General features: G+C 43.5%; 1 protein-coding gene and 4 long non-coding RNA genes across 11 annotated transcripts; 1 reads left to right on the top strand and 4 right to left on the bottom strand.

The window, feature by feature from the left end:
- Nucleotides 1-33,896: 33,896 nt before the first annotated feature.
- LOC115099739 lies at nucleotides 33,897-55,431 on the bottom strand. Of its 2 annotated transcripts, XR_003858877.1 has the most exons (3): nucleotides 54,825-55,431; nucleotides 51,419-51,562; nucleotides 33,897-34,397 (listed from the first exon to the last, which is right to left on the bottom strand). It is a non-coding gene; the product is annotated as an uncharacterized LOC115099739 (long non-coding RNA). The 2 variants fall into 2 exon arrangements; XR_003858876.1 differs by lacking the exon at nucleotides 51,419-51,562.
- An 85,913-nt stretch (nucleotides 55,432-141,344) lies between these two features.
- AOPEP (aminopeptidase O (putative)) lies at nucleotides 141,345-914,086 on the bottom strand. 5 transcript variants are annotated; one of them, XM_029617464.1, is made up of 15 exons: nucleotides 913,155-914,086; nucleotides 835,006-835,172; nucleotides 821,367-821,502; nucleotides 814,517-814,765; nucleotides 591,596-591,785; nucleotides 584,726-584,832; nucleotides 552,910-553,012; nucleotides 528,916-529,023; nucleotides 504,311-504,354; nucleotides 479,439-479,499; nucleotides 384,687-384,749; nucleotides 383,992-384,075; nucleotides 206,410-206,526; nucleotides 154,045-154,131; nucleotides 141,345-145,522 (listed from the first exon to the last, which is right to left on the bottom strand). In XM_029617464.1, the coding sequence occupies exons 1-15, from the start codon at nucleotides 913,949-913,951 to the stop codon at nucleotides 145,382-145,384; spliced, it is 2,454 nt and encodes an 817-aa protein (XP_029473324.1). In that variant the 5' UTR covers nucleotides 913,952-914,086; the 3' UTR covers nucleotides 141,345-145,381. The 5 variants fall into 5 exon arrangements, with proteins under 5 accessions (XP_029473324.1, XP_029473333.1, XP_029473344.1 ...); XM_029617473.1 differs by lacking the exon at nucleotides 383,992-384,075; XM_029617484.1 differs by lacking the exons at nucleotides 141,345-145,522; nucleotides 154,045-154,131; nucleotides 206,410-206,526 and adding an exon at nucleotides 285,329-286,545.
- On the bottom strand, nucleotides 219,678-221,353 carry LOC115099727. The gene is made up of 2 exons (XR_003858871.1): nucleotides 220,961-221,353; nucleotides 219,678-220,021 (listed from the first exon to the last, which is right to left on the bottom strand). It is a non-coding gene; the product is annotated as an uncharacterized LOC115099727 (long non-coding RNA).
- Nucleotides 914,087-977,665: 63,579 nt separating the features above from the next.
- Nucleotides 977,666-997,436, bottom strand: LOC115081587. Its single transcript, XR_003853834.1, has 3 exons — nucleotides 997,378-997,436; nucleotides 978,246-978,604; nucleotides 977,666-978,152 (listed from the first exon to the last, which is right to left on the bottom strand). It is a non-coding gene; the product is annotated as an uncharacterized LOC115081587 (long non-coding RNA).
- Nucleotides 997,437-997,621: 185 nt separating this feature from the next.
- Nucleotides 997,622-1,033,411, top strand: LOC115099709. Of its 2 annotated transcripts, XR_003858864.1 has the most exons (5): nucleotides 997,622-997,677; nucleotides 997,966-998,114; nucleotides 1,016,960-1,017,093; nucleotides 1,017,522-1,017,588; nucleotides 1,033,268-1,033,411. It is a non-coding gene; the product is annotated as an uncharacterized LOC115099709 (long non-coding RNA). The 2 variants fall into 2 exon arrangements; XR_003858863.1 differs by lacking the exon at nucleotides 997,622-997,677 and having other exon boundaries at nucleotides 997,801-998,114.
- Nucleotides 1,033,412-1,035,280: the final 1,869 nt, after the last annotated feature.

Genomic DNA, 1,035,280 nt, shown 5'->3' with positions numbered 1-1,035,280 from the left:
CTATTTCCTTGCTAAATTTTGATCAAAAGATATTTGCCAAAATCATGGCAGATTGTCTGTCTGCTATACTTCCATCCCTTGTTGGCACGGACCAGGTGGGTTTTATCAGGAAGAGATATGCCCTGACTAACATACGTAAGGTGCTGGCAACTATGACAATGTGTCAGCAGATGGATGCCCCCTTCCTCGCTGTTAGTTTTGACACTGAAAAAGCATTTGATAGGGTGGAAAGGGACTATCTCTTTTGGGTCTTGCAGCAGATGGGCTTTGAAGGCCTGTTCCTAAATGTGGTCCGCCTTCTCTACCAGGCTCCTGAAGCTACTGTCATAGCGAATGGTTCAAACTCTAAGGCCTTTTCGATCACTAGGGGTACTAGGCAGGGCTGCCCTCTCTCTCCCCTTCTGTTTGTCCTTCAGCTCGAGCCTTTGTTGCAAAAAAATACAAATGGCAAAAACAGTTAAGGGTATGCGCTTCCGATCATCCACTTTTAAGTACACCGCATTTGATGATGATATTTTAGTATTTCTCACGGACCCCCGGAAGTTTCTTCCATCTCTCTTCCAGATCTTTTGGGCTTTTGGGATTTTTTCAGGCCTTCGATTACATCTGAATAAATCTGTGACCTTAGCATTCCCAGATTCTTTGGGAAACACCTGGGGAGATGAGTTCCCCCTCAGATGGGCGGGGCCCTTGTTTACATACCTTGGAATCATTATTCTCCCGTGTGCTTTCACACTTATACAAACTCAATGTGACTCCCCTACTGCAGCACACTCAGGATAAATTGCTCACTTGGGCTCTTTTACCCCTATCCCTAGGAGGCAGAGTTCATCTTTTCAAAATGACCATTCTGCCAAAATGGTTATACCTTTTTCAGAATTTGCCTTTGCAGCTACGCACTGTAGAATTAAGACAGCTGGATAAGGCTCAGCGTCGATTCTACTAGCGGGGGGGAGGGGGGGGGGGGGGAGTCTCGCGTTCCTCTGGTGTGGATGCGAGAACACTGGGGTACGGGGGGATTGGGAGTCCCTGATTTAGCTCTTTATAACTTGGCTAGTAACCTCCGTGTGATGAGAGATTGACTGTTGGATAGGTCCACTGCTATCAATCTCTCTGCGGATGGGGAGTTGACCACTTCCTTTTCTCTCAAATTTGTTTTGCAAGCCCCGGCTGCCGCACTGCCCACGTTTTTAGTGCAGAATGCTCTTACCAGACCCATTCAGACCTCTTGGGTTAGGCTCACGCGACTGTTGCAGATCCCGCGTATCTGCGCCTATTTTCTCCCCATCCAGGGGAACCCTGATTTTACCCCTGGTTCCCAAACAGCGGTATATCAGCGATGGCGTGCTAAGGGTATTCACCTGTTAGGACATGTCCTGACTCCTGGCGGTACAATCTTGCCCTTCGCTGAACTTCGGGAGCACTATGCCCTTCCTGCTGCAGAGGTTTTTCCTTATTTACAGCTGCAACATTATGTGGGCTCTCTCCCCCCTCCATTAGACAGGCCTCTCATTTTCATTCTCTTGATGCCATTTTCCCCTTTGAAAAAGGAGCAAGCGCCTTCACTATCACAGTATTATAAGCGCTTTAAACAGCTGACGGTCGTGGACACTTGTTCCATTCTAGTTGATAGATGGAATGGAGATGGGGTCTTCACGGTCACTGCAAATATAATTAAAGCTTGTTTCAAACGAGTTTCCCAAATCTCAGTGAATTCTTATTTTAGAGAAATGCAATACAAATTTTTGCGCCAGAGTTATATTTCGGCACAATGGGTCCTTTCATTTTAAAATTTCACTGTCCCCAGCATGTGTGCATTGTGAGAATGCCCGTGGCACATTATCTCATGCCTTTTGGGAATGCCCTACTATCCATAATCTCTGGGCTAAGATGGTTCGATATCTTGAGACCTTACTAGGGGTCCCTATTCCTGTTTCACCCCTGTGGTTACTTTTTGGTTGCATTTCTCCACTACGAATTCGTGGTTTGGGATCTCAATTACTTATTCACAAAGCCTGTTTAGTGGGGAAGAAGGTTATTTTAATGCACTGGCGAGACCCGTCACCTCCATCCTATTGGACCTGGCGCAACTGCTTTCATCGTATCAAGCATCTTCTGGACGTGGCAGCAATGCGGCTCTCGCCACGCCACAAGAAGCGTTTTCTGGATGTGTGGGACGTCTACCTACAATCTCTCCCACAGCGTGCCCGCAGTTCTATTCTAAATGAGTGATTTTGTGTGGACTTCTCCGGACTGAGGTTATTTATCCATCTTGCCTGATGGATGACTATGCTTTCATAAGTGGACACTGGACCTTCCAAGTTGCTTGGGAGACTATGGGGGCGGGAGGGAAGGGTGGGTTAGGGGGGAGATAGTCTTTTGTATTAACTGCAGTTTCTCTTATTGGGTAGTGGCTCAGAACAACACCACTCTCCTTCCATTATGTTATTACTACAAAATAATAAAAACAGTTTTAAACTAAATGTTTTAATAAATAAATAGAAATAAAAACATGAACTAGCTTGTTTGGGTAAGTGTCCACAGTATAAAAACCCTTGTACTTCTGTAGAAATCCTAAACACTCAAAGCTCTAGCCAGGTACCTTCAAATTGACACATTAAGGGGTAGATTTTCAAAGCCGTACACGGGCATACATGTGCGCGCGCACACACATGTACGCCTGATTTTATAACATGTGCGCGCAAGTTATAAAATCAGGGGTCGGCGTGCGCAAGGGGGCGCACAATTGTGCCTTGCATGCGCCGAGCCCGTGCCAAGCCAAGCTGCCTTCCCCCGTTCCCTACCCCCCACCCCATCTTCCCCTACCTCCCCTGCACTTCCCCCCTACCTTTTTTTTCTTTCTTTTATTCCAAAACTTACTTCAGCCCTGGGGCTGAAGTAAGTTGTGCGCACCGGCCAACTGTCGGCGCGTGATCCCTGGCACAGTGGCAAATAGCTGCTGTTCCTGGAGCATTTGACCCCACCCCGGACTGCCCATGCCCCGCCCCCTTCCCACCCCTTTAGTAAAGCCCCAGGTCTTACGCGCGTCGCCGGGCCTTTAACAAATGTACACGGCGGAATATATGCACATATATGATTGCGAGCAGATGTAGACTAGTATTTATAACTCTAACCCTATGTTTAATATAAAGTTTAATGATTAATGCTTTAAAGTTTTAACGTTCCAATGTTTAATACCCCAATGTTTAATGCTCGACTGTTTAATGGCTCTCCCAATTGTTTCCTTTTGAATGTTCTCATGTTTGTTTAATGTAACTTAACTTAATGTTCAATGTATCGCCCACCCACAACCGTTCTGTTGTACTGTAAACCGGTGTGATCTGTATTTCATACAGGAATGTCGGTATATAAGAAATCAAAATAAATAAATAAAATAAATATGTGCATTTTATATAGTAGGCATATCTCTAACCCAGTGAAGTGTAAAATCAATTAAGAGAACCACTGGTTTACAATAAAGCTTAATTAGTTAAGGGTAGTAACCGCCGCAATAAGCAAGCTACCCCATGTTTATTTGTTTACCCAGACTATGTAATTCAGTCCTTGTTGGTTGTCTGTATATAGATCCACTTTTCTTCATTCCCCCTGCTGTTGAAACAGAGAGCTATGCTGGATATGCGTGAAGTATCAGACTTTCTTCCCTGCTGTTTAAGCAGAGAGTTATGCTGGATATGCATTGAAGGTGAAGTATCAGGCTTATTTGGTTTGGGGTAGTAACTGCCGTAACAAGCAAGCTACTCCCCGCTTTTTTGTGAATGCAAATCCTTTTTTCCACATTCATTCACGTCCTCTAGACTTTACGGATCCACAGTGTTTATCCCACGCCCCTTTGAAGTCTTTCACACTTCTGGTCTTCACCACTTTCTCCGGAAGGGCATTCCAGGCATCCACCACCCTCTCCGTGAAGAAATACTTCCTGACATTGGTTCTGAGTCTTCCTCCCTGGAGCTTCAAACCGTGACCCCTGGTTCTGCTGATTTTTTTCCGACAGAAAAGGTTTGTCGTTGTCTTTGGATCATTAAAACCTTTCAAGTATCTGAAAGTCTGTATCATATCACCTCTGCTCCTCCTTTCCTCCAGGGTGTACATATTTAGATTCTTCAATCTCTCCTCAAAGTCATTCGATAAAGACCTTCCACCTTTTTGGTCACCCTTCTCTGGACCGCCTCCATCTTGTCTCTGTCTCTTCGGAGATGTTGCTAAATGTCTTAAATTATATCAATTAAACAGGTGCCATAATGGTTCGGTAACATAGTTTTATAATAAATATTATTTGGTAAATGTGATAAATCATGTCCAATTCTATCTGTATCAGCTTTGAATATAAGAATAGCTTTATAATTGTAACTTATCCTTTAGTGGTGAACGAAAACTAAAAATAAAATACATATTGAATATGGTGATGTGTGTGGATGTTCTTTTTCTGATCATTCCTAACATGCTGTTGCCTTTTCTAAAGAACTCCAGGGCAAAGTTGTGAAAAGTCGCAGATCTGGGAATGGGTATAAAAAAATTGCAAAGTCCTTGGATATCTCTTGGAGCATGGTTAAGGCAAGAATCTGCCTATATCAGGCCTTCCCTCCAAACTGGATGACCAAGCAAGGAGGAGGTTAATCAGGGAAGTAACTAAGAGGCCAATGGCAACTTTAAAAGATATGGTGGGTGCCATTGCGGGCAAGAGGCAATCGATAGAAATATAAGCACCAAAAGTTATGATACCAAGTTCCTTAAAAATTTGTTGTGGAATAATTAATCCTTGCACTGAAGAAGATGTGTTAAAGTTTGTATCTAAGCATTTAAACTTCTTTTGTTTGGCACCTTTTTTTTTAATTACATGGTTTACTTTGAAAGAGCTTCAGGCTTTCATGGCCACGATTAGTCAAAGTGTGCATGTGACAACAATCCCCCAAGCACGTCACAAATCTGGCCTGCATAGCAGGGAGGCAAGAAAGACGTCATTACTCAAGAAGCCCACCTTGAATCCTATTTGAAATGTATAAGGGGATACTGTAGCCATGTGGTAAAATGTTTTGTGATCTGATGAAACAAAAATATAATTTTTTGGCCTGAATGCAATGTGTTAACATTTGGCACAAACCTGACAAAGCACATCTTCTCTACTATGAAGCATGGTGGTGGCAGCTTCCTGTTATGGGGATTTTTCTCATTGGCAGGGACTTGGGGCACTTGTCAGGATAAAAGGGACAATGAATAGAGAAAAGTACAGAAAAGTCCTACAGGAAAACCTGCTGCCCTCTGCATGAAAGCTGAAACTGGGACAGAAGTTCACCTTTCAGCATGACAATGACCTGAAGCATGCAGCCAAAGTGCTAATGAACAAAAAGGTAAATCTAAATATCCTGGAGGGCCTAAGCAGAGTCCTGATCTCAAGAACATAAGAGATGCCATGCTGGGTCAGAGCTAGGATCCTGTCTCCAACCATGGCAATCTGACAGATCCCAAAAAGTAAATCTATTTCTTGTTACTCACTGCCAATAACAGCAATAGCTTTCTTTAATCTACCTGGCTAATAATGTTTTCTGGACCTTTCCTCCAGGAACGTTTCCAAACCTCTCTTTTTATATATATATATATATATTTTTATTGAATTTTATGATAGAAATGACATGACATAAATCCTAGGGGCCAATGCAATATGGTGCACTGAGCCGAGCGCACCGTTAACAAGCAGTTAGATGCGGGTAGAATAGGCACTAATCAATCCCCTAATGCAATAAGGGGATTAGCGCCTATTTAACTCACGTCTAACGTGGAGTGAATGCAATAGCGCTCTTCATGTGCAAATGCATGTGAATTGAGGCTATTAGGCATTCACTCCCAATGCAAAAAGAAAAATGTGCGTCTCAGACGTACATTTAACTGACAACCATTAACGCCTGCCAGGAGCAGGCGTTAATAGATGTGCGCATCGGAAAAAGAATAAAAGTAAAAAAAAAAAAAAATTGACGATCGGGCCAATCACAAAAACCGAGGCCGAGTTTATCAGCATTGGTTTTCCTGGCTAAGGAAAACGGATGCTGATAAACCCGGCGTTGGTTTTCGTGATGGGGGCCCGATCATCACTTCTTCCTGCCTCACTCCTTCCAGAGCAGCAGCGCCTGCCCTCCCCATCTTCTCTTGCAATGGTGATTTCCTGCTGTCCAGGGCTTCCCGTTAACGTCAGACAGGGGGGACCGTCGGTGCTGAAAAAAAGCAGGGTCTTTGCGGCTGCCGTAAGTGAAAAAGGTTGAACGCCAGGTTTTCCCGTCGATAGCAGGCTGAATTAGCCCTGCTGTAATGAGACCTGTCCGTCAGGCACAGGAGGCGGAGCTTCCAAAGTGAGGTCAGAGCTTTGCTCTGAGGCTGCGCGTGTGTTCCCGCGCTGGATCAACGACTCTCCTCAGTCTGTTTTTCCGTGCGCGGGAGACGCACGCGGAGCTTCAAGACCTCAGAAGTACAAAAAATCATGTCAGAAAAACAACAAAAAACCCGACCATCTGGTTTTAAACCCTGCGGCTGCGGGAAGGTGATGTCTATAACAGACACACATGACAAATGCTACCGATGTCTAGGGGCAGACCATGATATAACCAGCTGTGTTTCCTGTGGGCGAATGTCACCAAGGGCCCGTAGAATTCGAGCGGAGCGCATGGGCTCCCTACGATCACCATCCCAGGTGAGCTCTGTGGCTACATCCCCGTCTCAAGGCCGGAAAGCACTGTCAACAGACACAGGCTCAGATAGACCCACAAAACGTAAGTGGCAAGAGGAGCGTAGGCCCTCAGTACCCGCGAGACAAACTACTAAAATCTCAGTGCATTCCCACAAAGGTCAGTGCCCGCAAGAGAAAGACTCGGACGAGTCTTATCAGTCGAAACGACTATCAGAACGGGGACCCGTTCTTCACAAAGAGGCAAAGCGCGCAAAAACTTCTGCGCCAAAGAATGCGCCTCGTACTGCGCCGGTAATTGCACAACTCCTCGCTCCTACTGAAATGCCAGTGACGCGCTGTGATCTGGCGCACAAGAACCGACGCGACGCATAAGAACCGACCCGGCGCGGCGCATAAGGACCAACAAGATGCGGCGCACACGGAGCGGAACAGCGCGGCGCACACGGAGCGGAACGGCGCGGCGCACACGGAGCGGAGCGGCGCGGCGCACACGGAACGAAACATTACAGTGCATAAGCGAAGACGAGACACGGCGCATACGACTCACGTAGCAAGCCGGGACATGGCGCATACGGCGCGAACCGATTCACCAACTTCCCCGGAAAATCACAGTAAAAGAATGAATACTACATCATCGCAACCGTCAAAGGAAATTGAATATTTCCAGTCTGACATCGACAAAGGAGAGGTCTACTCTCGTGCTATTTCGTCCTCCTCTTCGGAGAGATGTCACTCTGACTTCTCTTACAATTCCAGGACACGGGATAATGTAAATCCATTACAAGAACCCTTACAAAAGAAAAAAGCTTTACCAATAGAAACCTGTACCCATAAGCTACTTACGCCTCAACCAACATCGGAAATTTTGAAAGCAAAAATTTCAACATCCCATACCTCTAAAAAAGGAAAAAAGAGCATGTCTCCAAATACAAGAGATGCCTTCAAATCCTTATCGTATGCCCTAGCGGGTTTCTATGAAAATATGACAAAGAAATATGATATGTCTACGTCACCGGAAACTGAAGACAACCATTCACCAGTACAATCGGCTGACCCTTCTCCTAGATCTATAAGTCCTCAGGGATCGGAAGATATGACCCGATCACCCTTGGACCCAACAATACAATACTCTCCACTTATCTCCAACAAAACACCACATCACAACCAACCTGTCGAACTGCCACTATCGCCCGATAACGAGCAAGACACCCAATTCAACAACCCTACTCCGGATTCCTCTACGGGTTACCCATCAGATCCGGACGTTGACCAGAACGAACCATACTCCCCACCGGAAGATTTGACGTACCCAAAATTTCTGGAGAAAATGGGGAAGGCGTTAAATATTACCATTCAAAAAATACCAGACCCAAGAGCAGAAACTCTTGATCTCTTAAAGATCTTTGATACACCCCACGAACCAACGGCGTTACCCCCACACACGGTTCTACATAGCTTGCTGGAGAAGTCCTGGGACACCCCATTTACAATTCCGGCGGTGTCCCGAAAAATTGACATAAAGTACAAACTACAAAAGAACGCTCATTATTCTAGCACTCAACTGCCACACACCTCCTTGGTGGTAGAGTCAGGATGGGAAAAGCTAGAAAGAACAAATTGCATTCCTCAACTCCACCAGTTAAGGATATGAGAACTCTTGATGACTTCGCAAAACGAGCATACCAAGGGGCTATGTTGGGTGCGCGAATATACCACCACCAATTCTATCTAGCACAATATTTATATGATTGTGTACAGAGGATGAAGACAAACCCAGAACTCACAGATTTCTCCCCAGTCCAGGATATAGAGGAAGGTATCCGGCACCTCCTCCGTACCACTTATGAGGGATTTGACACAGCTTCTCGAGTCTCCGCCAGTGCCATAGCAGCAAGAAGATTAGCCTGGCTGAAGTCCAGCTCAATTAGAGAAGACGTTCATACGAAACTAGCCAATCTTCCGTGTAAAGGTGATAATCTTTTTGGGGAGAAATTACAGGAGACGGTTGCACAGTTAAAGCAGCGGTGCAGTCGTTAACAACTCAACCTTCGTACCAACCCACAAGACGGTTTTTCACTCAATACAGACGTCAAACCTTCCAGCGGAGACCGTATAGGCAATATTCATCATATCGGACACCTCTTTATCAATCTTACCAATCGTATAGTAGACCGGCTCCTTCACAGAGCCAACCAAGGAGGGGCCGTGGGCGATCTCAACGTCCACAGCAAAACCAACAACAACAAACCACTTCCAACAAACCATCGCAGTCTTTTTAACACTGCCTCAGCCACCACCACTTCAACAACAGGCAGGGAGGATATCTCTGTATTATCAACAGTGGGCTTCCATCACCACGGACCAATGGGTCCTAAACATCATACGACAGGGGTACAAACTTCCATTCCATCAAGCACCACCCCTTCCACATCCTCCGTCCAGGATATATCAGACAAACGCAATAGAAATTCGCCAAGAATTAAACAAATTGCTACAACAACAAGCAATTCAACTTCTACCGAAGACCTCCTGGGACGCTGGGTTTTACTCCCCTTACTTCCTCATTCCAAAGAAATCAGGGGACCTACGTCCAATCCTCGACCTCCGACAGCTCAACAAATTTATAATTACAGAGAAATTCAAGATGATATCCCTAAAATCCATCTTACCCTTGATCCAACGCAATGCATGGATGTGCAGTATCGACCTCAAGGACGCTTACACTCATATTCCAATGCACCCCGCGTCATGGAAATACCTGTCTTTCCAAGTCCTGAACAACCACTATCAATACAAGGTACTACCTTTCGGACTGTCCACAGCGCCGAGAGTCTTTACCAAATGCATGGCAGTGGTGGTGGCTCACCTCCGTCAACAGGGAATCATAATATTTCCATACCTCGACGATTGGTTACTGACAGCATCAGACCCTGCGACCTTACGTCACAATCTTTCACAAACCATTCTCTGCCTCCAGAATCTAGGCCTTCTCATCAACTATCAGAAGTCGCAGTTTCAGGCAACCCAAACCTTACAGTTTCTAGGAGTTTTCCTAGATACTATCAAACACAAAGTCTTTCTACCCCCAGAACGACGAACCACAATGATACAAATATTCCGTGCCTTACAACGGACGCAGAGACCAACGGCTCGACAAGTTCTGGTAGCATTAGGCCACATGGCAGTGGCTATACATGCCATTGTAAATACACGTCTACAAATGCGTCAGATACAATGGCATCTTCGACGACAGTGGAGGCAACACTCACAACCATTGTCCTGGAAGATCCAAATGAACACAGCAATGGTCAATCAACTTCAATGGTGGCTCCAACGACACACCTTAAAAAAAGGAGCACCTTTCATGATCCTTCCACACAATGCGGTTCTCTCTACAGATGCGTCCAGGAAGGGTTGGGGTGCCCATCTGGACAAATTTCAAACACAAGGTCTATGGTCACTAACAGAACAGACCTTTCAAATCAATCTCCTGGAACTCCGGGCGATCCGATATGCATTACGAACCTTTCTCCCGTATTTACGGGGTCACAGACTTATGATTTACACCGACAACCAAGTAGCGATGTTCTATATAAACAAACAAGGCGGCACGGGATCATGGCCGCTATGCAGGGAAGCAATTTGGATATGGGAATGGGCATGCAAACATTCAATTCACCTACAAGCCACTTACATTCCAGGCATAGCCAACACACAAGCGGACAGACTCAGCCGAATTTTCCATCCACACGAATGGGAACTTCACCAGGAAGTAGCAAACTACATTTTCCAAAAATGGGGAACACCCTCCATAGACCTCTTTGCGACCGAGCACAATCGCAAAGTGGAGAACTTTTGTTCAATTTGGCCGAGTCCGCTACGACAAGCGCAAGACGCTTTTCTCCTTCCATGGACACAACAACTCCTATATGCCTTCCCCCCGATTCCACTGATCACACGTACGCTGCAAAAATGCATACTGGATGCAGCACAATTAATTCTCATAGCGCCTGCGTGGCCCCGTCAACATTGGTACCCATACCTACTACACATGTCGGTACAACCACATATTCGCCTTCCACTCCGAGTCGATCTCCTTTCACAGGAAGACGGTACACTACTTCACCCACTCCACCAATCTCTACACCTCACAGCGTGGAGACTGAGCGGATCCTCCTAGAGGAACAGGGTATCTCCGTGATTGCTCAGGACGTCATCCTTGCATCACGCCGACTATCCACGAGAAGAAACTATTATTCAAAATGGCAGAGATATCTTCGTTGGTGCATCTCTGAGACCGTGGACCCTTTATCCTGTCCTCCAGCACGACTGTTAGACTATCTTCATACTCTGCATACCTCGGGTCTAGCCACATCTTCGGTGAGAGTACACCTCAGTGCCATTGCGGCAAGACATCGATTATATAAGGGACAATCCATCTCCGTGCACCCTATCGTATCCAGATTTCTTAAAGGACTCATGAATTTGCGTCCCCCAATCTCGAAACCACCAATACCGTGGGACCTAAACATAGTTTTAGACCAGCTCACGCAATATCCATTCGAGCCTTTACACTCAGCTCATATGAAATACCTTACATGGAAGGTTGTGTTTTTAGTGGCCATCACATCAGCAAGACGTGTGAGCGAACTACAAGCCTTGGTACACTATTCACCATATTTGCAATTCTTACCACAGAAAGTGATATTACGAACACATCCCTCCTTTCTGCCAAAAGTGGTGACCCCTTTCCATCTCAATCAATCCATTGAACTTCCAATTTTCTTTCCAGAACCACACAAGTCAGAAAAAGAAAAACAATTGCATACTCTAGATTGTAAACGTGCACTAGCACTATACACCTTAAAGACTCAATCTGTGAACAGACCTTCCCAGCTGTTCTTGTCATTCAACCCAAATACGCCAGGGAAACCAGTAGCTAAACGCACTATAGCCAGTTGGATTGCACAATGCATTCAGTTCTGTCATACCAAACAACAGATAACTCTACCCTCTCGACCAAAGGCACATCAAACAAGGGCAATAGCAACCTCTATTGCTTATCTCTCAAATGTGCCACTTTTGGACATTTGCAAGTCAGCAACGTGGGCATCCCTTCACACCTTTGCGGCTCATTACTGTCTAGATCACCAGTCCACAAAAGACACAAGACTGGGTCAGGCAGTTTTACAGACACTATCAAGAGAAAATACTGAATTCGACTGACACACCTGAGCATCACGACAAACAATACAAACTAATACCGTGATGCTAGCTTTGAACTCCCATTACAGCAGGGCTAATTCAGCCTGCTATCGACGGGAAAAAGCAAGTTTGCTTACCGTAAACGATGTTTCCGTAGATAGCAGGATGAATTAGCCATGCTGACCCACCCTCCTCCCTGTCAGTCGAACTTTGTGCTCACGCTTGCTATTTCGCAGACTGAGGAGAGTCGTTGATCCAGCACGGGAACACACGCGCAGCCTCAGAGCAAAGCTCTGACCTCACTTTGGAAGCTCCGCCTCCTGTGCCTGACGGACAGGTCTCATTACAGCATGGCTAATTCATCCTGCTATCTACGGAAACATCGTTTACGGTAAGCAAACTTGCTTTTATCGGCACGAAGGAGCTTCCTCGGGCTCCGGCCGCAATCCATCCTCCTCCTCCTCCTGCTTCCCGGTCCAGCCTGCACAAATTCAGCCCCAATAAAAAGGGGGTGGAGGAGGGGGGGGAGAGGCAAGACTCGGCCCCCAGTGCAAGAGGTCCGGCGGGTGCTCAGCTGTCTGAGGGAAGGCTGGGCTCTGGCATGCCCCCCCCCCGGGCGGATCTGGAAAGGCTTGGCTATTTTTGGCCCTTCTGGCTGACTGAGGGCTCTTTCACAGCAAGCTGCTCAGGATCGAATGACAGCTGAAGGGAAGCACAAAACAAAAAGAGGAGGGTGGGCAGACCCTAACGCGGCTGCCTGTCTGCCAGTAATGAAAACGTCCCCTGAGTTTATCAGCGGCCGTTTTTGTTACTGGCAGACAGGCAGCTGTGGCAGGTCGCACTAGGAAAAGGAGGCGCTAAGGTTGCGCAAGCGCGACCCCCCTCATTTAAATATTGCATGGGTGCGTTAAGAGAGCGGGCGCTGACTGTTCAGCGCCCGCTTTCTACGCGCCTTCATTGCATGGGCCCCCTACGATGCTGGTCACCTTGACGACAAAGGCAATAGAGTCCACAGCTTAATTGAATCCAGTTCAGCTAGGACTGCAATCTAATAAGAAAATCTGTGGCATAATTTGAAGATTGCTGTCCAACGCTCCCCCTAGGGAACTTGAGCTTGAACAGTTTTGTAAAGAAGAATGGTCTAATATTGACAAACCTAGATCTGAAAAGTTGATGGTGAACTATCTCAAAAGACTTACAGCTGTCATTGATGCCCGAGATATCTCCATCATGTAAGGACTCGGGAGTGGAGATTTATCCAACTGTTGGATTTCAGTTTTGTTTTTTGGATTCATATATATGCTTTGTCGCCCAATAAAACATAGCTCTGAAAGGGGTTGGGTATAGTGTGTTAATGAGTAGTAAAAAAAAAACAAAACACTTATTTAAATGCATGCAAGTCTGATGCATTGACATAGCAAAATGTGAACATTTTCAAGGGAGTGTAGACTTTTGATAGCCACTAGGTAATTCCTATCTTATTTAATTGATTTTATTATTAGCACTTTAATGCATTGATCTCCCAGTGCTGGACTTGCCCTTTACATCCAGCAATAGATATCTTAAAATGCTATAAAGAAATAAGTGATGCCATATGCATCCTTTTAAAAGGAGACAACTGCACTTGCATTTCTGGTGTCCCTTGTTCTTGTAGAATATAAATTATAGATCATGTTACCATCATAAATGTTTCTTATTTTTATAGCTCATTCATATTGCACAAAATTTTTGTATCTAGAGAAAAGTCATTGTAGAAATCAAATACATTTTTTTTTTTTTTTTTTTTTTTTAGCATTCTTTGACTTTTAGTCATAAAATTTGTTTATAAAAACAAGGAGATGCGTATATGCCAGCTGATATTTAGGAGCATGGTGCACACTAGATTAAGTTCCAAGTGGCAAATGATGTACACATTTGTAACAAGACTGGGATACTACGGCAGGTTTACAAGTATGAGTTTCATTTTCTGTTTCACGTTTTTGGTACAGTCATTTCCATATGGATTTCTGAATTTCAATGGAGATGCCAATAACCCATGTGCTTATAAGATATGCCTCCTTTGTTTCTTTTTCAATTTTTAACCAACTTCTCAAAGTATCTTGATTTCTAGTGTCTTTAGTCACAATTATATACACACAGGGCCTCATTTTCCACGTCGCTCGCACGCGATACCAGGATGGGGGTGGAGTCGGGGCGGAGTCGGCCCCGGATGAGGAGTCGTCGGGGCGTCACCGGGGCCGACTCTGCGCCGACACCGTGGACAGCGAAAAGGTAAGGGCCTTTTCGCGGCAGCTTTCGCTCCCAATAGCTACACCTCCTATGCTGGCGCTATTGGGTGCGATCGCTGCCGGCTAGCGCAGGCCCGCCCCCCGTTTCGGCCCCCCGCCCCTCATCTTCTAAAGTATCGCAGGCCTACGATACTTTAGAAAATGAGGCCCATAAAGATGGTTTCAAAGCGTTGCACGTATAAAAATGAGCATATATGTGCATAAATAGCCTATACGCATATAATCACTATTTTGTAAACATTCAAAGTAAGCATGTACTTTAGGTTTCGCGTGCACATATATGCACAAAAAAGGGGCAGTTTAAGGATGTTCTGGCCAACAGTTATGCACGTAAGCTGCTATTTTATGTGCTTTTGGAAACTTGTATAATTTTACACCTAATTATCCTGCTTAATTAATACCTAATTTGTTTATTGTGTACTATTGGCATGTGTGGGAGGTCTGGGTGAACTTGGCCTTCAGGCTAAAGGCCAGGAGGGTCTTGATGACCCGGAGGAGGACTGGGTGAACTGGTGAGGAGATCAGAAAACTGGCGACTTAAATTACATGTGTAAATCAGATTTTATGTGCTGAAACCCTAATTTACTTTTGTGCGTATGTTTTTAAAATGGGTAGGAAAAGTACATGCGTTCAATGCATTGAAATACTTGCTTTCAATGCATTACATGTGTTCATGCATAAGCATACATACATATGTATGTTGCGGGGTAGACATATGCGTATTTCATAATAGATATGTGCAGGTTATAAAATACTATCGTAGATCTCCAAGCGACAATACCCGAATATATGCAGCCTCGCAGAGATTTTTTTTTTTAATTTATCTCCTTATTTATGAGGAAAGTTTAAATATTTGTTTAGAAACAAAATATTTTTTTGAATTAGCTTTATTAAAAAAAATTGTGGCATTTTAATTGAAGGCTGTGATGAGTCTGGAGTGTCAGACAGTCTATGAAGGCTGTAGCAATAGACAGCACCTAAAGAATAGAAAACTGATGCCTGCAAAGTAGATTCAGGAGAAAAAAAAAGGTGCTCTTGAGATAAAGCCCTAGATGAGGGAGAGTCAGAAATTCACCCAAGGTGGCTACATCCCAGAGGCCCAGAAAAGGGAAGAGAACCAGATGAGATGGAAGACTAGGAGGAAACAGTGTTGGAAACGATTTGCAGACCAGTATGGAACACTTATAGCTGGGATCTCTGTACCTGTGGGTATTAGGGAAAAGTCTTGAGAAAAGAGGGAAACTATAACAGGGTCATTTATCATTTCGCTTATTTTGAAGCCAGGTAGAATGTGCATTGTACAAATCAACTCTTCTTGTACCTTTCATCGATTCAAACAGCAGAAAATCTTCAGTGATGTTTGCTGTTCGTTCCTCCTACTGTGTATGTAAAACTGCACCCCCCCCCACCCCCCCCAAAGACTACTCCACACCGAGTTAAAAGTGCCCCCTCTTACAGTGGTATAAATAGTAAATTGACATAATGTTCTCTACAGAGTCTCTACCTGCAAACGGCATGTGCAATACAAAACCATTTCACCATAATGCCGCTGCAGTGGATCAATCAGTGCGTGAACCACAAAAATAGTGCAGGCATAATAAAGTTGTCACGACTGGAGCAGGGTAATTACCCTAACCATGCCCCCCCCCCCCTCTTTTTTTTTTTTTTTTTTTTCTTTTTTTTTTTTAGCGCGTGCGTTATTTTAGCTATAAATAAATCTAGGGGTAAATGTTGGAATATGGGAAACCACCCAGTTGCCATTGTGAAATGGTTTTGGAGAAGGCCAGAGGTCCTCTGATAGGGGCACTTTTGATTTATTAAGTGCTTTCAGTTTCTGGTTATCTCTGTACTTTTGTATTCTTACTCTGTTGTATTTGCATTACTGTGTTCAGCACTCCTGAGCATTTGGAAATGTGCTAAATTGAGATTGATTTAGTTTCTTCTGAAGGTTAGCCATTAGTTAATGCACCAGAGATCAACAAAGGTGCTGGTAGCAGTAGCAAAATTATATTCAATTTGCAATCAAGGAAGAGGGATATACTGCAATATGCTAATAGGTCATGGTGGCAATCACATTTTTCAGTCAGTAATGAAGGATAGACAACTAATCAGTAAACGCATTATACTTTTTCACACATCACACTACCTTGGGCAAGTCAGTTCGTCCTCCATTGCTGAGGTACAAGCTTAGGTTGGAGCCCTCTGTGGACAGGAAATATTTATTATTTATTTATATTATTTTGTATACTGATATTCTGTACTCAATCATACCTGTTCACAAATATCAACAATAAATACAATACAAAAATTCATAATAAAACTCATATACATATGGTACTTGAATGTAATCCACTTTGAAATGTCATAAAAGGTGGAAAATAAATAATTATATATAAAACAGACACACCTGAACAACTAGAACTATATAATTATATCCCAAGTTAATTTAACCATTTGGATGGGAGTAACCAGCCTCATGCATATTGTAAAGTAATGATGGCAGCTATTCCCCTTTTAAAATCCTTACCACAGAATACTTCCTTCTGCAGACTGTTTCTGCTAAAAAAAAAAAAAAAAAGGAAACATTTTAGTTTTAAGGGGTTTTAGGAACCTCTGCTAAATTATTTTGAAATGGGAGGGGACAGATTGTCACTGTAAGCGAGTTTAGGGGAGCAGGGATCTGTCTGATACAAGATGCTAACCAAAAATGAAGTCACATATGTCACGCAATTCATTGAATAAGGTATACCCTCATAGGTGGGCCAATGTACACTTCCGCTTAACAGCGTTTTTAACTTTTATGCACTAATGCCAATGTGGCTGCCCATTCAAATTACAATCATAGGGTAACCCTTTTTTTTTTCAACACGTGATTAACGCTGCCACTTATTTTTTAAGGCACAACTTTATAATGCCGTTGTTTTGCCAAATTCAACGCAATTTTTTTTAGGGAATTTTTTTGAAAAGTTATCAATAACCTCCAACTTGAAATTATATTCTTGGAAATAGGTATTCTTGTAAATAGATAACTTATCTTTTTCCAATAAAAGAAAAGCTAGAGTCCAGCTGCTCGCTCTGCTAACATTCAAGCCCCTGAAGAAGAAAAACTTCGAAACACCAGCGGTGTCGGGCATGTTAGCAGAGCGAGCAGATGGACTCTAGCTTTTCTTTTATTGGAAAAAGATAAGTTATCTATGGGCGGGCAGCCACATTGGCATTAGTGCATAAAGTTAAAAACGCTGCCCCGGTGTCTTGGCCACACCTAGTCTTCTCCCTCCTCAATAGCAGGACTGCTGGTCTGCTTCCAGTTCCCCTTTTTTTCAGGCATGCTCTCCGGATTTGTTCCCTTCAGAGTTCACTTCCTCAGGGGGTCCTTCACTTTTAGGGTTTGTGCTCCTCCTTTTCTTCTTTGCCTCCTGTCTTATACTTCACAGCTGATGATTCATGCATAACCATGTAGTGGGTGGAGAGTCTTTTGCCATATTGCAGGTTTTTTCCTCCTCCCTATACTTCAGGAGGGGTCCTGCCACATTGCAGGTCTTCCCCCCCCCCTCCCTATTTCTTCAGGGGGAGAAACCCCCCCCCCCACACACACACACACAGAGGGAGGGGGGTCTTTCTGACCTTTGCTTGCTTTGGCTCATCCATGACTCCTGCTTATGGGCTTAAGTTGTTCTCTCTGTCTGCTTTGCTCCCATTGACACAGGAGCATAGGCACATCTTGATAAGGTATTCTTCAGTATCAGGGCAAGGCCTCTTGTTTGCACTGAGTGCTGTTTAATGTTCACCTGAGTAAATTCTTGCTCTTGCTATGACCGCGTTTGAGGCTTGTATACTTCTTTGGCTATTATAATTCATTTTTGGTGATTCAGTGGTAAAACATGAGATATCTCCCTACATCACGCTGTTGGAGAGGTCTGATCTGTCATCTTGTGATGTACACTAGCTCAATATTGGGTTGAAATATCTTATAAAACCATAACTTCCTCTGCACTCCAGCAGGCCAATCCACTTAAGTGGTTATGCGCCTCTGCCAGCAGATGGAGACTGAGTAAAAGCTGACTTCACATACAGCCCCACCCCATTATCAGCCCGCCAGTTTTCTCTGTCTCCATTAGTTGGTGGTCATGCATTTTCCTACTGATGATTACCTGTGGTAAAAAATAATAATAATAATAATAATGAAAGAAAATAGAAGAATTTTCAGACACCACTTAAACTCCTAAGGTGACACCAGTGGGTCCCTTCCTCAGTTGAGCGTTTTCAGTTCTGGAGCCTGCTTCAGGTGTGGATGTTAAAGAAAACTGGTTGGAGCCAGAGGGTGTGCTCAGTGGTGATGGCTTGTGGCCTTTCCCACCTTAGTTGGAGGGCTGAACTCGGGTATACAACAAAAAGTAAAGGGAAGTGAATGAAGAAAGTTTGGGGCGGTTTTCCTGTCCTTCCTTACCGGGTCTCCTTCCCTCGACGCTGGGTGTTTGGCATCTTTTCCCCCTTTCCCTCTCACTTCCCTTGGTGTTTAGTGTAGAGCAGAGTAGTGGTGTGAGTTAGGCAGGTTGAGCAGCCTTTGGCTAGGTCCCGCTCATAAGGTTCAGTTTCTTCAGCCATGTGGTGGGCTGTGGCAGCATTTTTTCCCGCATGCCATGCAACAGTGCACTAAAGTGCGCATGTTCTTGTATGTGTAAGACTGCAGTCTATTTAGAGTGCGTGGGGGGGGGGGGGGTATGGTGCAAGCACATATTGTTTTGAGTGCATAGTGTCTGCACACATATTATCTGAGCGCATATTGAACGTTTACTATCTTACCACACAATGTCAGGGTGCATACTCAGCGCATATTGACTGCATATTATCTGAGCAAATAATAGATGGATACGCATACTAGTTGAGTGCATACTGTTTGGGCGCTTACTGTCTAACCGTATCCTGTCTGGACACATTCTATATGGGTGCACACTGTCTAAGTGCATACTATTTGAGTGCATATTATTTGAGCGCATCCTGTCTGAGTGCATACTGGCTGGGCGCATGTTACCATGGCCCTTTGCAGGCATGTGTTTGTACATGTTCTCTAAGAACAGTTATGGAATATAGAGATTTCAGCGTCTAGCTCAGCTGGCCTAGAGGTTAAGACTCGAGTCCTGAACCTCGCAGCCACCATCTGTTCAAGCCTCCATGCCATCAGTTTAGTCCCCCATCGGGGGTCATTTCTGGACAAGCAGTTTTTGCAGAATTATACAAGGGAACCTGCTCTAATGAAGTCATATAAAGACAGTTTGCACTGTGTGTATGGTGTAGTTATATTTATGTGGCTTGCTATATAAGGGCAATAGAGCTATTGCTTTCTCTGTGATTATGTCAGTGCTGTTGGGCAAAGTGATTTATCTATTATGGATTTTGTTGATGCTGGGCCACACCTTGGACTGAGGGGAGTGGGGCTGAAGGCGATACAATGAATGTATCCCCTTCTACTTAACTTCCCATTACTGAGACATCTATTAGAGCTATGGGTCAGTAGGTAAGAGGTAATCTTTGTTGCATCTGTCGGTTGCAGACAGCTGTGACTGCTTTGCCTCACCTCTTTTTTGCCCCACTCCTCCGCCTCCTCCTCCATTGGTAAGATGACTGCCTCCGGTGCTGAAACCCTCGGCGTCTACAACTCAGTTTGGGCATTCCCGTCCGCCATCCTCTGTCCTGTGGCCTCCTAGGGTGCGTGCATACGCGCATGCTGCCTATGCTTATCTACATGTCATGGCAGGAACCTCGGGTGTGTCCCCACCACATGACGTCAATACCTCCAGATATTTAAGCCTCCGCTCTGCTCCTAACAAATGAGTTAGCAAGGACTTCGGTTTAGCTACTCTGACCTCTTCTAAGCTGCACGCTTAGCCCAGAGGGTAGCGAGGAGTCTATCTCGCTCCTGAAGAAGCTCTGGGCACCCGCTCCTCGGGGGCCTCTCGCTTCCAAATACCCTTCGGGGTTTTCTATTAATTCAGACAACCGCTCCTTGGGGTCTCACTTCTCTTTTCAGGATCATCTGCGCGCCCAGGTAAGTAAATAAATAAATAAATAAAATACTCGCTCCTCGAGGGCCTACCAGCTCAGAGTATCCTGCACCACGGACCTCGGGTCCCACCTTCATCTACCAGGGGGATTCCTGCACTACCCTTCAGTGAGTACCTCCATGATCCAGCTCTCCATTTCCACCCACCAGGTTTGGCTTATCCCGCTCTGCGGAACACTACCAACCTTGTACATCTGGGTAAGACTTCTAAATCTGAGGCTGAATGTATTGGAACCTTGCTGGACTTCAGTGCCATTCCTTCCTGCACAATTACCATCTATCTACAGCAGTACAATAAAGCTTTTCATCTCCAGTGTCTGCTCTCTGAGTCTAGCCTATCGCTGTGGTTCTCCATGGGGCCCCTCTCCATGGGAGGTGTCATCACCACTGTGACTAAGGGTCCACACTATGCCACAAACCCAACAGTCTTGGGCCTATGGGCTCCAGGATAGACCCATTCTCCTTTTCCAGGGTGATATCGCAGAGTCTCTAGACATTTCTACAGGGTCACCCGGCAGAGACTTGGGGCTCTCTCTTTTCAGCCACCGCGTGCATGCACCATGATGAGGCAGTCCCTGTTGATGTTCAGGAGGATGTGGTTGACTATACATCAAATACTTCTGACGGGGGATTTGGGTTTCTCCCTTCTGGAGGAAGGGGAGATTCTTCAGGATTTGGAGCTATACAGAGTTTTCCACAGAGCTGAGTTGCCAGGTCTGTTGTTTCAGTCTCTGAAGATGTTTGGTATGGCTGGGGAGTGACTGTATGGGGGTGCAAAGGAAGGGCCCCTTATAGGTCACCCTATGCAAGGTATCCTGTTTCTTTTCCCTCCTGCAGGCAATTTAAGAGTTGATTGTACTTGAATGGTGTGCCCCTGAAATTGAATTCATAGGAGTGTGTCCCTTGGTCCAAAGAAGAGGGTACAGTTACATAAGAACTTAAGAAATTGCCATGCTGGATCAGACCAAGGGTCCATCAAGCCCAGCATCCTGTTTCCAACAGAGGCCAAACCAGGCCACAAGAACCTGGCAATTACCCAAACACCAAAAAGATTCCATGCTACTGATACAATTAATAGCAGATGGCCAATGTAACCCCAATATTTAAAAAAGGCTCCAAGGGCGATCTGGCTAACTACAGTCCAGTGAGCCTGACTTCAATGCTGGGAAAAATAGTGGAAACTATTCTCAAGATCAAAATTTGTAGAGCATATAGAAAGACATGGTTTAATGGAACACAGTCAACATGGATTTACCCAAGGGTAGTCTTGCCTAACAAGTCTGCTTCATTTTTTTTGAAGGGGTTAATAAACATGTGGATAAAAGTGAACCGGTAGATATAGTGTATTTCGATTTTCAGAAGGCGTTTGACAAAGTCCCTCATGAGAGGCTTCGAAGAAAACTAAAAAGTCATGGGATTACAAACTGGTTAAAAGACAGGAAACAGAGAGTAGGATTAAATGGTCAATTTTCTCAGTGGAAAATGGTAAACAGTGGAGTGCCTCAGGGATCTGTACTTGGACTGGTGCTTTTCAATGTATATATATATATATATATATATATATATATATATATATATATATATATATATATAAATGATCTGGAAAGGAATACGACGAGTGAGGTTATCAAATTTGCAGATGATTCAAAATTATTCAGAGTAGTTAAATCACAAGCGGATTGTGATACATTACAGGAAGATCTTGCAAGACTGGAAGATTGGGCATCCAAATGGCAGATGAAATTTAATGTGGACAAGTGCAAGGTGTTGCATATAGGGAAAAATAACCCTTGCTGTAGTTACACGATGTTAGGTTCCATATTAGGAGCTACCACCCAGGAAAAAGATCTAGGCATCATAGTGGATAATACTTTAAAATCGTTGGCTCAGTGTGCTGCAGCAGTCAAAAAAGCAAACAGAATGTTAGGAATTATTAGGAAGGGAATGGTTAATAAAACAGAAAATGTCATAATGCCTCTATATCGCTCCATGGTGAGACCGCACCTGGAATACTGTGTACAATTCTGTTCGCCGCATCTTTAAAAAGATATAGTTGTGATGGAGAAGGTACAAAGAAGGGCAACCAAAATGATAAAGGGGATGGAACAGCTCCCCTATGAGGAAAGGCTGAAGAGGGTTAGGGCTGTTCAGCTTGGAGAAGAGGCGGCTGAGGGGGGGTATGATAGAGGTCTTTAAGATCATGAGAGGTCTTGCATGAGTAGATGTGAATCGGTTATTTACATTTTCGAATAATAGAAGGACTAGGGGGCATTCCATGAAGTTAGCAAGTAGCACATTTAAGACTAATCGGAGAAAATTCTTTTTAACTCAATGCACAATAAAGCTCTGGAATTTGTTGCCAGGGGATGTGGTTAGTGCAGTTAGTGTAGCTGGGTTCAAAAAAGATTTGGATAAGTTCTTGGAGGAGAAGTCCATTAACGCTATTAATCAAATTTACTTAGAGAATAGCCACTGCTATTAATTGCATCAGTGGCATGGGATCTTCTTAGTGTTTGGGTAATTGCCAGGTTCTTGTGGCCTGGTTTGGCCTCTGTTGGGAACAGGATGCTGGGCTTGATGGACCCTTGGTCTGACCCAGCATGGCAATTTTTTATGTTCTTAAGCAAAGTTTGACTATGTCAAACACCTTCTGAAAATCCAAATACACTACATCAACCGTTTCACCTTTATCCACATGTTTATTAACCCCTTAAAAAAAAATTAAGCAGATTTGTTTGGCAAGACTTCCCTTGGGTAAATCCATGTTGACTGTGTTCCATTAAATAATGTCTTTCTATATACTCTACGATTTTTATCTTTAGAATAGTTTCCACTATTTTTCCCGGCACTGAAGTCAGGCTCACTGGTCTATAGTTACCCGGATCGCCCCTGGAGCCCTTTTTAAATATTGGGGTTACATTGGCCACCCTCCAGTCTTCAGGTATAATGGATGATTTTAATGATAGGTTACAAATTTTAACTAATAGATCAGAAATTTCATTTTTTAGTTCCTTCAGTACCCTAGGATGCATACCATCCGGTCCAAGTCATTTGCTACTCTTTAGTTTGTCAATCTGGCCTACTACATGTTCCAGCTTTACAGTGATTTGGTTCAGTTCGTCTGACTCATCACCCTTGAAAACCATCTCTGGAACTGGTATCTCCCCAACATCCTCATTAATAAACCCAGAAGCAAAGAATTAATTTAGTCTTTCTGCAATGGTTTTATCTTCCCTAAGAGCCCCTTGCTGTAATTCCCGAAGGTAGATATCTTGGTAGGTGTTATTTCCAAGAGTACCACCATCCCAGTATAAGAAGGGGCAGCTCTACGCAATGCTCAGGTAGGTTTGAGAATATCCTTCTGAAGATCTTGAGGCCTTGGCGATGCATTTGCAGATTGATCCCTGGTAATTTGGATTTGTTGGGTCTCTATCAAGACACATAAGGAATGGGGTCCAATGGCAATTTGCTATGGAACCGGGGCAGGCCGCATTCTTGGCTGAGGCAAGCTGTGATATGGTGCAGATGGCTGGCTTCCGTGATTGCGGCTGTGGCTCAACTTCCAGGTCCAAATTCATAAAGTTATTCTTGTAGGGTTTTCTCTTATGATGCACGCGCCAGTACCGGAGCTCCTTGATCTTCACAATGAAGGTCCGAAGACACCCCTACTAGCTCAGAGGTGGGGCTAGTTTATGATGGCCTAGTTGGTCCTTGGTATAAGGGATGGCTATGCTCTGAAATTCCTCCAGATGCCGTTATGATTTCTCTGTGCAACTCTCTACTGAAGAAAGTGGCAATATAGACTACCTATGGAGGCTGTTGGAATTGCAGGCCATCATACCTGCTCCCAGATCACAAGAAAATGTGGGTGCTATTCCCCTTATTCTATCATTCCTAAGGAAGTTAATTGTCATTTGTATTTGACTCCTTCTGGAGGGAAACTCTGCTTCAGAGGAGTTTCTCACATCTTCATTCTGATGGAGGAATATTTACACATTTGCGAGGAACATCAGCATTTCCTGAACTTGGCCATTATGGGACATCATTATTACTTTCAGGCACTGTCCTTCAGGCTGGCAATTGTGCCCAGTTACATCTGCGCAAAAAGGCACATATCTGGATGACTTACAGCTGTCTTACATGCTGGAGTATTACGGATTGCAGTCAGTGTGAACCTGGACAGATTAATTCTGCTAGATAGTCACAGTCAGAAGTTAATTGTTCAGTTCTTGGGGGTCGATGGTGGCTGATTTGAACATTGTCCCCTGTACAAAGGCGCACTTGCAGCCCCTTCAGCATACGTTGGAGTTTCAGAAGGCGTTTGACAAAGTTCCTCATGAGAGGCTTCTAGGAAAAGTAAAAAGTCATGGGATAGGTAGCGATGTCCTTTCATGGATTGCAAACTGGCTAAAAGACAGGAAACAGAGAGTAGGATTAAATGGACAATTTTCTCAGTGGAAGGGAGTGGACAGTGGAGTGCCTCAGGGATCTGTATTGGGACCCTTACTTTTCAATATATTTATAAATGATCTGGAAAGAAATACGACGAGTGAGATAATCAAATTTGCAGATGACACAAAATTGTTCAGAGTAGTTAAATCACAAGCAGATTGTGATAAATTGCAGGAAGACCTTGTGAGACTGGAAAATTGGGCATCCAAATGGCAGATGAAATTTAATGTGGATAAGTGCAAGGTGATGCATATAGGGAAAAATAACCCATGTTATAATTACACAATGTTGGGTTCCATATTAGGTGCTACATCCCAAGAAAGAGATCTAGGTGTCATAGTGGATAACACATTGAAATCGTCGGTTCAGTGTGCTGCGACAGTCAAAAAAGCAAACAGAATGTTGGGAATTATTAGAAAGGGAATGGTGAATAAAACGGAAAATGTCATAATGGCTCTGCATCGCTCCATGGTGAGACCGCACCTTGAATACTGTGTACAATTCTGGTCACCGCATCTCAAAAAAGATATAATTGCAATGGAGAAGGTACAGAGAAGGGCTACCAAAATGATAAGGGGAATGGAACAACTTCCCTACGAGGAAAGACTAAAGAGGTTAGGACTTTTCAGCTTGGAGAAGAGACGACTGAGGGGGGATATGATAGAGGTGTTTAAAATCATGAGAGGTCTAGAACGGGTAGATGTGAATCGGTTATTTACTCTTTCGGATAGTAGAAAGACTAGGGGGCACTCCATGAAGTTAGCATGGGGCAGATTTAAAACTAATCGGAGAAAGTTCTTTTTTACTCAACGCACAATTAAACTCTGGAATTTGTTACCAGAGGATGTGGTCAGTGCAGTTAGTATAGCTGTGTTTAAAAAGGGATTGGATAAGTTCTTGGAGGAGAAGTCCATTACCTGCTATTAAGTTCACTTAGAGAATAGCCACTGACATTAGCAATGGTAACATGGAATAGACTTAGTTTTTGGGTACTTGCCAGGTTCTTATGGCCTGGATTGGCCACTGTTGGAAACAGGATGCTGGGCTTGATGGACCCTTGGTCTGACCCAGTATGGCATTTTCTTATGTTCTTATAAAAGTGCACGGTGTGGCTTCACTTGCACCTTGCAGTGAGAGTTCAATTGCAGTTGTGAAATCAAGCAGATTATCTCAGAGAGGGAATTTCCCTGGAGACACCAGGCTGGTTGCTTCTCATGTCAGATGCATTCTTTCTGAGTTGAAAGGTGCAGCTACAAAGATTAAGAGTGTACAAAAAGCATGGACTTTGTTTAAAAATACCATCTTAGAAGCGCAGTCCAGATGTATTCCATGCATTAAGAATGGTGGGAGGAAGGCCAAACAATTTGCAATATGGTTTAAAGATGAGGTGAAAGAGTCTATTTTAGCCAAAAGAACTTCCTTCAAAAATTGGAAGGATTCTTCTGAAGAAAATAGGAAAAAACATAAGCATTGGCAAGTTAAATGTAAAACATTGCTAAGACGGGCTAAGAGAGAATTTGAAATGAAGTTGGCTGCAGAGGCAAAATTTCATAATAAAAACTTTTATAAATATAGCCAAAGCAGGAAGCCTGTGGGGGAGTCGGTTGAACCGTTAGATGACCGAGGGATAAAAGGGGCCCTTAGGAAAGATAAGGCCATTGCACAAAGACTAAATTAATTCTTTGCTTTGGTGTTTACTAATGAGGTTGTTGAGGGAATACCCATTCTGGACATGGTTTTCAGGGGTGATGATTTGGATGAATTGAACCAAATTATGATGAATCTAGAAGATACAGTAGGTCAGCTTGACAAACTGAAGAGTATCATATCACCTGGATCAGAGGGTATGCCTCCCAGGGTTCTGAAAAAATTAAGAAATACAATTTCACACTTATTACTATTCATTGTAACCTATCATTAAAATTGTCCATTGTACCTGAGGGCTAGAAGGTAGCCAATGTGACTCAAATATTTAAAAAAGGCTCAGGGGTGATCCAGAAAACTATAAGACCAGTGAGCCTAACCTGAGTGCCAGGAAAAATCAAGGAAACTATTCTAATGATCAAAATCACAGAACATATAGATAGACATGATTTAATGGAACATAGCTAGCTTGGATTTACCCAAGGGAAGGCTTGCCTTACAAATCTGCTTCACTTTTTTGAAGGGGTTAATAAACATGTGGATAAAGGTGACCCCAGTAGATGTAGCGTATTTGGATTTTCAGAAGGCATTTGACAAAGTCCCTGATGAGAAGCTTGTAAGAAAACTAAAAAGTCAGGAGGCAATGTCCTTTCGTGGATTACAAACTGGGAACCAGAATAGGATTAAATGGTCAATTTTCTCAGTGGAAAAGAGTAAACAGTGGAGCGATTCAGGGATCTGTACTTGGACCGATGATTTTCAATATATTTATAAATGATCAGGAAAGGAATACAATGAGTGAGGTTATCAAATTTTCAGATTAATCAAAATTATTCAAAGTAGTTAAATCACATGTGGATTGTGATGCATTGCAGGAGGACCTTGCGAGACTGGAAGATTGGGCATCCAAATAGTTGAAATTTAATTAGGACAAGTGCAAGGTGTTGCATATAGGGAAAAATAACCCTAACTGTAGTTACACGATGTTAGGTTCCATATTAGGAGCTACCACCCAGGAAAAAGATCTAGGCATCATAGTGGATAATACTTTGAAATTGTTGGCTCAGTGTGCTGCAGCAGTCAAAAAAGCAAACAATGTTAGTAATTATTAGGAAGGGAATGGTTAATGAAACGGAAAATGTCATAATGCATCTGTATCGCTCCATAGTGAGACTGCACCTTGAATACTGTGTACAATTCTGGTCGCCGCATCTCAAAAAAAGATATAGTTGCAATTTAGAAGGTATAGAGAAGGGCAACCAAAATGATAAAGGGCATGAAACGGCTTCACTATGAAGAAAGGCTAAAGAAGTTAGGTCTCTTCAGCTTAGACGGCTGGGGGGGGGGGGGGGGGGGGGGGGGGGCGCGGGATATGATAGAGATCTATAAAATCATGAAAGGACTTGAATGGGTAAAAGTGAATCAGTTATTTACTCTTTCAGATAATACAAGGACTAATTTAATTTAATATGATTTATAAACCGCACAATTAAGTTCTGGAATTCATTGCCAGAGGATGTGGTTAAGTCAGTCAGTGTAGCTGGGTTTAAAAATGGTTTGGATAAGTTCCTGGGGAAGACATCCAAAAACTGCTATTAATCATGTTGACTTAGGGAATAGCCAGTGCTTCTCAGTGGCTTGGGATCTATTTAACGTTTGGGTACTTGCCACTGCCAGGTTCTTGTGATTTGGATTGGCCAACCTTAGACACAGGATGCTGGGCTTGATGGTCCCTTTGACCCAGTATGGCAAGTCTTATGTTCATAAGCCATATTACTATATGAATAATTTGAATGTATACATGTTACATGTGGATGGACTCCATTTGCCAATTAAAAGGGAAAGACTATTAAACATCTTCAAGAAGCTGAAGGCAGACATTGCTGTGTTTGGGTTTTGTTGTTTCTTAGGTTTCCTGTAAATTTAGATGATTGTAAGCATATCAAGTTAAAAAGAGAGCATGTGGGTTCAGTAAGTTCCAGAAATAAGTGGCTATTCTAGAAATAAATACAAATAATGGATCTGCCTGTTTGTTCTGTTTACCTGTATTTTTTATTTTTTTTATGACTGGTGCAATGTTGATATGTCGTTATGGAAGATTTATCATTACATTAAGAACATTCCTTAACCAAAAGTGTGTGCTCTGCTGTTTACATTCACCCAATTTATATCATCATAAATTCTTCTCAATGCTGGTGGATAAATTATCTTTATTATTGATTACCATGTAATTGTGGGGTATGAGCTTTAAAATATTAGTTGATTGACAGAGAGAGAGTGTTATAGTGACAATATCTTAAGAAAAACAATAGAAATAGAACTGAATCTGATCACTATGTGGAGGATACTTCATCTGGTGGAGATTTCATGTTTTATTCCACTGTTCACAATGGGGCAGATTTTCAAAGGGTTACGCGAGTAACTCCGAAAACCTGCTCCTGCGCGCGCCGAGCCTATGTCCCGGGGCTTTGAAAAAGGAGCAGGAAGGGGGCGGGGCCATGGGCGTGGCACCAGGACAGAGGCCTCCGGCACAGCGGCCATGCCGGGGGATGGCGTGCCAGCAGCCGGCCGGCACGCGCAAGTTATGCCTAAATAATGAAATAATGAAATAAATAATAATGAAATAAATAATAATGAAATAAATAATGAAATAAAGGTGGAGGTGGGATTTAGATAGGGCTGGGGGTGGGTTAGATAGGGGAAGAGAGGGGAAGGTTGGGGGGGGGGAGCGGAAGGAAAGTTCCCTCCGAGGCCACTCCGATTTCGGAGCGGCCTCGGAGGGAACAGGGAAAGCTATCAGGGCTCCCTTAGGGCTCGGCGCACACAAGTGTGCGCCCCCTTGCGCATGCCAACCCTGGATTTTATAACATGCTCGCGGCTGCGTGCGCATGTTATAAAATCGAGTGTACATTTGTTCGCGACGGGTAGCGCGCGCAGGTTATAAAATCTGCCCCAATGTATATACTAGAATATTCTGCTTAATATTGGCAATATCATTCTTTACTAAAATAATCATTTATAAGAGTAGAACCTTTGTTGGATTATTCTTCAGGGAGTTTGAAGTTGAATCTCAAGGTTTGCTTTACAAGTAGTTCTGATTGGAGATTAAACCCAAGTTTATACTAAAATACTATCTTTGTCAGCTTCCTCACAAAAGCATAGCAGAATTATTGTGTGGATAATGGAGATGGAGAGGTTAGTTCTTCTGTCTTTTGGAATACAGTTAAAGTAGTCTTGAGGTAAGAAATATCATATGTAGCAGAGATGCATAAAAAAGTAACGCACAGATCCTAACATACCTGCTACAGAGAGCTTAAAGACAGCACATAACACATAACGAATACAAAGCAAGGGAAAGAGTTGGCAGAGACAAAATCAAATTGAAAGGATTTGTTGAACCAAAAAGCAGCCACTAAAATACATTTTTATAAATATTGTCTACATAGGTGGGGCAACAAAATAAGGAACCTGTTAGCTAGGATAATTAAAAATTAATCTTAGAGGAATGTGATTACTGGTATTAAATCTAAATCAGATAAAGTGTATATCTGTCCAGAAAAGATTTCAGGAACCTTAGTAGATTATTAGAGTGTGTATTCAGGGGGCTTCATATTGTAAAAAGTCCAGAGATTAATTTTTCAGAAATTTAAAAATTCCAAAACTGAATGAAGAGCAGATAGTACAGCTGAGCACCCCTGCAAATGAAATAGAATTTGAGTTATTTCTGGGATGAAATTGGCTGAATCACCAAGGTTAGATGGGCTAAAGCCAGAATGTTTAATAAAACTTACTGTGCCTTATTGACATCACTGCTTTGACGTATGTTTGAAAAAGCACAAAAGAGAGGAGGAACTCAAACGTCAAAACAAAATTTAGCAAGGAGTGTAGTAATACCTAACCCAGAGAAAGATATGGCATTCACAAGTCATACTGGCCTATTTCTTTGCTGAACCAAAACTTTTGACTGATTGCTAAAGGCTAAATAACAACATTCCATGATTAATAACTAAATAAATACTAAACAGGTTTTGTGAAAGGGCATCATTTAGTTACCAACTTGCTGAAAGTAATAGCAGCCATACAAGTCTGGATGGAACAAAAGAAGTATCCCACTAATCTATCATTAATAAAGAGGAGATGAGCAATCATAAATCATCAGGGATACTGGTAACCACCACTTCCCAATTGTTTTAATATCTACCCCACATGATCCCTAAAGTTTTTAATCCTACTTTTTGTAGATTTTTCAATTGCATATAAAAATATCCATAAACAAAAATGCTTATCAAAGGATATAAAAATATATTTTCCTGAAAAGTTTGCATTTGGCTATCATAACATCAACCAAAATACCCAACATGGGTTATGATCAGAATTTAATTCTGCTTTAAGGGAATGCCCTCAGGTATTCAAAGTATGAGGTATGCATGTTTATGCCAGTGTCCAGCATAACTGCTAGGGTGAAGGTTTATCAACATTTTAAGGGACCCCACATCTGTTTGTGCTACTTAGGCACAGCTAACCAGCAATCTGTGCTCCTTGGTGATCACAAGCAGAAGCCATTCAGAAAGTCAAGGAAAAATGAGCAACAGTTATGCTTTAGTCTCTGTGTCCATTATTGTGTACATAGCATGGTTACTGCCATGTGTACTAGTATGAAATCCTGCTCAGAGCAGTAACAGTAGAAGGTGTGTAGGGGATCCTATCCTAGACGGCACTGTACCAATATACATAATAGATGTTGCAGAAGGGGATTGTATGAAGGCAGAACACCTTCTATTAGGGCATGATTACTGGGGATGCAGGGTAACTGATGCATAGAAACACACGTAGAATATGATGGCATAGATCCCAATTGCTCTCTGGTTTTCCATTTACATCTTCACAATAACGGCCTCTTCCTATTTTATGCTTTCTTGAATTCATTACTATTTTTGTCTGCACTTCTTCCATTGGGAAGCCACACCAGGTATGCACTGACTTTTCCATGAATAATATGGTCTTTATCTGTCATCATAATAGATCATGACAGATAAAGACCAAATTCTATCCCTTTAGAGTCTCATTCTGTGACCTCTTGTTCTAGAGTATTAATTTCTCTGAAAAAGTTGTTTCTTGCGCATTTATATCTTTTGAGGTATTTGAATGTTTCTCTCGTATCCTCTACCTCCCTCCCCCCCCCCCCCCCCCATCTCTTCTATCTCTAGAGCAGAGCTTTCCAAACTTTTCATGTTGGTGACAAACTTTTTAGACAAACATAATTTCGTGATACAGTAATTCAGTCTACCAGCAAACCAGAAGTTAAAGGTTAAACGAACAAAATGTATTTCAACAATTTATGTATGTTTCCTTAAATATATACATAAATAAAATGTTTCACAACACAACCTATCTCATAATAAATATTTGCAGGCTTCCACTTCCTCCATGCTGATCTCGTACATTGTGAGATCGGTATAGAGAAAGTGCTACTCTTGCACATTCCCAAAGATTACATGTGCCAATCACTAAAAAGTAATTTTTTTTTTTACCTTTGCTGTCTGATCTTAGTTTTCTAATCGGTTGGTCACAGGCTTTTTTTTTCCACCTTTCCTTTCTTGTTTTTTTGCCAATTCCTTTTACAGGGTCTTTTTTTCTTTTTCTTTTCTCTCCATCTGTCTTCCCTCAAACACACAATCAGGTTCTCATTCTCACACGCTATCTCACACATTCTCACACACACACAGGCTCTCACTCACATGCAATCTCACACATCCACAGCTCTCACTCTCACATGCCTCTCTCTCATACATACATACATACTGTCTCTCTCGTGCACATGCTGTCTCACTCTCACACACACAGGCTCTCACTCCTACATGCTCAAGCACAGGCTCTCACTGGCACATGCTGTCTCTCTGCACGGGTTGCTGAAGGATGGGCTCTTCAGAGGCCTTGATCTTCCCTGGCCGTGAAATGGGATCTGCAGCAGCCCTGCTATCGGGTTTCCTCCTCTTCTCGGGCTGCCGCGACGTGGGATCCGCAACGGCCCATTAATGCTGCTCTTCTTCTGTACGCAGCAGATGCTCCTCCTCCTTCCTGCCCACGCGGCTCCGGCAACGTTTTTCTTCCAGGGCTGCACAGGCAGGAAGGAGGAGGAGTGAACGTGACCCTTTTCTTCGGGCCGTGGTGATGTAAGCTCCACCACTGCCCGCCGATCTTCCTGCTATAGTTCCCTGCTTCCGCCGGCCCTGTGGACCGGGCGACACACCTCCACACTACAGGCGACACACTAATGTGTCCCGACACACTTTGGAAAGCTCTGCTCTAGAGTATACGTTGTTAGTCCCTTAAGTCTCATCTTACATGGATTTTGTGGCAGACTCCACACCATTGTGGTATCCTTTCTCTGGATAGCCTTCACCCTGCAGATACACTTTCAATGCTATGAGCTTCAGAACTGGACATAGAGGTGAGGTCTCACCAATGACTTGTACAGACACATTATCATGTCCTTTTTTTCTGCAGGTTTTGCCTCTCCCAATGCATTCTAGCATCCCTCTGGCCCTGGCTACCATCTCATCTCACTGTTTTGCAAGCTTGAGATCATTGCCTAGTTGGTGTTCATCAGTATCTCACTCCCAATCATGTACTGATTCCTTGGATTTCTGCATTGAAAATGCATGATTCTGCACTTTTCCAACACTGAATTATAACTTCCAAGCACTCCTTCAGCTGTCTACTCCCTCAGAAATGTCCACTTTGCTGATAGTGTCAGCTGCAGATAGGCAAATCTTTCTCACTAACCCTCTAAAATATCACATAGAAAAGATGTTGAACAGAACCAGCCACAGAATAGATCTGAGACATTCAATCATCTTTCTTTTCTTTCTTCACAGTGAATTCCATTTACCACTGTCTTCTGTTTCTTACCCAACCTTCTAATTCATCCTGTTACCCTTAGGCTCTCCCCTGTGTTGCTCAATTTATTCATGAGTCTCCTCATAAATATCAAAAACTGCTGAAATCAAAGCAAACCACATCTCGGGCATGTCCATATTCTAAATATCTGGTCATCCAACCTAAGAAATTGATCAGATTTAACTGGCATGATCTCTCTTTGGTAATACCATACTGCCTCAAATCCTGGATTCAAGATACTTCATTGTCCTTTCCTTTGATAGAGTCTCCATTAGTTTTTACACCATAAAGGTGAGGCTAATCTGCCTGTAATCTCCAGCTTCATCCTTATTACAATTTTTATGAAAAGAGGCAGAGCCCTGTGTAAATATGGGATGGGAGGCTTTGAGGCCATGACAGTAATGCAGGGGTTGAGGACTGCATAGTATATGTGAATGGGAAATGTGTATTTGGCCAGTGTCCTGTAAATACTCTCAATTTATGGACAGGATAGCTGACAGTGGATAAAGAATATGGATTGTGTGGATCATAACATCTGTTATATGCTTATTCATTCCTACCAAATTTTATAAGACCTACCATGCAATGAGCATCACATAAAATCCCCTCTATTATGTAACCTCACATATTTTATAGAACTCACAATCACATGAAAAGGTCTGACACTTTATTAACAGAAAAAGTAATTAAAATGTATAACACATCAATACATAACCCCGACAATCCATCATACATATCATATTACATTTACAAAAACAAAACAATTCACCTAAATCAATTGTGCACAACTGTAATATCCTTACATATCTATAAATATTTTACCAATAAAATCTCACATATGCACATTCCCTTCCCACATATACGTTATCAATAATCCCCAAATTTACAACATGGGCTGTGAGTAAAATTTCCTAATTCAAGAGCTTCTCCAAATCTTTTTTGATCTTTGCTCTTAAAAACAAAATGTCTCCAAAGTCTTTTGTTCTTCCCAACAAGGACCTCTTGTTTCGCCACAACTATTGTGGCTTCTTCGGGGGAAATATGACTTCTTAAGGATCTCTGCAGGATTTCTAAACACGAATTGAATGTTCTATAAGCTGCCTTGTTGCTGCTTTCAAATCTTCACACTCCCTCGACGAGCCCCCGTGAATCACTATAAAAATGTTATATAATGTGTTTTTCTCAGCTTAGATACAGAAATATTCAATCTAACCACATTATTAAGATTCGCAACATGCCCGCATATCATCTCATCAGTGAAATTAACTATCATCTACGCCGACATCTCTCCAAACTCGTGAAATCCTTAATGCACTATTATTTATCTTAGGGCCGGTCACCATCAGAAAAAAAGGGGAAAACCGCCATCGTGCTCATTAAGGCCTAATTAGCCACTACTTACCCTCCTACAGAGTTTTGCTCAACCTTTGAATAGTGGTTTTATTTTTGTTTTGTTTTGTTTTTTTAAACTAACTTGTTAGTCTTCAGGACCAGCTTTTTGCCTCTGCCTTGTTTTTCCAATCTCAAAACTCTGTCTGTTGATCCCAAAGAAAGCTATTCCCTGCATCAAGAAATAAGGGTGCACTATGAACTTCATTTGAGAACAGGCTGTGTTTCAAACCTGCTCTGTTGCCAGGCTATGAACAAGCGAACTGGAGAAAAGATGCAGCTGTTTAAGCCATTAGGGGAAAAAAAAATAATCCATAGGAAAATACTGTAGCTTTCAGGTGTCTTTTTACTATAATAGGAAAATACAGTGATTTCCATGAGATCAAATTTAGGCTTAGCTGGAATTTTCCTAGTAATCTACCCAAAGGAAGTACATTGGAAGGGCAGAATATAAATGATCTTAAATAAACAAATTCTAATCACTATTACTTATTTATTTTATTTATAGCCCGGTAGAACAATTCATTTTTGGCTTGTGCAGCCAAGTTAGAACTCGTGTCAACCCTAATTCTAAATGTTGCCTGCACATTTATGACATGAATAATAACCGAGCAACTTAAAATGCTCCTGTTTGAAGAAATATTTCTCTCTTTATACACAGAAAATGAAGTTTAAGCAGAGAAACTTGCTGTACTTATACATTATAAGATTCATTAGTGAGACATTTTTTCCACTGCCACAACATGTGTTTTTAATTTTCAATTTTTTTTTTTTTGCTGCACTTTATGCAGCCTATAACTGCCTTACAACTGGAGTTTAAACAAAAGAGTCATCTGTCTGCCGTAAGCATTAAAACTTCTCCATGCCCACCATGAAGAAGTGTCAGAATTTTGATTGACTTGGTGGGGGACGAGAGGGAGACTAGAGACCTGATGCCAGATGGATGTGAGATAGAGCCACTCTTTAGGAAAAATGTAAAAAAAAATAAATAAAACAGTAGACCCTTCAAGTAAAATTGCTGTCTCTTCTAAATATTTATCCTAAAATGTAACTGTCCTGGCTAATGGTAAAGCAGGTAACATATAAGAAACGTTTGCTGTGTCATTTTGAGTCAAACAGTCCTAAAGGACCCTCCATCACCACAGAAAATGGCTGCTGGCAAAGTGAAACCAAATATTCTCTTACCAGGATCATAAGGTTAATGCAATGCTTCATGATAAAGCACCATAGCACAACTAAAGAAATGAAAACAGAGATGGCTTCCCTGGAGGAAAAGACTTCCTTGTTAGAAAATACAGGAGAGGTTGCAAGTATATCTGTGTATTTCTCCCAGCTTCCTCAATGCTTGACTTTGGAAATCTCCATAGTCCATCTACCTGACCAGCTGCTAGCACCCCATGCTCCTGGAGCAGCTGGTCAGGTACTGCAGAGGTTGCAAGATGTCTTCATACTTTTCCCATCTTTCATGGTGGTCAACTTGGGACGTTACCACAACCCAACCTGCACTCCTTGAATAATCAGCCAGATACTGGTGAGGTTGTAGTGTATTTGCGTACTTTTCCCAGCTGTCTGAGTGGAGTTCAGAAGATACCCAAATCCACCTGGGCTTTAACTATTTGGCCAAGAAGTGCTTGCCATAGCATTACCTCAAATAAATATATATTTTTTTCTTATGGCTCCAATACTTCTAATCTTTCTGATGCTAATTCCCTCCAATCTCATTCCCTGCTTCAAATCTCTACTAACATTCTCTACATTTTTCACTTTACTAACTATTCTGTCTTCTGCCCTGTCCATTGCTCTTGAGCAACTATCTCCACTCTCTCTGATAGTATCTCATTCCCATCAGTGTCATAATACGCCACATCTCTTCTGCATATTCTCCTCCTCCTCTCAGCTGGGATACAAATCATAATTCTGGCCCTCAAGACAACTTTCACCCTATCTATGCACATCAAACTGTTACCCCCTCCAGTCTTAGCCTTATCCCCCTATCCCTCCCTCTTCTCTCATGTTCCCTAAAGAATATCCACTATTTTCAACAAGCTGACTTCTTTCTCTCAAACTTCATCTTCTCACCTTGACTGAGACCTGGCTTTCCTCTGAGGACTCTGCTTCAGTTGCTGCTCTCTGTCATGGAGGTTATCTTTTCTCCTGTGCACCTCACACAGTAGGCTGCAGTGCTGGTGATGGACTGTTATTCTTCCCCTCCTGTAGGTTTCAATCCCTTCTTCTACCTCAGTCGCACTCCTTTTCTTCCTTTGAGGAACATCTGCCTGTTCACTATCTCTCCAAGTAGCTGTCATTTATCGACTCCCTGATTAATACCCCTCCTCCTTTCTCTCCAAGTTCTGCCTATCCTTCATTCAACCATCTTCCCCTTCTCTTATTCTTTGGGACTTTAACCTTCACACACTCTCTTATGCCTCAAAGCTTCTTGCCTTAACTTCATCATTTGATCTCCATCTCTGCTCTACTGCCCCCTACTCACCAGCATGGCCACTGCCTTGACCTAGTTCTTTCTTCCAGCTGCTCTCGCTGACTTCTCCACCTCAGTTCTTCCCCTCTCAGACCATCATTTGATAACTTCCACACCAAACCATGCTTCCCCATAGCCTTGTCCTGTCAACACCAACAAGGAATCACCATAAATTGACCATTGTATCCTCTCCACTACTGTCTTCTCGCTCCTCTTCTCCACTAAATTGTCTGAGTCACTTACTGAGGAAGTTTCTTCTTATAACATTATATTCTCCTCTGCCTTAGACACTCTTTTCCTCCCCTTACCCATCCTGTAAGTCACACCAAACCCCAGGCTTGGTCCCGCCCCCCTCCCCCAAGAATTTGCTTCCTATGACCCTGTGTTCACTCTGCAGGTTTCTCTGGTTAAATTCCTGTGCCCATACTGATTTCATACATTTCAAATTCATGCTGTCTTTCTAGTCTGCTAAGGCAGCTGCCACACAAGACTACTATGTCCATCTGAAAAAATGACAAGGTGGCACCTTATAGACTAACCAATTTATTGAGGCATGAGCTTTCGGGGACAGAGTTCACTTTGTCAGATGCATGAAGTGTAGTACAGGCAGAGGGTAATATATATGGGGATTACGGAAGGATATAGAACAAAGAGAAGGCACTGAATTAGGCAGGCAGGGTATGGAAACAGAGTGTCAATAACATTATAATCCAGCCTACTGACAATTGAGGTACGTGTAAAAAGAACAGTTAAGTTCATAGATAGCTGTAGTGTGCCATGAAGCCATTGTCTCTGTTCAGACCTAGGGTGATGTTAATTTTTTTGACGAGTTCCAATTCAGCAGTTTCATTCTGGAGTGTTCCTTTGAAGTTCCTTTTTAGGAGTATGGCAAACTTAAGGTCAAATAGAGAATGTCCTAGAAGGTTGATATGTTCTCCTACTGACAAAGTGGACTCTGTCTTCAGAGGCTTATACCTCAATAAATTGGTTAGTCTATAAGGTGCCACCCGCCTCTTGAAATTTTTGGTATCCCAGACTAACAGGGCTATCCCTCCGAAGATATGTCAATCTGACAAACTCTTTTGCCACACACCATTCCTTTCTCAAACTGCCTTTACCTCCTACCCTTCCCCCTTCATTCTCTGCCAGGAATATGGCTGAGTACATCCACGAAAAGGTTCACAAAATGTCTTAAGTTCTGAAACTTGTCACCTTGCACCCCCTCCCCCATTCCATTCCTCTACCCTTCCCCTGGCCCCTGCCACTCTCTTCTTTTCGGAAATGACAGTAGATGAAACTGTCCATTTTCTCTCCTCCTGCAAGCTCACTACTTGTACCTCTGACACCCTTCCCACCCAGCTCTTCAGCTCTATTTCCTCTGCAGTCATCTCTTCGGTTTGTCGCATCCTCAATCTATCTCATTCCACTGCAGCTGTTCCCACTGCCTTCAAACATGCTGTGATCACAACACTCCTCAAAAAAACCTCACTGGGCTCTATCTGCCTTCTAATTATTGTGCCATCTCCCTCCTCTGTTCACCTCCACTGTCTTGATTTTCTTTCACCTCAAGCCATTCTTGATTCTCTCCAGTCTAGTTTTCACCCTTTACATTCCACATTCTTCGCCAAAGTCTCTGATTACTTGTTTATGGCTAAAACCAAAAGCCCTTATACAATCCTTATCCTCCTTGACTTATCCACTGTTTTTTACACTGTTGATCACCTAACTCCTTGATACTCTGTCCTTACTTGGATTTCACAACTCCTCCTTGTCTTGGTTTTAGTTTTACCTCTCCCTTCACACTTTTAGTGTGTCGTCTGGTAGATCCTCCTCTATCACCATCCCACTATCCCAGGGGTGGCCAACTCTGGTCCTTGAAAGCCACAAATCATCAAAATAAAGATAGTATTGAAAGCCGTGGGAGGAGATCAGAATACCAAAGGAATTAGTATAGAGATGACAGCCTAGGACTGAGTCCTGAGGCACACCAACTGATTGTGCAGGTTGGTCCTTGAGAGCCACAAACAGGCCAAGTTTTCAGGATATCCACAATGAATATGCATGAGATACATTTGCATAAACTGCCACCATTGTAAACAAATCTCTCTCATGCATATTCATTGTGGATATCCTGAAAACTTGGCCTGTTTGTGGCTCTCAAGGACCAACCTGCACAATCAGTTGGTGTGCCTCAGGACTCAGTCCTAGGCTGTCATCTCTATACTAATTCCTTTGGTATTCTGATCTCCTCCCACGGCTTTCAATACTATCTTTATATTGATGATTCCCAGATTTACCTCTCTATACCAGAAATTTTATCAGGCTGAGATTTGGGAATGGATTCCTATTTATCTGACATTGCTATCTGGATGTCCAATCACCATTTAAACTCCACATGGCCAAGACAGAACTCTTTATCTTTCCTTTCAAATCTGCTTCCCGTCTTCCCCTTTCTTATTTCTCTGGATAATACTATTATTCTCCTAGTCCTGTTATCTTAAGATTATCTTTGATTCCTCTTTCCTTCTCTACACATAAACACCACATTTTAGCAGTGTTTTGCATGTCTCTGTAACATCACCAAAATCTATCCATTCCTTCACCAGAACCCTTAGCCACTCTATCACCTCCGACTTAGACTTCTGCAATCTGCTCTCACCGGTGTCCCAGTGAACTAACTCCCACTATTAAAATCTTATGTTTTGCCAAAGCTGGCAGATAAATATTACCTCTCTTTAAACGTCACTTCATTGACTTCCTGTTCATTTCCACATACAGTTCAAGCTCCTCTCACTGGCTTATCATCATTACCTTTCTTCTCTTATTTTTCCCTACAGCCGTACTCATGAACTCCACTTACCAGGCAAGTCACTCATGTTCATGCTCTTCTTCAATGCCAGCTCCTGACTCCCTGCTTTCCACTTTGCTGCACCATGTGCTGGGAATAGACTTCCTGAATTGGTGTGCCATGCTCCCACTCTGCCCTTATAATCTAAACCCCACACATTTGTGAAGTTGTAAATCTTAACCTCTGATTGTCCTGCTCACAGCATTAACCATTTTCTTAACAGATGAAATTCCCAAAGTCTCTCTTGCTCTGTATGTTTGTCTTGATTAGACAGGGACTCTACTCAGCAAGGACTGTCTCTTATATGGTTATTTGTATAGCACTGTATAAAATCGAGTAGTGCTATAGAAGTGATATGAAGAAGAAGTAATAGTAGTAAAATACCATGACACTACTGCAGGATAAATTCAGAATCGTTGCTGACTTGAAAGGGGACTTCCCAGATGGAAATAATAGGCGTTGGAGCAACAGTTTCAGAATTATGGGGATTCCAAAAGGCAAAGATGGTGATAATCCCTTGAAATTTATGGAGACTTTCCTTCCAAAGCTACAGGAAATTCAGTTTTTGAAGGACTTTGAGACCGAAAGAGTACATAGAGTACCTTCTCATAACATCAGCAACAACAACAAAATACCTGAGACCAATAGTGATTTGCATTTTGACATACCCTCAATTATTAGAAACCTGAAGAAAAGTCAATGTCCAGGCACCTGTGTGCTATGGAAAGGACACTACCAAAATGCTCCTAAGGTCCAACCTAATGTTTAAATTGAACATGTCTTGCATTAATTGCCTGGGTGGCATAGACAGAGTATGGATCCAGTATTTGGATCCAGTATTAAATGGGAAAGTGTATGACTTTCTGAAAGATGACATTTAACTTATCGAGTTCTCAAAGATTTAAATGGTCTCAGGAGAATTTTAAAACTTGGATAAGGAACTGGCATCCTCTATAGTAGCTTCAGGGTTCTATCCAAATTTGCAGAATGCAGAGGGTTGCCAAGGAATAGGAAAACTGTGGGAAAAGGCATTAGAGGCCTTAAGGGCCCTGCATCATGGGCTATTTTTTAGAGCAAGGTATTGCAGGTTTTGATATCTGCATCCCTCACTGAGTTCAACATCTTTTGGGGGTAATGTTGCAGGAGCGATTAGGAGGAGAAGATAGGGTTGTTTTTTTGTTTTTTTTTTGCAGATGACACTAAGATCTGCCATAGAGTGGAACCACCGAGGGAGTAGACAAATGAGAAGTGATCAAAGAAAACTCGAGAAGTCGTCTAATGCTTGGTGGTGAAGATTAAATGTCAAAACATGTAGAGTCTTGCATGTGAGGTGCAGAAATATAAAGGAGATGTGTGTAATAGGGGATGAACAGCTGATGTGCGCTGACCAGGGAGACACCTCAAGGTGATGCTGTCTGATAATGGCAAGGTCGTGAAACAGAGTAATAATGCAGCGTTGCTCCTGGGGGAAATTGTGTGGAAAAAAAAAAAAAGTAAAATTCAGGTGCACAATATTGCAAAATTCTGCATTATTTGTCCAAATAATATAATCAGTCTTTGAGTAATAATTAATTTAAAATGCAATACAAAGAAGTTATTATTCAAATCTACAGAATTCCCTCAGGAGTACTGTAAAGGTAGTCCTGCGTGGAGGAGTATCCTGGTGGTTAGAACATCTAGCTGGGTGTTTTTTGTCATTCAGGGTTCACATCTTGCCACCACTCCTTGTGACCTTGAGCAAGTCACTTTACTCTCTATTGTCTCAGGTACAAACTTAGAAGGCAATTTTCAAAAGGATTTACATGCGAAAAACTAGATTTTTGAAAATTGCTACTTTTATGTGCATCTCTCCTTTGAAAATTCACTCTATAGTGCTGAATTTCCAAAAGGTTTTATGCATGCAAATGGGCTTATGAAAATTGCTATGATATATGCTACTTTTACCTGCATAAATCCTTTGGAAATTCACGAGTTAGATTGTAAGCCCTCTGGGGACAAGGAAATACCTACAGCACCAGAATGTGATCCACTTTGAAGTGGCTGACCAGTCACAAAAGTTAGAAAAAAAAATCAGAAATACCCTGCCCCCCTCCCTCCCAGGCTTCATTTCCCACCCCAACCTCACACTGCCTCTCCCTACCCCCTCCACCTCTATTTCCCAAGCTCTCTTTCCCTGACCCTGGTTAAACCCTCAGCTCTGTGTACCTCCCACTCAGCTCTCCTCTGCTTCCCCCTCCTCTTTCAGCTTCAAATTCCCCTCTTTGCACTCTCTCATTCTCTCTGCACCCACCCCAGGCTCAACAAGCTCTCTCCCTTCCTCCATCCTAGGTTCAAGACCACCTTTTCAGTTCTCTCCCCTCCCTTCTTTCCCCCCCCCCCCCCCGATCCCCAGCTCAGCTCTGTCTCCCTCTCCCCCTAGTTCTCTCAGTTCTTCCCTTCTCAGGCTCAACACCTTCACCACCAGCTTGCTATCCCTCTCCCCCAGCCTCCAGGATAGTTAACAAAAAAAAAATTAAAAAAATAAATACTTCCTAACCAGGCCAGCCTCCTGTATGGTCCATGGTGGTAAGTGAGAGTCAGGCCATAGGGGGTGAGGCACTAAGGCAATAGAATGGTGGTGGAGGATTGGACAAAGTTGCAAACAGCAAGCTGGGCAGTTGCTGCCTTCCTCAGGGAGGTACCTGTACTGCAGCTCTGGAATCGCTTCTCTCCTCTTCTGGTTCGTGGGATAATGTTTTTCTGGTTGCCTTCTGATCCCCTACCAATTCTGCATGCAAAATTGAAAATTCTGTGCGGGTGGAGAATTCTGCACAGATTCTGTGTTGCACAGTTATGCAGAATTGCCCTAGAGAGTAGGTAGTGGCCAAAAAGAATTAATGATGCCTCGGTACAGGTCATTTGTGAGACATCAACTAGAATATTATATCCAGTTCTGGAGGCCATTCCTCCGAAAGGATATAAACTGGCTGAAGGCGGCCCCGAGAGAAGCTACCAAAATAGTGCTTGGTCTGTAACAAAAAACTTATGACAGGAGCCAGAGAGATTTAAATATGTATACCTTGGAGGAAAGGAGAGAGTGGCTATGATAGGGATATTTAAATAGCTCAAAAGGTAAAATTCAGGCACTGAGTTTCCAAGAAAGTTGGGGTAATCTGGATGAAGGCACCATGGTTGAGACACAACTCAGTAAGTACGGGGAGGCTGGTTTGTTTGTTTTTTTTGTACCAGCACCTCATTGATTTTGGTGGCTGGGGAGATTATTATAAAACTTGGTAAAAAGACATGGAAAGGGGGGGGGGGGGGGGGCTGGGTGTTGGATTTACTATTTGTCTTCTAGGAATCTAAGTTAAAGACGAAATGGTCCAGCAGTGGAGCTGCAGAAGCCAGAATTTATAACAGATTTTGGGCATTTTTGGGACAGATATAGAGGGCAATGATGAATAAAGGGTTGAGAGGTCTGGTGAAAGACAATTTGGAGGGAGAAGATGAGCTGGTATTGGGTTGCATATGGGAATTTACATGCTTATTGATCCAACGTGGAAGAACCTCAATTGGGCAGACTGGATAGGCCAGTTTTGGTCTGTATCTTCTGTCATATACTATGTTACTAACGTAAATGTTTTTTTATTGTTCCGAGGGCAGCCAGGACACTGGTAAAAATGTTCAAACTCAATGCTCAGGAAAATAATAAATGGTGGTTATACCACAAAGAGGTGGGGTCATTATCACATATGTTATATTTCTGTAATGGTATAAGGAAATTATGGATGGAATATGGGGAAGAATGAAGGCTTTACCAACTATTGAATGTGAGCATACATTTGGAAATCAGTTGCAAATATGGAAGGGTTTTCTGCCTTCAATAAGAAATTCATAGATATTTTATGATCCTTGGTCTTAAAACTCATCATTAACAATGAAGGATACTTCTTTCCTAAAGATACATATGTGGTGGAATATAGTATATTTGACATGCGACTATGAAGCTGTTGCAGCTGAAGATTATAATAGACTCAGAAAGTTTCAGGGAGTCTGGAAACCTTTAGGTCATACTGTGTCCCGCAGGCAGTAATTGCAACCTGTTTTCTTGTATTGCTGGATAAACCGTGTTGTACAATATGATAGTAACCTCCAAGTTGAGTTAATATTATTGTACAAGTGGAAATTATATTAAAACATTCTTATGAATTCAATAAAAATATATAAACACAATAAAAGAACTGACTGAATATCCTGTTATTCCAAGTCAGAGTAAAGATTTGTACACATTTTTTTGCCTGTCTCATTTTTTCCACCTCTATGTAAATATGTCATTCTAAGCTGTCCGTGAAAGAGCACTTATGGTGTTGGTTTTCCATTAGCACACTGGGTGTTGGGAATTTCAAGATGTAAAGTCCCTATAAATCTTCTAACTTTAAATCAGACAGATGTGAATGGTAATTATGGAATTGCTTGCCAGTTCTACTTTGGGCCATTCAAGTTCCTTCCCCCGGAGCATCGTACCTTATCAGTCTAATGATCTGATGATGCATTTGGATACATGCAAAGACATATTCCTAGAACAGGTTTCTCAACTCCAGTCCTTGAGGGCCAAAAACAGGTCAAGTTTTCAGGATAATGAACCTATGCAAATTAGCTTTGCTCTTAGAACATATGAATGCAAATAGACCTGATGGATATTCATTATGGTCATCCTGAAAACCAGATGTGTTTGCTTCCTGGCTGAAAACTTTTCATCTAGATAGCAGAGTCCTAAAACTTGCTATTAAGTGTGCACTCACATCATGAGACTACTATAAAACTACTAAATTTGTTAGATTTAATGCTATAAATGTTGCAAAACTGCTACTCAGATTTTCAAATGTTAATCCAAGTAAAGTTGATGATTTCCTTTTCATTTTCAGTATTATAAATATCAATACATTGTTATCTGGAAATAGTTTGCTCTTAGTTTTTTTTAATAATCTTATTTGCAAATATTCTGCGCCTTTTTCCCATCCCACTTGTGCTTTCTGCCCCACATTGGAGCCCCTGTCGGTCTATATGAATATAACTTTGTATCAGTGTAAAGCGGCATCTGATCCCTTTACTAAGATCTGTGCTCCTCCCATTGAAGCACACATATTGAGATTGTCAGAGAAGTAAGTGGACTGAACCATTTGATACGGTGCTCCTTTCTAGGAGTGGGCACCATGCTGTGTAGACCAGGATGCTGGTCAGTGACTCTCAAGAATATGCTAGTCAGAGGATATGGAGATAACGAGAGGACCAGAGTCTTATCTCTGCAGGAGTTTGGGGAAGGGAGAGAAACCTTGCCTTCTGGCACCAGTGTCGTCAGAGTCCTATAGTGAGTATAGAGGACCCCACAGAATGATTCAGGTCAGGGCAAGAGATGGCATTGCCAGAAAATACAAGTGACTCATTAAATACATTGCAATGGTACTAGAAAGAGGTGGGAAAATTAGATGTGATAGTGATAAAAAGTTAGCAGAGAGGCAGCTGAATTTTTCCTGGTAGTGAGTTAAATAAAACTAAATTTTTGTTAAGCTCTTTTATGTGTGTTCTGAAGTGTTTAATCTTTTAACTTCAAACGTCTTAGGTTCCTGGAGTGTTCTGGATTTACCTTTTAGCATCCCAGTCACTGAAAAAAATAGCTCCTGCTCCACCAGTAGAGGCCTTCTGGCAACTACCTAATCTGAAGCAAAAATTAGCTTTAAAAAAATCAAGTTCTAATTAAAACTCAGAAAGTAGAGAAAGGTACAAATCCCTGCAATATACCCTGCTGAAGACTATGCCAACACCTACCCACACAAGAGAGAGACATTCAACACAAGGGGGTCATACTCATGATCTTCCTCTAATGTAGTATTATATTGATGTTTCTCCACCTTTTTTGTATGCTGGGGACCGTCTAGATACCTTCTTTGAATTATATGGACTGTTTGTATGGACCAGTTGCAGCAGTGCTGAGCAAGTGCTGGTGGGGGAAGGGAAGTCCCCCAGAAAATTAAAAAGTGGGGAGGGAGAGGATTTATTTTTTCTCCCACTCAGTATTTAATTTCATAAGCCATCCCTGCAACAGGTCTGTGCCATGTTAAGAAGGTAACAAGTCAGTTTCAAAAACACTGTTAAAAAGTTTTTAGAAAAGCCCTTCTCTCTTCCCCCTTCCAGCCAGCCAACACGATAGTAATGGGAGATTTCAATTACCTCAATATTGTTTGGGTAAATATCTCAACAGGACATGCAAGGTATTAATGATAGCTTCATGCTGGTCCTGGAACTGACTAAAGGGGGAACTACTTTAGATCAAATGCACGGTGGAACACAGGACTTGATGCAAGGAGTAAAGATAGTGAAGGTGCTCGGCCATAGATATCTTAATGCAATGAAAAGTGACATGATCACCAGAGGGAGGCTATCAAGTAAATGTACTGTAGTTGCATTCAACTTTCAAATGGAAACTACAAAAAATGAAAATAATTAGAACAAAACTAAAAGTAGTTGTGAAAGTTAAAAGTTTGCATGAGGCATAGAGATTGTTTAAAAATATTATCATGGAAGTCCAGATAAAATGTATTCCACTCATTAGAACAAGTTAAAGGAAGACCAAATGATTGCCAGCATGGTTAAATGGCAAGGTGAAAGAGGCAATTAAAGATCAAAAGGCATCTTTTAAAAAATGGAAGGCAGATAGAAAGGAGGAGATTAGAAAAGAACATAAGCACTGGAAAGTCATAAGTAAAATATTGACAAGGCAGGCCAAAAGAGAATTTGAGAAGAAATTTACCATAGAGGCAAAACTAATAATGTTTTCAAGGATCCTGTGAGGGATCCTGTCCAGGAGCAGTGAAATGTCTTTTTGGTTGGGAGGGCCAACCAAGTTCTGCCTCTTATCTCCCCCCCCCCCCCCCCCCCCCCACTCAATGTCTTACTTTACATTTACAGTATTCTTTCTTACAAACTTTTTTGCATAAATCATAGATTAGAATTCCCAGACCTACCAATAAAATACAGTAATGCTAGAAAACTGCTGGAGTCTTCTCTCTGCCTGCAGGCAGAGATGACCTGCCCCTGAGAAAAAGCATTATTAGTAGAAGTGTCAGTATCGAAATCCTTAGCTCAGTGTAAGGTGGCAGTCGGAAAAGCAGACTGAATTGTTAGGAATTATTTGGAAAGAGGTGGAGAATAAAACAGAGAATCAGCCATTCTGGTTCCTCCATCCCAAAAAGATATAGCAGAATTAGAAAAGATACAGAGAAGGGCCAAAATAATTATAAAGACATTGGAACAGCTCCCTTATGAAGAAAGACTGAGCAGGTTAAGGTTATATCAACTTGGAGAAGAAATGACAGAGGGGATAAGACAGAGGTTTACAAAATCATGAGTGGGCTGGAACAGGTAAATAGGGAATGGTTATCTACCCTTTCCAATAATACTAGGATTAGGAGACATTCCATAGGATTAAAATGTAGCAAATTTAAAACAAACTGGAGAAAATGTTTTCATTCAACACGCAATCAAGCTGTGGAATTTGTTGCTGAAGGATGTAGTCAAGGCATCTAGCATAGCTGGGATCTGGGCAAGTTTATTATTAGCCAGATAGACTTTGGAGAGCCAATAAGGAACAGATTTGTTTATTTTGTATTTATTAAAAGCAACTTTTAATTACACAAAATCCAATATGTTCAACACAGATAAATTTACAATCATAAAAATTTAGACAAACAATATTAATATAAAATTAAAACAAATGCAACATGACGTAATGCACTTAACTCATAGCAATTCTCAGACCTCAATATTATCCTAACCATATGCTCTCCTAAATAATTCTGCTTTCAATAATTTTCTAAACTTCCAATAATCATGCTCCTGTCGCAACCATAGGGGTAAATCATTCCACATTGTAGGGGCTATGATTGAGAAAGCTTTTGACCTTGTAATAGTAAGTCAGTAATCCTGTAAAGGAGGAGTAGATGATTCCTTGGAGGCAGAACATGATTAACCAGTTTACAAGCCAACCCACCTACTCTTTGGGATCTGCCACTACTGACCCAGATTGGCCACTATCAGAGGCAGGATATTGGGGTCAATGGACATTTGGTCTGACCCAACATGGCAAATCTTATATAATATTACACTTGTATAGGTCTTTAGTGAGAACCTGCCTTGAGTACTGCATTGAGATTCATATATTTGTAAGGTCATTGAGAGGATAAAAGCAGTTCCGAGAAGGACTGCTAAAGATACCGAGATTTCAATACATACCCTACAAAGAAAAGCTTAAAACATTCAAAGTGTACTTGCTGGTGGAAAGAAGGAAAATGGAGAATATGATATAAACATTTAAATATTTAGCTTGCTTCAATAAAATGCAAGAAGATTAAATCTTTCATAGAAGAATTCAGGCAAAGGATCATAATGTGAATTTTAGGGAGGGAAGGACAGAGGAAATATGAGGAAATATGTCTTTACTTAGAGAGATGCTACTAGCAGGGTAGTTTAAATCAATTCTGTGATAAAATATTAGCAATATTTATCTGCCCAAAGGCTAAATTTGTATAGTTGCTCACATATAAAGACATTTCAAACAGGACTTCGGTATAAACCGATGCAGCAGCTTAAATCAACTGTTGACAAGTAAGAACGCTAATGTCCTCTGAAGTCAAGGCTACAATTAGAAAAGCTCCAGTCAAAATGGTGGCAATTGTTTATCTCTGGCTTGTATTTGAATCCACTGTGCTTGCTTGGATGCCAACCATCAAGTTGGATCACTGTTATCCTCCAGTCTCGAAAACTCCAATGGAAATTGATCCGATCAACATTGTGACATTTGCTTGTCTCCGCCGTATTGCTTATGCATGAGTCCGCCGTACGTAACCGTACAAATTTAACCTTTGGGTGGATAAATATTGCTAATGATAAAACGGAGGATTGGCTTATATTAACTGGAGAGTTTTGATGGATTTCATAGAGGATCCTTGCCATTGAAGAAACCGGAGATTGGTTACTCCTGCTCAAAATTTTCAGAATCTAACTCTCTTTTAAGAATGGTACATTTTCATTAAAAATATTGATTTGTTACAATATTAACTTTTTGTAATAACTGGATATTGGGATATTATATAATTTTATAACGGCCTTTTTCTTTTCTTTTCCTTTTTCTGTTATGCACTTACTTAGATTTTATCGGTAGGGGTAGGATGAGATAACATTAGGGTAGGGGTTGATTACTTAAATAAACTAATATTATGATATAGTGTTCCAGCAGTCAGCTTTAAACGAGCTTAATAAAAATAGTTACAGAAAAATGATTTGAAATTGGACTGTTCTCTGTTATGGTAGAGATCAATACTGAATCCAAGCTGCCAAACCTTCAACCACTCCTCAAGTTTTCTTAGCTTACTTCTCGTTCTCTCTACTCCTTCAGATGTGTTCACTCTTTTTCAGATCTCAGTGTCATCTGCAGAAATCAAAACTTTTCCTTCTAACCCTTCCGCCATGTCTTTTAATTGTCCCGATCATAAGGTTACGGATGCAGTGGTCTGATTCTGTAATATCATCTTTTGCTCATTCTCAAGAAACGCTTTAAGTTAGTCTAATAAAAAGCTATCGTCTTATGGATGTTTTGGTTTTTTGTTTTTATTTGTTAACCTTTATTTCCATGCTACTTTATCGGATAATGCTGTCACTGATTGTCAGTATTGATAACCTTAACCTAATTGCAAGTTTGAGTCAGCTTGTATGCTTAAGGAACTGTACACCGCATCTGATTTCAACGAAGGGGTCATAAATCATCTCTAATGTGTTCCAGCACATGGCCCCTCTCTGTTAAGATGCTTAAATTCTGAATTAAAGAGAAGTGGCAGCCCCTCAAAGTGCGGGGCTACTGTGCACTATGCGCAGACAAACTGTACCAGGGTAGCCTCCTTGCTGAGAGAGAAGGGCGGCTGGCAACGTTTTGCTTTCATAGATCTTGGTAGTTGAATCCCAAGCCATTCTTTATGGAACCAAATAGAGCCAGGATCAGTGCCTAATAGCTGGCAGGCATTTGAGAATGACAGAGAGAGACAGCATGAATGTGACATGTTAACAAGACTGAACTATTTATCTGTCCCGTCCCCCCCCCGAACCTCCTTATCATTTATCAGGCATTATATTGTTAAATGTGCTCTTTTTGTTTTTAACCCTTTGGTGCAAACTTGCTGTGAGCGTGGCTGAGTGTAATCATTGTGCTGTAAGCATTCATTGCTCTTTCATTCCATAAATGCTTCTCATCCCTTCTCCTAATACAATTTCACATTCAGTCAAGTTTTTTTCCTCTGCATGTGGTTAATTGGTCCATAGGGAAGACACTTTTCCCAATGATTTTTACCTAAATAACCAAAGATTTATCAGAGTAAAATGGGGGTGGGGGGAACCTGAAAAATGCCTTCTCTCTGTACAGGTAAAAATACCTGTTTTGTTTTATAATCGCACATATGGGGCAGGGAGCGGGCAAAGCCAGCCTGGCAGCATTTCATTCTGAAATCCCCCGTATGTGGTTTCAGCCATGAACTTTGTCCCTGCTGCCAAGTCCATGAGTACTAACATGCTCATGGCCCAGCCACTCCCTGCATTTTCCAAAGGGAAACTATGCAAAGAGCTTCCCTTTGAAAATATGATTTTCAAGCGCCACCTGGGGTTTCAAAATTGTCTCCATAACACATTATCTGGGTCATTTATCACTTCATGTTAGGGACTTAATGCTTTTCTGTGCTTTGTGGCCGTGGTAGCTATGAGGACTGGGAAAAGGTTTTATTGCACGAGAGAGAGAGAGAGAGAGAAAGGGAGCGAGAACCTCTACAGAGAACACCATGTCACTGTTATTTATATGTAAGAAGGGGGCCACTTTTAACTTGGAGTGGGGTTTGGGGGGGGCAGTATACAAATCAATTCCTCTTGTAGTTTTCATCAATTCAAACAGCAGAAATTCTTCAGTGAGGTCATCTTTGCTATTTGTACCTCCTACTGTGTATGTAAAACTGCCCCCCAACCTACCCCACCCCCCATACCCCACTGTGAGTTAAAAGTGGACCCCTTCTTACATTGATATAAAAAGTGTTCTCTACAGAGACTCTTTCTCTCCTTCTCCCCCCTTGACAAATTGGCATTTGCAATAAAAACCTTTTCCTGGTGATGCATCGATCAGCACATGAAGTGAAAAATAGCGCAGGTGTGATAAATGTGTGGCAGCTGGCGGAAGTTACCTATGCAATGTGGGAGCAGGGAAATTGGCCTAACCACGTTCCCCCTCCCCCTTTTTTTTTTTTTTTTTATTGCGGGCGTTATTTCTGCTATATTTACAGCATTTTGATAAATCTAAGCCTATATCAGGAATGCTAAAGCTGCCATGTAGTTAACACAGAAAATACTGTCTTTTAATATTGGCCATTGTGGAATAAATCAGCAAACCTACCTTCAGTATTACTTTATTTATCCTAACTCTTGAAGTTTAGATGTTCTGGTCTCCTTGTGAGGTGTGGCACAGAGGGAAGAGTGAGAACTGCTTCCTTCCCAGCTACGGCCATTTTTCTCTCTTGGCCTTTCCCTATAACTTTTCCTGGTGGAAATAAAAATAATTCTCAGCTTTTCTTGCCATTGCTAAGAGCAGACCCTCACCACCGGTAAACAAATGTCAGTCTTAACCTGCCCCTGTATGATATGGGGTGCGTTGTTGCATAAGTTAGATATATAATTTGGATAGGTCGAAGTCGACCAGAGATTCACTGAGTCCAACCTTCTTCTAATTGCTGACTCCAGATATGGTGCCTAGCTCACGTCCATATAGAGGTATAATTGGGTGCACGCCCTTGGAAAGTACCCTGTGAGTGGTCCATGAATTACTACAATACAATGGCATGTCTTATTGCAATTATATTTATTTTTCTTGCATAACAAATAATTCCCAATGTCAATTTGTTTGAAAACGTTGTTTATAGATTTGCTACCCTATCAGAAAAGACGACGTAAAACCCCTCTGCCCCCTGGAAAGAGAGAACGGTTGTCCATTCAAACTAGAAGCCTGTAGGCTGTGGAGGGCAAATAACATAACTATGGTGTTGATATTCAAAAGATTTACGTAGTTACAATCAGTTTTTAGCTGCATAAATCTAACTGGCTAAAAATGCTCCCTCCCACCTTAGTCTGGATAAGATCTGTCTGCACAAAACCACCATGTGCCCAGATTTAGCCAGACAAAATGGGATCGGGTTGGGGTGTACTTGAGGAGGGGGGTGTTAGTGCGATATTCTGGGTTAATTGGCTAAATGCATCCAGCAAGAGCGGTTGCACGAATAGTTGCCTTCAATCTAACCGCATCAGTTTTGTGCAATAAGATTTAACCAGATATTCAGCACCAATTTTAGCTGGCTGGCAGGGATTGACTATCCAGTTTAAAATGTAACTGGTTAAAATTAACTGGTTTAACTCCGCTGCTCAGTGGCTCTAGGAGAATCTTCCGCATGCAAATGCCAGCTTGTATAACATTGCACTATAGAATCGAGCTAGCACTGTACTAAACAGCGATGGCAGCAACAGCAGACATTAGTATGACGCCCTTTGCAATAGCAGCTTTTTACGTTTCCTTCGTGTTTCCATCGTTTCTGTTGACCTTTAAATGTACAGCAGATATGCACAAAAATAAGAAAACACTGCTGTTTCACCAGCTCTTATCATGGAGCCAATATGTATATCATTAAACAAGAACACTTCTTCTATGCTGAATGGAGTAAATGTTGGATATATTTTTAAAAATTAACAATTATTTTTATTTGATTGCTTAGCTATGCACTTGTTGTCTTTCACAACACCTTTGGTTATGTCCAGCATTTTACGCTTTGCACAAGCAAATGTGTTGATGGCCTAGCAAGAGGCTTGATCAGAAGAAATTCCTTGTCAAGGAGACCATAGTTTTTGCTAATTGGATTTAAGTTTTTAATACTTAAGTATCCCAGCAGAAAAATGTTTTTTCTTTTATTTAAACTTTTTTTTTTAAGTTGAAAAGTGTGTTTTCTGAGTGCACTGCTTTTCCTACTGATCTTAGCAGCAGTCAACAGTGATGTTGTTACTTCCCATTCCAGGACGGCCAGAAAGGTTCAGCAAATAGAGATGGCAAAGTATTTCTGGTATGAGTTGTGCTATGCAGTAATATTCTTTGTGCTAAATCATAAGAAAGACTGCCAATGCATTCCTTATGGAGTAAAGCACTCTTGGTGAACAAATCAAATAGTTGCAAATCCCTAAATAAAATTTTTTTTTTTAGAACTAACAACATAAATCAGCCATACTTGTCTGTGCTGCGAAACCCTGCAGACGATTTCCACAGCTGTTTCCCTGGACGCATGCTGATCTACGTGAATAAACTGGCCTGAATGAACATTGCCCTTCTCGGCTCGGTTAAAGGTTTGCCACCTTTCACAATGCACGTGCCCATATCCAGATTGCAAAGAGGCGTTCTCGGGGGGGGAGAGAGGTGGGCAAGGGGGCATGTTTAGGTCAAGGTAGGAAAGAAATGTGCATAGATTGCATTTTCAAATCAAAGTGCATTGTATTGCCCCTGTTCTGCCGCCTACACATAAGACAGGCGTAAGTACGCTCAGGTTCATTTCTCTTTGGCAACTTGCAATAAAGAATCCGCATACTTTTGCTGCAAAGTAGGCTCCTGAAAATTGCTTTCTTACCACTGGGCGCATTAAGCCAGGATGTTTCATCTCAGGAGGGGTCCTGGTATCACCGGGGGTGGGGGGAATCTCTCGCCCGAAAAAAACATCGTGGCTGCATGGTGCATTCTTTTGTCTCATGACCAAACCTCGTGGGGCAAAAGAACGCGCCTAGTGGCCATTTAGCACAATGTTGGCCCCCATCCTGAAGGGATCGCCATCACTTTAAAAGGCCAGTGGTCCAGAAAACAAAATTGTGCCACCAAATGGAGAGGTTTAACGGGGGTCTACATTTATATTTGATGGCCTGGGTGGTAGGTATGGGAAGGGGGGCCGGGGCCTTGTCTATATTTTTATTTGCTGGACTGGGGGGGGGGGGGGGCGGTCCAGAGCTGTCACTGCGTGGACTCATTTGTTTAATTTTACACTTTGGGGGGAGTCAGGGCCACCTGGGTTGAGATGGGGGTAAGCCCTGACTCTCACTCAAGCTCCCCTCTTTGCTGTGATTTTCTTTGTTTGCCACTGCTTTAAATGTAAGGCAAGAGCTTCGGGACACTCCTTACGATCCCGGGCCTCCTGCCTTATATTTACTGCTTTTCCAAGAGGTGTTATTTCATCACGGCTGACCACCTTCTCAGTCGGCTGCGATAAAATATTTGCATAGGATTGCTTTTTTGCATGCATTTGAATTTTTGATGCATGCAAATTGCATGCAAAGGTGGTCATTATAATAGGGGAGGGAACCTTGACAGGGAGATGCAAAATATCACTGATGTACGTGATATAACGCGCGTTAGAGTAATACTGCAGCTTGATGCATCTCCCAGCTAATTATCTGATAACAATGGTTAGGTCACAATTACAAAATGCCACCTCGAATTTAAAAAAAAAAAAAAAGAAAGATAAGTGGGGAATAATCTTTTAGTTACATAGACCCAAGATTTTGAAAACTCATCTTCCACTCTGAGATGCAGCAGAAAGTTTCCAAGCACTTTGTTAATATATCCAGAGAGACACTGCACCTGCTATGAATGTATTATTCATTCTCTCTTCCCATCTTTTTGGTATTTCAGATTGTTATTTTAACTGGGTTAGCTTTTACTGCATGGATTACATATTGCTGAAATCAGTAACGTGTGAATAAATTACTCATAAACCACTCACCACTGGGACCTTTCTGCACAACGCACTCTCTGTCTAAATGTAGATGTCCAGGATGGTGAAATATTTTTTTAAAAGGCTGTATGGAATCCATCACATATATTGGCTCTTCTCATCCCTGCAAATGATGGCATTGCTTGGAATCTATGACACTTGGAAACACTGCCTGGGGAAGAGAAGTTTTTCATGTTATATAGTGGAGTGCACAGAGAATCACTGTAGGAATCTGAAAGTGAGAAACAGCATGATAAATCTGGTAATAGCAGGGTGGTTTCTTTCCTAAGGAGATATAATCACTGCTGGATTGATGTCCCTATTGTGAGGCCAAAAATGAGGAGAGGTAAATAGGTTTTCAGATAAGATAGAAATAATCACCATTCAAATCATGAGCAGAAATTGCATGGGAAGATGAATAAGGGCAGATAGGAATAAAAATAGGCAGATAGATGTCAATATCAGTGGCATAGCCAGAACTGATTTTTTGGGTGGGCACAAGGTTAATATGGGTGGGCTGTAGGTATGCAGGTCTGAGACCTACTAGTTGTTTTCTTATTGATAAATAATACCATATACTGCACCTACAATGGCTAAGTAGTTTGCAACAGCCATTATGCATCATGTATGAAACTTTAAAATGATTTACCTCAATTATTTCAAGCACTTACCAGCATTAAAAATTCCTTATTAATCAGAATTTATTTTATATTTATTGCAGTTTATAAATGCACAAGTATAGAAAACAATCAGATCCAAACATGAAATAAAACAAAAATTAATGTATTTTTTCATGAACCATCTTTGCAGAAAACAAGAAATCATCATAAATACAATAAATATAATTAATCAGAATGGGTGCAGCGCAGAGCTAGGGCGATTCACATTACAACTAACATGAAAAAAAAATTCTAATTCTGGTGTCACCTCAGCAAAAAAATAACCCTCCACTGTTATTTTGTGAAGTAACACAAACTCTTGCAGAGAAAGAGGTATCTACAACCTTGCTATACAGTCACAGCACTGACTCTCAGGATTCAAACAGCAACCTTATGAAAAAGCACCAATGCAAATACTACACCAGGCCCAAGAACATTAACACATCACCTACTAGAATAACAGAATAAGCTTGACTACTACAGAGAAACTACGTGCAAGCAGAAATACTGCATTTCAGTCACATACACAGGCAAAACAGAGACCGATCTTTACCTAATATAGAAATAAGAGACTATAAATTAGAAACATAAAACCAAAATAGAAAGCCTAAGAAACTAAAGTTTTTGAACAGTAGAATACTGAAGAAAGAGCAAAATACAAAAATATAAGAAATGCACATTCCTAAAAATGACATATTTAAATTGCTGATTAAATTGACCTCCTTCCTATTTCATACTACACATTTGACGCAATTGAGCACCAGTATATTGATCATCATACTAGGTATCATGGTGTGGTAATTAAACCATAATCACTCAACCTTACATATAATCATCAGTCAGTCCATATTTTTTAAGATTTTTTTGTGTATAAATTATACTCGTGAAAAATAATATTCGTGAAAAAATATATATAACGTAATTGCAAAAATTCTTCTTAAAATTTTTCTTCTCAATCCTGATATTCAATATAATACTTATCTCATCATGATACGCAAATTCTGAAGTTGGAAATCCACCAAGTTGTAATCCTATTTCATACGCCTCAGTTCATTGTTCATGATACATGCAAGCTCACTTGTTGTCCGCTCAATTCTTGCCCGACACCGTACCGTGTTTCGGACTTGATCATGTCCTTCATCAAGGGCTATATATCTGCGTCTAAAAGTCAATGAATATTGCTTATAATATAATGCAATTTTTTTGTTCATTAAACACAATGTAACAGTACTCACTTTTATGATAGCATGGCGTTTCTCAGCGTGTTCTTAACTGCTTCTCTTCCGGCTATCTCAATACTACGACATTTAAACTCTCCCGTGTTAGTTGACGTTCTACCTACGTCACTTCCGATCATAAAGAATACCAATCTATGGCATTGTTCAATCCAGATGGATGCATTGAATGCATTTGAAAGATCAGTTGCTGTTCACGTAAATTTAGTGCCCGATTAGGATCCCCTCCTCTCGGGTTTAAAGGGACCACGCCACTGTAATTGAACAAAACTATGACTATTCTCAATACAATGAATTACCATTGGTGCTGTTAACTTGGCAGTGGTGATACAGCTCCGGTGTTCAATTAGTCGTGTTCTAATGGGGCGTTTTGTGCGCCCAATATAATATAAGTCACAGGGGCACTGGATTAAGTAGATAACTCCTGTTGTCCTACAGTCTGAATATTGTCGAGCTGTATGAATTACACCAAATTTATCTACCCAATCACTTCCAACTATACTCTGCTCACACAACACACACTGTGTTCCTTGTTGACATTTCCAATGGCCCGACTTTTTCAATGAGCAAGGGTTATTACAAGGAATCAAAAAAGAATGTGAAACCACATCACCAATATTTCTGCCTCTTGTATATGTAATGATAGGAAACTGATGAAAAATCTGATGAGTTTTTAAAATCGGCCAATGTTGGCGAATCAGAGCAGCTACTTGTCCAGCTCGATTAGTATATGGAATGGTACATACAGGACGTGTGTCTTCACATGCTGGATTTTTTTCTAACAACAACCACTGACGCTCGGCATGGTACGCTCTTTTTTGTGCTTTTTTAATACACTTATATGGATATCCACGCAACAATAATCGACGTTGTAACTGTTCAGCTTGTATTAGAAATTCTTGTCTGGAATCACAGATTCGTCTAATACGTAAAAATTGGCCCATCGGTAAATTCACCCTTAAATGGTACGGATGATAACTCGTATAATGTAATAGTGTGTTTCTTTCACACTCTTTTCGATGCAGTGTAGTGGACAATTTATTCTCCTTTTTAATGATCAACAATATTCAGATTGTAGGACAACAGGAGTTATCTACTTAATCCAGTGCCCCTGTGACTTATATTATATTGGGCGCACAAAACGCCCCATTAGAACACGACTAATTGAACACCGGAGCTGTATCACCACTGCCAAGTTAACAGCACCAATGGTAATTCATTGTATTGAGAATAGTCATAGTTTCGTTCAATTACAGTGGCGTGTTATAGATGTGGTCCCTTTAAACCCGAGAGGAGGGGATCCTAATCGGGCACTAAATTTACGTGAACAGCAATGGATCTTTCAAATGCATTCAATGCATCCATCTGGATTGAACAATGCCATAGATTGGTATTCTTTATGATCGGAAGTGACGTAGGTAGAACGTCAACTAACGCGGGAGAGTTTAAATGTCGTAGTATTGAGATAGCCGGAAGAGAAGCAGTTAAGAACACGCTGAGAAACGCCATGCTGTCATAAAAGTGAGTACTGTTACATTGTGTTTAATAAACAAAAAAATCGCTTTATATTATAAGCAATATTCATTGACTTTTAGATGCAGATACATAGCCCTTGTTGAAGGACATGATCAAGTCTGAAACACGGTACGGTGTCGGGCAAGAATTGAGCGGACAACAAGTGAGCTTGCGTGTATCATGAACAATGAACTGAGGCGTATGAAATAGGATTACAACTTGGTGGATTTCCAACTTCAGAATTTGCGTATCATGATGAGATAAGTATTATATTGAATATCAGGATTGAGAAGAAAAATTTTAAGAAGAATTTTTGCAATTACGTTATATATATTTTTTCACGAATATTATTTTTCACGAGTATAATTTATACACAAAAAACATCTTAAAAAATATGGACTGACCGATGATTATGGTTGAATGATTATGGTTTAATTACCACACCATGATACCTAGTATGATGGTCAATATATTGGTGCTCAATTGCGTCAAATATGTAGTATGAAATAGGAAGGAGGTCAATTTAATCTACATTGTTCACTTCCATGACCTTTTCCGAACTGGATTTGATCTTTGTTAAGCATTGAATTTGGATATTTAAATTGCTAACATCTCAAAATGATGTCTGATCTTTGTATTTTTCTAATCATTTGGTTCTGGTCTCTTTTTCCTATTTTTTCCCTTGTTGCTCATTTCCTAATTCCTTTTCAGTGTCTCTCTTCTACTACTGTCTTCTTCCCTTCCACACACACACACACACACGTATATGCTTTCTCTCACAGACTCCCTCACACACTCAAGCTCTCACATGCTCTCCCCCCACACACACAAGCTCACATTCTCTGCAGACACACATACAAGCTCTCACTTTCTCACCCCTCCCCAGGCTTATATTCTTATGAACACACAGATGTACATCCAGTCACCCATTCTCACCCACACACTCAAAATTCTGCAAACTTTATATTGGTCAAAATAACACAATTTACATGACAGTCTTAAGTAATTACATTTTAAATTAATACAGAAACAAGTTATTAAAATTGCAGAATTTTAAATATTTTGAGCAGAATTTCCCTAGAAATTCACTGTAAGAGTGTCCCTTCCACTTGCTCTCCCTACTCTGCTGGACACTCACACATACACACTCCTTCACAATCTCCTCATATAGGCTCCCTCTCTCTGAAACCCACACTCAAGCATCCCCCTAGCCCCCCTCTCTTACCTCCCATGCTCTCTCTCACAACCTCCTGCTCTCTGTCACCCTCTCCCACACCCTTCCCCTCATATAGGCTCCCTCTCTGAAACCCACACTCAAGCATCCCCCCCCACTCCCCCTCTTACCAACCAAGCTGTCTCTCACCTCCTCTCCCCCACACCCCCCTCCCTTTCCTCCACATTTTCTTGGTCTCTGCATTTCTTGATCAGGATCTAAGGATCTTCCTTTCTCCTTAGGGTGTACAGTGATTGCTTGGTACTGACATTTAAAATAAGCTCATTTGGAGACATTACCCCAGTAGAACAGCATTGCTTTTTTTTTTTTCTTATGTGGGCAAAGATTTCCAGGAGAAGAATGCGCATAATTTGAAAATCAACTCTGCGCATGCTGCTTCCTAAACCCACACTAGTAATGCCTTCCCTCTGCCTATTAAAGGTACACATGCTGTGGAAGCATGTGTACCTTTAATAGGCAAATTTCAGACAAGTCAATTTACCTGATTAAAAACCTATTTTCCTCTATATTTCTTTTCTCTTCTCTGTATCCTGCCTTTGTTTATGCTTCTTAGGATACCATTATCTCTTTGTATCTGTATTTCTTCCCACTTATTCTTTTTTTTCCTCTGACAACCCAGAGCATGCAGCTCAAGTCATCCCGCAAGGATGGATGTACCGTATGCATACCTGCCTGTATTCTCTGGGGTTTGCTCTGGAGGGGGAAGAGATGTCTCCTGTCGGAGGTGCAGTTGTACATTCTGCCCTTTCTCCTGCTGCTTTCTGAGTTATCTATGAGGCATCCCGAGTGATGGCCTTGTTTCTTTCTGTCAGGCTTGCCTGGCTATGCTCATACTCTATCTCCTGGAGCATTAGCAGAAATGAGGTTCCCTAGAACCTTAGGCAGGGTCCTCACCCCCGCCTCACCTTGAGGCTACAGACACCTAGCACCCCTCTCTGGGAAAGGGCAACAATTATAATCCACCCCAGGAGTAGGGGAGTGAGTCCCTTGCTTCTGGCATGGAAAGTTAAGGTATCAGTGGGGGGAGGGTCAGGCCGATCATCATAGCTTGCAAAAACTGGGGCAGGGGCCCTAGCCTGTAATCCAGAGGTTTGGGGGGTGTGGGTAGCATGGCCTGAAGGACCATAAATGGCATTTTAGGGGGGGGGGAAGAGATAGACCCACTGGCTCTTTTATTCCTTTTTTTGTTGTTTGGTTTTTGACAGCACTACTTAGTTGGATATCTTTGAAAGATATCCGGTTAAGTAGCACTTTATCTGCTCATGGCCAGATAACTTCAAACCTACCTGGCTATGTTCAAACGTAACCAGTTATGTTTTTAAGTTATCCAGCTGCATGTAAAGCCGAATAACTTTAGGCCAATATATTCAGCAGGATATTTATGCCGCTGAATATATGGGACCAAGTTATCTGGCTAACGTTAGCCAGATAACTTGTTCACTATCTGCCTTACTGAATGTGATCCCCCTGAGATTATAGATGGACTCCGTGTCTTGCATATTCCAAATATCTTTTTTCTTACCCTTGCAAATAACCTTTTTGAGTGTATGGAAGCACAGCGAATAACAGCAGGCTATCCCCTTATACTGCAAAGGATGTTCATGAAAACGGGATATTTGGCCATTGTTTGCCTCCTGGAGGCCAAAACCACTGGGGCAGTAGCGGGAGGGGGTGGCTTAACCTCACTCTTACCACATTTTATTTAAGGCAGTGATTATAAATACCAGCTCCTCCAACTATTCAGCCTCTCTATCATTAACCAGATTTTTTCCTTCAGTGAAACCACTGTTTAAAAGTCACTCCAACAAAATTGTTTGTCTGCATCTGTTTTGGATGCTGTGAGAGCCAATATGACTGGTTTTATTTGGTTGGATGGCTGTTTTTCTTTAACATGAGTTTTTCAAAAATGTCGTCGGTCTTGTCACACAGAACGCTAAGTTAAGACACAAAAGCATCTATTTTCAAAAGCATAGTCAGGATTTAACGTGCATAAGAAGAAGAAATAAGGGTAATTTTCACAGGGAAAACTGTGTTTTATCAGCAGAAATGGGCTTTTTTTAAAAAAAAAAAAAAAATCTGCCTGACATGCAGATAGTCTCAAGTGCGTAAGTTTACCTGGATTGAGCCGAACCATTCTTGGGAGGGTAGAATTGGGGAGGGGTTTGAATTTTTGAGATTTTCAAAAGAACATGCCTAAATTCCATAACAAAATTTCTGCATACAAATTAGTAGACGTAATAGTTTTCGGATAATTTTTAAAGCAAGCATACGTGTACGTACATTCATAGTGAAAACTGGTATAACTTGTGAGTTTATCTGCCAACTTTCTTATATGGGCTATTACACAGTTACCCCCTATGTGTGTCCCATATAATTGGTTTTCAGCCTTCCTAAAACATAAGAACATAAGAAGTTGCCATCCTGGGTCAGATGAAGGTCCATAAAGCCCAGCATCTTGTTTTCAACAATGGCCATTTCAGATTATAAGTACCTGGCAAGTACCCAAACATTAAATATATCTCATGCCACTAATGCCCAAAACCACAGTGGCTATTCCCTAAGTCACTTGATTAATAGCAGCTAATGGACTTCTTCTCCAGGAATTTATCCAAACCTTTTTTAAACCCAGCTATACTACCTGCCCTAGCCACATTTTTCTGGCAATGAATTCCAGACCTTAACTGTGCATTCAATGAAAAAGAAATTTCTCTGATTTGTTTTACATGTGCTATTTGTAAGTTCATAATGTAAATAAAATAAGGAATATCGGTCCTGTTATGTTCAAAAGTTATGCATGTAACCAGCATGCCATATGTGCAGAACTTTATGTCCTGTTTTGCAACAGATGAAGTTGTCTGGGAATACTTAGCTATTAAACAACTTGATATTCAAACCCTATTTATGTAGATACCTTATATTTGAAAATCGATTTGTTTGTGCCTGCTTAAAATTCTGCACTTAACTTTACAGTTAGGCACATTACTGAAAACGTGCTTCAAGATTATATTAGGCTTAACTTCCAGTTCTCAGCTCTAATGCTAAAGAATATGTCAAAAACAAACCCAAAGTCTTCATTTTGTATTCTAAGTATATGGACTTGCTGCTTTGAACTTGAGAACAGGCAATGCATATCAGTTTAAGAGAAGTAGGACTCTATAAGGGCAGCTCTTCTCACTACAGTCAACTTGGCAATGACAATGAAAACTTAAAGATGAACTCACTCACTTTCAGCCTTTCTTCTTTTTCCTGTTTCCATGTGTAACTCTGTCAACCTCCCTGTCCCCCTTGGCCTGCAACCTTGGGGTCTCTCTCTTTCCTTCTGCGCACCCATCCAAAATACAGCAAAAAGGTGTCATTTCTTTTTCTAGAACATCTCCAAAATCTATCCTTTCCGTTCTGAATTAACTACCAAAACACTTATTCAATCTCTTATCACCCCCTGCTTAGACTTCTCACAGGCCTCCCATGAAACCATCCAGCTCTACTCCCCCTTCAAAATCCAGTTGCACAGCTTATCTTTCATTTAGTAGTTATTTTACCTATTCCTTTTCCAAGGCACCCAGAACCAGGTATAGAATAATCATTAAGAATAAAATACATAAAACATATTAGGACAAAACGAGCAAACATCTGCAAACCTAAGCAAAGCATGCCCGCTCTCCAAGCTATCACTGCAAGCAAACAACTCTCTGCCATGGGCCATGGAATCCCCCAAACACCCTCTGTCCCATAACTCCTTATCATCCTTTCCTAAAACCTCAAATAGACCTCCTAAATAGGAACCTACCCAAAATAAATGATACACAGGAGAAGCCATTCCCTACCACTCCTGTTCCATCCTACTATCATTGTAGTATAGAAACCAAAATCAACAGCCCTAGGCCATTCAAAGCCAAACTTTACAATAGCATCGAAAAGATACTAAATCTCCTAGTAATTTAAGCACTGGAGTAATCCATTCCAAAGGAACAGAATCATCATGGAGAATGACTGGTTTCAGTTCAAAACAAAATAAATATCTTTTGGCATAGATATCTTTAATAGGTTCTGTAAGGCATACCCAGGCACATCTCTCTTAACTTGAGCAAGCAGGCAAGCTGGACCACATCCCTGCAAAAGTTTTAAAATAGTAGTCAAAGCTTTAAAGGCTGCTTTACTCGTAACCTATGAAAATTAACCAGAATAGGAGAAACAGATACACGATGGCTAAACCCTACTAACAGCCTCATTGCTGTATTCTGAATCTGCAAATGTTTAATGCTTTTTAGTGGTAAATCCAAATACAATGTGTTGCAGTAGTCCAGTTTAACACTAATAGCTGCATAAATTATGTGTGCCAGATCAGATGGAGAAAATAGTGTCTGGCATAGATAAATAAAAATATCCATACAAAAAGTCAAAATATGTGAAATGCACCAGCTAGGTATATAGACCAAAATGGCATTGAACAAGCATATTAATGTTCTTCATATTCCCAGACATCAGCAAAAGTGATTTAAGCCAGTCATAACACCCGTAAGCATAAGGAATAATTAGTGGCTCATATGCTTACAGACAGGTCATAGATAATCATTGGTCTGTAGTCACAAATGCTTTTATTTTGTATACCTTTTCTCTTTGCATATAAAATAAGCAGAAATAAAGAATCACTTTCCTCCACAACATTTTCCTCTTTATGTACATCTCCTTCACTTGTGTGCAGTGAGGCTCTGGATGCCACTAAACAAGTGACATCAAGCAGAGATTGCACCCCTGACGCAGAGATGGTTCAAAACATAAAGTTATGTCGGGTTTCCACCCACAAGTGCTTACCTTTAACGAATCATCAGTCCTTCCAACATAAAGAAGAGAGTTTTGTGGAAGGAAGTGATTCTTTATTTCTACTTATTTTATATGCAAAGAGAAAAGATATTAAAAAAAAAAAAAAAAAAAAAAAAAGCATTTGTGACTACAGACCAATGATTATCTTGACCCGTTTATAAGCATTTGAGCCACTAATTATTCCTTATGCTTATGGGTGTTATGACTGTCTTAAATCACTTTTGCTGATGTCTGAGAATATAAAGAACATTAATATGTCTGGAAATAAGAAGCACATTAATATGTTTTGTTGAATGCCATTTTGTTCTATACATGTAGATAAAAAAACATACTTTAATCACCGATTAAATTTGTGCCTCTAGTGTCAACCCAGCATCAAGAATGACCCCCAGGTTGCATACCTTCCCCTTAATCTCAGTCAAAATACCATTTAACATTACTGGGCATGGCGCACATTCTCCTCCCCTATGCACCTATAGGTCCTCTCATATACTCAGCCATATCCTGGGACCTTACAATCAGTTAGAGATTTGCTGTAAGTCCAGGCTCAGGTGCCCCAAAACCTCTAACCTGATAGATCTGAATGAAACATACAATTATATGTTATCCGTGAAAATATGAAAACGGATTCCCATAGAAGAAATGAGTTTAGCTAGGGGTTCCAAATATACATTGAAAAGCAATGTATATTTGGATAGCAAATATCCCTGGGGAATCCCACAGGGTAGAACATAATGCAAGGATGACAGATTCCTCAAATAAATATATTGCTTCTTCTATCCAGGAATGAACCAAAGTACTTCAACACCTGATCCGAAAAACTCCTGACCAATAAACTCTGTATAAACTCAAAATCTAGCGCATCAAAGGCCACACTCAAGACCAGAAGGATCACCACTGCTTCCAAGCCCCTATTCCGATGCACACTACATAGTCTACTATTGCCACCAGAAGAGATTCAGTACTGTGACAGCAACTGAACCCCGACTGGTGAACGAGGATGGAATTAGCATCTACAAATGCCTGAATCTGGTTAAGGACTGCCTTTTCAATGATTTTTGCAAAAAAAATGGTAGGTTGGAAACTGGGCGATAGCTATCAAGCTACTCTTTATGAAGACTAGGCTTTTTGTTAACCGGAGCTGAACTGCTACAATCTTCAGTGCGGCGGAGCGCACTGTTATCCCGTGTTTGGACGTGCGTTTTCGATGCGCTAGCTCTACCCCTTATTCAGTAAGGGGTAATAGCGCGTTGAAAATGCGCGTCCAACCCCCCCCCGAAACTAATAGCGCCCACAACATGTAAATGCATGTTGATGACCCTATTAGTTATTCCCGTGCGATTCAGTAAGTAAAATGTGCAGCCCTGAATCGCGCATACAGGAGAGTGGCCTGTTAGCTCGCCAGCTCTCTCGCGACATTTACTATATTGGCCTGCAAGTAAGTTATTCACAATAAGAATGAATTGATTGTAAGCAAAACCCTTACTGACACTTAAAAGACTAAATGGGCATAGATCCTCCTGAGACTCGGTAGATTAAACTGACAACACAATTTCTGATATCTCTTCCAGTCTCACCTCTCTAAAGTAAGCAAGCTTGAGTTTAGAATCAGGACCTTGAGAGGTTTGGAAAACAGCACCTAGCCCGAGCTGGTATTATTCCTTATGAACAGTCAACACTACAAAGCCCATCTATTATCCTATTTTGGGTGATTCAAAGATTTTGTGAAGTCATCATATTTTGTATTCACAACAGCTAACCAGTAAACTTCATAACAATTTCTACTGCATTGTCTATCCTCTCTGCTTTTGGGATTCCTCCGTTTCTGTTCCTGCCTGTGTACCACCTGCTTGAGAACCTTGATCTGGTTAGTAAACCAGTCTCCTGATTTACTCCGAGAGATCCCTACGACTTTTCCTGTGGCCAGTTTGTCAATAACCATGCTTAAATGCTCATTCCATAGCACTATCTGATCCTCCACTTCTTTAATTTATAGAGTATCTGTGAGATCCTCCTGGTACCAGTAAGGGAGTCTGGAGTTACCAGGGTTAACTTGCAAGATTTTCTATAGATTCCGCCCAACTAACTGGCCACAACTGCAGAGCAGACAGAATAAGAAGAACAAATTGGTGATCAGACCAATAAATCAAAATGCTGTCAATATTTATTTATTTTATTTATATGCTGTTTAATGCACAGAGCCCTAAGCAGCACACAAACCAAATACATAACTACAAAACCAATTAAAACACTATACAAATCACAAAATGAAATCACTAATACAAATCACAAAAAAAAAAAAAAAGAAACTTTACTGCCTGGCAAGGATGTAAACTGTTATCAAGAACTTATAAATAATGAAGTCAGCAAATTGCAAGAAAGCCAATCTGAACAAAAATGCTTTTAACATCCCTTGAATATTTTAGTACATGTCATCAGCCGGCGTTCTTGTGGCAAAGAATTCCAGATAACTGGAGCAGCCACCAAAACTGCTTGAGAAATGGTAGGGACATAGAGCAGACCCCTCTGTAATAAACGAAGCAATCTCTTACGAGCATGCAGTATCATATTAGCCCACACATAGGAATTAAGAGACAACAGCTTGTGGACTAATACTGCAGCCTTATATTTAATCCTCCACTCAAAACGCCATTAACATTAAAATCCTGGGTTGAAAAGGGAACAAACACTAGGTCAGTCCTGTGGCCCATGTTGTGCATAGGAAATCTTATCAACAGAGAACAAGCTCGATACCCCCCCCGGAACGGAGAGAAAGTCAGCAGCTGCTCCTCCTGGAACCATGTCTATCTGGGTATTAAAGTCATCCAGAATAATGGTTAGAGCGGCAGGCTACAAACCAGGGAAACCAGGGTTCAAATCCCACTGCTGCTTCTTGTGACCTTGGGCAAGTCACTTTAGCCTCCTTTGCCTCATGCTAACAAACTTAGGGCCTGGTTCCTCAAGGCATTTTCCCCATAGACACAGAATGGGAGAAATGCCTTAGTGACTCAGGCCCTTAGTCTGTGAGCCCTCTGGGGATAGGGAAATACCTTCAGTACCTGAATGTGATCCATGTAAACAAAACACATGGTATGGAGGGGCAAGTCACCACAATATCAGCAATGGCCTTCATTAGATCTGGAAGGGAACTTGATGGTAACTGTGAGGCGCTTCAAAGCAGCAGAGCATCTAAGGCCCCCACTGCTGCTAAACGAACTAAAGAAAATCTATACACAAAAACTGATGCACTGGAATAGTAGTCAAGAATAGGGAATCCTTAAAAAATCAATATCGCACCTCCACCATCCCCCCTACCTTGCTTAGACTTTGCTAGCACTGAATACCCAGGCGGACAAACTAAGTCCATTCCTGCCTCTTCTCTCTCCTGAAGCCAAAATTCAGAAAGACATAATGAATCCAAATCACTCTCATCTCCCTCCAATACCATCACAACCATGTAACCCCTCTTCTCAAGTCACTACAATAGAGAATTGTTGTCCAGCTAGCTCTGCATGTAGTTCAAACTTCTGCATTCACTCTGCGGCTCATCATTACCTCTCCTCTCATATCTCCCTCATGATCTCTTGCCTATTGGGTAAACTACTCTTACATATGCCTTTTTCTTCCGTTACCATCTCTCAGCTCCACGCGTTCCACCTTGCTGCACTGTATGCCTTGGAATAGCCTCTCTGAGCTGGTGCATCATGCTCCCTCTCTGGTTATGTTCATCCCAGTTAAAATGCCAACGTTTTGAGATTGCTTTTTAATTTTAAACACGGGCTCTCCCTGATCATGGCCTTGGTGATTTTATACAGATTTATTGTAACAAATACGTTTCTTGAAATCTCTATCGTGCCTGTGTGTCTTGACTAAGCTTCATGGAGCAGGGACTGTCTCGTGTGTATCTGTACAGCATTGCATACATGTAGTAGCGCTATAGAAATGATAAGTGGTAGTAGCAGTAACTAAAAACACTTAAAACTGACTAGTGTTTTGTATTGCTTTACTTATTCATGTTCCAATATGAAGTGGACCAAGCAAACTGATTAAGGATTAATATAGTTTAATAGCCTTTACAGTGTAAGACTTTCTTTTCTTGTGAAATTCAATCTCCTTCTGGCATTCCAAAATGAGGCTTCCATCTTGTGTCTTTTACTTTCTAGATAAAAATTATTTCCTGCCAGTTCTTCCTAATGTCTCTATATATGTTTTCCTAGGGGGATACAATCATCCTTCATGCTCCTTTCTATAACCAGGATATCAGTCCTTCCACGTATGCACAATTTGAAGTTCCCAGATATTAAAATATCAATAGCCCGATTTTTCTTTCGGCCCAGAAGTTTTCTTCTGCTCCTTTTGGACTTCTGGCTCAGCTGGAGCCAGGGTTAGGATTTGTTGCTGTCAGAGTCTTTATTTGCAACTGTTCAAGGATTTTTTTCCCTATTTTTATTTTTTTTAAATTTATTTATTATTTTTTTTTATATACCGACATTCGATCTGAGATATCACATCGGTTTACATTCAGGTATTGTAGGTATTTTTCTATCCCCAGAGGGCTTAAAATCTAAGGTTTTTTTTGTATATCCCCATCCAACTCAGTCAAACTATTGTAGAGACCATCCTCGGATAGGGGCCACAAACCATGGCTCCCTCAGAAACCCAGTTAACATGAACCAGAAGTCCAGCCACCATTAGTTGTCTGTCACACACACACACACACACACACACACACACACACACACACACAACAAACTTGAAAATTAGTACTTCCAACTTTAGTTTTGAAAGTAAAAACATCCAAAGTATAATTTTAATGTGAGACTTAATATCATATTCACACAGTCATTCTGGTTTGACCAAATGTATATACAGGGGTAGGTATTTCTCTACCTGTGTAGATCTAAAGCATATCTATACATATCTGCACACTTTGATATTGACAAGAATAGCATGGATTCTATGCTCCTTATTGGTGTCAATCCAGTGATTCTCAAACCTGTCCTCTTGAGCCCACACAGCCAGCTGAGTTTTCAGGATATCCACAGCAAATGTGCCCATAAGATGTATCTTATCTTACTGATATGCACTGTGGATATCTTGAAAACCTGACTGGCTGTGGAGTTAGTCAGACAGATTGGGAAACCACTAGTATAATCAACTCTGCTCCTTAGATCAGTGTTTTCCAACCCATTCCTGGAGGCGCACCTGGCCGCTCTGGTTTTCTGAGCCACAGGCATATGCATAAAATGGATTTGCATACACTCAGTCTCCAGTCTTATGTATATTCATTATGGCTAACCAGAAAAGCAGACTGCTTATTAGGACCTCAAGGATACGGTTAGGAAACACTGCAATAGATCATTTGCATGGCTCCTATTGCCAAGAACCACATTTTTCTGGTCTGTCTTGCATCAGTCTAAATGCACCACTGTACAATCACCTATGCTTAATCATTATGTGAATCAGCTATGCACTTTCCCAGCATATTTACTTCCCTCTGAATCCAAAGAGTCACATAGGAACGTGGTAAACGTCAGCACAAAAAGACCCAAGTGGTCCATCCAGTCTGCCCAGCATAAACGCACAAGTAAAAATATTTCCATTTTTAAATAATCTTGCAGTTATCGCCAGGCATTGTGCCCCATATCTTTTATCATCCTCTTAAATAGACTATTTTTGTTTTTCTTTATTTTAAATATCCCCTCAACACAGTAGCTTTCCTACTGATCAGCTAATTTAATTCGAATTTATTCATGCTGGGCACCGCTACCCACGGGGTTGTGAAAGTACTGAAAAATCTCACTCTCTTAACACTGTCAACAAAAGCGGCAATGTTATATATGATCAGGTGCAGACATCAGTTGGCTTTAATTAGTGTGTTAATTTGTATACCGATTAAGAGACCACCAATATGGCCCAGCTGTCAGAATGATAGTGAAACACTCCTGCTCTGAAGGGAAGGCCACCCTTCCTACAGTCCACATAGTTTTGATCTGAAGCCACCTTCATGTTATCTGTCACTGTGAGACTGAAACTGGGTTTCCAAATGGCAGATGCAATTTAATGTGGACAAGTGCAAAGTAACGCATGTACGGAAAAATAATCCCAACTGCAGGTACACAAGGCTGGGCTCCATGTTAGGAATCATCACCCAGGGAAAAGAGCTTGGTACAACATCGTGTAGCGGCGGTCAAAATGGAAAATAGAATGTAAGGAATTATTTGGAAAGGAATAGAAAACCCATCTAAGGCTATCATGATTTCCTTTTATAGATCAATGGTGACACTACACCTTAGGTATTGTGCAGTTCTGATCGCCGCATCTCAAAAAAAAAAGTCATAGGGACCATAGAAGAGAACAGAGAAGGGTGATAAAAATGATAAACTGGAAGGAAAAGCTCCCTTATAGATGGAAACTAAACAGATCAGGGCTCTTTAATTTGGAAAAGAGACGACTGAAAGGGAATATGATTGAAATTTATAAAATCATGAGTGGCTTGGAATGGGTAAATAGAGAATGGTTATTTACCCTTTCAAACAACATTAGGGGATGATCCATGAAACTAGCAACCATCAGATGTAAAACAAATCATAGGAAGCATTTTTTCAGTCAGCGCACAATCAAGCTATGGAATCTGTTGCCAGAAGACGTGGTCAAGGCAACTGACATAATGGGGGTTCAAAAGAGGATTGGCTAAGTTCCTGAAGGAAAAGTCCATAAACAGTGTCAGGTAGACTTGGGAAAGCCAACGCTTATCCCTTGGGTACTTGTGACCCGGACTGTCTGAGACAGAATGCTGGGCTCCATGGACTTTGATGTGACCCAGCAAGGCACGTCTTGTGTTCTTAATGATATCTTATGTTGCAAGCATTTCAATATCGAAAAAGCTTACAGGGTAAATAATATATTGTTTAAAGGAAACCAACAAAGTAGTTGGGTAGATATAATAATCTTTATAAGGGTAAAAAAATATTTAAAGATGCCAGCTATCAGTACTCCCAAGCTCCCCTCCTCAAGCATTATCCCAAAAGCTTGTCTCTTTCATTAATCTTGTAAAGGAAGGATTCTCTCTCTACCCTAGTACTTTCTATTCTTAGCTATTTTATTTCTGGTGGGCTAACAAGGTACTCCCTTACTGCTTGCAAGATAAATTTAATTATAAATTGCCTCAAGAAAATGCAGGAGAAGTGATATATAAATGGAAGGAAATAAAATAAATACATAAACCATGTAACGGAATGTTTTTAACAATTATGTAAGACCAAAGATAAAATAGACTGACCTTTCCAGTAAGCCAGAACTTGAACCACAAGCTGACTGAGTCTGGTACTATAGTGTTAAATCGAAGATATCCTCTATCTAAAATTCCATTGCCACTTATAAATCCAATTAAAGGGATGGCTACCAACCAAAGGAATACACTGCATCTGATAGCCCATAAGGCTAGCATGCTCACTTCCAAATTTAGGTTGTCAACAAGCACTGTGTCATTATATCCCATTACAGCGATGGACTTCTAATTTCCCATTTCATTAAGAAAGGCAGGAATTCAATAGTAAACCTACCACTGGCTGACCCTGTCCCTTATGAAAAGGAACTGTTGACAATCCTAACACCCCAATATGCTATAGGATAAAAAAGTATTTTAATAGCAGCAGGTTAGAATAGCAAAAGCATTCAATAGTGCAAATTGGAGTACTGAATGCTTCATTTATGTAAATAAACAAGCATACATAATCAGGTTCAATGTGTAAGTGTAACCCTGGCTCACTTTTGAACATGAGAGGGTGCAATGGTTCTTGTTCACTGGCGTGGGGGGGAGGGGGATACTCTACACACTCACTTCGACTCCAGGCGATCTCACAAATAAAACACTGCACATTTAGGGGCAAATTTTCAAAGGGGTACGCGCTTAAGATACGCGCGTACCCCCTGAAATCCTGCCCCAAGCTCCCCCTGCGTGCGCCGAGCCTATCTTGCATAGGCTGCAGGTGCACGCAAAGCCCCGGGACGCGTGTATGTCCTGGGGCTTTGCTTGGGGAGCGTATCAGGGGGTATGTCGGGGGCATGGTGCCGGCCCGGGGTCATAGCCGAGGACTCCGAAACTGCTCCCGGGCCAGGGAATGGCGCGCCGGCAGCCGGCCAGCGCGCGAGAGTTACATCTGCCTTGGGCAGGCGTAACTTTTAAAATAAAGGTGGGGGGCAATTTAGTTAGGGCTGGGGGGTGGGTTAGGGAAGGGAGGGAAAATGGGGGGGGGAGGAACAAAAAAAAATTCCCTCCGAGGCCGCTCCAATTTCGGAGCGGCCTCGGAGGGAACGGGCAGTGCGCGCAGGGCTCGGCGTGCACAAATGTTCACCCCCTTGCGCGCGCCGGCGTACTCTTGTTTGCGCAGGGCTGTGCGAACAAAAGTACGCCCGCGCGCTTCTTGTTCCCAAACTCCCCACTTCTGAAATATGAAGGGGTCTCCATTCCCCCCAAGCCCATTGCAAAACTAGAATAGACCTTTGGACCCATAACTTCCCTCATTCCCAAAAAACAATTCTTTATCTTTGCCATCAGGAGAAAGAGTTTTAGTGTTTGGGTCAAGGTGTCAGTGACACCATTTGAATTTCGGTGCCATTGCCAGCAGGAGAGAAACTTCTGCTGGCAACAATGACGACGAGCCTGGAAGTGGGATGGGGAGAGGGAAGGAGCCAGGCCCGGAGGACCATTCTTATTTCTGGAGGTGGGGGGGGGGGGGGGGGGGGGGGGGGAAGGGGTTAAGGCATGGAGGCCCATTCCTGTTTTGGGGGGTAAGGGATGGAGTGGGGAAAATACGTGTGCTAATTGGCCCTTTTGCTTTGGGATAGTTAGCATGGGGAAAACCTGATATGCAGAAAGTGGCAGGGTTAATAAATAGCATGGCCTTGGTATCTCTAACGCAGCCATGGTATTGCGATTACATTCTGCACATCATTACTTTGGTGCATCAGATATTAAAAGTCCGATATACTGCTGGCATTAATACTGTCGTGCCAGTTTTAACACAGTTTAATACACAGACCTCATAACAAACACTGCTATTATAGGAAGACAAGACCCCTCTGAACCATTGATTTTAACTTTGTAGGTCACACTGATTACTGTACAATGCCCTGAATCACATTCTGTCTCGTTTCTGGGGGAATGGCACTCTTACGTACATGTTTGCTTCTATATATATCTGGGATGAGACTGAGGTCTTTGGAGTACAAACATACCACAAATAAATGCTAGACATTAGGGGGCTTTGCTTAAAGATTTACTGGAAAGCAGTGCAGTGTGCATCATTAGAATTTATGGACTTACAGTTTTTCTATATAAAAAGACAACATAAAACATAGCTGTTGTCTGTTTATACTTCTGTTGTCCTATTTGACCTTGTCCTGTTTTCACTGTTTTACTTGTGCTGTCCCAGATAGAATTGGCCTGGAATGAAAAACTATAGGCTTAATTCACCCCAAAAAGTCTGAGCCTCCACTTGGTAAATTGTGCCTAATATTCAAGCTTTGATGAATATGGCGTGTCATGACAGAGTTTATTCTATAAGAATCTCAGGGCCGTTCAGGACTGATCAAATTGTATTTGGCATAGGCAAAATGAAGTAATTTGGGGGTCACGGGAGGCAGAACCACCATAAACAGAGGCTGTGCCACCTTGGTTATGTTTAGTCTGTCCTATTCCATTAGACTGACATATGCAAGCAGGTACAGCTTACTGCCTGATTCACTAAGGCTTTTCTCCCATTCTTTGTCTATGGGAAAATACCTGGATGAATCAGGCACTTAGACTGTAAACCCTCTGCGGATCTGTATTGGGACCCTTACTTTTCAATATATTTATAAATGATCTGGAAAGAAATACGACAGGTGAGGTAATCGAATTTGCAAATGATACAAAATTGTTCAGAGTAGTTAAATCACAAGCAGATTGTGATAAATTGCAGGAAGACCTTGTGAGGCTGGAAAATTGAGCATCAAAATGGCAGATGAAATTTAATGTGGACAAGTGCAAGGTGATGCATATAGGGGAAAATAACCCATTCTATAGTTACTCAATATTAGGTTCCATATAGCAAATGTTGCTTACCTGATGTAACAGGTGTTCTCACAGGACAGCAGGATGTTAGTCCTCACAAATGGGTGACATCGAGGATGGAGCCCACCACGGAAAACTTCTGTCAAAGTTTAAACAGAACTTTGACTGGCCCCTACTGGGCATGCCCAGCAAGGCACTGACCCTGCAGCCAGCAGGGGTCTCCCTTCAGTCTGATTTTCAAAGCTACAGGCAGTGCCTAGAAAGTAAAAATAAAACGAACCCAACACCGCGGGGAGGCGGGCGGGTTTCGTGAGGACTAACATCCTGCTGTCCTGTGAGAACACCTGTTACATCAGGTAAGCAACATTTGCTTTCTCACAGGACAAGCAGGATGGTTGTCCTCACAAATGGGTGAGTACCGAGCTGAGGATGTCCCGACCTGCACCAAATGTACCCAACGGTGTGCAGCAGGCACAACAACTGAGGAGAAATTTGGGAAAGGGCATCTGCACCCTACCGGGTAGGTGGAAGGGTGTTGGTACATCAGGTTGGAAAAAGGTTACGCAAGACAGACTGGCCGAAGATGGAGTCCTGTCTTCCAGCCTTGTCCAAACAATAATGGGCTGCAAAAGTATGGAGAGAACTCCAGGTTGCAGCTTTGCAGATGTCAGGAAGCGGCACCGATCGAAGGTGTGCCACTGACGTCGCCATAGCCCTCACAGAGTGTGCTTTAACACGGTCTTGAAAAGGAATGCCAGCTTGCTCATAGCAAAAAGAAATGCAGTCCGCCAACCAGGAAGAAAGAGCCTGCTTACCCACAGGTTGTCCCAACTTATTGGGATGGAAAGAGACGAATAATTGAGTGCTCTTCCTGTGGGAAACTGTACAGTCTAGGTAAAAAGCTAGAGCCCGTTTACAGTCTAGGGTATGCAGGGTCTGCTCTCCAGAGTTTGAGTGGGGCCTGGGAAAAAAGATAGGTAGTACGATAGATTGATTGATATGAAACTCCGAAACTACCTTAGGTAAAAATTTAGGGTGAGTGCGGAGTACCGCCCGGTCCTGCAGGAGCTTAGTGTAAGGCGGATAGGTAACTAGGGCCTGTAATTCACTAACCCTGCGAGCTGAAGTAACAGCCAAAAGGAATAACACTTTCCAAGTGAGATGTTTCAAGTCACAGGAGTGCAGAGGTTCGAAAGGAGGTTTCATTAGACGACCAAGAACCAGGTTAAGGTCCCAGGATGGGGCCGGAGGACGCAAGGGTGGCTTTAGATGGAGCAAGCCCTTAAGAAAGCGTGTTACTAGGGGTTGCACTGAAATAGGATTACCCCCAATACCCTTATGGAAGGCGGCTACCGCACTGACATGCATTCTGATAGAAGAGGTTTTAAGACCTGATTCAGAGAGATGCCATAAATAGTCCAAGAATTTGGAGATTGAACAGGAAAGGGGATCAAGGGACTGAGAAGTGCACCATGATGTGTACCTTTTCCATTTGTATGAGTAAGACTTTCTTGTGGAAGGCTTTCGTGAAGCTATCAGGACTCGAGAAACGGAATCTGAAAGGTTAAATGGTTGAAGGACTAACCTTTCAACATCCATGCCGTCAGGGACAAGGCTTGGAGGTTGGGATGGAGGAGGCATCCGTCATTTTGAGTGAGCAGATGCGGGTCCTTTCCCAGAGGAATGTGCCTGCGGATGGAGAGATCCTGGAGTATTGGAAACCATACTTGGCATGGCCAGTAAGGTGCTATCAGGATCATGGTTCCTCCATCCTGGCGTAGCTTCACGAGAGTCTTTGACACAAGAGGGAGTGGAGGGAATGCATAGAGCAGACCGGTTGTCCACTTGAGGGAGAATGCATCCCTCGGCCGAGAGTGCTGGCTCCGAATGAGAGAGCAGTAATCGTCCACTTTGTGGTTCTGAGGGGACGCAAAGAGGTCTATGCGGGGAGAACCCCACTTGTGAAACAGAGAGGTCGCTACCAGAGGATCGAGTGACCACTCGTGTGGGTGGAAGACACGGCTCAGCTGGTCTGCCAATACATTGTCTACTCCCGGCAGGTAAGTGGCCCTGAGGTACATGGAGTGGGAGAGGGCTTCCGCCCAGATCTGCGCAGCTTCCTGACACAGAAGGAAGGAGCCTGTGCCTCCCTGCTTGTTTATGTACCACATGGCCACTTGGTTGTCCGTCTGAATTAAGATTATCTGATGAAAGAGATGATCTTTGAAAGTGCGGAGCGCATAGCGGATTGCTCGAAGTTCCAGGAAATTGATCTGGTGTTCGGCTTCCTCTTTGGACCATAACCCTTGGGTTTGAAAGTCGTCCACATGGGCTCCCCAACCAATGTGAGAAGCGTCGGTGGTTAGGATTACTTGCGGATCCGGTGGAAGAAAAGGTAAGCCCTGAAGGAGGTTGACCTGAGTCGTCCACCAGGTTAAGGATAGGCGCAGCGCTTGTGTGACTGTGACTATGGAGGACAGAGGCTGAAAAGCTTGAATCCATTGGTGTCGTAGAGTCCATTGTGTTACTCTCATGGCTAGTCGGGTCATGGGAGTGACTTGAACCGAGGATGCCATGTGTCCTAGGAGAATGAGGAACTGGCGAGCCGTGGCAGTGTTCTGAGACTGGAGCTGGCGAGCCAGGGACATTAGGGTGTGGACCCTCTGAAGAGGAAGGTAAGCCTTTGCCTGTAAGGTGTCCAAGTCTGCTCCAATGAAGAATAAGGTTTGAGACGGGACTAAGCAAGATTTCTCGTAATTGACAAGAAACCCTAAGGAAAGGAGTGTTTGAATTGTCAATTTTAGGGAGGATTGAGCTATCTGTTGGGTGGAGGCCCTGATTAGCCAATCGTCCAGGTAGGGGTAGACGTGGACACCTTCCTTCCTTAAGAATGCTGCTACCACTACGAGACATTTGGTAAAGACTCGTGGGGCAGAAGCCAGACCGAAAGGTAGGACACGGTATTGATAATGGTCGTGGCCTACGAGAAACCGCAGATATTTGCGATGGGATTGCGTGATCGCAATGTGGGTATAAGCGTCCTTGAGGTCGAGAGAGCACAGCCAATCCCCTCTTTGTAGCAGAGGGAGCAGCGCGCCTAGGGTTACCATTTTGAACTTCTCTTTTTGAAGGTATTTGTTGAGGGCTCGAAGGTCCAAAATGGGACGTAGTCCCCCTGATTTCTTTGGTATTAGGAAGTATCTGGAATAGAATCCCTTGCCTCGTTGAGAGGGAGGAACGGGTTCTATAGCATTTGATTGCAGAAGTAGAGATACTTCCTGTTGTAATTGAGCCAAATGGGTGGATAGACTCCACGCTTGAAGAGGCGGGGAGTCTGCCGGAAGAGTTATGAAGTTGAGGTGGTAACCCTGTGCGATAATTGTTAGCACCCACTGATCTGAGGTGATCTGCAACCAAGGTTGTAGAAAATGGTACAGTCGACCTCCTACAGGAATGTCTGGAAGAGGGGTTTGGCATGTGTTCCCTACAGGGGAGTCAAAGGCCAACCGCAGGCCCAGGAGGAGGGGCTACAGTAGGCCTTTGTTTCCTAGGCTGACGCGGCTGAGGCCTAGTAGAGGATCGAGCTGGACGAGGCCTGGCCGATGGAGGGTAGTAACGGCGTGGCCGAAAGAACGACTTCTTAGAGTCCTTCTTAAGTGGTTGTTTGGAGGAAACCTCAGACGGAACAGAAGAAAGTTGTTTCAACGTCTCGTGGTGATCTTTCAATTCAGCTACTATTTGCTGAATTTGTTCTCCAAACAAATTGTCCCCTAAGCAGGGTAAATCCGCTAAACGATCCTGGACCTCTGGGTGAAGGTTGGATGACTTTAACCAAGCCCAACGTCTGGCCGAGATGGCAGTAGCTGAAACCTTTGTGGAGGCATCGAAGATGTCATAAGCCGTTCTGATCTCGTGCTTCCCCGCTTCAAACCCTTTGTTAAGAAGGGCCTGAAGCTGTGGCTGGTATTGGTCAGGTAATGTGTCAGCAAAATCTTGCATCTGTTTAAGGATGGCTCTGTTATATTGCGTCATGTAGAGTTGATATGAGGCTATGCGAGAAATCAGCATAGCTCCATGGTACACTTTCCGTCCCACACTGTCTAGGAATTTATTGTCCTTGACCGGCGGAGTGGAGGAGTGTGGCTTGAGACGCTTGGCTTTTCTTTGTGCGGACTCCACCACAACAGAGCGATGATCCAGTTGAGGCTTTTGAAAGCCTGGTGCTGACTGGACAAGGTATGTGGAGTCAGCCTTCTTGTTAACAGATGAAGGAGATTCCCAGTTTTTCTTTAAGAGATCGAGAAACACCTGGTGAATGGGGATGGAAGCGATGATTTTTGGAGCGTCCAAAAATTGAAGCAGTTCCATCATCTGGTGTCTGTCATCGGTCTCAGATTGCAGCTGAAAAGGTACAATTTCGGACATCTCCTTTACAAAATTAATAAAGGAGAGATCCTCTGGAGGAGATCTTTTTCTACTCTCTGTAGGAGAAGGCGGTGATGGTAAATCTGTGTCAGAAGATGTATCATCACCCCAGGTATCATAGGGATCACTTGGGGGTTGAAGCCCCGATGGACCTGGTTGAGGATCCGAAAGCATCGAAGGAAACCTTGGAGGAACCGGTGGTACAATCGGTATTGGGAACGGCATCGAGGGTTTCGGTGCTGCCGATGGAGTCGGTGCCGGTCTTGGAACCGATGGAGCCAAAGGATAAATCGGTGGAGATATACGAGAAGGCACCGATGGGACCACCCCGGAAGGGGGAATCAGGAACGGTGTTTCTCCCGCCGATGAAAATCCAGTCGGAGACGATGGCGCTGTCGGTGCTACTGGAATTATCGATGGGAGGGCATGTACAAGTGCCTCCATATGTTGTAGTAGCGGTGCCAGCGCTTCCACCAAAGGTTCGGTGGTCGGTTCCTTCCTCGGTGGCGGAGTCGGTGCCGGGGTCGATGCCGGTGGCAGTGCCGGAATCGGTGCCGGAGACGGTGCCAATGGAGGTTGGAATCTTTGCATCGCTTTCTCGATGGCCTCCTGGAACAGCCGGTCCAGTTCTGCCCGGAGACCAGGGGTAACAATACCCGGCTCGACGGGAGAGGGAGGCTGAGGCAGAGCCGGAGGGACCACCGTAACCGGTGGGATCACGGCTCCCACACCCCGAGAGGGTGAGGGTTTCCTCGATGCCTGCGAACGAGACGTGGACGGTGCCAAGTCTGAACGAGGCCTCTTAGTCGGTGGCTCGGCTTGTTCAGAGGTCGATGACTGTGGATCCTCGACAGGCCGAGACTTGTGCCGTCGATGGCGATGCTTGTCCTTCCGGTCTCCTCGCCCATCCGGGGAGGGGACAGGAGTCGACGGCCGAGAAGTCATCGATGGTGGACGGTCACCGGAGGGTTGACGATGGTGGTGCAACTTCGACGGTGCCGGTTCCGATGACGTCGATGCTATCGATGGCGTTGGGGTGGGTGCATGGAAGAGGAGCCCCATCTTCTCCATCCTGGCTTTGCGACCCTTAGGTGTCATTAGGGCACATTTGGTGCAAGTCAGGACATCATGCTCACTACCCAAACACAAAACACAAACCCTATGGGGGTCTGTGATTGACATAGTCCGGGTACAATCCGGGCATCGACGGAACCCCGTCGCCATGGCTTAAGGCCAAATTTAGTCGCGGGCTCGGTAATTGCCAACAGGCCTCGAGGGCCAAATTCGACGGTAGTCGAAGAAAAAAAGGCAAAAAACTTACCGGTTTCCGCGGAGGTGACAAAAATTTGTCAAAGGGAGACCCCTGAGGGGCAAATTTTCTTCGGAAAGAAAAATACCGAATTCCTGTCAGGAACGTGGTAAGAGAGCTCCTTTCACCGCGTGGCAACTGCTGCGCGGAAAAAAGAAGACTGAAGGGAGACCCCTGCTGGCTGCAGGGTCAGTGCCTTGCTGGGCATGCCCAGTAGGGGCCAGTCAAAGTTCTGTTTAAACTTTGACAGAAGTTTTCCGTGGTGGGCTCCATCCTCGATGTCACCCATTTGTGAGGACAACCATCCTGCTTGTCCTGTGAGAATAGGTGCTACTACCCAAGAAAGAGATCTAGGCTTCATAGTGGATAACACATTGAAATCGTCGGTTCAGTGTGCTGCGGCAGTCAAAAAAGCAAACAGAATGTTGGGAATTATTAGAAAGGGAATGGTGAATAAAACAGAAAATGTCATAATGCCTCTGTATCGCTCCATGGTGAGACCGCGCCTTGAATACTGTGTACAATTCTGGTCGCCGCATCTCAAAAAAGATATAATTGCGATGGAGAAGGTTCAGAGAAGGGCTACCAAAATGATAAGGGGAATGGAACAGCTCCCCTATGAGGAAAGACTAAAGAGGTTAGGACTTTTCAGCTTGGAGAAGAGACGGCTGAGGGGGGATATGATAGAGGTGTTTAAAATCATGAGAGGTCTAGAACGGGTAGATGTGAATCGGTTTTTTACTCTTTCGGATAATAGAAAGACTAGGGGGCACTCCATAAGTTAGTGTGTGGCACATTTAAAACTAATCGGAGAAAGTTCTTTTTCACTCAACGCACAATTAAACTCTGGAATTTGTTGCCAGAAGATGTGGTTAGTGCAGTTAGTATAGCTGTGTTTAAAAAAGGATTGGATAAGTTCTTGGACAAGAAGTCCATTACCTGCTATTAATTAAGTAGACTTAGATAATAACCACTGCTATTACTAGCAATGGTAACATGGAATAGACTTAGTTTTTGGGTACTTGCCAGGTTCTTATGGCCTGGATTGGCCACTGTTGGAAACAGGATGCTGGGCTTGATGGACCCTTGGTCTGACCCAGTATGGCATGTTCTTATGTTCTTAAATGCTCCACTAACAATCTCTGATCTACCACCAGGGTTATTCATCCACTGACATACATTGCATTTATTCACCACTCAGAGTCCTCCACCTTGAATATATTCACTCTTGCCCACAGGAAGAGTAAATGTTCAGCCATCCCTTGTCCAAGAATGGCTTTTCCTTTGTCTAATGGGAGAAAATTGTAATTATTTTCATTACCTCCTTTGCAGAATTATGGGAACTGGCCTGTGCCACCTTGGTTATGTTTAGTCTGTCATATTCCATTAGACTGACATATGCAAGCAGGTACAAACTTACTGCCTGATTCACTAAGGCTTTTCTCCCATTCTTTGTCTATGGGAAAATACCTGGATGAATCGGGCACTTAGACTGTAAACCCTCTGGGGACAGGGAAATACATACTGCCCCTGAATGTAACTCACTTTCAGCTACCAATGAAGAGGCATGAGAAGTTCTGGGTCTGCTACCCTAAGACGGTGATGTTAATGTGTCATTTGCCTGCCAGAAGTCCAGCTGCTGCCCTCCATGCTAAGACATGACTCTGATTATCCAGAAGAATGACCTGACTGCAGTGGAATCAGTGTAAGATGAACTGGCAAAATTAGTAGTTTTAAGTTGGATAGTGCATTGGCAATTCATTTGAGATGTGCAAGTGGGCTTTGAACTATATGCAGGGGTTTTCTTAACATTTGTAACAAGAGTGATTTGCTCTGTTAAACCAGAAACCTAAAACAATATTTACCATATATAAAACCATTGCATATTTCATGCTGCTAAAACTCTTATTATCCATCTCAAGAAAGGTGTAGCCATTCTGCTGTCTTTATATGGACCTTATTTTATCTAACTTATTTTATCTAACTCTTTGCGCCCTCCCGCTCCAGCAATAGGCCTCGCCTTGCCTTGCCTCTCTCTCCGCCGGTGCTCGCGCGGTCGGCGCAGCCCATTCGGGGCAAGAGCCCGCTCACCCCCGAGGGTGAGCCTCGTGGAGCAGAGCGATCGAGCAGCGAATTAAAAGAAATTAAAAGAAAATTTCCCAAGGCGATTCAAGATGGCAGGAACCAGTGCTGAGTTTCTGCTGCACCCCCCACTACCTCAGCCGGCCTATCAGGAGCCGACTGAGGACCTTTAAATCTGCAGAGACGCCGGCAGCCCCCTCTTTGCCGCCCTCCCGCTCCAGCAATAGGCCTCGCCTTACCTTGCCTCTCTCTCCGCCGGTGCTCGCGCGGTTGGCTCAGCCCCGAGGGTGAGCCGCGCGGAGCAGAGCGATCGAGCAGCGAATTAAAAGAACATTTCCCAAGGCGATTCAAGAGGTAGGAACCAGCGGTGAGTTTCTGCCGCGCCCCCCACTACTTCAGCCGGCCTATCAGGAGCCAACTGAGAACCTTTAAATCTGCAGAGATGCCAGCGGCGTCGCGTGCCCGAAGGAGCACAACCTAAGGGGCCTGCCCCTTAGTGTGCCCCTTTGTGAGCCTCCAGGACAGAGGCCTTCTCGCCTGCCACCACTCCCTTACACTAATTCAGCCGAACCTCCACCCAGCATTCTTCAGCCTCCATCTTTCATCCTTCCTCTTCCAACCTCGGACAGCATTCATCCAGCATTCGCCAGAGTCTACCATCATCAACACGCATCCACCTCTCATTCTGCAATCACCCAGCACTCATCCAGCAGGCCTCCAGTCCTTGCCACACCCACCCATCTTCTGCCAGCCAGCTTCCACCAACCTCGCCAGCACTCGCCATCCTGCACCCACCAGCATCTACCATCACTAACCCACATCTTGCATTCATCCAGCATCCTTCCAACACTCATCCAGCCGTGGCCAGCACATACAGGCATCTCATTTGTCAGCAACAGCCAGACTGACTTAAAGTCAACTCCCTCAACTAACCCTCAATATGCTCAATCTACGCTTCATCATAAGGACAAGCTCCCAATACCCAACCTGCTCCTAGTGTCTCAGCACCTGCACCGCACCAGCTCATACTCCAATCAACCACATCAGAAAAAATTCATTCAACTCTCTCAAACAACTCCCTACTCACAATCAATTCCCAACTCTCTCATCCAATCACCTACAGTCATATTTAAGACCGACTCAAACAAGAGACTTAAAGACCACTATTTACAGCTCATACACACAGCAACCCTCCTTTTGCTGCACAATAAGGCACTATGCAAACCTACCCCATTCCTATCATTCATCGTCACCACACCCACCACTCAAGACTTCTACAACGAACCCTGAACCACACCAAGAGATCACTCATCCCAATCATGATTTCACCCCTCACCCAGCTATTAGGACTCACTATATTCACTCTAACCCTCTTCAACGCTCAGTCCCTTACAAAGAAAACCCACATCCTTAACGATTATTTGCTGGATTCCAAACCAGACGTCTGTGCCATCACAGAAACCTGGTTAAAAAGTGCCGACACTCCCCTGATAAACCAACTACCGATACACCTCTACGACTTTTTCTCAATCCCAAGACACAAAAAAAGAGGAGGCGGGCTGCTCCTAGCCTCCAAAAAAGAACTCCATCTCAACCAGCAACCAATCAAGACCTCCTCTAAAAAACTGGAACTTGGTCTGTTCAAGTCAAAACATATTCAAATTCTTCTAGTATATGCTCCACCAGGATTACTAGACTCTGATGCCTCCCCCCCTCATAGAAACCATTGCCAAACACATCAACACAGACTCACCAGCCATGATACTGGGGGACTTCAATCTACATGTTGACGCCTCGCCGCTCTCTCCCAACTGTGAAACCTTCCTCACCACACTTGGGGCTATGGGCTTTGAACAAATTATCAATAAACCCACCCATAAAGCAGGACACACACTCGACCTCATCTTCATAAACTCAAACCTATCATACAATAACTTCCCAGACTGCACTCCCGTCCCCTGGTCTGACCATTCCCTGATATCATCTACCCTTACGACTCAAGCAAACCCTTCTCAGCTTCAACCTCACTCTACCATCCACTTCTGGAAACCATGTGCCTCCGACAATCTTAGTGAATATCTATCCAAGGAACTCCCTAACCTGGATATCTCCAACCCCAACTCAGCCCTCCTATCCTGGTGCAATATCACGGAGTCAATAGCCAATAAACTATGCCCCAAAACGACGAAAATCATCAATTGGACACAAAAAAGGAAACAACCCTGGTTCTCTCCAGAACTCAAACGGATGAAACAAGACCTCAGACACAAAGAAGGCATATGGCATAAGAATCCCAACATCACAACCCTATCTGATTATAAACGCATCCTCCATCTCTACAAGATCTCTCTTTTACAGACAAAAAAAGAATTTTATGCCAGCAGAATCCATGATATACAATATGATGCCAGGGCCCTGTTCTCCTATGTATCCCAACTCAATAAACCCTCTGCCCCTACCATCCCAGATGAACAGGCTCAATCCAAAGCAAATGAGCTAGCACTCTTCTTTCAGGATAAAATTACAAACACACTAGCACTTCTCCCCACCAACTCAATACCCCCTGCCCTAAACTCCAACACTACACCTTACCCTGGAGCTCCCTCGACTCCTTCGAGCCCACTACCCCCCTGGAGATTGAATCCACCCTCAAGAAACTGAAACCATCCAGCCACCCGACTGATCACATCCCGACTAAACGTCTGCTCCTCATCCCAGGCACTATCTCCAGATCTCTGGCTAACATCATAAACTGCTCCCTAACCCAAGGAATCTACCTGGATGAGCTAAAAACGGCGTCCCTCAAACCCCTCTTGAAGAAACCCAACCTGGACACAAAAGAACTCTCCAATTTCAGACCTATATCCAACCTCCCTTTCCTAGCGAAACTTACAGAGAAAGTAGTGAACACACAACTCTCAGACTACCTGGAGGAACATAAAATCCTATACCCTTCCCAGTACGGCTTCCATAAATCATCCAGTACAGAAACCCTTCTCATCTCCCTATCAGACCACATCCTTATGGGCCTAGACAAAGGGCTTTCCTACCTACTTATCCTCCTAGACATCTCTGCGGCTTTCAACACCGTGAACCACGCCATCCTTCTAAACCGCCTCTCAGACATCGGAATAACTGGACTCGCACTCAGATGGTTCAACTCCTTCCTCAACAACATAAGCTTCAAGGTTAGAATCAATAATAAAGAATCCCCAAATTTCAAATCAATGCTAGGCGTCCCACAAGGCTCTTCACTATCTCCTACCCTCTTCAATATCTACTTACTGCCCCTCTGTCAGCTGCTCACAAACCTAAATTTAATATACTACCTCCATGCAGATGACGTTAAGATATTGATCCCCATAAAAGAATCCCTCCCAAAAACGCTTACCTACTGGGAAAATTGCCTTAAGTCCATTAACCGCCTCCTCACTAGCCTGAACCTGGTTCTCAATGCAGCCAAGACAGAAATCCTACTGATAACCACCGACCACTCGACCAGTACTGATCAAACACTCCCCAACTCCCAGATCACTCAAGCAAGGGACTTAGGAGTAATCATAGATAATCATCTGAATTTAAAGAAATCAACCAACAATATCACTAAGGACTGTTTCTCTAAGCTTCAAGTTCTGAAAAGACTCAAACCCCTGCTTCACTTCCAGGACTTCAGAACCGTCCTCCAGTCAACGCTTTTCTCTAAAACTGATTACTGTAACGCCTTACTCTTGGGGCTCCCCATCTCCGCCACCAAACCACTACAGATGCTCCAGAACGCAGCAGCCAGAATTTTAACCAACACTAACCGATGTGCTCATATCACCCCCATACTCCGAAACCTGCACTGGCTGCCAATAAAATACAGACTCCTGCACAAAGCACTCACCATAATCCACAAAACCATCCACAATCAACTCCCACTAGACCTTCAGATCCCTCTCAAACTCTACTCATCCGCAAGACCTATCAGAGAAGCATATAAAGGTACCCTACAAGTCCCACCAACTAAATCCACCCGCCTAACCGACCAAAGAATGTGCATTCTCCACCGCGGGCCCCGTCATTTGGAACAATCTTCCGACAGACCTTAGACTGGAACCCTGCCTTCTTACCTTCCGAAGAAAACTTAAGACCTGGCTTTTCCTCCAAGCCTTCCCCTAATATCTACAATGTCAATCCAGACTCAGCCCAACTGAAGAGACACTCACACCAGGCCCAGTATTCTTCATATGTATTTAACTTATAGTTTTATCGCTGTCTTTCTACTTCCTGGCTACTCTAGCCCCCAAGTTCAATCTCCTTGTTATATGTAACTTTGCTTTGGCCTACTTGTTATTTGGTTATTTATTTATTATTTGGTTATTTATTATTTAGTTAGACCCTAAGTTCCATGTAAACCGGTTTGATATGAATCCTTTTCATGAAGGTCGGTATAGAAAAATGTTAAATAAATAAATAAATAAACTTAAATGTGAGATAAACCATGTAGGGCTAATTATCCCTGATAGACTGGGCCTGCTCATCTGGGAACTTAATAGTTAATTAGAATTATTTACACCTTGAGATTAGAGATTTGAAGTCTTTCCATCAGGATCTTAAATTAATCAGAATTAATTATACCTTGAGACTGGAGCTTGGACTTCTTTCACCGAGATATTAAGGGTTAATCAAAATTAATTCAACCCTAAGTTTTTGGATTTTGATAGCAAGCATAATTAAGCTGTCCAGAGACAGGCAAATAAAACAGTGGTTTTAAAAGTTTATCTATAAGAGAAATCAAAGTAATACACTACTAATGTGGAATGTAAGCTGCTCAGAGATAAGCAGTTAGATTTAAGTCTTTTAGAGAGTAAACTTGCAGAAAGATTTGAAATTTGAATGTTCCTCAGTATTTTCAAAACTGTGCCCAACACAGCCTTATATCTTTCTGGAAAATATACTGTTCACTTTTTTAGTGAAATGGTCTTTTCTGTCAGTCTCTGACATCCAACATTGCTCTATGCTTCAACGGCAAGAGGAAATGTGGAAAAAAAAATGGATTTGCATTCACAAAAAAGCGGGGAGTAGCTTGCTTATTACGGCGGTTACTACCCCAAACCAAATAAGCCTGATACTTCACTTTCAATGCATATCCAACGTAGGTCTCTGCTTATCCAGCATAGCTCTCTGCTTCAACAGCAGGGGGAATGAATGAATGAATGAATGAAAAGATGATTTATATTCAGACAACAACCAACAAGGACTGAATTACATAGTCTGGGTAAACAAATAAGCATGGGTGTAGCTTGTTTGTTACAGCAGTTACTGCCCCGATTCAATTAAGCCTGATACTTCACTTCAATGCATATTCAGCGTAGCTCTCTGCTTCAACGGCAGGGGGAATGAAGAAAGGTGGATTTATATTCAGACAACAACCAACAATGACTGAATTGCACAGGCTGGGTAAACAAATAAGCGTGGGGAGTAGCATGCTTATTGAGGCAATTACTACCCCTAACCAATCAAGCTAGATACTTCACTTAGATGCAGCTCCAGCACTGCTCTCTACATTAATGGCGGGGGTGGAAGGGAATTGGAACCAAAAGGTTACTGAGAGCCAAAGAGTAACAGTTAAGTATGAGAAAAAAACAAGTGTGAAACTTGCTGGGCAGACTGGATGGGCCATTTGGTCATCTTCTGCCGTCATTTCTATGTTTCTATGTATGTTTAAGTTAGGAATTTCTTTGTCGAATTAAATCTGGAACTTTGCCATATGGTTTGGTGTTCTAATGAGAGAAGTGTTACTCTCATTCGAGTACATTTTTAATCGGCCACACACGTAAAAAAAATGGGAGATACGCGCATGACCGGGCCTTGTGCACGCCGCGCGCATTTTCAAAGGGGCCCAGCCACGTGTGTAACTCCAATGCAGCAGTAAGCAACAAAATAAAACAAATAAAAGGTAAGAGAAAGGGTTTAGCGGTTGGTGAGGAGAGGGGAAGGGGAAGGAAGGTTAGGTAGGGGGGTCGGGAAGTTCCTTCCCAGTGCACTCCTTAATTGGAGCGGACTGGGAGGGATCTGGGGAAGGCAGGGATGCGTCACTGCGTGAATATTTTGGAAGTCTCCACCACCTTGTGTGCGCCGCCCGCACATGCGGATTATAAAATCCAGGTGCATGTGCGTGCGGCCCCCGGATTTTATAATATGTGCACACCGGTGCGCGCTTGTTATAAAATTGGCACGTCCATGTGTGTACGCCGGGACGTGCGCAAGCACCTTTAAAAATGTATCCCATAATCTTTATATTTGATTTCCAAAATGGTTTTTGAAATCAGTTCTGCTTAATTTCAACCTTTGTTACCTGGAAAACCAAGCATGGACTTTAATGATTCTCAGTATAATTTACAAAACATTTTAAATAAGCTTGTTTGTTAACATATCACTGTCATTTGAATGTTGAGGCAAATAAGATTTTAAATCAAAGGAATGCAGAGCTTGAAGTGGTAATTAAGCAACAGAAAGAGGAGATATCTTTGGTTCAGACACAGAAGAGTTGAGCTTCATATCCAAAACCTGCAAGATGCAGCACAAAAGCAATCTTTTCAACAAACATTACACATAGACATTAAAATAGTCTGTTAGGCATTGTCTGGTAGAGAATTAAATGTTTTGAAATTGACTCCATACTCAGTGAGTGCAGCAGACAGTGCTGTAGATAGAATCAGCTGTCCCAAGTTAAAAGAAATCCCTGCTGGCTTTGGAAGTTCAAATCCAAAGTTAGCTGTAGATTTTCCATCTCCCTCTAAACATGAGCATGATCTCCCACCAAAGAGGTACATGGTGCCAAAGCCTGGGCATTCTGCCAAAGTGCCTGTCAAGAGGAGAGGGAGAGATCTGCCAGAGCCTGATAAGGTGTACTATCTGCTGCCACAAGCGAGGGCCATGGAACAAAGAAATTCTGATTTTTCTCCCAAAATTAAGACAAAAGGGAAATGCAAATAGCAAAGCTCTGTTGATTTAGTGAAAATTAAAGGCTTTAGTAATTCCTTTCAAAAGGGAAAGAAATCTCAAAATTAATGAGTACTATAAAAAAAAACCTCCACAATGTTTTTCATGCTTTAGGAGCTTATGATGAAAAACATAGCATGGATTTAATTCAATTGACCTTTGAAGAGAGTTGTCAGAAATTTGTTCTAGACCTGAAAAAGACTATGCAGCATAGTCTAGGTTCTCTAGAACAGATCTTGAAAAACCACCATGGACTTCTCTAGAACAGATCTTGAAAAACCACCGTGGACGATAAGCCAATTCCACATGTGTCAAACAGGCTGCATATGGTATGTGAAGAAGACCACTATTTGCTGAGTGCAAAGAGCATTGGGGAATATATAGATGTAAAGTAGAACCCAGACATACCATGTCAGAATTATATACAATTTCGTGTATTAATACTAACACTTTATAATGAATTATATAATAAACTGGCAACCAGTGAAGTTCCCAAAGCACAGGAGTCATAATTTGATGAACCCTTTAAAACTTTGGTTATGGAATTTTGAAGCAACAGTAAATCTCTGTGTGGGAAGATATCTCATGTTTACCAATGAAACACCAAATATGAATTATAATAGCCATGTACAGACCAAATTCTGACAGGCCCCCAAAAAGGCACTGCCACAGCAAAAGAAAGAACTATGCCCAGGTGAACTTTAAAACCTTTTCTCTGTGGAAAATGAAGAGGCCTTGTCTTGATACACTGAAGGATACCTTATCAGATGTGCCTATTTGTAAGGGGGTTGTTTAAATAAAGAAACCAGACAGAAGGACAATATGACTTAAGCTCCTAAGCAGGAGTCAGGGTTCAGCCAAAGCAGACTGCAGAGGTCATAAAGACCCCCACCCTTGAAAGTTAGAGGGGGGGGGGGCAGCCTGGGATGTAGAAAAACACTCTGACACACAGCTTGCCATAGAGATGTGGCAGCTCTTCCCCAAAATAATGGGGAGGGAGGAAAAGACATGCAATGTGGCAAAAGACCCTCCACATACCCCGTGGTTTTGCATGAGCTTATGTATATTTATCAGCTAGAAAGTATAAGACAGGGGGACAAGGAAGAGAGAAGGGAAGGACGGACCCCCTGGGGACAGCGGCCCTGAAACCAAAAAGAGGGGGAAAGAAAGCAAAAACCCTGGGGAAAAAAAAAAACCTGGAGAGCGAGAGCTTTTGCTGAGATATCCCTGAAAGCAAAGGGGGCCAGAAGCAAACCAGCCCTCCGAGCTATCGAAAAGGGAGAAGACCAGGTGCGGCCAGGTGATCAGAGAGAGGAGATCCTGGCTCAGATTTGGAGAGTGACACAGAGTCATAGACAGTGAATGGTGAGAACCAGCCCAGACAGCCACCAAACACCAGAGCCAGAAGCTAGCATCCTTCCTGCACAGCCTGTCCACTCTGCCAGCACCAAGCCCAGGAAGCAAGCCCTCTTCCCTGCCCACATTCTCCAGCTCTCCAGCCAGAACTTGCTTCAGAGATTAACAGAGGTATCGCCTGAAGTTGGAATCAGGGGTAAGTAAGAGTTGCCATAAGTATTAATATCTTAAGCAAGCTAAAGTTTATGACATATGTGAAACTACCCATGATACAGAACTTTCTCTAGGGGGAACTGGTGCTTAGTGGCCAGGATGTTAGACATAGGAATTGTTCGCTATGTCCTGCCAAATCTGATAAATAAAAATTTATTTCTGAGGAGAATACACGTCTTTTTCCTGACTTAGGATTACAAGTAAGGTGGGAGGGCAGCTGGAAGTGTCATGTAGCAGAAAGATCCCTGCACCCCTAAACCTGCTTACAGTTTGGAGGTTCCACTGAGATAGGATAGACTTTGCCCATCCACAGAAATGATGTCAGATGCACAAGTAGATTTAGTAGAACTAGAAAATCTGATATGAGTGGAAGCAGAGAGTTGCAATAGTCAAAACCAGTGAATTAAAGGGTTTGGCACATAATATGAACGTCATTAGGTTCAAGATAGAATTTGTTTTCTTAGAATCCTTTATTTAAAATACTTAGCTTTAATATGCCTCTCGATATGAAGTATCATGGTTAGTTTACCATCAAGAGACATACCCAAATCCCTAACTATAGAGGTACATAAAATATCATGTCTGTTCAAATTAAATGTTGGTAGGCTTTTTATTCTGGTACCATGTGATAAGTATAAAATTTCAGTCTTTGGTATATTTAATGATAAACGATTGTGATATAGCCACTTTTGGATGACATCTAGATAGATAGATAGTTCCTTCATGGATTCTAAAATTTAAACCCATTCCTTCCAGGAGCTTGCACAACAGACAAATATACACACTGAATAAAGTGACAGAAAGAATAAAACCTTGTGGGTCCCCCTTAACAACATCAATTGACTTGGAACTCTGATTATTTAATACTACCTTGAATGTCCGGTTCTCTTAGAATGATTGAAAATAATTGAGAATTTGACTGGAAATTCTAAATTTAATCAGTCAAGTTATTAAAATCTCATGATCTACCATATCAAATGCTGGTGATATATATAATAATATTATTAGGCCTCAGACTAGTTCAATGCCAAACACCCCGCCACCTTCTAGTGATGAGGATGACTAATTGATTCTTTATCTTTTTCTTGTTCACAGGTATCCACTTCTAGTGTACAGAATTCTCCTATGTCTGGTAAACCTGAACTGACTGTCTGCAGTCCTAAGTGAAACCTCCCTAACTGACATTTTTGCCCCAACTTTAGCCTCTATCAAGAAGCACAACTATTTTTGGGTAAACTTAAGCCTCTGGGACAAAGGAATACTACTCCCATTAAATTGCAGGATGTTTTCCCCTAGGAGGCCCTTGTAGATTCAGCTTCAGAAGTCACAAGATTAGCCACAGCCTCTTTTAGAGACTGAATGCTTCTATAGAAAAGGTTACTAACAAGGTAACTCCCTGTGACCAATTCCTAAGAGCTTATGGGAGACAGTGATTTAAAACCACTGAGAAAGTGTGGCTCACCATTCAAATAAGAAAATTGATGCTGAAACATCCAGTAATCATTACCCAAAGTTCAGAGAAAGAATTCTTACTTGGGAATGAACTTCTAGAAAGATTGTCTCCTATCTTGGACATTGTCCAGGAAGTAATTTGGATGCAGATCAAGCACCCGATTCTAGGGATATGAATCGTGTGATCGATCGTCTTAACGATCGATTTTGGCTGAGGGGGGGGGGGGGAATCTGATCGTCATGTTTTTTTTGGTTAAAAAATCGTTTTATCGGGGGAGGGCAGGAAAACCGGCACACCAAAACATATGTCATACGGGTCCGTATGACATAGTGAGGGCAAAGGTAGCGCCGGTGCCATTTTGAATATTGGCAATAGGCCCGCGTGCAGGAGGTCGCTCCCGGACCCCCGCTGGACTTTTGGCAAGTCTTGTTGGGGTCAGGAGCTGGCCAAAAGTCCCTGGGGGTCCAGCGGGGGTCTGGGAGCGATCTCCTGCACTCATGACGTCGGGTGCCAGGAACCAAAATGGCACCTGCGCTACCTTTGCCCTGTCATATGATAAGGGCAAAGGGCCACCGGCGCCATTTCTATTAACGCAGCTGTGGCCAGAGAGCGGGAGATCACGCCAGGACCCCCCCCACTGGACCCCAGGTAATTTAAAACATTTTGGGGGGGGTTCGGGACGGTGGGGGATTTGTTTTAAAGGGTCGGGGTGGGTTTTAGGGTTGTTTTGGTGTGCTGGTTTTCCCCGCCCTCCCCCCCTCCCTCGATTTACGATTTTTTGACGATAAATCGGGGGAATTGCTACTGTATCGCGGCTCTAACGATTTTTGACAATTTAAAATATATCTGACGATTGTTTTAAATCGTCAAAAAACGATTCACATCCCTACCCAATTCCTTATGCCAAGGTTCGGGGGGGGGGGGGGGGGGAGTTAAAGGTTCTTGTTCCATTGAACTTAAGGACACCTCTATCAGCCAATCCTCATCTCTTAGTGCTCCACTGTGAAGGAACTGGAGAGAAAGCCAAGAATGATAATGTTATCTTCATCAATAAAGATCTAATAAATCACTTTGCTTTATGTGCTAATAGCCTGGAGATATTCTTGAAAGAGCCACCTGTTACATTTTGATTTATGATGCTAAATTAGAGCACTCTTTTATTCCAATAGACATTTCTATTGATCATGCTTATTTACTTTCTTCATTTTTGCATTGATTATTACCATTCATCATTATTGTTATCATTTTACTTTGTGTTACTCTTAGTTCAACTTGCAGTTATATTTTCTAGTTAGATTTAAGAGGTAATGCATCCTATGCAGCACATTCCATCTTAAAAGGGGGAACTGTAGGGATAAATCAGTCAACCTTAAAGCAATGTGCAATTGAACCAAACTTTGCAGGCCTGAAAAACCACAAGATATAAGTTCAGCCAAGTGATAGCCACTTCAGTTTTAATGGTTGTGATAACTATACTGAGTAGCAGAAGTTACTGCTATTCTTCATATCAAGCAATCTGTCTTCACCTGACAATCTGACTGGTACTGCTAGACGCAAATTTACTGAGTTTGTAGCCTTGGCAAATTATGTATCCAGTCATGATGCTCAGTACTGTTCACCAGATGTCTTCTGATTCATACCATAATCTCCATGAGAATATGCATATACTTATCAGCTAAAATGAAGTTATAACAGAAGCCCACCAATCCTATGTCAGTGAATTGTGATAACATCTAATCAATGCTAACTTTTGGATCCTATGCATATGTATGAAGTCTTGAGAAGAGAAGACTTTGGACTTACAGATTCAGGACCACACCACACTGCCTGCTGTTGTTCATGCAAACTTTACCCTTGCAGCCAAGACTTTTCATGAAGCTCAAGTTAAGCTTCAAGACTATGCTCCTAACTCAGCCCAGCCTTTCTGCATTAACTTTGGGATACTTGCCAATCTCAACTTTTCCAAAACTCTGACAAGCCACACCAATCTGTGCCTGTCCCATATGCAAGTTCTGGGTCTGCCACTCTGAGATGGTAGTGTTAACCTGTTTGATTGCTGGATGTCCAGCTGGCTGCTCTCCATGCTAAGACAGAACCCAGATTGTCCAGAAGAACAACCCAACTGCGGAAGAATCAATGTAAAATAAGATGGCTAAATTACTACTTTAAGCTGGATAGTGTATTGGTAATGTATTTGAGTTATGCAGATTGGCTTTGAGCTAAGGGTTTTCTTAACCTTTGTAACAAAAGCAATTTGATCTGTTAAATCAGAAATCTAAAACAATATTTACTGTATATAAAACCATTGTATATTTTACCCTGCCACAATAGAACTCTTATTATCCATCTCAAGAAAATATAAGCTTGCAACTCTTTTAACCTGAGCTTGGACCTTATTTTATCTGACTTAAATGTCAGATAAAAGATGCAAGACTAATTATTCCTTATAATGCAATACTCAGGAAACAGAGAAAAACCATGCAACTTTCTGTTATATAGAACAAAGAACGTGTCCGAAGCCCAGAAAGAAAACAATGCTATTGCACATACATACACACACAGCAGCAGAAGAGAGAGGGACAAACAGAGGGAGAATGCACCAAAGAAAAGCTGGACCAAAGGATACACACAAACAAGACAGGGGAACAATAACATACCAGATAGACATAGAATATGAAGAGAGACAGATTCATGGACAAGGCATCGTACTGGACAATGAGCGACATGTACAGAGAAATACTCTCATGGAGGTTTCTCACCTGTTCTAGCTACAGCTGGGTCCACATAACCCTAGAGGTCCTCCATTAACTAATGGAGCACCTTTGATCCCTACACTTTGGTCTCCCAATACCCAGGAGGCTGAATTACCCTACTTTATACCCCAGGCAGAAGGGGGGGAGACCCATTCTTATATTGTAGTTGGGGTTTGATCTAGAAGGCCTGAATTATGCAATCTACTTTGGCTGCAAAAGTTAACTGCACTTCCTGAGGTGCAGTTAAGTGTTCAGAGTTAGTTTCCCCCGATTGTGTTAAGCCTCTTAGTCAGTGGTATGCGGTGACATTCACAGTAGGGGATTCAGTAAATGCATCCCATGGTACAATCATTTCTTCTCAACCACCCCCTGACATAATAGCCTAACCTCTCACCTCTTCCCTTCCCCCCCCCTCCCCCCTGGCATAATCACCTCCCTTCTCTCTCTTTATGCCCATTTTCCTAGCACCTTCCTTTCACTATCTCCCACTCCACCCCTTTGGATAATTACTTTCCCTCCCCTACCCCTTTTAGCATAATCAACTTTCTCTTCCCTCTCCCCTCCACCCCCTTGGTGGAAGGAGATAAGAGAGAGAGAATGGAAATCCGTCAAGTAGGGGGAGCCAGGGGAAAAGCTGATGTACATGTATGTAGGTGTTTATTTATTTTGGGTGGGGGGAGGAGCCAGAAACCAGGACCTATATTTACTGTGAATTTTGAATTTTTGTGACCCTAGGAGTACACAAAACATCTAAAACTCTTGAAAGTAGTAGTCATGAATGTTTGAGAACCACTGCCCTACTCACATTCTACTACATCAAGACCCTCCTACTAGGAGATGCAGATTGGAAAACAGAACAAATTGGACTGTTCTAGATACTCACACAGAAACAGGCTAGCAGAATACCTCACCTCAGTCCCACATGCAAAACAATCATCAAATAGAGGAATGAGTGACCACAAATTAGAAACAGAAACCTGGATAAACTGCCTGGAAACCCCAAGAAGCCAGAGTGCCTGCAATTCAACACCAGAGAAACACAAATGCATTTCCTCCTATAAACCATAAAGAAATATTCAGAGAGGCACATTTCTGAAAATAACAGAGAAAATTAAATTATTCTCACTTCCCATCCTCTACTACAGAAACAGTAGCTCCAGCTCATTCTCCAAGCCACACCATGTCCCCTGCAGTCTCTCTTTCAACCCCTCAGCTCCCTAGCATTCTCAACCCCTATCCCTTGCCCACCCCTCCAGAATCCCCAGCACTCTCACTCATTCTCAGCCCAGCCCAGACCCTTGAACTCTCACTCTCAGCCCCCCCCCCCCCCCCAGAGGCCAGAACTCTCACTCTCAGCCTCCCCTAGAAATCTCACTCATTCAGCTGCCCCACAGTTCCCAGCAGTCTCACTTGCAACCTCTTCTCTCCCTCTCCTCAAGTCCCCAGCAATTTCACTCTGAACATCCCTCCTCCCTTCCCCAAGTCACCTGCAGTGGGCAGTCTGAACTTCTGCTCCAGCCTCTTCAAGAGATCAATGCTCCAAAGTGGCCTGGGAGAGCCTTACACTGGGCCCACTGTAGCTGTGGCATTTTCTTTTTCCTTAGCCTTCTGCTCACATCAGCCGCATGACAGAGCCAGCATTGCCCGAAGGGAAGCCCTGCCTACTGCTTTGCATGGTGCAGACAGCAAAGCATGCGGTTCAAATCACTGATAATGGACCTGGAAAAGCGGTGCTTATTGACTCTACCCCCATGCTGCTGCCTGCTGCTTGGCTCCCTATTGGCCCCTACATGCTTTGTCAGCTTCCATTGGCCCCGCGGTTCCACCTGGTAAAAGGGAGCAGAGGGCTGCACCTGAGGCAGTGATGATGACACTGCTAAAAAAAAAAAAAAAAAGCAAATTAGGGCCAGGGATTCAGTGAATCCCTTGAAGGCCCTGACTGCATGCCACTGCACTTAGCTAATAATGCTGGATAGTGCACTGGTTTTAAACAGTACCTAATGAAACCATTTGCAAAGGGGAGGAGGGGGCTTTTGAGTTTGGTCATTTGCATTAGCAGTACTATCATGTATATTGAGCATGTTAAGACACTTAGTACATGGCCATTTGCTAATGCATGCATTAATGCTTACACCTATTAGTACATAAGCCTTTATGTTATCTGCCTCATGATTGATAACAGAAAACATATATGATATGGCGATGTTGCTTGAACAGTCCTGTCTTTTTTCTTGTTAGGTCAGGATGAGGTGACGCACACTCCTAAATCCTTGACTCACTTTCCCAAATCCCAATGCAGGCTCTCCACTGGGGGGGAAGTTAAAGCTCCAAAGCCCAAGACAATAACGTGCACTTATCTTCCATGTGCCAATAATTAGTGAGGGCTCCTGGATGATGTTCCAACATCAAACTTTACTGAAATATTTCTTCAAGATAAACAGTGTGGCACTTTGTACAGGTCTGTCTGAGAGCATCCATAATACAAACTTAAAGCGGTGAATCTGCGTTCTCTTGCTCTCTCCTTCAGGGTCCTCTCTGTTCCCTTTTTGGAATTTGAAGCCGCCCTGGGAAAGCTCGAAAGGGTCCTCCTATCCAGTAAGAATTCCCCTAAAAAACCTGGGATCTCTTGCTTGTTCTTGTACATTCCAGTTCTTTCCTCTGCTGTCTCCACTAGATGGGCACCAGTGTGATGGCTATTCTCTCTCCTCTCAAGTGAGATACCGGATGGATTCCACTCCTTCTCCAAATATAGTGTGTGCTAGATGGGCAACTGAATCTGGAATTGAGGGAGCTGGGAGTGACTGAAAAGTTCCAAAACCTTTGAATCATCTTCAGTCACAGAAATACAACTTTTTGTCTACACTTCTGCTAGGATCTTTCTCACAAGAGACGAGGAACAGAGTCTTTCTGCCAGATCTTATGGAACCACTTTCCTCTTTCTGTGGAAAAGGAAGGGTTGGCAAAACTTCCTTCTAAATAAAAATAAAAACACAGAGAAATAGCTAACTAGCCATAAGATGTGACCTAGCAGCAAATCTATTTCCCAATGGCTAAGGTTCTCACCAGAGCTTTGGGCCTGCAAAGTCAAGTAATGACAAATGGGAGATAGAAATCTTCCCCTCTCTAAAAATCCAACTCAGAAATCCACACAGACACTAGTGGTCCAATACTAATATGAAAATAGGACTAACTATTATAGCAATTTTAACTTAAACATGGGTCTTTGATAACATGGGATGAATTTTCCCGGCTTTATCTAGCTAACTTTGTAGGTTAGCCGGATAAATGTAACCAGTTAAGAATTCCTCCTCTCCCCCCACCCCAACCAGCTAAATTTGTCTACACAAAATCACAAGATGGACACATTTAGCCAGTTAGAAAAAGAGCAGCCTTGAAGGCTGGGGCAGGTTTTCTATTTAATCAGTTGGCACAGATTTTCAGTATTAACCAGCTAAGTAGCAGACCTAAATCTAGACAGACAAATTTTGACTGGCAAATTTAGGGAAAATTGTCAGCCACAAATCTTGCCGATTAAGTTTAGCTGCAAATTTGGCTCAAGCATACTGGGTAACCTTATTGATTATCTTACCTGCTCAACAGGTTTTTGAAAACTAACTAAAAAAAATCACTTTTTAATAATGAGACTTTTGGATTATGTTCATATTCTATATCTTACAGACATTTACTCAGCTTAATGATAAGAAATCTTTTTTTTTTTGTGCATGTTCAAACACATGACTGTAGAAATGTGGATTTAGGAAGATTTAGAACTGCCAACTCTAGTGAACACCCCCCCAACCCCATCTGCCCCCGGAAGCATGACATCCCTTCTATCCCATGCATCCACGCCAACATCCTCCTCCCACCACCAACCCACCATTTTATTTACAGCCTAGAAAGAAAACTTGCACCAGGGAGAAGAAACTGCTGTGAGGACTGTCTCACAGTCCCTGTGAACAATGCAAGCAGGAGCAGGTCAGTTGGACTGCCAGCAAATATTGTGCCAGTTTAAAGGTCCCGCTGTCCCTTGGCCTTCATTCATAAAAACTGGGAAGTCTGGCCAGCTGGTAGGCAAACCTGTGACAACTCTTTCAGAAGCTATCATTGGACAATGGCATTCTGTTTTCTGATGACATCAGTGCTTTAAAGAATTGTTTTGAGCTTTGCATTCCATTGAAGTCATAGTGGGCCATTTTCTTATATAAAAACATGTTCTGTTCAGAATACTAAATGTATTGAAGTTCTGGGTTTTTGTGTCTATTATACTGGATGGTTGAATTGTTGTATGTTTATAATTTATTTATTCAAAACAACAAGTGGGTAAAAACACACCACACAAATCAAGCAAATAGTCACAAAAGTACAGTGGTCAAGGGTAGATAAATAGCAAATCTCAGTTAGGTAAAGTCAAAAAGTACAGTTTTCAAACTGGGTTGAGAAACGATTTGATAAACCAGAAACATTTATTAGGACCTTGAAAAATCCACAGATTTGTCCAGGAAGCTACGTCCCCCTCACATGTAGATATTTTGTGGATGTGATGCATCAGGAGGGATAACACCACTAAAATAAAAACCAAAAAGCAAAATATATATAACATGCTCAAAATAAAACACCCACATCAGACAAAATAAGTAAAGTATACCTACTTTCAGTCAGCATAAACTGTGTTTACATTCAACCTCCATATTCAAGGATAAATTGAGATGCCAATCAGGAAGACAGCTTAAATGTCATATCAAAAGTTCCAAAAGGATCACATGAGAGAATGCACCAATCAGAAAAACAATGGGGAGAACCAATCAAAATATTCCATAGAAAGAGGACCAAGGAGGTCACATGATGCACTTCAGGGCTCCAAGTGTCATCTTCCTGTAATCACAATAAAAATTGCCCATCTATGGCTTAAGTCAAGCATCTATGAATATTGAGAGAACAGTGTATGTCTATTGATAAATACATGCAAAAACAATGCCGACTATGCCCTTCAAAGGGAGGAAAAAAGGAGCGAGATAACAGAGAGTACTACCAAACAAAATGGCTGCCGATCAGGAGCACGTGAGTAGGCCTGCGTTGGGCAGTGATACTATTGACGAAATATCTGCAGTGGTAGTAACAACCTTGTATAACAAAGTGAGACTCAATCTTGGAGCAAATTAATAATTTAAAAGCTTCAATATTGGAATTTGGATCTCGGATAGAAACAGTGGAAGGGAAGATGTTTATCTTAGAAGATGATTCGGTGGCTCTCACAAGTAAATTACAGGCATTGGAAAAGAAAGTGGAAGTGCAGGAAGATAAAATTGAAGACCTGGAGAATAGATCTTGAAGAAGTAATATCAGGCTAGTCGGCTTGGTGGAAACCATAGAGAATCATAACATGCCGACTTTTTTAGAAAAATGGTTACCAGAGGTACTAAATTTACCAGAGTTGGTGGGATAATTTAAGATTGAATGTGCACATCGACTGGGCAGCAAACACGATGGGGAAAATCAACCCAGAATCACAATATCTAAAGTGCTTAATTTTCTGCATATAAACAACAACTGCTGCAAGCTCATCATAAGATATGGTCGGTGGCATACCAAGAAAGCCAGTGCATATCTTCCAGAATTATTCGGCAAGGGTCTCCCTGTAACACAAAGAATTTGCTCTGAAATGGTTAAAAAAAAAAAAAACCCCCAAAAAAACAGGTCAAATTTGCACTTCAGTACCCAGCAAGCCTAAGAATCTGGCATGTGGGTACTTCCCATGTTTGACAAAGTGGAAAAGTCAAAGGAATTGCTGTTTCTAAGCTGTCATGATTTTTCCAAAGAAATGCTGATTTCAGTTTTCAAAGTTTAAAGAAAACGAGATATCGATTATTCTTGTTTTTTAAATGAAAGGAATAAAGTTATCACTCCTCTGTTCTGCAAGTCCTGCTCACCTCAAGTTAATCTGTCAGGGAGCTCAGTTGTTTCATTAGACTTATGCTACTTGGCAGAGGCTGAGAGGGGGATGTGGAAACATCAGACTTCATCAGTTTGCGGTTGGGTAATCTCACCCGGTATCCGTGCATCAGAGCAGATGGCAGAGGATTAGAAGGAAGCAAAAGGGAACATATAAAGACATTCTCTTGCTGAGAGTAGATTTTGTGCAATCAGGAATGTGAATCATGCTGCCTTGCTTAGATTCTGATCATGAAATGGCCCAACTGCGATGGATCAGTGTAGAAACATAGAAATGACGACAGAAAAGGACCAACGGTCCTTCCAGTCTGCCCAGCAAGCTTATGGTAGTTTCTGCCATGCCATACAAGTCCTCCCATACTTAGTTTCCTAGACCATCAAAGTCAGGACCCTTGTTGGTTGCTGTTTTAGTCCAATTCACCGTTACCTCCTGCCGTTGAAGCAGAGAACAATGTTGCATGATAAGTGAAGAGCTGGGTCTACACGTCATTGAAACCTCTATACACGAAGGTCATGCTGGGGATGGTCCCCGAGGAATTTAAGTTTATCTGTGGAACCTGATGTTTTAAAATGTGTCAGAGGTCATACAAAGAGCACTGCTTCCAGCTATAAGTTGATTAAAAGGACCTACACTCCTGTAGGAGTTTCCAGGTCTTATTCTAGGCAAAAGAAGTTACAATTCTTTTGCGGTTCCATACCAAAGATGACCCAATTACCCAGCATTTAGGACTTTATCAGTAGTTAACCATGATGTTGCATTGCTCTGTTTTAGTATTTTACAGGAGTGAGCGTTATGGAGTATCATTCATTACTTCATTAGTAGTTCAGGTTTCCTGTGTAATGATGATGATTTATAGGAAGGCTGTTATAACACAGGGGTAAATTTTAAGAGAAGAGGGAGGATGATACCCATACACAGCTGGACCGCAACAAGCCTATATAAAGCAAAAGGGAGAAGGGGAGGCAGAGGGAAAGGGAAAGGGGGAGGGGGAAGGAAGGGCAAGGCAGAAAGATGGAGAGGGAGCAGGGGGAAGCTCTGTACCTGGAGAACGGTTTCTAGAGAATAACTCTCAAGTCTATCACTGAAGACGGATACTTTGTCATCCTTTTTTTTTTGGATGGGGTCAGCTCCCAACTCAACTTGATTTGTGTAGGGATGTAAGGCAAGGCTGGGGTCCTCACATCTTAATATTAATGTTTCTTTCTGGCAAAAAGCAATTTCACTTTACAAATGAGTAATCTGTTACAAATTATTGCCTGGAATGTTAACAGGCTAGAAACACTGTTTAAGAAGAAGAAAGTCCCGCAAACTCTTAATAGGCGTAAGGTCTCAATAGCCTACTTGCAGAAGGCACATCTTTCTGAAATAGAAAGTAAAAACTAGTTAGTGAAGGGTTTATCTATGTTATTTCTTGGCAGCTAAATGGAAGAAAGTGGGAGTGGCCATCCTTTTACATAAAAGTATCCACTTTCAGAAAGAGTGAGTGATACAAGAAATGGAGGGTAGATTCATCATACTAGTTGGAAGAATTTATGGAAGAGATATTACTATCTGTAATTTATATGCACTGAATGAATATGATCACAGTTTGTTTGGGTTTTTTTTTACTAATTTGGTTAACTTAGGGAGCTTTGTTTATGGCTGAAGATTTCAACTATGTACATGAGGTCGTGTTAGACAGGTCATTGGTTAACAAAGATCTGAGAAAGATAGAGGAGAAAGGAATTATAGTTGTGTGATGTTTGGTGAGGTTTGAATCCTGAGGTTAAGGAATTCACATGTTTCCAGAGCACATACATCCCTGTCAAGGATAGACTATATTGGTCTCGGACAGCCTCATCACAAAAGTAGTTGGGGCAGAAATAGGTCTCCCTGTAATATCAGATAATTCCTTAATATGGGTAGACTTTTTGCTATTGGATAAAGGGAGAGGAGAAATACTCTGGAAATTCCCTAGTTATTTAAGGGAAGATATTGAATTCCAAGTGTTCCTGCGAAAGAAATGGTCTGAGTTTGCAAGTAATAATGAACATATAGAGGCCCCAATGCTCTTTTGGGACACAAGTAAAGTAAATTTTAAGAGGAGAATAATTTCATATGTAATTCAAAGGAATGCTAGATTAAATACATTTATTTTTCAACTTGAAGAGGAGCTCAAAATGGTAAAGAAAAAATTAGTAGCTCAAAATGCCAAGAGAAATAAAGACAAATATGTTAATATCTTAACGAACTTAAATACATACATACACCAAAGGACACAGCAAATGTAACATACAGAGCACAATTTCTTTTGGTAATAAAGGAAGAAAACGTTTGGCAGATCAGTGAAGGTTTGCAGAGGGAAAACTTTTATTGAACGGCTTAAGAATAGATACGGTTCTATAGTCCCAAAAATACAGATATCTGAAGTGCTGAGAACATTCTACGAAGTACTGTACTCACAAGATAGCAGGGGCGGTTCTATAATGAGGCAGGGAGAGGCAGTCACCTCAGGCGGCAACATTTTGGATCGGGAAAAAGTGCCCTCCAAAATGCTCAGTGGCTGCCTCCCCCCTACATATTTAGCTTAAACGTTGGCGGGATTTCAACCCTCTGCCTGCAAACAAAATAGGAGAAGACCCTGCATGCTGTAGCAGGAGGAAGCAAAGAGGCTTCTTAGCCACTGGTGGTAGGAGGAAGAAAGCAAGCCTCGAGCACCACTTATGGACCTCATCCCACTGGCGGGGAAGGCAAAAAGAGGCCCGTGCATGATGCGATTGGAGCCGAAGGGAGCCCATTCAGCTGCTGCTGCTCCTTCTCCTGTGCTGATCCCGCAGTATTAAAAAATCGCAGGGCTAGCACTTCCTTTATGCTGAGCTCACGAGATCAGCATAAAGACAGGAGCAGCAGCTGAACAGGCTCCTGCTTGCTCCCAGTTGGATCATTTATTTATTTATTTATTGTTTTTATATACCAACATTTGATCTGAGATATCACATTGGTTTACATTCAGGTACTGTAGGTATTTCTCTATCCCGAGAGGGCTTACAATCTAAGTTTTGTACCTGAGGCAATGGAGGGTAAAGTGACTTGCCCAAGGTCACAAGGAGTGACAGCGGGACTTGAACCCTGGTCCTCTGGTTTGTAGCCTACTGCTCTAACCACTAGGCTAATCCTCCTCATGCGAGAGCCTCTTCTTGTCTTCGTCGCCGGTGAGATTGGGGGTCCACCGGTGGCCCTCTTCTTTCTTTTTCAGTCTGCCCCGCCCCACCCCCCACCACCTGTAAGCATCAGGCCTGGGCAGGAGGAAGAGAAAAGGCTTTGTGGCCACCAGTGGAGCACAGCCCGCCAGATGATGGAGGAAAGAAGAGACCTAGCAGCGGCAGAAGAAAATAAGAGGCCCTCGTCTGCCTGCTGAGCTCATCCCTCTCACTGTCACAACAGAAAGGGGAGACTGAGCCTGATGGACAGCATGTGTGGGTGTGTATGTAATAGAGCATGGGTTTGCGTGAGAAAGAGCATCTGTATGTATGAGAGCATGTGCCTGTGTGAGCATGTTTGAGAGCATCAATGTCTATGTATGAACGCAAGTGTATGTATATGTATGAGAGAGCATCTGTGTATGTGAGAGCATCTGCTTGTGTGTGTGTGAGAGAGCATCTAAGCATGTGCCTGAGAGCATGTGTATGTATGAGAAGGCATGTGTTGTGTGTGAGAAACACAGATGCTGTCATGCTTGCTCTATGTGTGTGAAAGAGCAAGTGTGTGTGGACAGCATGTGAATGTATGAGAAAGCATCTATGTGTATATGAGCGCATGTATGAGCATGAAACACTTGTGTGAGAGAGAGGAAGGAGAAAGTTCCCCGATATCCACTGCTCCCCCCATACTAATCCACAGAAATCTCAGTGTGACTGGAAATAAAAAGTTCCCAGGTATGGAAAGTGGAAATTTTTTTATTCTTACTAGTTTTAATTATTGGGTGCTATTTAATGTGTTTGCTAATTTGAAATATTTTATTGGTGCTTGGGAAATTTTTATAATTTTTATGTGAGCTTTAATGTTCTATTCTAGATGTTCTATTCATCAGCGGTTTTGAAACATTTGTTCTTTTTATTAATATGGTTTTACTATTATGATTGTTTTATATTTTATGATTTTTTGTTTGATGTTTTATGAGGAATGGTATTTCTATTTTTCCATTGTCACAGAGAGTTTTATGCCTATTTGCAAGTTAGACATTATGTAAATGAGAGTATCAAAATCAACCCAGACATATGGAAGCACAGAACTCTGGAGGAAATCTTAATTGGTAGTAAAATAAAAAAAAGAGAACTCATGTGTTAAGTTTAACAGGGCATTACAGCCAATTTTAAAAAATGATGTAGATTTGATAGACATCTTCGATAAATGGAATAGATTGCCAGATTTTCAGCTGATGTTGCTGGAGCTGGGGAAATGCTTTCAAAATATTAATAAAATTACTAAAAATGTGATATTAAAAGAGTCGCAATTTAAGTTTTTAAACCAAGCATATATATCACAAGAAAGCATTCCATGCAAAATGATGTGAATCTGCCACTTGCTTAAAGTGTAATACAGAAAGGGGCAACTACATTCATGGTTTCCGGGGTTGTCACAAAATCCAGACAGTTTGGACAGAGATACAAGAGAGTTTGGAGGGTCTTCATAAACTTTCTCTACCACTCAACCCCAAAATTTGACTTTTTGGTAAATATGGGGATCTCTCATTCTCATTAAAACCACATCAAAGTTTATTTTTAGATAAAAGTATGCTAATAGCAAAAAATAAAAATAAAAATTTTTATATACATGGGCTGGGAAAGAATGTTCAACTTTCTCACAATGGAAATCACGTATGACCAAACGCCTTACATTTGAAAATCTAATAGCAAAGAATATCTCAGAAAAAAGAAAGAGGACCAATCGAAACTACATCAATTAACCTATGTACAGCTGATCATACAAAAGATGAGAAAATAAATTTAAAAAAAATCACATTATTGATACACAACATGCTTAACAAAACAGGGTCCACTCCCTCTCCTGGTTTAACCCAGATGGATATAGAAACCATAGGTAGAAAGTCCAATGTTCTTTCTGAAGGACAATATTGGTAGTCACCCTTCTCCCCCCACCCCCAATTAGCAGGTTGGATCTTGTCAATCACAAAAAAATCTTAAGTCTTGAACAGAGTGGTTTTCCTGTCTCCAATGAGAGACCAAGGGAGCCTCCTCTCATCAGTGACGCAAGCAAATACAGTGTTCTGAGATCTGTGTATGTATAGCATGAACTGTTTTACCCACAGAGAGTATTGGACAAGGACACAGAATGACAAACTACAAAGGAAGTGCCGCAATCAGAAGAAAAAGGCAACATGTAATCTTTATTAGTAACAGAATGCGTTAAGTGAGACAAGGAGGGTGACAGCAGGCAAGCTCAGCAGACACCACACGGTGAACCACCCATACCTGGTGGGCTCAAACCCATTGACGAGGCGTAATAGGTTGCGTAGATTCCAACCCCAACCCCGATATAGCCTCCCAATGTGTGGATTGTTCAAGGACCTAATAAATGTTTCTGATTTATCAAATCGTTTCTCTACCCGATGTGGGAGCCTTGATTTTGGACATTACCTAACTGAGATTTGCTACGTATTTACTCTTGACCACTGCACTTTCAAGACTTATAATTTATTTATTTATTTATTTAAATAAATATTATTCACCTACAGCAAAGTAATGCTAGGCGAAGTACAATAAAGTTAATAAACAAAATCAATTAAAACACATAGAACCTGATTTTAAAAAGCATTTACCTGCTTAAAAATGGACTTTACACGAGTAAATATATTTTACCCTTGTAAGTGAGCTTTTGAAAATTGCTATAATATGGAGCAGATTTTAAAAAAAGTGTGCGCGCGTACTTTTGTTCTCGCACCCGGCGCAAACAAGAGTACGCTGGATTTTAATAGATACGCGCGTAGCCATGCGTATCTTTTAAAATCTGGGGTTGGCACGCGCAAGGCTGCGCAAAATCGGCAGCCTGTGCGTGCCGAGCCGTGCAGCCTGCCTCTGTTCCCTCCGAGACCACTCCGAAATCGGAGCGGCCTCGGAGGGAACTTTCTTTCCGGCACGCTCCACCTTTCCTTCCCTTAACTAATTCCCCCCCTACTTTTATTTCAAAGGCGTAACTTGCGCGGGCCAGCTGCCGACGTGCCATGTTCCGGTCCGGGGGCTGGTCCGGAGGCCGCGGCCATACCCCCGGAACGCCCCCCGATGACATGCTGGCCGCAACACGCCCCCCCCCCCCCAGGAAAGCCCCGGGACTTGCGCGCGCAGGGGGTGGAAGGGGCAGCTTTTCGGGGTTATGCACGTACCCCTTTGAAAATCTGCCCCTATATGTAATTGAATTGTCCATAGGATATTCACGTGTAAGTACGCTTTACGTGCATAAATGGCTTTTGAAAATTGCTACAATAGTAGTTACATTTGCATGTGCAAATCCTTTTGAAAATTACTCTAATAATGTATTTGTGTGTTTAAATTGTACACCATTCTGAGCATAATATGAAGAAGAGGTAAGGAACTAAATAAACGTCTATAATGGTTTAAAAGTTGATATGGCAAGTGTTGATACCCACTCTGTATCATTTAAAAATGTTACATTTAAAAGTTGATGCTTGAAATTCTTTAAGCTACTTTCTTATAATTTTCCTGAGCATCTGGAAGCCTTCATGCACCGAATAGTGTCTGATTGGTTCAAGTTATCTGTATGGTATAAATTGTAATATCATGGTCCAGGTGGACCAATCAGATTCAGGGTGTGTGAGGGAATTTATGACACTATTCCAAACATGGCAGCTCTCAAGGGTTCAAAGAATATACAAAACAACTTAAACATAAAATACCTAATATGGGTTACGGACTACAGCTTGTCGTATGGCGTTTTGAAATGGTGCAAAGTGCACAACTGTGGGTAGATTTTTCTTCAAAATGTAGAGCTTTTGGCATCTGTTCCCCAGATTTTAGATCTTACTCATTTTCTTCTCCGGTCCTTGCTCTGTGATAATATTTTCTCTGGTTGCTCTGTGGGAAAGTTCAGATAAGCTTGGCATATCTGATCCACAGCTGCTGCAAATGTACCATTTTCTTCCCAAGTAAGCTGGAACAAAAGGTCCAATTTAGTTCAGTGCTTTACTGTGTATACACATTTTTTTTGAATACTCTTGTTGGCTTATTTCCCCTGATTTAGATCTACTGATGCTATTAAACCTACGGTTTCCATTTGCTATGCTAAAACAGAGGTCATCGCTAATGAACATGCAGCCATTGCTCCGTACATCAGACTGTGAATGCCAGACTCACAGTCTGCAAAAGACAGTAACTCTAACAGCTAGGCAATGTCACATCCTTGCTTTCAAATGTCTCTTTTCTTGGGAGACAGACCAAAAGGGAAGCACGATGACAGGAGTAGCTCATCCTATCAAACCATTACCTTCCTCCTGTAGAGAAGTTCAGGAAAGTTATAGCTAAAATACAAAAAGCAAAAACTCTTGCAACTATTAGAACAAGTCAGATTTGCATTTTAAGCTGCAGCAGTCATCAAAGCCTGCAAGTAATTGGGAGACAACATTTGCTGTAGCAAAGCCTAAGACATAGAATGCTCTTCCAGACATTTTAAGAGCTGAAATAGCCAAGCTAAGTTTTAGAAAAAAAAATCTAAAGGCTTTTCTTTTTATTGAGGCTTTAGCTCAGACACAGGGAAACATCTAATGTCAGGAATAAAATAATGTGGACATACGGGTGATAGAGAAAGCTGCCCTCCAACATGGATAATCTGAGCAGGAATGTGTTAGGATTCACAGCATGATTAGTATGAATGGCTAATTCTATTGTATTAAGAATTTTTAGTTTATGCAGTTATGATTGTAACTCATCTAGGATTTCAGATCAAGTAATAAATATTTTAAAGCAAATAAATTGCCATTTCCAATGTTAACTCAGCATTCTAGAATTATATCTTCTTTATGTTTGTCTGTCTACTTTTCTGTTTGAAAACTTTCTTTTTGAGTCCCCTAAGAAAAACAGGACTATATCTCTTGTCATGCAGTGAAGTAAAGCCACGACTGACTCGGTTTCCCCCTTAACCATAGAGCTATATCGTCACCCTAGTTATTGTGAACTGAGAGCCCTCGCACAAATGTTGTGTGACCTAAAAAAGCCATTCCTTGATGTTCTGAAAAACTTCAGTTTGGCCTAATAGCACTGCTATGTTTAACAGAAAAGAATTATAGCAGGTGAAGAAAGCACTCTGCTACCAGCCTAGAAATTACAGGAGAACCTATAAATAAGTAAGGAATGGAAGTGCTGCCACTACAGGTCAAGGAGAACATTTACAAGTTAGAGTTAGTTGAGAGGACGGTAATCAAATCCATAATCACTTACCTCAATGATTGTAGGCCAAGGTACACATTCTTGAAATCACCGACTAAAACAGAAATACTACAGACTCCTGAATGGGGCATCCCTTCACAGGGATAAATCACCTATCAAACAATACAGCCACCAACACTACAAGATAATGCTACTGAATACCTGATCCAACCACAGCAGGGCAGACCTTGTTCACGACCTGCTCCCAGAAGAACCCACAGATGTCGACTCTTTTGCTTGATGGAAACATGGATGAGAACTGCTGATATCCCCTATCATCTCAGCTCTGCCCTCGAGATTACACCTTTGCACAAATCCCACATGAACACAAGAAGGGGAGTGGGTGGTGGGTGGGCAGGCTGTAGCCACAATCTTTAAGGAATCATTAGGCCTGATTCCCTAAACCAGGGGTGCTCAAACCGGTTCTATGGGCCTCCTAGCCACTCAGGTTCTCTCATATGCATGAGAAATATCTGCATACACCGGAGACAGTGCATGCAAATACATCTCATGCATTGGGGGGGGGGGGGGGGGTTTGAGACCATAGGACCGGTTTGAGCTCCCCTGCACGAATCTTTACTACTCTTGATGAATATCCATCCCAAATGGTGGATCTTCTTAATCTATAATCCTCCATCCACCACCGATGAAACCCTATTTGTCTTTATATCACCCATATCAGAAACCCTACTGGAACACCTTAGGATACTGATCCTTGATGACTTCAATGTTCATGTAGAAAAGCCACACATGAAGACCCCTGTAAATTTCTAACCACATTAGTCACTATAGGACTAATCCAACCAATTGACAAACTAACTCATAAAATTGGCCATTCCTTTGACCTAATACTGACACCACATAAACTGGTACAAGAGCAACTAATTGAGAAAATACAGACTATGCAGCCCTTCTCGACAGACCATTTTCTGGAGCATTTTGATCTACAATCATTCACACCTGTGAAAGAACAGACACAATTGCCCTAAAAGAACCCCTCCCACATTAGAAACCACAAACCTAATCCGTGGTAACTGACTGCACATCGTCATCATTATTATTTATTCATATCACACTTTTTCAATGGTAGAGAAGGCCTACAATAGGATAATAGAAGGCACAGCATATGGGAGCACCTAGAGGAGAGTATCACCTTGCTGGTGGCTGAAAGGAATCAGTAAGTTTTTGCTTGGGACATTGTCTTTTTTTAAAGTATTGGGGCAAAGTTAACTTTTTGGGATTATTATTTAGTGTGTTTGTGTTTTTAATAGTCAGTAAGGCAGCGAATAAACAGATGTTAGACTGTATTTTTAAATAGTCAGTAAGGCAGCTAGTAAGCAGAAGTTAGAGTGTTTGTATATTGAAAACAAAAAAACCAAACAAACAAACAAAAAAAAAATAAGTAGCCAGAAGTTAGAAATAAGCTAGGAACAGTGTATACCTAAGTAAAAAGGTTGAAAAGTTCAGTTCAGTTACTCACCTTGGAAAGGTGTTGACATAGTGTGATTTGGTTTGATTAGTTACCAACATTTGTTAATCAAGAGAGCAGTGAGTCACTCTGGCTGACTAACGGGCCGATACAGTAAAAATCGCGGCCACTCTCCTGTACGCGTGATTCAGTACGTTATTTTATTTAAATTAGGGCCCACAGTAAAAAGAGGCGCTAGGGACACTAGCGTGTCCCTAGCACCTCTTTTTGGACAGGAGCAGCGGCTGTCAGCGAGTTTGACAGCCAACGCTCAATTTTGCCGGCATCGGTTCTCAAATCCGCTGACAGCCACGGGTTCAGAAACCGGATGCCGGCAAAATTGAGCATCCGGTTTTCGAGCCGTGGGCCCTTTAAAAAAATTTTTTTTTTTAAATTTTTAACTTTTTTTTTAACTTTTGGGACCTCCGACTTAATATCGCCATGATATTAAGTCGGAGGGTGCACAGAAAAGCAGTTTTTACTGCTTTTCTGTGCATTTCCCCAGCGCCGGCTAATTTCTTAAAGTAAAATGTGCAGCTTGGCTGCACATTTTACTTACTGTATCGTGTGGGAATGACTAATAGGGCCATCAACATGCATTTGCATGTTGCGGGCGCTATTAGTCTCGGGGACGTTGGACGGGCGTTTGACGCGCTAGCTTTACCCCTTATTCAGTAAGGGGTAATAGCGCGTCGAAAACACGCTTCCAATCTCCCCCGAGACTAATAGCGCCTGCAACATGCAAATGCATGAATAAAGGGTAAAGCTAGTGCGTCGAAAATGTGCGTCCAACCCCCCCCCGAGACTAATAGCGCCCGCAACATGCAAATGCATGTTGATGGCCCTATTAGTCATTCCCGAGTGATACAGTAAGTAAAATGTGCAGCCAAGCCACACATTTTACTTTAAGAAATTAGCGCCTACCCAAAGGCAGGCGTTAATTTCTGCCAGCACCGGGGAAATGCTCAGAAAAGCAGTAAAAACTGCTTTTCTGTGCACCCTCTGACTTAATATCATGGCGATATTAAGTCGGAGATCCCAAAAGTTAAAAATAATTTAAAAATTTTTTTTAAATGGGCCCGCAGCTCGCGGGTTGAAAACCGGATGCTCAGTTTTGCTCCGTGAATAAGGGGTAAAGCTAGCGCGTCCAAATGCCGGTTAACAGTGCACTCCGGTGTATCGGCCTGTAACTGAAGTTAGACTGTTTGTATTTCCCAACCCTCCTACCCCTCGCCCACGCACCCCTAGCTCATCCTTTAATTTATAGGCAGGTGCCACTTAAAAAAAAACCCCAAAAAACCCTTATTGAGAGTTTGATCATTCCCCCGTAGGCCAATACTAGACATATAGTGAATTCACTAATACATTTAAAGGACATTAATTAGACACATTCCTACTCCCATAGCAACCTAAAACTTAAGTAGGAACTGAACAAATTTGAGATGAAGGCAGCAGCAGTCCAGCAGCAAGGGGGGGTTTCCCAGTTTTTTGCATCGAGTGTCACATGTATGATTTTTTTTACCTGCCGGTGAGAAATTGTACATGTGCATGCGATGCAAAGAGTTCCTGGCTCTCAGAGAACGAGTCCGATCTCTGGAGGCTAGAGTGGCAGTCCTGGAGGAGCTGAAGCAGACAGAGAGGTATATCGATGAGACTTTCAGGGACATGGTAGCCAAGTCCCAACTTCAGACTGGCAGCCCTGGTGCTGCCTTGGAGGAAGAAGGTCTCATGATTGGAGATCATCAACCTGATGCAGCAGGAAGGGATCCTGTAGCAAGGACCTGCTCTCCAGGTGATGCATTGTCCTTTCGCACCAAGGATATCTCCCCAAGGCCTACTGCCTAGGAGGGAAGGGTTAGGTCAGCTGTCTTAGTTGGTGATTCGATTATTAAGAATGTAGACAGCTGGGTGACTGGTGGGCGTGAGGATCGCCTGGTAACATGCCTACCTGGTGCGAAGGTGGCGGACCTCACGCGTCACCTAGATAGGATTTTAGACAGTGCTGGGGAGGAGCTGGCTGTCGTGGTACATGTGGGCACCGATGACATAGGAAAATGTGGGAGGGAGGTTCTGAAAGCCAAATTTAGTCTCTTAGGTAGAAAGCTTAAATCCAGAACCTCCAGGGTAGCATTCTCTGAAATGCTCCCTGTTCCACACGCAGGTCACCAGAGACAGGCAGAGCTCCGGAGTCTCAATGCGTGGATGAGACGATGGTGCAAGGAAGAGGGATTCGGTTTTGTTAGAAAATGGGGAACCTTTTGGGGAAGGGGGAGTCTCTTCCGAAGGGATGGGCTCCACCTTAACCAGGGTGGAACCAGACTGCTGGCGCTAACCTTTAAAAAGGAGCTAGAGCAGCTTTTAAACTAGAATAAAGGGGAAAGCCGACAGTCGCTCAGCAGCGCATGGTTCAGAGAGAGGTATCTTCAAAGGATACTAATGATGCATTAGAATTAGGGCATCCAGACAGTGAGGTTCCAATAATTAGAAAAGGAGTCCAAGTGCCTGTAACTAAAAACTCACCTGAGCTAAAAAAATTCTAACTTATCCCTATCAATTAAAAAGCAGAATGAAAATACAAACAAAAAACAAACTTTGAAATGTTTGTATGCTAATGCCAGGAGTCTAAGTAGTAAGATGGGAGAATTAGAATGTATGGCAGTAAATGACAGACTTAATTGGCATCTCAGAGACATGGTGGAAGGAGGATAACCAATGGGACAGTGCTATACCAGGGTACAAATTATATCGCAATGACAGAGAGGAGTACCAGGGAGGCAGTGTGGTGCTTTATATCCGGGATGGCATAAATGCACAATTGAATCTTTATGAGTAGAAATCCCTTGTGTGTCGGGGAAGACTATAGTGATAGGGGTATACTACCGTCCACCTGGTCAAGATGGTGAGACTGACAATGAAATGCTAAGAGAAATTTTGGAAGCTAACCAAATTGGTAGTGCGGTAATAATGGGAGACTTCAATTACCCCAATATTGACTGGGTAAATGTATCATCAGTACATGCTAGAGATATAAAGTTCCTGGATGGAATAAATTACATTTTTATGGAGCAATTGGTTCAGGAACAGACAAGAGAAGGAATAATTTTAGATCTAATTCTCAGTGGAGCACAGGATTTGGTGAGAGAGGTAATGGTGGTGGGGCCGCTTGGCAATAGTGATCATAATATGATCAAATTTGAATTAATGACTGGAAGGGGTCAGTAAGCAAATCCACGGCTCTCGTGCTAAACTTTCAAAAGTGAAATTTTGATAAAATGAGAAAAATTCTTAGAATAAAACTGAAAGGAGCAGCTACAAAGGTAAAAAGTGTGCAAGAGGCATGGTCATTGTTAAAAAAATACCATCCTAGAAGCACAGTCCAGATGTATTCCACACATTAAGAAAGGTGGAAAGAAGGCAAAACGATTACCAGCATGGTTAAAAGGGGAGGTGAAAGAAGCTATTTTAGCCAAAAGATCTTCATTCAAAAATTGGAAGAAGGATCCAACAGAAGAAAATAGGATAAAGCATAAACATTGGCAAGTTAAATGTAAGACATTGATAAGACAGGCTAAGAGAGAATTTGAAAAGAAGTTGGCTGTAGAGGCAAAAACTCACAGTAAAAACTTTTTTAAATATATCCGAAGCAGAAAGCCTGTGAGGGAGTCAGTTGGACCGTTAGATGATCGAGGGGTTAAAGGGGCACTTAGAGAAGATAAGGCCATCGCGGAAAGATTAAATGATTTCTTTGCTTCGGTGTTTACTGAAGAGGATGTTGGGGAGGTACCCGTAATGGAGAAGGTTTTCATGGGTAATGATTCAGATGGACTGAATCAAATCACGGTGAACCTAGAAGATGTGGTAGGCCTGATTGACAAACTGAAGAGTAGTAAATCACCTGGACCAGATGGTATACACCCCAGAGTTCTGAAGGAACTAAAAAATGAAATTTCAGACTATTAGTAAAAAATTTGTAACCTATCATTAAAATCATCCATTGTACTTGAAGACTAGAGGATAGCCAATATTTAAAAAGGGCTCCAGGGGCGATCCGGGAAACTACAGACCGGTTAGCCTGACTTCAGTGCCAGGAAAAATAGTGGAAAGTGTTCTAAACATCAAAATCACAGAACATATAGAAAGACATGGTTTGATGGAACAAAGTCGGCATGGCTTTACCCAAGGCAAGTCTTGCCTCACAAATCTGCTTCACTTGTTTGAAGGAGTTAATAAACATGTGGATAAAGGTGAACTGGTAGATGTAGTGTTCTTGGATTTTCAGAAAGTGTTTGACAAAGTTCCTCATGAGAAGCTTCTAGGAAAAGTAAAAAGTCATGGGATAGGTGACCATGTCCTTTCATGGATTACAAACTGACTAAAAGACAGGAAACAGAGAGTAGGATTACATGGACAATTTTCTCAGGGTACACAGGGATTCCTCACTCAGAGGTGGTATTGTAGTAGCCTGGGGTACGGGTACACCAGCAAGGAACCTGTAGCGATGACATGGCAATGACCTGCAGTGCAGGGTACACCGAGGTGGTTCCTCAGAGCTGGCACAGTAGTGGACCGAGACCCAGGGTACACCGGAGAGGGTTCTGTAGTGATGACATGGCAATGGCCTGCAGCGCAAGGTACACAGAGGTGGCTCCTCACTAGTGCTGGCACGGTAGTTGCCTGAGGTATGGGGTACACCGGAGAGGATCTCACAATAAAGCTGTTTCAGTATTAGTCCATAGAATCAAGGTACTCGCAGAGTGACGGTTCCAGGAGAGGTCCCGGGGAACAGACCGTAGTTCAATGCAGAAGGCCCTCCGAGGAATGGGTAGCCAGAGACGAGGAAGGGCCCCCGAGGAGCGGGTACTCAGAGCGTCTCACGCCGAAGTGCAGGAACTGGAACAGGAAGTCTGTACGAAAGAAACGGATTCAGCAATGAGGGAACTCCTTGCTAACTCGATAGGCAGGGCCAGGCAGCTTAAGTACAGCAGAGTGTTGACATCATCTGGAGGGGACACCCCTGAGGTTCTCGCCATGATGTGCTTAATACTGGCTCGCGCGCACCTAAGTGATCCATGGAGGACGATACTCCCTTCCATCTTTGGATCACACAGGCTGGCCACCATGTAAGGATCCAATGGAATGAGTAGTTCGAGTCGATTTTGCAGCTGCAAGGAGTCCATGATGATAATCAACACCTCTGGTGCCAGTCTCTGCTCCTGCTGGAAGCTCTGTAAATTCCCCTCCAGACAACTGATTATTGGGATGACCTCACTTGAGCTGGCTGTTATTGAACTTTGATCCTCTGTGGCATCCTTAAATGGTTTCAGGACTTTTACTGCCTGTATTATGTGTAATTATGTGTATTATGGGTAACAAATTTTGATGAACCTGAGGCAAGCCTCATCAATCTTGGTGTCTACAGAGAACTTGTGTCTATTTCTCCACAAACCTCTGTATCATAAGTGGAATTCTATCTGATGCCTATATTCTCAATAAGTGATGCATAGGTCCCCCAACTTCCTGCTTATCACAGAGCTTCTGCTCACCTTAATACTCTGGATAAAATGCCCTGCTATTTTTCCTTTAACTCTCTAGAAATTCCCAAGAACAAAGCTTCTTCTTTCCTTGGCCGCCATCCCTAGGGAGTCCCTTACTGCAAGGTGCAGCAAGTGTGCAATACATCAGATCCTCTGTTAGCCTTCTTCACTCACTGCTCTGGTCATTTTCCCTGCCATCATCAGTAACCAGGAATGGTCAGGAACGTCTGGCCTAGCCATCAGCCCTCCATCATTCCCCTTATCACCACTGAGCTATATGCATGGGGTATGGTTCTGGTCCATCATCTGTATTCGGCTGCTGTGCCCTTGGAGAGTTGCTGCCTGATCTTATTTCATCCAGCTGCCATCGGTATGTTGTAAGAGAAGCAGGCACGTGTAGCATTCTGGCTGATCCAGATGTCACTGGTGAAATGGATACTACTTCTCTCTACCTTGGCCATCTGTGCCAGCATCTGGGCATTGAGTGTACATGATGGGGATCACCTGCCTCCTAAATGTTGTCCTGGAGGGAAATTGATAATTTAAGACAAAAATGTGGGGCAGCCACTTAAATCCCACATTGTCATGCAGAGCATTAATTGCCTACCTCTTGCTCCAGAACAGTGATATCAAACATCACCTCATCTGCTCCCTGGTGGCTTGATGCTGGCCTAAAGGTATTGGGGGAAAGGGGCCAGAGGGGCAACTTGGAAGGTGGATTTTCCTTTGCTCTGCCTTTCTTGCTTCTGCTCTGAGTGGAAGAGGCAGGCCTCAGACTAGTACCAAACTCCCTTAATGATGACACTATTCTATTTTTCTGTTGTGATACTGATGCATTCTTTTTGATGTATTATATATTAGGTTGATGCTTTTAGATGTAAACCACTTTGGATTTCCCTCTTGGAGGAAAATGGCGGTTTATAAGCCTAAAACAGAAATAAGTGGGTTTTTTTTGCAAATGAAGAACACACCACAGTTTGAAAGATGGCCCAGTATATTCTCTCTACTGCTGGTCTTTGGATAGTGAATGCATTCTGAAAAATGATGATCCTCCATAACTGAAGAATATTTGCACACGTCTGATGTGGGATCCCCTCTCTACATCCTTGGGTGCTGCTTTTGGGGCTGGGGTTAAGAAAGAATCAGGAGGTAAATGACCAGGGCATCTCTTATGCTCTCAACTGCCTGCTGCTCCTGCCAAGTGATCTTAGCCCCAGCAGCAGCACTTACCTACCTCTGCAATTATGCTATGTGCCTGCTGTTGCTCAGCAGCTATTATGCTAGTAATTGTGGGGCCGATGCAATACATTTTGCGGAAAGCGGACACTGACTTTTCAGCACCCGCTTTCTTAGCCCACGCATGGCGCCCGCAAGGGGGGTGCCATGCAATATGCAAATTAGGGGGGGTTGTGCTAGCAAGGAAGCGCTAGGGTCACTTGCGCGACCTTAGCACCTCCTTGCTAATGCGACCCCGCGGTGGCTGCCGGTTATGAAGACAGACGCCGGTAAACTCGGCATCAGTTTTTATAACCGGCCATCTGCCAGTAATGAAAACGGACGCTGCTGAAAGATTTAGTTGTAATAGTATGGCTGCTTGCCCATAGTCTCTAGACAGCCATAGTTCGTCAACCAGGCTTAGTAGTGTAGTTTCCAAGCTGTAGTGTGGTATATCCTGTGGGTTCACCCAAAGATGACAGCAGCAGAAGGTTTGGCAGATGACAGAGGATGTGGCAGGAGAGAGAGGGGATCCAGGGGGGGAGGGGCAGGGGGAGAGGAGGGATCATGAGGCACAGGCTGTTCTGGCTGTAACAGGCCGCAGAAGGGTACGGAGGGAGCGGATATTTTACCTCAGGACGATGCTGCTGGGGATACTGGAGTCGGATGTGGTGAGGACCTACAGACTGAGCTGCAGGGCTATCATGAGCCTGAATGAAGAGCTCAGAGAGGACATTGATCCCTTCACAGAATGTGGACATACCATCCCAGGCCTGGTGAAGCTGCTCGGAGCCCTTCATTTTCCGACTTTCCAGAATGCAGTGGCTGTGGTGGCTGGCGTGGAGCAAGCCACGTTCTTTTGTCACTTCACCAAGGTGCTGAGGGCCATGCTGAAGAGGGTCAAGCAGTACATCAGATACCCATAACAGCTTTGGGAGTGGCCACAAATGAAGAGAGTGTTTTTCAATATTGCTGGTATATCAAATGTGATGGGTGCTATCAATTGTAGCTATGTGGCTTTGCTGCCTCTCGTGAGAGGTAGGAATTAGGGCTGGGACGGGGGGGGGGGGGGGGGGGGGGGGGGTCGGCACGATCGGGAGGGGTGGCGCAAGGCAGAAGGTGCCTAGGGTGCCTAATCCCCTTGCACCAGCCCTGGATAAGATATAAAAAATGACTTCTTTTTAATGATTTGCTATGTGTGGTCGCAGCTCAGCAAACATCAACAGGAGACAACAATCTGACCTCCATCCATGATACCGCCTGAGCCCTTGTGGAATGAGCCCGAACCTGAGTAGGCAACGGCTTCTCAGCATCCACAATTGCGGCCGAGACCACCTCCTTAATCCAGCGAGCTATGGTAGCCCATGAAGTTGGAGTGCCCTGCTTACTCCCACCATGGAGGACAAACAGGCGATCCATCTTTCGAAAAGACTCTGAGACCTCCAGATACCGCACAAGTCTCTTGACAATAGTCTCTAAACAATAGATTTTTTTCAAGTACAGATAAAAAACACGACATCAGACAAAATCAAGCTAAAGACAGGAGTAACTCAGGGCTCAGCACCATCAGCGACACTATTTAACATCTATATGTTACCCCATGCCACCTCCTAGCGGGACTTGGTATCACACACTACATCTACGCAGACGACATTCAACTAATCTTGTCCATAGACGAAACAATTGAAAAGACACTAAACCTAGCAATTATGTACCTAGACATAATTAAGCAATTATTAAGCCAAATGGAGCTAGTGATAAACATTGAAAACGGAGTTTATATACCTAGAACGGAAAAACATGGAACTGATTCAAAACCCTATCAAACTCAAAAATGGTCAGAAAGTGGATATAGCCGAGAAAGCGCGAAACCTAGGAGTAATAATTGACACAGAACTTAGCCTTAAACAACACATATCACTGAAAGTCAGAGAAGGCTACACCAAACTTATGGTCCTCAGGAGGCTGAAACCGCCACTAACCCAGAAACACTTCAGGACAGTCCTCCAAGCACTTATCTTCACAAGTACAGACTACTGTAACACTATTTCTGGGATTACCGTACTCAACAATAAGACCACTACAAGTCCTACAAAACTCTGCCGCCAGAATACTCACTGGCAAAAGCAAAAGAGACCACAATACTCAAACACTGGCCGAACTACACTGGTTACCAATAGAGCAGAGTGTGCAATTTAAAACACTTTGCATAATTCACAAACTAATCAATGAAGATAAAGCTGACTGGTTAAACACAGCGCTATGCTTACACGTACCCCAAAGAAATCTGAGATCGGCTGATAAAGCTCTACTAACAATCCCCTCTGTAAAGACAGCGAAACTAACAAGTTAGAGAGAGAGCACTATCTTTGGCTGGTCCAACATTATGGAACACATTGCCACTAGAGACAAGATTACAGAGTGATCCAAAAATCTTCAAAAAAAATTTAAAAACCTGGCTATTCAGAAAAGCATTTCACAATGAGAACAGAGAATGAAAAACACAGAACAAGGTTACCTAGATGCGTGGTCCCACATTTTTTCATTTTATACTCAATTATGTTAGAGAACTCCAGTTTAAGCACAACTCTTGTATGATTACCCTATTAGTCATATACATGGACTAGATCCATGCCACCTATTTTATACCTTATTTTATACAAGCATGTACCTACATTGTAATGGCACTTTTGTAGATACCTCTGTAACCAAACTAAATATATGTGCCTATATGTAAACCGTTGTGATGGTGCATTACTAAACGATGGTATATAAAAGATTTTAAATAAATAAACATCCAAGGAGTGCAGGAGGTGATACTCCTCTGCATCCCTGACCTTATCCAAGGACGGCAAGAAGATGGACTGATTCAAAAGAAAGTCCGACACCATTTGGGCAAGAAGAAGGAGGGAACAGTATGCAGCTGTAACGCTCCTATAGTCACCCGAAGGAACGGCTCCTGGCAAGACAAGGCCTGTAGTTCAGAAATTTGTTGCACAGAACATATAGCCACCAGGAACACTGTCTTCAAGGTCAACATCCACAAGGAAAGGCTACGCAGCAGTCAGAACATGGGGCCACCAAGAAATCCAGCACCAAGTTAAGACTCCACAAGAGAACCGGTAACTTCAAGGGAAGCCTAAGATGCTTTACTCCCTTCAAAAAATGGACCATATCAGGATAGGATGACAAGGAATCACCATTCACCAGACCTTTGAAACAGGAAAGAATCAAGGGCCAATTCATTATTCAAACCATCCTGCAAAAAATACAGAATGAGAGGGTTCTTAACTGAACGAGGAAGAACACCATGCTCGTCACACCAGGTCTCAAATACTCTCCATACTCACACATAGGCTAAGGAAGTGGAGAACCCACACATAGGCTAAGGACGTGGAGAACCTCCAAGTGCAGAGTAAGGTGGAAATCACTGCAGAAGAATACCCATGCTTCAACAGGCAAGCCCTCTCAAGGGCCAAACCATAAAATGAAACAGAGTCTGATCCTTGTGAAGAACAGGACCCTGCTGTAACAGATCCCAGTGTGGCAGAAGCTGAAGAGGGGTCTCCACCAGGTCTTTGCAAATCCGCATATGCCTGCACCAATCCGGCACCATCAGTACTAGTCCCCTGTGGCCTTCGATTTTGTGAATCATCTTGCCCAGCAATGACCACAGAGGAAAGCCATCTGTCTTCTGGCCAGACCTGTACGAGAGCATCTATGCCCAGAGACCACTGATCTCTCCTGCAACTGTAGAATCAAGGAACTTTAGCATTGTGAGAAGTCGCCAGCAGGTCTAGGAATAGAAGGCCCCAGCGATCCACCATCAGCTGAAACTTTTCAGCGGACAACATCATTCTCCTGGATCCAGACTCTCTCTGCTGAGAAAATCTGCTCTCTCGATGTCTTTTCCTGCAATATGAGAGGCTGAGATCATCTGTAGATGATCTTCTACCCATTCCATAAGTTGGTCTATTTCCTGCGACACTTGCTGGCTCTTGGTTCCTCCCTGGCGATTGATGTAGGCCACTGTTGCCGCGTTGTCTGACATCACGCGGACCACTTGATCCTGCAGCCTGTGGCTGAATTACAAGCATGCCAACCGGACCGCCCTGGCTTCTAGGTGATTGATGTTCAAGCAGGACTCCTCAGCATTCCAATGCTCTTGGGCTGTCAGCTTCTGACAATGAGCTCCCCAACCCTGAGACTCGCATCTGTCATAAGTACCAACCAGGTCCGGGAGGACAAGGAAACATTTTCTCAGATAAGCCTCCTGCATCCACCACTGGAGGTGAGAGCAGACTTCCATTGGGAAGTGGAGCCTAACCAAATAGTCCTGAGACTGTGGGTTCCAACGAGACAGTAGTGAGCGCTGAAGAAGATGCATATGTGCCCTCGCCCACAGCACCACTTCCAGGGTTTCCACCATCAAGCCGAGCATCTGAAGATAGGACCACATTGACGCACCTGAGACATCAATTTCTGAATTTGAACTTCCAGCAGGAATACCTTGTCCTGTCCCATGTTGAACTGAAACCCCAAATTCTCCAGTAATAGGGATGGCTAAAGACTGCTCTTGGCCAGGTTCACCACCCAACCGAGCTCCTGCAACAAGGAGATCACCTTGTGCGTCACCAGGCTCTATCTGAGACTTGGACCGAATCAGGCAGTCGTCCAAGTATGGGTGCACCAGGATCCCTTCTCTTTTCGAGGCCACCACTACTACCCCATAACCTTGGAAAATGTTTTGGTCTAGTGGTAGCTACACCAAAAAGCAGCATCTGAAACTGATAATGGCGCCCCAACACCACAAAACATAGAAAATGGTGTTCCAAATGGATGGGAATATGAAGGTAGGCCTCGGACAGATCTAGGGAGGTCAGAAATTCCACCAACTGCACTGCAATTATCACACAGTGTAAGGTTTCCATGCAAAAATGAGACACCTTCAAATGACTGTTGACCCTTTTGAGATCCAGGATGGGACAAAAGCAACCTTACTTCTTGGGCACTACAAAATAAATGGAATATCACCCCATACTTTGAGACAAGGGCACCTGAACCACAGCCCTCAGCCTGAGGAGTCTGAAGTATAGACTCCACTGCCTGATTCTTCTGTGAGGAGTGGCAAGGAGACACCAAGAACACATCCCGAGGAACACTGTGAAATTACAGCGCATACCCTTCGTGTATCACCTCCAGGACCTGATGCAATCTTGACCCACCTCTGATAAAAGAGAGAGAGAAAGAGACGTTCCCTATTTCTTGTTCATGAAGGTGGGTTGGCAAACCTTCATTGGGTCGCTAGGTAAGGTCCGCCACCCGAGTCCACTTTTCTCTTGGGCTGTCTGGGATGACTGGACTGAGACCTACTAAATGGCCGAGTCCTCTTAAAGGTCAACCCTCTGTAGGATGAAACTGCTTGGAACCCGGAGCCGACCACTCACATTGATTTTCCCCACTTACTGGTAAGTTTTTCCAACTCACTCTCAAACAAGAGTGAGCCTTTAAAGAGCATCTTTGTAAGATTAGCTTTGGAGGATGTGTCAGCTGACTAATTTTGCAACCAGAGTTGACGCCTGGCCACTATCACCAAAGCTACTCCCTGGCCAAGGTACGGACCAAATCGCAGCCCGAATCTGCTAAAAAGGAGGCAGTGGGCTCCATAACCGCTTTGGAATTCCCTCCAGAATTATCAACCTACTGAGAGAGAAGCAGACAAGATTAAGCCACTAGGGAGCAACAGGAAGGATCTGTAAAGTCATCACCACTGCCACAAAGGCTTGACTAATGATAGCCTCAATCCTCCTATCATGCACATCCTTCATGGCCACTTCTCCTTCCACAGGAATAGTCTTCCGCTTAAAGATAGCATATACCAGTGCATCTACTTTGGGAAACCGCAAACTCTCTTGCATAGCTGGATCCAGAGGGTACAGACCTTCCAATGTTCGACCCCCTTTAAAATTTGCCTCTGGGGCATCCCATTCAAGATCAGTCAATTCCTGAATGGCCTCATTCACATGGAAAAAACAAGAGGTTTTACGCTAGGAAACCAAAATGGGATTCTTCTTCAGCTTTGACATGGCATCTGCACCAGGAACACCCAGCTGCTTCAAATTTTGGGAAATCAGGGCCGGCAGTTCATCTCTATGAAAGAACCACAACATGGTGTAATACGGTTCCAGACCCAGAGATACAGAGAAGGGCGACCAAAATGATAAAGGAGATGGAACAGCTCCCCTATGAGGAAAGACTAAAGAGGTTAGGACTGTTCAGCTTGGCGAAGAGATGGCTGAAGGGGGATATAATAGAGGTGTTTAAAATTATGAGAGGTCTAGAACAGGTAAATGTGAATCGGTTATTTAATCTTTCGGATAATAGAAGGACTAGGGGGCACTTCATAAAGTTAGCATGTAGCACATTTAAAACTAATTGTAGAAAGTTCTTTTTCGCTCGACGCTCAATTAAACTCTGGAATTTGTTGCCAGGGGATGTGGTTAGTGCAGTTAGTTTAGCTGGTTTAAAAAATGTTTGGATAAGTTCTTGGAGAAGAAGTCCATTACCTATTAATCAAGTTGACTTAGGGAATAGCCACTGCTATTAACTGCATCAGTAGGATGGGATCTTCTTGGTGTTTGGGTAATTGCCAGGTTCTTGTGGCCTGGTTTGGCCTCTGTTGGAAATAGGATGCTGGGCTTGATGGACCCTTGGTTTGACCCAGTATGGCATGTTCTTAGGTTCTTATGTTCCAGGGAATCAAGATCTGCTTCATCATTGCTATCCGGGTTCCTGTTGGGAATACCCACAGGGAGCCGAAGCAAGCCCCGTCGCTTTAGCATAGGACTGGAAGATGGAGGAGCCACCGGCTGAGGGTCCGATCTGACAGATTTGGGGGAAGCGGAGGACTGCGCCTAAAGAAAACCTTGTAAGCCTTGAAAGAATTCCACCCAAGAAAAAGAAGCCAGGTCCAAACAAAGTCCAGAAGGAACTGAAGCGGGACCTACAGAAATACCCTTTCCAGTGGAGGAGCCAGTTAAGGGAGAAACAATGTCGGACACCCCTCCAGCCAAGGCCATAACCAGCCCATCATCAGAATGGGAGGAGCCAGGCTTAGCAAAATTCGAGGAAGACAACTCACCCTGAACATCCAAACAGCTCTGACACGTTAGAAGACAGGTCAGGCTGAGATGCTCTAATATGACAGGCAACACAAAGAGAAAGGCACTTAGGCTTCTTGTTTACTGGCACCATCACGGTGGTAAACATAGAAACATAGAAATGACGGCAGAAGAAGACCAAACGGCCCATCCAGTCTGCCCAGCAAGCTTCACACATTTTTTTCTCATACTTATCTGTTTGTCTTAGCTCTTTGGTTCTATTTCCCTTCCACCCCCGGCATTAATGTAGAGAGCAGTGATGGAGCTGCATCCGAGTGAAATATCTAGCTTGATTAGTTAGGGGTAGTAGGGGCAGTAACCGCCGCAATAAGCAAGCTACACCCATGCTTATTTGTTTTACCCAGACTATGTTATTCAGCCCTTATTGGTTGTTTTTCTTCTCCCCTGCCGTTGAAGCAGAGAGCTATGCTGGATATGCGTGAACTATTAAGTTTTACTTCTCCCCTGCCGTTGAAGCAGGGAGCTATGCTGGATATGCATGAAGTATCAGTTTTTCCTTCTCCCCAGTATACTGGTAAATGTGCATCTGAACAGCTTGCGCTCAAAAATTCATGTGCACAAAAATTAAGCACCAGAGAGTTAAGTGCGGCATAGCACACGCACAACTTGGGCGCCAAGCAAAGTGTTTGAAACAGTGCAAAATTTGTGTGCGCAAAAGGTACGCCTAAAACTAAGTGCACAATGCATGCACAGAGCCGATGCACTGTGCACAATCGACGGCCTGGAGAGGGCAACAAAACACACACAGGAGTGCGCAAAACACCACCCCGGCCAACCACTCGGCATGCAAGCACAAAGCCTAACTGCGGGGCTTAGCCCACTGGGGCTCCTCAACCCACCAGTCTTCCCAGGTCCCCAACCTCAACGGGAGCGAACGTCGGGATGGTACACCAAGCATGGAGACCGGAGGAAGTCCTAAAAACTCCTCTGTCTCTGTATTTGAAGGTGAAACATTCGCTTTTTTTTTTAAACCTTACTTGAGCTTAGTACAGAGACTGTCTCCGGCTGCAGGGGGAGAGGGCATCTGCTGTCACAGCCATGCTCAGCCTCCTGCACCTGCTGCCTGTCAGCTGAATGAGAGGGAAGTCCATGCTGGGAAACCCAGCTACCAGACCAAGGCACACCTCTGAGGGACCATGAAAATCACAACTGGGGAGGGACCTTTTGATATCACCACAGGAGAGTGGAGCTTTCTTTTCCTTAAGTCAAAATTTCAAATTTCTCTTTCTAAAAAACTCGAAGCAATCCCCATAGTGAGATGCACGTCCATCATCTGCTGGAGATGGAGTATACTGGCAGGCTGGGGTCACTGCAGGAGTGTATATATATCTATATATATATATATATAAATAAAAAGTGACATCAGCTTGCTCTACCTACTGGCAGGGGAGCATAACCCACTGGTGCTGAGTCGATCTGTCTACACGCTAGGAAAGGGGGGGAGTTTCAGGATGGGAGGGGAGGGAGGGGATGGGGGAAAAATATTTTGAAAATATATATGTCGGTTCGTATCGTATATGGTGTGTGTGTAAGCACCATGACACGCTGCATATTGTTTTATTTGTGATACTGATTTCTTCAATAAAATGTTTAAATATTAAAAATACATTCCAAGGTCATACTTTTGCTGGATATGGAAACCCGTTCGCTTGCTTGCTTTTATACACGTATTACCGGTGTGGCTTTTCTGCATGGATACAGCCGTTTATTACAGAGGGCCTTACTGCACTTAGGTACACACTTTTCTTCATGTGGGCACAGATTTCTGCATGCAAATAGTTTACATACATTTTTTTTACATTCCACGGAGGCACCAGCTTTAGCCGTGCACGATGATCAAAACCTGTGTTCATACCTAGTGCCTGTTTTGCCGTGGGTCTTATTACATCGGCCCCTATGTATTTTAAGTTCAATTTTATTTTTACCTCTGAATTTTATAATTAAGAAATCCCAAGACAGAAATATTCATTCCGTAAAACAATTTTCTCTATAATTAAGGGACACTTTTATATATTTATCTTTAAACGTAAGATCTTTAAAAATGTTTATACAGTCATTACTGCCATAGTTATCAGTATGTGCGCTATAAATCATAATAGGAGCAGTTAAGATTTTCGGCTAGTTCACTAACCTGGAACCTTTTTGAACTTGCTTCTTCTTCCTCCCCCCCCAAATTTAGAAACAGTAGAAAGTGGAGGCTGCCACTGGACTGGAGCCAGTACCTTATGATTTAGAAAATTACCAAGGAATAAAAACATACATCCCGGGCCAGATTTTAAAAGGGGTACGCATGTAACCCTTTTAAAATGCCCCTGCGTGCGCTGAGCCTCTTTTGCATAGGCTCGGTGGCGCGGCAAGCCCCGGGACGCGCATAAGTCCCAGGGCTTTGCAAGGGGGTGTGTCGGGGGCATGTCGGGTGGGCAGCGCAATTTTGGGGCATTCCGGAGGTCATGTCGGGGGCATGGCGCCGGCCCGGGGGTGTGGTCGAAGCCTCCGGACCAGTCCCCGGGTCGGGTGATGGCGCGCCAGCAGCCCGCTGGTGGGTGCAGAGTTAGGTAGGGGGAAGGTTTAGATAGGGCTGGGGGGGTGGAAGGTAAGTTCCCTCTGAGGCCGCTCCGATTTCAGAGCGGCCTCGGAGGGAATGGGTAGCGTGCGCAGGGCTCGGCGCGCGCAAGTTGCACAAATGTGCACCCCCTTGTGCGCGCCAAGCCCGGATTTTATAAGATACGCGCGGCTATGCGCGTATCTTATAAAATCCGGCGTACTTTTGTTCGCGCCTGGTACGCGAACAAAAGTACGCACGCGCGTAGATTTATAAAATCTACCCCCCCCATGTGGATTATTAACAAAAATGGTTGCTTTGTCTGGATCAAAGGACTCGTCTTCTTAGAATGCTTAATTTTCAAGAGAGTAGGAAATGCGATACAATAAACCTTTTCCCCAGATTTTCTGGCTTTGATAAATTCTCATCCCCCCCCCCCCCCCAAAGAAATGGCCCATCTCATCGAGATCTTTTCCCATAGACAAAGAATGGGAAATAGCCATATGAATCAAGTCCCCAATGAAATCTTGAAACAGCAGTTATTCTGAGGTTTTTTCAGCATTATAAAGATGGCTTTGCCCTTGCCTTTTGTAAATGTCTTTCTTAGCTGAGGTACATAGCAATCTTACTATAAAAGGTCTCTTTCAAGAGCTGCACCTTCAGGCACATCAAACAAGGTAGGTGGCTCTTTCTAAAGTAATACTACTGGTCTGTCTTTGCAACCTCTTCAGGGAAATACATGCAAATAGGCTCGACAGATTGTGGTACACAAAACCAGGGAGGAATTATCATAAGCACGAGTGACAGTCGGTGAAGGCTGAAGCTCACAAGTTTCAAACTTGTGCTAATTCAGTCTCTTCAGGAAAACTGATTATTCTCAGGTTATTATATAGTCTTTTTTTGGTCAATTAGGCAACAGTAGCTATTTTCTAGTTTATGTAAATTAGATATTCATTTTTCATCCACACTTGCTTGTGTTTTCATCAGCAGATAGTCTATGCACCACTTTCTTCACTCATTTGTTAAATCTAATATAAATGTTTCTGCAGCACATTAACTTTTTATATCCATAACTTCTTCTGAAACTCCATACTTGGTCAGACCAAAGGTCCAGCAATAGAACATGTGGAAGAATTAAATTATTAATGCCCAGCAAATTCGTAAAGCATTCATAATTGATTTAAGAAGATTGAAAAGGTGTCTGCATAAAGCCCCAAAAGTTTGACAATGGTAGAAGGGGACCCTTTTCAATCTTCTTAAATAAAATGGTTATGAATGCTTTATAAATTTTATGGACATTAATGATTTAATCCTTCCACTCGTTCTGTTGCTTATCCTTTGATGCTTGGATATTATACCTTCAGTGATTGCTCAGATAAAAGGTCCATCAAGCCAAATAATGGCCAATCCAGGTCACAAGTACCTGCAAAGAACCCAAAAGGTCAATAGATTTCATGCTTAATAATAGATTTCCCTTAATAATGGTTTATGGACTTCTCTAAACCTTTTTTTAAACTCCAACTACACTAACAGCTTTCACCACATTCTCTGGCAATGAATTCCAGGGTTTATGCACTGAGTAAAAAAATGTCCCCTAGTCTGTATTTTTTTTTTTTTTTTTTAGAGTAAACAACTGACTTGCTTTGTTTTATTATGATTCAAAGTTGCTTCTTGTAGTAAAATTAATTAATTTCAATTGACCACAAGTTGGAGATAGAGGGTTTTAACTTATATAATCTTGTTGACTGAGGTCATGTGACTCAGCTGGTGTGGTATTTTAGTCACATTTGTATCTTGGAAAATAAACCACAACAGAAAAATATGACTGACTAAACAGTGGCCTTTCAAAACAGTGTTCATAAAAGATAACTTGAAAACATTACAAAAATACATTTTGAGTAATAATTCATCAATGTAATTCTGATGTGTACAAAAGAATGCCCCGTTTTCATTTTTTCAAGTTACAGGAAAATATGCACATGATTAAATAAAGTGGTTGTCTGAATGCAAAATCCCCAACATGTGGAAAAAACAAAACAGAAAAGCTGCAGTAAGGCATGATTCTGATGCACTACAGTGAGAGCACATGAAATTGTACCTAAAATTTAGATAAAGGTAACATAGTTCATGCATATTTTCATTAAGCTTGGATAATTCTCGTTTGCCCAATTTCAATGCTCAAAGAATCCTGGTATATTTATTCTAATTCTTTAAACTAGCCCCAAGGAAAATTATTTTTTAAAAGAAGTCCGTTCAATATCCATTAAGTGAGTGGATAGGGCTGAAGTGCTTGGTTATGGTTTTGAGCACCGAGAGATTTTTTCCACACATTGTGATCCGAAGGTTCTACGCACTGTTAAACATTTTCAAACAAACTTCATTTCTTCTCACCTGTTTGTTCAACTGTTGTCTAGTGAACACAGGGAAGAGGCAAGAAGGGGCCAATCAGAACTGAGCTTAGACACCGTAAAAATCTTTTAATGGCAAAGAATTTATATATATTTGGGAAAAACAGATCCAGCCTTGATTTTGTTCAGCATTTCAGCCACATCTGTTATAGCCTCCTGTACTTTATCGAGGGTACATGATTATACAAATGCATTTCTTCAGCAGTCATCAACAAGTGACAAAGTGTTGCAGCATCTGAATTACAATACTTGCTAACAACCATATAGTAAACCTTAATTATAAATGTCATAAAATAGCTTGCAGTGCAAGATTAGCTGGAGTCATAACACAGATTATATACACACACACACATCTATCTATCTATATCTATATATATTGAGAAATAAAATGTGTGTGTTAATTCATGTGCTTGGTTGCATTAGGCCTTTGGAAAAGATAAGTACTTAGAGGTAAAAGTTTGTGTGAGGAAATTGTTTTAGCAGTCACATAATCCTTCCTTTGATGTCCAATGTCAATGAAATCCTAGTACCACCTGGTTTTAGTAGCAGATAAATTAAAAGAATTTTCTGTGATCTGTCCTGCAAAAGGAAATAGCAGTAAAAATTATGACTCAGTTTCAATGAAAGCAGGCTTTGATAAAGACCTGCTATGAAAAGATACCATGGTTCTCTTTTATTGACTTGCTTTTGCAAATCGGATTTCCTGCAAATCAGAAGATTATTGCCAGGATTCAAAATAATAAGAGTCACAAGTGCACTTTGTAGGCATTTTCCTGTGACGGACTGTAAATAGTTTCTCATGTGGTACCTTACAAAGATTTCAGATTATGAAGCTACACTTTCAGGCATCTTACACTGCAATCTACTATCGTCAATGGGTTAATGTTCTATGATTATCAATGACAACAAGGGGGATAAATCCTGGTAGTAGGATAAGACATATAGATGTGACAGGAGGGATCAACCTGAGGGTGGGTTTGCCATCTATGGGCCTCATTTTCTAAAGTATCGCAGGCCTGCGATACTTTAGGTAATGAGGGGCGGGGGGCCGAAACGGGGGGGCGGTCCTGTGCTAGCCAGCAGTGATCGCACCACCGCGGTGCGATTGCTGCCGGTTTCACACCCAATAGCACCACAATAGAAGGTGTAGCTATTGGGCACGAACTAGGACGTGAAAAGGACCTTACCTTTTCGTCGTCTGCGGCGTCTTCGCGGAGTCGGCCCCAGTGACGCCCCGACTCCTCATCTTAAGAACATAAGAACATGCCATATTGGGTCAGACCAAGGGTCCATCAAGCCCAGCATCCTGTTTCCAACAGTGGCCAATCCAGGCCACAAGAACCTGGCAAGCACCCAAAAACCAAGTCCATTCCATGTTACCTCCGCCAGCAACAGCAGTGGCCATTTTCTAAGTCAACTTAATTAATAGCAGGTAATGAACTTCTCCTCCAAGAACTTATCCAATCCTTTTTTAAACACAGCTATACTAACTGTACTAACCACATCCTCTGGCAACAAATTCCAGAGTTAATTGTGCATTGAGTAAAAAAGAACTTTCTCCGATTAGTTTTAAATGTGCCACATGCTAACTTCATAGAGTGCCCCCTTGTCTTTCTATTATCCGAAAGAGTAAATAACCGATTCACATCTACCCGTTCTAGACCTCTCATGATTTTAAACACCTCTATCATATCCCCCCTTAGCTATCTCTTCTCCAAGCTGAAAAGTCCTAACCTCTTTAGTTTTTCCTCATAGGGGAGCTGTTCCATTCCCCTTATTTTGGTAGCCCTTCTCTGTACCTTCTCCATCGCAATTATATCTTTTTTGAGATGCGGCGACCAGAATTGTACACAGTACAAAATGGGGGCCGACTCTGCCCCCATTTTGGTATCGCACGGGATAAGGAACTTATCGTGTGCGATCCGTCTAGAAAATGAGGCCCTATGTCAGGAGTGGCATACAGTCAAATAAATTTCAAAGAGATACTGGTCAAAATTTTGAATCCCTATGGATAGAAATTCCAAGAGAGAAAAGAAGTTTAGTAGAGGGTGTATACTATTGTCTTCCGGCCCAGACGGTGGAAATAGATGAGGGAATGTATGCTGTGACTGAGCAGGCCAGCAAAGTGGGACAATAATAATAGGAGACATTAATTACCCCACCATCAAATGAATGAGCGTCTGCTCTGGACACATCTATATACTACAAAATGACTATTTCTTGGAGTTGGTCGAATAGCCCATAGCCAACATGCTACCCTAAGGATTGGCCTTCAGTGGAATGTGGAATCTTGTGTAGGGAGTAACAGTGGTGGAACTATTGGACAACAGTGATCATAACATAATTGAATTTGATATTACATATTGGAGAAAGGTACAATAAAGCACACTTTGCCTGAATTTCAGAAAGGGGCATTATGAAATATTGAGGAAACTGGTTAGAAAGAAAGTAAAGGGATCCAACAGGAGGATTCAAGATGTGCATAAGGCATGGGATAACTTAAAAATTACCATTTTAGAAGCCCAGTTGAAGTGTATCAGAAGCATCAATAAAGGGAGGAAAAGGACCAAGTGGTTACCAGCATGGCTAAATAGCAAAGTGAATAAGGCTATTAGAGCCAAGAAAGATTTCTTTAAAAAATGGAAAAGGGAGCCAAGTGATTAAATTAGAAGGGAACAAAAACAATGCCAGGGTAGATGTAAAACATTAATAAGGCAGACCAAAAGGAATTTTGACAAGAACCTCACTAGAGCGACAAGAAAATAATACTAAACTTTTTTTTCCCCAGTATATCAAAAGTAAGAGACCAGCAAGAAAGGCAATCAGCCGTCTGGATGATCTCTTAGGGGTTGAGGTGGGTATCAAAGATAAGGCCATAGCAAAAAAACTGAATGATTTCTTCACCAGGGAGGAGGCCTTCATTTGGAGCGATGCCACTGAAATACTTAAAGCCATCACTGTGGAGTAGGAGGAGGTGTTAAGAATTATGGACAGGCTACAGAGTAACAAGTCCCCAGGGCCAGATGTAATCCACCAGAGTTCTAAAAGAACTAAAACTAGAAATTGCTGACACTTCCACCTAGCTGTAGAATTTGTCACTAGCAATGGCTGCTGTACTAGAAGACATGAAGGTTGCCAATGTAACTCCACTTTTTAAGAAGGGCTCCAGGAGGGAACCGTGAATTTATAGACATGTAAACCTGCCATCAATACTGGGTAAAATAGTGGAAACAATTATCAATAACAAAATCATTAAGTAGATAGAATGAAGTGGTAGAATAAAGAATATCCAGTATGGATTTTGAGAAGATAAGTCATATCTCACAAATCTCTTAGAATTCTTTGAAATTGTAACTAGGCACATGGATGTTGATGAATTGATCAACATTGTGTATTTAGACTTTAAAAAATCATTAGACAAAGTACCACATGAGAGATTACTCTGGAAACTGATAGGCTATGGCATAGGGTGAGTGTACATTCATGGATCAGTAACTGGTTAAAGGGAAGGACTAAATGGATAGTTTTCTTACTGGAGGGAAGGTAAACAGCGCCAGCCTTTGGGCAGAGAGAGCTGGGTAGGTGCCTGGGGCATCACGAGACAAGGGACACCCCAAATGCTGCCAGCGTCATCTGAAGCTGTAGAGCCAAGCAGCAGCGGTGATCATAGGCCCCCAGTATAAGATGAGACTTGAGGAAACAAAGCCTCCCCAAAGGCTTATGGTTCGGTTCTGCCTCCCTCCCCTCCGCCATGTACATAAGCTGGCAGGAAGAACAGTGCTTAATCAGGGCCGGTGCTAGAGCTTTTGCTGCTTCCCACCCCCGTTCTGGTTTGTTTGTTTTTTAATACAGAATTTTTGTTGGTGTCCCAATAGCCAACACACAATAAAAACTATCAGTTTCATGCTCTGTATCAGACCCCCTTTTCAATCCAAACTTTCAAAAACTGACACACCCCCTGAACCTGTCTTACCCCATTGACAGGTCCAAAACATCTAAATTGTGCAGAAGTGATCCCCAGGTGCTCCTGCCCCACCTTCCAGTCTATAAAAAAATGGCACCGGCTGAGCCCTGTAGCATGCATTGTTGTGGTGCCACTCAGAAAACCCTGCACAAAAAAAAAGACATTCGGAACCCATATGCCTATTGAAATGCCCTCAGAAAGCCTAAACTGAATGACAATAAGATATAATAAACTTCTTGTACCAAAAAGGTACTAACTGTCAGCACTCAAACAGGAACAACCTTATCTATGAAAAAGCAACACTGCAGATATTACACCAGGCCCTAAAACACCTACTAGTAATGCAGAACAAACCAGGCTTTATAAATCCCTACATAGAAACTACATACTAGCAGAATACACCACCTTGGTCACAGATGCCGAACACAGAACCTCACCAAATACAGAATAAAGAGACCATAAAGTATAAACAGAAGTGGATAGACAGAAACTGAACTGGAAACTGCAAAAACACCAGAGCATGTATGCAATGCAGCAATGGAAAAACAGAAACATTCCTCATAAATCAAACAATAAAATCAAGAAATATAACTCAAGCATAATAAACCATACTAATAAAAAGAATATTGCCGAAGAGCAGACAAGAGAATAACATCCAATTAAGAGCACATATAAAATGTTTATAATAAAATATTTCAAAATAGAGACCTCAAATACCCAATAATTAAAACTAATAAGATTGAAAAAATCCCCCACTCTCCATATCTGGAAAAAATGTGATATCCTGTAACCTTGAGTTTGTCATGAATTAGTGGGAATACACACAAAATTTCTTCACCCACACACAATCCAGGCAGGCTCCCATTCACACAAACAAACACACACAGCACCTGGGAAGGTGCCCTTTCACACAAACACAGACACACCACTGTTTCCCTTTCTCTTTTTACAGGGCTCCCCGCCTGGCTCAAAACTTCTGCAGCTGCTCCTACTTTTTTCTTCCCCCCACTTCCAACCAGTGCCTCTGTAGAAGCCCCTATACCAGCTTAAATAGGCCTAAAGGCAATTCTGCCTACTCTTTAGCTCTCGGCCGCTGGCACCAGTGGCACAGAGCAGGAACTGGCTAGATCAAAACAAGTTACTCAGAAGTGTTCCGCTCCACATGCCTCTGCTGAATGCAGCAACCATGGCTTCGGGGAGGCTCAGGGAAATCTAATTTTTAAAAAAAAACATGCTGGCTTCAGTGGTGGAAGGAGGGGGGAGGGGCATGCTCTCCAGTCATTTTCCAACAGGGAACCTGCACTTCTACTAACTGCCTCAAGCTCTGCTCTTCAATGCACAGGCCAAGTGGGACTTGGGAGGATAAGGATGAGAATGAGAATGAGGACGAGGCTGCAATGGACCTCCTGGCTTCCACTGCCAACGCCGCCCTCTCAGATGTGCTGCCCTGTGCAAGTGCATGCCATGCACACCTGGTTGCACCGGCACTGTGCTTAATAGCACACTGGCTTCCTCTACTGTGTTGGGCCAGTCTTGCCACATGGATCATGACATTATGAGTTCTCACAATCCAAGGTGCAAGACTAGCCCCAGGTAGCAGAAAAAAAGCTGATGTACCCATGGTCCTAGTGGCTACAATTTGACCACATGGCTCTGTGGCAATTCCAGAACAACCATCCTCTATTCTTCCCAGATGACTGAAGACTCTTCATGCAGAGTCCTTTCATCATGTAGAATTCTTCTCCATTTTTTGGTTTTGGCTTGCCTTTTGAGATGTCATGCTTCTCATCCTATTGGAAGCCCATATGACCTCAATGTCTCTGGCTCATTTTTGTTGTATTTTGCGGATTTTTGATGTGAGCAACAGTGTATAATTGTTTTTCCCCCTTTTCTGTAAGGTCTTCTTCTCCTGAGAGGCTTAGGGAAGGGTTTGGTTTGAACTCTCTAAGGTCAGATTGCTCCTTTCTTCTGTGTAGGTTTCAAGGGGGGCTCACCACTCACCCTAAGAATTGTGTTCCATGTTTCATTGCAGAGAGATGAGGCTGCAGCTCCCATTTTTAATCCAACGGTTCTTCGGGGGGGGGGGGGGGGGGTGTTTCTTAAAGTGTTTAGCTAACCTTTCTATGGATTGTAGAAACAGAATTTGGCTGCAGATCTGGTCAGCAATTTTCCTTTCTGGTACTAATTTGTAGGGGCTTGGAATATTTACAGACATCAGGATCTTTCTGTAAGAACCAGTTTCAGTATTTCTTTGCTCTGTAACCTCTTTCCTTCTCAGTTTATTGCTTTTCTATTTTCTTGAATGAGGAGCTTCCGGGTAGCAACAGCTCCTTATGATTCCTCCATATTCATTAAGAACATAATAATGTGTGATACTGGGTAACACCAAAGGTCCATCAAGCCCATTATCCTGTTTCAAACAGTGAAAAATCCAGGTTACAAGTAGCCGGCAGGATCCCAAACTGTAAATAGATCCCATGCTGCTATCATGCATTGATAAGTAGTCACTATTTCTTATGTCTACTTGGTAAATAATAGTTTATTGACTTCTCCTCCTGGATTTTGCCCAAACCTTTTTTAATCCCAGCTACACTGTCTTAACCACATCCTTTGGCAATGAATTCCACATCTTATGCAGTAAGTGAAAAAGAATCCTCTCTAATTTGTTTGGAATGTGCTACTTACTAAGTTCATGGAGTGTTTTCTAGTCTTTGTATTTTTTGAAAAAGAGTAACTAAATGATTTACATGTATCTATTCTATTCCACTCATGATTTTATAGATCTCTATCATATCCCCCCCTCAGCTGTCTCTTCTCCAAGCTGAACAGTCCTAACCTCTTTACCCTTTCCTCACACAAGAGCCATTCTATCCTCTTTAACATTTTGGTCATCCTTCTCTGTACCTTTTCCAATGTAACTATATGCTTTTTTAGATGCAGCGACCAGAACTGCACACATTAGGCTGGTATTCCTTTTTGTTAAACAATTAGATTCTTTGTTCTATGCAGAGGTCCAGCTTCTATAGCTAGCCTGTTGAGATGGCTCAAGATTATGATAGCGTCAGTATATTGCTCAGGACCATTTGGACCCTGGGTTTGCTCATGATCAATCTGCTAGAACACAGTCTTTTCCTCGGTAGAAGGTTTAGTTCCCATGTCTGTTTGACTTTGTAGGACCACTGCTTGGTTGCCCTTGCACTCGTTTGATGATCATTTTAGTTTGCTCAGGGGGGTACAAGCCTTGGCAGCCCTTACTTTCCCCTTCCGAGCTTGTTGGGTTTTGGTACTTGCCACTTGTATTGACTGGACTGGTACAGCAGGATGAAATGGAAGGAGACATTTTTACCTGTTAATTTTCTTTTGATGGATCCTGCTACACCAGTCCAGGTTCCTCCCAGGATGTTGGGCTGTATTAGGCAAAGATTTTTGGATTTCAGGAGAGTAATTCTTCTGTCTCAGCTTTTGTTTCGTTTCCTGTCCTTCCTTTCATTAGGAATTATTTCTTTTCACAGATTGCAGACAGGTTGTGTGTGCTGTAAGTGGATTTCTCCAAAGACATTTTATTTTTGAAGTTTATTTTAAAATGTGTTTTTAAATGTTATGATCTGGTCAGTGCTTTGTCATAAGAATACATGATTCTGCCCCATGCTGCATCACCTCTACATAGTACTGATGTCACAAAGGAAAGCTGTGTGCTCTGGCTCCATCTGCTGGTAGGGGGACATAACCCACTTATAATTGACTAGACTGATGTAAAAGGATTCATGGAAAGAAAATTAACATGTAAAATTTTCTCCTTCCAAACTTATATAGTAAAATTTCCCTTCCAAAACAGCACTAACTGAAGGACTCAACATCCTACCCAGGGCTGGAATTAAGACAGAGTGTCATAGTGGGAGCACTTTGAAGCCATGCCGGCACCTTGCTCCAATGCAAATAGAAGCAGGATTCTCTTTGTCCTAGAAAGTTGGTGCTTTTGAAATCTAGCAGCCTAGGCAGTTGCCTATGTCTAAATCCAGGCCTGATCCTATCTATGAAAGGCGGTACTGCAAATAGTACATTGGGTCCTAGGATTTCAATGTATTTCCTACTGGGGAAACAGTTAGACTACTACAGATCCCTATATTGAAACTTAAATTAGTAAAATACCTCACCTTTGTCACACACACATGCAGAACACAGACCAACATCTAATACAGAATAAAGAATCACAATTTAGAAATAGAAAAATGTAGATAAAAACTGAACTGAAAATCCCAAGCAGCCAGATTCTGCATGTAGGGCAATACTGGAGAAAGAGAAACAGAACTGCACTCTCTCCTATACTTTGCAAAACAAAGAAATAAGAGATACATACTGTATTTTCCAAAGCTGACATATTCCAATCACTAAACAAAATATGTTTTCTACGTTGGCTGACTGAGCATTTTATTTTTTTCAAATTGTGTTGGTTCTAGCCTTTTGTTCTGCTTTCAGTGTCTTTCACTTCTCCATTTTTCTTTTCCAGGGTTTCCTTTCCACTTTGTTTCTTGTGTCTCCTCCTGTTTGCTTCAATTCCTCCCCTATATCTTCTCACATTGATCTTTTCCTTTCATCTCATTTTTCTGTCTGTTTGCTTATAGCTTAATTTTTTCCCCTCCAGTTCTTGCTGCCTTAGCTTTACACCTCCCTAACTCTCCCCTCCACAGCAATCTCCAGATATGACTCCATTGCCCTTACTCCCCAACTGCAATCTCTTTTCTGACTCTTCCTTCCACACCATCTCCAAGCTGACTCTCTACAACATCCTCTTTCAAAGTTTTCTATACCAATCTCTGACATTTTGTTTTACAACTTCCCTCACTTCTCCCCATCCTACTTTTCTGATATCTCACTGTCATTCCCAATCCTCAAATTGTCCCTATTTTCATTCCTCACCTACCTACCAGCATTTATCTTCCAATCGCACCCACCTTCCTTACCCTTCTCTCTCTCACCTCCTCCTCCTCCCCCATTCTTACACCTTCCCCAGTCTTCTGTTCTGCCATTTTTCACCCCATCCTTTGTCCCCCATTTCCACCCTTTGTACTCAACCCAACTCCAGCTCTCATTTTCTTTCTTCTGACTTTCAATTCTCACCAACTCAAGCTTTTTTCCTATTACCCTCTCCCTTGGTTCCAGCCCCTTTCTTCTTCCATCTCAGATCCTCTCTCCTCCTTATCCCTAATCTCCTTTCCAGTTTCCTTCATCCCCATGTCCTCTCTCTGTGCCCTTTCCACCATAGATTTGGTCTGCTCCACCCTAAATCCCCTATGCAATCTCAACCTTCCTTCCACTCAAATAGGGTCTTTTCTTCCATCTGTGAGCCTTCCTTCCTCTTTCCTTTACATTCTGAGTCCTATCCCGGTTCTTCTCTCCCTCATACCATCTTGAGTCACCCCTCTCTCTAGCCGCCCCCACCCCACTTTCTTCCTTTTGCTGTCCCCCAGTACTCTATATACAGTCTCCCTCAACCAACCCCATTTACGGTATCCCTCTCCATGCCAACACTACGTACAGTATCCATCTTTCTCTATTGCTCCATATGACATAGGCCTCCTGCTCTATGATCAAGTTCTGTACTTTCTATCTCTGCATCTCTCACCTCTCTCCGTAGCTGTATGACCAGCTAGTCTTTGGTCTCCACCGCAGGTAGGAGTGGCACTTGGTAACATAATAAATGGAGATGGAGTAACAAATTTGTTTGTGAAATTTACAGATATTACTAAACTAGGTAGGGTAGTTAAACCACAAGCTGATCGTGTAAAACTACAGGAGATTCTAGACTGGGAATTTGGGCATTCAAATGGCAAATGGAATTTAATAGTCAAGTGTAAAGTGCTGCAAATTGAGAGAAAAGAACATAAGAACATGCCATACTGGGTCAGACCAAGGGTCCATCAAGCCCAGCATCCTGTTTCCAACAGTGGCCAATCCAGGCCATAAGAACCTGGCAAGTACCCAAAAACTAAAGATACAGTTTTGAGTGCACACTCTGGCTGCTGTCAAGAGAGGGATATTGGAATTACTGCAGACCACATGCTGAAACCATTGGTGCAGTGGCCATAAAAGGCAATTGTACGTTAGGAATAATTTGGAAAGGTGCCAATGAGAAATCTGAGATATTATCATGTCTCTGTATAGAGTTCTGGTGCAACCACACCTGGAGTATTAAGTACTGTTCAGATCTCCCTATCTCAAAAAGGATGTTATGGAGCTCAAAAAGATACAGAGAAGGGCAATCTCATATATGGCAAAAACACATAGGACATTTTAGTTTGGAAAAAAGATTTGAGGGGGGGGGGGGCTGACAGAGATTTACAAGATCAAGAATGGAAAACACAACCCATAAGCAAGCAATTGTTTATGTTGTCCAAAAATACTAGGACTGGGGTCTCCAATGAAAATATAGGCTAGCACTTTCAAGACAAACACAAGAAAGTATTTAGTCAGCAGATAAACTGTGGAATCAGCTGTTACCAAATGTAGTCACAGCAAGCGGCACAGTAACATTCAAGATGACTCTGGATGCATTCTTGGTAGACAAGAGCATAAATGGATTTTGGAAATTGAATGGGAGCCAAGTGGCTTCACATTTTTATAGATCTACAGCGAACACTTAGATGAACTCTGGTTTTCATTTGATAACTCTAGGGCCACTGGCCTAGACAGGATGCTGGGCTAGATGGACCACTGGTCTGACTAAAATTGGCTAGTCTTATGTTCTTAAGGTTGCCACTTCACCCCCACTTGCTGATTGAGGGAACAAAGATCCAAATTTAAAGAGTTTTCTCCTCACTTTTCTGATGTGTCAAATTCTAAGAAAACAAACCCCCCAATATTTAATATCATATCTTTCTTTTTTTCTTTAAAGAAGAGATTCAATTTTGTGTCATGTCTATATTTTACACCCACTGTTTTCATTTTTCTATTGAGCCTAACATTAAGCAACATAATCAAAATGAGTAGGTCAGAAGAATAAAGCTAAAAGCTTACTTTTTTTTTTTTTTTTAAACAAGCAGATGGCAAGAATTAAGTCATGCCAAGTTAAGTCATTCATGTTTAAGGATTGGAGCCCAATGCGGAAACCTGTCATGAATTTTACCAATTATAAAAATGAAAATACATGGTCTGATTACAGCAGACATCTTTTGTTTTGGAGGAGAGGCACTGCACTGTTTACCTTTGTTCTGAATATTTCTTATGGATGTTTAGAACACATAAAAGCTGACAAGCTTGTCAATGAAGTGTTTTCTTATACCCTAATGAAATATGTTATGACTTTTTAAAAATTTCTGAAGACATCATCAAATCATGGGATTTTCCTAAAACTCAGTGATCAGATCGGACAGATCCAAAGATGGGAACTTTTCTAAAAACCACAGACACCAGGATAAGAGCAGACTGTTAATTACAATGAAGAGAGTGCAGGCCCCCAATTCCCAAGAGATAAAATACAGATAGCCTTCAATAAGAAAAGAAAACCAAGAAATATCACTACAAAAAGAGGGAAGAAAAAGCAAGAAAAAGGAAACTGACAAATATTCTAGTACTGCAATTTTTAGCAGCCAGACCAGTTAGAACGCCCATGGATATTCTCAACAGCTGCAATTAGTCATATCAAAGACCACTGCTACAGAGCATATAAACTTACCACCAATGATCCCATGCAAACAATATTTTCCAAACTATATTTTATTTTACTTAACTGTCAGTCAGGTCACAGTTTTACAATCTAGTCATCTTCAGACAAGAGGTACACAGTATATACAAATATTTTTTTTTTTGTCAAGGCAGTCTGTGTACTTTACAAAATGGGTGTCTCTTATTTTGCTCAAGGGCCCGACTCCTGTTCCTGCTGAACTGAGCCAGTATGTAAAATAAGAACTGATATCAGCTCAGTAGGCACAGGAGGACGGGTCCATCAACAGCCTGGAATGGCAGCAAGTGTAAATGGCAGCTCCAGCTCAGACATGTCACATGCTGCAAGCACAAAAAGTATAATGAGATTGCTACACTGCAAACAATGCTGCACAGTCAGAACAACTTTAATACAACTTATTAAACCATTAAGGATGCTTTAAAAAAAAAAAAACACACATTGCATTTGGTTTAGAATAATAAGTGCAGAATCACGAACAATGTATTTTTAACTAAACATTTCACAGAGTACAGTAATCATACAAAGTAAGGTTGAAGACTGATTAATTACGGGGTGTCTAACATTGTACACAAAACTGAGTGCTTTTCTGTGCGTTCCATACATTCCTGGTTGGTCTCCTTCAAGTCTCCTCCCCATCCTTTTGCAAAATGGATTTTGCACAGGCGTCTCCTATAGACAGGCACACCAAGAAATACATCTCAACTGGTGAGCTCAATCTGTCCAGGCAGGCTCAGGCTTCATCAAAAATGTTCCCTCTCACCCTCTCTTCAGGTGCAGAACTTAGCCACTGTGAACAAAGAGGAAATCAATCACTGTTCACCAATCAGCTAAGCTCTGCACCTCGTTAGAGAGGTCAGGGTCCCAAGCTCGGAAAGCATCAGCCAAGCTTCTCTTGGGTGCACATTTGTCTTGATTGCAAGCAAAGTCCTTTCCAACTGACTGGCTGCAGGCTCTCCTGCGCGACCATGCCCTTTTGAGCTTCTGGACGAGCAGTCTTGGCCATAGCTGTGTGGTAATCCCTGGCAATGTGATTTTAATCTTAAATCACAAATCAGCATGCCAGGAACCCAAACAGCTACAACACTATGAGCAAACTGTGCAGTTTCTTCTGTCCCGACATTTAAGAAGCTAGTCCATTCAAGTTTTACATCCTGGTATGCCAGTGCTTTTTTTTTGTTCCATATAAAAGATAGACCTGATGGATTTTTTCCTTTTGTTTTACAATTATAGTTTCTCACTTAGTAACCAACTTAAAAATTCAGACAAAATTATAGAAATAAATTTCATACTTCAGGAAATGTGTATGTATTTGATTCTGAGATGTTACCTAGTAATCTATCAACTACACAGTAAGCACCACATTATCATACTGTCTTTTTAGAAGGCATATGTTGGGATCAACCTTTGGATACTGAAAAAGAAAACAGACACTGCTAAGTAGCATAGACTTTTTCAAAACTAATATCATCTCTGTGCCAGAGGTAGGTTACTAATAGACTTGTCATAAAACAATACAGTAGTATTAAGTGTGGCTCCTGCTTCTCATAATCCTCATTCTACTTTTTCCTTCAAAGAGGTTAAGAGTTGTGAGAGAGGTTAATTGTTGCTGTAATAGTGCTGGGTTGGAGCTAGACTACAGACGATCCACTGGAGCAGAAAGATGATATATGCCTTTTGGCCTCAACTGTATTGTTAATAGCCGGCAGAACTCTTGTGTCCTGTTTCTGTCTGTGACCCCTTTTGGTGTAGTACTCTGGGTCATGATGCATGGGGCGCTGTGCAGGGGCCACAGGCATCCATAAGAGCTGACCGAGGAGATACTAGAGGGTGCTGTGGTGGGGCGGTGTTGGCACCAGCAGCTGGGGGGTCTTGGATCTGGCAGTTGGCTGTATGTGTTGAATGGGCAAGGGACAGAGTAGGAAAGCAGCAGGGTTACCCGAGCTGTCAGGTGGACACTGGCAGCCGCAGTAGCCGGCCAAGGAGATGCTAGAGGGCACTGTAGTGGTGTGAAGTCAATGTCAGCCGCCAAAGGAGTGGTCAGCTCTATGCATCATGCAGGCTGAGGAGAGCCTGCTGCTAGAGGGCATTGTGGCACGGAAAAGCAGGTAGTGGCATCTGGAGCTCGGGGACCTGTGGCCAGTCACAGAGAGATGGGCAGCCTGGAAAGGGGAGACTGTTGAGGGAAAGATTGCCAGCCTCATCTGTACAACTCCTGGGTGAATAGCTTGACATTTCTTTTTCCCACAGTCTTGTCCAAGATGTTACTGGTGTTATTACAATGTAATGGATTTATGTAGCTTTCATTTTGTTTTTTGCTTGAAAGCATCCCTGTGGCATCAGTCAGAAACAGTCCAGCTGATCATGCAGAAAGAGGACTGCTGGCCTTCCTCTCTGCTGCACTACCAGGTAAATGTAACTCCAATGTGTCACGGTGCTCCAAAAACCAGTATGCAAATATAAAACCAGCCACTGCAGCAACCCCTCTGCAATGTAAAAAAAAAGAAAAAAGGATTAAAATTATTTTGCTGGTAGATGGCTGCAGGGGAAACTAATAGAAAACTATTAACTGGTAAGAATCAAGTTCTGGACAGTCTTCATTCTTTTCATGGGCTTGTTGCCATCTCCTTGTCAAAAAAAAAAAAAAAAATGTTATGTTATGCTATAGCTCCCTCTTCCATGGCCAGTTCATCAACACCTAGGACTTGGTTAAAAAAAAAAAAAAAAAAAGTAAAAGCATTTTCATTTAACGCAAACAACTCTCTATCTTGACAAGCCATCTTAGTGCAGTGACCTAGGTAAAATCCAACAGCAAATGATATATTGATCAAAAGCTCAAGCACTCTACATATTTATCAGTTCATTTATCTGGTTAACATCTGGTTAACATAATAAAAAGTTGAACTCATTCAATTATTTTGGAAATGAAAGATTGCCCAGCTCTGCGGAGTCTTGTCTCTGTTTTGTTGTCTGCTACCTTATCCTTGAATGAGCACTCAACAGTTTGTGCCTACTGGCTCCAAGACCAGCTTACACCCACCACTAACCCTCCTTTTTCTGGCAGTGGTGGTCACATCCCACTAGCAGAACAAGACCTTTTACAAAGAGCTCATTTCTCACCCAGCTTGTCCTTCATAAGTTAGGCTTTCTTTCTCTCTTCCTCTCAACATAAATGCCACTTAAGGCAAATGGATTCCAATGTGCAGCATTCCAAGACATGTGGAGGCTTGAATCAGGAGAGAGGCAGGATTCCCACTGAATCCTAAATACTGATTGATGTTTGATAAGCCCGATACCTATACTAGAAATCATCTGTAAAGCTGTGCGATCGAGGTAACGCTCTGTTCTTTCACTAGGCAACTTTCTGTGGCATGATACACCGAAGATCTTCATATCAAACATAACAGTCTACAATGTAGAGACCCCAAAAGGTTACCTCGGGGTATCCAAGCAGCTTGAAAGAGCAGAACGTCTCACTGAGATGTTCGGGTTTTCAGATTTAAAAAAAAACAAAAAAAACCCAGGAGGTTTACGGTTGCATCGGAAGCAAAGCATTGCGTTCCAAGGCTTCTAAGGATGGATCCCGTCACCTGCGCTAACAAAACTGCTTCCTCGGACTAACATGCAAATAAAGTCAGACACAGATAGAAATGCGGAAAAAAAACGTTCTGGCTAGATTTTTTTTTTTTTTAAATTAGAATATGAGAGTTCACACTTACAAATAAAAATCAGACTTACTACTAATCACCTCAAGTCAGAAATATATTGAAAATATACTGCTTTGTTCTGAATCTCCATGCTTATGTCCCCCACCTGGGAGATTCACTTTGGTCTCAGGTCAGTCAGCAGGCTAATTAAGCCTTAGGAGAAAGCTGGTGGTATCATTTATATATTTTTTTTTTTACTGTTCAAAAGGACAAAACTTGGAAAGTTTTTTTCTTTCATGGTGGACTATTTCTTTTCTCAAATTTTAGTGACCTAAAATTAAAAACCACAGGTGTCAAAAGCAAAGGAACATCTTGCAGCAATTGGCTATGATCAGTTACAACAACAGGCTGTGTGGCAAGGAGGGTAGTGAGGAAAATCAGCTCCTTAGAATAACATTTCTCCCACCACTTTTGCAGATGATACATCCATTTGTTCTCGGATTACAGCAAAGCATCTCCGTGCCAGCTGTTGCTGCGTGATATCCTTGTTCACCATTAACTCTCCATAGAGATACACTCCCATGGCCTGTGAAGGGAAAGAAAAACCAGAATGTTCCAGTAACAAACAGAAACTGTTTTGCTTGCACTGAAATGGAGAAGACATCTTACACTTTCACCTCTCTCTCTCCCTTAGGTAAAAAAATAAAATCCTTTTCCAAATCTTTAAGCATGTATTATTTCGCAATGGCAGTGCTTTTCCACATCAATCTTCCAAGTACTCCAAAACAGTTCTGATTTTCAGGATAACTAATATGCAAATTACTCTGGCTAGTAAGCCAAATGCATGTAGGTAGATTTCCTAAGTATTTATTATGAAGATCCTGAAAATCAGACCTGCTCGGGGGTCTCAGGTGCTGGAGTAGGGGTGTAGCCTAGTGTTTAGAGTAGCGGGCTAGGAACCAGGAAAACCAGGATTCAAATCCCATAGATGCTTCTTGTGATCTTGAACAAGTCATTTCACCCTCTACTGCCTCAGGTACAAATTTAGGACTAGATTTACTAAGCCGCGATAAGGCGATATCATGTTAAACAGCATGGCACTATCATGCAATATCACATGATAGACTTGAAGATTCCCTCCACCTATGGAAATAAGCTGCTTTGCATACATTTGCATGAATGAAATTGACTAATACATGCAAAGCAGCTTATGCATAAGCAATACTATGGTAATAAAGCAGATAACTTAAAAAAAAAATCAGTCCCATTATTTTAGCATGTTTGAGGGGAGGTGTAGATATTTTCCCAGGGGAGCATCAGGATGCTAACGCTGATCCCAGATGGCCCCACAGGAAAATTAAATGGCCAAGGTGCCTGACAACACCCCCTCAGTTAGTCAAATACCACCCCAGGGGTCTTCTGAGGTGCCATCGTGCAGTAAGACCCTGAACCGCGGTGCCATTTTTTGTCATACATTTGTGTTACAGTACTGGTAATGAAAGAAAGAGGAAAGGGGGGGGGAGGAACAGGAGAGTTTTCTGGCTGAGGTTGCCTGCTGGCAGGGAAGAGAAAGAGGTGATGCTGGACAAAGGGTGAGGGGGGGGGGGGTCAGACGGATGTTAGACAAGGAGTGAGGTCAGAAAGAGGGGTTCAGGAGGCATGTGAGACAGAGCTGGGGGGGGGGGGGAGAGGCGAGTGTCAGGGAGAAGCTGGACAGAGGGTGGGGAGTCTAGGTTGGGTGGAAGCAAGACAAGAGGACGCGGGGGATTATAGAGGGGTCACAAGGATGCTAGGCAACAGGAGGAGGGGGCAGAGTCAGGGGGATTCCAGCAGGCAGAGGGAGGCAAAGGAGAGAAAGAAAAAGGGAGGGGGGGGGACACTGGATGGGGGCAGGTGGAGAGGGCGATGGAAAAAAAAAATGCCATCTCGGATGCTCTTGCTGTTTTGTTTCGCTGCCTTCACAGCTCTGGCATTTTCACCACACAGGCAGAGGAGCAGGCAGCAGCGACATGGAAAGGGGGCACCAGGTAGGACCACTGAAAGCAGCCCGACCCTCCACAGTTAAGGTTTGCAGAAAAGTTGGCAAGCAAGCATCTAGGCTGGTGAATTAAACATCTTGGTTTATCTAGTCCAGCAGGTCCTTACTGTGAGAGAAAAGCTCTGTCCAGGGTCCGCGTTCTGTTTGGACTGGCTAGGATGACCACAGTCATTTTGACTTTACCAATCAGGACCTTCCTTCTATTTTCCTGGTTTTCTCCCAGCCCCCATTTTCCATGTATAGACCAAGAGCCACAGTGACTCCCCTACAGCTGAAAGAGCATGTGTAGGGCTGAACCATTCAGAAAGTCAGCCCTTTTTCACAGGGACACAGTCCTTGGTTTTTCCTGGACTGGGAGTACTGCTATCTGAGCTGGTAATTCCAGCCCACTGCTTCCTGGTCAGCCACACAGTGAACCATCTCAGAATCGTGTGGGCTATTTCAGCATACTTTGTTATTAAATATATAAAGTGCAGGACTTTCAGCAGATCCTTTTCAATTGTACTGCACGATGTGAACCATATTTATGAGAACACAGTTTTTACACACTGTGAGCTGTTTCTTCACAAAGGAATCTGGAGCCGGCCTTGGGCAAGAGTGCTGACAAACGTCAATGCGGTTTAAATGGAACAGGATACCTTTGACAAAGGAAAAGCCTATTAAATTGCAGAATGCTCTAGAAACGTTAGTCCCAAACTGGATTAAATAATTCAGCTAGCATTTTTTCCTAGACTGTTTGCTAGCCACATTATTTCCTGAGCTGGGAGGGGGCAAGATGTTAAAAACTTTTGATTTCGCACGCAGTAATTCTACACGGCTTGTTCATGCACAGACTGGAGTATAACAAGAACAAAAAAAACCAAACCCTAAAATAAAAGTAAATAAAAAATAGAGGAGTCTCCAAAAAATAGCCATGTAAAAATTATTTAGCTACAGTTTCAAAAAACTGCGTTCTTTTTTCCTACCAAGCACAAAATACACTAATCCTTATTTGGCGTGGCCGCTGCTCTAAATATACTGCTGTAGCACGAAGCTCTTAATATGGAAGTGAAAGATATGGGTGTGGCTCTTATTTTTGTTCTTCTCTTCCCCACCCTATCCACACACCCCCTCCTAAAAGGGGAAAGCTGGAATGACATTTAAGAATAATCTGAAACAATCCACCTTTATAGCGTGACTGGCCCTCAAACGCAGCTAGTAAAGAATGTTTATGAAGTTAAAAAAAAAAAAAAATCATCAAAAAGTTCTCGCCCTTTCCAAGCAGCACAGATTAAAGTTGGGAGCTTGCTGTAGCTGGTAGAACTGCTCCTGAGGATTTGATGTTCGCTCCCGGGAAAAGAAAGTCAAATCTGGAACAGAACATTCACAGCTCCGTACAGCCAGCTGAGTACTGAAAGCGTTCAAAAAAAATAAAAATAAAAAAAATAGATCTAATTTAAGTATGCAAGTATTTGTTCCAATATTTTTTTTTTAATCAAGGAAGTTACTCAATTACCACTGAATCATTTTTCCTTTTTATAACTCGTACGTGCATGAAATAAAGTGCTTGAAATGTGGGGCCGCCTTTGGGAGGCGATGGATTTGAACAAGGGATGCAGGCAACTTGGAAACAATTTACTTAAACATTTAGGCCTCCCTTAAGGGTTTTGGGGAGGGTTTGTGGTTGTAGCTGATATAATGGGAGACACATCTACTTCTCCCTATAAGGATAAACAGATTTTTATTTTCTGTGCTGGTTACAACAGGCCACTCAATATATGCTTGTAGTGCTAGTCCTGCTGGATTTTGTATAACAGAGTACCCAGGGTTAGAAGTCAAAACCATAGAAATCACAAGAGGCGGGTGGCCCCATATTATAGATTAACCAATTTATTGAGGCACGAGCTTTTGAGGACAGAGCCCACTTCTCTCAGATGCATGAAGTGTAGTAGGGAGGTATATCACCCACCCCCTTCTAGCCCTATACATTTTACCTTCCTCTGTACTACATTTCATGCATGTAACAAAGTGGATTCTGTCTTCGAAAACTCATTCCTCAATAAATTGGTCAGTCTATAAAAAGGTGCCACTCGCCTCTTGTCATTTTTGCCACACCAGACTAACACAGCTATCCCTGCGAAAATCAACAGATCTGCCTTCATGGCAATCCCTGCTTTTCATTCAAAACTGATAAATGGTCACCAAGTGAAAACAAAATAAAAAAAGAATGAAACAAATTTAAAATGAAAAACCTTATGTGCAGATTAGTACCTTAACTCAGAAGAAGCTGGAAGCATTCAGGCCCTGCTCTCTTGCCAGTGCTGCATCTCAGAGGAAAGTGGCCCATGCTTACCACAAGCATATGGCTGGGTTACCAGATTGGTTTTTTTTTGCCCCCAAAAAATCTGACTTAGAAACCAAGTGAAACTACAGTCAATGAATTTGGCTTTTTCATATTAAAAAAAATATAGAAAAATATTTGTAAAAAGAAAAATGTATTGAACTGAGGGCTAGGCATGTATGAATGTATAGATGGGAGTGACTGGGCATATGTATATTTATGAGGGGAGGTGAAAGTGGGTTTGTGAAGGTGTCAGGTTGTATGTTGTGGATAGATGTGTGTATTTACGTAAGTGCATGTGTGTGCGGGGATAATGTGTAGCAAGGTTGTGTGTGTAAGGCTTTTGGGGTACACAGATATGTGTGTTTTGGTGGGGGTGTTGTTGGGGCAAGTGTGTGTGTGTATGAAAGTGTGTGTGTGTGTGTAGGGGTGAGTTAAGCCGCTTTATTTATTTTCCACATCTCTGTAGAGGGAAAGAGGTGTGTGCTGGGAGCAGGTGTATGTGGATTGGGAGTAGGAAGGTATGGGAGCATGGAGGGTTCATATGAAAGTGTGAGTTTGAGTGGATGTCAGAGGTGTGTTTATTGTGTGTGTGTCTTTATTGTGTGTGTATGTATGGTGCATGTGTTTATTGTGTGTGTGTATGGTGCGTGGGAGTGTTGAAAGGTATCTGTGTGTGGGGAGGGAAACTGTGTATGTGTACTTTGGAAGCACCTTTTTGTGCCATCCTCTGCCAGTTATTTTTCCTGCCTCTGCTGCTCTGGGCCACAGTGCTGGAAGGGTGGTGGCAGGAATAGAGCGCTGGTTCAAACAGTTTCTAACACTTTCCCATAGTAAGTAAAAGGGATTTTCTGTGGAGGCTAGGTTCTCGGAAGATACTGATCTGATGCTTCTTTTTTTTTTTTTTTTTTTTTTTTAACTTATCTGAGATATTCACATTTTCTTTCTGCATGCCAAATTTGGTCAATTTCCATCCCTTTTTCTTTTTTTTTTGAAGAGCTATTGTGCCTACAGACAGACAAACATCAATCCCTTTTACAACATTCTTTCCAACATTACATATGTTGGAAAGCATTAAAAAAAAAAAAAAAAAAGGAAAGGCAGTGAAATAAAAAAAGGTCAAGCGCTCTGAAGAGCTTCTGCAATGCCCTCTAGTTCAGAGCTACAAACAAAGGTGGCTTAGCAGGCAGCGTACTGTGGACATTGCTCAATATGTTTGCACCTGGCTGGATGAGTCAGAGAGAACAGCAGTGGCGGTGCTGGTCTTATACCACACTACCCTGGAGGAACCCGCACTGGTATGTGCTCTTTAAGCAGCAGTACTAACAAGGTAAATACATTTTAAATAATCCAGCTGGCAGCTGGAACAAACAGAAGTCTTTGTTTCTGGTTGTCAATTTATGCAGAAGAGATATTAATGTCTAAAATTTGGGAAAGCCATTCTCCACCACAGCAAAGTACATGGGTGGCGCTAGTGGGATCCTTGACAGAACCCTATCACACCCATGCACACGGGTCTGGCTTTTGAATCCGCGACTCTGGCGGTCACACAGGGAACAGTCACTCCCTCCCAATACAGCTGATGAAGGGCCACCTCCTCTCCCTCCCAATACAGCCCCTCAGGGCTGCAGAGAGATCTTTGCTGCAGGGGCCGAAGCTACGCTTTGCTGAGATCAGGGAGGTTAAGCCACTGTGCTGACTGCAGAAATTCCCACTCATGAAATCTGTGGAGCGAGGGGGAAGTGTGTGTGTGTGGGGGGGGGGGGGGGGGACGGGACTCCCTGGGATCATTAGATCTTTGGAGAGCTACCCCTGGGGCACAAGTTGAATACAATTTTGGCTGGGCTAGCTTTTAGAAATGGCTTGTAGGGCCATAGATCTGCTACAGTCTGGCCTTCTTAAGGAAGCCCATGGGCTGAAGAAAAGCTATTGTGCTGCCTCCCCCACCCCAGCAACCCAGCACTTCTAATCTCAGCTTCCCACTGACAACTCCTCTCCTTTCCACACAGTGCAGTGTGCAGATCAACTGTTTGAACCATGCAAGTGAGAGGATACGGAGGCAGGAGGAGGTGCTTTGAATCGTTAGGGTCCCCAGGGTTGTTTCCTTGCTGTTGTCATCTGCTAGTTGGGCTACAGAAACGAGGATGGAAAATGAAGGAAATTAGAAGATTGGGGGGGGGGGGTTGAAAGGTGAGAGAAGGTGAAGAGAGTTGGAAGTGAGGAAGGAGAAGGGAACAGGATGGATGATAGGAGAGGATGGAAGGTGAAGGAGGAGAACAGAAGGAAGAGGAATGATGGAAATGGAGGAGTGGGTTAGGAAGCTGTGGCACAAGCAAAATCAGTATTTTCGATGGGGGGTGTCATCCGCCTATTTCAGTTTTCACACAAGTGAGCCTTGAGCTGGCTCTGCATGCGCACACAACCTATAAAAATGGCATGACGATCAAAGGAATGAACCTAGGGAAAAACAGAGTTTGAAAACAGGGAGTGAAGTCATGGCAAGACATGCAGACTTATTCCAGAAAGCTACAAATATATAAAATAATAAAGATAAGATACTAGGATAAAAATTAGCGGCAAGAAGAATCATAGCTATAATATCAAATGAGGAAGTGACAGTCAACATGAAGCAGACTGAAAGACTAATTAGAAGGAAATCTGATTTGGTGAGGGGAAACAGGAAGAAGCGGAGGACTTTACTAATAAAAATATGATTAGAAAGAAAAGGGAACATATGGCAGGATTTCACAGTTTATGGAGAAAGAGAGGCAGACTGGCAAATTTTAAAATGAGTCAAAATAAAGCATCATAGAGAGAAGTGAGAATTGTGAGACTCCCTGAACATAAATTGCCCTTTTCGGGTTCTAGGGAGTGACATCATCATCCTAGTTTCCATAAGCAAGTTAAAAGGTAAATAGGACAGTTAACACATTTCTAACTATTAGACAGTGGTTCTTCTGGGTCCTAGACAGGTTGGTTGTTAGGATAGTCATAATGAATCTTCATGAAATATCTGCATGCATTTCATCTAAAAAACAGATCTGTATATTGTGACCATCCTGAAATAAATAAATAAATCGGACTGTAAGGACCGGCAAGGACCTGATTTAAACACCAAAGGCAGAATGACAGAGCCTGCCATCAGGAGTTTAAAGTGTTACAGTGTCTCACTTAAAAGGGAAAATGTACTGCTACTGTGGGAGAAAGAAGAGGGGGAGAAGAAGGGAAAAGAAAAGAAGAAACGTGAAACATGGGGAAGAAATAAGAGAGCATGGTGGAAAAGAAAGGGTGCAACTGAAGGTGTGAGAAAGAAGGGAATGGGGAGGGCAGCATGAGATAATCAGTCATATAAATACAAGTTCTACTTCTGTCAGGAGTATTTTTTTTCATCTTTACCATCCATTTTAGGTCTTTCTAGGACTCTGTTAGTGTTCTAATGTCTCCTTTAAAAACAAATTTAAAAATATATCTACATAGCATTGAGATAGGGGGACAAGTCTGCGGCTACCTTAGTTTTCAAACTGCTGTGATGCTTTGTGCGCTGCCATTAACTGCAAAGTAAGAGGCATTACCTGGGGATGGAAGGCACCAGATGAAAGCACTGGACATGTAAATTATTTTACTGCAGTTTTAATATGGGAACGACTAAATCTGCAAAATGGATGACCAACTGCTTGCTGGGAAGGGAAATTTTACTGCGATACTGAAAAAGATTTCTTGAGGGAATGGATGCATAAACCTTTCCTTATGCAATAAAGACTGTACACAATAACTTGAGAGGAGGTAATTGAAAAAAATGTTCTAGGAAGTGGCAAAAGCTTTGCCTGACATGGAGACAAGAATGATTCTGGAGATGAACACAGATGAAAAAAGAAAAAACCAAAATATAGAAATTACTGGTTACAAAAAAATATTAAAGGATGTTGTTGTATATGAGTTTATGGGGTTAGATAGATCTCTTCTGTAGATGTCACATCAGCAACATTATTCACATCTGAACATAGTCTCCATAGTTCATCTACATCACCACCTCTGGACAAGTTTTATATTGGTCCAATAATAGGCATCACTGCCTGCAAAATAATTCACTACTCCAGCACCAGTACTGATACTAGAATATTCTACACCAAGAAACAAATGAAATGCGTTTTAGTTGCTATCTAGAACACATTAAATAGAAAGCACTTATGAGATCTTCTGTTGAAACTGCGCCTTCAATAAACTCGTGCGGACGCGATGCACTGCCACTTGGTAACGTGCGTTTGATGCCATTCTTCACAATGATGATGTTTTATTCTCTTCCTCCTTTGGGTTTCCGGCTCAATCAAAATGTGGCTGGAATCCGATGCCAGGATGCTTAATGATATGGGGATGTACTCCCTATTTTATATCCCCTCCCAAATCATTTATCCCAGTTACACAATGCCTGGGATTCTCTCCATCCCAGGGTCTCCAAATGCTGCATCTCTCAGCCCTGCCCAGCAATCTAACCCAGTTCCTTCCATATGGTACTGCACAGCAGTTCCTCATAGCCACTGGGCGGGTCCATGTAACAGTGCTGCTGAGGACAGCCGATCCTCTAGCTATGTCATACTCTAAGGAGAAACTATTCGGCTGTACACAGACGCAGTTCTGCGCTCTCTCTCTCGGGTCTGAGGTGATAATGGACTGGTTGTTAGAGGAAAGATGCAGGCTCAAAACCTATAGCAACTGACTGAAAATGTGAAAATAGTAAGTGATTGTAACTTGCCTGGTGATCCTGTAGGAATTGTTCAACATCTCCATATGCTGTGGAGTATTTGTGTTTCACTATAAGCTCACACCAGCGATGCTGAACCTTTAGAAGCAAAAAAAGAATAAAATATAAATACAAATGTGCAATAGTGCTGTTTAATTATGAATGATCTCAAGGGATTTTGCAGATACAGAAACAGTTAATGTACAGATCATTGCCACTTAAGAGATTGCCGGGGTAAGCCAGAAGGGGTTTCATTGCAAAAAAATGTTATCCTTGGTTTGTACATCAGCAGTTGATATTGTGATGTTCATTATTTCTTGCTATGTAAATTGTTTCTTTTTTTTTTTTTTTAACAAACAAGTATTCAAATAAAGATAGATGGTAGATATAAAAGGGAACAAATTGTACATACTACTGTAGAAGTATGAAAACTATGGGTAATCTTGCAGTCCTTACTGCAAAATGTACACATGGTACACTGTACCAGGAAACTACTTGAGCTGTAAATTCAGCAATCTGACTAGCATAGCTGCATCCAGTAATTTGGAAGCCTCCCTCTCTACACTATGGAACTCATTAGAGGTCCTACTGTCAGAACAGAGAGAAAATGTTGCAAGAAAAACAATATCAAGAAGTTGATTACAACCATAAATCCCACTTACAATCCAGGTATAGGCCCTTGGTTGGGTTTATTGGATCATGGCAACACAAATTTAATAAATTGTGATACAAATGACAAGTCCTTGAATCAAGAGGGCACTCTGTCATTGCTTCCCTCCATTTGTATTGCCAAGGTTAGTGATCATGATTCCTATAAACTCAGCTTACAGTCAAATACCTGCATTAGAGGCAGGGGGGGTTTAATTTATTTATTTATTTACAACTTTTATATACCGAGGTTCAATTAACAAGATTAATATTCACTTCGGTTTACATTACAACTAGCGACATTAACAGAGACTGAGTCTTGTTTTACAATGAACAGGGTAGAAATAACTTGGATAACCTGGGTAAAAAAAACAATGAACAGGGAAGAAATAATCTGGAATAACATATTCTGGGATACATAATGTTGGGTGAAGCAAAATGGAGAATTGGGTCTGTATAACATGGGTGAAGAACAGGGAAAATTGAGTAGGGGAGGACTATGAGTAGGAGAGGACTATGAAGTCCTAAAGTTGGTTAGTGTACTCATGATGCGGATAAGAAAATGGCTGAAAAAAGAAAAGTTTAATGACTATGGGTAGTAGCTAGGGCTGAAGCCTTGATGGTGGACACCACTGTTCACAAGTTTCAAACTTGTGATAACGTATCCCCTTTCTATGTCTATAAGAGCAATTCTGCTCTATAATCACATTTCTTTAATGACTGAACATTCTCTGCCTTGGGCCCCAGCACGCACCTTTACTGAAGGGTAGCAATGTCCTGCTTTACGGGCATATTACTGTAAAATTATGAAAGATCTGTAAGAAAGTGATTTGAATGCAAAAAAAAAAAAAAACAACGAACACAAATCAGCAACACTTTTAGATCCATCTATTTGTTTACTTAACCAATACATTCTTTTAATTTTGTTTTGCTTCAAGCTTAATTTTGCATCAGGTGGGTACATCTTTACATTTATTTGTATACCTTTAAAACCTTGCTGGGCGGGGCTGGCCCTGTGACTCCAGCACCACTGCATTGCTAGCGTACAAGAAGCAACTGCAAACTCGCCATGCGTGCGAACAGAGCTGCAGTCGGAGAAATAATTTGCCCCCCCTTGACGCATCATTGCCTTGTTTTACCATCTTCCTGTGCTTGCTGCCTTTAAGCGACATTTTGTTTTCTTAACTACTCAGCTGCGTGGTTTGCAGGCTTTTTTTTTTTTCCTGCATCAAGGTCTTCTCCTCTATATTCTCAAATATTTTATAGTGATTCAGCCCCAAAGGCTATTAGCAAAGTGTATTAAAAGAAAAAATAAATAAATAAAAGTGAGAGACTTAAGTTTCGGCTTGTTTCTACTGCCTCTGAGAAAAAAAAAAAAAGAGGCACAACATAATAATCAGTTTTTCTGTTTGTACTGAAACACGAGCCTTTTCCATCTTTTTTTCATACAAATAAGTCTAAATCATGCTATTAGCACCGATGCAAACATTAAACAACTGATTGCAAATGATAACATGTTTCGATCCAGAAGTCGTTTTGAAAATAATTCCCAGGAACTTTTTAACTCAATCTAAGATTACTTATGGAGTACTAATCGTGGAACTCTTGTTCAATACACATACACACACATATATATATATATATATATATATATATATATACGAACACAGCAAAGATACATAGTAAACTTTTGAGAATGCAGGAATCAGCCATCCACAACTTCATATCGCCAGGAGGAATCAGAGTGGGACATGCAACTGAACTGACATTCTCATTAAAGTAATTAACAAGCGATGAATGCTTGCAAGCATCAGCAAATTCCTTGCGCATTCTTCATACCTCAGTTCGATGCAGTCTCAAACAAGGAGGGCAGAATTCATCAGATCTTTAGTCTATCAGTTAAGATAGGCAAAGCCCGAGCAGGTCCTGCTGAGGTAGCCGACAAGCTTAATTTTTTATTACTTTACTATTTTACAGCTTCTAGGTTATGCAAGTAAGCCAGGAACTACCACTCTAAGTGGAAAGAGGATTTGTACACAAGAGAAGGATAACAGTTAGCTGAGAAGAGCTTTGATGTATAAGAGAAAGAATTCCCTAGGCATCCCACATGATGTAATAATGGAAGCTATTTTGAACAGGTTCTTTCACTGTGACACAAAGAATGGTGAGAGTAGGGAATGGTTATCTGCGACTTATACTTTCCAGATAACCATGGCATCTGTTTCACCAGTCCTTCAACGATGCTATCTTCCTTAGGGGGGCTAAATTCTTGTTTCAAGAATAAAAATGTTATTTTTGCAAGACCTGGTGGGGAGTGGCGGGAGGAGAAGGGGTGGTTTGGCGGAAGGGCAATAAGGAACACCTTGCACAGGAATTGTTGCGTCTATAGGAGGGCAAGAATGGTTGCAGTCCTAGCACAGAAAGGTTAAAAAAAACAGTGTGCAGTTCCTCAGAGTGTCCCTAACAGGAGCTCTTAAGGAATGAGATAGGAAGGAAGAAATGGTTGTTGCACAAATGTCAACAAAAATAAAAAACAGAGCACTTAAATACCTTACTGACGAGTTAAAAAAAGTTAGGGACAGTAACTTTCAAGCTGGCACGCGGGCGCACGTGTGTCGGCCCCCACCCAGGGCCCATGGCTATTTCATAACTTGCATGCCATAAAATAGCCTGGCCGCGCGCACGTGTACCCCCCAAAGTTTTAAGCGGGCGAGTGCAAATCCCGCTTTTACCACGTAAACTGAGGGATCTGAAAAGGGGTGCGCACACCAACGCTATTCCCAGTTTTACCAGTTCATCCACAGTTCAACCAGTTAAGAGATCGGTCCCCCAAACCCCGCCCCCCGCAGATCTGCCTATTGATCTTTATTTATTTTTAACTTACACGTCCATCCACAGTAGAAGTTACGCGGCGGGGGCCTGGGCACGCGCCAGATCGCGTAAGTAATTCGCGCGCACATCTTAGGTTCACGCTCCGAGGCGCCCCGCCCCTTTTTTGAAAGCTTTGCGGAGATGCGCGCGCGCACGGCGGGAGAAACGCTCATATCTAGGTGGCGTTTATAATTCACTCGGCACGCGCGAGCGCAACTTATTCTCGCTGCCCCTAAATGAATGCGCGGGCCGGGCTTTTAAAATCCACCTTTAAAATGTTTTAAGAGTATAGATACCATCCCTGAGGTTCTTTACTTTCACTGAATTTATTCGTTGGAAGATATTTCAGAAAGTGCTCAGTCTCCAGTCTCCATACCAGAAAGACCCAAAGCACATTTCAGTCAATAAGGGTCACAATGTTGGTGTAGGCAGATCTATTTATGGACATCCAGCAAAAGCTCCATAAATATTCAGTCCTACTCAGGTTTCTGCTCCTTAGTCCAGGTTAATGTCCTGCTCACAGCTCATCTGTACCCTGATCTGAAACTTCATCAATAGTAATAACCATGCTAACTACTGATTTTTAGGCCACTGTCTGAAGGGAAAGGCCGTTTATGAGATTGGTGTGGGTGTGTGAGTGCGCGTCCCCCCCCCCTAGTAACTTTCCAGTTTGGTGTCCTCTCGACACAAACCTCTCAGGATACATCTGAGAGAGAAGAATGAGATAGGCAGGTCTGCAGAGTTTAATTTTTCACATCCATGCATACGTTTGGACTGCAGACACATGCACGTCCCGGAAAGTAAACTGGATTAGCTCTCGGTGGAACTTCTGGTTAAAATGCGTAGTCATCAAACTTTAATTGCAGGGATCGGAAAACAGAACAAACAAAAAAAAAAAAACCCCGTTCCCTTTCAAAATGCAGGAAAGGTTTTTAGTACTTCACATCTGGTCATACTTTATTCATTTTCCACTTTGTGGCTGAGCTGAGCTCCACCTTGTTCAACATTTCCTCCATGTCTCATCCTCCCCTAGGAGAAAGCTAATATAAAGGGCGAGGCTGGGTGGGACTGAAAACACAGAAGCAAATGAAACAATTCAAAGCTGCTTTTCTGATTGTACTCCAAGTCCAAACTTGATAGCAATCTTGTGTTACGGGTGTGCTTTAATTGAAAATGTGCCTAATGCTCTTCTGTAAAATATTTTGTAATTCTAAGGTAAATTTAGTCTGGAGTCTCATCTATTCTTAGAATTTACAATTACACTGTATTTAAGCAACCAAGATGCCAAGAATGAGTGTGTGGTCAGCTCAAGTTGTGTGCGAGGCACAAAACAAAGCTAAGCGCCCGACACCGACTGGGAAGCGTGGTAATACTTCTCCCAGGCTTTTCTTTTTGGGAACTATTTCACGCACTCATAACTCTAAGAAACTTGCACAGAGTCCAAAATCACAACATTTTGTGCTGTAATCCTCCTTCCATGTTTGAATTAGAAAATTAAGTTTGCAAGTCCCCTTGACAGGAGGAGATACGCAGCCAATTCTGGGGGGGGGGGGGGGGGGGGGGGGGGGGGGGTTTGCAGCTCCGCAGTGTGAAAAGGTACCCACAAGCTGTGCAGTTTGTTTCACTACCCAGCATTTCCAGCCCAATACACTCATTTGTGGGATGAGCTCTCTTGGATCATTTACCACACAGATATATATATATATATACACATATCATACATCATAGGAAAGCTATGACGTTCAGCTTGCCAGTGACATACATTGCTTGTTTGCATGACAAATGGTTCTCTAGATTTGAGAGTCAAATATGGCAAGGTGGAGCACAAAATAGCCTGAAATGAGAGATGATGCAGAAGCAGTGGTTGTGATGCCCAGTTGCCCCCCTTTGAACATTCCTAAAGAAAGTTAACAAACTGTTGTCATTTTTATACTAATCTGTGGCAGTTGATTTTCATAGAATGTTCTATAATTAACAGTTGCTTTGACCAACAGTAGTCTTGGTGATGCGTAAAAAGAAGACGCAAACCTTGGTGGGTAAGGACAATATTGCTGTACACTCAAGATGTGCCATTTCTCTGCTCCCTCTGCTTTCTTAAGATGTTTTCACAATTATCCCGTGGTAAGGGTACCTGAAAACCTTTCTTGGAACAAAGGCTGTCACCTAAATTTGTGTGGCGTGGGCATGTTTTATACTCAAATTAGAATTTGGGACCCCTAGACTCAGCTGAATCGGCGAGAAAAACAATGGCCTCTGCAGGGCAAAGTGAACAAAGATGTTGGTCACATTATTATTATTTAGTTATCAGGACTCTGACTATGCTCCAGATGAACAAGAACTAGTTAGACCTATAAAAGAATAATTTAAAAATACTGTCATATATGAGATCTGAAGACCATAGAGGTCTCCTTCTTCAGATGCCAACAAAAAGGTATCCACCAGGAACCCCACAGAAGATCCCCGTTTTCCAGCTGAGGCTCTCCATGTGGTAATCCCTGTGCACAGCTGTAAAGAGCTAAAATGGGAACACCACTCTCCACACACCAAAGCCGCAGAGTATATATGCATTTTAGCCAGAAGCAGAATTTACAAAATGTGACAAAGAATATCACATTGAGAATCACAATATGCAAAACACTTGGGTGTAACATTAAGAGAATGTACGGCATTTAAAGTGCACCAAAAATCCAAAAACTGCTCCAGGTTCTCCTTCAGTAGCTATTTTTAAGAATATCCCCTCTGGAAATGCACTGAATGTGAGCTTCAGACAGCAGCAAGCAAGATGCATTGCTGTCTTGCTGACAATCTATATATGCCGTGCCATGCCCATCCTAGCGTGAAAAGCACAGACTTATTTTAGAGCTTTAAAAAAAAAAAAAAAGGAATTATTAGTAAATGTCTAAAATGTGCCTGGGCAGGCAGCGACCTCTCTTGTTCTTGTCTTCTTTTATGGAATATCCACTTATCTTCTAAGTACCCTCTGCCAGTATTCTAATTGATACTTCTTTTTGAAATCATCAGTAATATATATTTTAAAATTAAATTTAGTGTGTCATATTTCACAAAAGTACAGAACTTAGGGGGATCATAGATTTAGTTACAGTTCTTAATACAGAAAAACAAATTAAATATATTTAACTTTTCTTCATATAGAAAGTCCTCAGACTTAAGATCATGGAAACCATGTCTTAAGTAGAACTGTTGTAAGTCAAAACCTATTGACCCACAAGAGCATAAGAAATAGGGAACTGGCTCCAGTACGAGGCCCAATACCTTATCTTCACCAAAATAACCTGAAATTTGGTAATATATAGCACTGCAAAAATCACAGGCATTTTAAAGCATTACCTTCTTCTTGTCTGAACTTAGAAGAAAGTGCCAAAGCATGCTTATAGGGCATAGCACTGACACTGTTTTGAGGAGCGGAATTCTCTTGTACCATTCGTACTCGCGTCACTTCACCAGGCCTCATAAACCATTGGCACACTGATGTGCGCTGGTTGGGAGACACTCGGGTGTCAAAGATGAAACAAATGTTATAAACTGGATAATGGGTGTCAATTTAGAAACGTCGTAGCTCTCAACAGTAACTCAAAAACAGCCTGAGTTGAGGAATTCCTGTATTTAAATGTATACAATTTTTTTCATAGTAAGCCAATAAACAGAATAAGCCCATTTGGCACTTTGGTTTTGCAAGGTATGGTAATTAAATCTGTGGCAGTAATCTGTACAATTTTCTGTAATTCCCGCACCTTTTCTAACCACAATTCAAATGGTTTTAACCTACACATAAAGCAATTCCATTTTTATCTGTTGCAAATAAGAATGTCACATAAATATTTAGCTCCTTTGTTTTAATTCAGATGAGAGATATCCTAAAATATTATGCAAAGGACCTTTTAAGGCTTAGGTCACAACTGTTTCTTCTATTACACTATCCCAGTTGTTCTTTAACTTTGGATGATATTTTCAAAATGGCCCACAAAAGGAATAGGTATCAGAGGTATTATACCCTCTATCTTGTAAAGTGATTTTATTGTATCTGACGGGGGTTGGGAAACTTCTACAAACATTTTTAATTTTCTGTAGCTGATAAAAAAAAAAAAATCACTAATGTTTCCATCTCATATTCCAAGAAACTGCTAATCTCTTCCTGTCACACTGTGAATTTGGACAAAATGGAAGGCTGAATTCTGTATTTCTAAGTTTAAGAACAGTGGTGCTCAAACCAGTCTTTGGGCTCCAACCCCACAATGCCAGCTGAGTTTTCAGGATATCCCCAACCAAAATGCACGAGATACATTTGCATCCACTGCTTCCAGTGTACGCAAATATCTTTCATCTAAATTCACTAGGATATCCTGAGACCGTGGCTGATTGGGGTAGAATCCAAGAACTATGAGTACCACGGGCCTAGAAGTGGTGCTCGAGATGGCACATTTTTAACATCCCCAACAACTGTAATGCTGAGAATCACCACATTTCAAAATTACAAAAGCATGACTGGACAAGACAAATTATAGCAATGGGGCATTAACAAAATTTAAGGAAAACACTTTGAAAATCTGACAAAGAAATAACTAGAACCACCAACTTTGTCCCTCCTCCCCACCAAGTCAACAAAAATAATGGAATGGGTATAACAAATATTTGTTACAGAATAAAGAGAATTTCAGACTTATCTGTGATCATCTTCCAGCATTTTCAATCACAGGCATCAGAATGGGATAGGCAACAGGGGCCATGACCACCTCCAACCTTGGCCAAGGTAAGATATGTAACTGAATGCTTCTGAAACCGGCAGGCAGATGAGGTGACTACTCTCCCAACCCACTCTGTGCCTCCCTGTGATCTTCCCTTTTCTGTGCAGCCTAATTTCCACATGAGCAAGCTGCACAGAAAGGGGAGGATTGTCACCTGCAGGTCCTTTTCAGCTTTGCTGCTGCTATTATGGTTGCTGCAGGAACTGCTGTGGGATCTGATCAACCTTCCTGCTGCTGCTCTGCTCTCCTCCTGCTCTGGAGGGTAGACAGTGAGGCGAGCAGGATGTTGGGTAGAGAGTGCGGAGGACAGTTGTGGAGTAGAGGTGGGAGCTGGAGGAGAGCAAGAGGAGGAAGGGGGGCAAGGGATGAGAGAAGGGAGGAAGAGTGGGAGCAGGAGAAGAGAGGAAGAGGAGGGGAAGAAGGGGGTGGGGTCGGGGAAGGGAGGAGGCGGCTGAAGGGAGAGGATAGACTTGGGCAGGAAGAGGAAACAAAGGTAAGGCGGGGAGAAAGAACAGGGGGACTGTGGGCAGATGACAGAAAGGGCTGGGAGCAGGGGGAGAGCAAGAGGAAGGGACTAGTGGCAGAGGAGTGAACTAGGCGCAGGAGGAAAGAGCTGAAGAGAGAGACGTGTGTGTGAACGTGTGTGGTTTTGGTTGGGGCTGTTCTCCCTGGCATGCTGGTGGGGGCAGGGGGTGGTGTAGGGAACATAACAGCCCTCAAACCCCACAATAGTGACTGAAGCCTGGTTTAGCTTATGCATGGAAGTAAACGTATTTGTTTCAGATTTTCCAGTTTTTTCCTGCATACAGAGTCTGGGCTTCATTGGGTTTGCATTTATGTTTTTATCTGCACATTTGTAATTTGTGGTCTACTATTCTGCATTTGCTGAAGGTCTTTCCAATGTTCTGCAAGAGTGTTCGAGTTGAGGTATTCTGCTAGGGTGTAGAGATCTGTAGCAGTTTTGATTCACTGTGTTTTCCCAACAGGAGGTGTATATTGGTATTCTAGGGCCCAGTGTAATATTTGCAGTGTTGCCTTTTCCTTGGTAGGGTAATTGATGTTAGATTCCTGTGAATTAATGCTGTTGTGGTATGGCAGGTTTGCTACATATTTACTGAGTTTTTTTTCATGTAATTTTGTGAGGAGTTTGTTTTTGTTTTTTTTTACTGTATCTGAGATAATACCTAAATTCTTTTGTATAGTGAGGTGTAAGGGTGGGATATCCTACTTTGTGCCCCCCATTGTTCGAGGTGTGTGTGTGTGTGGGGGGGGGGGGGTGGTTGTGGATCTAAATCATATATTTAAAGAACTGGACGTACAGGATTTATATTTGGTTTCTTTTACAATTACAATGACAAGAATGAACCTGACTCTTGGTATGTACACTTGGTATGATCTCAACCTCTCACATTTTCTGCTAGTTCTCTTAATACTTGCATTGTGCCAAAATGCCTTCTTTCTGAAGCATGTACACTGTAATATATATACAGGTAATATACTGAGGTGGGGCTTGGAAGTTTTTAATCAGGCGAATGGTGCTCAAACAATTTAAGAGCGTTCTGTTTCTTTAGGCCACTATTTTCTTGGTCTCTGATGATTACATCTCTTGGTATCTCTCCATTCACAGTACATACAGTACAGTCGCTTAGCACTTTTGTCGTTTTCTCCTTTACCACCATGTCTCGTTTTCTAGCATCAAGCCTTTTGTTGTTTGGTCTGGGAATGAATAATTATACTCCACGATTTAAGCTGTGGCACCTATGCTACAGAAAGCGCAGAGAGGTTAACAGTGCTAAAAGGTCAATGGTAAAGTGCAGGTTTCCACGCTAAGGGAGCCTTGAATGACTTAAACAATGTGTAAACATCTGCTAGAAGAGCACAGGATGTGCATGGGGCAAGAGGTTAATCTGGAACCAGTGTAGGGATATTTCAGAGCCCTGGGTCAGCTAAATGTCAGGAGTTACCTACCCTTCTTGACAGACAAGGGGCTCGGTGACTGAACAAAAGGGATAAAAACCCTGACTCTACAGAGTTGGGGCTGCTTCCAGACTATGAGGGAAAAAGACTGGTTTGAAGCCATGATCCTCATCCAAGATTACAGAAGGGAGCACTAGGAGTAGGCAGGGATTTTCCTTTCAAAATTCCCAGAGGCCTGAGGAGAGGAAGCAGAGGGTGCAATACAGCATGGAAGTTGCAAGTTAAAAGATAAGGCCTTGTGTTTAGCTAAGGCAGGAACTCATCTGGACCAGGAAGCCAAACTGTGCCAGGGATGTTTTGGGGTTTGGAGGATCCTGATACTGAACTAGAAGGATTTTTTCTTGAGCTCAGCAGGACATTCTTGCAACTCTTTGCTAAACTGAGGAACTTAAAAGACAGGACCAGGCTAGGTGGTGGAACAGATTGAGAAGAGGGAAGAAACAAAGCAACCAGAAACCTTGTGCTGTACGAATCAACTGTTACTTAAGGAGAGGAGTTATAAGGAGAAGAGTTAAAGATTCTCTGGAAGTATAATTTTATTTAATTTCTGCATCTACCTGTACTGTCGCTGTCACTATGTTTGATCCTAAAGATTCTGCAGTAAACGATTTATTTTTTGGAGCACAACTTGAGTCTGGAGAGTGGTTTGTTTGTGTGGAGTGTACTCAGTGTGATACTGGCCCTGCAGGTTATCCTCCACCCCCCCCCCCCCCCCCCCGCTAACGGCCCTGGACATCTATTTCCCACCTCGGGATAGTAACTGCCCTGCTCCCTGAGGCTGGGGAGGTGGTCCCTGGTGCACCAGGGGTTACAAAGTGAAGAACGTACGTAAGAAAGAATTATATTAACTTTAAATGTAAAGTAAGGAATTGGTCCGTGGGAGATGGAGGCTGGAGCTGAGGGAGGAGTTAGGGGGAAGTGTTTGGTTGGCCTCTCCAAGCAAAGGCATTCAGCTGCCTCTGTTTTCAATGAAAGAAACACTGGGAGGAGAGCGAAGAAAAACTATAATGAATCTACCTCGGAGATGCAGAATTTACTCCTGGTGTAGCACAAACTGCAGAACAGAATTATGTCATGAAGCAAAAATAAAATAAGCCTTGGACATGTTTTTACAAAGGCTGTAGATATGTAACCTTTGCTGTCTTTCCTCAGGTTTTTTTGTTTCGTCTTTGTGATTTCACAGTGCTTTCTCTTCATACCATGCTGGCCCTCTCTCCATAAAGTGCACTAAACACTAGCAAACAGACAAAATACTTTATAAGGCATTAAAAAGTCAAACAGCTCATAAGAACTTACCATACTGGGACAGACAAGGGTCCATTAAGCCAAGTATCCTGTTTCCAACACTGGCAAGTCCAGGTCAGAAGTACTTGTCAGGATCCCAAATAGCAGATAAATCACATGCTACTAACAACCAGGGATAAGTAGCGGCTTTCTCCATGTCTACCCGGTTAATAACAGTTTATGGACTTTTCCTCCAGGAACTCATCTAAATCTTTTTTAAACCCAGCTACACTAACTGCCTTTATCACATCCTCGGGCAACGAATTCCAGTGTTCATTGTGCATCGAGTGAAAAAATATTTTCTCTGATTTCTTTTAACTGGCTACTTAGTAACTTCATGGAGTGTCTTCTGATCTTAGTATTTTTTGAAAGAATAAACAATCAATTTGTATTTACTCGTTCTACTCCACTCATGATTTTTGAGACCTCTATCATATCCCCTCTCAGCCATCTCTTCTCCAAGCTAAAAAGCCCTAACCTTTTTAGCCTTTCCTTATAGGGGAGCCATTCCATCTCCCTTATCATCGTGGTCACCCTTCTCTCTACATTTTCCAGTTCAGCTATGTCTTTTTTGAGATGTGGCAACTAGAAGCGTACATAGTACTCTAGATGCAGTCTCATCATAGAGCGATACAGAGGTATTATGACATTTTTTGACGGCAGCCACACACTGAGCTGAGGATTTCAAAGTGTTGTCCACGATGATTCTTATGATCATAGTAATTCCTAATATGGAACTTATCATGTAATTACAGTTTGGATTATTTTTCCCATGTGCATCAATTTGCAAATGGCCAAATTAAATTTTATTTGCCATTTTGTTGCCCAGACTCCCAGTCTTACAAGATCCTCCTGCAATTTCTCACAATCCGCTTGTGATTTAACAGCTTAGAATAATTTTGTGTCATCTACAAATTTGAACACCTCATTCATTGTTCCCTTTTCTAGAATTTTCTCTCCAGATCGAACAAATCTTTCGCCTTATAAATATATTAAAAAGCATCAATCCCAGTAGAGATCCCTGGAACACACTACTATTTGTCTTCCTCCATTGAAAAAACTGACCATTTAGTCCTATTCTCTGTTTCCTATCTTTCAGCCAGTTTGCAATCCACAATAGGATATTGCCTCCCGTCCCATGACTAATTTTCTCAGAAGTCTCTCATGAGGGGCTTTGTCAAATGCTTTCTGAAAATCCAAATATACTATATTCACCGATTCACCATTATTCATATGTTTATTAACCCCTTCAAAAATTGCAGCAGATTAGAACACAAGAACTGCCATACTGGGTCACACCAAGAGTCAATGGCCAATCCAGGTCACAAGTATCTGACAGGATTTCAAAGACTGGTGAGACAAGACTTCCTATGTATAAATTCATGCTGGCTATGTCCCATTAATTTGGGTTTCACCCTTGTCACAGTCCCTATCACTGTTGCTGTCAGGCTTTGATACCACTCGCCAAAGGTTCGATTCAGGTACGCAATATCTCAAAGAACTATTGGACTTATCAGCTTTCAACACTCTAAACCGTGACTTCCTTCTTGCTCGCTTAAGGGCATAGAAATAAGTACTTCGGTTCTCTCTTGGTGCACATTTCTTCCATACCGGTTCTATAACATGAAAATCGGAGATGCCTCCTCTGATTCATATCATCTTCTTGCAGGAGTCCCTCAAGGTTCTTCACTTTCCCCTATTTTCTATAATATTTATCTTATTCCTCTCTGCTCACTTCTCTCCAGTCTGGTTGTCTCATTCAAACTGTACACAGACAACATTCAGATTTTTCCCCCCTAATTCTGTCATCAATGGAGTAAACCTTGGAAAAGGTAAACAAGTGCTAAGTAAGGATTGAAGATTGGCTATCAGCCAATAAGCTGGTCCTATTGTTAAAAAAAAAAAAGGGGGAGTGGTTCCTCTGTCCTGCACGGAGGGTGGCCACCGATTCTTTAAGCATCCCCTTTAAGGGGACCTTCTTACCTATAAAGAATCAGGCTCGGAACCTGGGGGTTCAAACACATTCCTCTCTGTTTCTGAGACTGCATTTCGGTTCCTTGATCCAAGCATCTTATTATACATTATGCCTTCTGTGGTCTTTAAAGCCTCCTCCTTGACCAGGCAGATTTTTGTTTAATAATGCAATCTAAAATTCTATCTGCACTCCACTATTGTAATGTCCTTTTCCTGGGTCTTCCCAATGCATACCGTAACACGTTACAGTTAATACAGAACTCACCTGCTAGACGAATCTATAGGTTATCTTTACAGGATCATATTACCCTGCTTTTGCTGCTCTGCATTGGCTGCCAGTTTCATGGCAGATCAAATTCAAGGCCTTAAATGTATTATTTAAAACACAAAGGCAAATTTGGTCCCACCCTGCATCAAGTCATCCATTCAATCATACCATCCAGAGCGCCCACTCCACTCATCCCTACACCGTGGAACAACCTGCCTGAAGATAATAGGGCAGAGAAGGATCTGCTCCACTTCAGAAAAGCTCTTAAAACATTTTTTTCTCACTAGCATTCGGTTCCCAGGCCTCTCCCTAGGGTGTAATGCAAACTAGGCATTTCTGGTGACAAAGGTAGCCACTATTCAATTCCTGGTATTTTATCTTATAAGTGTGTGTATGGTATTAAATTGTTTGTTGTTCTATGATTGTGTATGTAGAATTGTAATCCACCAAGGTTTGTGGATTGGTGGAATATAAATCGCTTAAATAAATTAAACCATGACTTTCTATATGATCTGTGATTTTGCTCTTTACACTTGTTTCTATGATTTTTCCCAATACTGAAGTTAGGCTCACTAGTCTATAGTTTCCCAGATCACCCCTGGAGCCCTTTTTAAAGATAGGGTTACACTGGCCACCCTCCAATCTTCAGGTACAATGGATGATTTCAATGATAGGTTATAAATTACTAGTAACAAATCTACAATTTCATTTTTTTAGTTCTTTTAGAATGCTAAGGTGTATATCATCTGGTCCAGGTGATTTGCTACTCTTTAGTTTGACAATCTGCCCCATTAAATCCTCCATGATCACCGTGATTTGTTTCAGTTCCTTTGAATCACCACCATTAAATACCATTTTTGAAACTGGAATCTCCCAAACATCCTCCTCAGTAAACATCAAAGCAAAGAATTAGTTTGGTCTTTTCCCTAAGTGCCCCTTTAACCCATCGATCATTTAATGGTCCATCAGATTCCATCACAGGCTTCTCACTTTGGATGTATTTGAAAAAGCTTTTATTTTGAATGTCTCTATGGCCAGCTCCTTTTCAAATTCTCTTTTTGCCTACCATTTCAATGTTTTGCATCTAACTTGGCAGTGTTTGTGCTTTTTCCTATTTTCTTCATTTGGATCCACTTTCCATTTTTTGAGAAATGTTCTTTTTGGCTATAATAGACTTTTTCACCTCACCTTTTAATCATGCCAGCAGTTGTTTGGTCTTCCTTCTACCATTCTTTTTTATATGTGGACTACATCTGGTCTGGGCTTCCAAGGTGGTATTTTAAAACAATGTCCATACCTAATATAAACTCTAATTTCCTCATTTTATCAAAGTTTCTCTTTTGAAAGTTGGATGCTTGAGCAGTTGTTTTCCATAATGTTATCCCCCCAGTTAAGTCAAATTTGATAGCATCAATTCCATTTGTTATTCGTGGTTCTCCATCAGTGCTACTGTGATAATCTAAAAACTAAAGATCTTCCATAAAACATCTATTTCCCCCACATATTCTTCTTAATTGCACTTTTCTTCTGCTCCTTTTGGCTTCCAGTTCAAGCAAAACTGACTTCTGTTCAGCCAGAGGACGATTAATCTTCATTCACCCATGGATGTTTCCTCTCGTACTACTTATTGCTACTACTTATTCCTATAGTGCTACTAGGTGCATGCAGCACTGTTCAGATACAACGTCCCTGCTTCACAGATTTCACAATCTAATTAAGACATGCAGACAAGACAGATACATTTCAAATAATCATTATTACAGTAAACATGTTTAAAGCGAGAAGGCTAAGATCTGAAAGAGTCAGGAATTTGAGATTTAAAATTTTTAAATGGTGGGGTTTTAGGCAGGGCTTGAATACAGCCAGAGAGGAAGCAAGATGCATCAAATCAAAAGGCTGATCCAGGCATATACTGCTACAAGACAGTGCAAAGTCTGAAATTACATTCGATAAATGCAACAGTCATTTAAATAGGTTTTTAAAAACTTAGGGGTACATTTTCTAATGTGCACAGACTTCCCGATGCACACACATGGATGCGCTGCTTTGCTAACATGCACGCGTATGTTAGAAAATCCGTGCGCTGCACGCACATGAACACTGGATTTTATAATCCGCGGGCGTTATGTGCAGGCAATGCGTGCAAAGGGGGGGAGACTTACACAATTTCCTCATGGCAACACATGCCGGCCTTCCCCAGTTCGCTCCAATTGAGGAGCAGACTGGGAGGGATCTTCTCTACTCCCCTACCTAAATTCCCTCCCTCTTTCCCTCTCCTCCCCACCCCCTAAACCCTTTTTTCTCCTTTGTTTGACAACTTACTTCAGCTCCCGAGCTAAAGTAAGTTGCGTGCTCCAGCAGCCAGCTGGCGCGCGAATCTACAAGACAGCAGTCAATGGCGCTGTATTGGCCTACTCCCTCTGCCCAGAACATGCCCCCCGGCCCACCCTTTCCAGTAAGCCCGACACTTGTGCACATACCGTGCATGCCAGGTGTGCGCAAGGCCCGGCCACGCATGTAAAGGCCAGGATTTATGCACGCAGGGCTTTGAAAATCTACCCTTTATTTGTTTAAAAACAGGTATTTGAGTTTGAGTGGCAGTGAACAAATTAATGACAGTATTCGACTTTTTGGCTTTTGGCAAAGGCGTGAGCATGTATTGCTTTTTTAGCTGTCATATTTGTTTTGATGTTGTAACTACTGTTGTCTTTAACTTGTAATTTGATTATGCATGTTAAATTGTACCCCACTGAACACAAATGGAGGCAGGTGGGTTATAAATTTTTAAAATAAAATGAATAAAAAAATAAATTAGTAATGGAGACAGATGATAGCAGCCTGACTAATAGAGGTCATAAGGAGAGAAGTTGCAAATAAGAAAGGAAAGATAGTATGAAGCTACAGAATGAATGCACCTGTAAGAGAAACACAGTAGAATGTAAGAGGAGGGGGAGGGAAGTGGATTTGGAAGGAATGATAAGAAGTTCAATCTTGGCCATATTAAGTTTAAATAATGGTAGGGCATTCAAGTAGCTATGTCAGGCAAACAAGCTGAGATCTAGGACTGGATTCCAGGTAAATGTTATGGTGTAGACAGACAGTACTGAAAGCTGTGGTAGGAGATCAGAGACTAGATCAGAGACTCAAAGGCTAGAGTTTTGAGCATCTATATAGAAAAATGAGGAACAAAAACCCAAATGAAATGAATTGTAATGAGAGAAGAGAAGAGGGTCTAGGACAGAGCTTTAGGGTACATTGATGGATAATAGGATAGCAGTGGAGGAGGATCCACCAAAAGATACACTAAAGGTGCGATGGAAGAGATCGGAGGAGAATCTCAAAGAGATGAGGACAACCAGGAAAGAATGGAGTCGCAGAATACAAATGATGACCAATCGTCCAGGAGCAGGTGGCGATTGGCAGTGTGAAGACTAGTGAAAAAGTCAGGGAGGATGAGGACTGAATGTGGCCCCCTAGCCTTGGGCATGAAAACATCAGTGGAAACTTTGACAATGGCCATCTCATTGGAATGCTGATAGTGGAAGCCAGATTGGAGATGAACAAAATCACAAATGGTTTGGGATGTTAGAAAGTCAATGTAATGGAGGTAAACAGCACTTTTGAGTAGTTTGGGAGGGAGATTGATAGCAAGTAGCGCAAATAGGATCCAATGAATGTTTTTGATGGAAAGATTTAACAGCATGTTTGAAGAAGGCAGGAATGGTTGCAGTTGAAGTGACAGATTGAGGCTATGTAGGAACTTTAGTTTTCAGCTCTTATTTTATTTTTCCTGGGATTTTATCAGGTTTTATTATAACAAATATGGGAGAAATATGTGAAATGAAAAGTTTTTTTACTCTGATTTTCTCCCATTTTTGTTTGTTATAAACACTGAAATTTCCAGGAAAAATAAAATAACTGAAAATGAAATGACAGATGGAGGGCATGATGACAGGGGAGACAGAACTGAGAAGATGGCAGTAATGGTGTCAGAGGAAGTGGTAGCGAGTTTGAAGCAGGAGAGAAAATGAACAATTTCCTTTTCTGTAACTTCGGAAAAGGAAGAAAAGATAACACAGGGTAAGGGGAAGGGAGAGGAGTAAACCAGAAGAAGGGCGGCATGTGTGCGGGTGGGTTGGGTGCTCCAGTGGCAAACTGAAGATGAATCTTGTGAACCCAAGTCATGTGCAGCAGCTGATAGTCTGCCTCCTTTTAGGGGCTGTGAATGTTGCCTCTGCAGCATCACCAGCCCACCCAAGAAACAGTAGGCAGGCTTGGGGATCAAACCTTGATTTATACAAAAGGTGTGGCTGTTCTGCACTTGAGATTCAAACCTTGATCCCCCATATGGTGGCACGCAGCTCTGCCACTAAGCCAGCCCAAGTCTACTTTTTACAAAGACACAAAGGGCCGGATTTTAAAAGATTTATGCACGTAGAGTGCCTTACGCGCGCCGGGCCTATTTTATAAAGGTCCGGCATGCGTGTAAAGTCCCGGGATGTGTCTAAGTCCCAGGGCTTTACTAAAGGGGTGGTCTGGGGGTGGGGCCAGAGGCCTCCGACACAGCAACCATTTGCGGCTGTGTTGGAGGATCGCGTGCCGGCAGGCTGCCGGCGCGAGCAAAAGGTGAAATAAGAAATTGGGGGGGTGGGGAAGGTTAGTTAAGGGGGGAAGGCAGCGTGGCTCGCCGCTCACAAGCTACACAATTGTGCACCCCCTTGCGCGCGCATGTTATAAAATCGGGCATTCGTGTGCTCGCGCCGAGTAGCGCGCGCTCATGTACACCCACACGCAGGTCTTAAAATCTATCCCAAAGTGTAGGAAAGATCTGAAAAGATCTCTTGGCACCTTGGGTAAACGTGTTCAGATACGCTCTTCCTATAAAAGTTCCCATTTTTAATCAAAGATTTACTTTTATTAATGAGAAGAATAAAAAAAAGAAAAATGAAATGTAATGCCTCCTCGACTCTGGATATTTTGGACACTTTTAATATGTCATTGTCCAAACTGGAAAGAAGCTGAGAAGTAAGGAGTCAACGCATATTCCATCTTCCATCTCTTTGCTTGTCATTAAATTCATGACACACGAGAATACTCTCCTTGTTTATTTTTCATTGTGGGCAGACAAAGTGATGAATGGTTTGCTACCAAGCTAGCTGAAAACAAAAAGAGAAGTGCAAACATGGCTGCAAGCCTTAGGCAGATTGTTGCAGCTTTTTCAACAACATCTGCCGGAAGAGGAACCTTCCCATAGCAGGCTGTGTATATGCTTTTGTTTTCATTTCTGTTAATATGGACATCTTATTGTGGGTGGGCTCCTAGCAATTGAGTACATTTTGAAGTATCAGTCAGTTTGTACTGGAAAAACTGAGTGTAACAGACATCTATAGACTCTACATGCAGTATTTGAAGTGTTCACGTGTGTTCTATTCCACCTTTCTTTTATGGCCATTGTGTCTGTATATGTCTTTGTGCGTGCTGCATCCAGCCGTTTGTGTGCAAGAATGCTCAAACTAGTCTTGAATTGAACTTGAGGCAGGCAGGCACAAGTCTCGCTCAAGTTCAGCCAAAATCTCCAACTGCAGATTTCTCAGAGATATACAGAAAAAACTGCAAATCTTGGAGAAAGCTTGTGGAAAACCACAGCAGATCCACTGAACTTGGGCAAGCCCTGGAACTCTGCAGCAGATTTCGTGGGTATCCACCGTGGGATTAAGCAGAACTCACTGCAAATTTTGCCAACAACTGTTCTCTCTTTACAAATGCTTTCCAACACCGAGCTATGAAACCTTCAGATCCTCTGCTCCGCCACGGACTGTGACCTTAAGCAAGTTTGATTGTAGCTTTCAGGAGTGGGGGAACATTTAACCACATGGATTTATGCTGCACAGTACTATATGCAATAGTGCTTGATAGTGCAGTATTATATATTAGAGTAAATGTTATGCTCATTGGCAAGGGGCATGCTGTACAATGCCTAATGGACCATGGTGGACAACTGACCCCAGAAGATGACAAGGAATGTCAAAGGCTATAAACTCAAATTATCCTGCTATGAGTAAACACGGACGCTATTACAAAATGCTCTGTGCTTTTAAGGCACACTTGAACATTTGTTTTGTTCGTTACCTGATTTTATTGTGCAGATCTGTTCATAATGCCCTTTCACCAATAAAGCAATGCTCACCTTTAGCAAGTCAGCCTTCTACATCTTCCCTGCCATTCCTGGCAACTAGTGTTCCTCCATTCCTGCTTCTTTACTCACCATTCAGCTCCTGGATGGATGTCTGACCAGCAGCAGGACTAGGAAGACATTTTTAATTTTGATGCTGTGAAAAGTCCCAGCACTCCTTTTGCCCTGACTCAGCTTTTCATAATAAATATTAATCCCTCCTCCCCCAACCTGCTGAAGCCCCCAGCGCTTCAGAGAAGCAGCAACTGCGGCACCATGAGCACTTCCGGTTCCAAAGTATGTAGCATTCCACTTTTTCAGGTATGAAAAGGTGAGCCATGATCATACTGTAACTTTGGGGTATCTTAGAAGCTCCAACATGTTTTTGTCTTAGTATACAATTCTAGTTGCAGATTATAGAAAAGATGTTTCTCTCTTTTAAAAGAAAATATATTAAAAACAGATTCCTCTACAAGTTGAAGATGACATGGGCACAGTAGCATGACCTTCTTGAAGATTTTGCAAGGCTAAAGTTAGTGGCTCAATGCACACAATGATAGTCATAAAAAAAAAAAAAAATAGACTATTGATGCAATATCAGAAGAACACTTCCCCACAGACACACACAAACAAAATATGTGTACTCCAAATGTACGTGGCATTTTTAAAAAAATCTTTTGAATTCTTCCAAAGACCTTCTCCCCCACAGAGTGCACTGCCCAAGAGATATTTGCCTTTCTCTCTTTCAAATAAAGTAAAAAAAAAAAAAAAAGTAGTTTCCCCCTGGCTCTGCCAGGTTTGGTTCTGTCTGTGGTGTGGTGCACAAGGCTGTAGCCCATTGTCTTTCACAGTCAAACCTAGCAATGTTCTGGGTGTGTCAGGTCACTGCTTGCAGCTGTGCTGAACTGCACAAAGCCTGGGCTGTCATCAAAAATGGAAAGAGCAACAAAAGACAAAGCCATTTGAATGTCATTTATTCTCCTATTAAGTTTTTATCTCTGGGTTCTTAGCTGAGTTTTGATTAGTTGTTGGACAAAAATGAACCTTTCATTTCACTACAAGACAGTGTCATGCCATATGAACAAAAAATAGGCTAGAAGTAATAAACTGCAGCAACCAGTAATACTTGTTTTATCATGTGACCATGATACTGAGATGCTGCTATAAATTACAATATGTGAAAAACTGACAACTTTGCTAATGTTAAATATTTTTAATTATATATGCCAGGGGTAGGCAATTCTTGTCCAGAAGTGCCTCAAACAGGTCTGGTATTCAGGATATCCACAATGAATATGCATGTAGATTTATCTCATGCATATTCATTGTAGATATCCTGAAAACCAGACTTGTCTGTGGCACTCCAGGACTGGAGCTGCCAATCCCTGATATGTGTTATGTGTACAGATATAGCAGGATTTATACAAAAGGTGTGGCTGTTCTGCGCTTGAGATTCATGTGATATATCATCAGCAAGATACACAAATCTTGGCTAATCACTCTCCTAAGGGTTTAGTAGGTATTGAGACCTTTTAAAGGACTAACAAAAAAGAAGTCTTAGTTCATAAGCTTTCCAGAACTCATAGGCCTCATCTTCAGTAGCTATAATCTGACAGGTATCCTGCAAACAGAGTAACATGACTGTAGAAGACGACCATATGGCCCATCTAGTCTGCCCATCCACCAAATTAATTTACTTTTGTAATTTCCATCACTTCCTTACAGCTCCACTGTATTTATCCCATGCTTTCTTGAATTCAGATACTGCTTTTGTCTCAACCACTTAACACTGGGAGGCTGTTCCATATATCCACCACCCTGTAAAGAAATATTTCCTAAGATTACTCCATAGTCTAATCTCTTTCGGGCTGATGTAATAAACTGCACTAAAGCTGCTGTGGGTTTTTGCGCTAGTCTTACTTGTGTACGTAGCAATGGGGCCGATGCAGTTGGATGCGGGTTGTATAGGCACTACCTAATCCCCTTATGCAGTATTAATGCCTACACAATGTGCGGCGAAACTAATAGAGCTCATCACATGCAAATGCATGTTGATGAGGCTATTACCTCATATTATATTACCTGCAATATGATTAATATTGTAATTATCTCCGATCTTATCATGATCTGAAAAATTTCTGTATTATTAATAATGTACTATTAAGTTGATCCGCCAGTCTTATACCCCTAGCTAATTTCTAGTTTGATTTATTTCAATTATTGTAAGTTCTATGTTATCAGCTATATATCATTACTTTTATCTGTTGAATGTAAAGCTTGTTGCTAATTTAATGTTCTTTGTAAACCAAGGTGATGTTTGCTAACGAGCCGCGGTATATAAAACTCCTTAAATAAATAAATATATATTAGCAATCACCCCCAAAGCAAAAAATAAATATGCATCTAAGACGCACATTTTTGCTCTCAAAAGATAAAGCCTGCCTAGAGTAGGTGTTAATTGCTGAGCACTGTCAAAAGTTGTATATCCTCCTACTTAATATTGTCAGCATGTGTCATATCGATGCGATATTAAGTAGGAGGAACAAAATCTTAAAACAAATTTAAAAAAAAAAAAGTTTAAAAAAAAAGTGCCGGTGGTCGGGTTCAGGAAATGGACGCTCGGTTAACAAGCGTCTGTTTCCTGAACCCCTGGCTGTGCACTGATTAGGAAAATGGAAGCCAATAAATTCGGCGTCCATTTTCTAAATTGGTGACAGCCAACCGCTTGTGGACTCCTTGAAACATGACCCCTAATTTAAATATTGCATGGCACCCCCAGGAGGGGTGTCTGGGAGTGCATTAGGAAAGCAGACGCTGAGTGTTCAGCACCCACTTGCAAGCGCATTTTAATTGCACCGGCCCCAATGTGCTCAGTGTGTGAAAAATGTGTGCAAAAACTCACTTAAAAACTCACGGCTGGTTTTGTGCGAGTGCATGCAAATGGCATGCAAAGGAGGCAATTAACTATTCACGGGCTATGCAGGGAGACGCACATTGGTTCGTGAAGGTTTTTGTGTGCGGGTTTTTATTAGCATCTGGGTCACGGTAGGAGTTAAGTTAAAGCAAGTGTCTGGAGGCCAGTATACTCCATTGCTGGCATTAGTGTGGTTGTGTGTCTGTGCAGCTCTGGGGTAATTATGGATTGCATTCACTTTTTCCAGGTGCTATGGTACATTTTGCAGGTTGACTGAAGAAATCTCTGCTGCATTTCCTGTGCTTACTGGTATCCGCCAGTACAGCTGCCATGCAGAGGAAGATGGAACATGAAAGGGTTAGACATTGCTCTACCCACCTTCAGTCCCACTCCTGGACCATGAACTTCTTCACTGTTTTATAAAAGGGCAAGGCTTTTGCCCCGAGAATCACTCGATGGTTACCACATTAATAAGGGTTTCTGCGCGGTTTGTTACATTAGAGCCTTGAGTGCGCGTATTGCATGTTTTACTTTAGCATGGATTTTCTGCTTGCATCTCATTTGCATACCTGGCCTTTATTACATCCTGCGGAGACACCTGCTTTTGCTGTGTGAGCTAAAAAATTAATCTGCACAGACAACCAGCTCTGATTTCACAGAGGGTCTTATTACATCATCCTCTTTCACTCTTATCTCATGACCCCTTGTTCTAGATCCTCCATTCCGTTGAAAGAGGCTCACCTACTGTTCATGGAAACCTGTGAGATATTTAAATGTCTCTATCATATCTCCCTTATCTCACCTTTCCTCGAGAATTTACATGTTTAGATCTTTAAGTCTCTCCTCATATGCTTTAGAACAAAGATCACTGACCATTTTAGCAGCCACCCTCTGGACTGTCTCCATCCTGTTTATATCCTTTTGAAGGGCCGGTCTCCTGAATTGTACACAGTATTCCAAGTGAGGTCTCACCAGGGACCTATGCAGCCAAGGCTTTTACCTTTGTTTATCCACCTGTTTAGCCACCTTAATACCATCAGATACAATCATCCTAGAATACTATTTCTAATTAGGATACATAAAAGCTTTGGATAAAAAAAAAATCTTAAATTTCAACTGAAAGATCTGTAGTGCCTACAATATCTAGCACATGCAACCCTCCTCAAACTTTCAGTGCCTATAATTCATCTTGAATTATATTATACTGTTCTGCTGCATACTGTATATTAAGCATAGTTGCTTACCTGGAACAGGCATGCTCTGAAGACAATGAAATCACCAGGTGATATCATCACCACTCAATGCCAGTCATTTTTCCAGAACTTTCCTCAAATTGTTTGAAAAACACTTCTGAGCATGTGTCATAGACCCTGCCCTTTCATGGCCACACAGCACTCCTCAGTTATATTAATTAGCTCAAAAAGCTCAACTCCAAAAGGGAACGTGAGAGGGAACATGTGATTGGGGATTCTCAAGCCTTCAAAGAATACCTGCTATAGGTATGAAATTATGCTTTCTTTAAAGACAGGGTGAATCACCAATCACACACATGGAACTCCCTAGCTAATGGTTACCTTCAACAAAAAAGGGGATGATAAACATCAAAACTGTGCCAACAAGCAGTAAACATATTTTTAAGAACATAAGAACATAAGAAAATGCCATACTGGGTCAGACCAAGGGTCCATCAAGCCCAGCATCCTGTTTCCAACAGTGGCCAATCCAGGCCATAAGAACCTGGCAAGTACCCAAAAACTAAGTCTATTCCATGTAACCATTGCTAATGGCAGTGGCTATTCTCTAAGTGAACCTAATAGCAGGTAATGGACTTCTCCTCCAAGAACTTATCCAATCCTTTTTTAAACACAGCTATACTACCTGCACGAACCACATTCTCTGGCAACAAATTCCAGAGTTTAATTGTGCGTTGAGTAAAAAAGAACTTTCTCCGATTAGTTTTAAATGTGCCCCATGCTAACTTCATGGAGTGTCCCCTAGTCCTTCTACTATCTGAAAGAGTAAATAACCGATTCACATCTACCCATTCTAGACCTCTCATGATTTTAAACACCTCTATCATATCCCCCCTCAGTCGTCTCTTCTCCAAGCTGAAAAGTCCTAATCTCTTTAGTCTTTCCTCATAGGGGAGTTGTTCCATTCCCCTTATCATTTTGGTAGCCCTTCTCTGTACCTTCTCCATCGCAATTATATCTTTTTTGAGATGCGGCGACCAGAATTGTACACAGTATTCAAGGTGCGGTCTCACCATGGAGCGATACAGAGGCATTATGACATTTTCCGTTTTATTCATCATTCCTTTTCTAATAATTCCCAACATTCTGTTTGCTTTTTTGACTGCCGCAGCACACTGAACCGACGATTTCAATGTGTTATCCACTATGACACCTAGATCTCTTTCTTGGGTTGTAGCACCTAATATGGAACCCAACATCGTGTAATTATAGCATGGGTTATTTTTCCCTATATGCATCACCTTGCACTTTTCCACATTAAATTTCATCTGCCATTTGGATGCCCAATTTTCCAGTCTCACAAGGTCTTCCTGCAATTTATCACAATCTGCTTGTGATTTAACTACTCTGCACAATTTTGTGTCATCTGCAAATTTGATTATCTCACTCGTCGTATTTCTTTCCAGATCATTTATAAATATATTGAACAGTAAGGGTCCCAATACAGATCCCTGAGGCACTCCACTGTCCACTCCCTTCCACTGAGAAAATTGCCCATTTAATCCTACTCTCTGTTTCCTGTCTTTTAGCCAGTTTGCAATCCACGAAAGGACATCGCCACCTATCCCGTGACTTTTTACTTTTCCTAGAAGCCTCTCATGAGGAACTTTGTCAAACGCCTTCTGAAAATCCAAGTATACTATATCTACCGGTTCACCTTTATCCACATGTTTATTAACTCCTTCAAAAAAGTGAAGCAGATTTGTGAGGCAAGACTTGCCCTGGGTAAAGCCATGCTGACTTTGTTCCATTAAACCATGTCTTTCTATATGTTCTGTGATTTTGATGTTTAGAACACTTTCCACTATTTTTCCTGGCACTGAAGTCAGGCTAACCGGTCTGTAGTTTCCCGGATCGCCCCTGGAGCCCTTTTTAAATATTGGGGTTACATTTGCTATCCTCCAGTCTTCAGGTACAATGGATGATTTTAATGATAAGTTACAAATTTTTACTAATAGGTCTGAAATTTCATTTTTTAGTTCCTTCAGAACTCTGGGGTGTATACCATCCGGTCCAGGTGATTTACTACTCTTCAGTTTGTCAATCAGGCCTACCACATCTTCTAGGTTCACCGTGATTTGATTCAGTCCATCTGAATCATTACCCATGAAAACCTTCTCCATTACGGGTACCTCCCCAACATCCTCTTCAGTAAACACCGAAGCAAAGAAATCATTTAATCTTTCCGCGATGGCCTTATCTTCTCTAAGTGCCCCTTTAACCCCTCGATCATCTAAAGGTCCAACTGACTCCCTCACAGGCTTTCTGCTTCGGATATATTTAAAAAAGTTTTTACTGTGAGTTTTTGCCTCTACAGCCAACTTCTTTTCAAATTCTCTCTTAGCCTGTCTTATCAATGTCTTACATTTAACTTGCCAATGTTTATGCTTTATCCTATTTTATCCTATTTTCTTCTGTTGGATCCTTCTTCCAATTTTTGAATGAAGATTTTTTAAACTCTAAATTATACTGGCTGGAGTTGGGCTCTAACCCTCAAAAGGCACTGGAGAACAGACCATCCATATCTGCTTTCATATTGATATTCTATGTCTTGACTACAATGGGACGTGAATGTGTGGCCTGAACTCTATATTGCAAATGTCTTCTGTTGAGGCTGACCTGAGATGCAGCCATGACCCTTCTAAGGTCAAATTTGCTTGGTCATCAGTGAAGAATATATAATTAATTATCCATTTAGATGATGTCTTTCAGTACAATTCCAGGTTTTTTGGGGCAAAAAAAAAAAAAGGCTGAATAGAGTTTAAGGTCTTTAGCCTATTCCATGTAGACAGAGTTGTTTTTTTTTTGTAAGCCAAAGTGTGCAAGGCTTCTTTAGAATACAGCCTTGAGAAAAAAGCTGGAAGGTCGATCGATAGGTTAAGGTGGAAATCCCTCATAACCTTAGGCATGAATACAGGATGCATACGGGGTACCATCCTTTCATAGTGAAATTTAGTATAAAGCACATTGTAACCAGAAAACCTGAAAATGCAGAAACCTGCTGAATAAGGCACTAAGATAAGCAGGCGACTGCTGCTATTAGGAAAAAGGTGCCTGGTCTTGCTGGCAGAAAATGCTGCTGCATAGCCAAGACAGTGCTATGTGTGACGTGATACACCTTTGTCTTCAGGGAAAATGCTTGAACGTGCTACCCCAAGCTGAAAGAAGACCAGGGAACCAACAAGTCCAAACCTCTTCTGACTTTTATAGTTGTACCTTCATGGTAATCTAGAAGAAGAAAACCCCTGTATTTTCATCATTCCTTACACCCACTTTGCCAATTCTAAGCCACTGTGAAAAAATATTTTCTTCTTCACCTCAATATGGTGAAAAGCACAAGGTTCCTGACTTAGCTCTTTTACTTAAAGTTTAATTAAATCCTATCTCCCTAGCTTATTATCCCTAAGCTTATTCATCTGGAGAGTGTCCAATTGTTCTGCCTTTTCAAATGGCTACCAAATAGTGGTCCGATGCATGACGAGCATGAAAGGACACTTAAACGGTTATATTTTTGCCTTTAAAAATGGGATCTCCCCTGACGGTTCTCCTTTACTCCAGTAAGGCTTGTATTCCTATCTGTGGCAATATCTACTTTTTCTGCAAGTGAGATATATTGCATCTTTTACAGTTATCAAATTGATTAGACTGGAAGACGACCAGATGTCCATGGATTACAGCCTTCTTCAAATTGCCTTAAGATATGTGGTCAACTAATGTGCAGCTATAGTTAATTCTACAGCACAGTAAGACCAAATTACTATCTGATCCCATACACGGCAATCACTTAAGTCCTTTAAATGATGTATGTTAAACAATTTATAATTGTCTTGTGTAGTTTTGATAATCCTAGTTGACGTAGAACAAGCTTATTTTACCTTGTGTCCCACCTGCAAGTCTTCTGCTATCCACTGATTAGGGGGATCAGAGGCACAGTTCTATTCTCTATGCCTTATCCAAAAAAGCTGTTATGATACACTTTTGAAATTATATCACTTGCTTTTCTTTGTTTTAATTTTTCTAGCAAATTTGATACCAAAAATGCATTTCCACTTTGAATTAGTTTTATTTCCAAAAGGTGCCTGTCAAGGTACAACAGTATTTAAGTACTTTAACATATCCATCTTCTGCTTTGCCTTTTCTTCCTGTGCTTAGCCTTTGGCTGGCTCTTGAATTTAGTCTGAACAACAAGGTGGGAACAAGCAGTAGCAGGCAAAAATGTTAGCAAATTCTATGAGCCTCTGCAAAAAAAATGTTTTAAAATAACTGCTCATACATATAAAAACAAATCATTAAACATAACAATCAATATCAATTACAAATGCAAGAAGCCACAAATAATTTATCACCTTTTCATGGTTGGCTAAATGAGCATTAATGAAAGGAGTGGCTAATGTTTGAAGTCATGTTCCTATACCTTCTAAAAGAAATAAAAGATGAATGAGATCTCTGTACAGAAGAAAAAAGGAACCATTGTCTTTCATGCGCAGAATTCAAGCAGCAAGGCATTGGTTTGGGGTACATCTTCCCTGGTACACCTTCTCCATAAAATATGCAACAAGGATGGAAGGAGGGCAGCAAACACTATTAGTGCCTCATGTTATCACTCCATGTGCCAGCTCTTCTCAACCACAGCTATCTCATGAGCTCTTTTTTGTAACCTAAAATGACCTTTCGTACATATACAGGTAGATTTTGAAAGCATTGCTCGCACAAAAATGGCCCCATACATGTGTATGTGGGCCGCGCGCGAGCAACGCAAATTTTAAGTATGTAAAGTACGCGCGTACATACCTGTGCACACGTCAAGAACAAAGGGGTGGAAAAAGGGCAGGGCATGGGTATACCTGGGCAGGGCCAAGAGTTACGTGTACAGCTCCAAATTTTAGAAAAGCTGACTATGGCGCAAGTCGGTATGTTATCCATGTAATTTTACTGCTAGGCCTGATGAGGAACAAGTCTGGAGATCTCAACGTTTAGAGATTTTAAAGACTGAACTACCATATATACTCAGGGGTGGGGAGGCAGGGAGAGAGAGAGCACACTCACTGTAGTAGAGAATATATATATATATATATATATATACACATATATATATATACATACACATACATATATATATACACACACACACACACACACACATATGTACATACACCACTACATATATACACCATTATAAAAGGTTAGAATCATAAGAACCTTATCCAAACCTTTTATAAACCTAGATATACTAACTGCAGTAACCACATTTTCTGGCAATGAACTGCAGAGCTTAATTATGCGTTGAGTCAAAAAGAATTTTCTCCAATTTGTTTTAAATGAGCTACTTGCTAACTTCATGGAGAGCCCCCAAGACCTTCTATTGTCTGAAAGAGTAAATAACCGATCTACATTTACTTGTTCAAGCCCTTCAATCCCTCTCCCATGGCCAGAGTACAAGGGTCTGTAGGCACCAATGTAGCAGTCACCCCCTCTGAGTTGAAAGTGCTGCTCTTACAGTGTTTATATATATATACACACACACACATATATATATATATATATATATATATATATATATATATATATACATACACACACACATGTATATATGTATATATAAAATTGCAGCGTATGTCTGCTCGCATGCTGATACACGTGTTTATGGGCACATGTATGTTATTTTTAAAATTAGCCAGATAGTGATAAAGCATTGCTCAGAGTGATGCGTTCATCTTCTTTCCGGAAAAGGGTCTAGTTATGCAAATGATGGTACTAAATAATATTGACTATTGTAACTCACTTCTTTTAGGGTTACAAAAAAAACATGATTAAATCAGTACAGTTGTTATAAAATTCTGCGGCCAGAGTACTGTGCAGAGTGGGGAGGTATGAACATATTATGCCTGTACTTAAGGACCTTCATTGGTTACCAGTAGCTTTTAGAATCAGTTTTAAAGTGTTAATAATATATAAGGTACTCTATAAATTGGAAAATGGATGGTTGAGATCTAGATTACAATGGTAAGTGCCGCAAAGAAAATGAGTCTGTGAATAAATGTCTTTTAGTGACCGTCTCAGTGAAGGAAGCTAGCTTGAACACGGTGCATGAATGAGCAATTACAGTGGCAGGATCAGTACTCTGGAATTCAATGCCGGAAGAGTTACGTCTAATGAGACAGGAAGATGCTAAAAACAGGGCTTTTTAAGGAGGCTTATAATATCTAAAGGTAAAGAGACAGGGCTGAAGGGTTAAGCAACAGAAGGATTTAGAGAGGAAGATCAATAGCTGCTTATTTATGTTGTATGTTTTATACTATTTTGTATTACAAAGAAACATAGAAATGACGGCCGAAAAAGACCAATCGGCCCATCCAGTCTGCCCAGCAAACTCCCACACTTATTTTCTCATACATATCTGTTTCACCAACCACCAATTACAGGGCCCTTGTTGGTAACTGTTTGATTCAAGTTTCCTGCCATCCCCTGCCATTGATGCAGAGAGTAATGTTGGAGTTGCATCAAAGGTGAGAAAAGGCTTAAATGTTAAGGGTAGTAACCGCGCATCAAACAAGTTACCCAGATGCTTGTTTACCCAGACTGCACAGATCATTGCCTTGTTGGATGTTGTCTGAATGTAAATCCTGTTTTCTACATTTTCCCCTGCCGTGAAGCAGACAGCAACACTGTATATGCATTCAAAGTGATATATCAGGCTTAACTGGTTTATGGTAGTAACAGCCACAATAAGCAAGCTACTCCCCACACTTGTTTATCCAGAATGTGAAGTTCAGTCCTTGTTGGTTGTTGTCTGAATACAAATCCTCTTTTCCACATTTCCTCTTGCTGTTGAAGCAGAGAGCAATGTTGGAGTTGCATTAACCTTGCAAAGGCTTATTGAGTAAGAGTAGTAATCACTTGGTAGTAGCCTCCACTCCAGTAATCCACCACCCCCCCCCCCCCCCCCCCCCATGGCTCTTGTCTTCATTCCCCATCCTCTAGCCTTTATGGATCCATAGTGTTTATCCCATGCCCCTTTGAAATCCTTCACAGTTTTAATCTTCACCACTTCCTCCAGAAGGGCATTCCAGGCATCCACCACCCTCTCCATGAAGAAATACTTCCTGATATTGGCTCTGAGTCTTCCTCCCTGGAGCTTCAAGTCGTGACCCCTAGATCTACTTATTTTTTTCCAATGTAAAAGGTTTGTTGTTGACCATGGATCATTAAAACCTTTCAAGTATCTGAAAGTCTGTATCATATCACCCCTGCTCCTCCTCTCCTCCAGGGTATACATATTTAGGTTCTTCAATCTCTCCTCATAAGCCATTTTAAGAAGAACATCCATCTTTTTGGTCACCCTTCTCTGGACCGCCTCCATCCTGTCCCTGTCCCTTTGGAGATACGGTCTCCAGAACTGAACACAGTACTCCAGGTGAGGCCTCACCAAGGCCCTGTACGAGGGGATCATCACTTCCTTTCTCTTACTAGATATTCCTCTCTCTATGCAGCCCAGCATTCTTCTGGCTTTAACTATCGCCTTGTCACATTGTTTCGCCGACTTTAGATCATTAGACACTATCACCCCAAGGTATCTCTCCTGCTGCATGCACATCAGCCCTTCAACCCCCATCAAATACAGTTCTTTTGGATTTCCACACCCCATATGCATGACTCTGCACTTCTTGGCATTGAATCTCAGCTGCCATATCTTAGACCACTCTTCCAGCTTCCTTAATTGATATTGTATTTTACTTATTTTAAAATTTTATGCATGTAAAATTTTTAAACTGCCTAGATTGATAGGCAGTATAGACAGAAGAGAAATAAATGAATAATTTAATTAAAAAAAATGTATAAATCGCATTTCCTAACTATGCGTCACAACCAAGCAGTGCACAACAATAACAGAACAAAACAATATTAAAATTAAATAGCCACAGACAAAATACAAAAACACACAAAATCATACACTACACATGTAATAGTCAAAATCATAATATCCAAAATATACACACAGAAATGCATTGCATAATAAAACTCAATTAACAGAAGAGCCAGGTGGTACTTGACAAAAAAACAAACAAAACCACAAGCAAATTAAGAAAGCAAGTTTTCAGGCCCTATGTAAAAGAAAAATAATTCTTTTTAAGCCTCATTTTCCAAAGGAGCGTGTTCCAGAGGCTAGAAACGGTAGAGGAGAAGGCTCTGGTTCTAATTCTCACGTGCGTTAAAGAGCATAGCAAGGGAATGTTGAGGTAATCTTCTTGACCGCTGCAAACATTCTAGTTTTTTACCAGACTAGACTAATCTCGCTCACTCAAATACAGAGGACCTCTACAATTCAAAGTTTGGAAGTCAAAAGTAATATCTTACATTTTATTCTGTCTAAGATAGGTAGCCAGTGGGGCTCTTGCAACATAGGTCTGGCTCTCTATTTACCCAATCTACCCAAAAACGTTCTGTGCAGCAGAGTTCTGTATTAACCACAGTCTCTTTGTCAGCTTCCAAGGGAGACTAATAAAGAGAGCACTGCAGTAATCTAAACAAACAATTACAAGGGAGAAAGACACCACTATTAGTTCTCCAAACTCTATAATTAAAAAAAAAAAAAGGGTCAGGTATTAGCTAGCCACATGAAGGACATATTTAGTCCTCACTTTCCCTACAATTTGAATCAGCAACTCAAGCAATAATGGAGAAAACTCCCACTCGAAATACAAAAATGTGACTCCCTTAAAAAGTTCAAAGGTCTTCTTAAGACCCATTTGTTTAAATCTTCCTAGTTTTGAGTTTTATGATTTGAAACAGTATTTTTTTTTTAATGTAATTTAATGTTTTTTTTTATTGTCAATTATTTTATGCGTGTTTCATTGTTAACAGCCTAGACGTAAATGTAAATGAAAAGGTCTGAACAATCTAGCTTTATCACTAAAAGTGACAATAGGATCTAAAGATGGCAGGGACAGCTGTGTGAAATTGGCATATTTCTGATCTTATTACTTAAAAAGGTAGCCAAGAGATCAGTATTCAGCCACATGGAAAAATCCATCACAGATGAAGGTGACTTGCCCATAAGTTCTTTAATATCTTCATTAATTCATGTGAGTTATTGCTAGCAGCTTCAATATGATTAAACATAAGAAATGCCATCCTGGATAGTGATGTGCATTCATTTTATCAGGTTTTCAAAATGGAACGAAATTAAAACTATATGAAATTTTGTTGGTTTCCTTTTTGTTTCATTTTGGGAAAAAAATCTGGGGAAAAAACCCTTCTGCTGCTGATTCTGGACTCTCCAGAGCCAACACATTGCTGATGCAAGGCTTCCCCAGTGCTGACCCAAAAAAACCTGCTGAGGCCCAGGACCTCACTGGTCCCCTCCAATCCACCACTCCCTTCGTTAAAAAAGGGGCTGGAGACAACTCTGACCCCAGCTTACCCCTTCTGGGGTGAGAGTGGCTTTCCTAATAGTGAAAGAGGCAGGAGGGATGCACACTTGCCTCCTGCTCCTCGGATGTCCTTTTAAGAATGGTGCTGGCCAGCTCAGAGCTCGGTGCCATAGGAGCCTCAAAATGGCACCATTTCAATGCCAGCTGGTACCATTGTGTTGTATGCTCATACAAACCTATGGCTATATAACAAAATGGCACTGGCCAATCCTGAGACTAGCACTATTTTGACATCACTATGGAAGCTAGTGTAAGGGCTGGCTGGAGTAGTTTTGATGTAATATCAGACAGACACAGGAGGTGAGTGGGAATCCCTTCTGCCCCCTTAATTAATAGAACCCCTACAGAAGGGGGTAGATGAGGGTTGAGGTGGTCTGTGACCCCTTTTTTGTTGGTGGAGATGGGAAAGACTAGAGTGGTCTGGGGAGGCCCCATTTAATTTTGCTTGTTTGTTTTTGGGGGGTTTTAAAAATGTTTATTTCAGTTCAGCAAACAACCCAAACTAAAATAAACATTAAACGAACCAAAAACCGGAAAAGAAAAACCCAGAAATGAGAAAAAAATGTTGAACGATATTTTGGGGCCTGCACAATCCTGGGTCAGACCAAAAGGTGCATCAAGCCCAGCATCCTATCTCCAACAGTGGTCAATCCATGTTACAAGTACCTGGCAAGATCCCAAGAATAGATCCAATCCTTCTTGCTCATAACGAGGGATAAGGCATGGCCTACCCAAGTCTACATGGTCATAATGGTTTATGGACTTTTCCTACAGAACTTCTTTAAGCCTTTTTTAAGTCCAGCTAAGCTAATTGCTTTCACCATATCCTCTAACAATTCCACAATTTAACTGTAATGCAGTAAAATCTGGTGCTTGGTAAATTATTTTTGTTCTGTAAGCCTCTCAATCATTACAATACTGATTTTACATTCTTTGGATGTCAGAATATTTCTTAATCAGTTAACACTGTCTCACACAACTCCATTAACATAAAAGTTCCACACTTACTGCAGCATTCCAGAAGAATACTAATTTTCCAACAGAAGGTGAATTTGCAACTTTTTCATCTCTAAAGCAAAAACTCTATAATGGAGCTAAGAAAAAGAATTTTAGCCGAGCTACTATGAAATCTCTGTCTAATATAATCTGCTTGTCCATTGCCTCCAACTCATACCTCACCCCATTGCAAACATATTATATCACACAACTACAGAACGAACATCTACCCCAATTCTCTTTCAAACACCAAATTTTAGGTCTTTCCTTCTGTCCTATCATAATCTACTAATCATTTCTCTTGTTGCTCATCTGATATAAGATGTCACCACTTGTACTGAATACAAATGGGAAAACCCCAGTCACTATAAGTACATACATCTATTTCTCTTTCTCTCTCTCTCTCTCTCTATATATATGTTATACACACGTGCGTGTGTATGTATATATAATATATGCACACACACAGTATATAGCATATGAAATAGTGATAGACTTTCAGTGCCATGATTGAGATATTGCACAATGTATGTATGTTGTGCAGGGTTTATAAATAATAATTCTCTTTTTTTTTTTTAATCAGCATGGAGCTATCCTCAACACAATAAAGGAACTAAGAGACCTAAGGATAAAGTAATAGAACTCTAGATGGGAATGCACTTTGAAAAATTGCAGCTTTCCAACAGAATTTAAATACAGTTCTGGTTATTCCATGTTTACTTGTAAAGTTTTCAGTAGACTTAAATCAGATAACCTGCATAACTTTCCACTTCCCAAGTTTATTTGCAGTCACTGTGAATATATAGTACATAAGAAGTGTTTATATGCACAGTGGAATTTACTTAAATTATCTCAACATGGCAGCAAGACACTGAAAATGAGAGGTATGGGTTGTGTGCATGCCCATGCTCCACAATCTCCTGGTCATATTGTCTCAGCTCTTTTTTATTTTTTTTTAATGCAGAACTAAGAATTTTTTCTCTTAGTTAATATACAGTGAAGCTGAAGCTATGACCTTCAAAATAACATTACCAAAACAATGGGTTGCTAACCATCTTATGTCATGAGCTGGGATAACAAAACTTTAGGGTGAACAATCCATTTTCTCTGAGCAATAATGGAGCGGGAAGTAATTGCACCTAAACAAAAAAAAAAGTAAGTACAACACGCAAGTCATAGGATGTGGACAAGCATAAGCACTTCAGTTTTCACAAACCGATTTTGAGCAGTGTAAAGACACTTTAAGGCTGCTGTGTTACCAGGTGTGACAATGACAAACCAACAAATAAAGAGAAGCAGAGGAACAGACTGAATCTCCAAAAAACCCGGCCTAATAATAAAAAGCTATCCCTCAACAGATAACGGAAAACAACATATTTATACCAAGAGTGCAAACACCCAAGTGGGTAACAGGTTCACCACCTAAAGACTACTATTGCGAAGAAAGCCATTGTATCAACGGGTCCCATATACAATGAGACCTAGATAATGATTTTTAAGTACAGGTAATTTATTCAATGCATAAATCTTCTCCAACCATACTACTGATGGTATGACAGTCAATCTCCAGCATGAAGCCAATGTCGCACCTATTAGGATGAGCTAGGGAGGGGTGGGGGCGTGGGGAATGGATTATTCTATTTGGGAATAGGGTATGACTTATGCATTAAGTATTTTTATGTTTTATTTTTACTTATCCAAAAATGAAGTTGCAGCAGAGTATCTTATGATGTTATTTTTGCTTTCATTGTACATTAACTGCTTGATACTGTTGTAATAAAAATGAGAGCGAGAGAGACACACACACAGACACTCTGGGGTGGCACACATAGTAGTCAACTATTTATACTGTTATAGGAGGGCCAGTTAGTAATTTCAGGTGAGGTTTTGGTGGTGGTGTAGGGTTTTGGGGCCAGTTTTACATGCAGAGTGAGACGTACGAACAGCACAGTACGCCTCAGTGAAGATTTGACATCATTTGGAGTGAGGAAAGTCTCAAAGATGAGATTTCTACAATGTTCTCTCTCCCTAGCTTGATGGACTCTCTACCAGGGTACTATATCAAGCTAGGGTGAGAGAACATTGAAGTAATCTCATCTTAGTCTGACTTTGGGGGAGGCACTATCAAAAGCTGATCATTCTGAGAACGTAAAGCACATATTTTACTAATAATTCTGATAAATATAGAAAGGACCACTCTCAACGCCTTAAAAATGAAAATTTTAAAATTGTCTTCTTTGCTCTGTTTGTAGCCAGTGTAGTTTTGCCAACATTGATGCCACATGTTCTCTTTCTCTGCCTTGCAATACCAAAACAAGCAGCGATGTATTATAATAACTGAACAGCATATAGACAATACTTTGGAAGTCCAGTTAACAATTGCTATAATCCACAGCATTTAAAAGAAATACTATGACAGCTGTCCTAAAATTCACTAGTTGATAAAATATAACTAAAATAACAAACATAATTTATAAAATCCTGGGCATAACATAGCTTAACATGTCAAGCTGCATTGATGTGGACTAAGCATATTATTTTTCTTAAAAAATATTGGGGGCAATATTCAGCCGCTGAGCACCAGGCTAACTAGCAGGCCTTATTATGCGGCTAACTTTAGGACAGGTCAGTGGCATGGCCAGACTTAGCTGCATAAGTTAAGTGGTTAACTGAAAATTGGACTTAGCCGCTTAACTTATGCGGCTAAGTCCGCTCCTCGCCAAAACTTCTCCCACCTGCCTCTGGAACACCCCTGACTTATGCACCTAAATTCTAGCCACATAATTCATTATCCGGCTAGAATTTAGGCGCATGCCTTTTAATATGCCAGTTTTGCCATTTAAAACAGTGAACATTTGAGTTATCCGTCTAAATGCCTTTTGAACATAGACCTCATAATTCCCTCCATCCCACCACCCAAAAAATACCCATCTCACACACAACAAAATAGTAGCATAAAGTAGGATTCTTTGCAGGTCTTGATCATTTTTATTGGATCAAAATAAGGATTATCCAAAGATTATGTTGCCCATGAGATTTTGAAAGTACACTGTTCACTTCTTCAGATGTCTGTAGGGCTATAATAGCTGTATTGGTCTTTGAGAAAACTGTAATCAGGGCCTTGAAAATTCATGAACAAGGGAGGCAGTGGTTCACTTAAAGCTTAAGATAAATAACCAGTTCCACTATCACCTTCACTTGAATAAGCACAAGAGAAGAGGACGGTAGTTAGCAAAAGCGTTCCCATTCCTTGACAAGTTCAACAGGACAGCAGGTATTCTCCTAGGACAGCAGGATGTTAGTCCTCACACGTGGGTGGGATCATCAGATGGAGGCCAGCATGCCATTATCTACTCATCCACGCGGGGTCCCTCTTCAGTCTCGTAACATAGGATTTCGAAAAATAAAACAAACACAGGATTTTGTGAGGACTAACATCTTGCTATCCTAGGAGAACACCTGCTACAGATAAGCAACTCTGCTTTCTCCTAGGACAAGCAGGATGGTAATCCTCTTGAGAGTGAATCCCTAGCTACAGGCTGCTCTTGAGCCTCAAACAAGACCAACAGATACCCCATCAGGTGCCAACAGGCACAACAACAACAGTACTGTTGGTATCAGAGGGAAACTGCCTGAATCCAAAAAATGTGCCAAAGGCAGGAAGAGTTGGGTTCTATAGCTGAAAGATTCTGGAGAACAGCTTGGCTGAAGCTGCTATCTCATCGGCCATCCCTGTCCAGACAGTGAGAGGCAAAAGTGTGGAAAGAACTCCACATTGCAGCCTTGCAGATCTTGTCCAAGGGGACCGCTCTCAAGTGGGCCACTGAAGGTACTTGAAGTCATAAGAATGTAGCGACTCGAAAGGAGCTTTCATGAGATGAGCCAGCACCACATTAAGATCCCAGGACACAGCAGGAGTCTACAGGGGAGGCTTCAATTGAAGCAAACCCCGCATAAAGCGACCCACCATGGGATGCACAGAGATGGATGAACCATCTACCCCCTGGTGGTAGGCCCCGATTGCACTCAGGTGTACCTGAACAGAGTTGGTTTTCAAGCCTGCATCTGAAAGGTGCAGGAAGTATTCCAACAGCCTTGGTGTAGAACAGGAGAACGGGTCCAGGCCATGGTACTCACACCAGATGGAAAACCTCTTCAAGCCATAAGACTTCCTAATGGAAGGCTTCCTGGAAGCCACCAGGACTCAAGACACTGCATCAGAGAGGTAGAGGGGCTGCAAAATCAACCTCTCAACATCCAGGCCATCAGGGACAAGGCCCGAAGGCTGAGATGGCGCAGCATCTCCTGATCCTGCATGATGAGGTCTGAGGAGGTCCCCAGACTGATAGGCTCCCGGAGGGCAAGATCCCGCAAGAATGGGAACCAGATCTGTCTCGGCCAATGGGGGCCTATGAGAATCATAGTTCCCTTATCCTGTAGTAGCTTCAGGAGAATCCTCATCACCAGGGGAAACGGAGGATACGCATTCAGAAGGCCCTTGTACCAATGGTGGGCAAAGGCATCTGAGGCTGGTACACCATCCCCCTGTACAGGGAGCAGAACTGATCCATCTTCCTGTTGCAGGGGAATGCAAACAGATCCACGTTCGGGGTCCCCCAGAGGTGGAAGATCCAATCTGCCACATCTTGTTTCAGGGACCACTCATGGGGCTGGAAGGCTCGACTCAGCCTGTCAGCTACCACATTTTCTGTCCCAGCCAGGTACATGGCTTGAAGTACCATATCCTGCAACAGAGCCAAAAGACCAGATCTGAGTGGCTTCCTGGCACAGGTGGAATGACCTCATACCTCCCTGTTTGTTGATGTACCACATCACTACTTGGTTGTCATTCTGGATCAGAACCAACTTGTGAATCAGCTGATCCCAGAATGCTCAGAGCGTGTACCAGATCGCATGGAGCTCCAGGAAATTGATCTGACACTGTGCTTCTTAGGTGGACCACAAACCCTGGGTGCGGAGCCCTTCCACATGGGCACCCCTCCCCAAGTTGGATGCATTTGTAGTGAGCACAATCTGAGCAGGGGGACTTTGAAAGGGCACCCTTTGCTCCAAGTTGGCCAGACTCTCCCACCAAGACAATGAGTCCTGGAGAGGTAGAGTAACTTGCATGCGGACGTGGAGGTTCTGGGTAGCCTGCTACCACTGGGACCTCAAGGTCCACTGAGCTCTGTGCATATACAAGTGAGCCAAGAGAGTGACATGGATGGTCGTAGCCAAGTGTCCCAAGAGACGCAGCATGTGGTACGCCAAAACCTGTTGACTCCGATGGACCACTCTCACAATGGAAACCAACGTGTGAGCCTGACTCCAGGGAAGATATGCCGGGCCCTGAGCCATTGTCCAACCTGGCGCCAATGAAATCCAACTGAGGTGACGGGTCAAGATGGGACTTTGGGTAATTGATAATAAACCCCAGGGACTTTAATACCTGAATGGTCAAGTGCAGAGTCTGTACCGCTCCCTCCTGGGTGGGGCTATTGACAAGCCAATCGTCCAGATAGGGCAACACATGCACCCCCGACTTGCGGAGGTATGCACCAACCACGGCCAGGCACTTGATGAAGACCAGAGGGGGCCAAGGCCAGGCTGAATCTCATCTTTGTAGGAGGGAAATCAGGGCGACCATCTTGAACTTTTCTCTTTTGAGAACCTGTTCAAGGCCCTCAAGTTGAGAATGGGATGGAGTCCCCCTGTTTGTTTCAGAATCAGGAAATATCGGTAGTAGAACCCCCCACCTCGAGCTCTGCCAACAGTATTTCCTGATGCGAGGACTAACCCCAAGAATGGCATGGGGGAGAGTCCAGAGGGACACACAGAAAGTTCAGCAGGTACCCTTGACGCACAATGGAGAGAACCCACTCATCTGATGTAACAGTGGGCCACTGGAACTGCAGGTGGCCCCCGACTGGAGAGTCTTGTATCAAGGGTACAGGGTCTCATAGTGATCCTTAAGGTGAGGGATGCGGGTGTGGCCAAGATGGCGGCGGTGTAGCAGCTCTGCTTAGACGATCTCCGGACTTCTACAATTTGTTTGTTTCTTCATTGGAGAAATATCCGAAAATGCCCCCGAAAAGGAAAGGTCGGGTTCGCGTGTATCCTGCAGTGCTACCCCTGCTGCCCGGACAGCGTACGATAGCGGAGCTGACTGCAAACTATTCAAAATTGGAGGTGCCATGCTCCGTGGAGGTAGCCACGGGAGGAGCCGTGGCTGACCCTGGAGAAACTACACTGAGCCCTCCAGACCCCAGGACGCCTCCAGTGCCGGTCCCCAGAGACTCCTCGAGCCCGGTGAGTGCCTTACCGATCCCTACTGGGGAGACAGGTATAGCGGCAGGAACCACCGCGGGGATTGGGAGAGAAAATGCAGGCCTGGAGAAGACAGGAGAAGGGACGGCAGGGATGCAGGGGGCAAGCTTGAATTTGGACTTTGTTCCCACAATGAATGCCTTTAATGGTGAAGATTTCTTTAAGTTTGAGCCCGAAGCAGGAAATGCTTTGTTCCCTAAACCTGAGGTGGTATCCATGGAAGCTCTCTGGGAGCTGATAACCAAAATGGGGATGGCATTATATAAAGTAGCTCAACAACAATCGAATGTGACCCAGAAAATTGGAGGTTTTGCCCAAGAATATAATGCAAAACATTTAGAACATCAACAAAAGATTATGAGGCTGGAAGAGCAAGTAAAGAAGTCTCAGGAATTGCAAGCAGCTATGTTGAAAGATCGTATCGCCATTAACAGGAAATTGGAACAGCTTGAAAATAAATCAAGGAATTTAAACCTTAGGTTTATAAATTTCCCAAAGGTTATGGGCGAACAACAGAGAGTAACTTTGAGGAAATACATGGTGGAAATTTTGAAGATAGCACCTGAAAATATTCCAGCTTTGAACAAGGTGTATTTCATGCCTCTTGTAAGGCCTAGAGGAGAAGAAGCTGCTCCAGAGCTTGATCTTGCTAACTTAACAACTTTTCTAGAGACTTCTATTCCAGAAGTTAGAGAGATCTACTCTCTTAGTTTCTTTTATTTATTCTCAAGACCTCAGTCTGATTATGAGGAATTATTTTTCTAATATGAGAGCAGAATTCATGGGTAAACCGGTGCAAGTCTTCCCTGATTTGGCACAGGCTACCCAGGTGAGAAGGCGGGGGTTCTTGTCAATGAGACAAGCCCACTTGTTGGGGGCAAGTTTTGTACTCAGGTATCCCTGTCGATGTATATTAAAGCTAGACAATGTTACTTATGTTTTCTTTGTACCTGAACAAATGAAAGAATTATTAGAGAATAGGAAAAGATTGCCTCATAATCCCCCCAGTTCAGGATGCTGCAAATGTGGAGTCATAGAAGAGGAAGAATAGTTGTTATTGACCGTTAAGCTTTTTCTTTAAGTAAGATTTTCCTAAGAATATCTCCTCCTTTTTCTGGCTGTACACCCTCTGTTTTATATTTGAGGTCAAGATATTGAAAATGTTATCTTTCTCAATGTAACTGTAAAGTTGTAAAAATGGAGATAGCTTTGTTTTTCTATGTTTCTGTACAAAGTGATAATCCTTTGTAAATTTTGTTTAAACTGATAAAAATAAAATTAAAAAAAAAAAAAAAAAAAAAAAGGTGAGGGATGCTGTGGCTCAGCTAGTCACCAAAAAGATTATCTCCAGTACAAGGCAGGTGTGCGAGCCTTTCCTGGTCCTCCGGAAGGAGGTCTGAGCCCCGAAGCCAGGCCATCCGGTGGGCATCTATGACTGAGGCCGCCACCCTCACTGCTGTCTCAAAGACGTCACAGGTGGAACGCACCCCATGCCTGCTGCATTCCAGACTCTGTTTGATGACCGCGGAGAAGATATCCTGCTGCTGTTGAGGCAGGAGCTCGATAAGCTCCTGGATCTGTTTCCAAAGGTTCTGAGAATACTGCATCATATAAAACTGGTAGGAGGTGATCCGGGCGATTAACATGGTGCCCTGAAATACTTTCCTACCTAACTCATCCAGTACCCTGTGCTCTCGCCCTGGAGGGGCAGAGGTGTTGGTACAAGAGCGCTTGGCCCTTTTAAGGGCCATCGCCACACCACCACTGACTGGTAAGGGAGCCGACGCCTCTCAAATCCTGTAGTATGCTGGACCAAATACACAGCATCAGTCTTCCTGTTCACCGGAGGGACAGAGACAGGATGTTCCCAAATCCTAAGGAGCAACTCCTTAAAAATCTCATGGATGGGAACTGCCATCACCTCCTTTGGGGCATCCATAAACTGGAGAGCTTCCGGCATCTTGTACCTGGCACTGTCCTCCATAAGAAGTTGGAATGGAATGGCCTCAGCCATGGCCCAGACAAAACCCGCAAAGGTTATATCTTCAGGCAGGGATAGGCATCGCTGCTCTGGAGGAGAAGGTCCAAGGGAAGACCACCGGAATCATCGGAAGAAGACTCATATATCAACCCCCATAGGTCATAAGGAGTGTCCTCATCGCTAAGATTGCCTGGAGATGCCCATGAGGGAGGCCTTCCCAGGCCAAAAGGCTTGGGCATCGAGGCCACCAATAGCACTGAGGGTCCCGAAGGACCCTGAGCTGGGCTGGGTAATGCTAGCTGTGGAACCAAGGGTCTCAACGGCCCCTCTCGCTTCAAAGGCCCCTCCTCCTCCGAGGACCCCACAACGGGGATAGTATCGGGAGGAGGTGGCACTGGTGGCACATAGACGGCACCCTGGCCACAGCATCGGCTGCGTAGGAAGAATGACAAGCAGAACGTCAAGGCACTCCAGCAGCGGTACCAGCATTGAAGGGCAGGTTCCGGTGCCAGTGTCTGAGTAAGCACCAGTGGGGCTGGTGGGTCGATACTCTTGCAGGGCTTGAACAACGTTCAAGCTCCTCTTTGAAGGCCACAGAGGACAGGACAGCCTGAGGAGGAGGGGGGGGTAGCCGGATCCCCCTTGGAGCCCCGAGGGGAACCGGCACCCATCCTTGATGGAGAGTGATACCTACTCGCGACAGGGTCACTTCAAGGGGATCACAGCGGACACTGGTTCCAACCAGAGTCCAGTACCAAGCAAGGACGGAGGATGGTGTAGCGATGCTTCTGGGATCTTTCCCGATACAGAGGATAAGGGAGACTATCCTGAAGTCCTCGAGCGGGAGGAAGCCGATGAAGAGTGATCTCCGGTGCCTCTCTCCACCTGCGGCCCCAGAGGGATCAGGGTCCATTGGCTTTTCCTGCCCTTTGGGTGTCGATGCCACCAATGCCGGTGTGGAGGGTTCCGACTTCCTGGATCCGAACAGCTTCTCCATCTTGTCTAGGCAGGCGCGCCGGCCCTTGGGAGTCATTTGGTCACAAAAATGATAGCCCTGGAAGTCATGCGATGCCCCCAGGCAAAGGATGCACACCTTGTGCAGATCAACAATGAATATAGTCCCAGGGCACTGGAGACACTGACGAAAACCTGACAACACAATAACGAAAAAAGGAGCCAGTGGGCAGTCGAGGACCAGCAGACACAGACGGATGTCGCCACCAGGAATCGACCACACAGAAGGGAAAAACTTACCGCACCACCAACTAAGGCGGGGGGGGGGGGGGGGGGGGGGAAGAAGAGTGACACTAGGGAGGGAAAAAAAGCTTTCCGAAGAAAATAAGCACAAGCTCCACAACCACGAGACAACAGCCCCATGGAAAAGAAGAGACCAAAGAGGGACTCTCTGCCTACATGGATAGTGGCATACTAGGCATGCTCAGTGTGCCAGTCAAAATTTCTAGAAACTTTGACATAAGCTTTCCATGCCGGGCTCCATCTGATGATGTCACTCATGTGTGAGGACTACCATCCTGCTTGTCCTAGGAGAAAAAAGGGATAGCACCTAGTTATGATATCTACATGAGCAGTCACCATGATGAACACTCAGGTTAGCAAAGGGAGAGATGGCAAGGTTATCTAATTCACAATGGCAGGATGACTTTGGTGCACTCTCTCAGGTTCATAAACAAATATAAGTAACCAATATCTGCAGTCAAGCTTGGTGAGACTGGCAGAAACATGTGGGATCTCCTTATTAGACACAATTTCAGTTGTTAATATATTGAAGGGCTGATGTGATGAGGTTCATGAAACAAAATTGATTAAAACTATTGTGTATTAACATTTGTGCAATATTGTGAAATGAAAGCTGGGGCCTTGTGCACCACTGAATCAACAGCATATTGGCATTATTGATTTAAAAGAAATGCAAGGGGGGTGGTAAGGGGAGCAGAAGAGAGAGACACAGGGGTGATCTAGTTACCTCCTTGGATAACTCATGTTGTTTCAATAAATAATATCACAATCCGCAAAAAAACCCCAACATAAACCAAACTATTTTTTCTAGGACCAATATGACTACTTTGGTATTATTTGTTAGTAAATGTCCTATAATCATGGACTATTGTTTTAAAGAAAGAAATGCCTGCCTTTTCAACATGGGAGACAGCACTGGATGCTCCTCTACACCAATGTGGAAAGACAGAGGCAGGGGAAATGCATCAACCATTTTGCAAAGGTTTGCGTACAGTCTGGCACAACTAGCTTTATTTCTACTAACAGAGAAACAGAAAATAACAGAAAAAGACACAAATGACACATCCAATCTGCCCAGCAAGATTTTTCAGGGGAGTAACTGCTGCTGCTCTGTGAAGTTTACCCTCATGCCCTCTGTTTAGGCCTCTGTGTGCATGTTACCCCAGTACCTCATTACCATCCTTGGGATCCTTTGTGTTTATTCTATGCCTTTTTGAATTCTGGTATAGTTTTTTCCTCCATTATTTCTACTGGGAGTTCATTCCAGGTAACTGCCACCTTCTCCGTGAAAAAATATTTTCAGACATTAGTACCGAATCTACCCCCCTTGGAGCTTCATATCATGCCCCCTAGTTCCAGAACCTACTTTCTATTAAAAAAAAGGTTTACCGCTTGTGCATTACTAATACCGTTCAGATATTTAAAAGTCTCTCCTCTCCTCTTGGGCATACATTTTTAGATCCACAAGTCTCATGTCGTATGGCTTCTGATGCAGGCCCTGCACCATTTTAATTGTCTTTTTCTGGACTAACCTCTAATCTCTCTCTATCCTTTTTGAGAGGAGGTCTCCAGAACTAAACACAGTATTCTAGGTGAGGCCTCAACAATGGTCTATACAGGGGCATTAGGACCTCTTTTTTTCTGCTCATTATTCCTCTCTCTATGCATCCCAGCATTCTTTTAGCTCTTGTAACTGACCTGTCACATTGTTTTTCTACCTTGAGATTATCGCACTACCATCCCCAGGTGGTCGGTGCACATCAGCTTCTTTCCCACCAGCTCACATAGCTCCTTTGGATTTTTACACTGCATTTTTTTGCATTGAATCTCAACTGCCAAGCACTCTACCACTCCTTGAGCGTTCTTAGATCACGTCTCATTTTGGATACTCCCTCAGGCGTGTCCACTTTGCTGCAAATTTTAGTGTCATCTGCAGGACAGACTTTTCCTTCTAACCCTCCTGCAATATTGCTCAAAAATAATATTGAGCATAACTGGTTCCGGCACTAATCCCTGAGGCACGCCACTAATCACTACTCGCTCCTTAGAGTGAATTCCATTGACCACCACCCTCTGTCATCTATCACTCAACCAAGTTTTTAGTCCAGTCCTTCACTTTAGGGCCCACCCTGGGCTGCTCAGTTTATTCATGAACTTTTTGTGTGGGACAGTATCAAAACCTTTACTGAAATTCAAGTGCATAGCTTGCTGGGCAGACTGGATGGGCCGTTTGGTCTTCTTCTGCCGTCATTTCTATGTTTCTATGTTTATGTAAACCACATCCAGCACATGTCCTTGATCTAATTATTTGGTCTCCTAACTGAAGAAAATCAATCAAGTTTGTTTGACATGATTGGCCTCTGATAAAACCATGCTGCCTTGAATCCTGCAGCCCATTCATTTTCCCACCACCAAGGTAAGATAACTGGCCTGTAGCTTCCAACCTCCTTTATGAAGGGGATTACATTTCCTTTCTCCAGTCCTGTGGCACCAAACATCTGTTGAATAGTGGGTCTGCAGGTACCCCAGAGTCTAAAACAAAGAGGAACATTCCTGCCTGTTGTGGGTTTGTCCATGAAATTAGGACCTTTTCTTATTTAGTTCTCTTTCTCTGACCAACATCTAAGCATACAAGACCAAATGGAGTAAGCTTGTTTTTGCCCATAGACCCAAAATGGAAAAACTCTTTAGTACATCTGGCCCATAGCGATATGTTTAATAATGCTGCTTTCTAACAACTTTCAATCGTGCTCCTACTGGACCGCTTGATAAGTAACATTCTTCTGCGATGTTAGCTTACAGATTGCTATGGGTCAAGGGTTCAGGCAGGGGAGGAAGAGAAGAGAGAATTGAGTCAGAGCTCAGATTAAAGTTCACAGTTGCTCTTTGTGCGGCATTGGTTGTGAAAGATCAATAACCGTACAGTTAATTTTTTAAGCAATTAGCATGGTTTTCTGACTTGGCGTTTCTTCCAACGGCGGCTTTTCTTCCAATGGAAGATCTGTGAAATATGGGCAGTGAATGAATTGGCGTGTTTATGGGATTGCGGTACTAGTTACGTGAATATGAAGAAAACCCACTGGAAGACGAATAGGGAGAAAACAGGCTGTCTTTGAAGATTGTGAATTCGGGAGAATGCTCATGAGTGGGTAAGGAATAATTGGAGCCCAACAGTGTTCATGGAGATTGGTCCAAAGTCTGTGGTAGGAAAATAATTTGAAGTGTGCCTAACGCCATGGTACAATTTTTTAAGATGGAGTTTCCCTATATAGAAGGATAGTGGAAAATTACAACCCCTGATGAAACCTACGGGTGAAGCAAGAGCTTCTTGTCGGGACATATGAAGAGAGGGACATATGAAGAGAAAAAACAATATTGGAAATAAAAATATGTATAAAAATCAATATCTCCAATGAATAATTAATGATAGTTAGGGGAGTATCAATTTACTAATCAAGTTTCCTAAATGTGTGAAAAAATAGCGGAACATCTAGGGGAAGCATAAGTGTAGTAACTGTACTTTTAAGTGCAATATTGGGATTTTGTGGCAATATGTTTGTATTTTAAAATTGTGCAATATGTTATGTCAGTTAATGTTGATATTGTTTGGTATGAGTGTGTGAATGAATGGTTGAGATGTACTGTATAAGCTATATAAATTATGTTTTTTTGTTTGGTTGTTTTAAAAAATTGAGTAATAAAATTGTTGTGAAAACATGAGTCGGGTATATTGTTTGATATATGTGATGCAATGATAATACCTGTTTAAATTTACCCTCACATGTATGTGTATATTTTCTGACTTGGACCACACTAGCATGTTTTATACCATTGTTGATAAATCACTGACTATGAAATATGATGCTGCCATTTAACGGCACTGGATTTATAGGGGACACCACATGCACCATGAAGCATTTGTGCCCAAAGGGTTCAACTTCGCCCACACTTATTCAGACCTTGGGTTCAATTAGAATACTCCCTTCCCAACTTTCTTTTCATGTAAATCTAGCCCTTCATTTCTTTCCACGGACTTAAAATCAGAAAAAGAAAATGATAAAGAGAACTTTCCTGCTACTATACTGGTTGAAAGGTTCAAGAAGATTATTTACAGAAGCACCACAAAAAATTTAAAAAAGAATTTGATATTTATTTAGATTTATATTCCGCTTTTCACACTTTTTTTTTTCAGTGCTTCAAAGTGGATTACATTCAGGTACTGTGGGTATTTCCCTATCCCCAGAGGGCTTACAATCTAACGGGCCGATACAGTAAAGTGCGCTCCAGCGGAGCCACGCATTCTACTTTCAGAAATTAAAGCCTGCCAAAGGCAGGCTTTAATTTCGGCTGGCACCGGGAAAGTGTACCGAAAAGCAGAAAAAAACTGCTTTTCTGTACAACCTCAGACTTAATATCACAGTGATATTAAGTCGGAGGCCCCCAAAAAAAAAAAAATATTAAATTAAAAAAAAATTATTAAAAATCTTCCCACAGCCTGCGGGTTGGAAGACGGACGCTCAATTTTGCTGGCATCCGTTTTCCGAACCCGCCAGTAAAATTGAGCGTCGGCTGTCAAACCTGCTGACAGCCGCTGCTTCTGTCAAAAAGGAGGCGCTAGGGATGCGCTAGTGTCCCTAGCGCCTCCTTTTACCGCAGGCCCTCATTTGCACGCGGGCAGATACTGAATCGCGCACCCAGGACACTGGCCTGGGCGTGGGTTGGGAGAGCTGCCCCATGCTTCTTTCTGTATCAGCCCATAAGTTTGCACCTGAGACAATGGAGGGTAAAGTGACTTGCCCAGGGGTCACAAGGAGCGACAGCAGGACTCAAACCCTGGTCTCCTAGTTCGCAGCCCACTGCTCGAACCACTAGGCTACTCCTGAACTAGCAAATTGAAAAAAGAATGGTAATTAAACCAACAAAACTTTCAATAGTATGGCAAGGGGTACAAATAATATAACATTTGAGAATATTTCTGCACCCAGCAACTTGCACACCCAAGAGGGCATTGCATTCTTCAACTGTCAATATATTGTAAGAGAATATACTGTAAGCTGAAACTTGTAATAACTACTGTATACCTTTATATCACAAAATTACAAATAGAATTATTTTTTCTTTCATGGTTTTTCTTCCATTTGCCTACCTGGCTGTTTTCTGTCCTGACCATAACCCAAAAGGAAGATAAAAATGGGCATAACACCACGTAGGGAAAAAAACACTTTTGAAATGTTTGTGCAAACAAAAAAATAACCTTTGTTTCCAGACCTTCACTATGGAAAGAAAGCTAGATAAAGTAAGTTTCATGCCGAATATATTTCTAACCTCTTACTTGTAACATCTTTTGCATTTCAAAGGATCAACCATTCCTTATTCAAATGTTTTAAGATATCATTTTTACACTGCCTATGATGTATCAACAGGATGGCACTATTGGTTTTTATCTTGCTAAATTTGTGTTCCTCCGACACAAAATAGAATAAAATAAATTAGGAAAGAAAGGGAAATAACCAGGCCCTCCGTTAGCTACAGGAATTTAAGAGTCTTGTTAAAATGCTAACAGCAAGGTTATCAGGCTAACATGTCTAAAACATCTAGCCTGCAAGTCCTTGCTTTCACCTTGCTCCGCCAGATAAAAGCTAAAGATAAATAATCCTTGGCTGAGGTCATAATCTTGTTCAAAAAATAAGGAAAAAAAAAAACCCTAAAAGGTCATTACGAATTAGCTTGTTTCAAAATTTTAAGAAGGTGTTTGATGAGTCTGATTGGGATTATTATAAAGGAAGGGCCATACTAGCTCTCACTTTGCTGATATTTGATGCCCTCGCTGGATCAGTGCTTTGATCCTCTCTCTCCTCAGTTATTGCTTCTACAGTTATAGAACTGCCATTTCACTGCTATCAAGCTGCACTCCACCAGCACCCATAAATAGAAAAGGCTGTCTGCATTGTAATTCAAAATAGCCTGCCATTTGAAAAAGTATATAAACAGCAACAAAATAGCTGAAACCAAGGGCGGCTGATGTAATCCTGCTCCGCACTGCTCCCTGTTCCTCTGTGCTGGACTTGGGCACCCTGGAGTTCTTCTTTTAGAATGAGGCTTGGATTTACGAGAGCACTAAAGTGCACTACAAATATCTACCTAGCCATTTTAATCTAAACAGTAATGAGCCAGATTTCTTACTCCCTCAATTTTAATTACCACCATAAAACTCCAATTACATTATGATCAACAGAGCCCAAGGATTCTCTCTGGCATCTGCAAGCAGCTTTGATTAAATACCAGTAGTTCATGTTTTTTTCTAGTAATTTGCTAATGCATCAATACCACTGTGGCTTTCCCAATAGCAAGCCCATTAAACATCCTCTTTGATTCATGAAACACATTTGCCTTTATTTTAATTTAGTGACTTTTCAAGTATTACTTTCAGATATAGTCAAGAGCTGGGTATTGTGCAATACTCACCACTACCAATACTCAAGACAGGTATTCCTTGCAAATTAAGTTATTGCCTCATAACTACCTCTACACATCTGAAACTACTGCTATACAACCAAACAGCTTGGTTCTTCCCTTGTGCTTTACCCTCATTAACCTCCTATGGGCAGCAGAAAAAAAAAGGAAGAAATGAAAGAAAACAAAGAATCAGGGCTTCCTTAGCTGAGAACGTTCTCATTAACGTTTGATTTCTGAAACAGAGACTGACTTTTCATGCAGTTGTTCAGCTTTGCACACAGCAGCGGGTCCCCCTCCCCACCTCATTATTGAAAAGCCTCTCTGCGAATAAAAAATACAAAGTTGACTATAGGAGTGCATCCATTCTGCTAGGATGAGAATAGGAGATACCTGATCTGTGTAGGAATTATTAATTCTTCAGGCCAAGCTGCAGAAAGAAAAGCACAAGTAGGACTGCCATTTCTGCCTTAAATATTTACCCATTGCTACCATGGCTTACTGTTTCTTATAGTCATAATTTAAAAGTTACCGTATGCGAACAGCTTCTTTCTTTAATCCTGGGAGATTTCAGCACAGCCATGCAAGGCATAATTTGCAGAGAATCCCCCTCCCATGCAGAATTATCTTCTCCCACAGAATTTGGGCAGCCTGTGTATGAGAACGGGGGGGGGGGGGTGTTTCAAAACGAACTTCTGGGGTCCTCACTCAGCACGCTCGCACGCTCTTTTCCCGTTCCCGTCACCCACTTCCCCTGGCACTACCCCTGAAACAGCTGCAGAGTCTTTCTGTACCTCGCGGCTCTCAGGGAATTTGAGTAGTGTGGTGCCTGAACTCCTGCATCGTTCTCCCAAAACGAGAAGACCTGGAGAACAGCACAGGATTTCAGAGGCCCAAGTGGCTCTAACTCAAGAGTCACGGTGTGCGGGAAGACTATGGAGGTTTTGAGGCTGGCACCTGCTGCGTGGATCAAAAGGTGAGGGAGGATTAGCAAACTTGGGGTGAAGACTGGCTGGTGGAAACTGAAGGAGGCGGATTGGTGCGGAGGCAGTGGGGGGTGGAGACTGGCTGGGACGGAGCTGGGGGGGGGGGGGGGGAGAGTATGTTGTGGGGGGATGAACTAAAAGAAGAAGATGAGCTGGAGAAGGGGGAGAAATGTTATTGGGTGAAGAGTGCTCTACTACTTTATATCATGGCTTCTGGTTTTCATGGATTTCAAAATCTGCCTGTGAAGCCAAAAGGGGGCTGCACAGAGCACAGACTTTTTTCAACTGGCATTTGTATCAACAACCACGGAAATCGCTGCACTGCTGCAAGTATTAGCAACTGCAGGAAATCAGCACTGCCTGGAGCTTGCAGCCCTCCTTGTGCTCTGCTAGTTAAGGTGCACTATTACAGTGCTCCTGGGGGAATGCTGCATCTTTGGATGAGAACTTTTTTTTTTTTTCTGGCTTGCAGTTTGATTGAATTAGTTCTCAAAGACAATGATTGTATTGTAATATTTTGCCAAATCTAATATGTAGAATTTTAAGATATTGTGCACATATTTTTTTGGCACAGAAATTTTAATTTCTTTGTGCAAAATTCCCCTAGGCAAAAAAACCCAAAAAAAACCTGGCTGATTGTTATAGATGTACACAGTGTGCAATATTGTATGGTAAGACCTACCTGCTCTTCTCCTCCATGGCCAAGCTTTTCACCTCTTTTAAAGGAAAAACCACCTTAACACAGACCTGGCCCAGCCAACATTCCATGTGGACACCTTTACTGCTGGGTCTCGTATCTCATTGGAAATGTGAATGAATTACCTCTGCATCCTGCTCCCGAAGGCGGTAGGTATTCTCCAAGCACAACAGAGTCCTGGGGTATAACGTCTTCTCCTCCAGCAGAGACTCCAGAAGCAAGACCAGCTGGTCCGGGAGAAGCTGGGAATAAAATAAATGTGTTGTAAGAAGAAAGCTTTGCTGACTAAACAGTTTAGCTGAAGCAGGCTCCAGACGAGCTGACAAATAACCTGCACGATTAGAGCATGCATCCTGAAATATGTGAAGACTTTTTATAATGGGACTTTTGCAAAAACCTCAAGAGTTTTGTTGTCTGCATTCCGGAAGACAGGGGGCCTAATTAAAAGTCATTTTCCAAGGCCTTTATAAAAGAAATATATCATTTCTATATTTAGAACAGATCAAAACACTGTTTACCTTTAAGCAACATCATCACAGTACATGAAGCCCAGTTCTTTATGGGACACACATGCTCAGCTACGCACACTTTGCAGGGGGAGGAATGGAGTCGCGCAGATCTACAGTGCATGCTGGGAGCAGGCCACCCACCTGCTAAACATTCACGTACGCCGTTAACGAGGGAGGGGAGGGGAAATAAAGTGCATTTCCACAAACATTCCCAGCAAATCTAAGATTCCTTTGTGTATCACATTCGTTTGTTTCATTTATATTCCACCTTTCAGGCACATCAAAATGGATTTCCATTCAGCTACTATGGGCATATCTCTAAGTCTACGAAAAGAAATCACGACGTACAATAATAGAAACGGAATGGCAGCACACTGTCCACAGCGGAGCACCAAAAGTTATTCGCTTCTTCCTGGGCCCCTGCTGGTTATAAATAAGAACCAAATATAAAAGTAATGTGGAGAGATACTTGGTGGTGGTTTTGGGGTGGGAAGGCGTCGTTATGCTTCAGAGTGGAGAATACGTTGAAGCTGTATAGCAGGAAGAATATGAAGCTGTACAGCAGGAAGAATAAAGAGGACTTCAGGCAGCAAGAGCCAAGAGTGCTTAAGTGCCTCGTTTAGTCTGGGCTTATTTGCCAAATTTAATAAATAATTCACAGCAAATCCAAGTTAAGACTGTACACTGGATTCTGGGAAACGACCTCGTGCTAGGATCGTTTACAGCAGCGGTGCTGCCTAGCTTTTTTCTTTCTTTGTCTGCCTGCAAGTCAGTGGGAGGGGATGAAAGAGGATGGAAATGAGAAGAAATATTAAAAAAAAACAAACCAACCAAAAAACCCAAAGAAACAAATGCCCCTAATAGCGCCATGGTGCCACACAACCCATTGTTAATTTTGTGGAGTCTAAAAACCATGGAATTTCCAATTTTATTTTTTGTTTTACTTCTCTTTTGCAGGACAGGGCAATCCTGGTCCCTGCAGCTACCTGCTCACATAATCCCCAGTCCCCTCTCTCTCCAATTTAACCCTAGGATGTGCTGAGCCACCCAACCCTGCTTACAGTAGCTGCGACTTGTGTTGGAGGACGCATGCCGTAACAGAGAACTTGAGACTGGAAAGAAAGGGAAACTATTTTTTGGAAGACATGATTTTCCTGTGGATAAGGCTAAGCCAGTGCCAGGTATGGCAATACTGCAAGGCATGGAGGGAGAGAGTTAGGTGTGCTCTGGCCAGGGAGGCAGGCAGCTCAACAACAGAGGGCAGAGACTAGTGCATCCTAGAAGGAAGGTTGGCGGCCATATTTGAGTGGAATCTCAGCTAATTCTGCAGCACTGAAAAATGCACTGCCGGATGGGAACAAATGGTTTCTGTGCTTTGCTGCACCAAGAAAAGCAAGGGGACCATGTAGTAGATGCAGCTCCTTTGTCAGAGAGGAAGCCCCCTCTCCAGCTCTCCAAGATGAGGCAGCGCAGCCAAGGCCTGGATGGCCACAAAATGTCTTTCGGTTTTTTCATGGGAAAACAGGCTCGCACCCACGTTAACATTCTGCAGGCAAGACCCCGTTAAGGGAGGGCAGCCTCTGGTTTCCTCCCTCTTTACATTTCAATGCCACATCCTGGAGCCCCTTTGAGGTTCTCCCTTTTATTTATTTATTTTATTTTTTTTGGCCAGCCAGGTGCAAGCTAAAGGCAGTCATAAATAAAACTGCTTTCTTCCCATAAGCACAGACCCCAGCCAAGGTTGAGTGCTTGTGCAGTTTACAAGCCCTGGCCTTATAATTACACTTTTCAAGAGGAATGATTCTTCCCTCTCACTGGCCCCAGACTGAAAAGGGATGCTGGTATCCTGGAATCCCTTTTTTTTTTTTTTTTTTTGAATAAAGCTTCAAGCAGACGAGACCAGCATGATTTAGGCTGTGTCGAAAGGCATAAAGCATTCAAGCATTTCCTGCTAAAAGCTCAGCCTGTAAAACTTTTGAACAAAAATGGGACAAGCAAGAGATCTTGATCAGCAGTCACTCTGATGTCTCTATTTTTCAGTATTTTTTTTCTCAGATTTACATACTTTTACATCGTATTAGTAAGATGATAGATCTAATGAGAAAGGTGACCAAATACAAAAGCCTTCTTATTTAGAACCCTTTCTGTCAAAAGTCTGCATTGAGAAACAAACCTGTTTCTCGGTTATTACAGCTGACTGCATATACCCTGAAGTGTACGCTAGGGCTAAAAACACAATGATGTATTTGTTGAACATAATTTATTGGTTTTGGAGTGCCAATATTAGTTGGGGGGGGGGGGAGGGGGAGAAAATGACAGAATAGAGATGGCTAGTTAAAACAAAATTTCATCAACATCCTGCTTTTGGCTCAGATTTGTAAGGGTTTCATAAAGACCCTCTCTATTTAGAAACCCCCCCACCAGCATGGAGTGCAAGCACACTCAGGTACTGCTGGGCTCCCTCACTTATCAAAACCCCATGCAGGCATCACAGCGATGCATGAAAAAACATGGACACAGTACGAACAGCTGAAAAGGGGGCTCAGAAGGAGATTTCTTTAAAATGTGGGTGGCCAGGGGAGCGGTCAACATAAATAAAAGGGGGGAATATTTTTAAGTGAGTTTTGTTAAAAAGGTAAAATTGAAAGGAGTAAAATATATTAAGACCAAATTAAAAAAAGAAAAGAAAAAAAGAGGGCTCTAGGAATAGGATCAAATGAGGAACTAACAGGGCCAAGAAATGGGCAAGTGGATAGCTTGAAGAATGCGCTCGAACTTTTATCAGAGCGTTTCAGCTGCAAGACATGTCAGACAGCACAGGCCTCAGCAAGCTCAGCCTTTCACTCTGAATGCTAAGAAAAGCTGAAACACTGCAGAATGCTCTCTGTTGAAAGGTAGCATCTCCTCCATTAAAAATAATAACAAAGAAACAAAAAGATTCAGAGGGTATCAGGATAAAATCTCCAGTTAACTTTCAATTAATCACAAACTTATGTTATGTATTCTTTCAGCAAATTTACTATTCAAAAAAGTTCTCTCAATTTTTTTTTATTTTTTTTTTACCTTCCAGCCCTCCCCAAAAAAAGTTCAATGGAGTTAAGACACGTCTATCATTTTTGTTTTGCTACTAAACAGCAAGCAGCTATGAAGTGCACCTCGACAATAATTTTAAAAAACATTTTCATGTCTTCTGAACTAATTCTGGCTATGTTGAACAGCTGCTTTAAGGAGAGGTGAGGGGTTTGCATGACTCCGCTACAACCATTCAATTAGTACTTTATAATTGTTACTGCTGGTCTAATATTATATTATCCAGCCCCGTAAAACTTGCCTGAGCCCGCACTGCAAAACTTCTAAGTGGATCATGTCCTTGAATTGTATTTTCTCTCACCGTATTGGACCTTCTTGAAACACAAAGCCAACTCAAAAGCACAGAGAACTGACAACTGTTTAACACTGATTTTTCTGCTTAGTAATTTATACAGCACAAAGCCCATTGTAGCTCCTTCGCTGCTTGCACTGGCACAAAAACAAAGGTTTGATAGTAAGGCACTAGTCTAAAGTAACACCTTCCAAGAATGCAGACTTTAAAATACAAATCTGTCTTCTGAGAAAATGGCAAATGACATGTCCCCTGCTGGGCCACTACTGTACGTAGGCAGCTATGACACGTTGGCAAATGTGCCCTGAATTAGGATAAACATCATTGCTTTACAACAGAAAATATTTTCCACCCTATCTGATAAGACACAGCAACAATTCCTGTCCATTTCAGACCATAACAGCTTGAAACAATTTTTTTTTTTATTGGTTCAGCAGTTTCCTCCTGTTCCATTGGGCCTCCAGCTCAATCAGGACTGGCATCTTTGGTACTATGATGCCACAAGCATTCACAACTACTAGGGGTTTTCCCCCTATTTATGTAACCTCCCTCCACCCCCAAAATAGCCTAACCATCCCAATAAGAGTCCTTGGCTGGGGGTTTGTCACACATCATGACTCCCCTCTGGAGCCCAGAACGCGCGCACCCGAGTCTGGCCTGTAGGCATTTACACCGGTGCAATGGCAGAGACACTTTCCCTCCCAGGGACTGTGAGCGCTGCCTCTGCAGCATCCCCTGACCCGGTGAATGGAACCCGGGTTCCTCCTCTAAGTCACTGCATTGTCAGTGAGTTGGCCCAAACTCTTCCGAGGAATCTGGCTTTATCCAAACTAACTGTTCTAATGAACCAGTCTAAAATTAAGATGCACTTAATAAAGAAATACAGAATTCTGTAACTTATTTTCTAAAGTACTTACGGTAGGTGCAGGACCCAAACAAAACCGAAGCAGCTACGGTGTCAGATCTTATTTTGCTTACCTCAGTCGTGTAAGCTGCAGTGTCTCATGGTAACAAATAAACCACCCATTTACAGGAATTTATCCAATTTCTTCTACTCGCTTCTAGATCAGCTCATCTAAAACAGTGGCAAGTGCTACAATATTCAGACTTGTGTGATTTCCATCAGGGTTTAATGAGAAAGTAAGATTATTTTGCCCTTTCAAAACCCTGCGTACAAGTTCAATTTTACATTTACCATTCAAGCTAATACGTCACCTTTTATTATTATTTTTGTTTTAGATAGAAGGTTGCTTCATATCTAGAGGACCTGAAGAGAAGGCTATCTTTAAAATGCGCAATTCCAACAAAAGCTCTGTACTCACAATGAGCCATTAATTACTACTTTTCTAGCTCATGCAAACATCTCATACTCTGAATTCTATTCATGCCACGCTCACTTTTAATCATTACTGTTGCCTTTAAAAAAAAAAAAAAGTGCACTTTTTAAGTTCTTCGATAGTTTTCCATCTTAAGTTACAGAAAACTCTCAACTGTTGGACGGCAGGGTTCAGTACTCAGAGCAAACCAGCTCGCCTGAAATGGTGTTACCGAAGTTCAGGCAACACCAGAGCGAACTCTCTCTCCCAACCTGCAAGTGGCATGAACAGAAAACTAAAATCTTGCCCCCTTCCCGAGCTCTCCTAACGCGGACGGCCAGGTCATTCGCCTCACGTCCCAGCAGACCACCCACATGATGAGACTATTTGTCAGTTCTTACATTAGCACAGGGCAATAAATGCCAGGTTCCCATTTACACTGGAAAAAAAAAATGACACTGAAACATTTGACTACTGACCTTTCACAGCCTCCATACGTGAGACGGCTACATGCACTCGAGCATCCACCCCTACGCCAGGGACACAAATCAGCAGAGTTGTACAGCTGGTATGCCGACTATCCAGCCCGCACTTGAATGAAGTCATTGAAAGCCTCTGGCTGAGGAGGGGGGCAACGCAGCGCGGACTAATGCAGCCAGCGATTGACAGTGGCGTGATTTCTATTATTATTCCATTATCACCCTGGGATCTGTGCCTAGAGGAGGCAGACTTCCTCCCTGATGCCATTTCCTTTTATCCTGGCAGTCGTCTAAAAGCGGATCAATGGGAGCAATACGTATGATGTCACTCTGAATTTACAGCTTCTGCCTCCCTTCCCCCCCCCCCCCCCCAGGCTCAGATAGATCAATTCTTCCCAAAAATGGGTAAGAAGTGCCTGGGGAGAGGGGGGGGGGGGGGACAAGCCTCGTGCACGCGGGGAAGCGTTCTGGGCTATATTTATCCGGATCACGGCAGCAGAACTTGTTTCTACTGAGCAACGAAAAACCAAAAAAGAAAAAATAGAAAAATTCTATGGTGTGCCTGAGAACACCGGCCCAAATGCAACACAAGCAAGGGCCCCAAAAACAGAATGAAAGCGCCCTGACCTTTCAAAACCAGAGAGGCAGGCAGCGGCTCGGTGAAGTCCAAGGATGCTTCCTTGATTAAACATCTTGAAAAGAGATCGCACTGCTTGAAGTTTTACAAGTATTCCCAAGGTCGAATGGATTCCTTCCAGCACTACCAGCAGCGCGGAGAGTAAATGCTTCCCGTAGACGAGAACGAGGGCTGCTCTTATTAATGCAGGCAGGGAAGTTGTGCCGCTGGTCCAACAGATGGGATTTATAGGACCACACCACTGTTTTTTTTTTTTTTGGTCTACACTCACGCACCAGAAGAGAGAGAGAGAGAAAAAAAAAAACAACCCATGAATTTCAAGTCATAAAACTCTCTGTAGAAGCATTTTGCCTCCAGGCTTGTTTTCTGCTGGCTGCAATTAGACAAGGCATTTCTTATAAGATTTTCTTGCTCTTCACAAGGAAAAGAAAAGAAATGCAAACGCGCATTCATTCTGTAAAGAGGTTATCTATATAAGTAAATATATACAAAAGACAGCAAGAGAGACTGATCATTAGCTTCTTCTCTAAAATTAATAAAATCACCTATGCATTTGCTTTGTCTGCGTGCACATTATCTCCTGGAGTACTCAGCCTACAGCTACCAAATTTTCAGCAGAGCTAAAAGCTAGAGATCAGAACAGGGCCGCGGCCGGGAAGCTCACTTGGTAGGTACTGGGCACGGCTGCTAGGATTACCAGCTGGCTCTAAGTTTTCAGGACAGTTTGATCCAGTCCTGGTTTTGCCTCACTACATGCGAGGACTTGCAGTTCTGACTTCCCTACAAAGTTCCCTGAGAAAAGGGAGACTAAGTCCCTGCATGCAATGGGGATAAAAACAGGACTGGATCAATCTGTTCTGAAAATCTGGACACAGTTGGCAACCCTACCATGCAGAAGGGTCCCAAGTTCGATGCCAGGGTTGGGGCTGCTGCTCTCTGGGTCGAGTGGAGATGCTGCGGAGGCAGCAGTCACAGCCTTGGAGTGCGGGAAGAGGGTGAGTAACACGTAGTCCCTTTCCTAAGGGTGACAACCAGTGGCAGGAGGCAGGATGCAGGACCCGTGACTGCAGAGTTCTGGAAGGAGTCCGGGTGCACGGTCTCCCCTGCCCAGGACCAGCACTGCAATGACCGGACCAAACAAAGCTAAAGGGGATATAAAATACAATAAAAAAAATCCCTGGATAGTTGTGAAGGAAGACACATGGTGCTAGATCTTAGCAATGGTTCCAACCGATCCGGTCAAATACAAGGAAACAGGAGACTGCTGGGTCAAAGCATTGTAATTTGCAGAATATAAGAACCTATAAACACATAAGTTAATAGCAGCTGCAACAAAACACAAAAAAACCCCCCAAAACTTTTACTACAGAGCTTATGGATCTAGCCCAAAAGTGATTTTTTTTTTTTTTAAGAAAAGAAGCACTGGTATCAAATACTCTACAATTCTTACTTGCTCTAAGTCAGATGCGCACATACACGCACGTAGATTTACATATACAGTACATGTATTCTGTAGATTGAAATGATCAGTCTCTTTCCCGTGCCACATTTTGTCCCCATCTCTCTCTCATTTTTATTTTGGTCACTTCTTTTAGGTTGTGTATTTTGGATGAAAGACAGGAGCACATTTGCATTCAGTAAAATGCAAGGTCAATAAAATCATGTAAGCAAAAAACAGCTTCCAACCAGGACACTGGAGTATGCTCTATTTAAGGACGTTCAGGTTCTGACTGGTCAGCTGGATTTAAAAAAAAAAAAAAAAAAAAAAATTCAGTGCAAGCTGCTACCAAATGTTTTTAACCGTTTAGGACGAGGCCCATGAACAAATTAAATTTACGTAATCCAAAAAGGTACAAGCAAGACAACGAAGGGAAAAAAAGCCACTACCCAACACTGCTGTTTATATGCACATGGATATGGGCCAGGTTTCCCCCATTTGGGGACTACAGAATAAACCCTTTAGACAATACTCGGGGGGGGGGGGGGGGACGGGATGACTGAGAGATTGAGTTCACATCTCTAGAAATGCTGATATTATGACGGTTAGGAATGGAGTTCTCTCTTTCCATATTAACTGTAATAAAGCAATTTTTCTGAACATCAACCCGTCGTATACTTTTGTTATTTCTTTTTGGCTGGCTGTTAAAAAAAAAAAAAAATCAAAACTAAAACAAAAAACAACCGCCCCCTGCCTCTCCATCCCAAAGAATAATTAAAAAAAAAAAAAGATTTTTCCTATTTTGAGGTTCTAGACAAAAAATCATTAATAAGTGAAGATCTCTGAGGAATCAAATCTTTTATTTAATCTGTAAATATGGCCATGATGTTACCGCCATGCAAATAAGATATACTTTTCAAATTCAGAAATTATAAAGCTTTTTTTTTTCACCCCAGCGTGCATATGGTATGGCAACATGGAGAATGCAAGCCAGAGTCAGGGATAAGATGATGAGCAGTACAACAGTGGGATAATATAGGGGACAAACTTGCAGGCCGTTACGCGCTCAAATTACACCAATTTTTAAAGTGAACTTAAGTTGGCTTTAAAAATGATTCCTGTAAAACTATGCACACACAGTTACACCCACTATCTAGTGCACATCGTTTTGCCAAATTTACACACACACACATAAACCTATGAAAATCAAAAAGTGTGAATGCATGTCCCGACCCGGCTGCATCCCCTCCGCTATGGACATAAGAGTACATATGTGCAGTGTGAGTATGCGTATCAGCAGTGCAATTTTCTCAAGGGTCATTTCCGCAGGCAACATGAAGAAGAAGAAGTCCCTTTGAAAATTACCCTCCCCATGCTTAAAACTACCTTTCAATCAAACAAACAAAATAAAATCTTTTTAAATAAGATGGTCAAGATGCAAATAAAATAAAACTTCATGCTTTCTATTTTTTTTTCCTGATCATCAGAGCATAGAGACACCACTTCCATTACAATTCCGCTTCCAAACGCGCACCACCATTCCGAATTGCAGGGGAGCTCTTCCTTACTGTTGTGTTTCTCTCTCATGGACACAAAAGATTGTCATAAAAAAAAAAAAAAAAAAAAAGGGGAAGGGTAAATTCTTGCTTTGCTGAATCAATCACACCTCCTTCCCCCCCAAACACAGAGCCAGGGTATATTTCTGTCACAGCTTTCCTGCCCCCCCCCCCCCCCCCCCTTTTTCTAAAGCTGTAACAAAGACTTCACATGAGTACATGCATCTTTTAAATCCATTTTTGGCATGAAAAAATCCCTAACAACTTCTGTACAGTAGAAAAACGGAGTGTTGTAAGCACGGTGCCAAGTAAGCCAGACCTATTAAGCTATGTGAATGAGTGGATTAAAGCTAGGAATTGTTTTATAAATTGCTGTAAATCAGGCGAGCTGACATAACACACTTCAGAAGTCATGGGATAGTGGGAACTGGACTGGAATACTTCAAGTCGGCTACATGCCACAAAGTCATCAGTTGAAATATGTTTCTGAAAGCAGACTACAAAATATTTTTCCAATAATTCGCTTAATGGACTGAGGATCCCACTTACGGTAATAAGAAATTCAACATCTGCAATTTAATCTAAGTGCACTGAAACGTCATGAATGATTAAACCTGTGTGATCTACAAAAGCGCTGAGACAGCGAAATGGAAAACAGGTGGCTGTAAACTGCAGGTTCAGTCAGGTTAGACAGCGTTGGCTGCCCAGCCCTGACAATCTCAAGAGAAACATTTCATTACAATTTCACACTTCAGCATTAAAGGAAAAAAAAAAAAAAAAAAAAAGAGCCTGGAACTGCACAGAATATTCATTGTCCACTTCAATCTGCACCTGCACCTATGCACACACAAGCCCCGTTTATTTATAAATGTATATATCTTAAAGTAAACCCACAGACTGAAGCCAGGGAGAGGAATACATTTATTCCACAGATCTGTCACCCCTGCTTGCCGCAAAGAAAACAGTTGCTGGACCCGCGGAATAAGGCTGTTTTTGGAAGCTAATTAATATGAAGTCACAAGGACTTATTCATTAAATATATCACGGTTTAGGTATGTGCGTCTTTGCTAGCACTCATCACTCAGCAAGGCATGCTCAATGCGAACTCAAACCTGCAAGAACCACATTTCAATGCAATCTTCTTTTAGTTTTAAATTAGGTGTTAATTCCATGTTATAAAAAAAAAAAAAAAGTTCTATGAGAGGCCCTGTTGTATCACCTGGAGAGGGGGGGGGGGGGGGAATCTGAATGGGACTGGAAGTCGAGATTGAAAGGTTGTCTAAAGAAAATCCTAGTGCACCTAACTCAGGAAGCTCACTTACTGCAACCATGTACTTGATCATAAAATGTGAAAACCATATTCTACTAGTTATTCCTATTTTACACCCCCCAAGCTATTTCAGTGTTAAGATTACAGAGACCTAAACAATGCTAATCTTACTAAAATGAACATCATATGGTAAGAGTAAACTAAATTAGAAATCATCACTTAAGGACAATACATACCCTTGGTGTACATAATCAGCAAAATCTAAATCTGTGTTTACGTTATACGTTAATTAAAAAGAAGCATCAAGTTACGAGAAAGACCACAGCATCAAATGAAATGATGGATCAACCTTAATGTGTTGCCCAAAAATGAAAAAAAAAAAAGCTGGAACTCTATCTCCGCAGCGTGGAGATGCTTCTTTGTTGGGTTCTTGGACTTCTGGAATAGCAGTAGAGAAAGGTTTTAGCGTGTGGGACAAGTCACAGGGATTGCCAGTATAATTTTTTTTTTCCCAACAAATATCAACCATTTTATGTCATTCAGATATTGTAAGAGTAATTTAGCTATTTATTTAATTCTAAAACTTATAACCCATCTTTTCAAATGCATGCCCAAGATGGGAGAACTAGACATAAAACATAAAATACAATAGAATAAAACATAAAGTGCACTTAACCTTTGAAAATTGCTGCCAATATATGCTATTGAATTGTCAATAAATTTTGCCCATGTTAAGGGCACTTAATGTGGGTAAATGGGCTTTTGAAAATTGCTGATAGTATGTTACATTTACATTTTTCTTTGAAAATTACCCTGTCTATACATATCCAAAGACAGAAGAATACATTACATATAAAATGCTATCTAAAAATATTATCGTAAATCAAAACATATGATGAAACAAATACATTATAATTCTATAAACATTGCCAAAACAGCATTTTAACAGCTTCAATATCAGACTAAAGATGGGTTTAAAAGCCTGTTTGAAAAGCCAGGTCTTCAGAATCCTAAAATGTCCATATTCAGATATTTCCATAATGCTGCCAAAGAACACTTTTAGCTATCATCTGTTTAAAATGCACAGTGTCTTTAAATATATAAAATGGATACTTCTTGTCTGTTTCTAGTATACTTGAAATCATATTTCCAGTTATTGGAACTGTCACTTTCTTTAATGAATCTATATATTTTGATAATTTATCTCTGTACTGCTTTCAACTGTATCTCTGTATTTACACATGTTCCTTGTTTCATTGTAAAGCGCCTGTTGCTGACTTATGTTTAATGTGAACCGATGAGATGATCCCAACGTTCATCGGTATATAAAAACTTCTAAACAAATAAATAAATAAAACAAACAAACATTTGGTTTTAGATACATTTTAACAATTCCCGAACAATCTCCTACCCCCAAAGATGAATTTTAACTTTTGCCCTCTGCAGCATACTTTCTACCAGAGGGTCTACCTGGTGAGATGGTCAAGGGTGAAACTGAAAAAAGTGCAACCGAGCTGAAAAGTAAAAGTAGTGCAATGGAACAGCCTCTCATGCTAGTCTTTCCCGAAAAGATAATACTCTGTGGAAAAACAACTGCCCTTGACCTTGTTTAAAAAGTTATCGCCTTCCATTTGGGACACTTAATTTGGGTTGTGTGCGACCTGTGTGCAATTATCTTGCATCATCAGCTGATCTGGTGAGGACTACCACTCAATGTGAATAGCTAGCCTGGATAGGCACATTGGGTACATGGAAGACCTAAGAGAAGTGACACCTTCACCTACAGCAGCAGAAAGATTTTTAAGTAATTCCTTTAAAGCAGTGCCTCCCAAATCATCCAAGTCTATATGAAAAAAAAAATACATCTGCAACTGCCAGCATCCACATTTACTTTAGTCTTTTTTTTTTTTTTATTACATGTGTAAGGTGTCTTGTACTCCACAAAACTCTCTGTACGGTTCTAGGTTTTGATGCCGCCATCTTATAACCTGGCTTAACTCAGGAAATTGTGTGTGTGTGTGTGAAGGGGGGAAAACAGAGCAAGGCATTACATTATTACTGGCTATGCTACTGAGATGGAAAATGCTCTACCAATATATTCTGTGGAAAGAAAGCTTGTGTTTACTTGCAAAAAAAATCAAGATGTTAAGCCTGCAGTGCTGCTTTCAATTACAGCAGCTCCCTTTTCTAATGCTGAAGGTCTCCTTTCCTGATGTTAGCAAGACACTGCATTCAACTCAAAATGCTGGGTACACCGAAATGGTCTCAGAGGGTGGACAGCACTTAAACAACAAGGCTATACGAGACATTCTCAAAATGAGAAAAGAGTGTTGAATTTAAAAGCTGTGTATGTGTCGCAATTCCGGTCTTTGTGCATGCCAAGAACCTAGTTAGTCCCTACCCAGTGGCAGGATGAGTCACTAAGGAATCAGCCAGAGAGCCACAGTCGCAGCAGCTCTCCAAGAGGTACTGCTGGGGGTTAGAAGGCTACCAGTCAAAATGAAGCCAGAAAGAAATTGCCCCCCCCCCACCAAAGTTGTGTCTTCCTTTTCAAGCTGTGCAATGCACTATATGCACCCTCTGGTAGCATTTCAAATTTCTGAATTAATTAGGTTGAAATATTTTTTTTTCAAGACAAGAGAAGAGAGGTTTTCTATAAACACATCCACCAGAAATAAGGGGCACTCAAAATGAAAGGAGAATGCTCCATTAGTGATATAAAATTTTAGCATGGTCTGTACAGCATTGGCAAGGCAGACTACAAATAAGGCGCAGGAACCAGGAACGCCAACTGGTTTTTTTTTTGTATGTTTCTTTTTTTTTTTTTTTTTTTAATGAAGCAACAATTTATAAGATTTTAACACAAACCAAATATATTAGCACTAGAGCAAAGGAAGGGATTTAGCGATAGGAACACACACTGCTAACTCCATCAACTAATCTGAGCAATCGTTCATACATTCTCTGAAACTCATAATTGTGCAGCCAGAAGCCGGCAACAGTTTATTTGAATGGGCAATTGTTTCTCCACCAGAAAGTGTTCTCCTATAGACAAAACAAAATCATTCCACTGACCAACATACATGGCCACACCAACAGCAGGCAACATCTGAGGAGGGACAAAGCAGTGTGATTGCCACATTTGTCCAGCTGCGGGAACAAAAGTAAAAAAAATAAAATAAAATAGGTATATATGTATGTATGTAAGTGGATACTTTACGGGACTAAATTAATTTCTTGACTAGCTTTCAGGCACTGATTGGGACAGAAATTGTAAGAAGCAAGACTGGCATAAAACAGCAGTATCAATGACTGTTCAAATAGCGAAAGCAGGCATTAAACTTCCCTTTCAGAATGCTTTCCGCACCAAGCATTGTCGAGCATAGTCACCTACAGTTGTTTCATTTCTTTCTGTGTCAATCATGCAGCAGAACTCCTCTTTTAGTACAGAGAGGAAACTGCAGAAGGCTGCCCCTTACATCTTGCAGGGAAGAGCCTTACACATTTATAAAAACTTCTTTCTAGTTGACTGCAGGCTCCTAAGCAAGTCAAGGTCAGAGAATACATGGCAAATGCTTCTCATGGTCTCTTCCTATTATTTCAACTTAAAAGAAACTGTAGTCTCTTAACTTCATCAATCGGATAAATGTTTTGCGATTAGTATTCTTCAAAAACACGAAGACATGATAGCAAACACTAGCAAGTATAATCAATGGCAACGCCCTTACTTATGCCTTCAGTGTGCATGTAACCTAATTATAAAGCTGGCTCTAGACATTTAAGCATGATACAGCCAAGGTTTGTTACTGGAAATTATCACAGAGGCTTACAAGAAGCGTTCCTGCTTTAAGTAATACACCAGACTCCATTTTTTCCTTAACAACAATCATCAGTGTCAAACCTTACATTTTTATACAAACAATTGTTTATTATCTCCTCAATGAAAGCAGTTCCAGTAATTAAGGTGATCTTAAAATATTCAGATCCGGGAAGCTTTTACTCAGAAGCTCAAATGTTAAAAAGATAAAGACCAAAAACACAAAACTGGAACTCCCTTCCCTGTTTCCACCTCCCAGCCCAAATTCTTACTTCAGAGAGCAAGGCTGGTTGTTGTAGCGTGGATTCCTTTCATCTGATTACACCTTTAGTATCTAGGTAATATCCTCACCATTCAAAACTACGTATGCCCTCTCCTGTGACTGCAGCGCCAATCCGGGATCAGAGGGAAGGCTGGCTCCACCCTGGAAATTATGGTATTTCAGTTCTTCGCATCTACCTGCTCACCTGCACCCCACACTGCCCCTCCCTAACTGTATCTTTCAGAATACTTTCCCTGAGCGGTTATCCCTCGCCCAATAATTACCTTAATTAGAAGCCTTAATGTCAGTTTTAAACAATGTGAAGCCTGTTTAAACACATTCTGCAAATGTAAGGAACAAAGGTAATGGCTGCATCAATTCCTTTTTTTTTTTTTTTTTTAATTCCCAATACCTGGAACATGAAGGATTTTTGCACTCAGGGTCACGCAAACACAGATCCGCCTGAAACATGAATGAAAGAACATGCGCATGTTGATGGAGGAGGAGGAGGAGATTCGCCAGGGCGGGGGGATGAGTGCACAGTGCTAGCTTGGGCAAGGAGAAAAATTAAACTCATTCAAGCAGACTGTACTGAAAAGAGGCTCGGCCCGGTCCCCGCCAAACGCAAGCCCGCAACGCTGGGGGAATTCTTCAATTCTGAGTAGGGCCGGCGCTAAGTGAACTGATGCCCTGTGTGAAAACCTAAACTGGCACTCCCATCCCCTCTGGCACAGGCTTCTCCTCCTTCGGCGGAAGCAGTGGTTCAGGCACAGCATCTTCATTCTCTCCCCTCTTCCTCCCCAACCCTTGCTCAATGTGACTATCATCCAACCCTCTCTCTCGCTAACTTCTGCCCAGTACCAGTATCTCCCGCCCCCCCCCCCCCCGACACCCTCTTTCTTCTCCCGTGCCCCACAGTGTCTCATACCCATTTTTCTTATTCCCCCCCTCCCGCCACCCCCATAGTGCCCAGCACCAGTATTTACTCTGAGTCATTCTCTGTTTTCCCCCTGCCACAGTGCTCAGTATCCTTTCTCTTCCCACTGTCTAGTAGCACCAACCCCCCCCCCCCCCCCCCCCCAGCTCTGGAAATTCGTTATCTTTTGATTTTATTAGACATCTCATCGCCCTTCCACACAATCAACCACGACATAAAGATAAACAGGCTTGAAGAAATTGGTATAGCTGATACAACTCTTTTGTGGTTTAAATCTTATTTTTCTAACAGGGCCTGTAAAGTTAAACTAAGCTCTGCCGAATCTGACCCGATTAATCTTAATTTTGGAGTTCCTCAGGGCTCGTCCTTATCTCCGACTCTTTATAATATTTTTATATGTGTCTCCGCTCTGTAAATGTTTGGCTGGCTTAGGACTTACACATTTTATTTATGCAGATGATGTGCAAATCTTTCTTCCTATAGTAGGATCTATTGAAAACACTCAAACTCTGGCATATATATTTTAACTCAATTCAACAACTACTCACTCAGATGTTCTTATCCCCTAAACCATTCCAAAACAGAAAGTTTACTGATTTGTAACAAACACAACGATAAGACGTCAGAAATAAAATCCTTACATAATACCCATACTATCGTTCACGAAGTAAGAGATTTAAGTATTATTTTAGATAGCGAATTTAATTTTAAGAAGACCATTAAAACTATAATAAAGGAGGGATTTCACAAATTTAAAAAGAACTCAAGCCTTTATTACACAACAGCTCTCCAGGCCCTTTTATTTTCCACACTTGATTACTGTAATGCCCTTCTATTAGGCCTCCCTGCATCAACGATTCGCCCTTTACAACTTCTACAAAATGTTGCAGCTCAACTTCTAACTAATAGTAAAAAATGCGATCACATAACTCCGATTTTGAAAGACCTCCATTGTTCCCCATTTACTATAGATCTCACTACAAATGTTTGACTCTAATACACAAAATAATATACGGTGACAAAACTGAATGGCTTAATGCCGCCCTACACATTCATACTCCTCAACGAATTTTATGTTCCTCTGGCAAGGCATTATTATCCATACCTTCCCCAAAATTAGCACATTTAAACACTGTTCGAGACAGAGCATTATCCCTAGCAGGTCCTAATATATGGAATGCATTACCTCTTGACATAAGGCTTAAGTCACACCCGCATTCTTTTAAGAAAAAACTCAAGACATGGCTATTCGAACAAGCATTTTCATAGTCAGGCTGGTCCCCTCACTATTAGTTTTATGGGCAGCTAGAATTAGTTTGATATTAGAATCTAAATGTACTTAATTGTTTTATAGTAACTATGTTTTATAATATGTTTTAGATTTTTTAGATTGTTTTTAGCTTAATTTAGTCATTGATTATTTTAATGTATGCATTGTTGGAATTATACAATGACATGTGGTGTAAACAGATATGAGGTTCTCACAAATATTGGTATACAAAAAGTGAATAAATAAATAAATAAATAAATAAATAAATAAATAAATATATGTGGCCAAGGTTAATAGCAAAGCTGGTTTTCCAAAACGTTTGGACAAGTTTCTGGAGTAGATGTCCATTAATTATTAGACAAGTAGACTTGGGGATTTCTACCTCTTATTTCTGAGAATGAGCCTGACTTCAGTGCCGGGAAAAATCGTGGAAACTGTTATAAAGAATAAAATCACAAAACGTTTAGACAGACATGATTTAATGGGACACAGCCAGCATGGATTTACCCAAGGAAAATCTTGCCTCACAAATCTCCTACATTTTTTTGAAGGGGTGAACAAACATGTGGACAAAGGTGAATCGGTAGATGTGGTATATTTGGATTTTCAGAAGGCGTTCAAAGTCCCTCATGAGAGGTTTCTAAGAAAACTAAAAAGTCATGGGATAGGAGGCGATGTCCTTTTGTGGATTACAAGCTGGTTAAAAGGAAACAGAGTAGGATTAAATGGTCACAGTGGAAAAAGGTAAACAGTGGAGTGCCTCAGGGATCTGAACTTGGCCTGGTGCTTTTTAATATATTTATAAATGATCTGGAAAGTGGTAAGACAAGTGAGGTAATTAAATTTGCAGATGACACAAAATTATGCAGAGTAATCACATCTCAAGCAGACTGTGATAAATTGCAGGAGGACCTAGCGTGACTGGAAGATTGGGCTTCCAAATGGCAGATGAAATTTAACGTGAACAAGTGCAAAGTGATGCAGATAGGGAAAAATAGCCCTTGCTGTAGTTACACAATGTTAAGTTCTATTTTAGGAGTTACCACCCAGGAAAGAGATCTAGGTGTCACAATGGATACCACATTGACATCGCCGGCTCAGAGTGCTGTGGTGATTAACAAAGCAAACAGAATGTTAGGAATTATTAGGAAGGGAATGGAAAATAAAACGATGGTTGTCGTAATGCCTCTGTATCGCTCCATAGTAAGACCACATCTTGAATACTGTGTGCAATTCTGGTCGCGGCATCTCAAAAAAGATATAGTTGCACTGGAGAAAATGCAGAGATGGGCGACCAAATAAGTGGCATGGAACGGCTGCCCTATGAGGTAAGGCTAAGGAAGTTAGGGCTGTTCAGTTTGGAGAAAAGATGACTTAGGGGGGATAGGATACAGGTCTACAAATTCATGAAAGGACTTGATCAAGTTAATGTAAATCGGTTATATACTCTCTTAGATAATAGAAGGACTAGAGGGTACTCCATGAAGTTAGCAAGTAGCTCATTTAAAACAAATCTAAGAAAATTATTTTTCACTCAGCGCATAGTTAAGCTCTGGAATTCATTGCAATGTGGTTACAGCAGTTAGTGTAGTTGGGTTTAAAAAAGGTTTGGATAAGTTCCTAGAGAAAAAAAATCCATGAATTGCTATTAATTATTAAGCAATAGTAGCTTGAGATTTATTTAATGTTTGGGTACTTGCCAGGTACTTTTGCCTTGGATTGGCCACTGTTGGAAACAGGATACTGGGCTTGATGGACCCTTGCTCTGACCCATTATGGCAATTCTTATGATCTCACCATTAAGATTTGCCAGGCACTTCCAAGAATGGCTGACACGGGGGTTGGGGTGCAGTGCAGGGCCCTGGAACACTGATGTATGTGGCTTCACCTCCAAGCTAATAAGAAATCATAATGCTGGGGTAGGGATATTGTGCCAACATGAAGCGCCCCCACAGTGTGGGGTATTGCTCCTATTCTTCCCCTTCTGCCCTGCTTCCAAGTGACCTAGATTAGCCACTGTCAAAGACAGGATGTTGCATTTGGTTGATCCCTGATTTCACTCAGGATGGCACTTATGTTCCCTTCCCCCCCCCATTCCGCCCAGTAGGCGGGTCCTTTACATACCAGAGAAGGAAGCCTCCCTCCTCCTACTGGTGGTGATTCGGCATAGTGCTGCCATATTTCCCTTCTTTGGTGGCATCTCAGCGATAGTGAAGGTGCAGTTCTGCAGCATAAGCCAAATTCTGCACCTATGCTTCTGTGCTTGCCTGCTGCATGGAGGAGCATCAGGTTCAAGCTGGCTGTAGCCTGGACACATCATACGGAAGGTTACTATTGATGGTGAGAGGGCGCAGAGGCATGGCAGTGTCCCCTTATGTATGGTGCCCTGTGCGGCTGCTCAGATTGTACATGCCAAAAGATTACTTTGACTTGGAGCACAATTTCAAAAAGTTTTACCAAAATTTTAACTTCAAACATGATCAAAAGTTTATGCATCTGATGGCACTTTTTCTTTTTTTTTTTTTTCCTGCATTAATAGTGCTCAGAGCAGCTACTAAATAATGCAACTAAAATGTCTGCTGATGCTAAAAGCAATAGCATGGGGCTTCTGGAAGGACCTTAACTGACTCATACCAACAGTCTCTTGGAATATCTGTACAAACAGAGTTGTTGAGGGGGAGAAGGAGTGGTTTAGGAAATAAGGAACTGAGCGCTGACCATTAACAATACCCTATGTGGATAAACAAGAATGCTTCCGTTTCTAACATTAACACTTCCCTATTCAGCTCTGTAAGCACCAATAATTGCCCCCCACATAAAAATGAGTTGCTAATTAAAGTCAGGGCACTGCCGGCTGCCTCAGCACTCCCCTATGTGGAGTTAAACAACTGAGCTCTGAAGGATCCATTTCTTAAGGGAAAGAGTTGAGAAAAGCAACGTGCTATTTAAGAGGCATACAAGCCATGCTTAGTGGAGTGGATGATTAGCTCTCCTCTCACTAGGTGTCTTTGTTGGTTCTTTCATCCAGTCCACACAAGCTTCAGTTTCTGCACGCATTGGCTTTTTAGTCTAGACCCCACTGTTTCTCTGCAGTTGTAGGGTGGGGGGGTGGGGAATGGGGAAGCGGCAGCAGATGCTTCATATTTGTTTCTGTGCAAATGGGCTTCAGCATCCAAGTATTTTATTTAATCCTCCTGCAAACATGCTGGAAAGGGAATTAAGGACACTAATAGTACGGTGCGTCTTGTATTTCTGATCTTCATTTACTTTGAAAAGTAAGTCTTAAGGCATTTTTCAGTAGTACAAAGTCAACTTCTTTTGCATAGAATCCAGCAAAGGGAAGAAACCCCATTCAATAAAATATGTCCTTTCTTATGCCTACTGATGCATATTAAGGGCATGCATGGCTAAAATTGTATTTGTTTATTTTTCTTTAATTTAGGTATTTTTCTTTACTTGTGTGACTACGATGATTTGCATATAAAAAAGGGAAAAAAATGTGTGCGCAAAATGTAATGAAACAAAAATGAATGAACATTCCTAACACATAAGGAATTCTGCCAGGATTATGACGCAAAACAGCCATCTAACAATGCATTAGTCAGGCATATGTATCACTCAGAAATTTTGCTATTAATATGTAATTATGTTTTCTACACAGTGTCACTCACTGTTTTACAATCGTAAGTCACATCACACCACTATATTTACTCGGACATACTATAAATGCATATGCTCTTAATGGAAAAATGAAATAACAAGCACATTATACATATACTCAGGGCCTTTTATTTTCAGTTTAAACAGATGGATTTTTTTTTTTGGTTTAAACCGACCCTGCCTTGGCCCCCCTACCCTATCCCAGTTTCAGAAAAACTATTTTTACTGAGTTTCATTCTCATTCTGCAACACTTAACAAGCAGAAATGTGGGTTTGGTTATACAGAATTTGTGATTGTCCTTGGTTCCTTATTATCCATCCACATAACCCAGTACGATCTCCAGTTCTCATTTGCCCTTGTCCACCCCCTCCCCGCACAGGAATAGAGATTTAGCAGCATTTCACATTTATGTCCACTGAAATAAACCCGGATATGCACCTCAGATTAACAAGTCAGTTTATTTTGCACCTTTTTTCCCCCCCATTTTTTTTGTTGTAATAAACACTGATACGTTTTCAGGAAAAATAAAATAAAAATTAATAAAGAACATGTAGCACACTTAAAGAGAAAAAGATTCATCCACTCAGCTAAGGGAGGCCTATAAAAAAAAGCAAAGATGTGAAAGTCTGCAGGTCTCACCTGGATTAAGTTGGTTCTGATCTGATGAACATGCTCTTTTAGGAAAGTCAGACAAGATGCCAAGTTTAGACCCAGACTGTATCCCAAAAAGCTGACTGAGAAAGCGCCTGGCTATATTTAACCAGAACCGATCTCTCATCTCAGAGGATGTGAACAGCTCAGAGGGTGCCTGCTGTCTTATATGTGTAGTCCAGGCTCTTTATTTAGGCATGAGGGGGCTTTCAGGACCTTTGCCATAGGGAGAAGCCTGTATTTCTAGACTGTAGAGTTGGACACTAGCAAAAGGCACTTCTGATTTCTCAAATAATTTACAGCTACATGGGTTGATTGCTCCCAAAACTTTCACTTTAGTTCAAACAATGATCACAAAAGTTTTACATAAAAGAATTTACAGTCTACTTACAGTTCATCCAAGGTGCTCTTGGATAGGTAAACTTCTCCCAAGTTTTTGTAACTGCTGTGCAAAAATGCCAGAACAACCATGGGCTATGCCAGTCTTCTCCTCTTCAACATTTTAGACTCCAGATACTTTACAGACATCTTTTTCTTGTCCTGAGCAATGTCCATTTGACTCCAGTTTACTCAGCTAAATCAGTAAAAGGACTATTACTCATCCCTAGCTCAGAAGGGGATTTCCCTCTTTCCCAGCACAGAAGTATTACTAGGCTTTAGGGTATTTAATCCCAATGAGTAATATCCTAAAGATCCTATCAGTTAAGGTTCTTTGTTGCTTCAGGCTCTGAACCAGCCAATGTATATTAAAACTTTTAAGTACTTTATTATCTCAGAGTTAGGGGTTGAATTGCTTTACGTCCCTTACTCTCTGGAGAGAAAGGGACAAGGTGCTATCACTGCTCTCTCCACCGCCTGCCAGAGTCAACTCCCTACACATGACTCCCTTCCCCTTTCTTTTATCCTCTACTGGCACATCTCATGTACACACCCACCCCAGGGCTGTATGGTCTGTACAGATCTTTTCTTAGGCATGGATTTATTTATTGTCAATAAGCTCTTGAAGCAATGGTCTTACATACAGACCATCCCGTGACGGTAAAAGTACTGACAGCTGTTAGCGTCCTGAATACTGCTTCCTTTCAGAGGATGACAAGAGACATTTAAAGAATCAGTCTGTCTTTTGTCTTCAGATGTATAAACAGTTTTTTTTTATACCATATTAACCTAAAATTCCCTTGTACACTCAATATCCATGTACTCTATATGAGAGACAGGAAGAGCAAAAAGGATTTTTGAGATATAGCTCACTTCTCTAATGTAGTAGGGATTATTGACTCTACTCCTATGCCTCCCAGATCCCAGGAAGTCATCTACTAATACTGAGACCTGGGAAATATTGTTAGGAACTTGGGGGTGAGGATATACATTTATGCAGATGGTATTCAAATTCTGGCTCTATGGTGGGACTCCTGGCAGGTATCCATTAGGAGAAATATTTTGGATGGCTGACCCCTTGCCGATTTATACCAATTTTCCTGGTTGTATTTTCCCTTACTGAATAGGAAACAAAAGGAAAGGCACGCCAAGGACCTTCCTTGCGGTTGTGACTGACCCTCCAATTTCAGGGACGATGGATGCCCATGTTATCTGCGATGCACTTTTGCTGGGGAATCAGCTGTTGGGAGTTGGTGGGAGGAGACGTGGAGTTCCCATCTCTCCCTGACTGATAAATCTCTGAGCCCAGTTACTACGACGCCGCTGAGAGACCCAGCATGCTCAATTTGTCCCCAGTTGGTTCACAGACTGACGTTGCGGTAGTTCTGGGGTCAGGGAGCATGGAGGAGCATGATGTAGCAGCTCTACCCGAATTTTCCATTGCGGAACCTCTTGACGGTCAGCATGTTCAAGCTGAAACAGTCGGAGACATGGTCTTTTCACCTTCTTCTGTTATTGCCTCTACTCCTTTGCCATCTATTCAAAGTCTACAGAGCAATCTTAATCTGGTGAGACCTACACAATTTACTCTGGAGTCAATTTGAGATGCCATAGAGGTGCACTTATACTCGCATATTGTACCTCCTCAGAAAAATTATTGAAATTCATTCAGAAGTAAAACAAGTAAAGTTTGTCTAGGAGAGTATTCATGAAAATTCTTCTATTCTGGGAAAATAGGAAAATGCAAAAAAAGTAAAAATCGCTTTATCAATTTTCCAAAAATTGCCTTCGGTTTCTCCTAAGGAAAGGTTTAAAAGATATTTAATTGAGGTCTTGAAGGTACCTGAGCAAGCAGTTCCACCAATGCTTGGATTTACGAAGTTGTCCCCTATTGCGGCTATCGAGGATTATTTAAAAGTTACTCAAATGTGGAGATTTCAGATACAGTCCTAGCTAAACCATCAACACTGATTGTGTCCTTAGTTTTGGAACCTGATAGAAATTGGCTCCTGAGGGGCCTTCTTTAGACATCGTACTGAGTCTTTTTTTTTTTTTTCTACAATTTAGTGTAAGAGTATTTCCTGATGTTGCTAGACAGACCAGAAGTGCAGACAATTTATTTTGATGAGACAGAGTCCTGTAACTTGCAGCAATGTTTTTGCTTAAGTTTCCACACAAATGTTATATTAAATATAGAGCTGTCTCATTTTTTTAAACCTAGTCAATTGACCAGCTGAATTAATTGTAGAACTGCTTAATTAAGAACATCCCTGTTCTCTGCCACTGTATCTGTTTAGTTATTTCACTGATTATTGTTCTGTATTATACACTTAGAAATTGTAGAACCTGTGTTATTTCCTGAATTAATTGATTCTTTGAGTTGTGGTATTGTCTCCCAATGTCTGAGAACTTCGAATGAAATGAACCATGATATTTTTCTTTTATGTTTTCTTATATTGTATCCTTGATTTCATGATCATATCAAGATTATGCCATAATTGTAATATAAATTTAAAAAAAAAAATGTTGCTTGAGACAGTTGCAAAATGGATGGGCAACAATTTTGTGAAACTAAATGGAAATAAAACAGACTATGGGTAGGAGCTTCTCTTTGCGCAGATGAATTTTCTAAAGTTAAAACTGGGTCTTTTGCCATGGAGTTGGGTCTACCAATGTGAAAAGCCTGGGAGTCATCTTGGACTCCAAGCTGACATTTGGACTGCAGGTCCAAGCAAGCCTTAAAAAGCTTTTTTCCCCTCTGTTTAGTCACTATTGCTAGATTAAGATCTGAGGACTATTATATGTATGCAATGGTTCTCTCTCATGTGAACTATTGCAATTCCATTTATGGTGGGCTGCCTAAAAGATTAAGATGCCTACAAGTACCGCAGGATATGGTGGCCAAAATGATTATCCGCAGTTATCATGGGAGGGCAACCCCTTTGTTGATGCTGTTACCCATCCAAATTCATTTTTAATTTATAACATTGCTTTTTTGAACTTTGGGTGGGACGGATCCCTCTTATTTGTCTAGTAAAATTAATAGACGTCTGCCAGGAAAGGTGGTATGCTCCTCTCATGAGCTGCAGTTAGAGATTACATCAACTAACAATTATCAAGGCCAGAACCAGGATACAAAGTTTTCCAAGTGCTGCACCCTTTTTGTGGAATGCACTGCCTCCGATGCTTAGGAAACTTTCCGATTACATGATTTTTTTTGTAAAATGTTGAAAACCTGTTTTTTTAACCAATGGAATGCCTTCATGTTGAGGATGATTAAGTGGGGGTTAGTCAATATTATTTATATGCAAATTTGATGGACAGGAAGGATGACGAATGGGTTGCAGTGAGAATGTGTACTGTGAGGGAAGATTGTTATTTATTTTATTGTAGGGTGTGAGTTTAATGTTATATTGTATTTGTTTTATGTTTATTTGCTGTGTAATCCACTTTGATGTTTCCTTAGAGTTTATGTAAAGCAAAAAATATATGTAAATTAAATTAAATACCATCAGACTAAATATGGAGATAAGCTTTGACTATTAATATTTTATGGTGAAAGTGGTGATCATGTTTCCTGGATCTTTCCTTATTTCACTGTCTCCTTTTGTGTTGCATTCTTCTATATAGAAATGTCAGTGCATCCTCTTTAGGAGGGGTGGCATGGAGAATATTGGTAATGGTCGTGTCAGATTTGCTTTCCTCTGCAAACGGTAAAGGCAACGCACGCTGTCTTAGAATTAGCTTTTTCTCATTTCTAAAGTCAGGAACCTAGACCATGCCTTATATGCAATTTTTAAAAATGTATCCTTTGTGCTATATACAAAAAGTGATTTATATTTTTATTGGAAATATATCTTTTTCTCACTGAATCCTGTGGAGCAAAACAGCAGTTAAAAAGGTTTAAAAAAAAAAATAAGAGGGCGGCATGTTTTAGGGCTGCCTCTATTCCAGATGTCCATGGCATCACCGGGGGAGATGTATATCAAAAAAGGAATACGTTTCATGCATACAGAAATAACGGTGAAAATATTCTGTGCTTTTCAGCAAAGGGCCCATCCTAAAATACTGCATTCAGGGATATACACAACATTTTTGAGATATAAACCCCCTTCATACTTTAAACACAGGATAAGATTGGGGGTTTTTTTCTGGAGATCTGTCTTTTCTGAATTTGGAGAAATCAAGCTCACGGTTCTTCAAGTGTATTACTGAACTGCAAAATCTACAATCTCACAAATAAGTTGGAAAAAAATAGGATCACCTAGCTAACAGCAGCAATAAATGAAAGAATAAATGTTAGCACAAAAGCAAAAAAAAAAAAAAAAAAAAAAAAAGGGCAGTTCTTACTAATGCGAGCAAATCTGATTATATTTAAAGCATAAATCTGAAGCAAATGTAAAATCACTGTTTGTAAACAGATTATCCATATGTACAATGTTGATAATATGTATTTATAATTTTTCGATTAGAATAATAATGTACTCATCAAAAACAGCACATTTCATTTACAGAGCCAGTTAATGTGGGAAGTCTTTAAACCAAGGCTGTCATTTCTACTTGTTTTAGCATTTTATGTTCTACCATCATTTTTTAGAGTCTTTAGCAAAACAAAGAAACAATTTAGACTATAAGAGAAGAAACAACTTCAGTGTAAGCATTACCATCTTTGCTATAAATTAAAGCATAAGAAAGTCAGTGAATCTGCAGCATACCACCTTTCAGCAGAGCTTAACTGTATTAATTCCATCTGATATTTCACAAGATCGGGATTTGTGCATGTACGCGAGTATATGGGCCAAGAGCAAGCAACTCCTATTTTAAAATTATGCACATATGTGAATGGGCAAAAAAAAAAAAAAAAGGGGGTAAATTGGGGGGTGTATTTTTAATCGTATGCATGTGGACGATTTAGAATTCCAGTGTACGTGCGCTCGTTTACTCATACTCTCATATGTGGGTGCACACGTGCTCGTTTTAAAGTTACTGTCTGCGGGGGTAATTCTGTAACAGCAGGCATAGGAAAGGCAGTAAATATGTGCATGTTCTCATGTGCCATGCTACAAATTTACCCTAAAAGTTCAAGTATAAATCCACAAATAGAAGCAGCTTTAACTTAGGGCCCAATTCCTTAAGGTTTTGCTTCTGTTCAGTCTCTGGGAAAAATTTAGTAAATCAGGATGCTGGGTCCATGTCTACCGAGGTGCACGTTTGAGCCTGAAATCTTGAATTATGCTGACCCATATATTTATGCCCCTGAGGAAACAAGCGAAACACGGCCAGCGTCGGGGTTTTTTTTTTTTTTAAGTTGGGGCAGCATTGCACCAGATGGATCTGTATGTGAGATGGCCAAGACATATGTTTTGTAAAACTCTTAACTGATGTTCAGTCTTATATGCATTGAGAAACGTTTCAAAATTATTTTTGAGATCCATGATTATACTTCCTGAGCTATCTCATAAGAATATCATAACAAGCTCTAGTTATATGATGGTCTCTTATTAAGACTAGTGTGTTTCTATATTGATGGTTCCAATTTATTGGAAAGGAAATGCATTCAAAACAAGATTAAAATATACCCCTTGTTAATCTAAGGTAAAAGGTAGAAGATCACAGTCTCAAGAGACAGGGCACATTCCATAACAAAAATATAGCTACCCCTCACCAAACCCACACACTACTGTTCTATATTCCCTGTAATCATGGATCCCAATTGATTGCAATTCCGTGGCCACAGCCGTGGAATTTTCCTTTGGCCACAGAACTGCGGCAAACTCACCTCTCGTGCTTTACTCACTACTGCAGCTCCCGCAAACCTTGCAGTAACAGCCCAGTGGCTGCCTCGCTTATCTCCTCTAGTGCCAAGGCAGCTGCTGCTGTTCTTCCTGCCACCACTGAGGTCAGCCCTCCTGGCTGCTGCTACACCGTCAAGGTCTGCCCCACCAGCTCCTATTGTATGCTAAACCTTCTGCTGCTGAAAAGATGGCTCTTCCCAATGATGCCCCAGCTAAGGAGAGCTGGCGCAGACAAACCAGAGAACTGCATTGTTCCCAGTTAATAAGAACCTTGCCAGCATAAGAGGCAAAAGTGAAGCAACATTGGAGGTGGAGGGAAGGATTGGTCAGGAGGGAAGGCTGAAGGGGACAGAGGGATGCAGCAGTGGAAGGAAGAATCTTTTGGTGGAAGAGACAGGCTGTGGCGAGTGAGAAGGCAACGCACCTCCTCAGTAGCTGCTCCCAGACATGTGGAATGGCTGCTGATTGCCATGTGCTCCTTGAGCTGTACCAAAAGCTTCAAGAAGCTTTTAAAGACCTTTTTCTTTGGACAAACCTATTGTGATTATGCATGAAATACATTTTGAGTGTTTTAATGGCTCTTATTATTTTATAAAGTTGTTTTAATCTTTGCAGCGGATTTTATTTGCGTTGTTTTGTGTATTATTTTATCTGTCTTTGTTGTAAGCTGCCTAAGGCTGTTGCATAGGCCAGTTATAAATAAACCAACCATAACCATAATAAAATTTTTAAAAAAGGAGGAGAATATTCGATATGGAGAAAGAGTGGAAAAACAACAAAAAATGAAATGAACCAGACAAGCTAGAAACATTTATTATATTTCTGGATATTAAATCATATAAGCTATATGTGAATTTAATTTATGCAAACATGCAACAGAATTTAGAAATCTTTGTTGGAGGAAACTGGGAGCCTTGCCTATAATGTAAGACCACAATAAGCACCACATATTGGGGACAGTGTAATCAGATATATGCTAAAATCAGAGAAACATTTTAGCACGGGTTTTGCTTAATGCACACGTTAAAAAAAAATGGGGTCCCTGTGGGACGCAGTAAGTTAATGGGATGCAAATTGAGAAGGCGTGAAATAGAAAAGCATTCTAAATGAAAAAAAAATGCACTACAATGAGAGTTATGTTGAAAAATCTGCATTAATGCATAAATTGCAATGAAAAGTGCTTTAAAACCGGAGTAAGGAAGAAAATGCTTCAAGTTGGAAGGAGTCCGACCAAAATTACATTCCATGAAGAATAACTTTTGCTGTGCCCAGTGTGGTAGAAACAGCTAGACACTACCACACTGGGCACAGCAATGGAATATCATGACCACCAGAAATGTGAGTTAACCTTTACTCCACCTCAGGCCAAGAAGTCAGCCTGAAAATCCACACTTATGTTAAAGTGCTTGAAAACAGGATTAAGTGCTCGAAACTGGAAGGAATGTGACCAAAATGGCCTTGCATGCAAGACTATGCCCAAGTCGGGATGCCCACTGCCAGTCTTGCATGGAATGTCATTTTGGTCAGACTCCTTTCCAAATTTAAGCACTTACCTCTTTACTCTGGTTATAAAGCACTTTTCTTCATTAGTGCAGTGTTCAGCTTAATTCACATTTTAGTGTGTTTTTTTTTTTTTCATAACTTTTGCTGTGCCCTGTGTGGTAGAAACAGTTAGATGCTACCATATGGGCACAACCAGAAATCTGAGTTTAACTTATCTCAAACCAAAGAAGGAGTTTCATTTCCAGCTTAAGTTTTCTGGGGCTTGGACCTACAGCTGAATAAAACATAAGCTTTCTGGGGAAGGCACTTTCAGCTGAATAGTATGCATTTTGGTGTCGTGCATCCTGACTTTGATGTACCGTTCAGCCGTAGGTTCCCGCCCCAGAGAGCTTATGCAGTGTTCAGCTGTAGGTTCCCGCCTCAGAGAATGTACGTTGGGGTCAGAGATGGAGTACCTCACTGGGCACAACACTGGCCACAAGAAATGTGAATTTACTCCACCTCAGACCCAGGAGTTACATTTCCAATGTAAGTTCTTTAAGGCGGGCACCAGGCACAGGTTTTCTTTATTTTCCTGCACAATATGCGGACACAATGCTAAAGTGTGTATTCTTCATCTTTTGGTGCCCACCCAAACAATCAATGCTTTGTTAATCGAGCTGTATTTGCCTTCCGCAGAGAGCTTATTCTTTCATGTTACATGTCATTCCTTGTCAAAATGACCTTGAATGAGAGAATGTTCCCATAAGTTGGGATGCACACCACCAATCCCACATGCAATGCCATTTTGGCAAGGCACGGCAAGAAAAATCAACACACAAGATCTCTTGGGTAAGCACCTTCAAATGAATGGCATGCACTCTGGCACTGTGCATTTGACTTTGGTGACCTGTTCAGCTGTAGGTGCCCTCCCAGAGAGTTTATGCTTTGATTTTATTTATTTATGCTTTTTATATACCGTTGATCCATAGGTAGATCACAACGGTTTACAAATATAGCATTGAATTACATTGTAGAAAGGTAATAAATAAATAAAATAATTGTACTTGCCATTCCTTGCCAAAATGGCTGGGGATGCAAGAATTTGCTCTCTGGAGTTGGTATCTACACCTAGCTGAACAAACTATGTTCCCTGGGATGGGCATCTAGAGTAAAACAGTAGGCCAAACTTGGGATGCACAGCACCAGGGTACTGTTCAGTTGTAGGGGCCCGCTCTGAGAGCTTGCACTGGAAATTAAACTCCTGGTTTTGAGGTGGAGTAAACTCATGGCCAAAGTTATTCTATTGCGGTTTCCAGACTGGCAGAAGCAGACAGACCCTACCATACTGGACACAGCAATACTATAACACGGCCACCAGAAATGGGAGTGTTACTCTTGCTCTGACCCAACAGTTAAATTTTCAGTGTTAAGAAAATGTGCTTTAAGCTGCATTAGCTATTTCCCAGCAATGTACCTCCCTGCATTTCAGGGGGAATAGCTAGTGCCTTCTTTTACAGGGGATTTGTATTCACCCATGCTCATTTTAAAGTTGATTTTTACTCCTGGTTTAGTGTGCATTTTTTTTAGGAGTTAAAACCCCTGTTAAATACAGAGTTAATTTACTGCAGAAAAATGTACACTAAAACAGGGGTAAAACCCCTGTGCTACCATTAGTGTGCCTCACTACCTTCCAGCAGCCCCTATAACCTACCCCCACCCCGGTATGTCGGGTGAGAGTTCGGTTTTGTCCAAACAAAGGCAAGTGATAAAGTTGGTGCTTCTTCTAGAATTTCCCATTTTGAAGCTGTTTTCTTTTCACTGGCATTAGCTTTCTAATCTTTAGGTCTCCCCTTGTGGAACTAGTGACAAACAGTATCCTACTTCCTTCTTTCCTAGGAATATTAACGATCGTTATTAAAACAAGGCTGTAGAGTTCTAGGCATAAATGGGTGTGAGTTTACAGATATGTGAGCATCATCCGGTCACTACATGGTTATTAGCTTGACAAGACCTGTTTTTCTCTGTTTTTATTAACCTACTTTCCAAAGGAAGGGAGGATTATGAGATCACTGTGTGTGTATCCTTAACAACATTTGTTTTGTATGTCCTATTCATATCCATAACACATTTTCAGAACATTTCAAAGGCGGGGAGGGGGAGGAGGGACACATTAGGATTCTGAAAATGGTGATTTTTTTTTTTTTTTATTCAGATCATGGATTGTGGGTGCCTGACCAGGAAAGCAGGCTCTATTCGTTCTGCTGGAACTTCTTGTTCTTTACTAGTCACTTCACAGTAGCATCCCTAAAGGTACACAAAAGTTAATTGGGTTGCTAAAAATGAAGAGAGGGCTGGGGAAGCGATAGGCAAAGTCTTACAACTGGTTAAGAAGATATTGGTGTTTTGTGGGAGGAGAAGAGCAGAGGACTGTGGAGTGGGATGAGGCTAGAACAAGCAGAAAGAGTTGGTACAAGTGGTGATAACGCAAGTGCAGAGAGAGCGAGAGTACAATCGCCTACTGCATGCTCGATTCCCTGTGCCAGACTGCAAAGCAACGAAATCAAAGGTAGCTGAGTATTTGAAGAGTCTCGCAACACCACACATTGATATGCTTTTGGTCTTTCGAAGACCTGCGGCTGAACACAGCTCACCCAAGACATGCAGTAACCCCCACCCACCAAGTGTTGCTTCTATACTTTTTTGCAAAGTGGTACAGCACAAAACATAATCAATCAAAAGCACTTCCCAGTAAGAAGAGCCAAGCCCAGTACGGTTAATGTGTTCGTAAAGGAAATACAAGCACGGCTCCCAAATGTTAAATTGACCAAAATGCATCTCCTGTCAGCAGACATATAATATCAAACATATCTTTCATCGCAGCTTCCCAGCTGCCTTTCAGTCTATAATCTTATCTTGAAATTATCACAGGGATGAAATAAAGGGATGCCTTAATACAGGCAGCCCAAATGCTGGAGCAGAAACATGACCTTCATGCTAATTTTACAGTCTCACGCAAGTAAAACATCACTATGGTTTTTTTTTTTCTACAGAACAGCGGTTAAATATCAAAGGCTTCATTCCTCAGGCAGAGCCTAAACGGAGCACAGCATAAAAAGATAGTGGAAGAGAAGCTGCCAGACCACCTGAAAAAGATAGGACAAGAGAAATAAAAGAACACCCACAGCCTAAAAGTGTAAAGAATGCCTTGCTGTTCAGCAGGTCAAGGAGTGTAAGTAGCAGAACACGTCCGCTGCTCGCTTACTCGCTCTTTCACACATTGACGTTGGGGGTTTGTTATCCCAGGATGCCATCCAGCTGTTTCATGACTTTCAGTGCCCTCCCCTCAGCACAGCTGCCTGGGTTCTTCCCCGGTGGCCAATGCCCACGCAGCCAGGAGAGTATCTGCTTAACCCTTCAGATCACACTGGAGACTTCTAGGAACAGGAACACTTACCTCATTTCCTCCCCCCCCCCTCTCTCATCTCCATAACCTCCCTCGCTGGAAGATAGGGAAAAATACTTGGGGGGCAACCCCCCCCCACCCTCCAAAACCTAATTATCTTGTAACAGCAAAACAGAAGAAAGTCAGCATGGAGCCCAACAACCCACCTCTTTACTCTTACATCTCACAGCTCTTCTTCTGGATAGTTCTGAACCATAAACTTATGTAGCAGCAACCCTTACTATAGTTATGCAATGTTTCCGATAACACTGTATATTATAAAAAAACAAGTTAAAACATTTTAAATCCACGAAGACCCCAGGCCCAGTTTTTTAACTAATGCTCTAGCAAGGCCCTCCAGTTAACAAAAGAATGGTAGTACAAACCTCTCTGTGAAATTTCATTTACAAAAAAGCAAAAACTAAACTAGCAAAAAACTAAATGAGAAAAGTATGTTTGGCACTTGATAACTCAAAAACAGCTTTGTAGATTCAGGCGCTGTTTTTTTTCCCCTAATATAATCTGCATCTGGGCAGAAAACCTCCATACCACTGCACAGCCTGAGTCAGTTTTAAAAACAGATGAAAATTTAACTCGGTTTTACATGGTTCATGAGAAACCTCTGGCTTTCCCAAATATGCCCCTACCAGTGATGGCAAGGGATGCTGGCATCCTGCAATGCTGCGGTACACTGCAATCCAAGGAAGCACAATTGTGACCTGCAGCAAAGGATACACCAACAACAAACTAGACTACTGAAGGGTTAAATTCTGAAAAGAAAATGTTACATCAGAAAGAGAGGACAAGGCGTTTTGCTGCTAACCCCACTCCCGGAGAATGGGCAAGGGCGCCTCCTTCGAGTGCTGCAGAGTAGGCGAAAAACTGGCTGCAGACCAGGATCAGGATTCTGTCAGTAGGGGGATAGCTTCTGCTGCAACCACTCGCAGCGGCTTTCTGACTGGAAAAAATAACATTAGAGAAACTTCTCCAGAGAGCAGGCCAGCACACTTGCTGCCTCCCTCCATTACTTTAAGGCACTGAACTCCCTCTACTGTCTCACGGAGGAACCTATATAGATACTGAAAAAAAAAAAAAAAGAGACTCACACTAGAGGGACAGACCATATAGATCACTTACTACTAGATGTGCTTCTCTTACCTCTTGCTAGAAAATTCCATGTTAGTCCACAGTAAAGCCTAAGGTATTAAATATATTTATTTTTTTATATGATTTTTAAATTCTTATAAGAACATGCCATACTGGGTCAGACCAAGGGTCCATCAAGCCCAGCATCCTGTTTCCAACAGTGGCCAATCCAGGCCATAAGAACCTGGCAAGTACCCAAAAACTAAGTCTATCCCATGTTATCGTTGCTAGTAATAGCAGTGGCTATTTTCTAAGTCAACTCAATTAATAGCAGGTAATGGACTTCTCCTCCAAGAACTTATCCAATCCTTTTTTAAACACAGCTATACTAACTGCACTAACCACATCCTCTGGCAACAAATTCCAGAGTTTAATTGTGCGTTGAGTGGAAAAGAACTTTCTCCGATTAGTTTTAAATGTGCCACATGCTAACTTCATGGAGTGCCCCCTAGTCTATTATCCAAAAGAGTAAATAACTGATTCACATCTACCCGTTCTAGACCTCTCATGATTTTAAACACCTCTATCATATCCCCCCTCAGTCGTCTCTTCTCCAAGCTGAAAAGTCCTAACCTCTTTAGTCTTTTCTCATAGGGGAGCTGTTCCATTCCCCTTATGTTTCGCCTGTATTGATACTAATGATTCAAAGCAGATTCCAATAATTAACATAACACACAACAAACATAAGAAACATAACATGTGATACAGCAAAAATGAAAGTAAAATCAGCACATTTAAGTCATGCACACAATACAAACATTTAACCCATCAACTTTCAAGTAAATACCTCCTGAAAATAAAATGATTTAAAGTTTTAAGTTATTTATAATCCACAATTTTCCAAAGTTCACTGGGCAAAGAGTTATACAGTACAGGCTAAATGACAGATAGTGCCCATCCACGAGTACTACATAGGCAGGAGCCATTCACAGATGGAACAAAAATGAAATGCTCACTTTCAGAAAACAATGGGGTAGATTTTTAAATTTACACGCGCGAGCATTCGCTCGGGTGTGCTCCCCAGCGTGCACACATGGATGCCCCGATTTTATAACATGCGTGTGCGCCTGTTATAAAACACCTGTAACAGGTGTTTTCACAGGACAGCAGGATGTTAGTCCTCACATATGGGGGTGACATCATCAGGATGTAGCCCAATCACAGAACACTTTTGTCAAAGTTTCTAGAACTTTGACTGGCACCTACTGGGCATGCCCAGCATAGCACCAACCCTGCATCCAGCAGGGGTCCCCCTTCAGACTAGTCTTATAGTAAAAGTACATGCGAAAAATAAGAAACGTAACAAACCCAACACCGCAGGGTGGCGGGTGGGTTTCGTGAGGACTAACATCCTGCTGTCCTGTGAGAACACCTGTTACAGGTAAGCAACTCTGCTTTCTCACAGGACAAGCAGGATGGTAGTCCTCACATATGGGTGAATACCGAGCTGAGGATGCCCGAGCAATGCACCAAATGTACCCAAAGACGTGCATCAGGCACAACTGGGGTGGAAATTTGGTTAAAAGGGCATCCTGAACCCTGGTGGGTCGGTGGAAGGATGTTGGTATATTAATTGGCAAATAGGTTGCGTAGGACAGACTGGCCGAAGATGGAATCTTGCCTGCCAGACTTGTCTAAGTAATAATGGGCTGTAAAGGTATGGAGAGAGCTCAAGGTAGCAGCTTTACAAATGTCAGTAAGAGGCACCGAGCGGAGGTGCGCTATTGGAGTCACCATGGCCCTGACAGAGTGTGCCTTGACACGGTCTTGGAGCGGAATGCCTGCCTGTTGATAGCAAAAGGAAATACAGTCCGCTAACCAGGAGGAGAGGGTCTGCTTTCCCACAGGGTTACCCAATTTGATGGTATCAAAAGAGACAAACAATTGAATGGACTTTCTGTGAGTGGCTGTACGATCTAGGTAGAAAGCTAGAGCATGTTTACAGTTGAGAGTATGCAGAGCCTGTTTTCCTGGATTTGAAAGGGGCCTGGGAAAGAAAGTGGGTAATATAAAGGATTGATTAATATGAAACTCCAATACTACCTTAGGCAAAACCTTAGGGTGAGTGCGGAGTACTACCCTGTCATGCAGAAGTTTAGTGTAAGGCAGGTAGGTGACTAAGGCCTGCAACTCACTAACTCTGCGAGCGGATGTGATCGCCAGAAAAAAAATTACCTTCCAGGTGAGATAGCAGAGATCACAGGATTGGAGAGGCTCAAATGGCAGTTTCATGAGCCGCCCCAAAACCACTTTAAGGTCCCAAGAACGGGTCGGAGGGCGCAATGGAGGTTTTAGGTGCAGCAAACCCCTCAAAAAGCGTGTTACCAGGTATTGTACCGATATGGAGACATCCCCGACACCTTTATGGAAGGCTGCCACCGCACTGACATGAACTCTGATAGAGGAAGTTTTCAGGCCTGACTGACAGGTGCCAGAGATAGTCAAGAAACTTCGCTGTGGAACAAGTGAAGTGGTAGATGGATATGAAGTACACCATACCGTAAACCTGTTCCATTCATAGCAATAAGACTTTCTTGTGGAAGGCTTCCGCGAAGCTACCAGGACATGGGAAACTGGCTCTGAAAGGTTAAGAGGTTGAAGTATTAACCTTTCAACATCCAGGCAGTCAGAGATAGCGCCTGGAGGTTGGGGTGATGTAGGCATCCATTGTTCTGCGTGATCAGAAGTGGGTCCTTCCCCAGAGGAATGTGCCGGCGAATTGATAGGTCCTGAAGTATTGGAAACCACACCTGGCGTGGCCAGTGAGGGGCTATCAGAATCATCAATCCCCTGTCCTTTTGTAACTTCACGACAGTCTTCGAAATGAGTGGAAGTGGAGGGTATGCATAAAGGAGACTGCTGGTCCACGAGAGGGAGAAAGCGTCTCTTGGCTGCAAGTGTTGGCTGCGAGTGAGTGAGAAGTTTCCTACTTTGCGGTTGTGGATTGATGCAAAGAGGTCTATGTGAGGGTAATCCCAGCGTTGGAATATTGAGTCCGCTATTGTGGGGTTCAGGGATCACTTGTGTGGTTGAAAAGTGTGACTCAGCTTGTCTGCCAACACATTGTCCACTCCCGGCAAGTAGGTGGCCCTGAGGCACATCGAGTGGAAAAAAGCCTCCGTCCATATCTGTGCAGCTTCCTGACACAGGAGGTAAGAGCCCGTTCCCTCTTGTTTGTTGATGTACCATATGGCCACCAGGTTGTCGGTTTGAATCAGGATGACCTTGTTGGTGAGGTAATCCTGAAAGACCCTGAGAGCATATCTGATTGCACGAAGCTCTAGGAAATTTATCTGGTGTTTGGCTTCCTCTGGAGACCAGATGCCCTGAGTTTGCAGGTTTGCAACATATGCACCCCAGTCGAGGTTGGAGGCATCTGTTGTCAAGGTTATTTGAGGTTCTGCAACCTGAAATGGAAGGCCTTGAAGAAGATTGGATTGGTTTATCCATCAAGCCAGCGATAAGCGGCGTTGGTTGGTGATGTGGACATTGGCTGAGAAGACTGAATCCACTGCGATTTTAGAGTCCACTGCATTACTCTCATGGCAAGGCAGACCATTGGAGTGACATGCACCGAGGAGGCCATTTGTCCCAGTAAGATCAGAAAGTGACGTGCAGTTGAGTGTTGTCGAGACTGTAGTTGATGAGCCAGAGATGTGAGAATGAAAGCCCAATCCCGGGGTAGGAATGCTTTCGCTTTTAAAGTGTCCAAGTCGGCCCCTATGAACGATAGGGTTTGAGATGGAACTAGCCTAGATTTTGGATAGTTTATAAGGAACCCTAGGGAGATCAGGGTATGCAAAGTGAGACGTAGGGACGTCAGCGCAGTTTGATGAGTGGGAGCCCTGATCAACCAATCGTCGAGATAGGGGTAGACATGGACACTGAGTTCTGAGATAGGCTGCTACCACGACGAGACATTTGGTGAAGACTCATGGGGCAGATGCTAGGCCGAATGGCAACACTTTATACTGGAAGTGCTTTGGGCCTACTAGGAACCGCAGGAATCTGCGATGTGACGGAGTGATTGAGATGTGCTTGTAAGCGTCCTGGAGGTCTAGAGAGCAGAGCCAGTCTTTCCTTTGCAGAAGGGGAAGTAGAGAACCCAAGGTCATCAGCTTGAACTTCTCTCTTTGTAGGTATTTGTTTAAGGCGCGAAGGTCCAGTATTGGGCGAACGCTACCTGACTTTTTTGGGATTAGAAAATACCGGGAATAGAATCCCTGGCCATGCTGAGAGAAGGGTACTGGTTCTATTGCCCAGGACTCGAGGAGGATGGAAACTTCCTGATCGAGAAGGTGAGAGTGGTCGGATGTTCCCCACGTCAGCAGAGGTGGGGAATCCGGTGGAACGATGAGGAAGTTGAGGTGGTAACCTTGAGTCACTACAGCTAGTACCCACTGATCTGTCGTGACCATGTGTCACATGCTGGTGAAGTGGCACAATCGACCTCTTACGGGTATGGAAGGAAGAGGTGGTTGGGCACTGCTCTCCAGGAAGGAGTCAAAATCCAGACGCCGGGCCCAGCTGAGGGGCTGGCTATGTCTTTTGGGTCCGAGGTTGTCTGGATTGGCCTTTTTGGTAAGGCCTGGAGGGCGGACCTCTGGAAGCCAGAGGGTAACATCTCCTTGGTTTGCATGCAGGCCTCTTAGAGTCTCTTCTGAATGATCTCTTGGAAGAGGAAGAGTAATCAGAAGGTACTAAGGAGAGTTGGTGGAGAGTCTCATGGTGGTCCTTGAGCTGCGCCACTGTTTATTGAATCTTTTCACCGAAAAGATTACCACCAGCACAGGGTAAGTCAGTTAACCTATCCTGTACTTCTGGCCTGAGGTCAGAAGACTTGAGCCAGGCCCATCTTCTTGCACGTATTCCTGCTGCAGAGACTCTAGAGCAGCGCTTCTCAACCGGTGTGTCGCGACACCCTAGTGTGTCGCCAAACACCGCCAGGTGTGTCGCGTCTCCTGGTGTCCCACTACCCCATTCTACTTTCCTTTTGCCTTTTTCCAGCTCACGCGGGCCAATTGGAAGCCTCCTTTCTTCCTACCCCCATTACACAATGGGAAGCCTCCTTCATTCTGCCTGCCCCCGCGCAGGCCAATCGGAAGCCTCCTCCCTACCAGTGAGAGTAGGAAGAAGGGAGGAAGCCTTTGATTGGCTGGTGAGGCAGGCATCAGAATTCCCGGGGGTGGGGGTGGGAGGAATAGAAGTTTTTGAACTCTGATGAAGCAAGATCACGCAGTGAAGAGGAAACCCGACCCCCGAAGCAAAGCCGCCATGGGAGCCCATTCCCATGGCGGCGAAGAGGAGACCTGACCCCGACAAAGCAAGGCCGCCACAGCCTGTGGCGGCGAAGAGGAAATCCGACTGAGGCCACCACGGGAGCCCATTCCCGCGGTGGCGAAAAAAGAAGGCCCGCTGGAGTAAAGCCGCGGCGGAACTGGAGCCCATCCCTGCAGCGAAGGAAGAAGATTTTGGTGAGAGCCGGTGCGTCTGTGTGTGTGAATGAGTGCCTGGGTGAGAGCCGGTGCGTCTGTGTGTGTGAATGAGTGCCTGGGTGAGAGCCGGTGCGTCTGTGTGTGTGAATGGATGCCTGGGTGAGAGCTTGTGTGTCTGTGTGTGTGAATGGGTGCCTGGGTGAGAGCTTGTATGTGTGGGTGTGAATGGTTGCCTGGGTGAGAGCTGGTGTGAATGGGTGCTTGGGTGAGAGCTTGTGTGTATGGGTGTGAATGGTTGCCTGGGTGAGAGCTTGTGTGTGTGGGTGTGAATGGGTGCTTGGGTGAGAGCTGGTGTGGGTGGATGTGAATGGATGCCTGGTTGAGAGCTTGTGTGGGTGGATGTGAAAGGATGCCTGGGTGAGAGCTTGTGGGTGTGAAAGGGTGCCTGGGTGAGAGCTTGGGCATTTGGGTGTGAATGGGTGCCTGGGTGAGAGCTTGTGCATTTGGGTGTGAATGGATGCCTGGGTGAAAGCTTGTGTGGGTGTGAATGGGTGCCTGGGTGAGAGCTTGTGGGTGTGAATGGGTGCTTGGGTGAGAGCTTATGGGAGTGTGAATGGAAGCCTGGGTGAGAGCTTGTGTCTGTGGGTGTGAATGGGTGCCAGGATGAGAGCTGGTGTGAATGGAAGCCTGGGTGAGAGCTGGTGTGAATGGGTGCTTGGGTGAGAGCTTGTGGGTGTGAATGGAAGCCTAGGTGAGAGCTTGTGTGTGGGTGTGAATGAATGCATGGGTGAGAGCTTGTGTGTGTGGGTGTGAATGAATGCATGGGTGAGAGCTTGTGTGTGTGGGTGTGAATGAATGCATGGGTGAGAGCTTGTGTGTGTGGGTGTGAATGAATGCATGGGTGAGAGCTTGTGTCTGTGGGTGTGAATGGATGCATGGGTGAGAGCTTGTGTGTCTGAGGGTATGAATTGGTGCCTGGGTGAGAGCTGGTGTGAATGGGTGTGAGAGCAGTTGTGTGTGATTGAGAGCTTGTATATAAAGAGACCATGAGTGTGATTGAGAGAGAAACTGGTCAGGGTGGTGATGTGTTTCTGTGTGAGAGAGAGACTGGTCAGGAAGATGACTGGTGTGAGAGAGAGACTGAGACTGGTCGTGGGGTCTAATTGGGAGGGGGCGGGGGTGTGACTGGTTGTGGGCGCTAAGGAAGAGGACTGTGAGGACAGAGCTTCAGCAGCCCTTGCTGCTTCTGGTGAGTGCTATTGGCCTGGAAGGGAAAGGAGTAGGAGAGTTGCTGGAGAGGGTAAGTAAAGGGGGCTTTTAAAATTTATTTTTCTTGATTGACTGCCATTTTAATTATTGGATATTATGCGATGACTGCTTTTTGGAAATATTTTATTGATATTTGGACATGTTTTAATAATTTTTATGAGTGTTTAATTGAATATTATTCTGTTCAGCAGCTGTTTTGTAACATTATTAGTATAGCTTTACAGTTATTTCTGTGTGGGGCTCTATAGCAGCTTGGCTTATTCTGTTTTCCCAATAGGAAATGTATTAGTGTTTAGGGCCTGGTTTAATAGTTGTATTTCATAGATAGGGTTGTACTGTTTGATTGTGTTCCATAATACAGGTGGTAACTTTGTACGGGTTAGTTTGTGTGCATTATTGCAAATCCTGAGAGTCTGTTAGGTGCTATATTTCTCTTTCCATTTCTCCAGGTTCGCACTGCATACAGAGTGGCTTTTTTTGTTTTCCATTCCAGTTTCTGTCTCCATATTTATAATTTGTGGTCTTTCTGTACTTGGTGAAGGTCAGTTCTGGGTGTGTGACCGAGGTGAGGTATTTTACTAGCATGTAGGCATTTGTATCAATCTTATTTGTTGTGTTTTCTCAATAGGATATACATTAGTGGTAAATTACTGTCTTTTCATAAGGAAGGCTATTGTGCCTGGTAGTAAAAGGAGTTTGTTTTGCTTTTACTGAGATGTCATCAGAACCAGAATATCTTTTTTGTATGGCGAGTTGTACAGGGTAATGCCCTAGATCTGCTCTGTACTCATTGCTGGGGGTTGAGGGGATTCCTGTGGATGCAGAGTGCATGTTTACATTTAGCCCCGTGATGGACACATGTTCAGTGTGTCACGCATGTGAGAACCATCTGTCAGGTGTGTCCTGGCCAAAAAAAGGTTGAGAACCACTGCTCTAGAGGCAGTGTCGAAGATGTCATATGCAGCACGGACCTCACGTTTGCCAGCATCTAGACCATTTGAGCAAGGGTATGAAGCTGGTCTTGAAACTGTTCCAGTAGAGATTCAGAAAAATCTTGGATCTTTTTGAACAGGTCCCTATTATACCGAGTCATGTATAATTGGTAGGAGACAATGCGAGAAATTAGCATTGAACCATGAAATACACGTCTGCCCAATGCATCCAGGAACTTTTGTTCTTTTCCTGGAGGTATAGAAGAATGAGGCTTGGACTGTCTTGCTATTTTCTGGGCTGACTCCACAACCACTGAGTGATGATCTAGCTGTGATTGTTGAAAACCAGGAGCTGACTGTACTAAGTAAGTAGCATCTGTCTTACAACTGACAGGTGGTACAGAACCTGGATGCTCCCAATTTCTTTTCATAGATCAATAAGGATCTCATGTACTGGAATAGACATGATTTCCTTCATCAGGAGGAGAGGGCTGTGAAGGTAGATCATCAGTGTCCTAGGAATTGTCATCGGTCCAGGGATCATAAGGCTCGTCACCAGCTCCCATGGGATCATCAGATGGGAGAAACGGTGCTAATCTTGAAGGTCCAGGCCTAGGCATCGATGGACTCTGAGGTGGCACCGAAGGCATCAATGGAGGTATCGAAGGGGGCACCGATGGAATCAGCGACATTGATGGATGCGTTGGTGGCAGCACGGAGATCGGTGTTTCTTCTTCATCTGATAAGGGTATCGGTGTGGAAGGAATTGGAGCCACCAGTTTCCTCGGATCCACCGGTGGAAGGGCACTGATTAATGCATCCATTCTAGCCAGTAGTGATGGAAGAGCCATGGGAATTGGGTCGGTGACCGGCTCGGGAACCGGCACCGATGGAGGTTTGAACCCCTGGAGTACTTTTCCGATAGCCTCTTGGATCATCCGATCCAATTCCTCATGGAAACCTGGAGCGTGGAGCCCCAGATCTGGAGTAGGAGGCAGCACTGGCGTAGCTGGAGGGTCCACCGCTGAAAGTGGAATCGCGGCTCCCAGCACCTGTCCAGGTGGGGAACGCCTCGGTGACCCAGACACAGAAGAGGATGGGGCCTTTCTTTGTTGGTGGCTCAGACGACGTCGATGCCAAGGGTTTGCCTGTATCGGTGGTCTGAGCTTTATGATGGCGGTCTCGACGTTTTTCACGGTGTTCTCCCTGGTCCTTTTCCTGTGGCGAGACAGAAGGCGTCGACAATCGCGGAGTCGAAGCCAGTCGGGCAGCAGCGATTTCTTGGTGTGGGTGCAAACTAGACGGCACTGGTTCGGACGATGTTGAAGCTATCGATGGAGTCGGGGTTTCAGACCGAAAGAGAAGTTCCATCTTCTCCAGCTGAGCCTTGCGACTTTTTGGTGTCATTTGGGCACATTTGGTGCAAGTTAGGACATCATGCTCAGACCCCAAACACATCACGCAAACCATATGAGGGTCAGTGATGGACATTGTTCGAGTGCAGTCGGGGCACAGACAGAAACCCAACGCCATGGCCTCGACAAAATTTAGCCGCAGTGCGGTTGATGGCCAGTAGGCCGCGAGGGAAAAACTCAACGGGAATCGACCGGAAGTAGGTAAAAAAAACTTACCATTCCAACGCGGAGTAAAATTATCAAGAGAGGATCCCCTGTGGGGTAAAAATTTTTAAATTTTATTGAAGAAGTTCCATGAGGAGAATTCCTGTCAGGAATATCTTGAGCTCCTTAACCCACGTGGCTACTGCTATGTGGAAAAAAGAAGACTGAAGGGGGACCCCTGCTGGATGCAGGGCTGGTGCTATGCTGGGCATGCTAAGTAGGTCCAGTCAAAGTTCTAGAAACTTTGACAAAAGTGTTCCGTGATTGGGCTCCATCCTGATGATGTCACCCCATATGTGAGGATTACCATCCTGCTTGTCCTGTGAGAAGAAATAAGAGTTCCTCAAATAATACAAAATGCTACCCCCAATATATCTAATTTTTTGGTAGCTCACAATATCGTACATTATAATAATCTAATGCAGTCAACACGAATGCCTGGGCTAGTGTATGAAAATCATCTTTGGAAAGGATGTACTTAAGCTGCCTGATCAGTTGAAGTTTATAAAAAGTTGATCTAATCTTCTTCTGAATGTGAGGTTTTTAATGACAATGAAGTCTAAAATGACTCCCATATCATGAACCCCAGTGGAAAAATTAACTGATTATTAACCCATAAACCAGGTAAACAGATAGGCGAAAGACTTCAACTGATCCATAGTACTTTTGTTTTGCCTGCATGCAACACTAGCTTATTTTGGTTTAACCATATAATCCCAGCTTTCAATCACCAAGAGACAGATTCTATGGCAACCAATTGCATACCTTGAACTGGCAAAAATGGTTGGAGGTCATCATCAAAGCCTAAATTCTCTCTCATAGGCAGAAATAAAGGAACAAAGAGGTTGGCAAGTACAGATTTTAAAAATATCAAAGACAAAGCTGATCCTTGCGGCACACTGGTAGAAATCACCTTCCATAAATATTGCATGCCATTCCTGGTGGCTTGCGGCCAGATAAAAAAAGATAGCAACCTATATACCACTACAACACCAATACTAAACTGTTGTAATCATTATAACACCATCTCATGACTCAGAGAATCAAAGGCACATATCTAATAAAACCAAAATAACAGCACTCCCATTATCAAGGGCCCACAATACTGAGTCAGCTAAAGAGACCAACGAGGTCTTAGTAGAATGGCCCATAAGAAAAATATACATATACACACTGTACCTCAGGAACGCCATCCTTGATCAATGACAGCTTAACAATATTACATATTAAACCAAACTGTGCTTTAAGTGCCCACAATATCCAAAATGGATGGACATCCAATGGGCGAAAAGAGGACCTAAGATTACCCATCCAATGATGCCACCAAAGGTGTCTGTCCATTACAGTAAATTAAAAATGTGGCTTTAGAAGCAAGATTGTTTTTTTTTTTTGGAAGGATTTATACCTCAAATTTAAAGGAATCACTGAAGCTGAAAATGTCTCACATGCTGAAAACCTTTGACTCTCACTGGTAGGGCTTATTGTCATGATGAAGAGGCACTAATACACCCTACAAAAGAATTAGGTCTTACTTTCACCATGGCTTGCAACATGCAGAGAACAGGTTATTCATGGAATGAAGAGGGAAAAATAAACACAGCTATTTACATCTACAGAACTGTATGCAGCATGCTGTGCTCTACACAAGCTCCTCAGGGTGTAAAAATGACATTGAAAAATGGAAAAAAGTTAAAAGAATCAGACCCAAATAACTAAAGCAAACCCTTCAGAAGAGCAGCAGCAACAAAGATAATTGGACCTCGTTCTCCCACAAGGCTAGCTTTGACTTACCAACCTTTCACTTAGATGGTAACTTTAAAATGAGCGTGTGGCCGACCACACTTGCGAGCATGCATAATCTGAAATTTTAAATTGTGTGCGCAGTTGCACGCCTATGAATTTAAAAACGCCTATTGTGCCTATGTGTGCTCCTAATTTTAAGTGGCTACTCGAGCAAACATATTTTGCGTACCTTCCTTAGGGCTTTATCAGCTTTAACACACATAGGTAAGCAGATTTTAATATATGCTCATGTGGAGGACATTCCCAGTTTTACCAATTAGTCCACCAGTTTGCCAGGTCCGTCTTGAGGTCATCTAGACTCCTCGGGTTCTTCAGCCTGCATTCCCCCCAGTTGACCCTGACTCCCCACCCAATTGTTTTAGGGCTAAACAGAGATTTATGCAGACTCACACCTCATCAAGAGCAGAAGTAAACATGCATGGTGAAGGCCGCTGGATCTAAAATGCAGATTTATGTATGTAAATTTTGGCCCCGCCCTAGAATGCCCCTGACATGCCCCAACTCCACCCTTTTTTTTTTTTTTTTTTTTTTTTTTTTTAACTTGTGCACGCGCATATACACATGTAATTTGCAGCTTTTAAAATAAGTGTAGCTCGCACGTGGCCCATATTCTCATGTATATGGGCCTTTTAATGAGAGCAAGCTTTTAAAATTCACCCCATAGGTAAATTCCTCCTGAATGGCAATACATTACACCAAAAGTTGACAAAATAATCTACTCTTAGCTCAGCCCACAATAGGTTGAACAACTAGATTCCCTAGAAAGTGAGTTCATATCGTGCATGTTAGCTTCAGCTACCCTTACTTCAGGGAATTAAACAGTTCATACAATGCTGTTAGCTAATGGTTATTTCTACAGATTGGTTTAGAAACCATGCACAAGGTTTGAGGTTCTATCCCTTTCTCATTGAGGCTCCTTCACCAATTCTGCTGCCACCTCATGTGTTACATTTTGTCTTCATATAATACTTTACCAGAGGCTCCCGACAGTCCATGGAAGCCATCTCGAGCACACCATGGGTGCACAAGAATCTGGCCCCTGATGTAGATAGTAAAAGGTGACTTTTAAAAGGAGTTGCACGCCTATAACCTAGCACATGCGTGCACAAAGAGTGCATGTTTGCGCAAGTGCTATTTTATAAACCTCAAACATACACTTGCAAATAAAGGTGTGCGAATACATTTGATCATATAAAAAAGGGTTGGGACTAACATTTACCCGTATAAGTTGCTGTTTTATAACCTAAGAAAGTGGTGCGCATACTAATGTTACCTGCACATATTTACACCTGCTATAAGTCAGAATGGAATTCTTTATAGCCCAATACTGACTGGGTGAAGAGTTTGGGTAAACTGGAGGAGTGCAGACTGAAGAAGTGTGTGTGTGTGTGGGGGGGCTTGATAACAAAGATAGTCTGGGCAAACTGGTGGATTTATTTATTTAAAAACTTTTCTATACCGTCGTTTAGTAGTATACCATCACAACGGTTTACAGATAGGCACATAAATAAGTCTGGTTAGGATTATAAATTAGCTAGTAGGTGCCAATAAAGTTTCGGTTACATGAATCAAATAATATATGCTATTTGGATTGTGGATTGGAAATTCCATTTATATGAATAATAGGATATCCATATGAGAATACTGTAATCTTAAATTAATCTTTAGGTATGAGAAAAAATAATAAATAATAAAGGAGGGATAACTGCTATTTGTTGACTTTTAACAGTCTGCCGGAGTTCTCTTTCTTGTCCACTAGTATTCCTTACTCCCCACTCTCATTGTGAAAAGCTTTTTTGAAGAGCCATGTTTTTAAACTTTTTTTAAAAAGTTTTAGATCTTTCATTAGTCTTATTTAGAGTGGTAGTGTGTTCCATAATATTGGACCGGCTAAGGATACTGCTCTCTCTCTTACTTGCGTCAATTTTGCTGTCTTTACAGAGGGAATGGTTAGTAGAGCTTTATTGGCTGATCTTAGATTTCTCTGGGGGACATGTAGTCGTAGTGCAGTGTTTAGCCAGTCAGTATTTTCCTCATAGATTAGTTTGTGGATTGTGCATAGTGTTTTAAATTGCACTCTTTGTTCAATTGGCAGCCAGTGTAATTCAGCGAGTGTTTGAGTGATGTGATCTCTTCTGCTTTTTCCAGTTAGAATTCTGGCTGCAGAGTTCTGGAGGATTTGTAGTGGTCTTAGTGTTGTATATGGTAATCCAAGGAAGAGTGTGTTACAATAGTCTGTGCTCGCGAATATAAGTGCTTGAAGAACGGTTCTAAAGTTCGCTTGGGTTAATAGGGGTTTTAGCCTTCTAAGCACCATAAGTTTGGCATAACCTTCCCTAACTTTCACTGATATGTGTTGCTTAAGATTGAGTTCATTGTCAATTATTACACCTAGGTTTCTGGCTTTTTCGTTTAGTTCCACTATCTGATCCTTTTTAAGTTTGATGGGATTCTGTATTAATTCAGTGGTTTTTCTTTCAAGGTGCATGAATTCTGTCTTTTCAATATTAATATTAATCTCTAATACTGCCCATGAATTAATATTCAATATTAATTACCAGTTCCATTTGGGTTAATAGTTGTTTTATTATATCTAGGTACAACATTGCTAAGTTTAGTGTTTTTTCAATTGTTTCCTCTACTGGTAGGATTAGCTGAATGTCGTCAAACTGGTAATTTCCTTCATGTGCGCATGCTATAAAATTTGATCATTTATACATGTAAAAGCAGACAAGAGCTAAGCAAAATATGTGAGTTACATTTCCTCATGTAAATGACTAAAATTAGGACTACAAATACACGCGCACAGCAGATGTCCGCCACTTATCCGGATAAAATCTTAAAAAGCACTACTTAGCCAGATAACTAAAATAGCTGGGGAAGTCTTCAAATGCTAGTTATCTGTCTATCTTACTTCTCTGGCTAAACAGCAATTTTCTTTTACTTATCTGGCTATTTTACTTAGCCAGATACGTTTTTTCACTTATGTGGCTATGCTTAAAATACATGCTGTGTATTTTTTGATATGCAAACGCATATTTTATTTAGTGCACGCGCAAGATATAAAATACGTATGCATGTGCGTGTGCATCCATATAGCTGCATATATATAGGGGCACTCACGTGTATTTTAAAGTTATCCACGGTTTCCAGATGCTAAACCTCCTTAGCACACCTTTGCTACAACTCATGCCAGAACCTCTCTGATGAGTTCTCCCTTACTTACTTTGAAGTATTTATCATTGTGATATCTATTGTGCCTTTATTTGAGACATTAAGAACATAAATGATGACCCACTGTAAACACTCTTTGAACACCCTAGTTGGAAAAGCATGAAAGAAACAACAATTTCCAAGGAATGTAATTTTCAAGATTTGCCTGGAACACTCCACAATTTTATAGATAAAGTAGTACGGTAGCCATGTCAGTCCATTTGACTAGAAGTGCCAGAAATAGAAATGAATTATAGATTATATTGCAATGATGGAGGATAACTGTCAAACAACTGCACGCAGTGGCATATACGCACGTATATGGCCGTGCGTAGTTTTACTATTAGTATTTTATAACCCGCATCTCTACCCCATAACACACGAGCATATGTAGGCTTATGCGCAAATACATGCAATGCACGGAAAGAACGTATATCAATGCACTGAAAGTGCATACTTTTCCTACCTATTTTAAAAATACATGTGCCATTTATTTTAGCATGAAAATAAAAGTAGGACTTGCTTGCATATATCGGGATTTAGAAGCATAAGCCTGTGTATTTTAAAACATGCACGCATCAAGAGAATGACCACTTTTACCAATTAGTCTGTCAGTTTGCCCAATCCTTCTTCAGGTCATCGAGACCCTCCTGGTTCTTCAGCCCAAACACCCAGACAGTACCATATTATAAACAGCTTTAATATCACTTACGCCAGATAAATAGCAGATGTAAAAGTTACATGAGTAAGTCAGCGATGTCTTTTAAAATAGAGTTACCCGCATAAATGTTGGCCCTCATCCCGGAATGCCCCTAGACCACCCTCACACCACCTCCTTTTTTTTTCCACTCTCGTATATATGAATGCAAAAGAGAAAATACACAAATATGGAATACACAAGTACAGGCTACTTAAGTGTAACTTTTTTTTTTTTTTTTAATATTCACCCCATAATGTGAAAAGGGGGAAAAAGAATTCATCAAAAGCAGCTGCTGTTCAAACACGATGTGCAAAAAGGATTTCCAAACCCCCAATGGTGAATACTGAAAATTTAGTGTGCCCCACTGGTGTGAGATCCATACCTATCTATATCAAAATCTGATGCTCTCTAATACTGCCCATGAATTGTTATTCTCCATTCTCTTATGTGGCTCAATAAAAATGAAAGCGTGTCATTTAGGAAAAAAAAAAAAAAAAAGAGTCTTGTGCTTCCAACTCCAGGAAACTGTAGGGCAAGCTAACCTTTTGGGAGAGGGCGACAGCTTATTTAAGATAAGATATCAACATGCAGTGAAAACGTTATATAGTAAAGAATAATAATAAAGCAGAATTTCAACATGACTCACCAGATTTTGTCTACGTCTACAGTATTTAGTCATTTGGAATTAAAAATTATTTTTACTACAGCAATTGTAATCGGAATAACATTCATGGTAAGGCAGACTGGAAACATGTATCACCTCCCTGAAGGATTTAGGACTTCTGATGGGTCCTATCAGAGCAATGAGCAATTCCCCAGTGAACTGGAAGAGAAACTAAAAAATGGAGTAGCCACCTAGTAGTTAGAACAGTGGGGCTGAGAACCAGGGAAGCCAGGATTCAAATCCTGCTGATGCCCTTTGTGACCTTGGGCAAGTCACTTCGCCCTCCTTGCCGCGGAAACAAGCTTAGGGCCCTATTTACTAAGCATCTTTCCCATAGACCTAGAATGAGAGCAAACCTTTAATAAATAGGCCCCTTAAACCGTAAGCCCTCTGGGGACAGGGAAAAATACCTACTGTAACTTACCGTAACGCGCCTTGAGCTACCAGTGAAAAGGTATGTGCTACATCTAAATAAATAAGATTAAAGGTTGGTTAGAGGATTGCAAGTCTCTGTTGTGATCTTAAGCCCTTTATCCAGGTATTTCCACCAGGTGGGGATAAGAAGTTCAACTGGGGTATAAATAACTTGTGTTCCCGCCTGATCTTATTTATCTCTCAATGTTAATATTGTGAACCCTCTAACCCAGCCTAAAGGTAAATACTCACACAGACAGAATGTAGGTCAGTGTTGAATCATGAAAATCATGATTTCCATCTCAAAAAATTACTATTATACATATTTTCTTTTAGGAGCCATTTTTATTTCCATATGGCATCTGTTGCTATATCAAAAGCACAGTCATGCACATGTCACTGAGCATTCAACATAGGATTAATATGGAACAAGAATGTGTAAACATGACATTCAAAGAATTCCTTTCATCAACCCTGAACCTGTCAGTTTTCAGAGTAAGGAAATCTTTACATTTAGGAACTTTTTTTTTTTTTTATAAATAAAATATGTGTTACTATCTTACTTATTTCGTGGCATTAACAAACGAACATTCTACTACCTTCTTGTCTAAATTAAAGAAAAAGTTCAAGAAACATTTAAGGGTAAAAGCTGGTTGAGTCTTGATTGATTGAGATCTGGACTTTGGCTTGGCCATTGTAGAACATTCACCTTTTTGTTCAGCCACTCCTGTATTGCTTTGGCCTTCTGCTTGGGATCAATGTCCTGCTGAAAAGTGAACTTTCTCCCAAGTTTTAGTTTAGCAGTGTGAAGTAGATTGTCTTGCAGTATTCTCCCTGTATATTGCACCATCCATCCGTCCTTCAGTTTTAACAAGATGCCCAGTTGCTGTTGAGGAAAAGCATCCCCACACTTTACTGTTGGGATGGTATTTGCTAAGGAATGGTCGCACATAGGGGCCGATGCAATAATTCTGCGCTGGAAGCGGGCCCTGAACAGTCAGTGCCCACTTTAACGCACTCCCAGGCGCCCCTCCTGGGGGCGCCTGGGAGTGGTCTCATAATCAAGGAGGCGGTAGGATCCCTTGCGCGCTCCTCTTGCCTCCTTGATAATGGGAGCACGTGAGCGTCGGCCGTCCGCCCGCTGGTTATTGGCGTCTGTTTTTCCTAAACGGTGGACAGCCAGGGGTTCAGGAAATGGACGCTTGTCAACTATATTAAGTAGGAGGCTGTACAGAAAAGCAGTTTTTTCTGCTTTTCTGCACTACTTTTAGGAGCACTTAGCAATAAATGCCTGCTTCAGGCAGGTGCTCATTTCTGAGCACAAAAATATGGGTCTTAGACGCACTTTTTTTTTTGCATGTGAAGTGAATAGCTACTGGTGTCCAACTGCGGGTTATACAGTGCGCTCAGCTGAGAGCACTATATTGCTTCAGCCCCAGAGCATTTTGAGTTTTGGCCAAAAAGCTCCATTTTTGTCTCATCTGACCATAAAACCATATCTCACATTTTAGCTGGGTCACTGATGCCCTCTGGCAAATTCGAGCCATTCTTTGATGTGGTTTTTCTTCAGTAATGCATATAGAGAAAAAGAACCCATGCCATAGTTACACAATGTTAGGTTCCATATTAGGTGCTACTACCCAAGAAAGAGATCTAGGCGTCATAGTGGATAACACATTGAAATCGTCGGTTCAGTGTGCTGCGGCAGTCAAAAAAGCAAACAGAATGTTGGGAATTATTAGAAAGGGAATGGTGAATAAAACGGAAAATATCATAATGCCTCTGTATCGCTCCATGGTGAGACCGCACCTTGAATACTGTGTATAATTCTGGTCGTCACATCTCAAAAAAGATGTAATTGCGACGGAGAAGGTACAGACAAGGGCTAGCAAAATAATAAGGGGAATGGAACCGCTCCCCTATGAGGAAAGACTAAAGAGGTTAGGCCTTTTCAGCTTGGAGAAGAGACTGCTGAGGGGGGATATGATAGAGGTGTTTAAAATCATGAGAAGTCTTGAATGAGTACATGTGAATCAGTTATTTACGCTTTCAGATAATAGAAAGACTAGGGGGCACTCCATGAAGTTAGCATGTGGCACATTTAAAACTAATCGGAGAAAGTTCTCTTTCACTCACCACACAATTAAACTCTGGAATTTGTTGCCAGAGGATGTGGTTAGTGCAGTTAGTATAGCTGTGTTTAAAAAAGGATTGGATAAGTTCTTGGAGGAGAAGTCCATTACCTGCTATTAATTAAGTTGACTTAGAAAATAGCAACGGTAACATGGAATAGACTTAGTTTTTGGGTACTTGCCATGTTCTTATGGCCTGGATTGGCCATTGTTGGAAACAGGATGCTGGGCTTGATCTGGTCTGACTCAGTATGGCATGTTCTTATGTTCTTCTTCTTATGTTATTTTACAAAAAATGCAGAGAAATAATGAATTGAGACTTTGAAAATTTACTTTAAGAGCATACTGGTTTGTAATAAACATACTGTCTGGAAAAACCTGTGTGTCATTTGTAATACACACAAATCTGCTGACTTTTTAGGGGGTTGAATACTTTCAGAAACCACTGTATATAAATATATATATAGATATATATATATAGGTATATAGATATAGTCTTTTTGAAAAACCAGTAAAGCTTAAAAATGTTTCAGAGCAAATTTTCTCTTAAAAACAAGAATAGGCTCTACAAATAATTTTGGCGGCCAAGGGCGAGACAGTTTATGGATGGAAAAACCCTACTGCTCCACCAATTAATAAAGTTATCCAGACATTAGCTCGAATTTACCATCTGAATAGGTTCACTGCTATCAAGCAAAAATAGCTGCCCAAGTTCGAGAAGCTGTGGTATCTATATACGATATGGCGTCAGAGGGATGCTACTGCTGGCTTTTAGTCTCCTGAGGTGAAGAGACCGACTATTAAATTTGAAAGGGGGGGGGGGGGTACTATTTGCAAATCCTAATTGACAAATATGTTACACAACAGAGTTACACATTAGAGATCAGTGAATGTTTGTGAAATTTAATTTAATTCTTCTTGTACAGTCACTGTTGCTGTGTACTTGTATGCAGTAATCAGTTATTGGTCTGTATTATAACTTACGGTTTCTGTATGACTTCTGTGGTTGTCGAATAAACAATAAGTTATAAAATAAAGCAGACAAAAAAAAAACCAAAAACAAGAATAGGCTATCTATTAGCAAATGTCTGCAAGTTCATTCATGGATAGTTGTTTTCCATATGAAGCACAGCACAAACCAGAGCATTTAGAGGGAGGTTTTCAAGAGCCTATGCTATTTGCAATGTATTCTGGCACTTTCACCCTGCGTTCATTGCAGTCAATTTTCAAAAGGGAAATAATGCAAATGGTCTCTCTTGGAAAATTAGCCAACCACACAGTGCAAACACCAAAAGCGGCTGCATCCTTTATATCTGCAGGCAGCTGAGAGGGGTAAAATAGTGTGTGTTCTTTTGAAAAATGTCAAGTGTGTACTGTTTTACTCCCCCATTCAAAACACATCGTTGCAGTGTCTTTTCCTAAACCCAGTGAAAAGTGTGTGTGTTCTGTGAAAGCTAGGGGCTAATTATAGCTGGATGGAAGAAGGCAATTTTTCAGCCAGGCCATTTTACCCAGGTAAAGGTATTTCCTTTTCGTCCTGCAGACCAGTCCAGACCAACAGGTATTTTCTCCTACCAACAGAGGGAGGCAGAGGATCAATCTCTCTGCCTTCATGGTGCCTCTATATAATGTGGTCCCATCCGAGGAGTCATTAGTCCTATGCCTCCAGCAGAAGATAGGCAGAAGGTCTGACAAAAAAAACCCCCCAAACAAACAAAAAATAAAAAAAACAAACAAACAAAGAAGACACAGCCTCAGAGTCTAAATGCCCAGAAAGTGAGTAGCATTCCTCCCTGATTGGCCGAGGCGAGTCAGGGGATCGTATTCAAGGACAGCCAGCTGTGTCTTCTCTTCTCTACCCTTCTCTATTTTTAATTTTTATATACCGGATATATTTTTATATACTGGATGTCTTCTCTTCTCTACCTTCTCTATTTTTAATTTCTATATACCGGAATTCCTGTATTGCATACAGGAATTCCGGTATATAAAAATTAAAAATAAATAAATAAATACCCTCAGGTCAATCCGAGTGTTGACCTTGGGATTTCTCAACATGTGGAGCAGCAGCGAGGGAGGACTCGGTTCAGGTTTCCCCTCCCCCTCGGAGACCAGGTTTGGAGAAAGGAGGTGCAGGCAGTGTGGAGTGTAGCGCTCGCCGATTAGTGCAGGTTCTTTTTACAAAAACTGCAACGGGGAAAAGAAGCAGCACAGTCCCCAAGAGGAAAGGGAGTGTTCTAGTTGTAGTCCTGGGTCCCAGCCCCTCTCACTACCACCAGCACAAAAGCCCCCAGGAGTATCAGGCCATCCTCGATATGGGAACCAGGGCAGGAAGGCCAAAGATCACCTTAGTTGGAAGATTCCAGGAACCCAGAATTTTCAGTGAACTTCATAAAGATGCATAAGGCCTATTTGGAATTATAGGGGCAGCAGAGTCGTCAGTCCCAAGACCCGTTGGTCTGGCCTGGTCTTTCAGGACTAAAGGAAAGGAAATTAGCAGGTAAGGACCAATTTCACCTTACCTAGGTAAATGACTTAATTAATCTATGTACTATTGAGAGATTCCATATGAAGACACAAGCTATATACTTTTTTAAAGTGAAATTTTGCCTATATTAGCAATCTATAGTAATTCAATAAAAGTATATGTAATAAGGTTTACAAAGTATGTACGCTGTGGGGGGTGTTTTGGGGGCGGGGGGAAGCAGGTCACAACAATTTTTATCCTGACTCAGGCATACTTTATTATTCTCTCTTCAAACAGATCTATCAACAACACATCTATTCTTGTAAGAATTTTTGTTTATAGCTGCTCCTGCACTTTGGCACATGAAGAAGAGATTTTAGCAAATCTTTCATCTTTGAGGGACCTGGGATCTTTCATTTTTTGATTTTTAATTATATTTGATAATTACCCCAACCATTCACAAAGTGTTCGTTTTTAACACTTAACAACTCTAAGAATGTTGTGGGCAGGCAATGTCATTTAGAAATGACCGGTTCTAGTTTCAACCAATAGCAAAGTAAATTAGCACTGGACAGAGAAGAGGTATTCTTAAGATGCCACCTTTAGACCCCATCTATCAAAAAAAGAGTAGAAGACATCTATTTACTAGCAATGCCAGCAGATACTTCATAGCAAATGGGCTGGGAGCCAGCAGCTCTATTTGTTGTAAAGATGATTGCTTCCAGCAGAATTTGATTGCTTTAAACAAATATGCGCAAGGTTTCTTAATTGGGAGATAGTGGAGAGGTAGCAAATTTGACAGCACACTCTGACCTAGATTTATCATTTTGCAATAAAACTTTCAGCTAGGTAGAGAGTGCATCCAACTAGGTCGAGAGTACATTGTACAAATCTCATCTTTGTGCACCTTTCATCACTCCAAATCACATCTCATCTTCACTGATATCTACTGTGCTGTTCGCACCTCTGACTGTGCATGTTAAACTGCCCCCCAAAACCTAGGCCACCACCAAAACCTCACCCCGATTTACTAGTTGCCCCTCCTACAGTGGTATAAAAAGTTGACTTATGTCAAGAGAGAGGCTCTCTCTCTCTCTTCTACCCTCTCCTGTGTGAAATGGGATTTGCAATTTTTAGTGCAAATCCCGTTTCGGGCATAACATACAGCATAATGCCAGGGAAAAGGTGTAGTTATGTCCGCCATTAAAACCCACAATAATGTGCATTACACTATCACATGCAATGTTAAGCACCCAAATTTTAATTTACTCTGCCCTAACTCTGCCCAAACTCCTCCCATTTGGGAATTTTTTTAAAATTTGCATATGCATCTCACGATGCGTTATTTATTGCAAATGTTCGAGTCCTAACCCGATCTGATAAATGACCCTATTTGCTGCGTTTATCAGTAGAGCTGTATTTTTTTATGACACACTATTAGTTGAATTGTGGTGCAGTACAGATATCGCGTCAACTCATAGAAAAGGCTCGGAAAGCACAAAGTGGATTCATAAATAAGACCAGATGAAATGCTATCTCATAAAATACACCAAAAGGGGCTGAAATGAATAACAGCTATTTATTTATTCGGCAATTTAGATTTCCACCTATAGCAAATGTTGCTTACCTGTAACAGGTGTTCTCACAGGACAGCAGGATGTTAGCCCTCACACATGGGTGACATCATCAGGATGGAGCCCAATCACGGAAAATTTCTGTCAAAGTTTCCAGAACTTTGACTGGCCCCTACTGGGCATGCCCAGCATGGCACTAACCCTGCAGCCAGCAGGGGTCCCCCTTCAGTCTTATTTGAAAGCTATAGGCAGTGCCGAAAATAAAATAATAAAACGTTACGAACCCAACACCAAGGGGCGGCGGGTGGATTTCGTGAGGACTAACATCCTGCTGTCCTGTGAGAACACCTGTTACAGGTAAGCAACATTTGCTTTCTCACAGGACAAGCAGAATGGTAGTCCTCACATATGGGTGAGTACCGAGCTGAGGATGTCCAAACATGCACCAAATGTACCCAATGGCGTGCAACAGGCACAACTGGGATAGAATTTTGTAGAGGGCATCTGAACCCTACCGGGCAGGCGGAAGGGTGTAGGTACGTCACGTTGGAAATAAGTTACACAGGACAGACTGGCCGAAGATGGAATCTTGTCTTCCGGCTTTGTCCAAGCAATAGTGGGCTGCGAAAGTCTGGAAAGAACTCCAGGTGGCAGCCCTGCAAATGTCAGGAAGCGGCACCGGTCGTAGGTGTGCTACTGAAGTCGCCATGGCCCTCACAGAGTGTGCTTTAACACGGTCTTGAAAAGGAATGCCTGCTTGCTGGTAGCAAAGAGATTTGCAGTCCGCCAACCAGGAGGAGAGAGTCTGCTTACCCACAGGTTGTCCTAACTTGTTGGGATGGAAAGAGACGAATAACTGAGTGCTCTTCCTGTGGGCAACTGTACGGTCTAGATAGAAAGCTAGAGCCTGTTTACAGTCAAGGGTATGCAGAGCCTGTTCCCCTGGATTGGAATGGGGCCTGGGAAAAAAGGTAGGTAGTATGATGGATTGATTAATGTAAAACTCTGAAACTACCTTGGGTAAAAACTTAGGGTGAGTGCAGAGTACCGCCCGGTCCTGCAGAAGTTTAGTGTAAGGCGGATAGGTAACTAGGGCCTGTAACTCACTAACCCTGCGAGCTGAAGTGATAGCTAATAGGAAATCACTTTCCATGTGAGATATTTTAGGTCACAGGAGTGAAGAGGCTCGAATGGTGGTTTCATGAGCCGACCAAGAACCAGGTTAAGGTCCCAAGAAGGGGCCAGAAGACATAAAGGTGGCTTGATATGGAGCAAGCCCTTTAAAAATCGTGTTACGAGGGGTTATACTGATATAGGGACATCCCCGACACCTTTATGGAAGGCGGCTACTGCACTGACATGCATTTTAATGGAAGAGGTTTTTAGAACTGACTCTGATAGATGCCAGAGATAGTCCAAAAACCTTGGGACAGGAAAAGGGATGAAGGGACTGCGAAGTGCACCATGATGAGTACCTTTTCCATTTATAGGAATAATATTTTCTTGTGGAAGGCTTCTGTGAAGCAATCAGGACACGAGAAACCGAATCTGAAAGGTGAAGTGGTTGAAGGATTAACCTTTCAACATCCATGCCGTCAGGGACAAGGCCTGAAGATTGGGATGGCATAGGCATCCGTCGTTTTGAGTGATCAGATGCGGGTCCGTCCTCAGGGGAATGTGCCTGCGATGGAGAGATCCTGGAGTATGGGAAACCACACTTGGCTAGGCCAGTGAGGTGCTATCAGGATCATTGTTCCCTTGTCCTGACGTAGCTTCACAAGAATCTTCGAAAGAAGAGGAAGTGGAGGGAATGCATAGAGCAGACCGGTTGTCCACGAGAGGGAGAATGCATCTCTGGGCTGAGAGCGCTCGCTCCGAATGAGGGAGCAGAAATTGTCGACTTTGTGTTTCTGAGGGGATGTAAAGAGGTCTGTCTGGGGATAACCCCATTGTTGGAAGATGAAGTCCGCTACCGAGGGGCTGAGAGACCACTCGTGCGGTTGGAAGACACGACTCAGTTTGTCTGCCAAGACATTGTCCACTCCCGGCAAGTAGGTGGCCCTGAGGTACATCGAGTGGGATAGGGCTTCCGCCCAAATCTGCGCAGCTTCCTGACACAGAAGGAAGGAGCCTATGCCTCCCTGCTTGTTGATGTACCACATGGCCACCTGGTTGTCCGTCTGAATCAGGATGACGTGATTTGATAGGCATTCCTGAAAAGCCCTGAGAGCATATCGCATTGCTCGAAGTTCTAGGAAGTTTATTTGATGTTTGGCTTCCTCTGGAGACCAAGATCCTTGTGTCTGTAGACTGTCCACGTGGGCTCCCCACCCGAGGTTGGAAGCGTTGGTGGTGAGGATGAGTTGAGAATCTGGCACTTGAAAGGGCATTCCCTGGAGGAGATTGTTGTGATTTTTCCACCAGGCGAGAGACAGACTGAGTGAGTCGGTGATGTGGACAATGGTCAACAGAGGCTGAACAGCTTGAATCCATTGTGACCTCAGAGTCCAATGCATGAGCCTCATGGCCAGGCGGGCCATTGGTGTGACAGGACTGAGGATGCCATGTGTCCTAAAAGGACAAGGAATTGGCGAGCTGTTGCTGTATGCTGAGACTGCAACTGGTGAGCAAGAGACACGAGAGTTAGCGCGCGTTGTTGAGGTAGAAAGGCTTTTGCCTGTAAGGTGTCCAAGTCTGCCCCAATGAACGACAAGTTTGAGATGGGACTAAATAGGATTTCTCGTAATTAACGAGAAATCCTAGAGAAATTAGAGTGTGTAGGGTCAAATTGAGGGACGACTGAGCGGCTTGCTGGGTTGGAGCCCTGATTAACCAGTCGTCGAGATAGGGCTAGACGTGAACACCTTCTTTCCTGAGAAAAGCTGCGACAACCACGAGACATTTGGTAAAGACTCATGGTGCCGATGCTAGGCCAAACGGAAGCATGAGGTACTTGCGATGAGCTGGAGTTATCACAATGTATGTGTATGCTTCCTGAAGGTCCAGAGAGCAGAGCCAGTCTCCTCTTTGCAGAAGAGGTAGAAGCGAACCCAAGGTTACCATCTTGAACTTTTCTCGCTGTAGGTACTTGTTGAGAGCACGTAGGTCCAGAATTGGACAAACTCCCCCGGATTTTTTGGGGATCAAAAAGTATCGGGAATAGAACCCTAGGCCTTGCTGCGAGAGAGGGATGGGTTCTATTGCTCTTAACTGGAGAAGGGAAACCTCCTGCTCCAGAAGGATCAAGTGGTCGGATACTCTCCATGCTTGCAGAGGTGGTGAGTTCAGTGGAAGAGCAAGAAAGTTTAGGTGGTAACCCTGAGTAATGATTGCTAGCACCCATTGGTTGGTTGTGATTGATTGCCACATGCCGTGAAAGTGGCACAATCGACCTCCCACTGGTATGCTTGGCAGAGGAATCAGGCTGCTGCTCTCCAATTGAAAGTCAAAAACCTGAAGCAGGTCCCAGCTGGGGAGCTGCTTGCGGCTTTTGCTTTCGGACCTGGCGAGGCTGAGGTTTTTGAGAAGGCCTCGTAGTTTGGGACCTTGCTGGTGGAGGATAGTACTTCCTTGGATGGAAGAATGACTTCTTAGAGTCCTTCCTAAAGGTCTGTCTTGAGGGGAAGTTGGAAGGTATCGATGAGAGCTGTTTAAGGGTCTCATGATGGTCCTTTAATTCAGCCACTATTTGCTGGATCTGTTCACCGAACAGATTGTCTCCTACACATGGCAGGTCAGACAGCCTGTCTTGTACTTCTGGGCGAAGGTCAGAAGATTTGAGCCAGGCCCATCGTCTTGCCGAAATGGCAGCTGCAGACACTCTAGTAGAGGTGTCTAAGATATAGTAAGCTGTTCTTATCTCATGCTTTCCTGCCTCAAACCCCTTGATGACAAGGATTTGAAGCTGTTGTTGGAATTGGTCAGGCTGGGTTTCAGAGAAGTCCTGTATCTGCTTGAAAATTACCCTATTGTATTGGGTCATATACAGCTGGTAAGCAGCAATTCTGGAGAGGAGCATGGCCCCTTGGAACACTCGTCGACCAATATTGTCTAGGAACTTGTGTTCCTTAACAGGAGGGGTAGATGAGTGAGGCTTCATCCTTTTTGCTTTCTTTTGAGCCGATTCCACCACCACTGAGTGGTGGTTGAGCTGAGATTTTTGAAAGCCGAGGGCTGATTGTACTAAATAGGTAGTGTCAGCTTTTCTATCGACTGGGGCAACGGATCCAGGGTTTTCCCAGTTCTTTTTGAGGACGTCAAGAAGAACTTGATGAATGGGAATAGAAGTGATCACTTTAGGGGCATTCAGGAATTGGAGGAGCTCCATCAGCTGGTGCCTATCATTCTGCTCCGTCTGAAGCTGAAAAGGGACCAACTCCGACATTTCCTTCACAAAATTAATGAAAGAAAGGTCCTCTGGAGGAGAACGCTTTCTACTTTCAGCAGGAGAGGGAGGTGAAGGTAAGTCATCGGTGTCTGTGGAAGTATCATCACCCCAGGTGTCATAAGGATCAGCAGACTGACCTGTAGGATGAGAAGGGGGTTGGATACCCGAAGGCCCCGGCTGAAACTCTGAGAAAATCGAAGGAATCGCCGGGGGCACCGTGGACGGCCTGGAAGGCATCGGTGCCAGTACTGAAGGCATCGATGGTGCCGATGTGCGTATCGCCCCCGATGAATGAATAGGTGGCGAGGGACGAATTGGTATCGATGGCTGAGGCAGTACTCCTGAAGGAGGAATGTGGAACGGTGTTTCTCCTCCCGATGAAGCTGTCAACGGGGAACACACCGGAGCCATCAGAGACCCGGGAATCACCGGTGGAAGGGCGGTCATGAGCGCCTTCATCCGGGATAGCAGCGGTGCCAGCGCTGCTGTCATCGGGTCGGTGACCAGTTCCACTCTCGGTGCCGGTGTCTGTTCCGGAGGAACCTGGAGCCGTTGCATTGCCTTGTCGATGGCCTCCTGGACCAGCCGGTCCAGTTCTTCCCAGAGACCTGGAGCAAGCAGCCCCGGCTCCGTGACGGTAGAGGGAGGTGGAGGCACAGTCGGAGGGACCACCTTTACAGGCGGAATCGCGACTCCCAAACCCCGATCGGGTGAGGGTGGCCTCTATGTCCCGGTCGCAGGAATGGTCGGTGCCATTCCTGGATGGGGCTTCTTCGATGGTGGCTCGGACGGTGGCGAGGTCGATGATTTCGCTCCCTTGACGGTCCGAGACTTACGATGCCAATGGCGATGTTTCTCCCTACGATCCCCTCGATCTTGAGGCGGAGAAACGAGAGTCGATGGCCATGAAGACGTCGATGGTGGACGGTCACCGGACGGTGGTCGATGCTGGTGCGACTTCGATGGTACCGGTTCCGATGACGTCTATGCGATGGACGGCGTCGGGGTGTGAGCACGGAAGAAAAGTCCCATCTTCTCCATTCTGGTTTTGCGACCTTTTGGTGTCATGAGGGCACATTTGGTGCAAGTCAGGACATCATGCTCACGAGGGCCATGAGAGTGTGATAGACATGGTACGAGTACAGTCTTGGCAACGACGAAACTCAGACGCCATGGCCATCGAAAAAAACGAGCCGTGGTACGGTCCAAGGCCAGTAGGCCGTGAGGGCCAAACTCGACGGTAATTGACGAAAGAGGGTCAAAAAACTTACCGGAGTACCGCGGCCTGAGAAAAATTAGAGGAGAGACCCCTGTGGGGCAATTTAAGTTTAATTAACTCCGTGAGGAAAATTCCTGTCAGGAATCTCTTCAGAGCTCCTAAACCGCGAGGCTACTGCTGCACGGAAAAAAGAAGACTGAAGGGGGACCCCTGCTGGCTGCAGGGTTAGTGCCATGCTGGGCATGCCCAGTAGGGGCCAGTCAAAGTTCTGGAAACTTTGACAGAAGTTTTCCGTGATTGGGTTCCATCCTGATGATGTCACCCATATGTGAGGACTACCATCCTGCTTGTCCTGTGAGCATGATGGATCTCAAAATTACATAAACACTAAAAATATGTAATCAAATGCATAATCAGACATAACTAAACACAGCATACAAAACAGGTAATACAAAATAGTCAAAATAATAGTGAGCAATCTAGAGGTTACACATCCCAAGCATAAAGTAGGGTTCTTCATTTTCACTTATTTTATTTTTCCTAGGAATTTATCAGCTTTCATTACAACTAACAAAAAATGCGAGAAAATCAGTGAAAAGGAGAGGCATTTTTCCACTGATTTAGCTTGCATTCTTGCTCATTATAATAAACAATGATAAAAGTTCTAGGAAAAATAAATTCAAAACTGAAAATGAAGTTCCCTATATCTAATGAAAAAGCGATACAAATATTCCTGCTAAATTAATAGATTTGAGATTGCCAACAGCCACGAAATGATTCTGAAGGTGCTGTGCAGCTTTTCAGCTGGTTACTCTGTAGGGGGAACAATTTTTGTTTTACATGATATCTATATAAAAATAGATTGATAGAGTTTACATTGCATAACAGCAAACACCGAAGTTGTTGCTAAGTTAAGAGCAACCAACAGCTGATTCTACCAAAAAAATTGAATCTCACTTGAGCAAAACAGAAAAGATCCCAGCCATCGAAACATTTGAAATGGTGTTCCTTCTTTTTCTTATAAGCATTTAATTTAATTTTAGTGTACATTTTTTTTTTGTTCTGAACAGAGCCTTGAGGATGTGATCATTGGAAGTGTGTAAATAAAACCATCTGTTACTTTCTTTACAGTTATAATTACAGCACACACACACACATGATTTATGATCCCTGAAAGCCTGCTTCTTTGAACATTTTATATATGGAGGGGGAACACCAGATTTGCATGAATATTCCCATCATCGTTAACTTTTAGATCTGGGAAAAATCACATCCAAAGAATAAAGTAGCAAAGGACTAAGATGTCTGGCTTCTTACTCTCCTTTCTGTGCCCTTCTTCAAGACAACACAGCTCTCTTGTAACATACAGATGCTGGCTAGTAGACGCTACTGGACTTCTAGGAAATGTCTAAGGTATGCACAATGTGTATTCCTGCAGAGAACAGCTGTGCTTTCACAGTGTGGCTGGCCAGGATAATGCCTGCCTGTTATATAAAAGCTGTCGTCAGAAAAAAAGTTGAAATAGCTCATTTGGTACTGTTAGGCTGTAAGGCAACTGTGGCGTGACTCTGCCTTTCTACATCCCCTTTGATCTTGGCTCTCTTTAAAAGAATGACGGCAGACACTGCATTCCCAGTCAACGTGGCACTGCCGATCCGTCACGGGATCAAATCGCACAGCACCCTCAGCAATTTATGAATTCCTTAGCTCTCCCGGGGATGTGTGCATAAGCAGTATTTATTCTTCATCTCTTTTCCCAGCTGATCCAATGATGCAGGCCTCCTAAGTCCAGATTTAAGGACTGGGAAAACATAGGGCAAAAGAAGAGCAAACGACCAGCAAGTGAGTTTGCTTTGAGACAGTGCAGTTTTTGCTCAAGACTTTAGTTTCCTGTGGCTTCTGGAAAGGGAATAAAACATTCTACAAAACTAATCTGTGCAAGCAACATCTTGTGTAAAGAGTATCGTGGAGCTTTGGAAAGATCTTTGAATTTAATCCTTTCGAGTAAAGTCCCACAGGGCTTCCAGCATAAGGTTTGGCATCTGCAGTTTTTTTCCCCCCTTCTAGAAGCTACAGAAAACTAAGTCATACACAATTCCAAAATGGCATATTTTGTTGAAGCCATTTTTTAATTTTATTCAACATTTATATCTGGCAAAAGAAGTCTGGGACACTTAATATGTATCTGTACATTTTTAAGGGGATGGGGAGAACGAGGTGCAAAAGGGAATAAAGGTAGGGGGACACATACAGCAGCTGCAGTTAATTTAAGAGAAACTAGTTGTATTAGTATTTACTATAATATAGAGAAGCTATCTTGAATGTAATGTAGGACAGCAATAAAACTAAAATTATGCATCAATACTAAATTTGCAATTTTACTGGAACCTTGAAATACTTAAAAATAATCTATTTTACAAGTCTGAGAAAAGTTCTAAGAACTGTAAAGTGAAGATTTTTCTTGGATTTATATTTCTTTGAGTGGGAAAAAGTTGAGGTTTCTTATAGCAGCATTTTGCAGAACGAACTGCGAGTATATTCAGCTGAATTCTCAGTTGAAGCCTGGGTTTTTTTACTTCAAGGTTTTGACTTTTCTGCTGTTTGGAGGTGCAGATTCTTACCCATCAGTTGCTGAATAGAAACAAAGAGCAAAATAAAAGCAGCCCAATCTGTCTTGCTATGAATCTGTATGATCATGGCAATAGAAAAAGAGGGATCATGCAGATATTATTACTACTAATGGATTTGCTGGCTTTTTACTCTTCACTGACTACCAAGAAAAATAATCTACCACTGTAAAAATCAGAGTCTTCAGAGCTTGGCCTGAAAGACAAATTGGGACCCTCATTTTTGTTTTGTTTTTTTTATTTTTCCCAGGAATTTATTAGGGTTTATGACAAGAACAAAAAAAAAAAAAGGGAGAAAAGCAGTGGAATAACACGACCAATTATTTTTCCAGGTACATAGCGGAGTTTATTTTGGTGGACAAAAGCCAGGATAGTAAAACAATATTAAGCAGGGTCTCTCCACACCCCCCATCCAGCAGCATGTCCCTCTCTACCCCCATGTCCCCAACAAGAATCTCCCTCTCTCCTTTCCACTGTAACAGAATTCATCCTTACTGGGGGATGGCTCCAGGTTCCTCCCTCATCCTCGGGTGGAACGCTTGCAGTGGCTACCACGCTCTATAGCACTTCCCTTCTGATTCTGGGCAGGGACCAGGGAGCCTGCTGGGAACCGGTGCTGGTGTGGGCCACGTCACACACTGCATCAGTGGCACCAGACAGCAGGTTCTTTGGTCGGTTGGAGACGGGGAGACAAGACTTGAAATGTCACATCAGTGAGAGCTTTTGCAGGCAGGGCTTGAAAATGCAGTACTTGCTTCGACCTGCACTGGCTTCCAGTGGTGGCGAAAGGCCTTGAAATGCTGCATCTGCAGGCTCCGGAGCTGCTCTTTTATTAACTTAAAATTAGGGAGAAAAAAAATCAATTTAAACCAATTGTCACCTTTGGAAAAATCCGGGAATTTATGGGTTGAAAAATCGGTTTAAACTGAAAATGAAGGACCCTAAAGATAAGAGACCTTGACAAGCAATAGAGGCTGATGTGCTTATAAGCAGAAGTCCCCGGACTTGCCCATTTCATGAAGGCACTAGAAAATGAATTAAAAACAGTATGTTTTAAAGCAAGTCTTCAATATGATCATCATTGTGATATGATAATTAAATCCATGTTTGTAAGGGAAGTTGGATGTCAAAATACTGAGTTCTGTTGCCATTCCAGTCAATGGGGGAAAGAAAAATACTTATGAGGATAGTGCCAAAGTGTAAAGAATACAAGATGTGTAATCTTCCTTGGAACAGTGAGCCTTCCTCCAAGTTCATACGTCTTTATCTCAGTTCACATTGGAATAAGATAAGATATCCTGTATTACTTTAAAGCCATAACACTTTCTCAGCTGAAAACATTTATTTTTTTGCTGAAGTTTTCAAGATATATTTTACAATTAATTTTTTTTTTAAATCGTCAAGTACCTAACAGTTGTATGCAGAAAAATTTTACATTCTCCATATCATCATTCCTGTTGCTTACTGACCTGCAGTAGGAAGAAAGGTAAAATGGATAGCGCACAGGTAGATATTGAGGCCCTAAACAAATGTTTTAATAGTGGTTTTCTTTCTATAATCAGACTTTTTCTTTTTATTGAGGAAATGCATCATTCCAGTACATGCTGATACTGTACAAGATCATTTTGAAGACTATACAAACATGATAATTCTTTCAGTCTGATAAAGTGCAATCATTCTAGTATCTCAAATGTAATACTAATCCTTAGTGATTTTCTTCTTGCAATAGTACATACACAGTTTATTTTCACTTTTTGAAAAATAGGTATAAAAAAGCAGTCTTTAAAAGTATACTTTAGCTCCACTGTTCAGCCACATAATTATGCAACTCAGAACCCAATAAATCATAGCCTTAAATAGAATTATTTAAATGATGCGAACAAACAGTGGTTTGCAAAGCAGTCTGTAAAATTATAACTTGTCAAACAACATAACTCATGTTTTATATTTTTATGTGGCCTGAAAGTGGATTTCTAATATTTCAACTTCAGGTTATTCCTTGTAGGCTTCTTTGAGAAAGCAGGTGTTCTCCTGGGCAGCTTTGCTGCTGATTAATGCTGTTAAATGCTCCTTTTAAACATAAGGAAAATGAAATAGTCGCAGTTTTAAGCATCTTCATATTCTTACTTCAAGTGGATTGAGATATGATTTTGCTACTTCTGATATGCTTTCTTAAAGTATATGTATTATTAAATTTACAGACTCGTGGCAACAAATTACAAAATCATCAGAAAGAAACTGAACAAAAGAGAAAAAAAGATCTAGGATGCATAAAGGAATACTATTTTGACCAGCACTGCAAAATAATTAAAAGATAAACCTAAACTGAGATTTTTAAAACAGTCTTTAATCTTTCCTTGTAGGCAGCCAGACTATTACAGAAATAATGTTTCAGAGAAAAATACTCTGAATTGAGGTGGTTTTGATTGAACCCACCCATGGTGATAGGGAGGTGGCTCTGCACAAAAGCTGAAGGTATCACAATGAGGCTAACTGTACAGCATAAGAGTTGATTTCCAATGTGCTTTACGCATGAGAACATCAGGAAAAAATGAGGACATCAGGAAAAATCTAAAAGCAAAGGTTAAAAAGTTTGCATGCAGTGTGGTTATTGTTTTAAAATCCCATCTTGGAAGATCAGACTGAGGGGTAAATTTTCAAAAGCAGTTACGTAAATTAAATTAGTAAGCATTCAGGTACATCTATTTTATAAACATCAAAAATATAAACATTTTCAGTTTCATGCTCAAATAAGGGGCAGTCCAGGGTCATGCTTGAATGGAGCTAAGCGTTTCATACCTTTATGAGTATATTTGGCTATTGGCACAAATTTTACATCTGCTTATTATATTGCTCAATTGATATCAGACTCTTCTGTTGTCTGGTATTGGATGGGTGGGAGGTCTGGGTGAATTGGAGGGAGTTCAGGGTAAAAAACTAGGAGGGTCTTGATGACCTGCAGAAGAAGGACTGGGTGAACTGGTGGAGTTATCGGCAACTGGTGATATCAATTATATGCACATGTTTTTAAATATATTGACTCTGGTTTGTAAAACATGAAGGTATGTGTGCAAATTATACTTTTTCCACACATAATATACACATGCGTATGTTTATAGAATAGGTAGGAAAAGTACATGCTTTCAATGCATGTTAGGTATTCATTGTGCATATAATCTGTGCATACAACATCCATAAGTTATAAAAATACTGTAGTAGATCTCCGTACAGCCATGCATATGCATATATGGGACCACGCAGAATTGTTTGAAGTTATTCTCCTGATGTATTCCATACATTGAAAAAGGAAGAAAGAAAAACAAGTGACTGTCAGCAAGGTTAAATGGTGAGGAAAAAAATGCTACAAAAGTCAAAAGGACATCTTTCAAAAATTGAAAGGCGGATCTAAACAAAGAAAATAGAAAGAAACATAAGCACTGAAAAGTTTGATGTAAAATATTAATAAGGCAGACCAAAAGTGAATGTGAAAAGAAGCTTGCTTAGGAAACAAAAACTCAAAATAAAAAGATTTTTCAAGTATATTCAAAGCAAGATGTCTGTGAGGGAGTTGGGTAGGACCACTAAATGACTAAGGGATTAAACAGGGTGCTCAAGGAAGTCAAGGCCATAGCAGAAAAAATAAATTATTTGCTTCAGTCTTTACTGTGGAGGGTGGTGGGGAGATACAGTCTTTGAAAGTGGTGATTCAGAGGAACTGAATCAAATCATGGTTAACCAGGAAAATATAATAGTATAAACTGACAAACTCAAGAGTTACAACTCACAGAGACATGATGGTATACACCCCCGAGTTCTGAAAGAATTAAAAAATGAAACTGCAGACTTATTACAAATAATCTCTAACTCCACATTCAAATCAGCTCCAGTACCTGAGGACTAAAGAATTGTTAATGTGATGCCAATTTTTAAAAAAGGGCTCCAGGAGTGATGTCAGAAACCATAGATTAGTGAGCTTTACATTAAATTGTACACTTCCAGTGTTATTACCTACGTAACGGAGGAAGCATTTCATAGGTAATAGCCAGTTACGCTACAAGTGGCTGGGATCGCTGAGAAGTGCAATCCTGCACAGAGGGCCAGTTGTGGAGTTAACGGGTAGGGGAGGGACAATTAAAGTACTTTTAATGAAAGGGAGGGGGAGGCCCATGCTGGCGGCGGTCATTGGATGAAACTTTTAAACCTTTCAAATTTTAAAAGTTTGGGCCAGCTTATGAGGACCTCCAAGGGGGGATGGAGTACAAGCATGTGGTATTGGAGGGGTGGGCATTGGTCCGGGAATCCCACAGCTTTTCATTTTTCTAAGATGCTCTACTTACCCCAATATCTCTGAAGATATCTCTGTAAGTAGCGAGTTATCTGGTCACATGAAGCCAGATAACTTTAGGCCTAACTAGCTATATTCAATCACTGGCCAGTTAGGTTTGATGTTATCTAGCCTTATGGTATCTATGGCTATATGTAGCCAGATAACTTTTTAACAAGTAAATTCAGCGGGATGTTTATCCTGCAGAATATACAGGACAAGTTATCTGGCTAACCTATACCGGATAACTTGTCCACTACCCGGCTTACTGAATATTGACCCTTTTGTGTTCGATTATCAGGTTGTTTGTAAACACTGAAAATACACATACTCTGTCAAGTTGTCACTTTACTGAAAATGTATCCAATCCATTTTTCCAATCTCATAAAACATTCTATGAATCAACTGCTACCCTTCTTGTCAGTCTGAGAAACAAATAGCTTATGAGTCCATCTTGCCATCCTGCAAGTTCGATGCAAGAGAACTGGGCTCTGGGTTAAGTCTCCTGTGGAGACTATGAAAAAATAATGAGCTCTTCTTTTGTTTGAGTGTGCAACAGAAGGGCTCAACTCCACAGCAGAAGTTTTTACCAAGTGTTGTCTCCAAATTTCTAGTCATTGCCAAGAAGTATCCACAGAAGGATCCTGCACAAAAATAAGGTGGGTGCTAAGTGGAACACCTGGTTAAAACTCATTTATCAGCAGCGGGCTCAACAAATACTGCTTGAGGAGCCTTGGACTGATTGCTTTCTGGGCTGCTGCTGCATTAGGCGTGAAGACAGTAAGTACAAGCAGATCATACTCCTTACCATACTCTCCCCCCTAAGCAATGACGCCTAAACTCTGTTATAAGTTTCCCCTCACCCTCCTTTAAGCCTACCCTAACATTCCCCCCCCCCCCCCACCTCTCCCTGTCACTGCCATCACTGGTCTGGTACCCTCCAGCCCACCTGTACATATTGTCTATTGTTAATTTATTTTCTTCAAATGTTCCTATCAAATTTCTCTCTTTCCCTATCCTTCCTACTGCTGTCCTCTCTCCTCCTTCATTACTGCTCCCCCTTCCCTGTTTATTGTATTTCTCTCTCTTGTTATTTTGTTACAATGTAAACCGGCATGATGTTCCGACAAATGTCGGTATATAAAAATCAACAAATAAATAAATAAAATAAATAAGAAAATTATTTCTTACCCGCTAATTTTCGTTCCTGTAGTACCAAGGATCAGTCCAGACTGTGGGTTATGCTCCCAGTCCAGCAGGTGGAGTCAGAAGCAAAAATTCGAGGGGAGGTCCTATATGACCTCACTCCTTGTGCCTCAATCCTCAGTAACAAGACTTTCAAAGCCAAAGAGAAGAGACAGAGGGATCAAAAAAGATAACTGTTCAACAATTATGAACGAAGAATAAAAACTGGTAAACCCACAACGGAACTTGTAAACCAAAAAACTGTGAGAAAACAGTAAGTCCTGGAGCCCCAGGATGAGATAGAATAAATAGATAATAAGTAGGAACAAAGAGCAGAGGCTTATCCCATTACAAACCCAAGAAATCCAGGGAGGGTGTCTGGACTGATCCTTGGTACTACAGGAACGAAAATTAGCGGGTAAGAAATAATTTTCTTTTCCCTGTACGTACCAGGATCAGTCCAGACTGTGGGATGTACCAAAGCTTCCCCTACTCTGGGTGGGCCGATAACAGCCCTGCTCTCAAAACACTATCTCCAAAAGATCCGAAACTCGGAGCCCGAACATCCAAGCGATAGTGCTTAGAGAAAGTATGTAGTGATTTCCAGGTGGCCGCTCTACAAATTTCCTGAGAGGACACCGATGAACTTTCTGCCCAAGAGGCAGCTTGTGCTCGAAGAGAGTGTGCTTTAACACCTAGAGGTGGCTGACGTCCTTTTCCAATATATGCCGATGCGATCGCACCTTTTAGCCATCGAGCGATGGTTGTCTTAGAAGCCATTTGACCTTTTCTGGGGCCTGACCATAGAACAAAAAGATGATCCGAAAGACGGAAGTCATTGGTGAGAGCTAAGTACTGCATTAGACATCTCTTGACATCCAGATTGCGAAGCTGTCTGGGATCTGATGACAAGAAAGAAGGAAGTTCCACAGATTGATTCAAGTGGAAAGAAGAAACCACCTTGGGGAGAAAAGAAGGTACTGTCCTTATGGAAACACCTTCCTCAGAGAAACGGAGGAAAGGTTCTCGGCAGGACAAGGCCTGGAGCTCCGAGATACGACGAGCAGAAGTTATAGCTACCAAAAAGACAGTCTTTAGGGTAAGGTCCTTGACAGTGGCTGCGTGTAAAGGCTCAAACGGAGGACCTCCTAGAACTTCGAGTACCAAGTTAAGACTCCAAGAAGGACAGGGCGATTTGAAAGGAGGCTTCAGCTGACGAACGCCTCTGAGAAAACGAAGAATATCTGGGTGAGAAGAAAGCGGCGAAAGAGTCCCCGTGTGCAACAAGGCTCCCAACGCTGCCACTTGTACCCGAAGGGAATTGTATGCGAGACCCATTTCTAGTCCCGACTGAAGAAAATCTAAAACTTGAACCACCGAGGCGAGAACCGGCACAATAGTACGGACTCTACACCAATCTTCGAATACCTTCCATACCCTTATGTACGTAACTGAGGTGGAAGTCTTTCTTGCCCTTAATAAGGTGGAAATAACCGCCTCCGGATATCCTTGACGTCTCAACTTACGCCTCTCAAAAGCCAGGCCGCAAGACAAAAGCGATCTGCCTCCTCTAAAAATATAGGACCCTGTTTGAGAAGATGAGGGAGGTGACCGAGACGAATCGGTTCCTCTTGAGATAGAAGAAGCAGATCCGCAAACCATGGTCTTCTCGGCCACTCTGGCGCAACTAGGATCACAAAACCAAGGTGAGACTCTATGCGACGTAACACCCTCCCCACCAGGGGCCACGGAGGAAAAACATACAGAAGGACCTGCGTGGGCCACGGGAGGACTATGGCATCTACTCCTTCCGCCCCGTGCTCTCTCCTGCGACTGAAAAAGCGAGGAGCTTTTGCGTTTTCGGCAGTGGCCATGAGGTCCACATGGGGAACTCCCCAGCGCTGTGTTATCAATTCCATCGCTTCCCTGGAGAGCACCCATTCTCCCGGATCCAGACGTTGACGGCTGAGAAAATCTGCTTGGACGTTGTCTACGCCTGCTATGTGAGACGCCGCCAACCGGAGCAAGTGCCGCTCCGCCCACTGCATTAGCTTTTCCGCTTCCCACGCTACTAGGCGACTCCTTGTGCCCCCCTGTCGGTTGATGTACGACACCGAGGTTGCGTTGTCCGAGAGAATCCTGACCGCCCTTCGGCGAACCATCGGAAGGAATCCCTGTAGGGCAAAACGGACTGCCCTTGTCTCCAACCGATTGATGGGCCACTGACTTTCCTCCTTCGTCCAAATGCCTTGGATGGAGCTCGACTGACATACTGCCCCCCATCCTGAGAGACTGGCATCTGTGGTAACCACCACCCAGTCCGGTGTCTCCAATGACACTCCCCTGGCAAGATACCGGGGATCTAACCACCATTGGAGGCTGAGCCGAGCCGATTGAGGAATCGGCAAGACTGCACTGTAGTCCTGAGATACCGGTTTCCACCGGGATAGAAGTGCTTTCTGTAGAGGACGAAGGTGCGCAAACGCCCACGGAACTAGGTCTATTGTAGAAGCCATAGTTCCCAGCACCTGCAAGTAGTCCCAGGCAGTCGGTACCTGGAGCAATAAGAATCGGTGAACTTTTTCTCTCAACGCTTGAGCTCGCTCTGGGCGTAAGAACACCTTGCCCTGTGCCGTGTCGAAGTGAGCACCCAGAAAATCCAAGTTCTGGGAGGGCGTAAGGTGACTCTTGTCGTAGTTGATTATCCAGCCTAACGATTGGAGCAGGGATACCACCCGATCCACGGCCTGGATCCCCTGACTTCGAGACTTTGATCTGATGAGCCAGTCGTCGAGGTACGGATGAACTAGTATTCCTTCCCGGCGAAGGGCTGCTGCTACTACGACCATAACTTTTGTGAACACTCGAGGAGCTGTAGCTAGACCAAAAGGCAATGCCTTGAACTGGAAATGCTGTCCCAGGATCTTGAAGCGAAGATATCGTTGAAAATCCGGGTGGATCGGGATATGGAGGTACGCTTCCGTCAGATCTAAGGAAGCAAGATATTCCCCCCGATGGACTGCTGCTAACACCGACCTGAGTGTTTCCATGCGGAATCGTGGGACCCGGAGTGCTCTGTTGACAGTCTTGAGATCCAGAATGGGACGGAAGGTGCCCTCTTTCTTGGGTACCACGAAGTAGATTGAATAATGACCTCGTCCCAGTTCGTTGGCGGAAACTGGCCTTATTGCTCCTAAGGCACGCAAACGCTGAAGCGTGTGACGTATAGCTCGTTGCTTGTGAAGAGATCCGCAGGGGGAGAAAAGGAATCTGTCTCTGGGTGGGTGGACAAAATCCAACGCGTAACCGTTTCTTAGGATGTCCAAGACCCACTGGTCCGACGTGATTCGAACCCACCTCTCGTAAAAAAGAGTGAGCCGACCGCCTACCTGAGGGATCAGCTCGTGGGGTAACCTGGCATCATTGCGTAGGTTTAGAGGTTGAGCGAGGGACTGTAGAGTCTTTGCCACCTCGCCGTCCTCGAAAGGACCGATTCCATCCCTGTGAACGATAAGATGGAGTCCTTGATGTTGGCTGTTGCCTGTTCGTCCGAGCACGGCGCTGGTTCCGAGATCGGTTTCTGGAGAAGCTAAAAGATCTAGCAGAGCGAGGTCTGTCCTCCGGAAGCTTGTGTATCGCGTTCTCGTTCAGGGACTTGATTATCTGGTCCAAATCTTCACCAAAAAGGAATTTGCCCTTGAAAGGTAAAGAACCAAGGCGTGTCTTGGAAGAGGAGTCCGCCGACCAGTTGCGGAGCCACAGAAGACGGCGGGCCGACACAGCCGCCACCATAGAACGAGAGAGGACCCGGAGAAGGTCATACAGCGCGTCCGCACCGTAGGCTATCACGGATTCCAACCTATCTGCCTGTTGAGCCTCAGCAGAAGGGAGATCCTGCGAGGTAAGTAGTTGTTGAACCCAACGTAAACCAGCCCTCTGTGCTAGGGCGGTACAGATAGCCGCCCGTACTCAGAGTGCCGAAACCTCAAAAATTCTCTTCAGATGGACTTCCAATTTCCTATCCTGAAGGTCCTTCAAGGCTGTTCCGCCCGTGACTGGGATGGTAGTACTCTTAGTCACCGCAGATACAGCAGAATCCACTGCCGGAACCTTTAAGAGATCCAGAAAATCCACCGGAAGAGGATAAAGTTTATCCATGGCTCTACTGACCCTGAGGGATGCCTCTGGAGTGTCCCATTCTCTAGAGATCAGCTGTAGAAAACTAGGATGCGTAGGAAAAGCCTTGGCCAAAGGTCGCAACCCCGCAAGTAGAGGGTCACCTTTCTTCACTTTGGGATCTGAAGGCGTTGGATCCGGGGGCGGATCAATATCCATCTCCTGAAGAATATAAGGAATGAGTCCCTCTAACTCTTCCGGTTGAAAAATACGGAGTACTCTGGGATCGTCTCCCTCGACGTGAACAGAGAGATTAGGATCATCTCCAACGGGGTCCTGATTGACATCCACATCAGGCAAAACTGGAGAGACCCGCGGTGGACCAGTTAAAAGTCCGGAAGCCATCTGAGTTGAGCTTAGGGGAGGAACCAATCCCTGTGGTGAAGGTCCCCCTAGAGAAGGATCCAGCCGTGGTACCTTGGCTGGAGATGGTCCCCAGGGCAAAACCGAAGGTGAACCGCTGCTTTGCAAAAAAGCACGGTGCATCAGTACCACAAATTCAGGAGAAAAACCTGGAGGCCCCGGGGGAGGCCCACCCGGGGTCTTGCCGACTGAAAATTGGTCCCCTTGTGGTACTGGGGGAGGCAAAACCTCCGGTTGTCTAAAAATCGGGTCACCCGGTTCCTCCAAATCAGATCCAGCTTCGTCCTCAGAAAACAAAATGGCCGCCGTTTCCTCGCTCAGCGGGAACGGGGCTTGCCGCTGACGAGAGGAAGCCTCCTCTCCTTGGTCTCCTGTGCCTTCCTCCAATGGCGCGACTGCCCTAACAGAAGGTTTGCAGCCGGAGCACAGTCCCTCCTTAGAGATACGGCTCCCTAAGCGTCCACAAGCAGAGCAGCTCGGTGTCTTCGACATGAGGTAGGAGATCCCCTCCTCCTCAGGAAGGCAGGAAAACAGGCGGCGCGGCTTAAACCTGAAGAGGTCTTGGCGAAATGAAACTTGTTCGCCCTTTCCTCCCCTATCGACCAAAAGCTACTGAGGAAAAAATAAAAAACCTCTCAGAAGCCAGCAGCCCCGGGGAATGGCGAGTCGCGGGGCAGCGGGTCGTAAAACTCTCGCAGGGCGGGAAGAGAGAGAGAGCTAGGGGAGGCGCCGCAAAGTTGACAGAAAATTAAAATAATAACGCCGCCCTCCAGTGCCGAAACGAACCGGCAAGAGGTGGCTAGGAGCTGAAATAATAAATTTAAACAAGTAAATGAAAAAACACTTACCCCGTGAAGAAATAAAAGAACAAGGGAAAGGAACAGACAAAATAGAAAGTTAACAAGTTCCTCTCAACCTAGTCCCAAATAAAATAGTCTTCTATCCTATTTATATTCTTTTTTTTTTTTTTTTTTTTTGATCCCTCAAGAACAAGAAAATAAAAGGCCTAAACGTGAAACCTGTGCTGGGGACTAAACAGTCCCCTGCTCACACCTGCTGGAGTCAGAAGATACTGAGGATTGAGGCACAAGGAGTGAGGTCATATAGGACCTCCCCTCGAATTTTTGCTTCTGACTCCACCTGCTGGACTGGGAGCATAACCCACAGTCTGGACTGATCCTGGTACGTACAGGGAAACCATGCTTTGAAGAGATGCACCATATTATTGAATATAGGACAATGCCTGCACCTATTTACATATGTTGTCCTTCAGTCATTTTGAGATGAGAGGTAAGAAAAGGGCATAAACAAGGCCAAATCAGCCTACTGGGGGAAGTGGGGGGGGGGAGGAATCAGGTATGCCAGTGAACCAGCAAGTTACATCGTGGCTCATGTTGGTGCGTGTGAATGGTGATGGGTGTCTGAGGGAGGGGATACTCATCTCCCAAATGGGCCAATATTTCCCTACAATCCACCCCTGGGTATAAAGTATGGTAGGTAGGTAGGCAGCAAACGATTAATGCCCTGTCGGACTTTCCCTACCTTCTCATTTCACGGTAGAGATTGACTCAAAAACATCCTTATTCCTTTATCTTAACTCTATTTATATTTCTTTTTTGAAAAGAGTAAATTTTCAAAAGCCATGTACCCAGGTAAACTGGCTGTCTGAAAACTGCCAACCCTTTCCCAGGATAAAAGTAGACACAGGGATCAATAACATCCATACTTTTACCCTGGTAAAAAGAAGGCAGGCTCTCAAGAGTAGGTTTAGGTAGGGGAAAGGAAAACGTGCATTGCTTTGCATTTTCAAAACTATGCAGGTTTTCCCAGCTAAAACCACTCACATAAAAAGCAGGCACCTTTTACCAAAAGCCATACTTTCCCTCTGAAAAGTAGTGCAAAGCCCAATGGGTAAAACTACCCATGGGATTTGCACCTGCAGTGATAGTTTTGAAAATTGCCCCATAAATTAAGTCTGCTCAGGACAATTAAAATATGCACGTTACATACAGTCCCCTCCCCCCCCAAGAACTTATCGCATAAAATTTTACACACTGCTACAGTCTTATTTGGCTCATTCTCCAATATAAAGCCACCTGCTCTATCAGACAGAAAGTCTCTTATCTTGATTTTTTAAAATGTTTACACAGAAGTGATGCTTTCTGCAAAAACCTGAATCCAGGGTATGAAACAGCACAAAAGGAACTTGAGATGTGGACTCTATTGACAGCCATTCCCATGGTTCTAGCTTCTCAAAACATTGTGTTGGCTGCTGCAGTGCTACTGACCTCCATCTGCAGCACTCAGATGCAATTCCATGGGAAACTGGGGGACAGAACAGTTAAATGCATATAGCTCAAAGTGGAATCTATTACAGAGCCGGGAGCTGACTGTAACGCCAGCTCATGCGGAGGACTCCGCAGCCACACGGTGCCTCTATAAAAACAGTATCTCAAAATGGCCAAGGGAAAAAAAAAAAAAAGAAAGAAAGAATCCCCCCCCCCCCCCCACACACTTTTTAAACTTGCTCACTACTGCTCAAGGAAGACTCATGAAATGGAAGACAAGGAATGAGAACACAAAAACAGGAAATCTAAAAATGTGTCAACTATTTGAAGACTGACCTAGAGTAGAATTCAAGTACAACTGCAATTCTCACGAAAGGAGAGAGCTAAGTTGGTCTCAGACCTAAAAGGAAAACATATTGCCCATGTGTCTAGACTGGTTGGGAGAATGTAATATAATATTTGATTTGCAACCTTTAATTCTTAAGCTATGTTTATTGCTGCTGACTTTGCTCAGGAATACCCCTCTATTCAGCAGTCACTGCCACCCCCCCCCCCCCGCCCCTCATACTTTTAACATTATATATGAGAAAAGCAATTTTCAACCACCCATCTGTGGTTCTTTTCTGATTAGTTTCACTAAACCTACTCAGTAATTATACAGAGAAGAATCCTGCCCCCAGCGGCGTTCAGAGTAAAGTGGTGTCATTATATACTATCTGTGCAATATGAAAAAGGAAGGGCAATAACTGCTGAATGGTATGTAGAGACTAAAAACAGTGTCCCTGGCTTCCCAAAGATCTGCAGCAAAAATCTCCCCTGCCGAAAGCCTTTTGCAGCTTCTGCCACTTTCCTCATTGAGTCACTGCATCTGCCATCCTCCACCCATGCAGCTGCCACGTGGCTCACTTCGCCCTGAGCAAATTGCCATGGACAGTACAAGCTGTAGTGGTGAGCAGAGAGACGATTCCAGTTGGCGTCATGTGGCTGCAATGAACTGTGGTAGCTGAGGGGGGGGGAGTGAGGGGTGGAAGAGCGTGGTGTATTGTGGATGCCTGTGGTCAAGGGTTGGGGGATGTGATATTAGAAGAGGGAGGGGCTGAGAGAAGAGGCAGGTAAGAGAGAGATGAGAGAAGGGGTTGAGGGAGAATGACAATATGGGAAAGGGAAGAGCAGGCTAATGGAAGGGAGATGTGAAAGGGATGAGGGGAGGAATGACATGGAAATGGAGAACTTCTCCATTTCTCTGTGATGAGTTAACTAGGCCATGTCTCTTCACTATTCTAACAAATCATGCTTTATTGAAGTTGAGAACCAACACACTGTATAGCCCTGAGTTATTTGAACAGTTACTGCTAGTACAAAGAGAGAGAGACAACGAAAAAAGTTAAAATTTGTTAATCTGATTAGTAAACTTGGTGGAGGGGGGTCATCTCCAGGATTTTCTCCTGTCTCTGAGGAACATACATGTTAACTGGGACTGCGTGCGTCAGTTCCCCTGAGGTTTTGTACTACTTCACCTTGTAAGACAGTTTTCTTGGGTATCAAGCTATTCTTGGACAGCTCTGAATTACTGTGTGGTGTCTCGGGAATCACAGCTGATATTTTTGTCTTCCTTCCACACATGGCAAATATATTCTCTGAACTGTCTCCACGAAGTTAGTTGGAATGGATCAGCATCCTATAAAAAGCCAGAAGGCGAGCCCTGTCTGAAAGTGGGATAAAAAAACAGACATATGTGCCAGAGCCGTGCTGCACAGGTTATGTCTGTAAAACCTTCAAGATATAATACTGCTGGAATATTTTTAGCATGAGCAGAGCCTCGCTCTTGCCATTTCATCTGACTCCTGACAATCCTGTAGCTCTTCTACTGCCAGCTAGTCAGTTTCACCGACAACAGTATCGTGATTGCAGTAAAAGCATCAGGAGACAGCAAGTAGGACCTGTAGGGAGAAGCTAACGGAGAAAGGAGGAGAAAAGATAAGAGAATGGACAGAGATGAGTGGGATAAAAGAAAACATGGAAGAAGATAATGTGAAGAGAGACACAGACAAGGTAGAGGCAAAGAAGTACTATAAATAAGAGGACTATAAGGAGGACTATAAATAACTGGGAATATAAGGAGAAACAGGAGATTTAAGAGACAACTAGGGAGAGAAAAAGAATGAAATGCAATGGGAAAGAGACAAAGAGGAAAGGTTCTAGGAGGCGAAAGAGAGCAGAAAGTAATACACACATAACAGCAACAAGGAATAGAGAGCAAAAGGACTGGTACGATGTTAATAAAGAACTGTAGTGGCCTCAAGCTGTGATCTTGTGGATTGCACAATGCAATAGTAACGCAAGTATGGAATCAGACTAAATAGATTTCATTGTCAAGATTTTATGCAACACTGGTTTGCCATGTCCTCAAAATATCAGTGTTTGATTTTTCACTCTCTCCTGGCATGTAACTGTGTCACAGACCTGTACATTAGCGAAAAAGGAAAATGCTATTTTGATAACCTGTTGAGGTGAGACATAATGAGCATTATTAAAAAAAAATGACTCTGTGCTAAGTAGGTTGTTTACTAGAACAGTTACATAAAAGTATGAAAGTAGAAAAATAGTTTGATTGCACAGTTATGTTGCTATGGCCTTCCATTATGTTGCATATTTACAGGCCAAGTTCACAGATGTTTTCCACTAAACATCTCAACATTTCAGAGGAGAACAGAGCATGCCACAGTAGGTTAAGTCGTCCCCACTCCCTGGAATAAAAGTAAGGCACTCTCAGTGATAAACCAGGGTTCCATAAACCAAACAGATTACAGGAAGTTTCACCCAGTACTATTTATTTATTTAAAGACTTTTTTATACCGAAGACCATGTACAAGTACATATCACTTCGGTTTACAGCGAACCAACAGTTTGAAATTACAGCAAACAATATGAACATAATTTAACACAATTTTACAAGAATAGAATTAGAATTGAACAAGCATAACGAGGGTGGAATATGGGGAATAGCGAAAAAGGTAAACATGATAATCAGAACAATGAATACATGGTAAAGGAATACGGGGAACTTCGAGCAGTTACACACGTCCGAACCTAAGTTCTATAATGTAGGGTCCGGTAAGGAACTCTAAGTAAATGCTCTAGAGAAGAGCCAGGTCTTCAGTTTTTTTTTGAACGTCCGCAGGCAGGGTTCTGTGCGGAGTTCCGAGGGAAGATTGTTCCATTGTAAGGGTCCAGCAATTGAGAAAGCTCGTTTCTTGAGAGCTGACTTGGCGGGGGGAACATAAAGGGTACCTAGGTATGTTGTTCTAATTGGTCTGGAGGCTGAGTGATGTTGAAGAGGGCAGGATAGTTCGAGGGAGGTTAGAGAGTGAATAGTTTTGTGGATCATGGTTAGCACTTTATACTGAATTCTGAATTTGATAGGGAGCCAATGTAGATACATAAGGACAGGGGTGATGTGATCTCCTCTACTGGTATTGGTTAAGATTCTTGCTGCCGAATTCTGTAGCATTTGAAGAGGTTTGGTGGTGATAGCTGGGAGGCCGATTAGAAGGGAATTGCAGTAATCTATTTTTGAAAATAAGATGGCTTGGAGAACTGTTCGGAAGTCCTGCATGTGAAGGAGTGGTTTCAGATTTTTTAGAATCAGTAATTTATGGAAGCATTCCTTTGTTGTGTTGTTGACGAATCTTTTTAAATTCAGCCGATTGTCTATAGTTACTCCCAAATCTCTAACATTTGTGGTAGTAGATATTTGGAGGGAAGAGAGGTTGTGGAGCGTCTGAGCATGTTTGTTGTCCCCTCTGGATTATATTATACCTAGTTACATGCTGAGGATAACCGTCCCTATAGAATTCACCATTCTCTCTGAAAGGGGTCAGTAATTTTCAACACAGGATTAAACTGGCAGCCTATCTGAAAGCCAGGATACATGTCACTCCAAATGCCTCTTTGTACCATGAATTAGAAAATAAGGGGTGCACAGTTTTGCTGCAATATCTCCCTGTTCTCCCAGCCCTGCAGAGATTCTTTATTTTACCTAAAAAAAAGTGGAATATAAAAATTAAAAACAAACAACTAAAAAACAACACTCTATTCTATGCCTGATGCACTAAGTATGCAGTTGCAAATACACTATGGCTGATGAGAATTGGTTTGTATGTCTAAAAGACGACCAGTGGGCTCATGGAGGAAAAGCCACTAGCCGAAACGCAAACCTGTTCTACCACTATGCTGTAATTTGTCCCCTTGCCACAGTTCTATCATACAGTATGATTTATTGTTTCTGAAGCTTGCCCAAGAGCCATCCTGATAGCTTTTCCTTACATAAGCACAGACTGAAGAAATTTTCAGTGCCTGCTGGTGTATTCTCCTGAGTCAAAAGCATGGGAAATATTCTTCTTACCCTCATTCCTCTCATAACCTCCATTCCCCACAAGGCATAACTGGTTAGTGCCAGAAACTTGTCAGTTTTATGAAGACTTTAAATCTTTACTTAATGATCACCTGCTATTTACTTTTATACAATATGACTATGTATAATTTTATGTTTTATATTTAAAGTTGATTAATTTGTAAGTATTCGAGCATAATTTTTTAAAATGTTCTTTATTGCTAGATTTTTAAGATACAAAAATTGAAAATCCAAAAAATGGCTGAGAACTGCTAAATATCAAAATACAAAAAAATCAAGCTCAAAGAGAGAAGGAAAATGTTTGTTGAAGCTCTGAGGAAACCTCATATAGTGCCAATAGGGGCTAAAAGCTTATATATGCAGCTCTAGAAGACACTAGGGCTTTTTAATCATTGGAAACCCAGAGTTAATTATTCTTAGAAGCTATCATGTGCATAGGTAAAAAAAAAAAAAAAGTCCACTTAGGACCGTTTGTGTTTTGTATTACCAGTCCTGTAGTTCACAATCAGGTCGTGCTGGGCTTCATGCATAGAATATCTTATGCTGTCTGACATTGCAATGTTTCGGAAGACTATCCTTCTTCAGGGAAACAGGATTTGCTAGATGCCAGCGATTTTGACTGGTAGATAACTTGGTCTAATGCAGGACGGTCAATGCATCGGTAAGACAAAGACTTCAAACATGATGCGCGCGGTGAAGGCCGTCCTGCATTAGACCAAGTTATCTACCAGTCAAAATCATTGGCATCTAGCAAATCATGTTTCCCTGAAGAAGAATCGTCTTCCGAAACATTGCAATGTCGGACAGCATACAGACAGCATGAGACATTCTATGCATGAAGCCCGGCACGACCTGATTGTGAACTACAGGACTAGTAATACAAAACACAAACGGTCCTTAGTGGACTTTTTTTTTTACCTATGCACATGATAGCTTCTAAGAATAATTAACTCTGGGTTTCCAATGATTAAAAAGCCCTAGGGCCTTCTAGAGCTGCATACATAAGCTTTTAGCCCCTAGTGGCACTATATGATGTTTCCCCAGAGCTTCAAACAAACATTTTCCTTCTCTCTTTGAGCTAGAATTTTAAGATATACATTTTTTAACATATCAAAGAAATATCAAATCCAATTAGAAAACAGAAAAATATTAGACATTGAGCATTAACCATGTGTTGGTCTCTAGCCCACAAAAGAAGGGGTTGATAATAATCATAACTTTATATTCTACCTTTCATGACACTTCAAAGTGGATTACATTCAGGTACTGTAGGCATTTCCCTGACCCCAGAAGGCTTACAATCTAATCATTTACCAAGCAATTTTCCCATAGACACAGAATGGGAGAAAATCCTTACTATATCAGGCCCTAAGTCTGAACCAGAGACAATGGAGTGTGAAATGATTTGCCCAAGGTCACAAGAAGTGTCAGTTGGATTTTAACCCTGGCTTCCCTGGTTCTCAACCTGTTGGCTCTAGCCCACTGGGGATTGATAGTACTTTAAATTACTGATTGATCCACATAAGAACATAAGAAATTGCCATGCTGGGTCAGACCAAGGGTCCATCAAGCCCAGCATCCTGTTTCCAACAGAGGCCAAACCAGGCCACAAGAACCTGGCAATTACCCAAACACTAAGAAGATCCCATGCTACTGATGCAATTAATAGCAGTGGCTATTCCCTAAGTAAACTTGATTAATAGCCGTTAATGGACTTCTCCTCCAAGAACTTATCCAAAACTTTTTTGAACCCAGCTACACTATCTGCACTAACCACATCCTCTGGCAACAAATTCCAGAGCTTTATTGTGCATTGAGTGAAAAAGAATTTTCTCCAATTACTCTTAAATGTGTTACTTGCTAACTTCATGGAATGCCCACTAGTCCTTCTATTATTTGAAAGTGTAAATAACCGATTCACATCTACTTGTTCTAGACCTCTCATGATTTTAAACACCTCTATCATATCCTCCCTCAGCTTCTTCTCCAAGCTGAAAAGTCCTAACCTCTTTAGTCTTTCCTCACAGGGGAGCTATTCCATCCCCTTTATCATTTTGGTCGCCCTTCTCTTACCTTCTCCATCTCAACTATATATTTTTTGAGATGCGGCGACCAAAATTTACACAGTATTCAAGGTGCGGGCTCACCATGGAGCAATACAGAGGCATTATGATATTTTACGTTTTATTCACCATTCCTTTTCTAATAATTCCAAACATTCTGTTTGCTTTTTTGACTGCCGCAGCACATTGAACCAACAATTTCAACGTGTTATCCACTATGACGCCTAGATCTCTTTCTTGGGTGGTAGCTCCTAATATGGAACTTAACATTGTGTAACTATAGCATGGGTTGGTTATTTTTCACTATATGTATCACCTTGCACTTATCCACATTAAATTTCATCTGCCATTTCGATGCCCAACTTTCCAGTCTCACAAGGTCTTCCTGCAATTTATCACAATCTGTTTGTGATTTAACTACTTGAATAATTTTGTATCTGCAAATTTGATTACCTCACTCATCATATTTCTTTCCAGATCATTTATAAATATATTGAAAAGTATGGTCCCAATACAGATACCTGAGGCACTCCACTGCCCACTCCCTTCCACTGAGAAAATTGTCCAGTTAATCCTACTCTCTGTTTCCTATCTTTTAGCCAGTTTGTAATCCACGAAAGGACATCACCACCTATCCCATGACTTTTTACTTTTCCTAGAAGCCTCTCATGAGGAACTTTGTCAAACACCTTCTGAAAATCCAAATACACTACATCTACCGGTTCACCTTTATCTACATGTTTATTAACTCCTTCAAAAAAGTGAAGCAGATTTGTGAGGCAAGACTTGCCTTGGGTAATACCATGCTGACTTTGATCCATTAAACCATGTCTTTCTATATGTTCTGTGATTTTGATATTTACAACACTTTCCACTATTTTTCCTGGCACTGAAGTTTCCTGGTCTGTAGTTTCCCGGATCACCCCTGGAGCCCTTTTTAAATATTGGGGTTACATTAGCCACCCTCCAGTCCTCAGGTACAATGGATGATTTTAATGATAGGTTACAAATATTTACTAATAGGTCTGAAATTTCATTTTTGAGTTCCTTCAGAACCATGGGGTGTATACCATCCAGTCCAGGTGATTTACTACTCTTCAGTTTGTCAATCAGACTTACAACATCTTCTAGGTTCACCGGGATTTGGTTCAGTCCATCTGAATCATTACCCATGAAAACCTTCCCCACTACGGGTATCTCCCCAACATCCTCTTCAGTAAATACAGAAGCAAAGAATCTTTCCATGATGGTCTTATCTTCTCTAAGAGGCCCTTTAACCCCTCGATCATCTAATGGTCCAAGTGACTCCTTTGCAGGCTTTCTGCTTCAGATATATTTTTTAAAAAGTTTTCACTGTGAGTTTTTGCCTCTATGGCTAACTTTTTTTCAAATTCTCTCTTAGCCTGTCTTATCAATGTCTTACATTTAACTTGCTCCCGGCATCCCTGCAAGAGCTTCCTTGGTTTGATGACCTGCAAAGGTATAGACTCACGATTCAATGTTCCCACTGCACTGGCTGGAGTCTCTTATGTTGTGGGTCATATCTGGAAAGCTGTGAACACTAATGCTCATAAGTATGGGAAAAAAAGTCCCAATCTAGAGTCTGTCATAAAGAAGCTGACTTGGACATAGTGGTGGTCACAGAGATATGGTATACAGAGAAGAATGCCTGGGATTTAGTTATACAAGGCTATTATGTATTCAGGAAGCACAGGGTAGGAAGAAAGGGAGGAGTGGTGCTATATATAAAAAATAATATCAGATCATGAAAAATGCAGGGCTTAGGAAGTAAGGAGACACTATGGGTTCATCTGGGGAAAAAGAAATGGAACATCAATATAAACTGATGTACCATACAAACTACATCAGAGGCAAAAGAAATGGATAGAGAGAATTGAAGACAATCACAAAATTGCTATGAAAAGGGAGGTACTATTGCTAGGTGACTTCAGTCTGCCAGATGCTGATTGGGGCATTCCAAACTGTGCTAACATCTAGAAAGAGAGATCCTGGATTGTCCGCAGAAAGAACTAGTCAAGTAACTGGCAACAAAATCAACACACAAGGGGTTAACACTAAACCCAAAACTTATAAATTGGGCAGTGTTTCTGATATAGTGGGGGATCACCTAGGATCCAGTGATCACCAGATAGTGTGGTTCAGTTTTAGAGCACAGGCAGTAATTGTTCTTTCAAACACAAGGGGCCTGGATTTCAGGAAAACTTTGTTAATTTACCTCCTGGGCAAGACAGATTCCTAAAGCTGCACCCAGGGGCACATAGGAACAGAGATAGACCCTATCTGTTCTCAACTCTCCACAGGACAGATAGTCCCACAGGACTCACAGTGGGAAAAAGCATAGCTTCAAGGTTCTTTTGCAAGCCCCTTTTTCCTTACTGTAAAACAGTACCAAAAGTTGATTAAATGATCGAAGAATAATTTACAGCCCTTAAATCAGAGTTTAGGCTGAAGAAAGATGAATACATTTGTGCCCTCAGTCTTCCAGAAAAGTCTTTGCATTTTATTTAGAAGCCAATTCCTTAACAATTGATCTCCTTTTTACTTCGTTACTCAGATTGAAAGTGGCTCAATCCTCCTTCTTCTCCTTCCTCTCCCAACTTTACCACATACTCTCCCCACTATAGAATGGTTAGAATGAAGTCCCGATGCTTTATCAAAATGTAAGTCCCAACTCCAATAGCTTTCCACAAGTCTTCAATATAATAGATTTCCTTATGACACTATCAGTGGGCACTCTCCTCTCAAATGCAGTACACCGTTCTTAAACAATACCTCCAGCAACTTCCCTCTGGCAAGGGACAGAGATCCACTTCTCTGATTAAACATGTACTCCTCAGACTCTTCCTAGGTAAAAGGCACCCCTTCTCCAATATATTGGAAACTGTATTCCTGGTACCAAGGCTACTCAGATCCAGGTGAAACAAAAATAGACTGACTCAAACAAAGGGGAAAAATAAACAAGAGACAAGAAGGGTAGGAAAAAAAACTTCCTTGTCTCAAATTGAGGAGATAATCACTAAAGACAGGCAACGTTGAAACTTCTCTGCATCACGTCATGGACAGGTCTGTCCCCCTAGAAGAGTGAAAGAATACTGCCAGAATCGTTCCTATCCCTGCCCCAATCCTCTGTGAAGGGGTAACCAAGGCTCTCACAGGGAAAGTCTCCAAACATTGGTTTACCTAGAATAAAAAGCAATCAGAAATAGGGCTGATGGACAGAAAGATCCTTAAGGACAGACTAGTCCACTCTCATTAAAGTTGGAAAATTAGACAACAGGAGACAAAGAGCTCCTATCCTCTGGAAAGGCTAACAGAAAAGTCACACTCCTAAGATGGTACCTGTTGTTGACAAACAGTTGGCACACACCGTCAGTACTGGGTATTGCATAACCTTTGCCTCCCCCCCCAGCACTCTACTGAATTATCCTACTAATATAATTTTTGTACCATTTTGTAGGGCATTCAATTTGAAATTTACAGTACCTTACACATTACTTAAATTTAAATTATGACTGAAACGTATGATAGCAAAAAACAGCAGATTGACCATATTAAGTGTATTGCATTTTGTGAGTGAAAAGTGAAAGCTGGGTTCAGAGGACATGGGGCAAGACTATAGAGGAGTGTTTTACAGAACTTGGTGATGGTAGACTGCTAAAATTGTCTCAAGAAATTTCACCATCAAGCAGAATAAAAGCTATTGCCCCACTCGATTTAAAGTGATTTTGCAAGCTAACGGTGGGCACACCAACTATTTATATGTTTAATTTCATTCTGAATGCTGATTACTATGATATATTGCTTGTTTCAGATTGCTGGTTGCTGCTACAATGGGAGAGGCAAAGCTTGTGCAACACCCATTATACTCCTCCTGGTAAGGAAACCAGATGTTCCTTTCCTTAAGATAAAGGAGTATCCAGTGTCATTAGCTAGATGGGATAAGACTAGGGAAAGCAGAATAGCACTGAACAAAACTATAAGGAGATAGTGTCAGGGCAACAAATCTTTTCATAAAGTAAATAAAAGGTTAAGAGGAAAACGAGGCCACTGTGGTTTCTAAAGAAGTGACAATAAAAAGTTAAGCATTCATAAACTACAAAGAGAAGCTGGGAAAGTATTCCAGAGAGCAAAGGCATAAAAGGATGACAAAGTAGTTAGTACAGTAAAAGAGGGAGTGACACTTTTTTTTAGCTATATTAGTGACAGGAGGAATCGCAAAAGTGGGATTGTAAGACTCAAAGGTGAAGGAGGGAATATGTAGAGGCTGACGAGAAAAAAAAATCTGAATTTCTCAACAAATATGCCATTCAGTGTTTACTGTCATGAATAGGAATGGAAGCGAGGTAGACGTCAAACAATTTTCAGAAGAATATGTTCACAAGGAACTAGCAAAACTAAAAGTAGATAAACCAATGAGGCCAGATGGGATGCATCTGAAGGTATTAAGAGAATTTAGGGAAGTCTGGTAGCTCCACTGTGACATTTTCAGTGCTTCTTTAGAGTCAGGAGTAGTTCCAAAGGACTTGTGATGGGCAAATGTTCCTCTTCATTAAATAGGAAGAAAGGAGGATTCTGAGAACTACAAACCAGTTAACCTGACCTTGGTAGTGAGTAATTTAATAGAATTGCTACTAAAACAGAGAATAGTGTGCAGTTTCTAGAAGCCAATGGTTTACAGGATCTACAGGCAATATGGTTTTATCAAAGGTAGGCCTTGTCAAACAAATCTAATCAATTTCTCTGACTAGGTGACCAGAAAGTTAGATCAGTGGAGAGTGCTACTAAAACAGAGAATAGCACAGTTTCTAGAAGCCAATGGATTACAGGATCTAGAGACCCTCAGTTTGTTTATACGTCATCTATGAGGAATTAATCCTAAATTAATTGACTAGGTTTAAAACTGGTTGAAGACAAAGGGTAGAAAAATTAGAGTACATTCCAAAGGAAGAGGCCTCAGCAGTGGTGTGCCACCCAGATCGATTCTTGATCTGGTTCTGTTTAACATTTTCATAAACACTATTGTGGAAGAGGTATTGGGAAAAGTTTGCCTTTTACTGGATGATACCAAAATCTGCAACAGGGTAGACAATACGGAAGGTATGGGAAAACATGAGGAATAAGCTAGTGAAGCTTGAGGAATGGTCTAGTCATGCATTTGGGCTGAAAAAAAAACAAAGGGAGAAGTATAGTATGGGGTGAAGTCCTCCTGTGTACAAGAGTGGGATCTGGGGGTGAACATATCTGATGACCTCAAAATAGATAAGATGACAGCAAAAGCCAGAAAGATGCTTGGGAAGCATAGGGAGAGGAACAGTCAGTAGGGAAAAGGAAGTGATATTGCACTGAACAAGTCTCTAGTAAGACTTCATGAGGAATAATGTGTACAATTCTGGAGACTGCACCTTCAAAAATATATAAAGTGAATAGTCAGACCAGAAGGCAACTACTATGATGGTCAATGGTCTTCATCATAGGGGGAAGTCTTAAAAATAAAAACATGCATATTCTGGAGTAAAGGAGGGACATGATAGAGACATTTAAGTACCTCCAAGGAATACATGCATAGGATGCATATATCTGTCAGTGGAAAGGAAGATCTAGAATGAGAGATCATGGGATGAAGGTGAAAGGAGATAAGACTCAGGAGTAATCTAGGGAATATTTCTTTATGGAAAAGGTGGACACACAGTACAGATTCCCTGTGGAGGATGTGGAGACAAGACCAGTATCAGATTTCAAGAAAACATAGAATAAGCACATAGGATCTCATAGCGGAAGGAACTCTAAAGCTGAGCAGGAGGTGTGCACTATAGGTGTGCCATCATGTTAGGTTTCCTAGCCAGAAATTTAAAAAAAAAAAAAAATTTTTTTTTTTTTGGTTTTTTTTTTTTTTTGGTTTTTTTTTTTTTTTGGTTTTTTTTTTTTAAGTGTAAGGTTGATCAAACCATAAATTATTACAAAGAATCCTCACATAATTCGTTTGCATATCCCAGCCTATGTAGGAGGGGTTTCCAAGAGAATATAAAAGACAAGATCTCTTTGGATAAACAGCAGCAGCTTCTTCATTGGGGTGAAATGGAATAGGCAGTCTTTGGGAAGGAAAGCAGCCAGATGCAGGCCTACTCCAAGGTGAACTGGAAATGTGTAGCTTTTCTACTTTAGACTGGAGAAGGATCTACTTTTCCAGTGACCCAGCAGAAGAGGACCGGAAGGCTTATCTGCATAGCCTGCTCAGTAGCCCCCAGGAGAGGACTCCAGGTCACCGCGAGTGATCCAGGCTTCTATCTCTACAGCCCCAGCTTCCAGAGGCTCCCACATCCCTTGCAGCAGAAGAGGACAGGAAGCGCATACCATTAGGCGCATGCACCTTACAACTCCTGAATAAAACCTGTAGAAAATGTAGTCAGAAGGAATTTAATTAAAAGTAAAATAGTTAATAAGGTGAGTACCTAGATAGATATAAGTAGGTTAGCTATAGTGTTTTGACAAATATAAATTAAAATCAAACTAAAAGTACTTTAGATTAGCTGTATAGCTCTACTTCCTAATACATTTCTTATGGTTGAGAATGAAGTATCTTTGAAGGATACTGAGAGAACATGGAAATTAGGGCATCCCAGTAGTGAAATTGCAATAAATACTAAAGTGGCCAGGTGCCTTTAAGTAAAGAGCAGACAGAGCAGAAAGTTTTCAAATTACCCCATCAACTGATAAGCAGGTTGTTAATACAAACAAAAAACATACTTTGAAATGTCTGTATGCTAATGCCAGAAGACTAAAAAAATAAGATGGAAGAGTTAGAGTGTATAGAACTGGATGGAGAGAGAGAGATAAATCGGCATCTGAGATCTGGTAGAAGGATAACCAATGGGACAGATACCTGGGTAGAAATTATATCAAAATTAAAGGATAGATCAAATGGATGGAGGAATGGCACTATATATTAAAGAGGGCATTGAGTCAAACAGGATAAACATTTTGCAAGAATCAAAATGCAATGTTAAAACTTTATGGAAAGAAATTCCAGGTAAAAGGGGGAATAAAATAGCAAAAGGAGTATATTTAAAATAAGCCTAGCACACATACGTATGCTCCTAATTTTAAGAGGTTACTCTAGCATACACAAAGTAAGTATCTTCCATAGGATTTTGCCAGATTTAATGCACGTGAGCGGATTTTAAAACATGCTCACGCGAGGGACATTCCCAGTTTTTCCAATTAGTCCACCAGTTAGCACAGTTAATCTCAAGGTCATCGAGACCCTTCTGGTTCTTCATCCTGCATGCCTCCAGTTGACCCAGACCCTTCACCCTTTCATGTAAGCCCAAAAACGCGACATCTGTAGACTTGCTTCTCTTCAGGAGCAGCAGTAAATATATGTGAACAACAAGCTGATGCATGCCTCGACCTCCGGTTTTAAAATATGGCGTTGTGTGTATCACTCTTGGCCCTGCCCTAGAACGTCCATTCCCCAACCTCTGCCCCCCCCCCCCCCTTTTTTTTTTTTTTTTACTTAAGCATGCATATATATATATGCTTTTAAAAATATGCGTCTCTCGCATGGCCCAGATACTCACTTATATGGGCTTTTCAGTGCAAGCAACGCTTTTAAAATTCAGTCCTAAAAGCAACTTTCAACCTATTTGAATAAACCAAGTCTGGTTTGCCTGGCTTCAACAGCACTTGAACATGTGCCCTTTGCACAAGTGAAAATCTGAAAAAAGGTAGGTTACAATTCAATGCATTTTTAAGACAAAAGCAGTACTGGGAGTGGCCAAATAAAATGCTTATACATTGTGGTATATGTTTAGCAATTTTAAAATACGGTATCTATTAGGGTCTTAAACAATATGCATACATCCACATAGCTACATTTCAGAATTACTTGACTTCATTGTCATATTTCAGTCTATCACAAACAGATTAGAAAGTGGACTTAAGTATCAAAGGTGGAATTAATGACAATACTGTATTCTGACATCTCTTAAAAATATTTTCCTAGGAGAAATAAATTTCAGTCTCACTTTAATGTTAGACATTTCACAACACTCACTGAAACCGGAGTACTCACCTAACCAATACACACAAAATTTCGAGAAAAGACACATTCTATAGTAAAGCACTCTTAAGTTTTCCTAAATCTCTTGGAGAGATATTTTATGTTTTATGCCCTTCTGTCTTTTTCTCTTCTTCTTCTGTTTGCTTCCTCTAGTTTATTGTATTCCAGATGTGTTCTGTTTAAAACACTAAAAAGCAAAACAAAAAACAAACAAAACCAAACCAAACCAAAAAAAAAATCGGAATTTTTTTTTTTTTTTAAAGCTGCCAGGTACCAGAGAAAATGCCAAGCTGCCAATCAGCACTGCAAATTGGCTTGGCTTTGTAGTATATAGTGCTTGCTTCTCTTAGTATGGAGAGGTTGTACACTAGAAGATAAAGGTAGTAGACTTGTTACGCTAACTGTCATGGTCAGCTTTTTCACCCCAAAAAACGGTTTAAAATTATTTTTTTTAAAATGCTATAAATAGCAATATATAGTTGAAATACCATTAAAGGGAGGAAGCATCTACAAGAATACAGAAAAAGAAAGATAATTGCTTTCGGTCCATAAGCATGAAATACCTTTAATACCTCCACTGGATCCTGCCCTGGTCTAGCAAGTCATCATTTTTTTAAGTATTTGGATACTACAAACTAGGGTTGAGAAAATTTTGTGCATATAACCTAAACATGTCTGTAAGGCAGACTAGGACTACTTAATTCTTTAGAATTTAAACATTTTCATTAATTGGAGGTTCCAAGGATGTAGACAGTAAGGCTCCATCCCCAACAGTATAAGTCATTCATCAACATCTATGAAGGAGACTCCATGAGTCACTGAGAGGAGTTCAATGCTAAAGACAGCAAGGGTTGTAATTCTTGTTAGCTTCAGAAGTAAAAGGAGTGTTGCCTTTCCTTTCCATTGGAAGAGGTGTTCTCTCTCTCTTCAAGCTGTTTGAGGGATTCCAGGAGGGGGTCCCATAGTCTGCAGTGCTCCAAAAGGTGCTTGTCACCAGGTGTAAGGGCTGGGATGTCTTCAGCCTCCTAGACAAGCTATCAACCAAGTATTGCCAAATTTCCCAATGTGGAAAGGAGAATTATCCATTTTCTGAGAGGCATGAAAGGAAAACTTACCCCACTGGGAATTAGAGAAGGACCTCCTTTTCTTATCAATAGACTCAAGAAGCATGAGAAACTGTATTTTTGTACTAGAGAATGAGAACTTTTGGATTTTGTCTTTTGCCTATTTTTGTAATGCTAAATTTTTTTTTTGGCTCCATAAAATACATTTGTTTCGGAACTATACTTAGTTGTGGATGTTCTGTTTTTGAGAGATTATATGCATGATCCTCTTGGGATTGTGTGCATGATCCCCATGATCTGGAGCTGCAGCCCAGTTTTCCTCAACCTCTGCAGATGTTATGAAAGTGGACCCCTGTTTCGAGGTAGTCAGCTAGTGTTGAAGGGCGAGGCCGCTGGACAGGAGGAAGTTGAATGAAGACTTCACCTGGAAGCACGCAACCCCCCCAGGAGGAGCCTGTAGGGATCCGGCCGCTGGGACTTAGGAGACTCCTCTGAAGACTGAAGGTCTGGATGCAGGCGCCTACTGCAGGTCGTGGGTTCCAGACGGCTGGTGCCTCCAGCAGGTCGTAGCAGTCTGAGAGCGGAGTCGTAGAAGAGTCCAAAGCCGGTCCGGGGATTCGGTACACAGATGAGGTTGAAATCCAGTCCAGAGTGTAAGCAGGAGAATGGTCCAAAGCCATACCAGGATCTAGCCAGGAGAAGGGTCCAACGCCGTACCAGGATCAAGCCAGGAGAAGACACGTCCACCAGTCCAGAAGTCAGAAGCCAAGAATCAATCCACGGAGCAGGGAAGCAGAGTGGGACGATGAACCAGGAACAGAGAACACAGGAGCAAACTCAGGCAGGAACCTCAATACCAAGGCAAGGTCTGAGAACCAGACATTGCCTTAAATATAGGATGTTGGAGGTGGAGTTTCTGGGAGGACCATGACAGTTTCCTGTCATGACCCCTTTAAGAACAGTCTTTAGCAGCGCGCACGGCCCTAGAGGAAGTGATATGGGCGGAGCCAAACCCCGAGGAGCCAGCCAGCCAGAACAGATGCGGCAGCGGCCGCAGGCGAGAGACAGAAGGGCAGTCTGCCCCGCAGGAGCCCGACTGACTCCCAAGCCCCAGGTACTTATTTTCCCTGCACCCGCCGGCCCGGTCTAAGCCACGGTCCGCCATGACCGGCCGGCAGTGATAACAGCAGAATCTGAAGGTGGCCCCTTCCTATTTCTGGGAGTGCCTGCAAAAATGGGGTTACATGTCTATTAAGTATTACATAGTAGCATAGTAATGACAGCGGAAAAGGACCAAATGGTCCATCCAGCCTGCTCTGCAAGATTCTTGTGGAGGTATCTGCCATGCAGTGCAGGATACCCCCATGTTTATTTTAAGGGTAGCAACTATTGCTCCGTGCAGTTACCCCCAAGTCTTATGATAACCCATAAAAATTGTATTGCTATCAACATTTTTACCGGGTGATGAGCCTTCTTGAAAATTCAGACAGTGCTGCTTGACTTGCTTTGCTTATGGACTTGGCTGTAGAAACAGTCCTGTGCTTTTTCTTCTATATTTGCATATCAGTACCCGCAGACCATAAAATTCAGGGCACATGTTGGTTGTCGTCTGAATCCAATTCCTCTCCTTGCCCCCCCCCCCCAACCACCACCAAAGTGGATATTTACAGTGAGATATTAAACCAAAACAAATGTTGCTGGGAAGTAGGCAAAATATCAGTATGGGAGCTACACTACATGTATATTCACAGGACTACCTAATGACCTATATCAAGAGTAAACGGACCAATTTCTGTGCATCCTAAAAAAGGAAAAAGCAGCAATGCCTCAGATACAAGTTAAAAAAAATAGAGTGGTTAAAAGAGCTTCTCTTCCTCCCAAAGCTATTTCCCTTAATTTCACACCTCCAAATGTCTTTCATTTACAGCTTTAGAATATATATTTCTGGATCAATCCTACCAATATCTGGAGTTACTCTACTTTATTTTGCCCAGTGTATAAAACCTTTAGCCCCTCTCCTCATTCTTTCTACTTAAACTACAAGAATGCAAATTGTATGCAGAAGACAGGGATAAATTTGTACTTTTTTTTACCTGCTTCCCCCTCCCCCTTTCCCCTGCTGACCTTTAATTCTTCACCCCATGAATCCCCGATTTCCCCACCACTCCTTCCTGCAGTCCTTCTGTAGGGAGATATCCCATGTTTTCTCACTGAAAGCACCAAATATGACTCATAATAGCCACATAAGAATGCAGACAAATACTGACAGGCTAAGACATTGTCAGAGTGTGTTACGACTGTCGCTGCCCGACATCTCCACTCCGCCCTTCTTACCTCTCTGGTGACTCTTCCTGCGGTTGACGGACGTTTGGCTGCCGCGGAGTCTGCCTGCATCTTCTCCGGCATCCCCGGTCCGGCTTGGGCGCTGCCTCCTGCCATGCTGTCCAGCTGCCTTAGGGTGCGCGTGCCGCGCGGCCCTGCTTCAAATACTTTCTTTGGCACGAACCTCAGGGCGTCCCCCTGTGATGACGTCACGCATCCCGGATACAAAAAGCCTACACTACTGCTAGCTAATCGAGTTAGCAAAGGTATTCGTACAGGAACTCGTTACGGATGGGATTCGCTCTCCGTACCTAGCTACTCTGCCTCTCCATTATTGGACTTACTCTATTTGGGGTACCCGCTCCTCGGGGGCCTCTTTCTTCTCTTTCAGGTCGCTGTCTGGAACGGGTACACGCTCCTTGAGGGCCCATGTTCCTGACTCGCTGCCTGGACTTCACTGCTGCCTGGAAGATACCGCTGCCTACACCATCAGTGAGTTACTATCTGCTTCTCTCAGAGCTGTTCCCTGGAACCAGGTACTCGCTCCTCGAGGGCCTGCCTCTACTCCAGCTCCTGTGATTCCTACCGAGAGAAACCGCTGTGTGAGTACGCAACCAGCGAGGCTGTATTCCAGAACCCTGCATATACTTCATTGTACTCACTATCTAAGTTTCTCTTCACTACAGCACAGCCATTTTGGGATCGCTGTTCCAGAGCCCTGAGGGACTACTAGCCCAGCTGGGCTTCATCTCTGCTCACTACTGCCACCTCTGGTGGCTCCTCAATACTGTTAATAAAAGATCTATCTGTGTTGTGTGTCCTAAGCTGAGCCTGACCTGTGGCCCTTCATGGGACTTCCCCCCGTGGGCGTGGTCAGCAGCCACAGTGTCCAAGGGTCCACCCAAACCTTACAAATAATAACACAGTGAAAGAGGAGAGACCTTGCCCAGATGAGAACTTTACAATGAAGGATGCTATCAAGATCTGCCTGTTTGTATGTTCCTGCATAAATAAAAACCAAGGCAGAGAGACAATGCAGCAGCTAAGCTCATAAGCAGGAGTCATGGACTGGCCAAGGGAGTCCAGAGGTCAGAAGGACCCCCCACCCTTGGAAGATGGGACAGTCTGAGACTAAGAAAAACACTGACTCTGGCATACAGCTTGGCATACAGACGTGCTGATACTCCCCCCCGAAGAAATGGGGAGGGGGGGGGGGGGGGAATAGAGCTGCAACATGGCAGGACACCGCCCCCCCAAAAAAAATGAGGAGGGGGAAAAGACCTGCAATGTTGGCAAAGACCCTCCCCACCCACCACCTGATTATACATGAGCTTATGGATATTTATCAGCTGGGAAATATAAGGCAGGGGAGGCAAAGAGAGAGAGGAAAGCGAAACTAGAAAAGTGACCCAGAAACCAGAGAAGGGATCCCCTGAAAGAAAAAGGAACCAAAAGAGCAAAGGGGGAGTCTGAAGCAGACCAGCACTCCCTGCTATCGAGGAGGGAGAAGACTAGGTATGGCTAGGAGACTGGAGATGCCTTGCTCAGATTCGAAGAGTGACACAGTCTAGGACAGTGAGGGGTGAAAGCAAGCCCCAGACAGCCCAGCAAGTACCAGAGCAAGAAGCAAGTCTTCTTTCCAGACTGCCACCAGCTCTGCCAGTACCAAACCCAGGGAGCAAGTCTCCTCCCCTGTCCACATTCTCCAGTCCTCCAGCCAGCGTTTCCTTCAGAGGTGAACAGAGGGATATCGCTTGATGTTGGGACCAGGGGTAAAATAAGTTAGCCATAATTATTAATAAAAAATAAGCAGGCTAAGGTTTATGGCATTGTGTAACCACCCATGGTACAGAACTTTCTTTAGGGAAAACTGATGCTTGGTGGCCAGGATAGAGACAGGAATTGTTGTTATCTTCTAAATGCTAAGTCCTGCCAAATCTGATAAACTAAAGTCTATTTCTGAGGAGAACACATTGTCATTTTCCTGACTTAGGATCGTGAAGTAATGTGGGAGGGGAACTGGAAGTAGCAGACTGGTCCCTGTACCCCATGCTTATACTACAATTTGATTCTAGTAACTGCCCCTCCTTTGGCCTCAATACCCTCCATAGTAGCTGCCCTCCGTCCCACCCCCTTTGGTCTCAAACTCCCCTCTCCCTCCACTTAACACAAACTTTTCTAATTTTCCCCATCAGCTTCCAGTTTTGGTCCCGACTCTACCCTTCTTCTTCTTTAGCTGGCTGAACCCTGCCAGCCTTGCAGCTCCAGTTCCCACCTAACCTGTTCCTTCTGCCAGCAGGGTCAGGGAATCCCCACCAACCTTGAAGCTCCAGTCCTGGCTCCTCTCTTTTTCTGCAGGCAGGGCCATGGGATCCCTGCTGCTCTTTACAGCTTTGGTCCCTGCTCCTCCCCTTCATCCACCAGTGAGGCCTAGGGATCCCCATCAGCCTCACAGTGGAGGTAGAGGGGAGCCCTGAGCTCCACAGAGAGGTGGCGGGAAGGAAGAAGGGTCTAAGATTGGAAATCCACAGAGTGCAAGACAAGTGCTTTGCCACCCCAAGCACTGGCCTAACGTGACTGGCTGAAAACGCTGGAAACAAAATCTAGAAAGTGAGCTGGCAGCTATAGTCATTTTAAAAAAATTGTTTTTCAGTTCATTTTCCATTGATTCTTAGAAAGAGAATGGACTGGCCGAATTACTTAGCAAGAAAGCAAATGTTGCTTACCTGATGTAACAGGTGTTCTCACAGGACAGCAGGATGTTAGTCCTCACAAATGGGTGACATCGAGGATGGAGCCCACCACGGAAAACTTCTGTCAAAGTTTAAACAGAACTTTGACTGGCCCCTACTGGGCATGCCCAGCAAGGCACTGACCCTGCAGCCAGCAGGGGTCTCCCTTCAGTCTGATTTTCAAAGCTACAGGCAGTGCCTAGAAAGTAAAAATAAAACGAACCCAACACCGCGGGGAGGCGGGCGGGTTTCGTGAGGACTAACATCCTGCTGTCCTGTGAGAACACCTGTTACATCAGGTAAGCAACATTTGCTTTCTCACAGGACAAGCAGGATGGTTGTCCTCACAAATGGGTGAGTACCGAGCTGAGGATGTCCCGACCTGCACCAAATGTACCCAACGGTGTGGCAGCAGGCACAACAACTGAGGAGAAATTGGGAAAGGGCATCCGCACCCTACCGGGTAGGTGGAAGGGTGTGGTACATCAGGTTGGAAAAAGGTTACGCAAGACAGACTGGCCGAAGATGGAGTCCTGTCTTCCAGGCCTTGTCCAAACAATAATGGGCTGCAAAAGTATGGAGAGAACTCAGGTTGCAGCTTTGCAGATGTCAGGAAGCGGCACCGATCGAAGGTGTGCCACTGACGTCGCCATGGCCCTCACAGAGTGTGCTTTAACACGGTCTTGAAAAGGAATGCCAGCTTGCTCATAGCAAAAAGAAATGCAGTCCGCCAACCAGGAAGAAAGAGCCTGTTTACCCACAGGTTGTCCCAACTTATTAGGATGGAAGAGACGAATAATTGAGTGCTCTTCCTGTGGGAAACTGTACGGTCTAGGTAAAAAGCTAGAGCCCGTTTACAGTCTAGGGTATGCAGGGTCTGCTCTCCAGAGTTTGAGTGGGGCCTGGGAAAAAAGATAGGTAGTACGATAGATTGATTGATATGAAACTCCGAAACTACCTTAGGTAAAAATTTAGGGTGAGTGCGGAGTACCGCCCGGTCCTGCAGGAGCTTAGTGTAAGGCGGATAGGTAACTAGGGCCTGTAATTCACTAACCCTGCGAGCTGAAGTAACAGCCAAAAGGAATAACACTTTCCAAGTGAGATATTTCAAGTCACAGGAGTGCAGAGGTTCGAAAGGAGGTTTCATTAGACGACCAAGAACCAGATTAAGGTCCCAGGATGGGGCCGGAGGACGCAAGGGTGGCTTTAGATGGAGCAAGCCCTTAAGAAAGCGTGTTACTAGGGGTTGCACTGAAATAGGATTACCCCCAATACCCTTATGGAAGGCGGCTACCGCACTGACATGCATTCTGATAGAAGAGGTTTGAAGACCTGATTCAGAGAGATGCCATAAATAGTCCAAGAATTTGGAGATTGAACAGGAAAGGGGATCAAGGGACTGAGAAGTGCACCATGATGTGTACCTTTTCCATTTGTATGAGTAAGACTTTCTTGTGGAAGGCTTTCGTGAAGCTATCAGGACCCGAGAAACGGAATCTGAAAGGTTAAATGGTTGAAGGACTAACCTTTCAACATCCATGCCGTCAGGGACAAGGCTTGGAGGTTGGGATGGAGGAGGCATCTGTCGTTTTGAGTGAGCAGATGCGGGTCCCTTCCCAGAGGAATGTGCCTGCGGATGGAGAGATCCTGGAGTATTGGAAACCATACTTGGCGTGGCCAGTAAGGTGCTATCAGGATCATGGTTCCTCCGTCCTGGCGTAGCTTCACGAGAGTCTTTGACACAAGAGGGAGTGGGAGGGAATGCATAGAGCAGACCGGTTGTCCACTTGAGGGAGAATGCATCCCTCGGCCGAGAGTGCTGGCTCCGAATGAGAGAGCAGTAATCGTCCACTTTGTGGTTCTGAGGGGACGCAAAGAGGTCTATGCGGGGAGAACCCCACTTGTGAAACAGAGAGGTCGCTACCAGAGGATCGAGTGACCACTCGTGTGGGTGGAAGACACGGCTCAGCTGGTCTGCCAATACATTGTCTACTCCCGGCAGGTAAGTGGCCCTGAGGTACATGGAGTGGGAGAGGGCTTCCGCCCAGATCTGCGCAGCTTCCTGACACAGAAGGAAGGAGCCTGTGCCTCCCTGCTTGTTTATGTACCACATGGCCACTTGGTTGTCCGTCTGGATTAAGATTATCTGATGAAAGAGATGATCTTTGAAAGTGCGGAGCGCATAGCGGATTGCTCGAAGTTCCAGGAAATTGATCTGGTGTTCGGCTTCCTCTTCGGACCATAACCCTTGGGTTTGAAAGTCGTCCACATGGGCTCCCCAACCGATGTGAGAAGCGTCGGTGGTTAGGATTATTTGCGGATCCGGTGGAAGAAAAGGTAAGCCCTGAAGGAGGTTGACCTGAGTCGTCCACCAGGTTAAGGATAGGCGCAGCGCTTGTGTGACTGTGACTATGGAGGACAGAGGCTGAAAAGCTTGAATCCATTGGTGTCGTAGAGTCCATTGTGTTACTCTCATGGCTAGTCGGGTCATGGGAGTGACTTGAACCGAGGATGCCATGTGTCCTAGGAGAATGAGGAACTGGCGAGCCGTGGCAGTGTTCTGAGACTGGAGCTGGCGAGCCAGGGACATTAGGGTGTGGACACTCTGAAGAGGAAGGTAAGCCTTTGCCTGTAAGGTGTCCAAGTCTGCTCCAATGAAGAATAAGGTTTGAGACGGGACTAAGCAAGATTTCTCATAATTGACAAGAAACCCTAAGGAAAGGAGTGTTTGAATTGTCAATTTTAGGGAGGATTGAGCTATCTGTTGGGTGGAGGCCCTGATTAGCCAATCGTCCAGGTAGGGGTAGACGTGGACACCTTCCTTCCTTAAGAATGCTGCTACCACTACGAGACATTTGGTAAAGACTCGTGGGGCAGAAGCCAGACCGAAGGGTAGGACACGATATTGATAATGGTCGTGGCCTACGAGAAACCGCAGATATTTGCGATGGGATTGTGTGATCGCAATGTGGGTATAAGCGTCCTTGAGGTCGAGAGAGCACAGCCAATCCCCTCTTTGTAGCAGAGGGAGCAGCGCGCCTAGGGTTACCATTTTGAACTTCTCTTTTTGAAGGTATTTGTTGAGGGCTCGAAGGTCCAAAATGGGACGTAGTCCCCCTGATTTCTTTGGTATTAGGAAGTATCTGGAATAGAATCCCTTGCCTCGTTGAGAGGGAGGAACGGGTTCTATAGCATTTGATTGCAGAAGAAGAGACACTTCCTGTTGTAATTGAGCCAGATGGGTGGATAGACTCCACGCTTGAAGAGGCGGGGAGTCTGCCGGAAGAGTTATGAAGTTGAGGTGGTAACCCTGTGCGATAATTGTTAGCACCCACTGATCTGAGGTGATCTGCAACCAAGGTTGTAGAAAATGGTACAGTCGACCTCCTACAGGAATGTCTGGAAGAGGGGTTTGGCATGTGTTCCCTACAGGGGAGTCAAAGGCCAGCCGCAGGCCCAGGAGGAGGGGCCACAGTAGGCCTTTGTTTCCTAGGCTGACGCGGCTGAGGCCTAGTAGAGGATCGAGCTGGACGAGGCCTGGCCGATGGAGGGTAGTAACGGCGTGGCCGAAAGAACGACTTCTTAGAGTCCTTCTTAAGTGGTTGTTTGGAGGAAACCTCAGACGGAACAGAAGAAAGTTGTTTCAACGTCTCGTGGTGATCTTTCAATTCAGCTATTATTTGCTGAATTTGTTCTCCAAACAAATTGTCCCCTAAGCAGGGTAAATCCGCTAAACGATCCTGGACCTCTGGGCGAAGGTTGGATGACTTTAACCAAGCCCAACGTCTGGCCGAGATGGCAGTAGCTGAAACCTTTGTGGAGGCATCGAAGATGTCATAAGCCGTTCTGATCTCGTGCTTCCCCGCTTCAAACCCTTTGTTAAGAAGGGCCTGAAGCTGTGGCTGGTATTGGTCAGGTAATGTGTCAGCAAAATCTTGCATCTGTTTAAGGATGGCTCTGTTATATTGCGTCATGTAGAGTTGATATGAGGCTATGCGAGAAATCAGCATAGCTCCATGGTACACTTTCCGTCCCACACTGTCCAGGAATTTATTGTCCTTGACAGGCGGAGTGGAGGAGTGTGGCTTTAGACGCTTGGCCTTTCTTTGTGCGGACTCAACCACAACAGAGCGATGATCCAGTTGAGGCTTTTGAAAGCCTGGTGCTGACTGGACGAGGTATGTGGAGTCTTCTTGTTAACTGGTGATACAGATGAAGGAGATTCAAACAGATGAAGGTGATACAGATGAAGGTGATACAGATGAAGGTGATACAGATACAGGTGATACAGATGAAGGAGATTCATACAGATGAAGGCTCCACGAGGTATGTGGAGCCTTCTTGTTAACTGGTGATACAGATGAAGGAGATTCCCAGTTTTTCTTTAAGAGATCGAGAAACACCTGGTGAATGGGGATGGAAGCGATGATTTTTGGAGCGTCCAAAAATTGAAGCAGTTCCATCATCTGGTGTCTGTCATCGGTCTCAGATTGCAGCTGAAAAGGTACAATTTCGGACATCTCCTTTACAAAATTAATAAAGGAGAGATCCTCTGGAGGAGATCTTTTTCTACTCTCTGTAGGAGAAGGCGGTGATGGTAAATCTGTGTCAGAAGATGTATCATCACCCCAGGTATCATAGGGATCACTTGGGGGTTGAAGCCCCGATGGACCTGGTTGAGGATCCGAAGGCATCGAAGGAAACCTTGGAGGAACCGGTGGTACAATCGGTACTGGGAACGGCATCGAGGGTTTCGGTGCTGCCGATGGAGTCGGTGCCGGTCTTGGAACCGATGGAGCCAAAGGATAAATCGGTGGAGATATACGAGAAGGCACCGATGGGACCACCCCAGAAGGGGGAATCAGGAACGGTGTTTCTCCCGCCGATGAAAATCCAGTCGGAGACGATGGCGCTGTCGGTGCTACTGGAATCATCGATGGGAGGGCATGTACAAGTGCCTCCATACGTTGTAGTAGCGGTGCCAGCGCTTCCACCAAAGGTTCGGTGGTCGGTTCCTTCCTCGGTGGCGGAGTCGGTGCCGGGGTCGATGCCGGTGGCGGTGCCGGAATCGGTGCCGGAGACGGTGCCAATGGAGGTTGGAATCTTTGCATCGCTTTCTCGATGGCCTCCTGGACCAGCCGGTCCAGTTCTGCCCGGAGACCAGGGGTAACAATACCCGGCTCGACGGGAGAGGGAGGCTGAGGCAGAGCCGGAGGGACCACCGTAACCGGTGGGATTACGGCTCCCACACCCCGAGAGGGTGAGGGTTTCCTCGATGCCTGCGAACGAGACGTGGACGGTGCCAAGTCTGAACGAGGCCTCTTAGTCGGTGGCTCGGCTTGTTCAGAGGTCGATGACTGTGGATCCTCGACAGGCCGAGACTTGTGCCGTCTATGGCGATGCTTGTCCTTCCGGTCTCCTCGCCCATCCGGGGAGGGGACAGGAGTCGACGGCCGAGAAGTCATCGATGGTGGACGGTCACCGGAGGGTTGACAATGGTGGTGCAACTTCGACGGTGCCGGTTCCGATGACGTCGATGCTATCGATGGCGTTGGGGTGGGTGCATGGAAGAGGAGCCCCATCTTCTCCATCCTGGCTTTGCGACCCTTAGGAGTCATTAGGGCACATTTGGTGCAAGTCAGGACATCATGCTCACTACCCAAACACAAAACACAAACCCTATGGGGGTCTGTGATTGACATAGTCCGGGTACAATCCGGGCATCGACGGAACCCCGTCGCCATGGCTTAAGGCCAAATTTAGTCGCGGGCTCGGTAATTGCCAACAGGCCTCGAGGGCCAAATTCGACGGTAGTCGAAGAAAAAAGGCAAAAAACTTACCAGTTTCCGCGGAGGTGACAAAACTTTGTCGAAGGGAGACCCCTGAGGGGCAAATTTTCTTCGGAAAGAAAAATACCGAATTCCTGTCAGGAACGTGGTAAGAGAGCTCCTTTCACCACGTGGCAACTGCTGCGCGGAAAAAAGAAGACTGAAGGGAGACCCCTGCTGGCTGCAGGGTCAGTGCCTTGCTGGGCATGCCCAGTAGGGGCCAGTCAAAGTTCTGTTTAAACTTTGACAGAAGTTTTCCGTGGTGGGCTCCATCCTCGATGTCACCCATTTGTGAGGACAACCATCCTGCTTGTCCTGTGAGAAAGGTAGGTGTATGCCTACCTTCTTTAGTTTTGACCAAATCTAAAGAAGCAGAATGCAGTACTGCTGGTTTAACTGTATTGTGAGTATGATATACACACACAAAACCCCTTAAGAATGAAAGTAAGCTGTCCATAAGAATGGCAATATTTACAATTACTTTATTCTTGTACAGGAAATCATAAGCTTAACAAAGAAACTCTGAATATAGCAATAAAACTTATAAAAAATTTATGTTAGCTTAAATTGTTCCCAGTTCTATGTAGAGTTCATCTCAACTGATGACTGAAGACAGTATTTCGTTGATATGGTGGATTACTAGACTATGAGGCAACTATTACACTTAGACTAACTGGTATTCAGGTTACAGCTTGAGAGTCAGAAAAGTAAGCCTGGTTGAATAAAAATAAAAACAAGCATAGCCTGACTGGAGATGCCAGATTCCTGCTTTGAAGTAAAATCTATTTACAGCTTAACAAAAAAACTCAAAAACAGACGATGGCATAGATATCACACCAGCCCTTTTCTTTTCTTTTTTTTTTTTTTTTTAGAAGACAGCAGTATCTGTTTCAATCCATCTAAAATTTCAAAAGGCTAAAATAAGTGAATTGTTAATTTCTGAGAATCTGCATGAAAAGGGGAGAGGAGGAAAGCATGAACAAAAGCGTCATGCTCCTGGGGCTCATAAACCCAAGAACCTGGATAAAAATAAAGAACACAAATGATATGAACCAGTACATCCCACTACTCTCTGCATATAAAGCAAAGACAATCACAACCGAGAGGCACAATGAGAGCACATGGAGAAATATATTCATCCTGTACACAAATACTGATAAACAGTTTAACACCATATTAGAAAGGCAAGTTTAAAAAGGGATTTCTGCAAGGTAACAGTGTTTTATGCACAGAAAATGGCCTTTTACAAAATTGCTCCCCAGATATATAAGTTTACTCCAACTGGGCACAAGTGATCTCGGGGGCAGGGCTGGGGAGGGGTTTGTACTTTGCTTCCTACTTCCAAATGTCAATTTTCAAAGGGAAAATTGATATAACGTTGCATATCATATTCGCCACCAATTTTATTTGGGCTATTACAAAATGATTCTCTACGTAGGCAGTATTTTTGCTTTAATCAAAAACAAGATGGGTACACATCCAGTAACATTTTCTGCATCAGATACAGAAGAAAGGTACCAACGGCAAAAAAGTAAAAGAAGATCCCTTTAAAATTGTTTTGCGAGTACTAACCAGTGTCTTGTCTTACTGGAGACCCTTCTGTGAGATAAATTCAGGAAAAAGGAATGAAAACGAAGTGGCAAATGTTAAAAAGAAACCAAAAAAAATGTTTCCGAGCTCGCCAGCACTGCCTCCGCTCCGACAGCTAATTTGTTTACATGAAACAGAGCTGACCCCCTGGCGAGGAGGCCATTTTCCATTAAAGGAACCTCACCAGATATCTGTTTTCCTCTCTCTTACAGAAATGTCTCCAACTAGCCTGGCAGGTTGCGGTAGTGGTTAAGAATTTTTCGTAATCGTTAAACTGCTCCAATTCAAATCTTGTACAGGGGTGCCATGAAGGCTTTATTCTTTTTGGACAGCTTGGCCTTTCCTGACAAATAAAATCCTTACACATAATCAGCATGCAACTGCATTGCATACATCACATGTATATTATTTTTTAATTTCTCAAACTGCTGCTGTAAATGCAACAGCAAGACTCTCTGATAACCAAAAGTATTTTCTTGGGTTGAAATGGTCTCCCCCAAAATAACTGAAGGAGAAATGGCCAAGAAACGACCATTCTGCTGAAGACAAAATTAGAGGAAAGGTAAAGAGGAGCAAAGAAATAAATTGTGCAACTCACCAAGCACTGGAATGCAGGAGGGCTCCTCGCTGACATTTACATGGAAGAGGCAGCACACACATGCAAGCTAAAATGATTTACCAGATCATTAAAAATAAAAAAAATTAAACTGCAAAACAAAGCTAATGAAAACAGCATTTATCAAAACCCATTTACCTAGGTAAGTATAGATTTACCCAGGTAAAAAGGGGCTGTCTGAAAATTGCCGACCCTTAACCCAGCTAAAAATCCGTTCATCTGTGCGTGGGAAGGGGTTCTACGTGAATGCTTTTAGCCACATGAGGGAGCAGCGCTCCTGGGGGGCGTGTATAGGCAGGGGAAAATAATGCCTGTAGATTGCATTTTCAAATTTACAAAGGGTATTTTCCATGGAAAATCTACCCGCAAAAAAAGCAGATGCAAATGCCCACAAGTACGTTTATACCTGTGGCTATTTTCAAAGTGAAAGCATTGCGCAGACTCTCACTTTGAACATCGGTGCAAAGACCGCAGATAAAAAAAAAAAAAAAATTACCCACGGACTTTGCAGCAATGCAGCTAGTTTGAAAAGTTGCCCCTGAAATGACTAAGAAAATTATATAAAATCAGCATCTCAAGATATTTACATGCACTGAGGGTCCATCTGTCAGACATCAATTGATGCTGGCCATGCATGCAACTTTCTAACAAAAAAACATACAAACCTATCCTTCTCTCTTCGTATGTTCTATCCTCAACGTTTGAACTAAACAAGCTCTATTTGCAATGTAATTCTGTTACAAGAAAAGAATGAATGAAACCCTTTTGAAAACTGGGCCCCACCAAGGTATGCAACTCATTATACATCTCAGGCTAATACTTGCCATAAGAGTCACTCAAGCATATTTTCAAAAGATTTTTGCCATTATAAGCTTACAGGCAAAAATCCACACAAAGTATGAACATTTATTTTAGTAGTAATTAATGTGAAAAAAGCTTGCTTAAAAACCTGCATGCCTGAGTAAATCTCCTGACATGATACATATGTTCTCTCTTTAAGGGCACAGAACCACAAAATGATTTAATCATAAATAAATACAAAATTCCCCCCTGCCCCCCCCCCCCCAAAAAAAAAGGCATAAGCTCAATTTTCAAATTCTTCAATTAAAAAAAAATGGGAGGAAGTGTGGTAGGAGAGCGCAGCCGAGGTGGCAAGTTTTCTGGATCTCCTGCACCATAGAAATGGCACCAGGAATTACTAGATTGCTGCGTGGCAACATCAGTGGGGCTTCATTTTCAGTGGAAGCTTTGCTTCTTGAGCGCAGGCAGAGTTGGCCACGAGAGCCAGAAACTCACCCTCGGTGGGTGAGGGGCCCTGCATTAAGAGACAGGAGAATGGCTAGGACAAGTTCAGATCCCCTCTACCTCTGAGACCATGAGATTGTGAGCAAATCAGGTCCATCTACCTCAGAGGTGACTGCCTGCAAGATTCTGAAGTACTAAACTGGGATGAAAAGCACCAAGTGCAACTTCTCATTAAGCATTGGAATAAATTCATGGTCAGTGAGTTGCGGCAATCCACACCCATATTTAATCCACACCCATATTTAACCAAACGCTGTATCTCACAAAAAGGATGCAAGATATTTTAAAACAGTAGTACTTGGCAAAACATAATCCTTGAAGATAATATGCTTGGCATTTAAAAGAAACAGGATATAAAAATCAAAATAAACCAAGATTTTAATTAAAACATCTAAGACGACATTAGTGCTTAAAACTATTGAAAGCTCATCTGAATTCGCTCCATTATGAAGCCATTTACCCAGCTTTGCTGTCCTATACCAAAAACCTATGCAGGCATGATACTGACAATGCAAAGTAGTCACAAAAACTGGTTGAATTAGCATAAATCTGATATTTAAGCAGTAATGCCAATTGTTAAGGCTTCCACCCTGGCTAGAGTCTATTTCAAATGTGTGCTAATGCAACTCCTTCAATGTGTCTGTTACCATGCGTTCAATATATGCTCACACACACTGCTCTAAGTAAAACAGGGTTTCTCCAGCTGGTCTTGGAGCACCCCCCTAGTCAGTCTCTGGATATCCAGAAAATCTGGATATCCAGAAAATGATTTTCTGGATATCCAAAATCTGGATATCCAGATTTTCTGGATATCGTCTACCCCCACCCCTCCCTCCCCTTATTTATCTTACTTTTCTAGTTAATTACTATGTTACTGCGTTTATGTTACACACTGTTCCTTGTAAAGGCTTTGCCTATATATCCTTTGGTTGTAAGTTATCTGTAAACCGGCACGATGTTGCCGGTATATAAAACAAAATAAATAAATAAATAAATAAATCCACAATGAATATGCATGATGCAGATGACATGCAATGAAGGCCTCATGTATATTCATTGTGGATATCCTAAAAATGTGATTGGTGAATGGATACTCCAGGACCAGCTTGAGAAACACTGTGTAAAGCATGAATATGACTTGCAAAACTAAAGAATGGACACCGCAAGAGACTTTTAAAAAAAGATATTAATCTATTGTTTCCAAAAAGATATCAATTCCTAAGGAATATAGTAGGAAAAAAATACAAAAAAGAGATACCTAGGAAGAAACATGGTGATATTTAGCAGTCTCTGGTTAATAATGCTGCTTTAAAGGTTAGTATAATTAGGAATTGTACTCCAGTACTACAAAATCTATGTCATGTTTACAAATCATTTAAAGTAGATGCTTGTCTTTTCCAAGTAGACCAGCAAACTGATGTTTATTTCAGAGAATGCTGAGCAAACAAGTCACACGACCGCTCCATTATCGAAGCCACTCAGGGCATTCTGTCCTCCAATCAGCTTTGTAAAGGGAGAGAACTTGCTGACAATGCACCCCATGGTTTGCTCCGAGCCACCATCAAACCACTAGAGAGCAGTACGGCGACTCTGCTTCCAAGGTGGCCCTTTGTCAAAATGATAGTTTAGACTGAGGTACATGCTGAGTGAAAAGACCAAAGACATTTTTCAAAAGGGATTTAGCCAGGTAGATTGTCCTGGTGGAAAAAGTTCCCTTCAGAGCAGCTAAAAGTATGTATCTGCTTTCATAGCACGTCTACTTTTACCTGAAATACAAAGAGAGGGCATTCCTGGGCATGTGTTTAATTGGAGGGGGGGGGAAGAGGAAAATTACATACATTGATTTGATTTTCATGACTGTGTGTGCTGTTTCATATACTGATCAGCCACCCACGAAACAGCAGGTGCAAACATTAACAGGAACTTTGTACATAATTTTCTAAGATAGGTTCCCATAGAAAATTATCTACAAGGTACGTGTGTGTATTAAAGTGTGCATGTACCCTGCAATAATACGAACTGTTCAAAACTGCCCCCAAAAAGTGCAAGGAAGGACTTTCCTTTGAAAAATGTAAAATTTGATTTACATATTTAAATATAAAAAGTGACTTTTTTTTTCTTTTCTTTCTTTAGAAAAAAGTCAAGTTCTCCACTAGAACTGGCTTTTTTTCTTATACAGCTGTCTTCCTTTCTCCAACTCCCACCCAAAAGGCTTAGAGGGCCCCCACGTGCAATAGATGATCATTGTTGTGATTTGAGGCCCTGGGAAGGTTGGGAGCAATGCTAACATGGCACAGCAAAGCAGCTTTAAGGAACTGCGAAAGCAGACAGCTACCAAAATGCTGCACAGTCTGCAAACAAGGCTTATGAGTAAGATTTAAAGACCAAAACGTGTATACCCCTGGAGGCTGCAAAGGGAGAATGCGACAGGGAAATTCAAACATCTCCTACCTCAAGTGTATAAATAAAATATAAGAGGCAGGCATTTTTTAGAATGAAGGAAATCGCTAGAACAAGAATAGAAGGGGGATCATGATACTAACCTGGAGAGGGGCAGGGAGGAGTAATACACGGCATTTTTTTCCACAGAAAGGGCGATAGATGCACAGAATCAGGGAAGGCAAAACAGTATCAGAATTTAAGAAAATGTGGAACAGGCGCAGCAGATTCTTGGCAAAGAAGAAAAGGGTAAAACCACAGAACCAATAGGGTTTGTACTGGAATAGGAAGTAGAAACATGCAAACTAGTAGACAAGCTTTCTGATCTTTATCAGCCATCACATTCCCTGTTTCTATGGAGAGGTTTGCAAAACCACATTAGAAAAGTTTACAGCTCTGAAATTTAAAAAAATTATATTACTTGTAATTTTGACATAGCCTTCCCAGTTTTAGAAGGCAATTAAATGCTTTTAATGTGGATGGTAAAGTAATTTATATATTTTAACAATTTAAATTCCTTATATATAGGTTTATCTAAGGTAATATGCATGCGACTTCTAGAGAGGTTCGTGACATGTTTTGTTGTACCTGTCTCAGATGGTCTGAAGTAGTCTGTGGACTTAGACGTATATTTGCTGTACCTTCAGATGCAATATCTACAATAGACATACATGTACTGACTTTATGAGGGGGCAATTAACAATGTAGGATTACTTTGTCCTACTGGATCAGTGTGTCACTTTTATAAGGACTCGGGAGAGCAGACACTGATTGAATCCTCATGAGATCTACTGCAACTTTCATTCCTCTGAGCTACTGTAACTATGTACTTGTATCATTTTATTATATGCTCAGTGGCCGCATTAAATAAATAGGATGGGATTTTTTAGTCTAATTAGTCTGGGCTGCAATGTATACCTTCTACCAGAGCTTTTTTTCTTGGGTGTTGGGGGAGAGAATTAGGGCAGGGACAGACAAGGAGTCAGGTGTTGCTAGAAGGAGGAGGGAAATGGGGGAGAGCTGTAACCAAGATTAGAGGAAAGGAATGAGTGTTAATTGGGGGAGAGCAGATTCAGATGGGTGGAAACTTGAGGACTTAAGATAAGAGTAGGATTGTGGCACAGCAGAGTATTAAGGACAGGGAAGTGTGAGGAATCCATGAATGAATGGAGATTTGTGAGGGACAGTAGAGTTTTGGCAATTAGGTAGGTATGATTGGAGGTGTGTTAGATGGGCTGGGGGTATGAGTGAGGGCGTGAGAAGATAGGAGAGTGGGCTGAAAGGTGCAGAAAAATTAAAGAGGTGGGAGTAAATGACTTGGAGGATAGGACAGAGGGAAGGAATGAGTGTGCTGTGGAGGGGTGGGAGAGGAAAAAGGATGATCTGTGAAGAGAGGAGTAGAATGGGACTGGGGAGATGGAGAAAGAGGTTGGGGTCAAGGGAGGAGCTGTGGCTGGTGACACAATTAGAGGCAGAGTTGAGGACGAAATGGGAAGAGTAAAAAAAGAGTGGAAATAAGACTGGGAAGTGAAACTAAGCGGCTGAGCAAAGAACAAGAGCAGGAAGATGGGCTGGGAAGGGAATGAGAGAGAGGGAGATAGAAAACTAGTAGGTAGGTAAGAGGTGCGAGAAAAGAGTTTGAAGATGAGAGAAGATGAGACAAGGCAATGACTGGACAGAAAGACAGAACAGGTGAAATGTGCAAAAGTATTCATCCACTCCATCAGGAAAGCATTAGAAGCAGCTGAATTTGGTTGGCCCAAGGTCTTCCAGGAGTCCACGCTACATTGCAGCACACCAACTTTGCATGATACAACACCTTCATGACTTGGCACAGAAGCTGAAGCCATTCCTGGAGTCTATCCCAGATCTTCGAGATGTTTTTATTGGCCACATCGGCGTGCAGAAAATAATCATGCCCTTGTACGAGGCATTCGATAATGACCTCTAAAATATCAGCTGTTATTTTAGTGTTATGATATTTTATGTTAATTAAAATAACTAGTCAGAAAAAGGTACAACCATAAAATCACAGCAAAATAAAATAATCAACAAGAAATAAAAATTGTTAGTTCAATTTGAAATTTTTAGTACATTGCCATGTTTTACAAATGTAAGAAATGTGATTCATCAATTTATAAATAAACTAAAAAGAGAAATAAGAAACAAATGAAAGGGAAAGATCAATGTTAGATGTAGGAGAGAACTGAAGAGAAAGATCAGAAACAAAAATTGGAAAGGATATCCAGGAAAATGAGTTAGGAGAAGACAGAAAAAGGAAAGTGGTAACAGAGACTGGGACCAAAGCACTTAGAAAAATAAGATGTTCAGGCAACAAAAGGTAGGACATTTTATTTTTAGTTTAGTGATTGGATTGTCAATTTGGGGAATATGCTTTCTGTATTTGCATAATACAGGAGGAAATCCGTTTACATTTCTATTTATCCAGTCTAGCATTGCATGCATAAACTGGTTTTTGAAGGTCTCCATTTAAGTTTTTTTCTGAGAACTGCTAACCTCTGTTGCCTTATTCTGTATTGATAAGGGTCTATGCATGTTTTGTGTGTGTGACCAAGAAGTTGTGTTTTGCTAGCATGTAGTGCTGTGAAGGTAGCAGTTCAGTTTGTTCTGTTTTCCAACAGGAGGTGGTTTTGATGTTCTAGGGACCAGAGTAATATTTCCAATATTGCCTTTTCATAGGCTCTGTAGTCAGTTGCAAGGAGACAGGGCCTTATGTGGACATCCTGATGTGCTCCCCCCGCCACCCCACCCCAGGATGGTGCTGCATTTGAATACTGATACCTTTTTCTTCTAGAAACAAAAGTACTGCCTTCTACCAAAATTTAGTCAAGAAATTAGGCTTAAAATGTCTACGCCTGTGAAAAGTATCATGTGATCCTTAACTCTGCTCTGTATATATTTTGATCAAAGTCTCCAATTCAACATCTTACCCATGGAGTAATGGTGTTCTGCAACACAAAAGCTTCAGTTTCGTGAAATTGAAATTATGAACTTTTGAAATCACCATTTTGGTGAGGGAGCCCTGGCTGTAAATGAACAAAGAAAATACAGAGTGCGGAAACCAGTGGGCGTTCCGGGTCACTATGTGCTGTGATGCCATCTTTTGGTGCCTTAGGAACTACTTAAAAATCTGTGCTTTTGCGACATTTACCTGGGGAGCCCTGGTTGTGCGTGAACGAGGGAGAGGCTGAGAGTAGAACCCCATGGAGTTCTGGGTCCCAGCGTGCCATGTGATGTCATCTTTTGGCACCTTATGAACTTCTTTAATCTGTGCTCCAGCGGCAGCTGCCAGAATGCCAAAGCTGCACGTCAAAGAGGCATACCCCTACACCCATTTTTGCCCAGTCTGGTGTTGCTGATTTGATGGGGCAGAAGAGGAAAGGTGCCCTGCATTTGATCCCAGCAAGTACAGTAGCACCTTTCCCTGACTCTCCAGACAAGTTTAGACACTTTTCTCCAGTGGACTGGGGAGCTCGAGGGCGCTCCCTCTGCTTCTCCTGATTTTGATACATTTTTCAGCCCCAATTCCAGGTCTCCACCTCTCTGGGAGGAGAGAGGCTTTCAGTTTTGGTAGGTCAGGATCTTTCACCTAAGATGGTTAAGGGTCCCATTGTCCATACTAGATCCAGTTCTGTAAGTGGAGGTAATCTAGTTTCTGAGACTTTTTTTGGTGACTGTTCCTGGAACAACAGAGGTGCCATCTATTACTCCCCACCTTAGATAAATCCTCTCCTCTTAGTCTGGAGACCTTATGGATAAGCTGTTATTCTCTTGGAGAAATCGCTGTTTGTCAATTTGATAAAAAGCCATAACTTCATTTGAATAACCGCATCTTCAAATTGCTAGTTATTCTGAAATTCTTCAGGATTGTCAAAGGATTATGGGGACAAATAATTACTTTCAGAACTCTTCTCTTGCCTTGATTAGAGTTAATGGGATCCCACCCATCAAAGGTTAGAAAATAGGGACAATTACTCCAGTATGTAAAATTTAAATTTTTAAAATAAATTCTCCTATTTTGCCTACAATGTCTCCTAAGAATATGTTAAAATAGATTATATCGGGAAGCATTAAAAGATCCTTCTATGGAGGTTCCTAACAGAATCTAGGCTTTTTTTTTTTTTTTTGTGGAGAGGTTTGAGTCTTTGGTTTCTAACTCTCCAGCTTGTGCAGCTGCTCCACCTGAAGGTTTTGAGTTCCTAACTTCCTCTTAAGAGTCTCATGAAGGTGATTGCTACTTGCTACTTACACTTTGGAGATTGTACGTTAAAGTTATTTAAGCTTAAAGAGTTTTTTTTCTAGTGGGAAAAAAAAACCCCAAGAAATTTTTCCTGATGTAACTAAGATGCAAACTATTTCTCCAGAAAAGAGAGAGTCTCAGCCCTAAGGTGCTAGTGTCTTCCCTCTTCCTTTCTGAAGTTGATGTCTGGCGTGCGCGCACCCAAAAGCCCCACAAAGGGTAGAGCTTTGATGACAAGAATCCAAAAATGGAAAAAAGAGGGTCAAAACTGGAAATGTTATTTTGTGCAAGTACCACTTCAATATATCCCAAACTATGAACAAAGCATAAATCAGCTGAAGAGTAATCTTAATAGGAGCGATTTTGCTAAATGGGATCTGCACAATGCCTGATATAAAAAGCTGCATCATTTGAAATAACAGGCATGTTTGGTTTTATTTGGCTATTAAATATGTTGGGGGGTTTTTTTCAGTAACTGTCTTGTGGTTTGCACTTTGGATAAGGAATATTATTGAGTGCAGCTTCTGTTTTAAGTTAGCCTCGCTCTTAGGAATCAGAAAACACTTAAGAGTTGCCTATGAATGCGTGTGAATAGAAGCAGGCAAGCTGCCAATCTTTGCTAATGCCTGCCATTATGATGATGTCAATAGGTAATTTTGGCACATGTATTTTAGGGAGCAGGAGAAATCTCTCTCTGAAATCCAAATATTTGTGATGTCATAAAAAGGACATTGTGGTAAAATTATTACACTCTAATTAGATTAAATACTGACATGAGCAGATGACGATAAATGATTAAACATTATATGCTGCTTTGGTAAGCTGATTAAGGCTTGCGGCCCATTGAGAGGCGAGAGGCCGCAGATTGAGACTTCTAAGCAATAGATTTGTATGATATTGTCATCTGCCTATGATTCAGTTAAAGTTGTGAATTGGACGATTGATCCTTTTCCCTCTCTTTTTCTGGTTGTTTGATAAAAAGGACAACCACACTACATACAGGGAATGTTTCTTGGAGAGAGAGTTTTAGACATGACTATCACTGTGCCTTCCATATATGGGGCTGACTTTGAGAAGCCTCTGGAGTTTGAAACTTGTATTGTGTTTGCAGCCTGTGTCACATTTATCTCATAGCAGCCCATATTAAGAAAGTTAGGGAGAAAAATAAAATTGTCAGGTTGCAAAGAATTCTTAAATTTATGTACATGTCAAGATCAGCAGAAAGGGAATGTATTATGTTGAGGTTGAAGGACTTAAAAATGATCACACCTATTGGTGAATAAAAGCATCTTGTCTGCATCTGTAAATTGTACAATTTATTTCAGATCTTTACCTGGTGGCTACTGAAATCTAGCCCTTCATTATTTCTTCAAATCAAGTATGTCAATAGAGCTGACTCGAAAGGCAGGCTGCTGAAATGTTTAAGGGCGAAGGAAATAAACTACAGCATCATACAACTGCTCAAAAAAAAAAAGAACACACATTTTAAAAGATATTTTGTCAGCAATGTTCAGAAGAATCCTGGATGTCACACTTCTGACATCTCCAGCAGCACTGATCAAAGAATTGCTCAGAGAGTGCAGGCTTCCCAATGTGCCCAGCAGGGGCAACCATAGAGAGAAAAAGCTCCTCCTGACACCTGCTAGCCCCCATTTCATTTAAAAGTTATTTCCTGCTTGGAAGGGTGAATAGAGTAATTTCAACGGAGATGAATACAGCTGACTTTCAGGTCAGCTCTGTTGAGTTTCTATTTAAAGAGGAATGTCCAAAATGACAGATGCAAAAGTCTGTTATGTTGAAATCCACAGTCTTCCCTCTTCCCAGGTGTATAGTGAAGAAATAAAGTAAAGTACTATATGCCACCCAAAACAAAAATTTTCAGCAAAAAATTATTTTCTCCGAAATGCATACACTGACAAGCACAAACACTTATCTTCTCTCCAACAAGGCCCCACTGACTATCCCAGAGATCTGCACGTTCGTGCTACATCTCTGACAGGCTAAACAAGCAGTAGATCCAGATAACTTTGTTGGCATGAGAATTTTACATGTACTGCCTAAGTAATAATAAGCATGAAAGAGGAAGAAGGGAATAATTTTGCCATTCAGTACAACCCCAAATTATGAACAAACTAATGCGCTACTTGGGGTTGGCTTTTTTCTTATTTTGAGGTTATAAAGCACTATGTTTTATCACTGAATATTTGTGAGAGGAGAATAAGCAATTCAACTTAGCCAACTGTTAAAATACCTCATTAAGGGCTTTATTCCATAGGCCTAGAATAAAGTCCTTTGTAAAGAAGGTCCTACATATTTTAAATCACTTACAGGTAGATAACCTTTGACGTTTTATAATGCATAATAAACCTATGCTAAGAAAGATCAAGCAGAAAATGCTTTCCCAACATTTAGCTCATTTGGCACCGACCCAATGAAAGGAGCATGAAAAAGCTATTTAGAAATGTATTATGTTAGTCACAATAAGAAGGTATCACCTACAATGCATTTATTCCTATGCATGCAAGTACCCCAATATGACCACCACAGGAATTTTTAATTCATGAAACATTTGAAAACAAGTTTCATCATTCCCCTATCCCCCTTATCAGTTCAATAAAGATTTGGCTTTCATCGCTCTGCGTTAAATGCTTCCACAAGCGTATGCCTTCCTGGAACTAGATCACAAAATGGTTCACAAGATAGTACACAATGCCCAATCTGTTCTCGGAAGGAGAGTAATTTTTACCGTACTAAAGCAGCATTTAAATTTTCTATTGATTTGATGTGACTAGACAGGAAACAGGAGGAGTCAACTTTCACAAATGCATTTGCGATCAGAACTTGTTTTTAGTAAATAGTATCACTAATGCAAAGTTGTTTCTTTTTAAAGGAAAACTGTCAAAACTAGTAAAATAGGAATATGAAAGTCACTGCCATTTGTCTAGGACTATGGTATAGCAGCAAAGATATATAAACGCCTCCTGCTGTGCCAGGGGTTCACAGGCTCTCTTACGCTCTGCCCAAATACAGTAGTACAAATTCAAGGATGCTTGGGTTCGCCGCTCAGCTTCTAAAATAATTAAACAGGAGGACTCCTCGTTCAGCAGTGCACAGTGGTGCACAGGCACCACCAACTTTAAAAAGGAGTGTGCCGTTCACCACCAAACAATGGCATCCTTAGGTCTGGGCGCACAGACCCATGCCCAGAGTCTGATGATCAGTATCCTGAGTCTTTTTGTTGCGGGGGAGAAAAAAAAAAAAAAAAAGGTTTATCCTCTGATTCACGTGCACTGCACTGGTGAAAAGATCCCCAACTCCTCTTACCTCCTCAACCATGCCTTTTCTCGCACCTTTGTCGGGGAAGGGGCAGAGTGTCAGCTTGGCAGACATTTAACAGATGCGCTCCATGCTGCCTGCTTTCCAGCTCTATCAGCAGCGCAGACACGGGGCGATCATGGCAGTGCAGGCCGCGTGGACTCTGAGCATGCGCAGTGCTGCTGGTCCCCCTTAACACCCTTTCCTGCTACCCTGCATTTCTGCTTTTGAAGCAGGAAGTGTACCGGCAGCAGAAGGGGAGGAAGGGGGCCACGGAAACAAGCAGCACTGAGCATGCTCAACGTCCCCACGGCCTGCACTGCAACGATTTCTCTGTGTCCGTGTTGCTGATAGACCTGCAAAGCAGGCACCACAAAGCGACTCTACTATTGTCTGCTGAGCCAACCCTCTCCCGAGTCAGGAATTTGGGGTGGCTAAGCAAGAAGGAAGGAAGTAGAGACAGATACAAAAATGGAGGCGGTAAATGGAGAAAGAGTTAGGTTTGGGAAAGGAAGAAGAGAAATGAGTGGGAGATGGGAGGGTGAAGAGAAAGTTGTGAAAGAGTGGGGGGTGAGGTTCAGAGGTTAGGGGAGGGAGGAGATTGTTAGTGGGAGGGAAGGAGAGTGATTAGGGGCAGTGTGTTGACATGAGGAGTAAGGGGAGAGGAATAGAAACTGGGGGAACTGAAAGGGGGGGGGAGTGGAAATGAGAATGGGGAACAGGGACAATAGAAGCTTAGGATTGGGCAGTAGAATGGGAGAGAGTAGGAACTTAGATTGCGTGAGGATTGGGGGATCAATGAAACTGGGAAATAGGTGTAAAAAGGGTGGGGAGGAGTCAAGAGGTAATGTTGAGGGTGTCAAGTAAGGAAGTGGGAAGCCTATTAGGTGCCTCTTGTATCTTCAGTTTAATTATCAAAATTTGTGGGGGGTGGAGGATGTATGTGTGGATGGAAGGATCTCTGGGCCGTGTCCCGGATCTTTAAAGTACCTAGCACCGCCCTTGGTTGGCGGGCAGAGCAGAGACTTATTAATGGTGGAGAGCTGGGATTTGGTGGAGCAGTGGGCGGTGTTAGATTGGCTGGGGTGGAATACAAGTGAGGGTGTAAGATAGGAGTAAGAAAGAGACTGAAGGGTGTGGAAGGATGGAGAGCTGGTGTGAATGGCTTGGAGAGCTGGTGAAAGGCAATAGAAAAAGGATTTAGGGGGGCTATGGAGGGGTGTGAGGGAAGGGATGTGTCTGTGAACGGGGTGATAGATGGTGCGACTGGGGCTGGGGAGGTGGTGAAAGAGAATGTTAGTAGGGGGTAAGACAGAAGAACGGGCTGGAGGCCAGGGAAGGAGCAGAGGCTGGTGAGAGGATGACATGATGAGAACAGAGGGTGGTGGAAATGGGGAATTATGGAATGGGTGAAGGACAAAGGGGAATAGGATGCTGGAAACGGAATGAGAGAGTGGGCATGGGAAGTCTAGAGGGGGGGATGGGGTAGGAGATGGAAAACTGATAGGTGAGAGGTGAAAAGAGGGAAACTGATGATTGGAGGATTAGAGAAGTGAGAAGAGGTGTGAAATTTAATTATGAGTGGACAGAAAGACAAAGGAGAGAAATGGAGAAAAAGATGAAAGGGAAAGAACAACATGAGGCAGATGTAGGAAAGAAGAAATGGAAAATAGAATGGAGAAGACAATCACAAAAATAAAATTCCCAGACAGCAAAAGCAGAAAATATTTTTAGAAAGTGGAATAGGCAGCTTTGGGATTGTACATTTTTTTATGTTCACATTTTGCTCAGTTCCTTTTTCTCTGGTGTTGCACTACATGCAGATTTGGGATTTCCATGTCATTTTTTTTTCAATATTCCACTTTTTTGAAACTTCAAAGCGGATTACATTCAGGTACTGTAGGTATTTTTGTCTGCATTTTCCTGTTTTTAATTTGTGGTCCCTTATTCGGTAAGGCTCAGTTTGTGCTGTGTGTGTGACTGAAGTGAGAGATTCTGCTGGCCTTTTAGTGTCTGGCTTGCTCTGTTTTTCCAGTAGAAGGTGTATTGGAGTTCTAGGGCTTACAGTAATATATGCAGTGCTGCCACTTCCCAGATTACAATTGCTACTGTTAGAATCCTGGAAGTTTGTTATGGTTTGGCAGATTTTCTATATAGGTTCTGAATGTCTTTTTTGAAGGAATTTGTCTTACTTCAAAACAGGCAGTGCCTGTTAGTGAGTTGACACTAGAATCTGATTTTCTTTTGTATGGTGACTTGGTGTAGGCCTCTCTTAGAGAGTGTATCCCTTTTGGTTACCTTCACAGGGGCGGCAAGAGGAGGGGGGGAGGGCATCTCATCCTATCCAATCCCTCGCTTCAGACAGCAGATTGCCTTGAGCCGTTCCTAACTGCCGGCACCAGATTACTGTCTTGATGACTGCTGTCATTATGTTTTTATTGTTTTTTTGTTTATGTTGTGTATCTATTATGAAATTTTTACTATAAACTACTTACAAACTTTGATAAGTGGTATATAAGTATTCTAAGCAAATAGACAGATAAAGCTCTGTTCCTGCTCTGGGCTGCCAAAACTTTAAAATTGCATCCGACAGCCTGACATCATCAAAGGCCAGCTCAATGTTGCTCATATCAGCAAGTCAAAAGATATTTTGGGCCTGGTCTTTACTGATGTTGCCAGGCTGGGGAGGCAGCGCAGAGGATTGGTCATATGGTGGCAGCAAGTTTTCTGAAGCGCCACCAACTTCAACAGTCACCCTACACCTCTGCTCGGGTGTGTGGTAACCACAGCAATATATGCCAACAAGTCTCTCCTGAGAAGAAATGCAGCATTATTCAAAAAGATAGTGTATAGACAACTAAACATACATTTGGGGATGTTTAGAAGGATTTTCTTAGGAGAATCAAAGGTAACAAATGGCATTAAAATCAAAGATCTTTAGACCACCACATCCTCCTTAGAGGTACAACCACAGCCAGACAATGTGGTGCCTAAGGCCAAGTGAAAAGCTGTGCCATTATACAACACCATACCATGAACTGGGAGACTCTGTTAATGTCTGTATAGCAATGTCCATGGCCAGTGCAAGGGTATTAGGCACCCTAGGAAAACATTACAGCCTTGCACTCCCCCACCCCCATCACACCCTCCTCACACACAATTAATATTATGCATTTATAACCGGTTTTATATGAAAAAGGACATTCAAAACAGCCTGAGTTAAAAATATCACTTACAATAGGTAAATTATATTTGCATGCACTGCTGGTAGTGCCAACCAGAAACCGCAAGAGACACTTGGAACCCATATGGTATCAGACCTACTGTAATGCATACTGGGCATAGGCATGACCCTCAGAAAGCAATGTAAAACATTTTCTATATCAAAACAGCACTAACTGCAAGCTCTCAAACAGAAACAACCCTACCTATGAAAGTTAACACTATAAATATTACTCCAAGCCTAAAACAGCAATACATCCCTTATTAGAAAAACAGAACAAGACCAGCTGCAATAGATCCCTACATAGAAACTACACACTACTGGAATATCTCACTTCAGTCAGATATGCAAAACAGACAGACCCTCAAATACAGACTAAAGAGACCATAAAGTATAATTAGAAATGTACAGACAAAAACTGAACTGGAAACCACAAGCCAAATTCTGTATGCATTGCAAGAATGGAAAACACAAACATTACCATTCCTCATAAAACCAAAATTAATAAAACCATACCAATAAAAAGAATAATTCAAAACAATGAATAGAATAGCATTCAATAATTAAAAACTTGTATAAAAATTTTCCAAACACCAATAAAATATTTCAAAACAGACACATCAAATACCACCCAATAATTAAAACTAATAAGAATTTTTTTTTAAATACTGTTATCCATACCTGCGTAATTTTGAATTCTAGATGCTCTGAAATTGACATGGAATAGCAGGCAGAGAAAAAGTGAGGTTACTGTATACACACACACACACACACACATGCTCTCTTCTCTCTCTCTCACTCCCCCCTTCTCCCTTGAAGCAGCAGTAGTCTCCTTTCTCAGCCTCCACATCCAAGAGAATGACTTCCGGTATGAGGAAAGTCCCAGTTGTGGACTTGGGTTCCTTCTGGCAGGGCAGGTTCCTCCTCCTCCTCAAGCCCTGCCAGCCATGCTGCTGATTCCAGCAGGGCCTTGCTGCTTTTCCCACTTACTAAGGCCCTACTGATCACGCTGTGAAGGGAATTGTGGACATCATTAAGGGCGGTACCTGATCCCTACATTTAGAGCCCATGAAACAGAGTTCCAGGAAATGTCCTGGTGTATGGTTCCTGGCACAGGTAGTTGTGCATAAAAGCTCATGGTGTTAGAATCATAGCACTGGTTCCAATTGAACTGGAAGAAAAAGAAGGAACTACTGTGGCAAAAAAAAAAAGTGGTTTTGAAAGAAAAATAACCACCTTTGGAACAGGAGTGAAAAATATATCTAGTGATGTGAAACTGGAAATCAAAAAGTAATTTATTTTGAATCTGAAAATGTAACCCTGAAAATTATGCTTTATCATAAAAATATTGCTCATTTGATTATTGTACGCATTTTAAATGTAAACTACAGGAAAAATGTTTAATTTATTTGGCCTAGATATATGTGAACAGTTTAGTTGCAAAAACTGTAAAGAATCTGATTGGTTAGTAACCTGATGATCCATTGCTTTCTCAGTTCATTTACAGATGCCATATTCCTAACCTCTGTCTTTTCGCCAATAGTTAGCAAGTTTTCATTTTTAAGAGCTTCTCCACCTGTACCAAGTGACTTTACATTTTGAAAAAAGGCCAATAAATCTAGCCATTTTTGGACCTGCCCATGTCTTCTTTTTGAATTTGTCTACTGCGATGAGAGCGCCTTGGTGTGTGTGCTGGGCTGCAGCGGCAACCTAAACATTAAGGAAAGGTCTTTGTAATGGTGGAGAGAGCCTGTTTAGAGAAGGCAACAGCTGTCATAGGGTGACTGCATCTGTTAGAGAAAGCAGAACTCTTCTTTTAGCCTCTTTTTGAATATAGAAGAAGTATGGAAAGATTTATAAATTGACATTTTGCCAAACACCGTCCTTTTAATCTGGTAAAGATGATGGCCATAATCAGGGTGCAGTCTTACACAGTATCTACAAGGAGCCTGCCAGCTGGACCTCAAACCCTGGAACAAAGGCATCTGAGCTGGCGTACGGAGTCAAAAACAGAATCTTCAGAAAAGCACTCCTTTAAATGGTCAGTGAGAAATGCAGCCCCAGCCTCCATGATGCAATGCACTTTATTAATACATTTAGGTGCACTCCCTGTTCTCCAAACACATGACTTGGAAATTCCCTTATGATATCAACCTGACCTTGTACTTCAAGAAGTCAGCACACTCTTCCCACAGAAATTTAGCAGGGCACTTCCTGCTTCGAGTTTTCTATCAAATAAATATGTACATAAAAGCACAGTACATTTGTTAAAATTGAATTAGGTTAAAGCTTTGTTACTTGTATGCATAGATATGGCAAAGAAAACACGCATGGTAGTTTGCTCTTTCACATGCTGAATCAAAAATGTCAAATCATCATCTTATAACCAGAAATAATTTGATTTGAAAGCCAGAGTTTCGGCTAAAAGCCTTTAAGGCACTCAGCTGGATAAAATGTTAATTATTTTCCAGTCCTCTGGAAAAGTTAGTACTAAGAAAACCCACCCTGTCACTCTCCCAACCATAACTAAACCAAGATGCTAATGCATTTGGTACACTGGAAAAAAAAAAACAAAAAACAAAAAAACCCAGCCTTGTTCTTTATTACTTTCAGGAATACTGAGGATACCCTTGTGAGGGTATCTAACTTTTCTTTTTTCCTTCCCAAAGCACTCACAGCAAAACTGAACTGCCAAATTCCTTGTACCCGTAACTTGAAGCCATTCTATTCATACGCACTACACTGGTGTAATCAGGAGGCCAACAATAGGAACACTTGTACTAATATCAGGAAAGAAAACACCCATGTCAATAAGAATGCCAGAAAACTCAATCCTTAGGTTACCCCCTTTATTAGGCAGGAGGAAAAATGGTGCAGTAAACGTCGCAGACCTTAAATAACCTGAAATTTGACAGAGAAAGGACTTTGTAGCACTGCAAACAAGGAGCACTGTTAAAGTAATTGCATGTCTTGTGAATCTCTGTTCCAGATTAGAAAGCAATCCATCACTCTGGTACATGTTAATGTTATTGTTTTACTGAAAGAAATGAAAATTTATGTACCCTGAGTAAAAGTTCAATCAAACTTTTATAATCATGGAATACCAGTATTACTAAATAACTCATTTTCAAGATTCCTTGGCTCCTGATTGGCTGAGAACAGTCATGGAATGGAGTTAAATAAACTATTGTTCACCACCTACCAAGCACAATACCGAAATCCTGGTGCATTTAAACCATTATGTAATGTACTTGGCTATACTGGTTCTTGAAGTTCAAGAACAGTTTTACTAGAACATCATCTACAGAATGTTTCATTTATGGCCTTCAACTACATCAGGGGTAGGCAACTCAGGTCTTGGAGTGCCATGAAGGTCTGTTTTTTGGATATTCACAATGAATATGCATTAGATATCTGCATACAATAGAGACAGTGTATGCAAATATACCTCATATATATTCATTATGAATATTTGGAAAACCAGAACTGTTTGTTGCAGTCCAGGACTGGAGTTGCCTACCCTGGTCTACAACATCTCGAGGTATCAATAATATTGTATATGTTTCTACAATAAGCAGTTGTTCACTTATTCTGAAGTGAACATCAGGAGTTACAATGATAGAGAGTAGGTTCTGAACTGGTCTGAAAGAAAATTAGCAGGTGAAAGCCTTAATTATTTCCTTCCTCGTCCTGCCAGAGCAGTCTCCACGGTGGGATATTCCTTAGCGGTCCTTATCCCGGGTGAGGAAGTCCTACAGCTGCTTCCAGGACTCTATGGAAAATTTTGTCTCCCTTCTCTTCTGCAGGTGAAACCTATAATGTTTCTTGAATGTATGCACTGATGCTCATGTGGCTGTTTTACAAATATCGATTGGTGCCACTGCCCTATATTCTGCCCAGGCTGCTGCCTGTGCCCTTGCTGAGCGAGTCTTTAGTTTCTGAGGTACTGTCTTATCATTTATTATGTAGGCTGAGGCTATAGCTTCCTTAAACCACCTTGTGATGGAAGCTTTAGAGGCTCTCTCCTTTTTGTTCCCCTATGTACATAATAAACAGCCCGATTTCCTTAAGTCATTGGTAACCTTCAAATATCTTAGAAAGTCTCTCCTAACATCTAAAAAATGTAGTTCTCTTCTTTTTACACATTCTGCCTCCCTAAACCTGGCAAAGAAATTGTCTAGTTAAGATGGTGTGCTACCACCTTGGGGAGGAATGAAGGTACCAGCCTGATCATTATCTTTTCCCTTGAAAAGGAGAGATACAGATCTCTACATGAGAGGCCTTGCAGTTCTGAGATTCTTCTTGCTGAGCAAATCACTATCTGAAACAGTCTTCTACATTAAGTCCTTTAATTGAATTTTGTTGAGGGGTTCAAAAGGAGCCCTAGTTAGCAGGTTCAGATTCTAAAGCGGCATCAAGGGAATTCTGTGGAAGAGGTGGCGGGGGGGGGGGGGGGGGGGAGCTGGAGCCATAGGTGTTTTGCGCCCCTCAGAAAGCAGTTATGCTATTATAGAGATTCCCTTAACCTGTCCCCTATAACATGTAATCACAGCGACCTGGACTCTCAAATAATTTACCGCCAAACCCTCATCTAGGCAATCTTTTAGAAGTTGCAGGATGGTCACTACTTCTACCTTTCTTGGGTGTAATCCTCTCTGCTTACACCAGTTCTCAAAAGTTTTCCAAATTCTGGTATAGGTCAATGAGGTAGACCACTTTCTTGCTCTGAGCAGGTTTGCAATTTGGGAAGAGTATCCTCTTTTCTGAGCCAGCCCCTTTCAATAGCTATGCCATGTAAAAGAACGGAGCATCATTCTCTATTACCAATAGCCCCTGCTCTAAGAGGCCTGGCTCTGCTCTGAATCTGATCGGTTCTTCTAGTTTCATTAGGTCTTCATACCACGGACATCTTGGCCAATCTAGTGCTACTAGCATTACCCAACCCTGGTAGTCTGCTATCCTTCTCAGGATTTTCCCTATCATAGGCCAAGGAGGGAAAAAGCAACATCTCTCTGGGTTACTTGTACTCCAATTGTTTTTTCTGGCTGAAGAAACAGTTTACCTTGGCATTTCTTCTTGTCACCATCAGGTACAATTAGGGGTGCCCCCATTGGGCTATTTGCTAAAATGCTTCCTCCAACTCCTACTCTCCTGGTGGCCAGGGAAGTCTGCTTGTACACTGTTTATGAGTCACTGAAATCTCCTGAAGAGGTTTCTCTGCCCATTCCATTATCCTGACTGTTTCCTTCACCACCTGCAAATTCCTCATTCCACCTTGTCTGTTCACATAGGCTACTGTCATGGCATGGTCTGACAGGATTCTAACCGCTCTCCCTTCCAATTTCAGTCTGAAGTGCCTCAGAGCCAGTCTAACTAGTCTGGTCTACAACTTGTTTATAGAATATGTTCTCTCTTTCCTTGACCAAAAGAGATGCAACTCAACTCTCTGTTGACCAGCAGTATCCAACGAGGCGATTCTAGGCTAGATCCCCTGGCTAGGTTGTCCTCCTTCAACCACCATTTGAGGCTCTCTCTTGCTTATAAGCTCATCGGCAGTTTGCTCTCGAGATCCTGACCTTGTGACCCTCCTGCTGGCTAGCAGGAACCCCAGTAGTGTTCTCATATGGGCTGTTGCCCACATTTGTTTTTCAGTGGTCACTGCCATTGATCCTAATACCTATAGGTACATTCTCACTCTGAGATCCATGGAGGCCATCAATGTCATCACTTGCTGCTACAGCCTGTTCATCCTGTCCTTTGTCTGGGTCACCATCTCCCTTCTTTGTTTTGAAGTGTGCTCCCAGATAAACCAATGACTGGAATGGGCTTCAGGTGACTTTTCTGTTCATCACCCACCCAATTCCTTCAATACCTGCATTACTGTTTCTGTTGCTTGAGAACCCTCCTGGAAGAGGTCTGCTCTTATTAGCCAGTCAACTAGGTAGGGATGGGTCCCTGATCACTTCTTTGCATAAGATGGCTGACACTACCACCATCACCTTTGTGAACAATGTTGGGGCCGTTGCTAAGCCAAAGGGCAGCACCATGAACTCGTAATGCTGTCCTAGTAGTGCACATTGTAGGCATGTTTGAAAAAAACTTTCCCTCATTGGTATGTTTAGGTATGCCTCTGTCAAATCTAGTGGTGACAGAATTCACCTTCCCCAGAGATTCCATTCGGAAATGTGGTATCTTTAAGGATTGATTTACCAGCCAGAAGTTCCCTTCCTTTTTGGCACCATGAAATATATGGTGTAGCTTCCATTCCCTATCTCTTGTCTGTGGATGGGAACTATTGCCCATAGAGTGAGCAATCTGCTTATTGTCTCCTGTACGGGCCCCGATTTTCTCCTGCTGCATGGAGATAGCACAAATTTTTCTTATACTGGATACTTTAGAAGTGGGTAATACCCACTTCTTATATCATCGAGAACCCACTGGTCTCCAGTAATTTTGATCCACTCCTGAAAAAACGTCTGCAATGGTCTAAATCCCTCCCCCCCCCCCCCCCCAACACACACTGGTGGGAGCACAGAGTGGGCCCGTACACCATCACTAGGACCCGTTACTAAAGTGCTTATTTCTATTATTATTTGTGTCTGGCTCCTTGAAAGGACTGCCCCCATGGTACCAACCTGGCTTCTTTGCTGCTCTGGAGTCTCGACCATCTATATTGTTGGTGACCCCTGGGATCCTGCCTCCCAGGGTCCCCTTTTACAGTTCTTCTGTTCCTGTCCCTCTGGTAATCTTTGCAGCTTGGACTCCCCCAGGTTCTTTACTAGTTTTTCCAAATCTTCTCCAAAAGAGTAATTTTCCTTAAAAGGAAACTTGCTCAACTTAGCCTTTGAGGCAGAGTCCGCCGCCCAGGTCCTTAACCACAACATTCTTCTGGTCACCACCCCTGTTGCTGCCTGCTTTGCTGCAATTCTTATTTAATCATATAAAGCATCTACTACAGATACTGCTTCTGATTCTTTTTTTTTTGTTATTTAAAGTTTTAGGAAAAAGACAAACAAAAGCCATAACATCAGTTTATACATTAATCTTAAACAATGTTAAAGCAAGGGAATGTACAGATATAGTACGTTGTATAAATAGCTATATCTAAATGATCATTCTGCTATCTAACCCTTTTATTCTGCCAATAAAACTTCCCATAAGCACCAATCGCAATTTCTCCCTGTTAAACCCTTGTAAACCCTCCACCCACCCCTTCCTCTCCCACTTCTGGTGATATAACCTCCACCCCTGAGAAGCAAAGCATATCCCAAAACAGAGTTATGATGATATTAGAAACAAGACAAAGTAATAGTTATATTAACAGTATCCAACTTTTTTTCTTGCCAAGATATATAACATCGCTAGTGTTTTTCAAATTTGTCTAATTTTTTATGCCTTACTGCAGTCAGCCTGCCCAAATACAGGGTGGCCCATGGAAAAGTAGCCCACCTTCAATACCAGTGCACTGGAGGCAGGCTACTTTTCCATGGGCCACCCTGTAGCATACACTCGTTAATCTCTGAGTGACCTTCTGCAGAGGAGGTAATTCGATTTGCTTCCAACCACGTGCACTCTCCACCCGCGCAGCTAATAGAATCTGATGAATTAAATGGAAGTAATGAATTATAGTATCCATAGAGTACACATTTAGCAGAAACAAAAGAGGATCCTTGGGAATCTGTTCCCCCACTATGTCAAAGATGAATTTTGCAACCATTTCCCAATAAATAATAATCTTTGGGCACTCCCACCACATATGGTAATAAGTTCCCACATCCTTGCCAACAGTAATTACCAATTGTAGGGTAGAACTTACGCATCTTGGATGGAGTAATATGCTAACAGTACAGCATCTTATAACCATGTTTGATGAGCGATGCTGATATAGAGCTATGTTTGATAGTGGAGAAACAAATCGTCCATCTCTTGGATCCCAAAGTACATTGAAGGTCTCTCTCAGCTTTTTGTGTGTGGAGGATGGAACTTTAATTCTCCATTCATGATATCTAGAATCTATATTACCCTCATAATGCTTCCAGCTTTATCACAAAAACTTTTAAATATGGATTTACCAAAACTTAAATCCATCTTGACCTTATGTTGTGCCATAAAATGGCGTATTTGTAAGTAAAAATAATGATCAGAGATGGACATTCCAAATTTTTACAGGAAATCTGGGAATTCCCATACTTTACCTCCCTGCCAAAGATGTTCAAGATGAAAGCACCCTCTGGCTTCCTATTATCTTGCAAGAGTTCTTGAATTCCCTGGGCTGAAGCCTTTGTGAAAGAAAACAGGCGATCTATAAAAATAATCCCTGCCTCCTACTAACTCCTTTTTCCATCTATCCCATATTTTCAGGGTAAGCGCAACACATGGAGCTATTGGATGGGGAGACACCTGACCCTATGGGTCAGCCACACCAAGGTCGCCAGGGACAAACCCCCGCAAGAGGTTGACTTCCAGCTGCACCCACCTTTACCTTCCCTGTATGCCAGTCTACAACTGGTCAGAGTTGTGATGCTACATAGTACCACAGGAGAAATGGTACTCCCAACCCTCCTCGATCCTTAGGAAGAAATAACACCTTACTACTAACCTTGGGTGGGCGTTGCCTCCAGATAAAGTGGAGTAGTTTCTTCTACCACATATTAATATGATCCACGGGGACCTCAACAGGCAGTGTTTGGAACAAATAACATTCTGGGTAATACATTCACCTTAATTGACGATATTCTTCCCAGCCACGAAAGCCCTTTCCTTTTCCATATCTGCAGGTCATCTAAAATCTTCTTCCAAACCCCCTCATAATTCAACTTAAATAATTCAGCAATATTGAGGCCCACCCTTACCCCTAAATATTTCAGGGTATTATGGACCAATTGAAAGGGGTATCTCTTCTTAAGCTCTCCAAGTTGTTTCCCTGGCAGTGTAACATTCAATAGCTCAGACTTGTCCGCATTCAGTTGATATCTGGACACTGTACTAAATCTTGTTAATTCCTCAACCAATAGTATTAGAGAGCTATCTGGATGAGCCATAGTGAACAGAATATCATCTGCAAACATTGAGAGTTTATACACATGCTCTCCCACCTTGACATCCTGAATCACCCGATACTCGTGAATGTTCGACCCAGAGGTTCCAAATAAAGAGGAAAAAGGAGCGGGGAAAGAGGACAACCCTGTCTTGTATCATGCTCGATCTGGAAGGGTTTCGAAAAAACCCTACTCACTTTGATACAAGCACTCTGGTTACTATAAAAGTTGCCTAATCCAGGTAGAAAAATTGCCCCCGACACCCAACTCACCTAAAACTGACAACAGATAGTCCCAATGGACCAAATCGCCTTTTCGACATCCACTGTAAGAAACACCAAGGGGATTTTTGCTTCCTGGGCCCACCATAGAAGGTCCACCACCCTACGCACATTATCTGCAGCCAGTCGCCTAGGAACAAACCTGGTTTGATCAGGATGGATCAGCTGGGTGGCCCACTCCACTCAAACGGGTAGCAAGAATTTAGCTAGACGTTTTAAGTCCAGATTTATTAAGGAGATGGGTCTATAGGACAAGCACAATGTAGCGTCTCTACCTGGCTTCGCTAGAATAGTAATTCCAGCTCTATTAGCATCTTCTGCAATGTGACCTCCCCCAACAGATTATTAAATGCTGCTGTAAGTGGGCATGTGATCACTGAAATTAATTTCTTATAGAAACCTGCCGAAAATCCGTCTATTCCAGATTTACCTGGTTTCAGCCCCTTTATGGCCCTAGACACTTCCATCTCTGATATTCCTTGTTTAAAAGCTCTTGTTGTGTATCATTAAATTGTGGGTAAGGTAATCCCCACCAAGTATTCATCTATCATTGCTCGAGAGATATCTGCTCGCCTGGAGTATAATTGTTTGTAAAACTGGGTAAACCTAGATCTAATACTGTAATCAGACACCATCAGTTCTGTACTGTCCTTAATCTTCAAAATTTGGTTATGCCCTGCTCTAGCTTTAAGTCTCCTGGTGAGTAGTCTCCTGGCCTTATTGCCTCCTTCAAAAATTCTTGTTTAGCTTTATCTAATTGGAAGGTAATATCTCCCAGGGCCAAATCTTTTAGGTCTGCTCTTAATTATCCAAACTGAAGACCTGAGGGTCTGCTTTCCTTTTTATGTCTAACTTCTAGTCTACCCAACATTTGTAGGAGTTCAAGCCTCTTCCTATTCCTTTCTTTCCTAGGGTGTGATGCTCTTGCTATTAATTTTCCCCTAGTAACTGCCTTAAAACAGTCTCACAAGGTATTGGCAGAGATATCTCCAGTGTCATTTTCTTCCAAGAATTGTTCCATTTCTTGGCTTAATTTGTTGCTATACTGACTGACTATCATCCAAGAGACTCTCTGAGTCTCAAAAATCTTTATCCACCCTGTCCTCCCAAGCCTTGTATTGTGAGCCAAATAGCTGCATGGTCTGACCACGTTATAACATCAATTCCAGAGGTTTGAACTTTGTTGACCAGAGCCTTATCTAAAAAGAAGAAATCAATCCTCGAATAGATCTTATGTGCCTTTGAATAGAAGGCATAACCCCTCTCCATTGGGTGAAAGAGATGCCAGAATTCAATCAAGTTCCATGCCATCATGAGTACTTTTAAACTCTTTCTATGAGCCTGTGAGTGACTTCCACCTCCCCCACTTGTATCTAAAAAGGGATATCTGGTTTAAATTAAAACCTCCCCTATTATAAGAGAACCATCCACCCATTGATGTAAGACATTGGATAGTCTTTCCAGAAATCTTCCTTGAACCATGTTGGGTACATAAACATTGACTACCATGTATCCCATCATGCCCATCTTAAATTTGATTATGCTGCTTCTGATTCTGTCTGTGCAACCTCCACACTGCTGGACTAGAAGCCTTCTCCATCACCTCCCTGTGGGACCTGCTGCACTGAGCAAAGCAATCCCCTTGCTGCAAACCCCCCCCCCCCCCCCCCCCCCAAGATTGCTGTCTGCAATACTAGAATAGACAGCTCAAAATTTCTTTTCAGCACTGCAAACTATTTTTCTATCCTCTTCGATCGGGATAGTTGTCTTCCTTTATACTGCCAATACTGCTGCATCCAACTTGGCCAGAGAAAAAAATGTATATTTTCCCCATCTGCTCCATCACATTCAATTTTTCCATAACCTTTCTGCTTCATAATCTTGTCTCTGGTTTGGCTCACTCAGCTGTTAGCATATCCTGAATAGCTGAATGGACTGGTAAAGCCTGGCTGGCTTCTTAATCCCTGTCAACCTTCGGCTTTGCTTCCTTCGGCTACTTCTCCACAAGCCTTAGGAGTTGTGAGATCTTGGTAATGAGGGACCCTAGCTCCTCTGCCCCAAACAGTCTCTGCTGAGTTTTCCAGGTCAGCCCCCACACCTCCTTCTTCCTCCTGGAAGGAGCTGCCCATTTACTCTGAGACTTGGTCCTCTGTTTCCCCTAGAGTCACTTTCCCTTCTATTTCTAGCTTCTACTTTTTTTCCCTGCAATGTCTTTTACTTTGGGGGAACCCCGAGATTGGGCTCCCTGCCTGGGCCATCTTACCCTTTATTTGGCAGTCTGTTTTGTACATGATTAGCACAAATTCTGTGGAGAATGTTCTCTCCTTACACTAGGATGACTCTCTTCTCTGGGCCCCTCCTCCTTCCTCTGATACTGTGAGGGAATGAGTCAAATGCCTGAGGTATTTCCCTGCTCTAAGACTGCAGGAAACACCAGGCATGCTGAGCTGCTCTGCCCCAGAGGGCCTTCACCAAGGCTCCCTTTCTCAGAGACATCACAATTTCAACAAAACACTCCCGCAATGCTCAGGACTTGCAGCTCAGGCACTTCTTCCCCTTGGTTTCTGTTCAGCCTGGTATCACAGTAGCTTCCTACCGTGACCTGGGCCTGGCACATCAAGACGGCGATATTTTGGAAGTGTATGCTTCCAGCATTGCTCCCATAAGCACCATGGTGTAAGCCAACACTTCCAATGTTGCTCCTTAGCAACACAAGAAGCGCCGGGCCCGGGTCACAAATAGGAGCCTACCACAATCCAGGCTGAAGAGAAACCAGCATTTAAGATAAAAGAGACAGTAAGGATTGGCGTGAGGGGGGGCTGCAGATAAAAAATAAAAATTTACCTGGGAGCAGGAAGTGGGGAGGGGGGGGGGGGGGGAGAAGCTGGCACAGAGCCCCAGCTTCTATATTTTTCAAAAATTCCGATTTCGGTACTTTGGGAAAGAGGCAGCAGGGTCTTGGAGCTTGGGTCGAAGGAAGAAAGGTGAGGGGGGTTAGGGGGAGACTTGTTGGGGCCGGTAGGCCCAAGATCTGTTTTTTGTTTTTTTTTTTTTATTATTATAAACACACACACACACTTTGGCACTTCACTGGCTACAGTCTTCTGAATACAGCCAGTAAAGTCTAAAGTGATTTGGCTAAGCATAGCTGGATAACTTTATAATTAATCAGTTATATTTTAAAGAATATCCGGTTATGTTTATATTTATCCAGCTACTGTTAGCTGGGGATATTCAGTGGGATGTTTATCCAACTGAATATCCAGGACAAGTTATCTGGCTAATATTAGCTGTATAACTTGTCTACTAGCCATCTTACTGAATATGACCCCCTCCCCCCCCAGTCCAAAATGGAATTTTTTATTGAAAGAAATAAACTGATGACAGAGAGATTGCCAGGCCCACCCTGTCTGCCTATTTTGCCCACCTCCTACAATATCATACTATATTTTATCTCGAACTGTACCTTCACTTTTCCATGCCTTTTAAATTCCGATCTTTTTTATCCTACCACCTCCAATGACAGGTTTTTCAGAGCACTGACCATTCTTTCTGTAATGTCTGTGTCAACTCCACCTACTTTTCAATGCATCCTTTTAACAGGTTCTCCTTTCCCTATTTATTTATCTGTTCAAGGGACCTTCAATACCCTAAGTCCTGCAAGTCATCTATGTTAGAATCACCTTCAGCATTTCCTTCTCTTCCTATTGAAAAGCATTGGCTAAAATGTGTCACTATTGACAAAAGCTCTCTTCCTGTCCAATTGTGTCAAAATCCTTACACCTATATCCTCATTTTCTAACTTGAATACTGCAATCTTCTTACTAGCCTTTCTCTGTCTCAAATCCCTTAGCAGAAGTCAATCCAGAATGTTGTTGCCAATATATCTTCCTCCTGACACTAAATATGTTGGTACTAAATATGTTTCTTCATTTAAGTCCCTTCGCTGGTTCTTTCTTCACTTGAAGAAATAAAGGCATTTCAATTTAGCTTAAATTGAAACCATGAATGCCAGCAGCTCACCTTATATTTCAGCCTTCTTCTCCATGTCCCTTCTTATTGTTTGGGCTCCATGAATTCCTCAATTCTCTCAACCCTCTTCTCCCTCAGCATTCTCACTTTCTGCAGCTTCTCTCAAACTTGCTCCCCTCAGTGCTGTAAAGACTCAATGTCTAGATTCAGACCCAGGCTTAAAACATATTTCTTTCGCCAAACATAAAAAGCACTACCTGATCCAGACGCTACTTAATCTCTGGTCTCCACCACCCTTTCCCTGCCAGTAAGGTCCGCTTCTTGCCTTTCACAAGCATGTTTGAGGTGTGTCACTGTTTTGGCTCTCAGGAAAAAGCATTTTATATATTTCTAAGCCATGACCATTCACACCCCCCCCCCCCCCTGCTTTCTCCAAGTATCACAAATCATTCTGATTTGTGTTCTTATCCTTATACATTATATTCATCGCTACTACTTTCACTCAGATAAGATTGTTGCAATCGTCCCTTCCCGACGGCTTCACTCCGCCTACCTTTCTTTCTTTGCTCCTCCTCTTGCTGCGGATGGGCACCTAGCTGCCGCGGCGTCTGCCTGCCACCCTCTCCGGCGTTCCTGGACTGACTTGGGAGCTGCCTCCCGCCATGCTCCACTAGTACCTTAGGGCTCGCGTGCCACGCGGGCCCTCTATTTCCTACTTGGCGTGAACCTCAGGGCATCCCCCTGTGATGACATCACGCTGCCCAGATATTTAAAGCCTACATTGTTTGCTAGCCTTTGAGTTAGCAAGGGTGATCTTACGGATGGGATTCGCTCTCCGTTCCCACCTACTACTGCAGTATCTTGAAATGTTAGGCCAACAAGATTTATGGAGAAAGCTGGAGAAAAGGAAGCCAGGTGGAACACCTTAGAGATACTACACCACTGAATATTATATTTAAGACAGTTAAGAACATGATAAAAAGTGATAAGGACTAGAGATGCACTCGTATAAAATGAAAAATGATTTCAAAGAATAACTTACTGCATTTGCAGGAAACTGCACTGACAAACTAGCTTTTGTTCAAGCATCTCAAGGAATACAGATACTGACAAATCTTTAAGAGACCTAATGATTTTAGCACACAACACAAAAAAAGGACAATGACTGATACTATGCTAACTAGTATTTGTAAATGCAAACTCTTTAAGCCATTAAAAATGTATAGGATATTTGCCGAGTCCAGCATCAGCTTTAAAAATAAAAACAAACAAAAAAAAGATAGGACACCAAGAGATGACCTCTAATTGCTTGAAGGCATCTAACTGAACATACCAGACACAAACACCTAAAGCATTTCATCTACATAATTCATGCTTTAATTTATTGCCCTTTGCGTGCTTCCTTCAACACATACAAAGTAGCATACTTCCTAAATAAGCATCTTTGACAAAACAAGAAGGGGGAAAAAAGCAAATTCATTATTCTGCATTCAAAGCTAAATTTTCAAAAAGGGAAACTTTGATAAAATGAGGAAAACAGAAAAAAAAACAAACCTGCAAGGTGCAGCTGCAAAGGTTAAAAGTGTTCACAGGCATGGACATGGTTTTAAAAATTCAATCCTAGATGCACAGTCCAGATGTATTCCACTTAAGAAAGGTGGAAGGAAGGCAAACGATTACCGGGCATGGTTAAAAGGTGAGGTAAAAGAGGTAATTTTAGCCAAAAAACATCCTTCAAAAATAGGAAGAAGGATCCATCTAAAGAAAATAGGATAAAGCATAAGCATTGTCAAATTAAGTGTAAAATATTGATAAGACAGGCAAAGAGAGAATTTGAAATGAAGTTGGCCGCAGAGGCAAAAACTCACAATAAAAACTTTTAAAAATATATCCGAAACAAGAAACCTGTGAGGGAGTCGGTTGGACCATTAGATGACCAAGGGGTTTAAAGGGCTCTTAGGGAAGATAAGGCCATTGCAGAAAGACTAAATGAATTCTTTGCTTCCGTGTTTACTAATGAGGATGTTGGAGAGATACCAGTTCCAGAGACTGTTTTCAAGGGTGATGAGTCGGACAAACAAACAAATCACTGTGAACCTGGAAGATGTAGTAGGCCAGATTGACAAACTAAAGAGTAGCAAATCACCTGGACCAGACGGTATGCATCCTAGGGTACTGAAAGAACTCAAAAATGAAGTTTCAGATCTATTAGTTAAAATTTGTAACCTATCATTAAAATCATCCATTGTACCTGAAGGCTGACAGATCCTGTCAGACAAATCTGATTGACTTTTTCGACTGGGTGACTAGGGAGTTGGATCAAAGAAGAGCACTTGACGTCATCTACTTGGATTTCAGCAAGGCTTTTGATACAGTCCCGAACAGGAGGCTGGTGAATAAAATGAGAAGCTTAGCAGTGAGTGCCAAGGTGGTGGCCTGGATTGCAAACTGGTTGACGGACAGAAGACAATGTGTGATGATAAATGGAACTTACTCTGAAGAGAGAGCGGTGTTAAGCGGAGTGCCGCAAGGATCGGTGTTGGAATCTGTCCTGGTCAATTATCTATGTGAGCGACATAGCGGACGGGATAGAAGGTAAGGTTTGTTTGCGGATGACACTAGGATCTGCAACAGAGTGGACACGCCAGAAGGAGTGGAGAGAATGAGACGGGATTTAAGGAAGCTGGAAGAGTGGTCGAAGATATGGCAGCTGAGATTCAATGCTAAGAAGTGCAGAGTCATGCATATGGGGTGTGGAAATCCGGAAGAACTGTATTCGATGGGGGGGTGAAGGGTTGATATGCACGGAGCAGGAGAGACACCTTGGGGTGATAGCGTCTAACGATCTGAAGTCAGCGAAACAATGTGACAAGGCGATAGCTAAAACCAGAAGAATGCTGGGCTGCATAGAGAGAGGAATATAGAGTAAGAAAAGGGAAGTGATGATCCCCTTGTACAGGTCCTTGGTTAGGCCTCACCTGGAGTACTGCACTCAGTTCTGGAGACCATATCTCCGAAGAGAAAGAGACAGGTTGGAGGCGGTCCAGAGAAGGGAGACCAAAAAGGTGGATGGTCTTCATCGAATGACTTATGAGGAGAGATTGAAGAATCTAAATATCTACACCCTGGAGGAAAGGAGCAGAAGTGATATGATACAGACTTTCAGATACTTGAAAGGTTTTAATGATCCAAAGATAACGACAAAACATTTTCCGCTGGAAAAAAATCAGCAGAACCAGGGGTCACGATTTAAAACTCCAGGGAGGAAGACTCAGAAACAATGTCAGGAAGTATTTCTTCACGGAGAGGGTGATGGATGCCTGGAATGACCTTCCGGAGAAGTGGTGAAGACCAAAACTGTAAAGGACTTCAAAGGGGCGTGGGATAAACACTGTGGATCCATAAAGTCTAGAGGATATGAAATGAAGAGTGGGTGGCTCACGGGAACGATGGCTACTACCTGGTGATAATACCCTTATTCAATAAACACACACGGTTAATGCGACTCCCACATTGCTCTAAGCTTCAGCGGCAATGAGGAAATGTGGAAAAAAGGATTTGCATTCACAAAAAAGCAGGGAGTAGCTTGCTTATTATGGCGGTTACTACCCCAAACCAAATAAGCCTGATACTTCACTTTCAATGCATATAAAAGCATAGCTCTCTGTTTCAACGGCAGGGGGGAATGAAGAAACGTGGATCTATATTCAGGCAACAACCAACAAGGACTGAATTACATATTTATTTAAAAGTATTTATATACCTTTTTAAAAATACATTTTATCAAAACTGTTTACAGGAGAAATAAAATCAACGAAATTAAAATAGATTGTAGAAAAAAGGTACATAAAAATGGTATATAGCTACCTAGGAGGCTAATTTAAACAAAAATTTATCTTATAACAAAAAAAAATAAATATATATATATATATATTGTCTGGATAAATAGATAAGCATGGGTGCAGCTTGCTTATTGCGGTGGCTAATACACCTAACTAATTAAGCTATTTCACTTAGATGCAGTTCCAACACTGCTCTCTACATTAATGGCGGGGGTGGAAGGGAAATAGAATAAAAAAGGTTACTAAGAGCCAAGAGTAACAGATAAGTATGAGAAAAAAAAAAAAGAGTGTGAAAGCTTGCTGGGCAGACTGGATGGGCAGTTTGGTCTTCTTCTGCCATCATTTCTATGTTAAAAAAGGCTCCAGGGGTGATCCAGAAAACTATAGACCAGTGAGCCTGACTTCAGTGCTGGGAAAAATAGTGGAAACTATTCTAAAAATCAAAATCGTAGAGCATATAGAGAGACATGGTTTAATGGAACACAGTCCACATGGATTTACCCAAGGGAAGTCTTGCTAACAAATCTGCTTCATTTTTTTGAAAGGGTTAATAAACATATGGATAAAGGTAAACCGGTAGATGTAGTGTATTTGGATTTTCAGAAGGTGTTTGACAAAGTCCCTCAGGAAAGGCTTCTAAGAAAACTATATAAAATTTGCGGATGATACAAAATTATTCAGAGTAGTTAAATCACAAGCGGATTGTGATACATTACAGGAGGCCCTTGCAAAACTGGAAGACTGGGCATCCAAATGGCAGATGAAATTTAATGTAGACAAGTGCAAGGTGTTGCATATAGGGGAAAATAACCCTTGCTGTAGTTACACAATGTTAGGTTCCATATAAGGTGCTACCTCCCAGAAAAAGATGTAGGCATCATAGTGGATAATAATTTGAAATAGTCGGCTCAGTGTGCTGCAGTAGTCAAAAAAGCAAAAGAGAATGTTAGGAATTATTATTTATTTAAAAGTTTTTATATACCGCACAAATGGATAGAATATATCCGTCTAGGCGGTTTACAAATGTCCAAAACACATGCATAATTTTAAAACAAAAATACAGACATTTATAAACAAAACAATTAAGTACGGTGCATATAAAATGGATTGTAAAAATATTATTGTAATTGAAAGGCTTTAATGAATAGATGAGTTTTCAGTGATTTTTTTAATTCTCTGTGATTGGAAATCAAGCGGATACAATCTGGTAAAGAATTCCATAATGTTGGACCTGCAACTGAGAAAACACGTTTACGGGTTAATGATAGACTAACAGATTTTACAGAAGGAACTTCCAACATGCATTTGTCAAAAGAACGTAATTGTCTGGATGGTTTATAAAAGAGCATAACCAAATAATAAAACGGAAAGTGTCATAATGCCTCTGTATCACTCCATGGTGAGACCACACCTTGAATACTGTGTACTATTCTGGTAGCTACATCTCAAAAAAGATATAGTTGCGATGGAGAAGGTACAGAGGAGGACACCAAAATGAAAAAGGGGATGGAACAACTCCATATGAGGAAAGGCTGAAGAAGTTAGGGCTGTTCAGCTTGAGAAGAGACGGATGAGGGGGGATATGATAGATGTCTTAAAAATCATGAGAGGTCTTGAACAAGTAGATGTGAATCTGTTATTTACACTTTCGGATAATAGAAGGACTAGGGGGCACTCCATGAAGTTAGCAAGTAGCACATTTAAGACTAATCGTAGAAAATTCTCTCACTCAACACACAATTAAGCTCTGGAATTTGTTGCCAGAGGAATGTGGTTAGTGCAGCTAGTGTAGCTGGGCTCAAAAAAGGTTTGGATAAGTCTTGGTGAAGTCCATTAACTGATATTAATCAAGTTGACTTAGGGAATGGCCTCTGCTATTACTGGCATCAGTAGCATGGGATCGTTTTGGTGTTTGGGTACTTGCCAGGTACTTGTAGCCTGGTTTGGCCTCTGTTGGAAACAGGATGCTGGGCTTGATGGAACCTGGTCTGACCCAGTATGGCAATTTCTTAATGTCTTAAGCTGATAAACAGTATGTGGCCAGGCCCCAAATTCTGGTCCTCTGACAATTTTTTTTACACTTTATTCCAATATTGCCACTTATCTATGCTTTTACTTATGTTGTGATTTGTGCTGGTGCAGAGGTGTATGACATGGCTCTTGGCTCTCTCTTTTTAAGTTGGTGTGTTAACGAATTCCTCTAGTGGATGAGAATGAGGGCCCTATGTCAATGTAACTGAGTTCTGATTGGTAATTTATGATTTTGCATTGGGAATCTGTAATGGTTTCTGAGGGAGTCTGGTGATTCAACATGTGGGTCTGCAGGGCCATGTCCACCATGGAAGCTACAGTGCAAATAGTATGTTCCTAGGCATTGCCAAGAGGCACCTAAGGACACTATGGATCACATTCACATTATGGAAGATCCTATGGCCTTATTTGGAGAGCTCCCTCTGAGAATTATTTCAGTGATGAGTTATGAGAACTGAAGAGATTATGGAAAAATATTGCCTAAGATAACAGGGTTGATTGGAAAGGAGATTAACATCTAAATGCTAGAGGAAGAGAAAGTGTAAAGTATATATTATGTTTATCTCTGCTGTGAATCATCATTTTGGATAACTTTTTTTTAACATTTGTGAATTCACTTGGCATTCTCATAAGAATAAAAGTTGTAATTCTGCAATATAACCCATTGAGTAAGTGACTATTTGCTTAAACCTAAGACTGTGGGTTCAAGGGGTGCATCTGTCAACTTAAGAAAGAAAAGATTGGGGAGTAGGGGTGCAGTCACGTGGTCAAAACAGGAAAAGGAAGATTGGGATACTTTCCCTGTCCATCCTGAGAAAAATAGGGCCCCCTTTTCTCTGAGCCTGGTCCAGTCCATCTTCTTCCCAACAAAAGTGTGCATTTTTTAACTTGGGCTGGTACCAGGCCTACAAAAAGCCAGCAACAAACCCATTTTGTGGACTTTTGTATCAAGTTGTTTTTTAATTTTTTGTTCTTGTTCTCTTAGTTTTTGTGTTTCTTGATACTGTTTTCCCATGTAAGATGTATTTCTTGGTTTGTTAATGATTACATATTTATAAAGTTTCATTTAAAGGAAAAAAAAAGACTGTGCCTTCTTCTAAAGTTTCCAAACACATCAAAGAAACTTGAATTATTTTTTTGCTCAAGAAAATTAACCACTTCTATCATCTCTTTCACACAATGGGACATCTGATTTGGAACTACCAATTTCCTTTGCAGTATCTATGTGACCAACCATGGTGTCACATAGATGAATCATTGTATGAGGGATCAGTGGTGGCGAAGTTTTTGAAACCTGGAATTTCAAGGATTTTCCAGTTAATGTTAAAAATATTTTTGAAGCACACAGAATAAACAACTGGGAAATGTTTAGGTGACTTGATATTGTGTGGGATCATTGTTTAAAGAACAATCTAAAAATAATAGCGAGAGAGAAAAGAGGGACGTAGGGTAAACACCAGAGGCCGCTAAACAGGATGTGCATCATAACTCCTGAGGCGCATTGCTATGTACATAGACTGAGTAAAAAGTGCAGGTCTCTAAAGCAATGCAGACAGAGTTTTGCATCCATGTGATGATTTTGGCAACTTATATGAGAAAGTTTTACACAAAAGGAGGAAGTGTTTATTTCTTCATATCAGAAGGTGTCATCACCTCCCAAATGAGAACCTTGAACTGAAAACATGTCCTTGGTAAAACTTTGTATCCAGCCTGAGACCAGTTATGAAACAGGTATTGTTCTAATACTTGTTTTGCCGGTGGACTCTAATGAGCATATGAGAATATTCCTATGCATTGGGATCTAGACGACATCATTTGCATCCTACCAATTCTGTGTTTACAGGAGGGTGGCAATATCCAGTCCAGATCAACATTGGACCCTTATGGACTGAATATTACCCAGGCGGTGGCTTTCCCTTTCACGGACTACCCTGAAAGCTCGGTTTGAAAGCCGTGCTGCCAGAACTGCCTGTTCAGTTCACTATAAATGAGACTTGTAAGCTAAGACAGTTTTACTCAGCACAGTTACTCAGTATCGTGAATGCAACTGTTAGTCAATTATTCCCATTGAAGGATTTTTGACCAATTAATGACTTTTTTACCTCTTTTCTGCAGCCATATCATACAGAGACATCTATGAGACCTTTTGTGGTTTATCTGTCATCCATTAAAAGGGATTTCATTGGATTAATCCCTTGGTGTCAAGACAGTGTCCTGTTACAGGACTTGTGCAGTACTACGGAGGGTGAGAACACCGGCTTAAATTAAATTACATTACAGCTGGGCTAATCTATTTGGCAATTGCATAATTCTTAGGTGCTAAATTGAGTTTAAAGGTAACATTTATTCTCTGCTTATGTTACATGACAGTGCTTGCACTGTCAAACTAAAACTGTAATGAACCAAAAAGAAGAATTTTACCATATTACTCATTTCACATATACTGCTAATATAACGTACTAATTGACCACCTCACAAAAAAAGTGTCTATATCTACTCTCTAAAACTAATGAATTTGTATCATAAGGTTACCGATTAAATTCTGATAATCTACTGTAAGAGATCCAAACCTGATCTTCCTACAGGATAGTTTCAGGCAACATTCTTTCATCCATCGTTATCCCACAAAACTGCCAAGACTTTCGTCGAATGAATAAGAATATGGAGGACCTTTATCAGTAGCTGTCAAGGGAGTTTATAAATATATGGCTGCAATAACAATCACCAAGCTAAAAAGGGAAACACAAATCAAAGCATCAAACGAATAGTCCTGCAAAAATACACAAAAAGGTATTAACAAACCATTTTAGATCTATTATCCCAAGATGTCAGCAAGCCAGTTAGTGTGCCCTGCATTGCATGACCATCCAGTCTATTTATTCATATACCTGGGAAAAAGAGTCTCAATTTTTAAGAGGTTTTTTGAAAGCATATAAAAATAGATGAAAAAAGCCCAGCAGCTACTTGATAATAAATACCATGCCATTTGAAAATTAGTAGACTAATGTCATAATCTTCCACAGACACAAGGTTTTCAAAGTGTTCCGAGACCTGGCTGTTTAAATTAGTTTTTCAAACAGATAATGCTTCTTCATAAGGTTCAATTAATCTCTGGCATGTTCTTGCATTAAAAATGTTTCTTTATACTAAAAACAGCACATTTAGCAGAAGTATTATTTTATGATTTATAACATTTTGTATTTTTATATATGTTGTGCATACTGTGAATATTTTTATTTTTGTAAACTGCCCTGATTTAAAAATATAGGAAGGACAATATACAAATACCTGTAAATAAATAAAAATATACATATCTCTAAAAGTATCATGATTCAATCCTTGTCCATTTGCCTATATTGAATGTATGAGTGCTGAAACCAACACGTTAATTCAAGCTATAGTAAATACATCTTTAGAGAGAGGTAAAATTCCAGCAGCACTGAAAGAGTCCTCACATATGGGTGACATCACAGGATGGAGCACAATCACGGAACACTTCTGTCAAAGTTTCCAGAACTTTGACTAGCCCCTACTGGGCATGCCCAGCATGGCACTAACCTTGCAGCCAGCAGGGGTTCCCCTTCAGTCTTGTTAAAAGCTACAGGTAGTGCCGAAAATAAAATAAGAAAACGTTACGAACCCAACACCGCGGGGCGGCAGGCGGGTTTCGTGAGGACTAACATCCTGCGTGTCCTGTGAGAACACCTGTTACAGGTAAGCAACATTTGCTTTTTCACAGGCAAGCAGGATGGTAGTCCTCACATATGGGTGAGTACTGAGCTGAGGATGTCCGAGCATGCACCAAATATTACGCAGGTGTGCAAGGCACTAGGTCTAGGATGAAATTTGGCCGAGGGCATCCTGAACACCACCGGTCAGGCAGAAGGGTGTTGGTACGTCACTCTGTAAATAGGTTGTGCAAGACAGACTGGCCGAAGATGGAATCTTGTCTTCCGGCTTTGTCTAAGCAATAAAGGGCTGTAAAAGTATGGAGAGAACTCCAGGTGGCAGCCCTGCAAATGTCAGGAAGCAGCACCGATCGTAGGTGTGATACTGAAGTCGCCATGGCCCTCACAGAGTGTGCTTTAACATGGTCTTGAAGTGGAATGCCCGCTTGCTGATACCAAAAGGATATGTAGTCCACCAACCAGGAGGAGAGAGTCTGTTTACCCACAAGCTGCCCCAATTTGATAGGATGGAAAGAGACAAATAATTGAGTGTTTTTCCTGTGGGCAGTTGTACGGTCTAGGTAGAATGCTAGAGCCTGTTTGCAGTCAAGGGTATGCAGAGCCTGCTCTCCTGGATTGGAATGGGGCCTGGGGAAAAAGATAGGTAGTATAATGGATTGATTGAGATGAAACTCCGAAACTACCTTAGGCAAGAATTTAGGGTGAGTGCGGAGAACTGCCCAGTCCTGCAGAAGTTTAGTGTAAGTCGGATAGGTAACTAGAGCCTGCAATTCACTAACTGCAAGCGGAAGTGATTGCCAAAAGGAAAAATCACTTTCCATGTGAGATATTGAAGGTCACAGGATTGAAGAGGCTCGAATGGTGGTTTCATGAGCTGACCAAAAACTAGGTTAAGGTCCCAAGAAGGGGCCAGAGGACACAAAGGAGGCTTGAGGTGAAGCAAGCCCTTCAAGAAGCGTGTTACAAGGGGTTGTATTGATATGGGAACATCCCCGATACCTTTATGGAAGGCGGCTACCGCACTGACATGCATCCTGGAGGAGGAAGTTTTTAGACCTGACTCTGACAAGTGCCAGAGATAGTCCAGAAACTTCGTGATTGGACAGGTAAAGGGGCAAGGGACTGAGAAGAGCACCATGATGTAAACCTGGTCCATTTGTAAGAATAAGATTTTCTTATGTAAGGCTTCTGTGAAGCAATCAGGACACAGGAAACTGGTTCAGAAAGGTTAAGTGGCTGAAGGATTAACCTTTCAACATCCATGCCGTCAGGGACAAGGCTTGAAGATTGGGGTGGCTTAGGTTACCCGTCGTTTTTGAGGGAATAGGCCTGTGAATGGAGAGATTCTGAAGTATTGGAAACCACACTTGGCGCGGCCAGTGAGGTGCTATCAGGATATTGGTTCCCTTATTCCGACGTAAATTCACGAGAGTTCCATCTGAAGAAAATAGGATAAAACATAAGCATTGTCAAGTTAAGTGTAAAACATTGATAAAACAAGCGAAGAGAGAATTTGAAATGAAGTTGGCCATAGAGGCAAAAACTCATAATAAAAGCTTTTTAAAATATATCCAAAGCAAGAAACCTGTGAGGGAGTCGGTGGACCATTAGATGACCGAGGGGTTAAAGGGGCTCTTAGGGAAGATACTGCCATTGCAGAAAGACTAAATGAATTCTTTGCTTCCGTGTTTACTAATGAGGATGTTGGGGAGATACCAGTTCCGGAGTTGGTTTTCAGGGGTGATGAGTCAGACGAACTGAATGAAATCACTGTCAACCTGGAAGATGTAGTAGGCCAGATTGACAAACTAAAGAGTAGCAAGTCACCTGGACCAGATGGTATGCATCCTAGGGTACTAAAGGAACTAAAAAATGAAATTTCTGACCTATTAGTTAAAATTTGTAACCTATTATTAAAATCATCCATTGTAGCTGAAGACTGGAGGGTGGCCAATGTAACCCCAATATTTAAAAAAGGCTCCAGGGGTGATCCGGGTAACTATAGACCAGTGAGCCTAACTTCAGTGCCGGGAAAAATAGTGGAAACTATCATCAAGATCAAAATTGTAGAGCATATAGAAAGACATGATTTAATGGAACACAGTCAACATGGATTTACCCAAAGGAAGTCTTGCCTAACAAAACTGCTTCATTTTTTTGAAGGGGTTAATAAACATGTGGATAAAGGTGAACCGGTAGATGTAGTGTATTTGGATTTTCAGAAGGCGTTTGACAAAGTCCCTCATGAGAGGCTTTCTACGAAAACTAAAAAGTCATGGGATAGGAGGCGATGTCCTTTCGTGGATTACAAACTGGTTAAAAGACAGGAAACAGAGAGTAGGACTAAATGGTCAATTTTCTCAGTGGAAAAGGGTAAACAGTGGAGTGCCTCAGGGATCTGTACTTGGACCGGTGCTTTTCAATATATATATCAATGATCTGGAAAGGAATACGACAAGTGACGTTATCAAATTTGCGGATGATACAAAATTATTCAGAGTAGTTAAATCACAAGCAGACTGTGATACATTACAGGAGGACCTTACAAGACTGGAAGATTGGGCATCCAAATGGCAGATGAAAGTTAATGTGGACAAGTGCAAGGTGTTGCATATAGGGAAAAATAACCCTTGCTGTAGTTACACGATGTTAGGTTCCATATTAGGAGCTACCACCCAAGAAAAGAGATCTAGGCGTCATAGTAGATAATACATTGAAATCGTCGGCTCAGTGTGCTGCAGCAATCAAAAAAGCAAATAGAATGTTAGGAATTATTAGGAAGGGAATGGTTAATAAAACGGAAAATGTCATAATGCCTCTATATCGCTCCATGGTGAGACCACACCTTGAATACTGTGTACAATTCTGGTCGCCGTATCTCAAAAAAGATATAGTTGCAATGGAGAAGGTACAGAGAAGGGCAACCAAAATGATAAAGGGGGTGGAACAGCTCCCCTATGAGGAAAGGCTGAAGAGGTTAGGGCTTTTCAGCTTGGAGAAGAGACGGCTGAGGGGGGATATAATAGAGGTCTTTAAGATCATGAGAGGTCTTGAACGAGTAGATGTGACTCGGTTATTTACACTTTCGAATAATAGAAGGACTAGGGGGCATTCCATGAAGTTAGCAAGTAGCACATTTAAGACTAATGGGAGAAAATTATTTTTCACTCGACGCACAATAAAGCTCTGGAATTTGTTGCCAGAGGATGTGGTTAGTGCAGTTAGTGTAGCTGGGTTCAAAAAGGCTTGGATAAGTTCTTGGAAGAGAAGTCCATTAACTGCTATTAATCAAGTTTACTTAGGGAACAAGCTGATAATTGCCTCAGTAGCATGGGATCTTCTAGGTGCTTGGGTATTTGCCAGGTTCTTGTGCCTGGTTTTGGCCTCTGTTGGAAACAGGATGCTGGGCTTGATGGACCCTTGGTCTGTCCCAGCATGGCAATTTCTTATGTTCTTATGTTCTTGAGAAGTGGGAGGAATGCATATAGGAGACCGTTGCTCATGATAGGGAGAACGCGTCTCTTGGCTGACAGTGTTGGCTGCGAGTGAGAGAGCAGAAGTTGTCTACTTTGAGATTTTGAGGTTGACGCAAAGAGGTCTATTTGAGGATAACCCCATTGTTGGAAGATAGAGTTTGCTACTGAGGGTTTTAGAGGCCACTCGTTGCGGTTGAAAGGGTGTGACTCAGCTTGTCTGCCAACACATGTCCACTTCCGGCAAGTAGGTGGCCCTGAGATACATCGAGTGGGGAGAGGGCCTCGGCCCATATCTGCGCAGCTTCCTGACACAGAAGGTAGGAGCCCGTCCCTCCCTCCCTCCCTGTTTGTTGATGTATCACTTGGCCACCTGGTTGCCTGTCTGAATCAGGATGACTTGGTTGCAGAGGAGATCCTGAAATACCCCCAAGAGCATATCTTATTGCTCGAAGCTCCAGGAAATTTATTTGGTTGGCTTCCTCTGGAGACCAAGATCCGCGTGTCTGAGGATCGGCCATGTGGGCTCCCCAGCCGAGGTTGGAAGCATCGGTGGTGAGAGTTATTTGAAGGTCTGGAGCTGGAAGGGTAAGCCTTGGAGGAGATTGACCTGATTCTTCTCCAACAGGTGGGAAACTGACTGAGTGAGTTGGTTACATGGACAATGGTCGACAGGGGCTGAATGGATTGAGTCCATTGTGACCTAGAGCCCACTGCATGACTCTCATGGCCAAGCGGGCCATTGGGGTGACCTGAACTGAGGATGTCATGTGTCCCAGGAGGATGAGAAAGTGGTGTGCAGTCGTGGAATGCTGAGACTGCAGCTGGTGTGCAAGAGACACGAGAGTGAGAGCTCGCTGTCGAGGCAGAAAAGCCTTTGCCTGCAAGGTGTCCAAGTCTGCCCCAATGAAAGATAAGGTTTGAGATGGGACTAAGTAGGATTTGTCGTAGTTGACGAGAAATCCTAGTGAAATTAGAGTGTGTAGGTAAGATGTAGGGATGACAGAGCTGCTTACTGAGTGGGAGCCCTGATAAACCAATCGTCTAGATAAGGGTAAACGTGAACACCTTGAGTCCTGAGGAAGGCTGCACTACGACGAGGCCATTTTGTGAAGACTCGTTGTGCAGACACGAGGCCGAATGGAAAGCACTCGATACTGATAGTGCTTGGGGCCTACTAGAAACCTCAGGTATTTGCGATGGGATGGAATTATCGCGATATGAGTGTATGCGTCCTGACAGGTCTAGAGAGCAGAGCCAGTCTCCTCTTTGTAGAAGAGAAAGAAGAGAGCCAATGGTACCATTTTGAACTTCTCTCGCTGGAGGTACTGTTGAGCTCACGTAGGTCCAGAATTGGACGAAACACCCCCCTGATTTTTGGGGATTAGAAAGTGCCGGGAATAGAACCCTAGGCCGTGCTGAGAGTAGGGCACTTGTCCTATTGCCTTGGACTGTTCCAGAAGGATGGAGTGATCGGATGTTCTCCACGTCGGTAGAGGTGGGGAGTCCGGTGGAATGGAGAGAAAGTTCAGATGATAACCCTGAGCAATTATCACCACGACCCACTGGTCTGAGGTGATAGAGTGCCACCTGTTATTGAAATGGCACAATCAACCTACCACTGGTATATGGGGTAATGGAAGCTGGCTGCTGCTCTCTATGCAGGGCCCGGCTGAGGAGCTGCTTGCGGTTTTTGCTTTCGTGTCTGACGAGACTGGGCTTTTTGAAATGGTCTCATAGAACGGGTTCTAGCTGGTGGCGGGTAGGATTTCTTCGGGCGGAAGAAATCCTACCCGCCACCGGAAGGGTTGTTTTGAAGAGTACTCAGAAGGCATCAGAGAGAGCTGTCTTAGGGTCTCATGATGGTCCTTGAGTTCCGCCACTGTTCGTTGAATCTGCTCACCAAACAGATTATCTCCTACACAAGGCAGGTCGAATAATCTGTCTTGTACTTCAGGGCAAAGATCGGAAGACTTGAGCCAGGCCCATCGTCTTGCCGAGATAGCAGCTGCAGATACCCTGGTAGGAGTGTCAAAGGTATCGTAAGATGATCTGATCTCATGCTTGCCTGCCTCAAAACCCTTGTTTACTAGGGTTTGGAGTTAATTTTGAAATTGCTGGGGCAGGGAGTCTGTCAAGTCCTGTATCCACTTAAATAAGACCCTATTATATTGGGTCATATAGAGCTGATCAGCGGCAATTCTAGATATGAGCATTGATCCCTGGAAGACACGGCAACCAAGGGCATCTAGAAATTTCTGTTCCTTGCCTAGGGGAAAGGAAGTGTGAGGCTTTGATCTCCTTACTCTTTTCTGGGCAGATTCTACAAACACAGATTGGTGAGCCAATTGAGGTTTGTGAAATCCTGGTGCTGATTGAACAAGATAGGTACTGTCTTTTTGAGGAGATCCTGAAGAACCTGATGGATAGGGATGGAGGTTATTTCCTTGGGAGCATCCAGGAATTGTAGCAACTCCATCATTTGGTGCCTATCGTCCTGTAATTCCTGTAATTGGAAGGGAACCAATTCAGACATCTCCTTCACAAAATTTATAAAAGGAAAAGTCCTCTGGAGGAGAATGCTTTCTACTTTCAGTAGGTGAAGGTGGTAAAGGCAAGTCATCGGTGTCTGGTGAAGAATCATCAGTCCAGGTATTGTAGGGATCAGCACCTGCTCCTCTAGGAGCTAGAGGAGGATGGGGCGGAGGGATCCCTGAAGTTCCTGGTCTAGGCTCCGAAGGACTCGAAGGAAAAACTGGAGGCACCGATGAAGGCATCCAAGGCATCGATGGATGGCTCGGTGGGGCAGACGGACGTGCCGGCATCGATGGCTGAGGCATCGGCAGAACTCCCGATGGAAGGATGCGGCATGGTGTTTCTCCTCCCGATGGCAAAGCAAGCGGGGAGGGCCACAGGCGCCATCGGTGACCCAGGGTCCATCAGTGGAAAAGCGGCTATGAGCGCTTCCATCCTCGAGAGCAGCGGTGCCAATGCTGCTGGAATCAGGTCGGTGGTCAGCTCCGCAATCGGTACCGGTGTTGGTGCCAGAGGATCCTGGAATCGATGCATCGCCTTGTCGATGGCCTCCTGAACCATCTGTCCAGTTCTTCTCGGAGACCTGGAGCAAGCAGCCCCGGCTCCGGAACAGAAGGAGGCAGAGGCATAGCCGGAGGGGACCACTGTTAAAGGCGGAGGTGCGGCTCCCAATACCCTGTCAGGTGAGGGTTGCCTCAGTGAACCACTCGCCGAAAAGGTCGGTGCCTTTTCTGGATGGGGTTTCTTCAACGGCGGCTTGGACAATGGCGAGGTTGATGATTTCGCTCCCTCGATGGTCTGAGACTTTCGACGCCGGTGGCGATGTTTATCTCTACGATCTCTACGATCCTGAGGGGGAGTAGAGGAGTGTTAAAGGCTGAGAAGTCGTCGATGCTGGATGGTCACCGGCCGGAGGTCAATGCTGGCGCAAAGATGACAGTGCCAGTTCTGACGACGTCGATGCAATTGACGGCGTCGGGATTTGAGCATGGAAGAGGAGTTCCATCTTCTCCATTCTAGCCTTGCAACCTTTTGGTGTCATTAGGGCACATTTGGTGCAGGTTAGGACATTGTGCTCACATCCGAGACACATTACACAGACTTTGTGAGGGTCTGTAATGGACATGGTGCGAGTACAGTCCGGGCACCGACGGAACCCCGACGCCTTGGCCATGAGAATATTGAGCCGCGGTATGGGTCTACAGGCCAGTAGGCGCGAGGGCCAAACTCGACGGTAATCGATGGAAAACAGGTAAAAAAACTTACTGTAGTACCGTGGCTTGAAAAAGTTGAAGGAGGGACCCCTGTGGGGTAAATTAAATTTTAGTAATTCCGTGAGGAAAATTCCCGTCAGGAATCTCTACAGAGCTCCTTAACCACGTGGCTACTGCTGCGCAGAAAAAAGAAGACTGAAGGGGGACCCCTGCTGGCTGCAAGGGTTAGTGCCATGCTGGGCATACCCCCGTAGGGGCCAGTCAAAGTTCTGGAAACTGACAGAAGTATTTCCCGTGATTGGGCTCCATCCTGTGATGTCACCCATATGTGAGGACTACCATCCTGCTTGTCCACGTGGAGAATAAATATATCTCTCTCTTCACCAGAGATTACAGATAACTATTACCCAATAATCAAATTACCCACAATGGTTAAAACATTGGGAAAATGTGTGTTTCAAAAGCTAAATGAGTTTCTTTTGAATCACTCTATGAGAACCAGTATGGTTTTCATAAAGCCCAAAGTACCGAGCAGTTACTCCAGACATTATTGGATACTTTGTGTATTGGAGCAAGGAAAAAACAACGTATTAGTACAGCTGCAAGTTAGTTCAGAATATGATACCAATACACATGACAAACTAGAAGATTACACCAAATTTGGCCTTGGTGATACTGTTCTACTATGGTTCAAGTCTTTTTTAGCCAGGCAGCAGAAATGTGTAATTCAGGATCCAAAAATTCTTGGTTGGTTTAATACTATATCATGTGTCCCTCAGGTGTACACTCCGCTACAATGCTCAATATAGTGTCTCTCCACTGGCCAAATTAATCAAATCACCTGGTCTTATATATTTTTTTACATGCAAATGACATCCAATTTTACATTCCTTGTTCTGTGGATGGTATTTTTTATGAAAAAAAACAAACTTGATAAATGTATGAATTTAGTAGATGAATGGTGATGATGTAAAGGCTTAATTTTAAATATTCAAAAACTATTTTACTGTGGATTGGAAAAGCAGTTTCCTAAGCCTGGATTTTCTCTTTAGTTTATGAGAATAATGCACTCCTGACTTATTGAGGTTAGAAACTTGGGCGGCCCCAAATTGTCTTTTACAAATTAAAGATGCTATGCCCACTGAAAGCTTTTCTTCCTTTAGAGGCCTTTAGATCTGTCTTAACAGGCCCTTGCTATTTGGCCAGTTAGACTATTGTAATAGTCATTTGATTGGATTACCTACAAATGTAATCAAAGTCTTGCAGCTAATGCAGAATGCTGCAGCCTGTCTATTAACAGGCACTCCAGCCTATCAATATAAAACTCCACGATATTAAGGGACCTCCTCTGGCTTCCACTGTAATGGAGGATACAGTTCAAGTTGATCATAATACACAGTTATTAAACAATAGGGGCCGGATTTTAAATGCCATGCACGCGTAAATCCGGCTGGATTTACGCGCGCAGGGCCCTGGCGCACATATTTTGCATAGGCCGCCGGCGCGCGCACAGCCCCGGGACGCGCGTAAGTCCCGGGGCCAGGGGCAATTCGGGGCGTGATGCCGGCCCGGGGGCGTGGTCGAGGCCTCTGGACCAGCCCCCGGGTCGGGGTGATGGCGTGCCAGCAGCCTGCTGGCGCGCGCAGATTTACGCCTGCTTTCAGCAGGCGTAATCTGCCAACAAAGGTAGGGGGGGTTAGATAGGGCCAGGGGGGTGGAAAGAAAGTTCCCTCCGAGGCCGCTCCGATTTCGGAGCGGCCTAGGAGGGAACAGGCAGCGTGCGCCGGGCTCGGCGCGCACAAATTGCACAAGTGTGCACCCCCTTGCGCGCACCGACCCCGGATTTTATAAGATACATGCCTGGTGCACAAACAAAAGTACGCGCGTGCGGAAATTTATAAAATCTACCCCTAGTTGTTCAAAGTTCACTGAAGGCAAAGTTACAATGCTATGTACCTCAGCGCTCACTGCAGTCTGAGTGTTCAAGCTTAGATGGTAATTTTCAAATGGGCGCACATGTATACATCTATGTCGGCGTATGCTCAGAGACATGATCATTTTATAACATGCACGCACATGTTATCCATAACATTTTTTAGTACCAGTCTAATTGTAGACCCTTTCAATACTGCTGGAATTTTACCACTCTCTAAAGATGCATTTACTTTTGCTTGAATTAACATGTTGGTTTCAGCATTCATACATTCAATACAGGCAAATGGACAAGGGTTGAAGAATGATACCTTATAATCGCCTATATTTCCGTTAAAGACACCAGGTTAAAAGATGTCCACTTTTCAAATTCAAGTTATTTGCCTCCATGATGTACAGCCCAATACATAGCTATTAAGAATCAACACAATTACACCATGCATTTCACTTTCTTATTCTGCCTTGCAAGTGTAGCAGCACGTATGTGTGCGCCCAAGTTTGCATGCAGGCACACACGGCTGCTTAAAGTGCAGTTTGAGCTGCATAAGTGAGGGAATTTTATAACAGGTGCACGTCGTCCACGCCAGGTTCATCCACCACTTTGCTAGTCTAGAGCTAGGTCCTCCAATCTCTTCTGGCTCTTTAGCCTGCACTTCCCCCAGACCCCTTAAAATCCTCAGGGATGCTTGCATTTTTTTTTCTTTAGCTTACACCCCCTCCATTGCAGAAGTAAACGTACACGTAAGTAGGAAAATTTACGCTTAAGTACTTGTGTGAACTTCTTTTGGCCGCAGCTCAGAATGCACATGCCTTGACTATACCACACCCCTTTTTTCTCCAATGCGAGATGAGTGCACATCAGCACATGCATCAACCCACTTTATAAAATCCAGTGGCTATGCATATGGGCTAGATTGCTTGCTCATCTCCCGATTTTGGTGTGCGTATCTCTTATAATTCACCTCTGAACGTGCATTCCACCCTTAAGGGTAACTCAGGAAAGAGCTTTTCTTATGCATGACCTACATTATGGAATAAACTTCCAATGGAATCGTGTCAAGAATCTGACAAACATTTTTTTTTTTTAGAAAAAATTGAAGACTTTTTTTTTTTTTTTTTTTAACGAGGCCTAGTGTTAGGTGCATGTTGCTGTATTTTGCTCATGTTTTACGATTGCATTCATATTAATACACACAAAGATTGTATTCCATTCTGCACATGATAAATGAAGATGCGGAATATAAAACCTTTTAAATAAGCAAATGATGGTCAATACTAACATGCATTCTTTCAATTTTACTTTTTTTTTTTTAGCTATTAGATAGAACATATTCAGTACAGTATTCTAATTAAACTCCCATTGTACTTTCATATTAATGTACAATGTAGTCATCTTTCATATCTAAGTATTACTCATATACTTAGCATTATGTAAAATATATTTCTGAGTACTGAATATGGACTATGTCTTCTATTCTGAGGGGGCAGACATTTTCATCTTATACTTCCCATATAGGAGTATACAACTTTTATGAATCTCTGAAACACTCCCATACATATTGATATAGTAGATGATGGAAATTAAAGACAAATTGGCCCATCTAATTTGCCCTGTTATTTCGCTCCACACACTGCTAAGGATATATCCCGGGCTGCCGACTGTTGAAGTATTACCTCTTTTAAGATATTTCTTATCCAATCAGTTTTGTCTGTCTTCCTCCTCTTCAGTTCTCTACCATCCTGGGTAGACGAGCATACAAGTTCTCATACTTAATCCAACACCTAGGTATTCCTGTCCCCCTTCTGCAATGTCTTACCACTAAGTTCTGTAATAACCTAAACAGGTACCAAGACTAGTAAGGCTGTTGCCCAATATCTGGTTGCTGAAGTCTCATATCCTTGTCGGACAATACCCAGTTCCTCCACCAATCTGCCAGCATCAATACTAGTTTTCTGAGGAATTTGTGTCTATTGTTCTAACTTGGCTGCTCTGTGGCCTGTGGTGTCACTAAGTCATGTTTCTTGAAGAAATAAATATAAATAAATCAGGCCCTTAGTATTATATTTTTGGGGCAAATTAAACTTGCCTCATATTTCTTTTTTGTATTCCACTTTTCAGATGCTTCAGATATTGTAGGTATTTTCTCATCCCCAAAGGGTCACGTGGTTCTGCATGTCAACTTTTTTCCCAGTTAGGCAACTTCATGATTCAAATATCATATAATCTTGTGAAACATTCAAAGTTGTATACAGATTTCATGCACAGAATTTAAATACAAATGATTGACCAGGATGGATGGGCTCGTTTTATTTCAATTGCCTTCTTAGCAATATCCCTAAAAGAGAAGTGTAATCCTCACTTTTTTGACATGTGCAATTTAATAAATGTAAGTCTCTTTCTACCAGGGGCCACACCTTCAGCTTGCCGTACAGCACTCTCCAACTTGGTACAGCTCTGGAATCCAGATACTTCTGTGCAGGACAGGCTAACTTTCAAGACTCAATGGGATCCTATTCACACTTGAAAAACAGTCCATTCATGAAGTATTATGTCCCAGAACAAGAAGTAAAGTTTACTGAATCAAAAATAAGCAGTACAGCAGTTCAGAAATACAGAGAACCAGGTTCACAATACAAAGATCAGTTTATTAAAAAGTTTGAGAAGAAGGTAAGCCTGGTATCTACTACTTGCTCTCCAGAAGGTAAGAGCTCTTCTACAGACTAATGGAAAATAGAACGTTATCTTCTTCTCAGATGTAAATCTTAAAATACTTAGTATTTGATTCAGTCAGGGTTATTCCTTTCCCAGGACCTGAGGTCAGAACCTTTCTAGATCGAATTCCTCACAACAAAAAGAGAATACATCCCTCTATTGCTTGGATGAGAAAGGCAACTGTCCTTCCCTCCTAAGAACCCAGCCCCTTGGGCTATCTCTCCTTTACCCCCTGGAAGACATCTCTTCTCCAAATCTCCCCACTAAGGACGGAGCCTATCACTCAAAATAGCAGTATCTCCCATGGAATATTTAAAGTTTTGGAATTTTCCTCTCTTTAACCAATGGAAAAGACTAGTCAACCTCGCACTGAGCAAAAAAAATATCGTGGGATACTATAGAATACATTTTTCCCATCATCCCTATCACATGACAAAGAAAAATCCATTTAAGTCAGAATATGACAATCTAGTAATGAAAAAACACACCCAGATTTCCAGTTGAGAAGTTTTTTAGTGGGCTGAATTTGATCAAGAAATGGATGGTTAATAATTGTTTTTAAAACTGTAATAAGACAAGACTATTCTTTGGTCAAGGAGATCCAGATCTATAATGGAGACACCTAATATTTTGTTTGATGAAGTCCAAAATTTAGGTGTAATATTGGATGCTCATTTCACTTTAAAAACTAAAATGAGAAAAGATAGTAAAGCATTTTATAGACTGTGTTTAGTACAACTGTTGTGCCATTATTTATCACTTCACGTTTTCTGTATTTTAGTGCAGGCATTGTCCCATTTAATTTACAATCATTGCAATTCATTATCTGTAGGTTTTTCATAAATATCTAATTCATGTTCTTGCTTTAGTTCAAAACTCTGCACTGAGAACAATTTATAGGCTGAAATGGGGAATGAGTATAACATTCTTACCAAAAAGAATTACATAGGCTTCCAATGGCGGAATGGATAAAATTAAAGGTGCTAGCCTTGACTCATAAGGCAGTTTATGACGATTTTTGTTTAACAGCTAGATTAAACTAAATATAAAGAGTTTTTTTGAGATCTCAAAGTCAGAATTTATTAGTAGTCCCTTCTTTGCAGATGACAGATTGCAGGACACTAGATGCAGGAAACTAGAAAAAGAGCATTTTCAACAGCTACTCAACTGTGGAATCTTTTACAGTAAGATGTCCATTATGAACAAGATTTACATTTTCAAAAGAAAGTGAAAGTGGTCTTTCAACCAAGCATATCAAATTTAAATGACAGATGTTTGTTGTGACATGCATATTAAATGTCATTCTGTTTTTAGTTATTTTAAATATTTTATGTGTATTGTGGATGTTTTAAATGTTAAGCATCTTGAACAAATTGGGAACAGTAGAACAGAAACTGGTGAAACAAAATAAATTGTGCACACTGAGTGGCTTTCTCAGTGCCTTGTGAGCAACATAAGGTATGGTACCTAATCAAACAGACCACATCACCTACAATAAAAAGTAATTTAAGACAAAAATAATACAAATAAGACAAAAATGCCTACAGTTCTGCAGACCCTTCAGAGACAGAGTTTGAGACCACAAAACACCTTAGAGAACACTAAAATGTCATACCAAACAAAACTGTAAAAAAAACTGTTCCTCTGCATAGATGGGTGAGAAACATAACCCCTTCATTAAACATTATGGCATTAGTTTGTTGCACATGAACCCAGACCCATAACACACCTAGCTACATAACAAACATTAATATCATTGCAAGAACTGATAGAACATTCAAAAATATATATGGAGAAAACATGAAAATATGGCAATAACCAATGAAAAAATTACTTTCAAATATACTTGGGTGGAAACATAGAAACATGATGGCAGAAAAAGACCATATGGCCTATTTACTCTGCCCATCAATCCCTACCACTCCCTCAGAGATCCCCTGTACTTGACTCATGCTTTCTTGAAGTCAAATAATGTCCTGTTTCTACCACCTTCACTGGAAGGCTGTTCACACACATCCACAGTCCTTTCTGTAAAGAAATATGTCCTTAGATTACTCCTCAATCTACTCCCTTTCACCCTCATCCCATGACCTTTCGTTCCAGAGTCTTCTTTCTAGTGAAAGAGATCCTCCCTGTGTGCATGAATACCTTTTGTGGTAAGAACATAAGAACAAAAGAAATGCTATGCTGAGTCAACCAAGGTTCATCAAGCCCAGCATCCTGTCTCCAACAGCGGACAAGTCACAAGTAATCTAGCAGATCCCATAAGTAAAACCTATTTCCTATTACTCATTCCCTATAGCATTCATTAGTCTACCTAGCTAATGTTTTATGAATTTTTCCCCCAGGAACTTGTCCAAACCACTTTTAAATCCTGCTATACTAGCCACCTTTGACCATGTCCTCTAGCAACAGATTCCATGGTTTTATTATGTACTGAGTAAAGTATTTCCTATGATTTGTTTTAGATCTGCTGGTTGTTCATTTTCTGAAGAGTCCCTTTGTTTTAGTATTATTTGAAAGGGTAAATAACCATCCTTTATTTATCCATTGTACTCCACGTCATGATTTGTTTTTTAAGGTGGAAAATAAAAACATTTATTTTCAGTTTATGTAGAGAGGAATATGTAAGCTTTGGGGAATGTGCATTTTTATATCTTTGTAGGTTTGCTCAGAATAGGTGGAAATTAATTTCTATTTCTTTCTCCTATACTGCACTGTTCATAGTGTCTAGCTTCTTGCGGTTTCCATTTTAGTTTTTATCTGCATGTTTCTGCTTCTAATTTGTATTAGGTAAGGGTCAGCGTGTGTTTTGCTTGTGCAACTGTGGTGAGGGATTCTGCTGGCGTGTAGTGTCTGTGTAAGGATCTATAGCTTGTTCTGTTTTTCCAGGAAGAGCATTGGTGTTCTAGGGCCTGTAGTATTATTTGTAGTGCTGCTCTTTCATAGGTAAGAAGGTTGTTAGAGTCTTGAGTGTTAGTGCTGTTATAGTATGGCAGTTTGCTAAAAAGGTTCTGAATGTGTTTTTTGTCAAAGTTTTATGGTGCATCACAATGTGCTTCGAAGTGCAAAGAGTTTTATTTATAATGAAATCTAGACCCTAATTAGTTTAATATAATCAAAAATCTTAGAATTCAATAGTAGAGAAAGAGAGACATGACATTATGGTTTAAAGGCACACACTCCTTTTTCACCCACTCATGATTTTATAAACTTTGATCATGTCCCCTCCCAACCATCTCTTTGACAAGCTGAAGAGACCTAACCTGCGTAGCTTCTCATCCCAGAGGAGCCGTTCCATTTTATCATCCTCTACATCTATTCTAATTCTGCTATGTCCTTTTTGAGATGGGGCAACCAGAACTGCACACAATATTCAAGGTGCAATCACACCATGGATCAATACAAAGGCAATATATTTTCCGTTTTATTCTCCATTTCTTTTTGAATCATTCTTAATATTCTATTTGCTTTTCTGACAGTTGCTGCACAGTGGGAGTTAAGGACTTCAATGTATTATCCACAAGAACTGCAAAGTCCTTTTTCTGCGGACTACCAAGCACTAAGTACCTATAGTTGGAATTATTTTTCCCTATGTGCATCACTTTGTACTTTTCCACATTAAATTTCATCTGCTATTCAGATGCCTAGTCTCACAAGGCTCTTCTGTAGTTCTTTATAATCCACTGCTGTTTTAAACTACTTTGAAAAATTTGTGTCATCTGCAAATTTGATCACCTCACTTGTCCCTTTTTTCGGTTCCTTTATGTTAAAACAGCACAGGTCCCATATGGATCTGTCTGGTACTCCACTAATGACTTTTCTCCATCTGGAAAGATCACATTTAGTCTTATCCTCTGTTTCCTGTCTTTTAACCAGTTACCAGTCTATAGTAGCACACTGCCTCCTGTTCCATGACTTTATGATTTCCTGAGGTCTCATGAGGAGCTTTAATCAAATGCCTTTCTGAAAAATCTAAATTCACTGTATCACCTGCTCACATTTATCTGCTTCTTCATTTACAACCTTCAAAAAAAAAAAAAAAAAAAATCTAAAAAAGTGTTATGGTTTGTGGGTATGTGGACCCTTGGCCCGAGTTGTTACAGCCTATGGGGAGGAGCCCCACAGGCCCATGCTGTCATGAGGGCGATACTGGCACAGCAGGGAGCTCTAGGCACAGTGGTGGAGAAGCCCCAGGGACCAGGAGCCTACCAGGGTGGTAGGCTGTAGTGGTTCTTGGAGGAGAGTCCCCTGGAGAGAGAGGCATCAGGCGAACCGCGAAGCAGTAGGGTGTAGGGATAATTAAGAAGGAGGTCTCCAGGAGGTCAGCCCCAAGGGGCGGAGCTGCAGCGTGGTGGACATAGGTAAGAGATGGAAACCACCCACGGGGTAGGATAGTCTGGTCCCAAATCCAGCTGCTGACGTAGGCAGGAACCCGGAGAGCAGAGGTATTGCCAGAGATGTAACAAGAGACTGACCCGAAGAGCGGGACAGCTGACAGTCAGAAACAAGCTGGAGTCCGGCCCCGTGGAGCGGGGCAGGACTAAAGTAGTTCTCTTGAATAGAAGCATGACCCGAGGAACGGGCAAGCGCAGACAGTCTTGATAAGGATACGGGCGCAACTCCGAGGAGCGAGGAAGGCCAGACGAGGAACTCACAGGTGGCCGCGGTGTTCCGATGGAGACCAGAGTAGCTGGAGCCAATGCAGAGTAGAACCCAAGAGGTGTAGAGCCAGCCCGAGGAGCGAGTCCCTGATGGAGCGCACACTGACCCCCGAGGAGCAGGTGCCAGACAGGGTCCAAGAGCGAGGCAGCAGGCGACGTCTCAGGAACACACAGGAGTCAGGGCCACGGATGGAATTGGTTTCCAAGTCGGCTTGCTGGGGGCGAAGGTGGAGCTTAAATACGAGAGGCCGATGACAGAGAGGGATGCCCCCCAATGTTCCCGAAGAGGCTTCAAAGGCAGGGCCTATGACGCGCACGCGCGCCTAGGAAGGCCCAGCGTTGGAGTAGGAAGTAGCGGTGTCCATGCCGCCGAGAGAAGTCCTGCAGGGCAAGCGATGTAGACAGGCCCGTGCAGCGAGCAGCCCCAGGGAGGGCAAGAAAGCAGTGCAGGAAGTGAGTACTCACGGTCACAGCCGTCTGCAACCAACAGGCATAACAAAAAGATTGGTAAGGCAAGACTTCTCTTTACTAAAATCAGGTTAACTCTTTCCCATTAAGCCATAAATACCTATATGAAGAGTGATCTGTTTTTTAAGAATGGTTTCTACCATTCTGCCCAGCACAGACATCAGGATCACCAGTCTATAGTTTGCTGGATCACCCTGGAGCGTTTTTTAAGAAATGGCATCTCTAACGTATCTCCCCATTTTGCCTCTCCTCTAGGATATACAAGTTTAAATCTTTTTCCCCATATGAAGATCACCAACTATTTTTGTAGTCACCCTCTGGACCAATTCCATCATGTTTATTTCATTTTGAAGGTGCAGTCTCCATTCCTAATGCTCTTAATATGGAAAATAAAATCCTGGATCTAGAGGTAGTAATGGAAGAAGCTTTCTTGAAAGTAGAGGTTGTCACAGAGATGTGGTACATGGAAAATCATGACCGGAACTATTTATACCGGGCTACAATCTATTCAGGTAAAGTACGAAAGGATGAGGCATGGCATTACATATGAAAAATAAATTTTGAAGCAACATAATTGTAGGGCTTATGAGGTAAGGAGGCATGGAATGGAAGGAATGGAACCCCTATTTATTGGTGTACTATACAAGCTGCCATCACATATTGAAGAAATAGAGATTTAACACAGGATATTCATGAAATTGCTATGAAAAGTGAGGTGCTATTGCTAGGGGATTCAATCAGACAGTTGATTGGGACATCTCAGCTATGGTATCTTCTAGAAACAAGGATATTCTGGATTCTCTCTGCAGGGAGAACAGTTATCATCAACTGGTAATGGAACCCACATGGGAGAGGGCGATACTGGACCTAGTGCTTACCAACAGGGACAGTGTGTCTCTGATGTTATAGTGGATGATCATCTGGGATCAGTGATCACCAGATAGTATGGTTCAGTATCAGAGCACAGGAGATGAAGGGTCATTCAAAGGTGAGGGTCCTAGACATCAATAAAACTTTGTTAAAATAGGAGAGTATCTCAAGAAGTGGATGGGAAAATCTATGGGGAAGTAGAAAAGCAGTGGAAAAAACTAAAAGGAGATATTTTTAGGGCAGCTAACTTTTTCGTTAGGAAAAGAAAGAAAATAGGAAAAAGATGTTGCTATGATTTCTAAAGAAGTAGCTGAAAAAGAAAATAAGGTTAGTGTTCATAAATTACAAGAAATCGATAAGGAAAGAGGAAGACTGTGACAATATATGGAAAGTTAAGAAAAGCTGGGAAAGTAGGAATGCAAAAATTCGAATGAAAGAAATAGCAAACATGGTGAAATGGGGGCAACAATACTTTTTTTTTTTAATTGGTTACAGAGTGGCACTGTGAGACAGAGGTAAAGGAGAGGAATATGGAGAGGCTGATGAGAAAACGTGAAATTGCTTAACAAATATTTCTGATCAATGTTCAGCTGTGGAAGGGCCAGGAAAGGACCACATAAAAATGAACACCTCAATTGATTTTCAAAAATATGTGTTCGTGAGGAACTAACTGAGCTTAAAAGTAGATAAAGTGATGGGGCCAGATGGGATACAACTAAGGGTATTAAGGAAACTTAGAGAAGTTCTGGTAGCTCTGCTGGCTTTCCTTTTCAATGCTTTTTTAGGGTCAGGAGTAGTTCCAGAGGACAGGAAACAAGCAGATTTGGTTCCTATTCACAAAAGCGGAAGTAAAGAGGAGGCAGGAAATTACAGGCCAGTTAGTCTAACTTCTGTGGCATGCAAATTAATGCTAAAATAGAGGATTGTGCAGTTTCTGGAATCCAATTGATTTTAAGAAATGAGGTAGCAGGGTTTTTATCAGGGGTGGATCTTGGCAGATCTATTTTTTTGATTGGGTGACCAGAATTTTGGATCAGGGAAGAGTAGCAGTAAGGACTTTAACACGGCTCTGCATAGGTGACTTAGAAATTGAGCATCTCTAGTATGGGCCCCTAGATGATTGGTTGAATGAGAGGATACAAAGGGTAGGGGTAAATGGAGTTCATTCTGAGGAGGAGGGGGGCATTATTGGTGATGTGCCTCAAGAATCAGTCCTTGGACTGGTTATTTTCAACAATTGTGTGAGCAACATTCTAGAAGGATTGTTGGAAAAAGTTTGTCCATCTACTGATAATACCAAAATCTGCAACAGGATAGACAGCCAGGAAGGTGTGGAAAATATGAGGAGGACTATAGGAAATCTTGAGGTATGATCTAGGGTCACATAGCTAAGATTTAAAGCTGCAAAAACCACAAGGGAGAGGTACAGTATAGGGGGGGTGAAATTCTTCTAAGCATGAAAGAAGAGTAGGATCTGGGGGTCATAGTTAAGGTGGTCAAATAGGTGGATAAAGTGACAGTAACATCCAGAAAGATGCTTGGCTGTTTAGGGAGATGAATAGTCATCTCTCTTTACTAAGAATTTTCCCATAGACACAAAATGGGAGAAAAGCTTTAGTAAATCAGGCCCTAAAATTTGCTTGTACAGATAGTCCCAAGGAGCAGCTGCTCCACTTACATTAGGAAGGGGTTCAGAACCTGCAGGCACTTTGACAAGTTTTAAGTAGGGGCTCATCTCTTCACATGCCGCAGGACGCATTATATTACCTCTTCCTCCTGCTAAGGACAGCTCAAAAACTCCAGGGGACAGAGGAACAATTTCTTGCCCCAGGGAAACAGCAACTCTTCATGCCCATCTCTGCCTCCTCCTGGCCTCAACAGCCTAGCTCCCAGGGCTTCAAAGGGGAAGCCCTTCTCAGTGCTGGGGACCCTTTAAGAGTTCACAATCCCAGTTAAGACTTAGCTGATGCTATCTGTGCAGCTTGCCTCAGTTTATCATTATAGCTTCTCTGAGTTGGGATGTGAATGGTGACAAAAGCTCCTGTTCTGTAACATTGGGAAAGTGCCAGAGATGGTGGAAGATGGTACTTATGTTCCCCACAACCAGAGCCTAAACTCCAGAGGCCTCACTCACTGTGGCTGACCTTCACACTGGGCCCCTGCTTCAGGCATACACTGGTGTCTTTCAGGCCCGTCACCATTCACTTGCATCATTGTGGCCTGCACTGAATCCTCCTGTGTACACTTATGACTTTATCTCCTGGACGGCTGCCACAACCCCCAGCAAGGAAAGGGCAGGCTCCTTCAATCTCCCCTCTCTGGGCTCTCGCCTTTGGGCTCCATTCTTCATGAGTGCATCTGCACCGTTCTGTTACTTCTCTCTTGGCCCTGCTCTTCACTTGTGGGCCTCTTCAGCTCCCCAGCAGAGGGGAGGGCAATGGATGCAACAGACAGGGATTGTGGCATCTTTGGGTTGCAGCCTGTGGTAGCCGTTACAGACTCCTAATCAGCAGCATCTTGCTCACCTCTACCTGCTGTACCAACTCCTATGTTCCCATTCTCCTCAATCCCAGGTTGCAGAAGGGCAGCAAAATAGGTTCCAATTAAGACTCCATGCAAATATACTTCTGCACCATGAGGTTCCAAGACTTGTCTCCTTTTCTCCAGCTATAGGATGCATCATCTACAGGGACCACCTCACAGACAAATCATCTCTCCTCCTCCCTGTATGAGCCACAATTCTGTAACCCTTCCTTTTACCAGGAGCCACTTTCAGATGTTGCCTACGACTCTCCAAATCAGTGCAACTGTAATTGGTATTATGCTGAGTGGGGGATCAGCCAGACCTGTAAACCCAACGAGATCCCACAAACACACACACAAAAAAAAAAAAAGAGTTCATACAGAAATAGAGGGTTATTTTAAAACTGTGTGCAGTAGGATAAAGTATGTGTGCACCTTTTACGCACAGACTTTACCCTGAATTTTCAAAGCGAAGATATGTGTATATGTTCGTTTGAAAATTTGCACATAAATGCCCAAGTATATGACAAACCCACCTGCACAAAATTATACTTACTTTAACAACGGCTTAATTTGTGTGGGTAAATTCCATGCATACTTTTTAAAACAAAACAAAACAAAACAAAAAGATGGGGGTAATTCTCAAAGAATTTACCTGCATAAAAGGTAGCAAAAAATCGTAGCAATTTTCAAAGCCCATTTACATGCATAAAACCCAGTTCTAAGCATGCAAGTTCTTTAGAAAATGTACTACCATTATGTGCATAAGTCGCAACCCCGTTCCCTAACTCTGCACAAAAAAAATAAATAAACAGAGTACATGCAAAACCAACTTACCCACTTTTATATGTACTAGGTCCTGAGTCATTTGCACACCACCACTTATCGGTATAGAACAGGTGTTCCAAAGCAAGCAGTAAAGTTTACCAAATCCAAAAATAAGTAGTCCAGCAATTCAGAAATGCAGAGAAATTGTTCATCAATACAAAGATCATTTTTTAAACATTTGAGAAGAGGGGTAAGATTGGGACCCTCCACTTGCTCTCCCCTAAGGCAATAGCTTCTCTAGAAATGCCAATGGGAAGCAGAAGGTTCCGTTCATCCTCGGATGTAAATTTTAAATACCTTTGTATTGGATTCAGTCAGGTTAATTCCCTTTCCTCAAGACCTGGGGTCAGAACCTTCCTAGACTCCACTCCTCACAACAACAAAAGAGGACAGCCCTCTTCTGCTTAGTCGAGAAAAGCAGCTGTCCTTCCCTCCCCACCACACCAAGGAGCACTAAAAAGCACAGTCCCCCTTGGGCTGCCTCTCCATTGCTTCGTGGAAGATGTCTCCTCCCAGTGGGCCACACCTTCCTCCCTCTTAGTTCAGTTAACCTATAATACTCCCAAAACTAACCCACCCTTTACGGAATGAGCCCTTACGAATGACTCAAAGTAGCAACGCCGCTCATGGGACCTCCCCACTGCTGAACATTTCCTCTCTCTAGCCTATGAAAAGGCCAATTTAGCCTTACATAAACATTAAAAAATGAAGGTAATGGCGTATAAAACTGAGCCAAAAGAGCTACAGTTATAGTACACAGCAATCCCTCTGATTAAAAAAAAAAATAAAAAAAAAAAAAAAATTCTCAGAATTTCAGTCACTACTTGAAAGAATTTTTTTTTTTAATTTAAAATGTTTATATCCGGTTAAAATCTAAAATCCAAATTGGCTTACAACAAGACATTCATAATATGTTATTCTATCAAAATAAAAGTTTTTTTGATGAGAGAATTAATAAATTAACACAGGTGACATTAAAAGTCAGTGATCCTTGACGTAGGTTCATCCAGAGAATGGACACATGCCTAAGACTCTTGGAAGTTATTGGGTCCCACATTGCTTTATCAAGCAGGTAACAGAGCAGCTATCTGTCTGAGAATGGCTCACAATTCTGACCTTCCTGCAGCAGATAAAGGAGGGAGGAGAGCACTACAGGCTGTCTATTGATTTATCTGTATGGGAACAAGCAAGTTTGGTTTTCAGGGTAATCAAGCTATACATATGAACTTGTATTTAATGCAGGCATTAATGCCCTTTGGTACACAGATTCCCCCACCCCAATGTTTATCTCAGACTACAAGAAAGCACTAAAGCCTGGATCCCCATTGTCTTAAGAGAACTGGAAATTTGGATACCATTCTGAACATCCTCATCCCAGAAGATTAGGTATTATGTTGTACTAGCCATAAAAGTATAAATTATTCTAAAATACACAAACACCTACTAATTCAGTCTGGAAATGACTGCCAAATTTTAAGGATGCAAAAATACACAAAACATGTTATAGAAAATGTCATACTAAACAAACATTTGTATTCAAAGCCCATATTTTGATTCTTACATAGAATGATCATCAGGGACAAAATACTTAAAATAAGTGTAGTAAAATACATAGGCATGCCTATTTGTGCCCCTCCTCTTAAATTAATGCTAAATTCTGCCAGAACTGGTTTTACTGTAGCAATGTGAAGGTGCATAAAAAGTAAAAAAAAAAAAAAAAAAAATCCAAACAAAACATACTATATAAAATTACCATTGAATAAGTCTGTAGAATGAAAAAGTGACAAGCAATCCATATCACTCATAAATAAAGGACTCCTGTCAGTGTGTGGGAATGAAAACCAAAGCCCACCTTCAGCCCAAAGCTTTACCCAGCTCTGAAAGCTAAATGATCCTTTTGGCATGCCAGAGTCAAGGATGATAAAAATTACAACATAAAGTGAACGGTGCTCACTTGATACACATAACCAACAGGAAGGCAAACACAAAAGAGAGACACTATGTGATCTTGCCACAGAAACAGAAAAGGATCACATGGTCTATCCAGTCTGCCCAGCAAGCTTATGTTAGTATCTCCTGTACCATACAGGTCACCCCCATACTTCGTTTTCCAAACCGTCAAAGTCAGGGCCCCTTGTTGATAGCTGTCCGAGACCAATTTCCCGTTACCTCTTGCCATTGAAGCACAGAGCAATGTTGGAGTTGCATCAGAAGTATCAGGCTATTGGTTAAAGGCAGTAACTGCCACCCAACAAGTTACCCCCATGTTCTCTTTTCTTCATTTCCATCCTCTAAGCTTTAGAGATCCAGAGTGTTTATCCCATGTCTCTTTGAAATCTTGCACTGTTTTAGTCCTCACCACCTCCTCCAGAAGGGTATTCCAGGCATCCATCACCCTCTCTGTGAAGAAATATTTCCTGATGTTGGTTCTGTGTCGTCCTCCCTGGAGTTTCATTACGTGACCCCTAATTCTACTGGATTTCTTTCCAACGGAAAAGATTTGTCAATTGTGCATCATTAAAAGCTTTCAGGTATCTGAAAATCTATCTTATCCCCCCCTGCACCTCCTTTCCTCCTGGGTATACATATTTAAGTTCTTCAATCTCTCCTCATAAGTCTTCCAATACTGACCCAACATCATTTTTGTCACCCTTCTCTGACAGCCCTCCAACCTATCTCTGTTACTTTTGAGATACGGTCTCCAGAACTGAATGAGATACTCCAGGTGAGGGCCTCACCAATGACTTGTACAAGGGGATTATCACCTCCTTTGTCTTACTGGTTATTCTTCTCTCAATGCAGCCCAGCATTCTTCTGGCTTAGCTATCGCCTTCTCAAATTGCTTCACTGTCTTCAGATCACTAGACACTATCACCCCAAGTCCTTTTCCTGCTCTGTGCACAACAGCCCTTCATTCCCCCATCACATACAGCTCTTTTGGATTTACCACACCCCATATTGCATGACTGTCACTTCTTGGCATTGAATCCCAGCTGCCATATCTTCGACTACTGTCAAAGCTTCCTTAATTGCATCTCATTCTCTCTACTCCTTCCATGTCCACTCTGTTGCAGATCTTAGTATCACCTGCAAACTGACAAAACTTTACCTTCAATCCCTTCCGTAATATCGCTCACAAAGATATTGAATAGGACCGGTCCCAACAAAGATCCTTGTGGCACGCTGCTTAACACCATTCTCTCTTCAGAGTAGGTTCCAATTACCATCACACGCTGTCTTCTATCCATCAACCAGTTTGTAATTCATGCCACCACCTTGGTTAGTTAAGATTGTGCATGGGGGTGGTGTAGATGAAACTCCATTTACAGAAGAGAATGTATGGGAAGTGCTAGGAAAACTGAAAGTAGACAAAGCCATGGGGCCTGATGAGGGTTACCTCAGGATACTGAGGGAGCTCAGAGACGTGCTGGCGGTTCGAATGCATGACTTGTTCAATAGATCCCTGGAAACAGGAGTGGTGCCGCGTGATTGGAGAAGAGCAGTGGTGGTCCTGCTTCACAAGAGTGGGAGCAGAGAGGAGGCTGGAAACTACAGGCCAGTTAGCCTCACCTCAGTGGTGGGAAAATTAATGGAGACTGTTGGAGGAAAGGACAGTGAACTATCTACAGTCAGGTATGATTTCTGGACCAGAAGCAGCATGAATTCACCAGGGGAAGGTCCTGTCAGACAAATCTGATTGATTTTTTGATTGCATGACTAAATAATTGGATCGAGGAAGAGCATTCTATGTGATTTACTTGGATTTCAGCAAAGCTTTTGATACAGTCCCACTAGGAGGCTTGTGAATAAAATGAGAAGATTGGGAGTGAGCACCAAGGTGGTGACATGAATATATAAAGGATCCCAAAAAGAAGAATAAAGGGAAGAATATCTGGTGAAACTGGGGGAGACAAAGAAAGTAATCAAGAAAGCAAAAGGTCAGGTGGAAGAAAGGATTGCCAAAGAAGTAAAGCAAGGTGACAAAACATTTTTCAGATATACAAAGGTTTGAAGTGGTATGGTAAAATTGAAAGGTGACAAGGATCAATGTGTGGACAGAGATGAAGAAATGGCAGAAATACTAAAATACTTCAGTTCGGTGTTCACTAAAGAAAACCTTTATATTTCTTGAATGCTGTTCTTTTTGCTCTTATTTTTTCAGCTACCTCCTTTGAGAACATATAGATTTGTTGCTTCTGTAATTGATCTTTTTAGTTTGGTCCACTGTTGCTCCACCTCTCCCATTTTCTCCCAGTCTTCTAGTTCTACCTCCAGGTAACATCCCCATTTTGACAAAGTCTGTATTTTTGAAATTCAAAACTTTGGTCTTCATATGACTTCTCTATATCTTATTTGCAATTTCAAACCATACCGTTTGATGATCACTGGTGCTGAGGTGGGCACTCACCTACACATTACAGACATTATCCCAGTTAGTGAGCACTAGATCGAGTACAACTCCCTCCCTCATGGATTCCACTGCCATTTGTTTGAATAAAGCCCCTTGCAGGGCATCCACTATCTCTCTACTTCTGGTAGATTCTGCAAAAGGGTTTCTCCAGTCTACTTCTGGCAGATTAAAAAGCCTCCAACAATCAATACTTCTCCCTTCTCTCCCACCTTTTGGATGTCTTCGACCAGATGTGTGTCTAGTTCTTCTATTTGAGTCTGAGGCCTGTAAACCACACCAGTAAAAATGGATGCAACATGATTTTTTTTTTTTTTTTTTAAGACAGCCCATAATGCTGCTTCTCTACCCCATATCGCTTGCAGTTCAGTTGCTTGGAAGAGGGAAGTGCAGGGGTTTCAGAGGAAGGAAAGAAAGTCACAGGTTTGTAGGCAGGGGAAAGATAGAGAAATGTCAGTTGAATTGGCAATAGCCACAAAACAGAGTTGAATTAGCACAAGTTTTAAATTTGTGAGCTGTAACATCAATCAATACTTGCAACTATCACAAGTTTCAAACTTGTGGCAAGAAATACAAAAAGGGGTGAATTAGCAAAAACCTAGAGTATGCAAACATCTTTCATTTGAATTGCTGTAAGCCACAAACTTCAAGCACAAAGTGAATGTACTTACTTCCTTTCCCTTATCCCCGATTCTGTCTTTCATCCTCTTCTGCAGTCAGGGCTAGGTATAAGCAGACTAAGCAATTACTGAGCAGCTCAAGGGGCCCTCAGACTAACTTTTAAATGTTTGCCATGAGCACCTACTCCTTCCTCCATCTTAGCCCATCTCCCAGTTTAAGGCCCTAGTGGACTAGCATTGCATCCCTCCTCTAGCACTCTGCTGCCCGCATTCTACACTTATGATAGTGCCATTCATCCCTATTATCAGAAATCATTTTCTGCCGCTATGAATGCCGCTTGCACACTTTGCTTAAAACTCATGATCTGAAACTGCTTATTCATACTTTTGGAATCTCCAGGATCGACTATTATAGTTCTCCCCTCCTTGGTCTCCCAAACGATCAACTCAAGCGATTACAATTACTGCGAAACACAGCTGCCAAAGTCATATCACATTACTCATATTCTACAAACTCTTCATCGGCTCCCCTTCATTCTTGCTTCCCTCTTTACCTTTCCAAACTTAAGATTCCCTATACTCTGTCTCGCACTCTATGCTTTTTGCAGAAAAGCCTTCTATCCCTTCCTCCCTCCTTCAGCTACAAGGCTTGAAGGCACAAGAGAGTCATTGTGTATTTATCAAGCCCCAGCCCTCTAGAACGCCCCCACTTTAGACATTTGTATGGAATAAAAATTATATGAAATTGCAGGTCAGTGAAAACATGACTTTTCAGCTGATTGTCAAATGCAGACCAGCTAATTTCTTACTGGGCCATATGTATAAATTTTGTTTTATTGAATACTTTGACATGATTTTATGTATGTTTTGACTGCAAACCACTTGGCTATATTATTTATAAGTGGTATAGTAAATATAATAAATAATAATGCCTGTCTTTCTGGTCACTTGTACCTCTCTCCTTTCCTTTGTTCCTTGCATTGGTTTCCAGTCAAATTACATGGGAAATCCAAACTGCTGCTATTCTCTTATAAAAGTATATTCATGACCATGCCCCTCATTACCTTTCCTCTCCTGTCCTCTGCTATGCCATACCCTGCTCCCTGTAATCTCCTACACATTCCTCACATGAAAACAGGTTACCTCTGGCTTTAGTGAATTTTCCCTTCTTGTTCCTCTCTGGAATATAGAAACATGAAGGCAGAAAAAGACCATACGGCTATCTAGTCCACCCACCACACCAAATAACTGGCTCTATAATTCCTACTACTCCTTCACATATCCCCTGTTTTCTTGCATTTAGATACTGCTCGTCTCCATCACCTCCATTGGGTAGAGGAGATCATCAAGATGCTTCCCTCCCCCTTCACTACCTTCCAGTCCAAAAGGAAAATTCACTTCTTTCAAATGGTTTACCCTAACACTTAATTTGCATACCTGGGAACACATTGCAGGTGAAAACCAGAGATATGCGAAGACTCTGGGAATTTGTATCAATTGCCAGCTCTCTGTGGAAACACTTGAAAGTTAAAGTCCTCTCTCTTTACTGCTCCAACCACTTCCCTTTAGAAAGCCTGCAGGGAACAGAGGCTGGAGAAGTAGCAAAGCAATTGCGTTTTGCTTTGCAGTGTCTACTCCAAATTCGACCCCTTCCTCAGTAAGCCTGCATTGAACAGGAGCAGAGGATTGAGCCAGGAGCAGATACTGCAGGCAACATGTGGGGAGAAACTGGAGGGCAGGGGCGAGAACAGACACAGCTCAGCCTGCAGCTGTGACTCCAAGACTTGGGATTCAGCCGAGGGTAGAATGAGGGGAGCCGATAATGTTGATATGCATTGACCCCACTCATCCAATCAAAAGCAATGACGGGGTTACCATAACACAAACATTCTCAGGTATATTAACTCAGTCTATCGCCTCCCAGATTCACTCACTACAGGATGTTTTATGACTAGGAAGCACTTTGGGTAAGGTGCCATATAAAACTAATACATTCTGATTATGAGAAATGACATTAAGATCTACAACACAACAAACTCCAAGGAAGTGGAAAAAAATAAGAAGGGATTTAAAAATGAAAAAAAACTTTTCCAGAGTGTGGCAGGTAAGATTTAATGCACACAACTTCAGAATCAAAGATTTGAGCCCAGAAACCCAAGGGCTGGGATTGTTTTCCTAAACCTGTTTTATAAAATGGATATTTCCCTTAGAAGAAAACATCACCTGAGAGAGATGTCTATGTATGAAATATTGTTGAATTCTCCAAACTTTCATGCAAAATGGAAGGATTAGACTTGCACCATTCCACAACACAAGGTCTACTCCTACAGTCAGACTTGAAGTGGTAATGGAGATAATGGCATTTAAATAAGCCCTGTGATTTAGAGATTCTGAGAAAGTGAATTTGTCAAGAATCTGGCATGCTACCAATGCCCTAATAAGCCCATTTTTCTTGACTGTTTGGTGAAGTGAGGAACTGGATGATACTCATAAATCCCTGTGAGGCCCCCATGGAATGCACACCACATATTTGATGACCATGAACAGCAAAGTTCCAGTTTACAAAAAACTTGATTAAATAAATGTATCAATTCAAATGTCAACCCCTTTTTTACAGGACTTATAAAAAAAAAAAATCTCTTTTGCTTCAAAACAGAAAAAAAAAAAAGGCAAAAAAAGGGGTCCAACAGAGAACCCAGAAAATGAATTTCACACACACACACACACACCCACCCCTCCCCCTGAATGTTCTTTTAAAGGCAAGGAGGCTTTAAATATGTATTCCCTCTGTACAGCAAAATACCTGTTTAAAAAAAAAAAAAGCTGCATTTTATGATGAAGGCATAGCATTTATTTTTGCAAGAGATTAGGAAGGAAGGGCTTGGTATGGTTGATTTCAGTTACCGATGCACAAAGCAAAGAAACATGTTTTGTATTTTTAGGCACACTCCCTCTCGCCCCTGTGAAATGTTGACAGTATTTATTTACTGTCTAAAACAGACAGGAAAACAACAGACACTGGGGAAAACGTATCTGGCCTTGGTCAAAGACGGTAACATCTTTTGCCTTCCTATACAACAGACTACCAGCCTTAAAAAACCAAAATAAGCCCCCCCCCACACACTCTTTGGAGAACCTGTATCAACTCCCAAAACAATTTTGAGGAATATGCAGATTGCAAACCAAGATATTTAACATTAAGCCTCAATTGTACTGATGTTGATAAGAAAAAAAAAAGTTAGTCTAAAGATACAAAGAAAATTTTGGCTTTTAATTGTGAAAAGGTTCCTCCAATTCTTTGCACATGAAAAAAAAATCTTGATCAAAATGAAAATGTTAAGAGTTGGTCACTGTGCTGCCATTTCTAAGTTTATGCAGGCAATTGAAGTCGTTTTTAATCCATTTCGGGATACATTTTCAGTAATGCAACTACCTGTAAAAGGTTCACTCAATTTCAAACACACAAAACAACTTGATTTTCAAACAATAGAAATCTGGTTAAAATAAAGAAAACAAATCTGTGGCACCACCCAATCCCAAACACCCCAAACCTCATTCTCCCCCTACCACCAGAATGCATTGTCAGACAGTTAACGTTATACAGGTTATGAATTTACACATATACTTCGTGGATGAAAATTCCATGACTGTACAAAAAAAAAGCCAACTTATGTACAAAACTCCTTGTTTTATATGCGTTAATCCCAACTATGCTTTTGAAAACTGACCCTTCTCTCTCTGGCATAAATCTTTAAATGTTACCAATATTTTATTAAAAGTTGCAAGATCAGAATAATTGAGCTGCTAGAAGAGCTGATGCTGCTATTGCTTGTTTGCCTGCACTAGTTTTGTGAGAACTAGGCTTTGGTAGGTCAGTAGGGTTTTTTTCCTCCAAAATTAAATTATCCTTACCACTGTAAAGGGTTAAAACAGCCAGTCATATATTTCAGGAAGAAGATACAACTCTTCAGACCTAGGGATCATTTATTTTTCATCTGAAAAAAGTCATTCCTCACCGAATGCAGGAGTCACTTGTATGTAAAATATTTACAGTATGCAAGAGTAAAAACTGAAATATATGATGATTTAGCTAAGTATCTCGAGTTACCTGGTACAAGTACAAGCCTGTTTTACTGAACTGAAAATTATGCAGTGACGTATCATCTGCAAACATCAAGAACTTCTTTACCCTCAAAAGGGTACTGATACTACCTACACTTGAAACTACAGAATGAAACATCTTTTTCTGTTTTCAGAAAGTGACCATAGTCCTTCACGGCACAGGAGAGGATGGCCGCTGGCACCAAGCTAATGAGGGAATTATTTGTAAACCATTCCAGCACGTTGCCTTGTGAGCCTAAGCTTTCCTAATTTAGAAATGTATGCCTCAGACTGACAGGGGGACAGTACATGCATTGGAGGAAGAAAGTGAACACCCCTCCCCCTCCCCCGGCTGAAAAAGAATTACATAAAACAATGCCCGTATAACTTAATTTACCGAGCGATATGAACAAAATTTACTTTCCCCTCATGTGCATCCATTCTCTCTCTCTCTCTCAGAATCACAGACGATGGCTGCTTAACTCAGAGCAGAAAATAACTTTTAGCACTGCAGTATAAATCTGCTACTGTCTTCGGGTCAATGAAAGCACTCCCCTTGACAAAGCTCAGATGAGCTTTTAAAGCCTCACTATTTGTATGGTGAGCTGTGGCGGGGATGAGGGTGCAAAAGGAATTGCTTTTTGGCTGACAGGAGGTGTCTGTTGAAAATCTAAACAACTTTTAAAGCATTTTCAGACTAAGAAGATTTTATTTTAAAAGGATTATTTACAGTAAGACAACTGTGGGGCACTTTTGGGGGGTTTTAAAAAAAGGGGGCCTTGTCACCCAGCATCAGATTTTGTAAGCTTTGTGGTTCCTGCTCCTGTCTGGTATTCTAAACTAAAATTATATTTTAAAGTTCTGCAGTGCTTACAATAATGTCCTAGAAAAAACGTGACAATATTTTTAAATCTTCTACCTAGGTGGAACCTAATATCAGGAGGGGAGGTTTTTCCCCCCAAACTTTTCTGTTTTCGCTTCGGAGAAAACTCGTTTGTTGCCTCTGTTGCTTCCCATAGAAAGCCAGGATATTCCCATTTAAACCGGAGTAGATAAAGTAATTGAATACATGAGATGCAGGATAAGGATAACATACAGGCTGATTGAAGAACAAGAGGAATGGAAAGTAAAAAAAGAACAGGGGTGAAGAGAGAGAGAAAGAACCATAGGAAAATGGATCACAATACCAAGGGGAAGTGAACGAGAGCAAGAGAACAAAGATGGAACAAGAAAGGAGTTGGAACCAAGAAAGTAAAAAGCAAAAAGTAAAGAAAAGCAGAACTGAAGACCTTAAAAGAGGAAAGATGGAACAGGAGACAGCAGCAATGAAGTAAAAAAGTGGCAAGAAATATCTGGGAGGGGAAAGAATTAGAGGAGTCAAATTATGATGGAAATAAAAAAAAAAAAAAAAAAAAAAAAGGTATGTGAGTGAGAACAGAATTACATTTTGGCTTCATTTTGGATGCAGGGTACTTAATTGTGCCGCTTTAATCCATTGTGCTCTTCTCCACAGCTGGAGTAGCAATGCAGGTCTCTGCGAGCTTCCCTACTGCAAATCTGAGTCATCCAGAAGATATATGAAGAATTCTGTTTCAAAAGTGCAAGCAAACTCCCCAAAAACACAATTCTTTTAAAGCAACAGTTTGCATAAGTAGCCTTCACAATTCTTTTTCCCACCTGGTGATTTTGAGCTCAGTTCTAACACTTGGGCCTAAATTATCAGTCTATTTGACTTTCTGTTATGACACATGTGCAGGTCAGGAATGATATATAAGCACCATCCACCAGGGAAAGCATGCTCAACTTCTGAAACAAACAAAAAAAAACCCAACTTGCAGCAAATGGTTCCCACGCACTAGTGAGGCATAAACTGCATTTAAACAATCACATTTCTCAGATTATAGGAAAAAAATCCTCTTGGAAAAAAAAAAAAAAAGCTAGCAATCCCTTATTTTCTGACTTCTGACAGCATCTACTTAATTACAATTGTAAATCTTTGATCTTTTCTATTAAACACTAAAGGCAGGCATTATAAAATGACTTTATACAGGCAGTCAGCGGTGACCTTCTTAAAAAGGTCCTTCTTTAGTAAAGGACTAAATCACTTAAAGTTTTTCTCTTCAGGGAAGCAGCATGAGTTAAAAAGAGAATGCTAGACCCAAGATGACATCTGTGATATCAAGAGATTTAATTCTCAAAATTATTAAATTAATTCTTTATTGAATAAAGGCCTGAATTTGAATTACTTACGTCATAGGCCAAGAGTAGACAACTCCAGTCCTGGAGTGTCACAAACTGGTCCAGTTGTCAGGATATACACAATGAATATGCCCAAAATGTATTTGCACACAATGGTGGTGGTACATGCAAATATACCTCATGCATATTCAATGTGGTTATCCTGAAAACCAAATCCGTTTGTGGGACTCCAGGTAATCGGTGGTAAAATTTCCTTTTTTTTTTTTTTAATAATGTACCAGGTTGGGGCCAGCAGCAGCCCCAAGCTGCAATAGTGAAAAGGTAACACATTAAAAAAAAAAAAAAAAAAAAGTTCCAGGTTAGCAACAAAAGGTTCCATGTCAGTGACCTAGAAGAAAATCACCACTAGGTCATATTATAAGCTGTTAAACACATTTTTATATGATTACTGTTTTATAAAATGTTTTCACTTGCCATACAGATGGAACAAAGTAGTAACAAATCTGCATACATTTTCCTTATGAAGGAAGGAAAAAAAACACATTCAGATGTGTTAGCTGAAGTATCAAGTGTGCTTAGTCTGATTAATGAGCAATGTACACACACGAAAACTTGTCTGGGCATCAAGAACTCGGCCTAGGTCTGCCATCTTGAATTTCTCATGAAAATGGATTCTAGGCAGACAGTGGATTACTAATCATATTTCAGCCCATAAACTGTATATTAGTAGCACATTTTGCTAGAATTACAGAAGTGATGGTGTGGGGGAAGGTGGAGAGTGAGAAAAATGCATGACTGTAAGAGAAGAGTATTATCAAATAGTTGTTCTATGAAAAATTACATTTCTTAGACTACACACACACACACTTAGTAGCCCAATTCAGATTTTCCATTTAACAATCCTTACTAGTTAGCTTATTTAGGACATATTAAAAGGTTTCACAAGCAGACACAAAATGGAAGAATCTCTTAGATAACTCAGGGCCTACTTCTTTCATGAAGGAAAAATAATCCTTCAATTTAGGCTTCACACTGGAGTACATGCTGCTGCAAAAGTACTTTAAATCATTTAAAAGCACAGTGATTATTCATTTAAAAATAAGCTGCACATGAATGATGTTGAATAGCAAATGATGTTATATCTGCAATAGTTTGCTTTAATCCATTCCTAACTCTGATGTGCTGAGAAGAAGCATCACAGAACATACAAAAATATAAACGTTTCTAATTTTCCATTAATCGATTGTACCTCAATTCCATACCATAATTAACTTGAAATTCTGAATCCTTGCATGAGCAATACAGATAGCCTGGATATACAAAGTTGACCTTAATAGCAATGCTATTAAGAGACATTTGTAAAAATACCACAAAAATCATACTAAGGCAGTATACTATTAGAGTGACTGTTACCACCTCAATAGCAGAAATTTTGCCATAAAACTAGCAAGGTTCACTCACATTTTTCAGATACATTTTATTTTAATGGGATAACAAATGACCCAAAAAGAAAACAAATATTTATATTTTTTAATTTTTGCTGGAGGTAGCATAACATTTGCACACACACACTTTAATATTTATTTAATCACTGTATAAGAGTTATCCAAGGTTGATGTTTGACCAGATCATATCCGCAAACAGGTCAGCTTCTATCTACTAAAAATTTTTAATAAATAGTACTATATATACTAAATGTGAAATAATAACATACTGAAAAAACAAACTTGGTGAGCTAATAGAGAAAAAAAAATTTTGAACCAATTTGTTTATCATTAAAACAAATCTGTAAATTGCTGCTCTACAAAAAAACAAAAAAAAGTGCTGGGGTCATGTGTTTAAGGAATTGCTTTCTTTGCAGATTATTTAAACAGCCTTTCCATGGATACTACACAGCAGAGGGTCATTTTAAACAAAAACAAGTTTAATGCGAGAAAACTGGCCATTGTGGTACAAGAGAAAAGCACCAGAATGGCATTGCTCACGGACGTCTTGGCACTGACTATTCTGTGGACCATATGGAGAGAAAGAAGATCCTCAAGCACCAAGAGAGACCAAGAAATGCGGCAGAAAGATATAGAAATAGGTCCAGTTTTTACCGGGTGCCACTGGCCTGATTAAGAAGGATTTTCAAGAGCACTTTGACATGTTGCCTCTACATATTACAAACTCCAGAAGGAGACTCTCCTTGGCTCAATGCAGGTATTAAAAAAGGGCATCAGCAGTGAACTTGAGAGATCATATCAAGCACACTCTGGGCTTACAAATGAAGTTCATCCCTGTTATGGTATGCTTACAAAACTAAGCCATTTGGAGAGACTAATCCCTCCCCACCCACCTTGAGGCGGGTGCCAGAAAAGCTGGGGAAAATGCAAAGCAAGTGTACTTCCACACTTTCAATACCCTGCACATAGAGACCCGTTTACTTTAGGATTCTGATCCATTTCTTTATGCTATTTTGGCATTTTAGTAACTCTTGATTTTCAACATTTTAACCAGTAAAGTGCTCAAATGAACCAGGTTCTTATTTCTTCACCCCACCCACCCACCAAAGGTGCCTTGTCTCCCTTCTCAGTGAAGGTTAATCTATCTGATTAAATGATTAAAATTCCTGCCTGATTGGTCTGTGTTTAAACCTATAACCATGCATGAACTCTCACGCTATTCAACGCTGGATCATTACGTTAGGACTTCTAAAAAGAAAGAAATTGTGCGTATGGGATGATTTATCGTACCCTTGCAGCCTCTCCAGAGTTTACTCTCACACAGTTAACAAGACTTTAATCCTGTTGCAGACACCCCAGCAGGGCGAGAGGAGACTGCATGCCCTACCTTCTCAAACAGCACCTCATCCTGTGTTCTTTTCCTTTTGCTGCTTTTTCTGTTCCTTTGGTTTAATCTAATCCATTTTCTGACCTGCAGTTCAAATGACAGTGGTTTCAAATGAGGAATAGTCAACTTGAGGGCAGTTACCCAGCATGAGTAAGAAACCATAAACAGACTGCAGACACATTTTTCCATCGCTGTATTGGAAAGAATAAAAGAAAATGCTTTTCCAGTCTCAGAATGGCATATCCTGCGATAATCCATTTAACTACTTATGCATGACCACATTTTTTTGCAATCTCAGGAAGGCATTTTTTTTTCTTTTGCTGCTTAAAGTCAAACAATGTGTTGCAGAAACATTTTTGTATCTGACTCTTAAAAGAGATAAGAGTTGCAGTAGGAAGTTTTAACCCCCAGCTCACCACTGCAAACTCCTGAGTAAAGTTCCTTTCTATGCAATTGCTCCACAAACAGCAGTTTAGTTATTCTGGTTTTTTTTTTTTCTTTACTAGTAAAATTAGTTTCGTCAAACATTCATATAAATTACATAAAGTAAAATGTGAATTGTAAACAGCCACATGAGGAGAATTTCACAGAGAGCCTGGAGGATGCAGGTGTGCAAGGACTGAACAAAAATCAAAACAGGAGTGAGGATGAGGGGAGGGGTTTGAAAAGGTACAGAAAAAATATTTTCTTCTCACCTCATCTTTCACTTGCCTTGCCAGCCGATTTTCTGTCCACGCAGAGCTTTCTTCCAACAATGGCTACATAAAACAAGAACAACAAAACAGAAAAACGAAAAAAAAAAAAGATGAAAAACTGGACGTACTCGGTTTCTCCTCAGACATTGCTTTAGCCTGTAATCTTCCTGTCCTGCTCCCAGCCACCACAACACAAAACTGAATGCAGAGCGCTTTCACGTCTTTAAGTTTTGATTTCCATCTCCCTCCCCCCCAACCAGCTTTCATACCGTGTCAAACTGGCCTTCAAAGACAGTTACCTTTCGTTCAAGTTTTGTGAGGAGATGCACCTCGGGAATCCCGGGCTTTTCCGCAGTAAGTTCTGCTCTTGCACATGCGTTTTAGCACAGAACAGCCCTTTTCTTTCGTTTTTATTTTTAACCTCCCCCCCATAGGCTGTGCATCCAGCTCTGCCTTACCAATGTGCTCTTCTGCGACCCAGACTGGGTCTAGGCGGAAAACCGTCTCTTCTAAACCAAAGGAAACACCTAAGAGGGTCCCGGTCCCCCGCCGCTTGGGAGGAGTCTGCCAAGTTGCGCGTATTAAAGGTACACGCGCCCTCTTCTCTGCTCCAGGACCTGCAGCCGATGAACGCGGCAGTGCCCCTCCCCCCCAAGCTGGCCCACACACTGCGCCTTACCTTCCTCACCTGCCGAGGGCTTGCTGACTTTTCTATTTTAATGACTGTCCCTTATCTGACTGGAAACGTCAGCACGCTCCGGGGAGGGAGGCAAAAGTCTGCTCAGCACCCCGAATTCAACAGGCACATTCTCACTAAAGAGTTCGAGTTAGAACTGCCTACATTTCACAGAAAATGCATTTTCGTATGCATCAGCAATGTGATGTTTGGTACTGAGTCCCCCCCAAAATTGGCTCGTATATAATGCTATGGAGAAAGTAAAAAGAGGAGAGACACTATTACTTTAAATATGTTAGCATAATTTTGTCAGTGTCTTTGAACTTTGAGGAATACAAAGTGTATTCTTACAGATGCAAGTATGTGTGTGTGTGTGTGTGTGTGTGTGTGTGTAAAAATAAGGAATGGGAGCTTTGCTCATTATTATCTCTGCTATAGGAAACGGGGGGGGGGGGGGGGGCATGTTGAAAACCTGACTTTAGAACATTTTGGAACATCAGGAAATATTTCTTTTTTCAAGGAGAGTATAGTGGATGCCTAGAATGCCCTCCCAAAGGAGGTGGTGAATATATAAATAGTAATAAATAGAATTTTAAAAAATTGTGGAATAAACACAAATGGCAAGAGAATGGTAATGATGCACTGGAATAACCTGTACAGAGCAGGGATTAGAGCCCAAAACTGCACTGATATGACTGCATGGTGTGCACAGTGTGGCAGTGACAAACCTAACAGCCACTTGAGGCAAGAGGGAGTGGCGATCAGGCTCTATATGGGAATCACATCTATCCAATGTGGACAAAATTGCTACTGGGCAGAATGGAAGGGTCATTTTTTGGGGGGGGGGGTTAATCTTCTGTCATTTACTATGTTATAATGCAAAGAAGGAAAACCCCATAGTAAGAGAGGGTGTGTCTTGACACCTGGAATGGACGTCGAAGTACATAGTTCACCAAGTACAAGTATTAAAGGTCAGTTTCAAAGGTAAAAGAGGCCTTCCAGCTTCTGGAATAGGTGTGTGGATGTCCAGATCATGTGACTGGTTTTGGTTAGCTTTCCACTCTTTCATCTGTGTCAGTCAGTCAGAGGCACACATTAATTATATCCATTCTGTCTGAAGGCTGTACTGAATGGATTAGCAAGCTGAGACATAAATAACCTGAATACTTACAATTCTCACATTTGTATTTTGCTCAGTGTTCGCAGACCTTTCATGGCTGGTATGTTTACATACAACACACATACAGACAGAAGATTAGACGTACAAGTAATCACATCTGGCACAATTAACCTTATAACTTAATGTATCTGGTTGCACCTATTTTTTTTTTTGTTATTGCGAGAACATCCTTTTTCATGATGAAAAGCTTTAGATCAAAGCCAAAAGATCAAACTGTGCTTAAAATAGAAATAATGGAGAGGCAGTGTGTGACACAGAGCAGATGAGCTTACATGGCTAGTGAAGGTCTTCGACAGATGGACAATTTAAAAGCGAAGTGATATAATATTTTGTAATGAACACTAGTTCTTTCTAGTTATTTTGGAAATAAACCTCGATAAAGATACTAGCAGTAAAACTTGTCTAATTTTAAGCAAACAGCATATCTCCTGGTTAATTCAACTCTCTTTCATGTGGAAAACATGATCACGCTGTTTAGGAAAATCTTGGAGAAAAAAAAAAGATAACAAAACCTGGGGCTTGCACTATGTAGCAGACCGTTACTTCCTCCAGTGTGTTCAAGTTCAGAAATTGTGTTGTGAACCTGTACAGCAACTGTCTCACAAACTTCCAAGCTCAGCAGACAGTATGTACAAGCTGGCATATACATATAAAAAGAAAAAGGGGGGCTTTTTTTTTCTAAACATAGGTTCAAGTTTAAACAATTGTAACCAATAGCCATAGTATATACCTCTGCCGCGATGAAATAAGGAGCGCTAATATGTGCACACGTCAGCACTGTGTTCTGTGCGCATTTTTTGTGCACAAACTTTACTCCCAATTTAAGGAGTGTTGCGCAAAAAAAAAAGTGCACATAATTGTGCACCCATACTAACACTTGTCCATGAAATCCCATGTTAATCAAGCCATTAGCCATTACTCCCGTCTCACTGATGGAGAGAGGTGCATAAGTTTTACCACATTGTCTTAGTGCCTTGAAATTTAAGTCACAGTCAGAACAGGAGTAAAGTTTCCAGGGCTAGTGGTAGTCTGTGGGGAGCTCATGGTGCAGAGGTGACGTACTCAGGATTTACGGCTTAAAACTTTATTTGTACACAGTGGGGCAGATTTTAAAACCTGCGCGCGGGCGCAGATTTGTTTGCACAACCCGGCGCGAACAAATCTACACCCGATTTTATAACATGTGCGTGCTGCCGCACACATGTTATAAAATCCAGGGTCGGCGCGCGCAAGGGGGTGCACAATTGTGCAACTTGTGCGTACCGAGCCACGCAGACTGCCTCTGTTCCCTCCGAGGCCGCTCCGAAATCGGAGCGGCCTCGGAGGGAACTTTTCAACCACTCCCCCCACCTTCCCCTCCCTTCCCCTATCTAACCCACCCCCCAGCCCTAACTAAATCCCCCTGCCTACCTTTGTTTCAAAAGTTACGACTTGCACGCGCTGGCCAGCTGTCGGCGCGCAAACCTCCGGCATGGCTGCAGTGCCGAAGGACTCGGGAAAGCCCCGGGTCATACACGCATCCCAGGGCTTGCGCGCACCGCCGAGCCTATGCAAGATAGGCTTGGCACCCGCAGGGGCAGCTTAGGGTAGCTTTTCGGGGGTTACGCGCGTAACCCTTTGAAAATCTACCCCAGTGTGTTCTGTGCGCAGAAAACATGATTTCTGCACAGCAGTGATTCCAGAAGTTTTTGTATGGGGGACATAGAGGAGGGGCACAATGAATGGTGGGCAAGCGCCAAGAGTCTTTCCCTCCAACCAATCAAAGTGGTCCAGCAAGAGAGGGGCGAGGGAACATTGCCTCCCACTGGACCCGCCCCTGTTTGTACACATACGTTTCTGAGCAGAAAACATGCTCTGTATGCATAAATCGTTTTATGCACACATTTTCAGTTTAGCATGCTTTTTTTTTTACTCCTGATGCATTAGCATATCTTTAGCTCACATTTTTTACTCATATTTTATTACATTGGGTTCTAAGAGAGGAGGTAATTTTCAAAAGAGTTATAAGTAGCCTATATTAGCATAATCAGTATTTTATAAATATCAAAAGTACATTTGTTCTATGTGTGTAAATAAAGAGCCAGTGGAGGGGCATGGCCAACAGTTATGCGTGTATATTGCTATTTTAAATGACACAAGCGTACATATGGCAACTTGCATCATTTTACACCTGTAATTATCTGGAATAATTGATATTAACTTTTTATTATATATTATTGACTGGGTGTGAGGTCTGGATGAACGGAGGGGAGGTCAGGCTGAAGAACCAGGAGGGTCTCAATAGATCTAAAGAAGGACTGGGCAAACTGGTGGAGTAATTGGTAAACTGGCTAATTTCAATTAAGCGTGCATGTTTTAAAATATGCTGACTCACATGCGCATAAATTGGGTTTTACGTAAGTCTACCTCATTTTCGTGCGTACATTTTTAAAATAGGGATGAAAAGTGTTTGCTTTCAATGCACTGCATGTGTTTGCACATAAACATACATATGCACGCTTGTTGCTGGGTAGAGAGGCACATATTTTATGATACATATGGGTTCTAAAATACTAGTGGGGATCTCTGTGCAGGCATATATGTGATATATGGCACCATGTAGAGTTTTCTGAAAGTTATCCTCAGAGTGTCTGGATCAGGAACAGACTAATTAACTAATCAAGTGACCCTGTTTCACAAATGCTGTCAGAAAATGTTATCAACTCACTTCTGATTAGATGCAACTCCTATGAATAAAAACCACTGATGTTAATTCAGTATCGCTAAGTTCACAGTACATCTCTCCTAAACAGCATGCATCCTCATTGATTTGTGGATAATATTCAGTAAAACTGATGTGGCGATGTCAGATGTGGATTGTTAAAAGATGCTTCTGAAATGAGAATTGCAGTCACCCAAAAACTCTGATTTAGTTTACAGTACCAGTTTCAATTTATCCTTTTCTCTACCAGATATAGATAACATTTTACACTGTTTGGTAGAACAGCCCAAGAACTAGAACATTCAAATGTCTTGATATGAAGTTCTTTGGTTGCAGTACAATACAACTTCTACTATGTCTCTGGTTATGAGCATGGAGGATTGGATCTATTCTTTGGGATCCTGCCTGGCCACTGTCGAAGACAGGATGCTGGCCTTGATGGACCTTTGGTCTGACCCAGTATGGCATTTCTAATTTTCTTATTGCAGTATGAAAGTTAACGCAACCTAGCCACCTGGTTAAACATGTTTACGGTTTTTATGTGCTTCCCAGATTTCTCTTTGTTATATTTTAAGGGATAAGCAAATCCTTATGGAGAGGTTTTATGCAGGATATGGTGGCTGCTACTCTGCAGACACTCACCTCTTTAAGCTGCTGCTAAAGAAAAGGAAAGTAAGGTAAGGGACATATCCTGAAGAGTGTCAGACTCAGGCCTGAGGTCTTATGGACACTTCTTTCAAGCCAGAGGTGCAGTGGGATTAGCCTGGTAAAAGTGCCGGAGAGCCACATACAAGTCAACTGTTTACAAAACTCCCAGGCTCAGAATAATCGATGAGGTCTGGGAAAAGGACTCCATCTCCTCCGTCTGCACTTATAGCGTTTTGGATTTTTTTTTTCACCTTGATTTCCCCTCCCTATCTTATGGACTGGATAACAGGCATGGGCTAAGTTTTTCTCTCCTTCAGTTATTTTCCTTGCTATATTTTGGAAACATGTCATGTTAATCTTCTTTTCAAAATGTTAATTAATGTATTTGAATTTGTCAACAGAAAAGAAATGCGGGATGTGAATGGATGTAGCAGTGATCATATTTGCTGTACAAAACCTGTTCAAGACACCATCAATGGGCTATTCTTAGGACGGGGAAATTAATATTCCAGTGATGAAAGACAGCTGTGATTAGCCGGCATATTGCAGGCCAGAGGGTGATCCTTTAGCCTTTGAAAAGGAAGGCTTATACCACAGTCACATATTGTTGTGTTGGTCTCTTCTTTTGCTAGTTACTCATTTTCTCTTCTGCTTGCCTATTCTCTCAAGATCTGACCTCTGTTTCTCAACAGCTGCTTGGCACAGCATTCCCTATTGCTTGTCACTTTGACTCTGGATCATCACCCACTTTACAAATTCCTTATTCTTATATTTTATTTTGTCATCAGGATTTCTATGCTCACTAAGGTTCTGGAAAATTGAAACAGAACCAGAGGCATTTTTAAAGACCATTATACTTTGAGAAGCCAAATGTGAAGGGGGTACAACTTGAATATATGTAACCATGAAATTTAAGAACCTCCTGCGTGGAGAAAATGTTGATCCTGTTTTGCAAGAGTCGATACAGACTTAAAACTTTGTTTGAATTAAGTTTTCTTCAATACAATCTAATTTATATTGGTTTAGATGTACTTTATACATTATTTATATAAACTATATTTAAGCTTATCTTTTATGTACATCCTTGAAGTCATACTAGCCTATTAATTAGTAAACTGGTATCTCCCTACTAGTATCTGTGCATAAGATTATTTACTCTTTCTTCTTTGAGTTACCGTTTCTGAAACAGGGTATGAAATCCCCCAATACTCCTCTTTCACATCTGCCTTGTAGTGTAACCCTATTTCATGTCTCTCTGCTTCCTTAGTGCTACAAGTACCACAAATCTTCCCTGCTTCACATTCCTATCCATTAATTATCTTGTCTGGCAGTATAATATTTCACCTTTTTTTTTTTTTTATAAATCCTTGTGAAGGGACCTGACCTGTTTTGTGTCTATTTGTTTTCCTTGGTTAACTTGTGCACCTTTTATAAATGGCTTATGTTTACTTTCCATCTTATGAACAGCGATATATTTACTGATAGTGCTCTATAACTAATAATATTTATTTCTTCACAACAGCCAGGGATGTGATGCTCAGGTATTTTGAAACAGGAGACCTGCATTTCTGACACAGCACAGAAGTTAACAGTGGGATACAGAATATAATACTTGAGCTCTAGTATTAAGGATAACTACTTGTCTGTAATAATTATTATTCTTGAAGAGTGCCCAAATATCCATACTGATAGATTACATGGACCTTCTGAATGCTAATCAGAGAAGCTTTTGCTTTGCGCTAGACCAGGGGTAGCAACTCCAGTCCTCAAGTGCCACAGACAGCTCCAGTTTTCAGGGTATGCGCAATGGATATGCATGAGATATATCTGTATACAATGGAGGCAGTGCATGCAAATATATCTCATGCATATTCATATATATCCTGAAAAACTGACCTGTTTGTGATACTCAAGGATTGGAGTTGCCTACTCCTGCCCTACAGCTTTCTGAACTTTTTGCACTACTAAGTTGCGATACAGCTGTTGAGGACGAACCTGCTTTAGCTCTTTTTGAAGTAGGCTGGAACAGAGCAAGATTCATTTGTATTAAGTACATAATAGACTTGTATGGTACCTACAGGATCAAAACTAACTGCCCTCTGTAACTGAAGGAAGGGCTTCTCTGTGGCCTGTGTTTATCTGTCTTCAGAGGACTGCCTTAGATCTGTCTAGAAAGGCACAAAAGATTCCAGGAACCTGGGGCATTTACCAGAGGAGCAGGGTGATGAATTCAGCAAGAGAACATAAAAAGCCCTCTCAGTTCAGTGGGGTACTTTAACCACATACAAATCTTTCAAGTTGTGCATAGTTGATGCCTAGCACCAATGTGCGAAAATCTCTGCCAAAGTATTGGTTTTCTGGTACCCTGAATAGTGACAAATGCTTTGAGTTCTTCTAAGCAGATGACTGGGTATAGTGGGAAGGCTCTACACTTTTGTTCCATCCTTATGTTGAGACATTAAAGCCGCTGGTGACTGGCCACCAGCAAAATCTCCCTCTGTGGGTTCTTTCTACCAGAATGGGAGCTAGACTTGGATTTTTCAGTCCTTCTGGGACCAGTAGCTAAATGCAATATCTTCAAGCAGCAGCACTGTATCCAACTTTCAGGGTCCCACAGCAGAAACTTCAAAGTCACCGCATTGCTTTGGTGACATTTTGATAAAACAGCAGAAGCAAAATAAAATAAATTATTAAGAAAACTAAAATTGCAACAGGAAAGAAACTGATGAAGATGATGGTGGAAGTATTGAGGGGAGAGCAGAGAATGCCTACTGCATTCAGTGTATTTTCATGGAAAAAAGAGGCATGGCCTATGCGAAAAAGAAAACAAACCAAAGAACAACAAATGTAAGAACTAGTAGAAAGGATAAGATTAAAGCAAAGATCCTGCTCTGATGACAGAGATCCAGGAGAGAGGCTACTTCTTGTTAGCCAGAAGCTTGAGAACTTCTGAAACTTTTAGAGCCCACAGAAGCCCCTATATATCAGATGTCTGACAGGCCTTGTGACATACGAGGGCGACTCTGTTTAGTAGGTTTATCTTTGGAGAAACTTTAAGATCTGTAGCAGGATACTTTCAAACTGGGGGAACCTATTTAAAAAATTAGGGCGGCCACTTTTTTTTTTTTTTCAGAAGGAAAGTTTTAGTGTTTTGAGCTGCAGCCAGTGATAATGCAGGGATTAATGTACAGCAAGCACAGTTGATTCTCATAACAGTAAACAGTAGTATGAAAAACCAGAGGATTAACAACACCTTCCTTACATTAGTCTCTGGACCAAGACTCTCCACATATGTTATGAGAGGCAGGGATACCATCTTCATCAGAAGCAAGTAATCCTGATTTTAAAATAAGCCATCATAAAAATTTACCAGTTCCTAAATGGATATCTCTAATTTAAATCATTGCATGAAGTTTATGTTAACAACAAATAGAAGTCTTTTTTTTTTTTTTTTAACTGATGAGGATAACTAAATAATTTAAATTTTAAAAAAGTTAGTAATTGATTAATGCTCTTTTGCATTGCAGATGTCAAACATGACTTTCAGTTGTTTTCAAAACAGCAACAAAAAGGCTTCATACCTGCAGTAAATGATCTCCTGTATGAGAGGGCTTTTGGATGTGTATCAACTCTAATTGGTCCAGAAGAAAATACGTTTCTTTCCAAAATACCTCACAAAAAATGTTCTAATCCATGTATGAATGTTCCAGTTGGCCAAGGAAAACAACGAGCAGCCTAATAACTGCTTGCTAGTCTCTCTGCTTTTCTTAGGATGTTTTCCCAAGAAATGGATTAAATCAATGTTTAATGCTATGCAGGCACAGCTGTGTCCATATTAGGAAAGACTGTGCTCACATCCCTGTGTTAAAAAAAAAAAAAAAAAAAAAAGGGCCCTTCGTTCCCACTTTGCTATGTTTCCACCCCCCCCCCCGCGTATGTAGGTGGGAGAGGGGGAGCTTGGGAATGTGAACTTGATCCAACACTGATCAGCCAGGCAGCAAACTCTTATTGTTCTTTGGATACCAAACATAACTTCTTTCTAGAAGGGATAAGTCCAGCCATTCTGTACATAACACTGCTTTTGTGTTCAGCAGTGCGATTAACTAGAAAAGAAATACTAAGAACATTAAAGCTTTCTTAAACTTGTCAAAAGCAACATATTCTAATATAAAAATCCTTTGCCAATCAGTTCAGGTTGATAGTGAATATTGCTTTTTTTTTTTTTTTTTTAAATAATTCATTCAATGAGATTTCGCCAGCTATTAATTTCAAGGTTACTAGAATGATTCCAGTTTACTATAATGTGAATATGAGCTTCATTTAACACATTCAAAACTAGATTAAACAGGATGTGGAAAGAGAGGGAGAATGTAAGTGTGGCCGGACTGCCTGATTTGGGTCCCTGCCCCCCCAGACCTTACCTGGCGCAGGGAGGTTTGGTGTAACCCAGGGACAAGAAAAATAAAAGGACAACAGAGAATAACTGGAATGGTGACAACTGTATCCCAGATTTGCAGCGAGGGGACAACTGGGCACTGTTGTTTTCCCCTGTGGAGCAGAGAGAGGTCATAATAAAACTGTTTCAGTTTAGATCCAGCATGAGACTTGTGCTGTTGCAAAAAGCAGCCGTTATTGGATTACAAGAGGCACTGGGGGTTCAGTTACTAAAATGAGCTAATGGGGAGCCAGCTTACTACCCGGACAGAGGAGAGAACGTCAGACCAATCAGTGAGGAGCAAGCTAAAAAAAAGGCAGGAGGCTGTGTGGGAGATCAGAGTGAGGGAGCAGCAGGGGAAGGAAAGCAGAAAGTTATGCTTGGCCTAGGTTCCCTCCTTGCCCTTCACCCATGGCTACCAGGAGACAGAGCACAGCAGAAGGAGAGTCCTAGAGCTGAGAGTTTACGTCCTCCTCCTGCAGGACCTTGTTCAGCTAAGTAATCCTACTTTGCTCAGCAGCCGTACAGCGATTCCAGCTGTCTTTCTGGGGCCCAGACTGTTGTGTCAGTGAGCTACACGATAAACCCCTGCTGTTTGCTACCAACAAGCGGGCCGATACAGTAAGAGGCGGTAGAAAGAGGTGCGTTAGTGCCTGGCGCACCCGCGTTTGCCGCACGCACAGTTCGAATCACCTACCACTCGATACTGTATTTAAATGGCATGCAAATGCAAGCCGCGTCCAACGCGCGTCCATGAAGCGCAATCCATTTTACTGTATAGGCGCTATACAGCGCCTATACAGTATCCTGGGTGTGCTGGTACCTGTCATTTCAAACGTCATTTCAAATGACGTTTGAAATGACAGGTACCAGGAAGTGGATGGCTCTCTTACAGTCCCAAACCAACCCAATCCAAGCCCCAGCAGAGAGAGACGACATTTAGCCGCCCAGTCCAAAACCAACCCAATCCACAGAAAAAAAATGCTTCTCGCACTTAGCTGTCCAGTCCCAAACCAAACCAACCCAATCCAAGCCCCAGCAGAGAGAGACGAAATTTCACAGTCCCAAACTTTCCCCAGCCCCTGCTCACCTGCCCTGGCCGCGGCCACGCAAGCCCCCAGCAGCAGCAGTAGAAGGGCGTCGAGAGAGAGCGGCTTCAGCAGCCCCGCCGACGAAGATGAATACGTGTACCCCAGTGCGAGAAGCATTTTTTTTCTGTGGGTTGGGTTGGTTTGGGACTGGGCGGCTAAGTGCGAGAAGCATTTTTTTTTCTGTGGGTTGGGTTGGTTTGGGACTGGGCGGCTAAATGCGAGAAGCATTTTTTTTTCTGTGGGTTGGGTTGGTTTGGGAAGGGGCGGCTAAGTGCGAGAAGCATTTTTTTTTCTGTGGATTGGGTTGCTTTGGGACTGGGCGGCTAAGTGCGAGAAGCATTTCTTTTTCTGTGGATTGGGTTGGTTTGGGACTGTTCGGCTAAGTGCGAGAATCATTTCTATTTCTGTGGATTGGGTTGGTTTGGGACTGGGTGGCTTTTGGTGGTAGAATCAGATAATTACATTCTTGTGAATACAGACAGTGCAATGGAATGTATGGGATCATGCTGAGCCTTAAATACCAAGGTTAAAGCTTTAAATTGAATATGCTGAGCAACCAGTGAACCACACTAACGCAAGAGTCAGAGTAGGCGGTAAATTAGTAGGTTAAAGACGCGGCAAGATAGCAGGTTAAAAAGGCGATAGTCGGGGCGCACTTTACTGTATGGGAGGGAAATAGCTAATTGGCTCGTTTACATACATATACATGCCGCGGGCGGAAAGGGATACACGTCGAGTTAAAAGAAGCGGTAAGGATCGGTAAAAACAAAAGTGAATCGCGGGTTAGGCTTACGCGGCGAAATTGTGGAGTACACAGCGGGTTAGAAACGGGGTAACTGCGGCCGCGCTTTACTGTATCGGCCTGAAAGTAGGGGCCTACCCTGAATTTCTAAATCCCTGCATCAGGGCAGGGAACCAGCTTGTTTTCCCCTGGTTTGGAGCCTCTTTAAGCTTGGAGCTTCCCCAGAGAGAATCATTACTTTTCAACTTATACAGCCTGCACTGACTATGATTTAACAACCATTTTCTTAGTTATACCCGGGGCCCAACGTTCTTTTGATTTTCCTTTTTTTTTTTGGATGTATACACTCTTTGGACTGGGGACTATGAGAGTTACAGTAAAATATTCTTTGTGCACTGGTATGACATTTACCCTTATGGTCTTGGGTAACCCTCAGGTTTTCCAGAGGGGCAGTCTGTGCAAGAGAATCCACAGACTGCTACTGATAATTCAAGTTGCTCATAAGCCCTGGTTGATTGGGCAGGTTGCTTAATTTACTAGACAAATATTTGACCAATTTGTGATTGTCAGGCTTATGGATGCTTGCTATTAATAATTATTTTCCCTTCTTTTGCTTTATCATTTCTGTATTGTTCTGCGTACCTGTTCATAGTAAAAGAAGTTAATGTTTACAGTAAAGTGGTGATTTTTGTGCTGTACACTGTTCCCAGGTGTAGGGTGAGAACCACAGAGACCCCTAGAAGAGAGGATCGGGGCATTTGGATCATTTATCCCAGAAGTGCTAACGTAACCAGCAACCCCCCACTCTGATACTCATACCCAAGGATGCAGGTGGGGGTTATTCTTCTTGTGCAGCCCTCTCCCTTGGCAGCATAATACTTGAGGGGGTGCTACACAGAAGTGGTGGCCCCTATGGGGATAATAGCGGGTGGTCCTGTGCCCCAGGCAAAGAGAGTGTGTAATATGTCCCATCCACTAGAGAAGTACCTCCCCTGTGTGAATATGGAGGTACAATCGTTCATTAATTGGTGCAAGGGTGAGGAAGTGGATCCGGCACGGGCTTTCCTTGTGCAACATTTCCCAATAGAGACAAGTTTACAGGAGATCCAGTCTATGGTGGAAGAACACACAGTGATAAGGCAGATGAAAATACTGTCACGAGTGCAGGACCCACACAGCAAACCCTGACAGTTCTGTGTGTGTGTGGACATGCTGAGAAGCTGGATGCACTACCAGAGGAGATAAAACCCTCCATGGAGCATGCCCCGTGGAGGATGGAGAGTTTAGTTCAAGCAGGAGGAACCATGGGGCCATTCCCTAAAGATAGTAACCTGCCTGAAGAGCTTACCGCATTCTTGGAGATACAAGAGAAAACTTTGCAAGATTTAAAGACATTGCTTTTCCCTACAGAAACTCCCCCTCCAGACGCTGCTTCTATTATATTGGCAGTAGGAAAAGTGATGGAAGCGACCCAGAAGCCCTACACTGAGAAAAATGCTTACAAGCGTCTGAGGACTTTTTCTAGCATGATTCTAGTGCCCGGCGGAGAAGATGACTATGACAACTGGATGGAACAGGCCACACAGATGGTGCAAGAGTGGTACTGCTCTGATGCTGAAAATAGGCGCTACATCGGGGAGAATTTGAGAGGCCCTGCGCTAGAGATATTCGGGACCATAAAGGCCGAAAATCCTCAAGCCACTGCAGTGGAGTATCTGGATGTACTAGAAAGCACTTTTGGTACCACCGAAAGTGGATCTGACCTATATTTCAGGTTCCGGGAAACCAGTCAGAGGGAAGGAGAGAAGCTCTCAGATTTCCTGGGGCAGCTGGAACATCGGGAGAGTTGTCCAAAAAGAAGGAACTCTCCCCTCCCAGAAAGACTTAATCCTGCTGGCGCAGCTGGTACACAGAGCCCCGCAGTCCGATAGAATGATCGTGCATCTGCGTTTAAGGGAGAGGAGGGCTGTTCCGCCGAAGTTTCTACAGCTCCTTAGGGAAATATGGGATGAGGAGGAACAGGAGGCTGCCAGTCAAGCTTTGGTTAGGGCAGAGGAAAAATTGGACCCCCCAGCTTGACGGCTGGTACCAGTACATAAGAACATAAGAAATTGCCATGCTGGGTCAGACCAAGGGTCCATCAAGCCCAGCATCCTGTTTCCAGCAGAGGCCAAACCAGGCCACAAGAACCTGGCAACCTGGCAGTAAATGAAATGTCTGGTTGGGCCGAGCCAGTTAAGTAGTTACAAGAAGCCGTAGCCTCTCTGAAAGCACAACACACCCTATCATCCCCACTAGGGGATGGACCCGCAGGAAAGGCTACAGCAGTGACCCTCCACCCAGATGGGGATCTAAGAGCCACGGTTGATTGCCTGTGCCAAGACATGGTGTCCTTAAAGCAAGCCTTACTGGGTCAGGAAGGGTCCGCACCATCCAGACCAGTATCTGCCAACCTTTTCCAATGAGAAAGGAAACCAGTGAGCTATGAGGGAGAACCATTATTCAACCTGGAGAAGAACAAGCCTGTGCTTTGTTATTGCTGTGGAGGAGAAGGACACTTGTTGAGATCTTGCCCCAAACCCAGGGACTGCCCACGAGGGACCCCAAAGTGGGCACATCCACAGGGAAAACTACTGAGGGATCTCGTTAGGGAGCGCTCGGGACCCCAGAAGATACAAAGCTCCAGTTTCCAACCAGTATCGCACCATGGGCCAGTACCCAAGGGGCTGATCAGGCCTACCCCAGTGGTATCTGTAAAGATAGAGGGGCAGCCAGTGAAGGCTCTTCTGAATAGCGGATCTCAGATTACCATCATTTTCGACTACTGGTACGAGGCTAATCTTGAGACATCTTCCAATACACCCAGTCGAGGGTTTGGCTATTTGGGGCCTGAGTGAGACCAGTTACCCTTATCGAGGATATGTAATAGGTGCCGGGACTTCACAAGATGATACCGGTGATGGCTAAGGTGTGTCCTGAAACCAAGGGAAAAGATAATACCCCACTCATCATTGGAACCAATGCCAGTTTGTTTGGGAGGCTGGCTGGGAAATACAAAGAGCTGATAGGGCCTGACTATGCCAGCGTGTTAACCATCCATCCCCTGTGTCTAGCGGCATACTGACAGGTGGGACAGGCATGAAGTCAATGTGAAGGCGACTTGGGGCCAGTGTGGTATGCATCATCACAGCCAGTAACGTTACCGCTGGGGGCTACCATACCAGTTCCCTGCCACCTAGAACTTACCTCCAAGATGAAGAAACAACCAGTAATGTTAGAAGCATCCCCAAATAATCATCTGCCTGGGGAACTGCTAGTACAAAGAGGGATTTTTACCAGCTCAAGCCCTGAGCAGTACTCAATTGCAGGTCTGGGTGTGAAATGAATCCAATAAGGAGATCACCCTAGCCAGAGGTGCCGAAGTAGCCAGAATATATACTGTAGACACCGTTACCACTGGATGTTCCCCCCTGAGGGGGGCCTACCACACCAATTGATACCTCATTGTTCAACTTTGGGGACTCCCCGATTCCTCCGGATTGGAAAGACTGATTGGTACACCAACTCTCAAAGCATGGCAATGTGTTCTCAACACATGAGTGGGATGTGGGATGTGCAAAAGGGGTAGAGCGCCATATACCTCTGCATGACACACCCCTTTTCCATGAAAGGTCTCGCCGGCTGGCCCCTGGGGACATAGAAGATGTAAGAAAGCATCTACAGGACCTGCCGGTATTATCGAGGAGTCCAGGAGCCCCTATGCCTCCCCCATAGTGGTGGCCAGAAAGAAAAATGTGGGTTTAACTCAAATTCAATAATATCATATTGCTGTTTGGCTAGTCAGTACGGAATATGTATTAGATAGATAATACATGTTAATCTGGTTTCCTTTTCAGAAGCGTGAGGGCAAGCTCTCTGATTAAGTGGGGGGGGGGGGGGATATGTGGCCGGACTGCCTGATTTGGGTCCCTGCCCCCGAGACCTTACCTGACGCAGGGAGGTATGGTGTAACCCAGGGACAAGAAAAATAAAAGGGCAAAAGATAATAACTGGAATGGTGACAACTGTATCCCAGATTTGCAGCGAGGGGACAACTGGGCACTGTTGTTTTCCCCTGTGGAGCAGAGAGATGTCATAATGTTTCAGTTTAAATCCAGCATGAGACTTGTGCTGTTGCAAAAAGCAGCCGTTATCGGATTACAAGAGGTACAGGGGGTTCAGTTACTTAAATGAGCCAATGGGGAGCCAGCTTACTACCCGGAGAGAGGAGAGAACGTCAGTCCAATCAGTGAGGAGCAAGCAAAAAAAAGGCACGAGGCTGTGTGGGAGAGCAGCAGGGGAAGGAAAGCAGAGAGCTGTGCTTGGGCTAGGATCCCTCCTTGCCCTTCGCTCATGGCTACCAGGAGACAGAGCACAGCAAAAGGAGAGTCCTAGAGCTGAGAGTTTACGTCCTCCACCTGCAGGACCTTGTTCAGCTAAGTAATCCTACTTTGCTCAGCAGCTGTACAGTGATTCCAGCTGTCTTTCTGGGGCTCAGACTGTTGCATCAGTGAGCTACACGATAAACCCCTGCTGTTCACTACCAAACAAGTAGGGGCCTACCCTGAATTTCTAAATCCCTGCATCAGGGCAGGGAACCAGCTTGTTTTCCCCTGGTTTGGAGCCTCTATAAGCTTGGAGCTTCCCCAGAGAGAATCATTACTTTTCAACTTATACAGCCTGCACTGACTATGATTTAACAACCATTTTCTTAGTTATACCCGGGCCCAACATTCTTGTGATTTTTCCTTTTTTTTTTTTGGATGCATGCACTCTTTGGACTGGGGACTATGAGAGTTACAGTAAAATATTCTTTTGTGCACTGGTATGACATTTACCCTTATGGTCTTGGGTAACCCTCAGGTTTTCCAGAGGGGCAGTCTGTGCAAGAGAATCCACAGACTGCTACTGATAATTCAAGTTGCTCATAGCCCTGGTTGACTGGGCAGGTTGCTTAATTTACTAGACAAATATTTGGCCAATTTGTGATTGTCAGGCTTATGGATGCTTGCTATTAATAATTATTTTCCCTTCTTTTGCTTTATCATTTCTGTATTGTTCTGCATACCTGTTCATAGTAAAAGAAGTTAATGTTTACAGTAAAGTGGTGATTTTTGTGCTGTACACTGTTCCCACGTGTGGGGTGAGAACCACAGAGACCCCTAGAAGAGATGGGTCAGAGCATTTGGATCATTTATCCCAGAGATGCTAATGTAACCCGCAACCCCCCACTCTGATACTTATACCCATGGGTGCAGGTGGAGGTTATTCTTCTTGTGCAGCCCCTCTCTCTTGGCAGCATAATACTTGAGGGGGTGCTACATAAGTAAAACATGTTTTCTAATGTAAGCAGCTGTTGTAGACGAAACAAGCTGGTTTCATTTTTAAATTCTTCATATTCTCAAAAGAAAATTAATTATGAACTTTAAAACCAAAGCACATGGTGCCAAATCTCTGTTTAACTGTTTTATCATTTATTTTTCATGTGTCAGGGTATGTTCAGTTGCTAGCAAATGGTATCTTATGTACTTGAAGATGCTGAATCGCCAGAAGATTGTGGCTCGAACAGGGAGTCACCCAGTTGAGAAGAAGATCCAATGGTGACCCCAGCAGAGCGGCCAAGACTGATGAAACCAGGCCTATCTTGGAAGGCATTGAGGCACTCAGCAGAAGCACTGCAGCAGGACTGCAGAGCTGGATATGGAGTAGGAATTCTGGAGCAGGACTGCAGAGCTAAAGGGAGTAAAGGAACAAGGCCAGACAAGCAGAGGTTCCAGAGGATGTATCCCAGGAGTCTGTGGTACCAGCAAAGATGTGTCTCTGTTGCTTCTCTTGCATGCTAGCATCATTTAGGACACACCCTGAGCTAAATCAATGGGACCTTCTGAGAGTGTGTCTAACTACATGGCAACCAGAAGGTAAAATGTCCCTTGGCATTTATCTGACTCTGTATCTCTTGTGGCTCCTTTGCAGCTTCCTAGTCTTTGCCTACTAGGGTCACTAGTTCAGACCCTGTTAACCCTGACATTATCACCCCTCCTACTTGCACCTTCTGGGTGCCACAATGACCATCAAAATTTAGGGTTAAACACCAGAAAACAAGGTCCACATCAGTCAAAATCCTCAGTGCCCCATGATAGGCAATGTACTAAAATAGAGAAAAGCAGGGAACCCAGCTTAGCACCTACAACAGGAGCTGGTTCTATGATAGATAGTCCTGAGTCATAGGACCCAAGGCTTTATGTAAAGTCAGATGCAGATGAGCAACCCCTAGATGTAGAGGTTAAGATAAATTATTTGAGTTCAAGGACAAAGGAACTAGAGTCACTTGAATAGGAACTGGCACACTGACCGGTCCCAGACACAACGGAGCACCCTCCCACGGTACAAGCTCAGATAGGATAGCTAGGTTATGGTAACAGCAATTAGGATCACTGGAAATTGACATGGAGTTTCAAGATCAGGAGGTCATCCATCAATTGGAACGGAATGCAAGTAAGCACCCTCACTGGGTGCGGGATTAGGTACGTGATTAGGAATCAGTGCAACCAAACCCAATATGCTTTCATGCTTTTAATGCAACTGCAACATTGTTCCCCACTAAAAAGGCAGGGGGATAAGAGGAATTTGATTCAGACAACAACCGAGGGCCCCGACTTCCATAGTCTGGGATACTGTTATGCGGACAAAAGAGAAAAAGCACAGGAATGCTTCAATGGCCAAGTCCTAAAGGAAATGATGAAAGCGTGCACGGGAGTAACTTGCTGGTGCGGCGGTTACTACTCAATCAAATAAACCTTGATACTTTTGATACAACTACAACATTGCTCCTCTGCTTCAACGGCAGGGGAAAAGGGGAGTTGGATTTATACAGCAACCATCGAGGGCCTGACTTTTACGGTCTCTGGAACTGATGAGCATAGGGGTAACCAGCACAGTGAAACAGTTACTACCCTTAATAGAAGCATGGGTTTACTACCCTTAACCAATAAGCCTTGTTGCTTTTGATACAACTGCAACATTGCACTCTGCTTCGAAGGAGGGGGGTGGGGGCTAAAAGGAAAGAGAAATTTGGATTCAGGGACAACCAACAAGAGCCATGACTTTTTTTTTTTTTTACAGTCTGGAGTACTGATGTTCAGACATTAAGAAAAAAAATACAGGACTGATTCTACAGCCAAGTCCATAAGCAAAGCATTTCAAGCATTTGATACATGGGGTAACCTGCACGATAAGAACAAAAGAACATAAGAAAATGCCATACTGGGTCAGACCAAGGGTCCATCAAGCCCAGCATCCTGCTTCCAACAGTGGCCAATCCAGGCCACAAGAACCTGGCAATTACCCAAAAACTAAGTCTATTCCATGTTACCATTGGTAATGGCAGTGGCTATTCTCTAGGTGAACTTAATAGCAGGTAATGGACTTCTCCTCCAAGAACGTATCCAATCCTTTTTTAAACACAGCTATACTAACTGCACTAACCACATCCTCTGGCAACAAATTCCAGAGTTTAATTGTGCATTGAGTAAAAAAGAACTTTCTCCGATTAGTTTTAAATGTGCCCCATGCTAACTTCATGGAGTGCCCCCTAGTCTTTCTACTATCTGAAAGAGTAAATAACTGATTCACATCTACCCGTTCTAGACCTCTCATGATTTTAAACACCTCTATCATATCCCCCCTCAGTCGTCTCTTCTCCAAGCTGAAAAGTCCTAACCTCTTTAGTCTTTCCTCATAGGGGAGCTGTTCCATTCCCCTTATCATTTTGGTAGCCCTTCTCTGTACCTTCTCCATCGCAATTATATCTTTTTTGAGATGCAGCGACCAGAATTGTACACAGTATTCAAGGTGCGGTCTCACCATGGAGCGATATAGAGGCATTATGACATTTTCCGTTTTATTCACCATTCCCCTTTCTAATAATCCCCAACATTCTGTTTGCTTTTTTGACTGCCGCAGCACACTGAACCGACGATTTCAATGTGTTATCCACTATGACACCTAGATCTCTTTCTTGGGTTGTAGCACCTAATATGGAACCCAACATTGTGTAATTATAGCATGGGTTATTTTTCCCTATATGCATCACCTTGCACTTATCCACATTAAATTTCATCTGCCATTTGGATGCCCAATTTTCCAGTCTCACAAGGTCTTTCTGCAATTTATCACAATCTGCTTGTGATTTAACTACTCTGAACAATTTTGTGTCATCTGCAAATTTGATTATCTCACTCGTCGTATTTCTTTCCAGATCATTTATAAATATATTGAAAAGTAATGGTCCCAATACAGATCCCTGAGGCACTCCACTGTCCACTCCCTTCCACTGAGAAAATTGTCCATTTAATCCTACTCTCTGTTTCCTGTCTTTTAGCCAGTTTGCAATCCACGAAAGGACATCGCCACCTATCCCATTACTTTTTACTTTTCCTAGAAGCCTCTCATGAGGAACTTTGTCAAACGCCTTCTGAAAATCCAAGTATACTATATGTGGCAGATGTGGCAGATACTACCATGGGAAGCTTGCTGGGCAGACTGGATGGACCATTGTTCCTTTTCTGCCTTCATTTCTATGTTTACAACTGGATCCAGAGCTGCAGTCACAAATACTTTCCTTTCTAGAGATTGTGACAGGTCTCTGGGTACTGAAGGGATTTCTGTTTCTTTAAGTTCTAACATGTCTTTGGATAGGTTGATTGGAGAATTCTCAGAAGGCAAGGACCATCAGGTACTCTCGCTATGTACTGATGTAAACAAAAGCTCAGAATCCATGGGAATGATAAATAACCCCTAATCAGGAGCAGTAAAGTATCTCCTTTAACTACACATCCTATCAAGGGTTCGTGGCCTACAGAAACCATGGGTATCTCATAAATTAGGGACATGACACCTTCCATGGGTGCAAGCTCCTGCATTAACTACACAGAAACAGGAATCAGCTCCCTTTTGTCAGGGGCAGCAGAAATCAAACTTGCAGCCCAGATGTTCAAGGCCAGAGCATCTTGCAATGGAGCCACAGGGACTCTGATTCACCAAGAATCCTATAGAAAATACTGCCAAGCAAAGCAAAGTTAGGGAGCCCCACCTCGCGCATCTTATAAAATTGGTGGGCCACGTGCACGTGTGCCAAATTTTGTAATCTGTGTGCGCATGTATGCACAGCGCAAGCAAGGGGGAGAATTATGCAATTCTCATGTGGTGACGCATCGTGGCTTTCTCCAGTTCCCTCCCAGTCCGCTCCAATTAAGGAGCGGTCTGGGAGGGAACTTCCCTACCCCCTACCCTAACCTCCCTTCCCCTCTCCTTCCCAACCCCTAAATCGTACCTTTTTTTTTTCCATCCTTGTTTTTCAACTTACTTCAGGGCCCGAACTGAAGTAAGTTGCATGCGCCGGCCGGCATGCGATGCTCCGAGACAGCGATCAATGCCGCTGTCCTGGCCCGCCCCCCCCCCCCCCCCCCATGCCTGTCTGTAACCTCATCCCCTCACCTACCTATACCACCTGTAATTGTGAAGAACCTAGACACAGCAAGCCTTTAGAGCTTAGCTATCACCTGAAGCTGGACCAGAAATGTAATTTCCCTCAGCTGCTTCCCATCCAGACATTAATTACACTAAACAGAATTTGCTGGGTAGATATAGCTAATGAGACTTAGTAGAAACTCATTCCCTGATGTATTCTAATACACAGGATACAGTTGCTGATTGAGGTTTTCTTCCATATAGATGGATTACCAGGTATAAGGAATAAAAGCAAAGGCAAAAATATAAAAATTGCAGGCCTCGGATGACAAGTTCATCATCCACACATGCCTTCCTTTCCTTATACCCAATATATAGCTTATGGACATGGATTTGCCACAGGCTCCATGTCATCAGGGACAGGCAGAGCCAATCCAGGTGTTACCCCCATTGAGAGCAATAGGGATAAACCTTGGACCGGCTCTGACTGTCCCTGATGACATGGAGCCTGCAGCTAACCCAATTGTGGACCAACTTTACACACATCTATGGGGAAACTATACTTTACAATGATTGAACATGCATATATTCAGCCAATATAAGCGATTATAACTTGTGAGCTTTTGCTATTTTTTTTAAAATTCACATATAAATTATATGCGTATAAACTTTGCCCATTTAAAAATGCCCTCAATAAATAAAGCTGTTTTTCTTCCTGTTGAGTATGGGATGAATGCTCTCAATCCTCCACCTGTTTCTCTTATTCCTGAAAATTTATCTGAATTTCTAGAAAGTTCTGGGGTTGAGGTAATTGAGCGTTCTACTCTGGTAGTTTCTTTTATTTTCGAACAGGATGTTAATGATGTTATGCGGAGATTTTCCAGGAATATATCCTTCCTTTTCTTAGGTCAGATGACATGTGTTTTTCGTGATTCCCCGATATAAGGAAGTCCCTGCTTGTACTTCCTTGCCTTGGCGATCGGGTCGGCGTTTGTGCTACATTGTCACTGCATTTGAATCTTGCTCCAGTCTGTTCCAAGTCTCGTTCCAGGATCCTTCTGTTCCAGTTCTGTTCCAGCCTTGTTCCTGTCTTGTTCCTGCATCCTAGTTCTCCAGTGTCCTTCTGTTCCTGTTTGTCTCCCCAGGTAGTACCTCCGGACTGTCTCACTGGTACTGACCTCGGCTTGTTCCTCGACCTGCTCGTCTGCTGTCTGCCTTCTGACTCCAGTCTGTTCCTCGACCTGCCTGCCTGCTGACCTCAGCCTGCCTGTGACCTCGTCTGACCTCTGGAACCTGACTTCTGCTTTGCTGACTACTTCTCAGACTGACCTCTGGACTCTGACCTTTGCCTGCCTGACTACATCTCTAGATTCTGGCTCTGTTCCTAGCCTTGTCATCACCTACGCTCTTCTGGCCCTCCTCATTCCATCTGAACTCCAGTCTCAAACCTGACCGCACTCCCTGGACTTCCATCCTTCCAGGAGACCCTGCGAGGCCCACCTAAGTCCAAGTGGCCCAGGTCCCTACGGGCTCCTCCCGGGGGAACCTCGGGCTTCCAGTGGTGAAGCTCATCCTAGCCTCTGTCTCCTCCAGTGCTCCACCCCCTGGGGGCAGTTGCTTCCTGGCTCCTACCAGGGAACTGTTCTCCACTGCTCCAGGACAAGGGTCCACCCCCAAGCGCAACAGGTTGTCAAGGCCATGGACTCAGCGGAGTCTACCGCCTCCAGGGCCCTACCAATTTTGGCCGCCACAGTTAAACAACATCATCAAGTTTTGGAAACGCTGGCCTCTTCGGTGGAAGAACTTCGTTCCCAGCTACAAGATACAGCTTTGGCCAATCCTGTGGGCCTCTCGGCCACCATGCTTCCCAAAGCATCATTGGTACTTCCTGCACCTCCTCGATATAATGGGGACCCATGCTCCTGTCGTGGCTTCCTTAATCAGTGCTTCATGCAGTTTGCTCTGCAACCCTCGTTGTTCTTGAAGGAAATCGCCAAGGTGACCTTCATCCTGTCTTGTCTGGAAGGGAAGGCTCTTGCGTGGGCCTCTCCCTTATGGGAACGTTCTGATCCCATCCTTTCCAAGTTATCTGAATTCATCGTTCTCTTTAAGCAGACCTTCGGAGACCCAAGCCGCCAGGCTGTTGCCAGCCATAACTTACTCCACCTCTGTCAAGGGGCAAGAACCCTCTCTGAGTATATAGTGGAATTTAGGACTCTGGCCATGGAGCTTGGGTGGCAAGAAGATTGTCTGCAAGCCATCATCCTAGATAGACTCTCCTGTGCTCTCAAAGATGAGCTCTCTGTCCGTGAGACTCCCACATCTCTAGAGGACCTGATTTCCCTTGCCGGTAAGATTGATCATCGTCTCCGGCAAAGACGCCCAGAAGTAAAGGCTCCTCGCACTCCTGTAGCACGCACCATGTGCGCTTCCAATCCTCTTGTGAAGACTTCAGCTCCACCACCCTCCTCCATGATAGAAAGGATGGAAGTGAACCGTGGGCGTTTGTTTCTAACCGAACATCTCTGTTGGCGGAAGGAGGGCCTTTGCCTTTACTGTGGCACTTCTGGACATCGTCTGCAGTCCTGCCCGGTTCGGCCAGGAAACTGCAACGCCTGAGCCCGGCGGGGGTCCCCATCTTGAGCGCAACTGTTACTGGCCCTCAACTCTTGTTTCCTGTATCCCTGGGCATTAAGTCCCACACCTTTCCTACCACTGCGCTTGTTGGTACTGACTCAAGCGGCAGTTTCATTATGGGTGACATTGTTAAGCTCTTGAACATTCCTCTCCAGCCATTGGAAGTGAGTCTCCGTATCACCTCCATCCAGGGGGATCATCTTCCAGGACTCATCACTCACCAGACAGTGGCTGTTTGTCTTACCATGGGCACTCTCCACGAGGAGGAGATGTCCTTCTACGTATTGAAGCGATCAACCCACCAGTTATCCTGGGGTTGCCCTGGCTCCAGGCCCACAAACCCCAGTTCAATTGGCATTCCCTGCAGTTGGTACAGTGGGGCCCCAAATGCCAGAAAACTTGTTTGCATTCCATATCTCCAGTAGTTCCTGTCCTGAAGTCTGTTATGTTACCTGGTTTGCCTCCGCAGTATTCTGACTTCAACAATGTTTTCTCAAAGCAGAAAGCGGATACCCTGCCTTCGTTACGCAAGTTCAACTGTCCTATTGAACTTCTGCCTGGCACAACACCTCCCAAAGGCAGAACTTACCCATTGTCTCAACCTGGGACTCAAGCCATGACTGAGTATATTAAAGAGAATCTAGAAAAAGGATTCATCCGTCCATCTGACTCTCCTGCAGGTGCGGGGTTCTTCTTTGTTAAGAAAAAGGACGGCGGTCTACGCCCTTGTATTGATTAAAGGGGGCTCAACGCCATAACCTGCAAAGACTGATACCCGTTGCCCCTCATTAGTGAACTGTTCAGTTGTCTTGAAGGGGCACGGATCTTCTCCAAGTTGGATATGAGAGGTGCGTACAACTTGGTATGCATTCAACCTGAAGATATTTTGAAAACCGCATTTAATACAAGGGACGGTCACTACGAGTATACAGTGATGCCCTTTAGGCTATGCAATGCCCCAGCGGTCTTTCAACGCCTTATGAACAAAATCTTCCGAGATCTTCTGTATTCCTTTGTAGTCATATATCTTGACGACATCTTGATCTTTTCTAAAGACCTTGAATCTCATCGAGATCATGTTCGGATCGTCCTCCAATGCTTGAGAGAGAACCATTTGTATGCCAAGCTGGAAAAATGCCTGTTTGAGCTTAATCGCTACCCTTCCTGGGGTATACCATTTCTGACCGAGGATTTTCAATGGACTCAGAGAAAATCCAGGGGATCCATGACTGGCCTCAGCCAGTAGGCCTACGAGCCTTACAATGTTTTCTTGGTTTTACTAATTATTACTGGAGCTTCATTGCTAATTATTCTTCCCTAGTTGCCCCGCTCACTGCCATGACTAGGAAAGGGGCCAATATCCGGGTGTGGACACCTAAAGCCATAGCCGCCTTTCAGACAATCAAGGAGGATTTCTGTTCTGGTCCTTGCCTGCAGCATCCGGACTCCAAACGTCCATTCATTGTAGAGGTTGATGCCTCTGCAATTGGCGCAGGAGCCATTTTGAGCCAGTTTTCCCCTAAGGGTAAACTGATACCTTGCTCTTTCTACTCACACAAGTTTTCTCCCAAAAAACAGTGTTATACTGTTGGTGACCGTGAACTCCTTCCTGTCAAGTTGGCACTCCAAGAGTGGCACCCCTGGTTGGAAGGGGCGCAACATAAGTTTACCATCTTCACTGACCATAAGAACGTTGAGCACCTTAAAGAGGCTCAACCCCTGAACCCTCATCAAGCCCGATGGGCACTTTTCTTCGAACGATTCGACTTTGTCCTCTGTTTCCGCCCAGGCTCCAAGAACCTTCGCGCTGACGCGCTATCCAGATCATTTGAACCTGAAGATGTTCCTGAAGTTCCTAGCTTCATTATTGACCCCGCCTGTATTTCCCTTGCTGTGACCACTACAGTTCCTACTGGGAAAACCATCATCCTGCGTAGATTACGTGAACGAGTTCTGAAATGGGCCCATGATTCCAAGTTGGCAGGCCATCTGGGTCATGCCAGGACCCTAGAGATGTTGCGAAGATACTATTGGTGGCCCAATATGGTGCAAGATTCCCGAAACTATGTGGACTCGTGTCCCATCTGTGCCCAATCCGAAACCGCCTACTGGAAAGCCCTGGGGCTTACTTCAACCATTCCCAGCACCTACCGAGCCATGGTCTAGCATCTCCACGGACTTTATTACGGACCTGCCTCTTTCCCAGAACAATACCGTGATTTGGGTAATCATCGACTGTTTTTTGAAAATGGATCACTTCATTCCCCTGCCGAGCCTCCCTTTGGCCCCAGAGTTGGCAAAGCTATTTCTGAAGAACATCTTTCACCTTCACGGACTCCCCAAGGAGATCATCTCTGATCGGGAACCACAGTTTGCTGCCAAGTATTGGCGTTCCCTATGTAAGAAGTTTAACATTTCCCTAAGTTACACATCAGCCTATCATCCCCAGGCCAATGGTCAAGCTGAAAGGACCAATCGGACTGAAGACATTCCTCCGCTCCTATGTAAATGATCAGCAGGATAATTGGTCTGATCTTCTTCCTTGGGCTGAGCTGTCGCACAATACTCATGTCGCTGCAGCCACTGATGTATCTCCGTTCCCCGTGGTATTCGGACGGCAGCCTCGACTGCCTCTCCCAGTTCCTCTGACCGTTCTCTCCAGCGGCTCAATCCATGGCTCACACCATTCGTCAAGTATGGAACCAAGTGAAAGAGCATCTTTCCCAAGCCGCTGAACACTCCAAGCGTAACTCTGACATCCACAGACGTCCTGCTTCACTCTTCCGTCCTGGCCAGAAACTGTGGCTAAGCGCTCGACATATATGACTGAGACTTCCCTCTCATCGCTTAGCTCCAAAATACATTGGACCATTCCTGGTCATCCAAAGAGTGGGAGCTATATCGTATCAACTCCAGCTACCTCGTGCCATGGGTATTCAAAACATGTTCCATGTGTCCCTGTTGAAGCTGTTGGTCCTCTCCTGGCCCTCACGTAGAGTTCCCTCTCCTCCATGGGTCTCTACAGAACCTGACTCTTCTCTCCAGGTAAGAGAGGTCCTTGATGTTCGGTGGCGTCGAGGAAAATGGGAATAACTCCTAACCTTGGAGGGTTATGGGGCCGAGGAGAATTATCCTTGATAAGGAACTCCTGAAAACCTTTCATAGGACTCACCCTGACAAGCCACGGCCGCATAGGGGAGAGGCCTAGAAGGGGGGGGGGAAGGGGGGTTACGCACCCCATCCACGCTCGGCCCGCACATGGGTCTGCTCACCTCCATGGTTCCGCAGCAGGTCCCGGGTCGGCCTCCCTAGCAGCAGCTGCAAGCGCTTCCAGGCCTCGGCGTCCCACGGTGGCAGTCGCCGGGCCTTCTACTGCGCACCAGGCCTCACGCCGGAGCTCGGCGTCCTTTGCTGTGTTGGCCATGCCCCTATGTGTGCGCACGCATGCGTGTGTGCAGACCGCCCAGCCTCTTGTAGGACCAAGGGCAGGTCCAAGCTCCATGACACGCCCTGATTCCCCGATATAAGGAAGTCCCTGCTTGTACTTCTTTGCCTTGGCAATTGAGTCGGCGTTTGTGCTAGATTGTCATTGCGTTTGAATCTTGCTCCAGTCTGTTCCAAGTCTCGTTCCAGGATACTTCTGTTCCAGCCTTGTTCCTGTCTTGTTCCTGCATCCTAGTTCTCCAGCGTCCTTCTGTTCTTATTCGTCTCCCCAGGTAGAACCTCCGGACTGTCTCACTGGTACTGACCTCGGCTTGTTCCTCGGCCTGCTCGTCTGCTGCCTGCCTTCTGACTCCAGTCTGTTCCTAGATCTGCTCGTCTGCTGCCTGCCTTCTGACCCCAGTCCGTTCCTCGACCTGCCAGGCTGCTGCCTGCCTTCTGACCTCGGCCTGCCTGTGACCTCGTCTGACCTCCGGAACCTGACCTCTGCTTTGCTGACTACTTCTCGGACTGACCACATCTCTAGATTCTGGTTCTGTTCCTAGCTTTGTCATCACCTACGCTCTTCTGGTCCTCCTCGTTCCATCTGAACTCCAGTCTCGAATCTGACCATGCTCCCCTTCTGCCTGTGGGCACGCCGGACTTCCATCCTTCCAGGAGACCCTGCAAGGCCCACCTAAGTCCAAGCGGCCCGGAACCCTACGGGCTCCTCCCAGGGGGGACCTCAGGCTTCCAGTGGTGAAGCTCATCCTAGCCTCTGTCTCCTCCCCTGGGGGCAGTTGCTTCCTGGTCCCTACCAGGGAGCCGTTCTCCACTGCTCCAGGCAAGGGTCCACCCCCGAGCACAACACTGACAGACAGGAGATTGAGAAAGAGGTGGCTTCAGATGGTGAGCACCACCAGGCTCTGTTGGAGGAGGAAGAGGAGCCTAGGGCCATGAATTCCTGAGATATTGCAGCATGCTGGAGATGAGGGGGAGGCCAAGCATTTTGAAGAGGGCAGTTTTTCTGATAGAAAAGAGGTGACTTGCAATTCAGCAGAAAAACATATGCTGTACTCAAATGAGTCAGTTGCAGACAAGATCATGGGCCTACAACAGGACTTCCAGCGCCTGAAGGAAGACCTGTTGCATGCAGGATGTTCATCAGGAGAACCAAGGCATTGGCAGAATGCTGCAGGAGGGATTGCAAGGCATGACCACTGTCTGGAGGAAGATGCTGCAGCGAATGCCGCCCTGCCAACTGCAGCCAGCATGGAATGCTCCATGGCAGCCAATGGTCCCCTGGATGCAGCTTACCCAAGCATTTGCTGGAGCACCACTACTACCTTGGAAGGTTCCACCACCTGCTGGTTCTTTTGACAGCCTGGTGGGAGACTTCTGCTATGGGCTGACACCATCCATGATGGGGTCTCATCCTCCACTGGGTCCACCACCTGCATTGATGAGTTCTCCAGCTACACCTCTACCACTAAGGAGAAAGGCTTCTCCCTCTGCTACTATGGAGATGGACTCTTCATGTGCTCTTGCTGCAGCTGCTGAAGAGGAGAGGCACACATGGAAGGCTCTCATAAGCTGGAAGACTCTCATAAGCTGGAAGTCTCTCACAGCTGGAAAGCACTCATTGGCTCCTCTCTATTCCATAGCCCTCTAGCAGCCACTTTTCTCAGTGTTTGTGCCCTCTGAAAGCACTGAGAGTAGTGACCAGATACCGCTGTAGAGGAGCACCAGACTGGGCCAGATCAAGGCAGCAGAGCCACCCCCTAAAAAGAAAAGATGCCCTAGGAAGTAATAATTTGTTTTCAATGCACAGATATCACCATTGCCTTGTAAATAAGCAAGAATTCACTGTTGAACATTTCTTTGAATCTGTGTTTTCCTTTCCTCTACAGCCTGCTGGCAAATCTGATGATTTATCTTTTGCAATTTTTCTGCACTCAGGACATTTGCCTCCTCCTCCTCCTCAAGATAATCATCTTGTCTTTCTGGAAGAGGCATGACTTTGGTTTTGGTAAGGTTATGAAGCATGCAGCGGCTAGAAAGATCTCACAGACCTTTCTAGGTGTATAGAGCAGATATCCCCCAGATCCGTCCAGGTAGCAGAAATGTGTTCTGAGTAGACCAAAGGTTTTTTTGATGACTGCCTTGATCTGCTGGGGGGGGGGGGGGGGCTCTATGGCATAACATATCTGCTGCAGTGTGTGAATATGCCAGTTGGATCATAAATCAGGTTTTGAGTGGGTATCCTCTATCATCTGTAAGGGAGATGGCAGGGAAGAGCTGAGTGATTATATCCTATGGTGGTAGGCAGTGGGGCTGTTCCTAGACAGAGGCTAGAGTGGGTGTCCTGGGCCTAAGTGATAAGTCAACCTAGGTATCAGGAAGACAAAAGGACCAGAGGTTAGCAGCTGTGTGGTTGTAGCGACTGCAGTATACCTATCTAGAAACCACCCCCTATTGATATGACCTTCCTGGAAGCAGTCATGAATTCCTGACTATGAGAAGATGTAAGCATTGTGACAGGATCCAGGAAACCTGGGCACTATATCCATGATGCTGCCCTTAGCTGCATGTTGAGGGAGTGGAAGCCTTTGTGGTTGCAGTAGATGGCTTTGTCAGCTGATGCGAGTGCAATTGATAGCCCCCAAAACAGAGGGAAAGCATGCAGTTTGGTAGAACTCAGTCATAATTTATTGTTGCTGTCTTCTCTGAGGAAAAGATATATATGTTGCCCCCATTGGTCGCAGACGACTGCGAACTTTGCTGCTCACCTCATTTTTCCCAGTAGCTCCGATTCTGGCCAAGATGGCCGCCTTTGCCTCTGAATGCCGACCTCCCTGGCATTCCTGGGACAGCGAGGGTGATCCCGGTCGCCATCTTGAATTTGGTGTGACCTAGGGCACGCGTGCGCCTGCTTCCTTCTTATGCACGTCATGGCAGGAACCTTGGGGGCGTCCCCTCCGCATGACATCACTGCCTATGTGTATTTAAACCTAACAGACTTTCCTACCTACGAGTTAGCAAGGATTCCATCTTGCTTAATTCCTTTACTCTTAGATGCTTTGCATCACTGTTCCTGCGTTCCTGACTGAGTGCCTCAGGCACCAGCTCCTCGGGGGCCTTGCTGCACTCAGGGCTATCCGCTCCTCGGAGACCCTCTTCTGCCTGTCTTACCTTCACCAGCTAAGTGAGTTTCTCCTTCATCGGGATCTTATGCTGCTACTATGAATTCCCTACTGTATCATGAGTACAAGACCTACTCTTCATCACCATGTCTGTTTTGCTGTGTGGATCCACGGGTTACCCCACTCTGTGGACCACTACCGGAGAATCCATCCCAGGTCTTCTATTTCCAGGACTGAGTTACAAACCCGCTCCTCGGGTTTCTCTTTGCTGTATAATAAATATTCTCTGATTCCTGTGACCATCACTGCTGAGACCCCGCCTGTTTTGGAGAGTCCCCACAGGGTTCCTCCCTATGGGGTGGAGTCAGCTATCTCCATGACCCAAGGGCCCACAAACCAAGTTAAAACATAACAATATAGTGATGTGTTTTCCTGAGAAAAACAGTCAAAATCTAATCAATATACATAGCTGAGAGAGGTGTCTGGAAGTTGCCAGTGGCCAAAAAAAGCCAGGGTTATAGTGACCTTGAGTTGTATTGGCAAGAAATGGCCTCTTCAGATGAAAGGACGCAGATCCTGCTCTAACTGCTTACTTAGGTAAAGTATGGTTTTCTTGTTGAACCTGAATCTGTGATCGATTTGCTCCTCAGACAGATCCAAAAAGTGTGCCCTGGTCCTGTATACTTTCTGTAAGGGGTACCTTATCTTCCTCCTCCTCTGTTCTCTCTCCCTCCTCAGTTGTGGTATCATGAGTTTCCATAAGTATATTATTGTCATTTTGAAATTTATTTCTCCTGCCACTCAGCATTCCAGTATGCCCCAGTAACACTCACTCACTCCCTCCAGTACGTCCCAGTCACCGTGCACACATTCACTAATCCCCTCTGGAATGCTGTGCCAGTCACTTACAGGTTCCTCCAAAGAAAATCAGTAAACCAGTCAGAATGAATCGTAGTCCTTTCCCAGACAAACCTTCTGGGAAAGGAGTACGATTTCTCCTCCCTTTTCTAGCCTGCTGCAGTGTCCAGTCACAGGAAGAAGCCAGCTGCCAAATACCGTATCGAAAAAGAGAATGCAAGTTTGAATCTGGCATGTAAATTAGCTGTAGTAAAAGTATTTGAGCAGTCTTGATGACATTTGTGTGTGAGTTCTTTACAACATAGCGAAATACATGCAAAAATTCAATCCACACCCTGACATGTCCAATTTCCTTGTACTTTTGCTCTTTAAAGCAAGCATACACGCATATGTTATCTTTTTTTTTTTTAATCAGTTATGCGCGCATCTGCTCCACATATATGCCATTTTTTGTGCATAAATCCTTTGAAAAATACTTCCAAAGCCTAAAAAAACTCATGGTATCTCTTTGAGCTATTCTGGCTGTGACCTCAAAGGAGCACTCTCAGCTGTAGAATGCATATGCTGTGCATTCTACAGCTGAGCGTGATAGGGTGGGGGTGGGCGGGGGGCAAATATCCTCCAACTAATTTTCATTGGGTTAAATCTAGTATAATAGAATGGTACACACTTTACATCCACATTTTTTAAATGAGATTTCAATCACCCAGATATCAAGTAACAGGTAGATTTTAAAAGCGTTGCTCATGCAAAAATGGGCCGCTAAGGTGCAAGTTGGGGGAGGGGGGGGGGAGAGAGAGAGAGAGAGACTCTGTTAGACAAAAGTATGACACTCTATATATCACTGTAAGAGGGCACTTTCAACTTAGTGGGTTTGGGTGGGGGAAGGGGGGTTGTTATATTAGTCTGCCTAGGGCGCAAGGGTCTGTAGACCGTTGTAACACTGCCCCTCCAAAACCCAACCTGAGTTTTAAAGTGTCCCTTTTACAGTGGGAGATATATAGAATGTTAGATTTTGTCTCTCTCTCTCTTTCTCTCCCCCCCCCCCCCCCCCATGGTCATTTGTGCATGCATGTTATTAAAATATGCGCATAAATGCTGCACACGTATGAGCAACAGGGATGTTTTTAAATGATATGCGTGTGCTTGCAGATACAATATAAAATTAAGCATATCTTTGCTAGTGTTCCCAATACACGCATTTACGGGCGCATGCACGCTCCTTTTAAAATGTATCTGTAAGTAAGGTAACAGAAGGGATAGCTAAAAAGTTAGCCAATTCAACCATCATAATGCCTATTCCTTGATTATTTTACAATATATTATTCCAAGTGAAAATTATTATATAGAATAAAAGTTTTGGTCTACTGGGGTATTATTATGAAGAAAAGTAAGGGTTTTTTGTTTTTTTTTGTTTGTTGTTTTTTTAGTTTAGATTAGGCCAGTATTCAGTTGATTGCATTCTTGGCAGCTTTATAACTGGACTGTGGTTTAGAATGTTCATCAAAAACAAAATTTTGATGGGCTTAAGGAAATCATTATCCAGGAAATGCACAGGTAAATCTGAGGCGCCTTTCTTTTATTTTCAGCCTCCAGGACATTCACTCTGGCATTTGCAAGGATTATTGAACTTCTTAGGTGACTTAAACAGCAATATTAGCTAAATTCCCTCTCCTCCCCATGCAGCCGCTCTTCTCTGTGCTTTCCAGCCCCAGACCCCACTCTTTCCACCTGGCTGCATCCTGCGCCTTCCTGAACTGATGTATCATGTTTACTTCTCTGGCCATATTTGAAGTCCTGCCTAAATAACTACTTTATCGAGGTTGCTTTTAACTCTTATACCCCGATCATAGTCCTGTCGATTTGAACCATATTTATTGTAATAAAGGTGCCCTGTTGCCTGGCCCCTGGCCAATGACTGTCCCTGCAATGACTGGGCTAAGTGAGCTGGGAAGGGATTATAAAAAATAAAGGAGAAAAGAGTAGACGTGAATGATGAAACTTGATGCCACATTCCAGTGGATGCTGGCTCCAATTGTGCTAGAAGCCCAGAAGGACCAGGAGAGAATTGCGGGGGCCCAAAAAAATGATTAGTGAGCTTGCTCTGTAATTAGTAGAAATAAGCGAGCTATTGCATTTGAAAATTAACCAAGGATTTCTACACAAACTGATTTAATTCGCAGGGCTCTGAATGGGAGCAGTTTTTTGGGGGGCGGCTGGGGGAGAAGGGTATGAAAACCCAATAAGAATCATACTCAAAGCAGTAGAAATGTGCTGTGATAAAAATCCATCAGCACTTATGCAGAATTAACAGGTGTATTTTTAAAAATTGGGAACATTCCTACTAGAAAGAGCAGAGGAAAACTTTAAAATAACTCCATGCAGTGGCACATATACAAAATGTATGGCCATGCACAGATCTACAATAGTTTTTTATAATTTGCAAATATCATAAATATATGTATCTCTGCCGTGCAACATACACATATATATATGTGCGAATACATGCAATATACTGAAAGTGAGAATTTCTGTGCATTGAATGCATGGACTTGTCCTACCCATTTAAAAAATATGCAAATGTATACTTTAAGTGAGAAAATACAATAGGACTTACTCACTTAAAAAACCTGATTTTTGTGTGTAAGTATATTTTTAAAACATGCATGCGTAATTGAAATTAACCAGTTTACTGATTACTCCACCAGTTTACCCAGTCCTTTTCCTCCCGGTTCTTCAGCCTGATCTCCCTCCAGTTCACCCAGATCTCCTACCCAGCTAATACCCATTAAAAAGTCTGATATCAATTACACAAGATAATTAGCTGGTGTAAAATTATGCAAGTAAGGAGCCAAATGTACGCACATGACTTTTAAAATAGCAACTTATGTGGGAACGTGTTGGCCCGGACCTGGAAAGCCAAATACCTCCCTTTTTTTACATACACATATGTGTGTGCAAAACAAAGTACATGCGCATTTCTGACTTTTATACTATTTGGACTACTTACGCGCATGTATGCTAATTATTGTGTATGTATTTCTTTGAAAATTACCTCCATAGGGGCAGATTTTCAAAGATTACGGGCGTAACCCGAGAAAAACTGCCCCTGTGCGTGCCGAGCCTATTTTGCATAGGCTTGGCGGCGCATGCAAGCCCTGGGACATGCGTATGTCCCGGGGCTTGCAAAAAGGGGCGCATGTTATAAAATTAGGCGTAGATTTGTTCGCGCCGAGTTGCGCGAACAAATCTATGCCCGCACCTGGATTTTAAGATCTGGCCCACTGTGTAAGAGAAGAAATATTATGGAGCAGAGAAGAATTCCATTATGCAATGTCTACCATGCTTTCTCTTGTGAATGATGCCAGCCTGCCTTGTTTCAGATAGTTGGCTATATCTACTTATCTAGGCCAATGGGAATAGAACCTAATTTTTTTTCTTTATTTTTTGAAAAATGAACAAGAAACTCAGCACCATTTAGCTAGTTAAGTTCCAACTCATCTGGATAAGTGGCACTGTCTGAAAATTCAGCTGGCTGGCTACCAATTAGTCCACTGTTTATCTGGCTAAACAGCTGGATAAGTGAGAGGCACAGCGGAGCATTCCAGGGCAGAGCTACTTATCTGGCCTAGTGGCAGCCGTTTGGCTTTCCTATAGTTAGCTGGATAAACTTATCAGACAAACTATTGCGTCGGAGGTGGACCCTTGGGCTGAGGTAGGGTTGATGCAACCCGTAGGTATGGACCTACGTGTCCCCACCGTCGGCAGGTGGAGTGGGCTGAAGATAGAGGCCGCTGGAGCTTCACCTATACTAGCCCTCGTTCCCCGCGGGTTGAGCCTTTGGGTACCGGGGCCGGCAGGAATTAGGTGGGCCTCAAAGTTGGTTCGCAAAGTAAGGTAGTTCAGCCCAGAGACAGCAGTGATAGGTGGCATAGTCCTACCCTGGACTGGGTTCGGTACTTGAACTCAGGTACCAATGGAACAGGAGGTAACTGGAGGCGCCTGAGCAAAGAAAAGGCTGAAGCCTTGTAAGTCCACATCCAGGAAGTAGGCTGGAGGAGAGTTCACTGACAGGCTGGAGTCAGGGCTGGCGGCAAACGAAGGTTGAGGCAAGTAATGTAGAACTCTGGATACGGAGAAATCTGTAGCGTAGTCGATCAAGGCAATGGTCAGGGCACAGAGAAGGCAGGCGTGATCAAACGAAGCAAAGGTCCGGGGTTGGAGATAGACTGAAGAGTAGTCAAACAAAGTCAAGTCGAAATCCAAAAAGTCAGTCCAACACATAGACAGGGCAGGAACAAGGAAGACTGGAACCAGGAACCACAGGTGACTGGAACACAACGTAGAGATGATTCTCTATCAGCAACGAGTACTCGGAGTACGAGGAGATGTGTTGCAAAGGCAATGTTATGGAGCGAGGCCTGAGCTTATATACGCTGAAGAGTCTGACATCAGCATCCGGGGCTGCGGCTAGGTTCCTGCCGCGGGCCCTTCAAAAGAATCAGCGATGCGCGCAAGCGCGCCCAGGGAAAGGCACAACACCGATGGCAACATCTCTCCGTGGGCCACACGGAGAGGCCCGACGAGCAGGGACATCTTGGCTGACAACACTGGAGACCATGGCAGAGCCAGAGGCACCGGAAGCCACCCGAGGTCGGAACTGGCGGTCCACTGCCGCCAGTGAAGAGGAACCAGGAGCTGGAGTCCATATAAGAAGGTGAGAGGACCGCGCCGCGGGTCTGCCGCAAGCGGCACTCGTAACACAAACTATATTATAGCCAAGTATATTCGGTGGCACGGATGCACCACTGAATATTTAGGCCAAATTAGCCAGATAGGTTTATCCGGCTAACTTGCTCAGCTGCATAGTGACTGAATATTGGCCTTATTGCTTTTTACAATATTTATCAACTGAATAACAAATTTGTTCCCTTTACATATACAGTAACAAGAAACTCAGCACCATTTAGCTGGTTAAGTTCCAACTCATCTGGCTAAGTGCCACTGTCTGAAAATTACCATATCTTTGAAGAGTGGTCGAAGATATGGCAATTGGGATTTAATGCCAATAGTGTAGAGTCATGGTTCTGGGATGTGGTAATCCAAAGGAACTGTATGCGATGGGGGGTGAAGCGCTGCTGTGCACGGAACAGGAGAGAGACCTTGGTGTGATAGTGTCTAGCGATCTAAAGATGGCAAAGCAATATGACAAGGTGATAGCTAAAGCTAGAAGAATGCTGGGCTGCATAGAGAGAGGAATATCTAGTAAGAAAAAGGAAGTGATAATCCCCTTGTCATTGGTGAGGCCTCACCTGGAGTACTGTGTTCAGTTCTGGAGACCGTATCAAAAGGAACAGAGACAGGTTGGAGGCGGTCCAGAGAAGGGTGACCAAAATGGTGGGAGGTCTCCATCAACTTACTTATGGGGAGAGGTTGAAGGGCCTAAATATGTATACCCTGGAGGAGAGGAGGAGCAGAGAGAGCTGATACAGACCGTCAGATACTTGAAAGGTTTTAATGATGCACGATCAACAACAAACCTTTTCCAATGGAAAGAATCCAATAGAACTAGGGGTCACAAAATGAAACTCCGGGGAGGACGACTCAGAATCAATGTCAGGAAATATTTCTTCATGGAGAGGGTGGCAGACACCTGGAATGCCCTGCTGGAGGAGGTGGTGAAGACAAAAACGGTGCAAGATTTCAAAAGGGCATGGGATAAACACTGTGGATCCCTAAAGGCAAGGGGGAGGGGAATGAAGTAAGAGGCATGGGAGTAACTTGCTGGTGTGGCAGATACAACCCTTAACAAATAAGCCTTCATACTGTGATGCAATTCCATTATCGCTCACTACTTCAACATCAGGGAGAAAAGAGGAAAGAGGAATTGGATTCAGACAACAACCAATACAGTCTGGGAAAACAAATAAGCATGGGGGTAACTTGCTTGATGCGGCGGTTACTACCCTTAACCAAAAAGCCTAATACTACACTTCTGATGCAGCTCCAACATTGCTCTCTGTTTCAACGGCAGAGATGGGGGGGGGGAGGCAAATTGTACTCAAACAGTAACCAACAAGAGCCCTGATTTTGGCAGTCTGAGTAACTGATAAGTATGGGAAACTGATAACTATGAGAGCTTGCTGGGTAGACTGGATGGGCCATAAGGTCCTTTTCTGTCAACACTTGGTTTCTATAGGTTAGTAAGTAACAAGTATCTTGATGATATATGTTGGCATCTGTGGGACTGAGAATGCATGATTAGTTTGTTGTAATTATTTTTGTTCTGACATGCATGCTATTTTGGAGTAATGGTTTATATACGGGCATTTTGGGCTACAAGTTGATAATCTGGGATTTGGATCATTTTTGAGGTGCCCAATGATTTTTGTGGTTTCATATTTGTACAGGGAGACCAGAGACTCATTGGTCGAGTCCTTGTTTTATCTCATTACAGGTACATACGTATAGGAAAATCTGAGCTAGAATTCTATAAATGCATAGAGGCAAAAACTAGGAATGGCTTATATTGCCTCTTATGAACTGCAGTCATCTGGTAACCGTGACAACAGCTTTTCCAAACTCTCCAATGGTAAATCATCTACACCATGCTAGAACCTTTTATATAATTTTAGCTTGTCAAAAAGATATTGGATTTCTTTAATGATTTAGAATAAAGTCCATTCTTTATGCTAGCTGCAAGAAATGTTTAAATGACAAACAACTTTCATCACGTCAGTGTTATTCGGTGTCCTTTTTAAAAATAAAAATAATTATGATCTCTTTTTCCAAAATATATAAATAAAAATATGATAGGTCTTAATAAAGACCTATCATATTTGGCTGACATGCCTAATAGATAGATGGATTTCAAATTAATCATATTAATAAATGAAAGACTAGGTAAAAGAAATTGATACAAAGAAATTCTGGGCACTGCTGCATGCCACATGAACAACAGTAATGACAAGAAGAACTCAAATGTCTTCTGCTGTTTGCCCTTCTGTTGATATTAACTTCAAAACTAGATAACACTTCAATAAATCTACAGATAAGAACATAGATGTTTAACTGTGGCTAGTTTGATAGGATTCAATTCACCCAATTCTTGACAGTGAAATCAGGATAGCGCTAGTCAAAATAGGAAAGGGATGATGAAGGTCAAGAATATTGTAATGAAGCTGATAATGTATGAGCCAGAGGGATGCTAATGTGTACAGGGAGAGGCATCAACGGTACAAAAAAATGAGGCAATAATGCCTCAGTACAGGTCATTGGTGAAACTTCATGTGGAGTATTATTGTGTTCAACTCCAGGGTCTGTATCTCCAAAAAGATAGACAGTGTCAAGGTGGTCCAGAAAAAGACTACCAAAATGGTGCAAGTTCTCCAACAAAAGCCTTAGAAGACAAGACATAAGTACATAAATATGTATACCTTAGAAGAGAGAAGCGACAGAGTGAATATGACAGACACTTTCAAATACCTGAAAGTTATAAATAATAGAGATGTGAATCGTGTGCCAGATCGTCTTAACGATCAGATTCGGCTGGGGGGGGGGAAATCTGATCGTTAAGATATGTGAATTGGAATTGTTTCCGATTCCAATTCACATAGCTAATTTTTTTTTTAGGGAGGCCCACGCTGCTAAAAAAAAAACACCCACCCGACCCTTTAAATCGACCCCACTCTCCTGACCCCCCCCAAAACCTTTTAAAATTACCTGGTGGTCCATGGGGGCCTCGGGGAGAGATCCAGGGGGGCCTCGGGGAGAGGAGAGATCCAGGGGGGCCTCGGGGAGAGATTTCCCGTTCCCAGGCATCAGCTGTTCTAAAAAAAAATGGCGCCGATGCCCCTTTGCCCTTACCATGTGACAGGGTATCCGTGCCATTGGCCGGCCCCTGTCACATGGTAGGAGCACTGGATGGCCGGCGCCATCTTTAAAGATGGCGCCGGCCATCTTTACTCATCAGCCCCTATTATACTATACTCTATAATAGGGGCTGATGGCCGGCGCCATCTTTACTCATCAGCCCCTATTATACTATACTCTATAATAGGGGCTGATGAGTAAAGATGGCCGGCGCCATCTTTAAAGATGGCGCCGGCCATCCAGTGCTCCTACCATGTGACAGGGGCCGGCCAATGGCACGGATACCCTGTCACATGGTAAGGGCAAAGGGGCATCGGCGCCATTTTGTTTTTAGAACAGCTGATGCCTGGGAATGGGAAATCTCTCCCCGAGGCCCCCCTGGACCACCAGGTAATTTTAAAAGGTTTTGGGGGGGGGGTCGATTTAAAGGGTCGGGTGGGTTTTTTTTTTAGCGGCGCGGGCCTCCCTAAAAAAAAAAGGGTCGGGAGGGTGGGGGGTCGATTTAAAGGGTCGGGTGGGTTTTTTTTTTTTTTTTTAATCGGGCCATCGGCGCCATTTTAATTAGTGGCAGCCAAAATGGCGCCGATGGCCCGAGAGCGGGAGATCTCGCCGGGACCCCCCCCCACTGGACCACCAGGTAATTTAACATTTTGGGGGGGTTCGGGAGGGTGGGGGAGGGTAAGGAATTGGTTTTAAAGGGTCGGGGTGGGTTTAGGGGTTGTTTTGGTGTGCCGGTTTTCCCGCCCTCCCCCAAATAATTCCCGTGCCCTATTTAATGATACAATACAAATGCCCCTGACGATAAATCGGGGGTATTTGTATTGTATCGTGCACTCTAAAGATTTAGGACGATTTTAAAATTATCTGACGATAATTTTAATCGTTCAAAAACGATTCACATCCCTAATAAATAATGCACAAGCAGCAATACTTTTTCAGTGGAAAGGATGTTCTTAAATAAGGAATCATGATATGAGGTTCAGAGTGAATAGACTCTGGAGCAACATCAACTTAAATGCTTGACTTTTCCAAATCCGAACTCAAGGCGAGATACTCTTCAGGCACTGTAGTTATTTCCCTGTCCATAGAACTGCCATACTCTCGTAAAGAGGAACCACTTCTCCTGTCTTTTGGAACCACTCCTGACTCTAAATAAGCTGTTACATTTGGCAGCTTGCGGGAAGCCCCCTGCAAACCACTTTACTCAGCCCTATGCCACCAGCATCCTCCTTCATGGCACACGCCGCTGACTTTCCCATAATACATGGCAGGATGCCACCAGCTCCCAGCCGTGCTTAGGCAGGCGCTTCCCCAACAATTCAATATTTAAAGGATCCAGAGCAGGAGAATGCTGTGGTGCCCAGAGATGACATCATCCTTTTCAGCCCTATAAAAGGACCCAGCAGACATCCCTAACGTTCTTTAGCAACTTGCCTCGCCCAGCCTGCCTTTAAGCCTTGCCTCGTTTGGCCTTGCCTCATCCAGCCTACTTTCCAGCCTTGCCCTATCTCTGTTTCCTTGTTCTGTCTGTGTTACTCTTATCTTTGGAGTTTTGCTGTGCCATGTCTTATCTGCCCTGTTTTGTCTGTCCCTCTGTGTCTTGTCTCTCTTGGCCAGTCTCTCCGGTTCTGACCTCAGCCTTGGACTTAGACCTACCTCTTACTTGCCACCTGGACATGACCTTAGCCTCGAACCTGGACCGCACCTTGTCTGCCGCAGCCTCAACTTTTGAGCTGCCTCTGGACTCTGCATCACCCCTTGAATCTCCTAGTCCTGCTGGCTGCCAGAACCCAAGGGCCAAACCCATGGGGGAGGCAGCTAGTTCAGGCCTTAGCCTGGGTTGTGTCAAAGCGCATTCTTCAGTTGTCAGAGCAGGCCTCATGGGCCCACCCATGAGGCAGTGTCAAATGCACCACAGTACAAAGGGCTCATGCTCACATCATTGCTTACAGATTGATGAGACCATGAGTTTGGCAATTGCTGGATGAGCCATGAGATGGACCATGAGATGGGCCATTGCTGGATTGGCCATCCAAGTGCAGGAGGAAAAAAAAGTGAGTTGAATTCCTTAGTTTGTTTCCTGCAAGTATTACCAACAAGCCCAGCAGCAACTTGATCATGTGACCAGTTTTCTTCAGACTCTGGCCCAGCGATTGGATATCATACAGGCTCAATTTCCAGTTCCAGCCCCATAACCAGCATCCATGCTCATTTGGACTATGGAATCCATGATGTAGCTTCTGCCACATCCTAGGTATAGTGGCAACCCCAAAGGATACAGAGGGTTCCTCAATGTCTGTAAAATGCACTTTGAGTTAAGGCAGCTTGTTTTGTTTTTTTTCAGACCATATCAAGATAACTTATATACTCTCCTTGTTGGACGATCCAGCTCTTGCCTGGGCCTCTCCCTTGTAGGAATGAGATGATCCGCTCCTTGGAAATTTGGACAGCAGAGTTGCTTTCCTGTAACAGGTGTTCTCCCAGGACAGCAGGATGTAGTCCTCACATGTGGGTGACATCAGCAGACGGAGCCCTATCATGGAAACGTTTTCGGTCAAAGTTTCTAGAACTTTTGACTGGCACACTGAGCATGCCCAGCATGCCATAATCCCTGTAGCCACAGGGGCCTCCCCTTCAGTCTCGTTTGTAGCAAAAGGTGTGAGAGAAAAAATAAAATAATAAACTCCGCAGGGTGGCAGTTGGGTTTCATGAGGACTACATCCCTGCTGTCCTGGGAAACCCCTGTTACAGGTAAGCAACTCTGCTTTCTCCCAGGACAAGCAGGATGGCAGTCCTCACATGTGGGTGATAAACAAGCTACAGGCTGACTCATAATTGTTTGGACCAAGATAGTTACTGACTTCCACTTGAATCAGTCTATAGTCTTGCCCACATTTTTCCCAAGGCCCCACTCTCATGAGGGCGAGAGGGTTTTACACACTTTGGACTGTAAAGGTGCACTTGCATTTTACCTAGACCGCACTGCAGTCCATAGGAAATCCACCCAACTGGTGTACTGTTGGTAAAAATGAGCTTGAAAATCACAGCAGATTGGATGTGGAAGGAGTTGGGATTATAATGGAAATATTCTTCAAGATGGATTGGCCAAAGGCAGAGTCTTGGCGTCCTTCCTTGTCCAGGCAGTAATGTGCTGCAAATGTGTGAAGAGAGCTCCATGTTGCAGCTTTACAAATCTCAGCAATCAGTACTGAACGATAGTGTGCTACTGAAGTTGCCGTGGCTCTCACTGAGTGCACCTTCACTCATCCCTGGAGGAAGCCTGCTTTGTTATAGCAGAATTCAATACAGTCTGCTAGCCAATTGGAGAGAGTTTGCCCACTGCAACTCCTGGTTTGTTTTTATTGAAAGAAACAAAGAGTTGGGTGGATTTCCTATGGACTGCAGTGCGGTCTAGGTAAAATGCAAGTGCATGTTTACAGTCCAAAGTGTGTAAAACCCTCTCGCCCTGGTGAGAGTGGGGCCTTGAGAAAAATGTGGACAAAACTATAGACTGATTCAAGTGGACGTCAGTAACTATCTTAGGAAGGAATTTAGGGTGAGTATGGAGGACCACTCGGTCATGTAGGAACTTTGTATAGGGTGAGTATGTGACAAGTGCTTGTAACTCACTAACCCTTCGAGCAGATGTAATGGCTACTAGGAAGAGAACTTTCCATGTAAGAAATTTAACATTGCAGGAGTGTAAAGGCTCAAACGGGGAGCGCATGAGACTTGTAAGTACCACATTCAGGTCCCATTCAGTGACTGGTGGCCGTAGAGGGGGCTTGAGTTGTAGTAGGCCCCTCATAAACCTACTCACAAGGGTTGTGCTGTTACTGGGGCATCCCCAACTCCTTTGTGGTAAACTGAGATGGCATTCAGGTGTACCCTCACCGAAGAAGTCTGGAGACCAGAGTCTGAAAGGTGCCAGAGATAGTCTAATAGAGATGGAGTGGGGCAGGAAAAAGGGTCGATACCTTTTTGTGTGTACCATATGGTAAACCTATTCCAATTAGAACGATAGGACTTTTGTGTGGAAGGCTTTCGTGAGGCTACAAGACTTGAGCGACATCAGTTGAAAGGTTGAGCAGTTGCAGGATCAAGCTTTCAACATCCAGGTTGTGAGGGATAGGATCTGAAGGTTCGGATGGTGTAACATGCCTTGGTTCTGAGTTATGAGAGTGGGTGCTGTGCCCAGGCGAATGGGTTCTCTGATAGAGAAGTCGAGAAGCATGGGAAACCACACTTGTTGAGGCCAGTACGGGGCTATGAGTATCATTGACCCTTTGACCTTTTGTAGCTTCATGAGAGTTTTGGCTATCAGCGGTATCGGGGGATATGCATACAGGAGACCCGTGTTCCAGGGGCGCGCGAAGGCATCCATGGCTAACTTGTTTTGTTGCCTGTGCAGGGAGCAGAATCTGTCCACTTTGTGATTCAGTTTGGATGCAAAGAGGTCTATTGTTGATTGACCCCAGCGTTGGAAGATTCTGGTCGTTACCACAGGATCCAGAGACCACTCGTGGGGATGGAACTGTCAACTGAGGCGATCTGCTACTTCGTTCTGTATGCCTGCCAGATAAGTGGCCCGGAGATACATGGAATGTGCAAGGGCCCAGGCCCAGATCTACATGACTTCTTGGCAGAGGAGATAAGAGCCTGTGCTGCTCTGCTTGTTCAAGTACCACATTGCAACTGCGTTGTCTGTTTGTATGATAACAGTCTTGTGTGAAAGGCAGTCCTTGAACGCTTACAGAGCATAACGTATAGCTCAAAGCTCTAGGAAGTTGATCTGAAATGTTGCTTCAAGCTGTGTTCAAGTACTTTGAGTTTGGAGGTTGTTCACATGAGCTCCCCAACTCAAGTTGGATGCATCTGTGGTTAACGTCACTTGTGGAATTGGTTGCTGGAAGGCAGACCTATCAGCAAGTTGGCTTTGTTTGTCCACCAGAGAAGTGCTAAACATAGCTGGTGGGTTACTTGAATCCAGGATGAAAGAGGTTGAGTGGCTTGGAGCCACTGATATTTCAAAGTCCATTGAGTGATTCTCATGGCCAGTCTGGCCATAGGAGTGACGTGGACCGTGGAAGCCATGTGGCCCAGTAAGGTTAGGAATTGATGGGCTGAGGCTGTTTGTTTAGTGCACAGAGACGAAGCTAGCTTGGAGAGTGTGACTGCGCAGTCGTTGGGCAGGAAGCCCTTTGCAACTGTGGTGTCCAAATCTGCTCTGATGAAAGTAAGGAGGTGAGATGGAGTCAGGTGGGATTTTTGGTAGTTGATGAGAAATCCCAATGAGTGTTGCAGATTGAGAGTAAGCTTGAGAGCATCAAGAGCTCCTTGTTTGGAATGGCTTTTGATCAGCCAGTTGTCCAGATAAGGAAACACGTGTATGCTTTTCTTGTGTAGATGGGCTGCAGCCACTGCTAGGCACTTTGTAAAAACACGGGGTGCTGAGGCAAGTCCGAAAGGCAGAACCCGATACTGAAAATGTTGATGTCCTACTAGGAAACGCAGGTATTTGTGGTGATGTGGGAATATTGGAATGTGAGCATAAGCGTCCTGAAGATCTAGAGAACAGAGACAATCTCCTTCCTGCAGAAGGGGAAGCATGGTGCCCAGGGACACCATCCTGAATTTTTCTTTTTGTAGAAATTTGTTGAGATTGCGGAGGTCTAGGATGGGGCGGAGACCGCCTGATTTCTTTGGAATGAGAAAATAGCAGGAGTAGAGCCCTCTGCCCTGTTGTGCCCGGGCAACGGCTTCCACAGCCCAGGCACCCAGAAGGGTGGACAATTCAGACTTTAGAAGGGTTGTGTGATCTTTTTGCATCCACAGTGGATTGGGTGGTGATCCGGGGGTACCATGAGGAAGTTTAGATGGTATCCCTGGGTTATGATGGAAATAACCCATTGGTCTGTGGCAATGCTGAGCCAGTTGGTTATGAAGTGGTGAATTCGACCTCCTACTGGCAAGTCTGGTTTTGGATTTGTGGATTGGCTGCTGTTCTCTGGATAGCTTTCAAAATCAGAGGCTTAGCCTGTTTGTGGTGGTGGCTGAGGCCTGGATGGCTTGGGCTGTCGAGGATGCCCTGTCTGAGATGGCTTGGTTGGCCTCACACGAGATGTATTTATTTTATTTATTTAAAATCTTTTCTATACTGTCGTTTAGTAATGTACCATCACAACAGTTTACATAGAGGCACGTATATTTAGTTTGGTTAAAAAATGTATCTATGAAAGTGCCATTACAGTGTTGGTACATGCTTATATAATATAAGTTATAAGATAGGTGACATGGATCTAGTCCATTTATATGATTAATAGGGAAATCATACAAGAATGTGCTTAAACTGAAGTTCTCTAACATTATCATTTGAGTATATAAAAAGATAAAAGGAATAGAATGTGCGACCACGCATCTCAGTAACCTTGTTCTATGTTTCTTATTCTCCGTTCTCATTGTAAAATGCTTTTCTGAATAGTCATGTTTTTAAGCTTTTTTTGAAGAGTTTTGGGTCGGTAGTATCTGTGTGGGCGATAAAATGGTTTTCTAGAGTCCCTTCTCGTAGGTCTTCTTGCAGAGGAAAGGGCCTTGGTAGCTATTGTGGACAATTGACACAGGGTCTCATTATGGTCTTTTAGTTGAGCCACTGCATCCTGTATCTTGTCTCCGAATAGGTTGTCACCTGTACATGGCAAAACAGCGAGTTTATCTTATACTTCAGGTCTCAAGTCAGATGCTTTCGGTCAAGCCCACCTCTTGGCGCTGATTCCCGTTGCTGACAAGTGAGAAGCAGTTTCAAAGGAGTTGTAAGCAGCCCGAACCTCACGTTTCCCAGCCTCAAGGCCTTTCTGTAGTATGGCGTTGAGTCTATCTTGTTGCTTTTGGGGAAGAGAGTCATCTATTCCCTGAACCTGCTTCCAGAGATTCCTTTGATTTTGTGTCATATAAAGTTGGTATGCAGCTATGCGTGACACTAGCATAGAGCCCTGAAACATCTTGTGACTCAAAATATCCAAGAAGTTTTGGTCTTTGCCAGGAGGTGTTGAAGAGTGAGGGTGCAGACGCCTGGCCTTTTTCTGTGTGGATTCAACTACCACTGACTGATGGGGTAGTTGTGGCTTTGTTGTGTCATTCGGTGCCCGACGCCCTCTCTCCGCCCTCCTTACCACTCTGGCACCTCCCTCTCCGACCGCGGGAAGACTGGCTACCGTGGCGTTCTCCTGCCACTTGTCCTCGGGCATTCCTGGACTGGCTCGACACTGCAACCGCCATGTTTCCTGGAGGCCTAGGGGCGCGCGTGTGGCGCGGCCCTGATTGAAGTACCAGCATTGGCGCAAACCTCGGGGGCGTCCCCCAAAGATGACGTCACCCACGATGGATATTTAAGGTCTCAGTATTTGCTAACACAGCGAGTTAGCAAGGGTTTAGCTACCTAAGCTACTCTGCCTCCTCGGACTTACCAGAGGTACCCGCTCCTCGGGGGCCTCGCTCTCTCCTTGTTTTTTCAGGTGACAGTCTGGAACCGGTACTCGCTCCTCGAGGGCCCTCATCCCAGACTTACTTCGTATACTCTTCTGCTGGAAGTCTTCTCTACCAACTATCTCAGCTACATCAGTGAGTTACCATCATTCTCTCTGAGCTTTCCCTGGAACCAGCTCCTCGCTCCTCAAGGCCCTATACTTTCCAGCTCCTGGGTTTCATTGGGACATTGTGTGAGTGTTACATCTGCATACCCTGCCTACTCACTATATCTCAGTCTCTCTTCAGCTCAGCCTCCAGGGATCACTGTTCCAGCCCAGCCGGGCTTGCCAGCTCACTACTGCCATCTCTGGTGGTTCAGTATACTATCTAATAAAGAACTAGTGTGTGTTTGTCTTCTAACTCTGAGCCTGACCAGTGGTCCCTCTTGGGGTCATTTCCCGGGGGCATGGTCATCTGCCACTGGTCCAAGGATCCACCCTCAACTATCTGATTGCTCCTCCCATCAGGCATCAGATCAATAACAGTTTGCTAACTCCTTACGGAGAATTGAACAGGCTTTTGGAATCCAGGAATATGTTGGACCAGATAAGTTGCATCTGTCCTCCTATTCACTGGTTGGACAGTACAAGGATGCTCCCAGAAACGATGTTGGAGATCCACGAGCACCTCATGGTCAGGGATAGCCATAACTTCCTTTGGAGCATCAACAAATTGGAGAACTTCCAATGTTTTATGGCATGTGTCCTCCTCTGTAATCAGGTCAAAGGGGATTGTCTCTGACATTTCTTTTACAAAATTTGCAAAGGAGAGGTCTTCTGGGGGAGATTTTCTCCTTTGTTCCGGAGGAGATGGTTCTGATAAGATGTCCTCCATAGATGTGTCGGTGTCAACATCTTCCCATGTGTCAGAAAAGGTCTCTAACTGAGATCCTGAAGGAGGAAAGAAGGTTTGTACTGTAGGACGTGTTGGCACAGATGGATCCTTCGATGGCCTCAATGGAAGATGCGGTGGAACCGATGTGGATTTCAGCGGCATGGAAGGCATCAAGGGGAAACGTGGGCATCTCGAACCTGAGAGCCCCGATGGACCAGGCATCGGTTCTGGCAGCAGTGGAATCGGTGTTGAGAGAGGACTGGAATCCATACCTTCATCTTCTGAGGACCCCGGAATGGGTATCATTGCTTTCAGAGACTTTGCAGGCTGCTTTGGCATCGGTGGCCTAGGTTGTGTCAGAAGGGCATACCAATGAATGTAACCAGTCAGTTGAGCAGCGGTGTAAACATCGATGGCTCCGATGTCGGTGCCAGTATGGGGGCCAGCATCGATGGCTGTAAGTCTCGGAGAGCATTGAGCACTACCTAGCAGATGAAACCGTCCAGTTCCTCCCTGAAAGCTGGTGTAGATATTGCAGCTACAGGGGGAGGCAGGCTAGGCGCTACTGGCACCTCCTCAGGAATTTGTGGGGGCTCAGTACCCGGCACCGATATCGGTGGGGATCGCCTTGATTTCTTGGGTGGAGAGGGGGTTGGAGGCTCCTCTACCTGTATCCTCTTCACAATCACCTCGATAGCCATCAAGGCTGATGCGGTGTCGGTGCCGGCACTGGGAGTAGAATCGCTTCGGTGCCTGTGTCAGTGCTTCCCTCAGTGTTCGGTCCGGTCTTTCTCAGGCACCGAAGAAGACGATGTGGATGCCTTAGATGGAGTCGGTGACAGATGGTCACTGCTGCCCTGGTGCTCCCGGCGAGGTTTGTTGACAAGTTTCTTCGATATTCCTGCCGGTAACGACTGGGTGGACATCAATGGAGTTAACTTGATCTTAAAAAGGGACTCCATCTTGTCGAGGCGAGTCCGCCTACCCTTTGGGGTCATTTGGGCACAACTTGGGCATTGACGAACGTGTGTGATGAGCCAAGGCATAGTACACAGACATCATGTGGGTCGGTAATTGACATGGTATGGGGACACTCCAGGCATTTTCTAAAACCTGTTGCCAAGATAGAAAAAGGGGAGGCCCAAAAACAATCGATGGCCTGCGCACACCGAAAAAAGTAGAGGCAGGAACCAACCGAAGACGGTGAAATTCACTCATGTGAGGGAAGTTTTTGGAGAAGTAAACTTCAAGTATTCTGTGAGGAAAAATTGTGAGAAAATTCTCACAGAGATTCTAACCGCGAGGCAAACTGCAGCACGGAAAAAAAGAGACTGAAGGGAAACCCCTGTGGCTACAGGGATTATGGCATGCTGGGCAGGCTCAGTGTGCCAGTCAAAAGTTCTAGAAACTTTGACAGAAAAGTTTTCCATGATAGGGCTCCGTCTTCTGACATCACCCGTATGTGAGGACTACTATCCTGCTTGTCCTGGGAGAAAAGTTCATACTACATTTTCATCTGGTTTTTGATAAACCTAATCAATTCTCATCCACAGCCATAGAATTATTATGAATTCACCAAGGCATGTGCACCATGGGCAGTTATGCAATAGTGTTCTGTACCCTGACCTCTGAGCTTGTCTGGGGAGAAGACAGTCAAACAAACATTTTCTGGCAAGGCCAAGACCCTCCTCCTTCTCTAGAAGCACACATTGCCCTATCGATGTGGACTTAAGGTTCCAGGCTCAGGAGAGGAAGACATTTCACTGATCTCCTCATTTGGCTCCTGACTTCCAGTATCCCGCCACAGAGCCTATAACTTTCGAAAAACCCATGCAATTGGAGAGGACTTGGCTCTCAAGAGATGAGAAGCAAAGGTGAAGACAGCATAATCTCTGTCTCTATTAAGCAGCGCAGGGGCATTTCACTAGCCACTGCCCTGAAAAGCCAGGAAATCTTAGGAATGGGGCCATAATCAAGAGGACAATGCTAAGCTATATGACTCCCTACCCACAACCAGTGGTACCAGTATGTCTCACCTTTGGAAAACACACTGTGAAGGTCGAGTCCCTACTTGATTCCAGAGCCGGGGCAATTTTATTCAGGAATCGCTGTTGTGACAGTATGGCTGGTCTACCACCACCTTGAATGTACCCCGCACCATTTCTATGGTGACCCCCTGTCTGACTATGTGGCCTTGGCTATCTTGCCCATCACCATGCAGGTTGGTTCACATCTAGAAAGCATCGCGTTGTATGTACTACCTAAAGCTATTCACTCTGTCATTCTTGGATTAACTTGGCTCAGACTCCACCAGCCTTCACTTGAATGGCCTACATTGCAGATTACACATTGAGGCCCCTCTTGCCAAAAGCTTTGCACCATTCCGGTTACAGCTGCATGGCCTTCCTTGCCTGATCAATCGGATCTGCCATTTCAGTATATATCGCTTACCAGCTTATGCTATGAGCAATAACCTACAGCCTTGGCACCTTGCAAATCTATTGACTGTTCAAAATTCCTGAAGCCCTTTGTTGAGGAGGTAGAGGCCACTGCCAAGAAGGCAGGGGCTGTTCTCATTCAACATGATGACCCTGGAACCCATGAGTAATGCTCTTCTCTCTCCGATGAATCCTTGCCTGCAGAAAAAAATCAGAGAATGTTCCTTCATTTCCATCCAAAAATCAGAGAATCCCTGGAACTCAGGTCAACATTTCCCCAGAAGCTGAAGAGGAGGGACTTAGAAGAAGGTATGTACTGTTACGTTTGGTGGACTGTGGGATGCCTCTGCAAGCCGCCACACTCATCCTGACACTGCCAACATCCTCCTTTGTGGCACACACTCCGACTTTCCCATGTGCAGCAGGATGCTGTCAGCTCCTGCCCCTGACTAAATGTGCACCCGCCTGACGATTCAAAATTTAAAGGGCCTGCGGCGGGAAAACACAGCAGCATCCAGAGATGACATCATCTTCTTCAGCGCTATAAAAGGGCCCAGCAGATATCCCTACCTTGCCTCAACAAGTCCCTTGCCTTGTCCAGCCTTGCCTCATCCAGTCTTACCCTGTCCAGCCTGCCTTTCAGCTTACTTTTCAGACTTGCCCTATCTCTGCTTCCTTTCCTTGTCTATGTTACTCTTGTCTTTGAAGTTTTGCCATGCCTTGTCTGTCTTGGCCAGTCTCTCCAGTTCTGATCTCAGCCTTGGACTTAGACCTATCCCTTGCTTGCCGCCTGGACCTGACCTTAGCCTCGAACCTGGACCTTGCTTTGTCTGCCACCAATATCAAATTTTGGACTGCCTCGCCCCTTGAATCTCCTAAATCCTGTCGGCTGCCAGAACCCAAGGGCCCAACCTATGGGGGAAGCGGATGGTTCAGGTGAAGCCTTAACCTGGCTTGAGTCAAAGCATGTTCTCCAGCTGTAGGAATACACCTCGTGGGGTCACTCGCGAGCCATTGTCAACTGTGCTGCGGCACGAAGGGTTCATACTCATGCCATTCCTTACAGAAGCATTGAAAAGGTTAGACAGCAGAGCATCTAGAACTTCCCTATGTTCCCATAAAACTCAGATGCACCCTGTCTCGCCCCATTAATTTATCTGCTTTTCATTTTGCTACCTTCTCATGAACGCAGTCATCTCAAAATAGTTAGATGTAACTTACTTCCATTCTTATTTGTGGCAGTTTTCTGTGGTCCTACTCCTGGCCCTTCCTTGGAAAATATTGAACAAAAATATTTGTGTTACGCTCCGCAGCCACAGACGGCTGTGACCACTGCTGCTGACCTCTTTTATTACTACTTTGGCTCCGTTGGGCGAACTCGCGACCTCTGCCAGCTACCACCGGCCTCCCAGACTCCGTTCCAGGGCCTACCTGAGCAGCATGGACGCTGCCGACCGCCGTCTTACTCTCGGGGTTCCCTAGGTGCTCGTGCTCCTCGACCGGCTTTAACCACGTCATGGTGGGAACCTTGGGGGCGTTCCCATCAGATGATGTCACTCAACTTCAATATTTAAGCTCGCCAGCCCAGACAGCCGGCGACTTGGCAACGAGTTCACTTTGCTGTATCTACCTACTCTCACTTCAGCGTTGTTCCAGCTCCTGCTTCTGTGGTGTGAGACTATCGGGTACCTGCTCCTCAGGGGCCCTTCGTCTCTTGGCTATCCGCTCCTCGGAGGGCCTTTCACCCGGATTCCTGCCTGCCTCGCTTCCCGAGGCTTTCTACGGAACTACTACTTGTCTTCAGTCGCTGTAAGTACCATGCTGAGGAACCCTGCTGTGATATCTACATGGGAATCCTCTCCGGACCCGTGCCATGATATCCCTGGAGGGATTCTCGCCGGTGTACCCCGCTCTGCAGACCATTACCGTGATCTCCCACCGAGGAACCCTCTTGTGTACCATCTCTACGGAGCCAGTATACTTTCAGTGACAAGGAAATTAATAAGGCCAAAAAGACCTTTTTCTCCAAAAAGATTTCTGATGCCCATGGGAACCCTAGTATCCTTTTTAATATTGTAAAATCCCTGACCACAATTAATAATTCATACAGCACATGTTATAGTCTTATAGATTGTAATAATACAGCCTCTCATTTTAAAAACAAAATTGAAAAAATTTCTAAAGAATTTCAGCATTTACCATATCCTTCTTTTAAAGATCCTTCAGATCAATTGGTATGATCGGAATTTGATTCTGTCTCTGATACTACAATTTTGAAAATTATTCAAAAACAGAAAATAACCAACTCGCCTTTCAACCCTTGTTCAGGTTTTTTATTCAAAGCCATTGCTCCTTCTACTTGCGATTTTTTAAGAGACTTGGTAAATCAATCACTTATATCAGGAATTTTTCTGGATAATTTGAAAAACACGGCAATTCTCCCAATTCAAAAAAATAAAACAAAATATAGTTTAGATTTCAATAACTTGAGGCCTATAGCCTTCCTTCCTTCCTTAGCTAAATTACTTGAATCAGTGGTTTTACACCAACTCTCTGATTTCTTAGCTGATAATGATCTTTTACACCCAGGCCAGCATGGTTTTCGGAAAGGCCATTCTACTGAGACACTATTACTTTCCTGCCTCGACACAATATTTCATGGATTTGATGCCAACACTGATTATATTCTCATATCTTTAGACATCTCAGCAGCATTTGACACCTTGGATCAACACATACTTCTTCTGGGTTTAAAATCCTTAGGTATTAGGTCTACCGTTCTTTCCTGGTTCCAATCTTTTTTAACAAGCTGATATCAACAAATCAAAGTTAATAATCATAGCTCAGATCCTTATCCATCTTCTTCAGGTGTTCCTCATGGCTCATCCTTATCCCCGTTACTTTTTAATATATATTTACTTCCTCTTTGTCATATTCTTGCAGCACTAAATGTCTATTTTCGAATTTATGCTGACGACATTCAATTGTTGGTCCCATATCAAAATTCCTGGTCGGAGACTCTTTCTTTAATTTAATTTTTTCTTTCCACAATAAATTCCTGGATGGATCATAATCACTTAAAACTGAATCCCTCCAAAACCACTCTTACACATCTTTCATCTATTCTCAGTCCATCTACAGGAGCTCCTTCCCATCTAATTTTTAAAGGTATAATCTATGCCAATTGGTACTTTTACTAGCAATTTGGGCATTATACTCAATTCTGATCTTTCTATGCAAAATCATATTTCCAATATTACAAAAAAATCCTTTTTCAAACTTCATTTATTGAAAAGAATCCGACCATTTCTTTTTCTTCAAGATTTCCGTACAGTTTTGCAGTCTTTGATATTTTCTGGTCTGGATTATTGCAATGCTTTATACTTAGGTTAACCGGACTCAGCAATTTATCCACTGCAACTAATACAAAACTCAACTGCACAGATATTATCAGGCATTTCTCGTAGGTCACATATTACTCCAATTCTTTTTTCTTTTCACTGGTTACCAATCAAATATAGAATTCATTATAAAGTATTGACCATTATCCATGCCCTCATTTATAACACATCTTCAACCTGGCTTTGTGCTAATCTACGCATTTATACACCGGCCAGACAACTTAGATCGCTCTCAAAGAACCTCTTAGAAGTACCTACTATTAAGCTGGCTAGACTGAAAATAACTAGAAAAAGAGCTTTTTCAGTAGCCGGCCCAATACTTTGGAATGCTCTTCCCGATTAACTCCGTCTCATATCTCCTGCACAACAATTTAAGAAATCACTAAAAACATATCTATTTCAGAAAGCCTATAGCTCATTGACCTCCTCTTAAATAAAAAAACAATTAAACTCTTTTTTTTTCAACATCCCTACACTACTCATATTAATCATTAATCAGTTACATAATATAGAACATAATTATACCTGTCTATTGTTAAGTCTTTTTTAGTTGTTATAATGTGTTACTTAAATTTTTAATTAATTAAATTTGATTTTTCATTTTGTTTATTAATTGCTATTTTATGTATGTTTACTGTAAACCGTTTTGTTTAATTCTTTGAATTGTAAAAGCGGTATATAAATAAATAAAATAAATAACTATATTCCTGTACCCCCGCTCCTCGGGTAGTGCCGCAGCTATTGCCTGACTCCAGTCATCCAAGTTGAGACTGACGTCAGCCTCTGCACTGTCGCTCTGTGGCCCACCACCTGGGGTTACCCTCTTTTCTCTTTCTCTATCTCTGCTGTATTCCATCCCGCAGCCGTGACTCTGTCTCCCGATGGTGAGGCTCAGTGGGGCTCCTCCCCCTAGGCAGTTCCATCCCTCACCTCAGCCAAAGGGCCCACATACTTACAAATCCTAACAGATTGCCAAGTCCATGGACCCGGCGCAGCTCTCGGCTCTCCAGGCCATTCCTGGCCTGGCCTGGCCCAGAGAATCTCTGATCAGCAGAAAGATTTGGAGAATTTGGCCAATGCCATAAATATTTTAAATAACCGGCTGGACACTTCCTCAACGTCTGCCAAGCTGGGCCCAGCTCCACAGATGCCTCCGTTTCGGCCACCAGTGCCCCTGCTGGCACCTCTTTGTTTTTCAGGAGACCCTTTGTCCTGTAGGGGCTTCTTGAATCAGTGCATCATGCACTTTGTATTACAACCTTCATACTTTCCTGATGTAGCTACCAAGACAACGTACATACTATCCCTGCTAGAAGGACGGGCATTGGCCTGGGCATCACCCCTGTAGGAATGAGCGGACCACGATCCTCCAAGATCTGCCGGGCTTCCTCGCCCTCTTCCACTCTGTCTTTGACAATCCCGCTCGTAAGGCTATCGCCGGTTCCACACTACTGCACCTGTATCAAGGTTCCAGACCCCTTACCAACTACATCATCGAGTTTAGGACCCTTGCGTCTGAGCTGCATCGGGATTTGGGCTGCCTGCGTGCGATCTTTCTCAAAGGGCTGAGTCCACATATCAAAGATGAGCTAGCAGCTCGAGAACTTCCTGACACCCTAGATGCTCTCAAGGACCTCGCAGGTCCGTTGACCACCGTTTTCGTGAACGCTCGCATGAGACCAGAGGATCCAAGAGGGTGGCTACTGGCACTCCCCACATCCACCCAACATCTTCCACGAAGACCACTGCTCCACAAGGTACCAATGAAGAGGAACCTATGCAGATGGGTCGCAGCCACCTATCCTCGAAGGAGAAACGCCACCACCTACGCTCAGGGCTATGTATGTATTGTGGTCAACCCGGACACACGGTGTCTGCCTGCCCACTCTGTCTGGGAAACTCTCAGGCCTAGGTTCTGCCGGAGGACTTCTCCTAAGCCTGACATCACCCTCTCCTCCATTAACGTTACCTGTTTCCATCAACTCAGGTACCCTGGAATTTCACACCTTAGCCTTAGTGGATTCTGGGGCTGGTGGTAATTTTATCCTCCGACAGCTGGTGGAGCATCTCCGGATCCCCATGGTCTGCACTCCCACGCCATTATTGCTCTCCTCTATCCACGGTGAGCCACTACCTGACGAAGTTACTAGCTCCACAGTTCCCATCTGACTTCATACCGGATCCATGCACACGGAGACCATCTCTTTTCTGGTACTAGACAAGGCCATCCATCCGGTGGTTCTTGGGCTACCGTGGTTGAAACTTCACACTCCGCAATTCGACTGGGGCACCTTGCAACTTTCCCAATGGGGCAACTCCTGTCATAAGGATTGCTTGGAGGTCTTGTCACCCCTGCCTTGCTTAACTACTATGATGTCTCTCCCGGGTCTTCCGCTGCAGTACTCCACATACGCCGATGTATTTTCGAAGAAGGCTGCAGACACTTTACCACCTCATTGCTCATTTGATTGTGCGATAAATTTACTTCCGAATTCAGAGCCTCCTCGCAGAAGGGTATACCCACTTTCACTAACAGAAACTAAGGCTATGTCGGACTACATACAAGAGAATTTGGCAAAAGGCTTCATTCAACCTTCTAAGTGTCCCGCTGGAGCAGGATTCTTTTTCGTGGGGAAAAAGGACAGTTCCCTCCGACAGTGTATAGATTACTGAGGCTTAAACAAAATTACCCAGAAGGACCAATATCCCTTGCCGCTAATCTCTGAACTGTTCGACAGGTTGCAAGGGGCCAAAATATTCTCCAAGTTGGACCTGAGAGGGGTCTACAATTTTATCCGGATACACCAGGGAGACGAATGGAAAACCGCTTTTAAACACCTGTGACGGTCATTTTGAATACCTGGTAATGCCCTTCGGCCTTTGTAATGCCCCAGCGGTGTTCCAGAATATGATGAATGAGGTATTCAGAGACATGCTGTTATGATTCATAGATGGTGGATCAAAGAATTACCCCCAGTCTTACCTAGCCACGGTCGTTCCTGGGTTCTGCAGCAAGGACAGTCGACCAGTACTGCGTCACAGCAGTATAGCGAAAGCGAGGTCCTGTTCCAATCCCAGTCAAAAGGCAGGCAGCAGACAGACAGGTTCGGTCTCCAGTCCGAATCGAAGGCAGGCAGCAGACAGACAAGTTCAGTAAGCACTCCAAGTCAGAAGGCAGGCAGCAGGCAGGCAGGTCCCAGTAAACACTCCAAGTCAGATGGCAGGCAGCAGGCAGGCAGGTCCAGTAAGCACTCCAAGTCAGACGGCAGGCAGCAGGCAGGCAGGTCCAGTAAGCACTCCAAGTCAGACAGCAGGCAGCAGGAAGGCAGGTCCAAGGTCCAATCCGAGTCCAAACAGGCAGGCAAGAAGTAGCAACACCACTGAGCAGCAGCACAGCAAGCCTGTGGCTGAGGCAATGCTGTGCTGGGCTCAGCTCTTTAAATAGTAGTTTTTCGTGTGCAAATGTGTAGATCTCCGGGAGGGCGTCTGACGTCGGCTGGTGGGCGGAGCTTGCGCGCGAGTTGCGTCGGCCCGCGCTGCCGCCGGCAGTTGCTGATGATTGGTGGTGACGACCCTCCCTGCCCAAGGACGCCGCGAGGTAACAGTACCTCCCCCACAAAGGCTCTCTCCCGTGGTCCTGGGGTGAGGTTTGAGTGGAAAGCGTCTATGGAAATCTCGTAATAAACGAGGGGCGTTTATATTATGGGCCGGTTCCCAGGAGTTCTCCTCCGGACCATAATTTTTCCATGAAAGTAAATATTGTAGAACTCCCCTTACCCATCAGACATCAAGGATTTCTTTTACTTCATATTGGTTATTATCTGGTAGAACAGATGGGTTCTTCAACTTCTTCCTTCTAGAAGGCCAAGATAGTATTACTGGTTTCAATAATGAAATATGAAACACATCATGAATGCGCAATATAGATGGTAGTCTAAGTTTAAAAGACACCTCATCGATCTGTTTGTCAATGGGGAAGGGCCCAATAAACCGAGGCGCAAATTTCAGAGAGGGAATACGCAATTTGAGATTACGGGTGCTCAACCTCACCAAGTCCCCCGGTTTAGGCGGAATTTCCAATCTCCTCTTTTTATCTGCTTGTCTTTTCATCTGGATAGAAGCTTTTCGTAAAAGGTCCTGCGTTTGTTCCCATAAGGTAGTCATGGAATGGACTACTTGCTCCACTGCTGGGCAAGACGAGGGGGCGGTAAGAGGAAGAGGGATTCTTGGATATCTTCCAAAGACCAGAAAGAAAGGTGATGATGTAGAAGTGTGATGAACATGATTATTATGGCAAAACTCAGCCCATGGCAATAAGGAGGCCCAATCATCTTGGCGTTGGTTAACGTAACAGCGTAAAAATGTCTTGAGTGTTTGATTCATTCGTTCCATTAACCCATTAGACTGAGGATGATACGCAGAAGAGAAATTTAGATTTATCCTGAATTTTTTGCAGAGATCCCTCCAAAAACGTGCCATGAACTGAACTCCTCTGTCGGAAACGATACTAGCTGGCAACCCATGAATTCGGAAGATATGCTGTACAAATAGCCGCCTCAACTCTGGTGCAGAGGGTAATCCGGGCAAGGGAATGAAATGTGCCATTTTGGAAAATCGATCAATTACAACCCAAATTACGGAGTTACCCTCCGAAAGAGGGAGATCAGTGATAAAGTCTGTTGCTATATGAGTCCAGGGCTGTTTAGGAACTGGAAGAGGTTGCAATAGACCCGTGGGTCTCTGTCTAGAGGTTTTCTAGACTGCATATGTGGGGCATGATTTCACATATTTTTTCTCGTCAGTTGCCCATCGTGGCCACCAATAGTGGCGAGAAACCAGGTTCTTAGTAGTGAGTGTGCCAGGGTGTCCAGAAAAAAGGGAATCATGGGCCCATTGTAGTACTTTAAGGCGTAAGCGTTTGGGTACTACAGTCTTCCCTGCTGGAACAGTCAGAGTGGTTGCTACGGTTATGCGGGCTGGATCGATGATATACCAAAGTGGCTCAGGATTGTCATCAGGGAGAAAACTCCTGGATAATGCATCAGCGCGTACATTTCTTTCTGAAGGGCGGAAATGCAATTTAAAATGAAATCTGCTGAAGAAGAGTGCCCAAAGGGCCTGCCGTGGATTCAGACGCTGAGCATGGGACAGATAGGCCAGGTTCTTATGGTCAGTATAAATGTCGATGGGGAATTTAGCCCCCTCCAGCAGATGACGCCATTCTTCAAGGGCCAATTTAATAGCTAACAGTTCCCGGTCTCTGATGGTATAGTTTTTCTCAGCAGGAGAGAACTTTTTAGAAAAAAAAGGCACATGTGCCTAATTTCCCTGAGTCAGAAGATTGCAAAAGGATTGCCCCAACTCCTAGGGCAGACGCGTCAACTTCCAGAATAAATGGCTTATCTGAATCAGGGCATTGTAAACAGGGGTCTTTCATAAATTCCTCTTTTAAGCGTTTGAAGGCTTGAATAGCCTCAGGAGGCCAAGTACGATTTGTAGCTCCCTTCTTAGTTAAAGTAGTGAGTGGTGCAACTAGTGTGGAATATCCAGGAATAAATTGGCGATAATAATTGGAGAAGCCCAAAAATCGCTGTAAAGCCTTCAGCCCCAGTGGTTGAGGCCACTCTAGTATAGCCTTAAATTTGTCAGGGTCCATGCGGAGACCGTCTTGAGACACTATATATCCCAGAAAGGGTAATTGTTGTTGATGAAAAAGGCATTTCTCCAATTTCGCATTGAATTTATTTTCCCGAAGACGTTGAAGTACTTGTTTAACATGAAGTTGATGCTGATGTTCAGTTTTGGAGAAGATTAAAATGTCATCAAGATATACAATAACATGAGAGTAAAGAAGGTCTCTGAAAATGTCATTAATCATGGTTTGGAAAACCGCTGGGGCATTACATAGTCCAAAGGGCATAACCAAATACTCGTAGTGTTCATCTTGTGTGTTAAAGGCGGTTTTCCACTCATCCCCTTCACGTATTCTGATTAGATTGTAAGCTCCTCGAAGATCAAGTTTAGTGAAAATTTGTGCTCCCTTTAGTCAATCAAAGAGTTCTGTGATAAGTGGAATGGGATATCGATTCTTTCTTGTAATGCTATTAAGTCCTCTATAATCAATACAGGGTCGTAACGACCCGTCTTTCTTTTGAACAAAAAAAAAATCCGGCGCCCACTGGTGATGATGAAGGTCTGATAAATCCCTTATCCAGGTTTTCCTGGATATATTGTTTCATAGCTTCGGATTCTGGTTCTGACAAGGCGTAAACCCTGCCCCTGGGAGGAATTTTATCCGGAATCAATTCTATTCCACAGTCGTAATTGCGATGAGGAGGTAAAACTTCTGCTTGCTGTTTACTGAACACGTCGCTGAATTCAGCATAAATCTGTGGTAGTGCAGATGGAACGATTAGTGAACATACTACCGTGGGGCTGGTTGGACGAATCGGTTGCATACAATTTTGATAACAGGTTTTACTCCAAGAAGCCAACTGAGAAGTTCCCCAATCGATTTGGGGTTGATGTTGTCTCAACCAAGGTAGGCCCAAAATCACTTGATTGACTGAGGCCGGAAGTACATACAATTGGATAATTTCCTGATGTAGTATTCCAGTAGTTAATTTGACAGGTTTGGTAATTTGAAAAATTTTGTTCGCCAGAGGTTGTCCAGAGACTGAAGAGACGGTGAGGGGAACGGCCAATGGTTCCGTAGGAATTTGATACTGTTGAACGATCTGTTCCTCAATGAAGTTGCCGGCCGCCCCTGAATCCAAAAAGGCCTTTAGATGAATGGTGTTGTTGTGGAGAGAAATGGAAACTGGGATTAAGATTTGTGGAGAGGATAAGATGTGACCAGGGAGGCCTCTCCTACCAACCCTAGGTCCGGGAGTTTCCAGACTTATTTGGGCATTTGTTAATGAAGTGTCCAGAACCCGCACAATACAGACACAGATTATTTACTCTTCTCCGCCGACGCTCTTCAGGAGTTAAATGACAGCGATCGATCTGCATCGGTTCCTCAGTGGATGTCTGAGTTTCAGTTGTTCTTGGGGTGACGAATGATCTCTGGAAATTTGGTGCTAGTCGATAAGATCATCTAGAAAGGGTCTGTTCTCGGGTTCTTTTCCGAATTCTAAGATCAATTTTGATTGCCAACCGTATTAGTTCTTCCAAGGAATCTGGAGTCTCACGGCCTGCTAACTCATCTTTAATGACTTCGGAGACTCCCTGCCTGAAAATGGCAGTCAGGCTGTCGTTTCCCCATCTCAATTCAGCTGCAAGCATTCTAAAATGAACCGCATACTCTCTGATGGATCGGTCTCCTTGCTTGATTTGCAATAAGTCGGAAGCTGCTGACGTGGTGCGACCAGGCTCGTCGAATGCACAAAATTCTTTCAAAAATTGTTCCAGGTTGTCCATCAAGGGGTCATCTCGCTCCCAAAATGGTGACTCCCATGCCAGAGCAGATCCCTCCAGAAGAGAGTGGATGAACGTAACCTTGGTTCGGTCTGTGGGAAATGAAGCGGCTTGAAGTGAAAAATGCATACGACATTGATTCAAGAATCCCCGACACGACTGAGGATTCCCACTGAAGTGTGGTGGGGGCTGTAGTCGTATTGGAGGCGAAGGAGATACTGAGGGAGTTGGACTTACAGAAGCTGCCATAGATAGAGCATCCATCCGAGCAGCTAATCTCTCCAGCACTCCGGTGACTTGATCTAAAACTCCTTGTTGTTGTTGAATACGGGTCGCCATACCAGGAATGGCTTGCAAGGCTGAGAGGTCTACAGGATCCATGGCCTCAGCTATCTGTTATGATTTGTAGATGGTGGATCAAAGAATAACCCCCAGTCTTACCTAGCCACGGTCATTCCTGGGTTCTGCAGCAAGGACAGTCGACCAGTACTGCGTCACAGCAGTATAGCGAAAGCAAGGTCCTGTTCCAATCCCAGTCAAAAGGCAGGCAGCAGACAGACAGGTTCGGTCTCCAGTCCGAATCGAGGGCAGGCAGCAGACAGACAAGTTCAGTAAGCACTCCAAGTCAAAAGGCAGGCAGCAGGCAGGCAGGTCCAGTAAATACTCCAAGTCAGATGGCAGGCAGCAGGCAGGCAGGTCCAGTAAGCACTCCAAGTCAGACGGCAGGCAGCAGGCAGGCAGGTCCAAGGTCCAATCCGAGTCCAAACAGGCAGGCAAGAAGTAGCAATACCACTGAGCCCCAGCACAGCAAGCCTGTATCTGAGGCAATGCTGTGCTGGGCTCAGCTCTTTAAATAGTAGTTTTTCGCGCGCAAACGTGTAGATCTCCGGGAGTGCGTCTGACGTCGGCTGGTGGGCGGAGCTTGCGTGCGAGTCGCGTCGGCCCGCACTGCCGCCAGCAGTCGCTGATGATTGGTGGTGACGACCCTCCCTGCCCGAGGACGCCGTGAGGTAACACATGCTCTACCAGTGCATCGTAGTCTATCTGGACGACTTCCTGGTGTTCTCACATGACCTTCAGAATCATCGCCGAGATGTCTGCAAAGTTCTTCAGTGCTTGAGGAACAATCGCTTGTACGCCAAGCTGGAGAAATGTTCCTTCGAACAAGAGACTGTTCCTTTTCTTGGTTAAGTGGTCTCGAGCCAGGGCTTCCAGATGGATCCCCAAAAGACCAAGAGCATCCAGGACTGGCCCCAACCAACAGGCCTCAAGGCGCTTCGTAGATTCCTGGGATTTACGAATTATTACCGGTCATTCATTCTACATTATTCTACATTGACTGCCCCTCTCACAGCAATGAACCACAAGGGAGCCAACCCCTCGCAGTGGTCACCCGAGGCCATATTGGCCTTTCAGAAACTTAAGGATGCATTCCCTTAGAGAACCATGTTTATGCCACCCGGATCTCCGACGACCTTTCATCGTCGAAGTCGACGCATCCGACGTTGGAGTTGGTGTAGTCCTGAGCCAACATTCTGTAAATCACACCTTACATCCCTGCTCATTCTTCTCTCGCCGCTTCTCACCCGCGGAGTGCAATTATGGAATCAGAAACAAAGAATTGTTGGCAATAAAGCTCGCCTTTGAAGAGTGGTGCCCCTGGCTCAAGGGGGCTCAACACCAGGTCACGGTATATACAGACCACAAGAACCTTGAGTACCTGCACCATGCTCAATGCCTTAATCACCGGCAGGCCCGCTGGTCTCTCTTTTTTACTCGGTTCAATTTCATGTTACGGTACTGATCAACCAACAAGAATACTCGAGCTGATGCTCTTTCCCGGTCCTTCACCACTGAGGACGTTCCGGATGTTCCGCGTCACATCATCGATCCAGACAAGGTTCTTCGTTCTGCCACATTCACCGTACCGCCTGGGAAGACGGTGGGTCCCCGTCCACTTCGTAGAAAGATCCTTTGATGGGCACATGATTCCCTGTTGGCGGGCCATCCAGGTTAAGACAGAACCCTTTCGTCACTCCAGAGGTTCTACTGGTGGCCAACCATGGAAAAGGACGCTCAAGCATATGTGGAGTTGTGCCCACCTGTGCCCATGAGAAGCCACCGCCGGGTCGACCCTGGGGTCTCTTGCAACCACTGCCCAGACCCAGTGAACCGTGGACACACATTGCCACTGATTTCATAGTGGATCTTCTTCCTTCCAACGGCAATACCATTTGGGTCACGGTGGACCAGTTTTCAAAAATGGCTCACTTTGTGGCTCTACCTGGCCTTCCTTCTGCCCTGGAACTGGCAAAACTGTTCATCCGCCACATATTCCGACTCCACGGTCTCCCGAGGCATATACTCTCCGACCGGGGGGGTGCAATTTACGGCCAGGTTCTGGAGGGCCTTATGTAAGAAATTTGACATTGCCTTGGCCCTCACGTCGGCCATAACCCTCAGGCCAATGGTCAGACGGAAAGGACTAACCAGACCTTGAAGCAGTTTTTCCGGGCATTCGTAAACTCATGACAAAATGACTGGTCCAAGTTACTACCTTGGGCTGAGTTTGCCCTCAATTCTCATCTCTCTGCATCCACCGGTTCCTCACCTTTCCAAGTGGTATACGGACATCAGCCCCTGCCTCCACTTCCGCTGCCTCTGTCAGTGGCCTCTCCTGCGGTGCAAGCCACCGCTCAAGAGTTGCATCAACTCTGGGATGACACTAAATTACTTTTACAACAAGCCGCCCAGAAGTCCAAGAAATGCTATGATGCCCATCATCAGGCAGCCCCCCCCAATTCAACCCTGGGGATAAAATATGGCTTAGTACTCGATTCATTCATCTGAAACTACCTTCAGTCTGCTTCGCTCCCAGATACATCGGGCCATTTCCAGTACTTCGTCGTCTGGGCCCAGTCACGTACAGCTTGCGCCTGCCGACATCACTCAAGATTCATAATGCCTTCCACGTCTCATTACTTAAGCCTCTCATTCTATCTGAGTTTTCCAAAACAAGCCTGAACCTCAACCTCTGGCATCGGAGGAGGACATCACATATCAAGTTCAGGATGTCCTGGATATACGGAAATGAGGAAGACGATGGGAGTACCTGATCTTGTGGGAGGGCTTTGGGCCTGAAGAAAACAGCTGGTAGCCTGCAGCCAACATTCTCGATAAAGAACTGATCAAGCAGTTTCATACTTCTCACCCAAGAAAATCCACACCTCCGGGGAGGGGCCCTAAGAAAGGGGGTACTGTTATGTTCCTTGGCCGCAAATGGCTGCAACAGCTGCTGCTCACCTCTTTTTTTACTACTTTGGCTCCATTAGGTGAACTCAGAGCCTCTGCTAGCTACCACTGGCCTCCTGGCCTCCGTTCCAGGGCTTACCTGAGCAGCATGGACGCTGCCGACTGCCATCTTACCCTTGGGGTTCCCTAGGCGCACGCGCTCCTCGACCGGTTTTAACCACGTCATGGGAACCTCGGGGGCATCTCCATCAGATGACGTCGCTCATCTTCAATATTTAAGCTCGCCAGCCCAGACAGCCAGCAACTTGGCAACGAGTTCACTTTGCTGTATCAACCTACTCTCACTTCAGCGTTGTTCCGGTTCCTGCTTCTGTGGTGTGAGACTATTGGGTACCCGCTCCTCAGGGGCCCTTACTCGTCTCTTGGCTATCTGCTCCTCAGAGGGCCTCTTACCCGGACTTCTGCCTGCCTCGCTTCCCGAGGCTTTCTACGGAACTACTACTTGTCTTCGGTCGCTGTAAGTACCACGCTGTGGAACCCTGCTGTGATATCTACATGGGAATCCTCTCCGGTGTACCCCGCTCTGTGGACCATTGCCATGATATCATCAGAGGAGCCTTCCCCGAGTCTACCCTGCTTTGCGGACCCGTGCCGCGATATCCCTGGAGGGACTCTCGCCTGCTCTATGGAACATTACAGTGATCTCCCACTGAGGAACCCTCTTGTGTACCATCTCTACAGACCTAGTATAACTTCAGTTGACTGCAACTATTTCCCAGCACCCCAGCTCCTTGGATAATGCCACAGCTATTGCCTGACTCCAGTCATCCGAGCTGAGTCTGACGTCAGCCTCTGTGCTGTTGCTCAGTGGCCTGCCATCTGGGGTCACCCTCTCTTCTCTTTCTCTACCTCTATTGTATTCCATCCCGCAGCCGAGACTCTGCCTCCCAACAGTGAGGCTCAGCGGGGCTCCTCCCCCTGAGTGGTTCCATCCTTCACCTCGGCCAAAGGACCCACATACTTACAAATCCTAACAATCTGTTAAGCAATTCCACTTTCTCTGTGTCATCCTCTACATATCCCCCCCCCCCCAATCACCTTTACAATCCTATTTTTGCATTCATGCCTGCCATTAAAAATAAGTCTGTACCCCTGTTTTACCATATTAGATATTTTTTCTTCCATTTGTGCCTTCAATCTCTTGACTACTTTCCCAGGTTCTCTTTGCTTTTCCAGATATTGTTGCCTGTCTTCTCTTTCTGCGATCTTTCATAGTTTACCAACCCTAGGGTTTTTTCTCCCACCTTTCCAGTCACTCCTTTAAAAAACCATGCTGGATAAATGAAACAGCCTTCTGTTATGGCCGCTGGCTGCGGCGCCCCACAACCGGTGCCTGCCACTTACCGGTGCTGGCTGAGAACATAAGAACATGCCATACTGGGTCAGACCAAGGGTCCATCAAGCCCAGCATCCTGTTTCCAACAGTGGCCAATCCAGGCCATAAGAACCTGGCAAGTACCCAAAAACTAACTCTGTTCCATGTTACCGTTGCTAGTAATAGCAGTGGCTATTTTCTAAGTCAACTTACTTAATAGCAAGTAATGGACTTCTCCTCCAAGAATTTATCCAATCCTTTTTTAAACAGCTATACTAACTGCACTAACCACATCCTCTGGCAACAAATTCCAGAGTTTAATTGTGCGTTGAGTAAAAAAGAACTTTCTCCGATTAGTTTTAAATGTGCCACATGCTAACTTCATGGAGTGCACCCTAGTCTTTCTATTATCCCAAAGAGTAAATAACTGATTCACATCTACCCGTTCTAGACCTCTCATGATTTTAAACACCTCTATCATATCCCCCCTCAGCCGTCTCTTCTCCAAGCTGAAAAGTCCTAACCTCTTTAGTATCTCCTCATAGGGGATCTGTTTCATTCCTCTTATCATTTTGGTCACCCTTCTCTGTACCTTCTCCATCGCAATTATATCTTTTTTGAGATGCGGCGACCAGAATTGTACACAGTATTCAAGATGCGGTCTCACCAAGGAGCAATACAGAGGCATTATGACATTTTCTGTTTTATTCACCATTCCCTTTCTAATAATTCCCACAGCACACTGAACCGACAATTTCAATGTGTTGTCCACTATGATGCCTAGATCTCTTTCTTGGGTTGTAGCACCTAATACGGAACCTAACATTGTGTAACTATAGCATGGGTTATTTTTCCCTATATGCATCACCTTGCACTTATCCACATTAAATTTCATCTGCCATTTTGATGCCCAATTTTCCAGTCTCACAAGGTCTTCCTGCAATTTATCACAATCTGCTTGTGTTCTAACTACTCTGAACAATTTTGTATCATCTGCAAATTTGATTACCTCACTCGTCGTATTTCTTTCCAGATCATTTATAAATATATTGAAAAGTAAGGGTCCTAATACAGATCCCTGAGGCACTCCACTGTCCACTCCCTTCCACTGACAAAATTGTCCATTTAATCCTACTCTCTGTTTCCTGTCTTTTAGCCAGTTTGCAATCCACGAAAGGACATCGCCACCTATCCCATGACTTTTTACTTTTCCTAGAAGCCTCTCATGAGGAACTTTGTCAAACGCCTTCTGAAAATCCAAGTATACCTCATCTACCGGTTCACCTTTATCCACATGTTTATTAACTCCTTCAAAAAAGTGAAGCAGATTTGTGAGACAAGACTTGCCTTGGGTAAAGCCATGTTGACTTTGCTCCATTAAACCATGTTTTCTATATGTTCTTTGATTTTGATGTTTAGAACACTTTCCACTATTTTTCCTGGCACTGAAGTCAGGCTAACCAGTCTGTAGTTTCCCGGATCGCCCCTGGAGCCCTTTTTAAATATTGGGGTTACATTAGCTATCCTCCAGTCTTCAGGTACAATGGATGATTTTAATGATAGGTTACAAATTTTTACTAATAGGTCTGAAATTTCATTTTTTAGTTCCTTCAGAACTCTGGGGTGTATACCATCCGTCCAGGTGATTTACTTCTCTTCAGTGTGTCAATCAGGTCTACCACATCTTCTGGGTTCACCGTGATTTGATTCAGTCCATCTGAATCATTACCCATGAAAACCTTCTCCATTACGGGTAACTCCCCAACATCCTCTTCAGAAAACACCGAAGCAAAGAAATCATTTAATCTTTCCGTGATGGTCTTATCTTCTCTAAGTGCCCCTTTAACCCCTCGATCATCTAACGGTCCAACTGACTTCCTCACAAGCTTTCTACTTCGGATATATTTTAAAAAGTTTTTACTGTGAGTTTTTGCCTCTAAGGCCAACTTCTTTTCAAATTCTCTCTTAGCCTGTCTTATCAATGTCTTACATTTAACTTGCCAACATTTATGGATTATCCTATTTTCTTCTGTTGGATCCTTCTTCCAATTTTTGAACGAAGATCTTTTGGCTAATATAGCTTCTTTCACCTCCCCTTTTAACCATGCGTTCTTTCCACCTTTCTTAATGTGTGGAATACATCTGGACTGTGGTTCTAGAATGGTATTTTTTAACAATGACGATGCCTCTAGGACACTTGGCTGCTCCTTTCAGTTTTTTTCTAACAATTTTTCTCATTTTATCAAAGTTTCCCTTTTGAAAGTTTAGCACGAGAGCCGTGGATTTGCATACTGTTCCTCTTCCAGTCATTAATTCAAATTTGATCATATTATGATCACTATTGCCAAGCGGCCCCACCACCGTTACCTCTCTCACCAAATCCTGTGCTCCACTGAGAATTAGATCTAAAATTGCTCCCTCTCTCATTTATTCCATCCAGGAATGTTATCTCTCTAGCATGTCCCGATGATACATGTCCCAGTCAAAATTGGGGTAATTGAAGTCTCCCATTATTACCGCACTACCAATTTGGTTAGCTTCCCTAATTTCTCTTAGCATTTCACTGTCCATCTCATCAGCCGTCCCCAGCATAGCTCCTCTTGGCAGTTTCGGCCGCCATAGGGCCTGGTCGCGTCTCTAGCCTGCCTACCTTCCTATGCTAGCGCCTCCCAAGAGCCGCGCAAGCACGGCCTTTCTCCACATTTAAATGGACCACGACAGGAAATTGTCGCGGTCCCTCCCTCGGGCCCCGCCTGGCTTTGCTCCTTTTAAGGCAAGGTCTGCCCCTCAGACCTTGCCTTGGTTTGTTGGCTATTGGTCCGTGTTTCCAGTATCTCCACGGAGAATTACTCTTGGATTCTGCACTCTCTTTGACCCATCTGGCATCTGACCCTTTGTCTGGACCTCGACTGTGAAGATCGCCGCCTGCCCTGACCCTTCGCGTGGAACTTGACTACGAAGATTTCCGCCTGTCCCAATCCTTCGCCTGGAACTTGACTACGAAGATTTCCGCCTGTCCCAATCCTTCGCCTGGAACGCAACTACGAAGACTGCCGCCCACTGCACGTCCAGCTCGGGTTATTCCTTCCAGCTCTTCACCCACATTCAGAGACCCCACGTAAGTTCAGCTGGCCCTGGCACCCAAGGTCTCAACCCAAGGGGAACGTAGGCTGGTAGTGGTGAAGCTCCTGCGGGGTATCTGCTTCATCCCAGCCTTGCCTTCCGACAGTGGGGACCTGTGGGGGTTCCTCTACAGGTGGCGCCAACTCCACCTCAGACAAGGGATCCACTTTCTGGAATCGTAACATCTTCCAGGGGATGCAAAAATTTTAATGGAATGCAAGCAAGCATGAGATAAGTGCAGAGAATCTCTAGTTGCAAAGAAGTGACAGAAAGCCAGAGATCAACAGGGGTCTATAGCACTGCACCAGGAATTAAATTGGGCAGAGTAGATGGGCCTTACAGTCCTATTCTATATTTCTTTTACATGATTCTGACTGAGGGTTCTACAAAAACGGCATAAAGAGGTTTTATGTGATTATCCTGACATGAATGCAGGACCTCAGAGCTGCATTTTCATAACAAAAAATATGATTGCTTTTATTCTCCGAATTAGACTAATAACTTCAGGCCACACATTTTTCCAAGTCCTGAATTTAAGTGAATTTACCCTGCAGTTATTAGCCGAGGCCAAAAAGCTGGAGTGCACCATCTGTTAGAACTATACTGCCTGCAGTGTATTTTTATTCCTTGGAAAGAGGAAACATCACATCTACACAGTTTACAAATGAAGCCTAAGTCAGGAAATCTCTTTAATAATGGGCTCTTTCGCACTGCAAAGAATTGAAGTATTATAATACCATGGTTTGTTGCTTCCCTTCCTGGGTGACTCATTCTTCCCAGGCCTTTGGAATTTTTATTTGTAACATACATCAGAGTTCAATTTTTCTCTGCAATATACCCAGTCCAGACTGGCTCGGGGAGCAGAAGCTGGGGCTGGTAATGGAACACAGATCTCCTGCTGGATACCACAAAACGTTAACTACTACGGTGCTGGCCTGACCTTACCATATCATTAATTTGGGAACCTCAATATGATTTCTTTACATTTTTCTCTCCCTAATTGTTTCAGAAATTATCAAATCTTTTAATGTATTAATTAGAACAGGAAAAAAACCCCCAAACAAACTAAGAAGTTACTTTTTTCCTAACATACCAAAGACAGCTTCTTTTGGAATTAAAAACAAATCATCTGACATACTCCTATTCAAAAATACTGTGGTTTGGCAGTCTTCTGTGTCTCCTGGATACCAAACTAAACATGGAAACTCAAATCACTACAGCTGCAAGAAACACCTTATACCACCTTCAGTGACTAAAGCAGGTAGAGCCATATGTGGAAAGAGACAACCTGGCCACTCTGAGATATGCTTTTGTCCTATCCTGACTAGATTAGTGCAACCCACTGTATGTAGGTCTCCCTCAAAAACTTCTCGAATGTCTACAGTTAGTACAGGATGCTGCAGCACAGATGTTATTCAATTACTGCTACAGGAACCACATTTGATCATTCTTACGGGACCCTCGCCGACTACCAATCCTCTACCAAGTTTATTTCAATGCCCTCTGCAAAGCCTTCAAGTCACTAAATTTCTTTATTTCATTTATTTAGCGATTCTTATAATCCGCAAATTCCAAAATTAGTTTGATGTGAGGAACAGTAAAACATTCACAACAATAAAATACAATCACAAAATAAAATTAGATGCAAACATAAATACGCAATAATACAAAAAAATGTCAATATAACATCAGGCCTGATCCCCAAAAGCTTCTTTAAAATAAAAGGCTTTTAGCCACTTTCTAAAAATTTCAATATCTTTTCAGCACAAAGTTCCTCTATCAAGCTGTTCCATAGTAATGGGGCAATATAGGAAAAATCTCTTGCTCGTGGAGTTTGGAGTCTGTATGGTTTTAAAGATGGAATTAACAATACATTGGCATTAGACAACCTCAAGGAACACATTGGAACATAGTGAACAAAGTTTAATGCCAAAGAACATGGACTTTCTGTAGTAAGCAATTTAAACATAATTACTAAGATTTTAAACTGGATCCTCCACTTTATTGGGAGCCAGTGTAAACTATGCAAGGTCGGCGTAATATGCTTAGTATATCATATCCCATATAAAATTCTAGTCATCACATTTAGTAATAACTGTAAGGCTCTAGTGTGTTTCAGGGGCCAACCAAGCAAGCTAAACAGATCCCTAGACAGCCAGAGTCCAATATTCAAAGTGCGTTGAGCGCTATTTAGGCAGATAAGCGGGACTTATGCAGCTAAGTAGCAGCCACTGAACATGCGCCTACTTCAGTGGCCACCACTTAGCCGCACAAGTCCCTTAAACGACTAAAAGTTACATGCACAAAAAGCAGGCATGTAGAGTGGATCGGGGCGGAGCGAGTTAGCTGTCTAACTTATAGAGCTAACTACTGATATTCAGAGATAGCTGCATAAGTATATGTGCAAGTTTAAACGTGCCATAAAGCAGGTCTAAGCTGGGTAAACTTATCTGATTAACAGGCCAATTTTAGAAGCTCTGCACACGCAAAACTCGGGGGTTATGCGCGTGGCTAGTCCCAGCACCAGCTGCGCGCATTTTCTAAAAGGCCTGACCATGCGCATATCCCCCGATATGCACCGAAGTGCCAGGACTGATCAAAGGGGCAGGCCGGTGGTGGGGTCTGGGCGGCGTGGGGGGTGGACTGGAACAATGCCATTAGACACTGTCCCGGGGAAGCACGCACCGGCAGCCGGTCAGCAAGCAGAAGATACTTCTGCTCCAGAGGAGCAGTAAGTATTGAAATAAAAAAGGGGGGTTAGGATTAGTTTAGGGGTTGGGAAGGACAGGGGAATAGGGAGGAAGGGTAGGTAGGGGTAAAGGAAAGTTCCCTTCCAGTCCGCTCCATTGGGAGGGAAATGGGCAAAGGTCCGATTGCATCACTACGCGTACTATAGGAAATCCCCCCCCCCCCCGTGCCTGTGCGAGTCGCAGGCTGCCCGCACATATGTGCACGGATATTAAAATCCGGCGTGCATGTGCACATGGACATCACATTTTATAACATGTGCACACCGACAAGTGCATGTTATAAAATGATCACATCCATGTGCGTGTGCCGGGAACCACTCGCACATGGAAGCACGTGCACACCTTTTAAAATCTACTCCTTTGTGCATATATATTCGCGTATATTTAGTAGCTTCACTGTGCCGCTGAATATACATCATAACTTAGCCAGATAATCTCTAGCTTGCTAGCAGGGTCATTCATCAAATTGCGTTAGGCGTTATTGTGGGCATTCGGGCACTCTCTACCTAGCTGCTATCCAGCTAGGTTGACAGTACAATGTACAAATCTCATCTTATGTACCTTTCATCACTCCAAATCACATAAATTCTTCTGTGATGTCTACTGTACTATTCATACCTCTGACTGAGCATGTAAAACTGTCCCCAAAACCTAGGCCACCACCAAAACCTCACCCTGAGTTACTAGTTGCCCCTCTTACAGTAATATTAATAGTTCACTTATGTGAAAGCTTTATAAAGAGTCTCTCTCTCTCGGCACTTTGGCTATTCCCTGCTGCTTAAGACTCTAGATTGGCCTGAACCCATAAGTGTGCCTTCTCATTTATCCACAGATTCTGAAGCTCTCTCCTGACAAAGGCCAGGCTAGCCACTGACATTCTGTTGGAATACACAAAGCAGTCTCTTCGGCCAAGCTTATCCCTCTTAGCCAGGGCTCCCAACTGGCTCCAGATTTTCAGGGCAGGTTGGGACCAGGCCTGGCTTTACCTCCTGCATGCAGGGACTTCTAGTCTTGCCTTTCATAGGGAAAGCAATAGGGAAATCAAAACTATAAATCGCTGAGTGCAATGAGGTAAAACCAGAACTGGATTAACCTGTCCTGAAAATCTGGAGCCATTAGACAACTCTATTGTTAGCCAGCAACAAAAACCTCCTTCTCATCTATATGCCCACCAATCAGAATAGCTCCATGGTCGTCATATTTTGTCAAGTTTCTTTCTCATACCACTAATGACCTCCTTCACTCCTACTTTGGCCTCTGATCCCACTGTTTTCAACCCTCTATTTGTGATTACTATTTATTTATGCTTTGTCGAGATATTAGGTATTATATTTATTAAGTTTGTATTTATGTATGAATTTATACTATGCTTGGATAATATGTATTGGTGAGGATTTTAAAAGGGTTACGCGTGTAACCCTTCAAAACCCGCTCCTGCCTGTGCCAAGCCTATTTTGCATACGCCTGGCGACACGCGCAAGCCCCGGGACACGTGTATGTCCCAGGGCTTGAAAAAAGGGGCAGAGAGTGGGCAGGGTGGGCCCGGGCGGGGCGGGACTGAGGCCTCCGGCACAGCGACCGTGCCGGGGGATCGTCCACTGGCACTTGGCCAGCGCACGCAACCTACGCCTGCCCAGAGGCAGGCGTAAATAAAAAAATAAAGGTGGGGGGATTTAGGTAGGACTGGGGGCAGGTTAGATAGGGGAAGGGAGGGGACGTTGGGGGGAGGAAGGAAAGTTCCCTCCGAGGCCGCTCCCCTAGGGCTCTATGCGCAAGGTGCACAAGTGTGCACCCCCTTGCACGTGCCGACCCCGGATTTTATAACATGCGCATGGCTGCGTGTGCATGTTATAAAATCAGGTGTAGATTTGTGCGCGCCGGGTTGTGCGCACAAATCTACGCCCGCGCGTAATTCTTAAAATCCGGCCCATTATGTAATTACTTGGTAAGCCTATATCTTGCTCTGAGCAATCTGATAGGAGAGCAAGTAACAAATCCTTTACAAATAAATAAATACATAAATAGATATATAAATAATAAATAAAATAACCTACTAAACTATTAGTCTGAGTAAACATAGCAATAGCTTGTGTGGTCTGACATTTTTTTTTCTACAGAAACAGATTAAGTCTTACTAGATATATAATATTAGGAATCCCAAAAATGCTTATTTTGATAAAAGATAGGATTAAAGAAATCTACAAGAAGTTCCCATAGTTTTGAAGTTTCACAGAAAAGTAAAATACAATTATAATTTTTAAATAATGAAAAATGTGATTGTCAAAATACTGTATAGCCAGTTCAGATTTTATCTGAACTTACTGCTGTGAAAAAGTCTACTACTCTGGTTGCTCTTGGCAAAGTTTAATGAGACCTTTGTCAGTACGTCCCATCAGCCTGCCTGTGACTGGTTTATTTTTGTATTTGCTTGCCGAAAAAAAAATTCCGAAATGCACGCTGCTATAGGATCTTGTTAGAGGATTTTAGTCTGGCAGAAGTGAAACAGAACTACTGCCCACAGCAAGGACCTCATACACCTTCCAAATGATTAAACTTGTAAGCTTTCATAGCCCACCACCAGCACCCTCTTCAAAAACATAAAATAAAGTATATATGTTCCAAAATCCAACATACTATATTTTTCTTGCAAGATCATCTTTATTTCTCTTCCAGAACAATCAATTAACTAGTTTTATCCTCATATATTCCTACAACTTACAAGTGAAGAATTTGTAAACAATTTATTATATTTTCCTAGTGCAAACATTTTTGCGATGCCTGATGCTGAAATATGCAGAACATCAGTTTAAGCAGCATGCAATGTTTACTAATTTCAGCAAACTTTGCTTTTCTCAGTATACAACAGATATGAGGTTTTTTTTCACATGCTAATTTGTTTTTGTCAATTTTATATACTTGGTACTATTTTTTCATATGGTAATCCACATTTTGTGGTTATTGGGGAAAGAGTCATAAATTAATAATGCATATAAAAGCAAATAAACATTTATATAGTCAGGGTTTATGGATACAATGTTGAATTAAGGTTCTAACAATTAGATCTAATGTCCAAGTCCATGAATAAAATACAATTCAAAATGCAGTTGTTAAAAGCATTTAAGATTTGATGCTAAATATTTTTTTTAACTGACAACCAAAGCATCACAATATCTACTTTATACAAAGTGCTAACTTGCTCTCTGTACAAATTAAAGCCATGGTTAAATGAGAGAAAAAAATGTTACCCACATAAACTATTTGGACACTGCTTAGAATTATATCAGCAGGTAACATCTTTAAAACACCACAAACTATAAATTCACCTCTTTGTTTTGTTGCTATTATTCACCTTGAGGGGTTTGACGTTACCTATACCACCCCACGTGACATCTTTAGCTATTCAATCAGATTTTTCTCCACTAAATACATTTTTTTCAGCCGCTGACTGAATTAAATTATCCATTTTACAAATGTCAGTGAAAAAGACCAGCATATTTTAAAGATAAAATAATTAGAATTATAACTGCCAGCCATTTGTGTGTAAAATATTTTCTTATATATATATATCTAAGACTGTTATGCAATGTAAAGCCATATTAGTTTATTCTACAGTTGATCTGGGAGAAAATAAGAAATAAAGGACCTGATTAATCACATTTGTATTGGCTCCCTCATACCTGTAAAGGAAGCCATATAAAATATAGTCCACAGTGACAAAAGCAAGGATTCATCAGCATATAATTATTGTTTAATTAATAAAAGCTTCCAGTTGAATGACATGCATGCAGAAAATACCAAAGATTTGCCAGCGTCTCCAATATGTGGCTTACCTTTTTCCACTTCACTGCTTCCATGCCCATAAAAACTAAGATCACAGAATTTGCCTACGATTACTTCCATCAGCCCTTCCTGGCTCACTCTGATCTCCCACTCAGAAACACACACACACACATAAAAACAGGCTGTAATCTTCCCCGTAGCCAAAGGGCTCTGCTGATGCACAATGATAAACCATGAGATTGAGCAGCTCATTAGTATCACTAGGATGATACAATGGGAGAGGGCGGCTAACGCCTATGGACACTTGTTTTTATTTTATATTATTTATTTAGCAGTAATGCACATTCATCCTCCCCTTCTCTTCTCTACTGCTTTTCCACCCACAGCCTATTCTGTCCCCCTACATGGCTTTCTCCTTTTCTGTCCTCTGAAGGCCGCTCTGCTTCAGATCCTAACTGAACAAACCTGATGATTATTTTTGCATTGAGGTGACAAGAAAGGAGACATGACCGTCATGGAAATGTATGGTGAAAATGATGGTTGACTCTCCGATAAAAATATAGAATTCAGGGGTGGGTCATAGGTCCTCCATTAGAACACAGCAGATATCATTGCTTGATATGTTGCACTTCTGGGAAAGTGATTGATATTGATTTTTTTGGACAAAGGCTTTCAGGGCTCCCTTGTTACACAGTGCACTATACACACTGTGCTGTTTTACCTACTTTCTCAAGACAACTTTGATAAATGTGAATGAAGCCCCACAACTCTTGAACTCATGGCCACGTCGTAGAGTCAAACAAATGCCTCTAGATATCAGATTCCATGCCCAGTGTAACATCAGTGGCAATCTGGATCTTTAGTGATGACATAAACACTGAGCTACATTAATATTACAGTAATTTGCAGTTCAAAATGAACATTAATGCCTTGATAACACTGAAATATAAGCCTGAATTCTACAGCATGGTAGCCATGTTATACTGTTTAAAGATGTAGACTGAAAAGTCTGCAAATACTTTCCAGTCAATAACGTTTTACCGGACAAATTTAAAATGCCTCTCCGCACAGAGACCCCCTCTTCCTCTTTTGTGGCAAAAGAGAAGGGAGGTCCTGAGTGCTTGCATTTGCCCCAATATAAAACTAACTCTGCGTTTTATTTTTCAGCAGCTATCGACCCACTCCCATCTCCAGATCTGTTCACTTTCCATAGGCGATAATGGCATGCGAGGGAAAACCTGTCCTCGAGTGAGGGGGTAACTTCTGCCCCTCTCGTATTCCTGATGATTCAGCAACCAGATTCTGCTGGGAGGAGTAGTTTTCAAGCTGCTAGCCATAATAAACTAATAACTAACGTTGTTACATTTTGCCAGTAGAACTCACTTTCTTGACTTTTTGGGAGTTTCCTTTTGGCCCGACAGCTTCCTTCTGCGCCTTTGGATTTCCACCATCTCCTACTGGGACTTTGGCAACGTGAGCCTCCATTCACAGCCAGCTGGGTTTTTTTGGCTCCATTTTTAACTCCTTCTTGTCTAGCCCACTCATTACAGTGATAGTCTTCTTGGATTTGAGCCAGCCAGTACAGGTCACTCTTGCACAACAGCTGGGGGTGCCTTCACTCGGGCGGACCCTGCCATTTTCTAATGTAGCATATTATAAGTCATTTCTAACAACATCATCAAGTATTAGAAAGAAGAAAATGCATTAACAGTCACGGAAAACTACTAAGCACAAGTAGTGGGTATTCTAACTTCAACACAATCAAACAGCTGCTAGATGAAGCCAGACATTGAACGATAGGTATGCAAGCAAGGCAGTGCAGCAGACAGAGCAAATCCAAAGCCTTCAAAATACATTTATTCAATTCCCAGGGTACTATGACAATAAAAATGGAAAGTAAATACTGCATAACAACCCACTGCTGATATATACCTGAGCATAATTGCAAACCACTATTTTCATGAAATTTGTATTTATCATATTTTCTGCTAAAATATTTGCTGTTAGCCTGGAAACTAAAACTCTTCATTTATTCAATGAAGAATTACAGCAGAGGCAGCGGCACTGCAAGGTTTCCTATGCTGTTAGGAAACCTCTGCCTTGAAACAGCCAGGAGCTTAAGGCTCACTCTCTCAGATTGTTCCTTCCACACAGTGTGACCATGGTTCATTGTAAGCTCGACCAAGACTACTAACCCTATCTGTCCCCAATCAGTGATGGGAGGAGGGTCTTGGCACCTTCCCTTCCCCTACAATTCAAAATGCCAGAGGATTCACATTTCTCTCAGTGTTCCCATTAAATAACACATGATAAAACAAGATCTAATAAAAATATCAACAAAGCAAGTGAAGCTAGGCCTGAGCTCGATTCGCACAGGTCACCAAAGACTTTCAAGCTCTGCTAACCTGAGCTAAATTTAATAAATAATATTTTTACAAACCGAATTTTCGTTAGAAGAATGTCTTTAATTTCCAGTTTCTTCCCACTGTTCCTTCTTCCATTGTTTTGGTCAAAAGTATTTTCTTAATTGTTTAATTTTTTGTTGGCACTGAGAAGAACAATTTCTAATATTAAGTATACTTAATAGTTGCACACTGCTAGGGACTGATTTATAAAAGATTTTCCACATATGCAAAATAGTCGAAAATCAGTTTTAAAAATCAGGTTCCATTTATAAATAATAATAATAATAAGAAATTCTTTATCCATGTTGCTACTTGGTAATTCACATATATTTATAATTTCAAAGCATTAGAATGGAGCCAGTATATATTTTTGATAGAAAATAACACAATATTACCTGTATTCACACAGATTCTATCAGCCACATTGGGGCAGAAAATGTATTATAAGCTTTAAAAGACTTTTTTTTTAAATTTACCTCAAGAATGAACAATAAGCCAGAAAAAAAGAGGGCCATGCAATAGTTTAATGTTTTGAATGAATCATTTCAAAATTGTTGCGCTTGTCCTGGAGCAGTGGAGAACGGCTCCCTGGTAGGGACCAGGGGGGCAGAGCACAGGAGGAGACAGAGGATAGGATGAGCTTCACCACTGGAAACCCGCGGCCCCCCCCCCCCCCCCGGGTGGAGCCTGTAGGGACCTGGGCCGCTTGGACTTAGTTGGGCCTTGCAGGGTCTCCCGGAGAGATAGTAGAGAGGTGTGCCCACGAACAGCAAGGGAGCGCGGTCGGACACTAGGCTGTAGAACTGGAGGAGCAAGGAAGGTCAGAACAGCATAGGCGATGACAAGGCAAGGGACAGAGCCAGAATCAGGAGACGTAGTCAATGGCAGCCGGGGTCAGAATCCGAGGATCATTTCAAGGAGTAGTCAACGAAGCAGGGGTCAGGTTCCAGAGGTCAAACAAGGTCACAAGGCAGGCAGAGGTGTTGCGTCCATCACTGCTCGACGCCCTCACTCCACCCTCTTTACCTCTGTGGCAACTCCCTCCGGGTCTGATGGACGGTTAGCTGCCGCGGCGTCTTCTTGCCGTCTCCTTCCGGCATCCCCGGACCGGCTCGACGCTGTAGATCCGCCATGTTCCTGATGACGTAGGGTGCGCGTGCGCTCCAATTGATGTACCAGCTAGGGCACGAACCTCGGGGGCATCCCCCTGAGATGATGCCATCCGCTTCCAATATAAAAGGTCGCAGTATTCGCTAATGGATCACATTAGCAAAGGGGGATTGCTTCGGCTTCACTCCCAAGCTACTCTACCTCCTCGGACTCACCAGGGGTATCCACTCCTCGGGGGCCTCGCTCTCTTTTCTTTATTTCAGATTGCAGATAGGAACCGGTACTCGCTCCTCGAGGGCCCATGTTCCTGAATACTCTGAAGATTCTCTACTGCCTGGAAGCTATCGCAGATACATACATTTGTGAGTTACCATCACTCTCTCAGAGCTTTCCCTGGAACCAAGTACTCGCTCCTTGAGGGCCTAACCCTTTCCAGCTACTGAGCTTCCTAAAGACCTTATGTGAGTTTTGTCATCTAGTTCTGGCTATGAACACAGCATGCCCTGTCTACTCACTATCTATAGTTTCTCTAAAGCTCAGCAACCCTGGGATCGCTGTTCCAGTACCTGAGGGACTTCAGCCCTGCCGGGCATATCAGCTCACTACTGCCACCTCTGGTGGTTCTACTAACCTGTCTAATAAAAGAATTATCTGTGTCTGTCTCCGTACTCAAGCCTAGCCGGTGGTCCCTCTCAGGATATCCTCCTGGGGGCGCAGTCATCTGCCATCGGCCCAAGGATCCACTTATCTACATTCCTCTACAGCTGAGTGCCCTCTCCAAGCACTCCGCTGGTAACAGATTGCTACTCCTTCTCCATCAGGAGTCTTCAGCAACAGATTCATAACAGACTGCTACTCCGCAGTCTAAACCCTAACAGATTGTTTAATACTCCCTCTACAGGAGCTGAGCATATCAGATTGCTAACTCCTCCTTCCACAGGAGCAGATTCATTACAGATTGCTAACTCCTCCCTTCTCGAGGAGTAAAGCATAACAAGAGGTCAGGATCCAGGCAGTGAACAGAATGGTCAAGGAGGAGGCCGAGGTCAATAGCAGAGAGACAGTCCGAGGGTACTACCTGGGGAAATAGGACAGACAGACGCTGGAACAGAAGGATGCTGGACAAGGCTGGAACAGTAGGACGCTGGAACAAGACTGTGAACGCGGAGACAAACTAGTACACTTACAGTGCCGACCCGATTGCCAAGGCAAGGAAGTGCAGGCAGGGACTTCCTTATATCGTACGTTCAATCAGGGCGCTCCGCAGAGCTAGGACCCGCCCCTGGCCCTACAAGAGGCCGGGCGGTCCGTGTACACATGTGTAGGGGCGTGACCAACACTTCTGGGGATGCCGAACTCTGACATGAGGCCTGGTGCGCAGTGGAAGGCCCGGCGACTGCCGCCGCGGGACGCTGAGGCCTGGAGGAGCTCGCGGCTGCTGCTGGGGAGGCCGACCCATGACTTGCAGAGGAGCTAGCGAGGTGAGCTGGCCCGTGCGCGTGCCGGGCGCAGACGGGGTGCACAACAAAAATATTGTTTGTAACACTGCTGCCCAAATAACTTTCAGAATTGACCATCTTTGTGTAATGTGGTTTTAGAATAGAAAAACAATCTCATAACCATCAATCAGATTGGCCACCTTTGGAAACAGGATGCTGGGCTTGATGAACCCTTGGTCTGACCCAGTATGGCATCTTCTTAAATCAAATGCATTTGGGTAAAAAAGAAATAAAAACAATTATGTCTAATTTATCAAGTTCTTTTGGCACATACAGTAAAGCAGCGATTCTCAACCAGTGTGTCAGGACACACCAGTGTGTTGCCAAGCACTGGCAAGTGTGTCGCAGCTTCCCGGTATCTCACTGCCCTGGTTGCGCTTTCCTCCCTCTCCACAGCGAGATGTACATATTCTTCTACTAACACTGCTACCGTTCCATCCGTGCAGGAATGGCAGCGGCAATAGTTGAAGCTGGCAACATCAGCGGCATGGTCCTTTTTTCTTCCCGCCCTCATGGTGGGAACAGGAAGTGATGTACAATGCGGCGCATGGCAGTGGCGTAGCCAGAAATGAATTTTTGGCTGGGCCCAAGGTTAATATGGGTGGGCATTAAAAGTCTGAGCCATGGAATTCATATTCATATTGATAAATACTTTCTCTCTCTCTCTCTCACACACAACACACACACACCTGACAATAGATTTCTAAATAATCTGCTACAGCTGTTATACAGTTACACCTGTATTATGGAATACACTCAAACAGGAGCAACCCTGTCGATGAAAAGGCAACACTACAAATATTAAATCAGGCCCTAAAAACCAATACACCTCTTATTAGGAAAACAGAACTAGCAAGCAGCTATAGATCCCCACACAGAAATAATTGTAAAACTATACTAATAAGCAGAATAAATGTTTCACAACAACTATGAACAGAATAACATCCAACAATTAAAAACTCATAAAAAACTATTAAAAATTCTCCAAATACCAATAAAATATTTTTTAAAAAGCAGACACATCACATAATATTAAATAATTAAAATGGCAGTCAATCAAGAAAAATAAACTTAAAAAGCCATCTTTACTTACCCCCTCCAGCAGCTCTCCTACTCCTCTTCCATGCAGGCTGTAGCACACACCAGAAGCAGCAGTAGTGGCTAAGCTCTATACTCATAGTCTTCTTCCTTAGGGCCCATGTCTCTCACACACACACACCATACCAGTCATGCCCCCCATGACCAGTTTCTGTCTCTCACACACCAATCATCTCCCAGTCTTTGACACACACACACCAGTCACCTTCCTGAACAGTTTCTCTCATGCCATACACACACACAGGCTTCCCACTCCCGTGTTCCACTTACATATATGGGCTTCTCACTCTCATAATCACTTTCTCACACACACTCACCAGTCTCTCACTGCATGCTTGTTCTCTCCACATGAACAGGCTTCTCATTCCCATAATCACTTTCTCTCTGTTACACACACACACACACCAGTCTCTCTCTCATTTCCATGCTCGCTCTCCATGTGCACAGGCTTCTCATTCCCAGAATCACATTCTCTCTCTCTCACATTCACATACACACCAGTCACACCGTCACCTTACCAACCAGTCTCTCTCTCATGCATGCACACACACACACACACACAGGCTTCCCACTCCCATGCTCTCTCTCACATAATCAGGCTTCTCACTCCCATGCTTTCTTTCACATACACCCCCACAACACCAGGCTTCTTACTCCCATGCTTTCTCACATACCCAGATTTCTCACTTCCATGCTTTTTCTCTCTCACACACACACACACACACATCAGTCACATCACATCCCTGACTGTCTCACACTCTCACATACACATCAGTCATCTCCTTGAGCAGTCACTTTCATTGTATCTCACATATACACATACATCAGCTCTCTGACCAGTTTCTCTCAATCAACACATGCTCTCGATCAAATACATTCTCTCACACACAGGCTCTCAATCACACACACATTCTCTCACTTACACACTGGCTGGCTGGCTGCTTCTCTCTCTTTCTCTCACTCACTTCCTCTCTCTCCCCCCCCAGCACAAATGGTAGCTGCAGCAGCCTCCTCCAGCTCCAGCCCCCGCAGGCCAAGAAGGAAGAATTCCATCGGCCGCGGGAGGCTCATGCTGCTGTCTCCTTTCTCGATCCCCGGCTGCTTAATTGCTCGGGGGCCGATGCTGCAGTGGCCGCTGCTACTTTATCACGCGGCACGGCTCTTTCTTCTTCCCGCGCACGGCGTACCACTTCCGGTTCCGGGGGGGGGGGGGGGGGGAAGTTGCAGGCGCGGGAAGAAGAAAAGGCCAGCCACGGGTGCCCCAGCTTCTTTTAGCACTGCTGCCGTTCCCACTGGGCTTCAACGTGCTGATAGCCTGGCGGCAACAGCAGCAGGGAAGAAAGAGCTTGCCCCTTCACACTCATTCCCCTCCCCAGAGACCCCAGCACTTCTCCTGCCTCTTTTCCCCCTCCCTCCCTCCCTCCACTCACTCTTTTCCCCCTCCTCCCCCGGGTGACCCCAACCCTCCCCTCACTCTTTTCCCCCGGTCCAACCAATTTAATAAAGATTACCAGCCTTTCTCTTGGAAGTGTGAGGTAACTGTGGCTGTGCAGTGTGCACCGCACAATGAAGGGAGCCAGCGTGCCGCGCGCCCGCACCACACGTGCCTTGGTCACCTGACCCGTGACCAGTCTGCATCGTAAACGTGCGTCCGGCACGGTGCGCATGCACAAACTCCTCTTGGGCGGGTGGTGCAGTGAGCGGTCACGTGAGTCACGGCTGCTCAAAAAAGTAAACTCGCCGCCGATTGCCTGACTTTTTTTTCTTTTAGCTTTGCGTGCTGCCGCCGCTGCATGCCGATGCTGCCTGCACGCTGCAGTGGCAAAAAAATCTGGCAAAAAAATTTGGGTGGGCCTGAATGGAAAGTGGATGGGCCACTGCCCACCCAGGCCCACCCGTAGCTACGCCACTGGCGCATGGGAAGAAGAGAAGAGCATGCTTCATAAAGTACCGGCAATAGCGCGGACCCAGACCAAAATGAAGCACATCCAGTGATCAACAATGGGAGAAAGAACAGAGTTAGCTTACACAGCTGATGGGCTTCTTCATTCTCGGGCTGCAGGGGCTGGAGGAGGCAGCTACTGCAGTTGCCAATTGTGCTGGGGAGGAGAAGGGGTCATGAGTGAGAGTGAGCCAGAGGGAGAGAGAGCATGTGTGTGTGACTGAGAGCTCGTGTGTATATAAGAGAGTATGTTTGTGCAAGTGTTATTGACAGTATGTGTCTAAGTGAGAGATCATGTGTGTGATTGAGAGAGACAGCATGTGTGTGATTGAGACACATTGGTTAGGGTGGTGACTGATGTATGTGTGTGAGGAAGGCAGACTGGTCAGGGAGGTGACTAGTGTGTGTGAGGGAGGTCACTGGTGTGTAAGAGGCAGAGACTGGTCTTGGGGTCTAATTGTTATGTATGTGTGTGTGACTGGTTGTGGGCCCTAAGGAAGAGGACAGTGAGGACGGAGCTTCAGCAGCCACTGCTGCATCTGGTGTGTGTTTTTGGCCTGTAAGGGAAAGAAGTAGGAGAGTTGTTGGAGAGGGTAAGTAAAGTTGGCTTTATAAGTTTATTTTTCTTGATTGCCATTTTAATTATTGGGTATTATGTGATATGTCTGCTGTTTAGAAATATTCCATTGGTATTTGGACAATTTTAAATCATTTTTATGTTTATAATTGTTGGATGTTATTCTGCTCATCAGCTGTTTTGTAACATTTATTAGTATAGTTTTACAATTATTTCTGTTTGGGGATCTATAGCAGCTTGGCTTGTTCTGTTTTCCTAATAGGAGATATATTAGTGTTTAGGGCCTGGTTTAATATTTGTAGTGTTGCCTTTTCATAGATAGAATTGTTACTGTTTGAGTGTGTTCCATAATGCAGGTGTAACTTTGTGCGGGTTAGTTTGTGTGCATTATTGCAGATCCTGGGACTATGTTAGGTGCTATATTTCTCTTTCCATTTCTCCAGTTTGCACTGCATGCAGAGTTGCTTTTTTGTGTTTCCATTCCAGTTTGTCTCCATATTTATAATTTGTGGTCTTTCTGTACTTGGTGAAGGTCGATTTTGTATGTGTGACCGAGGTGAGGTATTTTACTAGCATGTAGGCATTTGTATCACTTATTTGTTGTGCTTTCTCAATAGGACATGTATTGCTGGTAAGTTCTTCTTTTCATAAGAAGTGCTATTGCACCTGGTGTTGCGCTGGAGGTGGACCCTTGGCCTGGTGCAGGATTGGTACGGCCCTCTGGTCGGACCCAGAGAACATCTGCCACCAGGAGTCAGATCACACAAGGAGACAGAGGCTAGCTGAAGCTTCACCAATAACAGTCCGGGATTTCCGCAGGTTGAGCCCTTGGGTACCCAGACCACCTGGACTTAGGTGGGCCTCAGATGGTCTCCCGGAGAGGTAGCGGAGGGGTGTGCCCACCACGAGCAAGGGTGTGCGGCTGATGCAGAAAGTATGGACCAGGCCTGAACTGGAAGCTCCGGAGACCTCAGGGAGGTAACAGTTCAGGAAGGCTCGGCGGGCGAGGCAGGCAGTGCCTGCGGGTCTAGTCGTGTGAAGGCCGCGGGTAGAATCCAAGCAGGTTGGTCTGGTAGTCATGGAAGGCCAGAAGACAGTGTCCGAGTGAAGCGCAAGGGTCAAAGCCAGAAGTGTTCAGCCAAAGCAGGGGTCAATACCAAGGTCAGTCCGAGCATAGTCAAGGCAAGCGAGGGTCGGTTCCAGGCAGCAGATGAAGAGAGTAGTCAGGCAGGCCGAGGTCAGTACCAGAGATCAGTCCGAGAAGGTTCTACCTGAGTAAGGACACAGGAAGGAATACAGGGCGCAGGAACACTGGAACACATGAAGACGCTGGAACAAGGAGACGCTGGAACAAGGAGACACCGGAACAAGGAAACGCTGGAACACAGTATTAGGCAAACTAGAACACCACAGTGTCGACCAGATTGCCAAGGCGAGGTCCTGGGGACAGGGCCTCGCTATTTATAGGGCTACTAATTGATGTCATCATACTGCATCCGAATTGGTTTTCCCGTATTTGGTCCTTTAAAGTTCAGGATGTTGGTTGCGCACACGCCTAGGGGCGGGGCCGAGATGGCTGAAGACGTGGAGCCCTGACGGGAGCTCCGCTGTGAGGCCTGCGGCGTGGAGGAGGCCGGAGAGGACCGTGGTGAGCATCGGGGATGCCGGGAGCTGGCAGCAGCAGCAGCAAGACTAGAGCTAGTGGAGGGCAGCGCGAGGTGAGCAGGCCTGGTTGCGGCACTCACGCGGCTGGGACGCACAACACCTGGTAGTAGAGGGAGTTTGTTTTGCTTTTACTGAGATGTCACCAGAACCAGAATATATTTTTTGTATGGTGTGTTGCCTCTGCACCCATTGTTGGGAGTTGAGGGAGGTTCCTGTGGATGCAGAGTATTTGTTTACATTTAGCCCTGTGATGATCATGTGTTCAGTGTGTCACGTATGTAAGAACCATCTGTCAGGTTTGTCCCAAAGCAGGGCCGGTGCAAGGGTATTTGGCACCCTAGGCAAACCTTACAGTCTGGCACCCCCTCCCCATACACAATTTTAAATTATGCATTTATAACATATTTAACATGAACAATGACATTCTGAGGTACAATTAAAATACAAGTTGTTGTGATATTTCATGCACTGTTGTGATGCCAACAAGAAACCTTTGCATCTTGGAATTCATATGGCATCATACCTATTGTGATATGTTTTGGCATGGTCCTCCCGTATCAACACAGTACTATCTGCCAACACTCAAAGAATAACAACCCCACCTATGAAAAAGAATACCAAAAATATTACAGCAGAATCTAAAATACCAATACACCTCCTATCAGGAAAACAGAACAGGCTAAGCTACTACAGATCCCTACAGAGAAACCACATGCTAAAAGAATGCTTCATCTCAGTTTTTGCATGCAGAACACAAACCCTCACCAAATACAGAATAAAGCCACATAAAGTATAAATAGAAACGTGCAGACAAAAACTGAACTGTAAAACGCATCACGCCAGACTCTATACAGTGTAAAATGGAAAAACAAAAATTTCATCATTCCTCGTGAAACAAATCAATAAAATAAAGATATATAAATCATTAATCATAATTATAAAATCATACAAATAAAATAATTTCAAAACAGCTGATGAATAGAATATCCAATAATTAAAGACTCATGCAAATTTTGAAAGCTTTACAAAACACCAATATAATATTTCAAACAGCAGACACATCACATACTACCCAATAATTAAAATGATAGTCAATCAAGAAAAATGAACTTAAAAAGCCACCTTTACTTACCCTCTCCAGCAGTTCTCTTACTCCTTTCCCTTGCAGGCCATACCAGAAGCAGCAGTAGCTGCTGAAGCTGTCCTCACAGACCTCTTCCTAAGGGACCACAACCAGTCTCTTCTCTCTCTCACACACATACCAGTCACACCCTCAGGACCAGTTTCTGTCTCTCACACACCAATCTCTCCCCAACCAGTCTCTCTCTCTCTCTCTCTCTCTCTCTCTCACACACACACACACCAGTCATCTCCCTGATCAGCCATTCTCACATATACACACGTCACCTCTCTGGCCAGTCTCTCTCAATCACACATGCTCTCGCTCTCTCTTACTTACACACAAGCTTTCAATCACACACATGTTCTATCTCACTTACAAACAGGCTCAATCACACACATGCCCTCTCTCACAGCCACAAGCCAGCCAAAAACATGCTCCATCTCTCTTGCGCACACACATTGACACACACACATTGACACACACAAGCACTCTCCCTGCCTCACATATACACCACACACACATACAGAAGCACCCTCCCTGTCTCACATACATATTACACTCTCACAGAAGCACCTTGCTTTCAGACTTGCAGCATTTTTCACTTTTACTAAAAGTGAAAGTGATGCTCCCAACCGTTAAATAAGAAAACCACATTCCTATCAAAAGGCGAAATGACACCCTTCCTTCAGGTTCTGTCCTCCCAAGGGACAGCCACCCACACAGTACAGCTTCTCTTGTTTTATGCTTCCAGGCAATAAAGCAAGTGTCTTTCTTCAAACTATCAGTCGTACGATTATTCATGTGGGAGGTATGGAACAGAAAGACATCCTTAGTCAGCTTCCCTTTTAAATGGGAAGATTCCAGTCTTAGTCATTTAAAAATATACATTTTCTAAAGGCTTAAAAAAAAAAAAAAAAAGCAAAACCATTTCAGATTCTATTCTAGTCTTCATGCTTAAATTATGCGTAAAAAAAACCCAAACAAACCCCACCTGGCATCAGTATCTTAAATTTGTGATTTTGCTGAGATGAACATTTTAAAAACTTTAATTTTTTTTGCTTTAGTATTTGTCTCTACCCACTTTAAGTTAAATTTTATTTTCCAGAAGAGGGATGCTTAAAATTTAGTAATTTTATCTTTCATCCAACTTTTCAAAAGTTCAGGCATATTTATTATAATATTTCATTTTTTTAAACTGGCAGATTCCTTTCTCACATACACACACACTCACAGAAAGAAGATCAGCACCGAGACTTAGGGGGCGCCGCAGCAGGCAGGCAGCCAGCTCCCGACTCGCCCTGCCGCCCCGCCAGTGCCACCCTCCCGTCACCCCCCTAGTGGCCCAGCGGAGGTCCCGGGAGCGATCTGCCGCTCCCGGGGCCTCGGCTGCCACTAAGCAAAATGGTGCCGGTGGCCTTCAGCCCCTACCATGTGACAGGGGCTACCGGTGCCATTGGTTGACCCCTGTCACATGGTGGAAGGGGTCACGTGCCACCAACTAAAGTGGTATGGCTGGGTTGCAGGTTAAGGTTTCCCAGGAGCTGGGAGAGCAGACTGTTAGTGGACTGGGAGAGGCTACTTGTGGCCAGGTATCAAAGCAGCACCAACAGCAGGAAAAACACCTCAAGACACATTGGCAGTACCATTTATGGACACTTTCTTTGCCTTCTGCATTTATGGGCTAAACTCCTAGAGGTCCATATTTAAAAGCATTTAGCTGGCTATCTCAGAAATTAGACAGCTAAATGAATATGTGGGCATATACCTGGCTAAATTCTAGCTGGCTAATAAGTTAGGGAGACACCTTCTTTGCCTTCTGCATCTATGGGCTAAACTCTTAGGGGCGGATTTTCAGCGCCCTGCTCGCCTAAATCCGCCCAAAACCGGGCGGATTTAGGCGAGCAGGGCCCTGCGCGCCGGTAAGCCTATTTTACATAGGCCTACCGGCGCGCGCAGACCCCGGGACTCGCGTACGTCCCGGGGTTTTCGGAGGGGGGCGTGTCGGGGGCGTGTCGGGGAGCGGGCCCGGTCGACGCGGCGTTTCGGGGGCGTGTCGGCCGCGTTTTGGGGGCGGGTACGGGGCGTGGCTATGGCCCGGGGGCATGGCCGCGCCCTCCGTATCCGCCCCCAGGTCGCGGCCCGGCGCGCAGCAGGCCCGCTGGCGCGCGGGGAGTTACGTCTCCCTCCGGGAGGCGTAAATCCCCCGACAACGGTAAGGGGGGGGTGTAGACAGGGCCGGGTGGGTGGGATAGGTAGGGGAAGGGAGGGTAAGGTGAGGGGAGGGCAAAGGAAAGTTCCCTCCGAGGCCGCTCCGATTTTGGAGCGGCCTTGGAGGGAACGGGGGGAGGCAGCGCGGCTCGGCGCGCGCAGGCTATACAAAATCGATAGCCTTGCGCGCGCCGATCCAGGATTTTAGTCTACTAAAATCCAGCGTACTTTTGCTTGAGTCTGATGCGCAAGCAAAAGTAGGCTGTTCGCGCGCCTCTTAAAATCTACCCCTTAGAGGTCCATATTCAAAAGCATTTAACCAGCTATCTTAAAAATGAGTTGGCTAATGAATATTTGGGTATTTATTTGGCTAAATTCTAGCCGGCTAATAAGTTAGGTGGCTAGAATTTAGCTGGATAAATTAGGGGTGCTCTGGGGCGCAATTGGGAGGAGTTGAGTTAGCTGGCTAAGTTAAAAAGCTAGCTCCAATATTCAGAGTTAGCCAGATGATTTAACAGGCTAAGTCTGGTCAGGTCAAAGAGCTATCCTAAAGTTAGCTGGCTATAGTTTTCTGTCTAACTTTAAGATAGCCGGCTGTATTCAATAGTGCAGCTCACCATTGAACATACCTCCAAACTTTACTATCTGGACTGTGTCTGAATATGGACCTCCTAATAACTTATATTACCTAGTCTTCCCAATAACCTGATACCAACTAGTCTCTCTAAGACTTGTACTGAGAAGTTCTCTGTTACTGCTTTGAGCCTGCACATTTATGTGACCTCCTCAGCAGTTCTAAGACTCTTGAGGCCTGATTTATGAACTGTTTTTTTCAGGGACACAGAAACAGATAAAATCTTTCATAAGGCAGACCTCCTGCCCCAATCTCCTGCCTCTCTCTCTCTCTCTCTCTCTCTAAACAAAGCGTGACAGCACCCTGCGCCTTTACTGAGACAAAGTATTTCCGCCCCCCCCCTCCTCCCAACTCACCGCTCAGCAATTCAGCACTCCCAGAGCCAGAGCAGCTGCTAGACTCCAAGCTGTAAGGGGCACAGAGCAGGGGTATCACTTGCCTCTTCTCAGCAGCACATGCTGGGATTTGGAGGCTGTCATCATCTGATTCTAACATGCAGAGAGGTGTGGGAGTGAGGAATCTTGGCCCCTGCGGGATGCAGCGCTGCCCAGGCCCCCAGATCAGTCTCTGCCTCGGTGCTCTTGGAGCAGGCAACCGACAACACCTTCACTTGGCCGTTGGCGCATGCTCCCCGTCCATTTGCTCTCCGCATATGCTCCACCCTCGCGGGTAACCCACGGCGCCGCAGGAAGGAAAACATGAGCCAAGCTAGTCACAAATTGATGCTACTATGCAGAGTGCTTACAGAACGCAATGAAAACACCACTGGAGCATGAGGACAGGTGCTGGAGCTCCTTCCTCCGGATTGGTGCCCGCAGCAAATCAAAGGCACCAATTGAAGCTGACGGCAGCATCACGATGGACCAGATACAATTACGAATGCTTATGAGGCAGGCAGGCCAGAAAGAAGGGGGAGAAGAGCTGGTTCGGGCCCGCGGGCTGTAGTTTGCCTACCCCTGGAAATGGCTTTGAAAATTACCTTCCTTAGCCATCATACATGTGTATACATTACTTAAGAGGAAACATTTAAAAACAAACATCCTACACCACCAACTTCCACTCTTAAAAGGTTTGGCAATTGCAGGGTGTAGTTTAAAATTTGTTTTTGACTTTTTAGGTTAAAAGAAGTTTGTGTGTTGCTTTTCCCTTATAATCAAAGGATTTCTTGGAAGAACTGATTTGAGCCTAGTCAATATTTAAGCAGCTATGGGATCTTTGCTCAGAAACCCTAATGGTGTAGACAATAATAATAATGTATTTTGCCCAGAAAGATGGGGTATGGGATCTTGAAAAGTCTAAGAGATCAGCTGAGGTAATTACGCATTCCTGCCTGAGATTTCTAGTTTCTAGTTTATTAGGTTTTACATACCGTCGTATCGGAAGGTCCATCACAACGGTTTACAATAAAAAGAAATAAAATACAATGAATCGTCAATAAGAACAAATTAATAAATGATATATAGTTCTAAAATTATAAATAATTAAGAACAAATACAAAATTTAAAGTATAAAGCTTTGAAAAAAATTTGTCTCAGTGACTAACAACCCAATTTTGTAACTCCAGCTAATATCCTTCAACTTCAAGTTCTATAACACAACCAGCTCATGTAACTGTTCGTTGTAAATATTTAAAATGCTATTAACCTTTTCTTTTTCCTTCCTCTCCCAGTTTAAGCATCCCTGTTTTTTGTAACTGCTTTCTTCCACACTACAGTTCCAGTTTGTTTTTTCTTTCTATGCACCACTGTTTTAATGTAAACCAGCATGATGTGATTTTATCATGAATGCCGGTATATAAAAACCTTAAATAAATAAATAAATACATAAATAAACAAACAAACATAGCACTTAGGGCTGAAGTCCATGGGTACAAAGTATATGTCAACTTCGGTCATACTTCAAAGTGGACTTAGCACATGGGTAAGTGGGTACACTCAGGGGCAGATTTTAAGAGCCCTGCTCGCGTAAATCCGCCCAGATTTAGGCGAGCAGGGCCCTGTGCGCCGGTGTGCCTATGTTCAATAGGCACACCGGCATGCGCAGAGCCCCGGGACTCGCGTAAGTCCCGGGGTTTTCCGAGGGGGGGCGTGGCGGGGGCGTGGCGGGGGCGTGGCGTGGCGTGGCCGAGCGGTGCACTGTTTTCGGGGCGGGACGCAGCGTTTCGGGGGCGGGCCCGGGGCGTGGCCACGCCCTCCGGAACCGCCCCCAGGTCGCGTCTCGGCGTGCTAGCGGCCCGCTGGCGCGCGGGGATTTACTTCTCCCTCTGGGAGGCGTAAATCCCCCAGCAAAGGTAAGGGGGGTTTAGACAGGGCCGGGGGGGGTGGGTTAGGTAGAGGAAGGGAGGGGAAGGTGAGGGGAGGGCGTTAGCGAATTCCCTCCGAGGCCGCTCCGATTTCGGAGCGGCCTTGGAGGGAATGGAGGTAGGCTGCGCGGCTCGGCGCGCGCCAGCTACACGAAATCGGTAGCCTTGCGCGCGCCGATCCAGGATTTTAGCAGATACGCGCGTATCTGCTAAAATCCCGCGTACTTTTGTTTGCGCCTGATGCGCCTACAAAAGTACGCGAGGGCGCCCTTTTTGTAAATCTACCCCTCAATTCCTTGTGCAGCACACACGCTCACATTTCCATCTGCATGGGACGTACATTTACACACATACTTTCGATTTTGAGAAGATGCGTATAAATGGTTTCTCTGCCCTTACTCTGCTCTGGGAACGGCTCTTTCTCATATGTGAAATGGTACACATGACATTGCTTCCCCACATGACCCCTGGGATAATTTTCAAAAGGCCGATATAAGAGTCTAGAAAGGCATTTTGGGGCGGATTTTCAGAGCCCTGCTCGCGTAAATCCGCCCAAAACCGGGCGGATTTACGCGAGCAGGGCCCTGCGCGCCGGGAAGCCTATTTTACATAGGCCTCCCGGCGCGCGCAGAGCCCCAGGACTCGCGTACGTCCCGGGGTTCTCGGAGGGGGGCGTGTCGGGGGGCGGGGCCGGAGCGCGCGGCGTTGCGGGGGCGTGTCGGCAGCGTTTTGGGGGCGGGTACGGGGCGTGGCTACGGCCCGGGGGCGTGGCCGCGCCCTCCGTACCCGCCCCCAGGTCGCGGCCCGGCGCGCAGCAGGCCCGCTGGCGCGCGGGGATTTACGTCTCCCTCCGGGAGGCGTAAATCCCCCGACAAAGGTAAGGGGGGGGTGTAGACAGGGCCGGGTGGGTGGGTTAGGTAGGGGAAGGGAGGGTAAGGTGAGGGGAGGGCAAAGGAAAGTTCCCTCCGAGGCCGCTCCGATTTCGGAGCGGCCTTGGAGGGAACGGGGGGAGGCAGCGCGGCTCGGCGCGCGCAGGCTATACAAAATCGATAGCCTTGCGCGCGCCGATCCAGGATTTTAGTGGATACGCGCGGCTCCGCGCGTATCTACTAAAATCCAGCGTACTTTTGCTTGAGTCTGATGCGCAAGCAAAAGTAGGCTGATCGCGCTTCTTTTAAAATCTACCCCTTTATGAGTATATATGCTGTTGAAAATTCACTCCTAAGTGAGCACAACTAGTCTGGGATATATTTTCAGTAGGTGGCATCACCCAAATCATCCAGCCTGTCTAAATATAGGAAATCTGTTTCTATCTCTGTCTTTGTGCACATTCTATATATGCAAGAGAGATACCTGCATTATAATCATGGCAAAACTGATTTTTTTGTAACATTTTTCAAAATTTTCTCTGTTAGAATCTAGTAAATTTTTAACTGCAGAATATGAGAATTTGTCAAACGTCTGATGGAAATCAGACATACCAGTAAAATTTCAACAAATTAATTTGTTTAGATTATAAAAGGTAAGTGGCATTCCAATCACATCCACCTAGTAAGCTACATTAAAAGTTATTTTCTCAGGGATTCAGACTTTTAGTATGCACCACCAAAACATTAGTTAGGTAAACAGTGGAGTGTCTCAGGGATCTGTACTTGGACTGGTGCTTTTTAATATGTTTATAAATGATCTGGAAAGGGGTATGACAAGTGAGATGATCAAATTTGTGGATGACACAAAATTATGCAGAGTAGTTAAATCTCAAGTGGATTGTGATGAATTGCAGGAGGACCTTGCAAGACTGGAAGACTTGGCTTTCAAATGACAGATGAAATTTAATGTAGATAAGTGCAAAGTAATGCATATTGGGAAAAATAACCCATGCTATAGTTACACAATGTTAGGTTCTATCTTAGGTTCTTTCCCAGGAAAGAGACTAGGCATCATAGTGGCTAAAACATTGAAATCGCTGGCTCAGTGTGCTGTGGCGATCAAAAAAGCAAACAGAATGTTAGGAATTATTAGGAAGGGAATGGTGAATAAAACGGAGGATGACATAATGCCTCTGTATCGCTCCATGGTGAGACCAGACCTTGAATACTGTGTGCAGTTCTGGTCACTGCATCTCAAAAAGTATATAATTACACTGGAGAAAGTGCAGAGAAGGGCGACCAAAATGATAAGGGGCAAGGAACGGCTACTCTGAGGACAGGCTAAAGAAGTTAGGGCTGGTCAGTTTGAAGAAGAGATGACTGAGGGGGGATATGATAGAAGTCTACAAAATCATCAAAGGACTTGAACAAGTTAATGTAAATCGGTTATTTACTCTCTGAGATAATAGAAGGACCAGGGAGCACTCCATGAAGTTAGCAAGTAGCTCATTTAAAACAAATTGAAGAAAAATGTTTTTCACTCAGCACATATTTAAGCTCTGGAACTCATTGCCAGAGGATGTGGTTTCAGCAATCAGTGTAACTTGGTTTAAAAAAGGTTTGGATAAATTCCTAGAGAAAAAAATCCAAAAAATTGCTATTATGGTAATTAATAAGCAATTGTAGCTTGTGATTTATCTAATGTTTGGGTACTTGCCAGGTACTTGTGACTTGGATTGGCCACTGCTGGAAAAGGATACTGGGCTTGATGGACCCTTGGTCTGACCCAGTATGGCATGTTCTTATGTTCTGAACTTCTTATGCTCTTATTAGTTTCTCCACTATGACACTCAAAGTGATTGCTAAGCCTATCAGAATGGCAGGAGCTCTGCACCAGCTTCAGATAAGCTTAGGAGGGACTACAACCATAGGGTAGGCAAGGTATGCAGTACCTGGTAGAAATCCTAGAGGCTTCAGGGGGAAATAGCTTTTAATGTAATAGTTCTCACTTCTTCTAGGTGCACTATACTGTATTTCAGCACTATTCACCTGCATGCAGCATTTCAATCTACTCAGCTTTTTCTAGTCAACTAGTTTGACATGCAATACCACTACAGAGATCTAGCATGCCATTTATTTGACTTAATCTCATCAGTGGAACGCTCCTGGATAGTGTATACATATATACACACACACACTGCAGGAACATTGTTTCTTGAAAAATTTAAAGCATCCTCATAACACTGAGCAAAGCTTCCCTCTTCCCAAGGAGCCAAATGTTTTGTAAGGAAATATGTCCTAACAGTTCTTATTCTTTGAAAGGTTCTTCATAGTGAAGTTGAACTATAAAAAAAAACAATTAAAATTCTATAGCAAATGTAAGCAGAGCCCCTGTGCAAAGAATAAAGTATTTCATTGCCATCAAAACTGAGGATTGTTATACCATGGACAACGACCTGAACAATGAACCTGATTTACTTGTGTAGGTCTACCTCACACACAGTATTCATTTACCTTTGGTATGCCAGAAGTGTCGAGCCAGTTATGGTAGATAGCTTCAACGGACAGTTCACATCTTAAAAAAGAAACAAACATTAATTACAGATGCTTGACTAAAACGTATCTCATTAAGAAATGAACATCTATAAACCTTTTATGGAAAGATTCTTTAAAAAGTCAGGACTACAAGCTTGTAGACTAAACAGTGCTTTTAACCCCATTATGACAAGTTCTCTGTAATAGAATACCAGAGGTAGCACCTGTAAAGAAAGAACAGATGGCACTTTATATGCTGTTTTGTAAAAGTGACCTGATTAATTTATTGCTTATGAAAGCTGGCAGACAAAGCTAAATTAAGTATAAAAAGGAACTGCAAGATATGTGTATGTGAGTGCTTGTGGAGTGTTTACTCTTCTTGACACTGTCACACTGCAACAGGAGTTAACCCAAAGTGGCAGTTGTGTTTTGAATTGGAAATTAGTTAAAAATAAAATGGGATACTGTAGTGATTTACCAGTAAATTGGAAGAAGAAAAGATATATTTCATAAGAAAATGAAATTGCAAACTAAAATAATCATAGCTTCTTTCTTGTGTTATTGGTTTTGTTTTGTTATTTTTACAATACTTACAAGATCCAAAACAAACCTATTATAATGCCATGCATTGGTTCTTTTGTCACATAAAAGGTCTTATTCAAGCTTGTGGTGCACCAAATGTGGCAAAAGAAAAAAATAACTGTGGTCTCACAAATGAAATATGGCAGTGTGGGTAACATTTGGTTGCTATACTGAGAGAGGCAGAATAAGATTTTGCCTTGTATGCAACAGTAAACCTAAAACTGGCAAAGCAGGCCACCAGAGTTGTGAAATAAATGGATAACAGAGTTGGTACATAGGGTTATTGCTGTCCATCTAGTACATATGAAGCTGGCCATAGATCTGAATAAATCTTCCTCTAGTTGTGGGTTTTTTTTTTTTAATTCAATGCAATGTGCAGAGGTTTAAAAAAATATATATATGAACCACTGACCATAAGTTATTATAGTCTGGTGAGTCTGAACATTTAAGAAGCATGCTGAATCTATTACAGTGGCTGGGTTAAGAGCATTACTAAATCAGCTATGCCAGGCAAACGAGAAATACTAGAATATATAACCTACTTTCCTTGCTAGTCAAAAATATTATTCCTATTTGCTTTAGCTACTCCAAAGAACAACCTAAGCTTCGGCCTTAAGATATGCAGGGTATTCTTCTGCAGGTTTTTCTCTTAACTGCTGTAGACATATAACCAACCCCCTTTAACAGGGTCTGTGTGCCCCTCAATCAGAACAGGCAAGGCCAGCACAGAGTCAAAGAGCTTCAAAACAATCCCAGGGACAGAAACAGACAAATAAAGTTAGATGAAGAAGTAAATTGAAAACAAGAAGTTCCACTCAGAATTAAAGTCTACTTTCTAAGATGCATGTATCTGTGTGTATGTGGTTTGTGCATATGCATGGATCTGATTAAAATAGCCGTGTCAGAGTCCAGTGTCCCCCTGGCATGTACTGACAATTTGGTGTGGATCGGACACCAAATAAAAAAGCTCTTAGGGAGACGCACATAACATTGCACTCATAAGCCTTCATCCTCAACAGCCATATATCTCCAGAGATCTGGGAAAAGAAAAGGTAGGACAGAAAAAAACTGGAGACTAACAGAGGCTCTCATCAGACAAAGAGAGAGAGAGAGAGAGAGGAGGCACACTAAACATGGAAGGAATGACGACCTAAGTGAGTGGGATGCTACTTGAGGACTAGCCTCCAGACACTAAGGAATGAGTTAAAGGGCTACAAACTTAGCTGGGCTGCATTAGTAGAATAGATGGCTAATAGCCAGTGATAGCTTGAGGTGAGCTAGATTTTGATTTATTGTTTGTTGGAAAGTGCTATGACCTGAATTATCTAAACAGAAAGCAGGTAGTCTTGAGAAATAAAAAGATCTCTAAGCACAAATATGCAAAAAACCCTTGAGGGGTCTGTTTCACTGTTTAGGGCTGAGGTGAATAACCAAGAGCCCAGGTGTACGGGTGACAGGATAAGGCACCTGAAGAACCCTTCACATACGGTATCAGAAAGAATGTAGCAGCGGTCACATGATGTGCTGGCACTGAGAGGTTGTGGGATTGTGCTGCTCCCACCTTCATGATTTAATTTATCTCCAGAACTCTATTATCTGGCGATCCTCGTTGCAATAAGGCTGAGAAGGTAGTTTAAAACAAATCTCTGCTCATGATGTGGGGTGAGAGTAGCCTTCCAGCATAGAACTTGTAGAAAATATGCGTTGGAGAAAGTGGCCTGAATGGAGGAGACAGCCTCTGAAGATGAAAATATGGCGGACACCACAATTCCCACTGAAACCGAGATTCCTACTGAAATTGTGGAGGCAATCAAAGCGGTTATGCAACAACTCGGAGAAAAGATACATACCAGCCTAGATGTTAAGCTTGAAGCGGTGGTGGATCAAGTAACACAGCTAGTGTCTGCAGTGGAGAAAACGATGGCTCGACTGGAAAGCATCACGGAGTGCGTTGAAGAGCTGGAGATGTCTCTAACTGCCACAAGGCAGAAGTTAGATGTGCTGGAACGATGCATAAGGCGGCTCTTGAGACAGGATGATTTTGAAAACTGGAATCGTTGCAATAATATCAGATTGGTGGGTCTCCCTGAATGGACCGAAGGAGTTGATGCGGTTTCATTCTCCACGTGGCTTCTGACTTTACTTACTCTTAACTTTAAGAATGGTCAGGTTAAGAGTGATAGGGCACATTGTACACTTACCCCAGTGCCGAAGGACAATGGCAGGCCTTGAGCAGTTATTGTCTGACTACATAAATATGGAGACAAGTGCCAGATAATCGATGCTATCAAATCAGCAAAAGAGCTTACTTATCAAGGGAAAAGGCTATTTATTCTTCATGATTATTCTGCCGAGCTTCAACGTAAACAGCAAGAAATTGTGGAGATGAAATGAGCATTTAGAGAAAAGGGCCTCACATATGCTATAATATATTTGGATAATTAGAAGCTAACCTATAAGGAGAAGATAACATTCTTTAAGTTGGTATAGGCAGTGGAGTTCCTTGTGTAGATCAACAGAGAGGAGCAGGAAGATCAACGCTAATGCTAACAGAGCTCTGTATCCTTTCTTTTTTAGGAAGTGTGAGTTTGGGAAGTGCTGGTTTCTGGGAATAGGACAGGAGCAATATTGGCAACTCAGCAATGTATTATCTGGAGGGTATTTTGTATTTTATATTGAATTGCTGCATTTGACTTTGTACAATTTATTAAGTTTCAGTTCCTTTTGCAATATGGAGGGGTGGGAGGGTTATAGTTCTTCCATTCAGATGGATGGGAAGATCAGAAAGGAGTGGGGCAAGGAGCTAGAGGGGTGTACTCTTCTGTTATTATTTTTCTTGCCACATTTTGTTCAGCTGCTGCCCGCTGTTCTGTCATCTGGGTTACACTCCCTTCCAGCAGATGATGGTGGGAGCCATGAGATGTCAGCGTGGTGACCGTGAATACATCTATTGCATATCACAGCAGAATCAGGAAATGATCAGTGTGCCACGAGGATGGGCAAGCAACGAAACATTAAGGAGGTGGGATTTGAGTGGGGGGCTGTTTTTCTGATAACAGTGGAATTGGGAGGGGAAGAGGTGGGTGGGAGAGGAGGGAAGGAAGGAGGTTGGACAGGAGAAGAGGTGTGGGAAGAATGGGTGTTTTATGGTTGTGTTGCTGTTAGGGGGAAGCCGACGGGTCCTGGTGGTTCCCTCACATTTGTTTGCATTTGTTCTTGAAGAATGGGGTTGATGTGGCATTGTGAATACCTCATTAGGGTGCTCATTGAGGAACCACTGTCTGTGGTTGGACTGATGGATAGATGGGGGTGTAGGGGCAAGTTTTTGTGGGGTTAGTTTGGTTTTACCTAATAAAACTTCCAAAAGCACACACACTTTGGTACAGTACAATCAGATTTCTGGCACTGTCAAAACAAGTATGCATGAGAAAGATTGTAAATATTGCTTGGGACAGCATGGATTATGGTTAATCCTATAGTTCAATTTATCTCATTAAATGTGTGGGGAATTAGTACTCTGATTGAAGAAGCAGAATTTTGGGATATCTGAAGAAAAGAGGGGCTCAGATTGCACTACTACAGAAATATGCTTCACTGACGTAGAACATGCCAAATTAGCTAGAAAGTGGGTGGTAGTAGAGCAACTTGTATTCTTAGACACAAATCCCTCCCCTTGGGGATAGAGACAGTATTAAAGGATTCCAATGGGAGATTTGTTCTTCTGGAATGTTCCCTGTATAACAATTAGCATTCAACAATCTAACAATTCTGCTCCTGTGGCTCAAATATTATAATGTTTGACGCGGCAAAGACAGATACAGCTTACATTGAAGCTGTCAAAAGCACGTAAGAGACTCTTAGCGAGTCCACAGCAATCAGGCTAATGAAAGCTTAAGCCGTTCATTCAAGACATCCTGAAGCTCCCTGAAGAAGGAGTGTTGCACACTCCGAAACCCTGCAGAGTTGGAGGATCTACTTCAGGACTCAGATAAGTGCACCTTATGATTTGATTTGTGCACTATCCTACATTCTATATAGCCAAGCAATCTTGAGCCTATATGAAAAATCTTGGGGTGAGGAATGACCGATGATTAAACTGGATATCGTGCTTTAAGGCTTCATAAAATATTCATAGCCTGTCGCACCACACATACCAGGTCTCAGTGTCACTATAGGCTTCAATTATAAGCCAGTGATAAGACACATATGATGGTCATCCATATCCTCCATACAATAAAAAAATTATAATATTTGAGCCACAGGAACAGAATTGTTAGATTGTTGATTGTTTCAAAGTTTCTGCTCCTTACAGGGGTTTATAAATTCTTGTTTAACAATTAGCATTAGCATGTGTTTATGGCCCGAATGAGAGGCAAAGGGAATTTTACATTCAGCTGTTGGGGGTATTAGAAAATGTGTCTGGACCCAGTGAATGATAGATCTTCACAAATACAGTCTATGGGCCAAGCAGAAGCCCTTTAGAGGCTAATAATGAGGTTGAGGCTTGTGGATGTGTGGAGGGAGCAAAATCCTATAGGAAAGGACTTCATCTGCTTTTCACAGCACCACAAAACTTACAGTTGTATTGACTTCTTTCTCTGTACCAGACCCCTTCTTCATATGGCTGACCCAGCAGATGTTCTGCGAGATTTTATCTCAGATTATAGTTCAATTCCCCTCCATTACAGCTGTTTCAACCTGTGAGAACAGGTAAAAAATGTTGAGATTACTTACCTGATAATCTCCTTTTCCTTAGTGTAGACAGATGGACTCAGAACGAATGGGATAGTATCCGCGTGCTAGCAGTTGGAGACGGATCTGACGTCAGCACGGGGGTATATATATCCCCACAGGAAGCGTAGCAACTCAGTAATCTTCCTTGCAAAAGCTGTTATGGAAATGTGTACTGACGCTCAGTGAAAAGTGAAAACAGGATTCCCCTGACCGATTGATAGTAGCTGGAGACCGCCAGCATTCACAACCGGAAAGCGTTGACACCTGGTAGAGTGTATGCTCTTATGAAACCGAAGACATGGCTTACCTTGAATCGGTGAAACCCATGTACACAGGCAGCTGGGCGGGATGCTGAGTCCATCTGTCTACACTAAGGAAAAGGAGATTATCAGGTAAGTAATCTCAACATTTCCTGGCGTGTAGCCAGATGGACTCAGAACGAATGGGATGTACAAAAGCTTTACTCCCAGCCTGGGCGGGAGGTTGCCTGAGGACCATGTAGGACCGCCCTCGCAAATGCTGTGTCCTCCCTGGCCTGGACATCCAGATGGTAGAACCTGGAGAAGGTATGGAGGGAGGACCACGTCGCCGCTTTACAGATTTCTGCAGGCGACAGCAGCCTGGATTCAGCCCAGGATGTTGCTTGTGCTCTGGTAGAATGAGCCATGACTTGTAGAGGCGGAGACTTCCCGGCTTCTACGTAAGCTGCTCTGACAACTTCTTTAAGCCAGCGGGCAATGGTGGGCTGCGAGGCCTCTTCACCTTGCTTCTTCCCGCTGTGCAGGACGAACAGATGGTCCGTCTTTCGTAGTTGTTGTGTCACTTCCAGATATCTGGGCAGCAATCTGCCAATGTCGAGATGGCGCAATAAACGCCCTTCTTCAGATTTCTGCAAACCTGCTGTGGTAGGCAAGGATATAGTCTGATTAAGGTGAAACTGGGAAACCACTTTAGGTAAAAAGGAGGGAACCGTGCAAAGATGGATAGCCTCAGGAGTGATACTGAGAAATGGATCACGGCAGGACAGTGCTTGTAGCTCTGAGATGCGGCGGGCTGAACATACCGCCAACAAGAACACCATCTTCAAGGTTACAGACCGGAGAGATAGGCCCCGAAGGAGTCTAAAGGTGGACCCCGCGAGGAAATCCAAAACAAGGTTGAGGTTTCCCAAAGGCACAGGCCACTTCAGTGGCGGACGAATATGCTTGACTCCGTGCAGGAAGCGATAAACATCTGGGTGCATGGCGATGGTCTTGCCATCCCTCCTGGGACCATAGCAAGACAGCGCAGCCACCTGAACCTTGATGGAGTTGAGGGAGAGACCCTTCTGAAGTCCATCCTGCAGGAAATCCAACACAATAGGGATTGTGGTCGCATGTGGATTGGTGCCATGAGTGTTGCACCCTGCTTCGAATCCTCTCCAGATGCGAATGTAGGTGAGGGATGTGGAAAACTTGCGAGCTCGGAGAAGTGGTGGGCTCCGAGTAACCTCCTTTCTTCAGTCTAGCCCTCTCAATGGCCAGACCGTAAGAGAGAATGGAGCTGGATCCTCGTGGAGGATGGGGCCTTGACGTTGAAGGTCCCGGAGAGGAGGCAGGCGAAGAGGTTCCCCTGCCAGTAGTCTTCACACGTCCGCGTATCAGGGTCTTCTTGGCCAGTCTGGTGCCACTAGAAGAACTAGGCCCCGGTGTTTCTGAATCTTGTGGATGATGGCGCCCAGCAGAGGCCATGGAGAAAAGGCGTATAGCAGAGTCCCTGGAGGCCACGGTTGAACCAGGGCATCGATTTCGTGGGAGAACGGATCGCGCTTGCGTCTGAAGTATCTAGGTACTTGAGCAATGGACTTGTCCTGAAGATTCGCCTCCGCCCAAACCATCAGTGGGTCGATCTCCAGAGATACCTGTCGGCTTCTGGTTCCGCCCTGACGGTCGATGCATGCCACCGTGGTGGCGTTGTCGGACATCATTCTGACTGCTCTGTTCTTCAGTCTGTGCGCAAATCGAGAAAAAATTAAAGTAGTCTTGGAAAGCACGCTCAACTAGCGTGCAGGCACTCCAAACTGCTTTGGAGACGGAAATTACTGAGTTGCTACGCTTCCTGTGGGGATATATATACCCCCGTGCTGACGTCAGATCCGTCTCCAACTGCTAGCACGCGGATACTATCCCATTCATTCTGAGTCCATCTGGCTACACGCCAGGAAATGGCACCTTAATACATCCTTGTTTAGGCAGAAATCTTTTTGTGCCATGATTATTAATGCAATAAAGGAATTCCATGAGATCCAAGATAGAGGGAGTACTCTCCTGTCCTCTTGAGGGAGATGTTGAAAACTGTCCTCAGAGGAAAAATAATTAGCTATTCTACGCGCCAAAAAAGGGAAAGAAAAAACAAGAGATCTTATTAGAGAGGCACATTGGACTGGTGAAAAAGAAACACAAAGAAATGGTCTCTTATAGGACATAATGGGAAATGGGAAAAATGTAGAGCAGACCTTAAGAGACTTCAGCTAGAGGATACTGAGCGGGGTATATGGTATACACTTCAAAGAATATATGAACATGGGAATAGGACAGGTGCAATGTTGGCAAGCCTGCTTAGACATGTGATGTAACAGACTTTAAAACAGGGATGAGTAGAAGTGATGGAAAAATCACATACTTTTTAAAGGAAATAAGTGATCGATATCAATTGTTCTTTTCAGATGGGTCTGTTACGGAGGACCAAGTTTTAAAATACTTGGATGAAGTGCATCTCCTGAAACTTACCGATAGAGAGAGAAGCTGTGGGGGGGGGGGGGGGGGGGGGGCCCTACACTATGGAGGAGATACAACAGGCAGTGGGGGGAAGGAGGGTCTACTGGGGAATAAAATTCTAGGCCCAGACAGATACTCCACAGAATCTTATAAGAAATGTATGCAGGAACTAGTGGTACCATTAAAACAGGACCTTGATTATCTACAAATTCATACGAAGGAGACTGGACGTCTTACAGATGCTAATATGGTACTTATACATAAGAAGGGGTGCGATAGTTTAGAACCCGAGGGCTATCAACCAATCTTTTTATTGACTGCAGATATTAAAGAACTAGCAAAGATTCTACAATTGAACCTTGAAAAATGTATGGGGGACTTGATTGGCATAGACCAAACGGGCTTTGTTAAGGGATGTGCCTCAGTTAACAACACTCGTAAGCTTTTTGATATTATAGTGCTCGCAAAGAAAGACAAAATCCCAGGCTAGATGCAGAAAAAGCCTTTGATAGGCTTTCTTGGCCTTTTCTATTTGCTGCTTTGAACAAATATGAATTAGAATGGATACAGGCACTTTACATACAGCTTAAAGCTAGAATTTTAACAACTGTAAGCCTGTCAGTCTATATTTCTATTCAAAAGAGTATGAGGCAGGGGTGTCCCCTATCGCCACGCCTGTTTGATCTGGCAGTGGAAGTTCTGGCACAAAAGGTATGTATGGATCCTGAGGTACAGGGCTTCTCTGTGGAGGGTAAATCACACATTGTTCCTCTGTATGTGGACAATGTGTTGATTTTCTTATCCAACCCTTCAAAGTCTGGACCAAGGTTGTTGCAGTTGCTGGATACGTTTGGTGGTGTAGCCTGATAGAAAGTCAATCACCAAAAGTCAGATTTCTTTCCTGTTGGTACCTGCACTATGAACAATATACTGAGATGCTTCTTGTCCTTTAAGAGAGCATGATCATATACCAAGTACCTAGAGATTTGTGTGCCAAGTAAAATGGGAGATTTGCATAAACTTAATTATGCTCCACTTTTTACTACCCTCCAGAGGGAACTGCGAGAGTGAAGAGGGCAATTTTTATCCTGGGTAGGTAGAATTAATGTTAAGATGAAAGTGTTACTATGTTTGTTTTACCTGTTCCAGCATGTGCCTTGTTAACTTCCGCGTAGTTTCTTTGTAAATGTAAAATTTTTATGGCGTGATCACCCTGCCCCTGTAGGGCTTCAGAACTTGAGGCAACATAAAGTGGCTGGGGGGATGTCTTTCCCTGATTAGCAGGCCTATTTTTGTTCTGCACAAATTGCAGAGGTATATAAATGGATGCAAATGGATACAAATATTCCTTGGTACTCTCTGGAGAGAGAATTAGCGGGAGGACAAGATTTAGTCTCCTTTATTCTGCAACACTTGCTGTCCCAAGCGAGCCAGAAGGCGAGTTGTGACTGCCCTTTGATTGCCTGCACAATTAAAACATGGAGGTCTATATGTAAAAGTCTAGGGACTTGAGAGGGGGGGGGGGGTCCCCTCCCCCCTTCTCTCTTCTTTGTGGAGTAATCCAGCCCTGACTGTGCACTCCTTTTAGTGCAGATGCTAAGCGATGGTAGGAGGAGGGGGGCACACTTCTTAAGGCAAATGTATGATAAAGGGGTTATTAAACCTTTGGCAAAGTTGCAAGAAGACTTTGATATTCCTGGCCAGACGGTAGTGTATTGTGAGAATATTATGCAGGGTTCTTGTTAAATGGTGGTGGGAGGGGTGGAGTTGGGCAGAGCCATCACCGGTTGAGGTAATATTTACACAGGAAGAACCACTATGGAAAATCTGTTCTATAGTTTATAGAGCTATCATGCAGACTCATTTTCTGGTGAACCTTCTCTCTGGGTGGAGACACAGTGGTGTGAAGATTTAGGGATTACTATTGATAAAAAATAGCTGGAGCAAGATATGGAAGAATGCATATAGGACATTATTATGTGTACATAGGGCAGAATTAATGATGAAACTCTTATTGCATTGTTATAGGTATCCTCTCTTTTATAATACATTTTCCCCTGGGTTGTCCCATTGTGTTGGAGGGTGTGTGGCTAAAGTGGTACATATTTGCATGCTTGGTAGGAATACTCCGATGTACAGACATTCTGGCTGAGGATGGGACGTCTATTAAGTCAGATATTAAATACTAAAGTGACAATGACTCCAGAAATATGTTTGTTAGGGCTGTGGGAAGACCGGGCAATGAGCAGATATAAAAAACTTTTTGCTCAACATCTTATTCATGCAGCCTGATTTTCCATTGCAACAAGGTGGAAATCGCTTATTCTTGAAGATTGGCGAGGTCACATCATTGCTGTGGTGGAAAGGTAGATCTATATCAGGGGTCGGGAACCTATGGCTCGCGAGCCAGATGTGGCTCTTTTGATGGCTGCATCTGGCTCGCAGACAAATCTTTAATAAAAAAGTAAAAATCTAACAAAACCCCCACCCTCCTGACGCCCCCCAAGACCTCCAAATTAATTTACTACAACCCCCCACCCTCCTGACCCCCCCAAGACCTGCCAATAGTCCCTGGTGGTCCAGCGGGGGTCCAAGAGCAGTCTGGGAGCGATCTCCTGGACTTGGGCTGTCGGCTGCCAGTAGTCAAAATGGCGCCGACGGCCCTTTGCCCTCACTATGTCACTGGGGTCGACCAATGGCGGCGGTAGTCCCTGTGACATAGTAAGGGCAAAGGACCGTCAACGCCATTTTGATTACTGGCAGCCGACGGCCCTTTGCCCTTACTATGTCACAGGGGCTACCGCCGCCATTGGTCGACCCCAGTGACACAATGAGAGCAAAGGGCCGTCGGCGCCATTTTGACTACTGGCAGCCAACAGCCCAAGTCCAGGAGATCGCTCCCGGACCCCCAGGGACTTTTGGCATGTCTTGGGGGGGTCAGGAGGGTGGGGGGTTGTAGTAAATTAATTTTGGAGGGGGGTGTCAGGAGGGTTGGGGGTTTTGTTAGATTTTTACTTTTTTATTAAAGATTTGTCTGCGAGCCCTGGACCCCCGCTGGACCACCAGGGACTTTTGGCAGGTCTTGGGGGGTTGTAGTAAATTAATTTTGGAGGTCTTGGGGGGCATCAGGAGGGTGGGGGGTTTTGTTAGATTTTTACTTTTTTATTAAAGATTTGTCTGCGAGCCCTGGACCCCCGCTGGACCACCAGGGACTTTTGGCAGGTCTTGGGGGGGTCAGGAGGGTGAGGGGTTGTAGTAAATTAATTTTGGAGGTCTTGGGGGGCATCAGGAGGGTGGGGGTTATAGTAAATTAATTTTGGAGGTCTTGGGGGGTGTCAGGAGGGTGGGGGCTTGTAGTAAATTAATTTTGGAGGTCTTGGGGGGTGTCAAGAGGGTGGGGGGTTTTGTTAGATTTTTACTTTTTTTATTAAAGATTTGTCTGTGAGCCCTGGACCCCCGCTGGACCACCAGGGACTTTTGGCAGGTCTTGGGGGGGGGGGGGGGGATCAGGAGAGTAGGGGGTTATAGTAAATTAATTTGGTAGGTCTTGGGGGGGGTCAGGAGGGTGGGGGGTTGTAGTTAGTATGGCTCTCACGGAATTACATTTTAAAATATGTGGCGTTCATGGCTCTCTCAGCCAAAAAGGTTCCCGACCCCTGATCTATATGATACAGGACAATATGGCTTTTTATGATAAAGTGCGGGAGAGCTACTGGGAATTCTATAATTCAGCATATATATAATTTGACATGTTTTATTCTATTTTTTTTGTTCTTGTGCTTTTTGGATTCAAACTGTGAAATTGGTATTCACTGTATCTGGAGTGTTGTACTGCTCTTGGATTTATAAATAAAGAATTAAAAAAAAAGGATATAGCAGTGTGCAAAGGGTCAAGAGAAGGTCAGACATTTTTCCAGAGGACCCCTAAGGAGCCCAATTCTCTGGGAGAGCCAAGTAAGGATATCAAGGATCTAGCTGTTTGATGGTGAATGGAGTATTCTGAAAAAAGAAAAAATTTGTGAGGTCTTCATCCCTCTTCCCCTTTCGACATGTTTTTCTTTCTTCCTCTCCCCCCATCACTTTGTTTGGTGAGCTGCACTTGGGGGTCTCTGTTTTCTCTCTTTCCCTTTTTAGGAGGAAAAGAGGGAACCCAAAGTAATTAATTTAATTTATTTATTTAAACATTTTTATATACCGATGTTCGTATGGACATCACATCAGTTTACATAAAACGAAAGTGAAGAGGAGGAAAAGAAATCAGAGTAAGGAAGTTACATTATAACGAATAACTGAATAAATAAAGGAGGAGTAGAGTAGAGAAAAGGATAGAGTAAAGCAGAAAGAAGGGGGGGAGAGGTTAGAGGAACAGGTAACTGGTTGAACAAAAACAAAGAATAAACTCAAGGAAGAATATGTACAGTGGAAGAGAGGGAGAAGTCATATAATGAGAAGTCACATAATGAGTAAAATGAATAGCGAAGTAGTAGCACTTCGCTATTCATTTCTGCATCAGCTGATCCAGTAACAGCAGCAGGCCAAACAGCAACTAGCAAATCAACAGAAGACAATCCTGCAAGTGTTATAGCAGTTGTCACAAACTCCTCTAACCTCTCATGGAAGCCAGTCAATCTCGTCGTGTCCTTGGATTATGAGGCTCTTTAGTAAAGTGCAAGTCTTTCTAGTGATGCTTCAGAGTTGTCTAGTCATCAGATTGGCCCAGAAGACAGTGAACAGTCTACTTAACCTCATACTTCAGGAAGAAATACAAGCAGCCTCTCAAGCCTTGCCAGAGATCTCAGAAAAAGATTTTTAAGAAGTGAAAGGGGTTATCTTGGACTACTTATGTATCACCCTAGAGTTCTACTAGAGGAGGTTCCAAATGCTCTACTTTGACTCCTATCTTGACTGCAGATCTTAGTGCGGCAATTGAGAGATGCCTGCTGGCACTGACTAAGACCCAGTGAATGGTCAGTAGAAGAAGTAGACTATGCCATCATCCTTTAATATTTCCTCAAAGTCTTGCTCATCATCAAGCTGTCTTCCAAATGATGAAAGCCATAAAACTGACAGAGGAGATTTTGGATGCAGAGACAGCTGCCCAGCTTTCAAACATTACAGACCACCAGCCTCCCTCATCCAACTATCTTGTGAGGGGAAAAGAGGAGTTCTCTCTCAGCAGAACTCTTGTAGTGTAGATCCACTTTACTAAAGGCTATTCAGAGGGTAAGAAATCACCCTGACAAGAAAAAGAGGAGAGTTAGTTTACCAGGGAGATTCAGTCTAGTGTGGAGCTGGTTATCTGGAGATGTGGGATTCCTCAGCCAGAGGATCCTATTCTATCCATAGGTAGTTGGGGATTGAAAGCAAGACTGCCCCTTTTTGGACTGTTCCTTAGTAGAGCTGTGCCTGATGAAAACTAAGTGGGCCCAGAGGGGAGGAGGGATGGGCGGCCACATGCATGATGTTACCAACAGAAATAGAAAGTGAGACAACTGAAACCCTAATTGATTATCAGAGTGGGTAAATGATGGTGTACTCAGCCCTTAAATAATGCAGTTAAGGAGGGCTTGCAGTTCGGTTGCTATAAACTGTGAGCATAGGAATATGAAAGAATACATAGGGTACGATTAGTACTATGGGGATAGGCTTAATATTGCAAGTGGGGGTAGCTAATGATCTTTCATATCTTCTTGTGATAGTGAGAGACTGGCTGAGCTCTGAAGAGTTACGGAAAGTAAACCATGCATTCTATGAACTCCATCCCAGAGTTTATCACAGATCCCACCCTTAGGAAAAACATTACCCTTGGCTGACCTAGGCTTGTTTACCCCACAAACCTGGATCCATGAGGGAGGTGTTCAGGCTTCTAACAGATTCTCCCCCTTTGAAATGCTATATGGACGGCAGGATCTTAGCTCCTTAAATAAAACTACCCTTTCTAAGAAAGATCAGATTGTCAGGCACAAGAAAAAGAGCTTTTTCTTACATGGGCCCAGATGTCTGGAATCATCTTCCTGCCTCCTTGCATAAACTAGATTACTGTTTAATTTTCAAGAACATGACTAAAATCTTTTGTTTCAATTTAGCTTTTAAGATCTGTGCTGTTAATGATTAGCATGGACAATAGTATGCTGCAATGAGTATATTAATATACTGTGATGAGTATGTGTTTTGCTGAGCTTAGGGTTTTGTTGTGATTGTTATGTGCTTATTTTCTCTGTTTTTATTTGTGTTTTGTTTAATTTTGTTAAATTATATCTATATGATTATGTATGTGCCTTTTGGCTATTGTTATTGACTTAGAGCATTATTTTGAGGCAGGCTAAACTAAAAGAAAAGCCCTGTGGTCTATTAGATATAATAAAAGAAATATGAGATGGAACTCACCCTAGAGCTAGAAGATAAAATGCAGGATTTGCCAGGTGGCCACATTTTCCAAAACATGGGATGCACAAGACAGACAGATTCTTTATTACAACCATCAGGCCTAGTCTTGAGAGTACTAACCCAGAGATAAAGTTCTGTTTCTGTTATTGACAAACCAGAATAAATTATTGGCCAAATGGAAGGGCCTATATGAGGTTCTCTGGAAAACAGGACCTACAGAGTATTAGGCATGTCAACCCAGGAGGAAAGAAGACAAGCAGGTGAATCTGATAAAATCCTAGAAGATGAGAGATGCCCTGACACGGGCACTACAAGAAGACAAAGTAGAACTAGATCTGTTAACACTGGACCCCACTGAAAATTCATGGGGAGTAGGAAAACAATTTGGGCCTCACCATGGAAAACAAATTTAATTAGCATTAGATATAAAACAGGCCTAGAGATAAGATTGACAAAGGTCTTACTGGATTCCAGAAAGTATAAGGGAGACAGTGAAGAAAGGGGTTCAAGCTATGATCAAGCTGGAGGTCATTGATCAGTCAAGGAGTGATTGGTCCAGTCCCATAATCCTAATCCCTATCCCTATGCCTAAATCCAATGATTTGATTCATTTCTGCATTGAATTCTGGAAGATGAACCTTATTTTGAAGTTTGCCTTGGATAGACAAGTTACTGGATCATTTAGGTCAAGTAAATTATATCTCCACCTTAGATTTCATGAAGCAGATTCTGTTATTCAGGTATTCTCATGAAGAAAAACTATTCATTACTCTTTCAGGTCTTTATCAATTTCAGGAACTGTTATTTTATCTATACAGCGCTATGACAGACTTCTAGAATTTTATGGACATAGTACTGAGACCATATCACTTATATTTTGCCATCTACTTGGATGATATCATCATCCATAACTGAAAGCTGCTGGCCTAACAGCTAATCCAGCAAAGTATGTCCTAGCAGGGAAAAAGGCTAAGTACTTGGGCTATATGCTGGGAAAGAGATGGGTAAGACCTCTTATTGTTATGTTCACTGGTCGCAGGAGCCATCCATGACCAGCTGCACTCACACCTCCGATGCACCAGACTTCTTTGCAGCAGAATGCCACCAGTACTTTGCCATCTTTCTTCCCCCATGGGCTGCCTCAAGGCATGCTAAGCTACCTCTTAAAGGGCCCGCAGCAGGAACCCGAACTGCCGGCGCCTCCTGGTGATGTCATGTGGCTGGGTACTTAAGGCTCAGCTGCATACTGTAACACTGCCTCAGCAACGGGTCTTCTATACAGCCTGTGTAGTGTGTATTGCTGTTTCTTCGTTCCTGGTTCCTGTATTTCCAGTCCTTGCCTTGTGTCTCCAGCTTAGCCTTGCTTCATCATTTCAGCTCCGTTTGCCTCATCTCCTTGTCTTCCTTTGGACTGACTTCTGGATCTGACCTTTGCCTGAACATTCATCAATCTTGTTGCTGCCTGCCTCTGACCCTTGCCACATTGGCCATTCTCATTTGCCTCCTGCCTCTGAACCTAGCCTGGCCCTGGATCAACGCCTATGCCTCTGCCACAAAGACTCTCACTTAAGATCTGCCGATCCCCAGAACCCAAAGGCTCAACCCAAGAGGAAAGGTGTTGGTTTAGGTGAAGCTCCTAATCAGCCTCTTTCCTACCTCGCTCTACCAGCTGTAGGTGAGGGATATAGGACTAAGCCAATCTCACCATAGCAGCAAGGGTCCACAGATCTTACACTTATTGATAAGATACAAGCTGTAGCAGTTTGCACTTCCCCTAAGAAACATGCGAGAACCTTCCCAGGCCTCAGCAGCTATTAATGGAAGCCCATTTCCTGGTTCTCCAACCTAGCTACCCACTCAACCGACCTGATCCTGAAGACAGTTCCAAGCCAAGTGGAGTGGACTCCAGTATATGAAGCAGCCTTCTCTACTCTAAAGAAATGTTTATGAGAAAAACTGATTCTCCACAACATGAATTTTGACAAAAATTTCATCCTACAAACAGATGCCTCAGTAGTAGTGAGCTCAGTGTGAGTTCAGAAAAGAGGTGGAAAACACCCATTATAACTCTACCAGAAGCTATTGCGAAGAAAGAAAAACTATTCAGTAACATAAAAGGAATGCCTCATAAACAAGTGGACAATTAAAGGCTAGATATTCAGCCAGCAGATAGCCGGATAAGAAGGACTTATCCGGCTATCTAGCGGCTGCTGAATATCTGGTTATGTTCAGCAGCCAATAGATAGCCGGATAAGTGACTTATCCAACTATCTTTTATCTGGTCAAATTGTGGGCAGGCAATGGACGGATCTGGGTGGCACTACTTAACCAGATAAATTTGTTGTCGATCTGTTGTGCTCTCCTCCAGGAGAGGGAGGAGTTAGCAATCTGTTACCAATCTGCTGCTAGGAGTTAGCGATCTGTTAGAATCTGCTCCCCAGGGGGGCGGAGTTAGCAATCTGAAATAAATCACCCCGCCAAGGGGAGGAGTTGGAAATCTGATATAAGTCCGCTAGGGAGTTGGCAACCAGTTATGGATCACTCCGCCAAAGGAAAGGAGCTAACAATTGTAATACTCCGAGGGCAGAGTTAATGATATGTAGTGGGTTGGCTTCCCACAGAGTGGCAGTCTATATAATACCACTCTAGTAGTGTAAGGTATGAACACAATGTAAATTGGTGAATCCCTGGGCTGATGGCAGATGACAGCGCCCCCAGGAGGATGTCCTGAGAGGGACCACCAGCTAGGCTGGAGTATGGAGATAAACACAGATATTCTTTATTAGACAGGAAGTAGAACCACCAGAGGTGGCAGTAGTGAGCTGATGTGCCCGGCAGAGCTGAAGTCCCTCTGATACTGGAATTGCGGTCTCTGGGTTGCTGAGCTGTAGAGAGAGACTATAGATAGTGAGTAGACAGGGTATGCTGGATACATAACCAGTAGTAGATGATACACTCACAATTGTAGATAATTGTAATGGCTTCTATGCAACAGAGAATCTTCAGTATATTCAGGAACAGGAGCCATAGGCGAGTACTGGTTCCTATATGCAGTCTGGAATGAGAACTCACGAGATCTTTGTATGAGATGGCTTCTGGAATAGAAGAGAGTCTTTGGAGGGTTTTAGGAACATAGGCCCTCGTGGAGTGAGTACCGGTTCCTATCTGCAATAATGACTCACAATCTCCGTACCTGCGATAATGTCTTAGACAGAAGGGAGTCTTCAGAGATTAGGAACATAGGCCCTCGTGGAGCGAGTACCGATTTCTATCTGTAATAGAACTCACAGTGTTCACGTCTGCGATCGCTTCCAGGTAATAAGGAGTCTTCTGAGCATTCAGGGACGTAGGCCCTCGAGGAGCGAGTACTGGATCCCGTCTTAGCAATCTGAAATCAAGAAGAGAGAGCGGGGCCCCCGAGGAACGGGTACCCCTTGGTAAGTTTGTGGAGGCAGAGCAGCGGAGAAAGAATTCCCCTTGGTAAGTCGATTCGTAGTTGCAAGCAAAGACCTTTTAAGTTGGAAGCAGATGACGTCACTACGGGGGGACGCCCCCGAGGTTCGCGCCCTTGCCGGTACAAATTCTGGAGCGCAAGGGCGCGCCCTACGTCATCAGGAACATGGCGGATCCGCAGCGTCAGGCCAGCCCAGGGATTCCAGGGAGAAGCGGCGAGGAGAAGCCGCAGCAGCATCTGTCCGTCAGACCCGAAGGGAGTCGCCACTAAGGTAGATAGGGTGGAGCGAGGGCGAGAACAGGCACGAACGCAACAAAATTATCTGGCTAAGTAACGTTCTTCAGCCTTAGATGGATAACTTATCCACCTAAGTTAGACCTGCTCAATAACAGGTCTAAACTTAGATGGATAATACTTATCCATCTAAGTAGCGATTTGTCTGGGGATATTCAGCAGCAAAGCCATGCTGCTGAATATCCCATCTAAGTTAGCCAGAAATGTCTATCTGGCTAACTTAGATAAATGGACAACTTTTGAATATTGACACCTAAGAGTCTTAGCTAGTACTTACAAGGAAGGCCTTTTACCCTGGTGACCACTCCCCTCGAGAGGTTACAGGGAATTTAAGAAGATAATCTCCTCCTACTACTACTACTATTTAACATTTCTATAGCGCTATTCAACGTACACTGTACAAACAACAAATAAGAGATAAAATCTGCTCTATAGAACTTACGATAAAAATCAAGATAAACATACAGGTCAAGTGACTTGGGGAGTTTCATATAAAATGACAATGGTTAAAATAAATGAATGAGGCTGAAGGCAGACAAGCAGGTTTAAGATTTAAAAGCAGCAAAAAGCTGTACTTTTACACAGGATTTAAGCAAGGTGAGGGAAGAATTATTGCACACCAGCTCAAGAAGTCTATTCCAAGTTCATGATGCAGCCTGAATTATGTGCTGGTATCTGGTGTCAAAATACAACTTTGAAGTCAAAACATCGCATTGGAAGGGAGCATCAGAATGCAGATTTCCTATCCCAAGAAGAGTGAAGCTCACACTGGATGCACTAGTACACACTCTTTAAGATTGGAGGTATGTGAAGTAGTCTACATGATCCCATAACCAGAACAGACAAGGCCACGGACAGAAAGATAGCCAGCATAAAGAACTGCAGAACTACCCCATGGAGAGAGGACCAAGAAATAAAGAGAAAATAAGTGAGACAAAATGGTGACCCTGGGGAGTGACATAGAGTTCCACCCCCAATAGCCACATCTCCAGAAGCTTGGTAAAGGAAAGGCAGGGGAGAAGACATCTGGAGAGGGGGAAAGAGGGAGTTCCTCACCAGTTGAAGAGAAGAAATGAGTGCTAAACCTAAAGGGATAAAAGACCCAAGAGAGCAGGAAAATAAGAAAACCTAAAGAGAAGTATCCTTCAAAGATACTAAGGACTGTGTGAAAGGGCCATAGGTTTAGCTGGGTCTATTCAGAAGAGAAGATAGCTGGCATTTATTTATTAAAGCTCTAGGTGAGCTACATTCTGATTTACTGTTGGTTGGCAGAAACTAAATTACCTGTCCAGAAAGCAGGCAGACCTGAGAAACAAAGAAAACTTTCGCCACAGTTAAACAGATCACTTGGGGCTGGTCTATTTCACTATCAAGGGCTGAGGTGGGCAACTAAGAATTCAGTTGAACCACTGAGAGAATAAGGTATATGAGGGACTCTTTACAACTCTTTACCTGATTGTCATCATCCCAGATGAAAAGGTTACAGCAGCATGTAGGGGAAAATGCTTTATTCTCAGAATTAGAAGCAGAGAGCTGAACAGCTCTGCTAGAGTTATATTGGTAAGTGGTGGAATTCCCAGAAAGACCTCCCACCAAGCAACAGGAGTACCAGCACAAACTGATGTAAACAGGATGCCCGAAAAGCTAGAGAAGGGGACAATGGAAGATTAAAGAAATGGAAGATCAAAGAAAGTAAAGATCAAACAGAATGCATGTGAATCTATGTGTAACATGTTTTTTCGTTTAGTGCTTAATTGATCTTTAAAGTTTGCCTCAACAGTATTTTCCTTTAAATATTAACTTGCTTGCTGTTTGGGTCAATTTTCAGATTCTTAAGTCTGAACAAAACTTTTAAATTGCTTTTATTTTTGAACAAAAAAAGTGTGTTGATTTTATGATATGGCCATGTCTGCTGTTTTGACAGTGTCTTTCCTTGTGATTAGGTAAAGGGGAGGAGAAAATGGCATAGGGCCAGGAAGTTGTTGATGGTGTTATTTGGCACTGTACTTCAGCCCTTTCCCTCCAATTCTATTATAAGCAGCCGTTATGCAAGGTAGAGTAGAATTTACTCATCATGGAGATTGGGGCATGAGATCACATAAGGAATACCAGGCTCAAGAAAATTGCCTGTACCTAGACATTAGGAGATCCATATTCAGCTGCTGAGTAGCTAGCAATGTTAGACAGTTAAACTTAGCCAGCTAACTCTGCCAGGCTATTCAGTGGCATCCTTGAGATCCACAGTGCACATCCAATTGCCCAGCTCAATTTTATGAAAGGAGTTCATTTTCAACATCTTCTACATCAGAAGTATATTCAGATTTTTAAATCCAAAATTGGTCTCAGTCCCCTGGTTTTCTTAGGAATGAGGAAGTAACAGGCCTTATTCCTGGAGAAAAGGAAGTGATTCCACCTGTGGACAAAGATGGGCCTGTTGGGTTGGGTCCGAATTGAAGACTGAAAACCACTAGGATGAGAGTAGGTAACCACATTCCACAATTTTCAGGACCTAGTAATCTTTGGTGATCTTTTTCCTTTCTGAGAGAAAAGACTGGCCCTCCCCCATGACCAGAGGCAGTGGGGAGTGCACTTTGAGATATATCAAAAACTAGAACCACGTTTCACCTGCAGCTGCTGTGCAGTTTTAGATAGATGCCTTTCCTTTGTCGCTCTCTGGCAGGAAGCTATTGTTGCTATAAGGCGGGGTGGATTGAGGGCATTGGTAAGACTGGAATAGGCATCTCTGGAAGAACACTCTTCTATAAGAGAATTATTGGCATCTGGGAGTAGGAAGTTGGTCGCCTCCTTAATTTTGTCCCTGAATAAGTTGTCCCCTAAACAAGGGACATCTGCAAATTTGTCATGGACGTCTGCTCTCACACTGCTGGCACATAGCCAAACCAGCTTACGGATCCTCATTGTGGCTGTCAAAATCATCGCCACTGTGTTGAAAGCTTCAAAGACTGAGTGGACCCAAATGCCATTCACACTTTTCGGCATCCTCTATTGCCTTACAAACCATGGCCTGCTCATGGTCTAAAATCTTCTGTTTTATCTTCTTAATATATTCTTGTAAGTACTGCACTATATGCAGCCGATGCACTACAATACAAGAGCTCAGCATAGAACTTTGAAAATTTTTCTTTCCAAAGGTGTCTAGAAACTTTGGGTCCTTACCCAGAGGTGTGTTAGAGATCTGCATAGTTTTTTTGGTTCTCTTGAGAACTGACTCCACTACTATTGAATGGTGCAGGAGTTGTACCATACCAAAACCAAAGGCTGGCTGCACCCTATACTTGAAATCCATATTCCTGGCTATTGGCAGACAAGTGATGGGGTTCTATCATATCGTGGACTGGGGATCCTGAAGCAATCTGTGAATAGGGATTGCTGCCGAATCTGCTGGGAGCTGCAGAAGGTAGAAGACCTCCAATTTTGGATCTGCTTTTTTCCTGACATTAATGTTTAGCTCCTTTGTCTATGTATCTGGAATAGCGGAGATTCCCCAGTGGTGAAGAGTGCTGCAACAATTCTGGCAAGGGGTCTGACAGAATCTTTGCTGAATCCAATTCAGGCAGTAGGGAAACACTGATCCATGACCCCTATGATGAAGAACGTGAGCAGGGTGGAGACCTCCGTTGCCTCGGAGGGGTCATGCCTAAAAGGGATACTGTCCTAGCAGAAGCTCCCTCATTGTTCTCTGACTCATGGTGGAACTCCCCAACCCCAGGGGAAAGCTTGTCTGACTGCTGAAGGCTAACCTATATGTCCAGCAACTCTTGCGTAGGGCTACGCCTTGGTGTGGAACTAGTGGGAGCTCCCCTCTTTGGGAATGAACACCTCACCCATTTTGGATAGAAGACGCTCCAAAGCACCCTTCCTGTCTTCAGAAACTGATAAGGCAAAGAAATGCTTCACCAGTTCAGCGAGCTGGACCACTGGCTATTGTGATCTCTGCTCCAGAGCTGGAGAAGAGACATCCTTTTTAGAGACCCAAATAAACTTTTCCTCCCTGTGATGAAGTAGGGGCTTCACATAGGCAGAAACAGCCAAGAGAGACAGACAGTTAGAGACTCCAGAAGACAGAAGGAGCTCTAAAGGGCAGTCTGGAGACACAGTGCATCAAGGGGGGGAGAAAAAATAAATAAGTATTGGAACAGGAAGCATAGGAATTCTGAGAAATGTAGTTTGGAGATCCTTGACAGAGAATTAATTAGAATCAAAGTAGCAGCTAGGGAAAGGTGTGTTGCTAATTGGGAAACACATCTGAGGATAAATTACAGAATCAGTGTGTGTATTAATCCAGAGAGAACATTGCTTTTCAGACAGACAGAACCAGGCAGGAAGCCCAGATGGAAAGGGATTTTCTGGACCCAGCAGCAGAGATGCCTGCAGCCTTTAGTGAGGGCTTTTAAATCTGCAAAAAGTACAGTTGGGAATTAAGTGCTATATGATCCTAGGAAATTGGGCTAGCCTATACTTAAGCATTTAAACTGGAAAGTTTAAATGTAAGGTAAGCACTGATACATGGAATAAAGCTGTTCTGACTCTGAGAAGTGTGTTCCAGAAAACTGTTAACGGATCGTGCAGGGACCAGCCGATGATCTATAACACTCTTTGTTGGAAAACAGCTGAAGTACCTTACTCCAGTGAAAGAGAGGGCTCAGTAGGGGTGTGCATTCGTTTCCTACATATTTGTAATCCGCAACGTATAGGGCCATATTCGTTGTATTCGTGGGGAAGCGAAATGTATCGCGATTCCCCACGAATACAACGAATCTTCGCCAAATTATTCGGCCGTCTAAAGGAGCCAATTTAAACAACCCCCCCACCCTCCTGATCCCCCCCCCCCCCAAGACTTACCAAAACTCCCTGGTGGTCCAGCGGGGGGTCTGGGAGCCATCTCCTGCACTCACACGCCTGGCTGCCGGTATTTAAAATGGTGTCGATAGCCTTTGCCCTACTATGTCACAGGGGCTACCGGTGCCATTGGTCAGGGGCTGAGGCTGTGAGTGCAGGAGATGACTCCCGGACCCCCTGCTGGACCACCAGGGAGTTTTGGTAAGTCTTGGGGGGGTCAGGAGGGTGGGGGGTTGTACTTAATTCAATTTTAGCCGGAAAACAAATAAGAATTAACACATGTACGTATCGGGGGCCCCCCTTGCCGAATGCAACGTATCTGCCCCCTGACGAATACGAATCCCGAATGCACATATGGCATCCCTCTGCACATCCCTAGGGCTCAGTAGTGCTCCATGCCCTTACAGAAGGACTCCATTGCTGGGTCTCTGGTGTCTGCGCTAGTAAAATCTTCTCCGGTACCTTCTTCATCAACACCATGGAAATCGCAAGCAGAATTGGTGATGGTATTTTCAAGCCTCTGCACGGCTTACACAGTGGAGTACGCTCCACACCGAGGCTACCAGCGGGGCCCTGGATACACCAGGATCTGGAAAGAAAAGTGGAGCCAATGCTGCGGGGGGACCTTCCGTGGAGGAGCAGCCTAGTGGTTAGAGCAGAGGGCTGCAAATCAGGGAAGCCAGGGTTCAAATCCTACTGTCACTCCACGTGACATCAGGCAAGTCATTTTACCCTCCCACTGCCTAAGGTACAAACTTAGAATGCAAGTCCTCTGGGAATAGGGAAATACCTACAGTACCTGAATATAATCTGCTCTGAAGTGCCAAAAAGGAAAAATAGAAATCAAATAAAGAAATAAATAAAAAGCAGAGGTGAAGAGACTTGTGCAGATGTGGCACCAAAGGGTGTTGGCACCATGCAGCTTCTTCATACAGAAATGGCTCCTCAGGAAGAAGCCGCTTAAGTGCAGACGACAGCATCTCTTATGGAGCCAAGTGCTTCTGTGCTTTTCTTAACCCCAGACCTGCAGCAGATCCGGGACCCAACTCCGCAGAAGAAAGAGCTTTTGAAGAGGTAGTAAAGACAAGAATGGTCATGGAATTCAAAAGGGCGTGGAATACAGCGGATCCTTAATGGCTAAAGATGGAAATGAAGAAAAGGGGTAACCTGGGGTTACCTGCTCGGAATGGCTGTTACTACCCTAAAAAAAAAAATTTTTAAAAAGCTTCCCGGACAGACTGGATGGATCATTGGGTCTATTTTTGCCATCATTTACTATGTTACCATGCAATAGCCAACTCAAGGGAAAGTGGGGAAGTAAAAATAAATGTACTGCTATGGAGAGCTGTAGCATGAGATCTAAACAGCAGGATAAAGGATTAGAAATGTAGGATAAAAGAGTGAAACTGCTGAAAGAAATAGGTGGGGGGAAAAAACAGCATTTATTCAAAGGGTAAGGTTTTGTTGAAAAAAAAAATAATAATCCTCAGCAAAAATAACCCACTTCATACATGTTTGAAAATTGAGAGGGAATCAATCTTAACAGCACAACTAAAACGTCTTTGATCTATTTATAATAAATAAAAAAAAAAGAGGCCACAACAGTGCATAGAATGAAAAGGGGAAATAAAGGTTTTATGTACGTTTCCTTCTCAAAGCTTGTACTTAAATTGTACAAAGGATGCCAAAATACATGGTCTGCTGACATCCCTGACAGGCACTTTCACGTCAGGCTGAGTTCCTCACATCCTTCCTTTATCTTGTCTAACTCGATTTTCACCTACCCTTTTTGTTCTGGGATGTCTTCCAGCAGCATGTTAAGAAAATCCTGGAAAAGAAACAAAGAATCACAGTGACTACGTCCATCAGTGCCCAGATTCTGTGTTTATTCCATTAGTGATAGGGCTTTTAAAACCATTGATTGCTTTATGATAAGGACACAGCTATGGTCTCCTTACCATATACTGTCCATTTCTTTAGAAAGTATGGGGCTGTTGCTGAGCTAGGGCTACATAAAGTATATATGTCAAATATATAGAGTAACCAAATATTTGTTTTAAATGAATCAATGGTAACAACAATGTGCAAGAAAGAAAACACGGTAGGAATGCAGTTTTATTTGATACTAAAAACTGTTACATTGTCAAATTTGCTTTGTTTGTGCTTATATTTTGTTATTTTAAAACCAAAAGAGCTAAGAATTGGCAACTTTTTTTTTTTTAAACAATGAGCATTATTCAAAACCTTTGTAAAAAAATTTTATAAGACTCTATGGTGGTAATTTTCAAAGACTTTAGACTTTTCCCTATTAGGAAAGACTAAAGAGGTTAGAGCTGTTCAGCTTGGAGAAGAGACGGCTGAGGGGGGATATGATAGAGGTCTTTAAAATCATGAGAGGTCTAGAACGGGTAAATGTGAATCTCTTATTTACTCTAGGACACTCCATGAAGTTAGCATGTAGCACATTTAAAACTAATCAGAGAAAATTCTTTTTCACTCAACGCACAATTAAACTCTGGAATTTGTTGCCAGGATTGTGGTTAGTGCAGTTAGTGTAGCTGGGTTCAAAAAAGGTTTGGATAAGTTCTTGGAGGAGAAGTCCACTACCTGCTATTAATCAAGTTGACTTAGAAAATAGCCACTGCTATTACTAGCATCAGTAGCATGGGATATACTTAGTTTTTGGGTACTTGCCAGGTACTTGTAGCCTGGATTGGCCATTGTTGGAAACAGGATGCTGGGCTTGATGGACCCTTGGTCTCATCCAGTATGGTAATTTCTTATGTTCTTATGTATACATAAAATCGACATATAAGCACTTAAGTAGCCTCTGTGTGCAGTAAGCAAAATTTCAAAAGTGTGGGAGTATGCATGCACTATTGCTGTCATGTGGAAAGTTATGTGCGCACAGAGAGCATTTTGAGAATATTCTGAGCATGGTTTGGAAGAAGATGTACAAGAGCAGGTACGTGAAGCAGATACACAAGAGATGACACTGTAAAATTATATTCAAAGGCCACCATATCTTCCCCGATTTCTCTTTGGAAATCAAAAAGACAACAATACACTGTTTAAAATATCTTTCTATACAAATTCAGTTTTATTTACACCACAAAAGTGTATTTTCAAACAAAAGATAACATATGACAAATGGTGCTCAAATGTTATTGCATAGTCCACAGTGTATAAAGTACAAAGATTTTACTGTTTGTAATAATGGTTATTCCACAGGTTGGCATCAGAGCTCTTTTCACAGAGCTTTCAAACTCTTCTGGTCGGGGTTCTTTCTGGAGCTGCAGCCTCATCTGGAGCTCCAATTACAATTGCATCTCTTCTTCCTCCTGCAGCCTCAACCAGAGCTATAACAACAACTCCAACCTGTGAACCACCAGGCCAAAGACAGGACCAAGGCCTCAACATGTTTATAGAATGGATTGCCAGAACTCTCCGGAGTCAAGGACCTGTTTATCTCTCTTTATTTTCAGTTAAAAAGTTCTCTGTCTACAGTTGATAAATTAATTCTAAATCATTAAGGCATTTCAGGCATACACTTAAGGGTTTAAACACCAGTCTGCATAAAGATAGGCAGTCAAACAGCAAGCCTTTCTTATATAAAGTAGCAAATGACTGCTAACAGCTGGCTGTTTAAATGGAAACTCCCCCCAGCATAGTTTTCAGGCTATCTGGTTAAGATGTCTGACTGTCTGTCTGTCTCTGTTGGTGTCAGTCTCTGTTTCTCTATGCTTTCTGTGTTCTACTTTCAATTTGCTAATTTCTTTCACCTGGCTCCCTAATCATATTCCCTTAAAACTACACTTCCCATCAGACTTTGCTCCAGAATAACAACCAGAGAAGCTCCTGCTGGTGGTCAGTTGCTCGAAATTAATGAATGACATGTTTGCTCCCTTACAAACCTCCTATTTAAAACAAGTAGGGAAAGCAAGCGTACAGAGGCATGGTTTTGGAAATGCTAAACAAAATAGATTTGTATATAGGGATGATGGAGGTGTTTCATAACATACGGAGTACATGCCATGTCTCAGTATGGTTTTTTCCAGTTGTTGCAACTTGTTCAAAACTTTGTGTTAAGACTACCAAGAAAAGGACAATATTCTGGAAAACAGGAAACAGGACTGTTTCAGAATAAAATATTGTATTTAAGACTGTTCCTGTGTTTGTGTGTGAGACTTTAGGTAGGATTGTGGAGCTTATGGGAGGCAGTTGGAGGCAATGGAATGTTGGTAAGCACTTCATTTCAAAACGTTCCTCCCTCCTTCATGATCAGCATTGCCAATTATTTCCCACTCTTCCAGCTTGAGAGTCAAATGTGTGTGTTACAGCAATTACTATTTATAATTATAATCTTACTTGGCTAGGAGCAAGACACGCAAACAGAGAGAGGAAAAATATGGATACAGTACCTCAATTTGTCCAATTACCACAAGCCACTCTGGCATAAATTCAAATTTTAGAAAGCAAACAAGGACGAAGGGACTCCTCAATGCTAAACAAAACTGTTTTCTTGCTATTTGCAAAGTCAAGGAGGAGGGTGTTACATCTGGAGAAGTACACACACCAGACATGAACAGCGATAAATCTCTGTGTGTGTATGTGTATATGCATGAGTGTGTCTGTGTGGATTTGTAGGGTATATGGGTAGGAATGAGTGTATAGTAGGGTATGTTTGTGTCAGGGTATATGCATGGATGGAAGGAATGTATTATGGTGACTGTTAGGTCTATTATCCTTCTCTTTCTGCTCTCTGTAGCTTCTAAAGTTCTTGAAGACAATGAAGGTTAGTACTCTTTTCTATGGTGTGCATAATTCATGCAATAGCAACCCTGTGGTCAGAAGTCTGTCTCACACCATGTTCAGTACAACAAATACGTACTCTTTGACTTGTTCAGAATATATCAGGTTTTATTTCACAGTAAGCTGATCTGCCTAGGAGCTAGAATTGATGTAGTACATATGACACAGGTATTCACAGATCATCTGTTCACTAATTGCTAATGCAAGTATCTCTCTGCTAGCAAGTTCTTCTCTCACCACATATGGATTTGAGCATCCCATCTGTGCAATCAGTTAGAAGTATGAGATCCTTTATTCCCCTTCAAGCAGTCCTCATCAGACAAACGGTAACAGGACACTGAAATCCTCCTACCCAGCTCAGGAGGTTGGGGGGCAGGGGCGGGCAATACCAGACCTGGCACTTACAAATGCAGAACAGGGTTTTTGATGTCCAGACAGATGTTCACCTGAGTTCTAGTGATAATCAGAAAGTGCGGTTTAAATGTAAGCGCCGAAGCAGTGAGCGGTCATACTAAGGTTAAAGTCCTGGATTTCAAGAGTACAACTTTGCTAAAATGGGAGAGCTCCTTAAGGAAGCGTTGGCAGGAAGTGAAGCTCTTTATGAAGCAGATCAACAGTGGGCTCACCTAAAAGGAACTATAATAAGGGCAACTGATCATTGTTAGGAAAGTAAATGAAAGTAGGAGAGAAAGAAGACTGGTTTTCTCTTCCAAAGTAGTAAATGAAAAAGTATGAGAAAAAGAATTGTATTCTAAAAGTGCAAGGGATCTCAGATAGAGGAGCACAGGGAAGAAAATCTGGTAAAAGAGAATAAAGCTGTGAAGGTAGTCAGGATGGCAAGGACACAAGCAGAAGACGAAATTGCCACGGAGAAAAAATGAGCTGCTCATACTTTTTTTCAGATATGCCAGTGAAAGGAGAAAGGGAAGATGTGGGACTGGAAGACTCAGAGGAGAAAAGGAGAACTATATATGGTGGGGCACAAGGAAAAAGTAGAAATGCTAAACAAATATTTCTGCTCAGTGTTCACTGAAGGGGGGGACTGGAGAAGAATTGCCCATTATTGGCAGAGATACGTATAAGTGTGGAATAAATGCATACTATTTTCCAAAGAAAGTGTTTGCATGGAGCTAGAAAAATTGAAAGTGGACAAAACTCTGGAGCCAGATGGGATACGTCCTAGGATATTAAAGGAGCTCAGTGAGGTTCTGGCAGGTCTGCTGAAAGATCTGTCCAGTAGATCTTTGGAGAGAGAAGAGGTCGCACAGGACCTGAGAACAGAGAGGAAGTTGGTAATTACAGGTCAGTTAGTCTAACTTCAGTGGTGGGAAAATTAATAGAGACTCTACTGAAGGACAGCATAGTGAAATATTTAGAAATCAGTGGGTTGCAGGATTTGAGGGAGCATGGCTATACCACAGGAAGACTGCATCAAAGAAATCTGATCAATTTTTTTGTCTGGCTGGCCAGATAATTGGCTCAAGTTTGTACGTTGGATGTGGTATACTTAGATGTCATCAAAGCTTTTGATACTGCTCCACATTGGGAGCTCATAAATAAACAACTGTTTAGGGATGGGCTCCAAGGTGATGGACTGCATTAGAAACTGGCTGAGTATGAGAAAACAGAGAATAATGGTTAATAGAATTTACTTAGTGGGGAAAAAAAAGAGTGATAAGTGGATTGCCTCGGGGTTTCATCCTGGGACATGTTTGTTTCAATGTCTTTGTGAGTGATATTGAGGAGGGCCACCAAAAAAAAGGCTGCTTTCCTACAGATGACACTAAAAGTTGCAAAAGAGAGTACACCTCTGAGGGAATAAACAGACTGAGAATTTATGTGGTAATGTAGTTTTTGACTGTTTTGATCTGAAAGTGGCGGAATATAAGATTCTTAAATAAATCAAAGAAAGCCAAAGGAGTGGTCAATGGATTGGTAGTTAAGGTTTAATGCAAAAAAAATGCAAGATCATGTATATGGACTACAAAATCCAAGGGCATGAGAGGGAGAAAAGGATATACTAATGTGCACCAATAAAGAGAGGGCCTTTGTGGAGATGGTGTCAGATGATGTAAAGATAGCTAAGGTGCGTAGGGAGAGGAATAACAAGTGGAAAAAAAGGAGGTGGCAATGTTTCTGTACAGGGCAGTGGGAACGAGCAGTAATTCCCACAGGCCTGGAGACGTGAACTAGTCAGACTCCAGCCTTTCTTAAAACATAATCTTTATTCACAGCTTCAATCACATACACAACAGTGGGCTGCCTTTACCTTCAGTGTACTCTCTCTGTTCAGAGTTTGTTTTGATTTGTCTCAGCTCAGTGTTTGGACAGTGTTACGATACAGGAGCTGCCTTCCTCCCAGAGACCTGGACCTGGTCTGGTTATTCCCACCTGGACTCCAGCTCTTATTCCCTCCAAGCCCCACCTGCCCCTCAGGATACTGCTCATAGGGCCGGATTTTAAAAAGGTTGCCCGCGCACAATCTTTTAAAATCTACCCCCATGGAGCTTACTTTCCTTAAGGTATTTAAGGTGGACCAGGCATCTAGCCTAGTCCTGCAAAGGTAAATAGGGGAACACTAGGGGCACTGCCTCACATACCCCTCCCCTCAGCTTGGACCCACTGGGGCAAGCATCCCTACTCCCTCCTGGATCCCTTCCAGGATAGTCCAAGACCTCCCAGTCTCCTTTCTCTGGCTTCCTACCAGCTATGCTTGGGAATGGGGACCTAGTGACATGCTCACTCCTATCTCTTAGGGTTACCCTCAACAGCATCACAACCACTACCCAGTGTGCCATTCATGCAGTGCACATCCCCAGTCCTTTAACTAAGTCCTTTGCTGGCTCTGGGTTCACATTTCACCCTGATTGAGCTTTATGGACCAATTGGGGAACAACCAGTCCTGGTTCCTCAATAAACAGCTGCGCCCACTTCCTGGCATGTGGTATCTCTGATGTACAGCCCCTCCTTAACTTCTCTGTATCCTCAGTTGCTGGAGTTTCCACAATGCCATCCTCTGGGCTCCCTGTGGACTCTTCGTCCAGGTTCTCTGCAGCTTCTCCCTCTGGGCTTTCTGTGGTTTTCTCCTCTGTACATTCTGCAACGCCTCCCCTTAGGCTCTGTGTAGTTTCCACTTCTCTACACTCTGGCCACTCATCCACGCCACTCACCAGCTCTTCCACAGCCTCACTCGTTGGGGTCTCCGCAGCGCCACCCTCTAGGCTCTCCATGGTATCTCTCACTTGCCGTGCCTCTCTCTCTCTGGGCTTCTCACGGGAGTTGTCTCTGTACTCCCATAGTTTTTGGGCACTCTACAGGGCCTTCCTCAGAACCTCCTGTAGCGCCAACTTCCAACTTTTTAACACTTCCTCCTTCTGGGCAGTCTCTGTTGCCCTCTCCAGCACTCTCTGTTACCTCTCTCTCAGGGTTCTCCATTACCCCCTTCTCAGAGCTTCTCAAGGGAGTAGACTCTAGACACCCGATAATGTTTGGGCACCCTATAGGGTCTTCCTCAAAACCACCTGTAGCACCATCCTCTGGCCAATCAGTGTTGCAGCCCACTAGACACTCTGTAGTGCCCTCTCCTGGGCACTCTGTATCACCACTTTTTGACAAGGCCAACAGGATCCACTCCAAATAGACCATGGCCCAGTGTATTTCTTGGATCCATTTTTGCTCAGCCCAGGAATGGTAATTCCTTGCAAGGCTCTCTTGTAACTTTCTATCTTCCTCCTGGAGATTCTGAATCTCCACTCCAGGTTTTCTCATGGCTGCACACCTTCCATTCAGAGTGGCTTGCTTGCTGGAAGATGGCCCAACCCTGTTTCCATTCACTGTACTCACAGCCCACTTTGGCAGCTTTTTCAGGGCCAGCCCTGCTGCACCAGAGTCATTCCTCTTTTCTTTATTTCAACGCAAAAGAAAAGGTTAAAAAATGCCTGCATAACCAGGAATAACTAAATCACTTACAGCTCGATACAGTATCATCCGGTCGAAGATTGCCCGTCTGTAACGTGCTGGGAGCGCACAATACAGACGAGTAAGGCCATCCAGCGATACAGTCTCCAGTTTCACGCGTCCTTAGCGCTTTGTAAAATAGACACATTACCCTTTCCGCACCCAGCATGTAAATGAACGAAAAAGCTGTATAATGAAGGAATTAGCTATTCCCCTCCGATACTGTAACGGGCGCTGATATTATCTCCTTAGGAACCCGCTGTTTTGCCGCGGCCTTAACGTGCTAGTTTACCGCCTCCCCCTAGTAGGAGTTAGGACTGTGAAACAAATCCATCGACACCGCTTAAGATACTCAAACACAATAAAACAATAAGCCTGGCACCCTCCTTGATGTAGTACGTCCCGGATGCCCCCCCCTCCCCAGCGCGCCCCCTCCCCAGCGCGACATCACACAATGCATAAAATAATTTCTCCAGCCTTAAAGCGACAATTTTGGTTTTTTCCAAAAGCGACTTACTTTTCTGAAGCCATCAGGAACACGATCTTAGCTCCTCCGGACGAAGACGAAGATGGCCGCCTGCACGGGGAAAGCGTGCAATTGGCAGCTGAAGACGTGACGTCACGACATTTGGCGTCACGAGATGTGACGTCACGTCTTCAGCGGCCAATTGCACGCTTTTCCCCGTGCAGGCGGTCATCTTCGTCTTGAGCTACGATCGTGATGGCTTCTGAAAAGTAAGTTACTTTTGCGACTTACTTGACAGATCCCAAAAGTAAGTCGCTTTAAGGCTGGAGAAATTATTTTATGCATTGTGTGATGTCGCTTTTTGAAAAAAAAAAAATTGCTTTGGTTTTCGCCGCCGCCTACCCGCCTGATCGGGAGGAGGGGGGTAGAGTCGGCGGGCCAGTGCGGGGGCGCGGGAGCCGGGGATTTTTTTTTTTTGTAGGCCTCACGGGACTGCCTGGTCGCAGTGGATGCAGCTGATGAAAGGGGTAGTGGCAGGCGCGCTGGGGAGGGGGGGGCATCCGGGACGTACTACATCAAGGAGGGTGCCAGGCTTACCGAACCGCTGCTATTGCCTCTGCTCGCAGGTCTATTTCGCCGGCTTGCTGCACGCTTTCGCTTTGCTCGCACGCTTTCGCTTTGCTCGGCTCTGCTCGGCTCTGCTTTTTCTCCTCTCCCGTCTGTCTTCGCCGCTGTGCCTCACCTCCTCCCGGAGCAAGACTGCTTTCGCGCCCTGCTCCGGGAGGAGGAGAGACACAGCGACGAAGCAACAAAGACTTTTCGTGTTTTTTACACTTCCTGGTGCCTGTCATTCCAAATGTCATTTGAAATGACATTTGAAATGACAGGTACCAGCGCACCCAGGTTACTGTATAGGCGCTGTATTAAGCGCCTATACAGTAAAATGGGTTACGCGGGCATAACCTTTCCCTAACGCTTTAAAGCCGCGGCATGCATTTGCATGCAATTAGAAGAGAGTATCGGGGAGTTAGTGAAGAGAACTGTGCGTGCGGGGAGGAAGGGTGCGCCTGACACTGCCGCACTGTTTCTACCGCAGCCTTACTGTATCGACCTGTTAATTCCTTATGTACCTCTAGCTGGGCTTCTTCCGTTAGCAGATACAAACCTCTCACTTCCTGGCTGTCCCTGCAACCAGGCTCACTTACAGTTTCCTTTCTACCTGAAACTTTAAACTTTGGGGGTTTTTTTTCTTCAGTGTAGCTTCTGAGCCACACCCTTTCACACAAGCTACCATGCTCTGTGCACCCCCTGCCCTCTGTACTTTGTTTTAGATCCACAGGCCTCCTTGTGTTCTGTACTATGTTTCGAACCACCTGTCCTCTTCTCAACTCTTCCTTTACTCCAAACAGACACTTCATTGGAGGCTGGAGTTTTTCTGTGCAAAGCTTTAGAAAAAAACCCATGCATGACACCATATGTGGGAATGAGTGGTAATTCCCACAGGCCTGGAGACATAAACCAGTCAGACTCCAGCCTTTCTTAAAACATAATCTTTATTCACAGCTTCAATCATATACACAACAGTGGACTGCCTTTACCTTCAGACAGTATACTCGCACTGCTCATAGTTTATACTGCTTTGTCTCAGCTCACTGTTTGGACACTGTTACATTACAGGAGCTGCCTTCCTCCCAGAGGCCTGGGCCTTATCTGGTTATCCCCACCTGGATTCCAGCTCTTATTCCCTAATCTCTGGTTATGCCCTCTTATCCCCACCTGCCCCACAGGATGCCACTCATAGCCTGGTTCTTCATGGGGAACACTAGGGGTACTACCTTACAAAGGCATTAGTGAGATCTCACCTAAAATACTGTGTCCAGTTCTGGAGATGATATCTGCAAAAGATATAGAAAGACTGGAAGTGATTCTGAGAAGTGCTACTAAAATGGTATGGGATCTACATCACAAACTGTATGAGATAAGACTGAATGATCTAACTATGTATATCCTAGAGGGGAGGAAAACAGGGGGTATATGATTGAGACATTCAAGTACTGTCATTTTTCTGTTTCTTCCTCATTCATATCCATGTCTCTATCTTACACAGTTTTTCCATCTTGCTTGATATATTAAGATGATGACTGTATATTACTTGGTGACTTTAATTTACATACTGACAAAGATCCTTTACCACCTGCCACTGAGCTTTTGCCAGACATGATGGCTGGCATGGGCTGGGTACTGTAAATTTCCAACTCACAAGCAAGATCATAGTTTAGATCTCCTTTTCATGAACCTAAGCATACTAACACAATCCCCATCAATACCACATGTGCAACAAATACCATGGTCTGATCATGTTCTTATCTCTTGTACTTTCAACTAAAACCTAAGATGGTTCATAATACTCAGATAACTAATTGCATCAGAAAACTAGGCCATTTTGATATTGATAAATTTATAGAGTAGTTAACAGCCCACATTGACAATTTTTCAATGCCTGAATTTAACCAAGCTGTTTCCTCATGGGACAACATGCTATCCACTATTACAGATGAATTTGCCCCATGAAGGTAATTTACCCTAAGCGTCACAATTATGCACCCTTGTGTAACCAGCATTAAAGGAATTAAAAAGAGAATTTAGGAGATATGAGCGCAGTTGGAGAAAATAACCATCTCCTTTTACAAAAAGAGCTTGTCACATCTAGCTTGTCACATCTAGCGCCCCTGTTATAATGTAACTTTTTGCTTCTTCAATCTATGTCTCTTGTTATCTGGTTATGGTTAACTGCTTTGTTCGATGTAAACAGAGTTGATTTGATTTGTATCAAGAAAGTCGGTATATAAAAGCCTTAAATAAATAAATAAATAAATAAATAAATAAATAAATAAATAATATTTAAAGGGAAAAGATACATCTGATTAAAAAAAACAATATTTTTCTGCAAAGATTCATAATGTTGGTACAAATGTTAATGAATTTTTCCAGGTAGTTAAAAACTTAACCAGTTAAAAAAATCATCTAGGCCTAGATCAAACTTCAATAATATGTAATCAATTAGCTGACTCTTTTGCTAATAAGTTTAGTATAGTAAGGGATAGTTTCCCTACACACAACAGTACCTCAACACCAACACCCCCCGCCCCCCCCAAGACTGTCCATTCTAGGAAAATTTTGAAACTGTCTTTGTCAGGAATTTAGGGTGAGTGCGGAGAACCACACGGTCGTGGAGAAATTTGGTATAAGGTGGGTATGTTACCAGTGCCTGTAGCTTACTGACTCTGCGAGCTGACATTATAGCAACTAGAAAGAGCACTTTCCAAGTGATATGTCGGAGCTCGCAGGAGTGTAGATGCTCGAACAGAGGATGCATGAGCCGTGATAGTACAACATTGAGGTCCCATGCCACAATTGGGGGATGCAGTGGAGGCTTCAGCTGGACTCTCATAAAGCGCCCTACAAGGGGTTGCGCCGAAATTGGGGCATCTCCTACACCTTTGTGGTAAGCAGCTATGTTGCTGATATGCACTCGGATGGAGGAAGTTTGTAGTCCAGACTCTGAGAGGTACCAGTGGTAGTCCAGGAACCTTGTTGTGGGGCAGGAAAAGGGATATATTTCCTTTGTCGTGCACTCTAGTCTGTCGATGGGATCCCTTTAAATTCAGCGTCTTTTGGCGCCTCAAGCTATCAGTCGGTATACAGAACGCTGGCAGGAATGATAAGATTTCCTAGTAGAAGGCTTCCATGAAGCTACGAGGACCTGGGACACATTGTCAGAAAAGTTAAGAGATTGTAGGATCAACCTTTCAGCATCCAAGCCATCAGAGACAGGGAGTGGAGGTTCTTCGTCCGTCATTTCTATGTTTCTATGGTACCTAGTTGTCCATTTCAATTAGGACTACCTTGTTGGATAGGCAATCCTGAAATGCAAATAGGGCGTACCGTACTGTCCTGAGCTCCAGAAAATGTATCTGGTGCTTTATTTCATCCCTGGTCCAGGTTCCCTGGGTTTGAAGGTTGTTGATATGGGCTCCCCAACCCAGATCGGAGGTATCTGTGGTCAACGTAATTTGAGGATCTGGAGGTTGAAAGGGAAGTCCCATCTGAAGGTTGGACGTGTACATCCACCAAGCTAGTGTGAGTCGAAGCTGGCTGGTGACATGGACAATATGTGAAAGATCTTGATTTGATTGGGACCACTGGGACTTTAAAGACCACTGTGTTACTCTCATGGCTAGTCGAGCCATTGGGGTAACGTGAACCTTGGATGCCATGTGATCTAGCAAAGTTAGCAGGTGATGAGCTGTAGTAGTGCGGCGAGTCTGCATTGCTTTGGCCAAGGCTGAGAGAGTGCGTGCTCGGTCCTTTGGGAGGAATGCTCTGGCTTGAACTGTGTTTAGATCTGCTCCGATGAACAAGAGGATGCGTGATGGAGTCAGATGTGACTTGGGATAGTTTATGATGAACCCCAAGGATTGTAGCAGTTGTATGGTAAGATGGAGGGATTGAAGCACTACCTCCTTGGATGGACCCAAGTAGCCAATCATCTAAAAACGGATAGACGTGGATACTGCGCTGCCTTTGTGAACACTTGGGATGCTGACGCTAGGCCGAATGGTAGCACTTGATATTGGAAATGCCTGTGACCGACTATGAATCTGAGGTATTTTTGATGAGGAGGGGATATAGCTATATGGGCATACACCTCCTGAAGATCTAGAGAGCAGAGCCAATCTCCCTTTTGTAGGAGAGGGAGCATGGTACCCAAGGTTACCATTCTGAACTTTTCCTTGTGGAGATGTTTGTTTAAGGCACGGAGGTCCAGGATAGGACGAATGCCACCTGGCTTTTTTGGAATTAGAAAATACCGAGAGTAGAACCCTTTTCCTCGCAGTCAGGGAACCAGTTCTACGGCATTGGACTGCAGGAGGGTCGAGAGTTCTGTCGGTTAGACTTCACGCCGGACGCGGTGGAGAGTCCGGTGGTAGTGTATGGAAATTTAGATGGTAACCGTGGGCAATTATAGAAAGGACCCACTGGTCGGTCGTGATTGTGTGCCATTTGTTGGCAAAGTGGCACAGGTGGCCTCTCACAGGAAATGTTGTCGGAGGTGGGGATTGACTGCTGCTCTCTAGTAGGTAGTCAAAACCCTGAAGCAGGACCAGTCTGAGGAGTTGGTTGGGCTTTCGGGGCCCTATGCTGACGAGGCTGACCTCTTTGAGAGGGTTTGGTTGGTCAAGTCCAGGATGGAGGAGGGTAATACCTACGGGTTTTATAGGTTAGCCTCCTGGATTCCCGTCGAAATGGCCTTTTGATGGTAGATGAGTCCAAGGGAACAGTGGATAATTGGTGCAAAGTCTCATGGTGGTCCTTGAGCTGCACCACCGCTTCTTGAATCTTTTTTCCAAACAAATTGTCTCCTGTGAATGGAAGGTCCGCTAACCTGTCTTGGCCTTCTTGACGTAAGTCTGAGGATTTTAGTCATGCCCAGCGCCTGGCGCTTATACCTGCTGCTGACACTCTGGAGGCAGTCTTGAATATGTCATAGGCTGCTCTGACCACGTGCTTAACAGCATCAAAACCCTTCTGGAGGATGGCATTTAATACCTCCTGGAACTTCTCGGGCAGGGACTCGGAGAAATCCTGGACTTGTTTCCAGAGATTTCTCGAGTATTATGTCATGTATAGCTGGTAGGCTACTATACGTGCCATCAGCATAGATCCTTGGAACACCCTGCAGCCGAAGGCATCCAGGGATTTCTGTTCTTTGTCAGGAGGAGCCGAAGAATGAGGCCGGGATCTCTTAGCCTTCTTTTGAGCTGATCTGACTACTACAGAGTGGTGAGGGAGCTGGCTCTTCTGAAATCCTGGAGCTGATTGGACCAGATAGGTGGCGTCAGTTTTCCTGTTCACTGGTGGAACTGTACCTGGGTGTTCCCAGGTATGGTGTAACAGGTCAAGTAGAACTTCGTGGACTGGAAGAGCCATCACTTCTTTGGGGGCATCCATGAATTGAAGAACCTCCAGCATTCTATGCTTGGCATCCTCTTCTGTTTGTAGCTTAAAAGGGATGGTTTCAGACATCTCCTTTATAAAGCTGGCAAACAAAAGGTCCTCTGGAGGGTAGCGGCGTCTTTCCTCTGGAGGTGAAGGTTCTGATAGAATGTCTTCAGTATCCTGAGAATCAGTGGAATCATCCCCTCAGTGGTCGTATGGCTGGTCTCCTGCACCTTGCGGGCCTTCCGATGGAAGCAAAAGTCCAAATCCAGCCGGATCAGGAGGTGGCACCGATGGCATGTCATTAAATAATCTATAAATAAATGCTGTAACTGATCTGGTGCATGGTCCCTTATCTTTCCCCTCCCAACTCCAGATTTTTATAATCAGACTGAAGATACAGGGATAACTTGGACTCAAGTTTAGCTACTTGTCTCTTTCCACTTGCTTACCCAAACCCCCTTAACACACCTCCTCTGACTCCTCCCCTTCCTTCAATTCTCCTTCTCTTACACCTATATTCCAGCTCAATTGCCCAGTTCTCACTGTCCTCCCAATCCTCATTCAGTCATTAAGTTCCTACTTTCCCCTATCTCCCAACCATATTCTATGTCCCTACTTCCCTGCCCTTCCAATTTCCTTACTCCCTTTTCAATCCCCCTACTTCATGCTCTCCCTCCTCCAATCCTCATGTCCTTCTCACTTTCCCCCATTCTCAATTATCTACCCAAAAATGGATGCAAAGCAGAGTGAGAATATTTCCCCTTATGACTCACTAGACAAAATATATATTCAAATAATGTTGTCACCTCAATAACAGCAATAAAACATGCCTATACTGCCAGATACCTTGCAAAATAATATAAAATCTTTCAAAAGAGACACTCAAAGCCATCTAGCAAACCTGTTATACTAAGGGCATAGGGTGCCTGCTGAAGTTTGTGGTGCATCATACAATTTGCTGCTGTTAGGTGCCCTAGAACACAGTCCACCCTCCTACATTACCTTATGAGCACTATGTTCTTTGATGCAAAAAAGCCTATCAATTTTATGCTCACAGCAACCCAATCCTTAGAGAGACAATTAACTAAAGCCCTCCCTTAAAATAAGCACCTAACAATAAAATATTAGTTACAATAAGTTACAATAAAATATTTGAATTAAAATATATATATATTCTGCAGGAACACTGCAAAACATTTTTCTGCATGCACATGAAATTAACAAAGAGCAAACTTCTGTTTAAAACAGAAATGAGAGAGGACCATAATGTCATAAAAGCCAGTGGTAAGTGCCATAATTTGCACAGCAAAAATTCAATTTACACAATAACTGAACCTTTGAAATACAGACAAATCCTCACCAAATACAAAATAGAAATGTGCCAACAAAAACTGTACTGGAAACCAGAAGCCCGACTGTATTATTATTCCTCGCAAAACATCAAGCAATAAAATCAAGAAATATAAAACATCATTCATTTCATTAAAACCATGATAATAAAAAGAATAAATATCAATAGAGCTGATGAAATTCCAATACTTTTTTAAAAACTTGCATAAATTTGTTCTATTGTTTCTGATACATCAATAAAATATTTCAAAACATCTGATGAATAAAACATCCAATAATTAAAAAATGTTCTAATATTTCCCAAAAAAACAATAAAATGTTTCAAAACAATAGAAACATCAAATTACACCCAATAATAAGGATTAAAAAATGTCCTGCTCTCCATACCACTCACCCTGAGATTATCACAGATTGTGGAGGTAGGGCTACACAAACTCTCTCTTCTCTCTCTCATTCACACACACATATTAACACATTCATTCTTTCACACATTCCCACTCTCATAATACATGCCAATGCTCTCAACACACACTCCCTCTCTCTCACACACATAGACTCTCTCTCCCAAGCACCTGCCTGTGAGAGCCTGTGTGTGACACATCAGGCCCTAGAACACTAATACACTACCTACTGGGCAAACAGAACAAGCCAGACTGATGTCAAATGCCTACAAAGAAAATATATGCTAGTCAAAATACTGTACCTCTGTCACACATGCATATCACAGATTGTCCCTTACTTAACACAGAATAAGAAACTGCAAATTAGAAACAGAAATATGCAAGCAAAACTAGACTCTGTAAACTCTGGAATACTGAAGAAAAAGCAAAATACAAATGTATAAGAAATGTACATTCCCAAAGATGGCAAATTCCAATTGCAGAAAGGCAAAATAATTGTTTTTTTACCTTTGTTGTCTGATCTTATTTTTCTAATCAGATGGTCCCACGGATAATAAAGAATAATAGATGGGGCGAAAGAAAAGGACACCCATCAATTGGTTGTCCTTCAATAGAGCCACCGTACATAAGCAACACCATAGCACAAGTATTCCCTTGTATTGGTTCATGTTGGAGTATTATTATTGAAGGGAAGAGGTTGGTTGATGTATAGTGAACATTGATGCTAGTAATAGCAGTGGCTATTTTCTAAGTCAGCTTGATTAATAGCAGGTAATGGACTTCTCCTCCAAAAACTTATCCAAACCCTTTTCAAACCCAGCTACACTAACTGCACTAACCACATCCCCTGGCAACAAATTCCAGCGTTTAATTGTGCATTGAGTGAAAAAGAACTTTTGCCGTTTAGTTTTAAATGTGCTACATGCTAATTTCATGGAGTGCCCCCTAGTCCTATTGTCTGACAGAGTAAATAACCAATTCACATTTACCCGTTCTAGACCTCTCATGATTTTAAACACCTCTATCATATCCCCTCTCAGCTGTCTCTTCTCCAAGTTGAACAGCCCTAACCTCTTTAGTCTTTCCTCATAGGGGAGCTGTTCCATCCCCTTTATCATTTTGGTCGCTCTTCTCTGTACCTTCTCCATTGCAACTATATCTTTTTTGAGATGTGATGACCAGCATTGTACACAGTATTCAAGGTGTGGTCTCACCATGGAGCGATACAGAGGCATTATGACATTTTCCGTTTAATTCACCATTCCCTTCCTAATAATTCCTAACATTCTGTTTGCGTTTTTGTCTGCCTCAGCACACTAAGCAGATGAGTTCTTTTTTTTTTTTTTTCAGAGACTTCCAAATTAACACAAATAAAATCTTGTACAGCAATAAATAGTGTAAATTAAGGTAATCCTAGTACAGGAAATACAATATTTAGCTCCCAGTTATAGCAATGCACTAAAATAAAGGAAAAATTGGGAGGACCCAGAAATATGAGAGATATATCAAATGAAGAAACAATATAAAAAGAAAAATAGAGAGAGGATCATAACATCTATATTCCTATACCAAACCAACTATAGGTGTCTCTTATGTGTGTGAATCTAGAAACGTCCGGATTTGTGAAGGCTCAAAAAAAATGTAATTTACATTTTGATATCTTACATAACATTTACATGGGTATCGAAGAGTGAATTGTGCCCCTCTAGAAAGTACATCCGGATGCATGGAGAGAAAATATTTCCTACAAGTTTGAGTACTTTTAGTAAGATCTGGATACATCCAGACCTTTTGTCCATAGAATAAGGACAACCTATTACGGAATAAAAATTTAAAGATATTATTTCTATCCGAAAGAAAAGTAAAGGAGACGAAGAGTGCTCTCCTTCTAGCTATCTCAGCCTCTTGCGACATTTCAAGAATCCCAGAGAGATGTATTGGTTCATCAGCTCCACTCTCAGAGGCTTGAGGTAAATAGTATGCCTTTGTTATCACAGGCATTGCAGAATCTGGGATTTTTAATAGGGATGTGCATTCGTTTGCGACGAAATAGGAAATAGTGACGATATTTCCTATTTTGTCGCGGTTCGGGGGGGGGGGGGGTGACGAAACGATAAGAAAACCCACAAAATTTCATGTAGTTTTCTTATCATTTTTGGGGAGGGGAGAAAGGACATTTTAAAACAAAAAAACCCCTCCAAACCCACCCCAACACTTCAAATTTAATTAATTGCAACCCCCCACCCTCCCGACTCCCCAAGACTTGCCCAACCCCCCCAAAAAAACTTACCGAAAGTCCCTGGTGGTCCAGCGGGGTCCTGAGAGTGATCTCCCCCTCTCTGGCCATCGGATGCCACAAATCAAAATAGCACCAATGGCCCTTTGCCCTTCACATGTGACAGCGGCTATCAGTGCCATTGGTCGGTCCCTGTCACATGGTAGGAGCAATGGATGGCCCTCGCTATGTTTTGAAGAGATCCAAAGGAGAAATCAAATTTATGACTGGAAAATTCAATATTCTTAAATTATTTTTGTCCTGCAGGTGGACCTTTGGCCTGGCGCAGGATTGGAACGGACCTCTGAGAGATCCCAGAGGGCGCCTGCCACCAGGAGGCGGAGCACACAAGGAGACAGAGGCAAGCTGGAGTTTCATCAATAATGGCTCGGGGGCTCCGCGGGTTGAGCCCTTGGATTCCCGGCTGACTGGGCTTAGGTGGGCATCTGGGGGTCTCCTGGAGAGATGGTGGAGAGGTGTGCCCACAAAGAGTAGAGGTACGTGGCTGATGGTGAACAGACAAGCTAGACCGGAACAGAGAGTACCAGAGACCACGGGTACGAGGCAGGAACTGAAGGTCCTCTGGGCAGGGTAGGCAGCGCCTTGTTGGCTAGCTCGAGGAAGGCCGCAAAGAGCGTCTAGGCAGGTGGGCCTGGTGGTCTCAGGAGAAGCAAAGAGAGTGTCCGAATGGAGCGCAAGGGACAACGCCAGGTAATCCGTCCGAGGATGGTCAGCCAAAGCAAGGGTCAGTTCCAGATATCAGTCCAAACGTGGTCAGGGCAAGCAGAGGTCAGTTCCAGGTATCGGTCCAAGCGTGGTCAGAGGGAAGCCGAGGTCAGTACCGGGTATCAGTCCGAGAAGGTACAACCTGGGCTGCAGAACGTGGACAAAACCCGGGAACGAAGGAACACAGGAACAGGCGTTGGAACACAGGAAGGACCACGGGAACACAGGAGCAAACGCAGGAACACTGGAACAAGCACAGGAACGCAGGAACGAGGACGGCAACTAGCTCACACAAGTGTGATGACCCGTTTGCCAAGGCAAGGAATAGAGGGCTGAGCCCTGCCTTTTACGCAGGGCTCAGGTGATGTCATCGCTGGGCACTGCGGAGTGGTTTCCCACCGCGGTACCTTTAAAGGTTGGCCCTGTGCATGCACACGCACCTAGGGGCTGACTGCAGGAAGGCATGGCGTGGGCCTCTCTGTGCCATGAGGGACGCGGAGCACCGGAGCAGGAGGGAACCGGGTCTGGAGTTGAGGAGGCCGAGGAGCTAGGAGCCCGAGGCCGCAGAAGACTAGCTGCGGCCAAGGGGAGAGACCGGGGGAGCAGTCGAGGCTGGGTCTGGAAGGTGAGCAGGACCTGTCGCAGCCCTAGCGCGGCCGGAGCATGCAACAATTATGAGATCTCAATGAATTTTTATGTTTTCCAACTTCTTATTATTTACCAGGTCAGATTGAACTAAAGTTTATTGAATTTTCTCAACTGCTGTTAACCGTGCTTCAACACCATCCAATTTGAAAGCAAAATAAGAGATCAAATTAGCATTTACCATGACCTGTTGCTTAGTGTCTAAAGTAACTTGGGATAATGTTGCAATTCACGATTCAAGAGACTTTAGAACAGTCCATATTCCATCCAATGTGATTTTAAAAGGACGCAATAAGAGATATCCAAAATTCTGGATGTTAATAGAAGCACCACCTTCACCTGAAGTTGTGCCTAGAACAGATTCCACACCTCTTAAAGATGGTAAAACTTCATCAAAAGGGCCAGCTGTCCCAAAGGATGCTTGGCCCACACTACCACCTCAACTCACAGGCACAGCACCCTCTGCAGCTGAGATCACCTGAGTCCCAATTGAAGCCTCTCCCAGTTGCCCTGCTCTCGACTCCCTTCGGCATTGCTCGACAGGGAACATTACAGGGACCAGATTTCTGGGAGGTTCATGGTGGTGTGGAGAAGGCGTGTTCAGAGTGCTGGGGCTCAACGAGATGTCAGTGGTCAAGGGGGAAGGTGTTCACTTACCAACTGGCCCCAAAGGGACCAAGGCTCCAGGTATTGCTGCAAAGAAGCCCTCAATACAGGGCTGTGATGGTTCAAGAGAGGGAAAGCTTGACATAATGTCCTTCAATTTAGCCTTCTTTTTTGTGTGAGGCATTTTAAGAAAGGAAATCAAGAAAAAAGTTAATCCAACTGAGAGCGTTCTGGCAGCATTCCTCACTTGGTGGCCATCTTGAGCCGACGATTTCAATGTATTATCCAATATGATGCCTAGAACTCTTTCCTGGGTGGTAGCTCCTAATATGGAACTTAACATCATGTAACTACAACATGGGTTATTTTTCCCTATATGCATCACCTTGCACTTATCCACATTAAATTTCATCTGCCATTTGGATGCCCAATTTTCCAGTCTTACAAGGTCCTCCTGCAATTTTTCACAATATGCTTGTGATTTAACTACTATGAATAATTTTGTATCATCTGCACATTTGATTACCTCTCTCATCGTATTCATTTCCCGATCATTTATAAATATTTTGAAAAGCACGTGTCCTAGTACAAATCCTTGAGGCGCTCCACTGTTTACCCTTTTCCACTGAGAAAATTGTCCATTTAATCCTGCTCTGTTTCCTGTCTTTTAACCAGTTTGTAATCCACGAAAGATCATTGCACCTATCCCATGACTTTTTACTTTTCTTAGAAGCCTCTCATGAGGAAGTTTGTCAAATGCCTTCTGAAAATCCAAATACACTACATCTACCAGTTCACCTTTATCTACATGTTTATTAACCCCTTCAAAAAAGTGAAGCAGACTTGTGAGGTATTATCAATAGGAAGGATGGATGGGTATGTGGGCATATCTATCTTTCAGATCCTGGGCATTCATCCAATTTCCCAATTCAATGAAGGACAGGATGGTGTGGAGGGAGTTCATCTTGAACTTCCCCTGCAACTAGCTCCTGTTTAGACTTCATAAATCCAGGATTGGCCTCAATCCCCGTGATATCTTGTGGATAAGTAAATAGCAGCAGTAGAATCCCTCGCCACGTTGGTCAGAACGAACAGGCTCTATCACCTGCTGTATGAGAAGTGACTCTACCTCAAGATGAAGCTGAGTCGAGTGAGATGAATCTGGATTGAAGGTTGCATAATGGGGTAGCACTGAAAGGCAAGGGAAATGCAAATGGGAACCATAATTTTGAGGACCCAACAGTCCTTGGTGTTCCTCCTCCATTTCTTCATATAGAGTTGGACTCTTCCCCCGATTGGAGGTGCTGAGATTTGAGATCAAGGTTGGTCAAAAACTAGGCCGAGGTTGGCTGGATCTGCTGCTGTGTCTTTGGCTGACATCTCTCACGTTGATGTCTGCAAGCAGACATTGTTGCTGAAGAAGCATAGGTAGGGCCTGATAACATTGGAATTGGAGGAAAAGGCACCTCTGGAAGTAAGAGCACTTAAAAGTGAAATACAGGTGCCTTTATGAAGACAGTTGCTCAGAACCTATTGAGAGAGACTAGACTGCAATATGAGGCTCCCTGATTTGGGTCACCATTTCCCTGAGTTTGTCTCTGAAGAGGTGTTCCCCTGAGCAGGGCACATCTTCCAGCTTGTCATGTACATCTTCCCAGAGTCTGCTGTTTCTCAACCAAGCCATTCAGCATGCTCCAGTGACCACTGCAGACATTCTGGCTACAGTATCAAATGATATGAAAACCAAATGAAGTAGATAATGTTTGTACTCCTCAGTGTCTCAAAGAACCTGTAGATACCCTGACTGATCTCCATCCCCTGAACTGAGCAATGGCTTCAGTTTCTTAATATAATCATGTAAGTACTACATGATTTAGAACTGATGGGCACAATGCAGGCATTAAGTATCAAGCTTTGGAAAACCTTTTCCCCAGCCGTATGCAACAGCCTAGGATCCTTGCCTAGCAGGACATTAGAGAAGATCCTTATCTTCTTTGATCTCTTGCGCACCGATTCCACTACAACAGATTGGTATGGTATCTCAGCACCTCTAACCCCAGGGTTTACTGAACTCTATACTTAATATCTAGCCTACTAGCTGCTGGGGGATAGGATGCCAGATATTCCCACATTCTTGTTTGTAAATTCTGCAGGACTGAATGCACCAGGAATGCTGCAGGTTCAACTGGAGTTCCAGGATCCAGAGAAGACCGAAGATCTCAGCATGGGGTCCTTGTCCTTATATACACTGATTCCAAAGGCTTTTCCCATCTTATCCAGAGTCTTGGAATAGGAGAGGTCTTTTGGCACTGAAGAATGCTCCAGCAGATCAGGTAGGGAGTCAGAGGGGATCCTCATTGATCCTTCTTCTTTTCAAGAGGTGAGATAACACTGACCCAGGACCTCAACAACACATGTGTTCACAGGAGATATCTCATTCATCTCGGAGGGAAATATTCCTGGGGAATATCCTCTGACTAGCTGGACTCCATAGTGAAAGACTGATGGGAGCTAAATTCCACTCCTGGGATCTCTGATAGGACATCCCTGGGTTTGGAAGTGAGAGGCACTACTCCTTGAGGAAGAAATCTGATGCTCTGTACAGAATAGGCTGAAGAGTACCATCCTTGTCTTTAGCTGCAATCGAGGCAAAGAAACTCTTCACTAACTCTTCCTCCTGGTCTATAGACTGTCGTGTTCTTTGACTCAGAGTTGGAGGAGGAACATCTTCTTCCAAACAATATAGATTCATTGTGCAGAGAGGCTCCAATAGGACTGCAGAAGGTACCTCCTTCCTGGCGCAATTAAACTGAGGGGGGTGGGGTCCTCAAACCAGTAGCAACTCAGAATATATTGGGTCAAGTGGCTCCAGATAAAGATATTGTTCCAGAAGCCTTGATGGAGACACTGCTCTGGAGATGGGAGGAAGTGATATGAATCCTCCTTAGGGCCTCCTGCTATCTTTGAGTGCGACGAAGGCACCAGGAGTGAAGTACTGAAATGAATAAAACTTGCATCATCTGCAATGAATTGTTTCTCTTTGATGGTGCCAAGGCTTTGTGTGCTGAGGTTCAGAGATCTGGGGATGAATGCATAGAAGAAGTTTACTAAGTTATGGTACCAAAGTATCACAGTTTAGTAAACTCCCGCTGTATTTTTCTCTTTGGGGAAAATACTGTGGCTTAGTAAATAACCTCCTAAGTTGGCTCCTAAGTTGGCTTAGTAAATAACCTCCTAAGTTGGAACATAAGAATACTGAGCAGAGTATCCTGTTTCCACAGTGTGCAAGTCAGGTCATAAGGATCTGGCAGGATCCCAAATAGTAGCTTATGCTCAGGGTAGCAGTGGCTTTCTCCAAGTCTACCTGCTTAATAATAGTTTATGGACTTTTCCTCCAGAAACTTGTCCAAACCATTTTTAAACCCATCTCTGCTATGATATGGGTTTGCTAGATAACACCAATTTTCAGCATTATCTGAGTAACATAGGTGGATAATTTTAGGAAAGCCAATCCGGCTAACTTTAGGGCAGGTCTATAGGCCAACCAATTAGCCAGATAACTTATTCATCTAACTCAGCTCCTTCCTAATACTCCCCTGAAACACCCCTAATTTATCCGGCCAAATGCTTTTAAATATGGACCTCTATAATTTTTATCACTTTCTGCAAATAAATGCAAATTGCCTTTGCCAATGTATTAAGAAAGGCTTTTAGCTAATATTGGTTGAAAATGATTACAAATGACACAGTCTGCTCTGGGCAACCAAAATCTGTCTCTGCTTTGTATCATCCTTTTGGTTTACATTCAGCGCAGGCCTTCTTATTTTTATAGTACCAAACATGAAATAAAAATAACCAAATGAAAAGACAAACAAGGAATACATTAGTCGAGGCTTTTACTGTTGTTTCTTTCAATAATGTACCTTACCCTCAAGAAATAACTTTTTTGGTCTATTGCCCTCCCAAGAGAAAATCATAGCACAATTTAGAATTCATATATCAAAAATAATCCAAACAGGATCCTAATCCACTTTACAGTAGACAAATTCATATATAGCCCATTTTCTAATGTTAAATACTGTAATATTTGGGGAAAAGGCTTTTACATGACAGGAAAACTATATCCTTTTTGAAGTTATTTCCTGGACAATAGCTGGTGGTTATTTTGAACACAGCAGTTGGGGGGACTTCAATGATTCTCCAAGCATATTTGCATCTTTTTAACTGCATGCTTTATTGGAACTATATGTTTCTCTCGCATTCACCTCTGAGGTGCATGGGCTAGCTCAACTCATAAATAAGAAAACACAACATACATACTCCGCTACAAGAAGAAATTCAATGATGGTGCATAAAGGAAACGAAAATACATTGATTTCCAAACATTTGTTCTTCTCACTTATTTTCACCAGAAAAAATGTGAAGAGATTCATATTCAAAATCTAGCCGAGGAGGTAAGTTATTCTGATAACTTTACTAAGATATTCAGCAGAACTTATCTTAGATAAGTGCTTCACTAAATATCTTGGTGAAGTTATCCTGATAACTTTAGGCCTGCTAGACTAATAAATTTAGTCAGATAGAGCTCAATATGGCGCTATCCAGCTAAATATGTGAGCTCAAACTCACTATGCCTCCAGCTCTACCCTTATTTTGTCCAGGTAACTTTGTTCCCACAAAGATTTTGTGGGGATAAAGTTACTCAAAAGGGGGGGGATGTATTTAATGGGACAGATTTAACACATGAAAGCCAGTTTTATCCACACAAATCTTTTGAATATGGATCTCTTAGTGTTTATTTGTAACTCTTTTCCAGGTTCAGTTGACAGCATATCTAATTCACTTAAATGGAGGGTAGTACATTAGCCCTTTCTTGATTGATCATGCTTGCTCTGAGCTTTTGAGCATGCCTTGCTTGGATATGTTGGTATGATGACAAGAACCTGTGGTTTTCTGGAATGCCACACATCCTCAGGAGGATGTGGCTAAAGATAAAATTGCTTCTAATCATCTCATGGGTGGGAGTGCAGTGCAAAACATGTGTGATGTTGAAACTGGACATACTAAAATGCTGCTTTCAGGCAAAATCCAAAATGTTTCTAGAGTATTTATTTTTGTTAAAGTTGATAAAAAGTATGAGCTGAGTACCTGAGAAAGGATCAGTTGTCCATGAAATATCTGCACGAACTTTCTTAAAAAAGCAAAATAAGACGTCTCTCCAATTTGGTTAGCCAAGAAGCGCAGAAGAAAATAACCCTGTAGGAAACGTGTTAAAAAAAAAAAAGTCTTGCATTTATTAAAACAAGCAAAAACTTACAAGTGTTGACAGCATCAGTCTGATAACAAAAAAATGAAATTGCCCAATAATTTACAATTCCAATCTGCAGCAATAAGAACATATATGTAATATTGAGCATATTAATGCTGTGCTTAATACTTTGTATCCATCCCAGTTAAATCTGTAGGAAAAGAGTAAATCAGAGTCTATGATTACAGAAAGGAAAATTCAGGAAGGGGCTATGTAATAAAGGCAGGGTCGGTGCTTCTATTAGGTGAACTAGACAGTCATCTAGACTGCCAAACCTTTCGGGGCAGTAAAACCCCCAGCTCGAGCCCCTGGTTAGTGACTGAAGACAAAAAGGAGAGAGGCAACGTGGGCCCTTGGATGGAGCCCATCTTGCCTGTGGCTGAAAATGAGCAGAGTGGTCCAGTGGAGCTTCAGCTGAAGATGACAAGAAGGCCCGTGAGGGCCATGGGCAGAGCCCATTCCATCCACAGCCGAAGATAAGGAAAGCGGCCCCTAGTGGGGCTGCGGACAGAACCCATCTTCTCTCTGACGTGTACCAGAAGGCCCAGAAAGGTCATGAGCAGAGTTCATCCCACCCGAAGTCAAGAGGAAAAGTGCAGCCAGCAGGGCTGTGGCGAACCCCATCCCACCTGTGGCTAAGATGAGAAATGCAGCCCAGCGAGGCCATGGACAGAATCCATCCCACCTGCAGCAGATGAGGAGTGCAGACCTGCCAGGAGAGAAGCCTGGGAGGGCCATAGGCAGAGCCTATCCTGCCCAGTGCTGAAAAAGTCGAGGACTAGAGTGAGAGTGAGCCAGGGTGTGTGAGAGAGTGAGAGAGCCTGTATGAGGGCATGGGGGTACCTGTTTATGTATATATCTCAGAGAGAAAGGGAGCCTGTGTATGGGTATCTGAGAGTGAGAGGGCATCTGTGTGTGTGTATATTTATGTATCTGAGACTGAGAAGGAGCCTGTGTGTGTGTATGAATCTGAGAGTGAGGAGTGAGGAGTGAGATGGAGCTAGTGTGTGTTTGAGGAAGTGAAGGGGAATGTGAGCAAGAGAGAGAGGGAGTCTGTATTGGGGGGGGGGGGAGAGGGGGAGAGAGATGGGTGCCGGGGTGCGCGTGGGTTTGTATGTATGTATGTGAAGTTCTGTGTGTAGGTATATGAGAGAGAGAGAGGAGAAAGAGTGTGTGCAGCAACTCTCCCTCCCCATCTCACTCCACCAGCTCTAATCTATGATAATCTCAGGGCATTCGGAAATTAAAAGTTTCCAGATATGGAGAGTGGGTGATTTTTTATCCTTGTTAGTTTTAATCATTGGGTGCTATTTGATATATCTGCTGTTTTGCAATATTTTTGCTCTTTGGAACATTTTTTTTACATTTTTATATAAATTTTCAATTATTGGATGCTATTCTATTTGTCAGTAGTTCTGAAATATTGAGGTTCATATTAAAAAACCATTTAGACGGCTAACTTAATAGTTAGCCTTCTAAATGGCATACCGGGCTATATTCAGTAACTAGTTACTCAGCTAGAATTTAGCCGGATAAAAAAGGGGCATTTTGAGGGCGTTCTGGGGAGGAGCTGAGATAACTGGATAACCTGGCTGAACATCAGGTATATCCGGCTAGCTTAGCCAGATAACTTTAGATCTGCTTTTGAGAAGGTCTAAAGTTGGCTGGCCTCATGAGGCCGGGTAACTCGCTACCGACCTGGATATCTTCAAAAGATATGCAGGTAAGTAGCGCTTTTGCTGGGAAAAAAATCAGTTAATGAGGCCTATGGCCATATTTCTTATTTTCCCCATCTAATCTTTATATAACCCTATCGAGCCTTGCATTCCCCCCCCTCCCCCCCATCTTTAACACCTTGGCAGTCATCGCACTCCTCCCCCATGACAAACCCCTTCTAGAGAAACATTTCTCCCACTGAATAAACTTGCTTAAAGTTATCCAGCTAAACCTAGCCAGATAACTTGCCCACTAACCGTCTTATGGAATATGGATCTCATTCTTTTTATTAGTATGGTTTTACTCTTTTTGATGTTTTATATTTCTTGATTTTATTGTTTGATATTTTATGAGGAATGATAATGTTTTAGCTTTTCCACTGTTGTGCTGCATACAAAATCTGGCTTGTTGCAAATTCCAGTTCAGTTTTTGTCTGCACATTTTTATTTATATTTTTAGGTCTCCTTATTCTGTATTTGGTGAGGGTCTGTCTGTGTTCTGCAGCTGTGACTGAACTTGAGGTATTCTGCTAGCATGTAGTTTCTGTGTAAGGAGCTATAGAAGCTTGATGTGATCTGTTTTCCTAATAGGAGGTATATAGTGTTTTGGTGCCTGGTGTAATATTTGCAGTGTTGCCTTTTCATAAAGTCAGGGTTTTTGTTGTTTAAGTGCTGGCAGTTAGTACCGTTTTGGTGTGGGAAATGTACTATATTGTAATTGTAACTCAGTTTATTCATGGTATTCTGAATGCCAAGACACACCCAACGTGTGTTTCCAATAGACCCAATACCATATGAATTCCAAGTATCTTTTTTGCTTTTTAGCAGGGTCTTCTGGTTGGCATATAGCAATGCCTGCAAATATAATATATATTTGTAAATTATATTTTTACCTCAGAAAACTGTATTTGAATGTCCTTTTTCATGTAAAATTGTTATTATAAAAGCATAATTGTGTATGGGAGGGCCATGAGGGGAAGAGGCTGGGGCCTGAGAGGGGAGAGCATAAGGCTGTAACCTTCACCTAGGGCCACGAATAACCTTGGCACTGGTCCTGAATAATGGTTGATGTGCATGGTAAGGGCCTTTCTACATGCTAAAAATAGCATGCAATGAAATAAGGCCTTAATATGCATCCTAAGATGAACGCCAAGCAAATTAATGTGAATGCACTAAAATTAGCACTTACCTACCCGTAACTGCAAACAAAGGTTTTATTGAATCCATGGGAAACATCATATTACACAGCTCTCCAGCCACTATCTGCTATGTGTCTCATAAAGGCAAAAATTTAACACTTGTCTCGGACCAGATGTTAAGTTTTTTCCTGTGCACGCAGTTGCCCAAGATTCCATGCTAACTGGCCCTGTCAGCACAGGGGATTCTCTTTCCCCTAGAATCCCAGTGAAAAAAGTGTCCCCAGCCCATACCTTGAGCACCATCAAGTCCCACCACCCTGGCCTGACATTTGCCCTCCCCTGAATTGCATCTCCCCCACCCCAATAGGCATTTCCCTCTCTGCCAGATATCATCTGCTATGGGCATTCCCCTCCACAAGACACAATAGCAAAGCCCCCCCATCAAAAACCTCTCTTACCATTCTGGCCAGGGTATATCTTCACAGGCAGGAAGGACATCAGAGCACATGATAGCAGTGAAGCACTCCTAAAGGCTTCTGTCCTGCTTGTAAAGCAGGTCTACCTGGGAACTTTCCGGATTTGGCCCGGAGACTCCAGAATTCTAAAAGAATTACCGGGTCTCAGGGCCAATATCGGAAATCTCCAGGTGCTGCAGGAGAACCAATCAGTTTGGACCCAGAAAGAAGAAAGGAACGTCACTGGTCTTGCGCGGCTGAAAAAGGAGGAACTCGACAGTGATTTCTACCATCTCCGGGCCTTTTTAACTCTTAACTTCGCTTCCTCGTGACACCACCCGCTCCTGCACAGCCTGTTTCCATATCCAGCCACTTGCCCGCCCCATCCTGTTTGCCTTGGCCAATCGACATTGCAATTTCCTGCCAGTGCATCAAACGAGGAGTAAGAAACAAGCAGCGTCCACTTCCGCAGCACAGGAGGAGAAGGAAGAGGCTGCTGCTGCTCCAGGAGCCCAAGTTACAGTCTGCTGTTGCTAGTGTGTTTTGAAAGGGGGAGAGAGAGAATGAATGAGCATGTCTGTGAGAGTGAATGAGTGTGTATTTGTGTAGGAAGAAGAGATCTGAGATTGTATGAGGGTGAGTAGGAGAGAGCTGAGTGCAAGTGAGCATGGGTGTGAAAGTGAGTGCGCATGTGTGTATGGAAGAGGGAGAGACGTGAGTGAGTGTGTGTAGGTTGGTGGGAGAATGGCAGAAGTAAAGGTGTAAATGGACATGTGAGAATGTGAGAGAATGAGCAGTGAAAGTAAGTGTGAACATGTAAGGGTGGGTATGAGAGAAAATTTGTGAGCATCAGGTCCCATTGTGCGGTTGCCCCCCCCCCCCCCCCCACTAATCCATGGTAATCTCAGGGTGACTGGAAGCCAAAAGTTCTCAGATATGCATATTTCTAGAGGGGTGGGAGGAGAAGAGTGAATTACCTTGTGGGGACTGAAGAATGCAAATGGAAAGGATAAGTATCCTGTGGAGAAAGATGTGTTGCTCGAGACAGTTGGGAAGAGAGACACTTTTTTTTTTAACTGGATTTTGAGAAAGAGGAAATCCCTCATGCAATTCAGCTGAAAGTGAAAGGGCCTCTTAGCACAGAGATTTCAGGTCGCAGCTAATGTGGACATTTTGTGTTAACTTCCATGTTAATAACAAGGCCATAGTTCTGAAAGCAAGTTTATTGTGCTTTCAGTAAAGAAATTTTGCATAGCATTTTAAATCCCACTTTAACACGTAGGTAAAAATGAGTAAGTTTGCTTACGGAAAAAGGGGCTCCATGAACAACAGGTTGAATTAGTCATGACATGCGGTGATGTCATCAAATGGTCATCTCTCTAGCTCAGTAAAATTTTACTGCTAAGCATGCGTGGCAGTTCCCCTGCATGTTGTCTTGAGAGCCCCCTCAGTTAACTGCAGAACTTAGCATTATCTAGGTAGTTGACTTCAGGGAAATGGGTGGTTATTAAGCATGAATAATTCACCCTGTTGTCTATGGAGAACCCCATTTACAATAAGCAAATTTGCTTTCTCCATCAACAAGCAGGGCTGAATTAGCCATGACACATGAGGAGTCCTGCTATAAAGCCTGTGAGAGAAGCACTTACTGAATAAGCAACCCAGATCCCCTCTGCAGAGTAGATTACTGGGTGAAGAGGCTGAGCATAATTGCTTGCCCAAAGTTACTGTCACTTCTTGACAGATTGTCCAGAGAGTAGAGGGACATAAAGTTGTGAACTGGCAACCAAGTTGCAGATTTGCAAATGGAGATGGCTCTTAGGTGAGCAACCAAGGTAGCCATGGCTCTTACTTTATTAGTCTTGACAGAGTCTGTGATCTGAAGGCCAATCAAAGCATAACATCAAATACAGATCGCTAGCCAGTTGGACAATGTATGCATGGCAACAGCCATGCCCAGTCTGTTGGGATCATAGGATACAAACAGTTGAGAAGCCTGATGATGTGATTGAATTCTCCTCAGGTAACAGGCCAGCCCATTTACAATCCAGTGAATGGAGGGCCTTCTCACCTGTGTGCACACGTGACCTTGGAAAGAGAGTATGCAAAATAATAACTTGGTTCAAATGAAATGCAGAAACCACTTTAAGAAGAAACTTTGGATGGCTGTAGAGCACCACATTATTGTGAAAAAACTGCAGGCATGGAGATTATGAAACTACTGCTTGCAGTTCACTGACTCTTCTAGTGAAAATGTAGAGTACTGAAGCAGATCTTTTGGAACACAGGCAAATGGGTTCAGAGAATCTGCTTGACATCAAAAGAGAAATGCTTACTTTAAAGCCATAGGCTCTTTTGATGGACAGCTTTCTAATCAAAATCACAATATTCTTAACCCATGTTAGTAGGGCTGAATATGTTCCCAGAGGGATTAAAGGATGTACTGACAACTTGATGTAGGAGAACCACACTTGCCTGGACCAAGCCAAGGCAATGAGGATATGATGTGCCTAATCCTTGAGTACCTTTCGCACCATCCTCACCACCAATGGAAATGCATCACACTTGAGCAGAAAGGCATCCGGAGTGGATGTGAGCTTGCTGTGAAAATGGAGCAAAATTTGGCAACTTTCCTGTTGCTTTCTGATGTGAATAAGTTGGTTGCTGGATGACCCAGAGGTCAAACTGCCTATTTGCCATACTTTGGTCCAGAGATCACTAATGGGGTTGAAAACCCTACTGAGGCAGTCTGCCAGTGTGCTGGAGATCATGGAAAAGTAAGCTGCTTAAAGAAAAGCTCTGTGCCTGAAAGCCCACTCCCCAATTCTCTGAGACTTCTTGCAGAAGGTCCAGGCCCATGTACTCTCTTGCTTATTCATGTAGAACATTACCCACCTGAATGTCAATTTGGATCAGTATTCTATTTCCCTAAAGGAGATCAAGAATGCTTTCAGTGCATGTTGAATAGTTCAAAGCTCTAAGAGGTTGATTTGGAAAAGACGCTCCACTGTTAACCAAGTTTCTTGAGGTCGGAAGAAAACCGTGTGCTTGCCTCACTTTCTGGTGGTTGCATCCTTCACCAGTGTTACCTGATGAGGAAGAGCCTGAAGAGGGGAACCTATTTCCAGGACCTTTGATTCTAACCCACTAATGGTTAACCTTAAGGGATGCTAGAAGGGCTGGCAAAGCTGATCCCACTGAAAGCAGAGCTCGCACTGGAGAACTCTCCTGTTTTGGTGCATCATGGGGACCATATGCATACCTGCTGCCATATGACTGAGGACAACCAGGACTGCTCAAGCTGAGACTTGATCTCGATGTAGTAAGTTCTGGACCAGCTCTTGAAGGCACATTTCTTGTTCCGAAAGGAGAAATGCTTTCTCTTCCAATGAGTCTATCTATGCCCCAATGAAATTGATTCTCTGAACAGGGACAAGGTTCGATTGCAAAGTTGACTATGAACCCTAGTGTCTGAAGAAGTTGGATTGTCTTCTGCAGGGAGATTAGCTCCCCTGCTTGAGAAAGTTTCATCACAATCCAGTTGCCTAAATAAGGGAAAACACAAATACCCCAATGACAAAGGCATGCCACCCTACCACCAGGCATTTTGTGAAGACCCTCACAGCTGCCAAAAGGTCAAAGGGGAGAATCTTGTATTGGTAGTGAGAAGAATAGATGGATGGATATAGGGGCATATGCAGCTTTCAGATTCAGTCTCCTAAATGGATGAAGGGTAGGATAGGGTGGAGGGTGTTCATCATGAACCTTTCTCATAACAAGCTCTTTGTAAGATCATGGACCCACGTTGCTGTGGTGAGGTTAGCTTAACCTACAGGAAGGGCCTTGTAAGGTCCTCATTGACAGCTAGCAGACCTAGATGAGGGACAGACAGGTCAGGAGATTCACCTATATCAGCCCCTTTCCCCTTGGGTTGAACCCTCGGATTCTGGAGCCAGCAGGTTTTAGGCAAGAGTCTCTTAGGAGAAGGCTAAACTGTAGACCTGGAGTCAGGCTTGGGTCAGAGGCAAGCAGTGGGCATGAGTGGTCGATGTTCAGGTTGATGTCAGAGGCAGGTGGAAGGCAAGAGTGATAGATGTTCAGGCAGAGGTTAGAGGCAGGTAGAAGGCAAGAATGGCTATAGTCCAGGCTGAGCAATTCCAGAAGTCAGTCTGAGAGTGGGTGAGGAAGGGGAGGAGAAGAACTAACAGCAATTGGAAGAGATGAGGGAGGCTGAGCTGGAGAGATGAGGTGGACTTGGCTGGAGAAGCGAGGCAGGCTGGACTGGAGAGATGAGGCAGGCAAGGCTGGAGAGGAATGCAAGAGCAGCAACTCACACAAGATTGCAGGTGACCCATTGCTGAGGTGAAGAGACAAGGACCTGGAGGGCCCTTTATAGGACTGAACAGGTGACATCAACAATGGGCACCATGAGTAGTTTCCCGCCATGGGCCCTTTAAGTTGCACACAGTCCAGTGTGTGTGCACCTAGGGAAGCTTCCAGAAAGAGTGGCAATGGCAGTGTCCTGCCACAAATAGAGGGGCTGGCATCAGGTGAGTGGCGGACTTCGTGGGGGTCTACATGTGAGCTGCAAAGCATAACAGTACCCCTTCTCTTAGGACCCCTCCTCAAGGTCTGAGGCTACGGCTTATGGAGAAATTAAAGGTGGAATTCTCTCACCAGAAGAGGTTGCATTGAGGTTGGCTGCCAGCTCTTACGAATTTTCTTCTGGTCCATAATGTTTCAGGAAATAAAGTATTCTAGCCTGTTGCATCGTCTTCACAGGTCCAAAATCTCCTGTACTTCAAAGAATGTATCTTCTTCAGAAGAAACCTCAGTAAGCTGAGGAGGCCATAGAGATGGCCAGGAGAGGATCTGTGGCTTCAATAAGGAGACATGAAATACACTGTGTATCCTTAAGGTAGCAGGGAGTTAAAGTTGGTAGGTTATCAGTCCAATCTGACATGAGATGGAGAATGGACCTATAAATTGGGGTGCCAGGCAAAGAGATGGAATGCAAAGGTGTAGGTGTTGCGTACTTAACCATACAAGCTCGCCCACAGAGAAGTGCAGAGCTCATCTATGTCTGGCATCAGCTTGTTTCTTGGACTGGGTGGCAACTTTGGAGATCAAGTGGTTGGTCCATGTCCAAAGGTCCTGAAGTTCCTGTTCCATATGTCAGGCTGCTGGACATGGGAATGAGAGTGGAAGTGGTAACGGAATTTATGGATTCTGACCGTAAACCACTTGAAAGGGAGAAGAGCCCTTGGTGCTGCTTACATAACTGTTGTGAGAGAACTCAGCCCACAATAGGAGGGCAGCCCAGACTTCTTGCCTTTCATTGACATATATGCAGAGAAACGTCTTAAGAACCTGATTAATCCTCTCCATTTGCCCGTTGCCTTGTGGGTGGTAAGCCATGGTAAAATCTAGTGTAAACCCAAACTTTTGACAAAGCCTCCTCTAGTAACAGGCCTTCTTTTGGACAGGATATTGGAAGGTAGTCAGTGTAGTTTGAAGAAATGCTGGATGAACAAGCGAGCTAATTCAGGAGCTAAAGGCAGGCTGGGCAGGGGTATGAAATGTGCCAACTTGGAGAACCTATCCATTACGACTCGTATATAGTGGACCCGTGTGAGATAGGGAGATCCACAATGAAGTTTGTGGACAGGTGGGTCCAAGGCTAGCAAAGGCTATAACAGCACCCAAGGTCGGGCACAATTAGATTTATGCTGTGCACAGATGGGCAGGAATCCACATAATTCTTCACATCTGTTCTCACTTGTGGCCATCAATAATGGCATTGAAGTAAGTTGAGTGTACCGGTTACCCCGGGATGCCCTGCCAGGCAAGAGTCGTAAGCCCATTTTAACACTTTCTCCAGAAGCCTCTTGGGTACTACCATCTTCCTGGGGTGAACTGGTACAGCAGATGCAAGAATAATTCTTGCCAGATCAATGATGTGATGAGGACTTTCCTTAACAGTCTCCATTTGAAAAGATCCAGAAAGGGCATCCGCTCTTAGGTTCTTGGTTGCAGGTCAGTAGCGAAGTTCAAAGTTGAAACAGTGGAAAAAGAGTGACCAATGAGCCTGTCTAGGGTTGAGATGTTGGGCTTGCTGTAGGTACTCCAAGTACTGTAGGTACTCCAAGTTTTCATCTGACTGGATGCTAAGAAATTCAGCAATGCGGGTAGCTATAAAATTACCCCCATTATGCACACAGCTAAAGAGGAGGAGGTTCCAGCCCTAGCAGTTTCATTAGCTGCTGGAAAGTCTTTTGATTGGGTGGAGAGGGAACATTTATTTCAGGTTTTAGACTGGTTTGGTTATGGAAATTCTTTTGTGTAAATGATAAGTAAGCTGTTTGAGGCCTCTAGATGAAGGCTAGTGGCAAATGATGTTTTCAGATGCCTTTGTTCTAGGGGAAGTATTACTAGACAGAGGGATGTCTCTTATCACCACTTTTATTAAATTTTGTTCTGGAATCATTAGCAATTGCCACTGGACAAACTACAGAAAATCACAGGTTCCGTGCTAATGACATTGAATGCAATTATTCATCTATGTGGATGATATATTAATCTGTCAAACTGAGGGCCTCATTTACTAAACATTTTTCCCATAGAGACAGAAATGGAGAAAAGCCTTAGTAAATCAGGGCTTGAGTTAGATGTTTTTATTCCTAAACTGTTAGACATTATTGCCTTCTTTTCAGATCTATGAAGTTAAAAAAAAATACTTTAGTTTCTTACTCAATTCAATGTAAACAGCAGGGAATAAAGTACTTGATAGAGATATACCATAATGATTTACTAAAGAGAATTTTGAATAAGATTGTGAAAAATTCAAGCAGTTACTTTAAAGTGGTCACCTTTATTCTTATCTGGAATTGGACTACAACAAATTGGCTACAATTTTGTGGCTACAAAACTGGAGGAAAGCACAATCCTTGATGGTGGAAGATAGAAAGAGATCTAGTCTTTCAACTTTCCTCGTGTCTTATTGGAGGGATGGTGCCTATAAAACTTAAAGAAAATGTAGTATTAATATCAATCTTCAGAGCATTTCGGAAATTGGACAATTTGTTGAAAATTAAATAGAAACCTATTTCACCCCGTTGTTTGAGATTAATCATTCTTGCATTAATTGGCCTGGTTGTCAAAGAAAAGGCATCACCAGCGCCAGACTGTGTTTTCCACCTTGTTGTGCTGTACATCTGTAATAGACTTCCTGAGTTAGTGCATTGTGCTCCATCTCTGGTCTTATTCAAACACAGCCTAAAAACCCATCTTTTTGAAGTTGCTTTTAAATCTTAAATCCTGGTTCTCCTGATCATACTCTTGTTGATTTTAACCATTTTCCGTAATAAATGAAACATCCTAATTCTCTTATTTGTCCTGTTTGTCTTTTCTGAATAGAGTGTTAGCTCTTCTGAGAAAGAACCTCTCTTATGTATTGATATACCTTATATAGCTATAGAAAAGATAAGTAGTAATAGCACAGGGACGTGGGATCAGGTATTAAGAATAGAGTTTCTAACCTTTCAAGAGATAAGAATGGATTTTAACTTGGCAAGTTCTCAAATATTTAACAGGTTTTAGTTCAAACACTGTATATTAGCAGAAAAAAATGTACTATATATCCATTCATTACAAGGTGTATCAGAGATTTTCAAAACTTGTGGTAACACGCTGTTGTCCTCTAAAGGGGCACTGATGTTCTGATGTTGTAGAATGCATTTGCTGAGGGCTCCCGAGGGGGAGAAGCCATGCGGAAAGCACTTATAGGCCTATATGGAACTTGTATGGCTATTGTTTTGAGCAAGTTAGTGTGGATTTTAATATTCACATTCTTCACTCACATTTATTTTATTTCTCACAGGGCAGTCTGGACACCAGTAAAAATCTCTACTCAAAGCTCAGAAAGATATTAAATGTTGGTTTTGTCACACACAGACAGAAAACTAACACACATGTGAGTAGTGCATTAAGTGCGGGTTACAAATTTTCTAAATAAATACCTTAATTAATAAATAAATAAATAAATAAATAAATGTTCCTAGCAATATAAGGACAATTTTCAAAGATATCTACTAAAGTAAATTGGCTGGCTGAAAAATGCCCTTCTAAAATTATGAACACACTTCTGTAAAATGTGTACTTTTAACAAGGTTAAAAAGAAGTTGGGGGAAGGAGAGCGTACAGTGTTTAGGTCATAGGAAGAAAACAGTTCACATACATTCAATTTTCAAATGTATGCACATTTTCAAATATATGCACATATTTTACCCTTGGTTGGCTGCCTGCACAAAATACATAAGCCAATTTTGAAAATAAAAATAACCAAATAGCTTCTCTTTGAAAATTAACTACAAGGTATGTATATGTTAGAAGTGCATATGCCTTTTGCAAATATGTGGCCTATTAAAAAATGCCCCTTATTTCTATATAATAGAGATAAGCGATACTATGGCCAAAAGATATGGATTTACCCTATCACTAGGTCTACTCTACAGCATAGGAAGAGATTCTTAGTAATGTGTCAATGTGTCATGAGGCTCATCAGTTGGGAGTCCAGATAATTCATTATCCTTGTAAATGTGTTGTGAAATTTAATAACGCCAGATATGTCTTCGCTGAACCATCTCAATTGAGGCTTTTCCTTGATTCGCATATCTGTCTGATATCACTTGCTAACTCGGTTACAGTACAAAATAGGAAATCCTGTTGTTCCTTCTCTACTTTTGCTTTTTTCTTTATTGCCTAAATTTGTGCATCATGATCCTTGGTTCTCATCTTTTTCCTTGTACTTGGGTCTATGGTTTTTATCTGATGATTTTGTTATAAGTTTTTATTTTCCTTTGTAACGTAATTTCCCATATTCCATATGACCCTGATTTCAGTGACAAAACTAGACAGTGACAAAACTAGACAGCAAGCTTGTTTGCTGTCTAGTTTTGTTAAAATTCAATAAAAATAAAATTTATTTATTTATTTATTTATTATTTTTATTATACCGAGTTTCATGATATGAATCACATCAACCCGGTTTACAATTAACAATGTGAATAACTGCAGAGAGTAACATGGTAGAAACATTTCCCAATTCGACATCAAATATAATAAGAAACTTAACAAATAAAAACATTGTAACAATATTTAGGATGTGAGGAAGTTACAAAAAACAAGGAAAAATAACTAGGATCTGAAAGGGGAGGAAATTAAAGAAAGAATATTAACATTTTAGCCAACTGTATCAATTAATAAATATGTATAAAATTATAAAATATAGATGGGTAGGAAAGATTGACCAAATATGAATTGTAGTGAAGTATAATAATATGTTGTTTAAAACATATTATTATACTTGCCCCTTATAAGGAAATTTTGGACAGGGGTATGGTGAAGGATTAAGAATATACTGAATATCCAATGCAAACTTTCATTTCACATTATTATTTGAAAACTGATTGCAATTTTTTAAGGTATTTCTGCTTATAAAAAGAAATCGACAGACACTTGTCAGTCCTTGGATTTAAATCTTAACCTTAGCAACTGTAAGGCTAGTTCCTTCCTAGAACTACATACCTGGCAGAGTACAGTATAATGGGGAAAATAATCAAACATTTTTACACAGGCTTATGTGTTTTACCACATCAAAATGCTGTTTTATTAGAGTCCCCCCTCTGCCTGCATAAAATAATGTGTGGACTTAGGTCTGGGAAGGGAAAGTCCACATGGAGATTTCATTTTAAAATCTCACAGGTACTTTTGCACCTCATTGTGCATGCAGTCTTGAGGACATTTTCTGCAAGCTCTAGGGGGAGCATGAAAATTGCCTTCAAAGCTGTGGCAGCCAAAATAATGTAAGAGACTTAGAAAAAGTCAAGAAATCTGGAAACCTGCAGATTAGGTATTATAGGTGCTGTAATTACAACCTTTCATGTTAGATAGACGGTGTTGTACATAAAAGGAGTGGCTCATCAAACTACTCACACTGCAGTAAATTCCACATGTACAGGCTAATTTTAATACATGCGCGTATTTTTTTAAAATACACTTCCCACGCGTATATGCCTAATCTTAAGAGATTGCTCAAGAAAATGTACTTTGAATATCTTTCCTAGGATTTTGCCAACTTTTACACGTGTATGAGGGCGGATTTTAAAACACACGCTTGCGAGAGACAGCCCCAGTCTTTCCAGTTCGTCCACCAGTTTGTCCGTTAATATCAAAGTCTTCAAGATCCCTCTGATCCTTCATCCTGCACACAACCCGGTTGATCCAGACTCCTCACCTTGTCCTGGTAAGACCTAAAACTAGAGATCTACAGACTTGCTCCTCCTTTGGAACAGCAGCAACAGTTATGTAGATAACATGGTGTCATGCGTCGCAGTCTCCATTTTTAAAATACGGAGTTATGTACGTAACTGTCGGGCTCCACCCTGGAACGCCGATTCTCCACACATGCCCTGTCACTTTTCTGCCCTATTATTTTTGATGTGTGCACAGGTGTATATATGCACGTACTTCGTGGGTTTTCAAAAGCCGCGTTGCTTGTGGGCATTTTTATGCGAGAAACGCTTTTAAGATCAACCTCATGGTTTTTACCTGCATGGTTTGCTGGACTAATCAAAAGAAAAACTACTTGGGTACTTTTGCTTTTATGAATGCCTATGGACAAACATCTGTACACAGTTTTGCCTGCATTTTTGGGTGGGTACTTTTTCAAGGCAAAAATGTGTGGGTAGTTTTGATTATTCAAAAGAACACACATAGGTGCTCCTAGAAACTAAACCCTGCTCTGGAAATGCCTTCAAACATACGCAGTATAAGTACTTGAATTGTTTACATAAGTGGATACTTTTACCTGTGTACAGGATGGGCTATAATCTAAAATCCCATTTCCATGGTTAAAACAGTTTATTTTACCCATGATAAGGGATTTTGTTATTGCCCCTATGGTAATAGTATCCTCCCAGACAAGTTAATATTATGCTTACTAAGTGTTGCGTTCGTGCCTCTTCTCGCCCCTCGCTCCACCCTCTACCTTGGGAGCGACTCCCTTTGGCTCTGATGGACAGTTGCAGCCGCGGCTTCTCTCTGCCTCTTGGTCCCGGTGTCCCCGGGCTGGCTTGACGCTACGGATCCGCCATGTTCCTGTTGACGTAAGGGCGCATGCTCCAGACTTTGTACCAGCAAGGGCGTGAACCTCGGGGGCGTCCCCCCGTAGTGACATCATCCATTTCCACTTTAAAAGGTCTTTGTTTGCTAACCTCTAACGAGTTAGCAAGGAACTCCAACAGGACTTGCTTCGGCAGTCCACGATACTTGCAACAACGATCCGAGACAGCTAGGGGAATCCTTCTCCACTGTTCGGCCTTTTCAAACTTACCAGGAGTACCCGCTCCACAGGGGCTCCGCTCTCTCTTCTTGATTTCAGATTGCCAAGACGGGATCCGGTGCTCGCTCCTCGAGTGCCTACGTCCCTGAATACTCAGAAGACTCCTCATTACCTGGAAGCGATCGCAGACTTGAACACAGTGTGTTCTATTGTAGATAGGAATTGGTACTCGCTCCATGAGGGCTTACATTCCTATAGCTCTGAAGACTCCCTTCCATCCAAGACGTTATCGCAGGTATGGAGATCGAGAGTTCTATTGGCAAGATTGCAGATAGGAACCGGTACTCGCTCCACGAGGGCTCATGTTCCTAGAATCCTTCACAGACTCTCTTCTACTCTAGAAGCCATTCCATATACAGCTATTGTGAGTTCTTATTACAGACTGTATGTAGGAACCAGTGCTCGCCTACAGCTCCTGTTCCTAAATATACTGAAGACTCTCTGTGGCATAGAGACCACCGCAGACATCTACTATTGTGAGTGTGCCATCTTGTACCAGTATACCCTGTCTACTCACTACTACTAGTCTCTCTCTACAGCTCAGCGACCCAGAGATTATATTCCAGTATCAGAGGGACTTCAGCCCTGCCGAACACATCGACTCACTACTGCCACCTCTGGTGGTCCAGCTTCCAGCCTAATAAAGAACTATTGTGTTTATCTCATATTCTAGCCTAGCCGATGGCTCCTCTCAGGATCTCCTCCTGGGGCGCTGTCATCTGCCATCAGCCCAGGGATTCACCATTTCCTCCAAGTGGTCATTCCTTACACTACTATCACTCTATGGGAGCCAACCACTACCGACCACTACCCAGCTTACGGAAGTATTATATAGATAACTACCTTCTATTTCTATGGGACTTGCCAGCAGCCTATATATAACAGATTGCTACTCCGTAGCGGAGGCATGATAGATTGCTATCTCAGTAGCGAAGTACTATATACCTATGGTTAGCTCCTCTCCTCAGAAGAGTATCATTGAACAGATTGCCAACTCCTCTTCCTGGGGAGTTGATCCATAACAGATTGCCATCTCCTTCCTTACAGGAGCATCTAACAGCAATTCGCTAACAGATTACTAACTCCGCCCTCCTGGCGGGGTAAGCACTACAGATAGCTAACTCCTCCCCTCTGGAGGAAGAGAGCGTTACACTAAAGGGGCAATTTTATAATGCCCCCTTAGTGTAACACTCCAGTGTAAAGTCTGTGGGTACCTTTTACTCGCAGGCTTTATACCAGTTTTCAGAGGGAAAGTACATGCTTACACCTAATAATACGTGTGCATAATATTGAAAATGCAAAAATATGTGCATAAGTGTAAACCCCTCCCCAACTCCACTTCCAGGAAAGCCACTGCTCAGTCTGGGTAAACCTATGCACATAAAGGCCGTACTTGCATAGATTTATCCTATTTGGCGGGCAGTTTTGTAAAAGGGCATGTGCACAGGTAAAGCACTATTTTATCCATAGAAATAGTTTTGAAAAATTACTCTACACTCAAATAAGTCCTCATGATCAGGAAAAATACCTTTATGAATTCACCGACATCCTGGCTCACACAATTTAATTAAAATTTCTGGAGACAGTTTATTTAAACAAAATGAAGTGACACTCCTTCTATAAGAACCTCATAGCTGTATGACACATACTTGTATTACAATAGACTTACAACATCAATTCAGTATTTTTCTTTTTTGGGGGAACATTTTTCAAATATGTTCTAACAAAGTCCTTCAATGTAATATCAAAAAATTACTATCAATAAAATAAAATGAAGTAAAGTCTTGTATCTGTTCATTACTTTCAACAGATATTTTTCTCCAAAAGGATAACTCACACAACCTATTACAAAAAATCAACAGATCACATGGGCAAATAATTATATATACTATGAGCCTGATATTCAAAACAGACTTAGCTGGATAGGATGGACTTATCTGGCTGAAAATCCAGCTACAGTCAGTGGTCGCTACTTAGCTGGGTAAGTCCTTATCAGGCTAAGAATTTAGCAGGATAATCCAGGGGCAGGGAATGGGTGGATCAGGAAGGAGTTGAGTTAGCTGGATAACCTATCCACCTAACTCTGGTCAGCCCATACACCTGTCCTAAAGATAGCCGGATAAACTTATCCGGCTAACTTAACGATATCCGGGTATGTTCTATGCCGCTAAATATACCGCTGGATCAGTTTATCCAGCTAACTAGGAGAGCTTCACAGCAGCTGAATATGGACCCCAAAATGTGTAGAATGCAGGTGGTATTATTTCTCCTCCCAGATACAGCTTCAAAACTGAGTATGCAGCCCTTCTTCCCTTTTAAGCATTAAAACGGAGACGTGGAATGTGACACATCTGAGAAAGATATGGCCAGAGAATGATTCTATGAAGTGACTTCCCATGACGCATACATACTTCAGGTCATTGAAATACAGACTGTGTTGGGATTACTCTGATTGGGACAATAGTGAGCACAAAGCATTTTTGAGACATCATATTGAAGATAATTAACTTTGCTATTGGGGTTAGAGTGGTGTTTCATAATAGGTTATGTGAGTTATCCATTGGGAGAAAAATATCTGTTAAAAGTAATAGCAGACAGAAGACTTTACTTCATTTTATTTTTTTGATAGTTATTATTTTTATATCACATTGGAGAAATATTTTCCAAAAAAAATGGACAAGTACTGAACCGACTAAGGGATGAGAAAGGAGAGGGCAGTAGAAAGGAAGCAAGAGTTCATGGGGGGGGGGGGGGGGGGAGTGAGAAATATTGCAGCCCACACACACAAAACACTCCCATTTTAGCATCCATCCACCTGATCTCACCTCCTGCTTCCCTAGGCAGTCATATATTGGAGAAGGGAGAGGCAGGGGGCCATATTTCTGAGGGTGTGGCAGGGCTACCAACTTTGGTGAAATCTAGAAATATTACTGACATTATCTACCCCATCCCTATACCCATGGCAACCCTAAATCCTCCCCCCCCCCCCCCCACTTCCCTTTGTACTCAGCATTTCAAAGCAAGTTGCACATTTAAGACTAATCAGAGAAACTTCTTTTTCACTCAATGCACAATTAAGCTCTGGAATATGTTGCCAGAGGATGTGGTTAGTGCAGTTAGTGTAACTGTGTTTAAAAAAGGTTTGGATGGAGAGTCACTTGATGCGATGAGCTCCGGGTGCCGACCCTCCATAGCCTGCCAATTTACCGCATCAAAAGTCAATTTGATTATACTGAAGGTGTCGGGCTTGAAGGGAAAGACCTGCAACATCTCTCCTTTGGTGAAACAAGCAGGGAATGACTACCAGACTGCCGCGGAAAGAAAAACAAAAACCCAACGGTGCAGAGCTTAAGATGGCCGACAGCAAAAAAGCAGCGGAGGGCACGGGCCTAGACGATTTGGCTGTGGCGCGCTTGACGGCAGCAGTTGTAGAAGCTCTCGAGTCCAAATTTGAAGGCATCACTGAAAATTTTGCTGTGGGGAAGGAATCTTTGGGAGACATTGGGTGGCGCATAGACATCGCTGAAGGACGGATCTCAGCGGTGGAAGAAGATCAACAGGCCCTTGCGAACCGCGTGCTTGCGTTAGAGTCCTCGGTAAAAATGGCGGATGCCAAATTAGAGGACTTGGAAAACCGCGCACGACACAATAATCTAAACTTTTTTGGTATCCCCGAGGAGGTGCAAGACGGAGAGCTAACCACTTTCCTGACAGATTGGCTGCCTGGCGCGTTAAATTTGACTGACCTTGCAGGGAATTTGGTTATTGAAAGAGCGCATCGCTTGGGTCCCAGGAGGAATACAGACCGGCGCCCCAGGTTGGTAATAGCACGTTTCCTAAACTGGGCACAACGTGGGAAGGTGCTGGCAGCCTTCAGGAAAAATAAAGAATTGCGCTACAAAGATCATAAAGTGATCATATTTCAAGACTTTTCTGTGGCGGTAGCAGCAAAGAGGCGCCTTTTCTCATCGATATGCAATGATCTCTTCAATCACAATATAAGATTTGCCTTGCAGTTCCCTGCTACATTAAAAATCTGGAGGGATGGCAAGGTTCTGAGTTTTGACACTCCAGAGGCTGCAACTGCATGGCTGAGCAAGAAAACCTGCACATCCTGAGCTTACTGAAGGTGAATGGATACTCATACACAGGACCTTCCCTAATTCATTTTCAACTTAGGGTAACTTTTTGTTCACCCTGGGGTACCTAATCCCTAATTACTGATTTGGATGGGCTGAATACCATGTTGCAGGTATTATGTACAATAATATACTGTATTTTTGTTAGGATGGACATTCACTGCATGAGGAAATGTACTCAGAGGTTTCGTTTCCCTGTAACCATTTGCCCCTTGAGTGAATAATAGCATGACATAGATTCACAGGGGGGTATGCACCTGGTCGCATTATATACGGAACTCCAACCCGTATTCTTTCGGGTGTTACTTTTTTTTTTCTTTCCTGTTGTTAAATCATAGTTCTGGTTTTATAATGGGAGGGGGGAGGGGGTGGGAAAGGGAAAAATCTCACGGCTTACAGAAATCTTTGGTGGTACGGGGGACATACTGGGAAGTAGGAATAACAGGATCTGGCGCAGAGGTATTGGGATGCATCAGGAGAGTGGTCCAGGCTGGGGGACCGCTTACCTGTGGGAGGATTTCAGACACAGAATATTATGATACTGCCTTAGCGACAGGATAGGGACACTACGTTATATTTCCTGGAATGTGGGAGGGATTGGAACGCCGGTTAAGAGACAAAAAGTATTGAGTGCTCTTCAGAGACAGAAGGTGGGGATTGCCGCACTCCAGGAAACACATTTATCAGTGGCAGAAAGCCTTAAATTGAAAAGGCAGTGGATAGGACAGTGTTTCTCTGCTCCAGCTGTGGGGCGCAAAGCGGGCGTAACGATCCTAATACATAAAAACATAAAATTTGAAATGCTGCAGCAAGTATCAGACGAGAGCAGAAGATATCTAATAGTGATTGGTAAAATTCAAGGCAGGGAAGTCACACTCTGCGCAGTCTACGCCCCGAACTCTTATTCTCATGTTTCTTTTCAGGGCCTAGTTAGCAAACTCCTTCCGGTGGTGAAAGGCCCAATAATCATGCTGGGCGATTTCAATTGTGTGAATGATCCTAATGTGGACAGATCGCACCCAGCATCGACTTTACCTAATTTGTCCGATAAAGGGATTTCATACCTGTGTACAGAACTCCAGTTGCTAGATATATGGCGCACCTTAAACCCGACTGAGAGAGACTATACACGTCTCAAAGGCGCACTCTACTACGTCCTGAATAGATTATGAATTGGTGTCTGACTCACTGTTACCCAGGGTTGCTCAGGCAAAAATTGGGCCCATAGAAATATCGGACCATGCAATAATATGGGTCGAAATTGGTGAAGGAACAGGGAAAAATACACTGAGACTGTGGAGGTTTCCTAGCCAGCTGAGTGAAGACTCTAAATTCCGGGATTTTCTTAAAAAAAAATGGGAGGAATATGAACATTATAATGGGGAGCACAAGCAGGACCCGTGGTTATATTGGCAAGCCAGTAAGGCAGTCATGTGAGGTGAAATTACCTCCTATATGATTGCTAAATCTAAAGCCATGGTCAAAAACATATTACAATTAGAGAAGGAGCTGAAGCAGGCTAAGAAAAGACTGGCACAAAACAACACCCCCCCAGCACAAACAGAATATAATGAGATTTTAAGGGCATTAAATGCTCTATTACACAAAGATGGTTGCAGGGGGGAGTGCATAAATTCTTCAGATATGGGAATAAATCCGGCAGATTACTAGCTAATATGCTCCACAGGGCTAAAGGAAGTACTATCATTGACAAACTGCGTGGAGGAGATGGGAGACCGCCAGTTTCTGGAGAGGATATATGTGAAGAGTTTCGTAAATTCTATGAAAAACTCTATACCGAGGATAGAGTAGGGGGGTCTGTACAAGAAGAAGAATTTTTTAAAGGGTTACAAATCCCAAAAATCAACGCTGTACAGCTGGAAACCCTGAACCAGCCCATACAGACTGAGGAATTAAGAAGAGCTATTATGGCTAGTAAAGCCAATAAAGCACCAAGCCCTGATGGCCTCAGTGCAGAATATTATAAATGTTTAATAACACATGTGCTAGGGGATCTGCAACTGTTCTATCAAGAAACTCAAAAGCGAGGCCAATTCCCAGATGACACTACCAGGGCCTTCATAACGGTGTTAGAAAAACCTGGCAAGGATCTTTCCTCCCCGGCTGCCTATAGGCCAATATCTTTACTAAATTTTGAAGCTAATTTGTTTGCAAAAGTTATGGCAGATAGGCTCAGTAGGGTATTTCCGGACATTATTAATAACAACCAAGTGGGATTTGTTAAAGGGCGAGCCATAAGTACGAATATGACTAAGTTGATCATAGCTATGGAGGAATGCAGAAAACAGGGGATGGCTGCTATGATAGTGGGCTTTGATTCGGAGAAAGCGTTCGATCGGGTGTCTTGGGCATATCTATTCTCTGTTTTGAAGCGATATGGGTTTGAAGGGGAGATATTACAAAATATACAATTGCTTTATCGGAACCCCAGATCCACGATACGGGCAAATGGACAGATTTCGGCGGATTTCACTTTAGCACGGGGTACTAGGCAAGGGTGCCCACGCTCCCCACTCTTATATATCCTTTCCATAGATCCCCTTCTTAGAAAGATTGAGGCTGACCCCTTGATTAGGGGATTCACGTGGGGCCGTCAGGTATTTAAGATATCTGCATTTGCAGATGATGTACTGGTATTCTTGACTTCCCCCCAACAATCCCTGGGCAGAGTGCTTCTACACCAGACATGTTTTGGGGCTTTTGCTGGCCTGAAAATAAATATGGATAAATCAGAGGCGATGGATCTCGGCGTTGCAGTTAAGGCAGATTGGGAGGGGGAATTACCCTTATGGTGGGTGGATCAGACCATGAGATATTTAGGTATACAGTTGACTAGGAACCCTACAAAAATTCACGATGTGAATATACGTCCGTTACTACAAAATATGACTAAGAAGCTGAAAACATGGGAGTCTCTCCCGCTATCATTGAAGGGTAAAATAGCATTGCTTAAAGTGCTTGAATTACCTCAATGGCTATATACTCTACAGCAGCTCCCCATATGGTTATCAAAAAAGGAGATTGCAGATATTAATCGGATTGTACGACGTTATATCTGGGGAGGCCGTAAAGCACGACTTCCGCTCACTACATTGCAGCTTGATGGCAGGCAGGGGGGCCTAAGATGTCCAAATTGGAGAGATTATAACCTAGCCTGTATACTAAGACATATAATGGATTGGATAGACGATACGGGGAAGTTCACACCTATTGCCTTCATACGAGAATGGTTACACCCATACCGACCTGAAACACTGATGCAAGTCCAAGGCACACAGGTGCCGGTGACATATAAACAGCATATGTTACTTATATCGGGCAGCCAGGCTTGGAGGTATTTATGTCTCCATAACTTACATATGGGAGGAAGTCTGACGCCATACGTGACAATGTGAGGAATCCACAGTTCATTGCAGGCTTGACGGGCCATGTCTTTCAAGGGTGGAGCGCCAGGGGCTTGAAAAATGTATTTCAATTATACGTTCCTGGGATGGGAATCCTTTGGTCCTTTCAGGAGCTTAAAGAATTATACAAGCTTCCACAAGTGGAATTTTTCGCCTACCTACAGGCAAGACATTATTCTAAGTCGATCTTTGGTACTAAATTACTGGAGAACTTGTGGGATAGGTTGAAAATGTTTTTTATGCCAAGGTCCAGGAAGGGTCACTCGTGCTCCACATTTTCAAAGGCCTTTAGAGAACTGTCTGATGACTCGGCCAAACTTACTATACAAAATAAATGGGTACAACAGGCAGATGTGTATCTCTCCCGGTCAGAAATTGAAGAAATATTGGTGGGCTGTAAAAAAATTTCCGAAAATGTAGCACTCCAAGAGTTGGGGTTTAAAATTATTCATTGTATGTATATTTCTCAGGCTAGATTATTTGCGGCAAAACTATGTGAATCAGATGTGTGTATTAAATGTCAAACAGAGAAAGGGACATATATTCATGGCTTATGGGACTGTGACCAGTTAGGTTTATTTTGGGGGGAAGTACTGGGGAGCTTGAGGAAGATAATGCAGTTCCAACTTCCCAAGAATATAAAAATCATGCCTATTACGTCTACCTACAAAGGCACTTCGAGACCTTCCGGAATATGAATTGATGTTTTTGAAAAAAGCGTTACAGGTGGCTTTGCAAACCATAATGTACATGTGGATTACAAAAGATAGACCAACTAGAAGTCACTGGCATGCTAGACTGGTAACCTTGCTACATCATGAACTACTAACGGCAAAATCACAACCCCGGGAAAGACAAACCATATGTTTTTCGGTATGGAACAAATTTTGGTGGTCACTTCCAGCATCACAGAGAGACCTGATCACCCGCTCTACTAACTATACATATGGTGACTCTGCGCAAATGTCCATGACAACATAGAGGATGATATTTGCATAATTTCTTATTCCTACTGTGTGTGTGGGGGGGGGGGGGGGGGGAGTTGGAGGGAGTTTTATAGTTAATGATGTTAAAATGATACAATAGTTTATTGTATGCTGAGTCTTCAATAAAATCTCTTATAAAAAAAAAAAAGGTTTGGATAAGTTCTTGGAGGAGAAGTCCATTACCTGCTATTAATCAAGCTGACTTAGGGAAAAGCCACTGCTATTAATTGCATCAGTAGCATGGGATCTTCTTAGTGTTTGGGTAATTGCCAGGTTCTTGTGGCCTGGTTTGGCCTCAGTTGGAAACAGGATGCTGGGCTTGATGGACCCTTGGTCTGACCCAGCATGGCAATTTCCCATGGCAATTTCCTATTGTATTACAATACAATTGTATGTCATATAGCTATGAAGTTCTTGTAGGAGTATCACTTTATTTTGTTTAAATAATTTGTCTCCAGAAGTTTTAATAAAATTGTTTGGGCAGATGACTTTGAAAATTACCTTCCATATGGACACTGTATATAAAAATTCTTGTGAATTAAAAAATGTATGAACACAAATGGAATGGTCTTACCTTTAAGTAATGCACCTGCATGAAGTTTTTTTCTGGATTCAGGCCATGCTTGACTACAGATTCTCCAGAATCACTCAGTTCCCCAGTCTTCTCTCTTTTGGGCCTGTCAAAATGGCAGTTCATTAAACAATTGCTACAAAATGGCAATTAATGGAATTTTCCCTATGTGCCAAAAAGTGGAATATAAATCAAATAAATAAATAAAACGGATTCCTGTGGTGCTCATGGTGCTGCTGGCCTGATTTGCAGCTGTATATTGTACTGCAAATGTATCTTCAAATACAAAATATGTACTGTTCCACAAACAAATGGATTCAACTGAGAATCAAGACTGATCTGATACAGGTCCCTCTTTCCCACTTCACCCTACCACAGGTTACAATTTTTCATGATATTCCATTACTGCATGCCACAAGATATTGGAGATGCAAGAAAGGAAACGGGGAGCACAGAATACCCTGTAACCATCTGTGTACTCGGTTTGAATTTTTCATGCCTAAACCCTTCTTTAGAAGATTACAGTGATACCACACCTGCAAGAATGAATAATCTCTTTCATCTGCAAATCAAGCATAGGTTTTCAAAACTATTTTACATTTTTGTGGACATGTTCCCTCAATTCTGTTTTATAACAAAAGCAACTGTTCCACTGATAAAAGAACACATACGCAGTCTGTTTCCCAGACCAGACGTAATAATTCTGTTTCCCAACCCTGCCACACTGAGCTCGAGCTCGGTTAACCACAGTGGCCCATGAATCAGATTTCAACACCATTTCCCTGAACTAAATGTTGTTCCAATAACCACTGGTTTACCTGCAGTAGAAACCATCCATTTTGGATGTCAAATATTTTCCATTTATGGTACAGATTCATTTTTCATAAATCAAACCAGTGGGCTAATGGGCTCCCAAACTGTTGAGAAACAAGATCTCAGAGTTTCAGGATCTTAATGTATATGTGACATTACTCAAGGACTCTTACTCTCGTAATCCCCAATCTTTCTAATCATACCTTAGTAATAACAATAGTGTTCTTTTATCTCATTCAAGAATTGCTATGCATTATACATGAAAGAGAAGCTGGGACACAAAGCAAGATGGGATTGTGCTTGGATGAAAGGTGCTACATAGATATACATTAATATTATTGTTCTCCTAAGACTGTGGATCACTGCCAATCTACTCTTGTGCTTTGGAATTAAGTTAAATTATAAAGCATTTAAAAAATATTTCATATTTTCAAAAGAAACCACCCACTAATGTTGCCCAAGGAATGTAAGCCTCTGTACGATTATTATCCGTCTCACTCTCAGGAATGCCTGAGAGTTATCATAGGAAATCTCCCAAAAATCTTTTCTATAATTATTTTAAAAGGAAGTACTCAACACACCAGGATTCATTTTTGGTTGCGCTTTTTGCACGAGGATGATGTCCATATGCAAGATATCATCAGTGAGATTCATAGGATGACTATAAAACTCAGCAGCATTAGGAGGTGTGTGAAGCAATTTAATAAAAAAAAACGAAACTGGGCTCGATTCACCCAAATTCGTTTTGGCCTTTGGAAAGTGAATAGACTGAAAAAACAAAAAAGTCAGGGCTCCCAGTTTCCTGCTGTCATTGATGCAGAGTTTTCCATTTAACATGAAATCTTGCTCTGGTCATGAAATCTCCAGGAAAAAGCCCACTCCTCTAAGGTTATCGCCCACTGCGCTCCCTCCCATTGTTGCCAATGGGGCCCCAGGTTGCTCTGCCTCTCTCTAAGCTGCAGATGCAGCCTGGCCCCATGCTCGCCCAGTGTTCCTCCCTGCAACTGTAGACATGACCTGACTGCACAATCTCCAGGACTTCCACCAGCTGCACATGCAGCTCAGGTGCCATGTTCTCTTCTAGGAGAAATGCTGCAAGGGATGGGAAGGCAGGAGATGTTCCAAAAAAGAAAGCCATGCCTGGGATCAGGGAGGGAAGAGCATGAAAGTGATCCAAGCCTGTGGAGGAGGGGAAATCACAAATTGAAAGGTGAGCTGAGCCTGCCAGTGAGAAAAATCCTAATTTGCTAAGGAGAGGTGAGGGGTGGGAACAGTGAAAGGATGAGTGAACTAAGCCTGCAGAGGAAGGGATCTGGCTAAGAAGGGGTGAGGAGGGGAGGGATGGGAAAGGCAACTGGGAAGGGAATAAAGAAGGGTGGTTCAAGGGAAAATGGGGATGAGAGCAAACTAACAGGCCGATACAGTACAGTGCGCTCCGGCGGAGAGCATTGTTAACCCGCATTTGGACGCGCGTTCTTGACGCGCTAGCTTTACCCCTTATTCAGTAAGGGGTAATAGCCCTTCGAAAACACGTGTCCAACCCCCCTGAAATTAATAGCGCCCGCAACATGCAAATGCATGTTGATGGCCCTATTAGTTATTCCCGCGCGATTCAGTAAGTAAAATGTGCAGCCAAGCCACACTTGTGCACCTTGCGCGCGCCGAGCCATCGGAGGGAACCTTTTTCTCCTCCCCCCCCACCTTTCCCTCCCTTCCCCTATCTAACCTACCCCCCAGCCCTCCCTAAATCTGCCCCCCCCCACCTTATTTCGGCGAGTTGGGCAGGCGTAACTTGCGCGCGAACCTTCAGCACAGCCGCTGTGCCGGAGGACTTGGAACGCCCCCGGCCCCACCCCCGGACTGCCCCGTACCACCGCCACGCCCCCAGCCCTGCCCCCGCCCCACCACCACGCCCCCGGACCGCCGCTGCACCCCTGATCCACCCATTTTCGAAAGCCCTGGGACTTACGCGCATCCCAGGGCTTGCGTGCGCCGCCGAGCCTATGCATAATAGGCTCGGCGCGCGCAGGGGTAGGTTTTCGGGGGTTACGCGCGTAACCCTTTGAAAATCTACCCCAATGTGTTTACAGCAAATGCCACTGACACAAGAAGCTGTCAGGGATGTGACTGCAACAGTTACATGAAAAGTGGCTTGCACATTTAGGTCAGTAAGCCTTAGTGCCAGGGCCCATTTACATTTATTTGGATTTATAAACCGCCTGTTAGGCCTAAGCGGTAAACAAAATTACATACATAATATAATATCATGAATATGCATAAGACGGCATGAAATCAGCAACACTAAATGACAAGATAATTAAAAAATTATATAAAATAAACTAGAAGGTAACCTGTTGCTAAATTATTTAAAAAATTAATAGATTTCAATGAATGTGGAATCATAAAAAATTTTAAAGCAAAATACAGAGGTAAAATTAACCATGCTGTAGAGGTCTGCTAATGTTCTGTGCCCATACAATGCAGTTGCCACACAGCTCTGTGTGTGATTGAGTACTACAGACTTTCAACTTGTTAATTTTAAGTGGCTGTTCAAATCTTCCCTCTTGGAGCTGATGAAATGTCACTTGTCAATCGAAACCTTTTTGTGTCCACAGTGCAGGGACTCCCAGGTCAGGTATGCCCTGATAGTGCTCTGTCAGCCAGGATGTCAGATACAGTTTGTCTTGACCATCACAGGGGCACATGGGTTCAATTGAATCTGGGGGCTGTGCATTTTGGGCCAATTCTGGTTACTGTGTCATGTCTGACAAATGTGTTTCTCTGGAGGCCATACTGCAGAACAGCCAGGTACATGCACAATCATACCACGAGGTTGAAGTCTTTCTGCAATGACATATGGCAGCTGTGATGTACAGCTTCAGTATCAGAGGAGTGCTAGAAATGGCTTGAGATAGCTTGATTGTGAGTGACATGGATACATTGGTAGGAATCTCAGTTGCATTTTTCAATTCATGAAGATCTGACACAATATATGCAAGTGCTATAGTGTACATATAGTGTCACAATAAAAGGCAGCATGGACTTTGGGTTTGGAAATAGGCTTTTAAGGCTCATGTCAAGCTATAGCTTAACTTGTCTGTAATAGCATGCTGTGGGTTGGCAGCAATATAACAAAGTTATGGTGGTGTGAGTGATGCAGCCATGCTCTTTTTGCCACAGGAGATTCAGAATATGATTGCAAGACCTGGCTTCAAACACCTGTCGCTATTCCTAACACATTAGCAGAAACAAGGTACAACGAGGCCTTATGTTCTACCTGCTGTGTCAGTGAATGCATCTTTGGAGTTCTCATAAGTAGATTTCACTGTTTGGACAAAATGGGTGGGGGAGCTTTCATGTATGCCCCACCCAGAGTATGGGAGATAGTGCTTGTCTCCTGTTTCTTTCATAATCTTGTTCTACGTTATGGCATCCCAGCTGACTTTGTTCAAGATCTGAGGATCTCCCATGTCCCCCTGCACATGCTGGGGAGATCACAGGGACTGGCAGCCAGCTTCAGCAAAGTGTCATATAATGCTACTTTGCCTGTTAATAATCATCTAGTCCTTCCCGTTGGAAGACAGCCCAGCAGAACAGTTCTGGCTTCTCACATCTGTATCTTTATTTTACTCATTGGTCTTTTGACAGAGTCAGTGTGTAACAGAAACCACTTAGTTCTAGTTGGGCAACATAACTATAAAGGATCAATAGGTACAATTTACAATAGTAGATAAAGTAAACTCAAAATAAACCTAACAACACAGAGATGTGCCTGTCCTAATGTTTTCATACAAATTGTTAGTCAAAAAGAGTAGTGCCTCGCCATAGCATTCATATAGGACTGCCAACACTATGTTCATATCTTGGCATAGCTAGCACCTGCTTGCTATCCTCGGCCAAGCCTTGGACCATATCCTAGCATTCACATGTTGACAAGATAGTCACATAGGTATGATGGAACTCCATCAGGGCCTATGACCTGAAGCCCAAGTGCTCTATTAGTGAAATAATTCACAAGTACCTCAGCTGCTTAAAGGCACAGCCTGAAGCTACAAGTTGACAGCAACAATCATCAATCACAGACTCCCACTTTCTGAGGCAGTGCTGACATCTGAGGGCTCACAGAGCAGGCCTTCACGTAAAGCCTTTTTAGAAGCCCAAACTTCTTGCAGGTCATTGCAAGCTAGCATATCTCATAGGGGTTGCACACGACCATGCATAGCTGGACCCTGCTATACCTGGATAAGCAAAAAGTCAACTCTTTTGTACAGATGGTGAGGGTCTTGGTCCTTGGTCTCTCATGTTGGTTATGTTAGCTGCACGGGAGGCTATTGAAGGATGAAGGTCTGACTATATGAAGGTTAGATTGGGAATAGGATGGTGTCATGCCTTCACCTGATGCAGAAAGTCATCTCTGAAATGGATAGGTGAGAGTTTATTTTGTGATGACAATAACAGCACTCATATGTGACATAACAAAAGATTCACCTCATTGAAGTCAAGGCATAGTTATGTTAGAAGCTATAAACCTACCCTGGCATATCACAGGTAGTCACTGGGAAATACAGAGATGTCAGGGCGCAGCAAGAACCTTTATCTGTCTAACTCAGGGCTAGCCATATTGTCCTGCTTTATGTAGGTACATAAAAAACCTGCAGATAATTTTTTGGTTCTGATTGCTAGTATCAGTTACAGTCCTTATCCTATATGTGGCCACCCTTAAAGCACATAGGCTGAGGACTCCAGGGAAGACATGCTATCAGAACTGTCATCTTCTAAGCAGAGGCGTGACCTTTCAGGTATTTTCAGGTTTAAGGCCCTTGCTTTTTCATATGGCTGCCATGACTTGTGGCCAACATAGAGAGTTGCTGTCCTATAGAATGTGTCACCTGTGATGTTTATGCATTTTAGAATTTGTGGATACCAAGACTAAGGCAAGTGTGCTGATAGACTCTCAATCATCAGCCCTGTGTATAGCAGTAAGGCAAGAGAAAGTGTTGTCAGCTGATGACCTCATAAGCCAACAAGCAGCCTTTTTCTGAAGCCTGTCACTGTGCAAAATGTATAGCCAACCTGCTCCCAGAGGTATCATGAGGTAGGCATGATGTCTTCTGCACTTTCAGTGTTATTTTGTAGAAATACATGCATTTTTTTGGCACCTGAGGCCTGGAGGTGCCCATGTCAATAACAAAGAAGAAGCAGTGAGCAAGTATGCTTCCATAAGATGTCTGTCAGGCTGCCAGTATAGACAATCTTCTTTGAGTAGTCATGACACTGACTACCTCATTAGCAGGAAGAGACAACCTTAGCTCATACATCATTGATAGTTGATGAAGAACAGGCTAGGAACAGCCATTTAGGATCTCGGTAGGTTACCAAAATGCTTGAGGTAATCTGTAAACAACAATTTCTTAACATATGTGTGTGTTTCTGGGTGAGTGATGTGCTGTGTAAGCCTCTGTCTGTATCTGTGTCTGGGGGTGATATAGGGCTCATGGTTTTCTTCCTTACCATACCAGGGCATACACCAGAGTATGCACTATGTGTGCACCCAATTAATACACACTGGGGTAGATTTTCAAATACCGCGAATAGGCGTACTTTTGTTGGCGCTCCAGGCGCAAACAAAAGTACGCTGGATTTTAGTAGATACGCGCGTAGCCGCGCGTATCCGCTAAAATCTGAGATCTGCGCGCGCAAGGCTATCGATTCCATATAGCCGGTGCGCGCCGAGCCGCGCAGCCTACCTCCGTTCCCTCCGAGGCCGCTCCGAAATCGGAGCGGCCTCGAAGGGAACTTTCCTTTGCCCTCCCCTCACCTTCCCCTCCCTTCCCCTACCTAACCCACCCGCCCGGCCCTGTCTAAACCCCTCACTTACCTTTGTCGGGGGATTTACGCCTCCCGGAGGGAGAAGTAAATCCCCGCGCGCCAGCGGGCCGCTAGCGCGCCGGGACGCGACCTGGGGGCGGGTCTGGAGGGTGCGGCCACGCCCCCGGACCGCCCCGGGCCGTAGCCACGCCCCCGAGCCCGCCCCGGAACGCTCCCGACACGCCCCGAAAACGCTGCTGCGCTCGGTCCCGCCCCCGACACGCCCCCCTCCGAAAACCCCGGGACTTACGCGAGTCCCGGGGCTCTGCGCGCGCCGGTAGGCCTATGTAAAATAGGCTCACCGGCGCGCAGGGCCCTGCTCGCCTAAATCCGCCCGGATTTGGGCGGATTTAGGCGAGCAGGGCTCTTAAAATCCGCCCCACTGATTTTAGCCACAAGCAATCCTGTGCTTCCACTCTTTAGGATGAAGCTACTGGTATTGTAATGTGTAGATGGGGAGAAAATGTCCTCACGCATTGTAACCTAACATTCCACCTTGGCTGGATACTGTTTATTCATTCAGCCGAGAGAGGATTGAGAACATTGGCAGCATAAGAGCTCAGATATCCAGTGCCACTTTCCCAGATGAGTTGATATCTGGCTGTAGTTGGCAATATGAAGCCACATCTTGACATCTCCCACAATGTAGCTTGGCCACTGTGCGACTCAGACAGAGACCTACATACTTATGAGGCAAGGTGGAGGCTGAGTGGGTGTAAGTGGTCTGGGAGGTTATCAGTGCCCTTACAACTGTGCTGCCAATGTAAACCACACTTTGCTCCTAGTATCTGTCTTCCAATGCCAAATAACCTTAGTTTCACTAGTGCAATGCAAGTACAGTGTGGGAGTAGCACACCTGTAGCTATAGCATTCAGTGTATTGAGTATAGAAAACTGAACACATGTCACAGCTACTATTGTGTGTGGTGTCCTGCTGCTGTGTAACACATTGAAAGCATATGAATCTTGCTTGCATCTGAGATGACTGTGTACATGATATATGGGTATACTAGACACCACCTTTTTTATACTACTACATAATATATCCTAAGGTCCATCATCAAAAGCCATTTAGATGGCTATCTGTAAAGTTAGCAGTCTAAACACTAAGGTGCCATGTTCAGTCACTTATCCGGTTACATTCTAGTCACATAAGTTATCTGCCTGTAGTTTACACCTCTCCCACCCCAGCCCTTGACATTCTCCTAATCAGTATCTTATTTGTTATGGTATTGGGGGGTTGGGGGTTGGGAGAGAATCAGCTGCTAGGGAGGAAGGGGTGTTATTTTGGAGGGGGGCCAATAGATGATGTCAACTTGTTTTGGGGATGCAGGGATGGAGGGAAGGGGGGGGGGGGGCAAGTGCCAGCATGGTGACATCTACTTTCATGTTTATAAGATCATGTTTAAATAATGTATGCCAATAAGGAACATTAACAACACTGAGATCAGACTTTACTACCAGCTATCTACAGATCAACAACCAAAGGCAGTGCAGGGATGGTAGGGAGTATGAGGACATCTGCCTGGTCTCAAGCAACAGCAGGCCTCATCGGTTTCTGCTCTTAGGCTTTAGGGACTCTCAATCCTCCACATTTCCATGACTCCTCAGTGTTACATTTGCTGCTTGTGGGATGGCCCCACGAGTGGCTTCACTCACCCTGACAGCTACAGTGGTGGCTTGCGGCTGGGATGCCGCCAATGTTGATGCTGCCAGCTTGCCTTAACCTCCATAGGCGTGCGCACACACCACATGGCACCTTGGAAGGCACCGTCATAGGAATCCTTCTAGCGGGCGCTTCCTAATGACATCAGGTGGCTGGGTATTTAAACCCAGCCATCATTCCTCTCCTTTGCCTCACAAGCAAGTCCCTTGACTTGTTCAAGCCTGTACTTCAGCCTTGTCTCATTCCAGTCTTGTCTTGTTCCAGCCTTGTATGCAACCTTGCCTTGCTCTAGCCTTGTCTTCAGCCTTGCCTCGCTCCAGCCTTGCCTTTGTCCAAGTCTGCCTCCAGCCTTGCCCTGTCTGTCGGTCTTACCCTTGTCCATGGAGTCTTGCCATGTGTTGTCTCCTGGTCTTTTCATTTTGTTCCTCTCTGTCTTATCTGTTCTGCCCAGTCTCTCCGGCCCCGACTTTAGCTTTGGACTTCAACCATACCTTGTCAGCCATGTGCCCTAACTCTTAGACTGTACTGGACTCTGCCTTAGCCTGGCTCTCTCCAAGTCGCTTTCGCCAGCTGTCAGCACAGACCTTAGGGCCCTGCCCGTGAGGTTGCACTATCTGTGCCACAGCAAAAAGGCCTCACACGCTGTTTCTTATATTCAGTTAGCACACATCAGGATCTATAAGCCTTGCATAGAGGCTACTTTCTAGATGTCACTGTGTTCTAGCAGGCTGCAAGTAGATTACATATATTTGAAACTGTCCTACTTAAAAAAGCTAATGTAATTCCTGCCTTTTAAGTGGAGTAAAGACAAATGTAAGGGCCCCAACGTTATCTCTTGTGGGATCATTTGTGTTACTCCACCTAAGACCATAGAAGAATTACATGTACACTATCTACTTTCTGGGCCTGGCACCTGTAACTGTAAAACTCTGCTCATGATAGATGAACCAGATCAAGTGGTTGATATCGTTTTCTAGTAGTTTCAGACTAAGTAATGACAGCATTAAGTCCAGAGAGAAGGCCCATTGTTTGGTCAGTGGTGATAGATCTTCACAATGGAAAAGGCCAATGATTTATTATAGCTGCGTTATGACATGAGCATAGCCGTACACCCTATCGGTCATCAACAGAGTTTAGACATTGCTACATCACCTCTAGCCAAGCTTTTCTATATCTAATCCATTGACTGCATATGGAGGTGAACACTAGCTAGATAGTGCCCATCTGACATACATGTCCATGTACCTAATAGTTAGCAAAGAGTATGCTCTCTGGAAAAGGCAACAGATGCCACTTGTGAAGCTGCACAGTAAGGAGTTTCATGTTTGGTTCTAGCTGCTCTTCCTTGGGAGCATACAATTAGCTTTCCTTTTTAAGGCCTAGGTCACATTTATTTTTTATAATCATATGTAATCACGGTGGTTCACAAGAAATACATACATAATTAAAAAACAATAGAATATGCACATACTTAAAACAGACAACTGCTCAATATTACGTTCCCCTTGATCTTAAGGACTTATGTGTGTGTATATATATATATATATATATATATATATATATATATATATATATATATATATATATGTATACAGGTTTTTGGGTACTTGCCAGGTTCTTATGGCCTGGCTTGGCCACTGTTGGAAACAAGATACTGGGCTTGATGGACCCTTGGTCTGACCCAATATGGCATATTCTTATGTTCTTATCTGCTTAATCATTCTCAATGGCAATTTTAAATAGCCAAGTTGTTAACTTTTTCTTGAATGATTTGAAATTCTTCTGTAACCGAAGGGCTTCTGGCATTGTGTTCCATAGCTTTGGACCAGCAATAGAGAAGGCTCTTGCATGTGAGAAATTTGTCTAGTTGGAATGGCCAATGGTACTCTTGCATGCAAGGTCATGTGGGTTCCAAACCTCTAGCCATGTGAAACCTTAAGATAAAAACCACACAATAAAAAGACACAATCCGAAAGTAAAGTTTCAAAATATGTGACCACTTTATTAAACAACATTTGTAGTTACAACATTCAAAGCAATTCAAAATCTTTGCTAATCACAGTCTGCAAGGACATTGTAACTGAAAAACCAGCATATTTTGTAAATACATGTACACATATTGTTGAAAATGGCAATAATACATATACAGGAACATTGTAGACAGGACGGGCCCAGCACTCTTCTTCCATCTAGCTGGCACAGGAACTCTGTAGACAGGACAGGCCCAGGAGTCTTCTTCAATCTAATTGGCACAGGAACTCTGTAGACAGGACAAGCCCAGCAGTCCTCTTCCATCTAGCCAGCACAGGGATTCTGTACAAGTCAGGCCTAGCTTGGTTGGAACTGTAATCTTTGAGTGCAATTTGTAAAGGTTGGTTGGTACCAGTTGGCTTCATGGACCTTTACCTCCTCAGGGTTTTTGATTGCCTGAGGGTGGCATTTGTTTAGGAGGCCTACTCCTGGCCCACCCTGAGTGGACTCCTGTGAGGATGGTGATTGCAAGGGTGCAGGCTGTAGCAAACACTGAATGAGCTGTATGACTGCTGGGGTCAAATTATTTATTGAAGTGGAGATGGTAGTTAAGCCCTGTGTAAGAGCTGCTGTTTGCTGCTGCATGGCATTCAACCTGGGTCTTTGCTGCTGCATGGCAGTCAACCTGGGTCTTCCTCAAGCGGATCATCTCTGCCCTTATATGGTGAAGTTGCAGTCCATGCCTCCTCTCAATGCAGTCAAGTATGGCCTGCACAGTTGGATACAGTGCTGGTGCTGCAAGTAGTGGGGTTGGTGGTCACTGAGGTGCTGTCTGTGGCTCCAATGCTGGCATCACTGGGCTCATTAGATGAGCTGGCTGGCTCTTTTACATTCCACTGGTCACATGGTGTGCTGGAGGTAGGTGGTGACTAGGCTGGGTCCTCCCATGGCAGGGTAGTTCCCTCCATAAAGCTAAAGAGGTTTAGGCTGGCATCAAGGGATAGGGGTGTCCCAAATGGCTGAAGTAGCTGCTGCAGCTGTGGCTGCTGCTGCTCTTCCTCTTCCTTGCTCCACTGCATCTCTGCATGCATTTGAAAGGGGCCGCTGAGACCTGGGAATGTGCTGCTAGTACCTAGGGCTTCATGGCTGGGACCATAGGTTTCCTGAGCGAGAGCTGTGGAAACAAAGAAGAAGATATATATATGAAGCTAAGAAATGCATATGTACTGTTTTGCATAAGATGCGCACGTTCCATCATTCAATGTTAGCATCTTATGCATAAAAGTGTGGACATCTGTAGCAAATTTCACATTTACAGGTGATGTGACATACCGGCTCCAGCTCACATTGTGTCCAGGACCTCATCCATTCCCTCAAACACATCCAGTCCCAGCCATTGAATCAGCCACTCCTCCATCAGCATTAGGACGATTGGGCAAGGGGCTTCTCCTCCTGTCTGTCTCATATATTTGTTCCTGCTTGCCACCTTTTTCTATACCTGAGTCTTTATGTCCCTGTAGTGGTGTAATACCTGCTGAAAGAAAGGATAGTGAACTACCTACAATCTGATGACTTGCTCGATCCGCGACAGCACAGATTTATCAGGGGAAGGTCTTGTCAGACAAATCTAATTGATTTATTTGATTGGGTGACTAGAGAACTGGATCAGGGAAGAGTGTTTGATGTGATTTACATGGATTTTAGTAGGGATGTGAATCGTTTTTTAACGATTTAAATTATCGTCTGATAATTTTAAAATAGTCATTAATTGGTAAGGGACTCGATACAATAGGAATTCCCTCGATTTATCGTGAAAAATCGTTAAATCGAGTATGGGAATTATTTGGGGGGAGGGCGGGAAAACCGGCACACCAAAACAACCCCTAAACCCACTCCGACCCTTTAAAACCAATCCTTTACCCTCCCCCACCCTCCCGAACCCCCCCAAATTGTTAAATTACCTGGTGATCCAGTTGGGGGGGGGGGTCCCGGCGCGATCTCCCGCTCTCGGGTCATCGGCGCCATTTTGGCTACCACTGATAAAAATGGCGCCGATGGCCCGATAAAAAAAACCCCACCTGACCCTTTACAAATTACCCCTTTGCTTCTCCCACCCTCCCGACCCCCCCAAAAACCTTTTACATGTACCTGGTGGTCTGGGGGGGGTCCGGGAGCCATCCCTTCAATCAAACATACCCTCGGTGCCGGTGCTGGACTGGTTTCAAAATGGTGCCGATCGCCTTTGCTCTCAATATGTCACAGGGAGCGACGGTCGCTCCCTGTGACAACGATGTAAAACGATCAGGCACACGATTCACATCTCTAGATTTTAGTAAAGCCTTTGACATGGTCCTGCATAGAAGCTTGGGAGTGGGCGCCAAGGTAATGGCATGGATTACAAACTGATTGATGGATAGAAGACAGAGTGTGATAGTGAATGGAACCTACTCTGAAGAGAAAACAGTGTTAAGTGGAGTGCCGCAGGGATTGGTGTTGGGACCGGTTCTGTTCAATGTCTTTGTGAGTGACATTGCAAAAGGGATAGAAGGTAAAGTTTGTCTATTTGTGGATGATACTAAGATCTGCAACAGAATGGATATGCTGGAAGGAGGGGGGGAAATGGGTGTGATTTAAGGAAGCTTGGTCGAAGATATGGCAAGTGGGATTTAATGCCACGAAGTGTAGAGTCATGCATCTGGGATGAGATCATCTGAAAGAACTGTATGCGATGGGGGGTGAAGTGCTGCTGTACACAGAATAGGAAAGAGCCCTTGGGTTGATAGTGCCTAGTGATCTAAAGATGGCGAAGCAATGTGACAAGGCGATAGCTAAAGCTAGAAGAATGCTGGGCTGCTTAAAGAGAGGAATATCTAGTAAGAAAAAGGAAGTGATAATCCCCTTGTCCAGGTCCTTGGTGAGGCCTCACCTGGAGTACTGTGTTCAGTTCTGGAGACCATATCTCAAAAGGGACAGAAACAAGTTGGAGGCAGTCCAGAGAAGGGTAACCAAAATGGTGGGAGGTCTTCACCAAATGACTTATGAGGAAAGGTTGAAGGACCTAAATATGTATACCCTGGAGGAGAGAAGGAGCAGAGGAAAGATGATACAGACCTTCAGATACTTGAAAGGTTCTAATGATGCACGATCAACAACAAACGTGTTCCGCTGGAAAGAATCCAATACAATAAGGGGTCATGAAATGAAACTCTGGGGAGGATGACTCAGAATCAATGTCAGGAAATATTTCTTCATGAAGAGGGTGGTGAACACCTGGAATGCCTTGCCAGAGGAGGTGGTGAAGGCAAAAACGGTGCAATATTTCAAAAGGGCATGGGATAAACACTGTGGATCCCTAAAGAAAATGGGGAGGGGTATGAAGTAAGAGGCTTGGGGGTAACTTGCTAGGGTGGTAGATTCTACCCTTAGCAAATAAGCCTTCATACTCTGATGCAACTCCATCATTACTCGCTGCTTCACAGCAGGGGGAAATGAGGAAAAGAGGAATTGGATTCAGACAACAAACAACAAGGACATTGAACAGTCTGGGACAACAAATAAGCATGGGGGAAACTTGCTTGATGCGATGGTTATTACCCTTAACTAAAATGCCTGATACTACACTTCTGATGCAACTCCAATATTGCTCTCTGCTTCAATGGCAGGGGGTGGAAGGAAATTGGACTCAAACAGTAACCAACAAGAGCCCTGATTTTTGCAGTCTGAGTAACTGATAAGTATGGGAAACTGATAACTATGGGAGCTTGCTGGGCAGACTGGATGGGCCATAAGGTCCTTTTCTGCCCGTCACTTCTATGTTTCTACATAAGAACATAAGAAAATGCCATACTGGGTCAGACCAAGGGTCCATCAAGCCCAGCATCCTGTTTCCAACAGTGGCCAATCCAGGCCATAAGAACCTGACAAGTACCCAAAAACTAAGTCTATTCCATGTAACCATTGCTAATGGCAGTGGCTATTCTCTAAGTGAACTTAATAGCAGGCAATGGACTTCTCCTCCAAGAACTTATCCAATCCTTTTTTAAACACCGCTATACTAACTGCACTAACCACATCCTCTGGCAACAAATTCCAGAGTTTAATTGTGCGTTTAATTGTGCATTCTATATTTCTATAAATATTCTTGCCTAATGGGTGGAAAATGTAGTCTGGAAGAAGATAAATGAAAACATGCATCCACATATTCCATTTCTACACGGTTATATAAATTGTTGAACTAGGAAAGCATGATTCCTTAACACTTAAACAAAGGAAAACAACTGTCTAGATAAGCTTTGTATCACAAAATCCCATATGTTTCTATTCTAAAACTATGCTATTATTTGCAGTGAAAAATTGCCAGTCAGCAGCTGTGTTAGTCACAGTTGTATGGTAGCTCATGATAAGCTTTTTCCTTTTGTGTGTGTATGTGTGTGTACCTATCGGCTCACTACATACAGCGCTTTCCCAAATGTGCACGCCTTTGGTTTGTTTTGTAAATCTGTTGTACCATTCAATACACATATTAATGCTGCTCCTAATTAAAAAAAAAACAAAAAAAAAACGTTATGAAGGCCCATGATACAGCAGTAACATAGCCCTCTGATACAAGGAAAATTCAGTTCTGAGGTGCTCTGGATCTTCTAAAGCTTCTGTCAGCTAAGGTTAACGCGGATGCTAAACAGCTATCACTAAAGATAACAGCTAAACCTGCAAGTTGTCAAAGAGGAAATATTCTAAATCTTTCAGAGTAGAGAGTTAAAGTACTCTGTATACATTTTTTTGAGTTAGTTCATCAATGGATACAGACATAATCTGAATGTCAGGCATGCAGTCAGGCTAATATTCTTGGCCACAGGGGACATGAACTTGCTATTCAAAATAATAGAGAAATAATATTCTAGACTCAGAGCCTGATTCAATTAACTATTTTTCCCCACAACACAGAGGGACTGATTCACTTGTGACCAAAAGGCCTTAGCATGCATTCTAAATAGTATCTCAGCCACTAATGTGACAATAATCAAACTGCTGCATCGATGGAAAGTCTGCAAGTACTTTATACTCACAGGTTTTACACGAATAATCAAAGCAAAAGTATGCACATACTCTCTGATTCTTGCCCTGGGAAAAAGTACCCACAGAGATTTGCACCTGTTTTTTCTATGGGTACTCTTTTCCTTGGAAATGTGTGCAAATTTGAAAATGTCATCTCTGCTTGTCATTTCTCACCCACAATCTAAGTACACCCTCAGGAATGCCTCCAGACAATACAATCCCACCAGACCTCAGACAGGAACATTGCTTGAAAACATTCAAAAAAAAACTTAAGACCTGGCTGTTTCACCAAGCCTTCCTGTAACTTTCCCAGTACCAGCTAGGCTATTGATTAGGCCACAGACACCAGTCATGTAACTAGACAAGCCTCAGCAAAGTCACTGTTACTGTACAGTTATTGTTATAGAGTTCCTTTTTCCGCCTCTAGCGCATTCGTCTCCTCTACCCATTACCCCTGTTTTTATTGTAACTTTCCTACAACTTGTTTATGCTTATGTATGTTAAGGTTATAGTTAAAGTTTCTTATCACAATGTTCTTTGTAAACTGATTTGATATGATATTTTTCATGAAGGTCGGTATAAAAAAAGTCTAAATAAATAAATAAATAAATGTAAAGTTATGCATGTAGTAGAACACTGTGTATTTTTTACTTCAATTGATGGTGGGACATTTTTAACCAGCCCATTTTTGCAGGTAAATTTCTGTACTACCCATTGAAATGGCTTTGAAAATTGTCATCCCTATGCTTATTATGCACATCAAAGTGACTGCTACCGATTTAGCAGGTGTATGCTAAATGTTAGCATCCATAAGCATGCTAATAGGCAAAAGGTAAATGAATGCGTAACAATCATGCTACCATTAGTATCCTAGGGTCCGTTATTCAGATGCTGGATAGCCAGATAAGTAGGACACATCCGGCTATCTAGCAGCCACTGAATATCACTTATCCAGCTATTTGGCTAGTCAGCTAACTTGGGAAGATCAGAGTGGCACTACTTAGCTGAATAACTTATCTGGCTAAGTAGTGATATTAAGACTTAGCCAGATAAGTTTTCCATCCAAGTTAGACCTGCTCAATAGCATGTACTATTGCTATACAAGGAATCTGATGGCAGGAAACAAAATAGGGACAAAATAAAGACATCTTGTCTGCTGCATCAAGCAGTTCTGATAGAAGCAGAGTGTGAAGGGTTGTATTGACTAGAATCACAGAATACCTTAAAGAACTGGGACTAGCTATCTAGCCCAGTCCACCTTAAATAGCAAGAGCAGGAAATTCAGGCCACAGGGCATTTCCTAGGGGAAAGGGATAAAAGCCTAGGCTCAGAAAGGAGCATGGTGGCCCAGAATGGGATTCAGAAGCTCTAAAGTACTAATGGCAATGTGAACTCTACCTGTCCATTACCTGCTATTAAGTGAACTTAATAGCAGGTAATGGACTTCTCCTCCAAGAACTTATCCAATCCTTTTTTAAACACAGCTATACTAACTGCACTAACCACATCCTCTGGCAACAAATTCCAGAGTTTAATTGTGCGTTGAGTAAAAAAGAACTTTCTCCGATTAGTTTTAAATGTGCCCCATGCTAACTTCATGGAGTGCCCCCTAGTCTTTCTACTATCCGAAAGAGTAAATAACCGATTCACATCTACCCGTTCTAGACCTCTCATGATTTTAAACACCTCTATCATATCCCCCCTCAGTCGTCTCTTCTCCAAGCTGAAAAGTCCTAACCTCTTTAGTCTTTCCTCATAGGGGAGTTGTTCCATTCCCCTTATCATTTTGGTTGCCCTTCTCTGTACCTTCTCCATCACAATTATATCTTTTTTGAGATGTGGCGACCAGAATTGTACACAATATTCAAGGTGTGGTCTCACCATGGAGCGATACAGAGGCATTATGACATTTTCCGTTTTATTCACCATTCCCTTTCTAATAATTCCCAACATTAAGGTTTGTGTATCTTATAGCATTTTCTAGATTTTCAACTTTCTTGTTTAACAAAGATTCTCCTTGAATAATTGATGACTGTACTTTTTTAATATAGCTTATTTCTTGTTCAACTTTTTCTACAGTCTCTGTATGTTGAGTTACAATTGGATTTAAATTATATAAGGCTGTTTGCATTTCTTTTATATTCACATTCAGACTCATTATTTTGTAAAGAAACAATTGCTTGCCATAACACATCCTTTAGGCTTTAGGTTTCTCAGTCAGTAAAAAAGGTGAAAAAGTTACCGGTTGAGGCATAGATTGCCCCTGTAGGTCGTGGGTCCCCATAAACTGAGCCGGTTTCCTTTCTGTAGCAGAAAGCTCGGCTTTCACCGAGATAGCTCTCCACCAGAGGGGAGGAGGTGGTCAGACCTCCTGCCACACCTCGCGCCACCGTATCCACCGCCGGTCCCTCCTTGAATGGACTCACTTCCAAGGACGCCTTCCGTCGGTGTAGCAAGTCTGGGTCCACGGTTGTTGCGACGCTCATAGGAAGTAGAGGCATAGTTGGGGCCCTGGGACTTAGAGAGACTTCTCCCATAGGTGCTTGCTCACCATCAGTTACTCTAACGGGATTCTCCGGGGTCAAAGATTCTGCATGTGGAAAGAAGCCCGGTAGCGTTGCCTGAACCAGCACGGGTCTCACAGGGGTCCTGTCTAACCTTGACTTTTCGTTTCGTATGAGGCATCATTTTAACCAATGCTCCAGTAAGAGGGAAAGGAACCGATAGACAAACGAATTAGGAGCTCCTAACACCAACTCCTCTCATGGCGACGCCATCTTGGATCAGTTGCAAGCGTTTTAACAGAGAATTTGGGACTCCAAGAAGAGAATTACAGTAATTGAGCTTTGAGATGACAAAAGCATGAGTTAATAGTTTCAGAACATGAAGATTCAAAAAAGAAGAAACACAAATAAATCTGAGAAATATAGTGAGCCATCTTGGATCAGTTGCAAGCGTTTTAACAGAGAATTTGGGACTCCAAGAAGAGAATTACAGTAATTGAGCTTTGAGATGACAAAAGCATGAGTTAATAGTTTCAGAACATGAAGATTCAAAAAAGAAGAAACACAAATAAATCTGAGAAATATAGTGAGCCATGGTAAGCTGAAGATCAAGTTGTACTCCTAAAATGATGAAGAGACCCTTAAGAGGAATTGGGGTACCATGCATAACCAGGTAACTGATGGAAGAAATGATCTTATATTGAGAAATGGGAGAGGCTATATGAATTGCTTTGCTTAGAACTTTATTCCAGATCTCAATTTGCTGTGTAGAAGAAAGGGCTTCAAAATCATCAAGAAAAGAGTCAAGTTCCATGGTAAACAGATCTATGTTCATTTTTTCAAGATCTCTGAACAAAAACTATTATTGTCTAGTGGAAACTTAGGTAAATTCTGATTAAAGTGGAAAAAAATTAAAGAATAGTCTGTCCATGGGCAAGTAAGCAATGAGATGGAATTAGTAATCAAGAGGCTGTTATTGGAAGAAAGGATGAGGTCTAGAGTATTACCTGCCTCATTGGTGAGGAAATTAACCCATTGATGGAGATCTAACTCAGATGGTAAAGATGGTAAGTTTCTGTCAGAAGGAGGATCTGCAGAGTCAATGTGAACATTGAAATCTCCTTGGTTTTGATGGTGTGAGGAGATGTCAGCCATAAGCTCCATTGTTTCAGACAGAAAAACAAATGAAGAGTCAGGTGGATTGTAAATCTGAAGGAAAGAGAATTTAGGCGAACAATATATCTGAAATAGAAGTGCATCAATGCATATCCAGCATGGCTCTCTGCTTCAACGGCAGGGGAGAAGAAAAAAACTGATACTTCACGCATATCCAGCATAGCTCCCGGCTTCAACGGCAGGGGAGAAGATAAACAACCAATAAGGGCTGTATAACATAATCTGGGTAAAAACAAATAAGCATGGGTGTAGCTTGCTTATCGCGGCGGTTACTGCCCCTACTACCCCTAACTAATCAAGCTAGATATTTCACTTGGATGCAGCTCCATCACTGCTCTCTACATTAATGGTGGGGGTGGAAGGGGAATAGAACAAAGAGCTAAGAGAAACAGATAAGAATGAGAGAAAAAATGTGTGAGGCTTGCTGGGCAGACTGGATGGGCCATTCGGTCTTCTTCTGCCGTCATTTCTATGTTTCTATGTTTCTATAAGATTTCAATGACAGTTCTCTGAGTTATGCACTTTTTTGAAAATTAAATTAATAGCAACCTCTCACCCCGAGCACACACCCCTGCATTTATAAAGAGTAGACCTATGGGCAAGTTTGGGTGAGACAATAAAGATCTCATCATTTCAACCATATTTCTATTAAGAATTTTGATGGTAACTTTAAAACAAGCATGTGGGTGCCCAAAACACGTGTGTATGAGCATGGAAGCGGACATACACTGTGGGCTGGATTTTCAGAGGATTTACGCGCGCCGGACCTATTTTCAAAAGGCCCGGCGATGCGAGTAAAGCCCCGGGACGCGTGTAAGTCCCGGGGCTTTACTAAAGAGGTGGGAAGGGGGTGGGGCGCTCCATGGCGGGGGCAGGGTCAGAGGCTCCCGGCACAGTGCGCCGGCCGACTACTGAAGTAAGTTTTAAAACAAGAAAAAAAAAAAAAAAAAAAAGGTAGGGGGGAAAGGGCGGGGGAGGTAGGGGAAGGGAAAGGAAGGTGGGGTGGGGGGGTAGGGAACGGGGAAAGGCAGAACGGCTCGGTGCGAGCAAGGTGCACAATTGTGTACACCCTTGCGCGCGCAAGTTATAAAATCGGGCATACATGTCTGTGTGCCGGGTAGCGCTCACTTTTTAAAATCTATCAATGTAATTTAAAATCAATCATGCAGTTGTGTGCTCCTAATTTTAAGCCGTTACTCAAGCAAACGTACTTCGTGTATCTTCCTTAGGATTTTTGTCGGCTTTAACGTGCACAGGTAAGTGGATTTTAAGATATGCTTGCATGAAGGACATTGTCAGTTTTACCAATTACTCCACCAGTTTGCCCAGTTTATCTCAAGGTCATCCAAACCCCTCTGGTTCTTCAGCCTGCACGCCCCCCATTTGACCCGGACCCCTCATCCTGGCATGTTAGGCCTAAAAAGCGATTTCTGCAGAATTACGTCTCATCAGGAGCAGCAGTAAATATACACAACTAACAAGCTGCCACGCACTGTGGCCACCAGATTTAAAATATGGATTTACGTGCATAACTATTGGGCCCACACTAGAATGCTCCTGACAAACAGCAACTCCACCCCTTTTTAATTTACTTGTGCCCATGGATATATGCATGTAATTTCTGTCTTTTAAAATATGAATTGATTATGCACAGCCTAGATACTCTTGTATATGGGCCTTATAGCGCAAGCAAGGCTTTTAAAATTCACCCCATTATGTGTAACCTGTAACAACCAGGTCCATTGCATAGATATACTTAGGGCTGAGAGATCTAACCTATAACAGATAACAAGAAACTGGGGGGAAAAGATAAGGGATAGTGGAATGAGAGTTAGGAAGGGTAGTGTGGAAAACACTATGAAAGGTGAAGGCTCTAGGGCTCAGGTCACTATATCGGTCCTTACCCAATATCACAGAAATGGAAGACATCAGAAGTAATCACTTTGCAAATTAAATCAAAGAACAATAATTACATTTACAGAAAACCACTGAAGTATGAGGTTCACATATAGCTCGAGAAGGAGCTTGCAAAGGAGCAGTGAAAGCCCTTTTGGCTTGCGCTCCTTTGGTGGGTGATCCGCCTTGGGGCTGTCCCTTGATTTTAAAGAGTTCAGGGAAAGGGAAGGAGTTTTAGCTAACAAAAATCAAAACTGCTTATCTATGACAGGTATTCTCTAAGAACAGCAGGGTGTTAAATCCTCACCAGTGGATGATGTCATTAATAGAACTTGGTGTGGAAATTTTATAGAAAAGCTTCTAGAAGCTTTTGGCATGTTCATCTGAACATATGCAACCTGATCTGTGTCACCCTGTCACGCAGGCCCCCCTCAGTTCTTTCATAGCTATTACAGTGAACAAGAAAAACCAAGGGGAAGTGGGTGGATTTCATGAAGAATTTCATCCTACTATCCTGCAAGAACACCTGTTACACATAAGCAAAGTTGCTTTCCCCAAGGACAAGTAGGATGCCAAGTTCCCGCCAGTGGGGGATCTTATGCTACAGACTGCCCCAAATGAAAAAAGGGGAAAAAACAACTAGAAAAAAAACCATTGCCAATGGGAATAATTGTCTTTACTTTTTTTTTTTTTTTTTGTAATTTAATCTTTATTAAACATTTTCACATAGTAAATACAATGTTCATATTTCTGTGCATAATCAGGAAATTTAGTAGACAGCTTATTACCGCAAATAAAGAATAATACTCTATTCCAAATCATAAAATATTTTCCATCTCACTAAATACAAATAATAACGGGAACCGGATACAATGCAAATATACCCAATACTAATCAAAAGAGAGAGCTGCCTATTTATTTATTTATTGACCTTGTCCCCTGCTGGTACTGTTATATTCGAATTAACTTCACTTTTATCCTTCAAAAATACTTCAAGGTGTGAAGGTTCTGTAAACACAAAGGGGTAGATTTTAAAACCCCTGCGCGCGTAAATCCTCCTGGATTTACGCACGCAGGGCACTCGCGCGCCGGCGCACCTATTTTGCATAGGCCGCCGGCGCACGCAAAGCCCCGGGACGCACGTAAGTCCCGGAGCTTCGTAAAAGGGGGTGGGAGGGGGCAGGTCCGGGGGCAGGGGGCGGTCCGGGGCGGGTCCGGGGTTGTGGCAACGGTTTGGGGGCAGGCCGGGAGGGCGGTCCCGAGTCCCCCGGCACTGCGGCCTGTGCCGGGGGATGCCGGGGCGGCTTCAAGCAGGCGTAACTTGCCCAACAACGGTAGGGGGGGGATTTAGGTAGGGCTGGGGGTGGGGAAGGGAGGGGAAGGGAAGGGAAGGTGGGGGGACGCGGAGGGAATGGAGGCAGGCTGCGCGGCTCAGCGCGCACAGGCTGCCGATTTTGCGCAGCCTTGTGTGCGCCGACCCCGGATTTTACAAGATACGCGTGGCTACGCGCGTATCTTATAAAATCTGGTGTACTTTTGTTCAAGCGTGCGTATGTTTTGAAGATCTACCTCATACTTTTTCCCTTGAAAGTTAATAAAACATTTACTCGGATATTTTAAATAGAAAGATGCTCCTATTTCTATAATTTTAGCTTTCAAGGAAAGAAACTTCTTTCTCCTTGCCTGAGTAGGCTTGGATACATCAGGAAATAAGTATACCTTCTGCCCACAGAATGTCATATCTTTATTTTTAAAGAATTTATCAAGGATGAACTCTTTATCCTTTTCTAAAACAAAGGAAACAAATAATGTAGCCCTTTTATTTATCAGATCTAAAGAGTCTTCCAAAAATGTAGATACACCTGCGGGCGGATTTTAAAAGCCCTGCTCGCGTAAATCCGCCCGGATTTACGCGAGCAGGGCCTTGCGCGCCTATTTTGCATAGGCCGCCGGCGCGCGCAGAGCCCCGGGACACGCGTAGGTCCCAGGCCTCCGGACCAGCCCCCGGGTCGGAAGACGGCGCGCCAGCAGTCCGCTGGCGCGCATAGATTTACGTCTGCTTCTCGCAGGCTTAAATCTAGGGACAAAGGTAAGGGGAGGGGTTTAGATAGGGCCGGGGGGTGGGTTAGGTAGGGGAAGGGAGGGGAGGGCGAAAGAAAGTTCCCTCCGAGGCCGCTCCGATTTCGGAGCGGCCTCGGAGGGAACGGAGGCAGGCTGCGCGGCTCGGCGCGCACAGGCTGCCCAAAATCGGCAGCCTTGCGCGCGCCGATCCAGGATTTTAGAGGATACGCGCGGCTATGCGCGTATCTTATAAAATCCAGTGTACTTTTGTTTGCGCCTGCTGCGCAAACAAAAGTACGCGATCGCGCTTTTTTAAAAAATCTACCCCCTGGTGTATTCTCCTCTTCTCCCCCAGGCATATTAACCATTTGGAGCGGGAAGTAATATATTTTAGATATTAAAGGTATCTCTTCACAAACTAGGTTTTCCCTAACATATTTAGAGAACATTTCAAAAGGTGACATTAGTCTCGTAAAAGGAAAATTTTACGAAACGTACATTTTTTACTCTAATAAAGTTTTCTATGTTCTCTAAGATAGCATGCAAAACCATGTTATCGTAAGTATGATAATTTTCCAGCATTTTTACGTTTTGAATTCTGATGTTAAATTATTAATTACAACCTCAACATCTTTTAATCTTGTCCCTTGTTCTTGTATAAGAGACCTATTTCCATTTACAATTGTAGTAAAGGAAGAGTTCATCTGTGTCAAATTCAAATCCAACTTTACCAACATCCTCCATCGATCACCCAGGGTTACTTTAGATTCATCCATAGTAACTGACCATGGGCTATCTAATTTAACCGTCAGAGTTCCTACACCTGCTTCATGCTGCTCCAGCTCTAAGCAGGGAGGCGATGCAATTTTCGGTGACTCAGAATACAATCCAAAGCCACTTACGTTTGCAGCTTCTCCGTTGGGGATATTACATCCTGATGTTCCTCCTGGGGGCTGTAGAAGTACAGGTCCAGTGCCAGGACTTAGGGAGACATCCAAGGAATCTCCCTCACTGTCCTTTCGTGGCATATTCCCTCTACTCACGTGAGCATCCATGGGTCCAGTTTTTTGTGGAGCCGGAGATGAAGTCACAAACTTGGCTTTTCTTTTACGCCCCATAAATCCAAAGAAAATTAAAAGGCAATCTACAGGCAATCAAAGCCGATCTAAGCCACGCACGCCAAAGGGGCGTGCGCGGCTTAGGCGGGCGCCACTGGCGGCGGTGCGCCGCAAACTGCGGGCTTTTACCCTCGCGGTCTCTGGCTGATGATGTCAGCGGAGGAGTCCCACAGCTGAAGCTGGATGTTAATCAGTTCCAACTCCATCGAGCCAGGCAGGTTAGTGGCAGCCTCTCTCTCACCACAATCGCCGGTCCCACTCTCACCTCAGCACCGCGGGCTTTTACCCTCGCGGTCTCTGGCTGAGAGGAGTCCCACAGCTGAAGCTGGATGTTAATCAGTTCCAACTCCATCAAGCCAGGCAGGTTAGTGGCAGCCTCTCTCTCACCACAATCGCCGGTCCCACTCTCACCTCGGCACCGCGGGCTTTTACCCTCGCGGTCTCTGGTGATGATGTCAGCGAAGGAGTCCCACAGCTGAAGCTGGATGTTAATCAGTTCCAACTCCGTCGAGCCAGGCAGGTTAGTGGCAGCCTCTCTCTCACCACGATCGCCGGTCCCATTCTCACCTCGGCACCGCAGGCTTTTACCCTCGCAGTCTCTGGCTGATGATGTCAGCGGAGGAGTCCCACAGCTGAAGCTGGATGTTATTCAGTTCCAACTCCATTGAGCCAGGCAGGTTAGTGGCAGCCTCTCTCTCACCACAATCGCCGGTCCCCATCTTTACTTTTTTTTTAAATGTAAGAAGCCTGGAAAATATATGTAATGGAACACAGGAAGAATTCAGTTTGGGATCTATGCCTCAAAAGGATTCTGCAGGTCATATTGACCAAATCTGCAGTCACATTAGGAGTCCCTGCTCTCATCAAAGCTTTGCAAATTTTCTTCAGGGAAGCAAATCTCAAGTAGGCTACCAATGCCACCATGGCTCTAACACTATGAGCCTTGACATGTCCTACCAGATTTAGGCTTGCATGGTCATAACAAAAGGAAATATAATCCGCTAATCAATTCAGAAAGATGTATCTTGTAATGCCAGTTCTAGATCTGTTGTAGTCAAAATCTAGGTGGACTTTCTAAGGGTTTCAGTCTGCTTCAGCTAGAAGGCCAAGGTTATTTTACAAACCAAACTGTACAATGCTTGTTCACCTTTGTGGGCTTGGGGAGAATGTTGGAAGGACGATTGATTAGATAAGGTAGAATTCTGACACTACCTTATGCAGGAACTTAGGATGTGTGCACAGAACCACTCTGTTAAAAACTTTGAATAAGGTGAATAAGTCACTGGGGCGTGGAGCTCCCTGATTCTGCATGCTGAAGTAACCGCCACCAAAAACATGACCTTCCATGTCAAGTAGTTCAGCTTACAAGAGTCTAATGGCTCAAAGGAAATTTTCATCAGCTGGATTAATGCCAAACTGAGGACCCATGACACAGCAGGACGTTTGATGGGAGGCTTCAGCTGAAGCAAAACCCCACATAAATCAAACATGTAAAGGCTACACAGAGATGAGATTCCTGACTATCTCCTGCAAAAACACAAACCTTTTTGTTCAGAAAAGACACAAAAAGCATTCATGAAATTCGAGGACTCAATTTAATTTGTCTGGCAGGATATCCTCCTCACCCACCAGATATGTGGCTCTCAGGAACATTCCCTGAGAAATAGCTCAGTCCCACATCTGGACAGCTTACTGACACAAGAGATATGAACCTGTGTCTTCCTTCTTGTTGATATAGAACACTGATACTTGATTGTCTGAATGGGGACAATTTTGTTGGCTAACTGATCTCTGAAAGCCTTTACAGTTATGCTCTCAGTTCAAGGAATCTTTCCTGAGCTAGACCCTGGGTGCAAAATCCCTCCGGGTGAGCTCCTCAGTCCAGGATAGATGCATCCATGGTTAGGATAATTTGCACTGGAGGAATTTGGAAGGATATTCCTTTGGTCAGATTTGATCCAATCAGCCACCAGAACAAGGAATCCCTGCTAGGTGATGTGGATGCCGTCTCTGAGATTCTGAGTGGCTTGAATCCATTGATCTTATGGTCCACTGGGCTTGTCTCATATGAAAACATGCCAGGGGAATGATGTGCACTGTTGATGACATGAGGCCTAACAACCCCAACATGTTCCAAGCTGACATCTTCTGGCTCATTCTTATTTCCACTGCGTACATCAATGTGATGATCATCTTATCACATCAATGTGATGATCATCTTATCACTTCCACTGCAGAAATCAATGTGATGATTCTTTCCTGTGGGAGAAAGGCCTTCACCTGAGTCATGTCTAGCAGAGCTCATATAAATTCCATTTGAGATGGCATGCTCAAATGGGACTTGGGATCATTTATGACTAACAGTCAAATACCGAAATGATGATTCATATGGTACTGAACAAAAAGAAAAGAAAAAAAATCCACCAATCAATGTATAGTATATTAAAACCAAGGCTTGTGAGTGTTAAGGAAGAAAAAGATCTCAGATATGCATTGCTGAAAATTAATTCCTTATCCAGCCATGATATCTTCAGTCATCGGTCTAGAAACAAACCTCCTTAATATATTTAAACTGCATATCATCTTCAAAAGTATTTATCAAAAAATCACTTTCATAATTTCTTCTACATACATACATAGTTTCTTCCAGATATTCAAAGTACTATAAAATGATGTGTGTCCATAAATTCTTCCAAAAGGCACGTGTATAATACTACTGAAGTTAAAAATTCTTTGTACTTATATCAAAAGAACACCACTACAGAAACTCTCTATACAGAATGAAGGCAACTAGATATGTGACAGAAAACACCAGAATGGCCCATGTTGTACCACCAAGCTACATCGGGCCTTTCTTGTATAAAGTCTAAAATAAAATAAAAAAATCACAGTCGATTTAATTTCTCTTTCAAATACACACAGCCTAAAGCTGTGATAAAGCAAATAGTGTCAAAATAGCAAATACTTACTAGCAATTTAAACACCTGCATAAAAAGAGAACAGAGTGATGGACATTTAAAAACCACATTTACCACAAAATGGAGTGGAAGTTGCCATTGTGAATTTCAGCCAATCATATGCTTCAAAAACCATGAATCACATTCTCTAACAAATCAAAATTCTGATGTCACAGTCAATTAGGAAATTCATTCATATATTTCTGGACTTGAATAGAATACACATTATGAAAATAGCTGAACATTGATAAAAAAAAAAAAAAAGACTGCTAAACAAAACAAACCTAGCAAAAAAGTATATGAAAATATACCTAGGGGTATACCTAGATCTCGAATTGAATTTTAAGAGCCATATTTCTGCAAAAACCAAAGAAGGCTATTATAAATTATTAATTTTAAGAAAATTAAGGCCACTTCTTAACTTGAGATTTTAGAACAGTTTTACAGGCTCTGATTTTCAACAGCATGGATTATTGTAATTCTCTACTGCTTGGCTTACCATACTCAACTGTCAGACCCCTGCAAATACTCCAAAACTCAGCAGCAAGAATTTTAACCTGTTCTCGCAAACAAAATCACATAACTCCGATTTTAATGGATTTACATTGGCTGCCCGTGCAGAAAAGAATACAATATAAAACACTATGCTTAATACATAAAGCGATCCATGGAGAACAGACAGAATGGCTAAATGCCACAATAAGACTGCACAGCTCACAACGCAACTTAAGATCGGCAAACAAGGGATTGCTATCTATACCCTCTGGGGTAGATTTTCAAACAGGGCGCCCTCGCATACTTTTGTTGGCACTCCAGGCGCAAACAAAAGTACGCGGGATTTTAGTAGATACGCGCGTAGCCGCATGTATCCACTAAAATCCTGGATCGGCGCGCGCAAGGCTGCCTATTCCGTGTAGCCGGCGCGCGCCGAGCCGCGCAGCCTGCCGCCATTCCCTCCAAGGCCGCTCCGAAATCGGAGCGGCCTCAGAGGGAATTCACTAACGCCCTCCCCTCACCTTCCCCTCCCTTCCTCTACCTAACCCACCCCCCCCGGCCCTGTCTAAACCCCCCCCCCTACCTTTGTTGGGGGATTTACGCCTCCCAGAGGGAGAAGTAAATCCCCGCGCGCCAGCGGGCTGCTGGCGCGCCTAGACGCGACCCGGGGGCGGTTCCGGAGGGCGCGGCTACGCCCCCGGACCGCCCCGGGCCGAAACCACGCCCCCCGGGCCCGCCCCTGAAACGCCCCGCCCCGAAAACGGCACGCCGCTCGGCCCCGCCCCCGACACGCCCCCCTCGGAAAACCCCGGGACTTATGCGAGTCCCGGGGCTCTGCGCGCGCCAGTAGGCCTATTGAACATAGGCGCACCGGCGAGCAGGGCTCTTAAAATCCGCCCCTCTATGTCATCTGCAAAATTAACTTCTGTTAGAGAGAGAGCGATATCTCTAGCCGGTCCCAAGCTTTGGAATACGATGCCACAAGAATTAAGATTGGAGACCAACCTTAAAAATTTTAGAAAATCACTGAAAACATAGCTTTTTAATCAAGCTTTTAAAGAGAGCTTAGACCAGTGAATGTGAAGGTTACAGATGCCTCCTGATGCTCTAGTACCCTATTTACATTCATAAGTATATCGGTGATTGAGACTATTGTAGTGAGTTTTAAATAATTTTTAGTTAGTTTTAGATAGCTTTTAGTTCATTTTTAATTGAAGTTAGATAACAGCAATACTGATCATGTTTTTTATAATGATTACTTTACACTGTAAAGATTGTTTTAATATACTTTTATGTATGAATGTTGTAGAAACTCTAAACCGAAGTGAAGGTCCTGGTTCCAAACACCGATATAGAAAATTCTATAAATAAAATATATAAAAGTAAATTATTAAAATAAACACCACTCAATGTTCGTATTGAGCCCATTTGGCTCTACAGTTGTTAATCAAAAGATCCACTTCTGTTCTAAGTGATAATCACGATATTCACACCAATTGCAGTTCCAGATACCTGTTGATACACCCCATAGATTTGAAAGTACTTGGTCAATAGCAAAACATAAGTGTGAGATTTTGAACGCAGTGAGATACAATGGTAGCACCCATTCCTTTTTATTCTCAAGCAACTCTTATGTTCAAGGAGATGTGCACATGGAGCCCTTTAATGTTTTTCCCACATAAATCTTATTGCGGGCACACAAAATAATGCACACCATAAATGTGGTAGAACAAACAGTAAAATGATGCAATGTGTACCTCTGTTTATCAATAGGATTCTCAAAAACTTCTGTAGTAGAACAGCTGTACATCGCTTAGAGCTCACTTTGTGTAAGTCATTAACAAATCCTTAACAAAGATAAAGCAGACCAAACAGAACAATGTCCATATTTGAACTGGCACACTCATTTGCTCCCAGTTAAAGATTTCCGTGCCATGCATTCTTCAAAGATCAAAGCAGAAGGAAACAATTGCTCTCATAGATCTCTATCATACATATATGCAAATCTTATGTCATGAGAAACACATGGATGAAAAGAGGCACAGACCAATGTTTTTGAATAATCTTAGCAATTCTGCCAAATAAATTGGAATGGAACATGTAAGAATATCATCCTCAGCAGACTGTGAAACACCAGAATGTAACAGTAAATCCCAATTACAATATAGCACATTTGTATGCTTGATGTATTGTTACAACCCATGGTCCTTAGCTGCTCTCTCCCAGTCACAGGACTTGCCAGCATCCAGCTCCATCATCGTGGCAGATCGCCACCAGTATATGCATGCAACAGGGCAAAAGACGCCTTAAGCGTGTGTGTGTGCACACATACGCACCTTTATACACGCTGAGATGGGAAATGTGCAGGAATTGCACCCAGATGATGTCACCTGACCAGAGTATTTAAGCCTGCTCAGTTCTGCACTCCTTGCCTCGTCAACAGGTCTCCTGAGTTCCTGCTTCTCAGTGCATGTTACTTTGTGTCCTTCTCTTTGTTCCACTGGTCTCCTGCTCCTCCTCATCCTGCCTTGCCTTCTAGTTCTCTGTTGTTCCTTGTTGATTAGTCCATCCTGTCTGTCTTGGCTGATCTTTTGAACTCTAACCTCGACTTGAATTGGACCTCTCTGGACTGCCCACCGGATTATGGTGGTTGCTACCTGCCACGACCCCTAGAATGCCCACTGAATTATATTAACTGCTGCCTGCCTTGACCCCTGGACTTCCCACCAGATTATGTTGATTGCTGCCTGACTCTACCCTTGGACTGACCACTGCATTGAGTTGTCTGCTGCCAGCCTTGATCCTTGGCCTGCCCACTATATTTTGGACTTCGTGGCCTGAAGTTCCAGTTGTTTCTAAGGTACTTCCACCAGCTGCCGAAGTGGACCATTCAGGCCTTGCCCATCTGGTAGTGCCAACCACACCGTAGAAGAGGGGTTCACAATCTTAACACGTATACATTGTAAAGGCCAACATCTCTAAAGCAACTGTTCACTAAAGCAATTCATTCTTGCTTAGAGTCAATTGCATCAAATTCTCAATTGTGAATGAGTTAAATTATTCCTCAAACTGTGAAGATGAACACTTGAATAGTGTAAAAATATGTTTCAATTTATAGACTTATGATAAAGAGTCATTTGTAATGAACCATTTAGTGATTAAAAATAATCACAAGATCTATAAAAGGAATAAACTTAAAATGTATTGCATAGTAAACTGGGATCATGACACATATTAATTCATTTATGAAAAAGTAAAGTTGCTCAATTGTCCCATTTCATTAAAGAAAAACATCAATGTACCTTTTCCAAACTGTATGCACTCCAAAAAAGAAGAATTTTTAATCCACTTAGATTCAACCGACGGCATGAATAGGTTGGCTAAAGATGGAGCCATATTCACACCCATTGCAGTTTCAGATACCTGTTGATACACTGATCCTTGAAATATAAAATAATTGTAGTTGAGAGACAAAGTAGCTAATTACAGGAAAAAACTGGTATGTACTACATGTGGTCTTGGATGCTTTGTGTACTTACTAATCTAAACTCACACCCGCTTAACTAATCTTCTAAACAATCCCTAACAAATACTCAACAGAACAGATAAAACTCCAGGATCATTCTGAGAGAGGTGGTGATGGGGTTATCATGATTGTTCAGTTTAATTTTCAAAACCTTGGGAGCGGGACCTATGGGCTTGAAAGTTAATTGATGTGCGGAGTTGGCAGGAGCACAAGGCTGAAGGTTCGCCAAGTGTGCCTAATAGACTTGCATTGTTCAAAACTAATTCTCCCTTTTTTTTGTGGGGTTCCAGCTTTGTGTTCCAGTTTCATGCTCTCCTCTTTATTCTGTCAGTGTTCACACAATGAAATAATGGGTCCAGTTTCAAAAAAGGAACTTTTTTCAGGAAATTTTTCTCCATGAAATTTTTCTGCATAGAGGTACTTGGAAAATGACAAAAAAAAAAAACCATATACGTCAAACCATATCTCTGACATTAAAGAAAAAAAAAAAGATGATTGTCACAAAAAGAGAAGGCTAAGGACTTTATATTAATTTGGCACACATTTTCCTTCAATAGAAAAAGAGCTGTTATTGTTCCTGTAACAATTATTCGGTTAACCAGCAATTGTTTTGTGGGGTAGAAAGGATTCAGAGAGAATTGGGCAGCAAAGGGGTGTGAGAATGAGGAAAAGAGAAAATGGAAAAAAAAAAAAAGCATGCTGCACTATTTTTACCTTAACACTTGCAGCTCTTCCTCAGAGTTCTGCACTTCATCTCTAAGTCGACGCCAGCGGAGCAAAGCTTTCAGCTCTTTCTGCTCTTTTGCTTCCTCATGCAGTAGCTGCTTAAACAAACAGAGCTATTGTTGGTTGTCTCCTAAACTGGTCAGTACTTTTCTGAGAAAATGAAGGATGTTCTTTTCTTCCTACCTTCATGTAGACGATGACAGAACAGATGTCTGCATCCTATTTGAAATTCAAACTTTTAAGAAAGGTATAAGATAAACATGGACAGACCCTGTTCTAGGTATCTAGATTTTATAGTGTATACACTCGGGTGAATTTTCAAAGCAGTTACACATGTGAATGTAACATACCACTGTAGCAAATTTTCAAAAGCCATCTACCTGCGTTAAGTGTACTTAACACAGCTAAAACCTATTGACAATATAATGGAATATATTATAGCAACTTTCAAAAGCTCACTTACATGGGTAAATCTCATTTTACATGTGTAAAACCCAGTTTTAAGCTTGTAAATGCTTTTGAAAATCAGGCCCAAAATCAGCATTTATATAGTAAGTATTTCAGGGAGATGATACTTTAGAAATCAGAGTACAATAAGAGAACTCCCCAAACTCAAAGTAATTGATTTCAGCTATATCATCTTTCTATTTGATGTTAGACAAGTCATTTTACTTCCCTATCTCAAGATTTACTCATTTGTAGTTGGATATAATATTTTTACTTCAACCCTTTGTAAAATATCAGTGACTTTTTATAGCTGGGCAATTCAAGATGACTGTGTGGAGCAGTCTTCAGGCTCCACACAGGCTCCAAAAGTGTCCCTTTAACAAGTAGGAAGTAGGCAGACAGCAGCATCGATAACCAGGTATGGGTCAGGGCAGGCAGAGGTGAGGCAGCATCGGCGTCCAGACCTGGGTCATGAACCAAGAATCAGTCAGAGAGGATGGGCTGGGGAGACAAAGACCAGAACAGACAAGACATGGGCTGAGGCAACTGGACAAGAGGCAAGCTGGAGCAAGACTAGGATCAGGGCAGGGATGAGGCAAGCAAAGAGTGAGCAGAATACAAGGCAGGAAAATAAGGAGCAGGACTGGAGGTGAGATAGGAAGACAATGAGCAGGAGCAGGAAGCAAGACACGAGAAGCAACACACACTGTAGGCTAGGCAGGAGGGCCTGTTGCTGAGGCATTGGCTGGGAACATGGCTGGGGTTTAAATGCCCAACTGCACTGATGTCATCTGTAGCTGCCGCTTAGTGGTTTCCTGCCATGGGGCCTTCTTGAGTCAGTGTGCAGCATGCACATGTGCCTGAAGCAGAATTGGGACTGGGTGATAATGTCATCCTGCTGTTGGCATTCCAGGGTGAGTGCAGCCAATTGTGGGGGCCATCCTGCAGCCAGCTCAATGCTACATCCTGTCTTAGCTTTGTCCTGTCTTGTCAGTTTGTCTTTCTGTTCTTTGGTGCACTCCCTGTTGCTTGGTTTCCGTGGACACCTTCTAGTTTTCTGCAGCCTGCTCTGCTTCATTGGGAGTCCTTCTGTGCCCTGTATGTCTGTCTTCCCATGCACTTCCAGCTAAATCCTATCAGCCACCAGAACCTGTAGGCTCAACCCAAGGAGGCGTTAGTCAGTAGGGCAGAAGACCCTTTATTTGAGTCTTTTGCTGCTCCTGCCTGGCGGATTACCTATAACCTGCCCTGTTCCCGAGTTCTGTGCTTCTCCTACCTAGGTGTTATCTATACTAGCTCTGTCCTGGAGTTCTGTACTGCCTCTGCCCTGGGGCCACCTAAAACTGGCCTGCATGACCATGACAATAAGGTTGTATAGAAATCAGTTTACCTACTACATGGTGGTGATAAGCTCCAATATGCCCTGAGGTGAATCTTAATAAAGTTTGTCTCTATACCAGATGCTGATAGATATAGAAGATATTCAAGCAGTTTTTGTGTAGATTAGGAAAAAAGGTCTAGGGTCATTCTATCACATCAGATGGCAAACCTCTTCCATTTAAAAGCATAAAACCTTATAATGGAGTCTTTCCTAGAAGCTAGAAGAATGAGATACTTTTTCCGATAAACAAAAGGAACTAATTACTTCCATCTATCAGGGTATATTCGGTCACTAGAGGAATGTTCAGAAAAAGGCATAGCTGAAGAGGCTTGATGGCCAGATAAAGGTTGAGTTAAGGCCAGTTAAACCAAATCTAGCTTGGAAGGGAAGCATCTGGGCATTCAGATGTAGCAGTGGAACAAGCTCAGGATCAGAAACCTAAGAGAAAGGCATGGAGCAGGACTGAAGAGCTGGATACAGAGTAGGTACACTGGAACAGGACTGAATGCAAAGCAAGAACACTGGGGCAATGGACGAGCAATGGAGCAAGAACTGTAGAGCTGGATACAGAGCAGGAAAACTAGAACAAGGCCAGATGAGCAGAGGTTCCAAAGAACGTATCTACCAGAAGACTGCTGTACCAGCAAAGGTATGTCTCTGTTGCTCTCTTTATATACTGTCACCAACCAGGCCATACCCTGTGCTAGATCAATGAGGCTTTTCAAGAGCATGTCTAACTTCCATAGCAACAAGAGTAAATATTCATATGCCATTCCTTGACTCTGCATCTCCAATGGCTCCTCTGCAGCTTCCAGTGTCTGCCTATAAGGGTCACCAGTTCAAAGCCATAGAGCTTGCTAGCACCTGACACCATCTCAATCTTCAGGATGTGAGGGCTGGGGACTGGATATTAGATGATATAACATTTCCTGATTCTGTGTTATAAGAGATGGGGAATGCCCCAAGTGAGTCGATTCCCTGATGGACAGGATCTGAAGAAATGGAAACCAAATCTGTATCAGACAAAAGGGAGCTACAAGTATCACAGCTCCTCAGTTGCTTCTGAGCTTCAGTAAAGCTTTAGCAACTAGAGTAATGGACGACAGGAATAGAGAAGATGTTTTACCCAAAATAGGGAAAAAGCATCTGAAACTAGTTTGCCTTTTAACTGCCTTCTGGAACAGAAGATAAGACCCTTCTTGTCCAGTGAAATCACAAACAGATTTTTCATATGTGTTTTCCGCTCATGAAAAATCATGTTTGTCACCTCTCTTCCCAGAGACCACTCATGGGCATTTAGGATCTGAATGAATCTATCCATCGGGACATTTTCCTTTCCTGCCACACGTTGCCATTGACGTCATCTCCTGTAAGCTGGCCCAGTTCCAGATTCTGACAGTTTCTTCTACCTCTGTAGCCTTGCCTCATAGGGAAACCATTTCATTCCCTTTATCATTTTGGTCTCCCTTCCCTGAACCTTTTCCAGTTCCGCTATATCTTTTTTGAGATGTGACAACCAGAATTACACACAGTGCTCTAGGTATGGTCACACCATGGAGTGATATAGTGGTATTATGATGTTCTCTGTTTTATTCTTGATTACATTAATAATAATTCCTAATTGGTATTAGGTAATTTGATGAACTGAGATTTTGAAAGTGACATCTCTTTCCAAATTTGAATGAACTAGTCACTAGAACAGGGAGTCCCTGAACTGTTCAATACTTTGGATACTCTCTTGTAAATCCAGAGTGCCTTGTAGCCATTGGGATCTTAGGGTTCATTGGGCTTGCCTTAAATGGAGACATTCCATAGGAGTGACATGAACAGTTGAGGCCACAGGGACCAACATCCTCCACATGTTCCAAGCTGGCTGCTGACTTTTTATCACCTCTTCTACTACACATATCAAAGTGATGATCCTTTCTATAGGAAGGAAGGCTCTAACCAGTCGTATCCAGCAAAGCTTCTATAAATTCCAATTGAGGTGTTGGGCTCAGATGGTATTTTGGGTAATTTAAAACAAACCTTAGCAACTCTAATACCCAGATGATCTTAATCATGGATTCTTTGGCACTGAAGATGTGCTCTGGATCAGCCAATCATCTAGATAGGTTGATCCAGTTACCCATGTAACTCCAGTATGCAAAAATGTACAGCTGCCACTGCTAGATATTTGGTAAAGATCCATGGTGCTGATGCCAGGCCACATGGCAATACACAGTACTGAAGATGGTCTTTCCCTATTACAAATCCAAGATACTTCCTGTGACTGGGATGTATAGTAATGTAAGTATAAATATCCTTGAGACCAGAGACCATAGCCAATCCCCTTTTCAAAGAAAAGAGATCAAAATGCCCAGGGAAATCATCTTGAATTGTTCTCTAATGAGAGCTATGTTCAAGATTCTTAGTTTTAGGAGAGCTCATAATACTCCAATCTTCTTTAGGATCAGCAAATACTGGAGTAAAATCCCTACCCTTTCTGTGGTAGAACAAGTTTGACTGTTCTGGTCTCCTAGAGGATAGAAAGCTCCAGTTTCAGCATATCCTGATGATAAAAGGTATGCTTAGAGCCTCTCAGGGGGTGAAATTTGGAGGGGTTGCCAGTACACAGGGATGGTAACTTTCAAAGCGGCATGCGGGAGCACATGTGTACACGTTTGTCGGCCCATGACCAGGGATGCAGCTATTTTATAACATGTGCGCATCTGCAGCCATGGGTGGGACATTCTCTACTGTCCTAAACCACTGGGCCAAACTGTCCTGGTAGTGGCTTCACTCCGGGCCCCCATGGAACTGCACACTGATGTTGCTTCCAGGTGTGGGAAGAGACAGCTGGCACTCTTCAATTCTTCACTACTGCTGGCAGTGAACAAGTGAGTCAGCAGATTAAATGAACGTTAAGCTCAACCGAGTCTCAGACTACTCCCACCTTGGCTCCATAAATCAATAAACAATATTCAACAGGTTGCTGGTTATGCTACCATGAAGACTGCTGAAAGCAGTCTCCTTAAAGGGGTAGCATTTACCCCTACTGCCTGCAATGTTAGTAGTTTTAGTCCATGGCTCTACTAACATCTGGCATACAAAGATCTGATTTTTTCCCTCCCCTACTCGGTGTGCAAGAAGCACAGTTCCTTTGTCATAATGTAATTAAAACATTAGGGGGCAGCTGGGTTAAAACTAGGGAGACTCATGAAGGAGAGAATGCATGTATTCTCACCTCATCTCACACTTTAACCACAGAGGGACCTCCAATGCTCCTAAGCTACAGAAAAGATCTCTTTCTTCCCCACTATTAAAGAGTCTCCTCCAACTCTACCAGCCCGCTGTTACATGTCAGTTTAGGAAGTCAGCCAGCTGGACCATGTCATGAAAAATATTGAGAAACAAATAGGAGACAATGCGGGCCAAGTCTGGTAATACATTCCCAGGGATACAAAAGAGAACAAGCTAGTAAAGTTGGCAGAAATAAAAAAAAGTTCAAGCAAACGAAAATATAGTCTCTGGGAAGAACTCAGAGAGAGAAGGAGAGACTGAGCTCAACCTCCCATAAGAAGGCCTCAACCTATAGGCCTAGAAAAGGTTGGGAAAATGCAGACTTGGGAACTCAGGAGGAGTTCCACTTGGAATGACATAGAAACAGACAAAGAGATGTTGCTGAAGAAATCTACTGCTAGCGAAGTGGAGCAGAGGTCAGAAGGAAGGACCTGACAACGGGAAGACTAAAAAAGTCCAGTGAGTGGAAGGTTGGTATCCCTTACTGAGACCCTCAATAGAGACTCATTCCAGACTGAGGGAAAGAACAGAGAGATGCCAGAAAGAGCCTAGAGGTGCACCCAAATTCAGCATTCAAAGGTAGTCCAAAAGGGCCTAAGAAGTGGCCAGAGGCTTACTCCATGATAAGTATTTAAGGCTGATGCATAAATTTCTCTAACATTTTTTTATTTCACAAACTTTTAAAGATATACAAAGTAAACCATAAGAATCACAATCAAGTCCATAGAACAAACAATAAAAAAAGAAAAAATATATAAAGGAAAAAATTAAGATTAAATTGTAAAAAGCCCACATAATTCAAGGGAAGAGAGCAAATGCAAAAGAACCAGTCAAATAAAAAACAGAATACAATTTGTCCTAACTCTACTATGTTTCATTCTTAAAACTTCTACTCAGCTGACAAACTTTGATTATGTTTTGCTTTGGGTTATCTCTAAGAAAATTTCCCAAGTAAAGGGTTCAAAAAAGGTATACTTGTTCCCCTGCTAACTGATCAGACATTTGCATGGAAGCTTCAAGAAAAACGTAGCTCCTAACTCAAGTAACTGGACCTTCTTCTCAAGAAAACTCTTCCTCCTAAGCTGCATTGCCTGTGCCGCATTGGAGATGATCATCATCACCTTCTGATCACAAAAGGAAATAGCCTCATTATCAAGATTTTGTCCATCTCTGAGTGCAAGGTAGTTCTAATTGCACTCATCCTGTAAGGATTCCAAAAGTGTTGATACATCTAAACTAGACATCAAAGTATGCTTGCAAGAGTGGGAGAATTAAAAAAGTACAGAGGAAGGGGACAGGCAAGGGTGGGGATGAGCTGGGGTTGGGGAGAAGAATGACTGCTTAAGCAGAACTTTGAGTGCTTTCCAAACTTTTGTTTTGGCCACATCTTCCCCCAAGTCTGCATTACTTGATCCTCTCTAGACATTTAAATACAGGCTAGTCAGTCACACTCATAATCCATTCTTTGTTTCTTCTTTTTTTGCTGGGGGTATTCTAAATTTTTGTTGAGTTCATCTCCCCCAGTCGTTTCAAAAATTGGCTCCTATGCCTCCACAAAGTCATTTTTAAAAGCAAAGAATGATCAACATTAGAAAAGCAGGGATATTTATTAATAGATGATAATCCTGTTGTGCTATCTACTAGAATTAAGTACAGCATAGTTTTATGCAAGTAGCAACTAATTTTCAGATATATGTTGATTGTACTTCTTTTATTAAACAAAGAAATCAGAATACATCTTTTCATACCCTTTGTGCATTAGCCCAAAATGTATCTTCCAAATGAGTGGCGAATCCTTCACTGAGCCATTCTTCAGTCCAATCACGAGCACCAATGGCCAACCCGAACCAAGCATGGGCAATTTCATGGCACAGTCGTGAACCACAGAGATCACTTCCTCCAGACAGCACGCTCTGGGACAGAAAGATGATGTGCGGGCTGAATGACAAAAATATTAAGGTCCTGTTATAGCAAGAATTGCATGGCTTTATTTATACAAAAAGTATATTAGTTTCATCAACCTATTATCATAATGTACATGTTCAGTCATGATTAATAGTTTATCTAAGAATAAAGTTATTTTACTGGAAGCTGGCAAAATATTCAAGCAAATATTCTGCCCAAAACTTATTTCATGTTCATCCATCCAACAGTTAAGTACCTGTTAGAAGTAACATGAAATGAGAAATTACTACCTACTTGATAATTTTCTTTTCCTTAATCTAGACAGATAGATTCAGGACCAGTGGGTTATGCATTTCTACCAGCAGATGGAGATGGAACAAGCTGACGTCACAGTATATATACTGGAACCACAGTCCTCAGACTGAGGAGCCTTGACAGTGAATACTCCACTGCCTGCTTCTTCTGTGGGGAGTAGCAGGGAGATACCATGAACATGTTCCGAGGAACACTGTGAAACTCCAGCATATATCCTTCTCGTATCATTTCCAGGACCCACTGATCTGTTGTGATTTTGACCCACCTCTGATAAAAGAGAAAGAGGCGCCCCCCTATCTCCTGTTCCCGGGAGTGCGTTGGCAAACCTTCATTGGGAGGCTCAGGAGGTTTCACTACCAGAGCCCACGCCTTGCTTGGGATGTCTGGGCAAAAGGAATGAGACCTGCCAAAAGGCCGAGTACTCTAAAAGGTCATCCCTCAGTAGGGACAAAACCGCTTTGAACCCTTGAGATGACCCCTCATACCAAAGGGGTGCAGCAACTGCTTCTTATCCTCCGACAACCGAGGAACCGGGGATTCGCCCCACTTACTGACCAGTTTCTTCAAATCACTCCTAAACAAGAGCAAGCCTTTAAAAGGCAATTTTGTAAGATTAGCTATGGAGATTGCATTGGCTGACCAATTTCGCAGCCATAACTGATGCCTGGCCACTATTACTGAAGCCACTCCTCTGGCCGAGGTATGGACCAATTCGCAGCCCGCATCTGCTAAAATGGTGGCAGCAGGTTCCATAACTGCCCTGGGATTCACTCCAGAGTCATCAACCTCCTGGGACAGAAGCAAACAAGAGTGAGCCAATGTTGCACCGGAGGTGGACCCTTGAACAGAGGTGGCGTTGACGCTACCTGAAGGAGGGATGCTAGGGGTTCCCACCGTTGGCAGGCAGAGAGGGCTGACGGATGGAGGCTGGCTGGCGCTTCACCAATACCAGCACTCGTTCCCTGCGGGTTGAGTCTTTGGGTGCCGGGGCCAGCTGGACTTAAGTGGCCTTCGCCAGTGGTCATCGATGGGTGGATCGAGGTCAGCCCAGAGGCAGCAACTAGTGTAGGTATCAGTCTGTACTGGACGAGGCAGAGTCCCGGAGACCTGGGCACCAATAGAAACACAGTCTGAAAGAGGGCGCCCGAGCAAGAGCAGGCCGAAGCCTGAATAAACCACGTCCAGGACAAAGGCTGAAGAGGCGTCTTTAAGCAAGCTGTGTCAGGGCTGGTGGCAGTCTGGAAGCAGTGGCAAGCAAGGCTGAGGTCTGGACGAGGAGAGAGTCAAAGGATGGTCAGACAAAACAGAAGTCCAGGGCTGGAGAAAAGCATTGGCGTGGTCAGGCAATGCAGAGGTCTGGGACTGGAGAGAGGCAACGGAGTAGTCAGGCAATGCAGAGGTCTGGGGCTGGAAAGAGGCAACGGAATAGTCAGGTGATGCAGAGGTCCGGGGCTGGAGAGAGGCAATGGAGTAGTCAGGCAATGCAGAGGTCAAACCAGGTTAGTAAGCCGAAGGAGAGACGAAGGAACAGGAACTCAGGAACAAGGAAACAGGAAAGTAGGCAATCAGGATCGGGAACTAGGAACAGAAGAAGCAATGAGCACTTGACTAGTGAGGGGACCTGTTGTAAAGGTGATTTGAGAGAGCGGAGCCCGGGCTTATATACCGGAGCTCTGCCGACGTCATCATTTGGGGCTGCGGCCAGGTTTCCGCCGCGGGCCCTATGAAAGGATTAGCTGTGCCTGTGCACGCGCCTAGGGAGGGGTGCGGCACTGGTCAGGACCGGCGTCTCTCCTTGGGCCACGTGGAGAGGCCTGATGCGGAACATCAGGAACTTCAGCAGAGCCGGAGGCCCCAGGGATGGCCTGAGCACGGAGCCAGCGGCCCACAGCCGCCAGAGATGAGGGACCAGGTGCTGGATCACTTTGAAAGAGATGATGGGGCTGAGTTGCAGGTCTGCCTCAGCTGACACCCCTAACAGTACCCAACCCCCTCGAGTCTGGGTTTGCCCGGATGGGCACGATGAAACTGGAGGAGGAGTATCTAGGATATTACAGGCTGGCTCCCACGAATTTTCATCAGGGCCGTAACCCTCCTAGGAAAGGAGGTATTCCCACCGGCGGCCCCTACGGTGGACATCATGGACTTTGTGGACCTTATAAGTGGTGTCGGTCTCCACGACCAGCGAAGGAAGTGAAGGAGTCTTTAGAGGAAGGCCAGGATAGGACCACAGGTTTTAGGAGTGATACGTGACACATATTGTGGATTCCCAATGTAGGCGGCAGCCGGAGTTGGTAGGTTACCGGTCCGACACAACGAATGATTGGAAAAGGTCCAATATACCTTGGTGCAATCCTCTGAGAAGGTATCTTGACTCAAATATAACGGGTGCTTAACCAGACTTTCTGGCCAGGAATGAACTCAGGGACCGAGCGTCGTTGGCTGTCAGCAGATCTCTTGGCACAGGAAGCGGCTTGGCGTAAGCAAAGATTCGTCTAGTTCCAAAGTGCCTTGAGGGCATTGGCAGTAGCTTGCGCAGCAGGAGAAGGCACTGACAATGGTATAGGCAGCGGTGGTCGCAGTTATTTCCCGTAAATGATGGAAAAGGGCGATGTACCTGTGGCAGCGGCAATGTGGGAGTTGTGGGAGAACTCCGCCCAAGGAAGAAGATCCGACCAATTGCCATTTATATATGCGCAGAGAAAGGACTTCAAGGAGTGGTTTGTACGCTCGGCTTGTCCATTGGCTTGAGGATGGTATGCTGTTGTTAAACTGATGTTAATGTCAAACTTTTTACAAAGGGCGCACCAATATCTGGCAATGAATTGTGGGCCTCTGTCAGAAACAATGTCCTTGGGTAAGCCGTGTAGTCGGAAGATGTGTCAAAAGAACAGGTGTGCCAATTCGGGAGCAGATGGCATGTGCCCACCGAAGGACTCTTTCATGGAGTCGACGGGGCACCACTGTTTTCCCCATAGGAACAGGATGAGTAGCTGAAAGACAAATGCAGGCTGGGTCAATAATATGACCAGGTTCATTGGGTTTGTCTTCAGGTTCAAATGAGCAAGACAGGGCATCTGCCCAGAGATTTTTCTCTGCCAGGCGGTAGTGAAGCTCGTAGTTAAATCTGGAAAAGAACAGAGCCCATCAGGCTTGGCTCAAGTATTCCAGGTTTTTATGATCTGTGAACACTGTAAATTTATGTTGGGCGCCCTCTAGGCAAGGGCGTCATTCCTCCAAAGCCAGCTTGATGGCGAGTAACTCGCGGTCTCCAAATCTGTAATTTTGTTCTGCAGCAGAGAATTTGTGCGAGTAGAAGTGTTATGGTTATTGATGTTTGGGTGGATCCTTGGACACTGTGACAGCTGACCACGCCCACGGGGGCAGTCCCGTGAAGGACCACAGTGTCAGGCTAGACTCTGTACACACAAACACAGATTTAAATCTTTTATTAAACAGTCTTGGAAACCACCAGAGGTGGCAGTAGTGAGTAGTAGATGTTGAGGCCGGCTGGGCAGGTCTCCCACAGAACGCTGGAACAGCGAATCCTCTGCTAGGCTGTGCTGTAGTGGAAAGAGACTAAGAGTTATGAATACACGATAAGAAGCATTCAGAGTCCCAGGTAGAATTAGGAGAAGCTCCGAGACAGGGAGAGCAGGCCCTCGAGGAGCGAGTACCTGATCCCGTAGAGCAGGGAGACTCAGTTGTATTGTACTCACGTAGCAGTAACAGAGATTCCATTAAACGAGAGGTCTGGCACCGGAACAGAGGGCAGGCCCTTGAGGAGTGAGTACCTGGTTCCAGTTAAGCAGTACTGTGGAATAGATGGTAGTTATACTCACAGATGGAAACTGTTAGTGAAGTCTTCCAAGTAGAAGGGTTTGAAGATACAGGCAGTAACTCAGGGACCATGGGCCCTCGAGGAGTGAGTACTGGTTTCCTGATAGCACCTGAAAGAAGCAGAATAGGCCCTTGAGGAGCGGGTACCCCTTTAGCAACCCCGAAGGGTGTAAGAGTTCCAGATAGCGCTGGAGTGGCAGAGCAGCTTCGGTATGGAGAGCGAATCCCATCGTTAGTGATACCATTGCTAACTCGATGAGTTAGCAAATACTGTAGGCTTAAATATCCGGGCAGCGTGACGTCATATCAGGCGGACGCCCCTGAGGTTCATGCCAACGTGGAAATAAAGATGAGGGCGGCGTGCACGCGCGTGCCCTAAGCTACCTTGGAGGAGTATGGCAGGAGGCAGCACCAAAGCCGGTCTGGGGACACCGGAGAGGATGGCAAACAGACGCCACGGCAGCCAGTAGTCTGAGGTGAGCGGGAGGAGCCGCAAGTAGTGAGAGGTAGGTGGGGCGAAGCCGTCGAAGACAGATGGTCACAACAGTACCCCCTTCAAAGGGCGGACTCCAAGTCTGGTACCAGGTCTTGGTTTTTGAGGATGCATCTGATGAAACTGAAGAAGCATCTCTTTATCCAAAATATTAGCCATCAGCTCCCAAGAACTTTCTTCGGGGCCGTAACCTTCCCAAGACAGAAGGTATTCCCAAGTTTTGCCAAGTCTTCTTACATCAAGAATAGCTTCAATCTTATATTCAAGGTCATCTTCTGTGTTGACAGAAGCTGGTTCAGGAGACTTGGATGAGAACTCACTGAGAATGAGTGGTTTCAGAAGTGAAACGTGGAATGCGTTGTGGATTTTCAATCCAGGCGGTAGCTTCAGACTGTATGTAATGTTGCCAAGACGTCAGAGGATTGGAAACGGTCCAACGTAGTGAGGAGCGAATCGAGTGGAGGGTAACTTTAGCCTCAGATGCTTAGTTGATAGCCAGACTTTGTCACCAGGTTGAAACACAGGCACTTTAGAATGGTGAGCGTCGTAGGACTTCTTTGCTCGATCACCCGCTTTAATTAGCATATCTTTAGTCTGAATCCATAATTGATGGATATCATCAGCAGTGGACTGAGCTGCTGGGGATGACACTGAGAGCTTCAGTGGAAGTGGTCGTGAAGGTAAACGTCCGTATACCACTTCAAATGGTGTTCATCCAGTGGATGATGCTGGATGTGAATTAACGGCAAATTCAACCCATGGTAACAGCTCGGCCCAGTTATTCTGACGGCAACTCACATAGGCCCGAATGAACTGTTTTAGGGTCCTATTTATCCTTTCAGTTTGGCCATTAGATTGTGGATGATAAGCAGATGTATAATCCAGAGAGATGTCAATTAGCTTGCACAAAGCCTTCCAGAATTTTGCCGTGAACTGAGACCTTCTATCCAAGACTATGTGCTTCGGTAGGCCATGAAGGCGAAAGATGTGTGCGATGAAGAGCTTCGCAAGCTCCAAGGCTGAGGGTAAGCCAGGCAGCACCACGAAATGAGCCATTTTGCTGAAACGGTCAACCGTCACCCAGATAGTATTCATTCCTCCAGAAAGAGGTAGGTCAACTACAAAGTCAGTAGCGATGTGAGTCCAATGCTGTTCCGGAACTGGCAGCAGTTGTAGCAATCCCCATGGCTGACCAGAAGTAGGTTTATGTTTGGCACAGTTGGGCATGACGCTACATAGGAGTATGTTTCTTCCTTAATAGTAGGCCACCAATAGTACTTCTGTAATTTCAGCAGGGTACAGAGTTGACCAGGATGGCCAGCCAATTTGGAATCATGAACCCAGTATAGAAGTTTCTTTCTGAGGTTCTTAGGCACAATTGTTTTACTGGCAGGCACAGAATGGGTAGCCATCAAGATGACTTTCTTAAGGTCGATGATGTGCTGAGGTTCTTCAGGAACATCCTCAGAAAGGAAAGAGTGTGTCAGAGCATCAGCTCGGGTATTCTTGGCTCCAGGGTGATATTTGAACATGAAGTCAAAGTGATTAAAAAACAAGGACCATCTGGCTTGTCTGTGGTTAAGACTTTGCGCATGACGGAGATACTCTAGATTCTTGTGATCCGAGAATATGGTAATTTGATGTTGGGCGCTTTCGAGCCAAGGCCGCCATTCCTCGAATGCCAGTTTAATAGCCAGGAACTCTTTATCTCCGATCCCATAGTTCTTTTCTGCAGGAGAAATGCGTCGTGAGAAAATGGAGCAGGGATGTAAGGCTTTAGAATCTTCAGTTTGGCTTAACACGGCCCCTACTCCAACATCTGAAGCGTCAACCTCCACGATGAAGAGTCTATTGGGGTCCGGGTGACGCAGACATGGCTCAGTGGAAAAGGCAGTCTTTAATTTCTTGAATGCAGAAATGGCCTCTGCAGACCATTTAGAAGCGTTGGCCCCTTTCCGTGTCATTGCAGTTAAGGGCACTGTCAAAGAAGAGTAGTTCTTTATAAAGCTTCTATAGTAATTTGTGAACCCCCAAAATCGTCTCAGGGCCTTCAGACTGGTAGGTTGAGAGCAATTCTTGATACTCTCTAATTTTTGGGGATCCATCCGGAAGCCTTGTTTCGAGACGATATAACCAAGAAAAGGCACAGACTCTTTGTGGAATTCGCACTTTGACAATTTGATGTAGAGGCGATGTTCTCGAAGTCTCAGTTATACTTGTTTGACATCTGTTAGATGAGTAGACATATCCTGTGAGAATATCAAGATGTCATCTAGGTAAACAATGACACTTTTGTACAGAAGGTCCCGCAGAATGTCGTTCATCGTGTTCTGAAACACAGCGGGAGCATTACACAGGCCAACTAAAGAGGTTAGGACTTTTCAGCTTGGAGAAGAGATGGCTGAGGAGGGATATGATAGAGGTGTTTAAAATCATGAGAGGTCTAGAACGGGTAAATGTGAATCGGTTATTTACTCTTTCGGATAATAGAAAGACTAGGGGGCACTCCATGAAGTTAGCATGTGGCACATTTAAAACTAATCGGAGAAAGTTCTTTTTCACTCAACGCACAATTAAACTCTGGAATTTGTTGCCAGAGGATGTGGTTAGTGCAGTTAGTGAAGCTATGTTTAAAAAAGGATTGGATAAGTTCTTGGAGAAGTCCATTACCTGCTATTAAGTTAGTTGACTTAGAAATCAACCACTGCTATTACTAGCAACAGTGACCTAGAATAAATTTAGTTTTTGGGTACTTGCCAGGTTCTTGTGGCCTGGATTGGCCACCTTTGGAGACAGGATGCTGGGCTTGATGGACCCTTGGCCTGACCCAGTATGGCATGTTCTTATGTTCTTATGTCTCTGCTGTGGGGGGAGAGATCATATACCATCACTGCCGCATTCGGCTTCCTGCACCTGCTGCCTTACAGCTGTTTAATTCATCTAAGTCCACGCCAGCTGAAGAACCAGCTACCCGACCAAAGCACTCATCTGAAGGACCATGGAAATCTCCACAGGAATTTTCAATGGGGAGGAGGGACCATTAGGTATCACCGCAGGAGAGTGGGGAATCTCAAAACTCCAATTAATTCTCCTCTGAATTTTGAAGCAATCCCCAATATGGAAATGCACATCCACCATCTGCTGGAGATGAAGAATATTGGCAGGCTGATGTCACTGCAGGAGTATATATACTGTGACATCAGTTTGCTCCATCTTCATCTGCTGGTAGAGGCGCATAACCCACTGGTCCTGAATCCATCTATCCAGATGCTAGAAAACCAAAGTTTTCTATTCTTAAAATTACAGGGCTGAAAGCTGTATATTTAAACTAGGTTAATAAAAGCAAAGCAAGTCTGAATGTATACAGGTGAACTTTTAAAGAAGTTATGTGTATAAATGTAACATACTATATATGCACTTACGAGGGTAAATCCTATGGACTATTCAATAGCATATATTGTAGCAAATTTCAAAAGCCCACTTATACAAGTAAAGTGTATTTACATGTGTAAAACACAATTTGAAGCATGTAAATGCTTTTTAAAATCAAGTCCTAAGGGTATATAATAAAGCAGTAATAAAATAGTGCAACAAGTTTTCTCAAAGAAATAGTAAAGCAAGAAATCAAAAAATGTATGCACTGTATGCAAAATACTTTTTAGCATTTCAAAATCAGCCCCGTTGTAAACAGAATAGACATGCCACATGCAAGTTAACTAACAAGGAAATGTTGCACAATGCCACTTCCTAAATTGTGCACCACAGAAGACCGACAGAAGGGTCATCATGGGATGGTCCAATTTTAGAGATTACTCAACCATGAAAATCAAGATAGAAATGAAGGAGGCTGGAGAACAAGTTGTTTCTCTTTCTTCCACCTGAAAATCAGAGCACCTACAATTTATGATCTACTGCAATAAAAGTGGGAAATAAAGCGTTATACACTTTGGTTGGGGTAATTTTATTTTCTGATATGCGTGAATCACTGTTACATCCCCCGAAAAGCATACATAGCTCAACAAAAATAATGTAGGCACAAAGAGCAAGAAAAAGCGATACATCTCAGAAATCCTGCCAAAAGTACAGAGAGATTATTAAGAAAAACTAAGAAGCACAGAAGCTCTTTCTGACATGCCCATTAATCTAACAGGCAATAAGAGGATTTTTTTTATTTTAGTGGGTTGGTTTTATATTATTTGCTTCTCTTATTTGCAAATTTGAATAAGGTCTGTCCTGTATATTAGTTTTGTTTTATTTTATTATAGAGTGGGGTCAATTTCCAAGATTTATGCAAGCACTGTGCATATAAAACAGTAATATATGTGGTAAGTAGCCTTTGTGCATGGTAAGTGAATTTTCAAAAGGGTGGAAGTACATGCACAGTTGCCACCATGCGGAAAAGTGTGCAGGGAGAAAGAGAGTGGGGATTGGGAGTACATGCACATTTATGCATTTTATAAACAGAGTACATGTATGTCATCAAATATGCATACATGCTTTTACTCCTGCTAATCAAGTTGCAGCTATTAAAACTGACTTCTTTTGTCTGCAGTTTTTGGGTGGGGTGGTCTGGAGCAAGTAGAGGAGGGTGTGGGTGAACTAATAAAGGTCTAGATAATCTATACACAAAATTATCTATACACAAAATATATGTATGCACTTAAATAAAGTATTTGCAAAAACATTACACACCACTCCATTACTAATTCATACATATGTACTTTTGGAGTACAGATGCATGGTATTTTATAAAGTATGTTTTTCCCATTGTGCAGTTTATAAAATACAAGCATAACTACACAGGATATATGGGTGACGTACTAAGTTACACACACTATTGAAAATTTCCATCTGGGGATTAAAAAAAAAAAAATTGCTGAGAGATCCACAAATGTATATAAATAAATAAATCGGAAGCCGATCCAGTTGGCTGTGATACAGTAAAGACAATGAGAATCGGACGATCAGAAGAAGCCCTTTATTTCAATGCCCGACTCTGGCCGAGTTTTGCTCATAGAGCTGCCTCAGGGGCAACTAAAATTGAACAAATAAATATAAAACCTTAAAACAACACAATTAAATAATTCAAAACAATAAGGACATAAAATACATGTATAGATGTACGTACTTAAATCATAAAATAAAATACATGTATAGGTGTTCAGATAAAAATTAAAATAACACAATTAAATAATTAAAAATATAAAATACATGTATTAATGTGTGAATACAAACAAAAAGTGCTTGATACATGTATAGCTATATAAACTCATGGAATCCAAACAAATTAAAATTGCATTTGGACATCAACATGGTGCAGACAGAAAACAAAGAATGAATGATTCAATAGAACTGGAGAGGCTGACTTTCTATCCTCTTTAATGAAATGGCCCATTACTGTGGTGTGTGCAGCACTACAAAAGAAAAATAATATAATGTACCAAGTAAATAATACATACTACTGGCACTGGCCATCCATTTTGAAAAATAAAACAAAAGTAACTTTATGTGTTTTAAAACAAGTACCCACTGTGTTTTGCAGTTTATTTTTCTGCCCAGTAGTTCTCTCTTGCTCCTTTGGGCTTCCAGAGCAATCAGAATCAGCCTCTATTAGGGAATGGCGCCATGAGCCTTTGTTCACAGCTACCTAGGGCTTCACCTCACTTTCATATTCTCTTCCCAAAACCACCCAGCTGTCAAAATAAGTTTTCAGCCAGGGGCCACAAACCATAGCTCTCTCCAGCAACCAGCTAATGTGGACCCTAAGTCTGGCTCCTATGTGTTGCCACTATGCAGTAACTGAGACTCCCTCCTGCCAGGGACTGTGAATGTTGTCTTCACTACATCCTTAGCCGTGGCAGCCCTAGGGAGCAGAGTCCTGGTCCAAGGATTCGACCTGGGTTCTTTTGTATGGTGATGCACAGCACTTGCCACTGCCTCACCCAGGCCTGCTCTGCATTTTATAAAATCTAAATAAAACAGGCACAGTTGCCGCTGAAAATTTCAGCACTTGGCAGATAATCCCAGGGACGGTAACTTTTAAACAGCTGCATGGGCACACTTGTACGTGCGTATGCCAGCTTGTGCCAAGAACGCGGCCACACTCGTATCCCTCGGTTTTTGCACATGCTGGGCTTTTAAAATTTGGGCTAATATGCGTGCAAAGTTAAGTAGGCATGCACATGTGCATGAAAATTCTGCTTTTACCACATAAGTGGGGGGATTTTAAAAGAGACACGTGTCCACGCCATTGCCAGTTTTGCATATCTCCCAGCTTTGGCGCATGCCAGGCTTTTTAAATTTACCTATAGTTAAGCATACTAAGAGAAAAAATAAAATTACTAAGGCATACTGTTGTTAGAAGGGAAAACTGGAAGAATAAAAACAGAAACACTGTAGAGAGTGGTTAAAGCAATGGAGCTAATAACCACGACTATTAAATACAGCAGAAAAAGATGAACTGAGGCACACTGCTCATCCACGGGGATGTAGGTACAAGCTCAGAGGGGTATTTAAACGTCATCAGAAAGCGCTGGAAAATGTATTTTGTCTTGGCACTGTTGGATGAGGTCACCCATCTGTCAAACTATGGAGAATTGCTTGTCTTCAGAAAAAAATATTTTTCAGCACAAAAAAAAGAAAACTCGCAGTGCTGTAAAGAGAACCTCCTCCTTGAATGACTGACAAAATGAAAACTGAGTAACAGTCCATTGGTGCATAAGTCTCTAAGTACTCATGCTTACAAAGTTATTCTAACAAACTCAATAAATGTTCCTCAGGTAGCCATGTTCCCCTGGTGATGCAAATGACCCATGTTTGTGCCTTCATTGTGGCTGCTTTTTATGAAAGAATACCACATGTGGAACTCCAAGTTATCCAATTGACCAATCCAATGCTTCTCTGTTTAAAATGACTGTTTATGAGTATGTAACACATTTTCAAACCATTTCCTAATTTGCCTGTATATTCTGGCATTCTAATTTATTTTCAACAAATTATGAGGCCCAATGCCAAATGCTATTACAAAATTCAAATACATAACATCCCCACTATATCTTTTTCCAGTTGACTACCTGATTTCTAATGCAAGTACCTCTGTCAAAGTAAAAGCAAAAAAGATGGATCTAGGTAACTGTTTAACTGTCAGCAAGACAGGTTTTGGAATCAATGATAGAAGAGATAAGATGGTATCTTAAGGAAAAAGGAATATTTCCAGAACGTGAACATGAATTAAATACAAATTGATCCTGCAAAAGAACCTGATAAGCATTTTCAAGAAAACTACAAAAGACTGCTTCATTCTAAATAATCTCTGAAAAGCGCATCTAGTGGTTTTGATAACCTCCAAGTGAACTTCACAAGTAACAAAGAGCCCTACAGCATTGTTTATATTTATCTGTATTTCATAGCCTTTCCTTCAGATATTGATATCTTAGGTATTTCACATCTCTAGCTTCACTACATGAGGATTCAAATATGTAATGTGTCGATCTGTGAAACATTATGGAGGGGATCCTCTGTTCTGCACTCTTTCCCTTCTCTGGCTCTGGGACAGCATTCCCATACTTGGATTATGTTATATTTGTATACTGCCTTCCTTAGACATTGTCCAACCTTAAGTGGTGCTCTCTCTCCCCTGTTCTTGAGTAGGAGATCCCTGGGCCCGTGGCAACTGATCTTTAAACTATATACGCCTTCAGGACATGGAGCAGGGATAGTCCACAGTTCCTAGTAACGAGTCCAAATAATTCAAGACAGATTCAGTTCATGGTACTCAAAAGGTCCAGTTTCAAGGTTAGGATATCTAGATTTACTTGCACATTCCACTTCTACTTCAAGGTCATAGATCTTCTTATTCAGGTTCTACACAGCACAACAAAACAGCCCTCAAGTTTCTTGAGAAGGGTTGTTTTCCCTTGACAGATTGCTAAGGGAGCTGTGGAGCAACAAGAGCCCAGAAAGGTGCGCTATGGGCTGGACATTAAAACAAAACGGAAGTCGGTCAATCATAGCCACAGATTGGTAAAAAACAATTACAATTAATAAATATTTGATTTTCCAAGGCGAACGGTCTCATTTTGTTTTTTACCCATCTATGGGCTGGACATAACATTCCTTGGCTCAACTGCAAAGCCCCTGTGAGCGAATATGGGCCTAGATTTACCAACGTCGCAGGGCTTCCTGAATCGCGTGCTAATGGGGGGGGTGAAACGGGGAGGCGGTCTTGCAATAGCCGGCAGCGATCGCACCTCTGCGGTGCGATCGCTGCTGGCGTCACACCAAATAACTACACCATAATAGGTGTAGTTATTCGGCGCGAAACTGACAGCGATAAACAAGCATACCTTTCGCTGTTGGCGAAGTCTTCGCGGCGTCAGCCCCGTTGACACCCAGACTCCTCCTCTTCTGGGGCTGACGCCGCCCCGACTCTGCCCCCATCTTGGTATCGCACGCGATAAGGGACTTTGCGCGTGCATAACGTCTCTTATTGCTTGCGATCCACTTGGTAAATGACCCCCATGGTGATAGAATTTGTGAGCATAAGTTTCCATTGATCACTGGTTCCCCCCAGACATTAGGCTGAACATAGAAGGTTTTAAGAATGGACCAATCAAGTGAGCACCTCAGTTCCAATGTGCCTGGATATGACTGGTTAGTTCGTTTGGTTAACAATCCGTTCCTACAAAGCCATGTAAATCCAACAATTTACATAGAAGGATTCAAGAATGGACCAATCAAGTGAGCACTTCAGTTCCGATGTGTCTGGATATGATTGGTTAGTTTGTTTAATTGACAATCGATTCCTACAATAGTAAATGTTTTTCACAACTATGCACTACTACATAAGCTGCTACCTTTTGAGGTTGATTCAAAATGAGGTAGACTGCGGTCACGTTTAAATGCCGGAGGAGTTCTATGAGTGCAGTGCACCATTCTTAAGGCTGGTTCAAAGGAGGATTTGTGTTTTAAAGATGTTAATCTCATTTTTAAAAATTATGAATTTCTTGCTTTAGGAATAGTTATTGAATTCTCCCTGATACAGCTGTCTAGGTGAAACATTGGCCAATTGTCGGAGACACCAAGCAGTACTTTGGAGATTCATAAATCCTTAAGCAGCGCACCAATTCAATGCAACGAATACATCATTGTAAGATAAGTAATGCTTAAATAAAGTAATATGCTATGAAGTGTTGAAGCTCTGCATTAAACAATGAAGCATTCATTGTCTTTTCAAAGTCAACAATTTTTAAGATGCATCAGTTTTGAAATAATGCAGTGAATTAATGGACATTAAATTTGGAGCGAGCAGAATACAATTTCACTGCTTGTTTTTCTTGAAAAAGAAAATTATTTTCATGCAAGAAAAATTCAATTTATAAAAAAAATTAAAAAGAAAAAGAAGGTTTTTTAGACTAATGATTAAATATCACCAAGAAGACTATTTGGTTAGCCATCTTGGCATCTGAAGTCTTTTCCTCCTAAACAAATAATAAATTAATAATTCTTTATGCATAAAATTAAAAATTATTGATCTTATGACACATGGTGTATTTATTAAGAAATATTAGTGTGGTTTTTGTATATCTGGGAGAGTATTCCCATACTTGGATTATGTTATATTTGTATACTGCCTTCCTTAGGCATTGTCCAACCTTGTTGTACTCTCTCTCCCCTGTACTTGAGAAGGAGATCCCTGGGCCCGTGGCAATTGATCATTAAAATATATACGCCTTCAGGACATGGAGCAGGGATAGTCCACAGTTCCTAGTAATGAGTCCAAATACCGTATTTTCCGGCGTATAAGATGAGTTTTTAACCCCTGAAAATCTTCTCAAAAGTCAGGGGTCGTCTTATACGCCGGGTATCGTCTTATAGGGCGTATACCATAGTTGTCGCCGGTAATCCAAAGTTACAGCGTCTGGTGCATTCCCCACGCCCTCGCTCCTCGAGTCACTCCCCCGGATGCTGTAAAAGCAAGCCCCTTTTGCCCAGCACCGGCCAATCGGGGAGCGAGGGAGCGCAGAATGAACTTTTTTACTGGATCCGGTGAGGGGAGGGAGTGACTCGAGGAGCGAAGGTGCACTGCCTGATTGGTCGGTGCTGGGCAAAAGGGGTTTGCTTCGGCAAGCCCCTTTTGCCCAGCACCGACCAATGTTGGAATGCGTTGGAAGAGGGGTAGTCTTATACGGCGAGTATATCCCAAACTCTATATTTTAACTGGAAATGTTGGGGGTCGTCTTATACGCCGGAAAATACGGTAATTCAAGACAGATTCAGTTCATGGTACTCAAAAGGTCCAGTTTCAAGGTTAGGATATCTAGATTTACTTGCACATTCCACTTCTACTTCAAGGTCATAGATCTTCTTATTCAGGTTCTACACAGCACAACAAAACAGCCCTCAAGTTTCTTGAGAAGGGTTGTTTTCCCTTGACAGATTGCTAAGGGAGCTGTGGAGCAACAAGAGCCCAGAAAGGTGCGCTGTGGGCTGGACATTAAAACAAAATGGAAGTCGGTCAAGCATAGCCACAGATTGGTAAAAAAAACAATTACAATTAATAAATATTTGACTTTCCAAGGCGAACGGTCTTGTTTTGTTTTTTTACCCATCTATGGGCTGGACATGACATTCCTTGGCTCAACCGCAAAGCCCCTGTGAGCGAATATGGTGATTGAATATGTGAGCATAAGTTTCTATTGATCACTGATTCCCCCCAGACATTGGGCTGAACATAGATATGATGAATTTGAGGGGAATCACCAAACTCCCCTCTGAGCCTCCTAAGGTCCTTCTGGGCTCCTGCAATTTATTCTTCTCCTTCCCATTAATGGTGACTGGTTCAGGTACTCCTAGAATTCCAATTAGGTATCAGAGCAGGTTACATCAGCGGTCTGTGTGGTCGATGTGAATACACTGTTCGCTGCTACTGCAGGCAAGATTGCAAGAGCATGAATCTCTGAGGGACAGCCCATACCCCCGTTCTTGAATTATCCCCAACCTGAATGGGTTGGAGGGAATCATCTCAACTCCCCCAATGGGGTGTGTTGTAGAGCCCAGCGGTCTTCCAATCTTTTGGAAGCAATAGTGTGGGGAATAGACACCCCCCGCCCCCTACTCCATCTGGAAGTTGGGACTCTACAGATGCAGCACTGATAGAGTAACCGGAAGTTTGAGGCTGAGGCTACTGCTAGCATTGCCCCATGCGGTGTCTGAGGGTCTTCACTGGGTGTACTTCATACCTTGGCCATGGCCCTATGCTGCCATCTTCTGGAGCTTATCTCTGAGGGCTGTTTGATGAACTGATCTGGGGCCGTGCCCAATGTCTGCCCACAATGGCTCCTAGTAATTCCGGCTGATGTATCCCGCGCCCCATAGACGGCATGGGCCATAGCTTGCTGCCATTTTGGCGGGTGGTTGTTTGAGTGGTAGCGATGATCTGGCTTCGAGGACTTAGGCACTCATGCAAGTACTGTATTTCCTGGGAATTGCACCCTGCAGAGTCTCCCAAGTACTTGGCATCACCTTTCGTAGAGATGCATGACTAATAAAGTCTTCTGACTCTACTGGAATGACCTCTCTTTGCGGGGGTCCTCCCCAGGCTATAAGCAACTGCTGGGGACTAACTAGTCGCTGCAAGTGAAGGTAGTTGTGCCGCTCTTGATTCCTCCGCATGCCCTTGAGGCTGCATTCGGTGGTAACTTCTACTTCTGCCTGGAGGTCCTGGGAGGCAGCTCTCTGACTACATAATCAAGTTGGGCAGTTTCCTACACTGGAAGCCCACTCGGGCCCATCTTCTATCAGGTTCCTGCCGAATGGCACTGCATCCTGGTTGGGTTACTCCTTAACGGACACCCCCTGGATGGCATTGGCATTGAAGGGGAGCGCTAAAGCCCCAGTACCTGCGTCTGCATGAAATGCCAGCATCAGCCAGTCATTTTGGCACATAGTCCCAGGTCATGAGCCCATAGGACTCTGGCTTGCGCAAGACAGTCAATACTACCATCTTCTGCTGCATTCCACCTTCTTGCTAAGTAGAACATCTATTCCAGGTCCTTGGCCCCCCAGTGCAGGGCAACGTCCCCTCTTGCTCAGGCGCCCATGTGGATACCTTGATGAGCCGGTCTCAGCGCGCCGGTCAGCGTTGATGTGCCACCTCCTCCGAGACAGATGAAAGACTAGAATTGGCTTCTCTTTCGCTTTCTAATGCACACATTGAAACTGACCTGAACAGGACTAGCTATTCTCAGATTATGGAACGATGGCACCGCAACCACTAACATTCTTAAGTTAGACCCTCTTTACCAGTTCTTGCTTACATCTTCTAAACGCAGTGAGCAACTTATGAGCTTCAAATTTTTCAGATGGTTACATCCAAACAAACCAATTTCTTCTCACCATTCACAGAAAGGCTGTGGCTACTTTGTTTCTATATCACAGATAATTCTTGAGCAGATCTTAAGAACACTCAATGGGACTGGATGATACTTACATGAACAGGGTTCTCCCACTGGATGTGAAATATAAACTCTGAAACCAGTCTCTCTCATGGTTAATGATGCACTCATGTTGTTTTCTGGTGAAAGGGGAATTTCCAAACTTGTATTAAAAAATATTGCATCATAGTTGGTGGTAGAAGGCGAGGTCTCAGCAAGTGGTTGTCTGTAGTGTTGATGAACAGCTATACTGAGAGGCTCATATAAAAGGTAGGAAAGATATTTCTTTCAGTTTAGCCTAGTGCTAAGGGTGTTGTGACCTAGAAAACTCATCTGGAGGAAAGGCTGTTAGCAAAGGGATCCCAAGTTAATTTCATTTTGAGCGCTAAGCAAAGGGTGGAATGCTGATTTGTGCAGCACAACCAGGTCACATTAGTCACCCTGACTCAAAGAAAGTTCGAAGGAGATGGCATTGGAGAGTAGTAACCTAAAGCAGTGGTAAATGTTCTTTAGAGCTAGGAATAGCTCCTTCCAAATCCAGGAGCTGAAGACTGGACAAGGGCAAGACTGCTGGCTGGCTCACATGATATAGAAGAATAACTGAAGGCGTGGAACAAGACAGATGGCTTGGAACACAAGGCTGAACCAAGGCTGATGGCTTGAACCAAGAAAGAGCGAGGCAGAAACTTAAGCTGAGGAGAGAACCAGAAAACTTGGGTTGGCTGAAGAACTTGAACAAAAATTGGATGCAGGCACCTCCTGTGGGTTGTAAACAAAAATTACTGAAGACAGAGCCAGAAGACTTGAAACTTTGGTAGAAATTGAACAAAAAATTAAATGCAAGTGCCTCCTGTGGGTTGTAGGAAAAAAAACCCCTCAAAATCAAGACAAGGCTTGGGTAAGAATCAAGACTAGATTAGCAAAAGGCCAGTCACAGAGACACGCTCACAGAGTTCATAGCCTTCACAATCTGTTGTGGTCCACGAGGCCTCGCTATCTGTTGGGAATGAGGACCCTCGCAATCCACTGTGAATGACGGGTGTACTGTGATGCGACCAACACAACCTGGGGCAGGCCATAGTCCACACCACTGGCAGGTGAATGTATCCTGGCACGGACTGGGCAATGACAGGTTCAACTAAAAACTGAAGAATTGCTTAACTGAAGATGAGGCTTGAAGACTAAGACATAGCTTGAGACAGGAACTGAGACCCAGCAATACAATGCTGGTTTCTGAGGCAGCCTACTGCCACTCTGAAAGTGCTTTTGGACTGGCTATTTGACAATAGCTTGTGCGTCAGGACAGACAAAGGCGAGGACTAAAGATGACACTGAAGACATAAACCTGTTGAAGGCACAAGAGACTTGGAGAACTAGTCGAAGGCACTGAAGACTTGGAAACATGATAAGCTCTGGGAAAGCTCTGCACCGCAGCACACTCTGCACAGCCTGTGGGCTGGCTGTGGACCACGCTGATGGTGGCACAGATTCTAGACTTGGAACTTAATGAGGACTTGGCATCAGAACTTGGAAACATACTGAAGACTCTGGGAGAGCCATGTGCCGCAGTGTACCTTGCACAGCCCGTGGGCTGGCCGTGGACACCAAATGTGGCACCAACTCTGGACTTGGAACATGACGAAGACTTTACATCATGAACAAGGTGGAAGCTGGAACAAGAACTCCAAAGAACAGGATCAGGACTCAGAAACTAGGACTCAGACTCAGGAACTCAGAACCAGGGGTGGGACCCTGGAATTCAGATACGGAAGTATATGGGCCAAGAGCAACCAACTCGTATTTTAAAATGACCTAATTATGGGCATATATGTGTCTGTGTGAGCAACCTAAATGTGGAAAAAAGGGCGGAGTTAGGGCATGTCAGGGGCATTCCGGGGTGGGTACCAACATTTATGAACGTAAAAAATTATTTTAATCTCACACGATTAGAAGATGCTCATGTAAATACTTAAAACTAGGAGCACATATATGCACACGTTATATTTTATAACATGTGCATGCACTTGTGCGGATGATATAAGTTTCTTACATATATGGCTGTGCACCCATATACATGTATATGGGCATGAATATGCTCATTTTAAAGTTACTACCCCTATAAATCTACAACTCTGGCATTAAACTTTGAAAAAGCAGACTTTGATGAAAAGAGGAAAACTGAAAAAAACTGAAAGCTGTACCTACAAAGGTTAAGAGTTTACATCAGGCACCACCTTTGTAGGTACACTGTTGACAAATACCATCACTGTTATTAACCAAGCAGACTTAAGCAATAGCACTACTTATAACTGCATGATAGCAACATGGGATCTAGTTACTCTTTGGGATCTTGCCAGATACTTGTGACTGGATTGGCCACTGCTAGAAATAAGATACTGGGTTTGATGGACCCTTGGTCTGACCCGCTATGACAAGTTTTTATGTTCTTATATTTGGATGAGCCAAGCCTATGGGTTCTATCAACTGGATCAACCAACTAGATCTATCAAAAGTCAATTCAGATCACTTATATACTACCTGTAAAACATCTGTAGTGAAATGAATATCTGTACTAATACACACCCTCCCCCTTCCTGTCATCACCCCTTTATCCATTTCAGTTCTCCCTACCCCGGCTTCTCTTCCCCTTAATCCTCTTTCCCGTTTCCCTCATACACCTCTGCCCTCAACTTCTTCTCCTGTCCCCTTCTCTCCTCAGCCTAACACCAGCTCTCTTTCCCTTATTCCCTTCCTGATCCAATCATTGTCCTCTCCTTCCTCCATCCTACCACTTATATGAGGTCACTCCTCTGGCCCACATGAGCCACTTCAGCCACCACAGTGGCTTCTTCCTTCTTCCAGCCCATATAGTATGCTGCCCCACAATTCTTCCAGCCCACAGGTACCCACATTTTTTGTAAATAGTACTGAACTGCTTTAGTACATGCTATGAATTCTAATTCAGTTGGTTCACAACATTTTATAAAAAACCTGCACTCAAAACATTACAAGCATCAAAAATATAAAGCATAACACAATGCATCATAAATTACAGTTCAAAGAAATACATCATAAAATACAATAAAAAACACAATGCATCATAATAATTAAATAAGTAATAGCAATACAACAAATACCCTAACCATGATTCAAACCTTCCACTCTCACCAGGCAGAAAAGGCCACAGCTTATCTTAAAAAATTCATACTCTAAACTAGTGGTTCTCAACCTTTTTCTTTGGGCCGTCAGCTCAGTCCTCAGTCCTCCCCCAGTGCCTCTGGCCCTGCCGCAGTTCCTGGCATTCCTGGTCTGTGTGGCCCGCGGAGAGATGCTGCTACATGGCGCTGCGCTCCTCCCTAGGAGCGCGCGCACCATTGATGTTTAAGTAGGGACCGCAGCGGGAACCTAGCCGCGGCCCCAGATGATGAAGTCAAGACAGCTACAGTATTTAAGTGCAGGCTCCGCTCCCTAGCATTGCCTTTGCAACAAGTCTCCTCGCTGGTTGAGTACTCATTGCCTCCTAGAGATTCGTCTCATCTCTGCATTCCTGTTCATCGTTTGTTCCTGGTTCCTGTCTCCTTGTTCCTACCTTGCTCCATACCTTTGGATTGACTACACGGACTTTGACTCTGCTTTGCCTGACCACGCCATTGACTCTCTCCAAGCCCAGACCTCTGCTTTGCCTGACCACGCCATTGATTCTCTCCAGACCCAGATCTCTGCTTCGCCTGACTCTGCTATTGCCATTGACTGTCTCCAAGCCTGGACCTCTGCTTTGCCTGACCACGCCATTGACTGTCTCCAAGCCTGGACCTCTGCTTTGCCTGACCATGCCATTGACTCTCTCCAGACCCAGATCTCTGCTTCGCCTGACTCTGCTATTGCCTACCTCAAGACCCAGACTTCTGCTTTGCTTGACTATGCTTGACTATTTCCGTGATCAGACCTCAATCTTGCTTGCCACTGCCTTTGGATTGCCGCCAGCTCTGACTCAAGCCTGTTCTTCGACGCTTCTCCGGCTTACTCCCTGGACGAGGTTTGCTCAGGCTTTGGCCTGCTTTTGCTTGAGCACCCCCTGGTCTGCCTCTGTTCCATTGGCGCTCAAGTTTCCAGGACACTACCCTGTCCAGAGTAAGACTGTACCATCTCTCACCTGCTGTCTCTAGGCTGAACCAATCCTCTCTTCGACTACACACAGAGGCCCACCTAAGTCCTGCCGGCCCTGGCACCCAAAGGCTCAACCTACGAGGAACGACGGCTGGTATAGGTGAAGCTCCAGCAACCTCTGTCTATCAGCCCACTCTGCCTGCCGACGATGGGGAGCCATAGGTCCCTACCTATGAGTTGCGTCAACCCCACCTCATCCCAAGGGTCCACCTCCAACGCAACACAATGCCCATGTGCACAGGATATATCACACGACCAGTTAGGGTGAGACTCACGGAACACCGGAGCCATCTAAATTCTGGGGTTGAGCATGCTCATATAGTTGCCAATTGCATTACAGCAGATTGCCAGTTCCCCGAGCTTTCTTGGATAATATTGAAACTTATCTCTCCTCCACCATGAGAAGGCAGTATCAAACTGCTTTTTAATTGGCAAGAATATTTTGGATTTTTACTCTTAAGACTACAGAGCCTTTCAGCCTTAATAACAAAATAGACTGGCACAGTCTGTAAATGTGGTTTTTCAATGTTATTTTGTTTGTCATCTGATGATTCCTGTTTTGATTGATAGCGCAGTTCTTGCATCATTTTTCTTTTTAAAAATGGTGGCAAGTTTCAGTAAGCCAGCTTAAGAAGTCAGAAGGCAAACTGCCGCTGGTTTGTTTTTTCAAATATGACATTATAGGCCCGATTTTAAAAGGGCCACGTGCATAAAAACTGGGGGTTATGCACGTGGCCAGGCCTTGCACATGCCACGCACATTTTAGAATGGCCCAGTTAAGTGCAGAAGTGCCGGGCCCTGCAAAAGGGGTGGGGCCAGGGGGGCTTGGTATGGATGGGGAGGGGAGGGGCAAGGGCAAGCAGGGACAGCGCCATTAGATGCTGTTCTGGGGAAGTGCATGCCAGCAACTGGCCAGCACATAAGGGTAGATTTTCAAAGGGATACGCACGTACCCCCTGAAAAGCTGCCCCTGTGCACGCCGAGCCTATCTTGCATAGGCTCGACGCCGCGCGCAAGCCCCGGGATGCGTGTATGTCCCGGGGCTTCAAAAAAGGGGTGGGTCCGGGGGCGGGTCAGGGATCAGGGGCAGTCCGGGGGCGTGGCGGAGGTTCGGGGGCGGTCCCAACTCCTCCGGCATAGTGGCCTGTGCTGGGGGATGGCGAGCCGGCAGGCGTAACTTTGGAAACAAAAGGTATGGGGGGATTTAGTTAGGGCTGGGGGGTGGGCTAGATAGGGGAAGGAAGGGGAAGGTGGGGGGGAATAGCAAAAAAAGTTCCCTCCAAGGGGAAAGCCATTGGGGCTCCCCTTGGGCTCGGCACGCACAAGGTGCACAAGTGTGCACCCCCTTGCACACGCTGACCCTGGATTTTATAACATGCGTGCGGCTGCGCGCGCATGTTATAAAATCGGGCATAGATTTGTTCACGCCGGGTTGCGCAAACAAATCTACGCCCGTGCATAAGTTTAAAAATCTGGCCCATAGAATTTAGTTCTGCTCCCGAGGAGCAGCAAGTATGAAAATAAAAAAAACAAAACACTAGTTAGGGATAGTTTAGAGGTCGGGGAGGAGAGGGGAAGAGGGAGGAAGGAAGGAGAGGGTTAGGGCTAGGGAAGTTCCCAGACCGCTCCTTAATTGGAGCAGACTGGGAAGGAACTGGGAAAGGCCTATCTGCATTGCCGCGCGTATTTTTTAAAAATCCCCCCCCGTTGCGCACATGACAAACACCCACCCGCAGATGCACACACAGATGTTAAAATCTGGCGTCCATGTGCGCAAGGATATCGTATTTTATAACATGCATGCAGTGACGCACACATGTTATTAAATGATTGCTTCCATGTGCACGTGCGCGCTCGTTTTAAAATCTACCTTTATGTGAGTACATTTTGGTATAGTACATTTTATGAGAACATCTGTGGAATACTGTGATATGTGAGACATGATTTGTCGTTTTTAAAGGAAATTTATTGTATCTGACATGCGTTCACTGCCCTTGAAGGGTCTATCTGACTTGTTATTGTTAATGAGCTATTGTTCTATGTAAACCGAGTTGATTTGATCTGTATCAAGAAAGTCGGTATATAAAAACCCCTAAGTAAATAAATAAATATCTAATTAGGTCCTTGACATATCTGGTCAATTCTGGGAACCTTGAGACTTGAACAATGTGATTGACATCTCCCCTGAAGAAGAAAGGTTCTTTCAAAACACTGCAGTGTTGGGGTTGGATATTTGCTAAAAAACATCAGCACTCAAGGATTTCTATGCTTCGTGCATGTTAAAAGGAGAATAATTTGAATTGCATTTAAAATAAGGAGAGAGCCAAATGTATTATTGACCTGATTTTAACAGGGCCACGCACTTAAAAACCAGGGGTTATGCATGTGGCTGGCCTTGCTCGCACTGCGTGCATTTTACAATGGGCCCAGCTACACGTGTAACCCCCGTTATGCGCAGAAGTGCCGGGCCTTGCAAAAGGAGCAGGTTGGGGGGCATGGTCGGGGCAGGGAGGAGCGGGGCAGCGCCATTTTGCACTCTCCTGATGACTTGTGCGCCGGGAAGAGGCCAGCGCGCACAACTTCAACTCGGGCATGAAGTAAGTTCAAAAACAAAAATAAAATGGATAGCTAGGATAGATTTAGGGGTCAGGGTGGAGAGGGGAAGAGATAGAAAGAGTAGGGTTAGGGACAGGAAACTTTCCTTCCAGTCCGCTCCTTAATTGGAGCGGACTGGGAGGGAACTGGGAAGAAGCCCTATTTATCACGGCGTATAATTGAAAAAATGCCCCCCCACGCACAGAGGCCATGTGGACATTAAAATCTGGCATGCATGTACATGCCGGAAACTTAGTTTATAACATGCGCCTGTTACAAAATCAGCATGTACATGTGCACGCGTGCAGGTCTTAAAATCGACCCCTGTATGAAGTTGAAAATATGACATTATAAAGTGTTTTATGTACAAAAGAAAAATATGCTTTAAAAACATAATTTTGCTTTTCTCACACTGTGACAAGCACCTCTTGACCGATGATTTTACTTGTGTGCATGCTGAAGGGATCAAGACACAAGTTATTTCTGAAATCGCATGCCTATATGATGGTCAGTTAATTAGCATCCTTGATATTTTTGTTGTGGCGTGAGATCCTATTTATATTATATTACAAGTGAAAGATAAGCACACTCTCTCTCTCTGAACAGAAATTACATAAATTTTGTACAAGCTGTGTTCTCTCTCCCCCATGGGGCCACCAACCTTTTTCCTTCTGCTGTCTCTTTCAGGCCCAGTAGGGGAAGATAGAATCAATTATTACTGGCCTGGAAGAGAGAGAGAATTGCCATTTCTTGCTGGGTTCAGGCAGGGATAGAGGACAAGAACTGTGTCCTACTGGGCCCAATGGGGGTAGATGTTTGTCTCACAGGGCTGATGCAAGAGTATTAGCAACCTAGATGAACCATATAGCCTTGCATACCTTCGCCCCTCCCCCCCCAGACAGTTAAAAATTATGCATTTATATTAGGCTTTACATGAAAAATTGCATTAAAAGTACAGTCTGAGGTAAAAAATATATCATTTACAATATGTATATCATATTTACATGCACTGCTATGGCACCAACTAGAAAACCCTGCAAAAAAAAAAAAAAGACACGTGAAACTTATATAGTATTAGGCTTATTGTAACATGTGTTCAGAGTGGGCTTAGCCCTCAGTCATGAGTAAAAGAAATTATAATAATATAGTAAATTTCCATACCAAAACAATACTAACTGCCAGCACAAAAACATGAAAATCTGTACCAATGAAAAGGCAGCAGTGCTAATTTTATACCTGAACCTAAAACAGCAATATATCTCCTAATAGGAAAACAGAACAAGCCAGGCTGCTAGAGATCACTACACAGAATCTGCTTATTGGCAGAATGCCTCATTTCAGTCACACATGCAGAACACAGATAAATCCTTACTAAATGCATAATAAAAAGACCAAAAAACCAGCAAGAAAAAGGTTAACTTCCTAAATAAGTTCAGAGAGACTCAATTTGCCATGACACACGAGATTCCATGGACAAGAAGAGATTGAGGGGACCGCATGTGGATGTATCATGCTAGAAACTTTGACATAAGTTTTCCGTACCAGGCTTCATCAGATGATGTCACAGCCCCCGCCCTCATATCTGAGGACTGTCATCCTGCTTGTCCTCAGAGAATAAAGCTTCCTTTGTAATCGGGAAGCATACGGTAGTAGGGGGAGAAGGAGCTACTGCAAAGATAGAGCGTATGCTCTCTGTGCCCCTAAGCTGCTGACCCGCTATCACTGCTATCTCTGCTATTGATCCGATTGCCAAGGAGAAGTAAAAGTGAAGGAAGATTGTCCTTTTAAATGTGGTAATGTTTGGAATTACTTTTACCAATGGGTTGCCCTGCATTTTGGGGAATTGCCAGTGGCCATTCTAAATATCAACATATAATAATTTACGTTTTGTTTTTTCTGTCCTAGCCATCGAAAAGAAAAAGAAAAAAAAAAGATAAAAAGGTAGTGGTAAGGATAAAGGAGGAAAATGAGAGAGATCAAGTAGGATCCGAGTACATAGGGGCAATAAAGTACACAGGGGCAACAGAGCAGAATGGATGACCTGAGGTTTTTTTTATTTGAAAGAATGGAAACTTATCACAGAAGAAATTAAGGGGTTTCTGGTTTGCAGCCAGTGTAATTAAAGGAGACACGTACAGAAACCAAAGGTGCCTTATTATGGAATCTTCACTCCTCCCATACCTAGAATGAGTTGCAACCAATAGGTAACAGCTGAACGAGGCCAGGTTCTTAAAAAGAGGAAGTGAAAGATACGTATAAGGAATGGCAGGTCTTGAACTGGTGACCTTTGACAGGATTAGCCTTGACCTGCCTGCACCCTGAGGTATTCCCTGAAACATCAAGTCCCAGACATGGCCTGCAACTGCAGGCTCAACTCGTGGGGAACAGCTGTGCTGTCCGCTGAAGACACCACCTGATGCTACAAATGTTTAGTTTCCAATCTTAGCCACTGCTTATTTAGACCAAGTGGCTTCTTACGGACTCCTGCCTTGTATTCCCTGGAGGGGAAGCCAGGCTTGAGGTGGACAGTCTGTAAGCAAGAACAACTGTGAGTTGGAAATAGGAGCTCTATGTTCTTAAAAACCTTAAAAGAAGTTTGCTTGCTTCTAAAACTGATGTGGTCTATCATAAAAAGGCCCCTCTGACAAATCAAGGCAACAGACTTCCCTTTAAACCTTGACATAAGACTAAAATCTATTTTGAGCCCATGTGTTAAAGAGGACCCTCCAGAACTGAATCCCATGGACCATTTCTTTGGTGAGCTGATAGTAAGACTCTCTTGAAGAATCAGAATCCAGTTATATTATTGTTTTGTGGGGTAGAAATTGATTTTTGTCATTTTGATTGGGTTTTTTTGTAAACTGTAACTGAGTTATTTCAGAAAAGGCAGGAAATCAAATCAAAATGAATAAATATGGCATGTTTAAAATAAAACCAGTGAAGGTACAAAAGGTACAAACAATGTTAACCTCATCTCTACCAACCACACTGAGCAGAATCACAATGATATAATGAAAATTCTAGCTGATACTGCTAAGTTCCAGCTTTTTTTGAAACCTGTCTTTGATATATCCTGCCCACATTTAGTCTACTGCAAACAAACACACTATTTGAGAAAATGGAAACGTATCTTATGCAGCTCAAACTAGGTTTCTGTTAATTGTAAAGTCAATAAGTGTAGTGCATGTATATTTTGGCATGAACTTAGTCTGAAGAATTAAAATCGCAAAGCCAAGAAGATAACCGTTAAAATATCTTAGTAGGTGAACATGTTCATAAGACTGGACTGTCTATAGTGACATGTGTAACTACTCAGTTCTCATTCTGGCACTTGATAGCAGCTGAAGACAAAAAAAATTATCCAAAATGTATAATGCATGGATTGTCCTATTTCTCTTCCATGGTCTATAGTTCAAAAATAGTAATGACACCAAAGAAGGGTTCTGAAATCAATTTTATCTTATGCGGCACCTGAATGGAAGCACAGAATTTCATCTTAAATGATTATAAATAAACCTGATAAAACAAAAATAAGGTCACACCTTAAACTAAAATAAAGATTTTCCAAAAGCATAACATGGGGGAAAAGCCCTTTTTGAATGAGGCCCTAAAAATTTTTTAAGTTCAGATTGAATTTAATTTTTTTGCCATTAACAGTCCACCGCTACTTAGAAAAGTTTAACAAAATAATTTGTTGATACAGAAATGAAACTGTACCGTGAAAGCACAAAGTCATACAATAAAGATAACAAAAAAAATGTTTCAAACCATCAGAACCGATAAATTCTAGCATGCAAAAGAAAGCCACACAAACTAAGGGGTTTCTCCTACTGTACTTTGTGTTCATGGGGAAAATGGTTCATGTATAAGGCCCATAGAGGGAAGGAAGTTCCTTTTGATAATCTGCAGGCGCCCATGAATGCCTTGTTTTTCCCAGTCAAAAACAATGGGGGAAAAAAACCCCCCCATATGGCTTATGTCAAGGGAAGCATGACAACATATATGGAGCAAAAGAACTGTTGGCTTGCCACTGCCTTTGTTCCCCTGAATCAATCACATCATTATATTCAGAACAGAACTACTGTCATTAAAAATGAGATAAAGCCTCTGTGCTGTGGCCTAGGGTATCCAGGTTCAGATTTCCAGTTAGATCAGGGCATGTCATAGGGGTATTGCAATAAGGCCCAGGAAGGGAGGGAAGATGGTGGTTGCTACTGGCAGTCCATACTGGCCAATGAACAGCACTGAGTATGCAACTCAGACGAGGCGCCCCCTCCAGTGCTGAGGCTGGCAAGGATTTCCTGGCCACTATTCTCTAGGGAAGAGTGAGGGTTGAAGCGACTGCAAAAGGTACTGAAGGGTAAACAAACTTTTCTGCCAAAAAAAATTATTTATAAATCAGTAATTTTATTTATTTATTTATTTAAGGGTTTTTATATACCGAGGCACGTTTGGAACATCACCTCGGTTTACAATAAAACATAATGCAGCAACAGGCTTTACATAAAACATGTAAGAAAATATTATACATGGTAGCAGGAGTAAAACATATGATTTATGGAATTTTACCAACATATTGCTAGCAAATAAATAGATTTAAGATGAGTAAAACTAATTTTTCTCTCTTTATTTCCCCCTCTTCCTATTTTCTCATTTTATAGAAATCCCCACCCCCACATGGCATACCTAGGTAACACTTGTGCTCTTACTGGCCTTGAGGGATGAAAAGAAATCTCTCAAAAATTACCATCAGTGCCACTTCTTTGACTGGCAGGGGTTGCTATGGTGGCCATCTTCCCTCCCTGCTCAGGACTGAGAGCATTTTCTCCTCTGCAGCATACACAAATCCTGCAGCCCCATCAGTCACCAGATGGTAATTTGAGTTTCCTGTGCCACCGTACACCATAGCCTAAGACATTTTCTTAAGTTTGCAGTCCATTCTAAGTAGCTGCACATATAAACAGGACATCAGTTAACCTCAATTTAAAAGTCTTTCCTTCCAAGTATATAATAACTTTCAAGAATAAGAGGATGAGGCACATTGGCTGTGGTAAGGAGATACTGCGTTTTAGATCTCCAGAGCTTAGCTATTTGGATTTGGTTTTTTCCTGATTGATGTTAAGTTCTAGAGTGACGAGTGAATTTTTCTTGCTTTGGCTGGCAGCTAGGCTATACATATAATTCCGTATGTTCATATATTTTTACTGAATTCACAAGAATTTTTCTATACATTTTTCAATGTATATAAAACACAGAGAAGATACTAATACCATATTGGAAAACAAATCAAAGCAAATAATGCAGCTTGGGTTAAAGTTTGCACTTTGCAAATCATTTTCAAAACTGGCACTGATTGACCCCCCGATGCTCCTTGCCCCTCCCTCCAAATGAAAAGGCAAAGGAATATCAGTGGTCAACTGGCATCATTTTAGAAAATGGCACTGACAGGGCAGGAGTAATGGATGTCTCTCCTGCCCCCATGAGACCTCAGGGATGTGAAGTAATTTTGGGGGGAGTTCTGGAGGGAGGGAAGGAGACAATCAGCAGGGATCCTGTTTAAAGGGATGGGGCTTCTGCTCTGGAGGCAGGGCCAACAGAGCCCAGAACCGTTCACTTTTTGCTTGGCCACAAGGATCAATGCGAAGAGGGTGGGTGTCACTTGGGGTTGTGGAGGTTCAGGATCCATCCTGGCCCTTTAAAAAATGAAGGCCCTGGGATATGGGGCTGCCATTACATAGAAACATAGAAATGACGGCAGAAAAAGACCAAATGGCCCATCGTCTGCCCAGCAAGCTACGCACTTTATCCATTTTTTCCCCCCTTTTTCTCTCTCCCACCTGTTACTATTGGCTTCCAGTACCCTCCAGCCCTAATTCCCCTCCACCCAATTTAGAGAGCAGCTTTGAATCTGCATCCAAGTGACATCCAGCTCAATTGGGGGTAGCAACTGCTGTAACAAGCAGGCCACCCCCTTGCCCCATACTCTTACCCACCCCTGTTTTTATTTATTTATTTTTTTTGGAAATAGCAGCCCTCCATCCTTCCGCTCCGTGAAGGTGGAACACCAACTACTGGCCACTGGCATCCCGCTCCGTGAATGCCGCTGTGGCTACTGCCGCTCCGTGCGGTGTTTGAATGCCGCTGTGGCTACTGCCGCTCCGTGCAGTGTTTGAATGCCTCCATTTTATTCACGCCCTCTAGACTTGATGGATCCACAGTGTTTATCCCATGCCCCTTTGAAGTCGTTCACAGTTTTAGACTTCACCACCTCCTCCGGAAGGGCATTCCAGGCATCCACCACCCTTTCCGTGAAGAAATACTTCCTGACATTGGTTCTTAGTCTTCCTCCCCGGAGCCTCAGCTCGGGACTTCTGGTTCTGCTGATTTTTTTCTGACGGAAAAGGTTTGTCGTTGTCTTTGGATCATTATAGCCAGGAATGCATGAAAAATTTATATTAGTACCACAGTTTTTTAAATCCTGTAATATTTTTTCCCTGCAATAAAATACTGCAGCTTAGTGAATTGCCCCTTAGTATATAATTTATCTATGATGTAATTATATTAATAGCCTCAAGTCTTCCTTACCACAATAAGTATAGGTGACCACTTTAAAGTAACTTCTGGATAAAAGCCTTGAACGTTTGCCTAATTAAAAATCTGTCCTTCATTACTGTATACCACACCCAGGTATTTTTAACCTTCCTTTTTCCAGTGAAATGAGTAAGAATCTAAAAGAGCCTTCACATAATGAATTTTAAGGTGATTAGCTGCTGATTTGGACCAATTAATTTTGTAAATTGATAGATTAAAATATAAAGCATTGGGGCAGATTTTAAAATGTATGCACGATTTTATAATATGTGTGCGCAGCTGCGCACATGTTTATTTATTTATTTATTTATTTTATTTAAGGTTTTTTTATACCGGCATTCATGAACTCGTTCACATCATGTCGGTTTACAGAAAACAGGGGTGCGGATAATACAACCAAACATAAATAACGTGATGAAGAGAAGCAGTTACAATTAACAAGGGCTAATGAACTGGGAATGTAAGAAATAGAAAGAGATAGAGGAGGTTAATTATTTACAAAAGTACAATATAAATATGGCGTCTCATATATACAGTCTCTGAGTAGAGAATTTATTTGTGGTGCATATTAGATAGAGTTTGGGAAGGCTTGCCTGAAGAGCCATGTCTTGAGTCTTTTCCTAAAGGTTAGGAGACATGTTATAAAATCAGAGGTTGGTGCGCACAAGGGGGTGCACACTAATGCACCTTGTGCGCACTGAGCCCTCAGGGAGACCAGCTGGCTTTCCCCGTTCCCTCCGAGGCCGCTCTGAAATCGTAGCAGCCTCGGAGGAAACCTTCCTTTCTCCCCACCTTCCCCTCCCTTCCCCTACCTGTCCCAACCCCCCCCCCCCCCCCCCCGTACATTTGTCGTGGAAGTTACGCGAGCGATCCCCTGGCACAGTGGCCCTGCCCCCGCCCCCAGACCGCCCATTTTTAAGCCCCGGGACTTACATGCGTCCTGGGGCTTTACTGGCGCCACTGGGCCTTTTGAAAATAGGCGCGCATAAGTCTTTTAAAATCTGCCCCATTGGGTTTAATAGTTTAGGAATTGGAAATATTTAACTCAGATTATATATAGAAAAACAGAAACATAGAAATGACAGCAGAAAAGGACCAAATGGTCCATCCAGTCTGCCCAGTAAGCTTATGGTAGTATCTGCTGCACTGGGTAGGTTACCCCATGCTCATCTGTTTCCCCCACCGTAAAAGGACCCTCGTTGGTTGCTGTTTGAATCCAATTCCCTGTTCAGTCTTGCTGCTGAAGCAGAGAGCAATATTTGAGTTGCATCAAAGGGTAGTAACTGCCCCATCAGCAAGTTACCCCCACACTTGTTTCCCCAGACCGTAAAAGTCAGGGCCCTTGTTGGTTGCTGTACGAATTCAATTCCCCTTTTCCCCTGCCATTGAAGCAGAGAGCAATATCATCTGCTTAGATGGGCAATTTATATTCAGAGAGTAATTTTCAAATGCATTTCTGCAGCTAAAAAGTGTTTTATCCATGGAAATGGGTTTTTAGAAAATTGCCCTCCATGTGCATGAGTAAACCTAGATGTGTAATATTGCCCTCAGGATGAAGAGGTGATCTTGGCAGCGGCACCTGTGTGTATACTTTGAATTTTCAGAAGCATTATCAGAAAAACTACCTGCAGAAATTATCATGTGTAAATGTGTACTGGTATTTTTCTTGGGATCATTTTCAAAGTGCAACAAAATAGTTAAGGGATTGGAGCAGCTCCTTTCTGCTGAAAGGCTAAACAGGATACGGCTGTTCAGCTTGGAGAAAAGATGGCTGAAGGGGGGTTATGACTGAAGTAGACAAAATCATAAGTGGAGTAGAACAGGTAAATAGGTAACAGCTAGTTACCCTTTCAAATAACTGTTACGGTTCCATCTACTGCGCAGCCTCCCCTCCACCAGGGGTCCTCAGTGAGCCTCACTCACAAGTTACCTCTCCTTTGCTGATCACATGATGCTTCAGTTCCAGACCTAGTTATCCCAGCCTGTCCATTCCCTCGGTGCCTCTTCATTGAGTCACCTCAGCTCCTTGTCCTGGCCATCCTTGACTTGCTATTCCCTCTTGCCATGTGGCCTACTCAGGCCTTCTGCCCTGCCTTGCAGCCTACTTTGGCCTCCTGCCTTACTCTGTGGCATTCCAGGTCTACCTGCCTTGCTCGGGGCCCTTCCAGGTCTTCTGGCCTTCCTTTGCAGCCTCCCAGGCCTACCTGCCATGCTCAGTGCCTTTGTGGGATTTCCTGTCCTACCCTGTGGCTTTCAGGCCTTCTAGGCTCACCTAGTTAGCCTAGTGCCCTGTTGGGCTTTCCTGTTTATTGTTGCATATTCTGTTCAGTCCTTGTCAGATCCTGTCCTAATCTTGCCCTGCCCAGTCCAGTCTCTTGTCTGCTTTACCAGGCATTGCCTTTGCCTCTGGTCCCAGCTTATACAGTGTTCAAGCCCTGCCTATATCCATCTCCTGCCTGCCAGAAGTACCAGCCTTGCTTCCAGTCCAGCCTATATCCAGTTCCTGCCTACACTCAGTACCAATCCAGCCTCCAGCCCTTCCTGTAACCAGCTTCTTCTGCCCTCAGTACCAGTCCATCTTCTAGCTCTGCCTGAATCCAGCTCTCAGCCTGTGTCTGAATCCAGCACCAGCCATGATGTTCGCGAGAAGGCAAATCCTATTGGCTCCCAGAACCTAAGGACTCAACCTGCAGGTGAGGGAGCTGATTAGGCAGAAGAGCAGTCCAGTCCTGCCCTGCAGCCCTGTGCCGCTTCTCAGGGGTGATCCCTGACTCCAGCTTGTCAGACCATGACAATAACACTAGGGCTAAGGGATACTCCTTTACGCTAACAGCTAACAGATTTAAAATAAATTGAAGAAAGTATTTTTCACTCGGTGTAGAATCAAGCTGTGGATATTGTTGACAGAGGATATGGTCAAGGGAACTAGTATAGCTGGGTTTAAAAAGGGCTTGGACAAGTTTATAGCAGAAAAGTCCATAAATATTTATTAACCAAGTGACTTGGGTTTGTTATTAAGAGAGAACTCAGTGAGGATAACTTTCAAACACCTTTGGCCACTCATACGCAAGTATATGGTTGTGTGGAGATCTACAATACTATTTTATAATACGTGCATATTATAAAATAAGCATATAACTACCCTGCAACATATGCACATATGCATTCTTATGTGTGAATAGATGCAATGCATTGAAAGCGAGCATTTCAATACATCGAATACATGTACTTTTCCTACCAATTTTAAAAATATATGCGCACATATTTTATGTGCAAAAATGAAGTAGGACTTGCCTGTGTAAAACCCGATTTACAAGTGGAAGTTGGTATATTTTAAAACATGTGCGCATCATTGAAGATACCAGTTTTCCGATTCCTCCACCAGTTTCCCCAGATGGAGACCCTCCTGATTCTTCAGCCTGAACTCTCCCAATTCACCCAGATCTCCTACCCAGCTAACAGTACTCAATAAACAAGTCTGAAATCAATATTACACAAGATAATTAGTAGTAGTCAAATTACACAAATTGACAAATCTACATGCATAAGTGTCTTATAAAATAACTTGCATGACTCCACCCTAGAACATCCCCTTTTTTACCACATGTATATGAATGAGCCAAACAAAAAGAATGCATGTACTTTAGATGTTTATAAAATAGTGATTACACAAATACACAAGCTACTTACACGTGTATATGTTAATTTTACACCCAAGTGCTTTGAAAATTCACTCCTTTATTCTGACTTCCAAAAACATGAGAATAATTTTTTTAAACTCCTAGGGGTAGATTTTCAAAGGGATACGCGCGTACTCCCCGAAAACCTACCCCAAACCCCCCCTGCGCGCGCCGAGCCTATTTTGCATAGGCTCAGCGGCGCGCGCAAGCCCCAGGACGTGCGTAAGTCCCGGGGCTTGCATGGAGGGGCGTGTCGGGGGGGGGCGTGCTGCGCCAGCTTTTCAGGGGTGGGCCCGGGGGCGTGGCGCCAGCCCGGGGGCGAGGTCAAGGCCTCCAGACCAGCCCCCGGGTCGAGTGATGGCACGCCAGCAGCCCGCTGGCGTGCGCAGATTTACGCCTGCTTTCCGCAGGCATAAATCTGCCAACAAAGGTAGGGGGGGTGAGGGGAGGCGGAAGGAAAGTTCCCTCCGAGGCTGCTCCGATTTCGGAGCAGCCTTGGAGGAAACAGGCAGCGCGCGCCGGACTCGGCGCGCGCAGGTTGCACAAATGTGCACCCCCTTGCGCACGCCAACCCCGGATTTTATAAGATACGCGCGTATCTTATAAAATCCAGCGTACTTTTGTTCGCGCCTGGTGCACGAACAAAAGTACGCCTGCACATACATTTATAAAATCTACCCTCTAAAATGTATACTTAGACTGACTTCTTGTGTATAAGTTAATTTAGCATACCACTTGCATTAACATTTCAGGGGCCAGTAGGGCAGCCATGATTCATTCTCAGATCAGTTTCTTATTTTAGCTGGAAGAGCTACTGAAATAGAACTCACACCTGATATGAAAGGAGGCGACAGCAATGCCTGGAGGTTACTCAGAAGGACAGCACAAGAAGTAACTCGGAAAGAAATCTCCACATGATTTCTTGATCACAAAAGTTCACAGAAGTACATGGTATAACTGAGATTAGATAATGTAGAGCACAGAGAAAATAATATTGATTGCATATGATGGCTGCCTAAAAGGAGCCAGAGAGACCTTGCAGAAGCAAACGTAGAAACTAAGAAGAAAATATTCAGTATTGGAATGTTACAGCAGGACAATACTGAGATTTTTCAATGAAAGGTTTTCCAAATTTAATTTCAGTCCAGTTTGAATGAGCTTGTGATGGTTATCCCTAAGAACCTACTGCATACATACAGGACAAAAGCATTATGTAACAAACTGTAAACGTGTGTATAGTTGTGCAATAAATTCCAAAAACTGAGACTATTTAAATTTCCACTAATTTTATTTAATACCTAAAGAAGCACCATCTGCTACATGGATGAAAGGACAACCTAACCCTTGATGCCAATTTTAGACTACATACCTAATGTTTTAGAAGTAGCAAGAAAGGCATTTATAATGTTAAGAATGGTGAGACAGAATCTTAAACTTGGGGCACTGAGAAAAGTTTCTCTCTCTCTCTCTCTCATGGTCTTGCATTTAGACCACTATAATGTCTTTAATGTGGGACTTCCAGCTGAACTGTTAAATAAAGTTGCAGTTGATACAGAACAACTATATCAAGTGCAATTTTTTTTTATGTGACGAGGTAGTAGCTAAAGCCAGAAAGAAGCTGGCCTATATAGAGAGAGGTATGACTAGCAGAAAAAGGGAAGTGAAAATGTCCTTGTACAGATCCTTGGTGAGGCTTCACCAAGAGTACTGTCTTCAGTTCTGGAGACCGTATCTCAAATTGGATAGAGACAGGATGGAAACGGTCCAGAGGATGGCGACCAAACTTATGGGGGATCTGTTTCAGAACACCTTTGAGGAGAGGCTGAAGGATCTAAATATGTATACCCAGGAGGGGAGGAGATGCAGGGGAGATACCTGATAGGTATTAACAGTGCCCAAACTTCAAACCTTTTCCGCTGGAAAGGAAACAGAACTAGGGGGTTATAATATGAAACTCCAGGGGGAAAGACTCAGAACCAATATCAGGAAATATTTCTTCATGAAGAGGGTGGTGGATGCCTGGAATGCTCTTCCAGAAGAGATGGTGAACACAAGAACAGTTAATGAATTCAAAAGGGCATGGGACATACAGTGTGGATCCCTAAAGGGATAAAGAAAGGGATGGCGTAACATTTCTGCAAGGGGTAACATGCACAGAACGGCAGTTATCACCCTTAACAAAACACATAGCTGTATCCTGCATGGAGCGGCAGTTACATCCCTTATCAGAACACATGGGGGGTACCTGCACAGAGTGCCAGTTACTACCATAAGACACACAATAATCTATCAACCTACTCACAAGCCATGGAACCATGCCTCTCCGTGAGATGCCTCTTATCCAATACCTCCGCAATTTAACTATCTTGCTCGAACCGAGCTCATTATGACTTTTGAGTTTTAAGTTACTGCCCTGCTCGGGCCTTTTACTCTATTTACTTCCAAGCTGTAAAGCCTCCAAGTTTATAGTCCTTGTTCAATGTAACTTTTTTGCTCTCTTTCTGATTATAATGTACTGTTCCGTTTTTTTGTTACAAGTTTCTCTATCCCTCGTTCAATGTAAACCGATCTGATATGGTATTCAACCATGAAGCTTGGTATAGAAAAATGTGAAATAAATAAATAAATAAGCAAATTATTGGGTAGATTGAATGGACCATCTGGTCTTTATCTGATGTTATTTCTATGTTAGATCACCATTGCCAGGTGAGCGCTACATCTTTGCTAAAAAAAACAAAACAACTTAATTGGCTCCTTGTTGATGCCAGGATTATATTTAAGGTGTTTACTATGACTTTTAAAGTTCTTAGAGGTAAAGCATCCCAATATTTTAGAGATTTAGTCTTCTGGTATTTGCCAGCATATCAGTTAAGGTCTAGACAAGAAGCTTACCTCAGTACACCCTCACTTCAGAAGCTTAAACATATAGAGGTCAATATTCAAAACCTATTTAGACGGATAATTCAAAAGTTAACTCAGAAAAAATAAAGAGGCTAGCAGGGCAAATCCAAAATAGTAAACAATTTATGTACCAAAACCTTTTCAAAACCACATCAGCTTAATAAAACCTTTTTGTTTAGGAAGGAAAATACTTCAAATGCCAAGACTGTGAAACCTCACTGTCTAGATAGCAAGGGCAAAATCATGAGTGATATTTTTTTTAAGAATCTTTGTGTCGAAAACATACTATTGTTAAACAGCTTAAAACTCACCAATTCAACATGTGTTACTGCTAATATATTCATCTGTTCTCTTCTGTGGCAAAATGCCTGCATTGGTTTGAACTGACAAAGGCTAGCAGCATTGATTTTTGCACTAACTGGAAGCAATAACACATGCTCTTTAAATTTTTTCCTCATTGGTCCCTAAATTCTGTCAATGAAATTTATGTTAACCAATCGCCTCATTGTTTTGTAATCCATAACTTCCTCATAGCTAGATTACAGAAAAATGCAATGTTTTATAAAATAGCATTCTGCACCCAAAGAAGTATTCTTCTCCCATTATAATTAAAAATATTCAATTTAAAATGTATCGTTGGCTATTTTTCTACAAAAATTGTATCCATTAAACATCTTGGTTTAACGCAGTCAATTTTGAAAATCCTTTCCTCCTGGAAGATGTGATTACCCTATAACCAAAATATCATGAAAGGGTGATCTGACCATCCTATGGGCAAAACAGCTAACTCCTTAAGAAACAAATCTGTACCCCTATTCCAATGATAAAGCACTAGGTCCAAAACATGCCTTCCTGAATGAAGAGAAGATTGCACAATCTGGGAGAATTCTAAAATTTATTTTAAAACATTTTAGACTGTCTTCCTAATTTTGAAAAATCATCTAAAGTGGCATACAGCATATAATAATGAACAAAATAAAATAAACAAACGCACAATAATTCCAGCCTCAGTCCAAAGTACTCAATACATTCTGCAAATCACAGTCTATCTGAACTTTAAAGCCACCCATGGTCAGTAACTCTGAGAAATCTAAGGAAATTTCTGATCAAGAGTGGGTCATCTTCAATAGCTGCAAGCTATCTAGTAGTGGCCTGTTCCTATAAATCAATAGTTTCTCTAACTCACACAGTCTATTTACTTTAACCAGCAAAGATTTTGTCCCCACTATTTGGCTAGGGTTTCCTAGCTGAAAATGATTCTCCCTTTTCAAAAAAGTAAAAATATCTGGGGTCACAGATAATTCTCCAGAGTTCTGCAATTATCTTAGGGGCGGATTTTCAGAGCCCTGCTCGCCTAAATCCGCCCAAAACCGGGCAGATTTAGGCGAGCAGGGCCCTGCGCACCGGTGAGCCTATTTTACATAGGCCTACCGGCGCGCGCAGAGCCCCAGGACTCGTGTAAGTCCCGGGGTTCTCCGAGGGGGGCGTGTCGGGGGAGGGCCCGGTCGTCGCGGCGTTTAGGGGGCGTGTCGGCAGCGTTTGGGGGGCGGGTACGGGGGCGTGGCTATGGCCCGGGGCGGTCCGGGGGCGTGGCCGCGCCCTCCGTACCCGCCCCCAGGTCGCGTCCCGGCGCGCAACAGACCCACTGGCGCGCGGGGATTTACTTCTCCCTCCAGGAGGCGTAAATCCCCGGAGAAAGGTAAGGGGGGGGTGTAGACAGGGCCGGGCGGGTGGGTTAGGTAGAGGAAGGGAGGGGAAGGTGAGGGGAGGGCATTAGAGGATTCCCTCCAAGGCCGCTCCGATTTCGGAGCGGCCTTGGAGGGAACGGGGGTAGGCTGCGCGGCTCGGCGCGCGCCGGCTATACAGAATTCATAGCCTTGCGCGCGCCGATCCAGGATTTTAGTGGATACGCGCGGCTCCGCGCGTATCTACTAAAATCCAGCGTACTTTTGCTTGCGCCTGATGCGCCAGCAAAAGTACGCCTATTCGCGTTTTTTGAAAATCTACCCCTTAATTCTTTCTTCTTCAGAGGTTGAAATTTCTGTGGGGTCTCCAGATGAACTCCTTTTCACTTTAGGTACAATCATAAATTGGAGTTTACAAATAAATCCTAATGACATACATAGTAGTAACTACTTATAGGAGTTCATACTATGAACTAGATTATTAAGATTTACAAATCCAGGAGAAATGTAAAAAATCACATATCAATAATACATATACACATCTTTATAAAAATACAAAAATATGCAAAACATTTTTCATTAACAGCAATAACCACAAACAACCATGCCCAGTATCACTCACAACCATCCATACTCATGAGACCCCCACCAAACAGATATTTATATATGATTTCTTATTATATCCCATAAAAAAATCTTTATATATATATATATATATATATATATATATATATATCCCTTTCTGAAAATCCCACTTTGCCAAATCTTTTCTCAGATGTTAACTGGATCTTTCTAGCTGATAGTCTCAATCAACACAGCAGGGAAAAAAAAAACCTCCTCTCTTCTTCCCTACATTTGGGCAGGAAAAGTGGGCAAAATTTTCTCCCAAAACAAAAGAAAGATTACTAAAAAAGAATCTCCAAAAATTTCACTAAAAGGCAGAATTACCACATTCCAACCACCGGATGTGACTTGGCAAAAATTGGGTTTCTTTCTTCTTAGCCTTTTCCAGTACAGGAGTTGCTTCCCTTCCCAAGCAGAACTACAGGGGACCAGGAAAAATAAAATCCCCCAATTCTTAAAACAGTCCAAATCATTGAGACACATTTACTCTTCGGGATGTGGACCAGGAAAATGCTCTCTCATTTCCAGCTCTGTACATCCAGATGGGTGAGGCCCAGTCTAACAGGAATAGGGGGAGCAAAGAAAAGAGATCCTTCTCCTTTAAAAGCTAACAGAAAAAGCCACACTGAACTTAAGCACGCACGCAGGAGCCAATCACTGCCACAGGCCCTCAGGGGGTGCTGTTGGAGAGTGGTATCTTCCACTACTTCTTTCATAGCTCCTATATTAGGGCACAGTTCTAGTGGAGATCCCAAGAGGTCTCCACACAAGCCAAAATGTTTAAAGTGGATGAGATATTTTATTTTTCAGTTATTGGATTTTTGCATCTATATGAGCTTTCTCTAATTCCTGTGTAATGTTCTCTTGAACTTCTAATTATGGGAGCGTTTTCTCCACCAGGGATGAAAAATGTCTATTTTTAGATTATTGTTCTTTTGTCCCTATAGATTCTTATTGAGCTAGACAAGTGCAACGGATCAGATTTAAATTATAATTAAAGCAACATGTGGCAAATGCAAACAAATATTTTTTTTTATATATATTTAGCAAGACACTTCAAACTCTTACACCTCAACAGCGTGCTAGCTGCTAGGAAACATTGCATTATAGGTCTCTTGTTTTTGTCTTTTTGTATAGTGCGATTTTGAATTACATAAAAAAATAGACTTCTAAAAGATTTTTATATGCAAAGAAAAATGACAAAGGCAAGAGACCTATGATGATAGTGTTTCCCTGCAGCACACACACTGTTGTTTGAAGTCTCTTGATAACTATAAAAAATATTTGTTTGCATTTGCCACATGTGCATTGGTGATCCTTAGTACGTGGTCTTGCTTTAATCTGATATTGTGGGCCTATTGGTGGTTTACATTTTTTTGTTGGATTGCATATTTAAATGAAACATTGTGGGCAAGTGTTTTTCACTTCTTGCCTTTAATTTGAGCTATCGCAGTGCTAGCATGCCCAGTGGCTTTCCTCCACCCAGTTCTAGTTGTTTGGTGGTATCATGAAAGTGATTCTACATATTCAAAAAAGATAATGAGATTCATGCCTTTTGTACTGACGCTGCTAATGTATTGTGTATTTCAGAGCAGGAGCTGACCTAAAAACCTGATAAAAGGAATATTTGTTTCTTCCCCTCCCTCCCCCCCTAAGATATGCAGGACCTCCAAGATGCATTTTTTTTAAACATAGAATATAACTCTTTTATTTGAAGTCCCCCAAATATCTTCCTATTATAAATTTTTGTAAGTCACAAATATTGCAGTTCATAAATTGAGTTATAAATTACTTTCAACTTCATGAAAGAGATTTTGATGAATGAAATGTACTGGAAAGCATTTAAGAAAAAAAATAATAAAACTGTAAAATAAGCAAGGACCAAAAAATTATTTTCTTAAGAAATTTTTGTGCAGTATCAATGCAAGCCTTCCCTTTCTGTGTGTGTGCCACTCAATAAGATATCTGTTGTGCTTCTGCTCACAGAACAAAGATGCCTTTATCAGTTCTCAAAGTCTGTGGGACAAACCATTCATGCTGTCAAATCCCCCAGTACCCTTTCAGCAAATAATGAAATCCACCAGTGACAAATGTCAACATACTAATTTGTTAAATACAGAACAAAAGCAACATTCAGTGTAGGCGTCTCATTTCATGTTATACCAGCCCTTCAATTTGTAGCAAGTTTACAACAGCCCACGGATCATGCAATATTAAACAGACATGCATTATGTCTAGAGGCTGAACAACAAGCTGTCCTTAAGGGGATTGCTTAGCAGCTCAAAATATTGTGTAAAAATATAATTGAAACTGTCCAACTTCTTAAATTTTCTTCCCTTATGGTCCAAGACTTTAGAATGCCGAATTAGGGAGGAAATGAAGATAAGCATAAGGACTCATTAAAGGTTTGAAAAGGAACACAAGGGATAACATGAACTAAAGGTCACAAACCCCAGTTTGGTCAAAAGTGTGCTGTGGCCTCATTTGTTTATGCGCATGAAACTGCAGAGAAGTGGACTCACATTCTATTTAGTTAATTGTTGCTTGCTATTCTATGAAGGTCTGAATGGACCACATCTTTTTTTTTTTTTTTTGGAGTGAGAGTTAACAGATAAACCACGGCAGTATTACTCTAAAGGTACTGCTGTCATGATGCCAATGTTATAGAACAAGGACTGACCATTTTTTTAAGAAATGTTAGTTCTAAATGTTTGTCTGCAAAGCCCCTGTACAGAGGGACTGAAATAGAACAGCCCCAATCATTCATGAGTCAAGTTACTGCAGGGGAATGAAAACCTCATAGAACGAGCACTTGGGGTTGACCAATGGCCCAATGGTAGTATTAAGTACTATTATACACGAGAGCCCATATCTAGCTCCCTTTCTTTCAATGGGCCATCTGGAGACAGAGGCAGTGCTTACTGTCCATGAGAAGGAAGGAGGTCTAGATACCATGCAACAGTTCCATCTGGCTGACGAAACAATACACTTGTGTTGAGCCCCAGAGGGAACTGCAGTCTGTACTGCTCGGCCAGACTGAGCTAAATGGAAAGGGGAATGTGAAAACTACCAGAGGTGCATAAGGCAGATCATTTATGGCAGGTTCCAGTTGAACTGGAAGTTCACAGGAATAGAAAGCTGCTGCTGGGTCAAAGGAAAACAATACATCAGGCTTTGTTTTTCCTTCTATGGATGCGATAATGGTACAAAGAAGAGGGATTTAGTTTTGTAAGGAACTGGGGAACCTTTTGGAGAAAGGGGACGGGCCGCACCTTAACCAGGGAGGAACCAGGCTATTGCTACTAACCTTTAAAAAGGAGATAGAGCAGCTTTTAAACTAGAACATAAGAACATGCCATACTGGGTCAGACCAAGGGTCCATCAAGCCCAGCAACCTGTTTCCAACAGAGGCCAAAACCAGGCCACAAGAACCTGGCAAGTACCCAAAAACTAAGTCTATTCCATGTTACTGTTGCTAGTAATAGCAGTGGCTATTTTCTTAGTCAACTTAATTAATAGCAGGTAATGGACTTCTCATCCAAGAACTTATCCATTATCCAATCCTTTTTTAAACACAGCTACACTAAGGGCCTCATTTTCTAAAGTATCGCAGGCCTGCGATACTTTAGGGAATGAGGGGCGGGGGGCCGAAACGGGGGGCGGGTCTGCGCTAGCCGGCAGCAATCGCACCGTCGCGGTGTCATCGCTGCAGGTTTCGCACCCAATAGCACCACCATAGAAGGTGAAGCTATTGGGCGCGAACTCGGACGCGAAAAGGACCTTACCTTTTCGTCATCCGCGGCGTTTTCGCGGAGTCGGCCCCGGTGATGCCCCGACTCCTCCTCTTCCGGGGCCGACTCCGCCCCCATTTTGGTATCGCATGCGATCAGTTTAGAAAATAAGGCCATAAGTGCACTAACCACATCCTCTGGCAACAAATTCTAGAGTTTAATTGTGCGTTGAGTGAAAAAGAACTTTCTCCGGTTAGTTTTAAATGTGCCACATGCTAACTTCATGGAGTGCCCCCTAGTCTGTTATTTGAAAGAGTAAATAATTGATTCACATTTACACATTCAAGTCCTTTCATGATTTTGTAGACCTCTTTCATATCCCGCTCAGTCATCTCAGCTGCAAGCTGAACAGCCCTAACCTCTTTAGCCTTTCCTCATAGTTGAGCCATTCCATGTCCTTTATCATTTTGGTCACCCTTCTCTGTACCTTTTCCATCGCAACTATATCTTTTTTGAGATGCGGCGCCCAGTATTGTACACAGTATTCAAGGTGCAGTCTCACCATGGAGCGATACAGAGGCATTATGACATTTCCATTTTATTCACCATTCCCTTTCTAATAATTCCCAATATTCTGTTTGCTTTTTTGATTGCCGCAGCACACTGAACCGACGATTTCAATGTGTTATCCACCCTGACGCCTAGATCTCTTTCTTGGGTGGTAGCACCTAATATGGAACCTAACATTGTGTAACTATAGCATGGGTTATTTTTCCCTATATTATTCCTGGGGGAGTTTTGCGGAAAAAAATTAAAAATTATGCAACAAAAAATTGAAAATACTGCGCACACATTTTCTAAATACTGCAAAATTCTGCACATTTATTTTTCAAAATAACACAATATTTTTTGCAAATTATTCTGCATTTCAGTGCAATGAGTGTCCCTGGCATCTTGGCTCGTCTGCCAGCAGGGTCAATTGCTGCTGCTGCTGGCAGATAAGCCAAGCTGGCAGGGACTGCTGCAGTTGTTGTTAACCTCTCCACCTGAGTATCCCTGCTCACTGTCTCTCTTACATGATATCAGACATATGCTTTCTCTCACATGCCATCTGTCACACACATGTTCTGTCTCCCCACATACAACTCTTTCACGCACACACTCCCAGGTAGACACCTACCCACTGGCTCACAACAAACACAAGGGCTCAAACATACCCTCTCTGGGCCAGGGCCTCTTCTTTAGCCCTTCTCTTTCCCCTCCCCTTTCTCTCTTTCTCCCTTCTCTCTTTCTCTGTCCCCCTTCCCCTTCATTCCTCTCCCTTCTCTCTCTCCCTCTTCTCCTCCTTGCTTACCTCAAGCCGCCGGTGCAGTGCTGCGATGCCCCCACTCTCCGTGCGCCACCTGACTTCCCCTCCCTTCTCTCTTCCTCCCTCTTCTCCTCCTCTTTCCCCCTCTTCTTTTCCCCCTTTTCTCTTTCCTTCTTCTTTCTCTTTCCCCCTTCCCCCTCTCCTCTGTTCCCCTCCCTTCCCTCTCTCTCTCTCTTCACCTCCTCTCTTTTTCCGCCTTCTTTCTCTTTCCCCCTCCCCTCTGTTCCCCTCTCTTCTCCCTCTCCCTCTTCTCCTCCTTGCTGCTTGCTCCTCGAGCCGCTGGTGCCATGCTGCAATGCGACGCCTCCACTCTCTGTGCACCACCTGACGTTGCTGTCCTGGATTGGCCGCTGTCCATGCACGGCATGCTTCCGGGGGGTTTTTTTTATCCTTTTCCGGCGTGGGAAGAAATCGCGAGGGCAGCGAGGGAGGAAATCTGCGCGGCGGCAATGAAATCTGCAGGGTGAAGAAATCCGCGAGGTGAGGGAGGAATTCTGCATGAAGGAGGAATTCTGCGCAAATTCTGCATTCCGCAGTAGCGCAGAATTCCCCCAGGAGTAACTATATGCATCACCTTGCACTTATCCACATTACATTTCATCTGCCATTTCGATGCCCAATTTTCCAGTCTCACAAGGTCTTCCTGCAATTTATCACAATCTGCTTGTGATTTAACTACTCTGAACAATTTTGTATCATCTGCAAATTTGATTACCTCACTCATCGTATTTCTTTCCAGAACAAAGTGGAAAGCAGACAGTCACTCAGCAGCACAAGGTTCGGAGGATATTAATGAAGCAGGAGAGTTAGGTCATCCCAACAAAGAAGTTCCAATTAAAGCAGAAGTAGCCCATGTGATAAAGAATTACCTGAGCTAAAAGATTCTACATTACCCCTGTTAGCTGAAAAGCAGGCTATTTAATAAAAACAAAAAACACACTTTGTAATGTATGCTTGCCAATGCCAGAAGTCTAAGAAGATGGGAGAATTAGAGTGTATAGCAGTGATTAATGAGATAAACTTAACTTGCCATCTCAAAGACATGGTGGAAGGAGAATAACCGAAGGGATACTGCTATACCAGGGTACAAATTATATCGCAATGACAGAGAAGAGCATCTTGGTGGCGGGGTGGCGCTTTAAGTCCAGGATGGCATAGAGTCCAACAGGATATGGATCCTGCAAGAGACTAAGGGATAAATGTTCAATGCGGTATACAGGCTTCTATTTATGTGTGGTTCCTGGTGCATGCACATGCACGCCCGATTTTATAGGGGGAGGATTTTGTAAAATAAGTAAATAAATAAATAATGCGGCAACAAGATTGGGCCTTTGCCTAGTTCCCTAACCCCCTACCTATCCTTCCTCCCTTTTCTCCTCTCCTCCCTGAACCCTAAACCCACCCTAACTCCGCTAAACTTTTTGTTTGTGAACTTACCTGCTCTAGGTTCAGCGAGCGCACTGTCCCGGCTGGCCCCTGCCCCAGCCCTTCCCTGGCCCACCCCTTTTTGCACAGCTGACTCTTCTGTGCCTACCACAAAATATGCGCATGGCCGCGCATATTCTAAAATGTCCACGGCGCAAGCGCAGCCCGGCCACGCGCGTATCTCACGTTTTTTATGAGCGCCAGCTATTTAAAATTTACTTGAGACTAAATGTACAATAGAATCTTTATGGGTAGAAATCCCATGTGTGTTGGAGTATAGCAATAGGAGCATACTACCATCCACCTAGCCAAAATGAAGAGATGGGCAATGAAATGCTAAGAGACATTAGGGAAGTTAACCAAACTGGTAGTGCAGTAATAATGGGAGATTTCAATTACCGCAATATTAACTGGGTAAATGTAACATCAGGCCATGCTAGAGAGATAAAGTTCCTGAATGGAATAAATGACAACTTTATGGAGCAATTGGCTCGGGATCCGACAAGAGAGGGAGCTATTTTAGATCTAATTCTTAGTGGAGCACAGAATTTGGAGAGAGAGGTAAGGGTGGTGGGGCGCTTGGCAGTAGTGAACACAACATGATCAAATTTGAATTAATGACTGGAAGGAAGACCATAAGTAAATCCACGGCTCTAGCACTAAACTGTCCAAAGGAAAACTTTGATAAAATGGAAAAAATAGAAAAAACAGAAAGGTGGAGCTACAGAGGTTAAAAGTGTATAACAGGAGTGGGCATTGTTTAAAAAAAAAAAAAAAAAAAGCATCTTAGGGTGATCATGTGATGCTGTGTAGGAAACCGGATATGTTTTGGGGTGGATGGTAGGAGGCTCCTTTTGGGCCTCCTACCATCCACCCCAAATACCTTTAATCTGAATCTGAAGGCAACCAATAACAGTGTATTACTCCTGAGAAATGGCCGCTGAACAGATCCGTGTTTATTTTGAGCTGGGTCATGACAAGTAGGCTCACTAAAAAGGGCAAAGAAAAAGAGCAAGTCAAAATGGTGGATCCTAAAATGGCCGACAGCCCTACGAAGGCAGCAACGGATGCATCCAGCATGACTGCGTTGATAGTAGCTGTGACGGGAGCAGTAGAGAAGGCCATCGATACAAAATTAGATGGTAAATTTGCAGAGATCTTCACAAAATTTGACGATCTCTCAGGAGCTTTGGATTCAGGCACCAAACGAGTCTTGGAGATTGAGTAGCGTGTGTCAGATCTCAAAGATGGCACATGGGATACTGTCAAATCTGTAAGACCAAGGAGTGACTCATAGTCATGGAAAGCAAATGCGAAGATCTCGAGAACTGCTCGAGACGCAACAACTTGTGGTTTGTAGGGCTACCTGAGTTCCTCCTAGACACCTAGCTTTGGTGGCTTTTAGAATCAAGGCTGCCTACCTCCCTACAGATACTGGATCCATTAGGGCCCCATCCAAATTGAGAGAGTGCATCGAGTCAGGCCAGGATCAGCTTGTTTCCTAAATTTTACGCATAAGGTGGCAATACTGCAGGCTGTTCACAAAGGAATACAACCTTCTATGGGAGAACAAAAAATTTTGATATTCCAAGATTATTTGGCAAAATTGGCTGGGTTTTGCAGAGCCTTTTCCCCTGTCTGCAGCACACTTTTTCAAAAGCAGATTTGATTTACTTTACAATATCCTGCTAAATTGTGCAAAACAACTGCTGGGACCTTACAGTGTACAATAATCCTGAGGAAGCACAACATTTTCTGCGGTCGCTGAACAGTGACTGAATTTTATTTATTTATCTTTTTAGAGTGGGTGTCTGTTCAGGTTTGATCTAGGCTCCATATTCTCTTTATTGCTGGGACACCCGACGTTGCACATTGTGAAGGTTCACATAGAGAGAGGACTCTGCTTAGACATTCTCCTTGGATTGGTCTTCAGTTCATCAATCGCTGTGTGGCCTGGATGGGACTTTGTGAGCCAGAATGTTAGTCTGCCAGATGATTTTGGCACAGGAGATAAGCAGTGCATTTTCGATTGATTCAGCAATCCAGTGTTTTTTTATTTTGTACCTGACTTTTCCTTTTTGATTTTGGTATGGAACTAGCCTCTTGGGAGATTACATAAGCTACAGGAGCTATGTATTGCGATGAGAGGCCATGGGTTTCTGTGGCTGGGAACCATTGTTCACAATTTATCCTCATTGGATAGTTTTACAGCTAATATTCTTTGGATTCAGGAGTATTAGTTTAAATCATTTATGCGGACAACATGCAGATCCTAATCCCCATCAAGGATCCTGTTTCCGACACTCTAAACTATTGGAATAGCTGCCTTCACGCCATCAACCTCCTTCTCACAAGCCTCAGCCTTGTTCTCAATACGTCCAAGACTGAACTGCTGGTCATTTCCCCCAATGATAATAACCCACTAGCCAACACTACTAATACACCATTAGTAAATCAAGTGAGAGACCTTGGAGCCATCCTAGACTCCAGAATGAACCTTAAAAAATTCATTAACACCACCACTAAAGAAGGCTTTTACAAACTACAGGTCCTAAAACAGTTAAGACCTCTCTTACACTTCCATGACTACCGCTCGGTCCTTCAAGCCATACTATTCTCAAAGATTGATTATTGTAATGAGCTGCTGCTTGGTCTCTCGGCCTCTTCTACCAAACCTCTTCAAATGCTGCAGCCAGGATCCTCACAAACTCTCGCCGTATGGACCACATCACACCGATTCTAAAAATACTTCACTGGCTACCCATCCGCTACAGAATTCTCTTCAAGACACTGACCATCATTCACAAAACCATATTTCAGCAATCCTCTCTCCAACTCACCATACTCCTCAAACCACACTCCTCAGCAAGACCTACCAGATCTGCATTCAGAAACTCCCTCCAGGTTCCCCCGAACAAATCCGCTATACACAACGCCATTGAGAAAAGAGGGCTATCAACTGCCGGTCCGCATCACTGGAATTCTCTCCCGCCAGATCTCCGCCAGGAACATTGTCATATCACATTCAGAAAAAAATTAAAAACATGGCTGTTTGCCCAAGCATATCCTTGAAGAAGCCTTATGGTAACCCACACGGACCAACACCCCCACAGTTGCGTCCTCTTTCCGCCGCACAAAGGAACTGTTTTCTGCTAACAGCGCTCTCATATAACTTGCCTAATCGACTCCACTGTGTAAATTGTATATAATTCTTACCATGTAAGCAATTACTCTCTGCTTACATGCACTGCTCTCCAGTTAGAAATTGTTAATCTATCCCTTTTTTTCTAACAGCCTTATTCCACATTCCCTGTTGTAATGTAACTTTCGCTTTCAGTGTTAACTGGTTTACCCCCTAGTTTATTGTAAACCGGTACGATAAGACCTGGTCTTGAGCATCGGTATATTAAAAGAATTTAAATAAATAAATTAATTAATTAATTAATCGCCTTTTTCACATGATCGGTTTTTCTTTTGCTATACTGCAGTGGCTAATACCCTGCCTGTTCAGTATGTTCCGATGGTGTAGAGTTGGGTGGGAGTGGGAGAATCCTGGTAAGGGGATGGACTCTGGATCGAAGGAGAAGAGTCTGGGTCAGGGTTTGGGACTGGATGTATCAGTGGGTATGAGTTGGAAAGTAGGGCTAAGGGGCAGTGGGAGGGTTGGTTGATTCTGCTATGGGCCCTAGAGACATATTTTTAATTTTTCTAGATGTTTGGGATTGCATGTTTGAGTAGATGCTTGCAGTGTATTGGTATATTTATGGAGATTGAACAATATGGATATAGGGTTGCCCTAGGCTGGGGGGAGTATACAAAAACCAAAGAAAATCTGCATGAATTTCTTATGAAATGACCACGCAGCCATGAGTCTCAGAGACCTTAGAATTGTCTCGGGAAATGTCTGTGGATTGGGGTCTCCCATCAAGTGGCAAAAAATCTTGAAGATCTTGAAGAACCAGCACACCGATATTGCTATGCTGCAAGAAACCCACTTGAATGATGTATAACACAGTAAATTGAGTAGATGGTGGGTGGGTAATTTTTTTGGGCAACATCTGGTACTAACAAAGCAGGTGTGGCAATTCTGGTAAGCAAAACCGTATCTTTTCAGTACATGGGTATGATTATAGATCCATGGGGGTTGATATCTGATTATTCAGGGCTCTTGTTGGGGAAATCCCTTACTCTGTATAATGTGTAAGCCCCTAATTTATATGATCACGGGTTCCTTAAGTCGCTTACACAAACGCTTCAAGGCTTTTCTCAGGGGCCTTTAGTTTTTGGAGGGGATCTTAATATGGTATGTGACCCAGTGTTGGATAAATCTCATCCCAGGCCTACGGAGAGGCTGTTGTTGCAAAAAGGGGTTCCACTTCTATGTACAGAGCTGGATTTGGTAGATGCATCGCATATTTTCACCCCACAGAATGTGATTACCCATATGTATCACGTGCTCATGCATCTCAGTCTTGTATCGATTATCTTTTAGTGTCTACCCCTCTTTTTTCCAAGGTGGTTGCCACTGTAATTGGGCCTCTCTTGGTCTTGGACCACGCTTTAATTTGGGTGGATCTATGATGAAGGGATACTGGGCAGGCCTTTCGTCCATGGCATTTTCCATCTTATTTAGCTACAGGATTTTTAACATAAAAAATAGCTTAATTATCAAGAAAATAAAGAGCATGTTGGTGATCCCGTTCTTTTTTGGGAAACAGGAAAAGTGGTGCTTTGGGGTGAGATTGTTGCCTTTGTAGTTCACAGACGAAGGGCCCTTGATGCCAAATTATCCATATTTTATTATAAATTTTAGTTCTTTCAACATGGGAAAAAGATGGGGAAATTATTAGCCTCTTTGGCTAAGTGTAAACTGGGGACCAAATATATAGCTTCTGCATGAGATAAACAGCATAATATAGTTAATTCTCAAGAGGGGTTGAGGAAGATTTTCCTGGATTATTTCCATCAGCTCTATACTAAACAATCTGGGGATGTTGTGATGAGGGACCGATTTTTTCACGGAGTTGCTCTCCCTCAGCTCTCTGAATTGCAACTAGCGCAGCTGATTTCCCCTATTCAGTTAGAAGAATTATGATATGGAATATTGGGCGCCCCTCCTTACAAGACACCCGGACCTGACAGTTATGGAGCTGAATTTTACAAAATTTTGCTTGATAAAATAACCCCACCCCTGTTTCTTATGTATGAACACCTTATCGAACAGCAGCATTTCCCTTATAATATCAACAAACTGTGGAACACCCTACCTAAATTCCTGAGAACTCAACATGACCTAAAAACATTCAAAAAGGACCTAAAAACACTAATGTTCCACAAATTCCTCACTGACTTTCAGACATCTAATCATCCCAACTCTCAACTGAACTCTCAATTGTATACCTCTTAATTCACTCCCCATCTAACCTAATAATGCTCTCTGAACTTGATATGCTTATTTCTGATATTGTTTAAATGGTTTTTACTGTTGCTCAACTGTGAAGAATATGTTTAACATTCATATTGCTTTTCTGTTACAAGATAAATGTATACTTTTGTAAACCGTTATGATGGCTCAACCGAATAATGGTATATAAAACTCAACAAATAAACAAACAAATAAATAAATAAATAAACAAAGCGTTAATCACTCTTAACCCTAAAAAGGATAAGGACCCTCTTTCACCTGCATCGTATAGACCTATCTCTTTGCTGAATTTTGACTTAAAGCTATTGGCTAAGATTTTTGCAGTAGAATATATAAAGACAGGCTACCAATTACTGCTCACTCTTTTATAAATATTTCGATACTTAAAGTCAAGATATAATCTTTATTATCTACTCCATGTTTTTCATTTTTGAATATTCCAAAATTTAAACATTATATAATATTTAAAAACACCCCACACAATGTTTGCTTCCTCACATTCAATCCACATGTATATCAACTCTCACACCCATAACCCTAAAAATATTCAATGTTCCTATTAATCCCCTCGGGAGCTGCAACCCTCTCTGAATACTAAATTGCTCTAGTTATACTTTGTTAATTACTATGTGTACAACTTAACTCAATCTTTTTCACAAGCCTGACCCACTTTAAACCTAAGAACTCAATTATTATAGAACATCACTGAAGATGGGTCACCCTCTTCACCTTAAAAGTTACATCAACCCCGTTTCTCTCCCAACACCGGCAATGTCTTTCAATGTTGTTTCTCAAATCAAAGCTGTATCAATGTTTCTCAAATCTCTGCTACAACCAAAGAATGATTCAAGCCGCACAAATCTTCAAGCCGGTTGGATTCCAAAGTTAGTTTAAAAGTTCCCCTGATACAGGCGGCAGGATAGCCACAAAAACGCCATGGCATCGGGTATATTTCATCAATGAACTGTTATGGTTTTGAGGTGTTTGAGTGGATTCTTGGGTACTGTGGCAGATGACCACCCCCACAGGGAGGAGCCCCGTGGGGAGCCATAGTACTGGGCTAGACTCAGAGGTGGCAGTAGTGAGATGATGCAGAGGTAGCAGTCCAGGAACCCTCAGCAGAAGGAACCCGTCTCACCAAGATGATATAGGGATATATATATATGCAGCCGCGCGCATGTTATAAAATCCAGGGTTGGCGCGCACAATGGGGTGCACACTTATGCACCTTGCGCGTGCCGAGCCCTTGGGGAACCCCAATGGCTTTCCCCATTCCCTCCGCGCCCCCCCCCCCCCCCACTTTCCCCTCCTTTCCCCTACTTAACCCGCCCCCCAGCCCTATCTAAAACTACCACTCACCTTTGTTTAATAAGTTGCGCCTGCCTCTGGGCAGGCATCGGTTGCGCGCCCCGGCCAAGTGCCAGCACGCAATCCCCCAGCACAGCCGCTGTGCTGGAGGCCTTGGTCCCGCCCCGCCCCTTTCACAAAGCCCCGGGACATATGCGCGTCCTGGGGCTTGCGTGCATCGCGGGGTCTATGCAAAATAGGCTCGGCGCGCATAACCCTTTGAAAATCTGGCCCATTGTGTGGGATGTTTTAAAATATTGTATGATGTTTAAATTTTGGAATATTCAAAATGAAAAACATGGAGTAGATAATAAAGATTATATCTTGACTTTAAGTGTTGAAATATTTATAAAAGAGTGAGCAGTAATTGGTAGCCTGTCTTTATATATTCTATTGCTTTGATAGGAGACAGTGTACTTACGGTCCTTTTTGACAGTGTAAGATTTTTGCAGACCATTTGGCCACAGTCATTACCAATTTGTTGGAGAATCATCATTTAGGTTTTGTTCGTGGACAGCACTCTGTCCTTAATGTCCGAAGGGTCCTAGCCTCACATGCAATTCCCTCTTTATTGGTTACTTCAATGCTGAAAAGGCATTCAACCATGTATTAGATCCTTTTGGTTTTTGTGGTAACTGGTTGAAAGTGATCCAGCTTTTATATTCTGACCTGAAAGCTCAGATTTTGATTAATGGCTTGCTCACAGCTGAGTTCTTATTGCATCGGGAGACACGTCAGGGATGCCCTCTTTCTCGTCTTATTCACCGTCATTGGAGCCACTTTTAAGATATATTCAATTGAATAAAAATATTACTGGCATTCCACTGGGCAGTCAGATGTTTAAAATTGCAGCTTTCGTGGATGATATGATAGTACACCTCAGTAACCCAGTGGGCTCCCTGTCTGTGCTGATGGAGGGATTCTTGGAATTTGGCTTTTTCAGGTCTGCAACTTAATTTAGATAAATCCAATGCTATGTCCTCTCATGCCCAGGTGAAGGCACTGAGGGGGAATGAATTTCCTCTTAAATGGGCTGAGAACATTTTCCATTATCTTGGGGCTCAAGTGTCAATGAACCTTGCAGGTCTATATGATCTTAATATATTGCCCCTACTAAGAACCTTGAAGAATAAACTCCAAGCCTGGAAAGATCTCCCTCTGTCGGTAACCGGAAGAATTAACTTGTTTCAGATGATTGTGTGGCCACAGTGGTTAAATGTTTTACAAACAATACCTTTGCTGTTACAAAAACGGGATATTAAATTAATATATGCCATGCTTTCTCATTTTCTTTGGTGGGGTAGGAGAGCGAGGATTTCGGTGGCTAATATGCTGGGAATCTGGCGATAAGGGGAGTCGGATATTCCAAATATTGAGGCATACAATATGCATGCCTCTTAAGGCATGTCAAGGATTGGATATTTAACACAGCATATTTTATTCCTATTGATTTAGAATGGGAACTGATGGCTCCTCTGCATTTGGGTTACATTCTCCATGCCAAACTAAGTCAATTGCCACAGATGGAGAGGCATTATTGTTTAATATTTTCACTGCAGAAGGCTTGGGCGTATGTCTGTGTTAAGATGGGATATGACTCACGAGAATCTGCTTATTTGCTGATTAGGGGTAATTTGGACTTTATGCCAGGCAATCAGTCAAAGGCCTTTACACACTGGTCAGCTAGAGGGGTGCATTCTTTATCTCAAGTGGTGGATTCATGTAGCAAGGTGCTATCATATCAGGAATTAAGTAACCGATTTGATCTTAACCTAAGTTCTTCTTGCATATCTGTAACTAAAACATTATATCTCTTCACTGAGGGGCTCCAATCTGTTGGACACCTTTCTGTAAAATTTGAAAAGAAGTTGGCCATAGAGGTAAAAACTCATTAAAAAAAAACACTTTAAAAAAATATATCTGAAGCAGGAAACCTGCAAGGGAGTCGGTTAGACCGATAGATGATGACGGGGTTAAAGGGGCTCTTAAGGAAGATGAGGCCATTGCAGAAAGACTAAATTAATTCTTTGCTTTGGTGTTTAGTGATGAAGATGTTGGGGAGATACCCATTCTGAAGACAGTTTTCAAAGGTGATGTTTCAGATGAACTGGCCCAAATCATGATGAACCTGGAAGATATAGTAGGCCAGATTGACAAACTGAAGTGTAGTAAACCACCTGGACTGGATGGTATACATCCCAGGATTCTGAAAGAACTAAAAAATGGAATTTCGGACCTATAACAAGTAATTTGTAACCTATCATTAAAATTATCCATTGTACCTGAAGACTGGAAGATGGCCAATCTAACCCTGATATTTAAAAGGCACCAGAGGTGATCTGGGAAACCATAGACCTGTGAACCCGATTTCAGTGCAGGGAAAATCATGGAAACAATTATAAAGAATAAAAATCACAGAACATATAGATAGATATGAATCTGCTACATTTTTTGAAGGGGTGAATAACGTGTGATAAAGGTGAACCAGTAGATATGGTGTATTTGGATTTTCAGAAGGAGTCTGACAAAGTACCTCATGAGATGCTTCTAGAAAAATGTAAAGGTCATGGGATAGGAGGTGATGTCCTTTTGTGGATTGCAAACTGGTTAAAAGACAGGAAACAGAGAGTAGGATTAAATGGTCTGTTTTCACAGTGGAAAACGTGGAGTGCCTCAGGGATCTGTACTTGGACCGGTGCTTTTAAGATGATCTAGAAAGGGGTACGATGAGTGAGATGATCAGATTTGCAGGTGAAACAAAATTATTTAGAGTGTTATGCCCGTCTGTCGCAGACGGCTGTGACCGTGTTTACTTATATCCTGCACTGTCCTGCTTCCCTCTCCAGGCCTGCTCACGGTGTGGGCTAGTCTCTGCCGCCGCATTCCCCATGGCTCCTCATGACGGTCAAGACGCCACCTCTCTCCGTGCCAACTCCAGGCCTTCCTAGGCGCGCACGCCACCGGAGCCTCTTTTAAAGCCTCTTCGGCGGGAATCTCGGGGGCATCCCGGATTGATGATGTCATTACATCAGAGTACTTAAGCTCCACCTTTGCCCTCAGCTAGCCAACTTGGTAACGAGTTCCATTACTTCTCTACGAACTCCTGTGACTGCCATTCCTGTGGTGATGCTATTGGACCTTGCACCCTGGACCCTGCCTGGTACCTGCTCCTTGAGGGCCAGCGTGTGCACTCTACGGGGACTTGGTCTCCTGGCCTCCCCCACTCCCCGGGCTGGCCCTGCGCCTTCCAGTAAGTCCTATCCTGCTGGCTCTCCGCTCCCCGGGACTGCCTCTGGGAACACCTTCACCACTTGGGAGTTCTACCTCTGTGCTTCCCTGCTTCTCTGGGCAATGCCAACATTTTCTACTGTGACTGTCAGGGCTTCCCCACTCCTCAGGGAAGTGCCCACATTCTATTGACTGTCAGCGCTTCCCCACTCCTCGGGGTAGTGCCCACGTTAGAACATAAGAACATGCCATACTGGGTCAGACCAAGGGTCCATCAAGCCCAGCATCCTGTTTCCAACAGTGGCCAATCCAAAATGAGGAATACAAGGAAGAATATCACTTGAAACTGAGGGAGACGAAGAAGGAAATCAAGAAAGCTAAAAGTCAGGCGGAAGAAATGATTGACAAAGAGGTAAAGAGAGGAGACAAAACATTTTTCAGATATATCAGAGAAAAGAAAAAGGTCCAAAGTGGTATATTGAAATTGAAAGGTGACAATGATCAATCTGTGGAGAGAGATGAAGAAAAGGCAGAAATATTAAACAAATACTTCAGTTCAGTGTTCACTAAAGAAGACCCTGGAGAAGGACCTTTGCTGGTTGACAAAACCATTGGTGGAGATGGGATAGAGGAAACACTGATTACAGAAGAGAATGTATGGGAAGAGCTAGGAAAACTGAAAGGGGACAAGGCCATGTGGCCAGATGAGGTACATCCCAGGATACTAAGGGAGCTCAGAGATGTGCTGGCGGGTCTGCTGCACGACCTGTTCAATAGATCCCTGGAAATGGGAGTGGTACCGAGTGACTGGAGAACGGTGGTGGTCCCGCTCCACAAGAGTGGGAGCAGAGAGGAGGCAGGAAACTACAGGCCGGTTAGCCTCACCTCGGTGGTGGTTAAATTAATGGAGACTCTGCTGAAGGAAAGGATAGTGAACTATCTACAGTCAGGAGGATTGCTGGACCCCAGGCAGCATGGATTCATAGAGGAAGGTCCTGTCAGACAAATCTGATTGATGTTTTTGATTGGTGACTAAAGAATTTGATTAAGGAAGAGCGCGCTGTGTGATCTACTTGGATTTCAGCAAAGCTTTTGATAAGGTCCTGCATAGGAGGCCTGTGAATAAAATGAGAAGCTTGGAAATGAGCACCAAGGTGGTAGCCTGGATTACAAACTGGTTATCAGACAGAAGACAGTGTGTGATAGTGAATGAAACCTACTCTGAGAAGAGACCGGTGTTAAGTGGAGTGCCACAAGGATCGGTGTTGGGACTGGTTCTGTTCAACATCTTTATGACAGACATTGCGAAAGGGATAGAAGGTACATTTTGTCAATTTGTGGGTGATACTAAGATCTGCAACAGAGGGGACACACCAGAAGGTGTAGAGAGAATGAGAAGTGATTTAAGGAAACTTGAAGAATGGATGAAGATATGGCAGCTGGGATTCAATGCCAAGAAGTGCAGAATCATGATTCTGGAGGACATTAATCCAAAAGAGCTGTATGTGATGGGGGATGAAGAGCTGTTGTGCACGGAGCATACGATGGACCTTGGAGTGATAGTGTCTTGCAATCTGAAGATGGTGAAACAATCTGACAAGGCGATACCTAAAGCCAGAAGAATGCTGGGCTGCATAGAGAGAGGAATAACTAGTTAAAAAAGGAGCTGATAATCTCCTATTACACGTCTTTGGTGAGGCCTCAACTGGAGTACTGTGTTCAGTTCTGGAGACTGTATCTCAAAAGGGGCAAGGACAGGATGGAAGTGGTCCAGAGAAAGGTAACCAAAATGGTATGGGGTCTCCATCAAATAATTTTGAGAGGTTGAAGGACCCAAATATGTATATCCTGGAGGAAAGAAGGTGCAGGGGAGATATGATACAGACTTTCAAATAGCTGAAAGGTTTTAATGATGCACAATTGACAAACCTTTTCCACTGGAAAGAATCAGTAGAACTAGGGGTCACGAAATGAAACTCCAGGGAGGATGATTCAGAACCAATGTCAGGAACTATTTCTTCACAGAGAGGGTGGTGGATGCCTGGAATGTCCTTCTGGAGGAGGTGGTGAAGACAAAAACGGTGAAAGATTTCAAAGGGGCATGGGATAAATACTATGGATCCCTAAAGGCCAGAGGATAGAAATGATAAAATGAGTGCATGAGGGTAACTTGCCAGTGTGGCGGCTACTACCCTTAACAAATAAGTCACAATTTCATCATTTCACTCTGCTTCAACGGCAGGGAGAAATGACAAAAAGGGAATTAAATATAGACAGCAAATAACTAGGACATTGAATTTTGCGGTCTCGGAAAAATAAACATAGGGGTAACTTGTTGATGCGGCTGTTAATTCCCTTAACCAATAAGCCTGAAACTCTTGACGCAACTCCAGTATTACTCTCAACCCCAACATTGTCTGTTGCCTTCTGCTTCTAGGGCAGAAGGCAACAGGGAACTGGATTCTAACAGCAACCAACAAGGGCCCTGACTTTGATGGCGTGGAAACTGATAAGAATGGGGAACTTGTATGGCTCAACAGAAATAATCATAAACTTGCTGGGCAGACTGGATGGACAATGGTCCTTTTCTGCCATCATTTCTATGTTTCTATGTAGACAAGTGCAAGGTGATGCATATAAGGAAAAATAATCCAATCTTTAGTTACATTATGTTAAGTTCCATTTTAGGAGTTACCACCCAGGAAAAAGATCTGGGCATCACAGTTGGTATTACATTGAAATTGTCAGCTCCATGTGCTGTGGTAGTCAAAAAAGCAAACAGAATGTTAGGAATTATTAGGAAGGGAATGGCAAATAAAACTGAGGATGTCATAATACCTTTGTATTGCTCCATGGCGAGACCGCACCTTAAGTACTGTGTACAATTCTGGTTGCCGCATCTCAAAAAAGATATAGTTGTACTGGAGAAAGTACAGAGAAGGGTGACCAAAATGATAAAGGACATGGAATGGCTCAACTATGAGGAAAGGCTAAAGAGGTTAGGGCTGTTCAGCTTGCAGCAGAGATGACTGAGGGGGATATGAAAGAGGTCTACAAAATCATGAAAGGACTTGAATGGGTAAATGTGAATCAGTTATTTACTCTTTCAGATAATACAAAAACTACGAGGCACTCCATGAAGATATCAAGTAGCACATTTAAAACAAACCGGAGAATATTTTTTCATTCAGTCCACAATTAAGCTCTGGAATTCATTGCCAGAGGATGTAGCTAAGGCAGTTAGTGTAGCTGGGTTTTAAAAAGGTTAGGATAAGTTCCTGGAGAAGTCCATAAACTGCTATTATTCAACAGGGACTAGCCACTGTTTTTTGCCGGCATTAGTATCATGAGATCTATTTAATGTTTGGGTATTTGCCAGGTACTTGTGACTTGGATTGGCCACTGTTGGAAACAGGATACTGGGCTTGATGGACCCTTGGTCTGACCCATATGGCATATCTTATGTTCTTACAAGCCGTTAAGCCCGTTAAAACGGGCTACATCCCTCTGTCTCTCACCTCCCCCTCATTCTCTCTCCCCTACCTCCCTCATTCTCTCTCCCCTACCTCCCTCCCACCCACTCACTCCTCCCCAGCCTCCCTCTCCTCTCACTCAGTCCCTCCCTCCCACTCAGTCTCACTCACTCCCTCCCCCTCTCTCCCTCTCACTCACACTCAGTCCCCCTCACTCTCCCTCAGTCCCACTCCCTCCCTCCCTCTCCCTCAGTCCCCACTCACTCCCCCTCAGTCCCCACTCCCTCCCCCTCACTCAGTCCCTCCCCCTCACTCCCTCCCCCTCACTCAATCACTCCCTCCCACTCTCTCTCTTCGTCCCTCCCACTTAGTCCGTCCCTCCCTCCCTCTCTCTCTCTCCTCCCTCCCTCGCTACTGGCCACTGCCGCTACCGCTGCCGCCCGCCGCCCGCCGCTACCGCCTCCGCTGCCGCCCGCTACCGCCACCGCTACCGCCACCGCCCACCACCGCTACCGCCGCCGCCGCCGCCCGCTACCGCCGCCGCTACCGCCCGCTACCGCTGCCCGCTGCCGCTGCTACCACCGCTGCCGCCATGTTTTTTGGTTTTTTTTGACGCTGCCTAAGACTGACGTGCTCGCCCGCACATGCGCAGTAGAGCTGCTCTCTACTGCGCATTTGTGGGCACGTCGGTCAAGCTTCATTTATCTAGTTAGATACTGCTTGCACAATTTTGCATCTAATAGTACTAATATCCTAAAGAATACAGAGTGTAATTTTAAACATCATATCTACAGGTAAAATAGTGCTTTACCTGTGAAAATGGTCTTTTTGAAAATTATGGGCTGTGCTAGTTGGTGAGTTTAAAAGGACTAGAACTGCATGCGAGGTGTTTTTGGACAGTGTTCGCCATTTTGACAATTATAGTCTTGGTATATGGAGTTGCGATAATATGAGAGTACATTTGGTATTGATGTGATTTTTTGAGTTATTTCATGTTAAGATATATATAATAATGGGTTTTGTTACTTGCCTGTAGGTCAAGTCAAAATTGAGGAGAAGATATATATAGAATTAAGGATGTTGATAGCATGAGATTTCCGATTAAATGACACAGGTAAGTGTTTCAAATAGGATTATCGTGGAAGTTGGATTGTAATCTTTAAATGTTTTGGTATGTATTAATTTTATTATTGTTTGAAGGTACTATTGGAAATGAAATTGAATATGTCGTGACATCTATTTTGAAAATGGCTTTGAAATTGTTCTTAGAACTCTTGGAAGTGTTAGGAGGAGCAGCGCATATGTTTGACAGTAAATATAAATAAGATCTTTTTCTAATAACCTTATGTGAAATTACATAGGAAATTTGAAAATCATTTTTTGTTTTTCAGATATATTCTGTATAGATTTAAATTTAATTTTGTAAAAATGTCTGTCAACATATATTGTATATGTATTATGCATTAAACTATTGGGCTATATTGTTTTTATGGTATCCCCTGAAGAAGACATCCTGGTATCATTGAAACTAAGGTCCTAGTTGTGGTATATTGGGGTGATTGGTTTTATGGGATTAGGGTGTATTGTATTTTGGTATTATTTATAATTTGTTATGTATAAATAAATGTTTATAATAAATTTTATGTAATAACTAGTGCAAAATTATGGTGCCATCTACTTGATAGCTTTTTGAAAATTGCCCACCTTAAATGCGCCCATACGTTTGCTCACAGTGAGTGGAGTTGAGGAGTGGTTTGCCCTTATACTCATTTGAAAACTGAAGCATTTTTCCTTGAAAAATCTAACCACACAAATTAGAAAGAATAAATGTGCACGGGTAATTTTCCTGGGGCAATTTTCAAAGCGAACTTACACACATAAGTTTGCTTTGAAAAGTGGTGTAAATTCTACAGCAATGCAGGCAGTCTTAAAATGACTTCCATGCTATAACAGTGTAATGCATGTGTCACACTCAATCCATTGTTGCCAGATTGTTGTTAGAGTAATAGTGGCTCAGCCCTAGGGAGTAACAATATATTTACATAGCTATAATGCAGCTGTATGCCAGGTCCTATAAAAATGATTTAAAGCATTATTTTAAAATTCATTTTAATGTATTTGAATTTAACCCAAACCATCATGCAGGCATGTTGGCATGGGGTAGAATCTTTGACAGCTAATGGTGGAGCAGGGAGTTTTCTGATTTTATAATATTCAACATGGCAGGTTAAGGGTCATGAAAAAATGTAAACCTCCAAAAAGAAGAGAAATGTGAAGCTGACGAAGGACTACCGTAAACATCAACTGGATGATGGATGACAAAAATACTGAACTACTTATTTCTATTCTTTATTGCTTTCCTTGCTAAGACTCCTTTCTTTTTTGTTCTAATAGAGTCAATTTCTTATAGGGAAGAGAGCAGTACAGGCAAACTTATAGGTAGATTTATCAAAATGCGATAATTTTTGCACAAATAACGCCTGCAATAAGGAAAAGGGACATGGCTATGATAATTTTAAAGTTACCGCACTGTGCGCTTAGAGCTTCGCAAAGGTATTTTATCGCAATGTGCATAAAAGTTATCGCACCCTGTGATATCTGTAGGCATTTTCTTACTTTTTGTGCTCCTGGAGGGAGAGAGAAAGCAAGTCAAATCTTCACTGATGTGTACTGTGCTGTTCGTGCATCTCACTGTGCGTGTAAAACTGGCCCCAAAACCCTAGACCACCCCAAAACCTCACCTTTAGATACTAGCTGGCCCTCCTATAATGGTATAAATAGTAGACTACTATGTGTGCCACCCGAGAGGCTCTCTCACCCTCTCCACTCCACTCCTCTCCCTGCCCATAAATGAATTTGTGATATTATTGCATTCTATTTCGGGCATATTGCACAGCTTAATGCCTGGAAAAAAGGTGTAGTTATTTCTGGCATTAAAAATGTGCGATAGCGTGCGTTACGCTATTGCACGCTGTGACAATGCCCCTCATTTTTATTGATCCCGCCCAAACCCCTCCCCAATCCCACCCCTTTGAATAAATTAAAAAAATTTGCATTTGTGCCAAGCGCTGCGCTAAATGTTGCAGGCGTTATGATGTTATCATGGGCATCAGGGCCCTAACACCCGCGATAACGTCATAACAGCATTTTGATAAATGACCCTGTTACCAGCTAACTTTGTCAGGACGTTCAGCGGGATTTAGACCTACCCTTTAACATGACTAAACTTAGCTGGGCAACACTGAATATCAGTGCTGTACTGGCTAAATTTTAAGTCCTACTCATGGAACAGCCCACCTTACCTTATTTTTATCTGGGTATGTTCTAGCCGGGTAATGGCTTACCCAATTATAAAACTTACCTCTTAGGCAGGGTAGGAAATTCAAAATTTAGTGCTTGGTTAAGTCCAAAACTTAGGATTCACAAAGCAGTGATATTGCTATGTTACTACTACAAACTAGAGGACAATTACCACTGTTCTATCAAATAACAAAAATCAACAGACTAATATAGAACAGCAAAACTTAAAAAGAACTCGATATCAACAACCAGTTTAATCATACTATCTTCACAATTTATTTATCAAAACATTTTTTAAACAATATCATAATCTATCATGATCTATATCTTTATAATCTCAATATCTATATCCTTAAATCAATAAATTTATACAGACTTTTTAAGATTTCCTGTTCTATAATTAGTCTGTCGATATTGCTGTATTAAACAGCATTTAATGCGCAATAAAGCCATATTATGGTGATATCACACAGTATTAGCAATATAATGCAATTTTTCACCCAGATCGCCACCCTATTACAGCAAGCTGCTTTGCGCATTGCATTTGCATGCATGCATTTTGTAGATCCATGCAAAGAAGCTCATGCGTACCTAATCCTATGCTAATAAAATAATGCCGCTAACTTAGAAAAGAAATATGCCCTGTTATTTTATTGCATTTGAGAGAGGTATTATTTTAACATGGGAGCCTTAGGAATCTAGTGTGAGTCCCTGATGGTTCCGTGGTAAAATTTAAAGGGCTAAGTGGCCCGAAACCTACCCCCACAAGCATTGAAAATGCACCTCGGCAATCTTTTGAGAACCTCCACCCACCAACCTGCTGCCTATAGAGGGAGTTCAAGCCACAAAACATAAAAATTACAACTCCACGAAAACATATAGCGAAGCCCTATGTTGCTCCCCTTACCACTACCCTCCCCTAAGAGTCAAAATCACCTCCTTACCTCAAGCACAAACCCCTCCCCCTTGCAATAATCACCCCCATCAACCCCCTTCACCCTTATCCTCTCAGTCAAAATTTTAAAATGTCCCTGGGGTCTAGAGTCCTCCCCCAGTAACCCCAACCAGAAAAAAATGATCTTGGTGGTCTAGATGGCTACCCTAATCCCTCCCCACCACCCCCTTACCTCTGAGAAGTTATGTTTCGATAATGGCGTTGACCCAAATTTGCCTCTTTCATGTGACAGGATCAAAGTTTGGGGGCTAGTCTTTGGCCAAGGCTAATCATCGGTCTTTGAGATGATAGGGACAAAGTTGTGGAAAAACCTTTTTGGAAAATGGTGTTGACCAGGCCCAGAGCTAGGTAGCATTCCGGATCCCCACTATATACCTATGTGACTTCTTAGAGGTAGGAGTTGTAGATGAGGGGTGCAGGGGAGGGATAACCTCCACCTAGACTACCAGGGTCTTTTTTTCTGGTTGGTGGGTGGGGGGAGGAGTTGGGGGGGCCACTAGACCCCAAGGATTGTTTTTTAATTTTGTCCAGGGGAAGGGCAAGGGGGGGCCTGATGTTTGCAAAGGAGGGGGTTGTGCTTGGGGTGAGGGTGATTTTGACACTAAGGGGAGGGGAGAGGATGGGAAGGGGCCAGCGCATTGCCATGCATTTTCACAGAGTTGCAATTTTTACTTTTTGTTGCCTGAGCCACCTCTACAGGCAGTAGGGAGGGGGAGGTTGGAGGGAGGCAAGGGTCTCTAAAGACCCCTGGGGAAATTTGCTACTTTGGGAGGAGGAAGTTTTTTGGCCTCAGGCTTTTTAACACGATGGCAGCCTTGACTGAGGTGGGCAGCCATTGTGCGATTAGGCCCATTCCGTTGCGCAATTCTTGGTCATGTGTTTTTTCCATGATTAAAAAAAAAAAAAAACGCACGACATTTTATTAGGGAGGGACTAAATATCACGGAGACGACGACCCCCTTTATATTTGGCCCCTCTTGTGACAAAATATCTCAGTGTAGTAAATCTTTCCTTTAGTTGGATAAACCCTTTCAATATTGACCTCTGTGTTTTTAAATCTTTTGTGTGCACCACTGTGGTACATAATATTTATACTTGTGCAAGTGTGAGGACTAGTGACTAAATTTGGAGGTGCTGACAAAAACTTTATTTAATATTTTAAATAAAGGGGAAAAAATGAAAAATCAAAATTTTGTATAATTTCTTTGATACGTAAAACAAGAAAACCAAATGGAATAAGGAAAGCAGTACTGCTTCTCTAAAGTTTCAACTCTCACTGCAACAGTAGATATTTCCCTCATGCTAAGTGGGCAATTTTAAAAGCCATTTCTGTGGGTAACAGTGCTTTACCCGCAGACTTTTACAAAATCGCCTGCTCTATATACGGGTACATTTATTTGTGTACTGCCTGTACCTATGAAGATTTTACGAACAGTGGGAAGCGGCACTCCCAGTGGTGGGGTGAGGGGAGAAGTTCATACTTATGAGCAGACCTTTGCATTTTCAAAAGTATGTGCATAATTTCTCCTGAATTAGCAGCTATAAATGTGTTTGGGTAGGTTTTCTAGGATAATTTTCAAACAGGAAACAAACACATGAACTTTCCTTTTGAAAATTAGAGCAAACTTGGGGGTTAATTGACTTTGCAGCAATGCAGACAGTTACAAATTTACCCCCAAGTAGTGAAATTTTCAAATACATTTCTACAGTTGAAATGGTGTTTTACCCATGGAAATTACTTGTTTTTAAAAGTTTCCTGTACGTGCCTGCGTTTACCAATACTTAGCATAGGCGTTCCCATGGGCAAAACTGGAAAGGTATTTGGACTGATGTGCACACTTTTGGATTTTTAAAAGTGTGGGTGCAAATTTTCCTGGAGATTTCCTGTGCACAAATTAGCAGATGTTACTTTGTGCAGATGTAACAAGTACGGACTCTTGCTGCTGCGGTGAGGTTGATGCAGTCTATGGGGTGGGCTCCGTAGGCCCTCACTGGCAGCTGATGGAGGTTCTCTGGCAGGAGGCTGGTCGATGGCTTCAGCTTTAACAGCCCCTTTCCCGGCAGATTGAGCCCTTGGGTTCCGGAGGTCAGCAGGACTTAGGTGAGAGTCTCTTAGAGAACAGCATACATGGTGATCCAAGGCCAAGCAAGGGTCAGAGGCGGGCAGCGAGCCAGGAAAGTCAATGCCCAGGCAGGAGGTCAGTGGTAAGCAACAATCAAGAGTAGTCTGAGGTCAGACTGAAGGGTAGACAGGGTCGAGACAGGAGGAACTACACAGCAGGGCAGGAAGGTTGGACAAGGCAGAGCTGAAAATGATGAAACAGGAGAGGCGAGGGGACAAGGCAAGTCTGGACGAGGCTAGGCAGGGCTGGCTGGAGAGAAGAAGCAGGGCTGGCTGGAGAGACAAGGCAAGATGAGCAGAAGAAGCAACACGCAGTACCAGGGGTAGGTGGATCTATGGCTGAGGCCTCGTTTTTGCATGGCTGGGGTCTAAATATCCAGCTGCGGGATATCACCAAGGCACGCTGACCTTGGAGGTTCCCACTTTAAGAGTATGTGCGCGCCGCATGCGCACACCTAAGGGGAGCCCAAAGCCATCATGGTGGCGGTGTTCCTGCCACTGCAAATCCCGGGGGTGAGTGCAGCCAGTTATGGCGCCATCCCGCGACCAGCCAAATGTAACAGCAGACAGTTTTCGTGGGATGATTTTCAAAGTGAACATATTTGTGTAAGTTTGCTTTGAAAATTAATGTTTTTTATTTATGCATGCATTTGTTGACTTTCTTATTGTATTTCTATTTATTTATTTTTACTTATTTATTTAAAATTACTTTTATTCTGTGCTCTCCAAAGATAACATGCATAACATTTCTTATGTGGGCTGTTACGAAATTACTCCCTAGATAGCTAAACTTTTGCCAGTTCATATGAAATACTTAAGAATTGCATTTTAAAATGGAAGTTACCTCATTGTGTATAAGCAGAAATATATAGATGGGCAAAAGTATCATGATGTAGGACTGCCATCTAAAATCTTCCCGTTATCTGGGTATTTCCCATTAAATGGGGTTCACTAGATTGAAATCTTAGGCCCTGATTTGATAAGCTTTTTTCCATAGCCACATAACAAGAGAAAAGCCTTAGTAAATCAGGCAATTTAAACTGCTGAATATCAATCCCTTTGGCCCAGTGCATATCTTATGTATACAAGGGATTTATAGTATGTGCCTGACAAGGCTCAATTAATCAATCAGAATGACAATGCATACCTTTTTAACTGTGCTGTGAGTCACCTTGTTCCAAAGTGCCCACAGAAAGGGACAGGCAGCAGTTCAAAATGAGTTCTTTATCCTTTTATTCTTTTTCTGCAGAAGTAAAACAGAGATGATATATTGCCCCTGACGAAGCATTTAAGAAACACGAGCCGTGTCGGGCAGGCTGGCAAAAACATGAGTGCTCCTTCAGCGTTCTAATCGCTCATCTTAAAAGGATAAGTGTTTAAAAAAAATTTATATATTTAGAAAAAAGTGTAACCAAGACCAATGATTATAAAAGTTAAATAACTACATACGAAGATATTCATGTAGTAAAAAGGTATTCAATACCAGTGAAAGTGTATGCACACAATAAAAGAACTCTCATTTATAATATATGAGGTCTGGTTTCACAACCCTAAAAAAAAGATTTCCAAGATATAGAGGATGTTCGGTTGATTATCCTGCCGGACCAACATCTGCAGGCGTATCAGACAGTGCACATGTCCTGGATTCTGAAGCCAACTACGTGCTCCATTTTCTCCTCTGATCGGCACTACAATGACCAGGCTGGAGGTAGAGCATATACGGGGAAAAAAATCTCTCCAATTGTGAATTAAGGTTCATGGTGCTCAGAGGCTTCCTAAACTGGAAAATGCCCAGCCACATTAGACATATGATTTAAAAAATCCTATTAATTTTGTCTGTCATAATTACTATAGGTGATTTCCCCAAAATTTGATTTAAATATCTTCTTAAACCATTACATTTAAACATGCTGAGGAATTAAGTCACTTTAATAATTAGGACACAGCAAGCCTACAATTATTTTGGATGTTTTATTAAAATTATATTTGAAAATCAAGATGTGGCAAATGCCCTTATTCACACCCTATTCTTACCCACACAGTAATCCTTTCTCTACAACCACTATCTGCTCTGGGAGTCACCTCGCATCGAAATGCCCATAAAAGGGTCAAGCAGCAATGGAAAATGATTTTTTTACCCTTTTAAAGGCCCCATTTGAAATGTGTATAAAACACAATAGCTCAATTCAGAGAACAAAATGTTGTTTTAAACAGGATTGTTATGGAACATTGGAAGTGAAATACAACTTAGGGCCACATATACTGTGAAGTTCCTCCTATTTTACATATATGGGAAAAATAGTTAATGCCTTATGGGCCTGATTTTAAAAAGCATTTACTTGAGTAAAAACCAGGTTTACTGGGGTAAATTCACTTTACTTGAGTAAGTGGGTTTTTGAAAATTGCTACAATATATGCCATTGACTTGTCTATAGGATTTACTCACATAAGTGCACTTTACTTGAGTAAATGGCTTTTGAAAATTGCTACAACAGTAGCTACATTTACGCATGTAACTCCTTTTGAAAATTACCCCCTATATGCGGTCCACAGTGGTTTCATACTTCCTTTATTAAAGTGCTCATGGATTCCAAATTTCCTGTGGAAAACCCATGCAACAGCTAAGACATACCTCTTACTACTTTAAGAGTGACTCATCATTGCTAAGCTAATAATCTCTGGTCTACACCTTTCTGAACATAAAATGGATAATTTTCAACTCTGGAATATGATATATGCATGCGAAATAAACATGAGGGCACATGCTAACTGTAGCATGGATCAACCCATGCACTTTCAGACCCTAAGCTCAAATATCTTGATACCTAATACTGTATAAGTCCCATTGAAATGCAATAATGTTTCTTACCACTCAGGATATTACTTTCTAACCTTACTTCTCTTTCCCTACTTTGTATTCCTTTTAGGCTGCCTTTGGGTGCGTATAGGCAGTTCTCAGTTCACAGATGTCCTATTTATTTAGTTATTACATTTATAGGCTGCTAATACCAAGACCTGCAGCAGCTTACAGGTAAACATACACAATAAAACATGAAATCTTAAAACATAAAAGCAATATAATAAATAATAACGTTATAAGAGCAAATAAAACAAACAATATCTTTAAAAACAAAATATAAGCAGCCAGACTATAAGTTAGGATAAAAACTAGAGTAAATTAAAGGCTTGCTTAAATAAATTAGTTTTTAAAACAGATTTACATTTATTTGGGCACCCTCTTAATCTAATTTCCCTAGGTAGTGAATTCCAGAAGGTAGGTGCAGCAATGGAGAATGCACACTTTCTTGTTACACATAACCTAGCCTGTTTAATCAAAGGAACATCTAATAATGCCATCTAGAATGATCTTAAAGCAAAAGGTGACTCGCAGCATAGTATTTGCCCATGGTAGTGAATTTGTAACCAGAAGTTTATGGATCAACATGGCTACTTTATTTTTAATTCTAAACTCCACAGGAAGCCAGTGGAATTTAGCAAGAACAGGGAAAATGTGGTCAGTTCTACTGTGGCCAGTGATTAGTCGTGCAGCAGAATTTTGTATAACTGCAATGGCCTAAACAAACTGGAAGACCAAATAGAATGAACTGCAACAATACAATGCGGTTAACAGAAATGCCTTGACCATGCTCCAAAAATTATGTGGAAGAAGCAGTGGTTTAAGATCTCGTAACAACTGCAGCTTGTAAAAAACCAGAGCGCACTACAGATTTTATTTTTGGAACATAGTCCATCTTGGAGTCAGTGATTATTCCTAGACTCCGTGCATGGATACTAGTAACCTTATCTTTTGGCGGAAGACCATCTCTTGTCACTGGTGGAAACAGATAAGATGTATCCAAAGTCAACTGGCAGGTAGTCAAGTTGTCTTGCAACTTTGGCAGACACCAAGTCTGGCACAACTAGATGTCTATTAACTGTGCAGATCTTAAAAGACCAGACAGAATCCACTTGACTAATTTAAGGCAGAACTTATTCAGCATCATGCAAAGTGTTCTGCTTCAGGAGTTGAGGATATACATTATGTGGTTCTTGGTAGTTGCAGCTTTGATTAATAGGGAGCCCCAGACAAGCCCCCTAAAGGTCTACCCAAGGTTCTGTGGGGAGACTTGTGCCCACAGGGAGAGAGTCAGAGCAATTCTCATGGTGATAGGGAATTTCCAACTGCTGTCATGGCCTCTGGCAACTTCCCAATCACATCATGGTCTAGGAATGTGAGCTGAGAGCACTGCATTTAGCATGGCGGGCTGCATGTTGATTTCCAGACATAGACTCCCTCAGAAGGCCATCATCATGCTTGCCGTGGCATGACATGGAATCCTCAGAAAGGTAAAGACATTGGCCCCCACTCCCTAGTTTGGCTCTTCCCCCACCTTCATTGCAGTGGGGGAATGGAAAGTGTTTTTAGGAAAAGATTTGAATTCCTAGGTTAGTTTCAATGGGTTATTTAATAAAGCTACGGTCTTTTATTTTTCATGCAATTCATGGGCCTTTGTACTGATTATATGGCCCAACTGTAGGGCACATCTGCACACTTCTTGAAAAAATAAAATAGAGAGAACACCGGTGCAAATTTCACAGGCACTTTTTACCCACAAACTTTACCGATTTCAAAGGGAAAACAAAGAAAAAGTACATACACAAATGTACACCTATCCTCCAGGTAGATTTCTGCAGGCATGTTTGAAAATACAAACATATGTGCCCCAGTGCAAACTCCTCCCCAAGCCACCCTTGAGAATGCCTTCTCTCGTTGTGGGAAAAGTTACACGTGTAGTGGTACTATATACATAAGGGAGACAATTCTGAAAAGACCTTATTTGCATGTGGAAATAGCTTTTGAAATTTGCTCTCCTTTTGGATAGCACACTATTTTTAGTATGCAAACAAGGGCTTTAATATGCATGTTAACATTTATTGCATAGACACTTAGTTGAAGGCTATGGGAGACTAGGCTGGTCACAGTTGCCCATATTACTAAACAGAAATGAGCTACCAGAAACCAATAATCCATGATTTCATTATAATACTATATTCAGAGAATAAAACCTTTAAGGATAACTTCTGAACAAATGTGTACGGCAGCATATATGCGCGAATATGGCTGTGAACAGACCTAAGCAAGTATTTTATAACACATCTATGACATATGTGCGTTTTAAAAAGTAGGCGTATCTCTACCCTGTAGCATATGTGCAATGTAGGCTTACACGCAAACATATGCAATGCATTGAAACCATGTATATCAATGCATTGAACATGCCTACTTTTATAAATATGTGTGTATATTTTACGTGCGAAAGGAAAGTAGGATTTACTCACATAAGTCCCGATTTACGCACATTAAGTTGGCCAATTTTAAAGCATGCATGCTTAAATGAAGAGGACCTGTAGTGATACTGGCTACCAGGTGACCCTCCTGCCAGTAGGGGCCCTCACTTGGCCATGCTCAGGCCTGCTCTAGCCTCTGTCTTGAAGGCTGCATGATGCAGCAAGGCCAGCCCTATAAAACCCTCCTTCACTCTCAGCTTAGGGCCTTAGCATCAAGTCACCCTGGCTTCTTGCTTTAGCCTTTTTTGAGATTACCTTGCCTTGCCAAAAGTTCCTTTTTGCCTTGTCTGTATATAAACTTTGCCTTGTTCTTGTGTTCTTTGTTCTTGTCCTGTCTAGGACTTCTGGTGGCTTATCTTGCCTGTGGTCCTTGCCATGCCCTGTCTATGCCTCCAGTGGCCTCTCTCACCAGTGTGTGTGCCTAGCTTGCCCCTATCCTGTGTTTGGGCCTCCCAGTGACCTTCCTTGTCAGTGTGTTCCTTGCCTGTGTATTCTTAGCCTTTTTCTTGTTCTGGGTTAGGCCTCCCAGTGGCCTATCTCACCAGTGGTACTTCTGTCCCTTGCTCCCCTGCTCTCTGGGTGCTTTTCCAGTGGTCCATCTGTCTCTTCTCTGCCCTTGTTTGTCTGGTTCTGTCTTGCCTGCCCTGTTTCCTGTCTAGCTCCGACCCTGACCACAGCCTGCCTTCGTTTGTACCTTAAAACTACCAATGAAGTCCCGCCGGCCAACAAAACCTGTGGGCTCAACCCAAGGGAGAGGTGGCCAGTAAGGAGGAAGACCTTGCCCTGCTCTGCTCTTGACCCCTGTGCTACTCCTGTCTGAGAAATTGCCTTGCATCAGCCTGCCCAGTCCTGAAAGCGCCACTTAGCCTTATATGTTTCGATTAATCCAGCTAAGTGGTGGCAGCTGAAAAACTGCCCGGGATCAGCGGCCATCACTTAGCCAGATAACTACTTATCCATCTAAATAGTTAGTTAATTAAGTGGTGGGTGGGGAAGGGTCATGACAGTTAGCCCAATATTCAGTGGTTGCACTGGAAATCTATCCTAAAGTTAACCGGATAAACTTATCTGGCTAACTTTCAGATAGTCAGGTATATTCAGTGGTGCAGCCAGACCACTGTATATCCTGGCTAAGATATCTGGATAGGTTAATCCAGCCAACTAGCTCAGTCAGATAGCGGCTACTTATGGACCTCGAAATTAATCAGTTTACCGATGAATCTCACGAGTTTGTCCAGTCCTTCTCCATGTCATTGAGACCTTCCTGGTTCTTCAGCCTGAACTCTCCCCAGTTCTCCTAGATCGTCCACCCAGGCAGTACTATTAGTTAAATTCTAATAATATTTTTTCGGAATCTCATTTTGTTTTGAAAACTGATTTAAAAAAAAAATTTGCTGGTCGGGCCTAGCCTAGGCCCGAAGGCAGAGCCTCAGCTAGGGAATAGGCCAAGACCCAAAGCAGCAGCCCCGGCCTATATCTGAGCATGACTCCATTGCCTTGGCCTAGGCCCAGAAACTAGGCCTGACCTCACCTAGGCATAGGCCACGGCTTGATGAAGGGGTCATGGCTTATGCCCGAACGTGACACGAAGTCTGGGCCTCAGCCCTGGCCTGATGCCGGTGCTTTGCCAGAGACCCAAGCAAAGGCTCAGGCCCAGAAAATTTCCCAACCCTTCCTCCACATTTACCAAATCCAATGCCATGTTCTTGCCGGGTCTTGAAGCATGGGCCTCACCTAGGCAAGGCCCAGGCCTAGGCCCAACATCAGGGCCCAGTCTGGAGACTGGGTCCCAATGCCTGGGCTTTGTCTTGGATCCAGGCCTGACACTGGGGTCTGGCTAGGAGGCCGGATCCTGATGCCTGGCCCTGGGCTAGGTCAGAGCCCGGACCCAGGCCTGACATACCAGTCTGGCCCGGAGGCCAGGACCAGACACTGGGGCCCAGTTCAGAAACAGGGTCCTAACTCCTGGGTGTAGTTCTAGACCAGGGCCTGGGCCCATACCCTATGGAGACTGGGTCCCGATGCCTGGGCTTCATCCTGTCCTAGGCCGGATGCTGGGTTCCAGCCCAAAGCAATGCCGCCATCTGAAGAAAGAAGATCGAAGAAAGAAGACCTATGAAGAGGACCTCTGGGGCTGGGCCTGACCCTGGCTGAGGACCAGGTGTTGGGCCCCGGCATCAAGCCTGGTCCAGGCCAAGGACCTGGTCTCAGGGTGGGTTCGCAGCATCAGGTCTGGGTCTAGGCTGAGACCCTGGCAATAGAATCTGGACTCTAGGCTGGGCCACAGTGTCAGACCTGAACCTGGGCCGTGCTCTAAGCCGAGGTATTGGGATCCAGCCTCCTGGTCGGGCCCTGGCATCTGGCCTTGGTCTGGGGTCACGGCCTAGGCCAAGGTGTCAGGACCTGGCCTCCAGGCTTGGCTGCTTCGGGCTTGGGCTCCGGCCCTAACCTAGTTTGCGGCATCAGGATCCAGCTTCTAGGTCGGATCTCAATATCTGACCTGACTACAGGGCCCTGGTCTAGGACAAGGTGCGAGGATCTGGCCTCCGAGCTGGGATGCGACATTGGGCCTGGATTCGGGCCTTGGCCTAGTCTGAGGCCCAGTTGTCAGGACCTGGGCTCCAGCTCAGGACCCAGTATAGTGCCTGGGTCTGGGCTGATGCCCTGGTCCTAGCCTAGGCCAAGGCCCAGACATCAGGTCCAGGCATTCAAACTTGCATAGCACCTAGGCTGAGGTCACGGTGACCTACTGTGGCCTAGGCCTACGCAAGGACAAGGCTTCAGCCTGGGCCATGGTGACGGGACTGAGGTCTGGTTCAGATGCCTATATCCAGGCCGAAGTCTCAGCCTTGCATAGACCTAGGCCACGGTAGGTTGCCACGACCTAGGCCTAGGCTCTGTGCAAGACCCAGGCTTTGGTTGGGCCCAGGACTCATCTGTGGATTCTCCAGACCAGGTAAGTGGGGGGCCAGGGAAGATCCTGGCCCTGGCATGTTTCCATGTCTCCTATTTTCTTTTGTTTTTTTGTGTTTTGGTGAGGGGGGGGTTAATGTTTATTCAATTTTTTAAAATAACAAAATGAAATAAAGATTAGACAAAATCAAATTCATGGGGAAACACCACCCCCAAAAATGAAATGAAATATGAAATACATTTTGTACACCTTCCCACCCCTAATACTTATGTGCATGTATGCTAATTTTACGTGCATAATATTTGAAAATTCTCCGCTATATCTTTTAAAATACATTGCATATCAAGTAAGGTATTTCTAAGTTTATGCTATAATAAGTGCAATGCCATGGAAGGAAGAGCAAAAATCTAAAAAGCCTGCAGTGCAGAATAAAAAGAGTACTACCTGCTGCCAGGTGCTAAAGTTTGCCAACTGGTGACAAACAGAACAATGAATATTAACTTAAAGGAAACAGAAAGGATGGTTTGAACACGCAGCACTAGTAACTGAAAGTACTGTACTAACATGATCTACATTCTAAAGCTTGAGGAATTCATCCAATGATTAAAAGAGGAATACAATATCAAGCGCTGTATAAGGATTTACATGAAGAATGTCTCAGATTTAAGGTCATTATGAAGATTAAAACCACACATCACTAAAGACTGGGCGTATGCACAGCATTCAGTTCTTAAGAGCTCTGAGAAATGTGATTCACACAGAGGGATTTCTAATTAGATGGCATATAAGGACAAGTCTATAACAGAAAAAAAAAGAGACGTATATCGAGGGTAACTATTTTCCATGGCAATGATCTGTAGTAAGGTAGCACCTAAGGGTAACCTAACCACACAACCTCTGGCAATGGCTTTAGACAGACAAGGAGGCTAAAGATTTAAAAAAATAAAAAAATCAGAAGAGTACAATATGTGAAAGCATAAACACCGTATTAAAAGACAAAGATAAGTACATTTCTACATGGAATGGAAGGATAAATACATTGTGTCAGTTTCTGCAATTTTACCATAGTCATAGTTTTTGGGAAATAAGTCTTGCACCCAGTGAATTCATCCTTCTACTAGTGGTCTATTGTAATCAGTCCTACTTGGTCACTTTCCAAAAGTATTTGACATAGCACCACATAAAGGTCTCCTTAAAAAAAAGCAGTCAAAATAGAAACTGGAGATACATTTTCAAATCAGTCAAAAGATTGATTATAAAGGGTAATTATCAATGGCTAGAGTTGTGATTGCTGTGGACAAGCTATGGGTTATACCACAAGGTGTAGGACTTGGTCTTATGCATTTTTGCTCCGTATGTTAGTGATTTGGAGCTTTGCACAAAGAGTGGTTTCACTGTTTGCTGATGATGCAAAACTAGGGGGGTAATAAACATAGTGGAGGACACATTTATACTACCTTAGGAAAATGGGCAGTTCAATGATTGATGAGTATTAATGTAAATACAAACTGATGTACTTACGCTACAATAATAGGCAAGCAAATTAAATACAGAATGGGTCAGTACTTGCCACAACAACTCAGAAAAAAAGACTGGTGTTAAAATGAACTACAAGCTAACTCTAAGCATTCAATTTCAGGTTGCTACATGTAAGTCTGGGTGTATACTAGAAAGTATTAAATGAGAAACTGTGCATCAAAAGAAGGAAATGTTGTCATGGTGCAACACCCTCGTTAAGTAACATTAATGTTGGAGTAGTTTTGCCCTTATGCTGCAAAGAAAATACTAGGATTTGTATAAAATACCATAAAAAGACCACCAAATGAATGAAATGGATTTAACACTTCATGGCAGCTAAAGACAGATTCTCTGACAAGAGTTAAAAGATTCTTTGATAAATTTTCATAAAATTGCATATTCACACTACTGAAGGGTCAATTTTCAAGCAGCCCGCTTACTTACCAACTATCAGTTGGATTTTAAATTTGCCGCGCGCTTAAAAATCGTCACTTGCACGCATTTTAAAAAGGGCCCAGCCACACACGTAAGTGGCGATACGCACATAAGTGCCCGGCCCTGACAAATGGGCAGGCCGGGGGCAGGGATGGGCGGGCCAGGGGGCAGGCAGGGACAGCGCCATTCATTGCTGTCCCGGACACTTGCGCGCCGGCCGGCTGCCAGCGCGTGCAAATTACTTCAGGTCGGGCCCTGAAGTAACGAAGAAAAAAAGGTAAAAAAAAAAAAAAAAAAAAGGGGGGGGGATTTAGAGGGCGGGAGGAGAAGAGAAGGGCAAAGGAGGTTGGGGTAGGTGGTAGGAAAGTTCCCTCCCAGTCCGCTCCTAAATTGGGGCGGACTGGGAGGGAACTGGGGGAGCTCTGATCTCGTCGCCGCGCGAATTTGCAAAATTTTATCCCCTCCCTTGCACGTGCCACCCGCACATTTGCACGCGAATTATAAAATCCAGCGCATGTGTGTGACCCACGTATTTTATAACATGCGCGCGCCGGCACATGTTATAAAATCAGCTCATCCATGTGTGCGAGCCGGGTAGCACGCGCACATGGACACGCGCCCTTTTAAAATCTACCCCTATGTGTGCAGTTTTAACGCACATAATTTTCCTGAATTTTCAAAGGGAAACTATGAAATTGTGGGTAATGTACATGCCTTAAAACAGCTTGGGATCAATATTCACAATATAGCTGGCTATCTAAAGGGGTCATTCACTAAAGGATTTCTCCCATTCTGTGTCTATGGGAAAAATGCTTAGAAAATGACCCCTTAAATTAGCTGGATTGACTTATCCAGCTAACTTATTGGGTCATTCATAAAACTGCATTAGGGCCTCATTGTGCGATAAACGAGATCTAACATGCAATAGATGCATGATGTTTATTGCAATACGCATTAGTATTTAAATATAATAATGAGCATGCAAAATCAATAAAATTATGCAAATGAAAGACTCCTACCACATTTTGTGGTATATTATCACATACTAACGACGGATTTAATGTGGGAAACAACAAAATCTCTTTGATTTGTGATAGGGGAGCAAAAAAGTTTTTATTGCACCATAGTGGCCATTATCACATAAAGCAGCAAATATCACGTGCAATAAAGAGAGGCCTCTTTGACACACTTTCACAGCCCTGGTGGGTCAATAAAAACATGTTTTGTTACCTGCCCTGTCCTCCTAAAGCTACAATGTTAGGTGGAAGTGTACTAGTAGTGGGACTCCTCAATAACAACAACAACAACAACATGAACAACAACAACATCATGAACAACAACTACTACTACTACTACTACTACCACCACCACCACAACAGACAAGAGAGGTTCAAATGTCTCCTAGGGAAGTACCTGCACTGCAGCCATAGCTGCAAGCCCTGCCAGTGGAGCGCGCTGGCCCAGGTCAGGGCTTACCATGCAGGAGTGAATGCAGGCGGTACAGGGAGTGCATCTTTCATCCCTGCTGCTTGCTAGAACACTGTGTCATCTCAGAAAGTAGCCTCCATGTAGATATCATAGAGTCTGCTGTGTGACAACTGAAGAGTCACAGAGCTGTGGAGGATAAAGTCTCCATGCCTAATAGCAGAAAGTGATTAGGCCTGCTGTGGCTTGGGACCAGGCAGACTTCCACAAACCCCCTACAACCCCAGTACTGCCTTGGGTTGCTGATCAGTAGATAGCTATGAGCTAGATATGATTTCTGTGTTGTTTATGTCCCTTATTGGCATACATTATTTATAAGGTCATAGATGCAAGTGTTTAAATAATGTATGCCAATAAGGAACATAAACAATACAGAGATCAGACCTAGCTCATATGTTAGAGCCGATGCCACCACAACAATGTGATGGCAAGCAAAGGCCCAAATTGTCCATGTTGAAAGAGTGCACTGAAAAGAGACTGCAAAAAGGCCAAGGCAGCAAAATTCAAGTAGGAGGCAGCAGCCCCAGGACAGAAGGCAGCATGGAGGCAGCAGGACCAGGACTGGAGAGCGCAGCATGGAGGAAGCAGCAGGATGAGATGAGATGAGACAGCAGCAGCCCCAGGAGATGAGACATGACGAAAAGAGACACCAGCAGGACCGTGACTGGAGACCACATCAAGGAGGCAGGACTACGGGCAGAGGGCATAACAATAAGCAGCAGGACAACACAAGCAGACAGTAGACTATCCACATCAGCAAGTCAGCACAGGAACTCTATAGACAGGATGGGCCCAGCAGTCTTCTTCCATCTAGCTGGCACAGGAACTATGTAGAAGGACCTGCCTGGCTTGTTTGGAATTGTCAGCTTTAAGAGTTGGTTGGCACCAGTCAACTTCATGGGTCTTTTCCTTCCCAGAGCTTTTTGCTGACTGAGGGTGGCATTTCTTTAGTTGGCCTATCCCAGCTCTGTTCTCAGAGCCGAGGACTACTTCTAGGAGTGGACTCCTGCAAGGAGGGTGATGGAACGGGTGCCAGCTGTGGCAAATGTTGACTTAATTGTAGCATGGCTGTTGTCAATTATTAATGGAGGTGGAGACGTTGGTTAAGCCTTGTATAAGGACTGCTGTCTATTGCTGCACGGCTTAGGTGTGGGTGACCTGAGCCCTCCTCAAGTAGACCATCTCTGCCCATATATAGAGGCGTTGGAACCCATGCCTCCTCTCGATGCAGTCTATTGTAGCCTACACTGTAAGATCCTCTGCTGGTGCTGCAGGTAGTGGGGTTGGTAGTTGCTGAGGTGCTGTCTGTGGGCCCCCCCCATGTTGGCATCACTGGCTCATGGGATGAGCTAGCTGGCTTTTGTCCATCGTGCTGGTCAGGTGACATGCTGGAGGTAGGTGGCAACTGGTATGGTTCTTCCCATGGCAGGGCAGGTCCCTTCATAAAAATGGAGAGATTTAGGCTGGTGTCAAGGGGTAAGGACGACCCAAGGGGTTGAAGTATCAGCTGTTATTACTGTGGCTGCTGCTGGTACTCCTCTTCTTCCTCACTCCAGTGCATCTCTACATCCAATTGAAAGGGGCCACTGAGACCTAGGACTATGCTGCTGGTACCTGGGGATTCACAGCTGGGACTAGGGGTTTCCTGGGCAAGAGTTATGGAAACAAAGAAGAAGATATAACTATGAAGCTAAGAAGTGTGCATGTACTGTTTTGCATAAAATGTGCACTTTGCATCATTCAATGTGAATTGCATAAAAGTGTGGATACCTGTACCAGACTTCACATTTACAGGTAATGTGACTTACTGGCCCCGGCTCATGTCACATCCAGGGCCTCATTCATCCCGCTCCTCCATCAGTGTCAGCATGATAGGGCAAGGGGCTCCTCCTCCTGTCTGGTTCATTAATGTTTTCCTATTTCCCACCTTATTCTTTAACTATGCCTTTATGTCCCTGGTACAGGTGTGCCACCTGCTCTCCTATCCTCTTAATGCCACTGCATCAAGATATAGCCTGGGCTATGTGCACCATTGGGGCGGATCGGCCTATCGGGGCTTCAGGCATGTCCCAGTAGGCTGTTCCAGCCAATCATGAGGGTTAGTGTCGGTCACAGTGGTCCTATTCTCACGAAGCCGTTGCAATTAATACCAGCTGCGCAGTAGCACTTTTTTTTACAGCTGCAAACTCCCCTTATGCTTGCCATGGTCTGCTTTTTCATTTTTTAGGTAGCGGCAGCAGCAGTAGCATGGGATTACCTGCTTCTCACTTTCCTTCCTATCCAGCATTGTAGCTGCATGGGCCTGGGTCATGCTCCCTATTTGCCTCAGGTGTCGCGCTCCCTGCTTCACCGTGGTGGCAGGAAACACTATTGTGGCTTCCCCATGCTTCTCTGCTGTTGTCTCTTCCTCTGCCAGTGACAGGATCTTCCCCTGGTGAATCCATGTTGCCTCTGGTCCATCAATTCTCCGGACTGTAGATAGTTCACTATTTTCTCTTTCAGCTGTGACTCCATTACTTTTCCCACCACCGAAGTGAGGCTAACCGGTCTGTAGTTGCCAGCCTCCTCCCTGTTCCCACTCTTGTGAAGCGGGACCACCACCGCTCTTCTCCAATCACTCGGCACCACTCCCGTTTCTAGGGATCTATTGAACAGGTCACACAGCGGACCCGCCAGAACATCTCTGAGCTCCCTCAATATCCTTGGATGTATCCCATCAGGCCCCATGGCTTTGTCCACTTTCAGGTTCTTTAGCTCTTCCCACACATTTTCTACTGTAAAAGGATTTTCATCTATTCCACTTCCCTCCAGTTTTTTGTTGTGTAGAGATAGTCCTTCTCCAGGGTCTTCTTTAGTGAACACAGAGCTGAAGTATTCGTTTAATATTTCTGCCATTTCTTCGTCTCTCTCCACACATTGATCATTACCACCTTTCAATTTCACTATACCACTTTGGACCTTTCTCTTTTCGCTGATGTATCTGAAAAATGTTTTGTCACCATTTTTTATCTCCTTGGCAATCCTCTCTTCTGCTTGACTTTTTGCCAACTTGATTAATTTCTTTGTCTCCCTCAGTTGATACAAATATTCTTCTTTGTGCTCCTCCCTTTGGGATCCTTTATATTTCTTGAATGCTGTTCTTTTCGCTTTAATTTTGTCAGCCACCTCCTTTGAGAACCAGATAGGTTTCAATTTTCTTTTGCTTTTCTTTACATTTCTAACATATAGAGCAGTTGCCTTGGTGATTGCTCCTTTTAGATTGGACCACTGCTGATCCACATCTCTCTCGTTCTCCCATCCTTTAAGTTCTTCCTCCAGGTACTTCCCCATTTCCTCAAAGTCTGTGTTTTTTACAGTTCAAAAACACTTGGATTTCAGCAAAGCTTTTGATACGGTTCCGCACAGGAGACTGGTGAATAAAACGAGAAGCTTAGGAGTGAGTGCCGAGGTGGTGACCTGGATTGCAAATTGGTTGACGGACAGAAGACAATGTGTGATGGTAAATGGAACCTTCTCTGAAGAGAGAGCGGTTTTAAGTGGTGTACCTCAACGATCGGTGTTGGGACCGGTCCTGTTCAATATCTTTGTGAGCGACATTGCGGACGGGATAGAAGGTAAGGTTTGTCTTTTTGCGGATGACACTAAGATCTGCAACAGAGTGGACATGCCGGAAGGAGTGGAGAGAATGAGACGGGATCTAAGGAAACTGGAAGAGTGGTCGAAGATATGGCAGCTGAGATTCAATGCCAAGAAGTGCAAAGTCATGCATATGGGGAGTGGAAATCCGAATGAACTGTATTCGATGGGGGGGGGGGAAGGCTGATGTGCACGGAGCAGGAGAGGGACCTTGGGGTGATAGTGTCTAATGATATGAAGTCTGCGAAACAATGCGACAAGGCGATAGCAAAAGCCAGAAGAATGCTGGGCTGCATAGAGAGAGGAATATCGAGTAAGAAAAGGGAAGTGATTATTCCCTTGTACAGGTCCTTGGTGAGGTCCTTGGTGAGGCCTCACCTGGAGTACTGTGTTCAGTTCTGGAGACCGTATCTACAAAAAGACAAAGACAAGATGGAAGCGGTACAGAGAAGGGCGACCAGGAAGGTGGAGGATCTTCATCGGATGACGTACGAGGAGAGATTGAAGAATCTAAATATGTACACCCTGGAGGAAAGGAGGAGCAGAGGTGATATGATACAGACTTTCAGATACTTGAAAGGCTTTAATGATCCAAAGACAACGACAAACCTTTTCCGTAGGAAAAAAATCAGCAGAACCAGGGGTCACGATTTGAAGCTCCAGGGAGGAAGATTCAGAACCAACGTCAGGAAGTATTTCTTCACGGAGAGGGTGGTGGATGCCTGGAATGCCCTTCCAGAGGAAGTGGTGAAGACCAGAACTGTGAAGGACTTCAAAGGGGCGTGGGATAAACACTGTGGATCCATAAATTCAAGAGGCCGCCAATGAAGAGTGGGGGACTCGCCAGAATGATGGCTACTGCCTGGAAACAATACCCTTATTCAATAAACACGTACATGGTTACTGTGACTCCAACATCACTCTAAGCTTCAACAGCAAGAGGAAATATGGAAAAAAGGATTTGCACTCACAAAGAGGGGAGTAGCTGGCTTGTTACGGCGGTTATTACCCCAAACCAAATAAGCCTGATACTTCACTTTCAATGCATATCCAGTAGGGATGTGAATCGTTTTAGGACGATTAAAATTATCGTCCGATAATTTTAATATCGTCTTAAACCGTTATGGAACACAATACAATAGAGATTCTAACGATTTATCGTTATAAATCGTTAGAATCGTGAGCCGGCACACTAAAACCCCCTAAAACCCACCCCCGACCCTTTAAATTAAATCCCCCACCCTCCCGAACCCCCCCCCAATAACTTAAATAACCTGCGGGTCCAGCGGCGGTCCGGAACGGCAGCGGTCCGGAACGGGCTCCTGCTCCTGAATCTTGTTGTCTTCAGCCGGCGCCATTTTCCAAAATGGCGCCGAAAAATGGCGGCGGCCATAGACGAACACGATTGGACGGCAGGAGGTCCTTCCGGACCCCCGCTGGACTTTTGGCAAGTCTCGTGAGGGTCAGGAGGCCCCCCACAAGCTGGCCAAAAGTTCCTGGAGGTCCAGCGGGGGTCAGGGAGCGATTTCCCGCCGCGAATCGTTTTCGTACGGAAAATGGCGCCGGCCATACGCGTATGGCCAGCGCCATTTTCCGTATGGAAAATGGCGCCGGCAGGAGATCGACTGCAGGAGGTTGTTCAGCGAGGCGCCGGAACCCTCGCTGAACGACCTCCTGCAGTCGATCTCCTGCCGGCGCCATTTTCCGTACGAAAACGATTCGCGGCGGGAAATCACTCCCTGACCCCCGCTGGACCTCCAGGAACTTTTGGCCAGCTTGTGGGGGGCCTCCTGACCCCCACGAGACTTGCCAAAAGTCCAGCGGGGGTCCGGAAGGACCTCCTGCCGTCCAATCGTGTTCGTCTATGGCCGCCGCCATTTTTCGGCGCCATTTTCCAAAATGGCGCCGGCTGAAGACAACAAGATTCAGGAGCAGGAGCCCGTTCCGGACCGCTGCCGTTCCGGACCGCCGCTGGACCCGCAGGTTATTTAACTCATTTGGGGGGGTTCGGGAGGGTGGGGGATTTAATTTAAAGGGTCGGGGGTGGGTTTTAGGGGGTTTTAATGTGCCGGTTTTGCGATTTTTAGATTTTTAGATTTTTCACGATATTTTACCCCCCCAAACGGCAACAATACGATTCCCTCCCCCTCCCAGCCGAAATCGATCATTAAAACGATCGAGGACACGATTCACATCCCTAATATCCAGCATAGTTCTCTGCTTCAACGGCAGGGCTGAAGAAAAACTGATACTTCACACATCCAGCAGAGCTCTCTACTTCAACGGCAGGGGAGAAGAAAAAAGGGTTCGCACTCACAAAGCGGGGAGTAGCTGGCTTGTTACGGCGGTTACTACCCCAAACCAAATGTGCCTGATACTTCACTTTCGATGCATATCCAGCATGGCTCTCTGCTTCAACGGCATGGGAGAAAGACTGATACATCATGCATTTCCAGCATAGCTCTCTGCTTCAACGGCAGGGGAAAAGAAAAACAACCAATAAGGGCTGTATAACAGTCTGGGTAAAACAAATAACATGAGTGTAGCTTGCTTATTGCGGCGGTTACTACCCCTACTACCCCTAACTAATCAAGCTAGACATTTCACTTGGATGCAGCTCCATCACTGCTCTCTACATTAATGGTGGGGGTGGAAGGGAAATAGAACCAAGAGCTAAGAGAAACAGATAAGTATGAGAGAAAAAATGTGTGAGGCTTGCTGGGCAGACTGGATGGGCCGTTTGGTCTTCTTCTGCCGTCATTTCTATGTTTCTATGTTTCTATATAAGCAGCCAGCAGATCTCCCACTCTGCTGCCTCACTGCCAGCTGAAGGTCTCCCACAACTGTTTGCTCCTAGGCCCCTGTTATGCTTAGTCACGGCAAAAAAAACCCAACCCTTTCCCCACCCTACTTTTCCTCTCCTTCTCCCTCCCAGCATTGGGGCCTTTTAGCCCACACATTGGGGCACTTCCAGGACCAACAAGAGGCAACCAGCCTGGATCCCCCCTGATCATTGTAAGTAAAAGCTTTTTCTTTTTAATTCAGAGGTCCAGGGGATGAAAAGTGAGTGAAAATGTGTGAGCGAGCATGCATGTGTGTGAGTGTGAGAGAGTGCCTGTGAGCCAGCATCTATCTGTGTGAGTATGCGAGAGTGTGAGCCAGCATGCAGATGTGTGAGCATTACACAGGTCATGGGAGCCAGTGTGTATGTGTGAGAGCTTGTGGAGATCGTGAGTATGGGAGCATGCATGTGTGGGAATTGAGAAAGTGTTGTGTCAGAGAGCATGCATGTGTGGGAACGTGAAAGCATGTGTGTGTGTGTGTGAGAGACCGCATGAGCAAGTGTGTATGAAGGTGAGTGTGAAAGAGCCAGTGTGCATGTGTCTGTATAAGTGTGTTTTGTGTGTATCTGTGAGTGAGCGCACTGTATCAATTAATAAGTAAAAGTTAATAAGGTAACAGAAAAAAAAAATTACAGATCATAACAATAAAATTTAAAACAATAACTAATTTAAAAATAGAGGAAATTAAATAATAGACAAAGGAAAGAGAACAATGCCTTTTAATTTAAAAATAAATTAAACTACAAAATAAATGTAATAAAACATTATAACAAAATAAAAATAATTTAAAATGGTGATGATAATATAACTGGTAAAAATAAATAAAATAAAGGAAAAGGAAAAATAAACCAAGAAAGCAAATATAATGAGTGCAGGGAACTAGAGGTGGTACAGAAAATAGAGGTAACCTATTTTCAGACAGGTCAAGTCATCTGGGTAAAGCAGAGTTGCTTACTTGTAAGGGATGTTCTCCATAGACAGCATGACAAAATAGCAACACAAGTAGTGTCATCACTAATGGTGCTGATCTGGATATGTTCCTAGAAAGCTCAGAACGACAAAATTCTTTCTGGGCATGCGCGACAGTTCCTGCACATCGGCCCAATGCAAGTCTCCTCAGTCTTTTCACTAGTTGAGCTTTCGCTAGCTAAGCTCTAATGGGAAGCAGGTGGAATTATGTGGCTGTTTTGTCCTATCTTAAGAGGATACTTATTCTAGGTAAGTAACTTTATTTTCGCTATGGACAAGCAGATCAAATACAACCAGTGGGGATTTTTAACTTGAGAGTTGCATACAAAAATATTTTATATGCCTTATGACAAGTATGCAACCTGATTATATGTAGAAGGAGGCAGAGTTGACGCTATTGGTTGAATAGATTCTTCAGAACTGTTTGAACAAAAAATACTTCTTGACAATAATGCTTGGTAAAAGTGTGAACTGAAGATCATGTAACTGGTGTACAGATATTGTCATTGCTTGAATTTGATTAGCTTTCACTTTATTTGGTAGATTATTAATCTCATCATTATAACAAAATGTAATGCAATCTGATAGCCAAGTGAAAAGTGTTTGCTTCCACATTGAATGGCCTTGTTTATTTGGATAACATGAAATAAATAATTGAAAAAAACTCCTATGAGGTTTTGTCCTCTCCGTGTAAAAAAGAACTCTTCTGTAATCTAAGGTTTAGAGAGCTTGTTCTGCTTTACTGGAATGAGGCCTTGAGAAAAATGAGGTAAATACCTATTGACTGAGATGGAATTGTGAAACCACTTTTGGTAAAAATCTAGGTTGAGTTCTTAGTACTACTCTGTTTTTAAAGATTTGAGTGTATGAAAGATCTATCATTAAAGCCTAGAGTTTGATTACTCTACGAGCTGAAGTAACTGCTATGAGTGAAAAGGACTTTCCAAGATAGAATCTGATGTTATTAGATGCCAAAGGTTCAAAAGGAGGATACATAATTTTTTGACGTTTAAGTCCCACTGAATTGGAGGATCTTTTATATGAGGATGCAGGTGAAAAAGACCCTTAACAAATCTTGTTACCAAAGAAGTCCAGACACTGGAAGACCTCCAGAAAGATAATGATGTGCTTACAATAGCACTCACATGTATTCTAATCGAATTAGATTTTAATTCTGACTTACTGAGATGAATGAAGTATTCTAGAAATGTGGAAGGTTCACATTGAAAAGGATCTTGGTTTTGAGAGGTATGCTACATGGAGACTCTTCTCCACTTGAAATTGTATGAACATCCAGTTGACAGTTTCCTTGCTGATAGTGATAGTGGAGGAGGTATAGCCTAGTGGTTAAAGCAGTGAGCTATGAACCAGGAAACCAGGGTTTGAGTCTTGTTATCTCTCCTTGTGAGCTTGGACAAGTCACTACCTTCCATTGCCTCAGGTACAAACTTAGGCCTGGATTTATCAAAATGCAATAAGTATCACATGCGATAGCAAAAGGGGTGTGTTTTATGCTAATATACAGTTTATGTGTGTGAGAGAGAGAGAGACTAGCCATAGTGTCCTCTCCCTAGATAGGTATTTGTATCCCTATGGTAGGCCCACCTAGTAACTCAAGGTGAGGTTTAGGTATTAGTGTAGGGGGGTTAGGGGCCACTTTGACATTCAATGTTAGACGTACGAACAGAACAGTGGTCTCTTGTGAACATTTGATGACCGGAGTGAGGAAACTCACCCAAAGATGAGATTTGTGCAATGTTCTCTCAACCTAGCTTGATCTAGGGAGAGGACACTATGGCTAGGCTCGCTCTCTCTCTCTCTCTAGCTGGTGCTCCAGGAGCTTTATATCTACTCAAACAGGCCTTTCAGGATACATCGCACAATGCGATAAAACCTTACCGCCCGGTAACGCAAGCTATCGCACGGCTTAACGCTATTGAAAATGGGTAGTTAAAATCGGCGTTAAGTCTGTGCAATAGCATTTCGCAGACTGGTAAACCCAGCCCACTCCCCGCCCCTAATCCCTCCTCTTTTTCAAGTTTGCATCGCACCATACGATATGGTGCTATCGCATGCGTTAAAGACGTTTTCGCATGCGGTAAGGGCCTATCGCATGCGTTAATGGGGCTTTTCGCATGCGATAAGCCCTTAACGCATGCGAAAACGCCTTAGCACATTTTGATAAATAACCCCCTTAGATTGTAAGCCCTCTGGGGATAGGGAAATACCTACAGTACCTGAATGTAATCCATTTTGAAGTGCTGAAAAAGTGCGAAAAAAGCAGAAAATAAATAAAATTGCTTTTGTATCTTTAGTAAAAGGCATGTCTGAAGAGTTTGTTTCAACATTCATGCTGTTGGTGCCAAAGAGTGGAGTTTGGGATGGAGAAGAGTCTCATTGTATTGCGTCAGAAGAAAATGAAAAACTTCTAGTAAATTGGTTGAGCAATAGCTAGCCTTTGTAGGAAAGGAAACCAGACTTGGCATGGCCAGAAAGAAGCTATTATTACCATTCTCCCCTTGTCCTTTCGTTATTTGAACATCAATTTTGTTATTAGAGGAAATGTATACATTAGGCTGTTCACCCAGGAGATTGCAAAAGCATCTGATGCAATGGCAACTGGTCTCTTGGAGCAATATAAGGGAAGTTTGGATTGAAAAAAGCCACAAAGAGATCCACTTGATGAGTTCCCCACTGAAGGAAAATGTTTTGCAGGGGACTTGTGGTGAAGAGACCATTTGTGAGGCTGAAGTTGACAACTTAAGCAATCTACTATAGTTTATGTTTATTAAAATTTCTTAATCATCTATGTACGAGATTGAAGACGATGTCCAAATTAAAACTTACATAATTCAGTTAAAACAAGGAAATTAACATTAAAAACAAAACCATACAGAGATCCTGTCTATAGTGTTGTTTTTCCCAGGAAGATATATGGCATTGAGATGGATATTTCTCTGTATTGCCTAAAACCATATCCTAATCACATCTTGTCACAGTTTTGTAGAATCCACCATTCCTCCTTGCTTGTTTATGTAGTACATTGTTACCATGTTGTCTGTCTGAATTTGGATCATCTTTTCTGCTATAAAGGGCTCAAAATCTACAAGAGCTTTGTATATTGCTTTCATTTCCAGAACAGTTATGAGAAGTCCTTGTTCTTGGTTGGCCCATAATCTTTGAGATGAATTTTAAAAGTCCGACACACGCATTATTTAAGGGATGCATGAAGAAGTCAGGCTTGTGCACTCCGAGCAGATTTTAAAAGCTGCCAAGATATACATGTATTTCCTGCAGCGTGCACATCTCATATGTTTTCAAAAAGGGGTGAGGCATAGGCATAGTCTGGGCATTTAGGGATGTGAACATAAGTATGCATAAATACTGACATGACCCAGCATGTGGCAGGCCCCCTACCTTTTAACTTTTCTTCTGCTACAGATGCCGTGTAAGTTAACAAAGAAAGAAAACAAGGCAGATACATGGGGTTTTAAGGGTTGGGGCTAACGGGGGTGGGGGGGAGTGAAGGCTATCAAATCAGGGGGAGTTGGAGGACCTCTCTCAACTGGGCAAACTGGGGATGAACTGGTAAAACTGGGAATGGCATCAGCATGCGCCCCTTTAAAATCCTCCGATTTACGTGGTAGAAGCAGGGTTTGTGCACGCATGTGCATGCCTACTTAAAATTCAGCACATGTGCGCATGGCCTGGCTATTTTATAATATTTTTATGTTTCAATGTAAACCGATGTGATCTGTATTTTAATACAGGAACACCGGTATATAAAAATCTAAAAATAAATAAATAAATAAATAATAGGCGTACATATGCTTGCATATGTTATAAAATGGCCACGGACCTCGACACAGGCTGATGTGTGTGTAAATGTGCGCATGCACGCTAGTTTGAAAATTACCGTCTTTGAGAACAGATTATGCCTAATGAGCTCCCCATACTTGATTGGAAGCATCTGCAGTCACAGACACTTTAAACTGAAAGGATGAAAAAAAATGACCCACTTAAAGATTGAGAGGTTGTTTCCATCATTCCAATGAGCGTCTTAGAAGAAGAGAGAGTGAGATTTTCTCTGACAGTAGTTGATAATGTTAATTACAATGATATTTTGAAGTCATTGTGCTCTTCTCATTTGAAGTTAACCGAAAGGTGTTAAATGAACCATGGCTGCCATTTAATGCAGCATTTCCATAAAATTTCTGGCTGATAATGATGTCCGGGCATGAAGTGATCAAGCCACTTGTATCAACTTGTTCATGCTTTGGAGAGGAAGGAAAGCCTTCCCAGCTTGAATGTCTAAAGTAGCTCCTATAAACTCCAGGTGATGAGATGATCTTAGATAAGATTTCTAGTATTTGAGAATAAGGGTGTGGATTGTGAAAGTTGTACATATCCTGGTCTCTTATAACAGTCTGCTTGATATTTACCAGTCGTCTAAGTATAGAAACACCTAGACATTGTTTTTTTCTTAGATAGGTTACAACTACTACAATCATTTTTTTTTTTAACTCTTGGGGTTTCCAAAAGTCCAAATGGAGCCCTTTGAACTCATAGGGCCAGATTTTCATATCTACGCCCATTTTTATAATATGCGCACGCATCTGCACACATGTTATAAAATCCGGGGTTGGCGCACGCAAGGGGGTGCACACTTGTGCACGCCAAGCCCTAGGGGAGCCCCGATGGCTGTCCCTGTTCCTTCCGAGGCCGCTCCTAGATCGGAGCGGCCTCGGAGGGAACTTTCCTTCTGCCCCCCCCACCCCCCACCTTCCCCTATCTAACCCGCCCCCCAGCCCTACCTAACCCCCCCCCCCGACCTTTGTTTTTAAAGTTGCGCCTGCCTCCAGTCAGGCATAGGTTGCGCGCGCCGGCCAAGTGCTGGCGCGCGATCCCCTGGCCTAGAAGCCCTATGGAGGCCTCTGGCCATGCTCCCGCTCTGGACCGCCCCCACCCTGGACCGCCCCGCCCCTTTTTTAAAGCCCTGGGACATACGCGCATCCCGGGGCTTGTGCGCGTCGCTGGGCCTATGAAAAATAGGCACAGTGTGTGTAACCCTTTGAAAATCTGGCCCAAAATGTTCATCTCTCATTGCAAACCAGAGATATTTTCTGTGAAGGGGATGAATAGGATTATGAGTATAAGTATCTCTGAGATCCAACACAGTTAACTAATAACTCTTCTCCAAGTGGGGGAGAATGGTAGGAATGGAGTTTATTTTTTAACTTTTCCCCCTTGGGGTATTTGTTTAGTTTCTTTAAATCTAGAATGGCACTGTGCCAATAGGTTAGTTCCTGCTTTAGAATGGGGAATGGGCAGCAAACTAATGTAGAGAATGGGGAAGCATATTTGGAAGTTTAATCTGTACTCCTTGTGAATGATGTTGAGGACCCTATGGTCTGTGTAATGAAGGTCTATTGATGAGAATAAAACTTTAGTCTTCCCCCACTGGAAGTTGATCTATTGATAATGAAATATCTTAGTCAAAAACTGGGTGTCGTTTTTTGATTTGCTTGATGAGCAGACTTAAATTGAGGCCTGCTTTGCAGTTGCTGTTATGGTTGCTGTTGAGGATTCTGAAAATGTTGATTTATGTTAGGAGTAACATAAATCATAAATGATATTTATGTGCTATTATTGGATGATATATAGTCTTTCTGACATGTTACATATTTGTTAGGAGTAAGGAATGTAGCATCTAAATGGATAAACAAATTCTTTTTTATATGACTAATGTTGAAATTACTTCTGTGAAGTTAATGGAATTGTTGTGGCTGTGGTTAAGGTTTGTAAGTTTGTACAGTGGCCTCTTATGAGAGTGACAGTTTCCTTAACCTTATCTGCAAATAAATTATCCCCTGAGCAAGAGGCATCGCACAGCTTGTCGTGAAAGTTTTCCCCTGGCTCTGAAGATTTTAACCAAGTCAGTCTTCTAGTGGCTATGGCTTTAGTTGATAATGTTGACAATATATCAAAATTGTCAGAAATGGATTTTAAAAGATGCTTGGAACATTCATTTGCAACTTGTATATGCTTCTCTAATTTTCTTTGAAGGTCAACCAGGAGAGAAACGGTAACTTTTATTTTTTGTAGAATGTTATACAAGTGCTGCATCATCTGGAACTGATGAGCCAATATCCTGCTCTGTAGCAATGAAAACCATAACATCTTACCTACATTATCTAAGGTTCTGCACTCCGTTTCTGGTGGACTACTGGCATATGTCTTGGATTTTTTGCCTTTTGGATCATTGATTCTACAACCAAATCATGATGTAGCTAGACAGTTTTTAACTTTGCACTTGAAGTCTATCTTTCTTGCTACTGCTGTTGACAAGAGGGATCAGACCATGTCTTGGTCTGTAGGTACTGAAGTACCTTGTAAACAGGAAATGTGCACATTTATTTTGAGGCTTTTATATATTTTAAGACTCGGGAAGTCGTCAGCTGGCCCAGGGTCTTCTTGTAGCTGGAAAGGGATGGATTCTGCCATTTTTTGGATAAACTGTAGGTAAATAAATCTTCCAGAAAGTTGTTACTCGTGGCTGTCTCTGAATAAAGCTCAGGAGGAAGACCTGGAGAATTCATTAGAGAAGGATCTGAAAAAGATTCATAGGAAGATGGATATTGTAGATTAGATCTGAATCTAATATGTGAATTGATATAGACTTCTATTGTGATGATTTGAGGTGTGTGGTTTTTCAACAAATATGGTGATAGTTGAAAAAAAGAAAGTAATTATTCACAGTCCAAGCACTTTTCCAGAATTGGAATAGGTTATTTGGAAGGAATCTGTATATCCTTAATATAATTATGTACACATTTCTGATACATCTTCTGTACAAACCCATGGTCTAGTGGAAAACCAGAAGAGGATGTAGGACTCTGGAGCTAGAAGAGGTAGGAAGTCCATTCACTGTCTTTTCAGCATGGTTCTGTTGAGCACCACAATATCAGACTGCAATATGGACTGTGCTGCTGTTTTTGGCACAGATGTGGATGGCGCCTTTGGTTTCGGTGCCAATGTAGATGGTGCTGAGGTTTCTGGCACAGAACTGGTTGATGCCATAGTTGGGGGTCAAAAGTTGTATGCACCAATACTTTGCACCAGTCTTGTGCTAAAAAGAGCCTTGTGTCAATGTATGTGACTGGTGGTGAAATTTCCTGGCAGATGGAAAGCTGTGCCTGTACCAAATGCAATGGGCAGAGGAGGAAGACCCACTACTTCAGAGACTTTTTTTTTAAAGGTTCGGGTGCACCTGGTGGAAAAGGTTCATAGAACAGTTTACATTGATTATGTTTAATTGCTCTATGTGGCATTCTCCCACATTTTTTGTAGTTTGTTGAACTATGGGCCCAAGAAATGAACACAAAGTTTATGAAGGTCCACTGAAGTTATCTTATGGCTATCTAAACTTGGAGTATAAAAGGTTGCTTACCCAACTTTATGGCGCACTTGAAGAAATTGAAAATGATGCTTTTTCCACAGAGAAAACCCTGAAAATCAGTTTGATAAAGAGAGAGAGCAACAAGTATCTTTTTGTGTCAGCAGAAGAACAATGGCAGAGGATACTCAGGTGGGGCTGGTGTGTGGGAACTTCCACTTGTGTTCAGAAAGGCTTCTGGTTTTCTGAGCTCTTAAAGAACACATCCGGATCGGTGCTGTCAATGACATCACCCACTTCTGTGGCTGTAGATGCCCTGCTTCTCCATGGAGAAATCACTACCCAAGTAAATGGCTTTGAAAATTTTCCTCAGGGAGGGTAATTTTGAGAGGGGCTTCCGCAGGTCAGAGTTTTATGAGCTGAAATGGACTTTTACAAAATACCCTGCCTGATATGCAGGTAAACGTATGTGTGAATGTCATACTTGCACTATGAGCATATTTGCCAGCTAACTTATACATGATGTTACAAAATTCCCCTTATTGTGCACAGATGAGCAAATTTTGTTTTCCTTTCATCCAGCATGTCTTCCCATCAACCCTCACTTTCCTCACATTTACTCTCTCTCCAGCCATCCTATTCTCTTACCTCATCTACGTTTTACTCCCTTCCTCCCATTGACTCTCACTTAATATTATTACTATTAATAAAGTGGTAAATCTTCAAAGAGCCAATAACATATCCAGCTGTTTTCAGGATAATTTTAGCCATAGCTGAGCTAAGTTGTGAGTGAAAATTAACCTAGATTTAAATAAACTAGCTAAAATCTAGAGGGTTATATAGCCACTAAGCACCTTGATCAAAATGTACCCCTGGTTATCCCAATTCCTAAAGGCCCAATGTGCAACAAATCACTCCCCTAACCAGGGATACCCTTCCTATTCAAAGCAAAGTCCCAATTTTGCACAGAACCATCCTCCCCTATGGCTCCAGTGACTGCTGAGGCATCCCAACTCCAGCACCTTATAAAGTAACATAGAAACATAATACATGATGACAGAAAAAATATCAAAATGATCTATTCAATCTGCCCAGCAAGATGTTTAGGGGTTGTAAATGCCGCTCTGTGCAGATTACCTTAGAATTGTAACTGTTTTCCATGCAGGTTACCCCAATGTCTTCTATTTAGAGTTGTAACTACTCTCGCTGCAGGTTATTCCCCATGCAGAAATGTTACCACAGGTTATCTCGATTCTACATTTCCATCCTCTAGACACTAGGAATTTTTTCTGTTTTTATCTCATGTCCTTTTGAATTCCGTTACCGTCTTTTTTCTTCACCACCTCTTCTAGGTGGGCAGGCTAGGCATCCAGCACACTTTCTGTGAAAAAATATTTCCTGATGTTCCTGAATCTACTCCCTTGAAGCTTCATATCATGGTGCCTATTTCCAGATCTTATTTTCCATTGGAAAAGATTTGATTCTTGTGCATTATTAATACCTTTTCCCAACTGCAGCAGCAAGGTGTCAAAAAAAAATAAAAATCCCAACAACCCCAACCAGAATACCTCTCCTACCCCAGCCTTGATCATTTAAAAAAAACAACAAACCCCCCCCCCCCCCCAAAAAAAAAACCCAACCTCCTAAAGATCCCAGCTAAGACCCCTTCCAAACCCTGGCCCTGATCTTTAAAACAAGACTCCCCATGGCCTCAGACAACACTCCTTTAACCCTCAAGTCCTGCTGCCTTGAAACTTAACTCCCACTGCTACAGCTCCAGTGCACAACTGGCTCTTGCTTAACTTGCTTAAACTTGATTTCCACATGGGGGCTACTGGCTGGGCCACTGGAATTTTTTTTTTTTTTTTTTTTTGACAGATCAAGATTTTAGGGAGCATGGTTTGGGGAAGACTCAGGAAGCTAATCACCAGACAGGGATACAGACAAAGCTTCCTAAATCTGAATTGCTTTTGGAGTGTCTAGGTGTCAGTGTCTAACAGCTCTCCCCTGATCAAACCCTAGTCCCAGGGACATTCATTTTTAGAGTAGCTAAATTTAGTCATCTAGTGAAAGCAGGTAGCTAAATTTAGCTGCAGACAGTTTTCAAAGGGGCCATTTTAGCCACCTAACATTTATTAAATGGCTATATCCTTTGCAAATGTAACCTGTCAGAGAAGCAGTAGCCAGGGGTGGTCTCTGGGGGTAGCCTTCCATCCACTCCGAAGGCCCTTTCGGTCCACAGGTATGTGTGAGCCCCTGTGCCGCAATGCAGCCTGCATAACCCTGGAACTGGCCGCGGTCCATGCCGCAGAGGGATGAGCATATCCAGGCATGAGCTATGCTGACAATGAAGACACAGAGTCCAAGCAAGACGAGACACCAGGCGAAGACTAAGACAAAGAGCCCCAGCAAGATGAGGATCCAGATGAAGACTGAAGACAAGGACCAACAGACTCAGGTGGGACCAAGGCTCCAGAAGAGAAGGCATGGGAATTCAGGACTTAGAATCAGAACTCAGAAGCTATGACCAAGACTAGGAACTCAGGAACAGGACTCTGAAGACTTGGAACCGGAAACTGGTCTGAAGGCTGAAGACACCAGAACCCTGAGACAGACTGAAAACACAGATTGCTGGCCGAACACTGGCAAGCTGAAGGCACTAGAATGCTGGACCAGGCTGAAGACACCAAATGCTGGATCAAGGCGAAGACCACTGGAACCAGACGTAGACTAGGATGCTGAAGCAAGCTGAAACCACAGGCTCTGGGACAAAGCGAAGACTAAGACACTGGAATAAGATGAAGACCACAGGAGACTTTGCAGGACCAGAGACTTGAAATCAGGAGTTAAGACTTAGCATCAGGAATGAAGACAAGGAACCCAGAGAACCAGGAACAAGAATCCGGAGACCTTATAGGGCAGCCAGATTGACATCATCGGAGGGTGCCATGGCCTTTCCTGCTGCGGGCCCTTTAAATCTTGAACAAAAGCACATGCACACGCCCAAGAGATGCCTGGGAGTGTTGGAGTCTGTGTCGCTCAAGCAGTGTCGGGGATAGCAGCGCTTTGGTCATAGAGGACGGCATTGGCAGCATCTCCAGCCACGAAGAGCGGTGACACACAGGCAGCACCAAGAGCAGAGCCAGCATCTGGACGGTGCTGGTAAGTAAAGTCGCTCGTGGGCCCCTCCTGCAAGTGGTAAATCTAACAGCACCCCAAAGTATTAAAGGCTTGCAAGAGAACCAAGAGACTATTTCAAAAATATGGCAGTGGTGTTGTTGGAATCAAAGCAGAGTTTATTATAAAGCAAAAACAATTCTGGGAAACAGAGTTAGTCAGGGCTCCTGCTCTCTGCATAACACAGAGCATTCTCTGGCTCTTAACCACAGTGAGAGTTTCAATGTAACAAAACACTAAATTTCCATTTAGGAACAGGTGGGACAATATACTTCAAACCATTATTAACATTTCTGCAGCTTCCAGCTGTTTGGGCCTGACGTTATGTAGCTATATCCCTATAGGAATTGAAAATTATACACTGTAAATTCAACACAGCCTTTCCATTAAAGTACTAGGACTTTAAAAAAAAAGTGGTAATGAACCAACTGGAATGCTGTCCCAACTTTTATACATACCATATTCACTGTTTTATTATTTTCAATCTGCTAGAATCAGAAAATAAATAGTAATGTTGCATTAAAAATTGCAGAAAGATGCCATTTTTGCCTTTTTATCATGCAGAGATTGTAACAGCTTCCATTTACTTAGAGATTCATTGAAACACACGATTAGGCCAGAGGTGCCTAAACTTTTGCGCACAGCTTTAGCTACATAAATCCTGCATAACCCTTTCCCTGAGACATTAGGGCTGGGTTGTTACAAAAACAACACTGATGCTGTTTTTAATTAAAAACAGCAGCAGAGCCTAGGGCTGTCCCAGAGAGAGCCCAGTCAGGTTCTCTTTAAGATATAGTGACACTAAGAAGGACTTTTAGACAAGGGTAAATACCTATCTCATTAATCAAAACTGTCTTATTTGGCTCTCTGGATTTACCTCAGCCACTCTCCAGAAGAGATGCACTCTTGTTTGTTTCATTTCATTTTCATTAGTGTGCACTATTTCTTTTTTTCTAGTGCATGCTAATTTTTTAGTACATACTAAATCAAGTTAGTGAGCAATAAAAAATTAGTATGCACTTAAATCAAATTAGTATCCACTAAATGGGTTTTAGCACTCACTAAAATGAAACAATATAATATGAAACTTAAAAACAAAACAAAAAAGGAAGCTGTTTGGCTGCGCACCACTACTGAGCAGGGGTATTATTCCCCTGACTCCCCACCAGTTTTGTGGACAGTCATACTTTCCTAGGGGAGAGCTGAGTGTGGCTGCATGCATCAACATTTCCTTTTTCAAACTACTTCCTTGGCTCCTTGGTTTCCCTACCAGAACCCTGATTACATAGCTCAGCAAAACCATTCCTAACTCAGTTATAAGGCTTAATTACTAAACTAGGGGTTACTGGCTCATGTTTGAAAGCTCTTCATTTTCCATCTCTCTCAAAGGCACACTTACTCAGGCAGTATGTCTGTAAGATTGTTCAGTGCGACTTCTCAAAGGGGTGGCTGTGTCATTTGACTCAAACACTTTAACTGAACCTCTTTGAAAGTTCAAAAGAAACATCTAAATGCAATTTTGGCCAATGACTACCACAAGAGAGAAGGAAGGCAATGCTATTCTAGAGAAATATGTTTTAATCTTCAGCCTATAGAGGCCACCAATAAAAGGAGAATTAAAAACTACACCTCTGTATTCTTATGTAGTTTTAACCATCATTGCAATGATTTTTTTTCTCAAGTGAAATGGACCAATAAATGTCAGTTTCCCCAACACAAATGAAATACAAAAAGCAAGTTTCTATTCATCTTCATTGAAAAAAATAAAAAATAAAGGTGGTGAAGTCATAAAGTAATGTTATTAAACTGGTTGCTAAAATGTCAAGATACAAGACATAGTTGTAATTAATGAGGTTAAAAACCAACTTACTATAAATGCATTATATCCTGTATTCCTTTATGAAGTAAATTGGTTACTACAGTGACCATGTAATAATCATGCAATCTTTGCAATTATAGCTGTAGGTCAATGTTTCTTTATGTTTTTAACAGTCAGGTTTGTTTATTTGGCTGGACATTTTAAGGCAAATTGAACATAATTATTCAGCTGTAGCAGATGCCTATGAGCAGTGTCTCCTTCCACCATTAATTTGACTGACAAAATGGAAAAACAACTGAAGCATGAGTAAGACAGAACCAACACTGCTTCATAGGTGGGCATCTGCCATCTCAAGACTGTGTTGGAAGCTGTGGATGACAACGGGAACATAATTTTGCAATCATCAAATTAAAATTATTTTACAGTTTCAAGTTTTCGGTTGACATTTTATCTATACAACCCAGCTAATCCAGCCAATGTCTTTACAATATCATAAATCATGTACCTTTGAATAAATCCAGTAAAACAGATTCTTTTTGTTACATAGATTTTTCTTCTTGTGCATGTCTGCTACAAGTTTAGAGTTCAAAGGAAACACATAAGAAAGAAAGCCAAGTAAAATGCTACTATTTCAGGACGCTCATACTGAAATGACACATAATGTACAATGACAACTGTTTAGACTGCCAGCAATACATGGGAAAACAGTAGACATGCCATGGCAAGCTACTCTAGCACTGCTTACTTCAGCGATGATGATTACAGATTGCTGCTGCAGCAGACAGTCCAAAGTCATATTATTTATTTATTGCAAGGATTTATTGCCATAAAGGTGACTGTTAAAAGCCCAGCGCAGGCCAAAACCAGGAGATATGGAAATATGTTGGGCCGGCGCGTGCTGAGTGGATTTTAAAAGGTGCTCGCCTACACGTGTACCTCCCGCTACATGTCCAAATGAAAAGTTCCAAAAAAAGGGGCGGGGCATGGGTGTTCCTGGATTTCAACTTCAAATTTGCGTGTAAATACTTACGCTCACGGGCGCGCGCCAGGGTCCCCTACTGCGTAGCTTTACTTCTGCTATGGAGGACATGTAAGAAATAAATAAAAATGGATTGATGAGGTTTTAAAGGTAGGGACTAACAGAGAAAATGGGAGGCTATTAAACTAGAGAGGTTTGGAAGTCCTATCCCTTACCTGGGCGAACTAGGAATGAACTGGGAAAACTGGAAATGGTGTTGGCGCACGTGTCTACTAAGATCTCCCCTCTTGTGAGGTAGAAGCAGCATTTGCGCTCATAGGCCACGCACTCACTTTAAACTGTGCCCACAGTCAGTCTATTTTATAACATGAAGGAGAAAAAATGGGTGCGGCATGGGTGGGGCATAAGCATTGCAGAGAGGGACCAGGGCTTATGTGCTTAAGTCCGCATTATAAAAAAGCTGACCATGGTGCGCATCGGTGTATTTTCCGCGTAGCTTTACAGCTGATCCTATTGAGGAGCAAGTCTGGAAATCTTTAGTTTTAGGGGTTTTAGCACAGCTTGAGGGTTTGGGATCAAGTTAGGGGCTTACAGGATTGAAGGTCCAGAGGGGCCTTGAAGATCTCAATATCAACTCGGCAAAGCGGTGGACTAATTGGAAAAACTGTGTTTTTTCCCTTGCGTGAGCATATTTTAAAATCCGCCTGCATATGCGAATAAAAGCTGCTAAAGCCCTGACTGAAATAAGCATGGGAAAGTTACTCGAACCACCTCTTAAGATTAAGTGCACATATACAGACGAGAGGGGTATTTTAAATTATACACAGATCCTGGCATGCACGATATAAAACTGCAGTATATCTCTGCGTGAGCGCCCACACGTGCATTTATGGGTGCATGCACGTTAGGCTGAATTTTCAAAGGCCTATGCACGCCTATACCGGGAGATATGCGCATGGCCGGGACACATGCACACTGCGTGGATTTTCAAACACCCACAGCCACGCACGATTCTCCCAGTACGTGCAGAAGAAAGGGTTTCTGAAAAAGGGGCAGGCCAGAGGCAAAAACTGGGCGGGGTGTGGGCAGGGCATGGGTGGACTGTGTAAGTTGCTGCTGCTCCAGACTGCGAGTAAGTACAAAAACAAAACAATCTAGGGTACGTAGCAGGGTTTTAGGGGTTGGGGGTAGTAGGGAAACAGGGAGGCAGATTAGATAGGGGGTTTAGGAAGTTCCCTCCCAGTCTGCTTCTTTGTTGGAGCGGACTGGGAGGGAACTAGGGAAAAGGCCTATTCTGTCGCTGCATGCATCTACTAAATTCCCCCCCCCCCCCCCCCCAAACTTACGGGCACAAGACAACACTCGCATGCGTGTGCCGATATAAAATCATGCGTGATTGTGTGCGTGGGTAGATTTTATAACATGCACGTGTCGATGTGTGCATGTTATAAAATTGGTGCATCCATTGTGCACACCAGCAACCGTGCACACACGGACACCCATGCAGAGGTTTGAAATCCTATCTTTTTCCTTTTAACATTACCCTGTAAATGAATTCTTTGCTTCAATCTTCACTGAGGAAGATATAAGAGAGAGACCCAAGCCAAAAATGATATTCAAAGGTGATGATTCAGCAAACTGAAACAAATCTCAGTGAACCCGGAAGATGTAATAGAGCAAATTGACAAACTAAAGAATAGCAAATCACCTGGACCAGATAGTATACATCCTAGAGTACAGAAAGAACTGAAAAAGGAAATTGCGGACCTGCTATTAGTAATTTGTAAACAATCATTAAAATTGTCTATGGTACCTGAAGACTGGAGGGTTGCCAATGTAGCTCCAGTTTTTAAAAAGGGCTCAAGGGGCGATCCAGGAAACTATACACCAGTGAATTTGACGTCTGTGCCAGGCAAAATGGTGGAAACTATCATAAGATGGCTCAACCGAATAACAGTATATAAAACTCATCAAATAAATAAATAAATAAACAACAAAACTGCTGAACTCAGATAGGCATAGTTTAATGGGACAAACCCACAGGGATTTAGCAGGTACTTGTAGTTGCTTGCCTTGAGGAGATAAGTTCTGAACAGGAACATTTTGTTTTAGAAGGACTGACAAATACGAAGGACTATCAGCTCTCTGAGCTTTAAAGACTAATATCATCAATTTAAAAGCTATACATTTATGAACTGAAAGCCAATGAAGATTATTTAATAAAGGAGAAACATGGTCCTATCTATGAGCACCCAAAATCAGGCAGGCCACAGAATTTTGCAAAAGTTGAAGTGGCTAAACAGAAAAGAAAGGGAGACCAACAAACAAAACATTGCAATACTAGATAACACTAATCACAAAAGATTGAATTACCATACGAAAATCTTCTCAATCTAAAATGAATCTTAATCTTAATGTGGACAAGTGCAACGTGATATACTTAGGGAAGAGTAACCCAAATTATAGCTACACAATGCAAGGTTTCACATTAGCAGTCTCCATTCAGGAAAAGGATCTAGGCGTCATTGTTGATAGTACGCTGAAATCTTCTGTTCAGTGTGCAGTAGCAGCCAAAAAAGCAATTAGAATGCTAGAAATTATTAGGAAGGAATGAAGAACAAAACAGAGAATATCATAATGCCTCTGTATCGCTTCATGGTGTGACCTAGTCTTGAGTATTATGTGCAGTTCTGGTCACCACATCTCAAAAATAGCAGAATCAGAAAAGATACAGAGAAGGGTCAACCAAAATGATAAAGGAGATGATACGATTCCCCTATGTAAAAAGGTTAAAGAGTTAGGACTCTTCAGATTGGAGAATGACAGCTGAAGGGAGATATGATAGAGGTTTATAAAATAAACAAGTAAATGTTAATTGGTTGCTTACTCAGTTCAAAGACAAGGGAATACACAATGAAGATACTAGGTGATACATTTAAAACTAATAAGAAAATCATTTTTTAAGCAACATATAATTAAGCTCTGGAATTCATTGCCAGAAGATGTACAAGCTATTAGTGCAGCTGCGTTAAAAAAAAGGTTTGGTAAAGTTCTTAGAGGAAAAGTTCATAAACCATTTCCAACATGGAGTTGCAGAGGTCTACTTCTTGTCCCTGGGATAACACATTTAAGCAACATGAAATTATGTGCCTTATTGTGAACCGTTGTGACGGCAGCTAGCTTAATGATGGTATAGAAAATATTTTAAATAAATATATAAAATTATTTGGTTTTCCACCAGGCCTCTGAGATGTAATTTAATTTTTGATATATATTCCACCTTTTGTGATGCCTAGTATGTCAATGTCTTCTTCTAGTACCAAGCACTCTAACTCTCCCATCTTTTTTTTTAGACTTCTAAATACCAGAGACATTAACTAAAGCAGTAGAAAAGCCTTTCATTCCACTTTCAGAGCCCTATAATAAAATCTCTATGTATTTCAAGGGTTTCATCAATCATCAAGGAATTGGGTAAAATGTTAATATCTTGGTGCACTTGATCTTGTTAACTCTCAAATACCTTAAAAAGGTATTTCTCATACATCTGACCCAATTTGTGCATTGTCCAAACTCCAATATAGTAGATTCTAAAAAGTATTCCAACGGTCCATCAGTCTGTTAAAATGATAAACCTCTCTCATATACAGTGCTACCTTGAAAAAAATATATGTGGAATATCTGAAACCTTGAATGGAAGTGCAAGCCTGTTGTGCTGAATTGTAGCCTATTTCTATGATCCATACCAGGTTTCCACCAAGCAGACAGAAGCTGCAAGGCTATGGTGGAAAACCCAAACATGCAGAAAACCCATATTTTTTACTAGGAGACCCAGTCAGTCACAGTTAGGGAAGCTGAAGAAAGTAAGAGGCATGGACCCCCCCCCCCCCCCACCCCAACTAAAGGTGACCAGCCAAAGCAAGCAGGGAGGGGGATACTGGGAAGATTGTGGGGGACTCAACCTCTCTTCTGGTCAGGAGTATGACAAGAATTTGTAAACGGACAAGTGCTGGAAGCTAAGCTGGGACCTGGAGAGTAAAGTGTTGCAAGGGACAAGCGTGGGAGTCTCGAGCTTGGCCCTGATGTTAAGACCAAGCTGAGCAAATGAGTACAAGGTAAAAAATCTTCTGGTATTTGACTTAGTTGACAGGCTGGGGAATCTGCCCTTAGCCTGGAGCGAAGGCTAAGCATAATTAACCTGATGTTATGGGGATATCTGGTGTGAAGTGAATTCTGCTGAAACCTGTTCAGTCTTCTAAAATAAAATAAGTGTGTTGTTCATATAAGCACCCATACTCAGTCAGTGTGAGTCCAGAGTGTCTAGTGATCTGGCTGCTCATTTACAGGCCCCTCCTGTAGCTTTTATCACTTATAAGCTGTGCAATTCTCAATGGTTATTTGATCCTTTCAAAATTTTTTCAGGTGATAGACTGGAAAGTTTCTCATGCTGACAGAGATAGGTTTCTTCCCTATCAGTGAAGAGACCAATCGCCATTCAGCACTCGGTGACAATAAAGGAGTCAATCCCTGTTCAGTACTGAATTCTGAATGGGACTGGCTACTTCAACTGAGTTCAATTACAAAAATTCTTTCGTCAGTTAAAGCTCAGGATCTTTGACTCTGCTGAACTTATATTACAAGGGCTAAATACAATTACTGAATGGGAAGCTTTCTTTTGATATCATTAGCTTATTAATTAGTCTGTGGGCTTTCCAGTCAAGTATCATTATTTGGTGGAAAATTTCCTTAATTCATTCTTAAGGCTTCAGGATTATCCTCTTATTTATCAATTAGATTTGACATTGTTCTTTTTTAATTTAAAAGACCTCTGGGAATAGGATTCTTCAGATATCACATCAGATTCAGACACGTTTGTTGGCACTGAGCGTTTTACTAAGGTGAGCTGTTACTATTTGAGTAATATGCCCTGTTTCTGTATGGTTTTCAACCTTTTAAGTCAGGTTTTGGGTCTAAATATTTTATATATTTTATACATTTTTAGATTATTTAATTTGATTGAAGCAAGGTAGAGAGTACATTGTACAAATCAACTCCTTTTTTAACTTTCATCACTCCAAATGACTGAAAATCTTCAGTGATGTCAACTTAGCTGTTCGTACCTCTGACTGTGTATGTAAAATTGCCCCCCAAACCTACCTCAAACCCTAAACCCTACCCCTAGTTAAAAGTACCCCCTCTTACAGCGGTAGAAATAGTAAAGTTACATATTGGTCTCTCTCTCTCTCTCTCCTTCCTCTTTAAATGTCTTGGTGGGGCAGACTAGAAGCAATCAAGATGTCTCTAGAAGCTGTGATGATCTATGCTCTCAGTATATTGCCAATTTTCTTCTTGCCTCATTTTACAATCTATTGACCACGTTATCAATATTTCTCTGGATAAATAAAATGACTATATCAATGCACCAAGCACTAGCAATCAGCAGTTCAAGTCCCACCAGGGTTAGAAAAACAGAGTTCCTAAATATATATATATATACTTATAAAAATGATATATACATATAAAGAACATGTTTTGTAAAAATAACACCAAATAAAAATTAAAAATAAGTAAAAAAAATAGATACCTTAAGAAAAACAATGAATTGTAAGTAGATCAAAAATTGTAATAAAAGTAATAATAATCAAAATAAATAAAAAAATATAACATTACTAAAAATTACTAAAATATAACATTACTAAAAATTCTGAATAATGCATAGCCTTAACAACTTTAAAATTACCGAAGCAAAAAGGAAGAGTAAATGTTTGAAAGGTCCTCTTTTGCCATGATGCATATATTATAATTGGTTGATACAAGATACAGATATCTCTTATATACCACATTGGTTAAAAATTGAGAGACAAATGTTTTTACCTCTGTTGTTAAAATACTTTTCTGGAAAAAAGATATCAATTGTTGTTCAGGAACACCAGATGTTAAAGTTCGTGTGGGAAGCATAACAAAAAATAAATAACATGTCGGAAATAAAATGGCAGGAAACACGTAAATGTGCTCTGTGGAATAACCCGCTCTTCAAAATCAATAATTCCTGTATAAATTAGTATAATTGGTATTCAAATGGAATATGGAGTCTTGAATATATCTTAGACTAAGGGAAGGGAACTTTTTCTAAATTTATGTGAGAAATAGGATTTGAAAAATAAATACTATTATAATTGGATTGAACTCAGACATTGCATTAATGGGAGTATTAAATTTACAAGAATTAAAACTGGAACCAGATTGCTAAAACTTTGCGTAAAATTGCTCCCATCACCCAAAAAAGCTTCTGAATTTTATAGGATTTTAAGTAACGATATTAAATCTTCCCCAAAGGGAAATGAGAAAGTTTGGAGAAAAGATTTAGGGGTTATTGTGCATTTACAAGATTGGGAAGAGTTTTGAAGCAATTCAAAGAAAACATCCCTGTCAGATTAATTGATTCAGTCACTGTATTTTATAGCTCCTAGAGAAATTTGGAGAACATTAGAAGTATTTAACGTAATAAATAAGGGGAGCAATAAATGCTGGTTCTGTGACATGGAATTGGAAACATTTTCACACATGCTGTTTTACTATGACAATATTTATAGCTTTTGGTAATCCATTTGGTTACATATTAAAATACAGTGTGTATATAGTAATATTTCCTTTAAGAGTACTATTTATTTATTTAGATTTATATTCCGCTTTTTGCACTTTTTTCAGCACTTCAAAGTGGATTGCATTCAGGTACTGTAGGTATTTTCCCTATCCCCAGAGAGCTTACAATCTAAGGCCTGGATTTATCAAAATGCACTAAATATCGCCTGTGATAGAAAAAGGGGTGTGTTTTATGGTAATAGGCAGTTTATCGCAATTTGCACTAATACCTATGCGAAGAGCTAAGTTACCGCAAATTGTGATAACTTTTTTGCACTTTGAGATAAGTGCTTGGGGACCATGTTTACTATCAGGGCCACTGAGGGGAGGGGGAGGGAGAGAGCGCCTAGCCATAATGCCCTAACACTAGATAGTTATTTATATCTCTATGGGAGGCCCACCTAGTAACTCAAGGTGAAGTTTAGGTATTAGTGTAGGGGTTAGGGGCCACTTTGACATTCAAAGTAAGATATACGAACAGAACAGTGCTCTCTTGTGAAGATTTGATGACCCTCAGGTGAGGAAACTCACTCAAAGTTGATATTTATGCAATGTTCTCTCAACCTAGCTTGATGGACTAGGTTGCATTTTGATAAATCCAGCCCTAAGTTTGTACCTGAGGCAATGGAGGTTAAAGTGACTTGCCCAGGGTCACAAGGAGCAACAGTGGGACTCAAACCCTGGTCTCCTGGTTCATAGCCCACTGCTCTAACCACTACTATAATGGAAGTCCATTGCCAAACAACAAAATCTATCAAAACCAAAGAAAAAATTATTGGACATCCTTCTATCATTAGTGCTAAAGATAATTCCTAGTAACTGGGAGCAAGATGATTTTATTACTGAACAAGCATGGTGTAATTTGGTATGTGTACCATACATATGAGGCGATGGCAGCAGGAAAACATAACAGAGTGTAAGATACTTTTATCCGTATATGGAGATCTATGAATGAGTTCATATGTAATTAATAATTTTAATTCAGACGGTAATATATGGTTAAGACTGTTGCGCCGGAAGGTGGACCCTTGGGCCGAGGTGGGGTTGACGCAACCCGTAGGTAAGGACCTACAGGTCCCCACTGTCAGCAGGCGGAGTGGGTTGATAGACAGAGGCCGCTGGAGCTTCACCTATACCAGCCCTCGTTCCCCGCGAGATGAGCCTTTGGGTGCCGGGGCCGGCAGGACTTAGGTGGGCCTCAGTGTGTAGTCAAAGCAAGAGTTGGTTCAGCCCAGAGACAGCAGGTGAGAGATGGTACAGTCTTACTCTGGACTGGATAATGTCCTGGAAACTCGGGTGCCAATAGAACAGAGGCAGACAAAGGGCACTCAAGCAAAAGCAGGCCGAAGCTTGAAGAAACCACGTCCAGGGAGTAAGCTGGAGAGGCATCCAAGAGCAGGTTTGAGTCAGGGCTGGCGACGATCCCAAGGCAGTGGCAAGCAAGGCTGAGGTCTGATCACTGAGATAGTCAAGAGCGTAGTCAGGCAAGGCAGAGGTCTGAACACGGAGATGGTCAAAAGCATAGTCAGGCAAAGTGGAGGTCTGGGTCTGGAGATAGGCAGTAGCGTAGTCAGGTGAAGCAGAAGTCTGGGTCTGGAGATAGGCAGTAGCGTAGTCAGATGAAGCAGAGGTCTGGGTCTGGAGATAGGCAATAGCGTAGTCAGGCGAAGCGGAGGTCCGGGCTTGGAGAGAGTCAATGGCGTGGTCAGGCGAAGCAGAGGTCCGGGCTTGGAGAGAGTCAATGGCGAAATCAGGCAAAGCAGAGTCAAAGTCCGGGTATTCAATCCGATGAATGAAGCAAGGGAGGAACGAGGAGACAGGAACCAGGAACAACGAGGAACAGGAACGCAGGGATAAGACGAATCTCTAGGAGGCAACAGGCACTCGACCAGCAAGGAGACCTGTTGCAAAGGCAATGCTAGGGAGCAGAGCCTGAACTTAAATACTGTAGTTAAGTTGACATCATCATCCGGGGCCACAGCCGCGGTCCCTCCTTAAGGATCAATGGTGCGCGTGTGCGCCTAGGGAGGGGCGCAGCATGAGTAGCAGCATCTCTCCGCGGGCCATGCGGAGAGGTCCGACAAGAATTGGTAGCAGGACCGGGAATGCCGGGGACAGTGGAAGAGCTGGAGGCACCGGAGGAGGCCCGAGGACAGAGCTGACGGCCCACCGTTGCCAGCGAGGAGGAACCAGAAGCTGGAGTAATTCCACAGAGCACGCATAACAAAGAATTTGTTAGCTTTTTGTTGGTTAATTCTGTAAAGTAATCCTTTATGTTTTTTTTGTACTTCAATTGTCATTGTTTTCTTTTTTCTGATGATAAACTTTTATTTCAAAATTTACTTTAAAAATGTAATTAAAGAAATATTTGTTCACAATTTGTATCTGCTTCTTTCCTTCCTTACCCAGAATGAGTAAAGTCCTTAGTTGGTATAAAATGGAAACAGCCAATAGAATGGCTGCATTTATCAAAGCCAATGAAATGTTTTTTATGTATCTGATAACTGAGACTTCTGTGATGTTGGTAATAGGGCTTTCTCAGGTTTGTCTTTTAAATTTGAACTTCTTTGATAAGCAAAAATTGGAGCTTCTAGAAATGTATTATGTACACTCAAAATATTCCAATGTTTCCTAATAATCCTGCTAATCTGTGGAGCCAAATTGGAAAAAGGGCCAGCACAGATATTACACTGTCCCCCTCCGTAATTGTGGATTTAACAATAAATCTCTGGCTAGGGTGAGAGAACACTGTAGAAATCTCATCTTTCTGTGACTTTATTCACTCCAAATGATGTCAAATCTTCACTGAGGTCTACTGTACTGTTTGTATGTCTCACTCTGCATGTAAAACTGGCCCAAAAACCCTACACCACCACCAAAACTTCACCTCAATTTACTAGCTGGCCCTAGTGACTATTTATTTATTGTATTTATTTAAAAAATCTTTATATACCATTTATACTATTTGGTTAATTGATCTATGCGGTTTACAATTTAAAACATACATGGGTGCCACCCCAGAGGCTCTCCCTCTCTCTTCTCTATCTCCACGCTACCTCCCTCTCCCTCAAATGCCCGAAATGCAATTTGCAATCGTTAGCATGAATTGCGTTATTGCTATTTTGAGAACTTCGCACTGTTTAACGCCAGGAAAAAAGATGTAATTATTTCCAGCATTAAAAGCATACGTTATGCTATCACACAGTGCAATAATACCCCTCATTTTCAAAAAATTCCGCCCAAACCCCTCCCCAATCCCGCCCCTTTGAAAAATTTGCATTCGTACTACACACTACCATAAATATTGTGTGCATTATCGTGTTAATGAGTTATCGTGTTATCACGGGCATTAACGCCATAAGCATTTTAATGAATGACCCTGTAAGTTCCATATGAGTCAGACTTCTCCCAAATAAAAAACAATTCCATTTCACTTAGATGAAACTGAAAAAATATCTTCAAATTCTCTTAAAGAAATTATCCAGAACAATACTTGCTACCAAGTTTAAAATGTCTTCTTCTCTCACCAAGATGTTGGATGATGGAGACTGCTGGACTTTAAGACTCACTTTGTTGGCAAAAATTGGTACTGATGAGGAGCAGAACTATGAAAGCTTTCAAGATAGAGTTTTAAAACTCCCAAAAATTCTAAATAATAGAGTTAGGCACTTGATAGACATTATTGATAATTTAGCCCTGCTGAATCATGGTCTCAAAGAGCCCACTCCCAACTTACTAACTGGGTCATTTATCATTTTGCATAAAGGCCTCATCGAACGCGATGATGCCTTAATGCGTATGATAATGCTGTAACGCAAGCGATAACTAACGCAACACAAAATTGAGTATTTGAGTGGGAGGAGTTTGGGCGGAGTAAATGGAAATGAGGATCTGCTAGCTTGGAGTGCAAGAGAGTAATGCACACTATCGCAGGATTTAATGCCAGAAATAACTACACCTTTTTTTTTTTTTTGCGGTATGGTGAAAAAACTATCGTGCTCCTGCGGCCGATATTGTGGATCACGGGTAATATTGAAGCGATTATCATGTGCGATAAAAAAAGGAATTATATCGGACACACCTACCAGGCCTTCCTTTCCCCAATAAAAAAACACCTGTTCTTACCTAGTCTAGCTTCCTAAAGCCATAATTTTTGTAGCAATTTAATTGTTGGGGGATACTTGATGTTTCAGGAGGCTTGCCACAGACAAGAAGCTTAACAACAATAACCTCAAGAACAGGCAAGGGCAGTTCCAAGCCCTCCTAGGGAAGTCCCTGCAGCGGAGGCAGAGCCACAGGCCCCACAAGGTCGGGGCCCAGGGCAGCGCCTGGCATGCAGGCAGCCACAGCAGAAGAGATACAGGGGGTGCATCTTTCCTCCACGAACATCCTTACTGGGCATGCCAGAGGACTATGTAGTTTGCAGGTATCGCCTCAGCTCTTGGGCTATCCTGGAATTATATGAAGAAATCCTAGGGGATTTGGCCTCACCAAACTGTTTGCCACTCTGCATTTCATGGCAACCGGCTCCTTCCAAATGACAGTAGGGATCGTGGCGGGGGGGGGGGGGGGGGGGGGGGGATGTCCCAAACTACTTTTTCATGCTGTCTGGACCAGGTCAACGCAGCAGTCTCTCACCACATAGCATTTTCTCGGGACAGGCAGGATTTGATGGACTTGAAGAGAGAGGCTTTTATCTCTTCGCAAACTTTCCCAGTGTTCTGGGAGCTATCGACTGCACTCACATAGCCATCATTCCACCCCGTGAGAGCGAGGAGATGTCCCAAACTACTTTTTCATGCTGTCTGGACCAGGTCAACGCAGCAGTCTCTCACCACATAGCATTTTCTCGGGACAGGCAGGATTTGATGGACTTGAAGAGAGAGGCTTTTATCTCTTCGCAAACTTTCCCAGTGTTCTGGGAGCTATCGACTGCACTCACATAGCCATCATTCCACCCCGTGAGAGCGAGGAGATGTACCTCAACAGAAAGCTCTTCCACTCCATTAATGTGCAAATGGTCTGTGATTCTCAAATGTGCATCCTTGACATGGCCCGGTACCCGGGAGCCGCGCACTATTCCTTTATACTTAGGCAAGCAGGCCTGTGTGAAAATTTTGAGCACAGCCTACAGGGTGATGGCTGGCTCATAGGTAAGAGAAGCTTCTTTCTATATTCCATCTCTAGCTATGTGTTTGTGGCAAATGGCATGGACATGGGAGGCAGCTGGGGGTGGAGGAAAAGCATCGCTGCTATGACAAGTGGCTTGTACAGTTATGCCTGCAGGTCATTTCCCCAGAGCCTGGCTTTTTCTCCCCATGCTGCAGAAGCCTGCTAATCTTGTGACAGCAAACAATTAAGCGGCCCTAAAGCTTGGTGTGTGAGCAGGCACTATACACTTTCAACATGTTCATTCTCAAAATGGCCATGTTCGTATCCTCCCATTGGGAGCTATTTAAATGTCACTGGTTAATGACAAGCTTGAAGTGTCCACAATGCTGGTACTGCATGATCACATGTGGCTGGTTAGTGATGCGTCAACCAGATTGTCAGCCTCGGTTATCTTGAGCCTCACACACCTCAACCAGAAGTATTGTCCTATGCATGTTGGCAACCTGACATATTCCCTGTGTTGGGGCTCACAAATTGGTTTCAGTGGAGGACATTCTGCAGAGCTGGCAGGGGTATTCGCAATCACCCCATGAGGTACCATTTTTTCAGCTAATACAGGTGTGGCTGCTTTTATGTATTGCTTCAAAATTGGCAGCCTGCTGCATACCAGTAGCCTTAGCAAAATTGTGAGGGCCTGTCATGCAATTGTTGGAACACCTAGATGTGATTTAGTAGTCCTTGAAGAGCTGAGCTACTTTTGGCTACTGCTATCTTGCACATATACTGACTGGCCCAGAAAAATGTGACATGCACTTAGGCTAGGCAAATCGGCCTTTAAGGCTCAGGAAAGATACAGACTAACTTATACAGTTTTATAGGATCTACAGGTAAAAATGCTATGATTCATAGCTTAAATCTGTCTTTGCCACAGGACAGCAGGTAAAAATGCTATGATTCATAGCTTAAATCTGTCTTTGCCACAGGAGATTCTGCGTATGATTGCAGCAGCTGATTGTACCTCGTCTCTGCTGTGGCACAACTGGCCGCCAGCTGGAATAGTCTGAAGTGGAAGCTGGGTATTGCTCTCTAGAAGGGAGTCAAAAACATGATGCTGGACCTGGTTGAGGGGCTGGCTGCGACTTCTGCCCTCTAGGCTGCCTAGGTTGGCCTTTCTGGTAAGGCTTAGAAGGCCGCCTCCTGGAAGCTGGGGGATAATATCTCCTCTGCCGGTAGAATTGCCTCTTGGAGTCCCTCTTAAAGGATCTTTTGGATGAAGAGGAGGGATCAGAGGGCAGTAAGGATGGCTGGCGCAGTCTCTTGGTGGTCCTTGAGCTGCGCCACTGCTTCTTGAATCTTTTCACCGAAAAGATTATCCCCCGCACAGGGCAAGTCAGCCAATCTGTCTTGTACCTCTGTTCTGAGGTCTGAAGATTTCAGCCAGGCCCATCTCCTTGCACTGATACCGGCTGCCAACACCCTAGAAGCGGTGTCAAAGATGTCATATGCTGATCGTACTTCATGCTTGCCAGCATCTAAGCCCTTTTGTGCTAGGGCATGAAGTTGGTCCTGGAACTGCAGAGGTAAGGCTTCAGCAAAGTCTTGAATCTTCATGAACAAGGCCCTATTGTATTGGGTCAAGTAGAGTTGGTAGGATGCAATGCGAGAAATGAGCATTGATCCATGGAATACCCGTCTTCCAAATACATTCAGGAAGTTCTGATCTTTCCCTGAGGGAATGGATGAGTGAGGTTTGGAGCGTCTGGCCCTCTTTTGGGTTGACTCTACAACCACCAAGTGATGATCCAACTGAGTTCTTTGGAAGCCAGGGGCTGATTGAACTAGGTAGGTGGCATCTGCTTTTCAGTTAACAGGTGCCACCGAATCAGAGTGCTCCTAGTTTCTCTTCAAAAGGTACAAAAGGATGTCATGAATAGGGATGGAAATTATTTCCTTTGGAGCATCGAAAAATTGTAGAAGCTCTAGCATCTGATATCTAGAGTCCTCTTCTGTCTGTCTGAAGCTGGAATGGGACCATTTCAGACATCTCCTTTAAAAAATTAATAAAGGACAAGTCCTCTGGAGAAGAACGCTTCCTTTCATCAGGATGGGAGGGCTGTGAAGGTAGATCATCAGAATCCTGGGACGAATCGTAGGTCCAAGGATTATAAGGGTCATCACCAGCTCCCAAATGTTCTTCAGAAGGAAGTAACGGAGTTATTCCTGAAGGCCCTGGCCTGGGCATTGATGGTCCTGAAGGAAGAATCGAAGGCATCGATGGAGGCACCGATGGAATCAGTGACATTGATGGATGTGTCAGTGGTGGCATTCCCGATGGTGGAATGAAGAGCTTTGTTTCTTCATCTTCCTCCGATGACAAAGGAATTGGTAAGGAAGGAGTCGGGTCCCTCGGTTCCCTCGGATCCACCGGTGGAAGGGCACCGATTAACTTGTCCATTCTAGCCAATAGCGGTGCAAGTGCCATGGGTATTGGATTGGTGACCGGAGGAGGAACCGGTATCGATGGAAGTTGGAAGCCCTGGAGTGCTTTGCCTATGGCCTCTTGGATCATCCGATCCAATTCCTCATGGAAGCCTGGGGCATGAATACCCGGTTCCGGAGTGGGAGGTAGCGCTGGCGTAGCCGTAGGGTCTACCGGTGAAGTTGGAATCGCGGATCCCAGCACCTGTCCAGGTGGGGAACGCCTCGGTGATCCAGAGACAGAAGAGGACGAAGCCTTTTCTGTATGGGGCTTCTTTGTCGGAGGCTCAGACGACGTCGATGTCAAGGGTTTACCTGTATCGATGGCCTGATCTTTACGATGATGGTGTCGATGTTTTTCTCGACGTTCACCCCGGTGTTTTTCCTGAGGGGAACAGAGGGGGGGTCGACATCCGTGGAGTCGTCGAGGCCGGTCGGGGTAGCAGTGGATTCCTGGTGCTGGCACGACGTAGACGGCACTGGTTCAGACGTCAAAGCTATCGATGGCGTCAGGGTTTTTGGCCAAAAAAGAAGACCCATCTTATCGAGCCGAGCCTTGTGACCCTTTGGTGTCATTTGGGCACATTTGGTGCAAGTAAGAACAGCATGGCCGGACCCCAAGCACATCACACAGACCGTGTGAGGGTCAGTGATGGACATTATTCGAGTGCAGTTGGGGCACGGACAGAAACCCAATGCCATGGCTTCAACAAAATTTAGTCTCGGTGCAGTTGATGGCTGGTAGGCCGCAAGGGAAAAACTCAAAGGGAATCGACTGCAAACGGGCAAAAAAACTTACCGTTTGACCGCAGAGCAAAGAAATCAATAAGGGGACCCCTGTGGGGTAAAATGTTTTGAAATATTTTTTTTTACAAAGTTCCGTGAGGTAAATTCCTGTCAGGAATCTCTGAAGAGCTCCTTAACCCGCGTGGCTACTGCTGTGCAGAAAAAAGAAGACTGAAGGGGGACCCCTGCTGGCTGCAGTGTTGATGCTATGCTGGGCATGCCCAGAAAGGTGCCAGTCAAAGTTCTGGAAACTTTGACAAAAGTGTTCCGTGATTGGGCCTCATCCTGATGATGTCACCCATATGTGAGGACTACCATCCTGCTTGTCCTGTGAGAAATATTGGTTCCCTCCCACGATTAAAAAAATCACAGCTTAGTGAATCTTGGCCTTAATGAGTTAATTATGGTCAATTTTCATTAAGCTGTTCAGCAGCAGTCAGCTGAGTTAATGTAGGATAATTTTCAGCTACATATTTGCCAGCTAGATTGTGGCTGAAAATTATTCTAAAAACTGGCGGCAATCTTAGCCGCTCAGAAGTTCTTTGAAAATATATTCTTTAGCTTCCGAATATAGGAAGTCTACAAACTGCTTGCATTAACTAGGCTAAGTACTGTATGCTTACTTATGCTCCTGTCTTTATTCTAAAGTAGAAATGTATTAGAATTAGCAAATCAATGCTAAAAATACTAAATTTATGTAACAAAAGTTTTGTTTGCAGTGGTTCTTTTAGCAATATAAATAGACTAAAAGCAAACAATATTTATACAGCACCCATAAGAATAATATACCATCAATATCATATGATATATGTCTGGACTGTCTAACATCAGGTCTACTACTTATTTCTGCTATCAAGGTGGTTATTATCTAGTGTAATTTGTGGTCTGACATGTTTGACATTTCTGTCTATCAGTAGCCCAGACTGTTTGGAATAAATTTTCACACAGGAGTTCAAACATCTGTCCATTTTAGGTCAGATTACTGCTTAAATGCAAGGCACTGAGTATAAAGTATATAAACAAATACAGTGGCTAAAACTAAAAAAAATAATAATAATATAAAACAAAAATCATGACCAAAGCATAGACTGGAAAGTAAAGGTCTTATTTATTTAAAATGGTTGTTAAATGATGGCAAGGTATTCAATCCTGTTCCTCCCTTCCACACCCCAAATACAAATGCATAATGTTAACAAAGAGCAGAGTTTATTGAGCTGCCATCTGTTCAACCACCACCCTTATATATTATATATTAATTAATAGTTTATACCATCACCATAACAGTCTAATAAAGCAGTGTACTTCCACAGTGCTCTAATTACAAACAGCCTTCCATTAAGGCAATATAGGCATTTTAAAATCAAAAGCACATATGAGCTAAACATTTGTTATTAAGAAAATAGCAGCTCAGCCAAATGTCATACATTTGGAGAGGAAAACCACAATTGCCAGTTTAGTCTGCAATTATCTTAAGTAAAGACCAAAAGCAAAAAATTGCTTTGGAATTTAAGAGTTGCTATAGCGCACTTCCCTTTATGCTTCACAATTTGTTTTTCCAAAAGGTTCCAGTCATCACTCTGTTTATCTGCTTGGTTTTTGAAGACAGACCCAAAGTAAGAGAGTGGTGGTCTATTTTGTTTTGGACATCATTTGGAGTTGTATGAATTTCCAGCTATTAAAATAAGATCACGTTGAATAAATGTTTGGAAAGCACTGCTGTATATTCTTCCGGTGTGTGTGTATGTGAGGTGGGGCAGGGCGGGGAGGGTGAGAGGAATGCTTTACCTATTTGCCCGTAGTGATATGGTGCCAGGCTCACTTCATGAGCAGCGGGGGGGGGGGGGGGGGGGGGTAGAGAGATAAGGGTTGCTCGTGACTGGAATCTCGTTTGTTAGGTTAGGAGCAGTTCTGGTTTGAATTCAAACCACTCGAGGTTTGGGAGCCATTTGGTTCCCAGGCGCGAGGTCTGTAGGGTAGGAGGAGGAGTTTGGTGGGTTTAGTGATAAGCATAGCAATGTTATGTGCACTTGCTTGCCGTCGCTGACGCCGCTGCATCCTCGGCATTGCTGCATCGCACGTTCAGAGTGTGGTGGATGTTCAGCAGTTTTTCCCAGTTCGTGGTCTGGTCCTTTGGAGTCCAAAGAGGCAGCAATGGCTGACTAGGAATTTGGGGAGGCGAGAGGTGGTTTGCGTCCTGCGGCAGCAGTAGTGGCTCGTGCTGGTGGGAATGGCCTGACAGGGCCTGTTGTTGATCCGGGACTCCTTTTGGTAAATGCGCCTGATGGCATGTGGTTTCCATCTGCCAGCCTCGAGGGAGAGACTGTCCCGCTGGTACTGCCGATAGGGGAGAGCGCAGGCTAATGGGATGTGTCAGGAGGTTGGGGCACACATTGTCGTCTGCGCACCCGTCTTCCTCCCGCAGCCTCGTTGGGGGAGAAGGCTGTAATTTCTGACAGGGTGTGATCTGCGACTGGGCCTGTTCTCCTTCCTCCCTGAGCTGTGGGGACTGCTGATGTGGGGCTTGGTGCAGCTGCAGAGTTGCGGTGGCCTGCAGCTCCCACGTCTGCCATGGGACAGCCTGAGCCGACTCCTGCTGATGTGCCGAGTGTTTCTTTTCCTGCCTCTGCAGAGGGGCGAGCTCCTAAGTTTTGTGTGGGTCGTGCTTTTGATTCGGGATTTACGAGGCCGAGTAGTCTGTGGTCCGACTGAGGTGGTCACAGTGCTTGAGGGGCTTTGCATCCTGGTGCTGAGGTTATGATGGGAGATGATTGGGCTGTTTTCCTGGTACTGGTTTTTCTGCAAATTGGGGAATAGGGGTTGGGGGTCAGGCTGCTAACTTTAGAGGTTTATGAGACTACTTGGGCCAGTATTTTCTGGTAGTGGAGGAGGGTCCTGCGGTTCCTTGGTCAGCGTCGTGTTTTCAGGGGAGGCTTCCTTCTCTGGGGTGGGGGTAGCTGGTCATCCAGTTTTGATGTTTGTGTTCCATTTGGCAACCTGGGTAAGGGAGTTGGTGGCTTACCTCCGGATATTCTTTGGGCTGGGGTCCTTTTCCTGAAATATCGAGGGTGGATGTTGGAGACCTTGGGTTGGTGAGGCTGTTTGGGCCTGCTGCTTCTTTCCTTCATAGGCACATGCTTCGTGTGAATCTGTGGATGGTCCAGGTTCATCTCGGCAGGAAGGATGGTGAAATGACCTTGTGTCTGTGGCGGCCAATGCATCCGGTCCTTTGATCCAGCTCTGAGAGAGGTTGAACTAAGCACTGCATAGCAGGAAGAATTGATGACTGGTGGTTCATCTGGGGCAGGTGAGGCATTGCCTCAGGCTCTTTCCGTGCTTATTACTGTGAGTTCATCTGAGGGTGGAATGGTCGTGGGCGAGTCTTCGGTCGCTGTGGGTAAATCAGGCGATTCTTCGGGGGTTAAGACACGTGACAAGTCTAAACATAGAAAGAAGCGGGATAGGTCTAGTTCATCTGATTCCTCATCATCTTCTCTTCTTCTTCCTTATCAGGTTCCTCACGTGCTTCGCCTGCAGCTGGGGAAGGGTCAGGTGATAAAGGGGCCGATAGAGGGGCCTCGGCACTGGTGACTTTCTCGGAATTGTGGGAGGATGTACCTAGGTCCCTTAAGAAAAAGATTTGGCAGTGTAAGTATATTGATATCTTTCAATTGTTGGAAGGTCGCAGAGGGAGCAGGAAGGAAAAAAAGAAGAAAGGGGGTGTGGAGTGTTTTCCAGGGACTCAAAAAAAAGGTAGTGTGTAACATTCTTAATTGGATCTGGCCCTTTCTTTGTTTGGCTAGTGTTGTAGGACATCACGATAATTCGCAGTATGAGCCTTTATTGGCCTATGCTGATACTATTTTGGCCGTTAGCAGAGAGTATGAGGGGTGGTCGTGGCTCAATTATGATAAGCGCTTTAGCGACCTTATGGAAGAGAACAAGTTTATGTCTTGGGGCACGCAGGATGTTGGTTTGTGGTTTACACAGATGAATAGCAAGCAAGTCTCTTCCTCTTCGGTGGGTAATGTGGGTGGGGTAGCTAGTGGGTTAAGTGGGTGACCCTTTTGAGCAGAACCCACTCTGTTGGTGCAGGTCAAACTAGGACTGGTCCCCTTGACGTTTGCTGGTGCTTCAACCGTTACGTTTCTAACTTCCCAAATTACAAATTCCGGCATGTGTGCTCCGGTTGTGAAGCTGGTCACCCGATCTCCAAATGCCTTAAGCGGACAGGTGATGAAGCCACTGGGGGGGGGGGGGGGGGGCAGCCACAGTGAAGGGTGCTTCCAAGTGAGTCCTTCGGGCGGGCTTTTTATTTTGACAAATGTATGCCTATGGGGTGCTCTACCACATGTGCATATTTTGAGGCATTTAGTACCTTTGTTCACTGGGTAGTTGAGCAGCAGTCTGGGACTTCGAACACTGTTCATTATTTAGATGATTTTTTTATTTGTGGGCAAGGCGACTTTGAGTGCTTGTGCAGATGTGCTGTGGTGCTTTCAGGAGATTTCAGCCATTTTCAGTATTCCTATCATGAAAAGGAAAACGGAGGGGCTTTGTACTTTTTTAGTTTTTCTGGGGATTGAGTTGGATTTGGTGGATATGATTTCATGGCTGCCCTCAGAGAAGGCAGAAGGTTTGAATGGGAGGTAGAGAGGGCACTACTTTGTAAAAAAAAAAAAAAAACTACTTTGCATCAGATACAATTCTTGGTGGGTAGTTTGAATTATGCTTGTTGGGTTAGTCCCATGGGGAAAGTATTTCTGCGCAGGTTGTCATTTGCGATGTCTGGTGTTAAAAAGAGCAATCATTATATTTGGATTATGCCTGGGATTCATGATGATTTGCGTATTTGGGATTGGTTCTTGTCGGACTTTAATGGGTTCTTCGCTCTGGCAATCTAACTCATTATCGAATAATGACCTGGAGCTATATACGGATGCAGCAGTTTCTCTTGATTTTGGTGCTTATTGTCAGGGCTTCTGGTGTGCAGCCTCATGGCCAGAAGACTGGAAGTTAGAGGGTACCATTAAAAAATTACCTTCTTGAAATTGTTTCCAATAGTGGTTGCGGTCTTTTTGTGGGGTTCTCATCTGCGGGACAAGAAGGTAGTTTTCTGGTGTGATAACCTAGAAATGGTTGAGGTTATCAATAAGAGATCTGCGAAATGTCCAATGGTTTATGATTTGTTGCGGGAGTTCATTCTTTTTTGCATGGAGTTGAATGTGACTGCTTGGGCTTGTCATGTTCCGGGGGTAACTAAAGCTTTGGCTGATTCTCTTTCTCGTTTGAAGTGGGCCCTGTTTTGGAAGCTTGCTCCAAAAACGGATCTGTGCGAAGCTTCAGTATCTCCTTTCCTATGAAAATTTGGTTCCTGGATGTATGGAAGCTGCTTCGAGCATCCCTGGCCCCTTCTACGTGGATGGGTTATGTGAAAGAAGATGACAAGAAGGTGACTTTTCTTGTAACTTTGGTTTGGAGCTGGGACCTTGTCCCTGATGTTTTCTTGTTGCAGTTTATAGAGAAAGCATAAGAACATAAGAACATAAGAAAATGCCATACTGGGTCAGACCAAGGGTCCATCAAGCCCAGCATCCTGTTTCCAACAGTGGCCAATCCAGGTCATAAGAACCTGGCAAGTACCCAAAAAGTAAGTCTATTCCATGTAACCATTGCTAATGGCAGTGGCTATTCTCTAAGTGAACTTAATAGCAGGTAATGGACTTCTCCTCCAAGAACTTATCCAATCCTTTTTTAAACACAGCTATACTAACTGCACGAACCACATTCTCTGGCAACAAATTCCAGAGTTTAATTGTGCGTTGAGTAAAAAAGAACTTTCTCCGATTAGTTTTAAATGTGCCCCATGCTAACTTCATGGAGTGTCCCCTAGTCTTTCTACTATCCGAAAGAGTAAATAACCGATTCACATCTACCCTTTCTAGACCTCTCATGATTTTAAACACCTCTATCATATCCCCCCTCAGTCGTCTCTTCTCCAAGCTGAAAAGTCCTAACCTCTTTAGTCTTTCCTCATAGGGGAGTTGTTCCATTCCCCTTATCATTTTGGTAGCCCTTCTCTGTACCTTCTCCATCGCAATTATATCTTTTTTGAGATGCGGCGACCAGAATTGTACACAGTATTCAAGGTGCGGTCTCACCATGGAGCGATACAGAGGCATTATGACATTTTCCGTTTTATTCATCATTCTTTTTCTAATAATTCCCAACATTCTGTTTGCTTTTTTGACTGCCGCAGCACACTGAACCGACGATTTCAATGTGTTATCCACTATGACACCTAGATCTCTTTCTTGGGTTGTAGCACCTAATGTGGAACCCAACATTGTGTAATTATAGCATGGGTTATTTTACCCTATATGCATCACCTTGCACTTATCCACATTAAATTTCATCTGCCATTTGGATGCCCAATTTTCCAGTCTCACAAGGTCTTCTATGGTTTCTGTGGTTTCTAGACAGTTAGAAGGAAAACCCCAATTTCTGCACATTCATGGTTGGGGTTTTCCTATGGGTTATTTCTTGGTCCGTCATCTGTTGCTGGGTTGGTCCAGATGTGCGGTGTGGGGTCCAGATGGGCAGTTGCCCATTATGCATGATATCTTAACTCAGGTTATGGGATGTGATGTCGGGTATTTGTGTGTTGCAATATGAATGCTGCCTGTTCCGCTTAACTTTTGTGCTTGCATTTTTTGGAGTTTTTTGGATTAGTGAGCTTGTGGCCAAGGGGACAATAGGGGTGTAGTCCACTGGTCTGTAGCCCAGCATGTTACCTTGGGCAGTGATTTGCTTATCCTTTATGTTCCTAGGTCTAAAACTGATCAGGGTGGTAAGGGCGCTTCTGTGGTCCTTCGAGCTGCCCCAGGTTTATGTAACTGTCCGGTTGTTAATTCCGTTGCTTTTAGTCAGATTCGGCCGACGGGCGGATTTCGATTTTGAATTCATTCTGACCTTCGTCTATTGACTAAGTACCAATTTGAGATGGTATGGTGTTCAGGTTTCTCTGCGCTTGTTTGAATGTAGTTCAGTTCGGGACTCATTCATTCAGAATTGGAGCTGCAATGTTGGTGGCTTCCTCGGGCTTGTCTGGTGGTATGATTCAGAGGATTTACTGGTGGACGTCTGATGCCTTCAAAGGGTATGTGTAGCCAGGACTTTTATGATGTGTTCATCGTTATTGTCTTCTCTTTGCAGATTCTGCATGAAGGGGTGGATTGCATGGATTGTTGGACATTTGTACATCATGTGGGCCTATAGGCATGTATGTGGGTGTCCTTATGGGTGCAGCTGGACTTGTCTCAGCATGGTGCGACTGTTCATTAGTTGGGAAGTAGGGGGATGCTTTGGGATGAATTGATTCTCAGTTGTAACATGCGCTGGAGCATTTCAATCAACTGCAAGTTTTGATCATACATTTGGGGGATAATGATTGGAGTAGGATGTCTAGATGCAAATTTATCAGCATGGTCAGTTAGGATTTAATGACTATTTCCATACTGTAACCCACTACTGTAATTTGCTGGTCAGTCATGATTGTAAGGCCTGCCAAGATAGATAAGAGAATTTGGCAGCACAGCTGGGCAAAAGCTAATCAGCAGATTGATTCTTGGCTGGTTTTATTGGGGAGATGTCATATCAGACATGAGTAATCATGGGATTTGGATCAGGGTCTGTTCTGGAATGATGGACTCCACTTGTCCTTTATTGGTTTGGATTTGTTTTTGAATACATTTCAGGAGGCCTTAGAGATTTTGCTGATTTAGGGATCTTGGCTGCATCTTTGGGGATCACAGGTTAATTCCTACCTGTGCCTGTGGTGGGTTGCCTGAGTCAGTTGAAGTTCAGCCTGGTGCTGAATGGTTGGCTGACTTGACGGTGTTCATGTCTGGATTGCTGGTGGGAACAACTGGGTGTTGTCCCATGCACAGTTCCTTGCTGGGCTGTGGTGGGGGTCATGGGAGTGGCTGTAGTGTAATGCCAGTAACCTACAGGCTGGGTGGCCTGGTGGTGTTCATCTTGCTAGCGGATGTTCACGGTGGGCTAGTTATTTCTTGCTTCTGTTGGGCTTAGGCACCTGGTTGTTATGTATATTAAAGCTGCGGCCTATTTGATCTCGCTCTGCTGTCTGTGTATTTATTGTGTTGATCTTTGAAAATTGTATATTCTGGTTACCTATGTTATTGCTTGGGAAAAATGAAGAAAGCTAGCCAGGAGTACATACTGTAGGCTGCAAACTGTTCCCTACCACGTTGAATCCTATTGTAGAAAAATGGGGAATTATATGTATCAAATATAATATGGTGGCCACAATATGGTTAAACACATGCTCACTGTCCTCAATGTGCTGGAGGAACTCTGCTACCAGCTGTTGAATTATTTGTAATGGCTCTGGGAGCTCATCTCAGCCATCAGCAAAGCCCTAACAATTGCAGAAAGTCCCTGTTCCTTTTATAGTGTGAACCTACATGCAAAACAGCATTATCCTAAGTCATGGGCACCAGCATGCCTTTAAGAATAAGCTCAGCCCAAGGACACACATATCTAAGACTCTTGTTTCTGGTACAGAATTGCTATATGAAGGAAAGAATTATAAAAATGGTTTGTCCTGTTATTGATTCAGAACTGTTTATAAGGAACCTGAGCACAGTGTGTGATGGTGTTGCTTCTAATTTAGATAATATGAATGTAGGAGCTTTGTGTGATGAATGGACTACTGCACTGCATAGTGCCTTTCAAGGAAATAGTGTCAAAATGTCCTTGGAAAAGAAAACTTTGGTATACAGAAGAACCTTTTGAGCAAAAGAAATTGTTGCGTAAATTAGAAATGAAGTGGAGAGAAACTAAAGATAAATATTAAGACTTAATACATTTTGTGCCATGCTTTTTCCTAAAGCCATATTGCTGTTTATCCAAAATCTTATATTCATCTAAGCAATCTTCAAATTGAAGAAAACATTTTTCCACTATTTTTCCTTGTGTTGGAATATTTGACACTGGACGATAATTTGTAATTACAGTACATCAATGTCTAGCGCAAATTTATTTGTACTGGTCTTGTAGTTGCTTAAGACACATAAGAAAGTTTTCTTCCTGCAAAGATTTGTTCCCAATATGGTGAATTATTTTATATGAAATGTCCTTGGCAATTTTATAAAGCTGAAAAAACAAAAATTAAGAATTGAAAAAGTTGAATGAAGTCCATTATTTTACTGAAGTTATTTTACATAAACCATTTGTAATTCTGTCCACCTCCCAGTACACCCTTGCTCCAGTAAGAGCATTAAATTAATTCTATGGACTGTTCCTAATTGGACTTGTATTTGCACAACTTTATACTGAAAATTCTCACTTAATGCTTCACAACTTGAAAAGTGTTCATGATTATCAACTTGATGTACAGCAAGTTGCTTTACCATATAGTTCAGCAGATCTGTTTAATGAGCTTTCTACTCTATTCTGAATCAGATTTCTCTTTTTTTCATTACAAGTCTTTCTGTAGAAGCATATTTAAAACGTATTAATTCTTAATATTTATCTTTAGTTTCTCTCCACTTCATTTCTAATTTACGCAACAATTTCTTTTGCTCAAAAGGTTCTTCTGTATACCAAAGTTTTCTTTTCCAAGGACATTTTGACACTATTTCCTTGAAAGGCACTATGCAGTGCAGTAGTCCATTCATCACACAAAAGCTCCTACATTCATATTATCTAAATTAGAAGCAACACCATCACACACTGTGCTCAGGTTCCTTATAAACAGTTCTGAATCAATAACAGGGCAAGCCATTTTTATAATTCTTTCCTTCATATAGCAATTCTGTACCAGAAACAAGAGTCTTAGATATGTGTGTCCTTGGGCTGAGCTTATTCTTAAAGGCATGCTGGTGCCCATGACTTAGGATAATGCTGTTTTGCATGTAGGTTCACACTATAAAAGGAACAGGGACTTTCTGCAATTGTTAGGGCTTTGCTGATGGCTGAGATGAGCTCCCAGAGCCATTACAAATAATTCAACAGCTGGTAGCAGAGTTCCTCCAGCACATTGAGGACAGTGAGCATGTGTTTAACCATATTGTGGCCACCATATTATATTTGATACATATAATTCCCCATTTTTCTACAATAGGATTCAACGTGGTAGGGAACAGTTTGCAGCCTACAGTATGTACTCCTGGCTAGCTTTCTTCATTTTTCCCAAGCAATAACATAGGTAACCAGAATATACAATTTTCAAAGATCAACACAATAAATACACAGACAGCAGAGCGAGATCAAATAGGCCGCAGCTTTAATATACATAACAACCAGGTGCCTAAGCCCAACAGAAGCAAGAAATAACTAGCCCACCGTGAACATCCGCTAGCAAGATGAACACCACCAGGCCACCCAGCCTGTAGGTTACTGGCATTACACTACAGCCACTCCCATGACCCCCACCACAGCCCAGCAAGGAACTGTGCATGGGACAACACCCAGTTGTTCCCACCAGAAATCCAGACATGAACACCAAGATGAACTCTCTATATGCGCCAAATCAGGGAGATACACACACCTCTTGGGCCAATGTGCGTCGCGAGTATTTTAAAAAGCATCCATGGACGCACATATCTCCCGGTACGCGCACAAAAGAAAAAGTCCAAAAAAGGGGAAGGGCAGGGGCATGGTCTGGGCGTTCCATGAATTTAAATGGAAACCATCACATAAGTATTTACGTGCACAAGTGCGTGCTAGGGTCCCCTACCGCGCAACTTTATGTTAGGATTTGTAAGTATGTGGGCCCTTTGGCTGAGGTGAGAGATGGTACAACCCAGGGGAGGAGCCCCGCTGAGTCTCACCGTCGGGAGGTGGAGTCTCGGCAGCGGGTTGGTATACAGCAGATGTAGAGAAGGAAAAGGAGAGAGTGACCCCAGGAGGTGGGCCACAGAGTGACAGAGCAGATGCTGACATCAGACTCCGCTTGGATAACTGGAATCAGGCAATAGATGCAGCTCTACCTGAGGAGCGGGGTGCCAGGTGATAGTTACAGTCACTGAAGTTACACTGGTTCCGTAGAGATGGTACACAAGAGGGTTCCTCTGTGGAAGATCACGGTAGTGGTCCGCAGAGCGGGGTACACTGGCTAGGGTTCCTCTAGCGATATCACGGCACGGGTCTGCAGAGGAGGGTAGACCCGGAGATGGCTCCTCTAATGATGTCACGGTAATGGACACAGAGCGGGGTACACCGGAGAGGATTCCCACGCAGATATCACAACAGGTGGACCGCAGCGTGGTTACTCACAGCGACTGAAGACAAGTAGTAGTTCCATAGAAAGCCTCGGGAAGCGAGGAAGGCAGGAGTCCGGGTGAAAGGCCCTCCGAGGCGAGAACAGCCAAGAGACGAGGAAGGGCCCCCGAAGTGCGGGTACCCAATAGTCTCACACCACAGAAGCAGGAACCGGAACAACGTTGAAGTGAGAGTAGGTAGATACAGCAAAGTGAACTCGTTGCCAAGTCACCGGCTGTCTGGGCTGGCGAGCTTAAATATCGAAGATGAGTGACATCATCTGATGGGGACACCCCCGAGGTTCCCGCCATGACATGGCTAAAGCAGGTCAGGGAGCGCGCACGCCTAGGGAACCCCAAGGGTAAGATGGTGGTCGGCAGTGTCCATGCTGCTCAGGTAGGCCCGGGAACGGAGGCCGGAAGGACGGTGGTAGCTGGCAGAGGCCGCGAGTTCGCCCAATGGAGCCAAAGCAGTAAAAAAAAAAAAAAAAAAAAAAGAGGTGAGCAGCAGCGGTCACAGCCGTCTGCGGCCGTGGAACGTAACACTTTACTTCTGTTATAGATGGCATGTAAGTTATAAAATAAAAAAACTAGGCTAGTCGGTGGAGTTTTAAGGGTTGGGGCAGATAGGGTAAAAGAGAGGTTAATTAGCTAGGGGGGTTAGGAAATCCTACCCTGTAATGGGCAAAGTGGGAACAAACTGGTTTAACCGGTTATTGCATCAGCGCGCATGTATATTAAAATCCCCACTTACATGGTGGAAACGGCACATGTGAGTATCCATATAAAATGGCGCTCACATTTACACGCATCCAGCAGATTTTATAAGATGTGTGCATATACACGCGCATGTTATAAAATGGCCTCGTCCATGGGCGTGAGCCGCCATATGCGTGTTCATGTACACCCGCGTAACTGTTTTAAAGTTACCGTCTTATTGCTATCTTTAATGGATTTGTTTGCATTCTGAGTTAGACAAAGACAAGTCAGGGTTGTTGCTCCAATTAGACCTAACAGCAGCATTTCATACTGTAAATCATGCACTGTTGCTGAGTCGTTTAGGGCAAATTGTAATTGGTGGTCTAGTTCCAGTCTGGTTTATTTCATATTTAGGTGATTGACAGCAGTGGGTAGAGATAGGCAATAACTTTTCTACCTGGAAAGGAATGAAGACTGGGGTGCCACAGGGTTTGGTGCTGTCTTCTGCACGGTTTGTTTATTTGACCCTGCTTTGTACTATTTTGAGATGTCTAGGGATGGTGCATTACATTTATGCAGGTAACATTCAATTCTATGTGCCCTGCATAAATGACTCTCTCCCAATCTCAGAATTTCAAAACAGCATGAAGGAAATAGAAACCTGGATAAAATATAATAATTTAGCCATGATTATAAAAACCTCAGCATTATGGGTAGGTAAACATCCTTTATCAGATATACCAACGGAGCTTTCCTATGCTGGAAATGTTAGAGGTCAGTATTCAGCCACATAATCCTGAAGTCATTATAGACTCAAAATTATCTATGATACCCACTGATGGTCTCAAAGGCCATACTGATAGCCTTTGAGACCAAATTTAACAACTAAGTTATTTCTATCTATCTTGCAGATATTATTGTTTAACCCTTTGGATTGTTAAAAGCCTTACAATTGGAGATCACGTGATGTAGTGAGCTGGAATGGCTGTGTTTAGGCTAGCTCTGGGGGCCGCATCCTTAAATCCTCAACAATCTACTCTACCGAACTGCTCTGGATAACTAACAAACGACTGCATAAAACTGCCTATGTCAATCACATCTTTTATGCAGAAATCTCCATCCTCGATGCCGCCAAAACTGCAAACAAAGAGAAAGAGAAACCTCTAAGTTTGGAAGGCAAGATGGCATCGGTTTCTCATCTTATCTCATCTCATTTCATCTCATCCTGCTGCGACCTCCATGCTGGTGTCTCATCTCATTTCATCCTGCTGCTGCCTCCATGCTGTTGTGCATCATCTCCTGGGACACCTGCCTCCATGCTACTATGTTATTTCCTGGGGTTCCTGCCTCCAAGATGCTGTGTGATCTCATGATCCTCTGCCTCCATGCTGCACTTTTTGGCCTTGGTTCTGCTACCTTCTACTTGAACTCTGCTGCCTTGGCCCTTAGGCTCTCCCCTTTGAGTGCACTCTTTCAACATGGATTGACTAGGCCTTCTTCTTGAACTTTGCTGCCTTGGCCCTTAGGCTGTCTCATTTCAGTGTGCTCTTTCAACATGAACTGTCTGGGATTTCTCTTGCCACCACATAGATTTGCTGGTATCAGTTCTAACATTAGAGTTGTACTGTAGCTATTGGGTTGCCACTTCCGCCTTCTATGTTCTTTGCTGTAATAATGATTTTGCAAAAGAGAAAGATGATAATAGTGTATATGTTATGTTGCCATTTGTAACAATGTATGTTCAGTTCTACACTAAATGTGCTGATCATTTCAGTTACAATGTCATATGCTATTTGATCTTTTGTCCTTGCAGAATGTGATTACCAAAGACTTTGACTTACTTTGATTCTGATGACTATAACTGCTATGTAATAAAGTGGTCATAGGTTTTTAATCTTTACTTCCTAGTTATGCCTTTTCATTGTGGTTTTTTCTTAAGGGTTTACTAGGTAAAAGGTTTGGGACCCACATGACCTTGCATGCTAGAGTGCCACTGGCCATTCTAACTAGGCATATTGCTTGCATGCAAGACCATATAGCCTAGGTCACTCAACGGACAGCTCACTGTATGCTCCCAAGGCACAGGAAACTCCTTACTGTGAAGCTTCACAAGTGGCTCCTGTTGCCTTCTCCAGAGAGCATACTCTTAGTTAACTCTTGGGTACATAGGCATGTATGTGAGATGGCCACTAGCTAGCTAGTGTTCACTTCCATATGCTCTCCGGTGGAATAAGTATAGAAAGGCTTAACTAGAGGTACTGTTGCAATGTCTTCACCTGTTGATGACCAATAGGTTGTATAGCTATGCTAATGTCACAGTGCAGCTATAACAAACCTTTGGCCTCTTCCATTGTGAATATATCTCACTGCTGGCCAAATAATGGGCCTTCTCTCTGGGTCTTGCACCAAATGCTGTCATCACATAAGTCTTTAGTCAGAAGCTTACTTGCAAAGTTCATAAAGCACTAGATCTTGTTCATCTCTAGGGAACCGAAATGTGCAGCTGTAGGTGCCAGGCCCAGAAAGTAGTCTACATATAACTCTTGTGTGATGTTAGGTGAAGTGACACTAAGCACTCCACAAGATTTTACTTAGGGCCCTTTACTTGTGTCCTCACTCCACTTAAAAGGCACTCAATATAAAATCCTTTTTAGGTCATAAACTTTAACAAAGACGTCATCTACTTGCAGGCTGCTAGAACACTGAGTCAGCTGCTGTGTGACCCCTGAGAAGGAGCAAGGGAGGTCAGATGGATCGAGATTCCTCACTTGCCAAGAGAAGATTGTTATGAGGCCTGATATTGCTTGGGACCAAGCTGTCTTCAACAGACTAGCTTCCACCTCTGCATATACCTCTTTGCTAAGGATGATGCCCTCATCAGCTGTCATGAACATTGACAGTTTGCTTAGCTAGATGTAGCAGGGCCCAGTTGTGTATGGTCATGTGCAACCCTTTCAGATACACATGGATGTCAACTAGGAAATCTGCCTTTAACATACTGAGTCTGTAATAGATGCTTTTAACTGTCAAGTTGTAGCTTCAGGCTGTGCCTTTAAGCAGAAGAGGAACTTGTGATTTCTAGAGCAGTTGGGCTCCATGTCTTAGGCCCTGCTGGAATTCCATCATACCTATGCCACTATCTCACCCACACGTGAGGGCTAGGACAGGGTCCAAGGCACAAGCTAGGGCAAACTATGTATACTGTATGGTACGAATGCTATTGCGAGGCATGGTTCTTTTAGACTGACAATCACTCAGAATACATTAGGCCAACCACAATGTCTTTGGTGTAATCTTTATTTTGGGTCTTCTTTATATACTACAGCCTGTTGCTCCAATGTCAAGATGTAGCTTATCTAGGTCTATCTGATTTCTGTTATATACTGACCTAGACAGAGGACCTGTGAGTAAAAGATATAGAGGAGACCAGCTGGAAACACTCTGCTGGGCTCTTTTCCATGCAAGGGGAAGGAGTAGTTGAGGACTAAAAGGCAAAGTAGTATTGTATGAAACTTTGTCGAAGCTGGCTGCCAGTCTGTGTGGTGTCCCAATCTTCTGTGGGGGAACATGGGGGATCCTTGGGTAGATCTGGCACTATGTCTATTGGGATACCACAGCATACAGCAAAATTATGACATGCATTAACACTCCCCCTGTTTTTTCCAAACAGCGAAATCTACTTTTGAGAACTCCAAAGGCAGTCAATAACACAGCAGGTAGAACATAAAGCCCCATTGTATCTCATCTCCCCCAGCATGTTGGGAATAGCGACAGGTTTGAGAAGCCAGATGCTGCAACTGTATCCCAAATCTCCTGTGGCAAAGAGAGAATGGCAGCTTCACGCACACCACTGTGACTTTGTGATATCACTGCCAATCCACAGCATGCTATAAGACAGTAGAAGCAATGCTCTAGCCTAGCATGAGCCTTAAAAGGCTCTTTCCAAAACCAAAGTCCATGCCACATTTTACTGTGATACTATATGAACACTCTAGCACTTGCTTATGCTGTCTCAGATCTTCCTGGATGAAAAACTGCATCTGGGGTTCCTAGCAAATGTGTCCATGTCACTCACAACCAAGCTATCGTGACCCATTTCTAACACTGAAGTACTTCATCACAGCTGCCACACATGTTATAGCTGAAACATATCAACCTTGTGATATGATAGTGCATGTCTTTGTCTGTTTTGCTGAAGATCCTCCAGAAATACACAGTTGCTGAGCTGACTCAGTGACTATGAAAGGGCGTAAATGCACAGCCCTCATCTTCTATAGAACCCATGTGGTGGTCAAGACAAACTGGCTGATATCCTGGCTGACTGATCAGTAACAGAGCATACCTGGCCTGGGAGTCCCTGCACTATGCACACAAAAAGGTTTGGGTTAACAAGTGACATTTCACCAGCTCCAAATGGGAGGATCTGAAAAGCCACTTGCTTAAAGTCAACCAGTAGAAAATGTGTACTGCCTGGTCACACACAGAGCTTTGTGCCAAGTGCCTTATTTGGAGAAACCATATTAGTAGGTCTCTCTAGAATGGAGAGAAAAAGACAGAGCCTGGCTTAAAGGCTGGTAGACCTAACTGAGCAAGCCAATTGTCATGTAACCGATGCTGTCACATCCCCGAGAGCCACCCCCTCCCCCCGTCAGTGCTAGTTGCTGTAAGCACATAGCCAGAGAGGGACTAGAGAAAGAAGCATTGCTCTTACCTACAAGCCAACCATCACCATAGAGGGTGTCCTCAAAATTTTCAAACAGGGCGGAATGCTTAAGTATAAAGGAATCGTGTGCAGCTCCTGTGTACCTGGCGACCACATCAAGGATGTGCATTTGAACGTCACAGACCATTTGCACGATGATGGAATAGAACAGCTTTCTGATGCAGTAGATCTCCTCCTTGTGTCGGGGTGGACTGAAGGCTACATGAGTACAGGCAATAGCTCCCAGGACATTTGTAAAGTTGGCAGTGGCATAAAACATTCTCTTCAATTACAGCAAGTCCTGCCTTTCACAAGGTAATGTTATGTAGCGATTAATGTGGTCATGTGCAGCTGTTATGACCTGGCCCAGACAACAGGAAAATGAGGTTTGGGACATTCCCAATGACCCTGTCGTTTGGAATAAGCCAGAAAATGCAGGGTGCATAATAGTCTGATGAGGCCCAGTATAACATGGCACCTTTCTGTAACCAGATTCAGATATCCTCTGAGTTCTTCATATAATTCCATGATAGCCTGAGAGCTGAGGCAATACCTGGTAACCACGAGTCCCTCAGGCATACCCAGCAATATGATGCATGGATGAAAGATGAGTTCCCTGTATCACCGCTGTGCCCTGCTGTGTGGAAAGCCCTGCCATGAGCCAGGACGCTCTACTGGCGGAGCTAGCGGTTTTGGCTCCTTAGTGGGGACTTCTCTAAGAGGGGTTTGAACTTTCCTTGCCTGTTGTTGTAATTCTTGCTATTCTTGTTGTTGTCGCTGAGCAGCCTGAAGCAGCCAGTTTCCCATTAAAAGTTAATTTCCCCCAAACAGAGCAGCCTTAGGAAGACAGGGCAGATAAGATAAGGTGTTTTTATTGACGCAGGAGGGTTTTGTAAATGTGTCTGAGAGAAGGCCTCATTTTAACGCGTGCAATATCTGCGATCCATGATAACAGCCGCTGTTGCACAATAAAAACTTTTTTCCCCATCTATCACAAAAAAACGGTGTTATTTCCCATGTTAAATCCTGTATTATTGCACGTTATTTCACCACGAAATGCAGGAGTCCCTCATTTGCATAATTTTCTAGTTTTTGCATACTCATCATATTTGCATACTATTGCGAGTCCAATGCGCGTTAGACTCCATTTATTGAGCCATACGGCCCTAACACAATTTGATGAATGACCCTGCAACTTACTAAGGCTGTAATTATTTTCATTAGTCAAGAAAAATATATATATATATATATTTTTTTTTATTTTTTTTTAACAGAAATGTTTCTAAGTCCCAAATTTTGGGTGAATCAAGCTCATTGTCTCTCTCTGTCTGGTCCAAACCTATTCATCTTAGAGTAAAATCCCAGGTATGGCAACTAGAGTTCTTTCTGTAGCAAAGGAAAGGTGAGTATATTATATAAAGAGCCAAATGTACAGCATGTACCAAATGAGCATACAACTAGTAGCCAGGTGTCTTGTGATGAAGGGTCTCGATCTCCATCTGTGGCTGGTGTATGTGATGATTGAGAGTGGTGGTTGTGAGTCAAGGAAAAATGCAGTTTCATTACGCCAAGTGTAAATTTCATTGCACAGGAATTTAGATAAGGAAATCAAAGCTAATTCCCAAATCAATTCAATACTCTGTAAAACAAGTGTTATTAAGACGGAGCAGTGACTAAACAAACAGAAAGGAAAGGAGGTAAGGAGAGGAGTTTACATAACAAGTAATACAGAATGGGTTCCGCTAGCTTTATGGCAAACAAATGCTATGTAAGGGTAGCAGCAAATGTAAAGATTCAAAGCATTCAAAAGATCTACAGTATTTGTGAAAAGCCCTCTCTGGATGACATTCAGTTTTGATTTATTTCCATTTCCTTCCTCCCTTGCACGTGTTTTGTCCCCATCCCTTACTACCTCCACCCAAAGCCTATGGAAATGATTTAAAGCTGACTTTCCTGGTAAATGATTTATTCTTTCTTTCTATTTTGCCAGGTCCAAATCCGAGCTCTGTCACACACTTCGACAACAAAGGAATGGAATTTGGCCAAATTCAGACAGAAGAAATATAAATCTTAGCTTAAGTTGTATTTTTATTCCATTTGTAAACATTCCAGGCTCCCATATATCTGACAAGTTGCAGAGGGTAAATATAACAAAAAAAATCAGCATTGTAGCTTTCTGTCAGTTACACAAACACATTCATAAAATAAGTCAGCTAGAAACTAAGAGAGGATATTTAAATAAATTGCTCAGGAGTAATATCTCTTCATAATTCTCAAATTTTGCAGCACAAACTGCAAATGTTTTTCAAAAGTGATAGTAGTGTGGTTTCCATGTTAGACCACTTATACACCCAGAGAGAAAGGTCAACAAATAAGTAGTAAAAGAACCACAATTTGAACATCAGAGGAAAAGGCAGCAAGAAATTAGCAAGGTCCTGAGGTCCTCCCCTTCCTCAGTCTCCCCTCTTTCAGGTTCTTTCCTTACCCATCCTTTTTCAGATTCCTTTTCTTCCCTTTCCCTTCCTCAAGGTCCTCTCCTCACTCCTTCTGCTTCAGGGTCCTCTCCTTGCCTCCCATTCCCCTCAGATGTCTTCTTTACCCTTCCCTTATCCCTTCAGGTAAAGCCCTAGCCAGGCAATTTGGTACAGCCAAGTGAAAAAGTGCACCCTCAGCCTGTACATGATACCATGAGCTGGGAGACACAGGCTGCTGGAGACCAGATTACCTGAGCAACACTGGGAACTTTTCACTAGTTTCTAATATAAAAGTAGACACAAATGAGATCTTGGATCCAAAGTATAACCCTTAGGTCTGCATGATTGTGATCCTCAACCTCTACCCAACTGGCTAGTCACTTCTACCTTGTTAAGCAGTTCCTTTAAGCTATGATGATGTCACCACAGACAGACCCTCAACAAACACAGAATAAGTGACAACAAAGTAGAAACAGAAACATGTAAAAGAAAACAAATGAAAACTACAAAAAGCCAGACTCTGCATGCAGTGCACCACCAGAGAAATAAAACAAATGCATTTCTTCCTATATTGTGCACATAAAAAGATATCAGGAATCTGTTGCCAGAGGATGTGGTTAGTGCAGTTAGTGTAGCTGGGTTTAAAAAATGTTTGGATAAGTTCTTGGAGAAGTCCATTACCTGATATTAATCAAGTTGACTTAGAGAATAGCTATTGCTATTATTAGCAACAGAAGCATGGGATAGACTTAGTTTTTGGGTACTTGCCAGGATCTTATGGCCTGGATTGGCCTCTGTTGGAAACAGGATGCTGGGCTTGATGGACCCTTGGTCTGACCCAGTATGGCATGTTCTTATGTTCAGGAGAAACACATTCCCAAAGATGACACATTCTGTTCACTAAATTGCTTTTTTCTGCCTTTGTTGTCTGGACATTTTTTCTAATCACTTTGGTCCTCATCTGTTTTTTTCTGATTTAATCTTTGGTAACCCTCTTCTTTGGAGGGACATGTCCTCCAAAGGCACACAAAAAAGATTTCCTTCTCTCAGGGCTATCTTTCCTGCCACTTGTCCCCTCCTCCTTATGATCCCAGGGTTAGTCCTTTCTGTGAGGGGGAAACTAATGTTTCTAGCCCAGGTGGTGAGGTGAATCCCTTGTCAGAGTGCAGGTGTTGGGTGTGATGCTGATGCTTTGTGGGGACAAATGACGCAGGACACAGGTCTGGGTGTTCAAATAATTAATTTTACTGATTTCTTCAAAAAGATAATCAATGTCCAGATGGAATAAATAATATTACAGATGAGTGTCCAGTTCTTTCTCTGTGTAAGTGTTGACAATTCAGGTTCCTGGGGGGGGGGGGGGGGGGTGTCCTAGCTCTACTGCTCTGAGATTTATATAACATAAGAAATTGCCATACTGGGTCAGACCAAGGGTCCATCAAGCCCAGCATCCTGTTTCCATCAGTAGCCAATATAGGCTACAGGTACCTGGCAAGCCCCCAAACACTAAGTAGATCCCATGCTACTGATGCCAGTAATAGCAGAGGCTATTCTCTATGACAACTTGATTAATATCAGTTAATGGACTTTTCCTCCATGAACTTATCCAAACCTTTTTTAAACCCAACTACACTAACTGCACTAACCACATCATCTGGCAACAAATTCCAGAGCTTAACTGTGCGTTGAGTTTTAAATGTGCTGCTTGCTAACTTCATGGAGTGCCCCCTAGTCCTTCTATTATCTGAAAGTGTAAATAACCGATTCACATTTACCCATTCTAGACCTCTCATGATCTTAAAGACCTCTATCATATCTCCCCTCAGCTGTCTCTTCTCCAAGCTGAACAGCCCTAACCTCTTTAGTCTTTCCTCATAAGGGAGCTGTTCCATCCCCTTTATCATTTTGGTCGCCCTTCTCTGTACCTTCTCCATCGCAATTATATCTTTCTTGAGATGCGATGGCCAGAATTGTACACAGTACTGAAGGTGCGGTCTCACCATGGAGAGATACAGAGGGGTAGATTTCAAAAGGTTGCATGCGGGCGTACAGTTGCGCATGCACATATACACCCAATTTTATAATTTCTGCACGCAGGCATGCGCCAAGCCACGCAGCCTTCCCTCCTCCAACCTTTCTCCCCCCAGCCCTACTCTAACCCCCTCAAAAATTGTTTTACCTTTTGCGCGCGCCAACCAACTGCCGGCGCGCGATCTCTGGCACAGCAGCAAATATGGCCGCTGTCCCGGGAGCCTGTCTCTGCCCCATCCCCGCCCCTTTTTGCAAGCCCTGGGACTTACGCGCGCTACCGGGCCTTTTTAAAATAGGCCCGGCGCGTGTAAGGCCGTATTTACTCGCGTAACCCTTTTAAAATCTGGCTTAGAGGCATTAAGACATTTTCCGTTTTATTCACCATTCCCTTCCTAATAATCCCTAACATTGTGCTTGCTTTTTTGACTGCTGCAGTACACCGAGCTGACACCTAGATCTTTTTCCTGGGTGGTAGCTCTTAATATGGAACCTAACATCGTGAATCTACAGCATGGATTATTTTTCCCTATATGCATTACCTTGCACTTATCCACATTAAATTTCATCTGCCATTTGGATGTCCAATCTTCCAGTCTCACAAAGTCCTCTTGCAATTTATCACAATCCGCTTGTGATTTAACTACTCTGAATAATTTTGTATCATCTGCAAATTTGATTACCTCACTCGTCATATTACTTTCCAGATCATTTAAAAATATATTGAAAAGTGCCGGTCCAAGTACAAATCCCTGAGGCACTCCACTGAGAAAATTGACTATTTAATCCTACTCTCTGACTGTTTCCTGTCTTTCAACCAGTTTGTAATCCACGAAAGGACATCACCTCCTATCCCATTACTTTTTAGTTTCCTTAAAAGCCTCTCATGAAAGACTTTGTCAAACGCCTTCTGAAAATCCAAATACACTACATCTACTGGCTCACCTTTATCCAAATATTTTTTAACCCCTTCAAAAAAATGAAGCAGACTTGTAAGGCAAGACTTGCCTTGGGTAAATTCATGTTGACTGTGTTCCATTAAACCATGTCTTTCTATATGCTCTATGATTTTGATCTTTAAAATAGTTTCCACTATTTCTCCTGGCACTGAAGTCAGGCTCACTGGTCTATAGTTTCCTGGATCTCCCCGCGAGTCCATTTTAAATGTTAGGATTACATTTGGCCACCCTCCAATCTTCAGGTACAATGGATGATTTAATGATAGGTTACAAATTTTAACTAATAGATTTGAAATTTCATTTTTGAGTTCCTTCAGAACCCTGGGGTGCATACCATCCAGTCCAGGTGATTTGCTACTCTTTAGTTTGTTAATCTGGCCTACTACATCTTCTAGGTTCACAGTGATTTAATTCAGTTCATCTGACTCATCATCCTTGAAAACCATCTCTGGAACCGGTTTCTCCCCAACATCCTCATTAGTAAACACAGAAGCAAAAAATTAATTTAGTCTTTCTGCAATGGCCTTATCTTCCCCTAAGAGCCCCTTTAACCCTTCGGCCATCTAATGGTCCAACCGACTCCCTCACAGGTTTCTTGTTTCAGATAGATTTTTAAAAGTTTTTATTATAGGTTTTTGCCTCTATGACCAATTTCATTTCAAATTCTCTCTTAGCCTGCCTTATGAATGTCTTACACTTAACTTGCCAATGCTTATGCTTTTTCCTATTTTCTTCAGATTGATCCTTCTTCCAATTTTTGAAGGATGTCCTACCTGAGTTTCAGCAGACGTATCCCAACCCGTGCCTGTTTTCCCGGTGGGAAGATCCTGTGGAGGGTCAAGATTATTCTTTCTCCTGTCTCCTTTATGTGACCTCTAGTGGGGAAAGGCCTGAAATGATACTTTGGGATTTTGAGAACACCGTTCAAGCCCCAACAGAGAAGGGGTGGCAAACAGAACCTCCTCAAAACAAACTCCAGATCAAAACTACTTAACATCAAAATCTCTTCTGGAGCGAGCACTGTCACTGCAGCCCCTTTTTCTTCAAATAGAGACTACATGTCTTCAGTGAGTGATCTTTTCCAAAGAAACTCCAGGTTCTCACTTCCAGTCTCAAAAAATCCTTAATTTAGGAAAAATCTAAAGCAATGTCTCTATAACTATCAGGGTAGCCCCACTCTGACAGGGAGTGTCAGGTAGTGAGTTCCCTTTACAGAAACCATATCTAGGGGCCGATGCAATATGTCCAGCGCACTCTTAACGAGCAGTTAGACACGGGTAATAGCAGGCGTTAATAGCTGAGCGCATTGAAAACAAGTACAGAAAAGCAGAAAAAAATGATTTTCTGTACTTCTTTTAAAGTTAAAAAAATAAATAAATAACTCAGCAGACCGCTGACTTATGAAGACAGACGCCGGTAAACTCGGCCTCGGTTTTCATAACCTGCCTGTCTGCCAGTAATGAAAACGGCCGCCGATAAACTTGGGGGCTGTTTTCATTACTGGCAGACAGGCAACCGTGGTGGGTGGCGCTAGTAAGGAGGTGCTAAGGTTGTGCAAGCAACCCTAGCGCCTCCTTCCTAGCGTGACTCCCTAATTTAAATATAGCATGGCACCCCCCCCCCCACCTTGGGACACCATGTGTGCATTAAGAGAGTGGGCGCTGACTGTTCAGCGCCCGCTTTCTACGCGCCTTTATTGCATCGGCCCCCTAATGAGGGATATAGTTCCTTCCTCCTCCGGAGCTAAAACAAAATCACACCAACTATCCTCTCAACCCCTAGTTATTAACAAGGTCCACCCAGTCAGGCTGTCTAGAGGAGGAACTGAAAAGTATTCCTTGTAGATGATTCATGGGTTACTAGGGACATCTAGTGGCCAACCCATATGGTTGCCATACTTGCACATCTACTAATTTCTTCTCCAGGGTCTCCTGTTCATTTTCCATTTATTCTCTCTCCTCCTATCTTCTTCGGTTTCTCCCTTACTTTTTTCTCTGAAATTGATTTCATCTCATTTTTCTCCTTCTCTCTCTCTCACTGTGTCACTATAAACTCAAAGCTAGATATCATTCCTCCTCCTCTCCATCCAATTCTCCGTGTCCCAACCTTATAGCTCCCTAATTCTCCCCTCTATTGTCCCTTCCCAGCCCTCCATCTCCCCCTCAACGGTTTGCTTCATTTACTATCTCCAGCCATCTGTCCCCCTTGTCATTTCTTTCAACTGCTGCCTCTAGTCAATCTGAAACTCCATTCTTCTCCCAAATCATTCTCTGCCTCACCTTCCTTCTTTATCTCATTTTCCATTCTCCCTATCCCCTCCTTCAACTTAAAACTCGCCAACTTCCATCTTTCCCTTCACCTTCTTCCCTCCCCTAATCTAGTTCTATCTTTGCCCTTTCCCTCCTCTTATTCAGCTTCTAACCCCATCTGACCTTCCATTCTTCCCCTTTTAACCCTATTCACCTTCTATCCATTCAACCCCACCCTTCACCCTCCATCCACCGCTCACATTGCAACCTTCTCCTTCCTCTCTCTCACCTTTCAACGCCCTCCTCCCCTTTTTGTCTGTCCCCTCCCTTGAAACCCCTCTCCCTTCGACCTGCCCCCTTACCCATCTTCCATCCTTCCTCTTCTCTCATCTTCCATACCTTTCAAGCCCCACTTCACCTTTTATCCTTCCCCCTCCTCTTACCTTTTTCCTCCCTATCTGTCCTTTCTCTCATAACCCCCTCTCATCTTCTATTCTTCCCATCCTCTCCCTCATTTTTTGCATCCCCCAACCCTATCTTTCTATCTTTCCCCCTCTCCTGTTGCAGTAAGACAGGAGCTAATGACTGATATTTCTAACCTCGTCTTTCTATGGGTTCCTCTCTCCTGTGCACATTAGCTGTTGAGCTATGCGGTTCCCCCACATAACCTTGTTATCTCATTTTTAATCAACAATATAAGCTTTCTTCCTTCCTTCCTTCATCAGACAGTGGCTTGGTATTATTTTTGTTCATGCCTCATGTCTTTCCTGTTATATTTCCTTTGTAGATAAATCTAATTGCTTCTTTCTCACTTATCTTTCTAAAATCTGCTTCTTTTTTCACGTTCTTAAAAATTCCTTAGCCAGTGTTTGAAAACCCTTATGGGAATTTGATCACTGAGTAGTTAAGCACAAGCAATAATTTGCTCAAGTTTTCCTGCTTAAACATTGGTTTCTCAACCACTATATAGTAGCTTATATTTACATAGCTTACAATGATGAGGAATATCTGTTATATCATTGATGCAAATATATTTTTGCACTAAAATTGAACTCAAAAGAGTGATAAAAGCTCCTATTCATTTGATTTTGTGTCACATAGTGCACAAGCTTTCAAGAGATTTAGCAAAAGTTACCTTTTACTAGGCCACTGGGCAAGTTACTTAACTAATATAATTTGCCAACAACACAACTAACTAGGTCTTAGCTACAGAATTCCATTCTTTCCCCTTTTGATTGACCTAGTATTGATTGCATCTAACCTTGTCTTCTGTAATTCATTTCCTTTGGCAAATCCCCTCAATTTATTTTAATTCCCTCATTTCCCTTGTGTCCCCCTTCCACCTTTATCTTGGTATGCCCTCTGTTCAGTTTTGTGCCTTGCTATGTTCACTCTTTTTTTTCCACCTTGTTCCTTCTCTCTAGAACTTATTTCTGTGTCTTCCGACGGCGCCCTCCTCCCTCTCTCTCATCATCTTCGAGGTAAGGTAAAGATTGGTATGCTCAATCCACACACAAATATATCATCTTAAATCACCACATTTTCTGTTTTACTAAACTCATATACTACTTTCCAGACTGTATAAAACCAGAATAAAAGTATAAAGATTAAAAAGTATTAAAAATCTTTATTAAAAATATCAAATTATTAATTGCATTATAACAATTTTTCAACAGCTTACAGATTATACTATTATCAGGACCCTGGTCTCATGATTCAGCAGCTGTGGGAAGGGACCATGAAATTTAGCTCTCTCCCCTCCTCCTCCACCGCCATCCTGATGCTCCCCCCTGATCCTCCCTACTCCCAAACCTCCCACTTTTCTCTCTCCCCATCCTCATTTCTGTATTTCCTCTCCCTATCCTAGATCATTTCTCCTCTTATCCCCCACACACCTTCTTTTCCCCATACCTGATCTTTTTTCCCCTCTTCTCTCTCCATGCTTGAGATTTCCTCGGCCTCTTCTCCTTCACACTGATACCTGAGATCCTAAACCATAAAACGCCTAAAAAGAACACAATTAATTATATAGACTCACAAACAAGGCTAGAAAACTGTTTGTTTTCATTATGCAAATGTGACAAAGACTTTGCCACAACATTTTCTAACTCATGCCATAGAATCTACTCCAAACTGCCACAGGAAACTGAGAACTGTGGCTATAGCCCCTAGGAAGAAATAATATACGGTAATTCAACAGTAACAATTTCTTTTTTATTGCAATATGAAGAAGCACCCCTAATGGTTGGGGGCTCCAGATGGAAAAGAATGGCCAAGTATTGTGCTTTCCAGAATATCTATAATCAAAAAAGGGGATATTTGGCTACTAGTCAGTGTTTTCACTTGAAAAGTTATTCAGAAGGGACCAAAATAGATAACTGGAGCATGCAAGAGGCATTATACTTTCCATTAACAAGCTCTACTCTGGCCTCATCCATAAATGGTTATTCACCCATCTAGATTCAAGGTTTTATTCAACTTGCTGAAACCTCTACCCTGAAAAGATTTACTCCAAATCAGAGTAGGAGTAAATCCAGAGGGACTCACTTTTGCTCATACTTAAGGACAGGTTGCTCCCAGAAGGGCAAACCTAGAGGGTTTACCCCTTTGGGAGCAACCTTGGAATTAATTGTAGGAGTTATTATGGTGGTTGGTTTAGTGTTTAGGTGAACTGTGATTCTATTACTCCTAGTGAGAATATGGTGCTTTTTTTTGAGTCCCAATTCTAAATTATTGATGTATTTCTTATGTATTTTTGGGCTATATTATGTACTGTAATTTATTGCTGTACTATTTATATTTTGTAATGTGACTGTTGCATTTGCCTGATGTAAACCACCTTGGGCTGAACTTGTTTCAAGGAAGGCAACACAAAAGTATAACGTAATATACTATTTTTATCAGAGGAAATATGTACTATTTTATTTTACTCCAAAGGAAAATCACAGGTCAGCCCATGCCACATTATTTCCTTTTAATTTGTTCAATTTCACTGGAAGGAAACTGGAACAAAGTTTCAGGAAAAAGTTGTAAAACACCTGCATCTGTGGCTGCAGAACATCACGGCACTCACTTTCTGGAATGCAATATGGACAGTCCTTACCTACATATTTACTAACCAAATATTGTGGGGAAAAATGGAGATTTCTGTGCCTGTTGAGATTTTTTATTTTACACTGATACCTTATTGTTTCCTGAGTAAGGCCTTCTTTTTCTTGCAATCTTTCAAAGGATAGGCAGGGAGCAGCCTAACTCCTACCGTGCGCTGTGATTTCTGGTAACTAGGACTAAACAGATTAATCTGCCATGTACCCCAAAGTGATACTTGAATGCATGCTTCCCCAGTCTCCAAAAAGTGGTATAATGTTGCAACATTCTGTATTACTACTGTTCTGGAAGACAGTCCCTTGGGCTTTCATTGGTTATACAGTAACCAGCTCCGGAGTGACCTAGCCCAGAATTTGCAAGAAATCTTAGTCTTGACTGGGAGTGCAGAGAAACCAGATTTGTGCCAAGGCCCTGTCCCAGCTCTACTCATCCTTGTGAGGAAGCCTCTCCTGAACCTCCCCAGGCACTGGCTAAACACAGTGAAACTTGCCTAGCATTAACTGCATGAATCCTCATTATTTTGCAAATTAAGTCTTTATTCTGTTCACTGTTCTTACTATTGTTAATTAACTCTTCATTTTGTTAACTCTGCCCTGTGATTGATTGATGATCCCAGCATTTTTTGTATTTGGTCTGTAGGTGCATTTCTAGGAACTGTACAATCTTTGGATTGTGTGGGCTACTTGCCCAGAGGAAAGCAGGAATCTAACTGGTGGGTGAGAGGTTGCCACTCTAGGAGAACATACGCAGGTGCAGGCGGGCCTAAGTGGTGCTTGGCAGGAGCCTCCAAGTGTCCACAGGATTAATACTGAGTTGTGTTAGGGGTAGTGCCAAGGCATTACATGTTATATATGTGCTCTCCTCTTCCCCCATCCAGCTCTTTCCCATTCATTTCCTTTTCTCATAACCTCTCTCAGAAATATAAACTGTTGAGATCTATCCTGTAAACTTTCACTCATACTCATCATTCATACTCATACATATCATTAAGCCCAAGAAAAGGCATAAAAGTAAACTAAAAGGAAAAATATTTCTTTAAAGATCAAATAAGCATTTTAAATCATTTTCCCTGTTCCTGGGGAAGGAGGGAAAACAAATGGAAAGAAAGGTGATGGGCTTCCAGAACCAGAGTGTGCATTGATAGTAACAGACCTTCACCTCCTCCTGGAGGGGGAGCATGAGCATATCCAGGCCAGAGTGAAAGAGAGAACAAAAGATAATAGATTCCTATGCAAAGAAAAGCAACACCTCATTTGGAATATTGTGTACAATTTGGGAGACTGCGAGTTCAAAACAATATAAACCAGATGGAACCAATCCAGAGGTTGGCTACTAAAATAGTCAATGGTTTTTGTTAATAAAAATAAAAAAAAAACCATATAGGGACAGACTTACAAATCTAAACATTCATACCTTAGAGTAAAGGCAGGATAGGGAAAATATGACAGAGACATTTAAAGCACTCCCAAGATATCAGTGCACAGGAGGCAGGCCTCTTTCAATGAAAATGGAATGAGGGGCAATGGAATGAGGGTGAAAGATTGCTCCTGAGTCTACCCCATAAAGAAATATTTCTTTACACAATGGGTGAAGGATGCATGGAACAGACTCCCAGTGGAGTTGGTAGAGAAAAGGACAGAATTTGAATTCAAGAAAACATGGGACAAGTGCAGGCAATCTCTAAGGGAGTGATAGGGACTATAGAGCTTATCAGTTTGTGTGGATGGGAATTCAAGATAAGAGCTAGAAATCCACACATGCAGTGAGGCACTCCAGGACTGGATCGCCCTATTTGGTTGACATGGGATGCGGTGGCAACCCTTCTCGAGTCATGGATTATCACTGTGTAGAGACCCAGCTAGGCTGTATCACCTGAAGTAATGCTCCGGTCTATCCATACTGGTGTCACTACAAGTATTAGGAAGAAGTCAGGCTGGGAAAAGTAACCCCGTTGTTACAGTGCACAACAGGTTTAGGTCCTGGAGAAGACTGGATTTGTAGGAAATTGTGATGCATTTATAGGATCAGACGCAGCCACTGTTATAATGCATGAATGAGGCTGTAGTAGTTTGAGTGTAAGTTCATAGCTGCTGCCTGTGTGGGATTTTTTTATGGCACGATATTGTGCAATTACATTAACTAACACGGCAATTGCCTTAGTGGAACGCAGGATTTGGTGAGAGAGGTAACGGTAGTTGGGCCACTTGGCAATAGTGATCATAACATGATAAAATTTGAACTAGTGCCTGGAAGGGGAACAATGTGTAAATCTACAGCTCTAACACTACATTTTCAAAAGGGAAACTGATAAAATGAGGGAAATAGTTAGAAAAAACTGGAAGATGAAGCTGTAAAGGTTAAAAGTGTACAACAGGCATGGACATTGTTTAAAAATACAATCTTAGAAGCGCAGTCTAGATGTATTCCAAGCATTACGAAAAGTGGAAGGAAAGCAAAACGATTACCAACATGGTTAAAAGGTGAGGTGAAAGACTATTTTAGCCAAAAAAAAAAAAATCCTTCAAAAATGGAAGAAGGATCCATCTGAAGAAAATAGGAAAAAGCATAAACATTATCAAGTTAAATGTAAAACATTAATAAGACAGGCTAAGAGGGAATTGGAAATGAAGTTGGAAATGAAGTTGGCCATAGAGGCAAAAATTCATAATACACACTTTTTAAAAAATATCCGAAGCAGGAAACTTGTGAGGGAGTTGGTTGGATGTTAAATGACCAAGGGTTAAAGGGGCTCTTAGGGATGATAAGGCCATTGCAGAAAGACGAAATTAATTCTTTGCTTCTTTGTTTACTAAGGAGGATGTTGGGGAGATACCGGTTCCAGAGATGGTTTTCAAGGGTGATGAAATGAACAAAATCACTGTGAGCCTGGAAGATGTAGTAGGCCAGATTGGCAAACTAAAGAATAGCAAATCACCTGGACCGGATGGCATGCACCTCAGGGTTCTGAAGGAACTAAAAAATGAAATTTCAGAGCTATTAGTTAAAATTTGTAACCTATCATTGAAATCATCCATTGCACCTGAAGACTGAAGGGTAGCTAGGGTAACCCCAATATTTAAAAAGGGCTCTAGGGGCAATCTGGGAAACTATAGATCAATGAGCCTGACTTCAGTGCCGGGAAAAATAGTACACAGCATATAGAAAGACATGGTTTAATGGAACACAGTCAGCATGAACTTATCCAAGGGAAATTTTGCCTCACAAATCTGCTTCATTTTTTGTAGGGGTTAATAAACATGTGGACAAAGGTGAACCAGCAGATGTAGTCTATTTGGATTTTCAGAAGGCGTCTGACAAAGTCCCTAATGAGAGGCTTCTAAAAAATCTAAAAAATCATGGGATAGGAGGCGATGTCCTTTTGTGGATTACAAACTGGTTAAAAGACAGGAAACAGAGAATAGGATTAAATGGCAATTTTCTCAGTGGAAAAGAGTAAATCAGTGGAGTGCCTCAGGGATCTGTACTTGGACTGGTGCTTTTCAATATATTTATAAATGATCTGGAAAGGAATATGATACGTGAGGTAATCAAATCTGCATAAGATACGAAATTATCCAGAGTATTTAAATCACAAGCGGATTGTGATAAATTATAGCAGGACCTTGTGAGACTGGAAAACTGGGCATCCAAATGGCAGATGAAATTTAATGTGAACAAGTGCAAGGTGATGCATATAGGGAAAAATAATCCTTGCTGTAGTTATTAGGAGCTACCTCCCAGGAAAGAGATCTAGGCATCATAGTGGATAATTCATTGAAACTGGCAGCTCAGTGTACTGCAGCTGACAAAAAAACAAACAGAATGTTAGGAATAATTAGGAAGGGAATGGTGAATAAAATGGAAAATGTCAAAATGCCTCTGTATCGCTCAATGGCGAGATCTCACCTTGAGTACTGTGTACAATTTTGGTCGCCGCATCTCAAAAAAGATATAGTTGCACTGGAGAAGTTACAGAGAAGGGCAACCAAAATGATAAAGTGGATGGAATGGCTCCTCTATGAAGAAAGGCTAAAGAGTTTAGGGCTGTTCGCTTTAGAGAAGAGAAGACTGAAGGGGGATATGATATAGGTCTATAAAATCATTAGAAGGCTAGAATGGGTAAATGTGAATCGATTATTTACTCTTTTGGATCACAGAAGAACTAGAGGGCACTCCATGAAGTTAGCAAGTAGCACATTTGAAACAAATTGGAGAAAGTCCTTTTTCATTCAATGCATAATTAAGCTCTGGAATTTGTTGCCAGAGGATGCAGTTAGTGTAGCTGGGTTTAAAAAAGGTTTGGATAAGTTCTTGGAGGAGAAGTCCATTAACTGCTTTTAACCAAGTTGACTTAGGGGTAGATTTTCAAACCAGCGCGAGGGGCACTAGTGCACCTTGCACGCGCCGACGCCCGTGGGCTTCCCCCATTTCCTCCCCCCTAAGCTAACCTTCCCACCCCTTCCCCTATCCTTTCCTCCCTTCCCCTACTCTAACCCCCCCCCCCCCCCCAAATTCTTGCCAAACCTTTTGCGCCTGCCTGGAGGCAGGTGCAGGTTGTGCGCACCAGCAGCCTGCCGGCAAGTGATCCTCCAACACAGCGGCAAATGGCCACTGTGTCGGGGGCCTCTGGCCCTGCCCCTGCCCCAGACCACCCCTCCCTGCCCAAACCCCGCCCCTTTTTGCAAGCCCCAGGACTTACACGCATCCTGGGGCTTTACGCACGTCGCTGGGCCTTTTGAAAATAGGCTCGGCGCGCGTAACCTTTTGAAAACCCGGCCCTTAGGAATAGACATTGCTATTACTGGCATTAGCATGGGATGTACTTAGTGTTTGGGTACTTGCCAGCTTCTTGTAAGCCTGGATTGGCCACTGTTGGAAACAGGATGCTGGGCTTGATGGAACCTTGGTCTGACCCAGTATGGCAACTTCTTATTTTCCTTATCCGCTGGTTTGCTTGACCCAAGGAAGCATGGATTCACCAGGGGAAGGTGCTGTCAGACAAATCCGATTGATTTTTTTGATTGGGTGACTAGAGAATTGGATCAGGGAAAAGTGTTCAATGTGATTTAATTAGATTTCAGTAAACCTTTTGATACAATCCCGCATAAGAGATTCTTGAACAAAATAAGAAGCTTAGGACTGGATGCGAAGGTAGTGGCATGGATTACAAACTGGATAACAGTCAGGAGACAACGTGTAATGGTAAGTGGAACCTATTCTGAAGAAAAAACCATGTTAAGTGGAGTGCCACAAGGATCGGTTCTGGGACCGGTTCTGTTCAATATATTTGTGGGCGACACTGCAGAAGGGATAGAAAGTAAAGTCTATTTGCGGATGATACTAAGATCTGCAACAGAATGGACATGCCTGAAAGATTAGAGAAAAAGAAAAAGAAATTTAAGAAAGTTTGAAGACTGGTTGAGGATTTGGCAGCTGGGATTCAATGCCAAGAAGTGCAAAGTCATACATCTGGGATGTGATAATCCAAAAGAGCTGTATATGATGGGCGGTGAAAGACTAATGTGCACGGATTGGGAGAAAGACCTTGGTGATCTGAAGGAAGTGAAGCAATATGACAAGGTGATAGCTAAAGCTAGAACAATGCTGCGCTACATAGAGAGATGAATAACCAGTAAGAAAGAGATGGGAGTGATGCTCTTGTACAGATCCTTGGTGAGGCCTCACCTGGAGATTTGCACTCAGTACCGTAATCCATATCTCAAAAGGGACAGAGAGGGTGAAGGCAGTACAAAGAAGGGCAACCAAAATACTGTGGGGTCTGTATTGGAAAACTTATGAGGAGAGGCTGAAGGATCAGAATATGTGCAACCTGAAAGAGAGGAGATGCAGGAGAGATATGATACAGCCCTTCAGATACCTGAAAGGTTTTAATGATGCACGAACTTCAAATTTTTTCATTGGAAAGGAATCAGTAGAATTAGGAATGAATCTCCAGGGGGAACAACTTGGAACCAACATCAGGAAATATCTCTTCACGGAAAGGGTGGTGAATGCCTGGAATGCCCTTCCAGCGGAGGTGGTGAACACAAAAATAGTCAACGAATTCAAAGGGAAGTGGGATAACACTGTGGATCCCTAAAGGCTGGAGGACATAAATGAAGAAAAGGATGCATGGGGTTAACCTTGATGGGTCCTGTCTTGTATGAATATGTCATTGGGAGTAACTGCCACTCTGTGCAGGTTACCCTCATGCTTCTGTTAAGGATAGTAACTGCTGCTCTGTGCAGGTTACCATCAAGCCTTATATGTTACTATCCTTAACAGTATGCATGGGGATAACTACCCTTAACCAATAAGCTTTGATGTTTTTGACACAACTGCAACATCACTCTCCACTTTGATGGCAGGGGAGGGGAATTGAATTCAGATGACAATCAACTTGGGCCCTGACTTTTATGGTGGGGTATTGACATGCAGATATATGGGAAAAAGCACAGAACTGTTTCCACTGCCAACTGCATAGAAGCAACATTGTCTCCATTTTCAAGGCGGCTTCTCATCCAGTTAAAATGTTGCTATGTTAACATATAAGGCTTGATGGTAACCTGCACAGAGCAGCAGTTACTATCCTTAACAGAAGCATGAGGGTAACCTGCACAGAGTGGCAGTTACTCCCATAAGAAACTTCCTGGGCAGACTGGATGGACCATTTAGTCTTTTTCTGCCATCAATACTATGTTAATATGTTACCATCCCTTTGGAAAGGTTGCTGTATGCTCAGGATAGTTGGGGGGAAAGAGAAGAAATTGGGATATGATAGGATTATATTAAGAAACATGAAATAAGGCAAAGGAAGGGTGCATAGAAGAGATAAGGCATACAAAGTAACCATGAAGTAAAAATTCATGAATCATGCCCCTCACTATTCTGGGAACACAGAAATAGCATGTGCTTTTCCACTGCATGCAGCAAAGAACTTTGCTCAAACTACAGAAATGAAAAATGTCCACAAAACATGCACAAGCACAAATAGAGAGGATCAGGAAGGAGCATGTACTTTGCTAAGAATGGACCAAATGACATATTCATACAAGACAGGGCAACTCAGCAAGTACCAGCATGCCAAAAAAAGATATATACCATATAAAGACTCTTGCAGACCAAATACACCAGACTCTGTAATGCACAATGACAGATATGTGTATGGAAGTACACATGGTATGATCTCCTCCATCAGTCAGACAATCCTTTACAGTTGTACTCCACTCAGGATCCTACATCAATCAATAAGATATCCTTGCCTCCTCTACTTCTGCTTCCTGATACTCAGTGTAGTCCTGGGTGTTCTCTATATCTCAATATTGTTCCCAGAAGAAAAGCTTTAAGAATGTAAATGTTATGACCCGCAGTCGCAGACGGCTGCGACTGCGTCTATTCACGTCCTGCACCATCCTGCTTCCCTCTCCAGGCATGCTTGCGGCGTGGGCAAGCCTCTGCCGCCGCGTTTCCTATGGCTCCTTGTGGCGGTCGAGATGCTGCAGCCACCCACGCTGACTCGGGGCCTTCCTGTGTGCACGTGCCATCAGACCCTCTTTTAAAGCTTCTTCGGCGGGAACCTCAGGGGTGTCCCTGATTGATGACATCATTGGATCAGACTACTTAAGCTCCACCTTCGCCCTCAGCTAGCCAACTTGGCAACGAGTTCCATTACTACTCTACGAGCTCCTGTTTCCTTTGTTCCTGTGGTGACGCTACTGGACCTCCTTGGACTCCGGACCCTGCCTGGTACCCGCTCCTCAGGGGCCATTGTGCGCATTCTTCGGGGACTTGGTCTCCTGGCTTCCTCCGCTCCTCGGGCTGGCCCTGCGCTCTCCAGGGGTCCTGTCTACCTGGCTCCCCGCTCCTCAGGGGCCACCTCTGGGAATGCCTTCACCACTTGGGAATTCTACCTCTGTGTTTCCCCGCTCCTCGGGGCAGTGCCTACGAAAAGCAAAGATCTTATTGCACAATCGACTATTATCTAATCTCATATTTAAAAACATTTACACCAATAAAATGATTTCATAAATAAAATATAATATATTAATAACAAAAAATATCTAAAAAGGCAGCTTGACAAAATGAAAATGAATTAGAACAGATATAAGTGTAAAAAATACATTTAAATAAAAGAAACCCTTTACCTAAGGAGACTGATATAATCCTACTTTGTTTGCCTCCTGGCTTTGTTTGACAGTCTTCCTTGTTGCTTTGTTGGACCTTCTCTAGGCACTAACACTAAAAAAAAAAATCTGTTGCTACTAAGATGCTCTAATCCTGCAGTGTCATTACTGCTATTCATAACTTCTAATGTTGTCCAAAACTTCTGTGATGCTGGTTATGCAAATATATCCTGAGGATAAAAATAAAGGTTTAACTTATAAAAGATGTCTCTGACTAAAGATGATCTTTATCATAAAGTTCATAAAAAGATCTTAACAAGTGGGGAAAGCATGCAGAAGCATGGCTTCAGGAATGCTTTCCAACATAAATTTGTAAACGTGATTGAGTTTTTATCTTACATTCTGAGTATATGCTGTGCTTTAGTATACTTTTTTTTCCACACATTGCAATCACTGGATAGAGGAGTGGGGAGAGCAGATAGGATGACACCTTTATGTTTATATGAATGTGTGTGCCTGCGTATGTGACCTTAGATGTTTATGGGATTTAGATACATTCAAATACAAAAGACACCCCCATCATCACCCTTCAGCAGCTTGGCATCATACATCACAGTGGCTATGTGCTCCTCATTCCTCCAGAGATGACAATCATAACCTAGAGGTTTAGTTGAGTAGCCGTGGACAGAAGAAAAGAACCCACAAGTCTATTGTGAAGGATCCATACTTTCCTTGCCTCTGGTTTGAGCTGATCCAAACTGTCAAGGAGTATCTGAGCTTGGCAATCAAGGCCATCCCAGAGGAAAGCTGTGTGATTAGAGTTGGCAAAGCTGGTGGAGTCCAGAGGCTGGAGAAGAACCAGGAGAGAAGAATGAGGCAGGAACACTGGAACTGGACACAAACAGGGCACAGAAAAACTGGACTGTAATACTGGAAGGTTTGTCAAGCAGGAACATGATTACAGGAAATCAGGAGTCAGAAAGAGCAGACACCGAGAGTGTTGTTGGACCAGCAAAGGTGTGTCGGCTAGAGTTCTTTATATACAGCCCTCAATTTGGGACACACCTAATGCTGGTCCAATAGGGAGCCTGCAGGGGCTTGTCTGACTTTCCAGGAAAACAGAATAAAAATACTAGAACTTCTTGGAGAGACAGCAGCCTCTGCTGCCCTGTGGCAGGTCTATGGTCTGAAATCCCCAGGGCTGCAGATTCTTGTTTAACCCTGAAAAGCAGCAAGAACTATTTTGAGTTGCATTAGGTAGATCCCTGCATCCCCTTTATTAATGGCATTACTGATGCTCATAAAATCTCCATTAGGGAGGAAATGACATCATCAGGGTTGCTGATTGTCTAATTTGGGAGCTCCTTCACCAAGCGGTCAATCTGAGCTATTATCTCAGGCATCAGCTGTTTTACACTTTCTCAACTCCCTAATTATACTTCACAGAGGTACACAGATGTCCATCAAGTGAAAATCGCTGGATTTTCCCCAATTTTCTTATCAAAAACTGGATTCGAATCGAGAAGCTGCTCAACCAAAAATGGTCACGGTCGATGGCGTAGCTAATGAAGGAGAAATAGATGGCACTCCCTGCGAGTCTGACTCAGCCCTACCTATGTGAGCGGAGATTCATGGCTGGTTCAGTGACCTGCGGCAAGACATAAGAAATTATAAGCCAGAAAGAATGGCCCTTATGAGTGAAATGAAAGAGGATATATCAGAGCTGGGAAGAAGGCTGGATGAATCGGAGGTGCGGGGAGACGCACAAGCGGAAGATCTTTCTCTAATGTGCAAAAAGTAGATGTCTTTTAAAACTGAATGCTCTTCCATTCTTGAGAAGCTGGAGGACCTTGGGAACCAGTCACACTGCAATAATTTGTGGTTTAGAGGGATAACTGAGACACCGGAATATACAGACTGTGAATTGGTGGTACTGCAAATCTATCAGAGGATTCTGGCCTCTTCCTCTCTGAATGAAGATCAAACACACCTGGGAATTAAACTGGAACAGGCCCACAGGTCGCTAGTAAAGAGCACAGAAAACAGACCCCAAGATGTAATGGTCTGTTTCCACAACTATGCGGTCAATGAAAAGATCTTCCATGTAGCCCGTAAACAAACATCCTGGATGTGGGATGGCTATGCTATTTAAGAACATAAGAACATTTTTGCTGATCTTTCACAGATCACGCTGCGCAAAAGGCCAGAGCTTAGACTGAGCATGGTCCAATTTCGAAAGGAAAATATCCGCTACAGGCAGCTTTACCCATTCGGGTTCTGGTTCTCGATGCAAGGTGTCTTGCATCAGGTGAAGACAATTGAGAAGGCGAATGCGGCCTTAATGGAGTCTGGCCTCACAGCGGTCCCGCTAGCATCACGAACTCAGGTGCCAAACCCCCACAAGGATGATCTATATTGCTCGCAGAGAATAGGAAAGGGCAGCAGAAGACTGAAGAGGAATTCAGAGGGCTCTGCTGCTCCAAAGGACTCTATTTGAGGAACAGCGGACGTTTGCGGGACTTTAATTTGCAAAATAGAGTTCATTACTTCTAATATCCTTCATGGGGTCATTAGGGTTTATTGCTTTTAGTTTATGTTTTTCATTTTATTTTATAGTAAGATACCATATGGAATGCCGCAGAAAGGGGAACCTGATTGTCTCTATGATTAGACCTCCAGAATCATATTGGGATCTATGAGCTTCTAAGGCCAGATCCTTTAGGAAATATTTGAGGGTGATGAGGGGGGACAGGGAGGGAAGTGGAGTATAGCCTCTGTACATAAGACATTCTTTGGGGAAAGTGAGGGGAGATGCAGTTCCTGGTATTATTTTCATTTGGGCTTGCAAATTATTCATGTTATCCCTAGGAGATCAGAAGGTACATTTATTATGGGGTCAATTTCCAATGGCAGAGTTTTCCTCCTTTCATTTATTTATGGCTGTCTTTAAAATGATTTCACTCAATGTGAAAGGTTGCAATTTGGGATGTAAGCGGCGATTATTATTTAATTACCTGGACAGATTCAAGTAGCAATTGCCATGTTTCAAGAAATGCACTTAAAGGTACGGTATGACCATTTAATGTGTTTCTCTGCTTACCCTTTTCAATTTTAGGCAGCGCGCTCTAAGGAAGCTAAATATACTGGAGTGGGCATCCTTATTCGGAAAGATTTTACATTTGAATTTCAGAAATGTTATAAGGATCCAAAGGACAGATTTCTTATTTTGGTTATTAAAACGGGGAGTGAGTTATATACTCTGGTCTCAATATATCCTCCTAATTCTAAACAAAGTGACTTCTTTCACACTGTAAGGGTCATCCTTTGGGAACAAGCAGCTGGATTATTAATTATTGGAGGAGATTTCAATGTAACTTTAAATCCAGTTTTGGATAATTCCTCAGGGCACTCAAGAGAATCTCAGATGCATGACGATCCCGATTTTCCAGATCCAGAAATTATACTTTTTACTCCTGCCCTCATAAAACATATTCTAGAATAGACTTTTTGCTTCTCAATAAAGATCTGATTAATAGAGTAACCCTGTTAGATATTGAACCCATGACTTGGTCTGATCATGCTCCTACTTGGCTTTTATTGAAATTTCTTGATTATGATAAAAGACAACTATACTGGAAATTTAATGATAGGTTATCAACAGATGACACTTTCCATGAGCAAATTCGGGACGCCATCCGATTCTATCTATCGACCAAAAAATCATCAGATTTATCTCCCCGTTATAATCTGGGAATGTCTTAAGTTTGTACTACGGGTTCTCTTTATAGCGAGGGCATCTTATAGGAAAAAATTGAATGAAAAAGAGAGGCTGGGATTGAGAGACAAGAGGTCACTATCCAATCACAACTATGACATCTTACAGGATTGCAGAACAAAACTGGCAGAGCTGGATGCAGCTCTAATAGCTCACAATTTGGAATTAGCTCAACAATTTGGAATTAGCTAATAAAATAAAAGGGAAAAACACACGCAAAATAATGTAATGAAAATCAAAGATAAGAAGGGTAATACCTTGACTATTAACCAGGACATTAGGCAGCATTTTCTATGCTTCTATTCAGAGCTATTGTTATCAATCTGCTGCCTGATGGGAGGACCAATCAGATAGGAGTTAGCAATCTGTTCAGAATCTGCTAGGGAGTTAGCAGTCTCTGTTATAGTTGTGGGTAGATCCTTGGGCCGGTGGCAGATGACCATGCCCCCGGGGGAAGATCCCGAGAGGGACCACCAGTCAGGCTCAGAGTTTGGAGACAGACACACACCAGTTCTTTTATTAAACAATATATTGAACTACCAGAGATGGCAGTAGTGAGCTGGAAAGCCCGGCTGGGCTGTAGTCCCTCAGATACTGGAACAGCGATCCCTGGAGGCTGAGCTGTAGAGAAACTGAGATATAGTGAGTAGGCAGGGTATGCAGATGGTAACACTCACACAATGTCCCAATAAAGTCCAGGCACTGGAATGTATAGGCCCTCGAGGAGCGAGTACCTGGTTCCAGGGAAAGCTCAGAGAGAACGATGGTAACTCACTGTGGTAGCTGATATAGTTGGTAGTGATGACTTCCAGGCAGAAGAGTATATGAAGCAAGTCTGGGAACAAGGGCCCTCGAGGAGCGAGTACCGGTTCCAGACTGTCACCTGAAAAACAAAGGAGAGAGCGAGGCCCCCGAGGAGCGGGTACCTCTGGTAAGTCCGAGGAGGCAGAGTAGCTTAGGTAGCGAAACCCTTGCTAACTCGATGTGTTAAGCAAATACTGAGACCTTAAATATCCGTCGCGGCTGACGTCATCTTCGGGGGACACCCCCGAGGTTCGCACCATTGCCGGTACTTCAGTCGGGGCCGCGCGCGCGCCCCTAGGCCTCCAGGAACATGGTGGATAGCAGCGTCGAGCCGGTCCGGGAACGCCCAAAGACTTGTGGCAAACGGAAGCCAATATTCCCGCGGACAGAGAGGGAGGCACCAGAGAGGTAAGGAGGGCGGAGAGAGGGCGTTGGGCACCGACGGACACAACAGCTATGTAGCATTAATTCATCTATTGCTCCTGAAGCAACAGATGCATATTTAGCAAGTTTCCTTACCCACGTTCTAACTCCCTTCCCCTAACCAACCCACTCCCATATCCCTGTTCTAATCCCCCCCAAAAAAATTATTTTACCTGCTGCGCCTGCCTAAGGGCAGGAGCAGGTTGTGCGAGTCGGCACGCGATCCTCCCAACACAGTGGCAAATGGCTGCTGTGCCGGAGGCCTCTGGCCCGGCCCCCAGACCGCCCCCTCCCTGTCCCCTTCCCGAAGCCCCGGGACTTAGACTTGTCCCAGGGCTTTACGCGCATCGCCGGGCCTTTGTAAAATAGGCACAGCGCACATAGGGCTTTTAAAATCTACCCCTTAATGTTATTATGCCTTCCATTTTTCACCCAGATCAGGCTGGCTTTATCACAGGTCGCATGGCTTCCAATAACTTAAATAAGATAGTGGACATCATATGGTGGGAGAAACAATGGAATGATCCATTTCTACTGCTCATTGTAGATGCTGAAAAAGTATTTGATTTAGTATATTTCTAACAGACTCTACAAGGTCTTTCTAACAGACTCTACAAAGTTTCAACAGACAACTTTGAATCTAACCCCATACACCTCTCCAGGGGCTTTCCCCAAGGCTCATCTCTCTCTTCTACCCTCTTCAATATCTACCTTTTGCCGCTCTGTCAACTCCTCTCTGACCTTAACCTCGATCACTATAACTATGCTGATGACGTTCAAATACTCATCCCCATCACAGACTCTTTGGCCTCCACCCTAAAAACCTGAGAAACTGCCCTCTCCTCGATTAATTCACTCAACAGCCTAAACCTTGCCCTCAACACATCTAAAATGGAACTGATCATTCTCACCCCAACTCATAACTCAATAACCGCACTCCCTCAATCTATCACTTTCTCGCAGGAGGAACAAGACCTTGGTGCTATCATAATCACCTCAATTTTAAAAGATTTATAGCCTCAACTATGAAAGAATGCTACTTTAAGCTTAACACCTTGAAAAAACTCAGACCTCTCCTCCACTTTAATGATCTCCGCACTGTACTACAAGCCACCATACTACCCAAAATTGATTACTGTAATTCCCTTCTCCTCTGTCTACCCAAAACCACAACTAAACCCCTGCAAATGCTTCAAAACTCTGCTGCTAGAATTCTTACTAGCTCCAAAAAAACAGACCATATAACCCCCCATCGTCAGAGATCTTCACTGGCTCCCTATCTCCTACCGTATAATTTACAAAGCACGCAAAATAATTCATAAAACACTCCACAACCAGAACATGCGATGGTTGAATGACTCCATCAAATATCACACCACTAACAGACCAACCAGATCCTCCTATAAGGGCATCCTATACACCCCTTCACCTAAGCAGTCTTACCTTAACACAACAAAAGAATGAGCACTCTCCATAGCTGGCCCCCATACCTGGAACACCATGCCTCCAGAACTCAGACTAGAGCCATGCACTTATAAATAAAAAAAAAACTCAAAACATGGCTATTTATACAAGCTTACCCTTAACCACAGCCCTGCTGCCTTGATACTTCATTCTCTAACACCATTTCATTATTGCCTAATTCTTTACTGTTAACTACTGCACCCCCCTTATTTCTTTGCCCTGCCGCAATTCATTCTTGTATTCTGTTAACACTTTGCTATTGATTAAATCATTATTGTTAATCTGCCGTGTCTACCATTTATCTTGTAAACCTGTTACCCCTTCAATACACGGAGTCACCCTGCTATGCTTCATGTAATTTTTGTTTTACCGTTAACATTGCATATTGGTCAACTCGATTTTGTTGATACTGCTTCTATCATATACCCCTGCCGTGTCTCATGTAATTCTCTTTTACAGTTAACTCGTTATTGTTATTGCTGTCTCTTTCATATACCTGTTAAAGATCTTACTTCCGTAGATCCCCTGTGGCCCCTACCTTGTTCCATGTAACTCTGTTCTTTTTTGTTAACAATGTTCGATGTAAGCCGGCATGATGTACCTTCGAATGTTGGCATATAAAAGTTCTAAATAAATAAATATATTGGGTTTTCCTTTTTAAAACTTTAGAGAAGTTGTAATTTGGATCTTTTTTTCTCCAACGGCTTCGTAAGTTATATAATACCAAAGCGTGCATAAAGGTTAACGGGGGATTCTCTGCTCTGTTCCCAGTTGGTAGGGATATATTGTCACCTCTGTTTTTTGCAAATTAGAGCTAATTCTAGCATCTTTGGTATTACGGTGGGGGCATTCTTATCCAAGATGTTTTATTTGCAGATGATGTTTTGTTTACGTTATCAAACTCCGAAATATCAGTACAAGCCACAGTTGATGAAACGGCAAGCTTTAGCACTGTTTCTGGGTTCACAATCAACTGGGAGAAGTCTGAAATTTTAACTTTTACAGTCCCTGATTCCCAAGCTTTGGTATTAAAGTCACAGTTCCCGTTTAAATGGTCCACTCACGGGGATTACACATTGGTAATAGGATCTTTTTCAATTGAACTACCCTCCTCCAATGGCCAAAATCTATAAATATTAGGAAGAGTGGAATAGATATCACATTTCCTGGCTAGGTAGAATAGCACTAGTTAAAATGAATGTTTTGCCTAGAATAAACTATTTCAAACTCTTCCTGTAGAAGTTATTATTACGTTGTTGAAGTGTTGGCAGAGAAGAATACTACAGTTTATATGGAAACAAAACAGCTTAGGATAGCTAGATATTTTCTCTTCCAATCAAAGGGTTGGGGGGACAGGGGGTTCTTAACCTGGTGTGGTATCATGCGGTCTCTCATCTAAGGGTGATTTTAGAATAGCATAAAGAACACACCCTCAAACCATGGGTATCTCTGGAACAGGCTTTAATTGGTCAGATGCCCCTAAAAACTATGGTTTGGCAACCCAGGAAGACCTGGAGATCTTTAGATATGGTACTGCCCTCAATCTCTCAAACTCATCATGTGTGGGAAACTTGGAAAGTTCTTTTGACTGGACAAAGAGACTACTATTATAGCTCTTTTTTGTTTGATAATGTTTCATTTGCCCTGGGTCTCGCCCTATCTACATTCAATAGTTGAAAACAAAAGGGGATTACTAGATTTGAACATGTGTGGGGGGCACAGGGTCTTATGGGTTTTCCAGACTTACAATGGCGTTATGATCTACTGGATAGGGAGACATTTGCATATATACAGATGCGACACTTTTTGCCTAGCCCCACCATTCAACACAGTATGGTTCAGGGGGTATCTATATTTGAATCAATATGTCATAATGCAGCTAAAATGGTGAAAATGTTGCTAAACTCTATTCTATCTTTAAAAAAGAGCTTCCATCTAAACCAGGTTACATTTTAGCTTGGGAACAATATTTGGGGGTTACTTTGTCTGAAGACAATTGGAGAATGGTATTTTTAAGCTACTAGTAAGGGTCTTATCTCTGCTAACCTAATAGAAAATGGTTATAAGCTCCTTTATCACTGGTATTATACTCCCCTTAAATTGCATCGTCTCTCCCTTGTTGCCTCGGATAGATGTTGGAAGGGATGTGATAATGTGGGTTCCTATATTCATTTATGATGGGATTGTCCCTTTATTCAGGCTTTTTGGAAAGACATTTTTCAATAGCTCCAAGAGATATTGCATTTATCTTTTGAGTTGCTTCTATTGCAAGCATTATTAAATGCTCCATTCCCTGACAGAGACAAATAGCAGAAAAAGTTAGCGCATCAGGTAATAGTGGTGGCCTGTATTGAAATCGCACATTATTGGTGCTCATCTCAAGTATCAACTATTAAAAGCCTGATATCCAGGGTGGGTTTTTTTTATATCAAATGGGTGAGATCACTGCCTATCAACATAACAGTTTGGTAAAATTCCACAGAATCTGGAATCCGTATGTGGGGTGACTGGACTTAAAAAAGTAGACAGGGGTACCAGGGGAGAAGTAATAGTATTGGAAATTATGATATATGTATCAACGGTCATCTAAGTTATCCCTTTTTCTTTCATCATATATTCTGTATGTTTGGCAATTCTGTGCTTTTTGTGGATGTTGACTCTCTGCTGATCCTAAGGATAATATTGTTAATGCCAGGTGAAGCGGGTGGGGTGGGAAGACAGGAGGGGATTGATGGTCCACAAACAAAAATGTATCTAAATGCATATTGAGATTTAAGTTTCCTTGTCTAGGTTAGATGGTTATTGTAATTTCATCAAAGTCTTGTTGTGACTTTGTCTGAGAATTGTTCTATATATATATATATATATATATATATATATATGTTATAAATGATTGCCTTCATTAAAAAATTGTCAATTAAAAAAGAAAATCTCCATTAGGCATCCCCTAATCAGAGCCATCCTTGGGGGTAGGGTGGAAGGGAATAGTGGCAACTGCCCTGGGGCCCACACTATAATGGCAATCCCATCTCCAACACTTTAATTTCAGCATTCCAGAGCCCTGCTGCAGTTCATTTGCCATGGGCCCCTTACCCTTCTAAATCTAGCCCACTCCTGATGAACTTTATTGGGGGAATTCCCACCCCACAATATTGTCTGGATATAAAAACTTCCTTTTTGCAATTCCTCAGTCACAACTGATAAAGGCATCCATGTAGTATATAAAGCTCAGGCACTGCAACATCTTCTGTTTATTCTTTAAAAAAGTCTTACAACCTAGGACTCCAGTTAGATGGAAAAGTGCAAGTAACATATGTGTTTATTTCTTGAATTATAGTGATTTCAGAATGTATAGTAGAGCTGTAATGTAAGATTCTGAATGACTATGGAACTTGACTGTTCATGCATGCAAGTACTGTATATGTGTTGTGTCAAGCATCCTTTCAAGGGGATCCTTTGCGTCCTATAATTGGTTGGTATTTGAGAAAATGATTGCACCATTCATGCCTAAAATTAGATGTAGTCTACTATTTTCACATTGTATTTAGAAATCAAATAATTACGTTAAACATATGGTATTGTCAGCTCCAAATTATGCTGTTTTTGTAGCCAGCTTAATAAAGAGATACAAAGCTGCCAGTAGATATTATAACCGATGCTTTAGTAGTCAGGAAAAAATGCAAAAGAAGAGAAAGGGAAACCTGACTGAGAAACAGTTGCCATGAGCAAGAATTATCAATGCTTTATAGCCTGTGATGCTGAGCGATCAGGACTAGCCAGAGAACAGACTCCAGGCTGGACTCTTGGCAAAAATCTTTATAAATTCTTTACTGGTGAACAATAATAAACAAAACAACTTAGCTGGTTTGTTCCGTTCAACAAAACAATTATAACATAGCTTGTTATCTTGAGACTTCCATCATCCCTCAGTCCCTGGCCTCTTATCCCTGCAGTGATCCACCCTAGCCCAGAATTCCTTGCTGAATTGGGAGTTAAGGAGCACAAGTACAGATAGCTGTAATTGGTCCTTTAAGGTGTTCTGAGGGGAGTTTCTTATATGCTTCCTCACATACCCTCCCTCTCAGCTCACCTTGTCAGGCTGGGCGTCCAGCCATGCCTGGGCAACTTCCCAGCTCTTCTTCACAGTGATCCACCCCTGAGTGGGCTGCCCAGGTTCCTTGTGAGCTGGGTCCACAGGGCCATAAACTGGGAACAAATGAGTCCTAGAATAACCAGGTATGGAAGCTCAGGAAGGACTCCTGCTTTCATAATGGCTTGACCTGCCAGGGTAGTCAGCAGGACCTGACTGGTTGGGTATTCCTGTTTGTCCCTATGTATGCAGGTAAGTGTCTCTTTTCTCTTGTGATTGATGCACTCTTTTTGGAGGAGGTCTTCATGAACAAGAGTCTTGCCCAATCCTGAATCCATCAATGCTTGGGTGGGCACTATATCCAGTTCTACTTAAATCACAAGCTCCTTACAATGCTGATGAGGAAGATCCACTAAGCTACAATTCTGCAGTTTTGTAAACATGTTTGCCCAGTCTTGCTCCCATTTTACGTTCTCATTCTGGGGTTCTACTACTGCCACCTGCTCTTTCATGCACTGTTCCTCCAACTTGCATTCACACTCCATGTCGTCTAACCTTGGACACTCTTCAATGTTATAGTCCACCACCTTACAAAAAGAGTATGTCCACTGGGTGAGTTCATCTTTGCCTTTAATTATCCCTTTCAAAGGCTCTTTATTTTTGGCCTTTCAAAATGCTCAGCAGTCCTCCTGATGATCATTCCCTGTACAGAGGACACAGAGGAAGAATTATCCACAATTTCAGTCCTAGAGTGGGTTGTATTCTTTGAGGTACCTTTCTTCTTTCGAGGTGAGGATTTTTCCTGCATTAGAGTTGTTCCTTTATCCCTAGAGACTTTACATTCGAGTGTTGGCTGGGTCACCAAGCTGATGTCCATAACTTCAGGTCCCTCGGATTAGCAGACCCTTGCCAAATGACCTCTCCAACCACAATTTAAAGCATGTAAATAGACTGTGGCCTGAGTTCAAGTTATAGAAGATGAGCTATCCACCTCTGAGGAATGCTGCTGGAGACTCTACTCTGTGTGCTTCACCATGGAGTTTGTGCAGGCTATCTTTCTAGTTTCCTTACCATATCGGCATAATTGTGCCTGGTGGAAGGCATCCACCACTTCTAGAGCTTTTTCCAGTGTAAACCCTTTATGTCAGCAGACCCAATTCCACATAGGCCAGTCAAGCCCATCTAACAATTGTTCCAGAAGCACCTGTTGGACTACTTTGAGGCCAGCCTTTGCTTCTGGCTGTAACCACTTCCAGCCGGCATCCTTCAGGCGATAAAAACAGGTTTGGGGGGCTCTCCCCAGGCTGCAGGAATGCCCTTAGGAACTGCTAATGGTATGTTTCTGAGGTGTGACCACCTCTCTCCAGGATAGCAGCCTTGACTTCCGCATAGGTAACCCTCCCATCTGGGCTGGCTGCTTGGAAAGTTGCTTGACTCTTGCCTGTGAGCAAGTTAGCCAAGTATGTAGTCCAACTGGCTTCGGGCCAGTAGGTGAATGGTCCTCTCAAGGTTTTTCAGGAAGACCTCCATATATCCTCAGCTGCCTTCATTTTAAACAAGATGTGAGGTAATAGATTCACTTGGATTATCCTGTTCACAGCAGTCTGCATGGCCTGAGCTACCTGAGTTAGCACTGTGCTTTGCTGTTTAAGTTGTTCTGGCAGTACCTGCTACTGGTCAATTTGAATTTGTAGGGTGTTCTGCAATTGCTGCTGCCCTGTAGCAAGGACCTGGATCACTTGCTCTATTCTTCTCTGCTTTCTGAGCCAATTCCAAACTTGGTATCTCTCCGGGAAAGGAGAAATGGAAAAAAACAAAAAAAAAAATCTGCTTGCCTGTTCAGCCCCGATTCACTGCTTGACCCCTGACTAAACAGATGAGGCTACCCTCCTTGGCCTGTTGTAGTTTCAGTTGGGTGAGTGGATCTGGGAAGACCCAGGAGAAAAGAGAAAAAAAAAACAACTCTGTAGGGGTTTTTTTTTTCTGTGCTGTGCCCCTGTTTAGGAAAGAGATCCCACTTTCACACCATATGTGATACCGAGCAGTCAGGACTACCCAGAGAACAGACTCCAGGCTGGACTCTTGGAAAAAATCTTTATAAGCTTCTTTATTGGTGAACAATAATAAACAAAACAACTTAGCTGGTTTGTGCAGTTCAACAAAACAATTATAACTTATAGTTCGTTATCTCGAGGCTTCCATCTCTCTCTGGTGCCTCCCTTCCCTCATTCTTCGGACCCCGGCCTCTCATCCCTGCTTGCAGTGATCCACCCTAGCCCAGCATCTCTTGCTGGGTTGGGAGTTAAGGAGGATCATTACAGATATTGTATCCAGTCCTTTAAGGTCTAAGAGAGTTTCTTACATGATCTCTCACAAGGCCGTAGGACAAAATCTTTTCTCAAATAAGGAAAGATGATTTGTGGCATAAATCAAAGGCATGTTGATAAAGTGTTGGCAAAAGGTCCACTGCAAATGGTGCCAAATACTCATATTTTACATAACACGTCTCACAGGTATGGATTTTTCGTGGTCCTTCATAAACCAAACAGGATTCACAATAGCTTTCGGCATATTTTATATATTTACAAAAACTATATTCCAAATTATCTCATTTTGAAGTCTGTTACAGTTTAATCCCTCCCTCATGAAGAGACCTGGTTCTCCAGCTTTTCTTTTTGCCACAGATTTAGCTTTTCCAACCAATTGTACTCTGCAGGAAGTAAGTTTTGCTAGAAAAGTTATACCCTTTAACAGTTCTTGATCCAGGGCTAGATTAAGGCCAACTGATGCCCCAAGGACAGCCCAACAATACTATGCAAACCGATGTGATGTCTGTCGAATGTCGGTATATAAAATTTCAAATAAATAAATAAATAAATATTTACTTATAACTAGATAAGTTAGGTAGGTGAGTTAGAAAAGAAGAAAGCATCCCTGTAAAAGTCCAGACTCTTTTTATCAACTTCTACAGGTCACATTATAGTCCCATAGCTCAATCTATCCAGTTATTTATATGTTAATAGTGAACTTGCCATATTTGTTTGGATACTGTTAGGATAGAGCATTTCCATATACAGATGGTTGAGGTGTCTTGTAAAAGATGTAGTTTTGCTGAAAAATACATTTTTTTTAAAAAGGATGTATTCTAAAAAAAAGGCCTGTGCAGAGGCTGTCTTGAAGAGAAGAAAGTTCTGAGCCAGTGTTCTGAAGCCCTGAGAAGGGAGAGATGCAGTTTTAGGGATGGTGGAAGCACTAGGCCAGGGGTGGCCAACTTTTCATGTACCAAGAGCCAAGAAACTAGAATTCACAGTACCAAAGAGCCTCATGTTTTCAAGGTACTGGGGAGTGGCAAGGGGATAGGGAGAAGTGGTCCCAGCAAGGACCCCCTCCCCCCTCAGCTCCACCAGTATCTATCAGTTCCTCCAATCTGTCCCCCACCAGTCCCTCAATTTGTCAATTCTCTCACCCTGTTCTGACTTTGTCCCCCTTCCTGTTCCAATCAGGTTGACTCTCTCTCTTAATCCCCCCAATCCTGTTCCCACCAGTCTGTCTCTCTCATTCCCCCACCAGTCTCTCTCAATCTCCCCACCCTGTCCCCATCAGCCTCTGTCCTCCTACCAGTCTCTCTTGCTCAGTTCCCTGACCCAATGACCAGCAGTCCCAATCTCTCAATCTTACACCCTACCCCCACCAGTATCTCTCAAGCCCCCAATCCAGTTCTCACCAAACTCTCTTGAAATCCTCCCATCCTTTCCATACCAGCCTCTCAATCTCCCACCTCATCCCAATGTCTCTCTGTCCCAACCTATCCCCACAAATCTGTCTCAATCCTCTCACCCTATTCCAGACTTCCCATCAGTCTATCTCTCAATCCTATCCTGTCCCTACCAATCAGTCTCTCTCTCAATTCCCCCAGCTTGTCCCTGTCTGTCTCTCTCAATCCTTCCACTCTGCCCCCCAACAGTCTGCCTTCCATCCAGTCTCTCTCTGTTCCCTTACCCTGTTCTGGCTAGATTTCTCTTAATCCTTCCAACCTATCCTTATATAATTGGTATTTTGTTTTGCTCAGTTCAGGAGAAAATGCATTTCGGTTTCTTTTTCTCTGGTGTTGCACTATATGCAGAGTTGGGCTTCTTAGAGTTTCCATTTCTGTCTGCATTTTTCTGTTCTTAATTTATGATCTTTTATTTTGTATTAGATAAGGATCAATTTGTGTTCTGTGTGTGTGAGAGATTCTGTTTTTCTAGTAGAAAGTGTTTTGGTATTCTAGGGCCTATAGTAATATTTGCAGTTCTGCCTCTTCCCAGGTATGGTTGCTGATGTTTGAGTCCTGGGAGTTTGTTATGGTTTGGAGGGTTTTCTACATAGGTTCTGAGTATCTTTTTTTTTTTTTTTTAAAGGGTTTTCTGTTACTTCAAAGAATTTCAGACAGTGAAAGGTATTTGTGTGGCTGTTACTACTAGAATTTGAATTATTCTTTTTTATATGGTGAGTTGATACAGGCCTGTCTCTTGGACAGTGTATCCCTTTTGGATTCCTTAGCAGGGGCGGGACAAGGGAAGCATCTCATTCTATCCTATCCATTGCCATAGGCAGCATATCATAATGAGCCATTTCTAGCTGCCAGCACCAGTTACTGATAAAGTAAAATTCTGCTCCTGGTCTGGGCTGCCAACACTCTAAACTTCCTCGAACAGCCTGACTTCATCAACAAAGGCCGGCTCAATGTCACTTGTGTTAGCATGTCAAAGAAGACATTTTGGGCCTGGCCTTTATTGATGATGTCAGATTGGGGGGGCGGCTCAGAGAACTGGTCACATGTCAGCAGCAAATTTTCTGATGCACCACCAAATTCAGGAGTCACCCTATGCACCTGGTGGTGGTAGGAGTCAGCAAAAACACTCTCCACTGCTTTCTTAGCCCACCCTAGGTCCTAGAGCAGGAAGGAGAGGAAGAGGAAAGCTCTTGGGGCTAAGGGAGGAGAGAGAGCGGAAGACAAATGCTCCCTGGACTGGGGCTGTGAAGGGCAGAGGAGAGAAGGCAGAGAGAGGAAGAGGAATGCTTCTGGGGCTGGCACAGGGCTGTAATTTTGCCTAAGATATCTAAAACAAACTTGCAAGTTCCTGGTAGAATTTGTTCTGCCCAGAGTGTGGGAGCAGCAGCTACACTGATGGGGGTGACAGTCAGTCACAGACTGAATGGATGCTGGTACATCTCCAGGCAGATCACCTTTCTTGACAGCTTTATCGCTATGTACGCTGCTTCTCACCAACTGCAATAAACCTTTCTAAAAAATTTCATGGGGGTTTGCTTTAACTAGATAGGCATGACAATTCAAACCTAGCATACACACCTGTCAAAGATAAGAATATAATCACATTTCCCCTGATTGTACCATGTAAATTGATAGTGCTCGGTTTTAAGTTTCAACAAAGTGGTGACTGACATTTTAGTTGGGCATACCCTTGCTCTTAGGACTGCCATGTTTATTGTAATGTCATCCACATGGGCCGAACCGGTAGTTCAGTGGCAACGCTATGCACTGCCTTGCAGAGAGCCTGGATTCAATTCTCAGATCGGGCCTTCTGCTCAAACTGGCCAGGGCTGGAGATGCTGCAGAGGCAGCACTCATAACCCCCTTGAGTGTGGGAATCCTAGTCACTGTGCAATGGTGATACCTCATCACCAGATTTAGGCCCAGGGTTGCCAGGTTCCAGAAAAAGCTCTCAATCATGGTCCCCGGGTTAAGTGAGTTGGAAAGGGATCTAAAGTAGGAGAAAAAAATCCCATGTAGTTTTTAAGAAGACTCATGCCGTCAAATCCCAGCCCTATTTCTGACTCAGCTAGAAGTCCAAAGAGGCAGAAAGAAACTGCCAGGCCCTTAAGAAAACAAAAAGGATCATGCAAACATTGCCTCTATCACTGACTCATAGGCTTTGAAAAATGCCTGTGGTGCAGACATTCAAATACAACCAGGGTTACATGCTCCCTTTTGCATGTAGTCTTTAGAAGTTCAGTAATAGCTTACATTTTAAACGGAACATAAACCTTTACAATGAACTTTATACATTAGAAAAGGCTGCTGCTGGGCTCTGTGAAAACAAGATGTACTCATATTCCAACCATTTAAGTATCTTGAATAATACTGTACTAAACTCAAACCAGCTAGCACTGTCCAAATAAGGCGATGTCTGATTTCAGTATTTGATATAGTGTGTATAAACATGTTTTATATTTATCTTCACAGGCTCTGTGAAATGCAGGGAAATCAGGGGCTGGTGAAACATCACAAAATTCAGAGGAGACTATATCTGAGCCATAAAAGGGTGCTGCCCAGCAACAGGATAATTTAGAAGACAGCCTTTCGTAAATGTATAAATTTCACCCTAAAAGTTTACATTCCTTTAGGGATGTAAAAAAAAACAAAAACAAAAAAACCCCAAAAAAATAGTGAAGCTCAAGTACAAAAATGAAATCTTAAAATTATGAGAAGCATTAAAAAAAACTCTACCATTAATCCCCATGGTAGAAAATTACTTAACTTGAATGAGTCTCTACTGGTCCAGCAGGATGCTATATACCGTATATATAGCTCTCAGCAAAATGGCAAAGAAATATATAATAATAAAATCCAGTAGCACATCCCATGGTACTGTTGCATTCCCCTCCAACAGAGATGTATAACCCTGATGCTCCAGGGCTGCACACATGTCTGGCTTTCTGGGTAACCAAGCTATGCAAATTAACCCAGTTCTTAGCCAAATGTATGCAAATATGCCTGATGAATATTCTTTGTGAATATCTTAACAAATAGGCTTGGTTGCAGCCCTCAAGGCTTAGCAGAGAATTATATATACATATTTTTTTCTATTATTATCCCAACAGTAGTATTTTGATGCTGACACAACACTTAATGCTTTTATTATGCAGATACATGCCTCATATTTTGGCAAAAATGTCCATGTTTTATTTGTATTTTTTATTAAACGAAGGCTGTAATCATTACACACTGTCAAATGGTACACTAAAAATTGTTGAGAAGTATTCACTTTCATTATAAATGTGTAAAACACTTCAATTTTGTGTCACATAAATGATTTATTTTTTTTTTTTGGCTGGCAGAAAACAGACAAGACCTTACAGCTCACTATATGGTCCACAAAGATCACTTTAAGGCCACCTATTTATTTCATATGTTACCTATTTTGGGTCATCTGACAGAAACTGGCCCAGTGAAATAGCTTATTACAGTCCAGGAAAGTTACAAATTAACACTAGTAATTGCTGCAGGCCAACTAACCATTTGAATGGAAGGCTGACCAGGATTCTCATGGAAATGGGAGTGCAAATGGCTGAATCTTAGCCCATACTTCTAAGAGTAATCTACTTCCACGCTGAACCCTTTCCTTCCCTCTCCAACAAATCAATAACCCACACACCAATTTGTGAGTGCAAAATAAGGTATCACAAATTCAATTGTATCCACAATCATTATTTTAAAGGCACAAAATCCAGATTTACTTTCATTCTGGTTTACCCATGGTTTAAGGAATGTAAAGTGTAATTCCTTCCTTTTTATTTTTTTTTTTTAATTTTATTTTTAATTGCGTTTCATTATTTATTACAAACAATAATATTAATAGGATGGATCATCCACCCTATAAGGAAATCAAAAGAAATCTAGAAAGCAAATACAGCCCTATATAACATTCGGAGCCGTTACAAGAATAACTACTTATAAAGAAAACATGTTGTCTTTCCCACATCGTAAATAATACCTTCCCCCCCCCCCCTTAACAGAACCATAAATATCAGGGGTGTGTATCTAAGAACATCCTAAGTTGTTCCGGGAGATTAAAGACATATCTATTATCCTTGTACTTAATGAAACATTTACAGGGATACTTCAGATTAAATTGTACTCCGTTTTGCAGAGCTTCATTACGCAATTCTATGAACTCTTCCTCCTCAACTGAGTCGAACGGATTATATCTGGAAATATCCTTATGGGATAGCCATAGAAATCACATTTTTGATATTTAAAATGTGTTCTCAATACTTTCTCTCTCTCCATTAGAGAAGAAAATTGTACCAACAAAGTTGCCCTTGTGTCAATTTTCGACTCAAATGATCTCTCCAAGAAGTCAGTAAGATCTAATTCTGCTTTACCTTCCTCCTTTTTCTTCTCTGATGGTTGTTGTAGGTAATAACAATTTAAAATTACCGGTAAAGAGTTTTCTGAGTATTTAAGAACATTCTTTAAATAACTATTTACCAAATCTACAGATGTCATAAGATGACTTTTAGGGAAATTCAGAAATCTAAGATTTGATCTTCTATTATAATTTTCTAGGATTTCAATTTTTCCTTCATGCTCCTCTACTGATTTAATTAAATTCACCTGAACTACATGGATTTCCCCCACTTTTTTATCAGAAGTATCAACCTTTTTCTCCAATCTTCCTACTTTTTCCTGCATGTTGGTATCTCTTTTTATGGCATCCTGAACTGTTACCATTAAGGTATTAATGGATTTTTGCATATTAAACATCATAATACCCAGTTCCTCTATAGTAAATTGTAATTCCTTCCTATCCTTGAATTCTATGTCCCTCTCTGATGTGTAAAGGCAGCCCTACCACTAATCTTTCCAGAGAAGACTTGGATCCAGCTTTTCTTTCCCAGCTATATTCAGCAGTAAGGAAGGGAGTATTTAGCAACATTTTGCTTCATTGCAAAAAAAAAAAAAAAAAAAAAAAAAAGGTTGCTGTTTTTTCATGGTGTTTTCCCCACTGAAAACACCACTGAAATATTTTTTATTGCTAAATCTCAAATAATTTTGGAATTAGTGCAAAACTGTGATAAATTTATCTCCCTTTCCCCCAAGAGGCAAAATTTGGATGAATACATCTTTGGTAGCTGATATTTTGGATTGCAAAGGAGACATGACACAATATGGATATTTTCATCCACATTCCCATTTTTAGATGTGATTATCAGTCGCTATGTTTAGCTAGAAACTGTTCTGGGTATAAAATTTAGGGCTTATTTATTAAAGTGTTAATGTGCACATTAACATGGTATTCATACTATAATTATATGCAAAAATCTGCCATGGAGTGTTAATAAATGCTAACATCAATACAACAATACATCTCTGCAGGAGGAGTTATGTTTTTGGCATTTGTACAGTTTAATGAGCATTCAATTTACCCATGGCAACATAAGTGTTTAACAGACACTAATGCACTTTAGTAAATAGACCCTTAAGTCTCTAATCAGTCTCACGTAAGTGGATTTATCAGAACATTAGTCTTTTAGGCGTGTTTTGCTAAAATCAGAGCACGTATTGTTGAGGCTGTGTCTATCTGCATGCAGGTGTTCAGGCATGCACCGTCGCTTCACCATGCAGAAAGCACATTAGTGAGCCACAGCAGGAGTTCAGAGGCACAGAGAGAGCAGGGAAACCAGCCCACACCACCCAAAGCAAGGAAATACTGGTGGTGGTGGCTGAAGCTTCTGGGATGGCATGGATCCCAGGCTCCGCCACACGAAGGACCAGTGGTAGCGATTCCAAGCAAGTAACAAACACTCTTTCCCCTCAAGGACCTAGAGGTGGGGCAAATTTAAGACCCAGTCGCAGTGGTAGCAGCAGCAAGATGGAGCTTTAAAGGCATGTGGACCCATAAGCACCGGCTGCTCTCCCAGGCCCTGTCCTCTGGCTCTCATAGAGGAGGCAGAGCCTGGGAGAGGAACATGCACCGATGGCCCCGCACACCTTTGCAACCCAATACTGTTGGCTGCTGCCACTGTTACCTCCTTAATCGGGCCTTAGAACAGGTCTCTGGAGCAGGGGACAAGGAAGGCAAATGGTAAAGAAACTGCACTTACATTGTCCATTTGTATGGTTCTGCCAGCCGCTAGGCTGCTTTGAAAAATACAGAAGAGAGCAGGAGAACTAGGGGGAAGGGGTAGAACAGAGAAGGATAGGCAGATAGTCATATGCTTCACACATAGACACTTATTATACTCCCTCCCACACACAAACATCCACTCCATATATGCCACCCCTCACCACATACACTCCCCCCCCCCCCCCGCTATCCTATTAAGCCACACTTCACCACAATAACCCCCCCACAGAAACGTGGCCAAGTCTACCAGTGGAGGAAAGGAAAATGCGTCAGTGTGTCACACTTAAGGCCCGATTTAAAAAGGGCATAAATTTCATGGCTGGACCTTGTGCGCGCCACGCGCATTTTACAAAGTGCCCGGCCACTTGCGTAACCCCCCTGTCACACGCCGAAGTGCCGGCCCTGCTGAAAGGGGCAGCCCGGGGGGGCATGGTCTGGGTGGGGAGGGGACGGGGTGGGCCAGGACAGAGCCATTAACTGCTATCCCGGGGACGCACGTGCCGGCAGCCAGCCGGCAAGCGGAAGAATCTTCCACTTCAGAGGAGCAGTAAGTATTAAAAATAAAAAATTAGGGGCTAGGTAGGGTTGGGTTAGGTTAGGGATCGGGATGGAGAGGGGAAAAGGTAGGAATGGTAGGGTTAGGGAACTGGGGAAGGCCTACTCGCATCGCCGCACATACTTTATAAAATTTCCCCTCCCCTGCACGCGCGAGTCACAGTCCGCCCACACATGCGCGCGGATATCGTATTTAATAACATGCGCGCGGTGACGCGTGCATGGTATAAAATCGGCGCATCTTTGAAATTCTACCTTTAAGTATGCATGTTCCAATTTCTTTTTTAACCTGAACCAATCTTTGGATAAAAGCATCAGAAATCATAATCCAAATAAAAGGAACATGGACAAAAATACACTGATTGGGCAAAGCTCTGTGGTTTCCACTTCTCACAGTCTAAAAAGCAACTTATGTCTAATTACTGTAAGTAGTAAACCAATCTCTCAGTTTCACTTCTACATTTCTCAGTCCATGGCCTACTGGAAAGTCAGAGGCAGCAAACATATGTCTGCCATTTCTTCTGATGACATTACATTTATTTATTTCTATGTTATTTTGAACATTACTTACCTATAAAAATACTTGCTCCGAGTGACTAACTAAAATTTACAATATTGCACATAAATAAAGACATCAAATGTAGAAGCAAAACAGACGAGAGAACACACAGCAACATAAAACAAAAACACAGGTCAAAATACAAAAGCGAGTACACCAATAAATATACTGTATATTAACATGTAGATAAATCAGAGCATACCGGAGTCTTAAAAAAGACCCAAAAAACTTGGGCCTAATCAAAAGCCAGCAGAAAGAAAAAGCCTTCAGTTTTTCTCTAAAAGGACAGATAATCTAGCTCCTGTCAGAGAACAAAAAAGGTAGAGCATTCCACAGAACTGGGCCTGCTAACAAAAACGCTCTGGCATGAGTTTCCAGTAAATGGGCCTGTCTTACAGAAGGAACACAAAGAACTTTTCTCCCTGATGAATGTAAGGTTCAGGATGGGGCAGAATCCCAAATAGCCTCTCTTAAGTAATCAGAACCAGTCCTCTGAATAGCCCTAAATACCTTAAATTTTACTCACCAGATAATAAGTAACCAGTGAAGAGCCAACACCGGAGAGACAAGATCAGCCAAGCTGCAGCATTTTGGACCAGCTGCAACACCCAGGTCACAGAGGCTGGAATTTTGGGATTTCTCCATTGTCTCTTTTTTCACCTTCCATGGCCAATACAATTTCTCTCACTTCTCTGGAATTTTCTTAACCCTTTCTCTTACTCTGCTATTCAATTCATCTTCAAGCTTCCTGGACTCCCACACTACTGATTTAGTGATTCACTGCCTCATGACTTCTTTCTACATTAAAAGGTAGATTTTAAAAGTCTTGTGTGCACAAAAATGGCCATTTGTGCGAATTTTAAATAGCCAGAAAGGGCCCGTGTACATCGATGTACGCGTGCCCAGAAAAAATGGGTGGAAAAGGGACAGGGCATGGGTGTTCCAGAGCTGGAGCCAGCACTGACACAAGCAGCCTCTCATTTTCCTCAGCTGGCACGCATATAGGTGCAGGAGAGAGAGGGAGATGCTTTATAGGGCTCAGTCTGATATTCCATATATGAACCATTGTAAGGGGGGGGCACTTTGATTTGGGGTGATGAAAATTCTAACAAGAGTTGATTTGTACACTGCAGGCTCTGCTGGCTGCACTGTACAAATCAACTCCTTTCCATCACTTATAAGGTCAACAATTCTTTAATGAGGTCAATTTTACAAAGGATGCCTCTGAATGTGTCTGTAACACACCCCCAACCCACCTCCCGAAAACTCACCACTTATCAAAGTGCCCCCTTACAATGGCCCACATATAGAGCATCAGACTGAGCCTTATAAAGAGTCTCTCTCTCCCTCCACGATGTTCTCCTGATTCCTGTGCCCAGCAAGGAGCAGTAGCAAAGTGGCACGTGTATTTATGTGCATACAGCTTCAGACATGCGTGCGTGGAGAGTATTTTATAACCTATGCGCATAGGTTATAAAATAGCATGTATTTTTGTGCGCAGCAAGATGCGTGGGTTTATGGGCTTCATTTCAGCCTTGCTTTCAAACAAATTAGTTTCAATGCCATCCATTTACTTCCCTAAGATGTTTTTTCCCTTATCAGCTGGACAAAAGAGGTGCAGGAAGCTAGGAAGAAAAGTATATTCTCTACAGTCCCTAGCAGATTCTCCCAGTCAATGAGTTACAGCAAGGAATTCTTTACTCTCTCCAATGTGGCCAAAAGATGCAACTACTCTGGATCTTCAAAAACTAAATCTGATACATTTTATGAACCTATTCCATGGAAGGGATTGTCTTCATAGAAAAGTCTAATTCCTAATTTTATAATTATTTACAAAAAAGTAGTCAAACAAATATAATTTTAGAATGTAAAAAAGAAAGTTAATTGCTTGGTATATTCATGTCCTTGCTCCCCACCTTCCTCTCTTTGAAAGGCAATGGTCTCTCCCCTAAGATTCCTTGCAGTAGCTTTCTGTTAGCATCAGCTCTGTCTCCCAATTAGTACCACACCTTTCAGTGGCTGCTACCTGCATTCTAATTAACACTCTCGCAAGGATCTCCAACTTACATTTCCCAGCAGCCCTGTACTTCCTATTCCTCCTGGGTCCCCTAGCCAGCTCTTATTTACTTTTTCTTTCTACCTTAAGGCAGACTCTCTTTAGAATTCCCTGTGTCTTCTGGACAATCTCACTGTCCTATCTCTTCAGGCTGCTTCTGCCTGTATGAAACCCTTGCTCGGAACAAGGGTTTCATCTAAGAACACCAAAACTGTGAGAGAATAATCAATGGTGTAGGGGTGAGAGAATAATCAGATGTGGGGGTCTCAGGTTGAGAGAATAATCAGATGGAGTAAGTGGAGTGTCTCTCATCAAGTCTTGCTGAGTAGCTTTATATGGTGACCCTGTTGGATAATATCTAAATTAAATCTCAGCCAGGCAACAATTATTATTTGTGTATAACAGGAAGCAAAAAGAAGTTCCACATTTCCGGGGAGAGTGGTGTGCCCTTGGACCATGACGCGACTGCAAAGAGGAGCTCCGTAGAAGCGCCGAGGCAGGTGAGACGTATCCCAGCACAGGCGGACAGGCAGAAGACCAGGGACTCAGACCTCCGCCGAACCTGATACATCATTAGAGACCCAACAACGCAATGCTGGTCTCTGGGGTAGCCCTACGGCCACTCGATAGCCCTTTTGGACCTGCCGTACGGGAACGGCAAATGCGCCAGGACAGACAGAGGTCGAGGGCAGGCGATGGAACTGGAACAAGACAAGACTTGAAGACTGAAGACGATCAGACGATACTTGAAGACGAGGATCCGACAAGGACTTGATAAGGATGAGGCAAGGCTGAAGAGAAGAATATCAGGGACACTGATGAAGACACTTGCTGAGTGGAAAGATGACAGAAGAGTTAACTCAGTATGAAGGTATCCGGCCATGACTCATAGCAGCATCTATCCTGGACAGAGCTTCGGGGACCAGGCATGATTGGCGCAGGCCAACCTGAAGAAGCGACTGCTTCAGACCCAGCATGGAAGATGCATCTGAAGGTCATCCTGAAGTTGAAGAGAGGACAATCCACTAGGAGGTAAAATCCGGAACCAAGATATCCAAGAGGAAGGCTACCCTGACGAGGGCGCCAAAGAGTCTGAAGGCTTCCTTAATGAAGGAGCCAAAAGGGTCTGAACGCTTGACAGCGAAAAGGACTGAAGACGAGGACGTCAAAGGATTCTGAAGATGAAGACAACCTGACACAAAGACATCTGGAACATCAGGACATCTGGACTTCAACCTCCAGGACACTCAGTCAAGAGCATCCAGGAGGTGTTGGCGTGAACTGGAGAACAAGACATCTGAGACATCTGGACCTCGGACCCCCAGGTCACCCAACCAAGAGCAGCGAGGAGGCTTTGAGAGGCAGAACAATGGAATGATGGACTTCAGGAAGGACAGGACATCAGAAGGCGAGGACTTCAGGAAGATCTGAAGGTGAAGACATCAGGAGGATCAGACGACGAAGACATCTGAAGACAAGGTCTTAGGATCCGGCGAGAGACCAAACATGGAACGAAGATGAGATGAAGGATCAGGAACCACAAGGGAAGACAAAGGAATTCTCACGAAGAACAGCGTGCCTTGAAGATTCTTCAAGCGGAGCTGGACATCAGGAACTCCTGGACCGAAGAGCTGGAATGGAGGATCCAGAAGCAGTCAGACTCCATGACTGACTCCTTGCAAAGGTGAAGAGGAACTGAAGGCTGAGCCCTTTTCTAGGGCTGAAGAGAAACCCCCAGGATGACATCAACAGGAGGAGCCAGGAGGACTGGCCCTTTAAATCTGGAGAGAAGGCACAGCCCCACGCTTAAGGAGGCAGGACCAGGGACAGCAGCCATGCTGAGGAGGAAGGAGAACGCAGGCCTGGCGTCTGCGGCTCCCTGCCACAACAGAAGAGGGCTTCATGGTGGCCTCCGAGCCACATAGAAGGAAACCAAGGCTCCATGTCACACTGGCAAACAGCGGATGGTGGCGGCCTCCAGGCCGCAAGAAGGAAGAGGACAACAGCAGCTCCTGCCACGAAGACAGAAGACTTCTGGGCGACCTCCAGGCCACATAAAAACGGCGTCTGCGGCCTCAGCAGCGGAGCAGCAGCGTCGGCAGCTTCCTGGCCACATCAAGGGAAGGCGGCAAGGCTCACCGTGCAGGAGCAAGCTGTGGGCGGTCTCCAGACCGTGAGAGAGAGCAGCAGCTTGCTGCGGACGGCAGTGGCAGCGATGGTAGAACCAGCAGCCACCAGGCCACGAGAGGACAGCGTCGGGAACAGGAAAAAAGGTGAGAGACTGCTCGCGGCCTAGCCGCAGGCAGGATTGTAATATGCACATTGCCAAGGACAAGAAAGTATCTACCCTTAGTCTAAACACTAGGACTAATGAAGTTGATATCAATATTGCTGAATCTTCAGGCAAAGATAAAATCCCTGGTGCAGCTATAAGGCCATGGTGATCATGTTCATGAACCAACTGCAACAGCCAATAAACCACAGAAGCTAATGAAAGACAAAAAGAGATAATGTACTGTTATTTATATGCCAGAAACCCCATTTTTAAACCTCTCGGGTATATAAAGAGAGGCTGCCAAAAAATGGAAGAAAAAGCAATTACATCGAAGGAAAAGTTGCAAAAGGCAATGGATAAATATTTTAGATGTTTATTTGGCCAGATCATAGAACATAAATACTTAAGTGACGACATCTTAAAACAATTGAAGAATAAAGCTGAAAAAGAGATAGCTGAAAAAGAAGGAAATGTAGATAGGAACACCAGGGGAGAGTTATCAGAGTGATTTAAAAAAAAAACAAAAAAAAAAAACAACAGTAAAGAGATTAGTGCAAAATAGGCCAGGAAGAAGGGGAAAAAGGAAAAAATGAGGCACCCAAACAAAGACCACTGGAGCAGGGCTGCCTAAGCAACCAGAAGGGGTAGGGGAGGCAACTGGCTAGGTGTGGCTGAGAAATGGGGTCGTGTTGTCAGGGTAATTAAAGAATACCACAGTAAAGATACCAAACATTAGTGCAAAACAAGCCAGGAAGAAAAGCAACTAGGAGAAGAATGAGGCATCCAAGCAAATAAAGACAACAGGAGTAGGAGAGGCAATTGATGGGGGTGACCTTGGGAGATAGGGGTATGTTGTTGGGGAGGGGGGACAGGCCAGGAGGCAGGGTGAAGAAAGGAAGCAGGAGATTGAAGAATTGTCAATCAAACTCCTGATTTACGTGGAAAGGGATAGGTATGCTGGGGTCTTAGAGAGTGGGACTACCAAAAGAAAATTTAAAACCCAAAGTTAGAAGCATGGTAAGTAATTTGAACAGGGCCATAATCCGTAATCCATATTAAGTCATATATTGATATCATAGATATCAATCTGATACAATACTGCACAGCAAAAATTATTACTGAGAGAATTTTGCAACAAGGACACAAGGCCAGAAGATCAACAGAAAGATGGCAACGCCGCCTTGGAAAAAACGTATAGAAGAGAAAATTAAATCACTGCGTGCAGAGGAGTTGATGGCAGCGCATACCTCAAAGGATTAAAGATGATGAAAGTATTGAGGAAAATAAAAAAGATAAACCTAAAATATGCTGCATTCACAGAAGATCTTAAATTCATATCATTCAATATTAATAATAATGGACGCGTAGAAGCTGCGAAGATATGAAGAAAATAGAAAGGAGTAGCACTAAATTAAAATACTTAAAAGGTGAATTTTAAAAGACCAACGTGCACATTAATTAGGGGATGTGCAAATATGTTAGGCTTGCGCACACCGAGCAAATTTTAAAAGCTGCCAAGATTTGCACATAACTATCAGAGCGGACGCATCTCAGACGTTTTCAAAAGGGAGCAGAGCGTGGGCATGGTCTGGGTGGGGCATGGGAATTTCAGGGTGTGAACCTGAGATGTGCCTGTAAATATTTATGCAATCCAGCGTGCACCGAGGACCCCGATGCATAACCTGCTATGGATGACAGATCTGTGGGGTTTTAAGGGTCGGGAGTAACTGGGGGGAGTGAAGGCTATTAAACTAGGGGGGTTTGGAGGACGCTCTTAACTGGGTGAACTGGGGACAAGTTGGTAAAACTGGGAATATCCTCTTTTAAAATCTCCCAATTTATGCGGTAGAAGTGGCTTTTGCGCGCACTTGTGCGTACCCGCTTACAATTTGGCACACACGGGCACACAGCCAGGCTCTTTTCTAACATGCGAGCATATGTCATAAAATGGCCGTATCCCTGGGCATGAGCTGATGTATGTGAGCCGGTTTGAAAGTTACCGTCGTAGGAGGTAATTTTCCAAAGGATTTATTCACTTAAAACTTGGTTTTACACATGTGAATGCATTTTACATATGTAATTGGGCTTTTGAAAATTGCTGCAATATGCCATTGAATTGTCGATAGGTTTTATACGTGTAAATGCCCTTCAAGCCCGTAAATGGGCTTTTGAAAATTGCTGCAATAGCACATTCCATTTACATGTGTAACTCCTTTGAAAATTACCTCCTTAGAGAGAAACCAAAGCGGTTCTATAGAGAATTGGGAAAGAATATTAGTGCAGTTACAAAAAAACACCAACAAAAGAAGAAACAGCAGTTTTGGAGAAATCTGTATGAAGATCCTGAAGAGCAGTGGTTTCTCAACCTTTTTTCTGTCAGGACACACCTGACAGTGTATCTCACATGCGAGATACACTGAACATATGACAGTCACAAATCTAACCCCACCCCTGACCCTCAGTAATGGGGATGAAGCAGAACTAGAACATTCCTCGTACAACTCACCATACAAAAAGATATTCTGGTGTTCTCTCAATAACAGCAACACAAACTCCCTCTACTACCAGGCGCAATAGCCCTACTTATAAAAAAAAAACAGCAGTTCACCACCAATGCATGTCCAATTGAGAAAACACAACAAAGAAAATGGAGAGATTACTTACCTGATAATCTCGTTTTCCTTAGTGCAGGCAGATGGACTCATTACAAATGGGTATAGTGTGCTCGTGCTAGAAGTTGGAGACGGATCTGACGTCAGCACGTGGTACATATACCCCCGCAGGAAGTGCAGCAACTCAGTAATCTTCCTTGCAAAAGCTTTATGGATATATGTATAACTGACCGATCGATTAAATGAACAGGATTAGCCTGACCGATTGATAGTAGCTGGAGACCGCCAGTGTTCTCAACCGGAAGGCGTCGACACCCGGCAGAGTGGATGCCCTATTATAAGAAAACATGGCTTATCGTGAGTCGGTGAATCCCCATGTATGCCGGCAGCCGGGCGGGATGCTGAGTCCATCTGCATACACGAAGGAAAACGAGATTATCAGGTAAGTAATCTCTACATTTCCTAGCGTGTAGCAGATGGACTCAAAACAAGTGGGATGTACAAAAGCTACTCCCGGACTGGGTGGGAGGCTGCCCGAGGTCCGTTCAGGATTGCCCTCGCAAATGCTGTGTCCTCCCTGGCCTGGATGTCCAGATGGTAGAATCTGGAGAAGGTATGGAGGGAGGACCACGTTGCCGCTTTACATATCTCTGCAGGCGACAGCATCCTAGTTTCTGCCCAGGAGACCACTTGCGCTCTGGTAGAGTGAGCCTTGACCCGTAGAGGTGGTGGTTTTCCCGCTTCTACATAGGCTGCCTTGATAACTTCTTTGATCCAGCGGGCGATGGTTGCCCGTGAGGCTGTTTCCCCTTGCTTCTTCCCGCTGTGAAGGACGAACAGATGGTCCGTCTTTCGTACTGCTTCTGACATTTCCAGGTATCTGGACAGTAGCCTGCCGATGTCGAGATGGCGTAGTATTCGACCTTCTTCCGACTTCTTCAAACCTTCCGTGGTAGGCAAGGATATGGTTTGGTTGAGGTGGAAGTGTGAGACTACTTTGGGTAAGAAGGAAGGAACCGTGCGAAGATGGATAGCCTCTGGAGTGATTCTGAGAAACGGATCACGGCAGGACAGCGCTTGTAGCTCTGAGATGTGGTGTGCTGAGCATACGGCCAGCAGGAACACCATCTTCAAGGTTAACAAACGGAGGAACAGGCCTCGAAGGGGTCTGAAGGCGGGTCCCGCTACAAATTCCAAGACTAGGTTGAGGTTCCACAGGGGCACTGGCCACTTCAGTGGCGGGCGAATGTGTTTGACTCCTTTCAGGAAACATGAAACGTCTGGGTGTGTGGCGATGCTGTTGCCGTCACTCCGGGGATCGTAGCAGGATAGCGCTGCCACTTGAAGCTTGATGGAATTGAGGGACAGACCCTTTTGAAGTCCATCTTGCAGGAAATCCAAGATGATAGGGATCTTAGCGGCATATGGATTGGTGCCGTGAGTTTCGCACCAGGCTTCAAATACTCTCCAGATCCTTATATATGTTAGTGATGTGGAGAACTTGCGTGCTCAGAGGAGTGTATCTATTACCGGCCCCGAGTATCCTCTTTTCTTCAGTCTAGCCCTCTCAATGGCCAGACCGTAAGAGAGAACTGAGCTGGATCCTCGTGGAGGATGGGACCTTGCTGCAGCAGGTCCCTGTGTGGAGGCAGGGGTAATGGATTCCCTGCCAGTAGTCTTCTCATGTCTGCGTACCAGGGTCTTCTTGGCCAGTCCGAGGCCACCAGAAGAACTAGGCCTCTGTGCCACTGAATCTTGTGTATAATGGCGCCCAGCAAGGGCCATGGAGGAAAGGCATATAGCAGGATCCCCTGAGGCCATGGCTGTACCAGGGCATCGATCCCCTGGGATAGAGGATCCCTCCTGCGGCTGAAATATCTGGGTACGTCAGCGTTGGACCTGTCTGCTAGTAGGTCCATGCCCGACGTCCCCCACTGATCCACAATCATCTGGAAAGCTGTGGGCGACAGCTGCCATTCCCCCGGATTTAGGCTTTCTCTGCTAAGGAAGTCTGCCGTGGTGTTGACCTTCCCGGCGACGTGGACAGCGGAGATGTCCTGGAGATTTGCTTCCGCCAAAGACATCAGGGGGGCTATTTCTAGGGATACCTGTCGGCTTCTGGTTCCGCCCTGTTGGTTGATGTATGCCACTGTGGTGGCGTTGTCCGACATCACTCTGACCGCTCTGTTGCGAAGTCTGTGGGCAAATCGCAGGCATGCTAGCCTGACTGCCCGTGCCTCTAGTCGGTTTATGTTCCACCCCGACTCTCCTCTGTTCCACTGCCCTTGGGCAGTGAGTTCTTCGCAGTGTGCTCCCCATCCGTTCAGGCTGGCATCTGTCGTGAGCAGGGTCCAGGTTGGAGAGGACATTCTCGACCCCTGGCTCATGTGACCGGGCTGCAACCACCATCGTAGCTGATTCCGCACTCTGGCTGGTAAAGGTAGGTGTACGGTGTAGTTCTGTGATCGAGGGCTCGTTGTAATGGTCTCATATGAGCCCGCGCCCATGGCATCACCTCCAGAATGGATGCCATAAGGCCGAGGACCTGTAGGTAATCCCAAGCTGTGGGCCGGGTGGCGCTCAGCAGGGCCAGCAGACGATTCCGGAGCTTTGATCTCTTCTTGGAGGTCAGACTGACCTTGTCTTCCTGGGTGTCGAATCGGACTCCTAGGTATTCCAGCGACTGAGACGGCTGTAGGGAACTCTTGTTCAAGTTTACTACCCAACCTAGGCTTTCCAGAAGAGCTATAACTCTGTTGGTTGCCTGGTGGCTCTCCTCCGGAGACTTCGCCCTGATCAGCCAATCGTCCAGGTAGGGATGGACAAGGATTCCCTCCTTCCTGAGGGACGCCGCCACTACTACTATGACCTTGGTAAAGGTCCGCGGCGTGGTGGCTAACCCGAAGGGTAAAGCTCGGAACTGGAAGTGTTGGTTCAGGACTTTGAAGCGTAAATAGCGCTGGTGATCCCGATGGATTGGGATATGCAAGTAGGCTTCCGACAGATCTAGAGATGTGAGAAACTCCCCTGGCTGTACTGAATTTTTGACACACTGCAGAGTTTCCATGCGAAAGCTGGGGACCCGTAAGTGTCGGTTGACTGACTTGAGGGTCCAGGACGGGCCTGAAAGTGCCCTCCTTCTTGGGCACTATGAAATAAATGGAATAATGCCCAGAATTCATCTCCCTTGCAGGCACTGGGATTATGGCCTTTAGGGACAGGAGCCTCCGCAAGGTAACTTCTAGTGCCGTCCTCTTGAGGGGTGAACAAGGAGATTCCACAAACTTGTCCGGCGAGAGCCGAAGAAAGTCCAGGTAATACCCTTCTCGGATGATGGCGAGGACCCACTGGTCCGAGGTAATCTCGACCCACCTGCGGTAGAAGAGGGTTAGCCTGCCCCCTATGGCTGCTACCCCCGGATGGGTCGGCTGATTGTCATTGTGGGGTACGGCCGGGACCCGAACCCGAGCCGGTTCCCCTCTTGTTGTGCTTAGTCCGAAAGGACTGGTTCCTGGCCTGCGAACGAGGTGCTTGGTAGCGAGTCCTGTAAGGGTTGAAGCGCTGAGAGTTTCTATCTCTGGATGGTCTAGGAAAGGGGCACTGGTTCCTCCTTGACCTGTCTTCTGGTAGACGGGGTAATGGAGAGGCGCCCCATTTATTGGCCAGTTTCTCGAGGTCGCTGCCGAACAGGAGGGATCCCTCAAAGGGCATTCTCGTGAGACGTGTCTTGGAGGAGGAGTCGGCCGACCAATTACGTAGCCAGAGCTGTCTCCTGGCTGCCACTGAGGATGACACTCCCTTGGCTGCCGTATGGACTAGGTCGGAGGCTGCGTCAGTGAGTAACGAGAGAGCTGATTCCATCTCATCTCCCGGGGTGTTGTTCCTAGCCTGTGATAAACAGGAACGCGTCACCACGGTGCAGCAGAATCGTCTCGTAGGGACATGGCTGCCACCTCAAAGGCTTGTTTCAGAATGGCGTCCATGCGCCGGTCATGTGTATCCTTGAGGGCCGTCCCCCCTTCCACCGGAATGGTGGTGCGCTTCACAAATGCGCTAACTATGGCGTCTACCTGGGGGCACGCCAGCTTCTCCTTGGTTGCTGGGTCTAAGGGGTACATGCCAGCCAAGGCCCGACCTCCTTTGAATGAGGCCTCCGGCGCATTCCATTCCAGATCGATTAGCTGCTGTGCTGCTTGTAGGAGGGGAAAATGGTGAGTCGTTTGGCGCAGGCCCTCTAACAGGGGGTTCATTCTAGGTTCCCCTGGGGTGCCCTGGCCTGGGATAGCCAGTTCCGACAGGCATTAAGAGATCAGGCCTGGGAGATCCTCTTTCAGAAAGAAACGCCTCATGGTCCGATATGGCTCAATCCCCGAGGGAAGTTCTCCCTCCTCAGGGGGCTCGTCGTCTTCCTCAGGGCAATCTTAATCCCCATAAGTGGGGGTTCCGGGTTGCGAGTGGCCGTGCCTAGGCCCTGAGGGTCCAGGGGCCGGGTCATCCAGTACGTATGGACCCATTCGGGGAGCAGCCTGCATTGTGACAAAGGCATGGATCCCCTTGAATAATTCCACCCAGGAGAGCGAAGCAGGATCTGGTCTGAGGGGCACCATGTCTCTCGGGTTCCCCGGCTGCTCACCGCTGCCTGCTAGGTCCGGGGTGTGCCCTGAGGAACTGGCAAGTACGCTGGGCTGCGACCGGTCCTGGCCTGGAACTCCCAGGGCCTCTTCACATTGGGCACATAGGGAGTCTGCTTCCTCGCTCTGTGTGGCGCCTATGAACGTGCGCTTAGCAACGGGCGCCTATCAACGGGCACCTATCAACGTGCGATTAGCAACGGGCGCCTATCAATGTGCGCCTAACAACGTGTGCTTGGTAACGTGTGCCTATCAGCGTGCGCGTAGCAACAGGCGCCTATTGCGCGGTGACGAACCAGGCAGGCAAAATGGCGACCTCCGTGGTGGATTGCCACATGGGCAGACTCCGCTAATCCTCGCTTCCTCGGAGACCAACAAGTAAAGATGTACGCCTTACCTTGTCTTCGGCGCTTCCCGGTTGCGACCCGGGCGGTCTCCGGCTGCAGGGGGAGAGGGTGAGTACCGTCACCGCCGCGCTCGAGGAAGTGCACCCGCTGCCTCTAGTCCGCGCCCGAACTCGTCTCGCTCGGGGGCCAAGTCCACGCCAGGACCGAGGCTGCCTCTATGCCGCGCCCGAGCCCTTCTCACTCGGGGGCTAGGTCCCTGCCGCGAGTCAGCCACCGGACCGAGGCCCTTACCTCCGAGGGACCACGGAAATCGCCTCGGGAAACTCAACTGGGGGAGGGACCGACTGGTATCACCGCAGGAGTGCGGGGCTCGTCTTCAGGTAGGATTCTTCTATGAATTTAGTCGTTTAGAATTTGGAAACACGCTCAGCAAGCGTGAGGTAGCTCCAAACTGCTTTGGAGACGGAAATTACTGAATTGCTGCACTTCCTGCGGGGGTATATGTACCCGTGCTGACGTCAGATCAGTCTCCAACTGCTAGCACGAGCACACTATACCCACTTGTTTTGAGTCCATCTGCTACACGCTAGGAAATGAGGTATTTTATGTGCCTACATGCTAGTTAAATATCTCACCTCTGTCACACACAAGATCGACCTTCAACAAATACAGAAAGACCACAAATTACAAATATGGAGACAGAAACTGTAATGAAAACCCCCAAAAAAGCCACTCTGCTTGCAGAGCAAACTTGGAGAAATAGAAACAGAAATATAGCACCTAACAAAGTCCCAGGATCTGCAATAATGCACACAAACGAATCCGTCAAAGTTACACCTACATTATGGCATGCACTCAAATGGAACAACCCCACCTATAAAAAGGTAACACTATAAATATTAAACAAGGCCCTAAACACCAATACACCTCCCTTTAAGGAAACAGAAAAAGCCAAGCTGGTATAGATTGCCACACAGAAATAATTATAAAATTATATGAATAAACATTTCAAAATAGCTGATGAACAGAACATCTAACAATTAAAGACTTAAAAATTATTAAAATTTCTTCAAACACCAATAAAATATTTCAAAACAGCAGATACATCACATAATACCCAATAATTGAAATGGCAGTCAATCAAGAAAAATGAATTTTAAAAGCCATCTTTACTTACCTCTCTAGCAGTTCTCCTACTCCTTTCCATTGGAAGCAACACCAGAAGCAGCAATAATTGCTGAAGATGTCCTTACAGTCTTCTTCCTTGGGGACCACAACCATTCTCTTCTCTCTCTCTCTCTCTCACACACATACACACACCAGTCACACACTCAGAACCAGTTTCTGACTCTCACACACCAATCATCTCCCTGACCAGTTTATCTGCCTCACAAACACACACATACCAGTTATTTCCCTGATCAGTTTTTCTCACACATACACACATCACCTCTCTGACCAGTCTCTCTCAATCACACAATACTCTGTCTTTCTTACTGACACACAAGCTCTCAATCACACACATCTTCTTTCACTTACAAACAGGCTCAATCACACACATGCCCCCACTCTCACAGCCACAACCAGTCAGAACCATGCTCCATCTCTCTCTCGCACACATATGTAAAAGCATCCTCCCTCATTCACAAACACAAGACCCTCCCTATCTGACATACACACTACACAATCACACAGAAGCACTCTCTCTGTCTCACATACACACTACACACACACATACACTCAGAAGCACTCTCCCTGTCGCACAGACACACCACACAAACACACAAGCACCCTCCCTGTCTCACATATACAACAAACACACAGACAAGCACCTTCCCTTTCTCACATACACACCACATACACACAGAAGCACCCTTCCGATCTCAAATGCATACACGCACACCGGTCCCAGCTGAACAGCTCGTCTTCAGCCCCGCTAGCCTGGTGTCGGGCAGCAGCGGCAAGTGACTCCGATCTTCAGTCCCACTGGCCTGGTCTCCGGCAGCAGCCAGTAACGCCGGTCTTTGTTTCTTCAGCTCTGCCGACGGACAACAGCACAGATCTTTGTTTCTTCAGCCCCACCGGCTGGGTCTCCAGCAGTGGCCAACAGTGCCAATCTTCAGATCTTTGACCCTGCCGGCCTGGTCTCAGGCAGCAGCCAGCAGTGCCAGTCTTCGGCCCCACTGGCTGCAGGTAGCACGCGACACACCTGCCGGTGCGTGGCAACACACTAGTATGTCACAGCACACCGTTTGAGAATCACTGTTGTAGAGCATAACAGAAAAACAGAATGGTTGCCCAGCAACAGGGGAGTATAGATCAGGCAAACATGAAAACTATAGAACGGCCTGAAGTTACAATGTTTGAGTTGAAAGCTAGGATAAAACAAAAGTGCCCAACTTTTGGCTCAAATATTTCACCTCTCTACACCAAGATCTTGCTAATGCAAAAAACAAAAAAAAAAATTATTGATCAGACAGCCAGAATTAACTCCCCAAAGGCTAAATAGCAGGAAAAACACTTCTCTTGCCATAGGGAGCACCAAATAATGTCCTCAAAAACTATCAATCAATAACCTGCTTGCCGACAATCTGTTCACTGCAGTTGATGCAGATAGAATATTTCACCACATCAATTCTTTTTTTAAAGTAATCTTTTTTTCTGCTGCACAATACAAATGACACATAAAATATGTCAGTATACACAGTGCAAATGAAAAGATTCCATCAAATAACAGTAAAAAGCCTTGCACAGGTGCAGTATTTTCAAACATGTTGATTTGCTCATTCAACACCTTCTACTCAGATCCATACATCCCAACACATACTACACACCTTTCCCTACCCCTCCCAAATACTCCCCTCCCTCTCAGTCCCACACTACTGCTTCCCACCCTCCTTCAGAACTCACTACCAATCACCCATCTGCCTGCATTCACTCGCTCACTCTGTCCAATGAGAGAAGTTTTACATAATTACACTGCTTTCAAGTAGCTCAAGACCCCCTTTGTCAATAGTGGGGGATGACACTTGCCAGTCCACAGAATACCACAGATCAACAAACATTGTGCTGTATCCTGTGGCAATGAGTTAAAAATTGCTTCCATACTTCAACATAATTCTCATTAACTTTGTGTTTGTGCACTGCATCATCCATTCTAGATTTCCCTGAGGTTTTGACAGGAGGCACATTTCCAATCCACTTAATCAGAGTACATTTACACGCCATTTGCAGAGACAAATGTAAGAACTGATCTATACCCTTTGAAATTCCAGAAACACCGGTCAGATCCCCTAAAAGTACTACTTCTCCCTTCAGAAGGAGTGGAACCTTAGTATTGTAAGCAACAAAGATATCACTTTGTTCCAACATGGTCGCACTACAGAACACTGAAAAAAAATCTGTGTAGTAGAGTACCACGTTCTATCTGACACTTGGGGCATAGTGTACTTATTTAATTATTTCATTTATTTATATTCCACTTTTCACAGCGCTTCAAAGTGGATTACATTCAGGTACTGTAGTTATTTCCCTATCCCCAGATGTCTTACAATCTAACAGGCCAATACAGTAAAGTGCGGCCGCGGTTACCCTGCTTCTAGCCCGCTTTCTACTCACAATTTGGCCGCGTTAGTCCAACCCGCGATTCACTATCCCTTTTAACCCATCCTTACCGCTTCTTTAAATCGACGCGTATCCCTTTCCGCCCGCGGCATGTATATGAGATGTAAACGATCGGATTAGCTATTCCCTCCCATACAGTAACGTGCGCTCCGATTATCGCCTTTTTAACCTGCAGTTTTGCCGCGCGTTTAACCTGCTAATTTATCGCCTACCCTTACCCCTGCGTTCGTCCATCTTCGCCGGCGGGGGCCGCTGGAAGCCGCCGGCTGCCCCCGGGAGGCAGGGGAGCCGCGGTGCGCGCCTCCGGAGGAGGGCAGAGAGGGCTGAAAGAAAGAAAAAGTAAGTTTACTTTGGTCATTTGAAATGACATTTGAAATGACAGGTACCAGCGCATCCAGGATACTGTATAGGCGCTGTATAGCGCCTATACAGTAAAATGGATTGCGCTTCATGGACGCGGCTTGCATTTGCATGCCATTTAAATAGAGTATCGAGCGGTAGGTGATCCGACCTGTGCGTGCGGCAAACGCGGGTGCACCCAGCCCTAACGCAACTCTTTCTACCGCCCCTTACTGTATCGGCCCGTAAGTTTGTACCTGAGGCAATGGAGGGTAAAGTGACTTGCCCAAGGTCACAAGGAGAAACAGCAAGATTCGAACCCTGGTCTCCTGGCTCATAGCCCACTGCTCTAACCACTAGTATACTCCTCCACGTGTAGTACTTGCCAGCTTCATATTACATCATCACAAAAAGGATGAAGAATTAATTTGAATTTTATTTTGCTTAGGTTCATATCAGAGTTAACCTTATGTAAAACAGTAAAGTATCTGTGGCCAAAATCTCTGAATTTAATACTCCTCTACCTGCTTAATGATTCTGCAGTTGATGGCTGACCCTGTTGCTTACACATGAAATGCCATTGGGAAATGGAATTCCTCCCCTCACACACATTTTGAATCGCTTTAAGAAATTTGTGTTCAGTTTGTACTTCACTTGCAGACCAATTTACCAATACAGTGTATATGTTTTGCTTGCAAGTAAGGAAGAATTGGTTCTTCAAAAGACTATGATTATCCTGCAAAGCAGAGAAAAGTTTAACAATCGGCCTATCCTCTTCATACAGATGCGTTAAATATTCAACCCCTGTCTACTTCCAATTTTTGCAGAGTTTTTCATACTTCACTCCAGGGAGAAAACTGCCTTCCCCAGGAGCGGCAAATTCATGGAGATGTTTCTTTTGTGTGTACCTGTTTACCATTCACCTATAAAACTCAATTGACATGCAGCATTTCTTGTGAAATCCCCTCATCTACTAACATATCATTATAGAATTTCCTCAGAGGCGATAGAATGATGAATTTTAAAATTTTATAATACTCCGGTCCCAACCCATCCATACCCATTGAGCTTTTGAATAACTGAAAAACTTCTGAATGTGAAATGACAAGCTAATTGTTCCACAGTAATCTGTGGCCAGGCAAATCCCTTGAAAAATAGGTCCCTTGATTCAATGTTCTCTGCTTGTCATATAACAGATTTCTTAGCATTTCCAACTATGTACAATGTCCCTCGTTGCATGCTTTACAAGTCCCAAACTATCTCTGATCCCTATGATAACAGAAAGCTAGCCCCTCACATTCACCAAGTTTGCCATGAATTTGCTTGCTCTGGTGCCATATTTATGAAGCTGAAATTGGAAAAGGTAGATAGACTACATCAAGTCTAATAAAATCCTGGCAATAGAACAACAGAAGTGTAACAAAAGAGGGAGCATATGGAATCAAAGACCAGCTGATGCTGAATAAGCCATTATGACCAGCTGTACACATAGATGAAACCTCAAAATAGAATATATTAATTATAAGAAAGCCTTTGATAGCATCCTACATTTGGATAATAAGAACCTAAGATATGCCATACTGGGTCAGACCAAGGGTCCATCAAGCCCAGCATCCTGTTTCCAACAGTGGCCAATCCAGGCCATAAGAACCTGGCAGGTACCCAAAACCTAAGTCTATTCCATGCTACTGTTGCTAGTAATAGCAGTGGCTATTTTCTAACAGGCCGATACAGTAAGGAGCGTAAGAAAGAGTGCAGCAGTGCCGGGCGCACCCTCATTTGGCGCATGCACAATCTGGTTCACATACCGCTCGATACAGTATTCAAATGAGACGCAAATGCAAGCGGCGTCCAAAGCGCATCCATGAAGTGGTAGGCATGCGCAATCCATTTTAATGTATAGAGCAGTATACAGCGCCTATACAGTATCCTGGGTGCGCTGGTACCTGTCATTTGAAATGTCATTTGAAATGTCATTCCACCAGGAAAGTGGATGATTCTCCTACAGACCCGCTGCCTTGAGCACCTGGCTGGACGTCCAAGCCGGATGTCCAAGGTCGCAGCTTGGACGCCCAGCCTGGGTGCTCACAGCAGGGGGAAGGCCTATGAACGTCTGTCGGCATTGAAGCAAGTACCACACACTAGTTACTCACCAAAATACTCTTTCTTCATGTGCAGCACCAGCTCCTTCTCCAGTTCCAGGGACTGACCGCATAGGCTGGAGCGTGGACTGACCTGCGGCGGGCCGGCACCATCAACCTCAGGGTCGCTGGGGGCCCCGTAGCGCGAGTCCAAGTAGCTGGAGCGAGGGCCGACGTGCCGCTGGTCGAAGCCCATGCCGATGCCGCTGTACCGGTTGCTGCTGAGCTTGCTGCCGCTGTCGTAGCCGGTCAGGGCGCAGCATGCGTTCATGCACCTTCCGCAACCTCGAGCGCCTGCCTGGACGTCCAAGTCAGGCACTCAAGGCATCGGGAAGGTGCATGACAGTGGCAGCAAGTCGGGCGCTCAGGTCACGGCGTGCGTTCATGCGCCTTCCCGCTGCCTTGAGCATCTAGTCGGGCACTCAAGGCAACGGGAAGGCGCATGACAGCGGCAGCAAGTCGGGCGCTCAGGTCACGGCGCTCAGGTCACGGCGTGCGTTCATGCGCCTTCCTGGACGTCTAAGTTGGGCGTTCAAGGCAGCGGGAAGGCGCATGAATGCACGCCACGACCTGAGCACCCGGTTGGACGTCCAAGGTCACGGCGTAGGGTGTGTAGGGATAGGGCCTGATACAGGAGCTCGTGCCCACTGCAAGTCAGCAGCGACAAGGAGCCCAGACCCACGAGAAGGCCAGAGGAGCCCCCGGAAACGGTGTCCATTCTTCCCTACGGAATCGAAGTACTCTGAGGTTAAGCGTGGTGGTGCCAGGTTGGGTTACTTTTTTCCCCCTTGTGTGACAAGAATTTTTTCTGTGGATTGGGTTGGTTTGGGACTGGGGCGGCTAAGTTCACCACAATAACGCCACACTAATGCCAGGGTCAGGGTAGGCAGTAAATTTGCAGGTTAAAGACGCGGCAAAATAGCTGGTTAAAAAGGCGATAATCTGGGTGCACGTTACTGTATTGGAGGGAATAGCTAATCCGATCATTAACATATCATATACATGCGGCGGGCAGAAAGGGATACGCGTCGATTTCAGTAAGTGGTAAGGACGCGTAAAACCGGATACTGAATCGCGGGTTAGACATATGCGTCCAAAATGTGCGTACAAAGCGGGTTAAAAACAGGGTAACTGCAGCCGCGCTTTACAGTATCGGCCTGTAAATAAATTGCCTTGATTTATACAAAGTGAATCCTGTACTGATAGATAGTATAATTTATTTATTTTTTGCCTTTCAGCCATGTCAAAGCAGATTACATCCAGCTACTTTAGGTATTTCCCTGTCCCCAGAGGATCCACAAGCTTTCAGGGTCATTTTTTATTCTGCGATGTGCCGGTATCGTGGCAGTATTATTCTAATTAGGGGAAGAGGAAGAGTGTGGGGGGGATTTGGGTGCAGTTATCTCCCAGCAGCACTGTGGGCGATAATGTTTTTCACATTATCGCTGGCAGCACCACGGGAAATAATACTACCTTTTCCCGTGGCGCTATGGGAGCGATAGTGTGCAGCACGGCCGTACCGTGGTGGGCGAAACTGCACTGTCTCGGTGCAGCTGGCTGCCCCACTAATCACCCCCATCCCTTTTTTTTCACGCCTTATCATTCTGCTATAAACATAGCAGAATGATGAATCTAGGGGTAAGTTTATACCTGAGGCAATGAAGGGCAAAGTGACTTGCTCAAGGTCACAAGGAGTGGCAGCAGGATTTAAACCCTGACTTCCCTGGTTCATAGCCCACTGGACTAACTGCTAGGCTACTCCTCCACATCAAGTTTACCTTGAATATGTGGCAGACTATTCCACCTGACAGGAAGATCGATGTGCGATAAGAAAAAAAAATTGATATTGTGGTAAAGGAGAAGAACACAAGAATGGCATTGCTGACAGGTGTCAGTATCCAGTGACTATTCTGTGGATCATATGGAGATAGCAAAGCTCCTTAGGTACCAAGAAATGCAATCAGAGACCAAGAAAATATAGCAGAAAGATACAGAAATAGTCCCAAGTATATTGGGTGCCACTAGTCTGATTAAAAAGAACTTCCAAGTGCACTCAATTGAGACTGCAAGCGGATAAAAAGAAATTTAAGGCGGAACTGAAAACATGGTTGGTTAAATGTGCCTACTCGGAGGCTGAGCTGAAGTAACTTAAGGGCTGTTTCTTTCTGTTTTACTTAATTAATATTAATTTTATTATTTGTACTTCTTAATATTTGCTCTTATTGAATTCTATTTTAGTTGGATATTTTTAATATTATTTTATTATGTATTTTTAACAGCTAATTTATATTTTCTATCCTTTATCATTTAGCATTATTAGCTGTTAGCTTTCTTTTATGAATTTATTGTATTTTCCTTATTTTAATTGTACACCGTTGTGAAGGCCTTGCTGATGTGACGGTAGAGAAAAGCAATAAACTATAACTATATAACTATAACCTAGATATGTGACTCTCTTTGGCACAATGCAAATACTAAGAAAGGCAGTAGAAATAAATTTGAGAGACTGAGATCATCCCCAACACACCATAGCTTACAAATGAGGTTCATTCCTGTCAAGGTATGTGCAAAACAAATCCATTTGGAGAAACTGCCCTGTAAGAACCACATTCACAGATACAGAGACGTTCAAGAAACTGAGCAGAGGAATGGATGTAACAAGGAATAATTATATGTGGTGCCAAATGATTACTATTTAAGATCTGCAGCTAGAAAGTTTAAGTTGTAATACCCCATCAAAGTGCCCCATCTGTTTTTTTGGGGTTGTTTTTTTTTACATTTACTTCCATTTATACTAAACCTACTGAGACCATTCTCCCACAAAAGAATCCCCCCCCCCCCCCGCACCTTGGGCCCTGGAGGTGTAGCCTCCCCTTTTAGGAGAATCCACCATCGGGGCTGAGAGGGACAGGGTCAGGACTTCACTCTGGGACTGTGGGTGACCCTTGCCTTCAAAGATAAAGACCAGATCACATATATAAACTTCAAAATTCCCAATGAAGCCTATCAAATGCTATTTCCGCATCTATGACTAGTACAGACAGAATACTACAGAATCTGTGTGTATAAATTATAAAACTCCCATTGACAAATCCCACTTGAGTCTACATGTATTATTTTTGGTAGGAAATCAGACAATCTATTATTCATTATTAAAGTTAAAATGTAGATATCTAAATTAAGAACTGAAACAGATCTAGAGTAACTACATTCAGACTTATTCTTACATGCTTTTGGTCTGACTGTGATTCAAGCTTCCATCACTGAAGGGGACAGGTTACTGAATTAAATATGTTAGCCAGAGAAACATTTATCAAATTCAGCTGGCAGCCTAACCCAGGATCATTTTTTTTCTTTCAACTCCCCAATCATATCCATTATTTCCTCCAAAGATTTATTTTTTCTAACCTTTTCCATTCACTTTCTTCAATGTGAGACGATTAATTTTAGAATGAAAATCGTTAGTTTTTTTATTACCTATGGTATTCTTTTTAGTATAGATATTTTGAAGTCTACAAACCTTGCCAAAATGCTATTACTTTTGCAAATTAGCTCACCTTTCTTTCTTTTTATTTCTGTTATACTCTTAGTCAAGGTCTTCTTCCTTAATTTTGTGTGCTAGAATCCTATCTCCATTATTTCTTCTATATTTGTCTATTTTTTTTTAACTATATTCAATTTAATTTGTGAAAAGCTGTAGAAGTTAGTTTACACTAGCCTTAATTTCTTAAATACTTTGTTCCAGCCATTTCTTTCATGCAATAAGACCTTCTCAGGCATTCTTTTTTTTTTTTTTTTTACTTTTTATTTATGCATTTTAGAACAAATCAAATATATACATATTTGAAAGAAAAGGAGGCGTTATGCTTAATAGATCATAATAAATAAAGAAAAATCTAAATACAAATATTATTCCTTAAAGTAAGCCAACATTAGACCCCCAAGTAAAGGGGAACAGTAAATAGCCTTGGGGCAAGGCTAAAAAAAAGTATAAAATACAATTGAAAAGAAAAGATGAGAGCTTCAGACCAGATCACTACCCATTTATAATACCCATACTAACAGAGGCAGGCTACAATATTGTGTTATGTTTGGCATCTATAAAATCCCGCAACTGTGTCAGGTCAAAAAAAGGGAACCTTGTAGCGTCTAAAGTTATAACACATTTACAAGGATGATGAATGATGCAAGTGACCCCTAAGGACATTACTTCAGATTTCATAGCTAGAAACTTTTTCCTACACTGCTGTGTGTTTCTAGATAAGTCAAGAAACATCCACATTTTCTGTACTGTAAACAGAACATCTTTATGACAAAAGTAAAAACAAAAAATATTGCTATGATTCTGCATAAAGAAAAAAGTTACAAGCAGAGTAGCTTAACCAGTCACATTTTCCTAGCCAGAATCTCCAGAAAGTTTAATAAATCAGCAGGAACCTCACCTCGGCAATACCAGTGGCTTTCTTAGAGACAGGCAAATAGTAGATTTTCTCAAATGGAAGTAATGAGGCCTCTGGAATTAACAAAACATCCTTCAAATTGGAGGTAAAGAATTCAAATGGAGAAATCAAAGGAATTTGAGGAAAATTAAGGATTCTCAAAGTCAAAGATTTGAGAAAGTTCTCAATATTTTCAATACTTCAGGAAGATAAGGTTAAATCTTTAATCATATTAGTCTGCACCTCTTGAACTTGCACTAAAGATATCGTCTTTTGTTCATGGGATTGAAATTTAGAGTTCAGGTCTGTAGTCAGAACAAGAGATGACACTGATTTTTCAATGGCTATTATCACAGTCCACAAACTTTCCAGGCTCATCACCACAGGTTTTTCAAGGGGAGTCTTTGAATGAAGATCAGAAATGTTAGCCAAAGATTGTGATGAAACAAGTGTTCAACTTACATCAGATGTTTCAGCCAACGTACTATAATATGAAGTCATTGCCTTTGCATTTCCCAGCAGTTCCCAGGGTTCTTGTTCTGCTCCCAACAAACTCAGCCACGAGATTTGCGTCAACTGAGAGGGAAAGATGCCATCAGATGATGCTGTTGAGACCTGCAGTGCTACTGGGAGGCCACGTAGTGGATAGGCAGTCGAGGTTGAGTGAAACTTCAGCTGCCGACGGACTAGCTTCCCCCAGGTCTGGCCAAGTCGGACTCCTCTACTGCCACTCAGGTAAATGCATGTTCCAGGATGGTAGACTGACGAAGGGAAGATGGTATTGTAGATGGCTTCCCCTTCTTTACAGTTTCATTTCTTTTCCCAATTTAGAAAATTTAGCGTGGAAAAATTCAAGAAAAACAGGCAAAATCATGGGAGCTGCTGCGGACACAACTGCTCTGAAGCAGCCATCTTGAGTTCCCCCTCAGGAATTCTTTTCAGTGACATATTGTAGGAATGTTTTATGTCCAAATGATAGTATCTGCCTGCATATAGATGTTCACACCATTGTTTCTATTGGTGAAATGACTGCACTGTAATAAGCTTCTGTCCCACTTTGATAGTAAGATGCCATTCCGGGCAGGTATTACCATGCTTTCATACCTCTTTCTGTATCTCTAACCAGAAGAACCCCATAAAACTTAGATTCTGGGTAACTTCCATTCCCATCTGACCCATCTCTGGCAGGATGTGAATCCAATGTAGCAGTTTATGCCTAAACACGTTGGAATTCACAAATAAACATAAACAGAGAAAAAATAGTAATGATGGCAGAAAAGAACCAAATATTCCATCCAACCTGCCAGCTAGCTTCTTATGGTAGTATCTGCCACACCATGCAGGTTATCCCCATGTTTCTCTTAAGGGTAGCAACTGCCACTCTGTGTAGTTATTCCCAAGCCTTATGATAACCCATAAAAATTTACTGCTAACAAACGTTTTACTGGATAATAAGCCTTCTTAAAAATTCAGACAGTACTGACATGTTTTGCTTATGAACTTGGCCTTAGAAGCAGTCCTATGCTTTTTCACTTATGTCTGCATATCAGTACCCCAGACCATAAAAGTCAGGGGCCGAGTTGGTTGTTGTCTGAATCCAATTCCTCTTCCACCCCTTGCCCCTCCACCATCGTCAAAGTGGAGAGAGATGTTGTAGTTGTGTCAATAGCATCAAGGCTTATTGGTTAAGGGTAGTAATCCCTTGCCTTCTGTTAAGGATAGTAATTGCTGCTTTGTGCAGGTTACCCCAATACTTATCAGTTCCCCACACCGCAAATGTCAGGGCTCTCTTTGGTTGTTGTTTAAATCCAACTCCTCTTTTACCCCTGCAGTTGAAGTGGACAGCAATGTTGCAGTTGCATCAAGGTTTATTGGTTAACAGTAGTAACCGCCACACCAGCAAGTTACCCCATGCACCCTTTTCTTCATTTCCATCCCTTCAGGGATCCACAGTTTTTATCCCATGCGACTTTGAATTCTTTGACTGTTTTCGTCTTCATCACCTTCTCCAGAAAGGCATTCCAGGCATCCACCATCCTCTCCATGAAGAAATATTTCCTGGTGTTGGTTCTGAGTTGTCCCGTCTGGAGTTTCATTTCATGACCCCTGGTTCTACTGATTTCTTTCCAATGGAAAAAGTTTAAAGTTTGTGAATCATTAAAACATTTTAGGTATCTGAAGGTCTGTATCATATCTCTCCTGCACCTTCTCTCTTCCAGGGAAAAGATATTTAGATCCTTCAGCCTCTCTACATAAAGTCTTGCAATACTGACCCCATTGTTCTATGTATACGGTAATTCTATTGCTGGTTATCTGTAAACCAAAGCGATATGTATTAGTACATGATCTTCGGTATATAAAAGTCTTTAAATAAATAAATAAATAAATAAATATCACTTTGGTCACCCTTCTCTAGACCCCCCTCCATCCTGTCTATCCTTTTTGAGATACGGGCTCCAGAACTGAACACAATACTCCAGCCCAGCATTCTTCAGGATTTAGCTATCGCCTTGTCACATTACTTCACCGCCTTCAGATCACCAGACACTATCATCCCAAGATCCCTCTATTGGTCCGTGAAAATCAGTCTTTCACCCCCAATCACATAGAGATCTTCTGGATTACTGCATCCCAGATGCATGACTCTGCTCTTCTTTGCATTGAATCCTAGCTGTCAAATCTTCGACCACTCTTCAAGCTTTCTTAAATCACTTTTCATTCTCTCTTCTCCTTCAAGAATGTCCACTCTGTTGCAGATCTTAGTATCATCTGCAAATAAAAAAACTTTACCTTCTATCCCTTCTGCAATGTTGCTCACAAAGATACTGAACGGAGACGGTACCAAAACTGATACTTGTGGCACTCAATTTAACATCATTTTCTCTTCAGAGAAGGTTCTGTTTAATATTACCTGTGGTTTTCTGTCAGTCAACAAGTTTGTAATGCACTCCACCACCTTGGCACCAACTCCCAAGCTTCTCCTTTTATTAACAAACCTCCTATGTGGGACCATATCAAAATTTTTGCTGAAATGCAACTAATTACATTGAGCACTCTTCCTCAATCCAATTCTCTAGTTACCCAATAAAAAAAAAATCAGTCATAAGAACATAAGAAAATGCCATACTGGGTCAGACCAAGGGTCCATCAAGCCCAGCATCCTGCTTCCAACAGTGGCCAATCCAGGCCACAAGAACCTGGCAAGTACCAGATTTGTCTGACAGGACTTCCCCTGGTGAATCCATGCTGCCTTGGATCCAACAATTTACAGGATTGCAGATAGTTCACTATTTTTCTTTCAACAGAGTCTCCATCATCCAACCACAGAGGTGAGGCTAAACGGCCTGTAGTTTCCAACCTCCTCTCTGCTATCACTCTTGTGAAGCAGGACCACAATTGCTGTTCTCAAATCTCGCGGTACCACTCCCGTTTCCAGGAATCTATTGAACAGGTTTTTCAGCGACCCACCAAGACATCTCTGAGCTCCCATAGTATTCTGGGATGTATCTCATCTGGCCCCATGAGCTTGTCCACTTAGTTTTCCTAGCTTTTCTCATACATTCTCTTTTGTAAAAGGGAGTTGTGTCTACCCCATTCCCATCTACAATCTTGTCAACCTTCAACGGTCCTTCTCCAGGGTCTTCTTTAGTGAACACCGAACTGAAGTATTTGTTTAATATTTCTGCCATTTCTTCGTCTGAGTTTACACACTGCTCCTTGTCACATTTCAATTTCACTATATCACTCCAGGCCTTCCTTCTTTCTCTGATATATCTGAAAAATGTTTTGTCACCCCTCTTTACCTCTTTGGCATTCCTTTCTTCCACTTGACCTTTTGCTTTCCTGATTTCTTTCTTCACCTCCATCAGTTTCACCAGGTATTCTTTCCTGTGTTCCTCTTTTTAGGATCTTTTATACACCTGAATGTTGTTCTATTTGCCTTTATTTTTTCAACCACCCTCTAGTCTTCTAGTTCTTCCTCCAAGTACATTCCCATTTTGTTAAAGTCCGTATTTTTTAAATTCAAAACTCAGGTCTTTGTGTGACTTCTCTGTATCTTATTTGCTATATCATACCATACCATCTAATGATCACTGGTGCTCAGGTGGGCACTTTTCTGGACTTTAGAGACTTTATCCCCATTAGTGAGCACTAGGTCAAGTATCACACCCTCCTTCTTGGGTTCCATTATCATTTGTTTGAGCAGAGCCCTTTGAAGGGCATCCACTGTCTCTCTACTTCTTGCAGATTCTACAGAAGGGATACTCCAATCCACATCTGGCAGATTAAATCTCCGTCATCAACACTTCTCCTTTCTTTCCCATATTTTGGATGTCTTTCACCAGATTTTGATCCAGGTCTTCAGTTTGGGTTGGGGGCTTGAACGCCATGCCAATGTAAATGGAAGAACAATCATCTTGTTTTAGGATAGCCCATAATGCTTCCTCCCTACCCCTATGTCCCTTGCATTTTGGTTGCATTGATATTGTTTTTGACACAAAGTGCTACTCAACCTCTTTTTCTGTCCTCTCTGTCTTTCCTTAACAAGTTATAGCCCGGGATGGTTGCATCCCAGTCATGAAACTCTGATTATTCCCACTTGCCCATGTATGATAATCTGCAAACACCAGTTACGGTCCAATGCATAACAGGGAATCACAGGGCCTTAAATACCTTCAGCTATATTCCCATTATCATCTATGGTCTGCTAATAAACTTGATTCAACAGAACTGCTTCCTGAAGAACATCTTCCCCCTCTTGTTTGTGGGAAGTTTCTTCTAACTGAGAACTCTGGAAATTATTTCTCTGTGCCTTTAAAACATTATTCATTTGGTTTCTGCATTGGAGAACCACTTATATTTGTCTGTCTCTCTCTTCTTGATTTCTGAGGGTAGCTGGCAGCAAATACACTTAAGGCATGAAAAGGAAAGTTTTCCAATTGCCTCAGCTTTGGCCATCTCTAGACAAGGAAACAACCCGGGGGAAAAAGGAAAGACCTTGCCAAGTATTTCAGACTTGGCCTTTCCCACACTAAGAAACAATCCAGAGCCAAAAGGAAAGATTTTGCCCAGAGTTAATGCATTTTGCCACATAGCTCAAGGGAAAAAGGAAAAATGTGCCCATATTTCTCAGTTTTAGAGTTCCCCATCGCTAAAATGTGTGGCTCCAATATCCTTTTTACTAGGGAGTAGAGGGATGATCATTCTCATTGATTTTGTACTCTGATTTTAGATTTAATTACTCACCTTTCCAAATCTGAGCTCAAGGCAGGTTACTACAATGTACAGTTGGTAGATCCCTGCCCAAGAGGGCTTACAATCTAAGGGTCTCATTTATTAAGCATTTTCCCATAACCACAGAATGGGAGAAAAGTCTTAGTACATCAGGTGCTAAGTTTGTACCTGAGGTAGTGGAAAGTGAAGCGATTTGCCCAAGAAGCATCAGAAAGAGAAGTAGGATTTGAATCCTGGCTTCCCTGGTTCACAGCCTAACCAGTAGGTTGCTCATCCACTCCTTGAAAGGGTAGCTCTTTGCTTTTGTCTACACTTAAGGAATCCTGCCCTTCCTCCACTTTTTCGTGGTCCCCCTCCCATATAGTGAAGTAAAACCTTACAACATTATCTCATCACTGACTTCCATATACTCCATTACAGAAACCTCATCCCAATTCATTACTGCTTACATCGGGGCCACTTAGATTCTAGTTCATCCATCTGAGCAGACCTTTGGCAGTCCTTGCTCTATAAGGGTTCTTTGTGAGAAATCACTTTTTGGACAAAGTCATCACTCACATAGGATGTACGTGTCCTCTGCTGGCTAAACTTTCACTTGGGATCAGAAGACATCGCTCCTGGGCATGGGACCAGATGTGGAAAAATCTGATCAGGTTCTAGGTAACATATATATGAAAGCTTATCCATTGGTTACCATGTTTGCAACTAGAAGATATTTGAAACTTCCTTTTTAATGCTGGGGCTGTCTTCAGTTCAAGGTCCCGGTGATAAGGTCACAGCACCATTTTTATATGTCAAGCACTACACATTGGAGGCATATGCTTTTAGATTTCATGAAGGGCAATTTTCAAAGCCATTACCCAGGTGAATAGGTATTTACTCTACCCAAGGAAACTGACCTGGCTGAAAATTGCCCTTCTCTATCCAACCAAAGATACACACACTGGCTTGTCTAGCATGTGTACTTGTAGGTGTGTTAAAGAGACATTTCAGGGGCAGTTAGGTCAGGGGTGGAAAACAATGCATATATATGGCATTTTCAAAAGTATACTAACTAGTTTATCTCTTTTCCCTTGCCTGCACAAACAACAAGTGGAAAGTATGTGGGCACTTTTTCACTAATTTTCAAAGAGAAACCACTTAAATAGTTAGCTATAAAGCATGCACTGCAAAAGTACCCATATTCTTTGCAACTATGCTGGCTGCTCAAAAATGCCCCACAAGTTTATTTTTATTTATTTATTTGTTTGTTTGTTTGTTTAATTCTTTTCTATACCGACGTTCATGACAAAGTCATATCACACCAGTTTACATCGAACAAGGAGTAATAACGTTAACTTATTCCTTAAGCAGGGACGAGATAAACAGGGAAAAGGGTTACCAGCGCTAAGAAGATAGGAGAGGTTGGGGGTGGGAGAAATAAACAACTAAATGACAATGGTTACAGAAAATGATATACTTATGCGAAAATTGTCATAAAGAGAGGGTAACTAGAGCTAGGGAGAAAAGGAAGGGGGTAGAGTGAAAAGGGAGGAACACAAGACTAGTAATAATGATTACAGCATGATGCTAAACCGATAGCTACATATTGAGTCAGTGAGAGTTTTTTCTGTTTTGATCCTCTTTGAGTTTCTGGTTTCCTGCACCTAGGCTTATAGTTATTCTCAATTGGAATCCAAGAAAGTATAAAGTCCAGGGTAAACATGGTTAAGACCTTTATTCTTCTTTGCCCTCTTCCTACAGAGATGCCTGCTGAGACTCCTTACTTATAGGAAGAGATGTTATACTTTCTCTCACAAACCTAGCAGTCCATTCTAGGTCCCTGATGCAGTTTGCAGGTGCAAAGAATGTTCATTTTCTCTTCAGGTTCCTATTCTTCATTAATGATTCTTTCCTCCTGTTCATCCTCAGCTGAACTCCCAACTGTTCCCAGTTGCAGTGGCTGTGCAGCAGCCCAGTCCATAACTTCATCTGGACCATAGAAGGTTTATGCAGAGAGTATCTTGTAAATAACATGTCCAAGCCATCAGGTGTTCTATTTTCCTCCATTTGCAGTGCTTGAAGGTAAGAAGAGTCTATGCTATTCTTCTGAGGAAATGACATCTGTATTTGGTCAGAAGCTTCTGCTTCACCAGAATTCTTTGCCTGGTATTTGACTGGAATAATAGAATTGGCATATATAAATATATCACACTGCTTAATAAATCAATATATTATAGTGACATACAGAAATATTGAAACTATTTTTTTATTCCATACAAAATTTCATAGAAAACATTTTACATATCTTCATTTTCCATTAAATACACAGAAAAATATATTCAGAAACAACACATATCCCACCTTATACTTAAAAAAAAATCATTCATGCATCTAAAAAATTCTTTGAATCTTATAGTGAATCTTCTTCCTTATTATCTTGGAATGAATCTTCTTTCTTGCTGCTTTACAGGAATGAAAGGAGGGAGTGTTGAAAGAAGATTCATTCCAAGATAAGGAAGAAGATTCACTATAAGATTCAAAGAACTTTTTAGATGTATGCATGTATGAATGAGGTATGAATGATTGTTTTTTAAGAATAAAGTGGGATATGTGTTGTTCCTGAATATATTTTTCTGTGTATTTAATGGAAAATGAAGATAATGTACAATGTTTTCTATGAAATTTTGTATGGAATAAAAAATGTTTCAATATTTCTATATGTCGCTATAATATATTGATTTGGTATTTGACTGGGGCAAGCATTTGGCCAAGGGTAGGACACAGCAGACCAGGGAGTTGTGGATAATTGCATTTGCACATATTGGTCCTATTCAGATCTGCATCATATGTTCTTGTTGTAGCTCTCTCTAGGTGACTATCAACTAGTCCAATGTAAAGCAGACATTCTGGGGCAGATTTCCATGCCCTATTTCTTCAGTACTGGTGGGAGATCTCAGGACTGTTCCTTTTATCTGGAGAAACTGCAAAGCTGCCTCCTTATTAAGCCCTTGTATGCTGAGTCTCTTCCATTAGAAAGGGGGAAAGGATAATGGCCCACTGAATTTGCAGGACATTGTATTACAATGACACTAACCACAAATTGCCTCAGAGACCTAGAATAGATTACTAGATTTGTGAAAGAAAGTATAACATCTCCTCTTTTAAGTACTGCAGTCACCACTATTTCCAAATTTAGGAGATATGCAACTGGGTCATCTGCAATTTAAATTTTCTTTAACATTTTTGTGGCAACCCCCTGGTCAGTCACTAGATGCCCTAGATCCCTGCCATATAATTAACAGCTTAGTAGGGACACCATTCTTATTCATCCCCCCTCTTGAGGCTGGTTGTGATTGGCAGTCTCAGTGTACTTGGGGGGGGGGGGGGATAGGAGTAGGCATGGTTAGTCTTTGGAGAGTGAGGAACTGATTTTTTCTTTTCCCTGCTAGGTTGGGTATACTAAACCAACCTGGTCGATATGCATTTAGAGGAGACTCCCTTTCAGTGCACTCCCTGCTTAAGAGGGTCTGCCTCATTTTGAAAGAGAGACTTGACTGAGATTTTTGGATATTTGGTGACTGGAGTGAAACCTTAAACACTTATGGTGAAGGCAGCCCTGGATCCAGAAGACAAGGGTTGAAGATCTGTAAGCCATCCTTCTACCCCACAGAAGGAGGAAGATCAATGGCAGCATCACTTCAGCCAGAGACAGAGATAGATTTTGAAACTGCAGAAGGTTTCCTCTTTTTGTTGGGAGGAGGATTTTGGTCCACCCCTCCTACAGGGAAGCTGGGCTGGTATAGCTGGTTTCCTATGTACATCAGATTTTTTCTTCAGAGAAGTCACAGCTATTGGAAATTCAGGAAGGAGGAAGAAGATCAAGAGACCCTCAACTGGCTCTCCACCCTAAAGGACCAGGATACAGGCTGTGAGTAAGAGATAGAACTTTGGATTAAGGTAGGATTTTTCTGGGATTCCCTTCAATAGAATTTCCCTAATCCATTGGGCCAGTTTATTCACTGAGAAGAAAAAAGTGATAAGCTCCATCCCACAAGTTGAGATAAGGACACGCGCCCCAAACCAAGGAATACAGTGTAAATATTCCCATTGTACAGTAGGGATGTGAATCGTTTTAGGACGATTAAAATTATCGTCCGATAATTTTAATATCGTCTTAAACCGTTACGGAACACAATACAATAGAGATTCTAACGATTTATCGTTATAAATCGTTAGAATCGTGAGCCGGCACACTAAAACCCCCTAAAACCCACCCCCGACCCTTTAAATTAAATCCCCCACCCTCCCGAACCCCCCCCCAAATGACTTAAATAACCTGCGGGTCCAGCGGCGGTCCGGAATGGCAGCGGTCCGGAACGGGCTCCTGCTACTGAATCTTGTTGTCTTCAGCCGGCGCCATTTTCCAAAATGGCGCCGAAAAATGGCGGCGGCCATAGACGAACACGATTGGACGGCAGGAGGTCCTTCCGGACCCCCGCTGGACTTTTGGCAAGTCTTGTGGGGGTCAGGAGGCCCCCCCCAAGCTGGCCAAAAGTTCCTGGAGGTCCAGCGGGGGTCAGGGAGCGATTTCCCGCCGCGAATCGTTTTCGTACGGAAAATGGCGCCGGCAGGAGATCGACTGCAGGAGGTCGTTCAGCGAGGCGCCGGAACCCTCGCTGAACCTCCAGGAACTTTTGGGGTCCCGCTGACCCCCGCTGGACCTCCAGCTCCCTGACCCCCGCTGGAGGTCCAGCGGGGGTCAGGGAGCGGGAAATCGCTCCCTGACCCCCGCTGGACCTCCAGGAACTTTTGGCCAGCTTGGGGGGGGCCTCCTGACCCCCACAAGACTTGCCAAAAGTCCAGCGGGGGTCCGGAAGGACCTCCTGCCGTCCAATCGTGTTCGTCTATAGCCGCCGCCATTTTTCGGCGCCATTTTGGAAAATGGCGCCGGCTGAAGACAACAAGATTCAGTAGCAGGAGCCCGTTCCGGACCGCTGCCGTTCCGGACCGCCGCTGGACCCGCAGGTTATTTAAGTCATTTGGGGGGGGGTTCGGGAGGGTGGGGGATTTAATTTAAAGGGTCAGGGGTGGGTTTTAGGGGGTTTTAATGTGCCGGTTTTGCGATTTTACGTTTTTTCGATTTTTCACGATTTTTCACGATATTTTACCCCCCCAAACGGCAACAATACGATTCCCTCCCCCTCCCAGCCGAAATCGATCGTTAAGACGATCGAGGACACGATTCACATCTCTATTGTACAGTTTCATTTGTGGAGGTTCTAATGGACACTGATGGACTTTTTTTGAGGTAATCAGTAAATTTTATTTGAACACCCAGTCTGTGACCAGCCTGTTTGTCCCAGCTGTAACTATCGAAAGAGAAAGGCTAGAGATACACTCATATACTGGGAAAAGCACTCCACAGCCTGGGCCAAGAAAAACTGCCTTCACCCCCATAGAAAGTATCCACCCACTGGGATTTGCAGTGAGGAGGAGAAATATGGCTACGGTAAGAAGACAGCCCCAGAAAATAAATACTTTTATGGCCTTAGGGGGAGCTACCAAACCCCCAAAGGGATACATTTCAATAAGGCTTTGGTTGGAACACTGTTCCTGGGTTGCGTTTCTATGCCAGCTGTAGCTATAGCTGCTGTAGTTGCAGGATTTAATTCGCTGTAGCTGGAACAATTCCATACTGGCCATGGCCAACTGTAGAAGCACAGGTCACAACTCCCAACTTCTGACAACTATATGTCAGTGACCGAGGTGGGTGAGTATGTGGGACACCTCAGCCAGGACAGTAAACAGTCCTTCGCAGTAAAATAAATAAATAAAGCAGCTTAACTTCAGCAGACAGGAAAAAAACAAATCATTGCTTCAGTTCAGTTGTACAGAATATTAATAACTCTGTGTACCTTTTTTATGCCTGGGGATGAACTTGAAAAAAACTTTACTTGAAGAAAACTCTTGCAGGAATCCACATCCAGTTTATAATCCTTAGCTAGCTGGAAGGGGCCTGCAGGAAGCCTTGCTCCTCTGGCAATCTCTGACTCAGCCTTTTCTGTGCAATCGTTTTCTTCAGCATCTGCTCCCTAGAGTCTTTGGTAGAGGATTCTTGAACCTAGGACCCTGAGCTTCTCTTCTGGAACATTAGGCTCTGGCTTAGAGCCCTAGGTATGCTTATAGAGGTTACACAGCAATATCCCCCCCCCCCCCTTCCCTCAGTATCTATCTTCAATTTGGGCAGCAGGCAAAGCTTTATAAGCTGCCCAGCTTGCTAAATAGGAATGAGTGCTCTTGACGGGCTATAGCCAGTTATTAAGTGAAGTAGGAGGCTTCAACAGAAGGTCTGTACTAGTAGCATCATCAGCCTGCTTTAATCAGAGAATCTTTTCACCTGGTTAAAATTACATTAGCTTTTAGTTCTAGGTTTTCCAAAGCAGCTTTGAAACTGTCAATTGCTCAATGGAAAATTTAACCTAGATTACAGGAAAGGTTGTAATTGGGTATAAGAGCTTATTACATCCTTCCTAGCAAATATCATCAAAATCATGAGAAAAGGAAAAACTTCCCTACATTCATATGAATAATGAAACTCTAACCTTAGCCTCTTGGTCTTTATCTGCTGTCATTTACTATGTTAATAAGTGATGCCATTCATTATCTTAAGAACTACCCAAAAAATATTCAAAATCCTTTTGGGCAGCTAGGCAGCAATTCAACGATGCTTAAACTCCAAAACCCTGATTACAAATATCTCTCTTTCCATCGAGTTCTAGCCCACAAGACAACAATTTTGCTATCACCAGTGGCAAGCCACATATAAAGTCTTTGCTCAAAATACCTAGGTATCTGGCTGCCAAATGTCATAGATGAGCTGTACGACGCAAACATTCCCAACCTGCAAGCCAAAATTGAATCCTCGCTGTTGTCCTGGAGGCACCTCCCACTGTCGCTTATTGATCGTATACATTTGCTGAAGATGACAGTGCTCCCATGCTGGCTGTATGTTTTGGGAGTTCTCCCGATAATCCTAACTAGGGCCACTTTACTTAAATATCAAAACACAGTGACAAAATGTCTTTGGGGAGGCAAAAAACCACAGCTGGTATTAAAATATCTTATGCGACCAATTGCGGCAGGGGGCTTCGGCCTTCCGGACTTAAAAGTTTATAATCATGCTATAAATCTGAGACACATTGGCGACTGGCTTTCCAATTCATCCTTTTTCTCTGACACATGATTTGAAACTCAACTTCTATCCCCCTTTCTCGCCCAGATACGCCCTTCATGTTCCGGGCGCCACGTTGACACCGTATATCAGCTCAGGAGTACTACTTCAACCACTGCGGCAGACTTGGAAGTGGCTCCTGAAGAAAACCTCTCGACCAACAGATGTCTCCCCATTTCTTCAACTCAGGCGTAATAAGGCGTTCCCAGCGGGTTTAGGAATGGGAAAAGCAGAATATACACTGTATTGCTCAGCTGGTTCAGGTAGATAGCTCGCTACTGGACTTTTCAGTTCTGTGTCAATCTTTCGGGATTCCCTCCACTGACTTTCTTCAGTATCACCAAGCTTGACACTACATTCTCGCTCTGGGGAACCTGGACGTCACCAATCCCAAATGGAACTTTCTGCGCGACTGGTTTGACCTAGACCGCCCCATAACATATATAGAAACATAGAAACATAGAAATGACGGCAGAAGAAGACCAAATGGCCCATCTAGTCTGCCCAGCAAGCTTCACACATATTTTCTCTCATACTTATCTGTTTCTCTTAGCTCTTGGTTCTATTTCCCTTCCACCCCCACCTTTAATGTAGAGAGCAGTGATGGAGCTGCATCCAAGTGAAATATCTAGCTTGATTCGTTAGGGGTAGTAGCTGCCGCAATAAGCAAGCTGCACCCATGCTTATTTGTTTTACCCAGACTATGTTATTAGCCCTTATTGGTTGTTTTTCTTCTCCCCTGCCGTTGAAGCAGGGAGCTATGCTGGATATGCGTGACGTATAAGTCTTCTCCCATGCCGTTGAAGCAGAGAGCCATGCTGGATGTGCATCGAAAGTGAAGTATCAGGCACATTTGGTTTGGGGTAGTAACCGCCGTAACAAGCCAGCTACTCCCCACTTTGTGAGTGCGAACCCTCTTTTCTTCTCCCCTGCCGTTGAAGCAGAGAGCTCTGCTGGATGTGTGAAGTATCAGTTTTTCTTCTCCCCTGCCGTTGAATCAGAGAACTTTGCTGTATATGCATTGAAAGTGAAGTATCAGGCTTATTTGATTTGGGGTAGTAACCGCCGTAACAAGCCAGCTACTCCCCTCTTTGTGAGTGTGAATCCTTTTTTCCACATTTCCTCTTGCTGTTGAAGCTTAGAGCGATGTTGGAGTCACCGTAAGCCTGTGTATGTTTATTTAATAAGGGTATTGACTCCAGGCAGTAGCCATCATTCTGGCGAGTCACCCACTCTTCATTGGCAGCCTCTTGACTTTATGGATCCACAGTGTTTATCCCACGCCCCTTTGAAGTCCTTCACAGTTCTGGTCTTCACCACATCCTCCGGAAGGGCATTCCAGGCATCCACCACCCTCTCCGTGAAGAAATACTTCCTGACATTGGTTCTGAATCTTCCTCCCTGGAGCTTCAAATCATTTCGTTTTACTATAAATATTTGGAGTCCACTTAAAAACCTTGGGCTATGGATGCGATACAAATCAAATGGCAACACGAGCTCACTCACGCCATTACTCCAGAGACGTTCAAAGCTGCAGTGGTATCAACTCCACGAGTAACCACCAACATATCACTACGGGAAACACGTTACAAAATACTGTACCGGATGTATATTTCTCAACAGCAAGCATTCCGGGCTGGGTTTACTGACTCCGAGGACTGTGTTAAATGCCAATCTCCAGGAGCTCACCTAGGTCACTCTGTGGAGCTGCCCAGTCTTACAGATTTTCTGGAAGAAAGTATTTCACTACACCAATGACGTCCTGGGCAGCAAGATCCCTTATTCCCCTTTATTGGTACTCTTTGGTATATTCCCACCTAAGTATAAGGGGAAACCTGCACATGTATTATGGATTACAAAAATCTTCCTACTGGCTAGTAAAGCTATACTTTCAGAATGGAGAAACTCAACAGGACCCTCCATGGCAGGCTGGCATGCCTCTATTCTACATCTTCTTACCATGGAAACTTTATCCACCAGACACCTGTCTCCCAATACTAGACGGGTCCTTAGTTCCATTTGGATGCCATACACATTCTGATTTTACCTCAGGACTCTAAGAGCCAATTTCTCAATCGATTAGATATGTGACTGTCTTGTGGTGATCTTTTTATAGTTTCAGGCTTTGGTATACTATACCCCGTTGTTATATCTATATAGCCCTCTCTCAGTGCTAAGAGGGGGTGGGTGAGATTAGTTTGCTGTTGTCTTAGACATGCAATGCTATGGTATGTAAAAGACACAATTATGTATCATATCTTAATCTTTTGTTTAATCTTAAAAATCTGAATAAAAAAGATTTGACAAAGTCTTTGCCCACCAAATTCAGGTTTATAATGTAAAGTGGCTTATATTGCTAGTACCAAACCAAGGAAAGTGAGGAAAACTCATTGAGTCCAAGTTTACAAATCAGAAATGCAAAATAGAATGGTATTCATTCAAGTCCAAGATCCACAATCACCAAAGTTGAGTCCACCTGCCAAAGCCACTTGCAAAACCAACACACAAAAACGAGGATGCCTTCTGTTAGCAGACCGACAAAGTTGAAGCAAAAAAATAAAAATGAAGTTCTAACACTTGGCAGAAAAGTGAAGATAAAACCGAAGCTGTATTCAATTAAAAAGGTATAAAATTAAAATCTGTCTCAGCAGGATAGAAATCATCCAAATATAATCATTCAGGCATATAAATAATATAAATGGGCCCCCAATTAATGAGAATACTGAAATTCTTATCTACTTATTATAAAATCACTACCAAGAATGTAGTCCACAGTAACCTTAAGATTGAATGTCTTACTTTGTTATGACACTCGACAATAGACAACATGAGAGATCTCAGTTTTCAGATAGGGAATACTTACATTGATTATGCTGATAAAGTAGCATTCTAAATTTCTTCCAAAAGATGGGTGATGGTGTCATGCAATGATTTTACTTTTTCAACATAAATTTTTCTTTTGTTTTTGTAACAGTTTTATTATTGACAAGTACAAATTACACAACACTGACTATGTGCATGCATTACAATTCATCATTCAATTGTGGGACTCTGTGGGCTACTCTCCTTCAAAACCATTATATAGTTTGGGGGGAGGGGGGGGGCAAAACTGTATGTTTTGATGCAAAGTCTGTGGAAACTTTTACACACAGGCTTTGCATCAAGTTTTCAAAGTACGCATATATTTCCCTTTGAAAACTGTCAAAGGAAAAAAGTATCCGCAGAGATGTGCATGTCATTTTCAGTCTGAAAATGTAAAATTAAGGGGGTAATTTTCAAAGGAGTTATGTGCATAAATGTAACATACTAATGTAGCAATTTTCAAAAGCCCATTTTTGTTCTTAAAATGCCCTTACATGCATACAATCTATTAACAATTCAATAGCATATGTCATAGCAATTTTCAAAATCTCACTTACATGCTTAAAGTGCATTTGTGTGTAAAACCCAGTCTTATGCTTGTAAATCCTTTTGAAAAATACCCCCTATATGTATTGTCACCTCCTTCAGCCTAACCCTACCCTGGGAACAGCTCCACAAAAATGTTGGTAAAAGTATGCATGTTGTGACCCAAGATATGTACTTTTGCCCACATACAAGATGGTCAATTTTCAAAAAGTTCTTTTACGAAGGTAAATGGCTTTTGAAATTTGCTCTCTTTATGTCAATATTTTTTTTATCGTTAACTTCCACTAAAGAAAATATAAAAGAAAAGAGCAGCATGCATTTTGCAGCTAAAGGTTAGCCATTGCATGCTAGCTAACGCGCTCCTCTTAAATTTTACTTGTATACTAATTGTAAATGTAAACATAATGGGAACAACCTTCAAAAGATTTTACCCAAATAACTATGTAGTTTTCCAGCTAGACCAGGGGTCGGGAACCTTTTTGGCTGAGAGAGCCATGAACGCCACATATTTTAAAATGTAATTCCGTGAGAGCCATACTAACTACAACCCACCACCCTCCTGACTCCCCCAAGACCTACCAAATTAATTTACTACAACCCCCTACTCTCCTGACGCCCCCAAGACCTGCCAAATTAATTTACTACAACCCCCCATCCTCCTAACCCCCCCCCCCCCCAAGACCTGCCAAAGGTCCCTGGTGATCCAGCGGGGGTCCAGGGCTCGCAGACAAATCTTTAATAAAAAAGTAAAAATCTAACAAAACCCCCCCACCCTCCTGACAGCCCCCAAGACCTCCAAAATTAATTTACTACAACCCCCACCCTCCTGACCCCCCCAAGACCTGACAAAAGTCCCTGGTGGTCCAGCGGGGTTCCGAGAGCGATCTCCTGGACTTGGGCTGTCAGCTGCCAGTAGTCAAAATGGCGCCGACGGCCCTTTGCCCTTACTATGTCACTGGGGTCAACCAATGGCGGCGGCAGTAGCCCCTGTGACATAGTAAGGGCAAAGCCCGTCAACGCCATTTTGATTACTGGCAGCCGACGGCCCTTTACCCTTACTATGTCACAGGGGCTACCGCCGCCATTGGTCGACCCCAGTGTCATAGTGAGGGCAAAGGGCCGTCTGCGCCATTTTGACTACTGGCAGCCAACAGCCCAAGTCCAGGAGATCGCTCCCGGACCGCTCCTGGACCCCCGCTGGACCACCAGGGACTTTTGGCAGGTCTTGGGGGGGTCAGGAGGGTGGGGGTTGTAGTAAATTAATTTTGGAGGTCTTGAGGGGCGTCAGGAGGGGGGGGGGATTTTGTTAGATTTTTACTTTTTTATTAAAGATTTGTCTGCGAGCCAGATGCAGCCATCAAAAGAGCCATATCTGGCTCCCGAGCCATAGGTTCCTGACCCCTGAGCTAGACTGTCCGTTAAAAACTGTCCACCTTGGAGCAGCTAAAATGACTCTGGGGCTCTCACAATGTGCTTACTTTTAGCTGGATTCAAAAGAACCATTCCTGAGGATGGGTTTAGGTCATGGAAGGAAAGGAGCATTTTTTGTTTTTCAAAACTATGTGCATTGTTTTGCTTCCATTCTCCTGTCCATAGAAACAGCAGGTGCAAAATACATGGATACTTTGTACATGCATATCTTGTAGGCAATTTTCAAAAGAGAAATTATCTAGCTAAAGTATCTACACACAGACCATTTTCCAAACTGGCACCAGCCACATCTCCTGGGCGCCCAATGCCATGGACGCTCTGCGGACGCCCAGTTTTCCCCTAGCATGCCCTTTTTAGAGTGGTAGCTCATTTTCCTATTGCATCGGGTACCCAGGAGAGGGGGATGAGTGCACGTTGAAAAAACATGTGCCCAATTTGGTTGCAAATTTTTTCACACTTAATATTGCATCGGCCTCATAGTTTGTAGCTATGTGGACTGAAATTGCCTCCTTAGTACCAAGAGTCCCTTACATGGGATAAAACTTTGAAACAGAAAAGATTAGTTAGTAGGTATGTACTATAGGTAATGCTTTCCATAGTTTTTAAAGGATTTTATTTCAAATGGTTATTAAAGTGTGGTCTCATAACCTGGAGAATAGGAAAATAAAAATTCTTACCCTACTGTTTAGGTCTTTAGGTCTATTAATTTTCTGAAGTCTTTTGACAGAAAATCTGTCTATTAAAGAGCAATGAAATGTGAGCAGAAGGCTGTCCATTAAGATTCAAACTCCCATGGTGCCACGCTATTCTCATTTCATATCCATTAGATCAATGATGACTATTTGTGGGCATAGCATCTCGCACAATTGGAAGTAATGCTTAAATTGTTATCAACTGTGCATGACTCCTCTAACAGACAACACCAGAGAAGGTAAAGCAGAGTTGCTTACCTATAACAGATGTTCTCCTAGGACAGTAGGATGTTAGTCCTCACACATGGGTGACCATTATCAGATGGAGCTCGGCACGAAAAACTTCTGTCAAAGTTTCTAGAACTTTGACTGGCATGCTGAGCATGCCCAGCAAACCACTATCCACACGTCCACGCGGGATTCCCCTTTAGTCTCATAACATAGAATTACAAAAAAATAAAACAACAAACATAGGTGAAACCCAACTCCATGGGATTGTGGGCGGGTTTCCTGAGGACTACCATCCTACTGTCCTAGGAGAACACCTGTTACAGGTAAGCAATTCTGCTTTCTGCTAGGACAAACAGGATGGTAGTCCTCACACATGGGTGAATACCAAGCTGCAGGCTGCTCCCAAACTGATAAATCCATGGCCACCAAACCTAGCACTAATGGGCACAACAACTGTGGTGGTATGGAAAACCTAGGGAGAAGCCTGCCCTGGAAAATGTGTACTCGAAGCAGGAAGAGTTGGGTTGTTTCTTATTGGAAGAGGTTCCGCAGGACAGCTTGACCAAAGTTGCTGTCCCTATGGCTATCTCTATCCAAACAGTAATGGGCCGCGAACGTGTGGCGGGAACTCCATGTCACAGACTTGCAAATGTCTGCCATGAGAAACGCATGCAGATAGGCTACCGAAGCTGCCATGGCACGGACGGAATGAGACTTGATGTGGTCTCCAAGCTGAAGGCCCGCTTGCAATTAGCAGAAGGAAATACAATCTGCCAGCCAGTTGGATAGTGTGTGCTTGGTGACCGCAACTCCCAATCTGTTCTTATCGAAGGAGATGAAAAGTTGCATGGACTGTCAGTGGCCTGCTGCTCTTTCTAGATAGAAAGCCAAGGCTCTTTTGCAGCCCAGGCTGTGCAGAGCCCACTCACCATGGTGAGAATGCGGCCTGGGAAAAAAGGGAAGGCAGGACAATTAACTGGTTGAGATGAAAATCAGTCACCAACTTGGGCAGGAACTTAGGGTGGGTGCAAAGCACCACCCTGTTATGGAAAAACTTTGTATAAGGTGGATATGTTTTCAACGCCTTAAGCTCACTAACTCTGCGTGCCAAAGTAATTGCAATCAGGAAGATAATCTTCCATGTCAGGTACTTCAACTGACAGGAACGCAGTGGCTTGAAGGGATCTCGCATGAGATGAGCCAGAACCACGTTAAGATCCCAGGAGGCCACGGGGGAGGGGGTACAGCTGAAGCAAACCCTACATGAACCAGCTCACCACAGGATGCATAGAAATTGGCGAATTATCCACCTCGTGGTGGTAGGCCCCAATAGCACTGAGGTGCACCCTGACTGAGTTGGTTTTCAGACCAGCATCGGAAAGGGATAGTAAGTAGTCCAAAAACTTGGGAGTAGAACAAGTGAATGGAACCAAGCCATGTATCTCACACCAAATGGAGAACCTCCTCCACTTTAAAGTGTAAGATTTCCTGGTGGACGGCTTTTGAGAAACTACCAAAACCCAAGACATGTCCTCCGAGAGGTCAAGGGACCATATAACTAACCTCTCAACATCCAGGCCTTCAGACAGTGCCCAGAGGTTGGGATGGCACAGCCTGCCTCGATCCTGTGTGATCAGATCAGGGGTGGTCCCCAGCCTGAACGGTTCCCTGATGGAGAGGTCATGAAGGACTGGGAACCAAGTCTTTCTTGGCCACTGGGGAGCATGAGAATCATGGTCCCCCCCCATCCTATTGGAGCTTCAGGAGAGTTTTCAACATAACTGGAAGCAGAGGATATGCATACAGAAGGCCCTTGCCCTGGTGGCAGGCCAAGGCATATGAACCTGGTCTCTCGGTTCCCCAGTGAAAGGAGCAGGTTGCTCACTTTGCTGTTGCAGGGGGAGGAGATCTATGTCTGGTTCCCCCAAAAGGCGGAAAAGGCGAGCCGTCATCACCTGGTCCAGGGACCACTCGTGGGGGTGAAATGCTCAGCTCAGACAATCTGCCACCACATACTCCGATCCCGCTAAGTACACCGCCAAGAGCAGAATTCCCTGGGACTGGGCCCAGGACCAATTTTGGACAGCTTTCTGGCAGAGGAGGAGTGATCCAATACCTCCTTGCTTGTTGATGTACCACATTGCTACCTGGTTGTCGATCTGGACTAGGACCATTCGATTGGACAGGTGATCCCAGAATGCCCAGAGCACATACTTGATAGCCCAAAGTTCCAGGAAGTTGATCTGGCACAAAGCCTTCTGGGCCGACCAGCGCCCTTGTGTGTGGAAGCTGTCCACATGCACCCTCGAGCCCAGGATGGAAGCATCCATAGTGAGCACAACCTGGCACGGAGGGGTCTCCCCGCTCCAGGTTGGGGAGAAATTCCCACCAGGACAGGGAGACCTGGAGGGGAGGTGTAATGTGCTCCTGCACACTGGGATCCTGGGAGGCCTGGCACCAATGTGACCGCAGAGTCCAGTGGGCTCTCCGCATGTGCAAATGGGCCAAGGGGGTGACATGGACAGAGGTAGCCATGTGACTCAACAACCAAAGCATAAGGCGTGCCAGCACCTGTCAGCTGCAGCGGATCAACCTCGTCAGAGATGCTAGCACACGTGCTCGGTCATGAGGAAGGAAAGCCCAGCAGTGGGTTGTATCTAGGCGGGCCCCGATGAAGTCCAACTGGATCAACAGAAAAAGGAGGGACTTCGGGTAGTTGATAACAAACCCGAGGAATTCCAACAGCCATATGGTCAAGTTGAGGAATGAAGCCCAGTGTTCCCACCCTGGAGGTGCCGAAGCGTGGTATGGGAGTGTTTGGCTTTTTTTGAGGGCTGACTCCACCACTACTGACTGGTGTGGTAGCTGGTGTCTCTCAAAACCTAAGGCTGGCTGGGTGAGGTAGAGTGCATCTGCCTTATGGTACACCGGTGGTATGGAGACTGGGTGCTCCCACATCCTGAGGAGCAATTCCTTGAAAATATCATGGATGGGGTTAGTGAGCACTTCCTTTGGGGCAGCTATGAACTGGATAACCTCCACCATTTTGTGACAGGCGTCCTCCTTCACCAGATGGAAGAGGACAGACACAGCCATAGCCCGCATAAAACCCGCAAAGGTCAGATCCATGCCTCTCATCCGGAGGAGAGGGATCTGATGGGATGTTTCCAGAGTCCTGCAAGGAAGACTCAAGAGGTATCATCTCCCCAGGGATCATACAGGGCTTCCTCTTTACTGAGGTTCCCTGGGGGGCCCCCAAGGAGGGTCCCTGCCTGACACCCCAGGCCTCAGAGCCAAAGGCACCATCGGTACCAATGGAAGCGAGGGCACTCATAGCCTTGAAGGCACCGGGGGCCCCGAAGCACTGGGATCTGGAGTGGGTCAGAGTGTGTATGGCACCGGCACTGATGGTGCCCCTGGACGTGAGGTATCGTCCAATGGGGATGACTCCAGACAAAGGAGGTTCAGCGGCTGCTGGGGTATTGAGAGACCCTTGGGTGCCGGTGGCAGCTGCATGGGCAGAACGCCCAAGAGAATGTCAAGTTGCTCTAGCAGTGGTGCCAGCATTGCAGGGGCAGGCTCGGATGCCAGGGGCACCGACGGAGCTGGCAACATGATGCCCTGAAGAGTTCGGAGCACCGTCTGTTGCACCCTATGGTCCTGCTCCTCCTAGAAGTCTGCCAAACTGAGGATGGAGGGAATAAGATCAGGACGAGGCATGACTGGAGCCTCCCCAAAGACCTAGGGAGGCTCGGTACCCAGCACCGATGTTGGTGGGGAATGCCCAGGAATCACGGGTACAATGGAGGTCAATGCCTCCTCTCCGTGGGGTCACTTTGGGGGCAGCATGGAGAACCCCAGTGCTGCCCTGAGCACGATGATGGTGACTGGTGCCAATGCTTCTGAGGTTTCCCCACAGTGCTCAGCCTGATCTTTCCCCACGCCGAGGATGGAGATGATCCTGAGGTCCTTGAGCGCAATGAGGCTGGAGAATGCCTATCTCCTGAGCCAAGCTCACATGAGGGCACTGAAAAGTGAGTGGGCACCGAAAGGGCAGTGGGCACCGAGGGAAGTAGCTCCATCAGTTCCCCATGGTCCTTGGAAGTAGAAGCGCCTGACGCTGGAGTCGAAGGGTCAGATTTTTTTGACCCTAAGAGTTTTTCCATTTTATCAAGATGAGCCCAACGACCCTTGGGAGTCATTTGGTCGCAAAGACGACACCCCCGGTCATTGTGCAATGGCCCCAGACAGAGAATGCAAACGTCATGTGGATCCGTGATGGACATGGTCCGTAGACACTAGGGGCATAGGCGAAAACCCGACACCATGAAAAAGAGCTGGCAAGCGGTCGATGACCAATGGATACCGAGCACGGCACAGTCAAGAATCGACTACACAGACGGTACAAAAACTTACCACACTGCCCTGAAGCACCAATGGAGAAAAGGGGACTCAGAGCAGAAAAATACCGATGAAAGTACCAATGAAGTACCAAGAAAAAACTCTAAAGAGCAGAGCTCCAAAAAAAATGCGAGGTAAACAGCTCCACAGAAAAAGAAGAGACTGAAGGGGGATCCCACGTGGACGCGTGGATAATGGCATACTGAGCATACTCGGTGTGCCAGGCAAAGTTCTAGAAACTTGTGCTGGGCTCCATCTGATGATGTCACCTATGTGTGAGGGCTACCATCCTACTTGACCTAGGAGAAGGCATCTTCTGCTCTTCACCACAAATGCAATTCTTGTTCTGGGCTTGGTCAAGATAGCCCCACTTCTGGAGGTTCAGTCTACAGCAGCCAGCACATGTAAGAAACAGATTAGGCATTGCCTGATTGATCAAGATTCTTCTGAACCAGAAGGAAGTGTAGTCACATCTTATCTCCCACTAATTTTGCTTGCAGTTGTGCCTTCCATAACAGGAGCCACAGGCTCTCCAGAAATGAGATGAGAGGTTTTATGACGTAATAAAGCAAATGATGCTTACCTGTAACAGGTGTTCTCACAGGACAGCAAGATGTTAGTCCTCACATATGGGTGACATCACAGGATGGAGCCCAATCACGGAACACTTCTGTCAAAGTTTCCAGAACTTTGACTGGCCCCTACTGGGCATGCCCAGCATGGCACTAACCCTGCAGCCAGCAGGGGTCCCCCTTCAGTCTTGTTAAAAAGCTACAGGTAGTGCCGAAAATAAAATAAGAAAACTTTACAAACCCAATACCGTGGGGTGGCGGGCGGGTTTTGTGAGGACTAACATCCTGCTGTCCTGTGAGAACACCTGTTACAGGTAAGCAACATTTGCATTCTCACAGGACAAGCAGGATGGTAATCCTCACATATGGATGAGTACCGAGCTGAGGATGTCAGAGTATGCACCAAATGTACTCAGGCATGCAAGGCACTAGGCCTGGGATGAAATTTGGCCGAGTGCATCCTGAACCCCACCGGGCAGGTGGAAGGGTGTTGGTACGTCACGTTGTAAATAGGTTGCGCAAGACAGACTGGCCAAAGATGGAATCTTGTCTTCCGGCTTTGTCTAAGCAATAATGGGCTGTAAAGGTATGGAGAGAACTCCAGGTGGCAGCCCTGCAAATGTCAGGAAGCGGCACCGAGCATAGGTGTGCTTCTGAAGTCGCCATGGCCCTCACAGAGTGTGCTTTAACACGGTCTTGAAGTGGAATGCCCGCTTGCTGATAGCAAAAGGATATGCAGTCCGCCAACCAGGAGGAGAGAGTCTGCTTACCCACAGGCTGCCCGAATTTGATAGGATGGAAATAGACAAACAATTGAGTGCTTTTCCTAGTCTAGGTGGAACACTAGAGCCCATTTGCAGTCAAGGGTATGCAGAGTCTGCTCTCCTGGATTGGAATGGGGACTGGGAAAAAAGGTAGGTAGTATAATGGATTGATTAAGATGAAACTCCAAAACTACCTTAGGTAAGAATTTAGTGTGAGTACAGAGTACTGCCCGGTCCTGCAGAAGTTTAGTGTAAGGCAGATAAGTAACTAGAGCCTGTAATTCACTAACTCTGTGAACAGAAGTGATTGCCAAAAGAAAAATCACTTTCCATGTGAGATATCGAAGGTCACAGGATTGAAGAGGCTCGAATGGTGGTTTCATGAGCCGACCCAAAACGAGGTTGAGGTCTCAAGAAGGGGCCGGAGGACGCAGAGGAGGCTTGAGGTGAAGCAAGCCTTTCAAAAAACATGTTACAAGGGGTTGTATTGATATAGGAACATCCCTGACACCTTTATGGAAGGCAGCTACCGTACTGACATGCATCTTAATGGAGGAAGTTTTTAGACCTGACTCTGACAAGTGCCAGAGTAGTCCAGAAACTTCGTGATTGGACAGGTAAAGGGGTCAAGGGATTGAGAAGAGCACCATGACATGAACCTGGTCCATTTGTAAGAATACTATTTCCTCGTGGAAGGCTTCCGTGAAGCAATCAGGACACGGGAAACTGGTTCAGAAAGGTTTAGTGGCTGAAGGATTAACCTTTCAATATCCATGCCATCAGGGACAAGGCTTGAAGATTGGGGTGGCATAGGCACCCATTGTTTTGAGTGATTAGAAACAGGTCCTTTCCCAAGGGAATGTGCCTGCGAATGGAGAGATCCTGAAGTATTGGAATCCACACTTGGCACGGCCAGTGGGGTACTATAAGGATCATGGTTCCCTTGTCCTGACTTAACTTCACGAGAGTCTTCGAGAGAAGTGGAAGTGGAGGGAATGCATATAGGAGACCAGTTGTCCAAGATAGGGAGAACGCGTCTCTTGGTTGATAGTGTTGGCTGCGAATGAGAGCGCAGAAGTTGTCTACTTTGCGATTTTGAGATGACGCAAAGAGGTCTATTTGAGGATAACCCCATTGTTGGAAGATCAAGTTCGCTACCAAGGGGTTGAGAGACCACTCGTGCGGTTGAAAAGTGCGACTCAGCTTCTCTGCCAACACATTGTCCACTCCCGGCAAGTAGGTAGCCCTGAGGTACATCGAGTGGGAGAGGGCCTCCGCCCAAATCTGCGCAGCTTCCTGACACAGAAGGTAGGAGCCCGTCCCTCCCTGTTTGTTGATGTACCACATGGCCACCTGGTTGTCTGTCTGGATCAGGATGACTTGGTTGGAGAGGTGATCCTGAAATACCCTGAGAGCATATCTGATTGCTCGCAGCTCCAGGAAATTTATTTGGTGTTTGGCTTCCTCTGGAGACCAAGATCCTTGTGCCTGCAAATCGGCCATGTGGGCTCCCCAGCCGAGGTTGGAAGCATCAGTGGTGAGAGTTAATTGAGGGTCTGGAGCCTGGAAGGGTAAGCCCTGGAGGAGACTGACCTGATTTCTCCACCAGGCGAGAGACTGACGGAGTGAGTCGGTTACGTGGACAATGGTAGACAGGGGCTGAATGGATTGAATCCATTGTGACCTTAGAGTCCACTGCATGACTCTCATGGCCAAGCAGGCCATTGGGGTGACCTAAACTGAAGACGCCATGTGTCCCAGGAGTATGAGAAAGTGGTGTGCAGTCATGGAGTGCTGAGTCTGCAGCTGGTGTGCAAGAGACACGAGAGTGAGAGCTCGCTGTCGAGGCAGAAAAGCCTTTGCCTGCAAGGTGTCCAAGTCTGCCCCAATGAACAATAAGGTTTGAGATGGGACTAAGTAGGATTTGTAGTAGTTGACGAGAAATCAGAGCGAAATGAGAGTGTGTAAGGTAAGAAGTAGGGACGACAGAGCAGTTTGCTGAGTGGGAGCCCTGATTAACCAATCATCTAGATAGGGGTAGACGTCCTGAGGAAGATTGCAACTATGACGAGGCATTTTGTGAAGACTCGTGGTGCAGACACAAGGCCGAATGGAAGCACTCTGTATTGATAGTGCTTGGGGCATACTAGAAACCTCAGGTATTTGCGATGAGATGGAATTATCGCGATATGAGTGTATGTGTCCTGGAGGTCTAGACAGCAGAGCCAGTCTCCTCTTTGTAGAAGAGGAAGAAGACAGCCCAAGTTTACCATTTTGAACTTCTCTCGCTGGAGGTATTTGTTGAGGGTACTTAGATCCAGAATTGGACAAACGCCTCCAGATTTTTGGGGGATTAGAAAGTACTGGGAATAGAACCCTAGGCCTTGTTGGGAATAGGGCACTGGTTCTATTGCCTTGGACTGGAGGAGGAGGGAGACCTTCTGTTCCAGAAGGATGGAGTGATCGGATGTTCTCCACATCGGTAGAGGTAGGGAGTCCGGTGGAATGGAGAGAAAGTTCAGATGATAACTTTGAGCAATTATCGCTAGGACCCACTGGTCTGAGGTGATTGTGCCATTTCAACAACGGGTGGCACTCAATCGACCTCCCATTGGTATGTGGGGCAATGGAAACTGGCTGCTGCTCTCTATTCAGGAGTCAAAATCCGGAAGCAGGGCCTGGCTGAGAAGCTGCTTGCAGTTTTTGTTTTCGTGTCTGACGAGACTGGGCTTTTTGAAACGGTCTCGTAGAACGGGTTCTAGTTGGTGGCGGGTAAGACTTCTTCGGGCGGAAGAATGACTTCTTAGAGTCCTTCCGAAAGGGCTGTTTTGAAAAGTACTCAGAAGGCATCAGAGAGAGCTGTCTTAGAGTTTCATGATGGTCCTTGAGTTCCGCCACTGTTCATTGAATGTGCTCGCCAAACAGATTATCTCCTACACAAGGCAGGTCGTATAATCTGTCTTGTACTTCAGAGCAAAGGTCGGAAGACTTGAGCCAGGCCCACTGTCTTGCCGAGACAGCAGCTGCAGATACCCTGGTAGCAGTGTCAAAGATATCGTAAGATGATCTGATCTCGTGCTTGCCTGCCTCAAAACCCTTGTTTAGTAGGGTTTGGAGTTGATCCTGAAATTGCTGAGGCAGGGAGCCTGTCAAGTCTTGTATCTGCTTAAATAAGACCCAATTACATTGGGTCATAGAGAGCTGATAAGAGGCAATTCTGGAGATGAGCACTGATCCCTGGAAGACACGGCGACCAATGGCATCTAGAAATTTCTGTTCCTTGCCTGGGGGAAAGGAAGTGTGAGGTTTTGATCTCCTTACTCTTTTCAGGGCAGATTCGACAACCACAGATTGGTGATCCAATTGAGGTTTGCGAAAGCCGGGAGCTGACTGAACGAGATAGGTGGTGTCAGCTTTCCTGTGGACTACAGCAACAGAGCCAGGATGTTCCCAGTTCTTTTTGAGGAGATCCAAAAGAACCTGGTAGATAGGGATGGAGGTTATTTCCTTGGGAGCATCCAGGAATTGTAACAGCTCCATCATTTGATGCCTGTCATCTTGTTCAGTCTGCCATTGGAAGGGAACCAATTCAGACATCTCCTTCACAAAATTTATAAAGGAATGGTCCTCTGGAGGAGAACGCTTTCTGCTTTCAGTAGGTGAAAGTGGTGAAGGCAAATCATCGGTGTCTAGTGAAGAATCATCAGTCCAGGTGTCGTAGGGATCAACACTTGCTCCTCTAGGGACTAGAGGAGGACGGGGCGGTGAGATCCCTGAAGGTTCTGGTCGAGGCTCCGAAGCACTCGAAGGAATAACTGGAGGCACCGATGAGGTTATCGAAGGCACCGGTGCAAGCATCGAGGGCTTTGATGGATGACTCGGTGGTGCCGATGGATGCGTTGGCACCGACGGACGTATCAGCATCGACGGCTGAGGCATCGGCAGAACTCTCGATGGAGGGATGCGGAACGGTGTTTCTCCTCCCGATGACAAAACAAGCGGGGAGGGCACCGAAGCCATCGGTGGAAAATCAGCCATAAGAGCTTCCATCCTCGAGAGCAGTGGTGCCAACACTGCTGGAATCGGGTCAGTGGTCAGTTCCGCAATCGGTACCGGTGTCTGTGCCGGAGGAACCTGGAGTCGATGCATCGCCTTGTCGATGGCCTCCTGAACCATCCGGTCCAGTTCTTCTCGGAGACCTGGAGCAAGCAGCTCCGGCTCCGGAACAGAAGAAGGAGGCAGAGGCATAGCCGGAGGGACCACTGTTAAAGGCAGAGTCGCGGCTCCCGATACCCTGTTGGGTGAGGGTTGCCTCAGTGACCCGGTTGCCAAAAAGGTCGGTGCTTTTTCTGGACAGGGCTTCTTCGACGGCGGCTCGGACGATGGCGAGGTCGATGACTTCGCTCCCTCGATGGTCCGAGACTTTCAATGCCGGTGGCGATGTTTATCTCTACGATCCTCTCAGTCCTGAGGGGGAGTAGTGGGTGTCAAAGGCCAAGAAGTCGCTGATGCCGGACGGTCACTGGCCGGAGGTCGATGCCGGCGCAAAGATGATGGTGCCGGTTCTGACGATGTCGATGCAATACAGGCGTCGGGGTTTGAGCACGGAAGAGAAGTTCCATCTTTTCCGTTCTAGCCTTGCGACCTTTTGGTGTCATAAGGGCACATTTTGGTGTCATAAGGGCACATTGTACTCACATCCGAGACACATTACACAGACTTTGTGAGGGTCTGTGATGGACATGGTGCGATTACAGTCCGGGCACCGGCGGAACCCCGACGCCATGGCCATGAAAAAATTGAGCCGCTGTACGGTCGACGGCAAGTAGGCCGCGAGGGCCAAACTCGACGGTAATCGACAGAAAACGGGTAAAACACTTACCGGAGTACTGCGGCTTAAAACAGTTGAAGGAGGGACCCCTGTGGGGTAAATTAAATTTTAGTAATTCCATGAGGAAAATTCCTGTCAGGAATCTCTGCAGAGCTCCTTAACCGCTTGGCTACTGCTGTGCAGAAAAAAGAAGACTGAAGGGGGACCCCTGCTGGCTGCAGGGTTAGTGCCATGCTGGGCATGCCCAGTAGGGGCCAGTCAAAGTTCTGGAAACTTTGACAGAAGTGTTCCGTGATTGGGCTTCATCCTGTGATGTCACCCATATGTGAGGACTACCATCCTGCTTGTCCTGTGAGAAAATTCTTGATCTGAATTTACTGATAGGAAGCAAAAACTGGTAAAGCAGATACCTTGGGGTTTGCGGTCTGAAGCAACCGTTCTGTAAGGCTGGCAGGCCATCTTTCTTCTGATATCCAAGGGGATGATACCAACCAAGATACAGAGGCTGTGTACATAAGCTGGCATAAGATAACTGAATACTGCAGAAGATTATTGGTTAACACTGGATCAAACTTTTATGTATGTATGGACCTCTCCTTCCATATAGGGCATGCATACTCAGTTGTTGAGTAACACAAAGAGCTTCATAGTTGACCAAAGGGTAGATGCAGTCACTCCCCATTTAGTATTGGCTAGTTTTTGGAGGGTTTTTTTGCCATAATCTTCTCAGTTTAGGCCTTTTTTTCATTAAATATATCTGAAGCTCACAGAAACTGCTTTGGCCATTCTCCTTGCACCATTTCACTGCTCTTTAAATTTTTCTTTTTTTTTTGTGAATAGACCCCCAGAAAATTATCAAAATAGCTCAAAACCCTAAAATGGAGGCAAAATATTCTTTTTTTTCTTTATTATGAAATGTTTTCTATAACAAAGTTCCTCTTTATGAATTTCTTATGATGGTTTGAAACTGTGAGCAGTAGTACAAGTGGTATAAAATAAAGGAAGAAATTAAACTCCAGAGTGGGCACAGAAACATTAGAAGGCTATGGTAATAAAAACTGAAAAATAACACACTGTACCTGGCCATTCCCAGACTGGAAAAGTTGGAAGGAACTATGAGCACATCAAGCCTGGGAAAGGGGTGGGTACCCAGAGTAGCATGAGCAGCTGACAGGCACTGAGGAATCAGAGGAAGCAACATTTCTTCACAGCGGTCCCTAAGGCACAGAGGAGCAAAGACTCTGTGAGGAATGATGGCCTGGACTTCAGCTACGGGACTGTTGAAACGGCAGGGATACGCCACGTGACTGCACTGCCGTTTAGCCAACCTGACAACACAAAAGTAGTTTATTCAGTACTTCCACTTCAGCAGTGCTGCACAAATAAGGAATGTGAAAAAGATAATACTTGGCTAGGCTCAACATTCAAAGCTGGTTCATTCGTATCCCCCCCACTGCTCACATCAAGGCACAAATGAAAACCTGCAGCAACAAATCATTGACAGGCTTGAATGAAACTAATTTGCTAATTAGAATTCTACAGTACTATAAATGGGAGACTAAAACATTCGTTTTACAAGAAACAGGAATAGACAGGGAATGGGCTCAACGCTATATTTGCATCTGAGCCAAACATAATAAAAATCAAACAATAAATGGGAGTGCCAGAAGAGAAAACAAAAGAAAAGCTGAAAAGAAAAAAATATCTTTCCAATAAAGAACATATTCCAGATGTTTCTATAAGCAGTAAGATGAGGGAAATATAAGCTTTTTTTTTTGTTGAAAGAAATACAGAACTTCCTTTACAGAGATGAAAGTGTTCCCTGAAAACAAGTTTATGGGCTCTTCTTACAAAAACATTTATTAAGCACTTGATGAAGCACTTTAGACATCTGAAGGAGCCACATTATGATCAATCTATTGCTTTCACCACTATCGAATGCCATCCATTGAAGGTGTAGTCCACAAAATTCCTAAATATTGAGTCAGGTATTTTTTAAAGACTTGTCGTGCCTTAATTCATCTTAAAAACAGGCCATTAAATCTAAAGATGTTGGCAGATAAGGACCACTATGTACACTCAGTCTGCCCATGTGTGCCTGCCTACTGTGCAGTCACAGGTACTACTTGATCTGTGCTCTTTCTCCCTCCCTCTGCTATTAAAGTCTCTTTGCAGCTGTCCCAAACATGCCTGAACACTACCACCGTTTTGGCAATATAATCCATTTCCACCTACTTCTATAATTTCAGTACATAAGGAAATTTGGCAGATCTGGTCTCTGAATAATTCCTTCAGAAAACAAAAAGGGTGCCACATTAAGCATATGATCTTCCTGCCTCCGACAGTTTGCAGCATTCTCCCACAATCTGATTAATCTCATAGTCTCACATGAAATTTAAAAATCCACAGCAAAGGTGAGAGGTTATTGAGTGAGAAAAACGCCATTCTTATCCATATACATGGCTTAAATACTTGCTTTTGGTAGCTGATGGGGGTAAACTTTGGCAACCACAGGAGATACAGCAACCTCCTAGAGCCTTCACCTCATCAATAGTCTTGCTCAGTGCTGCCCCCATACGCAGAGCGCTTGCTGTCTTCTCCGACAGCTGAACATTGCTTGTTCGTCTAATGTTTCCTAATATCAGGCTGCATGGCAACACTTGCGCTGTTCTTGCCATACTGCCAGCAGAAACTAATCAGTTTCACTGCCTTCTGCCAACAGCACTGTGAGAACAGAGTGAGCACCACTGTGAGTTCCATGATTAGAAAAAAAAAAGAGAACGAGAGCTGCATGGCTGGAGATCAGAGCAAGAAAGCAACAGAAGCCCAGGCTGAGTGGAGACAAAGATTGAGGGAATGAAAAATGTGGAGGAAAGAGAGAGAGAGAGAGAGAGAGAGAAGTGTGGCGAGTGTCCAAAAACTCACCTTGTTGAGGCTGCTTTTAAATCTTAACCAAGTGTCTACAATAAATAGATTTACCATAGACTCTTTTCTCTGAAAAATGTTAAAAAAAAATGGCGAGACACCCCCTCTCCTGATCTCATCTCTTCTTCTTTTCTGCCCCAAATTGACAGTCATCCTCTCTCCATCTCCTCCTCTGTCATGTTCCTTCACTCATGAAGTAGAGGTTAGTCCTGGGTCTAACTATGAAAGCGGCAACAGTTTATAAAGCAGAATGGGTTAGAGAATGAGCCAGTGAGTGCTCTGCCCACAGGCTCCACTTCTTGTGCTAAAGTCAGGAGAAGGCGGAAAAACCACAGGGCCTGAGAGCAGAGCGTTGTGCAGGTTCAGTCCCCGGCCCATATTCCTTCACATCCTGGCCCCTGCTTCATGAAAGCTGATCTCTGGGGAACAGGGGGTGGAAAGGAGCTTTGAGGGCCATAAATGTGGTTTGTAGAGAGGGAGCGGAGCTCCCAAAGAGGGAGGGTCTGCTGCTGCTGAGTCCAGTCGTTGGTAAAATGGCAATAATTAAAGTGCACAGAAATAAAGCCTAGCAAAAAAAAACAAAAAAAAAATAAGGTGACACCTTTTCATTGGACTAACCTAATATATTTCTTGACTAACCTTTGGGAGCTATTAGTCCCTTCCTCAGGTTAGAAGAGAAAGAGCAAAAAATGACATTACCAGAAAACATAAGTCAATCATAAAGCAAATGTGCTTAGCAAATCAGCCACAAAATTGGGTGATGTCATCCGAAGACATCAACATGGAATGGGCTCTCTCTCAAGCTAAGAGAGAGACCTAGAAATCTCTCTGAGCTTGCACAACTGCTGCACGAGTCTCCTAAGTAATTTCATTAACCAAGCTTCAACTCTGGGGAAGAGGGTGGGACTGTATGGCTGATTTGTTCCACTGTCCATGGAGAACACCCGTTACAGGTAAGTTACTTCGCTTTTTCTGTGGACAAGCAGGACAAACCCAGCCACACAAGAGTGGCCTCCCAAGACAGGGTTGTGATGATTCTATTGAATATGTTTCATTGCATTTCATAAGATAGGTAGGAGGGAGAGCTGAAGCTAAATTTCGATAAAGTTTTTCAGAACAGCTTGGGCAAAAAATAAAAAGACGAGAAAGACTAAAAAAAGAGAAACTGAGGAAACCGAAGGACAAATCCCTAGAAAGTAATGGCAGTTAATGAGAGAAAGTAACATGTTCTTTCTCCACAGCAAAGAAAAAAAAAAAGGACTGAGGAGATTCATACCATGGTGGCGCAGGGAGTACACCTGCTCAGAAAGATTTCTAGGATTTTCCTGGGTTTAATTTTTAAAGACACAAAGGATGTGGAACTGTGGAGTGGGGGTGGCTGGGGGTGGGGGGAGGGAGGGAGAAGAACCAGGACTGGGTATATACCATCTCTCTCTCAAACACACACATATATATATATATATATATATATATGCAAACACGTTCTTCACACTCCATTTCCGCAGCAGAACCACACCTGATTTACACTGCCAGCTCTGCTCTGCTTCATCAGGTTCTGGAAAAAAAAGGTGGCAGGACACCCATTCTGGGTCACTCTGCCAGAAATTAAGGCCTTAGTAACAGTCACAAAAAAGTGTTTACTTAACACAAATTCAAAACTTGTGAGCCAGTATTCAACACTAGGGTTGAAGCCTTAATCATGGGCATTGCTGCTTACACGTTTCAAACTTGGGCTCATTCAGCTTCGTTTTGTGTCTGTTTTTCACACTGAAGTGACTGCTTCAGGATCACACACACACCCCTTCCTCTTCCCTACAGAATAGGAAGACGGGGCTAGATTAGGGAGCAGTGTGGCTGTCCTCTGCTTTGTCTGCTCCAGGCTCGCCCCCCTCTCTCTCTTCTTCCCTGTAGGATGCCTGGAGGGATGGGGCTGGAGCAAACAACCATGCTACTCTGCCTCTTAAATTTGAAAGGAAGTGCCAGAATTTCGTTCCAGGCCATTTCCCCATAAATTAAGCCCTGGGACTTTCTGAGCTTGAGAGAGAGCCTGTTCTGTGTCGGCACCATCAGATGTTGTCACCCACTTGTGTAGCAGGACTTGTCCTGCTTGTCCACAGAGAATTCCAATGATAGCGTGAGGGGGCAGGGAGTTGGGGAGGGGGGTTGATGGGTGATCTAAATGTAACAGGCCATGGCTCATAATAGACTTTGTTGAGTCTTTTTTTTTTGTCAGTTTTCTTTCTGGGTTTCTGTTAGAAACTTTCTTTTCATGAATGTTTGCTTCAGAATAGGTGATTGCTGGAAGGCATGGATTTGTCAATAGGCACAGCAGGCCTTTGCTTAGGGCAGCAGATATCTGTGGGGGCTGAGGACAGGGTAAAAAAAAATGTCCTGCCACCTAGCAGTAAAAAAACGAAATAAATAAACCTCATGCTTTATTTCTCTCTCTTATGGTGTTTTTAATTTATTTATTTATTTATTTATTTATAAATTTTTATATACCGCCGCTCATCAAAGATATCACGTCGGTGTACAGTGAACAGGAACTTACGCCGGAGTGTTTTACATTTAACAGAGTTATATAAGTGTTATACAATTAAAAAAGGCAAGTATATAAATATTTGAACATAAAACAAATTTTAATGTTATAAACTTGTTTGATAAGGGGTAGAAATGGGGTAGAAAAACTTCATTGATGTGGTTAAGTGCTATATTACATATCCTTGGCATAATCAATAAATAAAAGTTTTAACCCAAAAAAGGGTGTGCTTCTACTGCCACTTTGATATTTGCCCACCCTGGCCAAGGAAGAGCTGTTACCCTCCCAGCAGATGTGGGGGGCCAAATAAAATCTTCAGCCACCCACCACTTGGCTGATGGGACTCATAGCAAGCTAAGGACAGCCCACTGCTGCCCCTGGTCCAATTCTACACCAGAGCTAGTCACTACTGCTACCTGCCCCCCTCCACCTGAGACACACAATCACCAGCTCCACTGCCATCCACTGTGTCTTCTTGGTGCGCTCTCCACTCCACTGCACCCCATCCTTTGGTGAAGCAAACCAGTGCAATAGGCCCCATGCCACTACGGTATGCCTGCTCTCTCTTCCAATGGAAATTTATGCTGCTACCCCCTTTTTAGCCAGCGTGGCTGGGACCAAAGAGAGTGGGAACTGAGAGACCGGGATGGGGGGAGAGAGAAAAAGAGAGAGGCAACTGAGGGATGAGATTGGAAGACGGGGCCCAATCTTAGAGTTGTGGGGACAATGCAATCAACAGTGCTTAGGGACGAGTAAAACCTAAGTTTGCCCTTGGTTGTCAGAAGGCCAGAGCTAATAAACTGCCAGTTTAAAAGGTCCTGCTAGCTGCCAGCTTCCCTGAATAAAAACCAGCCAGACTGACCAAATACCGATCCTGCAGGCAACCATAAATGGGAGCAATGAAATGCAATAACTGTGAGCCTGCAGATTTTAGAGTCCTTCCTTGGACTGTGGGCGTTCTCTGTACTGAGGTTGAAGATTGCTCAGCTCATGGCAAAATTGGCCAGAATTAAAGTGGTCTCTGACACAGAGTCCACCAAAAAAGAAGAGTGATCTATGAAAGTTTGAGTGGTCAAGAGTTTACCAATTAAGATTTAATTCATAAAAGTGTAGCATCATGCACTTGTGATACATAAATCCAAGAGAACAGTACAAAACGGAAGATAAGAAACTGATGTGTACTTATCAGAAAAGGATCTTAGGATCTACATATCGGATAATCTCAAGGCTGAAAATGGTGCAACAGGGCAGTATCAAGAGTCATAGAAAAGCTAGGCTGCATAAGGAGCGGTATAACTAGTAGAAAAAGGAAGGTGATAATGCCTCTATTCAGCTCATTGATCAGACCTCACCTTGAATATTGTGTGCATTTCTGGAGGCTATATACTTGGATAAAGTACAACTTATCCATATAATTTTAGGACTGCTCTCTGCCGTGATCAAACTTACCTGGATAATGCTTAATATCAACGTTATCCAGATATGTTAGTCCTGCTACTAAAGGCCTTCGGAACACCCATGATTTATCTGGATAAGTTTTATCCATGTAAAATCTAACCCAGATAAATAAGCAGCAGTCAGTATGAAAGGAAATTAAAATCCTGTTTGGTTAAATCCCGCATTTAGCCAGACAAAGCTTTTGAATATAGATCTCAGAACAAAGGCAATCCAGAGAAGGGCTATCAAAATGGTACAGAATCTGGCCCATAAGCCCCATGAAATGAGATTTTAAGGCCTAAATTTGTATATCCTATGAGAGGAGCAAGAGGGAGGGGTACGATAAAAACATTCAAATACCTCAAAGACATATATAAATACACAAGATAAATGCATTTTTAGGTGAAAGTAATTTCTAGAACAAGAAATCCTGATATGAGGCTCAAGGAAAGCAGACTCAGGAGAAATATAAAAAAATATTTCTTCATAAATAGGGTGGTATACAAGCAGAATAGTCCGTCAGTAGAAGTGATGGAGTTAAAAACAGTAACAGAATTAATTAAAGCATGAAAAAGCCAAGGAGGATCTTTGGATGCAAGGACATGAAAGTAAAGCCCACGACTGGGCAGACTCTGTGATAGCGCACAAAGAATGTAGACTAGATGGGCCTTGAGATTCCTATCAGCCAGTATTTTTTGTGGCAGTGCAATTGAAATTTGAAAGATTTAACAATCTTATGCTCTCATGCTGAATTCATGACAACTCAAGTTATTAACTGCTATAATGGTTTTAAAATGATTTCAAATTCAAACCGATTTTAAATTAAGTTTTTCAGTAAATAAGATCTGTGAAATGGCAAACACTCTTGAATTGACAGCACAGGTTGTGCCCGCATTGGGTAAACCTCACTGCCAGGAGCATGAGACACAAGACATTCCGTTTTCATGCTGTGCCTCTACAGACCCTGAGGATGGGATTAAGCAAAGTCAACTCAATTGTTGTGCTTTATTGCCTAAACAAGCACTAACCTGCACTCATTATCTGGAAATGATGATATGCCTTTCATGCTGGATTCTCTTTTAACTTCCTCCCAACACCCAACGGCAATAGTAAATGTGGATGCTGGCATTGGCATGGTCACATAATAGAACCAGCTGGAGAGACCTGTAAATAAAATTGGAAACATCACAAATCTTTGATTAAACATTTCTGAATACAAAATAAAATAAAAACAAATTACTTAGGGAATAGCCACTGCTATTAATTGCATCAGTAGCATGGGATCTTCTTAGTGTTTGGGTAATTGCCAGGTTCTTGTGGCCTGGTTTTGGCCTCTGTTGGAAACAGGATGCTGGGCTTGATGGACCCTTGGTCTGACCCAGCATGGCAATTTCTTATGTTCTTATGTTGCTGTGATCACTCAAGGATATAGTTCAGTGCAAAAGCCTATCAGGATAATACAGATCTAAGTTTAGCAAGCCTCCAAATTGGTGGATCATCGCTACTAACTGATTCAGAAAGGGATGGAGTAGTAGCAAATATAATCGGGCCGATACAGTGCAGTGCGCTCCGGAGGAGCACTCCGGTGGAGCGCACTGTTAGCCCGGGTTTGGCCGCGCGTTTTCGATGCGCTAGCTTTACCCCGTATACAGTAAGAGGTAATAGCGCGTCGAAAATGAGCGGCCAACCGCCCCTCAAAACTAATAGCGCCCACAACGTGCAAATGCATGTTGATGGCCCTATTAGTTATTCCCACACGATCCAGAAAGCAAAATGTGCAGCGAAAGCCGCACATTTTACTTTAAAAAATTAACGCCTGCCCAAAGGAAAGCATTAATTTCTAATGGTACTGGGGAAGTGTACAGAAAAGCAGAAAAAACTGCTTTTCTGTACACCCTCTGACTTAATATCATGGCGATATTAAGTCTGAGGTCCCAAAATTTTAAAAAAATTTTTAATTAAAAAAAAATAATTTTAAATTGGCTCGCCGGTCAGAAGACGGATGCTCAATTATGCCAGTGTCCCATTTTCCGAACCCGTGGCTGTCAGCGGGTTTGAGAACCGATGCCGACAAAATTGAGCATCGGCTGTCAAACCCGCTGACAGCCGCCGCTCCTGTCAAAAAAGAGGTGCTAGGGACGCGCTAGTGTCCCTAGCGCCTCTTTTTTACCGCGGACCCTCATTTGCATACTAAATCGCGTGCACAGGAGAGTGGCCTGTGCGCGCGTCGGGAGAGCGGGCGCTCGCCTCGGAGCACTGGCTCTCCTGTGGGTTTTACTGAATCAGCCTGAATGTTAGATTTCTTTCTTTAATGAAGAGAAGTCTCCAGACAGAGGTGTCAGACAAAAAACAAGACAAGGAAAATCTGCCCCTTGTAAAATGTCCTTCTCAACCTCACACAATTTTAATAAGTCTGCAATTATAGCTCATTGTAACTGCAGTTTTGTGTGTCACTCTTTTTCAGAGTTTTATGGTATACAAACATGAATACTCAAAATGCTTGGAAAGGGATTTACACTAAAAAACCAAAAAAGTTGCATTAAGCATCATAATTTATCAAGAGGACGGGAGAGAGGAATAAGAGAAAGGATCAATGCTGGGAAAGAGGAAAGTAAGGTGGATCAAGGATCAAACATTGGAGAAAGAGGAAGGGAAGATCTGGAATGAGTAAGGAGAAGAGACACAGAAAACAGTGAGGATCAAGAATTCGGAGAAGATCAGTAGAGAGAATCGGGAATAGGGAAGAGAAATAGGATTAAAATAAGGAGAGAATAATCAAAAATGGATGGAGGATCTGGAGTGGGAAAGAGGAGAGGGAAAAAGAATCAGGAAGAAAAAGGGAATCAGGAAGAAAAAGGGGATCAGGGCTGGGGAATATAAGAACATAGTAGGTCAGTCCAAGGGTCCATCAAGCCCAGTATCCTGATTCCAAGAGTGGACAATCCAAGTCACAAGTACCTGGCAAGTACCCAAACATTAAATAAATCCTCAAGCTACTATTGCTTATTAATTAACAGCAATTTATAGATTTTTCCTCTAGGAACTTATCCAAACCTTTTTTAAACCCAGTTACACTAACTGTCATAACCACATCCGCTGGCAATGAATTCCAGAGTTTAACTATGCAGTGAGTGAAAAAGAAGTTTCTTCGATTTGTTTTAAATGAGGCAGGAGAAGCAGAGGATCAGGGTTGGAGGCAGGAGGGGGACAATTGGGGATGGAATGTAAAGAAAGAGGACAATGTATGGGGCAAAAGAAGCAAGGAGACATGGGAAGAGAAAAGGTAGGATCAAATATGGCTTAAGGATCAGGAAGAAGAGAAAGAAAGGAAGGATCAAGGATAGGGAGAAGAGGAGGAAGAGGAGAGGAAGGACTGGGGATGGGGAGGAAAAATAGGATCAAAAGAGGAAGAGATGTATTTATTTATTTATCTATCAGTCAATACTTTATATATAACCCATCTTTCAGGATCAAGCAAGGCTGTTTACACAAGTCACATGGTGACAATACTAAAATGCAACAATCAGAGATTGGGCAAAGAGGAAGATTAAGGAAGTAGAGGAAAGAAAAGGAAAAGAAGAGGAGAGGTTGGGAGAATAAAGAATGGAGGAATGAGAACAGAGAGCAGTAAAAACAAGAGGGAGTGAAGATTAGAAATATAGAAAGGAAAGGAAAGGAAGGAAAACGAAATGAAAGGCAGGGAGGATCAATGATAGGGGAAGAAAGGAAAAAAGATCAGGGATGGGGAAGGAGATGAGAAGGAGGAGGATTAGGAATGACGAGGTGAGAGGATCAGAGATCAAGAGAGGAGGAGGAGAATAAGGAAGGAGAGGAAAGATTAGAGGGTAAGGAATGGGGAACAGAAAGATGAGGGTGGGTGGATCAGGGTTGGGAAGGGGAGAGAAAAGAAAGTGTTCATAGAGATTGGGGAGAGGAGATGAGAGGGTTAAAAGATCAAAGATGAGTTGTGCCAAGAGGGAAAACATTTGGGATGGGGGAGGGAGAGAGGAGGTGGAAGAATTGGAGATGGAAGTATAGAGAGGGAGGATAGGAAACTGATAGAGAAGGAAGAAGACTGGAGATGGAGAGGACAAAAAGGGAGGGAGGACAGGAAATGGGGAGCCAGAGAACAGAGAGGGAAAATCAAGGATAGAGGAGGTAGAGAATGAGAGGGGGGAGAAAGGGATGGAGGATCTGGGATGGACAGAGAGGAGACAAAGTGAAAGAAAAGACAAAGATCAACTGTAGTTGATCATACTGCAATAGGAAGCAATTGGGTAAACTAGATGGGATTTATGGTACCTTATTTTCCATCATATCTATGCTTCTATGAGCAGCTAAACAATATAGTGGGTCAATTAGGCACAGCACTGTTTAAGCAACTATATCACTATAATGAGGTTCACCATAGTGGCAAATACAAATTGATAGAATATATTAAAATGTTTCATAGATAGGGTCTCTGTAAAAAGTACCTTTCTTTCCAGATGAAACTGATGTTCATCTCTAATGAAGGAGGCCTCAGAAATCATCAGTGTAGTTCAAAATGAGATTGCTCTTGTTTTCCAATCACTTCTCTCACTGTCGTGCATCAGGAGATCAACAAACTGAATGCAAGTTTTAAAATAGCTCATGGCGCCAGCATGGGCAGCTGCAAAACAGAGAAGAGGCCTGCAGCAACTGATGGAGCTCATCCTACCAGCTGACGAAGAGAAGAGGTGGTCCAAGGTGGCAAGCATAGTCCACCCCGCGAGCCACTGAAGAATAAAGGGAGGCCTGCACTGACTCGGGAAATTCTGCTTGAAAAGGAAGGCAGAAGCGGGGGGGTGGGGAGAGAGAGGAACAAAACATCTTGAAAAGAGATATTTGGGGGGGGGGCAGTGGAGCAGCACGCCTTTTTTGGGGTGGGATAGGCAAGGTGGGGGGTTGATTTAGATGGGAACAGCACACCTTGCAGAGGAATCGAAGTTTAGAGAACAGCAGTACATCTTAAAGCAATGGGGCTGAAGAAAAACGGCACACCATGGTTTGTAGACATGTCATTTTAACATGATTTTGCTGCTTGGAGGTCATGATAGTGGATCTATAGCATGCCGCATTCTGTACAACACTGGCTACAACCCTCCTAGCTTTGACCAGCATTACTGCTAATCCAGATGAACGCTTGATATGTGAACTCCTGTTGTGAAAATGGCAGCTCTACGCCCACTAGATCAGGCATCTGTCATATCACTGCCTTATATACAGAGCCCTTTTCTGACATATGGCATACATTAGTTTAGCCGAGTGGGTGGGCCCTGTTTGTAACTAGCATGGATAGCTGCAGAACAGAGTAGAGGCCTGCAGCAACTGATGGACCCCATCCTACCAGCTGCTGAAGAGATGTTGTCCAAGGTGGCAAGCAAAGTTTACCCTGCACTGACGGGACTCTAGGGCTAGATTCAGTGTGGCATTCGAGTTGAGATTTTGAGGCAAGAGCAGCACTTTTCAGGGGGTTCTTTTAGTGAGGCCTACAGGCTTGCTCAGTATATTTTATGGGATACTCCTCCCTGTGTACTCCCTATCAGGTTGGGCACTCCTCCAGTTGTAGAAAGAGACTTTGATAGAACGTTTGGACTATTTTAAGGATTATTTTGCAGGGTAGCAGCCTGGTACTCCTGGTAAAGGTTACCAACTGGATCCAAAGACCAGGTTACTGAAGACCTGTCAGCATCCTTCTAGAGACAGAGTCACCTGTGGCAGAGGAAGACAGTCCCTGAAATATATGAATTACTTTGTGTGCCCTAGAAGTCTATCTCATCTTCCAAACAGGGAACAGGGTTTTATATTTATTCCAGCTGCAGTGGGAAGCCCACCTGATCAAACAGGATTGGTATCTGAGGAAATAACTGAACCAGCTGAGATAACCCTCAGAGACAAATGGAAGTAGGCTCAAAGACTGAGACTTCCTTGTCTCGAACTGATACACAGCTCTGTGAATTTACCTCTGAAGCTTCAAAGAAATTTGAGGATCTGGAACATAGAATGTCTGCTTCTGAGGGCCAATTAACAATGTTGTCTAATTCAACTAAGACTTTACAACTATTAGTGTCTTCTAATGTTAAAGATTGCCTTACTCCACATAGTACGATTGAGTCTTTGAATAATCTTATGTGATTCGGAAATCTTAGAAACTTGAATTTTCCAAAATCTAGATTTACTGTCATCAGTAGAAAGCAGAGTTGCTTACCTGTAACAGGTGTTCTCACAGGACAGCAGGATGTTAGTCCTCACATATGGGTGACATCATCAGGATGGAGCCCAGTCACGGAACACTTTTGTCAAAGTTTCTAGAACTTTGACTGGCACCTACTGGGCATGCCCAGCAGCACCAACCCTGCAACCAGCAGGGTTCCCCCTTCAGTCTTCTTTTTTCCGTGCAGCAGTAACCACACGGGTTAAGGAGCTCTTCAGAGATTCCGGACAGAAATTTTTCCTCACGGAACTTCATCAAAATTTTCAAAAAATTTTACCCCACAGGGGTCCCCTTATCGATATCTTTGCTCCGTGGTCGAATGGTACGTTTTTTACCTGCTTGCGGTCGATTCTCGTCGAGTTTTTCCCTCGCGGCCTACCGGCCATCAACCGTACCGCAGATAAATTTTGTCGGGTTTCTGTCTGTGCCCTGACTGCACTTGAACGATGTCCATCACTGACCCTCATACGGTCTATGTGATGTGTTTGGGGTCCGACCATGATGTCCTTACTTGCACCAAATGTGCCCAAATGACACCAAAGGGTTGCAAGGCTAGGCTGGAGAAGATGGGACTTCTCTTTCGGCCAAAAACCCCAACTCCATCGATAGCTTCGACGTCATCTGAACCAGTACAGTCTACTTTGCGTCAGCACCGGGAAACCACTGCTGCCCGACTGGCTTCGACGACTCCGCGGGTGTTGAACCCCTCTGTTCCTCCTCAGGAGAAAGACAGAGGAGAACGAGAAAAACATCGATACCGCCATCAAAAAGCTCAGACCACCAATACAGGCAAGCCCTCTGCATCAACATCGTCTGAGCCACCGACAAAGAAGTCCCGAACAGAAAAGGCCTCGTCCTCTTCTGTCTCTGGGTCTCTGGGTCACCTAGGCATTCCCCACCTGGACAGGTGCCGGGATCCGCGATTCCACCTTCACCGGTGGACCCTCCGGCTACACCAGTGCTGCCTTCTACTCCAGAACCGGGTATCCATGCCCCAGGTTTCCGTGAGGAATTGGATCAGGTGATCTAAGAGGCCATTGGTAAAGCACTCCAGGGGTTCAAACCTCCATCGATGCTGGTGCCGGTTCCTGCTCCAGCCTGCTCCAGCCACCGATCCGATACCCATGGCGCTTGCACCGCTATTGGCAAGAATGGATAAGTTAATCGGTGCCCTTCCACCAGTGCATCCGAGGGAGAATTGCTTAAAACATATGCACGAGGTTTATAAATCTCTCATGATAAAGAAAATAAGTTATCCAAATGTCACTATCTACCAGGATTGAAGAAAGAGGCTAGAGCTGAAGGAAACATGGATCCCTTGTTTCCCACAGATAACACTAATTTAACAGATTTTTTACAGGTTACTCAAGATATTATTCAGAAAAGGGCAACTTTATTACTAACTTTTACATTAGATGTTGACAAAGATTTGCTATATAAAGAATATTTCAAATTTAACGCTATACATTTTTGTGAGCAGAAAATACAAATCTTCCCAGACATTTCAAGGGAAACACAATTACATAGGAAATTATTCCTGACCCTTAAGCAGTGTACGATTCAACTCGGGGATACGTTTTTCCTTAAGTTTCCCTGTAGATGTATTGTAGCCTTTCAAGAAAATACCTATGTTTCTCATCTGGAAACTTTCCTTTTAGATAAGCTATCAGTGGTATAATAAGTGAGCAAGAGAGGTATTTTGTGGAATTGAGTACATAATATAAGAAATATTAGGTAGTATCCTTTTGAACTTAGAAATTATCTTTGGGATATTCCTCAATCCCCCTATGTATGTGGACTAGTACAATAGAGTATATAATACAAAATACTTGAATAATTGCTTTTTTCCTTCTGGTTAACAATGTATAATCTATGTTTAGCCTTATTATATTAATTTGAAATTAAAAGAATATAATAGTTATAATTTACAAAAAAAAAAAAGGTTAAGAAGAGACTTCTATGAGGCAGTCAACTCTGGAGTGGCAGCACTTAAAAACCTAGAAATGAGAGGTGATATATATTTACAGGCTCATCTAAATAAAAGTAACTATTGAGCTCTTTATAAGGAGAGTCATATTCTGTAGGCTGGTTAGTAGACAAGATATCCGGCTAAAGTTAGCCGGATAACCTGTCCCATATATTCAGCAGGAGAAACGTCCCACTGAATATACTTTATCAAAGTTATCCGGCTACATGTAGCCACATAATTTGAAAAAACCTAACTGGCCTTGGGTAGCCAGATAACTAGCTACTTAACTGGATATCTTCAAAGATACCCAGCTAAGTAGCACTGTCAGAATTTATTTTTAAAAAAGAGGGGGAAAAAAGGGCCTGTGGTCCAAATTTCTCCCTTCCCCAACCCAAAAAATAAAGGGCTCTGTTGGGTTGTGCGACCCCCAAGCCCATCCAGCCGTCAAACATCTTCTATATAACTTTAAATATCACAGTTCGATGGTCGGATTTCCTAGCACCCCATCAAAATGTTAAAGTTTCCCCCACTACTTTACCCCCAGTTCCCATGGGCCTGACGCAACCCCCTCACCTCGGACTCACATCCCACCTCCAATCCCCCTCTCCCAAAAGGAAAAAAAAAAATTCCTGCCGGGAGCAGGGTCTTAATTCACCCAAATCCGGCGGCTCCAGGACTGCTTCTGACAGACAAGCAGCACTGAAAGCATAAACTGCGCTCAGGGTGCACTTCCAGCGCTAGACATAAGCCATGCGTCTAGCCCTGGAAGTGTAAATAGAGCATAGTTAGCCAGCCAGATAATTGCTCTGAAGTGGGTCTAAAGTTAATCAGCTAACAGGCGGATAGCACAGAAAATCAGCTAAATTAGCCAGATTCCTCCTCCCTGAAAGGTCCCCGGAATGTCCTTTTTTTTTTTTTATCTGGCTAGATTTTAGCTGGAGCATGACTTGTCTGACTAAAATCTAGCCAGATAAGGGACTGAATATACAAAACCTTGCCATTTAGAATGATAATTTTAAGTTATTCATCGAAATGGCTTTTGAATATTGACCTCTTATTGCCCAAGAGAATCAGCATAAGTGCCTGAGACCAGTGCTGCAGCCATGCACCAGATGTTTGCACAGCATTTGTCTAGCACCTACAAATATTGGAAAAACAACATATAGGTGGCAGCGCACTTTGCCATAATATCTTGCATGAAAATCAGTTGCATTATAGGCTATCTACCCTCCTGTACCAGAAGGTAGGATGACTCCAGACTGAGAGGAAGGGCAGCATATAAGCAGACTGCATTTTTCAGACCCTTCAGAGAATTCATGGCAGAAGGACACAATGCTGTGTTTGTAATCTTCTCTTCTCCCTGCTCTGTTTCTCAGGGTCCATATTTGCTTTCTAGGTCTCATCCTCATGGACAGCCATCTCTGAGAGCCAGGGTTCTGAAAGGCGGTGTGTGACTATAGGGAAAAGCAGGCCTGCACTTTCCCACTACACCACCCTCCATTTCCATGTACTTCACCTCCCCCGAGTCCTCTCGTCTTTCTTCCTTTTTCTATTTAAAGCCTGGAGGTTGATAGCCTCCTTAGTGTTCTCTCCTTAATTGGTTGTATTCTCTTTCCTTTGGTGGTAGTTGTGCAACCTGAGAGAAAAGCAACATGTCTTCAAGAGGTTTTCAAATGAAGTGGTTGTCCACACTGACTACAGTTTGCATGCAAAGGTCATGCCTATGTGGAGGACAAGGGTGTGTTTAGTAGCCTGTTTGTCATCCAAACTGGGTAGTGTGGTGTGTGTAGGTATCTGGGTTTGGATGCTTTAAGTTAAAAAGTTGTACTCCTCTGAATACAACTGTAAATGGAAACTTCAGAAACATTTTCTACTAAAATCTAACACCAAACTTTAACTTTCTTGGGACATAATCAATCTGCTATCTGGAAAAATATATTGGAAAATTACTTTATAATATGAAATAGAAAAATGACCTATTTTGGAAAGGGCCTAGAATTTGCATTCTCCATAGTGCCAGCAGGCATGAATGACTAAGCCCTAGATCAAAAACTGCCAAGAACATGGAAAATTACTGTCACTTTTGACATCCTGTCCACATGTGGAAATATTACTCCCCAGGATAACTTTCAACAGATTATAACAGTCACTGGATTATTTTTATTCAAATTTAACTTGCTTAAGTCAAAGCTTTTTACAACCGCACACATACTGAAGAAACTTTCCATTCTATAAATTTCATGAGAGGCCTCACTGGATTAGTACAGATATTTATACACAGCTCTATTCAGGTCAGGCTGAGGCCAAGTAATAATGAAAAGCCGAGTGAAATTAAGTTGGGTTTCAGTGCTGTTCCCATGGACAGGTTTGTATATCACTAAAAATAGGCAATCAAAACTGGCATTGGGGTAGACGGTCTTAGCACAGTGGCAAAGGACTGAATCAAAGACTGAACTGCATGCAACCCGAACTTCATTTCCATAAGAGCTGGGTTGTGGAGGGGCTACCTGAGGCATAGGCTATAGAAGTATGGAACATCACTGCCTATACTCTATCTGCTCTGTGCCTAACCAGAGAATTTCACGTTTTCTCTCTCTCAATCTAACACCTTTGATAGGCACTGTGTTCATTTCCAAGTTAATAAAATATCTGAATCATGAAAATTCCCCGAAAAAGGGGACAAGGGAATTTTCACTGGGCAAGCAGACCAGGTATCACGGGAGATGCGTTTGTGGTTTTGCCACTGTTCATTTGTGACAGCTTGTTTACAACTGGAAAATGATCTTAATATTCGGAGCCCCTGGGTCTCCTGCGATTCTGCGGACGCAGGAGGAGAGTCTAGTATGGGCAAGATGTCTCCACTTCCAAACCTCTTTGTGGTTCGCTGCCACCGCTGCCACTAAATCTCATCCTGTGCTAACACCAAGGCCAAACCCTTTCCTGGTCAGCCCTCTCACATGTGCTTTCATCATGTGGCTGGAGGAGGAGAAGGAGAGTGGCAGAATATCAAGCCATGTCCCTCCTCCTCCTCTTCTGACCCAGGCCTGAATGCTGCTTTTGACCGTGAGTCATTGTGCAGCCTCGTGGTGGAAAGCAGCAGTCGGGCCCGGCCAGCAGAGGAAGAGGATGTGGCCTGATATGCTGCTGCTGCTGCTCTCCTCCTCCTCCTCTTTGCAATGATCAGCGCTGGGGGTGGGGAGGGGGAGGGAGAATTATTAGACAGGCTGGAGGTGGAGGGGAATAAGAAAAGAGGTGATGGGTTGGGATGATTGTGTTAAGTAAGGAGAGATTGGGGGTTATGCGAAAACAGGGAGTGGATGGATGTGTGAAACAGGGAGAGGATGGAGGGGAGAAGGGAAAAAAGGGATGGGATGTGTGGAAGGGGAGAGGCTGGAGGGAGGGATAAGAGAAAGAGGAGTGTGATTGGGGGGATTGTGAAATGGGACGGGTTTGTAATACAGAGGTTGGAGAGTTTATAGGAAATGGGCTGGAAGATGGTTATGTGTGTGTTAGAGGGCTGAGGCTTGTGTGACAAGGGAGTGGGGAGATGGGAGTGTGTAATAGGTGTACTGGGGAATCAGAGTTTGTGTGAAAAGAGAGTTAAGGAAGGGTGGATTGGGTGTGTGTATATGGGCAAGTCAGAGAGGAGACAATAAAAGAAATGGGGGTGGAGAGGAGTGGGGGAGGAGAGAGGCAAAGAGAGAGAAGGTAGAGACTAGGAGTTGGGAATGTGAGGGGGCACAGAACTGGAGCCAGGAGAAGACATTTCCTTCTCCTCATCTCTGCTCAACTCTTCCCCCAAAATTTTAAGACATCCCCCATCCCCAAACTTTCCTCCTCCGTTATCCTCCATCCCTCAGGCCTCCTTCTATTCCCCATCCCAATTTTCCCTCCACTTCCACTCCCATTCTTCAAGCCTTCTTTTTTCCTCAGCTTCCCCAATCCCCATTCCTGATTCCTCTTCTCTCCCCTTCTTTCATTTCCTTTATCCTCCCTGCTTCCTCTATCCCTATCCCTCTACCCCGCCTGAGATCTCTTCTTCATTTCCTTCCTCTGAGATTCCTTCTTGCTCCTATTCCAGATTACTTTCCCTACTTCCTTCCCAGCACCAATCACTAAGTGTTGCACTTCCTGGCTGTGTCCGCTCTGCGGCCGGGCCTGCTCACCTCTCTGTCCCGTCCACAAGCTCCGGGCTTTCCTCTGCCACAACCATATCTAGTTTGCAGCATTCCCAGCTCCCCCGCTCACCGTCTCCGATGCTGGGCTCCGCGTCTTCCTGCTCCTCGGCCCCGCCCCTAGGCGCACACATGGCCCACGTCGCCCTTCAAGCATGGGAAATCCGATCCCGACGCTCCCTGATGACATCACGCTACCCTGGTATAAAAGATAAGGCCTGTTCCCCTAAACGGTACCTTGGCAATCGGGTCGTACATTCCGGTGTCTCTAGTTTGCCTGTTCCTGAGTCTCGTGTTCCAGCATCACCTGTGTCTCCTGTTCCAGCGTCTCTTGTTCCTTCGTCGCTCCATCCCTGATAGTATCCTTCGGACTGATCTCACGGCACTGACCTCTGCTTGCTCCTGACTACTGCCCGGACCTGACCTCTGCCTGTTCACTGACTACTCTTGATCGCTGCCTGCAACCAATCTCTGCCTGCCCACTAACTACTCTTGATTGCTGCCTGGAACTTGACCTCTGCCTGACCTGACTACTTCCAGACTGACTCCAGGTACTGACCCCTGCTTCGGCTGACCACTCTGAACTGTTAATCTGGCCTTGATCCTCGCAATTCACTCGGACACTCTCTTCTGGCCTCCTGCAACCTCCGGACATTCTTAAGAACATAAGAACATAAGAAAATGCCATACTGGGTCAGACCAAGGGTCCATCAAGCCCAGCATCCTGTTTCCAACAGTGGCCAATCCAGGCCATAAGAACCTGGCAAGTACCCAAAAACTAAGTCTATTCCATGTAACCATTGCTAATGGCAGTGGCTATTTTCTAAGTCAACTTAATTAGTAGCAGGTAATGGACTTCTCCTCCAAGAACTTATCCAATCCCTTTTTAAACACAGCTATACTAACTGCACTAACCACATCCTCTGGCAACAAATTCCAGAGTTTAATTGTGCGTTGAGTAAAAAAGAACTTTCTCTGATTAGTTTTAAATGTGCCCCATGCTAACTTGCTCAGACTTCAACCATGCACCCTTGTTAGTGGTGTGCACTCCTCTACGCTTCCTCTCTAGGAGACCCTGCGAGGCCCACCTAAGACCAGGCAGCCCGGGTAACCAAGGGCTCAACCTGAGGAAACCTCAGGTTGCTATTGGTGAAGCTCCAGCTAGCCTCTGTCTCCTCCTGTGCTCCGCCTCCTGGTGGCAGGCGCTCTCCAGGTCCGACCGGAGGGCCGTACCAATTCTGCACCAGGCCAAGGGTCCACCTCCAGCGCAACACTAAGATCCCTTTTCCTCTTATAAAGAACCAAATAAATTAACTGGACACAGGAATGTCAGAATAAGACTATTTTTATGAAGTAAAACAAAAAAATGTTAATATTTAAATTGCAAATATATGCAAAATTATGAAAATGTGCCACGGAACTGCTGTAGAATTTTGAAAAATATGCTACAGGAAACCAGATCTCTGCTTATATTAAGAATCCTTAGGCATTGACAGATCTTGATCGACTTTAATAATCTTAACTCTTATCCTTCACTGTCTTAATCTTTTTTAAGGGTAGTATTTTATTCCTAATGATGATAATTTTTATATCTTTTAGATTATAGTTTTTAGATATTTATAATATTATAATATGTATTGCTTCATTCTTCTAACTATTCTTTTGTTTTTTTATTATATTTGAATCTTGTGAACCATTGAGACGGATTCCTCCATACAACGGTATATAAAACTGCTTAAATAAAATAAATAAAAAAAAATATCTATGGTCTATTGAGACTGAAGGAGCCTAAGGCAGGGATGGTGAACTCTAGTCCTCAAGTGCCACAAACAGGCCAGGTTTTCAGGATTTCCACAATGAATATGCATGAGATAGATTTGCGTACAATGGAGGCAGTACATACAAATCTTTCTCATGCATATTCATTGTAGTTATCTTGAAAACCAGGCCTGTTTGTGGCCCTTGAGGACTTGGAGTTCACCATCCCTGGCCTAAGGCAATGACAACTTCAAAGGGCAGAATTTTCATAGTGTTCGGCAGTAATCATTTCTATCATTACTCAGTGCATGCACTATGATCTGAAATAATCAAGTAACCTTCAGAAAAATGTAATCATGAAATGCTTCAGATTTTACAAACCAATATTATGCCTTCTGTGTAAACAAGTTATTGCTTCAAAACAAATGCAATAGGGTATAACATGTAGGCTGTAAATGCGACCATGTAAAGCGCCTTGTATCCAGCACCCTTTAAAATTATAAGATAGAAACAATAAGCAATCTACTTACCTCCCTGACATGCCAACGGCTCAGCCGAATTTTCACCACTCATTAAAACAACAAAGCAATCAGATGCCTGGACTGTTGCTTGCCATGTTGACATAGCAACTGGTGGTTCTTGGCATGGAAAGAGAGCCCTGTTGTTTATAGGAGACCCTACTGTATAAACACATAGCCTGGAAAAAAAACAATAAAAATTATTTTAATTTAAACTCATTTTTAATCCACAGGTCTGAAAGTTTGATCCCTGTGAGGTACAATATACTAACCAAAATTTAGTAGACATAACACACATACATAAAAAATAAATAAATAAAACAAATCACAACATAATAACATAATAATGATAAATTAATAAAACTATAAAAGTAAAAAGCTACAGCGGTCCCTCCGTTAATTAAGCAGTCACCCCCTTAATTTTGTCACCAAAAGCTACTGTAGATGGAAGAGGTAAGTTGTTTTTTTTTACTTTTTTTCCTAATGATATTCTTCTTCCAAATACAGATCAAAAGGAAATGTATTCCAAAGAATAATGCCAGAAACAGAACATGCACAAAACCTGGTAAAATTTAAGCAGGCACCAGGCAACTGATAGAACACAAAGTTTCAATTTTCCCTCAGAAAGCTTCTGACAGGAACATATACCAAAGTAAACCTCTCAAACAAACAAGGCCTAAGTTATGAAACTGTCCAGAAAACCAATATTATTCATTTAAACGTTAACTGCCAAGCAATCAATGTCCAGTGGAGGCAATATAGCACCGGGGTAAAGTGTGCCTGATAATGAACTTGAGAAATCATTCAAGCAGCCACGTTCAGAATAATCTGCAAAAGGCCACCATAAACTACATAATAGTAATCTATTTATTGAGATTTATATTCTGCCTTTCAGCCACTTCAAAGCAGACTACATTCATGTACTGTAAGTTTTTCCCTGTCCCCAGAGAGCACACAACCTAAGCTATGTACCTAAAGCAATGGAGGGTGAAAGAGCAGCAATAGGATTTGAAGCCTTGCTTCCCTGGTTCAGAGTCCATTGCTCTAACCACTAGGCTATACTTACGCTCCTCCAATTTAAGCCTATAAGGACTAAAGCCTGTATAATAGATCAAAAATCTTGTGGCGGCAATAATGGTCATAATCTCTTCACAGTTTTTAACTTAAAAAAAGCAGAACAGGCAATAGCCTGTCTCACAGGCTATTGCCTGTGGTCTCACAGTGGTCTCACAGTGTGGTCTCACAGTGTGGTCTCACCTGTGGTCTCACAGTGAGCTTCTGATCAATCATCGCCCCCAAATTTTGCACTTCAGAATGTAACAGGAGAACAATAAGCTGGCCTCCAAGTAGGTTATTATTTATTTATAAACATTTGAAATTCTGTCTTTACTAATCGGGTCTCAAAGCAGATTATAATCAAATTTGTGGTTAAATTCCTGTTACGTTTGTGACTCAGTTTACAATAAGCATAGAGAAACATGAGCAGGAGGCATACAAGATATGATTAGTCAAGTGATAGAAGGGACTTTCTGTTCCTGTCTTTGTCACAGAGGTTATAGTTTTTAAATGGAATTTAGGAAAAGGCCTAACTGAAAAGCCAAGCCTTTATTCTCTTCTTGAAGGTGAGAAGATGTATGATGTTACAAGTGGAGTCTCACAGGATCAGCGCTGTCTGCTATCTTTTTTAATATGTCTCCAATATGTAAAATCCTGGCCTGTCTGGAGGTAAATTATAAGATCTAAACAGATGATTTACGGTTTTTTCCCCATACTGTTCATCTTAGATGGCTACCTTAGATTTTGCTAACCTGTATAAATACCATTGAGTATTGGCTATTTCACAATCGTCGTGTGCTCAATGTTGAGAAAACAAAGTTATCATCTTGAGTAGACTCCCTTTGGCTAATGCTCCATCGGTATTGTCCTTTCAAGGGCCTAAAGATTCCAATCTCTCATCAGCGAAAAATCTTGGTGGTAATAATTGACAGCAATCTTTTGATCTGTGCTCATGCTAAGTCAGTTGTGAAATCACCTTTTCACAAACAGTGGATGTTAAGACAACTTAAGCCACTACTTGAACTGCAGGATTTACAGAGAATTGTCCAGGTAACTGTACTGAATGGCACTGATTATTGTAACTTATTATATATTGGCCTTCCAGCGAATACAATGCATGCCCTGCAGCAGCGTTTCCCAACCAGTGTGCCTTCAAATATGCCATGGAAAAGTCACCACTGCCTGATGCTCAGGTCCAGACCAGAATTTGGGCTCTGCTCTTTAAACCTCACAGCAACAGGAGTTACCAGTGGTGCCTCTTAAACACGTAGGAGCTCCTGTCTGAAAGCATGTGTAATTATGCATCCCTCTTTCTAGCTCCAGCATGAGCCCTGGAGTGTGGTAATTAAAGGGTAGCATGCATGGCATGGATAGCCTGGCTCCACTTTGGTGGCACACACAGTGCACATAGCACCTCCTCATCGTCACCCTCCTGAGCTTCTCTGAGTCCTTCCAGACTCTTTCTTATCCTCAGGTTGAGTAAGACAGGAAAGGCATGCTCTGAGCACTGGGTGCAACTTATTTGGGAGCTGCAGTAGTGAAGGTTATCTGGCAGCTACACGTGGCAGCCAAAGCAACTAACCAAACTGGCTGCCTGCACATCGGACTTCGCCATTCTCCCTACTCCTGCACTTGTATAGAGAGGGAATTGGCCCATTGTGATAAGTTCACATGTATCTCCACCCCTCCCTCCCTTTGTTTTAAAATGTGGAAGACTGGTGGGGCTTCCAGTGCTTTCCTAGCTCTTCTTTTAACCACATGAATCCTCTCCATTGCCTGCCCCTTGGAGGCTATGTTACAGAACATTTTTGTTAATGTAGGTGTGTCTAAGGCTTGAAAAGGTTGGGAAACACTGCCTTACAGATTGTTCAGAATGATTTCGACTGGTGCTAAAGTGTGGGACATATCACCTCCACGTTGATGTCCCTTCACTGGTTGCCAATCCAGTAGCGTGTCAGATTCAAGCTAGCTATGATAAGACACAAATTGTTTAATGTTGTCTTGAGTGGTTCCATGCTTTCTTGGTAGCCAGCACACTGATTTGGAAGTCATTACTAAACATCTGAGGTCCATTTCTTTCACCAAGCTTTTCAAGAAGGCTTTGAAAACTGCTTTTTAAACAGACCTTTGATGTAGCAACCTTATTTTAGACCGACTTGTGACATTGGCATATTTGTCATTTTCTTTTCCTTTTCATATTATATATTTATGGTTTTTAACTTTGTAATCCTCCATGAACCCTCTATGAAGTAAATGGACAGGAAATCCTTTTAAATATATAATACAATAAATGTCTTAAGGTATAGGGATAGGAGTATCCTCTTCTATAATTTTGGGGCATAGCAGCTGAATGTGCAAAGTCTAGTGCGAGTTAATCTGGGAAAAGCCAGGGCAGAGAGGAAAGGAATGTCATTTGAGAGTAATGAAGTTCTCTTGTGGAAGTATAAGAGAGCAGAAGCTGCGAGAAATCCTAAGGAACACATTCACATATCTGAAGACAAAACAGAGTTTGAACTGGATCCTGTAATCAACAGGGAATCAGGGCAATTGACTTAAGATTGGCTTTATGTGATCATTTGCTATGGCCCCTTCAGGATTCTAGCAGCTATACTTTGTACGAGTTGGAGGTGTTTGAGATTATATCGTGAGATGCAACAGAATAGATGATTACAGCAGTCAATACAGATGGCTAGTAATGTGTGTTTTAGGGTGGTATGGTTGTGTTTATTGAAATAGTTACGAAGTTGGTGAATCTGGCACAGACATACAAAGAAGGTTCTTACCACCTTTGAAATGTGGGTTTCCACTGTAAGGTTGTGGTCGAGTTGAACTCTCAACACTGAATCCTTAAAGGTGAACTTTAGGACCCACGTGCGAGCGCGCATGTGTGCGTGTTTGCTGACTCATGCACATGGACACAGTGATTTTATAACATACTCACATATATGCACGTATAAGTGCACCTGTTAAAAAATCGGTTATACGCATATACATATGCGCACAACTTTATACTGACGCGCATATGTGCACACAAATGCTGTCTTGATCACATAAGTGTGGAGGATTTTAGTAGATACATGCACCAACACAATTACCTGTTTCCCCAGTTTGTTCCCAGTTTGCTCCAGTAAAGGACTTCCTAAACCCCATAGCTAACTTGCCTCCCTTTTACCCTATTAGCCCTGACCCTTAAAACCCTGCTGACTAGCCTAGTTTTTTTGTTTCCTGATTTACAGGCCGCCCATAGCAGAAGTAAAATTACATGGTAGGGGACCCTGGTGTGCACTTGTGCACGTAAATACTTATGCGTAGATTTCATGTTACAAACTCTGCCTGCCCATGACCCACCCATGCCCTACCCCTTTTCTGAACTTTATAATTTGTGCATGTACCAGGAGATACATGCATACTCGCAAAGTTTTAAAATCCATGTGGCACACACCAGGCCAAGTTATGCATGAATCTCCCAGCTTTGGTGTGCATAGGGCTTTTAAAATTAACCAGTTAGATTATAAGTTAGTTACTGACAGGAACGGTAGCAATAGTAAGTCATGCCATTTTCAGAGGAATTCTGATTTGGAGGGGTTAGTTTGATTTTGTAGTTGTTGAACCATTGGGCTACTCTGAAAGACAGTGGTTAGAAGATGTTTGGTCGAATCCTATCTTGATGCAGAGTTGGATGTCATCAATGAATAGGTAAGATTTATGTGAGTATAAGAACAGTGTCCGTCATACAGCGCCCTTTGTCGCAAGTAGCTTATGTGCAAGCTTTTTTAAAGTGCTGGGGCTTTTTAATCATAGAATATGTTCAGTTATTTATGTATTCCCCCAAATGGGAGCTATATAATGCACTTATCTTTGAGTATATTGTCCACAATGCAGTGAATGCTGAATCCTTCTGACACTGCAATGTTTTGGAATCTTTATGCTCCTTCAGGGAGCTTAAAACTGAAGACTGCAGTGGATCGATCTGTGCAACAAATGAAGACAAAAGCTTATTATGAAAAAGTGTCAATTTCCTGGCGGGTTAAGATCGCTGAATATATTCATGGTGCCGTTGGCTACCTGACTGAATATATTCAGCGATCTTAACCCGCCAGGAAATTGACCGCACTTTTTCATAATAAGCCAATTTTATTCACCCAGTAAAATTATAGCATTATTCAACCAATCCTTCTATATGGGAATGAAATCTGGGATCTATACAGAATGGGACAGAACCCCAATATAAACCTTTCACCCTCAATTCTGTAAACTTAATCTGCCTGTATTCCTTCCTCGTGTGCTCTATTTTCTCTCCTCTTGCTCTTACATACTGTCTCCAGTCCCTCTTTTTCCTATACTCTATTCTGCCTCCTCCTTGCACTCTTATCCCCTTCAATTTTGTGCTTGCACTTTTCTACCATTCTCATGCTGTATTTTTTTCTCTCTTGTACACCTGCATTCTTTACTCTAATTTCAGTCCTTCCATTTCTATCCTACTGTCTTCCCTCACCTCTTATCCACTAAATCAGCCAGGATCCAGCACAAGAGTTGCTGTTTCGTACAAGGGTGGTTGGGAGAGGACGTGCTGGACCCTCACCTCTGAATTAAATTATATTTTATTTATATTCCGCTTTTCAGCTCTTCAAAGTTAATTACATTCAGGTACTATAGGTATTTCTCTATCTCCAAAGAGCTTGCCTGAGGCAATAGAGGGTAAAGTGACTTATCCAAGGACACAAGGAGCAGCAGTGGGATATGAATCCTGGTTTCATTGGTTCGTAGCTTGCTGCTCTAACCTCTAGGCTACTCTTCTCAGCCACCTCCGCGCCTCCTTACCTGGAACCTTCTTCTCGCCCACAATTCTCCATGGACTTTTCTACTCTACAATCTCCAATTTGGGCGCTCAAGCAGCGATGGCGCATGAGCGCACACCATGACCTGAGCGCTCAGATGGACCTCCGAGGTCATGGCGTTCACTCATGCGCCTTCGCTACTTGAGCGCCCAAATTGGACGTGCGTTCATGCACCTTCGCCGGCGTTTGGGCGCTCAAGGATCAGGGGTGACGTCACAAGCTGCAAGATGGCGCTGGGGAGACAGTGAGCGGCGGAACGAAGGGAGGCCGCCAGGCAGGCGAGCCGGAGCTGCCCCGCATGCAGGAAAGGTAGGGGAGCCGCCGCCCCCCCCCCCTCCCGTGCACACCCCCCCCCCCCCAGCCCTGGCTCCGCCACTCTGGCAATCTTCCAGTTGCCTGCCGGTGCAATTTTTTTGGCATGATGAGCTCGCACCGCCTGTACGTCCCATTTGGGCGCTCAAGCCAGCGAAGGTGCCTTGAGCGCCCAAATTGGAAGTACAGGCGTGCGTTCATGCATCTTCGCTGGCGGGGGCTGCTGGAAGCCACCTCGCGGAGAGCACCCGATCCGCCCAGGGCTGCTGAAGCGGGAGAAGGAATGCTGAAAGAGAAAATGAAGGAACAACATGAGCCAAAGCAGAAGAAGGAATGCTGGAGGAGAGAGTGAAGGGTTGTGAGCCAAAGCGGGAGAAGGCATGCTGAAAGAGAAAGTGAAGGGACATTTGTGAGTCAATGTCCCTGTCCCTGTTAGCGCGGGCCCGTACGGGAGACCGGCACCCATGGACGCGGCCAGGGCAGATGAGCGGGGGCTGGGGGAAAGTTTGCCCGTGAAATTTCACGGACAAACTTTACCGCCTACCCTCTAAACGCAGGGGTAAGGGTAGGCGGTAATTTAGCAGGTTAAAGATGCGGCTAAACTGCAGGTTAAAAAGGCGATAGTCGGGGAGCATGTTACTGAATGGGAGGGAATAGCTAATCGGAGCGTTTACATCTCATATACATGCCGCGGGCGGAAAGGGTTACCCATTGATTTAAAGAAGTGGTAAGGATGGGTTACAAGGGATAGTGAATCGCGGGTTGGATTTACGCGGCCAAATTGCGGGTACAAAGCGGGTTAGAAACAGGGTAATCGTGGCCACGCTTTACTGTATCGGCCTGTTAGATTGTAAGCCTGTGGGGATAGGGAAATACCTACAGTACCTGAATGTAATCCACTTTGAAGTGCTGAAAAAAAGTGCAAAAAGCAGAATATAAATCTAAATAAATAAAATATATGGAAGTGGAAAGGTCAGACTCAGGGGAATCCATTGACACTGATATCAACTGAAGGTACTGCACCAGGACCCCTTCTGTAGGGTCATACGAGGATGGATTTTTGATTTTGAACAGAGCTTACAGAGGCCTTCTGAATCTGGGGCAAGGCTAACAGTATATTTATTTTCTCTTTTGGCTTTTTTTTCCCCCTGAACGTTTGTTGCTGACTGCAAGCAAGGGACAGGGCTGCAGATTTGGCACAACAATGAGGTGAAGGAGAGAGTTTGTGCTTCAGCACCAAGGCACGAATGTGGGTTAGAACTCTTGTGTTGGAACGTGCGGTAACAAGGAGGAGTATTGCTTTGTTTATTTTGCTTTCATTCCCTTTGGGAGATTTGGGACTGTTCCTCAATTGGATTTTGTACCCCGCACACCAAGCTTGCCTTTCCAGTAAAAGCAAGCTTGCTCCCTAGCTGTGTCCCTGGACCAACCCTACTGAGGGGAGCAAACTCTGATGCCAAAGTGAGGCTGTGGGCCTGCCCTAACTCCAGAGTGGGAAGAGGAAAAATGTTGGAACTGATAACCTGTTTTTTTATTATTATTTACTCACTGAGCCAGTGGTTTATACTGAGAGAAAGGGGGGCGGGGGAGACCCTCTGTGAAAGTCAGGGCAGTGCCGGAAGGCTGCGAGAGTCCCGCAGAGCCCAGGTTTTCCACATCTGAAACCTCTACCCTGGGAACTAAAAGGAACGTATATACACTGCCATGGAGAACTGTCAGTGGAAACCTAAGCCATGTTCAGAGTGTTACCACAGCCACCAGGACAGCATGCAGTTTCCCCTAAGTGTTTCTTTGCAAACACTATGTGGCATATTATATGGCTTTTCCTCAGCAGTGGCTTCCTTCTTGATACCCTCCCATCCAGGCCAGGTTTGTGGAATAATCTTGAAATAGTTGAAGAGTCAACATATTTTCCCCAGTCTCGACCAAAGACCTCTGCAGTTCTTTTAAAGTAATCTTAGGCCTCACAATAAATTTCCGCAGCAGTTTCCTTTATCCACGGCTACAGACTTTGGAGGGACGGCCTGATCACGGCAGTGTCTTGGTGGTGACAAACTGTTTCCACTTTACAGTGATGGGCCTGACTGTGCCCTAAGGGATATTCAAACACACTGAAATGTTATTATAGCCTTCCCCCACTCTCTACTTTGAATAATGTTCGCCCAGCGTTCTTTTAGCACCTCCTATTTTGGTATTATTTGACCTTTACTTGAAATTCACGTCATACAACAGAAACTGTTTGATTCTTCGTCCAGGAAAATTTGAACCCGCTCATCTACTGTGACTGGATGAAGGTGGGTTCTATTGAATTTATTATGGGACTTCTTAAGGCAATTGTTTGACCCAGTTCTAATTTGGGTTTGCTATGACAAAGGGTGTGAAGATTTAAGCAATCTAGGCATTTTTGTTTTATTCTTAATTCTGGAATACTTGTATAATTGCTTTTTCACAATGATAGTGTAGAATATGCTGTGTAGATAACAAACTAATGTATTTTTGTGTTTTTAAACATCAGACTATGAAAAAGGGTGTAAAGACTTTTGCAAGGCATTGTAACCTTACACAGAAACCACACAAATACCTCACCTCTGTCACACACATACAAAACAGACAGACCCCCACTGTGGCACAAACACGAATGGTCAAAGATTTTCCTTTAAGCGCTTTTATGTAGTGTTTAAAACATTTCCACATTTAAACTTTATCTTTATACTTCCCCAAACAATCTCAGGAGAGCTATTCTCAGGGGCTGCCTAATCCCTCTGTGCTCACGTAGTTTCAATTCACTTCACTCAGGCCAACCATTTTGCAGTAGCTGCCTTCTCCTGGAGTCCTGAGGGCTGTCACAGCCTTTAGGTCCTTGGTTCTTATCCTCAGTGTGGGATCCTCCCTGGGACCATAATCTTTTGCTACACTCAGTCTTTAAAGTGAACTGGGAAATACCTGGAGCCAGTCCTTAACATGTTCTGGGGCTCTTGGATACCTGTTCTGTCACATACGCTCCACCTCAGCTCAGTGTCTACCTGTGTCCACTCTTGCCCCCTCCTGTGGGGCTTTACCCATAACAGTCTCTTTGACTGTCTTGTGTCTCTTCCATCATAAGAACATAAGATATGCCATACTGGGTCAGACCAAGGGTCTATCAAGCCCAGCATCCTGTTTCCTACAGTGGACAATCCAAGTCAAAATTATCTGGCAAGTACCCAAACATTAAATAAATCTCAAGCCACTATTGCTTATTAATAGCAGTTTATGGATTTTTTCCTCTAGGAACTTATCCAAACTTTTTTTAAACCCAGTCACACTAACTGCTGTAACCACATCCTCTGGCAATGAATTCCAAGGCTTAATTAACTATGCACTGGGTGAAAAAGAATTTTCTTGATTTGTTTTAAATGATCTACCTGGTAACTTCATGGAGTGCCCCCTGGTCCTTCTTTTATCTGAGAGAGCAAATAAAAGATTTACATTAACTTGCTCAAGTCCTTTCATGATTTTGTAGACCTCTTTCATATCTCCCCTCAGCCGCCTCTTCTCCAAGCTGAACAGCCCTAACTTCCTTAGCCTTTCCTCATAGGGCAGTCATTGCAAGCCACTAATTTTGGTCACTCTTCTCTGCACTTTCTCCAGTGCAGCTATAACCTTTTTGAGATGCGGTGACATGTGCACAGTATTCAATGTGCGGTCTCACCATGGAGCAATACAGAGGCATAATGACATCCTCCGTTTTTATTTTCCATTCCCTTCCTAATAATTCCTAACATTCTGTTTGCTTTTTTGATTGCCACGGCAAACTGGGCCGACAATTTCAATATATTATCCACTATGATGCCTAGATCTCTTTCTTGGGTGGTAGCTCCTAAGACAGAACCTAACATTGTGTAACTACAGCAAGGGTTATTTTTCCCTATATGCATCACCTTGCACTTCTCCACGTTAAATTTCATCTGCCATTTAGAAGCCCAATCTTCCAGTCTTGCAAATTCCTCCTGCAATTTATCACAATCCGCTTGAGATTTAACTACTCTGCATAATTTTGTGTCATCCGCAAATTTGATCACCTCACTTGTCGTACTCTTTTCCAGATCATTTATAAATATATTAAAAAGCACCGGTCCAAGTGCATATCCCTGAGGCACTTTCTTCATGACTTAACCACCTTAGGTTGCTTGCGATAGAATTTATTCTACTCGTTTCATATTTGTTTGATTATGTCACTCTTGACCAGAGTCCTCCAGCTCTCTGGATCCATCAGGGATTGTGCAGGGCACTCTCCTTCTCTACAATGGTAGCCTGCCTGCATAAACCAGCTCAGGGCCTGTGTCTCCTCATGATACTCCATCCCGTCATTGTTAGCTCCACATAGCTGTATCGGTCCTATTCCTTGAACGTTATCTATCAACTTGCCATCCTCATATATACAGTCTTTGTCACCTTGTCTTTGCTGTCCACTCTGGATCCAGGTCTGGGATTCCAGACTCATCACTCATTCCCCTCTCTGAGCACTTAACTTCCATTCACTGCACATCTTAACTCAAGGAGTTTACCTTAGACTCCGGCTTTTCTTACCTTTTCCCTCTGACTTCAGCTGTCCTTCTTCAGGACTCCCAGAGCACTCTTGCTCTCTTTCTTCTCCTCTTTCCTTATTTCCTCTTCAGGCCTCTCCACAACAAATCTGACTGGTTTCTCTGCAGTGCCTCCTTCAGGCCAGTCTGCAAGGCTCCACCATGAGCTTCCTTGCACGCGAGCTACGATTACTGTGGGTTCATTCCTCGAACTTCCCCAGCTTTCTATTGTCCTCCGCTGGGTTTGCTCTCGCACTTCTAGGTTCCCTTCCACCATCTGCTCCAGTAGTGAATCTTTGCTGCCACTGGTTCTTCACCAGACTTCTCAATAGCACCTTTCACTATCTCTTGTACCTCTGGATGGTACACTCCCAGACAGGTAACTCATAAGGTTGCTGCACTTGCTTTGATTCCAGGAATCTCAAGCCCTTCTCTACCTTTACATCTGGCAAGCTGGAGGTACAGAGATCAAGGCCTGCTTCAGCTTCTTTCCTGGCATACACCCAGGAATTCTGGCTCCTCATGAAGCTCTCTTGTAATCGCCTCTGCCCTTCCTGGAGGAGTCAAATCCACTCCTGTATTTCCTGATTAGTCATCTTTTAAACATAACCATAGTCATCTTGTTTCTAAAGGGTTCCGCCCTGCCCAGTCTTTCCTTTCTTTTAAACCAAGGGTAAAAAAATAACTCTGCTTGCTCAAGTGTGCAGGGAAAAATCCCTTCTCCTTTTCCACAAACCAAAATAAAATCCTGTCTGTTCGGCTTTAACTTACTCACTGGTGAACTGATTATCTCGAGCAGGGCTATCCCCTTTAGACCAACATAAATTTAAACTGTTCAACTTACCATTGTACCCAGGCCCCAGGGAAATGTGCTTCCTTTTCTTTCCTTTAAGCCACTCTTTGATTCTTTCCAGCACTTGGTAAGAGTGTGCACACACTGTTACCAAGACTGCTTCCCTATGCAGGAACCATACAGTAAGACTTTAACATTCTTCTTTTTCTTTCCGGGCTCTCAATGAACTGCTCTTCTTCACTCTTTCTAGTGCTCTGTACCCAAGCAGCACTGCTTCTCTGTGCAGGAACCACAGACAAAAAAAAATGTCTGTCTTCCCACTATTTATTTTTTACCATTATTTTTTTTCTGATTTGAGCACTGCTCTGTGCTGATTCACTGCCTGTCAGGCCTATGCCTTGGCTAGGTCCAGACTTTCTTGCATGACAAATTTTCCTCTCTTCTTTTCTTTTTTTAATCTGAGCACTGCTCTGTGCAGTTCTAGCTGTCAGAATTTTCTGTAACACATTCATTAACACAGTTCCAAACACTTCTTTCTTTTTGAGGTGTGGATTTCTGGCTATCCTCTGCTTAGTTCAGAAAATCCCCAAGCTGACACCATAAGTGACATAAACTTGAGTGATCATGGCTTTTCCTTTAAGCGCTTTTATTTACAGTGTTTAAAACATTTCAACATTTAAACTTTATCTTCATACTTCTCTGAACATAATCTCAGGCCAGCTATTCTCTGAGGCTGCCAAATCCCTCTGTACTTATGTAGTTTCAATTCACTTCACAAACATATCATTCAGGTCAGCCATTTTGCAGGAGTTGCTGACCAGACCAGATACCTGAAGCTGGCCCTTAAGGTGTTCTTGGGCACGTGGATATCAGCTCTGTCATAATCACCAATAAAAAATAAGTGACCACACATTAGAAATGTGCAGGTAAATTTAAACGGAGATCCCAGAAGCTAGACTCAGCATGGAGTACAACAGTGGAGAAAGAGAAAAAGAAATGCAATTTCCTCCTATATACTGAGCCAAATACAAAGGAATAACCAAGGCTTGACTCTAGGGAGGGTGTGGAGTCCAAAGCGAATTAGCCAAAGCATGGCCCGCAGCATGAAGCTGAATAGTGGCGATGGGGAGTTTCTCCCTCACCATACCTACAGTACCTCTTGGCCTGCCAAATGTCATGCTAGAGATGGCTTAGATTTCCTAACCCCCTCACCTAAACAGCTGTGCCCCCAATCTCATCCCTCATTTTCAATCCCTCATATTCCTGAGTCTAACTATCCCCCTTTCCCTCACCCAATTAAACACTTAATACTTGTATTCCCATCTTAAAAACTACTCCTGCCTCCTGTGGGCCTCTCCCTCACTCCCAATGCCCTGAACTCAACCCTGGGGGTTGGGCTAACAGGAGAGCATCCAGCGGGTTTGATGCTTCTAACTCACTTCGTCTGCCACCTCCTCTCCTTCCTGTGCTGATCAGTCAGGTGACTGAGTGGAGGAGGGAGAAGAAAAGCAAGAGCAGACGCAGGTTAGAAATTCTGGATCTGCCAGCTCTGCTCTTCTACTGAATGGACTACAAAGAAAGATGCCTCTCATCCCTGGGCTCCAGTGCAGTATGGAAAGCAGTTCTTCACCCAGGTGGGGAAAAGGAGCAGCAGCAGAGAGAGGGCTCAGTTTAAAGATGGTGGGGAAAGGAGAGCAGCATTACCGCAATAGATGAGGCCTGGGCAGTTGCCACAATCTGCCACTCCCCCTCCCGCCCCCAGGAATATCAGAGATTCACATTTCCAAAGCTGTTATGTTCCAATCACTACACTGAAAATAAAATACTTTTCTCCCTTTATTGTCTGGGCATGGTTTTTGTTTGTTTGTTTTTTTAATTGTGCTGGCTCCTGTTTCTTTTTCTACTTTACTCTTCTCGGTCTCCTTTTAACCTCTTTTCCAGGGTTTCTCCACTTCTTCCTTCTGTCTTCTTTTCTTCTTCCCCTACATCTTTCCCTTTCATCTTTTTCTCCATTTGACTCTCTATCCATTTATAGTTAGATTTCACGTTCTTTTTCTCCATCTTTCACTGTTCAGTTCTCAGTCTCCCTTTTTTCACTTCTCACCTGCCCATCTGCTTTCAATTACCCACTCTCAGCCCATCCTGAACACACCTGTTCTCCCATTTTTCCTTCCCCAGCTTCCTATTCCCACCTCTCTCTCTAGTCCCCCATTTCCACTCTCTCTATATTCATCCCCTCCCAAGCCCATCATCTACTTTCTTCTACCTCTCATCCACTCATCAGCCTTAGGTCTTTCCCTGCCTATCATCCCCTGCCCTCCAGCCCTTTTCCTCTCACCCTCTTCGCAACACTCCAGATCCTTCACACCATATCTTGAGCCCTCCCTACCCCTCACTTATATCTTGCAGCTCATCTAAGTGTTCCCTCCACTCATATCATTCAGTCATCTGTGAGTGCTCACTGTATCCGTGTAAGTCTAGAGAGCATTGCAATGAATTGATCTGTGAACCATGCAAGAAGAAGAGGCACCAGAAACAAGAGAGAAGATTTGAAGCACCAGGACACAGGGACAGGGGAATGAGTGGGAGGCAATATGGAGCTGGTATATATGCTCCAGAACTGTATAAATTCCTGGCGGAGAAGTCCATAAACTGCTATTAATCAATAGGGAATAGCCACCGCTTGTTGCCGGCATTAGTAACATGGAATCTATTTAATGTTTGGGTACTTGTGACTTGGATTGGCCACTATTGGAGACAGGATGCTGGGGGCTTGATGGACTCTTGGTCTAACCCAGTATGGCATATCTTATAGTTTTATGTCCCCCTCCCCCACTGTAGTGGAAATGTCTGAAAAACTAGGTCTCATTGTGAACAATGATGTTCTTCCCTAAAAATATTTTTAGAACTATTAAATAAATTAACATTTGTAAGATAATACAGCATTCTTGCAAACTTGAGAAATCTGAGATGTAGAAAGTGGACAGAAAACAGATTTCAGGAGAAGGGTCTACTTGAGGTAAAAAGTTCCCAAAATCTGCTAAACTGTTACTAACAAAAAGAGAAGAGTAATAATTGCTAATAATTCCATGTATTGTAGATTACTCACAGGAAAGCTTGACGTTTCAGCTTTTCTCAAACAATGCCAAGATAATGCCTATGTTACTATTGAAAAGAAACAAAGGAAACTAAATATAAAAGCCATGCTAAAATAAGAAATTAAGTTGAAAGAGCACGGAAATCCTGAGTTGTGACTGCCACAAGACCCTTGACTCATCCCTCTCATGCACAGGGGTTATAACTTCTGCATCTCAAACAGTCTGCACTGAAGCGCGGGTTCTTCACATATAAAACGCAATAATGTAGTTTAGGTGGTAGATAAAATAGCTACCCTTGTCCACCTAATCAACCACGTAGGTAAGATAACTAATTCTATAATGGTGTTAAAAAAAAATACAACAACCCCTCCCCCCCCCCAGGCCTAGTGTTATGAAATGGTCTAATGGAAGATCAGATGAGCTATACTGTTAAGGTAACTTGGTTTAAAGAGCAATAAGAATTAAAGTCTTCAAATTAACACCTCTTTCTTGGCCCTGTTGCTGCTTGTTCTAGTTCTTGTCCTTGTTTTGTTTGTTTGCGGTACTATATTTTATAGTTATCTCTCTTTTGGAACAACAGAAACGCAATCCCTATTCTTGGAAAATGTTTTTTTCCTGTGTTCAGTCAACTAGCTGCCTCTCCTCTATTATTTCCACCCTTCCTCATGACCTCCATTCATTTGGCAAGCTGCTCTTAACCTGTGCATTTCTTCTCCATTGCCAGCTCCCAACTCCATACCGTCGATCTTCTGAAACAGATGCTTGGAAGAACCTTTCCAAACTGGCGAGTCTTGCTCCTATTCTGGCTATATTCAAGCCCCACATAAAAATCTATCTTTTGAGGATTTTTTTTTAATCTTAATCCTTAGCTCTTCCTGATCACAGTCCTATCTATTTTAACCACGTTTACTACATTTTCTGAAATCTCTTGTCTGTATGCCTTGACTAGACTGTAAGCTCCGCAGATATTGTCTTTTTTTGGGGGAAATGTTCACACTGTCTGCTATGGGACACAGTCTGCAAGTACTTTTTACCCATAGACTTTGCACCAAGTTTCAAGGCCCAAAGTAAGCATGCACTTGCCCTTTAAAACTTGTCATGGGTAAAAAGTATTCATGGATTTTTGCACCTGCATTCTGTGGGGGCAAATTTTCCGTCGAAAACATGTATAAACTTGAAAATACAATTGATGTGCATTATTTTCCAATCTCAACTAAAACATATCCCCTCCCTCCCACCCCCCAGGAATGCCTCCCCTAAATGCAGCTACATAGATTCATAATGGTGAGATGTGTGCATCCATGGGTTTAGAAATAGGAATTTCCAAAAATATCTACTCAGGCATTTTAAATATAGAGGTCCAGATTCAAAAGCTATTTAGATGGATAACTTAATAGTTATCCATCTAAATTATTTACCAGACTATATTTAGCCCTTATCCAGCTACACTCTAGCTCGATAACTTAGCCGGATAAGAAGGAAGTGTTCTATGGGCGGGCAGGAGGCACTCTGAGGATGAGCAGAGTTGGCCGCAGAAGTAAAGCAGAGTTAGCCGCTTAACTTATGCAGCTAACTCTGGTCTGGCCATAGGGCTGTCCTAAATTTAGCCAATTAGACATAACCAGCTAACTTTAAGATAGCCAGGTATATTTATTCCGGCTAACTAGCCAAGTCGCACAGTGGCTGAAAATGGACCCCATAATGAAAAAGGGGCTTTTCATTTTTTTTTTTTTTTCCTTACAGCCAACTGCATTACATAAATCTTTGGTACTAATTCTGCTCTAATTGTATTATAAGAATAAACTTCTATTTTTTCCAATCTTTATTTTAGAGCAAGTACAACATAATAAATAATAACAGAATGAAACAACATGCAAATAACTTTACCCCTTCCCCATCTATATCTTCAAACCATCACCCCTACTCACAATGGACCTTATACAGGTACGTTCAAACAAGCAGTTACACAAAAAGACACAGTAAGAAAATACAGTTAAATCAAAGTAATCACAATGGTATTAGTTTAGTGCACAGTTATTCCTTTTACACGGAAAAATTAAATTAAATTCTCTCGGAACATGCTCAACTGTAGTTAGTGATGGGTTTCCATTTAAGCTAGCAGTTGAAACAAGTTTTGATCAGTATGACAGTGATTACAGATGCTAAATTAGAGGTCTAATAATTTGAATGCAGAGGAACAATAGCAAACTATCCAACTGAAGCAAGTTAACTATAGTGGACAACAAATAAAATAAACTGGTCTTCTATCTTCACCTTCAACTTACACAATTTGAAATAGTAAGCTTCGTGCTTTATCACTTAGCAAAATTATATAGGGGTGCCATATTTATTTATTTATTTTAACATTTTTCTATACCGTCGTTTGTTGGGAACCGTCACAACGGTTTACATTAAGGCACATAAAAATGAAGCTAATGTATCTTAAGTTACATAGGTGCCATTTGAGGGTCGGTAACATAGTTTGTTAATAACATGAATTGGTAAGTGTAATGATTCATTTCCAATTCACATTGTAACAGTTTAGGTTACTAGATTACCTTTAACATTGTACTTTTACCCTTTTGCTGAGCTTTAAAAGAATGAAACTTAATCTGATTAAAAATTATACACATATTGATTTTGGTTATGTGTTTGTTGTTCAATTGTTTGTACCTGCTTTCCCTTGAGTACTATTCTCCTTTCTCTTTTTGGTAAGCTAGTTTAAAAAGCCAGGTTTTAGATTTTTTTCTAAAGGGTTTTGTTGTTGCTTTGTAGTCTCAACTCTGTGGGCATGTCCAAAAAGACATCCAATGTTTTCTTAGAAGAATGAATAGCTGACATCTATTTATACACTTTCCAGTCCCCCATGGTGGGACCTTCTTGGGAGAGCCAGTTAGACAGAATTGTCTTTTTTTGCAATAAGAAATGCTTTGCAGGGCAATAGCCGCTGATTAGATTGTTAGTTAACCTGTGGAATTTCACATACATGAAACAGACACATCCTCACTGTAAAAGGCAACTTGTAGTCCAGTAGTGGTTCTAGGAAATTCTTTATGCTCAGCCAAACTCAACGCACTTTTACACAACTCCAAAAGCCATGCCAACAGGTGCCCTTACTTACAATGCATTTTATGCAGTTATCTGTTGAAGAAATTTGAATTGAGTTTCACGCAGCAACATATTTTCCGTAAGCTTTGGAATTTGTTTCAGACATTGCTGCAGATCGTCCAGACTTTTGTTCCAAAGAATCTAAATTCCATTTTCCTAATAGGCAACTAGCTGTGACCGGAAACTCATCTTGTAACGTAAGAGAGGATAGTGATTTAAAGAACACAGCACAGGATGATTTCTTTATCATCTGAGGCTGCAGAATCACATGAAAACTATGTATTGGAATTTTTTCGTAACCTGTAATATAGTTATTTGTAATATAATGTCTGGTCTGAAGGTAAGCGTAGAATTCCTTATTGTCCAAATCATATTCTGATACTAGATCTTGGAAAGATTTCACTGTCCACCCATCATCTTGTAAAAGATGGCACAATTGGTGTAGACCCTATCATTTCCATGTACAAAATATCAAATCCTGCAACCCAGGTTGAAATTGTGGATTTCCATAAATGGATAAGTAGGGAGATACTGATTGATCAGTGTGTAGTATACTCCATAACATTTTCCACGCTTGTCTGCCTGCTATTACAACAATATTATCTTGGATATAACATGGCAACTCACTCATTGACATGTATAAAACATTACCTATACAAAAGGGCATGCACCAATCATTTAAGAATCCTGTTGGGGAACAAACCAACAACTAATCTGTTGCGCTGAAGGTGGATCCTTGGCCTGGCGCAGGATTGGTACGGCCCTCTGAGGGTTCCCAGAGGGCGCCTGCCACCAGAAGGTGGAGCACATGAGGAGACAGAGGCTAGCTGGAGCTTCACCAATAACAGTCCAGGAGCTCCATGGGTTGAGCCCTTGGATACCCAGACCGCCTGGGCTTAGGTGGGTCTCTGAGGGTCTCCCGGAGAAGTAGCGGAGAGGTGTGCCCACCAAGAACAAAGGTACATGGCTAGTGGAAAACAGATAAGCTAGACCGGAACAGAGTGTACCAGAGACCATGGGAATGGAACAGGAACTGGAGGTCCTCTGGTCAGGATAGGCAGCGCCTAGTGGTCTAGCTTGTAGAAGGCCACTGGTAGTGTCAGAACAGGCAGACCCTGGTGGTCACAGGAGAAGCAAGGAAAGTGTCTGAATGGAGCGCTAGGGTCAAAGCCAGGGTATCCGTCCGAGGGTGATCAGCCAAAGCAAAGGTCAGTTCCAGGTATCAGTCCGAGCGTGGTCAGTGGCAAGCAGAGGTCAGATCCAGGCAGCAGTCCAAACGTGGTCAGAGGGAAGCAGGGGTCAGTACCATGTATCAGTCCGAGAAGGTACAACCTGGGTAGCGGTACATGGAATAGGAATCAGGAACAGCTGCTGGAACACAGGAAGGACCATGGGAACACAGGAACGCAGAAACACTGGAAAACGCAGGAACACTGGAACAAGCAACGCAGGAACACAAGACGGCAACTAGCTTCACACAAGTGTGATGACCCATTTGCCAAGGTGAGGAACTGAGGGAAGGCCCTCGCCTTATATAGGACCATTACGTGATGTCATCGGGAGGTGTCCGGCCTGAGGTTCTTATCTGCCTAAATTCTAGCCGGGCTACAACTTACCAGGTAAGCCTGAATATACCCAGGTAAGCCATTTAGACGGATAACTTTGATAGTTATCCATTTAAACAGTGTTGCACTGAAGGTGAAACCTTGGCCTGGCGCAGGATTAGTACATTCCTCTGAGGGATCCCAAAGGGCGCCTGCCGCCAGGAGGCCGAGCACACAAGGAGACAGAGGCTTACAGGAACTTCACCAATAACGGCCCGGGGGCTCCGCTGGTTGAGCCCTTGGATTCCCGGACTGCCCGGGCTTAGGTGGGCCTCTGGGGGTCTCCTGGAGAGATGACAGAGAGGTGTGCCCACCACGAGTAGAGGTGCACGGCTGTCAGTAAACAGGCAAGCTAGACCGAAACCGAGAGTACCGGAGACCACTGGAACAAGACACGAACTGGAAGTCCTCCGGGTAGGATAGGCAGCTCGAAGAAGGCCGCGGGTAGGACTCAGGAACGAAGGAAATCAGGAACAGATGCTGGAGCACAGGAAGGACCACGGGAACACAGGAGCAAGGCAGGAAACACTGGAACAAGCACAGGAACACTGGAGCACACACAGAAATGAGACCGGCAAACTAGCTCACACTGAGGTGATGACCCGATTGCCAAGGTGAGGGACTAAGGAGTGGGCCCTCGCTTAAATACTAGAGCTAGGTGATGTCATCACTGCACGCCATGGAGAAGCTTCCCACCCCTGGCCCTTTAAAGGGCCGGGTGGTTCATACGCGCACACCTAGGGGTGGACCCAACGCCGAGGAGGACGCCAAGCCCCGTCGTGAGGAGAGCTGGGAGGTAGAAGACCCCAAAGGGCCTGGGGATGCCGCCGCACAACAAATGGCTTTTGAACACTGACCACAATGTGTCCAATTCTTCAGAAAAAAGACCCCAAACTATTTTAAAGGTACCCCAGTGTCATCTAAAGAGCAATTTAATTGTCATGAATTCTAACTCTCCAACCTTATTATTTACAATATGATTTTTATTCACAACCTGCTTATTAGCAATTCATACAGTTAATTTGGAATACTTCATATTTGTCTGCTCTTTAATTTAACCTGGGCTATTTCACCCTTTAACGCAACCTCTTACTTTTTGCCAGCCTTTAAAAAAAATCTTCTATACCAGTTTTTAACCTAGCCAGAGATCAGAATAAACATAGATGGTGATTTAATTAATCAATTCCTTAGGTAGGATTTATAGTCAGTCTAGACAAATCACAATTACTACTTAGGTAACATGTCAATTGGTTCAACTAATTAGAGGGTAGCTGTGTTTACTTCAGCACAATAGCATTAAAGCTAATTTTAAATTAGCTGTACTAATTGTTGAATTCTCCAATTAGCAGTTGTGCTTTCTCAAGAATGACCATAAATCCCATTTAAAGAAATAATGAAATCACAATCCATTTATTCTTTCCTCCGGCTAGACTAAAAAGACATTTTATTTTTGGAAAACACCTTGAGAGATGAAATAGTGGAGAGAGAAGGGAGCAGGGTTAATTGGCATATTGTGATGCCTTAAGGCTTTAGGGGACATTATGAGGTGGGTTGGTGGGTTGATGGGCATAGTAAAGATTATTAGTGGGTTGGTGTGCATACTGTGGTGTGTTAGTCTTGGATTTAATTGGTGGGTATTATGAGGTACACTGGAAGTTGAGGGGTACATGGGACAGATTACTGGGCTGGGGTACACTGTGGAGTAGATTTTCAAAGAAGCGCGCGGGTGTACATGTTCGCCCAATTTTATAACATGTGCGTGCCGATGCCCGCAGCCTTCACTGTTCCCTCCCAGGCCGCTCCGATTTTGGAGCGTAAAGCTTTGAAAATCCGGCCCTGTATGTCTTAGGGTCTGGGGAACACTCTGGGGTGAACTGGTAGGTTGATGGGCACACTGGGGAGTGTTAGTGGGTTAGAGGCACAATTTGTGTGTTAGCATTTGGGGGAAGTGGAGGGCATTGGCAAACACAGCTGGGTACACTGGTGGGTTGGGACACATTGTGCTTCCTTACAGGTAGATTTTAAAAGCTTTACTTGCACAAAAACAGCCCCATACACACCAATATGGGCCACGTGTAGAGCAACGCAAATTTTAAGAAGCTAGGAAGTACATGCGTACATACCCATGTGTGCGTCAAGAATAAGGAGGTAAAAAAGGGGGCAGGGCATGGGCGTTCCAGGGTGGGGCCAAGATTTAGCAAATGTTGCTTACCTGATGTAACAGGTGTTCTCACAGGACAGCAGGATGTTAGTCCTCACAAATGGGTGACATCGAGGATGGAGCCCACCACGGAAAACTTCTGTCAAAGTTTAAACAGATTTTAAAAGCCCTGCTCGCGTAAATCCGCCCGGATTTACGCGAGCAGGGCCTTGCGCGCCGGCGCGCCTATTTTCCATAGGCCTGTCGGCGCGCGCAGAGCCAGTCCCGGGGTTTGTCGGGGGCATGTCGGGGGGCGGGGCCGATCGACGCGGCGTTTCGGGGGTGGGCCCGTGGGCGTGGTTTCGGCCCGGGGCGGTCCGGGGGCGTGGCCGCGCCCTCCGGAACCGCCCTTGGGTTGCGTTTCGGCGCGCGGATTTACTTCTCCCTCTGGGAGGCGTAAATCTGCGGACAAAGGTAGGGGGGTGTGGGTTAGGTAGAGGAAGGGAGGGGAAGGGGAGGGCGAAAGAGAGTTCCCTCCGAGGCCGCTCCGATTTCTCTCTCTCCCCCCCCTCCCCAGGGTCACTTGTGAGTATGCACATAAAAGCTCCACACAAATGTGCGGTAGGGATATTTTAAATGATACGCGTGTACTTCTACGCACGATACAAAATTGAGCATATTTTTGCTTGCATGCCCAATATGCACATTTATGGGAGCACGCGTGCTCCTTTTAAAATTTACCTGTTACGTTTTTGGGGGCACTGTGGGATGAATTGGGGTACCACAGTGGGTTAGAGGGTGGAGAGCAGGTAGCTAGAGTGGAAGAGTTCTCAGACTCTGTGATAAAAGTGCTCAGGGGCAGGGGCCCTAAATACAAGCTTCCCGGTGCATGCTTCAGGCTCCTGCACCAGGAAATCTGAATCTGTGACCCTGCACCAGAGAGCTTCACAACCTCCCCAATCAACCTCCAGGTCCACTAAGCCACACCCCCTAAAGCACTCCAAACTGTATCCACCCACCCATTTAGTTTCCCATCCCTTCAAACACCCCAAGGGGCTCATCTGTCCACAGAGCCTCCAAACCCACTGACACACCTCACTAATGCCCCTCCAACACACAACCTAATGCTCACAACCCACTAATGTTCCCCATTGATCCCTCCCAACTCACTGCTGGCAGCTGGTGCCACTGCATTCGGGGCATTTCCTCTAGCCATAGCAATTCTCTTCATGCCAAGCCCAACAATGAAAGCTGAGAGCAGTGGCCAAGCAGGGACAGACAGACATCGCTGACCAGACATTTCTCTTTCTAAAATCCACAAGATGCCTGGGAACCTTGTCTACTCTGGACTTGCTTTTTTTTTTTTTTTTTTTTATAATCGAGAGCTTCAGGACCTTCCACAGATGAAGGTAAAAAATTAAATTCTGCCACTGGAGAATGGCGAGTCCTGCCCACTGAAAGGGATGTCATTCAACATCACAGTCACCCTCTATTAAAAGCAGGGCCCGCTTGGACTGTACCAACAACACTTTAATTATCTGCAAGCTACACTTTACTACTTTGCCTCTGACTGCCCTGAAGAGTCTTGCTGGTGTCAGCAGTGTGTAACAGACTGGGCTCCTGATCTGCTGCTGGAGAGTAATGAGTCCTACCCACTGAACGGGACGTCTTTCAATGTTGCTGTTGCCCTCTATTAAAAACAGGGTCCGCTGGCAGGCCACCTCCAGTGGGCCCGCCAAAGACGCTGGCAGGCCACCTCCAGTGGGCCCGCCTTTTGTGTGCCCCTTAGTGAGCCACTGGTCACTAGGCAAGGTTACTGTTTAATGCAAATGTTGATGTAAGTTGATCATATAGGGGCGGAGGGAATGGAGGTAGGCTGCGCGGCTCGGCGCGCGCCGGCTGCCCAAAATCGGCAGCCTTGCGCGCGCCGATCCTGGATTTTAGCGGCTACACGCGTATCTACTAAAATCCAGCGTACATTTGTTTGCGCCTGGAGCATGAACAAAAGTACGCGAACGCGCCGTTTTTAAAAATCTGCCCCATAATTGTTATGGCAGGATAACTATGAGGAGCGCCGAGACACGACCCGGGGGCGGTTCCGGAGGGCGTGGCCATGCCCCCGGACCGCCCCGGGCTGAAACCACGCCCCCGGGCCCGCCCCCAAAACGCTGCGTCGATCGGCCCCGCCCCCGGACACGCCCCCGACAAAAAACCCCGGGACTTACGCGAGTCCCGGGGCTCTGCGCACGCCGGCAGGCCTATGGAAAATAGGCCTGCCGGCCTGATGTTCTATAACTGTTTTAATGGTTTGCTTTTATGTATTTTAGATATTTTATTGTATTGTAATCTTCACTGAACGTAAACCATGGAAGCTGCATAATATAAGCTTGAGAAATAAATAAATAGAAACCACTCCTTAACACACTAATACTACCACCGACCATTTCCCCCAAATGCAGTAACATCCCACTAAACCATTAAAATATCCACTGAACACCTTAAACCCAGAAGGTGAGCAGGACTTGCTGAGAAAGTATTCTTAAATCTCTCAAAGGAATTTGTTGGAGAGTTGAACTATTACTGTGTGTTGTATATATATTTGTCTGCTGGGAAATAATTTGAGAGCTTGAATTAATCCTGTGTGAAGTTTAAGGTTTGAATGTAATTCTGAGTGTATAATTGTCTATGCTGGGAAGCAGACACAGCTTGAATTCATCCTGTGTGTAGTTAAGGTATTAATTTAATTTTGAATGTACAATTGTGTGTGCTGGGAAGTAGACAGTTTGGAAAGTTCTCTTAATTGATCTGAGAAACTATGACAGCTGGTTCCTGGGCAAGAAACCACTAGTGTTTGATTCCCATTCACTCCAGTTATATTTATGATATACAGCTTGTTATCCCAATTAGGAGGAAAATCTTCAAATATGAATTTAGGTATTTAGCACAAAATGCAATTAACCCTGATGCTAGATATTGACTAATTTTAATCCTATTGCTGGTCATTAACAAACTAACAGGCAATACACCTAATAAAACTAAGAGTTTTAAAATTTGGTTAAATATATATTTTAAACAACTTTAAAAAAAATTAGCTCAACAAAATTGTTGGAGTGGAAGAGGAGCCTAGTGATTAGATCAGCAGGCTCAAAATCAGGTAAGCCAGGGTTCAAATCCCACTGCCAGTCTTTGTGACCTAGGGCAAGTGTCTTTTCATCCTCCATTTCTATCTCCCATCTGAAAGATAAATACAGAACCATTCTATTCATCTACAAATCTGATACAGAAAAATCCAAATGTGAATACTACGCCAAAAAGATTCACGATTATCAATTCAATCCTAAAGCATTATTTGTATATGTTACAGACTTGACACAACCTACAGACAACGCACCATCCCTCGAAACCCCCACGAGTACCTGTGATGATCTCGCCCAATACTTCAAGGACAAAATTGGCAAAATACTCACAACAAACTCACTCACAAACAAAACAATTACTAAACCACCTTACCCAACCACTCCTACATGGTCTCAATTCAAAATAGTTGCATCAACCGAAATTGAACCAATCATCCAAAATCTTAATCCCGCAGCACACACCCTTGACCCCATCCCAATAAAGCTACTAAAACAAATCCCTAACATCATCGCCAAAACTATATCAGACATTTATTTATTTATTTATTTATTTAAGGTTTTTATATACCGGCAATCATGAGAACATATCTTGCTGGTTTACATAGAACAGGAGTGCAGTAAATACATCAAACTGGAACAGTGGTGCCCGAAGGTGCAGTTACATTTAACAAGGGTATAAAACTGGGATGAGGAGGAAGAGAGAGATAAATTAGTAACGATTAAACAATATACAGCTTAAATACTATGTACAGAAGGATGGTTGAGGGCAGCCTGCATGGGAAGGAAATAGTGAGGACATTAGAGTGTGTCCGGGAAGGCTTGCTTGAATATCCAAGTCTTAAGTTTTTTTCTAAAAGTTGGGAGGCAGGGCTCCTGTCTAAAATCAGAAGGAATGGAGTTCCATAGGAGCGGACCAGCTGTGGAGGTGGCCCGGTCTCTCAGCGAGACATGTCTGGTGGTTTTTGCGGGGGGGGGGGGGGGTACTTTGAGGGAGCCTCTATACGCATCTCTGGTGGGTCTTGATGAGTTGTAAGTTTGGAGAGGGATTTGCAGGTCGAGGGTGGTAAGTTGATGTATGGTTTTGTATATGACAGATATGGCTTTGTACATGATTCGGAAGTGTACTGGTAACCAATGGAGCTCTTTCAAGATGGGAGATATGTGGTTTCTTTTCCTGGCTCCTGTCAGTAGTCAGGCTGCAGAATTTTGTACCATCTGAAGCGGTTTGAGGTAGGATGAAGGGAGACCTAGCAATAGTGAATTGCAATAGTCTAATTTCGCAAAAATGACAGCTTGGATGATTGTTCTGAAATCTTGAGCATGGAACAGAGGTCTTATCCTTTTTAGTACCTGGAGTTTGAAGAAGCAGTCTTTGGTTGTTTTGTTGATGTATGCTTTGAAGTTTAGCCGATTGTCTATTATTACTCCTAAGTCTCTGACTTGTGTGGTAGGTAGGTTGGTTGGAAGAGTGTTAGAAGTGCTGTTCTCCGGAGAGATGAGTAGGATTTCTGTCTTGGAAGAATTTAAAACGAGGTTTAGGCTGTTTAGTAGGTGTTTGATTTTTTGATGGCAGTATTCCCAGTAGACAAGAGTTTTTGAGTATGTGTCTTTGATGGGGATGATAATTTGAATATCATCTGCGTATAGAAAATACTTTAGATTGAGGTTGGAGAGGAGTTGGCAGAGTGGAAGAAGGTAAATGTTGAAAAGAGTCGGGGATAGTGATGAGCCTTGTGGGACTCCTATGGTGGAGTCAAATCTTGGTGATTCCTTGTTTTGGAGTTTAACCTTGTAACCTCTGTTGTTGAGAAAGGTTTTGAACCATGAAAGAGCGGTGCCGCTGATTCCTATGGATGACAGCTGGTTAAGGAGGATGGCATGGTTTACCGTGTCGAACGCTGCCGAAAGGTCCAACAAGATCAGTAGGAATGAGTTACCTTTGTCAAAACCCAGTAAGATATGGTCTGTCAACGAGATGAGGAGGGATTCTGTACCTCGATTTTTTCGGAAGCCGTGTTGTGGAGCGAAGAGAAGTTTGTTGTCTTCTATAAAGTCTGAAAGTTGAGAGTTCACTAGTTTTTCCATGATTTTAGCGATGAAAGGGAGGTTAGCTATGGGACGGAAGTTGTTAGGGTCCTTTCGGTCGAGGTTAGGTTTCTTAAGGAGAGGTGTGATTGATGCCACTTTGAGATCGTCTGGAAAGGTCCCTTGGGCTAGAGAGCAGTTTATGATGTCTGTCAGAGCTGTGGCGATAGTGTCTGGGATAGATAGAAGCAGTTTGGTGGGGATGTGGTCCGCAGGATGGGAAGTAGGTTTCATTCTTCTCAAGATGGATTGTATCTCAGTAGAGCAGACAGGATCAAAGGTATTTAGGCTGATGTTTTTGTGGGGGGGGTGTTGGTATGTCGGAAGGGCAGCGGTATTGGGTGGCAGGTGGGTTAAAAGATTGGTGAATTGTTTTGAAAAAACATTGCAAGTTCTTCGGCTTTGGATTGTGCTAGATTACATGGGATTTCTAGGGGGATGGTTTGAGTGAGGCTGGAGACGTAAGCGAAGAGAGCTTTGGCGTCGAAGACCAGGTTGTGGATCTTAGATGCATAATAGTCTTTTTTTGATTTTGAGGTGAGGGCTTTGTATTGGTATAGTGTGGATTTGTATGAGGAGATGGTGCTGGCACAGGGGGTTTTACGCCAAATCACTTCTTTCTTTCTTAGACTTTGTTTTAGTATTCTGAGCTCGTTGGTGAACCAGGGTTGTCTGTTGGACAGGGTTGTCTGAATAGTCAATCTCTCCCTCGAACAAGGCATCTTTCCGGACAGGTTCAAATGCGCCATCATCAAACCAACCCTCAAAAAGCCCCAACTTGACAAAACTGGCCCATCAAACTAGACCCATCTCAAACCTTCCGTTTATTGCCAAGATCCTTGAAAAAATCGTCAACCGACAACTCACCCAACACCTGGAAAACCAGAACATACTATCGTCAACACAACATGGATTCAGAAAGCATTTCAGCATGGAAACTCTACTTCTCACTCTCACTGACACCGCCCTCAAAGGTCTTAATAGTGGTCACTCCTACTTACTGATCCTACTAGACATCTCGGCAGCATTCGACACCGTCAACCATGAAATCCTCTTAACCAGACTGAAGGATATCAGCCTATGCAACTCCACACTTAAATGGTTTAAATTATACCTATCAGACAGATCCTATAAAGTCAAAATTAATTCATCAGAATCCAAACCAATCCCCCTTCCACACGGCGTCCCTCAAGGCTCCTCCCTCTCATCCACCCTCTTCAATATTTACATCCTCCCCCTCTGCACCCTCCTAACTGAACTAGGACTATCATATTACATCTACGCAGATGATGTTCAAAACCTGCTCCCTCTGAATGAAACCCTTGAAACCACCATAAAACTCTGGAACACCCACCTACAGAAGATAGCCCAACTACTCTCACAAATGTCTCTCTCCCTCAACCATAAAAAAAAACTGAGATCCTACACATAAAAAAAAGACAATCACACCACATTAAACACGCAAAACTCCAAAGCACCCGAAACAAAGAAGCAAATATTTTCCACAGCCAAAAACCTAGGCATCATCCTCGACGACGACCTAAACTACAAAAAACATATTAACACAATCCTACGAGACGGATTCTTCAAACTACAAATCCTAAAGAGAATCAAACCACTTCTATACACCCATGACTTCTGAACAGTCTTCCAAGTGCTTTTATTCTCTAAACTGGACTATTGTAATGCCCTCCTGCTTGGCCTCCCAACAACCACTCTCAGACTGCTGCAGCTACTACAAAACGCAGCAGCAAGACTACTCACAAACAGCAAAAGATCGGACTACATCTCACCTATCCTCACAAACCTACACTGGTTACCCATTCAATTCAAAATTCAATATAAAGTCCTCACCCTCATCCACAAAGCTCTCTACATTGACAAGTTTAACTGGATGAACACATCCCTCTACTTCCGCAACCCACAAAGGAACCTCCGATCCAACAACACCAGGCTCATCCCAATCCCCTCGCCAAAAGTAATCCACCTGACCACAATAAGAGAATGCGCTCTATCTGTGGCCGGACCCTCGCTCTAGAATAACTTACCATCACATCTAAGACTGGAAACAACGCAAACCTTCAAAACAAAACTAACAACATGGCTTTTCCAAAAAGCCTTTTCAACAATCACCTAATACCCAACTTTGATGCCACCATACGATAAGATACTCTTATAGGACATATAAGTTACAATTCAATATTCACGTTGTTATACTACAAGACACTCCACAAGACGTATTGTCGTGACTATTTTCATTTAATGTCCTTTGTAAGAATTAATTTTAAAGTCACAATAACAAGACTCTACGTAGGCCATACTGTCCATACTGTTTCAGTTTCAATCTCCTATGTAAGAATTAAGTTTAAAGTTACAATGTTAAATAAGAATTAATTACAATGCTAAATAAGAAATAATTACAATGTTAAATAAGAACTAATTACAATGTTAAATAAGAATTTACTGAAGTTATAATGTAAAACAAGAAGACCTCTACTTCTTGAACACAGTTACAATGTAAACCGATGTGATATTCTAAATTGAACACCGGTATATAAAAGCTAATAAATAAATAAATAAATTGCTTCAGTTACAAACTTGCGTAATCATTTACCAAGCGACATTAGGCATTTGGCATGCAATAAAAACCTTGTAATAACATGCAATACAATATTTTAAATGCCTGAAAAATCACAAGCTACATTAAGTTAATGAAAGTTAGGTACAAATCAAGAGTTGTAGCTAACTCTCCCTGGAAGCATCAGGATGCTAACACGAGTCCTGATGCTCTGGGAGCTGTTAGTTAAAGACCCAAGTGAGCCGAATGACACCCCCCCCCCTCCCCCAAACACACACACACACACACACTGTAAAAAAAAAAAAAAAAAAAAAGAGGTTTTGTGAGACCTCCATACCATGCACTCACCTGCTGCTTCTAGAGGAAGCCCCACGACACAAAAAATCTAAAAAATATATTAAAATTGACAGCACAACAGCCTCTCCCCCTTCCTAATCTCACTCCATTGAAACAATTGCCCCCCCCCCCCAGCCTCCAAATCTCCCATAAGCATCAGACCCTTCCCAGTCATACCTTAGTATCCCTGGTAGCCTACCAGTGCCTGGAGTGCCCCCTAAGCTCTGACCCTGCACTAAATTAAAATAGCACTGGCTAGTTAAATTTGAACTAACGCCCTATAGGGGCACTCTGGGACCCACTAGGCCACCAGGGATACCAAGGTATGACTGGGAGAGGTCAGACTGGGTGGGAGTCCAGGTGCCTATTGGGGACAATTGTTGCAAAACAGCAGGGATGGGAAGGGGGGAGGGGAGAGCATCATCAACAGCCTTATAATCTTTTATGTTTATATATATATATATATATATATATATATATATTTATTTTTTTTTTTTTTTTTTTTTTTTTTTTTTAACCACCTCTATAGGCAATGGGGGGGGGGGGGGTTGGAGGTGGGATGAGGATCTCCCAAAACCCTCAGGGGAACCCCGAAGGTTCTGCCATCAGCAGGCAGAGCATCACCCTGGGTAGCAAGGTTCGATTCAAGAGCGGGGCAGGTCACAGCAGAAGAAGTGGAGTCCAGGAGGCAATCCAGACGGTAGGCAGTGAACAACCAATCCAGTAAGCAATCTGGATTGAACAGGTGGCAGGCGAACAGCAGATCCAAGGCAATCCGAGTCAGGGCAGGCAGCAGGCAACACAGGATCCAAGGCAATCCAAGTCAGGGCAGGAAGCAGGCAACAGAGAATCCAAAGCGTCAAACAGGAGCAGACCTGTAGCTGAGGCAAAGGTTCCAGGATGAGCTGCCTTAAGCAAGGGCAGATTCAAGACTTCTAAGCCGTGCGCCGCCAAGAGTTCCTGCCACGGGCCCTTTAACAGGAGTGCAGTCTCCCATGCACGTGCCTAGAGGAAGCCGCGGGGAGCGTCTTAGCCGCAGCGTCCCGGCACTAGTAGGTCAGACGCATCTCCCGAGCACCGGCATCAAAAGAGCTGTCCGGGGGGGGGCATGCCCCCTAGGTAAGGCGGACCATGACAGGTAACAGTACCCCCTCCTTTAGGGCCCCCTCCTCGAGTTTTCGGTTTCTTGGTATGGGAGGCATGAAAGGTCCTTAAGAGATTCTTATCTAGGATATTAGAAGCGGGTTCCCAAGTATTTTCCTCAGGTCCAAAGCCTTCCCAAGAAATCAGTTACTCCCATTTATTGTTCCTTCAGTGAACGTCAAGTACTTCCCTTACTTGGTAGACCTGGTTCTTGGATGCAATGGCAGGGGTTACAGGTGTTTTCCGGGAAGGCCAAGTAAGAACCAGTGGCTTAAGAAGGGATATGTGAAAAACATTATGTATGCCCATGGAGATAGGTAGACATAGTTGGTAGGTCACGGGACCAATTTGGCTAAAAACAGGAAACGGACCTACATGCTGGGTTGCCAGTCTCATGGAGGGTAGACGAAGTTGTAGATGTCGGGTACTCAACCATACCTTGTCTCCAGGTTTAAACTGGGGGGCTGGTCTGCGATGCCGATCTGTAGCAGTCTTAGCATCTCTTCAATATGAATCCATAATTTTCGTAGCTCCTGGGCTGCTGGCGATGGTACCGAAAGGGGTATTAGTAATGGGGGTGAGGGCTGTTTTCCAAACACTATCTGAAAGAGGGAGGTCTCGGTAGCTGCACTACTATATGAGTTATGCGAAAACTCTGCCCATGGTAAAAGGTTAGCCCAGTCATTCTGGCGTTCATTGACATACACTCTTAAGAAGGTTTTTAATGTTTGGTTGGTTCTTTCTGCTTGACCATTGGCTCGAGGATGATAGGCAGTTGTGTGGTCCAGCGTAATATCGAATTTGCAACAAAGAGCACGCCAATACTTGGCAGTGAATTGAGTACCTCTATCAGGAATGTGTTTGGGAAGTTCATGTAGTCGAAATATGAGTGACGAATAGTCGAGCTAGTTCAGGGGCTGAAGGGAGGCCTGGAAGAGGAGTGAAGTGTATCATCTTAGAAAATCGGTCTATAACGACCCAAATTACAGAATTGCCTTCAGATGGAGGAAAATCCACAATAAAGTCCGTGGAAATGTGGGTCCAGGGTTCCTTTGGTGGTGGTATAGGTTGCAAAAGTCCCCAAGGCTTCCCCATCAACAGCTTCTGCTGGGCACAAGTGGGACAAGATTCCACGAGGCTTTTACATCTGCTTGCACCTGGGGCCTCCAATAATAACATTCAAAAAGATCTAAAATACGCTTCTGCCCTGGATGTCTGGATATGCGGGAGTCATGGGCCCATTTTAAGACTTTGGGTCAGAGACGACAGGGTACAACTGTCTTACCGGGAGGAATGGTCAATGAGGAGGCCAATAAGATACAAGCAGGGTCTATTATGTGTTGAAGTTCCTTTATCTCCTCTGTCTCGAAGGATCGGGATAATGCATCTGCCCTGACATTCTTGGAAACAGGGTGGTATCGTATTTCAAAATGGAAGTGAGTGAAGAATAGGGCCCAGCGGTCCTGACTAGCATTCAAATGCTGCACCTCATGAAGATGCTCTAAATTTTTATGATCAGTATAGATTGTAATTAGATGTTGGGCCCCCTCCAACCATTGCTGCCATTCTTCTAACGCCAACTTAATGGCCAAAAGTTCCTTGTCCCCTATTCCTTAATTACGTTCGGATGACATGAATTTCCAAGAAAAAAACGAGCAGGGTGGAAGAACTCCCGAATTGGAGTGTTGACAGTACAACGGCCACACCGGAATCAGAGGCATCCACTTCCAAGATGAAGGGGCAAGAAGGGTCCGGGTGGCGGAGGCAAGGTTCTTGGAGAAAGGCCTTCTTCAATTCCTGAAAAGCTTTAACAGCTTTAACAGCCTCCGGGGACCAATCCTTGGTGCTCCCCTCACACTCTTACGAGTCAAGGCGTGAGGGGAGCAGTGAACTGAGAATTCTGGGGAATAAAGGTCCTGTATTAATTGGCAAAACCTAAAAACCTCTGTAAGGCGCAGAGCCCCGAGGGTTGTGGCCATTCCTGGATACTATGAACCTTCTCTGGGTCCATGTGGAAACCCCAACTTGAAACCAGATATCCGAGGAAGGGAAGACTTTCTTGTTCAAAGCTGTACTTTTCCAATTTGGCATACAGTCTATTCTCTCAGAGGCATTGTAAGACTAGCTGGATGTGGTGACGATGTGAAGAGAGGTCTTTAGAAAAGACCAGGATGTCGTCCAAATAGATTACCACACACTGGTACAGGAGGTCTCAGAAGACATCATTCATGAGATTCTGAAACACTGCAGGGGCATTGCATAGGCCGAACGTGGCTGTTCACGCAAGCGTACACCTAATCCTAACCTTCTTATTCTCCCAGCATCTTCCTCAGTTACACCCTCATAAGTGTCCCATATTTTTTGACACAATCCTGATACATGTGTTATATCTCCCATTTCCTTTCCTTCCTGCCCCTCCCTATCTTCAAGCTTCTCATTGCAGCAATCCTTTCTCGTCTATGCTCCCCTCAACCGTTCTTCTCCTTATTGCCTTTAACTAATTGGAACCTTCCCACTTTAAGCAACTTTGTAAGTTATTGTAAATAAATCTAGTGCTATGTACATACGTTACCTTTATATACAATATCCTTAGTCTTATACATATTTTAGGCATATAGACATTTATTCTGTTAATAGCTTTATATGTACCTGTTTTCATGTTACTTGTCAAGCGCATCTTAAGCGCAGTTTCTCGTTTATTGTAAACCGATGGGATATCCCTGATGAATGTCGGTATATAAAACCCTTAATGAAATAAATAAATAAATAAAGGCCATCTCTTGTGTTAAAAGCTGTCTTCCATTCATCTCCAGATCTTATGCGCACCAGGTTACAGGCAGGAGAGTGTTTCAGGGATGGGATCTATCTTGGAACCATTGTCAAAATCCGTGGACATTTTTTTTTTAAACCATTTGTCTGTAAGAGTAAGTCTTACGTGCATGACTCTACTCATTTAATTGAAATTCTAGAGGGTTTGCCTGTTCCACCAACATCATTCTATTTTGTAGCCTTGGATATAGTTTCCCTGTATTCAAACATACCGCAGTCTGAGGCATTGAGGGTTATTGAGGATACTTTAAAATGAAGATCTGACCCTGTACGTGTTCCGATGGATTTTCTTATGTAATTGGCAGAATTAGCATTAACTAAGAATTATTTTCGGTTTGACAACAAATTTTACCAGCAGATTAAGGGCACTGCCATGGGGGCAACCATGGCCCCCAGTTTGGCATGCCTATATGTTTCTAACTTTGAAGTGACTTTTGTTTATCCGTCAGAGTGGTCTCAATTTGTTTACCTTTGGCTACATTATATTGATGATGCTTTTTTAATTTGGTTAGGTACAGACTTAGAGTTTTTTATGTTTTTGGACTGGCTGAACAATTGCAATATACACTTACAATTTAATTTTGACATTAACTCTAAAGAAATTTCCTTCCTGGATGTAGCCATAATGATTAATGAGAATACATTTTGTACCACAATATTTAGAAAAGAAACCGATCGGAACACTTTGTTAAGTTTTGACAGCTGCCATCCGAGGATGTTAAAAAACAATATACCTACGGGTTAATTCCTCACACTGCATCGGCTTTGTTCCTCAAAAACAGACTTTCTAAATAAAGCTAAGCAGATGTCACAGCGGTTCAGAGAAAGAGGGTACCCTTATAAAGTGGTAAGGAAAGCCCTTAAAAGGGCTTCAAACGTAAATAGAGATTTGTTATTTTTACCTCGCAATTTACCTGTGGATATTGTAACTAACTGTATTTTGCCTTTTTCTACTTTAAGTAGATCAGTGACAGACATTGTTCGTAGACATTGGAATGCTCTCTCTTTAAATAGGATTTTTCAGGGTCCTTTAAGGTTTACTTACCGTAGGGGGAGGAATTTGAAAGACATGCTAATTCATTCAGACTTTAATTACAAAAGTCCTGACCAATCTTTGGTTGGTCTCCATAGACCATGTGGACAATGTACAGTTTGTTCGCACACTGATACCATATCTAGCTTCTAACACCCCACACAACATAAACCTACTATCTGAGAGGGCAATCTGACTGTACTACTCAGGGCGTTGTTTATGTCATTCGATGCCCCTGTCCGAGACTGTATGTAGGGAAGACATCTCGCATGGTAAAGACTAGGATCATAGAACATCGTTCTAACATAAAACACTCTTGTGAGAATGCCCCCCTTGTGGAACATTGGACCCAATTCACACACTATTACAGATTTATTCTTTTTTGTTCTGGAAGTAGTGGACTGTTCAACCCGGGGTGGGGATTATTCTGAGTTTTTAATACGGAAGGAACAGAGGTGGATATACACTTTGGATACCGTCTCTCCGAAAGGTCTTAATAAAGAATTGGAATAGAATTTGTTTACCTAGCCCTGCAAGGCTTCCTTTTGATTGGTCCCTGATTCATGTGTTCTGATTGGTGGAACAGTTTGGCGTCTTTTTCAATAACTTTAAAACCCTGGTACTCCAATTTACTATGTGCTCCCTGTAAAAAGATCACTGAGAAGAATACGGGTATGTCTGTGCCTTTAAACTTCACAAGTCTTTTTGTTGTCGGTCTGTTTGCCTATTTTACTTAGTCCTTATTACATGTTTATTTACAGATGAGTTTTGAATTCCATGTCCCTCCCGAAGCAGCTACGGCGAAACATGGGTCCGTGTCGGGGGACCCGATTTGATGTAATTATAAACAGTGGAGTTGCCGTTTCAATATCAGTGATGTAAAGATACAATAAAGCATGAATTAGAAGATACTTGGACTAAGTTATACTTTCCTGCACTCATCATAGTCTATATGATACATTAGATACCAACAACATAGGAACGTGCAGAAGGGAGGTTTTGAAGGCTAAATTGAGGGTTTTAGGTAGAAAATTGAAAGCCAGAACCTCCAGGTTCCATATACAGGACATCAGAAGCAGGCTGAACTTGAGAGTCTCAATGCATGAATGAAACAATGATGAGTAAAGAGGGCTTTAGATTTGTTAGGAACTGGGAAACATGCTGAGGAAGAAGGAGACTATTTTGTAGGGATGTGAATCGTTTTTTGACGATTTAAAATATCGTCCGATATATTTTAAATCGTCAAAAATCGTTAGAGCCGTGATACAATAACAATTCCCCCGATTTATCGTCAAAAAATCGTAAATCGGGGGAAGGGGGAGGGCGGGAAAACCGGCACACTAAAACAACCCTAAAACCCACCCCGACCCTTTAAAATAAATCCCCCACCCTCCCGAACCCCCCCCAAAATGCCTTAAATTACCTGGGGTCCAGAGGAAGGGTCCCGGTGTGATCTTTTACTCTCGGACCTCCGGTGCTTGTAGAAATGGCGCCGGCGCTACCTTTGGTTTTTCCGTACGGAAAAACGATTCGCGGCAGGAGATCGCTCCCGGACCCCCGCTGGACCCCCAGGGACTTTTGGCCAGCTTGGGGGGGCCTCCTGACCCCCACAAGACTTGCCAAAAGTCCAGCGGGGGTCCGGAATGACCTCCTGCAGTCGAATCGTGTTGTCTACGGCCGGCGCCATTTTGCGCAAAATGGCGCCGGCCGTAGACAACACGATTCGACTGCAGGAGGTCGTTCCAGACCCCCGCTGGACTTTAAAGAGATTAGGTGGGGCTTGAGCAGAGATCACTGGATGGTGGGCAGAAAGGATGGAGGATGCAAGCAGGATCGGCTGGGGTCATATATCTGTAGAGATACCTCCCCCTCCTCTCCCCGCCCAATGTAATTCAAATCCTCCCTCCCTTGATCTTGGATTCTATCCACCAGATGCTGGAACCTCTTTTCCTTCCATCCTACAACCTCTTTTTCCACAGATTCTGGAACCCACTCCCCAGTTCTTCCTACTCCCTTCTGCTCTTCCGCATCCCAGATTCCTAATCTTCCCCATCTCCCATCCTCTCCATCCCTTGTCCTTTTTCCTTCTCAATCTCCTCCCCCTTTCTCCTCACTCCATTCCTATCCCCATCTGAGGTCTCCAGCCTGTTCTGATACTTGAGATCACTTTTCTTGACCCAATAAAAATAAAATAAATTATACTAATAATTATAGTATATAACTATTTTTATAATTTAATGTAAAAGATAAAATGTTTGCCAATTTACTTCAGAATTTTGTATTTTTTTTGCCATAGATCTACCTCTGAGCTGCTACAGAAAACTAGGGGACTGGGCGTTATACCTTCCCTTCCTTGTTGTCCAGCTCCAGGGGATGGGAGAAGGGGAGGGGAGGGGCAAAGCAATAGTGCCTAGAGGCGCCAAAACCCCTAAATCCATTATTTCTAGTGCTAACATATAAAAAGGAAATAGATTTTCCTCATGGTATAGTTTAAAAGTGACTAATAGTTGCTCCGAAGAACATGGTTTGGAGGGCAGTATCTTCCAAGGAAACTGAAAAAACAGGGAAGTTAGAATATCCCAATAGAAAGGTTGTTGCTAAGGCTGAAGTATCCAGATGGATTTACATAAAGAGCACACAGACATGAATGACTCTGAACTGTCTGCATGATCTAATATTTATTTATTTTATTTCTTTTAATATACCGATGCTCAAGACAAGTCTTATCGTACCGGTTTACAATGAACTAGGGGAGAACCAATTAACACAGCAGGCGTAAAAAAGTTACAATAAAACAGGGAATGAAGAACTTGGTCATTTGAAAAGAGGGATAGGTAAAAACAGTAACAGAGAGCAGAGAGCCGTTCGATAGATAACAGAGTATGTACATTCATTTCGTGGTTCAGATATCAAAATGATCAGTTACTGGCAAAGAGGATAGTTGTATGAGCAGATTCTGGCATAGCAGTTCCATAGTGAGGGGACAGGGGTAAACTGGGAGGTCAGGTGGGGGGGGGGGGTATGCAGATTGCACATACAAATTATTAAATTATGCAGATTGCACATACAAAACCAATTAAAAAATACTGATTAAAAACACACTTTAAAATATTATCCAAATGCAAATGCCAGAATTCTGAAAAGTAAGATTGGAGAGAGAGAATGTATGGAATTATACAAGGATTCAGACATAACAAGTATCTCAGAGAAGTGCAGAAAGGAAGATAAGCAATGGAACACTGCAGAGGTGTGCATCCGTTTTCCAAGTATTTGTAATCCGCAACTTATTTTGTCCTATCTGTTAAATACGTGGGGAGGCAAAACGTATCGCGACTCCCCACGTATTTAACAGATTTCTGTTTTATTCGGCCTCCTAAATAAAAATTTAAACACCCCCCCACCCTCCTGACCCCCCCAAGACTTACCAAAACTCCCTGGTGGTCCAGCGGGGAATCCAGAAGCCATCCCTGCATTCTCACACCCTCGTTTGCCGGTTTCATCACGGCGCCGATAGCCTGTGTCACAGGGGCTACCGGTGCCATTGGTCAGCCCCTGTCACATGGTCACCAGCGCCATCTTGTGCTCCTACCATGTGACAGGGGCTGACCAATGGCACCGGTAGCACCTGTGACATAGTATGGGCAAAGGCTATCGGCGCCATTTTGAGTCCTGGCATCAGACGGCCGGCGTGCAGGAGGTCGCTCTGGGACCCCCGTTGGACCCACAGGGACTTTTGGCAAGTCTTGTGGGGGCCTCTGACCCCCACAAGACTTGCCAAAAGTCCAGCGGGGGTCCGGGAGCGACCTCCTGCATGCCGGCCATCCGATGCCAATACTCAAAATGGCGCCGATCGCCTTTGCCCTCACTATGTCACACATAATGAGGGCAAAGGCGATCGGCGCCATTTTGAGACGCGATCACTTTTTGTTGTTAATTTTAATTTTAGCCGGGGCACAAATTTAACTCGCCGTATTAATGCATCGGGGCACCATACGGCCGAATGTAACGCATTTGCGCCCCGACGAATCCGAATCACGAATGCAACGAAAACCTTTTGGCTGCACATCCCTAGAACACTGTGAGGCCAGGTCTAAATTATATCAGTGCAACAGGGCAGATCAAACTGGTGGATAGGTGGCATTATATGTAAAGAATGGCATAAAATCAAGCAGACTACAAGTCTGCAGAAAAGAAAATGTGCTGTAGAATCCTTATGGATATAAAAATTTCATGTGTAACAGGTAAGAGTATAGCAGTGGGTGTATTTCATCGGCCACCTGGCCGATGAAGAAATAGACTATGAAATCCTAGAAGAAATTAAATAGGCAAATATATTTGAAAACACAATAATGGGAGATTTCAATTTCCCCAATATTGATTGCATCAATGTCTTATCAGGACATGTCTTAAAAATGATTGCTTCATGTCCTAGTACCGACAAGAGGGGTAGTTACTTCAGATCTAGTTCTCAATGGAATGTAGGACATCGTGCAAAGATTATTGTGGTGGGTTCGCTTAGCAATAGTAATAACAATCAGGTCAATCCAGTACCGAGCGGTAGGAAGAGCTGCGTTCGTGCCCGGCGCACCCGCGGTTGCCGCATGCACAGTGCAGTTCACCTACCGCTCGATCCTGTATGTAAATAGCTTGCTAATGCAAGCTGCGTCTTAGAAGCGTCTTAGAAGCGTCCGCGCAACCCGTTTTACTGTATAGAGCGCTACGCTCTATACAGTAAAACGGATTGCGCGGGCCTAATGCTTCACGGACGCGCTGGTATCTGTCATTTCAAATGACATTTGAAATGACAGGTACCAAGAAGTGGACAGTTCTCCGACGCTCAGGATTGTCAGCCCTCTCTCCCCTCCTCCCGAAGCAACAAAAGCGAAAAAAGCGAAAAAAAAAAAAAAAGTTGCAAGAGAGAGAGGGGAGAGAGGACGGGCAATCCTAAGCTCGGGATGGCCAGTCCCTCTCCCCTCCTTCCGAGGCAAGGCGCAAAAAGCAGCCTTGCTCCGGGAGGAGGGAAGAGAGAATTGGCAGTGTGAAGCGACCAAGCTACTTACTTTTTTTTGCAGCCCTCCGGAGGAGACGGCCATCAGCAGAAACGGATCGCGGCTCCCCTGCCTCCCGGCGAAGATGGACGCCTGCACGGGGGAAAGCGGCCCCTGTGCGTGCAATTGGCCGCTCAAGACGTGACGTTACGACGTTTGGCGTCACGGCATGTGACGTCACGTCTTGAGCGTCCAATTGCACGCACAGGGGCCGCTTTCCCCCGTGCAGGCGTCCATCTTTGCCGGGAGGCAGGGGAGGGGAGCCGCGATCCATTTCTGCTGATGGCCGCTCAAGACGTGACGTCTATCTTCCTGAGCAGCTGGAGGCAGGAGAGGGGAGCCGCGGTCGCGTTCGCTGATGTCCAGATGGGGGACTGCAAAAGTCCCCCATCCCGGAGCAAGGCTGCTTTTCGCGCCTGCCTCGGGAGGAGGGGAGGGAGGACTGGCAATCCCGAACGTAGGGTTGCCCATCCTCTCCCCTCTCTCTCTTGCAACTTTTTTTTTCTTTTTTTTTTTTGGCTTCGGGAGGAGGGGAGAGGACTGGGACTGCCCCGGGGACAGGCACCCATGGACGCGGCCAGGGCAGGAGAGCAGGGGCTGGGGGAAAGTTTGCCGCCTACCCTTACCCCTGCCTCTAACGCAGGGGTAGGGGTAGGCGGTAAGTTAGCAGGTTAAACGCGGGGCAAAACTGCAGGGTACAATAGCGATAGTCGGGGCGCGCGTTACTGGATGGTAGGGAATAGCTAATTCGCTCGTTTGCATGCAATATACATGCCGCGTGCGGAAGGGGTTGCCCGGGGATTTTAGGACACGGTAGGAGTAGGTTAAAGGGGGTTGTGGATCGCAGGAAGGGCTAACGCGGCCGGGAAGTGAGTAGAATGCGGGTTAGGAGCGGGGTAAACGCGGCCGCACTTTACTGGATAGACCTGAATGTAATCAAATTTGACATTCACAGGAAGAAGGACATTAAGTAAAACTACTGCAGTTAGCATATAACTTTAAAAAGGGAGACCCACAGTGCTCTTTAACATTGCACCCTGGACATAATAACTACAACCATGGATCAAGTTTGCTCCATTGAGACTATTCTACAACGAGGCCTACATGGAGACCTGAGGAGTACCCCAAAAAGAATAACAAACCTGGTCTTCCCCACGATAAATAACTACTCTTCCTCTCTCTCTTCCTGCTTCATGTTTACTCTGCTCCTATTGAATGTTCAGTCTCTATCAAAAAAATCCCTCTAAATAATGATCTGCTAGAGGATTTAAATCCCTCTTTTTTTTGCATATCTGAAACATGGCTGAATGACAAAGATAATGTGCTCTTAAACCAAATTTCAAATACTAACTATGATATATTTCACTTTCCTAGACCCAAACAAAAAGGTGGAGGATTATTAATAATTAGTAAAAAAAAAAAAAACAAAAAACCACAAGCTAGTACTTTACAAGGTAGAGATTAACCCACCCTATGAAATTGCAATTCTAAAATCTCCTCAAACTTAGAAATGGTCTACTGTCCCCCAGGCATACTACAAAAAAATAAATAAAATAAATAAATATCTATTTAACAACTTTTAATATACCGACGTTCGTAGGGCACATCACGCCGGTTTACAAGTAACTAAAGCAGGCAGAAATTACAATGAACGTGGGTGGGGTGAGAGGGGAGCAGGCAAGAAAGGGGGGAAAAAAGGGGGGGGGGGGGTAAGATATCTCACCACTGACTGAATTATTCTTAAGGTGTTTCCATCACCAGAATCTACATTAATTGTAGGAGACTTACTTCCATGTATACAAAACACAGAGAACCTTAGCCTGTGAAATGTTTTTAGAAGCATTTGGAAGCCCTGGGATGGTCACAATTTGTCTCGAAAGCCACTCATAAAGCAGTTCACACTCTAGACCTAATATTTGCTAATATCAGTAATTTCCTAATCAATACCTTGCACACAATATTGCCCTGATCTGATCATCAATTAATAAAAACGGAAATAGCCTTCACCAACCAAATCCATAATATTTTAGATAATAAGCTTACTTTTACCTTCAGGAAAAAGAATGAGATGGAAGAACTTGCTGAAGCAATAGAAAATGAAATAAATCAAACCAATTCCACATCAGCATTTGATTCCTGGGAGAAGATTGTCAATGACAGAGCTGAAAAACTTAGTCCTATCCAGACAAAAACTATTAACAAAGAAAGGAATAACTCCAAACATAAGAAGCCCTGGTACAATGATGAATTAAGAAGAACTAAACAGAACCTTAGAAAATTAGAGAAACATTGGTGGAAATGCCAATCTGCTGAATCCCTAGGAAAATATAAATCTTTCCTTACAAAATGCCATACTCTAACCAATAAAGCAAAAAAAGATTACTATGCTAAACAGATTCACGGAGTTATATTTAATTCTAAACTGCTCTTTGAGGTTGTTAAACATTTAATTAAAGACACGACATTTTCCATCTCGAGAAACTATAACTTCACAAAGGCCGCTTACAATGAATATGCCACCGCACTCTTAGACAAAATCAATAAGTTGAAAACTCCATTCCCTATCTGTTCTCCAACAAAAGCACCTGAAAATTTGAATGGCATAGTTAAATGGTCCGCGTTCGACAGAATATCGAAAATGGAAATTAGTCAAATCATTACTAAAATTAAACCTGCCATTTACCCACGTGATGCAAGTCCAGCCAGTTGCTTGAAACAAGTACATGGGGTTATCATTCAGACAATCACAACTTTAATTAACCAGCCTCCTCAGAAGGAACGGTTCCAAATAGGTTAAAACAAGTTGTGATAAAGCCAATCCTAAAAAATAAGACTGGTATAACTGACAATTGAGACAATTATTGTCCAATTTCCAACTTGTAGTTTCTCGCAAATGTTCTTCAGAAAGCAGTATTATCCCAGCTTGTAAATCACCTGGAAGAACAAAATATTCTCTCCCCAAATCAGGATTCAGGAAACATCACTCAACTGAAACATTCTCCTAGCATTAATGGACTCTGTTTTACAAGGGCTTGACACAGATTAATCTTATTGTCTTGTGCTAATTGACTTAACACCTACCTTTGACACTGTGGACCATAACCTGTTTTGCCATCAGATGAGAAACATTGGGATCGACGGCATGGTTCTCAGATAGAAATGAAGAGAACCATCTAACAGAACATTTCAAGTCAAACTGGGCAACCATATATCTGATACTTTCCTCTGTGATACAGATGTCCCTCGAGGCTCAGCCCTCTCAGCAACACTATTTAATATATACATGCTCCCTCTATGTAAATTACTGGCAAATCTAGGAATAAATTTCTTCTTGTATGCTGACAACAGTTTTACATCCCATTCTCCAGATCATTTGAAAATACAGCTTCGATACTCTCTACCTATATGAAAGCAATACAACAAGAACTTTCGCAACTTAGCATTAAATCCTAAAAGGACTGAAATCATTTGGTGATTAGAAACTAATCAATAATTAAACCACCTGCACTTAACTTGGGTAATTTTCAAATTAATCTCTCAAACCAAGTAAGGGATTTAGGTATACAGCTAGATGAGAACCTTACTATGAAAATGCACTGCAGTAAATGAATCAAGACAGGTTATGCCAAGTTGCATATACTACATTGGCTGAAACCATTATTAACTTTTGAGGAATTCCAAACTGTATTGCAAATTCTAATCTTCTCCAACCTAGACTACTGCAACTCATTTCTACTAGGTCTTCCAGATGTCACTTAAAACCACTTCAACTATTACAAAATACTGCAGAAAGACTCTTATTAGGATCTAGGAAATATGATCACATTACACCCTCGCTGATCTCACTGCACTGGTTACCAATATAAGCCAAAATCTATTATAAAGTATTAACAATAATATTCATCATTCATTCCAATAACATTGGCTTGTTAGGCCATTACAACTCGCAGTGATCACTAAGATCTCAAAATAAAGGACTATTAACTATTCCCACAATAGGGAGCACACATCTAACGCAAATAAGAGATCGCGTGTTTTCCATAGCGCGTCCAAAGCTCTGGAATTCTCTGCCTGAGACGCTACGTATTTTACCAGATAGAAAGAGATTTAAATAGAAACATAGAAATGACGGCAGAAAAAGACCAATCGGCCCATCCAGTCTGCCCAGCAAGCTCCCACACTTATTTTCCCATACTTATCTGCTTCATCAACCACCATGTACAGGGCCCTTGTTGGTAACTGTTTGATTCAAATTTCCTGCCATCCCTGTCATTGATGCAGAGAGTAATGTTGGAGTTGCATCAAAGGAGAGCATAACGCTTAATGGTTAAAGGTAGTAACCGCCGCATCAAGCAAATTACCCTGATGCTTGTTTACCCAGACTGCACAGATCAAAGCCTTGTTGGATGTTGTCTGAATGTAAATCCTGTTTTCCACATTTCCCCCTGTCACTGAAGCAAAGAGCAATGCTGTATATGCATTCAAAGTGATGTATCAGGCTTAATTGGTTTAGGGTAGTAACCGCCGTAATAAGCAAGCTACCCCCACGCTTGTTTACCCAGATTGTGAAGTTCAGTCCTTGTTGGTTATCTGAATGCAAATCCTCTTTTCCATATTTTCCCTTGCCGTTGAAGCAGAGAGCAATGTTGGAGTTGCATTAACTGTGCGAAGGCTTATTGAGTAAGGGTAGTAATCACCAGGTAGTAGCCTCCACTCCAGTACTCCACCCCCATAGCTCTTCTCTTCATTCCCACCCTCTAGCTTTTATGGATCCAGTGTTTATCCCATGCCCCTTTGAAATCCTTCACAGTTTTAGTCTTCACCACTTCCTCCGGTAGGGCATTCCAGACATCCACCACCATCTCCGTGAAGAAATACTTCCTGACATTGGTTCTCAGTCTTCCTCCCTGGAGCTTCAAATCGTGACCCCCTTGTTCTACTGATTTTTTTCCAGCGTAAAAGATTTGTTTCCAACGTAAAAGATTTGTTCCAACGTAAAAGATATGGATCATTAAAACCCTGAAAGTCTGTATCATATCACCACTGCTCCTTCTCTCCTCCAAGGTGTACATAATTAGGTTCTTCAATCTCTTCTCATAAGTCATTTTATGAAGACCATCCACCTTTTTGGTCTCCCTTCTCTGGACCGCCTCCATCCTGTCTCTGTCCCTTTGGAGATATCATCTCCAGAACTGAACCCAGTACTCCAGGTGAGGCCTCAACCAAGGCCCTGTACAAGGGGATCATCACTTCCTTTCTCTTACTAGATATTCCTCTATGCAGCTCAGCATTATTCTGGCTTTAGCTATCACCTTGTCATATTGTTTTGCCGACTTCAGATCATTAGACACTATCACCCCAAGGTCTCTCTCCTGTTCAGTGCATATCAGCCCTTCACCCCCCATCAAATACAGTTCTTTCGGATTTCCACACCCCATATGCATGACTCTGCACTTCTTGGCAATGAATCTCAGCTGCCATATCTTCGACCACTCTTCCAGCTTCCTTAAATCCCATCTCATTCTCTCCACTCCTTCTGGCATGTCCACTCTGTTGCAGATCTTAGTATCATCTGCAAAAAGACAAACCTTACCTTCCATCCCGCCCGCAATGTCACTCACAAAGATATTGAACAGGACCTGTCCCAACATCGATCCTTGCGGCACTCCACTTAACACCGCTTTCTCTTCAGAGTAAGTTCCATTTACCATCACACATTGTCTTCTGTCAGCCAACCAGTTTGCAATCCAGGCCACCACCTTGGCACTCACTCCTAAGCTTCTCATTTTATTCACAAGCCTCCTGTGCGGAACCGTATCAAAAGCTTTGCTGAAATCCAAGTAGATGACATCGAGCATTCTTCCTCAATCTAATTCCCTAGTCACCCAATCAAAAAAGTCAATCAGATTTGTCTGACAGGACCTTCCCCTGGTGAATCCATGCTGCTTCTGGTCAAGCAATTCTTCTGACTATAGATGGTTCACTATTCTTTCAACAGCGACTCCATTACTTTTCCCACCATCAAGGTGAGGCTAACCGGCCTGTAGTTTCCAGCCTCCTCCCTGCTCCCACTCTTGTGAAGCGGGACCACCACCACTCTTCTCCAATCACTCGGCACCACTCCTGTTTCTAGGGATCTATTAAACAGGTCACGGGGCGGACCCACCAACACATCTCTCAGCACCCTCAGTATCCTGGGATGGACCTCATCAGGCCCCATGGCTTTGCCCACTTTTAGTTTTCCTAGCTCTTCCCATACATTCTCTTCTGTAAACGGTGTTACATCTACTCCACTCCCCTCCAGTTTCTTGTTAACTAGTGACGGTCCTTCTCCAGGGTCTTTTTTTAGTGAACACCAAACTGAAGTATTTGTTTCATATTTCTGCCATTTCTTCGTCTCGCTCCACACATTGATCCTTTTCTCCTTTCAATCTCACTATACCACTTTGAAATGTTCTCCTTTCTCTGATGTATCTGAAAAATGTTTTGTCACCTCGCTTTACCTCTTTGGCAATCCTTTCTTCCGCTTGACTTTTTGCTGTCTTGATTACTTTCTTTGTCTCCCTCAGTTCCACCAGATATTCTTCCTTGTGCTCCTTCCTTTGGGATCTTTTATATTTCTTGAACGCTGTTCTTTGAGGGGTAGATTTTCAGACCGCGCGAATAGGCGTACTTTTGCTGGCGCATCAGGCGCAAGCAAAAGTACGCGGGATTTTAGTAGATACGCGCGGAGCCGCGCGTATCCGCTAAAATCCGGGATCGGCGCGCGCAAGGCTATGGATTCTGTATAGCCGGCGCGCACCGAGCCGCGCAGCCTACCTCCGTTCCCTCCGAGGCCGCTCCGAAATCGGAGCGGCCTCGGAGGGAACTTTCTTTTGCCCTCCCCTCACCTTCCCCTCCCTTCCCCTACCTAACCCACCCGCCCGGCCCTGTCTAAACCCCATCCTTACCTTTGTCGGGGGATTTACGCCTCCCAGAGGGAGGCGTAAATCCCCGCGCGCCAGCGGGCCGCTAGCGCGCCGGGACGCGACCTGGGGGTGGGTCCAGAGGGCGCGGCCACGCCCCCGGACCTCCCTGGGCCATAGCCACGCCCCCGGGCCCGCCCCCGGAACGCTCCCGACACGCCCCGAAAACGCCGCGCGGTTCGGGCCCGCCCCCGACACGCCCCCCCTCAAAACCCCGGGACTTACACGAGTCCCGGGGCTCTGCGCGCGCCGGTAGGCCTATGTAAAATAGGCTCACCGGCGCGCAGGGCCCTGCTCGCCTAAATCCGCCCGGATTTGGGCGGATTTAGGTGAGCAGGGCTCTTAAAATCCGCCCCTTAGCTTTTATTTTGTCAGCCACCTCCTTTGAGAACCAGATAGGTTTCATTTTTCTTTTGCTTTTCTTTATTTTTCTAACATACAGATTAGTTGCCTTGGTAATTGCTCCTTTTAGTTTGGTCCATTGTTGTTCCACATCTCTCTTGTTCTCCCAGCCTTCTAGGTCTTCCTCCAGGTACTTCCCCATTTCTCCAAAGTCCTTGTTTTTGAACTGCAAAACTCGGGTCTTCATGCTTCTTTTCTGTATCCTATTTGTGATATGAAACCATACCGTTTGATGATCACTGGTGCTGAGGTGGGCACCTACCTGGTCATTAGAGACATTATCTCCATTTATGAGCACTAAATCGAGTAAAGCTCCCTCCCTCGTAGGTTCCATTACCATTTCTTTGAACAAAGCTCCTTGCAGGGCATCCACTATCTCTCTACTATTGTTAGATTCTGTAGAAGGGATTCTCCAATCTACATCCCGCAGATTAAATCTCCAACAATTACCACTTCTCCCTTCTTTCCCATCTTTTGGATGTCTTCAACCAGATCTCTGTCAAACTCTTCCATTTGATTTGGAGGCCTGTAAACCAGTCCGATAAAAATGGATGCCCCGTCATCTTTTTTTAGGTCAGCCCATAGTGCTTCTTCTTTGCCCCATCTTCCTTGCAGCTCAGATATTTGGATATTGTTTCTGACAAAGAGCCACTCCTCCCCCTTTCCTGTCCTCTCTGTCCTTCCTTAACAAATTATAGCCCGGTATTGCCGTATCCCAATCATGAGATTCCGTGAACCACGTCTCTAACAGCAACAACGTCCAAGGCCGCCTCTACCATTAGAGATTGCAGACCTGGGATTTTATTGCCAAAACTACGAGCATTTGTCTCATAGCTTTCCAGCTTTTCTTGTTCAGGTTACTGCTTTTCTTGGACTCCTTTTGTTACTTATTTAGTTGAGTTTTGTTATCCACTTCATCCTTTTCCATTGCATTTGTATTTGGGGGTGACATTCTAATTTCTTTCTGCCATCCCCGGCTTCTAGTTTAAATGCCTTATGACATAGGATTTGAATTTATCTCTTAGGATCCTTTCTCCTGCCACAGACAGATGTAAGCCATCTTTGACATAGAGCTTTTTAATGTTCCATACACGGCCCCAGCCCCAATAAATCCAAAACTTTGTTCCTTACACCAGGATTTGAGCCATACATTGAAGTTATTAATATGGCTTAGACTCTCCTTCCCCTTTCCATGAACAGGTAATACTTCTGAAAAGGCAATGGTTGTTGCCATGTGACTAATCTGCTTCGCTAGAGACTGGAAATCTCTCTGTACCACTTGGATGCTTTTGGTTCCAAGATGGATGGTAATATCAACTTTAGAGTCTTTGCTTTCTTCTTTGATCACCTTGACTATTTGAATAGCATTTCTGCTGGCCAATGATCCTGTTCACTGGACACTGTATCTGCTATTGATTTTGAACAGACCCTCCCCTAAATTTGGCTGGCTAATTTAAGCTTTTTCCTTAGTTTTCCCCAATAAATTGGACTTCTGGCTGTCTCCTTCAATTTCAAAGCAGACTAAGGACTTGGTTACCCCCTGCAATGCATTGAGTCAGCTGCCAAAAGCTGTTTAGCCAATCGTGTTTTGTGTGTGTGTGTGTGTGTGTGTGTGTGTGTGTGTGTGTGTGTGTATATATATATATACACACACACACACACACACAAAACACGATTGGCTAAACAGCTTTTGGCAGCTGACTCAATGCATTGCAGGGGGTAACCAAGTCCTTAGTCTGCTTTGAAATTGAAGGAGACAGCCAGAAGTCCAACTTATTGGGGAAAACTAAGGAAAAAGCTTAAATTAGCCAGCCAAATTTGGGGGAGGGTCTGTTCAAAATCAATAGCAGATACAGTGTCCAGTGAACAGGATCATTGGCCAGCAGAAATGCTATTCAAATAGTCAAGGTGATCAAAGAAGAAAGCAAAGACTCTAAAGTTGATATTACCATCCATCTTGGAACCAAAAGCATCCAAGTGGTACAGAGAGATTTCCAGTCTCTAGCGAAGCAGATTAGTCACATGGCAACAACCATTGCCTTTTCAGAAGTATTACCTGTTCATGGAAAGGGGAAGGAGAGTCTAAGCCATATTAATAACTTTTGTGTAGTGCTAGCCTTATCTGTCTATTCTTCTAGATATTGATATTGCTGCATTAAATTGCTGTGTGTTTTTTTTAAGCCAAAAAAAAAAAAATGTATATATATATATATATATTTATTTATTTATTTATTTAGGCTTAAAAAAAACACACAGCAATTTAATGCAGCAATATCAATATCTAGAAGAATAGACAGATAAGGCTAGCACTACACAAAAACAGAAAAAAATGTGAGCTAAAAACATGGCTATTCAAAAATGTATATAAACTAAATTAAAAACAGGACAACAAAGACAAGAAGGACAAAAGATAATAATCAAATCATGTAGAATAAACCAAACGAGAGAAAGTAAAATTCTCAAAACAACCTTCTATCTAAGATGTCAAAACTATCATTTCCTTTGAATTTTCCATACTCATTGCCTTAGGTACTAGATCAATTATTAATATATACTAGATAATTCCACTTGATAGATATTAATGCCTGTCTATGAATACCACTCTTGTAACCAATCAATGTTTGTTTGTTGAGTTATAACTATGAATGTCACTTTGTAAACCATTGTGATCTATATATGGAAAGATGGTATATAAAAAGTCTAACGAAATAAATGATAGAATGAGGAAATTAGTTAAAAAAAACCAAAAACAGCAGTTGACAAGATGAAAAGTTTGCATGAGGTGAGGATATTGTTTAAAACTACCATCTTGGAAGCCCAGATAACATGTGTTCCATGCATTAAAAATGGTCGAAGGAAGACCAAATGACTGCCAGCATGGTTTAATGCTGAGGTGAAAGAAGTAGTTAAATCCAAAAGAGCCTCTTTTAAACAATGGAAAACGGACCAAAATGAGAAAAGCAGGCAAGAGGATAAGTACTGGCAAGTTAGATATATAACAATAGTAAGACAAGCCAAGAAAGAATTTGAGAACAAGTTTTCCATAGGGGCAAAAACTAATAACATTTTTTTCAAGTACTTTTGAAGCAAAAATTCTTGTAAGGGTTTCACTTGGACTCCAAGATCAATGTTTCTCAACCTTTTTCATTCCAAGATGCACCTGTATTAACAAAAATGTTGTATTGCACACCATCCTCTATGGAGAAGATAGTATGAACATGTAGGCAGTATCAAAAGGGAGAAGCCAAAAAGAATATCTAGGAAAGCAATGAAGTTCTCTAGTCTCTCTTTCAAATTTTTAAACAAAGGGAGAACATAAGAACATAAGAAATTGCCATGCTGAGTCAGACCATGGGTTCATTAAGCCCAGCATCCTGTTTCCAAGAGAGGCCAAACCAGGCCACAAAAACCTGGCAAGTACCCAAACACTAAGAAGATCCCATGTTATTGATGCCAGTAATAGCAGGCCATTCCCTAAGTCAGCTTGATTAATAGCAGTTAATGGACTTATCCTCCAAGAACTTATACAAACCTTTTTTAACCCAGCTACACTAGTTGCACTAACCACAGCCCCTGGCAACATATTCCAGAGCTTAATTGTGCGTTGAGTGAAAAAGAATTTTCTCCAATTAGTCTTAAATGTGCTACTTGCTAACTTTATGGAGTGCCCATTAGTCCTTCGATTATCTGAAAGTGTAAATAAACAATTCACATCTACTCGTTCAACACTCTCATGATTTTCAAGACCTCTATCATATCCCTCCTCAACCATCTCCTCTCCAAGCTGAACAACCCTAACTGCTTCAGCCTTTCCTCATAGGGGAGCTGTTCCATCCCCTTTATCATTTTGGTTGCCCTTCTCTGTACCTTCTCCATCGCAATTATATCTTTTTTGAGATGCGGCATCCAGAATTGTACACAGTATTCAAGGTGTGGTCTCACCATACAGAGATACAAAGGCATTATGACATTTTCTGTTCTATTAACCATTCCCTTCCTAATAATTCCTAACATTCTGGTTGCTTTTTCGACTGCTGCAGCACACTGAGCCAACGATTTCAAAGTATTATCCACTATAATGCCTAGATCTTTTTCCTGGGTGGTAGCTCATAATACGGAATCTAACATCGTGTAACTACAGCAAGGGATATTTTTCCCTATAAGCAACATCTTGCCTTGTCCACATTAAATTTCATCTTCCATTTGGATGCCCAATCTTCCAGTCTCGCAAGGTCCTCCTGCAATGTATCACAATCTGCTTGTGATTTAACTACTCTGAATAATTTTGTATCATCTGCAAATTTGATAACCTCACTCATTGCATTTGTTTCCAGATCATTTATAAATATATTGAAAAGCATTAGTCTAAGTACAGATCCCTGAGGCACTCCACTGTTTACCCTTTTCCGCTGAGAAAATTGACCATTTAATCCTACTCTCTTCCTGTCCTTTAACCAGTTTGTAATCCACGAAAGGACATCATTTCCTATCTAATGACTTTTTAGTTTTCTTAGAAGCCTCTCATGAGGGACTTTATCAAACGCCTTCTGAAAATCCAAATACACTACGTCTACCAGTTCACATTTCTCCACGTTTATTAACCCCTTCAAAAAAATGAAGCAGATTTGTGAGGCAAGACTTCCCTTGGATAAATCCATGTTGACTGTGTTCCATTAAACCATGTCTTTCTATATGTTCTGTGATTTTGATCTTTAGTTACTTTTCCCAGCACTGGTCAGGCTCACTGGTCTATAGTTTCCCGGATCGCCCCTGGAGCCCTTTTTAAATATTGGGGTTACATTGGCCACCCTCCAGTCTTCAGGTACAATGGATGATTTTAATGATAGATTACAAATTTTAACTAATAGATCTGAAACTTCATTTTTTATTTCCTTCAGAACCCTGGGATGCATACCATACCATCCAAACCCTTTAGTTTGTCAATCTGGCCTACTACATCTTCCAGGTTCACAGTGATTTGGTTCAGTTCATCTGACTCATCACCCTTGAAAACCATCTCCGAAACGGGTATCTCCCTAACATCCTCATTAGTAAACATAGAAGCAAAGAATTCATTTAGTCTTTATGTATTTATTTAAAATTGTTTATATACCGCTTTTCAAATATAATTTAATGAAAATGGTTTACAATAGTAAAAATAAAACAAATTAATAGTAATAAAATAAAAGAGAAAGTAAAAATTACAAAACACTAACAATTAAAATTAAAAAAATTTGAAAAGTAAAAGCACAATATAAAACTTTAAAAGAAACAAGTGCAATAAGAAAAGCCGCAGGCGATATTACAATATTAGTGGAGAGAAGGAAAGGAAAATAAAAAAGGGGGGGGGGGGGAATGGGCAAAAGGGGTCAGTGAAACGACTGAGACATCGAGGGAGTTATGAAGGTTCTGTTATTGGAATTTTAAATGCAGTTTGGAATAGATATATTTTTAAAGTTTTCTTAAATTGAAGTCTAGTGGATATTTGGCGAAGAAAGTTGGGATGGACCAGCAACTGAAAATGCTCTTTTTCTAGTGATATCTAGTCTAGCTAGACGAATTGATGGAATATCTAGAACAGCGGTTCTCAACCTATGGGTCGCGACCCCGGCGGGGGTCGAACGCCCAAAACACAGGGGTCGCGCGCTCCCGGTCTCTCCCGCTGCCGTTGCCGCCGGGCTGTCAGCACGTTCAAGCCCAGCGGGAACGGCAGCGGTGCTAGAAGAAGCTCTGCACCCGCGGCTGGGCCTTTTCTTCTTCCTGCGCCTGCCCCCCCCTCCCGTGACCCGGAACAGGAAGTGAATCGTGGTGCGCGGGAAGGAGAGAGAGCCACGCCGCGCGAAAAAGTAGCAGCAGCGGCTGCAGCATCGGTCCCCGAGCAATAGAAGCAGCCGGTAATGGAGAAAGGAGACAGCAGCATGAGCCTCCCGCGGCCGATGGGATTCTTCTTTCTTGGCCAGCGGAGGCTGCTGCAGCTCCCATTTGTGCTCGGGGGAGAAGAGGAAGTGAGTGAGAGAAAGAGAGAGAAGCAGCCAGCCAGCCTGTGTGTGATTGCCTGGTCAGAGAGCTGATGTGTGTGTGTATGTGAGAGACAATGAAAGTGATTGCTCAGGGAGATGACTGATGTGTATGTGAGAGTGTGAGACATTAGTCAGGGAGGTGACTGATGTGTGTGTGTGAGAGAGAGAAAAAGCATGGAAGTGAGAAGTCTGGGTATGTGAGAAAGCATGGGCGTAAGAAGCCTGGTGTTGTGGGGGTGAAAGAAAGCATGGGAGTGAGAAACCAGGGTGAGTGTGCATGCATGAGAGAGAGAGACTGCTTGGTAAGGTGATGGTGTGTGTGAGAGAAAAAGACTGGTGTGTGTGTGTGAATATGAGAGAATGTGATTCAGGGAATGAGAAGCCTGTGCATGTGGAGAGTGAGCATGGAAATGAGAGAGACTGGTGTGTGTGTAACAGAGAGAAAGTGATTATGGGAATGAGAAGCCTGTGCATGTGGAGAGAACAAGCATGGGAGTGAGAGACTGGTGAGTGAGTGAGTGTGTGTGGGTGTGTGTGTGTGTGAGAGAGAGAGAGACAGAGAAAGTGATTATGAGAGTGAGAAGCCCACATATGTAAGTAGAACACGGGAGTGGGAAGCCTGTGTGTGTGTGTGTGTGTGTGTGTGTGTGTGTGTATGGCATGAGAGAAACTGTTCAGGAAGGTGACTGGTGTGTGTGTGTGAGAAAGTGATTATGAGAGTGAGAAGCCCGTATATGTAAGTAGAACACGGGAGTGGGAAGCCTGTGTGTGTGTGTGTGTATGTGAGAGACAATGTGTGTGTGTGTGTGTGTGTATGGCATGAGAGAAACTGTTCAGGAAGGTGACTGGTGTGTGTGTGCCAAAGACTGTTTGGGAGATGATTGGTGTGTGAGAGACAGAAACTGGTCATGGGGGCATGACTGGTATGGTGTGTGTGTGTGTGAGAGACATGGGCACTAAGGAAGAGGACCATAAGTATAGAGCTTAGCTTCTACTGCTGCTTCTGGTGAGTGCCACGGCCTGCAGGGAAGGGGAGTAGGAGAGCTGCTGGAGGGGGTAAGTAAAGGTGGCTTTTTAAGTTTATTTTTCTTGACTGCCATTTTAATTGTGTGATGTCTGCTTTTTTGAAATATTTTATTGGTGTTTGGAGAATGTTTAATAGTTTTTATGCGTTTTTAATTGTTGGATGTTCATAGCTGTTTTGAAACATTTATTCTGCTTATTAGTATAGTTTTACAATTATTTCTGTGTGGGGATCTATAGCTGCTTGCTAGTTCTGTTTTCCTAATAAGAGGTGTATTGGTTTTTAGGGACTGATTTAATATTTGTAGTGTTGCCTTTTCATAGATAGGGTTGCTCCTGTTTGAGTGTATTCTATAATACAGGTGTAACTGTGTGCGGATTAGTTTATGTGCATTACTACAGATCCTGGGAGTATGTTAGGTCGGTTCTGTGTCTGTTACCGAGATGAGATATTTTGCTAGCATGTAAGCGTTTGTATCGGTCTTATTTGTTGTGTTTTCTCAGAGGACATGCATTGGTGGTAAACTGCTGTCTTTTCATAAGTAGGGCTATTGAGCCTGGAAATAGAAGGAGTTTGAGTTGCTGTTACTGAGATGTCACTAGAACCAGAATATCTTTTTTGTAGGGTGAGTTGTATGGGGAATGTCATAATTCTGCTTTACATCCATTATTGTGGGTCAGGGGGGTTCCTGTGGATACAAACTGTACTTTTACATCTAGCCCCGTGACGATCATGGGTCAGTGTGCCATGCATGTGAGAACCTATGGTGAGTTGAGTTACATTCACATTATAAATGTCATAATTAAATGATAAGTGTGCACTAAAATCCAACCCCATCCATAACCCCGCCCCCATATGACCAAAGCCCCGCCCTCACCCCACCCTCATGGGGCGAGGGCGGGGCGAGGGGGTCACCGCAACATGAGGAACTGTATTGCGGGGTCACGGCATTAGAAAGGTTGAGAACCACTGATCTAGAAGATTTTTTGACAGAGATCTTAGATGTCTTGCCGGTTTATAAATGCGAAGAGTGGAACATAACCAAGTGGATGAAGCATTGTATATAAGTAAATGAATTATAGTCAATTTTGTACTGAATTCTAAATTTAATTGGAAGCCAGTGGAGTGATTGGAGGATTGGAGTTATATGGTTTTTAACAGGAGTACCTGTTAGAATAAGTGCCGTAGTATTTTGTACCAGTTGTAGTGGATGAATAGTGGAATCAGGCAAGCCCAGATATAGAGCATTGCAGTAGTCGAGACCTGAGAACACCAGAGATTGAAGGACAGTTCAAAAGTCTTGCTGAAACAGTAAAGGACGAAGTCTTTTTAATAATTGGAGTTTATAAAAAGATCTTTTTGTGATAGCTGAAATATGTTGGCTCATTGACAGATCAGACTTGATTAAGACTCCCAAATTGGTGGCATGTTTTACAATAGGAACAGCTATTCCGTTTAAAGAGAGGTGAGATGGGGGACCAATCGTAGAGCTAGAAATAGAAGTAAGATGAACCAGTTCTGTTTTTGACGCATTTAATTTTAAACGGTTATGCGAAAGCCAAGTGTTAATAGTATTAATGTAGAGTAAGACCAAAGATAAAGTGGAAGACCAAGGGTTATTGTATGGAACCAAAAAATGAATATCATCTGCGTATATTGTTATGAATTCCCTGCCCGCGGGTCCCCCCGCGAGCAGGTTCACTCACTCCATGCTGCTTCTTCACCCGACGCGGCATGGAGGCCGACGTCGGGCCCTTAAAGCGGCTGGAGCCGCGGTCTCGCCTGGCTCTTGTGGCCCGGAGGCCGCCTGGACTTGTCCTGTTCACCGCGGCCAGAGCCGCGGACTTTCTGCCTCTCCATCACGGCCGGGACCACCGCCGATGTCATCTGATCTTCACGGCACGGAGGCCGTAAGCCCCGGGCTCAAGTAGTGGCTGGAGCTGCCCCCGGGGCCTCCTGCAGTGACTGGAGCTGCTGCCGTCATCGGGCCTGCTCCACAGGCCCTGCCCTGCTTCCTCTGCGTCTGTGCATCAGTGCAGGCTGCTGTCCATGGTCCTGCACAGCTCTCCTGCTGCTCCTTAGGCGCCAGCACGTGCCTCTCTGCAAGATTTAAAGGGCCAGGCACAGGAAGTGTGCTGGCCCCACCTAGGGAGTGGACTTCCTGTATCAGCCCTATAAAAGGGCTGCTCCGTCAGTACATCTTTGCCTTGCATCGGAGTTGCTTCACTCTGGAGGCTCCTGCCTGACAGAGCTCCGTCAGGTCTTCTTTGTCTTCTCCATGTTGTTGTCACGCCATGTCAAGTTATGTCTTCGTTGCCTGAGGTCCCTGTCCAGATGTCTCACAGTGACCAACAGAACAGTCAGGATCCCATAGTGACATCAATAAATGAATCTGCCTCCAGCACAGATATCAAGGAAGGTTTGTGTATCCAATTGGGTATTCCAGAATAAGAAGCATACTGGTACTAGAATTTGTGAAAAGGTACATTGTCAACCTAGGGTGGCCTTTCCCACCAGACCTAGGTCCTGGAGTTTCCTGGTTTGGCCAGGCAGCGATTTACGAGGTGCCCAGGTGCGGCACAATATAGACTCAAATTGAGGCGTTAATGCCTTTGCTTCTCCTCATTGGACAACTTGAGGTGATCTATTTGCATAGACTCCTCTTGTACTGGTGCCAACTCAGGAGGGGACCTGGAAACCACTGGATTCTGGAAACTAGGAGTAAGGTGAATGGGATGACGAACCAGACCCCTCTCTCGAGCCCGTTTTTGAAATCTGAGATCCAGGTATACGGCCAAACTGATTAGCCCCTCACCGTTACCTCTCTCACCAAATTAGTTTAAATTTGATCACCGTTACCTCTCTCACCAAATCCTGCATTCCACTAAAAATTAAATCTAAAATAGCTCCCTCTCTCATTGGTTCTTGAACTAATTGCTCCATGAAGCAGTCGTTTATTACATCCAGGAACTTTATATATCTAGCATGTCCTGATATTACATTTACCCAGTCAGATCCAGGCCTGATATTACACTTACCCAAGCAGATCCAGGCCAGCAAACTCATCTTTGATGCACTCTGTGAGCCCTTGTTTAAAAATACTTATTAAGCCAGCACTGCCCCATTGGAGTTCAGACATTAGTATTCGAACATAAACTGCATATTCTCTTCCAAGAGACTGGGAGTCTTGTCTTATCTGAAGAAGCTTGGTGGTCATGGAAGTTGTGAAGCCGGGTCATCATAAATCATGTGGAATTCTTGCAGGAAGTTGTTTATATTCCCAAGGAGTGGGTTGTCTCTCTTGGAGAGGGGTGAAGGCCAGGCTAGAGCAGAACCACCCAACAAGGACAAGATATATGTAATCTTGACGTGATCAGATGAAAAGAGAAGTGCTTGTAGTTCAAATTGCATCCGGCATTGATTCAAGAAACCTCTATGTTTGGTGGGAATTCCCTCGTACCTCAGAGGCAGAAGCAAATGAAGTGTGGAAGTAGCAGGCCACACTGGAGGTGCTGGAGCAAGTGCTGTGGAAGCTGGATGGGTGGCCATTATCATGGAGATAACTTGGCCATTTTATTCAGTTGATCTTGCTGCTGCTGTAGCTGGTGAGCTAAACTGGCAATGGAGGAGGCCTGAGATGAGTCCACTGAGCTCATGGCCTCAGCAAACTGTGATGAGTACCATGGGCGTGAGCCCTTTATGCTGTGGTGCAGATGATGGAGCTTCGTAGGTGAACCTATGAGGCCTACATGGACAGCTGGTGAACGCACCTTGAAGCAGGAAACACTGGGGTTTCACCTATATCAGCTGCCTCCCTCATGGGTTGAGCCCTTGGGTTCTGGTGACTGGCAGGACATAGACGGGTCCCTAGGTCATGCTGGGGTCAAGACAGGCAGCAAGTTGGAAGCACCAGGACAGGCCAAGGGTCAGGATAGTTGGCAAGCAATCATAGTCAGGTGTAAAGCAAGAGGTCAGGTCCAGGTGGCAGGCAGATGTGGTCAGGTCCAAGCAAGAGTTCAGGTCCAGGCGGCAGGTTATCGTGGTCGGGTCCAACGTGAGAAGTCAGAATCAGAAAATCAGGCCAAGGATGGGCGAAGACAAACAAGAGACACTGGACGAGACAGCTGAGCAGAGCAAGGCTGGATGAGACAAGCAGGATAGAATAAGATGGGATGAGGAAGACTGAGTAAGGAAAGACTGGATGAGGCAGGTTGGGCAAGGCAAGGCTGGAGCACAAGAATGCATGAACAAACAGGAGCATTCTGGAATGCAGTACAATCATGAACGTAGGAGAAACACACACTGCTCAAGGCAGGAGACCCATTGCTGAGGCAGTGAATGGCAGTGCTAAGGCTCTTAAATATCCTGAGATGGATGGCTTTTCACACCATGGGCCCTTTAAGAATGCATTTGTGCCACGTGCTCCTAAAGGGAGCCTGGGAGGAGGCTGAAGAAGGATGGCGTGCGGATAGTTTCAGGGCCACAAGCAGAGCAGGGCCTTCCCGGTGTGTGCAGTCCATTGTAGAAGGAGGTCATCAGCACCTGGAGTGAGTGGGGCGCTTCAAGGGGACATGCTGTGGACTTCAAACGACCTGAGTTTATTTATCTAGCAGAGTTTTCCAGCACAGATTGAATGCATATATGGTCAGCACAACTTGGTGCAGAGTAATTTGGAAGGTGAGTGCTAAGATGAACTCTGAATGGGAGAGTTATTATGTTGAATGGTAACAGAGCTCTTTTGTGACCATGACACAGTCTAGAAGGATCTGAGTAGCCTGTGTCCATTGAGACTTTAGAGTCAATTAAAATCAAATATTCTAAATCTAAGCCATCAGGCTGGTGTTCCCCCAGAACTTGCTGTTTTAAATTGGCTGATAATGGATTTACAAACCCAAGCATTCAGACTGCATATAGAACCTGTACAGTTCCAATTTGGCCCAATCATTAGAAAATTTAAGCAGGATATAGGGACATGGAAAGGCCCATTTTGTTTCATGGGCTAGTAGAATTAATTTATCGCCTCTCTGTAACAATTTTAATATTTCCCCTTGTGCTTATGCTCCTGATCTACAGGTCTGGGATTTCCTGGGTTTAAGATTTTTTTTGCCAGGTGTGAGCTGAGAGAGGTCTGTGCTCTTTTGATAATTTGATGGCAAACTGTTCTATTCCATATTACAAACATTTAATTTATTTTCAGCTGCAGAGTATCCTAGAAGAACTTAGTATTCAAATATAAAACCCCAGTGGTCTCAGTATTTTACAGAATACTGATACTTGAGAATGCTTCCTGGAAATCCATTTCCTTGATGAACAGCAGGGTTGTTGGAAGCCAGATACGTAATGTTTACATTGCAAAAACTGATAGATAATTAGAATTCCATACTAGAACTGATACTTTATGCCAGAGATTGACAATCTTTTCGGAACAGTTCACATGCAACTTGTTTTGTTCAAAAAGGGTTGCACTTTGTAATTATACTTTATTGTATTTAGATACTGTATATTGATCGCTTCTCTAGATTTGATCCTCTGCCAGCACATTGTGCTTGAGGGTGTGGGGAAGGGGTACACATTTCCACATGTGGTTCATGTTCTAGTTTATGGTTTTTGGAGCCATGTGAAGTCTGACATTTATATTAGTTACACATTTACATTTCTATTGCTGTGCTTCTTAGAGATTTGGTATGGCCTGCCTTATCTCCCAATTCTAAAGTTATTGTCACTCACTTGATCCATGCTGCCAGATTTATTTTTGTCAAATTAGGAAGACATGTCCAGAAATTGGTTACTTGAGATCTCAGATCAATACAATTGCTTCTATTGAAAGAATTACCTTTTCTTTAAAAGGGACAGATACAATAAACTTTAGGACCCTTACTGATTTTGCTACTACTCAGGCATGACCTGCTCTCCTATTGCTGTGCTATTTATTTTTTGTATTTGTACTTTCTATTTTGTGTGTCTCTTTTTATCTCCTTGTTTTGAAATTACTGTATGCTCTATTTGGATTGTATTCTTCTGTGCTGTTTTGTGTACTGTCATGTCTGACCAATTAAATACTGTTGGAGGAAAAAGTATATAAAGAACAATAATTTTTCTGAATGTTTTATAGTACAGATGAGGTCACCGATAAATTCTGATTATATGTCATTCTGAAGTAAGGATTCTCAAGAAAGGAAACAATGTACTTCATCTGCTACAAGTGTCACGTGATACAGAAAAATCAATGCTTAAAAACTGAGCAATCACTCCTGCTGAGATCTCTTATGAAATAGTCCTAAAAATGTTCTCTTTACATACAGAACAGAAACTAATGGCATGAAGAATGCATTTTATGGGGGAAAAGACATTCAGAACAAGAGAAAATGACAGGAGCATGAAAGACGGTAAACCACAAGGAAGCATTTCATCATAGAAAGAATAGAATTGCCTTCCATTGTAGGTGTTGGGAGCAAAAAACGTAACAATTCAAGAAAGCATGGAACACGCACAGAGAATCACTGGCAGTGGGGACGTAAGAATAAGACCAGAAACCAAGCAGGATCTGTAGTACTGTAGCAGGCTTGAAAAATGGACAGATTAGATGGGCCTTGCGGAAATTATCTGCTGTCATGTTCTATGTAGTCCCAGGACTCAACTAAAAGACAAGCGGCGAGGGTTTATCCCGAGCTGCGGCCATAACGTGGGGGAAAGCGCGCGAGACGAAAGTCGGGATCTGGCGGGGGAAGGGGAAGAGGCAGGGAGATAGGCGAACCGGGGGGGAGGGGAGGAAAGGATTCAGCGGTTGCCAGTGCAATTTGAATTGTTACACCCTGATTGGCCCAAAGCCCGTGACGCAAGGGTAGGCAGCCAGCATGGTTAGAAGGCAGCGAGGCAGGAAGGGAGTGCGCGAATTGCTGTTCCTCTCAGAGAGATAGTCCATAATTTAATCAAGATGTGGCGAAGTGGAGAGAGAGGAGGTAGGATGGGACCAAGTGGGGGGACTTTAAAGAAACGGGAACGTCGCGGTGCAGTAGCGGCGAGATTCTCCAGACCGGCGGCAGCGGCGAGAGCCGGTACCCCCCCCCCCCCCCATCACTGTCTCTGCAGCGACGCCAGAGCTAAGGCATGCCGCCAGCTCGGGTGAAAGCAGCCCAGAAGTGGAGCCCATAGATCTCAGAGACGCGGAGCAGGGCGATGCAGGCGAAGAGTCAGCTTTCCCGCTTGACTTGTCAATCTATGCATCCGGCTCAGAGCTGGACAATCCGCACAGGCCGAACACGGTGAGGGGAGGTCCCAGCGTAGGAGAGGGTAGTAAGGAACCAAAGGAGGCCTGCGTGGGAGTACGAGAGGCACCGGTCGAGGTTGCATTGCCAAAGCAGAACACAATGGTGGTTTTGAGAGGAGAGGAAGTCAGAAGGCGGATGGAGCGACAGGGAACCAGAAGAACAGGTCAGAGAGGGCCCAGCACAAGCAGCGTGCGTCAAGGATGGCTCAGGGGAGAAGAGGAGAGCCCAGAGCGAGGTGGAGAAAGACGGGAACGGAACCAAGGTCCTCATGGCGCAAGGAGACGTGTGAGCAGCGGAAGGGATCCCGAAGGGGAGATGAGCATTCTGGTATGTGGTAAGTGCGGGAGGTGGTCAGGGGAAAGATTGGGGAGAGGAGATATGGGGAGCATAAGCCATGAGGCACAAGGGTTATCATCTGCATATAAGGCTGGAGAGCAGGGTTTTGGGGGCTGGCCTGCATGGTCTCTGGGTCAGGGTGGGAGCCAACTGCCTGCTCGGTTGAGGCCAGAAGCGCCAGTGTTAGGTGCAGAGGGGAAGGCTTCAGGTGATTATCAGCATAGGCGGACTTATGCTAGTACGCGAAGTGGAGCCGAACAGTCCAGGGAATATGGGCGGGGTACTGTGGCCAGTCTTTTTGTCATTTCAGGCACTGACGAGCAGGAGTTTCCTGTTACCTCAAGGAGTGAAGCGTGGAGGGAGAGACAGCCGGGGCAAGTACCAGGACGGGAGACGCAGCGAGAGGGTGTCCGGGATGGAGGAGGCAGAGGAGCTGCAATGAGCAGGCTAACCAGCCAGGAAGCAGGTAATGTGAGGGAAGGTACCACTCCTAAAGTGCAGAAGAAAAGGACCAACAGAAGAAGACTCCAGTGACAGGGGTAGGGCGGCGAGGAATAGTGAGTTAGGGCCGAGCCAGGACATGGGTCACCCAGTGCTAGCCTCTTTGATACAGTTGTGGGAAGATGTACCTAGTAAATTGTGCAGTAGAATCAAGAGACGAAGATATGTTAACATTTTCCAATTACTGGAGGGCAGGAGGGGAAGCAAGAGAAGGAGGAGGAAGGGAAATAAGAAGAGGAGCGAGAGGTAGACAGGGACCAAGGTTACCAAGAACATCTTAAACTGGATGCATGGTTTCTTATGTCTAGCAAGTGTGGTGGGGCATTACCAGCCGGGGCAACATGGGGCGCTCAGCGTATGGAGATAGTATCCTCAGGGCTTTCAAAGATTATGAAGGTTGGGCTTGGCTCAATTATGATGAGAAGTTCAGGGAGAAAATGGCGGGTAACAAATTCATGTCCTGGGGTATGCAAGACATTAATTTATGGTTGACGCAGATGACCAACAAGAGTGCGAGGCAAGGAAAAACAGGAGCGGGAGCTGTGGGAGGGTTTGTGGGAGGAATGGGGGGTGGAGGTACCAGTACATGGGCAGACAAAGGGTTGGGTGTGGCATTCAAGGGAATTGGGAACAAAAAGGGGCGGGGTAAATAATGACGTGTGCTGGCGATTTAACAGAGCCACATGCCTATTTCCAGAGTGCAAGTTTAGACATGCTTGCTCGACATGCAATGGTGTGCACCCTAGTTCTAAATGCACCCAGGCTAATGCCAAAGTGCCATTAAAAGGAGTAAAAAACATTGGATAGCTCGTTGGTGGTAAGTCGAAGAGAGCTGAAAAAGGGATTGGGTAGTGGAGGAAGCGGGGTATGACATGTCAGGGAGGGGATTCTGGAGGTATAGGAAGGGTGCGTATTGGAGGGACAAAGCTATGTAAATAGGGGGTGCCGCAAGGGGGTTTTAAGATAAGTTGCTATGTCTGGCCCGTGCTAAGGCGAGGTTCTAAGAGGGGAGGTTCGAGTCAGAGAGAGGAGACCGGCGAGGCAAAAGTGCTCCTGGGTAGTTTAGTGTTAAAAAAAAAAACAAAAAACATAACAGGAGAATGAATATCATAAAGGGTATGTGGGAGGGAGCGAGGGTGGATAAGAGGATACCATAGTGTAGTTAGGAATAAAGAGGTTGATGATTTCCTTTTTATGCAAGGCTGGAGGTGCACAAGGTGCAGGAACGATGCTGGACACTTAGGGGAGACAAATGATGAAGAGGAGTGGGCATTGATTCAGAGCTCTGTTGCCCCTAATACGTGGATGGCTTATTTAAAAGGAAGCGTGGCAGTGACGGATTATTTACAACAATGGGGGTAGAATGGGGACAGGTTCCAGAGGAATTTTTGGTTAGCTTTGTGTTGTGGGCAAAACACACAGGATACTCGATGGCAACTGTCAGAGCGCAATTGACCAGTTTTGCATTTTTCCAAAAGTTAAAGGGTTGGGCAAACCTTGCAAATAGCTTTAGGTTGAGATGGGTATTAGGAGGTTGGAAAAAGGGTTTAGGACCACACAGAGATAAAAGGTTACCAATTCGATATGAGGATCTGATAAGGTTTTCTATGCAGTTGGTACGGGTATGTTGGTCAGGGTTTGAAGTGGCGTTATTTCGAGTGGCATTTGCATGGGCTTTCTTCGGAGCCATGCGCATCAGTGAGTTGGTCGCCAAATCTAGGAATAGTATGAAGGAAAAGGGACTCACGGTGCAATGCATACTGGTGTCTCTAGAGGCGGTGACGTTGTTTCTCCCCAAGTCCAAGACTGATCAAGAAGGAAAAGGCGCCTTTTTCAAAATGTTACTGGCTGAAAGTGCATTAACATGCCCCATAAGAAATGCACTGCACTACTTGCGGATACGTCCTGACGAAGCTGGTTCTTTTTTGGTACATGCAGATGGATTGGCGTTGACAAGATATCAGTTTGCTCAGGAGCTGCGTCAAGTAGTCAATGAGGAAGGCAGGGATGCGCGCCAATATAGTTTGCATTCCTTTCAGATCGGGGCAGCAACATCAATGGCGGAAGCCGGTTTACCAGCGGCAGGGATTCAAAGTATAGGATAGTGGAAATCCAAGGCTTTCCGGGAATACATCAGGGCGGAAAATGGGGTCAATTAGGGCATTGAAGCTGGGGGAGGGAAGGGGGGGGGGAGAGTGCATTCAGGATGAAATGTATTAATTGGTGTGCCTTCTGTTTTCAGAGATTATGGAGGGAAAGCATGGGACCGGATGTGCCTGGATCGTGGGCCATTCATTTATTCACAGAGCCCAAAGACATGCCTTGAAATGCCCTTACGGGGAGAATTTCGAGCTGGAACGGATGGGATGGCAGCTGGCATGGTTCAGTCAGAGGGGCATGCAGTGGAACGATCTGCTGTCATTCCTTCAGAAGAGAATTGACATGTGGGGAACACTGAACATTTTTGCTCATCCATCTGGGAAGCAATGATATCAGTTCCAAAATGTGCCGCGCTCTTCTCACATGTATCAAGAAGGATTTAGCGCAGGTTATGATTAGGTGGCCTCAGGCGTGGGTTGGGTGGTCAAACATCATAGTCCGGTTGAGGAACAAGGATGAAGTGATTTGGAACTCAAGGGTCAAAAAATTAAATAGGCAAATGGGAAAGTGGATGGGATGGGAAGGGGGCTTCTGGATCAGACACTTATGATCTTGGGAGGTAGAGGCCGGAATGTTCTGTGGGGGACAGGATCCATCTTTCAGAAGTAGGGATGGATTTGTTCAATAACGCGCTGCAAGAGGGATTGGAGAAGGAGATTAGGAAGTGGTAATAAGGCCGCAATGGGGGAACAAACCAACAGAGTCTGTTTGTTAGTGGCAGAAAACCCGAGCCCATGTTATGTTTGAATGTTGGAGGGGGGGTGCCCCATGTAGTTGGGGGGGCTGCTACACGGGATGACTGGAGAACCGTAGGGCTAAGGTTCACGGTAGAGCTTGCTCTCGCTGGTTCAAGGCGGAGCAAGCGGGAAAGGGGGGAGGAGCAGCTCCACTATTGGGGTCAAGGTGGTGGAGAACCAAGGTATAGGGTGGGGGGAAGGGGGATGTTGGGGGAGGGGTTGTTGTAGAGTTTATGTTATTGTAAGGGCTCGGGTTACTTTGTTAATAAACTGTGGCCTATTTTAAAGCCAACAGGTTGTTGAGTGTTTATTGGGGACTGCAGGGGACTGCAAGCGAGCGCATGGTGTTTCCCTCCCCATGTTAAAGACAAGCAGCGAGGGTTTATCCCGAGCTGCGGCCATAACATGGGGGAAAGCGCGCAAGACAAGAGTCGGAATCTGGCGGGGGAAGGGAAGGGGGAGGGGGCAGGGAGATAGGCAGGAAAGAGGATACGAGAACCAGGGGGGGGAAGAGGAAGAGAGGATTCAGAGGTTGCCAGTGCAATTTGAATTCTTACACCCTGATTGGCCCAAAGTCCGTGACGCGAGGGTAGGCAGCCAGCAGAAATAGAAGGCGGCGAGGCAGGAAGGGAGCTCACGAATTGCTGTCCCGCCCGCCCGCCCTGGTTAATATCACTGAAAGTTATGTTATACGTGCAATATGATATAATTGTCGCAGTGGTGGCAGAAAACTCGAGCCCATGTTATGTTTGAATGTTGGAGGGGGGGAGTTGGTTGGTGGAGGGGGGTGCTACACGAGATGACCGGAGAACCGTGGGGCTAAGGTTCACGGTAGAGCTTGCTCTCGCTGGTTCGAGGCAGAGCAAGCGGGAAAGGGGGGAGGGGCAGCTCCACCATTGGGGTTAAGGTGGTGGAGAACCAAGGTATAGGGTGGGGGTAAGGGGAACGTTGGGGGAAGGGTTGTTGTAGAGTTTATGCTATTGTAAGGGCTCGGGTTAGTTTTTTAATAAACTGCGGCCTATTTTAAAGCCAACAGGTTGTTGAGTGTTTATTGGGGGGCTGCAGGGGAAGGCAAGCGAGCACATGGTTTTTCCCTCCCCGTGTTAACACCAAGATAGAAACGTTCACTTTAGGAAGAAAATAAAGAATCTCCCAGAAAATAACAGAATTGTATAAGAGGAGGCTCAAAATATTGATGTAAAAGAATATTTAGGATGTACTAAACTGAAAAAACATTTTGCACACTACTTGCAAAATAGTGCACAAAATATTTCTTCTGAGATTTAAATGCAGTAAACTCAGTAGAAAAATTGCATGCAAAGTTTTCCTACAGGAAATTTCACATAAAAAACAAAAACTAATACACCTCAAAATTTTCTTTGTGACAAATTTCACATGGTTTTACAATGCACTAAATTTATTAAACTTACTGAATGTCACCTGAAATAAATTATAGTTCGGTAATTTAGGGATTGCCTATTGACTGGAATTATTTTATTTTCATAAGCAAACTGTGATTAATATGTTCTTTGAAAATAAAGTATGTTTCATCTAAATAAGTTGTACTCCTCAGGTGAAAAGTGGGTCTTTCAGCTACTATATATATATTTCTTTTTCACTGTAAACCCATGACTATCTGCAGTGCAGGAAGTTGGCATATCTCCTAGTGGTTTTTCATGGCTTGACAGTCAGGAAGAGTAACAGGACTTACCACAGCTTGCGAGGCCCAAGAGGGGATGGAGATAGTTCCTTGCTATTGACTGAGATTACCTTATTTTCAGACGCAAACTGTGATTAATATGCTCTTTGAAAATAAAGTATGTTTCATCTAAATTAGTTATACTCCTCAGATGAAAAACAGCAACTTCCGCTACTATATATATATTTTTGTTTGTTTGTTTGTTTATTTATTTCACTGTATGAATCCATGACTATCTGGAGTATAGGAAGTTGCAGAATTCCTAGTGGGTTGTCATGGCTTGACAGTCAGGAAGAATGGCAGGACTTGCCACAGATTGTGGGGCCTGAGAGGGGAAGGAGATAGCTCCTTGGGACAGGGCAGGAGAAAGGCCTTCCTGCAGCATCTGGAGGTAGAACAGAAAGCAGGCCTTCCCTCGGCTTCTCAGGCAACTAATTTTGTATACCAAGAAGCTTTGATCACTTAATGAAAATGTTGTGTTCCTAGATATAACAAACAGATACATAAAACTAATTGTAGGTCACCCTTATTGGTTCACATTTAAAAATAGAATGATTTTGGCCCTTGGGACTCTTGAGATGTTGGGCAACAAACAAGTATTTTTACGAGTTCTCAATACTGGGAGTAGCTAATAGGGGGAGCTTTCACAAACAAACTAGAATCTCCTTATTCAACATTGAAAATAAAAGGGGAATCTAAAAGGTTTTTGCACAATGTAACAGACCACTGAATGATCTAAAACAATTTTGGACTGTAGTACAGTTATAAAATGCATACATCTTCAAAGGTTGGGTCAAATAAGGGCAAATTGGTGTGAGAAAGTAAAGAAAGAAGCACCTGGAGGATCTGTGAGCAAGGTAGGGCTGATTTACTGAGTAGCAATAGGATAATGACAAATGATTTGACCTTTGTGACCCTCAACCAACCTAGGTGCAAAACTGGGAAATAGCAGGATCTCAATGAAAACCAGATACTGCAACCAAACTGAATTTCCCAAAGCAAAATGTCACAAAATATGCAATCAGATTCAGCAAGAACTAATGATCGGCTCAAGAGATATGCATTAATTTGAAACAAATGGGTAAACATGACAAATAAGTCCATATTTGTTTCATTTGTAGACCCTCAAAATGAATAGAGGTGTTTCACAAATGAAAGGAAAAACATTTATCTCATGTTTTCCATTCAGGTTTATTGCCCATTCAAATCTATGGCTCTGCTGTAACTAAATAAACAGGTGCAGTTAATTTCCAACCAAATGTTGCCTGCTTGACCGTACATCCTTGTCAGAGCTGAGTCAGAACAAGCTGAAAAGGAAACCACGCATAAGACAAATACAGCGAAGCATCTTTCTAACCTAGTTTAAAGCTGCTTTCTATATCAAGTGACACCGATTTCCTCCCACTGTAAAGTTTGAGTATATGCAAGAAGCAGTCTATAACTCCTTTCTAGCTTCAGAGGCAGAGAAGAATGTATTCGTAGAAGCTCTCACAAAGTTTTAAAAGAAAATCTTGGAAAATTTTGGATTTGGCACTGGTAAAGGGCTGCTTCTGGTGTGTGTGTGTGTGTGTGTATTATAATATGAGTCACTGTCAATCAGCACTGAATGCACACACATTCACTGTGTGTATGTGTGTGAGAGAGAATTTTCCACACACACAGTTGAGAGGTACTGTGAGGGTACAGTTACAGTATTAATAAACAATTGTTTGTAATATTCAAACCCCCAAGTAGGCAGTGCATTCAATAAATTCTATCATGAAAGGAAAAGGAAGAGGAGGGAGAATTGGGAGGTTTGGCGGGAGTAGAGGAACTGGTGAAGAGGCAACCCAGCATATAGCAGGGATAAAAAAAAGATAGTCCTGCCCCAAAGAGAGACTTTTTTTGAACACAGAGTGGCAGGAATGGAAGATAGTTCAAGTCAGAAGAAAATGGAGAGCATGTGCCACCACTGCCTGTTCTTCTTCTCCTGTTTCGGAACACAGAGAAAAGTCATCCAAGACTGGCAGCAGTAGGGCAGGGGCACACAGTAACATAGTAATGATGACAGAAAAAGACCAAATGTCCCATCCAGTCTGCCCAGTAAGTTTCTTATTGTAGTAACTTCCACTCCATACAGGTTACCCCTATGTGTTCTGTTAAGTGATAGTAATTGCTGTTCCGTGCTGGTTACCCCTCAAGCCATATGTTAAGGGTAGCAATATATACAATCAAAACCAAGCAACTGTTAAACCCATAACAAAATTACTGCTAGCAACATTTTTATGGGATGAGCAGCTTTCTTGATAATTTAGACCATGTTACTTGAATGTGCTTTGCTTTTTGACTTGGCCATAGAAGCAGTCTTGTGCTTTATCCCTAATGATTGTGTATTTGTATCCCAGACGGTAAAAGTCAGGGCCCAGCATTGGCTGTCTTCTGAATCCAATTCCCCTTTTTCATCCCAGCATCGAAACAGTGAGCAATGTTGAAGTTGTGTCACAAGCATCGAGGCTAATTGGTTAAGGGTAGTAATCCCAACACATTTTGTTAAGGGTAGTAACTGCCACTCCATGCAGGTGCCTCATGCACCCTTTTCTTTATTTCTTTTTAGGGATCCACAGTGTTTATCCCACACCCTTTTGAAAAACATGGAACGCTCCATTTATGTGTCCTTCTTGCACAGAAAACAAAACGGAAGACAGTCTATGAAAGCCACGAAGTAGGTAAAAAATGTAGACCAGTTGTCTTAGTTGTTAAAACAATTTTATTGAGGAGATCAAGTTCAGAAACCAAAAATGTCTGACTCTGGCCAAGTTTCGCCTATGAAATGGGTTGCATCAGAGGCTTTATACATGAAGCCAGTTATGAGTGTGCAAACTGGCTCACTTATTCCAAACTCAATTGGTTCTGCAATAGATATATCTTTGTTATTGCCTAGTACTTTTGCAGACCTTTTGTTCTGCAGACTTTTAAAGAACTGAGTGTTTGTATTAAAAAAACAAAACAAAACCCAAAAAGTAGCCAGAAGCTAGAAATAAGCTAGGAGCAGTGTATACCCAAGTAAAAAGGTTGAACAGTTCAGCTCAGTTACTCACCTTGGAAAGGTGTTGAGGTAGTGTGATTGGGTTTGAATAGGTACCAACATTTGTTAATCAAGAGAGCGGTGAGTCACTCTGGCTGACTAACTGAAGTTAGACTGTTTGGATGTTGGGAATTATTAGAAAGGGAATGGTGAATAAAACGGAAAATGTCATAATGCCTCTGTATCGCTCCATGGTGAGACCGCACCTTGAATATTGTGTACAATTCTGGTTGCCGCATCTCAAAAAAGATATAGTTGCGATGGAGAAGATACAGAGAAGGGCGACCAAAATGATAAAGGGAATGGAACAGCTCCCCTATGAGGAAAGACTAAAGAGGGTAGGACTTTTCAGCTTGGAGAAGAGATGGCTGAAGGGGGATATAATAGAGGTGTTTAAAATCAGGAGAGGTCTAGAACGGGTTAATGTGAATCAGTTATTTACTCGTTTGGATAATAGAAAGACTAGGGGGCACTCCATGAAGTTAGCATGGGGCACATTTAAAACTAATCGGAGAAAGTTCTTTTTCACTCAACGCACAATTAAACTCTGGAATTTGTTGCCAGAGGATGTGGTTAGTGCAGTTAGTGCAGCTGTGTTTAAAAAAGGATTGGATAAGTTCTTGGAGGAGAAGTCCATTACCTGCTATTAATTAAGTTCACTTAGAGAATAGCCACTGCTATTATTAGCAACAGTAGCATGGGATAGACTTAGGTTTTGGGTACTTACCAGGTTCTTATGGCCTGGATTGGCCACTGTTGGAAACAGGATGCTGGGCTTGATGAACCCTTGGTCTAACCCAGTATGGCATGTTCTTAAGTCAGAGTACTGATGCGGTAGTCCAGGAAGAGTGGATTCAATATGAGGAGGATTACGGAAGGGAGGCTTTACAGGAACCAGTCATGGTGACAATTGGGACTCCAAGCAGCTAATTGTAGAGTTTCCCAGTCTAATTTAGGTTGGTGTAACCTCAGCCAAGGCAAACTCAGGATGATCTGATTCATTGAAGATGGTAGGATGTAAAAACGAATGGTATTGTGGTGCAGGACTCTGGTGGTCATGGTAATGGGTCTGGTGATGTGCGAAATCCTGTCCGCCAGGGATTGTCCAGATACTGATGAAATGGTAAGGGAACCTTTAGAGGTTCTATGGGGATGTGATAGAGTTAAACCAATTGTTCTTCAATGAAATTCCCAGCTGCCCCAGTATCCAAGAAGGCCTGCAGGTGAAGAGAAATCTTGGTCAGGGAAAGTGTTACGGGAATCAAAATCTGGGGAGGGGAAGTCACTCGACCCAGGGAGGCCTCTCCCACCAAACCTAGGTCTGGGAGTTTCCCGGCTTCAAGGGATAGGTTTTTGCAAAGTGCCTGCTTCCCGCACAATAAAGGCACAAATTCTGCTGTCAGCATCTCTGGCGTTCCTCTGGTAAGATTCTGAACTGATCAATCTGCATGGGTTCTTCAGTAGTGATAGGAAGCTCTTGAGGCTTAAGGGTGATGAAAGGACGCTGGAAGGAAGGTGCTAACCGCACCGGGTGATGAAGTGTGGCCCTTTAACGGGACCGTTCCTGGAAACGAAGATCCAGACGAATGGCTAGTTGAATCAGATCCTCAAGGGAGTCTGGTGGGTCCCGTCCAGCTAGTTCGTCCTTTATGGACTTCGAAAGGCCTTGGCAAAAAATGGCTGTAAGATTCTTTTCTCCCCAACAAAGTTCCGCAGCAAGGGTTCGGAATTGGACTGCGTATTCTCCTACTGACCTCGCAACCTGTCGTATCTGGAAGAGCTCTGAAGCTGCAGAGGCCGATCGCCTCAGTTCATCAAACACTAGGCGAAAATCTTTAAGAAATTGATCCAGATTGTTCAATAGGGAGTCATCACGTTCCCACAGAGGAGAAGCCCATGCCAAGGCCGGTCCCTCAAGAGAAAGGGAATTAATGTAACCTTGGTTTTATCTGAAGGTTAAGTCTACCGGGTCCATGGCCTTGGCAAGTTGTTACAATTCGTGGACCCACGTGATAGTCTAACAGTCTACCTGAGTTAGGGCCGCTCCGAGGTTCAGCCGAGATGGCCAAGACACAGAATCCAACACGTACTCTGGGTCAGTGGCAGGCGAGCAATCCAATGGGCAGTCCGGGTTGGAGGCAGGAGGCAGGCAAGCAGAATCCGATAGTCGGTCCAGGTCAGGGACAGACAGCGAACAAACAATCCAAGGGCAGTCCAGGTCTCAAGGAAAAAGCAGAATCCACATAAAAAGCAAAAGAACAAGCAAGCCTGTAGTCGAGGTATTGCTGGTGATGAAACGCTGGGATAAATAATTATTTTTCCCGCACTGGCGCAGGGCCCTGCGGGAGATGTCAGCATAAGGGGAGGAGCCTCACTGAGCTGATTCGCGTGCCAATGCTGGCTGGGAGAGAGAGCATCATGTCGGGAGGAATCTCCCAACCGTGAGGTACGGGTCTGCGCCGCAACATGCTCTTACCCTGGACATTCTTTGCTTTGCATACTCACTGCACCACTCCTCAGACTTTTGATACTATTCTTCTTCTCTGCCTCAGCCCTTGAGGTATACCTCAGGTGTTTTACAGCTACTATTCTTGCTGCATTGCTCTGCTCCTATCGTTTCAGTTTTTAATAATTGCCAGCAACACTGCTGCCACTACCATTTCAAGCCAGTCCTGACACTTTAGGGTGTTTCCTTCATAAGAACATAAGAAAATGCCATACTGGGTCAGACCAAGGGTCCATCAAGCCCAGCATCCTGTTTCCAACAGTGGCCAATCCAGGCCATAAGAACCTGGCAAGTACCCAAAAACTAAGTCTATTCCATGTTACCATTGCTAATGGCAGTGGCTATTCTCTAAGTGAACTTAATAGCAGGTAATGGACTTCTCCTCCAAGAACTTATCCAATCCTTTTTTAAACACAGCTATACTAACTTCACTAACCACATCCTCTGCTTCAGCTGTCTCCTTGGTGCTCTCCAAATCCCCTTCCCCTACTGGTTCCTCTTTGCTCCTCTTGGTCTTGCCCTGAGCATCCGATGCTTTACACAGGCCTTATCCAACTAGTTATCTTTAATGGTTTTATGCTCTATTGGACATTTTCTTAAAAAACTCTGCTCCCTAACAGAGTATTGGTCTCATCTGGTATTTAGCCTTTAATGGTTTATACCACAGCAAAGCACCCAGAACCATCAGGACTGCGCTTCTCTATGATTACTGCTTCTGAAATAATGAAGGCAACATTTGCGAAACTGATTCAGAAGAAAATCCATCTCCTAAATTCCATGAATCAAAGGATATTAAACAGCTAGTGGACAAAGAACATTTGGTGCCTCTAGTCAGTAGCATCTTAGCCTCCAATGAAGACCAACTCCAAGCCTGAACAGCCAGCTCCTTCACCTAATGATGCCATATGGAAGTGACATCAGGCCTCCTCCGTGGATTTCCTCTGGCTTCTCCCTGCCTAGGGCTAACAATTGGATTGGTATCTTTTGCCCCTCCTTTGGAGCCTTTGAGTGTTCTAGCCACTCTGGGTGGCTTTGTGCCACTCAGGATACTTTGGGATCTTCATGCCATTATTTCAGTTGCTTTCACCCTTCAATCACTGCCTTGGAGAATTTTCTGGCTCTTTTGGTGCTTTGTTCCCCCTTTCATGATTCCTTGAGCTATTCATGCCACTCTTGGTTCCTCTTTGCTCCTCTTGTGCGGTTCTTGGATAAATTCATGCCATGGTTGTTGGTACCCTTTGCCTCACTTTTGCAGTCTTAAGTTGATTTGACCAGTCTTACTTCTGTTCTGCTTCTCTGAAGCCTTGGAGAACTCCTGCCATTGCTGGTACTAGTTTGCCCCACTGAGGGTCCTTAGATTCTTCATCATTGTGATACCAAAAGTGGCATGGTCTTCTGATGATGCCTACCTACCATTTCATTAGAAATGATTAGAAGGGAACTCAAAATAGGCTGCTCTGCTTCCCCCATTGACTATAATGCAAACGAACAAATGAAAAAATTATTTTTGCTTGAAACTAATGAAACAAATGGAGGTGTGCCTTATGAAACAGTCAAATCAAAATGAAAATGTTTCCTCTGCACATCCCTAATTGGCAAAGAAAAGGAATATAAGTACACTAGCACATAAAAGAATATGAACAGGTTATTGAGCCATATGTTGGAATTATAAATATATATCAATTAAAGAGATTTTTCTCTTTTCAACACAATAAGAGGGAAGGAGGCAAAATGTTAAACCCAGAGACCTTTTCATTTCCCTAAATCACAGCAAGCCAATGTGTAGATTTTCCCCCAGAAACTTTCAATCTTTACTAAACACAAGTCTAGTATGCTACATCAACAAGAGATAGATTTTTAAACATGGACAGCAACTAAATCAATTTAGACAAAAATTGGTTCAGCCCATTCTCAGGTCATCACCGATATAATTTTCTAATGTCCATAAACAATACAGTGATGAACAATGTCTGTGACTGAACAGGAACTGCTATAAAAAGATTCCTAAGCAAGCACACAATGGGAAAACTTAAGTTTATGAGCATTCTGTTCAATTTTACAAATAATTGTCCTGATTTGTTTTGCAAACTAAAAACTAACCAGAGTCTAAAGTACTCAACACCTTGTCAGAAAGTAGTCCAACAGGCACTGAATAGGCTTTTCCCACTAACAGACAATTGAAGCTAAAATGCAAAACTACATTCTAGATCAGGGTGGCCAACTACAGTACTCAAGATCCAAAAACAGGTCTGGTTTTCAGGAGAGAGAGAGATTAGTATCTACTGCCTTCGTTATATGCACATCTATCATATGTATATTCATTGTGGATGCTCTGAAACCCAGATTTGTCTGTAGCTCTTGAGCAGCGTTCCCAACCTTTTCAAGTCCAAGGTATACCTACAATAACAAAAATGTTGTGTGATGCACCAAGCTCCATAGAGCAGGCAGGGTGGACACTGAGAGGGCTTATACGGCCAAAAGAAGAGCTAGGGAAGCACTGAAAGCCCCACCAATCTTTCTTCTAAATCTTAAAACAAAGGGAAAGAAGAGGCAGAAACACACATAAACCCATCACAATAGACCATCTCTCTATATAAAAGTGCACAAGGGAGAAATTGGTGTGGTACGGGCAGCTGGCTTGGATCCTGATTCACTAAGGCATTTTTTCCCATTCTGTGTCTAAGGGAAAATGCCTTGATGAATCAGGCCCTTGGTTAGTTACATTGACTGCCACATGTGGCTGCCAGAGCTCCGCCATGGCTGCTACCTCCCAGCACTCGAGTCACATCCAGTACTCAGTGCACACACTCTCCATCTCACTCAGCCTGGGGAAAAGACAAAAGCTGGAAAGATTCAAAGGACAATGACATTCCATCAGTAAAGGTTGCGAGCTCAAAGATTAAATAATTTCAGAAATCAGAGAGTATTATGTTAAGACACCCAGCTCTCCAAGAAATTAAAAAATTAAAACAATCTTAAATATCTGATTTTTATAAATTGAGGGTATTATGTAAAATGAAATACATTCTCTTTGACTTTTGAATAGTCATACAGGCCATTGATGTGAATGCAATAGACTATTATAATGCATTTTGTGTTGGTCTACCAAAAAATCACCTCTATGCCCTTCAACTGTTATAAAAAGCTACTGCCAGCTTCATCACTGGGAGACATTGTAAGAGGCACATAACCCCACAATTAGTTGAATTTCACTGGCTACTCTAGATCTATAGGCCCAATTTCAAGGTGATGACACTAGTCTACAAAGCTTTAAGGAATGACTGGCCTCTTTATTTGAAAGATCTGTTGCTCTACAGTCCTATTCATGTACTAAGGTCTGCTGGCAGCTTCTTCTCTTGCTTATGTTCATTTGGCCTCAACCCAGCAGCGAGCTCTCTCTGTAATTAGGCCAATGTTGCGGAATGCTGTACCTATTGCTATTTGTGAAATTGCTGATCACCATATTTTTAAAGATTTTTACTTTACCAAGCCTTTGGAGATTGAGATATATACATTCTAAGTTTTACCGATTGCAGGTTTACTAATTTTAGTTTATTTCCTTGTTTGTTATGTATGTCATAAATTTTGAAGTCCATATTCAAAAGCATTTAAGCTGGATAATTCAGATGTTATCCAGCTAAATTTAGATTTAGGGACTTATTCAGCTAAATTCTAGCCAGATAATAAGTTAGCTGGCTAGAATTTCACCAGATAAGTTAGGGGCATTCCAAGGACATAACTAGGAGAATATGAGTTAGCCGGATAAGTAATAGCCAGATAAATTATCTGGCTAAATCTGGTCGGCCCATGAGGCAGATTAACTTAGCTGGCTAACTTTAAAATAGCTGGATATATTCAGGGGCACAGCCGCACCACTGAATATTTGGACTAAGTTAGCCAGATACGTTTTTACAGCTAACTAGCCAAACCTGCACAGCAGCTAAATTTGGACCTCTGTTTTTTTGTGTGTTAAAATGTAATCCAACCTGAACTACATGTATGGGTAGGGCAGAATATAAATCTTTTAAATAAATAAAATAAAAGGAGGAGACTCATGAAGAGGAAGAAGAGGAGGTACTGTATGTAATGTATGTGCTGCACAAAGTAGGGCCCAGCTATTCATGACACCTGCTGCCCATGCATTACCATAATCCATGGCTCAAGATGAAGCTAGCAAGATGAGGCATGCATGATTACATATGTTCTCAAAAATGAGTTCATACACATTTAAGAGCCAGTGCTGGTGTCTCTCTTGTTTCTGCAAAGTGCTGAGAACAGAGACTAGCTGTGGCCTGAATCTGAGCACCAGGCAGAGGTGACTTTTCCATGGTACAAAATCAGGTCTAAAGAACACCAGTATGCCATGGCTAGGGACCTTCATTTTCAGTTATTTTATTTTTCATGGGAATTTATCATTGTTTATTATAACAAACAAGAGCAGGAGAAAATAAGTGGAAAATGTAGTCAACAAGAAAGTCCCTACCATGGCACACTGATAGGGAAACATTGCTATTGCTGGCCACCCCTGTTCTAGATCCTGCCTTCTAAATTTCAGTTGCCATTCAAACTTCTACTGCAAGGCATGCAGACTTAGTAAATGTGATCCTCTGATCCAGGCTGAAGGGATATACTCCTGTTAGGATTGCAAGATGCAGTAAAGTTACCTGCTTTACCATAGTCCAGAAGAACATCAAAAAGGGATAAAGGAAATACCAGGCATCTTTATACAGTCAAGCCACATTTTATGCATTTTACATTCTCTCTGCCCCCGTAATCAGAAAAGATTGGATTTGTGTGTATCATTAATTCCTTTCAGGTGTTTGAAGGTCTGTATCATACTGCCCCCTGTCTCTTCTCTGGGTATACATATTAAGGTCCTTCAGTGTCTCTCCCAGTTCATGAACAAAAGACTAATGTGCACAAACACGGAAAGAGACCTCAGGGTGATAGTGTCTGATGATCTGAAGCTGGCGAAGCAATGTCACAAGGCAGTGGCTAAGAACAGAGGGGTACTGGGCTGCACTGAAAGAGGCATAGCCATCTGGAAAAAGGAGGTGATAATGCCACTCTACAGATCATTGGTGAGGCCTCACCCGGAATATTGTTTTCAGCTATGGAAACCTCATCTCAAAAAGAGCAAGGACAAAATGGAAGCAATCCAGAGAAAGGCAACCAAAATGGTGTGAGGTCTATATGGAAAGCCAAATGAGACTGAAGGACCTTAATATGTACACCCTGGAAGAGAGAAGAAACAAGGAAGACATGATACAGACCTTCAAATACCTGAAAGGAATTAATGATGCACAAAAATCAAATCTTTTCCGATGGAAAAGAAGCTGCAAAACTAGGGGACAAGATATGAAACTCCCAGGGGGGGAAGGCTCAAGAAGAGTGTCAGGAAATGTTTCTTCACAGAAAGGGTGGTGGATTCAGGGAATGCCCTCCCGGAAGAGGGGGTGAAGGTAACGGTAATGGAATTCAGAAGGGCACATGACAAACACAGAGGATCCCTGCTGGCTACAGAACGGAAATGAACAAATGGGGGTAACTATTATTTCATCTAAAAGTTTTACATGTGGGTTAGGCCGTAGCCTGCATGGAGCGGCAGTTGCTACTTAACCCATAAAAGAAAAAATAATCATTTAAATAAAACTTGCTGACATGACTAGATGGCCCTTTTTGGTCCTTACCTGCTGCCATTCACTATGTTATTATATTCTCATGCCTGTGCAAGTCAAATTAAGAGGCAAAGAGTAATGTCTATCAATTTACCCACCTGTTACTTTGGTCTGTGGTCCACATTACTGACCTTCCCCCTGGCTTTGTTTTGTACCAGATCCTGACTGCATGAGGGAAATCTGCGGGGGTTTGAACCCCTTCTTTCCAGATCTGCAAGCTCCAAGGGTCAGTGGCGAACAGGAGTTCCCCACATCCAGGTGCCTGGCTGCATTGCGCGTAACAGGATAGCTTTTCCTGCCAGCAATCAGCAGACAAAGTCACAAGTTCACTCACAATCCGATTCCTGGAATTCCTCAGCTCAGAAGCATCATTTAGCCCAGCAGATCTTGCATATTTTTCAATACCTGGTGCAGCAGCAATGTCTACCGCCTCAACCTTTATCACAGATAGATCACAGCAGTCTAGCACCAGCACAAAATCCTCCCTCCCATGATGCTCTGTGTCACAGCTACTCTTAGAACTAGAAATCCCAGAAGCCTGTTCACTGTAACCAAGGTGATCGTTTTCCTGGGAACAATCTTCTTCACCTTGATCAGAAGCAGAAAAGTCATTATGTCCAGTGTTTGAGGAACTTAAACTTGCTACAGGAAGGCAACAGGCTTTCGATTCCCTAGCAGGGCAGCCTTCATCCGGTTGTGAACAGCAGCCTTCTCTAACACGTCTGTGGACTTTCTGAAATTTATCTCCCATCTCCAAGAAGAGCACAATGGTACCTGAAATGATTTGGTTTTCAAAACTCACATCTAAATCCAGCACATAATGCTTCACAAGCATGTAACCCACATTGGCCATGAGAGGCAAGTCATCTTTACTGGGGTCCATTTTCCCCTCCATTCCTTTACTTCAAGCTGTTTGGCTCTACAGTACTTGCTGATTCTTAGCAGACAGAAATTTCCACCTTCTTGTTTTGTAAAGAAATGTTCTGTTAAGATGTGTTCATAACAGTGGAGGGCCACACCATCTCCTCGGATTCCCTGAAAAATAAAACAAACGCAGGTACACACAATTAGAGAAATAAAAATGAAAAGCCAAGTTTCTGAACCCTTTTACATATCAAAGTTAACGGCATCATCTGTTTTGCAAATAGTTGTAGCGCAGAATTTAAAATAATCTGTCCAAGTGGAGGTAAGCAATAACACAATTTTAAGAATACGGTCTGCCCATTAAAAGTTAACAAGCCACAACAAGGCAATAGAACAGGAGGCTTGTTTTTCCACAGGTAGCCCTATTTGCAGGAAAGATGCAATTGTCATGCCAAATCAAACTTGCTGTGTTGCTGCACAGCTTATAACATCTGTTAAATACATTCTTTCTAATTTCTCACAGCAAACAGTGATTATACTGCTACTCTGATTCCAAGTCATATCAGTGTGATGGGAAGCTAAATGGTCTCCCGTGCTTTGCTCTTCAGGAGAGTAATAATTTAATTCCTATAAAGCAGCTTAGGGGATTGGTGTACTCTGTGCTTTATGACTGCTCTCCTAGCATCACTTCTGGTAAATTATGAGAGAACGAGCCAGTTTACCAGGAGCACATTTGCAAGTATTCTCCTGAGAGCATGCATGGAGATTATTTCAAATTTGTAGTTAAATATTCAGAGTATATAATTACATCTTAATAGCTGAAAACCACTTAACCTTTTGGATAATGACATTCTAACAGCAAACACAGAAGGTAATTTTCAAAGGCATTTCCACGGGTAAAGCTATGGAAATAGCCTATTAGAAAATTGTCCCCTCAATGTGAGCCTAAGTTTACCCACAGTGAGCGGAGGCATTCCCATGGGCAAAGCTGGGGAGGTGTTTACTCTTACAAGCACACTTTTACATTTTCAAATGTATGTGCATAAATTCATACCCCAAAAAAAATCTGCACACAAATTAGCAGGTATAATTATATGCAGGCAGATTCTGTGGGGTTGTTACTGGTGTACCTTATGCATATATTTGATTTAAAATGTATGCAGACTGTTACAAAATGTCTTCTTTTTGGGAAAAGATATATCCTAGGATATTAAGAGAGCTGAAAGTGGTTTTGGTGGGTCCACTAAAAGACCTCTTCATTAGATCTTTGGAGACAGGAATGCTTCTGTAGGAATGGAGAAGGGCAGATGGAGTCCTTCTTTACAGAAGTACCAATACAGATAAAGTTGGAAATTAGAGGCCAATTAGTATGATTTCAGTGGTGAAATGTTAATACTCTTCTGAAGAAAAGGATAACGAAGCATCTTGAATCTGCTGGGTTGCAGGATCCGAGGCAGCACGGTTTTACTAGAGCGAGATCACGTCAAACAAATCTCATCAATGTCTTCGACAGGATGAACCAGAGAAGTAGATCAGTGATAGGCATTGGATATGGAGTACTTGGGTTTCAGTAAAGGTTATGATATTGTCCAATATAGGAGGCTTTATAAATAAACTGAGATGTCAAGAGGTGAGACCTGTTATGGTTCAGCGGTGTTTGGGTGGATCCTTGGATACTGTGGCAGATGACCATGCCCACGGGGAGGGGCCCCGTGGGGAGCCACAGTACTGGGCTAGACTCAGGACGCACAAACACAGAGTTAGATCTTTTATTGTACAGCTGATGTATACCAGAGGTGGCAGTAGTGAGGTGATCCAGAGGTAGCAGTCCAGGGACCCTTGGCTGAGGGAACCCATCTCACCAACGGGCCGATACAGTAAAGTCTGCGGGAGAGCGGGCGTTTGCCCGCTCTCCTGTGCGTGCGATTCACTATGCAAATTAGGCCCGGCGGTAAAAACAGGCAAAAGGAGGTGCTAGGGACACTAGCACGTCCCTAGCGCCTCCTTTTGGACCGGAGAGGCGGCTGTCAGCGGGTTTGACAGCCGACGCTCAATTTTGCCGGCTTCGGTTCTCGAGCCTGCTGACAGCCATGGTTTCGGAAACCGGACGCCAGCAAAATTGAGCTTCCGTTTTTCGACCCGCGAGCTGCGGGCGGACTTCAAATTTTTTTTAATTTTTAATTTTTTTTTACTTTTGGTAACTTTCGGGACCTCCGACTTAATATCGCCATGATATTAAGTAAAAACTGCTTTTCTGTGCACTTTCCCGGTGCCCGAAGAAATTAGCGCCTACCTTTTCCAATGTAACTATATCTTTTTTGAGAGGTGGAGAGCCAGAAATGCACACAGTACTCTAACAGTGTAATTTTCAAAAGTTTTTACACATTTAAAACTGGGTTTTACATATGTAAATGCACTTTACACACATAAATGGCTTTTGAAAATTGCTACAATAGTATGTTACATTTATTCATGTAACTTCTTTGAAAGTTACCTCCTGTTGCGGAGGTGGACCCTTGGTCCAAGGTGGAGTTGACGCTACCCGTGGGGAAGCCCCCACAGGTCCCCACCGTCGGGAGGCAGAGCAGGACGGGAAGCGGAGGCTGACTGGAACTTCACCAATACCAGCCCTCGTTCCCCACAGGTTGAGCCCTTGGGTACCAGAGCCGGCTGGTCTTAGTCAGGCCTCCGTGTGGTTGATCCCGAGAAAGGTGTTCAAGGCAGGGAGCCAGGAAACAACAGAGACACAGGGGCCGAAGAAGCTGAGTTCAAGACAGGGCCTGGATCCAGAAGCCCGGACAGGCTGAGGCAGGCTAGAGAACAGGAATAGATTAAGTCTGGGCTTGTAAGTAGGCAAGAGCCTAAGAAAGACAAAGTCCAAGTAGTCAGCTGGAGACAAAGTTAAGTTCAATCTGGAGTCAGGGCGGGCAGCTGGAGACGAGGTCAGGTCCAAGCTGAAGTCAGGGCAGGCAGCTGGAGACGAGGTCAGGTCCAAGCTGAAGTCAGGGCAGGCGGCTGGAGACGAGGTCAGGTCCAAGCAAGGGTCAGAGCCAAGGAATCCGTCCAAGGCGTGGTCAGGAACAAGCAAGGGTCAAAGCCAGGAATCTGTCCAAAGCATAGTCAGGAACAAGCGAGGGACAAATCCAGGAATCCGCCCAAAAGATAATCAGGAACAAGTGAAGGTCAGGAATAGGAAACTGGTACTAGAACTCGGTAACTGGAACAGGAACGCAGGCTGGAACAAACAAGCACAGGAGCAGGAACAGGAACATGAAGGAACAGCAACTAAGCACACGACAAGAAGCGTGGAGACCAGCTGCCAAGCGCAAAGACCAGATGGCGGGGCCTGCCTTAAGTAGCAGGGCCCAGTGACATCATCATCCGGGGCCGCAGGAAGGTTTCCCGCCGCGGCCCCTTTAAAGTCAGGGAAGGCGCGCACGCCTAAGGCAAAGTGACTGGAACTGCATGGTGGCGGCATCTCCCCTCTGAGCATGTGGGACAACTCAACTGGGACCGGAGGAAGCCGCGGAGCAGCCAGAGGAACCTGGGGAAATGGTAGGAGCACGAGTGCATAAGCGACTGCCTACCGCTGCCAAAGAGGAAGGGCCAGGTCCGGGACCTGAGCATCGAGGGTGAGTAGGGCCAGTCACGGGCCTGCTGCAGCCAGGACACGCAACGCCTCCTTGGTGCAGCCTCACCATAGAGTGATAAAGGGGCATTTTAGTCTCCATTCCTTTCCTAACATTCTGTTTGCTTTTTTGACCAACGCCACATACTGAACAGAGGATTTCAAAGTATTTTCCACTATGATGCCCAGGTCCTTTCCCTAGGAGGTAATGCCTAATAAGTAACCTAACATCTCTCTCCCTCACACACACAAATACACACAGAGACTCTCACTCTCACATGCTTTCCCTCACACACCCACACAGGTTCTCACTCTCAGGCTCCCCCACACACACACGTATACAGGCCCCCCTTGCCCTCTCACACACACATACAGAGACAAGAAATGAGTCTCACACTTACCCCTCACTGCCCCCGTCCCTAACAGCCTCACTCACACTCCTTACTGCCCCCCCCCCATCACCAGCAGTCTCACAGTCATTCTCTCACTGCCAACCTTGTTCCTGCTCCTTCCCTCTCACCGCTTTACCTCTCTCACTCCATCTACCCTTCAACTCCTTCTCTCTCATCCCTTTCTCTCACTCCTACTCCATTTCCTTTCCGCTCACTAATCCCCTTCCTCCTTTTCACTACTCTTTCCTTCCCTCTTACTGTTTTCCCTCTCACTCACTCCTCCCCTTCAATTCCTTTCCTCCCTTCTCAGTCACTCCTCTTCCATTCCCTTTCCTTCCCTTTCCTTCACACCTTCCCTGACTCACAACCCCCTACTTCCCTTCTACTTATTTAGCTCAAATTCCTTTTCCTCCCCTCCCTTCTCAGTAAGAAGGAAGGAAAGGGAAGCTGAGCGAGTGAGTGATGGAAAGGTAAGTGATGGGGAGAGGAGGCAAGGGAGTGAGACATTCACTCCTCCTCCCTTCCCTTTCACAGCTGCCTCCCTCACTTCCTGTGGCCTGTCACATCACCAAGGTCATCTTCAGCCCACTGGAGGTGGAACTCTTGGAGGCCGGTCTTCACCAGGCCATCATGGTCCTCTTTAGCTCGTGGGGGGGGGTGTAATCTTGTGGGCAGGTCTTCAACACACTGGTGTGGTTCTGCTCATGTGCCCAGGGGGGATGGGATCCCTGCAGGCACGTCATCATTGCGCTGCCATTGTTGCACTCATGGAACCCCCGCGGGCAGGTGATCACAGCGCTGTTATGGTGTCTGGCAGCTCTGTTTGGATGGGTTATGCACCCAGACCTACCCGTGGCTATGCCACTGGCTTGGGTGGAGCTATGTTAATGTGTATTTGGATAGGGTGGTGATCTGAGAGTGCACATGCCAATATTGCACTGTCAGGGATTTTGGAAAGGATATTTGGAATACACATAAAGTAGTCAATCCTGCCCAATATTCAGCACTGGACGGTTAAGTAACTTAGCTGAGTATGATTAATCCGGCTAAAAAACGATGTATATTCAGTGCGCACTTAGCCAGATCAGGCTTCCTGGAAAAGTTTAGACCTGCTCTATGGGGCCTCTAAACTTAGATGTAAACTTATGCGGCTAATTCCAAATATTGATAATTAGCCCTATAAATTATACGGCTAACGCACTGCACCCCTGATCTGCCCAGTACACACTTACTTTGTGTACGTATAACTTTTAGCCATATAAGTGACATATAGCTAACATTGGCCACTGATCGTAGGCACATATTCAGCAGCACTACTTAGTCACATAAGTCCCACTTATCCGGCTAAACAGTGCTGAACACACTTTGAATATTGGGTCCAGTGTGCCTAAGGGAGTAGTAGGTATAGTCTCTCTCTGCCGGGTGTTGACATCTCCAGATATCTGCAAGGTGAAATGTATCAGTAAGGTTTGTATTACTGGGGAAGCCAACTGACCCTGATTTGACTTTTGATGTTTTGTCCAGATCTGGAACAGGGCATACGTTCCAAACCCCACCTATACACAAACTATCAAAAGGCAAACATGGCTATTTTCTCTAACACACTGCAGTAGAAAACTTGTTGTTCAGATTTCGGACCATATACATTTACAAGGTTGAATTTAACAAGGTATAAGATGCAGACAAGCATAACATACTCTATCTCCCCTCAATATCCAACAGTGACCTGTGCACCTGCAGAGGCAAGCTTTTATTAATTAAGATGCATATTCCCCTGCTCCAGGAATTATAGGAAGAATGATACACTGTGCCAACCAATCCAACTTTTAATTGTTCATGTTCCCGGTTTTTTCAATTAGTTTCCTGCAGAAAGAGAGTTTGGGCTCTATTTCTACGTGCAAATTGTAGGATATATTTCTGCTTAATAATGAAGAGATCCGTCTGACATTCATAGAAATACAATTAACAAGATTGCTCATGTTAAAGAACCAAAAACTAGAGAGTGTGAACATAAGTGCCATGTGTCATCCCACTGCTTAAGTTGCAGGATATGAGAGAAATACCATCTATCAAAAAAAAAAAGGAGGGCATACACCAAAGATCTTGGACCACTGAGCTAGATAAGAAAAAAAGCTTGATGATGTGATCGAAACTGTAGCTTAGTATGCATTTTCCCTCCCCCCAACCCTATTCCTAACCATAGCCCCCAAAGAAGCCAAATCACCCAACCAACCCAAAACAGGTCAGTTAGCATTATCTCCACATTTAACCTAAACTGTACCCGGAAATGTAAAGGCCCATTGCCCCTCAGATGGGATAACCATTGGGACCTAAGGGGTAAGCCTAGAACCCACGAGAACCCAATGTCCAAATTACCCAAATATCCAAAATTCTCAAAAGCTTAGCCCCCCACCCCCCAATTACTACTGTAATATGCAAATTCCCCATCACCACCACCAAACACCCCCCATCCTCCTCAGCAACCATCTAATATAAACCCTCTTCCATGCCACCCACAAATGATCTAGTTGAAGAATCTTTATTATGGAGAAGACACAAATAAGTAAAAATAGTAAAGCAAATGTTGCTTACCTGATGTAACAGGTGTTCTCACAGGACAGCAGGATGTTAGTCCTCACAAATGGGTGACATCGAGGATGGAGCCCACCACGGAAAACTTCTGTCAAAGTTTAAACAGAACTTTGACTGGCCCCTACTGGGCATGCCCAGCAAGGCACTGACCCTGCAGCCAGCAGGGGTCTCCCTTCAGTCTGATTTCAAAGCTACAGGCAGTGCCTAAAAAGTAAAAATAAAACGAACCCAACACCGCGGGGTGGCGGGCGGGTTTCGTGAGGACTAACATCCTGCTGTCCTGTGAGAACACCTGTTACATCAGGTAAGCAACATTTGCTTTCTCACAGGACAAGCAGGATGGTTGTCCTCACAAATGGGTGAGTACCGAGCTGAGGATGTCCTGACTGGCACCAAATGCACCCAACGGCGTGCAGGCGGCACAACAACTGGGGTGGAATTTGGTAAAGGGCATCCGCACCCTACCGGGAAGGTGGAAGGGTGTTGGTACATCATGTTGGAAAAAGGTTACGCAAGACAGATTGGCCGAAGATGGAGTCTTGTCTTCCCGCTTTGTCCAAACAATAGTGGGCTGCAAAGGTATGGAGGGAACTCCAGGTTGCAGCTTTACAGATGTCAGGAAGCGGCACCGATCGAAGGTGTGCTACCGAAGTCGCCATGGCCCTCACAGAGTGTGCTTTTACACAGTCTTGAAAAGGAATGCCAGCTTGCTGATAGCAAAAAGAAATGCAGTCCGCCAACCAGGAGGAAAGAGCCTGCTTACCCACAGGTTGTCCTAACTTGTTAGGATGGAAGGAGACAAACAGTTGAGTGCTCTTCCTGTGAGCAACTGTACGGTCTAGATAAAAAGCTAGAGCCCGTTTACAGTCTAGGGTATGCAGAGTCTGTTCCCCAGAGTTGGAATGGGGCCTGGGAAAAAAGATAGGTAGTATGATGGATTGATTGATATGAAATTCAGAAACTACCTTAGGTAAAAATTTAGGGTGAGTGCGGAGTACCGCCCTGTCTTGCAGGAGTTTAGTGTAAGGCGGATAGGTGACTAAGGCCTGTAACTCACTAACCCTGCGAGCTGAAGTAATGGCCAACAGGAATAATACTTTCCATGTGAGATACTTCAATTCACAGGAATGGAGAGGTTCGAAAGGTGGTTTCATTAGACGACCAAGAACCAGATTAAGGTCCCAAGATGGGGCCGGAGGACGTAAGGGTGGTTTCAGATGGAGCAAGCCTTTAAGAAAGCGTGTCACCAGGGGTTGTACTGAAATAGGGACACCCTCTATACCTTTATGGAAGGCGGCTACCGCACTGACATGCATCCTAACGGAAGAGGTCTTTAGACCGGATTCTGATAGGTGCCATAAATAGTCCAAGAACTTAGAGATTGGACAGGAAAGGGGATCAAGGGACTGAGAAGTGCACCATGATGTGTACCTTTTCCATTTATATGAATAGGATCTTCTGGTGGAGGGCTTTCGTGAAGCTATCAGGACACGAGAAACCGAATCCGAAAGGTTAAAAGGCTGAAGGACTAACCTTTCAACATCCATGCCGTCAGGGACAAGGCTTGGAGGTTGGGATGGAGGAGGCATCCGTCGTTTTGAGTGAGCAGATGCTGATCCGTTCCCAGAGGGATGTGCTTGCGGATGGAGAGATCCTGGAGTATGGGAAACCACACTTGGCGTGGCCAGTGGGGTGCTATCAGGATCATGGTTCCTCCGTCCTGGCGAAGCTTCACGAGAGTCCTTGACAGAAGAGGAAGTGGAGGGAATGCATAAAGCAGACCTGTCGTCCACTTGAGGGAGAAGGCATCCCTGGGCCGAGAGTGCTGGCTCCGACTGAGAGAGCAGTAATCGTCCACTTTGTGGTTCTGAGGGGACGCAAAGAGGTCTATGCGGGGAAAACCCCACTTGTGGAACAGAGAGGTCACTACCAGAGGATCGAGTGACCACTCGTGTGGTTTGAAGACACGGCTCAGCCGGTCTGCCAATACATTGTCTACTCCCGGCAAGTAAGTGGCCTTGAGGTACATGGAATGGGAGAGGGCTTCTGCCCAAATCTGCGCAGCTTCCTGACACAGAAGGAAGGAGCCTGTGCCTCCCTGCTTGTTTATGTACCACATGGCCACTTGGTTGTCTGTCTGGATTAAGATTATCTGATTCGATAGATGATCTTTGAAAGTTCTGAGCGCGTAGCGGATTGCTCGAAGTTCCAAGAAATTTATCTGGTGTTCGGCTTCCTCTGGTGACCATAACCCTTGGGTTTGCAATTTGTCCACATGGGCCCCCCAACCGATGTGGGAAGCATCGGTGGTTAGGATTACCTGTGGATCTGGTAGGAGAAAGGGTAAGCCTTGAAGGAGGTCGACTTGAGTCGTCCACCAGGTTAAAGACAGGCGTAGCGCTTGTGTAACTGTGACAATGGAGGACAGAGGCTGAAAAGCCTGAATCCATTGGTGTCGTAGAGTCCATTGTGTTACTCTCATGGCTAGTCGGGTCAAGGGAGTGACTTGAACCGAAGATGCCATGTGTCCTAGGAGGATAAGGAATTGGCGAGCTGTGGCAGTGTGTTGAGACTGGAGCTGGCGAGCTAGGGACATGAGCGTTTGAACTCGTTGAAGTGGAAGGTAGGCTTTTGCCTGTAAGGTGTCCAAGTCTGCTCCAATGAAGGATAAGGTTTGAGATGGGACTAAGCAAGATTTCTCGTAATTGACAAGAAACCCCAAGGAAAGGAGTGTGTGAATTGTCAACTTCAGGGAGGATTGAGCAAGTTGAGGGGTGGAGGCCCTGATTAGCCAATCGTCCAGATAGGGGTAGACGTGGACACCTTCCTTCCTGAGGAATGCTGCTACCACTACGAGACATTTGGTAAAGACCCGTGGAGCAGATGCCAGCCCGAAAGGTAGTACCCGGTATTGATAATGGTCGTGGCCTATCAGAAAACGCAGATACTTGCGATGAGATTGTGTTATCGCAATGTGGGTATAAGCGTCTTTGAGGTCGAGAGAGCACAGCCAATCTCCCTTTCGTAAGAGAGGGAGCAAGGCGCCCAGGGTTACCATCTTGAACTTTTCTTTTTGCAGATACTTGTTGAGGGCTCGAAGGTCCAGAATTGGACGTAGTCCCCCTGATTTCTTTGGTATGAGGAAGTATCTGAAATAGAATCCTTTCCCTTGTTGACAAGGAGGGACGGGTTCTATAGCATTTGATTGTAGAAGAAGGGATACTTCTTGTTGTAATTGAGTCAAATGGCTGGTTAGACTCCATGCCTGAAGGGGTGGGGAGTCTGGCGGAAGAGTTATGAAGTTGAGGTGGTAACCCTGTGCGATAATTGCTAGCACCCACTGATCTGAGGTGATCTGTTTCCAACGGTGTAAAAAGTGGTACAGACGACCTCCCACAGGGATGTGTGGAAGAGGGATTTGGCATGTGCTCAGTACAGGGAAGTCAAAGGCCCGCCGTAGGCCCAGGAGGTGGGGCTACAGTAGGTCTTTGCTTTCTCGGCTGACGAGGCTGAGATCTGCTGGAGGACCGTGCAGGACGAGCCCTAGCTGATGGAGGAAAGTAGCGACGTGGTCGAAAGAACGACTTCTTAGAGTCCTTCTTTGGTGGTTGCTTGGAGGACACCTCAGGCGGGACAGATGAGAGTTGTTTCAACGTCTCATGGTGGTCTTTTAACTCCGCCACAATCTGTTGAATTTGCTCTCCAAACAAATTGTCGCCTAAGCAGGGTAAATCAGCAAGACGATCTTGGACCTCTGGACGAAGGTTGGAGGACTTTAACCAAGCCCAACGTCTGGCTGAGATGGCTGTGGCTGAAACCTTCGTGGAAGCATCGAATATGTCATAGGCAGTTCTGATGTCATGCTTCCCTGCCTCAAATCCTTTGTGAAGAAGGGCTTGAAGCTGCGGTTGGTATTGGTCTGGTAATGTGTCAGCATAGTCTTGCATCTGCTTAAGGATGGCTCTGTTGTACTGAGTAATGTAAAGTTGATATGAAGCTATGCGTGAAATCAACATAGCTCCATGATATACCTTTCGTCCCACACTATCCAGGAATTTATTGTCCTTGGTAGGTGGAGTAGAAGAATGTGGTTTCAGACGCTTGGCCTTCTTTTGTGCGGACTCAACCACAACAGAGCGATGATCCAGCTGAGGCTTTTGAAAACCTGGTGCTGACTGGACAAGGTATGTGGAGTCAGCCTTCTTGTTGACTGGGGAAACAGAGGAAGGAGATTCCCAGTTTTTCTTGAGCAGATCCAAAAACAACTGGTGAATAGGAATAGAAGCGATGATTTTTGGAGCATCCAGAAATTGAAGCAGTTCCATCATCTGGTGTCTGTCATCAGCTTCAGATTGTAGTTGAAAAGGTACAACTTCTGACATCTCTTTCACAAAATTAATGAAAGATAGATCCTCAGGAGGAGATCTTTTTCTACTCTCTGTAGGAGAAGGTGGCGAAGGCAAATCTGTGTCAGAAGAAGTATCATCATCATCACCCCAGGTATCGTAGGGATCATGTGGGGCTTGTAGCCCTGATGGACCTGGCTGAGGCTCTGAAGGCATCGATGGAAACCGAGGTGGAATCGGTGCGGTAGGTGGAACCAGAAATGGCATCGATGGCTTCGGTGCTGCCGATGGAATCGGTGCCTGGCGCGGAATCGATGGAGCCGAAGGATAAATCGGTGGAGAAATACCAGAAGGTACCGATGGAACTACCCCGGAAGGGGGAAGTCGAAACGGTGTTTCTCCTGCCGATGAGAAACCAGTCGGAGACGGTGGTGTTGTCGATGGCACTGGAATCACCGATGGAAGGGCCGTCATGAGTGCCTCCATGCGCCTCAGTAGCGGTGCTAGCGCTTGCACCAACGGCTCGGTGGACGGTTCCCTCCTCGGTGGCGAAGCCGGTGCCGGCATCGGTGCCGGGGGCGGCACTGGAACCGGTGCCGGAGACGGTGCCGATGGAGGTTGTAATTTCTTCATCGCTTTCTCGATGGCCTCCTGGACCAGCCGGTCCAGTTCTGCCCGGAGACCAGGGGTAACCATACCCGGCTCGACGGGAGAGGGAGGCTGAGGCAGGGCCGGAGGGACCACCGTAACCGGTGGGATCACGGCCCCCACACCCCGAGAGGGTGAGGGTTTCCTCGATGCCGGCGAACAAGACGTGGAGGGTGTCCGGTCTTTCGCGGCTTCTTTGTCGGTGGCTCGGCTTGAGCGGAGGTCGATGGCTGTGGATCCTCGACAGGCCGAGACTTGTGCCGTCGATGGCGATGCTTTTCTTTCCGATCCCCTCGCCCATCCGGGGAAGGGACAGGAGTCGACGGCCGAGAAGCGATCGATGGCGGACGGTCACCGGAGGGTTGACGATGGTGGTACAACTTCGACGGTGCCGGTTCCGATGACGTCGAAGCTATCGATGGCGTTGGGGTGGGTGCATGGAAGAGGAGCCCCATCTTCTCCATCCTGGCTTTGCGACCTTTGGGTGTCATTAAGGCACATTTGGTGCAAGTCAGGACATCATGCTCACTACCCAAACACATTACACAAACCCTGTGGGGGTCTGTGATGGACATAGTCCGGGTACAATCCGGACAACGACGGAACCCCGTTGCCATGGCTGGAAGCCAAAATTTTGGCTGGGGATCGGTAAGTGCCAACAGGCCTCGAGGGCCAAAATCGACGGTAGTCGATGGAAAAAGGCAAAAAACTTACCGGGTTCCGTAAGATGACTAAAAATTTGTCGAAGGGAGACCCCTGAGGGGCAAATTTTCTTAGGAAATTAATTTCCAAATTCCTGTCAGGAACGTGGTTAGAGAGCTCCTTTCACCGCGTGGCAACTGCTGCGCGGAAAAAAGAAGACTGAAGGGAGACCCCTGCTGGCTGCAGGGTCAGTGCCTTGCTGGGCATGCCCAGTAGGGGCCAGTCAAAGTTCTGTTTAAACTTTGACAGAAGTTTTCCGTGGTGGGCTCCATCCTCGATGTCACCCATTTGTGAGGACAACCATCCTGCTTGTCCTATGAGAAATATGATAGCCATATGGAAGCTCAATAAAAAATAAAGTTGAAGCTTGCATAACCAAATCACACCACTACTTCTAACAAGGAAGCCCAGAGTTTGCATGAATAGTAAACTGAAACTCAAACTGTCTGCTAGAAATGATAATATGTCACTGAAGGTGTGGAGTTGATTTTTGATCACTAAAGCAAAAAAGCCCGTAACGAGTCCAACTGAAACTGTTTTTTCCCAAGGTTCCTTCTTGACCGGTAAATGCAAGCACATTGTGTTTCTTATAAGCATCGATGCAGTTGTGCCCCACGTAAATGATTTGAATAAAATGACCCTCAGCATGGAAGCCTAAATACCGCCAGAAATCCAGTCACCAAAATAAGAAACATAGCTGAAAGGGAGAGAAAAAAAAAAAAGATCTAGGCCAGCATACCAGGTGATTAAAAAAAAAAAAAAAAGGCACCACCGGTGCAATGCCTGCTTCCAGCAATAGTCACCAGCAAGTCCTTTACTGTTCAGCTGACCCTCCCATTAAACAGTGATGGTTCCATGTCAGCACCAATCTGTTACTGTTTCTTCTTGTTTTCTGACCACCATCCCTCAGCCTCCTTGACTTTGTCAAAGATGGTTGATTTGCCCTGGATAACCATGCACAGCTTTGCCGGTTAAAGCATACCATATTTAATGTTGGCTTTTGCAATTTCCTCTTTATGATCATTGTACGTCCGGAAAGAACATCACACAGCTACCTTGAAAGTTAATACTTTCAGATCACTGACAATACTTAAAATTCATTGTTAGTCCTGAAAATGATGTAGTTTGATCACAACAGCTCTTGGTTGTCCCCCTTGCGATGCTGCTAGTGTGAGAGCTCTATGTGTCCTGTCGATCTTAATCTGCCCTTTATTACTTCAAATGTTTACGATGTCTGGGAGCCATTTTGAGAAGAACTTGCCTTCGTAAGTACCCTCTGTGTTGTGGGTCCCGGCCGCGGCAGACCACGGCCGGCCTCCCTACCTTTCCGCGGCGAGCTGGCACTCCCCCTGGTTGGCGCAGTGCTCCCCGCTATGGGGCTGACCGACTGCAGCCTCAAACGCGGCTCGAACTCTGCCGCCCTGCTTTCTGCGGAGCTCTCCCTAGGTGCACGAACACACGGAAGGCTCCGCCTCTTAATTGGGCCGCGGAGGGAAACTTCGGCCCGGCCCCAACCGATGACGTCAGGACTGAGGGGTATTTAAACCCTGCCTCAGTCCCTAGTTCTTCGCCTTAGCAACAGTTCGTCTCCTTGGAGTACTAGTTGCTGCGTTCCTTCGCTTCCTGATCCAGTTCCTGATCCAGCTCCTGTTCCAGTTCCAGTTCCTGATCTTGCTCCTTCTTCGTACTCCAGTTCCTGAGTTCCTCTTCGGCTTGATCTCCTGGTACCGACCCCTGGCTTGCTCCTCGTCTTCGCTTGTCTGCTGCCTGTCTTGACCCCTGGTCTGGTTTCCTTGTCTCTACTCACCTGCTGCCTGCCCCAGATTCTCGGATCGGACTTTCGTTCTACTTCTCTGATGCCTGCCCAGACCCGGACTCCAAACCTCGTTTTCATCTCTCTGCTCCTGCTTCGCCGAGGCAACCCACACCTAAGTCCTGCCAGCCCCAGTACCCAAGGGCTCAACCTGCGGGGAACGAGGGCTGGTATAGGTGAAGCTCCAGCTGGGTTGACCTCCCCTTCACCACCTACCGGAGACGGGAACCACTGAGGGTCTTCCCTCTGTGGTGGCTCTAACACCCGTCCCGGCTCAGGGTCCACAACCATAATATTCTGTTTTTTCCAGGATCCCAAACATGTAAATGTTGTAGCACCAAGACCTGTTCTCCAGATCATTTAATTTTGTCTGCATACCAACAATGTTCCTTTCAAGTTTATGAAGTTTAGTACTGGCGGATGTAGTTGAAATTTCCAGCTCTACAATTCTAATTCAGCCTCCTCAAATTGCAATGCATTTTTCTGCACAGATTGCAATAATTAAGAACATAAGAAATTGCCATACTAGGTTAGACCAAGGGTCCATCAAGCCCAGCATCAAGCCCAGCATCCTGTTTCCAACAGTGACCAATACAGGCTACAAGTACCTGGCAAGTACCCAAACACTAAGTAGATCCCATGCTATTGATGCCAGTAATAGCAGTGGCTATTCCCTAAGTCAACTTGATTAATAGCAGTTAATGGACTTCTTCTCCAAGAACTTATCCAAGCCTTTTTTAAACCCAGCTACACTAACTGCACTAACCAAATCCTCTGGCAACAAATTCCAGAACTTAATTGTGCATTGAGTGAAAAAAAAAGTTTCTCAGATTAGTTTTAAATGTGCTACTTGCTAACTTCACGGAGTGCCCCCTAGTCCTTCTATTATCCGAAAGAGTAAATAACCGATTCACATTTACCCATTCTAGACCTCTCATGATTTGAAAGACCTCTATCATATCCTCCCTCAGCCTTTTCTTCTCCAAGCTGAACAGCCCTAATCTCTTTTGCCTTTCCTCATAAGGGAGCTGTTCCATCCCCTTTATCATTTTGGTTGCCCTTCTCTATACCTTCTCCAGTGCAACTATATCTTTTTTTAGATGTGGTGACCAGAATTTACACAGTACTCAAGGTGCAGTCTCACAATGGAGTGATACACAGGCATTAAGTCATTTTCCATTTTATTCACAATAATTCCTAACATTCTGTTTGCTCTTTTGACTGATGCAGCACACTGAGCTAACGATTTCAACGTATTAGCCACTATGACGCCAAGATCTTTTTCCTGGATAGTAGCTCTTAATATGGAACCTAGCATATTACATAACTTCACAGTAAGTAAAGACTACATGGTCCATTCCTCATGTAATGCTGCAATAGGACCGGGACTAGGGGGGGGGGGGGGGGGGGGTGTCTGTCCCGAGTGGCAAGTCCAAGGAGCCGTTATCAGCAAGGCTACTTTTATCCATGGGCTTCAGGTTATTCAGAACACTGTGGCTCGGTTAGTGATTCGTAGGACAGCAATTCAACCAATTTTTTTATAAATTACATTGGCTGCCTATAAAACAAAGGTCACAATTTAAGATCTTGACATTGACCTTTCAGGTACTGAGAGGTTGAAAAAGTTGCAGTGGTAAACACAGGCACAATCACTGCTGTCCAGTCAAGGAGCCTTCAGGCCAATTCAGTAAAGTCCGTGTGATTCAGTATTTAAATGAGGCCCGGCGGTAAAAACGGGCAAAAGGAGGCGCTACGGACACTAGCGCGCCCCTAGCGCCTCCTTTTGGACCGGAGAGGCGGCTGTCAGCGGGTTTGACAGCCGACGCTCAATTATGCCGGCGCAGGTTCTCAAGCCCGCTGACAGCCACGGGCTCGGAAACCGGATGCCGGCAAAATTGAGCATCTGGTTTTCGACCCGACAGCTGCTGGCCGACTTCAAATTTATTTATTTTTTTTTTACTTTTGGAAAGTTTCGGGACCTCTGACTTAATATCGCCATGATATTAAGTTGGTTGGTGCACAGAAAAGAAGTTTTTACTGCTTTTCTGTGCACTTTCCCGGTGCCCGAAGAAATTAGCACCGACCCAAAGGTCGGCGCTAATTTCTGAAAGTAAAATGTGCGGCTTGGCTGCACATTTTACTTTCTGTATCATGCGGGAATACCTAATAGGGCCATCAACATGCATTTGATTGTTGCGGGCGCTATTAGGTTCGGCGGATTGGATGCGCGTTTTCGGCCCCTTACTGAATAAGGGGCCGAAATAAGAGGTAAGGGAAAAAGCACGTCCAGTGGCGGGTTAACAGTGCGCACTGTCCAGTGGCGGGTTAACCCGGAGCGCACTGTACTGTATTGGCCTGAAAGTTAGTTATTCCTACTTTTAAAGAATTGAGGCACATTAGTTTGCAGGCTAGGGCTTTTTCCATCACTGCCCCTGTATTATGGAACTCCCTCCCAGATTATGTCAGATTGGAGAGGAATTATTTGACCTTCCAAAAAAAGTAAAAATATGGCTGTTCTCACAGATGTTATAAGTTGTTAGTGGGAGATGGAAAGAGGAGAGCGGGTGCAGAAAAAAATATGGAAAATTGAAAGTGATTTACTGTGTGTGTTTAATTGTTTCTATGTTATGCTTTATTGTTTTAATGCATGTATTTTGTATGCCACTTAAAGACTATTTTTCAAATCAGGGAGGCAGGTAATAATGATGAAATAAAAAATAAAATAAATAAGCCCACAAGGCTCTGCCCTGATGACTATTAGCCAGTGGCTCAAATGTCAGGCAGCAGAAACAGCCTTCTGCTTTATGCTCCAGGCCCTCCCCGCAAAGGCAGCATGCAAAGTAAAGGACTGGGGAGAGGGGAGAGGAGTGAGCCTGGACAGACAGCAAAGAGGCCTCTGCTCCCTAATCCAGCCCCTCCTTTCCTCCTGTCTGTAGGAAACAGGAACAGAGAGGATGTGAGACTAGAATAGATAACAGAACAAAGAATTCAGTTTTTTGTCTTCTTATTGCTAATTTGTGATCCCTTATTCTATATTTGGTGAGATCTGTGGTCTGTATGTGTAGGGTGCTTAGTTTTCAGTTTAAACTGATTTCCAACCTAATTTTAGACTGATTAAAGAGTAGCTTTGGAGCTGCAGTTGCAGTGTTCTCAGGACATCCAGCAACTGCTGGAAGCCGGTGTGGGCCAGCATTTCAAGTATTGCCCTCCACCAGTGAAAACACTCACGAGTTGCTGATGTGGCACTGAAGAGCGAGTGCCTGCCTCCCCCTCCCCCCAAAGCAGACAAAATGCCTGCTGCTTGTGTTGCCAATGCATTTGAAGCGGGCCATGCCTACCAGAAGCACCTCCCAGCAGGGTCTATGGGCCCGCACAAAAGCAGAAGTGCGGTGCTGCAGAGCACGGGAGCCTCAGTAAACAAACTACCGAAAGAGACAGAAGTCTTGAGCCACCTCTAATAAGAGAGCATGCTGTTGTAATGAAGATATGGGGGGGGGGGGGAAGAGGGAGATAGTCAGGGTGTGGGGAGAGAAAGGGACATACTAGGGGAGGGGAGTACAGATAGGGATGCTTCTGAGTGGGTGAGTGGAGAAATCTTCTTAATAATGTTTTATTGTACTAGCTTCTGTCCACTAACATACCAGAAAAATTAGATTTTCCCACTGATTTTCTCTTTTGTTCTTGTCATAATAAATCCTGATAAATTCGCAGAAAAATGTAAAATATAAAAATCGAAAATTTTCACCTGAGGCGGAGGTTTCCCTCAGCCCCCCCCCAACACTAGACTGCCGGTAGCTAGGGGTGTGTCAACCCCAGACGCCCTGCAGACGTCGCTGAAAGATGATGTCAATGACTTAGAGCTACGGGAGGGAGAGCTTTCGGGGTCTGCAGTGTCGGGGACAGGAAAAGATTTGGTCAGGGTTTCTTTGATTCCTGCTGGATTTCCTATGCTGCCTTCCTCTGACTGAGTCTTCTCTACATCGGGTGAGCATATTGCACCTCCTATTAAGCCTGCAGTCGTCACTTTGGATACTTTGTGGGAATTAACAGCTGGGCTTTCAGTTGCAGTAAAATCCTGCAACGGTAAAATGGATCTACTTACTGCCTCCCTGAATTCCAAAATTAAAGCTCAGGAGGATTCTCTCCATATTTTGAAGTCTTCTGTAGCCAAAGTGGAAACAGATATTCAAAAATCCAAAATTTTAATGAGGCTACAAATCCAAAGTGTGCCTGCTTTGTCACTGGCTGCCAACAAGATAAAGTCTTCACAAATGTGATCACGTGATCTATGGACTGTTGTATCTTCTGGCCAGGAGTTGAAAAAGCATCCTCCTCAAACTAGTACAGGTCATACCTCTTAAGATGCAGGTACTGGACTTCATGAGGAAACTATTTTCTGGGCTGACTGTGCTGATGTCTGCCCAGAGACCAGGGGCACAATGAAGCAGATAGGATCCAGTGTTTTCAAATGTTAATCATGGGTAAATGACTGGGAAGAGGTCCCAGAAGGCCTGGGATACAGAAAGAGGAGGTGAGATGGAGGCAAAGGCACCAACACAGAGAAAGGTAACTGCAAGAATTCTCCTCCAGTCCCCTGAAGCTTGATGCTGCACCAAGTGCAACACCACCAGGGACTGGTCCGTTAATGATGCATGCTTTGTCAACTGCACTGCCGGCTCCGATGATTAGCATTTTTTCTTCTGTGCCGAGAAGCCCCGTGCAGAGGGGGAAGCAGCCAATGAGTGTGTCTAGGAGCGGGCAGGCTCCTATGCTCAATGCTTCCACATCTTTCTCAACTCCTGAGCTATAGCAAATTCAGAGCCCAGTGCCGCAGTTGGGGGAGCCCTGCTTGAAGAGCTGCTGCTCGACTTGGCACGGAGGGAACCCGAAGAGGCCCCGCTCTGGGAAAAACTGCCTTGACTCTTCACCAACATGCGAAGTTCCTCCCATCTTACAAGCCCTAATCTGCTAGGATAAAGGCAACTCGTATGCAATAATGGAATGTAAACACGAATCAACCAACCTCAAACCCTCTCTCACTAATTCCTGCTGAATATTTATCATACTATTACCATTCACAACTGTCATATTTATTCATTTGATTACCTATGTACCGTTTCATTTTTCACTTGCTATTCTAATGTATCAATAGGCTGAAATGTAAATATTGTGCTGTTCAATTTCTCCCCTTCCATCCCAAGTTTATTTTCCTTGTTTTTTGTAACTTTCCCTCTCCCTTTTTCTGATTCACTGTATTTAAAGTTCAAGGTTCTTATTGAAAATATTGTTTTTTACGTTACGTTATGCTTTACACTCCTTGTTATTTGTAAACCGGGTTGATGTGATGCCTATCATGAAACTCGGTATAACAAAAACAATAAATAAATAAATAAATAAAACATCTGACCACAATCATTACAGTTAGCAGAACTGTGACTGGGTCCTAGGCACCTGTAACAGATATTGTGGCCATCAATGATCGACATCTTGAGGCCACAAACACAATTAAAGAAGTTACTGGTAATGGCCTTCCTGAAGCCAGATGTCTTCTTTACTTTTTTTCTTTTTGATTACACTGAAAAGTGCTCGAGGGGCTGCTGAAGCAGCAAGGCAACTCAAAAAATTGAGTAGTATTTAAAGGAAAACTAGCATTAGTAAAAGTTAGAAAAAACTGAAGAGAGAACGGGTACATGCCCATGCAGAAGCTCAGATAAAAAAATATTGATGCACATAGTAACTCCCAAGCATGCTTAGTGTAAAAAATACTTTACTGAGCCAAAGAGATAGGTTTGTTCAGCACTTCTGGATATCATCATTCATGTGTCATGGCTAATTCAGCCCTGCTTGTCGAAGAAGAAACAGTTATTAACAAGGTGACTCTGAGAAACCCAGTACTTATTGTTGGGAGTAAGCAACAAGAAATTGGATCTACTTTTTGCAACAGAAACAGGATGCTGGGCTCGATGAACCTTGATCTGACCCGGCATGGCACTTCTTATGTCCTTAAGCTTCCCTAGCTTTTGTTTTGGCCATATAAGTCTTTATCATATCCGTATTATCTGCTCTTCTCTGGACATTTAGTGCAGCTTGTCAGACACACTCGCAATCCAGTGTGTTATTTTTTTCTTTTTTTTTTTTCTTGGGGTGTGGTAATTTATATTGAGTTCAGAACCCCAATCATTTTCTAAAGTTGACTCATGAGCTAATGTAAAACTGGTACATGAAGGCAAGTGAATGGAAAGCCAGAAGCCTTAATATTTTAATGCTCACATATCTGAAACCTATGCTAATGCAACCACTGTTCTCAATGATATTATAATGTTGAAAATACAATATGTAGTTTTTCACACAGTCAAAATTATGTGAGACAAACAGTTCTGCCCTCTAGTGTTCACATGATTGAACTACCATGCTATAAATCTGCTCAGATTCTACGTAATATCAGTAAACATTGAGCTCCTAAGATTTTCCCCTACTTTGACTTGCAGTTTCACCAATCACTATTCAAAATTCTCTTCATATTCTGGTTCATTTTACATTTAATTTGGATGAAAAAGATCACTAATATCCAATCACTACAGTCTACTTGTAATATTAAGTTATTAAGTAAAATATACCTGTTTGATAAAACATTTACTGAAGGAGGATCACCTTGGGCCCTTAACTCAGAAATAGCAATAAATGACAGTAAATGCCCTTTTCAGACAAGATAATTGGTAATTGCTATTATAAACTTGCATGTGTTAGCAATTAGTGAATTCAATGAAAAAGAGTTTTCCCTGATTTATTTTAAATGTGCTACTTGCTAACCTCATGGAATGCCCTCTAGTCCTTCTATTATCTGAAAGAGTAAATAACTGATTCACATTTAACTGTTTAAGTCCTGTCATGATTTTGTATACCTCTATCATACCCCCCCCCCCCCTCCCCCAGCCATCTCTTCTCCAAGCTGAACAAGCCCTAACCTCTTTAGCCTTTCCTCATAGGGCGGCTGTTCCATACCACTTACGGGCCGAAACAGTACAGTGCGCTCCGACAGAGCGTACTGTTAACCTGCCATTGGACGCGCATTTTCCCTTACCCCTTATTCAGTAAGGGGCGAAAACGCGCGTCCAACCCGCCAAACCTAATAGCACCCTCAACATGCAAATGCATGTTAATGGCCCTATTATTTATTCCCGCGCGATTCAGAAAACAAAATGTGCAGCCAAGCCGCACATTTTGCTTTCAGAAATTACCGCCTAGCCAAAGGTAGGCGCTAATTTCTTCGGGCACCGGGAAAGTGCACAGAAAAGCAGTAAAAACTGCTTTTCTGTGCACCCTGCAACTTAATATCATGGCGATATTAAGTCGGAGGTTCCGAAGGATAAAAAAAGTAAAAAAAAAAAAAAAAAAAAAGAAAAAAAAATTTGAAGTCTGCCCACGGCTGTCAGGTCGAAAACCAAACGTTCAATTTTGCCGGCTTCCGGTTTCCGAGTCCATGGCTGTCAGCGGGCTCGAGAACAGACACCGGCAAAATTGAGCTTCGGCTGTCAACCCGCTGACAGCCACTGCTCCAGGCCAAAAGAAGGCTCTAGGGATGTGCTAGTGTCCCTAGCACCTCCTTTTGCCTGTTTCTACCGCCGGGCCTCATTTAAATACTGAATCGTGCGCACAGGCGAGTGGCCTGTGCGGGCACCGGGCTCTCCCGCGGACTTTACTGAATTGGCCTGTTATTTTGGTTGCCCTTCCCTGCACTTTCTCCAGTGCAACTATATCTTTTTTGAGATGCGGCGACTAGAATTGCACACAGTATTCAAGGTGTGGTTTCACAATGGAGGTATTATGACATCCACTGTTTTATTTGCCATCCCCTTCCTAATAATTCCCAACATCCTGTTTGCTTTTCTGACTGCCATAGCTCACTGAGCTGACGATTTCAATGTGTTATCCACTATGCTGCCTAGATCTCTTTCCTGGGTGGTAGCTCCTAATATGGAACCTAACATCATGTAAATACAGCAAATCTCCCTCCTTCTGCTCCCCAAAGATGTCACTAAAAAGAATAGAAAATATTATACAAATAATATTTGCATAATATTATACAAATAATATATTATACAAAGAATACAAAGAACCTTTCCAAAACATTCTATGGGCAAAAATAATTTTTAAAAGATTTTATAACAAGCTGTTATTTACAAAACTACAGAATCAAAAAGTCTAAAAGCAGGTCAGTTCTCCAAAGAATTTTATTTTCTCCAACAAATAATAGGTGTATATAAATTTCTAAAAGCAGAAACCCCAGTTGGACAAAGCTCCTAGTTGCAATCCAACTGTGCTTCAGAATATCAGTACAAATGCAGGCACTGTGAAACCCCTCCCCCCATCAGTGTTTCTATAGAGGAAGTAGGCTATATAATTCAATGAACCTACAGTTCACGCCTGAGAACTCCAGTGCTTCCTATCGATCACTGAAAAACTGCTCTCTTCATACTAATAATAGCACTAAAATTTATTAAAGCAGCAGTGCTACCAATTTTTTTGAGTGCCATTATTTACGCAGAAGCTATAACAGGAGTATTTTCCATTTTATCCATTTTTCTATCACTCTGGACACAGAATAAGAATTTCGAAGTTTTATAAACTTTCTCCTGCCTAATCACTCCCATCATCCTAGACACAGGTAATTAGAAAGCTGCAGTGCTCTCCCCCATTAGAAACGCGACCACCAACCACCAGAACAGTCAAGCACAATATGAATAACTAAATGAGACCTCTTGGGATCAGCTTCACAAAACGTTTTTTGTACAGTGCTGCGTACATCGAAGAGTGCTATAGAAGTGATAAGAAGTAGTAGTAACAGTAGTAGTAGAATTTTAAAAAGTGTGTGCTATTAATTCAAAACAAAACATGAAAGCAGCCCTTGGAACAAGACTACCAGATGGAAGAAGAGAATCAAGAGAAAGGAGAGTCAGTAGTATCCTGAGGAATCACTTCTAAACAGGTAGTAACGAAATATCCCCTCACTTCATCACTAATCTATAACTTCGTTTTCAGTTATCACTGATTTTCACCCATAAATTCCCGGATTTTTCCCAAAGGTGCCATTCGGTTTAAACCGATATTCACCCTAATAGTAGGCTGATTAAAAATCTGCTCCAGAGTTGCAGATGCAGTGTTTCCAGTCTCCCACCAGTGAAAGCGCTCCCCCTCCAGTGCCGCCCATGCTGAGTGCCAAGTCCTGCCGCCTCACCCCCCACCCCAAGCAGCCAGAGTGCCTGCTGTCTGGTGCCATGAACCCATTTCAAGCGGGCCCTCTCCACCAGAAGCACTTTCCGGCAGGCTCCCTGGCCCTGCAGAAAAGCAGAAATGCAGTGTTGCAGAGCAAAGGAGACTCCATAGCAATGGTGCTGAGGGACAGAGAAGAAGCCGGGAGCCACCCCGGGTAAGGATGAATGCTGTTACAATGTGTGTGGGGGAGGGGGGGGAGGGGAAATGGGAAGGAGAGGGAGGGAGATCCTTGGTGGGGTGGGAGGAGAGAGAGAGCCATGTTAGGCAAGGGATGGGGGAAGAGATGGGGATGCTGCTGAGTGAATGGGTGTATGGGAGAATCTGATAATGTTGTTCTATTATCCAGACTTCTGTCCACCAAAATAAAGTCTGATATTTACCTGGAAAAATAATGTCTTTTTTTTCAACGGATTTTCTCCTGTTTGTGTTCTTATCATAATAAACCCTGATAAATTCCGGGGAAAAATAAACAACAATAAAAACAGAATATGAAGGTCCCCATCCATAACACAAATTGTCACCAAAAAGCAGCACAATTGTCAAATACTGGACTAAACCAGCTTTCTATGGCTTTTAGCATGCAGAAAATCTGAACAATGTGGAACCATGGTTTTAAATAACAATATACACATGTCCCATGTGTGCTAAGAATTAACAGACTGCGGCTCCCAAACTCTACCATTACTTCTGATCATTTCTGTAGCATTATTAGACGTATACAAAACCGTACAGAAACACATAAGAGATAGTCGTGCTTGCATGCAGCTTACAAATTCAATCTAGAAGATACTTAGGATCTGGATTTCAGAATAGTCACAATAAATATTCATGTCATGTGTCTGTATGCATTTGGTCTAGGAATAGGTTAATTTCAATGTGCATGCGTTGTTCTAAAATCAAGACCCAGCTAAGAGCATTGACTGCTTTCTTTGAAATACATTGCGACAGACACAAAAAGGTCTGTTCACTAAAGTGTGAAAAATGCTGTCAAATATCACATTTTATTTACCTTAAATTTACTGCATTTTTATAGTATTTAAGAATCTAATTTTCAATAGTCTGCATAAATTGCCAAATGCATGCGTATGTGGGCCCGCAGAGATTTATGATAGTAATTTATAAACTATGTGGTAGGAGCTGCACAGTTTATAGAATACCATGTATTTTTGCCCTGAAAGCACACAGATGTATTTCAGTAAAGAAACAAAGAAGTATGAAGGCAGAAAAAGACCATATGGAGAAGGTACAGAGAAGGGTGACCAAAATGATAAGGGGAATGGAACAGCTCCCCTATGAGGAAAGACTAAAGAGGTTAGGACTTTTCAACTTGGAGAAGAGACAGTTGAGGAGGGATATGATAGGGGTGTTTAAAATCATGAGAGGTCTAGAACGGGTAGATGTGAATCGGTTATTTACTCTTTCGGATAATAGAAAGACTAGGGGGCACTCTATGAAGTTAGTGTGTGGCACATTTAAAACTAATCGGAGAAAGCTCTTTTTCACTCAACGCACAATTAAACTCTGGAATTTGTTGCCAGAGGATGTGGTTAGTGCAGTTAGTATAGCTGGGTTTAAAAAAGGATTGGATAAGTTCTTGGAGGAGAAGTCCATTACCTGCTATTAATTAAGTTGACTAAGAAAATAGCCACTGCTATTATTAGCAACAGTAACATGGAATAGACTTAGTTTTTGGGTACTTGCCAAGTTCTTATGACCTGGATTGGCCACTGTTGGAAACAGGATGCTGGGCTTGATGGACCCATGGTCTGACCCAGTATGGCATGTTCTTATGTTCTTAACTGCTCAGCTCTATGATCCCTACCATTCCCTCATACTCCCCTATACTTGTCCCATGCTTTCTTTTAAATTCAGATAGAGTCTTTGCCTCCACCACCTCCAAGGAGAGACTGTTCCATGCATCCACCATCCTTTCTGTAAAGAAATATTTCCATAGATTACTCGTGAGTCTACGCCTTTTCACTCTCACTCCATGACTACTTGTTCCAGAGTCTTCTTTCCATTGAAAGAGACCCACCTCCTGTGCATTGTTACCTCTGAGGTATTTAACTGTCTCTATCATATCTCCAATATCTTACCTTTCCTCTAGAGTATACATGTTTAGAAGTTTAAGCATGTCCCCATATCCTTTACAACGAAGATCACTGATCATTTTAGTAGCCACCTTTTGGACCAGCTCCATTCTGCTTATATCCTTTTGAAGATACAGTCTGAAAAACCATATACAGTATTCCACATGAGATTTCACAAGAAAATTATATAGGGGCAAAATCACCCCTATTGTGCACCGCTCCCATAGCAGTTCTTCTGGTCATGTTCCAGGTGGAGGCATCGATAACAAAGCTAGTCTATGTCAGTGAAGGACATAATCTTTCCACAGATATAACCTTTTTAAAACCATTCATCATTGCTGGCATCTTATTCTGGCTGGACAGAATGAAAGAGAAGGCCACATTTTTTAAAATTATCTTTTGGTAGCACTGAAAAGTGCTGTTGTGGGACTACAGAGGAAGCAAGGCAACTTAATAATAAGAGACTGAAGGAAAACATTGAATTTTAAAAGTTTTAAGGATTTTTAGAGAAAAATTAGCAGGAGAGACCGAGTTCATGTCTGTGTGTGCTCAGACAAAAAGTTCTTGGAGGAGAAGTCCATTACCTGCTATTAAGCTCACTTAGAGAATGGCCACTGCCATTAGCAATGGTTACATGGAATGGACTTGGTTTTTGGGTGCTTGCCAGGTTCTTGTGGCCTGGATTGGCCACTGTTGGAAACGGGATGCTGGGCTTGATGGACCCTTGGTCTGACCCAGTATGGCATTTTCTTATGTTCTTATAACTGAGGAGGCTCAAAAGGCAACGTCTGAATGGGAACTCCCACACATGCTCAGAGAGCTCAGAGAAACAAGTACATTCTGTGCCACCAGATGATGTCACCACATGTAATGGCTAATTCAGCCTACTTATCAACAGGAAAATACTGTATGCAGCTCTGGCAAATACACCTTCTACTCTTCCCAGAATAGTAGGACAGAGCAGGTAACAAATGTCTAAATAAATAAATATATAAAAAACAGATGTAACTGGTCTGGAGAGAGGCTACTAACCTCCATAAGAATGAGCATCCAGGAAAGTCAAATCCAGGCCACGAAAAGTAGATCTGTGGGTTGCCCCAGGAATGAGCAGCCATGAGAGTCACATCCAGGTAACCAATGAGAGATCGACTTCTGCCCATGCCAACCACCTTTCCTTCGGGTAGAACTCTCTGGTGCTGGTGGCCAGCGAGGCGTGAGAAACAGGGGCAATCCTAGACACCAACAAGAAGCGAAATGCCTAACACAGAGTATGGAGCAGGACCTAACCAGAATTCCAGTAGCCCAGGAAGGAGAACAAGCAGGAGCACTAAATGTGGAAGCTGAATGTAGAAGTTAGCGATACTGAAGTCTTCCGGAAACAGAAGCAAAAGCAGAGTACAAGAATCAGAAAGTAGAACCAAGCTCTGGCAACTGACTGCTGAGACTTCCTCAGTATAAATATAAGCCTATACTGGAAACTAGATGGCCACAGAGGGGAAATGAGAAGTGCAGAGCTGGGAGGATTAGACAGACAGTTCAAGTGGCCCATAGCACCACCTGCAGACCAGAGAAACACTTGGGTTTACTGTCTACTTACACCATACTAGTAAAAGGGTTAATTACTGTATATTCTGGTATGATGATTTAATCTGATCTGTGGTGCCACAAATGAAAGATTGTGTGGAAAGGGCACAGAATTGTGGAATTGAGGTGACTGGGACTCTGTCTCATTCCCCATTCAGGCTGCGAACTCAAAGATAAATCATATTAGTAAAGATAATTTCTCAACTGGTATTTCCCTACCCCTAGCATAGGGGTAATTCAAGTCCAGACCAAGGACGGGGGTGCCTACACATCAAAACCCCTGTGTGCTCTCTTGTGAATGTCAAAAGTTCTGCAAGAACTAGCATCCAGAACTCACAGTGTTAAAAAGTTGGGAAAAGGGCTGTACTGTTTAGTTTGCTGATGGAGTCAGTATGGTTTCCTCTTCTAGGCCCTGCCTACTGGCAGAGGGCAGGAACACTGCAGGACCTGGAAGTGGAATAAGCATGAACCCCCACTGCTTTGTGAAGCTGATTTTGCTGCAGCAGTGGACTCCAATTAAAAAAATTAAAAAGTATGCCGCCAAGTCCGCAGGGAGAAGAGGGAGCAGAGGATTCCCAGGTCTGGAGGCTGGTGGTCAGTAGAAAACCAGTGCTTACATTGGCCTGTTTTTTAGTCTGCTGTCCGCCTGCCTCCCTTTAAGAAAATTAACCAGTTGGCAATCCTAACCATAAAGTATAAATGGAAACGTGCAGTCAAAAACTGAACTGGAAACCATAAGCCAGACTCTGTATACATTGCAACAATAGAAAATCAGAAACATCACCATTCCACATAAAACAATAAAATTAAATCAAGAAATATAAAACAATCATAAATGTAAAACCATACTAATAAAAAGAATAAATATTTCAAAACCACTGACAAATAGAACATCCAACAACTAAAAATTAATATAAAATGATTCTAAAATTTTACAAACACCCATAAAATGTTTCAAAACAGCAGACACAACAATAAGAATAAATAAAACTAATAAGGATAAAAACATTCCCTTCTCTCCATACCTGGACATTTTTTATTTCCAGTCATCCTGAGATTGTCATGGACTAGTGTGTATAACAAAAAAAAAAATCACTTGGAAATATCAGTAAAATGTCTCTTTCAATCAGCTGTCATCCAGGAATCTGAGAGTGAGCAGAGGGGAAATATTATCTGGGTAGCCACTATATGATTAAAGAAACCACCTAGTTTTAGCTGTGCCAGACTTGACCTAGGATATGAAAATGATGACAGCTAAGTTCTGCATGTTATAATCATTCACTTTCAATATCTGCACATTGCTTGTCTTCACTGTGTACATCTGAGCTATAATAATTAAGAAAGAATTACAAAATCAATGAAGAAAGTTTCTATTTTCCAAAGAAAAATTATACAGAACTGCTTGAAAAAGGTTTATTTAATAAGTTGGGGGAATGGTGTATCAATTAAAGCAATAACTTGATTAACACTACATTAAATTTACTTGCATTCTAATTTCCTGAATTATTAATTTTGATGACAGAACCTTTGCATGTGCATACACATACATATGCAGCATTGAAGGATGACCTTTGGCTTTTATGCCCGACTCATGCAAGTTAAAACTAAAACCGGATGCAGCTGTCCCTGGTAATTAAATTTAAATGTTTCGGGCTGAACAGCTTTAGCATTTTAATGGTCACATTTAGTCTTTAAAGTTATGACCCCTCATTGAGGTGATAGGAGAGACAATTATGCCTCTGTTGGTGTCATTCTTTTAAGCCATCTGGCTACACACTCAGCAAGACAAAAGTGAAAGCATGAGTCTAATATACCAAAAGATTTCCTCCCCTTTGTTATGCCTAGGGGAAAACTCCAGACAAATCAGACCCAACATAGCCCAAAGACTTTGCTCTTTCAAGAAAAGAAGATGAAAATGTGTGAAAGACAAGCTATAAAGCATATGGAATATATGCTTTTGGAGTGTTGACTCCCACTGTTGCACAATTTTGTACACTTAAAAGTGGTCTTTCATGGGAAGCAAGTTTGCTTAATGTAAATGGTGTTTTCTATAGACAGCAGGATGAATAAGCCATTACATATGGGATGAGATCTTCGAGCGAACCAAATGGGCTCATCTCTCCAAGCTAGTACAGCTTTGAGCTTTTCTGAGCATGTGTGGGAGTTCCAGGTCAGATGTTCCTTCATGAGTCTCCTTAGTCTATATCAGAGCTACTTCTAGCTTTGTAGTTGATTCTCCAGGAAGGCAGGCAGGCCATTTCATGGCTAATTCATCCTATCTATGGAAAACACCGTTTACAGTAAGCAAACTTGCTTTTTCTGTTGATAAGCAGACTAAATTAGCCATTACATTTGGGGAGCCCCAAGTTGAGGGATGCAGCAGAGTGTTTACTGAAAAGGAAACCTGGATCTCACTGTGGAGAGTTACACAAAATTGTTTGTCCAAATTTACTATCAGTCCTTGAGTGTTTGTCGAAACGGAATGTAAAGGTGTGCCCTGATATCCAGGCTGCAGTTTTGCAGATGTCCTTAAGAGATACTTCTTGAAGATGAGCAACAAAAGAAGCTACAGCTCTCACTTGATGAACTTTGATAATAGTCTGTAACTTGAAAGCCTGCTAAGGTGTAACAATGTTGAATGCACTGAGCTATCCAGTTAGACAACGTATGCTTGGTGACTGGCATACCTAGTCTTTTAGAGTTGTATGACACAAACAACTGAGATGATTAATGATGTGGCTAAATTTGTTTCTTATAATATGCTGAAATTCTTTTGCAGTCCAAGATATGAATGGATTTTCTCCCCTTCATGTACATGAGGTCTTTGAAAGAAAGTAGACAATACGATGGATTGATTGATATGAAAAAGCCAAGACAACTTTTGGTAGAAACTAATGGTGAGCATGGAAGACCACCCTGTTGTGAAAGAATTGCATATATAGTGGATAGTGAATAAGAGTTTAGAGTTCGCTGACTCTTCTAGCTGATGGAATGGCTACAAGGAACAGTAATTTTCATGTCAAGAACTTAAGCAAAACTGACTAAAGGTTCAAATGGAGGCTTCATAAGTTGAAAAAAGACAATATTTAAGTTCCATGGGACCAGCAGTTTTTGCACCAGGGGCTTGATGTGTATCAAACCCTTCATAAATGTAGATATTAGTGGATGAGTAGAAATTGGTTTACTATCCACCAAAATAAGATATGCCTCTATGGTATTGAGATGTACATGCACTGAAAATGTGGGGAGACCTGAATCAGAAAGGCTGAGTAAGTACTTTAGCAAATGTTTAGGTTCAGAAAAGAACAGGTCCAGAGCATTCTGTTGGCACCATTCGGAATATCTATTCCATTTGAAGATATAATTTTTCCTAGTTGATAGCTTTCTAGATGAGACTAATATGTCTAAATTTCTGTAGGTAAATTGAGGTCCGCCATTTCCGAGTGCTCAACATCCAAGCTGTTAGGTTGAGGTCTGGGAGGCTGGAATGATAAAGTGTCCCTTCATCTTGAGTTAACAATGTAGGGACTGACCCCCAGATATATGGGAGAACTGTTGGAAAGTTGTACAAGATATGCAAACCATATCTTTCTGGGCCATGCTGGAACTATGAGGATCAGATGAGCGCAATCCTGGAGAACCTTCTGCACTATTCTGGTGTTCAACAGTATCGGCAGAAAAGCATACATGAGGTTTATCCCTGAGTTGAGCAGAAAAATGTTCTGAGCTAATCTGAGATAGCTGGGTAGAGCTGAACAAAATTGGATTTAGTTTCCTGTTTTGTTTCAAGGCAAACAGATCCAAGGATGGCAGACCCCATAAATTGAATAGTCTGTCAGTTACTGATTGTTGTCGAGACCACCAGTGTGAACGAAAAAAACTCTACCAAGGTGATCTATCAGCATGTTGGAGATCTCCAGAAGATAGGTGCCTTACTGTTGACAGAGAACATGGTGACTTGGTTGTCAGGTTGAATCGGGATGTTTCTTCCTGAAGAAGATGCGCAAATACTAACAAAGCATATCTTATTGTTCTTAACTTTAGTAAGTTGATCTAAAACCAATTTTTTCTCAAAAGATCAAGTGCCCTGGGTCTGAAAGGATCCTGTGTGAGTTCTCCATCCTCTGGTGGAGGCATCCATCACCAGAGTTAGTTGATGGAAGAGCATTCAAAGAGAAACTCCTTCCTAGAAAACTGGGGGGGTGTAATCACCACTGCAACTCTCATTTCATGTCCACTGTGACCCATACCATCATCAACTGTGGTTGAATTAGCTTATCCCATTGAAGATAATGGATATAGGAGGCGGATCAGCAAGACCAAATGGATGGCTGCTGCTATATGTCCTAAGATCACCAGGAGCGCTCTGGCTTTTGAGCATGGGAGAGAACAGTAGTTTATAAATGAGCAATCTCATGGTGTTCCCTCATTTTGAAGATAGAAATGCTCTCATGTAGTGAGTCTATCCAAGCACCCATGACCTTGAGCCTTTGAGCGGGGACTAGATTTGATTTCTCAAAATTGACTAGAAATCCCAAGTATTGTAAATGACAAATAGTTTCTTGCAGGGAATGGAGTACTTCCTCCTGAGAACTTGCCATGACTAGCCAGTTATCCAGGTACAGGGAAACCTGTATTCCTTGATGATGCAGATATGCCATGACTACTGCAAGGCACATTGCAAAGATGTTCGGAGATGCCGATAGGCCAAACAGGAGTACCTTGTATTGGTGGTGGGAAGAATCTACCTTGAAACAAAGTAGTGCCAATGGGAAGGACGGATGGGTATGTGAGCATAGGCATCCTATAGGTCCAAGGCACACATCTATTTGTTCTTCTGTATGAAAGAAACAATTGAGCTGAAGGAATTCATTTTTAATTTCCCTCAGAGTAGATGTTTATTCAAATGTCTCAAATCTATAATAAGTCTCAATCCTCCTGATTTCTTGGTGATGGGAAAATATTGGAAGTAGAAGTTCTGTTCATGTTGGGACACAGGGATTGGCTCTGTCACTCACTGTTGAAATGATTGGACTTCTAGGCAAAGCTGTGGTTGGTGAGACGGATCTGGATTGAGAGTCACACAATTTGGGAGAGATGGTAGCCGGGAGAAATATAAACAGTATCCAGCCTGCATGATCTTGAGGATGCAGAGGTCCTTGATTATATGACACCACATTTCTAAGAAGATCTGAATTTTTTCCCCATTGGAACGGTGGGGTAAGGATTGTTCAGTGATGACAAACTGAGCCCAGGTTAGGGTTGGGTATGCTGCATGGATTTTGGCTGATGGCATTCCCACTGCCCAGGTCTGGCCAGAAGTAGCTGTGGATGCTGGGCCAGAAAAGGTGGTAGATGGTACTGTTGAAAGGACCAGTAGGGCCATCTGTGGTAATACGGTTGCTTATACAAGAAAAAGGAACATATCGATATAGAGGGCTACTTAAGAGCCATCAAGGCAGAATGCACTGCTGCATTCTGAGCTTTAATCTGAGACACCATTTTTCTAAGCTATTCACCAAACAGGTTGTCACCCAAGCATGGAAAGTCTGCCAACATCTCATAGACCTCTTCATGTATGCTGCTCACTCTAAGCCAAGCCATACATCAAGCCCTGACTGAGGTTGAGAAGATATGTGAAACAGAATCAAAGGGCTTTTATACAAACAAAAAAAGGTGACAAAGCCAACATGTATTTAGCCAAGGATCTGATACATTTTTTAGGGCACAAATAAACATGTGATAAAGGTGAGCCAGTTGATGTAGTGTATTTGGTTTCCAGAAAGCATTTGACAAAGTTCCTCATGAGAGACTTCTTAGGAAATTAAAAAAGTCATGGGACAGTCCTATTGTGGACTGGGAATTGGTTAAAAGAGAGAGTGGGGATAAATGGTAACTTTTTTCAATGGAGAAAGGTGACTTGTGGTGTGCCCTAGGGATCTGTTCTGGGACCACTGCTTTTTAACATACTTATAAACTACCTGGAAATGGGAACAAAGGATGAGGTGATCAAATTTGTTAATGATACAAAATTATTAAAAGTTGTTCAATCACAAGAGGATTGTGAGAAATTGTAAGGAGACCTTGCAAAACTTGGAGATTGGGCATGCAAGTGGCAAATGAAATTTAATGTGGACAAGTGCAAAGTGATAAACGAAGGGAAGATTAACCCAAATTACAGCTACATAATGCAAGGTTTCGCACATTAGGAGTCCCCATTCAGGAAAAAGATCTAGGCATCATCATTAATAATACATTGAGATCTTCTGCTCAGTATGCAAATAAAATGCTAGGAATTATTAGGAAAAGAATGGAGAATAAAACAGAGAATATCATAATGCCTCTATATCGCTCCATGGTGCAACCTCATCTTGAGTACTGTGTGCAGTTTTGGTCACTGCATCTCAAAAAAATATAGCAGAATTAGAAAAGTTACAGAGAAGGATGACCAAAATAATAAAATGGATGGAACAATTCCCCTATGAGGAAAGGCTAAAGAGGTTAGGGCTCTTCAGCTTGGAAAAGAGACAGCTGAGGGGGAGATATGATAGAAGCATATAAAATAATGAGTGGAGTGGAACAAGTCAACACGAATCAGTTTAATATTCTTTCAAAATGTACAAAGACTAGGGAACACACAAACATTTAAAACTAGTAAAAGAAAATATTTTTTTTTACTCAACACATAATTAAGCTCTGGAATTCGTTGCCAGAGGATGTGATGAAAGTTGTTAGTGTAGCTGTGTTTAAAAAAGGTTGGGCAAGTTCCTGGAGGAAAAGTCCATAAACCATTATTAACTTGGAGTTGCAGAAATCCACTGCTTATACCTGGGATAAGCAGCATGGAATCTATCTATCCTTTGGAATCCTGCCAGGTACTTGTGTCCTGGATTAGCCATTGTTAGAAACAAAATATTGGGCTTTATGGACCTTTGGCAAATCTTATGTTCTTATGGATGCCACCTTCTGCATCCAAAAGCATTTAAGGAAAATAACTATCACCTCCTGTAGGCTGTAGAAAAGGATTAAGTTTCTGAATGCAGGCAAAAAGGTATTGCACCATATAGAACTGGTGGATAGTGATGTGAGCAGTAAGCATGGAGCTTTGAAAGACTTTCTTGCCAAAGTTGTCAAGTAGTCTGCAATCCTTCCCTAGAGGTGAATTTGAACATAAGTACCTAAGAACAAAAGATTTGCCATATTGGGTCAGACCAAATGTCCATCAAGCCCAGTATTCTGTTTCCAACAGTGGCCAATACAACAGTGGCAAAATCCCAAAAGATCAATAGATTCCATCTGCTTATCCCAAGGCTAAGCAGTGGGTTTCCCCAAGTCCACCTTCATAACAGTTTATGGTCTTTTCTTCCAGGAGCTTTTCTGAACCTTTTTTAAACCCAACTACATTAACAGCTTTCACCACATCCTCCAGCAATGAATTCAGGAGTTTAATAATGTGTTGAGTAAAAAAATATTTTCTATTTGTCTTAAATGTATCTACCAGTAACTTCATTGAATGTCCCCCTAGTCTTTGTACTTGAGTAAATTTTTGTGTTTTTTTTATTTTTTCATAGTAGATTCAACTATTACTGATTGGTGTGGCAGCTGAATGACATTGAGTCCCAGAGACTTCTGAACTCTGTATTTCACATTAAGCTTCCTAGCCAAAGGGATTTCCCACATCCTCATTTGTAATAAATTGAGGATGTTGTGGACTGGAAGAACTGGTGGTTTTGATGAGGTGTCTAGAATTTGAAGATCGGGCAATTTTGAGTGGGGGTCTTTGTTTTTACAGACATGGATGCCAAGCATTGCTCCTATCTTTTTTATCTGAGGTCCTCTGGGGGGGATGAGGTATGGTGAATAAAATCCAAAAATGTGACAGAAGGTCTACCCCTCAAGTCTTCATCTGAACCTACTGGCACAGGCTCAATTATCCAGAACTCCAATGATGAAGAGGGAAATCCAGGAGGTTCTTCTAGTTGCCCCTGAAGCCTAGTCAACTGGACTCCGCTTGTAGAGTGTGGTGATGAAGAACCTCAAATTGCAGGGTCTGATGATTTGTTCAGGCTAATAGGCGACATTGGGACTCCGGTCTGAGGAATTGCCGCAGTACTGATGGAGAGGAGAGGCTGGAAAGTTCCTTCTGTCTCCTTGGTCAGAGAGGAAAATAAACTCCACACTAACCCTGCAATCTGATCAAATGACTAATGTGTCCATTGACCTAGCATGGGTGGTGGAATACCCTCTTCAGAGACTAGGATAGGTTCCTGAATCTGAATAGGAGGTTTGTTGGATGTTAAGTGGATCTGATGTTTCCAAATGCAGACCTTCTGTAAGTAACCTGGATGGAATGAGCGCTTTTGTTATTGGAGGCGACAGGGGTAACCCGACTACTTCTGCTGCAGATCTAGGATGGGCTGCATACAGTTGCGTCAGTAAAGCAGCCTGATGAGCTTGGTCTTGAGCTTGATGCATCAACCGTTTTGATGGCGTGGAATGTTTGGAAACTTTAGAAAAACATGACTTGGAATGCAACAGATCTGTAGTGAGTTGCATTGAGGAAATCGATACAGAGCAAGGAGGTTGCTTTAATACAAGCGTTGACTGCCTCAGTACTACACCATGTGTTCATGCGTTGTGCATCATGGAGTCATGCATCAGAGGACTAGATGCATCATGTTGATGGTGTGTGAAGACTTTAGGAGCATCGGGGAAGTGTGGGCCATATGTGCCACATATGTTATGTTTCCTGATGTATCGAGTGCATCTGTGTTTGAGGGCATCGATGTGCCATATGCCAAGAGTTTTGATGCACCATGGGCTTCAGTGAGGTATGCGTCAAGTGCTCTGATGGGATGTGCATCAAGTGTCCCAAAACAGCATACTTGGAGTGCTTCGTGCACTGACACACCTTGCACTAACAATGCCAATGATAATTATATCTATGGTAGTGATACCAATGCACTGCATCTCAAGTGCTTCTACTTCTTTGATGCAGGCTCCAATGTCTGATGCCTCTTCTTCGATGCACAGCGGCTTACATTACTTGACCCCGTGGCTTTGGCCTGAGCCAATGGGGAAGTCTTTGAGGAACTCCTGCTCAACTCTTTTTCCCGAGGCAGCTGACATTACACTATGGGAAGAAAACCTGCTGCAGCTCCAGAGAAATGTATGCAGCTCAATCCTAATTGCCCTGGAACATCGGGAGTGCAGGGACATCAGTCCATAGGTGTAACAATTTTTCTGGTCATGCTCCAGCCTAAGGCATCAATACCAGAGCTCATGGCAGTCAATGAGGGACATTACTTTGTTGCAAATGCAGTTTTTTAACCCACTCATTGTCTCCTTCTTCTTCTGGCCCAATATGTTAAGGAGGCAGGGCCATGAGGACTTTTTTTTTTTTTTTTTTTAAAGTAGCACTGAAAAGTGCTGTTATGGGTTCTGCAGAGGCAGCAAGGCAACTATTAATGAAAAGAATCAAATTTAAGAATTTTTAAGAAAATTTTGAGAGACTAAGTACATGCACTCCTGCCTCGCTATCCAGGTACCTCTGCTGAAACCTGCAGCCTGTTGAGATTCTCCAGCATGGCTTCCAGCATCTGGCTTCTGCTCTACATCCTACTATATTTGGGGTGCACTACTACTTCCAGGTTTTATAGGCCAGTCTTCCTGAGGCACTGGCTGATGATGTCAGCACTACTCCTGTATATATAGAATCCCATTTCACTCACCAAGTGTCTTAGCAACAGGTCTTGCTTCCTGCTCCTGAGACTCTTCACTGTTCTGGCTTTGACTACTCCATGTAACCCAGTCTTGTTTCTGACCTTCTTACTGCTTGCTGCCTGCCCTGGCCTCAGATTTTCTCTCACCTGCCTGTCCTGACCTCTATTTGACTATTGCCTATATATGAATGCAGCCTGTCCTGACCTCAGTCTGCCTGACCATTCCTCAACCTGTGAGATAGTGCCTCATATCCTACCCATCAGCTATTATCTCTGAGGGCCTACCTAACTCCAGAGGAGGTCAAGTTGTGACCCGGAACTTCACTGCGGACCTAGGCCCCTCTCCAGATATGTGATTGCAATGACACTGATGGAAAATAAAATTAACAGTGCCGGCAGACTCAGGCCAATGCCATTTTGTACAGACATTTAAAATGGTGCCAGCCTCAGTCAGCATCATTTTTAATTTTAATACCAGTAGGACAGGAGTGACCAAAGAGCACTCCACACCTGTGAAGAACATCAACTTGGTAAGAGGATTCAGGAAGAGGATGTAGGAGTGAAGATTTTATTTTTTTTGGCACACACTTTTTAAAAATTAAACAAAAAGAAAACAAATGAAATGTTATAAACAAATTGAAACAGGAAATGTTGTTAAAAGTTCCCACTTCATTTCAAACAAATGTATATCCTATTGGTACCTAATGAAAGAACATCTGGTAAATGTTTTAACTTTTCTTGAAACTCCCTTTATTTTATATTAGAAGGTATCACTTATAAACAACAACAACATCATGGTTTTCTTTTTAAATTTCAGCCCATCATAACACTCAAGCAGATGCCTTAAAGTATCAGCATTATGACTGCAGATTAGGTCATATAAAATAAGAGAAGGTGGTGCGAGCTTGTCTCACACTTCCGCTTTTAACATGGGCACAAGCTGCAGGGAGCCTAGACGGGGGACGAGCTAACCGAGAGCAGAGGCAACAATTTTAAATTGCTGCCTTGCTATTGGTTGCCCAGTGGTTTTGGCGGGGTTCGTGGTGTGACTAACGTCAGGAATCAGCAGTGAAGCAAACGGAAAGTTTTCTGCTTTGCTCCTGTGCTGATTGCTGGCTGCCTTTTTTGGCGGGAATTTTCAGGCAGGCCGGACAGATGCGGAGAGCTCGGGCCAGGCGCCACCCCCCCGGGGCTGCCAAGGATCGCCAACAGATGTCGGATGGAGGTGTGGGGGTCCTGGGTCCTGCCCACCCCCTTAGGCTGACTTCGGTAAATCGCGGACTCGGGTCCCCTATGAGCGCGGTGCCTGTCTCCGGTGGCCAGCTGCCTGCTGCCCCGGCTCCTGTCCACCCAACTCGCAGCCCCGAGTCGGATGATGTGGCAGTTTCCCTGGCGACAGCGGCATGCGACCGCCTCCCACCCCCCCAGTGCCCGTGAGGGTAGGAGATGAAATTACCTTGAATGCATCGGGCCGCAATTTCACCTCCCCGGGTCCTGTCACGGATGGGCACGGTTTCGACAGCGGGTCAGCAATCCAGCCTGTTTCCAGTATCCCGGCCTCTCCTGCTCCTGTTAATGCGCCGGGTAGGCGCCGAGGCCCCCGTGGCCGGAGCGGACCCAGGCCTCCAGCGGCAGGCGCGAAGGAGAGGTGCAAGGGGCAGGCTACTCCCTGTGGTGGGAGGAGCCGTGGGTGAGAAGGTGGAGGGATGCCCTTTCCTAGAGAGCAGGGCTCGGTGCACTCTGTCCCCTCAGTAGGCCGGAGTTTTAGTAAGCCTGCTAGCAGGGAGGGTAGGAAGGGAAAGCAGCCGGTTAGGGGGCGGGGGGGTAGGGATTAGAGCAGGCACAGCTGGGGAGGGTCGTCATCCCCCACAGTTCCGGAACGGGTGCTGCGGGACAGGCTAGGCAAAATGCGCTGGGAGGCCCTAACGCTGCTTTAATAGCAAAGATTCTGGGATATTACGTGGGCGCTAGGTTCGGTTTCACCTCCCAGGCCGTGGGTGGGGTGAATGCAGGGGCCGCGGAGGGCATTGGAGAATGGTTGCAGGATGCAGGAGATCCATTTGGTGAAGAAATGTTTGCAAGGGAGGACTGGGAGGGAGATGAGTACTTGGGGGAGAGGAGGGGCCCTAGGTCCCACCATGAGGTTGTTCAAGGGGTTGGACAGGGCAGTAGCAGTGTAGGGCAGAGGCGGGGGGGAGTTGGAGTAGAGGGATCTTTTCCAAGTACTGAGGAAGCTGCGGTCCCAGGGACATCGAGGCAAGAGACATGGAGAGACTGGAATTTCCAGGCGAGGTGCGAGGACCAAACAGTTGACTTCGAAAGGACTTTCGGTGGAATTCCCAAGTAGCGGCGCAGCTGGAGTTCCGGACAGGCGGTGCATTGGGAGAGGGCACAGGTATCATCGCTGGGGCGAAGAATGAGGAAGTAGAGGGTACGACAGGAAGAAAAAGAGATCTAGGGACAGCAGTTCTTCCAGGTCATCATCCACCTCTTCGAGTTCAAGTGAAGTAGGGCTGGGACAGCGTACAGTTTTAGAGGAGGGTCCCAGACAGGACATGGGGCACCCAGCATTAGCTTCTTTAACTGAACTATGGGAGAAATACCTAAGCGCATAGTCAAGCGTATTCGCAAGCGTAAATTTGTAAACATTTTCAGGTTATTAGAGGGTAGACAGGAGGGACAGGAAGATTAGAAAGAAAGCTAAAAAGAAAGGCAAAAGGGTCCAAAAATCTCAAAGAATATAGTTAATTGGGTGCGGGGGTTTTTACGATTGGCCAGCGTGGTTAGCCATTTTGATCCCACTCAATATGGGGCATTGCTGTCATATGCTGACAGCATACTAGGGGCATTTGAAGATTATGATGGTTGGGCTTGGCTCAACTACGATGAAATGTTTCACGATAAAATGGCAGGGAACAAATTTATGTCCTGGGGCACACAGGATATTCATCTGTGGCTTACCCAGATGACGATTAAGGGAGCCAGTGCACGGAAAAGCTTGGGGGTGGGAAGTGGCGCGAGCAGTAGTCCGGCAGGATATTGGGTGGGAGGTAGCAAGGGTAGTTCCTTTCGTGGATCTGGAAGCGTTTGCAGGGTTGAAACAGGTGGTAAAGGCAAGGGGGGAGGGGCCGACATATGTTGGAGTTTTAACAAACTTACGTGTTTGTTCCCGGAGTGTAAATTTAGGCACGCGTGTGCTTCCTGCGGAGGAGCCATCCGGCCACAAAGTGCGGGCAGGGACAGAGTACCGCCCTTAGCAAGGGTGGTAAACCATGAAGTCCTACACCAAAAGGCGGATTCACCAATAGTGCTTTCTGAGTTAAAGGAAAGATTGCAGTGTTATCCAGACCTAGCGGCAGCAACTTTGTTGAGTGTGTGGTTTAGTGTTGGGTTTCTGATTCCATATGAGGGACCGGGGGAAGGGGGAGGAATTCCAGATCGGCCTATAGGATGGCTAAGGTGGCATGGGAAAAGCTAAGTACAGAAATTCAGTTAGGAAGATTGGTGGGGCCTTTTGATGCTCGGCCGTTTTAGCAGGATGCATTTGTCGCCCTTGGCAGTTATCCCAAAGAAGGTACCAGGGAAGTTCAGATTGATCTTGAACTTATCGTATCCGGAGGGATCCTTGGTAAATGACATTATTCCGAGACGAGAGTGTATGGTAAAACATGCTTCCTTTGATGAGGCGATAGCATTGGTGTGCAATGCGGGGCCTGGGGCGTTGCTAGCCAAGGTGGATATAGAATCTGCATTTCGGCTATTACCGATTAACCCATTGAGCTTCCCTCTACTGGGTTTCTATTTTGAAGGAGGTTATTTCGTGGATCGTTGTCTGCCCATGGGTTGCGCGGTCTCTTGCGCTTTCTTCGAGGTGTTTAGTACTTTTATCCAATGGGCCACGTTGCAGTATAACGGTTGCGAGGACATGTTATATTATTTGGATGATTTCTTGTTTGTAGGTCAGAGTGTGACAAATGTTTGTCAGCGTCAGTTAACAGGTTTTCTGGAGGTGGCGAGGTCCTTGGGAGTGCCCATCGCGCAGGACAAAACTGAAGGGCCGGCTACTAGGATTACCTTTTTAGGCATAGAATTGGATTCGGTTGAAATGGTGTCACGGTTGCCGTTAGAGAAGGTAGTGCACTTGAAGGAACTGGTGAAGATGGTCCGAGGATCGGTTAAAGTGACTTTCAAGCAGATGCAATCCTTGATCGGTTCGCTTAATTTTGCATGTCGGGTTATTCCGATGGGTCGAGCGTTCATCCGTAGGCTGTCAGCGAGAACCATCGAGGTAAAAGCTGGTCATCACTTTATTCGAGTTACAAAAGCGGTGAAGGAGGAGCTGGGGATATGGGAGGGTTTCTTAGAGTCGTTTAATGGAGTATGCATGATGCAGGAGATGTAGACATCGAATTGTACTCTGATGCAGCCAGAGCAACTGGTTTCGGTTTATATTTTCAGGGGCAATGGTGCGCAGAACGGTGGCCGGGGGAGTGGGAATCTGAAGGGCTTACAAGAAATATCACATTCTTGGAGCTTTTCCCTATAATTGTAGCTTTAACGATTTGGGGGAATGAGTTGCAGAACAGGAAAGTAGTGTGGTGGTGTGACAATTTAGGGGTGGTGCAGGTGGTCAACAGGCAATCTGCAAGGTGTCCAAGGGTGTTGGGGCTGCTGACGGAGTTGGTCTTGCTATGCTTGCAATGGCACGTAACGATCATGGCAAGATATGTGCCCGGTAGCCGGAATTTGATTGCTGATGCTCTTTCTCGTTTCAAGTTAAGATGTCTTCAGGGCCGAGGCGCCTCAGCCAAGTTTGCTGGGAGAGACATTCCCAGAGCATCTTTGGAACCTTGGCAGGAGGACATGTGGCACTTGATTTGACAATCCCTGTCACTGGCTACTTGGAGATCCTATCTGGCAGGCAGAGAAATAGTGTCTCGTTTTTTTTGAGGGCCTTGGGGTGGAAAGGGAGTGCAGTGCGAGAGAGTGATGTGGTACAGTTTATTTTGTGGGCAAAGGGTTCTGGATACTCGATGGCATCAGTGCGATGCCAACTAGCGGGTTTCTCATTTTTCCAAAAGCTGGGAGGATGGGGAAACCCGATCAATGTTTTTTTGGTACAATGGGTGTTAAGGGGATGGGCTAGAGAGCAGGAGGAGCACAGGGACAAACGGATACCTATAAGGTATTTAGACCTGTTGAAAATAGCAGAGCAATTGTGCCGGTCTAGATACGAGGTATTGTTATTTAGGGTTGCGTTCTCGCTGGCTTTTTTCGGAGCTATGAGGGCCAGCGAATTGGTCGCCAGATCCAAGGTGAACAAGCAGGGGGTGGGGTTGCGGGCCCAAGATGTGTGGGTTTACGAGCACAGGGTTACTTTGTGTATCCAGAAATCCAAGACGGACCAGAAAGGTAAGGGTTTTGGATTTCGTTGGTCCAAGCTCGTGATGAGCTTGCGTGCCCGGTCTGGGGCACGCAAGCTTTTATTCAAGTCAGGCCAAAACTTGGGGGCTTATTTCTAATTCATGAAGATGGTTTACCATTGACCATTTTTCAACTTGCTCGTGTTCTACAATGGATAGCGGAGGGATTAGGGTGGGAGGCAGGGTTTACTCGCCACATTCCTTTCGAATAGGAGCAGCAACTGCGGCAGCAGAGTTAGGGTGGTCAGTGCAGAGGATTCAAGCAATCGGGCGCTGGAGATCAGCGGCTTTCCGGTCATACGTGCAGAAATGAGAAAGGGCGGTTTGGGGGAGGGGAGGGGTACTTACTGCTGTGGCTAATGCAGTTCTTTGTTTTGCAGACACGGAAGGGGTTGCATCCCAACGGGAATGTGCCTGGGTCGTAGGCCATTCGTTCGTTCACCGTGCACAGCGAAGGGCTGCAAAGAGGCCTTATGGAGAACATTTGAATACCAGCCAGTGGATAGTGCGGTGGTTTGGAAAAAGAGGCATGCGTTGGGGGGAGTTGCTGTCTTTCCTCCATAGGCGGGTTCAAATTTGGGGTGCTCCAAGGATAATGATTATTCATTTAGGGGGCAATGACATTGGTAAGGTGTTGTGTCGCAAATTAGTAGCGATCATAAGAAAGGACTTGGTGACTATTATGAACAGAATTGCCAGGTACGAGGGTGAGATGGTCCAATATTATAGTGCGGATCAGACACCTTTCTGAGCCGTTATGGCGCTAAGGTGTCAAAAAAATTGAAAAATCGTCAAATGGTTGGCTCAACAGGGTGGTATCTGGGTACGGCACAGTTGGTCGTGGGAGGTACTTGGGGGTTTCTTTTTGGGTGACGGGGTACACCTTTCCGAAATTGGCATGGATTTATTCAACAATGCCTTGGAGGAAGGATTTGTGCAACAAATGCATTAGATAGAGGGTTGCAGTGGGGGAACAAAGGTAATGGGGGTTACCTTTGTTTGTGGAGGAAAACCCGAGCCCTAAGTTGGAATGTGTTGTATTTGGATTGTGAAGGACATTGGAGGGGTGGGGAGGGAAATGCTTGTGTAGTTTGTGGCTGCTATATGGGAAGGCCTATGAGCAAGGGGGGGGGGGGGGGGGGCCAATGCTCAGGCCGCACGCTTACCCTTGCTGGAGCCATGGCAGAGTAAGAGATGGGGGAGTGTCGACGTAGTCTTACCACTGGGACGCGGTGGTATGTGAAGAGGGGGCAAGATGGAGGAGGGGGAGGGGGAATATGCATTTGATATTTATGTATAATAAGTTGTGGGGCTCAGGTTGTGTTTTGTAATAAACTGTGGCCTTGTATTAACGCCATAACGGTGTTACTGTGTTTTGTATTGGGGTGGGGGTGGTAACTGGCAAGCAAGCTGCTGGTCTTGCTTCCCTATGTTAGAGAAGGTGGCGCGAGCTTGTCTCACGCTGCCGCTTTTCTCTTTTTTTTTTTTTTTTTTTTTTTATAGTTTATTAAATTTCTATTACATTTACAATGAAAGAAATCAAGTAATTTTGGAATACGTGTCAAATTCAAAGAAAATCTAACAAGAAAACTTTAGACATAGTAATTCCAACTATTAAGTCCACATTATCTGGGAAGCCAATATTAAGAAAACAATAAGGTAAATTGTCAATCCATATAGGCCTATGGAGATAATATTACTTATATGACCAGTTTAATTATCCGTCTCATAGGCTAGTTATGAACCCATCATCCCCCTTTATCTGTAAGAAATACTTCCAAGTGATCAGGTTGAAGAAAAACAAACGTTCTTTTGGTAAGTAATAAGACACTTACATGGAAATTTGAGGAAGAATGTGGCCCCAAGGGCCAACACTCTTCCCCTTAATAAAAGGAATTGCTTCCTTCTCACCTGGATGCTTCTAGAAAGATCCGGGAATACTTGGACTATTTTACCACAGAATAAGAAATTTTTATTTCAGAAGTACTTATGTAAAACAAGATTCTTTTCTATTTCTAACCCACAAGTCACTATCAAAGTAGCTCTTGTTGTAATATCATCCCCAGAGGCCTCTAGAAAAGTTGTCAAATTGGGACTATTGTCTATTATTTCATCCATTCCACCCTCCATTGCCTTCACATCTTTTTTATAACCGGATATATAATAGATATTTGAAATAAGCAAATCATTATTTATACCCAATATCTCTTTTACATACTTCTTGAACAATTCTTGTGCTGAAAGCAATCTGGTATATGGAAAATTTAAAAATCTTAGATTTTTACTACGTATGTTATTCTCCAACATTTCAAGATTTTTATATATTATCAATGAGTCTTTTATGAAAACAGTCCCACTAGCTTGCAAGGTAGCAATCTGAGAACTCAATGCCTTATTTACAGATTCCAACTGCTCTATTCTTTTCCCGTGATCGTCCAGTTTTCCTTTAATCTCTGAGGAAAACACAATGGATTGGGTCATGGGCTGAGTCAGTCTCTTTTCCATTTTCATAACAGCCTTCCATATATCTGCCAGGGAGATGTTCTCAGGTTCAGCTATTTCAGCTTCTCCTTCCCCTTCGCCAACAGGGTGTCACCCTCTGTTGAAATTGGCAGTTCTTTAACAGTAGGAGTATTTAAATCACTTACCCCTACGTTACTATGTTCTTTATCGGATATCTGGTCTTGGATGGGACTTGCACTCACCCCAGATGAGAAGGATATATCTCATGCAATCTCTCTCGAAGATTGACTCACCCTACGAACTAGATGTGTGTCCATCGGGCCTTTCATCTCTTTGGACGCAGGTGTAGAAGTTGCAGGCTTTACTTTCCTTTTTTTCCCCCCCATTAACTTCAATGGAGAAACTTTCAGCAAAATTTTACCCAGGGGCACGCCCCTTTGGCACCGCTGTGCAGGTCTTTAAATAGGCACAGCCCGTCTGGTGGAAATGACGTCGGGTCTTGGGTCGTGGTGAGTGAAGACTCCGCTCACATGGAGGAGCCCTGTGGGCCCTTACCACAACAGACAAGGTCTCCACAGTGATGGACAGCAGGGGAAACAACTTTATTATATCGCCAATGGTGATCCAAGGAGCGGATAAATAGAATCAGTCCAGAGAGAGAGACCTGCAGCTGGTCAGAGTAGTAATCCTCAGTGTGGAGTAGTCTGGTGAATACCTTCTCTAGGCGTAGCTTGTGCTGGCAACTCCGGTAGTAGTCCACAGCGCGGGGTAGGCTGGAAGCCGATGGAAGGTCGCACAAGGCCGACGGGATCTGGTAATGGACTGCAAGTGGGATAACCCGAGGATCCGTGCCACAAAGGTAAATGAGCAGGTTCTGTACTCATACCAGTACTGAAGGCGTAGATGGAAGATCAGGCACCGAGGAGGTCCGGATAGGAACAGCCCAGGGTCATCCGAGAACAATGCAGGAACTCACTGGAATAAGAGAAGCGACAAAGGAGCAGATAGCCCTAAGTGCAGCAAGGCCCCCAAGGAGCGGGTACCTAGGTCACCCAGTGGGAGAGTGAGACACAGTCCCAGTGAGGCAGAAATAGCAGGACAGGAAACCAAGGAGAGAGAGGAATTAGGTAGGAGAATCCTTGCTAACTCACCGGATGGAGGAATGGAGAGGCCTTAAATACCCTAGCAGGAATGATGTCATCCGGAGGGTTGGCTCAGGGTTTCCCGCCCTGGGCCCTTTAAGGAAGAGGCCATCGCCAGCGCGTGTATCTAAGCAGCATCGGGGGCAGGGCCTAGACGGCAGCGGCGTTCCCGTTGTGGAAGGCGGCCTCTCGCTCGCAGAGCAGGCCACGCAGGGAACCGCCGCACCGCCAACCCCGGCATGGGTGGCCCAGAGCAGACAACCGGCTGCGAGGGGAGGTAAGCATGGTCGACCACGGATTCAGAGGTCGACCGGCACAACAAAGACACACAAAATATACAGGTACCATTGAGGCTCCATAGCGAAGACTCCTTCATGAGCGAGTCCCTCTTCCGCAAGGTGAAAGGTAAGATAGAACTGGATGTAGTAAAACACAATATCACTCTGGTAGAGATACCTGGACAGGAAACTAAGTTATAAGTGGGAGCATGTAACTTAGAACTGAAGATAGGCAGTAAGACCTTCAAACACAACTTCTCCATAATTAGAGGTTTAGATTCACCAATGTATTTGGACTCAGACTGTCTTATCAGACTGGGAGCCTATGTAGACTTAGTGAATGATGTGGTCTGGAGCAGACTGGAAGCTGATCAAGTAGCTAGCCCCGAATCACTCAGGTCTGGCCAGGCAGCCCCACAGGTATGTGAAGTGGTGAGCACATCTCTAGCAGTGTTACAAAATTATCCCCTTAAAATCATAATAGCCAAAGGTCAACAAATGTTAGATACATTCGCTTTATTCTCACCAAATACCAGATTTTTAGAATCTGGATTGTCTATGGGAGCCACACATTGTATGGATGTGTCGGACACAGTTTGGCTTGGGCTGGTATTTGTTAGTGACAAATATCAGCCCAAGCCAAACTGCACTGAGAGACGAAGAACCCCTAGGTTCCTTAGTTGGTGAATCCTTCCCTGATTTAGAGCTTAACCTGCCGGTCATAGGTAAGTTACCTGGGAACACCAAGTTCCCTGACTGGTGGAAAACACTGCCTAACGGCCTTATCAACTAACAGTTTATTTGGCCATATGATGTTCAAGTCTCCAAAGTTCAGCTGGAAAACGACTGCCTCCTACTGTCTAGGGAACTTGGGGAAAGTGAGAAAGACATTCCAGACTGAAGGAGTCCGAACAATTAGCTCAGTTCAGACACACTCCATATCGGAGGAGTTAGAAGAGCGAGTAGAGATAGCTCAGAATGAACCCTTCCCCAGATTTGAGGAGACAGTAAACAGTCAGCTCGGGGAAGCAGATGCTTGTAGGAACTCAGCAGAAAGAGATGAGTTAAAGGAACTGCTATATAAATATAAAGATATATTTGCCATCAATGCCTATGACTGCAGCCTGACTGACTTACATGTTACTCAACTGCTGACAGACCCCAAAAGCAAGCCAGTTTTCCTATGCCAGTATAAAATACCTCTAGCTTCCTATGAGTCAGTGCAAGAGATCTTAAACACCCTAGAAGAAAGAGGAATTATCAGACAGTCCCATATAGCCCATCTTGAAAAAGAATGGCACATGGAGATTAGCTATAGACTACAGAACACTGAACAAGATTGTGCCCCTTTCCAGGTGGCCTATGGTCCACCTGGATCAGAATTTAACCAAAATTCAGAGAGTCAAATATTTTACCAGCCTTGATTTAGCCCAGAGTTCTGGACATTCCCTGTAGACCTAAAGATCAGTATAAATTGGCTTTTTCTTTTGGAAAGAAACAGCACACCTGGAGCAAAACTCCCTTTGCATACCTAAACTCACCAGCAGACAAACATTTTCCTACACAAAACATTACCTGATGCTAGTGGCACCTTAGTGTACATGGATGACACCCTAATTAGGAGTACCAACTTCCAGGAACACCTGCAAGAGATCGATCATGTTTTGGCCCAGCTGCAGGAGGCAGGAATCAAACTCTCTCTCTCTCTCAAAAGGACAGTGGTGTAGGAAGTCACTAAATTACTTAGGATATGAAGTCTCAGCAGAGGGACTTTGTCCACAAAAGAAAAGACTAGAAGCCTTACACAAAATAAAAACACCCACCACTCTGAAAGAGTTATGCTCTTTTCTGGGAATCTGCAATTACTCACAACAGTTCGTAGACCAATATGCTGAGATCACACAGCCTCTGGTAAAACTCCTGAAGAAGGATGAACCCTGGCAGTGGGGATCTGAGCATCAAGCAGCCATGGACGAGTTGAGGGGAATCCTGGGTAAAGTTCCCTGTCTTGTTTATTCAGAAAGTAGGTGGAGCTTCTTCCTGGAATTAGCCTTCATTTCACAATGCATGAGTGCTGTCTTGTACCAGAAACATGATACTGACTGGCGGGTTATTGATTATGCCAGTAAAGCACTGACAGAAGTGGAAAAAAAATACTCAAGAGTGTTGGAAATCTCTACTAACCAAGTATGGGCGCTTCAGCACTCTAGAAGCTATGAGCAAGGGGAGAAACTAATAGTAGAGACTTGCCATCAATCCTTAAATTTTCTAACCAGTGACCGAATGAAAGCCGGTCAGGTCTCCAACAGCAAAATCACTTCCTGGACACTCGCTCTTCAGGGTTGGCCGTTTGAAGTGCAATATGCCCAAGGACATAAAAGCGCTGTGGCTCAAAATTTAGCCAAATTACATGATTTCGCTGCTGAAGAAGAACCAGAGTTAATCTTGGAACCTGAGACTGAGATAACAGAACCACATCGTCATTATGCCCATTTTGAAGAAATGGGCAACTGTTTCCCTAAAGCCTATGTTGATGGTTGTGCTTTCCGCAAGAATAGTGGCCACAAATTAGTAGCCAGAGTAGGAATAGCATGGGAGGAGAATCACCCCTGTGGTCCCCTCAGCTATGCTCTGGGATCCAAATCAAATCAGTATGCAGAGCTCACTGCAGCACTGATAGCTGTGCAAACCGCTGTACAGGATGGTTTACAGATCATTCTAATCTGCACAGATTCTGACTGTCAGACCTAACTTCATGACACATCTGCCTAACTGGAAAGTGAATCAAATACTCAATTCTAAAAAGAAACCTGTCAAACACCAAGAACTGATTCTAGCCTTAGATCAGTTAGTGCAAGAAAAAGAAATGACAGTTTACTGGAAAAAGGTAAAAGATCATTCCAAAGTCACAGGTACTGACAAGGTGTTGCAACCGTCCCTTCCCGACGACATCATTCCGCCTACCTTTATTTCTTTGCACCTCCTCTCGCTGTGGATGGACGCCTGGCTGCCACGGAGTCTGCCTGCCATCCTCTCTGGCGTCCCCGGACCGGATTGGGCGCTGCCTCCCGCCATGCTCCGCTTGTACCTTAGGGCGCGCGTGCTATGCGGCCCTCACTCTTATTTCCTACTTGGCGCAAACCTCAGGGGCGTCCCCCTTTGATGATGTCACGCTGCCTGGATATTTAAAGCCTACAATGTTTTCTAGCCTTTGAGTTAGCAAGGGGATTCCTTATGGATGGGATTCGCTCTCCCTACCCAGCTACTCTGCCTCCAATTCCATTGGACTCTTAACGCTAACGGGGTACACCCGCTCTTCGGGGGACTCACTTGCTTTTCAGGTCGCTATCAGGACCCGGTCCTCGCTCCTCAAGGGCCCATGTTCCCTGACTCGCTGCCTGCTCCTATCTTCTCTTCTGCCTGGAAGGATTCGCTATCTACAACACCAGTGAGTACTACCATCTTCACCTCAGAGCTGTTCCCTGGAACCAGGTACTCGCTCCTCGAGGGCCTGCCTCCGTTCCAGCCCTAGTGCCATCTCCTACGTGGAACCGCTGTGTGAGTACAATACCTTCAAGCCTCTCAGCTCTCAGGGATCAGGTACTCACTCCTCGAGGGCCTGCTCTCCCTATCCTGGGGTTCTCCATACTGGGGCTTTGTGCATATTCCACTGTACTCATTATTCTCAGTTCTTTCCACTACAGCACTGCTACCGGAGGAGTCGCTGTTCCAGCACCTGAGGGATACTAGCCCAGCCGGGCTACTTCTACTGCTCACTACTGCCACCTCTGGTGGCTTCATCACATTGTCTAATAAAAGATCAATCTCAGTATTTGTGTGTCCTAAGCTAAGCCTGACCTGTGGCCCCTCACGGGACTGCCCCCCGTGGGCGTGGTCAGCTGCCACAGTGTCCAAGGGTCCACCCAAACCTCATTAATTATAACACAAGTCAGGCAATGACCTTACAGACCAACTTGCCAAGGAGGGTGCCATGTCATATAGGCTCTGGCAATTGAAGGAATCTCCCACAGAAGTGAAAACAGTCACCAGGAATCAAGCTAAACAGGTTGCTATTCCCACACATCAATGATGTAGCGAAAGGCCCGCCTTTGATCTAGTGAATGCCCAGAAAGGAGATCCTACTCTGGGAAAGTTCTATGCCTTCATTCAGGCTCCTGATGTGAATCCCCTCACCGAAGTAGATTGTCAGATAGATGAGGAGTTGCAGCTCCTCTATGCTTCAAGACAGCAGTTTCAGATAGTAAAAGACTTACTGTTGGGGGGTGGCTTGCGGGAATGACAGCTACTACCTGGAGATACCCTTATTCAATAAACATACACATGGTTAATGCAACTCCAACATTGCTCTATGCTTCAACGGCAAGAGGAAATGTGGAAAAAAGGATTTGCATTCACAAAAAAGCAGGGGAGTAGCTGCATTCACAAAAAAGCAGGGGAGTAGCTTGCTTGTTACAGCAGTTACCACTCCAAACCAAATAAGCCTGATACTTCACTTTCAATGCATATCCAGAATAGCTCACTGCTTCAACGGCAGGGAGGAATGAAGAAAAGAGGATTTATAGTCAGACAACAACCAACAAGGACTGAATTGCACAGGCTGGGTAAACAAATAAGCATGGGAGTAGCTTGCTTATTGCAGCAGTTACTACCCCTAACCAATTAAGCTAGATACTTCACTTAGATGCAGCTCCAGTACTGCTCTCTACATCAATGGTGGGGGTGGAAGGTAAATAGAACCAAAAAGTTACAAATAAGGCCAAGAGTATCAAATAAGTATGAGAAATAAATAAGTGTGAAAGCTTACTGGGCAGACTGGATGGGCCGTTAGATCTTCTTCTGCCATCATTTCTATGTTTCTATGATAAGGACCAGTAAGAAGTGAATCACACAACGGGTAGCTCCGCAGTCCTGTAGGGGGATCATGTTACAGCATGCCCATGATGAGCTATGTGCTGGACACCAGGGTGATCAGGTCACTTATGATGCCCTGAAACAAGTAGCATATTGGCCACACATATGCCAGGATGTAAAAATCATATACAAGAGGTTGCCTTACCTGCTGCAGGTTCCATCCCACATCACCCGCACCCTTACAGACCCAACGTATTACCATGCCCTGGTCTGATATTCAAATAGATTAGGTCGGGCCTATCATCAGATCATCCAGCGGTAACAAATATATGCTCACAGTGACCTGCCTGTTTACTAAATGGGTGGCGTGCATACCTGCCCCTAACAACACTGCTGAGACCACAGCCACCCTACTCTTGAATCACGTGTTTAGTTGTTGGGGTCTGCCTATGACTCAGACCAAGGCCCACATTTTACTGGACAGGTAATTAAACATGTGGAAACTGCTTGGTGTGAAAAGTAAGCTCCACATATCATATCACCCCCAGTCGTCAGGACAAGTGGAGAGAACACAGAAAATCATAATCAGCATTCTAAAGAAGTGTGTGTCCACATCAGGTAAGGACTGGGATATCAAATTACCCCTAATGTTAATGGCTATTCGAGCCACACCACACCATACTACAGGGTTCTCCCCATTTGAGATGAGGACAGGAAGAGAAATTACCTTATGTGCGCCTTTGCTTTACAGGACACAGGATGCTAATTTGGCTAGTGCTACAACTGCACATGAATATGTTACCCATATGCGGGAACATTTGCAAATCACTTTTGCCTTTGCCCAAAAGAATTTGGAGACAAATGCCATAGGTAGAAAAGCTACCTCTAAAGCAGTGGTTCTCAACCCTGTCCTGGGGATCCCCCCAGCCAGTCTGGTTTTCAGGATATCCACAATGAATATGCATGAGAGAAAATTTGCAAGTTATGGAGGCAGTGTATGCAAATTTTCTCTCATGCATATTCATTGTGGATATCCTGAAAACCCGACTGGCTGGGGGGGTCCCCAGGACAGGGTTGAGAACCACTGCTCTAAAGAATATGAAATTGGAGACAAGGTTTTTTACTACAATTATAGTAAAAACAAAGCCAAAGACAGAAACTTTTTGCCTAGCTGGAAGGGACCTTTTGTCATTGTGGATAAAGTCTCACTAGTCGTGTACCTTATTCAAATTAAGACAAGTCCTGATGGTGAAGATGTCCTTAAATGGGTCCGCATTAACCAGCTCAGACCTCGTCATCCTCGTAAATTTGTGGATCAAAGTGCTGTGCCGAGTGACACTGACACTAACAATAAAGCAGAAGAGTAGTTCTCTACTGTTTTTCAGATGAAGAGCCAGTCCCTGAGGGCAATAGTCCTAGTACTGCTGGTGATAGAAGCTGACAAGCTGGTCGAGCCTGATCCTTCCTCCAGTATTGTGATGCAAGACACCCCTGGCTTCCTCATCATGCAATCCCAGATCATCACCCAGAAAGTCTTTGTCGCTGGACCTCCAACATGTGATCCAGAAACATTTTAACTTCACTAACATGCAATTGTCTGCAACTAAAGCTTGGTTCAAGGATCAAATGAAATATGCTACCCAGAACGTTCAGAACATTCTTAGCCAATTGGACAAAATTATGATCCAGCTTGTTACAAAAGACTATCCCAAAAGATTTAATGGACTAATTGCTGGATCCCTTATCTTTTCTGCTCTGGGTTCCCTCTTTGATGCATCCATGTCCATTGCCAATGCAGTTTCAGTGAAAAGGTTGCAGAACATTGTTAAAGAATTGCAGGACGATATGAAAAGTATCTCTATACAGATACGACACCAACAAGAACAGTTAACTTGTCAAGGTAAAACACTAAGTAACACTGTCACCTTGGTTAACCTACATTCCAAAGCAATTAACCTTAACCAAGAGGCCATTACCACCATTAAAACCATGCTGAGCGAAGACCTTACTTTTATCCAGCCCATCCAAGCATTCACCAATGACTTGTTTAGAGAGCCGGACAACAGCATGAGTAACTTAATGAAAGGACAGATTCCAACCTATATGGTCTCCCCAGATGTCATTACAGATACTTTTGCTAAAATTACCTGGAACAACATTAAGTTCGTTCAGATCCAGACTGCTTATCATATGGGTAATTCTATACCTCTGTATGTGACACGGTAATTTTACAGAGGGTAATTCCTTTTTAAACTAAACTCTCTGATATCACTTAGCCATACCACACAACAGAGAGATCACATATAATCAAAATACAATTTGACCATTTATTGAAACTCACAACATATTCACCTATATAGACATTTAAAACCTGAGCTCACACAAGATCTTGATTATATAGTGTTGTTTGTGCATACATATGTTTTTATATGGTATGTGTGTGATTGAGGGATGAATGTGTGAGCTCAGGTTTTAAATGTCTATATAGGTGAATATGTTGTGAGTTTCAATAAATGGTCAAATTGTATTTTGATTATATGTGATCTCTCTGTTGTGTGGTATACCTCTGTATGTGGACATTAAGAATATGGAGGTTGTGTAAGTTTTAAATTTGCCTTTCATTTTACCTGTCAATGTTTACCAATTGAAACAAGTAATTAAATGTAGGTACATGGACAAACAAACAATGTATACCTGCGTGTAGACACCCCTGCCCTTGTAGCCTATCAAAGTGATAACCCACAGCAATATTTAGTTCCTACTTTAGGCCTATGCTAACAAACAAAGGACATACATTGGTTATGTCCCAGTAAGCCTTTTCTAAAGGATACTACAGAAGTTCTGTGTGGTTTGTCCTTGGACAATGTCCGAAAGAAATGTAAGATTTCATGACAAGGTATGATGAATTCTCCGAAACCAAGTTTGCTGATTTAAACAAGGTTTGGTTAGTTAGCACCCCTCTGAAAGAGCTTACGATTTCTAACAAGCATGATGTTACCAGTAAGATTCCCTTACCTAGTAATGTTTCTTTAGCCACAGTACCGAAGAACTCAATAGTTACTGTAGGGGGTGTGTCCTTATACTACCTAGAACCAGACCCAGTTCCCACAGAGGTAGAAACCTTAGATGTGTTTTGGGCCCATTAAATCATCTTTGATGAAAACCTGGTATATCTTTTAGGCTACAAAGACTCTCACACTGTGGAACTGTCTGTAGACCAAGACACAGCAGAAATAGCTGATTACAATTATGATTTCAGAGATGAAGATATTTTGCAAACTGATTATATGTCTTACCTGCCTTAGCCATGGTAATCGTAGCCCATATTCTATTTTCAGTCACCCTCTTTAACAGGGTAAGTACCCTTATGAGACATGCATGGGAAAGGTCTCGCCATAAAGCTATGCACTTGCAAAAGCTCCCACAACCTCCATCTCTGGAACTGCATGAGGTACCAGATAGTCAGTGATCACACTTCATCACTTTTCAAACTAGGAAAGGAGGGTTGTACACACACACTCTACCTCAAGTCTGAGATAATATCCCTACCTCATATTTCTACAGCATGCACCATGTCACCCAAGGTATTGTTGTGGATTACAAACTGGTTGACGGATAGAAGACAATGGGTGATGGTAAATGGAACCTACTCTGAAGAGAGAATGGTGTTAAGTGCAGTGCCACAGGGATCGGTGTTGAGACTGGTTCTGTTCAACATCTTCGTAAGTGACATTGCAGAAGGTAAAGTTTGTCTATTTGCGGATGATGCTAAGATCTGCAACAGAGTGGATACGCCGGAAGGAGTACAGAAAATGAGACGGGATTTAAGGAAGCTGGAAGAGTGGTCGAAGATATGGCAGCTGGGATTCAATGCCAAGAAATGCAGAGTCATGCATCTGGGGTGTGGTAATCTGAAAGAACTATATGTGTTGGGGGGTGAAGGGCTGATGTGCACGGAGCAGGAGAGAGACATTGGGGTGTAGTGTCTAATGACTTGAAGTCGACGAAGCAGTGTGACACGGTGATAGCCAAAGCCAGAAGAATGCTAGGCTGCATAGAGAGAGCACTATCTAGTAAGAAAAGGGAAGTGATAATCCCTTTATACAGGTCCTTGGTGAGGCCTCACTTGGAGTACTGTGTTCAGTTGTGGAGACCGTATCTCAAAGGAGACAAAGACAGGATAGAGGCGGTCCAGAGAAGGGCGACCAAAATGGTGGGTGGTCTCCATCAAATGACATATGAGGAGAGGTTGAAGAACTTGAATTTGTATACCCTGGAGGAGAGGAGAAGCAGGGCTGATATGATACAGGCCTTCAGATACTTGAAAGGCTTTAATGATCCATGGTCGTCAACAAACCTTTTCCATTGGAAACAATTTAGTAGAACTAGGGGTCACGATTTGAAACTCCAGGGAGGAAGACTTAGAACCAATGTCATGAAGCATTTCTTCATTGAGAGGGTGGTGGATGCCTGGAATGCTCTTCCAGAGGACGTCATGAAGAGTAAAACTGTGAAGGATTTCAAAGGGGCATGGGATAAATACTGTGGATCCCTAAAAGGCAAGAGGTTGGGAATAAATAAAAAAGCTTATCCAGCACGGAGCAGCAGTTACTACCCTTAAGAGAAACATGGGGGTAACCTGTAAGGAGCAGCAGTGACTGCCTTGGGAAGCTTGCTGGGCAGACTAGATGGACCATTTTGGTCTTTTTCTGCCGTCATTAATATGTTACTATGCGAGAACAACATTTTTTTTTTTTTTTATTTCTAATCACCTATATATATTTCCTATTACTATTATCCATTTGTTTTTCTTCATTATACTTTTACCTTTCTTCATCATAAAGATTTTATTCCTTATTATTATTCTATTACATTATTACATTACTCCGATGCTATTATTATTATGGTTCCCTATAAGTACTCTGATTACTGTTATTATTATTATTGCATTATTACTACCTCATGTCATCATTATAAGACTACAAATACAATGCTGATATTAAGCCCTTGACAAGAATGGCATCGTTCAAAACATGGACCCATGTCGGGCATGTTAAGAACTGAAGGCTTCAGAGCTAAGCATTCCAGCGGTGATTTTTTCAGATAAGTCATATCCACTAAGCATTTGAAAAAAATCTTTAAAAAAATGTTTCTATATATCAATATTGACCGATGATTAAAAATAAGGCGGAGTCATATATCAATCTTGCTCCTACGATGAAGCCTATTATGACTGGTCAACTTTAAAACCAGCGTCTTCCATATATTGTGAGCACTTTTGACATTCAGGTTGTTACATTAGATTTTGCCATAGCGCTGAGTTAAGATATTGAGGATTACGTGATTTATTGCTGATTGATGTTTTGTTACCACCCATGATACAGAATTTCTTTAGGGGAAAACTGGTGCTTAGTAGCCAGGATGTTAAAGACAAGAATTATTGTAATTTTTTAAATGCTAAGTCCTGACAAATCTGAGAAATAAGTCTGTTTCAGAGGAGCATAAACATTGTCTTTTGCCTGACTTGGGATTAGAAGGAAGGTGGAAGGGCAGTAAGCAGTGACTTTTAGCAGACAGATCCCTGCACCCCCCCCCCCCCCCCCCCCCCCCCCCAACCCCACCTCCCTATATCTCCACTGTAACACTTCAACTATGGAGTTCTGTGCCCCAAGAAACCCAATGGTGTAAAGACTATGTCGGCTTTTGGAAGGGCAGTTAAGACATAGCTCTTCCAGAAGGCCTTTTAATGGGGTATGAGACCAAATTACAGGCCTATCTCAAGCATGTCCATCTCGGTCAATTAAAACCCAAGAAAATGAGCCTGATCAATCTGTTCTTGCTTTCAAGTTCCAATGCTACCTGAAGTTCTGTAACATATTCTGCCTGCTGAACACATCTTAATGCAACACAAGTTAGAAGAGCAATTAAAAAATGGAGGTCCCTTATTGCCTGCATCCAGATTGTCTGGGAATAGATTTTTGCCTATTCTGCCTGCAGTGGAGTCTTTAACACAGGACACTGTAAACATCATTGCAAGGTCAATCCAAGTTCAGCTCTGTTGTTGCCATGCCAGGCAGGACTCACCCTCAGGGAGAAGGAATGACAAAACTGCTGCCCAACCCAGAGCCTGCATTCGCCTCAGAAACTAACTTCACACTGTTCCCTGTGTTCCTGTGTATGAGTTGGCAGGAAGCCAGGTCCCGGCCAGCAGGGGTCTCTCAAGAGTGTCATGTCAGAACTGCAGGGAAGTTTTCTTTGTAGTAGAAGATGAAAACAAAGGCAGCCCCAGTGTGGATTTTATGGAGTGCTGCAACAGGACAGAGCTATGAGAGAGAAGATGGATCCCAGAGTACACATGGGGACCAACATAGGTACAAAACTTAGATTGTAAGCCCTCTGGGGATAGAGAAATACCTACAGTACCTGAATGTAAACCGGTGTGATATCTCAGATCGAATGTCGGTATATAAAAATAATAATAAATAAAATAAATAAATATTGCTGAAGATATAAACTATATAATAGGGAGGCGAAAATTCCCCTGCTGCGTGGACATCACTGAAATCACTTGTCAGGACCTAGAAAGAGGGTGAGACTTCTACACAATCAGGAGAGAAACAATTCACTCCTACTGTTTGGTATAGTGCAGGAAACCCTGGTGGTCACAGAGAGTAAAATATCCCAGCACATATCTGAAGGACACTATTGATTTGCATATGAGCTCTTGATGAAACCTAGAGGCATTTCTCTTGGAGTTACCTGTACAGAGGTACTACATTTTTGCATCAATACCCATTTTTAAGATCATACAGACAAAAACTCTCTGTATACTCTGGCCTCTCTTTCCAGAGGATTGTTCTCCACTATTAGAGTTAGGAAACAGTGCTAATTTCTAACTCCCAGCAGCTAAAGGTGTCTACTCTGTGACTCTACCCACAGCCAGCTCCAAGCTGTTTCAGCCTGTCCCCTAACCAATGCTTTGGGCACACAATAACTGGTAATCTCAATTTTATGTATTTCCTTTATGTAATTACTGTTTCATTAAGCTGTTATGCATTTTGATGTGACTTATTTTAAGTGAATGTCTGGTAAAAATGTCTTCAGTTCCCCCCCACCTGGTTCTAATTCACTAACGGGCCGATACAGTAAAATCGGCAGGAGAGCCGGCGCTCCGAGGCAAGTGCCCGCTCTCCCAACGCGTGCCCAGGCCACTCTCCTGGGCACGCGATCCAGTATTTAAATGAGGGCCCGCGGTAAAAGGAGGCGCTAGGGACACTAGCGCGTCCCTAGCACCTCCTTTTTGACAGGAGCAGCGGCTGTCAGCGGGTTTCACAGCCGACGCTCAATTTTGCCAGCGTCGGTTCTCAAACCTGCTGACAGCCACGGGTTCGGAAAATGGATGCCGGCATAATTGAGCGTCCGTCTTCCGACTCGCGGGCCGATTTTTTTTTTAATTTTTAAATTTTTTTAAATTCTGGGGCCTCCGACCTAATAGCACTATGATATTAAGTCAGAGGGTGTACAGAAAAGCAGTTTTTTCTGCTTTTCTGTACACATTCCCAGTGCCAGCAGAAATTAAAATGTGCGGCTTGGCCGCACATTTTACTTTCTGTATGGCGCGGGAATAACTAATAGGGCCATCAATATGCATTTGCATGTTGCGGGCGCTATTAGTTTCGGGGGGGGGGGGGGGTTGGCCGCGTGTTTTCAATGCGCTATTACCCCTTACTGTATAAGGGGTAAGAATAGCGCATCGGAAACACGCAGCCAACCCCTATCCCTGAAACTAATAGTGCCCGCAACATGCAAACGCATGTTGATGGCCCTATTAGTTATTCCCGCGCCATACAGAAAGTAGAATGTGCAGCCAAGCCGCACATTTTACTTTCTGCCGGCACCGGGAACGTGTACAGAAAAGCAGAAAAAACTGCTTTTCTGTACAGCCTCTGACTTAATATCATAGCGCTATTAGGTCGGAGGCCTCAAAATTTTTAAAAAAATTAAAAATTGACCCACGGGGTGGAAGACGGACGCGCTATTACCCCTTACTGTATAAGGGATAAGAATAGTGCGTCGAAAACGCGCGGCCAATCGCGGGCTAACAGTGCAATAAGTATACAAAAACTCCAGCCAGATACAGCAACAACAGAACAGGGACAGTAATTTAGCGCAGCATTGACTGTTCCCATGGTCATCTCTCTTTCCTTTCTAAACCAGAAAAAATGCTCAAAAGAAGGAACAGCATGGAGACGGACAGGGCTGCATCACTGTCCCAAGGCTGACCAACTACAGTCACATATTCAGCGGTTGGCACGACAGACTCCATCAGCTTCACTGTTCGCAAACCGGCTAGATGGTTTCTGCCAGCTGCAACGTCACACTTCCTCCTCTCAGCAGCCATGATAGCAGCCATGGGTTTTCTGAGCCCCTATGAGGTTGCTTCAGTTGATAAATCTGACCTTCAGAGCCAAGCCAAACTTTTGTTTCAGCCAGAAGTAGAGCAAAAAGGTTGCAAAGAGCCTGTTTTAAGCAGTGCATCTTTTCCTGAAGGCTGTACTTCTGCAACTTCCAGAACAGGGGGTTCCCAACCTTACAGGGAACACAGAGCCCTTTTCAATCCCAAAACGTTTTGCAGAACCCCAGAAACCTCTCTTTCATTTCTGCATGCCATGGCAAAAGAAATGATCACAGTATGCAAGCCAAAACCATCCATCATGTGTAAAACTTAATATTAAATAATTCTTACTAATCTAAACTGAATGAAGAGGGCAATTTCTTAAGCTATTTAAAAAAAATGCCCTCACAACTGAAGGTTGAGGGCCATCCCACCTTCCAATCCAGCTGCAATGGGGAAAAAGAAAGCAAGTTCAAATAAGTTCCAAAGTTGGCAACTCAGTGTGACCTGGCGGGAAATCAGCACCGGCACCTGCAGACCTGCAATTTAATTTTCAAAAGGGAGACTGCCCGCAGAGTTTCTTTTTGAAAACTGGGGCTGGCGGAGGAAAATCAGTGCTTTTGTTCCTGCATAATTTTCATCTGGAGCCACTATTGCAGGTAGAAGGGAGTTCTGTGCTGGAGCTGCCTCCAGTTGGTAAGTTGGGGAAGAGAGGTACATGACGGAAGGTTCGCCTAGGACACCTAATACTCTTACACCAGCCCTGCAAACATGTTCAACTGCAACACCTTTTTGTGGAATCTTCTCTTAAACTTCCAGTAGTCCTATCTTTCTTGTGGATTAATGTTTTCCTTGGAATTTCCTTGAAAGACCTAGTAAACAAGGGTGGATCTATAGCTAGATTTGATGACTTTTTTTTTATTTTTATTTTTTTTTTAACACAATGGAGATTTTATAAAAGTGACTGTGAAAGAGCTAATTTAGCTACACTGAAAAACGTTCTAGTCACAACTTTAGCTACTTTAAATATTTCTAAAATTCTTTATTGTTCATCCTCATATAAGGACTGATGTAATAAATCCTCGCAAAAACTGGTGCTATCGTTTGTGCTGATTTTTTATACCGTGCACGGTAAAAACCAAAAATCCTGCTCGATATAATAGCATAATGGTAGGGAAAAAAAACAAACCGTCAAAACCCACACTAAAGCCTTAATGCAGAAAACCGTGGGAAAAAAACAGGCACTAAGAACTCCCACTTCGTTTTCTTAAAAATGGCTGTTTAAAGTGACATGGACCAAACTGATGTGTAACTGGTACATACTTCTCATCACGTTTTCTGAGACACTCTTCCTTGCAGGGGAATAAAAGGCAGGTTCTTCCAAGGCCATGTGTTAGGAATTGATTGGAGCTGCTGGTTTTTGTGATTGCTGAGTGGCACCATTTGTGCTGCTTCATTGACCCTTTCCTTTTGTCTGTGTTATTGGGTAAGTCTATCTGGTTGTTAATCTATAATTGTCTTTTTTATCTGCTTGTTTAGGTTCCTGAAAAAGAGTGGGTATTCATGGCTATGGTGAGAATGGAGCATGACAGAGGGGGTAAGAGTGTGGAAGAGGATGAGCGTGACAGGTGAGTGAGTGTGATGAAGCAGATAGGAGTGTGGTGAGTCAGTTGAGCATAGCCAGGAAGGGGAGATGGTGCGGGAGGATAGGTATGTGCATGAGGTAGAGAGTGCAGCTAGAGGGGGCAAGAAAATAAGGTGGGTAGAGTGGCTGGGAGGGGGAGGGGAGCTGGAGTGGGAATAGTGCCCAAAAAGTAGGGACCCACACAATTCATCTGATAGCAATGAACCAGCAGCCAACTGCTGGAGGAGAAGCAGCGGCAGCGTGATGTGCACTTCTCAGAAGAAAAGAAGAACCTTCTAATGCGGTGAGTCTGTGAAAAGCACACTGAGCTCTTTGGTCAGAAGATATCCACCAAGGTGAGGAAGAAGATCTGGGAGAGCATTGTGAAGGATGTCAGTAGCTTGTTGGTGGCAGCTAGGACAGTGGAGCAGCTCAAGCACCATTGGTGGGATACCAGGGCAGCTGTCAAGGCCAAGCTGGCACAGACTGAGTAGTCCAAGTGCTAGACAGGACGGGCCTGCCATGTAAGGTGCAGATGATGCTGGCAGAAGACCTAGTCTGGGTGACTCTTCCACAGGACTATGTGATAGGTGTCCATTTTGGGGGCACAGATTCAGATGCTGTGGAAGGAGGTGGTCAGCAAACAACAGAGACAAAGGCACCTTCCACACAGGGGCCTGCCGTGGCTGAAGAGAGCCAGGCCCAGAATGCACCCGTGGGAAGCTGAAAAACCAACTACAAGTCTGCAATTGTTAAGTGACCAGCAGTAGCCACACAAGAGGACAGTCAGTTGGTCGAACTCCACCTCATGTAGCCAGAGTCAGACACATCATTGCCTGAAATCTTGTATGTACCAGAGACACCTGGCACCTGTGTGAGTAGCGGGTCACCAGGTGATGCCATGGCCAGTGGTGGGCTTGTGGATGATGGCATTGTTCCACCAATACATGCACCACCCTCCTCCATGGATGTGGTGGAGGACCAGCTTGCAATGGAATTGATCATGAGGCAGGACTATACATGCAGAAATGGAATGCATGTGAAAGGAAATGCACCAGATGCGTAGAGAGGCCAGAATATCAGTGAGGGAACACACAGCTGCAGCCAATGTTATGTTGGATCACATTCGCACTTCATCTGATGACACAACTGGCGTCCTATGTAACTCTGACTCCAATTTGCAGGTTGTAAATCAGACACTGAACTATCTGACTGGGCTCATGATCCCCCAAGAGGCAAGCACATCCCCCTCCTCAGAAGTCACAGAGCACAGCAGCCCCCTCACACAGAGGCAGAAGAAGAGGTAGTCACGGATACAAGCAGTAACCTTGAGGCAAGTTACTACTGCACTGACTCCCATCACGACTTTTCCTGGACCTGACCAAAAGTTGCACCATCATTGACCCCCATCTGGACCAATCCATGACTTTCTCTCATTTCTCTTTTCTGTGGCCAGTAGCTTGCACAAAGCTTTCCGCCAGGATTCCTGGATGTGCCTCCCCTGCAGCCCCCACTTGAGAACAGGAAAACATCGGTAATCTGTTGCCACACCAGACCACTGTCATCTGCCTTGCCGGACCACCAATGACCGTCTCTGTCTCTGAACCCCACTGCACTGGCTGCATGGTGGGAGAGGATTTATTTTCCAATGGTGCATTAATCGGAGCTTGTTGCTGCAGAATTCGAAAATTATGGCCATGTTCCTGCTCTTCCTTTTTGTGCAGATGCTTCTTCCACTTGGATGCCTTGTCTCTACGCAGATGTTTCTCCCCCTTGTCTCTGCCATCATAGGACGCATCAGTGCTAGTCTCTACTCTTTACATGAGTATTTGCACTCCAACATGCCACAGCACCATTCTTTCTGGTTCTCCGGTGGGCACTGGATGGCTTCAGAATTGGTTGTCTAATTGTTATTCTCTTTTCCCTTTCTTTTGCAGATGGGTGCATTGTTGTCACTCATTGCTGCAGTATGCCTACATGGTGATTGTGCTCCTATTCTTTTTTTCCAGCACAGATGCTTCTCCCCCTCATCTCTGCCATCATTTGACCTGCCACCAATGATAGTCTTCTCCTCCAGTGAGTATTTACACTCCAACGTTACACAGGACTACTCTTGCTGGTTCCCCAATGGACTGACTGGCTTCGGACTTGCTTTTCTTATTGACTTTTCTCTTTCATATGCAAATGGCTGTGTCATCGCTAAAGTATGTGGAGATAGTGGTGGCTCTCTTATTCTTCCTTCTGAGGCAGATACTTCTTCTACTTGAATGCCTCATCTCTGCCATCACTTGACCCACTGCCCACCAATGCTCGACTCTTCTCTTCCTGTGAGTATTCACACTAACATTTCAGACACTCCTGCTAGTTTTCCAATAGGCTTAACAGCTTCAGATCTGCATGCATTCTCATTTTCATCCCCTTTATCTTTTGTAGATGGGTGCATCTTCGTCATCGGCACTTGTCATTGCAGTATACAGAGATTGGTGGCTCCCTCTCAGCTCGATCATCGCCATTGTTTTGATGAGATGATGGATCATCCACAACTCTTTTCTTCGGAAAGGGGTTGCTTCATCCATCTTGCCAGGCTTTCAGCGGGGTCTCTCAGTCTATGGAATTTGTGGAATTTTGCTGCGTATGCAACCCTGCATTTTATGCACTTTGAAGTCAATTCTAAATGTTTACGTGTGCAATTGCGTTTGAAGTCAAGTAAATAATCTTAAACTTTTACATGCATCTTGTGTTTATTTTTCCTTTAGGTCCTGTGAACAGGTAGTCTGGGCCTGCAATCTGGGTCAAGAGATTTGCAAGACCGTTCTTGTGAATCTCTAGACCATGGATCCTGGACCTCAGTTTCACAGATGTCACAGGCCCAGTGTCCTTGGTCCAGAAATTTCCATTGTGGTGTGGAAGTCTCTGGAGCAAGGACATTGAGCCAAGAACACCCGTGAAACACCCAGGCCAGGCCCAGCATCTTTGCTCCAGAGACCTTCCATACCACTGTGGAAGTCTCTGGACCAAGGATCCTAGGCCTCTGTTTTATGGATGTCACAGGCCCAGCATTCATACCAAAAATGCAATCAATGAAGAATGAGGCTGTCATTCAAAACTTTAACTTAATTAAAATTGCATTTAAAATGGGAAATTATTTTTAAAAAATTTCATAAATCAGGAAAATTTACAATTTGAGCATATTCATAAATGATGCATTCTTCTTCTGGCATTCATCTTCCTGGGGCTGACATGTTCTAAGAAAAGAAAAATGTTGAAGTCAAAATTCTATTCTACATGCTAGCCGGCCAATTTATCCCAACCCCATCCCACTATGTATACAAACATACCTCCGAAGTAGTCTACAATGACCTTGCGATGAAGCTCATTCTCCCTTTCTGTGCAGTCCCCATCTGCAGCAGGTGCAAAAATTTCAGGCTCTGTTGCAAGGTCTGGATTCACACCTTGACTGATGCTATGCCGGAGGGCATGCAGCATATTACTACAATATCAACTTCTTTCTCTGGCGAATACTGCAGTACACCTCCAGAGTGGTAAAGGCAGTGGAACCTGCTTTTCAAAACACCAGATATTCGTTCAATGACTGCTCTGATTTTTGCATGCGTCTCATTGTAATGGATTTATCCTGCTCAACATGGCACAGACAACGGTGTGAAAAACCATGCTTTGCAGCCATAACCAACATCTTCTGTTAAAAAAAAAAAAAAAAAGAAAAGAAAAAGAAAAGTGAACACTATTGTTGAGCAAAATGTGTACTACTTTTCAGCAGATTTACAGCTTTTAGTACCCACCCCAGGGAGCTTTCATGTGTTTAGCAGATTAGTATACACCTTGGCAAAATGTACCAAAAAGAATCCATTATTCTGCCTTTGGTATCCACCCCTGAGCTTACATTGAAACTTTTTAGCTAAACTCTTGGTACTTTTAGTACCCATGTCCCTCAAGCTGCTTGATTCTATAGTGGAATAGTACATACTTCTAGCACCATGTACCTCAAAGTGCGTACTAATCTGTTTTTGTTACTCTCCCAGAGAGTTTACATTGCAACTTTTAAGTATGTGCTTTGTTTTGACTTGTGTTTCAAACTTACTAAACAACCAACCTTTGCTGTATTTCCCTTCAGTAAAATTTTGGGCCCACACAGACTGTGCAAGGATGAAGGAGTTATGGCTGCTTCCAGCAAATTTGGACAATACGGATGATCCTCATGTGCACATTGCAGACATCATGTATATTCTGGGAGTGGAAATGTTTCTTGTGACGGTATTTCATTTCTCTCCTGTGTGGTGGGGTAAGAGCAACATGGGTGCAATCAATTGTGCCCATTACATTCGGCATGCCAGCTATGCCAAAGAAAGCGCGCTTCATTTCCTGCCACTCTGTAAGCTGCTGTGGATATTTGATGTAATGCCTAGCCCGTTTCATCATGGCCCTCAATAGCTGGCTGAAATGCCTTGAAAATGTCGACTGGTCCACACCAGCCACTTTGTTCTGGAAGGAGCCCGTGGCGAGAAAATGCAAGGTGCTGAGAAGCATGACCAAGCCTGGAATTGCATTTCCACGCTCTGTTAGAGGACCTATGCCATGCTTGATTTCTTCACAGAGAGAAAGAATTGCCCTGGAGCTCAGTCTAGATGTCTGCACCACATCTGCCTCTAGCAACCCCAGAAGTTGTCCTCAAGACTGAAAATCCACTGCCTCATGCCTTCTACGAATGGCTTGAGCCAAGTTCTGCTCCTCTCGGCCCGCCTCTCTTCTTCTGCAATAAACTGTCTCCTTTCTGTCTGTTCCCTCTCTCTTTCTTGCTGAAAAGCTTCTGCCACTGTTATTCTTTGGCTGACTCTCAAAATTTGCAAAGCATCAAACAAAGTGCATGTAATCCAAGACTATAACACAGAAGCAGCTAAACAAATGACAGCAATGGACTAAAATGGCCACCAGACATTAGCTTTTTTTTCACTCCTGCCCTGACCCAGACACTAAATAACCTGCGTAAATAAACAGACACTAAAGTCTCTCCCTGTTAATGCAGTTCTCTGCATTGCCCAGTAATAGCTAATTGCTTCGTTTACATTCGCCCATGTTAAGTCAACTGCATGTTTTCACTCCGATTTTTGCATGGGTTTTTTTGATGCTCAAACCCATATTTCGTACATGTCTAAGGTTAGCACCAAACAACCCACACAAAAATCAAAGTAAAAACATGCGATGGCTTAGCGCAACTAATTATATCAGCCTTGCACATCAATGGGTCACAACTCTGCTGTCCAGTCCAATGTAGGAGATGCACAAGGGATAGGATACAGCAGGGGATCCATGACAGCCATTCATTGTAGTGAGAATTAACAGTGTTCTCAGGCCAAGCTCAGGGAAAAGTAAGTTTGTTCCCAAGGGAGGCTGTGCGCTGGAGCTCCTGCATGTAAGTAATCTGCAGGATATGGACATGCTGATGGTTGCTCCTTGCTGGCCAGTGGACAGACGTCTTTCTATGGTCTCCAAAAGAAGACCCCCAAGTCATGGGAGAGTTTTACTACAGTTCCACCTCAGTCTGTTAGAGCAGCAAGGAGGAAGCACCATGAGAGGAAAAGTGAGTGGTTTCTCCCTCCTTCTTTCCCTGCTCCACCCTCACACTGGATGACCACGAAAGAGAAAGTGCCAGGGCTGGACTGGGCATGAAAAACATGGGCTGAAGAAATCAACTGGAGGAAGCCAGCTGCAGAAAGTCCCTTGAGACCTGCAAAGGACAGAAATCTGCCAACTCACACCTACAGATTTTACTGCTCCATGACTGTAAGGTGCAGAGAGCTGCTCTGTGGAGAGCATACAAGGAAGGAATAAAAGGTAGAGGACATCAGGGACCAAGCAGAAAATTTACGTATATAAGGCAATCTCTGTGAATACAAAAACAATGCACTTATAGTGTACCGGTCTGAAAAGTTTAAGAGCTGATATTGTAAAATGATCTTTCCTTTTGCATATAGGAACATATAGAAAAATTAGTACCCACTAGAGGGAACCACGTCAGTGGTTTGGTTTAATTAAGGCTCATTTTAAAATCTCACATCCCTGTGTTCACCGTTTGTGCAATAATTCTAGACTAACTACGATACTCAATCTGGAGACTTTTCACTGTGGGTCTAGTGACTTTTGTCAAGTAGGAGCTGACAATAATTAGGGAGATGCTAAGAATAAACTGCAGGGATCAAACCTCTGGAAATAGCTGGAGGATTTTTCTTTTTTTTTTTGCGAAAGCATACCAGTAACAGACTCCCCAGGGTGGCTCTAAGCTTTGAGCAGAGTAGGATGCCTTCTGGGGAAAATAAAAAATAAAAAGCTGCTTGATACTAATAGAAAGTAATATCAGCACCTATAATGGTTGATCCTAAAGAGCTCATATTTAATCCAGTTTTAAATTGCTAACATCCATGTTTTATAATAGAAAGTTGTATCTCAGTTGACCTTGATCATCAGACCATGGCTTCCAAGAATAAAAATCCAGACTGTTTTGGGTAAAAGTGGGTATCAAGGCACGCAGTGCTCAATATCCCCAGCAAGTATTTTGTCTGATTAGGGCCATAATTGGACTTGTCTCATGATCGTGAAGAGCATTTCAAAGATTCAAATTGGAATTATAAACAACAAGCAGATGAATAACAAGTAGATGAACAATAATGATATATATTGTAAATCTTGAGATGTAGAAATTTACATAAATTGTTCTTGGCTATGTGTTTTTATATGGTATGAGTGATGAATGTATGGGGATATATGAGATAGATTTTAATTGTCTAGATAGTTTGGGAATAAATAAAAAATGAAACTGTAAGGTATATAGTTCTTCTATGTGTGGTGCTTATAGGGCCATATTTAGGCATGGGCAACATAGCATGTGCCTAGGGTACCAAATTCTTAAGGTACCCAAAAACTGGGAATCCTCCTGCTCTGTGATAGCAAAAACTACCCACCCTCAGTTCTCTATCTCTATAGGTACCATAATCTTAAATCCAGCCTTGCATCTGCTGACAGAGTAGCCTGCTCACAGCACGTTAAATGCAGCAGATATAGGTTTTACAAAGAACGACACGAAACAATGGTTTGCAGATTTATAGTCAGAGCTGAAGTTACTAAAAAGAAATATATTAAATAAGATCAATGATAGTCATGGTAAAATCGCTGAACTTGAAAACAAAGCTGAGGACACTGAGCAAAACCTTGAGGAAGAAAAAAGAGACTACCACTAATTTACAAATGAAACTGGATATTGCAGAAAAGTCAAAAGGCCTAGATTTTAAAATAGATTTAGAAAACCAAATAAGGAAAAATAACTAGATAAGAGGAGTTCCTGAAACTACTCAACCCTTGATTATCCAAGCGATATTTCAGTCACTTCTATACCCAAATGGAGATTCAGTGAATAAAACCCTGGTGAGAACTGCAAAAGCCCATCAGCACTAGGACTCCTCCAAATAATAAGCCTGAGGACCTCGTGGTGAGTTTATATAGGTACAAGGGGAAAAGAAATATTTGTCAATAAAAATTGAAGAACTGCAATGTAATGGGAAGTCCAATTTTTTTTTTTAATCCGCTAAATAAAAAAGAAAGAACTGAAATTCTTGTCAGAGAAAAAAAACATGTCTCCCATTATAATTTGCTTTCCAATTGCCAGCATTTCCATGTAGGCAGTTTCCACAACTGCACAAAGGACGAAGTGGTCTGATACAGATGGAGGTTGATGTAACAGCCCCAAAAGTTCAAAGATAGCAAGTTTGCTTACTTCAAACAGTGTTTTCCATCAACAGCAGGATGAATTAGCCATAACATGTAGTTGACATTATCTAGCAACATCAAACGGACCCCTCTCTCATAGCTAGTAGAGCTTTTACTGTACTGAGCATGTGCAGGAATTCCCGCTCAGGTGTTGCCTTGTGAGCCACCTCAGTCAATTTTAAAGTTAAATCTAGCTAGATTTACTGGACCCTACCATGGAGAATAGACTACGAGTGAACAGGCTATGCAAAACTGCTTGTCTGAATTTACTGTTATTCTCTGACAGATTGTCCAGTCACTAAAGGGACATAAATGTGTGAACTGATGGCCCTGTTGCAGCTTTGCAGATGTTTTCGAGAGGCACAGCTCACAGATAAGCCACTGATGCAGCCATGGCTCTAATTTAATGAGCTTTGATAGTGTCTGCAATTTGAGGACCTGCTAGCTTAACAGTGCATGATGCAGTCTGCTAGTCAGTTGGACAATGTATGTTTGACTATGGCTATGCCCAATCTTTGGGATCATAAGAGATAGAGAGTTGATAAGTCTGGCGATGAGACAGAGTTCTTCTCTTGTAGTAAAGCCAAGGCCTGTTTATAGTCCAATGTATGAAGGACTTTCTTAGCTTCATGTGTGTGAGATTTCACAAAGAACATAAGTATCACGATGGCTTGATTAATAAGGAATGCTGATACAATATTTTGCAGAAATTTTAGGTAGATGCGGAGGTCCACCTAAGGTAGATAATGAACTAAAGCCTGAAGTGCTCTCACTTTCAGAGGCATATTGTAGGAAAATATCAGCCCGGGGGAATTTTTCAAAATAGGCCCACAGGTTATATGCCCAACAACCTTGTGCACCATCTGTGCAGCACATATAACAGCTCCCAAAAGCACGCCAAGCCAACTCTTGTGAGGTTCATCATGTGACCTGAAGCCAAAATTTTTATAACATTAATTCCACATTTTTCCTAAATAACTAAAAAGTAGAACACACCCTAGAAGAGGGATGAGCAAACTGAACTGCAGTCCCCCTTCCATCCATTCAACTGGTTAGCCCCATGCCCCTCACAAGTCTGGTTAACACAGTAAATGACAGCAGAAAAAGACCCAAGTGGTCCATCCAGTATGCCTAGCAAGTTTTTTTTGTATATTTTATAACTTTTAGGGGAATAACCGCTGCTTTGTGCAGGTTACCTCTTCATTTCCATCACTTAGTTACTATGGATCCTCTGTGTTTATTTCACATCCTTTTGAATTTCATCACTTCTTCTGGGAAGACATTCCATGCATCCACCACTCTTGTAGAAATATTTCCTAACACTGTTCCTTATCCCTGCAGAGTTTCATATCATGACCCTAGTTCTACAGATTTCTTTCCATTGGAAAAGGTTTTATTCTTGTGTATCATTAATGCCTTTCAGGAATTTAAAGGCCTGCACCATATCTCCCCTATCTCTCCTTTCCTCCGTTGTATACATATTCAGGACCTTCAGTCTCATCTCATATGGCATTTGATGCAGACTGGTAAACTTTAAAATCAGGTCAGGAATCCAGGATATATATATATATATATATATATACATACATACACTGGATCTCTTCTATCCTGTCTCTCTCTCTTTTGAGATAGGGTCTTTCATATATAACTTTCATATTGCCAAGTAATAAGGCAACCACAGTGCCAACCAGTGGCTCAGACATATTCTGCTATTGTGCTGCTGCTCATGTGCTCACTTAGGAGGTCATTTTCAAAGGAGTTACACATGTAAATGTGACATACTATCATAGCAATTTTCAAAAGTCCATTTATGCATTTACAGTGCACTTTTGCAATGACATATGTTGTAGCAATTTTCAAAAGCCCACTTACAAGCGTAAATGTTATTTACATGTGTAAAACCCAGATTTAAGCACATAAATCCTTTTGAAAATTTCCCCCCTAATGAGTATCCCCTGCATCATTATCTAAAGTTCTTGTTTGCTGCCAGTCTTTCACCAGCCTGCAGCACCCCTCCCTTTCCCACTCCTTCTCAGCATCCCCATTTTCCAGGAGACTCACTGGTTCCATAGCCATCTTTCCCTCTTAGAGCTCAGCCCAGCCACTTCAGATAGAAGCCTCACTAACAATGCACACGCATTTCCTCCTGGCTGCGACTTTCTGTGACTGTAATTTGCCTCAAATTCTCCCCCCCCCCCCCCCCACACACAAAACTCTGGCACTTTCCCCAATGACTATGTGCTACTTTTACAGTTATGGCTCTCCAGGATCTGCTCTGCCTACTTACTCCTGAGCAGAGAGGACCAAAAGTGATGCATGCCACTGGATTTATCTGGGACAAGTTAGCCATAGCAAAGACTGCACGCAGCACTGCTGTGGCTGAGAACTAGGGATAGCCACTGACACAAAGCTTGAGATGGATTCCTGCTTTTCCACATGGAACCAGTGCAGCCAGGGCCAGTGCATGGATATTAGGTCTTGAACCAACAACCCCTCCCCATGCACAATTAAAAATTATGCATTTAGAATTGATTTTACATGACAAAGGACATTCAAAGTATAGTCTTCTAAGCTTAAGCATCATTTATAATAACATTTATACTATTATTTACATGCACTACTGTGGTACCAACCACAAAAACCTGCAAAAGACATTTGGAACCCATATGGTATTAGGCCTATTGTTGGGCTTATTGTGTAGGGACTTGGCCCTTGGAAAGTTTTGCATAAACTGAATTACAATATAGTAAAACCCCCATACCAAAAAAGCACTAACTGCCAGCACTCAAACAGTAACAATCCTACGTATGAAAAGGCAACATTATGAATATACACAAGGCCCTAAAACACCAATAAACCTCCTATTAGGAAAACAGAACAAGTTAGGTTGCTACTGATCCCTACTCAAAAACTGCAAGCTAGCAGAATCCCTCATCTCAATGACACATGCAGAACACATACAGACCCTCAACAAATACAGAATAAAGAGACCATAAATTATAAATAGAAACATGCAAACAAAACTGAATTAGAAACTGCAACAAGCCAGACTCTACATGCAGTGCATCAATGGAAAAACAGAAATATCACCATTTCTCATAAAACAACAAACAATAACATCAAGAAGTATAAAACATTAATCATAATAGAGAAACACATGCTAATAAAAAGAATACATATGTGACCTGGCTTCGCCAGTCACTAATAATTTCCCTGGTGATTTTTCAAATTAGGCCTAATGGGGGAGGTTTTGCAAATTAGGATTCCTCCCATTGCTGGATTCCTTTTGGGTGCAAATGGCAATTGGGTATATAATCACAGGAAGCATGGGAGAGTAGGTTGGAGAGAGAGAGAGACTAAAGAGAGTGAAGGAGCTAGAGTTTTCCTCAAAATCTCAAGATAGTTGTTGGAGAAGGAGGAGATCCCCCCCCAGGACTTCAATTTAGAAAAAAGAGATCCCTTCAGGATTTCAGCTACTTTTGAGCAATTTGGATTGGAAGGACAGTGGAGTTTGAGATTCCTTCCAGGGTTTCTAGTGGATTGACTGATACTTTTTGGTGGGCCTCTGCTCATCACTTTCATAGTGAATGACTTTTGATAGAGATATTTGGATACTGAACTTGACCGGTCTGATGGGAAGGGCATACCCAGGGTATCCCAAAGGATTGCGGTAAGGATCTTGTTGCCTGAACTATCTAAAAAAGCAAGAGCAAGAAGGATTTTCATACTTTTGAAATAAGGACTCAACAGGCTAAACCTTTTTGAGATGGGAAAAAGTTTAGGATTTTGACCCATAGGGGAATGTTGATGTTTTTGTACTTGGGGAATCTTTACAGCAGCTTTTGTGTCTGGGAATATTTTTGTATCTGGTGATTGACTCTATGCTGGAAGCCCATTCCAGAGAAGCCCATTCCAGAGAAGGGAGCTAACACCCAAGAAGGACAAACTGACAATTTTCATTGTACTATATTTTTTATGTTTTTAATTTTTGGAATTGTGGCTTAGATCATTCTATTTAAGTTACAGTAAAACTTTTCATTTGAACACCATCCTTGGACTCCAAGTGATTTTTTTCTCTGATGATTATTATTGCACCCAGTGAGGGAACTGTATGGATGAACACTGGTATGAATCATTCTATCTACCGTTGGCTTCTCTGTTCCTTCTCTGGATAGTTTGACACCTTTTGGAGGTCCTCTACTTCCAGTGTGAATCTGAAGTATGAGTAGATTTTTAAACACCACGGGCCCTGGAAGATTATTCTTCCTCCCCGTTCAGACTGAACCCAGACTTGTAGAATCTCTAGTTAAGGCTAAAGTATCGAGAACAAGGGACCCGCTACACATATTTCAATTAATATATAGAATATCCATAATTAAAAATTTCATATAAAATGTTTAAAACATTTTCCAAAAACCCATAAAATATTTCAATGCAGCAGACACATCAAACACCCTATTAAAATCACTAAAGATAAAAAATGCCCTACTCACAAATTAATATATAAATAAAATGTCTAAAAACGTTTTCATTTGATTCTAAAAGCCCTAGATTGTCAGGAGTGAGGGATGTTAACAGACTTTCTCCTCTCACTCTCATATACACACATTTAATACATACACACCCTCACTGACATACTTACATGTTCAGGCACACAGTCACACACTCACCGACTCATACATACACCCAGTCTCACACACACACACACACACACACACTCTCTATCACACAAGATCACTGACACTTTCAAAAATGCTGACACACAAACGCTGTCTCACAGACACTTTTTCACATGTTCACTGACACACATGCTCACACACATACTTTCTCACATGCTGACAAAGGCTCAGTCTCACACACATTGTCTCACACACTGAGTCACACATGCTTACTCACATATAGTCACACACTCACAGGCTCTGACTGGATCACGCACATATTTTCTCTTCCCCTACCCCCCAAAAAGTGCAGAAGCAGTAACAGCAGCCTATTAACTTTAAAAAAAAATTTTTTACTCACATTCAGGCCGATTCAGTAAAAGTCGTGGGAGAGCGGGCAAGCCACAGGCCATTCTCCTGTGCACGTGATTCAGTATTTAAATGAGGGCCAGCAGTAAAAAGAGGCGCTAGGGACACTAGCTCCTCCCTAGCGCCTTTTTGACAGGAGCGGCGGCTGTCAGCGAGTTTGACAGCCGACGCTCAATTTTGCCGGCGTCGGTTCTCAAACCCGCTGACAGCCACGGGTTCGGAAACCGGACGTGCGTAACCTTTTTAAAATCCGGCCCATATTGTTTCTTACATATGTGTAAGACATGTTCTTTCCTCCAGTAGAGAGGGTGCAGGCAGGTGCAGTTTTCTTTCATTCCCGTAGGGTAGCCACACAGGCCCAGCCGATACAGCCACCGATTCCTCCTCGGACCACATGGGCCCAGTAGACACTGCTGCAGCCCTTCCTCCACCTTGGACTGCGCGGTCTCGTTGACCCAGCTGCAGCCCCCACCTCCTTGGTCCACATGGCCCGGCCAACACCACCTCCTCCTCGGGCTGCACAGCGCCACTGACCCAAATACAGACCCTCTTCCTCAGGCCTCTGGGCTTATATAGTAACCACCACCGCTTTGTGCCTTGTGAGCCCCTGCCAACACTGCCGTATTGCAGCCTCCTCCTTAGCGGTGCACTGACAGGACTAACACCACCCCTGAAGGAAAGCCTCATTCAAGAAGTGCAAATGGTGGCCCAGTGTTTGGTCGCAGCGGCCTGGCAGGCATGAAGCCGCTTTGACCAACACTAACCACGTGATGCGCTGGACTGACCCACCGGAGCATGCCTGAAGCCCCGATAGAGAAGAGTGAGCTGGCGCGGGTTGGCCTGTCTGAGGTTGCTGCAACCAAGAAGATTACTTAAATTTTTAATATGAAAATGAGGCCAGCTCCAGCAGTTGAAAGAGTGATTTCACCAGCTGTGCTAGGATCATATTTAGATCCCATGCCACAAGCCTTTCATGAATTTTGGCACCAATGGATGAATACTCGGTTTGAGTATGGGAAGCTGCTATGGCACGAAGATGTACTCTTACTGATGAAATAGTAAGGCCTGGTTCAGAAAGTGAGAGTATATAATTCAGTAACTCTTTTGGTTCACATGCGAACAGTTTCAAATTGTTGTATTGAAACTGTAGGGAGGATGAGGGGGTGCTAAAAGTCACTGCTAGCTGCCCTCCCACTTTCCTTGTGATCCCAAATCAGGCAAAAGAAAATGTTTATGCTCCTCTGAAACAGACTTTTATTTATCAGACTTGTCAGGACTTAGCATTTAGAAAATAACAATAATTCTTATCTTTAACATCCTGGCTACTAAGCACCAGTTTTCCTTAAAGAACATTCTGTATCATGGGTGGTAACAAAATATGTCATAAACCTTAGCCTGCTTTGATATAAATGATTGTGGCTAACTTACTTACCCCTGATTCTAACGTTCAGGCGAGACACCTCAGACGCAGGTTCTGGCTGGAGTGCTGGAGAGCGAGAACAGGGGGAGAGACTTACATTCTGGACTGGCTGACAGCTGGTTCTCACTCTTCGGAAGAAGAGGAAAATCTGGCCGGCTTCAGACCTCCTTTCGCTTGCAGGGTCACCTCAGCTCAGATTCTCGCTCTCAGGATTTTCTCCCCAGTTTGGCGTTCAGGATTTGGGACTCCTCTTCCTCTGAGGGTCCGTGCTGGGCCTCACTGCTCCCTTTTTGACTTCCGGGTCATTCTGCCAGGAGGTTCTTCTTCCTTCAGGCCTCTTTCTTTTCTGGAACCAAACCTTCTTTTCTTTCCGGAACTGAATCTCTTTCTGGAACTGGCCTGGACTTCATTTCTTTCAGAAACAGAACTTCTTTTTGGAAAAAACAACTCCTTCAGCCTCCTTGCCCTCCTGTCTTATACGTCTCTGCTGATAAATATGCATGAGCTCATGCATACCCTCTGTGGTGGGTGGAGGGTCTCTTGCCACATTGCAGGTCTTTTCTGTACTTCAGGGGGATACTGCCACGTTGGCAGGTCCCTTTCCCCCGTTTCTTTGGGGAAGAAACTGTCACGTAGTCATCCCAAGCTATGTCAGTGTCAGCATTGTTTCAAGCTGCTCTTCTTTGCAAAGGTGGGAGTCTGCTTGCTTGTGACCCTAGCGTTCTGCTTAGGATCTTAAGTCGTATTGTCTTTTTCTGTATGGTTTCTTTATTTGCACAGGAACTGCAAATAGGAACATCTGATAATACCTTTTATACTGCATTGAAACAAGGCCTCTAATATTGCATGGAACAAGGCCTTTAGTTTCCACTGATGCAAGGTAGTTTAAAGTTCACCTGGGAAAAAGTCCTTCTCTTGCTGTAGCAGGGTCTGGGCCTGTCAGAATTTATCCTGTGCATGGCTATTATAATTCATAACTGGTGCATCATTGGTAAACAGGAGATATCGCCCTACATTTCCCCCTTCTTAAGCGCGATGAGCCAACAATGGAGCTTATCTCGCTTAAGCCTGATCTAACAGCTACTATGCAGGCCACAGCTGTATGACATGTACGACCACCCACCAATGATGACATCAATATGAGGTAGTAATAATGCAATAATAATAATCATAGTACTTATAGGAATCATAATAATAATAATAGCATGGGAGTAATGCAATGTAATATAATAGATAGAATAAAAATCATTATGTTGAGGAAAGGTAAAAGTATAAATGAAAAAAACCTAAATGGATAATAGTAATAGGAAATATATAGGATGTTAAGAAATAAAGAAATAATGTTGTTCTCTCGTGGTGCATATTGTAGAAATATGAGGTAGGGATATCATCTCAAACTTGAGGTAGAGACTGTGTGCGCAACCCTCCTTTCCTCGTCTGGAAAGTGATAAAACTGGTCACTGACTATCTGATTCCTCATACGGTTCCAGAGACGGAGGCTGTGGGAGATTTTGCAAGCACATAGATTTACGATAAGACTTTTCCCATGCGTGTCTCATAAGGGTCCTTACCCTGTTAAAGAGTGTGATTGAAAATAGGATATGGACTACGATTACCAACGAAGGTAGGTAAGGCATAAAACATTATATAATCAGTCTGTAAAATATCTTCCTCTCTGAAATAATAATTGTAATCAGCTATTTCTCCTGTGTCTTGGTCTACAGCCAGTTCCAGTGTGAAAGTCTTTGTAGCCTAAAAGATAGACCAGGTTTTCATCAAAGTTGATTTCATGGCCCTGAAACGCATCTAAGATTTGTACCTCTGTGAGGGCTGGGTCTGGATCTAGGTAGTATAAGGACACACCCCCTACAATAAGTACTGAGTTCATAGGTACTGTGACTAAAGAAATATTACTAGGTATTGGAATCTTACTGGTTACATCATGCTTGTTAGAGATCACAAGCTCTTTCAGAGGGGTGCTAACTAACCAAACATTATTTATAACAGTCACCTTGGTTTCGGAGAATTCATCATACTTTGTTATGGTAATCTTACATTTCTCTCGGATGTTGTCAGAGGACAAACCACACATAGCTTCTGAGGTATCCTTCAGAAAAGGCTTACTAGGACACAATCAATCTTTGTCCTTTTTTGTTGGCATAGGCCTAAATCAGGAACTAAATATTGCTATGTGTTGTCATTTTGATAGGCTAGAAAGGCAAGGGTATCTACACGCAGGTATACATTGTTTGTCCATGTACCTAAATTAAATTACTTGCTTTAACTGGTAAACATTCTCAGTTAAAATTAAAGGCAAATTTAAAACATACGCCACCTCCATATTCTCAATGTTCACATATAAATATGATAAGCAGTCTGGACCTGGATACGCTAGATGTTGTTCCGGGTAATTTTAGCAAAAGCATCTGTAATGACATCAGGAAAGACTAAATAGGTTGGAATCTGTCCTTTCATTAAGTTACTCATACTGTTGGCCAGCTCTCTAAACAAGCATTGGCGAGTGCCTGGAGGGGCTGGATAAACGTTCAGTCTTCGCTCAGCACGATTTTAATGGTGGTAATAACCTCTTGGTTATGCTTAATTGCTTGGGAATGTAGGTTTACCAAGGTGACAGTGTTACTTACTGTTTTACCTTGAGAAGTTAACTGTTCTTGTTGGTGTCGTATCTGTATAGAGATACTTTTCCTATCGTCATACAATTCTTTAATAGTGTTCTGCAACCTTTTCATAGAAACTGCATTGGCAAGGGTCATGGATACACCAAAGAGGAAACCGAAAGCAGAAAAGATAAGGGATCCACCAATTTGTCCCAAAAAGTTTATTGGACTATCTAAGTCTTTTGTAACAAGCTGGATCATAATTTTGGCCAGTAAGCTAAGAATGTTCTGAACGTTCTGGGTAGCATATTTCAGGCGATCCTTGAACCAAGCTTTAGCTGCAGGCAAATGCATGTTAGTGAGGTTAAAATGTTTCTGGATCACATGTTGGAGATCCAGCTTTTAAACTAGAACAAAGGGGAAAGCAGACAGTCGCTCAGCAGCGCATGGTTCGGAGAGAGGTATCTTTAAAGGATACTAATGATGCATTAGAATTAGGGCATCCCGACAGTGAGGTTCCAATAAAAAGAAAAGTAGTGCAAGTGCCTGTAACTAAAACCTCACCTGAGCTAAAAAATTCTAACTTATCCCTATCAATTAAAAAGCAGAATAAAAATACAAACAAAAAACAAACTTTGAATGTTTGTATGCTAATGCCAGAAGTCTAAGTAGTAAGATGGGAGAATTAGAATGTATAGCAGTAAATGATGACATAGACTTAATTGGCATCTCAGAGACATGGTGGAAGGAGGATAACCAATGGGACAGTGCTATACCGGGGTATAAATTATATCGCAATGACAGAGAGGAGCACTCGGGAGGAGGTGTGGCGCTTTATGTCCGGGATGGCATAGAGTCCAACAGGATAAACATCCTGCATGAGACTAAATGCAAAATTGAATATTTATGGGTAGAAATCCCTTGTGTGTCGGGGAAGACTATAGTGATAGGAGTATACTACCGTCCACCTGGTCAAGATGGTGAGACGGACAGTGAAATACTAAGAGAAATTAGGGAAGCTAACCAAATTAGTAGTGCAGTAATAATGGGAGACTTCAATTATCCAAGAGAAACCGAAGCAAAAGCCTTGCACATACGCAAGTAACAAAGTACACTGGTGCAGGATAAATTGTATCACCACCGAATATTCCAAAAGAACTTTTATTGCAGTTCAAAGCAGAATCAGGTGAAACAATGTTGAAATGGCAACTCCATAAATTAAAGAACACATAGTTTAGAGCGATCCCCCGACACGGACCGTGTTTCGCTAGGCTGCATCGGGAGGGACCAGCATGTACATTAAAGTCTAGAATATAAACAAAATAATATACAGTCATTTCATAAGGTGGTGAAAAATGGCCAAACAATTTCCAAGAGCAAACATACATACCTTCTCAGATATACAATGGAGCGCAAGCACCCTCAAAACTGACAGCCATTTAAAGCTGAGGAAAGGCGCGAAAGCTGACACTCTCGCGAGAGCTGTCAAGATTGAATGCTGCAGCCAAATTTCAGGCTCAGTGAAACAAGTGCCACTCAATATCCTTATTTAAACCTTTAGGATAAACTGTATCCAAAGTAAAGATCCATTTCTGTTCCCTCCGACCCAGCACCTCGGGGTAGTTGCCACCCCGTGGGGGACGGCGAACCACCTCGAGGACCGAGAAGGAAAGGCCAGAAATGGAGTGGCCGCGTTCCAGCCAATGTGTTACCAGGGGTTCGTCTGCTCTACCTAAACGGATGTTCGAGCAATGCTCGATAATACGGGTCTTAAGCATCCGAGTAGTTTTCCCGACATACAGTAGGGGGCAGGGGCATTTGATGACGTAGACTACACCTTTTGTAACACAGTCGGATGAGGTACGAATTTTAAACAGCCGGCCCGTAGAGGGGTGAATGAACCCTGTAGACAATTCAGTGTGGCAACACATACTACAGTGTCCACACAGTCTATGTGTAACATGCATGGGAGAATCGGCCATGCATGGGAGTGTCGGCCGGCCATGCATGGGAGTGTCGGGGGATCGCTCTAAACTATGTGTTCTTTAATTTATGGAGTTGCCATTTCAACATTGTTTCACCTGATTCTGCTTTGAACTGCAATAAAAGTTCTTTTGGAATATTCGGTGGTGATACAATTTATCCTACACCAGTGTACTTTGAGACTTCAATTACCCCAATATAGACTGGGTAAATGTATCATCGGGTCACACTAGAGAGATAACGTTCCTGGATGGAATAAATGATAGCTTTATGGAGCAATTGGTTCAGGAACCGACGAGAGAGGGAGCAATTTTAGATCTAATTCGCAGTGGAGCACAGGACTTGGTGAGAGAGGTAACGGTGGTGGGGCCGCTTGGCAATAGTGATCATAATATGATCAAATTTGATTTAATGACTGGAAAAGGAACAGTGTGCAAATCCAAGGCTCTCGTGCTAAACTTTCAAAAGGGAAACTTTGATAAAATGAGAAAAATTGTTAGAAAAAAACTGAAAGGAGCAGCTACAAAAGTAAAAAATGTCCAAGAGGCGTGGTCATTGTTAAAAAATACCTTTCTAGAAGCACAGTCCAGATGTATTCCACACATTAAGAAAGGTGGAAAGAAGGCAAAACGATTAAAGGCATGGTTAAAAGGGGAGGTGAAAAGCTATTTTAGCCAAAAGATCTTCATTCAAAAATTGGAAGAAGGATCCAACAGAAGAAAATAGGATAAAGCATAAACATTGGCAAGTTAAATGTAAGACATTGATAAGACAGGCTAAGAGAGAATTTGAAAAGAAGTTGGCTGTAGAGGCAAAAACTCACAGTAAAAACTTTTTTAAATATATCCGAAGCAGAAAGCCTGTGAGGGAGTCAGTTGGACCGTTAGATGATCGAGGGGTTAAAGGGGCACTTAGAGAAGATAAGGCCATCGCGGAAAGATTAAATGATTTCTTTGCTTCGGTGTTTACTAAAGAGGATGTTGGGGAGGTACCCGTAATGGAGAAGGTTTTCATGGGTAATGATTCAGATGGACTGAATCAAATCACGGTGAACCTAGAAGATGTGGTAGGCCTGATTGACAAACTGAAGAGTAGTAAATCACCTGGACCGGATGGTATACACCCCAGAGTTCTGAAGGAACTAAAAAATGAAATTTCAGACCTATTAGTAAAAATTTGTAACTTATCATTAAAATCATCCATTGTACCTGAAGACTGGAGGATAGCAAATGTAACCCCAATATTTAAAAAGGGCTCCAGGGGCGATCCGGGAAACTACAGACCGGTTAGCCTGACTTCAGTGCCAGGAAAAATAGTGGAAAGTGTTCTAAACATCAAAATCACAGAACATATAGAAAGACATGGTTTAATGGAACAAAGTCAGCATGGCTTTACCCAGGGCAAGTCTTGCCTCACAAATCTGCTTCACTTTTTTGAAGGAGTTAATAAACATGTGGATAAAGGTGAACCGGTAGATATAGTATACTTGGATTTTCAGAAGGCGTTTGACAAAGTTCCTCATGAGAGGCTTCTAGGAAAAGTAAAAAGTCATGGGATAGGTGGCGATGTCCTTTCGTGGATTGCAAACTGGCTAAAAGACAGGAAACAGATAGTAGGATTAAATGGGCAATTTTCTCAGTGGAAGGGAGTGGACAGTGGAGTGCCTCAGGGATCTGTATTGGGACCCTTACTGTTCAATATATTTATAAATGATCTGGAAAGAAATACGACGAGTGAGATAATCAAATTTGCAGATGACACAAAATTGTTCAGAGTAGTTAAATCACAAGCAGATTGTGATAAATTGCAGGAAGACCTTGTGAGACTGGAAAATTGGGCATCCAAATGGCAGATGAAATTTAATGTGGATAAGTGCAAGGTGATGCATATAGGGAAAAATAACCCATGCTATAATTACACAATGTTGGGTTCCATATTAGGTGCTACAACCCAAGAAAGAGATCCAGGTGTCATAGTGGATAACACATTGAAATCGTCGGTGCAGTGTGCTGCGGCAGTCAAAAAAGCAAACAGAATGTTGGGAATTATTAGAAAAGGAATGATGAATAAAACGGAAAATGTCATAATGCCTCTGTATCGCTCCATGGTGAGACCGCACCTTGAATACTGTGTACAATTCTGGTCGCCGCATCTCAAAAAAGATATAATTGCGATGGAGAAGGTACAGAGAAGGGCTACCAAAATGATAAGGGGAATGGAACAACTCCCCTATGAGGAAAGACTAAAGAGGTTAGGACTTTTCAGCTTGGAGAAGAGACGACTGAGGGGGGATATGATAGAGGTGTTTAAAATCATGAGAGGTCTAGAACGGGTAGATGTGAATCGGTTATTTACTCTTTCGGATAGTAGAAGGACTAGGGGGCACTCCATGAAGTTAGCATGGGGCACATTTAAAACTAATCGGAGAAAGTTCTTTTTTACTCAACGCACAATTAAACTCTGGAATTTGTTGCCAGAGAATGTGGTTCGTGCAGTTAGTATAGCTGTGTTTTAAAAAGGATTGGATAAGTTCTTGGAGGAGAAGTCCATTACCTGCTATTAAGTTCACTTAAAGAATAGCCACTGCCATTAGCAATGGTTACACGGAATAGACTTTTTTTGGGTACTTGCCAGGTTCTTATGGCCTGGATTGGCCACTGTTGGAAACAGGATGCTGGGCTTGATGGACCCTTGGTCTAACCCAGTATGGCATTTTCTTATGTTCTTATGCCATTAACGTACTCCTGGTGTTCCAAGACCATTTTAATCTGGAGATTAAGCAGGCCTGTCCGCAAATCTTTCTAGTCACATCCTCAGCCCGGATCAACTGAGTAATTTGCTCTGGGTTTTGGGTAGGGCTGCAATAGATGGGTGCACTACCTAGTCAACTTGGTCATTTGTGCTGGAGCCGAAATACCTGGGTTTCCACTGCAAAGACCAATGGCCTCACTGAACTGGTTGTAGTTGGAGGAAAAGTCACAGTTTACTTAAGAGCATGGATGAGTCTAGTCTATCTGATTTGCTTTCAGGAGAGGGGCTTTATGGTGAACCAACTGGTGTCTAGCATGCTGTGGCATCAGTTGGCCAACCTGTGGCTTCCTGCAGGACTCATTGTCTAGACCCAAAAAAGGCTGTTGGACTTTTAGGTTAAAGAGCAGCACTAGGTCTCTGCAGGTGTCTTTGGTCTTCACATAAGGAAGGTGGACAGGGATTAAAGGACACTTTTAACTGAGGAAACCGCAAATAACTGCCTGTTTGTAACTAAAATAGCAAAGCACCACAATTAAGTGTGCCCTGATATAATCAAGGATTTAAAGCCTTTTAAAAAAAAACATTAAAAAGTAAAGAAAGAAAATACTGAAAAAACCCTACGATACAAAATTTAACCTCTTACAGAATGCTTTGGGCAACATAGAAATCTCATCAATAAAACTAAAAAAAGAATTTTGGTCCAAAAAAATTAATGATATAAAATTTAACCCAAACATTTAATTTAATATTGTGAATAAATTACCGTATATACTCGTGTATAAGTTGACAAATTTATGCCAAAAAATCGGCATAAATTAGCTGGCTCGACTTATACACGCGGACTATACGCGTGTTGTGCACAGCTCCCCACTCTCCCAACCCCCACAAAACTTACCGATAGTCCCTGATGGTCCAGCGGGGGAGGGGGGGCCGGGAGCAGGAGATCGCTCCCGGGACGTCGGCTGCCAGTAAGCAAAATGGCGCTGGTAGCCCTTTGCCCTTACCATGTGACAGGGGCTACCGGTGCCATTGGCCAGTTCCTGTCACATGATAGGAGCAATGGACGGCCCTACCATATGACAGAGGGCTGGCCAATGGCACCGGTAGCCCCTGTCACATGGTAAGGGCAAAGGGCTGCCGGCGCCATTTTGCTTACTGGCAGCCGCCCCTCCCCGTTGGACCACCAGGGATTTTGGTGGGTCGGGGGGGAGAGAGGGAAGGCAGTCATAGGGGGAGGGAGCTAAGGAAGGAAGGAAGGGTGGTGGGCTTTGATGGGTTGAGGCTGGTTTTGTTTTTTTGACATGGGGGGGAGGAAGTATTGAAACAGGGAGGGCAGCTATTAGAATAAAAGTGATTTTTTTAAAGTTAGCAGTTTGGGGCCGATGCAATAATTGTGAGCTGAAAGCGGATGCTGAACAGTGCTTGTGGAATCGAAAGGGTGTTCATAGAAACTAACATTCCCACCACCCCATTTTTCCAGCAGGACCCTCAAAAAGGAACTATAAATGGGTTTCTGAGCACTGGCAAGGCCAGTTCTGAGGAGTTGGAAGACAGGAGACGTATTTAGCAAGAATAGAAACAGTGACTGTATTTTTGTTCTATATAACTGCAACTGTTCTACTTCCAATAAATGTAAGTTTGGAACACCAGCCTGGAATGTGGAGTGCCGTTTCACAGCAAATCTGTGTTCCCTGCAATCAAGGATCCATTTCAGCATTTACAAGACCCTTAACCGGGACTCACATTACCAATGTACTTGTAACCAGGACAGGGGTTGGCTATATGTATTAAGATAATCGTATTCATATAAATATAGTTTTAAATTGATGTGCAATGATCTGAAAGAATGTAAAAAATTATACAGGGCAAAAGTACAGAAATCTTGTTAAATGCAGAAAAGCACACACACAAAGAATAAATATCAAACTGGGAGTCCTAAATATAATTTTAGGGCTAAACTATTGATTTAATTTTGCAAAGAGATTTTCAGATCCTCATCCCCTCTTCGCCTGCCATATGACTAATAATTTCTGATCAAGCAACAGGAAAGAAGCTGAGGCAAAGGGAGAGAAAGGGTTCTGCACTATGTCAAACTGGCATGCACAGTAACTGCCCAGCAGCCTATTCAGCATTTAGAATATAGAATGATTCAATTACTAGTCTTGCAGTAGGCAAACCTAATGCGAATGGAAACTTGGTTAAATAATTATAGTTCGAAACCTTTAACTCTTCCTGGTCTTTTTCTAAGTAAATGTCACTATCAGAGACTGGAGGAGCTGAGTTAAATTAATTTATGGTTTATGTGATCCCTCCTTTCTAGTCCAAAAATTATGAAAGCATTTTGTATTTCATTTGCCAGTGGATTCAGAAAATATTTAAAAAATAATAATAAAAGAGCTCAGCGTTCAAGGAAGGGGAAAGATTTTATATTTTGAAATTCATGGTGTATGCAGCTCCTTTATATTTAGTTAACATCTTTTCACTGGTAAGTTAAAGCAAGTTACGTTCAGGTACAGTGGATATTTCCCTGTACCTGAGGCAATGGCAGGGAAAATGACTTGCTGACAGTCACAAGAAGTATCAGCAGGATTTGAACCATGGCTTTCCTAGTCCTCAGCCTGCTGTTCCCACCACTAAGCTGCTCCTGCATTCCATGTCACATATTGCTATTGAATACTGAAGCTGCAGTGATGATTTTACTATTTCTATCTGACTTTTTGACTGGAGTAAGAATGTAGGAATAAAGCAAAAAGGGGGTAAAAAAAAAAAAGATCGTTCTCATCTAGCAAGATTTCCTTAATCTTGACAGATATGGCACTTCATTTTTAATCCTGTCATTACCAGCATTCATGTGTGAATTTCTTGATATTAATACATACTACTTAAAGAATGTTACCATGTTTAGGAAACATAAAAGTCCCTCATAATAGACCTCTCACGAAATTCTATAGTCATGGAATAGGAGGCACTGACCTATTATGGACTGGTAACAAAGGATAGGACTGAATGATTAGTTTTCCCCATGGAGAGATGTGAATAGTAGAACAACCTAGGGATCTGCTTTAGAAATAATTAAGGTAGCTCGATTCCACTGATGCGTTTGAGCTACAGAAAGCATGCTGACGGGCCTGCTAATGCAGAATTGGGGAGAGGCGCAGAGAAAGAGCTGGAGGGTGGTGTCCACAGCGTACGTAAGTATGTGATAAAGTATTTTCCCTCACCCCTTTTGATCCCTGCAGATCCAGAACACCTGCCTTGGTGCGTCATTAAACTGTCATCAATTCAATTAATAATACTCTATTCCATCGAAACTTGTAAACCGTTATGATGGCAAAACCGAATGACGGTATATAAAACGAGATAAATCAATCAAGCTAGTTTTGTCACAGAGCAGGAAGGCTGGTGGAAAGCCTTAAAGAGAGAAGATAGATACAGCAGAGATTTCCCAGGAGGGAAGGGAGAGAAAAGAGCAGAGACATATTTAGAAAGGCACACAGAAGAAAGTGGAGCGAGAAGAGCAAAGATATAGAGGGTGTGAGGAATGGAGGGAAAGAGGGAGAAGCAATGGCGTACCTAAAGTATTTGGCACCCGGAGCGGATACTTCTTTGGAACCCCCTCTCCCCCGCCCCCCCCCCCCCCCCATATATAATTTTAAAATTTCCTAAACATCGATGAAATATTTCAAAATAGCAGACACATCAAATAACACCCAATAATTAAAACTAGTAAGGATTGTAAAAATCTCCCATTCTCCATCTCTATCATTCTAAGATTGTTGTAGACTGGGGGCAACGCATGCTTGTGTGTGCACGTGCGCACACACACAATGTGCTCCCTCTCATACACATACATGCTTGGTGAGAGGGAGCATATGTTTGTGTGTGAGAGACACACTTTGTCTGTGTATCATATACACACACGCGTCCTCTGTGTCTCACAAGCTAACACATATATGCTTCCTCTGTCTCTCTCTCTCTCTCACATACACACACACACATGCAGACAAAAACTGAACTGGAAACCACAACAAGCCAGATTCTGTATGCAGTGCAACAATGGAAAAGCAGAAAATCACGATTCCTCAAAACAATTAAGAAATATAAATCAATCACAATAGTAAATCCATACTTAAAAATATACATTTCAAAACAGCTAATGAATAGAATAATATTCAATAATTAGAAGCTCCTGTACAACATTTTAAAAATTTCCTAAACAAAATATTTCAAAATGGCAGATATCAAATAACACCCAGTAATTAAAACTAATAAGGATTTAAAAAATCTCCTGCTCTCCATACCTGTCAGCTGGGAACATACACACACACACACACAAAGACACAAAATATGCTTCCTCTATTTCACACACTTCATACAGCTTAGTGAGAGACAGGGTGCTTGAGTGTCTGTGTGTGAGTCACAACGTTTCCTCTATCTCTCTCTCACACACACCCACTTCCTCTGTATCTCTCACACACAATTCCTGTCTCATACATGTACACACACATCTCTCTCTCACCCCCACCCCCGCATGCACACAGGCACCCTCTCATATATATACAATGGCAGACACTCACTCTTATATATTCACCCTCATACACTGGCACTTACACAGGGCCAGTGTCTCTCTCACATTTTGGAGCTCTTCTTTGGCGCTGGCTGCCCAGCAAGCCTCTTCTGCTGCCGGCTCTGGGAAACGTCAGTGGCATTGCAGGGCCTTGTCTTCTTCGGCCAGCGATACCACAGGGCCTTGTCTTCTGCCGCCAGGAGCACACTGTCAGCACCACAGGGCCTCATCTTCATTTGCTGCTGTCTTCTTCCGCAGGTCCTCGCTTTTGCTGGCAGGGAGTGGGACACCTGCCAGCACGCCACTTCTCCGTGTCACAGCGGGACCTTCCTGCTGGCAGTAATGGCACCCCTCCCGCTGTTGGCACCCGAGGTGACCGCCACTCTCGCTCCGCTCTTAATATGCCACTGGGGAGAAGTGAGAGAAAAGAACAGACACTGGAAATGTGTGTAGGGAGGAAGAGGAGAGAATCAAGCAAACATGAGAGAGAAAAGCAGCTGCATAGCAGGGAGGGGAGAGAGGGGTAAGAGCGGAGATACACAGGGAGGGTAAAAGATCACAAAATATAAAATGGAAAAAAAATATCTTTGTCTTTTGACAAACTGCTAGAAGAGAAATACAGTAAACTCAAGTCTCTGGTATTTGTCCCATGCAGGACAAGGAATAGGCAGGAGGAGGCAGGCATTACACAATAAGGGCCAGATTTTCAAAGAGTTATGCGTGCCAGGCCTATTTTAAAAAGGCCCGGCGCGCATGTAAAGCCCCGGAATGCGTGTAAGTACCTGGGCTTTACAAAAGGGGCAGGGAGGGGGCAGGGGCGTGGCCAGAGGCCTCCACATGGCTGCTGGGCCTAGGATCGTGCGCAACTTCAGCTCCAGGGCTGAAGTAAATTTGGAGATAAAAAAAGATGAAAAAGGTAGGAGGGAAAGGGTGGGGGAGGTAAGGGAAGGGAATAGGGAAAGGCTGTGCGGCTCTGTGTGCACAATTGTGCAGCCCCTTGCGCGCGCTGACCCTGGATTTTATAACTTGCGCGCGCACATGTACGCCCACCACAACCTTTTAAAATCTACCCCTAAGTGTACCATCTTTTTAAAAAGGGCTCCAGGGCAGCTCTGAGAAACTACAAGCCAGTGAGCCTGACATTGGTGTAAGGTAAAATAGTAAAAGCTGTAGTTAAGAACAGAATTGCTGGGCATTTGAATAGACATGTCTTAAGGTGCAAGAGGCAATATGGATTTAGCAAAGGGAAGTCATGCCTTATCAATCTATTAGAAATTTTTGAAGGTGTACATAAACAAGGGGATGAGGCAAGTCAGTTGATATAGTATACCTGGATTTTCAGAAAGCATTTAACAAACTCCCAAATGAGGCTCCTCAGGAAATTAAACAATCTTGGAATAGGAGGCAAAGTATAGGTCTGTGTGGTCAGTTTTCCTAATGGCGAGAATAGTGGAGTACTACACTCATTAACGATCTGGTAAAGGGAGCAACGAGCAAGATGACCAAATTTGCAGATGACACTAAATTATTCATAGTTAAATCACGAGCGGATTGTGTGTAATTGGAAGAGGACTGTGTAAGACTGCTGAATTTGGCATCTAAATGGCAGATGAAATTTAATGTGGACAGTTGCAAAGTGATGCACTTTGTTCCCTCATTCAAGGATCGGTCCCGGATGCATTAAAAACCGCTTCTATAAAACCCTTACTGAAAAAACCAAACTTGGACCCGGCTAACCCTATAAATTTCCGGCCCATTGCCAACTTACCTTTCGTAGCCAAGCTAATGGAAAAACTAGTAAACACTCGACTCACAGATTACCTTGACACCCACGACATTCTTTTTCCTTCCCAATTCGGATTCAGAAAAGGACGAAACACAGAATCTCTCCTACTCTCGTTAACCGACAACATCCTAATGGGACTAGACAATGGAAAATCTTACCTGCTAGCTCTGCTCGACATCTCCGCGGCATTCGACACTGTAAATCACACTATCCTCATCAACCACCTGATGGATATTGGCATCTCAGGCTCTGCACTCCTCTGGCTAAAATCCTTCCTAAGCAACAGACACTACAAAGTAAAAATATCGAACAAAGAATCCCCCCCCCCTGTTCCATCCAAACAAGGAGTACCCCAAGGTTCCTCACTTTCCCCTACCTTATTTAACATATATCTACTTCCACTATGCCAATTACTCAATAACCTCAACCTTACCCACTTTATATACGCCGACGACGTGCAGATCCTTATTCCCATCAAGGACATTATCTCCAACACCATAAACTTTTGGAACAGCTGCCTTCACGCTATCAATCTCCTTCTCACCAATCAAAATATGATTCTCAATACGTCAAAAACCGAACTCCTGGTCATCTCCCCCAACGATAATAACCATATCACCAGCACCGCCATGATACCAATAACAAACCAGTTGAGAGACCTGGGGACCATCCTGGACTCTAGAATGAGCTTCAAAAAATTCATCAACGCCACCACTAAAGAAGGCTTCTTCAAGCTACAGGTCCTAAAACAGATTAGACCCCTCCTACACTTTCATGACTACCGCGCAGTCCTTCAAGCCATATTGTTCTCAAAGATCGATTACTGCAACGCGCTACTACTCGATCTCCCTGCCTCCTCCACTAAACCTCTACAGATGCTGCAAAACGCAGCAGCCAGGATCCTCACAAATACCCGTCGCAGAGACCACATCACTCCGATCTTAAAATCTCTACACTGGCTACCCATCCACTATAGAATACTCTTCAAGACACTGGCCATCATTCACAAAACCATATATCAGCAATCTTCACTACAACTTACCATTCCTCTTGATCTCCACACCTCATCAAGACCAATCAGATCCGCTTACGGAGACACCCTCCAGGTCCCTCCTAACAAATCCACTATACACAACTCCATTAAAAAACGAACTCTATCCACGGCCGGACCGCATCACTGGAACTCACTCCCCCATGATCTACGCCACGAAAAATGCCAGCTCTCCTTCAGAAAAAAACTGAAAACCTGGCTATTCACTCAAGCATACCACTGAAGATACTGTCTTCTTCCAGCACCGTCTATCTCCCCTCTCCCTATTACCTCCCTTCCTTGCCCCACACCCCCTCCCTCTCATCTTCCCTTCCTGTCTCTCCCTCAGTCCCCCCCCCCCTAACTATAGAACTGTTCGGCCAACTCCACCAAAAAAACCACTAAATGAACTAAATGAACCACTAAATGAATGTACAAGCTTTTTTATCTAATCAATAGCTCTCTACTCATTGCTATTTTACTGTTTCTTACTGTTTTTACTGTTTAATCTATCCCTCATTTTCTAATGACCAAGTTACTCACTCCCTGTTTTATTGTAACTTTTATACGCCTTGCTGTTAATTGGTTTCTCCCCTCGTTCATTGTAAACCGGTTCAATAAGACTTGTCTTGAGCATCGGTATATTAAAAGAACTTAAATAAATAAATAAATAAATGCACTTAGGGCTAAATAATTCCAACTATATGGGTTTCATATTAGGAGTCACCACCCAGGAAAAGGATCTTGGAATAACTGTGGACAATACAGTATGTTGAAATCCTCTGCTCAGTGTGCAGCCATGGTAAAAAAAAAAGCAAATAAAATATTAGTAATTATTAGGGAAAAAAAACCAGAAAACAAGACTGGGAATATAATAATGCCTCTCTATCAATATGTGGTGTGACTGTACTTTGAGTATTGTGTTCAGTTCTTGTCACATATCAAAATAGATAAAACTATAAATAATGCAGACAGTGGTATGAAAAATGATGACTTAATGGACTGGCTCCCTTATGAAGAAAGGCTAAACAGGTTAGGGTTCTTCAGCTTGAAGAAGACAATTGAAAGGAAATATGATAGAAGTTTTATAAAATTGTATGATATATAGAACAAGTTAATAGGGAATAGTTATTTACTCTTATCAAATAAAACTAGGACTAGGTGACACACCAAAAAACTAACTGTTAACAGGTTTAAAATATATTTAAGAATTTTTTTCAATCAGCACACAAGTAAGCCAGAGGTGCACAAATGGGGGAGCCGCAAAGGAGATTCCAGGGGGCCACAAATGGTGTACTGTGGGGGAAGGTGCATGTTGCCGCCAGTGAACCCAATCCCACCGGTGGCAGAAAAACAAAGGCCTTGCAGGCCCGTGGTATTAGAATTTGCAAGAGTAGCACTTTCTCTATGCTGATCTTGCGATGCACAAGATCAGCATGGAAGAAGTACTAGCCACAGCAATTTTTAATAGCAAGGGGCCTGCACAGAACAGGCAGTGCCAGAAGCAGCGACAAGGGATTGGCTCCTTCCTAACAGCCACGCGGCGGTGGTGGTGAATGGTGCCTGCTTGGGGGTCTGATTGTCTCTGTGTGTGTGAGAATGAGTACCTGCCTGGATGTCTGTATGTGTGAGAGAATGGGTGCCTGTCTGGGGATTTGTCTGTGTGAGTGTGTGAATGAATGGGTACCTGCCTGGAAGTCTGTGTGGGAGAGCGCTTGTGTGTGTGTGAGGGAATCTGGTGAAGTAAGAGCTTTTCCTGTACATACCCAGATCAGTCCAGACCAGTGGGTTATGCACTCTCACCAGCAGATGGAGTCAGAGAGCAAAGCTTCGAGGCACTGGTATCCCAAGTGTGCCACCTGCAGCTCATCAGTATTTCTCTGACTCCAGCAGATGGTGGTCTGTATTAGGGATGTGAATCGTTTTTTGACGATTTAAAATATCGTCCGATATATTTTAAATCGTCAAAAAATCGTTAGGGCCACGATACAATACCAATTCCCCCGATTTATCGTTAAAAAATCGTAAATCGGGGGAAGGGGGAGGGCAGGAAAACCGGCACACTAAAACCCCCTAAAACCCACCCCCGACCCTTTAAATTAAATCCCCCACCCTCCCCGCTGAACGACCTCCTGCAGTCGATCTCCTGCCGGCGCCATTTTCCGTACGAAAACGATTCGCGGCAAGAAATCGCTCCCGGAACCCCGCTGGACTCCCAGGAAAATTTTGGCCAGCTTGGGGGGGCCTCCTGACCCCCACAAGACTTGCCAAAAGTCCAGCGGGGGTCCGGAACGACCTCCTGCGTCGAATCGTTTTTGTCTATGGCCGCCGCCATTTTGCGGCAGCCATTTTGAAAAATGGCGCCGGCTGAAGACAACACGATTCTATTGAGGGGGCCGTTCCGGACCGCCGCCGTTCTAGACCACCGCCGGATCCCCAGGTAATTTAAAGCATTTGGGGGGGTTCGGGAGGGTGGGGGATTTAATTTAAAGGGTCGGGGTGGGTTTTAGGGGGGTTTAGTGTGCCGGCTCACGATTTTAACGATTTTTCACGATAGTTTACACACCCAAACGGCAACAATACGATTCCCTCCCCCTCCCAGCCGAAATCGATCGTTAAGACGATCGAGGACACGATTCACATCTCTAGTCTGTATACCTGCAGCTTTGTGTGAGATGGATTTTTCTTGCTTCCTGAGGTGCTAGGTTCAGTGTCTGGGCCATCCTTGATAGCCAGGGGACTGGCTCCCTCAGCGACCCGAAGGCTCCCCCTCAGTGTCTGCGGTACAGGGAAGTAGCCCCTTTGGGGATTTTTTTCTATTATTCTTTGCTTAGGCTTTATTTTTTTCTGTCACTAGAAGTTGAAGTTTTTGTGTAAAAAAAAAAACCAAACAGCTCCAAGTTCCCTGTTCACCGTGGCTCCCGGGGTAAATCAGTCTGTCCGGTGGTGCAGAGCCAGGCAGACCCCTGAAGAGGAGGGGAGAGTGTTTCAGCTCTAGTAAGAACCTCTGAGGACATTTTTAGGTTCCCTGCCTCATTTTTACCGCCGTCTCTGGAGCTATGTTTACCATGGTGACCACTTTGTTTTTTTCTTTTTCGACCTCCCACGCAGCTCCCCAGTGTTCCTGGGGCCGATTTTCGCTGCGTTTTTGGTGGGAGTCACCAGGGCTGGATGGCAGCACCTGTTTTCTTCTGGGGGGGGGGGAGTTATATCCCCTTTTTTGCAGGAGGAACATGGCAGAAATTCCTCTGGTGGAACCCTGTAAGGCTTGCAGGGTATGGTCAGCTTATTTAGACCCCCCCCCCCCTGTCACTGTGCATAGACTGTGCACTGGTTGGGGAAGGGGCATCAGACAAGAGGACCAAACCTAAAAAGTCTGCACGCAGGTCAGGCTCGGCGGCTGGGTCTAACGGAAGGAGCCCAACTCCCACTGTGCACCCTGTGGAAAAGGTCTCCCAGGATGACCCTCCCCTGCTGTCCCCCACTGCGTGGACTCCAAGACTGGAGGAATCGAGAGACACGGACACTGATTCTAGCAGTGACGAGATGGAACCGTGGGGATTTTCACCGGAGTTTGTGCTGCTCATGCATGAAGTATTTCTGGCTTGGAAGCTCGCGAATTGCAGAGCCCAGGATGGAAGCATGGGAGTTCCCAAGCGTCCCCATCTGTGAATTGACGGTCATCCATCCCGGGCAATTTTGGCTCGGGAAGATCTAGCAGGTGCAGTCGTCCAATAGGGAAATGACTCCACTCCGCCCCCGAGGGACACCACTGCAGATCAGGGTGTGGTCCCTCCAGAAGTAGATATGGGTGATGACGATCCCGATCCGGTAGAACCTAATGTGGAGGGGGATGACCCCCCACAAAGTCTGACTGTTTAAGAGGGAGGAATTGTGCCCCCCTTATTCCCCAGGTGCTTGAGGAATTGGGGGTGAGACCCTCGCTGGAAGATTCCGACAGCAAGGGAGTGAACCCAGTCCTGGACGGTCTCCGGGGTCCACCTAGTGCTTTTCCCATCCCGAAGAAGATTCAAAAGCTCATCAGCTGGGAGTGGGAATCCCCGGAGACAGGGCTTAAGGTCGGCTGGGCGATGCAAAAACTCTACCCGCTAATGGAGGAACATTTAGAACGTCTCAGGGTACCTAAGGTGGATGCAGCTGTATCAGCGGTGACCAAGAAGACGACGATTCCAGTGGCAGGAGCGACTGGTCTCAGAGATGTGCAGGACTGCAAGCTGGAGCTGCATCTGAAGTGGGTGTTCGAGGTCTCTTCCTTAGGAATTCGGGTGGCGGTGTGTGCCAGCATGATGCAAAGAGCGTGTTTATTTTGGATTCAAAAACCGCAGGACCCATCGTCTTCTGGGACTTTGTCAGCTTCTCAGGCAGCTTATCTGGAGGCAGCGGTAGCATATGTGGCGGATGCCTTATATGACTTGGTGTGTTTGGTGGCCCGGACTATGGTCTCCTCGTTGGCAGCTCGGCGACTACTATGGCTCCACAATTGGGCAGCGAATGCTTCCTCCAAATCACAACTGTGCAGTCTGCCTTTTCGAGGGAAGTTGCTGTTTGGAGAGGATTTGGATCAGCTGATGAAGTCTCTGGGGGATTCCAAGGGCAATAAACTGCTGGAAGATAGAAAGTCCTACAGGAAATCATTCAGTCCTCGATCCCATTTTCAAGATTTCCAAAAAAGCAGGTCGGGGAGGAGTGTTCCACCCTCTGGTTCCAGACAGATCTCTTCCCGTACACAGTCCTTTCGCGGCTCCAGTCATCCTGCCAGAGGTGGTTTTGGTCAGGGAACCGGAACTGGGAAGCCTGCCCAATGAAATCAGGCCCGCCCACTCCTCAGACAGAATGATTGGGGGCAGGTTGTCCCAATTTTACGAGCAGTGGGCCAGGATCACCTCCGATCACTGGGTGTTGGAGGTGGTAAAAGAAGGTTATGCCTTAGAATTTTCTCGGCCTCTCATGCCGGCCTTTGTGGAATCGCGATGCATTTCCCGCAACAAGCAAGCTGCGGTGGAAGACATTCTACAAAGATTGCTGGCCCTAAAGGCGATTGTACCCGTGCCGTCCAAGGAACAGGGGAGGGGACAGTACTCCATTTATTTCGTGGTTCCCAAAAAGGAGGGCACTTTCCGACCCATCCTGGACCTACAGAAGGTGAATTGCTGCTTGAAGGTGCTCCGTTTTCGAATGGAAACACTTCAAACAGTCATAGCAGCGGTTCGAAAGGGAGAGTTCCTCGCCTCCTTGGATCTCACCGAGGCTTATCGACACATCCCGATTCGCAGCGCTCACCAGAGATTCCTACGATTCAAGATCCTGGGTCAGAATTTAAAGTTCCGGGTGCTGCTGTTCGGACTGGCGAAAGCCCTGCGCACCTTTACCAAGATGATGGTCATGGTGGCATCGACCCTCCAGAAGGAAGGTATAATGGGCTGATTCGAGCCAAGTCGGAAGAGGAAGGCAAGCGGACAGTTCTTCGTGTGATCCATTGTCTCCAGTCCCTAGGCTGGGTAATCAACGAAGCGAAAAGTCATCTGACTCAGTCACAGTGTCTAGAGTATTTGGGAGCTCGTTTTGACACCCTCCAGGGCAGGGTGTTTCTCATGAACAACAGGATGTTACAAATTGCAGCAACAAGTTTGTCTCTTGTTATAGCTTCCAATCCCCAGAGTGTGGGATTACCTACAAGTTCTGGGGTTCATGGCTTCGACGTTGGAATTGGTGCCTTGGGCCTTCGCTCACCTGAGACCGTTGCAGAGAGATCTACTGTCGCGATGGGACCCAGTGTCGGAGCAATACCAGTTGCCCCTGCCTTTGTCGCAGCAAATCAGGTCCAGCCTGCAATGGTGGCTGTCGGAAGACAACTTACAGAAGGGGATGCCCCTCGGTCCAGGATTGGGTGATCGTGACAACGGATGCGAGCCTTCAAGGCTGGGGAGCAGTGTGCCTCGGTCATGCGGTGCAGTGAACCTGGCCCTTACCTGAACGGTCGTGGTCTATCAATCGCCTAGAGACAAGGGCAGTCCGCAAAGCGTTGTTGGCATTCCAGTCCCTGGTGCAGGGGAGAATGGTTCGAGTCTTCTCGGACAACGCCACCACGGTGGCATATCTCAATCGCCAGGGAGGAACCAGGAGTCCAGCCGTGGCACAGTGTTATGGTTTCGAGGTGTTTCAGTGGATTCTTGGGTACTGCGGAGATGGCCACTCCCACGGGGAGGAGTCCCGTGGGGAACCACAGTACTAGGCTAGCCTCTATACACACAGACACGAGAATTTGTGTTTATTATACAGCTTGATGGTACTGCCCAGGGGTGGCAGCAGTGAGGTAACCCAGTAGAGTAGTCCAGGGGTCCTCGGCAGAGGAGACCCATCCCACACTCCAATGATGGTAGGCTGCGCTGGGTAGAGGAGAGAGTCCCGGATGTATACTCGCAGTGCTGAAGCTGAAGGTGAGACAAGCTGATAAGGTTATTTGATGAAGGTAGCTGTATTTGATGAAGATCCTGGCAGGCAGAAGTAGTTGATGAACAAAAACAGGTTCACTTTGAATATTAATAGAATCAGTTTAGCAAAGGAACTAGTTAGATTGGTAATCTTATCAATGCTGAAATTAGCATATTCATTACATTTAGAAGATGTGAGAGCTGAAGTTATTCCCATTGAAAAAGAATTAACTACTGTATATACTCGTGTATAAGTCGAGGATATTTTTTGGGCCCCAAAATCAAGATTTATCTATCACCTGTCGAGGGTAAAACCTAGGGAGCTTATGAAATGGTGAAATCACACTAAGAAACATTTTGGGGCCGAGCGCACTGTATAAGCCGCAGTTGGATGCGGGTTGTATAGGCGGTATCTAATCCCTTTATGCAATAGGGTGATTAGCACCTTCACAACGTGCGACCAACGCGAAGTGAAAATAATAGGAGGTCTCTAAAGATTTCACTCACACTTTTTTGGAATACCGCAGGGGTGTTACACAGGCCAAAGGGCATCACCATTCATAGTGGCTGTCCTGAATATTGAACTCCATTTTCCACTCATCGTCTTGTTTAATTCAAATTAGATTATATGTCCCTCAGAGATCCAGCTTCGTAAGCTCTCTAATATCCAGGAAGCAGTCAAAGAGCTCGGAAATGAGTGGCAGTGGGTATTGGTCTTTCTTTATTATAGCATTCAGCCCCCATAAATCGATACAAGGGCATAAAGATCCACCCTTTTTGAACACAAAGAAAAACTCTGCCCCAGCAAAGGACATGGCGGGCCTAATGAAACCCAGGTCAAGGTTCTCCTTGATGTACTCAGACATGGCTGCGGTTTCCAGGACTGACAAGGGGTATACCCTTCCTCGTGGTAGATTAGTGCAGGTAGTAGATTGGTGGCACAGTCGAACATACGGTGGGAAGGCAGCATCTCCGTCTTTCCCTTGGAAAACATGTCAGTGTATTCAGTATACTGAGGAGGCAGACCCAACAAGGTCATTTCCAGGGGCAGAGTCGGTGAAGGCTCAATTTATTGTAGGCAGGAATCATGGCAATGCGCCCCCCAGCTCACCAGCTGAAGTGAGCCCCAGTTGAAGTGAGGAGAGTGAAGCTGCAGCCATAGCAGCCCTAACACATACTGCCTTGTCAATGATGTGGAATACGATACTCTCCACATGCAAGATGCCCATGCAAAGGCGCAGGGGGGCCATGGCTGTGGTAATCCGACCAGGAAGTGGCTCTCCATATATGGAGGTGATAATCAGTGGTATCATTCAGGCCATTTAAGACCTTCATTATAAAGTTCACCCCAGCACCCGAGTCAACCAGCGCTAAGGTGGGGAACTCATGACTTTCCACTGAAATAGACACTGGGAGGGTGAGTTGAAGAGCAGGATTAGTAAATCCTAGGATCACCTAGGATCACCTCCCCACCTAGGATCACCTCCCCACTAGATCCTACGCTTGCTAGTTTCTCGGCTTCTGGGGGCAAGATACCAACTGATGCCCGAACCTGGCAAGGTAGTAACAGAGCCCCAGGTTGTGGTAGTGGAGCCTCTCTTCCAGAGAGAGGCGTCCTTGTCTTAGCTGCATAAGTTCCTCAACCCATGCAGCGGTGGGAGCCGTTGTCGGTACTGCCGAGACGGGGCATAAAAAGGACGGGGCCATCACCACTTACCTACGAGCAGTTCCTGGGCCCACTGCTGGAGGCAGTCGTTGATTCTCGCAGCCAAGTCGATGAGAGCATCCAGGGGCTCGGGGGAGCTCCCAGGCAGCTAGCTCATCCTTCACCCAAGCCAACAGCCTTTCCAGAAAGATACTCCAAAGGCTGTCCTCCCTCCAGTTCAGCTTGGTGGCCATGTTCCAGAATTCAAGGCTGAGTCCATTAAGGACCGATTGCCCTGCTAGAGATGTAGAAGATCTGAACCCACAGTGGCCAGCTGGCCGGGTTTATCAAACACAAGCTTGAAAGCCTTAACAAATCCTCGAATTGCATCCCCACAAGGGAGAGACCCAGGCCAAGGCCTTCCCATCCACGAGGGAGAGTATGAAGGTGGTCTTGATAGTGTCGCTGGGAAATTGTGCCGACTGAAGTGAAAAATGCATAAAGCACTGATTCAAGAATCCGTGGCACTATTTCAGATCTCCCGCATACTGAAGAGGAACCGGGAGACGTACTATGGGCACAGCCGCTGGGACCGACGATACTGCAGAAGGTGGAGAAACTGAGAAGGCTACAGTTGCATTGAGGCGGGTGCTGAGCCACTACATGGAGCCCACCAAGAACTCAAGGAATTGCTGCTGCTGGATTTTCTGAGCCAGGCTGGAAATGGCCTGGAGGCCTGAGAGATCCACCGGGTCCATGGCCTCAGCAATCTGTTGCGGAAGTGGACCCTTGGACTGAGGTGAGGTTGGCGCTACCCACAGGGAGGAGCCCTGGAGGTCCTCTCTGTCGGCAGGCAAAGCAGACTGGAGCAGAGGTCCAACAGGAACTTTGCCAATACCAGCCCTCGTTCCCATTAGGTTGAACCCTCGGATGCCAGGTTTGACTGGATTAAGGCGCAATCCTCTATGAAGAGATGAATCCTTCGCAGAAGAGGTTGGTGGCCAGTGGGAAGAGAACAAAGTCAGTCCAAGTAGAGGTCAGAGCAGGCTGAGGTCAGGGGCAGGCAGAGTTCAACAAGGCTAGGAGCAAGCGGTGGTCACAAGACAGGCAGAAGTCAAACGTGGTCGAGAAGTAGTATGAAATAAAGCCAGGAATCCAAACAAAGACAAATCCAGAGATCTGAACCAAGATCAAGCTGAGAAGTCAATCCAGGGGGAAGGAGGCAAGGCGGAACAGTATGAAGACACTGAAGACGGATGAGGAACCATAAGACAGGAACACAGGAACTCTGAAGATGCAGGAAGGGACCTGGAACAGAAGCAGGAACAGAAACCAGGAACAAAGAGGCAAACAGCTATTTTGAGGAGTTCGACCTATTACCGAAGTACCTGAGGCAGGGCAGAGCAGGCCTTATATATAGGAAAAAGCCTGTGATGTCATACAGGGGTGCCGCGGTGGATTTCCCACTGCGGGCCCTTTAAAAGTGCCTGAGCCATGCATGTGCCTAGAGACGCCTCACTCAGCTGAGTAGCGTCCCTAGAACTGTGCGTCGGGACTGCTTGGTGGCCGGCCGTGTCTTTGACTGGGGCCCAAATGCAGTGTTGGTGGGCCCCCTTAGACCTGGGGCTGGAGGTAAGAGTGGCCGGTCGCAGGATGAACCCGCAACCGGCCAAATGCAACACCTAGGTCAGGGTCCCCTTCTAGCATAGCAAAAATCCTACCTTAGGCTCCAGTGTCTTCCCAAACACTTAGCCCTGTGTCCTGGTGTTGGAGATGATGGAGATCCGGATGTGGTCTCCAGGTTCTTACTTGATTCCTTTAGTTCTTCTGAAAGGTGACTCTTCAGGTTGAAAAGTTGAGGGTGGGAACCTGCTGACCCAGCTAACTTCCCAGTGAGGAGGGGTGGCCAAAAAGTCTCCTCAAAAACAGTCAAAAACAAAAGAGAAATACTTTCTTCTTCAAAACCTTTCTAGATTGGACTTCTGCTGTCAGAAGTGCTTGCTACATTCATATGGAGAATGGACTCACTGGTCTTCGGCCCCTGCACTCTGAATCCAGCCAGTGAGGATGACCTTCATCAGAGGAACAGAGTGAAATACAGTCCCTTCTGAGGTAGAGCCTGTCACAGGTGCTTGCCACATTCAGGGAATGAATGGGCTCACTGGTCTTCAATCAAGGAGTGCAAGTTCCAAAAGGATTCAGGCCAAAAGGCTTTCCTTACTGAAACTAAATACCTAGAGTCCACTGGCAGGTTGTGCACAGCGAATCCCCCTCCAAAAAGGGGAAACTAGTGAGGCAGAGAGGCTTCGCCAGGGAGGGAAAAAAAAAATCTACATTCTGTCTTTCTGCTGCCTGCTCTATACTGACTCTAGCCACACCTCTTATTACAAAATGGCTGGTTATAAAGACATGAGCAACCAATCCAGGCTCTCCTGGGTGGGAGGAGGGCAAGAGGGGATGGATAGCTCAAGATGTTTAAGAAAAGGGAAATGGAACTAAGGCAGAGAAAGTGTTTGATAAAGTACTCTGGGATTATCTCACAATATACGCAGTCCTTGCCTAGGTTGGCTTCCTGCCTGCTCTCTGAGGCTCCCCTCAGCCTTCTGGGCCCTGCCTTCTTATCCAAGGCTGCAGGATCCTTCCTGGCCCAGAATCCCTTGCTGGAATGGCTGTTAAAGACCGTGCCAGATAGCTGTGGCCGGTTCTTTCAGGTGTTCTGAGGGAGTTTCTTTTATACTCCCTCACAAAAATATAATTCAACATTAATTCATTGCATCTGAGACTGTAGTTGTATTCAGCAATTTTGGAAGGTTGTTTCACATCGTATTGTAACATTGTCCAAATGGGCAAGGCCAATCCTTTTACCTTGATCACATATCTAAAAACATTTATTATCAAGTGTCACAAATCATTTTTTACTAAAAGCAACCTGTTGTGTTTTAACTTGGTTTGTGGGCCCTTGGGTCGTGGAGAGAGTTGACTCCATCCACAGGGAGGAGCCCTGTGGGGTCTCTCCACGACAGGCAGGGTCTCAGCAGTGATGGACACCGGAGTCAGAGAATATTTATTATACAGCAAAGAGAAACCCAAGGAGCAGGTTTGTAACTCAGTCCTGGAATAAGAAGACCTGGAATGGATTCCCCGGTAGTGGTCCGCAGAGCGGGGTAACCCAGGGAATCCCTGCTTCTTGATAGACCTTGTTTGTGGTAGGTCCAGTAGTGGTCCACAGTGCGGGGTAAGCCGGAGGCAGATAAGGGTAACTGGTACAAGACAGCGTGAATCCGGTAGTGGTCCGCAAAGCGGGGTAACCCGAGGATCCACAGAGCAAGACAGACGTGGTAATGTAGAGTAAGTCTTGTACTCACTATGCAGTAGAGAATTCGTAGTAGCAGCAACGGAGATCCGATGCAGGAGGAACTCACTTAGCTGGTGAAGGTGAGACAGGCAGGTGAGGCTGTCCGAGGAGCTGATAGCCCTAAGTGCAGCAAGGCCTCCGAAGAGCGGGAACCTGAGTCACTCAGACTGGAACGCAGGAACACCGATGCAAAGTGTCTCAGAGTAAAGGAATTAAGCAAGATGGAATCCTTGCTAACTCGTAGGTAGGAAAGTCCGGTGGGTTTAAATACATGTAGGCAGTGACGTCATGCGGAGGGGACGCCCCCGAGGTTCCCGCCATGACATGCATAAGAAGGAGGCAGGCGCACGCGCATGCCCTAGGTCACACCAGGTTCAAAATGGCGACCGGGATCGCCCTCGCCATCCAGAGAATGCCAAGGAGGTTGGCGTGCAGAGGAAGAGGTGGCCATATTGGCTAGAATCAGCACTACTGGGCAAAATGAGGTGAGCAGCAAAGGTCACAGCCCTAGTAGCTAAGCATCGTATTTTGACAAAATGACTTCAAGAAAAGACCTGATCTTTTAATATGGAAGACAGAGATACTGGATCTTCTTTATGTGGAGTTTAAGACAGTTTTAAAGCCTCAGAGGGCGAGAAGTGAATTCTATAAATTGTGGGGGTCTTACAATTTTAGGTCTTTGCCTATGGATGTTCAGTGGCATGTAAATTATAATATTAATTAATTTGCACAGACATTTACTTAGTAGATATTTTATACCTAATACATAATAGATAATATGGACTATTGAAAGGATAAGGTGCCAGCAAATTCTTATGATGTTGTTCCTCTCCATGAAGCTGTTTCAGTGTTGTTCTGAATGTGTAATGTGGGGTTTGGGAAACATGGTCAATCTGTTTTTGAAATACTTGTTGTGTGTACCTAAGTAATAATTGTGACCATGGGCCTTATTTTCCAAGTGGCTCGCACGCAATAAGGGACATTTCGCACGCGAAAAGTCCCTTATCGCGTGCGATACCAAAATGGGGGCGGAGTCGGCCCCGGAAGAGGAGGAGTCGGGGCATCACCGGGGCCGACTCCATGAAGACGCCGCGGACGACGAAAAGGTAAGGCCCTTTTCACGTCCGCGTTAGCTCCCAATAGCTACACCTCCTATGGTGGCACTATTGGGTACGAAACCGGCAGCGATCGCACCGCGACGGTGCGATTGCTGCTGGCTAGTGCAGGCCCGCACCCCCGCCCCTCATTACCTAAAGTATCGCAGGCCTGCAATACTTTAGAAAATGAGGCCCCATGTCTGTTAATAAGAAAGATATTTACAAAAAAAGATTTGACTGGATACATAAATAAATTGGACAGATTCCACTTGATATTACTGATCCATTTTATAAGGCAAAATGAAGGACACACTGGAAATAAAAGTGATTAATGCTTGATCTGTGAAGGCAGAATGAATAAATGCCATGCCAGCAGTTTGTAAGTATGAAGGATGGCTGGCTGAGTGAATGACAGTAGATGGGGGGGGGGGGGGGGTTATTAAAAGAATAAAAAGGGGGCAATTATGCAGTTATGTAATTATATGAAACATCTGATATATCGTCTCTTAGATTGCTAAGTATTATAATGGCTGTTATTGTTACAGGGAGATGCATTCTTGAACTTATATAGGACACTTTAATGGCTGGATTGCCTATATAAAGAGTTTCCAAAAAGAACTTCACGACTCACTTCGACATGTTGCCTTACTGAAGCCCAGATGGAAGCTCTCGCTGGCAGGTATTTAGAAGAGCACTAGCAGTACATTTTGAGGGACTGAGATCACACGCATTATGCCCTAGCTTACAAGGGAGGCTCATGCTTGTCATGGTATGTGCAAAACAGACCCATTTAGACACTAACTAGAGAGAGAAATGGTTTGGTAGATTTTTTTTTTTTTTTTTGTGAGTAAGATGGCAGTGTTCTGTACTTTATTCTGATCCTGTAACACAACTTCAAAGAAAAGAAACTGCAGGGTATGCAGTACTTACTTTGGGTTTGCAAAACAAGTACCTTACGTGGAATTAAATGACAGTGTTTTCTAGCATATTTCATAAATCTCTAAAAACAGCTAGGAATGCTCTAAGGTGATTACTAAAGAATTTTACTTTTATGTGTTTAGATTTAATGGATCTCATGGTCTTTTTTTTTTTAAACTTACTGAACAGGTGGGCCAGTCTTGTGGCAGGGCAGGCCTGGGGATGTTATGGGAGCGGTGTTCACAGTCCTTAGAAGGTGAGGGAGTCCATATTCAAAGCCATTGAGCCAGATAAACTCAAGTTATCTGGCTCAATGTCGCTTAAAATGTTTAAAAAGTGTCTTTTGGGCCTGTAGCCTGATTCCCGCCCAGACAGCAGCTGAACTGAGGCAAAACTTATGCTTCCACCGCTTTTCTTGTCAGCGCTGCGCTGGAGCACCAGGAGCAGATAGGAGATTACCTCCTTTCCAGCTGGGATTTAGTCCTGGGGGTAAGCGGCCAGGATTTACAGAGGTTGTGGGCTTTAGGGGGGGCAGGAGAGAGCCATCAATTAAATTAAAAAAAACAACAACTAGGAAATGCAGGTGGGACAGCGGGTGCACTGACCTGCAGCTCTCAGAAACTTTTTCTTAACATTGGAAGGGTTTGAGGGGGTGGGGGGTGTGGCCCAGCGGGGCCATTTTAAAAGATAGTGGGGAGAGAGGTGGGAATTGGGCCGCAGGCCTGAACGATACTTTTTCAGAAAGACACTTAAAAAAAAATGCTAACAGTGCCACTTTACCAGATATCTTTGAAGATATTTATTTATGTTTTATTTATTTAGGCGTTTTATATACCGTCGTTCTAAGAGATGATCACAAAGGTTTACAAAATCCTCATATATATATATTTTTTTTTTCATGGTCAATGGACATATACTGTGTGTTCAGCATTCACCTTCTAGTTTGATTCCGCATTGTACACATAATCTAGTTCATAATCATATTCTAGTTCATAATCATAAATATTCTAGGATATTGCACTAGCTACTTTATAATCTGTTACATAGTCATGCATTTTCTTGGTTGGCCTAACAGTGATTACAGGTTCTAGTCCTACTAACAATGTACTTCACATCATTCATTACTTAATGCTCTCTGTATTCAGTGTTTTGTCTTTTATGTTACATCGAATGCTTGTCTTTACATTAAAGATATCTGGTTAAGTGGCAGGTTTTTCAGCTACACAAGGCCAGATAACTCTAAAACCTAACCAGTTATATGCAAACATAGCTGCTTAACTTTAGATGAGGATGTTCAGCTTGATGTTTATCCTGCTGAATATCTGGGACAAATTAATCTGGCTCAGTTTAGCCGGATAACATGTCCACTCTCCGACTTACTGAACATGCAGCTCCTTGGGTTCAGATTTAGGACGCTTGATGGCAGGATTCTGGAAGGAGCCCTGGTGTGCTGCCTCTGCTGAGGACTGACCCTGTAATGACTTTACTAAAGAGGGGATAGAACAGGGGAAAAAAATCCACTGATAGTTGTGAATGAAGGCTCATAGTGCCTGGTGCTGGATCCCAGCCCTGGTCCCAACTGAACTGGAAGCCCAAAAGAACAGGAGAAAACCCATTCGGTCATTAAAAAAAATTCCTACTGAGCAAAAACAAGACAGTGGATTTCTAAGTAAATTCACCCCACACTTAACGCAGGTAAATGGTTTATTATATAGTTTAAAGCTAAAACACAAAAACTTGGATTTTGTCAGTGTTAAAGGATTTCTGCTCAAATAATGCACTTCATGCTTTCTGGCATCAGATATATAGAGAAAGAGAGACAGAGAAAGAGAGGGAATCACACATACATTTTACTGTTGTACAGAATAAGTTGGTCCTGTCTTTAAGCTCATTTTGTAAAAGAAAAGAAATGTTCTTAGATTATCATTTTGACCTTTAGTTTATCTGTGAAACATGAACTTGCAGGTAGGTAGCAGCTAAGCAAGTGGACAAACCAGTAATATAAGATGTATGGGCAATGGGCAACACTTCTTAATCTTCAACTCTGCCACTATCGTCACCATCAGGCCAAAGACTGGAAACTGGCCATGTGCAGCCCTCCCATTTCTACCACTGCTCCATGCCACCAGCCCTACCACATGTCCTCTCCAGCTTCCTACATGTGCTGGGTGCTGGTGGCGCATGGGGGAGGTAGAATGAGGGAGTGGAGGAGGGAAACACAATGTAAGGAGGGGAAAGAGTATAAAGGAGTGTGGGAGGAGAGAGCATGGAGGAGTAGATTGGGGAGAATATGAAAGTATAGGGGGAGTAGGGTAGAGAGAGAGGGATGGGGGAGAGAACCTGGAAAATGCAGACAAGGAACCAGGGATTGTGACAAGCAAACAATATTCTGCCCCATCAATCCTAGAAAATTGTTCATAAAACACGGTCTTTAAGGCTTTCTTTCAATTCTAGACTTGTTCTAAATCCATTTCAAAGTATTCTGGGAAATGTGTTTAGTGTACAGGGGATTTAAATTACATTCTAGTTTAGTGGAATTAGTCTGGTCTGAACATCATGTTTCAAGGGATATATAAGCAAAAGCTTGACAATGAGTATAATGATTCAGCACTGCCACCTTCTGTGTAGAGTGTGTAAAGCAAGCAAAATTAGTTTTTTATTCTTACAGTGTTCTAGAACGTTGTCTGTCCATAGAGGTAAACACAGTTAAGTCAGTGAACGGTTAACTCAAGTCAGACAAGGTACAAAAGTAGTGTGATTGCCGTGTTAGTCTACTTGAATACATAGAAATAAAAGTTAACAAACAAAAATAAAAATATATGTCAGGTGATACCTTTTTATTGAACTAAATGTCTTTTGATTATCCTGATCATAAGGTCATTGATGCAGTGGTCTGTTCCAAAAAGTGCTCCCTCATAGAGGTGTCAGCCTGGTCTTCCCTGTGGTGTTTGAGCTTGTGTTTGTGTGAATTAGCTTTGGCCTGTCTCAGCAAAGTGGTGTAACTGGTGGAGTACATAAAATGATAGAATGGGGTTTTCCTGTTGTTTAAGAGTCATTCCTTCCAAATTTGTTTGGTGGGTTCAATGCAGATGATGAAGTGGACATGTGTGGTGACAGCAGGAATATCCCCAATCACTCCCGTCTCTGACTAGATAGGGAGGATTTCCATCAATGCAGTCCCATACATCCATTTATTCTGGCCAAATATGTAGCAAACACCATGCTCAAATTTCCAAAACACTTAACTTTATTTTTTGGGATAACCAGCCAGCAACTATTTACATAGGTGTAAAAACAGGTTATAAAGTAAATGCTGAAGGTATCAGAAGTTCATGGGCATGCTACAGTCAGGATCACAAACATACCACTGCCTTCTGGGAACATAACAATTACATTCCTTTCCATAATACTGTATCAGACCACCTGAGAAATAAGTAGGGACTCTCAAACTCTTTCTACTATTACCCAAACCTCAAACATGTTTGAGGAATGGGGTTCCTCAGTATGCATACCCATACCAAAATTCACATACAAAGGGGGCCACCTGCAACTTCCTGTTCACATTGATATACTCATGCCTCCTCTGGACTTTCCATTTCACCACACCGATAAGATCCTCAGGCAGGGGAGGAAACATCTCCTTCTTCATGGGCTCAGGCATCTCCTCTTGAGGGGAAGAGCTCTTGCAGGGTCCCTGGGTCCATCAATCTGTAGGCTGGCTACTCCAGAGGTTCATATTTCTGAAGGTCCCTGTTATCCAGCTTACCCTATAAGAGCAGGGGTTGAAAAGGGCAAAAGCCTGCCCAAACTACAACCTTTTATAGATCCTGATGAACCTTGATCATAGTCCAAGTCTTTAAAGGAAAACTCACCATATTTTCCCAACATCACATTAATAAGATAAAACACCATCCAGTGGTCCTTTAGTAGCACTACATCAACATTTTCCCCAAACCAGGCAACCATGATCATTCCCAGGTCTCCTTCACACAGAGCCTTTTGTACAGCTACTAGACTCAAAAAGGGTGCACCATAATTTGGGGTCTCCCTACAATTTGGGGTCTCCCTACAGTAGCATGCATCTTCACATATTCTGCATTGAATACTACATTAGAGGAGGAGCAGGAGCAGGATCCCCTTATCAAAAGTTTTTCAGATAAATGTCTTTGATTATTGGCTCTAGTATGTAGCCCTGGTCTAAACTCAAAGACTGTGAGGTCCAAATTCAGTAAGCCAGTAAGCGGACAATTTATCATAGAGGGATATCCCTGATATTTATTTTATTTATTTATTTAAAAATGTCTAGATCACTTATCAATGTTTCTAAGCAGTTTACAAACAACAGTCACAAAAGATAAGCAATATATATGTTACAAATTAAATCATAAATAAACAAATTTAAAGTGTAACAAAAACACATAGATAAGTTTAATAACTAATCATAATAGGCTCCGCATTCTTAAGCTGTTATACATCCGTCATCACGCGATTACTATGCCATATCAGCATGTGCTCTTAACAACTTGTCTTATACCAGCACTATAGTAGCTTTGACTCTTTATAAAAAAAAGATAAAATAAAAGGATAGCAAAGCTACTACAATCACACTGTCATCTGTCCCCTCAACATATTACATTATTGAAGGCCTGTTGAAAAAGGTGTTTTCACAAATTTTCTAAATTTTAAAAATGAAAATTCAGACTTATCATTCTAATTAGTGGGGTCCTTGAACATAGAAAAGACGTTCTCTGAATTCATCAAGTCTGATCGGTTTGAATGTAGGAATGCATAGCTAATTTTGTGATTCTGATTGAAGTCTACATGTAGGTTGATAAATTTTAGTGCAGCATTAAATGTATATATAATTTATATGTATAAAGAGAGAGAGAAAATTCCAAAAGGGGGAGAAAAAAAAGCACTAAGGTGGAATTGATCTTTAAAAAAAATCTTTTATTCATGAACTACACATGTTAAAATAAATGAGCAATACCACTATAAACAAATATATCAAGTAAATAAAGTATAGCATGATACACTGTTTATAGTTTAGCACGTTTAGATGCATGACAATGAAAATCAACACTGTAAATTTATGATAAGAAGGCGTAAGATTATATTACAAAATCAAATAGCCAGATATTCAGAGTTTAGTGATATTAAAATGATGTAACATTGCATTGTAAGCTGGAGTTGATGCGATATTGCAATTCTTCATTATATGTGATTTAACCAGTACATATAGGGCCAGATTTTCAAAGGGTTACGCGCTGGGCCTATTTTGCATAGGCCCAGCGACGCGCGCATGTCCCGGGGCTTTGTGAAAGGGGCGAGGCAGGGGCGGGACCGAGGCCTCCAGCACAGCGGCCGAGCCAGGGGATCGTGCACCGGCACTTAGCCAGTGCGTGCAACCTATGCCTGCCCAGAGGCAGGCACAACTTATTAAACAAAGGTGAGAGGGGGGTTTTAGGTAGGGCTGGGGGGTGGGTTAGGTAGGGGAAGGGAGGGGAAGGTGGGGGAGCGGAAGGAAAGTTCCCTCCGAGGCCGCTCCGATTTCGGAGCGGCCTCAGAGGGAACGGGGAAAGCCATCGGGGCTCCCCTAGGGCTCGGCACGTGCAAGGTGCACAAGTGTGCACCTTGCGTGTGCCAACTCTGGATTTTATAACATGCGCGTGGCTGCGTGTGCATGTTATAAAATCGGGTGTACATTTGTGAGCGCCGGGTTGCACGCACAAATGTACGCCTGCGCGTACCTCTTAAAATCTGGCCCATTGTATGTAAACATAAGTTAACTGTGTATCAATACACAAATGGCCACTGTACCAGGCGCCTCTAGCCCCACCCCCCAAGACCGCCCCCTTTTAAAGCCCTGGCACTTACATGCATCCCGGGGTTTACGCGCTGGGATTTTAAAAACCGGCCTTTTATCTGCATAAAATTGCAATCTTTTAAATAACTTTAATCCAGACAGCCATCGAATTTTAGGAAAATTAATAAGTCGAAGGTTTTTAGACCTGTTCTCCATTACCTCAAGGTTATAATGAAGACTTAAGATGTCTTTGATTACCACTGTTACACTAGCCTGCAAATCAGAAATAACAGAGTGACTAGATGTAATAGATGACCGTACCTTGAATACTGTTTACAATTCTGGTCACCATATCTCAAAAAAGATATAGTTGCACTGGAGAAAGTGCAGAGAAGACTGACCAACATGATAAGGGGCATGGAATGGCTGCCCTATGCCAAAAGGCTAAAGAAGTTAGGGCTGTTCAGATTGGAGAAGAGATGACTGAGGGGGGATATAACAGAGGTCTACAAAATCATGAAAGGACTTGAACAAGTTAATGTAAATCGGTTATTTACTCTCTGAGATAATAGAAAGACAAGGGGGCACTCCATGAAATTAGCAAGTAGCTCATTTAAAACAAATCAAAGAAAATTCTTTTTCACTCAGCGCATAGTTAAGCTCTGGAATTCATTGCTAAAGGATGTGATTAGAGCAGTTAGTGTAACTGGGTTTAAAAAAGGTTTGGATAAATTCCTAGAGGGAAAATCCATAAACTGCTATTAATTAATAAGCAATAGTATCTTGAGATCTATTTAATGTTTGGGTACTTGCCAGGTACTTGTAACTTGGATTGGCCATTGCTGGAAACAGGATGCTGGGCTTGATGGACCCTTGGTCAGACCCAGTATGGCATATCTTATGTTCTTATCCTTTGATCCAATTCAGCAATTTTCATAAGAACATAAGAAATTTCCATATTGGGTCAGACCAAGGGTCCATCAAGCTCAGCATCTTGTTTCCAACAGTGGCCAAACCAGGCTACAAGAATCTGGCAAGTACCCAAACACTAAGAGGATCCCATGCTACTGATGCCAGTAGTAGCAGAGGCCATTCCCTACGTCAATGATTTGTTCAAAGCCCATAGCCCCGAGTGTGGTGAGGAGAGCTTCGCAGTTGGGGGTGGGAGGAGAGGCGTCGACATAGAGATTGAAGTCCCCCATAATTATGGCAGGTGAGGTGCCCAGGAGAGGAGGATGTACGTGCATTGAAAAAACGGGTGTCCAGTTGGGACGCAGATTTTTACACACATGATATTGCATCAGCCTCTGAGAGTTGAAACAAGCCTGAAGCAAGCTGCAAAGAAACAGGCTACAGCACAAAGCTAATGCTCAGGGGAGACAAAGGATCTGAATGTTATGGAACCCTGCCCGCGGAGCTAACCCCCGCGAGCAGGCACTCACCCCATGTTGCTTCTGCTGCCTTCCCGACGCGGCACAGAGCTGCCGAAGTCGGGCCCTCCGGTGCGGCCAGAGCCGCGGACTTCCCTGCTTCTGCGGCCTGGAGGCCACCCCTTGTGCCTGCTCTTCTTCGCAGTCGGAGCCGCGGACTCTATTTCCCCTTGCGGCCCGGAAGCCGCGCTTCATGTTCCTCTTTGCGGCCGGAGCCGCCACCGATGTCATCCTGATCTTCGCGGCCAGAAGGTCCGCAGCCCCGGTCTGGATTAGCGACTGGAGCCGCCCCCGGGGCCTCCTGCAGTGGCTGGAGCCGCTGCTGTCTTCGGGGCCTGCCTCCAGGCCCAGCCCTGCTCTTACGCGAGGACATCGGTGCAGGACCGCTGTCCACGGTCCTGCACCGTTCCCTTGCTCCCTCTTTTTTGTATTGTCGGTTGCACGGTCACCGCTTGCTCGGTCTCGTGTTCCCTCGGTCCTGTGGTCCACGTAGCTTTTGAAGATCTACCTCTAAGTCTAAGTCAGCTCTTAAGCAATACATAAGTTTTTTTTTAATTTAAGACTGATTATTTTTAAATTGTGTTCAACTTATGTTTTCCACTGATATATATATAATTGTGAGCCACTTAGACCCTAAGATAATGTGGCATATAAATGTTTATGTTATGTTTCGCGCCCACGGCCATCCGCGGGAACGCCCCCCTCCCTGAGCTCCGAGTGGCTGCCGGGGCAGATTACCCTACCTCATGTGCCCGGTGCACCTGCGCGTCAGCGCGGGCCTCCAGGCTAGCCACCGATTTAGGAGCCGTTCCTGCTTCTCCCTCACGGCAGCTAGCAGCTTTCCTCTGCAGCCTGAGATCCAAGATGGCCACCGCCATCTTAGGCGCGAGGCCGCGCCTCCTCACCAGAATTAAAGGGACCTCGTCTCTTTAATTGTCTACAGCTGATTCCAATCCATTGGGCTAGAGGAAGCATAAAAGGAGTCTTCCTCTGACCATTCCTTGACTTGGCAACTTCCATGGTTAGTCAGGTCTGCTTGCTTCGGTGAGTTCTTGTGCTTTGGATCCTTGTTCCTGTTTTGTCTTGGTGTTCCTGATTTCTGACTTCGGATCGGCTAGCGGTGATTCCTGGTATTGACTTCGGATTGGCAAGCGGTGATTCTCTGGTGTGTGACTTTGAACTGGCAAGTGGTGATCCCTCGGTGTGTGACCTCGCACTGGTAAGCGTCGACCCTCTGGCACTTGACCTCGGACTTCTTCTTGACCGTCGTCTCCAAGGCCTGCCTAAGTCCCAGTGGCCCGGGCACCCTACGGGCTCCTCCCGGGGGGACCGCGGGCTTCCAGGGGTGAAGCTCCAGTCAGCCCTTGCACCGAACTTCTTGACCTCTCAAAGGTCCACCTAAGTCCCAGCGGTCTGGGTCCCTACGGGCTCCTCCTGGGGGGATCGCGGAGTTCCAGTGGCGAAGACACACTTCCTTCCTTCGACGTCACGACTCTTCATCTGCCTCCACAGTCGCCTCTGTCTCCAGTGCCGAGGGTCAGCTGGTCACGTCTTCTGTTCCTGCCTCGCCACCTGATGGGAGAACCTATGGATCTTCCTCCTAAGGTACACCATCCTCCCGTCGGCCCAAGGGTTCACAAGCCTGAGCATAACAGTTTAAAGTAAATAAATAAATATTTCCCTTCTTGTTGAGGACAATAAATTAATAAATATCTGTGTGGACGTCCAGTTATGGCTGCCTGCTAATCGGATGTAGGGGGAAAGAGTTCCACAGATTTAGATATAACAGCTGGCTATTGGCATCGGACATTGTTGAAATTATACTCGCCTTCCCTAAACACAAATCGGAGCACAGTTGGCATGATCAGAGGAGCCAGAGATGTGAGATGCGTGTTAAAACACAGTGTGGAGAGATGCAGCAAGTCATGGGGGAGAGTGGTGAGAAAAGTTTGGCGATAATGTCAGACAGAGATGCTACAGCAAATAACAAAAGCAGTCTCTGCCATGTTTGATAAGCGCCTCATAAAGCTACAGTCGGGAATGGATGACATCGAGGAGACCCACTGGCTGCCCAATCAATGAAGAACAAGTGGTTATGCTGTCGAGTTCTCTTTAACACGGAAGCAGTGCAAGCTCAGGAGGGAGGGAGCTACTAGAATGTAGTGACATCACTGTAAGCATTCCATAGCTTAGCCAATGGGCCAGGGAGAGGAGCTGCCGCTGCTGAATGTAGTGACATCACTGTAAGCATTCCATAGCTTAGCCAATGGGCCAGGGAGAGGAGCTGCCGCTGCTGAATGTAGTGACATCACTGTAAGCATTCCATAGCTTAGCCAATGGGCCAGGGAGAGGAGCTGCCGCTGCTGCTGCTGCTGTGGTGGGCTTGGGCGAGGAGATGTTTATTTTGTGGCAGAAGTGGACATGGGAGCAGCCACTGCAGTGTTCCACAACCCAGGAAGACCTGCCACGCTCAGACCTCAGCTCCGGGAGGAGTTTCTGCTGCTGCAGCTGCCAGGTCCCTACCCAAAGGACAGAGATCACAGCTGTTGCCCACCAGGAGAGAATAAGTGGTAGGGGAGGGAGGGGGATTGGGCAGAAAGGCCATAGAGAATGAATAGATGGAGGGGAGGGAGGGAGGGAGGTGGATAAGGAAGAATAAAGACAAAAAGTGTAAAAAAAAAAAAGTTACAAAAGTAAATAACATGAGAAAATAAGAAAGATGAGCAAACTAAGAATAATTATTGAATACAGTAAAAAAGCAAAAATAAAGTTGGGAAGGGTAGGATGGAGTTTTTCTCAGCTCTTAGAAAGGTTGGCTGGCACCTAAGTTTTTAAAACATTTTTCCAGCACTTACCATTGTGGTGTGTGCCTTGTGTGTAGTGTGGAGAGTGTCTTTCTGTTTATGTGTGTGCAAGGTCTGTGCCTGTCTCTCTCTCTATCAGGCCGATTCAGTAAAGTCCGCAGACGAACGCCCGCTCTCCTGGCGCGCGCACCGGCCACTCGCTGGTGCGCGTGATTCAGTATTTAAATTAGGTGGTGCGGTAGAAACAGGCAAAAGGAGGCGCTAGGGACACTAGCATGTCCATAGTGCCTCCTTTTAGCTCGGAGCGGCGGCTGTCAGCGGGTTTGACAGCCAACGCTCAATTTTGCCGGCGTCGGTTCTCGAGCCCACTGACAGCCACGGGCTCGGAAACTGGACGCTGGCAAAATTGAGCGTCCGGTTTTCGGCCCGACAACCGCCGGCCCATTTAAAAATTTTTTCTTTTTTTTTCAACTTTTTTTACTCTTTGGGACCTCCGACTTAATATCGCCATGATATTGTCGGAGGGTGCACAGAAAAGCAGTTTTTACTGCTTTTCTGTGCACTTTCCCGGTGCCGGCAGAAACTAGCACATTCCTTTGGGTAGGCGCTAATTTCTGAAAGTAAAATGTGTGGCTTGGCTGCACATTTTACTTACCGTATCGCGTGGGCATACCTAATAGGCCCATCAACATGCATTTGTATGTTGAGGGCGCTTTTAGGTTCAGCGGATTGGACGCGCGTTTTCGGCCCCTTGCTGAATAAGGGGTAAGGGAAAATGTGCGTCCAAGGGCAGGTTAACAGCCTGCTAGTCAGGGTGGGGTGTGTCTGCCTGCCTTGGTATGTTATGTCCATGTCTCTGTCTGTCTATGGTGTGTTTGTTTGTCGGTCTTCTGTTTGGGTGTGGTATGTCTGTGTCTCTGTGCTGTCTGGGTGTTGGGTTTCTGTGTTTGAGTCTAGGTTTGTCTCTCCATTTCTCTCAAGGTGTGAGGTAACTATGTCTGTCTGGCTGCTAGCTTGGGTGTGCAGTGTATGTGTCTGTGAATAAGGTATCTGTTTCTTTCTATGTCTGGATATAGGGTCTGTGCCTATGTATATGTGTGTGTGTGAGCTTACTCCTTTCAGCAACTTGAAAAGAAACAAAATGGGGGCTTAGAAACCCATAGTCAAAAGGCATAGGAACCTAACTTTTGAATTTACAATTTTTCATGGGCTTAGTGCCTAAATTTAGGTATGCTAAACCACAAGGCCCCTAAATTAAGGCACCTACAAAGTGGGCAAGGATGGGGCAGAGGACAAGGGGGGAGATGAATTGAGGAACTCGGTACTGATATTCGGCACTAGACTACTAAATAAGGTGGCCTTAATTTAGATTATCCCAATAGGTGCCTATATTCATTCATTTATGGTGACTGACTTAAGATACCTTACATGACTGAGGATAAGCAAAGCCTCCTAATTAAGACATCTTAAATCAGGCGCTGAGCCCTCTTTTGAAAATCAGGCTCTTGGTAATAGCATCTCAGATATCTGAAAGGCCACTTCCTAAATCTGCGGTGGGTGTTGCCCCTCCTTGTTCGATGGCAGCAAATCGGAAGTATCAACTGGTCCGTTGCCTCCGATCTTCCTCACAACCTCTGCTGGAGATTCCTTCTCTCAGGGAGGTACATTTGTCTGAGTCCAGGAATCATATTTTTAGCATAGCAGGCCCTATTCTATGGAATGATCTCCCAGAGGAGCTGAGAATGAGAGGGATATGCTTCGCTTTAGAAAGCGCCTTGAATCTCTTTTTTTCACGTTGGTGTTTGCTAAGGTTCTGTCTTAGCTTATGGTCTTTAATCTGGGCCTGCCAGTTCCCTATTTTGTACTAAGCTTGAGGTATTCAGAGTGTTAGTAAGAAGCTATCATGTTGTTAGTGTAATGCATTGCTGGCATAGTGTATGTTTTGTTGTACTCTGCTGAGAATGGTGGATCAGCGGAATATAAGTTGTTGAAATAAATAAATGAATAAAAGATCTGAATGAGCACAATGCTGCATCTGGTATGCGTCTGCCTGAGCATGGCGTGGAAAGCTCCTAACATGGCAGCATTTTTTCCTAGGACCTGGACAGCTCTGACTGTCTCAACCAAGCGGAATAAAATCCCCTTTTCGAAATAACCGCCCTGCTCCTTACATATCATTTAGAATAAAGCAAACTTTTGTACAAATGGCAAGGTTAAGCCCCCTTGACAACGAGCCAAGGGGAAGCAGGGCGTCCCGAGCAGCAGTTGAGGGTTGTGCAAATGAGCTTGTTGCACAAGTAGGAAAAACAGATGATCTCTGAAGCTGCTTGTGGTGTTATCTTGTGAAATTTCGCTAAACCGAATGGCAAACTCCACCCTTTTGCACAATAAGAAGGAAAGGGCTCGATACCACGCTTTTTTTTTTTTTCATATTCCCCACCCCCACCCCCTAGGTGTGAGATTCTTTGGAATCTTCCTCCACAGCCCTCAGTCATGGTTAAGAAAAACAACTCCCATGCACTCTCACGGTAATGAGTCCCCATTGTATTTCAGACCATACTACCAGCCACTAAGTGGAAAGGAAACTAATCAAATCAGTCAGTGCAAATCCACTCAGGTTTAGTAGTGAAAACCTGTGTGCGTGTTATTTTATTAACATCCCTATTTATTACCTTAAAGTTAAACAATATCATCAGCCTATGTGGGTGGTGTGCAGTCAGCTAGCAGATGGAAGGTGAAAGCTCCCCGCCATGAAGAGCTTACAAAGTAAGGGCTGCCAAAATACAACAAAAACAAAAACGGATGACTATCTGAAGATGTTCAGATTTTGGAGTTTATTCTCTTGCTCACGAAAAGATATTTCCTCCAAATTCATCAGATGCTGTGCAAATATATCCGGGCTGGATAGGGGAAATGGCAGCTTGGAGAGGTCGTTGCTACATCGCTGCTTTTTGCCCAGTAATTTTGTAATTATTTGGCCAAATTACTGGTGTGCACTATGTGCCATATGGCTGCCATGCCAGTAAATATACTTATAGCACAGAGGGATTTACTGAAACCAAGCCTGTGGGAGCCAGTCTAGCAGGCCCTTCCCTCTCTCCTCAGCCTTTTCTCCCCCACCCCTTTACACTCTGTTCTTTCCTGTCTCCCAGAATGCCCCTCACCTTCTTGTGCTCCTTACGTGCTTCTTTTCTCCAGGGATGCGCACGAAAAATATATATACTTTTTTGTTTCATTTTTCATTCTGTTTGCTATTTATTTGGGGTTTTAGTCATTTAGGAATTGCTAAACAAGCAAAACAAAATTACATTTCACTTTTTTCAGTTGTTTCAGAAATAACATAAAAGAATGAATATTGTTATTTCCATGTCATTTTAAAATGACAGCACATCCTTATTTTTCTGCCCACCTCATTCTTCTCTTCTTCACCTTGTTACATTCTTTTAGTGTCTTGGAATCATTTCTTTTGCTCTCTTTTTTTAGTTATTTTTTTTCATTCACCTTTTCAGTTTTCTCTCTTTTTTTCTGTTTCTTTTCCTTCTAATTCTACTCATTTTCTTTCTTATATTTCTTTATTCTTCCCTTTCTACTCCACTCTTTAACTATAGCCTGTTCCTACCCATTCAAAAGGTTCTTCTTTTCTCTGACCTTCCCCAGGCAACCTTCTCATCTTTCCCCCTGCAATATTTTATTTTCTCCTCTTCCTCTAATCCAAGACTTTCCAAACCTTTCATTGTGACCCCACAACAAGTTGAATTTTCAGGATATCTACAATGAATATGCAGGAGACAAATGTGCATGCATTTGAGACCCAGTGTATGAAAATTTGTCTCATGCGGATATCCTGAAAACCAGGATAGGTTTCCCTCCTTCCCTCCCTCCCTCTGATCCAATCTCACATCTCTTCCTCTTCTCCCTACAGTCTTTCCTTCCACCTTTCCTACCAGTGGTGGCTGGTGTGTAGGTACAGCAATGCGCTCAAACCACCAATAACTTCAAAGTAGCAGGAAGAGCAAACCTTATGTCCCCAGCATATTTTGTTGTTGAGGATCTCTGTCTGTCTGTCTGTCTGCATTCGGCAGTCCGTGGGCTAACCCTGCAAACCTCTGCCTTGACCTCTCGGGCTGGGTCCTGGTTGCGGCGAAGCTCCCTCATGATGGGACTTCACTCCTCTACCTGGGTAACATCAAGCTAGGTTGAGAGAACATTGCACAAATCTCATCTTTGGGTGAGTTTCCTCACTCCGAGGGACATCAAATCTTCACAAGAGAGCACTGTTCTGTTCGTACGTCTCATTTTGAATGTCAAAGTGGCCCCCAACCCCCTACACTAATACCTAAACCTCATTTCGAGTTACTAGGTAGGCCTCCCATAGAGAGATATAAATACCTACCTAGGATGAGGGTATTATGGCTAGTCTCTCGCGCTCTCTCGTTCTCATAGAAGGGCCCTGATAGCTAAGCTGCCTCCAGGAAAAAAGTGCAATAAAGCACGGTTTAACACTAATGAAAAAGGTGTAGCACAAATCACACCCCAAACTCCTCCCTTTTTTCTGATTTGCATCGTACCATGCGTTATGGTGCTGTTAAAGGGGCTTAACGCATGCGAAACTGCCTTATACCAATTTGATAAATGACCCTGTTAGTTGGTTAACTTACATAAGAACATAAGAAATTGCCATGCTGGGTCAGACCAAGGGCAACTTAACCGGATAAGACTGAATATAGCACCGCCCTGATCTGCCTTTTCCCTGCCCATTGACTATCCGGTTATCTACTTAGCCGGATAAGTGACATATCCAATTAAGTGGTGGCTGCTGAACATAGCCAGATATTCAGCGACCACTATTTAGCTAGATAAGTCCTACTTATCTAGCGCTAAATGCACTTTCAATATTGGGCCCCTTGATTTTATTGTTTGATATTTTATGAAGAATGGCAAATTTTCTGCTTTTCCATTGTTGCACTGATACAGAGTCTAGTGTTGTCGTTTCGAGTTCAGTTTTTGTCTGCATTTTTCGTTTTTACTTTATGGTCTCTTTATTCTGTATTTGAGAGTCTGTGTCACTTCTTTCCCTCGTTTGTTCCAGATTGTCCATCCCTCTCTTATCATCTGTACCACCCTCAGTCCTATCATTACTCTTGGGGGCTTCTTGGATCTCCCTCTCCTGCGTTTCCATTCCCGAGAACTGTCTTACTAAGTCCCCATCATATGCCTGTTGGTTAGGGGTATGGTCTCTCCAATGTGGCTCCCAGGTGAACCTCATATGTCCCCCACCTGACTCTCCTTCTGAATCCTCACTATCATATCCACTATGTCTGTCTTCCAGTGTATTGTTTGTCCCATGCAGCCCGGAGGAAGGCAGGCAATAGGTTGTCAGACCTTATGAGAGAGTCAGGAAAAGGAGTAAGGAGCCAATATTAGCATGGACGGGGAATAGGGAGCAAGTAAAGGTATGGAGGAAGTTGGGCCTCAGGGAAGACAGAGCGAGCGAGAAAGTGTTTAGAAGTATTATCAGCAACAGTCGATTTCCAGTGGTCTGGTGAATGAGTTGATTTCCAATATAAGGCAATAGTTAACCAAGCAGCACAGAGTAAATATGATATGAGCTTTATCAGTCTGACCGACAGGGCAGAAGACTTCCAGCTGCCCATTAAACACAAAGAGGCATCTACTTGCACTACAACTCCAGGGATAACTTGTATAATCATGCGTACCTCCTCCCAGAATGTAGATACTATCTCACATTCCCTACCACATGTAAATATAAGAGGCAGTCCTCCCAAAACCCCCACCAACACAAGGGGGCTAGACTGACTACATTTGACAAAGTACAGAAGATATTTATCAGGACACAGTAACAGTCTAAATAACAATTCTCTGCTTTTATTACAGATTGACAATTTGGATAGAGAACACCAGATGGCACTCCAAGCAGCCCCATCCAAGTCCAGGAAGAGATCTTCATTCCATTTAGCAATTAAAGCATTACTAGTTGTTCATTGCCCAGTCACCTCCCTAAAGTAACAATAAACTTGTGAAATATGTTTGCCTGGTGTGTCCTTTGTGAAGATTAGTTCAAACCAATCTTTATTCCTGAACCCAGTAGTAATAGCTTGAGTTGTAATAATAATATCCCTCTGCAGCTGCTAATATAAATACTGGGTGTGATGTGGGAGACCAAACTCCTGCATTGAATCGCCAGGGACTTAAATGTGCTATCACTGCAAAACTGTCCGTCCCCCCGAAAAAAAAACAAACCACAAGACCTCTCTCATCCCAAAACTGAGAGTCAACAGATAATGTGCCTTGCGACAGGCAAATACATTTCAAAATTGCCCTTTCTGTTACTAACCACACCGGTGAGTTTTAAATTGGTTGCTGTAATCAAGTAGAGTGACCAGTTCCACAGTCACAAGAATTAAAAGAGGAGCTGCTGTAAGAGCCTGGATAATTGAAACCACTCTTCCAACTGTCAAGAAAGCAGGAGACACACAGGTCGATCCAGTAAAGTGTGCTCCGTTGGAGCGCACTGTCACCCTGCTCTGGACGCGTGTTTTCCCTTACCCCTTATTCAGTAAGGGGAGGAAAACACGCGGCCCACCCGCGGCACCTAATAGCGCCCTCAACATGCAAATGCATGTTGATGGCCCTATTAGGTATGCCCGAGCGATCCAGTAAGTAAAATGTGCAGCCAAGCCGCACATTTTACTCTAAGAAATTAGCGCCGCCCAAAGGTCAGCGCTAATTTCTTCCGGCGCCAGGGAAGTGCACAGAAAAGCAGTAAAAACTGCTTTTCTGTGCACCCTCCGACTTAATATCATAGCGATATTAAGTCGGAGGTCCCCAAAAGTAAAAAAAAGTAAAAAAAAAAAAAAAAAAAAATTTTGAATTCGGCCCGCGGCTGTCGGGCCGAAAGCCGGATGCTCAATTTTGCCGGCGTCCGGTTTCCGAGCCTGTGGCTGTCAGCGGGCTCGAGAACCGACGCCGGCAAAATTGAGCGTCGGCTGTCAAACCCGCTGACAGCCGCCGCTCCTGACAAAAAGGAGGCGCTAGGGACGCGCTAGTGTCCCTAGCGCCTCCTTTTCCTCGTTTGCACCGCGTCACCTCATTTAAATACTGGATCGCTCGCACCGGCGAAGGGCCGGTGCGTGCACTGGGAGAACGGGCGTTCGTCCGCTCTCCCACGGACTTTACTGGATCGACCTGACAGTTTGCTGGCAGAGCCCAGGGCCGGTGATAGCATTTTTGCTGTCTTGTTTGAAAAATTACTGTGCTGCCCCCTCCCTCCGATTCATTCAGTGTCTGTGCCGGGCCCATCAAGTAAAGCCCAGCTCCATCCTGCAATCTATATTTTTAAAAACTGACAGCCCACCCCACCCCAGAACCCATAGATAGGGAAGGGGATTAGGACCCTAGGCAAACCTTACAGCCTTGCACACTTGCCACCCCCCCCCCCCCCCCCCCACCGCTCCACACCCTTTACAGACACACAGATTATGCATTTATAACAAATTTTACATGAAAAGAACATTCCAGAGTACAGTCTTCTGAGGCCATAATATCACTTACAGCATGCTTATTATATTTACATACACTCCTATGGTGACAATCAGAAAACTGCAAAAAAGACATTTGGAACTCCCATGGAATTAGACTTTTTGTAATGCATGCTGGGTATGGGCTTGGCTCTCAGAAAGCCGTGAATAAACAGAATTACCATTACAATAAGGTAAACCTCCTGTATAAAAACAACCCTAACAACCTTATCTATGAACAGACAACACTGCACATATTACACCAGGCCCTAGAACACTAATAAAACTTTTATTAGGAAATCAGGCAGCTATAGATCCCTTCACAGAAGTTAATGCCAGCAAAATAGCCTCACCTAAATACCTCACCTCG

The sequence above is a fragment of the Rhinatrema bivittatum genome, chromosome 1, assembly GCF_901001135.1.
Source record: "Rhinatrema bivittatum chromosome 1, aRhiBiv1.1, whole genome shotgun sequence".
NCBI classification, from domain to species: Eukaryota; Metazoa; Chordata; class Amphibia; order Gymnophiona; family Rhinatrematidae; genus Rhinatrema; species Rhinatrema bivittatum.
Note: the sequence above shows the minus strand (reverse complement) of the source record. Positions and strands in the feature narration are given on the sequence as shown.

Bases quoted from the DNA above. Each gene is read 5' to 3' on its own strand.
- AOPEP (XM_029617464.1), bottom strand. From the start codon at position 913,951: ATGGAGGGGAAAATGGACCCCAGTAAAGATGACTTGCCTCTCATGGCC. The intron at 584,833-591,595 runs GTATGAAAAGAT...TTGTTTAAGCAG, and splicing joins TTTGGGCTAATGCACAAAGG to CTACTGCATGAGGAAGCAAA. The intron at 529,024-552,909 runs GTAAGACCATTC...CGTTTCCTACAG, and splicing joins TGCAGGTGCATTACTTAAAG to GGTTATTTTCTTCTGCGCTT.